The sequence below is a fragment of the Thalassophryne amazonica genome, chromosome 16, assembly GCF_902500255.1.
Source record: "Thalassophryne amazonica chromosome 16, fThaAma1.1, whole genome shotgun sequence".
Taxonomy (NCBI): Eukaryota; Metazoa; Chordata; class Actinopteri; order Batrachoidiformes; family Batrachoididae; genus Thalassophryne; species Thalassophryne amazonica.
Genome location: NC_047118.1, coordinates 57,206,449 through 58,356,606, shown reverse-complemented (window position 1 = coordinate 58,356,606; position 1,150,158 = coordinate 57,206,449). Strand labels below are relative to the sequence as shown.

The window sequence follows — 1,150,158 nt, the reverse complement described above, 5'->3', positions numbered from 1 at the left end:
CTCCCTGCTACAACACCATCTCACTTCAAACTCAGCATCTCCAACCCACTCCACACTTTTTCAGATTTCATGGACACCAATCTGACAGAGGTAGAGAGGATCATAAAATGCATGAAAACATCTACTTGTTCATTGGATCCTCTCCCTACACCACTACTAAAGTCAAACATTACAGCTATTAGTCCTCTAATCAAAGAAATTATTAACCAGTCACTCAAATCCGGTCAGGTTCCTCCAGCTCTCAAATCAGCCATTATTCGCCCTCATCTCAAAAAACCCTCACTCGACCCGAAAATCCTGGCTCATTACCGCCCTGTCTCAAACCTGCCGTTCCTTTCCAAAGGTCTGGAAAAAGTCGTATCAGTTCAACTCCATGATCACCTCCACACCCATAACCTATATGAAATATTTCAGTCTGGTTTCCACTCAGCACATAGCACAGAAACAGCCCTGGTCCGCATCATGAACGACCTTCTCATGACTGCGGACCAGGGCTCACCATCTCTCCTCCTCCTACCTATCAGCCGCTTTTGACACCATTGACCACACCATCCTGCTCCACCACCTCAACACTGAAATAGGACTCACTGGCACAACTCTCAACTGGTTTCGCTCATATCTCACGAACAGGACAGAATGTGTTACACTCGGACAATCCAAATCCAAAACTCATACTGTCAGATGTGGAGTGCCACAAGGGTCCGTCCTTGGTCCAACCCTTTTTACCATCTACATGCTCCCCCTTGGTCAAATCATCCGTAAACACAAGCTTTCATTTCATTGCTACGCAGACGACACAGTTATACATCAAAATGGACTCCACACTCCCCTCAGCTCTGCCGTCTGCCTTTCAGGCAGAGGAGATGGATAGAGGAGGAGATAGAGGCATGGATGACTGATAACTTTCTTAAACTAAACACTGACAAAACTCAAGCCATCCTCATCGGTACCCCACATCAAACCCAGTCCTCCTCTCTCACCAGTATTCCCATTCTCTGCCACAACATTCCCCTGTCCACCTCCGTCACCAACCTTGGAGTCAGATTTGACCCACATCTCACCTTTGACACCCACATCCGCCACCTATGCAAAGTCTCCTTCCACCACCTCAAAAACATAGCCAAGCTCTGCCCCTCCATTTCCCAACCAGATGCTGAGAGGTTGGTCCATGCTTTTGTCTCCTCCAGGTTGGACTATTGCAATGCCCTCCTCGTCGGGATCCCTGGTAAAAACCTGCAAAAGCTGCAGCACATCCAGAACTGTGCTGCCCGAGTCCTGACGAGGAGGCGCAAGTTTGACCACATCACCCCTGTCCTCAGATCCCTCCACTGGCTGCCCATCAAATACATGCCTCCTGACTTATCAGTGCATGCACGGAACCGCCCCTGCCTACCTCAGTGAACTCCTCACCCCACACACCACCTCAAGATCTCTCCGCTCCACCACCTCCTCACACTGCCTTCACCAACCCAGGACCGGACTCTCCACCATGGGAGATAGGGCCTTCCAGGCAGTGGCCCCTTGGCTCTGGAACTCCCTCCCAGAGACCCTGAGGGCCCCACAAAGTGTGGAGGCCTTTAAAAAAGGCCTAAAGACATTGTTATTTCACAAGGTTTTTTAGATATCTTATCGTTTGAAATGGTTTCTACAAAATCTGTTTTTGAAATCTGTTTTAATTCTGTTTTTAAATCCTTGCTGTAGCACTTTGAGATTTCTTTGAAATGTAAGGTGCAATACAAATAAAATGTATTATTATTATTATTATTATTATGTGTGTCACATGCACCCGGGGCACAGTGAATCAATCTAGAAAGTGATTTACTAAGCCCCAGTATCAAGTGGATGACAAATATTCCTTTAACTTTAACTAGTAATGACTTCATGACTTTCTTTGCTAATAAAATTTTAACTATTAGAGAAAAAATTACTCATAACCATCCCAAAGACGTATCATTATCTTTGGCTGCTTTCAGTGATGCCGGTATTTGGTTAGACTCTTTCTCTCAGGTTGTTCTGTCTGAGTTATTTTCATTAGTTACTTCATCCAAACCATCAACATGTCTATTAGACCCCATTCCTACCAGGCTGCTCAAGGAAGCCCTACCATTATTTAATGCTTCGATCTTAAATATGATCAATCTATCTTTATTAGTTGGCTATGTACCACAGGCTTTTAAGGTGGCAGTAATTAAACCATTACTTAAAAAGCCATCACTTGACCCAGCTATCTTAGCTAATTATAGGCCAATCTCCAACCTTCCTTTTCTCTCAAAAATTCTTGAAAGGGTAGTTGTTAAACAGCTAACTGATCATCTGCAGAGGAATGGTCTATTTGAAGAGTTTCAGTCAGGTTTTAGAATTCATCATAGTACAGAAACAGCATTAGTGAAGGTTACAAATGATCTTCTTATGGCCTCAGACAGTGGACTCATCTCTGTGCTTGTTCTGTTAGACCTCAGTGCTGCTTTTGATACTGTTGACCATATAATTTTATTACAGAGATTAGAGCATGCCATAGGTATTAAAGGCACTGCGCTGCGGTGGTTTGAATCATATTTATCTAATAGATTACAATTTGTTCATGTAAATGGGGAATCTTCTTCACAGACTAAGGTTAATTATGGAGTTCCACAAGGTTCTGTGCTAGGACCAATTTTATTCACTTTATAGATGCTTCCCTTAGGCAGTATTATTAGACGGCATTGCTTAAATTTTCATTGTTACGCAGATGATACCCAGCTTTATCTATCCATGGAGCCAGAGGACACACACCAATTAGCTAAACTGCAGGATTGTCTTACAGACATAAGGACATGGATGACCTCTAATTTCCTGCTTTTAAACTCAGATAAAACTGAAGTTATCGTACTTGGCCCCACAAATCTTAGAAACATGGTGTCTAACCAGATCCTTACTCTGGATGGCATTACCCTGACCTCTAGTAATACTGTGAGAAATCTTGGAGTCATTTTTGATCAGGATATGTCATTCAAAGCGCATATTAAACAAATATGCAAGACTGCTTTTTTGCATTTACGCAATATCTCTAAAATTAGAAAGGTCTTGTCTCAGAGTGATGCTGAAAATGTTGTGTGGGCCGCTGAAGAGGAGGTACTGCTGGCCCACCACCACCAGAGGGCACCCTGCCTGGAGTGTGGGCTCCAGGCACCAGAGGGCGCTGCCATCTCACAGGAGCAGCCGGGGTGACAGCTGTCACCTACAACAGCTGTTACCAATCATCTGATCCACAGCAGTATATCTGCAAGACGTCATCTCCACTTCTTTGCCGAGATATCGCTCTACCAAGGAGGTAACGATCTCAGCTGACTGTGTTGACTTACTAACAGGAATATCTATTGCTTGTGTGTGTTGGACAACAGATATTCTGTTTCTTTTTTCGACGAGAGGTGGAGGTGGTTTTCCCGCCATACGTGTTGCTGGGTGCACACGCACCCACATCTAACTGTTTTTGTTCCTCGCCAGCAGTACCAGATCTGACAAGCGGAGGCAGTGGCCACCTGGGTGTTCGGGACTTGGCGGCTCCAGTATTCCCGGGGTTCGGTGGCAGAGGAAATCGTGTGGTTTCGGTTCTGCTTTGGACGGACGTCTCTTATCTTCGAGCCTGCCCACGTGACACATTTATTGTGAATTGACTACTTGACTACAATTGTTATTCGCCGTGTTGGTTGTGCTTCTTCACAACAGTAAAGTGTTGTTATTTGACTTCCTCCATTGTCCGTTCATTTGCGCCCCTGTTGTGGGTCCGTGTTCCTACACTTTCACAACAGGATATCTCGGCCAACGTCATGGACCCCGAGGGGCATCAACCAGCTGTTGAACGGCCAATGGAAGAACAGGGCGCACAGGCGTCTGCAGGAGGAATGATCGGTGAGTTGCAGTGAATCCTCACCGTCTTTACGGCTCGGTTGGATCTAATGACCGAGCAGAACGTCCTCCTTAACCGCAGGGTGGAGGCTCTCGCCGCTCAGGTGGAAGCGCGCCCTCAGGGCGCTGCTGCGGCTCTCCCTCCTGTCGATCCTGTGCGCAACGTTGACATTCCACAGGTCGTTCAACGACCCCTCCCACCTTCCCCTGAAGCATACATAAGCCCTCCAGAGCCGTACGGGGGTTGTGTGGAGACGTGCGCGGACTTTCTTATGCAGTGTTCGCTCGTCTTCGCACAACGTCCCGTCATGTACGCGACTGATGCTAGCAAGATAGCTTATGTTAAAACTCTGCTTCGCGGTGAGGCACGCGCTTGGGCTACAGCGCTCTGGGAGCAAAATTCACGGCTCCTTCAGACATATGATGGGTTTGTGAGGGAGTTCAGAACAGTGTTCGATCACCCAAATAGAGGAGAGACTGCTTCAGCCGTGCTGCTGTCAATGAGACAGGGGCGCCGGAGCGCAGCTGCTTATGCAGTCGGCTGGAATAGCACTGCCCTCCGTGCCGCCTTCGTAAACGGACTGTCGTTGGTCCTGAAGGAGCACCTGGTGGCTAAGGACGAACCACGGGATTTAGACGGGCTTATTGATCTGGTTATACGATTAGACAATCGGTTAGAAGAACGCCGTCGGGAACGAGACGAAGGGCGTGGCCGGGCATGCGCCGTCCCTCTCCCTTCCGGTTCCAACCGAGCTCCGCCCTCCCCACGCTCCACGGCCTCTACGCTCCGTGTGGTTACAGCTCCCCCTGCTGATGAAGCTATGGACACGAGCAGGGCCAAATTTAGACCACCGGATAGACAGAGGAGGCTGGTCCGCGGAGCGTGCTTTGTTTGTGGCTCGATAGAGCATCAAGTGAGGGACTGCCCCGAGCGGTTAAAACACCAACGCCCGCCCCTAGAAACTGGGCTAAGGTCCTTCACCCGTGTGCCTATTTTTCCCGCAGGTTGACCCCGGCCGAACGGAACTATGACGTCGACAATCGAGAACTCCTTGCGATGAAAGAGGCTCTTGAAGAGTGGAGGCATCTGTTGGAGGGAACATCCGTGCCATTCACGGTTTTCACTGACCACCGGAACCTGGAGTATATCAGGACCGCCAAGCGGCTGAACCCCAGGCAAGCCCGCTGGTCACTGTTCTTCGGCCGTTTTGACCTCCGGATCACCTACCGTCCCGGGACCAAAAACCAGAGATCGGATGCCTTGTCCCGGGTACATGAAGATGAAGTCAAAGCGGAGTTGTCGGATCCACCGGAACCCATCATCCCGGAGTCCACTATCGTGGCCACCCTCACCTGGGACGTAGAGAGAACCGTCCGGGAGGCCCTGGCATGAAGCCCGGACCCCGGAACTGGGCCGAAGAACAGACTCTACGTCCCACCAGAGGCTAGGGCTGCAGTCCTGGACTTCTGTCACGGCTCCAAGCTCTCCTGTCATCCAGGGGTGCGAAGAACCGTGGCAGTTGTCCGGCAGCGCTTCTGGTGGGCGTCCCTAGAGGCCGACGTCCGGGATTATATCCAGGCCTGCACCACCTGCGCCAGGGGCAAGGCTGATCATCGCAGGGCTTCGGGACTGCTCCAGCCGCTACCCGTGCCTCATCGCCCCTGGTCCCACATCGGCCTGGATTTTGTCACGGGCCTCCCACCGTCCCAGGGCAACACCACCATCCTCACGATAGTGGACTAATTCTCCAAGGCGGCCCACTTCGTGGCCCTCCCGAAGCTCCCGACTGCCCAGGAGACAGTGGACCTCCTGGTCCACCACGTCGTCCGGCTGCATGGGATTCCAACAGACATCGTCTCCGATCGCGGTCACCAGTTCTCCTTGCAAGTCTGGAGGAGCTTCTGCCGGGAACTGGGGGCCACGGTGAGTCTCTCATCCGGGTATCATCCCCAGACCAACGGGCAAGCAGAACGGGCCAATCAGGAGGTGGAACAGGCCCTGCGTTGCGTGACGGCCGCACACCCGGCGGCCTGGAGTACCCATTTGGCCTGGATCGAGTATGCCCATAACAGCCAGGTGTCGTCAGCCACCGGCCTCTCCCCTTTTGAGGTGTGTCTGGGGTACCAGCCTCCTTTGTTTCCGGTGGTTGAGGGAGAGGTCGGTGTGCCCTCGGTCCAGGCCCACCTGCGGAAGTGCCGTCGGGTGTGGCATGCCGCCCGTTCTGCTTTGCTGAGGGCCCGGATGAGGACGAAAGCCCATGCAGACCGTCGGCGGACCCCGACCCCTACGTATCGGCCAGGGCAGGAAGTGTGGTTGTCGACAAAGGACATTCCCCTCCAAGTGGTCTTCCCTAAACTGCAGGATCGGTATATTGGTCCATTTAAAATCCTCAAGGTCATCAGTCCAGCCGCAGTGAGGCTTCAGCTTCCGGCCTCACTGCGGATCCATCCCGTTTTCCATGTGTCCCGAATTAAGCCACATCACACCTCACCCCTCTGTACTCCGGGTCCGGCACCACCTCCTGCCTGGATCATCGATGGCGAGCCGGCTTGGACTGTACGCCGGCTCTTGGATGTCTGAAGGATGGGCCGGGGCTTCCAGTATTTGGTGGACTGGGAGGGGTACAGCCCCGAAGAACGCTCCTGGGTGAAGAGGAGCTTTATCCTGGACCCGGCCCTCCTGGCCGATTTCTACCGCCGCCACCCGGACAAGCCTGGTCGGGCGCCAGGAGGCGCCCGTTGAGGGGGGGGTCCTGTTGTGTGGGCCGCTGAAGAGGAGGTACTGCTGGCCCACCACCACCAGAGGGCACCCTGCCTGGAGTGCGGGCTCCAGGCACCAGAGGGCGCTGCCATCTCACAGGAGCAGCCGGGGTGACAGCTGTCACCTACGACAGCTGTTACCAATCATCTGATCCACAGCGGTATATCTGCAAGACGTCATCTCCACTTCTTTGCTGAGATATCGCTCTACCAAGGAGGTAACGATCTCAGCTGACTGTGTTGACTTACTAACAGGAATATCTATTGCTTGTGTGTGTTGGACAACAGATATTCTGTTTCTTTTTTCGACGAGAGGTGGAGGTGGTTTTCCCACCATACGTGTTGCTGGGTGCACACGCACCCACATCTAACTGTTTTTGTTCCTCGCCAGCAGTACCAGATCCGACAAGCGGAGGCAGTGGCCACCTGGGTGTTCGGGACTTGGCGGCTCCAGTATTCCCGGGGTTCGGTGGCAGAGGAAATCGTGTGGTTCCGGTTCTGCTTTGGACGGACGTCTCTTATCTTCGAGCCTGCCCACGTGACACATTTATTGTGAATTGACTACTTGACTACAATTGTTATTCGCCGTGTTGGTTGTGCTTCTTCACAACAGTAAAGTGTTGTTATTTGACTTCCTCCATTGTCCGTTCATTTGCGCCCCTGTTGTGGGTCTGTGTTCCTACACTTTCACAACAGAAAAACTAATTCATGCATTTATTTCCTCTAGGCTGGACTATTGTAATTTATTATTATCAGGTTGTCCTAAAAGTTCCCTGAAAAGCCTTCAGTTAATTCAAAATGCTGCAGCTAGAGTACTGACGGGGACTAGAAGGAGAGAGCATATCTCACCCATATTGGCTTCATTGGCTTCCTGTTAATTCTAGAATAGAATTTAAAATTCTTCTTCTTACTTATAAGGTTTTGAATAGTCAGGTCCCGTCTTATCTTAGGGACCTCATAGTACCATATCACCCCAATAGAGCGCTTCGCTCTCAGACTGCAGGCTTACTTGTAGTTCCTAGGGTTTGTAAGAGTAGAATGGGAGGCAGAGCCTTCAGCTTTCAGGCTCCTCTCCTGTGGAACCAGCTCCCAATTTGGATCAGGGAGACAGACACCCTCTCTACTTTTAAGATTAGGCTTAAAAACTTCCTTTTTGCTAAAGCTTATAGTTAGGGCTGGATCGGGTGACCCTGAACCATCCCTTAGTTATGCTGCTATAGACTTAGACTGCTGGGGGGTTCCCATAATGCATTGAGTGTTTCTTTCTCTTTTTGCTCTGTATGCACCACTTTGCATTTAATCATTGGTGATTGATCTCTGCTCCCCTCCACAGCATGTCTTTTTCCCGGTTCTCTCCCTCAGCCCCAACCAGTCCCAGCAGAAGACTGCCCCTCCCTGAGCCTGGTTCTGCTGGAGGTTTCTTCCTGTTAAAAGGGAGTTTTTCCTTCCCACTGTAGCCAAGTGCTTGCTCACAGGGGGTCGTTTTGACCGTTGGGGTTTTACATAATTATTGTATGGCCTTGCCTTTCAATATAAGGCGCCTTGGGGCAACTGTTTGTTGTGATTTGGCGCTATATAAAAAAAATTGATTGATTGATTGATTGATTGAATCTCACACGCGGTGAGGGATAAGGTGCATGAATAAAGAGGGAGTGATTTGGAGGAAACGCAAGACAAGTGTGGTGGAAGGATCTGGAATGGGGCATGGCAAGCAGGAGGGAGGACAGTGCCTGGAAGACCTCCCTAGAAAGATGACCAGGGAGCTCCTCACCAAATATCCGAACCACCTCAGCTGGCTCCTTTCGATGTGAAGATGCAGTGGTTCTACTCTGAGTCCCTCCAGGATGAGAGAAGATAAAAATTTATTGATCCCACAGCAGGGACAATCACTTGTTGCAGTCGCATGAGTTGTACAATAGTAAAAAAAAAACAAAAACAAAGCTCACAGGGGGTCGTTTTGACCGTTGGGGTTTTTCCGTAATTATTGTATGGCTTTGCCTTACAATATAAAGCGCCTTGGGGCAACTGCTTGTTGTGATTTGGCGCTATATAAATAAAATTGATTTGATTTGATTTGAAATATTACTTGTTGAAGTGTATACATTTATTTTTCCATGAATTATTGCTATAAATTGTGTATATAAACAACTGTTTCCATGTTTGAACAGAAATTATGACTGTTGTATTTATAATAGTTTCTAAAGGACTTGTATCACTATATAAGACACTCACACATTACATAGCTGGTTTGCTGGATTATATCTTGTATATGCATCAGCATATATTTAATAATGTTGAAGAAATCTTTATAATCATGTGTTTTTCATTATATTCTAAGTTGTTTCACTGTGCCCCCGACACTGATTCACTGTGCACCGTGAATTAGTGTCCGGGGCACAGTGAATCAAAAAATTTAAAATCAATTTTAAACACCTGTAAATTACACCTGGGGAGACATAAACAACACAGCCTTCTAAACAATAACTTGCTGTATTAAATCCACAATAGAATGACCTAAACCTATGCATAATGTGTTTATGCGCCTGCAAAACATAATTTCTGATCCACTGTGCCCTGTCTTCCCCTATGTGAAATGAACTCTGTAGCTAGTTTTGCGTCCATAACTCTCTGAAGGTCAGAGATTCTGACCTCTATCTTGGGGTTAAAATGTCTCGAATGCTCTGTTGGCTGGAACTTTCACTCCTGAGGAAATTGAGCAACTGAGGTATCTGAGTTGAGATGCAGCCACTTGTGACTGTAATGTTGAAAATGTGTCTATAAAATGAAATTTTAACAAGACATTACTGCTACATGTAATACATTCACATTCTATATTTACATACAATACATATTTATATGCAATTAGTTAAGTTAACAGCACCAAACGTGGTAAAACATCTTTGATGATTTAATTTAGCCAATAAATAATATACATAATAATGTTAGCCTAGCCCTACAGTGCTAGGCCAAGTAGTTGATCTATATTTGTCTCTGAGGTAATCTCTTGAATGCGCTTTTTCCAGATGTGGGGATTTTTTTTTTTTATATCAGGTCTTTCCGAGCTTCCAAGGCTTCCCGAATGCAGTGTAGGCAGCCATTTTGTCATGCTTCCTGCACATGCACACCAGGAAGTAAATACCATGTTTACTTCTACACACAGAACATGTACACATATTGTGTTTGATTTCAGGCATCTGATCTACATGCGTTCCATTGTGTCTGCTCTGGGAAGGGACATCAAACTCCTCTCTGCAATATTTTTGTTCTCCATCTTGGAAGTGAGGCTGTCAAGAGTTATGTGACCCAACGCCATCCTGAGAGCAACACCAGCATCCACAACCGAAGTCATACACATTTTTTGGATAAATCCAACATCAACTAAAAGGTTATTTTGTTTACTGCTCACTGTGTGTGACATCACATTACTGTGATGTCGGATCGGAGACCTCTGTATTCATGGATACTGCCCAAGTGGCCAACGTCGAATTCCAACTTGAATGGCCATTCCATTACACTTTTCCAAGTCGGAGCTAGTCCCCCCACCCAACAAGTACAACCGAATGCAGCATTACTTCCTGGTGAACATGCAGAAGATGACCACCTAACTACAAGGAGTTTGTAGTCCAATCGCATCACACAAAACTTTGTTTTTTGCTTAAACTCACCCAAAACATGACAACGCAGAGAAACAAAAGGGTAAATGTAAGTTTTCTGTGGATATTTATTAAAGTTTGGAGCCAACAACTGATGGCACTGAATTAAAGCATGGTGTTGTAAGAAGGAAGCACTTTGCGACATTGACAACGCTACACAGGACCAACAACAACAGTAGGTCGTAATGATGGTGCCGGAACTCTTAGCCAATCATCACCCGATTTTCACAGATACTGAACACCTCCCCTCATGATCAAGAAACATGCTTGGATCCAAACCCTCTTTTTAGAGAGTGGAGTTACAAATCAAATGGCGTTGTGTTTTTGTTTGTTTGTTTTTAATGGGATGACCTGCAGTCCTCAGCTGCCTCAAGATTGCATGTCTGCTGCTGACTGGCAAATTGGTAAATGTTGATAAGCACACCACTGACAAGCGGCGCTTTTCTCTAGAAGCCTTTTACAGAGGAGAGTTCAGTGATTTTGACCCCAAAATCAATAGGCTTGTTGGGGTCACCATGTCACCATGTCTAACATAAAGACTAAGTTTGGTGACAATAAGGCAAATAGGGAAGAAGTTGTATGTAAAATATTTTTACAAAGTACACTCCACTGACCCAGACCTTTTGACTGCTAAATCAATAGGATGCTTGGGGTCACCATTTATAATGCATATATGAAGACTGGTGACAGTGGGGCCAGTACAACTGAAGTAATTTCACTGCTCCCAGTGGTGATGTAGAATATTTCAGTCAAGATAATGAAAACTGGCCTTTATTTGCGCAAACATTTCTAAAAATTTCTAAAATGGCAAATAAAATGAATCTAAATGTTCGTTATATGAATGCAGCTCAGACAATCTACATTATTTTCAGACAGAAATCACCCCCGTGCGCTGGTATCACGTGTCTGATCAAAGGGTTGTGACTCCTTTTACGAGAGGTAAAGCCAAACTAACATCGCCATCTAGTGGTCCATTTGTGTTAGTGAAGCTGTGTGTTGAAATGACAAGATAAGACACATTGCATTTTTATCAAAGGCAAACTTTCCGTAATTATAGGGGTCATATTAAACACCTTTCATAAAATCAATATAGGTCACCAGGTCTAAGGTCAGATTTACATTGGTATCGTCTGCAAACAATATGAGTTTTAATGATTTACATACCTTTACATAGGTCATTAATATATTCAGCAGGTAAAAAGTATTGAACATGGCATCATTTTTCTCAGTATACATATATTTCTAAATGTGCTATTGACATGAAATTTCACCAGGATTACTTGGGTAACAACCCAAGCAATCATAGATGCAAACAAATCAAAACAAATAAGTACAGAAATTGTTATGTGGAATAAAATGGAATGACACAGGGAGAATGTATTGAGCACACTTACTGAAATTTATTTAATACTTTGCCCAAAAGTCTTTGTTGGTGCTCAGGTGTGACTTTGGTCCATTCTTCCACACAAGCAGTCTTCAAATCTTGAAGGTTCTGTGGACCTCTTCTATGAACTTTGATTTTTAGTTCTTTCCATAGATTTTCTATTGGATTCAAGTCACTTGATTGGCTGGGCCATTCTAGCAACTTTATTTTCATTCTCTGAAACCAATTGTGAGTTTCCTTGGCTGTGCGTTTGAATTACCATCTTGCTGAAATGTCCACCCTCGTTTCAGCTTCATCATCCTGGTAGATTTTTACCAAGAATGTCTTAGTACATTTTTCCATTCATACTTCCTTCAACTATATGAAGTTTGCCAGTGCCGTATAATGTTCCCACCTCCAAACGTCACTGCTGGCATGGTGTTTTTTGTGTAATGTACAGTGCCATTTATGGTGTGTATTGTGCCATCCAAAGAGTTACGTTTTGGTCTCATTTGACCTATATTCTCCCAGTATTTTACAGACTTGGCTAAATCTTGAGCAGCAAACTTTAAATGAGCTATAACATGTTTTTTTTTTTTCAGCAATGGAGTCTTGCGTGGTGAGTGTGCAGGCCATGGCGGTTGAGTGCATTACTGATTGTTTTCTTTGAAACATTTGTACCTGTTAATTACAGGTCTTTCTGAAGCTCTCCACAAGTGGTCCGTGGCTTTTGGACATCTCTTCTGAGAATTCTTTTCAGTCTTCTGTCAGAAATCTTGTGAGGAGCACCTGGTCATCGCTGGTTCATAATGAAATGATGTTCTTTCCACATTTAGATTATGGCCCAAACAGTGCTCATTGGAACATTTAGAAGTTTAGAAATCCTTCTGTAAATAATGCCATAAGTATGTTTTGCAACAATAAAATTGCCAAGATCTTGAGATAGCTCTTTACTTCTACCCATCATGAAATGTTTCTTGCTTCTTGTGACACCTTGGTAATGAGACAGCTTTTTATAGTCCATCAGTTGGGATTGAACTAGCTGATATTAATTTGCACTGACAAGGGGCAGGATTGCTTTCTAACTACTGATAGATTTCAGCTGGTGTCTTTGCTTTCCATGTCTTTTCACATCTCCCTTTTGTCAGGTGTTCAATTCAATTTATGTCATTTATATATTGCCAAATCACAACAAAGCTGCATTAAGGCACTTCACACGAGTAAGGTCTAACCTTACCAACCCCTAAAGTAAGCACACAGGCAACAGTGTTAAGGAAAACTCCCTCCGATGATGTTGAGGAAAAATACTCAAGGAGACTAGATGTTATGTGCTGACGCGGGTCAGAGAACCGAACCAGCATCTGACAATGGCCCAGCGCTAAATAACCAGAAAGCGGTTCCAAGAAACAAATTTATTCCCCCTCATGTGCAATAATTCGTGTATAACATAAATATTCAGCTGTCTTGGCAAGGTGAAGGACGGCGTGCTCTCCAGCGCCCAAATGGATCAAAGCCCAGCACTTCTGGACTCAGATTCAAACTGACTCTGTGAAGGACGGAAAAGGTGAGGTAAGTCAACAGAGCTACAACAAATATCCTTCAGAGGCACACACTATCAGCAACACATTCAGGTCTGAATTTAAGCTTTATGTAGTGAGAAGCAAACTGCACAATTCTCATCAAGGTTCAAATATACTGCGTAACAAAACGCCAAATTACTATTAACAATTATTCAGACGATAATCACCTCTGATGTGTGCTGACAGCATGTGTCTCTCACCCGTCCTCCTTCACAGGCACGATGTGTCAAACCCTGGCGCGGTCCTCAGCGTCTCACAACCGAACGTCACAAGGTCGAGTTCCCGGCAATTCTGCTCAAATCACTCATGGTTTAAATGCAGAACGCCATCTCATTATCTGCTTCAGCTGAAAGTCGTTAAGTCTGCACGTGAGCATCATCCACAGGTGCTGCAAGTTGTTAGGCCTGCACGTGAACATCCTCCACAGGTGCAGCCAATAGTTCTGATGAGGGTGAAGGACTCTTCCGCCAGCACCTTCTCCACAGAAAAAAACAGTTTGCATACCACCTGGAGAGCAAAGAAAAGAAAACAGCACCAAAATGTCCAGCCAAACCCCCCAACACACAACACTAGAGAGGTGACCCACTGCTTAGGCCAGTCTAGTTACAAGGCTTTACAAAGTTTTTACTAAGCTGAATAAAAAGAAAACATCAAAAACAGAGTGCATTATTGAGATGACCATGCAAGCAGGCAGGGGGTCATCCAGCACCGTGGGGTGCAGGGCCAGCATCCATCCATCACGTCGTCAGAGGGCCTGTCACCCTGTCAGAGCATATCACAAAAGCAGACTGCAGTGTGCTGCGCCAGCTTCAGCAATGGCATCTTGTGGTCAATCCAGCATCCTGTGGTGTGCAGTTGTCAGCCTTGTGCAATATCATCAGTGCCTCAAACAAAGAGAAAAATAGCAGAATCAGTCAGCTGGAAAAACTGCATAGGATATAAGTTCACCAGCAGTAAATCAACAAAGAAGCAGTAGTTACTATTACTATTACTATTTTTTCATGCAGTTGTTCACAAAATGGTGATCCTCACCCCATCTTTGCTTGTGAATGGCTGAGCCTTTTGGGGATGCTCCTTTTATACCCAATCATGAGTGTCCTCAGTTCCCAACGCTTATTGAGTGTTGTTAGAAGGAAAGGTGATGTAACACAGTGGTAAACATACCCCTGTCCCAGCTTTTTTGAAACGTGTTGCTTGTATCCGTTTCAAAATGAGCAAATATTTGCACAAAAACAATAAAGTTTATCAGTTTGAACATTACATATCTTGTCTTTGTGGTGTATTCAATTGAATATATACTCAACAAAAATATAAACGCAACACTTTTGGTTTTGCTCCCATTTTGTATGAGATGAACTCAAAGATCTAAAACTTTTTCCAAATACACAATATCACCATTTCCCTCAAATATTGTTCACAAACGAGTCTAAATCTGTGATAGTGAGCACTTCTCCTTTGCTAAGATAATCCATCCCACCTCACAGGTGTGCCATATCAAGATGCTGATTAGACACCATGATTGGTACACAGGTGTGCCTTAGACTGCCCACAATAAAAGGCCACTCTGATTAGACACCATGATTGGTGCACAGGTGTGCCTTAGACTGCCCACAATAAAAGGCCACTCTGAAAGGTGCAGTTTTGTTTTATTGGGGGGGAGATACCAGTCAGTATCTGGTGTGACCACCATTTGCCTCTTGCAGTGCAACACATCTCCTTCGCATAGAGTTGATCAGGTTGTCAATTGTGGCCTGTGGAATGTTGGTCCACTCCTCTTCAATGGCTGTGTGAAGTTGCTGGATATTGGCAGGAACTGGTACACGCTGTCATATACGCCGGTCCAGAGCATCCCAAACATGCTCAATGGGTGATATGTCCGGTGAGTATGCCGGCCATGCAAGAACTGGGACATTTTCAGCTTCCAAGAATTGTGTACAGATCCTTGCAACATGGGGCCGTGCATTATCCTGCTGCAACATGAGGTGATGTTCTTGGATGTATGGCACAACAATGGGCCTCAGGATCTCGTCACGGTATCTCTGTGCATTCAAAATGCCATCAATAAAATGCACCTGTGTTCTTCGTCCATAACAGACGCCTGCCCATACCATAACCCCACCGCCACCCATGGGCCACTCGATCCACAACATTAACATCAGAAAACCGCTCACCCACACGACGCCACACACGCTGTCTGCCATCTGCTCTGGACAGTGTGAACCGGGATTCATCCGTGAAGAGAACACCTCTCCAACGTGCCAAACGCCAGCGAATGTGAGCATTTGCCCACTCAAGTCGGTTACAACGACAAACTGGAGTCAGGTCGAGACCCCGATGAGGACGACGAGCATGCAGATGAGCTTCCCTGAGATGGTTTCTGACGGTTTGTGCAGAAATTCTTTGGTTATGCAAACCGATTGTTTCAGCAGCTGTCCGAGTGGCTGGTCTCAGACGATCTTGGAGGTGAACATGCTGGATGTGGAGGTCCTGGGCTGGTGTGGTTACACGTGGTCCGCAGTTGTGAGGCTGGTTGGATGTACTGCCAAATTCTCTGAAACGCCTTTGGAGACGGCTTATGGTAGAGAAATGAACATTCAATACACGAGCAACAGCTCTGGTTGACATTCCTGCTGTCAGCATGCCAACTGCACGCTCCCTCAAATCTTGCAACATCTGTGGCATTGTGCTGTGTGATAAAACTGCACCTTTCAGAGTGGCCTTTTATTGTGGGCAGTCTAAGGCACACCTGTGCACTAATCATGGTGTCTAATCAGCATCTTGATATGGCACACCTGTGAGGTGGGATGGATTATCTCAGCAAAGGAGAAGTGCTCACTATCACAGATTTAAACTGGTTTGTGAACAATATTTGAGGGAAATGGTGATATTGTGTATGTGGAAAAAGTTTTAGATCTTTGAGTTCATCTCATACAAAATGGGAGCAACACCAAAAGTGTTGCGTTTATATTTTTGTTGAGTGTAGGTTGAAGAGGATTTGCAAATCATTGTATTCTGTTTTTATTTACATTTCACACAACATCCCAACTTCATTGGAATTGGGGTTGTATACACACACACACACACACACACACACACACACACACACACACACACACACACACACACACACACACACACACACACACACACACACACACACACACACACACACACACACACACACACACACACACACACACACACTCTTAAATATCTTAAACTCTGTATATAAACTCTGACCTATATTTTTAGATGTCTTAATCCTGTCCTGAGCCCATTGCAATGCAATTTTGTCCTGTGTACACTTGTTGGGCACTCAGTGACAATAAAGTCTGTCCAATATAGAGTTACAGACTTTTTACATGTACAAATGTAGAAGTGTTGGACGTTGATGTGAAGCGTCAAATGTATTTAAACATAAAAAGTTAGATAAACAATTTAGCAAAATATAGCCCCTTTAAATGACGGTATTGCACATTTTTAAGTAAGAATATCTGTACTTTGAAATACTACATTTTTTGTCATATGTGAATTATCATCCACACACATGCACACGTTTATGGATGTTTGTGCATGTGTGTACCACCAGAAGGGAGCAGTCTTGACATGTAAATCACTCAGTCTCAGCAATGAACACCTTCAAGCATCACAAATGTCCAGATTATGCAGGATATCTCATTAAATGCAATAACCACAAAAACACCTATAAGCCATTGTGGTGGACCTGTTTTAATACATTTTATCAGCTGAAATAAAAGCGCGCTCATTTTAATAAGGGCAAATGTTACCTAGAAAGAGTAATGTTTGCTCCCTTTCTTTGTCACAGTGAAGAAAATAGATTCTGAATGTTGGAGCCTACGGGTTTTGCTGCACCCGTGATAGCACAATCTGTTCCAGTGAACAGTCCCAGCCGTCAGAGTGCTGCCCTCTGGCTCAGTGTCAGGCTTTAATGGACCAACTGGTGGACTGCAGCCCATCGCCACAGGGTTCAAAGACCTCAGCGAGTAAATGATACAGAGAAATGACTGTTCTTTGGCTTCATTAATCTCCCTGCTAAGAAACTGAGAGGGGTGAACAATCCTTCAACCTTGATCTCAACCTTGTGACCTTGTCAGATCATTTGTTTTCATTAGTCCCACCCAGACCAACAGGCCAGTGTCAGTCCCAACACTAACCCTGCCCACTAAACTTGGCAGCGTTTCTGAAATTATATGTAGGGGGTCTTCTCAACTTTACCCCAACCCCCAAAACAAGTCTCCTGATACTTGTGCATTAGCATGAAGGATTCATCCCATCAACCTGGTTCAGACTCATCTCACCAAAAAAACCCTCAACACAAACCTCTGAACATCTACAGCTTTACATGTTTCATATTCAACATCTACAAAGCAGCAGAATTCTGTGACTGTGAATGTAGAATTTGTCTTATAAGCAAAATTTAAGAATGAAATGGCTCATTTTAAAATCCTGTGATATGTAACACGTCTATTTCTCTACTCCTGATTGAGAGATATGTCCCTGGAGCCAGCTGGCACTCTATGATGCACAAAACCTCAAATTAAAGGGCTGATAATACAGAAAAAGGTGCGGCTTATACTCTGGTATGACTTATACTCTGGAAAATACTGTATAATCCTTTTCAACAAACTAACATAAGTAACCAGATATCTTAAAAAAGATGTAAAATTTGTCTCCAAAAACACCACATAGACACAGAGAAGTTGCACCCTTAAAGCAAACCATTTTCAAACAATATATGTCACTAGAGTTTTTGGCAAAACTCTGTTGTACCTGCATTAATGGTAAATGTCCACCAGCTGGAGATATTGCTCCATTTCAAGAATCTTCAATATAGGCTGCTGTAGGTCACCGCGGACAATGACCAAACTGTTGCTTATATTAGCTGATAATTGTCCTGTTTCTGTGCCCGTCATTTTAAACGTAAAGGAGCTGCTGCCCACCTCACCCCCTCTGGTTACAGGTAAAGGTCATTTCTCCATCTTTTTGCATGCATATAATGTGGCTGTGTGGTATAGAAGGCAGTTTGGTTTGCAAAGTCCAGATATGGACTTCTGTGACACTTCCCACAAACATTTTCAATGAGACATTTAAGACTTGCCGTTTACTTATAGCAAGCGTGTTTCTCCATGCACTGACAGAAATGTGGCACATTGGGAATGTTTAATGTGACCCCAAAATCATCTTTTTCACTCGTTTCTTTGCAATATGCACTTAATGTGAATAGCCACATCCATCTTGTGAATAATGTTATCCGGGCTCCTGCTCTCCTGTCACAGTGTGAATAAGTGAATGCTTGTTCTCTAGTCATTACACTCCTTGATTGGGTGGCGTGGGAGTAACTGGCTTCTAGATTTCCTGATCAAGTCTTCACATGGGTCATAACCTCTTTACCTGCTGACCCTTTGTTGCTGTTTATGTGTCATGTGTGGGCATGACTTCCACAGTGGCTCTGTGAGTCTGTAGATTCTCCAGAGCAGCATGTTTAAAACCTTTGCAATAAATGAGTTCTGTCTTGTTGGAAATAAAATGTTGGCGACTCAGGCGTAAGCTTTGATCTAAACAAACAAGGGTTGGATGGTTGGTGGAAACTAATGGCATGTTATGAGTTCAGGTTAAAAGCTGCTTGGTCAACAGAGGGAAGATTGGTGGGACTGATGTGCAAGTTGTGCTGATGTTTTATCTTTAGACACATAGTGTCGTATTACCCAGATCAATCAGTGTCGGTGTGAGAGGTGGATTCCTACAAGCCTTTGATCTGTCATTAAAAGTGTGACATATTCACTGAGGAGGTGTGTGCAGGCCAACCGGCACGGCCCCTGCTGAGGATACAGTGTTCTTTTATATGCTGGAGAAACGCTGCGTTTCCTCACAGTTAAAAAATACATTTCTTGAAACCTTCCATTTGCTTTTCTCTATCCTGTGAAGACAAATGTGAATTTTTAAACCACATTCACAAAACTTTTGACTCTCTTTACAAAGTCAAACCACTGCCTCAAAACAGTTTTATCTGTTCTAACAGCTCATATACAAAGCCCCTGCTGAGCACTGTCAGGTACAGTAAAACTTGCCTAAACAGTCATCGTATAAACCAGATATTCACACTCACTGGTAGTGCAGTGGATAACTGCAAAAAATGCTTCAAATGGTGATGCAAGCACCAAATTTCACACACATACTCCTTAGACATTACTCTTTTAAAAATGCTGGGTACCCATGTGAACGTTCAATAGGTGGCCAAGAAGGGGTCAATTGAAGTATTACACAGGGGTCAAAATATAAAAATGCTCCAATCATATTGAAAGGTATTCCATATTATTTGCTTGATCATAAAGATTCCATAAAGGTATAGTTTGGACTATCTGTGAATGAATGGTCTGGAGTTATGGGGTAAAAACAGCAAGAACACTGAGAAAGGGCAATTTCAGTTTGCACAGGGATCAGAAGTTGAAGTTGCTCCAATTTTGGTAAAAAGTGGTGCAAATTATGGTTGAGCTAATAGGATTAATAAATGGAATAGTTCTGACTGTGTTGCATGCTTGGTTTGCAAAGTAAAGGTTAAACAATATCAGTATCCTTTGGATTCTATGACATGTGACATATGCTACCCTGTAACATGATAACTAAGCATGATACATGATGCAAACTATTCCTTTTTAAAACTGTATTCACCCAACTAATAATTTGCATCACTTTTTACCAAAATTGGAGCAACTTTAACTTTTGACCCCTGTACAAATTGACCTTTGTCACTGTTCTTGCTGTTTTTACCCCATAACTCCGGAACATTCATTCACAGATAGTCCAAACTATACTTTTTTGGAATCTTTATGATCAGACAAATAATATGGAATACCTTTCAATATGATTGGAGCATTTTAAAATTTTGACCCCTGTGTAATACTTCAATTGACCCCTTCTTGGCCACCTATTGAAAGTTCATGTGGGTACCCGGCATTTTTAAAAGAGTAATGTCTAAGGAGTATGTGTGCCAAATTTGGCGCTTGCATCACCATTTGAAGGATCCCTCAGTAAATATTCACTTATCTGCTGCACTATGGACAAAAGCAAAAGTCCCAATGCTTTTGTGTGGTTTTCCATGTAATAAACACCGTATACACCAGATTTTGTATAACGGATTTTCGCTCACATCAGACAAAACGTGTCATCTGATCGCAATGCATTTTCATTAAAAACCCCTCACATGTACTGGACAGAGCAGTCTGGACGTGTCCAGTAACAGATGTATGAAATGAAGTTCAGCACTGACACTCACCGATTTGAGGAAAGTGGGTACCATATTTCTATGATTAAAAGCCCAGCCGTTTATTTTTTGCAAACCGTGCTCAGACCCGGTGTCTAAACAAAGCACGGCGTACTTCACGGCTGGCGATTGTTAATGAAATGCTGCTTGCTGCCTGCACTGTAATATGGTGTTAAGTTTCATACATATCCCTGGGTGTGACGAACCAAACCGCTTTAGCCCTCTGCCTGGCTGTGAACCCTCCTCCTGATGTGCACCTGCTAAATGACTGAGACCACAAGGGCAGTGATTTGTTACTTTTACGTTTTCACTCCTTCCTCTTCCATCATAGTTTTTTAAGTCTGCCTGCCGATTACATTTCAATCATGGATCCAATACATTTGGCAGAAAAGTCTGCAAATATGATCAACTCTACAACACAGAGCAGGAAAAATAGAACAGAATAGAATAGAATGCTTTTTTATTGTCATTATACACAAGGTACAACGAAATTACAAGACAACTCCCGTAGTGCAAAGGTGTAAAAAAGTAAATATAAAAAGACAAATAAGAATATATACATGTATTTACAAAGGAGCCAGTAGGTGTATATAAGTAGTGCAGACTGTAGGCTAATGTGCATTCAATACCCGTATTGCACTTTGGTAGAACATGTTGGTGAGTCTGTATGTGTGGGCCTTGATGGATCGGTACCTCTTTCCTGAGGGCAGCAATGAGAACAGGCTGTGCCCGGGGTGTGAACCATCGAAGCAGATGCTTCTGGCCCTGTGCAGACATCTGGTATTATAGATGTCTGACAGAGAGGACATATATATCTATGTTCTGTGCTGACTTCCTGACTCTCTCCAGAGCCTTCTTGTCAGCCTGAGAGCAGCTCCTGTACCACACCAAGATGTTGGTGAGGACGCTCTCTACAGAACACCTAGTGAAGGACAGCAGCAGTTCCTGGGACAGGTTGACCTTCCTCAGTGACCTTAAAAAGTACAGATGCTGCGGTGCCTTTTTCACAAGGGCATTAATGTTGGTGCCCCATGTAAGGTCCTGAGAAATGTATGTTCCCAGGAACTTGAAGTCACTGACCCTCTCTACAGTGTCTCCCTGAACGGGGGGGGTTCCTCCCTCTTCCGCCTGAAATCTAGCACCAACTCCTTTGTCTTTGAGGAGTTAAGTGCCAGGTTATTTGGGGCGCACCAAGTAGTGAGGTTCAGGACCTCCTCTCTGTAGGCCGTCTCATCGTTGTTATGAATCAGCCCAACCACAGTAGTGTCATCCGCAAATTTGACAAAGATGTTGCTGCTGTGGGTTGGTGCACAGTAATGGGTGTACAAAGTGTACAGCATGGGGCTGGGCACACAGCCCTGAGGGGCCCCAGTGCTCTCAAATGACCCGCAATTCATGGAGGAAAATTGTACATACCATAATGTTGGTTTGGAGGTTCATAATTGCATAAAGAAGTGGAGCTCATGTGGGGACAAATTCATCCAGAAAAACCCACCGTTCCTGTGGCAAATTGCATAAAGGCACGATGGAGAACTTTAAAGGCTCACGTGCATGTCAACATCATTGCATGGCCGTGGAGTTACAGGAGCATAAATCAGGCTTTAGGATTTCAAGGTACCACTCTGTAGCAGACTTAGAACAAATGGATTTTGTCCATTTTATACATATAACAGATTTTGTCCGTTTAATACATATGGCAGATTTTGTCTGTTTTATACATACAGTATAACAGATTTCAATAAACACTCAAAATGTGCTGGTCCACCTGAATCCATTATATGTGAGTTTTACCGTACATTAAAAGAGAAAAGAAAAGAAAAATCAGTAAACAGTGTTCAGGACTATGGAACAAATGTTATATGGCTGGGGGGGCCTGGCTGCCGGTTTGTTTGTCTTTTTTGTTTTCCTCCCAGGTGGCGTGCATTTGGGACTGAGTGGCTGTGTTGCTGAGGCTGTCAGGACCTCACCCTGATCACCTGCGACTCGTCAGGACTCACAGCTGAGGTGCATCTGGCTGGATTGGAGCATGTTGGCATTTAAGACTGGAGTGCACAGTGTGTGTTTGCCAGAGACTCGACCTTGTGACCAGACGGGTGAGATCATCGTCTTGGGAGCCATCTCATCAGCAGCGGACGCTGAGAATGTCCAGGTTTGATGCACGGTCTGTGAAAGAGGAGGGGGTGAGGTCTCACGCTCGTCAGCACACTTCCTGAGGTACGTTGGATTTTGTGACTAACAGTTATACAGTCAGTAAATGTGGTGTCCCTCACACCTTATTGTATTGAGCTGTATGTTAGTCATGTATCAGCTTCCACTGCGGTGGAGTTTTGTGAACTGGATGTTCCATGCCTGCAGGTTGGAAGCTGATCAGCAATCAAGCCAGGAAGTGTTTGCTGTTTGTACACCTTTAAGTGTTCTGTGTGTAGAGTGTGGACTCACATAATGGTTCCTTCTTTCACAGACTCGGTTGTTGCGGCCACCTGGGGGGTGTCGGCGGGGTCCTTGGGTCCGAAACAGCTTCTGGCTCCGGACCGTTAGCGCTGCTGGGAGCACACCACGCCAGACCGCACCTTTCTGTATTATCACTGTTATGTATTAAATTCAGTTAGCCTTTGTACCGTGCTCTGCTTATTTCATACTGGGTCCTTCAAACGCTGGTCGGTTCTCCGAGCTGCGTCCGACACATAACAGTAGTCTCTGGCCAAACATCACGGACCCAGCGTTAGCAGAGACGGTAACGCGCCGGGAAGGCGGCAGCAGACGTTCAGTGGTTATCCGGATCAGTTGCGGGGCTCTCCGCCCGGAAGGTGCGTGTTTGAGACCCATTACTGGATACTAATTTGTGCTCTTTTGCAGCCGTGTTCCTGTGTTGTGCCTCATCCGTGGATCGTGGTGGAGTGTGACTGGCGACGGCTTCGCGTCACACTCCGACCGGATGGGAGGTGTAAACGGGAGCTGCAAGAGTGCGTTTGTAATGGGTTCACGCGCACGGCGGAGCTCTGTTAGCACGGGTCGCTGGGCTTCCTGTGTTACAGTCGTAGCCCCGTTTCCCCGGATAAAGGTAACTACTGCGTCTGTTGTATCAGCTCCGGCGTTATTTAGTTGAGCACATTTTGGTTGTGTGTTGCACTTAGCTGCCCCCTCAAAAGCAGCTCGTTTGTTTTTTTCTGTCGCCCAAGGGGTTTTTTCATTTTTAGCACTCTGGTTCCCCCTTGTGGTGACTGAATCACGGTACCGTCAAGCTCTGGAGTAGGAACAGGTGTGTTCCATTTGGTTGAGCTTGACGGTATAACTCACTGATTTGTTTTGTGTTAGTTCATTTTGTGTGGGTGTTTTTTGAGTTGGTTTTTGTGTGGGCTTTTCTTTTTTGTTGTCCACTATTTGTCTGGGGGTGTGACCCTGTAGCCTTTGCTAAACAAGAACAAAAACAAAAAAAAAGAAAAACGGGGACCCAAACAACTGTGTGTTGGTCTGTTTTTTTTTTCTTTTGTTTCTTTTTGTTTCACATCCCCAGGGTTAGATGGAACGGTCCCCTGGGGGGTGATGGGGTGGTATTTGGGTTGTTTTTTCTCTTTGTGTTTTGTTGTGCCCTCTCTTCTCCTCTGACTCCAGCCGGGTGTGCCGTAGTGTCGGCATTGCTGGAGGGGTGCAGTTAGGTTGTGCTGGGCGTTTCCCAGGTGGCCTCTGCACCCGGGGGGGGGGGGGGTTTGGTTTTTTTTTTTGTTTTCCCTCCCCCAGTTTCCGCCCTCAGGGTTTGACTGTGGTGTCCTCTGGGGGGGAGGAGGCGTTGGGTCCATCTAGCCGTGGACGGCCGGGGCTGGGTCCATTGGTCGTGAGGGGGGGCGTCTCCTGGGGTTGACGAGTGGTCCTCTGGGGGGCGCTGGTAGTCCCCGTGGGTGACGGTGGATCCCAGAGGGACCTCGGCCATGGTTATTACTCCTGGAGCTGGCGGGTGGCCCTCTGGGGGGTGTTGGTCCCTGCGTGTCGTTTGGGGGGGAGGAGGGGGGGTATTTTGGCATTTTTGTTTGTGAGCTTACATGTGGGTTGTTTTTCTTTTCTCCCCTTCCCTGGGGTTTGATGGAGCGGTCCTCTGGGGGGGGGGTGTGTGTCTTAGTATTTTTGTTTGTAGGCTTGGGTTTGGGTTGTTTTTCCTTTTTCCCCTTCCCTGGGGTTTGATGGGACGGTCCCCTGGGGCGGGGGGGGGTGTTTTGGTTGTTTTGTGTTATGACTAATCACACATGTTTGGTTAAAGGCTGACCGCACAGGTGTAGGAACTCCTGGCCACACCTGTGCTGAGACTGTCAAACAAGGGCAAAGATGCAGCCAGTTCAACCAGTCTGTTGGAGGACGAACGCAGACGCGGTTTCCAGCCATGGTCCCTGGAGGGGGGGTGTTTCTCCTGGGCCAGGTGTGTGTGGTCGCCGGGAGGCTTCCCGTGAGGGTGGGGTACTGTTATATGGCTGGGGGGGCCTGGCTGCCGGTTTGTTTGTCTTTTTTGTTTTCCTCCCAGGTGGCGTGCATTTGGGACTGAGTGGCTGTGTTGCTGAGGCTGTCAGGACCTCACCCTGATCACCTGCGACTCGTCAGGACTCACAGCTGAGGTGCATCTGGCTGGATTGGAGCATGTTGGCATTTAAGACTGGAGTGCACAGTGTGTGTTTGCCAGAGACTCGACCTTGTGACCAGACGGGTGAGATCGTCGTCTTGGGAGCCATCTCATCAGCAGCGGACGCTGAGAATGTCCAGGTTTGATGCACGGTCTGTGAAAGAGGAGGGGGTGAGGTCTCACGCTCGTCAGCACACTTCCTGAGGTACGTTGGATTTTGTGACTAACAGTTATACAGTCAGTAAATGTGGTGTCCCTCACACCTTATTGTATTGAGCTGTATGTTAGTCATGTATCAGCTTCCACTGCGGTGGAGTTTTGTGAACTGGATGTTCCATGCCTGCAGGTTGGAAGCTGATCAGCAATCAAGCCAGGAAGTGTTTGCTGTTTGTACACCTTTAAGTGTTCTGTGTGTAGAGTGTGGACTCACATAATGGTTCCTTCTTTCACAGACTCGGTTGTTGCGGCCACCTGGGGGGTGTCGGCGGGGTCCTTGGGTCCGAAACAGCTTCTGGCTCCGGACCGTTAGCGCTGCTGGGAGCGCACCACGCCAGACCGCACCTTTCTGTATTATCACTGTTATGTATTAAATTCAGTTAGCCTTTGTACCGTGCTCTGCTTATTTCATACTGGGTCCTTCAAACGCTGGTCGGTTCGCCGAGCTGCGTCCGACACATAACAACTGCACACAGGAAGCTGACATGAGAAAGCAAGAAAACAAGACAATATGGCAGTGCAATGAAGGGAAAGTGATGGTTAAATAGGCTACATCCAAATACTTACTAGCTTACTGCTACCTCAAATCAGAAAAAGTTGGGAATATATGGGAAATGCAAATTAAAATAAATAAACAAAAACATGCAGTGATCCTTACTTTTACTTCTACATCATTGGATACATTATGAACCAAAGGTATTTCATGTGTTGTACAACCCCAATTCCAATGAAGTTGGGACGTTGTGTAAAATGTAAAGAAAAACGGAATACAATGATTTGCAAATTCTCTTCAACCAATATTTAGTTGAATACACCACAAAGACAAGATATTTAATGTTCAAACTGATAGACTTTGTTGTTTTTGTGCAAATATTTGGTAATTTTGAAATGGATGCCTGCAACACATTTTCAAAAAAGTTGGGATAGGGCAACAAAAGACTGGGAAAGTTGATGAATGCTCACAGAACACCTAATTGGTAACATGTGAGTGTCATGATTTGGTATAAAAGGAGCATCCCCAAAAGGCTTAGCCGTTCACAAGCAAAGATGGGGTGAGGATCACCACTTTGTGAACAACTGCATGAAAAAATAGTCCAACAGTTTAAGAACAATTTTTCTCAATGTTCAATTGCAAGGAATTTAGGGATTCCATCATCTACAGTCCATAATATAATCAGAAGATTCAGAGAATCTGGAGAACTTTCTACTTGTAAGCGGCAAGGCCAAAAACCAACATTGAATGCCCGTGATCTTCGAACAAACCAACATTATTGTGTAAAGGACCTTACTGTATGGGGTCAGGAACACTTCAGAAAACCATTGTCAGTTAACACAGTTCGTCGCTACATCTACAAGTGCAAATTAAAACTCTACCATGCAAAGCGAAAGCCATACATCAACAAAGTCCAGAAATATCGCCGCCTTCTCTGGGCCTGAGCTCATTTGAAATGGACAGATGCAAAGTGGAAAAGTGTGCTGTGGTCTGATGAGTCCACATTTCAAATTGTTTTTGGAAATCATGGATGTTGTGTCCTCTGGACAAAAGAGGAAAAGGACCTTCCAGATTGTTACCAGCACAAAGTTCAAAAGCCAGCATCTGTGATGGTATGGGGGTGTGTTAGTGCCCATGGCAAGGGCAACATACACTTCTGTGATGGCACCATCAATGCTGAAAAGCACATCCAGGTTTTGAAGCAACACATGCTACCATCCAAGCAATGTCTTTTTCAGGGTCGCCCCTGCTTATTTCAGCAAGACAATGCCAAGCCACATTCTGCATGTGTTACAACAGCGTGGCTTCGTAGTAAAAGAGTGCGGGTACTAGACTGGCCTGCCTGCAGTCCAGACCTGTCGCCCTTTGAAAATGTGACGCATTATGAAGCACAAAATACAACAATGGAGACCTCGACTGTTGAACAACTGAAGTCGTACATCAAGCAAGAATGGGAAAGAATTCCACCTACAAAGCTTCAACAATTAGTGTCCTCAGTTCCCAAATGCTTATTGAGTGTTGTTAGAAGGAAAGGTGATGTAACACAGTGGTAAACATACCACTGTCCCAGCTTTTTTGGAAAAGGTGTGCAAATATTTGCACAAAAACAATAAAGTTTATCAGTTTGAACATTAAATATTTTGTCTTTGTGGTGTATTCAATTGAATATAGGTTGAAGAGGAGTTGCAAATCATTGTATTCTGTTTTTATTTACATTTTACACAACGTCCCAACTTCACTGGAATTGGGGTTGTATGTTCAAATACATTTAAATTGTTAATATACATTCTTGCATTTAAGGCCTGTAACACATTCCAACAAAAGTTGGGAGTGGTGCACGTTGTTCTAATTATAAAGATTAAATCATCACTTTTACAGCCAGTTTTCTTGATACAAGTCAGGGGATGGATACATGAAATTTTTCAAGTCACTGAATATGTTTTGCATTTCCATTAATCATTAAGAAACACAAACAGCAAGGTACTGTATGGTAAATCAGTGTCAAGTAGGCAGTTCTTAAAAACTGTGTGACCATACTGGAAGGATATATTAAAGAGAAGTCACCAAGACACCTCGACAGCTCTGAGTTATAAGCTTGCTGGTAACTATGACAATATCTCTTTGGCTAATTATGTTCAGGCCTCACTGTCTCCTCTTCATACACTGTTTCTCCTCTGCTTTCCATCCATTTTTAGTACCAACCCTAAACTCACTCTCTGAGTTAGAGTATAATCACTTTCATCACATTAATGCCAACAAGAATGAACTTTGTTGTGGCACTAAACTGTGACATCTGTGCTGGATTATGTTTGACTTCTGCCACCTGTGGTTAACATTACCCATCACAGTAAGTCCCTTCAGCTGCTCCCTTGTTTGCACTCGGGGTCGCCACAGCAAATCCAAGGTGGATCTGCATGTTGAATTGGCACAGGTTTTACGCCGGATGCCCTTGCTGACGCAACTCCACATTACATGGAGAAATGTGGCAGGGGTGGGATTTGAACCCAGAACCTTCTGCACTGAAACCAAGCGCATTAACCACTTGGCCACCACCCCCTTAACATTACACAAGTGCAGCATAAATGCAAAATGTATTTTATTGAATGAGAATATGTTTTGAGTTGTGCCAAAGAGTAAATGAGATCTGCATCTAACAAGGTAATAGTATCTGTTGGCATGAAGAAACTAAGAGCTCGGGCAATCTGACATTTGACCCTAATGGTCTTGACATTCACCCAAATGATTCACCTCTGGCTGACCTTGCCAGGGCAATTTGGGAATCCACCTAGATGCAGGGATTAAAAAAAAATCATATTTTTTTCCACAGCCAAATCATAAACTGTTCACATTATACGAACAAAAATATAAATGCAACACTTTTTTTGCCCCCATTTTTCATGAGCTGAACTCAAAGATCTAAAACATTTTCTATATATATACAAAAGATCTGTTTCTCTCAAATATTGTTCACAAATCTGTCTAAATCTGTGCTAATGAGCACTTCTCCTTTGTCGAGATAATCCATCCCACCTCAAAGGTTTGGTATATCAAGATGCTGATAGACAGCATGATTGTTGCACAGGTGTGCTTTAGTCCACAACAAAAGGCCACTCTGAAATGTGCAGTTTTGCTTTATTGGGGGGGGGCGCAGCCTGGTGAAGTCCAAAAACCAGTCAGTATCTGGTGTGACCACCATTTGCCTCATGCAGTGCAACATATCTCCTTCACGTAGAGTTGATCAGCAGCCAGATGCCACTGAATGTGAGCATTTGCCCACTCATGACCTGCAGTCAAGTCAAGACCCCGATGAGGATGACGAGCATGCAGATGAGCTTCCCTGAGACGGTTTCGGAGTTAGTACCAAAAGTTAGCGGCTAGCTGTAACTTTAGCTAAAATTTTTTTTAGTGGTTTATCAGTTTAGCATTATAAAAGTTAACTTTTCAGTTAGCGGATTAGCGGATATTGAAGCTAACTCTTTGATTAGCTGTGCCCACCACTGACGGACATTATTCTAAAAAAAACGATTTGATTCTAGCTTTGATTTTGCGTCGGGACAGCGTCAGCACAAAACCTTCCTTTTGGCAGCTCAGTTGATGGAAAACCAAATTCCTTGACCTTTGCTAAAATTATTATTTTTAATACCAATTTTGGGGTAATTCTTCAATGACAAACCAAAAAGTTGGCCAACAAACAAACAAACAGGCGGACATGACCATGATCCCAGTGACTGACAAATTTGACCTTACTGAGCAGTTCCAGAACTCACCCCCGCATGTGTGCCAAGTTCAATGCCAAAATGTAAGTTTGACTTTGGTCCCAAGACTTTGAACCTAATGAATTACTTTTTGTAAATCTGATGTCACCTGTGTAATTTCAGAACCCATCAACATATGTGTGATAAAGTTGGCAAACAGAGTGGAAAAAAATCTGAATTTTAACCTTTGACCCCAATGACCTTGACTTTCACTGTCACCCACATATCAAATTTGGTGCAAGTTGGCCAAAGGACCTGAGGAATAGTGGAACGAACAAAGACAGATAAACCAAATGTTTGACCTTTGATGCCAGTAAACTTAAGCTTAACCAAAACAAACCCCTTCAGGGCAATTCTAAGGTCAACCTACATGCATACAGCAAGTCTGATGGAAATTGTCCCAAGCACCTCAGAGGAGTATGTGGAACAAACAAACACACAAATAAGTGTCTCAGATTATAGTATATTTAGGTCAAAATTGTTTATGGCCTTTCCAGAGTGATTGATTCAGTAAACAGGTTCAGACCACTGAGTATTTAGTTCAAGAAATGTGGCCTATTGTTTTTGCAATACAGAAAAACTGTTACACCAATACTGTAAATCAAAAGGGCAGGATGTATGTTCTTTTGTCACTGAAAAGTGGGTGCGGAAAAGCAAAGCTCAGTACAGACTTTAAGGTTGGCCTTTCAGATAATCTTGGACACCAAGACCAGACTTCATGTCTATGAAGGGTTACCATTCAAAGGACATAATGAGCCCCAACAAGCCGAGCATCAAGTCTAATGAAAATGCTGTCACATCTAAGGGCAAAAGGATATTACAGGTCTCAACTACGGGGGCTGTTTTAACATGCATCAAATGACTGAAAATGATGATTATCACAAGCACTTTTCAGATGCTAAATGTAGGTCTGCTGGAGAGCAGGCATCATGCGGAGACACCCAAGTCGAACACTAAATTAACAGTTTGCCAGATGGACTTTTCAAAGTTTAGCTTTGGTTTGTTCAGCCGTGTCCGATTTTCCTGTTTAGGAAACCTAAAGCCGAATTTACTGAGTAAGACATGGGGTATACCCTGGACAGGTTGTCACTGGACCACAATAAAATAAAATAAAATTAAACTAGAAGCACTCAGAGAGTGCAAACCTCCGCCAAGGCCATAGGGTCACTGACCCTAAAGAGATTCCCTCCTTGGCACAGTGATCTATTCAACAATTCAGTGTTACAACCAAAACTATGATACATACACATCTTTCCTGTATATTTGACATCCTTGGCCATGAAAACATACCACTAAAACTTGGAATCACTTTTATGTCTTTATTAGTTGAAAAGTTATTGTATAAAAACAATTTTTCGGTAATGGCGGTTTTCTTCTGGATCTAGCTACATAACATTTGAAGCTACATCAAATCTGATGACACCTTACTGAATCAGTACAGATTCAGCTACAATTTGGTGTTACTTGTGCATCTGTAGCTTCATTTGTCACCTCACACTGACACATTTTCTATTTTCCCTATATTTTTGCATATTCTGGATCACCAGATCCGGAATCTGGATCCGATCATCACCAAACTTTGTTGTTTGATAGAACATTTGACTATGTTACACCTTAATTTTTTTCAAGGCTTTCTGCCTTGTTTTTGTGGAGTTAGAAACTATAGAATGTCAAAATTCCCCCTATCCCGCAATGGTGAAGAATCCTTTAAAAAATTCCTGGATCCGGATCGTGATCCGGATCACCACTAAAATTTAATCACTCGTTCCTCTTGTTATTTCCAACCACTCCACAAAATGTCATCAAAATCCATTCAAAACTTTTTGAGTTATCCTGCTGACAGACCAACAAACAAACAAACGCGACCGAAAACATAACCTCCTTGGCAGAGGTAATAAAAAAAATGAGTCTGGGTCACATAAATCATAAAAAAGTGAGGTATTAGTTAGTACCAAATGAAGGCATTACATATTTAACATAATTTGGCAGACGTGCCAGTAGTCATGAAGACAGTAATAACTACAGCAATCAAACGTTGGATCCCAATTACCTTGACCTTCACCCAAATGACTGACATCTGGTTGACTCTGTCAGGACAACTTGGGAATCCATCAAATTGTGTGACATATTTTGTCCAAATTAGGTTGAAAATCAAATTCCTTGCCCTTAGCCAAGATGAATTCTTCAAGGGTCAACCTTCATTGACATACCAAGTTTGGTAGAAATCAGCAAAACAACCTGGCAGATGTAAGCCAACAAAGACTGGCAGCCATAAGCTTGACTCCAATGACTAACAAATTTGACCTCACTTGGCCAATTCCAGATCCTGCCTATGTTCTTCAAATACAGCTTGCAGAGCACTGGGACCCAGAAAAGTACCATCCTATCTCACTCCCCCCATTCCAGCTTCAGCAGCCCTGCATAAACCATGGTGGTAATTGTTGTTACAAGACTGCAGATCTTGCCAAATTTAGTGCAAATTAGAGTGAAAAACTAAAATTTTGACCCGAATGACACCTCTATACATATTTATACAACATTTGGTGCAAATGGGGGTGGGGTAGGTTTTCATTTGTACCTTTGAACACCACGACCTTGACCTTTGCCAAAACAAACCAATTAAGGCCACTTTTGGATTGACTGTTATCCACATCAAGTTTGTGGGAAATTGGTCAAAAGAGCTTAGAGACTATTTATTTATTTATTTAGGACTAGGGGAACATATCCAGATGAGCCAAAATTTTGACCTTTGAGGCATATCACCTTGATCTTTGCCAAAACAGTCCCCTTAAGGGAAACACTGGGGTCAACCTACATGCACACAGTTTGGTAGAAACTGGTCAAAACACCTTGGAGGAGTGGTGTAAAAAACAACAACAAACAAACAAAAAAAAAAAACAACCCACACAAAAAACAAATGTTTCTGAAATTATGGTGTGATTTGCTTCCATCTGCCATCTCACCCTGAATACAAACTTGATAAATATAGACCTCACAGGGGGTGGTGAGCTGCAGCTGTTAGTTATGTGTGTATTTGTGTTGCCATGTACACAATATAACCTACGCTGCCACAAAGTCCAACACGTTGTGTGGTTGTGTTTTTATGGACAGATACCGCTGAGGATTGGAGAGTGTTGATGTGTGACCAGCAGATCGCTGATGTACACACACACAATGAAAAGCCGAGACCTTGGGGGAGCTTTGACATTTCATCAATCTGAAAAACAGGTTGAACTCAGATTGATCTGTATCAGTGATTCTCAATCTCGACCTCAAGTACCACCTAACCTACACATTTTCCATCTCTTCCTGCTCTGTCACACACTGATTAGCTCATTCAGGTGTCTGTGAGTATTTGTTTGGCTGCACACCTGAATGCGCTAATCCTCTTGTGGCAGAGCAGGGACGGATGGAAAATGTGTATGCTCGGTGTGTATTGATTGGACCCTGTGGCTGTATTCTCTCTCCCTTCCCTCCTTGTTTTTGTCAGTGGAGCTGATTATTGGACACAGATGTGGCACCAGCAAACAGTCACCCTCACAGTATTTCAACCCCAGCCCTTCACTCCATCCTTGCGAGAGTCTTCCATGCCTCTCAGTGGTAACTTGGCCTAAGCTTTCTTGACATTTGCACCCGATCCCCCCGCCCCTCACCCAGCCACCCATCATCTCTCAGTTAGTGCTTCTGTGTTTGTGTAACTGTCACTCCTTGTTTTTGCTTAATTGGTGACACCACCAGCTCCACCCGACTCTGGATACTCTGCTCCTGACCTCCCTTCAGACCAGGGGTGGTTCTGGAGGCGGGCAGACCGGGCAGCCGCCAGGGCCGGCATCGCAGGGGGCGGCACGAGTGTGCGGGGAAAAAAAAAAAAAAAAAAAAACCTGTCCAAAAATAAAAAAATAAATAAAACTGGGGTGGTGGTGGGGGGTTGTCCTGACGGGGGAGTTCTTGGTTACGTTACATCAGAGCGCCCCCCCATCTCACCTCTTGCATTAGGTGAGCAACACTGCACAGTGCAGAGTTTGTGCAGGGGGAGGGGGGAATCATTCAATGTTTGGACGAGGAGGTGATCAAAACGGAGTAAGACATAATCATGGATAGGAAACGATCAAAGCCATCAGGTGCCCAATTTTGAAAGAAAAAGAAAGAAGAAAAGGAGAAACGAGCAAAGGAAAAAGGTATGTATTGATTTATGTATTCCCGCAGCTTCACAGTGCTTTAAACAGTGTGGACTGGGCATGTCCCTGAAAAAGACGCTCCAGGAGAAGGGGAAAGAGAGGTGGCGTCCTTGTTCGGGTAAGGACCTACCTGAGAGCTTGTGGTGGTGATTTTTTGTCCTTGTCGGGGTGAGCAGCAGAGGCCCGTATGCGGTGGATCACTCCATTGGCCCCAGATAGATGCGGCCCCATGGATCACCTGCATCCGCCCGTGTGTTGGTTCGTCCCCCGGCAGTCGAGAGCAGGCAAGCGGGGTGTGGACTTGAGAAACATCCGCGTGGTCGCCCGTGCTCAAACTCCTCGCATCGAGCACACTGCACTCCGTTTGGCGCTGTTAAACTGCCGGTTGGTCACCAACAAAATCTTCCTTCTTAGCGACTTTTTTGCCTCTAAAAAACTGGATTTTATGTTCCTGACGGAGACATGGCTGCAAGTGGGTGAGTGCTCGGCCTTTTCTGAACTTCTTCCGCCGGGCTGCACATATTTTAGTGCGCCTCGTAATTCTGGAAAAGGTGGAGGGCTTGCAATAGTTTTTAAATCCAGCTTTCACTGCTGTCGCTCTCCTTCTGAACTCTTCTCGAGTTTTGAAATACAACTGTTAAAACTCCAGACAAACTCACTTGTCCTTTGTGCGCTCATCTATCGCCCCCCTAAGTTCAACAAGCATTTTATACAAGAGTTCTCAGATTTCCTGGCAGGAATTGTAATCACCACTGACTGTTTGTTGATTGTGGGTGATTTTAATATTCATATTTGTTGTGACAATAAGCCTCTGGTCAAGGACTTTTTTAATGTGATTGACTCTTTTAATCTCACGCAGTGGGTTAGTGGTCCCACGCATGAAAAGGGGCATACATTAGATCTTATTCTTTCTTTTGGCCTCAGTGTTCAAGTCGAGGAGATATGTGACTGTCAGATCTCGGATCATCTGCCGATTTTATTCAGTTTAGCTCTTCCAGGCTCAATGGAAAAACGGGACCTTTCTGTGAGCACAAAGCGTGCGTTAAACTCAGAGGGAGCAATTTACGAGCGCGTTTCTGGCCACTGTGCCCTCCTCACTTCGTGACCCGAGTGCTTTGAACTGTGAGGAGCTTCTTATTTTATTTAATTCTGTCTGCACAGAAGCGCTAGACTCTGTTGCGCCACCTGTGACCAAGCGCTCCAGGTCTGCGTCGGAGCCGTGGCACAATGAGACTACTCGTGCGCGCAGACGCGAATGCAGGCGCGCGGAGCGTAAATGGAAGAAGGACCATTTGCATGTTTCCCTGGGAATATTTCGAGACTGTCTTGTGGATTACCAAGAAGCTGTTAAGTCAGCAAAAGCCCAGTTTGTGTCAGATTTTATTGCAAATAACACTCACAGGCCTCAGGTCCTTTTTAATGTACTGAATCATCTGATTAACCCAGAATCTAAATCTGGTCTTGTGCTGTCTGACTCACTGTGTGACAGCTTTTTGTCATTCTTTGTTGAAAAAGTGTCACAAATCAGGGCTTCGATCTCAGTGTCTCACTCTAATGATTTTAATTTAAACACTGAGTGCACTTCGGCCTTTGCTGAGTTTCAGCCTCCAACTTTAACTGAATTGCTCAAAGTGGTTCAGCAATTAAGACCTTCCAGTTGTCTTTTTGATTCTGTTCCTGCACGATTTTTAAAAAGTGTTATTTCTGTCCTTGGGCCATACATTTTAAATGTTATGAATCTTTGTCTTTTATCTGGTTGTGTTCCAGGAGTTTTAAAACATGCTGTAGTTCAGCCTCTCCTCAAAAAGCCCACCTTGGATCCTAATATTCTTGCCAATTATATGCTCATTTCAAAGTTGCCATTTTTAGCTAAAATCCTTGAGAAAAGTGTCTATGATCAGTTTCAATCTCATTTGGATTCTAATGGCATTTTTGAAAAATTCCAGTCTGGCTTCACATCACTTCGTAGTACTGAAACAGCACTGTTGAAGGTTTTTAATGATCTCCTTTTAATTGTTGACTCTGGTTGCTCTGGGATTTTAGTTTTGCTGGATTTGACTGCAGCCTTTGACACGGTTGATCACTGTATTTTACTGTCCCGTCTGGAGTACATGGTCTGTCCATAAATTAACGGTCCTTTTTATTTTTTTTAAAAACTATATGGATTTCATTCATATGTTTTTACGTCAGACATGCTTGAACCCTCGTGCACATGCGTGAGTTTTTCCACACCTGTCGGTGACGTCATTCGCCTGTGAGCACGCCTTGTGGAAGGAGTGGTCCCGCCCCCTCGTCGGATTTTCATTGTCTGGAAATGGCGGAATGAAAAGGACTTTTTTTCCATCAGAATTTTTTCAGAAGCTGTTAGAGACTGGCACCTAGAAACCATTCGAAAAATTTATCTGGCTTTCAGTGAAAATTTTACGGGCTTCACAGAGAATAAGGACTTTAACTACAGCTTTAAGGACCCCTTTAAGGACGGTCGGTGCGCCGCGCTGCGAGCTGTGACGATGCGGCACAAACCACTGGATCATTTCTAAGCTGATGGCTCTGTGGATACGAGACCATCGTGTGCTCTTTCTCTGGTTATCACAAGACCTGGACATCAGCCATTTTCCGGCAGATTTCACTTTTAACAAGAGATTTTGTCATGGAAAGCCGCGCGGAGGCTTCGCGCGTCACGACCGATTCGCTGATGAAGCGAGACAAAGGAACACCTCCGTTTCGGAGTGTTAGAGGACAAGTTGGGACATGTCTATCTCGGCTTTCAGTGCTTACCAGTCGAGTGAGTATAAAAGAACTTGTGGAGAGCATGATTCTGTCAGAAATTTGGGGGTCATTTTTGACAGCTCCTTCAAAATGGACAATTATATTAATTCTGTGGTAAAGGCCAGTTTCTACCAACTTAGAATTTTGAGAAAAGTGAAGGCTTACCTCCGAGCGTGTGATTTTGAGTGAGTTATTCATTTGTTTATAACATCTCGTTTAGATTATTGTAACTCACTCTACTGTGGACTGGACCAGTCATCTCTAAAGCGTCTGCAGCAGGTTCAGAACGCTGCTGCACGACTGCTCACGGGGATGAGGAAACGAGAGCACATCACCCCTGTGTTGGCCTCACTCCACTGGCTCCCAGTCACATTCAGGATTGATTTTAAGATCCTGCTGCTTGTGTTCAAGTGTTTAAATGGTTTGGCTCCCGAATACCTCTCTGAGCTTTTGACTCCTTATGTTCCGGTCAGATCAGTGAGGTCAGAAAGCCAGCTTTTATTAAATGTGCCCAGATCTCGATTAAAAACTCGAGGTGATCGGGCTTTTTCGGTGGCTGCGCCTAAACTCTGGAACAGTTTGCCTTTGCATATCAGAGCTGCTCCATCCCTAGAGTCTTTTAAATCTGTTCTTAAGACTCATTTTTATGCTTTGGCTTTTAATACAATTTAAGCTGTGTGTGTCTGGTTTTATGTGTTTTCGAATATTTTGGAATTTTAATGCTTTGTTTTGGTGGTATGGTTTTTGATATTGTTTTTACTGTGAAGCACTTTGGGCAGCTGCTGTTGTTGTAAATGTGCTATATAAATATAATTGACATTGACATTGACATTGGACGCTGAGCGTCCACAGAGTTTAATAGCGAAGCAAAGACTGCAGCGAAACGAGACGAGTCATTGGATAAATGCTGGGCTTTGTCCCGCCCATCGGACGCTCAGCATGTCTGGGGGTCTATGGGGCAGTGGGCCGGCCCGGACGCTCAGCTTCTGCATGATGATTGGATGATCTGTCTGAGGCTGAATCCCTTTTTGATTGACAGCAAAATGAGCGAATCAGCGATCTTTTGGTGTAAACATCCGTGGGAGCATTTTTTAATTTTCATTCTGTTCTGAGTTTCTAATCCTCTTAGCGGCATTTTCTTTGTTTAAAAACGACTAGCGACAAATCAAGCTTTTATTTCTGGTGTTCTTTTGTTTTTTTTTTGTAGCTGCTTGTGTTTGGAGACTGACTTCTATCACTCTTTCTGACTTCTATCGCAGTTTCTGTCCCTACCAAGCAGCGGGTGCTGCTGAGCTCCTCCACCGTCACAAAGCACTCACAGGCGGACAAACTTCACACTAGCCTCGCGCCAGTCCCAGCTAGCGAGCTAGCTAGGTAGCAAGCTGCACATAATGGCAGACAATTTGAATGTTGTGGGCCGGATTTTGGCGAAGCCATTTGATAGTCTTCCTTACGAAGAAGCCGTGGCTGCTGTCATGGCTTCAGCTCTCAATGGTTTGCAGGCCAAAGTTAAAGCAACAGCCCCCAGTGCAATGTTTGTGCATTGCTATGCACACAGACTGAATCTGGTTCTGTCTCAGGGGGCTAAATGCTTATCTGAGTGCAGAATGTTTTTTGCATCACTCTCTGTTTGCCACATTTTTTCTCAAAATCCACAGAGGATGTCTTTTCTTGAGTCTGCAGGCTGCTCAAGGTTGCCCAGAAATGCTCCTACTAAATGGAATTTCACATCACAGATAGTGAGCACTGTGGCAAACAGTTATGATGCCCTCCTGTAAACTTTTGTATATAGACTGTTTTCCTCTTACTTCTTTTGCACTTCTTGTTATTTATGACAAATTATTGTGGTTTGCCATTTTTGCCTTTAAAGAGTGTTAACCTCTTCACTTGTTGCTTCCTGTTACTTATGATACAAAATAGTGTTTGTTATTTCTTCTTATGTGTACAGTAATGGGTATATAATTTACCTCTGTCATTAGTTCATTTATTTATGATACATGATTGCACTTTACCATTTTTGCCACTTTAATGTATAAGGTTTTTTGTACATTTTTTTGTCACTTCATGGTATTTTGTAATATACAGATTGTTTAACCTCTTTTGTTATTTATATGGTGCGACTTTAATGGAGGTTTAAGTCTTGTTCATTATGGTGAATGGTACTCTATGATAATGCAAAGTGCACTCTGTTGGTAAAACTGAATGACGTGCAATATTTTGACCATCGGGTGGTGCTGTAGTGCAGTTGTGCTTTCTTAAATACCTGTATTGTACATAGTTGTAATGTGAAGTCGCTGAGTCTTTTGTTTTTTTATGTTCAAAAACTTTATTGAAGTAATTATTGTTTATCTTTGTATTTGTTATTGCAGTAGACATTAAAACCGGAAATTTGTTCTTGAAAATAACTGTTGTAAGATAATTTGTGGGATTGTGGGTGTTCTGGACGAAGTTAGTGTTTCCATGGGTGGTGGGGCGGAGGTGGTGGCCACGTTAGTGTGCGCGGGGGGGGGGGGGGGCACGCAGGGGGTTTCGCCCGGGGAGTAAATCACTCTAGGACCGCCACTGCTTCAGACCACGGTTGCTGCCTCCTTCTGTGCCTCAGCATCTACTCCTGTGAGCACCAGCAAACTCCTCATTGTAAAACTTTTATTTTTTCTTCTTCCTTTTTTCACTTTTGATACTCTGTGTGCTTCTTACCCTGTGTGGAACCTCAGTTTTCCTGAAGGAGTCTTCCCAAGGGATCAATAAAGTTCTATCTAATCTAATCTAATCTAATCTAATCTAATCTAATCTAATCTAATCTAATCTAATCTAATCTAACGCTTTCTGCATATTTATCCACTGTCTGAGTCCACCTCCTTGGGTCTCCAGTGCTGACAATGAACAGGACTGAGAAATACTGGTATATAGTATTACTCCAGTATGAATCACAACTGGCTCATATATACAATTTCCAAATTTTGCAACAGACTATTGCTGCTTTTTCCTCCTATTTTTTTTGGGGGGGGGGGGGGGGGGGGAGGGAGGGGGCAAACAGTAAAAATTAACAGTGACAACTGCAATGACAATGGCGACAACACAGAAGAAACAAACATAAAGGTCGACAACTGCAACAAAAACACTGAAGAAAGAGATCATGATGACAGCCACGGAACTCAGAGTTTGCTGTGAGTTTGAAATGATATCGTATATGTTTGGATAATCTGAATATACCATAGAATGAAGTCCTACACTAAAAAAAAGACTTACTGGATAAACTCAATTCAATTATTAACAGGATTTCCATCTAATAAATATATGTAGCCAAAACTCAAATAAAGCACATCCATGCAAGATAATGTCATTTAGGTGGGACTACATACATTTATTAGATGGAAATCAAATCTAATGAGTCAGTTTTTGAGGGTATATAGACCTTGTGACCTGTTGGTGCTGGTGCTTATCTCTGGATTCTGTAGCATGGAGTGGATGATAGTCAAAGACTCCCCCGGACAGGACTCCAGTCTGATCCAGGTTACTTACTCAGGCAAGGCTGGTACCCATTTACAGCTGGGTGGACTGAGACAATGTAGATTAAGTATCTTGTCCAAAGACAAACACACACACACACACACACACACACACACACACACACACACACACACACACACACACACACACACACACACACACACACACACACACACACACACACACACACACACACACACACACACACACACACACACACGGGTGGCATGAGTGGGATTTAAACCCATAAAAGACGGTGGAGTTTGGTAAAAGTCACGCCGCAGGGGCACAGACATGTAGGAACACAAGAGACGGGTATCGGGTAAGGGGCACGGGAGCAGTGGCAGGGTATGGCGTGGAGAGCAGAGGATGGGAGGAGAAGCTGCCAGAGAAATCGGGGACCACACCAGTAGGCACCACAGGGCCCAGCTGGTTTACCATCCGGAAAGAGCACCACAACGTGGATCACACGCAGCGTCAGGGGAGGAACCCTGCCCCGCCTGTGAGTATTTGTAGCGGTGCTTGGAACAGTGGAACAGAGAGCCTTTGGCACTTGAAGTACATCCATTGTTGGTGGCCTTGTGTTGACTTTGCCTTTATGATCCCCAGGGGAAGATTGCGACGCACGCTGGATGTCAAGAGGACTCTCCCAAAATAAACCGACGTCTCGAAGACACCCATGGACTCACCCGACTTGCGGACACTTCGTTTGGGCCCAGACCACTCACTCTCCACCCACCGACATAATTACTATTTAGAGACCACTCATTTTAATTCCTATTTTTATCCTTTTAAATATTTAAATTGGGCAGCACGGTGGCTTAGTGGTTAGCACTCTTGCCTCACAGCGAGAAGGTCATGGGTTCAATTCCCGTGGTCTTTCTGTGTGGAGTTTGCATGTTCTCTCCGTGTTTGCATGGGTTTCCTCCGGGTGCTCCGGTTTCCTCCCACTTCCAAAGACATGCGGGTTAGGTGGATTGGAATCTTTAAGTTGTCCGTAGGTGTGTGTGTGGGTGGGTCTGTGTTTGTTTATCTGTTTGTGGCCCTGGCACAGACAGACTAGTGTCTGTCATACAGACTGGTGTCCTGTCCTGGGTGTACCTCACCTCATGCTCTATGGCTGCTGGGATAGGCTCCAGCCCCCCGCGAGCCTAAATTGGACTAAGCGGTAGAAGATGAATGAATGAATGAAATATTTAAATTATTTGTAAATTGTTAAACTTTCAATGAGTGGTTGCCTTGTTTGGTTGCTCCAGGTCTCCTTTCCAATATCAACTTAAATTGGCCACGTCATTCATCAAATTTCATTTTTCCAAAAATTACAATATCCACCCACTTAAACCCTCGTTACACACACCCTCTGTACTCTAATGCGTAGGTTTTCTGGAGAGTGCATTTGAAGCTGAGGATGGCTCTAGCTGTTTCCATCGTGGCAGTGTCAGTCTCCACCAAACTCCTAGGCCAACCCATAAAGAGGCGAAGTGTAAGCGAGGCCATTCTTGAAGTTACCAAGCTTGCTAAGGCTAACATGCTAGGTAACCTGGGTTCAGGTGATTAACACTTAATTTTGTGGACCAGTACTGCCGACTGAATGGTCCCCCATAAAAATCAGTCTGCCTGCCTTCAACTGCGCAAGCGTCATTTGGGACCAGAGCAGCACGTCTGAGGCAGAGTCCCTTCACCCAAAGCAATCCAATGGATTAATGGGATTATTAACCATCAGATGACAAGGTAAAACCTCTTAAATAATTCTAAAGTCAGTTTTATGTTGCATTTACACATAGGCAGGACGCGTTATGAATGTCATATTTGCGTCATTCTTGACACATTCCTGACATTCTTAACGTGACTTAACGCATCTCAATAGGTTTCTTAATAGTGCGTGTTAGTGCGTGATATTTGTGATTTTCGTGCAGCATGTTTTTGGCTGTCAAAAAATCTTCCACGAATGTCACATACCACCCTCATTTTGCCTCATATCGTGGAAGTCGCAACTGAGCGTGTTGATCCATCTTGATTAGTGGTGATCCTTAATAGAGCATGACAGCATTCTTCTCTGACGTGCGCACAATTAAACCCTGCTGCACCGCATTCAGTTTCATTGCTGCAGTATGCTGAAGAAGGACAGTGCCGCCAAGTCTGCTAAAAGTTTCGTTCCAATGCTCATCAGCGTGCTCCTGCAAGTGTTTCACCTGCTGCTGCTGTGCCTGATGTTTGGGAAAACGAGCGAGATGAGCCACACATCTGTCTCTCTCCATCTCCTCCTGCTCCTCTCTGCGCCATTCCATGGCACAAAGCCCAACTAAGCATACAGTCACAAAGTTCTTCTGCTGTGGATTTTGAGGAGCAAACTGGAGCAATCTGAACTGTTCAGCAGCTGACGGTAGGATGAATATGGGTGTGTGTGTGTGTGTGTGTTGGTGGGTGTGTGGAGACAATTCACCTCATTCACAACATGACAGAACTTAACAATGCGCTGTTACGTGCAATAACGCGCAACAACGCAGACATTATTCTTGACTGTGCGTAATGGTTCCTGATAATTCGCCAGCAACATGTGCCATTAATTGTAACATGTGGTAATAGGTTGCAGCAATTCCTGTGGACACCTGACGCTTCTGCCTCAAATCATCACATTCATGATCAGCGGCCAAAAATCTATACTTCGTGGCATTCGTGACTTGTTGTCATTATGTGTAAACGCAGCATTAAGCAGAAACGCGGCGAAATTTGATGATGCTTTGGCTCAGGGATAGGAGCCGTGCTATCCCAGAGCGGGGAGACCGATAAGGTTCTTCACCCGTGTGCCTACTTTTCTCACAGGTTGACCCCCGCTGAACGGAACTATGACATCGGCAATCGAGAACTCCTTGCAGTGAAAGAGGCTCTTGAGGAGTGGAGACACCTGTTGGAGGGAGCGTCTGTGCCGTTCACGGTTTTCACTGACCATCGGAACCTGGAGTATATCAGGACCGCCAAGCGGCTGAACCCCAGGCAAGCCCGCTGGTCACTGTTCTTCGGATGTTTTGACTTCCGGATCACCTATTGCCCCGGGACCAAGAACCAGAGATCGGATGCCTTGTCCCGGGTACGCGAAGACGAAGTCAAAACTGTGCTGTCGGATCCACCGGAGCCCATCATTCCGGAGTCCACTATCGTGGCCACCCTCACCTGGGATGTGGAGAAGACCGTCCGGGAGGCCCTGGCATGGAGCCCGGACCCCGGAACTGGTCCGAAGAATCGTATGTACGTCCCACCAGAAGCCAGAGCTGCAGTCTTGGATTTCTGTCATGGTTCCAAGCTCTCCTGTCATCCAGGGGTGCGAAGGACCGTGGCAGTTGTCCGGCAGCGCTTCTGGTGGGCGTCTATGGAGGCCGACGTCCGGGAGTATATCCAGGCCTGCACCACCTGTGCCAGGGGCAAGACAGACCACAAAAGGTCCCAAGGACTTCTCCAGCCACTTCCTGTGCCTCATTGCCCCTGGTCCCATATCGGCCTGGATTTCGTCACGGGCCTCCCACCGTCCCAGGGCAACACCACCATCCTTACGATAGTGGACTGATTCTTCAAGGCGGCCCACTTCGTGGCCCTCCCAAAGCTCCCAACGGCCCAGGAGACAGCAGACCTCCTGGTCCACCACGTCGTCCGTCTGCATGGGATACCAACTGACGTAGTCTCGGATCGTGGTCCCCAGTTTTCCTCTCAAGTCTGGAGGAGTTTCTGCAGAGAACTGGGGGCCACCGTGAGCCTCTCGTCTGGGTACCACCCACAGATGAACGGACAGGCAGAACGGGCCAACCAAGAGTTGGAACAGACCTTCCGCTGTGTGACATCCGTGCACCAGATGGCCTGGAGTAACCATCTGGCCTGGATCGAGTATGCACATAACAGCCAGGTGTCTTCTGCCACCGGCCTCTCCCCATTTGAGGTGTGTCTGGGGTACCAGCCCCCATTGTTTCCCATGGTGGAGGGAGAGGTCGGTGTGCCCTCGGTCCAGGCCCACCTGCGGAGGTGCCGTCGGGTGTGGCGCACCACCCGTTCTGCCTTGTTAAAGGCCCGGACGAGGGCTAAGGCCCATGCAGACCGCCGGCGGTCCCCGGCCCCTGCATACCAGCAGGAGGTGTGGTTATCAACCAAGGACATTCCCCTGCAGGTGGACTCCCCCAAACCGATGGACAGGTTCGTTGGACCATTCAAGATCGTCAAAATCCTCAGTCCTGCTGCAGTGAAGCTCCAGCTCCTGGCTTCACTGCGGATCCACCCTGTTTTTCATGTCTCCCGGATTAAACCACACCTCACCTCACCCCTCTGTGCTCCCGGTCCGGCGCCGCCTCCTGCTCCTGGACGTCCATCGAATGGGCCGGGGGTTCCAGTATTTGGTGGACTGGGAGGGATATGGACCCGAAGAATGCTCCTGGGTGAAGAGGAGCTTCATCCTGGACCCGGCCCTCCTGGCCGATTTCTACCGCTGACACCCGGATAAGCCTGGTCGGGCGCCAGGAGGCGCCCGTTGAGGGGGGGGGTCCTGTTGTGTGGGCCGCCAGAAGAGGAGGTACTGCTGGCCCACCACCAGAGGGCACCCTGCCTGAAGTGCGGGCTTCAGGCACGAGAGGGCGCTGCTGCCACGGACACAGCCGGGGGTGACAGCTGTCACTCATTATCTCATGACAGCTGTCACCCATCTACGTTTCATCATACTACTCCATAAAACCCGGACGTCATCTCCACCTCATTGCCGAGATATCATCTACCTGTGAAGGTAATTTCTCTGCTGACTTAATACTGAATAATAGTCTGAACTCTTTTGCAGCCGTTTTCCTGTGGTGTGCCTTATCTGCTGGATTGGTGTTTGGTGTGAACAGCGACGGCTTCGCTTCACACCCAAACCAGATAGGTGGTTTAACAGGAGCTGCACGAGTGTGTGATTAGAGGTGGAGGTGACTTTCCACCTTCTGACTGTTTTTGTTACTGGGTGTGCACACACCCACATCTCACTGTTTGTGCTCTTCACCAGCAGTACCAGATCCGACAGTCGGGGATGGTGATCACCTGGGAATTCGGGACTTGGCGGCTCCAGTATTCACCAGGTTCGGTGGCGGCGGAAATCGTGTGGTTCAGGCTCTTCTCAGGACAGACGTCTTCTATCCTCGAGCCTGCCCACACGTCACCTTTGTGTATTGACTGCTATCATATTCTGAGATTGTCTGTATAGTCGTTGTGCACATTCACATCATTAAATTACCTTTTGGCTCATCTATTGACCGTTCATTTGCGCCCCCTGTTGTGGGTCCGTGTCACTACACTTTCCCCAACAGGTGTGGTGGAAATTACATTTACAAGACCAATAGTGCCCGTAGTTAAAGAATCACCCACATATTGCTTATCACAAGAGAAGGCAAGGGAGCATGAATCCCTGTTGCCAAAGAAGTGAAAATGTGAAGGGAAACAATACTGTAATCAGCATAATGCAATTTGCAACCTCACCACTAGATGTTTAATTTAATTTAACCAGGTTAGTCCCATTGAGATCGAGACCTCGTTTGCAAGGGAGACCTGGACAATTCTAAAGTTTCCAAGTCACCTAACCTGCATGTCTTTAAATGTCAGAGGAAACCCACGCAAACATGGGGAGAACATGAAAGTCCACACAGAAAGGCCACAGGTGGGAATCGAACCCATGACCTTCTTGCTGTGAGGCAAGAGTGCTAACCACTAAGCCACCGTGCTGCCATAATGCCAGATAACACTAATTGTACACACTAGCTTTAAAATACACACTTTGTGTTGGATTTGCTTACTGTTTCTGGAACTAAATAAGGATGGACTGTTGTTGTGGCATTGCATGCATTTAGCATATGTCTGACAAGAACTGGGAATTTTGTGTTTTCCCTTTTTAACTGTAAACACTTTGCATTTAAATGTGTTACATAAATGTAATTTACTTCCACCACAGAGAAATGCTCCGAACCATCCTGCAAGCAGGAGCAGACCAGTCATAAAAGTGCAAGTTATAGGGAAGAGACCTCCAATCCTGTCAACAGATACCCCATCTAAGACCATCCACCAGGGCCAGGGCAGGCTACGTCTCCAAGCACTATGGCGCTGGCATGGGGCTTGTACAATGCCATCAAGACCCACTAGCAATCTATAGGTTAACCCACGATTCGCAAAAAAGGAACTGCACGCCCACACAAGCACAAGACTACTTCCAACCAATCCACAGCCTGTCCCCACCACTCTTCCCGGGAACCAGTGAGCAACAGCAAAGTGGCCAAACAAAACATTACCACGCCCATGTAGGGAGCCACTGCCCAAGATCACCAGGAGGCATCAACCATGACGGATTTATCGAGAGAAGAATCCGGCCAACTCCTTGGGCTTGTAGTAACAAGTGAAACGGTGACATTACAGTAGGTCATGGGAAGAGGTAGAAGGAGCATATTGTTGTGTGGGCCGCCAGAAGAGGAGGTACTGCTGGCCCACCACCAGAGGGCGCCCTGTCTGGAGTGCGGGCTCCAGGCACCAGAGGGCGCAGCCGCCTCACAGGAGCAGCCAGGGTGACAGCTGTCACGCATCACCTGCAACAGCTGTTACCAATCATCTGATCAGCAGGGGTACATCAGCAGGATGACGTCTCCACCTCTTTGCCGAGATATCGTTCTACCTGGAAGGTAACATTCTCAGCTAACTGTGTGACAGTAACCTTTTGTGACTTTTGTGCGTTGTATAACAGACTCCTTTTCCAACGAGAGGTGGAGGTAGTTTTCCTGCCGTGCGGATTGCTGGGTGCAAACGCGCCCACATTTAATTGTTTCTTTGTTCCTCGCCAGCAGTACCAGGTCCGACTCGCGGAGGCAGTGGCCACCTGGGAATTCGGGACTTGGCGGCTCCAGTATTCCCGGGGTCTGGTGGCGGAGGAAATCGTGTGGTTCCGGTTCTGCTTTGGACAGGCGTCTCCTATCTTCGAGCCTGCCCACACGACACCTTTTGTGATTTGGCTTTTTGTCCATTGTTGTAATCTGTTGTAGTTGTTGTGCCCATTCACAACAATAAAGTGTTGTTATTTGACTTCCTCCATTGTCCGTTCATTTGCGCCCCCTGTTGTGGGTCCGTGTACCTACACTTTCCTAACACATATAAGCACTAAATCCACTGAATCCACGCAGCAGGCTTTCTCCAAGATGACACAGAGTCTACAATACCACTGCCAAACTAAACAGGTCCATACACTATATCAAATGCCCCTTGAACTAACAATTCATAATTTCATATTATATATATATATATATATATATATATATATATATATATATATATATATATATATTGTACATTACAGTGCAAGTAGTCCTAAAACCCTAAATCACAACTAAAATATGCAGACATATCATAACTGTGCTCAAATATGCACACACATTGCAGATTTAGTACAGTGGTATGTTTATCCAATGCTAATGAACACTGAGCTGCATGGAGAGTTTATAATCATCAATACATTGTTTGCATTGGCTCATTCAACTTTTTGTGCTTTGGATTAACAGAAAACAAGTCTTCATTCATTCTAGCCAATTACTGTAAAGCCCAGTGTTTTGAGTCCAGGCAATAACCGGGTTCTTTTTCCTGTTGACATCAATGTTCAGGAATGTAGGAAGCATCAACCCCACCGTAAGAGTGCCGATGACTGACTGACTGACCTCGTTTCCCCCAACCCCACGCTGAACTCCATAAAGTGGTGCACGCACTCTGTAATTTTATAGCCTCTTATCGTGTTTGTCTTCTTTTGTCCTCTAGGCATTTTACTCCACTTCCACAGAGAATAGAAGCATTTAATTTGAAATGTTTGCAACTGATTTACAGAAATTACAACTGGAACATCTGCAAATGGAAACATTTAAAATGTTTTTTTGGGGTGGGTGGGTGGGGGAGTATTGCTGTACCCAACAGGATCTGAATGTCTTGTGTATTCATTGAAGTTAATTCACAGTCTTGAAATGTTAAATTTGTTTTTTGTTTTTAATTGTTCCGTTTTTTGTTTCAGTTTGTACTGCAGTTTTGACTTTTTTTTCTCCAGGAAAAATGTCACCACACTATCTTTTGACAGAAAGGAACAACAAAACTTTTGAAATTTCACCCTTTAACACTCTGGGGCTGACACCGTCGTATACGATGGCTAAGACCAAGCTTTACATAGTTAAATAACTTTTTAATGATATGAGATAGAAACTTACTTTTATTTTTTTGCTGAAAAGTTAACTCTGCGGACTTTCGAGCCAGCCATCGGCCATCTTTGTACTCCTCATAGAAGCTGTGTGATGACGTGCGCAATGTGAGTGTCCAATTGGAATTGATTCACCGTCACATGGTTTTCCAAAATCCAATCGCTCCAATGAGTACATACTATTCCAATGCGCCCTGCACCATTACGCACAGTGAAAGTGAAAGCATACGGAGCAGACGGAGAGCCTCTGATGACAATCTCACATGCTCAAACAAAGAGTGTGTAACTATCAGGATTGCGCCACTAGTTTGCATGTGAATGTTACTGGATAACTCTGTTGCTTTCTCTGTGTAAAGCACTGTTCACCATATCAAAATAACTAAACGCGTAGACCATTTTGTATATATTGTTCAAAATGTGCATTTGTGTTTATTGTTTGAACCGTTTTGTTGTACAGTCTTTCACACAAGACCTCAAAAGTGTCAAAACAGTTGTTTATTATAGTTTTCTGTGTTTTGAATAAATGGGTGTGGAAAATTATTTTTTGCTTTATTTTTCCTTGCCTATTTTTGATTGTAAACCTTTGTTATACTTATAAAACACAACAAATACATATATATTCTGAAAGCACAGGTTGTCCTGAAAAAAAGAGACATAAAACTTGATTGTGGGACGCAGGGAGAGCTGTTAATAGCAATAATAAAACATTTATGCCAGGCGAGTGAACTGCCCAAAAAATGCCCTCGGACCCCAGAGGGTTAAGGGTTTTTAAAATAAACTATACACTAGCTCAAAGTTATCCTGCAGTTTCTGACTTAGTTTTTCTTTGTAAAAAATAAAGGATCAGAGGACTGATGCATATGCTGCGTGCTGTACAGACTGCAATATTCATTCATTCATTTTCTCCATCCATTCATTTTCTATACCTGCTTATTCCAAGTAAGGGTGACGGAGGAGCTGGAGCCTATCCCAGCAGTCACTGGAATACACACTGTATTTTGTTGATCTGTACATGCTTTAGAGATCACCCATATAGGCTTCTTGTGATTCTTGAGATATAGGTTGAGACACAAAAAAGTGTTTTTTTTTACACAGTTTTCTTTCAATTTAACCTTTGACTGAACTATTCCAAATTCTAATCACCTCTGGATATCCATCATTTTCTATACCCGCTTACTCCAATTAAGAGTCATGGGGGGCTGCAGCCTATCCCAGCAGTCATAGGGCGTGAGGCGGGGTACAGCCTGGACAGGATGCAAGTCTATTGCAGGGCCACATGTAGACAGAGAAACACTTTCACACGCACACGCACACCTACGGACAATTTTAAGATTCCAATTCACCTAAAATGCATGTCTTTGGATGTGGGAGGAAGCTGGAGCACCTGGACGAAACCCATGCAAACACAGGCAGAACATACAAACCCCACACAAAAAAGACCAGGTGCGAAGCGATTCTACGAGTTTCTTGCCGTGAGGCAACAGTGCTAACCACTCAGTCACTGTGTTGCACAGCTCATGGTCATGCTGGTGATTTTGACTAGTTTTTTATTTTTTTTTCTTGAGTCCAAGATTTCAGGAAAATATTACTGTGTTGCCAAGTGGTTTGCTTTGATGGTCTCAGATGAAACTCACCCAGAAGAAGAAAAAGTTGCAGTTCCTTGAATAGCCACTTGAGTTCTGGCTCCAAAAGCGAGCAGGTTCCTATTCAAGTCCATGTTAAAATGTTCAACTTTAAACCAGTGATAAACATGTTTACAACCTGGTACAAAAAATGGTTTTGGCTCTCTTTCACCCTCCATGACAACTGCAGGAGTACATTTTTTTCTAACTTCTCAATTTAAGGCATTTTAAGCTATAACGTTATGCATAATTTGGGGCGTGGTTTCTTGAGTGACAGCTGCTGAGACCAGCACATCAGCCTTCGTGGCATCTGCGACTCAGAAGCCACTGGCAGTAACTGCTAGCTGTTGTGGAGGCCGTGCCTGTCATTTTGAGCATTTCATTACAAACACCTGTAATATGTCTTGTTGTGTACTGAAATGTCCTGATGTAACATCTTAAGATGTCCCTGCTGCAATATTTTTCTGTGAAATTCTTGTCTTATTTCATATCATATGCTAATGCGATAGCACTTTAGCAGCTATGGGTAGCTATATCCATTAATAAACACGTGAACCGAGGTTAGCCTGTTAGCTTAGCTGGTTTGGACTCGAAGACAGGGGTGTATTCAGGCTGCTTTCATCAGACAACTGAGTCTCTTTATCCATTTACGGGTTCTATGTGATGAAACCGGAGCCAGCGCTGCTTCCACTGCTAACATGGCGATGCCCAGATTTGGGTTCATATTGGCTCTTCCAGGTCACTACAGAGAACCCGTGGGTGACATCACGCGGTGTTTGTCCAGCGTATATACAGTCTGTATGTGCTGCTTTTCAAGTTACTCACAATATTGCATCATTATATAAGACATACATTGAATCAGAAGGATTAAGTCCTATACAGACCCTGAAGGACATTGGTGCTGGTGCTTATCCCCAGATACTGTGGCATGACATGGGTCAAAGCTCAAAATATATAAATAAACACAAACAAACAAACAAACAGTGAAAGACATTACCCCTTTAACTTTTGAAGCACTATTAAGCTTCTCAAATTGTTGCTTTCATCTCCTTGGCTACATAACGCCCTTTGTAGACTCAAGGCTGTACTGTTTTTTCCGAACTGCTTTTTTTTTGGTCCAAGTATTACAGGGAATCATTTCTGTGGTCTCTTTTTCATGAAGAAATCATGTTAGCCTTCTGCAGTTGCTCCCATTTAAGCACCTTTACATATGATAGGACAATATTAATGTTCAAGGTCATACTGCCACTTTTGCTTTACACTTTTCAACATTAAAGATCACAGAAAAGGCACTACTCCTCAGCCTTCTGAAAAATAAGAATCAAACTAAGCTTGTCGAAACACTTTCTGTCAGCATCTTTGGGAGATATTCTCCAGCCTTCTGGATTCCATTATTGCTTTGAAGCTTTAGCGTCATACAAAAAACCTTCTGCAAAGAATCTGGGTGTGATCTTTGACAGCATGTTTGACATAGAGGTCAGCTCAGATGTAAAAGCTGGCTTCTTTCTGCTGAAAGTGATCCCTTCTCTCTAAGCCATTTGAATAAGGCAGTTCATGCATTTTTTGATCTTGCCTTGATTACTGTAATTCATTGTAAACAGAATTTATCCAGTCACTCACTGTATGTCTACAGCTGACACAGAATGCCACAACCTGGCTTTAAAATGGAGCATTTCTCACATTTTAACATCTCACACTCTGTTTTAGAATGAATTTTAAGGGGTTATCTATATTATAATAGCCAAGTGGTCTCTGTGTGCGTGTGTGTGGCTTCTATCACGCAAAAACCAGGGAGAGCTGACATTTGCTGTTTGGTATGCTTATGTATTTTGGGTCAAGGATGAACGCTGCGACAACGGAAAGTTGATTGGACAAATATTTTTGGAGAAATTTGCAATTTTAGCTAACCAATAAGCAATGGATGTTGTGCTGCAATGCACCATGGGAGTTTGGGGTTTTAAATGTTGTCATTGTGGTTCATGTTAGTTTAACAGTGTTGTTAGTGTTAATGATTTATTTTGTTTTGTAGTTCAGTTGGCTTAGTCAGTTTAGATGAGTGTTATGTTGCTGTCACCATGAGTGACTTAAGTGTGACGTTGGCACCATGAGTGAAATGTGTAGTGCTTTATTGTCTTTTGCCACTGTCTCTTTTTGTCAGATTAAAAGCACCTGCATACAGCAGAATGCAGAGAAGACATGCACAAACTGGGGAAAGCTGACATTTGCCATTTGGTTCAAGGATAAACGGTGCCAAAATGGAGCATTGATAGGACTATTATTTTTAGAGAAGCTACATATATTAGCTAAGAACACTGAACAATGGACATTGATACTTACATTCTGGACTCACACACCAATCCAGCAGGGGACAGTAATTCATCTATATATTAAAACGTGAGTGCAGTGAGTGATTTAGTAAGTTCAATGTAAGTATATCAAATGATTGGAAATATGTTAAAAATACATGGATGACACAAGAAAATGAAAACACTTATTTTCTTTGTGGTCCATTTAAAAATCAAATCACAACAGAGAAATAAAAATATAATAATAATAATAATAATAATAATAATAATAATAATAATAATAATAATAATAATAGTGTGTATATGATAATAAGAACTCACACAATTTATAAATACATAATACATACAAGACAGTAAACAAACATTAAAAAAATGTAATTAACAGGAAATAAAAGGGTTGTGTTCTTCTTCTAAAAACTGCTGAGATCTAACATCTAAGGTTCTAAAAACATTCTGGGCTCACATGCCATTCCAACTCATTTTCAAAACTTTGCACAATTTATTACCACCCTTGAAAAATGTCAGCTGCCTATTTTATGAACACTACCCAATCTAGTTTGTATTTAAGTCCTTCAGTGGATTGGCTCATCACACTTTGTTGAATTTTTGCATCCCCACATTCCCACCAGGTAAAACAGTTCCTCTGAAGAAAAGGTTTTGGTGCTGCCAAGATGTAGAAAACAAGGAGAGAATGTGCTTTTCCAGTAAGTCCAATATAGGCCACGAGGCCCGCTGGTGCCAATGCTTATAGATCCATCTGTGTGAAGTGGTTGAAAGTCACCCCCTGCATGGGACAGTCTCATGGAGGGTATTTCCACAGCCACGCACAGTACCCATTTACAACTGGATGAACAGAGACAATGCAGATGAAGTATCTTGTCCACGGACACAGACCTGGGTCTAATACATAGACCACACTTTTACAGTAGCTCTCTAAAAACATTGGAATCACCTAACCCCTTACATTAGAACTGCCTCCACACTAATTACTTATACATCCTTATTGAAGACTTCAGTTTGGGTTTTAAACCAGACCAAGCTACAGTTTATTTATTCATTGTCTGTCCTATTTTGTTTTATTGTTATGTTTAAGTTCATGTGTTCTGACTCTTAAAAAACAAAACAAAACCCTTTTTTAATGTTTTTGTTAGATGTTAACCCTCAAGCGACCAAGCTATTTTAGCGACTAATATGACCGAGTGGGGTCATTCATGACCCATTGACATTATATTGGAATACTTCAACAAAAATTATTGTTTTAGGGTTCTTCATATTTATTTCACTCTCTAATATATTTGTCCATCATCTAATATAATAAGGTATGACATTTGATTTTATTTATTTATTTATTTTACAAAAAAGTAGCCAAAAAACACACACTGATAGAACAATATTACATTTATTGTTGCATCTTGCAAAATGCACGTTACCTTTTAGTTCTTTGCATTTGTTTTGCTTTACATCAAGACAGGCAAGCAATAATTCAAATATGTATTACAACGTGGTAGGATAATTATAGCATCAAAATATAGAAGACTATTCCACTATATCGGGGTGGTCTGACATCTCAAATATACGATCTTCACTGTCTGATGCTGACTCATCTCCATCAATGGAGGTATATTCATCCTCACTCTGGGCATCAAGAATCACTCTCAGTGCTTGTGCAGCTGTAAATCTTGCTATTCTAGGTCTGTTGGACTTGCTTCCCTGCAAAACTGTAAAATATAATGATTAGAGTTGACAAATTACAGTACCATCTGAAACTGTAATGTTGAAAATCTCATAGAGCTTCTCAGGGTCATAAGTGACCCTGCACAAGTTTGTCACACGGGTCAGCCAGTCCTTGCAAAATTCTATGAACAAATGCAGGACAAATAGATTGACAAATTCATGGTAGGAAACTGTTTCCAATTAGCCAATTATCCACTTGGTCGCTTGAGGATTGACTTTGGTCAACGCCTGTTTTAAATGCTCTTTTTAAATAAAATTGACTCGACAAGTTAAGTATGGTTATTGGGCCATTGAGTATTGGGAAGGCTTTGCGTCTGTCTGTCCATCTTTCCATCTGTCTGTGCTCAACATAAGTCCAGTCCTATTACTGCCAGTGTCTTCAAATTCACAGGGAACATTCTTGGGACACAGACCTTGGACAAGTTCAAAGATGGCTAACCTTGATGTATTTTAAAGAGGTGTTTTAACAAGTTAAAAAGTCACTTTCTGTTACTATTTTTATGGTATGATCTTGCAGATATTATCATGGTGATGTCACTTCCTGCTGTCATTAACTGCTAAACTCGCTCCATTTTTGGCTAAATATAACACCTTCCTCATATATTATGTAAAAGTTAGCGAGAAATACACACTTCTAAAAGTGAAAATGCTGTTTTTGGAACCTAATAACGCCTCTGGAGTGATTTACAAGACATTTCGTGGATGTCAGCATGCATGCTAACTTCCACTAAATCAAAGTTAACTTACACTGACCAGCTTTGTTTGGATACTCAGCATCTCTCAAATGACCTCCTGAGTTTGATGCAGGATCTTGACAGCTGGTGTGCTCTAGTCGGAGAGTTTCCAAGTCAGCTTGAACAGATGATGATGATGATTAAATAAACAGATGAGAGGCATCAGAGGGCTAATGCAGACTTTACGTATTCTACACAATTGATCTAATAGGATTAATAAATGGAATAGTTTTGATTGTGTTGAGTGCTTGGACTCCAAAGTAAAGGTCAAACAAGATGAACGTCCACTGGATTCTATGACATGTGACATATATTACCCTGTAAAGTAGTAACTAAGCATGATACATGATCCAAACTAATTCTTTTAAACTCTATTAACTCAACCAATAATTTGCATCACTTTTTACCAAAATTGGAGCATCTTTAACTTTTGACCCCTGTACAAACTGAAACTGACCTTTGTCACCATTCTTGCTGTTTTTACCCCATAAATCCATAACATTCAGTTACAGATTTTCCAAACTATACCTTTTTGGAATCTTTATGATCAGGCAAATCATGTGGTATAGTGTTCAATATGATTGGAGCATCTTTTAATTTTGACCCTTGTGTAATTCTTCAATTGTCACCTACCTGGCTGCCTACTGAAAATTCAAGTGACCAATCGTTTTTTTGTTCAAAAGAGGAATATCTAAGGAGTATTTGTGTCAAATTGATGCCATTTGCAGGATTACACTCTAAATATTCTCTTATCGGCTGAACTAATAATCTGTGCATAAGATGAGGCAGTTGAGAAACTCAAGGTCATACTGCTAATTTTGACACCTTTTTTTTCTTGATACAAATCACAGGAAAATAAGTTACAAAAAAGCTAAAAATGAAGTAAAATTTTAGGTTTGTTATTTTGAAGCAAAAGCAGGAGTGCTGCTTGAACTGTGGAGCATAACATGTCTTTGGAGGACTTCCACTTAGACAGAACTTCAGTGGCTAATTTATTTTGGCCCTGGCTCTGTTTTCTTGTGACCTCAGAGTATTGATGACATGCACAGTCTGTCCTTTGAACAATAAATACTGTCTGTGTGAAGCTCAAATAATCAACACGTCAGCCTGAAGTCAAAATGAAGGCTGCAGCTGTCGAAGGATTTTTAGGTTAATCTTTTTACTATTTGTAGAACTCCTTCATAAATCACACTTTTAATGGGTTCGTACCTTTTACACCTGTTCAGTAACGGTTTGTTCGATCATTGAAGGTTTTCACTCAGAGACAATAATCTGATCGATTCAAAAACTAAATATTCAAACATTTTCAGGTTTCCATAAAATGAAACGTTTCTCTTTCTGCTGCTTTAATCCTTTAAAAGAAAAGATGTAACAACATAATGGGGACGGCTCCCTCTCAGACCAGGTGCAACATGAGCGAGTTCTAAAAGACGGCATCACTTTCAAGACACGACTGATTAAATGCATCGTGAATGGCCACAGGTGTACTGTCAAGAGAGCCCCCCACCACCCCCACCAGTGCAAAAAAAAAAAGAAGAAAAAAAGAAAAAAAGAAAAAAGAAATAAATAAAAAGAGGGAAAGGGGGCCTTGAATAGTGTACTATTTAAGAACATCTGGCAAAGACATTAAGCCTCCAGTAAAAACACCAGAAAGGCCAACGCTTCAAGCTACTGCATGACTTGGATATCTTTAGTTGCTTGTTTCAAAATGTAAAAGTGTTATATTGATCTAATGAGCATAAGTGTGACTAGATATTTCACATATTACACATATTTACATGTTGTTCCTCCTTTATTGTTTAATTCAGACACGTGTGTGCGTGCAGCTGTGCTTGGTGTTCAGTGTAATTACTTTTTTCTTTCTTCTATTTACTTAGAGTTGTATGCAAAAGTTTGGGCACCCCTGATAAAGTTCATGATTTTCCTTTATAAATCATTAGTTGTCCGGATCAGAAATTTCAGTTAAATATATCATATAGCTGATGAACACACTGATATTTGAGAAGTGAAATGAAGTTTCTAGTATTGCAGAAAGTGTGCAATAATGATTGAAACAAAATTAGGCAGGTCCATAAATTTGAGCACCCTTGTCATTTTATTGATTTGAATACATTTAGCACTAATTATTGGAACACAAAAATTGGTTTGGTAAGCTCATTGACCCTTGACCTCCTTACACAGGTGAATCCAGTCATAAGAAAGGGTATTTAAAGTGGCCATTTGCAAATGTTTCCCCTCTTTGCATCTCTTCTAATGAGTGGCAACATGGGAGCCTCTAAACAACTCTCAAATGACCTGAAAAGAAAGATTGTTCAACATCATGGTTTAGGGGAAGGATACAAAAAAGCTATCTCAGAGATTTCAGTTGTCAAGTTTCCACTGTGAGGAACATAGTGAGGAAATGGAAGACCACAGGCAAAGCACTAGTTAAGGCCCGAAGTGGCAGGCCAAGAAAAATCACAGATAAGCTGAAGTGGTACACACACACACACACACACACACACACACACACACACACACACACACACACACACACACACACACACACACACACATATATATATATATTTTTTTTTTTTTGGACAGCGTGTGATGTATTTAATGAATAGATGCTGCTGTTTTGAATAGATGCTGCTGTTTCCCCTGCCCCCTCTTTGAAATGTCTGCTGTATCCCCAAGACCAAGTGGGTGTGCCACACAGCACATAACCACACAGTAGGTGTGTTTCACAGAGCAGACAAGAGCCCATATATGGACTACTGTGACATACGTCACAGATGTTGAACACATGTTGTTTTCACATTGTTCATAGCAGGTGAGTTTCTACCTGCACAGACCGAACTGTCGCATTCTGAGAATGCTTAACATAAAAACATTGAAAAAAGTGGATAAAGGGCTTTTAGCATTACCCCTTTAATGTAAACTTAAAATTTTAACTTAAAATTTTGCTCTTTTTAGTGTGACTGCATTTGTGTCATCCAAAGACATCAGATAATTCAGTCATAAATGCAGTCCATCACTTCTGGCAAAATAAAAAGAACATTTTGACCAAGTTATAATTCTCACTGCAAATTAAGAGAAAATCTGACCACTAGAGCAAATTTTCTTCTACTCCTTAATTTGAAAAAAAAGAAAAAAAAAGAAAAGACATCCACTATTCTATAAATGGCTTCACTATCTTGACGCATAACCTCTGCATCTGATCTGCTTTGCTTTGAAAAGACCACATCATACATTCAGGGACCTTGATATTTTCTGTAGTTTCCCACAGGACCAAAATGGTGCAGCGTTCTTTGTTGAAAGCACCTGTTCTCTGCTCAAATAATGGGCTACATTTTCATCCAGGATATACCCCCAGAGGGACTCCCAGCCTCCATGGATTTCCACTTCAGGGTATCCAGTTGCCACGGTGAACACTCATTGCAACCTTCTACAGATTAACATGTGGTCATCAGTTGGTCAGAAAAAGGTCACATGCAAGTTTGCATCTTATGTGTATTATTGTGGTTGATTAAAAGCAAAATCACATCTCAGTGTAACACAAACGTCTAGCGTCTTGTGCTTGGAATTTAAAGACAGACTGCATCCGGAAAGTGTTCACAGTGCTTCACTTTTTCCACATTTTGTTATGTTATAGCCTCATTCCAAAATTGATAAAATTAAATTTTTCTCATCAAAATTCTACACACAATACCCCATAATGACAATGTGAAATTTTTTTTTTTGATTTTTGCACTGATCATCCTTGAGATGTTTGCACAGCTAAATGGAATAATTAATTTGTACAGCCATATACGAATGGAGTACGAATACCCAGAATGTGGTACGAAGCCAGCTTGAATGATTCATGCTATTCGAGGTGCAGCAGCTCCCGAATTCAGGTGGACTACCCAGAGTGGGTGGAAGGCAAGTGGTGTGAAGGGGGGTGGGTGTGGCGCTGTGGTCCTCTCTTTTAAAGACCTGCTGTGTCACACTGCTGGATGTCGAATGACATCCAACCTATGGACCAATTATATGTAAACCAGGGTCCCCTGACCATTGCATCAGTGGAGTCCAACCTGTTATTACCGGCAGGGGTGAAAGTAAGATTAGATTCTTGCAGCAACTGTGCTATTCAAAAAGGTTTTTTGTTGCTTGTGTGCTTTGTGCACTCACATCATATTAAAGATGTTAAAGATTGCTCTTAACCCACCTGTGGCATTGACCAGAAACACTTGACAGGGTAAGATGATTATTATCAGCTTTAGGGCGCAGGCAGGATTACTTTGTCTAACACCTGTCAGCCGAGCTGCAACCATGAGCCAGGTAGACGTGGCGATTTGTTCCACCGCAGACGGTTTTCCAAGAACTGGTGAAGAAAGGCAACACCAAGGTTTTGCACCCATTGCTACAGAACATGACAAACGTCACTTTCAGTGTCAACTCCTTTGGCCCAGAAGGACAGATCATGCTCCACCAGTCCGTCACTGATGGGAACCTGGAGGTGGTAAAACTGCTGGTGAAATCTGGTGCAGATATCCGACTGGTCAACAGGGAAGGGTGGAGAACAGTCATTTATAGCTACACAGTTGTGCCAGATTTAAGGAAAATAAAAAATTAACTAACTTTGCAAGATTTACTTCGAGTTTGAGTTTAAGGAAGATAATGTTAATTTTTGTTTTTTGTATTTACTGTATTTTTTGGTATTTGAAATGGCATACACAAATTAAAATGTGAGAAATACCAAGTGTTCCAATACGTTTGGAGGGAACTGTATATGGAAATCCTTAAATTTTGTCTTGTGTCAATCAAAGGTGTGTTCAGAGATTTGGATGGGCCACAGAAAATTTTCAGATTTCTAAGTGTTTTTAAAACTGGGAGTGGCTCCATTATTCTAACATTTGTAAATCTCTGCAGGGTGACCTCAGCAATTATTGCAATGGCTTTGCAGAACGTTTAATAATTACATTTGTGGACATAGTCATCTAACATTAAAAGAGTTCAACTGAATAAACCATTTAAATAAAATAAAGAGGCAATAGAAAATCCAATAAAATTTTCTTATCACTAAATCATAATTGGGAAAATATTTTTTTAACCACTCATTTCACTATTTAGTGTATGCTGTAACTGCATTTGATACATATCAGAATAATAATAGCCTCTTTAGCACTTATCTATTTTTTAAGCCTATACAACTCTGCTAAATTTTTCCATTTCTAATTTAGGCTCCAGCAAAAATGATTTCTTTAAAACAAGTACCTTAAAACAATAAGAACACCCCACCCCCCACCCCCAATCTTTTCTGCTCAAGCTCCTGTGTTTGTCATTTTATATGAAATAATGGTACCACAGAGAAGTCTGGAATTATCTACTTAAATTTCTGGCACACATTTTTGTGTGTAAATAAATAAGTTATATTTGACCTGAAAATTAAGTGAAGAAATCATGGTGAACCTGACACACCAAGCCTGCAGAACATCTGGATAACAGACAAGATGAAGAGAGCTTATGTGGTTACACACACACACACACACACACACACACACACACACACACACACACACACACACACACACACACACACACACACACACACACACACACACACACACACACACACACAGTCTTATTTTAATTATGTTCTTTTTCTGCAAGTGTTAATTAATGATTCTTTATCATGATTTAAGTATTAGAATAAAGATGTGAACTAAAGCACAGTGAGACAAAAAAAGAAAAAAGAAAAAGAAAAAACCTTTCTGGGTGAACAGGTCGGTCTATCTGAGGGGAAATTTGCTTTATTGGATAAATTGTGTTCCACTTGAATTGTTGCAGCATCAATGTTAAGACTTTTAAAGGAGATTAAAGAACCCTGAAATGTGACACTTTTATGAACTGAAACTTTTTTCAGATGTATAAAACTGCGGCAGGACAGAATGAATTTCCTTTTTTTTAAGTTTGCGCCTGATGTCATTGGACTAGAACCTGTTTGAACCCAACCTGCCACCGGGCTGCCTCTGCCTCCAGGCCCAGGACACTGGCGGCGGATAAGATGTTCTCTCCAGGATCAGGTCAGTGAATCCTCTCAGGCTGCAGGGATTTGAAAAGATAAGATGGACTTTAGCACAGCCCCAGAGAATTTATAGACATTTTAGAAGGTCTTAGCCTGATCTGAAGACCTTTTCAGGAACCAGAGCAGATCCTTGATCTGGCTTTCAGCTCACTTAATAACACTGTCATTATACCTTTAAGGCTTTGCGTGAGGAAAAGCTGGGCCGGGCCTCCTGTTGTTTAGGATTGTTTGCTCTTTCTGGGATAGAGCCAATGACATCATCCGTCAGAACGCTTTACCCTCTGAGATCTCAGACATCTGGAGCCTGTTCCAACACAGGCATAACTGCAATGTCTAATTCATTATTTCAATACGTGTCTGAGCCTAACTGCAGCCCAGTGTGCGCACGTGCTTCATGTCATCACCCAATTCCCTTTTGATTCACACAACAAAACAAATGTTGGAAAGCAGCATTTGAATCCATGTTAACAAGGTGATAAAACACTTTGTCAGCAACATTGTTACCTTCTGCAAAACAGTTTCTCTCCAACTTTTTATGGAAATGGGTTGAGGTTCATGAAACTCCCGCGATTCTCTCCCGCAAGTATCAGAATTTGGGTCTGGAACAGATTGTTTAAAATTTATGTGCCAATTTATGATTGTTTAAAATTTATGTCATGGAAATCCAAATCTGAACCCCCCCACTGAGTCAGTTAGTTTGACATGCATGCCCCATGGTTAGCAGCAGCACCATTCCATTTAAAGCTACAGTGTGTTGGATTTATTGTCACCTAGTGGTGAGGTTGTACATTGCATTGCGCCATCACCTGTCACGATAAGGGGGATTCATGCTCTCTTGCGATAAGCAGTATATGTATGATTCTGTTTCACAAAAATTAACGTTCTCCAACATTTTTGTCTGCACTATCAGCCAATAGACAGTGTATAGGGGAGTAACTACTGATTTAATTTAACCCCCGCACTGCCGCGCAATGCATCATGCCAATGCGGCCCGCTGTGTTCTGCTGGATGCTACATTTTGTGCCACTGGATGCTACGTTACTGTATATAAAATAAATATTTCGGAGTGGATTAATAATTTGCTCTCAAAGTTTGGCTGCTGAAAACACCTCTAATCGCTCTGGAATCACAGAGGAATTTTCGACCGCTGCAGCTTTTCTCTCTCTCTCTCTCTCTCTCTCTCTCTCTCTCTCTTTCTCCCTCTCTCTCTGTCTCGTGCACTTCCTGACATGGAGAATGCATTTGGAGTCTTCTAAAAGGTAATTATTTGTAATATTTATATTGTAATGGCTTGGTAAAACCATTACATTCTCATTCCTTCTCATGAGTATCTGTAAAATTGTGTTTATTATAGATTTAACATGTCATCATAATCATTCAGATGAGCTGCTCTGCAGTGTGCTGATGCAGTGACTTGCACTGACAGTGTTTTTGAATTGTTTGTGCAATGTTCATGTGAAGGGGCAAATGGGTGACTTAGTGGTTAGCGCTGTTGCCTCACAGCGAGAAGGTCGTGGGTTCAATTCCCGTGGCCTTTCTGTGTGGAGTTTGCATGTTCTCCCTGTGTTTGCGTGGGTTTCCTCCGGGTGCTCTGGTTTCCTCCCACATCCAAAGACATGCGGGTTAGGATGGATTGGAATCTTTAAATTGTCCTTAGGTGTGCGTGTGGGTGTGTCTGTGTTTGTTTGTCTGTTTGTGGCCCTGCGACAGACTGGCTTCCTGTCCTGGGTGTACCCCGCCTCACGCCCTATGACTGCTGGGATAGGTTCCAGCCCCCCGCGACCCTCATTTGGACTAAGCGGTAGAAGATGGATGGATGGATGTTCATGTGAAGTTCACATAATTAATGTGTGACAGAGATTTTGAACATTTCAACATTTTCTTTGTGCACTTGCACAAAGCCGCGCACAGTGGTTTACAACAAGTTTACTCTCTGGCACGGCAGATTGTGTACCAGTGCACGGATCAAATTCATGCAAGTGTCAAGGCAACTTAAAGCGGAGAATTTTGAGTTTTGTCAGGATTCGGAAAAGGTTGCAAAGAGTTGCAAACATTTGCAAAACAGTTGTAAGCATTTGCAAATGATTGTGACTCATCTCACGAAAGGTCTTTTTTTGGTTCTTTCCTTTTCTTCTGCTGCAGGAGAGTAGCAGCAGCCAGACGAAACAAATCTTCCTGTTGGGCTTCTTCCTGACAGAAATTCATTCCATATTCGGAAAATCCATTTTCTATATTTTCTATATAGCTTCTACAGGCAAGTCATCTGAACTCTGTCTTCTTCAGTGGTCAGGAGAATTCTGAATTGGGTTGGGTATCAAGAACCGGTTCATTTTGGGTATCGTTAAGAAAGGATTCGATCCACCAACATCAATAGCCTTTTTGCTTAACAATTCCCTTATCGGTCCTTCAGAGCAGCCGTTGTTTTTGAAGGCGTTTGTTGGGAAAACGATAATTTCTCTCCTCTGATTACAGACCCTGCAGCAGCTCTGTAATCAACTGCTTCTGCAGCGTGACTCCACTTTGAAGGCTGAACCAATGATGCAGTGCTTTGAACCGCTGCTTTACTGGTTCATTGCTTCGCCGCTCTTCAGAAGGGGCAAGTCCGCTTCTTAACCCCTCTCAAATCCATTAACATATGTCAATTGTGAGTCACTTTTGTGTGGATTAAAGTCACTAACTGGGACTCTTGTTGCAGTCAAGAAACGAGAATGATCCTGTGTTCCGTTGACACAGCTCCAAACGTTGAGCGGCTCTCTGCCGAGACAGAGTCCGGTCGGAATTAATAACTTCAAAGCGAATCACCGCTTTAAATAAAATGACACCTCTTTCCAAACTCTGTAATACAGACAATAAACTACAATCGACTAAAATGTTTTTTTCCTCCCAAAATGAGACATCCTGCATTCTTTATGAATTACATCCTGACGTGCAGCACAGCTGCAAGAGTTCAGCTCAGATGTATGGAATGACATTCATGCCAATAATGTCTGAAAGGAAATGCTTTTGACAAAAACTACAGATTTTGTTTATTTCTGTTTTTGTCCAGAGAACAAGGATCCACCATGTAGAGTTTATTTATACCCCGAGTTTAAGGATCCAGTGACCATTTTCATATTTATTTACTTTAAGACTCAATAAAATGTCGTTGACAAAGAAAACAGCAAAACAGCTTGGGACTCTGACGAGGGCGGTCGCATCTCCTCCACTCTCCCTTATCTCTGTTCTCTGCTTTTAACCTTCAAGTCCCTACTTCACCAGACTGCAAATTCCTCAAATTATATTGGATTCTGGATCTATTGGACTACTATTGGATTAACCATGGAATTGATCAGCTGGTCTCTGAACGCTATTGACACCATTTTTTCTACAAGAAGGTCAGGACCGGGGGATCCTACCTGCCCAGATGGAACGTATCCTGCGGGCTATGTTCTTGACTCCTGGAGTTCCTGGTGTGTGGCATGCTTGGCGCCTTTCTCCATTAAGGACGTCGAGGATTTATTCATTTTTGGTCTTATGGTAGCAGGGCTGGTACTTTTTGGCTTATGTGCTGCCCTGATCTACCGGAAAATTGGCAAGACGGCGGCATCAAGAACCACGGCCCCTCGCTTGTCCGTCATGATTAACGAAGTTGGCAAGGCAGTGCATTCTCACACTGCAATGACTCTTGAACTCAGATGCAAATTGGATGACATCTTGGAGCAGATGCGTGCCTTGCAGTTGAACTTGAAGATTTCAGAGGCCAGTGAATATTCTTAATTCATAATTGGGAATATTCTTAATTCATAATTGGGATTTGGTTGTGCAAGTGGAACTGTTAAAAAGTGTTTTTCACTGCTCAAACCATAACATTACAGGCTTATCAAGCCTGAAGGTCAAATTGCCTGACTGTTTTCCTCCAGAGGAATTTTTTCGGCCTGGGAAGCATTGGCTGTTTCTTATCTCAACTCACAAAGACAATAAACTGCTTTTCACAGGACTGAATCATGCTCCATTCCCTCCCCCCACCCGCATCCTATCCCCCATCACCACTCCCCTCTACAGCGCCTGCTAATGTCACTCCTTTCCCCTTCGGTGGAGGCGATGCCGTTTTAGCTGCAGCCCCTGTTGTTCCCCCAAGCGGACGTTGGTGCATCTCAGGGTTGCTGCGTGGCCTTCACCCACTTGCCTCAATTTGGATAATGGACTTCTTCAAACTTAGTGCACATAAACAATGTCAAATGTGTATGTGCTGTCTTTAATTCTGATGTGTGCCATTATTAAGGTAAACAAGTAATAATTGTGGACTAATTGCTGTCTGATGTAACTGGAGTGTAAACATAATTTCTCCACTGTGAGATCAATAAAGTATATTCATTCATCTTCTACCGCTTAGTCCAATTAAGGGTCGCGGGGGGCTGGAGCCTATCCCAGCAGTCATAGGGCGCGAAGCGGGGTACACCCAGGACAGGACGCCAGTCTGTCTCAGGGCCACAAAAAAACAAACACAGACACACCCACACACACACACCTAAGGACAATTGTAAAGATTCCAATTCACCTAACCCACATGTCTTTAGATGTGGGAGGAAACCGTAGCAACTGGAGGAAACCCATGCAAACACGGGGAGAACATGCAAACTCCACACAGAAAGGCCACGGGAATTGAACCCACGACCTTCTTGCTGTGAGGCAACAGTGCTAACCACTAAGCCACCGTGCTGCCTCAATAAAGTATATCTCTCTCTCAAAACCTGTAAAGTCTATTTTTAGTACACAGAAAATTCACAAGAGGTATCGATAAGGGAATCGATAAGGAATCGGATCGATAAACAGAATCGATAATGGTATTGATATTGATAAAATCTTATCAATACCCATCCCTATTCTGAATGCTGGGGAGGGTTTGATCACCCTTTTTATAGGGTTGGGTCCATAAGGGTGGTTCAATTCCAAGATTCGCCTGACATTCACCTGGGATTTCACCAGGAGTTGGCAAAGGGTCTCAAACATTCCCAAATAGTGGCAAAAGAGTGGCCAATAGCTGCTAATTGTAGAAAACACTGTTGCTAACAATTACTAACAGTCATTAATGTTTGGCAACTGTCTTTCAGACACATTCACACAAATGTTGCTAGTTGACGCTAAATGTCACTAATGACAATAGTGAACCCTGATTTTCTCCAACATTCATCAGTAAAGTTGACAAATCCAAAAATCAGAATTTGCAGCATCATTTGCCACTCCGTGAGATACTAGCTTAAGAGTGTCCCTTTTAGTCTATCGTATCAACATGGTTGTGCAACAAGGTGGCCATCATGAGGGGGACCATTCCCATGTAGATCTGAGCTAAGCTAGATATAAACTAATGAAGACACACTGATTTGTTGTTGCAGGTAGTTACACACTAATGATGGTTATAAATGCAATATTCTATTTCTCCTCAGAAACACACTGACATCTTACATAGTGTAGCTTTAAAGCAAGTTAAGGCAAATGCAAAATGCCCCCCCCAGGCTGCCCACTTCATACCTGATAGATAATTACCTTCATGAGTTGAGGGTGACCCACAGTTCTGCCTGGATGGCCACCAATCAGGAACAGAAGCAGTTCCTTCATGACGTAGGTGCAGCAACATGCAGCACTGGCTGAGAATAAAACCTGCCCCACAAACAAAATGTTTTATGACAGTCAGACACATACTGTCTTGCCAACACAGAAGCGATATGGTCATGAATAAATGTGATGATTTCAGACACAAACAGGTGGCCAGCAGACCTAGACTTTTGAAAGAAAGTGACTGACAAACTCATTTCAAGTTACATGTAAGTTTAGGACATACGAGGTCTGTCAATAAAGTATAGGTCCTTTTTATTTTTTTCAAAAACTATATGGATTTCATTCATATGTTTTTACGTCAGACATGCTTGAACCCTCGTGCGCATGCGTGAGTTTTTCCACGCCTGTCGGTGACGTCATTCGCCTGTGAGCACTCCTTGTGGGAGGAGTCGTCCAGCCCCTCGTCGGAATTCCTTTGTCTGAGAAGTTGCTGAGAGACTGGCGCTTTGTTTGATCCAAATTTTTTCTAAACCTGTGAGACACATCGAAGTGGACACGGTTCGAAAAATTAAGCTGGTTTTCAGTGAAAATTTTAACGGCTGATGAGAGATTTTGAGGTGATACTGTCGCTTTAAGGACTTCCCACGGAGCGAGACGTCGTGCAGCGCTCTCAGCCGCCGTCATCAGCCTGATTCAAGCTGAAAACCTCCACATTTCAGGCTCTATTGATCCAGAACGTCGTGAGAGAACAGAGAAGTTTCAGAAGAAGTCGGTTTCAGCATTTTATCCAGATATTCCACTGTTAAAGGAGATTTTTTTAATGAAAGACGTGCGGACGGGTCCGCGCGTCAGGACGCAGCCGGCGTGGTGCGGCGGCACAGGAAAAACACCTCCATGTTGATAACCATTTGTAAAATACAGGCGGCTTTTGATGGCTTTCAGTGGAGTGAGTATATGAGAAATTGTTTAACAGCTGGACATGTTCCAACTTGTCCTTAAGGCTTTCAACAGAGGTGTTTTTCCTGTGGCGGAGTGTCGCAGCGGCTGCGAGCCGACGCTGCAATCCGCCGTCTTTCATAAAAAAAATCTCCTTTAATAGTGGAATATCCGGATAAAATGCTGAAACCGACTTCTTCTGAAACTTCTCTGTTCTCTCACGACGTGTGGGGAAAAGTTGGAAGTAAAGTTGACACACGATACAAGATAATAGCTGGTGCATGTTGTGACGTTGCAGAAAGACCTTTGCTTGGTTACACAGTGAAATTTGTCAAACTACTACATCTAAAGTAATAGCTACTTTATTTATGATAATTGTTAAAATATGTTGATTAACCATTCAGTCTATGAAATTAGACAAATCTATAAAATCCTCCTCACAATGAAAACGTAAATGCAAAAAATTGAAATATCAGCTTTATTCACATTTATTTTGTCAACACATTCCACAAAATTGTATTTGACTAGCTGAGTTACCCATTATGCAGGTAATAGAGATTAATTTTATAGCCATGTCATTGTATATTTTATGTCACTTTAATTAAGGTGTAGTACAACCCCAATTCCAATGAAGTTGGGATGTTGTGTAAAATGTAAATAAAAACAGAATACAATGATTTACAAATCCTCTTCAACCTATATTCAATTGAATACACCACAAAGACAAGATATTTAATACAAAAAAAGGAGAGTTCTCCACGCTTCTGTATAGCACAAACAAATCTGGTGCAACCAGATCGGACTGATTTGTAAAAGATGAAAAACAGCTGGTGCAACACAGAAGTAGGTGCTGAGAAATATAATAATGTGCTGAAAATATGCAAAAAGTATACAAAAGAGACTAACGTTTCAACTTGAAAGTCACATCTTCATCAGAGTCCTACTGATGAAGATGCCCAGCACCTACTTCTGTGTTGCACCAGCTGTTTTATTTAATGTTCTAACTGATAAACTTTATTGTTTTTGTGCAAATATTTGCTCATTTTGAAATGGATGCCTGAAACACATTTCAAAAAAAGTTGGGACGGGGCAACAAAAGACGGGGAAAGTTGATGAATGTTCAAAGAACACCTAATTAGAAACAGGTGAGTGTCATGATTGGGTATAAATGGAGCATCCCCAAAGGTCTCAGCTGTTCACAAGCAAAGATGGGATGAGGATCACCACTTTGTGAACAACTGCATGAAAAAATGGTCCAACAGTTTAAGAACAATGTTTCTCAATGTTCAATTGCAAGAATTTAGGGATTCCATCATCTACAGTCCATAATATTATCAGAAGATTCAGAGAATCTGGAGAACTTTCTAAACGTAAACGGCAAGGCTGAAAGCCAACACTGAATGCCTGTGACCTTCGATCCCCCAGGTGGCACTGCATTAAAAACGGACATCATTGTGTAAAGGATCTTACTGCGTGGGCTCAGGAACACTTCAGAAAACCATTGTCAGTTAACACAGTTTGTCGCTACATCTAGAAGTGCAAGTTAAAACTCTACCATGCAAAGCAAAAGTCATACATCAACAACATCCAGAAACGCCACCACCTTCTTGGGGCCCGAGCTCATTTGAAATGGACAGACACAAAGTGGAAAAGTGTGCTGTGGTCTGAGTCCACATTTCAAATTGTTTTTGGAAATCATGGACGTCGTGTCCTCCGGACAAAAGAGGGAAAAGACCATCCAGATTGTTTCCAGTGCAAAGTTCAAAAGCCAACATCTGTGATGGTATGGGAGTGTGTTAGTGCCCATGGCATGGACAACTTACACATCTGTGATGGCACCATCAATGCTGAAGTGTACATCCAGGTTTTGGAGCAACACATGCTGCGATCCAAGCAACGTCTTTTTCAGGGATGTCCCTGCTTATTTCAGTAAGACAATGCCAAGCCACATTCTGCATGTGTTACAACAGCGTGGCTTCGTAGTAAAAGAGTGCGGGTACCAGAATGACCTGCCTGCAGTCCAGACCTGTCACCCATTGAAAATGTGTGGCGCATTATGAAGTACAAAATACGACAATGGAGACCCCGAACTGTTGAATAACTGAAGTCGTACATCAAGCAAGAAAGAAGGAAAGCTGATGTAACACAGTGGTAAACATACTACTGTCCCAGCTTTTTTGAAACGTGTTGCAGGCATCCATTTCAAAATGAGCAAATATTTGCACAAAAACAATAAAGTTACACACACACACACACACACACACACACACACACACACACACACACACACACACACACACACACACACACACACACACACACACACACACACACACACACACACACACACACACACACACACACACACACACACACACACACACACACACACACAGAGTTTGCTTTATATATTAGATTAGTTAAAGGCAGGTTTGGCATATTTTTGATGCATCATAGTAAAAACCTGTCAAAAACCGTCCTGGTGAAAATAGGAAAACATAGATTTGCTTATGGAAAGCAGACGCATATGCTGTGATACCCCTTGAGTATGCAGTGTTATTATCATCAATTTTCAGTTGGTTATTTCTTAGAAATAATATGATTGGAATGTTGGTAATCAGTATGTGATTGCAGCACTTTTATTAAAAATGCTTTAAGAAACATTCTATGTCACCTGTTATCAACAAATTTATATTTTATTCACATTTTGCAAATTTGCACCCTCCCTATAACGCACACTCTCTGTACTTTGACACCAATCAGTTTTACATAAACTGCCTAAAACTGGGTTTTAACATGTCCTAAATAGATTTTAGAAGGTCTACAACTCAATCCTGGTTAAAGGCAAAAATATGAAGTTCATTTAACATAATAAGCTGGTATTACTAGAACCCCCCCCCCCATAAATTTAAATAAAGCGCATGACCCACCTCTTTCATTTTTTGAGTGTCGATCCTCAGAAGTCATTTTTATATCCCCCCTGCTGAACTGTGACATTTTTCAGTCTTGGCTCTATTTTTGGATCTTTTGTAGTTCGTCTTCTTACTCAATAAAAACAAAACTGAACAGTGCAATGTTGATTTAGAACATAAATGCCAGCACAGGCTCACCAATTTTACAGTGTAATAGCACAGAACAAACTAAAAACACTCAAAGGAAAGCACTTCTCTTTATTGCTGAAGAGGAAAAAGCATCATTAGAAGTGTCTGACAGCAGTAAATGTGCCTGTTTACCTAATTAATTGTAACTAAACTTTTGAAGATGATGAGACTAAGGTAAGCCACTAACTGTATATAGGAAAAATTGACCCAGAAGGCTTTGCCAACATCCATTTTTTTTTCTTGAGTCAGATGAATTTCCAGTCCCATTGTTTACAATGCTTGAGTTCCATGTTTTACATACTTCTACGAGTAGAGGGGGACTATAAATATCTTTTTGGAGGGAAAACACCTGGTAATTAGTTTAAATTAACCTTTATTGTACAAAAATAAGATATCCAAACATTATTAACTCCACCAATGAAGTTGGACAGAAGTTATGTTTTCACCCCTGTTTGTTTGTCTGTTTGTGAACAGCCTGTAACCCACAATTCTTCATATATTGTTATGGAATTTTTACAGAGTATTCATATCCTGATAGGCAAGCACTGATTCAATTTTCAATGTCATAGGTCAAAGGTCAAAATTTGGAAAAAGTCTGAAAAATTGGAAGAATCTCAATCCTTTAACATTGAATTAATTTTCAAAAATTCATAACTCTGACAAAAAAAGATATAATGTATTTCAAATTTGAAAGCATTATGTAGGATGGCATCCTTTATGGACTGACAAAGTTTGATCCGGATCTTATCCAGATTACAGATTTTGAGGCCATTTAAATTTAACATTGAAAACCCCATATTTGAAAGTGAAGTGCAGGCTGGGACTCACTATCACCTGACAAAGTTTTATCCAGATCTGATCTGGATTGTGGATTTTGTGGACATTTGAATTTAATATTGCAAAGCCCATTTGGTGTACATTTTGCATTATATCTAAATCAAAAGCGCCTCAATCACTCTCATTTTTCTGTTATGGATTTACCTACACCATTGAAATTGGATGGAGGTTCCAATTTTATCCCGTTTTTGTTTATCTTCCAGTTATCAGTTGGAAACCAAGTGCCAAAAAGCAATGACAAATTGTATATAACAGAGATAACGAACGTTCTGTGAAAATTATCTGATAAAGAATTCCGAAACCAAAAAAGTTGGAAAAAAACCTGACAACACCACAAACAAACTTTGATTCAAGTGCATGAACTAAATACATACTCCTGACATTTGATCAATCTACTTTAGCTTATGAAAAGTCACTTCTAACAGGACTTTGACCTTGAAAAAATTTTCAAAGTTCAAAATTTGTGGAATTGGAAACTAGTGTTGACGGAGGTTTGCACTCTGCGAACTCAGTGCTCTAGTTTTTCTCTGTGATTTTGCTTCTTGCGGCTACTGGTATTTTATGAAATTTCAGGTTGAATACCCTAAGCGACTGCTTCCTTTGGTCTGTGAATGTCACTTGTGCTGCAAAGCTAGTATAATGTTGTGTGATCTGACTGGAGACAAAAAATATGGTATCTTGTGTGTTATTTAGGCAAAAATGCACATATTTGCATTTTTTCACATATTTTTTAGTAGCCAAAGGAAGTCAACTCCAAATACAAAAATATAACGCAATGCTAAAATACCCTCTGCTTTATGAGTCTTGTGTTCTTTATAATTTCTTTTGTCTTACATACAATTTGTACATGTTCAATGAAGCCCCTCTATTAGTCACTCAATCAAAAACAATATTTACATGTTAACAGCATCTGCAGGAGGCTTTGCATTTGCCCTATTGACGTATCCCATAATCCCTTGCGTCGTCATTTTTTCTTTGCATTTTCACTTTGTTTGTGTGTAATTTGCCCAAAAACTCTGAGAAAATGCTATGTTTTTGTCCCCTGAAGTAGAGAAATTACATCATATGTGTCATATTTTACTCCTTTAGCGCCCACCCTCAAACGAGACTGCAGTGCCCAATTAATGCACCCCTACTGTGACTTGGATGTGATTACCTGCTATAGGGAGAATTCACCAGTTTAGCCTGTGATGCTTCACAGTTTCACTCATTCCATGTCAGAAGCAGATTCAAAAGAGGTTATTGGCAAATAAATGCCATTGTTGGATGCATCAGGGATGACAGACAGGAGGTGTACAGGAGCCTAGTGAGGGACTTTGCTGTCTGGTGCCACAGAAACCATCTACACTCAACACCTTGAAGACAATTGAGCTGGTCATTTGCTTTGGGAAGTCCAGACCAAGACCAGTTCTGATTGAGGGATTTGAGGTGGAAGCTGTGGATTCATACAAATACCTCAGGCTGTGGCTGGACAGCAAACTGGACTGGACCATCCACACCAACCACCTGTACAGGAAGGGACAGAGCAGGTTCTACTCTCTTTGGAGGTTGTGGTCATTTAACATCTACAGGAAACTCCTGTTGATGTTCTACCAGTCCGTGGTAGTCAACAACCTCTTTTACACCGTGGTGTGCTAGGGGGGGGAGCACATCTAAGAAGGACACATCCAGGCTGGACAAACTGATCAGGTGGGCTGGCTCTGTGGTTGGCATGAAGCTGGACTCTCTGGTGATGGTGGCAGAGAAGAGAACACTGGAAAACTGCTGGACATTATGGACGATGACAGTCATCCTCTGCACACTGTCATCAGCAACCAGAGGAGCCACAGACTGCTCCTTCCCAAGTGCAGGACCAACACACTGAAAAACTCCCTTGTCCTTCAGGCCATCAGACTGTACAACTCCTCACTCAGGGGAAGGAGGAGTAACAGGAAGACAGAGGATGGGAAGGAGAGCAACAGTAGTAGCCAGTGAACCAGTACTTCTGGTATTTATATTTGTATTTACTTTTTGCAAATTGTTTCTTACTTCTACTTTTGATACTCTGTGTGCTACTGTCCAGTGTTGCTGGAACCTCAATTTCCTGGAGGGACTCTTCCCAAGGGATTCATAAAGTTCTACCTACTCTAATCTAATCTAAATAAAATAGAAAATGAGCAAATTGCCAATTCAAAAGCTTCAACAAGTGAAATTTTTTGATTTTAATGATTAATCAGTTATCAAAATAGTCTGCAGTTATTTTTAATGAATTTAAAGATAATTTTTTTGGTCTGTGGAGGAACTTTAGCTGTACAGAATAATTTATAATAAACACAACACAAACACAATAATAAACACAAAGTTAGGCAAACATATTGTGGCTCCTTCAAAACAGAAGAAGTTTCAACTTCATTCTTGATGGAAGCCACGGCTGAGGAATGAAATGTTCCTGAATCTGGAAGGAAAGCAGCAATCAATCCATGGAATCTTTGACACTTATTTGAAGCAGAACACCGAATTCTCAAGCTGCTGCTGAATCTGCTTCTGTCCACTTACAGCTGCACTTTTCACAGATAAACATGATCTGTAGACAGATCAAACCCTGACCTTCACCCAAACACTCATGATGTGCACACGTTTCCACACTGGGCATCTTGTACATTTTTTTTAAATGTTCCAGTGAGGATTAGAAAGTCGACACACATATATGATATAGAGCCATGTGTATGTGTGTGAGACAGATGAGATAAAGGGCTTAGATGAAGGTGGGCGGGGCTGTCTCTGGTGAAACTCTGACTGACATGTCAGCTTTTAGGTAATCCTGCTAATCCTCTGCTAGCTCAGGGGTGCACTAGGACTCTGCAGGCCTCTGACCCAAAACCAAGAGAGGGGGTGCAAACTTAAACACAACAAACCTGTAGCACTTCATTACGTCCGCCAAGGACGTAACAAAATCATCACCGTTTATTTATTTATTTGTCTGTCTGTGTGTTAGTAGGATTATGTCAAAACTACTGCACGGATTTTGACTAAATTTTCACCACAAATAGATATTAAGCCATGGAAGACTCCACTGAATTTTGGAGGTGATCTGGATCCGGATTGTGGTTCAGGATTTCACTTTATAGGCTTTTAAGGATTACGTCAAAACTACTGCACGGATTTAGACAAAATTTCACCACAGATAGATATTTGGCCATGGAAGACTCCGTTAAATTTTGGGGTGGATTGGGATCAGTATCCAGATTGTGAATAATTTCTTAAATTTTAACCATTTTGAGGATCATCTGAAATCTGCTTGATGGATCTTGACAAAATTTAAATCATGTGTGGCTATTGTACAAAGGAAGACCCTGTTAGTCTTGGATGTTGAGAGTGATCAGGATCAATATGCCGGTTCTGCAGCAGAAACATAAAACATCACGATGTAAAACCAAGATCTGGAAAACAGATCTTTGTCTTTTATTTTGAGTCCTCATCAACCCGAAGCTGATGTCAGAAATCTCCGATTGCTCTTGTTTTCATATGTCTTCATCAGGACAGAGGCTCCAACAGCAGCACCGCACACGTAACAAGCAAATGATTAACATTTATGGATCCTTAACTTATGTTGTCAACATGTTTATGGACAAATGTTCAGCTCATTTGGAACCATTACAAGGACACTGAATTTTCAAGCACCATGAAAGGTGAAAAATTCAGCAAACGTGCAAATTTCTTAAAGTCCAAAAAGTTACGAGTGATTAAAATCCAGCTAGATTGGCACTCAGCAGAGTCCTTACCTCAGCCAAGGTGCAGTGAAACCAACCAACTGGCCACATGGAATTTTTGATTATTGATATTATTTTACCAGAGCAGGAGTAGTGGCCAAGTGGTTAATGCGCTTGGTTTCAGTTCAGAAGGCTCTGGGTTCAAATCCCACCCCTGCCACATTTCTCCATGTAATGTGGAGTTGCGTCAGCAAGGGCATCCGGCATAAAACCTGTGCCAATTCAACATGCAGATCCACCATGGATTTGCTGTGGCGACCCCAAGTGCAAACAAGGGAGCAGCCGAAGGGACGATATTATTTTATCAGAAATTAATGAAATCTTGTATTGATGTAAGTTAAAGAAATAAATCATGGACCTGCACCAGATTTGAACTGGTCTTTTATTGGTGCATGCAACACCCCTCCATCAAGGCTGATGAAAGTCAGTCCATAATTTGTTTAGCAATCCAACAAACCCAGTAAACAATCAACAAACAAGCAAACTGTGCAGATGGAGGTGGTTGTAAAGTGGCAGGTGCAAATTGCGCAATTTCATTAATGTATTATGCAGGTTTAAACCTGGTACTTAGATTTCAGAATGTCACAGTTTGTGAACAGTATTCAATACTGCACAAACGCATTTCACAATAAAATCTGTGCAAAACGGAGTTTGGGCACATATGTATATTTTTCATTGTTATTCCAATAAGAGAACATGCAATCCAATTCAAACAGTTTTATTTTATTTTATTTTTTTTATTCAGGGTGTTTTAAACCTCTAAAGGTGACAGTTCCTCTGAGCGGAGACCCTGCGTCAAGCAACACGAAAAAGGATGGTTGAACCATCTCAGCGGCCTTCAAAATAAAAGCACTTTTTAAATAGGAAAAATGCTCCTAAAATCCTTGGAATTTCATTGGTGTACAACTGCAAATGAAAAAAGAAAGAAATTCATCTTTCTACATTTACGGAAGGTTGTGTATGGTTTCATGCTATCTTTTATGATGAAGCAAAATATTTCATACAAACACAGCAATGTTTTATTTCCTTTATTTGTTAAATCTTAAAAAAACATGAATTTATCCACATGCTTAATTCAGGCCTGAAAACTTCAGTGCAGTCAAACAATCACACTGATCTGCAGGACCATTATGAAGCTTGCCCAAGAACGCTTCAGTCGCTGTAAAAAGTGTTGAGTGAAGTGTTGTTCTTTTCCTATTTCTGTTAATTCACTGGTTCTACTCGTGATAATTTTCAGTAAGTTCCCACAGCTTTTCCTTTTTCAATCATGGTTGTCCCGGTAGATCCGATGTTGATTTGGCACAAGTTTTACACGGGCTGTTCTTCCAGATGCAACTCAATATTGCATGGACAATGGGCACCGGTGGTCTTGAACCGAGAACCTTCTGCTCTGTAAAGAAGTGCATAACCGCTTGGTCACCAGTGCCAAATTACTAATCAGCAGTAAAACAGATGTGTTAGTTTTCATAGTGATCTCTTCTGTTATTTTTATTTCCTCTTTCCTACTGGTGTGAAACACATCCCCCTTTAAAGCGCTTCTCATTTTATTTTGAAAGGATGCACTTGGATTGGTGCACGATATCAGACTTGATAGTGTTGTTGTCTGCCGAAGAGAACTTGCCGCCGCTGTGCGCGCTCACACGCTGACATCGAGTGATGGGAGTTCAACTCGCTCCTTTTACGCACGGACTTGACGCGCAAATGCGGCTCACCTGGCGAGATTTTTAAAACCTACTTTGTATTCTTTATTGTTATTTTCCTGTGAACAGTAAAATAATCTTTCTCTCAGCCTTTGCGCACATCTGGAGTTGGAGCAGGAGCTGAACGTGCGTAACTTACAGTTTCAGGCTGGTTATAGGGAAATTACGCGTCGGTTATCCACAGTTTGAGCCATGGCAGAGGAGTGATGCGCTTTTGCCAAAATGTTTGTTAACTGGAATATAGATTTTGCGCGACGGTCCTATGGAATATAGCCCGATATTCCACAATCTCCATGTTGTGCCATCATCCCACGTGAAAAACAAACTGTTTGTGCTCTGCATTATGCTGTCACTTTGGGTCTACATGATCTACTGCTGTGTTGGCTACTGCTCAACTCTGCCCAACCTGACGTACGGCGCAGGGGGTCGACGAGGCGCAGAAAATGACGGAGAAGTTGACAATCAAGAGTCGTCGGTCGGGGCGTTTAGGGACTTACTGAATAACGAAAACGATGTGGACAGCAGAGCAGAAGAGTGGGATGACATTAGAGGCGAGACGAAGGCGCTGGATGATAATGCCATGTCAGGTTTCCTCAACGAGACGGAAAGTAAGAAGTTGCCGCAGGCGATCATCATCGGGGTGAAGAAAGGAGGAACGCGCGCGCTGCTGGAGTTCCTGCGCCTGCATCCGGACATCCGCGCCGTGGGAGCGGAGCCGCACTTCTTTGACCGCAACTATGACAAGGGACTGCAGTGGTACAGGTACATCACAGCTTCACATCAACAAACCTCTGACGTGTTGTTTGGAACTGGAGGTCTAAATGGAGGTCTAACTGCTGAGGCTAAAAAATGTGTCTGAACCAGCACTTTGAAATTTAGCCCCAGCAAGTTCCTCATAAATAGTTGTATTATGACTATTCCTATTATTACGCACAAGAACACATATGCTGGAAAGAACACATTATTGTATCTTTACACTTGACAAATTGCACTTACTGATAAACTGTCTTGAGATATGTTTGGTTTTAATCAGGAGATTCATTTTTGGAAAATTGAATATGCATCTATAAGGTGGAAGCAAAACTAACATTTATTGGGTTCTTCTTCAGCTTCTGTACTTTGTTTTGCACAAACTGATTTAAACGCGTTTGGGAATTTAATTAAAATGTCCGAGTGATTTGAAAATTCTGAACCAACAGTCACTAAGGGGATCTTCTTCTGGTTATGACTGACTAATTTTCACAGAAATATAACAAAAGATTTCTTGACAATTTCATCAAGTGTATTAAAAAAATCACATCTAGTTCTGGATGAATCCTAAGCTCTAATGTAGGTGTCTGAGTGGTTGTCACAAGAAAACTTGCACCCTCTTGGCCCTTTCTGGAATCAGTTTGACACCTATGCTCTCATGGTTTCATTCCTCTAGGTAAGATTGATCATTGCACCAACATTATTAAAGAAAGCCTAAAAGATTTTTGAGAATTTTATTGATTAAAAAGCAGCCCATATTATAAATAAATAAATAAATAAATAAATAAATAAATAAATAAATAAATAAATAAATAAATGCCTTTTTTTCCCAGAAGCTACATCATGAACAAAAATTATAAAGTTTTTCCCTGTGATTGATCATTGCATCAGTTTTCATGGAAATCAAATAAAAAGTTTTGACAGTGTAATCAAAATGTTGAAAGAAGTGTCCAAGTGTTTAAAAAATCTAGATAATAATCTAGAAGCTATACTTCAAACTAAAAATTTTGCAGGTATGGTCATTCTAAGAGGCCATGATTAATCGGACAAACTATGTAAATGTAAGGATAATTTTACACACAGATCATCACTTTTACAGTCAGGTTTCTTTGGACAAATCAAGGGATGGATACATGCAAATTTCCAAGTCACTGAAAAAGACCACCAGCCTCTTTTATGCACTGTTACTCAGTTTTTGAGGACTGCCCACTCCAGACCGACTTACCATGCTGCTGGTAATTTTTAATTGACTGATCTAAATGAAGTCTAAGACATATTTATATACACTTGGGAATGTTCATGTATTCATCCCCTGACTCTCCTAAAGAAAACTGGCTGTAAAACTGACAATTTTTTTTTGTCAAAGAGTGTCAAAAATTGTACATTTCATGTCTGAATTAAAAAAAAAATTCATTATATGAAAGCATTTTATGAAATAATCTGATTATGTACATTTTGTTAATTTTCATTTATTTCTTAACAGATTTTAAATGCTGTTTTTTAAAAAAATGAGGACTGTAAATTTGCAAATATGAATTTTCAAGTAAATTTCAAGAGACTACTTGATACATTTTGCAAATTCACACATAATGCATCCTAAAAAAGAAATGTATTTCCTTAGTCTAGTGATGTCAAGCCATCAGACAAAACATGGTTGTTTTAACCAGCACAATTTGTGGAACTGGTTGATATATCTAGATTAAGGAGATATAACTTTTTTTGTTTTAAGTATAGAAAATTTGCAGAAGTAATACACATAATGTTTGGAAATCACACAGGGAAAGAATTTGAAATGGGAGACATTTCATAAACCTTACAGGAAGAACTATTTAATTAAGCCAGTAAGAACAAATGTCAGTCAGGACTAGAGGCAGTACCCCCATAGGTGGCGGTATTCTGTCACACTTTATGAATGTTGAGCTGTCATATTCCTGTCAATCATTTTCTGAGATTCTGATCCCAGAACAGAGTTCTTTCCCAAGGAAAAATCTATTTTAATCTTGTTTGTATGCCAAATAAAATAATAAAAAAAGGTGCATCTTGTGTTATGTGAGCAGCGTGAACTTGTTCAGTTAATTCCAGTGCAGGGCAACAAAGTCTTATGCCACATTCACACCGGATGCCACGCAAGCGACGGCAGTGACAGTTGCCATGTAATCCCTATGGAAGGACGAGTTGTGGTGCCACAAAAGTTCAGGCCATGCAATGCGACGCGATGGAGGCGAATGAAGCAACGCGAATGAAGCAATTTTGAGCGATTGGCACGTTTGTGGCACGATATCGCATCACGTTCCCTCCTCCTCAAGTTGACAAATCTGAACTTTTTCATCTTGTCGCGTAGTGATGACCAATCAGGGACTGGATATGTAGTGACTTGGAGATGTCTGGAGTTTATACTTGATGTGGACATGTCCTGTCTCTGGAAATCAGCCTGTGAGCAGGACTTATGTCCCTTTTGTCCTTTATTTCACAATTATGACAGAGTTTGAGGGGAGAGTGAGCAGCAGCACCGCAACAGTGGCAGTAGCCAGTTTTTTTTTCACGTGCGCTCGCGAACGACTCGTTCGTGAAGATTATTTTATTTATTAACTACACAGATGTATAATAGAACAAATGCTGACTGGTTTATAACACAATTATGACAGAGTTTTTGGGGGAAGAGCGAGCAGCAGCACCGCAGCAGCGGCAGCAGCCAGTTTTTTTTTTCATGTGTGCGCGAACAAATTGTCCGTGAGATAATTTTATTAACTACACAAATGTATAATAAAACAAATGGTGACTGGTTTATAACACAATTATGACAGAGTTTTTGGCGGAAGAGCGAGCAGCAGCACCGCAGCAGCGGCAGCAGCCAGTTTTTTTTCACGTGTGTGTGAGTGAATTGTCCGTGAGATAATTTTATTAACTACACAGATGTATAATAAAACAAATGGTGACTGGTTTATAACACAGTTATGACAGAGTTTGAGAGGAGAGCGACAAACTGCAGCAGCAGCCTTTTTTTTAAATTGTTCACATGTGTGCGCGAATGGGACAGGAGGTCCTCAAACTGGGTCCTGGAGAGGCGGAAGTACTGCTGAAAGTGGCCATCATGATGGTCAAGATGCAACTCCTGCAGCAAATAATAAAACTCCCCGAATTGGGAACGTCTCATGAGGATGTCGTGAACCCAGGAGCGGCGCCGCTGGCACCGGTTGTCAGCTTTCCACAACAAATAGAGCACAGCAACTTGCTCTGTGTGATCAAGGTCCGCCATGTCGACTTGATGGCGGACGGAATGGAAGCTCCTCCAATTTGATGATGCATTGGGGTGAATTTTTGCAGCGAAAGCACAGCAACACACCGGGAGATGGTGGCGCGTCCATCGCCAGGCGACAGACATGAATTTGTGGCGTCGCGTGTCGTGCGGTGTGAACGCGGCATTAAGAAAACTAGTGGTGCTACAGAACCAGATCAGACACAGAGTAATGCTAGTGAGCAAGTGAGGTGGAAAATATGCCATTTTTTAAATTGAAAATGTTAATATTCAGGTGGACTTCTGATGGGGGCTGGGTGGGCCTACAGCCCCCATCAATTCCCCTCTCAGCCCCTGTAGAGCCGCCAGTGTCGCAATGGGAACAAGAGCAATCTGATATTTCTGATGTCCACCAATCCGGATCACCTCCAAAATTCAGTGGAGTCTTCTATGGCCTAATATCTATCTGTGGTGAAAATTTAGTCAAAATCCATGCAGTAGCTTTGACGTAATCCTGCTGACAGACAGACAGACAAAAAAATAAACCCCAATGATTTTATTATGTCCTTGGTGGACGTAATTAAGCAGCACAAAGTGAAGCACTACTTGAACCAGAAAAACATTTAATGTACTGAGGTAGTTTCGGTAACTCACGGTCATGTTCAGTTACACAGCAATCGATTTTCTGCCGGTCAGCATGACCTTCGGCCAGAGTTCCTAGAATTTTGATACCAGGCGTCTGCCCCGAGATCACAGCTTCACACCAGGAGAGCAGAAAGTTTCTGTCTCCGTCCGACCTGGGTTTTAGACGTGCAGTAGTGCTTTAGTTTCTGCAGTCAACAAGTTACATCATGCCATGAGCATGATTCCAGTGCACGAGTATTGATTCAGTGGCATTAATTTCTTTTGATCCTAAATCCGAACAGATCCCAGAATGAAAGATCAGAGTTCTGTGGCTGATAACAGCTTTAACATTGTGTAATGTTACTCTTTAAAAAAAAGAGAAAAAGTATATTCTCTCTCACGGAATCTGTGGTCCTTCAGCAACTCTCACTTCTCCAAACACAGGATTAAACTATTGACTCAGCTGCACAATTACTCAGTTTACTTCTGTGTGAGGAAACCGTTTACAATATTCATGGAAAGTATTGATATTAATTTCATCATAAAGAAAAGTCCTGGAAATGTTTGGTAATGAGTGGATTACACCCGAAGAGACATATTGTTAATGAGAGATTAAAAAGAGAGAAAGAAAGCGATGCTGCTGCTGCTTCACGTGTCCGTTTGACTGAGCTGAGGGATTAACAAGCTGTGTTAAAGGATCTGTGCATCGTTTCAAAGCCGCCTCCAAAAAGCTTCAACAGGGCAAGTGAAGCATTGTTCAAAGGATGTGTCGCCTGAGCAGCTTTAAGAATTCCGGACAGGTTTTTGGACATTTCTGAAGTCTTTTGTCCAAATCCTGGGAGTCAGAACAAATTAAATTTGAAGGCTCTGTAGCTTGACTGTATGTACACCCCAGTCAAGACCTAAAGCACCAACCTCTAGAGACTTTAAGTAAAGCAATTATACTGAAATGCAATTTGTGAAAAGCAGACTGAAAATTGTAATTTTTTTTTCTCCAGAACGTATCCAGGTGCTCTGCTACAATTTTTTTTCAAATTGTTTGACACAAAAGGTAATTTGATTATTGGCCTGTAACTTTCTGGATGAGTTGGATCCAAATTATTTTTCTTTAGTAGTGGCTCAACAACAATAGCTTGTTTAACCCTCTGGGGTCTGAGGGCATTTTTTGGACAGTTCACTCACCTGGCATAACTGTTTTATTATTGCTGTTAACAGCTCTCCCTGCATCCCACAATCAAGTTTTATCTCTCTTTTTTCAGGACAACCTGTACTTTCAGAATATATATGCTATAGTGGTGTTTTATAAGTGTAATAAAGGTTCACAGTCAGAAATAAGAAAGGAAAAAGTAAAGTGGAAAATAATTTTCCACACACATTTATTCAAAACACACAGCAAACTATAATAAACAACTGTTTTGGCACTTTATAAAGGTAATTTGAGGTCTTGTGTGAAAGACTGTACAACAAAAAGGTCCAAACAACTAACACAAATGCACATTTTGAACAATATATACAAAATGGTCTATGCGTTTTGTTTGTCTTCATCTCAAAGCAATTTCTGTCTGCTATTACACAAAGGTCACATCACAAACTTTTACTTCTATGAAATGTGTGTTGACTGTGGCTGCACTGTGAAAGCAGCTTTCACACTTTGAGGCTCATTCACAGTTTGAGGAGTGGCCCTTCCCCTCTCGCTACATTGATATGGTAAACAGCGCTTTACGCCGGAGCGAGAGAGCTTGCCACAGGCTTATCCAGTAACATTCACAGGCAAACTAGTGGAGCAATCCTCATACTCACACACTCTTTTTTGAGCATGTGAGATTGTATGAGAGCCCCTCCATCTGCTCCGTCTATTCACTTTCACTGATCGCTGTACGTAATGGTGCAGGGCGTATTGGAGCCAGTAGCCAGGGGGCTATTCAAACGGGCCAACTAGTAACATATCACTCCTAAAAACAATCTTTGTTTTATCACGTGAGGTGAATCTGCCCTACGATTGGATTTTGGAAAACCATGTGACGGTGAACCAATTCCGATTGGACACTCACATTGCACACGTCATCACACAGCTTCTATGACGAGTACAAAGATGGTGGATGGCTGGCTCAAAAGTCCGTGGAGTTAACTTTTCAGCAAAAAAAAAAAAAAAAAAAACTTTCTATCTCATATCATTAAAAAGTTGTTTATAATTTAGTAAAACTTGGTCTCAGCCATCATATATGACGGCATCGGCCCCAGAGGGTTAAAGAAGTTGGGAACTGACCAAGTTTTAAGAGAAATATTAATCATATCCCCAATACAGGGCAAGTAGACTAATGAATAAAGAAATAGTAAGGACATCAAGGAGACTTGAAGTAGGCTTCATACAACCAAGTTGAGTCCTGATATATTGTAAGGTCATAGGTGCAAAAGAAGACCAGGTGTCAGAGGAGAGCAAATCACTGGAATGAAGATGACGGTGAAATGCTTGACCCGGTGGCTGTGACCTCAAAGAAAATTGAAGAAAGTCACTGGATTTTGTGTATACTGGTACACAAAGAATAACAGGAGAAATGTACATTCATTCATTTTCAGCCACTTATCCAGGTTTGGGTCTTTGACAGGAGAAACAGTGCTATTAATTGTATCAAACAAGACTTTAGGGTTTTCCTTCTTTGAAGCTGTAAGATTAGCAAAATAGGTGGTTCTGGTATGTTTTTATCATGTCATGTAGTGAAGCAATTCATTCTTTAAGATGTAGCCTATGAACGTCAAGCTTAGTAGCCTTCCATAACCTTTCAATCTTCCGGCTGTTTGTCTTAATATTATGAATATTTTCATTTATCCGATGACAAGTATTTATATGGGGTACAAAGATATATTTCAAAAGGTGTCACTATATATTATCAGCATCATTATGAGCGATATTTGAATCAAATGAACCTTTCAGAGGCACACTGGCTCAAAATCCACCTTTGACTCATCAATTTAGGAGGAAGGAGATCAAAATAAACTGACAAATTAAAAAATATGAACCTATGCTCAGTGACGTGTGCATCCTCCATGCATACATTATTTATATTTAAACCCAGGGTCTGATCCTAAATATGCATGAGGCCAGAAACACGCTGCCTAAAGTTTAAAGACTCTGTGATCGTGATGAGCTCAGCGGCCACAGAACAGGATGCATCATCAACGTATGAAGCTTAAAATCACCAATGAATAAAAAAACCTTCTCAAATTTAATGAAGGATGGCAAAAAGTAATTAAATTAAGTTAAAAAGATTACAGCCATGCCAGCAGGTTGGCAAATTAAAATACAATAAAAGGTTTTCAAAGAGCCACCCTTAATCATCTGGAGCTCAAATGAAGAGTCCGAGTTCATCATCCTATCCTGATTCACAGCAGCAAGACTTCCACTGTGACCCGACAGATGTGTGGTTTGAATGATGGGGCAGACAGCCGGACAAATCTTCTTGAAGTGAACATAATCCATATTTCAGTGCCATGTTTCTGTCAGGAACATAAAGGTCTCATGAGTGAAGAGATCATTAAGAATAAACAATTTGTCCGTAATGAAGCGGTCATGAAGTGAGGTGACGTGGGACAGACAGCAGGCGAACACAAATGCAGACTGATGAACTCAGATGTAGGAGCAATAAAAAGGCTTTATCAAAAAAACTGGCAAAGGTTTGGTACACAGGATGTCAATCACACTGGCGGAGGTACAGCCAACCGTGAGGCAGAGGCATGGTCCAAAAGCAAACAGAGTTTAAACACAGAGAGGCAGGTTCGCAAGCAAAAAGCAAGGTCAAAAAGCAAGCGAGGTTCATACACGGAGAGACGAAAGAACTACTGAAGACAAGCTGAGGCTGGGACGAGGGCAAACGCACAAGGCAGGAAGCTCAATGAATTGGCAGAGAACATTGGACAGACAGGGTTTAAATACACTGGTGGTAATTAGGGAAAATTAGACACAGGTGTGGAGAACATTCAGGAAGGGGGCGTGGATGGATGAATCAAAGATGAAGGAAGACAGGAGGCAAGAGAGTGCAGTAAGACAAAGCAGACAATTACAGTGAAGATGAGGGAAGCTGGTGTAAGATAGAGCAGTGACACACACAAAGACAGAATCTCAACAATAATACAAAGTTAATGCAAAACCCACACAAGAAAGGAACAAAGAATCAAACGAGGGACCAAATGTAAAATCTGAAAAGAGATTCACAAGAAAATGGAAATCAGACTAAACTAAGACGTAACTAACAATGTGGCAAAAGTATAACACACAGAACAGACATAAACAAAACAAAACTAAGGGCCCCTTCACACATAGTGCAAATTTGTTTGAATCGCACATTAAGTGTGCATGAAGCAGGAATCGTATGCAAACCATGTAATTTTGTAGCTTCTTCTAACGCCTCGTACACCTGTTGCTACAACTATTTGCACACACCAGCAGCTGAAAGACCTTGTCACGTCAGGTGTCGGCCAAATTCCAGCTGACAGGCACGAACATCTAATACCTCTCACGGCACTTAGAAAATATGTGGCCAGTCGCACTCTTGGCATGACAACAGACTGCAGACAATCATTGTTGTACTTGCAGTGATATTTGTCTAACTGCCCCACGAGTGTGGCTTTGGTGTGTGCGCTGAACTGACAGGAGTTGTGGCTATGACAGAAGCGGCTGTGGAGATCTGTCATTCTGGACATCCCAGCTGGACAGTACTGTGTTTGGCTGGATATGGACTAACAACTGACCACTGTGATGCACATGTCTGTTTGCTGTCATCAAGTGGATAAAATAAATCAAACCGTATATCACTGTGGTGACGGGCTGCAGCAAGCGAGTATGCGCACATGGCGCGCACATGGACAGGCTGCCCCCAGGTTGAAATAGACTGTCAGATCAGAACACGCCGCAGGTGATCTCATTGTCACGTCACCCACATGAGCTCTGTTCCATATGACACGGTGTCCTGCGGTGCGGCATCCGCAGGACATGTGTTGTCAGCATGACACATGCACGGGCTGGCTAGAGACGTGCCAGCAGATGTGGACATGAATGAGATGAGGAGACTGCTTCTCATTAATGTCATTTTATGATTGTACGTCAGTGACCATGGGTCATCTACAGAGGAACAGACAGATCATATTTGTATTGCCCACTTGATAAGAGGGATTTAATACAATGCAATGTTTTTACATGGTGCATCATTTTTTTAATACGTCCATGTGCTTCCTGATATGAGGCAGCTTTCAGCATCTTTTACAGGACAGTGATGGTAGCTCACTTGGTAAAGTTTCTGACTGGCAATCAGAGCTTTTCGAAAGCGCAGGTTTGAATCCCAATGGTGACGTATTTTTTTCTTCAGCTGCGTGATGTGTAACCACAACGCAGAGTTGCTGGGGAAAAGCTGCTGTGTTTCCACATGCACGGAACCATCGCAGCATGTATTTTTTAATTTGTTTTTTTTTTTCTTCACACCAGCTGCACAATGTGTAACCACATTGTGCAGTTGGTAGCACTATGTTCCCACATGCACGAACCGTCGCACCAGCATCGTGCACGCCTGCTCATCAGCACAATGTTTCATAGTGTGCTCATACCAGCTGCTCCGACAGGTGTTGCCCTGGAGTTGATCATATTTGCACTATGTGTAAAGGGGCCTTAAGACAAGACTTAACAAGTGACTAAACTATAACAACAGCTAAACAAAGATCTGGTCTAGACACAAGAGCAAGGAGGGGGAAGCAGACTTAGACAGGAGAAAAGACGTGGCAGAGGTTCGGGCCATAATATGACAAAAGTGTGCATTTGGCAGTGTGAACCAGATCGTTGATGGCTTGCTGGAGCACTCGGCTGACCGCAGCAGCACTTGAATTGGGCACCTGCGTACACCTGACCAACATCTACGCTGGGCAGAGACGCTCAGGTCAGGTGGAATAATTATCGATGACATGACATCGTTCCATTCAGCTGGTGGGAAGTCAACAGTGAAAATATAGGTACAAATGAGCAGCCTCAAACCGGCCTCGGCTTATTCTTCAAGGCTGGACAATGCTGAAGCCAAGGCCAAGATAGAGTCATCATTGTTCAGCCTTGAAGATCACAGTGAAGCCACACTCACATTTCAAAACATGAGGTCAGGTCAGGTCAGGGAACATGGCTGTGTGCCGTATGTCACCACATCCACCACACCATGGAACCGCTTTGGGTCCTAGATGGCAAACACCCAGGCAGGCGACTGGTACATCACCACCTCTCCAAAGTAACCACTCCTTTGACCTGGACCATGACGTCCTCAACACTGGGGCATCACATGGCCTAAAGGTCATCGCTGATCAGGGTTCTCACCAGGATTTTTTCCACAGCATGGGGGGAACTTAGCGGGGCATATCCACATGATGAGCGTTGGGGACGCCAGTATGGTAGGAAGATCCGGGGGCATCCCACCTAAGAAAATTTTGAAATTTAGAACCCTTTGAAACACTATTTCCTGCATTTTGAGGGCCACTTTGTGTTGCTAACTGGGACGTTAAATAATGTGGGACCTATCCTTTAAAAAAGAAGAAAAAAAAACAGAAAGGCCCCCCTATGCTGGTTAAATCACAGCAAAGGGGCCCAGATCACAGCAAGGGGGATCCAAATCACAGCATATGGGTCCTCTATGCTCAGTTGTGCTGGCGAGAACCCTGCTGATGTTTCCTTGCAATGCAAGTGATTCTCTTCATCTAAGTCTGTCTAAGTAACCGTTCATTTAACACAAAGTCATTCCAGCAGTACCCAAGGATCCTCTGAACTTAACTAATAACAAAGATATCCAGTTATGGCCTCAGGTTGTTGGTTAGTGTCCAAGATTCACAATAATACAGTAAAACAGGAAGCACCAGGGTCCTCAAGACTTCGTTCTTCTGCAAAAATAGGAGCAGGATGGTAATTAAGTCTCAACAGGAGCCTACATGTGGTTCATCCAACTTAAAATTTTACCTGAAATTGACCGTAAATGCTTGTTTGGATGTTTGAACTAAAATGAAATGGCCCACCTCTCTATCTGTAAAGCAGATTTTGAGCTTTTTAAAATTGCTCAAAGATCAAGTTTCTATTACTTTGAATGCATCATGTTTCCTGCAAATGAGCAGAAATTCCTTTTTGATTTATTCTGTTTCAGTGTCAAATGCTCTGGAAAACCTCTGTCTTTTTCCCCCCACTTACATGGAAGGAGATATCCATGTTGGATATTTGGTAAGAAGCAGAGAGGAACGCAAAGCAACTGTTCCATGTCAGTGACAATGTTCTATTCCAACATAATGCTGCAGTGGAATATTGCAAGAGGATACATGCTATTCAGTATAAACAGAAACAGAGCTTAAGGATGAGCATGTTCAACCCATGAAGGAAACTCGTTTTGGCTGCTTGCATCTATGATCACATTCTTTTGGTCATTACCCAAAGTTCATGGCCACAGGTGGGGAAATGATCATTGAAGCAGTCCAGCTTCACTTAGACTTGGCCTTCCATCATGGTTAAGCATCCAAAATGTTCCTTGACTAGGGGCATCAGCTCATTGCCAACCTGTTGTATTTCACCAGTTTCTGCCAGCAAATGTTGACCTCAGATTTGGATATGCTGATTCTGAACCCAACCACTGCACCAAGTGTTAAAATGTTCCAGTGAAGGTCACGTATCATCACTGAAGAACTCATGACTGGTCCCAGGTCACTGAAAGGGTTTTGGTTCAGCTAGACACACCTCAGTTGGACATGTCCTATAAGTGTTTTGGTGCATTAATGTGCATATTGTCATAATGACATATTTATATTGTTCGGTGAAAGCAAATTGAAAACATGCAATATTTTGATTGGAAAAAAACATTCATTTCCAAAACCATTTTCAGCATCAAATAAGGAAATTGCATTCTTTTGCATTAAATTAGAGATCATGATAATTTTTTTCCACCAATATGAAAATAAATGCTAGTTTACTGCTAAATAAAAACATTTATTTATGCTGTCAATGAAGAAAAAAATGTTAATCCATTCTTTAGCATTGTTACACTGTATGACTTTTAAACGTCTGTATTTCATTGATTACAAAAGCTGCACTGTCTAGAGGTGGGCGGATCTATTCTAATACTGATACCAACCCTGGTATTGATGTTGAATGATCCTCGTGTAAAAAGATCGATACTCAAACTTTTTTTCCTCTCCCGCATGCACTGACTGTTGTGCACGCAGATTCATCAAAGTCTACTCTCAGTCTGTAAGAGCAGCGCTGCGCTGTGTCACACAACACAGAGTAGCGCACCCTTGTATTGTGGTTTGTCAGCCCTCTACCTCAGGAGATTTTAAGTTGTACTGAGTGATATTTTTTTAAACAAAAATGTTGATGTGATAATAAAGTATTTTGTTGTCACGTACAATGTTTGGTGAAATTCTATCCTAGGTCTTTTGGATCCTTTGGATCTATGAAGCTGAAATTTGAAAAAGCATCGTTATCTGTATCGATATCGGTGATACTGGGCCTGTATTTACTTGGTATCGGCTCAATACCAAAATTCCCAGTATCGCCCACCTCTAGCACTATCTCTGCAAGGCTGGAGTATGGTAAAATGTTGCATCTTGGTAACATCTTTAAAAAACATGAGAGAAAAATAAATGGTGTGCATGTGTGATGGAATGTTTGGTAGTTTTTGAAATTGTGTTGGACGGATCACATATTGCTTGTCCTTTTTGTAGAATAACAGCCCTTCAGGCTTTTAGTCAAAGATATTTTCCCTTAAAAACAACACAAAAATAAATAAATAAATAAATAAATTTTTGATTAATCTCTGAATTTGTAGCATATTGGCCATGTAGCCTACATATATTTCAAAAGTTAGTAAAAGTAAAAGTTAGTAGTTAGTAGCTACAGCTAAATGTTTCAGTGATTTATTGGTTTAGAGTTATCACAGTTAACTTTTCAGTTACCAAATTAGTGGTTATCAAAGCTAGTTGTTAGATTAGCTGCCCGCCACTGTATATATTTCTATACACAGGCATCCCAATGACCCAAACGGTTTGTGTGGTTTTCTTGGTTCAAAACCATGTGCGTTCCAACCTCCATGTTCATCTGGAGTCAGGTCAGGAAGGCCATCTGATGTAAAACATATGTCAAATCAACATGCATATCCATATCACTTCTGTAAAAAGGGGAATCAAAAAAGGTACACCTTCAGGGTATGAATTAGAGGTTTTGATCACTGAGTCTATTCTAGGTATTGAAATGTGAGTCCCATAGCCCAGCACGGAGTCCCTGCACCTCGAGGCAATGAAGCCACCTCTATCTATCCATAGATCTGCTAATTTCAGGAGCTACTAAAGTGTGCGGTAGTGTGCTAAGAAAGGTTGTGACAAATGATGCCAAGAAATAAAAATGTGTGCAAGATCGTGTAGGTAAAGTAAACAAAAGTAAATCCATGATGCTGTAGGGGTGCAGGTCTTTTGAAATGAAACAGGTGTTGGGTCTAGTTATTCTTTTTGCACGGTCGGAAGTGGCTGAAAATTTATAAAGTGAAGCAGAATAAAATAAAATAAACTAGAGTACCGTGCCCCTAGAGCGCAAAACTCCGCCAACACCAGGTTACAATTCCACAAATTTTTACCTTGGAAAATATTTTCAAGGTCAAAGTCCTGTTAGAAGTGACTTTTCATAAGCTAAAATATAATACAAACTATAGATCAAAAGGGCTTTCAATATTAAAATCAAATATCTGCTAAATCCACAATATGGATCAGATGCGAATCAAACCACTGCACCATTACATTTATTGAGAGCGCCAGTTTGCACCTCATTGTCACAAATGAGAGTGATTGGGGCACTTTTATTTGAGATATAATGCTAAATGTACACCAAATGGGTGTTCCAATATTAAATTCAAATGTCCACAAAATTCACAATCCGGATCAGATTAGGATCAAACTTTGTCAGGCGATAGTGAGTGCCAAAACTGTGGATACATCTGTATACGAGGGTAGGTTGAAAAGTTCTAAGGCTCACTATAATGCAATTAATGCATTACTCCGTCATGGGGAACCTTAGAACTTTTCAGCCTACCCTTGTACATATACATATACATACTCTGTAGTAGGCAAAAACCAGTACATCACAATCCTCACTATGCATTAATAGTAGTGAAATGGTATCACAATGATCTACTACTTCCCTAGTGTACAAACTGTTTACACTATGCCATCCCTAAGCTATGGGCCTGGTAAATGCAGACTCATTTTCTTCCTTGAAGTTCCTGGCCCACCAAAAGTTAACATGACTGTACACACTCATACACTCATTCATCGATGCATGTCCACAGGTGTACAACCCTCCACAGTGAGGAATTCAGTAACAGCATATGTGGTTTCAAAATCACATCGATGTACACTGAACAAAAATATAAATGCAGCAGTTTTGCTTTTGCTACCATTTTTCATGAGCTGAACTCAAAGATCTAAAACATTTTCTATATACACAAAAGATCTGTTTCTCTCAAATATTGTTCACAAATCTGTCTAAATTTGTGTTAGTGAGCAATTCTCCTTTGTCGAGATAATCCATCCACCTCACAGGTGTGACAAATCAAGATGCTGATTAGACAGCATGATTATTGCACAGGTGTGCCTTAGGCTGGCCACAATAGAAGGCCACTCTGAAATGTGCAGTTTTGCTTCTTTGAGGGGTCTTGGGGGGGGGGTGTCAAAAAAATAGTCAATATCTGGTGTGACCACCATTTGCCTCAAGCAGTGCAACACATCTCCTTCGCATCGAATTGATCAGCAGCCAGACACCATTGAATGTGAGCATTTGCTCACTCAAGTTGGTTATGATGACGAACTGCAGTGAGCCCGAGACACCGATGAGGATGACGAGCATGCAGATGAGCTTCTCTGAGACAGTTTCTAACAGTTTGTCTGGACATTCTTTGGTTCTGCAAACTGATTGTTGCAGCAGCTGTCCAGGTGGCTGGTTTCAGACAATCTTGGAGGTGAACATGCTGGATGTGGAGGTCCTGGGCTGGTGTGGTTATACGTGGTCTTCAGATCTGAGATCGGTTGGCTATAATGCCAAATTGTCTGAAATGGCTTACGGTAGAGAAATGAACATTCAATTCACGGGCAACAGTTCTGGTGGACATTCCTGCAATCAACATGCCAATTGCACGCTCCCTCAAAACATGTGACATCTGTGGCATTGTGCTGTGAGATAAAACTGAATATTTGAGAGTGGCCGTTTATTGTGGCCAGCCTAAGGCACACCTGTGCAATAATCATGCTGTCTAATCAGCATCTTGATATGCCACACCTGTAAGGTAGGATGGATTATCTCGGCAAAGGAGAAGTGCTCACTAACACACATTTAGACAGATTTGTGAACAATATTTGAGAGAAATAAGTATTTTGTGTTTATAAAAAATGTTTTAGATCTTTGAGTTCAACAAAATTGTTGCACTTATATTTTTGTTCAGTGTACGTCTACGCCATTTACAGACAACTGTTTGCATGTGTTACCTTGAAGATGATTCTGCACATTTCAATTTATTTCATTTATATAGCGTTAAATCACAACAAAGTTGCCTCAAGGCACTTCGCACATGACTTAAATTGCAGCCAAAAACCATTGGGTGTCTTCATAGTCAATTAGTCAAGTAAAGTAAAGGATTATCTTGTACTAGATTCACTTTAATGCAGTTATTTCAACAATAAGACAGATATCAGAGGTAGAACTTGTAAGCCAGCTCTTAAAGTAATTTTCCTGGCATGCATGGATACGTGCATATGTGTCAACATCTGGGTCAAAGGGCAGCTAAGATGACGGTGGCATAGTATAATCAAACTATGGCCCCACTAATACAGTAAGGGTTGCGTAGTAGGTTCCTAACCCACTTTAAGTACAAACTAAGCATTCGGATGCAGGGCATGTCTTCATGGAGACCAAAGCAAAGGGAGTCAAGCATAAATATTTAATGATGTCATCGCAAGTAAGCTTCATATAGATCAGTAATCAGAGGGCGAGGGGGCGAAAGCTGGGTGGGCTTATCACCTCCTGTGGCACTGAGTTATCCCCAAAACTTTTATCCAATGTGATTGTTCTGTCCATCCTGGGGAGTTCTGCTGCGTGGTTCCTGCTGGAGCTCAATGTGGAGGAGAGGCCCGTCACAGCGAGGATAACGACCACAATGCAGCGTGGCTTCAGTCATAGTCAGCGAAAGAAAAGCAAGCAGACAATTGTGCACGCTTACTCACAGAGCACACAGAAGGCAACTCCCAAAGCCGTGGGAACAGCTTCCTCCTTGGCCCCGCCATTCTTTAATAAGCGCATCATTCCAGCGTTTGCACTTTTTAGCAAGTTAACTGCTCACCTTCTCAATGCCATCCCTGTTTCAGATCAGAGTCTCGCGGGATCTATTCAGTAGATGTGATTTAATTGTCGTTTTTCTTCTCACTTCAAACATAGAAGAGCGATTCGCCTTCTTATTGCTCACTGAGGGTGTCGGAGAAGATGGCGTAATCCGCCCTGGGTGAAGCCAACTGCAGGCCGGCAGCAGATAGAGGGCAGTAAATTTAAAGGCTGTCTTTAGAAAGTGCAACAGCATTATGAAGCTCGGTGAAAGGGGAAGCTGGAGAACCCCTGAGGTCTGCATTAACCCCGTCAATAAAAGACCAGACAATTAGTGTGAAACATGTTTTCTCTGCCTTCACTTTGTATGCAAATGTGCTCAAAGGGGTGAAAGTGCTCTTTGAGGAAACCCAGCATGGGTTCATCAGAAAGAGCACTCAATGGAACCTGTCCAAGAAAAAGACTCAGACGCTACCCTGAAAGCTTGAAAGTTGATTTCCAGAGATTTCTGTGCGGAAAGTTACATTTACCCGAGAGTTGGCTCACTCCACGAGTAGACTTTTGCTTACTCAAGGCTTTTGGCTCTTTGCACGGGCGCAGGGGGATTAGCATAAGCGGGAGAGCTCTCAGTGTACTGTAGGTATCTCCCAGCTCAAAGTGATTTGTCAGCACTTTGACAGGAAAAGAAGAGAAACCACACTGATAGTGAGATGTTCCCAAGAAACAACTCACATATGATAACTGTTGCTGAAATCATCATTTATTTATTTATTTTTTTAGTGTTTCAGCTCTTTTCACCAGGACTTACGCAGGACAACAGTATGCAATATCATCAAAATGCCAAATGACAGGCATGTGAGAGGCAAATCAGAATCGGAATCAAATTTATTTCCAAGTAACTTCTCACATACAAGGAATTTGATCTGGTGTCATTGGTGCATAAACAAAATGAAATACTTCTGTAAGAAGTAATAGGTGCATAAACAACAATAAAAAGAAACGAAAAGGAAAAAATACTTTTGTAGGACATAAAGGAGTCAAATAGACAAATGGGCAAAGCTAAGTTTACTGTCAGATATAGTGAAATGGTGGAATGGGGCTGTACAGACCTGCAGATCAACAGTACAGGGATGATCAGTCTGTACTTTGTGGGAGTGGGGGGCAGGGTAAATGGGGGTCTGTGGCATTTATAAGTCTAGCTGTGTACAAAAAGAAGCTGTTTTTGTGTCTTGATGTTTTAGTCCTGATGGACCTCAACTGTCTGCCAGGGTAACAAAAGTTTGTGCCCTGGGTGAGAGGGATCGGCCACTATTTTTTTCTCTATTAATGCAGCCATTCCCATTGTTGGTATGTGCAGAGTTGGATGTCTTGATTCCATTTGTGACATCATGATACCTATATTTTTGCAATGCATAATTGTCAGAATAACATGCTAGTATTGATAAGAGGAATCCACAGGCACAGATATTTGGAACTGATTCTCAACTAGAATGACCACATGATGTGTTTCTCTGGGCAAGATCCAACATGTAGGTGACTCTGTTGTGCCCCCCAGAGGTTAAGGGCCAATGGATGCCCAATGTTTCACCTTGTTGTGGAACACAGATGGCTGCCTTTGGAAGGTGGGGATCGGCTAGTCGTCTGCCTGGCTGGTTGCCATCCAGGACCCAGTGTGGTGCAGTAGTGTGTTACACTAATGCATGGCTCCCAGACATGACCTGTAAAAGTAATGATTTAAACGGCATGTATGTATGCTTGTAATGACTTTCATTACTTTGAGTCCAGTATTTTTGAAATCATCTTTGTAAAGTATTGACTTCTTTCATTGTTCATAAGAGGGGACACTCTACTTAGGGCCCCTTCACACATAGTGCGAATTTGGTCGAATTGCACATGAAGTGCCCTGAGTTGTACTTATTTGAACTATGTGTGAAGGGGCCCTAACTAATTATATTGCAATTGTTGCAACACACTACCATTTTGAATTATTTGGTATTTTGTTGATATTTCCCAGGAGTGTACTCACATTCAATGTGTACTGTAGATTCTTCTGGTAAAATGATGCTAGAATTCCCAGAGTAAGTCCACTAGAATGTCAGCTAATAGTAATGTGCGTCTTGTCTCACTGTTCTTAGAGTCAATTTAATTTGCCAAACAACCTCTTGGGCTTTTCCTTCAGGCACTTTGTCAAACCACAGCACTTATTACAGCATTTTAGAAACACTGAAACAAAACAAGCTCACCACATTATATCCCCCTGAGTTCACTGACTTCCTCATCTCTATTTTTTTGTTCTATCTTCACAGTGTTGTTTTCCACTTCCATCATTCTCTCGACTGAGACTGCTTGACACCGTGTCAGAGCAACGTTAGCCGTCTTTGTTCCGTTCCTTTTGAAGTCCTGCTTGTGTTTGCTGATCCTCTGAGGCCACCGCACGTCTTCAGAGGATTACCCACTTCTTAAACAGCATCACTTACTCGCAGTTCTGCACCAATTACAGGAAGACTTGCATCTTAATTGCGGATGTTTTGGAAGAATTCACTCAGTACTGGCTAATTTTGTTTCTTGACTTCTGGGACCCACAGTCTTTATGGCCAGCCAAGTCTCTTTTTTTTTTTATTTATGATACAGTCATGAAATGCGTCACATTTTTGTGATGTGGTCAAGTTTAGGTCACTATTTTTAACCCTAACCTTAACCCTAATCCTAAACTTAACCATAGCCCCAACACCCCTCCCCCTCGCGTCACCCAAAATTTTGTGATGCTGTCACAAAATAATTTTGTGATACCATTATGAAAATGTAACATATTTTATAACAGTATTACAAACTAATAGATTAAATCACTTTTTGTGATGCCATTGCAAACTTGGCGTGAGATCGGGTTATTATGGCCCACGGTGCTTCCAGTATTACTGTCTGGTTGGGGTGGGTGATATGACCACAATTTAAAAGTATTTTTCACTTTTTCAATGATGATGGTATTATATCACAGTATTACTTTTTCCCAAAAAGATGATTTACTTTATTGATTGAAGTGTTTGCTATTTTTTTGTCACAAAGGAGAGATTTTAATGGAAAACAATAGTACTTGTATAGCTCCTATGTCCTGTGCTATCTGCTGGGCAATCAGCCTTCTGATAGTTTATAATGATAGTCTGGATGATAAAATGGTCAATACTTGAAGTGCAAAAAACCTTTTAGCTAATTCCATAATCACTCTTTGGGAAAGGACAATTTTGCAACCTTCCTATGAAATTGCCCTGCACCATCTCCACTTACATGTGCATAAGTTGTGTGTCTCCTCTATTTTTTAGTTTGCCATTGGGGAAGTCAGTGCCACATGCTATATCTAAAATAAAATATACAATTAATGAATATTTATGATGAAGCTTTTGCTTCTGCTTACACCCTTTCAGTCACATGGGTGTGTTGTTGGATTGTTTTCTTTGTGAGTTTATTTTGTTATTTTGGGTCTGTGTGTGCCAAATAAATGAATTCATTCATTCAATGGAACATTCCATCTTTCACCTCATGAAATATTTGTACCATTGAACGAATGAAAAAACATTCTTTATTTGTTTTATATAACGCATAAAAAAATTAACATTTTATTAATTTCTAAACAAGAGAAAATGGACTTATATTTTGGTGTGTGTCACTGGTCCTTCGAGGTTAACAGGTTCCAAACACTCCAACACAAATTTTAAATAGGAGTCCAATCCAATCCAAAATTGTTCTTAGCCAACTTGCAAAAACAGTCAGATAGTTCAAAAACAATCCCGATGATGTAGTCCGGAGCTGATGCTGTGCATTGACTTATTCGTGTACTTCTGCTTTTCTCAGCCTAGCAAAAAATTTGCGACAGAAATTTGTCAAGCTCTTCATCTGACTGTGGTTCTACTGTAGCTAGATACATCCCAGTGAATATTGCAAATACCTCCAGATGGCTTACTGTGTACTGGATTTGTTTTTCCTTTTGTGTTAGAAGAATGAGCACTGTCAAGCTACAAAGTGCCGTTGTCGCTCGTGTGCATGCGTGCGGTGGTTGCAGGGTGCAGTGGTACAAATCATATGGAACCAAATTTGCACACTAAATGGAACCAAAATTGCATGCTAAATTGAGGACAATGGTAATTGGGATGAATGATCCATGTCATGTGACATACAAACCATCAATCAAATGACAAGTATCTATTATGGCATTATATAACAACGATTATTATGATTACAACCCCAATTCCAGTGAAGTTGGGACATTGTGTGAAATGTAAATAAAAACAGAATACAATGATTTCCAAATCCTCTTCAACCTATATTCAATTGAATCCACCACAAAGACAAGATATTTAATGTCCAAACTGATATACTTCTTTGTTTTTGTGCAAATATCTGCTCATTTTGAAATGGATGCCTGCAACACATTTCAGAAAAGCTGGGACAGGGGCAACCATGCTGAAAGAACACCTGTTTGGAACATTCCACAGGTGAACAGGTTAATTGGAAACAGGTGAGTGTCATGATTGGGAACTAAAGGAGCATCCCCAAAAAGCTCAGCCATTGACAAGCAAAGATGGGGCGAGGATCATCACTTTGTGAACAACTGCATGAAAAGTAGTCCAACAATTTAAGAACAATGTTTCTCAATGTTCAATTGCAAGGAATTTAGGGATTCCATCATCTACAGTCCATAATATAATCAGAAAATTCGGAGAATCTGGAAAACGTACCCATGAATACCCATGACCTTCGATCCCTCAGGCGGCACTGCAATATAAACCGACATCATTGTGTGAAGGATCTTACGGTGTGGGCTCAGAAACACTTCAGAAAACCATTGTCAGTTAACACAGTTCGTTGCTGCATCTACAAGTGCAAGTTAAAACTCTACCATGCAAAGCGAAAGCATACATAATCAACATCCAGAAACACAGCCGCCTTCTCTGGGCCGAGCTCATTTGAAATGGACAGACGGAAAATGGAAAAGTGTGCTGTGGTCTGAGTCCACATTTCAAATTATTTTTGGAAATCATGGACGTCATGTCCTCCGGACAAAAGAGGAAAAAGACCATCCAGATTGTTACCAGTGCAAAGTTCAAAAACCAGCATCTGTGAGGGTATGGGGGTGTGTTAGTTCCCATGGCATGGGCAACTTACACATCTGTGATGGCACCATCAATGCTGAAAGGTACATCCAGGTTTTGGAGCAAGAGTGTGGGGACGAGACTGGCCTGCCTGCAGTCCCGACCTGTCACCCTTTGAAAATGTGTCACGCATTATGAAGCGCAAAATGCAACAACAGAGACCCCGGACTGTTGAACAACTGAAGTCTTACATCAAGCAAGAATGGGAAAGAATTTCACCTGCAAAGCTTCAACAATTAGTGTCCTCAGTTCACAAATGCTTATTGAGTGTTGTTAGAAGGAAAGGTGATGTAACACAGTGGTAAACATACCACTGTCCCAGCTTTTTTGAAATGTGTTGCAGGCATCCATTTCAAAATGAGCAAATATTTGCACAAAAACAATAAAGTTGATCAGTTTGAACATTAAATATCTTGTCTTTGTGGTGTATTCAGTTGAATCTATATTCAGTTGTATCCTGTTTTTATTTACATTTTACACAATGTCCCAACTTCATTGGAATTTGGGTTGTATTATTTCACAGTAGTTTCTATTCATACATACAAAGTACTTCACAAAATAAAATACAATTTAAAGGACAATAAAATACCAATGACAAAAATGTGTGATTACACATGGAAAAAAAACCTTCTCTAAGCTTTACGCCAACACTTCCCACAAATAAAAATGACGGGCATGAACAAGAAGTTGCATTAAATGACGAACACAAAACTGCAAAATGCATTTCATTTCTTGAAGAAGTTGTTGTGTGGGCCGCTGAAGAGGAGGTACTGCTGGCCCACCATCACCAGTTGGCGCCCTGCTTGGAGTGCGGGCTTCAAGCATGAGAGGGCGCCGAGACAGAGAGTGACAGCTGTCACTCATTTACACCAGCTGTCACCAATCACCAGCGTCCCTACAAAAGCCGGATTATTACTCCACCTCCTCGCCGAGAAATCAGCTACCGTCTAAGGCAGGGGTAGGCAACCTGTTCCAGAAAGAGCCATGAGGGTGCAGGTTTTCTTTGCAGCCACTGACTCCACCAGGTGATTTCACTGATTAACTGATTCCATCTGCTCAAAGTGATATTAATCAGTAAAATCACCTGGTGGAGTCAGTGGCTGCAAAGAAAACCTGCACCCTCATGGCTCTTTCTGGAACAGGTTGCCTACCCCTGGTCTAAGGTAACCTTCTCTGCTGAATTATCGTTGTATCTAACATTGTTCTGTGTGCAGCCGTGTTCCTGCGGGTTCTGTCTGAAGCTGGATTGGCGGATAGTGGGAGGGCGACGTTCTTCGCCTCTCACTCCATCCAGGGACGAGACTAACAGTAGCTGCACGGGTGAAATTGTTTCTGGAGGTGGAGGTTTTCCCTCCTTGAAGATCTGTAGGTGAAGGAGTACTGGGTGTGTGGATACACACTCACCATTGACTGTTTTTCATCTTCTGCCAGCAGTACCAGGGTCTGCAACAGAAGATGGTGACCACTTGGGGACTCAGGACTTGGCGGCTCCGGTGTTCTTCAGGCCGTTGGTGGTGGAAGCTGTGTGGGTCCCGGCTCTTTGATCGCCAGAGGTCTCCTATCTTCGAGCCTGCCCGCACGTCACCTTGTGTTTAATTGGCATTGTATCTTTGTCTGTATCCAGTTGTGCGTTTCACAACATTAAATTGTTACTCTTTGTCTTATCCATTGTCCGTTCATTTGCGCGCCCTGTTGTGGGTCCGTGTTACGACACCTTCCCAACAGAAGTAGTGGCAATTGTGCTGACTTGCAAGTCAAAGACACGGTATGGAGACCTGAATGAGTCAGTCATTTCAGAACTTACAGTGTGCTCTGAAACATCTTTTGTCATCACTAATGACTCAGTGTTAGTTCCCTGTGTGCCAGTATGTTCTGTTATAAATGTGCACTTGAAATATTACATGTTGCTGATTAGTATTACAAAATACATGATCCAAGGAGGAGCAAATTAATCAAAACATAATGAAACAAAATTCATGAAAGTTGATAGAAGCCCTGCTCGCTGTGAAATTAAAAATCTGTTCAGTTAATTTCAGATCCAGATGTGCAGCCAGATGATTATTTCACTTTCTTTTACATCGAGATGGGGAATTTCAGTCATTTTTCCAAGGATTTGGACAATCCTAAGCATGTACCCAGTAAAATAGACGAGATACACTTCCAGATAGATGGACAGTCCATCTCTTTCTGTCTGATAAAACAAGAAGTCAGGACAATAACTGCTACAGTGCATCCAGAATGTGTTCACAGTGCTTCATTTTTTCCACATTTTATGTTACAGCCTTATTCCAAAATGTATAATTTTTTTTCCTCAAAATTCTACACACAATAGCCCATAATGACAATGTGAAGAAAGGTATTTTGAGATTGTATGTATCCAAACTCCCCCCCACCAAAACCCCCCAAAAAAACTAAGAAATCACACACTCAAAATAACAATGTGAAAAAAGTTTTAAATTTTTTTTGCAAATTTATTCAAAATTAAAACAACGACAAAAAGAAATCACATGTACATAAGTATTCACAGCCTTTGCCATGAAGCTCAAAAACCCTTCCATTATCTTTGAGAGGGTAACGAGCTGGTCCCCTGTTCCACGGCCAGGAACTTTCAACCATAAACTTGTCATGCCTCTCATTAGTTTTGCTTAAAATGCAGGAAAAAGGCTTTAGATTTTTAAATTTTTAAGGGGAACACAAGTCACAACCCCCAACGTCACCTGAAGGTAGCTCCGTCCCTGAAGTTTCATGAGCTGAAAGTGCTACATGTCTGTTACAGCCCATGTGTGCTGTTATGCACAAACCATCTGACCATGTTCACATGCTTTCAAAACAAGCAAGCAAACAAAGTGGTACTTTCAAACATTGTCCTGATGATACTTAACACAAACTGTGAATAATTGTGCTGCACTCTGCCAGTGGAGGCAGATCCTATTCCAGAAAAGGGTTCATGTGTGTTTTTTCTGTGTATGTGTTTTTTGTGTGTGTGTGTGTGTGTGTGTGTGTGTTTGTGCATGTGCGTTTTTGTGTTTTTGTTGAGGCTGACAAAAGTAATTAATTGAACTTTTGTGTCTTGCTTCAGTCATCAGACAGACATGACAAAACTAACACAGTTCAAAAAGAAGAAATACAAAGTTTTACAGGATTTTTCATAAACCTATTTCTGCCATAATGCGTAACTGGCTTTACCATAAATGACAGTAATGATTAGAAAAAAGTCCTTTGAACTCAGAACAAATAAGTGAAGAATTCCATTTCATGTGTTTCACACATTTTATCCTCTCTGTTAACTCATTAAATATGCCCATTGTTTGCAATGATTATAGCATTATAGCATCTATAATTAAGCCTGTTTTTATAGAGAAGGCTGCAGCTCAGTGTGTAATGCTTTTGAAACTGGAAATCAGAGAACAGCACAAACACCCCTTTCTGCCGATGAGAAAAGGACAGACAATCATCATCAGTAGTATGACTAAAATTTGGTAGGTTGTTTTGATATTCGCCACCCTGGTGATTCAGAAGCAAAGTAGTCTTACCACATCATGTATTCTTCATGTGACGGCATGGTAAGGTGTCCCTCTGATATCATATAAGTGAAAAACCTATACTAGGTAATAAAATATACCTACAGTAGTGTTCAGAATAATAGTAGTGCTATGTGACTAAAACGATTAATCCAGGTTTTGAGTATATTTCTTATTGTTACATGGAAAACAAGGTACCAGTAGATTCAGTAGATTCTCACAAATCCAACAAGACCAAGCATTCATGATATGCACACTCTTAAGGCTATGAAATTGGGCTATTAGTAAAAAAAAAGTAGAAAAGGGGGTGTTCACAATAATAGTAGCATCTGCTGTTGACTCTACAAACTCAAAACTATTATGTTCAGACTGCTTTTTTTTTTTTTAGCAATCCTGTGAATCACTAAACTTGTATTTAGTTGTATAAAGACAGTTTTTCATGATTTCTTCACATCTGCGAGGCATTAATTTTGTTGGTTTTGAACCAAGATTTTGCTCATTTACTAGTGTGCTTGGGGTCATTGTGTTGTTGAAACACCCATTTCAAGGGGATGTCCTCTTCAGCATAAGGCAACATGACCTCTTCAAGTATTCTGACATATCCAAACTGATCCATGATACCTGGTATGTGATATTTAGACCCAACACCATAGTAGGAGAAACATGCCCATATCATGACGCTTGTACCACCATGCTTCACTGTCTTCACTGTGAACTGTGGCTTGAATTCAGAGTTTGGGGGTCGTCTCACAAACTGTCTGTAGCCCTTGGACCCAAAAAGAACAATTTTACTCTCATCAGTCCACAAAATATTCCTCCATTTCTCTTTAGGCCAGTTGATGTGTTCTTTGGCAAATTGTAACCTCTTCTGCACATGTCTTTTATTTAACAGACGGACTTTTCGGGGGATTCTTGCAAATAAATTAGCTTCACACAGGTGTCTTCTAACTGTCACAGCACTTACAGGTAACTCCAGACTGTCTTTGATCATCCTGGAGCTGATCAATGGGTGAGCCTTTGCCATTCTGGTTATTCTTCTATCCATTTTGATGGTTGTTTTCCGTTTCTTCCATGCGTCTCTGGTTTTTTTTTGTCCATTTTAAAGCATTGGAGATCATTGTAGATGAACAGCCTATAATTTTTTGCACCTGCGTATAAGTTTTCCCCTCTCCAATCAACTTTTTAATCAAACTATGCTGTTCTTCTGAACAATGTCTTGAACGTCCCATTTTCCTCAGGCTTTTTTTTTTTTTTTACTAATAGCCCAATTTCACAGCCTTAAGAGTGTAAATATCATGAATGCTTGGTCTTGTTGGATTTGTGAGAATCTATTGAATCTACTGGTACCTTGTTTCCCATGTAACAATAAGAAATATACTCAAAACCTGGATTAATCTTTTTAGTCACATAGCACTACTATTATTCTGAACACTACTGTATACTGATATTGGACTGGATCAGGCCCAGCACTAGATTCCACGCAGAAATATACAAACTGGATTTTAGATTAATTAGCTACAAAAGAAAAACAGATATGCTCGAGTGAGGTACGCTGTAAATGAGTTCTGTAAGAGAGAGAGAGAGAGAGTGTTTCTGTGCAGAAATGTATAAACTCACGAAAAAGTTGTTTTCTTGTTGTTAATCAGTGGTTTAGTTCTAAACCTCAAATGACACAGCCACAAGTGCATACAACCCTCCACAAAGGATTTTGTATGAATGCAACTTGAGACAGACGCGTCTTCATCCTCATTCTCATTTCTCAGTCACACTCAAAATATGTGTGGTTTTGAAGTTGCAGCTTGAAATGAGCTTCTTTGCCAGTGATTTTTGTTTCCAAAGCCTCAGTCTGGTGGCCAACAAAGCTACTGCTGCATAAATTACTGCACTTAAATCTTGATAAAAGTACATATTCAGGAAGTAAACCCAATTTGGTTTGGATCCAGCAGCCAAGGGCACAATTTAGAACTAGAAATTGGGGGGGACAAAGTGCGAGACCCATAGGTCCGAAGCCCATAGGCCAGGGGTCTGGGGGCCGCTTTAGGCCTCCAGAAGCCAACGGTTTCTAGATAAGCTCAGATGCATTCCGAGCATCCAGAACAGTAATTTTAATGTTTTGAGAAGACCATAAAGTGGACACCATTTGACTTATGCAATTTGAAACTGTGGATATAAGTACTTTATTCTGAGAATAGCCAGCACTGATTTTATTAACATCCAGGTGTAAATAAGGTATCACCACATGTGTAGAACTAGGTTGAATTTTCATTAAAAAAACAACTGCAATGTGGTAAAATGTATTCATAAATATGAAAGAACAGGCTCTTAATAATTATTAACTATCGCATACTATATTTTTTTTTCTCAAGATTTGTTTTTGCAAAAGTTTGAAAAAACAACAGATCATAACTTTAGGATAAATTACTTATCATGAATTTATTTTTCAAAGCAGCACTAATGACAACACTCATACTGAACATAATTTCGCTTGCATAGACTGATTTTGGAGATCAAGCAATAATTGCAGATGTGCTTTCTGAGGTCCCAGATAGCTTTTCTGATTTCCTTTTCTAACTTTCAGAATTTAGTAAATTAGCATATGGTCCATTGATACTTATGTGTAGACACTAGTCCCTAGAGGCAACTATTTTTGGTTTCAAATCTGGGCAAATGCAGTCCCAGTAAATTCCGAATGTGACAAACAAGAAACAGGTGTTGTAAACAAGTCAATGCTGCTAAAAATACAAACTTGCAGAAACAAAGATACTATTCTGACATGATTTTGCACATAAGACTGACATGGTTTGCACATAAGACTGACATAGCATGTTTCAAGTACACACATATACGAGGTCTCTTAGAAAACTATCCGACCTTTTTATTTTTTTTTAAAAACTATATGGATTTGAATCATGTGCGCTTGCATCAGCCAAGCTTGAACCTTCGTGTGCATGCGTGAGTTTTTTCACGCCTGTCGGTTCCGTCATTCGCCTGTGGGCAGGCTTTGAGTGAGCACTGGTCCAGCCCCCTCGTCGGCTTTTCATTGTCAGGAAAATGGCTGAGCGACTGGAGCAGCGCTGAATCAAATTTTTCCAGAAACTGTGAGAGACAGCCAGGTGGACACCATTCAGAAGATTCAGACGGCTTTCGGTGAGGATACTCTGGGCGTCACACAGATTAAGGATCATTACAACCAGATTAAAGATGGCCCACAGCGGCACAGGGCGCGCCGCGCTCCGAGCAGCCATCGACAGGCTGAAAGGACCAGATCATTTCCAAAGTGAAGGCTGTGTTGATCCTGGACGTCGTCTGACTACCAGAGAAATTGCAGAAAATGTGGACATCAGCACTTTGTAATGAAAGACGTGCGGAGGAATTCGCGCGTCGGGACGGAGCCGCTCATGGTGCACAACAAAAAGCACGTCTGTGTTGGAAGTCTCACAGGACAAGTTGTGACCTGCCCAGCTGTTACACAATTTCTCGGATACTCACTCGACTGAAAAGCCACCGAAAGCCGTCTGAATCTTCCGAATGGTTTCCAACACAGACGTGCTTTTTGTTGTGTGCCATTAGCGGCTCCGTCCCGACGCGCAAATTCATCCGCACGTCTTTCATTACAAAATCTCCTGTAACAGTGGAATGTGCCGCAAAAGTGCTGATGTACACCTCTTCCACAATTTCTCTGGTAGCCAGATGACGTCCCGGATCAACACAGCCTTCACTTTGGAAATGATCTGGTCCTTTCAGCCTGTCAATGGCCGCTCGGAGCGTGGCGTGCCCTGCGCCACTGTGGGCCGTCTTTAATCTGGTTGTAATGATCCTTAATCTGTGTGACGCCCAGAGTATCTTCACCAAAAGCCATCTGAATCTTCCGAATGGTGTCCACCTGGCTGTCTCTCACAGTTTCTGGAAAAATTTGATTCAGCGCTGCTCCAATCGCTCAGCCATTTTCCTGACAATGAAAAGCCGACAAGGGGGCTGGACCAGTGCTCACTCAAAGCCTGCCCACAGGCGAATGACGTAACCAACAGGTGTGAGAAAACGCACGCATGCGCACGAAGGTTCAAGCTTGGCTGATGCAAGCGCACATGATTCAAATCCATATAGTTTTTTTTAAAAAGGTTGGATAGTTTTCTAACAGACCTCGTATGTCAGAAGGTGGGGGGGCATACCATATTCTGTACCCCTGGTTGAAAAGGTGGGGGAGACATGTCCCCCCTATCCCCCACCAAATTGCACCCATGGCAGCAGCAGATTACTACCACCTTATTTTGTGTTTTATATATATATATATATATATATAAACACCTCTGTCTTAATAAAACATACCTGTTGGTCCAATAAACAACTCCTTCTCAGAATTTGTTTGCATTAGTGTGAGGTTGACAGTTGCATGAGGGAGGCCAGAATGGCTTACACCACCTCCTGCTCCTCCTCCCAAAGCGGGCCTGTCTCCAACAGAAAGCCAGGTGGCCTTGAGTTCCTCATTTGACAGTAATAATGGTGGATGGAGCGGAAAATAACATTCTGCATACTATCATTGTTTCTTGGAATGCTGTTGAGCTCTTGGATGATGTTCAACTTCATAAGAAGGTCCTGAGTGCAAAGTGTGATGATGATGACTTTCACATTTGCGACAAGATGGTTTGGAGGAGTCTGAGAATGTTCTCCTTAACCATCTTTCCCCCTTTGATTTCAGTCTGTTAACTAGTCTCCTCTTATCTAATTATTCCCAGTGGTTGCATATTACCACCTCCCATCCTGTCCATGAGGAACCTTTCCTGCAGGAGCTGGACCTCAGGATGATGCTGTTTCTTTATTCACTTGTCACAAATACCGACGGCAATTTGAGGCTGTCGATCAGACCTCTGCACAATGCAAGGATTGTTGGTTTCTGCACTGTACTTGCTCATTGTTTTCATTGAGCCATGCTGCAGCAAACACACACAGCTACACACAGTAGCGCTGCAAATTCCTACCTTTGAACCTGCCAACTGATAACAGCAAATGCAAACAACGCCTGCTTTCAAACGCTATCTCCCCAGCAGCCAGTTTAAAGGATGCTCCTGACTGCACAGCAGACAAAACACAGGCAAATTACACAACGCACAACTCCGCCCGGCTTAATGTGCATCTGGAGGTACAGTACTGGAACATGTACTGCTGCTGCAGGAAAAAAAACACGGCAGCTAAATCTGATAGTGACCTGCACCGTGCACTTTCTGCAGTCATGGATGGATGCATTGCCAGTGGACAACACTATTTACAAATCGATACAATAAAATGACTTTTATTAGCAACCGGTAGGGTGATTGTTGTGACAATTGTTTTGGTGTTCTGGAAATTCCAATCTAGTCAGGTGTGTGATCTTTTTCTCATAAAATGACATTCAGTCTGTCACATGCATTTTTTTTTGTCTTGCAAAAGTGTTTGTACTTTGCACTGACTAGTAAAGTGATGGATTACCAGTACAGAACCCTGCAAACATGTTGTGATATGAGTCACTACTGCAAACCAGTAAATAAATTTCAGGGAGAGGTTTCTCTCAGATTTTGATCCTCTACTAAAGAAGCAGGATTTCAAGTATGAACTGTGGATTTGAGTGTATCTCAGGAAGGCAGGTGTCTGACTGCAGTATCTGAGAGAGGTTCGGGTGCTGGATAAACTGCATTTTTATTGGTCAACAGAGTTCAGCCAATCAGCTAGGGCAACATCATCTCAAATTATTGCACTTGAATTACATTGCAGTAGACGATTGGTTAAATTCTAACTTTGTTGAATAATCAAAAAAAAAAAAAAAGGAAAGTGCCATATCCAGCTATGGAATATGCTACACAGGTCCCGTAATTGTAGTAAAACAACCCAGTCTCATGACAGTTCATGGCGGCATTACGAAAAGTACATTAATCCATGGGTTCACGACGGGGGCATGAAAATGGGCTGCTTTTTGTGACGGGACACAAACTTTTTTGTGATGAGGGCCTGAAATGTTGGGTGATGGGGGTTTGGGGTCTGGGGGGGTTATGGTTAGGGATAGGGGAGGGTACACACTTGTGCTATGGTTAGACTTTGGAGAAGGGGAGAATTATAAATAGCAAAGTAAAAACACAGTGTCACGAAAAGCACCCGATTTTCGTCACAGGGCCACAAAAGAAAATGTGAGACTGGGCCGGGTACAACTCCCGTATTGTGCAAACTCGGATATTTTCAGCTCCTCCAGGTATCTTTATCCCTACCATATAGTATGATTCCCATTAGGTGGCAACAGGGGAGCATCTGCTGAAATATAAAATAGTTTGCACCATGCATCATGCTTAGTTATCATGTTACAGGGTAACATACGAGGTCTGTCAATAAAGCAACGGTCCTTTTAATTTTTTTCAAAAACTATATGGATTTCATTCATATGTTTTTACGTCAGACATGCTTGAACCCTCGTGCGCATGCGTGAGTTTTTCCACGCCTGTCGGTGACGTCATTCGCCTGTGAGCACTCCTTGTGGGAGGAGTCGTCCAGCCCCTCGTCGGAATTCCTTTGTCTGAGAAGTTGCTGAGAGACTGGCGCGTTGTTTGATCAAAATTTTTTCTAAACCTGTGAGACACATCGAAGTGGACACGGTTCGAAAAATTAAGCTGGTTTTCAGTGAAAGTTTTAACGGCTGATGAGAGATTTTGAGGTGATTCTGTCGCTTTAAGGACTTCCCACGGTGTGAGACGTCGCTCAGCGCTCTCAGCCGCCGTCGTCAGCCTGTTCAAGCTGAAAACCTCCACATTTCAGGCTCTATTGATCCAGGACGTCGTGAGAGAACAGAGAAGTTTCAGAAGAAGTCGGTTTCAGCATTTTATCCAGATATTCCACTGTTAAAGGAGATTTTTTTAATGAAAGACGTGCGGACGGGTCCGCGCGTCGGGACGCAGCCGACGCGGTGCGGCGGCACAGGAAAAAACACCTCCGTGTTGATAACCATTTGTAAAATCCAGGCGGCTTTTGATGGCTTTCAGTGGAGTGAGTATATGAGAAATTGTTTAACAGCAGGACATGTTCCAACTTGTCCTTAAGGCTTTCAACAGAGGTGTTTTTCCTGTGGCTGACGTCACCGACAGGCGTGGAAAAACTCACGCATGCGCATGAGGGTTCAAGCATGTCTGACGTAAAAACATATGAATGAAATCCATATAGTTTTTGAAAAAATAAAAAGGACCGTTACTTTATTGACAGCCCTCGTATGTCACATGTCACAGAATCTAATGGACATTGATTTTTTGTTATTACCTTTACTTTGGAGACCAAGCATTCAGCACAGTCAAAACTCTTCCATTTCTTAATCTTATTAGCACAACCAATAATTTGCATCACTTTTTACAAAAATTGGAGCAGTTTTAAATTTTGAACGCTGTACAAACTGAAACTGACCTTTGTCACCATTCTTGCTGTTTTTACCCCATAACTCCATAACATTTAGTCACAGATAGTCCAAACTATACCTTTTTGGAATCTTTGTGATCAGACAAATAATGTGGCATAGTATTCAATATGATTGGAGCATCTTTAAATTTTGACCCCTGTGTAATTCTTCAATTGACCTCTACTTGGCTGCCTATTGAAAATTTAGGTGGCTAACATGCTTTTACAAAAGAGTAATGATTGCTGAGTATTTGTGCCAAATTTGGTGTGTGTTTCACCATTTGAAAGATTCCTCTGCAAATATTCTGTTATCTGCTTCATGATCACACCAAAACAACCTTATGAGGTTTTCGTGGCAGTGGCTTCCCTGCATCACCATGTTGCGCGTCTGGATTTACACTTTCACAATAAAGGTCTTCTGCTGCCTTCACATTAAAATGCTTTTTTTATGTAGAGTTGGGAGGTGTGTTGTATCATTCATAGATTTGAACTTTTTGTGCTGTTGCTGCAGTAACACAGCTGCAGCCTGAAAAATCAAGTTGGCTATCTGCCGCCATGCTTAGCGGATGAGCACATTTCAGTCACACAGATAGTGTCTGCCAGTGTCTAATACTGAAAATAACCGCAGTATCTACTAAAAGCTAGGTTTGTACTGACGCTGATACATGCATCAACATCTAAGCCATCTGCAGGTTTTACTTTTATGAACTCAAAAAAAAAAAAGTGGAAAAATTCCCACTTCTGCAGATCAGAGTTCACCAGCTTTGTGATTTCAAGCTGCTTTTTTGCGCCGCTGATTGATCGATGGGGACGCGCTGAAACCTATCGGTTCCAGGCAACATTGTTTATTAAGCGGAACAAATTCTGAAAGCTTGCTACATCTGCCCCCCGAAGGCGAGCCTCTCACTTGCCGCTCAGTTGGAGATGCTCTCCCGTGCTGGCTCAGCTCAGATGAATAATGCATATATTCTCACACAGATTGTTTTGCTTGGGGACTAAGTGGCAAGGTTGACTGGTAGTAAGTTTGGTGTCCCTGGAGACCTGAAGAAAGACCTGCAGCTCTGTGCTCCAGAGTGTCCAAGAGATGCAGAAGATAATTGCAGGTTCTGTGATAGACTCGTTTGTTCCTCTCGTAGCTATTACCTTGATTAGGTTTGTGGGTTTTCTAGCAGATGCAAACGGTGGCTGAGGGAGAGAAAAGTGAAATAAATTTGTTGGACCTCAGGCCTTTAGAAAAGGGAGGAAAGAGAATGTAACCTGCTGAAATTGTATAAGAAAGAGAAGCCTTCGTGTGTTTCTGGCACTAATGAGGTATGGGTGATGTTTACTTTTCCCATAACCACTCAGGCTTTTCCCAGCGCTCCGTGCAGCAAAAGCCTTGCAGTGAGTGTCTCTTCACATACGTTTGTTAGATGAAAGCAGCAGCAGTGTGTGTGTGTGTTTGTGTGTGTGTGGAGAAGGATATGCAAGCTCTTTGTGCATGCAGCAACAGATGGCTGGAAATTATGGTAATGATTTTAATGACATGGCTTCAGTGTGTCCATGTTGCAGTGAGATCAACAGCTCACTATTAAAATGGTAAAATATTTATTAAATACTGCAAAATATTCTTCAGAATTATCGTCCCATGAACTTCAACATATTTAAAATAGACAAGCTCAATTGTAAGGTTTTTATATACAGTGCCTAGCAAAAGTATTCAGCCTCTTGGTATTTCACGCATTTTAATTTGTTTATGACATTTCAAATACAAGAAGTAAATCAGGCTTCTCAAAATAAAAATTTCTAAAATTATCTTCCTTAGACTCAAACTGAAAGTAAATCTCTACAACTTGATATGAATTAATTAAAAATATAAAAGCCAAGAAGATGGGTTGCATAAGTAATCAGCCCTTTTGGTATAATACCTGTAAATAATCAGTTTAATTGCCAGTTTTCGTCAGACAAGTCAGGGGATGGATACATGAACATTTCCAAGTCACTGAATATATCTTGGCCTTTATTTACATCAGTTATGAAGAAATACAAACAGTATGGCACAGTATGTTTGACAGTTCTCAAAAACTGAGTGACTGTGCAAGAAAGAGAAGAGTGAGGAAAGCCACCAAGACACCCAGAAGAAGTTATAGCCTTCTTCTTAGAGATTTACTTTCAGTTTGAGTTGAAGGAACTCACTTTGGATGGAGCAGCTCTCATTTCTAGAAATCTGGCCAATTTTATTAAACCCTCCAAACCGTGACTATCCAGGGTTGGGACCAGGAAGCAGAGTTGTAGTCTTACACACCTCTGCAGCTTCTCTCCCCCTGCCATCCCCCCAATACCCCATCCCCGTAGAGACGGTGCCTGCTCCCAGACCACCAACAACCAGTAAAAATCTATTTAAGCATAAAAATTCAAAAAGAAAAAATAATATAGCACCTTCAACAGCACCACAGACTAAAATAGTTAAATGTGGTCTATTAAACATTAGGTCTCTCTCTTCTAAGTCAATGTTAGTAAATGATATAATAATTGATCAACATGATTTATTCTGCCTTACAGAAACCTGGTTACAGCAGGATGAATATGTTAGTTTAAATGAGTCAACACCCCCGAGTCACACTAACAGAATGCTCGAAGCATGGGCCGAGGCGGAGGATTAGCAGCAATCTTCCACTCCAGCTTATTAATTAATCAAAAACCCAGACAGAGCTTTAATTCATTTGAAAGCTTGACTCTTAGTCTTGTCCATCCAAATTGTAAGTGCCAAAAACCAGTCTTATTTGTTGTTATCTATCGTCCACCTGGTCGTTACTGTGAGTTTCTCTGTGAATTTTCAGACCTTTTGTCTGACTTAGTGCTTAGCTCAGATAAGATAATTATAGTGGGTGATTTTAACATCCACATAGATGCTGAGAATGACAGCCTCAACATTGCATTTAATCTATTATTAGACTCAATTGGCTTCACTCAAAATGTAAATGAGTCCACCCACCACTTTAACCATACTTTAGATCTTGTTCTGACTTATGGTATGGAAATTGAAGACTTAACAGTATTCCCTGAAAACCCCTGTCTGTCTGATCATTTCTTAATAACATTTACATTTACTTTAATGGACTACTCAGCAGTGGGGAATAAGTTTCATTACAGTAGAAGTCTTTTGGAAAGCGCTGTAACTAGGTTTAAGGATATGATTCCTTCTTTGTTATGTTCTACAATGCCATATACCAACACAGTGCAGAGTAGCTACCTAAAGTCTGTAAGTGAGATAGATTATCTCGTCAATAGTTTTACATCCTCATTGAGCACAACTTTGGATGCTGTAGCTCCTCTGAAAAAGAGAGCCTTAAATTAGAAGTGCCTGACTCCGTGGTATAACGCACAAACTCGCAGCTTAAAGCAGATAACCCGTAAGTTGGAGAGGAAATGGTGTCTCACCAATTTAGAAGATCTTCACTTAGCCTGGAAAAAGAGTCTGTTGCTCTATAAAAAAGCCGTCCGTAAAGCTAGGACATCTTACTACTCATCACTAATTGAAGAAAATAAGAACAACCCCAGATTTCTTTTCAGCACTGTAGTCAGGCTGACAAAGAGTCAGAGCTCTATTGAGTTGAGTATTCCTTTAACTTTACCTAGTAATGACTTCATGACTTTCTTTGCTAATAAAATTTTAACTATTAGAGAAAAAATTACTCATAACCATCCCAAAGACATATCGTTATCTTTGGCTGCTTTCAGTAATGCTGGTATTTGGTTAGACTTTCTCTCCGATTGTTCTGTCTGAGTTATTTTCATTAGTTACTTCCTCCAAACCATCAACATGTCTATTAGACCCCATTCCTACCAGGCTGCTCAAGGAAGCCCTACCATCAGTGGTGGGCACAGATAACCAAAAAATTAACTTTGATAACAGATAATAAGATAACTGAAAAGTTATCTTTGATAAAGATAAACTGATAAGCCACCCAAAAATGTATCAGAAGTTACAGATAATCGATAACCGATAAATTCCGGTGTTGTCTATGGGACATTTGCAGTTACTAAAAAGCTGAAATTGATTTTTAACACGATCGCTTTTGAAAGCATCAAAAGCAGTAAAAGACCAAAAGAATAAGCAAGAATGTTTGACCATGCTGCCCCCTGCAGGAAGCAACACAGACAAATCCTGAGAGCACCCACGAAATCAACTCTTTACTAATCATAATCATTTTTCATCTTTCAACATCCTGCCCCTGCTGGAAGCTCTTGTTTACAACAGCGCTCCCACCACAGAAACACACTGAGAGCAGGCCAGCTCCCTATCAATTTCAACACTGCGGTCAGGCGGAGGTCTTGAAAAATAAAGTCATACTAACTTGTGGTTTTTTGAAAATACTGATAGAATAACTCCATTAATGTCAATTCTGTCATTTGTACAAAGTTAAAATATAACATATATCTTTTAATGTTGAAATAAGGCACTAATTCTGAGGTTTTGTAACAAACACAGACTGCAAAGCATTCTGGGTAAAAGTGCTAAACAGTGATTGGTTCAGTAATCCATTACGTAAACCAACACATTAATGTGACGTGTGTCGTGTGTTGGTTTAAAGATAAATGTGCTTTTGTAAATATTCCATTTTTATTTGTAAAAACAGGCATTTTTACGGAGCCCTGGAAGTGTCATCGCAATTGCATGTTTTAAAACTTTTATGATGTTGTAAAACGTGCACTCAATATTAGTAAGTAAGTAAGTAAATTTATTTATATAGTGCCTTTCACAGACATAAGGCCATGTACACACGTTGTCATGTATTTGTAAAACCAAATATCTTACCCTTTCAGTTTGGGGAAAAAACTTCATGCACACCACGTTGTTTAAAAAAAAAATCCATCCACATCAAACCGTATAAATGTGTTGTAATTAGTCTGCCAAACCTTTGAGTGGCGGTACTGATTAAAATTCTATCCAATCAGGAGCCTTATTCTCTTGTCACTTCCACAAAAACTAAAAACATGGCGCCAACCTCGTTCGTGTGGACCGATAAGGAGTCGGAATTACTTCTAACCGTAGTTTTAGAATACAAAGTTAACATATATGCACACAAAAAGCGCCTGGACAATGAACAATACCAACACTTTGAGAGCAGCCATGTACCCAGACGTTTAATACTGCCATGAACACTCCTGGCCAGTAGATGGCAGTAGCGGCCTTGAAAAAAAGTCAAACAAAATTCCAGATAATCCGTGTCTGCTACATTTAAGATGCGTGGAATTTAACAAACGCAAATACACTAACGTCTATAAACCCAGAGAATATATTCACGAGAGTTTTAGGCACTAGAGTTTAATGCTGTTATCTGTGGACCCCAAACAGAGTGTCTGAAATGCATTTGTCCTGTCGTGAACGTCTGAGATTACCTTATGCTACCCATAATGCATTGCTGCCTGGCACAGCATGTACTCACAAAACCTTAAAAATTAGCACATTACTTTAAAACGAAAACATATATCTGATATTTTCACTTTATAAACTTCAGACATGACAATAATTTTAAATAACTTGTCTAAAATGAGTGGTTAAAATTTGAACCATAAGTTAAACATGTATGCCTCTGGATGACTTGGTGACACAAAAATATAAACGCAACACTTTTGGTTTTGCTCCCATTTTGTATGAGATGAACTCAAAGACCTAAAACTTTTTCCACATATACAATATCACCATTTCTCTCAAATATTGTTCACAAACCACTCTAAATCTGTGATAGTGAGCAATTCTCCTTTGTTGAGATAATCCATCCCACCTCACAGGTGTGCCATATCAAGATGCTGATTAGACACCATGATTAGTGCACAGGTGTGCCTTAGACTGCCCACAATAAAAGGCCACTCTGAAAGGTGCAGTTTTATCACACAGCACAATGCCACAGATGTCGCAAGCTTTGAAGGAGCGTGCAATTGGCATGCTGACAGCAGGAATGTCAACCAGAACTGTTGCTCGTGTATTGAATGTTCATTTCTCTACCATAAGCCGTCTCCAAAGGCGTTTCAGAGAATTTGGCAGTACATCCAACCAGCCTCACAACCGCAGACCACGTGTAACCACACCAGCCCAGGACCTCCACATCCAGCATGTTCACCTCCAAGATCGTCTGAGACCAGCCACTCGCACAGCTGCTGAAACAATCGGTTTGCATAACCAAAGAATTTCTGCACAAACTGTCAGAAACTGTCTCAGGGAAGCTCATCTGCATGCTCGTCGTCCTCATCGGGGTCTCGACCCGACTGCAGTTCGTCGTCGTAACCGATTTGAGTGGGCAAATGCTCACATTTGCTGCCGTTTGGCACGTTGGAGAGGTGTTCTCTTCACGGATGATGCGAAGGAGATGTGTTGCACTGCATGAGGCAAATGGTGGTCACACCAGATACTGACTGGTATCCCCCCCAATAAAACAAAACTGCACCTTTCAGAGTGGCCTTTTATTGTGGGCAGTCTAAGGCACACCTGTGCACTAATCATGGTGTCTAATCAGCATCTTGGTATGGCACACATGTGAGGTGGGATGGATTATCTCAGCAAAGGAGAAGTGCTCACTATTACAGATTTAGACTGGTTTGTGCACAGTATTTGAGGGAAATGGTGATATTGTGTATGTGGAAAAAGTTTTAGATCGTTGAGTTAATCTCATACAAAATGGGAGCAAAACCAAAAGTGTTGCGTTTATATTTTTGTTGAGTATATTAGTATGGTATTAATGGAAATTACTCTTTTTTTGGTCACCAGTTCTCCTTTGCTTACAGACGATAGAGTGGTTTCTGTTTGCAGAGAATAGAACAACATGCCTATTAGGAAACTTTTAACAGGTAGGTCTCAACAGCTTTAACAGTTTTAAAAATGTTTTTCACTGTTCAGGTTAGTTTAGTACGTTATCGTTCTAAAAGTTATCGGACGTAATTCATTGGAAGATAATTAGTCCGATGATGGTTTTTAAATTTATCTAAAAAGATAATCCGATAATGAAAACATTATCTTCGAAAATTATCTGTTATCGGATTATCGGAAGTGTGCCCACCACTGCCTACCATTAATTAATGCTTCGATCTTAAATATGATCAATCTATCTTTATTAGTTGGCTATGTACCACAGGCTTTTAAGGTGGCAGTAATTAAACCATTACTTAAAAAGCCATCACTTGACCCAGCTATCTTAGCTAATTATAGGCCAATCTTCAACCTTCCTTTTCTCTCAAAAATTCTTGAAAGGGTAGTTGTAAAACAGCTAACTGATCATCTGCAGAGGAATGGTCTATTTGAAGAGTTTCAGTCAGGTTTTAGAATTCATCATAGTACAGAAACAGCATTAGTGAAGGTTACAAATGATCTTCTTATGGCCTCAGACAGTGGACTCATCTCTGTGCTTGTCCTGTTAGAACTCAGTGCTGCTTTTGACACTGTTGACCATAAAATTTTATTACAGAGATTAGAGCATGCCATAGATATTAAAGGCACTGCGCTGCGGTGGTTTGAATCATATTTATCTAATAGATTACAATTTGTTCATGTAAATGGGGAGTCTTCTTCACAGACTAAGGTTAATTATGGAGTTCCACAAGGTTCTGTGCTAGGACCAATTTTATTCACTTTATACATGCTTCCCTTAGGCAGCATTATTAGAAAGCATTGCTTAAATTTTCATTGTTACGCAGATGATACCCAGCTTTATCTATCCATGAAGTCAGAGGACACACACCAATTAGTTAAACTGCAGGAATGTCTTACAGACATAAAAACATGGATGCCCTCTAATTTCCTGCTTTTAAATTCAGATAAAACTGAAGTTATTGTACTTGGCCCCACAAATCTTAGAAACATGGTGTCTAACCAAATCCTTACTCTGGATGGCATTACCCTGACCTCTAGTAATACTGTGAGAAATCTTGGAGTCATTTTTGATCAGGATATGTCCTTCAATGCGCATATTAAGCAAATATGTAGGACTGCTTTTTTGCATTTCAAATCAAAATCAAATCAATTTTATTTATATAGCGCCAAATCACAACAAACAGTTGCCCCAAGGCGCTTTATATTGTAAGGCAAAGCCATACAATAATTACGGAAAAACCCCAACGGTCAAAACGACCCCCTGTGAGCAAGCACTTGGCAACAGTGGGAAGGAAAAAATCCCTTTTAACAGGAAGAAGCCTCCAGCAGAAACAGGCTCAGGGAGGGGCAGTCTTCTGCTGGGACTGGTTGGGGCTGAGGGAGAGAACCAGGAAAAAGACATGCTATGGAGGGGAGCAGAGATCAATCACTAATGATTAAATGCAGAGTGGCGCATACAGAGCAAAAAGAGAAAGAAACACTCATGTGCATCATGGGAACCCCCCCCCCCCCCCAGCAGTCTAAGTCTATAGCAGCATAACTAAGGGATGGTTCAGGGTCACCTGATCCAGCCCTAACTATAAGCTTTAGCGAAAAGGAAAGTTTTAAGCCTAATCTTAAAAGTAGATAGGGTGTCTGTCTCCCTGATCCGAATTGGGAGCTGGTTCCAGAGGAGAGGAGCCTGAAAGCTGAAGGCTCTGCCTCCCATTCTACTCTTACAAACCCTACGAACTACAAGTAAGCCTGCAGTCTGAGAGCGAAGCACTCTATTCGGGTGATATGGTACTATGAGGTCCCTAAGATAAGATGGGACCTGATTATTCAAAACCTTATAAGTAAGAAGAAGAATTTTAAATTCTATTCTAGAATTAACAGGAAGCCAATGAAGAGAGGCCAATATGGGTGAAATATGCTCTCTCCTTCTAGTCCCTGTCAGTACTCTAGCTGCAGCATTTTGAATTAACTGAAGGCTTTTCAGGGAACTTTTAGGACAACCTGATAATAATGAATTACAATAGTCCAGCCTAGAGGAAATAAATGCATGAATTAGTTTTTCAGCATCAGTCTGAGACAAGACCTTTCTAATTTTAGAGATATTGCGTAAATGCAAAAAAGCAGTCCTACATATTTGTTTAATATGCGCATTGAATGACATATCCTGATCAAAAATGACTCCAAGATTTCTCACAGTATTACTAGAGGTCAGGGTAATGCCATCCAGAGTAAGGATCTGGTTAGACACCATGTTTCTAAGATTTGTGGGGCCAAGTACAATAACTTCAAATTAGAGGTCATCCATGTCTTTATGTCTGTAAGACAATCCTGCAGTTTAGCTAATTGGTGTGTGTCCTCTGGCTTCATGGATAGATAAAGCTGGGTATCATCTGCGTAACAATGAAAATTTAAGCAATGCTGTCTAATAATACTGCCTAAGGGAAGCATGTATAAAGTGAATAAAATTGGTCCTAGCACAGAAGCTTGTGGAACTCCATAATTAACCTTAGTCTGTGAAGAAGATTACCCATTTACATGAACAAATTGTAACCTATTAGATAAATATGATTCAAACCACTGCAGCATTTGCGCAATATCTCTAAAATTAGAAAGGTCTTGTCTCAGAGTGATGCTGAAAAACTAATTCATGCATTTATTTCCTCTAGGCTGGACTACTGTAATTCATTATTATCAGGTTGTCCTAAAAGTTCCCTGAAAAGCCTTCAGTTAATTCAAAATGCTGCAGCTAGAGTACTGACGGGGACTAGAAGGAGAGAGCATATTTCACCCATACTGGCCTCTCTTCATTGGCTTCCTGTTAATTCTAGAATTTAAAATTCTTCTTCTTACTTATAAGGTTTTGAATAATCAGGTCCCATCTTATCTTAGGGACCTCATAGTACCATAATCACCCCAATAGAGCGCTTCGCTCTCAGACTGCAGGCTTACTGCAGCCTGAATACCAAGGGACTGAATACTTTTGCAAGCCACTGTAGCATACTGTGGCACCTGATGCTGTTTCTAGGGGTGAAACAGAGCAGACAAACCCTTGTTTTGTTGGAAAAATAAACATTTGCCATAAAGAAAATAAGGGTTTATATTGGACTTATGTATTTTTTCTTGCAAAATACCTGGATGTGGGTAGTTTTTGCAACAAATAGGTACTTTTACACCACAAAGCTCTTTATTGCTCATTTTGATCATTTTGATTTGGTGTGCCTCCTGCTTTTCTTAGTTTAATTTTATGCAGAAATACTCAAGTAACTCAAGGTCACTCAGTTAAATCAGAAATTAATATCCTAAAAAAGAGAGCCTAACTTTGATGTCAGAATAGGTGAAAGTGGACAATCGGGTACAATGTGCAGTAATCTGGACCAAACGCTCTTAAACAAAAGAATCCTTTTAAGCTGAAAGCATGTCACTGTCTTCATCAGAAAACATTTGGGAGAGTTTAACAGAGAAATTTTAGCTTTTTTTAAAAAAATGTGGGGACAACATGCAGTAAGAAGAAGCACCGTTTTGTGGACATATACTGTCGCACACGCCCCCACCCCATTAAATACAAAACAGTATAATTGGAACTGTACATAACTGGGTGCAATTTGGAATAATTAGTTAATTGTATTCTTATAAAATGCACTCAACAAAAATATAAATGTAACACTTTTGGTTTTGCTCCCATTTTGTATGAGATGAACTCAAAGACCTAAAACTTTTTCCACATACACAATATCACCATTTCCCTCAAATATTGTTCACAAACCAGTCTAAATCTGTGATAGTGAGCACTTTCCTTTGCTGAGATAATCCATCCCACCTCACAGGTGTGCCATATCAAGATGCTGATTAGACACCATGATTAGTGCACAGGTGTGCCTTAGACTGCCCACAATAAAAGGCCACTCTGAAAGGTGCAGTTTTGTTTTACTGGTGGGGGGGATACCAGTCAGTATCTGGTGTGACCACCATTTGCCTCATGCAGTGCAACACATCTCCTTCGCATAGAGTTGATCAGGTTGTCAATTGTGGCCTGTGGAATGTTGGTCCACTCCTTTTCAATGGCTGTGCGAAGTTGCTGGATATTGGCAGGAACTGGTACACGCTGTCGTATACGCCGGTCCAGAGCATCCCAAAAACATGCTCAATGGGTGACATGTTCGGTGAGTATGCCGGCCATGCAAGAAATGGGACATTTTCAGCTTCCAAGAATTGTGTACAGATCCTTGCAACATGGAGCCGTGCATTATCCTGCTGCAACATGAGGTGATGTTCTTGGATGTATGGCACAACAATGGGCCTCAGGATCTCGTCACGGTATCTCTGTGTCAAAATGCCATCAATAAAATGCACCTGTGTTCTTCGTCCATAACAGACGCCTGCCCATACCATAACCCCACTGCCACCATGGGCCACTCGATCCACAACATTGACATCAGAAAACCGCTCACCCACACGACGCCACACACACTGTCTGCCATCTGCCCTGAACAGTGTGAACCGGGATTCATCCGTGAAGAGAACACCTCTCCAACGTGCCAAACGCCAGCGAATGTGAGCATTTGCCCACTCAAGTCGGTTACGACGACGAACTGGAGTCAGGTCGAGACCCCGATGAGGACGACGAGCATGCAGATGAGCTTCCCTGAGACGGTTTCTGACAGTTTGTGCAGAAATTCTTTGGTTATGCAAACCGATTGTTTCAGCAGCTGTCCGAGTGGCTGGTCCCAGACGATCTTGGAGGTGAACATGCTGGATGTGGAGGTCCTGGGCTGGTGTGGTTACACGTGGTCTGAGGTTGTGAGGCTGGTTGGATGTACTGCCAAATTCTCTGAAACGCCTTTGGAGACGGCTTATGGTAGAGAAATGAACATTCAATACATGAGCAACAGCTCTGGTTGACATTCATGCTGTCACCATGCCAATTGCACGCTCCCTCAAATCTTGCGACATCTGTAGCATTGTGCTGTGTGATAAAACTGCACCTTTCAGAGTGGCCTTTTATTGTGGGCAGTCTAAGGCACACCTGTGCACTAATCATGGCGTCTAATCAGCATCTTGATATGGCACACCTGTGAGGTGGGATGGATTATCTCAGCAAAGGAGAAGTGCTCACTATCACAGATTAAGACTGGTTTGTGAACAATATTTGAAGGAAATGGTGATATTGTGTATGTGGAAAAAGTTTTAGATCTTTGAGTTCATCTCATACAAAATGGGAGCAAAACCAAAAGTGTTGCGTTTCCCTCTCATAGAGGGACCAGAAAACCCTTGACCAACAGAAAACAAGTGGAAAGTACCCATAGGTGGAATATGGAACTGTGGAACTGTAAATAACCATGTTTGTGTCCTCTGCAGAGAATTGATGCCCAAATCATTGGAAGGGCAGATGACCATGGAGAAAACCCCCAGCTACTACATCACCAAAGAGGTCCCTGCTCGAATCTACGCCATGTCTAAAGACACAAAGCTGATTGTAGTCGTCCGCAATCCCGTCACAAGAGCCATCTCAGACTACACACAGACACGCTCCAAGAAGCCTGACATTCCATCATTTCAGAGTCTAACCTTTAAGAATGTGACGGCTGGTCTGATCGACACCGCATGGAGTGCTGTTCAAATTGGCATGTATGCCAAACACCTTGAGCGCTGGCTCCAGTACTTCCCTATGGAGCAGCTGCTGTTTGTTAGTGGAGAGCGTCTGATTAGTGACCCTGCAGGTGAGATGGCTCGCGTACAGGACTTTCTTGGGCTCAGCAGGGTGATCACAGAGAATTACTTCCACTTCAACCCGGCAAAAGGATTCCCCTGCCTTAAGAGACCGGAGGGGAACAACAAGCCACACTGTCTTGGTAAAACCAAAGGAAGGACCCATCCTAATATTGACCCAGAGGTGGTGCAGAGACTAAGAGACTTTTATAAACCCTTTAACAACAAGTTTTACCAGATGACTGGTCATGACTTTGGCTGGGACTGAGAGGCAAAACTATCATAGACTAATGCTAGCCCTTTTTAAAAAAGATCATTTTGAAGATACTGTTATATGGCGTATGTATGTATGTATGTATATGGTGGATGTGTACAAAGTTCAGAAATCTATTTTATAATAATTTATTGCTATGGTATTAACCCACTAAAAAGCCTAACCAGGTTTATTCATGATCTGCTACTCACTTTATGCTTGAGTTTTAGTTCTCATTGAGGGCCTGAACAATTTTTTTCTGAAAGCACAATATCTTTACGGGTATCAAGTATGGCCAGTATCGTTTTTGGTTACCACAACATGTTATTTTTGTGCTTAACCAAATTTCCAAGTTTTATTTCCAAATGCTGCTTTTGTTCACCTTGAGCTGAATGAACCCCAACTTTACAAACAACTGTAATACACCCTTAACATGTGCTTGACCCTCGGAGGTCTGTGGACCCTCTTAGTCAGGTCGATACATGCCTCAGCTGATCTAGTGGCACTTGCCAGGTGGATCAATACAGTAATAGCTCCTCATCATGTCAATTAGATGTGAGTGATGGCACTGCCTTGATCTCTGGAGTACGGCAATAAAACATAGATCCATCATGGGCTTCGTGGTTGACCCTTGAGCCAACTTTAATATAATATATTATATTATAAGCTAATATAATATCATGAATTTCCACAGATCTGCTGTTTTTACAATGGAAAGCTAATTACTGCCCAATAAAGAGTATTGCCACCATACCTGTGAGGTGTCATTACCAATTTTCTGTAATGCCTCAACAAATCTCATTTATTGCTCTTTCTGAACACAATATGACAGATAAACTTCAATCATATGCATTAAACTCAGTATTAAACTTGCTCTTCTCCCCTCCACCACCATTTTTGTACCTTTTTCTTTTCACTGTGATTTTTTTAGACATTGTGTTCCTGGTGCTCTTCCTTATGTTTGATACAGCAGCAAATAAAGTGATACCCAAATAAAAGCAAAGATTTCTTACACACTGCAGTTTCACGAATTAAACATTTGTAATCAACCAAATTTGGACTATAATTTCTCATTTGTGGTTGAGTTTTAATCAACCTTTAATTTTCACAAATGTTGTGAAAATGATTTAACCATGTTGCTGTGGAGGCACTACATATTTTGCTGTATGCATTACTTTACAAAAAAGAAAACGAAAGATTTGAAAAGTGCAGTCCTGTCACTTTTTATGAAGTAACAAATAAATATTTTTTACCAAAATGAAACAACACTGTACCCGTTGTCAATTCTATCTTGTGTTTCTACTTTCTTCAGAAAAATTACAGCTCTATATTTTAAAATATAATGGTTGTCCATGCTCCCTTTTTTGTGTTTGGGGTCGTCACAGCGGATACAACCAGATCCGCATTGATATTTGGCACAGGTTTTATGCCGGATGCCCTTCCTGATGCAACTCCAGTGTTACCTGGAGAAACACACACGGCCGCTGGTGTTCCAAAGAGGTCTCCCATCCAAGTACTAACCAGATCCCGCACTGCTTAGCTTCTGAGATCTGACGGGATCAGGCTGACACAGAGCAGACCGGTTGCCTAATGCAATGCTAAAATACCCTTGGCCGTATGATGTCACAGAATACGAGGTCTGTTAGAAAACTATCCAACCTTTTTATTTTTTGCAAAAACCACATGGATTTGAATCACCTGTGATTGCATCAGCCAAGCTTGAACCTTCGTGCACATGTGTGAGTTTTTTCACACCTGTTGGTTGCGTCATTCGCCTGTGAGCACACTTTGAGTGAACACTGGTCCACCCCCCTCGTTGGATTTTCATTGTGAGGAAAATGTCTCAATGGCTGGAGCAGCAATGCATCAAATTTTTCCAGAAACTGTGAGATACAGCCAGGTGGACACCATTTGGAAAATTCAGATGGCTTTCAGGGATGATTTTATGGGCATCACACAGATTAAGGAGTGGTACAGCCGGTTTAACAAAGGCTCACAATGGCGGAGGGCGCGCCGCGCTCCGAGCGGCGATCGACAGGCTGAAACGACCAGATCATTTCCAAACTCAATGCTGTGTTGATCCGGGACATCGTCTGACTACCAGAGAAATGGCAGAAAAGGTGGACATAGCACTTTTCTGGCACATTCCACTGTTAAAGGAGATTTTGTCATGAAAACAGGAGCGGAGGAATTCGCCACGGAGCCGCTAATGGCGCGGTGACATGGCCAGATCTTTGACAATTTCTTGGATACTCACTCGACTGAAAAGCCACCCAAAGCCGTCTGAATCTTCCGAATGGTGGAAGAGCTGGGCATGTCCCGCGAGACTTCCAACACGGAGGTGCTTTTTGTTCTGTGCCATTACGAGGCTCCATCCTGACGCGCGAATTCCGCCACACGTCTTTCATTACAAAATCTCCTGTAACAGTGGAATGTGCCGAAAAAGTGCTATGTCCACCTCTCTTGCCATTTCTCTGGTAGTCAGACGACGTCACGGATCAACACAGCATTCACTGTGGAAATGATCTGGTGGTTTCAGCCTGTCGATGGCCGCTCGAAGCGCGGCGCGCCCTCAGCCACTGTGGGCCGTCTTTAATCCGGTTGTAATGCTCCTTAATCTTTGTGATGCCCATAAGACCTTCACCGAAAGCCATCTGAAGTTTCCGAATGGTTTCCACCTGGCTGTCTCTCACAGTTTCTGAAAAAAGTTTGATGCAGCAAAGCGGCAGTCGCTCGGCCATTTTCGTCACAATGAAAATCTGCCGAGGGGGCTGGACCACTACTCCCACAAAGCGTGCTCACAGGCAAATGACGCAACCGACAGGCGTGAAAAAACTCACGCATGCGCACGAAGGTTCAAGCTTGGCTGATGCAATCACACGTGATTCAAATCCATATGGTTTTTGCAAAAAATAAAAAGGTCGGATAGTTTTCTAACAGACCTCGTATACTCAATCAGTCAATCAATCATAAACAATGTTTTATTAACCTTTAAACAGCATCTGCAGGAGGGCATGCGTGTGTGCATACATGAGCTTTTGAAAAGACCGGAAGTTACCTTTGACGCGTGTCATGCACCTGCACGCTGACATTCGAGAGATGTCTTTTAAATCCTTCCAGAGGTGTTATCAAGTTACAAAAAAAAAAACAATGTTTTCAGGTATGAAATTGCTTATTTCTCACTAGCTTTTACATATTATATGAGAAACATATTACATTTATACAGAAACACAGGGGTTTTTCCACCATGTTGGATTAGCAGCCAGAGAGAGACCAGCCAGTGATGTCATGGTACCTCTCTATTCCAATTGGCTGTCACTATGTCATTCCCAAAATCTTGACACCCCCACCCCCCAGAAAAAAAAGAAGCAGATTTGCATGATTCATGCTGTCAGCCGTGTGAGCATAACAATAGGAAACAGAATGTGACCTTTTGACCTCTTAAAATAGGTCAAGGTTAGCCATCTTTGAACTTGTCCAAGGTCTGTGCCCAAGAATGTTCCCTGTGAATTTCAAGACCCTGGCAGTAACAGGACTGGACTTATGCTGAGCACAGACAGATGGGCAGACAGACAGACAGAGGGATGGATGATGCAAAGTCTTGGCAATACTCGATGGCCACGTTTTGGCCTCAGGTTAAAAAAAAAATCAACCCAATCTCATGCCACTCTGTGATGGCATCACGAAAAGTAAAGGGTTTGTGATGCCGTCATGAAAAATGCCACGTTTTAGTGCTTTTTTAACAGACCAGGAATTTTTCAACACAGTATTTCTAAACATCCTGTCAGGATTTCCCTCAGAGCCTTATTTTAACGGTTTTACCAGTGTCATGTGTTAGTTTCTCCACTAGATGGTGCCCCCAGTTTTGTTTCACACCTGGATCAGATGAGTGACTGATTATTGATAGACTATTTAAACCCTGACTTTCTGTTCATGTATTGCCAGATACTTTTGTGCCTTGTTTGTCTGTTGCCTTGCTTGCCTCATTTTGCCTCGCCAGCTTCCAGAGCCACCTTCGATGATGCAGGCAGTCTCCAAGAGGATCAAACCTGAATGCTGCCCTGTGACCTTTACTGCGTTTTCCAGCTGTGTGCTTAAGACACTGAAGTGTCCTGCAGCAAAAGCTCAGGTAACCCGGCCTCCCCTCTAATTCCCGTATTAGAGCGAACTTCTTTTCCTGACGTTCCAGACAATTTCGGTATGGCTCCCAAGCGGAGCTGGATCCTGGCTCTGACTACTTGCACAGCAACGTCACTTTGGAACTCCTCGGCTCTTGGCGCAGAGCGTGTCTCAACTACACATCAGTTAAGTTCCTCCTCGTCTCAGTGAGATCCCGTTCTCACTCGCTCCTGTTTGTGACTGTGCTATGATAAAGAACTGTTCCAAGAACTCTTCCTAAGAACTGCATGAATTCTAATATCAAACAATTGAGAACCCAGCTGTATCAAGCCCTGCTTAATTAGAACTGTGTCATAACATACAGCACTTGACCTCTGACCTTTGGATACAACTTATGAACTATGAACAATTCCTGAACAGTGAAGTTTATTTCTTAAGAAGAGAACTTTATTCCTGTCTTCTGAAACAACCTGTGTTAATCCTTTCATGAACTGTGACTGTTTTGAGGCTCCAGCGTTAGAAGTGCATTCACTCACCCTGTGTGTCTTTATTCCACATAGTTCCTGGTCTCGGAGACAAGCGTTCCACCTGGTCCTGAACCCTGAAACCTTGGTTGATATTATCCTTCAAGACTGGCTTGGGTCCCTGCAGGTCCCTCATTTCACCGCCAGGAGGCGGGCCATCTCTCCACACTGCAGGCACCCCAGCGCAGCACCTTAAAGCCGTGGTCACAACCCGCCGTACTTGCATTGCATGTGCATGCAGTCTACTTGCAAAAACGTGAGCTAAATTTGGAGATCCATACCTCATAAGTACTGCCTCAGTACAAATTTAGGAGCATGCAGACATGCCGTAGAGGTTTTAGTGCATGCAGAACTTTCACTGCGGTCAGGTTGCAGATTCACCAGCAATACAGATGACGCACGTCCCTGGTGTCATCAGTTTTTGGCTGTTTCTTGAACCATTTCAAATCCTATTAAGAGTCTGGTTTTGATGCTAAGTTTTGACTTAATATAGTGCAAAGTAAAGTACGGCTCACAGAAATAGATTTGTGAGAAGTTAAAGTCACACAAACAGATTGTATTAAATGGTAAATAAATGCAAATCTGACATTGAGTGTTTTTATTACTGCAGCTGACTGTAATATATATGTTGTATAAGGTGATATATGTAGTATGTGGAAAATGTACAAATACCCAACTTCTCATGTCTTAAAAATGTAGCTTTATGCACAGCTGTCTCAAAAAAAATGTGCTGGCCTACAAAATCAGCTAACCCAAAGCTGAGGGCTTTTTATATAGTATGTGTCATCATGCTGTCATCCCATGGGGCTGATGCTTTTGATATTTCCATGAGGATACAGAGGGTTCTGTGTCTTTATAATGGTCCACAGGGAACTGTGCTTTCTGGGAATATTATGAATAAATTTCTCTTTTGAATTGTCGTGTTTAACGTTATGGTTGGAATGATGGGTATCAGTAAAGTAACAGTTATGGCCAGAGATAGTTTAACTGTCAATTCACAAAGTGTTTATAAGCAGAAAATGCAGTGCTGTATTCATTGTATACAAAGCCCCAACGTGAATCGTTACAAAAGGCGGTATTGTTGCAGAAGTGGTGGGCACAATTTAGTGAATCAGCTAACAGCCATGACGCTAACATTTTCATTAGCAGATGAGCTTTTCAGCTAACTCCGTAAACTGTTAGCCAACCAGTTATCTTACACTAAATTTAGTTTGACTAACATACAGTGCAGCTGGAAAGTATTCACTGCGCTTAATTTTTTCCACGTTACGTTACAGCCTTATTCCAAAATGCAGTAAACTCATTTTTCCCCCTCAAAAATTCTACTCACAACATCCCATAATGACAATATGAAAACAGTTTTTTTTTGCTAATTTATTGAAAATATAAAACTAAAAAATCACATGTACATCGTTTTTAGTCTCCCAGTCCCTGCTGTCGAAAAACATCCCCACAGCTTGATGCTGCCACCACCATGCTTCACTGTAGGGATGGTGCCTGGTTTCCTCAGCACGATGCCTGGCATTCACACCAAAGAGTTCAATCTTTGTCTCATCAGACCAGAGAACTTTGTTTCTGGTGGTCTGAGAGTCCTCCAGGTGCCTTTTGACAAACTCCAGGTGGGCTGCCATGTGTCTTTCTATGGATCCATGACAAAATCCCAGTTGACAAAATCCCAACCCCTTATTACAAAAATGGACAAATCCCAGTGTCATTCCTAAATCCTATTTCACTTGTTAAGAGGTTTCAGTTTTTTCAAAGCAGTGATCAGATTATCAAGTGCCAAAACCTGAGCACTGTGTTGAGATGACACCATAGTTGTTTAGAGGTGTCAAAATTGGTTAAAAATCGTGTGAGATTTCAGACCATAATATATCACATTGACGGTGGCAAAATACTCGATCGTTTCACATTTGATGTATTCAAAGACGTTTTACCGTTATCCGTTAAACTCAATGTAGAACCGTATATTCCAGCATTAACGTCCGCAAATCAGACACAACAGGGTTATTCCCTAAATGAAGTTCACTGACCCTAACACTAACCCTAAAGGCCCCCTGACACATGCATGATTTTCATTCGCGCACTTGCACGCACTCTGCCGTGCAGGAGAGTAAACTTGTCTCAAACTCGTAAATGGTTGTAAACTGTGTGTGGCTTTGTGCAAGTGAACAAAGAAAATTATGAAATGTTCAAAATCTCCATCCCACATTAATAAGATGAACTTCATGTGAACATTGTGCAAACAATTAAAAAACACTACGTGTGAATGATTGCGCCAGCGCACTGCATCACAGCACAGTTCATCTGAACAATTAAAACAAGATGTTAAATCTATCTTAAACATTTTAGAGCTACTCATAAGAAGGAAAGAACATGCAACTGTTTTACCAAGTCATTACAATAAAAAATGACAAATCATGACCTTTTAGACCAGGGGTGGGCATCGTGTGCCAAGACACTGCAGGTTTTCCGTGTAACCATTCACCTCAGCAGGTGGGTTGCTGATGAGCTTCTGCTCTGAACATAAACACCTGGTTGTCAATGAAATCACCTGCTGAAACACCTGATCTTTAATGAAATCACCTGCTGAGGTGATTGGTTGCATGGAAAACCTGCAGTGTCTCGGCCCTTTATGGCACATGATTGCCCACCCCTGTTTTAGACACTTCCAAATGCTTTCTCCACCTCATGCAGTGAACGAGAGTGAGAGAGAGCAAAAAAGGTCCAGATGAAAGGTCCTCTGTGATTCCGGAAGCGATTAGACGTGTTTTCAACAGCCAAACAGAGAAAATGATTAATCTGCCACAAAATAATTATTATATATATGCAGCATCCAGTGCACTAAAGCTCAGCATCCAGCGGAACAAAGCAGGGCGTCCAGCTGGGAACATAGTGGGTGGGATTGTGACAACGAAGTGCGTGCAAGTGCGCAGATCAAAGACATGCAAGTGTCAGGGCGCCTTAACACTAACCCTAACCCAGTTATTTTATATTCAGATTTATTCATGAGACTGGGATTTTGTCCACTTTTGTAATAAGGAGTTGGGATTCGGTCCATTGGGATCTTGTCCTGTCACCAACTTTTACTAAGGAATGGCTTCCATCTGGTCACTCTACCATACAGGTCTGATTGGTTGATTGCTGCAGAGGTGGTTGTCCTTTTGTAAGGTTCTCCTCTGTCCACAGAGGAATGCTGGAGCTCTGACAGAGTGACCATCGGGTTTTTGGTCACCTCCCTGACTAAGGCTCCCCGATCACTCAGTTCAGAGGGGTGGCCAGCTCTAAGAAGAGTCCTGGTGGATCTGAAGTTTTTCCATTTATGATGGACACCACTGTGCTCATTGGGACCTTCAAAGCTGCAGAAATGTTTCTGTACCCTTTCCCAGATTTGTGCCTCAAGACAATCCTGTCTCAGAGGTCTACAGACAATTCCTTTGACTTCATGCTTGGTTTGTGCTCTGACATGCACTGTCAACTGTGGGTCCTTATATGTAGACAGGTGTGTCCCTTTTCAAATCATGTTGAATCAACTGAATTAACCCCAGGTGGACTCCAATTAAGCTGTAGAAACATCTCAAGGATGATCAGTGGAAACAGGATGCACTTGAGCTCATGGCAAAGGCTGTGATTTCATAGTTTTTATTATTATTATTTTTTTAACAAATTTGTAAAAAGAGTCACATTGTCATTATGGGGTATTGTGTGTAGAATTTTGAGGAAAAAATTTCTTCCATTTTGGAATAAGGCTGTAACATAACATAATGTGGAAAAAGTGAAGTGCTGTGAATATTTTCTGGATGCACTGTATTTTTAGTAAAGATTGTGTTGGGAAGGTGTCGTAGCATGGACCCACAACAGGGGGCGCAAATGAACGGACAATGAATAAGCCAAAAAGGTAACAATTTAATGTTGTGATAATACACAACGAAACGTACTGTAATCTGCACAGTCAATTTAACACCAGGTGATGTGTGGGCAGGCTCGAAGATAGAAGACCCCCGACGAGAGAGAAGCCACGTCCCACATGGCCTCCACCACCAACGGCCTGAAGAACACCGGAGCCGCCAAGTCCCGAGTCCCCAGGTGGCCTCTGTCTTCGGCTGTCGACCCTGGTACTGCTGGCAGAAAGCAGAAATATGATGAGTGAGTGTGAGTCCGCACACTCAGTAATCCACAGTCAGAGAGGGAGGAAGCACCTCCACCTCCAATCACACACTCGTGCAGCTCCTGTTTGAGCACTTATCTGGGTGGGAGGTGTTGCGAAGCCGTCGCTGAACACCTCAAACGCCACCTCCACAGATGACTCTCACCGACAGGAAAACGGCTGCAAAGAAGAGTTTAGTCAGATACACAGTCTTAAGTTCACAGAGAAATTACCTTGGTAATGGTAGTCGATTTCTCGGCGGGGAGGTGGAGTTGCAGTCCGGCTTTTATGGTGGTGATGATGAACGAGTGACAGCTGGTGCAGAGGATGAGTGACAGCTGTCACTTCTTCTGGGTCTGGCACCCTCTCATGCTTGGAGCCCGCACTCCAAGCAGGGCGCCCTCTGGTGGTGGTGGGCCAGCAGTACCTCCTCTTCAGCGGCCCAAACAACAGGACCCCCCCCTCAACGGGCGCCACCTGGCGCCCGACCAGGCTTGTCCGGGTGTCTTGCGTAGAACTCGGCCAGGAGGGCCGGGTCCAGGATGAAGCTCCTCTTCACCCAGGAGCGTTCTTCAGGTCCATACCCCTCCCAGTCCACCAGGTATTGGAACCCCCGGCCCTTACGACGGACGTCCAGGAGCCTGCGGACCGTCCAAGCAGGCTCCCCGTCGATGAGCCGGGCAGGAGGCGGCATAGGTCCAGGTGCACAGAGGGGCGAGGTGCGGTATGGCTTGATGCGGGACACGTGGAATACAGGGTGGATCCGCAGTGAAGCCGGGAGTCGGAGCTTCACTGCGGCCGGGTTGATGATCTTGAGGATTTGAAATGGTCCAATGTATCTGTCCTTTAACTTAGGGGAGTCCACACAAAGGGGTATGTCCTTTGTTGAAAGCCACACCTCCTGCCCGGGCCTGTACGTGGTAGCCGGGGAACGCCGGTGGTCCGCATGGGTCTTAGCCCTCGTCCGGGCCTGTAATAGGGCAGAGCGGGCGGTCCGCCACACCCGGCGGCACCTCCTGAGGTGGGCCTGGACCGAGGGCACACCGACCTCTCCCTCCACCAGCGGGAACAATGGGGTCTGGTACCCCAAACATGCCTCAAAAGGGGAGAGGCCGGTAGCAGACGAAACTTGGCTGTTGTGGGCATACTCGATCCAGGCCAGATGGTGACTCCAGGCCGCCGGATGCGCGGAGGTGACACACCGAAGGGCCTGCTCCAACTCCTGGTTGGCCCGCTCTGCCTGGCCGTTGGTCTGGGGGTGGTACCCGGACGAGAGACTCACGGTGGCCCCCAGCTCCTTGCAGAAACTCTTCCACACCTGTGAAGAGAACTGGGGACCACGATCTGATACAACGTCCGATGGTATCCCATGCAGCCGCATGACGTGGTGGACCAGGAGGTCTGCCGTCTCCTGGGCCGTCGGGAGCTTCGGGAGTGCCACGAAGTGGGCCGCCTTGGAGAACCGGTCCACTATCGTGAGAATCACGGTGTTGCCCTGGGACGGCGGGAGGCCCGTGATGAAATCCAGGCCGATGTGAGACCAGGGGCGATGAGGCACTGGCAGGGGTTGGAGGAGGCCCGTCGTCCTCCGATGGTCTGCCTTGCCCCTGGCGCAGATGGTACAGGCCTGGACGTAGTCCCGGACGTCGGTTTCCAGGGACGCCCACCAGAAGCGCTGCTGGACTACTGCCACGGTCCTACGCACTCCGGGATGACAGGACAGCTTGGACCCGTGACAGAAGTCCAATACGGCAGCTCTAGCCTCTGGTGGGACGTACAGTCTGTTCTTGGGGCCAGTCCCCGGGTCCGGGCTCCTTGTCAGGGCCTCCCGGATGGTCTTCTCCACGTCCCAGGTGAGGGTGGCCACGACAGTGGACTCGGGGATGATGGTCTTGGTGGGGTTCGACAGCCCCGCTTTGGCTTCTTCTTCGAGCACCCGGGACAATGCATCTGGTTTTTGGTTCTTGGTCCCGGGGCGATACGTGATCTGGAAGTCAAAGCGCCCGAAGAACAGAGACCAGCGGGCTTGCCTGGGGTTCAGCCGCTTGGCGGTCCGGATGTACTCCAGGTTCTGATGGTCCGTGAAAACCGTGAAGGGCAACGATGCCCCCTCCAGCAGGTGTCTCCACTCTTCAAGAGCCTCCTTCACCGCAAGAAGTTCCCGATTGCCGACGTCATAGTTCCGTTCAGCGGGGGTCAACCTCCGGGAATAAAAGGCACAAGGATGGAGAACTTTATCAGCCTCCACGCTCTGGGACAGCACGGCTCCTATCCCTGAGTCAGAGGCATCCACTTCTACTATGTACTGGCGATCAGGATCAGGCTGCACCAGAACTGGTGCAGTCGAGAACCGGCGTTTCAACTCCTGGAACGCGGCTTCACACCGATCCGACCAGGCGAAGGGGACCTTGGTGGCGGTCAGGGCAGTCAGATGCGTTCAGAGTGGCCTTTTATTGTGGACAGTCTAAGGCACACCTGTGCACTAATCATGGTGTCTAATCAGAATCTTGATATGGCACACCTGTGAGGTGGGATGGATTATCTCAGCAAAGGAGAAGTGCTCACTATCACAGATTTAGACTGGTTTGTGAACAATATTTGAGGGAAATGGTGATATTGTGTATGTGGAAAAAGTTTTAGATCTTTGAGTTCATCTCATACAAAATGGGAGCAAAACCAAAAGTGTTGCGTTTATATTTTTGTTGAGTGTAGAAATGTAAGTTAATCTTCCAAGCACACGAGCCTGACTTTGATTCACGCACTTGCATGCATGTCGTCGTGACGATCCCACCCGCTGTGTTCCCAGCTGGATGCCGTGCTTTGTTCCACTGTCTGCCACACGCTCTATGCTGGATGCTGCATATATAAAATGATTATTTTGTAGTGGATTAATGATTTTCTTTGTAAGTTGTCTGTTGAAAACGACTCTAATCGCTTCCTGAATCACAGAGGACCGCTCCAGCAGTGCCGTTTGAGCTGGAGAAAGCATTTGGAGCCGTCTAAACAGGTAATTATTTGTCATGTTTACATTGTCATGGCTTGGTAAAACAGTTGCATGTTCTTTCCTTCTTGTCCGCAGCTGTAAAAGTATGTTTATGAGAGATTTAACATCTCGTTATACTCCTTCAGTCAAATTTCAATTTATTTTCCTTTATATAGCGCCAAATCACAACAGAGTTGCCTCAAGGCACTTCACACAGGTAAGGTCTAACGTTACCAACCTCCCAGTGTTGGGAAAGTGTAGTGACACGGACCCACAACAGGGGGCGTAAATGAACGGACAATGGAAGGAGTCAAATTATAACACTTTACTGTTGTGAATGACACAACCAAACACAGCAGATTTCAGAATGTGCAAAAGTCAATCAATAAAGGTGTCGTGTGGGCAGGCTCGACGATAAGAGACGCCCGTCTGGAAACGAACCGGAACCACACGATTTCCACTACCACCGAACCCAAGGAATACTGGAGCCGCCAAGTCCCGAAGTCCCCAGGTGGCCACCGTCTCAGCGTGTGGGATCTGGTACTGCTGGCAGAAAGCAAAGACAGTCAAGTGTGGGTGTGTGAACACCCAGCAACAATCCTGGTGGGAATTCCACCTCCACCTCTCACTCAATACTTGCAGCACGTCCTCAGAGGAAAAAGAGTGCAGTATTGCACAGCCTCCACAAAAGGACCGGTACTCCTGCAAACACTCACAATAAACAGATTTTCAGTATTACCACAAAGGCTGAGGATATTACCTCTAGATGAAGATGATATCTCGGCAGTGTGGTGGAGGTGTCTTCCTGCTTTTATTCCAGATGTGGGTTGGTTGATTAGTGACAGCTGTCACGGATGATGGGTGACAGCTGTCATCACGGCTTGTTCCTGAGGCGGCAGCGCCCTCTCGTGCCTGAAGCCCGCACTTCAGGCAGGGCGCCCTCTGGTGGTGGGCCAGCAGTACCTCCTCTTCTGGCGGCCCACACAACACCCAGAGCAACAGTGGTAAGGAAAAACTCCCTCTGAGAAAGAAACCTCAAGCAGACCAGACTCAAAGGGGTGACCCTCTGCTTGGGCCATGCTACAAAACATAAATTACAGAACAATTCATGAACGAATATACAAGAAATGCTGTTGGTGCACAGGACAGGAGGGTCACCAACACAAATCCAACTCCCATCTCTGGATGGAGCTGCACCTTAAACTGAGAGAAAAAACAGAATCAGGCATCAGAAAGACAAAAATATTGTATAATTTGCCAGCATTAATCAACAAGAAGAACAGAAGAAATACTAAGGTGATCGCCGGCCACTAAGTAAGTAAGTAAGTAAGCTTTATTTATATAGCACTTTTCACAGACCAAGGTCACAAAGTGCTTCACACGATATAAATAGACAATAAAAACAACACATACAAATATAGAACAATAAAATAAATTGACACTAAAATGCCAGTTTAAAAAAATGTGTCTTTAATTGCTGTCTAAAAACATCCATAGAATCCAGTGAGCGAAGAGAACAGGGAAGCTCATTCCAGAGGCGAGGTGCCACAGCTTTAAAAGATCTTTCCCCTTGAGTTTTAAAACAAGTTCGGGGAACCATCAGCAGGTTCTGATTGGAAGACCTCAAACTCCTGCTGGAAACATAAGGCTGGATCAGGTCCTTAATGTTTTCCGGTGCCTGCCCATGTACAGCTCTAAAGGTCAGCACGAGGATTTTGTAATTTATCCTGTAAAAAACAGGGAGCCAATGTAAAGACTTGAGGACAGGAGTAATATGCATTCTCCTGTGGGTGCGGGTAAGAAGTCGTGCAGCAGAATTTTGCACTACCTGCAGGCGGGCCAGCTCTTTCTTATTGAGGCATGTAAAGAGACTGTTACAATAATCAAGTCGTGAAGAAACAAATGCATGCACAATCATCTCTAGCTCATTAAAAGCCACCATTTTGCATAATTTGGAAATGTTTCGAATTTGGAAAACACAGTTCTTAATGAGCTGCCTGGTGTGATGTTCCAAAGACATCACTCCATCCAAAATGACACCCAGGTTACGCAGGCTGCCTTTAACAGAGCTGCTCAGATTACCAAGGTGATTCTTAATGACAGACATAGCACTATCTGGAGTTACAATGAATGTCTCAGTCTTACTAGAATTCAACTGCAGGCTGTTTTCAGTAAGCCATTCTGTAATTTTAGTGAGACAACTAATGAGAGAACAAATTTTCTGTGCTTCAGTTGTCTTAAAAGAACAGTACAGCTGCAAGTCATCGGCATACAAATGGTAGGACACATCGCAGAACTGCTGGATCAGCTTACCAAGAGGAAGGATATACAGCAGGAACAAAATCGGACCCAGGACTGAGCCCTGCGGGACACCCCACATAAGATCAGCAGATTCAGACATCACATTGTTCACAGAAACACTAAAAGTTCTACCAACCAAGTAAGAGCTAAACCACTCTAATACAGGACCTGACATGCCAACCGTATCCCGCAATCTATTAATCAAAATGCCATGGTCAGTGGTATCGAATGCAGATGACAGATCCAATAAAACCAGCACAGAACATTTACCACTATCGGCCATCATAATGTCACTAGCCACCTTCAACAGGGCAGTTTCAGTGGAATGAAACTCACGGTACCCGGACTGAAATGTGTCATAGATGTTGTTAGTCTGCAAAAATGATTTAAGTTGGACACAGACCACCTTTTCCAAGACTTTAGCCAAAAAGGGGGTCTTTGATATTGGCCTAAAGTTCTTCAGTTCCATACAGTCCAATCCTACTTTCTTTAGCCGTGGTTCCACAACAGCATGTTTAAAAGAACAAGGAAACACCAGTCGACAAAGACATATTGAAAATTTTAACAATACAAGGCCCAATAGAGTCAAAAACATTCATAAACAATCTAAAAGGAACTACATCCAAAATACCAGAGGTTGGTTTCATTATGTTGATGACTTAAAATAGGTCCAGCATTGAGTGGGAGGTCCCAAATACCGGGAATCACAACAAGAGGGCAATGAGAGCGGCAAACTATCTTTTATGACTCTGACTTTGTCAATGAAGAAATTAAGGAACTCATCACTACTTGTTTTAGGAAGAACAGGAGTTACAGCAGCAGCAGGTGACACAATAGAGCCGATTGTGTCAAAGAGCACTTTGGGATTTCCCTTATTTGAGGCAATCAGCCGATAAAAATAGCTTTCCCTGGCCTCCTCTAACATCTTATTTAAGGAGGATATTAGATCTCTTAAATGTAGCCTGTGGACCTCCAATTTTGTTGATTTCCATAAACGTTCAATCTGGCGACATAATCTCCTGATTCATAATCACATCATTGATCCAAGGACAGAATCGGCCATGGGAAACCTTATTACCTTTAAGTGGTGCTATCTGATCCAAAATAATAGCACAATGGCTGTTAAAACAGTGCATAAAGCCATCAATTTCAGTAAATTCACTAAAAAGTAAAGGGTCAAATTTATCACAGAACTGCATAGCGACTGCGTCTGTGATAATCCTCCGCTCCACCCTAGTAAGTACTGATCTAGGCTCAGGTGGGGCCATCAGATCAAAGAAAACACAGCAATGGTCACTCAATCAATCAATCAATCAATTTTTTTTATATAGCGCCAAATCACAACAAACAGTTGCCCCAAGGCGCTTTATATTGTAAGGCAAGGCCATACAATAATTATGTAAAACCCCAACGGTCAAAACGACCCCCTGTGAGCAAGCACTTGGCTACAGTGGGAAGGAAAAACTCCCTTTTAACAGGAAGAAACCTCCAGCAGAACCAGGCTCAGGGAGGGGCAGTCTTCTGCTGGGACTGGTTGGGGCTGAGGGAGAGAACCAGGAAAAAGACATGCTGTGGAGGGGAGCAGAGATCGATCACTAATGATTAAATGCAGAGTGGTGCATACAGAGCAAAAAGAGAAAGAAACAGTGCATCATGGGAACCCCCCAGCAGTCTACGTCTATAGCAGCATAACTAAGGGATGGTTCAGGGTCACCTGATCCAGCCCTAACTATAAGCTTTAGCAAAAAGGAAAGTTTTAAGCCTAATCTTAAAAGTACAGAGGGTGTCTGTCTCCCTGATCTGAATTGGGAGCTGGTTCCACAGGAGAGGAGCCTGAAAGCTGAAGGCTCTGCCTCCCATTCTACTCTTACAAACCCTAGGAACTACAAGTAAGCCTGCAGTCTGAGAGCGAAGCGCTCTATTGGGGTGATATGGTACTACGAGGTCCCTAAGATAAGATGGGACCTGATTATTCAAAACCTTATAAGTAAGAAGAAGAATTTTAAATTCTATTCTAGAATTAACAGGAAGCCAATGAAGAGAGGCCAATATGGGTGAGATATGCTCTCTCCTTCCAGTCCCCGTCAGTACTCTAGCTGCAGCATTTTGAATTAACTGAAGGCTTTTTAGGGAACTTTTAGGACAACCTGATAATAATGAATTACAATAGTCCAGCCTAGAGGAAATAAATGCATGAATTAGTTTTTCAGCATCACTCTGAGACAAGACCTTTCTAATTTTAGAGATATTGCGTAAATGCAAAAAAGCAGTCCTACATATTTGTTTAATATGCGCTTTGAATGACATATCCTGATCAAAAATGACTCCAAGATTTCTCACAGTATTACTAGAGGTCAGGGTAATGCCATCCAGAGTAAGGATCTGGTTAGACACCATGTTTCTAAGATTTGTGGGGCCAAGTACAATAACTTCAGTTTTATCTGAGTTTAAAAGCAGGAAATTAGAGGTCATCCATGTCTTTATGTCTGTAAGACAATCCTGCAGTTTAGCTAATTGGTGTGTGTCCTCTGGCTTCATGGATAGATAAAGCTGGGTATCATCTGCGTAACAATGAAAATTTAAGCAATACCGTCTAATAATACTGCCTAAGGGAAGCATATATAAAGTGAATAAAATTGGTCCTAGCACAGAACCTTGTGGAACTCCATAATTAACTTTAGTCTGTGAAGAAGATTCCCCATTTACATGAACAAATTGTAATCTATTAGACAAATATGATTCAAACCACCGCAGCGCAGTGCCTTTAATACCTATGGCATGCTCTAATCTCTGTAATAAAATTTTATGGTCAACAGTATCAAAAGCAGCACTGAGGTCTAACAGAACAAGCACAGAGATGAGTCCACTGTCCGAGGCCATAAGAAGATCATTTGTAACCTTCACTAATGCTGTTTCTGTACTATGATGAATTCTAAAACCTGACTGAAACTCTTCAAATAGACCATTCCTCTGCAGATGATCAGTTAGCTGTTTTACAACTACCCTTTCAAGAATTTTTGAGAGAAAAGGAAGGTTGGAGATTGGCCTATAATTAGCTAAGATAGCTGGGTCAAGTGATGGCTTTTTAAGTAATGGTTTAATTACTGCCACCTTAAAAGCCTGTGGTACATAGCCAACTAACAAAGATAGATTGATCATATTTAAGATTGAAGCATTAAATAATGGTAGGGCTTCCTTGAGCAGCCTGGTAGGAATGGGTCTAATAAACATGTTGATGGTTTGGATGAAGTAACTAATGAAAATAACTCAGACAGAACAATCGGAGAGAAAAACATCCTCCACACACACATTGGCAATATGCAAGCCCAATGCAAAAACTAAATCCAAAGTGTGACCTTTAGTGTGGGTGGGGCCTGACACGTACTGCTTAAAATTAAAAGCCTCAACCACTGATATAAGTTCCCTAGCTGGGCTGGAAGTGTCATCATCAATGTGTAAATTAAAATCACCAATAATCAAAACCTTTTCCAGACGAATGCAATAAAATTTATTCGAGGAATCAACTTCCATCATAAGCACCTCAAAAGAGGGGGCGTGTTCTGCGTTCGTGAGTCTGCATGTGTACCTGTCCCGGTACACCGCAGCCAGTCCTCCACCACGGCGGCAGGGGCGGGGCTTCCCAGCCCCAAGCTTCACTAAAAGACCCAGAATTTAGGTAAAGTTGAGGCTGCGACACGCTCCGTTTACTAATAAAATGAATTAAAAGAGTAAAAAGTGTAAAACAAAACTGTACCAGTATGCTAGCCATATGAAAAGGAAAAGAAGTGCGTCTTAAGTCTTGACTTGAAAGTCTCCACAGAATATGACTGTTTTATTGACGCAGGGAGACCATTGAACAGAGCAGGGGCATGGTAAGAGAAAGCTCGGTGACCCGCAGACTTCTTATTCACCCTCGGGACACAAAGTAGTCCGGCACCCTGAGAACGTAAAGCCCTGGCCAGTACGTAAGGTTTAATTAGGTCAGCCAGGTAGGGAGGTGCAAGCCCATGAATAATATTATAAGTTAGTAGCAGAACCTTAAAATCTGATCTCACTGGGACAGTGAGCCAGTGAAGGGATACCAAAATGGGTGTAATGTGGTTGTACTTTCTGCTTCGTGTCAGAAGTCTGGCTGCAGCATTTTGAACCAATTGGAGAGCCCTAATGCTAGACTGCAGTAAACCAGAAAATAGAACATTGCAGTAGTCCAATCTAGAAGAGATAAATGCATGGATCGGGGTCTCAGCATCAGCCATAGATAGGATGGGACAAATCTTCGCTATATTTTGCAGGTGGAAGAAAGCAGTCCTAGTAATATTTCTAATGTGGAGGCCAAAGGACAACGAAGGATCAAAAATTACCCCAAGGTTCCTCACTTTGTCAATGTGATGTATGACACACAAGCCTAGGCTGAGCGTTAACTGGTCAAATTGATGCCGATGTCTCACTGGACAGCAGTTATCGGCATGTATAACTGAGTATCATCTGCATAGCAGTGAAATCCCAAAACGCTGCAATATGTGCCCAAGGGGTGCTATATAAAGGAAGAAAAGCAGGGGGCCTAAGAAAGACCCCTGCAGAACCCCAGATTTCATGTCACTAAGGTTAAAGGTAGTGTTACTGTACAAAACACAGTGAGAACTACTGGTCAAGTATGACGTCAGCCATGCAAGGGCACTCTCAGTAATCCTAAAATGATTTTCCAGCCTATCAAGTAGAATATGATGATCCATGGTATCAAATACAGCACTGAGATCTAACAGCAACAGAACGGTAGTGGTGTCCGAATCCATTGTAAGCAGAAGAATGGGCCACAGGTCCTTAAAGAGTTTTGTTGGTATAGGATAGGATGGTATAGTTGAGTTGCACTCTGAGGTGATCCGCTGAAGCAACCACTTGCTGTGTTCACTTCTTTACTCCACTTGACGAGCTGCACGTCATGTTGGTGAGCAGATGGCATCACATAGCTCGACATTTATGCGTGAAGGATTTTTTTTAACATTTCAAAATTCTCTTTGCACAATTGCACGTACCGGCGCCCCTCTCATGTTCAGTCTGCACCATTAAAGACGAGTTTACTCTCCTGCACAACACAGGTCGTGCAAGTGTGTGAATCAAAGTCATGCTCGTGTCAGTGGGCCTTTACCCTCAAAGACTTCTATGACCCTGCAGGCAAAAGGTGTAAGCCCTGTGCCTAATTAACCACCTTCCACATACTGCGTTAACTGCCCAATTAGCAGGGTGTAAATAATCACTTTCAGCAGTGTAGGCTCTTGATGCGAACAATGAAAATGTTTTGTTGTCATGACAGCAAATGCACACAGTGTCACGTTTCTCATCTTAAGTGAAATAACATATTGTGAAAAAAGGCTGCCGTTCCTTAAAGTTCTTGAGTGACACTTAGCACGAGTTCAGGTTTCAAACCTGTGTTTAGCAGTTGGTGCGCAGATGTCAATGCGAGGCATTTCTTTGAGCCTTTAGGACTTTGTAGAGCTAATTGGTGCTGCTGATGGTATAGAATTATAGGCACTGGATGGAGTCGACAAATAGTCATATGTTGCAGACAACATGAGTTGTGTCTACACGCTCGCCTCCAACGGCCAGACCGACCTGTCAGTCAGCACGGTTAATACCACAGCAAAGTTTATGGTTCATGCGACATGACAAATGAAGTCACCCTGCCATATCAAAAAACAAAAAAAGAATGCTGTATTTATTATTATTTATTCTGGCAAAGCAACATCATTTACCTGGAGCTGCCAGAGATGATGAAGCTGGTCTCCCTGGTGGCACTTTGCGCCTGATCGGTCAGGAAGCAGCTCTCTTTGCAATTACAGGGACAGAGGAGGGGCGCTGTAATTGTTAGGCTCCCAACTGGGGAATTGCTGTTCGCACACATCCCCGCAGGCTCTTGTAAGGGAGGCTACTTTGTTTGAAGGCTGGAAAGACAAGGAAAATACACACCTGGCAGCCCTGAGCAGCTTCACACGTTGGCAGCTTTACCGCTGGGGAAAAGAGTCAGGTTTGCTAAAAGTGAAAAGAAAAATAAAACATCAAACAACACCAGATGATTTGGGTCAGAGAACAGATGTAGAGAAATGTGGTATTTAGAACTAGGCTGAATTTTGAATTGTAGCCTCATTAAGAATGAATAGAAAAGTCTTCTTCTAAAGGCACTATTTCTCTCAACAGTGTTGCATCATGTCTGGGAGCAGACAGTCGTCCTGTGTATTGCTGCCTCCGCCGCATAATGGAACCGCCCTGTGTTCTGGTTAATCCACACGTCTCAAAAGTGGTTGCATCTTCTTGAACCTTTGTAGCTGCTGATGTCCTCAGCATTCAGACACCTGCAGGCTGCATCCAGCCCAGTCTCACGCTATTAGATTGTGATGCCATCATGAAATGTCATGGATTTTTGAAATGGGGTTGTCTGACTCTAAACATACCCCAAACACCGCATGGAAGGTCCACAAAAGCCACCTTCTGTTCATCCTGATGATATCACAAACTAACAGATTAAATCACTTTTCATGATGGCGTCACAAAATGCCATGAGATATGGTTGCTGCATTGTATTAGGGGTAGCGCACCACATGGGTATAATGTCATTCTTGAAGTTCACTCACAAGTAGTACGTATCATCTGTCTAAGTTTCTCTAAGTCTTATTTGACACAAAGTCCTTCCAGTGATATGTAACATTCCTATGAAGAGACAAAGTCTGGAAGACATTGTCGCGGCTCGTCTTTAGTCTTCTCAGGATGTCGTCTTTTAGATAACACAAACTAATTGCAAGTGATATGCTAGAAAAAGGATACAACACTTTAGAATAATTCAGCCTTAAGCAAGATAAAATGCACAGAGTTTTTAAGTTTATTTAAGCCTTCGACACAGAGCTTAGACAAACTGAGTCCTCTAGAGAGACTGAATATGACAACCGCGCTCGTCTATTTATTGGAGACCCGCGGGCATCGCTCCTCCTTCAACTTTTTTTATTTATTTCATTCCTAAGACATGGTTTTCTATTGGAAGCGTCCTCTAGTGAACCCTAAGCAGGTGTTAGGCCATTATTTCAATGTGACAAACGCTCCCATTAAAACGTGAAGGATTTACAACTGATTTTTTTAAAAGACCTTCAGCCACAGGTGCAGCTGGCCTGAGGCCCCCTCCGCACGTGGCCTCAGCCACACGTGCAGCTGGCCTGAGGCCCCTGCACGTGGCCTGCGGGAAAGCACCTAAAAGGCCTTGGAAAGCCCCTGACAGACTGAATGACTAATAGAGCCCTTTTTTTGGGTTGAACACCTGCTAGTTCAACCAGAGGACATACAGTTCGGATCAGGACACTTGATAGTTCATCATAGTTCAAATAAGGACCTAAAAATTCTTCTACAGTCCCTCCTCTGGGACTCAAAAGAGTCCCATTACATCAACTATACTCTTGGGTTGTTTACTGACAAGACATCCTCATTTGTGCATTGCAATAAAAATGAAAAACACATCACTCGACTTACTGATAACTCTGGTGCGGATATGAATATCAGTGATACGTCACACGGTAAATATATTGAAGTGCAGGTGAACCTACATACTAAGGCACAAGGTGATCAATTAGCTGGATTATATCAACGCAAGGTGACATTCAAACATTGAGTTTTGGTGTAATTCAAGGCACTTAAAATGGCCACATAAAACAAGTTACAGCAACCTCTTAATCATGGCAAAGTAAAGGCTTTACATTGACATCAGTGCAACCAGTCATCTTCTGGCATCTATTGTCTCACTCGACCAGAGGCTCCAACCCATTATACTTGGTTCTACATATTATTTTGTTAAAGCATCACACATTTATTATTTAAATGCATCAAATAACCCCTACGTTACCACTATTTAGTCAACCAATCAAGAAACTATTCTAAGGTTAGCGCAGCTATGTCTAGTTAAATGATAAACACAATAAATGGTTTCCCTTCATGTCCGTCCTTAAGTCATTTGCCTTAGTCAATCATATAATGGATTTCATTATAGGCCATTTCTCAACATTCTCCACTTTGTTTTTCTTCTTTTTCAGCTTGTTTTCTAATGCCCTTTTTGGCCAGACGCCAAATTTAGGCGATGCATGTCTCTTGAGGCATGCTATAATTTAAGAAAAAGGGGTCCCTATGGTGCATCTTTACTACTAAATCTACAAACACGCCGTGTAAGGGTCCCCTTTTTATAACTTTGCAATGTGATATCTATGTGTATGCATTTAGCTTTATCTGTGTTACGCAGATGATGGTAGGACAGACATTTACCCAACCTTCGTTACTAACATATATCCTTCTTTGTTTTTATTTACACTCAGATTTCTGAAACCAGTCCGCAATTCAAACTCAAGAACCAAGATCATAGTCCGTGTTCAGTGCCATTACGTCAGTCCGCGCTCCTCAGCATTTACTCAGCATCTGAAGTTTTGGGAGAAGTTGGGGAACATGGGGAGGTTGGCCTTTCAGGGGTAGTGGGGGAAGGATCAGGAATTCTGGCTTTCAGACAGTCGTGCAGTTCTCTGATGGATCTTTCCAGCTCCTTGTGCTGCTTGGCCAGGTTGTACAGGGCCCCCAGAGAATTCTTGCCCACATTCAGGGTGGTGGTGGCCAGTCCTAGCTGCTCCCTTTCCATATGCTCCATCATGCTGGCTAGCATGTCCATACTAGACTGAAGACCACACAGTTGAGTATGGAGGCCCTCCTGAGCACAAGAGATGTTGGCATTGTCACGGTGTATCCTGAACAGGTATGCAGCTGTCTGACTTAGTTGTGGCATGATTTCCTCAAATAGCTCATGGGGAATGTGATTTGTGAGGGGCAGGAGCTGCTCCAAGGTTTTTGGAACAGACTCTTGTGGAAGACAAAGCTCTCGAACCAAGATTGCCATGTCCAGTGGGGTGACCATGACCAGATTAAGGTTGTGCAGTCCAGGGGACAGGAAGTACAAGGGGGAAGGCATTTCGTGTGTGGGGGGAGTATTGCTGATGTCGCTCGGGCAAGTGGCTGGGACACTCTGGGCATTTAGCAGCCTGTACAAAGCTCCCCTCTGTCCTGGTCGGTGAGTTCGACTAAGGTCCACCCCTGCTGATCCTCCTCCAGAGGTACTGGGCTGATCAGAATATCTCTCCTGCCTTTGGGGTGGAAAGCTGGGGACAGGTCCTAGCAGTGAATTGGGTCTAGGATGCACTCGGGCAGTTGCTGCATATGGCCGACCTTGGCTGCCTCCCCTGGAGGGTATCGTTGCCACTGGCACATGTGACTGTCTCCATGGCATCTGCGGAAGGGGTGTGTTCCGGTGTCCAAAGGGTCCTTCAGGTGATGGTGGAGTCCTCGGGCCGACTCTTGCTGCAGGCAGATTCTGTGAAGCCGTCATCGCCAGGTGCTGGAACGATGAAGATCCTTCTGTTGCCAACTGGTTTAGCTGCTGGATGGAAGGCGGCTGTGGCGACCAATCATGTCTCGACCATCCCTCCTGTATATCCTCTCCTCCAAACAGTTCTGAGAGTCCAATCAGACTTGATAGAGGCAGATCAGGCATAGGTCCCTGATCAGGGGAGTCTGGTCTCTCAGCCATACTCCTGTGTCCTAGTAATATACATATACGTTCATTATTACAGCTCCATGTCATTCTTTCAGATATTGTCTATCCTATCCCTCATTTTTGTGGTGCATGTGTGTGAATGTAAATGTGCATGCATGTCTTCTTCCTCGTCTACAATATCACCAAGCACGGTCCATCCCAGTCCTCCCTATCTGGGGTGTACGCCACAATATTAGGGAGCTGGGGGCTGTCGGGGAGGATAATTGGTATTTCATCCATTTCCATATATTCTGGTTCTCTGTCTGTTTCGTTTGTGCTTTCTTCTAGGGCTCGGATGGCTAACAGTGGGAGCTGTCCTACTGTGGATGAAAGCAATTTATTGACCAGAAATTTTATCAAGGGAATACCACAACATATTACCAGCAAGACCGCCACCCCTGTTAGTGCCAAGATTACACCTATCTGGTATAACCAGTCTTTCCATGATATCCACCCTCTCCTTAGAGTCCCAAACAGTGAAAATAGTGGGCCAATATTCATTCCATTCCCTACAATGTATCCAGAATCGTCAGTTTCATTTCTCCCTCCTATGGAGTTACTTAACAGTTCCTGTTGCATCTCCTCAAGTGTGATTAAGAGCTCTGTCAAATTTCCGTCTTCCCCTGTACGCATGGGAATAGCTGTGCAACATTCGGTGGCTTTGATCATAATACAAACTCCTTGTTCATCAGCCATCATCATCTCGATAGCTAATCTATTTTGCATTGTCATTAGCGAGGTGGCGTGCAGTTGTTCGGTTAAGGCTCCTACTGCTGCCAATGTCCAGTTCAGGTATCTTTGCTGATTATACCACAAGTAATTAATCCACTGCACCTCCTGGAACCTAGAACGGATTTTTGGAGTAACCCCGAACAGAGCCAATGCCATCCCCATTTATCCGCATCTTCATCTGCTTTAACTCTGCTACTGTCTATGGCTTCTAACTGTCGGGGTATCCCTTCTGGTATCCCGTTTCTTACTGTGATGTTGTAGTCTGTTTTAAACGTCATTATTCCTCTTTTCTTACGAAGTTTCTGTGGCATGGGTTGTATTGAATTTGGCATTTCAATTACTGTTATAGCTCCTGTGAGCATCACAGGAGCACAAAGGCCCTTCCAATTAGGGGACAGCGATGACAGGAGTTTCCTTCTTTGTCCGCATATCCAAAAGATGTCAGCTAAGGGTACCGTTCCCTTAGCTAAATTTGGAGTAGATACCCATGAAGCATGGGTGAGATTCAGTCCAATTACAGACCCCCCTGTGGCCGGTACTATTTGTTCACACTGTATGCCTGCTGCTGGCAGGGTGTGACAGACGGTAATGTTCCATGCTGTTTTGGCCGGTTTGTATTCTTGCTGCTTTTGCATACACTGTATGTGGTGTTTTGGCTGGGTCGTCCCTACCTGCCAATCGCTTATGTATTGTGCTACTAAGCCTTTAGCTATACAGAATGGGTGTATCATCCCTTTCTCTATTTTAATCATAGGTGGAACGGTTCCTTCTGTTCTTAGGGGCACTGGACAAAGTTTACTGTCGGCAGCATATTTTTCATCACCTACTGCCATTTTCATAACACATTGTGTATAGCATTCTGCTTGGTCTGAGTTATGTTGGGGACTCCTATAACAGTTGTTGATATCAGGTAGGGGTTTAGCCTGAGGTATCACACCTTTCCGGTGACAGGCTATGCAAGGCTTTTCACTGACCTGCCTAGCCGAAAATTTCAACCATTGGTAAAATAAATTGGTCTTCAACCCTTGTGTGCGGGCTAGGTCTGTACTGGGATCCCATCTCCCTAAGTGACTGCTTGTTTCTAGGCTTCTAATTGTCCTCTTTTTCCTTGGTTTGATTTTTACCCATTTTGTGGCTTCATGTACTGTAACAGTTACGTCTTGCTTGGTTTCCCTGCATCCTCTTTTATCACAAATTACCTCTATGTTGAGTGTTCCCTCCTCTTCACATTTGATGCTAATGGCTTCGCCTAATATGTAATCCCCCAGCTTTCCCTGTATTCCTATGTTCTTGTAGGCTTTTGATTTAATGTATACCAAATTATATGTTTTTCCTGTGTTTAGAATGCCTTGTTTAGCTGCTATTGCGGCCATGGCCACGGCACAGTCCGTTGTATGTTTTGGATGTCTATTTTCTCCCATACTGACCACCAGTAGTATTGTCAATCCCTTGAATAATTCCTTAATCATTGCTCTGATGACTGTTGAGATGTGCTACTAGATGTGCTACTAAGTGAGCCGTCACTAGATGAGCTGTCACTAGGGATGTGTGGTGTATCTGTGCTTTGTCTGGGTTGTACTTCCTGCGGTTCTTCTGTCGGTAAATCTACTGAGTTGCTGTCCGAGTCTGATGTCTCCTGTGGCCTGTCTATCTGTCGGTCTGTATTTCTGTCTGTCTGTTGGCCTGCGTCTCCAGTTGTCTCTGAGTCTGCATCTGAGTCTGTCGCTGCTCTATCTGGCAGGGATCCACTACTCTCTGAAGCTGTGCATCGTCTTTGTTCAATCAGTCTCTGTGAGCGCCTTGGCCAGTGTTCGCCTGGCTGCAGGGAGGCGTGGCCTTCCCTCGGTGCTTCTTCTGGCTGCAGGGAGGCGTGGCCGTCCCTCGGTGCTGCTGTAGGGTCTCTGGCTTCTCCTGCTTCCCCCCTTGGCCCGGCGGCTCTGCCAAGACGAGCTTGCCGAGGCCGCAGGGGCGCTGGGCCACCAACCCTACAGCAGTGGTTTAAATGAAACCAAGTGTCCTTACCGTCTACTTTGACTGCTGTACGTGAGGCAAGAATAACTTTGAAAGGACCTTCTCAGCGGGGCCTGTCCCACTTCTTTTTGAACACCTTGACGTAAACCAGATCACCAGGCTGGATGCTCTGATTTTCAAGTGGAATCTCTGCTTCTCTGTCTTCTGTAGCACCTTTGACCTGCAAAAAGATAGTTTTGTGTATTTGGGTTAACTGTCTCAGATAATTATGCCATTCGTCTTGTAGCTGCTCCAGCGATGGTCCTTCGTAGGGTCCTCTCAGGTATGGAATAGGCATCGGCCGACCTGTAAGAGTTTCAAATGGTGTCAAATGGGTTAGTCGGTTAGTTTGTGAGCGCATTGACAATAAAGCAAGCGGCAACGCATCCAGCCAGGTTAGTTTGCCATTACTGTCTGCTATGATTTTTGCTAGTTTGTTCTTTAAAATGCCATTAGCTCATTCCACCGCCCCATTTGATTGGGGGTGATAAACACACCCAAACTTCTGTTTGATACCCAATTGTTTGAATGTTTCTTGTGTAACCTTGGCTACAAAAGCCCTACCGTTGTCAGATGAGATAGTATCTGGAATGCCAAATCTTGGAAAGACGTCTCGGCACAAGAATTTGGCTACCGTTTTATGGTCTTGATTTGCAGAGGCTACTGCCTCAATCCATCGGCTGAATCTGCATATCACTACCAAAACATATCTCATTCGTTTAACTCGATTTTCAGCTCCCATGTCTATGAAATCCATCATAAGATGTCTGAATGGCCCATCAGGGACCGGAATGTGGGCTAAAGGGGCTGTGAATGATTTCCGGACATTGTACTGTGCACATACCTCACACTCATTCAACAAACGGTCCACTGTAGCTGCCATATATGGTGACCACCAGACAGCTTTTAGTTTGTTCATAATTTGGACTCGCGAACAATGATCGGGTCCGTGGGCCCAAATGATTGCATGTCGTAATAAATTGGTGGGTAACACAAATGTCCATGACTACTGCGCCACAGCTTGTCCGCTGGCCCCTGACTGCGTGTCTCAATAGCGCCTCGTTTAACCCACATTCGTTTTTCTTCTCCACTGGCCCTACTTTGAGCCACTATCAGTGCGTCAAGTGAAACCAGTGGGGCACAATCTTGGATGGTTAGCAGGGGAAACATATTTTCTCCTTGTGCTCCTTTGCGCGCTGCGTCATCTGCTAGGTTGTTACCTTGAGCTATGATGTTATTATTCTTTTGATGACCTGCACATTTAATGATGGCTACCTCAGACGGTAATTGGAGAGCTTGTAACAGTTGGGAAATCGCTTCTCCATGAGTGACAGGGGTGCCATCTGCTCTCAGGAATCCCCTTTGTTTCCAAATGTTTGCATGTACATGACATACGCCATAAGCGTAGGCTGAGTCTGTGTAGATATTAACACGTTGATCTTTAGCTATCTGGCAAGCCATAGTTAAGGCTTTGATTTCTGCCAGTTGGGCTGAACAAGGCTGATCAATTCCTTGGGACTCCAGTAATTCAAAGGTCTCGCCATCCGTGTTTAGTTTAACAATCCCCATACCCGCATGCAATCCCGCGGCATCCCGAAAGCATGAGCCGTCCACGAACAGGGTTAGATCTGCATCTATGGCGTGATTATACAAATGTTCTCTGGCTCTCAAAAATTTCTCTGTCTCTGCCACACAGTTATGTGGAGTACCATCTAACGGTGTGGTCAATTTGGTGGCGGGATCACCGTGTGACAACGTTGTATTGTTATTTCTGGAGCGGACAACACAACTTCATATCCAGTGCGTCTAGCTTGTGTTAAGACAAAACGTTGACTGGTTAGCAGGGCATGTAACTGATGCGACGTGTACAACGTTACTGCATGTCCCATGATTATGGATGATGCTTTTTGAAATGCAAAGGCAGCTGCTGCTAGACCCTGATAGCATGGTGGCAATCCTGTTTCAATGTTGTCAAGCTTTGTACTATAATAGGCCAATGGTTGTTTTCCTTCATTTGTTTCCTGCATTAGTACAGCACAAGCATATCCAGCTTTTTCTGTAACATACAAATGGAAAGGTTTCCCATAATCTGGGTTACCTAACGCGGGAGCAGATTGCATGTCTGTTTTTAGGGCCTCAAAAGCTCCCGTTGCCTCATCTGTCCAGACGAGGAGAGCTGCATTGCTTGTTTGCCCCACTGCTCTAATCATGGCACGCAAAGGTGCAGTTTTTATAGCATAATCACAAATCCACGGCCGACTGTACCCTGCCATCCAAAGGAATGAAAGCATCTGTCCCACTGTTTGGGGTTTGGGAGCCTTGATTATAGCCTCCACTTGGCTTGGGGCTATACATCGCGTGGTCCCACACAACTGTCTTCCCAAGTATTCTACTTGTTGTTTGCAGAACTGCAATTTGTCCTTACTTACTTTATGACCTCCATCTGCCAATGCATGCAATACAATTAATGAATCTTTTTCACACTGTTCTTGAGTCTCTGATGCAATAAGGAGATCATTCATATATTGCACCAATGTACTGGGTATATCAAGGTGTTGTAAATCTTCAGCCAGGACTTTGTTAAAGATGGCTGGGGACAGGTTCAGTCCCTGAGGTAGCCGTGTATACGTTAGCTGTTGTCCCAGAAATGTGAATGCAAACAAATGTTGTGAGTCTGGGTGCACAGGCACACTGAAATAGGCTGAACACAGATCGATTACTGTGTACCATTTTGCTCCAGCAGGGATGCTTGATAGTATAGTATGCGGATCAGGTACTATAGGTGCATCCATTTCTATTATTGCATTGATAGGACGCAGATCATGTACCAGCCGATACTCTTTGGTATTGTTTTTAGGGATAGGGTAGATAGGAGTATTGCATGGGCTTGCAGTTTTTATTAAAACTCCAGCTGCCATTAGTCCCTTAATTACTGGTTTTATGCCTTCAATAGCCTGAGGTTTTAATGGATACTGCCTTTGGTGAGGCAGTTTTGCTCCCGGTTTTACTTTTATTTTTACTGGTAAGGCTGTTTTTACTAGTCCTACATCCGTTTTGCTTTTGGGCCACACCACTGGTGGTATTTGCTCTAACAATTTCTCTTGTTGGGCCGATAACACCATCTGTCCCTCTGGTCTAGGATTGAGCTCCACTTTTTGAGCTATAGCCTCATCATTTACTTTTAAATTAATTCGTATAAACTGCTGGTCTTTTGACAGATGCACTTGTGGACTTTCCATGTTTTGCCATTCTTCAACTTCTGAGGCTGTCTTTACCATTGGACCTAGGTCATGGGATTCGTACTTTTCTGAGACTAAAAGGGTCACATGAGGTGTGGCATTCGGCACTTGATACCATTGTTGTTCAGCTGAAGTTAGCTTGACAGAAGCTGCGGCCCCTTGGGGGCCTAAATAAATTTCTGTGGTGGTTATGTGAAACAGCCGTTGATTCATCAATGCATCCCAGCAGCATGCATAGTCAGTTTGTTCTTGTTTGGCATCGAACATCAGGGTGACATGTAAAGGTAAACTAGGTGTACATACTGCTTCATAGTGTTGTTCTGCCCAGGGCTTCCATTTTTCCCATTCCAGTTGAAGATTTGAATTTTCTGGTTGTAACTTCAGCCAGTAAACCATGGGTTGCACAGGTCGGACCTTGTTTTCCATGTCCATAAGCACCATAATGTTGGCGAGTGCTTCGTCAGGAAAGTGTATTTGCAGTCCTTGATGGGTACACACTATCTGGGTTTGTAGCTTACATAAAATGTCTCTTCCCAGCAAATTCACAGGTGTATTTTGTGAGTATAACAGGGGTGCTTCAATTGTTTTTCCTGCAATCGTTACAGGAAGTGGGCGTGTAAAAGGTATTATTTGAGTTTTCCCAGAGAAGCTGATGGTCTTAATTACAGACCCAGAGAGGGGGAGATGAGCCCCCATTTTCCCTATGCAAGAGTATGTTGCCCCTGTATCCACCATGAACGAGAAATCTCTGTTTTGTATATTGACGGTGACGGTTGGCTCTTCCTTAGGTATCATCGAAATAGCCAATGCCACCGTTTCCCCCTCTGTCTTCTCTAGGCCTCCCTATTGCCAATAGGCAGAGGGTCCAACCCAAGGTCGGGCCGGACAATTTCTCATTCGATGTCCAGGTTGTCCACAGCTCCAACACTCATTAGAGGGTTGATCCCCTATTGGGGGTGTTGGTCCCATAGGCGGTCCCGCTTGACTGTTCCTGGGAGCTGAGTTTTGGAATCTGCTTCCAAATGAAGGTTGGCGAGATCCTCTTCGCCACCCTCCTCTTTGACCTTGAAAGTTCCGTGACTCTCCTCTCCACCCCTGACTGTAGGTGGGTCCATTTCCGGGTGTGCCAGTGCTATGGTAGTGATAGTGATGCTCCACTGGTGCTGAGACTTCTCCTGCAGCAGTGCTCCCTGCTGCTCCTTGGGGGCTCTGTGTGGCTGTTACCACAGGTGCCTGTATGGTGGCAGCAGTGTTTGTCGTAGGGCCTGTGCTTGCCGACTCAGAAGGAACAGGGGTCATCATTGGTGCCTGGGTCTTTGTTTTTTCTTTCTTGACTTTGGTTAGCTCTCCCAACTGCATCTTCACCAATTTTTTCGTCAGGGATTTTGCTGCATCTTCTTCTTTTTGTTTTTCTTTCTTGTAGATTTCAAGATGGTGACAAATATGCTCAGAGTATAAAGCCCAATTCATTTTTGATAGTCCCACGACTCCATCTAGGGCTTTCTGAACCTCATCTGGTAGAGCCTTTTTTACAGTTATTTAAACAGGATTTCAGTTGCTGGAGAATGGTTCCATGCATTTCCTGTTTCCTCCGCCCATCTTTTCTGGAATCGGTGCAGGAACTTCTTTGGGCACTCTTCAGGTGTCCACTCCTCATCATCCAATTTAGAGGGATCCAAGACCTCAGGGTACTTTCTTCTCAGTCCTTCCCACATGGAGTTTCTATAGCGATTAAAGGGGACTTCATCATGTTGATTAGTGCCCATCATCTGTGTTAGTCCAACCTTTCCTGCTAATTCTTCAGTGTCATGTTTTCCCATTACATGCATTAGCAAGGCTTTTATGTCACCTAAAGACAAGGTTACCCCTGCAGTGCCTTCTTCTAAGGCAGTTATCCATCTCCCAGCTCCTTGGGTGATGTCTGGCAGCCTGTTGGCCAGCCCCACCATGTCTGTCCAGCTCCATGGGGTATACACATGATGACCATTTCTAACCACCAATGGGCATATGAGGTCTTCGTCCTCCTCTTCTTCTGTGCGGGCTCCATACTGTCTTCCAGATCGAGTGCGACTGACTGGTTCCAGGCAGTCCATCCAGTCGGTTATATTCTGTTCTAAAGCCGCTATGTCTTTGGCTACACATTGTTGTCTTTGCCTGAGTCGGGCCTCTTTTGCAGTCTCAATGATGATCTCACCAGAAATTTTTCGGGTGGGTGGCTGTATAATGTGATTCCCTTGATTGGGCGTCGATTGTTGTAATATTCTTCTTTCCTCGGCGTCCCTATGTCTTTGTATTCTTTCCTTCGCTAGCCGAAGTTGCTCTGCTAGTTCTTCATTATCTCTTCTGGCCAGATCCAGTGTGTCACAGAAGCTCTTGTGCCACTCTTCGGAGCCTCTATAGCCTGTGAAGGTCCAGTCGGCTGACTTATGGTGGGAGGGGATGGTTTTCAGTGGACCTCGATGTGCAGGCGGAGCCTTCAGGTCTCTCTCTTTATCCTCGTCTGCCTCCGTGTCACTGTTATTTGTGGCCCCCCCTGCTGGTCGTGGTGAGCGACCACTTACTTTCGGACTTGGAGACCTTGTATGATTCATTTGACAGACTGAGGACCTGTCTCCTTGTGGCTCTCGAGCTTTTAGTGTCAGTGTGAATTTGCCCTCCACATCCATGCCTTGGTCCTCTTCACGAGTTCCTAATACAAATTGTCCTGCTGTCTTTCCCATATCATGACGTTTATATGGGGGTGGCTCTGCTTCCCAGCTCGGTGCACTGGCTTTAGTCTCTTTGGATCTTTCCTCTGTCATTTTTTCTCTTTTCTGCTGTAGCCTCTGTGCTTCCTGCTTGAACAAGGCTAAAACTTCTTTTTCTTCAGTGCGTTTTTTGTTGTTTTTTACGTTCTTCTGCTGATCTTTAATTTCTTTTTTCTGTATTTCTACCGCAACTGCTTCACACATCACCGGATCAAATGATCCCTCCAAAGGCCATTGCCTGCCCCCATGTGACCTTTTGTGCCACTTTTTCATACATTGGTTGGCCTTAATGCGTTTTCCTGGATATTTTCTTAGTACTAAGTCTAGCGGGGTACTTTCCCGACCTTGACCTTGAGAGTTACCCATGTAACCCTGACAAACGCTATGTGAGGTGTTTCTATGGTGTTCTGGTAGTCCCTCAGGGGCTGTCCTGATCCAGACCAATAACTTGCTGGCTGTAACACCTGTTTTGTATTTTAAACCCTTAAAAGGATTAAATTTCCAACTGCTATGCCCGTCTTCTTTTTCTTTAACTAAATATGAAAATTTACCTGTTTCCCACCGAACCTTCCTTGGGACCACAGTCAGAGTCAACCTAGGAAACAGTTCTTCACCTGGATCGGTTGGTAGTGTTACTAAATGATTTAATGGTATGCTAAGTTCTTTATTAGGGTCAGCACAAAGCAGCTCCAGCCACGGGGTTAAACCCTGATGCCACAGACGTCTTATCAGCAGCTCCCAATTAATTAGAGGGAATTGTTCTTTCTTTTGCTTCAGATTGATTACCTTAGTAATCTGCCATAATTTCTGATTGATCTCTTGTTCATCCTGCCAATGTTCTGCTCCTACCCTGTCAAAATAGGTCCTTTCCAGCCAAAAATGTGTCCTGATTCCCTGGGTTTCGATGTCTCCGTCAGTCAAGTAATGTTCTGGGAGTATTATTTCATCATCACTTAAGTCTCCCATCAATGACTGTCCCAAGCATTGATCAGTCTGTCAGCTTTTTCACTATAATCTAAGCTTTATCTCTTTTGATTTATAACCAATTTTATTTATTTAATCCTCTTACAACCCTAACACTTCCTAATGTCTTTGCTCCCGACTTTCTATTTTCCTTCTAATTTTTTAACTTTCTGCTTCTAGTCTTTTTCTGCTATATTTGTTTATTAGTTTTCTCTCTTTGAAATAATATCTACCTTCTCTGTATTTACATAGCACTCTTCTCCTGTCTTTTTCTTCACTGTCTCTGTTTCACACTTTCCTCTCTGCCTGTCATGCACCTCCCAAGTCTTCCTGTTGGGTCTAAATACCTCCCCCTCGTACTCTTTCACATTAATCTTGTATGTCAGCCAGCTTGCAAGCCCTCACAGCTTTGCTTGCACCTCCCCGCTTACTCTCCACTCTCCCACACACAATTTTCAACAGCTTTATACACAAAAATTATTAAAAACAACTTTCTATATATCCCTATCTAGACTTCTGCCACTTTTCACTCCGCGGCTTTAAACAACCTTTTTATTCACTTAACACCAATGTGTTCTGTTTAAGCATGTATCTCTTCTTCACGTTAGACAGCTTCTCCGGCGCTGTCAGCAACTTCATATATTACTTTTTTACAAGCCCTCTTTGAGCGTACAATATTTCATTTACTTCTACGCCTTACCGCGCCTCGCGTGCGTATCCTGTGCTTAATATATTATTTTTCACCAGCTCCTTTCTGAGCATACAATATTTCATTTATTTCTACGCCTTACCGCGCCTCGCGTGCGTATCCTGTGCTTAATATATTATTTTCACAAGCTCCTTTCTGAGCATACAATATTTCATTTATTTCTACGCCTTACCGCGCCTCGCGTGCGTATCCTGTGCCTTTCTGCACTTTCTTCTACCTTTTTTTTTTTCACTTACTGAGCTCCTCGTGAGCTTAAGGTGCCTTTGCACTGAAAATACTCTTTTTCGTGTCTTATAAAAAACTCATATTACTGTGTACTTAATTACTTATTCTTCTCCCACACCCCACAAGCGTGTATCTGGTGCCTTACTGCACTATTTTCTGCTTCATTAATTCTCATGTATTCTGCACTAACTCTTCATTCATTTTATTTTTTTTTATATTTTTTCTCTTTTCTTAAAAAATGACGTCCTTTATTGAGCTCTTTTACTTACTGTCAGCTGTGCCACTTTGCACTTTTAAATCTCTTTATCACGTACGGTATTTCTACTGCGCCCCCTCAGGCGCTTATCTTGTGCTTCCTCTGCACGTATTCTCTGTTAAACTCTTTTTCTCACTTATTTCACTTCAGTCTCTGTTAAACTCTTTAAACAACCTTGTATTACCTTGTATCTATTTGTCAGTATACTCCCCTAAATTAACCCCTACAGCGCATGCTATCAGCCGGCACGTTAGTAACAAATTTCAACACCAATTATTCTCCAAGCATCCAGGTTAGTTCTTCACGCACTCTTTCCGCACCAGAGTTCATGAACATTCCTGACCTTTCACTCACATAGACATTCTTTTTCCCGGGAACACACACACCTTCTGAGCATTTTATCTACAAGGCCTGATAATTTTCAATCTTATCTTTTTTTAGTCTCTTATCAATTTTCTTAGTCCAGGTTCTTTTGGGTAAGAGGCAATTAAAAATATCACCTGTCAACTTGGGCGGAAATCCCGACTCACTCCTCCAGATCGTGCAGAAGTTATAAAAGGTTTCTGCTTACCTTTTAGTCGTGATCACTGTTATTTACGGTCTGGAGGGATGAGCTGGACTGCCCCAGGCTGCCGGAATGCCCCTGGACCCTCCTGAAGCTGGCTCGCCAAGTTCTGTCGCGGCTCGTCTTTAGTCTTCTCAGGATGTCGTCTTTTAGATAACACAAACTAATTGCAAGTGATATGCTAGAAAAAGGATACAACACTTTAGAATAATTCAGCCTTAAGCAAGATAAAATGCACAGAGTTTTTAAGTTTATTTAAGCCTTCGACACAGAGCTTAGACAAACTGAGTCCTCTAGAGAGACTGAATATGACAACCGCGCTCGTCTATTTATTGGAGACCCGCGGGCATCGCTCCTCCTTCAACTTTTTTATTTATTTCATTCCTAAGACATGGTTTTCTATTGGAAGCGTCCTCTAGTGAACCCTAAGCAGGTGTTAGGCCATTATTTCAATGTGACAAACGCTCCCATTAAAACGTGAAGGATTTACAACTGATTTTTTTAAAAGACCTTCAGCCACAGGTGCAGCTGGCCTGAGGCCCCCTCCGCACGTGGCCTCAGCCACACGTGCAGCTGGCCTGAGGCCCCTGCACGTGGCCTGCGGGAAAGCACCTAAAAGGCCTTGGAAAGCCCCTGACAGACTGAATGACTAATAGAGCCCTTTTTTGGGTTGAACACCTGCTAGTTCAACCAGAGGACATACAGTTCGGATCAGGACACTTGATAGTTCATCATAGTTCAAATAAGGACCTAAAAATTCTTCTACAACATCCAGTTGTATCTGTAGGTCACTGGTTAGAGTCCAAAGCTACTTCAGTGTACTCATATGAGATGACTGTATAGCACATAAATAGCAGCACATCACAATCCATATAGTGTTGCAATACTCAGTATTTACGGGTATTCAAACTATAGCCAAATTATCAACAACCTCCACTGTGTGCAAACATACTATACTACACTATTCTATGAAGAAGATGGAGCCTGGTAACCAAAGATGAAAAAGTTCCCAAGAAAATATAATTACAAAGATAATTACAACAGGGTCCTCGTAGGACTTTTTCCTACTCGGGGCCTAAAAGTAAAATAATTAAAAATAGTAGAGGTGTCTTAAAGTATAGGTGACACCAAAAAATGTGCACAAATAATCACTAAAAATGATGAAATGTTGATATTTTTAAAAATAGTGAACAATAAAAGTCGATGATAAGTGCACACCTGAACAATAAACAACAGCTATCTGAAGCCTGCAATCTATAGCAGCCCTCAGCCACGACCATATTGTTGCTATATCCTCACCAGAATGGGACCTGCTGATCTGAGCCCAAATCAATTGTAAACAAGGCGTAAGTCGAGTTGTTTTCGGTCAATTTTTTTTTCGACTGTGGAGCTTTTTTTTTTTTTAAGTCCAGTCTGATGGTAATTCTGAAGCAACTGTGTGAAATACCGCCTTATGGTTTTGAGCGTTATTTAGACCACAATGAGGTATAGCCAGAATCACGAAGAATGGCGTCAGAGTTATGAATCGGTGCACATCCGAAAACTGTCGGATTTCAGTTCCAAAATGTTCTGACAGCCATTTGTGGAAGTCCACATAGTTCGTCAAAATCAACCGGCGGCCCCGAGTGTGATACAGTCAAACCCTCTGGGTGCTGTTGAGATGGGACACCTATCAAGCAGCGGTCCATGTGGAATCAGAGGACCATCTAACCGCAATTTACGTAGTCTGACGGCATCAAAACAGCATTTGAAATGATCTGATTGCAGTTGTTTGAGCTCTGAGATCGATCAGTCACAACAAAGCCTGCCGACATGTTGTGCCACATTTGTCCACCTCCACTGGACCCCGGCCAGGGAGGGTGAAGGAAATGTTGTTATGTAATAACACGTATGCGGCACTGTGTGCATGTCAGGGGCTCGGTGCAGCACCCCACAACGCAGCTGGACGGGATGTCACCGCTGTAACGCACGTATTATTACACGTACATCTCCTAAGTCTGAAGGAGGTATGATGTGGAAATGTTTGCCAAGCACATGACGACATAAATAAACATGTAACTCACCTCAGGTATGTTGCATTCCACAGCACAGCGCAGACAGCTGGTCAAGTCCCTTTCACCTGGCTGTGCTGTGTGCCAGCAACGTCGATCAGCTGACAAAAGCATAATCCACCTCTGGCATAAATAAATCCCATGTGACGTGCCATCCCACAACGATAATCCAACTACAGTTGTGTTAAGATGTGTATCAAGTAAAATGACAACAAAAAAGAGTTTAAAAAAAGAGAAAAGAGAAAGTCCACTGGTTGCGTCTGAATGTTGCGCACATGTGGTAAGTTGGCGCACTGCCAGCACAGTCCAACAGCAGTTACGGAGTCCAGCTGGACAAATAAAATCTAACAATGCAAGTATATACTGATCAAACACTTAAAGAGATTTTTCACTGCACTAACAGCAGGTGATCACTGACAGCTGTCAGACTGGGCGCTCTGTGGATAGACAGCTCCTGCACGTGTGTTTGCGGAGTGGCTGGTACAGAATTTATAAACACACATACACGCAGCTGAGTGAACATTTTCGGTCACACACTCGCATACTGCTTTGATCACCTGTTCTACACATACAGGCACACGCGGGACCATCCAGCCATTGTGAAAACGCATGCAACGGAGTGGACAAACACTCATCACTTGGACCACCTGTTCTATGCACGTACATGCGCCCACTCCATAATGTGAGACACACACTGATGAGCGCTCACTTTAGTGCTGGGAATGTGAGGACGAGCGGGTATTTGATTGCGTGGGTGAGTGACACCTCTAGTGTTGGTGCCGTTTGACAGCAGTCTGTCATCTGACTGTTGTCTGAAATATGTTTGGGCTGCATCCTGCAGGTGTGCACGAGGCAGTCCGGATGCGTTCAGACCACACCTGACCACGCCTCTTTTCATCCCGACTGCATTGGATTATGGCAATATTTGCCTTGTCGGAATGGTTCCTCCACATTCTTGCTATGTGTGACGGGGGCTTAAACCTTGGAGGAAAACCTTCAGTCTGACAACAGTGATGATATTGGTATAACCCCAATTCCAATGAAGTTGGGACATTATGTGAAATGTAAATAAAAACAGAATCCAATGATTTGCAAATCCTCTTCAACCTATATTCAATTGAATACACCACAAAGACAAGATATTTAATGTTCAAACTGATAAACTTTATTGTTTTTGTGTAATATTTGCTCATTTTGAAATAGATGCCTGCAACATGTTTCAAAAAAGCTGGGACAGTGGTATGTTTACCAATGGTATGTTTGCCACGCTGTTGTAATATGTGCAGAATTTGGCTTGGCATTGTCTTGCTGAAATAAGCAGGGACATCCCTGAAAAAGACATTGCTTGGATGGCAGCATGTGTTGCTCCAAAACCTGGATGTACCTTTCAGCATTGATGCCATCACAGATGTGTAAGTTGCCCATGCCATGGGCACTAACACACCCCATACCATCACAGATGGTGGCTTTTGAACTTTGCACTGGTAACAATCTGGATGTTGTTTTTACTTTTGAAATGTGAACTCATCAGACCACAGCACACTTCCACTTTGCGTCTGTCCATTTCAAATGAGCTTGGGCCCAGAGAATGCAGTGGCGTTTCTGTATGTTGTTCATGTATGGCTTTCGCTTAGCATGGTAGAGTCTTAACTTGCACTTGTAGATGTAGCGACGAACTGTGTTAACTGACAATCATTTTCTAAGTGTTCCTGAGCCCACATGGTAAGATCCTTTACACAATGATGTCTGTTTTTAATGCAGTGCCGCCTGAGGGATCGAAGGTCATGGGCATTCAATGTTGGTTTTCAGCCTTGCCGCTTACGTGTAGAAAGTTCTCCAGATTCTCTGAATCTTCTGCTTATATAATGGACTGGAGATGATGGAATCCCTAAATTCCTTGCAATTGAATGTTGAGAAACATTGTTCTTAAACTGTTGGACTATTTTTTCATGCAGTTGTTCACAAAGTGGTGATCCTCGCCCCATCTTTGCTTGTGAATGGCTGAGACTTTTGGGGATGCTCCATTTATACCCAATCATGACACTCACAATTAGTGTCCTCAGTTCCCAAATGCTTATGGGTGTTGTTAGAAGAAAAGGTGATGTAACACAGTGGTAAACATACCACTGTCCCAGCTTTTTTGAAATGTGTCGCAGGCATCCATTTCAAAATGAACAAATATTTGCACAAAAACAATAAAGTTAATCAGTTTGAACATTAATATCTTGTCTTTGTGGTGAATTCAACTGAATGAATGAAAATGGCCGAGGGAGAAGAGGGTGCGTGAGTTTGCCTTGTCAAACACAGTATAATTCTAAGGCATACGTTTGTGGATTAGGCAACAAACGCATTTAATTGTTGCATGAAGGCTTTATCTACACAACAGTTCAAAAGACCAAGTGCAAGGATGCCTAAATCAAGCCAAAAACGAAATGAAGTGTCTGAAACCACGCCACCACCAAAACAGGAAATCTGTGTGGAGAGGAACGCTGAGACTGCAGGAGAAACTTGCGAAATTCTCAAAGAACTTCGCCAGTTCCGAAATGAAACAGCTGGGAATTTTGGTGAGCTAAAGAAGGAGGTTTCAGATATTAAACAGAACTTTGAACAATTAGAAAAAAGAATTGATGACGCGGAGCAGAGGATTGCGCATAATGAGGATAGAGAAATGGATCTAACAAAAGTTTTATTCCATGTACTGCGTAAACAGAAGCAATTTGAAGATAAATGCCAAGAAATGGAGGGCCGTGCACGAAGAAAAAACTTAAGAATTTATTCTGTTCCAGAAAAAAAGAAGGAAGTAACATGGTTGAGTTTATTGAGAAAGTTCTCCGTTGAGAAGTTGTGTATCCGGGAGGAAATTCATATTGAGTGGGCGCATCGCGCCGCAGGTGTCTCCTCGGTGCGCAAGGACTACACCCGCTCTATCATTGTCCGGTTCCGAAGCTACAGCGAGAAACAAAGAGTACTGCGTGCTGCGTGGGCCCAGAAGGACATTCGGATAGATGATCAGAGGATTTATTTTGATGATGATTTCACCACCGAAGTGTTTAAGGAGCGCGCGATGTACCGAGGAGCGAGGAAGCAACTTCAGGAGAGGCGTATCAAGTCTCGCATTTTGTTTCCCGCAAAATTAAAACTGTTCTTGCAAGATGGAAAGACAAAGACGTTTGATTGTCCTCGAAATGCGGTTGAAGGACTACGAGAGTTTGGTGTGATCATGGAGATGCCGAGAAAGGAGCCGGATTGGGAGACAGCCCTGCGCGCAGCGGGCTGGTATTCTCCCCGTAGCCGTGGTAAGCATGTTCCCATTGGGGAAATAACTACCAGTGTGAAGGCTCTCCGTGCGTCTTTGGAAAATTACGACGAAAGCATAATCAAGGACAAATAAGGTATGTGTAAATTGACACAGTATCGAGGGGATAGCGGCCTGGAGGCCGTTCAATGTATTAATTAATTTTAATGACTGCTGGACAATTGACGCGAGCCGAAGACACTGAGTGTCAGTTCTATGATTTTGAGTATGATTTGGACTCAGACACAAGCTTGCACACATTTGTATCTGATACATGTAAGTATTATACTGAAAGTGACTTTAAAAACAGTATTGAAATTGGTAAAGCATTTTCCTTACTTCATTTCAATTGTCGCAGCATGTATTCTAATTTTGTTGAAATCAGAAATTATTTGGAAACGTTTCAGGACAGATTTAATGTTGTGGCTTTGTCTGAGACATGGCTGACTCAGGATAAAGAGGTTGACTTTCATTTTGGTGGTTATGAATTATTTTATGTTAATAGAACTAACAGAAAAGGTGGAGGTGTTGCCTTATTTGTTTGCAGTGATTTTAAATGCAAAAAAGTCGAATGCATGACCACTGCAATTGAAGATTTGATGGAATGTTTAACTATTGAGATTGAAATGGAGAAGCAAAAAAATATTTTGGTTTCATGTATATATAGAGCTCCTGGTTGTAGTGTAAAAACATTTATAGATAAATTGGATGAAATTTTATTTTGTTTGAATGACAATAAAACATTTATAATTTGTGGAGATTTCAATATTAATCTTTTAAATGTATCTACTGATATGAATAGTTCAAATTTCCTAGATATCATGTACAGTAAAGGTCTTTATCCAGCCATTACTAAGCCTAGTCGAGTCACTTCCAGCTGTGCTACATTAATAGACAATATATTTTTAAATGTAGGCCTAATAGAAAATACAGTTAAAAGTGGTCTTCTAATAAATGACATAACTGATCATCTCCCTGTATTTATAGTATATTCCTGCCAGGTCAAGAAAACTGAGCATAAAAAAGGTAACAAAATAAATAGGACTGAGGAAAATCTAATTAGATTTAGGAAAGATCTTATGAAAGAAGAATGGGACAGGGTATGTAAAAGTAATAATGCAAATAAGGCATATGATGAATTCTTGAGTAGATATTTAATGTTGTATGATAAGAACTGTCCAATTAAAATATTAGAAGAACAAAAGAAATTTGATGGTTAACAAAGGGGATTTTAAAAGCATGTAAAATAAAGAATAAATTGTATAGAGATTTCATAAAATTCAAAACAGAATATGCTGAAAAACGATATAAGGCGTATAAAAATAAGTTGACAAATTAATATTTGTCAACTTATTTTAGAGAAATGCAAGAAAAGATTATTATTCATTGTTGTTATCTGAAAACAAAAGTAATATTAAGGAAACATGGAAAGTGTTAAGGGACATAATTGGTAACAAAGTGTCTCATATTCATCCATCTTATTTATTTAATGACCAAAATAAAGAAATAAGTGTTGCAGAAATGGCAGAAGAATTTAATTCATATTTTGTCAACGTCCGTCCATCTCTTGCAAATGCCATTCATTCAAATGATACTGAGGAGAACTGGAGACTTGAAAGTAAAGCTTTAAAATCCTTCTATCTTGTTGAAGTTGATGAGTGTGACATAATTGCCACTGTATCCAAAATGAAGGGCAAAAAATCATGTGATTGTGATGGTTTGGATATGTTTATTGTAAAGAAAACTATAGATTGCATTGCTAAGCCTTTGAAATTCATCATTAATCTTTCTTTTAACACTGGTGTCTTTCCAAATAAAATGAAGGTGGCTACAGTCATACCCCTTTTTAAGTCAGGTGACTGTCACAGTCTCACTAACTATAGGCCTATATCTTTGCTTTCACAGTTTTCCAAAGTTCTGGAAAAAGTATTTGTAGATAAATTTGATTATTTTATTGAAAAACATGGCCTGTTACATGACAGTCAGTTTGGATTTAGAAGTAATTGATCAACAGCATTAGCATTAATGAAAATAACAGAGGACCTTGCTACAGAATTGAATAACAAAAAACATACAATTGGAGTTTTTATCGATTTAAAAAAGGCTTTTGATACTCTTGATCATCAAATTTTATTAGCCAAGTTACAGGCGTATGGAATTAGAGGGGTCGTGTTAAAATGGATGACAAGTTATTTAGAAAACCGACAGCAGTATGTTGAATATGCAGGACAGGTATCAAACTGTAGAAAGATTCAATGTGGAATTCCGCAAGGTTCTGTTTTGGGACCAAAATGTTTTATTTTGTATATAAATGATTTATGAGATGTGTCAAAAAATATTAAGGTTTGTACTTTTTGCAGATGATACAATTTTTTTTTGTTCTGGAAAGAATTTGGATGAATTATTTAATATAGTTGAGCAAGAAATGGCCCTACTTCAAAAATGGTTTAATGTGAATAAACTTTCATTGAATTTAAGTAAAACTAAGTATATGTTATTTACGAATCAAAGACAAAGAGATACTGTTGAATTTATTTTTCATGGGATTAAAATTGAAAAGGTGTCAGAATTTAGATTTCTGGGGGTTATTATAGATGAGAAGCTAAAATGGAAGCAACACATTGCCTATATAAAAAAGAAAGTCAGTAAAAATTTTACTATTTTGAGCAAAGTAAAATCTTTGGTTAATTATAATGCAATGAGAATTTTGTATTGCTCCTTAATTCTCCCATATTTTATGTACTGCTTGGAAGTCTGGGGTAATTCCTATAATTCTAATTTAATGCCTTTATTTATTTTACAAAAAAAAGTGACACGAGTTCTGCATAGAGCTCCTCCAAAAGCGCACACTTCTGGACTCTTTTTGAAGTCAGGGCTGTTAAAACTTAAAGACCTTATTTCTTTACAGACATTGATAATCATGTTTAAAGCTCGACATAATTTGTTACCACAAATTTTGAAAAATATTTTTATTATGAATGATGAAAATAGTAGACAAAATCTTGATTTTAAATTATCCTTTTCGAGAACAACACTTAAACAAATGAGTGTCTCATATGCTGGAGTTAAGTTATGGAACTCTTTGGGAAATGAATTAAAATTATGTTCAAATATTATTCAATTTAAATATAAATTTAAAAAAGAAATGTTGTAGTCTTATTTGTAAAAACAATGTAAAAAAAATCATATTGTATGTGGCCATCTATGTTAATTGTTTATTGTATTTTTTTTGTGTGAGAATGGGGTAGGGACTAAATAAGACTTAGTCTTCATCCTACTCCTGTTCTTACTGTGAATGTATTGTCCAAGCCACGCAATGCGACACGATGGACGCAAATAAAGCGACTCAAATAAAATGATGCGAATAAAGCGATTTTGAGCGACTGGTGCGTTTGTGGCACGATATCGCATTGCATCGTGTCACGTTGCCCTCTTCCCAAAGTTGAAAAATCTGAACTTTTTCATCTTGTTGCACCACGATGACCAATCAGGGACTGGATATGTAGTGATGTGGAGATGTCTGTAGTTTATACTTGATGTGGACATGTCCTGTCTCTGGCAATCAGTCCGTGAGTAGGACTTATGTCAATTTGTCCTTTATTTCATACATTTATGGCAGAGTTTGAGGGGAGAGTGAGGAACTATAGCAGCAGCCAGTTTTTTTCATTGTTCACATGTGCGCGTGCAAACGAATCGTCCGTGAAGACAATTTTATTAACTACATAGATGTATAATCATACAAATGGTAACTGGTTTATAACACAATTATGACAAAGTTGGAGGAGAGAGTGAGGAGAGGGACGCAAATTTGTGGAGTTGTGTGGTGTCCGGTGTGAACGCAGCATAAGGAGCCAAAATGGGCCATAGTGTGAAAGCTGCTTTCAGAGTATGACAGAACACTCCAAAACACAGTAGAAGTAGAAGTTTGTGATGTGACATATGTGTAATAGCAGACAGAAATTGCTTTTAGATGAAGACAAGCACAATGCATAGACCATTTTGTATATATTGTTCAAAATGTGCATTTGTGTTTATTGTTTGAACATTTATGTTATACAGTCTTTCACACAAGACCTCAAATTACCTTTATAAAGTGTTAAAACAGTTGTTTATTATAGTTGTGTGTGGAAAATTATTTTCTGCTTTACTTTTTCTTATTGGCTCTTGCTTGCCTCTACTGGTGGTTGGCTCTCACTGCGGTATTGTATCACTTCCTGTTCCGGAGCACAGCGGTGTTTTGCTGTATCTGTTAGCGGTTTAATCTGCGCAGTTAGATTGATCTAGTTACCTAGATAACAATTTGTTTCACAGTGTAATCTTCACGTTCCTTAACTAAAGCACTCCCTCTGCTGAATCACCTCTAAATTATTTACACATTATTCACTTTGTGTGTTTTTAGGAATCCGCTAGCTTAGCGCAGCTACTAGCTCTTAGCCGGTTTAGCATGGCGGCTTCTTCTGTCTCTCCCGCACTTTTCTGCTCTGGGTGTGAAATGTTTAGTTATTCCTCGGCCTCCTTTAGCAGTAATGGTACTTGTAATAAGTGTAGCTTATTCGTAGCTTTGGAGGCCAGGCTGGGCGAATTGGAGAGTCGGCTCCACACGTGGAAAATTCTACAGCTAGCCAGGCCCCTGTAGTCGGTGCGAACCAAGGTAGCTTAGCCGCCGTTAGTTTCCCTCTGGCAGATCCCGAGCAGCCGGGAAAGCAGGCCGACTGGGTGACTGTGAGGAGGAAGCGTAGTTCTAAACAGAAGCCCCGTGTACACCGCCAACCCATTCACATTTCTAACCGTTTTTCCCCACTCAACGACACACCCGCCGAGGATCAAACTCTGGTTATTGGTGACTCTGTTTTGAGAAATATGAAGTTAGCGACACCAGCAACCATAGTCAATTGTCTTCCGGGGGCCAGAGCAGGTGACATTGAAGGAAATTTGAAACTGCTGGCTAAGGCTAAGCGTAAATTTGGTAAGATTGTAATTCACGTCGGCAGTAATGACAGCCGGTTACGCCAATCGGAGGTCACTAAAATTAACATTGAATCGGTGTGTAACTTTGCAAAAACAATGTCGGACTCTGTAGTGTTCTCTGGGCCCCTCCCCAATCGGACTGGGAGTGACATGTTTAGCCGCATGTTCTCCTTGAATTGCTGGCTGTCTGAGTGGTGTCCAAAAAATGAGGTGGGCTTCATAGATAATTGGCAAAGCTTCTGGGGAAAACCTGGACTTGTTAGGAGAGACGGCATCCATCCCACTTTGGATGGAGCAGCTCTCATTTCTAGAAATCTGGCCAATTTTCTTAATCCTCCAAACCGTGACTATCCAGGGTTGGGACCAGGAAGCAGAGTTGTAGTCTTACACACCTCTCTGCAGCTTCTCTCCCCCTGCCATCCCCTCATTACCCCATCCCCGTAGAGACGGTGCCTGCTCCCAGACCACCAATAACCAGCAAAAATCTATTTAAGCATAAAAATTCAAAAACAAAAAATAATATAGCACCTTCAACTGCACCACAGACTAAAATAGTTAAATGTGGTCTATTAAACATTAGGTCTCTCTCTTCTAAGTCCCTGTTAGTAAATGATATAATAATTGATCAACATATTGATTTATTCTGCCTTACAGAAACCTGGTTACAGCAGGATGAATATGTTAGTTTAAATGAGTCAACACCCCAGAGTCACACTAACTGCCAGAATGCTCATGGCACGGGCCGAGGCGGAGGATTAGCAGCAATCTTCCATTCCAGCTTATTAATTAATCAAAAACCCAGACAGCGCTTTAGTTCATTTGAAAGCTTGACTCTTAGTCTTGTCCATCCAAATTGAAAGTCCCAAAAAACAGTTTTATTTGTTGTTATCTATCGTCCTCCTGGTCGTTACTGTGAGTTTCTCTGTGAATTTTCAGACCTTTTGTCTGACTTAGTGCTTAGCTCAGATAAGATAATTATAGTGGGCGATTTTAACATCCACACAGATGCTGAGAATCACAGCCTCAACACTGCATTTAATCTATTATTAGACTCAATTGGCTTTGCTCAAAATGTAAATGAGTCCACCCACCACTTTAATCATATCTTAGATCTTGTTCTGACTTATGGTATGGAAATTGAAGACTTAACAGTATTCCCTGAAAACTCCCTTCTGTCTGATCATTTCTTAATAACATTTACATTTACTCTGATGGACTACCCAGCAGTGGGGAATAAGTTTCATTACACTAGAAGTCTTTCAGAAAGCGCTGTAACTAGGTTTAAGGATATGATTCCTTTTTTATGTTCTCTAATTGTTATGTGTCGGACGCAGCCCGGAGAACCGACCAGCGTTTGAAGGACCCAGTATGAAATAAGCAGAGCACGGTACAAAGGATAACTAAATTTAATTACATAACAGTGATGTGTAAAAATATAACCAATGAGTGCGCGGACTGGCGAGGTGGTAAACGGTGCGCTCCCAGCAGCACTAACGGTCCGGAGCCAGAAGCTGTTCGGACCCAAGGACCCCGCCGACACCCCCCAGGTGGCTGCGACAAACCGAGTCTGTGAAAGCAGAAATCATCATGTGAGTCCACACTCCACACACAGAGAGACCGCTCAAAGATGTACATAAACAGCAAACACTTCCTGGCTTAATTGCTAATCAGCTTCCCACCCTGCAGGCATGGAACACCCTGTTCACAAACTCCAACTGCAGTGGAAGCTGATTAAACGACTAACATAACAGCTCAATATAATAAGGTGTGAGGGACACCACATTTACTGACTGTATAAATGTTAGTCACAAAACCTAACGTACCTCAGGAAGTGTGCTGACGAGCGTGAGACCTCACCCCCTCCTCTTTCACAGACCATGCATCAAACCTGGATGTTCTCTGCATCCACTGATGATGAGATGGCTCTCGAGACAATGATCTCACCCGTCTGGTCACAAGGTCGAGTCTCTGGCAAATACACACTGTGTACTCCAGACTTAAATGCCACCATGCTCCAATCCGTGTAGATGCACCACAGCTGTGAGTCCTGACGAGCTGCACGTGATCAGCCTCAGGTGATCAGGGTGAGGTCCTGATAAATCAGCCACACAGCCACTCAGTCCTAAACGCGCACCACCTGGAAGGAAAACCAAAAGACAGAAACAGAAGACAAACAAAAGCCAGCCAGGCACGCCAGCCACAACACTAATGCCATATACCAACACAGTGCAGAGTAGCTACCTAAACTCTGTAAGTGAGATAGAGTATCTCGTCAATAGTTTTACATCCTCATTGATGACAACTTTGGATGCTGTAGCTCCTCTGAAAAAGAGAGCTTTAAATCAGAAGTGCCTGACTCCGTGGTATAACTCACAAACTCGCAGCTTAAAGCAGATAACCCGTAAGTTGGAGAGGAAATGGCGTCTCACTAATTTAGAAGATCTTCACTTAGCCTTGAAAAAGAGTCTGTTGCTCTATAAAAAAAGCCCTCAATAAAGCTAGGACATCTTACTACTCATCACTAACTGATGAAAATAAGAACAACCCAAGGTTTCTTTTCAGCACTGTAGCCAGGCTGACAAAGAGTCAGAGCTCTATTGAGCCGAGTATTCCTTTAACTTTAACTAGTAATGATTTCATGACTTTTTTTGCTAATAAAATTTTAACTATTAGAGAAAAAAATACTCATAAACATCCCAAAGACGTATCGTTATCTTTGGCTGCTCAGTGATGCCGGTATTTGGTTAGACTCTTTCTCTCAGATTGTTCTGTCTGAGTTATTTTCATTAGTTACTTCATCCAAACCATCAACATGTCTATTAGACCCCATTCCTACCAGGCTGCTCAAGGAAGCCCTATCATTATTTAATGCTTCGATCTTAAATATGATCAATCTATCTTTATTAGTTGGCTATGTACCACAGGCTTTTAAGGTGGCAGTAATTAAACCATTACTTAAAAAGCCATCACTTGACCCAGCTATCTTGGCTGATTGTGGGCCAATCTCCAACCTTCCTTTTCTCTCGAGGATTCTTGAAAGGGTAGTTGTAAAACAGCTAACTGATCATCTGCAGAGGAATGGTCTATTTGAAGAGTTTCAGTCAGGTTTTGGAATTCATCATAGTACAGAAACAGCACTGGTGAAGGTTACAAATGATCTTCTTATGGCCTCAGACAGTGGACTCATCTCTGTGCTTGTTCTGTTAGACCTCAGTGCTGCTTTTGATACTGTTGACCATAAAATGTTATTACAGAGATTAGAGCATGCCATAGGTATTAAAGGCACTGTGCTGCGGTGGTTTGAATCATATTTATCTAATAGATTACAATTTGTTCATGTAAATGGGGAATCTTCTTCACAGACTAAGGTTAATTATGGAGTTCCACAAGGTTCTGTGGTAGGACCAATTTTATTCACTTTGTACATGCTTCCCTTAGGCAGTATTATTAGACAGCATTGCTTAAATTTTCATTGTTACGCAGATGATACCCAGCTTTATCTATCCATGAAGCCAGAGGACACACACCAATTAGCTAAACTGCAGGATTGTCTTACAGACATGAAGACATGGATGACCTCTAATTTCCTGCTTTTGAACTCAGATAAAGCTGAAGTTGTTGTACTTGGCCCCGCAAGTCTTGGAGGCATGGTGTCTGGCCGGATCCTTACTCTGGATGGCATTACCCTGACCTCTAGTAATACTGTGAGAAATCTTGGAGTCATTTTTGATCAGGATATGTCATTCAAAGCGCATATTAAACAAATATGTAGGACTGCTTTTTTTGCATTTACGCAATATCTCTAAAATTAGAACGGTCTTGTCTCAGAGTGATGCTGAAAAACTAATTCATGCGTTTATTTCCTCTAGGCTGGACTATTGTAATTCATTATTATCGGGTTGTCCTGGGGTTCCCTGAAAAGCCTTCAGTTAATTCAAAATGCTGCAGCTAGAGTATTAACGGGGACTAGAAGGAGAGAGCATATCTCACCCATATTGGCCTCTCTTCATTGGCTTCCTGTTGGTTCTAGAATAGAATTTAAAATTCTTCTTCTTACTTATAAGGTTTTGAATAATCAGGTCCCATCTTATCTTAGGGACCTCATAGTACCATATCACCCCAATAGAGCGCTTCGCTCTCAGACTGCAGGCTTACTTGTAGTTCCTAGGGTTTGTAGGAGTAGAATGGGAGGCAGAGCCTTCAGCTTTCAGACTCCTCTCCTGTGGAACCAGCTCCCAATTCGGATCAGGGAGACAGACACCCTCTCTACTTTTAAGATTAGGCTTAAAACTTTCCTTTTTGCTAAAGCTTATAGTTAGGGCTGGATCAGGTGACCCTGAACCATCCCTTAGTTATGCTGCTATAGACTTAGACTGCTGGGGGGTTCCCATGATGCACTGAGTGTTTCTTTCTCTTTTTGCTGTGTATGCACCACTCTGCATTTAATCATTAGTGATTGATCTCTGCTCCCCTCCACAGCATGTCTTTTTCCTGGTTCTCTCCCTCAGCCCCAACCAGTCCCAGCAGAAGACTGCCCCTCCCTGAGCCTTGTTCTGCTGGAGGTTTCTTCCTGTTAAAAGGGAGTTTTTCCTTCCCACTGTCGCCAAATGCTTGCTCACAGGAGGTCGTTTTGACCGTTGGGGTTTTTACGTAATTATTGTATGGCCTTGCTTTACAATATAAAGCGTCTTGGGGCAACTGTTTGTTGTGATTTGGCGCTATATAAATAAAATTGATTGAATTGATTGAATTGATTGATTATTTCGGATTGCAAACCTTTATTACACATAAAACACAACTATAGCATATATATTCTGAAAGTACAGGTTGTCCTGAAAAAAAAAGAGACATAAAACTTGATTGTGGGATGCAGGGAGACCTGTTAAAAGCAATAATAAAACATTTATGCCAGGCGAGTAAACTGTCCAAAAAATGCCCTCGGACCCCAGAGGGTTAAGTGAATCCTTGATGCTTAATCGGGCAACTACTTTTTTCTCGAATACTGAATATAAAATATTCACATCCCATCATTAGAGAGTTGCTACAATAACACGAACATTCGAGAAGGACTAACAAAGTCACATTGATACGAAAGAAGTGCCGTGGCATTATCCATCAATGAATTCTGTGTTAACAATGTGGAGAAATTTTTTTTTGATGATTTAAGACTACAAATAAGTACTTGATACTGCCAGCTTAAAGCAATAGGGCCTTTCAAATTTCACAAAACAGAAAATTTATTTTCTACCGAAATCCAAGCATTATAATGTAGGTTTTATTTTTGTAACATGTTGCAAAAATTACAGCTTATTTCAATGAAGAGGAGATATTTCTTTGAGGGAAATTCCATAGTGAATATTGCCTTTTCCTTCATCGCCGTCATGCAGACTAACTACAGAAGGAAGTGTGTGTGCGCATGCGTGAGGTTTAGAAATGACCTGTGACCTATCTTACATTCAGGCAGCATAGTGGTTAGCACTGGTGCCTCACAGCAAGAAGGTTGTGGAATTGCTTCCCGCCCTTTCTATGTGGAGTTTGCATGTTTTTCCTGTGTTTGGGTGGGTTTCCTCTGGGTACTCCGATTTCCTCTCACAATCAAAAGCATGCATATTTAGGGTTTGCTCCTTTCTCTGCCCCTGACCAAGGCAGTGTCTCTACATTTGGAGTTAGTCCCTGGGCACTGGATTGTGGCTGCCCACTGCTTCTAGCGGTTGGATTGTGCCAAACTGTTATTAGGATGGGTTAAAAAGACACATTTCATTGTATGAGGGGATATCAAAAAGTCTTGAGCCTCAAACTGAAAGAGCAAGATATTTGGATTTATAATGTTTTATTTTTTAACATAGCCCCCTTCCAACTCCATACACTTGTTCCATCTAGTGTGCCAGTCATTGATATTCGATCAGTAGAACTCAACATCTTGGTCCCCTAACCAGCCCTCTGCTGCAGCAGTCAGCTCATCGTCATCCTCAAATCTGTGGCCTTGAACGTATTTTTTTTCAGCTTGGGAAAGAGATTTTTTTTTCAAGATGGCAGCGCGCATCGATGCAGTGGCTTCTCTAGCTTCCGGTGTAGTCCCTAGTAAAAATAGTAGTTTTAGCGGTGTTAGCAGCTCTAGTGTCCCGAGTAACACAAAGAGCATAAGATACAGCTCCAAAGATTTGCTTGAGCTAAAATCTACTGCCGTCATGCCCAAATCCACCCTGACCTAAAGGCAACACTCGGCAGATTGACGATCCTGAGAGCGAGTCGCAGCTGGAGCCGGCTCAGACCCAAGAGGAAGCGTTGCGCACGTGGGTGAAAATGGGGAAAATGCGGAGGTCTGATAAACAAGCTAAAAGCTAACGGCGGAAGACCGGCTATCCCGTCACTATTTCTATCCAACGTCTGTGCGCTGGTTAACAAAATGGACTTGCTACGACTGAGATTACATCAGTGGCACATATGGAGCTGCAGTGTTTATGTCCTGATGGAGACGTGGCTCAACAACAACACGCCAGACTCTGTCTTCGAGCTACACGAGCGGATACTCTTCCGTGCGGACAGAGACCAACAGCACTCCGGTAAAACCAGAGGAGGAGGGCTGTGCATCTACATTAACAAAGGTTGGTGTACAAACTGTTCTGAGGTGGAAAGACACTGCTCTGAAGCTGTAGAATATCTTACAGACCACATCTCACTCCTCATGCTTCCTGCTTACAGTCCAGTGTCGAAAAGCAGGGACACCATTACAAAGACCATCTCTGTGTGTCCAACTGGTGCTGTGTCCATGCTTCAAGACTGCTTTGAGACCACCGACTGGCAAATGTTCAGAGCGGCTGCAACAACAGGGAGCAATGTGGACCTGGAGGAATACTCATTGACTGTGCACTGCTACATCCGGAGCTGCATAGACAATGTGACCACCTCCAAGACCATCACCATCAGGCCAAACCAGAAACCATGGCTGACTGGAAAGGTGCGCTCCCTGCTGAAAATTCGTGATGCTGCATTCAAAGACAGTGATGCAACAGCACTCAGAGCAGCCAGAAGGAACCTGTCGGCGGGTATAAAAAGAGCTAAGTCCACATATGCCCTCAAGGTAGAGGGGCATCAAATGCATCACAGACTACAACAACAATGTAGCACACTGCTCTGCAGACCCAGCGCTCCCGAACACTCTGAATGCCTTTTATGCACATTTTGAGGCATCCGACACCACCACCCTCTCCCGAGTCCCTCCATCCCCCAAAGACTCCCCCCAGTCAGCAACATCACTACAGCTGAGGTGAGGAACGTGCTGCAGAGGATCAACCCCTGAAAGGCCCCGGGCCCTGACGGAATACCAGGGAGGGTCCTTAAAGACTGTGCACACCAGCTGTCTGAAGTTCTGGCAGATATATTCAACGCCTCTCTGTCCCACACCAGAGTTCCGCCGTGCCTCAAGACCTCTGCACCATCCTGCCTCAACGACAACAGGCCAGTTGCACTCACCCCCATCACCACAAAGTGCTTTGAGAGGCTGGTGATGAGGCGCCTGAAGCAGACCATCGATGAGCACCAGTACGTGTACAGGCAAAACTGGTCCACAGCTGATGCCATCTCCACCGTGGTGCATCAGGCCCTCTCCCACACAGAGAACAAGGACTCCTATGCAAGGCTGCTGTTCCTGGACTTCACTTCTGCGTTCAACACCATCATCCTGCAGAAACTGGTTTCCAAGCTGGCTGAACTAGGAGCCCCCTCAGCACTGTGCAACTAGATCCTGGACTTCCTGACTGGGAGGCCACAGTGTGTCAGGATCAACACCACCTCATCCTCCACCATCATCCTGAACACTGGCTCACCCCAGGGTTGTGTGCTCAGTCCACTGCTGTACACATTGATGACCTTTGACTGCAGAGCCCAGCACAAGATTGCAGATGATACAGCAGTGATTGGGCTCATTTGCCAAGGGGATGAGACAGCGTACAGGCGAGAAGTGGAGAACCTGACACGGTGGTGTGGAGACAACAACAACATTCTCAACACCCAGAAGACCAAGGAGATAGTTGTTGACTTCCGCAAGTCAGCCACCACACCCACACACACACACACATCAACGGAGCAGTGGTGGAGATCGTCTCCTCCATCAGGTATCTTGGAGTCCACCTCTCCAACACTCTCACCTGGCACACCAACACCAGGGCTGTCATCAAGAAAGCCCACAAACGTCTCTATTTTTTGAGGAAAATGGGAAGGGCCGGACTGAACACCGAGGTCCTCAGGGCCTTCTACAGCTGTGCAGTGGAGAGTGTCCGTCCTGCTGCTTCCCTGTGTGGTATGGTGGCTGCACGGTGGTGGAGAAGAAAGCGCTGCAGCGGGTGGTGAAGTCTGCACAGAGGACCATCGGATGTAGCTTACCACCCATTGGGGACATCTACATCTCCAGATGTAGAGACAAAGCCACCTGCATCCTCCGAGACTCCACCCACCCTGTGCACAGTCCCCTTCCCCTTCACTCTGCTGAGACCAGAGACCAGCAGTAAATCACTTCCAAATCTACCAAGTGTTGGTCATAGCATCTGGTCCCTTGAATTTCCCCCCCTCAGTGGTTGAAATTCTAAATTGTTTCCAGACAGCATGAAGTTTGATCATACTGGCAATATCATATTATGAATCCCTTATCTAAATGCTAAGGAATAAAGTGGTGCCAAAGAAAATTATTTTTATAACTTAAATCTTAAAAACCCAGTTGCACTATACCTTTAAGCAACCGTGTTTTCTGAACAGTGTTTTACATGTTCTGGACAGTCTAACAAGCATTAATATCACCCACACCAATTTTCAATCTTCAACATGAAAACTGGTTTCTATGATAAAACAAAAAAAATCTTGAATTTTAAATTGTTACAAAATGGAAAAACAGAACAGATTGCTGTGAGGTAAATCTTGTTTCAGACATTAATAAGACAATTGCCTTCTTCTGTGGCCCTTAATCTGTTAATACTGTATTGTCCAAACTGTAATCCTAATCCTGTTGGAAGGGCAAGCATTAAAGTGACACAGCAGGCTTGGAGTTGACATATATGCACTGACATAGATAATCTAATCTAATCTAATCCAATTTCTAAAAGACCCTGGCAGTGTTGTATAAATCCAGTTTGATTAAAAAAAATATATATATACAGATGAGAATTAAAATGACATGTATCTGATTTGTCCAAGACACATATCCAACTGCTGAATTCAGTTCTTTAAGATTTGAATGTGCTCCGAGTGTTTGTCAGGATCTACGATTTTAAAATGGAAGACAACATCGGCTGACATATCCTGAATAAATATTTTCCCAACACAGTCTTTTTACATCGCTAAACACTTTTGTCAGATACATGTTTAAATCCCAAAACACAAACTTTAGCCTGGTCCACCAAAAACATCAAACTGATTTAAAACGGGGTCCCAAAATAATATGAATGTTAATCTGAGTTGACAAAATACTACTCCTGTGGTAGTATGGGGCGATAATGGGGGCAAATTTTAAAGTAAAAATTTTGGAGTATGATTGCGTCCACTTCAGGGGTGATGGATTGGGGTATTTGGGACATATTTTGTATAGGATGTGGGTGCCTTGTATGAAAATAATCCCCCACCCCATAAAAAAAGGAAATCAGTACAATAATAATAAGTGTAACAGGTTCTGTAACCTGAAATAACTGGACACAAATGCTGAGCTGAGTTTGATATTCAAAAAGTGTGACTGAAGACACATGCAGGGTTCAGTACACAAGCATGCAGTCAAAGATCAGCAACGGTAACAAAAACATCAGGCTGAAAGAAATGTCCAGAAAACAGGCAGGTAGTTTAAAAAACATGACAGGCAAATCAAGACAAGGACCCAGAAAAAGGTGGAAGTGAAGGTGACAAAAAACCACAATCAGGCAGAGAAGAAAAGGAAAAGAGGGTCTTTAAGTCCATGCAGAGATGAGCAGGAAATGAGAGACAGGTGTGAGAGAGCTGGGTGTGGAAAACAAGAAGGAACCACCCTACACCAAGCACTCAAGTGAAAGACAAGATAGAGCGGTAGCAAAACCCCAAACAGAAAATAGAAAGAAACGCCTCACAACACACACCAAAATCTCAATCCTGACAAAGTGGACGGTTTGCATTGTAGGCTCTATAACTTATACTGAACACATGACTGAGGGAAAAATGTTTAATAGCCATGATACCTGACACCAAAAAATGTACACAAATAATCACTAAAAATGACGAAATGTTGATATTTTAAAAAATCCTGAACAATAAAAGTCAACGATGAGTGCGCAGGTGAAGGATAAACTACAGCTGCCTGAAGCCTGCGCTCTATTTCAGCCCCATTCATCTGTCAGCCGCGGCCATATTGTTGCTACGTCATCACTGGAATGGCACCTGTTGATTCAAGCCCAAATCAATTGTAAACAGAAAACAGCTCTGAAGGTGTTTCTGAAGGAGCTGTGGGGGACACAGCATTTATGGTTTAGAGCCTTATTTAGTTGACAATAAACTTTGGAGGAAAACCTTCAGTCTGACAACAGTGACGATATTGGCAGAGTTCAGAAAACAAAGGAAGGAAAGAAAGGAAAGGACATGTTGGATAAACCGAAATGTAGTGGTGGGCTTTGTCTGCTCAGTTTAGGTTCAGGAAGCTTGAAGAAATAATGAAGCCTCACTGGAACTATCAACATTTATTTACAGCAAATAACAGAACAACGGTCATGTCTCTTGGCTTTCTCTCTACTTCTGCGCCTGGCTATGCTGCAGTCACAGCCATTTATATTGGTGCTTATCACCCCTGCAGGTAACTCTGGTTACTACAGTATCAGCATCTTCCAGAATACTACAGTCCTCCCCTGTAGACAGTTCAACACTTTAACCTAAAGCTGACCATATTATGGTGACATTGTCCAGTGGGAAGAGGAGGATGAACACTGTGAATGAATCTGGAAAGTCTCTTATGTCGTACCTTTGGCAGAAGGAGTGATCCTTCTGCCAAAGCGTCAGTAGCGACTCATCGATTATCGCCTCATTTCTGCTTAAAACTGACTTTAGAATAATTTAAGAGGTTTAACCTTGTCATCTGATGGTTAATAATTCCATTATTTCCTTGAATATGAGCAATTAAGCCTTGATAAACTGTTATCATAAGAACTTGATGGCTAAGTCTTTATTTTTAATTTGATTTAACCAGGTTAGTCCCATTGAGATCAAGACTTCTTTTGCAAGGGAGATGTGGACAATTCTAAAGTTTCCCATTCTCACCTAACCTGCATGTCTTAAAATGTGTGAGGAAACCAGTGGACCCGAAGGAAACCTGTGCAAACACGCAAACTGCATACAAAAAGGCCACAGGTGGGAATCAAACCCATGAGCTTCTTGCTGTGAGGCAACAGTGCTAACCACTAAGCCACTGTGCGGCTACATACTAATATTAGGAAAAAGCAAGAAGATTACTCAGGTGTACAAAATGCCAAATAGTCCAAAAATAGCATTTTTTGTGCAAAATGTTAAATGTAAGGAGTTGGGGGGGGTCTTTAAGATACAACATCAGTTTTGGTGTCAAAATTCTTATACTGTATTAGTTGTGTTAATCATCTCCCTAGTGGATATTTTTGAATTTTGATTTTGCAGTTCATCACCCCATGTTACCTTTGGACCACTCAGATTATGCACAGTGCAAATAGCAAAGTGGGGTTGAGCTCACTCCGCCTGCACATGCGCTATAGACCATAAAGATAGGCCATTTGCTGTATAACTGAATAAGGATCCTCATCTGAGGGAAGTACTTTCTTACAGCAGTGATGTGCACTGCATCTACAACATTACATACCTCAAGCAATAAAGTAACAATGTAATCACGAGTTCCACCAAATAGAAAATTACGTCCGCCAATTTATTTATTTGCCTGTCTGTTAGCAGGATTATGTCAAAACTCCTGCATGGATTTTGATGAAATTTTCACCACAGATAGATATTAGGCCATAGAAGAACCCATTAAATTTTGGAGGTGACCCAGATCTGGATTCTGGATCAACTTTCACTTTATATAGGCTTTGAAGGATTACTGTAGCAGCATTATGTCAAAACTATTTCACAGATTTTGACAAAATTTTCAACACAGATACACATTAGACTATGGAAGACAAAATTTTCAACACAGATACACATTAGACTATGGAAGACTCCACTGAATTTTGGAGGTGATCTGAATCCAGATACAGATTCTGGATCAAGATTTCCCTTATATAGGGATATATATATATCCTGTTGTCACCTGTCAGGATCCATGTGCTTGTTCAATGGAAACCACTGACTAGATCACTGATCAGGTCTTGACTTCCTGTTCCGGAGCACAGCGGTGTTCTGCTGTATCTGTTAGCTGTTTGAACTGAGCTGTTTAAGTTCTTTGAATTAACAGTCTTTTTCAAGACTTTTTTACTTTTTTACTTTTTCACCGTGCTCCAACGCCTAAAGAAGACCTCTAACGGTCGAAGCATCGCGACGGAGCACTTTTATCAGCTAACCTTCATCAGCGTTGGCAAGCTAACTAGCTTGCTAACGCTTTCGTTTTTATTTTTATTTTATTTTTTAGCACTGTTGTCGTGCTGCTCCACAGCCTGTCTAGTGGATTTTTATTTTATTTTAGCGCTGTTGTCGTGCGTTACCTGTGCTGCTCCACAGCCTGCCTAGTGGATTTTTATTTTATTTTAGCGCTGTTGTCGTGCGTTACCTGTGCTGCTCCACAGCCTGCCTAGTGGATTTTATTTTATTTTAGCGCTGTTGTCGTGCGTTACCTGTGCTGCTCCACAGCCTGCCTAGTGGATTTTTATTTTATTTTAGCGCTGTTGTCGTGCGGTTACCTGTGCTGCTCCACAGCCTGCCTAGTGGATTTTTATTTTATTTTAGCGCTGTTGTCGTGCGTTACCTGTGCTGCTCCACAGCCTGTCCAGTGGATTTTTATTTTATTTTTTAGCACTGTTGTCGTGCGTTACCTGTGCTGCTCCACAGCCTGTTCAGTGGATTTTTATTTTATTTTTAGCGCTGTTGTCGTGCGTTACCTGTGCTGCTCCACAGCCTGCCTAGTGGATTTTTATTTTATTTTAGCGCTGTTGTCGTGCGTTACCTGTGCTGCTCCACAGCCTGTTCAGTGGATTTTTATTTTATTTTTTAGCGCTGTTGTCGTGCGTTACCTGTGCTGCTCCACAGCCTGCCTAGTGGATTTTTATTTTATTTTAGCGCTGTTGTCGTGCGTTACCTGTGCTGCTCCACAGCCTGCCTAGTGGATTTTTATTTTATTTTTTAGCACTGTTGTCGTGCGTTACCTGTGCTGCTCCACAGCCTGTTCAGTGGATTTTTATTTTATTTTTTAGCACTGTTGTCGTGCGTTACCTGTGCTGCTCCACAGCCTGTTCAGTGGATTTTTATTTTATATTTTAGCACTGTTGTCGTGCGTTACCTGTGCTGCTCCACAGCCTGTTCAGTGGATTTTTATTTTATTTTTTAGCACTGTTGTCGTGCGTTACCTGTGCTGCTCCACAGCCTGTTCAGTGGATTTTTATTTTATTTTTTAGCATTGTTGTCGTGCGTTACCTGTGCTGCTCCACAGCCTGTTCAGTGGATTTTTATTTTATTTTTTAGCACTGTTGTCGTGCGTTACCTGTGCTGCTCCACAGCCTGTCCAGTGGATTTTTATTTTATTTTTTAGCACTGTTGTCGTGCGTTACCTGTGCTGCTCCACAGCCTGTCCAGTGGATTTTTATTTTATTTTTTAGCACTGTTGTCGTGCGTTACCTGTGCTGCTCCACAGCCTGTTCAGTGGATTTTATTTTATTTTTTAGCACTGTTGTCGTGCGTTACCTGTGCTGCTCCACAGCCTGTCCAGTGGATTTTTATTTTATTTTTTAGCACTGTTGTCGTGCGTTACCTGTGCTGCTCCACAGCCTGTCCAGTGGATTTTTATTTTATTTTTAGCACTGTTGTCGTGCGTTACCTGTGCTGCTCCACAGCCTGTTCAGTGGATTTTTATTTTATTTTTTAACACTGTTGTCGTGCGTTACCTGTGCTGCTCACAGCCTGTTCAGTGGATTTTTATTTTATTTTTAGCACTGTTGTCGTGCGTTACCTGTGCTGCTCCACAGCCTGTTCAGTGGATTTTTGTTTTGTTTTTGGCACTGTTGTCGTGTGTTACCTGTGCTGCTCCACAGCCTGTCCAGTGGATTTTTATTTTATTTTTTAGCACTGTTGTCGTGTGTTACCTGTGCTGCTCCACAGCCTGTTCAGTGGATTTTTACCTGTGCTGCTCCACAGCCTGTCCAGTGGATTTTGATTTTTATTTTATTTTTTTTAGCACTGTTGTCGTGTGTTACCTGTGCTGCTCCACAGCCTGTCTAGTGGATTTTTATTTTATTTTTTACCACTGTTGTCGTGTGTTACCTGTGCTGTTCCACAGCCTGTCCAGTGGATTTTTATTTTATTTTTTAGCACTGTTGTCGTGCGTTACCTGTGCTGCTCCACAGCCTGTTCAGTGGATTTTTGTTTTGTTTTTTGGCACTGTTGTCGTGTGTTACCTGTGCTGCTCCACAGCCTGTCCAGTGGATTTTTATTTTATTTTTTAGCACTGTTGTCGTGTGTTACCTGTGCTGCTCCACAGCCTGTTCAGTGGATTTTTACCTGTGCTGCTCCACAGCCTGTCCAGTGGATTTGATTTTTATTTTATTTTTTTTAGCACTGTTGTCGTGTGTTACCTGTGCTGCTCCACAGCCTGTCTAGTGGATTTTTATTTTATTTTTACCACTGTTGTCGTGTGTTACCTGTGCTGCTCCACAGCCTGTCCAGTGGATTTTATTTTATTTTTTAGCACTGTTGTCGTGTGTTATCTGTGCTGCTCCACAGCCTGTCCAGTGGATTTCTATTTTATTTTTTACCACTGTTGTCGTGTGTTACCTGTGCTGCTCCACAGCCTGTCCAGTGGATTTTTATTTATTTTTTTTAGCACTGTTGTCGTGCGTTACCTGTGCTGCTCCACAGCCTGTCCAGTGGATTTTTTATTTTATTTTTTAGCACTGTTGTCGTGCGTTACCTGTGCTGCTCCACAGCCTGTCCAGTGGATTTTTATTTTATTTTTTACCACTGTTGTCGTGCGTTACCTGTGCTGCTCCACAGCCTGTCTAGTGGTTTTTTGTTTTGTTTTGGCACCGTTGTCGTGCGTTACCTGTGCTGCTCCACAGCCTGTCTAGTGGATTTTTATTTTGTTTTAGCACTGTTGTCGTGCGTTGCCTGTGCTGCTCCACAGCCTGTCCAGTGGATTTTTATTTTTATTTTATTTTATTTTTTAGCACTGTTGTTGTGCGTTACCTGTGCTGCTCCACAGCCTGTCTAGTGGATTTTTATTTTATTTTAGCACTGTTGTTGTGCGTTACCTGTGCTGCTCCACAGCCTGTCCAGTGGATTTTGATTTTTATTTTATTTTATTTTTTAGCACTGTTGTTGTGCGTTACCTGTGCTGCTCCACAGCCTGTCTAGTGGATTTTTATTTTGTTTTAGCACTGTTGTCGTGCGTTGCCTGTGCTGCTCCACAGCCTGTCCAGTGGATTTTTATTTTTATTTTATTTTATTTTTTAGCACTGTTGTTGTGCGTTACCTGTGCTGCTCCACAGCCTGTCTAGTGGATTTTTATTTTATTTTAGCACTGTTGTCGTGTGTTACCTGTGCTGCTCCACAGCCTGTCTAGTGGTTTTTTGTTTTGTTTTGGCACCGTTGTCGTGCGTTACCTGTGCTGCTCCACAGCCTGTCTAGTGGATTTTTATTTTGTTTTAGCACTGTTGTCGTGCGTTGCCTGTGCTGCTCCACAGCCTGTCCAGTGGATTTTTATTTTTATTTATTTTATTTTTTAGCACTGTTGTTGTGCGTTACCTGTGCTGCTCCACAGCCTGTCTAGTGGATTTTTATTTTATTTTAGCACTGTTGTCGTGTGTTACCTGTGCTGCTCCACAGCCTGTCTAGTGGATTTTTATTTTATTTTAGCACTGTTGTTGTGCGTTACCTGTGCTGCTCCACAGCCTGTCCAGTGGATTTTGATTTTTATTTTATTTTTTTTAGCACTGTTGTCGTGCGTTACCTGTGCTGCTCCACAGCCTGTCCAGTGGATTTTTATTTTATTTTTTAGCACTGTTGTCGTGCGTTACCTGTGCTGCTCCACAGCCTGTCCAGTGGATTTTTATTTTATTTTTTACCACTGTTGTCGTGCGTTACCTGTGCTGCTCCACAGCCTGTCTAGTGGTTTTTTGTTTTGTTTTGGCACCGTTGTCGTGCGTTACCTGTGCTGCTCCACAGCCTGTCTAGTGGATTTTTATTTTGTTTTAGCACTGTTGTCGTGCGTTGCCTGTGCTGCTCCACAGCCTGTCCAGTGGATTTTTATTTTTATTTTATTTTATTTTTTAGCACTGTTGTTGTGCGTTACCTGTGCTGCTCCACAGCCTGTCTAGTGGATTTTTATTTTATTTTAGCACTGTTGTCGTGCGTTACCTGTGCTGCTCCACAGCCTGTCTAGTGTCGGATTCCCTGTTTGGGAATCCGCTAGCTTAGCGTAGCTACTAGCTCTTAGCCGTTTTAGCATGGCGGCTTCTCCTGTCTCTCCCGTACTTTTCTGCTCTGGGTGTGAAATGTTTAGTTATTCCTCGGCCTCTTTTAGCAGTAACGGTACTTGTAATAAGTGCAGCTTATTCGTAGCTTTGGAGGCCAGGCTGGGTGAATTGGAGGCTCGGCTCCGCACCGTGGAAAATTCTACAGCTAGCCAGGCCCCTGTAGTCGGTGCGGACCAAGGTAGCTTAGCCGCCGTTAGTTCCCCCCTGGCAGACCCCGTGCAGTCGGGAAGGCAGGCTGACTGGGTGACTGTGAGGAGGAAGCGTAGCCCTAAACAGAAGCCCCGTGTACACCGTCAACCCGTTCACATCTCTAACCGTTTTTCCCCACTCGACGATACACTCGCCGAGGATCAAACTCTGGTTATTGGCGACTCTGTTTTGAGAAATGTGAAGTTAGCGACACCAGCAACCATTGTCAATTGTCTTCCGGGGGCCAGAGCAGGCGACATCGAAGGACATTTGAAATTGCTGGCTAAGGCTAAGCGTAAATTTGGTAAGATTGTAATTCACGTCGGCAGTAATGACACTCGGTTACGCCAATCGGAGGTCACTAAAATTAACATTGAATCGGTGTGTAACTTTGCAAAAACAATGTCGGACTCTGTTGTTTTCTCTGGGCCCCTCCCCAATCAGACCGGGAGTGACATGTTTAGCCGCATGTTCTCCTTGAATTGCTGGCTGTCTGAGTGGTGTCCAAAAAATGAGGTGGGCTTCATTGATAATTGGCAAAGCTTCTGGGGAAAACCTGGTCTTGTTAGGAGAGACGGCATCCATCCCACTTTAGAGGGAGCAGCTCTCATTTCTAGAAATCTGGCCAATTTTTTGGGATCCTCCAAACTGTGACTGTCTAGCGTTGGGACCAGGAGGCAGAGCTGTGGTCTTATACACCTCTCTGCAGCTTCTCTCCCCCTGCCATCCCCTTATTACCCCATCCCCGTAGAGACGGTGCCTGCTCTCAGACCACCAATAACTAGCAAAAATCTATTTAAGCATAAAAATTCAAAAAGAAAAAATAATATAGCACCTTCAATTGCACCACAGACTAAAACAGTTAAATGTGGTCTATTAAACATTAGGTCTCTTTCTTCTAAGTCCCTGTTGGTAAATGATATAATAATTGATCAACGTATTGATTTATTCTGCCTAACAGAAACTTGGTTACAGCAGGATGAATATGTTAGTTTAAATGAGTCAACACCCCCGAGTCACACTAACTGTCAGAATGCTCGTAGCACGGGCCGGGGCGGAGGATTAGCAGCAATCTTCCATTCCAGCTTATTAATTAATCAAAAACCTAGACAGAGCTTTAATTCATTTGAAAGCTTGTCTCTTAGTCTTGTCCATCCAAATTGGAAGTCCCAAAAACCAGTTTTATTTGTTATTATCTATCGTCCACCTGGTCGTTACTGTGAGTTTCTCTGTGAATTTTCAGACCTTTTGTCTGACTTAGTGCTTAGCTCAGATAAGATAATTACAGTGGGCGATTTTAACATCCACACAGATGCTGAGAATGACAGCCTCAACACTGCATTTAATCTATTATTAGACTCTATCGGCTTTGCTCAAAAAGTAAATGAGTCCACCCACCACTTTAATCATATTTTAGATCTTGTTCTGACTTATGGTATGGAAATAGAAGACTTAACAGTATTCCCTGAAAACTCCCTTTTGTCTGATCATTTTTTAATAACATTTACATTTACCCTGATGGACTACCCTGCAGTGGGGAATAAGTTTCATTACACTAGAAGTCTTTCAGAAAGCGCTGTAACTAGGTTTAAGGATATGATTCCTTCTTTATGTTCTCTAATGTCATATACCAACACAGAGCAGAGTAGCTACCTAAACTCTGTAAGGGAGTTAGAGTATCTTGTCAATAGTTTTACATCCTCATTGAAGACAACTTTGGATGCTGTAGCTCCTCTGAAAAAGAGAGCTTTAAATCAGAAGTGTCTGACTCCGTGGTATAACTCGCAAACTCGTAGCTTAAAGCAGATAACCCGTAAGTTGGAGAGGAAATGGCGTCTCACTAATTTAGAAGATCTTCACTTAGCCTGGAAAAAGAGTTTGTTGCTCTATAAGAAAGCCCTTCGTGAAGCTAGGACATCTTTCTACTCATCACTAATTGAAGAAAATAAGAACAACCCCAGGTTTCTTTTCAGCACTGTAGCCAGGCTGACAAAGAGTCAGAGCTCTATTGAGCTGAGTATTCCATTAACTTTAACTAGTAATGACTTCATGACTTTCTTTGCTAACAAAATTTTGACTATTAGAGAAAAAATTACTCATAACCATCCCAAAGATGTATCGTTATCTTTGGCTGCTTTCAGTGATGTCGGTATTTGGTTAGACTCTTTCTCTCCGATTGTTCTGTCTGAGTTATTTTCATTAGTTACTTCATCCAAACCATCAACATGCTTATTAGACCCCATTCCTGCCAGGCTGCTCAAGGAAGTCCTACCATTATTTAATGCTTCAATCTTAAATATGATCAATCTATCTTTGTTAGTTGGTTATGTACCACAGGCCTTTAAGGTGGCAGTAATTAAACCATTACTTAAAAAGCCATCACTTGACCCAGCTATCTTAGCTAATTATAGGCCAATCTCCAACCTTCCTTTTCTCTCAAAGATTCTTGAGAGGGTAGTTGTAAAACAGCTAACTGATCACCTGCAGAGGAATGGTCTATTTGAAGAGTTTCAGTCAGGTTTTAGAATTCATCATAGTACAGAAACAGCATTAGTGAAGGTTACAAATGATCTTCTTATGGCTTCGGACAGTGGACTTATCTCTGTGCTTGTTCTGTTGGACCTCAGTGCTGCTTTTGATACTGTTGACCATAAAATTTTATTACAGAGATTAGAGCATGTCATAGGTATTAAAGGCATTGCGCTGCGGTGGTTTGAATCATATTTGTCTAATAGATTACAGTTTGTTCATGTAAATGGGGAATCTTCTTCACAGACTAAAGTTAATTATGGAGTTCCACAAGGTTCTGTGCTAGGACCAATTTTATTCACTTTATACATGCTTCCCTTGGGCAGTATTATTAGACGGTATTGCTTAAATTTTCATTGTTACGCAGATGATACCCAGCTTTATCTATCCATGAAGCCAGAGGATACACACCAATTAGCTAAACTGCAGGATTGTCTTACAGACATAAAGACATGGATGACCTCTAATTTCCTGCTTTTAAACTCAGATAAAACTGAAGTTATTGTACTTGGCCCCACAAATCTTAGAAGCATGGTGTCTAACCAGATCGTTACTCTGGATGGCATTTCCCTGATCTCTAGTAATACTGTGAGAAATCTTGGAGTTATTTTTGATCAGGATATGTCATTCAAAGCGCATATTAAACAAATATGTAGGACTGCCTTTTTGCATTTACGCAATATCTCTAAAATCAGAAAGGTCTTGTCTCAGAGTGATGCTGAAAAACTAATTCATGCATTTATTTCCTCTAGGCTGGACTATTGTAATTCATTATTATCAGGTTGTCCTAAAAGTTCCCTAAAAAGCCTTCAGTTGGTTCAGAATGCTGCAGCTAGAGTACTGACGGGGACTAGCAGGAGAGAGCATATCTCACCCGTGTTGGCCTCCCTTCATTGGCTTCCTGTTAATGCTAGAATAGAATTTAAAATTCTTCTTCTTACTTATAAGGTTTTGAATAATCAGGTCCCATCTTATCTTAGGGACCTCGTAGTACCATATTACCCCATTAGAGCGCTTCGCTCTCAGACTGCGGGCTTACTTGTAGTTCCTAGGGTTTGTAAGAGTAGAATGGGAGGCAGAGCCTTCAGCTTTCAGGCTCCTCTCCTGTGGAACCAGCTCCCAATTCAGATCAGGGAGACAGATACCCTCTCTACTTTTAAGATTAGGCTTAAAACTTTCCTTTTCGCTAAGGCTTATAGTTAGGGCTGGATCGGGTGACCCTGGACCATCCCTTGGTTATGTTGCTTTAGACGTAGACTGTGGGGGGGTTCCCACGATGCACTGTTTCTTTCTCTTTTTGCTCCGTATGCATCACTCTGCATTTAATCATTAGTGATCGATCTCTTTTTCCTGGTTCTTTCCCTCAGCCCCAACCAGTCTCAGCAGAAGACTGCCCCTCCCTGAGCCTGGTTCTGCTGGAGGTTTCTTCCTGTTAAAAGGGAGTTTTTCCTTCCCACTGTGGCCAAGTGCTTGCTCATAGGGGGTCGTTTTGACCGTTGGGGTTTTTCATAATTATTGTATGGCCTTGCCTTGCAATGTGGAGCGCCTTGGGGCAACTGTTTGTTGTGATTTGGCGCTATATAAGAAAAAAGTTGATTGATTGATTGATATAGGCTTTGAAGGATTATGTCAAAACTACTTCTCACATTCTCACTACATTTTCACCACGGATACGTATTAGGCCATGGAAGACTCCACTGAATTTTGCAGGTGATCCAGATGCTGATTGGCGGATGTCATGTTTGTGCTCTCAGAGTTCCATAATGATTTATTTCAGGCTTTTGACAAAGTTTGAAACAGCTGCTGTTATTTTTGTTTTTCAATTTTTATGTCATCAGGATATGTTGCAGAATTGAGATCATGTTGGATTCTTTGGTGTACAGGACACCGAGTGTTCAGGCTCCGTCAGTGAGCTTATTATACTTCACATCAGGCAAATCTTTTCTCATATCAACGTCTTTTTGAACATTGTGTGGATAACAGTCTAAGTGGCATTGTGCTGTAACAGGAGACTCCTGGTGGACACAAATGAAGGTAGGATTGCCCTCTAACCAACACGGCAGTTCTGCCATTAATGTTCATTCTGTGGTCTCCTGGCACTATTTGCACTGTCGTCCGCCTTCCTGGTACCACTTTGCACTTGCCATTAGATTGGACCAGTCCTTTCCAAATCCCAATGGCACGCCATTGTATTGATTCCATGACTCAACTACACCATAGATACCCACTGAGGTTGCGGCCGGGCAGCCATTAGGCCTTTGTATTTGTGACAGGAGCCATCTCAGATGTGCTTTTCTGTCAAAACACATAACAAGCTCTAATTTCCTTTGGATTTAATCAATCACCTTAAAATCTGTTAGCTGCTTGGTGACAGTCACCTTTGACCCCGCTCAGCTCAGACATCTTAGACTTACAGTGCTTTCTCTTTAATGAGGTGTGAACCAGTGTAACCTTTATAATCTACAATTTCCACTGTGAACAGCATGAGGGACCCCATGTGGGATTACCGACGGGACTGTCTGTCATCTGTCTGCCACCTCCAGAGATGAGCTGTGGTCTTTAGCTGCTGCTAATCTCCTAATCTGAGCACAATATCACATTATGTCTAAATTTTGAGCACGTGATGAGAATCAATGGCAACTCCAGAAGTTTTTTTCTTAGTGGTGGGCAAGTTGGAGGCATTGATTCTTAGAGATAGGATGACAAAATTTGTTTTTATGTGTTAAAGTAATTTTCAAATTCCGAAGACATAAATGTTAATTCTGTGTCAAAATACAGTGTGCAGACAGAGATCACATGCAAGACGCATGTCTGTGTCAACATTGGAGTCAGCATGGGATTGCAAAGATGTTCAATGAATGGGAATAACTGAGCCAGTTTATTAAAAAAAAAAAGTATGAAAATGGTCAAAATCAGCTATTCCCAAATGTAGGAACACTGCAGCCCATTTTAAACTAAAGCAATACGCGCGCAAATCTCCATGAATACTAGTTTCCAATTCCACAAATTTTACCTTGGAAAAAAGAAATTCAAGGTCAAAGTCCTGTTAGAAGTGGCTTTTTCATAAGCCAAATTAGATGTGATCAAATGTCAGGAGTATGTATTTAGTTTATGCAATTAAATCAAAGTTTTTTGTGGTGTTGTCAGTTTTTTTTTTTTTTTTCAACTTTTTCAGTTTTTGAATTCTTTTTCAGATAATTTTCACAGAACTGGTTATTTCTGCTATGTACAATCTGCCACTGTTTTTTTGGCACTTGGTTTCCGACTGATAACTGGAGGATAGATAAATAGGCATAAAATTAGAGCATCCATCCAATTTTGCTGGTGTAGGCAAATCCATAACAGAAAAATAAGAGTGATTGAGTCACTTTTGTTTGAGATAAAATGTACACCAAATGGGCTTTTCAATATTAAATTCAAATGTTCACAAAATCCCGAATCCAGATCAGATCTGGATCAAATTTTGTCAGGCGATAGTGAGTGCCACGTTTGATTAAGGTGTAATGTAAAATATACATTAAATGGGGTTTTCAACGTCAAAATTAAATGGCCACAAAATGTTTCAATATTATTTGAGAAATCAGTCATTTTTGAAAATAACAAGCCTATTTATGTCACACTTCCACAATACAACTGTATTCCAAAATAAAAGCCTGTGAGGTTGTTGCAGACCTGACAGAATTCATCAGTCTGTCCATTCTCTAACAACCCAGACAGGAGATTCAAATCTGGACATTTTCTGTGTGCATGTGACCCCCAAACTAGAATTAACATGTTCACACTCCAGACAAAACTACAGAATTGTGTCTCACCAGTGTCTCACACAGCGCCCCCCCACCCCAAAAAAGTCACACTGAACACTGTCAAATTTCAAATTTCAAAATTCAAATTTATTAATTTATATAGCGCCAATTCACAATAAAATCGTCTCAAGGTGCTTCACACAAAAAACAATTAAAAAATTTAAAACACACACACACACACACACACACAAAAACGACCATAAAAGAAAGACAACCGTAAAAGAATACGAGAATAAAAACACTTCATAATACTAATGATAAAACAGAGAAAACAAATGAGTCTTTAAACGTAAAAGTAAACGTAAAAGTCTCCACAGTATCCGACTGCCGAATGTGTGCTGGGAGATCATTCCACAGAGCTGGGGCATGGTAGGAGAAAGCTCTGTGACCGGCAGACTTTTTATTCACCCTGGGAACACACAGACGTCCTGCACCCTGAGAACGCAGGGCCCGAGCTGGTACATAAGGGCTTACCAGGTCAGCCAGATAGGGAGGTGCAAGTCTATAAACGATTTTATAAACTAATAACAGTACTTTAAAATCCGATCTTGCAGCAACTGGAACCCAGTGCAGGGATGCCAAAACGGGCATAATGTGGTAATGTAAACTTTCTGCTTTGTGTCAAGAGTCTGGCAGCAGCATTTTGAACCAGTTGAAGACCCCTAATCCTGGACTGCGGTAAACCAGAAAATAGAGCATTACAATAGTCCAATCTAGAAGAGACAAATGCATGAATCAAAGTCTCAGCATCAGCCATAGACAGGATGGGATGAATCTTCGCTATATTTCGCAAATGGAAGAAAGCAGTCCTCGTAATGTCTCTAATGTGGAGATCAAAGGACAACGCAGGATCAAAAATTACTCCAAGGTTCCTCACTTTATCCGTATGATGTATAACACATGGACCTAAGTTAAGTGCTAGGTGATCAAATTTATGCCGATACCTTGCTGGACCAAGAACCATAACATAACCATAACCATAACTGTCAATATAAAACTTCAGTTATTCGCAGTTTTTTTACATGGAGTATTGTACTGGTTGGGCAGCTTCAGAAAAGCTTATTAATGAAAAAAAAAATTGAACACAATTGAAAACAGATTAAACCTTCAATAATGACTTTCATAATATAGCCAAGAAACTTTTCTATCTCAATACCTGTAGCATAACTGAAAAGAGATTTTCCCTAAAAGTCAGCTGTCCTCCGAATATAATACAAATGACGACATCTGGAACCCATGGTTCCCCACAGGTCAACGGCCAAGTATATATATATATATATATATATATATATATATATATATATATACAACCCCTGGCAAAAATTATGGAATCACCGGCCTCAGAGGATGTTCATTCAGTTGTTTAATTTTGTAGAAAAAAAGCAGATCACAGACATGACGCAAAACTAAAGTCATTTCAAATGGCAACTTTCTGGCTTTAAGAAACACTATAAGAAATCAAGAAAAAAAGATTGTGGCAGTCAGTAACGTTTACTTTTTTAGACCAAGCAGAGGAAAAAAATATGGAATCACTCAATTCTGAGGAATAAATTATGGAATCACCCTGTAAATTTTCATCCCCAAAACTAACACCTGCATCAAATCAGATCTGCTCGTTAGTCTGCATCTAAAAAGGAGTGATCACACCTTGGAGAGCTGTTGCACCAAGTGGACTGACATGAATCATGGCTCCAACACGAGAGATGTCAATTGAAACAAAGGAGAGGATTATCAAACTCTTAAAAGAGGGTAAATCATCACTCAGTGTTGCAAAAGATGTTGGTTGTTCAGTCAGCTGTGTCTAAACTCTGGACCAAATACAAACATCATGCGAAGGTTGTTAAAGGCAAACATACTGGTAGACCAAGGAAGACATCACAGCGTCAAGACAGAAAACTTAAAGCAATATGTCTCAAAAATCGAAAAATGCACAACAAAACAAATGAGGAACGAATGGGAGGAAACTGGAGTCAACGTCTGTCACCGAACTGTAAGAAACCGCCTAAAGGAAATGGGATTTACATACAGAAAAGCTAAACGAAAGCCATCATTAACACCTAAACAGAAAAAAACAGGTTACAATGGGCTAAGGAAAAGCAACTGTGGACTGTGGATGACTGGATGAAAGTCATATTCAGTGATGAATCTCGAATCTGCATTGGGCAAGGTGATGATGCGGGAACTTTTGTTTGGTGCCGTTCCAGTGGGATTTATAAAGATGACTGCCTGAAGAGAACATATAAATTTCCACAGTCATTGATGATATGGGGCTGCATGTCAGGTAAAGGCACTGGGGAGATGGCTGTCATTACATCATCAATAAATGCACAAGTTTACGTTGATATTTTGGACAATTGAAAGGATGTTTGGGGATGATGAAATCATTTTTCAAGATGATAATGCATCTTGCCATAGAGCAAAAACTGTGAAAACATTCCTTGCAAAAAGACACATAGGGTCAATGTCATGGCATAGGGTCAATGTCAACGAGCAGATGTGATTTGATGCAGGTGTTAGTTTTGGGGATGAAAATTTACAGGGTGATTTCATAATTTTTTCCTCAGAATTGAGTGATTCCATATTTTTTTCCTCTGCTTGGTCTAAAAAAGTAACAGTTACTGACTGCCACAATCGTTTTTCTTGATTTCTTATAGTAGTTTTCTCTGGGCCCCTCCCCAATCGGACCGGGAGTGACATGTTTAGCCGCATGTTCTCCTTGAATTGCTGGCTGTCTGAGTGGTGTCCAAAAAATGAGGTGGGCTTCATAGATAATTGGCAAAGCTTCTGGGGAAAACCTGGTCTTGTTAGGAGAGACGGCATCCATCCCACTTTGGATGGAGCAGCTCTCATTTCTAGAAATCTGGCCAATTTTCTTAAATCCTCCAAACCGTGACTATCCAGGGTTGGGACCAGGAAGCAGAGTTGTAGTCTTACACACCTCTCTGCAGCTTCTCTCCCCCTGCCATCCCCTCATCACCCCATCCCCGTAGAGACGGTGCCTGCTCCCAGACTACCAATAACCAGCAAAAATCTATTTAAGCATAAAAATTCAAAAAGAAAAAATAATATAGCACCTTCAACTGCACCACAGACTAAAACAGTTAAATGTGGTCTATTAAACATTAGGTCTCTTTCTTCTAAGTCCCTGTTGGTAAATGATATAATAATTGATCAACATATTGATTTATTCTGCCTAACAGAAACCTGGTTACAGCAGGATGAATATGTTAGTTTAAATGAGTCAACACCCCCGAGTCACACTAACTGTCAGAATGCTCGTAGCACGGGCCGGGGCGGAGGATTAGCAGCAATCTTCCATTCCAGCTTATTAATTAATCAAAAACCCAGACAGAGCTTTAAAAGCTTTTTAAAGCTTGTCTCTTAGTCTTGTCCATCCAAATTGGAAGTCCCAAAAACCAGTTTTATTTGTTATTATCTATCGTCCACCTGGTTGTTACTGTGAGTTTCTCTGTGAATTTTCAGACCTTTTGTCTGACTTAGTGCTTAGCTCAGATAAGATATTATAGTGGGCGATTTTAACATCCACACAGATGCTGAGAATGACAGCCTCAACACTGCATTTAATCTATTATTAGACTCTATTGGCTTTGCTCAAAAAGTAAATGAGTCCACCCACCACTTTAATCATATCTTAGATCTTGTTCTGACTTATGGTATGGAAATAGAAGACTTAACAGTATTCCCTGAAAACTCCCTTCTGTATGATTATTTCTTAATAACATTTACATTTACTCTGATGGACTACCCAGCAGTAGGGAATAAGTTTCATTACACTAGAAGTCTTTCAGAAAGCGCTGTAACTAGGTTTAAGGATATGATTCCTTCTTTATGTTCTGTAATGCCATATACCAACACAGTGCAGAGTAGCTACCTAAACTCTGTAAGGGAGATAGAGTATCTCGTCAATAGTTTTACATCCTCATTGAAGACAACTTTGGATGCTGTAGCTCCTCTGAAAAAGAGAGCTTTAAATCAGAAGTGTCTGACTCCGTGGTATAACTCGCAAACTCGTAGCTTAAAGCAGATAACCCGTAAGTTGGAGAGGAAATGGCGTCTCACTAATTCAGAAGATCTTCACTTAGCCTGGAAAAAGAGTCTGTTGCTCTATAAAAAAGCCCTCTGTAAAGCTAGGACATCTTTCTACTCATCACTAATTGAAGAAAATAAGAACAACCCCAGGTTTCTTTTCAGCACTGTAGCCAGGCTGACAAAGAGTCAGAGCTCTATTGAGCTGAGTATTCCATTAACTTTAACTAGTAATGACTTCATGACTTTCTTTGCTAACAAAATTTTAACTATTAGAGAAAAAATTACTCATAACCATCCCAAAGACGTATCGTTATCTTTGGCTGCTTTCAGTGATGCCGGTATTTGGTTAGACTCTTTCTCTCCGATTGTTCTGTCTGAGTTATTTTCATTAGTTACTTCATCCAAACCATCAACATGTTTATTAGACCCCATTCCTACCAGGCTGCTCAAGGAAGCCCTACCATTATTTAATGCTTCGATCTTAAATATGATCAATCTATCTTTGTTAGTTGGCTATGTACCACAGGCTTTTAAGGTGGCAGTAATTAAACCATTACTTAAAAAGCCATCACTTGACCCAGCTATCTTAGCTAATTATAGGCCAATCTCCAACCTTCCTTTTCTCTCAAAAATTCTTGAAAGGGTAGTTGTAAAACAGCTAACTGATCATCTGCAGAGGAATGGCCTATTTGAAGAGTTTCAGTCAGGTTTTAGAATTCATCATAGTACAGAAACAGCATTAGTGAAGGTTACAAATGATCTTCATATGGCCTCGGACAGTGGACTCATCTCTGTGCTTGTTCTGTTAGACCTCAGTGCTGCTTTTGATACTGTTGACCATAAAATTTTATTACAGAGATTAGAGCATGCCATAGGTATTAAAGGCACTGCGCTGCGGTGGTTTGAATCATATTTGTCTAATAGATTACAATTTGTTCATGTAAATGGGGAATCTTCTTCACAGACTAAAGTTAATTATGGAGTTCCACAAGGTTCTGTGCTAGGACCAATTTTATTCACTTTATACATGCTTCCCTTAGGCAGTATTATTAGACGGTATTGCTTAAATTTTCATTGTTACCCAGATGATACCCAGCTTTATCTATCCATGAAGCCAGAGGACACACACCAATTAGCTAAACTGCAGGATTGTCTTACAGACATAAAGACATGGATGACCTCTAATTTCCTGCTTTTAAACTCAGATAAAACTGAAGTTATTGTACTTGGCCCCACAAATCTTAGAAACATGGTGTCTAACCAGATCCTTACTCTGGATGGCATTACCCTGACCTCTAGTAATACTGTGAGAAATTTTGGAGTCATTTTTGATCAGGATATGTCATTCAAAGCGCATATTAAACAAATAAGTAGGACTGCTTTTTTGCATTTACGCAATATCTCTAAAATCAGAAAGGTCTTGTCTCAGAGTGATGCTGAAAAACTAATTCATGCATTTATTTCCTCTAGGCTGGACTATTGTAATTCATTATTATCAGGTTGTCCTAAAAGTTCCCTAAAAAGCCTTCAGTTAATTCAAAATGCTGCAGCTAGAGTACTGACAGGGACTAGAAGGAGAGAGCATATCTCACCCATATTGGCCTCTCTTCATTGGCTTCCTGTTAATTCTAGAATAGAATTTAAAATTCTTCTTCTTACTTATAAGGTTTTGAATAATCAGGTCCCATCTTATCTTAGGGACCTCGTAGTACCATATCACCCCAATAGAGCGCTTCGCTCTCAGACTGCAGGCTTACTTGCAGTTCCTAGGGTTTGTAAGAGTAGAATGGGAGGCAGAGCCTTCAGCTTTCAGGCTCCTCTCCTGTGGAACCAGCTCCCAATTCAGATCAGGGAGACAGACACCCCCTCTACTTTTAAGATTAGGCTTAAAACTTTCCTTTTTGCTAAAGCTTATAGTTAGGGCTGGATCAGGTGACCCTGAACCATCCCTTAGTTATGCTGCTATAGACGTAGACTGCTGGGGGGTTCCCATGATGCACTGTTTCTTTCTCTTTTTGCTCTGTATGCACCACTCTGCATTTAATCATTAGTGATTGATCTCTGCTCCCCTCCACAGCATGTCTTTTTCCTGGTTCTCTCCCTCAGCCCCAACCAGTCCCAGCAGAAGACTGCCCCTCCCTGAGCCTGGTTCTGCTGGAGGTTTCTTCCTGTTAAAAGGGAGTTTTTCCTTCCCACTGTAGCCAAGTGCTTGCTCACAGGGGGTCGTTTTGACCGTTGGGGTTTTACATAATTATTGTATGGCCTTGCCTTACAATATAAAGCGCCTTGGGGCAACTGTTTGTTGTGATTTGGCGCTATATAAAAAAAATGATTGATTGATTGATTGATTATAGTGTTTCTTAAAGCCAGAAAGTTTCCATTTGAAATGACTTTAGTTTTGTGTCATAATTTTTGCCAGGGGTTGTGTATATATATATATATATATATATCTGGAAAGTATTCACAGCGCTTCACTTTTTCCACATTTTATGTTACAGACTTATTCCAAAATGGAGTCAATTAATCAATTCTTTCAAAATTTTTCTTTGAATTTTTTTGCAAATTTATAAAAAATAAAAAACTAAGAAATCACATGTCAATGCACCTTTGGCAGCAATTACAGCCTCCAGTCTTCTTGAATATGATGCCACAAGCTTGGGGCACCTATCTTTGGACAGTTTTGCTCATTCCTGTTTGCAGCACCTCTCAGGATGGATGGGGAGCGTTACTGCACAGCCATTTTCAGATCTCTCCAAAGATGTTCAGTTGGATTCAGGTCTGGGCTCTGGCTGGGCCACTCAAGGACATTCACAGAGTTGTCCTGAAGTCACTCCATTGATATCTTCGGGTCATTGTCCTGCTGAAAGATAAACCATCGTCCCAGTCTGAGTTTAAGAGCACTCTGGAGCAGATTTTCATCCAGGATGTCTCGGTACATTGCTACATTCATCTTTCCCTCAGTCCTGACTAGTCTCCCAGTTCCTGCTGCTGAAAAACATCCCCACAGCATGATGCTGCCACCACCATGCTTCACTGTAGGGATGATGCCTAGTTTCCTCCAATCATAACACCTTTCGTGCTGAACAGTTCAATCTTTGTCTCATCAGACCACAGAATTTTGTTTCCCGTGGTCTGAGAGTCCTTCAGGTGCCTTTTGGCAAACTCCAGGCAGGCTGCCATGTGCCTTTTACTAAAGAGTGGCTTCAGTCTGGCCACTCTACCATACAGGCCTGATTGATAGATTGCTGCAGAGATGGTTGTCCTTCTGGAAGGTTCTCCTCTCTCCACAGAGGAATGCTGGAGCTCTGACAGACTCACCATTCAGTTCTTGGTCACCTCCCTGACTAAGGCCCGTCTTCCTTAATCACTCAGTTTCGACAGTCGGAGTTCTAGGAAGAATCCTGGTAAATCTGAACTTCGTCCATTCACAGATGATGGAGGTCACTGTGCTCATTTTGACCTTCAATGCCGCAGAAATGTTTCTGTACCCTTTCTCAGATTTGCGCCTCAGAACAATCCTGTCTACAGACAGTTCCTTTGACTTCAGGCTTGGTTTATGATCTGACATGCACTGTCAACTGTGGGACCTCATATGTAGACAGGTGTGGGTCTTTCCAAATCATGTCCAATCAACTGAATTGACCCCAGGTGGACTCCAATTGATGATCAGTGGAAACAGGAGGCACCTGAGCTCGGTTTTGAGCTTCATAGCAAATGCTGTGAATACTTATGCACATGTGATTTCTTATATTTTATTTTTAATCAATTTCCAAACATCTCAACAAAAACTTTTTTTCACATTGTGTGGATTTTTTTGTGAAACAAATTAATTTACTCCATTACGGAATAAAGCTGTAACATAACAAAATGTTGAAAAGGTGAAGCACTGTGAATACTTTCCGGATGCACTGTATGTTTGGGTTTGTTGACTTTTAATTGGTGAATAACTTTCCGTGATTGCCAAGTGAAAAATTATTAAAATTTAAATAAATTAATTTAATTCATTCCAATCCAGTTCATTTTTAGAGTGACACATTATAACAAAAGTTGTGTTGTGGCTGGGGTGCCTGGCTGGCTTTTGTTTCTGTCTTCTGTTTTCTGTCTTTTGTTTTTCCTTCCAGGTGGCATGCGTTCAGGACTGAGTGGCTGTGTGGCTGAGTTATTAGGACCTCACCCTGATCACCTGAGGCTGGTCATGTGCAGCTCGTCAGGACTCACAGCTGTGGTGCATCTATATGGATTGGGGCATGGTTGCATTTAAGTCTGGAGTACACAGTGGGTATTTGCCAGAGACTCGACCTTGTGACCAGACGGGTGATATCGACGTTTAGAGAACGATCTCATCATCATGGACGCAGAGACCGTACCAGGTTTGATGCCATGGTCTGTGAAAGAGGAGGGGGTGAGGTCTCACACTTGTCAGCACACTTCCTGAGGTATTTTAGGTTTTGTGACTAACATGAGTACAGTCAGTAAATGTGGTGTCCCTCACACCTTATTATATTGAGCTGTTATGTTAGTTGTTTAATCAGCTTCCACTGCAGTGGAGAATTGAACTGGGTGTTCCATGCCTGCAGGGTGGGAAGCTGATTGGTGATTAAGCCAGGAAGTTTTTGCTGTTTATGTACATCTTTGAGTGGTCCCTCTGTGTGTGGAGTGGTGGACTCACATGATGGTTTCTTCTTTCACAGACTCGGTTGGTCGCGGCCACCTGGGGGTGTCGGCGGGGTCCTTGGGTCCGAACTGTTCTGGCTCCGGACTGTTTGTGCTGCTGGGAGCGCACCGTTCTTCCACCTCGCCAGACCGCGCACTTATTTGTTATTAATTAGCACTCACTGTTATGTCATTAAATTCTGTTATCCTTTGAACCGTGCTCTGTTTCCTTTATGCTGGGTCCTACTTCAAACGCTGGTTGGTACTCTGACTGCGTCCGACACATAACAAGTTGCCTAATGTGCTTCACAAGGGTAACCTTACAAAACCCCAGATTAAACACACAAGTAACAATTGTAAGGAAAGAAAGCAAACAAACAAATAAATAAATGAATAAATAAAATCATTTTAATACAGTATTTTTAATATTTGTGACTTTATGCATTTACAGTAAAATGTAAAATCATCAGATTATGAATGGCAAATAATGTTGTGGTCAGAGGTGAGATGAAATCCCTGTTTAGTCATTGATCAACAAGTCCCAAGTCAAGTCTCAAGTAAGCTTGCAAACAATTGGTGGTCATTATGACCTGAGACTTGACTTGGGACTTGCTGATTCATGACTTGAGAGTGATGTTAGATATCTGTGCTAATTCCTTATTTTACGTTAGTTATCAAGTATTTGCTTTTGTTATCTGTTTAGAAGGGTCTGGAACCTGGTTCTAACTGGTTAAAGGTTTCAACATAAGAGTTAAGTTTCACTTCCATATGCACAAGTTTCAGATAAAAGGAAGGCTCCCCCTGTCTGTGGCAGGCCCGGCGCCAGAAAAAAAATATTAAGGGAGCGATGAGTTTATCACAGGAGGCGGGGTCACCCCCCCCCCAAAAAAAGTGCTCACTGGATGGTACGTGCCTCTGAGCGTGCGTAATGAATTGGGTGCGCTCCTAGAAAGCTTGTGCATTTAGGCTACACCGTTGTAAGAGACTGACTGAGTAAGAGTAAAGAGTGATGACAGTATTTTTTTAATTATTATTTGAACGTATAGACCCTCGGTCAAGTGATCTCCTGCATACCACAAAACCAAACCAACAACTGATCTGAGAAATGACACGAGACAGTAGATTAACCCCACATACAGCCCTCCATCACAAGTGCAAACACAGTACAATTGGGCATGACAGTCACACAGTGGGTCAAAGATAAACCTTTCATGTAGATATACAGTGGTCCTGTTGGGAAGGTGTTGTGACACGGACCCACAACAGGGGGCGCTAAGGAACAGACAATGGATAAGCCAACGAGTAACAATTTAATGTTGTGAAAACACACAACGGAATACAGACAGAAATATGGATTGCCAATAATACACCAGGTGACGTGTGGGCAGGCTCGAAGATAGAAGACCTCTGGCGAGAGAAGAGCTGATTCCCACACAGCTTCCACCACCAACAAGCCTGAAGAACACCGGAGCCGCCAAGTCCTGAGTCCCCAGGTGGCCTCTGCCTTTGGCTGTCGACCCTGGTACTGCTGGCAGAGAATAGAGAAAGTCCAGGTGAGAGTGAGCCCGCACACTCAGTAGTCCACTCACAGTTAATGTTCTTTTTAGGAGGGGAATTCCTCCACCTCCAAACACACACTCGTGCAGCTCCTGTTACCACTTATCTGAGATGAGCGTGATGCGAAGTCGTCGCGGTCACGCCTTTACGCCAAGCTCCGATAAGGACACCACAGGGCAAACGGCTGCAAAGAAGAGTTCAGTTGTAGTTTAGCAGAGAAATTACAATAGAGACAGGTTACCTCTTGGTTGCTGATTTCTCGGCGGGGAGGTGAAGTGGCAGTCCGGTTTTTAAGGGTGAAGAGGTGATGAAAGACAGCTGGTGTGTAGGAGTGACAGCTGTCACGGCCGGTGGTTCCGGCGCCCTCTTGTGCTTGAAGCCCGCACTTCAAGCAGGGCGCCATCTTGTGGTGGTGGGCCAGCAGTACCTCCTCTTCAGCGGCCCACACAACAGGACCCCCCCCTCAACGGGCGCCTCCTGGTACCCGACCAGGCTTGTCCGGGTGACGGTGGTAAAACTCAGCCAGGAGGGCTGGGTCCAGGATGAAGCTCCTCTTCACCCAGGAGTGTTCCTCGGGTCCGTACCCCTCCCAGTCCACCAGGTATTGGAAACCCCGGCCCTTCCGACGGACGTCCAGGAGCCGACGTACGGTCCATGCCGGCTCCCCGTCGATGATCTGGGCAGGAGGCAGTGCAGGTCCAGGGGTGCAAAGTGGTGAGGTATGATGGGGTTTCAGACGGGACACGTGGAAGACGGGGTGGATCCGCAGTGAAGCTGGTAGCTTCAGCTTCACCTCGGCCGGGCTGAGGACCTTGAGGACGGTGAACGGTCCGATGAAGCGGTCTTTCAGTTTAGGTGATTCGACCTGGAGCGGTATGTCCTTGGTGGATAACCACACCTCCTGCCCGGGCTGGTATGCAGGGGCCAGGGAACGCTGGCGATCCGCATGGGCCTTGGCCCTCGTCCGGGCCTTCAACAGGGCAGAACGGGCGGTCCGCCATACCCGGCGGCACCTCCTGAGGTGGGCCTGGACCGAGGGCACTCCGACCTCTCCCTCCACAAGCGGAAACAATGGGGGCTGGTACCCCAAACACGCCTCAAACGGGGAGAGGCCGGTAGCAGACGAGACCTGGCTGTTATGGGCATACTCGATCCAGGCCAGATGGTTACTCCAGGCCGCCGGGTGCACGGAGATTACGCAGTGAAGGGCCTGCTCCAGCTCCTGGTTAGCCCGTTCTGCCTGGCCGTGTCGTCTGGGGGTGGTACCCGGACGAGAGACTCACGGTGGCCCCCAGCTCCCTACAGAAGCTCCTCCAGACCTGCGAGGAGAACTGGGGACCACGATCCGATATGAAGTCCGATGGTATCCCATGCAGATGCATGACATGGTGGACCAGGAGGTCTGCCGTCTCCTGGGCCGTTGGGAGCTTCGGGAGGGCCACGAAGTGGGCTGCCTTGGAGAACCGGTCCACTATCGTGAGGATGGTGGTGTTGCCCTGGGACGGCGGGAGGCCCGTGATGAAGTCCAGGCTGATGTGGGACCAGGGGCGATGAGGCACCGGCAGGGGCTGGAGGAGGCCCGTGGTCCTCCTATGGTCTGCCTTGCCCCTGGCGCAGGTGGTACAGGCCTGGACGTAGTCCCGGACGTCGGCTTCCAGGGATGCCCACCAGAAGTGCTGCTGGACAACTGCTATGGTCCTACGCACTCCAGGATGACAAAAGAGCTTGGACCCATGACAGAAGTCCAAGACGGCAGCTCTGGCTTCCGGTGGGACGTACAATCTGTTCTTAAGGCCGGTCCCTGGGTCCGGGTTCCTTGCCAGGGCCTCCCGGATGGTCTTCTCCACATCCCAGGTGAGGGTGGCCACGACAGTGGACTCAGGGATGATGGTCTCGGTTGGGTCCGACAGCTCAGCCTTGGCTTCCTCTTTGTGCACCTGGGACAGCGCATCCGATCGTTGGTTCTTAGTCCCGGGGAGGTATGTGATCTGGAAGTCAAAGTGCCCGAAGAACAGAGACCAGCGGGCTTGCCTGGGGTTCAGCCGCTTGGCGGTCCGGATGTACTCCAGGTTCCGATGGTCCATGAAAACTGTGAAGGGTAATGTCGCTCCCTCCAACAGGTGTCTCCACTCTTCAAGAGCCTCCTTCACCGCGAGGAGTTCCCGATTGCCCAAGTCATAGTTGCGCTTGGCTGGGGTCAACCTGCGGGAAAAATAGACACAAGGATGGAGAACCTTGTCGGCCTCCACGCTCTGGGACAGTACGGCTCCTATCCCTGAGTAAGAGGCGTCCACCTCCACTATGAACTGCCGATTAGGATCAGGCTGCACCAGAACTAGCGCAGACGAGAACCGGCGTTTCAACTCCCTGAACGCGGCTTCGCACTGATCCGACCAGGTGAAAGGGACTTTAGTGGAGTCAGGGCAGTCAGGGGGCTAACTACCTGACTATAACCCTTAATAAACCTCCGGTAGAAATTCGCAAAGCCGAGGAACTGTTGCAGCTTCCTACGGCTTGTTGGTTGGGGCCAATCTCTCACCGTCGCAACCTTGGCCGGATCAGGGGCGACGGAGTTGGAGGAGATGATGAACCCCAAGAAAGACAAAGACGTACGGTGGAACTCGCACTTCTCGCCCTTCACAAACAACTGGTTCTCTAACAACCGCTGTAGGACCTGACGTACATGCTGGACATGAGTCTCAGGGTCCGGAGAAAAGATGAGTATATCGTCCAGATATACGAAGACAAACCGATGCAGGAAGTCCCGCAAGACGTCATTTACCAAAGCTTGGAACGTCGCGGGGGCGTTCGTGAGGCCAAACGGCATGACCAGGTACTCAAAGTGACCTAACGGGGTGTTAAATGCCGTCTTCCATTCGTCTCCCTTCCGGATCCGAACTAGGTGGTACGCATTCCTAAGATCGAGTTTAGTGAAGATTTTGGCTCCATGCAGGGGCGTGAACACCGAATCCAACAGAGGTAATGGGTATCGGTTGCGAACCGTGATCTCGTTCAGCCCTCTGTAATCGATGCATGGACGGAGTCCGCCGTCCTTTTTGCCCACGAAAAAGAAACCTGCACCCATTGGGGAGGTGGAGTTCCGGATCAGCCCGGCAGCTAAGGAGTCCCGGATGTAGGTCTCCATTGATTCGCGTTCCGGACGTGAGAGGTTGTACAGCCTGCTGGACGGGTACTCAGCGCCCGGGATCAAATCAATGGCACAATCGTACGGTCGGTGCGGGGGAAGAGTGAGTGCCAGATCTTTGCTGAAGACGTCAGCAAGATCGTGGTACTCCTTTGGCACCGCCGACAGATTGGGGGGGACTTTGACCTCCTCATTAGCCGTCATGCCGGGTAGAACCGAGGATCCTAAACACTCCCGGTGGCAGGTTTCGCTCCACTGCGTCACAACCCCAGATGGCCAATCAATCCGGAGATTGTGCTTCACCATCCATGGGAACCCCAAAATCACTCGGAAGGTAGAAGGTGTTACATGAAACACGATCTCCTCCCTGTGATTCCCAGACACAACCAAGGTCACGGGCTGTGTCTGATGTGTGATTAATGGAAGTAGGGTGCCATCTAGTGCCCGCACCTGCAACGGTGACGGCAGAGCCACCAGAGGGAGCCCTACTTCCCTTGCCCATCTGCTGTCCAGCAGATTCCCTTCCGACCCCGTGTCTACCAGTGCTGGGGCGTGAAGGGTTAAATCCCCACTCAGGATCATTACTGGGATTCGTGCAGATTTGCGGGGCTTCCCCGCGTGTGTGTTATGCCCCACCCTTAGCCCAGTTTCTAAGGACGGGCATTGTAGTTTGACCGTTTGGGGCAGTCTTTTTGCATGTGCTCACAAGAGCCACAGAAAAAACACTCCCCACGGGCCAGCCTCCTTTGTCTGATGTTTGCTTTCACTTTGGCCCTGCTCGTGTCCATAGCTTTGTCAGCAGGGGGAGCTGTTGCCACACGGAGCCCTCTGGCAGTGAAGCGTGGGGACGACGGCACCCTTTCGGAACCGGAAGGGAGAGGGACGTTTCATGCCCGGCCATGCCCCCCTGCCTGCTCCCGACGGTGTTCATCCAAATGGTTGTCTAAGCATATAACCAAATTGACAAGCCCGTCAAAATCCTGCGGTTCCTCCTTAGCCAGCAGATGCTCCTTCAGGACCGGAGACAGTCCGTTTATGAAGGCGGCGCGGAGCGCAACGTTATTCCAGCCGGACCTCGCTGCCGCGATGCGGAAGTCGACTGCATACTCAGCTGCACTCCGGCGCCCCTGTCTCGTTGACAGTAGCACGCTCGAAGCAGTCACGCCTCTGTTGGGATGATCAAAAACCTGTTTGAACTCCCGCACAAACCCAGCGTAAGACGTTAGGAGCCGTGCGTTCTGCTCCCAGAGTGCCGTAGCCCAGGCGCGTGCCTCTCCTCGAAGCAAATTGATCACATAAGCCACCCGGCTAGCGTCTGATGCGTACATAATTGGACGCTGTGCAAAAACGAGCGAACACTGCATGAGGAAGTCTGCGCACATCTCGACACAGCCTCCGTACGGTTCCGGAGGGCTTATGTATGGATCAGGGGATGGTGGGGGGGTCGTTGAATGACCAGTGGAATGTCTGTGTCGGGCCCAGGACCAGCAAGAGGAAGGACTGCAGCAGCGCCCTGATCGCGCGCTTCCACCCTGGCGGTGAGAGCCTCCATCCTCCGATTAAGGAGTACATTCTGCTCGGTCACCGAATCCAACCGAGCCGTGAAAGCGGTTAGAATATGCTGCAGATCACTCAACACGCCTCCCGCTGATGCCTGCACCTCTTGCTCTTCCATTGGCCGTTCAAGCTCTGGTTGACGCCCCTCAGGATCCATGACGATTGGCCGAGAAATCCTGTTGGGAAGGTGTTGTGACACGGACCCACAACAGGGGGCGCTAAGGAACGGACAATGGATAAGCCAACGAGTAACAATTTAATGTTGTGAAAACACACAACGGAATACAGACAGAAATATGGATTGCCAATAATACACCAGGTGACGTGTGGGCAGGCTCGAAGATAGAAGACCTCTGGCGAGAGAAGAGCTGATTCCCACACAGCTTCCACCACCAACGGGCCTGAAGAACACCGGAGCCGCCAAGTCCTGAGTCCCCAGGTGGCCTCTGCCTTCAGCTGTCGACCCTGGTACTGCTGGCAGAGAATAGAGAAAGTCACGCCTTTACGCCAAGCTCCGATAAGGACACCACAGGGCAAACGGCTGCAAAGAAGAGTTCAGTTGTAGTTTAGCAGAGAAATTACAATAGAGACAGGTTACCTCTTGGTTGCTGATTTATCGGCGGGGAGGTGGAGTGGCAGTCCGGTTTTTAAGGGTAAAGAGGTGATGAAAGACAGCTGGTGTGTAGGAGTGACAGCTGTCACGGCCGGTGGTTCCGGCGCCCTCTCGTGCTTGAAGCCCGCACTTCAAGCAGGGCACCATCTTGTGGTGGTGGGCCAGCAGTACCTCCTCTTCAGCGGCCCACACAACAGGTCCCTTGTTTATCACGGGAGTTACGTTCTCCGTGAAGTAGACAGCGTTATTTTTTACAATTATTATAGACGTTTTAAGGCTGTAAAACCCCTCACTATACACTTTATACACTTTTCTCAAACAGGCATTAACATTTTCTCCCTTTTCTCTCGTGTGTAAACACTCTCAAAGTTCAAACCTTAGTAGAAAAATAAGACCAACCTGTTTTCAGGCCCAAACATTTGTTTGAGAAATAAAAATAGAACGTTTTCCTATAAATAATTATGATGGTTTTTAGAACTAACGAATTTAATTTTAACGATCAACCTACGAGGTTGGACACATAAGAAATTATTAATAGTGACTGACCAGTATTTCACAGTTCCTCTGATCGCGCCTCTTCGTCCTGGCGCCGCACCACTGTCGTACCTTTTTCCACTCACACCTCGCTGCAGGTGTCTTTTTCCGAGTGAAGAACACAGTTATGGGTAGTTGTTGGCGCTCTTTTTTCTTCTGGGCGAGAAGGTTCTTATAAACAGACACACAGAACACAAAGCGCGTGCTCTACCTTCGCGGTGCCGCAATAGGTGTCCCGTCATCTCGACAGAACACCGGCCTGCTTGATGAGGACGCAGAGCACAATGCGCTGTAAAAAAAAAAAAAGCATGCAAAATTGGACTAAAAAAATCCGCAAAACTGCAAGGCGCTATATTTTCCAGTATTTCTTTTTCTTTCTTTTTTATTTTTATTTTTGATATCTCTCACATCCGAGGGGGCGAGGTTGATGACGTGAGGGGGCGTTGCCCCCAAACGCCCCCTCGTGGCGCTGGGTCCGGTCTGTGGGTAGCCAGTAAGATTGGGTTTGTGAGACTAAACCCCATCCACTGTACCGCCTACATTGTCTTGTATAAAAGCTATATGTTGTCCATATTCGAGGTCTTTTCAGAAGATGGAGTCCATCTGTGGACTGTGTTTCTGGAGATGCGGGCCTGGTTTTTAGCATGACTTTTAATAAATTCAAGATGAACAATATAATGATTCGTTTTTTGTAAGGGGCAGTATATTACAATAAGACCTGAGAGGAATAACAGTGACTTGATGGTGACTTCGTCCCACCTCTGGTTCTGGTGGAGTTTTGTAGCACCTGATTTGACAGGGTGGGGTGGGGGCACAACAGTCTAATTCTGACCCACAGTTGAGTCACCTATGATGACAATTTCCATCAAGAAACAGAAGCAAAACACTCAAATCCCATAATGTTTGCAAAGCATATTTCAGAATGTTACCAAGGAGTTTATCATTCCAGGATTTGTTGGCTTCCAATAGAGATCTTCTAATAAAAATTAACTGGGGACAGTGATATGAGTGCTTTGAGCATCAAAGGAACACTTTGTACAGAGATAAACTTCGAAGCTTTCAGGGATTTAATCTGATTTTTTTGCAATTAATTGGTTCATTAAACAGCTGCTCCTGGGTTTAAATGAAAATTAAAGCAATGTCAGAATGGAACAGAGAATTTCCCAAGACAGCTGCTCAATAGACTGTTTATCTCTCAGCCGCACAAACATGTCACTTATCTCCACTTGAACACGTCAGACTGCCTGCACTTGTTTTTCACACAACGTCATCTCTAAGGTCAGTGAGTCACATGTGCAAAGAGCCACTCCACATTGGTACGGGGACTTCCTAGCTGTAGTTTGAATTGCCAAAACATTCCTATTCCCCCCCAAAAATATAAAAAATTCAAATGTGAGCTGATTTGCTATTTCAGTTTAATAATAATTTTTTAAAAAAATTACATTTATTCATCAGAGGGCTGCCTGGTACACGCCAACACAAAGACTTGAAAGTCATTTACACACACTTAATAGAACAGCTACATTTTTTTCAGCTTCACTTGACATCATCATATGACATCAGCAACATCAGAGGTTTGATACACGTGTTAGTGCCAGCCAGGACAGCAAAGGTCTATCCAGAAAATGGTTTCCCTATGTTATTTATTCCAAAATATATGGTCATTAATGTATTCTAGGTAGTGACCTCTGATTTGACCTTAATCATTACCTTTGACCTTGACATGACCCGTGTTGGGATTAAATGATCCACTGAGTTTATCTGAAAACTTTCAATGATATTGCTCTTTCCTTTTCACAGATATTCATGTGGACAGACAAACAAACATACAAGGGGTGATTGAAAAGTTTTGTGCCTGACCAAGAAGAAACCACAACTGAATTAATGTAATGTATTAATCTTCAACATAATCTTGATGTAAGTCCACACACTTTTCCCAGCATTGCTGCAGTTATCCATTGCAGATATGACATCATTATCAGAATTATGAGTTCCAGCAAGATGCCTTTTCTTGTTTGGAAACAGATGGAAGTCTGCAGGAGCCAAATCAGGGCAATAAGGTGGGTGTGGAACAAGTCTGAAGTCACATTCATGAAAGGCAGCCATTGGGATGACTGATGTGTGGACTGGAGCATTGTCCTGGTGAAACAGAACATCTCATCTGAGCATTTCATGCCACTTCTGCTTTATTTTCTCTCACAGTTGTTGCAAAAGGGAAGCATAATAGGCCCTATTGATGTTTTGTAACTTCTGGAGATAGTCCACCATTATAATGCCCTCAGCATCCCAGAAGACAGAGGCCTTGACATTTCCAGCAGATGAGACAGTTTTGGCATTCTTTGGTGGGAGAGACCCACGTTTCTACTGCTTCGACTGTTATCTGGACTCTGGTTCAAATCAGTGGAGCCAGGTCTCATCCATGGTCATGAATCATTCCATGAAGTTATCTGGATCTGCCTCAAAAAGCCAAAGATGCTCCCTGGACATCTAGAACCTCATGCATTTCTGATCGGCCGTAAGAACATTTGGGACCCATTGTGCTGAAAGTTTTGTCATTCTCAGTTCTTCTGTTAGAACTATCTCCTGGGAAACACCAACAGTACTGGTTATGTGACCCTCACTTACTCTTCTGTTAGTGAGGACCATATCATGGATCTTTTAGATGATATTGGTCGAGGTTCCAGTTCTGGGTCTTTGAGATCTTGCTCCATCTTTGATGCTTATTCTGCCCCTCTTGTATTCAGCTGACCAGTCTTTAACTGTAGCATATGATGGGACATCCACCCATAATGTCATTACCATGTGTTCTTGGATCTCCTTTGGAGACATTCCCTTTTTTTATGAGCACGCCCACCAGCTTTGTCAATTTTGCCAATCTGTCACACCCCTACTCACTTAACTGAAATATTAAGTCTGCAACATTACACCAAATAGGTCAAAATTTTACACATTCTCAAAAAAGGTTGGTTTCTCAGAATTTAAAAGATCTAGAACCACAGCATATTTTTTTCTGGGTCAAGCTAGAATCTTTTCAATCATCAGGCTAATATTTTCTTGACCACTGTTACCTATGTGCTTGCTCAGCAGGTTTGGTCTTGGGAAGTGCCTTGGCGTGACTTATGTTGTGAGTTGGTGCTATATAAAAATGAAATTATTGGTAAAAAAAAAAAAAAAAATTTATCTAATTTTAATTAAATTAATTAATTAATTAATTTAATTAATAAGCTAATTTACCAAGAAATTACAGGAGACCACCAACAAGAGATGTCATGACTAAACACCTGTTTTATGGACTGACTGATTGATTGAATTTATTTAGTAAGATAATGCACAAAATACCTGCGTAACAGCCCATTAAAATACACGGACAGCACAAGAAAGCGAGAAAGGCTTATTTCTATTGTGGTCCAACATAAGTTAAAAAATACAACAAGACAACACAACAAAAGCAGTACCAAATCAATAATTATGACAAATTATACAAGATGAAATACACAAGGTAATATATAACATAAGGTAACAACAATACCAATATTTAAGCTAAATAACAATAATACTAAAAATATTGAAACAATAAATAATACTAATTAACAAATCTGGTTACCTAAATAATAAAAATAACAATATTAATAAATGTTATAAAGAAGAAAAATAGTAAAACAATAAAATAAAGATAAATGCATTAAAATAGAAGAAAAGGGTTACGTGACTGTTGATAAAACTGATCATGTAAAAAACATTTCACCCCTTTTTTAAAATCACATTTGGACTCACTTCACTGGATATGACTAGATAACTCATTCCAGGCAATGATACTGGTGTATTTAAGGGCCCCTTCACACATAACACGAAAGACGCAGAAACCGGAAGAATAGAATACACGAAAGAATACGCGAACCAAACACGAAATGGGGAACCACGAACCATTGTGCACGTGCACGAACACAGTGTGAGCAGCTGGAACGTGTTGCACCACATCGCACTGCTGATGTGGAGAAAAATAAAGTAAAAACCATCTGTATAATTAGTGAATATCACTGGGTTGATATAAATAATAATTAAAAGGGGACGCAATACAGAATCCTGTGGTTAAATAACCTTGGTTAATGAAAAAATAAATGCCATTCACTGGATTCAAACCTGCAATTTACAAAAACTCTGATTACCAGACGGAAACTTTACCACTGCACTACAATCACTGTCTTATAACATGGCCATAAAATGGTTAAAATTAACAAGGCGATGAACGTATTTTTTTTTTTTTTAAAAAGAAATTTGAGATGTATAGAAGAGGAGGATTTTTGTCATCCTTAATTACAGCGAAAAAAGCACTGTGGGGCGAGCTGACACTCTGGCACGTCACATGTGTAGTTTAGACAAATTTTACAGCCAGCTCGAAATTGATCGTCTGCTCACTATTTACGTGCTAACAGTGTGAATGGCCACACATTTACGAAGTGCTCTGCGAGCAGTATTACACAGTAAAATCACCAGTGTAAAACTAACCCTGACAGTGTTAAATTAAGATGGTCAGTGTACATATGATCCTACTCTCATTCAGAGTGGGACCATATGTTCACTGTCAGTGTTAATTTAACACTGGTGATTTTACTGTGTAGATGTTTGTGTGTGTCACCTGGAATTTGACCGACACCTGCCACAAGAGGGACCGAACGGGCTCTCATAGGGTACTCTCTGTCTTTCTGCCGCTTGTGTGTGTGCAAATGGTTGTACTGACAGGTGTATTAGAGGTGGCTCTGATTTTTCATGAATGGCATGCAATTCCTCCTTCGTGCGCTAGTTGGCTTAAATCGTGTTATGTGTGAAGGAGCCCTAAAAGAAGAATGACTGAAAGAATTTACTGGAGGAATCGAAAGGGACAGGGGAACGGAACGAGTATTGTAGCTGGAACTGTGAGCACTAAAAGATGAAGAAAGATACTGTGGGGCATTACCATGTTACGTATAACGGTATGTACGATGTTGAGTTTTAATTGCTTTACTCGAAGATCCACCGGCAGCACATTAGCCTGCCTGAACTCACCATGCCCTACATGGTTCCAGGGGGAAACACTAAGAAGAAGGCGAATAACTTTATTCTGAGTTATTTGAAGACAATTCTTATGTCCCTTAGTAAGGCCAGAATACCAAGAGGTGCTGGCATATTCAAAGTGACACTGGATTAGTGCTGATGTGAGTAGTTTCTTGGTGTCCACCTCAAAGTTTTTAGCTTGTCTATAAAGAACTTTTAATTTGGTGTTGCATTTCTTAATGAAGTTGTCAGCCATCTGGCTTCCACTAAGCCAGTTGGACACTTAGCCCTAGAGTGAGCCATACTACCTGCTTGCACAGGATATCAAATAACAGGCCGGACGACACAGACGTTAAAACAAAGTTGGTTCTTGTGTCTATGTTGTAAAACAAAGGCATTTAAGAAAAGTTTACATTCATCATGAACAGACAAAGCATGTTTGTCCTCTGCCCGAAAACAACAACTTAAGGTTAACTACTGAGTTTTAATTGCTGTACCATGATTCACTTGTCATATGGTTTGTCACACATGCAGGAGGTACAGTTAGTTCTGCTTGAAAAACTCAGAAGACAGCATAAATTTAATAATTTTAATGGACAAGATAATGCACAGAAAGTTACAGGCCATGGTAAATTAGATTTGGCACCGGTCCCCATCATGGCAGAGAGTAGACTTGAGATGATTACAAATACTGCCGATGGAAATGGCAGGGGTGGAGCTTGCCCTCCAGCAGAGGATGGGGAGCAACTGGTGGCGATGGGGTGGAAGAGGGGATGTCCTGACAGTGATCTGTAAACAGTGAGAGGTGACAACACTGATGTTTTAAGAAATGTGCGTGGATTTAATTGGTTGAGAGTTCATGTCTAATGGAAACACCTGTTTCGTTTACAGAATAAAGCTGATGTTAATTAACTGGTTCTGGGTGACTAAAAAAATCTGAGTCCTCTGGTCGAATTTAAACTGTGCTGCAGTTCTCAAACAAAGGTTCTGATAGAGGACTGAAGAGTCACATCATACACGAGATTATGTAGTACTGCTTAAGACCTTTACACTATTGGTTTCACTATGGGCCAGTGAAGCAGGGTATTATATTCAGTCCTCTGTCTGTATGTGAACAAGATAGCTTTAAAAAAAAGAAAATAGAAAAAGCACTGGATAGATTATCACCAAATTTATGGGGAATATTACTTGGACAGATATTTTGAGATTAACTTTTGGAAAAGACCACACAAAGGTCAAGGACAACAAAAACATGGTGCCAAAAAACCAAAACAAAACACTTTCTGTTATACCTCCAAAACCGATAGGGCTAGAGAGATGATCTAAAGTTTATACTGATAGGCAAAATATTTGTGTTTGATTGACATAAATGGTGTCTTGATGAACTCACAAAGAAGTCATGTTTGTTCAGACCGTGGAGGGCCTGCAACAGTCCTCTGATGCCTTTCATTTTAACTCATTTAGAAACAAAGACATGTGGCTACCAGACCTAAGCTTTGGAAATGAATGGAACTAACAAACAAGCTCATTTCAAGCTATGCACAACTTCATCCACAGCTGCTCCTAATTTCCATCATGCATGTGATGATAAGATTATTCCCTGCAACTAGCGCAGACTTTTCCAGCAGGTGGCAGACAGATTGGCTGTACATAAGCAAAACAAACATGGTGTTTCTAGTCGCCTGGTGCATCAAAGTTAACCAGATTTTAATCAGTTCATCCCCAGTAATGTATATTCCTGTTTAATTTGTAGACTTAGAAGATGACGGAATTCATTGCATTTTTTTTTTGTATCACTATGTTAAATTATAGCACATGGATTTAACCTTATATCCTCACTGCATTTTAACCATCATCATCATCATCAAATATGGTCACTGGGTATTGTGAAGGCTTTGCGTCCATCTGTCTGTGCTCAGCATAAGTTTATATTACTGCCACAGCCTTTAAATTCACATGGAACCTTTTGGATACAGACCTTGAACAAGTTTAAAGATGGCTAACCTTGACATTTTAAGAGGTTAAAAAGTCTCATTCTGTTTCAATCTGTTCCGTTTTGTTTTTGAGTGGCAGGGGTGACAGCCAATCAGAGTCGAGCTGCACCATGATGTGGTTGGTCAGTGGCTGGTCTCCCCAAAACTGCTTTGTTTTCTGTGTTTCTAAACATGTCTCTCAGATATTATGTAAAAGCTAGCAAGAAATAAACAGTTCTCAAACTGAAAATGCCATTTTTGGAACTTAATAACACCTCTGAACTTATTTACAAGACATTTTGCGGCCGTTAGCATGGTGACATCACAGGCTGGTAGCTAGCTGCAAAACTCAGTTTCATTTGTGTGTAAATATATCCTCTTTGTCATATATTATGTAAATGCTAGTGAGAAACAAACACTTCTAAAACTGAAAAAGCTGTTTGTATAACCTGATAACACCTCTGGAGTCATTTGCAAGACATTTTGTGGTGTTAGCATACATGCTAATGTACGCTAACTCAAAGCTAACTTCTGATGGAGTTAAATTTGTCTCATTGATACCAGCAAATGCACAGAGAGTGATCTACAAAATATTCCTTGATTTGCACAAGTTCCACTCTTGTCAAAAGCTCATGTACAGTGAGGTAAAAAAGTATTTAGTCAGCCCCTGATTGTGCAAGTTCTCCCACTTAGAAAGATGAGAGACGTCTGTAATTTTCATCATTGGTGCACTTCAACTATAAGAGACAAAATGAGAAAAAAAAAATTCCAGGAAATCATATTGTAGGATTTCTAAAGAATTTATTTGTAAATTATAGTGGAAAATAAGTATTTGGTCACCCACAAACAAGCAAGATTTCTGGCTCTCACAGACCTCTAACTTCTTCTTTTAGAAGCTCTTCTGTCCTCCACCTGTTACCTGTATTAATGGCATCTGTTTGAACTTATCTGTATAAAAGACACCTATCCACAGCCTCAAACAGTCAGAATCCAAACTCAACCATGGCCAAGACCAAAGAGCTGTTGAAGGACACCAGGAAGAAAATTGTAGATGTGCACCAGGCTGGGAAGAGTGAATCTACAATAGTCAAGCAGGTTGGTGTGAATAAATCAACTGTGGGAGCAACTGTAAGAAAAAGGAAGACATACAAGACCACTGATAATCTCCCTTGATGTGGGGCTCCACGCAAGATGTCACCCCGTGGGGTCAAAATGATCATGAGAACGGTGAACAAAAATCCCAGAGCTACACGGAGGGACCTGATGAATGACCCGCAGAGAGCTGGGACCAAAGTAACAAGTGCTACACACTACACAGAGAGGGACTCAAATCCTACAGTGCCAGGCGTGTCCCCCTGCTTAAGCCAATACGTGTCCAGGCCCGTCTGAAGTTTGCCAGAGAGCATATGGATGATCCAGAAGAGGATTGGGAGAATATCATATGGTCAGATGAAACCAAAATAGAACATTTTGGTAAAAACTCAACTTGTCATGTTTGGAGGAAGAAGAATGCTGAGTTGCATTCCAAGAACACTATACCTACTTTGAACATGGGGGTGGAAATATTATGCTTTGGGGCTGTTTTTCTGCAAAGTGGACAGGACGACTGATCTGTGTTAAGGGAAAAGTGAACCGGGCCTTGTATCGTGAGATTTTAAGCCAAAACCTCCTTCCTTCAGTGAGAGCATTGAAGATGTTAATGTGGTTGAGTCTTCCAGCATGACAATGATCCCAAACACACCGCTCGGGCAACAAAGGAGTGGCTCCGTAAAAAGCATTTCAAGGTCCTGGAGTGGCCTAGCCAGTCTCCAGACCTCAACCCCATAGAACATTTGTGGAGGGAGTTGAAAGTCCGTGTTGCCCAGCGACAGCCTCAAAACATCACTGCTCTAGAGGAGATCTGCGTGGAGGAATGGGCCAAAATACCAGCTACAGTGTGTGCAAACCTGGTGAAGACTTACAGGAAATGTTTGACCTCTGTCATTACCAACAAAGATTATGTTACAAAGTATTGAGGTGAACTTTTGTTATTGACCAAATACTTATTTTCCACCATCATTTACAAATAAATTCTTTAAAAATCATACAATGTGATTTCCTGGAATTTTTTTCTCATTTTGTCTCTCATAGGTGAAGTGTACCAATGATGAAAATTACAGACCTCTCTCATCTAAGTAGGAGAACTTGCACAATCAGGGACTGACAAAATACTTTTTTACCCCACTGTTCATGCACATGCAAAGCCTGCTGCAGACGCTGTTAAAATGTAAATATTGTTTATGATTGATTGATTGATGACAGAGGGGCTTTATTGAACATGTACAAACTGTATGTAAGACAATCAGATCTTAATAATTAATTAAACAACTGCAACAACAATGGCTGAGGGTATTTTAGCATTTCGTTATATTAAAAGCTGCAGGCACAGGGTTTTACAAAGAATAATTCTCTTTTACCAATTATTAATTTAATAATTAATTCATTTAATAATAATTTAAAAGTTTAATATTATTTACTGTGTGCATGTAAAGAATTTGACACTTTCCCCCCTCCACAGTCCTGTCCTGAAAGGGGGAATGTTTCTTTAGGCCAGCTTGACATTTGAGTTTACAACATGCGTGGTGTGGTTGATTTGCAGCCACAGCACAGTATTCAAAGCACTTGAGGCTGCAAATATGAGAAGCCGGTTCACAGTGGATCAGAAATGTTGTTTTGTGGCAGCATAAATATATTATGCATAGGTTTAGGTCATTCTATTGTGGATTTAATAAAGCAAGTTATTGTTTATACAACCCCAATTCCAATGAAGTTGGGACATTGTGTGAAATGTAAATAAAAACAGAATATATAACGAATGAAAGAATATATAAATAATGAAATGGATGCCTGCAACACATTCAAAAAAGCTGGGACAGTGGTATGTTTACCGCTGTGTTACATCACCTTTCCTTTTAACAGCACTCAATAAGCGTTTGGGAACTGAGGACACTAATTGTGAGTGTCATGACTGGGTATAAAAGGAGCATCCCCAAAAGTCTCAGCTGTTCACAAGCAAAGATGGGGCAAGGATTACTACTTTATGAACAACTGCATGAAAAAAAATAGTCCAACAGTTTAAGAACAATGTTTCTCAACGTTCAATTGCAAGGAACTTAGGGATTCCATCATCTACAGTCCATAATATAATCAGAAGATTCAGAGAATCTAGAGAACTTTCTACACGTAGGCGGCAAGGCCAAAAACCAACATTGAATGCCCGTGATCTGCACTGCATTTAAAACCGACATCATTGTGTAAAGGATCTTACCGCGTGGGCTCAGGAACACTTCAGAAAACCATTGTCAGTTAACACAGTTCATCGCTACATCTACCAGTGCAAGTTAAAACTCTACCATGCAAAGCAAAAGCCATACATCAACAACATCCAGAAATGCCACTGCCTTGTCTGGGGCTGAGCTCATTTGAAATGGACAGACGCAACGTGGAAAAGTGTGCTGTGGTCTGATGATTCCACATTTCAAATTGTTTTTGGAAAACATGGATGTTGTGTCCTCTGGACAAAAGAGGAAAAAGACCATCCAGATTGTTACCAGCGCAAAGTTCAAAAGCCAGCATCTGGGATGGTATGGGGGTGTGTTGGTGCCCATGGCATGGGCAACTTACACATCTGTGATGGCACCATCAATGCTGAAAGGTACATGCAGGTTTTGGAGCAACACATGCTGCCATCCAAGCAACATCTTTTTCAGGGACGTCCCTGCTTATTTCAGCAAGACAATACCAAGCCACATTCTGCACGTTTTACAACGGCGTGGCTTCATAGTAAAACAGTGCGGGTACTAGACTGGTCTGCCTGCAGTCCAGACATGTTGCCCATTGAAAATGTGTGGCGCATTATGAAGCACACAATACAACAACAGAGACCCCGGACTGTTGAACAACTGAAGTCGTACATCAAGAAAGAATGGGAAAGAATTCCACCTACAAAGCTTCAAGAATTAGTGTCCTCAGTTCCCAAATGCTTATTGAGTGTTGTTAGAAGGAAAGGTGATGTAACACAGTGGTAAACATAGCGCTGTCCCAGCTTTTTTGAAACGTGTTGCAGGCATCCATTTCAAAATGAGCAAATATTTGCATAAAAACAATAACGTTTATCAGTCTGAACATTAAATATGTTGTCTTTGTGGTGTATTCAATCGAATATAGGTTGAAGAGGATTTGCAAATCATTGTATTCTGTTTTTATTTACATTTTACATAATGTCCAAACTTCACTGGAATTGGGGTTGTACCAACTACATTCCAGCAAACCCTCTATGTAATATGTGAGTCTTATATAGTGATACAAGTCCTTTAGAAACTACTATAAATGCAACTGTCATCATTTCTGTTCAAATGTGAAAACAGTTGTTTATATACAGAAATTATAGAAATAATTCAAGGAAAAATAAATGTATAAGTTCCAAGTAATATTTGTCAACCACTTGATACTGTTGTGTGGGCCGCTGAAAAGGAGGTACTGCTGGCCCACCACCACCAGAGGGCGCCGCCGCCCCACAGGAGCAGCCTCGGTAACAGCTGTCACCCATCACCTGAGACAGCTGACGGCAATTATCACTGGGGTATATCAGCAGGACGGCATCTCCACCTCATCGCCGAGATATCGTTCTACCTGGAAGGTAATAATCTCAGCTGACTGCTTGACAGTAACCTTTGTGATTTTTGTGAGTGATTGCAGACTTTTTTCTCCAACGAGAGGTGGAGGTAGCTTCCCTGCCGTACAGGTTGCTGGGTGCAAACGCGCCCACGTTAATTGTGTTCTTGTTCCTCGCCAGCAGTACCAGGTCCGACACGCGGAGGCAGTGGCCACCTGGGAGTTCGGAACTTGGCGGCTCCAGTATTCCCGGGGTCCTGTGGCGGAGGAAACCGTGTGGTTCCGGTTCTACTTTGGAGAGGCGTCTCCTATCTTCGAGCCTGCCCACACGACACCTTTGTGAATTGACCTTTGTCCATTGTTGTAATTTGTTGTGTTTGTTGTGCACGTTCGCAACAGTAAAGTGTTGTTATTTGACCTATTCCATTGTCCGTTCATTTGCGCCCCCTGTTGTGGGTCCGTGTTCCTACACTTTCCCAACAGATACTTGGGGTTAGTAAATCACTTTCTAGACTGATTCACTGTGCCCCGGGTGCATGTGACACACGAGTCATGTTATCAAATAGCTGATAGTCTGGAGAAGACATAACACATACTCATCAGTTGGACGGGGTAGTCTTCTTACTAATCCACAAATTGACTTTTGATAGGAAAAAACTGACTTCACTTGCCACTTAGTTTTTCCCTTAATGTATCCAAAATCAAAATTTTAATTTATAAGGATGATGTCTTTATGCATAAAAATATGGCATTACTGCTGCAAATATATGTCGTTTTGCAGATATAGCTAATGATTCACCATGCCCCTGTTTCCCCTTCAGATGACCACAGCAGGAGGCGGGGCTGAAGGCGTGGTTTATCCCTCAGTGAAGAAACCAGAAAAGATGCACTCTGGCCTATTTTTAAAAAAGGGGTTTTGCCCAGATTTGGACAAAAACAAAATATGACAGAAAACAATGATATTTGGACTAGATTATTTTATTGCTTTATTAAAACACTGGAGAGCATCTTTAATTGTTTGTTGCTAATGATGTGTAGACATCAAAACATATCAATCAAACACCCAAAATGTATTTTTGTGTCAACATGTGTGATCAGTGTGTTGGTTTACTTCAGTACTCTATTGTGTGTGACTTTTGTTTTTTAAAAATATTGACTCAGCGGTGTCACACATGTTGACAGACGTCTGTAAAACGACCATTACCTCTGGGCGCTCTGCACTTTGAAACACGCATTGTGGCATTCCTTTTAATTGAAAACATCAGACTGATTCCCAGTGTGATGATTTTGTTCTCACATTTCTTTTACGAAGTTTCTGAAAGCTTTCTATCTGACTGCTTCCTATCTTTGATCTCCTTCCCTCAGCTCTCCTCAGAGGCAAAGCAGTGAAGATCAAGGTCCTGATTCGTCATGGGCTTTATTGAGTACAATTCTTCAAGTTGCCATGGTTTCATTAAAGTACCGGTGCTCATTGTCAGTGTGATTTTGATCACATTTCTTCAGCTGCGTTTAACCTTTTGGGCAAATTTTCTCGAAAAATGTGAAATGGACAGAAAAGCAACATACCTGACAAAATAATCACGTTTGCTAAAGTCAAAGAGGTTATGTTTTCTTTGCCTTTTGTCTGTCTGCCCATCTGTCAGGTTGCCAGGCAGTTCGTATCTGACATAACTTTGATCTCTGACCTCAATCCCTTTAATGCAGATAACAGAACCAAAGTAAGATTGACAGACAAATGGCATTTAAATCATTATTTTCTCAGAATGGTTTAAAAAAATCAAAAATGAGAAATCAACATCTAAGATCAGGATCAAAGTCCAGGATCAAAAATTAGCAGTCAGGATCAACAGTCTGGACCAGTGTTAAAGTTTAGCACCCAGGATGTAGGGCCAAGATCAAAGAATAACAAGATCTGAGGTCTGGATCAAAGATCAGTGATGAGGATCAAAGACAAAAGTTTGGGATGAAATTCTCACATCTGTGATCCAGTGTCAGAATCAAAAATAAGTGATCAGATACAAAGATCAGCAAACAAAATCCAAGATCAAAAGTAAAAAGTAAAATGTACAGGACCTGACAAGACAATAAGACAGACAGGAATCCAAAGCCAGTCTTTATATCAGTAGTCCAGCTGCTTTTACACAAGGCCACTGCTCTCATCTGATCGAAAATCATGCTCAAAGATAAGTTATCGGGATCAAAGTTCAGCAATCAGGATTTAAGGTCAGATTCAAAGATAAGATATCTGTTGTGTGTTGGGGGGTGTGGCTGGATGTTTTGGTGTTCTTTTCTTTTCTTTGCTCCTCAGGTGGCATGGAAACTGATTTGTCTGTGGAGAAGGTGCTGGCTGAAGAATCCTCACCCTCATCAACATCATGTGAAGCACCTGTGACTGGTGCTCACATGCAACCTTAAAGACTTTCAGCTGAAGCAGATAATTGGATGGCGTTCTGCTTTTAAGGCATGTGTGATTCAAGCAGAACTGCCGGGAACTCGACCTTGTGATGTTCGTTTGTGAGACGCTGAGGACCGCACCTGGGTTTGACACATCGAGCCGTGAAGCAAGGAAGGGTGAGGACACATGCTGTCAGCACACATTAAAGGTAATTAAGTATTTGACTAATTGTTGATAGTAACTTGGTGTTTTGTTACACAGTATACTTGAATTGTGATGAGAATTGTGCAGCTTGCTTCTCACTGCTGTGGCGTGCAGGATAAGTGATCCTCCACTTGTTGTGAGAAGCTGCTCATTTGCATAAAGATAAAAAGTACAGACCTGAATGTGTTGCTGATAGCGTGTGTCTTTTGAAAGATATTGTTGTAACTGCTGACTTACCTCACATCTTCTTTGCTTCACAGAGAGTCAGTTTGTCGTGTCCACCTGGGGGGTGTTTGTCTGGTGGTAGTGGGTCCAGGAGCGCCGGACTTCTCTCCTTGCGGGCGCTGGAGAGCGTGCCAGCAGTCACTCCTCCAGAAGGACGTTGGTTTTGGTTTTGTACATTTTATTTAGGCACAGGTGAAAAATAAATTGTTTTTGTTGTTGGAACCGCTTTCTGGTTATTTTTAGCGCTGGGTTCTGTCTGACGCAGGTTCGCTCCTCAATCCGCGTCGACACATAACAATATCAGGATCAAAAATCAGTAGTTAGCAATAGGGCTCAAAGATTGTTAGAAAAGAGATCAAAGCAATAACTTTCACACAATGAGAGAGATAAAAGGAAAGTGTCAAAGATGTAAACAGGACTGTTGGACCTCATGGGGGATTCTAGTTACTGTAATACTGCATCCAAACTGTAAAACTGCCGAGGAATTCCAACATATTTGTCACAAGACAAGCTTCCCAACATTGAAAGATCCTCCGTAGGATGAGGAATCATCCCTGGTATCCTCCTCCCACTCGTCCTCCTCTCTTCCCTGCTGCACTGCACCACATCTAACAGCCTCAGCAATTGCCCTGTAATTCATTCAAAACCCAACTCTGCGCCACTTTCTCTTTGATGACTTCCATTAAGTCACATTGAGAGACAACAAGCTGAACCCCACAGGACAGTTTTCCACTCAGTGGGTGGAAAACAGCTGGTTGGAGTTATGGTGAAGGAAATGCTACAGCCTCCTCTTTCCTTCCTTTCGGGAGGAAGATGCTCTTCTGCTCCAAGTTCACAACACAGACAAAGCAGAAACAGCAAAACTGTACTATCTATAGTACTTCTAACATATTGTGTGGTAGCTACAGATGCAAATTTAGTATTGATTCATTGTTTTAGCTTTTGCAGCAACTCAGTTTTGACATTCTCAAGGAGGCACCGATTTGTATCCTGTTCTTTTTCAGGCTTTTGGTATCATGGAGTTCAATTTATTCTTAAACCACTGATTGGTTTGTTTGCATTGTCACTCTTTTAACATGTTGCCACAATACTCAGATTCAATGCCGACCTCCAAAACAGCCACAGAAACTGAACTTTCATCATGCTGTGTTTGAACAGTTGCAGCAAAATACCAAACCCCACACACACACACACACACACATTCTTTTTTTCTATACCTGATGTGTTGGCACAGTTGAATTTTGCAACAGTATCAGCCTGTGTCAGGCTTACAGGCACTAAATGACTGGAAACAAATGCTGGACTCACGGACACAGGTGTAGGAGTAAAAAAGGCTTCATCCAGAAAAATCACAGGTAGGGGCAAGGTCATAAAACAAGCATAGTTCAAAAAGCACAGCGAAACGCAGTACAGAGGCTGAGACAAAGGCACGGACACAAAACGAGGCAGGGTCAGACATGGGCAGGCAATCAGTCATAGATAAAATCAAGGCTGGGACCAAGACTAAGAAGTGCAACAAACTGGCAGTGAGGAGGTAAACACAAAGGACTTAAATAGAGTGCGCAGTAAGACAAAAGCAAAGTGAACGGGACCCAACTAAAAGATGAACCTAAAACCACAGTGATCTAAACAAAATACCAAGTTTCAATAAATAAGAAATAAAATAAAGAAGACCCAACATGAAAGAACAAAGAATTAACCAGAAAAACAAATGTAAGCACTGAAAAGAGATCATCAGCAAACATAAAAGCCAAGACTGCGCAAGAGGGTGGAGCCTGTCAAAAATAGCCTTTCTGGTCCTCATAGCAGCCAGGTGCTTGGATAATGGGCTTTTAACAGCCTTAACAGCCACATCCTCACCACAAACATGCCTTTAAAATCCTCATTTGTCCTCGTAGTACCTCGTACACAAACTGCCCCTTACTGTTGTTGCTAAATTTTGAATGTCTTGGAATTAGCGCCACGTTCAGAGATGAGCCTCGTTAGCCGAATATTCTGCCTCTAAGAGCCTCTCAGAGCCACTATTCTCCCACGATAGTTGAATAACTGGACTCGAAAAAAAAAAAATGCTGTGTGGCTCATTATTCACTGTTCATTATTTGGTGAGACCAGGGCTTAAGTCATTTATGCTTCAATGCAATGACCTGTTGGTGGCAGCATTATCACAGTGGCTTTTCCAAAGCTGAGGAACCACATGATGAGTATAACAAGAGCAATCCGAGATTTCTGACATACACCAATCCACATCCAGATCACCTCCAAAATTCAGTGGAGTCTTCCATGGCCTACTGTCTATCTGTGGTGCAAATTTGGTGAGAATCCATGAAGTAGTTTTGACATAATCCTTCAAAGCTTATATAAAGTGAAATCTTGATCCAGAATCCGCATCCAGATCACCTCGGAAATGTAATGGGTTCTTTCATGGCCTAATATGTATCTGTGTTGAAAATTTTGTCTGAATATTTGCTTATTTGCTGTATTATTTGCTTATATGAACCCTCTGGCCTTTATGGTCAGTTGTTAAAGCCTCACCACCAGTGACCCGTGGCTCAGTAGACTCTATTAAATGAGACAAGCAGATTAATTAAATTACATCCGAGTGATATTGTTCCTATTACTGCTGTAACGACCAGTATTTAGGCAATGTGTGTGGCCATTTTTTCGAAACAAGTCAGATTATTCTGGGTATTTCTTTTAACTTAAAAAAAAAATCACGGTTAAAATACACACACACACACACACACACACACACACACACACACACACACACACACACACACACACACACACACACACACACACACACACACACAAAAACTACATACCAACAGAGGAGTATTGTTTTTGTCACAATGTCGAAACTAAGCAGCAAGACTAGATCTTGTCACGACTTCTGTTTGAAAATTAATGGGCAGGATTTCAAGGGGGCAAAGGTCACAAGACTGCTTGATTTGGTGTCACTGGGGTGACATCTCTGCGATTTGCAGAGAATGTCTTTTTTTTTTTTTGCTTCACTGCACTACGGTGTCTCCCATGTAGTGGTGCAGATGTGGACATCCTGGAATCCCACTTCGAAGTCTGGTAGACCACAGAATAAACCACAGGAAGGAGCAGCCACCCAAAAATACAGAGATCAGTCATTAAACCATTTTCTCATAGGACCAGACAGCGTCTGGAGTTGTCTTTATACACAACATGAGATTATCTGTTGCCAAGGTTCTCTCACCTGCTGGAATTTCTCTGTTTGGATTATGTGACCTGCTCCTGGGTCAAGAGTACAAGGGGGAGGACATGATGCAAAAACAATTCGCTGTGAAATGAGATCTTGCCATTCCTTGAATTAAAGGGTATAAAATTATATGCCAGATTATAAATCATTACTTTCAACTCTTTAACTAGTGTGAGTCCCAATAAAGCTGATATAAGTAACCTCTTGCAGACCTAAAGGAGGCCTCAATATAGATTCTGATCCCTCTTTGCCAAATAAACTTAATCAGTTTTATTGTCGTTTTGAAACTGAATATATGAAATCAGCTGAACTGGTGGAATCTGTTGTTTTTCCTGATGAATTGAGTTGCCTCACTGTCCTAAAGGAAGATGTCGGGAGGATTCTGTCCATGACAAAGGTCTGGAAAGCTCCCGGCCCGGATGGCATCCCACCTCGTGTCCTTAAACTGTGCTCTGTGTTATGTTTCGGACGCGGTCGGAGCACCGACCCAGCGTTTGAAAGGACCCAGCATAAAATAAGCAGAGCACGGTTCAAAAGATAACAGAATTTAATAAACATAACAGTGTGTGCAGTGATAAACAACTAAAAAGTCCACGGTCTGGTGAGGTGGAAACACGGCACGCTCTCAACAGCGCAAACGGTCCGGAGCCACAGCAGTTCGGACCCAGGGACCCCGCCGACACCCCCCAGGTGGCCGCGACAAACCAAGTCTGTGAAGAAAGAAAACATGAGGTGAGTCCAACTCCACACAGAGAGACACAACTCAAAGGTGCACGCAATCAGCAAACACTTCCTGGCTTAAATCAATACATCAGCTTCCCACCCTGCAGGCACGGAACAACTCAGTTCAAATCTCCACTGCAGCAGAAGCTGATTAGACAATTAGCATGACGTGACAGCTCACTAACACAAGGTGTGAGGGACACCAAATCCACTGTCATTACTTCACAAAAGTCACCAAAACCAAATTACCTCAGGAAGTGTGCTGAAGAGCGTGAGACCTCACCCAATCCTCCTTCCCAGACTGTGGCGTCAGACCTGGAGCGGTCTCTGCGTCCGTGATGGTGAGATTGTTCTCCTGACGTCGATCTCACACGTCTGCTCACAAGGTCGAGTCTCTGGCAATCACACACTGTGCATTCAAGGTTTAAATGCAGCAATCTCTAATCAAGACAAAATACACCACAGCTGTGAGTCCTGATGACCTGCAAGTTGTTCCAGTGCCTAAGAAGTCACCGGTGACGTGTTTGAATGACTATCGGCCGGTGGCCCTCACATCTGTACTCATGAAAACCTTTGAGCAGCTTGTGTTAGACTGTGTCAAAAATCAAATTTCTATGTCTATGGACCCGCTGCAGTTTGCATACAGACAAAACAGGAACATTGAGGATGCAATTTCCTTTGCTCTGAACACCGTCTATAAACATCTAGTCACAGGGAAATCCTATGCAAGAATGCTTTTATAGACTATAGTTCAGCTTTTAATTCGATGATCCCAATGAAGCTCATTCATAAACTAAAGAGTCTTAACTTGGATGACGCCTTGGGCAAATGGATTTAAAATTTTTTAACTTGCAGACCACAGAGAGTGAAAATGAATGATTGCATGTCGGATGATCTGTGTGTTAGTATTGGTTCCCCGCAAGGCTGTATTTTAAGCCCTCTGCTTTTCACTTTACACACAGACGACCTTGTTGCATCTTGTGAAAATAATGTGATAATCAAATATGCTGATGATACAACTGTCATTGGACTGATCAGTTCAAATGATGAATCACTTTATTGTGCAGCGATAGAGAATGTTGTTCTCTGGAGTGAGGAAAACAACCTATTACTGAACACTTCAAAAACGTGTGAACTGGTGATAGATTTTAGTCACAATAGGAACCATGATCCTATTATTATCCATATCTCTGTGGTGCAAATTGTTGAGAAATGTAAATTCTTGGGTGTGTTTCTTTCCCATGATTTGAAATGGAACTCAAATACTTCCAATGTTGTTAAGAGAGCAAGGCAGCGTCTCTTCTTTTTACGTAAGCTGAGAGAATTTACACAAAACAAAAAGATTCTCCTAAACTTTTATCATTGCGTAATTGAGAGTGAACTTTCAAGCTGTCTTACTGTGTGGTTTGGTAATCTCACTGTAAAAGAAAAAAAGTGTTGTGTGTGGGCCGCCAGAAGAGGAGGTACTGCTGGCCCACCACCAGTGGGCGCCCTGCCTGAAATGCGGGCTTCAGGCACGAGAGGGCGCTGCCGCCACGGACACAGCCGGGGGTGACAGCTGTCACTCATTATCTCTTGACAGCTGTCACCCATCTACTCAACATCATCTCACTCCATAAAGACCAGACGTCATCTCCACCTCGTTGCCGAGATATCGTATTTCATTGGAGGTAATATCCTCAGCCATTTGTGTTACTAATAACCTGTATATTGTGAGTGTTTGTAGGAGTACCGGTCCCTCTTCCTGTGGAGGCTGAGTGAGTGCAGGACGGCACTCTTTTCCTCTGAGGGATCACTGCGGTACTCTGCTACATATTGAGTGAGAGGTGGAGGTGGCATTCCCACCATTACTGTTACTGGGTGTGCACACACCTACACTTGACTGTCTTTGTTCTCGCCAGCAGTACCAGATCCGACAGTCAGGGACGGTGATCAATCAATCAATCAATCAATTTTTTTATATAGCGCCAAATCACAACAAACAGTTGCCCCAAGGCGCTTTATATTGTAAGGCAAGGCCATACAATAATTATGTAAAACCCCAACGGTCAAAAACGACCCCCTGTGAGCAAGCACTTGGCTACAGTGGGAAGGAAAAACTCCCTTTTAACAGGAAGAAACCTCCAGCAGAACCAGGCCCAGGGAGGGGCAGTCCTCTGCTGGGACTGGTTGGGGCTGAGGGAGAGAACCAGGAAAAAGACATGCTGTGGAGGGGAGCAGAGATCGATCACTAATGATTAAATGCAGAGTGGTGCATACAGAGCAAAAAGAGAAAGAAACAGTGCATCATGGGAACCCCCCAGCAGTCTACGTCTATAGCAGCATAACTAAGGGATGGTTCAGGGTCACCTGATCCAGCCCTAACTATAAGCTTTAGCAAAAAGGAAAGTTTTAAGCCTAATCTTAAAAGTAGAGAGGGTGTCTGTCTCCCTGATCTGAATTGGGAGCTGGTTCCACAGGAGAGGAGCCTGAAAGCTGAAGGCTCTGCCTCCCATTCTACTCTTACAAACCTTAGGAACTACAAGTAAGCCTGCAGTCTGAGAGCGAAGCGCTCTATTGGGGTGATATGGTACTACGAGGTCCCTAAGATAAGATGGGACCTGATTATTCAAAACCTTATAAGTAAGAAGAATAATTTTAAATTCTATTCTAGAATTAACAGGAAGCCAATGAAGAGAGGCCAATATAGGGCTTCCTTGAGCAGCCTGGTAGGAATGGGGTCTAATAAACATGTTGATGGTTTGGATGAAGTAACTAATGAAAATAACTCAGACAGAACAATCGGAGAGAAAGAGTCTAACCAAATACCGGCATCACTGAAAGCAGCCAAAGATAACGATACGTCTTTGGGATGGTTATGAGTAATTTTTTCTCTAATAGTTAAAATTTTGTTAGCAAAGAAAGTCATGAAGTCATTACTAGTTAAAGTTAATGGAATACTCAGCTCAATAGAGCTCTGACTCTTTGTCAGCCTGGCTACAGTGCTGAAAAGAAACCTGGGGTTGTTCTTATTTTCTTCAATTAGTGATGAGTAGAAAGATGTCCTAGCTTTATGGAGGGCTTTTTTATAGAGCAACAGACTCTTTTTCCAGGCTAAGTGAAGATCTTCTAAGTTAGTGAGACGCCATTTCCTCTCCAACTTACGGGTTATCTGCTTTAAGCTACGAGTTTGTGAGTTATACCACGGAGTCAGGCACTGGTGATCACTTGGGAATTCGGGACTTGGCGGCTCCAGTATTCACCAGGTTCGGAGGCGGCGGAAATTGTGTGGTTCCGGCTCTTCTCAGGACAGACGTCTTCTATCCTCGAGCCTGCCCACACGTCACCTTTGTGATTTGACTGTAATTATATTCTGAGATTGTCTGTATTTCGTTGTGCACATTTCACAACATTAAATTGTTACTTTTTGGCTCATCTATTGACCGTTCATTTACGCCCCCTGTTGTGGGTCCGTGTCACTACACTTTCACAACAGGATATCTCGGCCAGCGTCATGGACTCCGAGGGGCGTCACCCGGCTGTTGAACAACCAATGGGAGAGCAGGGAGTGCAGGCGTCTGCAGGAGGCGTGATTGGTGAGCTGCAGCACATTCTCACCGCCTTTACGGCTCGGTTGGATCAAATGACCGAGCAAAACATCCTCCTGAACAGCAGGGTGGAGGCTCTCTCCGCGCAGATGGCGGCGAGCGCTCAGGGCGCTGCTGCAGCTCCTCCTCCTGCCGACCCTGTGCAGGATATGAACGTTCCAGTGGTGGGTCAACAACCCCTCCCACCATCCCCTGAAGCATACATAAGCCCTCCTGAGCCGTACGAAGGTTGTGTGGGGACGTGCGCGGACTTTCTCATGCAGTGTTCACTCGTCTTCGCACAACGTCCCGTCATGTACGCGTCAGATGCTAGTAAAATAGCTTATGTGATTGCTCTGCTTCGGGGTAAGGCACGCGCCTGGGCTACGGTGCTCTGGGAACAGAACTCACGGTTGTTATCAGCATACACTGGGTTTGTGGGGGAGTTCAGAACAGTGTTTGATCACCCTAACAGAGGAGAGACCGCTTCAACAATGCTGCTGTCAATGTGACAGGGGCGCCGGTGTGCAGCCGAATATGCAGTCGACTTCCGCATCGCGGCTGCGAGGTCCGGCTGGAATAACGTTGAGCTCCGTGCCGCCTTCATAAACGGACTGTCGTTTGTCCTGAAGGAGCATCTGGTAGCTAAGGAGGAACCGCGGGATTTAGATGGGCTTATCGATCTCGTTATACGATTAGACAATTGGTTGGAGGAACGCCGTCGGGAGCGAGGCGAAGGACGTGGCCGGATACGCGCTGCCCCTCTCCCTTCCGGGTTCGAAAAGGGGCCGCCCTCCCCACGCTCCACAGCCGCAGCGCTCTGTGGGGCAACAGCTCACCCCTGCTGACGTTGATAGGGAAACGCACAGGGCTAAAATGAGGAGGCTGATCCGCGGGGAGTGTTTTCTCTGCAGCTCAAAGGAGCACACACAGAAAAACTGCCCCAAACGGCCACAACAACAACCGCCCTCATAGACTGGGCTAAGGGGGGGTCAAAACATTCAAGTGAGACACACACAGATTGCCACACGACTCCCAGTCACAATCCTGAGCGGGGATTTAACCCTTCAAGCCCCAGCACTGGTGGACACGGGGTCAGAAGGGAATTTGCTAGACAGCAGATGGGCAAGGGAGGTAGGGCTCCCTCTGGTGGCGCTTCCTTCGCCATTGCAGGTGCGGGCACTAGATGGCACCCTCCTCCCTTTAATCACACACAAGACACAACCAGTAACTCTGGTGGTGTCTGGAAACCATCAGGAGGAGATTGAGTTTTTTGTAACTCCTTCTACCTCCCGCATGATTTTGGGCTTCCCATGGATGTTGAAGCACAATCCCCGGATTGATTGGCCGTCTGGGGTGGTGGTTCAGTGGAGCGAAACCTGCCATCGGGTGTTTTTAGGATCCTCGGTTCCTCCCGGTTTACAGGCTAAGGAGGAGGTCAAAGTCCCTCCCAATCTGACGGCAGTGCCGGTTGAGTACCACGATCTTGCTGACGTCTTCAGCAAGGATCTGGCACTCACCCTTCCCCCGCACCGTCCGTACGATTTTGCCATTGATTTGGTTCCAGGCGTTGAGTTCCCGTCCAGCAGGCTGTACAACCTCTCACGACCTGAGCGCGAATCAATGGAGACCTACATCTGGGACTCATTAGCTGCCGGGCTGATCCGGAACTCCACCTCCCCGATGGGGGCAGGTTTCTTTTTTGTGGGCAAGAAAGATGGCGGACTCCGTCCAAGCATTGATTACAGGGGGCTGAATGAGATTACGGTTCGCAATCGATACCCGTTGCCATTGTTGGATTCCGTGTTCACCCCCCTGCATGGAGCCAAAATCTTTACTAAACTGGATCTTAGAAATGCGTATCACCTGGTTCGGATCCGGAAGGGAGACGAATGGAAGACGGCATTTAACACCCCGTTAGGTCACTTTGAGTACCTGGTCATGCCGTTCGGCCTCACCAACGCCCCCGCGACGTTCCAAGCCTTGGTTAACGACGTCTTGCGGGCCTTCCTGCACCGATTCGTCTTCGTATATCTGGATGATATTTTCATCTTTTCTCCGGATCCTGAGACCCATGTCCAGCATGTACGTCAGGTCCTGCAGCGGTTATTAGAGAACCGACTGTTTGTGAAGGGCGAGAAGTGCGAGTTTCACCGCACGTCTTTGTCCTTCCTGGGGTTTATCATCTCCTCTAACTCCGTCGCCCCTGATCCGGCCAAGGTTGTGGCGGTGAGAGATTGGCCCCAACCAACAAGCCGTAGGAAGCTGCAACAGTTCCTCGGCTTCGCTAATTTCTATAGGAGGTTCATTAAGGGCTACAGTCAGGTAGTTAGCCCCCTGACAGCCCTGACCTCTCCAAAAGTCCCCTTCACCTGGTCGGATCGGTGCGAAGCCGCGTTCAAGGAGTTGAAACGACGGTTCTCTACTGCGCCAGTTTTGGTGCAGCCCGACCCTAGCCGCCAGTTCGTGGTTGAAGTGGACGCCTCTGACTCAGGGATAGGAGCTGTGCTATCCCAGAGTGGAGAGACCGATAAGGTTCTTCACCCGTGTGCCTACTTTTCACGCAGGTTGACCCCGGCTGAACGGAACTATGACGTCGGCAATCGAGAACTCCTTGCGGTGAAAGAGGCTCTTGAGGAGTGGAGACACCTGTTGGAGGGAGCGTCTGTGCCGTTCACGGTTTTCACTGACCATCGGAACCTGGAGTATATCAGGACTGCCAAGCGGCTGAACCCCAGGCAAGCCCGCTGGTCACTGTTCTTCGGGCGTTTTGACTTCCGGATCACTTATCGCCCCTGGACCAAGAACCAGAGGTCGGATGCCTTGTCCCGGGTACACGAAGAGGAGGTCAAGACTGCACTGTCGGATCCACCGGAGCCCATCCTGCCTGAGTCCACTATCGTGGCCACCCTCACCTGGAACGTGGAGAAGATCGTCCGGGAGGCCCTGGCACGGAGCCCGGACCCAGGAACAGGTCCGAAGAACCGGTTGTACGTCCCACCAGAGGCTAGAGCTGCAGTCTTGGACTTCTGTCACGGTTCCAAGCTCTCCTGTCATCCAGGGGTGCGAAGAACCGTGGTAGTTGTCCGGCAGCGCTTCTGGTGGGTGTCTATGGAGGCCGACGTCCGGGAGTACAGCCAGGCCTGCACCACCTGTGCCAGGGGCAAGGCAGACCATAAAAGGTCCCAAGGACTTCTCCAGCCATTACCTGTGCCTCATCGCCCCTGGTCCCACATCGGCCTGGATTTCGTCACGGGCCTCCCGCCGTCCCAGGGCAACACCACCATCTTCACAATAGTGGACCGATTCTCCAAGGCGGCCCTCCCGAAGCTCCCAACAGCCCAGGAGACAGCAGACCTCCTGGTCCACCACGTCGTCCGTCTGCATGGGATACCCACCGACATCGTCTCAGATCGTGGTCCCCAGTTGTCCTCACACGTCTGGAGGAGCTTCTGCCGGGAACTGGGGGCTACTGTGAGCCTCTCGTCCGGGTATCATCCGCAGACCAATGGACAGGCAGAACGGGCCAATCAGGAGTTGGAGCAAGCTGTACGCTGTGTAACGTCTGCACACCCGACGGCCTGGAGTAAACATCTGGCCTGGATCGAGTATGCGCATAACAGCCAGGTGTCCTCTGCCACCGGCCTCTCCCCATTTGAGGTGTGTTTGGGGTATCAGCCCCCGTTGTTTCCCGGGGTGGAGGGAGAGGTCGGTGTGCTCTCGGTCCAGGCCCACCTGCGGAAGTGCTGTCGGGTGTGGCGCTCCGCCCGTTCTGCCTTGTTGAAGGCCCGGACGAGGGCGAAGACCCATGCAGACCGCCGGCAATCCCCGGCCCCTGCTTACCATCCCGGGCAGGAGGTGTGGCTTTCCACAAAGGACATCCCCCTCCAGGTGGACTCCCCGAAACTTCAGGACAGATATATCGGACCATTCAAGATCCTCAAAGTCCTCAGTCCTGCCGCAGTGAAGCTCCAACTCCCGGCTTCACTGCGGATTCATCCGGTTTTTCACGTTTCACGAATCAAGCCTCACCACACCTCACCCCTCTGTGCTCCCGGACCGGCACAGCCTCCTGCTTGGATCATCGACGGGGAGCCGGCTTGGACGGTGCGCCGGCTCCTGGACGTCCGTCGGATGGGCCGGGGGTTCCAGTACTTGGTGGACTGGGAGGGGTATGGACCCGAAGAACGCTCCTGGGTGAAGAGGAGCTTCATCCTGGATCCGGCCCTCCTGGCCGACTTCTACCACCGTCACCCGAACAAGCCTGGTTGGGCGCCAGGAGGCGCCCGTTGGGGGGGGGGTCCTGTTGTGTGTTGGCCACCAGAAGAGGAGGTACTGCTGGCCCACCACCAGTGGGCGCCCTGCCTGAAGTGCGGGCTTCAGGCACGAGAGGGCGCTGCCACCACGGACACAGCCGGGGGTGACAGCTGTCACTCATTATCTCTTGACAGCTGTCACCCATCTACTCAACATCATCTCACTCCATAAAGACCAGACGTCATCTCCACCTCGTTGCCGAGATATCGTACTTCATTGGAGGTAATATCCTCAGCCATTTGTGTTACTAATAAGCTGTATATTGTGAGTGTTTGCAGGAGTACCGGTCCCTCTTCCTGTGGAGGCTGAGTGAGTGCAGGACGGCACTCTTTTCCTCTGAGGGATCACTGCGGTACTCTGCTACATATTGAGTGAGAGGTGGAGGTGGCATTCCCACCGTTATTGTTACTGGGTGTGTTACTGGGTATTCGGGACTTGGCGGCTCCAGTATTCACCAGGTTCGGAGGCGGCGGAAATCGTGTGGTTCCGGCTCTTCTCAGGACAGACGTCTTCTATCCTCGAGCCTGCCCACACGTCACCTTTGTGATTTCACTGTAATTATACGAGGTCTCTTAGATAATAAACCGACCCTTTTATTTTTTTTTTAACTATATGGATTTGAATGACATGCGATTACACCAATCATGCTTGAACCCTCGTGCGCATGCGTGAGTTTTGTCACGCGTGTCGGTGACGTCATTTCCCTGTGGGCAGGCCTTGAGTGACATGTGGTCCCGCCCTCTCGGCTGAATTCCTTTGTTTCACACGCTGCTCGAGACGGCGCGCGTTGCTTTATCAAAATTTTTTCTGGACCTGTGAGGAATATCCGAGTGGACACTATTCGAGAAATTAAGCTGGTTTTCTGTGAAAAGTTTAATGGCTGATGAGAGATTATGGGGTGTTTCTGTCGGTGTAAGGACTTCCCACGGAGCGGGACGTCCTGCAGTGCTTCCAGGCGATGTCGTCGGCCTGTTTCGAGCTGAAAACATCCTAATTTAAGGCTTAATTCACCCAGGACATTGTGAGAGAACAGAGAAGATTCAGAAGAGGCCGGCATGAGGAATTTATGCCGACATTCCACTGTTTAAGGACATTTTTTTAATGAAAGACGTGCGCGCAAATTCGCCGAGTCGTTTCCGTGACGACTCGGCAAATCTGTGTGCGCCGCGACAGGAAAAACACCTCCGTGTTGAAAACCATTTGTAGAATTCAGGCGGCTTTTAATGGCTTTCAACAAGTGAGTAACTGAGAAATTGTTTAACAGCTTGGGCATGTTCCAACTTGCCCGTTAAGATTTCCAACGGAGGTGTTTTTCCTGCCGCGACCCCCCGCGGTCGGGTCCAGCCCGACATGCGACTCTGCCTGCATATTCTTTCATTACAAAATGACCGTTAACAATGGAATGTCCGAATAAACTCCTCATGCCGACTTCTTCTGAAGTTCTCTGTTCTCTGACGACTTACTGCGTCAACAGAGCCTGAAATGTGGAAGTTTTCAACTTGAAACAGCGAGACGCTGCCGCCTCGAAGCGCAGATCGCCGTCAGGCGCCGTGGACCGTCCTTAAAGCGACACTACCAGACCAAAATCTCTCATCAGCCGTTAAAATTTTTACCGAAAACCAGCTGAATTTATTGAATGGTGTCCACTCAGTTGTGCCTTACAGTTTTGAAAAAATTTTATCAAACAAAGCAACAGTCTCTGAGCCATTCCTAAACAATGAAAAAAATCGACGAGCAGGTGGACGACTCCTCACTCAAAGACTGCCCACAGGCGAATGACGTAACCGACAGGCGTGAAAAAACTCTCGCATGCCCACGAGGGTTCAAGCATGTCTGATGTAATCACACGTGATTCAAATCCATATGGTTTTTGAAAAAATAATAAGGTCGGATACTTTTCTAATAGACCTCGTATTCTGAGATTGTCTGTATTTCGTTGTGCACATTTCACAACATTAAATTGTTACTTTTTGGCTCATCTACTGACCGTTCATTTACGCCCCCTGTTGTGGGTCCGTGTCACTACACTTTCACAACAAAAAGACTTTAAACCAATTGGTCCACTCGGCCAGCAGGACCAATGGCTGCACTTTGCCGGTATTGGAGGTGGTTTACAAAGCCAGACTTTTAACTCCGGCTTTGCAGATCATTAATGACACTTCAAGTCATCCGTCTATGGCCATGTCTGAATTTCTTCCCTCTGGAAAAAGATTCCGTTGTGTTAAATGCTCTACTGTCCGACACTCGAGGATTCTGAACGGCACACTTTGAATTTTGGATTTGCACAATGCACTTTATATAGTGCATTTTATGTATTTATTTATTTATTTATTGCAGGTTAACAATGCACTTTGATATTTCCATTGTTTAATTTGTTTTTAATTTGCTTTTTTATGAACTCCTTAATTTTAGATTTGTACATATTTGTTTTCCTCAGGCGTTTGGTTGTTTTCTTGTTCGTGATATACTTTTTAGAACTTTTAGAATTTACATGGCATTTGTTTACCATGTGTGTCTGTTAAATTGTTTGCTCACGTCTTGTGGTATAGTTTTTAATGTCAACAGCACACTTCAGCTTCTTGCACCTTTTTTTCCAATGTGGTTTCTGTAACTGCAAATGGCCAATAAACTGAACTGATATAACGCAATGCTAAAATACTCTCGGTCATATGAACATTGTCTTCTTTATAATTTGCAGTTGCTTAATTGGTATCCCACTGCAAGTATATATATACACACTGTATAGAGTTGAATGTTTGGTCTCCAAAGTAAATGTCAAACAATGTCAACGTCCATTGGATTCGATATGTGAAATATGTTACCCAGTAATGTGATAACTAAGCATGATACATGGGGCAAACTATTCCTTTTTAAAACCTTATTTACTCAACCAATAATTTGCTTCACTTTTTACCAAAAGTAGCAACTTTAACTGTTGGCCCCTGTACAAACTGAATTTGACCCTCACCATTCTTGCTGTTTTTAACCCCATAACTCCAGATCATTCAGTCACAGATAGTCCAAACTATACGTTTTTGGAATCTTTGTAACCAGACAAATAATCTGGTGTAGTGTTCAATATGATTCGAGTATCTTTTAATTTTGACCCCTGTGTAATTGTTCAACTGACCCCTACCTGGCTGCCTACTGAAAATTCAAGCGGCGAGCTGTTTTTTTTAAGAGAGTAATGTCTAGGAGTACTTGTGCTGAATTTGGTGCTTGTACCACCATTTGCAGTATTCCTATGTAAATATTCTGTTGTCTGCTGCACTAACATTAAGGGAAGAAGCACCAAGTATCAGAATCTGAAGCACGATAGTGCTGGACACAAATGTTGGACTCAAACTCAGGAAGCCGGCATTCAAAGTTCTTCAATGAGGAGACGTGTGTGATTCCGGTGCACAAACAGGGAGTCAGCAAACAGCAACAGTAACCAAAGCATTTGGCAAAAGGCAGAGACCAAAAAACAGACAGGGAGTTAAAAAACATAGCAAGGCAGTCAAGACTCAAAACTCAGAGGAAGGGCTGGAAGCGAAGGCACAAGGCACAACGATCTGGCGGGGTAGAAGGAAGAAAGAGAGACTTAAATGCAGATGGTAATGAGCCGGTGATGAGCAGGTGTGAAGGAAAGATTCAGAGCAGGGTGTGGAAAGCAGAAGGGAACCACCCACCACCAAGCACCCAGGTGACAGACAAGAAAATGCAGTAACAAAAAATCCCAAGCAGAAAAATAACAGAAGACATTGTATAAAACATCAAACATACAAATCTGGACAACAGAAATACCAGTCCTGACACCAAGACCTGAAAGACTTGGACCTTCATTCTCCTGCAAAGATAGACATCGCCCAACGCCTCTGTTCATTGATCTCATGACTCCATTAGCTCGTCCCGGGTGTCTCTCTGTCTCAAACTCCAAAACCCAGAGAAATGAATGTCACTGCCTACGTGAGTGAATGGGCTTGTTAGTGCACAGAAGTATTAATTAACCTTATGGCAGCAGGAGTAATGAGCAAGGCTTGAAGCCATTTGGTAATGCCATTTTCATTTTCATTTAGGCCTTTTTCCCCAAGTTAATTTTTCTGCAAAATCTATCAGATTCAAAATGTTATTTTTAATAGTTTTTTTTTTTTTTTTTAATGCAGCTTTAAACTGTACTGGAAAGTATCTTTCAGAACTCTGAGCAAGTGAAGTCAGTGTAAAACAGAGCATTTCCAAAAGCAGTGGAATGCCTGCTTTGGATTTCTGTCAGTGTTGTGTGACTGAGTCTTGGACGAGTTAGAGCAAAGGAAGAGCACATGTGCATTCGTCGGTTATGTCTGCGTTTGAAAAGAAAGAGATACACCACACGAATGAAAGGGCCAAATTCTACATTAATCAGAAACAAATGATGGCAAACCACAGGATCAAAGACCTGTCAGCTATAAAGATCTCTTCATGCTCTACGAAGTTTGAAAAATTGCCTTCAGATCATCAAGTACTTGACTTCCACCCAGAGACAGAAGGCTCAGAGGCACTTTGCTCTCTTTGTTTCTGCTTTGTTCCACTGCTCTCTTGCTCTCCTCCTAAAAATTATGAGTGAAATTAAAGCTCGTTTTCTGACCTATATTGTAAGAGCCTAAACTTTCAAAAAACTTCTTGAGACAAGAAGCAACTGCACATCTCCTATTTTTAAATGGAACTGAATGCAGTATCATAGCGGACATGACCACATGGCATACTCAGCATCATGGACAGGTCTTAAGGTGCCTTGGCCACCCTCAGAGTCAGTTGGAACCGCACTGGACGGACGAGCGTGTCAGTCACCCGTCAACCACAAAAACATAGAAAAAAGGAATGCTAAATTACCCTCTGCCATATCAGCATTGTCTTCTTTATAATTTGCAGTAGTTTAATTGGTATCCCAGTGCAATATATATATATATATATATATATATATATATATATATATATATATATATATATATATATATATATATATATATACACACACACACACACACACACACACACATTTATTGTTATTGACATTAATTATAGGATCTCAATAATTAATGGGATGGGGCCCCTCTATCAATCAATCAATTATAAACAATATTTTATTTAGGCTTTAACGGCGTCTGCGGGGGGGCGGGGGGTGTGTGCGCATACATGAGATTTTGACAAGGGCGGAAGTTAGCTTTGAGTTAGCAGAAGTTAGCATGTATGCTGATGTCCACGAAATGTCTTGTAAATCACTCCAGAAGTGTTCTCAGTTTACAAAAACATTTTCAGTTTTAGAAGTGTTTTTTTCTTGCAAGATCTTACATAATATATGAGAGAGATTATATTTACGCACAAATGAAACAGAGTTTACAGCTACTTACACGAGCCACTGACTCACGGTGCCGCTCTACTCTGGCTGTTACGCCGCCCCTCAAAAGAAAAGAAAAGGAACCGAATGAAACAGAAAACAAACAATAATAACAAACAATAACAATAATAAACTGTCTCTAGCCCATACAGGCAAGTATAGGTTAAACAGTGTTTAGCCTATATTTGCATTTGGTGGATAAATGAGATGCATAAAGCTTTGAATCCTATTCAGTTGCCCAATATTAGAGGTACATTTAAACTGTGCTCACGTGTTTAGCCTGCGCTCCCAAATGACACATGCGCAGTGAAGGCAGGACGGACCTATTTTTAGGGTGGGGCTGCTTTGTCAAGCGTGCCTTAATTGAGAGAGTGGTGACATGACAAGTCGAAAAAAAAAAGGTCACGTGACTCATGGTGCCATCTTGGGTTCAGAATAGCGTTGGCTTTTAATCTGTCTGCGTGTAAATCCAGCTATTTTATCTATTTATTCACTGAAAATGACGGGTTGTTGTGCATTTGGATGCACAAATAGACACAACAAGGGCTTCAAGATGTACAGATTCCCTTCAGATCTGAACAGAGGAAACATTTTCAAAAATAAAATCCTTGTGGGATGGAAGCCGATATCAACTTCAAAGTTTTGAGAGGTAAATTTATTGTTTGGTTCCATAGTCATCGTATAAACCAGATATTCACAGTCACTGGGCAAAAAAGTCCCAAACTTTTGTATTGTTTTCCATGTAATAAACACCATATATAACGGATTTTGTATCACTGATTTTTCGCTCACATCGGATAAAATGTCCCATCCAATCGTAATGTATTTCCATTAAAAACCGGAGCAGTCTGGACAACACAGTAACAGAGGTACAAATTAAAGTTCAGTGTTCTGTTCGGCAATTTGAGGAAAATGGGACCGGAGTCATTTCCCTGATTAAAAGACCAACCGTTTATTTTTTCACACAGTGTTCAGATGCGGACCCGCAGCATGACGTGCACCTGTTAAATCAAACACAAAAGGCTGTGATTTGACACTTTTCTGCTTTTACTTCTTCTTCTGCCATCATATTATAATAGCATTTGCGGTGCACACGCTGATTACAAATGGATCCGAAAAATCTGCACATTTACAGCAGGAAGTCAGTAAAAGAGGAAATTGTACAGCTTACCTTTGAACTGGAAGTGATGATTGTATAAAGAAAAGCTTGTTGAGGGTCAAATGTTCTGAGTTGATGCCACTCTCTCAGTTAAGGCACATTAGTTTTGCCTGTGACACCGGGTCTGCTGCACTGCCCTTCTCTTCGTTGCTATCAACAATTTCTCCAGTGGACAACATAAATTCTTGTTGAAGTTCAGTACCAGATGAGTACATTGTGGTGAGAAATATTACGATGAATGAACACGGACATTCTGCCTCACTGGACTTAGATTTTGATTTGTGTCAATTTTTATTTAATGTAATTTCAGGCTTTCAATGACTTCCTGGACTTGGCTATCAGAAGTACGTCTGTCTGTGGTGACATGGTTCAAATTGCAGAGGCAGTCACTTATCTCACTTATCTCAGCAGTGACATTTGACGGCTGCCATCCAGGACTCAAGGTGGTTCCTTAGTGTGGTGGATGTGGTGCCCAGTGCTCCCAGACCTGACCCCAATAATTATGAAAAACTATGAGCCTCTTTTTTTGCATCAGCATTGTTCACTTCTCAATCTGCCTGTCATACTGTTGAGTTGCCCACTTTGGATTTGGGGATGATTTAGCTGGGGATAAATTCAGTATTTTCTCCATGGGTTTCCTTTTGAGTGAAATATTGAAACAAAAATGTGTCAAACTCAACAACTGATAACTGTAAAATAAACTTTTTCATAATTCATTAAGTGAAAAACAGCCCCGAAATTCTATTCCATTGAATTGTTTTTGTTCGAAGTCGTGCATGCCCCTATTCAATGTTTTTAAAAAATAATAAAAGCACAGGCTGAACACTGTTTTGCACTCAATCAATTATTCAGGAAACTCATCATGTTACTGAAATTTTGGAGCTAAACCTCTTTCATTTAACTGTCATTTTCTGCAGTGCTTTAATTTGAGTGATCTGAGTGAATAGTTTACTATGATGACATGATGCTTGTGCACGGTGGCAGATGATGGGGGTTTTGTTTTTCGTTCTGCATGCACATGCGTTTGAACAACATAATTCAAGCAATTTAAGTTTTCTTAGAACCTGAGGCTCACTGCTGCCCATGCACATGCCTGGATTTTGGACACCAATCCAGTGCAGCCAAGGCCAGTAACCATTTACAGTTGGGTGGAGCTACCTGCTCTACAAGGTCACAGATCAAGGTGAAAATGTTGACCCAATATGGGATATTTAGAATGACTTACAGTAGTGTTCAGAATAATAGTAGTGCTATGTGACTAAAAAGATTAATCCAGGTTTTGAGTATATTTCTTATTGTTACATGGGAAACAAGGTACCAGTAGATTCAGTAGATTCTCACAAATCCAACAAGACCAAGCATTCATGATATGCACACTCTTAAGGCTATGAAATTGGGATATTAGTTTAAAAAAAAGTAGAAAAAGGGGTGTTCACAGTAATAGTAGTGTGGCATTCAGTCAGTGAGTTCGTCAATTTTGTGGAACAAACAGGTGTGAATCAGGTGTCCCCTATTTAAGGATGAAGCCAGCACCTGTTGAACATGCTTTTCTCTTTGAAAGCCTGAATGGGACGTTCAAGACATTGTTCTGAAGAACAGCGTAGTTTGATTAAAAAGTTGATTGCAGAGGGGAAAACTTATACACAGGTGCAAAAAATTATAGGCTGTTCATCTATAATGATCTCCAATGCTTTAAAATGGACAAAAAAAAAAACAGAGACGCATGGAAGAAAACAGAAAACAACCATCGAAATGGATAGAAGAATAACCAGAATGGCAAAGGCTCACCCACTGATCAGCTCCAGGATGATCAAAGACAGTCTGAAGTTACCTGTAAGTGCTGTGACAGAAGACGCCTGTGTGAAGCTAATTTATTTGCAAGAATCCCCCGCAGAGTCTGTCTGTTAAATAAAAGACATGCAGAAGAGGTTACAATTTGCCAAAGAACACATCAACTGGCCTATGGAGAAATGGAGGAATATTTTGTGGACTGATGAGAGTAAAATTGTTCTTTTTGGGTCCAAGGGCCGCAGACAGTTTGTGAGACGACCCCCAAACTCTGAATTCAAGCCACAGTTCACAGTGAAGACAGTGAAGCATGGTGGTGCAAGCATCATGATATGGGCATGTTTCTCCTACTATGGTGTTGGGCCTATATATCGCATACCAGGTATCATGGATCAGTTTGGATATGTCAAAATACTTGAAGCGGTCATGTTGCCTTATGCTGAAGAGGACATGCCCTTGAAATGGGTGTTTCAACAAGACAATGACCCCAAGCACACTAGTAAACCAGCAAAATCTTGGTTCCAAACCAACAAAATTAATGCCTCGCAGATGTGAAGAAATCATGAAAAACTGTGGTTATACAACTAAATACTAGTTTAGTGATTCACAGGATTGCTAAAAAAGCAGTTTGAACATAATAGTTTTGAGTTTGTAGCATCAACAGCAGATGCTACTATTATTGTGAACACCCCCTTTTCTACTTTTTTTTAATAATAGCCTAATTTCATAGCCTTAAGAGTGTGCATATCATGAATGCTTGGTCTTGTTGGATTTGTGAGAATCTACTGAATCTACTGGTACCTTGTTTCCCATGTAACAATAAGAAATATACTCAAAACCTGGATTAATCTTTTTAGTCACATAGCACTACTATTATTCTGAACACTACTGTATACAGAATAGCAAAAGGCACAAATCTGAGTTCATTTTGAGTTCTACTACTTGTAGATACCCACTTGACACCTATGCATTTCCTTTACTTTGTTTTATTTCCATCAGGATTTGTCTCACGTAATAACTGTCAGAGGTGACCCGAGCACTCGGTTTTTATTGATAATGTTTGAATATGACTAAGGCAATAATACTCCTGATTCCTGTGGCCACACCAAATGTTTTGCACATGTTCAAAACAGTAAAGGTGCATTCAAGGTGGAAAAATATCGTAAAGCAGTCGGAGTGCAGTCTGACTGCAATCTAAATATTTGTATGGCATGAAAACGGCATTCAAAGCAATCTGACCTAACACGTACGGCAATGTAAGTACATTCGTTACATTCTCACTGCGTTCTGACAGCTGTCTAGGTAATCCTGTGTTCCACTGACATTTGTACTGCAATCAAAGGCTCATTCGCATGGTGTGCGCGCGAATCAGTAGGGGCAGGTCGAATCACAGTCTGTGTAGTGAGACAGCTGTCTTCCAGAGTTCTTATTCCCTCCCAGATTTGGCAGGAATGATGAATTTTATGACATTCCACCTGGGTTGGCTTGATTTGTGCTCATTCTTGCTAAGTGTGACCCAAAGATACTGAACTTGTTGCATGTGACAAATACTCTGTATGATGATTTGAAAGACAACGGCAACACCTCAGGACCTAGAAGAAATCTCTACATCCAAACTTTCTCAATACCACAACAAAAAGACTAAAGGTGCACTGACACATGCATGACTTTGATTTACACACTTGCATTCACGTCGTCATGGTGATCCCACCCACTGTGTTCCCAGCTGGATGCCGTGCTTCGTCACATGCTCTTACGCTGGATGTTGTGTATATAAAATAATTATTTTATAGCGGATTAATCATTTTCTCTGCAAGTTGTCTGTTGAAAATGGCTCTAATCGCTTCCTGAGTCACAGAGGACCGCTCCACCAGCGCTTTTCGCAGGTGTGCTGAATGAGCTGGAGAAAGCATTTGGAGCCATCTATAAGGGTAATTATTTGTCATATTTACATTGTCATGGCTTGGTAAAATAGTTGTATTTTATTTCCTTCTTGTCTGCAGCTGTTAAAGTGTGTTTATGATGGATTTTATTCATTTTTGGTCTCATGGTAGCAGGGCTGGTACTTTTTGGCTTATGTGCTGCCCTGATCTACCAGAAAATTGGCAAGACAGCAGCATCAAGAACCACGGGCCCTCGCTTGTCCGTCATGATTAACGAGGTTGGCAAGGCAGTGCATTCTCAGACTGCGCTGACTCTTGAACTCAGATGCAAATTGGATAATGTTGGGTATTTTCTCCTCCAAACATTCTTAAAACCTTTAACAAGACAAACAGAGTCAAGAACCACCAGTGAGACAGAAAGTCAAATTTATCTCGCGAGGAGTGCAGTCAGGCTGTACACCAAAGCTACACTAAAGTCTGGCCTGCGCTCCTGCTCTTTTATTGGAGAAGCCCTAACCACATCATAAAACTTGTCCTAAGGGTGGGGGGGACAACGCAAGACAAGTTTCTTCCCGTAACATAAACACATACGTCAATAAGTGCATCTGCGTGGAAAAACAGTTTCTTTAATCTTATCAATGGAGGTCAGCACATCCCGTTCGTCTGTTGCACTTATCATCTGTTCTGCATCTGCCTGGAGTGTCCTGTTCTTTATACTAAGCATCACATATACAAGGCCATAAATTCACAATGGTCAAAACAACCTCCAGTTCTTTACTCCCAGTTCAGACTGACCCCAGCATGCTAAAACAAAGTTGAATAACAAGTACATTCTCAGGGTTACTTTTAAGACAGGTGCATAACAGCACAATAACAGAACAAAGACAAAGGTACAAATGTTTAACAGTGATAAAAAAATATATATATATATAAAATCTTTAACATATCCCTCCTGTTATCGCTTGTTAAACATATAGTAGGCATCACCTAGCTTAGCACTTCTTTTGAGATTTTCACTAAGAGGTTCATCATGGTATGTTCTACAGGCTTACACCCCAGAGGTTATGTCATCATTGTCATCATCATCGGTGTCTGGGTCATCATACTTCCATTGGTCTGGGTACAGGTCATGAGAGCCCTCTTCCTCTTCGTCGTCGTTTTGCCCCAGGAGTGGATATGAAGCTGGTCCCCCTCCTGGTCCTGGACCTATTGCTGTGGTTATCATTCTATTTACAAGGCCTCGAAGACATGGAATACAACAACATCCACACAATGTTAGAATCGCAGCAAATACTGCTATAGACACTAATAGTGAAGAAATCAAAGACCTTTTCCCATCCCTTCCAGCCACCAATCCCAGCCTTCGGTGTTTACTCCACTGTGCTCTTTCATCTTCCCGTTCAACGTCCTCAGCCCGTTGATGGCTTGAGTGAGGCTGCCATCTGCAGCTGTGTTGTTGGGAATGAATGTGCAGCATTGTTCTCCGAACATGGCACAAACACCTCCTTTCTCTGCCAACAACATATCCAGAGCAATACGGTTCTGGAAGGCCATAAGGGACGTGGCTTCTAACTGCAAATGGACAGCCTTAAACCCTTCCTTTCCTAATTTCTGTACATTGTAGTGGATGTAGTTTATTCTGTCCACGTTCTTATTAATTGAACACCACCAACAGATGGAGGATTCGAATCCAGCTGCTATCTGATCAGCCAGTTTATACTCGTCAGGTACTCCTCTGGGGACTCCTATCGCATCAATATATGTTGGATCTCCCACTCCTTTCCAATCTCTTTTTACTCTATGTCTGATTATGCCTTGCTGCCAGTCTTCAGGAATGAGAGAGGCTGTATATGTCATGACTTCTTCAGGTGTCATGGGCATGGCTTTAACTGGTAACAATAATGATATTAATGCACAATAACCTGACACATTTCTTGGCAGTCTGTCAAAGATTCTGTTATCACCACACCACCACCATACGTCACTCCTACTGACAGGTTTGAATGTGGGAGTACTATGGACCACATCCTTACACCAGGCAGTGTGGTTTAAGCTACCCAAAGTCTTACTTGTCCCTGTCAAGTTTACACATGTATGGTTTGCATGCCCAACTTTGCTTGAAAATAAAGGTTTAATCTTAGTCAATTTGGTCAATGGATAGATCTTGTCCCACTTAGAACAATTGTTGTTTGCTGCATAATAAGGACTGTCCATGGGGTCCAGGAACCCTCGTTCTTTTCGTTTTTTTCTTTTGCCATTTCTACACACTACAGCACACCTATGTTCAGAACAGTGGTTTCTTAATGTCTTCTGCTAGCTTTCGTGTCTAGCCTGGATCTTAACACCAAGCTCACACACTATTACTAGTCTTATCCTACTGCTCTTACTGTTTGTCTGTGTCTGCAGAAATGACTTTCTTACAGTGAGTTAAATGAATCCATGTACTTCTTTCCCCAATTTTCAAGGCTGTGGGTGTTGTGAGTAGTACTTGATGGGGCCCTTCCCATTTAGGTGAATGCCAGTGTTTTCTCTTGATGCTTCTTATCAACACCCAGTCTCCAGGTACCACTTTAGGGTCATCCTGTGGAGAAATGGGATCATCAGTGTTTGAAACTCTCCCTCGTTGTCTTTCTAACATCTTCCTCATGTAATCTGCCAAATTGGCTTCCTCAGGTACATCCCAAATTTGCCCATAATATGGCAATCGGTATTTTCTGCCAAACAATGTTTCATATGGTGTCAACCCCATGGTACTAGTTATGTTTATATACATTTTTACCAAATCTACACAATGTGTCCATGGTCTGCCTGTTTCCTCCATTGTCTTTCTAAGTCTGTTTTTTACTGTTCCATTCATCCTTTCCACTAATCCGGCACTTTGTGGATGATAAGCACAATGATTTTTGAGATTAATCTGTAGCGCTTCTCCTACGTATTGCACTATTGTATTAACAAAATGCGCTCCATTATCTGAATAGACTGTTTCTCGTATTCCAAATCGTGGAATGATGTCTTTGCACAATGCTTTAGCCACTGTAAGTGCATCTGCATGTTTTGTGGGGAACAATTCTACCCATTTTGAGAACGCATCAATTATGACTAAACAAAATTCTTTTCCTTCATGTTTACTCAGCTGTATATAATCCATATGAATCACTTGAAAGGGATATTGTGGTGTTGGAAATTTGCCTCTTTGGGGTCTCAAATTGCCTTGTGAGTTGTGTTTTGCACATGTCATGCATGCTCTACAATGCTGTTTTGCATATGCATCGAACCCATAAAGACAAAAAATAGATTGCAATTGCGATATCATACCCCCTGATGAGACATGCGTCACGCCATGGCTCATAATAGCTGCCCATTTAAACATATTTTTTGACAATATGGGTTTCTTTTGTGGTCATAAGTACAAATCATTTGCGAATGTAGCTCCTTTGTGTAACCACATCTGCCTTTCTTTCTCAGGTGCCTGCTGTTGCATCTCAGCAAGCAGTATGTGACCTAAGTGCAAATCTGGAGTGGTTTCCTGTACAACAAAAATAGAAGAAGCTGCTGCTGCTGCCGCCTTCGCAGCTCTGTCAGCAAAATCATTTCCTTGTGAAACTATATCAGAGCCTTTGGTGTGAGCCGCACATTTGCATATAGCAATTTGTTTAGGCAATTTCACAGCTTTCAGTAGTGCAGTTAAGAGAGTGGCATGAGTCACCGGCTTTCCAGATGATGTCACCATTCCACGCTCTTCCCACAGTTTTGCAAACACATGCACTGTGCTGAAAGCGTACTGGCTGTCTGTATAAATTGTTACAGCCGTACCTTTAAACAGATAGCAAGCTGCAGTTAAAGCAACTAATTCAGCTGCTTGTGCTGAAAATGACGATGGCAATGAAGCAGAATCCAATACTTCTGAATTTGTGACAACAGCATATCCAGATTGTGTTTGTCCATAAGCATTTTTATTGGAAGAACCATCCACATACACAATTGTACTGTTTGGGATGGGTGTGTCCTGGAGGTCTGGGCGTGCTTTCATACAGACTGTTGCTACATCAAGACAATTGTGCGGCTCACCATCCTCAGGTAAAGGTATCAATGTGGATGGATTCAATGTTGTACAGCGCTCTACCGTAAGGTGTGGTTGTGATAATAGCAAGGACATGCACGAAAGATGTCTTGCTGGGGACAAAAGCTCATGTTTGTCTGCAACAGGAGTGCAGAAACTGCATGTGGAACTTTCAATGTCAGCTGATGGAATAGAATAACATTACTGCTACTTTGAACAGCCATAGAGGCTGCAATTACAGCTCGCACGCAGTGAGGCAATGCACTTGCTACTGTATCCAATTTGGAAGAATAGTAAGCCACTGGTCGTAATTTTGTACCATGTGACTGTACTAAGACACTTGTCATGAAATTATTTTTACAATCCACTGTTTGAGTAAATGGTTTACTATAATCTGGTAGTGTCAAAACTGTAGATGACACTAACGTTTGTTTTACTTTTACAAAAGCTTCCTCAGCTTCTTTGTTCCATTCCAACACGGTTGACATTGAAATATCATCTTTGTACATCAAATCAGAAAGTGGACTAGTCAATTCTGCATAGCAGGGAATCCATGCCCTGCAGTAATTAGTCAGTCCAAGAAATGACATCATCTGTCTTTTAGTTTGTGGTTTCGGAGCATATAAAATCGCTTCCTTCCTGTCAGACAGGATCGTGCGCCCTGTGGCTGATAATTCATGTCCTAAATATTTTACTTTATCCCTGTAGCTACGCTGGTCTGCTCAAAAAGGACTTCACGCTCCTTACTGACGTCCACAGACATTTATTTCTTTATTCAGCTCGTGTAACAGCCATGGAACAACCGTGGGTAACACCCGTGGAACACCATGGCTGTTACACGAGCTGAATAAAGAAATAAATGTCTGTGGACGTCAGTAAGGAGCGTGAAGTCCTTTTTGAGCAGACCAGCGTAGCTACAGTGAAAACGTGTGCGCCTGTTTGACCAGCAGTAGAATGACACCATAAGCAGATTCTGTGTCTTATATGAGTTTTACGTGCTGCTCTGACTTTCCTTGTCCCCTTTTCTCTCCCGCTCTACACATATGCCCTTCCGGGTCGAGCAATTATGTGGCTTATTTCCTCTTCAGCACAGGTAATTTCAAAATAAAATAAACATCTTAAGCTGTAAAGCCGTGTTACACATAGCCTTAAATAATCGTGCAGTTATTTACCAAAATGAACAAAGGAAATTTTGTATCATATTCCTGTTGTCGTGGTAACCTATATACAATTCATTTTGGCGTCAGTTACAATCCCACCAAATTACCTTTGATACACAATGAAGATGCTGCACTTTACACTCTTCATTTAAATAAATCAATGGTAATTTCAAAGAAATCATCTACTTTCTACAAGAACGACAAGCTTTTGGACGGGTCTCTCTATAATGGATGGTTTGCGCAAGCGTTCACCCTTCTTCCCCAGTTGCTTGTCTCCAACTTGTAGTGACACCTTTCTAATCAGTCCATCATCACCCTCGTGTACATCTACCACTCTGCCAAGTGTCCATTCATTACGAGGGATGTTTTCATCCTTGACTATCACAATATCACCAACTCTCATGTTGCGCTTAGGGGCATGCCATCGCTGTCTCAGAGTGAGGTTAGCAAGGTATTCTTTCCTCCATCTGTTCCAAAACTGCTCTGTAGCATACTGGACTCTTCTCCAGCGTTTGGTGGCATACACGTCTTCTTGAACAAACTTGCCAGGTGGGGGCAGTGGTACAGCGCATTTCATGGTGATAAGATGATTTGGTGTTAAGGGCTCCAAACTTGTGGGATCACTGATACTGTTAACAGTGAGTGGGCGACTGTTTACAATGTACATGGCTTCATAAAGAAAGGTTCTTAAAGATGCGTCATCCAACCTTCCAACACTTTGGGCAAGAACTTTACTCAGTACACTTTTTACAGTCCTGATTTGGCGCTCCCATGCGCCTCCAGCATGGCTTGAGCTTGGTGCATTCATGAGGAAGTCGCACTGCTTATTTGCCAAGTATGATGTCACTTTGTCTTTGTCGATTTCTCGTAGAGTTTTTGCCATTTCATTCTTTGCTCCCATGAAGTTAGATCCCTGATCCGATCTGATTTGTCTGATAGCTCCACGGATAGCTATAAAACAGTGTAAAGCATTGATGAATGTATCAGTTGTCATGTCTTCTAGCATCTCTAAATGAATTGCTCTCGAGCTGAGACATGTGAAGAGAAGAGCATAGCGTTTGTACACTTTGCGGCCTTGTTTGGTACTGAAGGGGCCAAAGCAATCCATACCTACATAGGTGAATGGTGGGGAAGGGTCAATGCGATCACTAGGCAGATCTGCCATTCTTTGTTCCTCTGGTGGTGCACGGGCTCTCTTACACCACACACATTGTCTGATATACTTAGCTACTGCTTTACCTCCTCCAACAATCCAAAACCCATTAGCTCTGATCTCATTTAAGGTTTGACCTTGACCTTGATGCTGTGTCTTCTCATGACAGTGTCCAATAATGAGCCTTGTAATAATGCTGTCTTTAGGGAGTATTGCAGGATGCTTCACCTCAAAATGTGTGGATGCCTTCCTTAGCCTACCTCCAACTCTCATCACACAGTCCTTGAGGAATGGATCAAGCTGATAGAGTCTGTTATTACAGGGCAACTTTCCTGTTTTCTGTTCAAGGTTATTCAGCTCTTCCTGAAAAGCATTTTGTTGTGCAAGTTTAACAAGGGTCAATGTGGCTTGTCTCCTTTGTTCCACATCTGGTGGCTCCGATGTCTTTATTTTCTTTGCCATTCGTTGAATGCGTGCAACAACATTGACTGCAGTAGTCCATTTGGAGAGTCGTGACAAATGTTCTGCAATGCCCCATTGTTGTTCCAACTCAGTATCCAGCACTTGTATGGCCTTTACCTCTGGATCTCCCACCAACAGCTCCGGAATGTTTTGTTCTGTTACTATCTCTCTTTCCCATAAAAATCTGGGACCTGTGAACCAGTTTGAGTCAATAAGGTCAGTGACTTTTAGGCCACGTGAGGCGTGGTCAGCTGGATTTTCTGCAGTGGCAACATAATACCACTGTTCTGGGTTTGTAGTTTTGCGGATTCTCTGTACACGATTGGCTACAAAAACATGGAATCTTTTGGCCTCATTGTTGATATAGCCTAGAACTACCTGTGAGTCTGTCCAATAGTATTCCCTGTCAACTTTGAGCTCTAGTTCTCTTTTTAGCATAGAGCTCACAGCAGCAGAAGTTACGGCCGCTGTTAGTTCTAGTCTTGGGATAGTGACTATTCTGGTTGGCGCAACCCTTGCTTTGCCCATGACTAAAGTGCAGTGCACTTGTTGGTCACTCACCAACCTGAGGTAGGAGCACTGGCCATACCCTTGACTGCTTGCATCAGACAAGTGATGAAGTTCAACTCTCAGGACTTCACCAAAGTTTATGGGTTTGAAGCATCTGGGGATCTGGATCATTTTGAGATTTTCTAAATCTTTCAGCCAACCCTCCCACCTTAGCTTCAGTTCAGTAGGTAGCGGATCGTCCCACCCAATGCCTTTCTGACACATTTCTTGCAACGCTTTCTTTCCTTCTAAAATGAAAGGGGCCAGGAACCCTAAGGGATCATAAAGAGATGCCACAACAGAGAGAATACCACGGCGTGTCAGTGGTTTCTCATCGAATGTCGCCTGGAAGAAAAAGTTGTCATTTTCTACATTCCATCTTATGCCTAATACTAGTTGCACTGGAAGGTCATTGTAGTTGAGGTCCACGTCCTTTATCTCAACTGCACGTTCCATTACATCGATTGTGTCTAGCACGTCTCTGCTGTTGGAAAGAAACTTGTGAAGGTGCAGCTTCCCTTTGGCACACAAAGCTTAGGCCTCCTTTAGAAGCTCAATTGCCTCTCCAACAGTTTCCACACTTATGAGGCCATCATCCACATAAAAATGCCTTTTAACAAAGTTGGCTGCTAGTGGGTACTCTCTCTCATTTTCATTGGCCAGATGTTTCATACCGTAATTAGCACAACCTGGGGATGAGGATGCTCCGAAGAGGTGGACTTTCATGCGGTATTCTGTGGGCTCCAAGTCTGTGTTCCCATTTTCCCACCAGAGAAACCTCAAATAGTCTCTATCCTCTGATCTGACGTGGAACCTGTGAAACATCTTTTCTATGTCACACATAAGTGCAATGGGGTGCTTACGGAAACGACATAGTACTCCCGTGAGGCCATTTGTAAGATCAGGCCCTGTCGTTAAGTGGTCGTTTAAAGCTGTCCCTTCGAACTTTGCAGAGCAGTCAAATACCACCCTGATCTTGCCTGGTTTTCTCGGGTGATAAACACCTTGGTGTGGTATATACCAGACATTTCCTATCGTCGGCTTTGAGTCTGTCTTTTCAGCATCGCCATCTCTGAAAACTCCTTCCATGAACTTCACATAGTCATTTTTAAACTTAGGATCTCTGTCCAGTTTCCTTTTGAGGTGCTTCAAACGAACCAGAGCCAGACTCTTGTTGTTTGGGAGTTGGGGGCGTGCCTTAAATGGAAGGGGCATTTCAAGATGACCATGCTCATTTTGATGGATCCCTTCTTTTAGGATTTGGAGGAATTGGATATCCTCTTGCGATATATCACTCTCGTTTGGTTTGGTATCTGCAAAATCTGACTCGAGTACTTTAATAATGGCAGTTGGGGTTACGGGGGGTATCTCTTTCACAGCCACACGATGACATAGACCAGTTACATTGCTTGCATTTGCCAACTGTGGTGCCCCTCCTACAATGCTCCAGCCTAGGTCTGTTCTGACAGCATAAGGCTCATTGTCATCTCCAGTGATGACCTCTCTGGGAGCTAGGGCTCTGGAACAGTCGTAGCCTATCAGCAATCCAACTGCACAGTCCATTAAAGGGGGAATCTCTTGAGCAATGTTTGCGAGATGTTTCCATTTGCTGGCTGTTTGACAAGTAGGAATGTGTGTGCGCTCAAGTGGAATGAAGTCTCTTGTGTAAGCTGGAGGTAGGTCGATGCACGTATTGGAGAAGAATCCTCTGACCTTAAGTCCTTGTGCTCTTTGACTCTTCACAATAGTGTCCCTTTTGACCATAGTTGCTAGCTTGAGTTTTACTGGCTCTAACACTGCCTGCAGCTTTCCACACACTTCCTGATCAACAAACGTGTGGGTGCTTTGCGTATCTAATAGCGCATACACCAAGGTTTCACTGCTAGGAGAATTAGTTGACGAAATCCACACTGGCACAATCATTGAGGTGCTTCCATTCTTACTTCCTTCCACTGAACAAGAGAGTGAGGCCATGTTCTCATCTGCTGTAATTTGTACAGGTTTGTCTGCTGGAGAGTGATCTTCATGCAGAGGAGTTGGATGGCTTCTTTTGCATATGCTGCACGTGGCTCTGTTTTTACAGTCTTTAGAGATGTGACCTGTCCTCAGGCATGCAAAGCACAGTTTGTTTTCATGTACATAGTTTTTCTTATCATCCACAGACATTTCTGTTAGCCTTGGACATTTATGTATGGTGTGATTTTCTCCACAGCAAATGCACTTGCTTGTGCTGGAGTTTTGTGGCGGTATGTCTCTTTTCTTTTGCTTATCAGTGTCTCTTATCTTTATTTCCTCTATGTCAGACTTAGCTGTGAAGGTTGCAGTGTCTGAAGCCTTTACACGGGTGACAAAGGCATTTGCTTTTGTGCGTTTTGTTTCTCTTGCTAGGATTTCTGCAGGTGGCTTTAAAGCGTGTAAGGACGACACTGGGTTACAGGCTATGCGTGCCTCCTTAGAGATAAAGGAGGCAAAGTCTTTAAAGCTTGGATAGTTCTCACTTTTATCCAGCTGTTCTGTTACATAGCGATTCCACCTGGACGTTATCCAATCTGGGAGTTTGACCAACAACTTCTGGTTCTCCTCACAATCATCTAGCACTTGTAGACCTTTTATGTGAGGCATGGCATTGCTACATGTTTGCAGGAAATCACTGAATTCTCTCAGTTTGACATACTCTTTTCCCCCGATTTTTGGCCATTTGTTGAGTTTCTCTCTGAAAGCACGTTGCACTACAAATGAATGACCATATCTTGCATTGAGCCTATCCCATGCTTCCTTATAGGCTTCCTCATCTTTACGGTAGAAACTACCTTCAAGAGTAGATTTAGCTTCTCCTGCTATGTATTTTTGCAGATAAAATAGCCTGTCTGCAGGATTTGAGCATCGTCTCTCTATTAGAGCCTTAAAACTTGTGCTCCACTCTATGAACTTTAAAGGTTCACCGTAAAACACAGCAGGCTCTGGGGCAGGTAACCGAGTGAGAGCTATTGACTCTTGAACCATCTGTACAATGGCTGACTCATTTTTTGTGACTGGCTGATCATCACGTTCAATGTAAGAGGTGGACAGCGTAGGGCTTACTTTGCCGTGTGCACATCTCTCACTTTTTTCTTTAATCTCCTCTTCTGTGTAGACTTTCAGCTTTGCCTGCATTACTTCAATGTCTCTTTGGTTTTCAAGTTTTTTCAATTGTTGACGATGAGCTTCAATAGCTTCTTCCAATTCCATTTCGGCTTTCTTTGCAGCTAGTTGTGCGGCCGTCTCCGCTCTCTTGTTTGAGATGCTAGGTGACTCAGAGAGATGGTCAGAATGAAGGCTGTGTGTAGTTACTCTGGAAGCAGTAGATCCATATATTGATCTGGCATATTCGTTATCAAGGAGCATACGTAATCTTGCCTTTTCTGCTACAGCATCAAACCCATTTTCTTCTTCTATTAGTCGTAGTCTCATTAACCGCACCAAGTCCAAAGTTACAGCAGAGCATGCATCAACTTTCCTCCGAATTTCTTGACTTGGGACGGCTTGCCTTCTAATGTTGTCATAGGTTTCTTTCAATTCGGAATCAAGCATTTCAACATCATCCATCATGTCACACAAGTCCTTTCCTGAGCATGCTTCCTTTAATCTTGTGCGAGTATCTCTTACTTTAGTTTTCCACTTGTCATAGAGTGATTGGAACTTCTTTTGCTTTTGGTCTAACTCCTGTTCCTTGAGTAACACCCGTGGAACACCATGGCTGTTACACGAGCTGAATAAAGAAATAAATGTCTGTGGACGTCAGTAAGGAGCGTGAAGTCCTTTTTGAGCAGACCAGCGTAGCTACAGTGAAAACGTGTGCGCCTGTTTGACCAGCAGTAGAATGACACCATAAGCAGATTCTGTGTCTTATATGAGTTTTACGTGCTGCTCTGACTTTCCTTGTCCCCTTTTCTCTCCCGCTCTACACATATGCCCTTCCGGGTCGAGCAATTATGTGGCTTATTTCCTCTTCAGCACAGGTAATTTCAAAATAAAATAAACATCTTAAGCTGTAAAGCCGTGTTACACATAGCCTTAAATAATCGTGCAGTTATTTACCAAAATGAACAAAGGAAATTTTGTATCATATTCCTGTTGTCGTGGTAACCTATATACAATTCATTTTGGCGTCAGTTACAATCCCTACACAACTGAACTTTGTTTTTACTCACTTTGTGGCCATTATTAAATAAGAAACATAATAATGCTACTGTGTCAGTTATGCAGTTTTCTCGTGTGTCAGAGGCAATCAAAATGTCATCAACATACACTAATAGTTGGCTATCTGCCGGTGGAACAAAATTGGCTAAACATGCTGACATGACTTGAGAATAAATAGTTGGGCTCTCTGCGTAACCCTGCGGTAATCTGGTAAATGTATATCGTTGTCCTTTAAAGGTAAAAGCAAACCAGAATTGACTATCTGGATGTACTGGCACAGAGAAAAATGCATTACTTATGTCAATTACTGAGAAACTATTAGAATTTGGTCTCAGCGAATTTAACAAGGTGTGTGGATCTGGGACACATGGTGCTCTTTTAATCACAGCAGCATTTACTGCCTGCAGATCTTGAATCATTCTCCACCCCACTGAGGGCGGAGCCTTTTTTACAGGAAATATGGGTGTGTTACATGGTGAATCTGGACATGGCACTATTACTCCTGCTGTTAATAAATCCTCTATTACTGGCCTGATTCCTTCAATTGCATCAGGTTTCAATGGATACTGTCTTACACATGGTCTGTATTCTGTTTTTGGTCTTATAACTACAGGTTGTGCATTTTTAATCAGTCCTACGTCTGAAGGACCTGTTGTCCACAATCCTGATGGTACTGAAGAAAGAAGATCATCTTCTTCAGGACTCAACTGAAACACTCAGGATTGTGAAGTGGACACATCAATATGTGTTCCGGCTGTCAGCACTAATGAGACATTAACTGGCACTTTATACAATTTAGTTGATGGACTGAACTCCGTTCATGGTCCAACTCTGCTCCAATCAGTAGCTGACAAAGCTGTCATGACTGTCAGTCCCAAATCTTGCCATTCTGTCAAATATGGTTTACAAAGTGACACATGTAATGGCATACCTGTGAATCTCAATTTTAAAACATCTTCAGTGGCACCTGTCACTGTTATGACAGCTGTTGAGTTGCCATCATGAATCAAATCGGTCATTGTCAGCTTCACAGGTGAAATGTCTTTCAATTTGTTTTCATAGTCACCATCCGGACCTGGAGGATCTTTATGCCACATTGTGACATGCAGGTCAGGTGGTGACATCTTTTGTTCAGGATGTTTCAGTAGGGCTGTTGCTTGCAAAACGACATCTTTACCCCATCCTGCAGCATCTTCCTCAGAAATGTCAAATGTATAGTAATAGTGGAATGTGGAGTCATCGCTTTCTTCTCTCACCATGTTAACACCTCCTGTGCGCTTAACAACTAATTTCCCTTGTTCCACAATTATGGACAAGCCCAATGCAGTCAATCCGTCTCGTCCTAGCAGATTTACGGGACACTGTGGCATGTTCAACAATGGCATTGTACACGCCATTCCAAAGGGATCTTCCAAGGTTATGGGTTTAGTAATAGGGACGTCTGATGTTTGTCCATTTGCAGAGCGAACCCTGAAGGTTTCGTTGCTTAGTTTATGGACAGGTATGTTGTTATTACATGTGGTTCTACATGCTCCTGTGTCACAAAGAAATACCACTGGTTGTCCATTTACTAACAAAGTCACTTCCGGTTTTGGTACTGGATTTCCCAGTAAGGCACATAAATCCATATCGCACTCAGATTCGCTGTCTGAAGTGGTGCCATGGATTATGGAATCTAGTCATTGTGGATACTGTGGTTGTGGAGGATAATTCTGTTGTGGAATTCTTCCTGCTGCGCCATCAGCAGGTGGATTTGAACAATTTCTAGACATGTGTCCCTCTCTTCCACAGTTCCAACAAATCAGGGGACCACGTGGTGGCCCTCCCTGTCTGCGCTGCTGTTGCGGTTGCCATGGTCCTTGACGTTGTGGCTGTCCACCTTGTCTGTTCTGCCATGGCTTTTGGGGGCGTTTCCACTTCTTCTGCTGTCTTAAGTTACCCTGTTGGTAATATATTTCATCATCTCCTTGTGCTACATACATTATGCCACTGTGGACCTTAAATACACTCTCAAATCTGCATGTAAACTCTGTCCATGGCTGTCCTTCTTTCTGAGCTGTCCTGGTAATTTCAGCATAATTTATTTTTGGTCCTACTGCTAAGTCATAATGCTGTGGTTCGTCCTCTACCTGAGGATATAATGATTTTCCAGACGGTCCTGCCGCCTGTTTCTGAGGTTCTTGTGGTTCTTGTTGTACTATTACATCTTCCTCTGCTTTCCCTACTCCTTTCTTTTTCCTCATTTTTTCTAGTCTCCTTTTCTCTGCTTCCTCCTCCCAAAACGCCACTAAATCTGCCCCTATTGCTGTTTTTTTTTTTTTTTTTTTTTTTTTTCTCATCACCTTTATGTTCCTTTTCTAACCTTTCCTTCAACTTCTGAATACTAGTCAGGTTCAGTCGTCCGTCAAAGTCATGTTTATTTATCCAGGTCTCCAATTTCTTAGTTGCTTTTGGATTTTTTGCTTCCATAAATTTCCAGTCGTCAGTTGATAAATTTCCCTTATTTTTAGACGTCTTTCCCCCCATTTTTATTATTATTCTTTGTTATAATTTGGACTTCAGACGGGGGCACACCTAGGGTGTTCTAAATCTGAAGTTTTCACTTTCTTTGGACGTGACAATTAATTTGCCGTCGTGTGGTTGATTCCTTTCACCTCCCCATAGGAAGCGGAATCACTTGCCTTTGCTTCCACACACACGGTTGTCACTTACGTTGTCCAAAGTATTACACTCTCACACTTTTATTCTCAAAAACCGGTATTACTTCGTATTTAAAACAGAGGAGTCCGTACCCTCCTTCCGGAATTTAACTACGTGCGTCCTTCGCTAACCGTAGAGGAGTCCGCCCTCCTCGCGGAGTTTAACTGCTTTACATTAACAGATGATTCCACGCCATCGTTTACGGAGTTTAACTGTTTATGTGATCACACTTTTATTCCCTACCGGTACGCGTATATAAACAGAGGAGTCCGCACCCTCCTTCGGAATTTAACTACGTGCGTTCCTCGCCATCGTAGAGGAGTCCGACCTCCTTACAGAGTTTAACTGTGTTTCATTAACAGACGATTCTGTATCATCGCTTGCGGAATTTAACTGTTTATGTGATCTGATCACCACTCACTCAGTACTGTTACAAAGAAATTTTACTCACTGACTCGACTTCCTGTCTGTCTTCTTCGGGAAAATCTCGTCAACCAGACGATGCCACCGGCGGTCAACAATTGCAGACACGATCAATCGATCGGACCTTGGCCAAGGATTTACGTCTGGATTTGGCGACCCCCGCCGGACACCTCCGATATTGTTGAGATCCCGGACGTAGCCCCCAGTCAATGTTGGGTATTTTCTCCTCCAAACATTCTTAAAACCTTTAACAAGACAAACAGAGTCAAGAACCACCAGTGAGACAGAAAGTCAAATTTATCTCGCGAGGAGTGCAGTCAGGCTGTACACCAAAGCTACACTAAAGTCTGGCCTGCGCTCCTGCTCTTTTATTGGAGAAGCCCTAACCACATCATAAAACTTGTCCTAAGGGTGGGGGGGACAACGCAAGACAAGTTTCTTCCCGTAACATAAACACATACGTCAATAAGTGCATCTGCGTGGAAAAACAGTTTCTTTAATCTTATCAATGGAGGTCAGCACATCCCGTTCGTCTGTTGCACTTATCATCTGTTCTGCATCTGCCTGGAGTGTCCTGTTCTTTATACTAAGCATCACATATACAAGGCCATAAATTCACAACGGTCAAAACAACCTCCAGTTCTTTACTCCCAGTTCAGACTGACCCCAGCATGCTAAAACAAAGTTGAATAACAAGTACATTCTCAGGGTTACTTTTAAGACAGGTGCATAACAGCACAATAACAGAACAAAGACAAAGGTACAAATGTTTAACAGTGATAAAAATATATATATATATATATATAAAATCTTTAACATATAACACCTTGAAGCTGATGCGTGCCTGGCAGTTGAAGCTGAAGGTTTTGGAGGCCGGTGAATATTCTTAATTCATAATTGGGAATATTCTTAATTCATAATTGGGATTTGGCTGTGCGAGTGGAACTGTTAAGTGTTTTTCACTGCTCGGCTGCAACACTACAGGCTATCTAGCATCAAGGTCAATTGCCCACTGTTTACCTCCAGAGGAATTTATCCAGGCTCTGGTGAGATTATTCGGCTCCATTCTTATCTCAACCCACAAGGACAATAAACTGACAGACTTACACATGGACTGAAGCATGCTCCAGTTTTCTCCTCTTACCTCTCTTCCTGACCCTCCCTCCCTGCGGCAGGCCTCCATTCTTCCCAAGCTGGCAGGCGGTGCGACTTGACAGTTGCAGCGGCTACCAACACACTCACATCACCTCAAATGGAAAATGGACTGTTTCAAGTTTAGTGCACATAAACAATGTCAAATGTATATGTGTTGTCCTAATTCTGATGTGTGCCATTATTATGGTAAACAAGTAATAATTGTTGATCAACTGCTGTTTGTATGTGGAATGTGAGTGCGGAAATCTTGTTGTTGTTATGACAATGACAATAAAAGCTATCTATCTATCTATTTAACATCTCTTTATAATCGTTCAAACGAGCTGCGCTCTGATGCGATCCACTGACGCAGCCACTCGGTCTGTTCAATTCTTTACTCCACTTGACGAGCTGCACGTCATGTTGGCGAGCAGATCGTGCCACATAGCATGACATTCATGCGTGAAGGATGTTTTTGAATATTTCAAAATTCTTTTTGCGCAATTGCATGTGCCGACGCCCGTCTCACGTTCAGTCCGCACCCATTAAAGATGAGTTTACTCTCCTGCACAACACAGGTCGTGCAAGTGCATGAATCAAAGTCATGCACGACACGTGTCAGTGCACCTTAACTCAGCTGCTCAGTGAATGCCTTGCCTTGAAGGGTTTTTGATGAAAACACTCCAGACATTGAATGCTGCTTACTTAAGCGTTGCCCCCATGGGGGCATGGCAACATGCAATAACTCAGTTATCTCTCTGCTAATTTAAATAGGCAACAGTTGTAATGTAATTCCACATTGTGAATGCTGACCCTTTATTGCTCTTTGCTCTTTATTACTCTGATGCTGCATCTTCCAGTTATATGTTCAGACTGTGTATGTAGCCCACAGTGACAACTATCACATCCTTCATTATCGTGGTTTTAGTCTGCTGCTACAAGATTAAACAGGCTGTGGCTCGCCATAGCTGTCAGGGTCGGGTGGCTCCTTTCACCGCTCATCCTGGACCGTGGTCGAATGGAACCTGGGAACTTTTGCTAAAGTGGATGGACTATGATTAATGACCACCACACATACTGTACAGGGCATGAAGTGAGGAAAGTGCAGGACCTGCTGCATTTACACCAAATGGCAACAATGGAGTCATTGTTATTCAGTTCATGTGTTTATGACTAATATTCATGAACAAATTAACCACTTGTCCAAGTTTGTGGGGAACAGAGGGCAGAAGTGAGAATGTGACAAGGTCTTGTTGCGTTCAGGGGACTTTTGACATCGAGGTGGCACTGAACAATAACAGGAGTCAGCAATGTGCTCCAACAAGAGGCTACATGTTGTAATTCCTTGGAATTAAAGCACTAAATAAAATAAACTAAAAATGAAATAGCAGGAGTCAATAATAAAGTCCACTATACTGTAACGATGCACACAAACCCAAATTAAACAAACAGACAAACAAAAACAAACAAACAACAAAAAAGACTTTGTGTACTTCCTCAGTCCAGTGAAAAATCACATCAGAACTTAGTCCAGCTTTTCTTCCTAACAGCTCTTCATGCCTCCAGGCAGCTCATGGTATAGTGGAATGTTTTGTTGTTGTTGTTGTTGTGTGTGTGTTGGAAGAATTAGCACCATCAATTAGCTCATTGAAATCATCTGTCAGCAAAACAAACTCTGCCATGTTTAGCTTAACGCTGCCCCATTAATGTCTGACTGGGTGGAGTGCAATGGTACAAAACGTATGGAACCATATTTGAACACTAAATGCAACGCAACACAAATGGGAGGAATAATCCATGTCACGTGACATACAAAGCACCAATCAAATGACAAGGATCCACTCAGGTGTTATATAAAGAGGACTATACAGTATATATCTCTTCCCGGTACGGCGTACCATTGCGTTCCATCTTCCTTTCACCTGTGCCTATAAGTTAACCCCATTAGATCTGAGCTCAGATCTTTCATCCAGCCATGATATGTATGTGGAGAAACGCTTTGCTGTGATGAGGTTCAACTTCTTGAAAATACCCCATCTGAACTCGACTGCTGCTTCCTGTGGCCACAACACTTTCTCCTGCAATTCCCACTTGAAAAATGTTTGCTCCAGCGATCATACGTCATAGGAGGGTTGAATGCACCACAGCAAACATGCTGTGAACCTTGCAGCTGTCAGACGCCATTCTTGACAACTTGAGAGCCACATATGGAAAAGTCTCACTGTAGTACATATATACAGTCAGAGTGCTGCTGGAGCTGTAAAAGCAGCCATTACATCTGTCAGAGACAGCAGGATCTCTACACCAGAGCCACTTCTGGCAACATGTTTAATCCCCTTTAATGTGCCGGCACGTCCTCATTCAGCAAATGAACAACAGAATGTGTCAGAGTAGATAATAGATCTTTTTATTCTTACGCATTCATGCAATCTGCTCAGCATAAAGTTTGGCTTTTTTGTCTGCAATCTAAAGGAACATTTGCAGGTTATGCTTCCTTTACATGCAGCAAGTAAAAGGGTCAGAAATTTGACAGCCATCAAATTCTGCTCCAAGCTGAGGAGGCTCAATCGCAGACTTCAACTATATATATATATATATATATATATATACTGGCATTGGTGTTATTTTTGCTGATATGAAAACTTTGATTTTACAGAATAAACAATGAAGAAAAACACTTTGGCTGTTGGAAATTGTGTTGTGATATAGTTTGTCAGGCAGAGGGCAATCAGACGACATCATTTACAATGCTGTCAAACATGGCTGGGACCCCATCTCCCCTTGGTCACAGTAGCTACAAGATAGAGGAAACATGACCAGCTGCCATTCATTTTCAATCAGAGTGAGTGTTTGACAGCGACAGAAGACAAGTAGTCACTATGTCACCACATAGGCGGAGCCAAAATGGACAAGAGGTAATTTTTATTCAAATGCTGAGCAATGTGACACAGTGACTGCCGGTCTCAGGGAAGTCGGTGCATTCTAAAAAAGGAACTGCTGTATCAACAAGAAAAAGTGATGTAACAATTTGCATAGTTTTTAAAGTTATTTCAACTTAGTCATTTCAACTTCGAACTGAGTTAATGCTGCAAGACTTCCCTAGTTAAGTTGAAATAACTTTAAAAAACTATGCAAATAGTTACATCACTTAGACAGTAGTTTATATTTTAAAGTCTGGAGGGAAGTTGTTTGTTCGTCATATTTATAGTTATTTATCATAATGTTTGTGCTTAACTGTAAAACATCAATTACATTTATTTGCTATGGGGATTTGATTAGAAAATGTTAGGGATCATTGGCATTTTTTATGTATATCTCGGCAGATATAGCAGTATCTGAAATGTTTTAATCTCTATTATTTTATGGCTATGATGCTACACGTGCTTTGATTGGCCTGTTTCCACACTGATATTTTACCATATCAGGCTATTACCACGACAATCCGTCCGGATGGTGTATCACATTCGTTACAAACCAGGAAGCTAAAAAAACATTAGACATAAGTCGGACATGAACATACTCCATAAATATTTAAAGAGCATCGGAAAAAACACAGATTGAAAGCTTACCAGCTAATGACCAGACCATCTGTTAGCAAGTTCTTCATGGACGTGAAGCGAACAGGTCTGACTAGGAGTTGTCAGCAGCTTACATATTCGGGTGATACTGTAAGTTCACGTTTTATATATATATATATTCACGGGGAATATTAGTGTCTCCAAAAAGTCCATATACATTAGGCCCTAATCACAAAACATCTTTTCTAAAAGAGAATCGTATAGGATTCCCCTTTGGAGATTAATTTCCTGGAATGCTTTTTCCCATCCTAAATCAACATTATAAATGTCACAGAGTTTTTACAGTTAAACCTCCGTACACTGTACATTTGTTGCTCCCTGAGTTGAAGATTATACATGTTGCAATTACTATTTAGTTTTAGAGTGGCATGGTGGATCAACGGTTAACACACTCTAAAAAAAATGAACTGCTGTCTCACTGAGAAAAATGGTGCAACAATTTGCATAGATTTTTTTTAAAGTTATTTCAACTTAACTTTAAATCTTGTGGCATTAACTCAGTTGAAAGTTGAAATAACTAAGTTGAAACAACTTTAAAAAAAATCTATGCAAATTGTTTAATAAATTTTTCAATGCATTTCATTACATCACTTTACGAACAGAGAGTATGAGCCTCGTACACCCACTTAAAGGCATTACCGACTATTTCGCCTTATACATTTCAGAACAACTGTGCTCAACTTCTGAAAAGGATTTCAGTGAACTATGGTGAAATCGCTTTCTGCTGCCTCACAATCGTGGCACACCAACACGACACAGGACAACACTTCATTTTAAGACCAACACTGGTTAGAAGATAGCGCCCTTAGATTCTCAGGCAATTTTGGAGACAAGGACAAATCCAGGAATATTACCCAAATTATAGTTCAAACCTCAATTTGATTGCATTTTTTGGTTGGATCTTTTTTTTTATCTGTATTTTATTTATTTTTTTAATTAATATAGTGTCTAATACCTAATGTAAAGCTTCGGTGCAGAAGGTGGCTGTGTAGAAAGTGAATTTCTGGTAAGCATGATGCAGCACACATGCTGTGCAGAGCGTGCACGTGTTCTGACAGAGGCATGTTTAGATGAAGGCCATAAAAAGTCTTAAGTGTTTCTTGCTTTACTGCAATTCACTCACCAGATGAAACTTTTAGAAAACACTTTTTATTGGGTTCATAGCCTCATGAGCGCCGGCGGCAGTTTTCCTGCCTGACACACCGTCAATAAATAATCAAGCAGGAGGCACTTAGAGATGTTTGAATGAACACGCCTCAAAATTGTCATCGTTTTGACACATGGGGAAAGCAGAAACTCAGCACTGTGTTTTCACAAGAAAAATGAAGACAGATTACTGAAATAAAAGATGTTTTTGAAGGGTGGGTTGTAAATGCTTTTTAACATTTAATTATTTTAATAACGTTTAATTGTGATGAGAAAACAGAGTTACACAACGTGAGCATCACTGGAATGTTTTTATAATTCATGTTCATTTGTGAAAATAGATCTGTACCCTAATAAGGTAGCATCTGAACTGATATTACATCATTTAGATGATTAAATAACATTATAATAACAGTACTGTCTTCATGCCCACGGGTAATAGTACATGTGGACATGAAGATGCAATGGACATACAAAGGGTAAAAGAAACAAAATTTCTAGGAGTCATAATTGATGAAGATCTTACATGGAAGCCACACATAAATTACGCAAAAGGAAAAATAGCGAAAGCCATTGCTGTTTTGCATAAAGTAAAATTTTCGTTGAATAGTTATGGTTTATTAACATTGTACAATTCATTGATTGTCCCATATTTAACTCATTGTGTAGAAATCTGGGGATCAACATGTAAAACTTATACACAACCATTATTTATTCTGCAGAAAAGAGCTTTAAAAATGATTAGCAATAGTCATTTTAGAGAACCATCTAATCCATTATTCATTAAGTATAAGGTACTTAAATTTCATGATTCACTTGATTTGAAAATATTACAAACAATGCACCAAGATAATAAAAATACCTTACCAATAAACATTCAAAATATGTTTGAAAAAAAGAGTAAGTAGTTATAATTTGAAAGGAATAGAAGTCTTTAAAAAACCAAGATTCAGAACCAAAGAAAAGGAACGGAGTATTGCAGTGAATGGTGTAAAATTATGGAACAACCTCAACAAAGAAATCAAAGAATCAAGGTCGCTTAAATTATTTTAAAAACGTATTAAACTAGATGTATTAAGTAAGTATGAAACTATGAAATAAGTCAGTGGGTTGTGACAAAGTCTAAAATGTAATCTGTTAATAATGTCTAAAATGTTTTAAGTCTAAAATGTAACCTGTTAAAAATGTAATCTTTTAAATAATGGCTAAAATTGTGAAATAAGTCAGTGGTATGTGACAAAGTCAAAAAATATAATCTGTTAAATAATGTTGAATAATGATGCTTAAAATTGAAAAATTGTATTGTAAAAAGGGGCAGAAAATATAAGACTTGTTCTTCTCTCTGCTCCTTTTCATTCAGTGTCTTGCAATGTATTCATTTCTGCTTTTCTTCTTTTCTTTTAAATGAATGAAATAAATATTGAGAAAAAAAAAGAAGACAGTAAGAGCAATCTGACATTTGACCCCAGTGTGTGCCACTTTTGGTCCAAATCGGGCTGTAAATAAAATTCAACTTTTGCAAAAACTAATTCTTTAAAGGTGCACAGTCACTTTCTACGATGTCCATTTTCTCCCGCTATCACTTAATTTTGATTTGATACAAATATGTCTTAGTGAAACTATCATAATGTTGATACTTACTTGTTTAACGTGATGTTTTGGTTCTGTGTGTTATGGTGCTATTCCACAGAGCGCCATTTTTATCACGTTTAATCCAGAATAGCAAATCAGGGTGCATTTTGAAGCATCATGGTAACTTCTCGATCAATCTTTGTCAATCTTGCGCAAACTTGGTATACGAAGTAGTTACGGCGATCATCACTACCAGATTTAAAATCTGGATCAAATGTTTGATATGGTCAAACATTTGATTCCAATTCTTGAAATTGCCGAACGTTCGTTGTAACTTCCGGGTATTCGCAGACTTCGCTTCAATCATGATTGAACTTCTTTAAACGGGGTATTCATAGTGGCTATGACTTGAAACTTGTTTAATTGTGCTCCATTGCGGTAACAATTTGAAGTCAATATAGCGTTTCTTGAGGTGTTTGTTGATTCTTGTTGATCGCGCCCTTTGCACATTTTTATGAACTGAGCTGTAGCAGTAACAGTATGGTCAAGCTAAAACATATTTCACGTATAATTAATGAGCCTATAATCAGGGGTGCACATAACTGGTACTCATCGTGCTCGTGTGCGCTAAACATCATTGAGCAGCAGAGGGAAACACTTTTCCTACAATCTGTCATTGCTTTCCTCTTATGAAGCACTTCCCTTGTGTTTTATGCTGGACATCATTTATTTTTAGCACGCACAAGCACCAGGAGTACCAGTTACATTGGCTTGCAAAAGTATTCAGCCTCTTGGTATATCACGCATTTTAATGTTTATGGCATTTCAAATACAAAAAGTAAATCAGGCATCTCAATATAAAAATTTCTAAAATTATCTTCCTTAGACTCAAACTGAAAGCAAATCTCTACAACTTGATATAAATTAATTAAAAATATAAAAGCCAAGATGATAGGTTGCATAAGTGATCAGCCCCTTTGGTATAATACTTGTAAATAATCAGTTTAATTGCCAGTTCTCTTCAGACAAGTCAGGGGATGGCTACATGAACATTTCGAAGTCACTGAATATGTTTTGAGCATTATTTCCATCAATTATGAAGAAATACAAACAGTATGGCACTCTATGGTAAATGTGTGGAGACAGTTCTCAGAAACTGAGCGACTGTGCAAGAAGGACAAGAGTGAGGAAAGCCACCAAGACACCCAGACAATCCAGAAGAAGTTACAGGCTCTGGGTGTGATTGGAGAAATTGTGCATAGTGCAAGTTTTGCATTTTGTATCCCCAGTTATACAGCTTCATGATGAAGTGGCACAGAGGAGGGTTTTCTTTCACTAAAACATTAAATCTAGGCTCACATCTCAGATGTACCTTCTGGCAAACTGTAGCTGAACTTTCAGATCTTCTATTTAATAAAACCCCCCTCACTCTCATGTATCCATCCACTGACTTGTCTGAAGAAAACTGGCAATTAAACTGATTATTTACAGGTATTATACCAAAGGGGCTGATTACTTATGCAACCCATCATCTTGGCTTTTATATATTTAATTAATTTATATCAAGTTGTGCAGATTTACTTTCAGTCTGAGTCAAAGGAAGATAATTTTAGAAATTTTTATATTGAGAAGCCTGATTTACTTTTTGCATTTGAAATGTCATAAACAAATTAAAATGTGTGAAATATCAAAGAGCTGAATACTTTTGCAAGCCACTGTATTTGCATGTCTGCCTATAATGGAATTACCACGTTTTAAGGGTAATTTTGGGGTCAAGCTTCGTTGACTACTTTTAGTAGAAATCATCAAAAGAACCTGGGAGGAGTAGGTCAACACACAACCAATCAGATGTGACTTTTCATCACAATAACTGACCTCTGATTAGTCACAAAGGATGTTGGAGGAGAAGTGGAACAAACAGACGTCTCTCAAATTATAACACATCATCTACAGAATGATGTCATATCAGAATATCACCTTCCACAAGTTATTGCTTAGATTCTTTTCAAGTGATGCCTGATTGATTTGTGAGGTGCATGTTATCTTTTTGCGTTGTCAAATCACGAGTAGAATCTGATACGGGGGGCTAGAACATCCAGACTGACCTGGATTTGCTCCGGGTAGGAGAGCAGCTGTTTGGGATCTCTGGGCTGCAGGTAACACGAGCAGGGTTTGGACGTGGACCGCAGAGGTCACGAGACGAGGTCGAGTCACTGTCAATATTTGCATTACGCAGACATTTTGGGGGAACGTGTTAACCTCGGTCTTTCTGAGTGTTTAGAAGCCTGAATGGCCTCGCTGGCGGGGTTAAGTGCGCTGGAACAACACTCAGACTGGCTGCTTACAGCTGCTCCTCTCGGATGTTTAGAGGTTTACGTCAGCAGTTTTAAAAGGTTTTCTGGCCACGGTGCTGCTTACACTGTCCACGTTCTGTCACATCAACACTCTTAAGAGTCCCAACCAAGCACAGTGTGCAGTTTGATGTTCCAGGTGGAAAATAATCTATTTTAAAACATAGAAACTCTTCATTTTAGTGCCATAACAGTTTGACTTTAAGTCATAAATAATTCAAGCACGTGACTTTACGATGAAAGTCTTCATTTCCCTTATTTGTGAAGTGTGATTTTGTGATTTTGAAAGTGTGGTGCATTTGTTTAAATAATGCAGTGTGTGATTATTTTAAGTTAGTCAATTAAAAAGTAAACTTGAGAAAATATTTAATTACCAATAAATTTCCAATTGCTAGCCTAATTAAGAACAAAAATCTACACAAAAAATTGCTGGTGATCATTAATTAGTTTTCACTTTTACCTCTGCCTATAATCATTGATGGCAGGAAATTTTAACCATTAGTGTTTTATGTACTCTTATTTTTTATGCCGGCCAAGGACATAATAAAATCATTGGTGTTTATTTGTCTGACCGTTAGCAGGATTACGTCAAAACTACTGCACGGATTTTCACAAAAATTTTCAACATAGATACATACACTCAACAAAAATATAAACACAACACTTTTGGTTTTGCTCTCATTTTGTATGAGTTGAACTCAAAGATCTAAAACTTTTTCCACATACACAATATCACCATTTCCATCAAATATTGTTCACAAACCAGTCTAAATCTGTGATAGTGAGCACTTCTCCTTTGCTGAGATAATCCATCCCACCTCACAGGTGTGCCATATCAAGATGCTGATTAGACACCATGATTAGTGCACAGGTGTGCCTTAGACTGCCCACAATAAAAGACCACTCTGAAAGGTGCAGTTTTGTTTTATTGGGGGGGGATACCAGTCAGTATCTGGTGTGACCACCATTTGCCTCATACAGTGCAACACATCTCCTTCGCATAGAGTTGATCAGGTTGTCAATTGTGGCCTGTGGAATGTTGGTCCACTCCTCTTCAATGGCTGTGCGAAGTTGCTGGATATTGGCAGGAACTGGTACACGCTGTCATATACGCCGGTCCAGAGCATCCCAAACATGCTCAATGGGTGACATGTCCGGTGAGTATGCCGGCCATGCAAGAACTGGGACATTTTCAGCTTCCAAGAATTGTGTACAGATCCTTGCAACATGGGGCCGTGCATTATCCTGCTGCAACATGAGGTGATGTCTGCCATCTGCCCTGGACAGTGTGAACCGGGATTCATCCGTGAAGAGAACATCTCTCCAACGTGCCAAACACCAGCGAATGTGAGCATTTGCCCACTCAAGTCGGTTACGACGACGAACTGGAGTCAGGTCGAGACCCCGATGAGGACGACGAGCATGCAGATGAGCTTCCCTGAGACAGTTTCTGACAGTTTGTGCAGAAATTCTTTGGTTATGCAAACCGATTGTTTCAGCAGCTGTCCGAGTGGCTGGTCTCAGACGATCTTGGAGGTGAACATGCTGGATGTGGAGGTCCTGGGCTGGTGTGGTTACACGTGGTCTGCGGTTGTGAGGCTGATTGGATGTACTGCCAAATTCTCTGAAACGCCTTTGGAGACGGCTTATGGTAGAGAAATGAACATTCAATACACAAGCAACAGCTCTGCTTGACATTCCTGCTGTCAGCATGCCAATTGCACGCTCCCTCAAATCTTGCGACATCTGTGGCATTGTGCTGTGTGATAAAACTGCACCTTTCAGAGTGGCCTTTTATTGTGGGCAGTCTAAGGCACACCTGTGCACTAATCATGGTGTCTAAGCAGCATCTTGATATGGCACACCTGTGAGGTGGGATGGATTATCTCAGCAAAGGAGAAGTGCTCACTATCACAGATTTAGACTGGTTTGTGAACAATATTTGAGGGAAATGGTGATATTGTGTATGTGGAAAAAGTTTTAGATCTTTGAGTTCATCTCATACAAAATGGGAGCAAAACCAAAAGTGTTGCCTTTATATTTTTGTTGAGTGTAGTTAGCTATCCTGGCCCAGACAGCTTGTTAAAACAGCTAGCTTGGCTAGTTAACATAGAACTGACTCACAAACCAACTTATTCTCAAGGTCAATTATCTGGACATTGTACCTCAAGAGGCAGGTTTTCTCTATGAAAATATTGCAGAGCTCAATGCAAATACATGTAATTTGGTCACTTTTCAAACGGATCAGACTCATTAATAATACACAATAGTTCATTTCAGGTCAGCTTGGTGTATAAATCTCACAGTACCAGGCGTTGATAGCTGTCAGCTGGCCGTTAGAAGCAAGTTAGAGACAATAAAAAACCGGCTGATTTCAATAGAACAGCATACAGCCCGAGTGTGTTTTCACCGAGCGGCCAGTCGCGGAAGTCCGAATTCTGGCCTTCGGATTGGCCACCTTGTGTGTGACGTGGCGCCGACCTTGAGAACTGAGTTTGTTTGCAAGAAATGTATTGTGATATTATAATTTGTTCATCTGACAATGTTATTTGAGTTTCCAGTTTGTGATTTTAGGAAATAATTAAACTTTGCGTTAATGATGTTACATGTTTTTTGGATATGTGATGATTCGTGGCACAATAACAACACAATAGCAGCTGAAGACTAAAGAGATTCTACATCATCAAGTTTCTACATGTCGGCTTTGTCGGAGTAGAATGATGGAATTACTGGCAAGTCCCAGTGATCACATTGTTGATACTCAGAAAATGATACTGACAGGCTAGACTCAGAGAAAACTGATACCAGGGTCTATATGTCAGAACATACTTTAGGTCTGGTATAACAAACAAACCTCAAACCCCCCCACCCCTTTTTCTTTTTTGTCTGACTTTGGTCAGTAGAGTGTTTGTTCGTGGTGTAACCTGAGCTTCCTCTATCACAGACTTCAGTGACCGCCAGAACTCTGATGATCCGTCACCAAAGATGGGCATTCAGACTGAGAAGGCAAACACAGTCACCCACTCCAAATATACACAACTTGGCTGGGCTTAATTCCCCATCAACTCTCAAATCCACTGGGAAAACTGGGACCACTGGTTGGGGTCACTGAGGTTGAAATAACACAGTGACTACTGTGTGACCCCTGATTGGCCCGTGACAGCCATTCTTCATTTGATCTGCCGGCAGATACCACATCACTCAATAACAGGGTATACCCCCCCACACACACACAGCTGGAAATGAGTACCGGCCTTGGCGGAGGGGGCCTTGGCACCCAATTCAGGGTGAGTGGTACCCTACATCCAAATGCTCCGTATGCACTTCATCATTACTATAATACGCACTAGCAATAAGCAAACTAGTAGCAGGAACACAGTTTGGACATACTACACCGTCACCATCTTACTGGTCCTTTGACCCAAATGTGTACAGATACAGTACATGCACAACCAAGTATTTCAAGGAAATTTACATCTTGCAACTGCAGACTGGTTGTTCAGTTACTCGGCTCCAGCTGCATCACGATATAACATAGTATTGTCCATTTACACAACATGGAGGTAAAAAGATCATCCCAGGCACCATTTAACTATTATTAAATGTCTTCTGATTATTTGGACACCTTACTGATTGTGACTTACTACTTTTGTCCACTATGTAGAAAGCTTGCATGAGTTGTTGCCATAGCTGTTGCCGCAGACTCTCACCGTCAACTAAATCTATACGGATAAGCATCAGCAACAATGGGCCTATGAGCCTATATGTTGATCTTGGAGAGTAAATTAAGTCCAAGACATATTCAGTGACTCGAAGATGTTCATATATAAACTCCTGACTTGTTTAAAGAAAACTGGCTGTGATGAATTTACTGACAAACATGCTTATATATAGTTTGTCTAATAACGTATGGCCTGAGAATGGCTTGACAGTATATAAAAATGGCCCTAATTCCAATGTTGCTAATGAGATATTTTCTGTTAAACCCATTGAATTAAAGTTGAAAATCAACACTACAAGCACATCTTGATGGTTTCTTCAGCTCCATCATGGTGATGCGCAAAGACAAAATGACAAATTGTACTGTCCAAATACTTATGAGCCTCTGTGTCACAGTGATGTTTTGTTTACTGTGACTCATGCACAGTATCGCAGAGTTCATGATCTTTAAATCACCACTGCAGTGCAGTGGGACCCAGCAGTACCAAATTCAGCAGCCTTGCACCACCCTTAAAGTGTAGAAATTGCCTGATGTACAGTAAGAGTAGAGTTCCTAATCATGTAACAAAAAAAAAAAAAAAAGGACAGCAATTTCTTTGAGGTCAGTTCAAAATCATTTTTGTGTATATACAGTGCCCTCTGAAAGTATGGGGCACCTTAGTATTTCAAACACTTTAATTTGTTTATGCCATTTCAAATACAAAAAGCAAAGCAAATACAGGAAGATTTTCTTAAAAAGAAGACGACCTGAAAGTTCTGCTACAATTTGCCACAAGCCTAGATTTGATGCTTTGATGAAAGAAAATCCTCCTCTGTATCACTCCATCATGACGCTGAATAACGGGGGATACAAAATGCACACAAACATGGAGAGAACATGCAAACTCCACACAAAATGTGGGAAGCAATCGCAGGACCTTCTTACTGTGAGGCAACAGTGTTAACCACTAATTCACTGTGCCACCCAGCAAAACAAAGTTGCATTTCTAATAGATCTGCTACATCAAATTTAATGATATTTTAATCAGCTTGTCCTCATGATTTGCCCTTTTAGTTTAGTACGTGATGATAGTGTTTATTGTGGTTGAGTTATCATGTCTACAAACTGGAGAGGATGGACTCTTTTATCCATTTACTGTATCATGTGTGTAGTCACTCACTGCATTTTACAGGATTCACCTCTTGACTTTTTCCAATCTAAGAAAATTGACAGATATTTAATTTCTTGAAATTTATTTCATTAGTTTTTTTTTTTTGGTTGGCTAATAAATTGTGTGTAACTGCACGTTTGTAAAGTAGTTCCCTCCATAAAGAAGGTCACGTGACTGCCGATGTTTGCTTGCATTATTTCAGACATAGACAGATTTGTCCTCAGTTTAGTGCAGAAATAAAACGGGACAAAAAAAAGTAGATCTTCCTTCGATACATCATGTCTTCCTGCAGGTTTTAGGCAGGAAATGGATTCCAGTGCATGGCGAGGGTCGAAAGCGGACACTAGCGGCAAGATTTAACGGCGGGGGTCATGGGTCAAAGGTGCCTCCAGGTTCCACATCTGCAACTTTGACCAGATCCTGTCTCGGCTGTCGTCAAAGCGGGCAGCCAGCCGCACGCTAATGTGTATTAGCAAGACAAAGGGAGAGCAGGGGGGTGGGCCTACGTTGGACTTTGATTTTTTTTTAAGAGATTTCTAGGCGTGATGAAATCAGGCCTGAATGTGCCATGCCACGCCCATTTTCTCTAACATTTACACACATCTGAAGGCTCCGGGTTTTGTTCCGGGAGACAGACACAGTGGATGAAACGAGCAACAAATCTAAAGACATAAAGCGAGTGGGGTGGCAGCTTCCTGCGAAGCCCTCGCATGGCTCCATCAGCTGGCGGCGACCCTTTGTAAGGTTTGCTTTGCGACCGTTACGGCCAAACAGGATCCCAAACCGAAACGTATGGAAATGAGTTCCAGGGATATAGAGAAGCACTTTGCAGCCTGGAGGAGCGTCTCTGGCGTTGGTTAACACCGAGTGAGACACGTCGGTTAAACGCTGTTCATGCAGGTGTGCAAGCACCAGAGAACCAGGAGGATGGTGATGAGGACAGCCGCCTCTCGGTCCGCTGTCCCGCGTGCTCCTCCTGCATGTCCTGCAGTAAATAATAAGCACCCCCCCGTGACACTCCCAGTGATAAATAACCCTGAAGGTTAACTACGTTTGAAATGGAGCTGTGAGACCATTACAGGCCTCCGGAGTTCTCTTGACATCCTCAATATGTTATCAGCATGCCCAGGGACTTTTAGCACAACCTCCTTAACTGGTCTCTTTTGTGTCGGGACGGATGGCATTCGGACGAGCAAGGAATCGGCCAAACCTGAGAATCGGATTAAATGTCGGTGGCGCTGAATGTGATACTCTTTTTCGTGCATGTGAGCAACAGAGCATATGATATCTTTGCATGTGCAAATGTGTGCTTACATACATGCATGCATGTGCACGTGCATAAGCAAGCAAGCGTGTGGACAGATGGTGCCGGCTGTAGAGCTAATGGTGACTCCAGCGTGGCACCTGGTACAAAGCTAAAAGGATGACGTTTATCTTTTATGGCTGCAGGTGAAATTGGTGAAACAATCTGGAGATGCAGCGATTCATCAGCAGCTTGGGGGTGGGGCTTAAATAATCAGGAGAAACATGACTGAAGGCCACAAATGATATCAAACAGCAACTCAAGAGGTTTGCCCACTATCACACACACACACACACATCTTCACCCGCTTATCCGGGATCGGATGACGGGGGGTGGAGCCTATCCCAGCAGTCATAGGGCCTGAGGCGAGGTACATCCTGGACAGGACGCCAGTCGGTCACAGGGCCACATATAGACAAATAAACACATTCACACACCTATGGTCAATTTAAAGTTTGGAATTCACTTTTAATCTGCATGTTTCTGGATGTGGGAGGAAGCCCACACAAACATGGAAAATCCACACAGAAAGGCCACAGGTGGGAATCGATCCCATAGCCTTCTCACTGTGAGGACCAGTGCTAACCACTTATCCACCGTGCTGCCCTCCACAGGGAGCATTAGATTATTACACTGGTCAACATGATTTTTCTTGCATGTCGTTTTTCAACAAATTTTGGGTAATTTGAGGGCGCTAGTGTTAGTTTTTGCCAATCAACATCACGTTTTTGAGATATGAAAACATATTTCTCGTATCACACATTGAAGCAAAAGCTGCAGTCTTGCACTCAGCGCCATAAACGATATAATGGCTTTTTGTTCACATTTCACATACCTGGTTTAAAACTATGCTTTTTGAAGTTGTTTTTGTGCATGTTTATTGGCGTCAAACTCGTGAGTGAATGAGCAACTTTTGAGTAATCCATCAATACGGAACATGCAGATTGCTAAAAAAACATGATGTTGTAGAGGAAATCTGAGCTCAGATTTGGACTGAGCACCCCAAAATGATCCTAAATCAGTTCTCAAAGTCCATGCAAGAACAACAACAAAAAAAAAGTTGACCAAGAAAATGTTGGGACAGTATGGAAATTATTTATTTATTTATTTATTTTTTGGGGGGGGCAGAATATTCTTATATTTACTTTGAATTTTATTTCATTGCAAACAGTATGCATCCAGGATATTTCATGTTTTTTTGTTCTTGTCAAATTAATTGAATTTGTTAAAATACATTAATTCCTGCATTTAAATACGACGGTGTTTTAGGGCCACACTGAATTTTTTTTTTTAAGCCTGCTAGAATAACGTCGTAATATTACGAGAATAAAGTCATAATTTTACGAGAATAAAGTCATAATTTTATGAGAAAAAAACTTGTAATATTACGAGGATAAAGTCGTAATTTTACGAGAATAAAGTCGTATTTTTATGAGAAAAAAACAAGTTTCCCTGTCGACACACATCAGCACAGCTAACGTAGGCTAACGTCATGATGTGGAAGCAGCCTTAGAAGGTTTTTTTTTTAACAGCCTTAGAAGTAGTTGACTAAACATTGCCTCAAACCTGGGTTTTCAAACAAGCAAAACTGTTTTATAGAAGTTTGACGTGGATGAGGCGCAACAGAGAGGAGTCATGGAGGCTGTTTTGTGTGCTGTCAATGTTTCATTTCCGGAATCAAGCTTTTTTCTCTTTCACGATTACGACTTTTTTCTCCTAAAATTACGACTTTATTCTCGTAATATTACGACTTTATTCTCAAAGTAAAACAAAAAATAAATCAATGTGGCCCTAAAACGCTGTCGTATTTAAAGCCTGTAACACATTCCAAAAAGTTGGGATGCTATACTACTTTGTAAGGTTGCCATTCCTTCTCACAACACTCAAAAGACAATCTGGCACTGTTTCAAGTGTTATTTTGTTCCATTCTTCCTAAAGTGTGCAACAGTACAGGGTTGTTGTTGCATTTTTCCCCCCCCATTTCAAAATTCTCCACACAGGTCAGGACTGCAAGCAGGCTAAGCCAATACCCGTACTCTCTATTTCCACAGCCATGTTGTAATGTGTGAATGTGCTTTCTATTGTCTTGTTTAAAAAAAAATGCATGGATATTCCTGGAAATGATGTCATTTTGAAAGCACTCTAACATCTCAATGTACTTTGATGCAGTAATGCTACCACCACAGAAATGTAAATTACCTTTACCAAGGGCCCTGACACAACCCCGTACCATGACAGACCCTGGGATTTGGACTTGTTGTTGATAACAGTGTGAATGGTCCTTTTCGTCTTTGGTCCGGAGCACATGACATCCATTTCTTCCAAAATTCAAACTGGAATACTAATTCATTTGGACACAATGCATGTGCATTGTTGTGCCTGGCAAAGGTTTACCAAAGTAGTCCCTTGCTCATGTGGTTATATCACCTATTGATGAATGATGGTTCTTGATGCAATGTTATCTGAAGCCTTGGAAATCATGGGAGATCAGCTTAGGCTTATGCCCTTGCTCTCGATGCACTGAAATTCATCCAGATCCCTTGATTAAATGATATTCTGCACTGTAGAGGGAGAAATATGCTAATCCCTTCCAATCTTTCTTGAGGAACATTGTTTTTAAAAATTTTAATAATATCCTCATGCATTTCTTGACAAACTGGAGATCCTCTGTCCATCTTTGTTCCTCAAAGATTCAGCCTTTAGTGGATACTGAGTTTGTACCAAATCACCTGCTTGAAATAAATTTATTTAGTCATTTATATATACTTTGCTACTAAGCCTAAACTGCCCCAGCCTACCTTTTTTAATGTGTTACAAGCCATAAATGCAGGAATTGATGCATATTAACAAATGAAATTAAATGGCCCACACAAAACATGACATATATTGGGTTAACATTGTTCGCAATGAAATAAAAGTCAAAGTAAATGTGTTACTTCATATGGATGCACAGTACTACACATGTGAAATAGAGTTCAAAATGCATACTTTCACATTCACCACTAATTCTATAAATTCAGCCTATAAGAAGCAAAATATTTGAAATAAACATGTTGACTGAAAAAATATAGTTTATATACTTTGACAATGATAAACTATATTTTTTCAGTTAACTTTATTATCCTGAAGGAAATTATTAAACTATAGTAAACAATAGTTTTAGAAAAAAAAAATAATAATGCTGGAGTTGATCACTCCTTACTCTTGTGAATCATATAAATATCCTTAATGTACTTTTGGTTGAAAGTGGAATCACATTGCAGTGATCAAATGTGCCAGCTTCTGAGAAATCACAGATTAATGTGACAATTTTCCACTTTAAACAGCAATAAGTTTGGCTTTGATTTCACACTGAGAAACTTTTAAAGGTTCATGAACTCCTGCAAAAATATGATGCAGTCACCATCTAGTGGAGCTTTAGTCAGCCGGAGACTCACTGTACTATATATCTTCTTTCCAGCTGCGTTCGCTGACTGACTGATTTGCTTGTAAAGCTCGAAAACAATCTAAATACTTTTCTGTGCTGCAGTTTATTGAAAATTAAAATTCAGTCATGGGTCAAAAATAAGAGAAAATTATTGTGATCACTTCATGAACAGTGTCTTTAGCAGTGTCCATTAAAAAGACAATTGACATTAGGGAGTAAAAAAGTTAAATACCAATACATCTGGATCTATCCAGCCAACCAATATGTATACCCGCTAATTCCAATTAAGGGTCACAGGGGGGTGGAGCCTATCCCAGCAGTCACAGGGCGTGAGCCAGGGTCCACCCTGGACAGGATGCCTGTCTGTCACAGGGCCACATACAAACAGACACATTCACACCCACAGGGACACATATGGTCAGTTTTAAAGTCAGTATCTATATATACACAAAATAAACAAATGGGAATGATTCTGACCGTGCATTCGGAAAGTATTCACAGCGCTTCACTTTTTCCACATTTTGTTATGTTGCAGCCTTATTCCAAAATGGACTAAATTAATTTTTTCCCCTCAAAATTCTACTCACAGCACCCCATAATGACAACATGAAAAAGTATTTTTGAAATTTTTGCAGATTTATTAAAAAGAATAACTAAGAAATCACGTGTTCATAAGTATTCACACCCTTTGCTCAGTACTTTGTTGATGGACCTTTGGCAGCAATTACAGCCTCCAGTCTTCTTGAATATGATGCCACAAGCTTGGTGCACCTATCTTTGGGCAGATTTGCCCATTCCTCTTTGCAGCACCTCTCAAGCTCCATCGGGTTGGATGGGGAGTGTTGCTGCACAGCCACTTTGAGATCTCTCCAGAGATCTTCAATCAGATTTAGGCCTGTGCTCTGGCTGGGACATTCACAAAGTTGTCCTGAAATCACTCCTTTGATATATTGGTTCTGTGCTACCATACAGGTCTGAATGGTGGATTTCTACAGAGATGGTTGTCCTTCTGGAAGGTTCTCCTCTCTCCACAGAGGAATACTGGAGCTCTGACAGGGTGACCATCAGGTACTTGGTCACCTCACTGACTAAGGCCCTTCTCTTCAATTTCACAGTTTAGACAGGTGGCCAGCTAAGAGTTCTGGTGGATTCAAACACCTTTCATTTATGGATGATAGAGGACACTGTGCTCATTGGCACCTTCAAAGCAGCAGAAATGTTTCTGTACCCTTCCCCAGATTTGTGCCTTGAAACAGTCCTTCCTCGCAGGTCTACAGACAATTCCTTTAACTTCATGTTTGGTTTGTGCTCCGACAAACACTGCCAACTGTGGGACCTTATATGTAGACAGGTGTGTGTCTTTCCAAATCATGGAGTCCACTGAATTTACCCCACGTGGACTCCGATTAAGCTGGAGAAACATCTTAAGGGCAATTAATGGAAACAGGATGCACCTGAGCTCAATTTTGAGCTTCATGGCAAAGGCTGTGAATACTTATGCACGCGAGTTATTTATTATTATTTTTTTATTTTTAATAAATTTGCAAAAAAAAAAAAAAAAAAAAATACTTCTTTCACATTGTCATTACAGAGTATTGTGAGTAGAATAATCATCCATTGTGGAATAAAGCTGTAACATAACAAAATGTGAATAAAGTGAAGTGCTGTGAATACTTTCTGGACACTCCGTAGGTAATCGCAATTTTTCCCACAGTCAAAGTTTTTTTCTGCATTGTACTATATTTGGTTTTTTTAAAAAAAAGGTTTCATATCAGCAAAAATAATGAGATCAATATGTTCGTGAAAAGCTCATATGGGCCGATTCTATAGGCTAAGTGGTATGTTGCTCATTCTCTAACACAAAATACTTTACATACTGCACAACTTTTACTAGTTATGCAGATATGAATGCAAAGCAATGCGATAACACAATTTTGGAATAAAATAAAACTTTCACTGTCAATACTTACATGGAATTCAAGAAAATATCATGAATGTAAATGTTTTATCAGCCTGTTATTACTCATTTTTAATAAGCAACTTGTCATTTGTGGTCAAAATCATGTTCAAATTCCTGTGTTAATTTAGAAGAAATAGTTTTTTCCCCCCAGTGGTGGGATGTAACTCTTGTGAAGTACTATGCAATTTGTAACTTTCATGGTGTGTCACAGTGGAGCACTGGCTGGCATTCTTGGGTTTCAGAGACCACCATCGTACATCTGGAGCTGTGTTGGGACAACCATTTAGCCTAAAACTTGTGCCAAATCATCAAAAGAACCACAAAATTAAAAATTATCACAAATCACTGCTTTTAAGTTACACAAACTAAAATATATTTTATTAATTATTATTATTTTTATATATATATATTTTATTTAATGTTTGTTGCACTACTTTAAGGATTGCACACTTGTAGCAACACTCAAAAAATGGCCCATTGAATGAATGAGATTTCATCCTATAAATATATGTGGCTCAGTTTATTTGAGTTGGGGCTACAAATATTTATTGGATAGAAAAGCGCCCAAAATTGAAGTGACTTCACACAACAAAGTTTTTATTTTTAGAAATGATGACTATTATTATTAGTGAAGCAAGTTAGTTTAGATTTGCTTTTTTTTTTTTTTTTCGAAAGAAATGGGTTTGCATACTTGAAAAAGTTTACTTCTTAACATTCTGCAGTGCAGCACAATAAGAACATGATTTACTTCTTTGTAGGTTATGGCGAAACAAATTGTGATGGAATAAATTCTTTGCTGAAATGGTGAAAGCTCTGCAGAAAGTCTACTTGTTTCCCTGTGACGTACTCTGAACCCAAGCGCAGCAGTGAGTTTGCAACTTGATCGTCAGTCTGTCGGAAAATGTGCACAAAGACTTTACATATGTAAATTTTATTGAGCATACAAAAAAAGGTTAAACAAATCATTAAAAACTATGCACATTTCAGTCAACAGACCGTTGTCAGCACATTTTACAAAGCACAAACTGTAATGACTTCAGTTAGACAGAAAGATGTTGAAATTTGTCCAAATAAAAGTGCAGACAAACAGGAAGCTGCACATCCAACTACAAAGTGACATGAAATATGTAAAATTAAGAAATGTATATAAGATCCATGGAGAAAAAAAAGGCAAACTATTAAACTGCTGTGAAGGCCCCTATGGATGTGATGTCACTAATATATACCAAGAAAACATCCTTATGAATGTGTTTTAATTACCCACTGAATGATCAGCTTTCTGAAAGTCTATTAATTTTAGTGTCTATAAAACCATTTCATTGGCTGCATAGACAGAAACTTGAAGAAGGTGAATTTTATGGTGTGAAACCACGTGCAAAACTGCCAGAGCGCTCATGCTGCGTCACAGCACCACCGCGTGGTGCGGCTGAGCTACTGCAGTCAACCATTTCCGAGTTAAAACTAAACTTTTCAAAAGTGACAAAAAGTTTATTTGAACAAGTTTATTTCGAAGAATACTGGTAGGAACGCAAACGCAAACTTAGGATTGTACAAATGAAACACAGGACATTAGACAGTACAAAGTAAAGGCTATACATTTTAAGAATAGATGTTTGTTTTATTAAATAGAGAGAGAACAAGTAAAAGCACCATTTCTTTAAAACTAGATGAAATGCGAAATTTATTTTTGGGATATCAAGTATGACAATAATTAAAAAAAACAAACAAACAAAAAAACAAAAACAAAATAAAAAACCTAAACAACAACAACAACAACAACAAAAAAAACCAAACTTCATTAGTACTTTTATTATTTTGGAGGATTTTCTCAATTCCTTCAAGAAGAATGCGTATGTAAGTAAAAGTACGCTGGCTAAGTTATTTAACACATTCATTCACCCCCCCCCCACCCACCCACCCAAACCCCCGCCACACACACACAAACACACACACACCCCTTGCAAAAAAAAACAAAACAAAAGCAGTTAAGCATTTCTTTGGCACAGCTGCATGACATGTGAGTGACAAACAATAATGTTAATGAGCAGAAGAACACTATGTACAAAAACAAACAAACAAAAACATTATAAATATGTCTAAAAACCACAGACACTGTACATCTGAGGACTGAAGCGAGACAGGATGGTTGGTTGTCACATGATGGGTTTGTGGAAGCGGAACGCCGGCATGCAACAAAAATCAACATGTCACCAACAAACGTTGCGAAGACACACCATCACCGCTGTGACGCGTCACGTGCACGCTGTTAAAAGTCAGAAAGCAAACAGGTATTTTCAGCCCCCCACCAAAAAGTTCCCAGCAGTAAGGAGTATGTCCTCGCTGTTAGTGAGTGACATGTGCACTTTTGTTGCCTGGTTGGATGTCCATCTCCGGTCTGTGGGCAGTAGGCACAGTGCGATGTGGCGCGGAGGCGTCGCCAAGCGGCTCCTCCTCGTTCCTCCTCTGCGCCTCTTCTCATTCTTTCTTTCTCATGATGATGTAAATGAGGCCGCTGATGAGACAGAGGGGGAACGCCACCCAGGCCAGCACGTACGCGTAGCCGTAAGACATTTGTGGGCTGTCGTCCGGCTTCATCACGGTGTAGATGATTGCGGCGCACATCACAAACAGACCTGTGGAGACAACAGGAGACATGAGGAGGTCCTACTCCATGCAAAAACAAATAAATAAAATGAAAAGCAACAGAGGGCTGTCTGGATTCAGCTGATGACAACACACTACCCGTCACTCAAAGCGAACACGCCCCTAATTACGTATAACTTTACGGCTTAAAATGTCTTAAACTAAACAGTGCTGAAAAAAATTCTTCCCCATACAGTTGACATGGAGAGTGAAACTATAGAAATAAAAACAACTTACTGTACCAGGCTATAAACAAGTTTATTCTGCTGTAAATTTGGACATTTTAACATGGGCTTCCTTTCTGTAGCTAGGCTCAAGTGGCCTTTCAAGGAACTGTTACTTTTTCCATTTGTATTTTTCATTTTTGACGGGGGAAGTTGGAACTTTGCGTACAAAACAAAAGTCTGTAATCTCACATCTGGACGCTGAAACCCAGATACACTGCTAGTATTACATAAGGAAAACAGAGGTCCTTTTTGGATTGATTCAATATGCCAAAATTCACCAAATTCCTCATTATCTGCCCTTTTATTTTGAAGATGTGCGGGATGATATCATTTATTGTTTTTGAGTAATTGTGTTCCCAACATGGATGGGAAGGACTCTTATCTATCTCTCCACTCCCTGCATACTACAAAGTACCCGTTTAGGTCTTTTGAAAGCCTTTAAGATACCTGATCATGTATATTGATTTGCTAAAAATGTGAGTAACACGACCCCTTTAGGGTGCAAAGCTGTGTTTAGTCAACAGCAGGCAAGAACATCTCTTCAGCTGCTCCCTCATTTTGGATCTGTATATTGATTTGACACAACTTTTACACCGGATGTCCTTCATGATGCAACTCCACAATTTCATGGAGAAATGTGTCAGGAGTGGAGTTTGAACCAGGAACCTTCTGCCCTGAAACGGAGCACACGAACAACTTGACTGGTCCAGTTTGTTAATTAAAACAAACAAAAAACCCACAATATGATGTCTGACCAACATAAATTTCACATCACATCAGCTCCCACTGTCAGTGTCGATATAAAATTTAATTTTTTTAAAAGTAAGAATTATGTGCTGAAAAAAAATTAATGTGTGAATACTGGAAACACCTCTGACGACCCCCTGTGACCTTCAAGGAGATAAGTGGCAGAAGATGAATTGACGAATAAAAAAATCAACTTCCACAGGGTTGCAGGTGCTTTAAACAACTGCATCATGCCTGAAAACCATTTGGGATCAGCCAAGGACAAGGCGATATGACTTGTAGGAAAATCTGTTAAAGGTCAAGGTCACAGCCGAGGTCAAAATGTGAGCCTGATGCTTATATTTCGGGGAGACTTAGACCGGTTAATCTGACGAACAGATTAACAACACACCTACGGTTGCTATCAAACACTAATACGGAGTTACATATCACTTTTGCATTGGTCACATGACCTTTGAACTTGAGTGACCCTGAAAGGTCAAACTCAAAGCCATAACTGTTTACCTCACACAGCTTGGAGCCAATATGGATGAATCATGGTGGAAGAATTTTGCATGTTTGTTAAAAAACAAAGTGGCTCAAGTTTCAACAGAAGTGATTGAATGTCAAAGCCCCACAGAACCACGTATGAGGGTACTTCTATGGTAACAGCATGACCGTATAAGGACCCAGAACTTTATGGATCATATCCAACATGTGAGTTGCAGGCGTTACACTCTCTAAATGCTTTATACTTGAAATGGTGTGTCTTTTTTTGCAGAAGCAATCCAGATGACAACCACGCCCACTTCTGCCCAATGTGCCAGTCGTTCACGCCTGATGACATCATACTCACTAGCCAAGATCTGGAAGATGGCTGTGAAGAAGAAGCGCCCATCCTTGACCAGGCGGAACAGCTGATACATGAAGGCAATGAGGGAGAAGAAGCAGAAGAGCACAGCCAGGATCATGAGGGCCTGAACTGCCTGGATCCAGTCTGAAACCAAAACACACACACACACACCTGATTGTATACTGACGGAGGACGTTAACCCAAACACGTTCTCACAGTGTAGGAGAGCAGACAAACCTTCATTTCCAGCCGACACACAGCGGTAGCCTCCATTAATTGTCGCACAATTGGTCCACAGATATGTCGACCTACCGGCATCTACAGACCAGGTCTGGAAAACACAGCAGACAAGCACAGCACAGTCAGTAGGCAGCATTTTCTCATTCACCAATCTAGCCACACACACACACACACACACACACACACACACACACACACACACACACACACACACACACACACACACACACACACACACACACACACACACACACACACACACCACAAGCCAACATCATCACACATTATTACACACTGAATGTACTCAAACACAAAGTATTATACTGTTCCAGTTTTTTTTGTCATGAAAATACATCTGAAGGAAAAAAAAAAGTGTCTTTCAAGCAGGGTCTAGAGTCTAGACTTTTACACGTCAAACCAGCCGTAAACACTAGGTGGCGCCAAACATCCATGAAACAAGTGCCCCACAGAACTGAAGTTACCCGCATCTTTAATTTTCTATGAAAGCAGTTGAACGTAGTCTAAATGTTGCTGGTGAGTGTGTGTGTTTTTTTTAATCACCATATTCTAAGCTTCATGTTACTGTTGTTGTAGAAAACACCCCCTCCCCATTTATTTATTTATTTGGAAAGAAAGCACTGGGTGAAGCACTCCACAGCACCATTCAAGTGCTTTACTGCTGGAGGATCGCTGTTAAGACAGGGCCTGTGCTACTGAGGTGGTTATGATGCAAACTTTAAGCTCATGGTGATAAAGGAAGAAAAATCAACAAACAGCTCCCAAGCAGCCATGAAATATGGAGTGACAATCTAATATTAGAAGATAATAAACCCAAGAAGGCAGTTTTAAAATGCTAATTGTCAGAAAATATTACTGCGGTCCTAAAAGTAGCTGCTTCAAAGATATTTATCGGCAAGTATGTCTGTACATGCTGGGGGGGTTGCCCATAAAATGTGTTTTTATTAGCATTATTTTCAAATAAAAGCATTCTCATTTTTTTTAATTGTCTTTGAAGTTAGCACTGTCACCTCACAACAAGAAGGTCCCAGATTTGGTTCTGACCTCGTCCTGTCTGTGTGGTGTCTGCCTATTTGTGCGAGGTCCCTCAGACTTCCTTCCACTTCCAAAGACTTTAGGTGAATTGGTAACTCGAAATAGACCGTAGGTGTGAGTGTGAATTTGACTGTTTGTGTGTGGAACCTGTGACATAGTGGCGGCCTGTTTAGGGTGTACACCGCCTCTTGCTCAATGACAGTTATCCTCAATTGGAATAAGCAGGTATATAAAATGAATCAATGTCTTTTGCAAGGTGGGGTGCGTCAGTGTCTCATAATCAGGGCCATCTTATATTCAAAACTGTACGGTAAATGTTGGGACAGATGTTGTGAGAAATTAGTCAATTTTGTCCACAAAGGTTAAGTTAGTGGAACCACGATGCTAAAACCTAAGAGCTCTAGTGTCTGTTGCTAGAACATCTTTTGGCATCGGAGAGTGAGGCTTATTTCACTGTGCACCACCTAGTGCTGGTCATGGGACATTAGCAGTGTTGCCCCCAAATAGCTGAAAAATGTCAAATTTTCCATGTCATGTATCAGATTTTATTTGCAAGACGAAACCACTAAAACTCTTGCAACAGCACTTCCTGGAGCAATCAATGGTGGATTTAGGGCGGGGCCGTAGGGAGGATGGGTTTATATAACAACTATAAAAGTCATTAACTGCAGACAGCTGTAACCGAGTTGATGAAGTTTTGCATCACATCCAAGAATCTTACACAGTGCGCACACCTGGGTGGAGGATTGGAAGCATTTAAAACGCTGCTAATGGCCGAAGAGTCCTAATTGCCATGTGGGAGCCATGTGAGAGTCTTTAGCGTCTTGAATAATGCTCCTCCCACTGTCATCTTTGGGAGACGCCTGTTTTTCTCCACATACAGTTTCAAGCATATAACCTGACTTCCTCTGTCCACATCTAGATGCATGCTTGCTCTGTGAGACATGCCTATTGAGCCTGTCTGTGCTATGTGGGACACGGCCACAGAAACACAGAAACAGCTGATTTCTTAAAGAACTAACGTCCAAAGGGTGGTCTGCGCTGCAAACTTTATAATTTAATATTTTAAGACACCTGATTATCTTTCTTTGCTGATAATGTGTCAAATATGACTGATTTTTTTTCTCTACCTTTAATTTCTTTCTTTAAAAGCTAAATTAAATGATTCCCTTCCCCAAGGACAATCTCTCCATTATAATTTGTTGCATTGTCCCATACAGTCAGTTTTGTGAAGGCCATCTTCAGTCATTCGATAAACTACCCACCCCAGGCAGAACCAGCGGGTTTGGTGAAAAAATGCTGAGTTGGATGATGTTTGAACAGATCTTATTATTGGGTCAAGAAAGAAGCCATTCCATTTTGTCACGGATCTGAATACAGGGGCTGATCCCACCTTTGATCTTAAATCTGATTCTACCTTTGATAAGACTGAAAAGTCGGCAGCATGGGGCCACAGTGGTAAGCACGCTAGCATCTCAGCAATAAGGTCCTCAAACTAAGTCCACCAACACCCAGTTGCTGTTTGTTTTTATGTCCTTCCTGTGTTTCAACAGTTTTCCTCTTGGCACTCCAGTTTCCACCCACCATCCAATCACGGATATTAGCGTCATTCTCCTCTCGCTAGTATTGTAATGTCTGCACACCTGGAGCTGGTTCCCGGGTGAGAGACTATGGTGACCGCCACAGCTCAGGGTGGTTCTGTCTATTATCAAGATTAGTTTTACTGGACGTATGTACAATGACAAATAAATGCTCATCTTCTTAATGACTGGAATCAAATATCGGCTTTGAGGGTTCAAAAGTCAACCATCAAAATCAATGCTCAGCAATTAGGATCGGAGATGAACCTATCAAGAGATGGTAAACATCAGACTTGGATAATCTGATTTCAGTAGAAGTCAACAAGAAGGTCTTCAGTTCTAGGTCACTTGTGCCCACTCTTATTGTACATCTGTTCTGTCAGGTAGAGCTTCCGGCATAAAAGCTGTGCCAAACCTAGACCAAAAAAAAAAAAAACCTACACTGGACGCCAAGTCAAGTCAAGGCATGTGCATCAACGTGCATCCACCATCCACCATCACAACCCCTAAATGTCTTGGGTCAATCAAGGAGATAGGTGGTCCACACCCACCCCTCAAAAGTAATCATCTGCTGCAGGCAGGTGACAGGTGGGCATCTCCTTGGCTTCTCCATTTGCTGGATGGTCTCAACACAACGCGCTCCATCATACCCAGAGAAATGCACCACATAAGAGACAAGAGGTAAATAGATCACAAGAGCTCATAAATGTAGACAACAGGTAATCTTCACTTAGCCGTCGATGAAGGTTTTCACTCATTGAGGTAAGAGACAGCTAGAAGGACTTCTTGCTGGTCTTCAAGATGTTTCATAACTCATCAGAGTGACTTGTTCAGTTTTGATAGGTAAGACTGTGCAGCGTGCACCATGAGATCAATCTGTTTAACACAAGCGACTGTTGTAAACATTTCTCTTGAAGTCTCTGATCTTCTTGGGTAATTATGAAAGAACCTCATAAATGTTGCACCACTCAGTGTTTTACTATGCACTTTTTTGAGAGAGAGAGTTGTGCTCCTCCCTCTGACTACGCCCCTGGCAGTTCAGCATTTATGTGTCAAAACAGGCAATAATAGAAAGCAGATATAAAGACAGTCACATGCACGCTGTCGTATTAAAAATTTAGATTCCAGCAGAAAATAATCAATTGCAACACTTACGCTGGCTGCCGTGGAGACGATGAGAAAAATTAGGATGATGAGGTGCAAGATGAGCACTCCCAACAGGACGAGCAACATTGTCAAACAGATCTACAGAGATACAGAAAAAAGAAGAAAAAAAATTATCCCAGAAAAAATTAGATGTGCACATCTCGACACCAGATGGCGCTGTTTCCTCGCTGCCTGTCTGACCGCAATGTTTACTTCAAAATCAAAGTATCTTATTACATTCGAAAGAGAAAGCTCTAAGCAAGAGGCTTTAATTTCCCTCCTGATGCTCAAAGTGGACTTTAAAGGCAGAAAATATAATTGTCTACCTCTTTTCAAAGTGGAACTTCTGACTGATTATATGTTTGTGTTGCATATTAAAAGAAAAACTGTGTTGCAGAACACTCCACAGTTGTGCGTAAACCGCGTGCGTGAGCCGCGAAACGGTCATCTTGACCGACCAAACGAAATATAATCCACTCATTTCACATTTAAGACACATAAAGTAATCCAAACCGTACAGAAAAAGGTGAAATCCCGCAGGAAGAGTGAGAGAATGGAAAAAACACAAAAAGGCGACAGAACAATCGACCACGTGACTAAAACAAAGGCAAAAGTTGTGCGGCGCCTCGATCGGACTTACAGTAAATTAAAAAAAAAAAAAAACAGCTGAAACTAAGTAAAGTTTCCGAGGAGGAAAAAGTGAAGAGTTGTGCTGCTTCTTTCCTCTGCAGTTACTATTCCAGATGTGAGTGTCAGTGTGTGTGTGTGTGTGTGTGTGTGTGTGTGAGAGAGAGGAACACCGCCCTGCACGTCACCACATACTTCAGCTCGTTTCTCCTCCTCCCCGCCGGAGCCCGTGGGACTGGACGCAGAACACAGCTTTTCCACAGCCCACTCAAAGCTGCGAGGACAGTTTGCATTTTTTTCTTCAAGTTAAAATGTCGAGAAATTATTGTTCTTTTGAACAAACTGCAACTAGAAAGGAACTCAGAGGACACACACCTGTGCCAAGAACACTCCCTCTGTCCACTGCTGATGTTTCTTTATTTCTTTGATCCTGATCACCCACCTTTGACCAAAAGTGCTGCACTTCTTTACACGACGTTTTTATTTATTATGATTATTTTTTAATCTTAAAAGTTGAGTATGGGCAACCCAGTCTCAGTCTGTGATGGCTTTATGAAAACTCCATTAATCAATTGGATCGCGACAGGGCACAAAAATGGGGTGTTTTTCACGATGAGGGCACGAAATGTGGGGTGACGAGGGTCATGAGTAGATGAGAGTAGACACTTATGGTTAGAGTTAGGAGAATGGGGAGGATTATAAATAGCAAAATAAAAAAACGCATCACAAAAATGGGGTGCTTTTCATGATGAGGGCATGAAATGTGGGGTGATGGTGTAATGGGTAGGAGAGAGTAGACACTTATATTATGGTTAGAGTTAGCAGAAGGGGGAGGATTATAAATAGCAAAATAAAAAAACGCATCACAAAAATGGGGTGCTTTTCATGATGAGGGCACGAAATGTGGGGTGATGGTGTAATGGGTAGGAGAGAGTAGACACTTATATTATGGTTAGAGTTAGCAGAAGGGGGAGGATTATAAATAGCAAAATAAAAAAACGCATCACGAAAATGGGGTGCTTTTCATGATGAGGGCACGAAATGTGGGGTGATTGTTGTGTGGGCCGCTGAAGAGGAGGAACTGCTGGCCCACTACCACAAGATGGCGCCCTGCTTGAAGTGCGGGCTTCAAGCACGAGAGGGCGTCGGAGCGACCAGGAGTGACAGCTGTCACTCATCATCCGTACCAGCTGTCACTCATCCACTACTCATCACCATCACCATAAAGGCCGGACTGCAACTCCACCTCCCCGCCGAGAAATCAACTACCAATCAGGTAATTTTCTCTGCTGACTTAAACTTTGAGTATTAGTCTGATCTCTTTTTGCAGCCGTTTTCCTGTGGTGTGCCTTATCTGCGGAGTTGGCGTTTGGTGTGGACTGCGACGGCTTCGCCTCACACCCCACTCAGATAAGTGGTTAACTCAGGAGCTGCACGAGTGTGTGATTGGAGGTGGAGGTTCTCCCTCCTTTACTGAATACAGACTGTGGGATTTCTGAGTGTGCGACCTCACACTCATCTGGACTGTCTCTGTTCTCTGCCAGCAGTACCGGGTCTGACTGCTGAAGACAGCGGCCACCTGGGGCGCAGGGCTTGGCGGCTCCGGTGTTCTTCAGCTCCGTTGGCGGTGGAAGCTGTGTGGATCCGGCTTTTCTCTCGCCAGGCGTCTTCTATCGTCGAGCCTGCCCACACGTCACCTGGTGTATGATTGACAGTCACTGTATTGTTATTGTCTGTACATCGTTGTGTGATTCACAACATTAAATTGTTACTTTTTGGCTTATCCATTGTCCGTTCATTAACGCCCCCTGTTGTGGGTCCGTGTCACGACACTTTCACAACAGTGATGGTGTAATGGGTAGGAGTGAGTAGACACTTATGGTTCGAGTTAGAAGAAGGATTATAAATAGCAAAATCTAAAAAACGCATCACGGAAATGGGGCGCTTTTCATGTTGAGGGCACAAAATGTGGGGTGATGGGGTCATGGGTAGGAGAGAGTAGACATGTTATGGTTAGAGTTAGGAGAAGGGGGAGGATTATAAATAGCAAAATATATAAAAAAAAAAAAAAACGCATCACGAAAACGGGGTGCTTTTCATGATGAGGGCACGAAATGTGGGGTGACAGGGTCATGAGTAGATGAGAGTAGACACTTAAATTATGGTTAGAGTTAGGAGAAGGGGGAGGATTATAAATAGCAAAATCTAAAAAAAAAAAACGCATCACGGAAATCGGCCGCTTTTCATATTGAGGGCACAAAATGTGGGGTGATGGGGTCATGGGTAGGAGACAGTAGACACTTATATTATGGTTACAGTTAGAAGAAGGATTATAAATAGCAAAATATATAAAAAAAATGGGCGCTTTTCATGATGACACAAAATGTGGGGTGACGGGGGTCATGAGTAGATGAGAGTAGACATATTATGGTTAAAGTTAAGAGAAGGGGGAGGATTATAAATAGCAAAATAAAAAAAACGCATCATGAAAATGGGGTGATTTTCATGATGAGGGCACAAAATGAGGGGTGACGGGGTCATGGGTAGGAGAGAGTAGACACTTATATTATGGTTAGAGTTAGGAGAAGGGGGAGGATTATAAATAGCAAAATATATAAAAAAAAAAACGCATCACGAAAACGGGGTGATTTACATGATGAGGGCACGAAATGTGGGGTGACAGGGGTCATGAGTAGATGAGAGTAGACACTTATATTATGGTTATGGTTAGAGTTAGGAGAAGGGGGAGGATTATAAATAGCAAAATAAAAAAAACGCATCACGAAAATGGGGTGATTTTCATGATGAGGGCACAAAATGTGGGGTGACGGGGTCATGGGTAGGAGAGAGTAGAGACTTATATTATGGTTAGAGTTAGGAGAAGTGGGAGGATTATAAATAGCAAAATATATATATAAAAAAAAACGCATCACAAAAATGGAGCGCTTTTCGTGTCGGGGCATGAAAAAAAACTGACTCTGAGTCTGACTCTCTTCACCCAAAGCAATCAAAGGGAATAATGTGATTCTTAACCATCAGATGACAAATTAAACCTCTTAAATCATTCTAAAGTCAGTTTTATGCAGATACGAGGTGATTATCAGTGAATCGCTGCTGACGCTTCAAAATGATGTATGCACAGCGAAGGCAAGGGGGAACCGATTTTTTGGGGGCCCATTTGGTTGGTCAATCAATCAATCAATCAATCAATCAATTTTATTTATACAGCGCCAAATCACAACAAACAGTTGCCCCAAGGCGCTTTATATTGTAAGGCAAGGCCATACAATAATTACGTAAAAACCCCAACGACCCCTTGTGAGCAAGCACTTGGCGACAGTGGGAAGGAAAAACTCCCTTTTAACAGGAAGAAACCTCCAGCAGAACCAGGCTCAGGGAGGGGCAGTCTTCTGCTGGGACTGGTTGGGGCTGAGGGAGAGAACCAGGAAAAAGACATGCTGTGGAAGGGAGCAGAGATCAATCACTAATGATTAAATGCAGAGTGGTGCATACAGAGCAAAAAGAGAAAGAAACACTCAGTGCATCATGGGAACCCCCCAGCAGTCTAAGTCTATAGCAGCATAACTAAGGGATGGTTCAGGGTCACCTGATGCAGCCCTAACTATAAGCTTTAGCAAAAAGGAAAGTTTTAAGCCTAATCTTAAAAGTAGAGAGGGTGTCTGTCTCCCTGATCCGAATTGGGAGCTGGTTCCACAGGAGAGGAGCCTGAAAGCTGAAGGCTCTGCCTCCCATTCTACTCTTACAAACCCTAGGAACTACAAGTAAGCCTGCAGTATGAGAGCGAAGTGCTCTATTGGGGTGATATGGTACTATGAGGTCCCTAAGATAAGATGGGACCTGATTATTCAAAACCTTATAAGTAAGAATAATCGATCGACAAGCTGCTCATAAACCGACCATGGGGCCTAAGAAGGTTCTGACAGCGGAGGAAGGTGACGATATTAAAAAATCTCTGGACTTTTTATCAGAGGAGATTTCTGTTGTGAAGCAGCAACAGAAATCAATCATGGATCTGGTGGAGGAGGTGAAGGCATTACGGCTCCAGAATGCCGAGAAAGACCGGCATCTGGTGCAGCTGGAAAATAGAGTGGCTGAATTGGAGCAGTACACCAGAATCAACGACGTCATCATCACAGGTCTTCACATCAAACCACGGTCCTACGCACGGGCGGTAACAGATGAGAGCGGAGGGGAGCCCAGTGAACAGGAGGTCAGCTCTGTGGAAAAACAGGTTGCTGATTTCCTCCTATCTAAAGGTATAGAAATGGATTTAAATAACATTGAAGCGTGCCACCCTCTGCCCCGGAGAAATGACGGTGATAAACGAACCGTCATCATGAGATTCATCAACAGAAAACACAAAACAGCACTGTTAAAACAAGGAAGAAACTGAAAGGGACAAACGTATTCATCAATGAACATCTCACCAAACGGAATGCCGACATCGCCAGGAAAGCACGCTTCTTGAAGAAACAGGGAAAAATCCAGCACACATGGACTTCAAACTGTAAAATATTCATCAAACTGAACGGATCACCAGAACAAGCAAAAGTCATGGCAATAAGGAACATCGAGGAGCTGGACAAATATGAACAATAGTGTTTCTTAAAGCGAGGATCTGGACAGATATGACCAATAAGGTATGAGGACACAAACACATCATAACACCATGACACAGACCAGAGGAACCTATTCATCTACTACCTATTCATCTACATCTGGAGACAAGAAGGATATAACTCAAAGGATTGCTGATCATGGAAAAGTAGAACTGAGAACATTTAAATACACAGACCACAATGTACTGGACTTGGAGCACGATATAGACCCAGACAATAATTTCTTCTCAAATATCAATGACAGTTGTTGCTATTATACAGATGAACAGTTTAATCGGATCATTAAAACGGATAACAAATTATCAATAATCCATTTCAACAGCAGAAGTCTATATGCAAACTTTAACAACATTAAAGAATATTTAAGTCAGTTTAAAAAAATATTTAACATAATTGCTATATCAGAAACATGGATCAATGAAGATAAGGAATGGATTTTGAACTGGATGGATATGAATTTAATTGTGTAAACAGAAAGAATAAGAGTGGAGGAGGAGTGGCTGTGTATGTGGATAAGAACATGGATTATAAAATAGTAGACAATATGACAACTGTGATTGATAACTTATTAGAATGTATAACTATTGAAATATGTGAAGAAAAAAGCAAAAATGTATTAGTCAGCTGTATATATAGAGCACCAGGATCTAGTATTGAAACATTCACTGACTGTATGGGAAAAATGTTCTCAAAAACTAATCAAAAAACTGTGTTCATTTGTGGTGACTTAAATATTGATCTGCTCAATCCAAATAAGCATAAAATAACAGATGAATTTATCAGTATAATGTACAGTATGAGTTTATATCCAAAAATCACCAGGCCAAGCAGAATTACATCCCATAGTGCCACCTTAATTGATAATATATTCAGCAATGATATTGAGAATAACACTGTGAGTGGATTATTAATCAATGACATTAGTGATCATCTACCAGTTTTCATCGTTTATAATAGAAACCATCGGCGGAATCAGCCAGAGGAGAAAATAAAATACAGGCGAGTGCGGACAGAGGAAAACATGAACACACTAAAGAAGGATTTACAGGAGCAAAACTGGGAAAAGGTATACAGTGAAAGTGATGTTGATAGTGCATATGAAACTTTTTTACAAATATTTACATCATTATATGATAAAAATTGTCCAATTAAACAAGACTACAGAAAACAAAAATCCAAGCTCGACCATGGATGACGAAAGGGTTACGAAATGCATGTAATAAGAAAAATACACTGTATAGAGAATTCATAAAACTAAAGACTAAAGAGGCAGAAAATAGATATAAGAAATACAAAATAGATTAACTAATATTATACGGGTATGTAGGAAGGAATATTATAGTAACATATTATATAATAACAAAAACAATATTAAAGGAATATGGGATATATTAAATAGCATTATCAAAAATGGTAATAAAAAACAGAGTTACCCTCAGTATTTCATTGATAATAATGTCAAGAAGGAAAATAAGGATGAGGTAGTCAACGGTTTTAATAATTTTTTTGTAAATATTGGACCAAGCTTGGCAGAAAAAATTCCCGATTCCCAACCTGAGGATTGGGATAATAATCTCATAGAAAGAAATCCCTGTTCAATGTTCCTCACAGCAGTGGATGGAAATGAAATTATAGACATTGTGAATAATTGTAAATATAAAACATCTACCGATTTAAATGAAATTGATATGGTGGTGGTAAAACAGGTCATTGAATGGATTGTAGAACCATTAACATACATCTGTAACTTATCATTTCAAACCGGTAAATTTCCCAATCAAATGAAAATAGCTAAGGTTGTGCCGCTGTATAAGACTGGGGATAGACACCACTTCACAAATTATAGACCTGTTTCTTTGCTTCCACAATTTTCCAAATTATTAGAAAAGTTATTCAATAATAGATTAGACAAATTCATAAATAAACATAAATTACTTACTGATAGTCAATATGGATTCAGAGCACATAGTTCAACATCACTTGCATTAATAGAATCAGTTGAGGAGATTACAAACGCCATAGACCACAAATTACATTCAGTTGGAATATTTATAGATCTTAAAAAGGCTTTTGATACAATTAATCATGACATATTAATCAATAAACTTGAACAGTATGGGATTAGGGGGTTGGTGTTGCACTGGGTGAGAAGCTACTTAAGTAACAGAAAACAGTTTGTGAAGTTGGGGGAATATACATCATCATGCTTGGACAATGCTTGTGGCGTCCCACAGGGGTCAGTATTGGGTCCAAAACTGTTTCTAATTTATATAAATGATATTGTCAATGTTTCCAAAATATTAAAATTAGTATTATTTGCAGATGACACAAGCATTTTTGTTCAGGGGGGGATTTGCAGGAGTTACTGAGGAGGATCAGTATGGAAATGGGAAAATTGAAAATATGGTTTGACAGAAATAAATTATCATTAAACTTAAGTAAAACAAAATACATGTTATTTGGCTATTGTAATACAGATATACAGGTTCAGTTACAAGTCGAGGGGGTAGATATTGAAAGGGTACATGAAAATAAGTTTCTGGGGGTGATAATAGATGATAAGATAAACTGGAAGACTCATATAAAACATATACAAAGTAAACTGTCAAGAAGCATTTCAGTTCTAAACAAGCGAAACATATTCTGGACCACAACTCACTCCGCATTCTTTACTGCTCACTGGTTTTACCATATTTACAGTACTGTGCAGAGGTATGGGGTAATACTTATAAAGGTACAACACAATCACTGTCAGTAATGCAGAAAAGAGCTATAAGAATTATTCATAATACTGGCTATAGAGATCATACAAATCCACTATTTTTACAATCCAAATTCTTAAAATTCACAGACTTGGTTCATTTTCAAACAGTACAAATTGTGTATAAAGCAATAAACAATTTACTTCCAGCAAATATTAAAAATATGTTTTTAACAGATCAGGGGATTACAGTCTGAGGGGGAAATTTAATTTAAAGCATCAGTGGGCACGAACAACATTAAAAGGTTTCTGTATTTCTGTCTGTGGGGTGAGGATGTGGAACAGATTGGGAGTGGGGCTCAAGCAATGTCCAAGCATGAACCAGTTCAAACAGCGGTACAAAAATATGGTTTTTTTCTGGGTATAGGGAGGAGGAAGGGTAATGAGGGTTAGGGTGTTTTTGTTGTTTGCTTCGGCTTGTAAATATATAGTATTTTGTATGTAAGTAGGTATGTGTAGGTGTATATTTATGTTTGTGTATATATATGTGTATATATGTATATGTGTATATATGTGTATGTTGATGTGTATATGTATGTGTGTGTATATATATGTATATATATATATATATTGATATCGGTTTAGGTGTGTAGGAATTTATGTGTATATGTGGCAAAGGGTATTACTGGTTGTGGGGAAGAAGGGGTAGGGATAAATAAGCTGATGCTTCACCCTACCCCTTTTCGGACATGTTGGGTACACAGTAGGAACTTTTTTGTTGTTGTCTTTACTGAGCTATCTTGTAATTGTTGTTGTATCAAATGTTCGAAATAAACAGTTTTCATTCATTCATTCATTCATTCAAGAAGAAGAATTTTAAATTCTTTTCTAGAATTAACAGGAAGCCAATGAAGAGAGGCCAATATGGGTGAGATATGCTGTCTCCTTCTAGTCCCTGCCAGCACTCTAGCTGCAGCATTTTGAATTAACTGAAGGCTTTTCAGGGAACTTTTAGGACAACCTGATAATAATGAATTACAATAGTCCAGCCTAGAGGAAATAAATGCATGAATTAGTTTTTCAGCATCACTCTGAGACAAGACCTTTCTAATTTTAGAGATATTGCGTAAATGCAAAAAAGCAGTCCTACATATTTGTTTAATATGCGCTTTGAATTACATATCCTGATCAAAAATGATTCCAAGATTTCTCACAGTATTACTAGAGGTCAGGGTAATGCCATCCAGAGTAAGGATCTGGTTAGACACCATGTTTCTAAGATTTGTGGGGCCAAGTACAATAACTTCAGTTTTATCTGAGTTTAAAAGCAGGAAATCAGAGGTCATCCATGTCTTTATGTCTGTAAGACAATCCTGCAGTTTAGCTAATTGGTGTGTGTCCTCTGGCTTCATGGATAGATAAAGCTGGGTATCATCTGCATAACAATGAAAATTTAAGCAATGCCGTCTAATAATACTGCCTAAGGGAAGCATGTATAAAGTGAATAAAATTGGTCCTAGTGTTGGGAAAGTGTAGGAACACGGACCCACAACAGGGGGCGCAAATGAACGGACAATGGAGTAAGTCAAAATAACAACGCTTTACTGTTGTGAATGTGCACAACGAATACAACCAATCACAGAAATGGACAACAGTCAATTCACAAAAGTGTCGTGTGGGCAGGCTCGAAGATAGGAGACGCCTCTCCAAGGTAAGACCGGAACCACACGGCTTCCTCCGCCACAGGACCCCGGGAATACTGGAGCCGCCAAGTCCCGAACTCCCAGGTGGCCACTGCCTCCGCGTGTCGGACCTGGTACTGCTGGCGAGGAACAAAGAACAGTTAGATGGGGGCGCGTTTGCACCCAGGACTCCGAACAGCAGGAAAGTTACCTCCACCTCTCGTTGGAACAGTAATCCAAAAACTAGCTCAATCCAAAAAAGATACACTCCGTTTGCTTCGATACGTTACCTCTCCGGTAGAAACGATATCTCGGCAATGAGGTGGAGATGCCGTCCTGCTGATATACCCCACTGATGATTGCCGTCAGCTGTCTCAGGTGATGGGTGACAGCTGTCACCGAGGCTGCTCCCATGAGGCGGCGGCGCCCTCTGGTGCCTGGAGCCCGCACTCCAGGCAGGGCGCCCTCTGGTGGTGGTGGGCCAGCAGTACCTCCTCTTCAGCGGCCCACACAACACCTAGCACAGAACCTTGTGGAACTCCATAATTAACCTTAGTCTGTGAAGAAGATTCCCCATTTACATGAACAAATTGTAATCTATTAGATAAATATGATTCAAACCACCGCAGCGCAGTGCATTTAATACCTATGGCATGCTCTAATCTCTGTAATAAAATTTTATGGTCAACAGTATCAAAAGCAGCACTGAGGTCTAACAGAAAAAGCACAGAGATGAGTCCACTGTCTGAGGCCATAAGAAGATCATTTGTAACCTTCACCAATGCTGTTTCAGTACTATGATGAATTCCAAAACCTGACTGAAACTCTTCAAATAGACCATTCCTCTGCAGATGATCAGTTAGCTGTTTTACGACTACCCTTTCAAGAATCCTCGAGAGAAAAGAAAGGTTGGAGATTGGCCCACAATCAGCCAAGATAGCTGGGTCAAGTGATGGCTTTTTAAGTAATGGTCTAATTACTGCCACCTTAAAAGCCTGTGGTACATAGCCAACTAATAAAGATAGATTGATCATATTTAAGATTGAAGCATTAAATAATGGTAGGGGTTCCTTGAGCAGCCTGGTAGGAATGGGGTCTAATAGACATGTTGATGGTTTGGATGAAGTAACTAATGAAAATAACTCAGACAGAACAATCTGAGAGAAAGAGTCTAACCAAATACCAGCATCACTAAAAGCAGCCAAAGATAACGATACGTCTTTGGAATGGTTATGAGTAATTTTTTCTCTAATAGTTAAAATTTTATTAGCAAAGAAAGTCATGAAGTCATTACTAGTTAAAGTTAAAGGAATACTCGGGTCAATAGAGCTCTGACTCTTTGTCAGCCTGGCTACAGTGCTGAAAAGAAACCTGGGGTTGTTCTTATTTTCTTCAATTAGTGATGAGTAGTAAGATGTCCTAGCTTTACGGAGGGCTTTTTTATAGAGCAACAGACTCTTTTTCCAGGCTAAGTGAAGATCTTCTAAATTAGTGAGACGCCATTTCCTCTCCAACTTACTTGTTATCTGCTTTAAGCTGTGAGTTTGTGAGTTATACCACGGAGTCAGGCACTTCTGATTTAAAGCTCTCTTTTTCAGAGGAGCTACAGCATCCAAAGTTGTCTTCAATGAGGATGTAAAACTATTGACGAGATACTCTATCTCACTTACAGAGTTTAGGTAGCTACCCTGCACTGTGTTGGTATATGGCATTAGAGAACATAAAGAAGGAATCATATCCTTAAACCTAGTTACAGCGCTTTCTGAAAGACTTCTAGTGTAATGAAACTTATTCCCCACTGCTGGGTAGTCCATCAGAGTAAATGTAAATGTTATTAAGAAATGATCAGACAGAAGGGAGTTTTCAGGGAATACTGTTAAGTCTTCAATTTCCATACCATAAGTCAGAACAAGATCTAAGATATGATTAAAGTGGTGGGTGGACTCATTTACATTTTGAGCAAAGCCAATTGAGTCTAATAATAGATTAAATGCAGTATTGAGGCTGTCATTCTCAGCATCTGTGTGGATGTTAAAATCGCCCACTATAATTATCTTATCTGAGCTAAGCACTAAGTCAGACAAAAGGTCTGAAAATTCACAGAGAAACTCACAGTAACGACCAGGAGGACAATAGATAACAACAAATAAAACAGGTTTTTGGGACTTCCAATTTGGATGGACAAGACTAAGAGTCAAGCTTTCAAATGAATTAAAGCTCTGTCTGGGTTTTTGATTAATTAATAAGCTGGAATGGAAGATTGCTGCTAATCCTCCGCCTCGGCCCGTGCTACGAGCATTCTTGCAGTTAGTGTGACTCGGGGGTGTTGACTCATTTAAACTAACATATTCATCCTGCTGTAACCAGGTTTCTCTAAGGCAGAATAAATCAATATGTTGATCAATTATTATATCATTTACTAACAGGGACTTAGAAGAGAGAGACCTAATGTTTAATAGACCACATATAACTGTTTTAGTCTGTAGTGCAGTTGAAGGTACTATATTATTTTTTCTTTTTGAATTTTTATGCTTAAATAGATTTTTGCTGGTTATTGGTGGTCTGGGAGTAGGCACCGTCTCTACGGGGATGGGGTAATGGAGGTACCGGGGTCTGTGACACCGGTACTAGCAAGCTGTACCTAATAAAATGGCCGGCAAGTGGAGAAAATTAATTAAATTAACAGTTTTGACATATTAAAAATATTCAGTAACAAGTATGGCCACCGTTGAACGGGTAGTGTCAACAAGACGTTGGTTTCTTGGACTGATGATGATCAACTTTTCATGCAGCAACAACCACAGCCTCCCAAATGCTTTTCAAAGAGGTGTATTTTTTTCCCCCTCAGTTTAAGGCCTTGCTCACACTGCCAGTTCAAATCTGATTCAAATCAGATCTCACTGATTGACTGTTCACATTATATATAGCAAGTAACCAGGTCTGATCTGTGTGTCTACATTGACATTGTTTTCCCCATATTGATTGCTATGGTAACAGGCTACTCCTGCTCCTCCATCCTGCACATTATATAGCCTCATAAATGGATTTATTTGGTTATGTACGTTCTAATGTCTTCTGTACTGATGAATCCCCCCTAAATAGCCGACAGGCACTTTATTTCCTCGTCCATTATTTTCCTTCATGTTCCATTGTTTTTGACAGTTTTGGTCATTCAGTTCAATTGATTCATTTATTTTCATTTATATAGCGCCAAAATACAACAAAGTTGCCTCAAGGCGCTTCACACAAGTAAGGTCTAACCTTACCAACCGCTAGAGCAAGCACACAGGCGACAGTGGAAAGAAAATTCCCTCGGATGATTTTAGGAAGAAAACTCAAATAGACCAGACTCAAAGGGGTGACCAAAAATAAATAAATAAATAAAATAAAAAAAAAATCAAATTTATTAATTTATATAGCGCCAATTCACAACAGAGTCGCCTCAAGGTGCTTCACACAACACAACTTAAAAAAGCAAAACAAAATGATAAAAAGATAAGATAAAGATAAAAAAACAGTAAACAAATAAAAACATAAATAAGAAGACACGCAATGTGTCTTCAGTTTAGATTTAAAAATCTCTACAGAGTCTGACTGTTGTATGCTCGCAGGCAGGTCATTCCACAGAGCGGGGGCATGATAGGAAAAGGCTCTGTGACCCACCGCAAGGCCTGAGTCGGTACGTAGGGCTCAACCAGGTCGGCCAGGTAGGGAGGTGCCAGTCCGTGAACAATTTTATAGGCTAGTAACAACACCTTAAAATCAGATCTCAAAGAGAGAGGAAGCCAATGACAGGATGCCAAAATGGGTGTAATGTGGTCGAACCTTCTGCTTCATGTCAGAAGTCTGGCAGCAGCACTTCGAACCAGTTGAAGACCCCTAGTGCTGGACTGCGGTAAACCAGAAAATAAAGCATTGCAGTAGTTCAATTTGTAAGAGATGAATACATGTATCAGAGACTCAGCATCAGCCATAGACAGGATGGGATGAATCTTCACTATAGTAGAGAAGCTTGAATCTTCAACTGGACTGGGTTGCTTGACGCAAGGACGTTTCACTTCAAATCACAGAAGCTTCCTCAGCTAAAATTCTTGCTCTGGTGGTCTGATTAAATGTAAATGTTATTAAGAAATGATCAAACAGAAGGGAGTTTTCAGGGAATACTGTTAAGTCTTCAATTTCCATACCATAAGTCAGAACAAGACGACCCCTAACAGGAACAGCCAAAAGACAAAGAAGAAGAATTGTCATCATGTGGATTCTCTTGTTTTGACTGCAGCAACTCTCTGGAGCGCAAGGGATTATGGGATACATGAAAACCCTGAACAGAAAAGATGATAGGGTCAGAATACTCACTTGCCTAGTAATTGTGCACATTGTATATATGCAATACAAATATTGCCCATTTTCCGTAGTATGTGGCAAACACAGTAATTCTACCTGTTTAGTACAATGAGAAACATTACAAACAAAAATACATGAAGCCAGTGAGGTAATAAAATAATTATTTATTGGTTACTGTAACAGAGTTTAGGCCTTTTTTATACTCTGACATGTTTGAAGTTGTCATGCTGCAAGGTGACGTGGCTCAGAGAGGGTGGGGACACAAAGGCAGACTCATACACAGGAGCGTAGGGTTGATCAAAAAATACGTCATAAGCAGGCAGTTAATCGGTACACAGAGTAGCAGTTAGCGTAGCAGTGGTATCAGGCAAGGGTAAGCCTGAGGTATGGTCAAAAACTGGCTGAGATCAAAAACACAGGAACAGAGTTCAAAGGCTGAGAGAAAACTGTGATCCAAAAACGCAAAGTAAAAAAAAAAAAAAAAAATCTGCAAGGCAATCAGGACTATGACAAAAAGCTTGGATGGGGTTTACAGAAACAACAAATTAGCAAGAAAAGCCCCACACACAAGGCTTAAATAACAGAGGTGGCAATCACAGCAAACCAGGCACAGGTGCGGGGAACAAAGAAACGAAGATGAGAGCAAGAGGGAGCAGTGTGACAAAAGGCAAAGCAGACAGAAATGGAGGTGTGGAGGGAGGAAACGAAGATGAAGTGACCCGGTGCAAGAGAGTGCAGTAGAGTGAACACTAAGCAGACAAGAATAAACTGAAAGGTGAATCCTAAATATAATGCAAAAGAATCTACACACGGAAGGAGCAAAGAAACAAAACCAAGAAAAACAAAAGGTGGGAACTGGAAAGTGATCAACAAGATGATTAAAGGCAGAGACTGAAACTAACATGTGACAAAAGCAAAAACTAACAGAAATTACAAGCAATGACTCTAGTGGTAAAATGCAAAATAAACCAGTGACTAAAGTAATCCTAAACTGAAAATCAAAAACAGAGGATCAAAGTGTAAAGCGGACGCAGACAGGAAGTGACAAAGACCAAAGCAGGGGAATGGCATTGGACCAGACAGGGACGGACCTGACAGAAATGTTCTTCCAGTTGAATTTGCACAGGTGCAACATGAGTCACACTAATTTATAACCAGTGTACTGCATTTTAAAGGTCAGCGTTTGTGGGTGAACAAAGTTTGCTAAGTGAAGCAATCTGTATTGAGACGTTTGTGCAGCTGTGATTTAGAATGACATTTGATTGAGACCAATGGGATTTTGCATTGAACAGCTTGGAGTCATGTTGTTAATACATGAGCTTCAGGTTTTCAGAATTGTGTGAATTTTATGTGTGTGTGTGTGTACAATGTGGATAAACTGTAATTGGCAAATTACATGGTGTTGTTATTAATGGTTTCTTTCATTTTATCATTGCTTATATTTGACTTGTGATATAAACTTTCCATAGGGATAATTCACCATGTGCGACATCTGTGGCCAACAAACTGGCTGGAACTATCCGATGCAGAGTTGAGGTACTGTAAAGCAGTTATACAGTGCATCCGGAAAGTATTCACAGCGCTTCACTATCGCATGATGCTAATATGCATGATTAGATGGTGGGTAGAAACTGGAGTGCCAGGAGGAAAACTGTTCAAACACAGGGAGGACATGAAAACAAACAGGAACATTTTGTTATGTTACAGTCTGATTCCAAAGTGGAGCAAATTTTACCCTCAAAATTCTACTCACAACACCCTGTAATGACAACAGGAAATTTTGAAATTTTTGCAAATTTATTAAAATCAGGGGCGGTCACTCATGTCTGACCAGTGGTTCTTGGCAGGATCCCTTGGTGCTCCATTGTTGCTGTTCAGGGGGTGACAGTGTTTGATGTGGCTGTTCAAGCCCAAGGCAGAGCGAAAGAAATGTGGACACGTTTTGCAGGGGAGGGTGGGTGGTGAGCAGGGATGGAGAAGCAGTTCTTTGCGTTGTTGTCTCTTGGCCTCTACCTTGCGACGCCATTCATGTTCCATGCAGCCTGTTTCCTGAAAAATGTTGCGCCTCCACACAGAGTGGTCCTCAGTGAGGGTCTCCCAGTTGACATGGTCGATGTTGCAGTGCAGGAGAGTGGTCTTCAGTTGGTCAAGAAATCAACATTACGGGGCTCCTCTGGGCCTTGTGCCAAGTTCAAGTTGTGAGAACAGGATCTGATGAGGGAGTCGAGTTGTGGACATTCTTCTAACATGTCCTATCCAGTGGAGGTGATGTCATGCCATCATGGCCTCGAAGCTGGAGATTGGCTAGGACAAGGATGGATTCATTGGTGACGAGGTCTTGCCATTTGATCTTCAAGATCACAGAATTTCTGCTGTTGGAAACGCTCCAGCTTTTTCACATCACGTGCAACACAAATCCTATTGTTGATGTCTTTCTGCACAGTACAATCCCTAGGCCGGTTGCTTCCCAGATCGAGGAAAGCTTCCACGATCTCACTGACTTTACCGCAAAGTCGTATGTTACTGGTGTCTGGTGGGGAGTGGCCCGGGGCTCTCTGCGCAAGGATCTTAGTCTTCGCAGTGTTGTTGTTGAGACCGAAGCGGGAATAGGCACTATCAAAAAAATCTACAGTAGTCTGGAGGTCAGCAACTATGTCCACAGTGGTCGTGTTATCATCAGCATACTGAAGCTCCTGCATTGTGACCGAGGTGGTAAGTCGGTGGGCACGGAGGCATCCAGTGTTAAAACAACCTCCTCCATCCATTCAGCAGCAAACTTGGATACCAGAGGCTATGTCAGGAAGCTCGTGGATCATGGCCCCAAGATAGAGAGAGAAGAGGGTGGGGGCCAGAATGCAGCCCTGCTTCAGGCCAGTGGTGATGGGGAAGGAATCAGAGATGGCGTTCTTGACTGTGATACAGCCAGTCATCCCATCGTGGAGGGCCTGTACAAGGTCCGTGAAGTGATCAGAATAGCCAAAACGTCTCAAGGTGGCCCACATGGCTGGGCTAGGGAGGCTATCAAAGGCCTTCTCTAGGTCCCAGAAGATGAAAAGGAGTGGTCATTGTTGCTCACAGGACTTCTCCTGAAGCAGCACAGAAGATCATGTCAGTAGTGACACTAGATGGTTGGAAGCCACACTGTGACTCCGGAAGGACTTCTTCAGCGACGGTCAGGAGCCTGTTGAGCAGAACCCTTATTAAGATCTTTCCGGAAATGCTAAGGAGGTAGTTTCCGCAGATGGAGCGATCCCCCTTATTGAAGATGGTAGTGATGATGGCAAGACAAAGCAAAAGAGATCCAGTCCTACACTGGCAGCAGAGACCTCTGTTGCTTCTACACTGCAACAAAGGAAATCTTTGATCCTCACCTCCCGAGGTACCAACACACTCCAGTCTGCCGACGGGGCAAATACCTCGACAGAAGATCAAGCCATCCTTGCAAAGTGGAAAGAACACTTTCGGATGCTCCCGAATCATTCATCTAGCATGACTGGTGACCTGCTCCTTAAGGTTCCCCAACACCGTCAGGCGTTGGAAGTCACTCTCTTCCTCCTATACAGAGTTTCAAAAGGTGTTGATACACATGAAGGCATGGAAAATCCCTGGACCCGACAACATCCCTGTGGTACCAAGCGCTCATGGGGGCATTGCTGTGAAAACAAGGCTATTTGTTAATACTGCACATATGGAAGACAAAAGCTGCACGTGCGGACCTGAAGGATGCTACCATCACTAACATTTATAAATATAACACAATGCTAAAATACCCTCGGCTGTATGAACATTGTGTTCTTTATCATTTGCAGTTGTTTAAGTAATTGTTAGGTTCCAAAAACTTTGCAGCTAGCAACCAGACTGTGACGTCACGGTGCAGCTGTACTCTGATTGGCCGTCACCCCCGCCACTCAAAAACTAAAATGAACAGATTGAACGCTAACGTTTGCTAAATGTCTTTTAAATCACTTCTGAGGTATTATTAGGTTCTTAAAAACAACGTTTTCAGTTTTAAAAGTGTTTATTTCTCACTTGGTTTTACATAGTATATGACAAAGAGGATATATAATTCTATAATTCTAAAAAAAATGCTGGGAATGAGCAACATTATTTTGTATTTACAGTTGGTTTCTATTGGCTACTAGAATATATGTGAAAAATGCAGATGTGCATTTTTGACAAAATGACACTGACAGACTTTATCATCAAAATCATGTCCACCATTATGTGGCCAAATTGAATGCATGCATTCATTTGAATGGTGAAAGTCTGTAAGAATTGAACAAAATCTTGCCACTTGATTGACCATAAACCATACTTTGTGACCGTATGACCACTCCCATAAGCATCATTTTCCACATATAATATTGCTTGTATCGTTGTAAGTCACATGTGGCTGTGTTTAACCAGCATTGTTTTCACATTTTGTAAATATCATAAGATACCATTTTTTTTTTTTTTTTGTCTCCAGGCAGATCACACAACATTATACGGGCATTGCAGCATAATTGACATTGACAGACCAAAGGAAGTAGTCGCTTAGGGTATTCAACCTGAATTCTTTACTCTTCGATATACTAAAAGCGAACAGACCTCTGTGTACATGTACGCATGTGTGTGTGTGTGTGTGTGTGTAACTTCGATCACAGAGAAATTGGGAAGAGCTGACATTTGCCGTTTGGTATCCTTATGTATTTTGAGTCAAGGATGAAGGCTGTGAAAACGGAAAGCCGATAGAACAAATATTTTGGGAGAAATTAGATATATTAGGTAACAACAGTGAACAATGCCTGTTGATATCACCATTAATCAGTCCCTGGTAACCAGACAAGCTCTGAACAAAGGAAATATCTCAACCTTGTCAGTTGTAAACATGACATCAACTAAATGTGCCAAATAATAAATACAGTTATTCACAAAACTTTCTCATTTTAATTTCCTGCACTTTCAGTTAAAATCTTTATAGAAATTTTGCACATTTTGTTTTCTGCCCTTGAAAAATGTCAGCTACCTATTTTATAAACATTACCACTACCAAATCTAGAACCCATGGCGCCGGCAATGTGCTTGTTATCATTTAATTTTTCAAAATGTGCGTTGAATTATTGAATTTCATTCCCTTTTGGACATCTTTCACATTGATTTTTAAATAACATGGACAACGAAAGCACCAGAAAAGCCGTATTAGGCAATACCAAGGACACATCCACATCCACAGTGACACTGGCAGATATTTGTTTTTCCACGGAGCAGCTTCCGTTACATCAGATCTAATATGTGAATGAGAATAGTCAAACATATGTCAGGCAAATAATGATGCATATTGAACGTTCTCTGAAAAATAACAATTTTGAGCATAATCGCAGTATTTCAGAAAATGCCAGTGGCCACAAGAAGCAAAATCACTTCTCAAATGAACTAATAGTTGAGACTTTGCCGTACATTTGAGCAACGTTTGTCTCCATCTAGCGGGCAGTGTGAGCATTTCAGGGCTTCTGTACATTTTCTACTTGAACTCCAAAATACATTTAAAAAAAGGCCTTTATGAATGTCAGAAATGCATGATATTTTGGCAGACAGATCTTTGACCTCCAAGTATTAATGTCTAAAAAGTTCACTTTTGAGAGTTTTATGGTTCTTGAGTTTTACAACGCAGAAGGTTTTGCCATATGGATGGACGAAAGGACAGCAATTTCTCTTGACAAACACAACTTACATTGTAAATATTGAAATTTTATTTTAGACTTAGAATATTTGTTTTCTATGAAATAATACATTTAATTGATGTCTCTTTGAAGCAAACCACCTCAGTGGGGTAGGAGTTGGGCAATTAATATGTCAACCTGGGTTCAATTCCTGGTCATTGAATAACACACATCTGCACCACCCTTGTTGTAAATCGGTACTGGTTTGGTCTGGGGTAGTAACCTACATCAGTCTGCGTTCAATCCGGAGGAGGGGGTTCGACTCTTATCTGCTTCATTCTACAGAATCCAGCGATTAGCAGATTGTTAGGCAGTGGGCCTGAGGATCTATGCTCGACTTATTTATGCTTCTTCAAAATTAAGAAACCGGGCACCTCTGCTGTAAAACATGCACATGTAGCAGAGTTTCCTGGAGTTATTCTTTTTTGTGTGTGCTCATGTGTGAAGCCATCCGCCCTGTGGAGGCCTCGCGGTATGCCCAGAATGCATATATGTGTGTGTGTGTGTGTGTGTGTGTGTGTGTGTGTGTGTGTGTGTGTGTGTGTGTGTGTGTGTGTGTGTGTGTGTGTGTGTGTGTGTGTGTGTGTGTGTGTGTGAGATGCAGGACTTATGTTTACTCCTCCTGCACCTGGGGAGAAAGGAGCAATTTCATCTGGTGCCAAAGAGAGTGAACACAGTGCAGCATGTCGGTGAGGCTACTCCCAAGGAACAGCTTGGATCTCCACACCCAAAACATTCAAGCATGAGTGACTGGGACCGTCGCTGCAGCCCGCTGTGGTTTATACTCATTTCATCGCACGTGACAAAGTCGCTTGCCAAACTCTAATGCAACTGACAACCATGACAACAGCCCAAACGCACGTTTGCATCACCATCACAAACCAAACATGGTCGTGATCCACAGCTGCAGTCAGAGACCACGACTCGTGGCTCTCCGTCTTCCTCTCCCTCGCAGTATTTTTGGCTCGTCAGGTGGATTCCTGCGGTCTGTGTTTGTAAATACGTGAAGGGAGGAAAAGCGGGCCGCTGGCTGAGCTCACCGTGGGATGTGCTGTGAGTCCTGGCAGAGCCGGAGAGGGCAGAAAGAGAGACGGAGCTGTTTGAAAATCAGCCAAATGCTCAGCTGCTTGTGTTGCTGTTTCTGAAGATGTAATTGGTGCAGTGGTCAAGAGGATGGCAGTGCCAGCAGGGGGTGAGAACCTGCAGCTGGAGCAGATATGACATGCTTCAAATGTCAAATAAATGGATTTCACAGGGCATCGTGCACCAGGAGCATCCAAAGCAAAAAGTGAGAGAGCTGAGAAATGTTTTCCTTATAAACAGTAACAACAATAAACTGCTTTATGAATTTAAAAGTTGTAGCTTGTAATGCACTGATAAACTACCCGACAAACGTCCAGTTAGTCAAATAATCTCTTTGCTTTGACTCACTTAAAGGGGAAGAATGACAGTTTTCACCAATTTACTTGTACATACAAGTAAAAATACAAATACAAGTAAAAACTGAGTGCTTGATGACGGGTTTTATGCAGTAAATGTACGTGATGGGTCCTGACTTGAGTTGTGGACCTTGATGCTACTCCTGGTACGATGGTGTGTTGCAAACATATGACCCTTTCAAGATAGACAAAAAAGATCACAGAAAGGAGCTTGATATACTTTTCCCATTCCCATTTCGATCAGATTTCATAAATCGTAACTCTGAATTATTGACTTGCGCTTTCAGTGACTTCCTGGACTTGGCCATCTGGTTTCTAATAGTATGCAGCGACAGTGCTGATGTTGTAGAGCCATTCACTTATCTTGGCAGTTCATGTCCTTGGGTCCTTGGCCTTTAAGCTCGAAAGACACCTGGGAAGAGTTTTTTGGAGTCATGAGGTCTCCGGACAGAGGCATTTGATTTGACAATGCTGACATCCCAACTATCAAAACAAAGTTCCCAAAACATTATAAGTAAGTTTGTCAAATGTCATCAGAACGTTAGCTGTAAAGTTCTCAGATCATTTTTAAGGAAAGGTTCTTTTTGGTTCCCAGAACGTTTGATACTAACGTTAGCACAAACATTCCCAGAATGTTAGGCCTAACATTCCGGGAATGTTTTTAAGGAAGGTTTCTTTTTGGTTCCCAGAACGTTCTGGTAATGTTACATTAAGTCACCTAAAGATATGTTTCATCCAAATGTTCTCAGAACATTCTGATAACGTTACCTAAAGTCATAATCTAGTCATTGAAAGAAATTTAGAGTAAGAAAGACGATGAAAGTACAATTAATATATTTGTCAAATTTCCCTCAACTATAAACATGACTTGTAAATATATTAAAGGAAGTAAAAACATTATGAAAACATTCTAGAGACATTTCTGATAACCATAACCTAAATATAACCAATTTATAATCTTACCAAAATGTTATGTGTTAGCTGGGAAATTTGCAGGAGAAAGAAGGTCCAGGGGCCTCATGTACAAAGGCTGAGTACATCCTTCTCCATGCAAACATTCAGATGTATCAAAAGTGACTTGACTGTAGAATGTATGGTGCGCTGCATCACGTTCATGGCTGGCGTACGCACATTTCTACAGCTATTGGTCCATTGGCAGCATGTAGAGGTGATGCTGGAAACCATTAACCATTAGCACTTTGAGATTTCTTTGAAATGTAAGGTGCAATACAAATAAAATGTATTATTATTATTATTATTATTATTATTATTATTATTAACAGTGTGAAAACAAGAAGTCATCAGAGTGATGTGCACACCAGAGACACACTTATGTGTTGTGTGGGCCGCTGGAGGTACTGCTGGCCCACCACCAGAGGGCGCCCTGCCTGAAGTGCGGGCTTCAGGCATGAGAGGGCGCAGTCGCCTCACAGGAGCAGCCAGGGTGACAGCTGTCACGCATCACCTGCAACAGCTGTTACCCATCATCTGATCAGCAGGGGAATATCAGCAGGACGACGCCTCCACCTCTTTGCCGAGATATCGTTCTACCTGGAAGGTAACGTGCTCAGCTGACTGGTTAACAGTGATCTTTTGTGACTTTTGGGAGTTGTTTAGCTGACTCTTTTTCCAACGAGTGGTGGAGGTAGTTTTCCTGCCGTGCGGATTCCTGGGTGCAGACGCACCCACATTTAATTGTTCTTTTGTTCCTCGCCAGCAGTACCAGGTCCGACACGCGAAGGCAGTGGCCACCTGGGAGTTCGGGACTTGGCGGCTCCAGTATTCCCGGGGTCTGGTGGCGGAGGAAATCGTGTGGTTCCGGTTCTGCTTTGGACAGACGTCTCCTATCTTCGAGCCTGCCCACACGACACCTTTTGTGATTTGGCTTTGTCTATTGTTGTAATCTGATTGTATTTGTTGTGCCCATTCACAACAGTAAAGTGTTGTTATTTGACCTCATCCATTGTCCGTTCATTTGCGCCCCCTGTTGTGGGTCCGTGTACCTACACTTTCCCAACAGGATATCTCGGCCAACGTCATGGACCCCGAGGGGCGTCGACCGGCCGTTGAACGGCCAATGGAAGAGCAGGGCGCACAGGCGTCTGCAGGAGGAATGATCGGTGAGTTGCAGCGAATCCTCACCGCTTTTACGGCTCGGCTGGATCTGATGACCAAGCAGAACGTCCTCCTTAACCGCAGGGTGGAGGCTCTCGACGCGCAGGTGGAAGCGTGCCCTCAGGGCGCTGCTGCGGCTCTCCCTCCTGTTGAACCTGTGCGCAATAGTGACGTTCCACAGGTCGTTCAACGACCCCTCCCACCTTCCCCTGAAGCATACATAAGCCCTCCAGAACCGTACGGGGGTTGTGTGGAGACATGCGCGGACTTTCTTATGCAGTGTTCGCTCGTCTTCGCACAACGTCCCGTCATGTACGCGACTGATGCTAGTAAGATAGCTTATGTGATTAATCTGCTTCGCTGCAAGGCACGCGCTTGGGCTACAGCGCTCTGGGAGCAAAATTCACGGCTCCTTCTGATGTATGATGGGTTTGTGAGGGAGTTCAGAACAGTGTTCGATCACCCAAATAGAGGAGAGACCGCTTCAGCCGTGCTGCTGTCAATGAGACAGGGGCGCCGGAGCGCAGCTGCTTATGCAGTCGACTTCCGCATCGCGGCTGCGAGGTCCGGCTGGAATAGCACTGCCCTCCGCGCCGCCTTCGTAAACGGACTATCGTTGGTCCTGAAGGAGCACCTGGTGGCTAAGGACGAACCGCGGGATTTGGACGGGCTTATTGATCTCGTTATACGATTAGACAATCGGTTAGAGGAACGCTGTCGGGAGCGAGGCGAAGGATGTGACCGGATACGCGCCGCCCCTCTCCTTTCCGGGTTCGAAAAGGGGCCGCCCTCCCCACGCTCCACAGCCGCAGCGCTTTGTGGGGCAACAGCTCCCCCTGTTGACGTTGTTAGGGAAACGCACAGGGCCAAAATGGGGAGGCTGATCCGTGGAGAGTGTTTTCTCTGCAGCTCAACAGAGCACACACAGAGAGACTGCCCCAAATGGCCAAGACGTCAACACTCGCCCTTAGAGACTGGGCTAAGGGGGGGTCAAGACATTCAAGTGAGACACACACAAATTGCCACACGACTCCCAGTCACAATCCTGAGCGGGGATTTAACCCTTCAAGCCCGAGCACTGGTGGACACGGGGTCAGAAGGGAATCTGCTAGACAGCGGATGGGCAAAGGAGGTAGGGCTCCCTCTAGTGGCGCTTCCTTCGCCATTGCAGGTGCGGGCACTAGATGGCATCCTCCTCCCTTTACTCACACACAAGACACAACCAGTAACTCTGGTGGTGTCTGGAAACCACCGGGAGGAGATTGAGTTTTTTGTAACTCCTGCCACCTCCCGCGTGATTTTGGGCATCCCATGGATGTTAAAGCACAATCCCCGGATCGATTGGCCGTCTGGGGTGGTGGTTCAGTGGAGCGACACCTGCCATCGGGTGTGTTTAGGATCCTCGGTTCCTCCCGGTTCCCAGGCTAAGGAGGAGGTCAAAGTCCCTCCCAATCTGACGGCAGTGCCGGTTGAGTACCACGATCTTGCTGACGTCTTCAGCAAGGATCTGGCACTCACCCTTCCCCCGCACCGTCCGTACGATTGTGCCATTGATTTGGTTCCAGGCGCTGAGTTCCCGTCCAGCAGGCTGTACAACCTCTCACGACCTGAGTGCGAATCAATGGAGACCTACATCCGGGACTCATTAGCTGCCGGGCTGATCCAGAACTCCACCTCCCCGATGGGGGCAGGTTTCTTTTTTGTGGGCAAGAAAGATGGCGGACTTCGTCCATGTATTGATTACAGGGGGCTGAATGAGATTACAGTTCGCAACCGATACCCGTTGCCATTATTAGATTCCGTGTTCACCCCCCTGCATGGAGCCAAAATCTTTACTAAGCTGGATCTTAGAAATGCGTATCACCTGGTTCGGATCCGGAAGGGAGACGAATGGAAGACGGCATTCAACACCCCATTAGGTCACTTTGAGTACCTGGTCATGCCGTTCGGCCTCACAAACGCCCCCGCGACGTTCCAAGCATTAGTTAATGATGTCTTGCGGGATTTCCTGCACCGATTCGTCTTCGTATATCTAGACGATATACTCATCTTTTCTCCGGATCCTGAGACTCATGTCCGGCATGTACGTCAGGTCCTGCAGCGGTTGTTGAAGAACCGGCTGTTTGTGAAGGGCGAGAAGTGTGAGTTTCACCGCACATCTTTGTCCTTCCTGGGGTTTATCATCTCCCCCAACTCCGTCGCTCCTGATCCGGCCAAGGTTGCGGCGGTGAGAGACTGGCCCCAACCCACTAGCCGTAGGAAGCTGCAACAGTTCCTCGGCTTTGCAAATTTCTACAGGAGGTTCATTAAGGGCTACAGTCAGGGAGTTAGCCCCCTGACAGCCCTGACCTCACAAAAGTCCCCTTCACCTTGTCGGATCGTTGCGATGCCGCGTTCAAGGAGTTGAAACGGCGCTTCTCGTCTGCACCCGTTCTGGTGCAGCCCGATCCTAGTCGCCAGTTAGTGGTTGAAGTGGACGCCTCGGACTCAGGGATAGGAGCTGTGCTTTCCCAGAGGGGGAAGACCGATAAGGTCCTTCACCCGTGTGCCTATTTTTCCCGCAGGTTGACCCCGGCCGAACGGAACTATGACGTCGGCAATCAAGAACTCCTTGCGGTGAAAGAGGCTCTTGAAGAGTGGAGACATCTGTTGGAGGGAACGTCCGTGCCATTCACGGTTTTCACTGACCACCGGAACCTGGAGTATATCAGGACCGCCAAGCGGCTGAACCCCAGGCAAGCCCGCTGGTCACTGTTCTTCGGCCGTTTTGACTTCCGGATCACCTACCGTCCCGGGACCAAAAACCAGAGATCGGATGCCTTGTCCCGGGTACATGAAGATGAAGTCAAAGCGGAGTTGTCGGATCCACCGGAACCCATCATCCCGGAGTCCACTATCGTGGCCACCCTCACCTGGGACGTAGAGAGAACCGTCCGGGAGGCCCTGGCACGAAGCCCGGACCCCGGAACTGGGCCGAAGAACAAACTATACGTCCCACCAGAAGCTAGGGCTGCAGTCCTGGACTTCTGTCACGGCTCCAAGCTCTCCTGTCATCCAGGGGTGCGAAGAACCGTGGCAGTTGTCCGGCAGCGCTTCTGGTGGGCGTCCCTAGAGGCCGACATCCGGGATTATATCCAGGCCTGCACCACCTGCGCCAGGGGCAAGGCTGACCATCGCAGGGCATCAGGACTACTCCAGCCGCTGCCCGTGCCTCATCGCCCCTGGTCCCACATCGGCCTGGATTTTGTCACGGGCCTCCCGCCGTCCCAGGGTAACACTACCATCCTCACGATAGTGGACCGATTCTCCAAGGCGGCCCACTTCGTGGCCCTCCTGAAGCTCCCAACAGCCCAGGAGACAGCGGACCTCCTGGTCCACCACGTCGTCCGGCTGCATGGGATTCCAACAGACATCATCTCCGATCGCGGTCCCCAGTTCTCCTCACAAGTCTGGAGGAGCTTCTGCCGGGAACTGGGGGCCACGGTGAGTCTCTCGTCCGGGTACCACCCTCAGACCAACGGGCAAGCAGAACGGGTAAACCAGGAGGTGGAACAGGCTTTGCGCTGCGTGACTGCCGCGCACCCGGCGGCCTGGAGTACCCATTTGGCCTGGATCGAGTATGTTCATAACAGCCAGGTGTCTTCAGCCACCGGCCTCTCCCCTTTTGAGGTATGTCTGGGGTATCAGCCCCCGTTGTTTCCGGTGGTTGAGGGAGAGGTCGGTGTGCCCTCGGTCCAGGCCCACCTACGGAAGTGCCGTCGGGTGTGGCGTGCCGCCCGTTCTGCTTTGCTAAAGGCCCGGACGAGGGCAAAAGCCCATGCAGACCGTCGGCGGGCCCCGGCCCCTGCGTATCGGCCAGGGCAGGAGGTGTGGTTATCCACAAAGGACATTCCCCTCAAGGTGGACTCCCCCAAGCTACAGGACCGTTACATCGGCCCATTTAAGATCCTTAAGGTCATCAGTCCAGCCGCGGTGAGGCTTCAGCTTCCGGCCTCACTGCGGATCCATCCTGTGTTTCATGTGTCCCGAATAAAACCACATCACACCTCACCCCTCTGTACTCCGGGTCCGGCACCGCCTCCTGCCTGGATCATCGATGGCGAGCCGGCTTGGACTGTACGCCGGCTTTTGGATGTCCGTAGGATGGGCCGGGGCTTCCAGTATTTGGTGGACTGGGAGGGGTACGGCCCCGAAGAACGCTCCTGGGTGAAGAGGAGCTTCATCCTGGACCCGGCCCTCCTGGCCGATTTCTACCGTCGCCACCCGGACAAGCCTGGTCGGGCGCCTCCTGGCGCCCGTTGAGGGGGGGGTCCTGTTGTGTGGGCCGCCAGAAGAGGAGGTACTGCTGGCCCACCACCAGAGGGCGCCCTGCCTGAAGTGCGGGCTTCAGGCATGAGAGGGCGCAGTCGCCTCACAGGAGCAGCCAGGGTGACAGCTGTCACGCATCACCTGCAACAGCTGTTACCCATCATCTGATCAGCAGGGGAATATCAGCAGGACGACGCCTCCACCTCTTTGCCGAGATATCGTTCTACCTGGAAGGTAACGTGCTCAGCTGACTGGTTAACAGTGATCTTTTGTGACTTTTGGGAGTTGTTTAGCTGACTCCTTTTCCAACGAGTGGTGGAGGTAGTTTTCCTGCCGTGCGGATTCCTGGGTGCAGACGCACCCACATTTAATTGTTCTTTTGTTCCTCGCCAGCAGTACCAGGTCCGACACGCGAAGGCAGTGGCCACCTGGGAGTTCGGGACTTGGCGGCTCCAGTATTCCCGGGGTCTGGTGGCGGAGGAAATCGTGTGGTTCCGGTTCTGCTTTGGACAGACGTCTCCTATCTTCGAGCCTGCCCACATGACACCTTTTGTGATTTGGCTTTGTCTATTGTTGTAATCTGATTGTATTTGTTGTGCCCATTCACAACAGTAAAGTGTTGTTATTTGACCTCATCCATTGTCCGTTCATTTGCGCCCCCTGTTGTGGGTCCGTGTACCTACACTTTCCCAACACTTATGAACAGTTAACACACACATGTTTGCAGTTATATGGGTGGATATTAAAGCAAAGTGATGAGGAATATGACACTAACAATGCCTGCATTAGTGTTGTTAGAGGACCTTGTAAATGGTGCACTCCAAGGTAAGTGAATATTCAGGGAACATGAGGATTGCCTTTTATACTGTTTCCTGTTTATTCCATTTGACAGGGCACCAGATAAACTATCTTTGTGTGTCCCCACTTCATTTCCATAGTCTGTTGCTCACACTTGACATAAATTCTTTTCTGTGTTCATGTTGACTGATCTGACGGAGAGGGGAATCCCGGCTCCCAGGACATATTTACAAGAATTTGCAGATTTAAATAGGGGTGTGGAAAGGGGGGAGTTTGGTACGTCTGCATTGGCGCTCAATTCCACGTTGAGTGGGATGTACAAATGGAACGTGCTTGGATCCATGCATACACACACTTTGATACATCTGGATATTTTTGTGCGTACGACAGTTTCTGGGTTTTAGAGTACGTCATGTTACAGTAGGAAATCCACGCAAGTCTTTGTACATGAGGCCCCAGGTCTTTACTGCCCTGCTGCTCCCCGTCTTACCGTGTGGCTGAGAGCTGAACTCCAGCAACTGACCAAAGGTGACAACAGGATGTCTTTGGTACTAGGTCTCTTGGTAGGATCATTGGGTGCTGCTGTAATGATTTTGTGTCAAAGAAGCAGATACTAAAGCAGACTCAGATGAGAAGTATCACTTGCACTGAGTGAACATCAGCTACTATATTTTAGCCATGTGGCACATTCCTCTGTGCATGATCCAGCGTGAAATTGCCTCAGTGTTGAGTATCCCAGTGGTTACAGAAGGCCAGTGACATGGCCACATTTCACCTGGCTGCAACAGATGGTTGTCTTCAAGTGGGGGGGATGGATTGGTTGTCTGGGATGGCAACCACCCAGGGTGCCTGGATGGCAGGTTTGTGGTGTGTTGATGCATGGCCTCAGCGTATGCTGCCAGGCTTTGTGTTAATTGTTGTGCTAGTGACAAAAATATTATAATCACAAACATCATCATGGGCAAACCTGCTACATTATGTTATTGTATGGTGGAAGCTAAAAACACTCAGTTTAAACTGCTTCTGTTGCAAAAATGTCACTATTAGTGTCTGGTAGTGTGGAGATGTTCCCTGTGGAGGCAAATGTGCATGTTTATCTCACTAAATGTAAAGGAACTTTTTTAAATGGCAGATGACAAATCTTTTGGTGGTGAGGAGCTCATTGAAATAGCTTTTATCCTGAATGATTAACCCCAAAATGTCAAGAAAAAAAAGTAGAGTCCAGATTGAAAAATGTCAGATATTTCCTTTACGTCCTGTTCACACTTTCACAGATTTGCAACACAGAAGGTCACAGTTTGAAATCATGTCCACACCTTGGAAAATCTACGATCAGGGATCACCTACCCGCAGGTTGTCCATTTGTACCTGCTGCAACCACAGCTTATTGTCCGGCTGTTCACTCTTGACTGACTGTGCACACTTAGCTGAGGTAATTAGCAGTGAGTTGAGCAAGGTGAGTTGGAAAATATAAACGGTAGATGATGTCTAGGAGCAGGGCTCGTGACCCCTGCCTTCATAAAACACGATGAGACATCTAACTCACTCAAATTGGGTGATCTATAAAGTATTGGTAAATTTGCATTGACCTTTCCATGTTTCCAGTCACAATGACTTACAATGTTGATGATGGGATAAACTCTATATTTTTGGGTACTGTATGATGGCACCACAGTGGATTAGTGGTTAGCATTGTGACCCCCAGCAAGAAGGTCATGGGTTCAATTCCCACCTGTGACCTTTCTGTGTGGAGTTTGCATGTTCTCCCCGTGTTTGTGTGGGTTTCCTCTCACATTTAAAAGACATGCAGGTTAGGTGAATTAGAATGTTTAGAATTGTCCAGGTCTCCCTTGCAAAAGAGGTCTTGATCTCAGTGGGACTAACCTGGTTAAATAAAGGTTTCATTAAATTAACAATATTCAGATGCTCCCTTGTTTTCACTCTGGGTTGCCAAAGCAGGTCCAAGGTGGATCTGCATGCTGATTTGGCACAAATTTTTTTTTACCAGATACCCGTCTTGAGGCCACTCAATTTTACATGGAGAATGGGTAGGATTGAGTTTTGAACTGTGAACCTTCCACACTAGGCATGGTCCGGTATGAGATTTGGACGGTATGTGGGCAAAAATACTGCAGTTTCATGGTATTATGTACATCTTTAAAATGTGCTTTAACAACATTATGGCTTTTTGCATATGAAGCGCCGCGATTCAGGTGCACTAATTGATGTGGTGTCTACCACTACGAGCACTATACCACTGATAACTTTAGAGAAAATACCAAAATGATCGTCTCTCTTTTAGACATGTAGCATCTGCCACGTGGGAAACATGACTTGCTTGCTTAGGGAGAAACATGGCTGGAATAACATTTGGAACTCCGGATGCTCAATACTTTGCCCAGCTTCACCAACAAAGTGCTTGGAATAGATGAATTTGTCCTTCTTGACATGTTAGTGGGAGAAACTTGGTCAACTACAAGTATGACTCAAGTCCACCACTTGTACTTCTCAGTGGTTTCAAAGATGGGATAAAGTTTACTCCTTCCATGTCGTCCTTTGCGGGTATCTTGACTCTCCGAGTTCGACACAGGCCATAGCTACGGTGCTTTGTTGCCACCATTTTTGGCTTGAAGGGCTATTCCGCGGAAAATAAAGAGAAAAAGCCAGTAACTTTACTTTTAGATGGAGGGAAAAGTTCAGTGCAGGCTTCACCTCCTTCAGCCATGATGCAGAGCTAGCTAACATTAGCTGTCTGTTTGTAAACAGAGTCAGAGCTGCACGCCAGGGGGAAGGGCCATGGAAATATAGACCTGGAATGGACGTGCGCGCCTCAATCTATTAGTGTCGCTCAGGACAGTAAGACGCCATTACTAAGGGTGGAGATGTGCAGATCATCAATAATAAACTGACCATTTTTTTGCACTAACGTCACTATTTCTTAATGGATTTGAATACATTTAGGCTTGTTTTAAAGCCCTTTGAAAGCTCTTTCCAATGAACCTATGCATGTGTGGGTGAAAAAAAACTTTTATGTAAAATGCAGAAATTTGGGGAAATTATGACAAACTGTGCTGCTTTTCTCACTCTATTGTCGCTATTTGTTAACTGATTTTAATAAAAGCAGGCTTGTTTTAAAGCCCTTTAATTGCTCTTTCTAATGAACCCATACATGCCTAGGTAGAAAAAAAATGTTTTATGTAAAGTGTGGAAATTTGGGGAATTTACTGTGTTTTTTTTCCCTGTCATCATAATTCTCGATGGATTTTTATAAATGAAGCCTTGTAAGTTGTATTTAAGCTGATTAAAAGCTCGGATAAAAATAATCCTTATGTATTAAAATATAAATCTTAAGTATGCCTTGCCATTGTGCTCATTTACCTTGCTGCTTTTTCCACTTTAATATTACTGCTAGTCTTTTAATAACAACATATATATATATGATTTTTACTAGCATTTTATTACAAGCAGATATAAAGCCATTCACCACCCTGGTTCTCAAGACCAGGCACCTAAGTGGCTCTACTCTACTCTTTTCTACTCTCCTATTTTATTCTTCCTTTTTAGATATTTAGATATACTTTTATATATTAGTATAGTTCCACCTTACAATTGGAATATAATATATAAGATATATTAAGATTATATTAAGATTATATATGATTTTCATATCATATTAAACAACTGCAAGTATATATATATATATATACATTTTACATTTTTTTTGTTTTGTTTGTATGCAAGTGAACACAGCTTAATGAAAAGAACTTATGGCATTGAGTTATAGTCTCAGTATATCGATATTAAATTGCAACATAACGACTTTAAATTTGTTTTATTTGTTTTACATAGTTACATTATGGCTATTGTACAGTTCATTTTAGTATTGGAGAATTTGTTTTTGTAGTTGGTGCAGTTGATGGTGAAGCACTGGCTTCCTTTTTTCCCCTCATTTCACTTCTGTTTAACTGGCTCAAGGTGCTCTCTCAACCGTTAGTAATGGCCACCGTGCGGCACGCCGCTAGTCACGTGACATCCATTCCAGGTCTCTATTTCCATGGGAAGGGCAGCAGCGGCCACCTTTGCTCTGCCTGTCAAAAATTCACATAACCCGCTCATACCGTAGGGATGGTATAACGGAAAACTTTAGTTTAGATACCGTGGCTTTTTCATACCGCGGTATACCATGAAACCAGTTATCGGCCCATGTCTATTCCACACTGAAAACAAGCACACTTAACCGCTTGGCCAACACTCCATTTTTTATTTTTTTTTCTAACAGGATTTGAACATTTTAGCATTTTGAACCCAACTGACTCCATTTTAACCTCTACCAAAAATGCACCTCACTTCGAAGAAGCTCTGTATTCCTCAGGCAATCCAAAACCATTTTCAATCATTCGTCCCTGTGAAAGTGTCAAATAACATTAAGATTGTTCGTCTATGTGCCATTTATTATGACTCTCTAAATGATCTGGTTACACTCGTGAATCCAGAATATTAGAACCAAGCTGTTTGACTGATAACACTGCACTGTCAGTGACACTCAACCAAATCTCTGAAGAATGACGATCTGTTTTACTTGGCTCCTGGCCCTGGACACCACCCAAAGGCATTCATTCAAACTCGTTAAATGAAGACACTCTCTCTTCTTTAGAAAGTGAAGGACTACAAAGGAAACTGTCTGGAGCAGCAGTAACTTTAGTCTGTGCTACTGTGGTAAGGCTGCAGCTGAAATTTAACACAGTTACGCCCAACTTCATTCAGGGATTCATCAGCATAAACACCAACTTGGCTTTATGCAGAAAAAGAACCACACGGTTAACTGAGTGCATGGTCTCACCTGGGCAAACTGAAAGATTGAGGCAAAAACATGGAAATTGTTAGTAGGTCAATTTCAACAAGACCTAAAACAAACAGATGTATTTTAATCATAGTTAATCAATTACGTACATGTACATCCCAGAACAACTGGTGGTTCGAGATGATCAGATGTATTCTAGTACAGTCTCTTTGGGAAATAAGGCGCATGTCAAGGAATCTTAGAAAGAATCAGTGCTGCCTCACCTTCTGTTGCCAGTGCTAAATGAGAAGAAGCACCAAAGATGGTCAAATATCAGCAGGGATAACTGACAACACCTGGGAGGGGCACAAAACAGCAACAACAACAAAACTTTATGTCTTCTCATTGGCCATCTCATGGGTTTTCAAAGTAAATGTTGTGTGGGCCGCTGAAGAGGAGGTACTGCTGGCCCACCACCACCAGAGGGTGCCCTGCCTGGAGTGCGGGCTCCAGGCACCAGAGGGCGCTGCCGCCTCACAGGAGCAGCCGGGGTAACAGCTGTCACTTATCACCGACGACAGCTGTCATCAATCATCAGATCTACAGTGGTATATCAGCAAGACGGCATCTCCACCTCATTGCCGAGATATCGTTCTACCTGAAAGGTAATATCCTCAGCCTGACTGCTTGATAGAAAGCCCTTTTTGTGATTTTTGTGAGTGATAACAGACTTTTTCTCCAACGAGAGGTGGAGGTAGCTTCCCTGCCGTGCAGATTGCTGGGTGCAGACGCACCCACGTTTAACTGTGTTTTTGTTCCTCGCCAGCAGTACCAGGTCCGACACGCGGAGGCAGTGGCCACCTGGGAGTTCGGGACTTGGCGGCTCCAGTATTCCCGGGGTCTGGTGGCGGAGGAAATCGTGTGGTTCCGGTTCTGCTTTGGACAGGCGTCTCCTATCCTCGAGCCTGCCCACACGACACCTTGTAATCTGACCTTTGATCTATTGTGTGATCTGTTGTGTTTGTTGTGCACGTTCGCAACAGTAAAGTGTTGTTATTTGACCTATTCCATTGTCCGTTCATTTGCGCCCCCTGTTGTGGGTCCGTGTACTTACACTTTCCCAACAGTAAACCCATTTAGAATTCCCTTCCTTCATTAGAAGTTGGCTCTTTTTTTTTTTTTTTTTTTTTGCAGTTCATGGCTCAAAATAAAATAGGTAGTGGGGATGTCTAACCCCCCCGCAATCTCCTGGCATCTCTCTTTTAGGGCCCCTTCACACGTAACATGAAAGACGCAGAAACCAGAAGAAAATCCACAACCCAAACACGAAATTGGGAAACAGGAAACATTCCAGCTGGTGTCGTGAGGGACGCACAGTCATACAGGCATGCACGACACACTGGCGACAGTGTCGTGCACCCCATGCGCATGCACGAACACGGTGAGAGCAGCTGGAACGTGTCGCACCACATCGCGCCGCTGCTGTGGAGAAAAAACTTATCGAGGGGACAATACAAGTATGAACTGTCTGTTCCTCTGTAGACAAACAATGGTCACAGGTGTACAGTCATGACATGACATGAATGAAGCAGTGCGCTCTTATCATGTCCACATCTGCAGGCCCGGCATGTCCAGCTGGCCCCACATGTGTGTCCGGCCCAACACGCGTGTCCTGTGGGCGGCGCCCCGCAGGACAGACATGTCGTCATGTGTAACAGAGCTCACGTGGGTGATGTGACATTCAGATTGCCCGCTGCGTGTTATGATCTGATGGTCTGTTTCACCTGGGACAGCCTGTCAATGTGCATGCCATGTGTTTGATCGCTGCAGCCCATCGCAACAGTGATATATGCTTTTATGTATGTCCACGTTAGGACAGCAAGCAGACACACGCATGTCACAGTGGACAGTTGATAGTTCATGTCCTTCAAAACATGGTACGTGTTCCCCAGCTGTGACATCCAGAACCAGAGATATCAACAGCTGCTGCTGTCAGTGGCCACGCCCCCTGTCAGTCCAGCACACACACACACACAGCATGTCACTCTGCGTCTGTGTTATGTGATTATTTTTTTAGTTATTTGTTATGTAATTGTTAATCCTGTCCTGGCGGTGGTCTCTGTGTTTTAATGTGACACGTCATGTGCACTGAGCCATCATTTTCAGCTGTCAGTGAGTCACTGACTAGTGATCAGCTGGGAGGTGGCTTGCTGTGCTGAGTGCGCTCAGACGTGGCTGGCTGCTCCCCATCTGTACATGCATATCAGCAGTTCATGCAAGTGCGCTCTCACCCCCCTGCGTGAAACACATGCACGCCTCATGAGCTGTGAGAAGGATCAGGTGGGGGGGGGCGCAACACACATGCGATACACATGCACAGCATATGTGTTGTGGGGGGGGGGGGGGGGGGGCACAACACACATGCGATACACACACACGGCATGTGGGGGGAGTGGGGGGATGCAACACACATGCGATACACATGCACAGCACATGTGCTGAGGGGGAAGCTGGCACTCTGGCACACCACACGCGTGTTGCTTTGCAACACCACACTCGTGGGGGCACTTAGACAAATTTCTCATCCAGCTCGAAAGTCGTCGTCTGCTCACTATTTTCGTGCTGACAGCGCAACTGGCCACACATTTTGTACGTGTCAAGTGAGCAATGTTGGATGTTTGTGTGTGTCACCTGGAATTTGGCCAACACCTGCTGTGAGAGGGATGGAATGGGCTCTCACAGGGCACTCTCTGTCTTTTGGCCACTGGTGTGTGCGAATAGCTGTAGCGACAGGTGTATGAGGCATTAGAGGCAGCTCCGATTTTCCACGAATGGCATGTAATTCCTCCTTTGTATGCTAGTCAGCTTCACTCATGTTCTGTGTGAAGGGGACCTTAGCTTGGGGTCACCACAGCAGCTCCCATATGTTATCACATGTTGATCTGGTTCAGGTTTTATACCGGATGCCAATCCTGACCCATCTCCATGTTATTTGGGGAATTGAGCACTGGTGGTGTTGAAGAAGGAACCTTCTGATTGGGAAGAAAGTGCACCAGCAATTTACGCAAACACACTGCCAATTGTAAATATTACACTATATTTCCCATTTATCCAAAATATTCCCCATTTCTCATTTATATTTGCCCAAAAGAATATAGCAATAGAATTGGACACCCCTATAGTGGACCATAGGACTTCTTAACATGAGCTGAACCTCTCGTTTGCCTGCTTCACTCCTATCAGCAATTGCTCACTGAAGTCTCTTTGGAGACTTTGTCAAAGCCAAATGATACTTTAGTAGGATCATGTAAATAGCTGGGTAGCTTGTTTAACACACTTTGCTTTCTCAACATCAGTTGCATCCTGTGGCTCAATGCTAATGTTGGTTAGATTCAAAATATTGCTTTAAAGGGGAACAGAAACGCTTTTTGAGAATTTGTTTGTGCATTCCTTGGTAAAAATTAAGTGTTATTCATACACTTGCAGAATGTTTGAGCTAGACATGGGCCAATAACTGGTTTCACGGTATACCGCGGTGTGAAAAAGTCACGGTATCAAAACCACTAAAATTTTCTGTTATACCGTCCCTATGGTTTGAACGGGTTATGAGAATTCTTGACAGGCAGAGCGGAGGCAGCCGCTGCCGCCCTTCCCCCCTGGCGCGCACCTCTGTCTCTGTTTACAAACAGGCAGCTAATGTTAGCTAGCTCTGCATCATGGCTGAAGGAGGCGAAGCCTCCACTGAAGTTTTCCCTCTGTCTAAAAGGACCAAGTCAAATTTTTCGTTTTATTTTCTGCAGAATAGCCCTTCAAAACCAAAAACAGTGGCAACAAAGCACTGTAGCTATGGCCTGTGTTGGACTCGGAGATTCAAGATATCCGCAAAGGATTACATGGAAGGAGTAAAGTTTATCCTCTCTTTGAAACCACTGAGAATTACAAGCGGTGGACTCGAGTCATGCTTGTGGTCGACCAAATTTCTCCCACAAACATGTCAAGAAGGACAAATACATCTATTCCAAGCACTTTGTTGGTGAAGCTGGGCCAAGTATTGAGCATCCGGAGTTCCGGACATTATTCCAGCCACGTTTCTCCCTAAGCAAGTAAATCATGTTTCTCACAGAGCAGTGCTACATGTCTAAAAGAGAGACCATCATTTTGGTATTTTCTCTAAATTTACCAGTGGTATACTGCTCGTAGCGGTAGACATTGCATCAATTAGTGCACCTGAATCACACGCGCTTCATATGAAAATAGTCATAATGTTGTTAAAGGACATTTTAAAGCTATACATAATACCTTGAAACCGCAGTATTTTTGCCCATGGTTATCATACCGTCAAAATCTCATACTGGCCCATGTCTAGTTTGAGTGCAGTGTAGATAATATTTGCATCAAATTTGCCACTAAATTGACATTTAAATCGCCACTGGCTGAAGTCAGTGGAGGGCACTTCCGGTTGACGTCAATGGTTGGGGTCTCTTCTGCTGGGGACAATTGCAGTTTACTGAGCTCGCTCAGTGAAGTTCTATTAGTCTCGTCAAGAAACAGGTGGAATATGCCGGAAAGCTGCGCATGTTGGCAAAACCACAAACAGAGGAACAATGGAGACAATATTTCCTTCCATAAGTAAATGGTTTTTGTTCTTCTTGTCACTCTGTCGGTGACATTTGGTTGATAAACAGGTTTATGTTTCCTGGCCGTGCCTGTGTCATCCGAGGACACGGATGAGACTTACACACACCACTCACACACAGAGATGTGCACACACACTACTGACTTCATGAATGGAACTCGGTCAATAAAGGGTAATTGTGTAAAAATATAACATATATATAAATGTTTCGGAATGGTTTAAGGAGCAGCGTCTCAGCAGCGCAGCTTAACAGCGCAGATCCGTGTAACTTTCAACACTAATATTTGGAAATGTGTGGGTGTCAGCGTAAGTTTAATACTTTCCTGACATGATTTAATGTTAATTAATTTTACTGGCTCGATATCCAGGTCAGAATGGTATTTTAACATGTATTTTGCAAGTGTTTTTCTGAGTGTGTTCAGTCGCGAATCCCCATTGAAAATGCATTAACATCCGGGAACTTTGTCAATATTTTTCTCGGTTAGGAGGCGTCATGTCGCCTGTCCATGAAGGGACGTTCGTGTTTAGTGGGCAGCATTGGGAGTGCGGACTCTAGTCGTCATATATAACCTCTTTGTTGGTTCCTCTGGCAGGGAATCTCAGAACGAGGCTCATCTCCCCCCCACCCCAACCAGTGACATCACCCACCTGACCTGCATAAATGGCGGCAGCCAGTCGATGTCAAAGCCTCTTAGACCATAACTAAAACAAGGTTTTCTGTAGATGTTTTATGGTCTTTAGTGTTTCTTGAACAAGAACACATTTTTTGTGTTTATTCATGCTGTCAATAATCTGTGGGTGTTTCTGTTCCCCTTTAAGTAACACTTTAACATTAGATACCTGGAACCCTCAGTTGTCATCACTTTCCCAGACAGTTTTCTTGAGACAAGATGGATGAACTAAATCTGTCTGTCACTGAATTCATTTCAGACTTCATTTACATCAATCAGTAAGAAATACAGTGTGGTACAGTGTGTACTACAGAGGTATAGTGTGGTAAATGTGTGTCAACTAAGCAGTTCTCAGAAAATAGTCAAGTGACCAAGGAGACTAGTGAGGGAAGCCACCAAGACAACACTGAAGGAGTTATGGGCTTCTGCGGTTGTGGTCAGAGAAACTGCGCAAGTGGAATAGAGGAGGATTTTCTTTAAAAGATGGTGAAACATCAGCTGCAGCTGCTGTCTGTAAAAGTGATTATTTAATCCATATACAGTTCTGTGCAAATGTTTTCAGCACACCTAATGCATAACAAAAGGATTAAAAATGATGAAAACCTCAAAAATATTCACAAATAACTGAAATGTGTGATGAATTTCAACTTGAATGATAATTGATATGAAAACTGGGTTCTATTTACGAGTGATTTTTTTTTCCGTATATAAGTCGCACCAGATTAATTGCAGGACCTCAAAAACTATTTTAAGAAAAATGTGACTTAATGTATGAGTAATTATTTTATAATCATTTTAATATCACATGATCATTTGCAACTGTTTTTGTGTGGTAGTCTAGTGTCCAGTACACTTACAAATTATTATTGTGAAAAAAAAAATAGCTCACATATTCACTTTCTGACACACCAATAAAAAAAGGGTGGGGGAGAGGGGCATCAAACATTACTTTTATTACATCTCTGGGATGCCTAAACATTTTGCACAGTACTCTATTTAGAATATATTACCCTGTCTCAACTTATTTATTTATTTTTATTCATTTATTGAATGTGCAGCAGGCCTGAAATGAAGAAATGGATGTATATTAACAAATTAAATGAAGTTACATTGAAGCTGCATTGAAATAAAAGTCAAAGTAAATGCAAGCACTTTTTAAATTATTATTTATTTTAGCATTTTCCATATCATCCCAACTTTTTTCCTGATTTGGGGTTGCATTCACCATTCAGTAAAGCGGTGACATTCCTTTGACCTTCTCCGCTCTGCAGGATGTCTCCGGCTCTTTGCATCGCCTGAGCTGGCCTTGCTATACTGTTGTTTTCATTTCGGCACTTAGTGACTATCAGATGACAGCATGCAGACGAGGCAGGAGCCTGCAGACCCAGTCAATCGGTTCCAGGCTTGCACACTTAAGCGGTGCCATGTTGCACTCTTCATCCAGTGAAAGTCAAGGGCTGCAACGCATGCTGACGCCAGCACATAATGCACACTACACATGCACGAGATCTCTTATGGAAGATTAAAAGACTGGTGCGATACAATCTATCACTTTACTTCAAACCCCACTACTAACTAGCATGTGAAGAAAGGATGCAGATCTGTGGACAAGCGTAGAAAACAATCGCTTTTGAGAATCTGTGTTTTATATGTCCGATCTCACCTTTTTTGTTTTCACTTGTAAAGCTCACAAATGAACGCCGACTGAGCTGAGAAGCTACGCTGGCGGCAGCGTAAAGCGGCTAAAGTAGGCCAAGATGTTTGAAGATTTTGTTTCTTTCTCTTCAGACATTTCTTTATGACCTGTGAAGAAGCAACAACAACTGCTAAGTAAATCAGACGTACAGTTCGGTGAATCCAGATTTTGGCACCCCAGTGATCCTAAACGTGCTAATTAGTCTCTGGCTTCCTGTCAGAGTTGATGTCATCAGCGTGCACATTCCAACATGCAGCACCAGCACACACAAAGTGTTGTTTTGAATCACAGCGATATTGGCCTCAGGGGTTTGGAATGAAGCAATAAAAGCACTGATGGATTCCATTTCATTCTCTACACTTTCATTCCTGCACGGTTCACACAGTTATCTACGGTTAAATAAGCTCTGTCACATGCCACCGTGCTGGTTATGTATAATTCCAATATTAAAAAATGTATGTAATAATAGCATTTTTTTTTTATCTTGTTTTTCTCAAAGCTCATTTCCAAGCCAACTATCTGCTCTCCTCTGAGGCCTCACGGTCTGAAACAGCCTATATAACCTGCCAGCCAGTTCAGATTCTGTGCAAAGGAATGTGTTGTGTCATCAAAACTTTTCTTTCCTCCACTCTAGCCAACATTTGGAGCTTTTGTAAAATGTAGAATAAGAAGTTGATTGTCTGTTTGTGTGTTAACTGATGGATTTGCAGTTGTTGCTCTGGAAATATAATATTAATGAGCCAGAGGTCATCAGAAGTTATTGTAAAAACAAAAGCAATCAGAGATTTCTGACGTCCGCCAATTCAGATCCAGATCGCCTCCAAAATGCAGTGGAGTCTTCCGTGGCCTAAAATCTATCTGTGGTGCAAATCTGGTGAGAATGCATGAAGCAGTTGTGACGTAATCCATCAAAGCCTATATAAAGTAAAAATCTGGAAATCTCCAAAATTTAAAGGACTCTTCCATGCCCTAATATCTACCTGGTGTGTAAATTTGGTGAGAATTTGTGAAGTAGTTTTGATGTAATCCTTCAAACCATATATAAAGTGAAATCTTGATCCAGAATCCGGATTCAGATCCGGAACACATCTAAAATTTAATGGAGTCTTACATGGCCTAATATATATCTGTGTTGAAAATTTTGTAAAAATCTGTGAAGTAGTTTTGACATAATCCTGCTAACAGTAATCTTTCAAAGCCTATATAATTTAATTTAATTTAATTTAATTTAATTATCTTATAATGCGCCAAATCACAGCAAAAGCTATCTCAAGGCGCCTTACATAAAACAAGTCAACATAAAATTGAATAATTAATTAAAAATGAATAAAAAAAATTCAAATACATAAATAAAAACAGAAGTAAAAGAATAAAACATAAAATGAAAACTATTCATAAGAAAGAGAATAAAAATAGGTTTTGAGTCTTGACTTAAAAATGTCCACGGACTCAGACTGCCTCACGGTCGCAGGAAGACTGTTCCACAGGGTGGGTGCACGATATGAAAAGGCTCTTTGACCTGCTGACTTCTTCTTCACCCTGGGAACACTGAGAAGTCCCACATCCTGCGACCACAAAGCCCAGGCCGGCACGTAGAGTTCCACCAGATCAGCCAGATAAGATGGCGCCAGTCCATGAACAACCTTATAAGTCAATAGCAAAACCTTAAAATCTGCTCTCACAGAGACAGGGAGCCAGTGCAAAGATACCAAAATGGGTGTGATATGTTCAGACCCTCTGCTACGTGTCAGAAGTCTGGTGGCAGCGTTCTGAACCAGCTGAAGACCCCTAATGCTGGACTGTGGTAACCCTGAAAATAGAACATTACAATAATCTAGTCTAGAAGAAACAAAAGCATGAATCAGGGTCTCAGCATCAGCCATGGACAGGATGGGGCAGAACCTCGCTATATTTCTCAGATGGAAAAAAGCAGTCCTAGTAACATCCCTGATGTGGAGGTCAAAAGACAATAATGTGGGATCAAAAATTACCCCAAGGTTCCTCATTTTGTCCGTATGATGTATGACACACGAACCCAGGCTGAGCACCAGCTGGTCAAACTGATGCCGATGTCTCGCTGGACCAAGAACCATCATTTCAGTCTTATCAAAGTTTAAAAGTAGGAAGTTACTAGACATCCAACTTCTCACTGATAGAAGACAGTCCTCCAGGGGTTTTATGGGAGTGAGATTTCCCCCAGTTATCAGCATGTACAACTGAGTATCATCAGCATAACAATAAAAGGCAATCCCAAAACGCAGCAGTATATGCCCAAGGGGGTGCCACATACAGGGAGAAAAGCAAGGGGCCTAAAACAGATCCCTGTGGAACCCCAAATCTAATGTCAGCAAGGTAGTCGGAGGTAGTGCCATTATACAAGACACATTGAGAACGACTGGACAGATATAACGTCAACCAGGCAAGGGCACTTCCAGTAATCCCCCAAAAATTCTCCAACCTATCAAGTAAAATATGATGATCCACATTATCAAACGCAGCACTGAGATCTAACAACACCAAAACCATAGTGGTGTCTGAGTCCACTGCTCGCAGAAGATCTTTCACTACTTTAGTGAGCGCTGTCTCTGTGGAGTGATATTTCCTAAAACCAGACTGCAGTGGCTCAAAAAGATCATTCTCAGTGAGGTGGTCTACGAGCTGCCGTGAAACCACCTTTTCTAAAATTTTGGAACAGAATGCTAGATTTGATATCGGCCTGTAATTTTTCAATACACTAGGGTCAAGATTAGATTTCTTAAGTAATAGTTTAATCACTGCTGATTTAAAACATTTCGGAACAGATCCAGAGGATAATGACAGATTAATACACTCAACAAAAATATAAACGCAACACTTTTGGTTTTGCTCCCATTTTGTATGAGTTGAACTCAAAGATCTAAAACTTTTTCCACATACACAATATCACCATTTCCATCAAATATTGTTCACAAACCAGTCTAAATCTGTGATAGTGAGCACTTCTCCTTTGCTGAGATAATCCATCCCACCTCACAGGTGTGCCATATCAAGATGTTGATTACACACCATGATTAGTGCACAGGTGTGCCTTAGACTGTCCACAATAAAAGGCCACTCTGAAAGGTGCAGTTTTATCACACAGCACAATGCCACAGATGTTGCAAGATTTGAGGGAGCGTGCAATTGGCATGCTGACAGCAGGAATGTCAACCAGAGCTGTTGCTCGTGTATTGAATGTTCATTTCTCTACCATAAGCCGTCTCCAAAGGCATTTCAGAGAATCTGGCAGTACATCTAACCAGCCTCACAACCGCAGACCACGTGTAACCACACCAGCCCAGGACATCCAGCATGTTCACCTCCAAGATCGTCTGAGACCAGCCACTCGGACAGCTGCTGAAACAATCAGTTTGCATAACCAAAGAATTTCTGCACAAACTGTCAGAAACCGTCTCAGGGAAGCTCATCTGCATGCTCGTCGTCCTCATCGGGGTCTTGACCTGACTCCAGTTCGTTGTTGTAACCGACTTGAGTGGGCAAATGCTCACATTCGCTGGCTTTTGGCACGTTGGAGAGGTGTTCTCTTCATGGATGAATCCCGGTTCACACTGTTCAGGGCAGATGGCAGACAGCGTGTGTGGCGTCGTGTGGGTGAGCGGTTTTCTGATGTCAATGTTGTGGATCAAGGGGCCCATGGTGGTGGTGGGGTTATGGTATGGGCAGGCTTCTGTTATGGATGAAGAACACAGGTGCATTTTATTGATGGCATTTTGAATGCACAGAGATACCGTGACGAGATCCTGAGGCCCATTGTTGTGCCATACATCCAAGAACATCACCTCATGTTGCAGCAGGATAATGCACGGCCACATGTTGCAAGGATCTGTACACAATTCTTGGAAGCTGAAAATGTCCCAGTTCTTGCATGGCTGGCATACTCACCGGACATGTCACCCAGCAACTTCACACAGCCATTGAAGAGGAGTGGACCAACATTCCACAGGCCACAATTGACAACCTGATCAACTCTATGCGAAGGAGATGTGTTGCACTGCATGAGGCAAATGGTGGTCACACCAGATACTGACTGGTATCCCCCCCAATAAAACAAAACTGCACCTTTCAGAGTGGCCTTTTATTGTGGACAGTCTAAGGCACACCTGTGCACTAATCATGGTGTCTAATCAGCATCTTGATATGGCACACCTGTGAGGTGGGATGGATTATCTCAGCAAAGGAGAAGTGCTCACTTTCACAGATTTAGACTGGTTTGTGAACAATATTTGAGGGAAATGGTGATATTGTGTATGTGGAAAAAGTTTTAGATCTTTGAGTTCATCTCATACAAAATGGGAGCAAAACCAAAAGTGTTGCGTTTATATTTTTGTTGAGTGTAATTTCCAGCACAGTTGGCCCAAGAGTGGGCCACAGGTCTTTAAACAGTTTTGTTGGTATGGGATCAAATAAACAGGTTGTGCTTTTTGTAGATGCCACAAGTTTCATCAGCACACCAAATGAAATACTATTAAATTCTGTCAATCTAGGTAACACCTCAATGGTAGCACCCACCTCCATAGCAGGTTTTAATGGCTGGGCTGAGGCATGCTGAGATATGCTCAGCCCAATATCTTCTATTTTCTTCTCAAAATAATCCAAGAAATCCTGTGCTGAAAAGGGAGAACGACTAACAGGTGGCTGCCCGTGAATAAGAAATGCAACCGTGTCAAACAAAAACTTTGTTTTTACTGATCAAATCAGAGTAATAGGTCCACTTCGTGGCCAGTAGTGCATGCTTATAATCTAAAATAGCATCCCGCCACACAAGGTGGAACACCTCTAATTTGGAACTTATTTATATGAACATTAAAGTCACCAACAATCAGAATGTTATCTGCACTAGTTGACAAACTAGAGATGAACGCACCAAATTCATCTAAGAAATCAGAATATGGGCCAGGGGGCCTATAAACAGTGACAAAATAACATAGCTGAGCTCCAGTTTTATGACCCTGACAGTACTTAGCATCATGGGCATAACGGAGAGTCAGATGCTCAAAGGAATTATATTTGTGACCCTCAACAGTTAATAAAGAAAACCTAGATTTATAAATAAAAGCAACACCCCCGCCTTGTTTCACACCACGAGACACGTGACTAAATGTGTACGCCGGTGGACAGGCCTCATTTAGAGGAAGGACAGTTGTGGGTTTGAGCCAGGTTTCACACAAGCCAATCATATAAAGTGAAACTTGATCCAGAATCCGGATCCAGATCCAGATCACCTCTAAAATTAAATGGAGTCTTCTATGGCCAAATATGTATCTGTAGTGAAAATTTGGTGAGAATCCATGAAGTCGTTTTGACGTAATCCTTCAAAGCCTATATAAAGTGAAACCTGATCCAGAATCCAGATCCAGGTTACCTCCCAAATTTAATGGAGCCCTCCATGGCCTAATATGTATCTGTGTCTGTGACGTGCGGTCAGGGGAGGTAGGTGAGGCTGTGCCTCACGTATCATCATGGAAAGAAAAAAATGTAAAATGAAAAATAAATTAAATGGTTATATTTATCCACTGATTTGTAAAGTTATTTTCCTTTTAACTTCTCCAGTTTTACTCGTAGATTATTTTTTTATTTGAAATCGCTGAATTTCACATTTGCCGTTCAAATGCTGAGAAGAGACGTGAAGTGAGCCAGCACCCAGGTGTGCCTCACCTTGGATTGTGCAGTCACTGGACTCACTGTTGGAATGCTGTTGAGTGAGACTCTGTCTCACTGTCTCTCTGTATGTTACTGTTAGAATGTTCTAACACTTTGGTTATATAAACTTAAATTCCACGGTTTAGCTGATGTACATAATGTAGAGTGTTTTTTGTCAAAAGCTGTATGTGTGTGTGTGTGTAACGTGTTTCATGTGCTGAGCGATTAAAAAATGGCTGCAAAAAGACACTAAGTGAGGCACGCAGTTCTCCTGCCTCATGGTAGGGGCATTAGTGATCCCAGGGGTTCTTCTTACAGCAACTCCTCAGCAAACTACAAGAGCAGCAGTTCATTTATTTTTTCCTCTCGCCTGAACTTTACTTTCAGAATGGAGGATTACATATCCAAACTGAAACAATTTTCTCAATTGCACTTTCAATCGAAGCAGGAGGTAATAAATAAGGGCCACTTGACACATAGTATGAATAAGTACAACTCAGGGCAACTCACGGCAGAACAGCTAGTAATGAGCGAACCATGAAAACATCAAGCTGACGGGCAGGTGTGCACAATGCCGCTTTGACGGTTTGTGCACGCGGGAACACAGTGTGAGCAGCTGTGCAATGTCGTTATACATCGTGCAGCTGCTGTGAAAATAAAAAATATAAATACATAGCACCCACGGGATTCAAACCTAAACTTTCCAAAAGGTCTGACTGCCAGTGAGAAACTTTACCACTGAGCTACAATCGCTGTCCTGCAAAAGGTGGGGGAAAACACCTGATATCAAGAAGGACATGGACATATTTAAGAGAAAATAAAACCACACACCATATAAAACATTGCATTATATTGAATCCCTCTTATCAAGTGGGCAATACAAATGTGATCCATCTGTTGCTCTGTCGATGACCCATGGTTACAGATGTACAGTCATGAAATGACATGAATGAGAAGCACTGCGCTTTTATCATGTCCACATCTGCTGGCAAGGCAAGGCAAATTTATTTATAGAGCACAATTCGTACACGAGGCAATTCAAAGTGCTTCACAGCTTCATAAAAATTACAAGATACAGATAAAATCACAAGACATACAAAATCATAAAAACATAAATATCATTTAAAAACTACATTTAAGGAGAAGAGGGCAAATAGATGACTCTCAGTTGTCATACGCCAAGCTGAAAAGAACAGTTTTCAGCCTGGATTTGAACATTGTCACAGAAGAAGCCTGTCTCACCATTTCAGGGAGTTTATTCCAGATTTTAGCTGCATGAAACTGAAACATTGCTTCTCCATGTTTAGTCCTGACCAGTAGGAGACCAGTCCCCGAGGATCTCAGAGCTCGCGATGGTTCATATGGCTCTAACATGTCAGAGATGTACTTTGGGGCTAAACCATGAAGAGACTTGTACACAAGCAGAGCTGTTTTAAAGTCTATTCTCTGAGCGACTAGAAGCCAGTGCAGAGATCTGAGCACTGGACTAATGTGGTCATATTTCCTGGTTCTTGTCAGGACTCGAGCTGCAGCATTTTGGATGTTCTGTAACTGTTTGACAGCTCATTTAGAGAGGCCAGTGAGTAGACCGTTACAATAATCCAATCTGCTGGAGATAAAAGCATGGATCAACTTCTCTAAGTCTGGTTTGGACACTATATTTTTGATCTTGGCAATGTTTTTTAGATGGTAAAAAGCTGCTGATGTTATTGATTTGATGTGACTGTTTAAAGTCAGGTCTGAGTCCATGATTACTCCAAGGTTTCGAACCTGATCTTTAGACTTTAGAGAGAGAGACTCGAGGTGACTGATGACACTTTCTCGTTGTTTCTGTGGGCCAAAGACAATGGTTTCAGTTTTATCTGAGTTTAACTGGAGGAAGTTGTTTTGCATCCACAAACTGATCTGTTCGATGCAGTGACAGAGTGAATCTACAGGCCCCAGTTCACCTGCTGTCGATGACACATAAATCTGAGTGTCATCTGCATAGTTATGGTAGGATACATTATTGCTGCGTATCAGCTGACCCAATGGAAGCATGTACAGATTGAATAAGAGGGGTCCCAGGATAGACCCCTGGGGAACCCCACAGGTCAGTGCCACTTTGTTCGAGACACAGTTTCCAATTTCAACAAAGTATGTCCTGTCTTCAAGATAGGACTTGAACCAGTTTAATGCAGTGCCAGTGATTCCCACCCAATTTTCTAACCTTTGTAGTAGAGTCCCATGGTCCACTGTGTCAAAGGCAGCGCTCAAGTCCAGCAGAACCAGGACTGAGACTTTGCCTGCATCTGTGTTTACACAGATATCATTTGTCACTTTGATCAAAGCTGTCTCTGTGCTGTGGTGTGGCCTAAAACCCGACTGGAAAGTGTCAAAAACCTTATTAGAAATGAGAAAGTCAGTGAGCTGTTGGTGAACCACTTTCTCCAGGACTTTCCCTAAGAATGGCAGATTTGATATGGGTCTGTAGTTGTTCAAGACTGCTGCATTAAGACTACTCTTTTTTAGAAGAGGCTTAATGACAGCAGTTTTCAGGGCCTCTGGAAATGTTCCAGTCTGCAGTGAGGTGTTCACTAGATGAGTGATCTGTGGTAGCAAAGTGCTAAGCACAGACTTCAGGAATCTAGTGGGCAGCTCATCTAGGCAAGATGTACATGAACTCAGACCAGAGATAACATCATCAACAGTTTTGCCAGTTACAGGTGTAAAATGTGCGGCATGTTCAGTCTGACATGCATGTCTTGTGGATGTGCACTGCAGGACAGACACTGCGTCATGTGGAATATAGAGCTCACTTGGGTGGTGTGACATTCAGATCGCCCACTGCATGTTATGATCTGACGGTCCTGATCACCTGGGACAGCATGTGAATGTGCATGGTGTGCGCACGCTCACTGCAGCCCATTGCAACAGTGATATATGTTTTTATGTATGTCCACGTGATGACAGCAAGCAGACACACGCACATCACAGTGGGCAGTTGTTAGTCCATGTCCGTCCAAACACAGTACATGTTCCCCAGCTGTGATGTCCTGTTCCACCGATCTCCACAGCCGCTCCTCTCAGTTGCCACACCCTCTGTCAGTTTAGCGCACACACCATGTCACTGTGTCTGATTGCAAAGCCACACTTGTGGGGGCACTTAGACAAATTTCACATCCAGCTCGACAGTTGCTGCTGTTGTGTTAACAGTGTGAATGGCCACACATTTTCTAAGTGCCCTGCGAGCGGTGTTAGATGTTATGCGTGTCACCTGGAATTTTGCTGACACCTGCTGCGAGAGGGTTCGATGGGCTCTCACAGCGCACACTGTCTTTCAAGTGCTGGTGTGCACAAGTAGTTGTAGCAACAGGTTTACGAGGCGTTAGAGGTAGCTACGATTTTACATGTACTCCACACAATTCCTGCTTCATGCACAATTCAACCAAATTCACACTATGTGTGAAGGGGCCCTAAAGGAAAACCAACAGCTAAAACATTTGCTTCAGACAAAAGAAGATCCGCTCTTTTCAAACAGAGCGGAACACACGTAAAATCTGGCTGTGTGGACGTCCAGTAAGAAACTGACTTTTTTGCTTCCTTTTCTCAACTTGTGACAATGTCTGGAATCAGATGGGATATTGTGGCCTGAAGAATTTACAAAGAAATCTCATCAAACATGAGTGGTCGACCAGTCACATTCAAAGCCAGAAAAGGCTCCATACATACAGTCGGAATAGGACTGATGAAGGATGATTTTCTTGCCTGGCAGTGATCTCCACTGAGACAGAGAGACTTTTAAAACTGAAGGAAGACAAGGAAAACTTCCACAAGCAAGTCATTGATGCTTTTGTTCAGAAGGAGTGGCACATGGACTTTATTTATGAGTAAAGGTAAGACCATAATAACATTTTTTATAATTAAATGCGCTTTTTGTGTACTAGTTTGTATGTGTAAAGAATGCTGATATAAAATTTTAAACCCATTAACTGCTGCCAATCAAACGGTGAATAAGCTACTGTGTGGGGTTAATATTGTTTGTAAATGTGATTGTGATGAAATCAGTGCCTCACCAGCCATCAACCTCACTGCACATCACTATCTGTGTTGAAAATTTTTATCAAAAGCTGTGCAGTAGATTTGACGTAATCCTGCTAACAGACAGACAGAAAGACATACAAATAAATAAATGCAGATGATTTTATTACATCCTTGGTGGATGTAAAAAATTAACAATAACCTTTCTGAGGTAAGACGTGTTTGCACAGTTGGTGCTGAGAGTCGGGTGGGGGGGTATCTGCAGGATTTTACACCTGTCTGTGTATGAAACACAGACAGGTGATTCAGTCAGATCTTGTATGTTATGATGCGAGAGCTGCAAAAGGTACAAAGGTCTTGTGCAAGAGGAGGAAAGTTATTTGCAAAGCAAACAGCAGGTCATCCTGAAGCTGATACGCGACACTAAACTTGATGAAGTAATCTATAATCCTGGTGGCGTTTCGGTTTTGTAGAGCAGCATGGTCACTCAAACTTGTAGGAATGTGGGCTAACACGTGTGCGTTGTGTATCGTGGCCTGGCCACAGGAAAAGTGCGGTCATGCTGTAAAACCGGGCTCGGAGCACAGAATCTGTGTTGTGTGTGTGCTCATCCGTCGGCATCGGTTTGGACTGAAGCCCAGGAGGCTGCACTGAATCCACTGACAGCTCCTGTCCATGGCATAGTGAGAAATGATAAAAGCAGGCAGACCTGGGTGTAAAACACACACGTGGAAAATGTACAAATCTACAGCTGCACTGGTTGCAATGTACTAAAAAGACGTCTCTTTGCATGCCAATTTGCTCTGTCGGTTAGAGTTTCTGCAATATCTACTTAAAATACTCATGTGTAAGTCTTTTGCATACATTTGGATGTTCTGGAAGCTCATGGTCATTGTGCAACATATGATCAAAAAGATATCTACTAGAAGTATGCACAGTGCATCTGGAAAGTATTCACAGAGCTTTACATTTTCCACATGTTGTTATGTTACAGCCTTGTTCCAGAATGGATGGGGCCACAGTTCACTTTTCAGCAGGACAATGTATATCAAATGCTAGCTGCTGTTAAATGCCAAAGAAGAAGAAGAAGCCCAAGGTCATCCTGCAGTTTCGTTTTCTCTCAAAAATTCTTGAAAGGGTAGTTGTAAAACAGCTAACTGATCAACTGCAGAGGAATGGTCTATTTGAAGAGTTTCAGTCAGGTTTTAGAATTCATCATAGTACAGAAACAGCATTAGTGAAGGTTACAAATGATCTTCTTATGGCCTCAGACAGTGGACTCATCTCTGTGCTTGTTCTGTTAGACCTCAGTGCTGCTTTTGATACTGTTGACCATAAAATTTTATTACAGAGATTAGAGCATGCCATAGGTATTAAAGGCACTGCGCTGCGGTGGTTTGAATCATATTTATCTAATAGATTGCAATTTGTTCATGTAAATGGGGAATCTTCTTCACAGATTAAGGTTAATTATGGAGTTCCACAAGGTTCTGTGCTAGGACCAATTTTATTCACTTTATACATGCTTCCCTTAGGCAGTATTATTAGACGGCATTGCTTAAATTTTCATTGTTACGCAGATGATACCCAGCTTTATCTATCCATGAAGCCAGAGGACACACACCAATTAGCTAAACTGCAGGATTGTCTTACAGACATAAGGACATGGATGACCTCTAATTTCCTGCTTTTAAACTCAGATAAAACTGAAGTTATTGTACTTGGCCTCACAAATCTTAGAAACATGGTGTCTAACCAGATCCTTACTCTGGATGGCATTACCCTGACCTCTAGTAATACTGTGAGAAATCTTGGAGTCATTTTTGATCAGGATATGTCATTCAAAGCGCATATTAAACAAATATGTAAGACTGCTTTTTTGCATTTACGCAATATCTCTAAAATTAGAAAGGTCTTGTCTCAGAGTGATGCTGAAAAACTAATTCATGCATTTATTTCCTCTAGGCTGGACTATTGTAATTCATTATTATCAGGTTGTCCTAAAAGTTCCCTGAAAAGCCTTCAGTTAATTCAAAATGCTGCAGCTAGAGTACTGATGGGGACTAGAAGGAGAAAGCATATCTCACCCATATTGGCCTCTCTTCATTGGCTTCCTGTTAATTCTAGAATAGAATTTAAAATTCTTCTTCTTACTTATAAGGTTTTGAATAATCAGGTCCCTTCTTATCTTAGGGACCTCATAGTACCATATCACCCCAATAAAGCGCTTCGCTCTCAGACTGCAGGCTTACTTTTAGTTCCTAGGGTTTGTAAGAGTAGAATGGGAGGCAGAGCCTTCAGCTTTCAGGCTCCTCTCCTGTGGAACCAGCTCCCAATTCGGATCAGGGAGACAGACACCCTCTCTACTTTTAAGATTAGGCTTAAAACTTTCCTTTTTGCTAAAGCTTATAGTTAGGGCTGGATCAGGTGACCCTGAACCATCCCTTAGTTATGCTGCTATAGACGTAGACTGCTGGGGGGTTCCCATAATGCACTGAGTGTTTCTTTCTCTTTTTGCTCTGTATGCACCACTCTGCATTTAATCATTAGTGACTGATCTCTGCTCCCCTCCACAGCATGTCTTTTTCCTGGTTCTCTCCCTCAGCCCCAACCAGTCCCAGCAGAAGACTGCCCCTCCCTGAGCCTGGTTCTGCTGGAGGTTTCTTCCTGTTAAAAGGGAGTTTTTCCTTCCCACTGTCGCCAAGTGCTTGCTCACAGGGGGTCGTTTTGACCTTTGGGGTTTTTACGTAATTATTGTATGGCCTTGCCTTACAATATAAAGCGCCTTGGGGCAACTGTTTGTTGTGATTTGGCGCTATATAAATAAAATTGAATTGAATTTTATCCTTTTATTCTTTGAGTAAGTAATTTTTGCATTCCATCTTTTAGAAACAAAATAAAAACCACGAGCTAAACTTTTGAAACTGCTGCAGAGGTAGCATATTTGGATAGCTTAGTAGGCTATTGAAGCTCGAGGTCACGCAATTGTGGAGGCATGTATTTTCATGGCAGGGACAATAAAGTATATCATATCATATCTTTACTGGGTTAGAATAAAAAAGATCAAGAAAGCATTTTTCCAACCATTATTGTTGACCTTGTTTGGATAACTTTTACTGAAGCTCAAGGTCATGCTACTTTCACTTACACTTTCATAAGTCAAAGTTCACAGAAAGTGTTGCTGCTATATTTACAAGAAAGCTCAAGCTATTATTTTTACAGCCATAATGGTTAGGCTGTTGGAATAAATCACAATGTTGTTGAAGCTCAAGGTCATGCATCATGCATAATTTACTGGAGTCTTTGCTTGGCTAAAGTCACAGGAGTTGTGTTACCACTGCCGTCACAAGAAAAATCAAGCCATTTCCCCCCCAAATCATTGTGGTTAAGCTTCTTTGGCTAAATTCGAATGCAGTTGAACCTCAAGGTCATGATGGTTTAACTTATTCTTCACAATCACAAGGTTCACAGGATTAGTGTTATTCTGTTTACACAAGAAAACAAAACAAAACAAAAAAAAAAACAAGTTAAATAATATGGTTAAGCTTCTTTGGAATAATTAGGATGTGCTGAAACTCAAGGTCATGCTGATTTAACTTACTCTTACTATCTCAAAATTCATAGGATTGCTGTTACTACTGTCTTTGAAAGAAAGATCAAGTTATCATTTTTATCCAGTCATTATGTTTAAGTTTATTTGGATTAATTAGGATGCTATTATAGCTCAAGGTTGTGAATATTTTTCACCTACTTTTTGCAAGGTCAAAGGGAATAATACTAGCTCTGCACTGAAACCAAACTAAGCTGCAAATTTCAAGACCAACCTGTTGAGGGATCTTTGAATTAATTAGTAAATGAGGAGCTCAAAGTCATAGGTCACTGGAAACCAGGTGAGAGGTCACTGGGAACATAAACCTCCTTACAATTCACAAATATTCCCTGGCATTCACGCAGATATAACAAATAGGATGCTATGTTTTCATTCTGCAACATTTTTACAGACTTTCAAACAAATTATATATCTGTATGCATATCTACAGTAATAATATTATTTATTTTGGTTCTTGTCTGTGTTGCTCAAACTAACAAGAGCAATCTGAGATTTGTGATATTTGAGATATGTGATTCACATCTTGACCGGGACTTTACCTGTATCTGGATTCCACAACACAATGTAATAATTGCCTACTGATCCAGAATGTCCAACTGATCACGATGTTGCAGTTTGATATTTAATTCACATGCTGAAACAAAATAGTGTCTTCCTGAACTTTATTTGATATCGTGATGTTGTATCCGTGAAGTAATTTTGACATAATCCTGCTAACAGACAGACAAATAAATACAAGCCGATGATTTTATGACGTCCTTGCCGGATGCAATAATGTATAAATGGTTTGCAGTGATAACATTTCTTACCCAACAAGCCATTGTTTATTTGGAAAGTGGAAAAAATTAAAATATTCAAATGCAACATGCCATTTATAGTGTGATCCAATTATAGTATGATTTGATATTGAGAAAAGAAGCATCTACATGTAAACATAGAGCTCAGTGGATTAGGTGACAGCCTGCCAGTATGTAGACCTGGGTTTAAATCCCACTCACCTACTGTCTATGTCTTTGGATAAGATGTACACTACACACAGTTTCAGTTTGCTTCAAACATTTGCTGATTTTGCTTCATGTTTCTTTAAAAGTTTATTTATTGCACAAGTTGCAGCTTGTTTGCAGCAACTTCCTGCAGAACAACCTTGCAGTTTGTCTCAGTTGGACTCCTATCACTTCATTTAATGCACTTAATTTTCATTTTATGCATATAGTGTCACTTTATGACACACTTTTACTGCTTGCATAAAGAAAACCAGCAGTGAATGCACAGGACATCGACTGCTTCATGTTCCGTACACACATACAGATGTTTGATTAGACTGTCATCTTTTGTTTCACTTGAAAGATTCATGGCTAACAGACAGACAGACAAATAAATAAATAAACGCTGATGATTTTATTACGTCCATGGTGGACGTAATTAACACAAAAACAATTGTGTTGTGACCATGCTCACACTAGTTGAGTTAAAATTCCATTAAGACTTGAAGTACTCCCAGGAAAAACCCATCAGAGTTGTGGACACATTGACTGTAAGAATGATATCTGGAAAATGTAGCGCGTAAACAACAGAGCGGTCACTGCTTGGAATGAAAAACGAGTCTAACAGAGCCATAACACACACACACATTGAAACGTACAGATGATCCCTTTTAGTTTAAACCTCAACGTAAACCCACAAAGGTCTGACACTAAGCTGCCATGTGTGCACATTTTGCGTGCAAAACGAAGAAGGGTTTTAGACTATAGGGGCTGAGTACAGTGCTGTCCGGGAAGATTTAAGGCAGATCACAACCACTCCCATCCCGATCCTGATCCGGAGCGATGAGAGCTGTTGGGATGCATTGTTATGCTTTTATGCATTCCAGATGAGACCTTCGCCTCATCCTCCACCCATGTGAGTGTTTCGAAACATGTGTTCTGCACTGGTCCTCTGTGGAGTGAAATTCACCCTTCCACGATAAAAGAAAAGCAGGGTGTGGTCAAATAAGAAAAGCAAAGCAGCTGCAAACACACAGAATATATGCGGAATAATAAAAAGTCTTGCAGAGGAAATAGGGCCTGTGCCGTCTTTCAAGAACAACAAAAAAAAAGACGTTTTTAGAACGTGTAAGTGGAAAAATTACATTAACTCCCATGTTTGGCCGTGTGGCAGGCGGTGAAGTCGGAGGAGAAAATACAACATGGCTGTTTTCAGAGCTGAGAGGGGGATGGGATGGAAAGACTTAATTGAAAACAGGTGTTTTTATATTTTTCCATGATAAAGTTACCCTTTGAAAACAATTACCTGAGCTTTCATTACACTGAGCCCGTGCTTCAGCTGCAGCCTTGTACCCCTGCAAGATGTGACGTCGGGATTTAATAATAAAAAAAAAGAACACCAATGCCACAAATGTACTGCAGTTCAAGACAAACCGGTACGTGTAAAATACTGCGGAATCGCAGCTCAAACGACTCTGAAGACTCTGAAGACTACGTGGGGCTTTTCCGGGGTGAACACTTAATTCTCTGAGGTCATGGTTGGGTTTGTAGATCTCCAGTGTTTAAAAAAACACATGGTTGTGGGCGGAGGGAGTCGACATCGCTGCCCAACTCCTGACAACCGCTAGACTAACTACTAACTAATTGTTGCGCAATCAATAATTAGAATGTTGCTGGTGATATTGAAAGACTTTCCACCGTAGTATCTGTGTAGATAAAGACCGGGATTCCTCTGTGCTCATTGAACTCGACTCCCTGCGGTTGACTCTTTTTGCTGTCCTCAGCACCACAGTGAAGGACATAAAATGACTAAATTTCCTCATAAAACTTTGACTGACCAGGAAATTCCAAATTTGCTGAGCAGTTCTTTCCATTGAGCAGTCCTCCCTCCCCCAGTGACGTCTGTTCTCTGACAGGCTGTAGTCCTCCAGTGAGAACTGATGGGACATGGCATAATAACACACACTGGTCACACCCAAGACATCCCAAGCATGCAGGGCCGGGCCCTCAGACAGCGGGCTTTAAATATGCCGACAGATCTGTGGTCGTGAGTGTGTGTGGTATATTCGGTATGTGAAAAGCAGTACAGTGGTGGTTGCTGTTGAAAATCAGGCCTTCTGCACGACACAAACTCTTTCAGGAAATTAAATTATTTCATAAGCTCAGGAATGTTTTGGTTGATTCACACTAAGGAATAATGCAAATAACCCCTCATAGACCCCCTCCCTGAATGGGCACCTTAATGTGGTGGGGGTTTGTGAGATCCAGTGATCCTGGGATCTGTGATGTCTGGAGCATCAACTATTGGCCTCCCATGGCAAATTGGTCCCAGTTGGAGATAAATCAAGGGTAATTCAAAAATTAAAAGCTACCCTTTCATGAGTGGTACAATAAGTGAAAGCCAATGAGCACCACCCAACTCATAACAACTGAATCCCAACCTGACCCACTCAAAAAATAAATGAATAAATACATTTTATGAAATGAAGAAATGGGTGCAAGTTTTGGAATCCCAACCCGGTCTCAAAATGCTTCACATTTTCATGACATGGTCAAGTTTGTATTTTTAACCCTAAACATAATCCAGGCGGCGCCCTGTGTCACCACAAATTTCGTAATACCATCATGAAATTATTTCATAATACCGAGAAGGTGTCATGAACTAATACATTAAATCACTATTTGTGATGCTATCATAAACTTGACATGAGATTGGGCTGGGAATCCATATACTGGGGAAGAATATGTTTTCATATTTAAAAAGGATAGACACTGGCGTAAACGCTATTTATGCACATGTTGGCTGTGACTGGCAGATGGTAAACGGAGAACGTAAGATGGACAACGAGAAGTGAATTATTTAAGTGCAGAAAGTCACCCAGTTTTAATCAAATAACTACACACTCACACACACACTCCTCTTCAACCGCTTAGTCCAATTACAGGGAGCTGGAGCCTATCCCAGAGATGGCTGTCCTCCTGGAAAGTTCTCTTCTCTTCACAGAGGAATGCTGGAGCTCTGACAGAGTGGCCATTGGGTTCTTGGTCACCTCCCTGACTAAGGTCCTTCTCCACGCTCAGGTGTCAAACTGATTCCAGAAAGGGTCCAGAGGGGGCAGGTTTCCTTTATAACCCCCAACTCCTTCAGGGGATTTCGCTGATTAACATCACTTTGAGAAGGTTGGAAGAGTTCATCAATGAAATCACCTGGTGGAGTTGGTGGTTACAAAGAAAACCTGCACCTTCTTGGCCCTTTCTGGATCAGTTTGACACCACGGTCAGCTCTAGGAAGAATCCTGGTGAATCTGAACTTCATCCATTCACAGATGATGGAGGACACTGTGCTCATTGGGACCTTCAAAGCAGCAGAAATGTTTCTGTACCCTTCCCCAGATTTGTGCCTCAAGACAGTCCTGTCTCAGAGGTCTATAGACAATTCCTTTGACTTCATGTTTGGTTTATGTTCTGACATGCACTGTCAACTGTGGGACCTTATATGCAGACAGGTGTGTGTCTTTCCAAATCATGTCCAATCAACTGAATTTATCCCAGGTGGACTCCAATTCAGGTGTTGAAACATCTCAAGGATGATCAGTGGAAACAGGATGTACCTGAGCTCAATACTGAGCTTCATGGCAAAGGCTGGGAATACATATATTAAATTCTATATATTAAAGCATTTATTGTTTATTAATTATTTATTATTATTAAATTAGAATATTAAAATATATATTAAATATTAATATTTAGGTTTAAAACCTACTCTTGTATATTATATAATATCATATTTTCTGTATATGTTGTTTATTACCCTTATTATTTAATTATCAGTTATATATATGATGTCTTATCTTTCTTATGTCTTATTATTTATTATTATATATATCCTTTTTCTTGAGCTGCTTAGATGTGTAGGGAGAGTTCCCATGGGATAAAAAAGGCTTTTCAAGCTACTATCCCTGGTTCTCAAGACCAGGCACCTAAGTGGCTCTACTCTACTTTTTCTACTCTTCTATTTTACTCTTCCTTTTTAGATATTTAGATATACCTTAGTATACTAGCATAGTTTCAGCTTAGAACTGGAATATAATATATAAGATATACCTTACTGAATTTTCATATTTATGAGTAACATGTGAGTTCTTTGTTTTTTTTTTTGTTTTTTTTAATGAATTTTCAAAAATCTAAAAAAACAAAACAAAAAACAAACTTTTTCTCATTGACATTATGGGGTATTGTGTATATAATTTGAAGAACAAAATAAACTTCATCCATTTTTTTATTAGGCTGTAATATAACACACTGTGGAAAAAGTGAAGCACCGTGAATACTTTCTGGGGGCACTGTATCTGTGATTTCTACCACGAATACTGAAACTTTAGTAAAAGGTGTTATAATTGTTTAAAGTTATTTGTATGATGTCCAAAGGTCTGCCTACTGATCATTTCACTGTCTAGTTTTACACCATACCTAACAAGAGTGCTCTGATAGCACAATATCCTCTGCTGGCAAATGTGGATTTGACACAACTGCTTGCTACATTCTGATAATATACTCAACAAAAATATAAACGCAACACTTTTGGTTTTGCTCCAATTTTGTATGAGATGAACTCAAAGATCTAAAACTTTTTCCACATACACAATATCACCATTTCCCTCAAATATTGTTCACAAACCAGTCTAAATCTGTGATAGTGAGCACTTCTCCTTTGCTGAGATAATCCATCCCACCTCACAGGTGTGCCATATCAGGATGCTGATTAGACACCATGATTAGTGCACAGGTGTGCCTTAGACACAATAAAAGGCCACTCTGAAAGGTGCAGTTTTGTTTTATTGGGGGGGGGGATACCAGTCAGTATCTGGTGTGACCACCATTTGCCTCATGCAGTGCAACACATCTCCTTCGCATCATCCGTGAAGAGAACACCTCTCCAATGTGCCAAACACCAGCGAATGTGAGCATTTGCCCACTCAAGTCGGTTACGACGACGAACTGGAGTCAGGTCGAGACCCCGATGAGGACGACGAGCATGCAGATGAGCCTCCCTGAGACGGTTTCTGACAGTTTGTGCAAAATTTCTTTGGTTATGCAAACCGATTGTTCCAGCAGCTGTCCGAGTGGCTGGTCTCAGACGATCTTGGAGGTGAACATGCTGGATGTGGAGGTCCTGGGCTGGTGTGGTTACACGTGGTCTGCGGTTGTGAGGCTGGTTGGATGTACTGCCAAATTCTCTGAAACGACTTTGGAGACGGCTTATGGTAGAGACATGAACATTCAATACATGAGCAACAGCTCTGGTTGACATTCCTGCTGTCAGCATGCCAATTGCACGCTCCCTCAAATCTTGCGACATCTGTGGCATTGTGCTGTGTGATAAAACTGCACCTTTCAGAGTGGCCTTTTATTGTGGACAGTCTAAGGCACACCTGTGCACTAATCATGGTGTCTAATCAGCATCTTGGTATGGCACACCTGTGAGGTGGGATGGATTATCTCAGCAAAGGAGAAGTGCTCACTATCACAGATTTAGACTGGTTTGTGAACAATATTTGAGAGAAATGGTGATATTGTGTATGTGGAAAAAGTTTTAGATCTTTGAGTTCATCTCATACAAAATGGGAGCAAAACCAAAAGTGTTGCGTTTATATTTTTGTTGAGTATATTTCAAGGAATTGTACCAAGTTTCCTGAAATTCCTCCTAAAAATGTGAGAGAGGCTGATTTCAGAATGCAGGCATCAACTGGCAGCATCTACTTTTGTTCGTAAAGGGCCATAACTCTGCCAAAATGTGTCAGTCTTGTCCTATATTGCAATATGTGAATTATCAACCTATAACAAGGATTTATACCAAGTTACATGAAATTCCTACTCAACATATGAAAGGAGTTGATTTCAGAATGCAGGCACACAAGTATGAAACTGAGGAAGTGTAGCATTGTTAACCAACTGTGAAAAAAATGAGTCCACCTGGAATGACATAAAAAATGTGTATTGCCAACCTACAAAAAGAACTTGTACCAAGTTTCACAAAATTCCTCCTAAAAGTGTGAGAGGAATTGATTTCAGAACGGTTATACCCTTTTTGGGATGGATGGAAATCGCCATGACATATAAACAGGCATGCACATAACTGGTGCTCCTGGTGCTTGTGCGTGCTATAAATAAATGATGTGCAGCAGAAAACACAAGGGAACCCACTTTATTAAGGGAAAGCAATGACAGAATGTAGTAAAAGTGTTTCCCTCTGCTGTACATCAATGATTTTTAGCACACACGAGCATAAGTACCAGTTATGTGCACCCTGTTATGTGGGCCGCTGAAGAGGAGGTACTGCTGGCCCACCACCACCAGAGGGCGCCTTGCTTGGAGTGCGGGCTCCAAGCACGAGAGGGCGCCAGACCCAGAAGAAGTGACAGCTGTCATTCATCCTCTGCACCAGCTGTCACTCGTTCATCATCATCATCATCATCACCATAAAGGCCGGACTGCAACTCCACCTCCTCGCCGAGAAATCGACTACCGAAGAGGTAATTTCTCTGCTGACTCATACATTCCTTATCTGTGGGATTGGCGTTTGGTGTGACAGCGACGGCTTCGCCTCACACCCCAAACCAGATAAGTGGTTTAAACAGGAGCTGCACGAGTGTGTGATTGGAGGTGGAGGTGCTCCCTCCTAACTGTGTGCAGACTGTCGATTACTGAGTGTGCGGACTCACACTCATTCATCTTGTCTTTGCTTTCTGCCAGCAGTACCAGGGTCGACAGCCGAAGACAGAGGCCACCTGGGGACTCGGGACTTGGCGGCTCCAGTGTTCTTCAGGCCGTTGGTGGTGGAAGCCGTGTGGGACGCGGCTTCTCTCTCGTCGGGGATCTTCTATCTTCAAGCCTGCCCACACGTCACCTGGTGTTATTTGACTTTACAAATTTTGTGTATTTAGTTGTGTGTTGTCACAACATTAAATTGTTACTTTTTGGCTTATTCATTGTCCGTTCTTTAGCGCCCCCTGTTGTGGGTCTGTGCTACGACACCTTCCCAACACACCCCTGCATATAAATAACTGAGTTGCCACCGCCACCATGCTAGCATGGAAGCTGTAACCCATTAGCATTTGACCCAAAATAAAAACCAAGAAGCTCTAGAGCTGTCAAGAACATGCAAAACATCTAGTATAAAACAGGCTTACATTTAACTACAGCGGGTTGCCATTTTCTATCATCCACTATCCCTCCAGCAGGTGGTAGACGTGTGTATGGAATATTACATGGGCAAAACAAAGTTGCTCTTACAATTGATCTGGTGTATCACAAATTACCACCGTCTACACACTCGAGCCTCATTATATGCGCTTTTAATTTTTTGAGTTATGAGCTGAGAGTATTTATCGTTTTAGAGTTATTGCTTACACTTTTGTTATCCAAGACATGGATTGACACCAGTGCAGTGGATAAATGTCTTGGGCAACAAAGGGTTGAAAAATGAAGGGATAGAGCTGTAAAAGTGGGCCGAGTGTCTCTCAGCAATCCGTCCATCCCAGGGACCAGCAGCTCAGTGACCTCACCCCGTCTCCACCCCTCGTACTCCCCCAACAGCACTTCCTGGCTGGACCCAAGCTGCAGCACAGCTGGAGCATGCAGCCAAAGAACAGAGAGGGAAAAAAAAGGTTTTGGATGATTACTTAACCATTCCTTTTCTCTTCCTTCCATCCTGCTCTGATTCACATATGGTCCAACCCTCTTGCTCACTAAGGTGGTGAAACACCCACATACGTATGCTTCCATTCCTGCGTGCACGCACACACACACACTCACACGCCACATTTGAAGCTTATGCATTCAATGCCACATCTTTCTGGAGACTGATGCAGCTTTACTTGAGCATTTCAGCGAGCTGCCAGTCACAGGAAAGAAGTGCAGATGGAGCGGGTGAAGATGACTTGAACACGGCTTTAACATGCCGGATCCACGGCCAAAAGCCAACTGTCTGGCACAGGGAAGGGAGGAGATGCCTCATGCTCGGATGCAAACTCAAAGGCAGACACGCCTCTGCGTCACATGCAGACTGTCACGTTGAGCTTTTATGTTTAAAATAAACACTGCAGAGAGATTTACATTTAAAGCTCAAATCCATCCATGGCATTTAGAAAAACATGTGATGGATGTGGACAGTGGCACTGAAGAGATCAAATCATTGTGCAGAGCTGTTTTCGACGCTGGTTATATATATATAATCCACTAGTTTTTTTTAGCTCATGTGCCTGCAGGACGGTGGCTGTGTGCTTGTGTACCACACTGACGGTCACCCCCACTCCCCTCCTCCACCCCATCCACCAGCAAAATCAGAAAGATGTACATAGGGCGTGAGGCACGGTACGCCCTGGATGGGATGCCAGTCTGTCACAGGGCCACATACAGTCAAACACACACACCTACGGACAATTATAGTTTCCAGTCCACCTATCCTGCATGTCTTTGGATGTGAGAAGAAGTTGGAGCACCTGGAGAGACCCCACACAGACACGGGAAGAGAATGCAAACTCCACACAGAAAGGCAACAGGTGGGAATCGAACCCCTGAACTTCTCACTGTGAGGCACCCGTAAGCCACTGTACTGCCCATCCACATTATATGCACTTTTAATTGGGAGATTTACACGATGATAACACAATCACTGAACATGTTTAATTTACTACGAAGCACGGCTTCAGTGACTGAGAGTCCTACCGTGTATTGTTTCTATTTGTGCATGTAAAACATCTACTGAGCTGAAGAGTTGAACTAATTAAAATCAGCTGCTGTAGTGAGTGGATGGAACGGGTACGGTGCATCCGGAAAGTATTCGCAACGCTTCACTTTTTCCACATTTTGTTATGTTATGTATTCCCTGTATTCCCAAATTGGCGTAAATTAATTTTTTCCCTCAAAATTCCACTCACAACACCCCATAATGACAACATGACTTTCTTTTAATTTTTTCCAAATTCATTAAAAATAAAAAAACATAAAAACCACAGACCCCACAAGAAATCACATGTACATAAGGATTCACACCCTTTGCGCAATACTTTGTTGATGCCCCTTTGGCAGCAATTACAGCCACAAGTCTTCTTCAATATGATACCACAAGCTTGGTGCTCCTATCTTTGGGCAGTTTTGCTCATTCCTCTTTGCAGCACCTCTCAAGCTCCATCAGGTTGGATGGGGAGCATCGGTGCACAGCCATTTTCAGATCTCTGCAGAGATGTTCAATCGGATTCAGGTCTGGGCTCTGACTGGGCCACTCAAGGACATTCCTGACGCCACACTTTTGATATCTTGGCTGTGTACTTAGGGTCATTGTCCTGCTGAAAGATCAATCGTCACCCCAGTCTGAAGTCAAGAGCGCTCTGGAGCAGGTTTTTATCTAGGATGTCTCTGTACGTTGCTGCATTCATCTTTCCCTCAATCCTGACTAGTCTCCCAGTTCCTGTGACTGAAAAACATCCCCACAGCATGATGCTGCCACAACCATACATCACTGTAGGGATGGTGCCTGGTTTCCTCCAAACATGACACCTGGCATTCACTCCAAGGAGTTCAATCTTTGTCTCATCAGACCAGAGAATTTTGTTTCTCATGGAATGAGAGTCCTTCAGGTGCCTTTTGGCAAACTCCAGGCAGGCTGCCTTGTGCCTTTTACAAAGGAGTGGCTTCCATCTGGCCACTCTACCATACAGGCTTGATTGTTGGATTGCTGCAGAGATGGTTGTCCTTCTGGAAGTTTCACCTCTCTCCACAGAAGAATGCTGGAGCTCTGACAGAGTGACCATCGGGTTCTTGATCACCTCCCTAACTAATGGCCTCTCCCCAGATCTCAAGGATGATCAGTGGAAACAGGATGCTCTTGAGCCCAATATTGAGCTTCATGGCAAAGGCTGTGAATACTTACGTACACGTGATTTCTTAGGTATTTTTTAAGAAATTCCCAAGAACCTAAAAACTTTTTTCACAGTTTCACAAAAACACTAAGCAGCTCAAAAGTCAGTATTTTTATGTATTTATTTTAAGTGCATTTGTTTTGTGTTTATGAACGCCAGTACAGGTGAGCAGTTACCCCTGTTAATGTGTATACACACACACACACACACACATATATATATATATATATATATAGAGAGATATATATGTGTGTAAAATGTACAGATAAACTGTGACTATTAATACTGCGGTTTACTGCTTTTGATAAAGATCATCACAGTGTTTGGGGTTTTATTTTTTATTTATTTTTTGTGCATTCGTTTTGTGTTTGTTATCCTGGGAATGTGCAGGTTATGTGACTTGACCTTTGAATTTACCAAACAGCCACTGTGGTGCTTACGCTCGAAACTAGCTTATCAGCACCCAGCAGTGTAATCCAATGTGGCCGCGGCCGAGTAAATACTAAAAGTTTGTGGTTAGCGGTAACGTCTGCTAAAACTTTTTAGCGGTTTATCAGTTTAGCGTTATAAAAGTTAACTTTTCGGTTAGCTGTGCCCATCACTGTATAAAATCAATCTCCACATAAAAAAATTTCGAAATGATGTTCTCTAAGCGTCACACTGACAGTAAATATTAATAACACGATGCAATTACGTTTTCAGGGTATAGTAACTAAATAATCAGATTTACAGCCAGTTTAACCATTTTCAAGTCACTTAATACGTTATATACATCATTTAATCATTTGAAAAATGTAGTCAGTATGGGACTGTGTGTGGTAAACCTGTGTGGAGTTGGCAGTTCGACAAAAGTGAATGTGCAAGAATTGGATCGTATAAGTGGGGGATGTTACTAAACCACCCATGGCAACTGAAGGAGTTCTTGGTGTCTGTGGCTGGGTTTGGAGAAACTGCGTGCAGTGTAACAATTATCTGTTCTACAGCTTGATGATGGCCTGGAGCAGAGAAGGGTTTTCTGAGAAACATAGGAGAGTGAAGTTTCGATTTTGTGTTTTCCTGTGACAAAGTCCTTCTCTGTTCCATTCTGCCGTGAAGCTGTGAGTGGTGACATAACAGAAATAAACAAGCCAAAAAAAAAACGGCCAGTGTAAAACCCTGCGGGTGCCTCGACCTTTTCATTCCGCTGTGCATATGCAGAATTCAGTCAAATTCATTTCAAACTTTCCATTTGTTCCTTGTGTGGCCTCCTAAAAACTGGAGGTTAAAAACTACATTTAAACTAATGAACATCCAGCTTAATTCACTTATTGAACATTGAGACAATTAAACAAAGTCAGCCCAACCCAGCCCGTGCACATCTGTATTGTGGTCTGCTAACCCGAACTGGCTGGAGGAGGAGCAGATGGATCAGATCTTGGCCTGCGGGACTATGAGAACCGGCATTGGCCGGACTTTCCCCCCTCTCCTCTCCAGCTTAGTCCTGGGGGAACCACGACCAGAGGGAGGGGGAGCATAAACTGGATGACGGAGTCATTAAACAGACGACCAACACCCAGCGCAGTACATTTTAAAGTCATCACTTCACACTTAGCAGTGGGACTGCTCGCCCTCGCCCCAGTGTTATTGTCTGTCGTCAGACACACCCTGATTCATGATGCAGCTGAGATCTGAGGAGGAAAGCCAATGAGCCTTTGGGGCTGTTGCACTGTTTCCATTAGTGTCCTGAATAAAGAGGTCTGAAAACAGGAAGGCGATGGGTTGTAATGGAACGATTTTCAGCCCTCGCTGATAGAAGCATCATGTGCGATGAAATGTCTGCAGCTGCATCTTGTTTGAAGGGTGGAAGGTGTGCGTCCAGTGGAGCGAACAGAGGAATGCACAGATGCCACAAATGTCTAAACCCTTTGCACAGTACCGTATGTGAGAATGGCTCCAAACTGTTTTGTGACAGAATCAGACTTGAAAAGTGAGGAGTAAGAGGCAAGACCAGTCTGGAGAGCCAGCTCTTCTGTTATTTGATCTTGTCTCAGATTTGAAAGCAGTTCTACTCAAGCTTGGCTAGACATGGGCTGATAACTGGTTTCACGGTATACCACGGTATGAAAAAGCCACGGTATCAAAACCATTAAAATTTTCCATATGACAGTCCCTACGGTATGAGCAGGTTATGAGAATTCTTGACAGTCAGAGTGGAGGCGGCCGCTGCCGCCCTTCCCTCTGGCACGCAGCTCTGTCTCTGTTTACAAACAGGCAGCTAACATTAGCTAGCTCTGCATCATGGCTGAAGGAGGCAAAGCTTGCACTGAACTTTACTGTCCCTCTAAAAGTATAAAATTATCAGCTTTTCGTTTTATTTTCCGCAGAATAGCCCTTCAAAGCAAAAACAGTGGCAACAAAGCACCGTAGCTATGGCCTGTGTTGGACTCGGAGTGATTCAAGATACCCGCAAAGGATTACATGGAAGGAGTAAACTTTATCCCATCTTTGAAACCACTGAGAAGTACAAGCAGTGGACTCGAGAAGTACAAGCAGTGGACTCGAGTCGTGTTTGTGCTCGAGTCGTGCTTGTGGTCGACTAAATTTCTCCCACAAACATGTCAAGAAGGACAAATACATCTATTCCAAGCACTTTGTTGGTGAAGCTGGGCCGAGTATTGAGCATCCAGAGTTCCGGACCTTATTCCAGCCATGTTTCTCCCTATGCAAGTAAGTTATGTTTCCCACGGGGCAAACACTACATGTCTAAAAGAGAGACAATCATTTTGGTATTTTCTCTAAAGTTATCAGTGGTATAGTGCTCGTAGCGGGAGACATTACGTCAATTAGTGCACCTGAATCACGTGTGCTTCATATGCTAATAACCATAATGTTGTTAAAGCACATTTTAAAGCTATACATAATACCGTGAAACCGCGATATTTTTACCCACGGTTATCATACCATTCAAATCTCATACCGGCCCATGCCTAGTCTTGACTTGGTCTTGGCTACGAGTCCACACATTAATTAATAATTCCAGTGGTGGGCACAGCTAACCGAAAAGTTAGTTTCTATAACCATTAACCCACTAACTGAAAAGTTAACTTTTATAATGCTAAACTGTTAAACTGCTAAAAAAAAAAATTTAGCGGACGTTACAGCTAACCACTAACTTTTACTATAGAGTCGTCGCGGCCACATCACTGTCAGGTACTGATAAGCCAGTTTCGAATTTAAGCGTCACAGGGGCTCCTGGGTACCCACCACTGATAATTCTAATAACAAAATTGATAAATAGATTCACATTCTGTTGATTGGTGCTGTATTGTGTTGCACAGGCATTCATCACAGTTTAATTGTATTGACTTGTGCTAAGAGCTACATAATGCCACTCTCAGAAGTTTTTTCTTTTGATTATAGGAAGAAACCTCAAGCAGAACAGACTCAGTGGGGTGACCATCTGCTTTGAACAAATTAACAAATAAAACAACACAGAATTGTCAGAACATGCAGAGATAGAAATGGTGCAACTTAGCAGCCATTGTTCAGCGTTCACAATGACACACAGCCAAAAGCACAACTCAAAGGCCGAGACCAGAGGGAGGTGGTCATTATGGTTATTCAGTGAGTTTACTGATCCCAGAATCATCATTAAAATTATGATATTCCACAGTTCTACTCACAAAAGAAACTTCAACCCCCAACAAAGTGCCACACTTCCCTCAAGCAAGTTCTGGGGTTCGAACGTGCTAATGCAAACTACACACATCTCTGAGAATAAAGGTTACATGCAGATCTGATGTAATGTGCTCCTCCATCCAAGAAATGTTTTGAATAAACACAAGCCAAGCGAAATCCTTTCAAGACAACCCAAGCCCTCAGCTGAGAGGAAATCTGTATGCTCAGGAACCACCAAGGTATAGTCCAGCCATGACGTAGAACCAAAATAAATTAGAACTTGTGCAACAAATTCTTCCCCCTGCCCCCATTTTTTTTTTTTTTCAGATGTATGTTGTGCAACCATTCTGCACAGTGGTTTTAAATTAAATACAGAAAACAAATTTTGTTGTATGTAGACACAAAGACAGCAAATGCCCTTTTCAAAAAAAAAAAAAAAAAAAAAAGGAGTTCAAAGAAATCACTGAAAGTTCAATATCACCATGACATTCACACCCATGAGTGTATGTTAACTTTTGACTACAACTGTACTTCTGCACGGAATAGAGTTGCACGTGCAAGAAAAGTATTGAAATAAACTCAGATAATCACCTTAAATATCAGTCTGTGACTTGTGGGTATGGGTAATTCCTCATTATGTGGATATGAAAGGAAAATGGAAAGGAGGACTACAAGGTCCTATGGTAAGTGACTCGCTGTGATCCTTCACTTCCTGGTCAACTTGAGAGCATTTTCCTCCACACAGTGGGCATGCAGTGTTTAGAGAACAAGGAGGGCATTGTCTGGACATGCGGCATGTGATGAGAAGGCGCCAAGTCAGTGTTGGCAAGGACTGAGATCAACATCTAAAGACTGTTCCCATCAATGGATTCCACTCAGAGATGAATGAAAGGTCTGCAACACAACAACAACAATAATAATAATTGTTTATTTTTACCAAAGGCCAACAAATATGGCCATTGGGTATTACGAAGGCTTTGTGTCTGTCTGTCTGTGCTCAGTATAAGTCCAGTCCTGTTGCTGACAGTGTCTTCAAATTCACAGGGAATCTTCTTGGGACACAGACCTTGGACAAGTTCAAAGATGGCTATCCTTGACATACAAGGTCTGTCCAAAAAGTAACAGACCTTTTTATTTTTTCAAAAACCATATGGATTTGAATCACGTGTGATTGCATCAGCCAAGCTTGAACCTTTGTGCGCACGCGTGAGTTTTTTCACGCCTGTCGGTTGCGTCATTTGCCTGTGAGCAGGCTTTGTGTATTTGACGATGGTCTTCCTCCATCGTCTAATTTTTATTGCGAATAAAATGTCTGAACGATTTGGAGCTTTGCTGCATCACATTTTTCCAGAAACTGTGAGAGACAGCCAGGTGGACACCATTCGGAAAATTCAGATGGCTTTCAGGGACGATTTTATGGGGATTACACAGATTAAGGAGTGTTACAGCCGGTTTAAAGACCGCCCACAGCGTCTGAGAGCGCGGCGCACTCCGATTGCCGATCGACAGGCTGAAACCCCACTGAAACAACCAGATCATTTCCAAAGTGAAGGCTTTGTTGATCCGGGATGTCGTCTGACTTCCACAGAACTAGGAAGAAGACGTGGACATCAGCACTTTTTCGGCACATTCCACTGTTACAGGAGATTTTGTCATGGAAAGAGAAGCAGAGGGATGCGCCACCGTGCCGTGAATGGCGCGGACAAAAGCACCTCCGTGTTGGTCTCACAGGACGGCTTTCAGATGGCTTTCAGACGGCTTTTGGTGGCTTTTCAGTCGTGTGACTATCCGAGAAATTGTGGATGAGCTGGACAGGCCAGAACATGTCCTGTGAGGCTTCATCACGGCGTTGCTTTGCACCATGCGGCTCCGTCCCGACGCGCAAATCCCTCTGCTCCTCTTTCCATGACAAAAACTCCTGTAACAGTGGAATGTGCTGAAAAAGTGCTGATGTCCACGTCTTCTGCCATTTCTGTGGAAGTCAGACGACGTCCCGGATCAACAAAGCCTTCACTTTGGAAATGATCTGATTGTTTCAGCGGGGTTTCAGCCTGTCAATTGCCGCTCGGAGCGCGCCGCGCTCTCAGACGCTGTGGGCGGTCTTTAAAACGGCTGGAGCACTCCTTAATCTGTGTGATTCCCATAAAATCGTCCCTGAAAGCCATCTGAATTTTCCGAATGGTGTCCACCTGGAGGTCTCTCACAGTTTCTGGAAAAATTTGATGCAGCAAAGCTCCAAATCGTTCAGACATTTTATTCGCAATAAAAATACGACGATAGGGGTGGACCACTGCTCACTCAAAGCCTGCTCACAGGCGAATTATGCAACCGACAGGCGTGAAAAAACTCACGCATGCGCACGAAGGTTCAAGCTTGGCTGATGCAATCACACATGATTCAAATCCATATAGTTTTTGAAAAAAGTAAAAAGGTCCGTTACTTTTTGGACAGACCTCGTATTTTAAGAGGCATATTAAGAGGTTAAATAGTCACATTCCGTTTCAAATCTGTTCCATTTTTGAGTGGCAGGGGTGACAGCCAATCAGAATACAGCTGCACTGTGATGTCAGTTACTGGTCTCTCCAAAACCAATTTGTTTTGTATGTTTATACACAGTGCCGCAAGGCTCACTCTACGGTAGACAGAGGCACAAACCGGAAATGGCACAAAAAAATCTCCCCAGTGAGGAAAAAAGCCACAAACTGTTGTTGTAAAAAGCAGTAAAAATCCACAAACCAATGACAGATGAACATAGACATTATAAAGAGGAGTAGAAGCTGCACTGGTTGCTGAGGCACAAGAAATGCGGCCGCCATCTTGGAACAGCGATTGTAGTGATTCTATCACAAGGCCGACGGTAGACGAACATGAGTAGACGTCACATTGGTTGCTGGGGCATAAGAAATGCGGCTGCCATCTTGGACCGGTCACTGTAGTGATTCTATCACAAGGCCGACGGTAGACGAACATGTACATTATAAAGGGGAGTAGACGTCACATTGGTTGCTGAGGCGTAAGAAATGCGACCGCCATCTTGGACTCTGTAGTGATTCTATCACAAAGGCACAGTGAAGGTTTGATTTTATAATCTTATTTTCTTTTTAAATCTTTCTAACATAAAGCCCCCCCAGAAGCTGAAAGGTTTTAACCATGCTCATGCTCCACCGAAGCATTTACTCAAAAAAGTCTGAAGGACCTAAATGACATGATGAGATCCTGAAAAGCTTCGCTCGTCCTGTCCATGACATGTATATTCCTCATATATTATGTAAAAAGTAGCAAGAAGTAAATATTTCTAAAACTGAAAACGCTGTTTTTGGAATCTAATAACACCTTTATTTCCGACATTTTGCAGATGTTAGCATGGTGACATCACAGGCTGGTAGCTAGCTGCAAATCTCTGTTTCATTTGTGTGTAAATATATCCCCTTTGTCATATATTATGTAAAAGTGAGTGAGAAATAAACACTTCTAAAACTGAAAATGCTGTTTTTGTAACCTGATAACACCTCGAGTCATTTACAAGACATTTTATGGTGTTAGTGTGCACGCTAACTTCTGCTAACTCAAAGCTAACTTAAATTTGTCTCAATACCACCAAATGCACAGAGGGTGATCTACAAATATTCCTTGATTTACACAACTTCCGCTCGTCAAAGGCTCATGTAAATGCACATGCAAGGCCTCCTGCAGACGCAGTTAAAACATAAATATGTTTTTGATTGATTGATAGAGGAGCTTTATTGTACATGTACAAATTGTACATAAGACAATAGGATCTTAATAATCAAACAACTGCAAGTTATACAGAACACAGTGCTCATACGGCTGAGGATATTTTAGCATTGTGTTATATTTTAAGATGCAGATGGGGTGGAGAATGAAGACAACACAGGCTGTTGTGTGAACATACAGCTCCAGCATGCAAACATTGTTATCTACACTAAACACTTTATGTTTCACCTCCATCGCTTGTTATTCCAGTGTTACAACCAGCAGAAGAGATCCAGTGAACAACAGAAAAAAAGAGATACATTTTCCCAATAAATAATTTAATATAAATAATTTGTTACACCTGTGGCGTCTCACTGAAAGGAACCTGCAGGGTGGCCCCAGGCCTTTATAAAGGCTGGAGCCGCCCGTGGAATGCAATCAAGAATCAGTTGGGAGATGAGCGAGCAGAGTGAGAGCAGGTGGCTCTGTATATATTTTTGAGCTGTAATCAAGTTTTTTTTTGTTCCAACGCAAGTCTTGGAGATCAACACAAAACAAAATACTGTTAAACACACACACACACACACACACACACACACACACACACACACACACACACACACACACACACACACACACACACACACACACACACACACACACACACACACACACAGTCATCTTCAACCGCTTAGTCCAATTAAAGGTCATGGCGGGGGGCTGGAGCCTATCTCAGCAGCCATAGAGAATGAGGTGGGGTAGACCCTGGACAGGATGCCAGTCTGTCGCAGGGCCACATATGGACAAAAACACATTCACACCTGCACACATGCTGACGGACAATTTAAAGTTTTCAATCCACCTACTCTGCATGTCTTTGGATGTGAGAGGAAGCCGGAGCACCCAGAGAAAACACGCAAACTCCACACAGAAAGGCCACAAGTGGGAATCAAACCCATGACCTCCCTGTGAGGCAACAGTGCTAACCACTCATCCACCGTGCTGCCCACTGTTTAACACAACACCATGTTTAACACAACACCAGGGGTGCAGAAAGGAACAGTTTAATAACCTGGCTATGTTCACACAAACACAGTCAATATAAAGTGCAGAAACTTCTTCCAGGTGTGACAAAACTCAGGTATCTACTTCAGTATCGGTGAAAATCAAACTCAAGTATAAAAGTGCAGATAAACTCAGATTTCCTCTGCAGTCGAGTGCAGACCACAAACTTAGATATCTTTACAATCGGTACGATATTGGTACAGACAAAAACTCAGGTTTCTTCCTTGGTATCAATACAGAATTAAAGTGCAAACAAAAACTCAAGATATCATCTTTAGTATCAGTACAGACTTAAAGTGCAAACAAAAACTCAAGATATTGTCTTTGGTATCACTGCAGACTTAAAGTGCAGACGAGGCAGAGTTAACACAAAACAAAAACACTCTTGCCAGGAAGGTGAGAAAATAAGTAGAAGGAAGAATCGGTCTTTTTGGTAACAACAATTAGAAGAAAAGAACGATCTACTTCCTCAACTGAGGGAGAGAAAAAAAACAGAAATCATCTTTCCTCAATACTTCTTTTCCTTCACTGAGGGACAGTGCAACACATGAATCTTTCCCAGAGCAAGAACTGACAGATTACTTAGAAATCATAGGGATTAGAGGGAAAATGGCAACAAACTGGTAGGAGCAGGAACACCAGAGAACCAACCACAGAGACTTTATAATGGACCCACAACCTGAAGGAGAAAAGACAGTGACTGAAATACCCAACCTAATCAGAAAGCAGGTGCAGAATCCAACAGGTGGGCCGAATCAACACTAAAGACCACAACAAACACTAGAGGGAGATAGAGAATAGATAATGAGAGGAGACAGAGTGAATTGGAACCTACATGAAACAGACTACGACAGACAGAGGAAAACAAACTGCAGCCCAAACCAACTAAAACCTGATTACAGACAGAACCTCCAAAAAACAACCTGACCAGAACCGGACCAGGACAAAAGAACTGCCAAACATGCAAAACAGAGATGACAGAAGTGTCCATATTAAAAAAAAAAAAAAATTGTAAAACTGAATACTTGTCTGCCAGACAGATCATGGTTTTGTGCACTTCCGGATGTCTTGCACAGTAGCAGAATTCCCAAATGACCCAGGTCCAATTTTGGAATATTTCCGATTCCCATACTGCAGGAAAAATATTCACCCAGCATGAATTAACAAACTGACCTCAAATTAAACTTTAACAGAAATAAACTAAAACTCTAACCTTATCTAAATACCCAACAAAAATATACAGAGTTAAATAAACTATAAACAAACAGGCCTAATGTATCTTCATTGAAGAATGCCTATCAATAAACGTAGAACATGCTATGCACGTAGGGCCTCATTTTAAGAGGCCCTACGTGCATCATGTGGGGAGCTGATGGTCTCATGGTTATGCAGTTTGAGACCAAAGACCTGAGACCAGAGGGTCCTCAGTTTAAATCCCTGCTAGACCAAAAAAAATCACTAAGGACTCATGGGCAAGATCCTTAATCCTTGTATGGCAGCACCCTGACACTGGGCTCGGTTCTTAATCCCAATATTTCACCTGACTGCAGAATAGATGATTATTTTAGAGATGTGGGAAGGCCCATTTGTCTGTCTGGGTGGTTGCCATCCAAATCTGCATATTTTAGACCAAGAGGCTCCAACCTTGCTCCTGGAGAGCACCTGACCTTCACATTTGTACACCTGAATAATTAACACTGGTATTTCCTGGCACCTGACTGAGTTAATTAGTTGTAGGCGGAGTCAGGAGAGCTATAAAACATGCAAGGCAGCAGGAGCAGAGCTGGAGATTCCCATTTTAGGCCATAACCATGGCAACTAATTGAGTTTGAGTGGGCAAAAAAACAAAAAATCCCCATTTGTCCCAATAACTTCTTTATTGTGGCCACTTTTCTGTGAGATCAAATTCAAGTTTTGAAAAAGTGTTTAAAAGCAGTTTTCGGCTTCAGTCTCCAGGAACCTGGGTATGAAGTGAAGTACCTTCCAAAGTGGTTTGTTTTCGATCTCGTCCAGTTCGACTTAAAAATGCATTTCACAATCACACCGGAGGATGATTCCAACCTGTGATTACAGAGTAGTTTGTGTGGAGGCGGGTGGCGCGTCAGCCAGCCGTGCACAGGCTTTGGAAGGGAAGCAGCCTCTGGCAGAGACGAGGGGGCAGAGTACAGCGAAGCCCCCGGACCCATCAACGCAGGTCAGGACCGACCTCCTGGGGAGGCGCATGGCTGCAGCAGCTGCTCTCCTCTTCAGTGGACTGAGACGAGGTCAGAACAGCGCCCCACATACAGGAGTAAAGAATGGAAAAAGAAGGGATGAATCATTGTTTTACCACTCAGGGCAAAAAACAAATCCTACAATGATAAAGAAAGTGAGAGTGAATCTGCAGGATCCTTTTGCAAACAGAGTTCTGTGATGGATTAGTTTGAATTAAAAAGATCCGTCATTCTTCTGACATGCTCTTCAGACTGAAAATGAACAATAAAATGTGTTGAATACGTGGTTTCAGTCTTGCCATCTCACAGGCAGATTTACTCATTGTGGTTTTGCGAGATGGAAAAACAGGTTTTAACGTAGAAGATTTGGTCTCCGGCACAAAGACGTTATGACACAATCTCCAGATTTACAAAGGAACACTGAGAAGACGGGAGCAGTGTTTCTCTTGGACTCATGTTTCCAGCTGGGAAAAAAGTGCACAGTCTAACGAACATGCACAAACAGCAATCCCTCAGGTGAGAAAACTGCACTAATGTTTGCAAGGACGGGTTGCGTTTTCTTTTTTGTCAGCGTCTGAAGCTCTTTGAAAACAGAGCTTTGCATCCTTCCTGCAATCCTTCTGTGGATATGTGTGTGTGTGGTCTCCTGCAGCTAGCCCTGCAATGCTATGGTTCAAAGGTCAAAAGGTCACACCTAGATGCTGGAATGTTGATGTTCACTGCTCCTGTTGGCACCAATATCCACTGAGTGCTGAGTCTCATTCTACCCCTTAAGCTGCAGCATATCCTCAGGATGCAAAGAAAACAAAATCGTAATTATTCTATTTATTAACTCCACTGATGTGGCAAGAGAGCAAAAACAAATTAGGCTGGAAAGTGATATAACTAAAAACATTTTTTTTTTCCTCATGCAATTAGCAGATCAAGGTTCAGATTAATGAAGTCAGTCAGTTAGTGCAGCAGATAAGAGAATCTTTAAAGTGGAATCCTGCAAATCCTGGTGATACAAGCATCAAATTCTGCAAAAAATACTCCTTAAACATTACTCTTTTGAAACAACCGATTAGCCACCTGAATTTTCAATAGGCAGCCAGGCAGGGATCATTTGAAGAATTAGACAGGGATCAAACCTTTAAAATGCTCCAATCATGTTGAAAATGCTATCATATTATTTGTCTGATCATAACAATTCCAAAAAGGTATAGTTTGAACTATCTATGACTGAATTCCATGGAGCCATGGGGTAAAACCAGCAAAAATGGTCAGTTTCAGTTTGTACAGTGGTCAAAAGTTAAAGTGGCTTCAGTTTTGGTAAAAAAAATTAATGCAAATTATTGGTTGAGTTAATAGTATTTTAAAAAGGAGTAGTTTGCACCATGTGTCATGCTTAGTTATCATGTTACGGAGTAACATATGTCACATGTCATAGAATTGTTTGACCTTTACTTTGGAGATCAAGCATTCAGCACTGTCAAAACTATTCCATTTATTCATCCTATTAACTCAACCAATAATTTGCATTACTTTTTACCAAAATTGGGGCATCTTTAACTTTTGATCCCTGTACAAACTGAAATTGACCTTTGTCACCATTCTTGCTGATTTTACCCTATAACTCCAGAACATTCAGTCATAGATAGACCAAACTATTCCTTTTTGGAATTGTTATGATCAAGCAAATAATGTGATATAGGTTTCAATATGATTAGAGGATCTTTTAATTTTAACCCCTGTGTAATACTTCAATTGACCCCTACCTGAATGACTATTGAAACTTCAGGTGGCTAAATGGTTATTTAAAAAGAGTAATGTCTAAAGCATGTTTGTGCCAAATTTGATGCTTGTATCACCATTTGTACTAGGATTGTTTCAGTTATCTGCTGCACTACAGGGAGTGGGTCTGCAAAAATGTCCATAAGTTTGTAAAATGTGCTGTACATTCAGCTCTGAAATTTTGACTTTTAACAGAAATGGGTGAAGACCACTGAAGCTCCTATTTTAGGCCATGTTGGCATCTTTTAACATGCAAAATGACCACAACATAAAACTGGAGCACCACTCTTGCAGAGTACAAACATCCACCAACACCAGTTTCCAATTCTACAAATTTTTACCTTGGAAAAAAATTTTAAGGTCAGAGTCCTGTTAGAAGTGACTTTTCATTAGCTAAAATATAATACAAAATATGTTAAAATCAAATATCCGCTACATCCGCAATAAGGATTAGATGTGGATCAAACTTAGTCTAGTCATTGAGAGTGTCAGTTTGCACCTCAATGTCACAAATCAGAGTGACAGACATTTTTGATTGATTGATATAATGCAAAATGTACACCAAATAGGCTTTTCAATATTAAATCCACAATCCGGATCAGATCCAGATCAAACTTTGTCAGGTGATATTGAGCGCCCGTCTGTACCTCAGGTTCAAATATGAGAGTGATTGGGGCACGTTTGATTAAGATATAATGTAAAATATACATTAAATGGGGTTTTCAATGTTAAATATAAACCGAATCAGATCCAAATCAAACTTTGGCAGTCGATAAAGGATACCATCGTTTGTTCAATGTTTGAGGCACAACAAGATCATGCAAGAGACTGAACCAGAACCAGGAAGTATTTCCAGGACTGGAACCAGGAAATAGGATTCAGCCATTGCCACCAAGAGGGAAACGATTCTTCAGACCGGTGCCATTCCAGGTTATTTGAACCTTGGTGGCATCTGGTAAACTGGTCAACAGTTCCACCAGTTTTGACTAGAACAATCGTCATCAAGGACATCATGAAGAGGGTCATGGTTCACATAGAAAAACCTGATTTTTTTCAGTTGTCTGATTCTTTTTCCATTGTCCTCCTACTCCTGGCAAAAAAGGAAAAGGAGATGACAGCTTAGTGGAGCTGAAATTTTCCTGTATAGGATGCTTGTGAAAAGCATGTGATCTGTCTACCTGCTGCACATACGGCGTTTGGATTGTTTTTTAATCTGCATGCAGAGCCATGGACTATTTTGCACTGACAAAGTAGGTGAGCCAAATATGCACAATGTGTTTTTTTAAATGCATCATGAGCCTCCGTGCTTGAGATAAATTCCTTTTATACAGACTCTTATGTTAACACGAGGTACAGTGCACCTGGAAAGTATTCACAGCACTTCACTTTTTCCACTTTTTTTGTTACAGCTGTATTTCAAAATTGGCGTAAATTCATTTTTTCCCTCAAAAAACTTTTTTTTTTTCCAAATTCATTAAAAAACCCCCACAAGAATCACACCCTTTACACAATACTTTGTTGATGCCCCTTTGGCAGCAATCATTGCCTCAAGTCTTCTTGAATATGATGCCACAAGCTTGGTGCACCTATCTTTGGGCAGTTTTGCTCATTCCTCTTTGCAGCACTTCTCAAGCTCCATCAGGTTGGATGGGGGGCGTCGGTGCACAGCCATTTTCAGATCTCTCCAGAGATGCTCAATCAGATTCAGGTCTGGGCTCTGACTGGGTGTGACTCAAGGACGTTCACAAAGTTGTCCTGAAGCCACACTTTTGATATCTTGGCTGTGTGCTAAGAGTCACTGTCCTGCTGAAAGATGAACCGTCATCCCAGTCTGAGGTCAAGAGTGCTCCGGAGCAGGTTGCCATCCAGGATGTCTCTGTACATTGCTGCATTCATCTTTCCCGCAATCCTGACTAGTCTCCCAGTTCTTACCACTGGGGTGGGGATGGTGTCCAATTTCTTCCAAACATGATGCCTGGCATTCATGCCAAAATGTTCAATCTTTGTCTCATCAGACCAGAGAATTCTGTTTCTCATGGTCCTTCAGGTACCTTTTAGCAAATTTCAGGCAGGCTGCCATGTGTCTTTTACTAAGGAGTGGCTTCTCTCTCACCACTCTACCATGTTCGCCTCTTGGTCACCTCCCTGACTAAGGCCCTTCGCCCTCGATCATTCGGTTTAGATGGTCTGAGCTCCAGGAAGAGTCCTGGTGGATCTGAACTTCTTCTGTTTACAGATGATAGAGACCAATGTGATCATTGGAATGTTCAAAGCAGCAGAAATGTTGTGCTCTGACATGCACTGTCAACTGTGGGACCTTATATGTAGACAGGTGTGTGTGTCTTTCCAAATCATGACCAATCAACTGAATTTACCCCAGGTGGACTCCAATTTGGCTGCAGCAACATCTCAAGGATGATCAGTGGAAAAAGGATGCACCTCAGCTCAATTATGAGCTTCATGGCAAAGGTTGTGAGTACTTATGTGCATGTGATTTCTTTATATTTTTAATAATTTTGGAAAAATCTATTTAATTTAATTAGCTTATAATGCACCAAATCACAGAAAAAGCCGTCTCAAGGCGCCTTACATAAAACAAGTCAACATAAAATTGAATAAATAATTAAAAATGAATAAAAAAAAATCAAATACATAAATAAAAACAGAAGTAAAAGAATAAAACAAATAATAAAAACTATCCATAAGAAAGAGAATAAAAATAGGTTTTACGTCTTGACTTAGAAATGTCCACGGACTCAGACTGCCTCACGGTCACAGGAAGACTGTTCCACAGGGTGGGTGCACGATAAGAAAAGGCTCTTTGACCTGCTGACTTCTTCTTCACCCTGGGAACACAGAGAAGTCCCACATCCTGCGACCACAAAGCCCGGGCCGGCACATAGAGTTCCACCAGATCAGCCAGATAAGATGGCACCAGTCCATGAACAACCTTATAAGTCAATAGCAAAACCTTAAAATCTGCTCTCACCAAGACAGGGAGCCAGTGCAAAGATACCAAAATGGGTGTGATATGTTCAGACCTTCTGCTACGTGTCAGAAGTCTGGCAGCAGCGTTCTGAACCAGCTGAAGACCCCTAATGCTGGACTGTGGTAACCCTGAAAATAGAACATTACAATAATCTAGTCTAGAAGAAACAAAAGCATGAATCAGGGTCTCAGCGTCAGCCATGGACAGGATGGGGCAGATCCTCGCTATATTTCTCAGATGGAAAAAAGCAGTCTTCGTAACATCCCTGATGTGGAGGTCAAAAGATAACGTGGGATCAAAAATTACCCCAAGGTTCCATATTTTGTCCGTATGATGTATGACACACGAACCCAGGCTGAGCCCCAGCTGGTCAAACTGATGCTGATGTCTCGCTGGACCAAGAACCATCATTTCAGTCTTATCAAAGTTTAAAAGTAGGAAGTTACTAGACATCCAACTTCTCACTGATAGAAGACAGTCCTCCAGGGATTTTATGGGAGTGACTATAACAATTTTTTTTTCACATTGTCATTATGGGGTATTGTGTGTAGAATTTGGAAGAAAAAAATAATTTCATCCATTTTGGAATAAGGCTGTAACATAACAAAACATGGAAAAAGTGACGCAATATGAATACTTTCTAGATGTACTATATAACCTGAAATAATCGGAGGCAAATTCTATGGACATTTTTACAGAAGCTTAAAGTCACTGACTGCAAAGATGTGCACAGTCCATATGATGCATTCTGGTGCAGCAAAATACTGAGAATTTCTAGTAATAATGACTTCACCCCAGCTCCACATATAAAGCCTGTCATGCCTGAATAACCTATGTGATAAGGGATTTATCATTTAATCATATGGCACACATGATAAGATTTTCATGGAGGCAGAAGTGGAAATATTTTGTAGCTTTGCATACAGGCCATGATTCAGTAATAAGGTAAGAAACCAGACCAGTTTTACCTTAATGTTGCTGAATGAACTGAAGACTGTATTACCCAAGTAATAATCATAATATTAGCAGTACTTGTTAAATTGGACAGTTGTGTCACTGCCTTTTGCCAGTGCGCCTGCTTGTGCTCACACTATATGGGATCGCGGCAGAGTCGGTTAGACCACGCTGCAGATAGACTCCTTTTGGAAATCTGTCAATTAAGAAACCATATAAAACATCCTTTTACACATCAGCCAGTGAGTATCGACTCAACAGAAAACTGGACTCATCACTAGTGTATATTTTCCCCACTTGGTCCCAGTTAGACTAATCGGGTTGTGCAGAACACCTTAAGCAAGTCAGGCCAGACCCACACAAGCAGTCCAGCCCAGATACACACACCAGTCCAACAAACTGGACTAGAGCACAGTCCAGACTGCATAGTGTGAGTTTACCCAAAATGAACAGGAAAAAGGAAAAAATGTGTAGGGCTGTGTCTGTGTAACATAGTGTGTTGTCCTTGTGGGTTAACCTCCTAACAGTCATTCAGACTTTCTTTTTATACATTCAGGTAGTGGGAAGTGGGAATATTTAACTGGGAAATTCTGATAAAACCACTTTGTCTGACCAGTGACAACCAAATACGCCCATCGGCCGTATCTGATTTCACGTTTGTTTGTCTTTGATTATTGACATTTTCACAGACACCTCGTGTGTCTGCTTTGACTGAGTACAAAGGTGAAAAAGTGCATTTTTGTGACTCTCTACCCATCCTGGTAGGATCTGTGCAGCCATGTGACCAGAGAGGCGCTTCAGTCACAGATTGCACTGTAGTGGAGCGCAGTTAAACCATGTGGTTTTTTTATGACGTAGTACTGACAAAAGCGAAATAGAAATTTAACAAAGCTCCAAGTCCCCAAAGTTTTCACAGCTTGAAAACTTAGCAAGTTGGGTTCAGGTTCCAAACGTCTCACAGGCAGACTTTTCGCCTGGATGTAATGTGGCCTCCAATAAATTTTGCTATATTTTCCCACAGATATATGTGTAAGATATGTGTGGTTAGCATACAACTTTTTTCCCCCCTCACTTCCAACCATAAAGTCTCAGTTGAGTGTTTGGAACACAGCACCGTCCTCCCATTTCTGTACCAGCAGGAGCTCTCCACGCCACACCCACTACGACCTCCCTCCCTAGTGCACAACAACACTGCAGAAATGACTGTTTGTTTATGACCCATTTAAAGAAAGAAAGAAAGAAAGACTCACAAGCTGCAATAAAAAACCGTCTGCTTGGGGATTGGTCTGGATTTTGGTGGGGAGTACACCCTGGTGGGTGTGTATGCATGTGGGAGGGGACAAGCAAAGGGTGGTATATGAACCATTTTTTATTTATTTTCTTCCCCATCCCCCTCTTTTTACTTCCCCCTCACTCGCCTTCATCCGCTCCCCCCCTGCCTCCGCCCCTCCACCAGCAGGTTGTTTAATACTTTCCAGATTTCAACATGCCTTCGGCCTCTTGGAAGAGTTGGAAGACTGCTGATGGAATTTTTTGGCGGAAAAAGCTGTGGGTCCAGGCGGGGGCTCCTGACATAATCAACCCAAAGGCAATGAGCGCCTCCCATTGGCAGCTCCAGTTAGAAAATATGATTTTCAAAGAGCGCCGCAGTGGAAACCAAAAGGAAATGACATTTGACAGCCTCTACAGCAGACAAGAAACTACATCCACGATGTTTGAGAGGCAGAAACAGCTGCAAGGCAGAAGCAGATTACAATGCGCGCTACAGGCCGGTGTTTGGAGCCTCCTGAACAAATCAGCTGTCTCTCGATCGTGTCAAGTTCAAACGTGCAGTACAACTTGAACGTAGTATTCCCATCCTAATTCTTGCTGTACTTTATCGAAATACTCTCACTTGATGGTGATGGTATTGTACTGGAGATTGTGTGTGCATGCGTGTACATACACATACACTAGCATGTTGCCTGTGGTGATCCACGGGCTCTAGATTGGGTAGTGTTTATAAAATAGGTAGCTAACATTTTTCAAGGGTGGTAATAAATTGTGCAAAGTTTTTATCATGAGTTGGAATGTGTGAGTCCAGAATGTTAGAACCTCCGACCTTAGACCTGAACAGTTTACGGAAGAAGAACTCAACCCTTTTATTTTGTGTGAATTACGTAATTTTTTTTAAATGTTACTTTACTGTCTTAATGTATTCATAAATTGTTTAGGTTCTTATTATCATACACACACACACACTATTATCATTATTATTTTTTTTTTTTTTTACTTGGGCCACAATGGAAATCCTGTCCCAGTGATTCAGATTTTAAGGTTCTGCTACTAACCTATAAAATTATTCATGGACTGGCATCTCCCTACCTAGCTTCACACGCTGCTCGAGACGGCGTGCGTTGCTTTATCAAACTTTTTTCTGGACCTGTGAGGAATATCCGAGTGGACACTATTCGAGAAATTAAGCTGGTTTTCGGTGAAAAGTTTAACAGCTGATGAGAGATTATGGGGTGTTTCTGTCGGTGTAAGGACTTCCCATGGAGCAGGACGTCCTGCAGCTCTTCCAGGCGCCGTCGTCAGCCTGTTTCAAGCGGAAATCATCCTAATTTAAGGCTTAATTCACCCAGGACGTCGTGAGAGAACAGAGAAGATTCAGAAGAGGCCGGCATGAGGACTTTATGCGGACATTCCACTGTTTAAGGACATTTTGTAATGAAAGACGTGCGCGCAAATTCGCCGAGTCGTTTCCGTGACGACTCGGTGAATCTGTGTGCACCGCGACAGGAAAAACACCTCAGTGTTGAAAACCATTTGTAAAATTCAGGCGGCTTTTGATGGCTTTCAACAAGTGAGTAACTGAGAAATTGTTTAACAGCTTGGGCATGTTCCAACTTGCCCGTTAAGGTTTCCAACGGAGGTGTTTTTCCTGTCGCAACCCCCCGCGGTCGGGTCCGGCCCGACATGCGACTCTGCCCGCACGTTCTTTCATTACAAAATGTCCGTTAACAATGGAATGTCTGAATAATTCCTCATGCCGACTTCTTCTGAAAGTTCTCTGTTCTCTGACGACTTACTGGGTCAACAGAGCCTGAAATGTGGAAGTTTTCAACTTGAAACGGCGAGACGCTGCCGCCTTGAAGCGCAGATCGCCGTCAGGCGCCGTGGGCCGTCCTTAAAGCGACACTACCAGACCAAAATCTCTCATCAGCCGTTAAAATTTTTACCGAAAACCAGCTGAATTTATCGAATGGTGTCCACTCAGTTGTGCCTTACAGTTTTTAAAAAAATTTTGATCAAACAAAGCAGCAGTCTCTGAGCCATTCCTAAACAATGAAAAATCGACGAGAAGGTGGGCGATTCCTCACTCAAAGACTGCCCACAGGCGAATGACGTAACCGACAGGCGTGAAAAAACTCTCGCATGCCCACGAGGGTTCAAGCATGTCTGATGTAATCACACGTGATTCAAATCCATATGGTTTTTGAAAAAAATAATAAGGTCGGATACTTTTATAATAGACCTCGTAAGTCACTCATGGTAACAACAACAAAAAACTTAACTAAACTGACTGAACCAACTGAACTACAAAAACACAATAAATCAATAACACAAACAACACTATTAAACTAACATGAAACAAAATAACATTTAAAACCCCAAAATCCTTAACTCCCATGGTGCATTGCAGCACAATGTCCATTGTTTAGTGGATAGCCAAAATTGCTAATTTCTCAAAACATATTTGTTCCCGGTTTGTAACATGTTCTGATTTCTCCGTTATCGAAGCTGCATGCACATAAACAGGCCACTTGGCTATTACAATATACACACACACTGGCCACTTTATTAGGTACATCTTGCTAGGATGGACCCACTTTTGCCTTCATAACTGTCTTATTTCTTTGTAGCATAGATTCAATCAGGTGTTGGAAACATTCCTCAGAGATGCTGGTCCATGTTGACATGATAGCATCATGCAGTCGGCCATTTAACCAGTCTGCCCATTCTCCTCTGACCTCTAACATCAGCAAGGCATTTTTGTCCACACAACTGCTGCTCATTAGATAGCTTCTCTTTTTCGGAGCATTTTCTGCAAACTTTAGACATGGTTGTGTGCAAAAATCTGAAATAGACCAGCCCATCTGGCACCAACAACTATGCCATGTTCAAAGTCACTTAAATCCTCTTTCTTCCCCATTCTGTTGCTCGGTTTGAATTTAAGCAAGTTGTCTTCACCATGTCTAGATGCCTAAATGCATTGAGTTTCTGCCATGTGATTGGCTGATTAACTATTTGTGTTAATGAGCAATTGAAAAGGTGTACCTAATAAAGTGGCTAATGTGTGTGCGTGTTTGTGTGTGTGTGTGTGTGATACTAAACACATTGTCATGACCACAGCTTGGCCTCTCTTGGCCATTATCACCACTAGATGGCAGTATATAACAAGAGTTAAGAGATATAGCACAGGGGAACATTAGAAAACTCAGCAAGAATGAAGTGATGAAGAACAAGGCTTGTCAAGACAAAAGCAAAAAGTGGCAGGGGGTAAAACTGTAATTTTTCATTCTCACACAAACAAAGAGTCTTGAAAAGAATAATGACTTAATACAGACAGAAAAGCAGGATCAATAGTACCACTGGTTCGTATTGACCACAACAATCAATATAAACGGCCTGTTTTTACCACAAGTGCAAGAATAATGACTTTTTCGAGCCCTCTGGCAGATTGGACCACGATATAATTTAACAGTGAAAAACTGAAAGTAGACGGAGATTAAACATTCCCTCAAGAAGATTAGACTAAAGAGCAACAGATAACTTTTTCATCCAAAATGTCTGGGTGTTTTGCTCTTTAGTCATCCTTCAGACAAATTAAACTTCAACTAAAATTATTTTATGTGACTTGTAAAGTTTTAACAAAATTATAAAAAGGCCAGTTCATACCATGAAATTTAGTTTGGTAAAACTCTTTCCTAAGTATAAAATGTTCCAAAATTAAATTGCTATAGTTTCCCAGACAGATTTAATACAATTATGAATCAAAGAAATAAAGTCCCCTCCCTGTAGTTGTTAATTTATTACCTTGATAGAAGCCGCACTAGCAAGTTTAACAGTTACTAGTATAGACATTATAAAGAGTAGACGCCGCATTGGTTGGTGAGGCACAAGAACATACTCTCACGAGCGCCACTAGCTTAGCTTATGGCAAGACAAAAATGGACGCTCTTGTTTTGGGCGAACTACTATACAGTTTTTGTATATTCTGTGTTAGTACACACACACACACACCCCCCCCCCCCCCCCCCCCCGGCCGACATGATTGATGAAGTCCAAAAAACAACAAAACAAAAAACATAAGGAGTATATTTGGCACAAGAACACTCGTGTGTTTTGATCGTAAGTCAATACTCACACTCATCCAGCAGCATCTTCTCATGTCGAGAAATTCAGCCCTGGGTCAAGCAAAAGTAGTCCTGCGCGCTATCCCACAATGCCAAAATAGCAGAGATGTCGCTTCAACGAGAGCGGCACGCTGGGCAGGGTGGCATAAGAAATGTGGCTGCCATCTTGGACCGGTCATTGTAGCGATTCCATCAGAAGGCACAGTGAAGGTTTGATTTTATAACCTTGTTTATTTTTTATTTTAATCTTTCTATATTAAAGTTGCTTGTTCGTTTATTTTCTCTGTTCTGTAAAATGTCTTTTAGCACTGTGTAAAGCGCTATATAAATATAATGTATTATTAGTAGTAGTAGTAGTAGTGAGAGCTGCAGAGAAGGTGATTGGCCAAGCTTCAACACAGCAAGCTCCAAAGGTGTCAACAGTCACACACATGGTCCAGGAGGAGATTGGACAGGAGGAGCTTGGACATAGTAGCCTAATCATAATGACATGACATCGCCAATAAAATTACTTGTCGGCCTACATTTTCCTGTTCTAACAATGGTTAGACAGGTTCATATTCTGAGTTTTGGTGGGTGGGGTATCAGGTGGAGGGAAAACTGCCCATCTTTTAATGAATAGGTAGCCTAGTGTAACATATTTCTTTTTGCACAAAGCCTACTCCCACCATCTAGCCTAGTTCAACACCCATTACATTAAATAATTATGTAGTAGGTTACCTGCTGATGCTCTGCTTAATTCTTCTCCTCTCAATACCCATCCTCCTTCCTTTTTCTGAAAAATTTCAGCAAGCTCAAAATGTAATTTGTACCATCAGCCCAGCTCCTACATATCGCATATCAGACAACGTTTGCAACTAGTTGAAGTCTGTAACCTACTGTCTCAGCACACAATTAGACTAATTAGGCTACATCTGTAGTGACAAGGGACCCAATTTTATTAGAGAATTGATTATTCGATCTGTTAGGCTTTTTAATCGGCTTACCTTGTCATCCAAAACTTTGTTTCGTGCATCAGTGGCCGACTCAGAATAAAGCTCCGAACCTATGCTTGAACTCAGAGTTCATCCATCAAGGTGAGCTCATCCACCGAAGAAAAGTAGAAAACCCACATTCAGTTTTGTCTTTACATAAAAAATACAGTAATGTGTCAAATCAATTTTAAAAAAGTAAAGACTTGCATGTACACACGCTGTTGTTAAAGCCAAATATTGTTGTTAGATGATGGGGAGCTCATCGCGACAGGGAAATGCGCATGCACAGTTGCGCGGTAAAGAGAGGTAGATAAACTTGACGGGGGAGTTGTTAAAGTCTGGGGTAGAGAGAACTGACGCATCTGTGTTGTGCCATGGAGATCCTCTCAATAGGTAGATCATGTTGTAGGACAACAGCTCTAGTAGGGGACCCCAAACTTCCCTTTCCTGGCCCACATTAAACACCACTGAATGGCAGATACCAGGGTGTTCCCAGGCTAGTGTAGAGATATAATCTCTCCACCTAGTCCTGGATGTTACCCGGGGTCTCCTCCCAGCTGGATGTTCCTGGAACACGTCCCTAGGGAGGCACCCAGAAGGCCACCTCAGCTGGCGCCTTTCAGCAGTGGCACTACTCCAGAACTCCCCACTGATGGCCGAGCTTCTCACCTTATCTCTAAGGTAGAAACCAGCTACCTTCCTGAGGAAACAGTTTCAGCCACTTGTACCCGCGAGCTAGTTCTTTTATGACCCAACCCTCATGACCAGAGGTCAGAGTAGGAATGAAGATTGACCAGTAGATCAAGAGCTTCACCTTTTGGCTCCCTTTTCTTCACAATAGTATGATAAAGCGAATGCAACACCGTCCCTCCTGCACTGATTCTCTGGCCAATCTCATGGATCATTGTCCTCTCACTTGTGAACAAGACTCCGACCGCATACTTTACCTCCTTCCCTTGGAGCAAGACCGCATTCCTTACCTGGAGTAGTGTTATTTCCACCTGGTTCTTTTATGTAAAATTCTGCCCCTTACCAAAAACCAAACCATTGTATTTCTCATTTTGCGTTTATTCAAGGTGACGTTAGAAACCAGGCCTGGGACCCTCACAGACATTGTCCATCTTGTGAAAGGCCCCTAAAATGAGTCATACAACACTTTTTATACCTTGTGGATGTTAACATGGGTGTGGTTTAGTCTCACATTTCTAATGTTACTAGCTCTCACCAACAGGGGGTGGTCTCCCCTGGACAAATGACAGAGTAAAACTTAACATATTTCTCAGAACTTCCAAACAAATAACACAAATACTTAATAGCTAACATAAAACAAAGAATTAGCACAGATATTATCTAACAGTAGGCAATCCATTGGCTTCCTGCTGAGAACCATGGCCTCAGATTTAGAGGTGCTGATCCTCAACCCAGCTGCTTCACACTCGGCTGTGAACCAATCCAGTGAGTGTTGAAGGTCACAGGCCGATGAAGTCAACAGGACCACATCATCTGCAAAAAGCAGTGATGCGACCCTGAGACCACCAAACTGGAAACCCTCCTTCCCCACAATTACGCCTCGATATCTTGTCCATGAATATCACAAACAGGATTGGTGACAAGGCGCAACCCTGGCAGAGGCCAACCCCCACCAGAAACGAGCCCGACTTACTGTTGAGAACCTGTAGACAGCTCTCGCTTTGTGAGTACAGAGATTGTATGACCCTGACAACGGACACCCTCACTCCATACTCCCACAGCACCTTCCACAGTATCTCCCGGGGTACCTGAACATACACCTTCTCCAAGTCCACAAAACACATGTAGACTGGATGGGCATACTCTCGGGCCCCCTCCAGGATCCTTGTGAGAGTGAAAAGCTGGTCGGTTGTTCCACAACCAGGATGGAACCTGCATTGTTCCTCTTCAGAGGTTTGACTATCGGCCGAACTCTCCTTTCCAGCACCTTGGAGTAGACTTTACCAGGGAGGCTGAGTAGTGTGATGCTTCTGTAATTGGCACACACTCTCTGGTCCCCCTTTCTAAATATGGGGACAACCACCCCAGTTTGCCACTCCTTACACTGTCCCAGACATCCACGCAATGTTGAAGAGATGCCGCAGCATTTCTGGACAGATCTCATCAACCTCAGAGTTATTTGACTACCACAATGACTGTACCTCAGTAACCCAACTCTTTATTATTAAATATGGTTATCACACAGAGCGGGCCAGTGTTAGGTAGGGGACCCAGCATGTCATCAGTCCAATGTTTCTTCTTAAGTACAGTTTCACAGTCTTTCTCCACAGTTTAATATTGTGTAGTTTTTAAGAGTTGTTTTCTAGCCTAGAAGGTGTTTAAAGCAAATTGATTTTGCTTAACAGAATCTTTAATACCAGTCAAGATATCATTCTCAACAATTTATCCATTTCATGGTTATTTTGGTGTAGTTATTTTTTTTCCTACTCTTATTGGGGTGAGTGATTGGAGACAAAAGAAGATATGCATACTTGAGTTTTTCAGTGGTACTTATAAAAAAAAAAACATTCATATGAAATTGGACACCAACTAAACAGCAAATTGGGAAATACCAGTAAAATAGGTACACAGCAAAATCACCAAAGTTAAATTAACACCAACAGTGTACATATGGTCCCGCTCTGGGTCAGAGTAGGACCATATGTACAATGGCAGTATAGATATGGTACTGAAGTTGCATTAAAAAGGTTAAAGTGGAGGGATGCAGGGTGAGAACTTGAACATTTCACAGTGAGAGTTAAGGCACCTTCACACCTGCACATATTTATCCCCCCCCGCACTGCCACATAATGCGTCGTGCCAATGTGACCCACTGTGTTCCGCTGGATGCTGCGTTATATAAAATAATTTCATAGTGGATTAATAATTTGCTCTCAGAATTTGGCTGATGAAGCCAACTGTAATCGCTTCTGGAATCACAGAGGAATTTTCCACAGCTGCAGCTTTTTTCTCTCTCTCTCTCTCTCTCTCTCTTATGAGCTTCATGACGTGGAGAACGCATTTGGAATAGTCTAAAAGGTATTTTGTAATATTTATATTGTAATACCTTGGTAAAACAGTTGCATGTTCATTCCTTCTTATGAGCATCTGTAAAATTCTGTTAATGATGTAACATCTCATCATAATCGTTCAGATGAGCTGCGCTGTGATGCGCTGCACTGGTGCAATTACTCGCACTGACAGCGTTTTTGAATTGTTTGCGCAATGTTCACTTGACATTCACATATGTGCCAGATATTTTGAACATTTCAAAATTTTCTTTGCACACTTGCCCGAAGCTGCGCACAGTTTACAACGGTTTATGAGTTTTGATTTAGTTTAATCTTTATTTAACCAAGTTAGTCCCATTGAGATCGAGACCTCTTTTGCAAGGAAGACCTGGACAATTATAAAGTTTCCAGTTCACCTAACCTGCATGTCTTTAAATGTGGGAGGAAACTGGAGCTTCCGGCGAAAACCCACGCAAATACAGGGAGAACATGCAAACTCCAGTCAGAAAGGCCACAAGTGGGAAACAAACCCATGACCTTCTTGCTGTGAGGCAACAGTGCTAACCACTAAGCCACCGTGCTGCTTTTCTCTGGCACGGAAAATTGCGTATCAGTGCCCAGATCAAATTTGTGCAAGTGTCAAGGCACCTTGAAAGACACAAAGGACAATAAAGTGACAACCATGTGGTGTTCACTGTGAAATAACATTTATAGCATACATATTTTAAAGAGATGACTCTCCGTGAGTGAAGATGCTCCTGTTCACCAACCCTGCGATCAAAGATCATAAATACAAGTATTTACTTCCATCCATATGCAGCTGCTCCACAGGCAAACCCAAAAGCACCGTTTAACTCAACTACTCTTCAATTGCTTCCTTCCTTCGCCAGGTGGACAAACAATAGCGACAGGAAACAGAAAGTAGTAAAGGAATTCCTTTGTTAATACTGACGATCGAGTTCCACTTACTGTAATGACAGACTGGTATTTTAAAAAAGGCACAGCAAGGAGATACTGCAATGGTTTCCACAGGTGTCTCCAGATATCATTTGTCCCCTTTTCTGCTTGTAGATGGTGACTAAAGCACAAACTTGGAAACAAGTTAAATAGAGCCGTTTGTTTCTGTGTTGAACTTCCCAAAACAAGCACAACATGGTTGAATCACCAATAAAGGGCTTTAAATCAAGGTTACGTTGTACACGAAAGATCTGAACAAGTTCTTTGCCATAATGTCCATCTCCTGTCAAGATAGATGCAGATGTCCACAATGTGACTTTAATGGCAGGAAAGTTAAATGCTTTTAACATTTCTGTTTCACTTTCATGGTGAAGAAGAATAAAATTCCAAACATCCAAAGGATTCTTAATGGTCACTCAGTTGAAGTCATCTGGTCCTCCTGTTGAGAATCACAATCGCTTAAAAAACATAAAACATTCAAAAATTCTTTCCTGTAATTCTAAATGTTACAATATATTTCCCATATTTATGCCAAGAAGAATCTAATACAATTTCAGACGTCACTGAAGCAGAGAATACAATTTTAGTGTTAGTCGAAAATCTCGTCTGCTTGTCCCACTCCCACGATTGCAACGGCTCGTCCAGTTAGTCAGCATGAAGTCACGCTACTTTCACGACAGCATTTTGTAGTGCCATCTTTATGTCAGGTGAAAATGAATGTTCAAGTGGATGACCAGAATCATCTATTTTACATATGTTGGAAGAAACTGGGTTTTGAGACCTTGTCTGAGATGGAGACCTTAGACTCCCCCGGTAAATTTAATCTTTTTCCTCAGAATATTAACAGTTTCCCCCAGTTATTTTTTTCCATAATGATAAAGATAAAAGCCTGAGCATCACTGTACACAAATCAAAACCCATTAAAGGGAATGTGATGGTCTAGCAGTGTTGCCACAGTTACTTTGAAAAAGTAATCCAATTACTGATTACTGATTACTCCTTGAAAAAGTAACTTGGTTACTTTACTGATTACTCAGTTGTAAAAGTAACTAAGTTAGATTACTAGTTACTTTTTTAGTTACTTTCCCCAGCTGTCGACAACAACCCTCTGCCACCTCAACATGACAATGATACTTGTTTAGCCAAAACTCGCTTTATAGTCACCCTTTCTTGACTTCAATGAAAATAAATACTTGTTTTATAAAAAGTAAAATAAAGGCCTCTTTCTTGATCTCATATTTCACTGTTGACAGCACTGTAACAGTAAAACTTGCTATTTCTAGCCTACATTGTTTATAAATGTAACTATTAAATTCTTTCTAACATTATTCTAACATTTAAATTCTCTCTAAACATTTTACTTGTCGAAATTATTATTATTATAAGTAGTATTAGTAGTTGTAGCAAAAAAAGGCTTCAAAACTGGACCTTTAATCTAGGGGTGTTGGGGGGGGCACATCCTTGCCCCACGCCCCCATTCCATCTGGATTCGCCCCTGCTTTGGTGGTTGAGCACAAAGAATGGATAACATTTATTTATGCAGAAAACATGACCAGATTTACAGGTAAGAAAGTTTTATTGCGTTTTCACATCATGTGGTCCTCAGAAAGAGAGTTTAGGTGCATTTGAGTGGAAAATAGTGTTAGTTGTTGACACGTCGCGGAGGATCAGCTGTTTTTAACGAGATGATACGGAGCGGCTCAGATCAGAATTCTAAATAAAGGAGAAAAATAAAACATAAAAATGTCTTTGTAAAGTTCAGTGCAGGTGTGCTGTTGTCACCATGCTTTAAGAGGTGAGGACGAGTCGTAGCTGCTGCAGAAAACCGCGGATGAAAAGCTCACAGCTCGCTTACAGTGTGTAGTTCAGTCAAACCCCGACCTCCTGCCCACGGACCAAGTTTAATACTGCTATCAACCCACAATGCAAAAATAATAGTAATGCACAGTGACTTGGAGAAGTAACTTTAATCTGATTACTGATTTGGAAAGATTAACGCGTTAGATTACTCGTTACTAAAAAAAAGTGGTCAGATTAGAGTAACGCGTTACCGGCATCACTGTGGTCTAGTGGTTAAGCGTTGGGCTTGAGACCAGAGGATCCTCGGCTTAAATCCCAGACTGACCAAAAAAATTACTAAGGGCCCTTGGGCAAGGTCCTTAATCCCCAGTTGCTCCCGGTGTGTAGTGAGCACCCTGACATCGGGTGTGTGTGAGAGAATGTGAGGCATCATTGTAAAGCACTTTGAGCATCTGATGCAGATGGTTAAGTGCTATATAAAAGCAGTCCATTTGTAAAAATCATTCACAACAGCATGCATATATATTATTAACAGTACTTACAGGCTGCTGAATACATTTTCCAATGTTGTGTGACAAACGAATTCCCCATATGTTAGTTCAGTTTTGGACCCCAGATGTCACTGTGGTTTTTTATTTATTTATTTAATAAAAGCACCTCGCTCCCCAATTTCTGCAACCACGTAGCAAACAAAACTTTAAGTCCAGGCTCTTCTTGGTTTGCAGTACAACCGAGAACAAAGCAATGTAGGACATGTTTAATTCCTCTTAATAAGCAGGAAGATAGGGCAGCACGGTCGATTAGTGGTTAGCACTGTTGTCTCACAGCAAGAAGGTCATGGGATCGATTCTGTGGAGTTTGCATGTTCTCCCTCCATCTGCGTGGGTTCCCTTTGGGTGCTCCCCCCCCCAACATCCAAAGACATTCTCCAGTGCTCATCCTGGTCCTCCTGTCACAAAGGAGCAGATACTGGTCCTGCTGATGGGTTAAGGACCTTTTATGGCCCTGTCCACATCTTCGAGACATCTCCTGAAATCTCCTCCATACTGTTGAGACTGTGCTGGGACACACAGCAAACCTTCTTTCAATGGGACATATTAACGTGCCATCCTGGAGGAGTTGGACTACCTGTGCATCTCTGTAGGATCCAGATACCGCACCATGCTAACAGTAGTGACATGACCATAGCCAGATTAGTGAAAGAGTCAAAAAAAGATGGAGGGGAAAAAAAAAAAAATCTAAGTGGCCTCCACCTGTAAAACCATTTTGGGTGTCGTCTCATTGTTGCCTCTAAGTGCAGCTGTTGATTTCATTAACACCAAAGCACTGAAACTGATGAACAACGCCCTCTGCTACTTAACTGACCAGATCAACATCCGAGGAACAAAGTAACATTTCAGAAGCATTTAATTATAAACAAACATGGGCATTCTGAAATTCTTTCAATATGCTTCCAATATGCTCAGAATCCCAACCCTCTGTGTTTGGAATCCTAAATAACAAGAGGGCAAAAAAAAAAAAAAAAAAAAATGTAGGTTTCAGATTTGTTATTTTATTGAAAAATATAGGTTAATTTGCAAAATACAGAAAAAGCTGTGTCAAAGAAAAATATACATTATACAGAAAAGATGACAGACAAAATGATTTATACCAAATATAACATGAGACAGATCTAAATAACACAGAGCCATAAATTATCTCAAATATAACGTAGTGTTTCAGAGATCAGGAACATAAATATCCATTTGTTTGTAATGTGTGCCGTCAAAAATTGGGTGCAATTATTTTAACTTTTAAACTGTCAAATTGATAACTGGCGATGAAATGCACAAAGGAAAAAAGTCAAACTGTTTCGACAGCTTATCCCAGAGAAGCGAGCGCCTCAATTAAAATTATTTTAATTAGAAATAATGATTTGGCACATTTGTCACTTACACTTAAGGCAGTGAAATCAATCACAGCAACTGATCCCCAATAGTTGCCGCTATAGTTTTTATTTAATGATGTAAGAGATACAGTGAAGCTGCAATGAAAATGTGTTTTGCATAAGAAATAGGCAGGTTTCTTTCTGCTCCTTGCTGGCTCTTTCAAAACACAAAGATCTCACACCGGTATTAAACAGTAAATATTAGTAGTGTCTGGTTTAATTGTGGCTGTTGGAGTTTTCGGCAAAAACTAAAGGCCGCCTAGTGGAAAGTCTTAGCACATATACCTCCGCCGCTCTCTGCAGCTTCTCACATGAAAAAAGGAGGAAGGAAGTGGTTGTCAAATCTTTTTCAGTTTCATTTTAATTGCAAAAGCAATGGCAGGTTCGTCTTGTGTTCTCAATCTGCAAAATCGAGTTCCTGTAGTAATGTCACGGTTTAGACCAAACACAGGCCGGTAGATCTCATCAAGTTTGCAGTCATTCTATCTTTAATCTAAACTGAGCTGTAGCCTGTGTGGCGGCGCTCACAGTGACAATTTTGGTTTATTTTTTGTGGTCCAGCTTTACAGCAAGAAACGTTTGAGCAACAGCAGCACATGGACCCTGAGTTACATAAGGGAGGAAATGCTGACTGAACTGTGGCACTCTGTTTTTCCTGATAAAAGAGGCTCAAGGAAGGGCTGCACGCTCCGGTGACAAACACAGACCCCTTTATTATGACAAGATACCCACCAGTGATCCTGCTGTGACTGAGGCCTTCTGTTCAACTCAGACCCCATGATGTCGCTCCACCAGAGAGCAAAGAAGAACAAGGACATGTGACATGTCAAGTGAGGGGAGATGGGGGGGAGTGCATGAACCAATCTTTCGTTATAGAGAATGTTTCTCCACTACAAAAAGTTCCTTTTTAAGCCATTCCGTGCTGCTTTATGTGTGGAATGTTCCATATTCAGTTCTTGGCTGCTCTTTCATATCAGTTCCCTCAGTTTTCAAAGGCAGCGACAGACAAACAGACAAACCCTAAGTGGCGGGTGGGTGGGCGGGTCTCTGACAGATGGAGTTCGAGCTCGTCACCCTCGTCACGCAGGAGAAACAGACCTAAGTAGAAAGTCTTCCATCATCTCCTACAGCAGCAATGTTGTATTTCTGTACCAAGTGCAAATCCACTTTCCAAAGACTTGCAAAGTGTACAAAAAACACTTCTAGAGGTCTGTTCCATTTTTTCCCCCCTCAAACATGGATTTCATCATCTTCATCCTCCATGAAGGAAGAAAAGTGGCTCTCCTCCTCTGGAAGGCCGCTGAAGGTGGCGCTGTCTGTGTCTCCTGCGTAAGTGTGGCTGTTTGGCTTCTCCTCCATGGCAGCAGAGCCTGAGCTGGACACTGAACAGCTGTCGAGATGTTTGGGATGTTTGGGTTGGGCCTCCGGAGTGTACTCAGAGTTGTAAGGAGCCCAGTTCTCAGGCCCCAGGTCTACAGCGCTGTTCGGATGCATAGAGGCCTGCAGGGGTACTGCTGCTCCTTCCTCTCCCACCACTTGATCTTTATCATCATCCTGTCTCCTCTCCACGTGGTCCTCTTCCTCTTCATGGGTGCTGAGAGGCGGCGAGGCTCGGCCCTCGCTGTTCTTGCCCTCCTCGTAGCCCAGATCATCATCCTCCTTCTCCATCATGCCGAGGATTTCCCCCAACATGGAGGGTCCCAGGTCAACGTGAAATGACATCACAGACTCGGCGTGTTTCATCCCGCCACCTCCGCAGTACTGGGAGGTGTCTGGAAGTTCACGTAGTTCTCCAAAGCTCTTTTCTTCCAGTTCCAGGAAGTGAGTAGCAGCAGCAGCACTGGCAGAAGGACTGTTATCCAGCGCTTCCTGGTGCTTTACAGGAGTTGAGGACAAACTCTTTGCCAGCAAGGTGTCTGATTGGTCGCTGTCACCAAGGAAAGGCAGAGACATGGCATTCTTGACAATAGAAGGTGGAGATGCACCAGGGGTCAGAAGTGTGTTGTCTCTCTGCTGATCCACCCTAGTCACAGATTGGGAACGCTTGCTGCTCCGGAAGGTGCGAGACAGGAGACTGGGCCTCGGAGAGCGGGGAAAAGATGTGGTTTCAGGGGAAGCCTCCCCAGAATGGCTGCTGAGAAAGGACGTGTCGCCGAATGCGTCACCACTGCGGCCAACGTGCATGGTGTGGCGGAAGTCGCCCAGTGGAGCACTGATCATCTCCCTGGTCAAATCCGTGCGTGATCGACGCTTTGCTTGGTATGTGCCAGACACGAGCTGCTTCAGGATTGGCATGGTGGCAGAATGTGTGCCTTCAGACAAAAATAACAGCTTATATCTTGAAGTCTTTAATTCCTACTCTTGTTTCTTGAGGACAATCCTTTCCAGGGATATCAGGTTAGGTGTTGCCGTGTCTCAATTCCTGTCAGAAGGGCAACCTGAAACATGAAAGTAATCACACGTAAACAACAATTCTTTCAGTATAACAACATCTATGCTGCAAAGAGTAGTTGAGTTAGTTTTAGGCCTGCTGGACTTCAGAAGGGTGAATTGAGGGTGGGGGGACCTGAAGCCTATCCCAGCACTCATAGACGAAGGCAGGATACACCCCAAACAGGCCACCAATCTGTCACAAGGCCAATACATCAAATAGTCCAAGAGCATTAGCTCTACAATGATGAACAGTTTGGAGACAGAGTCAGAGAGGTGAGATTGAGATGGTTTGGACATGTACAGAGGAGGGACCCAGGGTATATAGGGAGAAAGATGCTGAGGATGGACCAGGCAGGAGGAGAAGAGGGAGGCCAAAGAGGAGGTTTGTGGATGTGCTGAGGGAGGACATGCAGGTGGCTGATGTGACAGAGGAAGATACAGAGGACAGGGTGAGATGGAGACAACTGATTTGAGTTGCGAGCCTTAACGTGTTCAGAACCTGGTGTAAATGGCTAAAGGTATATTTTAGGGCATGAGAAATGCTTTACCAGTATTTGTATCTTTATCATACCCATTATCTTATGAACAGGATAAATAAAATCCCCAAGGGCCGTCTATAAACCAGTACACACACACACACACACACACACACACACACACACACACACACACACACACACACACACACACACACACACCTTCAACCACTTAGTACGATTAAGGGTCACGGGGGGCTGGAGCCTATACCAGCAGTCATAGAGCGCGAGGTGGGTACACCCAGGACAGGACGCCAGTCTGTAACTATAATCTAAGTGAAATAAATCATCAAAAGGGGATATTATATGAAAGTAACAAAAAAAGAACGGTGGCTGTGTTGGATTCCAATATGACCTTAGTTTCTGACATTTCCAGTACTCAAAACCTCCAGATAATCATTGTAAAGAGTTTCTAATTCCTTAATATATACACATTTAAATGAGGTTTTTAACCTTTCCAGAAGCAAAGATACGTAAAAATTACTCTAAGGCAGTGATCTTCAACAAAGTTTTCTTTGCAAACACTCGGCAACGACAAATTGCACTCTCTCTGATGTTTCTCGAAATAGTTTGACCTAATTGGTTTAAAAGCTTCAGACATATTTTAAACTGGATTCTGCCAGCCAACAATAACATAAGTTAGGCAAATTAGAATTTATTCTGCCTGCGCCAAGGACCAAGTCTGGGGGGAGGTTTGTTGTGTTCTGGTTTCAAACAGATCGATTTAAGATAAACTTAGGTTGAATGATTAGACATTTACTTTGAGAAATTATATGCATTTTAAATGTTTAAACATCCTTTACAGACTTTAAATATTCATGTATTATAATAAAAACTTAGTTGCATCCTAACAGGAATGTACCTTATTATTTTTATAAAGAAAATACAATTATTGACTGCTCAGTTCTTCAATTACACATTAATTAAAAAAAAAAACATTCCAAATGTCAATCAATAAAAAGCTCCACGCCACAATGGGTATAAACACACGCAGTGTTGTTTCCCTGCACGATAAATTTATTGGTGCCAAAAATGGTTACTTTAACTGCAACAAGAGCAACACCGAGTCACTGACCTTAAGGTGACTCCGTTTTCTGCACAACTCCAAATTGGTTAAGATTCTCACATTTGGCCATCTAATCACATCAAAAACATGTAAAGGAATTTGAGATGTTCCACTGCTTACAAGAACTAAAGCCATTAATTATACATTTCCATAAAGACATGCAGCACTCGTGCACGTGCGTGTGTGTTAAATGACCTCTGAAAGGCACCACAGGATTCTGCATTAAAGCCGAGAGTAAAACACCAACCACAAGCGAGAGGGGAGAGGGAACAGTCAAATCTTCAACTGAATGCACGCCGTATGATGCAGCCAAAAACAACGTTCTTCCAGACAGAGAAAATCAATTATAAAGGCATTGGAGAGGACTAATACCCCTTCAAGCTATTCAGCAAACACACGGTGTTCCAACAAACGTCAGAAAAACTGTGAGAGATGAAAAATGGAAAATATTCTTGAGCAGTCATCCTTTTCAGCAGCAGACAGACCCTCAATATGGTGACTGACGATGGATAAAACAAGCAGGCCTGGACTGACAAAATCTGGAGCTCAGACAAAACGTCACCACAGGGTGCAAACTAGACAGTGTCTCTTCCTCAGGTGCTGCACAGGAGGGCCTGAGCCGCTACCTCATTACTGATCCATCACTGCATTAAAAAACACCAAAAAGGGAGATGAAAAGGCTACTGGCACAGTGGTCTGTAAAGTAAAGGGTAAGCAGTTTCTGCAGACATCAACAGCTTCTGGACATAGTGGAGAAAGAACTGGAAAAATTTAAGGTTTGGTTTGACGCTAATAAGTTGTCACTCAACCTTGGGAAAACTAAATGTATTATATTTGGAAATAAACAGGCACCCAAATGTAAAAATTTAACTATAAACAATAAGGAAATTGAGTTAGTAACAGAGAATAAATTTTTAGGTGTTATAATTGATAATAAACTTAGCTGGAAACCACATATAAATTATGTGAAATCAAAATTGTCAAAAACTATAGCCATTTTGTATAAAGCCAAAGACCTACTGCCGCAAGAAGGGTTACTTACTTTATATCATTCTGTGATGGTACCATATATGACATATTGTGTTGAGTCATGGGGAAACACTTACAAATCAAATACCAATCCAATATTCCTTTTGCAAAAACGAGCCATACGAATCATCTGCAATAAACAATATCGTGAACCAACTCATTCTCTATTTGTGTCTTTAAATTTATTAAAATTCATTGATTTGGTCGATTACATTACAATTCAAACTTTATTTCGAGCGAAAAACCAAGCCTTACCGAGACATGTCCAGAGTCTGTTCCGATTGAGGGAATCCAGATATAGTTTAAGAGGTTGTGCAATTTTTATGAAACCACCAGTAAGAACAAATGTAAAGGGTTTTTGTGTGTCTGTGGTTGGGGTGAGGAAATGGAACAAATGTTCAACAGAGGTTAGAACGAGTAGTACCTTAGTAAGATTTAAGAAACTACTCAAAAAGAACATCATGTCTAAGTATCATAAAGAAGCAAATATAATTTGATTTATATGGAATGTTCAATTTATAAGTGGGACTTATTGTATATTTGAATGTGTGGGTATGTATATGCGTATGTAGATATATAGATATGGGTAGGTGTATATGTATATAAGTGACTGTGTATATGTATGTATATATTTATGTTTGTAAAGTATATACGTATGTATATAGGTATATATGGCACAGCCCAAGCAGAGGGTCACCCCCAAGAGCCTGGTCTGCTTGAGGTTTCTTCCTTATAGGGAGTTTTTCCTCACCACAGTTGCCTAGTGCTTGCTCTGGGGGTTGGTAAGGTTAGTCCTTACTGGCGTAAAGTGCCTTGATTTGACTTTCTTGTGATCTGGTTCTATATAAATATAATTATAAGTGAATAGTATATTGATGTGTATGTCTGTGTGTCGACATGTAGTAGTGAATTTATATTTTTGTAAATATGACTGATTAGAATTGTTGGACTTGTACTAGCAGGGGTGGGCGCTAATAAGCTTTGCTTCAGCCCACACCCTTTCGGACTCACTAGTTTTGTCTGTGTTTGTTTGTGGAATTGTTCATTTTTATCTCCACCACCTTGGAGTGGTGAAAATTCTCCAGTGATTTCTCCATATATAAAAGTCAGGCTGTCTTTATTAGGTACACTTTTTCAATTGCTTGCTTGCACAAATTGCTAATAAGCAAATCACATGACATCAACTCATTGCATTTATGCATCCGAATGGGGAAGACGACTTGCTGAAGTTCAAACACAGCATCCGAATGGGGAAGAAAGGGGATTTAAGTGACTTTGAAAGAAATTTTGACACACAGCCATTTCTAGGGTTTAGATATCTAGATATCTAGTGAGCAGCAGTTGTGTGGATGAAAATGCCTTGTTGATGTCAGAGGAGAATGGATAGACTGGCTGAATGCCCAAGTGTGTGACATCATCATGTCAAAATGGGCCAACATCTCTCAAGAATGCGTCCAGCACCTTGTTAAATCTATGTCACAAAGAATTTTAGGCAGTTCTGAAGGCAAAAAGGGGGGGGGGGGGGGGGGGGGGGGGGGGGGGGGTCCAACCAGTACTAGCAAGGTGTACCTAATAAAGTGGCCAGTAAGTGTATGACTACTTCAGATTTGCCTGGAATTTGTTGGTGAAAGGTCTATGGGTATGTCACTAAAAGCAGTGTTTCCCTTTGGAGCGACATCTTGACTAGTGCCCAACCGATGCAGCTGTTGGCCAATAAGATCAAAGATAAGCGAGAGATTACAGTTCAAACTGGAGCCAAATTCCTTGTATTCTTTCAGGATACTTGGCGGATAAAGGTTATTCTGATTCTGATAAGTCTACTGGTGTGGGCTTCATATTTCTTGATATGAAAACTTTATTTTTACAGAACAAACAATGGGCTACAGTTAACCCACTGGTTAAAAAAAAAAAGAATAGTTTATACCATGTGTCATGCTTAGTTATCACATTATGGGGTAACATATTTCACATATAGAATCTGATGAACGTTGACTTTGTTTGACCTTTACTTTGGAGACCAAACATTCAACACAATAAAAACAAAACAAAAAAACTACTCCAATTATTAATCCTATTAGCTCAACTCATAATTTGTATCACTTTATACCTAAATTGGAGCAACTTTAATTTTTGACCCCTGTACAAACTGAAATTGACCTTTGTCACCATTCTTGCCATTTTTACCCCATAACATTCAGTCACAGATAGTCCAAACTGTACCTTTATAGTTCTATAGGATCTTTAATGTGGTGTAGTTTTCAATTTGATTGGAGCATTTTTAAATTTTGATCCCTGTGTAATTCTTCAACTGACCCCTACCTGACTGCCTATTGAAAATTCAAGTGGCCAGTCAGTTTTTTTTTTTTTTCAAAACAGGAGTATTTGTACCAAATTCGTTGCATGTATCACCATTTGAAGATTGTCTCTGCTATCTGCTCCACTGATGGCCGTCATTCTTAAATGATTAAAGCCATGTTTTTGTTAAAGCCCTTGAATCAACGATGGAAGTCCACACAACAAGCACATCTTGATTTTGATTTCAATTTCAACGCCACTGTGGTGGTGTGTTGATACAAAATTTAAAAAAAACTGTCACTCTCAAACTACTTATGGGCCTGACTATATTCATACTAAAAACGGCAGATCAGCCATGCGTCTGAACCTCCTTCGCTGTACTGGAAGTCAGATTTGAGGTCTTCTCATTTCATGCGACAGGTTCTTCAGTGCTTTGACCTCATTCTTCACGATCCACCACACTCGGTCCTTGCTCATCGAACCTCTGCTCCTCTTCCTGTTAATGCCCTCACCTGCCTCGGTTTCCATAGCAACACCCTCCTGCTGGCAAGCAGCAGCATTTCCTGTTGAAAGGCTGTCGCCAGGCTCAATGCGAATACACACGTTTCCTCACTTTCTAATCTGTCGTGTGACGCAGACGCTTGTAAAAGTAATAAAATGTTAACCGTGCCCCTGCCGGTGATGAATACACAAAACAGTCCATTTTCAGGACCACACGAGGATGACTGACGCAGAGTGATCGGATACGACATTAAAACGCTCCACAAACTGCACATGGCCAAGAAAATCACACAGAATTTTTTTGTTGTTAAGTCGAGCGGCCCATTTGTTTTTTTTCCTTTTTTAAACGAATTAAGCAGGAATTACTTGAACTCAGCCAAAATAAGCTTTTCTAAGCAGCTGCTGCTTACGGGTGGCAGAACAACCAAATGAAACTAAGCTTACCGCTGGTTCCTCCATCACTCCCCTCCAGATAATTTGCTGTGTGTGTGTGTGTGTGTGTGTGTGTGTGTGTGTGTGTGTGTGTGTGTGTGTGTGTGTGTGTTTGGGGGAGTTACAGACATTGCACAGACCACCAGGCCGTGTTCTTCATCAGCTGAATCTAAACCAGATCCAGGAAGCTCTGCAAAGCTGCACACTTTAACACTTCTATCAAGCCTGATTCATTGTGCTGCTGCATTTACAGCATTGTGCATGCACACAGTAATATAAAGTGAGCGAAAAAAGTAGGAAGCCCCCCCCCCGATATGGGAGCAATTGGCGTGGGAACTGTGGGGTCACAGAAAAAAGGGGGCGGGGTGGTGACTTTACAAACAAGACTTCAACAGCTGTGATCTGGCTCCAGCAGAGCACAGAACGTGAGACGGGACAATCACGTCTGCCAAATTTCACTTCGATGGGGCATTCAGAAGCTGTTAACCATGTTTTTTATTTTTCAGTTTTTTTTGTTTTTTTTTTTACCTTGAACTTGAATCACGCGCCGCACACAAAGCTGGACTCCACACCTGGAGTACTGGCAAGCAACACTTTGGGATTCCTCGCCAGGGGCTTCGGCATTTCTCAAGCGAGTAAATCATCAGTGCTCACACATGAGTGTACGCTCAAGAAGCAGCCCACCAAACCTTTGCCAGTACAGATCATTTCACACGTACACGGTTAAGAGACATTCCTGCTCATCTTCCTAAAAGCATTCATGTCATGGGAATAGCAAATAGCTCCATTTATAGATCATATTTTTTAATATAATTGCTTCGCCTGGTCCACAGAGGATCCTAAGTCTGTTAAATATGATATTTTTATAGCATATACTTTACAACACCCAGTGCCTCTGAGGAAACGCCAAAAAGTAATTGCAGGAAGTCAGTAACCTAAAATGGTGCCTTATTAGCTTTTTAAAACGCATTAAATGGGTCAAAGGAAGCAGTAAATCAAACTGTAACCTGTAAATGTAGCTGGGATGACTGTGCTGCCCTTTATGATGTCTGACAGGAGAGCAACTGTTCAATATAAGCATTTTTGAATCTGGCAATAGATTCCTGCATGTATTCTTCAGATGTCGATTACTGACGGATCACAGTGATGAGTCACTGTGGTTTGAAAGACATTATGAAGTTTATGACATTTGACAGAATATGATGCAGTACAACACAGAAATGCATGAAGGATAATTTTCCCTGACAGGGTTCATAGCAGGATTAACACTCCGGCTACTGTAAGAGCAATCACACGGCTCAAAGCCACATGAGGGTGGTGACTGGTCTGGTGCTACAGCGTCTTCCCATTCGGACATGAGTAATGTGACCACAGTGGATTTTCCTCAACGTCATCTGAAAACAAGTGGGAACAGTTTTCATCTGTATCCCCTAATGCAGAAAATACTGTCAAATGTTGTTAAAGATTAGACAGAACTTTACTGATCCCTTGGGAAGACTCCCTCAGGGAAATTGAGGTTCCAGCAGCACAGAGGGTAAGAAGCACACAGAGTATCAAAAGTGAAAAAAAGAAAAACAGTTCACAAATATAAATACACATTATAAATACCAGACATACTGATCCCTGAGTGAGGAGTTGTAAAGTCTGTTGGCCTGAGGGACAAAGGAGGTTTTCAGTCTGTTGGTCCTGCACTTGGGAAGCAGCAGTCTGTGGCTGAAGAGGCTCCTCTGGTTACTGATGACGGTGTGCATTTATATTAACTGCCAGTTAATATAATTGGTAACTTGATATATAAAACAGAATCCCAAGTAGAAAAGTATGAAAGCATATCCAATAATAATGATAGTACATATATGCAGCACCCCCCCCCCCCCACACACACACAGTTGTTGCAAATTTTGCTTGTACTGTACAAATAATTAAAGAATTTTAATTAAGTCCATTTGTCAGCGTTATTGCAACGACAATGTGACAGTAATGTACTTCAGTCTCAGTCACAAGGGTCTTTTCTGATTCTGATCCAGAGAGCACGTGTATCCAATATAAAAACAGAAACCTGGAAGCATAGATTAGTTATTGCAGCAAAAAGGTATTGACTGTGACCTACATTTTAACTGGGTTACAAGGGACACAGATTGTTCATGTGCAAACTCTGAGTTTTTGATCCAAACAGCTCATGTGTATCCAATGTGAAAGCAGCGGTGGACGGCAGCAGACTTTTACTAGATTTGGAAAACCTCTACAATGGACATACATACAACACACTAGACGACTGACTGCAGTTAATGAAAATGTTAACCAGTCAGCATTAGTATATGCCAGTGGTTTCCAATTTTTTTCTGCAAGGCCCTGCTTCTGTAGATGAGAATATGTTCAAAATACCCCTCTGACACACAAACACGTTTTGCTTCCAAACGCCACATGAATTTATTTCAAGCAGTACCAGGTGCCTAGTGAATCATACTAAAAACACTATAGCAGAAGCCTACAACAAACCAGATTAATTTGCCTCTTTCACCCCTACCCCACAGACATCCATGGCCCCACACTTTGGGACACACGGTGTTCATTATCATTATAATGTGTCCAAACCAATGTCAATGTTTAACCTTTTATGCCATCCTCTCCAGATGCACGTAAAGTATAGCCCCCACACAGAAAAGTCTCAGACGGCTTCAGATTTCATTCACTCTGGAGGACATTTACGAAATGTGGCAGTACAGGGTAGGGGGGAGAGAAAAACAACAACACACAACAATGGATTTGTATAGGTGTTGTTACACTGTGACGAATAGAGCAAGTGGATTAGTTATGTATTGAAATATTTTGTGCAGTGGCAAAATCATGTAATCCGTCAGTCTCCCGTGAATTTGGGGTTCTGATGGACAGATGACATCAGATTTCCACTGTCAACACAGAGCTGCATTCAGCAGAACAATTTTTACCCAATTTCAAGCCAGATTTTAGCGGGATTCGCAGAGGTCTGAATGCAATGGTCATGGAGAATTCACAACCCACACTGGAGCTTTGGCCAATCAGAAGCACTGGACAGCCACTAAGTCATAAAGTCATGAGTTACATAAAAGTTAAAAAACCCCAAACAAAAACAAAAAACACAAATAGAGCACAAAACAGTGAAACACGCAGGCACCAGAAAAGCTCTCAATGATGTCCTCTCAAAGTTTTGAGCATGCACAAATCTTTCAATTGGACATCAACTGAGAAGGAACATAATCAGCAAATGGGAAAAGGACTTTTGCAGGTCAAAAATGCACACAAAGACATATCCAAAATTTGTATCAGCTCCTCATAGGTTTTCTTGATCTGTCATGGTATGAGAACCGCTTATAGAATGAAGTCCAGAACAGGAAAATAATAATTTTCCTTTAAATACTAATCAGTGTGGATAGAATATAACACTCACTGCATGACAGCCTATGAAACGTTAGCCATGATGACCAAAGTAACCGGTGATCCAATGGTGTCCTGTTGAGGGGAAGTCTTCAACTCTCATCCACTTCATGCTACAAAATCCAGGGATAAGCACTGGGTCTATATAAAAACTTATATCAATATGAAGAGCCATTACAAATTTACCAGATGAGAGAAAAAAAAAAGAGAGTATCACAATCCGCTGCTCACACTGTCTATTAGGTCAGTTGGCTCGAATACACGAGGGATCCTCACACGAATGCACATGCATTCATTGTTGTACATGACAAATGGTTCACTTCCTGGAGAAGAGTGATGAAACACCTTTGTGATTCATTTGTGTTTATTGTCCTGTCTGGGAAAGGTGGCTGCTGCAGCAGCAGGGGCTCTTTGTTTCCTCTATCGGGTGTCAATGACCTGGACGTGAAGGTGAATGGCCTGAGGGTGAGATGACATCAGGGAGCGGGAGGATGCTTCAATTCAAAGCTATCTAGAAGAATAACATGGTTGTTTTCTTCTGTTCTCCTGACACGTCAAAGTCTGTGCTGAACTGTGACCTCCATGTGTACTATAGAAGAAAACTAAGCCTCTCCATCGCACTGCTAAATACAACATTTATCAAATTATTACTCATTTCCACGAGTCTGAGTGTGACACTGTAAAACCAGGTCGTTTGATGGTTGTGTATTAGCGCACGCAGTCACACATGCTCCAGTAATTAAGCCAGCAAATGGCCTGTAGTGGATCTGGCATCGAGCTCAGTTAGCAGGCTTGAATATCTCATTTAGGACAAAGCAGCACAAGGACAAATGATGAAAATCACATTATCTCTCCATCACAGCCCAACGACAACAGTCAATACAGCTCTGTGAGAGCAGGGGGGAAAAACACACGGCTCCAAAGGGAATTCACAAATACAGCACATCCTTTTATGGTTGCTTAAACGCCACATTTTAAAAAAGGTCACACCACAGTTCAGTGGTTTATGGGTGATTCTTAGACTACGGGCACTTATTATGTCCTTTGACCATATTGTATGAAAAACAGAAAAAAGGGGAAATTTCACACTTTTATAGTTATCTTTACAATGAAAGTGTGTTAAGAAATTTGTTCTAGTAGTCTATGATGACTTTTTCACCTTTTTTCAGCATCATTATATGCAAATATTGCCGTTTTGTGCTTGTCCCACACCCAGACTTTTGATCTTCAATGATAAAAATGAATGGTAAAGAAACGTTTTTTCTAATGTTTTAAAATATCTCTGAATAAAATATCAGTAAAATAATCAAAACATAATTGGGGTATTCAATGTCATACAACTGTTGTGATTTTTTTTTAAACAAAATGGAGTTGTCCCACACTATTGCTGTAATTTCCACCACAACACTGCAATGTCCCTTTAAACAGTTTGTATGAAAGATTGTTTGGGTAGTTTCTATGGAGATAAACAGTGACATCAGAGCACATGTATATAGCGCCAAATCACAATAAACAGTTGCCCCAAGGCGCTTTATATTGTAAGGCAATGGTGTGGTGAAAATTACATTTACAAGGCCAATAGTGCCCGTAGTTAAAAAAAAAAATCACCCTTATAAGGTGTGCCGCTTTGCCTCACAGTGGTCCCTAAACTGGGAGGCAGGGTTAGGTGCAAAAAAAAAAAAAAGTTGGAATAATCCATTTCACGTGGGAACAGAGAACAAAACTACTCAAGCAAGAAAAACATGTCAGTCACAACCACAACTGGATGAAACCCAACTTGCTCTTGGGATTCTCTGCAAATGCTGCAAGCATCGAAATATTACCAGTTTGGACACATTGTAATTTGCTCCGCCCACCCCCATGTTAAACAGTAAGTTGGAAAAGGAAACGTGACAATGTAACAACAACTATTTGGGGCTTTTCCAATGCGTGTGGTACCTGCTTGGCACGGCTCAACTCAAGATGGGTCAATATTTGTTGTTGCTGAAACGGTTTCCAATATTTATAACAGCAGATTAAAAATTCAGGTAGTTTATCAGATACAGGAAGGTCAGGAGATGTGTAGCAGCTGGCACTGTGTATGTGTGGAGTGACCACAAAAGCCACAGGCTCCACAGTTTCAGTGCATCTCGACCATCACTAATGAAAACATACCCTCTGTAGCTTGAAGAACAACAAAAATCCAACATCTATTTAGCTGTCATCACTCAGCTATGTTTCCACAAATGCAAAAAACTGGGAGGATGCAGTATCAATCTATACAATGCATTAGGAGTGCAGCAGCAATTGTTAAGGGCATGGTGTATTATATGCAGATGCGGAGGATGTCAAGCTTTGGACCAAAAATATGCAGTAAGGACGGGGTCAAATCATGAAGCTGTAACAAGTAAATAAGGTTGACTGCACTGATATATGAATAATGTGACTAAACCGAGTGTACAAACTTGTACACTTGACTAAACCAGTGTACAAATTTGTACACCGATATAGTACAAGTTTGGTGTCGACAGGATCTCTCAGCAGCAGTCTCTGAGCTGCTTTGTGAAGTAAATGTGACACTCACTGTCCATGGTGCTGAACATTTGTCTCACCTCCTCATTGATGTCCAAGCACAGGCCCCACTCTTGAGCCTGGCCACACACGTAGCATATTTGAGTGTTTAAATAGTGATGGATGTGTTTGACAGGAGAGCTGTTTTTTTTCCTGACAGCAGTTTATTGTTGAAACTACATGTTGACACAAGAAAACTTGCAGAAGGAATGAAAAAGTGCAGTGCATAGCTAAGTGTTGATAAGGGCAGGATAGATTCAGTGAAAATGTGGTACACGTTTGCGATATGATTGTTCACAGTAAAAACCTTGTAGGAATGAATTCCACACACTACATGCAATCAAGTGTGTGGGAAGAAATGAATGGGAACATGTTAGAGGCCAGGAGAATATGACAGGTATGTAATCAGGATGAAGGAGGGACTTGAAAACAGCACATTACCCCCCAGTTGAGGACATAGTGTGGTCTTCATGGTCTTCGTCTCAGTGTGACGTGTCCTTACAGATGGCTTGACTGAGACCTTGGAGACAAAGCATCTTGTAGAGTGACCAGGACTCAAACTCAGGCCTACATATATTGAGCCCAACTCTTTCTCCCACAGATCTACCTGCTCTTACAGTAGTGTTCAGAATAATAGTAGTGTTATGTGACTAAAAAGATTAATCCAGGTTTTGAGTATATTTCTTATTATTACATGGGAAACAAGGTAGCAGTAAATTCTCACAAATCCAACAAGACCAAGCATTCATGATATCCACACTCTTAAGGCTATGAAATTGGGCTATTAGTAAAAAAAAAAGTAGAAAAGTTCACAATAATAGTAGTGTGGTATTCAGTCAGTGAGTTTGTCAATTTTGTGGAACAAACAGGTGTGAATCAGGTGTCCCCTATTTAAGGATGAAGCCAGCACCTGTTGAACATGCTTTTCTCTTTGAAAGCCTGAGGAAAATCGGACGTTCAAGACATTGTTCAGAAGAACAGCGTAGTTTGATTAAAAAGTTGATTGGAGAGGAGAAAACTTATACCCAGGTCCAAAAAATTATAGGCTGTTCATCCACAGTGATCTCCAATCTATCAATGACCCCAAGATCACTGGGTACCACATGACCTTCCAATTTAGATCACAAGGTCATCCGGTGGAAAATTTTACCCCCACCTGGGTGGGGATGTGACAGACTATCTATCCAAGCCCAGTAGGTTTGCCTCAGCAATGTTTGCAACAATATGCATAGGCTGAATAAAAAAATAAATAAATAAATAAAATAAAATAAAAATGGCTGCGACAGACTGGCGTCCTCTCCTGGGTGTACCCCGCCTCGCGCTCTATGACTGCTGGGATAGGCTCCAGCCCCCCACGGCCCTTGATTGAACTAAGCGGTTGAAGATGAGTGTGAGAGTGTGTAAAAATGGCAACAAGTCCAAGAAGTTAATTTCTGAGAGTCACAGAGTCAGGGCTGACATTAAAAAATAGCAGCAGTTGGTAATCTGCGATGCTAATGTCAGGCATGACTTGGCTCGTATAGGATCAAAAGTAAGGCAGAAATTTAGAGCTCCATGCAAAAAAAAAAGAAAAAAAAAAAAGAAAGAAACATGCCTTTAGTGCTTCAATTTGGCATTCATATTGATGAGTAGCCTATATAAATATCCACCTATTTTTGGATCAGTGAGTGAAACTGGACAAACCTGCAAGAACTTTTTCAGCAATGTAAAAAAACAGCCTCCAGGACTGAACATTATTCATTTCTTTTAATTCAACATAATCAGTCTGAGGTAGCTGCACTCACGAAGCAGAGCTTTAAACATCAAAGCTTTACAATAATCGCCGCCGAGTATAAAATTCCCTGCTAGATAAGCAAACAGATAGTGGTCAACAAATACAAGCTGGGTAGAATAACGAAAACGTGAAGAATACGGCTGTGACCATGAGAGACTTCCAAGAGAATCCTGACAAGCAGTGAGAGGGTTCCTGGCAGAGAACCGGCCTGAAGCGAATCGGCTCAACGCGTACCAGCTGACCTGCGTTGCTGACGAGGAGATGAAATATGTTTTTTTGCCCCATTTACAGTCAAGATGGGCACCAAAAAAGGACACTCTGCCTCTCCTCGACTTTGATGAAACTGACGGCTTTCACTAGAAACACAAGCAGCGGCTGACGAGATGAGAAACGCTCCACTTCACTGAAGAATGACAAGCATTCTGAGCGTTAACCAACACTGATAACTGTTTGTTTTGGATCAACAATGCCTTCTTATGCACAGACAAGATTGTTCATTCCTGCAGCTTGTCCTCTGAACCGTCCCCTGTGATCAAAATAAAACAGCTGCCAGCAGAATTCTGTATCAATAATTTGTTCTTGGCACAGAAAACAAATTCAATTCTGTAGTGAGGTGCAGAATTTCTGACACTTCTGACATGGAGAGAGTCTCAGCTTAGACAACAGATAGAAAAGCTATCAGTTATTTTGTTATCTGAAGCATTTGTCTGTCTGTGTTGCAAGGAATAATCTGCAACAGCTGCTAGAGCTTTGACTAAAACCAGGAAATGTGATCATATCACACCGGCTTTGCCTTCCCTTCACGGGCTTCCTGTGAAAGAAAAACAGACTTTCAAAGGTACAGCTGATGAGCAGGCCCTAAATGGTCATGTGCCCACATGTCTCACCAAACTTGCTGAGCCTTATGTGCCTTCTCACACCCTGCAGTCTGAGGACGCAGGCTTGCTTTGTGTTCACCGAGTGAAAAAGAAGTCAGCAGGCTTTACAGCCTCTGCACGTCATGCACCAGCTTTGTGGAACAGTTTGCCAGCTAGGGTTGCCAACCGTCCCTTGAAAAACGGAATCGTCCCTTATTTGGAAATAAAAGTGTGCGTTCCGTATTGACCTGAAACGGGACGCAGTTTGTCCCATATTTTTGTGAGAATCAAAAAGTCTGTAAAATGTCAATGGAATTGACTGGCGCTTTATATGGAAACTTACGGTAAATTTGATCCCAGCCTCTCTCCTGCTTTTCACCAATGAGCTGACAGACACGAGTTGACAATACAGAATCACTCTTATCTCATTGGTCGAGGGACATCTGCTCGCAAGAAGATACCGACGTCATGAGCCGACGACGGCCGCTGGACGACAATAACAAATCAGCATGGCTGATATCAATACAGACACCGACACTGGCACTGCAGATATGCCTACGGACAGCAATGTCTGTAACGTCGTTACTACTCCTCCTAAAAAACAAAAAAAACAAAAAAAAAAAGAATGCAAAAATACAGGGGAGAATGTGAAAAGGAAAATGGCTGGGTGGAAAAGGTGCGCGACAACAGTATTGTTTACTTTTCAGACTTTATTTTTTGCACTTTTTATTACACTAAATGTGTAAATGTGCACTGTTACATTGTTTTGGATGATGCAAATTTTCTATTGTTTTTTTTGCTAATTTATACAATTTTAAGTTAAGCAATAGCACTACAGAGATTTATTTTTAAAGAAGACAGAATGCTCATATTGAAATTGTGAGTGAAAATTTATTTTGCACTAAAAATAAATTGCTAAATAATAATTTGTTTTCCACGTGTTCATATCAGAACAAATGCATGTATGCATCTACCTAAATTCAGGGTCAAGTCAACAGTCAAATGGTTAAAAATCGTTTCACACAGACGCTAGGAAGGGTGAAGGCAATGGTCAGTCGGCCGGTCAGCCCTGGTGGTGAGGTGTCCTTTATTTATTTTTCAGAGAGTTGGCAACCCTATTGCCAGCAGACATGCCAAGGTCCACAATTGCTAAATCTTTTAAGATTGTTTCATGAGAACAAACTGCGCCTCGAACGACTGTCATGAAACACTGCTTTGTAGCACCTCATTAGCACATACAGCGGCATCAGGGACAGCTAACCTTGGTAATACAAATGAAAAAAAACTCAGAGCTTTGTTCGATAGGACAATATTAATCTGTTTCATTTAAGTGACTCCCTGGCTTTAATAGCTACATAATTACGAGAAGTGTCATACTAACACTTTCTTCTTCGAGTTGCTTCGTTAGATGTCGTCACAGCAGCTCATTATCCCGCTGGTCAATAATTTGAAGCACAATGCTATAACAAACACACTTTTCTTTTCATGTCTCCAGAAATATCATCATTACTAACTAGATTTACAGTAAAACAACTCTAAATAAATTAAGTTTAATTAAATGCTGTAGATTTTTCCTTATCTATTGGATCACACAATTTTATCAGAGGCATTTAGTATACACGATGTGTGAATGTTTAATGAGAGCTGAAAGGCATATATATTTTTCTTATCTGAACACCACTTCTATTTGACCAGTTTTTTTTTTTTTTTTAATATGTATTTATGTTTTAAGCCATGGTATCAAATTTGTGTAATTATGATCGCAAATATAATATAGACAACCTTAGATAAGTGGAGGAGGTAGGCAAATGGAGGTAAGCAAACAATGATACCAGAACAAATCACCAAAATATTACAGATATTGCAGCATCGAGCACTAACGGGCTTATTCTCTATGTAACTTGGATCTGGCTAAAGCGGTGCACCTGTGTCCAGTAACTGACTTGTACTACGCAGTGAGAACTGTAATTTCACTGGTGTTGCTATAAGACGAATAAATCCTTGGTATCATGACAAGCCTAGTATTTAGAGCAATGTTCTGCTCTTTAACCACTATGAAAGTGCCCCTTTACATGCAGCTGACGTAGGCTGCAGACACAAACAATGTTAACGCACCAAAAGGTCTGCTTGCTCCTCAAAAGTAGGTCGCCTGTGTGCGCAGACATGAGACATGCTGGAAGTGTTTGACAGACAAATTGCTGATGTATCTGGTTCGCAGAGAGCGAATGAATTCATAAAAACCTCCCATCTCTCCGGAAATCGACCCGCCCTCTTCCTGACCGCTCGCATTATAAACAAAGCCATCCTCCATCACTCTCCGACTGATGGGTGAACCAAACAAACTGCTCCAACTGCCATCAATGGCACAGATTTAATAGCCTCCAGAGCTGCGGGGCAGCGCCGCGGTTCTGTGCTCAACAACATGTATTACTACACAGAGCGCCTCAAGATCAGTCGCTTAAATTGTTTTAGGTGTTGAAACAAGCAGATCTTCTATGTGAGCCGTCGAGTGCCACCCAGCAGCAGACAGGCGTCTCCAAAGAGCTGCAGGACAGCAACAAGATCATGTTTAAAAACACTTCACTGAAAGACTGAGGTCCTCTGCAGAAAAAATGTGATGAAATTATGGGATCTAGAGAATTTCACATTAGAGAGCAAGTGCGCTATAATTACAGGGTAGGAAGAGCAGGAAGCAGCACTATATACAGGCTGAAAGGAAGCCAAAGAAAGTGACAGCTCTTTCTGAGAACATTTACTTCATGATGTTCGTTTCTCTGTTGGGTTGTCGACATGATTCGTCAAAAGCTTGGAGCAATTTTCCCCTTAAACACAGCAACATGATAGATGCTGACCTGGAAAAGGAAGAGTTACATTTAGGGCTACCGCGTGCTGGGTAATCGGGAGAGTCGGGAGTTTTCCCGGTGGGTTGGTCCAACCTGGGGCCATTGTGAGGGGGTGTTAATATATGCATACATATATGACCACCACTAACTGTTAGGCTACACAGCAAGACACTTGGGCTGCTGTATCTTAAAGAGAAGACATTAAGTGTTATAAATGTTTTACAATCACGAAAATTCACAAGAAAATAACTTAAGACTGCCTCTTTTGCAACGCTGTTATCTTTTCCAAAGCCTAAGGTAGGGACATACCATTACACATTTAACACCCCTATGCCAGTTAGTTCAGTCCAACCAAGCCCTGTGCGCCCAGATGGGACTTGCGCTACTAGCAAGTATAGGAGGAGTGACCCGTGAGTGAAAAGATGGACTTAAAAAAGCCAGGTGGAGCTGAAAAAGCTAGATTAAGAAAAAGAAAAGCTCTGGAGGAAGATGCTGCCAAGTGTGCAAGAGACAGAGCGAAGACGGAAATGGTAAATAGGGCCAGCCGTATCAACATTTGTAGTCCAGTACCACCTCTTCCAGCTACGTACAGACTTCACTGACACGAGCTGCGTTTAACATCTCACGACCACCTCCCGATGGGGAATCATATGGTCGGATAAAAATCAAACCGGTTTGATATTTTGGTCGGCCGTCGTGACTCGTGAGGGTTCTGTGCTGTTGAAGCAGCGCTACAAGCGTCTACGCACTGATTACCTCATGCACTGTGCATGTGCAAACACCGGAAAGAGCAAACAGTGATCTCATGTAAAGTGTTGTGTTTTTTTTTTTTATTGCGTTCCCTCGCAATCACCTAATATCATATTAAAGTTCATGCCTATCAGCGCTCACAGTGAGTGGAATCAGGTGGGGGGAGACTGAACGTATATGCGCGCGTGCGAGCACACACAGCAGACAACAACAGGATTTATGACAGATGAGCACAGCTGTAAGACTCCGTATGAAATATAGTTTATTTATACAACAGTGTAAGTAGCAACACCTGTTATGAATGTTTGTTTTCTTTTTTAACCGTCCTCTGCTGTGTGTGCGCGCGCATGCATATGCACTCAGTCTCCCCACCTGATTTCACTCACTGTGCGCGCTAATAGGCATGAAATAATTTTTTTTAAACAAGAAAAGAAAAACTTCTGTTATGTTTTGCTTCCCGACGTGTGGTTTTTGAACGTACAATGTGATCAGTCAGATCATATCAGAGCATCGGGCCGTACAGTGTGAGAACATGAATCGTGCCCTCTGAACTTTTAAACCCTCCGTTTTTGTCGCACAGTTTGAGCTGGAGCCAAGTACAACGATTGAAAATATCGTACAGTGTATGCCCAGCTTAACTAACTTTTACTTTCTATTATAAGCCATCCAATTTTCACAGTCAGTCAGTACATAAATGCCACAGCAGAACTCTTATTATCCCTGTGCACTGGCAGTTTGTGGGCCACTTGGATATGAAACTCCTGGGCTGAAAAATGTTCCCAGCACGCCCCTGATTTAGGGTGGTGCTGATTGAAGCAACAGGCGGAAGAACGGTTTTCAGAAGTACTGTCAATGAATTTTGATGGCAGCAGAGAATAAAGGTTTCCTTTGTCTCGTACGGGGTCACATAAAAACAATGCGACCAAACAAAAGGCACGAACAAACATTCACGCGTCGACACAGGAGAAGCCTTTAGGATTTGATGTTGGGGAAAACAAAAAATTCTGAGGCAGATGACTAATGAACTGTGGCTTCCAGTTACAAGGCTAAAGGCCCACTGACACTTGCATGACACAGGGTGTGCACGCACTTGCACACCCTGTGTCGTGCAAGAAAGTAAACTCGTCTTTAACAGGTGCAGACTGAATGCGAGAGGGTCCTTGGCGCATGCAATTGTGCAAAGAGAATTTTGAAATGTTCAAAAAGCACTTAACCAGCATTTCTTTGGAAGTAGGAGGAACCTGAGAATCTGGTGGGAACCCACACAAACAGTGAGAACATACAAACTCCACACAGAAAGGCCCAGATGGGAAGTGATCCCACAACCTTACTGGTATGTGGCAATAGTGCTAACCACTACGCCACAAAAATAATGAAAAAAAAAAAAGTCGCATTACAGTAGTAAAACTAGAAGACTCCGTAAAACTGATTGAACGACACTGAATAAAGACTGGTGGCTGTGTTGCTTGTTTAAAATATGTGTGTATGTGAAGGAGCCCCTTCACATACACACATACTACCCCTCCCTCGCTATAGGACCGTAAAGTGCCTGGTAGCAGGAGAAAATCCATTGATGAAATAGGACAATGAGGAAAACTTGTGTATTCGTGTGGAACGTCCTGAGTGGTCGGCAATTAACGTACTGCATGTAACATCTGTCAGAAATAGATCTGGCACTTATCTAAAATGAAACCGAACTGAAATATGCTTTTGAAATGAGTATTGTGGCACTGTAGGTGAGCTATCAGAAAACATGGATAGAGTGGTGACTTCAGCTCTGTCAGTTTATGTAAAAACACACAGACTACGGGGTGTGAGATCCGTGTTTAATAAAGCAGACACCATCAATCACAAACTGCCTTGACTGAGCCTGATACCAATCACTGCATTTGGATTGGGACATGCCTAATATTGACCATATGAGACTCCCCCACCCCCCCCAGGATGCAATTATACTGAGCAAAATCTCCAGTGCAACGCAGAAATATTACGTACAAGGCATATGATACACAGTAAGGAAGTTCCTTCGACTTCTCCCTTTTTTCCCCCCACGGAGATTAGATCAGATATTACTTTATGAATCCCTTCGGAAGACTCCCTCAAGGAAATTGAGGTTCCAGCAGCATTGGACAGTGGCACACAGGGTAAGAGCGCACAGAGTATCAAAAGTACAAGTAAGAAACGATTTGGAAAAGAAAATACAAACATAAATGCCAGAACTACTGCCTTACTGGCTACAACTGTTCCTCTCCTTCCCATCCTCTGTCTTCCTGTTACTCCTCCTCTCCCCAAGAGAGGAGGGCTGCCACAGCAGAATAGATATGGATCTGTTTGTTGATACGGCACAAGTTTTACACAGGATGTCCTTCCTGACACAACTCCACATTACACGGAGAGGTTCTGCACTAGAAACAAGCACATAAACCACTTGAAAGTCTCCACAGAATCTGACTGTTTTATTGACGCAGGGAGATCATTCCACAGAACAGGGGCACGAGAAGAGAAAGCTCTGTGATCCGCAGACTTATTATTCACCTTAGGGACACAAAGTAGTCCTGCACCCTGAGAACATAAAGCCTGGGCCAGTACGTAAGGTTTAATTAGGTCAGCTAGGTAGGAAGGTGCCAGTCCATGAATAATTTTATAAGTTAGTAGGTAGTAGTGTGTGTTGGTGCGTGATATTCTTGATATTCGTGGAGCATGTTTGTGGACGTCAAAAAAAATCTTCCACAAATGTCACACACCACCCTCATTTCATCTCACGTCGTGGAGGTCGCAACTGAGCGTGTTGATCCGTCTTGATGAGTACTGATACTTAATAGAACATGACAACGTTCGTAGTGGTTCCTGTGATGGTTCTTGGAGCCCATACTGTCACACGTTATTACAAAGTGACACAGAAACTGTCAAGTTTTGACACGACTTGTAACGCGGCATCACATTTCACTGTGCATCACGACGAATCAGTTTTCTGTCACGTGCGCACAATTAAACTGGGCTCCACAGTGTTCACTTTGATGCAGTGTGCTGAAGAGGAACAGTGACACGAAGTCAGCCAAGTGTCTTTCCACAGTTCCTGCTGAAGTTCCTCAGGATGCTCCTGCAGGTGTTACATCTGCTGTTGTATTAGATGAGCAGGAGAATGAGTCTGAGCAAGAGGAACCAGAGGAGCGAGAGGAGACTCAAGTGCAGCCAGACATCTCTGCACCTCCTCCAGTCCGGTGGAGGAAGAAGCGCGTGCACAATTAAACCCTGCTGCACCGCATTCAGTTTGATTGCTGACACCAAGTCGGCTAATAGTCTCATTTCAATGCTCCTCAGCGCGCTCCTGCAGGTGTTCCACCTGCTGCATGTGCCTGATGTTTGGGAAAATGCGCGAGACGAGAGCCACATGAAGCCACACATCTGGCTCTGTCCGTTTCCTCCTCCTCCTCCTCCTCCTCTTTCCGCCACTCCATGGCACAGAGCCCAACTATGCATGCAGTCACAAAGTTCTGAAAAACTGGAGCAATCTGAATTATAGCAACGGTTGGATGAATATGGGTGTGTGTGTGGAGACAATTCATCTCATTCACAACATGACAGAACTTAACGATGCGCTGTTACACGCAATAACGTGGAACATTATTCTTGACCGTGCGTAATGGTTCCTGATAATTCTCCAGCAACACCATTAATTGCCATTAATCGTAACGTGTGGTAACAGGTTGCAGCAGTTCCTGAGGACATCTGACGCCTCTGCCCCGAATCATCACACTCATGATCAGCGGCCAAGAATGTATACTTCGTGGCATTCGTGACTTATCGTCATTATCTGTAAACGCAGCATTAAGCTTGCAAAAAGGCAAAGGTAATGGTTCTGAATGAAATCCATTTTTAACAGCCTGGAATAATTATTTTTTGTCAAAAACTTCAAAGAGACAAATTTTTTTTTTATTCAAAATTGTTGACAGTTTAACAAAAAACAGTTGGACATAGGTTGACAATCGTTTTACAACCCCTGGCAAAAAATTATGGAATCACCGGCCTCGGAGGATGTTCATTCAGTTGTTTAATTTTGTAGAAAAAAAGCAGATCACAGACATGACACAAAACTAAAGTCATTTCAAATGGCAACTTTCTGGCTTTAAGAAACACTATAAGAAATCAAGAAAAAAAGATTGTGGCAGTCAGTAACGGTTACTTTTTTAGACCAAGCAGAGGAAAAAAATATGGAATCACTCAATTCTGAGGAAAAGATTATGGAATCACCCTGTAAATTTTCATCCCCAAAACTAACACCTGCATCATATCAGATCTGCTCGTTAGTCTGCATCTAAAAAGGAGTGATCACACCTTGGACAGCTGTTGCACCAAGTGGACTGACATGAATCATGGCTCCAACACGAGAGATGTCAATTGAAACAAAGGAGAGGATTATCAAACTCTTAAAAGAGAGTAAATCATCACGCAATGTTGCAAAAGATGTTGGTTGTTCACAGTCAGCTGTGTCTAAACTAAACTAACTAAATGCTTTGCTAACCTTGAGTTAGTCTGAAGATAACAGTCTCATGGTGGTGTGCATATCACATTAATTGTTACCTTGATATTTTTTGTATTTGTTTTTTAAGATAAGCAGTTGATTCTTATTCTTAGTATAGAACCTTAATCAGCATGTGACCCTCATAGGTTAGTCGCTTCACAATTAGTGTAGTCTTACATTACCCCACAGTCAACATGGTTGTTAACACAATAACAGGATGAAGATAAAGCGACCACATGGGGGGGGCTGGGGCACTGACACAGCAGACTTATATACTCTGACTTAGACTTAGACTTATCTACTCTGTAGATATCCTGAACAGAACCTGATCCATTTCAATATACAAGGTGCATGAAAAAAGTGTCGGACCTTACATTATCCTGGGAAAACCAATGCAGCATGCAGTCAGCAAAATTTCTGACAAAGCAGCTGACCATGGAGCAAAAGTAACTGCATCTGGAAGTCCCAATGCTGCTCATTCTGCTCAGCTGATTTAGGCTTTTGTGGCCAAACAGAACACTCCTGTGATTACTCAGACTCTCTACTGTCTCACACGCACATTTCTCCAAGCAGTTCTGCCATTGACAGAAGCATTTCTGGAAGTTCTCTTTTGAAATGGTGTCCAGCTGGGCCATCACATTCCACATGAAGTCTTCTCAGGACTTGAGAAGAGCCACTTTTAGTGTCCCTTTGAACAGCCAAAAAAGTAAATAAATAAATAAATAAATCAGAGAACAACATATCAGTGGATAAGTCTGACAAATTTCAGGAGTGTTTGGTCAGGAAAGCCTGAATAAGCTCTACACCTGCACAAATCCTCTGTCAAAAGTCCCCACCTCATGTTGTTCCATTATGTTAAAATCTGACAGAGGCGCAGTAAAAGTGTGCACTCTTTGGCTCATTGCTCGTGTCTGACATGCTCTGCAGACTAGGGAAAATAAAAATAAGAATTCAGGCATGTTCAAGATGGTTCAAGATGGTTCCTTACACGTCCCACACTTCATTTGTTTGTGGGATAAAATAAGGTTGCACACTTTTTGCATGCACCTCATAAGGTGACTAATCAAGCCTGGGGATTTTGGAACTGGAAATCTGAGTTACCACTTACTCTGAGTTTACAAATCCGGATAAGTGACTAATCCCACTTTGTGAATACCCCTGAGGTCAGAATAAATGGCATCACTGTATTTTCTGAGCAAAATTTTAAATGTTCAAAATTAAATGCAAATGAACTAATTTTGTATCAACAGAAGATTTAATAAAATACCCAAAGTTATTGAACAACAACAAAAAGCTTTCTTATAGTGAAAATATACAGACATGAAATGTATATGGGGCACTTTTTGGATGCAGATCCACCTCAGACCTGTGGTGGAAAAGGGAGACATGTATTTTTTTTTTTTTGGACAAGTAGGGAGATGAACACATGAGCCTGGCTGTGCTGTTCGGGGAATCTTCTTAGGTTAAGTTAGGAAACAGATGGTGGACTATCAGCCCATCAAAGCGTAGGCCACAAAAGGTTCCATTGCTCCCCCAAAACAAACCTTAGTTAAACCTTTTGGTACCTATGATTAAGGACACCAGGTTTCTTAGCTTTAGTTTCATAATCTCATCAGACTCCAAAATAAAAAGAACCCAAAAACCTCTGCCTCAGTCTGACCCATGCAGGACACTGGCCCAAAAATGAGATGTCTCAGGTTCCTCCCCACAGGCTATATATGTACTGACCTGCTGGAGTCTCATTACATTTCTATATGTGTTCAACAGTGTTGCCACAGTTACTTTGAAAAAGTAATCCAATTACTGATTACTCCTTGAAAAAGTAACTTAGTTACTTTACTGATTACTCAATTGTAAAAGTAACTAGATTACTAGTTACTTTTTTAGTTACTTTCCCCAGCTGCCGACAACAACCCTCTGCCACCTCAACATGACAATGATACTTGTTTTGCCAAAACTCACTTTATAGTCACCCTTTCTTGACTTCAATGAAAATAAATACTTGTTTTCTAAAAAGTAAAATAAAATAAAGCAGAAAAATGTCTTTGTAAAGCTCAGTGCAGGTGTGCTGTTGCCAGCGCGCTTTAAGAGGTGATGACTAGTCGTAGCAGCTGCAGAAACCCGCGGATGAAAAGCTCACAGCTCGCTTAAAGTGGGCAGTTCAGTCGAACCCCGACCTCCTGCCCACGGACCAAGTTTAATGCTGCTGTCGACCCACAATACAAAAATAATAGTAACACAGTGACTTGGAGAAGTAACTTTAATCTGATTACTGATTGGAAAGATTAACGCATTAGATTACTCGTTACTAAAAAAAAGTGGTTAGATCACTGGTGTTCAAGAGGTTGTGAGAGTCCCAACCACTGTACTTATACTTCCAGGCAGGCCAACTAGCTCCCTGGAAAATGTTAGGTTTGGTCCTTCCAGGAGCTGTCTTGCCTCCCTGCAGTCACTCAAGTGCTGCCATCATTCGTGCTGCTGCACACACAATGAATGACAGCAAACACCTCAGCCGGAAAAATGGTGGTGTATCTGCACAGTGCAAAGCTCTTTTCCTTAAAGTTGTATTAACATTGCAGCTCCGGCTTCCCCCGATCAATGATCCGCCTGTAATACAAGTGATTACAAGTGAGGTTGTGTTCAGAGCTGGTCTGACCATGACTCTCACCCTGTTATCACTGCACTAAATTAGTCACAAAATATCTTTTTCCTACCCTATCATATGGGAAAGTAACAAGCAGAAGATCCACTGATATTCTTTTCCTGGTTAATGTAGGACTGGCATCTGCTTGTCTTCACAGCTTGCCCAACTGCTGCAGCCTTACTGACATAAAGATTGCCTCTTCAACAATGTAGAGGTCCAGAGCCGCTGTCGGTGTTGTCCTGAGGGCAACTGTGATGTAAAGGCATACAACTCTGCTTGGAGAATCTGCTTGGAGTAGGCAGTTCTCAAAACCTGAATGACCATGCAAGAAACAGTGAAGCCACCAAGACAAGTCTGAAGGAGTTATCAGCTTCTGTGGATGTGATGACAGAAACTTCACAAAGTGCACCTTTTACAAAGTGCAACTTTTGCATCTCCAGTTACAGCTTGGTGGTGGAGTGGAACAGAAGGCTCTTGTCTCCTATGTGCCATCTGGCAAACTGTTGCTGGCAGCTTTCTTTCAGATCAATAATATTGGCGGGTTTTGCCTACTAGCTTCCTGCAGAATTTTTTTTTTTTTTTGTCATTGTGGCATCATGGCACATGGTGGATCATTTGTGCTGCTGGTGTCGTAATGACTCAACAACCTCAAAATAATGGACACACGACTGAGCGCTCGTGTAACCTACCGCTGTAACATTCAAGACAGATGAAAAATATCTGTCTTTCAAATGGACATAAAATGACTAGAAGTCTTGCCAAGTTGACACAAATGGTCAATTATTGCAACCTAAATTAAATATATATTACATTTCAAAAGGAATTGACAATTAGTTGGGTGGAGGTTATGTTTTCACCCGTATTTGTTTGTCTGCTTTTTAACAGCCTGCAACCACAATTTTTCATATATTGCTATGAAATTTGTAAGAGGATTCCTATCCTGATAGACAGTAACTGATTAATTTTTCAAGATCATAGGTTAAAGGTCAAAATCGGGAAAAAAAAAATCACTATCCTGTAACACTGGCAAATTTTCAAAAATTCTTAACGCTGTCAGAAAGCATTGAATTTCTTTCATATTTGATATATGTAAGATGGTATCCTTTATCAAATGACAACGTTTGATCCAGATCTGATCTAAATTCCAGATGTGGTCATTTAAATTCAACATTGAAAACCCTATTTTATGTATATTTTACATTATATCTTAATAAAATGTGCCCCATCACTCTCATATTTGAAAGTGAGGTGCAGACGGGTGCTCACTATCGCCTGATAGTGATCCAAATCCAATCTGGATTGTGGATTGTGTGGACATTTGAATTTAATATTGAAAAGCCTATTTCATGTACACTTTGCATTATATCTCAATCAAAGCTCCTCAGTCAATCGCATGAATAGACTACGTTTGAGCTGCATTTGATCTGTATTGTGGATATTTGATTTTAACATTGAAAAGTCCTTTTGAACTAAATTTGTATTATATTTTAGATTATGAAAAACCACTTCTAACAGGACTTTGACCTTGAACATTTTTCCCCAAGTAAAAATTTGTGGAATTGGAAACTAGTGTTGGCGGAGGTTTGAGCTCTACGAGCACAGTGCTGCAGTTTTTAGATTTGCCAGGATCTGTGCAAACACGAAATATGTAAGCAGATCCAGAAAGCTCACATTAGTGATGCAGTGGAGGTTTTGCTTGACTGTTTGACTCGAGACCAGTGTCTTTGAACTTTGACTCACCAGTTCTCAACTGACATGCAGTCACAAGGTTTGGTGTTGCGTCAGTTTCTGATGTGACTGAAGTAAATGTATTCTCCAACAGCAGCAGCTATCACATTAACTCAACAACTCATGTGATCCAATTTCATAAAATCCTGCTCAACCAACACATGATCTGTTCCAAAAGCAGATTGTCATAATTAGCAGTCACAGTAACAACAAGCAGGACAGTACAACTACATTATAGGCACATAATTAGTATATAAAAGTGACTTAGCTCACGAGCATTTGTTATCCAGATTCCTTTGATGGTTCTGCATCTTAGGACATTTGTCCCCAACCAATTTTTTGGCCATTCTGAATTAACTGCAAATTTGTGTTTTCCATCAGACTGGCTAAAAGAGCACATGGACATAAAATTCAGGAATAGTTTCAGGATCGCAGGGACTCCAGGAGACTGTGGCAGGGAATCAGATCTGTTACAGACTACAGATCACCCCTGCAACCTGTGATGATGACACTGACTTCCTGAATGAACTCAACAACTACTTTGGATGTTTTGAGGCACGAAATAAAACTCCAGGAGCCAAGGCCACCGCACCCCAGGAGGCGGTGGTTCTGGCCCTTGATCTACCTGGCTGAGTGCAGAACAACTGGAACAGGTCCTGACAGACATTTTTAACATCTGTCTGGGCCAAGCAGTTGTGCCTTTGTGCTTCAAAACATCAGCCATCATCCCAGTGCCCAAAAGACCCTCCATTAGCACCTTTAATGATTATCACTCAGTAACCCTCAGGTCCATAATCATGAAGTGCTTTGAAAGACTAATAAAAGAGCACATCAACTCCATTTTACCTCCCTCATTTGACCCACTACAGTTTGCGCACAGACCAAACCGCTCTACTAAGGACGCCTTATCCACTGCTCTCCACCTGTTTATGGACCACATGGAAGGGAAAAATACATGGGTCTGGATGCTGCTGTTCGATTTTAGTCCTGTGTTTAACACCATAATCCCACAGCATCTGATTGACAAACTGGGCCCACTGGGACTGAACACCCCCCTGCTACACTGGATACTGGACGTTTTGACAAACAGGCTTCAGTTTGTGCACAGAGTTTAACAACAGCAGGTGGAACACCATTACCATTAGCACAGGATCTCCACAAGGGTGTGTGCTGAGTCCCTTCCTCTTCACCCTCATGATCCCCAACTATTATGCAAAGTTCAGCAAAAATCACATCTTCAAATATGCTGATGACACAACCATAGTGGGGCTCATCCAGAATGAGGATGACACGCACTACAGGGAGGAGGTGAGACTCTTCAGTGATTGGTGCAACAACACTCAGCTGGTGATCGACTCCAGACCCCCCCCACCATACATCCATTTGCATCAAGGACTCTGCTGCGGAGATTGTGCAGCGATCAAAATTCCTTGGGGTTCATGTCTCCGACAACCTGACCTGGTCTCTGCACACTTCACTTTATCTACATTTTTTTATGTTACAGCTTTATTCCAAAATAGATGTTCATTTTTTTTCTTCAAAATTCTACACACACCACCTCATAATTAAAATGTGAATTTTTTTTTTTTTTTTAGATATTTACAAATTTATTCAGAATAAAAATGGGAAAAAAAAGCAACAACAAAAACTAAGAAATACATGTATGCACGTATTCACAGCCTTTGTCACGAAACACAAAATTGAGCTCAGGCACATCCTATTTCCATGGATCATCCTTGAGATGTTTCTAGAGCTTAATTGGAGTCCACAAGGGGTAAATTCAGTGGACTGGCCATGATTTGGAAAAACACACACCCATCTACATATAAGGTCCCGCAGTTGACAGTGTATGTCAGAGCACAAACCAACCATGAATTCAAAGGAATTGTCTGTAGACCTCTGAGACAAGATTGTCTTGAGGCACAATTCTGGGGAAGAACCATTTCTGCTGCTTTGAAGGTCCCAATGAGCACAGTGGCTTCCATTATCCATAAATGGTAGAGGTTCGGATCCACCAGGACTCTTCCTAGAGTTGGCCACCCATCAAAACTGTGCAATCGGGGGAGAAGAGCCTTAGTCAGGGAGGTGACCAAAAACCCGATGGTCACTCTGTCAAAGCACCAGCATTCCTCTGTGGAGAGAGGAGAACCTTCCAGAAGGACAACCATCTCTGCAGCAATCCACCAATCAGGCCTGTATGGTAGAGTGGCCGGATGAAAGCCACTCCTGAGTAAAAGGCACATGGCAGCCCACCTGGAATTTGTCAAAAGGCACCTGAAGGACTCTCAGGCCATAAGAAACAAAATTCTCTGTTCTGATGAGACAAAGACAGAACTCTTTGGTGTGAATGCTAGGAGTCATGTTTGGAGGAAACCAGGCACCATCCCTACAGCGAAGCTTGGTGGTGGCAGCATCATGTTGTGGGGATGTTTTTCAGTGACAGGAACTGGGGAAACTAGTCAGAATTGAGGGAAAGATGAATTCAGCAGTGTACACAGACATCATGGATAAAAACCTGCTCCAGAGCGCTCTTGACCTCAGACTGGTACAAAGGTTCATCTTTCAGCAGGACAATGACCCTCAGCACACCAAGATATCAAAGGAGCAGCTTTAGGACAACTCCTTGAATGTCCGGCCAGAACCCAGACTTGAATCTGTCTGTGCAACGACGCTCCCCATCCAATTTGATGGAGCCTGACAGGTGCTGCAAATAGGAATGGGCAAAACTGCCCAAAGATAGGTGCACCAAGCTTGTGGCATCAAATTGAAGAAGACTTGAGGCTGTAATTTCTGCTGAAGGTGCAACAAAGTAATGAGCAAAGGTGTGAATACTTATGTATGCAAGTTCTTATTTTTATTTTTATGAATTTGCAGGAAATAAATACATAAATAAAACTTTTCATGTTGTCATTATGGGGTGCTGTGAGTAGAATTTTTAGGGAAAAAATGAACTTACTCCATTTTATAATAAGGCTCTGAATACTTTCCAGATGCACTGTACACTGCAGCAGCCTCACATACTTTTGGCTTCCTCAAAGAATCCCACAACTCCTCTCGGCACAGCATCAAAAATTTCTCTATATCCAAAAATATGCAGTGCAGCTTCTCCTGACCTTCTCTTTATTTCTCCATCTGCACTCTGAGAGCAAACACTTGCAACCTGTAGTGCTCTTTCTCAGCATGAAACTGTAAGGCTGCTAACACATCTTCAACTCTCTTCTCAGCAAAGCTTTTACTACTCTTTTCCTATAACTTCATACTGAGGCTGATCAACTGTATGCCTCTGTAGTTACCGCAGCGCTGCACATCAGCCTTATTCTGCTCGTCAGGCTGAGAGTTGTCTTTTAGAGAAATAACAACAAACCAAAGCAATTGATCAAATGCAAATTTTTCAAAATGTCCTGTCATGTTCTGGCTCACAATATGCTAAACTGTCATGAAAGTGTAACACAAAGGTCAATTTTTCAAGTTACATGTTTTTATTGCAAACTAGTTTGAAATTGTAGTACACATTTCTTTCATAAACCACAAAGCTCAAGATAACTCATTAACTATTAACTTTAAAAATTTCACTTTTCCATTATGGAAAAGTGAAATTAATAAGACCCTTGCGGTTGTTATTTTTGACGGACAATTCTCAGGTTGTTTTCAACTTGTTCTAATTTCTTAATATGCGTATCTTTTATACAAACTGACGATGTATATCGGAGAATACATATTTCAAAGTAGAATGCCCATCTAAGTTTAAATGTTAGCTATAGTTTATGCAACTTTTAACCATTTATATCTCCCACTTGGTTTTGACAGACAGCATAACATCTGCAAGGGTCATTTTTAATTTAATTTTTTTGTACTTAAAATTGACTCAAGGGCCTTTTATTTACTTTTAATTTTTCATTTCATGGGTTTTCTATTGACTAACGCACAATGCAATTGCCTTGAGGTTGGTTTGAAAAAAATATGACCTGGTTGAAAAAGTGAGGTCCAATCGTGTTATAATATGTGATGAAAAAAGGTGGATTTTCCAAACTTCTTTTCATTTTTTCTTTATTTTACGAGCAATGAAATACACTCAAATTATGCATACTATATATACACATTAGTTACATTAGTGTTAACAATAACAAACATTTCTATTCAACAATCCATATTTAATAAACACATTCATGCATATTGTGAGCCTTCTATAAAATAATCCAGCAGTTCAGCATCACCATCCTCTGAGGAATTCCAGGAAGGAGGACAAAAGTGTTTACATTGGCATTTCCTGGAATGTCAGAGGGCTGGACTCACTCACGCATTCCCTCAAATGAGACTTCAAAATGCAGATATGTTTTAGCACAGATGCAAAATTAACTCAAAGACGCACTTCAGTATTATCACAGTGATCTTCATAAGATGTCGACTGCTAAAAGCCAAGTACACAATCTCAACTAACTTTTGAAATCGCAGCTTTTACACCATTTTTTTTTTTTTTAACTGAGCAGATTGTCTTCCTGGGCCATTAGCCAGGAAATGCTGTCTACACTGTGCATCACCCAAAAACAGAGCTCTTGGCAGAGCATTCAACACGGCACAGAGTACAAATAACTTTCACCTTCAGGCACAAAACACAAGTCTCCTGCAGGCAATTAGACACTGTGTAATTTAAGAAACAGAAGAAAGCACGACAGCACACAAGTTAAAACAGTCACACACTCAGAAGGTGTTTCTAGAAGCACTTCTGGGACAGAAGCAACCCCATCTAAGCCAACGACATAGAAATCCTCCAGATGAAGCCCATTTGTTGTGTCATCAAGTTAAATCCATTGCGGCAGGCAAGCAGAACAATGAGGCGTCTTAAAACCTTCCGCATGTTTCGGATAAGCGGGTGAAATGTCACATTTAAACCTGGGAAAACGACAGCCTCACAAACAGACCTCTGATAACATTATCTCCTCAAACAATCAAGTTCTCAGCAGCACGGTAAGAAGGAGCGATAGAGGCCGATCGCATTACTTGACTACTCCAGCGAATGAGCTCATCAGATGCCATTATGACACCTCTGCCAAGCAAACTGAGCAGGGCTGCCAGATCAACAGGCTCTGGGACATGTGGGCAGTGAAGTAGACAAACAGGACAAGCCTGTGATGGGCCGAAACTGGAGCACAAACTTTGTACTGACAGATTGCAATGATGTAAAAGCTGCAGCCAATACTCAAGTGGACGTGCAAGTGTCTCTGTGGGAGAGACTGGGGTTGGCTAACACATTTTTATCCATGTGGGTTTGATTAATTTATTGGTTAAGAACAAATGTTAATCCCAACTGTCTGAAAGCAAATAAAAACAAAAAAACCTGATGAGTTTAACACAGGGCTGCCACGATTACGCCGCCTATCAAAACTGTCGTCGATTAATTTAACTGTGTGCGTGCATGTGTTCGCTATGCACAGCCACAGACAGTAATTAAGCACCCCACACCAAACTTGGTATGGTGACTGGGGACACCAAGGGGGAGGTCACTGGGCCCTTAGGTTGAAAGCGTACGTGCGCAAACACACACAGTCAGCCTTAAATATTGCATCCTCACCTGCTCAATGGAGCCCTTATTTAGCATCACACTTTACTTTGTAGTAGCGGCTGGCTAGGGTGCGCTTTAATAACAATCAGAATGGGCCAGCGCAGGCTGTTTACAACTTAATGCGCACGTTTTTTCAATTAAAATGTTCCTGCTGTGTACAGCATGCTATCACCTTTTTTAATCATCTTGTTTATTCACGCGAGTCTCATGAATATCATAAATTGCTCTGTGAAAATTAATGATGACAGCATACACACAATGCAATGTAACATACTACACCTTAACTAAAGTGGCATGAAATCAAATCAATGGCATCGATTCTAAAGGGAAAATGGTGCATTGTTTTGTTTTCAGCTGCAATCACCGAAGCGGTCACAAGAAGTGCACTTTTTTTTTGTTGTTGTTGTTTCCAGTGGAGAAGGGAAAGCTAGGCAAATGTAAGATGTCATGTTGGTAAATGTTAGCCTACACAGCTAACCAGAATAGCTGTGTTCTCTTGCCTGCACAACCGTCTCGACACGTTTGAGCTCCGGGTCATAAACAGACCACACCACATGTCCACTTTCCCACCGCATTGTCACTTTTTCTTTGCATTTTCTCTTTGTTTGGATGTAATTTGCCCAAAAACTCAGAAAGTGCCATGTTTCTGTCCTTGGAATTATTGAAATTACGTCATATGCATCATATTTTACCCCTTTAGCGCCCGCCCTCAAACGAGACTGCGCTGCCCAATTCCATATTTTGCTATTTTATGTCATAATGTCCTTTGAGAGATCATAGATAATGTTTAAAAGGTTAAAAACATACTAATACAACATGGACACAGCATCTGCTCCAGTCTTTAAAACTTCCAGGCAGTCGCTTTAATCTAGTGAAATAGCGAGCAGGCAGAGAGCTGCAGTCAGGCATGGAAGTCTTTCTGCTATGACAAAGTCTAAATGTAAACTTCCTTTTTCAGTGCACACTTTTGAACTGGATTAAATCTCGTTGTTGGAGTTTGATGATCTGCAAGTTGTTTTTCAAATGTACTTTCAATATCAGAAACACACGCCAGACTACCTTCAATTTGTTTGAGTTTTCTCAAATGACAGCATCTCACAAAGCACGACTGTATAGACTGAAAATCGTTGTAGGCTGCGTCGCTGTTCGGCGAACCACTCGTTTAAATGGACAACGCAGATTCACCGAACTCGCTGTCCTTTGTTTTCTCCTCCCATGTTACACATTACGGCACACCTCGATTACGTCAGCACCCAACTTCTGTTGAATATATGCGGGAACATATGAGCTTTAGTAACGCAATTAAATTAAAATCATGATTTTGATTAAACGTCAATAAATCATCCAGCCCCAGTGTGTATAGGACTTGAGAGGGGGCATCTCCTGTTTGTTTCCCAGAGTACAGGTGGGTGTGAGGGCACGTCAAACAGAGTACAGACCAGCTAACTCTGTGTGTGCATGCGTGTGCGTGTGTCTCTCTCAATATGTCACACACATAAAACAAACTGATTGAAATTCAAACTGTTTCACTTTAGAATAGTGGATCTCAAACTTGGTACCTGTACATTTTCCATCTCCCCCATTCTGCCATAAGCCAATGAGCTCATTCAGGTGTCTGTTGGTACTTCTTTGGCTGCACACCTGAATGAGTTAATCAGCTTGTGACAGAGCAGGGAGATGGAAAACCGGTAGGTTAGGTGGCCCTTGAGAACATGGGTTTGAAACCACATAGCTCACGTTTAACATGGAACTCCAACCACATAACAGTAAACTTTATCACTTGAAAAGGTGTTCCAAAGTTATTTTATTCCTGCCACAAGATGTGGCACTGACTTTATTTTCAGGATCAAAAGAAAGCTTTGCCTCTCAGCCATTTCTCGCCCTCACACCTTCACATGAAACAGAAGGGATGGCAGTTGTAGCCTTTTAATGGGCTCTCCATGTGGGAAAAGAAAGGTGTATCTGGATTGCAGTTTGACAACATTTTTTGGTCAGGTGCATTTTTAACCTCGAGCCATCCACAATCTTTGGTGGTGGTAGGGAGATTGACAGCTACGCTGTTTAAAAGTGCAGGGAGCAGCACCAGTTTCACAAGGTGGGACTCACATGTACACATACAAATCTTATGCTATAAACATGCAGCCAAACTAGGAATGGAAACATGAGACAGAAAAAGCTCAGATGACAGAGTATTGCTTCATTCTCTGCAGAAGATGCCATTAACTCTGTACATTCCTTGCAATTAAAAAAAAAAAAAAAATGCAAAATATGACCGCCATTTCTGGAAGCACTTACAGTGTCAGAAGAAGGATCTAAACTGGTCTTGGCTACCTAGCAACTTTCAAAATTTTGATATTAAATGCTTTCAGGTTTGGGGGTGTGTGTGTGTGGATCAGGAGGTCTGGGCAGCTTTAAAGCGGAAGAAAATGGATGGAGGTATGGATTATAATCGCCACTGGCTGGCTACATACATAGCTGAATTCATCTAGTCAAATTCTATTTGTCGGTAGAATCTCTCATTCTGTGTTTCATAGTTTCCCACAATCCCCCTGGCAGCCGCCTACACTTCCCAGAATGCACTGTGGTGCCAGCAGAGTTCTGCTGTCTCACAGCTGATGTAAACAATGACAAAGCGATGATGTGAATGGCGCCGATTCAGCGAGTTCACAAGGGATTATGATGACGACAAGTTCTCTCAAGTTGAGAGGGTTATCTAGAGGAGGTGTAGCACCTGTGATAAACTTCTGCTGTGCCCCGATGTTGTCTTGTCCACACTTCACGAGGTGTGTTTACATTGTGCCCTAAACCGGAGCTCTGCTGAAACAACCTCTCGCGCGAGTCACGGACCGCCAGACAGTGCAAGATTTCACAACTGCAAAACACCGAATTTGTCAATATAGGTCATGTGATTATGAGGCTACACACATGTACACGTATTTACTATTGATACGCAGAGTCCTGAACTACTTTATGGAAGCAGCTACATATCATCCACAAACCCTAACCACAATATGGCTGCGCTATGTACGAATAGAATTTGGAATCATTAATACAGCTACGTGCAGATAGCCACTTTGATTACAATAAGTGTGCGAGTTAGGGTATAATGTTTGTATAATACGTAAAACTTTCAGAAATTTGAACAAGACTTCTGCTTTCAAACCACAGCTTCGCACACTTCCAGGAGTCTAGCACATTTCTGAAACAAAGTGGCTACAGGTACGTACATCTGTATCTTCTGCGGGACTGCTAAATGTACGGACCGAGGTTCACTGAGTGGACGTACGTGACACCGGTGGGAAATACACACGTGGAAGAAGAGGTGAAGCTCTTAACAGACAGAATATTTTACGTCCACTAATGCTTCAGCTGAACTGTGCCGTTTCATTTTCTCCCTTGTTTCAGAAGCCATAACTGGCAACTGTCTTATAGTGTTAGCGGAGGTTCGCCTGTAAGCTCACCGTCGTGCTGATAATCATTTGAGTACATTCGTTTAATGGAGCTGCTGTAAATTAAAAGAAATTCATCAAAATATCAACGTAAATTCCGAAGGTGTTTTGCTTCTTTCATCATCCATCTACCTCAAGTTCCAAGCGCTGTTTTCTAAGCGAGGCGGAAAGAACTGTACGTGACACCGGACCTTTAGCTGCATATGGTACGGGTACGGACATATTTGCGCATTCTGATTGGTCAGTAAGGCACCCTCCGTATCTTTAGGATGGTCTCTGTAGATACGGGTCCGTACCCGTAGCCACGGCCTTTCTGAAACTGTCCAGGTCCCATTTGTAAATTGTTGCAATTTGCAAAACATGCAGAACATTTACACATAAAATAGTTGTTGGCTGATATATTAATGCGTAAAATGTCGTTTCGTCATATCATTTTAAGATATTGAACCTTTACTTTGACAAGAAAAACACAAGGCCGAGATTCCGTAACTGGTTAACGGCTACGTAGCAACACTCTCCGTAGCCGGCAATCAATTCACCCTACTGAGGTTGCAAATCCTGCAAAATCTCGCAAGATCTCAGAGAGGTGGCTTTCACTGCGGTTTATATATATTATTACTACTATTATTATTGTTGTTGTTGTTTCATGGCAAAGAGCACTGACGGCTACACAGTCAGTTCCAAAACAACTCCTTCTCTTACCTCAACAATATAAGACCAGAAACAGTTTTTGACTCAAAGGTTAAAACACTGTCAGTGTGAGTGCTAACTAGCGCCCTCTAGGCAACAAGCTGGAGCTATGTGGCAACAACATCAGCTTTCCCTGTTTCCCAAAATGACATTTAACTCCTCTGCTACTCTGAATATAATTAAGCATTGCACATACAATGTTAATTTAAATTCAGAATTAGTTCATTTACTATAAATTATTATTATTATTATTTTTAATAGAGACATTTTAGGGTCAGTTTTAGTTTTAATTTAAAATAAACAAGGTGCTTCGTTATAAAATACATAATTTTGTCTGAGATATTACAACGAAATAAAAATGTGTACACACATTTTTATTTGCTATTTGTTGATGTGTTTGTGTTGTGGGTGGGTCAGCAGCAGGAGAACAATAAGAATGTGACAAAAACCCATCAGCTGCTCACACACTTACACCAGACTGTTAAAGACAGACACTTTGGGAGCACATTTAAATTCTAAAGCTTCATTTTTTTTAAGGTTTCGTGGAACATTTAAGATGAAACACTGAGACGCACGCGCTTACCTTTATCCCATTGACAAAATCCGGCAGCTGCTCCGCTTTGAGGCCCCCAGCAGGCTGACTGCGGAAGTGCACTCATCAAAGCCAAAAAGCTAAAGGCTCAGGTAATTCTAAAACAAACAAACAGATAATTTCTCTTAGACAAGCTGCACTCTTTATTTCTGTCACAGCATCCTCGGGTCAGAAGCCGCACTGCTTCTGTGACTCGCATTTACTCAACAATGCCCCGCCCTCCTCCTCTGTAGTGCTTTTGGCCACGCCCTCTTACGAGGCTCCTTAAAGACACAGGCTCCCAGCATGTGGCCCCTCACAGGCTCCAGAGCCTCGGGCCAGACTGAAGGTGTGGTCTTTGTCAAATGAAGATAACTGTCCTCCTTCACTGATAGCGTTGCCATTGAGACAGTAGTGAGCTGACTACTAATTACAGGACAAATGGGCAGCTTTTGTGAGCCACACTTGAGAAATTATTTAAAAAGTGTTCCTGCTTGTACTGACAAATAAACCGACCATGAGAAATTTAAACATTTTGAAAGCAGAAGGGCCCTGGGAGCATGCATTCCTCCACCAGTATCTAACATTCTTTAGTTTATGCCTCTGTTACATCCCTGTGAGAGGCTTATTTTTTTATTTCTTCTCTGACATTCTCAGATCCTGATTGCTAACTTGTCCCCCGTGATCCTTAACTGGAATAACAAGGTTCAGAAAATGGATGGATGGGTGGATCTTGATCCTGAAATTTGCTTCCGATCACACATCTGGATGATCCTAATCTGTGACCTTTTATCCTGATCATAATGTTTGAGCCTGATTGTTGAGCTTTGATCCTGATCACTACCTTTGATGCAGACCTTACATCCTCCTTGTTGAACTTTGATCCTGATCTTTAATCCTGATCTCTGACCTTTGGTCCTGATCACAATCTTCCAGCCAGATTGCCGACCTTTGATCCTGGTCACCTGTCTTTGATGGCTGGTCTTTGATCGTGATTTCTGACCTATGATCCTGAGCATCAGCTTTGAGCTTGATTGCTGACCTGTTATCTTGATCCTGATCTTTGTTTCTTATCACTCATCTCTGATGGCTCATCTCTGATCCTAATCATGATATCCTGATCACTTAGCTTTGATCCTGATTGCTTATGTTTGATGCTGACCTTAGGTCTTTGGTGTGGAACTTTGATCCGGTTTTTGATCATGATCTCTGATCTTTGGACCTGCTCACCAACTTAGTCTATTCATTGAGAGTACGAGTTTGCACCTCATTAGATCAGAGTGACTGAGGCACTTTTGATTGAGATTTGATATGAGGGCAACATGGGGAATTATAAAAAGTGTGATGGAAAGTGACGGAGTGAAATCAACTTTTCCGAATTACCTTGTCAAGGAAAATAAAGAGATAAATGATATAAAAGAAGTTGTAAATGAGTTTAATGATTATTTCTCAAAGGTGGGATCACATCTGGTGGGAAATAAACCAATAGTAGAAGATAAATTAAATACAATTGTAAATACGGTCAATAGTATTTTCCTTGACAATGTGGAAAAAGATGAAATAAGGAATATTGTAAAAAAACTGTGTAAGCAAAAGATCAACTGACTATGAAGATTTAGACATGATGACTGTAAAAAGTATAATAGAAACTGTTATTGAACCATTCACTTACATTTGTAATCTGTCTGTCAACAGGAATTTTCCCAGACGAAATGAAAATTGCCAAGGTAGTCCCGTTATATAAAAATGGAGACAAACATAACGTTTCAAATTACAGGCCAGTGTCATTGCTTCCACAGTTTTCTAAAATTATGGAAAAGGTTTTTGTGCCAAGGTTGGATAAATTCATTGAGAAACATCATATTTTAAATAATGCTCAGTATGGATTTAGAACAAAACATTCGACAGCTATGGCAATTATGGAATTAACAGAGAAAATATCAACAGCAATAGATAATAAGGATCATATGGCAAGTGTTTTTATTGACTTGAAAAAAACTTTTGATGTTATCGATCATTCAAGATCGCTTCACAAGTTACAACAATATGGAATTAGAGGTATTGCACATCAGTGGGTAAAAAGCTACTTAGAAAATAGAAAACAGTTTGTTCAGATAAATAATACTAAATCAGAATTGTGTAATATTATGTGTGGAGTACCACAAGGGTCCGTACTTGGACCCAAACTGTTTATTTTGTATATCAATGATTTTGTGAATATATCTAATGTACTTGGTAGCATTTTATTTGCTGACGATACATTATTTTACGCTGGATCAGATATACAGGAAGTAGCACAAGTGATAAATACAGAGTTGGAAAAAGTGAAATATTGGTTTGATATAAACAGATTTTCACTTAATCTTAATAAAACAAATTTCATATTGTTTAATGACAGAGTTAAAAAAAATGATGTGTCATTAAAAATAGATGGAATGGACATTCAAAGGGTAAAAGAAACGAAATATTTAGGAGTTATGATTGATGAAGATTTTACATGGAAGTCACACATAAATTACATAAAAGGAAAGATAGCGAAAGCCATTGTTGTTTTGCATAAAGTTAAATATCCATTAAATAGTTATGGATTATTAACATTGTACAATTCATTGATTGTTCCAAATTTGACTTATTGTGTAGAAATCTGGGGATCAACATGTACAACTTATACACAACCTTTATTTATTTTGCAGAAAAGGGATTGGCAACAGTCGATTTAGAGATCCATCTAATCCATTGTTCATTAAGTATAGGGTACTCAAATTTCATGATTTAGTTGATTTGAAATTACTACAAATAATGTACCAAGCGAATAACAATACCTTACCAATAAACATTCAAAATATGTTTGAAAAAAGAGTAAGTAGTTATAATTTGAAGGGCATTGAAGTCTTTAAAAAACCAAGATTCAGAACCAAGATAAAGGAACGGAGTATTGCAGTGAATGGTGTAAAATTATGGAACAACCTCAACAAAGAAATCAAAGAATCAAGGTTGGTTAAATTATTTAAAAACGTATTAAACTTGATGTATTTCGTAAGTATGAAACTATGAAATAAGTCAGCGGGCTGTGACAAAGCCAAAAATGTAATCTGTTAATAATGTTTAGAATGTTTGAAGTTTAAAATGTAATCTATTAGGGATGTAGTCTTTTAAATAATGGTTAAAATTAGAAGAAGTTGGTGGCATGTGACAAAGTCATAGAAATGCAATGATGTCGATTGATGATGCTTTGCAAGATTGTATTGTAAAAAAGGGGCAGAATATATAAGACTTGTACTTCCAAACTGCTCCTTTTCGTTCAGTGGTTTGTAATGTTTTGTTAATTTTGCTTTTCTGTTTTTCTTTAAAATGAATGAAATAAATCCTCAATAAAAAAAAAAAAAGATTTAATGCAAATTCTAATCCAATTACATTTTTTCTGCAAATCTGATTGGTTAATCGTGTGAGATGTCAGACCGCATAATATCAGGATAACGGTGGCAAAAAATGTGATCGTTTCACATGGATGTATTTCACCGCGCCCTGACCAGTGTTCTGACGAGATCTCATTCCTGTCGACAGGCCAGCCCTCCGCGCAACTGCACGTGCACGCATGTGCAATATTGTAGGGATGTGGAACTGTTGATTTATGCAACGAGACACACAATTCAACAGAACACTGGCTGCGTGCTGCTACGCAGATGTCATAATGCCGCTGTTAGCTAAGAGCGAGAGAAAGTCGCGTACCGCCACCACCACCAAAATGGGTGAATTTAAGCTACCATACGAAAGTACTGATGTGGATTCTGACACAGAATTACCGTTTCACATTTGATGGATTACTCCGCGCCCTGACCGCTGTTGGAGCGACGCTGCCTCACGGTAAGCCTCGCCAACCGAATTACCTACAGAAAAATAAACCGTGGAAATGATGGAATTGGATTAAAATGGGAATAACCCCCTTGTGTCTGATGATTTGCGGACGTTCATGCTGTTATACAGTCGCAAATATCCGTTTTACCAGCTCCGCTAGTGCGTCGCTGGTAAAGCTCGATTTGCGAACGTATAACACCAAGATCGTCTGCAAATCATCAGACACAAGGGCGTTATTCCCTAAAAGTCGACCAAATGGGCTCCTTAATATTAAATTCAAATGTCCACAATCCAGATCAGATCGGGATCAAACTTTGTCAGGTAATAATGAATGCCAGTCTGCACCTCACTTTCAAATATGAGAGTGAGTGAGGCAAGATTGATTTAAATATAATGTAAAATATATATTAAATTGGGTTTTCAATGTTAAATTTAAATCACCACAAAATCTGTAATCTGGATCAGATCTAGATCAAACTTTGTCAGTCGATAAAAGATACCATCCTACATAACACTCTCAAGTAAGAAAGAAATTTTATCTTTTTTGACAGTTATGAATTTTTGAAACTTTGTTTAATGTTAAAGATTGGGATTTTTCCTGATTTTGACCTATGATGTTGTGAAAGTGTAGGAACACGGACCCACAACAGGGGGCGCAAATGAACGGACAATGGAGGAATCAAATAACACTGTTTTACTGTTGTGAAAAAGGCACAACAAATACAACCGATTACAATATGGAGATCGAGTCTAATTACAACGGTGTCGTGTGGGCAGGCTCGACGATAGGAGACGTCTGTCCAAGTCGAACCGGAACCAACCCGATTTCCTCTGCCACCGAACCCCGGGAATACTGGAGCCGCCAAGTCCCGAATTCCCAGGTGGCCACTGCCTCCGCTCGTCGGATCCGGTACTGCTGGCAGGAAACAGAAACAGTCAGGTGTGGATGCGGCTGCACCCAGCAACACGGAGGGTGGAGAGTCCACCTCCACCTCTCGTCAACAACAATCAAGAAATGTAGGAAGGTGAGTACTTATCCAAACGCTGTCTGGTAGTCAGCTGTCCTACAGATAATCACAAGAACACAATTAAAGTCACACGTATGTGTAGGCTGAGTTTGTTACCTCTTTGGTAAGGCGATATCTCGGCAAATGAGGTGGAGATGCCGTCCTGCTGATATACCTCCTTATTGATTGGGATCAGCTGTCTCCAGTGATGGGTGACAGCTGTCATCCTGGCTGCTCCCGTAAGGCGGCAGCGCCCTCCGGTGCCTGGAGCCCGCACTCCAGGCAGGGCGCCCTCTAGTGGTGGTGGGCCAGCAGTACCTCCTCTTCAGCGGCCCACACAACACTATGACCTTGAAAACTGAATCAGCTCTTGCCTATCAGGGTATGAATCTTCATTAAAAATTTCATAATGACATATGAAAAATTGTGGGCTCCAGGCTGTTCACAAACAAACAAAAACAGGGACTAAAACAACATCTTCCAACTTTGTTGGCAGAGGTAATTAAATTGTGAATTTAACCTCCTGAGGCCTTACAACTTCCGGTTCAAAGTCAGGTCTGAGAAGATTAAGAATCAATCTACCCTATTTACTCACTCAGTTTCTAAATTATTTATCACTCTCTGCTTTTGCTGACCGGATATTAAGACGTTCCAGCAGCAGCTATCTGCACCCTTGACTTTTCTTTAAAGCTTTCTGACTTGATCCATCAGTTCCTCCCCCTTTCGCCTTCACCCTCACTTAAGATCAATGTTTTCCAGACTGAAATAAGAAGATTATCGCCTCCCGCCCTCCCCCAGCTTTTCAGCATTCCTGCACCAGATCAGGTTCTTCTTCAGATTCCTCCTCGTGCTTTTATGCATCCCAATTCTAGCTTTGTTGTGAATGAGGGAATCAGGTCGTATCTGTGCTGTGGGATCAAGCGCCGCCTGTAACAACTTTGAGACGATGCAAAGTACTCTATTTAGGACAGTTTGGGAGAGGGATCTGTCTGGAGGCGTGGATACAGATTCTGTCAATATTTTATGTCACTTTTACTACAAGCTCTCATCTCTCTGTTTTCAGAAAATACAAAATAGCAGTTGCATAATAGAATAATTTATTTTGGAGCGCTCCTGTGAAGACCTCCCATGATATTTCCTTCAAAATATACTTACAGGCTCACACATTTGAAAGATGAAATTTGAACCTCAATGATCTACAAGTAGACTACACGTTTGTACATTGTGGGTCTTTAAAGCCAACATACTGTCAATGCAAAAACATATTCAAATACAGTAGTGTTCAGAATAATAGTAGTGCTATGTGACTAAAAAGTTTAATCCAGGTTTTGAGTATATTTCTTATTGTTACATGGGAAACAAGGTACCAGTAGATTCTCACAAATCCAACAAGACCAAGCATTCATGATATGCACACTCTTAAGGCTATGAAATTGGGCGATTAGTAAAAAAAAGTAGAAAAGGGGGTGTTCATAATAATAGTAGCATCTGCTGTTGACGCTACAAACTCAAAACTATTATGCTCAAACTCCTTTTTTAACAATCCTGTGAATCACTAAACTAGTATTTAGTTGTATAACCACAGTTTTTCATGATTTCTTCACATCTGCGAGGCATTCATTTTGTTGGTTTGGAACCAAGATTTTGCTCGGTTACTAGTGTGCTTGGGATCATTGTCTTGTTGAAACACCCATTTCAAGGGCATGTCCTCTTCAGCATAAGGCAACATGACCTCTTCAAGTATTTTGACATATCCAAACTGATCCATGATACCTGGTATGCAATATATAGGTCCAACACCATAGTAGGAGAAACATGCTCATATCATGATGCTTGCACCACCATGCTTCACTGTCTTCACTGTGAACTGTGGCTTGAATTCAAAGTTTGGGGGTCGTCTCACAAACTGTCTGTGGCCCTTGGACCCAAAAAGAACAATTTTACTCTCATCAATCCACAAAATATTCCTCCATTTCTCTTTGGGTGTTGTGTGGGCCGCTGAAGAGGAGGTACTGCTGGCCCACCACCACCAGATGGCGCCCTGCTTGGAGTGCGGGCTCCAAGCACGAGAGGGCGTCGGAGCCGCTGGAGTGACAGCTGTCACTTATCAGCACCAGCTGTCACTCATCACCATCACTACAAAGGCCGGACTGCAACTCCACCTCCTCGCCGAGAAATCAGCTACCACTTAGGTAACCTTCTCTGCTGTAATTTTCAGTGATTAAACATTGTTCTGTGTGCAGCCGTTTCCTGTGGCTACAGTCTGAAACTGCATTGGCGGAGGTGGAGGTTCTCCCTCCCGGAGGAACTGAGTACGGAGAGATTACTGGGTGTGTATCCACGCACCCACCATTAACTGTTTCTGTTTCTGCCAGCAGTACCAGGTCTGACAGCTGGAGACGGTGGCCACCTGGGACCCAGGACTTGGCGGCTCCGGTGTTCTTCAGATCCGTTGGCAGTGGAAGCCGTGTGGGATCCGGCTCTTCTCTGGACAGACGTCTTCTATCCTCGAGCCTGCCCACACGTCACCTTGTGTATGATTGACTGTACTCCTCAACTGCAATTGTCTGTATTCCGTTGTGTAATTCACAACATTAAATTGTTACTTTTGGCTTTATCCATTGACGGCGGACTCTGTCCATGCATTGATTACAGAGGGCTGAACGAGATCACGGTTCGCAACCGATACCCGTTACCTCTGTTGGATTCAGTGTTCACGCCCTTGCATGGAGCCCAAATTTTCACAAAATTGGATCTTAGGAATGCTTATCACCTGGTTCGGATCCGGGAGGGAGATGAGTGGAAGACGGCATTTAACACCCCGTTAGGTCACTTTGAGTACCTGGTCATGCCGTTCGGCCTCACCAATGCGCCCGCGACGTTCCAAGCATTGGTTAATGATGTCTTGCGGGACTTCATGCATCGGTTTGTCTTCGTATATCTGGTCCACCACGTCGTGCATCTGCATGGGATTCCATCAGACATTGTCTCAGACCGTGGTCCTCAGTTCTCCTCCCAGGTCTGGAGGAGTTTCTGCAGGGAACTGCGGGCCACCGTAAGTCTCTCGTCCGGGTACCACCCCCAGACGAATGGACAGGCAGAGCGGGCGAACCAGGAACTGGAGCAGGCCCTCCGCTTCGTGACCTCCGCGCACCCGACAGCCTGGAGTGACCATTTGGCCTGGATCAAGTATGCTCATAATAGCCAAGTTTCATCTGCCACTGGCCTCTCCCCATTCAAAGTATGTTTGGGGTACCAGCCCCCATTGTTTCCGCTTGTGGAGGGAGAGGTCGGGGTGCCCTCGGTCCAGGCACATCTGAGGAAGTGCCATCGGGTGTGGCGTACCGCCCGCTCTGCCCTGCTCAGAGCCCGGACTAGGGCTAAGGCCCATGCAGACCGCCGGCGTTCCCCGGCCCCTGCATACCAGCCCGGGCAGGAGGTTTGGCTATCCACAAAGGACATCCCCCTGCAGGTGGAATCCCAGAAACTAAAGGACAGGTACACAGGACCATTCACCATACTCAAAGTCCTCAGTCCAGCCGCAGTGAAGCTGGTAGCTTCAGCTTCACTGCGGATACACCCCGTTTTTCATGTGACCAGACTCAAACCCTGCCATGCCTCACCACTGTGTGCCCCTGGACCGGCGCCGCCTCCTGCCCGGATCATCGATGGGGAGCCCGCGCGGACAGTACGCCGGCTCATGGACGTCCGTCGAAAGGGTCGGGGTTTCCAGTATCTGGTGGACTGGGAGGGTTATGGACCCGAAGAGCGCTCCTGGGTGAAGAGGAGCTTCATCCTGGACCCGGCCCTCCTGGTTGACTTCTACACCCGGCACCCGGACAAGCCTGGTCGGGCGCCAGGAGGCGCCCGTTGGGGGGGGGGGGGGGTGTCCTGTTGTGTGGGCCGCTGAAGAGGAGGTACTGCTGGCCCACCACCACCAGATGGCGCCCTGCTTGGAGTGCGGGCTCCAAGCACGAGAGGGCATCTGTGCCGCCGGAGTGTTATCAGCACCAGCTGTCACTCATCACCATCACTACAAAGGCCGGACTGCAACTCCACCTCCTCGCCCAGAAATCAGCTACCACTTAGGTAACCTTCTCTGCTGTAATTTTCAGTGATTAAACATTGTTCTGTGTGCATCCGTTTCCTGTGGCTACAGTCTGAAACTGGATTGGCGGATAGTGTGAGTGCGACGTCTTCGCCTCTCACTCCTTCCAGGGAAGTGACTGACAGGAGCTGCACGGGTGATTCTGTTTCTGGAGGTGGAGGTTCTCCCTCCCGGAGGAACTGAGTACGGCGAGATTACTGGGTGTGTATCCACGCACCCACCATTAACTGTTTCTGTTTCTGCCAGCAGTACCAGGTCTGACAGCTGGAGACGGAGGCCACCTGGGACCCAGGACTTGGCGGCTCCGGTGTTCTTCAGATCCGCTGGCGGTGGAAGCCGTGTGGGATCCAGCTCTTCTCTGGACAGACGTCTTCTATCCTCGAGCCTGCCCACACGTCACCTTGTGTATGGTTGACTGTACTCCTCAACTGCAATTGTCTGTATTCCGTTTTGCAATTCACAACATTAAATTGTTACTTTTGGCTTTATCCATTGTCCGTTCATTACCGCCCCCTGTTGTGGGTCCGTGTCACTACACTTTCACAACATTGGGCCAGTTGATGTGTTCTTTGGCAAATTGTAACCTCTTCTTCTTCTTTGTCTTTCGGCTGTTCCCGTTAGGGGTCGCCACAGCAGATCAATTGTTTCCATCTCACCCTGTCCTCTGTATCTTCCTCTGTCACACCAACCACCTGCATGTCCTCTCTCAGCACATCCATGAACCTCCTCTTTGGTCTCCCTCTTCTCGTCCTGCCTGGTGGCTCCATCCTCAGCATCCTTTTCCCTATATACCCTGGGTCCCTCCTCTGCACATGTCCAAACCATCTCAATCTTGCCTCTCTGACTTTGTCTCCAAACTGTCCCACCTGAGCTGTCCCTCTGATATGTTCATTCCTAATCTTGTCCATTCTTGTCACTCCCAAAGAGAATCTCAACATCTTCAGCTCTGCCACCTCCAGCTCTGCCTCCTGTCTTTTTGTTAGTGCCACTGTCTCTAAACCATACAACATAGCTGGTCTCACTACTGTTTTGTAAACTTTCCCCTTCACTCTTGCTGATATTCTTCGGTCACAAATAACTCCTGCCACCTTTCTCCACCCACTCCACCCTGCCTGCACTCTCTTCTTCACCTCTCTACCACACTCTCCATTACTTTGAACAGTTGACCCCAAATATTTAAACTCATCTACTTTCACCACTTCTACTCCTTGTAACTGCACTGTTCAACTGGGCTCCCTCTCATTCACACACATGTACTCAGTCTTGCTTCTACTGACTTTCATTCCCCTTCTCTCCAAAGCATATCTCCACTTCTCCAGACTAGACTCAACTTGCTCTCTACTCTCACTACAGATCACAATGTCATCTGCAAACATCATAGTCCATGGGGACTCCTGTCTGATCTCATCTGTCAACCTGTCCATCACCACTGCAAACAAGAAAGGACTCAGAGCTGATCCTTGGTGTAATCCCACCTCCACCTTGAATGAGTCTGTCATTCCGACTGCGCATCTCACCGCTGTCACACTATTCTTGTACATGTCCTGCACTACCCTAATGTACTTCTCTGCCACTCCAGACTTCCTCATACAATGCCACAACTCTTCTCTTGGCACCCTATCATAAGCTTTTTCTAAGTCCACAAACACACAATGTAACTCTTTCTGTCCTTCTCTGTACTTTTCCAACAGTATTCTCAGAGCAAACATTGCATCTGTAGTGCTCTTTCTCGGCATGAAACCATATTGCTGCTCACAGATCTTCAGCTGTTTTCTAAGCCTAGCTTCTACTACTCTTTCCCATAACTTCATGCTGTGGCTGATCAGCTTTATGCCTCTGTAGTTACTGCAGCTCTGCACATCACCCTTGTTCTTGAAAATAGGAACCAGCACACTTCATCTCCACTCCTCAGGCATCCTCTCACTTTCCAAGATTTTATTAAACAATCTGGTTAGAAACTCTACTGCCATCTCTCCTAGACATTTCCATGCCTCCATTGGAATGTCATCTGGACCAACTGCCTTTCCACTCTTCATCCTCTTCATAGCAGCCCTCACTTCTTCTTTGCTAATCTCTTTTACTTCCTGATTTACTCTCACCACATCATCCAGCCTTTTCTCTCGCTCATTTTCTTTATTCATCAACTCTTCAAAATATTCCCTCCACCTTCTCAGCGCACACTCCTCACTTGTCAGCACATTATCCATGTGCATCTTTTACCACCCTAACCTGCTGCACATCCTTTCCAGCTCTGTCCCTTTGTCTGGCCAATCGGTACAAGTCCTTTTCTCCTTCCTTACTATTCAACTTCTTGTACAGCTCGCAATATGCCTTTTCTTTTGCTTTTGCCACTTCTCTTCTCGCCTTATGCCGCATCTCCTTGTACTCCTGTCTACTTTCTTCATCTCTCCGACTATCCCAAAACTTTTTCGCCAACCTCTTTCTCCTTATGCTTTCCTGGACCTCTTCATTCCACCACCAAGTCTCCTTGTCTTCCTTCCACTGTCCAGATGTCATACCCAGTACTGCCCTAGCTGTCTCCCTCACCACATCTGCAGTACTTTTCCAGTTGTCCAAAATTGCTTCCCCTCCAACTAGTGCTTCTCTCACCTGCTCGCTAAATTTCACACAACAGTCTTCCTCCTTCAGCTTCCACCATCTGATCCTTTGTTGAGCTCTCACTCTCTTCTTCTTCTTTACCTCTAGAGTCATCCTACAAACAACCATCCTATGCTGTCTAGTGACACTCTGTCCTGCTACCACCTTACAGTCTGTGATTTCTTTTAGCTTGCATCTCCTATAAAGAATGTAGTCCACCTGTGTGCACCTTCCTCCACTCTTATATGTTACCCTGTGCTCCTCCCTTTTCTTAAAGTAGGTATTCACCACAGCCATTTCCATCCTTTTTGCAAAATCAACTACCATCTGTCCTTCCCCATTCCTATCCTTGATACCATATCTACTCATTACTTCCTCATCACCTCTGTTCCCTTCACCAACATGCCCATTGAAGTCTGCTCCTATCACTGCTCTTTCATGCTTGGGCACACTCTCCACCACCTCATCTAACACACTCCAGAAATCTTCTTTCTCCTTCATCTCACAACCTACCTGTGGGGCATATGCACTGATGATATTCATCATCACCCCTTCAATTTCCAACTTCACACTCATCACCCTGTCAGACACTCGCTTAACCTCCAACACACTTTTAACATACTCTTCCTTTAAAATGACCCCAACACCATTTCTCTTCCTGTCCTCACCATGGTACAACAAGTTGTACCCACCGCGATGCTCCTGCTCTTACTTCCCTTCCACTTGGTCTCTTGCACACACAATATGTCTACCTTTCTCCTCTCCATCATATCAGCCAGCTCTCTCCCTTTACCAGTCATACTACCAACATTCAAAGTCCCCACTCTCATTTCCACCCTTCTAGTTTTCTTCTTCTCCCGCTGTTCGTGGCAACGTTTTCCTCCTCTTCTTCGTCGTCTTCGCCCAGCAGTAGCCCAATTTCCACCAGCACCCTGTTGGGCAATAGCACCGGTGGCGGACGTTGTTAACCCGGGCCGCGACCGATCCGGTATGGGAATTCGATTCTGAGTCTGCATAGTTGGGTTGGCTTGTTTTACGCCGGATGCCCTTCCTGACGCAACCCTCCTCATTTATCCTGGCTTGGGACCGGCACTCAGAATGTACTGGCTGCACACCCCATGTGGCTGAGTTAAATTGTAACCTCTTCTGCACGTCTTTTATTGAACAGAGGGACTTTGCGGGGGATTCTTGCAAATAAATTAGCTTCACACAGGCGTCTTCTAACTGTCACAGTAATTACAGGTAACTCCAGACTGTCTTTGATCATCCTGGAGCTGATCAATGGGTGAGCCTTTGCCATTCTGGTTATTCTTCCATTTTGATGGTTGTTTTCCGTTTTCTTCCACACGTCTGTTGTTTTTTTTTTTGTTTTTTTTGTCCATTTTAAAGCATTGGAGATCACTGTAGATGAAAAGCCTATAATTTTTTGCACCTGCATATACGTTTTCCCCTCTCCAATCAACTTTTTAATCAAAGTACGCTGTTCTTCTGAACAATGTCTTGAACGTCCCATTTTCCTCAGGCTTTCAAAGAGAAAAGTATGTTCAACAGGTGCTGGCTTCATCCTTACATAGGGGACACCTGATTCACATCTGTTTGTTCCTGTTTGTTTTTACTAATAGCCCAATTTCATAGCCTTAAGAATGTACATATCATGAATGCTTGGTCTTGTTGGATTTGTGAGAATCTACTGAATTTACTGGTACCTTGTTTCCCATGTAACAATAAGAAATATACTCAAAACCTGGATTAATCTTTTTAGTCACATAGCACTACTATTATTCTGAACACTACTGTACATCAAACCTGTCATGTGGCCACGAATGCTGTTACAGTGGTTGTATGAAAGCTGAAGTTTTACTTTACAGTATACACACACAAAAATACTTTGTGTCACCTGCACATTTCATTATTAAATTCTCTGTAAGTGAATAATATAATGTGCTGCTGCCATCATAAGCAATTGATTGAAAATGTGGTGGATTGAGCACACACACGGGAGGCATTTTAGAGCAGTGGATTCCAAACTGTGTGCCTTCACACCAACTGGAGTCATCTGCAATAAAAGTGTTCATGGACTCACCCTGTTCATCCATTCCAGCTTTTATGAATGTAGTAGGTCATACTGACCCAGAGGCCCATTGGTGCTGGTGCTTTTTTCTGATTCTGCAGCATGAAGTGGATGAAAGTCCAAAAATGCCCCTGGACAGGATGCCAGGCCATCACACCAATAACTCACATTTCATTAGGTCAAATCTAAATGCTGAACTCTGTTGTCAGAATTCATTCTCCAACAGGGTATGCATTATTTTTGCTGTTACTATAAGTTGCCGTGGTTTTGCTGTAGTGATAGATGGTGGCATTACAATGGCGTTGTGGTTAGCCCTGTTGTCTCACAGCGAGAAGGTCTTGGGATCACTACCCACCTGGTCCTTTCGGTGTGGAGTTTGCATGCTGTCTGCGTCGGCTTCCTCCGGGCACTCTGGCTTCCTCCACAATCAAACACATACTTATTTAGGGTCTGCTCCTTTCTCTGCCCCTGACCAAGGTACCACACGAGTTGGTTCCTGGGCACCGGACTGTGGATGCCCACTGCTCCTAGTGGTGGGATTGTGTCTGTTATTAGAATTGGTTAAAAGCAGAGGGCAAATTTTGTTGTATGTATTCATGTATGTATGTATGTATGTATGTACAATAAAAGGCCCTTCTTCTTTGAAGGCCACAAGGAGTTGTATTGAGAGTTTGGAAATTTAGGGAAAACATATCACAGAGCGAGCAGCACGGTGGCTTAGTGGTTAGCACTGTTGCCTCACAGCAAAAAGGTGATGGATCAATTCCCACCTGTGGCCTTTCTGTGTGGATTTAGCATGTTCTCCCTATGTTTGAGTATGTTCTCACCAGGTGCTCTGGCTTCCTCCCACATCCAAAGACATGCAGGTTGGTGAATTGGACACTAACATTTTTTCTGTGGGTGCGAATGTGTTTTTTTTGTTGATATGTTGCCCTGCGACAGACTGGCGTCCAGTCCTGGGTGTACCCTGCCTCACGCCCGCCCAATGACTGCTGAGATGGGCAGTGATAACATAAGTTCATAGTGGAGGTGGGATTGCTTCAAGGATTTGCTCTAAGCCTTTTTTTGTTGTTAGTTTTTGTGGTCAGGATGACAGACTAGATCACACAGGAGTCTCCATGGACTGCTGTGATCTGTGACGTAAGGAAAAGGTTGAGACATGACTGCAGAATGGAGGTATGCTCTGGAGAGAAGATGAATGAAAGTCCCTCAGAGCAAGACAGAGTGCTTTTGTATAAATATGGTTACAGTGAGTAGAGGTGGTGAAGGGAGATGACTTTAAACAGGGATTCAAGAAAAAAATATCCTTCTGACTGAAATTTTTTTCACAGCCAAATCGTAAGCGGTTCACCATTTTCCTTTTTATAGAAACCCTTTTGCGATTCAACCCTACGATTTAAGTTAAAACAAGGTGGAGACAGCTAAGAAAACAGCAAATTGTTCTCCTGATGAACATGATCATATTTCACTCATTAACCATTTCTGCTCTTATCGAAAGACTTTAAACTACAGATTATTGAAATACTTAAACATATTAAATATTTAAAGATATTTTAAGCAGATAGCTTTTCTAGAGCTTTTACTTAATTCAACACCAATTAAAATCTCTGGCCTGTAGACAGGGTTTGAAATTTTGGGGGGAGGGAGGCGGCTTTTTTTTTGGCTAAAGTGGACCTTTGTCAGCAAAGGTCTGGGGGCTGCTCAAATCCCACATAAAGTTTTTGGCTTTTGATGTCCAGGGATGCATTCTGGAGGGTTTTTAAATGGCTATTTTCTCATCCCAATCCCCCCAGTTTAGTTACACTGCTTAATGTGTGTTGAATTTGTATTTTCTTTTGCACATTTTCACCTTTTCATTCCCTTTAACCAAAATTAATATCACAACCTACATGTTTGTTAAGATTACAAACCACAAGAGTCGTAATCATTTTCATATTTATGGCTTCCATCGTGCTAGCTAACCTGATTTTAAAGCTAGAACCCCAAACAGACCCCGTAACGCTGAGCTTACACATTACATTAAAAAAAAGATATTTGTACTTCACATCCCACTTTAGTTATGCAGAAAAGTTAAAGTAAGCATTTTTTAATGGCTGATAAATTAAACTTAGTCCAGAATTATAGTAAAACTAAACATTTTAGTTGTTTATTTATTTATTTATTTATTGTCAAGAGTACAATGAAAAATGTTTGGGGGGGGGGGGGGCTCCAAGTCTGAACTTGTTGTGCGTCTGTTGACAACAGACCAGGGGAGGTGATGGTAAGGTGGTTAAGTGTTTGGCTTCGGACCAGAGGATTGTCAGCTCAAAACCCAGCCAGACTGAAAAATCACTAAGGGTCCTTGGGCCCTTGGAACCATGACATCGCCGTGTGAGTGTGTCTGTGTGAATGGGTGCATGTGAGGCATCATTGTAAAGCGCTTTGAGCTTCTGATGCTATATAAATGCAGTCCATTTACCAAAACATCAACACATTCTCTAGACTACTACAAAGGTGCTACAATGCTTTAATGTGATTCATAACATTGTCACTGGTGGAGTTCTGAAGATGTAGAGCTTTGAGCTGATTGATATAAATATCTGATGAACAATATGGGACAAGTACATAGTAAACACATAATGCAGTTCCAACAATGATTAGGCAGAGTGAGAATTCAAAGGCAGCAATCACTCTGTCGACCTACACTGACCCCAGTGTCTTTCTCCAAGTCCAAGTCTGTCTTCCACCAACAGCTGGTCTGCTACTCAAATGTCTCATCGGTCCACTGGAGTCACTTTAACCATTGTCCTGTCTCAGCACATCAAATGGGCCAAAGTCTACATTCTTCTTCTTTCATAAAGCTCTCATATGAAACAATAATAGTGCTTTTAAAAGATTTATTTTTTCTGATGCACAGGTTCCATTGCATCTTGAAGTAAATCGATGTGAGCAACGCATAAAAACTTTCAAATGATTGTCTTTTTTTCATAAAATACATACCACATGGATTAATCAACCACGCACACACACACACAAACAGCCATACCTATGTACACATTCTTCACAGAGGAGAAAGCGCTAATCTGCTGAATACTGGGCAACAGCTGTCAGTGAGACAGAAATAACCTAAACAACAAAATACAAATAAACCCACAAAAATTTAATGACTCGTCCTCAGGGTCCCGCTGTTATTGGAAGGAGAGTTGTGCATCAAACAAAAGAGGAGAAGCCCGCGGTAGGTCCCTGAGCGGCACAGCCCAGGCTGCTGGGGGGCCGGTAGAGGGCGCTGTGCTGGCTGGGGGGCTCGGAGGACAGCAAGGAGGGGGTGGGAGTCCGGCTTCCCTTTGACCTGAACAGAGTGCCCTGGCACTGGGGCTGTGGGGTTGCGGCGCTCTGCGGAAGGAGAGGTGGCAGAGGGGGCACGGGCGGAGGGTGCGGTCGCGACTCCTGTTCCACCAGCGGCTCAGGCTGGGAGAAGCCATAGGCTGGCGGACGGGAGACGCCCTTCTGCTGCCGTCGCCAGGAGTTGTAGTAGGTGGGGTCGCTGATATAGTGGTTGACGAAGGAGTGGGTCTTTTGCCTGCTTTGATCCATCTCATATTCGCTGTCGCTGCCCTGTGAGCCGGTTCAGACAGAAAACGAGCGTTAGAATACAAATCTTTTGACTAGACTAGAGAGAGAGGTAAGTCAACTACCGCCCACTCTAACGGGCAGTGGTGGGAACAGCGTTATCTTAGATAACGCTAATCTTCTAACTTCAAAGTTAAACATGTTAATGCTAAACAGATAATCTGCAAAAGCATTTAGCTGAGGCTACCACTCACCACAAACTGCTAACTTTTATTATATGAATTTAGCAAAATGCCTGAAAGACAGATCCAAAGTTCTGCAGTTTAAATATGGTGTATTAAATTCAACAGTCATTTCCGTTTAGTAAAGTTTATTTGCGTATTGGATTAGTGTATAAGCTCCAACAAGAACAAACATGTATGATTTTAGGGTTTGCAAATGTTTTTCACAGTTGAACATTATTTAAAAAAATGTTAGCTGACTTAAAGTTAGCAGAATTAAATTTAGTGGAAGCTAACTGTTCTGCTTATAGTTGTCAAGCTTAGCTGAAAAGCTAATGCCCCAACAAAATCATAGCTATGCTAATTAGCTGTTAGCCAATTAGCTGAACTGTGCCAACCACTGCTAATGGGTTACTACACACACAGGGTTCTGAAGGTAGAGGAAATAACAGTTGAGGTGTGATTGGGCCATCTGATACGTCGGCTGCTATTGGCTATCACGCCACGCTCTGTGATTGGCTGTGGCGTAACCGCAGAAAATGCGAAAAACAAACCAAAAGACTTGAAAAGTGAGACAAACTAGTTTCAAAATGTCGCAAATGTCGGGGTGGGAGTTTATCTCACCCCTGTCAAACCAATATGGAAACCAGGTATTTGCTTTGTGTGTCTGGAATTCGCACAGCAACTAAAAACATTTGGAGGTTTGAAACGTTGTAAACAAAGGCTGCAGCCAATCAGAGAGCGGCGTGTCTCATTCAATCAGCAAAATGTCCGAATCCTGACTAAAAGTCACGTGACCAAATAACCCAATATCGTCTCCTTTGCCTTGGCAACTTAAGAGTCTTCCAGCTTTTCTTGAAACTTCATTCATTCATTTTCTACCACTTATCCGCTTCACAGTGGCAGTTGACCAAGCAACTCATGCCACACTTCCCTATCCTCAGCTAAGAAACCTGTTTATGCTTTCCTAATATTAGTTATGTTCTGTACCTGAAGAACATGTTGCTCCATCAGCTGGAGATATGGGGAATAACGTAGCCCTTTCGCAGTAATGTTTTATTTTTATTTAACCAGGTTAGTCCCATTGAGATCAAGATCTCTTTTCCAAGGCAGACCTGGACAATTATTAAATTTCCAATTCACCTGACCTGCATGTCTTTTAAATGTGGGAGGAATCCAGAGCGCCTGGAGGAAACCCACGTAAACATTGTGACAACCTGCAAACTCCACACAGAAAGATCACAGGTGGGATTGGAACTAGGGTTGCCAACTCTCTGAAAAATAAATAAGGGACACCTCACCACCAGGGCCGACCGGCCGACTGACCATTGCCTTCACCCTTCCCAGCGTCTGTGTGAAACGATTTTTAACCATTTGACTGTTGACTTGACCCTGAATTTAGGTAGATGCATACATGCATTTGTTCTGATATGAACACATGGAAAACAAATTATTATTTAGCAATTTATTTTTAGTGCAAAATAAATTTTCACTCACAATTTCAATGAGCATTCTGTCTTCTTTAAAAATAAATCTCTGTAGTGCTATTGCTTAACTTAAAATTGTATAAATTAACAAAAAAAAAACAATAGAAAATTTGCATCATCCAAAACAATGTAACAGTGCACATTTACACATTTAGTGTAATAAAAAGTGCAAAAAATAAAGTCTGAAAAGTAAACAATACTGTTGTCGCGCACCTTTTCCACCCAGCCATTTCCCTTTTCTCATTCTCCCCTGTATTTTTGCATTCTTTTTTGTTTTTTTGTTTTTTTTAGGAGTAGTAGTAACGACGTTACAGACATTGCTGTCCTTAGGCTTATCTGCAGTGCCAGTGTCGGTGTCTGTATCGATATCAGCCATGCTGATTTGTTATTGTCGTCCAGCGACCGTCGTCGACTCATGACCTCGGTATCTTCTTGCGAGCAGATGTCCCTCGACCAATGAGATAAAAGTGATTCTGTATTGTCAACTCGTGTCTGTCAGCTCATTGGTGAAAAGCAGGAGAGAGGCTGGGATCAAATTTACCGTAAGTTTCCATATAAAGCGCCAGTCAATTCCATTGACATTTTACAGACTTTTTGATTCTCACAGAAATACGGGACAAACTGCGTCCAGTTTCAGGTCAATACGGAATGCACACTTTTATTTCCAAATAAGGGACGATTCTGTTTTTCAAGGGACGGTTGGCAACCCTAATTGGAACCCATGACCTTCTTGCCGTGACGTAACAGTGTTAACCACAAAACCACTGTGCTACCCAAATGTTGCAAATCATGTGACTTTGTTACCATTGGGAGGTAATTTATGAATCAGACATTGTGTTTGTAAATCCTGCAACTCAAACACTGAAAGAATTTGAGTCAGAGCAGGTTTGGATTTGGGACCAATGACCATATAATACCCATAGGAAAGCAACTAATTGTCCATAACATGCCTGATGATGCATTATTACATAATACCTGCAGGATTATGTTTGTCCTCAGTGACAAAACATGACAAATTGTTGTCTTCTCGATCAAATCCCTGCAATAAATCTTTGTAAATGTGATAAAAACAATAAGCCGTAAGCTGCCTGTTGCATTGCCAGAGTTTGTGGCAAAAGTTGAGCTTGTATTTACGTATAGTTCAAATTTTCCATTCTTATATTTGGGCAATTCTATGGTAACGGAATTACAACAGCAGCTAAATCTGGACATATGGCATCTAACCACGACAGATTAGCTCAGATTGTAATTCCGTTACCGTAGAATTGCCCATTTACATTTGAGCAGGCACGCAAACAGAAGAGAGATGGCGCTCTGCCTTTCACGTTTTTTCATCCCTGAAACTTCAAGATCAGAGTAACCTTTGGAATGGTATGACACCTCACACGGCTAATGCGACCCATCACAGTGTGACCAGGAATCAAACAAATTGGGAGCCCAACTTTTTATCCCATTGAACTACCTGCTCTACAATAGGGGTTGGAGTACCAATATTTGTATATGTGCTTCGGCCTGTCCATGTCCTTGGATAAAACATTTCATCTGCATTATCCCAGTCCACCCAGGTGTAAATGGGTGCTTGCCTTAGCTGGGGAAGCAACCTGCAAAGGACAAGTGTCCCGTCTAGGGGAAGTTATAGACTCTCATTCGCTTCACATGACTGTATCTGGGTTAAGTACCAGGCTGATGGCCAGTGTGGGCTTTAGCAATTCATCAATACAGCACACATAAATAATAGTGCAGCAGATAACTGAAAGAATCCTTCAAACGGTGACACAAGCATCAAATTCGGCACAAATACACTGTAGACATCATTCTTTTAAAAAACTGACTGGCCACTTGAATTTTGAATAGGTGGCCAAGAAGGGGTCAACTGAAGAAATATACAGGGGTCAAAATTTAAAAATGCTCCAACTACAACACATTATTTGTCTGGTCATAAAGATTCCAAAAAGGTATAAGTTTGGACTATCTGTGACTGAATATGATGGAGTTACAGGGTAAAAACTGGAATATAGTTTTGATTGTGTTGAGTGCTTGGTCTCCAAAGTAAAGGTCAAACAAGGTCAACACCCATTGGATTCTATGACATGTGAGATATGTCACTCCGTAACATGATAACTAAGCATGCTACATCATCCAAACTCTTTCTTTTTAAAAGCTTATTAACCAATAATTTGCATCACTTTTTTTAAAATCAAAACTAGAGCAACTTTAACTTTCGACCCCTGTACAAACTGAAATTGACCTTTGTCACCATTCTTACCCCATAACTCCAAAACATTCAGTCACAGATAGTCCAAACTGTACCTTTTTGGAATCTTTATGATCAGGCAAATAATGTGGTATAGCTTTCAATATGATTGGAGCATCTTTTTAGTTTGACCCCTGTATAATTCTTCAATTGATCCCTAGCTGGCTTCTTATTGAAAATTCAAGTGGCCAATCAGTTTTTTTCCAAAAGAGTTCATGTCTATGGATTATTTGTGCTAAATTTGATTCACCATTTGCAGGATTATTCTCTAAATATTCTCTTATCTGCTGCACTATAATATATTGGTGTATATAAATGGTAAATGGTAAATGGACTGCATTTATATAGCGCTTTTCCATCTGCATCAGACGCTCAAAGCGCTTTACAATTATGCCTCACATTCACCCCGATGTTAGGGTGCTGCCATACAAGGCACTCACTACACACTGGGAGCAATAGGGGATTAAAGGCCTTACCCAAGGGCCCTGAGTGATTTTCCAGTCAGGCGGGGATTTGAACCCATGATCTTCTGGACTCAAGCCCAACACCTTAACCACTAGACCATCACCTCCCCCTGTATAGACAGTGTAAATAGATAGTGTATAGACAGTTTTTGGTTCATCATAGTTACTGTGACAAGCGCATACTGTTGAAAATGTAACTTTTGTTGGCAGGTATCATTATGTACGTGGTTCAAGAAGCAGGGCTACAATTCTCCAGTGCTTTTCCTGTTTCTGCCCATCTGATAGCTCCCACTCTACTTAAACACTGCACGTTAACATGTTATGCAAGTCTGCATAATGCACAGGGGGACTAACTTACAGGGGAATCAATGTGCCTGTTCTCAAAGCCCTAGGTGGTAGATTTTTGATGCCAAATCCATTGCCCATACATGGACGCTCACTTTATTCCCTCATTCAGCAGATGAACTGCCCCTTTAAGGACAAACTGAGACTTTTTGGGCTTTGACGTTGGTATGTGCGGTCTGAATACACTAGTTTTTCTTGTGATTGTTCAAGTGCTTCATTCAGAGGACAGACTCTAACCAGTGCTCCGGGTAATACAAGTCTAAGACAACTGAGCTACACAAACTACAAAACACTAAAAAACTAACACAAATCTATTGCTGCAAATCTATTGACACTGGTGCTTTTCTACAGGGTAAAACCTTCAGAAGTAGACGCTCACCCGTACCTCTGTGGTGCACAGATATGATAAGTGTACACAAGTGTGTCCTAGAAGTGGACAGAGACATAGTTTAAGGGTTTCACAATTGTCCATGTGCTCATAATAAGCTCTCGCTCTTGTAAAACAGAAATGCTTTATGTGAGCAAAGCCTGCTGCTTCACAAAAACTACCACACAGTTTTGGTGCTTTCTGCGTGCCTGCTCTTGAGATACTACAGCCCAGCAGATGCTGAAGCACAATTTATTTGCACAAGTGGCAGGTTAACAGTGGGAGGCAATGCAAAGAAAAAGAATAACAGCAGTTTGTGTCTCCCAGGAGAGCTGTGTTTGTTCAAACCGAGCTCAACAATGTTTTGGCTTGTGCAGGTACCAAATAATTTGGCCGCGGACATCCGGCGCAAGTGTGGGAAGACAGATGTTCATGATCGGCTATATTCAACTTCTCTCGTTTTTTATCCGCCGCTCCTCCTCCTCCGCCTCCTAAACCCTCACTGGACCTCCCCGATCCACATACACACAAAGCTGCTCGGATCTGCAGCCCAGCAGCTCAGATTAACATGACATTTCCTGTTTCGGGAAAATTAATTAGTTGTGAAGACGTTCAAGGCATGAGAATTGGTCCCACACTTCTTTCCCATGGGGGGAATCAGAACAGAAGCTCAGATGTCAGCTGTGACTGGAGTCTGTTAACACAGGATATTTAAATCTGAGGTGATCCACTTGAGACAAGTTGTTCGACAAACTGTCAGTTTCGGAGCGTCTATTTCATTATTACACAGCAACATGTTTTTACACTTTTGACAGATGAAATGAACAGAACTTATAAAGAGGCTTTGTGGCTCATGTGAAGAGGCAGCTGCATTACCACCTATTATGAGCGTATCCATAGATGTCATCATATCAATGTGAATACAATACATCAAGGTCATAGGGAAAAGGTCAAATATTTGGCTAATGTCTCTGTTTGCTTCCCTGCTCCTCCCAGAACCATCATATGTAGATGACCATGAAGCCCAAAACTGCCCTTAAAGTGTTTTGTTTTGACAAAGGTCAAGGTCATTGGGATTGAAGGTCAAAATTATGGTTATTCGTTTAGATGTCCACTATTGCAAGATCAAAATTGCAAATGGTTATTCATTGCATCAAGATAATTCATGTCCAAGGTCAACATTTTAGTTTTTCACCCTGAATTAGACCAAATGTAGCACACATTTGCCAAAGGTCAACCAATGGGGCCAAGGTCATTTCTGCCTCTCTGTCTGTTGACCTACTCTTTCCAGGTTATTTTCCTGAGTTCTACCAAACTCAGTAGAGTGGATCTGGAATTTATTCACAGCACTTCACTTTTTCCACATTTTGTTATGTTACAGCATTAGTCCAAAATAGATTAAATTAACTTTTTCCCTCAAAATTCTACACACAGTACCCCATAATGACAATGTGATTTTTTTAATTTTTTATTTTTGCAAATTTATTAAAAATAAAAACCTAAGAAATCACGTGTACATAAGTATTCACACCCTTGGTGCAGTACTGTGTCGATGCACCTTTGGCAGCAATTACAGCCTCAGGTGTTCTTGAATATGATGCCTCCATTTTGTAATAAGGCTGTAACATAAAATGTGGAAAAAGTGAAGCACTGTGAATACTTTACGGATGCACTGTATGTCGATGATTGAGCCCAAAATTGCCTTTAAAGAAGTAATTTAATTTAAAGAATATAACTTTCAACCTGATTTGGACTAAATGTGGTACACACCTCGGTGCATTCCAGAATTGCCCTGGCAAGGTCAGCCATAGGTCAGTTACTTGAGTTTTGTCTGACTGTTATAGCACTGGCTATCTTCATGCTCATGGGGATTATTGCCTAGTACCACAGTACTCAAACTGTGGTGTGAGTACCACTTGTCGTACACTGAGTCATGGAGGATTTCTTTTTTTCTTTACAGAGATAAAAAAAATACATACAAGTACTCTGCACATACACACGAGAAAACATAAACCATAAAATTGGTATGCACTGAAATTATATTTAAACTAGGTTTTCATCTTAAAAAAGCCAAAACAACAAACAGCTCCAAAATTCAGTGGAGTCTTCCTGCCCTAATATCTATCTGTAGTGCAAATTTGGTGAGAATCCATCAAGTATTTTTGACGTAATCCTTCAAAGCCTGTATAAAGTGAAATCCTGATCCAGAATCCAGATCTGGATCACCTCCAAAATTCAGTGGAGTCTTTCATGCACTAATATCTATCTGTTGTGGAAAATTTTGTCAAAATCCATGTAGTAGTTTTGAAGTAGTGTTTTTTTTGTTTGGTTTTTTTTTTTTTTTTGGATGTAATCATTCAAAGCCTACAATCCAGATCTGGATCATCCCCAAAATTTAATGGAGTCTTCTGTGGCCAAATATCTATCTCTGGTGAAACCTTTGTCAAAATCAATCCAGTAGTTTTGACTTAATCCTGCTAGAAGACAGATAAATAAATTAATAAACGCTGATGATTTTATTACATCCTTGGTGGATGTAAACCCAGCCCAATCCATTCGGGGCCAGTGTTGTTGATCGAATGGTCCCCCTAATAGTGCAGCAGCTAAGAGAATATTTAGAGCAAAATCGTGCAAATGGTGATACAAGCACCAAAGTTGGCACAAATACTCCTTAGACATTACTCTTGGAAAAAAACAAAAAAAACAAAAAACAACTGGCCACTTGAATTTTCAATAGGCGGCCAGGTAGGGGTCAATTGAAGAATTACACAGGGGTCAAAATTAAAAATGCTCAAATTATTTTGAAAACTACACCACATTATTTGTCTGATCATAAAGATTCCAAAAAGGTATAGTTTGGACTATCTATGACTGAATGATCTGGAGTTAAGGGGTAAAAACAGCAAAAATGGTGACAAAGGTCAGTTTCAGTTTGTACAGGGGTCAAAAGTTAAAGTTGCTCAAATTTTGGTAAAAAAAAAAGATGCAAATTATTAGTTAACAGGGTTTTAAAAAGGAATAGTTTGGACCATGTATCATGCTTAGTTATCATGTTACAGGGTAACATATGTCACATGCTATAGAAACCAATAGACGTTGACCTTGTTTGACCTTTACTTTGGAGACCAAACATTCAACACAATCAAAACTATTCCATTTACTAATCGTATTAGCTCAACTAATAACTTGCATCACCTTTTACCAAAATTGAAGGAACTTTAACTTTTGACCATTGTGCAAACTGAAACTGACCTTTGTCACCATTTTTGCTGTTTTTACCCCATAACTCCTGATCATTAAGTCATAGATAGTCCAAACTATGCCTTTTTGGAACCTTTACAATCAGACAAATAATGTGGTGTAGTTTTCAAAATGATTTGAGCATCTTTTAATTTTGACCCCTGTGTAAATCTTCAACTGACCCCTACCTGGCCGCCTATTGAAAATTCAAGTGGCCAGTCAGTTTTTTCAAAAGAGCAATGTCTAAGGAGTATTTGTGCCAACTTTGGTGCTTGTATCACCATTTGCACGATTGTTTCAGTTATCTGCTACACTATAAAAATCGGTCCGTCCTGCCTTTACTGCCCATGTGTCATTTCTAAGAGTCAGCCGCGATCCACAGATTATCACCTTGTTTCTGCTTAACTGCTCTCCAGTCATCAGCTATCTTGGTGACAGATATCTGAAGCTTTTGTACAGAAATCATTTCCACATAAATTCAGCATTATTTCATAATAAAAGACGGGGGAAGCGATCAGAGTGCCACAGCAGCACATCTGAGTCTGATGTGCTGCTGTGGCACCTCCATCATTTTGGAGCATCAGTAGCAATTCATTGATTTTCGCTTTGTTTCTGCTTAACATTTTAAGCAGAAATGAGGCGATAATCGGTGCGCCGTTGCTGACGCTCAGAAACGTCACTGCTGAGCTCCGAAATGACGCATGCGCAGTGAAGGCAGGGTGGACCAATTTTTAGCGGTACCGTTCCGTTGGCGACACCAGCATTCAGAATGTATTGGCTGCACACCCCATGTGGGAAACATTCTTGACAAGAATTTATGCAAATTAGACCTCTAATTTGTGTCAGCATAACATACTAATTTCTTTTCAAAGGGTCAGACTTCATTATTATGCAAACATGTAGATCAAACAACTCTAAAAAGTAATCAACTCATCCTCTCCCCGGGGGGGAGCTACAGTGTAATTACCACGCTTTGACCATGTTTTGTTAATGAGATATTGTGTGCAGAAGAATCTGTCTACACAAACAGCTCCTGTCTATATTAGCAGGACACAAAAAAAATAGACAAAGAGAGAAAAGTGTTTTAAAGCTGGAAAGGTTCCCACTTTGTCCTCGAGAACTCTGCCACTTTGGGAAATTCAAAGAGTTGAGATTTTGACTTTTATTAATTGAAGTTCATTGCTGATTCCAGACATGGTGCTGTAAGGCGGGGTCGTCCTCTTACCTGAGAATCAGATATCTCAGAGGGTTTCTCAGTCAGACTGCTGCTCTCTGCTGGGATCAGGTCATTATACTTCGTGCTGACATCCTCATCTGAATAGTGGAGACTTCCAGGACTGGGCCTCGGCGGGGACCTGAACAGACAGAGAAAGAAAGAAAGAAAGAGAAGGAGAGAGAGAGAAAGAAGAAAAGCATGCAAGTGGTGGACAGGAAGCAAAAGACAGAAATACAGACCTAATGATTCAAAATATCTTCTAGCTTTCATTTTTTGGGGGATTTTTCATGCAAATGTGTGTTCTTAGTCATTATTCATACGTCTAAAGTTGCAAAAAGTTCAGACTTGTGCTGTTAAACAAATATTCAGTTAAAGCCATTTCATTTTTGCATATTTGATCTTGGAGTACCACAAGTGGAATCAATTCAAAAACCAGTGTGTGTCTTAAGCTTCTATGCACATGTAGAGGAATCCATTTGTGAACATTATGACTCTCTCTCGGCCCTCGTTTTCACTGCATGGGGTGGTTCCGGAAAGGACAGATTTTAACAACACAACGTGGAATTTTTTTTGTAACCTTTCCTGTGAAAAAGCTCAGGGAATAAAAATATCAACATTCCACATATAGTAAAGTTGTAACACACACACACACACACACACACACACACACACACACACACACACACACACACACACACACACACACACACACACACACACACACACACACACACACACACACACACACACACACACACACAGAAAAAAAACCCTGAAATGGTTCAGTTCTTCTCATCTTTCCTTCTCACCTTTGCAGCATGAGTCATGAGATGCACAATCAGGATCCTAGCGCAAAAACATCTTAATTAAAGGATCCTGAAAGGGTTAGAGCTAAATGATGGTACAGATTGAGGCAGTCAAAGATTTAGACCTTGTGCAGAATAACTACGTAACCAAGCATGGCCTTGAGCGCAGAGCATTTTAACATCCTTTTATGACTGCAGGTCAAGTAAAAAGACCGCATCTTCCTTTGGCTCCCAAGATTAAGTCTATAAAGTGAAGCAGACGGGAACATCTGTGCACACAATTATTTTCCTCTTCTGCAGCACGTCTGCTGAGACTGTTGGATGACAAATATGAACCGTGTCATTCCAGACACAAATTCAAGTTAGATGAATCTTTAAAAATATTTACTAACAATTTCCAAGAATGTATATAATTAGACATATTTGAGAAAAAGGATGCATTTCGTTGCACAAAAATCCTATTAATTGAGGAAATAAAATCCTTCATTTTGTTAAGGGTTGAACAAAGGGTATTATGTCTGAGGGTTCTATCTTTAAAATTAGACTTGAGATTAAAAACTCCTCACTCAGGGAGGAGGAGTAACAGGAAGACAGAGGACGGGAAGGAGAGGAACAGCAGTAGCCGGTAAACCAGTATTGATCAGTATGTCTGGTATTTATATTTATATTTACAAACTGTTTTTTCTTTTTTTACTTTTACTTTTGATACTCTCTGTGTTTTTACCCTGTGTGCTGCTATACAATGCTGCTGGAACCTCAATTTCCCTGAGGGAGTCTTCCCAAAAGATCAGTAAGGTTCTATCTAATCTAATCTAATTGTTTCAAATTTTAAATTTGTGGATTTAGGTCATGTAATAAGATTTCTCTACCACCATAGTATAGGATCAATTAGATTGGAAAAAAGAAGTTAGGATTCAGAACATGTTAGGTGAAAGAGAAATCTGAGGTGAGGGTCTGGGTTAAGGTCAGGATTAATGCTGTGGTAAGAATTGGTGCCAGGCTCGGTGTAAGAGATGGGGGAAGGGAATAGGGTTAATATAGGGTCAGTGGTTGACAAAAGGGATGGGGTTCACCTCAGAACGAGGGATTAAGATTAAAGTGAATTAGGGTTCAGATTCAGAAAAGGGTCATGGTTCGGGTGCCGGGTTGGGTTGGGGTTAGGACCAAGGGTTTAGGGTTGGGTTTGCTATTTGTAGTGAGGGTTAATATTTGGCATCTTTATTGCTGAATTCTGCAAACTAGATGTCATCTGTCTAGAATGTGTCCTGAAATTCATCTAGATGTGAATGAAACAAATTGAACCAGTTTCCTCTTGTCATTGGACTACGTAACTTGGTTCAGGATGGAACCAGTCAAACATGGAATGAAGACAAGAGTTTTTTTTTTTGTTTAATCTGGAATGTGAAAGTCTATGTGGGGGTAGAGCCAACAACTATAAAATGCTGTGATGTCAAAAGAAATATTAAGGCATAAAGCAAACAACCTTGATGAACTCTCAAATTAAATATGCACTGAGGCATTTGCAGGAACTAAATGTTGAGGACCGCCAAGAACAGGAGGCTCAATGGGACAATGGGCATGAAAGGGCTGACACAACAAAGGCACTTCTCCTCTGGGTTAAAGGGGATGACGTGAGAGGGAGGAGTGTGGAAAAAAAAACACCATCTACTTAGAATTCAGACAAGGCTCAGACATGAAAAGGACGGAGCCACATGAGCAGAGGGGATGGGCGATGGATCCTGCTACTGATCATATTCTGAAATGCAGCCTGTGAGCTTTGAATTATTTAGGAGCACTGTATTTTTCCTCTTGCCTTATCTGAGCAATTCACCCCTCTCTCCCTTGCCCTTTCAAATACCCCATAGGGAGTCCTCCCACTCTTCCTCCTTAGTCCACAGATCATTAGCAAAGAGCACCAGATTGGATCTCTTCAAAGAGAAGGCGCAACTCAAGGCCCTTTGATCCCTTCCCTTGGTCAAGGAGAAAACACTACTGACTCTTCTGCCCTTATTGCACTCAGGCCGTCAAGCACAACCCCCTACAACCATACGTTAACGTCCAACAGTGAACCCAAAAGCAAGCTCTGAACCCTTCGTCTGAACACAAATACATGGGCAAAAAGTTCCCATTGCTTCTCTTACTGCAGAGTTTGTGAAGTTTTGCTTATGTAACATTTACCTAAACATGACCAAAGTGCCAGTGTGCCAAAGTCCAGCTGGCTGCTAAAGGGACATGTTCCCATCCAGACAGAGCCATGTTCAGATAGATCTCACACGACCGCCCACGAGAGGAATGCTGCGCTGCAAGCCAAAGAACTGCCCACTTTGACCTACTATAAGTACTCCCCTCTAAAGCATTGATGGGCAGACAAGAAATAAAAGCTGAAGATGATTCATTCTAATTAGTTGGGCTTGTGTTGTTTGCTTGTATAAATTGTTGCTTCACACAGTAAAAGATGAAACTGTGTTTGTTTTACTCTGATACACTGGGGAAATTAATTACCACCAATGTCATAGGTACAGTGAGTGGGTGATCACTAGGGCTGCAGCTATCAATTATTTTAGTAACTGAGTATTCTATCGATTATTCTCGTGATTGAGTGAGTAATCTGATAAAAATTACTTTTGCATTTTTAAACATCAACAGTCCAGGGCTCTTCCTAAGCAATGGCACAATGTTGCTGCGCCATCATGCAGACTGTCAAATTTAGAGTATCCCTTTCTGTTTTCCTGGCCAGTTATTCATTTTTCACATCTTTACAAATTTTGTATCTTTCCCAGTGTCAGGAGCTCAGCTCAGCACTCTCCTGACACCAGTCCGTAAGCGTACGCGATCGGTGTAATCCTCAGTCAGTCAGGTTGCACGTGAATGTAAGCACAGCCTGTGAAAAACTGGGCTCTGGAGTGCAGCTTTTCCACAAAACCCACACTGATAAATCTGCTCTGCACCTCTGTCGATGAAAACTTGTCTTAAAGTGCATGTCGAGGGCTGAGTCTATTGTCCAAAAGTCTATTCACCCGATTGTTGGCTGAATAAGGCACAAAAGTCTATTCGCCCGAATGGTCAGGCCAAAGGTTTGACATTTTGCTGAAATGCGGCTTTCTGTTTTTTCCCCCCAACTTGTAAAATTTACCCATTTTTAATTATTTATTTATTTTTTATAAAAAGTTATCGTGTTTGTAAAGCATTGCGTGCAAAGCGAAAAGTAAAAAGTGAAACACTCAGAGTGAATCTGAGCAAAACACAGAAGAAAGAGCGGACTTCTGCAAAGAGGATCTTCTTTCAGAGACTGTTTGTCAGTGTGGCCAGGGACGGAGCTGCGACTCGCCCGGTCTAAGGGGAGAGAGACAGCAGCAGGCCGTCAGGCGAATAGCCACTCTCCACACAGAGTGGAGCAGCCATCAGATGAAACTGTGTGTTTTTTTAAAAACAGACAAACACACTGCTTCACTAAGTGCGCATTAAGCTATTTCAGTTGACCGTCTTTCTCTTAAGAGCCTTTATTTTACTCTGTGTTTCTCACTGGAAAGCTGTAGCCTTTGGTGCTACTCTTACATGGCTAATGCACATGCTCTACTCTTCTTCTGTTTTTTTCTGGGGATGATGCAACACCACACACAGGCCTGGCATATGTACTACAACATTAAACTGAGCTTCGAGGCACAGAATTTGCCTCAAACATTTGTTTTTGTAATCAAATTATTTGAGTTACTCAACTAATCATTTCAGCCCTAGTGATCACACAAAAGGCTCAGTAATGTTCCGCTTAGTACGTGTATAAATCTGTACGTATTGTTATGTGGGCCACTGAAGAGGAGGTACTGCTGGCCCACCACCACCAGAGGGCGCCCTGCTTGGAGTGCGGGCTCCAAGCACGAGAGGGTGCCAGACCTAGAAGAAGTGACAGCTGTCATTCATCCCCTGCACCAGCTGTCACTCGTTCATCATCATCACCATCATAAAAGCCGGACTGCAACTCCACCTCCTCGCCGAGAAATCGACTACCATTAAAAAGGTAATTTCTCTGCTGACAGACACTTTGTGTGTTTAACCTGAACTTCTGTTACAGCCGTTTTCCTGGAGCGTTTCCTTGTCTGAGGGATTGGCGTTTGGTGTGACAGCGACGGCTTCGCCTCACATCCCAACCCAGATAAGTGGTTAAACCAGGAGCTGTACGAGTGTGTGATTGGAGGTGGAGGAGCTCCCTCCTAACTGTGTATGGACTGTGAATTACTGAGTGTGCGGACTCACACTCATACATCATATCTCTGCTTTCTGCCAGCAGTACCAGGGTCGACAGCCGAAGACAGAGGCCACCTGGGGACTCGGGACTTGGCGGCTCTGGTGTTCTTCAGACCGTTGGTGGTGGAAGCCGTGTGGGACGCGGCTTCTCTCTTGTCAGGGGTCTTCTATCTTCGAGCCTGCCCACACGTCACCTGGTGTTTATTGACTGTGCAAATTTCTGTACATTTAGTTGTGTATTATCACAACATTAAATTGTTACCTTTTGGCTTACTCATTGTCCGTTCATTTGCGCCCCCTGTTGTGGGTCCGTGCTACGACACCTTCCCAACACGTATGTTTCAAATGATGTAACCATCAGTGTTGTACTTCCATATATCATTTGTGTTAGCATGGATCCATTAAGCTGGGCTTACACTGTGCGAGTTTTGGCCCTTTATCAGCAGATTTTTCAGTCACGTGAGAATTTTTTGGATCGTGTTTCAGCTTAATTGCGCGTCCTGCATTGTGTAGTATATGAGCTGCGTTTAACCTCTCATGACCACCTCTCGATCGGCAATCGTATGGTTGGATGACAATAAAACCTGTTTGATATTCTGGTCGGTTGTCGTGAGGGTTCCACGCTGTTGAAGCAGCGCTACAAGTGTCTCTCGCACTGTGCATGTGCAAACACCGGAGAGAGCATAAACAGTGATCATCTCTTTGGGAGAGCTGCTTCTGTTTCTTTTCTTCCCCATTATTCTTCAACTCATTTAAAGTCTTGTATTTTTTTTTAACTTTGATGTCTCCCATCAAGAGTTTTTGTAAAAATAAGAAATGTAAATAAAGTTTGAAAATAAAGAAAAAAGAAAAAAAAAGGCTTCTGCTTACATTTTGCTTCTGGATGAGTCTGACGTGTGGTTTTTGAACGTACAATGTGAGCAGTCAGATCGCATCAGAGCATTGGGCCGTATAGTGTGAGAACATAAATCGTGCACTCTGAACTTTTACACTGTGCGGTTTTGTCGCACAGTTTGAGCTGGAGCCGAGTACAACGATTGAAAATATCGTACAGTGTCTGCCCAGCTTTAGAGGGCACTGTTTCTGCACAGGCTCAAGCTTTGGCCAAAGAGGTTTCAAAGGAGGCAAAAGAGTAGACAGAAGTGGTCTGCAAGGACATTTCATGACTAAGATTATATACTTAAATCATTAAATCAGGAGAGCAAAGATATAATTCTTTAGGGTACTAGTGCTTCCTCTCATATTGTGTAGTTGTGACACTTGTGTTTTTGACAACTGTTTTTGGTTCTTGGTCTCTTTGGAGGATCTTTTTTACCACTGGAATAACTTTGTGTCAAAGGAACACTTACTTAGTGGGACGCAACCGAATAGTGTCACTTGCATCATGAGGGTATGTCAACTGAGATTTTGGCCATATGCCACATTTCTCTCAGCATGAACCAGCACATGGATGTCTCAGTGCTGAGGGCCCCGGCAGCTGGAGAAGCCCAAGGGGATGCCCAGTAAACCCTCCCTGGTTCCTATCTGGGACCTGAGATGGTTCATTGAAGTGGTGGAAGTGGTGATGGGTGACACAAACACATGGTCCCACACATGACTTGAGTAATGGTGAAGTCATTTTTTTTCTCTTCGGAGAAAATTGAATTTAACCTGCTCGGGTTCACTGACAAGTGTAATTTTTCATATTTCTATTGAAAAATCAGCGATAAAATATCAGAGAAATGTGTTCAGCCACTTCTTGAAACTACACATTCTCAGCTATAATTTCCATCTTTCCTCTAGATGATCTTTGATTCAGAGCCAGTCCTAGAGGCCAGTGAATATCACCGGGGTTTGTCTGCTCTCTGCCTCTGCGAGAAGCAGCAGTGTGGCTGCAGCACTGAAACACGGCAGGAAACGCATAAAAAAAAAAAAAAAAAAATCAAAGAATAGCCCTGTCAACCTGAGAACATTTTATTTGTAATTAGTCTTACACACACACACACACACACACACACACACACACTTGAAGGGATTTTTTTTCCTGGATAACTGCAATATTTTATTTTTCAAGGCAGCAACGGACATTTTTTGATGTCAGTTCTCATGACTAATGAAATTTATTCATCCAAAAAAAGAATTGTCCCTAGTGTTGTCCCCAGACAAATACATTTCTTCTTCATATTTCAGCTGCTGCCATTAGGGGTCACCACAGCACATCAGTCATTTCCATCTCACCCTGTCCTCTGTATCTTCCTCTGTCACACCAACTCTTTGGCCTCCCTCTTCTCCTCCTGCATGGTGGCTCCATCCTCAGCATCCTTCTCCCTACATACCCCGGGTCCCTCCTCTGCACATGTCCAAACCATCTCAAGCTCACCTCTCTGACTTTGTCTCCAAACTGTCCCACCTGAGCTGTCCCTCTGATATGGTCATTCCTAATCATGTCCATCCTCATCACTCCCAAAGAGAATCACAACATCTTCACCTCTGCCACCTCCAGCTCTGCCTCCTGTCTTTTTCTTAGTGCCACCGTCTCTAAGCCATAAAACACAGCTTGTCTCACTATTTCCATATTCCTGTCCTTGATACCATACTGACCCATTACTTCCTCATCACCTCCGCTCCCTTCACCAACATGCCTACTGAAGACTGCTCCTATCACCACTCTTCCATGCTTGGACATACTCTGCACCACCTCATCTAATTCACTCCAGATCTTCTTTCTCCTTTGTCTCACAACCTACCTGTGGGGCAAATGCACTGATATTCATCATCACCCCTTTAATTTGTCAGACACTCACTTAACCACCAACACGCTTTTAACATACTCTTCCTTTAAAATGAGCCAACACCATTTCTCTTCCTATCCATAACATGATACAACAACTTGACACCAGCACCTATGCTCCTGGCCTTACTTCCCTTCCACTTGGTCTATTGCACACACAATATGTCTACCTTTTTTCTCTCCATCATATCAGCCAGTTCTCTCCCTTTACCAGTCATACTGTCAACATTCCAAGTTGCAACTCTCACTCCCACCCTTCTAGTTTCCCTCTTCTCCCACGCTCTCTAGACACATTCTCCCCCTCTTTTTCGCCCAGCAGTAGTCCAATTTCCGCCAGCACCATGTTGGGCAATGGCACTGGCAGAGCCGGCCCAAGGCATACGCCAACTACGCGGTCGCTTAGGGCCTCCACGCCACTAGGGGGCCCCGAGAGCACCGAGACATTGTGATAAAAAAGTAAATATATACATGAAATTAAAATAATATTGAATAATTTAAACGAAATTGTATTACACCCGAAAAAAATAATTTCATTTTGACAAAATACCAATACTAGGTTAATTGATGCCTCCTGTTGGCTGCTGCCACTGTTGGGCAAATTTAGATGCACCGCTTGGGTCAGGTGGTCGATGACTAATCGTGAGAAATGAAGTGAGTGCAAGTCATGTCTCAGAAAATAAATTATCCCTCTGGAGCGGAGAAAAGAAAAAAGAAGTTGGAAGACGAGAAAAAAACAAGACAAAGGTAGGTTTGCATGTCCAATATTACAATTTTTGTTGTCATTATTTGTGGAATGCTCCGTTCGTTTAGAGTAAAGTGCTTTAGGTGTCTTAAAGTCAGAGGCGATTGCTCTAAGACTGCAAGGGAAGCTCAGCTTCCCCTAAAATGTCAAAAAATAACTGATCAAATATATACTGTTGTGTGTACACATCATTGACTAAATATGCGCTACAACGCGCTCAACTTTTGTTCAGAATCAGCTTCTTATCACTGGTAACGACGCGGCTTTCTTCTCACTCAAACCCGCAGCTTCACACTGTGGACGCTGAGCGTCCACAGACTTCAATAGCGACACAAAGCATGCAGCGAAACGAGACGAGTCATTGGATAAATGCTGGGCTTTGTCCCGCCCATCGGACGCTCAGCGTGTCTGGGGGTCTATGGGGCAGTGGGCTGGCCTCGGCTGGCCCGGACGCTCAGCTTCTGCATGATGATTGGATGATCTGTCTGAGGCTGAATCCCTTTTTGATTGACAGCGAAATGAGCGAATCAGCGATTTTTTGGTGTAAACATCCGTGGGAGCATTTTCATTCTGTTCTGAGTTGAACCGGAGACTTTCCTAATCCTCTTAGCGGCATTTTCTTTATTAAAAACGACTAGTGACAAATCGAGCTTCTATTTCTGGTGGGGGCTTTTTGTAGCTGCTTGTGTTTGGAGACTGACTTCTATCACTCTTTCTGACTTCTATCGCAGTTTCTGTCCCTACTGAGCAGCGGGTGCTGCTGAGCTCCTCCACCGTCACAAAGCACTCACAGGCGGACACACTTCACACTAGCCTCGCGCCAGTCCTAGCTAGCGAGCTAGCTAGGTAGCAAGCTGCACATAATGGCAGACAATTTGAATGTTGTGGACCGGATTTTGGCGAAGCCATTTGATAGTCTTCCTTACAAAGAAAAATAGCGTTAAACAGCAGGGCAGATCAACTCCTCAGATTAATTTGGTGCAAAAGGTGGGGAAAAGTAGCTCAGCTCTCAATGGTTTGCAGGCCAAAGTTAAAGCAATAGCCCCCAGTGCAATGTTTGTGCATTGCTATGCACACACATTGCTGTTACGTTGTGGATTTCTATGTTCATTTTGGAGATTATTTAAGTATTGTATTTATTATTTAAGTACTTAATTTTGATTACAACTTTATTTTTCTGTAAGATAATGTGAATGTCATTTGATTCTATTTTGTATTTGGATATTGAACATTTTTGCACACTATTGCACATCTGAAAGAAATTAAACTATTTAACGTGTTTACTATAAATGCAGTCTCCTGCCTGCTGCTGTTACTTTCAAATAGTTAAATTAATGAGCCATACTTATACATCACTCTGTATGTAGAAGTTAATTAAAACATATTTATGAGTTTGCTACCCCTTTAAGGTTAAAAACAAGAATGACACCTGTATGATGTAAGATAATTACAAATAAGGCTAATGATTGTGGGTACGTTACACACATAACAGTGTAGCCTATGGAATAATGAGGCATCTGGTGCTGAGGTGATGGTAGGGGGGCCCCCCAAATGAAATTCTGCTTAAGGCCCCATAAAGGCTTTGGGCCGGCCCTGGGCACTGGAGGTGATTGTTGTTAACCCAGACCTCAACTGATATGGTATGGCTGCACACTCCATTTGGCTGAGATTTGGCAAATAAGGCTGAATCTCAATTCTACCCCTTGGCCCTTCCCCCTTCCCCTCCGTTTTGCGTGGGCACGAGAGACAGATGGGTGTCTCAATTCTCTTTTTGGAGTGAGGTGGAGGGGTAGGCGGAGGGCTACAAACCCCTCCAAACGGAGTGAATCTGGATGCATGGTCCGTTTGGAGGGGTAGGAGGAGCTTACCGCTGTCTCCACAGAAACAAACATGGTGCCCAGAGCCGCACAAATGAAAGCGAATTTCATTACAAATTCCGCAGTTCAGAAAGTTATAACTTACCAAAAAACTTTACAGTCAGTTGCCTATGACAGCAACGTGTGTGTGCTGCTGGATGCATGTTGCGTATATTGTCGTACTGAAGTATATCGTAACTTCACAGGCGTTATGATGCATATACACACAAACGCTACGATAAGACACTTTTATATCTCACAATGGAGAAAATCGATAAAGGATAAGCATGTTAATTTGTATGTTCATAAATCTTTGGATAATAGCGACCCCTGCTGTTGGATTTCAAGGTCTGTAATGTGTATTTTGTAAACAAACGGAGCCCTGAGCAAATTCATCTCCTCATAAGCTTTCAGGCAGAAAATGTTTCATCAATGGGAGTAAGTTGGAAAATATATACACACACATGTATATGTGTAACACATAACCTGACGTTCTAATAGACTGATATTATTTGTCAAGGAAATCTCTAAAGGAAATAGGGCTGGATGCAAAAAATGGGAGAATTTGAAAAAGAAATATAAGGTTAACAGAACCAGATGCAGCCCATAACATACATACAGGTGCTGGTCATATAATTAGAATATCATGAAAATGTGGATTTATTTCAGTAATTCCATTCAAAAAGTGAAACTTGTATAATGTATACATACATTCCACAAAGACTGATATATTTCAAGTGTTTATTTATTTGAATTACTAATTAATTAATTTGTTAATTAATTACTAATCCATCAATTATTGATTAATCAATTAACAATATTAATTATTACTATTATTAATGACTAATTATTATCAGTATTGTTAACATAAATTAATTACAAATCAATTAATTATTAATACGACTAATTATTATAAATTGCGAATTAATTAAATTAATTATTAATACCACAAAATTCTCCAACATGATTGCGATGTGTCGAAGAAATCTGACTTCTTCTATTTCTTTGCATTTACGCAGAAAGGCGTAAATGCCATGTTGGCAAACAGTGAAGACGTCAGTTTGAGACAGGCAGTTCCCCCCCCCCCCCAAGGGGTGTTTCAATTCATAGGGCTTCAGGCACACCCCTTCACCTTAACCCTTGTTTTAAAGGGGAAGGCGTAGGGGTAGGGGTTGGGCTAAGGGGAAGGGGAAGGGGTACAAAAGAGAATTGAGATTGGGCCTAAGTTTGATGCCTTGCCTCCTCCTACTTTCCTCATTTATTCAGGCTTGGCACCGGCACTCAGAATTTACCGGCTGCACACTCATGAGGCTGAGTTACAGACATATATGTCTCACATTCAGAAAACTGGGATTGTTCTGCACATTTTGATATGCAACAAATGTGGAAATTACAGAAGACATAGTAAAATTTAGAAAATACCCTTGGACCTCAGAGGGTTCACCAGCAACATATTGATTTAGAATTCAAACACCATCACAGGCTAACCAGCTACATAATGCAATGGCAATCTCAAAACACTCTCAGTAAACTCCTTCTTGTAGCCAGTGATCAGGTGAAAATGCCATAAGAATATCTGGTAGTATGAAGAGGATCCCTATAGAGGTAAATGTGTGCATGTTTGTCTCACTAAATTTAAATAACCTTTTAAAATGACTGATTATGCAGTTATCAGCTTACCATGGCCTTGTAACTGTCTGGCAGTGCTTGCCAATGGTCTTACAGAATAGCTAACCCAACCACTACTGCAATAAATGTTAATACTGTCACCAGTTCCTGTTTCCATGAATATGAGATCAGTCAGATTATCACTTTCCTCATACGTATTATAACTGCGGGCCAAACTGCAGAGCCAGCTTCACCACTATTGTAACGATTCCTATAACAGTGACAGTTGTTACAATAGTGGATGCAACACAGCACTGAATGCTGTGGTTGACTGATTCTGTCTGATGGCGTGTTTACGATGACGGGCTCACCTTGTGTAGATGCCGTTCTTGCGGCAAAAAGAGTTTTTCACAGACAGACGTCTGTTGTTGAGCTCCAGGGCTGGAAAGCGTCCCTCATCCAGACGCACCATCTCTCCATGGGTCAGAGGCAGCGCCGTGCAGTTGGAATGGTTGCCTGCACACGAATATGAAGATGACACTGTGGGTAATTTATTGAGGTAATCAATGTGTGCACTTCAGTTTCTGTATACATCCAGTTTACCTGATTTCATGATTTATCACCATTTACTGAAAGATGACTTTTCATGTGGCCTTAATGTCTGACCACTTCATTCTCTTTTCAACCTTATTTAATATCCTGCATCCCATTTTTATCACCTTTACATTGACCTTTCAGGGTAACTCAAGGTCATTCATTGGACTTCTCAGATCCCTTCATACTGCATTAGTTAAGTCTGGTGTTTGACATCTTGTGATAGCAGAACACACCTGGTTCAGGTGAGAATATCAGGTCAAGATGAAACAAACGTTGACCTCTGCCCAGTTTGTCTTACAACTGACTCACTTTATCCTTGACCAGCTTTCAACCAGCTCACCGGGTTTAATGTAAATGGGATTATAATGGTTTGATTCATATTTACACACAAACACACAGAGAAGCACAGCTGGACAGGATATACTGATGAGCAAAACATTTGTGATTGATCAGAAGAAAGCAGCGGAGTGACATCCATCCGCTCTAAATCGGCAGGTCCGAGGTGGAGAGGGTGGAGAGTTTTAAATATCTCTGCGTGACCATCTCACAGGACTTGTCTTGGTCACGCCACATTAATGGATGGAATGGAGCTCTAACTCCATTCAACTGAGAGCTGCTTACACCCCTGCATAAATGTGGTCATCACCGGCCCACGTAGTTCGCCGTCACACTGCCCTGACCAGCTGACAAAAGCATACAATTGTTTATAAGGATCTATAGCCTTATCCTGAACCTATATCTAAGTTGCAGTAACAAGAGGTACAAGATCAGATGTATTTCACAACTCTTTTTAAGGATATGTATTTGCTAATTTCACAAAGGTTTAATTCTTGATTGCATTTTTTTTAACTTGAAAATTCTTCTCTGTTATAAAGTTAATCAATATGAGGACAAAGCTTCAGCTTTTAGCTCATACCTTTTTTGTTAAGGGTCCAAAAAAGAACATTTTATTCATTAAAAAAAAAAAATAATAATATCGGCTGATTTATCGGCTATCGGCAAATCAGCCAATTTATCGAATATCGGCATTTTTTTCATCCAGATATCGTTATTGGCATTGGCCTCAAAAAAATCCATATCAGTTGGGCTCTAGTACATATATATATTTTAGTTCACTTTTATTGCACTTTTTACTTTTTGTGTTTATGATTTTGCGCTTTTGCTATTGTTGTTATTGTTTTTGTCAGCGCAGGTACAAAGACACTTTTCACTGCATTTTATACATTGTATATTTGCATGTGACAAATAAACATCTTGACATCTTAATATGAATGACATAATGAAGTCAAACAAAAGTCATACAGAATCAGAAACATCATTACAGAAACATGTATATTTACTTGTACATTTATATTTTGTAGTACTCCTTCTCCTTCCTTCCTTGGAAGGAGTACTTCGAGGATCTCCTCAATCCCATCGTCACGTCTTCCGAAGAGGAAGCAGAGACTGGGGACCCAGAGGCGGACTCATCCATTACCCAGGCAGAAGTCACCGAGGTGGTTAGAAAGCTCCTCGGTGGCAAGGCTCCTGGGGTGGATGAAATCCATCCTGAGTACCTTAAGTCTCTGGATGTTGTGGGACTGTCTTGGCTGACACGCCTCTGGAACATCACGTGGCAATCGGGGACAGTGCCTCTGGATTGGCAGACCGGGGTGGTGGTCCCTCTGTTTAAGAAGGGGGACCGGAGGGTGTGTTCCAATTATAGGGGGATCACACTCCTCAGCCTCCCTGGTAAGGTCTATTCCAGAGTACTGGAGAGGAGAATTCGACCGATGGTTGAACCTCGGATTCAGGAGGAGCAGTGTGGTTTTTGTCCTGGTTGCAGCACACTGGACCAGCTCTACACGCTCCAACGGGTGCTCGAGGGTTCATGGGAGTTTGCCCAACCAGTCCACATGTGTTTTGTGGATCTGGAGAAGGCGTTTGACTGTGTCCCTCGGGGCACCCTGTGGGGAGTGCTCCGGGAGTACGGGGTCCGGGGTCCTTTGCTAAGGGCTATCCGGTCCCTGTACGACCGCAGCAGGAGCTTGGTTCTCATTGCCGGTAGTAAGTCAAACCTGTTTCCAGTGCATGTTGGTCTCTGCCAGGGCTGCCCTTTGTCACCGGTTCTGTTCATTATTTTTATGGACAGAATTTCTAGTCGCAGCCAGGGTGTAGAGGGGGTCTGGTTTGGGAACCACAGAATCTCATCTCTGCTGTTTGCGGACGATGTGGTTCTGTTGGCTTCATCAAATCAGGACCTTCAGCGTGCACTGGGGCGGTTTGCAGCCGAGTGTGAGGCGTCCAGGATGAAGATCAGCACCTCCAAATCCGAGGCCATGGTTCTTGACCGGAAAAAGGTGCTTTGCCCTCTTCAGGTCGGTGGAGTGTTCTTGCCTCAAGTGGAAGAGTTTAAGTATCTCGGGGTCTTGTTCACGAGTGAGGGACGGATGAAGCGTGAGATCGATAGACGGATCGGTGCAGCGTCTGCAGTGATGCGGTCGCTGTATCGGACCGTCGTGGTGAAGACAGAGCTGAGCAGGGGGGCAAAGCTCTCGATTTACCGATCGATCTACGTTCCGATCCTCACCTATGATCATGAGATTTGGCTCATAACCGAAAGAACGAGATCGCGGGTACAAGCGGCCGAGATGAGTTTCCTCCGCAGGGTGGCTGGGCGCTCCCTTAGAGATAGGGTGAGGAGCTTGGTCACTCAGGAGGAGCTCGGAATCGAGCCGCTGCTCCTCCATGTCGAAAGGAGCCAGTTGAGGTGGCTCGGGCATCTTTTCCGGATGCCCACTGGACGCCTCGCTGGAGAGGTGTTCCGGGTACATCCCATTGGGAGGAGGCCCCGGGGAAGACCCAGGACACGCTGGAAGGATTACATCTCTCGGCTGGCTTGGGAACGCCTTGGGATTCCCCCGGAGGAGCTGGGGGAGGTGTGTGTGGATCGGGAGGTCTGGGTGGCTTTGCTTGAGCTGCTACCCCCACGACCCGACTCCGGATAAAGCGGAAGAAAATGGATGGATGGATGGATTTATATTTTGGTGTGTAGAAAATTGGACAGGGCATGTATCAGCCCTCTGATGCTCTTCATTTAAATACTTATCAACAAAATGATAGTGGTGTTGAAGAAAACTCATTTCCGCCCTGCCTTCACTGTGCATGCGTCATTTCGGAGTCTCTTCACCCAAAACCATCAAATGGATTAATAGGATTATTAACCATCAGATGACAAGGTAAAACCTCTTAAATCATTCTAAGTAAGGTTTAAGCGGAAACAAGACCGTTTCAAGCAGAAACGAAGTGATACGCTGTGACGCTTTGAAATGACCGACGCACAGTGAATGCATCAGCTTGCAGCTCGTGTAGCCGAAGCACTCTGATCACTTCCTCTGTCTTTTATGATGAAATAATTGAATGAATTTATGTGGAAATGATTGTCGTACAAAAGCTTCAGGTACCTTTTGCTGAGATAGATGATGACTGGTGTGAAGTTTTAAGCAGAAACGATAATCTGTGAGCCGCAGCTAATGACGCAAGCGCAGTGAAAGCAGGGCGGACCGATTTTTAGGGGAGACCTTTCAGTTGGCGACATCGGAATGGGCTGGGGTATTCTGTCATTATGCTGTTTTTTTCTTTTAACTGATGGCTATCAGCTTTACATTGTCTTTCTATTACTCTACTGGGTGTGGAAATATCTCAAACAAATATATATATATATATTTTTTCAAAGTGTTTTTTGACAGCCTTGATCTTGAGCTTTGACCAGCAAATATTCCTACCAGGTTTGGTGAAAATCTGGACACCTGAGTTATTTTGTAAACACACACACACACACACACACACACACACACACACACACACACACACACACACACACACACACACACACACACACACACACACACACACACACACACACACACACACACACACACACACACACACACACACACACACACAGTCATTCCACACTCCACTGCTGCAGGTGTGCTGGGTGATTCCTGACTCACCGTGCAACCTTGAACTTGGCGTCAAAATTACTTTTCCCAACTTCTGAGTTCACCTGAGTGACTAAAGTGCATGAATCAGTCCAATCACACAGCAATTTAAAACACATCACGCTATGAAAAATTTAAAGGCATTACAGGCAGCAAACAAAAGCTTTTTGTTTTAAAGTCTGTTTGTTGACAATAAAATAAAACCAAGGTAACAGTCTAAGTGTGCGAGCGCTGTCAGTTCATCACATCCTTGAAGTGAATTAGTGCAAGTTTTTGTTTTAAAGAGGGACTAGCTTAAAAATAATTCTGATTTTATCTAATAAAACATGCTAAAACATGCATTTCCCACCATTCTTATGAGCTTTTTGTTTTGATAATTAATAAATCGAAAATATAAAAAATGATAAAGAATGCATCTGATTGGTCAGAAATTTAATGACGTGTGTGTGTGTGTGTGTGGATCAAGCTCCTGTGTGTGCACGTGGTGCTGTGGGAGACTGCTGCCTCTCCAGTTTTACCTCTTTTTTTAGCTATTTTTTCCTATCCTTTCTCCCCTCCTGCTTTTCTCACAAAGATATTGTGTGCTTTATACATATCCCATGGCTATTTGTAACTTTCTAATGCTACCAGGAGCCAGTGTTTTTACTTATTCAAGGGTGGAGCTGCTGGGTCTGAAAACAAAGGGATGAGCCGGAATACGACACCCCATCCCAGCAGAGTTGAGCAGGAGACCCAGGGCTTACAAGACCGGGCCTAAGCTAAAGGCTAGGCTAGCAGACAACCGTGATCATGAGAAATGTGTACTTGCTGATCTCGAACAAGATCGATGAGCTGTCCACACTGAAAAACCAGAGGATTTATCGTGAGACCAGCTTGTTTTTCCTTACAGAGATGTGACTAACCCACCTCGTACTGGATGATAATGTGGACCTGCTGGGATTCACTGTTGTGACACTAAAGCATGTTAAAAAAGCAAAGGTGGGACTTGTCATTTACGTTAACAACTGCTGGTGTAACCCAGGACATATCACCGTAAAGACGGCCTTATGATGGCAGGACCTCCTGCTGCTAGCTGTTAGCCTGCAGCCATACTATCTACCAAGGCAGCTGAGTCACGTCAAGAAGACCAAAACCAGCTGTCGCCGTGATCGCAGAGACAGTCGAGAACAGAGGAAGTCTTTTACAGGAGGTGAGTTTCAAAACTAGACTATTTATTTATCAGTCTAGCTGAGGACATGATATCAATTCTAAATGGTTAACTGGTTAACTGCATAAAGCTGCTAATAAAGTAACTGTATAAAGCTGCTAATAAAGTAACTGTATAAAGTAACTGTGTAACGCTGCTTATAATGTAACTGTATAACGCTGATAATAAAGTAACTGTATTACGGTGCTAATAAAGTAACTGTATAATGCTGCTAATAAAGTAACTATAAAGCTGCTAATAAAGTAAATGTATATAGCTGCTTATAAAGTAACTGTATAAAGTAACTGTATAAAGCTGCTTATAAAGTAACTGTAAATCTGATAATAAACTGTATAAAGCTGCTAATAAAGTGTATAAAGCTGCTAATAAAGTAACTGTATAAAACTGCTTATAAAGTAACTGTAAAGCTGCTTATATAGTAACTGTATAAAGCTTTTTATAATGTAAGTGTATAAAGCTGCTAATAAAGTAACTGTATAAAACTGCTTATAAAGTAACTGTAAAGCTGCTTATATAGTAACTGTATAAAGCTTTTATAATGTAAGTGTATAAAGCTGCTAATAAAGTAATTGTATAAAGCTGCTTATAAAGTATCTATAAAGCTGCTAATAAAGTAACTGTATAAAGCTGCTTATAAAGTATCTATAAAGCTGCTAATAAAGTAACTGTATAAAACTGCTTATAAAGTAACTGTAAAGCTGCTTATATAGTAACTGTATAAAGCTTTTATAATGTAAGTGTATAAAGCTGCTAATAAAGTAATTGTATAAAGCTGCTTATAAAGTATCTATAAAGCTGCTAATAAAGTAACTGTAAAGCTGCTTATATAGTAACTGTATAAAGCTTTTATAATGTAAGTGTATAAAGCTGCTAATAAAGTAATTGTATAAAGCTGCTTATAAAGTATCTATAAAGCTGCTAATAAAGTAACTGTATAAAGCTGCTTATAAAGTATCTATAAAGCTGCTAATAAAGTAATTGTATAAAGCTGCTTATAAAGTATCTATAAAGCTGCTAATAAAGTAACTGTATAAAGCTGCTTATAAAGTATCTATAAAGCTGCTAATAAAGTAACTGTATAAAGCTGCTTATAAAGTAACTGTATAAAACTGCTTATAAAGTAACTGTAAAGCTGCTAATAAAGTAACTGTATAAAGCTGCTAATAAAATAACTGTATAAAGTAAAGAAAAAGTAACTAATAAAGTAACTTTTCAGAGTAACCGTGGCAACACTGGTTACTCTGGAGTTACTCAGAGTAACCAGTGAGTAACCAGTAACCAGGGTTACTCACACCCTGGCGACCCCCGGCAGCCTAGTTTTTTTTGTGCAGCATGTATGTATTTTGGATAGTGGTGAGTTGGGTGGTGAGTGCTACCCATGCCTCTCAATGTCACTATCGTGCAGCCTTCCTGAGAGTAGCTTCAACTTCAGGTGATCCTAACGAGGGCAAGATCAGCTACCACAAGGGATCGAGAGAGCCCGTGTTGCCCCTTTGTGGTCACACATAAGCTATCTGTACTGAACGTGCAACACTGACCCAAAAAATGCTGATGAAGGTGATCGTGTGACCCTACAGTACTTTAGGAAGACTCGACCTAACTCCAAAGACAAACATCCTAACAACAGTAATGATGTCAATAGGGAAAATGAACATAAATGAACGCTGGCTTCTTCATAGAGCAGCACGAGGGCCACTAATTGTTTAAGTTTTTCAGTTGCTCTCAGGCTGACTAATGACTTCTGTATTACACCACTGCCGGGTCATTTTTCCCTCATATTGATTCTCACTGCAGTTAAACATGAACAATAATGTTTATTCATCTGCCTGTTTCAGCAGATTCAGTGTTAACCTTTAGTGTAATCTTTTTCCTGACAGCCAAACAATATAAGGCCATTTGTCTAATTGCGTGAGCTTTAACACTCCCATTTTACAAAACAGTCTTTGGATGTGCAGTCATTAAAATGCAATTCTCAGCAGAGCTGTCTGAAAGGAAGATAAATGTCCGTCGATAACTTAATGAGCAGACGCACAAACTGAGACATTAAGGGTGAGTTGAACTGACAGTTGTGCGGGTTTTTTCTTTCTTTTTTTTTAAAACGCACCTGATTCTGCTTTCTTGGTGTATTTTTTACTCTGTCCTCGGATTATGAGGATAAAGACGAGGAGCAGGATGAAGATGAGGCCCACCAGAGCGATGACGACCAGGAACCACCACTCCTCGTAAAACGGAGAAACTTTCTGGGCTGAACACGCCAAACAACACACATTAATACTTCAACAACATCTTCAACAAAAAAACTAAAGAACAGGCAATATTATTTTAGAAAAGCAACACTCCTTCATAATTAACCCATGTGCTTAGTTTTATTCATCCCACATTGGGTAAATTTCAATCCTTTGACTCTAATATATTTTTTTGGTGAAGTTATGTGATTGCCCATGGAGATTTTCCTGAACATCAGTCAAGATGTTGCAAAACATGATGCAGATCCCAAGACAGAGTTGATTAAAGTTGGGTAGTGATGCTCATTTCCATCAATTCCTGCACTCGGCCATCACAGACATTCACTGATCTCCGCAGTGACATTCATGTCTCTGGGTTTTTGGCCTTTGAGATGAGATGAAGAGATGCCATGGAACAGCTTATGGAGCCATGAGGTGACTAAACAGGGGTGTTTGCTGACGTCAATAGAATGCAAGAGAATGAAGGTCCAAGTCTTTATGGTCCTGGTGCGTCATGTCTTATTGTATGGTTGTAAGACTTAAACGCTATCTAGTTACCTAAGGTGAAAAATGGATGCCTTTGGAACGAGGGGTCTTCAGAGGATCCTTGTCAAATGAGCAGTTACTTAGGGAGATGCTGAGGAGTCTACTATGCAGGTTTCTCAGTTTTGAGGACCTCAGCAACTGGCGAATGCCCACATTTCTAGATGTCTGCCATCCAGGACACAAGGTGGTTCCATGGTGTGGTGGCACCGGCACATGCTCCCAGATCTGACCTAACCTGTGATGCCACCCAAATTTTAATTTTATCCCACCCTTTAGCATTGATGATTTATTATGATGTCATAAAGAGCTTAAGGGGCTGAGCGATTAAGGGGCTGAGTGATTATGGCTACCTCCAGTAGCCATAATCACTAGGGGTGTGTAGAACTCATAGTTTGGATTGTATTGATGTAATACTGGCCACAATTACTGGACTGGATCTTGCGGCAGGGGGTGGGGCAGTAGTGAACCCAATCCAATCTCAGTCTTCGATTGCAGATATGAGTTACATTGTTGGTTATGTACATATGTCTTCGTTCTTGGTTTTAAAACAGAGAAATTGGTATTGAATTGGTATTGGCAGCTGCTGAATGTTCCAGTATCAGACCTGAAAAAGTGATATTGTGCCATCTCTAATCATAACCCGGGCAGAGGTATGTGCTCTCCAAATACACCATCCATTGTGTAAGTATTTTTCCATGATGATTTCAAAACAAAAACAAGAGTTCAGTTCTGCAAAAGCAAACTGCAGCAGAGGTGCTGCGTAGGGGAACTGGAACATTGACAAGTACAAGTTTGTGAGCAGGTTCACTAAAACAGCAGAAACAGACAGTGCGCAATGAACTTTGAGACACGCTGAGGTTTTTTGATAACAAAAACAACCCCAAAGTGTTCCAGCTCTCTCCCTCTCAATCACCATTATCGGTTGGCCTTCCTGGCCAAATCTGTCTTTCCAGCGAACCTAGGTTCTTGTTTGCTGTTGATCTACTGGAGGTAGTGTCTGCCAGATCACCACCTGCGAGGAGCCTAAACAAGAGCTGGATAAGTGAATAAGTACAGGTGGTGGACAAGTGTCTCACATGGTACCACAGCTGCAAATAGCCTGCCATCTCTCCTCAGGCAGCACAGAACCACAGCTCCACAGGAGTGTTTATCCTGCTGAGGTTACTTTTCAGAACATTTTCTTCAATGAGCAAATGTTTGTCCAAGTCATAGACACAAGCAACCACATGGTTTTACAACACCTGCTTCACCAACGGCACAGGAGGTGTAGGAACTGCTGGACTCTCTTGCCCCATCTGTCAGTCTGTGTCCATTGTGGTCATTGTGTATGCTATATCTTGACCAAGACTGAGTATCTAGGTGACACTTGGTATAAAGGTTCACTGCACCAAGACCTCAGACAAGTTTGACATTTGGTGTTTTTCGTTTGGAAATGTGGCCACCAGAAAACCAAGCCTTGGATATCTTTGGTTTGTAATATCTTGAAAAAGACTTAATATATCAAAGTGAAACTTACACGATCACCCCATTAAAACCTCAAATATGTTCAGCATTTGCCTTTGTACACATCTTATTTTGGCCACCCGGGGACAGAATCTCTAAAACCTAGTGTATGAACTCTGTAAGATCTTGATGAATCATGATCAAATTTAAATTTGCTACTGTGGATTACCACTTGCTGAGACCTTGCAAAGGTTTGAGGTTGGGTCAGTGATGTAGGGTAGAATAAGTATTATCCTTGCTGGTTGTAATTGGTGAATTTAGAATTATCCACCTGGTAGTGGACTTTTAGCCACCAGGCTGGTAACAGTGTCATGGGGCTGAACACTCAGATCTGAAAGCACAGTTTTAAACTTAAGTGATTATGAAGGAGTTTTCATTGAACTCTTTCTATTCAAATTCAACCAACCTGATATGGAGGGTGATGGTGCACTCGGTGACCCATAGCCATAGTCGTTGACAGCAATTACACGAAAGTCATAGGTGACCCCTTCTCTCAGCATGTCCAGGTTAAGTGTGTATGAAGTCACTTCCTTAGGAATGTCTTTGATAAGGATATCCCATAATCCTTCATCTAAAGGATGGATAGAACACGTTTTAATAAAGATCATACAAAGGACTGCTTTTAGTACTGGAATCAAAGTACTGAGACTCACCCGATGGCCTGGCCTCGATGACGTATCGTGTGATGGGTGCATGGCCCTGGTCTCCACTGGTCCAGTGAAGTGTGAGGGCAGCTCCATAACGAGAAATAAAAGGTTCTCCAGGAGGTCCAGGGGCTCCTTATATTGGATAGTAAGAATAATAGTTACCTTAGTCATAACAACTGGGATCCCGTGAGGAGCAAGACTTTCATTGACCTAGGCTGTGGAAATTAAACAAACTGACAGACAAGCTAGTTTCAAACTCCATGCAACTTTAACCACACCTGCTCCAAATTTCAAGGATGTGACAATATTATTCCCTGCAACAACCATAGACATGTCCACTATGTGACAAACAAGTATGTGATGTATTACATAAGCAAAACAAAACTGATTTTATAATGATATGTTGCATCAAAGTTAAACAATGTTTAAAAATTTTATTCAAATTACACCCTCTTTCAAAGACTTTCAAGACAATGGTGTTTATGGTTTTTGAGTTATCGTGTATGTAATTTGGATGAGATGAACTCTTATCTAGTTATTCACTCGCAACATTTTATGCAGTATGCCATCTAGGCTTTCTCAAAGCTTAGGAATTAGCACAACTGAAGCGTGACCCACCTTCTCCAGGTCCAGTGGTGATGTTGGCCTCTACCTCAGGGCCATAAGTGAGGGTTTTGGCACGAATGCGGAAGTTATAAGTGACGCCATCAGCCAGATCTTTGATCTTCATCCATAGGGGAATGCTGCCCTTCACATCTACTGTCACTATCTTACTGACACCTGGAGTGCGAGGAGAGGAGTCTGTACAGAAAACACTAAGACTCTAGATGCTGCTTTCTGCAAGCGCCACACAGTCAAGCTTTGTGCATGTAAACATTGACAAAGGCAAATAGATTCAAAACCATAAAGATTCAGAAGATGAGCTGGGCAAACTGAAGACTGAATTACACTTCTACGTCTGCACATTTAACAACAGGTATGGGTGATGTATGTTGTTGTTTGTCTTTCGGCTGCCCCTGTTTTTTTTTGCTTCAGGGTTATCACAGCACAGCCAGTAAAGCTGTGTATTGAGATATGGCACAAGCTTTACACCGGATACTTTTCCTGACACAACTGCAGTGTTACATGGAGGTCCTGGTCTTCCAAAGAGCTCTCCCATCCAAGTACTAACCAGGAACAAACCTACTTAATTTCTGAGATCTAATGGGATCAGGCTAACACACAGCAGAGTGGCTGCGGCAAAGATGATGTTAAAAATTTGTTTTTAAACAGATGTAAACATGTCCACCAAGTGACAGTGTCACAGTTAATGCTTAAAAATAACTGAGAAGTGCATATCTATAAGATTTTATAATGTTTGCAGATGACATGTCATCTCTAGTGTAGAGTGCAGGCTGAGATGAACCTGGAAGGGTGGAGGTATGCTCTGGAGAGAAGGGGAATGAAAATCAGTCAGAGCAAAATTGAGTGTGAGTGAGTGAGGTGGAACAGTGAGGTTGCAAGGAATGGAAGTGGTGAAGGTACATAAGCTCAAACACTTGTGAGTCAGCTGTTTAAAGCAATGGAAAGTGTGGTAGATAGGTGAAGAGGTAGGGTGGAGAAGAATGGCAGGATTGATCTGTGATAGAAGTAACAGTGAAAGTTTATAAGACACTATTGAGAACAGCTAGAGTGTATGGCTTAGAGGTGGTGGCAATAACAAAAACAGAGCTGGAGCTTGAGGTGGCAGAATGGAACATGCCACAATATTCCTTGGGAATGATGAAGATGGACAGGATTAGGAATGAGAATAATGGAGGGACAGCACAGGCAGGGCGGTCTGAAGACAGAGTTAGGGAAATGAGACTGAAATGGTTTTGATATATGCAGAGGAGGGACATGAGGTATATAGGGAGAAGGATGCTGAGGATGGAGCCACCAGGCAGGAGGAGAAGAGGGAGACCAAAGAGTGGGTTTATGGATACTGTGAGGGATGACATGCAGGTGGCTGGTGTGACAGACCTGCTGTGGCGACCCCTAACGGGAACAGCCGAGAGTATATCTTCACCCATAACACTGTTTTCCACGAAGGTCCATACAAACATTTACAGGATGTGCACCTACACAGAAGTATAATTCAGCCTGTAGAGACTCACAATCTTTGCACGCATCACACAACAGTTTGTTATTGCAGCAACTTTGCATAGATACAGAAAGATATGAGGAGACACTGGGGGGCTCATTTATAACCTATGTGTATGTGCTAAACACGGCTTGAAAGTAGTGTACATTGGTTTGCACATAAAAATGCTGATTTACAACAAATGTGATGGGAGAATATGCGTAGCTGTGCAGAATCTCTGATGCATCCAGACGCTTTGGTGATGGGAAGATAAATGACGGTGAAATTCTAATGCATATCAAATGATAAGTTTAAGCTTCAGCAGCAACAGGCAACAGTGCAACAAACATCTGGTGCAGAGGTGTTAAATCTTATTACACTGTAAGAACGCAACACTGAATGTTAAACAATTAGAGAGAAGGTGAAGATTTGCCAGATGAAAATAATTTGCAGTTTCAAGACGTGCAGTTTCAACACACAAATGGAAAGATGAAGCTTAGTTTGTGGCGATGAAATGGATCAACTCGTGATGAAAAGTACTGCTGAGAAAAGACTGCAGGCTGACGTCTTCAGTAATGGTTCAGTACTTATTCGGCAGCAGGACCATTTTAGTCATTTAAGTTATTTTTTTAATAACTCAGTGGAGATGGTGGCGTGCTGCTGCTCACACACTGACAAGACTATTTTGTATTTCAGGGCTGAATATATATATGAAGTTACCCAGCATTAATGTGTGACATCTTTATCTTTGGCTACTTTTTCTTTTTTACATCCGCCAAGGACATAATATGTAAAATCATTGGCGTCAATTTATTTGTCTGTCTATTAGCAAGATTATGTCAAAACTACTGCACAGACATTGACAAACTTTTCACCACAGATAGATATTAGACAATGAAAGACTCCATTAAATTTTGGAGGTGATCTTTATATACGCTTTGAAGGATTACGTCAAAACTACTTCCCGGATTCTCACCAAATTTTGGCCACAGATAGATATTAGGGCATGGAAGACTCCACTGAATTTTGGAGGTGATCTGGATCCAGATATGGCTTCTTGATCAAGATTTCTCTTTATACAGGCTGTGAAGGATTACATCAAAACTACAAGGATTCTCACCAAATTTGCACCACAGATACAGAAAACTCTGATTGCTGTTGTTGTATTCATGTTCCCATTAAGATTACAGTGTGGCTGAATATGAAACTCAAATAAATGCAGTGATATCTCAAACTATTCAGAGGAATCAAAACATTTAATTGCTCTAAAACGCTACAAATATACAGGCCCGGATCCAGACTGGTTTGGACCGATGCAGTTGCATCTGTCAATTTTTTAAGCATCGTTTGTCATCGGTAAAAAAAAAAAATCTTGAATAATCCCGAATAGTGCCAAACGTGTCCCCGCGGTGAACACAGCTTTTCGGTGGTTTTCATGTCAACCTATAGTCCGTAAATTATACAGATTTTTCCGACTTTCAGAGTCATACGGATGTACAAATAAAGTCGGATATTCTGGGTTTGGTCTGCAGCGGGTCTGTAATCAACTGTTTCTGCAGCGCGGTTCCACTTTGAAGCCGTGAACCATTGAAGCAATGATTCGATCCACTAGCTCGTTGGTTCTTTGATTCGCTGCTCTTCAGAAATGGCAAGTCCGCTTCTTAACCCCTCTCAAAGCCATTAAAATATCGTGAGTCACTTTTGTGTGGATTAAAGTCACTAACTGGGACTCTTGTCTTGTTGCAGTCAAGAAACGTCCTCCGTTCCGTTCACACAGCTCGAAACACTGCGCGGCTCTTTGCTGAGACAAAGTCAGGTCGGAATAACTTTAAAACGAATCGCCACTTTAAATAAAGTGGCACCTCTTTCCAAACGTTGTAATACAGACAAGAAACTACAATCGACAAACATTTTTCTTCTCCCAAAATGAAACGTGCTGTATTTTCTTTACAAATTACATCCTGAAGTGAAGCACAGCAGCTGTAAGAGCTCAGCTCAGATATATGGAAACACTTTCATGTCAATAATGTCTGAAAGGAAATGCTTTTGACAAAAACTACAGATTTTGTTTATTCCTATTTATGTCCAGAGATCAAGGATCCACCATGTAGAGTTTATTATGTCCAAAGTTTAAGGATCCAGTGACCAATTTCATATTTATTTACTTTAAGACTCAATAAAATGTTCAATTTCAATTCAATTTCAATTTAATCGGCCTATAAAGTGCCAAATCACAACAAAATTCTGTGATATGTGTACAATTGTGATGTATTTGTTTTAGTATATTTAGTCATGGACATGATGAATATTGTTACCTGCTGGACTGTTTCTAATTTTGATTGGTATCAATGGAAAATGTCTTCTGTGAACTGTCTGTATCTCAATATATTATTATTAAGAATATATGCAGTCATATTTTTATTGATTTAATCAACTGAAAAAAAAATCATATATAGATTCAGGTATAATTAAAAGATTTTGGCAATAAATTTGATCCTGTTTACAGTCAATTTTTGTTATACTGTTGTTTTTTTAGGATATTATATTTATACAAATAAGAAGTGTTCACTATGGTCCATGAAGTATAATACAATAAATATATTAAAAGAAGTGTGACAGTGTATGTTGCACATGAATAAAAGAATGAGGATTATTGAATAACAAGATGCCTGCGATTTTTATTTTATCATTGGGCAAAAATGCATCTGTCAGATTTTCACTCTGGATCCAGCCCTGAATACACTAAGGTGGATGTAGAAGAAAAAGCCAAACATCAAATTGTTAGTTGTGATACACTTTCTCTCTCAAGAATGTTTCATGTGTCAGCTGTCATGGTCTCCATCTTCTTCCTCACTTCCCGTTTTATTTTCGCATCACCTTCTCTTGCTTTTTCATGTGCTTGACTTCCTTTCAGAGCGCACCTGTTGGTTATTGTTGTAGTTGTTCCCCTCTTGTATTTAAGTTCCTTTATCATGTTCCCCTGCACCAGTATGCCACATGTTCCACTGTGACATCCAGCCTTATTATATTCTCCTGGTGATTCTTTGTTCCAAATCAGTGTTTTTTCTTGTTTGAGCTCATCTTTCTTATCTGCTTCCTGTCAATTTAGTTTGCCTGGACTGACTGCCTGAACCATGAGTAGGTCCTTCTACCTGGACACTGCCCTGCCTTATCCTTTAAGCACTTCTTCCATGCCTATTGACCTTCTGAGTTTTGTCCTTTGACCTGGTTCTTGGAAGTGCCTCTGATTAATCCCTCATGAACATCTCTTCTATGTTGACTACTTCATTGTTTTTGACTTTGGCCTATATATGGATTTTAATTTCAATTTATTTCATTTTATATAGTGCCAAATCACAACAAAGCTGCCTCAAGGTGCTTCACACAAGTAAGATCTAATCTTACCAACCCCTAGAGCAAGCAACCAGGTGACAGTGGTAAGGGAAAACTCCCTGTGATGATATTGAGGAAGAAACCTCAAGCAGACCAGACTCAGAGGGGTGACCAATTGCTTGGGCCATTCTAACAGTTACAAGGTTTTTGCAAAGTTTTATAAAAGAGAAGGAAGAGAAAACATGACATCAAAACAACATAACAAAAGAAGATGCATTTGATGAGAACTCCATGCAAGCATTTATTCCACAGATGGACTCTGATGTTCTCTGCTTTGGGGTCTTTATTAGCACTAATGTCATCACATCATTCAATTCATTCTTTCATTTTCTGTTAGTTATCCAGGTCCTGGTTGTGGTAGCAGCAGACGAAGCAACTCCGTCCAGAATTCATTACCCTCAGCCAAGTTTATCACTCTTCCTGGGGGATTCTGGTGCATTCTCGAGCCACCAGGGAGATATAATCCCTCCAGTATGTCCTAGGTCTTCCCTGGGGCCTCCTCTTTGGATGTGCATGGAAGATCTCCTTCAGGAGACAACCAGAGGCATCCTCTCCAGATGCCCAAACCACCTCAGCTGGCTACCTTCAAAGAGAAGAAGCAGCAAGTCTCTGTCAGATAGTTGAGTCTCTCACCCTGTGCCTGAGCTCATGAACATAAGTGAAGATTGTAGTGCAAATCAACTGGTAAATTGAGAGCCTCTCCTTCTGGTTCGGCTCGTTTCTTTGCCACGACAGTCTGTCACAGTGTCTACTCGACCGCGGACAAAATTGTCACATCAGCTAGTCGACATTAACAGTGAACCAGAAGGAAGTACAACCAACAACAGAGCAAGGAAAAGTACTCAGAGAGTAGAGCAGCAACACCACAACCACATTTCAACGTATCAGGCACGCAGAGAAAATGCAGCATGGGCTTTTAAACAGTCAAGTAATATTTGGCAGGTCTGAAATTCATTATTCCAACTGTATGTTTAGAATAAGGTTAAGAGTGATGTGACATATGCAAATTGTTTATATCAGGCTCAAACTACCCACACGGCATGATATTTTACTGTCAGTGCTTGAATATGTTCACATGATGTGTGCTAGTTTCATTATTCAGAATGTGCTTTGGCTTGAACATTTGTGGTTAAATGTACTTGCAAGGAAAAGTGCTTTCAGGGATCGTTCTGAACATGATTCGGTTCACGTTACTTGTCGCTTAGTGACAGCAGCAGTCTGGCTTCCTGCCCAAGAAGTCAACCTCCTCCTGGCTCTGTGAGTACTCACTGAACTCAAGCATGAATATCAGCAGTGCTTCTTTGCAGCCGATGCTTATGTTTGTAAAGCTTTTGACTCTGTTGACTTGGATCCTCTGTGGAACATCCTGAATATTTGCAGGGTCTTCAACAAGTCTCTGGACATCATAAGCAGCCTATGTACAAGTACTGTGAGTGTTGTGTGGAGTGAAGGCAGAGCCTTTGACTTCTTCCCAGTGAATCCTTGTATTCATCAGAGATGTCTTATGGCTTCTTGCACTGTTGAGCACTTGCATGGACTGGGTGTTGGGTACGATTGTAGATTCCAGTGGTTTAGGTGCCTTTGTTAGCAAGAAAAGATGTACTGACCTTGACTTCATGGATGATTCTGTGATCATTGCAGAGTAACTGGATGCCTTCATTGCAGTAGTTGAGAAGACAAAGATCCAGGCTTTCAACGAGTTCCTGGACTCAGGCATTACAACTGTATTTTATGTGGCGGGAGTGTCAAATTTGTAGAAAGATTCACTTATCTCAGCAGTCAATTTCATGTCTTCAATGTGGGTCTTCAGCCTCGAAGAACAAAAGACGCCTGGAAAATGCTGATGGAGTTTGACACGAACATGTCTTTGATTCACATACTTGCACGCACGTGGTGATAATCCCACCCGCTGTGATCCAACTGGCCGCCGTGCTTTGTTCTAGCGCCTGCCACGTGCTCTGTGCTGGACGCTGTGTATATAAAATAATTATTTTGTGTTGGATTAATCATTTTCTCTGCAAATTGGCCTTTGAAAACGGCTCTAATCGCTTCCCGAGTCACTGCGTGTGACTGCATGTCATTGCACGCAGATTTGAAGAAATGCTACATCTATATTAAACATGACTTTCCAGATACATTATCCAATTCATAAGAAGGAATGACAATGCAACTGTTTTACCAAACCATTTCAAAATATGCTCCAGCTTCAGCCGTTCACGCGCACATGCACGTGCCTAACAAGCTGCAGAAAGAGTTTTGAGCCATTTAAAAAGGTAATTATTTGTCATGTTTACATTGCCATGGCTTGGTAAAACAGCTGTGTGTTCTTTCCTTCTTGTGTGCAGCTGTTAAAGTATGTTTATGAGAGATTTAATATCTTGTTATAATCGTTCAGACGAGCTGCGCTGTGATGCGATCTGCTGACGTCACCACTCACTCTATTCACTTTTTCTTTACTCCAACGAGCTGTACATCGTGTTAGCAGTTAGATCGTGCCACGTAGCATGACATTTATGTGTGAAAGATTTTTTTGAACATTTCAAAATTCTCTGTGCGCAATACCACGCACTGGCGCCCCTCTCGCCTCCTGTCTGCACCCGTTAAAGATGAGTTTACTCTCCAGCATGTGCTAGTATGCAAGTCAAAGGCATGCTCGTGTAAGGGGGCCTTCAAGGAGCCTTTATTTGGTCGTGAGAGAAAGGTGTTTTGTGATGCAGATACCTTTAGAGCAGAACAAAGGTCCAAGGCTTGACATCTTTGTGAGATGTGAAGACAAACCAGTGACCTCAGGTGACAACTAGATGTGTTTGATACTAGCTCTCTCTAGAGCAGGGCTGACCAGCCTAATTTTTAACCAAAATCTACTTTTAAAGTTGAAAGTGTATCAAGATCTACCAAGCCATATTGAAAACCACAGCACAGCCACAGTTTATTGTGCACCAATATAATAACACAATTTGCGCAATCTGTCACATTAAAACATTATCTTAATGTTTTAATGATGATAATACATTATTGAAGTAAATGTGCATGTACTCCTCGGACTGGCCTGTAACAATACAACAACAAACAACCCAACTAATACAATGCCTAATTGGCAATCGGCTGGTTGGGCATGGCAGCTCTAGAGAATCCGTGGGTGTGACTGGAATGACTTTAGGCATCTTGACACTTGCACAAATTTGATGCCTGCACCGAGATGCAATCTTAAATGCCATTGAGTAAATGCGTTGTAAACTGTGCGTGAATGGTGTGTGAACTGTGCCCAGCTACGTGAAATGTTTAAAATTTGGCATGCATAAATTCCATACCACTTGCAAGAACTAGTCGTGAACATTGCACAACCTATTCAAAGACACTGCGTGTGACTGCATGTCATTGCACGCAGATTATGAAGAAATGCTACATCTATATTAAACATGACTTTCCAGATACATTATCTAATTCATAAGAAGGAATGAAAATGCAACTGTTTTACAAACCATTTCAAAATATATATACAGGTGAGCCCCGTTAACTCACACAAGTTAGGGTACACAAAATCGGACCGTGAGTTATCTGAAACCGCGAGTTAATGAAGTTGACCAATAAATAAATAAATAAATACAGTATATTATTCACCTTATTCAGGAATTCAGGGTGGGCGGCTCCATTTTTCAAGGAACGTCCGGTTTGCAACTGCGTCTTGATGATTGGCTACGTGGGAACACAGTACTCCAGAAATGTCCAAACATGAGCAACATTAATTATTCAGTTCGTGAGTCCCACAACAACTGGAAGAAGAGGAAGCTATCTCTTTCAGATCGATGTTTTGAACATGGAAAGGAAAGATCTGAGTGCTGTGAACGAGCATTTAACTTGTTCCCTCCTCCATTGAAAGCTGAGGATCTCCAGTGCTGGCTAAAGGCGCTGAATTTGAAAAATCCACCAAAACATCCCTATGTCTGTTCTTTTTATTTTATGGAGAAAAAACCCACACACTGGTTCTTTATCCAGAGAAATGATTGGACAACAACGCTCCATTGAAGAAGCCACAGCGGACGCTAGTGAGACAAATGGGTAAGCTGTGTTTGTAGCATTAGCTGCTATCTTATTTACTCATTTTCTGGCGCACTGCATGAAATAACACCATACGTAAATTAATGTTATGTAATCTTGGCATTACGGTGGTACTACTTATCGGATAGTATTTTAACTTGATTGTGCTTTTATACGAGCTTCAGCGGCGCTGTGCGGCATGAAGCTTGTAGTTCCTCATAGCCAAACCGTCCACGCCGAGTGACAACACAAAGTAGTTAAAAATAATCGAGGGCCACTTTTTCATGTCATCTTCCCACTTTGTTATGACCCGTGGGTGAGCCAGAGTCGATCCCTTTGAGCTTTTCAAAAAGGTTTTTGCTTTCTACCCATGTAATATCTTCCATTGTTCCATATTGAAAACAGTGCTCACCGGAAGTCCTAAGACAAAACAGAAATGCCTCTGTTGTAAAAGTGGGCGGGGCTGAATAAGGTGATACAGTAGTCTAAATTTTCGGGGTCCACAAATCGACCGCAAGTAAAGCTGAATCATGACTTACGCATGCGCAAGTTAACGGGGTTCACCTGTGTTATAAATAATTACATTTGAGACCAGATTCCAAATGCATTCTCCACCACAGGATAAGCACGACACAAGCTGTTGCTGTAGATAGTTCCTCTGTGATTCTAGTAGTGATGAGAGAATGGTTTCATCAGCCAAGTTCTGAGAGCAAATGATATGGCACAGGCTTTATTTTATGTACAACCCAAATTCCAATGAAGTTGGGACGTTGTGTGAAATGTAAATAAAAACAGAATACAATGATTTGAAAAGGAGCATCCCAAACAGTCTCAGCTATTCACAAGCAAAGATGGGGTGAGGATTACCACTTTGTGAACATCTGCATGGAAAAAAAAACAGTCCAACAGTTTAAGAACAATGTTTCTTAACATTCAATTGCAATGAATTTAGGGATTCCATCATCTACAGTCCATAATATAATCAGAAGATTCAGAGAATTTGGAGAAGTTTTCTATATGTAAGTGGCAAAACCAACAACGAATGCCCATGACCTTCAATCCCTCAGGCGGCACTGCATTAAAAACCGACATCATTGTGTAAAGGATCTCACCGCGTGGGCTCAGAAACACTTCAGAAAACCATTGTCAGTTAACACAGTTCGTCGCTACATCTACAAGTGCAAGTTAAAACTCTACCATGCAAAGCGAAAGCCATACATCAACAACATCCAGAAATGTCGCCGCCTTCTCTGGGCCCGAGCTCATTTGAAATGGACAGACGCAAAGTGGAAAAGTGTGCTGTGGTCTGATGAGTCCACATTTCAAATTGTTTTTGGAAAACATGGACGACATGTCCTCTGGACAAAAGAGGAAAAAGACCATCCAGATTGTTACCAGTGCAAAGTTCAAAAGCCAGCATCTGTGATGGTGTGGGGTGTGTGTTAGTGCCCATGGCATGGGCAACTTACACAACTGTGATGGCACTGTCAATGCTGAAAGGTACATCCATGTTTTGGAGCAACACATGCTGCCATCCAAGCAACATCTTTTTCAGGGACGTCCCTGCTTATTTCAGCAAGACAATGCCAAGCCACATTCTGCACGTGTTACAACAGTGTGGCTTCATAGTAAAAGAGTGCGGGTACTAGACTGGCCTGCCTGCAGTCCAGACCTGTCGCCCATTGAAAATGTGTGGTGCACTATGAAGCGCAAAATACGACAAAGGAGACCACGTACTGTTGAACAACTAAAGTCGTACATCAAGCAATAATGGGAAAGAATTCCACCTACAAAGCTTCAACAATTAGTGTCCTCAGTTCCCAAACGCTTATTGAGTGTTGTTAGAAGGAAAGGTGATGTAACACAGTGGTAAACATACCACTGTCCCAGTTTTATTGAAACGTGATGCAGACATCCATTTCAAAATGAGCAAATATTTGCACAAAAACAATAAAGTTTATCAGTTTGAACATTAAATATTTTGTCTTTGTGGTGTATTCAATTGAATATAGGCTGAAGAGGATTTGCAAATCATTGTATTCTGTGTTTATTTACGTTTTACACAACGTCCTAACTTCACTGGAATTGGGGTTGTAGCATGGCATCAACCGGGACAAAGCGGGACACATTGGCACGACGAATTGCACAACAATGCGCGATCAAATTCATGCAAGTGTTAAGGTAGCTTCTATGTCGCACAACTGGTTACCTCGGCCCCATTCAGAATGGGGTTGGCAATCTGATGCTGGATTCAATCCAGATTGCTTTCTGGCCGGATAGTGTTCAGACCTGTATTTCAAATCCGGCTCATCCAACATATGCATACAAACTCAGACTGGCACTAGCCAAAAGAGATGTGTGAGAGAAGTGAGAGTGCAGGATTGTCTTGGTGTGGATCCGGACAAGACAGCGTGAGTGTGCGATCTGGATATACGTGTCACATGGAAGGGAATGCACCCAATGGATTTTCTTGGTGAGAAGGTGCGCAGAGAAAGAATGCTGTTTGCCGTCCCTGTCTTTGCAGCTGTATTGAGCGCAATTACAGCAGAGAGGACGCTATGCGTGCACAGGCGTAATGAGGAAGTTTTACACCATGATCCCAGAGCTAACTGGATTCTACACACATTTGTGTTCAGACCTCGGCGAATCCCGCTCAAATCCAAGAGTTGGATAAAAACAAAACAAAACAAAAAAAACAATCTGGCTAAAATATAATTTGCATCATTAGGTTCAGTCTGAACAGGGTTTTGAAGACACCCAGATTGAGACTTACTACTTGCAGAACATAGATTAGCACATTTCCAACTATCTGACGTCTCAGTTCTGAGTACCCGGCAACAGGACAAAGCCAAAGCCTGCAGCAGACTGAAGTGATTTCTGAGATGTGGGGATGGACCTGCTGTCTCCCTGGGTGGTTGCCACTCAGGACCCATGGCAGATCTGTAGTATGGTGGACCAGCACATGCTTCCATACCGGACCTGTTAAGTGCACTGATTATAGCTATGTATCAGGTTCATTCACCTGTACAGACGTGCAAGTTCGTCACAATTTAAAAAGGTGAAATTGTGTAAAACGTGTATGCATGATTCCTATCTTGTGTGTGTATAGGTAAAGTTTGACATGGATTCCACAAAAAACATATTATAAATGAGGCCCCAGGATCTCTCTAACAGACAAGCTAATATTTGTTGTCTTTGCTGCTGCACTTGGCTTTGCTCTGACTCCATTAGTAGGGAGCACAGACACCACCGCAGCCCACTCAACTCCCAATTACTGGACAATCTGGTCCATGCAATCACACTTAGCTGGCCATTAGTCATGTTTTACTCTGTGAGACAGGAAGTTGTGCAAAGCTCCACTAGAACATTCCAGCATTATTTTAATCGGCCATGCCCTATAAGATACTGCAGGGCCTGCACACATCTGTGAAAGATTACAGTTTGAGCTTAAGCAGCATGAATTAAAGGAACATGTTAACTAGATTGGTGGTTGTAAATCAGTCTGAGGAATGCCAAGGCTTGACAGAGTTATGAGGTTCCAGGCAGATTTTCTCACCATCCACTGGAGTGCAGGGCTCATAAACCAGGCGGTAGCCCTCAATGATACCATTGGCTTGTTTCGGCTCGCCCCAGGACACGTTGACCGACGTGGTGGTCAGCTCGCTGAAGTGGATGAAGCTGGGTGCACTGGGTGCTTTTCGGGGAGAGAGGGCGGAGTGGGGAAACAGAGGTTACAACAGCTGGATGTCTTTACAGAAATGTGACAAAATATCAGACTGCTGCAAAGCTGCAATGCGTTGACCCCGATCCTCCTCCACGGGGTCTCATTCCATGAAAAAACATTTTGTAATATCCCAGAAAATCTGTGAGGATGCACTAATTAAGACACAAACTGGGGCACACATATAAATAGCAATATTCATTTATTTACAATACTTGAAATGTTAAGTTCCACAGTACACAGATGCATCTCTTATATCATGAAAGAGTTCATTATGTTTTGTCAAGTAATTCAGAAAGTGAAAATTTTATATATCCTAGACTCATTACATATAAAGTCTTTCAAACATTTTCATTATACTTTTGATAACTATGACCTACAGCTCCAACAAAGTTAAAAATACAGTATGTATCTTAAAATAGGGTGACCCAAAAAAAAAAAAAAAAAAAAAAGAAATAGTACCCATAAAAGTTGCAATAAAACATCCAAAGACATGCCTTGGTCAATCAAGGAAAAGACATTTTGCCTGGAGGTCTATTTCACCAACAAATCATATCATTTGGAGCATAGTTTTGACAGGACATGACTTTTATGCAAAGGGACCGAGATAACTGAAACTTTGGGGAATGATTGTACACAAACTGAAGTTTGTAGGATTGATTACAATTTTTATGGGTTCTGTTTTTTTTGGTGGGGGGCGTGATCACCGTGTATTTCACTTCGAGTCACTATTTTGCAGTATCAATACCATGAATCTCTCAATACACACAACCACAATCATGGGGAAGATCGTTGAACTGACAGTTGTCCAGAAGAGACTCATTGACACCCTCCACAAGGAGGGTAAGCCACAGACGGTCATTGCTGAAAGGTGTGGCTATCCACAGAGTGCTTTATCAAACCATATTCATGGAAAGTTGACTGGAAGAGAAAAGTGTGGTCAGAAAAGGTGCACAAGCAACAGGAATGGCCACAACCTTGAGAAGACTGTCAAACAAAGCTGATTCAAGAACTTGAGGGAGCTTCACAAGGAGTGGACTGAGGCTGGAGTCGGTGCATCAAGACCCCCCCCAAAGGTCTACAAGTGTCACATTTCAAGTGTGAAAGCACTCCAGATCCAGAAATGATGTCAGAAGAATCTTACCTTGGATAAAAAGAAAAAGAACTGGACTGTCCAAAGTTCTATTTTCAGATGAAAGAAAACTTTGCGTTTCATTTGGAAATCAAAGGAAGAGTGGAGAGACACAGAATCTAAGTTGCTTGAAGTCTGTGTGAAGTTTCTACATTCAGTGATGATTTGGGGTGTCATGTCGTATGCTGTTGTTGGTACACTGTGTTTTGCCAAGTCCAACATCAGCGCAGCTGTCTACGAGGGCATTTTAGATCACTTCATGCTAACATGACAAGTTTTGTGGAATTGCTGAGTTCATTTTCCAGCAGGACATGACACCTGCCCACACTGCCACACAACTACTAGTACCTGCTTTGCTGACCATGATATGATTTGAGTGGCTCCACAGAAAATTCTAGATAGATTATAGGTGGAGTATTGTCAAGAGGAAGGTGAAAGACACGAGACCCAGCAATACAGACGCGCTGAAGGCCACCACAGGCTCATCAACTCCATGTCAGGCTACACTGATGCAATAATTCCTGAAAAAGGAGATCAACCAAGTATTGAGTGCATAAATAAACATGATTTTCAGAAGTTTTACATTTCAGTATTTTAAATCCTTTTTTGAACTGATCGAATGAAATCTAATATTTTTCTAGTTTTTGGAGTTGTAGGCTGGAATTATCAAAACATTTAAAAATGCTTGAAACATTTTAGTTTGTAATGACTGTAGAACAAATAACAATTTCCACTTTCTGAAATACCTAACAACAAATATTAAACTTTTTACCTGATATTCTAATTTCTGAGGCACACATATAATTCCACTACAAAGTCTATGTTTTCAGCAGTGTTTGTTATAAGAATTATTTCAAAATTTTGAAATGAATCTCAACAAAATAAAATTGGATAGTTAATGTTACTGAGCAGAGGAAAGCTTTACTGTTTGGCGTTGATCGGAATCTGGGTGTAGATTCCATCCATCCATCCATTTTCTTCCGCTTCATCCGAGGTCGGGTCGCGGGGCCAGCAGCTCAAGCAAAGCCGCCCAGACCTCCCGATGCACACACACCTCCCCCAGCTCCTCCGGGGGAACCCCGAGGCGTTCCCAAGCCAGCCGAGAGACGTAGTCCCTCCAGTGTGTCCTGGGTCTTCCCCGGGGCCTCCTCCCAATGGGATGTGCCCGGAACACCTCTCCAGCGAGGGGTCCAGGGGGCATCTGAAAAAGATGCCCGAGCCACCTCAGCTGGCTCCTTTCAACATGGAGGAGCAATGGCTCAACTCTGAGCTCCTCCCAAGTGACCGAGCTCCTCACCCTATCTCTAAGGGAGCGCCCAGCCACCCTGCGGAGGAAACTCATCTCGGCCACTTGTAGTCACAATCTTGTTCTTTCGGTCATGAGCCAAATCTCATGACCATAGGTGAGGGTCGGAACGTAGATTGATTGGTAAATCAAGAGTTTTGCCCCCCTGCTCAGCTCTCTCTTCACCATGACGGCTCGATACAGCGAATGCATCACTGCAGACGCTGCACCAATCTGTCTGTCGACCTCACGCTCCATCCGTCCCTCTCTCATGAACAAGACCCCGAGATACTTAAACTCCTCCACTTGAGGCGAGGACACTCCACCGACCTGAAGAGGGCAAGGCATCTTTTTCCGGTCGAGAACCATGACCTCGGATTTGGAGGTGCTAATTTTCATCCCAGACGCTTCACACTCTGCTGCAAACCGCCCCAGTGCACGCTGAAGGTCCTGATTTGACAAAGCCAACAGAACCACATCGTCTGCAAACAGCAGAGACGAGATTCTGTGGTTCCCAAACAAGACCCCCTCTACATCCCGAATGCACCTAGAAATTCTGTCCATAAAGATAATGAACAGAACCGGTGACAAAGGGCAGCCCTGGCAGAGGCCAACATGCACTGTAAACAGGCTTGACTTACTACTGGCAATGCGGACCAAGCTCCTGCTGCGGTCGTACAGAGACTGGATAGCCCTTAGCAAAGGACCCCGGACCCCGTACTCCTGGAGCACCCCCCACAGGGTGCCTCGAGGGACATGGTCGAATGCCTTCTCCAGATCCACAAAACACATGTGGACTGGTTGGGTGAACTCCCATGAACACTCGAGTACCCAAAAACCACACTGCTCCTCCTGAATCCGAGGTTTGACTATCGGTCGAATTCTCCTCTGCAGTACTCTGGAATAGACCTTACCGGGGAGGCTGAGGAGTGTGATTCCCCTGTAGCTGGAACACACTCTCCGGTCCCCCTTCTTAAACAGAGGGACCACCACCCTGGTCTGTCAATCCAGAGGCACTGTCCCCGACCGCCACGCGATGTTGCAGAGACATGTCAACCAAGACAGTCCCACAACATCCAGAGACTTAAGGTACACCGGACGGATTTCATCCACCCCAGGAGAATCTACACCCATCCACAGAATCTACACCCTGGGTGTAGATTCTGTTTATTATTATTATTATTATTATTATTATTATTATTACTTTAATGCAGCAAAATGATTTTTTTTTTTTTTTTTTTTGCACTGGTCTGGATGACACCTGTCAACCAGACAGATTAAAAGGCAAATAATCAATGTGCTAATTGTTGGGTAAATCCAGTTATGGATACGGATTCATGAAAGTTGGGCACAAATTCTGACCTTTACGATATTCCTGGGATTTATTTAAATTGAATATTCTAAAAGGTCAAAGATTTCTAACATATCACAAAGGTTGCTATTCCCCACTCTTTCTGTCTGTTGTCTGGTCCATAAGTATTCAGACAGTGATTTTATTTTATTTTATTTATTTTTTTGTTGTGCATTACTGTTATGGCTTTGAGCTAAAACTGTATTGTATCTCTAGTGTAGTTGAAATTTCAGGTCTTCATTTTAAGAAAAAACCTCTGTTCCACTTCACCGTGCAGTTGCATATCTGGTGAACTTCTTCCATGCACACTTTGTCCAGTCACAACCACAAAACCTTACAACGCCTTCAGAGTTGTCTTGAATGTCTTTGTGGTTTCACTCTCTAGTGTCCTTCTTGCATAGTCACTTAGTTTTTGGGAACTACCTAATCCAGAGAGATTTACCATTTATTTCTTTTGGCAGTCCCTGAGTTGACAAAATGGATCCAATTAAGTGTTGCATTGGGATTTGGCACAACTTTACACTGGATGACCTTCCTGACACAACACCAGTTGTACATGGAGAAATGTGTGCAACTTCTGGTGTTCTTAACCATTCTCCCTGCCAGGTACTAATCAGGACCTACTCTGCTTATCTTTTGAAATCAGTCAGGATCAGGCAAATACAGTGGCATGAATTCACACCAGACAACCCAACCGCGTGATAGGGACAGTGTTGCCACAGTTACTTAAAGCAGGAATGTATCTCAAAGTTGCCAAGCAAGCTAAGGTTAACAGGCTCAGTAACCTTGATTTAGGTGTTTGACTAATATATATATGTTTGGGAATCAGGTGGTGGCTATTATAACGGTTTGGCTTGGGCGTAGTTATTTAAAAGTACGCTGGCACATTGTTTCACTAACTAGGGCGCTCTCGTGAACATCCACAAGAAGCTCGTAACTGCTAATGAGTGCTAATGCCTGAAGAGACCGTTCAAAGAACTGGAGGTTTTAGCACTTCTGTATTTGTTTAATTTTTCAGCACTGGAGGTTGCTGCTTGCTTGAAATATGTTTTTCAGTTTCTTTTATTTCAAAACCCTACATCTGGTAGCCACCAAAACATGTTGCAACATGCAACTATTATGCATGAGGTGCCAGTGGTGTGAACTTTCCATCATTAAGTACTATTAAGACAATGGAATTTGTGTGCATGAGCCACGCTCCAAAGTTCTATGTCCTCAGGGCTGCCTATGTTGTCCTACATTGGGTGTCTAACATGTACTGATCTTGCATCATTATTTTATGCACATATCACAGACATACTTGTTGCAACACTCCATTCTACTCCACATGAGGTACCAATGACCCAAACAGAAACACTCCACTTCTTTAGAGCCCGAACGGTATGAGGTACGTGCAGATAAACTAGCATCTGCATTTATATCAGTCAACAAATAATTAAAAAGAAATGGCATCAGTGTTGTGATTATATAATTTGTCCACCAGAGGGTGCTCAGCAGCTCCCCTTTTGTCAACACAACACACAACAATCAGCTGACAGAAGAAAAAGACTGAGCAGCACAAAAATGATCCTTGTCATCATGTGAAATACACAAATTAAACAACAGAAAAAGTTACCACTATTGAAAAAAGATCGCTAAAACTTTAAAGGCAGCAAATGTTAATGAGTGGATAAATTATACAGTGTAACTTTTTCTCTTTTGAGCCCTTTAGCCTTCATGATTGTTCAAATTCTGTTTATGTCAGTAATACAAGATCAATTTCGAACTGCATTATGTCATGTTATATTTGTGAAGACTCATTACAAAAATGACACAAAATAAATGTTCGGTAAAATCTTTGTTTATGCTAAATGTTTCTGGGGGAAAAAAGAATAACCTTCGATATATCGAAATATTGGATATTAGAATATCAAATATCAAAATTAGTATCGGGCCAAAATTCCAAAATGAGTTTGTTCTCATTAGTATGCAAAATCATTACAAACACTCATTAGGCCATCAGCTGCACATACGATACACATGAACCTTACACCATTCAGGACTGCTGAGGTATATACCCAAAATATAATCTTCCTTCATGAATATACAAATATATGCACAGATCCTCCCAAAACCTAATCAGCTATTCTGCTTCCTAAAGGTTTGATAAATTGCTAATTTCCAGTGTTTGACGTGGACTTATCTTGAGTTATTGTGTTCACAACAATGTGTCTGCACATACATCTTGCACAGTATGTGGTAGGACACACACACACACACACACACACACACACACAAATATCATTCAGGCGTTCCTCTTCAATAAACACTCAAGTCACAGCTGTAATTTAATGCATTTCCAACATCTTAAATTGTTCTGCTACGACTCCATCATCAATTTATTCCAAACTCCCAAGACATTTGAAACACTGCAAACAAAAAATAGCACTGAGACATGATGATGGAGGGAAATGCAATGGCAGCGCTTATAATGGAGGAAAAAAAAAAAATCACGCCAAATAAAAATCAAGAGCAGCACACAGACAAAAAAAGTAAAATGGTTTGATTGTTTTCATAGTAAGAACAGAAAATAAATTACACATATAAAAATAAGCATTATCCAAGTGGAAGTGAGCGTCTCAAAGCGGAAACATTCCTATAATTACTCACTAAAAAAAAAGCAAACACAAAGCAGACGCCAGCCTGTGGACAGTCCTTCTGTGACCTTCAGCCAGCGCTGGGAGAATTCTGCCTGCTGACCCCAGCCGGATCCAGCTCAGTGTCACCATTTCACCACAAGTCTGTATATTATTCACAAAAGCTGCTGTTGGCTGACTTCCCAGCAGCCTGTGGTGCAAAGAGCCAAAATGCTGCCAGTGTTTTTAAGTTACTCCTCGCCAATGTCACAGCCTTAAAAAGACGGAGTGGGGGGAGACAGAGACATTCATACGCTAAACTATTTTTGTGCTGAAACCGCAGAGGAGGGACTCTTGTTAGCTGGTAAACACAGACGCTTTTGTGCAGCTTATCTACATGTGTCCTTCGCGCTCCGTTTGCGGCTTGAACTATGACGACTTCCTTAAGCCACATTTCAGAGGATGTTCCCAAAACCTTTCATGGGTAACGTCCTGTTTCTTGGCAGCTGTGATAGAAAGTGCAGTTTGCTGTTTATGCAAGCAAACATCAAAATACAATCTTTTATGACTGAAGTGATGGCGAATCTTAGTTGCACGACTTTGCACACATACTTGAAAAGTACAAACAGCGCGGTTCTGTGTGACAAGGGTCCAGCATTCTGCACCCGGACATCTGCCCTGACTCACATCTGGATTGACTGGGCCTCACCTGCTTGCTGAGTGCGCCCTCTGGTGGGCAGGGAGCGTGGCCCGTCCCCTGCAGCGTTGAAGGCTGCCACGCTGATCATGTATGTGGTGTAGCCGGTTAGATTTTTCAGCTTCACACTGAGCTCTGGCAGGAAGAGGGTACGCAGCCGCTCCGTTTCATTCTGCAGCTGAAACTCCCAGAAATAAATCTACAAAAAAAAAAAATAATAAAAAAAAAAAATATATATATATATATATATATATATATATATATATATATATATATACATACATACATACATATATATATATATATATATATATACATACATACATACATACACACAAAATCAAGCAGTCGGGTTGGAAAAGTCTTCTGTGGTTTGACAAAAATGAAATATAATGCAGTGAGACAAACAGACACCTTGTATCCTTGTATGTCCCCGTTCTGCGCATCCTGAGGCGGTGGGTGCCATGTCACGTCCAGTTGTGTGGCTGTTGACGACTGCACCACAACATTTTGGGGCGGGGCCGTCGGCACTAAAAAAATATTGAATTCATGATTCTTTCACACAACTTCACTTTTTTTTTTTACCAATTTTTTTCATTTAAAGATATCACACTTTACAAAACTGATTTTTTTTTTGTTTTTTTGTTTTTTTTTTACATTTTAAAAGAAGATTTGCTGATGAATTTAAAATTACACAAATATAAAGTCCCAGAATTTGGGAACATAAACACCAGAATTTATATTATTTACCAGAATAATCTAATAACTTTAATAGCATATGTAGAAACAACTCAAAAAACTTTGCTTTATGTTTTTACCCCAGGCCATCAAATATGGCCATCGGGTTTTGCGAATGCTTTGCGTCCATCCGTCCATTTGTCCATCCGTCCATCTGTCTGTGCTCAGCGTAAGTCCAGTCCTATTACTGCCAGAGTCTTCATATTCACAGGGAACATTGTTGGAACACAGACATTGGACAAGTTCAAAGATGGCTAACCTTGACGTATTTTAAGAGGTTAAGAAGACACATTCTGTTTCAGTCTGATCCGTTTTGGTTTTGAGTGATGCGGGTGACAGCCAATCAGAGTGAAGATGCACCGTGATGTCACTCGATGGGCTCTTCAAAACTGCTTCATTTTGTGTGTTTGTACACGTTTCTCATATATTATGTAAAAACTAGCAAGAAATGAACACTTCTAAATCTGAAAACACTGTTTTTGCAACCTAATAACACCTCTGAACTTATTTACAAGACTTTTCGCCAAGGTTAGCGTGGTGACATCACTTCCTTGTGTAGCTACTTGCTAACAGCTTCATTTCTGATATATGTAAAAGCTAGCAAGAAATAAACAATTCTAAAACTGCAAACACTGTTTTTGTAACCTGGTAACACTTCTGGACTCATTTATAAGACATTTTGCGGACATTAGCTTGCACGCTAATTCCGCTAACTCAAACCTAACTTCCTATGGAGTTAAATTTGTCACATTAACTGCAAATGCACAGAGGGTGATCTACAAATATTCCTTGATTTGAACAACATGAACAAATGATTTGAACATGTACAAATTGTATGTAAGACAATAGGATCTTAATTAATTAAATGACTGCAAATTATAAAGAACACAATGTTCATACGGCCGAGGGTATTTTGCATTGTAATTATGTTTTTTCTTTTCAGGTATAGAAATGCCGTACACTGGAAAAGAAAAGGCATTTTGTGTGTTAGAATATTCTCAAATACACAATGTGAATATTGAAAACTAGTGAAAGCATTCATGAAATCTACATACCTTTGAATTTCTCATTCACATTTTGATGAATAAATGTGATTTTGCTCACCATTAAGCCTTTTTAGTTTCATTTCCCTTGTCAAATTTTTTGAAGCACCCTATATGTGTGTTGCATACCCTGTGCAATGAACGCAGGACTATATATATGTACAATAGTTCACGTAACCAATACTTCACAAATATTTTGCTGATCAGCATAAACTAAAGATCAGCTCTAGAGCCCAATTAGTTGTGGAAGTATTGCAGAAAGTTTTTTTTTTTTACAATGTTTTTGTTGACCTTGTCCTTTGTTCGATCCTCTCCAAAATTTAGTCATCCTGAGATATCTGCCCAAATATTATTCTCACCAAGTTTGAAGGAAATTTGTTCAGTCAGATTTTGAAAAACCAGGGACCGACTTTAGATTTTTCTTTTACTAACGTGCTGCAGCACACAGGCACTGCCTCTGCTCACCTTTTATTCATGACTGAGGCAGTGTGACATACATCAGCAGAAAGTGCAGCATAAAAGAAGCCAGGTGTTGTTAGCTTTGCAAAACTAGCATGGCATAATGTTTCCCATTCAAAATCAATACGGCAGCATTCACAAATTAGAAAAATCCATTATACCACCTGCCATGAGCCGATGTGTTGATTGCTATATATATATATATATATATACTCAACAAAAATATAAATACAACACTTTTGGTTTTGCTCCCATTTTGTATGAGATGAACTCAAAGATCTAAAACTTTTTCCACATACACAATATCACCATTTCCCTCAAATATTGTTAACAAACCAGTCTAAATCTGTGATAGTGAGCACTTCTCCTTTGCTGAGATAATCCATCCCACCTCACAGGTGTGCCATATCAAGATGCTGATTAGACACCATGATTAGTGCACAGGTGTGCCTTAGACTGCCCACAATAAAAGGCCACTCTGAAAGGTGCAGTTTTGTTTTACTGGGGGGGATACCAGTCAGTATCTGGTGTGACCACCATTTGCCTCATGCAGTGCAACACATCTCCTTCGCATAGAGTTGATCAGGTTGTCGATTGTGGCCTGTGGAATGTTGGTCCACTCCTCTTCAATGGCTGTGTGAAGTTGCTGGATATTGGCAGGAACTGGTACACGCTGTCGTATACGCTGGTCCAGAGCATCCCAAACATGCTCAATGGGTGACATGTCCGGTGAGTATGCCGGCCATGCAAGAACTGGGACATTATCAGCTTCCAAGAATTGTGTACAGATCCTTGCAACATGGGGCCGTGCATTATCCTGCTGCAACATGAGGTGATGTTCTTGGATGTATGGCACAACAATGGGCCTCAGGATCTCGTCGCGGTATCTCTGTGCATTCAAAATGCCATCAATAAAATGCACCTGTGTTCTTCGTCCATAACAGACGCCTGCCCATACCATAACCCCACCGCCACCATGGGCCACTCGATCCACAATATTGACATCAGAAAACCGCTCACCCACATGACGCCACACACGCTGTCTGCCATCTGCCCTGGAACAGCGTGAACCGGGATTCATCTGTGAAGAGAACACCTCTCCAACGTGCCAAACGCCAGCGAATGTGAGCATTTGCCCACTCAAGTCGGTTACGACGACGAACTGGAGTCAGGTCGAGACCCCGATGAGGATGACGAGCATGCAGATGAGCTTCCCTGAGACGGTTTCTGACAGTTTGTGCAGAAATTCTTTGGTTATGCAAACCGATTGTTTCAGCAGCTGTCCGAGTGGCTGGTCTCAGACGATCTTGGAGGTGAACATGCTGGATGTGGAGGTCCTGGGCTGGTGTGGTTACACGTGGTCCGCGGTTGTGAGGCTAGTTGGATGTACTGCCAAATTCTCTGAAACGCCTTTGGAGACGGCTTATGGTAGAGAAATGAACATTCAATACACGAGCAACAGCTCTGGTTGACATTCCTGCTGTCAGCATGCCAATTGCACGCTCCCTCAAATCTTGCGACATCTGTGGCATTGTGCTGTGTGATAAAACTGCATCTTTCAGAGTGGCCTTTTATTGTGGGCAGTCTAAGGCACACCTGCGCACTAATCATGGTGTCTAATCAGCATCTTGATATGGCACACCTGTGAGGTGGGATGGATTATCTCAGCAAAGGAGAAGTGCTCACTATCACAGATTTAGACTGGTTTGTGAACAATATTTGAGGGAAATGGTGATATTGTGTATGTGGAAAAAGTTTTAGATCTTTGAGTTCATCTCATGCAAAATGGGAGCAAAACCAAAAGTGTTGCGTTTCTATTTTTGTTGAGTGTATATATATATATATATATATATATATATATACACTCAACAAAAATAGAAATAGAAATATATATATATATATATATATATATATATAAAGGCAATATTAATCATTTATACACCAATACAGATAGATTATATTGAGGTCAGAATGTTCAAATTACCACTGTGTGCACACAAGATAGTGTTGATTCCCATATTTGATTAATTCATGCACCTGAGATAAATAAATAATTTTGAAACAGCAGAAGGTTAAGTCATTCATTCCAGCCACCACAAGTTCTTGTCCTTGGAAATAGCTGTGGATAGAGAATATTTAATTAAGCTTTAACTTCAAGGTGGAGATGGATTACCACGACATGTCAATAACGCTTGCAATGCAAGGGATTATTGACAGTAAAAAAAAAACAATTAATGATGATACTCAAACACGTGCAGTGAAGTTCGGGAAACGTCAGGAAGAAAGACGTGTCTGTTGTGCTGGTTGTCTGTATACAGTGTATCAAATTAATCAAAATGTCCTTTTCAAGCACTCAGTGAATTATGATATGGCTATGTGACCATCTACCTAAAATTGTGTAGCTTCCCGTATGCCATCAAAACATCAATGATCACTGAGGCGTGGACTCTTCTCAACCTTTCTATCAGAACCAACATTGACCTTTGCAGCAACTTCAGCTGCAGTAGCTCTTATGTTGGATAAAAAAAAAGCAAGGGCCAGTCTTCACTCCCCATCAGTGAGCCTTGGCCACTCATTACTCTGCCGCCAAATCAGTGGTTTTCCTTTCTTGGTCCACCACAATGTAGGAACATCCCATAAGAGATGAGGTTTTGGAGACGCTGTGACTCAGTTGTGTAGCAATAACAATTTGGGTCTCATTAACCAAATGTTTAAGTTTGCCTATTTTTCCTGCTTCCAACACATCAAGTAAAAAATGTGAACTTGCTGAATACATCCCACGAGAGATAATGAGATAATGTAACTTCGCCTGTCATTGGTGACAATGTTATGGGTGAAATGAAGAAATCAGCACCTCCATATAACTTGTCAACAGATAGAAGCACAAGCACATGCACACACACACACACACACACACACACACACACATATTGGTGTCCTGTCTAGGGTGTACCCCACCTCACGCCATGCTCCTTAATTGGAGTAAGCGTATATATATATATATATATATATATATATATATATATATATATATATATATATATATATATATATATATTCAGGTCAGGTGAGTTGGCTGGCCAGTCAAGTACTAGTACCAGTTACGAGTAGTTTTGTTCTGTTTTGTTAAAGTTCTGTTTTAAAAAGAAATTGACATCTCTATAAAGCCTGTCAGCACATATACTCAACAAAAATATAAACGCAACACTTTTGGTTTTGCTCCCATTTTGTATGAGATGAACTCAAAGATCTAAAACTTTTTCCACATACACAATATCACCATTTCCCTCAAATATTGTTCAGAAACCAGTCGAAATCTGTGATAGTGAGCACTTCTCCTTTTCTGAGATAATCCATCCCACCTCACAGGTGTGCCATACCAAGATGCTGATTAGACACCATGATTAGTACACAGGTGTGCCTTAGACTGCCCACAATAAAAGGCCACTCTGAAAGGTGCAGTTTTGTTTTATTGGGGGGGGGATACCAGTCAGTATCTGGTGTGACCACCATTTGCCTCATGCAGTGCAACACATCTCCTTTGCATCATCCGTGAAGAGAACACCTCTCCAACGTGCCAAACGCCAGTGAATGTGAGCATTTGCCCACTCAAGTCGGTTACGATGACGAACTGGAGTCAGGTCGAGACCCCGATGAGGACGACGAGCATGCAAATGAGCTTCCCTGAGACGGTTTCTGACAGTTTGTGCAGAAATTCTTTGGTTATGCAAACCGATTGTTTCAGCAGCTGTCCGAGTGGCTGGTCTCAGACGATCTTGGAGGTGAACATGCTGGATGTGGAGGTCCTGGGCTGGTGTGGTTACACGTGGTCTGCGGTTGTGAGGCTGGTTGGATGTACTGCCAAATTCTCTGAAACGCCTTTGGAGACGGCTTATGGTAGAGAAATGAACATTCAATACACGAGCAACAGCTCTGGTTGACATTCCTGCTGTCAGCATGCCAATTGCACGCTCCCTCAAATCTTGCGACATCTGTGGCATTGTGCTGTGTGATAAAACTGCACCTTTCAGAGTGGCCTTTTATTGTGGGCAGTCTAAGGCACACCTGTGCACTAATCATGGTGTCTAATCAGCATCTTGGTATGGCACACCTGTGAGGTGGGATGGATTATCTCAGCAAAGGAGAAGTGCTCACTATCACAGATTTCGACTGGTTTCTGAACAATATTTGAGGGAAATGGTGATATTGTGTATGTGGAAAAAGTTTCAGATCTTTGAGTTCATCTCATACAAAATGGGAGCAAAACCAAAAGTGTTGCGTTTATATTTTTGTTGAGTGTAGAAGCATGAAGTTCTCTTAAATATCCTGGTAGATGGCTGCATTACTTTAGGCTTAATAAAACATAGTGGACCAACACCAGTACATGACATGGGAACCCTAATCATCACTGACTGCAAACTTCACACTGGGGTCCAGAACTTTAGAAGCTCTTCTCAGGCATCTCCTGTTGTCAAACATCGAGGACCCAGATACATAAATGTCACTGCTGAGATAAATTAATGCTCCTCCATGTTTTATTGCCACCAGATACTACAAATAACATTTATGCCTATTCAGTGGTCACAAGAAGTGATTTACTTTGAAGGTTTTAGTTGCCCCATGGATTTAAGTGCTATAACTGTTCGACCTGTGATGATATTTGCACCTTATTAAGTCACTACTTGACCGATTTTTACCGTTCTCATCAAAAAATAGGACTTCAGTTTAAAAATCCCGGAGACTGTCTTAAAAAAAAGTAAAAACTTCAAGTAAAAACTTGAAGTATCAAAAGTTTTTGACATGTTGTAGTTTTATTGAAGCTCACTGAATTTGAAGTGTCAGAGCAAAGAGTTTGAAACTTGTGTCAAAGTCATGCTGCAGTCTTTAATTTTCAAAAAAAAAAATTCTCTTTGTGCTTTGACATTATGGGGTTTGCAGTGTTGATTTATGAGGAAGTGTTGAAACTTAATTTCAACAAAGCTGCAACATAAGAAAATGAGCCTTGAAAACTTTGTGAAAGTGCTGCATGACTGCACACAGTGTAAATAACAGCTTTGGTACTTTGTTGTTCCCAATTTTGCACTCTTTCCTCGGAACTTTCACTACGGCGTAAGCCGACACAGATAAAAGCAGAGCATGTGCACGAGCGCACACGGCACACAGCAAGAGAAGGAACATACCCGCTTCGCCGACAAACACTTCCTGCGGTGCGCTGCTTGGCCCCTCCCCCACAGCATTGTACACACTGAGGCGGATCTCGTAGCGTTTGTGTTTACTCAAATCTGCAAGGACAGAAGGGGAAAGGACGTTATAACATGACAGTTAAGATAAAACAGCGTAAGAGGCAGGACCGCAGAGACACGGCAGCACAGAGACGCCCCTGGCAAGACAACATGACAAAATGAAGCAAACGACAGTTGGGTGGAATTATAAGTCAGACTGATGAAAGGACAGGGTTGTTGCAGGGACACGAGGAAGCTTTGTTAGTGATTAAAAAGACAGAAAACATAGCAAAATAGCAGAGCAGTATGGGAAGATTAGTCATGTACACATCATAAGAATTATAGCGATGGCTTCTCGGGGATATAGTGATGGGGGGCACCACGTGCACATAACATGCTGTCAGTTTTTACACATACCACAGATTTTCTGGAAATAAGAAGAAGCAGAACACATGCAGGCAGAATGAGAGTGATGAAAAAAGGACAATACAGGAGAGGCCCGGAGACTTACTATCCAGTTCGTACTGCGTTAGCGACGATTCACTTAAGTTCCTAACGCTGTAAGGAGCTGGAGGAGGAGTTCAGAGGGTGGAGGAGGAACAGGAACAATGGAGAGTTTAGGACGTACGAAATAATACTAATAGACTGAATCAAAGCTTTGATGAAAACACATGCAAGTCTTTAATCTGTATCTTGACAATCGATAATGTACAGTTTTCTAAAGCACATAGCGTAACTGCACTTGGGGCGGCGTGTCCACTATTTGCACAGTGAGTAACAGAGTGAAATGCAGCGAGAAAACAGATTCCAGGTCATCACTTAATTAGTCATGGCTGTGAATTAAGAGCCGAATGCGCTGAACTGTTTCACCGTAATATTTTCAGCAAGGTCAAGGTCTACAACAGCAAGAAACCGGCATGTGAAGTTCACAGTTTCCCAAGAAAATAGCATATGACGTTTATAGAAACATTTGTAGTTAGTGTCTGACCAATATATCGATTGTCTCACATTGTTGGCCGATATGAGCTTCTCACGAACATATTAGTATCGGCATCATTTTCGCCAATACGAAAACTTTTGTTTTACAGAAGAAACAATGCAGAAAAAAACACTTTGCTGTAGGAAATGGTGTCTTTATTTGGTTTGCCCAATAGCATTGTTTACAATACTTTCATGGATGGTTGGGAACCCCATCACCCTTTGGTCATATTAGTTACAAGAGATGGAGGCGGAGACAGAGGAAAGCTGCCATTTATTTTTCACTCAGAGTGCTTGTTTTACAGCAACTACAGACAAGCGGTCACTGCGCCATGAGTTAGGTGGAACCAAAATAGATGAGAAGTCTATTTTATGCAAATGCTGAGCGATGCAACATGGCGACTACCAATCCAAGTGAAGACAGCATGACGTACGTTGGTTGGTTGTCAATTATATTTCTAGCTGTTTATAATAAAGGTGTACTCCCAGCTGACTGGAAACTAGCAAGTTTCACCCTTCTTGAAAAAAGTAGTAGGCATAAGCCATCAAATTACAAAACAATTGGTCTGACGTATGTAATATGTAAAATCTTAGCATCGATCATTCAAAATAAAATTATTGAATACATGGAGAGAAGTGATTTGTTCACTAAAGACCAATACGGATTCTTGACTGGCAGGTCCACGAACACCCGACTGTTAGAATCTCTGGAAGACCTGCAGCGCTTTATGAAGAATCGGAAGGTGTGGATGTCCTTTATTGTGACTTCCAAAAGGCTTGTAATATGCTGAGCTCCTGATATACAAGGTCTGATTTGTCTAAAGTTGGAAAATGCCACATCAGTGTGGTCACTTTGATATGCACGTGACATAGATACCATAGAAGCTGTGCAAAGGCGTGCCACAAAACTGGTTCCAGGACTCATGTTATGTGGAATGACTGCATATATTAGTGTGGCCAAACTTTTGTATTTCGTTGACTGAGAGTGGACATGATATAAGTTCATAAATTTCTACATGGGGATTACAAAATTAACTATGAGAAGATGTTGCCTTTGAAACAAGATACTAGGACAAGAGGTCACTCCCTGTGCTTGGAGAATGTATAGGCAGCAGGATCGGTATCATCTAATTTTTCTTCCCAGCACATGGTTCTTGAGTTGAACAGACTACCTGCAGAAGTTGTATCTTCAGAGAAACCAAATACCTTCAAAGCCAAACTGGATATCCATCAGAGAAACGATCCACTCCATTTTGATTATAATGGCAGAAACGATGTGTAAAATTTGCAACAGAATAAAGGTCATGTCAGGTACAGCAGCATGTGCAAAGGCCACACTTCACCACATCCACCACATCACGGAATCTCCCAAAGTACTGGATAACAACTCCCCAAGCAGACAACTGCTCTATATCCACCTCTCAAAAACAGCCATTTATTTGCCACAGTCAGATGAAATGTGGGCTTCTCTTGGCCTTCTACAGCCAACACTGAGGCCCCTACACACTGGATAAAGCCCACAATAATGCTTCACATAGTCACTGCTCCCTCACAAGTGATTCTCCATATGTGAGTCTCCATAAGAAACAATTAATTTGACACAGTCATTCCAGTGGTACCCAAGGATCCACAAAGAGACCCAGTCATGGCTTTAGGTCACCTGAGTCTCTCAACCATACTGTAAGACATGAAGCAACAGGAAACCAAAGACAGACCTTCGTTCTCCTGCAAAAGTATTGGTTTCACCAAACTCTTCCCAAACATCTCTCAATCTCAAAGGCAGAGGAGACAGACATACGAGTGTCACTGCAGAGATAAATGCTCTTCCCAACATGTTTGACACTATGCGTGCACATAGTTACACATCTGATGGTCTGATCTGGGAAGTGACTGAAAGCCTATATCTTATTCTTGATCCGGTACAAACAAACTCGGACACTCCACCTCCTCTGTAAGCTTTACAAGTGCTGCAGTTATGGTATCTGATGATTCTGCTAAGATCACAGATTCGCCCATGAGGTCAAAGTCAGTCAACATTAATTTTGCAAATGATGCTGAGATATTTGAGAAGAAAGTCCTTCAAAATCATTCAGATATAAAACAGCGCCCCCCTCTTGTAGTTTAATGTCACATGCTGTTTATTTCTTTACTTGTTAGTTTTTTTGGGGGGGGGGGGGGGGAATGCATGTCCATGATTACTGTTTAACAACAAAAACAAACAATGGTCTAGGACTGAAAACCAAGATGTGGGAGCAATGTTCTGCCCTTGACCATTTACAAAACGTGCTGTCAGTAAATATAAAGTCGGCTCACCAGTGAGGTCAGTCCAGCTGGCTGAGGGACTATTCACCGTGCGCACAGTGAAGCTGCGCAGTCGGTCATAGTGGAGCTCCCGGTACCGGACCCTGAACCCCAGCAGGACTCCATTGATGTGATCCTCAGAAGGTGGCTACGAGAACGAAGCGTCAAAATTGTTAACAAGCGAATAGTACAATTTGATTACTTCCTAATGACTGCCAGTTCACATTAACAAACACCATTTTCATTTGTTCGGTTTTGATTCACAAATCAACAGTACTAAGTATTATAATTAAAATCTGAAAGTGAAGGCCAGTGACAGCAGCAGTGATATTTTGCTTATTTCTTTTTTGTTTGTTTGTCCTACAAAGTAAATGAATAAATAAGTAAGTAAACCTGGAGGATACAATTTATATCTTTACTTGCATACTTTTTCAATGTGAGAACTCTTCTTTTTTACTTGTTACATGCTCTCTCTCAAAACTCTGCGCACTCAAATAGTCCCTGTTTGCTCAAAGCAGTCACAGTCTGTAAGGCAGGGTATGCCCTGGACAATATATACTAGAAGAGAAGAAATCAGAGCGCACACCTGCTCATTTTACAGTCTGGCTGCAGCTGAGCTTCTTGGCTGAGCTCCGTGCCCCCTGCACGTAACTGATGCAGACATTCCTGCGTTATTAGATACGCAGCATACGCAAATGGAAGCAGGCCTGGTGTGAAAGGGGTTTAAGAGCCACTATTCTCCCACAATTGTTGAATAACTGGACTTGTACCAAAAAAAAAAAAAAAAGCTACATGGTTCATTATTCATCCTTCATTATTCGGTGGGACCAGGGCTTAAGATACAAAGAATGGGGCTGCCAGCTCTCTGTAAAGGTGCCCTGATGCTTGCACAACTTTGATCTGTGCTCTTGCACGCATATCGTTGTGACAATCCCGCCCACTGTGTTCCCAGCTGGACGCCGCGCTTTGTTCCACTGGCTGCCATGCATTGTGCACTGGACGCTGCGTCTGTAAAGTAATTATTTCGTAGCGGATTAATCATTTTCTCTTCGAGCTGACTGTTGAAAACAGCTCAAATTGCTTCCTGAATCACAGAGGACTGCTCCAGCCACAGCTTTTCGCACAAACGAGGGGGAGAACGCATTTGGAGCCATCTAAAAAGGTAATTATTTGTCATGTTTATTTTGTAATGGCTTGGTAAAACAGTTGCATGTTCTTTCCTTCTTGTGTGCAGCTGTAAAAGTATGGTTGTGATAGATTTAACATCTCGTTATAATTGTTCAGATGAGCTGCGCTATGATGCGGCGCACTGACGCAATCACTCACACTGTTCAGTTCTTCTTTACTCGACTTGATGAGCAGCACGTAGTGTTGGCACCCAGTTTCACGTTAATGATGAGTTTACTCTCCTTCATGACACAGTGCATGCAAGTGCACGCATCAAAGTTGTGCACGTGTCAGGGGGCCTTAAGCCCCTTTCACACCAGGGGTGCTCCTGGTTGCTCCCAGTTGCGCTGTGCGTCATTATGACGACGCCGTGTGGAAGCAAGTCAGAGCCGAGATGATGCAGCTCGGTGCTACAACAGCGCGAGGGGCGCAAAGGTGGAAGCAAGTCGGTCGCAGAAAAATTAAACCTGTTTAAATTTTTGGCGCCCTGTGCTCGACGCAGAAAGGAAGTGGTTCCAGCGCAAGTCGGGGCAAAGAGGCGTAACTCGGGGCAAAGAGGCGTAACTCGGGGCAAAGAGGCGTTACCCGGCGTGACTCGGAAGCCAATTTATGATTCCTGCTGTGTTCCATTGTTCCCGCAGTATAAATCACGCAGGATTGTTTTTATACCGTGTACTTAATGCAGTAAAAACTACACGTTGAAAAAAAAAAAAAGACCACAGGAAAAAAAAATGCAGACTGATTGCCAGAAATATCCAGTAAAAAGTCCGGACATCTCTAGTCCACTCATGGATGTTCATTCACGCACGCACATGTGAACAATCAAAAGAAAAAAAGTCTGGCTGCATTAGTTCTTGTTCTCTGCTAAAACTCTCACATCGCAGTTAAAAAAAGGACAAAAAAGGACTTAAGTTCAGAGACAGAACATGTCAACATCAAGTAGAACTCCAGACACTGGTTCGTTCGCGCGCGCATCTTGCAGTCAAAGGAGGAAAGAAAAGAAAAAAAAATTGTCTGTAGGCAGTTAGTTCCTTTCACTCCTCAGACTCTCTCATCACAGTTAAAAAGGACATAAGTCCAGGACATGTCAACATCAAGTAGAACTCCAGACATCTCCACATTTGCTCAAGGACAGTTCGTGTGCGTGCGCATCTCGCGGTCAAGGGAGGAAAGATAAACTATAACAGAACTCAGAGCGCAGCCCTGCATCTCAGCACAACTACAAGTAGAAGAGAAGTCAGAGTGCACAGTCTGTCTGCAGCCAAACTGTGCACTCTGACTTCTCTGTGCAGAGAACCTGCAGGCTGTGTTCTCACCTCCTCTCTGCCCCCTGTTGCACACACCTGACGCAGAAATTCCTGCGTCGTCATGACACCACAGGAAGCAACTGGGAGCAGCCCCGGTGTGAAAGGGGCTTTAACAAAGCCAGTCAAATAGCCGCTCAAACCAGCTGATAAGCCAACCGCCCCCTGCCCCCAAAAACAAAAAAGCAACAAAAGGACTGAAAGGATAAAAGTGCTCACAGGCAGTAATATAATTTGCAACACTTCAAAAGTAGCCTACTTCCATGGAAAACTGCAAAATTACCAACACAGCTCACCCACACCACACAAAAAGAATTTGATGGACTTGTGCTTGCCTAGTATGAAAATTAAGCAAGAAGGGATTTATTATTGTGTGAAAAGACAGCAAGATAGACCAAGCAATTTGTAGCTTTGCTTGCTCACATTTCACAACCTTTTTAACCCTCATGTTTTTCAGTGGAAACTGTACTATTCAAATAGTAAGCCACAAAAAACAAAACAAAACAAAACAAAACAAAAAAACAGCCCAACTGGGTGGGAAACCGCACAGCCTGGCAACACTGGCAAAATACTTACCCTGGCATGTTAATTAACTCAGAAAAGAAAACAAATGAATTACATTGCCCTGGGGCTGGGAATAGGCGATTGTGGTTAAGCAATAGTTGCTGAAAAAGGGCACTGTATGAAGCAAAGTGAGCAAACCCTCAAAGATGGCTTCATTGTTCAGCACCATATTTAACATTTTCTTGATTGTGGAATTTCGACCAGGCTGTGTCACAAAAATCCAAGCACAAGAGCTGCAAGCTAAACTTGGGATGCAAACTCACAATCTATGGCATGGGAGGCAGACACTCCTGCATCTCTGCTTTTTGCAGATGATATGATTTTACTGGCTTCATCAGGCATTGATCTCCAATGCCCACTGAGAAGGTTTGAGGCTGAGTGTGAAATGACAGTGATGAGAATCAGCAAATGTTACTGCCCCAGGTGGAGGAGTTTAAAGTGCGTATCACTAGTAAATAAAATGGTAAATGAGCTGACTATTATAAATAAATAAAGAGTTATGAAATTATTGATGTATTTCGTTACCTTTTTTTGTTCTATATGCCCAGAGAAATTAAGTCATAAACATGGGGAAATTGATTTCACCTGCCTCTGATAAATGCTCAGAAACCTCAAGTTGTGAGGAATATGAATTTTGGCAACATCATCTCAGGTCACACCCTAAAATGAATGGAGGACAACATAATTTTTTACAGTGTAAAATCAGTGTTTTTTTTGTGGACTCTGATGGTGAATAAAGCCCCTTTCACACCGGACCTGTGTAGAGTTGCATTGTGCTGCATATCTAGTCAGCAGGAATGGCTGCGTAATGTTACGCGTAGTAGGGAAGCTTGGCCCGCCTCTTCTTCTTCTGTGGTTTTGAAGCTTCACTGTCAGCAAAGTTCAGCAGAGTCCAGTGAGATGAATAACATCGAGCAATGCAGATGTACTGATTAAAAAAAACAAAAACAAAACCTAAAAGTATTGGCGTAGGGTAGTGCATAATTGTGGAGGCATGGTGAACAGTAGCGCAGTGTTGCGTAGACTTGCATACAGGAGTGGAGTGTTCCATAGACTTGCATCCAATGCTTTACACCGAATGTCCGTGAAACAATTGAACATGTTTAATTTTTTATGTCCATTTCATGGACCCCTTTGCCTCCCACAATATATTGCCACATAGGGCTGCATAAGCTTGGCGTAGTTGGTACGCCGCATTATGCATCTCTATACTGGCCTGATGTGAAAGGGGCTTAAGTCAAAATCATTAAAATGTGTGTTTTGCAAGGATGGAGTCACACGACTATCGTGGCTTACTAGTTGAACACATTTTCCAAAGATAATATTTTGAGGATGAAAGTGAGAGGTCTTTTTTTAAGGAGTCCCTCTGGGACAGACCAGAAGTGAAGCCAACCACAGCATGAGAATGGTCTTCAAAGAATAGCTCAAACCACAGATTTTATCCTTTTTGAACTCTAACAAAGCACGTTTCCTCTCCCGAAAACGTGGAATCGGCCATGTTTGTGGTTTAAGCCGTGGGTTTGTGTTGCTCTAACCTAAGCTATCTGTTAATTTTGGCTCTCTGTTGGGACTGTTTACACAGAGACTGCTACCTGCTGCTTTGGACTTTGAACTAATAGTCTTTTTCAAGACTTTTTTACTTTTTTACCTTTTTATTTTTTTTTTTTTTTTACTTTTTTACTTGACTCTACTGGTGGTCGGCTCTCACTGCGGTATTGTATCACTTCTTGTTCCGGAGCACAGCGGTGTTTTTCTGTATCTGTTAGCTGTTTGATCTGCGCAGTTAGATTGATCTAGTTATCTAGATTACGATTTGTTTCCCAGTGTAATCTTTACGTGCCTTAACTAAAGCACTCCTTCTGCTGAATCACCTCTAAATTATTTACACATTATTCGCTTTGCGTGTTTTTAGGAATCCGCTAGCTTAGCGTAGCTACTAGCTCTTAGCCGATTTAGCATGGCGGCTTCTCCTGTCTCTCCCGCACTTTTCTGCTCTGGGTGTGAAATGTTTAGTTATTCCTCGGCCTCCTTTAGCAGTAATGGTACTTGTAATAAGTGTAGCTTATTCGTAGCTTTGGAGGCCAGGCTGGGCGAATTGGAGACTCGGCTCCGCACCGTGGAAAATTCTACAGCTAGCAAGGCCCCTGTAGTCGGTGCGGACCAAGGTAGCTTAGCCGCCGTTAGTTCCCCCCTGGCAGATCCCGAGCAGCCGGGAAAGCAGGCCGACTGGGTGACTGTGAGGAGGAAGCGTAGCCCTAAACAGAAGCCCCGTGTACACCGCCAACCCGTTCACATCTTTAACCGTTTTTCCCCACTCGACGATACACCCGCCGAGGATCAAACTCTGGTTATTGGCGACTCTGTTTTGAGAAATGTGAAGTTAGCGACACCAGCAACCATAGTCAATTGTCTTCCGGGGGCCAGAGCAGGCGACATTGAAGGAAATTTGAAACTGCTGGCTAAGGCTAAGCGTAAATTTGGTAAGATTGTAATTCACGTCGGCAGTAATGACACCCGGTTACGCCAATCGGAGGTCACTAAAATTAACATTGAATCGGTGTGTAACTTTGCCAAAACAATGTCGGACTCTGTAGTTTTCTCTGGGCCCCTCCCCAATCAGACCGGGAGTGACATGTTTAGCCGCATGTTCTCCTTGAATTGCTGGCTGTCTGAGTGGTGTCCAAAAAATGAGGTGGGCTTCATAGATAATTGGCAAAGCTTCTGGGGAAAACCTGGTCTTGTTAGGAGAGACGGCAGCCATCCCACTTTGGATGGAGCAGCTCTCATTTCTAGAAATCTGGCCAATTTTCTTAAATCCTCCAAACCGTGACTATCCAGGGTTGGGACCAGGAAGCAGAGTTGTAGTCTTACACACCTCTCTGCAGCTTCTCTCCCCCTGCCATCCCCTCATTACCCCATCCCCGTAGAGACGGTGCCTGCTCCCAGACTACCAATAACCAGCAAAAATCTATTTAAGCATAAAAATTCAAAAAATAATATAGCACCTTCAACTGCACCACAGACTAAAACAGTTAAATGTGGTCTATTAAACATTAGGTCTCTCTCTTCTAAGTCCCTGTTGGTAAATGATATAATAATTGATCAACATATTGATTTATTCTGCCTAACAGAAACCTGGTTACAGCAGGATGAATATGTTAGTTTAAATGAGTCAACACCCCCGAGTCACACTAACTGTCAGAATGCTCGTAGCACGGGCCGGGGTGGAGGATTAGCAGCAATCTTCCATTCCAGCTTATTAATTAATCCAAAACCCAGACAGAGCTTTAATTCATTTGAAAGCTTGTCTCTTAGTCTTGTCCATCCAAATTGGAAGTCCCAAAAACCAGTTTTATTTGTTATTATCTATCGTCCACCTGGTCGTTACTGTGAGTTTCTCTGTGAATTTTCAGACCTTTTGTCTGACTTAGTGCTTAGCTCAGATAAGATAATTATAGTGGGCGATTTTAACATCCACACAGATGCTGAGAATGACAGCCTCAACACTGCATTTAATCTATTATTAGACTCTATTGGCTTTGCTCAAAAAGTAAATGAGTCCACCCACCACTTTAATCATATCTTAGATCTTGTTCTGACTTATGGTATGGAAATAGAAGACTTAACAGTATTCCCTGATAACTCCCTTCTGTCTGATCATTTCTTAATAACATTTACATTTACTCTGATGGACTACCCAGCAGTGGGGAATAAGTTTCATTACACTAGAAGTCTTTCAGAAAGCGCTGTAACTAGGTTTAAGGATATGATTCCTTCTTTATGTTCTCTAATGCCATATACCAACACAGTGCAGAGTAGCTACCTAAACTCTGTAAGGGAGATAGAGTATCTCGTCAATAGTTTTACATCCTCATTGAAGACAACTTTGGATGCTGTAGCTCCTCTGAAAAAGAGAGCTTTAAATCAGAAGTGTCTGACTCCGTGGTATAACTCACAAACTCGTAGCTTAAAGCAGATAACCCGTAAGTTGGAGAGGAAATGGCGTCTCACTAATTTAGAAGATCTTCACTTAGCCTGGAAAAAGAGTCTGTTGCTCTATAAAAAAGCCCTTCGTAAAGCTAGGACATCTTTCTACTCATCACTAATTGAAGAAAATAAGAACAACCCCAGGTTTCTTTTCAGCACTGTAGCCAGGCTGACAAAGAGTCAGAGCTCTATTGAGCTGAGTATTCCATTAACTTTAACTAGTAATGACTTCATGACTTTCTTTGCTAACAAAATTTTAACTATTAGAGAAAAAATTACTCATAACCATCCCAAAGACGTATCGTTATCTTTGGCTGCTTTCAGTGATGCCGGTATTTGGTTAGACTCTTTCTCTCCGATTGTTCTGTCTGAGTTATTCTCATTAGTTACTTCATCCAAACCATCAACATGTTTATTAGACCCCATTCCTACCAGGCTGCTCAAGGAAGCCCTACCATTATTTAATGCTTCGATCTTAAATATGATCAATCTATCTTTGTTAGTTGGCTATGTACCACAGGCTTTTAAGGTGGCAGTAATTAAACCATTACTTAAAAAGCCATCACTTGACCCAGCTATCTTAGCTAATTATAGGCCAATCTCCAACCTTCCTTTTCTCTCAAAAATTCTTGAAAGGGTAGTTGTAAAACAGCTAACTGATCATCTGCAGAGGAATGGTCTATTTGAAGAGTTTCAGTCAGGTTTTAGAATTCATCATAGTACAGAAACAGCATTAGTGAAGGTTACAAATGATCTTCTTATGGCCTCGGACAGTGGACTCATCTCTGTGCTTGTTCTGTTAGATCTCAGTGCTGCTTTTGATACTGTTGACCATAAAATTTTATTACAGAGATTAGAGCATGCCATAGGTATTAAAGGCACTGCGCTGCGGTGGTTTGAATCATATTTGTCTAATAGATTACAATTTGTTCATGTAAATGGGGAATCTTCTTCACAGACTAAAGTTAATTATGGAGTTCCACAAGGTTCTGTGCTAGGACCAATTTTATTCACTTTATACATGCTTCCCTTAGGCAGTATTATTAGACGGTATTGCTTAAATTTTCATTGTTACGCAGATGATACCCAGCTTTATCTATCCATGAAGCCAGAGGACACACACCAATTAGCTAAACTGCAGGATTGTCTTACAGACATAAAGACATGGATGACCTCTAATTTCCTGCTTTTAAACTCAGATAAAACTGAAGTTATTGTACTTGGCCCCACAAATCTTAGAAACATGGTGTCTAACCAGATCCTTACTCTGGATGGCATTACCCTGACCTCTAGTAATACTGTGAGAAATCTTGGAGTCATTTTTGATCAGGATATGTCATTCAAAGTGCATATTAAACAAATATGTAGGACTGCTTTTTTGCATTTACGCAATATCTCTAAAATCAGAAAGGTCTTGTCTCAGAGTGATGCTGAAAAACTAATTCATGCATTTATTTCCTCTAGGCTGGACTATTGTAATTCATTATTATCAGGTTGTCCTAAAAGTTCCCTAAAAAGCCTTCAGTTAATTCAAAATGCTGCAGCTAGAGTACTGACGGGGACTAGAAGGAGAGAGCATATCTCACCCATATTGGCCTCTCTTCATTGGCTTCCTGTTAATTCTAGAATAGAATTTAAAATTCTTCTTCTTACTTATAAGGTTTTGAATAATCAGGTCCCATCTTATCTTAGGGACCTCGTAGTACCATATTACCCCAATAGAGCGCTTCGCTCTCAGACTGCAGGCTTACTTGTAGTTCCTAGGGTTTGTAGGAGTAGAATGGGAGGCAGAGCCTTCAGCTTTCAGGCTCCTCTCCTGTGGAACCAGCTCCCAATTCAGATCAGGGAGACAGACACCCTCTCTACTTTTAAGATTAGGCTTAAAACTTTCCTTTTTGCTAAAGCTTATAGTTAGGGCTGGATCAGGTGACCCTGAACCATCCCTTAGTTATGCTGCTATAGACGTAGACTGCTGGGGGGTTCCCATGATGCACTGTTTCTTTTTCTTTTTGCTCTGTATGCACCACTCTGCATTTAATCATTAGTGATCGATCTCTGCTCCCCTCCACAGCATGTCTTTTTCCTGGTTCTCTCCCTCAGCCCCAACCAGTCCCAGCAGAAGACTGCCCCTCCCTGAGCCTGGTTCTGCTGGAGGTTTCTTCCTGTTAAAAGGGAGTTTTTCCTTCCCACTGTAGCCAAGTGCTTGCTCACAGGGGGTCGTTTTGACCGTTGGGGTTTTACATAATTATTGTATGGCCTTGCCTTACAATATAAAGCGCCTTGGGGCAACTGTTTGTTGTGATTTGGCGCTATATAAAAAAAATTGATTGATTGAATTGATTGATAGGTTAAGACGCTACATGCGGGATATCGGGATGTCTCGCTGAGGAACCCGCTTCTGCGATCACGAGTCGTACAGTCATACGAATGACTGCTGTTATTAAGAGAACCATGATGTGGATCAGCTTCCAGACATTTTGTATTATTGATCAAGCTGAACTAAATCGATGGCTAAGCTAAACAACGCTACCGGGAGATGTTGGAAGAAGGGTAGAGGAATGTCTTTTCTTGTGGACAAAAGACAGCGCCACACGGTGGAATTCTACATGGCTCTGTGTGTGAACACATTCAGTTTTATTGAGATGTATGCTATATTTTTTTTCTGAACACACCAGGGGTTTACAAAGAGGTAGAGACAGACAAATGTTGATTTTGAGAATTTGATTTGAAAACCAGATTAAAGCCATTTGGAGACAAAAAGAAACAACCCAGATTAACCGTGTGTACTGGAGTAAATCATGGAGTGGCTGAACACAGGTGGAGTGACCTTCAGGCAGGTAATTCTCAGCACCTGAGGTTACGTCACTTCGATGGCTAAAAATAGCTCTGAATCTGTGTGCATTTTTCAGATGTTATATGGCTAATTTTATTTTTATCAGCTACATCAGGCCTCATACAAGTTAAAGATTTGGAAGTAATGGTTCATAATCTGGTATATAATATTTTTAAAGACAGTGCTGATTGGAATGCGTGCACCCTTTATGTATCTTGGGGTCTTATTCAAGCAAGTTGGATTGTAGATCAATAGACTAATTTGGGTGGGATCTGATGTCATACAGATGCTGTACCGGACTGTCATGGTGAAGAAGGAGCTGAGCCAGAAGGTGAGGCTATCAGTTTACCAGTCGATTTACACTCCTATCTCACCTATGGTCATGAATTTTGGGTAATGACTGAAAGAACAAGGCTGAGGATTCAAGCAGCGGAAATGAGATTCCTCCGTCAGGTATCTGGAATTACACTCCTGGACAGGGTAAAAAGCTTGAAAATCTGGGAGGAACTCAAAGTAGAGCTGCTGCTTCTTCACATCAGATGCGGCCAGGTGAGATTGTTCGGGCATCTGGTGAAGATGCCCTCTGGTCGTCTTCCAAGGGAGGTCTTCCAGAGATATCCAACTGGGAGGAGGCCCAGTGGAAGACCTAGGACACGCTGGAGGGATTAAATTTCCCAGATGGCCTGGAAACACCTTAGGATCCCCTGGGAAGTATTTCCGGACTTGGCCATGGAAAGAGTGGGGTGAGCTGCTTAGTCTGTTGCCACTGCGACCCGGATCCGTATAAATGTCAGAAGACAAATTAATGAACCCCAGCTATTGTTAAATGTGTTTCTGCAAATTGTAACTTAAAGAACAGGTTTTAACACATATTTTACTTCAATGATGTTAATTATTTCAGTGTAAAATTAGACTTCATTCAGGAATATTTTTTTTAATTATTGATTTATTATTTTAGGGTTTTTATTTGACCCTGACCTTTATCTTGACTTTCAAATACTGTTACATTTTTTTTATCCAAGCTGTAACATGTCCTCTAATCTAACTTGAGTAGCCAAAGAAAAAAATGTCTTCAGAAATGTACAAATGAATTCAACATATCCTTGTAATCGACTTCTTTCTGGCTGCAGTCAAAGTTAAAAGATCAATTTTTTGGGGAAAAAAAAAATCTGTTTCACCTCTGCTACTAAATAACCTTTAGTAACCTCTGGACATGTTAGTAACATATGACTGTCTTCCCATCTTTGGCCTTTCGTTAACATTAAAAAAAAAAATAGAGAGAGAGTTGTACCTGCCATCGAACCAGGACAGATGTGGTGGTGTGAGGTGTTACAGAGAGGATGGTTGGCGCTTTGTCTGGGGCTTTGAATGAACAGAAAACAAGACGAGTGTCATTAATAATTTAAACAGTCTGAGACACAGCATAACACTGCAAAACACAAACAGTTCTGTATGAGGACATGTTCATGATTTCAAGTGCAGCTCCATCCAACCATCTGCTTTCTGACACTCATCCTAACAAGGCTTGGAGGAGGGATTGGAGCCTATCCCGTCAAACCAGGATGGGCAACAGTGTATTATCTAGGACCAAGACAGTCCTAGTTTTCATTGGAACAGATCGCCTCAGTAAACATGCCTACAACTTTTCATATGGGCTCTCAATATCATAATCTACCAACCCAATCATACAGTTATGTTAACTTTTCTTTTCCTTTGAGTTCTTACCATCCTGCAGCGTTGTGATGGCTTCGCTTTCTTCACTGTACTCACTGTCTCCAATATCATTGGTGGCTTTAACACGGAACTGGTAAGAAGTGAAAGGCTTTAACCTTAAAAAGGAGGGGAAAAAATGCAGTTCCTTTACTTTTTTGTTTTTTTTAGTTACCTTGCTGAAACAGAGATGCCATGTATAGTACTGTCTGACTGTCTGGCACAACTCGATTTCCCATCAGAATACACAAAAAGCCCCATCCTTTTGGTAATTACCTGTCCACTATATAGGAGTGTGTTTCATGGCTGACTGAGGCAGAGTGGACCGTCCAGTTTTTGTCTGGAAGTTCTCTGTACTGGACTGTATAGTAACGAACTGGAGACAAGCCATCGCTGCCTGGTTCCCATGACAACAGAACCCTGCGAGCTTGGACCTCTTCTTGCAGCACAATGGGGCAGCTCGTGGGCTGGGGTCGGGCTGATGGGTGCAGGCACACAAACGATCACACTCAAACTTAATAAAAGCAGTTGAATAATTTAAATAATACATCTAAGCCTCACCTCTCTTTTCCGTTGTGACCACCAAAGCCTCGGCTGCCTCACCCCAACCCTTCCTGGTCTGAGCGGTGAGCCGGAATACGTAAACCGTCTCTGGTTTCAGTCCAGCAGCTGTGTACTGCCGTGCGCTGGGGCTCAGCACGTCTACAGTGGCGGCGTTGCTATTTGAAGAGTTTTTTCGGAATGTGATCTGATAGGCTGAGGGGACAAACTCATTAAAATGAATTCATGCATAACAGAGGATGAGCAAAGATAGTGATTAAATCTGGAGAAGGATTTCACTTTTCTCAGGCAAGTACACAAAAAAAAATGATAAAAAAAATTGCATTTAAATCAAGATACACTTTCAGAATGTTTTTTCAAGTAGACACACACTGAATATATTTAACAAAATTATGTCATTTTTAATCCTTTTATCGATCATTGGAATATAAGTATCGGAGCTAAAATGCTTACTGTCAAAATAATAAAACTAGGTTAATAGTTACAAATTTATAATGGAACTAACTAACTAAATTGTTGAGTACTGTCTATCTTTTGGTAATGTCTGCAGTCATAAATAAAAAAGAAGGTGGTTTTAATCTTGTTAACGTACCCAGGATAATTCCATTGGGCTGTGAAGGAGGTTGCCAAATGAGTCTGACCGATGTTGTCCTCACTTCTGGGAACAGAATTCCCACTGGAGGTCCTGGAACTATCACATACAAAATATTCAACTGGAAGCATCATGTGAGAGACAACTCTAGACATGAATACTAAATCAATGAGAAATAGATATCTTTAAATGTGGCTGGCAGTGTAGTGGCCAACTGGTCCGTGCACGTGCTTCAAAAACAGAAGGTTTGACATTCAAGACTGCTGCTTTTTCCATATATGGCAGAAGGGCATCCAGTGTAAAATCTGCTCCAAAATCAACACACGTTGATGAAATTTTGTGAGAAAATGGATAATGTCCTAAAAAATAGGATTTTACTGTGAATTTGATCCGGAACAGATTTTCCACAACGTACATGGCCTTGATAGAGGTTTACACTCTTTTAGTGCCTTCTATTTAGTTTTTTGCAGTATCACCAGGACAAAGTGCGGGCAGAATAAGAGACTTCCTTAGTATTATTGTATAACCTTGCCATTTTTGGTTGGGCAGAGGACGATGTCATGGTGATAATGATAATAACAACAACAATAATTTTGTTGTTATTATTATTATTATTAATTCATTTATTCATTGTTTTCTGCCGTTTATCCAGGTACTGGTGGCAGTGGAACAAGCAGCTCATCCCATACTTCCCTATCCTTAGCCAAGTCCTCTAAGTCTTCCTGGGGGATAATATTAAAAATAGTAATAATAATAATAATAATAGCTAACACTCGGCCCATACTGTCAGCACCTCGGTCTGATATTTTCCTCATATGGACCGAGCAAGCAAGGTTAATAATTTGTTTATTATATGGCTATTATATATATAAACAGGCAAACCTCTGGTATTACCCAAATATGAAAGCTGCTGACGGTGTCGGGCTTGTAGTCAGACCTGTTCCCGTCACCTCCATGAAGTACTTGCTTAACAGTTTTTTCCGATGCTGTTTAGATATTTATGGAGTATGTTCATGTCCGACTTGGTTTTTCTAATCGTGTTTTTAGCTTTCTGATTTGTAACAAAGTTTTCAATCTGTTCTTTACTATTCAGAGCTGTGTTCCTATCTTGTTGCATTTCATTTTCACATCCACTTAGAGCTTGTTTGCTATTAATTCCTCCATTTTCTTTGTTCGCTTTTTGTTTTGTTTTATTTTGTGCTGTGAAAATCCGGATCGATTGCCATGGTTAAGTTTAATGGCTCAGTTTAATGGTTTCTACATGAATCCCAGATCCTTTTTACCGAGACATATGGTTTTATAAAAATATGTTTTTTATTTTTTTCCCATGTAATCCTGTAAACAACTCGACATGAGGGAAAAAACATCTCTGGTGGAGAATGGAGACAAAAAAAAAAATCAATAACAGTTTATCACAATAAATAGTAATTTTGAGTAACTGAGGAATATTTTCATGACAGGAAAAATACAATTATTCATCAGGAGAAGCATGAATTTTTTTGTTTACCATCATCCAGCGTTCTTTCCAAAATGGGTGGTGAGCTGCGTCTTCCATCTCCTATCCGTGTGAAGGCCAGGACCTGTATGGAGTAGAGCACGTACTTGCCCAGCCCGGTCAGCTGGATACTGTGGCTGGTGTTGCCGTCCACTGTCCAGAAGCTGGGCGTTATTTCAGAGTCCTTCTCCTTATAAATAACCTGAAGGGTGCAGATGTTGGAGCAAAAGCTGAAGTTGTTTTTGTGCTTTGATGAACTACTAGATAAACAAGGTGAGTCCATGTGACCTCCATGTGACCTCTGACCTTATAGCCCAATATGAGACCATTGCGGTCAGCTTCTGGGACTTCTCCCCAGCGCACCAGGATGCTGCTGGAGGTGGTGGCAAAGGCTGACACATTAGTGGGGCCGCAGGAGGGCACTGCAGAATGAGATTAAAAAAGAAGTATATCTTAGAGTGTGACAAACACACAAGCACGTGTGTGAGCCTGATTCTTTCCTCACCAGACTCCCTCGTCCTGCCGTGAACCGGCTGACTCCAGGGCCCAGAGCCAATACCGTTGATGACCTGCACTCTGACCTCGTACTCCATCCACTCCTCCAGGTCCTCGATAGTGAACTCCCTCTCCAGTCGATCCATGATGATATGAGAAAGAACTCCTCCTTTCGAACCAGCTTTGGAGTACTGGATCCGGTAACCGACGAGTTCTGGATTCCCGTTGTATTCCCACTCTGGAAGAGGCTGAGAGGGTTTTGAAGCATATCAATATCACTGAAACAAGACAATAACTTAGGCTATAATGTTGCAATGTTCTTTTGAATGTGGTTAAGTTAAATAATAATCCAATCTTAAATCACTTTTCTTTCAAGAGCAGTTTCTTTTGACAGTATATTAAATTATGATGCCTATTCAATATAGAACTATTTTATGTGATTATCAGCGTGAAATTAAAGCTAACTACACACTGTATCGTGTGTATTTGAAGCTAAAAGACCAGTGTTGTCAATCTCAAATTACAGCCAGATTCTGATGTCTGGTCACACTGGTAAATGGTAAATGGACTGCATTTATATAGCGCTTTTCCATCTGCATCAGGTGCTCAAAGCGCTTTACAATAATGCCTCACATTCACCCCAATGTGAGGGTGCTGCCATACAAGATACTCACTACACAACGGGATCAACTAGGGGATTAAGGACCTTGCCCAAGGGCCCTTAGTGATTTTCTGGTCAGGCTGGGATTTTAACCAAGGATCCTCTGGTCTCAAGCCTAACACTTAACCACTAGACCATCACCTCCCCTGGTACCATGTCACCACATCCGACACACTACAGTATAGATCCACCCTTGGTTCTGGTTGCCAACCAGGGCTTAATTTGAGGGGGAGCAAGCCGGAGCGCGCTCCGGAACCTCGGACGCGCGCTCCGCCAGCTATTTATACCACCTCTCCACCTCTCTTGACTAACAAAATATTAAAAAAAATCACCACGATTGCTCTCACTGCCAATAACACCTCCGCCCTCCTGTCTGCTGTGCGGAATTACGCCAAATCTGGCAACAGGTCCAGAGGCTACGCTCGCTGTTTTGATCCGGATGTTGACCGTAGCCACAGAGCTCCGTGGCCACCGAGAGAGGACTTGGATTCTTTGCGGGTCCTGCATCCGTACCCCCGGAGGCAGTGAGTGAAGGGAGAGCTGCGCATTGTGTTCTGCGTGTGTCTGTTTCTAATCTTCTCGCACAGAAGAAAAAAGAGAGTGTTTACACAAGAGAGAAAACTGAGAAAATGTTAATGCCTGTTTGAGAAAAGTGTGTAGTGAGGGGTTTTACAGCTTTAAAACATCTATAATAAGTGTAAAAAATAGAGCTACTTCGCAGATTTAATGCCGCATTCACACCGGGCACGATCAGACGCTACAAATTCACGGGGGTCGCGTGGCGACGGACGTGCCTCCTTCGCCCGGTGTGTTGCTCTGCTTGGGTGGACTTTCACTGCGAAAATTCGCCCCGGTGCATCATCAAATAGGAGGAGCTTCCATTCTGCTCGGCGTCAAGTCATCATGATGGACCTTGATCACATGGAGCGAGTTGTTGTGAAAAGCTCCCAATACAGAGTATCATCATTTGCTGCAGGAGCTGCGTCTGGATAACGGCCGCTTTCAGCGGTTCCTTCCGCCTCTGCGGGACCCAGTTTGAGGACCAACTGTCCCGTTCATGCGCGCACATGTAAACAATTAAAAAAAAAAAGAAAAAAGAAACTCCGCTGCTTGCTGCAGCTCGCTCCTCCCCCCAAAAACTCTGTCATAATTGTGTTTCGAAACCAGTCACCATTTTTTATTATACATCTGTGTAGTTAATTAATAAAATATTCTCCACACAGACGATTCACTCGCGCGCACGTAAAAAAAAAAAAAAAAGGAAAGAAACTCCGCGGCTTGCTGTGAGGCTGCTCCTCGCTCTTTCCCCCAAAAAAACTGTCATAATTGTCTTTAGAAACCAGTTACCATTTGCTTTATTATACATCTGTGTAGTTAATAAGTAAAATAATCTCCATGGTGATTCCCTCGCGCGCACATAAAATAAAAAGAAAAACTCCGCTCCCCCTGCTGTGGGGCTGCTGCTCGCTCCAAAAACTCTGTCATGATTGTGAAATAAAGGACAAAAGAGACATAAGTCCTGCTCACAGGCTGCTACCAGATACAGGACATGTTCACATCCTCAGTCAAACTCCAGACATCGCCACGTCACTACATATTCATTCCCTGATTGGTCATCACGGCGCGAAGAGACGAAAAAGTTCAGATTTTTCAACTTGGGGAGGAGGGCAACGCGACGTGACGCAATGCAATATCGCGCCACAAACGCGCAAAACGCTCAAAAATCGCTTCACTCGCGTCACGTTGTGTGGTTTGGCGCCAAAACGCGTCCTTACATAGGGATTACATGGCAACCTGTGGCTGTAGTCGCTCGCGTCGCGCTGCGCGGTTTGGCGCCAAAATGCGTCCTTACATAGGGATTACATGGCAACCTGTGGCTGCAGTCGCTCGCGTCGCGCCCAGTGTGAACGTGGAGAACGTAACTCCCGCAATAAACGAGGGACCACTGTACATCATTAAAGACGAATTTGTACTCTATCCGGATTTGGTGTGACTAGTGTTATTAGGCCTACAATACATGCCCAGTTTATTTTTGGTGTGGCGCACAGCATTGTTCGCAAGCCCCCCCCCCCCCCCGCCCTTCTTTTTTTTTTTCTGCACCGGAGCCACCCATCCTCTGCGCTACGGGACCTCCCACTTTACAAATTAAGCACTGTTGCCAACCATCCAGTTAGACAACTGGATCATTCCAACCTCATAAAAGCACCATCTTTCTGCAGCAGCCAGGTGAAATGTCTACACCCTCTTGGACTTTTACCATTGGTGGAGCCCTCAGCGTTGAGGAGTCTGTGTGCCGGATCATGCTCAAGGTAACACGACACATGGTCATAATGTTATATAGTGGAAAAAAGGGAAATTCAAATCATGATACAAGCATGAATCTTGGCAAAAGAATTCACATAGAAATACTGTTCAAATATTTCCAATGAGCCAGACAAAAATCCAAGATGGCCACCAAATTTCAAGCCAAAATTCCATTTATTTCCACATCTACAACCCCTGGCAATAATTATGGAATCACCGGCCTCAGAGGATGTTCATTCAGTTGTTTAATTTTGTAGAAAAAAAGCAGATCACAGACATGACACAAAACTAAAGTCATTTCAAATGGCAACTTTATGGCTTTAAGAAACACTATAAGAAATCAAGAAAAATAATTGTGGCAGTCAGTAACGGTTACTTTTTTAGACCAAGCAGACCAAAACTGACACCTGCATCAAATCAGATCTGCTCGTTAGTCTGCATCTAAAAAGGAGTGATCACACCTTGGAGAGCTGTTGCACCAAGTGGACTGACATGAATCATGGCTCCAACACGAGAGATGTCAATTGAAACAAAGTGAACATCCTCCGAGGCCGGTGATTCCATAATTTTTGCCAGGGGTTGTATGAAAACAACAGATAGATTTGAGTGAATATTGTGTCTTTTAATTATTTTTGAAATCATAAAAACAAGTTTGCCATTAATTGTCCCTCAAGAGACCTTTCTGGGTTTCCATCGTGATTATAATGGTAAATATTATTTTGGCATAGCGCTTTTTTCAGCATAAATTATCATAATTTTTTTTTTTCTAGGTACAAAAGGTACTGCATTTCACATGCAGTAATGAACTCTACTACAAGTCAGCATTAAAACTGGACAAAAAATACAAAGTACCGATTTTTATTTTAATGTTTTTTATCATCGTTTGAATGATTCTCCTCAAAATCAGCCATTAGCTGAGGTTCACTCACAATGAAAGTAGTACATATCATCTGAGTCTCTAGAAGTAACTGTTTATTGGATATTGTCATTACAGTGGTACCCAAAGAATCTCCAGAGAGACCTCATACCAAAGACATCCAGTCATGGCGTTAGGTCACTAGTTAACATCAGGTCTAACAACCACACAGTGAGACAGGACACACCAGGAACTGAAAGACTTAGACCTTCATTCTCCTGCAAAGGCATCTGCATCACCGAACACCTTTGTACAGTGAATGCCAGAATCCATAAGCTTTTCCCATGCACCTCTCAATCTTAAAGGCAGAGGTCTGGAGACATAAATGTTACTGCTAAAATAATCTGACAGATAACTGAGATTTTGTGCCAAATGTTGTATCTGTAAAAACAGATACAACATTTACAAACAGATACAAACTTCTAGTGACTGAGTCAAGGATGTCATGGACAGTCTGGATTATAGGATTATATTATATAGGATTCAATTCAATTTCAGTTTCAATTTATTTTCATTTATATAGCGCCAAATCACAACAGAGTTGCCTCAAAGTGCTTCACACAGGTAAGGTCTAACCTTACCAACCCCCAGAGCAACAGTGGTAAGGAAAAACTCCCTCTGAGGAAGAAACCTCAAGCAGACCAGACTCAAAGGGGTGACCCTCTGCTTGGGCCATGCTACAAACATAAATTACAGAACAATTCATGGACAAATATACAAGAAATGCTATTGGCGCACAGGACAGGAGTATCGCCAACACAAATACAACTCCCCTCTCTGGATGGAGCTGCACCTTAAACAGAGAGAAAAAAAACAATCAGGCATCAGAAAAACAAAAAAAATACTGTACAATTTGCCAGCATTAAACAACAAGAAAAACAGAGAACTACTAAGGTGCTCGCCAGCCACTAGCCCTAAACTTCACTAAAAGACCCAGAATTTAGGTAAAGTTGAGGCCGCGGCCCGCTCCAATTACTAATAAATGAATTAAAAGAGTAAAAAGCGTAAAACAAAACTGTACCAGTATGCTAGCCATATGAAAGGGAAAATAAGTGCGTCTTAAGTCTGGACTTGAAATTCTCCACAGAATCTGACTGTTTTATTGACGCAGGGAGATCATTCCACAGAACAGGGGCACAATAAGAGAAAGCTCTGTGACCCGCAGACTTCTTATTCGCCTTAGGGACATAAAGTAGTCCTGCACCCTGAGAACGTAAAGCCCGGGCTGGTACGTAAGGTTTAATTAGGTCAGCTAGTTAGGGAGGTGCTAGTCCATGAATAAGTTTATAGGCTAGTAGCAGAACCTTAAAATCTGATCTCACTGGGACAGGAAGCCAGTGAAGAGATGCCAAAATGGGTGTAATGTGGTCGAACCTTCTGCTTCGTGTCAAAAGTCTGGCAGCAGCATTTTGAACCAATTGGAGACCCCTAATGCTAAACCAGAGAGGATTTTATATATATATATATATATATATATATATATATATATATATATATATATATATATATATATATATATATCAATCAATCAATCAATCAATTTTTTTTATATAGTGCCAAATCACAACAAACAGTTGCCCCAAGGCGCTTTATATTGTAAGGCAAGGCCATACAATAATTATGTAAAACCCCAACGGTCAAAACGACCCCCTGTGAGCAAGCACTTGGCTACAGTGGGAAGGAAAAACTCCCTTTTAACAGGAAGAAACCTCCAGCAGAACCAGGCTCAGGGAGGGGCAGTCTTCTGCTGGGACTGGTTGGGGCTGAGGGAGAGAACCAGGAAAAAGACATGCTGTGGAGGGGAGCAGAGATCGATCACTAATGATTAAATGCAGAGTGGTGCATACAGAGCAAAAAGAGAAAGAAACAGTGCATCATGGGAACCCCCCAGCAGTCTACGTCTATAGCAGCATAACTAAGGGATGGTTCAGGGTCACCTGATCCAGCCCTAACTATAAGCTTTAGCAAAAAGGAAAGTTTTAAGCCTAATCTTAAAAGTAGAGAGGGTGTCTGTCTCCCTGATCTGACTTGGGAGCTGGTTCCACAGGAGAGGAGCCTGAAAGCTGAAGGCTCTGCCTCCCATTCTACTCTTACAAACCCTAGGAACTACAAGTAAGCCTGCAGTCTGAGAGCGAAGCGCTCTATTGGGGTGATATGGTACTACGAGGTCCCTAAGATAAGATGGGACCTGATTATTCAAAACCTTATAAGTAAGAAGAAGAATTTTAAATTCTATTCTAGAATTAACAGGAAGCCAATGAAGAGAGGCCAATATGGGTGAGATATGCTCTCTCCTTCTAGTCCCCGTCAGTACTCTAGCTGCAGCATTTTGAATTAACTGAAGGCTTTTTAGGGAACTTTTAGGACAACCTGATAATAATGAATTACAATAGTCCAGCCTAGAGGAAATAAATGCATGAATTAGTTTTTCAGCATCACTCTGAGACAAGACCTTTCTGATTTTAGAGATATTGCGTAAATGCAAAAAAGCAGTCCTACATATTTGTTTAATATGCGCTTTGAATGACATATCCTGATCAAAAATGACTCCAAGATTTCTCACAGTATTACTAGAGGTCAGGGTAATGCCATCCAGAGTAAGGATCTGGTTAGACACCATGTTTCTAAGATTTGTGGGGCCAAGTACAATAACTTCAGTTTTATCTGAGTTTAAAAGCAGGAAATTAGAGGTCATCCATGTCTTTATGTCTGTAAGACAATCCTGCAGTTTAGCTAATTGGTGTGTGTCCTCTGGCTTCATGGATAGATAAAGCTGGGTATCATCTGCGTAACAATGAAAATTTAAGCAATACCGTCTAATAATACTGCCTAAGGGAAGCATATATAAAGTGAATAAATTGGTCCTAGCACAGAACCTTGTGGAACTCCATAATTAACTTTAGTCTGTGAAGAAGATTCCCCATTTACATGAACAAATTGTAATCTATTAGACAGATATGATTCAAACCACCGCAGCGCAGTGCCTTTAATACCTATGGCATGCTCTAATCTCTGTAATAAAATTTTATGGTCAACAGTATCAAAAGCAGCACTGAGGTCTAACAGAACAAGCACAGAGATGAGTCCACTGTCCGAGGCCATAAGAAGATCATTTGTAACCTTCACTAATGCTGTTTCTGTACTATGATGAATTCTAAAACCTGACTGAAACTCTTCAAATAGACCATTCCTCTGCAGATGATCAGTTAGCTGTTTTACAACTACCCTTTCAAGAATTTTTGAGAGAAAAGGAAGGTTGGAGATTGGCCTATAATTAGCTAAGATAGCTGGGTCAAGTGATGGCTTTTTAAGTAATGGTTTAATTACTGCCACCTTAAAAGCCTGTGGTACATAGCCAACTAACAAAGATAGATTGATCATATTTAAGATCGAAGCATTAAATAATGGTAGGGCTTCCTTGAGCAGCCTGGTAGGAATGGGGTCTAATAAACATGTTGACGGTTTGGATGAAGTAACTAATGAAAATAACTCAGACAGAACAATCGGAGAGAAAGAGTCTAACCAAATACCGGCATCACTGAAAGCAGCCAAAGATAACGATACGTCTTTGGGATGGTTATGAGTAATTTTTTCTCTAATAGTTAAAATTTTGTTAGCAAAGAAAGTCATGAAGTCATTACTAGTTAAAGTTAATGGAATACTCAGCTCAATAGAGCTCTGACTCTTTGTCAGCCTGGCTACAGTGCTGAAAAGAAACCTGGGGTTGTTCTTATTTTCTTCAATTAGTGATGAGTAGAAAGATGTCCTAGCTTTACGGAGGGCTTTTTTATAGAGCAACAGACTCTTTTTCCAGGCTAAGTGAAGATCTTCTAAATTAGTGAGACGCCATTTCCTCTCCAACTTACGGGTTATCTGCTTTAAGCTACGAGTTTGTGAGTTATACCACGGAGTCAGACATATATATATATATATATATATATGGTCCAGGACAATCGCAAAGTGAGACACAAGACTGAGATGATCTACACATTAGAGAAATCACAAAGAATGCTTCCTAACACCTCTGGAATGTTACAGATTGAACCTATTCTGTCTAGAGACACTGCTTCATGACTTTGTCTCTTACATTACTATAATGTCCTATTTTCTGGTTTGCAGCAGTCCAGTATCACAGGCCTCCAAATGCTTCAAAATTTATGAATGGTTCAAGGAGTTCTGACAAGGAGAAGAAAGTTTGATCATACTTGATTATGGCCTCCCTCCACTAGCTTCTTGTCCATGTGAAGTCAAACTTTAAGGTTTTGTTATTAACATACAAAAGCCTTCGTGAACTACCACCTTTCTATCTGACTGACCTAATTAAAACTTATGTAGCAGCCTGTGCTCTGCAGTCTCATGATGCTGGATTACTTTGTATTCCAAAGGTTAAAAAGAAGTCACCAGGTCACAGAGCATTCTTTTATTGTGCACCTGTTCTGGGGAAAAATCTGCCTGTTGAGATGAAACAGTCTGAGTCTGTGGAGACCCAACTGTACTTTCTTTTGTGTGACTAATATACTGTACGAGTGTTTTACTGAACAACACTGGATGGATCATATCAGCCTCAAAAAGGTAGATCACTGATGAGGCTGAAATAAATGTTTCACATTTTACAATTTTTCCCAGCATGTTCACATTCCAGTTTGTTATATCAAACTTTCTCTCATGGTCTCGCTATCTGATGTCTGATTGACGAAGCAGAAAACAATATGGCTAACCAAAATTTGCTCTATAAATAAAACCTAGGCTCAGGAAATAACAACATCATGGGCATTTCTATCTATAAGTGCAATGCTGGAAAAATGCACCTAATAATGGATGGATAAGTGCAAAGATTTTGTAGTTTTACCTATAGAAAAAAGTTATGATTGTATTTAATCCTACTGTACTTTAAGGAGGAGCTTGGGCCAATTTCCTCCAAACATTCTGTGTACATGTAGGTTGAGCCAAGGTTTTTGTTTTCTATGTGGATGATAGTCAACCTCAGAATTGACATTAAAGTGTTTGTATTTGCAAAGGTCAAGGTCATTGGGAATAAATGTCAAAAATATGAATTATACTCTGATATCCACCATATCTGGCACACATATGGAGGTGGGTTCTGGAATTGCTCAGGCAAGGGCAAATTTGCCAAAGGTCAATCATTCAAGGTCACGTTAGCCTGTCAGCTTGTTGGCCTAATGGTCCCAGGTCATTTTGGCAATTTTCTTTTTTCTTTTTTTTTTTAACCAAATTTTGTATCTCAATGAAAATTGGTCCAAAAATCTCCATTACAAAAATAATTTTGATAAAGGTCCAGGAATTAGACTTTCATCCCAATGGTAACCAAATGTGGTACACACTTAAATGGATTCCAGGATTGCCCTGGCAAGGCCAGCCAGAGGTCATTCAACTGGGTTACGTTCAACGTCACTGGTGTCAAGTATCAGATACACAATCACAATGGATCTGTTTTACAGCATCTGTGAAATCTAAGATGATGCTAATTTCACAATGGCTACACAATTGACCCCCAAATATTTTTTTTCATCACCAAAATGTCTTTACTAATTTGATTTGTGAGATCTTGCTGTCAAATTGTAGGTTTGCAGGCATGTCAGATTTAAGTTTTTCATGTTCCAACAATATAACACTCTTAGATGCACAAATTGCCATTTGTCCATGGTTCCTGCAGATATTAAAAATGACAACGCTGCATATATATATACATATATATATATATATACATATACACATATATATATACATATATATATATACATATATATATTCAACACTGAACCCCTTTTAATAGGCCTATATGCAGTAGTTTCAAGAGATGAACACTTTCAAAATGTGTTGGGTGGAACCCAATAATACTAAATGTGATAACCTTCACTCTAATTTGACACAAAAGATAAACAAACATAATAAATACGAAATAAAAACATAACAAATAGGAAATAAAATATAATAAAACTAAATGGAATTTGACATCAGTATCATTTTAATTGATCAAACAGGAGCATTTGTATGCACAAATTGATTTTTGATAGATCATTTTGGTGGCCATCTTAGAAAATGGGCGCCATCTTGAATTTTTGAGTGGCCAATTGAACAGATATTGCTGAATAATATCATGAGAATCACCATGCCAAATTTGGTGCTTGTACCACCAAATGTGTGATTTTTCCATTATCTGTCTGGAATTCATGCCAAAGAATTTAATCTTTGTCTCATCAGACCAAAGAATTTTGTTTCTCATGGTCTGAGAGTCCTTCAGGTGCCTTTCGGCAAACTCCAGGCAGGCTGCCATGTGCCTTTTACTCGTGAGTGGTTTCTGTTTGGCCACTCTAACCCTAACCCTGACTGGTGGATTGCTGCAGAGGTGGTTGTCCTACTGGAAGGTTCTACTCTCCACACAGAGGGATGCTGGAGCTGTAACAGAGTGACCATTGGGTTCTTGGTTCTTGACTAAGGTCCTTCTCCCCTGTTAACTCAGTTTAGATGGGCAGCTAGCTCAAGGAAGAGTCCTGGTGGATCCAAATGTCTTTCATTTACAGATGAAGCCACTGTGCTCACTTGGACCTTCAAAGCAGCAGAAATGTTTCTGTACCCTTCCCCAGATTTGTCCCTTGAGACAATCCTGTCTCAAAGGTATACAGACAATTGCTTTGACTTCATGTTTGTGCTCTGACATGCACTGTCAACTGTGGGACCTTACGGGTAGACAGGTGTGTGCCTTTCCAAATCATGTCCAATCAATCTGAATTTACCCAGGTGGACTCCAATTAAGCTGTAAAAAAAACATCTCAAGGATGATCAGTGGAAACAGGATGCAAGTGAGCTCAATTTTGAGCTTCATGGCAAAGGCTGTGAATACTTTTGCACACGTGATTTCTTAGTTTTTATTTTATTTTTAATAAATAAGCAAAAATCTCAAACTTTTTTACATTATCATTATGGGGTATTGTGTGTAGAATTTTGAGGAAAAAATAATAATTGAATCCATTTTGGAATAAGGCTGTAACATAACAAAATGTGGAAAAAGTGAAGCACTGTGAATACTAAACATGAAGCCGTATCACTGAGAAGTAGGTCATTCCTCCACTGTCATCCTGCATCATTCACACGTCAATCACAGCACATCATAACGTGACTTGTGTAAATAACTGAAGAAAATAAAATATTTACTGGGCCTATTCATCCTTCAGTTTCTGGTTTAAACAACTGTGGGCGTCATTCAGACAATGACTCAGGCGCCTCAGCCATGAAGCCGACCATAAAACTTTACAACAGTTTAACAGCCTGCGCACCGAGCTTCTTAAAACGACTTCCATTACTGAGCTACTTCATTAATTTGTAGAGCCATATCATGCAGCTGACATTCCTCTGCCGTTAACGCCAGTTACCGTGCCACAGTTTTAATGCTACAGGAGTGTCTGGAGCCTGCGCTTCTCATCGCCTGGCACTGTGCCGCTAATGGACAGATGTAGCAAAGAGCAACTGGGCCAGTAGTGATCAAGGACACGGATTCCGTGCAGTTTTCCAAACTGTCACCTGCTACACTCACCCCATAACTGCATCAAGAGAAGAGGATTTTGATGTTCACGTGTTTTTATTATTTTACCGGCAGGAGCCCAGCAGCAGTCTATTACAGCGCTCGCACTTATTTAACATGTGGAAATTTGATTTCAGTGATTTTATGGGTGAAATTAAATCTTTTGTTCTGGATTATACAGAGATTATCTTGTAAACGCTTTATCCAATTAATGTCCCAAGGGCAGTTCCCTCTCTCTCTCACACACACACACACACACACACACACACACACACACACACACACACACACCTCTTGTCACGCCCCATCACAATTTCCTACCATAATATTGAGAAGGACAAAAAGGAAACAATCAGACATCAGTTTGAAATATGAACAGTGGCATACTGAATTGTTCAGTGCTTTGTTACTATTGTCCAAGTCTAGCGAGAACAACTCAGACACATTTATATAAATCTATTTTTAATGTGGTTAAACTTAAATGACATTACATCATCTGCTGACTTACCACCCAGCGAAGCCACAAGCTGGTCTCGCTGGCCGTTCGCAGGGTGACGTTGGCAGGGGAAATGTCCGGAGGGGCCTGCAGAGTCTGGATCTTCCTGGAGGGTTGACTCGGAGGACTGGTGCCCACAATATTTACCTGACGCATACGGAACCTTGTGCAAAGGAAATCAGGCAGCAATTAAATCATCCTAATGTGGGTGTTTTACCGTGATGTGCCAGTAGAAGAGGAAAGCATGAGATCCAGTTGAATCATATTGTAATTTAAGAGATATTTATTTGTTTGTTTTTTTTTTGTGTGTGTGTGTGTGTGTTCCACTATTAGGAAGCCAATGTTTTACTGAACTTGCTGTCTGCATGCTGCAGTGGTTGGCAAAGGTCAAGGTAACTGGGGCCAAGGGCTGAAATTATAATGTATTTATTTTTTCTTCAGTACAGCTTCCACCAAACCAAGTAGACAGGCTCTGCAATTGCTGAGGCAGTATAAATCATTGGGGTCAATCATTAGGGTCAAGGTCATTGGGTCAAAGGTCAACATTCTGAGATATATATGTTCCACCAAACTTTGCACACAAATGGAGGTGACCTCTGCAATTACCCAGGCAAGGTCAAATTTGCCAAGCGACAATCAGTGGGATCAAGGACAATGGGGTCAAATGTCAAAAATTAAAATTTCATTGGACATAACATACATATGGAGTGCGCCCTGGAATTCCCCAGCAAAGTGAAATTTGCCAAATGTCAATCAATCAGGTCAAGGTCATGTCTCAGGACTTCTCCCAGGTCCCTTTTTGTGGATGAATATCAAACATGGTACATCAGTGAAGGTTGTCCTTTGTCCTTTTTTTTGTGTGTGTGTGCATTTATCTCGGTTAATATATTCAATCAGAATTGAAATGAAAAAGGGTTGTAATTTTTTATTGAAAACTCAATAAAACATTTGTGAAAAAAAATACATTTTTGCAAAGTTCAAGGTCAAGGAATTTGATTTTCACCCTAAACTAGATGGATTCCAGAAGTGCCCTAGTGAGGTCAACCAGAGGTCAATCATTTGGGCGAAGATCAATGTCACTGCAGTCAAATAACAGGCTGCCACAGCTCTTATCTTCATGCCCCTGGATAAAGCTGCTTTAATAACAGAGAAACTGTCTGTTCTTCAGTAGACAACTGAAGATTTCCAAATATTGTTACTATTTTTAGGGCCCTGTGAGACTGGTGTCCTGTCCGAGGTGTACCCTGCCTTATACTCTATGACTGCTAGGATAGGCTCCAGCCCGCCATAACTCTTAACTGGAGTAATCTGGTATAGGAAATGGATGGATGGATTTGTATAATAATAATGTATAATATAATATAACATCAAGATAAGGTTACCAGAGCAGAAATCTTCGCAACAGGTACAGCAAGACACAAAGGTTCAAACAATAAAAGTAAATGTCGTCAATCCTGAAAGTCGATGATTCTTTTTGGTTTCAGATTGTTGGGTTGCCTGAAATTTTAACCCTCAAGCGACTGAGTGGGATCATTTATGAACCCGGACATATATATTTGTGCACCATTTTCTAATTTTAATCTGGAAAAACGTTTCCTATATGAATTTGTCAGTCTATTTGTCCTGCATTTGTTCATAGAAGTTTACAAGGATCGGCCGATCTGTGTGGCAAGTATAACCCAAATGTGTGCAGGGTCACTTATTACCCTGGGAAGATTTATGAGATTTTCTACATAATAGCATCAGATGGTATTGTAATTTGTCAACTCTAATCATTACATTTTACTGTTTTGCAGGGAAGCAAGGCCAACAGACCTAGAACAGCAAGATTTACAGCTGTACAAGCATTGAGACTGATCCTTGATGCCCAGAGTGAGGATGAAAATAGCTCATGATTGTCACAAAGGATGGGTGATGGGTTCATTGAGATTTGTGTTAAACTATTGGCATATTTGGTAGTCACCGGTTCTTCTATATTTGATGCTACAATTAAGATTTTGCACTGTTTCTGCAGTTAGATGTCATACTTGGGGAAAATAAATTAATTTTACATTGTAGTTACAAAAAAGTAATCTGATTTCAGACATAATACTGTCAAAATTTATGGTTTTTTTTCTGGATTACCCATGTTTCTGAATGTGAACATAGACTGATCACTGGTCTGCTACTGCCAAATGAACAGAGTTAAAGGTGACTGCTGGAGGTGGGCTGTATGAAACTTTCACACTTCCTACGTCTCTGCAGATTGGAGACTCCCCTTTAATCAAGCAAGTAGTAATTTTAATAGAATATAATTTGAAATAAGCATCCTAACCATGATGTTTTCCCACCTGTAGAACGTGTAGGGGTTCAGGTCCAGAACCTCCAAAGATCGAGCATCAGGTTCATTAGCCAGCTGATGAACCATAAGCCACTCTTCATTGTCGCCTACTACACCAATCTGAAATGCACCGACAGAAATCGATGATATAAGCAATGAAATGACAACAACAAAATTAAACAAACAAAATCTCTTAATATGAAATTTATATTTGCAAACTGTTTTTCTATGTGCTTCTTACCCTATGTGCTGCTATTTAATGCTGCTGAAACCTCAATTTCCCCGAGGGAGTGTTCCCAAGGGACCAATAAAGTTCTGTCTAATCTGATCTAATCTCAAACATGGAAACAGATCTGACCTGAGCTTCAACCTGCCAACGGGAGATGGATGTCTTGCCATCATAACCAGGTTTGAACTGTAGAGTGACAGATCGAGGGCCAATGTTGGAGATGGCTAAATTAGTGGGAGGACCAGGGAGCTCTGCAGAACAGGAAGGATTAATGCAATACTCGTAAAAGAATAATAAATGCAAAAGAAGTCTATGCATTGAGTAAAGACAGTGGTTCGACTCATTTATCCACTAACCGGGTGGGACACCAGAGGAAATGGTAGAGGCTGACAGTTGACCCTGGCCCTTGGAGGTCATGGCTGCCACCTGGATGGTGTAAGTGGTGAGGGCGGTGAGCCCGGTAACCTTGTACTCCTGAGTAAGGTTGGGTAAATAATGCGTAACCCGGGTATTGGTCCTGTTGAATTCCTCCCAGGAGATACGGTACCCTGGAAGAAAAACTCCTCATAGCACAGTGTTGTACAGTGCAAAGACAGCGTCATAACAAATGGCACAGGTTAATACTACATAGTTAGAGTTAATATTGACCTGTGAGAAGGCCGTTCTTCTCTTGTGGCTCTTTCCAGCTGACTTTCAACGAGGTGTCCAAGATGTCAGTGAAGCTAAGGTGTCCCACAGCACCAGGAGCTACAAAGATCATAAAAAGAAGTCATAAAAACTACAAATATGACGCAACCGGGCACATAGCTATTCTTAAATAATATGTATATGGTAGAGCTTACTGTCCTCATGGGTCCGTAAGCGCTGAGGTGGGCTTCGTGGACCGTCTCCCGGCGTTGTGAAACACAGTACTGATGTATAATACTCAGTGAACTTTTTAAGGCCAGAGATGTAACCTACATGAACACTGTCCTGGAAATTGGGACGCACCATTACCATAGCGACCTCATTCCCACGGTTTGGTTCCCATGCCAGCAGCTGGAAATAAAGTTATGACACACAGCCGGTATATACGTGTTATTCTATAAATTCACATAGTTTTTATAACACATACTTTTGGCACATAAAGATAATAAAGCTTTATAAAGTAAAATAAAATAATAATGAAAACTCTGAGCACCTATTAAAGGGTGACTTTGAGATTCGTAAATAATTAAATACATGTTTTCTGCAGCAGGCTCAGGTTATACTCATGAAAAACATGTACCAAAATGTAACATTTTGTACATATCCTATGTATTTTTCAGCTTAGAAGGTGGTGATGATATCACTGACAATGAGAGGGCATTTTTTTCTGGAGAAAAAATGGAAATTTGTCTTACTACCTTGCGCATTGTAAAGTGGCAGCTTCGCAGTGGCAGTGTACGAGGTCTGTTAGAAAAGTGTCCGACCTTTTTATTTTTTGCAAAAACCTGATGGATTTGAATCACGTGTGCTTGCATGAGCCAACCTTGAACCTTCGTGCGCATGCGTGAATTTTTTCACACCTGTCGATTGCGTCATTTTCCTGTAAGCAGCCTTTGTGTGAGGATGGGTGGAGTCTCTCGTCTGATTTTCTTTGCAAGGAAAATGGCGGAACGACTGGAGAGCGCGGCTGCATCAAATTTTGCCAGAAACTGGGCGACAGTCAGGTGGAAACCATTCGGATTATTAAGACGGCTTTCGGTGACGATCCTATGGGCATCACACAGATTAAGGAGCGGTACAACTGGTTTAAAGATGTCTGCACAACGGTGGAGAGTGCGCCACGCTCCGGTCGGCCATCAACATGCTGAAATGACTAGATCATTTCCAAAGTGAACGCTGTGGTGATGCGGGACCGTCGTGTGACTATCCGAGAAATTGCGGAAGAGGTGGACATCAGCACTTTTTCGGTACATTCCACTGTGACAGAAGATTTGGCCATGAAAAGAGTTGCAGTGAAAATCATGCCGATGGCTTCGGCATGGAGCTGCTGACGGAGCAAAAGTACCACCATGTTGAAGTCTCACAGGACATGCTGGACTCCGAAAAATGATGCCCACCTCTTCCACCATTCGGAAGATTCAGACGGCTTTCAGTGGCTTTTCAGTCGTGTGACTATCCGAGAAATTGTGGAAGAGGTGGGCATGTCACAACATGTCCTGTGAGGCTTCAACACGGAGGTGCTTTTGCTCCGTCAGCAGCTTCGTGCTGAAGCCATCGGCATGAATTTTGCTGCAACTCTTTTCATGGCCAAATCTTCTGTCACAGTGGAATGTGTTAAAAAAGTGTTGATGTTCACCTCTTCCGCAATTTCTCGGATAGTCACACGATGGTCCCACATCACCATAGTGTTCACTTTGGAAATGATCTGGTCATTTCAACATGTTGATGGCCAACCAGAGCGTGTCACGCTCTCCACCATTGTGCGGACGTCTTTAAACCGGTTGTAACGCTCCTTAATCTGTGTGATGCCCATAGGATCGTCACCGAAAGCCGTCTTAATAATCCGAATGGTTTCCACCTGGCTGTCGCCCAGTTTCTGGCAAAATTTGATGCAGTCGCGCTGCTCCAGTCGTTCCGCCATTTTCCTTGCAAAGAAAATCCGATGAGAGACTCCACCCATCCATCCTCACACAAAGGCTGCTTACAAGCAAATGACGCAGGTGTGAAAAAAACTCACGCATGTGCATGAAGGTTCAAGGTTGGCTCATGCAAGCACACGTGATTCAAATCCATCAGGTTTTTGAAAAAATAAAAAGGTCCAATACTTTTCTAACAGACCTCATATTGTTTTCACTGGTGTGTAGTGTATGTGTGTGTGTGTGTGTGTGTCGACGGATAAGATAACTCAAACACCACTGGATAGATTTTGTTCAAACTTGGTGAGAATAAGGTCACAAAAAACAAGGTAACTTGGTTGTTGTATATCTCAACAACCAAGAAGTCTAGATGCCCAGTCTCACTTTTTTTTTTCGTCCTCCCGTCACGAAATGAGTCAAATTTTTATGACGGGTTTTTTTTTAACTCACTATTACTAACCCTATTCCTACCCCCAACCCTAACCTTAACCATAACCTAACCCTACTCCTTCCCCCCACCCCAACCATAACCACCCTGAACCCCCGCTTTACTTTTAATTTTGTGCAGCCATCATGGAATGAATTAGAATGAATTTGTGCTGCATTTATGAAAATGAGGCGCTTTTCGTCACAATATCACGAACCAATAGATTAACGTATATTTTGTGCTGCTGAATCACAACTTGCCGTGAGACTGCGTTGAGATTGATAATCTGAAGCACATGTTGATCAGCAAAATATGTCAGATTGACTGGTATGAATGACTTAATAATGAAGTCATAGTCAAAAATACTGTTACAGATCAGTGTTGCCACAGTTACTTTGAAAAAGTAATCCAATTACTGATTACTCTTTGAAAGAGTAACTTAGTTACTTTACTGACTACTCAGTTTTAATAGTAACTAAGTTAGATTACTAGTTGCTTTATTAGTTACTTTCAGCAGCTGCCGACAACAACCCCCCACCATCTTAACATGAAAATGATAACCTGTTTTGCCAATACTCATTTTATAGCCACCCTTTCCTGACTTAAATTAATATAAATACTTGTTTTATAAAAAAAAAAGTCAGTGTTTCTTGACCTCATATTTAAACATTGACTGCACTGTAACAGTAAAACTTGCCATTTCTAACCTACATTGTTTATAAATGTGACGATCAAATTTTTTCTAACATTTTCTAACATTTAAATTATCTTTAAACATTTTAGTTGTTGAAGTTATTATGAGTATTATTAATATTGTTATTAGTAGTAGTAGTAAAAAAAAAGGCTTCAAAAGTGGACCTTTAATCTCGGGGTGTTGTGGTCCCTCCCCGCTCCACGCCACTTTCTGTCTGGATTCACCCCTGCTTTGGCGTTTGAGCAGGAAGAATGGATAATATTTATTTATGCAGAAAACATGACGAGATTGACAGGTAAGAAAGTTTTAGCAGAGGTTTTTCATGTCATGTCGTCCTCAGAAAGAGAATGTAGGTGCATTTGAGTGGGAAAAAAGTGTTAGTTGTTTATGCGTCATGGATCAGCTGTTTTTAGCGAGGACACACAAAGCGGCTCAGAGTTATAAATAAAGGGGGAAAGGCATAAAAATGTCTTTGTAAAGCTCAGTGCAGGTGTGCTGTTGTCACCACGCTTTGAGAGATGATGACTGTTATTTTCAACTTGTAGCTGCTGCAGAAAACCGCGGATGAAAAGCTCACAGCTCGGTGAAAGTTGGCAAAGTAGGCAGTTCAGCTGAACCCCGACCTCCTGCCCACGGTCCAAGTTTAATGCTGCAATCGACTCGCAATTTAAAAATAATAGCAATGCACAGTGACTTGGAGAAGTAACTTTAATCTGGTTACTGATTTGGAAAGATTAACACATTAGATTACTTGTTACTGAAAAAAGATGTCCGATTAGAGTTCAATTTCAATTTATTTTCATTTATACAGCGCCAAATCACAACAAACCCTCATGGTGCTTCACACAAGTAAGGTCTAAACTTATCAACCCCCAGAGCAAGCACACGTTACTGGCATCAGCATCACTGTTACAGATATATGTATATTTAGAGTATTGTGTGCAGAGAGTGCCGGGTATGCAACAGCCCTCTGATCATTTTCATAATCAATATTGTTAATCTAACCTTAACCTTAATCAAAATGCAAAAACACATTTCTGAATGTTATAAGTGAAATGCACATTACCTGTATGCGGAAATCAGAATCAGAATTGAATTTATTGCCAAGTAAGTTCTCACATACAAGGAATTTAATCTGGTGTCACTGGTGCATAAACAACAATAAAAGAAAAGGAAAAATACTTCTGTAAGAAATAAAGGAGTCAAATAGACAAATGGGCAAAACTAAGTTTACTGTCAAATAAATATAGTGGAATGGGGCTGTGCAGACAAGCAGGTGTACAGTACCTTTCAGTCTGTACTTTGTGGGAGCGGAGGGGGAGGCAGGGTAAGTGGGGGTGCCTGGCAAATCCGTAGGAATATGCATGACATATTGCACTTTACTTTTTGTATATCATATAAAATTCATTATGAAAATACTTTGACAGGCTTCATTCACATTACCAGTTCAACTGAACTGAATTCTTTTTTTAATTAATGCAAAAATGCAGTTGTCACAGCGATAGCTTTTTTTTTCCGAGTAGTATAAACACGCCAAATGTGATTGTTTCTGTACACCAGTTGTACCACCTGCACGATTGCATTCACATTATCAGCTGAATTTATTTGGAGTTTTCTGCTCTTCCGAAAGTTTGTTTATTGAGGTTTAGGGTGGAATAGATTATCCCCTTAACAAATTACTCAATTTACTGAAAATAATGGCCAATCTTTTGATAAGCGATGAATCATTTAAGTGGGTCCAAGGAGACCCACTGCCTTAAAAACAGTTAAATAGTTGAAAACATCCCAGAAACACTGAAGTGATAAGAAAAAAGAAAAAAATCAATTATCATTTCTGTAAGAAATGATGCATGGCTGTGGCTGATGCTTTAAATGGAATAATGCTGCTCATTAATGCCATGTGGGCGTGTCTGACAGATAGCAGCGGCATAATTTCAACAATCACACAGAACTGAATGACTCTTAAGCGTGGTAACTTTGATTTATAAAAGAAAAATACATTCTTAGGCTTCAGCTTCTCAAATTTGAGGATTTGCTCATTTTCTCTGTTTTACGTTGTTGGCACATAAATACTTTAGGGTTTTTGGACTGTTACAGTCACCCTATTGAGATATAAGATAAGACTTTATTGATCTCACAGTGGAGAGATCCCATAATCCCTTGCGCACCAGAGAGTTGCTGCAGTCTAAACAGCATAGAGAATCCACATGACAACAATTGCAAATGACCATTATACTACCAAAATGTACATTTTTATGCTTTTGCCCATGTTAATAAGACACTGCTGCATGAGACCCTGAAAACATGTTAAAACAAATATTCCAAATAATCCGTGTCTGCTACATTGAATCTGCGTGGAATTGAATAAATGCAAACCGAATTTCAGGCATTTTATATATATTACTCTGGAACAAAGAGGACAAACAGTGCTGTAAATGACAATAAACAGGGCGTTAAAGAATAAACTTCACTTTCCCCCAGAACGACATGAACAGGAAACGACTGTGGCTCACAGCAACTCCCATTGAAATAAACAGAGAAACAACATGCGCTTTTGACATGTTTACATAAAACAAACACAATAATGTCTATAAATCCAGAGAAGATTAGGCACAATATACAAAGAGTTTTATGTTGCGATGTTAATGTTGCTGTCCGTGTGCAGCGATTAAATTGCAGCCTGATCAGACCGTCTCACTGCAATTCTCAATGCTGACGACATCTCGCAGCGCGGCAACAACTCCGAGGTTTTATGAGATTTTGCGGGATTTGGAACCTCAATTGGGCAAATGTGCAAATTCAGTAATTTGGAAATGTCATTGCGATTTGTGGATAATGTTTTACATCTTGTACAAAATGTTTACTAACTGTAAAACAATCAATAGAATAATTGATGAGGGAGATCCTTCTTAGTTGTAGTCATCCGGATATTTTTATGATACAAATTTTGTGCTCCACCAGTCACAACAAAAACGTCGCTACCAGAGCGAGATTTCACCCACATGTTCTGGGTCCTGATGTCTAGAAATGGGATTTGGATCTGCTTTCCTACCTCTGACCACTAGAGAGCACCAGTTGACAGACAGGGGTGTCTCACCTTGTACCCCTGGTTGATCCCGTTGATAAACTGTGGACTTGGGGCAGTCCAGGTAAAGCGCACCGTGGTTGAGTTGACAGCTTCGGCTTGGACATTTCCCGGCGGCACAGTGGGGACTGACCCGGAGGCAAGAGAAAAACAAGGAACGGACAGAGAAAGAAGGAAAGAGCAGTGTAGAAATGACAACCAATAAAACAGGTCTTTTCAAACCAGGCTTGTTTAAAGTGTGAGAATCAGGATGAGGCCCTTGTTTTTGGGGGGCTCATTTGGGGAGGTAAGAACATGCCAATCAAACCGGCTGTGAGAGCGATTGCCTCAGGCAGCTTTCAGGTGAACCCTGCAGCACTTTGTTTGAAGCCAGCAAGCCGATCTGATGTAATGCCAGAAAAAAGCAACACAGTGACACATTAATGAAACTAATTGTTCAGCAGATGAGCCCCCAGACCCAAGATGCATGATTCCTTATTTAAGTTCAAGCATTCTAATGTTGGAAAACCTAAATGCTCAGCAATTCTACACAAAAATGAAGAAACTGAAACATCCAATTAACGAGCATGATGCTTTAAAAAAACAAAACCAAAAAAAGTGAAAAACTCATTTATAGTTACTGTTCACTGACAATGACCTAGATGATGAAATTATTATGTTGGCAATGTTAGTGGATTCGAAATGAAATAGGATTGTTTGTGTGGTTTTCAGACTTTCTCTGTTTAATTTAAGGACCTGCTCCCCAAAACCAGAGTTTATTTATGTTTGTGATGTAATTTTACTAATAAAGTGCCTTCTAGTAAATAAAATTATTAGTTTTTTTATACAGTAAAACACGCATATAATGGATTCAGGTGGACCAGTGAATGTTGTGCATTATAATCGAAATCTGCTATATCTAAATAGGACAAAATTCACTATATGTATAAAATGTACAAAATCTGTTATATGTATAAAACAAACAAAATCCCTATAAAATGGAAAAAATCCACCATATGTAAAAAAACAAAATCCATTCTATGGATGTAATGGATTAGTTACAGTCAGGAGGTGCCAAACGATCTACGGGGAATCCCCAGCACAAAATAGGCTTAAGTATTTCCCTGATTAAACGGCTGACGGTCAGCCGTTTAATCAGGGAAATACTTAGGTCGTTAGGTCCTGAATTAATAGCCGATACAAAACTTCATCTGAAAAAAAAAAATGCCTGCCTTAAATAAGCACCAGACATTGCGCAGGAAAAAGGATTATATTTGTTCGAGTCACTCTTTTTTCTAAATCCGCTGTGGAGTGGTACCTAAAATCCTAAAGCCTGATTTTTGCTTCTACAACTCCATAACTCTGTGACCATGCAATGACGTTGATGTGCATGTGACCCTTTTAAAGTTCTCTGTTGCATTGGTGGGCATCTTAATGCAATTTACCACAGAACAGTGTATTTTTCTGGACCAGTTTGTCCCTCAACCATCTCTACTTCTTTATACAATCAGCAACCTCTAAACTAATTTTATGGTCCGTACAATTTCCCTCCATGAATTGCGAATCACCTGAACGTCTTTTTCCCCTTCTGTGTTGTAAAGTTTGTCATATTTGTGGACTTTTCTGCCAAAACGTATTTCATCCATGATCGAAATGTAATCAGCGGGCACACTGCAAAAACTTTTAAAATATGACGGGAGAGGAATGAGTGAAACTGGAAATCACAGCCCTTGCGGTCTCCATTGTTTGGGAGCTGCAAGTCAGGCTATGGAGAGGGTACACAGTGACAGACAGGACTCGGATCTAAAGCAGCTGCCTTTGGTTCACCATACCTAGGGATGTGTGCAAAACAAAACACCATATTACAGTGCAAGCAGCAAGCAGCACTTTGATAATAATCACTGGCCTTGAATAAAGACCTGCCTCGTTTAGGCGCCTGGTCTGAGCATGGTTTGAAAAAAATCAATACCTGGGCATTTAATCAAGGAAATACAGTATCCACTGTCCTCAAATCGACTAGTGTCAGTGCCGAATTTCATTTCATACCACTGTTGCAACTAGGCACACCCAGACTGCTCTGTCCAGTATATGCGAGGGCTTTTTAATGGGAATACATTGTGATGGGACAGGACAATTTGTCCGATGTGAGCAAAAAGGTTTTATACAAAATCGGGTATATATGGTGTTTATTACATGGAAAACCACACAAAAACATTGGGACATTTTGGTCCGGTGACTATGAGTATTCAGTTTATATACACACACACACACACACACACACACACACACACACACACACACACACACACACACACACACACACACACACACACACACACACACACACACACACATATATATATGATAGACAGCCCACTCTCAGACTTTTTTTCATGCTCCTGTCATAAAATGAGTAACATTTTCAGAACATGTTTTGTTTTTTTATTTAAATTCCTTGCAATTGAACATTCAGAAACATTGTTCTTAAGCTGTTGGACTATTTTTTCACGTAGTTGTTCACAAAATGGTGATCCTCGCGTGTGTTGCAGGAATCCATTTCAAAATGAGCAAATATTTGTTGTGTGGGCCACCAGAAGAGGTACTGCTGGCCCACCACCAGAGGGCGCCCTGCCTGAAGTGCGGGCTTCAGGCACGAGAGGGCGCTGCCGCCACGGACTCAGCCGGGAGTGACAGCTGTTACTCATTACTTCCTGACAGCTGTCACTCATTCTTCATCATCTCACTCCATAAAACCCAGACGTCATCTCCACCTCATCGCCGAGATATCATACTTCATTGGAGGTAATATCCTCAGCCTTTTGTAAATCTGTTTATTGTGAGTGTTTGCAGGAGTACCGGTCCTTTTTGTGGAGGCTGTGCAAGACGGCACTCTTTTTCCTCTGAGGGATCGCTGCAACATATTGAGTGAGAGGTGGAGGTGGCATTCCCACCGCTGTTGTTACTGGGTGTACACACACCCACACTTGACTGTCTTTGTTCTTCGCCAGCAGTACCAGATCCGACAGTCGGGGACGGTGATCACCTGGGAATTCGGGACTTGGCGGCTCCAGTATTCACCAGGTTCTGTGGCTGGCGGAAATCGTGTGGTTCCGGCTCTTCTCAGGACGGACGTCTTCTATCCTCGAGCCTGCCCACACGTCACCTTTGTGGATTGACTGTAATGATATTCTGAGATTGTCTGTATGTTCGTTGTGCACAATTCACAACATTAAATTGTTACCTTTTGGCTCATCTATTGACCGTTCATTTGCGCCCCCTGTTGTGGGTCTGTGTCACTACACTTTCCCAACAATATTTCCACAAAAACAATAAAGTTGATCAGTTTGAACATTAAATATCTTGTTTTTGTGGTGTATTCAATTGAATATAGGTTGAAGAGGATTTGCAAATCATTGTATTCTGTTTTTAATTTACATTTTACACAGCGTCCCAACTTCATTGGAATTGGGGTTGTAAAAGTATAGTGTCTAGGGTGTATTTATGCTGAATTTGATGCTTGTATCACCATTTGAAAGATTGTTTCAGTTATCTGTTGCACTAATAAGCCAACAGAGCATGAATCAGCTGTTAAATATGTGTATATATAAAACCCCCAATTTAAAGGAGAAATGCTGCTTTTCAATCAATCAACATTTATTTATAAAGCGCTTTACAGCACCGACTGGTGTCCAAAGTGCTTAACAGTATAAACACAAATTCACAAAAATAAAACACATATAGAATAAAAAAACAAAAAAACAGAACACGTCACCTCCCCACTAAGTGTTAAAAGCCAGTTTAAATAAATAAGTCTTTAAATAAGATTTAAAAAGTGCTAGGTCAGGAATAGTACGTAACTCAAGTGGTAGCTCATTCCAAAGTCTGGGGCCAGCTACTGTGAAAGCATGATCACCCCAGCGTTTATATCCTGACCTTAGAACATCTAAGTAAAGCTGGCCAGATGCCCTTAATGTCCTACTGTAGGTGTGCAAAGTTAAAATTTCAGACAAGTAGGGAGGTGCAAGGCCATAAATAGCTTTATAAACAAACATTAAAATTTTAAAATCAATTCTAAAACAAAGTGGAAGCCAGTGGAGTGAGTATAGGATGGGCGTAATATGCTCACATCTAAAAGTGTTTGTTAAAAGATGAGCAGCAGCATTCTACACCAATTGGAGACGTGCAAGAGACGACTGATTAATGCCCGAATAAAGTCCATTACAATAATCAAGTCTGGAGCTGATGAAAGTATGAATGGCTGTCTCAAGATCACGTCTACTGAGAAAGTGCTTTATGTTAGCCAAAAGGCGAAGTTGGAAAAAACTAGCTTTGACAACAGAGTTTATATGTTGATCAAACCTCAAACAGCTGTCAAATATCACTCCCAAATTCATGACAGCTGGTTTTACATAGTTAGCCAAACACCAAAATTTGGTGTTACCACATTTGGTATGCCAGAGCGCTCAAACACCATGATCTCTGTTTTACCATCATTCAGGTAAAGGACGTTTTGGGACAGCCACTGCTTTACATCACGAATACAATTAAATAATGATGACAAAGCATCACTCCCATTAGTCCTCACAGGCAGATAGATTTGCAGATCATCTGCATAACAATGAAAGGACAGATTGTGCTGCGTTATAATTGACCCCAATGGCAGAATGTACAAAGAAAATAGAATCGGCCCAAGGACAGAACCCTGCGGCACACCACAAGACAGATGAGCAGTTGATGAGGAGAGGTCCCTAATCATGACAGAAAAGCTCTTTTCAGCCAAATATGATCTAAACCACTTAAGTGCAATACCATGAATGCCAATAAAATGTTCTAACCGGGAAACAAGTACTGTGTGATCCACAGTATCAAAGGCTGCTGTGAGGTCCAACAGAACCAGCACAGCAGGATTCCCTGCATCCACCAACAAAGTAATATCATTATGAACTTTTAAAAGTGCTGACTCAGTGCTGTGTCGCGATCTAAACCCAGATTGGAATTTTTCAAGGATGAGATTGTCTTCTAAAAATGATTGTAACTGTAAAAAGACAACCTTTTCTAAAACCTTAGACAGAAACAGCAGATGAGACACAGGTCTAAAATTGGATAAAACTGATGAGTCCAGGTGAGGTTTTTTAAGAAGAGGTCGAACCACAGCATGTTTAAAAGCAGCTGGAACAGACCCTGATCTAAGACAAGCATTGATAAAAGTTAGGAGACCCACTCCAACAGTATTAAAAACCTCCTTTGGTACCTTAGCTGGAACAACATCAAAAGGACAACTTGTAGATTTTATGTGTTTGACAACATCAGCAAGAGATGCAAAAGAAATGGGCTCAAACTGCTCGAGCACAGAAGAATGTGCACGAGGAGCAGACAACTCAACATTACAGTTCTGATCAGCGTTCTGTCTGACTGATGAAACCTTGTCAATAAAAAACTGAAGAAACTCCTCACAGGTTGCAGTTGTAGCGTCCATCAAAATAGAGGTGTTTGGCTTTACAATTGAGTTTATAGTCTGAGATATTAGCTTTTAACAACCTGGACCTCATTTCTGGCATAAAATATGGTTGTTTACTCACCAATATAAATTTGGTGTCATTAGACGTCCAGAGTTCAAACGACATGTTCAGTTCAAATCTGAGGCAAACATTTTTCTTCTTCTATGTACTAAGGTGGATTAGAACTTTTTGTGGTACACAGCACTAACTACTGCACAGGAAGAACCTAGCAGTCAATGTGACTCATTTCAAAATACAGCTCTTTTCAACCAGATGTGACATGTCATTCATCTGTGTCCAATCAGATTTCAGGGGAGTTCAGTGCAACCCTGGCCTATGCTCTAGTTCCATCCCTGTCAGGAAGTGTTTTCCTCTTTCACTGTTTGGCACTCCCTGTTTGAGTGTGAACTTGCCACTGAGTTCCCACAAGATTCCATGGGATCTCATCTGTCAATCCAAGGAGTGTCAATCCAGGAAGTGTTTGACATTTCCTGTTTTACTGTGGATTCAAAATTTGGCACTTCCTGTTTAGGTCACAGTGTACCATGAGCGATCTTCGCGCTGCTGCACAGCGCTTCACTCGTATTATTATTATTATTATTATTATTATTATTATTATATTTGTCTTATGCTGGAATAAGGGATAGAACTCTTCAAATTATTGTTCATTACTTCCCATTTCAATCATACTCACAGGTGAAATGTTTGTCCACAGCCTTTGATCTGGCAACTTGTGCAGTTTATAGCTGCACAAAATTAAATTACAAAGAATAAAGTTGCGTGCGCCTCACTGAAGATCAATAGAAAAGAGCGTTCAGGAGTGGGACATCGGAGTGGTAATATGGCGGCCGGTTTCCTTTAAAAATATTGGCCAATGAGCGATCCAGTAATATATAGAGATCAGTGGTTTCAACATGTTGAAGAAAGCCTTATTGTTTTGTTCAAAGTTACTGAATTATTGAAAATCTGCTCTCTCTCTCTCTCTCTCTCTCTCTCTCTCTCTCTCTCTCTCTCTCTCTCTCACTCACTCACTCACTCACTCACTCACTCACTCACACACACACACACACACACACACACACACACACACACACACACACACACACACACACAAAACTGTTGCAGCATATTGTTGACAATATGTACCAATGTTCATGGCACATACTGTCACTGGAGCAGTGGATTGTATGTAGTAACACACCTGGCACATATTGTCGCCGGTGACAATATGTGCCGCAATGTAGCCATGAACTTCGGCATAAATCGTTGTGGTGACAATATATGCCCTGCAACAATATATTCTGCAACAGGGCCTTTTTTTGCCTTCAGAACTGCCTTAATTCTTTGTGGCACAGATTCAACAAGGTGTTTGAAACATTCCTCAGAGATGTTGCTCCATACTGACATGATGGCATTATGCAGTCAGCCATTCAACCATTCTCCTCTGATCTCTGACATTAACAAGGCATTTTCATCCACACATCTACCGCTCACTGGATATCTTCTCTTTCTTGGACCATTCTTTGTTAACCCTAAAGATGGATGTGTATGAAAATCCCAGTAGATCAGCAGATTCTGAAATATTCAAACCAGCACATCTGGCACCAACTACCATGCCACGTTCAAAGTCACTTAAGTCCCCTTTCTTCTATGTCCATGTCTAGATGCCTAATTGCACTGAGTTGCTGCCATGTGATTGGCTGATTAGCTATTTGTGTTAACAAGTAATTGAGCAGGTGTACCTAAAAAAGTGGCAGGTGAGTGTATATTCATTCTATTTCTATACCTGCTTATTCGAGTTAAGGGAGCTGGAGCCGATTCCAGCGGTCATGAGGCGAGAGGCATTGTACACCCACCCCAGAGTATTGCCGGGCCACATATAGACAAACAAATGCACTCAATCCTACGGTCAATTTAAAGCTTCTGATTCACCGAACCTGTATGTTAAAAAAGGAACTATGCTTTGTCTATTTAAGTGACTTAAATATAAACGCAACCATGTGTAACCATGGCAAGCAAGCCACCCCCCCACCCCCACACACTCAAACCTCACTGTAATTTGGCGCAATGTAAATAAATGGAACTGACTTGAATCTGTCAAGACCAAAGCTCAGTGAGCTGATTAAAGGTCAATACTCTAGGTCAAGGGTGGCCAAGTTCGGTCCTCAAGAGCTACCTTCCTGACACTCTTAGTTGTCTCCCTGCTCCAACACACCTGAATCCAATGAAAGACTCATTAGCAGACTTTTAATGAGTCTTTCATTGGAGTCAGGTGTGTTGGAGCAGGGAGGACTGAACTTGGCCACCCCTGCTCTAGGTCAAACCCTGGCATCATTCATTCCACCATGTTTAATCCATACTGGACAAGTTAAACTGCTAAGACCTGTGTCTGAAGGAGAAATGCTGTGTAAATGCAATATATTTACATAAAGATTCCAACTTTGTCAAACACAAACTGAAGTTAAGCAGACTCCAACCATTACATTGTCAAATCCAGGGACCTATCATGTACAAACCTGGACTGTCAGAGGCCAAGCAATCACCAATATCAACAAAGGCTCACACGTGCAACACGTGGGTACCCTGCTGCTATCCCATAAATGTATCCAACACCTGCTTGGTGTACGACTGACAACTGATTGATGATGGATTAGGAGCAGGTGTGGCCTTATTTTATTGTGTGATAGTGAGATCAAATGTTTTGGAAGTTTAGCTCAATTAAATGAAACCATGAAACTTTTTTTTTTTTTTTAAGTGTTTCAAAGTTTTGAAGAAAAAATACTGTAAACTGTGTTGTGTTGGGGGAACTAGGTAGACATCCATTTAATTATCCTGTAGTAATGATCTTGTAGTATTTTGTTAGGGTCTAACCTTTGGTTTCACATTATTTACAACATGCATGTTTCTACAAGCTGTAATGGAACATTGACAGAAATGGAATTGCTAGTGGCCATAAACAATACAATTCACAAACTGAAACTAAAGAGCAGATTTTGGGTATGAATTACTCAAGAGCCCCATATTTTTATTTGCTCCAATAAAACATTTTTTCATGAAAATGACCAGAAACATTTCTTTTGAGCTTTGGTCCCAATGGATTCCTTCTCACACTAACACTGAGGCAAGACATTAAAATTTTGGTATTATTATTTATTACAGCCATAGTGGTGTTCAAAATGACTGGTGGTGAGCAAAGCATCGGCGCCTAAATCTTATTTATTTTTCATATTTTTTGTCTCTCTGCTTTACCCACACACAAGCACCTCAATCCCAGTTTCACAAAAGCTGATTTTCTTTGCACTCTTTGCTACTATTCCGGTGAGGAACACAAGCAACAAATGGATGTTTTCTGTCCATATATGGTTAAGTGAGGGTGTTTCTGTATGCAAATGACCACAAATGTGCAGGAGTATGAACAGCTGATACCTACTGCTGTACATACGAACAGCGGCCACCTTTTTGATAAATAGATTTTTTTTTATACTTACAGATATACTAAATTTTGTTTCTATGACAGCATTTAGAACCTTTTCTACATAGAGTTTGATAAATGAAGGCCCGCAATCTAAACCCTGAGGGTACTATCTCACTGGGCTGTGACCGTTGCAGAGTAGTTGGAAGCACAAATTTGCAACCAAACATGCGAATGAGGGGCAAATTTTCAGTTGGTATCTCACGGAAGTGCTCAGGATGGCTGTGTGCTGCTGTTATACTGCTATTGTGTGAAAAGAGGCTGTGGAAATACCCCAGACTCTAGGCACAGAAACAAAATCATGAAATTATAATTAAATGCAAGTAATAAACATGAAAAATGGGATCCTGTCCTTAGGGTGAACTAATTTCTGTCTCAGGGTTTAAAGTAAACTGGGATTTTGTGCTGTCTGAAGATCCTCTGTAGTTTTTACCCTACTCCTGCTAAATAAGGGTGAGACACTCCTCTTCTTTTTGGCTCTGTCTCCTGTCTGTCTGGTCTCTTTGTTCTTTGGGACTTCCACGCTTTATCCAGGGACCATCGTGGGTACCCACATACTGTGAGGGCTTTCCGGACATGTTGTTGTTCTTTAGCCCTTCCCTCTGCAGTTGTAGGCACCTGTAGGGTTCTGTGTTGAAGAGTCCCTGATCACCCTGAGCTTGTGTTCAAGGGGGTGGTTTGAGCCAAAGAGCAGATATTGGTCAGTGTGAGTGGGTTTTCTGTAAACCCCTATCTGGAGCTGCCTTTTCTCTCGAATTATAACATCACAGTCCAGGAAGGCTAAATGGTTGTTTCTTGCATCCTCACGTGTGAACTTGATACTGGAGTCCACCGAGTTGTTGTGCTCTGTAAAGGCCTCCACTTCCTGTTGCTTGATTTTAACCCATGTGTCATCAACATATCTGAACCAGTGACTGGGAGAGATGCCCGTGAATGACGCCAAGGCTCTCTTCTCCACTAGCTCCATGTACAGTTTGGCCACAATGGGGGATACCGGAGACCCCATCGCACAACCATGCATCTGCCTGTAGTAATTCCCCCTAAACAGGAAATACGTGGTGTTAAGACAGATCTCCAAGAGTTGGCAGATGTGGTCTGGTGTAAGTTTGATCCTTTCAGGACAGGATCCCTAGTTACAAACAGAGCAATGTAGTGTATTCTATCAGATGTCAGGAAAACTGTAATGAACACTACATACATGACACGAAGCAGCCGTTGCATAAAAGGCTATATCAGCACCGCAGAGAGAGTGCCGGTGGACCTCAGTCTGCAGTTCATCTCCACCTTAAAGACACTAACCACACATTTGAGGACAAGGAAGTTAAAATCATAGCCAGAGAAAAGAAACAGTTTTAGAGGGGAGTGAAGGAAGCATTGTATGTGAAACAGTTTAAACCCAGCCTTAACCGGGGAAGGGGTCTGAGACACGCTTTGTCCCCTGTTTACAATGGGGTACTCAGGTCAAAGCAGTTTCTGTCTTTTGTTCATGGTAATGAGTCATTCACCTCGTCAGGAGAGTCATCAGGAGAGGCATCAGTCCCATTGTTAGGAGAGACAGCTGCCCTGTCATTAGGAGGGTGCTAACTAGAGCACAATAGGTGCTAATTAGAGCAATTGTTAGTCACTAGCCAATAGCAGTCTGCCTCTTGGTAGGAGGGGTCTGGTTAGGTTTAAAACTCCAGCTTTTGCTGGCTTCTGTTATTCTTCTCTACAAGAGTTAAGACAGAAGTCAGACTACCAGAGCAAGAAATTTAGCTGAGGAAGCTTCTGCGATTCGAAGCGAAACATCCTCGTGTCAAGCAACCCAGTCCAGTTGAAGATTCAAGCTTCTCTACTATGGAAATCACCTGGACAACTGAGAGCCTTCACAGAAACTTTGGGGTCCTGGTACATCTAGGATCAATAGAAATTTTTAAGTTTAATTTTAGAATGGTAAATGGACTACAATATATAGCGCTTTTCCTTCTGCATCAGACATTCAAAGCGTATTATAGTTATGCCTCGCATTCACCCATTCACACACCGATGTCAGGGTGCTGCCATGCAAGGTGCTCAGTACACACTGGGAACAACTAGGGGGTTAAAGACCTTGCCCAAGGGCCCTTAGTGATTTTCCGGTCTGGTTGGGTTTTGAACCGAGGATCCTCTGGTCTGAAGCCCAATACTTAACCACTAGACCATCACCTCAAAGTCATCGGAAGTGGGAGTTACTTTATATTGTAGTGAGAATCAGTTAATGTTGTGTCACATCTCCAAGTGGCAAAGATATTTTGTGTGTGCCGTGATGTCGAAAAAAATGTCTATGCAACACCAATTTAAAAATAAAAATACAAACAGGTAGAACAGGTAAAAAAAAAACACTGGTATTTTTAAAAGAGTGGTGTTACATTAAAAGACACACACACACACACACACACACAAAAACAATGTGACACTGATCAATCTAAACACCGGGGCATTGCATTAACCTTTTAATGTCTAGCTCAACCGGTTGGTAGAGCATTTTGATATCTACTATACTGTACTGAAAAACATGAGGCTATTGAAAGGTTAAATTTAACAAATTTAAAAATAGGTTCTATTGTCATTTTCAGTGCATCTTGACAGGGTTTGTCCCACAGTGCAATGCTTTAGAAATTTGATCCAAAACGCACAAATCACTCAGGATGACGACAGGACAAATTATCCTTCCACATCTGAAACCTGACAATAACAGCTAAGCGGTGAAGTGAGGCAAAAAATAGGACTTCTATAGTCTCTTAGATTCCTTTAATAGCCACTTTGCTGCACAGCATCCTCGCTGTCTGTACTGAAGGACCAGCAGGACGAATCCAGATAAACAGGAGAGAGAACTGCAGCAGTCTTTACATGTGCAAATCAACTTTTCAAGGTTAACAAAAGGCAACTGTGCAGGAATGACTGTACAAGACCTCATCTTATTATTAAAAACTGACTGAATTAAATAGTCACAATGTTAATGCTGCTGGTTTTAAATGACCAAAGAGACGACCATGAGGAGGTGCGGAGGTAATGAGTGGTACTTAGCAGATCACACAAACAATGGTAAAGTGCAGGAAATGTAACCTTTCGATCTTTAAGGTGGAAGGTGAGTGTGCTTTCCTACCCTCAGCCTAGTCCTGTTACTCTTCTTGGGTATCCCAAGATGCTCCCAAGCCAGCTGGGAAATGTAATCCCTCCAGTGTATCCTGAGTCTTCCCCGTGGCCTCCTCTGAATTGGACGTGAGAGGAAGACATCTGCATAGAAGCATCACCCCTACTCTGAGTCCGATCCACATATTCAAGATTCTCACCCTATCCCTGAGTGTAAGCTGAGATACCTGATGGAGAAATCTCATTTCCGCCACTTGTATCCAATACCTTGTTCTTTCAGTCATTACCTAAAGTTCATGGCCAGAGATGATGATAGGCATAAAAATCAACTGGTAAATCGAAATGGTAATGGAAAAATGGTCTTGCAAAATCAAGATGGTGCATGTGGCAGCCATATTGGATGATGGCTGTTCCCCATTTTCAAAACAACCTTCGTCTGGCCTCCAACAATTCATCACCAAGAAATGGTCACAAAAAAAGAATAAATAAAAAAATTAAATAAAACCCCAAACACGGTCCTCATCTTTCAAAAGCAGTAACACACAGAATTAGAAGTCACAGTTTCTTGGTATTAGATACACCGTCATTTATGAACTAAAAGCTGCTGCTTTTTTAACACGCTTTGAACCCTGCCGCTTAAACAACCAAAATACATCCTTTAATGCATTGACTGGTAAAGTAAAATACACGTAGTAAATATAAATTCTTACCTGTTAGTTTCAGTGGGATTCATCTGAATAAATAATCCACATTTTAAATCCAAAACAATGTATAAACGTGAAGAAAAGTCCCTCCCTCTGTACACACAGCTGCGCCATGAGAGCTCCTCTCCCCCACCGAGTCTTGGTGATTAAATTACAGCCACAAAGAAATAAAATAAAATAAGGTTAAAATTAGTCTGTTTTGTTTTTGTGTCAAGTGGACAAGTCAGTGGACAAGTTCCTTGGAGTGCACATCACAGATGACCTCACATGGACCACAAACACCACCTCCCTGGTCAAAAAAGCACAGACACGACTCCACTTCCTGTGGAGGATGAGAAGAGCTGACCTCCCCACATCTGCACTCACCACCTTCTACAGGGGTGCCATTGAGAGCATCCTGACCAGCAGCCTCTCTGTCTGGCACGGCAGCTGTTTAGCTGCAGACAAGAAGGCACTACAGAGAGTGGTAAGGACTGCAGAAAAGATCATCAGATCACCCCTACCAGCCATTCAGGACCTGTACACTTCACACTGTTCCATGTGGTGCCGCACAAGCAGACTGGGAAACAGCTTCTTTCCACAAGCCATCAGACTCATCAACACAGTGAAGAAAACTACATGAACATTTCAAAGACACTGAAGAACATTCCATGAACACTTCATTTCACCATGTCACTTGCACTTTACTCTTCGCACCTTACATACTGCATCTACACTATTGCACATAACCTGTATGTCCACTGATTGTACTTCTGCTGCTGTGTGAGTTTGTGTGTGTGTGTGTGTGTGTATTTATTGTACATGTCTATATCAGTATGTTAGTCTTTTTTACTGCACGTGTGTGTGTGGCTGTGAGTGAAATGTGTCAGAGAGAGAAATGTAAATTCATGTATCAATATGTTAGTTTTTACTGCACATTGTGTGTGTGTGTGTGTTTATTGTCAATGTCTTATCTATATGTTTAGTTTAACTGCACATTGGAGACTGGTCAAACGCAATTTCAATCTTCTGTGCTAACCCTGTTACATAGAGTTTTGACAATAAAGTACACTTTGACTTTGACTAAATGTAACGTGCAAAGTGAACCTGAACTACACTACCCACAATGCTCCCTGCGTCAACCGGCCAATCGTGTTTTGCACTTAATGATGACGTCATCAGCAAGCGAAAGGCAGCTAGTCTGCTCCATTGCTAGAAACACACAACAAACAGACTAAAATGCTTGATTTTACGGTTTACAAACGTTTTTGACCGATAAACGTTACCAGCCAGGAAAATGTTATTGGACTGAAAGTTATCGGAACCCGATGATGGTTTTAAAACTTATCTGGAAAGCTAATCCCATAGCAAAAACATTAGGTTTGATAATTATCTGCTATCAGATTCGCTGAACTGTGCCCACCACTGCGGAATATTGAAAAGACATTAAGGAAGTGCTAATTAAGGCCCCAGTGAAATGGACTGAATTAACCAGATGATGCAAGAGAACTCCACTTCACCCCAATCTCTCCCCAAGGTGCCCCATCATCCAGAAACAACATTCTGAGGTCAAACATGTCAATGTAGACTGCACACATAATGATGGATGTTTCCAGCCACACATGGATGACATAATCACGAGTTTATCCCACACCTATTCAAAATACTTACTCAAAATACCCAAGTAGCTCAGTCACACAACAGCTGACGCTCATATCAATAGCTGTTGTGTGGGCTGCTGAAGAGGAGGTACTGCTGGCCCACCACCACCAGAGGGCACCCTGCCTGGAGTGCGGGCTCCAGGCACCAGAGGGCGCTGCCGCCTCACAGGAGCAGCCGGGGTGACAGCTGACACTCATCACCTGTGACAGTTGTCACCACTCATCTGATCTGCATCGGTATATCAGCAAGACGTCATCTCCACCTCTTTGCCGAGATATCGTTCTACCTGAAAGGTAATATCCTCAGCCTGACTGCTTGATAGAAAGCCTTTTTGTTGTGATTTTTGTGAGTGATAACAGACTTTTTCTCCAACGAGAGGTGGAGGTAGCTTCCCTGCCGTGCAGATTGCTGGGTGCAGACGCACCCACATTTAATTGTGTTTTTGTTCCTTGCCAGCAGTACCAGGTCCGACACGCGGAGGCAGTGGCCACCTGGGAGTTCGGGACTTGGCGGCTCCAGTATTCCCGGGGTCTGGTGGCGGAGGAAATCGTGTGGTTCCGGTTCTGCTTTGGACAGGCGTCTCCTATCTTCGAGCCTGCCCACACGACACCTTGTAATTTGACCTTTGATCTATTGTGTAATCTGTTATGTTTGTTGTGCACGTTCGCAACAGTAAAGTGTTGTTATTTGACCTATTCCATTGTCCGTTCATTTGCGCCCCCTGTTGTGGGTCCGTGTACTTACACTTTCCCAACAGGATATCTCGGCCAACGTCATGGATCCCGAGGGGCGTCAACCGGCTGTTGAACGGCCAATGGAAGAACAGGGCGCACAGGCGCCCGCAGGAGGAATGATCGGTGAGTTGCAGCGGATCCTCACCGTTTTCACGGCTCGGTTGGATTTAATGACCGAGCAGAACGTCCTCCTTAACCGCAGGGTGGAGGCTCTCGCCGCGCAGGTGGAGGCGCGCCCTCAGGGCGCTGCTGCGGCTCTCCCTCCTGTCGACCCTGTGCGTAACAGTGACGTTCCACTGGTCGTTCAACGACCCCTCCCACCTTCCCCGGAAGCATACATAAGCCCTCCAGAGCCGTACGGAGGTTGTGTGGAGACGTGCGCGGACTTCCTTATGCAGTGTTCGCTCGTCTTCGCACAACGTCCTGTCATGTACGCGACTGATTCGAGCAAGATAGCTTATGTAATTAATCTGCTTCGCGGCAAGGCACACGCTTGGGCTACAGCGCTTTGGGAGCAAAATTCACGGCTCCTTCTGACATATGATGGGTTTGTGAGGGAGTTCAGAACAGTGTTCGATCACCCAAATAGAGGAGAGACCGCTTCAGCCGTGCTGCTGTCAATGAGACAGGGGCGCCGGAGCGCAGCTGCTTATGCAGTCGACTTCCGCATCGCGGCTGCGAGGTCCGGCTGGAATAACACTGCCCTCCGCGCCGCCTTCGTAAACGGACTGTCGTTGGTCCTGAAGGAGCTCCTGGTGGCTAAGGACGAACCGCGGGATTTAGACGGGCTTATTGATCTCGTTATACGGTTAGACAATCGGTTAGAGGAACGCCGTCGGGAGCGAGGCGAAGGACGTGACCGGATACGCGCCGCCCCTCTCCCTTCCGGGTTCGAAAAGGGGCCGCCCTCCCCACGCTCCACAGCCGCAGCGCTTTGTGGGGCAACAGCTCCCCCTGTTGACGTTGTTAGGGAAATGCACAGGGCCAAAATGGGGAGGCTGATCCGTGGAGAGTGTTTTCTCTGCAGCTCAACAGAGCACACACAGAGAAACTGCCCCAAACGGCCAAAACGTCAACACTCGCCCTTAGAGACTGGGCTAAGGGGGGGTCAAGACATTCAAGTGAGACACACACAAATTGCCACACGACTCCCAGTCACAATCCTGAGCGGGGTTTTAACCCTTCAAGCCCGAGCACTGGTGGACACGGGGTCAGAAGGGAATCTGCTAGACAGCAGATGGGCAAAGGAGGTAGGGCTCCCTCTGGTGGCACTTCCTATGCCATTGCAGGTGCGGGCACTAGATGGCACCCTCCTCCCTTTACTCACACACAAGACACCACCAGTAACTCTGGTGGTGTCTGGAAACCACCGGGAGGAGATTGAGTTTTTTGTAACTCCTGCCACCTCCCGCGTGATTTTGGGCATCCCATGGATGTTAAAGCACAATCCCCGGATCAATTGGCCGTCTGGGGTGGTGGTTCAGTGGAGTGAAACCTGCCATCGGGTGTGTTTAGGATCCTCGGTTCCTCCCAGTTCCCAGGCTAAGGAGGAGGTCAAAGTCCCGCCCAATCTGACGGCGGTGCCGGTTGAGTACCACGATCTTGCTGACGTCTTCAGCAAGGACTTGGCACTCACCCTTCCCCCGCACCGTCCGTACGATTGTGCCATTGATTTGGTTCCAGGCGCTGAGTTCCCGTCCAGCAGGCTGTACAACCTCTCACGACCTGAGCGCGAATCAATGGAGACCTACATCCGGGACTCATTAGCTGCCGGGCTGATCCGGAACTCCACCTCCCCGATGGGGGCAGGTTTCTTTTTTGTGGGCAAGAAAGATGGCGGACTTCGTCCATGTATTGATTACAGGGGGCTGAATGAGATTACGGTTCACAACCGATACCCGTTGCCATTATTAGATTCCATGTTCACCCCCCTGCATGGAGCCAAAATCTTTACTAAACTGGATCTTAGAAATGCGTATCACCTGGTTCGGATCCGGAAGGGAGACGAATGGAAGACGGCATTCAACACCCCATTAGGTCACTTTGAGTACCTGGTCATGCCGTTCGGCCTCACCAACGCCCCCGCGACATTCCAAGCATTAGTTAATGATGTCTTGCGGGATTTCCTGCACCGATTCATCTTCGTATATCTAGACGATATACTCATCTTTTCTCCGGATCCTGAGACTCATGTCCGGCATGTACGTCAGGTCCTGCAGCGGTTGTTGGAGAACCGGCTGTTTGTGAAGGGCGAGAAGTGTGAGTTCCACCACACCTCTTTGTCCTTCATGGGGTTTATCATCTCCCCCAACTCCGTCGCTCCTGATCCGGCCAAGGTTGCGGCGGTGAGAGACTGGCCCCAACCCACTAGCCGTAGGAAGCTGCAACAGTTCCTCGGCTTTGCTAATTTCTACAGGAGGTTCATTAAGGGCTACAGTCAGGTAGTTAGCCCCCTGACAGCCCTGACCTCACCAAAAGTTCCCTTCACCTGGTCGGATCGTTGTGATGCCGCGTTCAAGGAGTTGAAACGGCGCTTCTCGTCTGCACCCGTTCTGGTGCAGCCCGATCCTAGTCGCCAGTTAGTGGTTGAAGTGGACGCCTCGGACTCAGGGATAGGAGCTGTGCTTTCCCAGAGCGGGAAGACCGATAAGGTCCTTCACCCGTGTGCCTATTTTTCCCCGCAGGTTGACCCCGGCCGAACGGAACTATGACGTCGGCAATCGAGAACTCCTTGCGGTGAAAGAGGCTCTTGAAGAGTGGAGACATCTGTTGGAGGGAACGTCCGTGCCATTCACGGTTTTCACTGACCACCGGAACCTGGAGTATATCAGGACCGCCAAGCGGCTGAATCCCAGGCAAGCCCGCTGGTCACTGTTCTTCTGCCGTTTTGACTTCCGGATCACCTACCGTCCCGGGACCAAGAACCAGAGATCGGATGCCTTGTCACGGGTACATGAAGATGAAGTCAAAACGGAGTTGTCGGATCCACCGGAACCCATCATCCCGGAGTCCACTATCGTGGCCACCCTCACCTGGGACGTAGAGAGAACCGTCCGGGAGGCCCTGGCACGAAGCCCGGACCCCGGAACTGGGCCGAAGAACAGACTTTACGTCCCACCAGAAGCTAGGGCTGCAGTCCTGGACTTCTGTCATGGCTCTAAGCTCTCCTGTCATCCAGGGGTGCGAAGAACCGTGGCAGTTGTCCGGCAGCGCTTCTGGTGGGCGTCCCTAGAGGCCGACGTCCGGGATTATATCCAGGCCTGCACCACCTGCGCCAGGGGCAAGGCTGACCATCGTAGGGCTTCGGGTCTGCTCCAGCCGCTGCCCGTGCCCCATCGCCCCTGGTCCCACATCGGCCTGGATTTTGTCACGGGTCTCCCGCCGTCCCAGGGCAACACCACCATCCTCACGATAGTGGACCGATTCTCCAAGGCGGCCCACTTCGTGGCCCTCCCGAAGCTCCCGACGGCCCAGGAGACAGCGGACCTCCTGGTTCACCACGTCGTCCGGCTGCATGGGATCCCAACAGACATTGTCTCAGATCGCGGTCCCCAGTTCTCCTCGCACGTCTGGAGTAGCTTCTGCCGGGAACTGGGGGCCACGGTGAGTCTCTCATCCGGGTACCATCCCCAGACCAACGGGCAAGCAGAACGGGCCAATCAGGAGATGGAGCAGGCCCTGGGTTGCGTGACAGCCGCGCACCCAGCGGCCTGGAGTACCCATCTGGCCTGGATCGAGTATGCCCATAACAGCCAGGTGTCGTCAGCCACCGGCCTCTCCCCTTTCGAGGTATGTCTGGGGTACCAACCGCCTTTGTTTCCAGTGGTTGAGGGAGAGGTCGGTGTGCCCTCGGTCCAGGCCCACCTACGGAAGTGCCGTCGGGTGTGGCGTGCCGCCCGTTCTGCCTTGCTGAGGGCCCGGATGAGGTCAAAGGCCCATGCAGACCGTCGGCGGACCCCGGCCCCTGCGTATCGGCCAGGGCAGGAGGTGTGGTTGTCGACAAAGGACATCCCCCTCAAAGTGGACTCCCCCAAGTTACAGGACCGTTACATCGGTCCCTTCAAAATCCAGAAGGTCATCAGTCCAGCAGTGAGGCCGGCAGCTGAAGCCTCACTGCGGATCCATCCTGTATTTCACGTGTCCCGAATCAAACCACATCACACCTCACCCCTCTGTACTCCGGGTCCGGCACCGCCTCCTGCCCGGATCATCGATGGCGAGCCGGCTTGGACTGTGCGCCGGCTTTTGGATGTCCGTAGGATGGGCCGGGGCTTCCAGTATTTGGTGGACTGGGAGGGGTATGGACCTGAAGAACGTTCCTGGGTGAAGAGGAGCTTCATTCTGGACCCGGCCCTCCTGGCCGATTTCTACCGCCGCCACCCGGACAAGCCTGGTCGGGCGCCAGGAGGCGCCCGTTGAGGGGGGGGGTCCTGTTGTGTGGGCTGCTGAAGAGGAGGTACTGCTGGCCCACCACCACCAGAGGGCACCCTGCCTGGAGTGCGGGCTCCAGGCACCAGAGGGCACTGCCGCTTCACAGGAGCAGCCGGGGTGACAGCTGACACTCATCACCTGTGACAGCTGTCACCACTCATCTGATCTGCATCGGTATATCAGCAAGACGTCATCTCCACCTCTTTGCCGAGATATCGTTCTACCTGAAAGGTAATATCCTCAGCCTGACTGCTTGATAGAAAGCCTTTTTGTTGTGATTTTTGTGAGTGATAACAGACTTTTTCTCCAACGAGAGGTGGAGGTAGCTTCCCTGCCGTGCAGATTGCTGGGTGCAGACGCACCCACGTTTAATTGTGTTTTTGTTCCTCGCCAGCAGTACCAGGTCCGACACGCGGAGGCAGTGGCCACCTGGGAGTTCGGGACTTGGCGGCTCCAGTATTCCCGGGGTCTGGTGGCGGAGGAAATCGTGTGGTTCCGGTTCTGCTTTGGACAGGCGTCTCCTATCTTCGAGCCTGCCCACACGACACCTTGTAATTTGACCTTTGATCTATTGTGTAATCTGTTGTGTTTGTTGTGCACGTTCGCAACAGTAAAGTGTTGTTATTTGACCTATTCCATTGTCCGTTCATTTGCGCCCCCTGTTGTGGGTCCGTGTACTTACACTTTCCCAACAAATAGCTATGATTTTAACAAAGATGGGTGGATCGATTTTGGTCGTCGGACAAATTTGAATCTGTAGTACGTTAAAATATGGCTGTCACCAATATGAGATGACAAATATGCAATGTTTTTTTTTTTTTTATTAAATTTCAACCAAAACAGCTGTATGACCTTGATTTAATTTATCCAAAGTACTGGTGTGTGTATATATCTGGAAGAATTTCCTTCAAACTTTTTGGGCACATTACTTGGACAGATCTGATTATTATTTAATTAGATTTGAGAGTAGTCTCGTCAAAGGTCAGGAAAAGATGGTTTTAAAAAAAACACTTTTTGTTTATTTCAACAATCAAGAAGCCGAGTTGCATCAAACTTGGTGGGAATATTACTTGGATAGATATCTAGATGTGATAAGATTTGGTAGTAATTTGGTCAAATGACAAATGTAAAGGTCAAGGAAGACATGCTTTAAAAACATCTTTATTTGTATAGCTCAAAACCAAGATGTCCAGAGGGATGATCTGAAAGATACTGTAGTGTTCAGAATAATAGTAGTGCTATGTCACTAAAAAGATTAATCCAGGTTTTGAGTATATTTCTTATTGTTACATGGGAAACAAGGTACCAGTAGATTCAGTAGATTTTCACAAATCCAACAAGACCAAGCATTCATGATATGCACACTCTTAAGGCTATGAAATTGGGCTATTAGTAAAAAAAAAAGTAGAAAAGGGGGTGTTCACAATAATAGTAGTATCTGCTGTTGATGCTACAAACTCAAAACTATTATGTTCAAACTACTTTTTTTAGCAATCCTGTGAATCACTAAACTAGTATTTAGTTGTATAACACCAGTTTTTCATGATTTCTTCACATCTGCGAGGGATTTATTTTGTTGGTTTGGAACCAAGATTTTGCTCGTTTACTAGTGTGCTTGGGGTCATTGTCTTGTTGAAACACCCATTTCAAGGGCATGTCCTCTTCAGCATAAGCCAACATGACCTCTTCAAGTATTTTGACATATCCAAACTGATCCATGATACCTGGTATGCGATATATAGGCCCAGCACCATAGTAGGAGAAACATGCCCATATGATGATGCTTGCACCACCATGCTTCACTGTCTTCACTGTGAACTGTGGCTTGAATTCAGAGTTTGGGGGTCGTCTCACAAACTATCTGTGGCCCTTGGTCCCAAAAAGAACAATTTTACTCTCATCATCTCAGCTTCTCTTTTTTTTTTTTTTTTTTGTCCATTTTAAAGCATTGGAGATCATTGTAGATGAACAGCCTATAATTTTTTGCACCTGCTTATAAGTTTTCCCCTCTCCAATCAACTTTTTTATTAAACTACGCTGTTCTTCTGAACAATGTCTTGAACGTCCAATTTTCCTCAGGCTTTCAAAGAGAAAAGCATGTTCAACAGGTGCTGGCTTCATCCTTAAAAAGGGGACACCTGATTCACACCTGTTTGTTCCACAAAATTGACGAACTCACTGACTGAATGCCACACTACTATTATTGTGAACACCCCCTTTTCTACTTTTTTTTTTTTTACTAATAGCCCAATTGCATAGCCTTAAGAGTGTGCATATCATGAAGGCTTGGTCTTGTTGGATTTGTGAGAATCTACTGAATCTACTGGTACCTTGTTTCCCATGTAACAATAAGAAATATACTCAAAACCTGGATTAATCTTTTTAGTCACATAGCACTACTATTATTCTGAGCACTACTGTATTTTGATCAGCAAAATATTTGTGATTGATTGGTATGAAGAATTTCATAATGAAGTCATCCAGAAGTCATATATAGTCAAAATGCCAGAAAACACATATGTATGTTTACTGTGTGTGTAAACCATAGACAAACACTGGAACCCCCTCCACTGTAGGCACAAGAAGATTGGTTTTACCTCCTTGCAGTGTCCACTCAGTGACCTTGTGGCTGTAGGTGCCCCTCCCTGCTCCATTGTAAGCTGCAACTTCAATCTCATAGTTGGTCCAGATGATGAGGTCCTCCAGGAGCAGACTAGTCTGGTCCGGGTTGGTGATATTTTTCATCTGGCAATCCACAGGCAGCCCTGAGAGACAGTACCTGATGGGAGACAGAAACAAACAAAAAAAAAAAAGAATTGAAACATAAATAAGACTGAAAAAGCAGGGAGGTAATGAAATAGAAGCCATGCAGAACATTTATAAAATGGTTACAAAGAAATAGGTGTCAACAGATGAATGGAGAGGAATATATTTAATTGGTGCCAATTATGCTATTGCAGCCGTGAGTGCAAACAAAGTGAAATCGGGAGGAAGAAAAGGAGCTGACATAACAGTTATTATCACATCTGAGTGGCAAAAAACAGCCATTCACGGGAAGAAATGAGGCACACTGTCACGGTTCCCTTACCTCACGATGTAGCCTTGGAGTGGACCGTTCTGATGGCTCTCCGGGGGCGGCTGCCATTGGATCATAATGGACTGGTTTGTGCGGCCACTCGCGATGACCGTCTGAGGGGGGGCACTGGGAGGCTCTTCAGGAAGTGTAAGTCTGGTGTGACAAAGAAACCAAAGGAAGTAGTATGAAGCCATGCATGAATTATAATGAATTTGTGCATATTTCTGTGCCGTTTCATCACAGACATCAAATTATAATAAAGCTCACTGCTGCCTTTATTTAGAACCAAAAAAAAAAGTACAGTTAGGAGGAGTGTGTCCAAAACATGTTCCACAGAGGGGCTGTGATGCTGTGACATGAAAAGGATGAAAGAGGTCTCGGGGAAAATGGGGCAGCACAATGGAGACGTGTCTGAGACAGAGAGATGTAAAAGCACAAGCAGGGTAGATCCAGGGAGACTTTTCCCTTAAGTCAATTTAAGATGACATCTTGATTTGTTCCCAGTGCACTGCTGTGGAGGCGATAAAGCACAGTGTTTAGGATCAAAGAGGTGTGCCAGACAAAAGCTTCAGGAAGAAGCTCACAACACTCTGTCACCCCCCTGTGGCGAGCGCTCATCTGGGCAGGCTAACACAGGGATAAAACACTGCAAAAGTCATAGGATGGCAATGATGGTGGATTCCTGTTGGAGGGACCTCACTCAAAAAACTGATGCATTGATAAACTCAATTCAGTTATGAGCAGGAGTTTTCCATCTACAACCCCTGGCAAAAATTATGGAATCACTGGCCTCGGAGGATGTTCATTCAGTTGTTTAATTTTGTAGAAAAAAAGCAGATCACAGACATGACACAAAACTAAAGTCATTTCAAATGGCAACTTTCTGGCTTTAAGAAACACTATAAGAAATCAGGAAAAAAAATTGTGGCAGTCAGTAACAGTTACTTTTTTAGACCAAGCAGAGGGAAAAAAATATGGACTCACTCAATTCTGAGGAAAAAATTATGGAATCATGAAAAACAAAAGAACGCTCCAACACATCACTAGTATTTTGTTGCACCACCTCTGGCTTTTATAACAGCTCGCAGTCTCTGAGGCATAGACTTAATGAGTGACAAACAGTACTCTTCATCAATCTGGCTCCAACTTTCTCTGATTGCTGTTGCAAGATCAGCTTTGCAGATCGGAGCCTTGTCACTGACCATTTTCTTCAACTTCCACCAAAGATTTTCAATTGGATTAAGATCCGGATTATTTGCAGGCCATGACATTGACCCTATGTGTCTTTCTGCAAGGAATGTTTTCATAGTTTTTGCTCTATGGCAAGATGCATTATCATCTTGAAAAATGATTTCATCATCCCCAAACATCCTTTCAATTGATGGGATAAGAAAAGTGTCCAAAATATCAGCGTAAACTTGTGTATTTATTGATGATGTAATGACAGCCATCTCCCCAGTGCCTTTACCTGACATGCAGCCCCATATCATCAATGACTGTGGAAATTTACATGTCATCTTTATAAATCTCATTGGAACGGCACCAAACAAAAGTTCCAGCATCATCACCTTGTCCAATGCAGATTTGAGATTCATCACTGAATATGACTTTCATCCAGTCATCCACAGTCCACGGCTGCTTTTCCTTAGCCCATTGTAACCTTGTTTTTTTCTGTTTAGGTGTTAATGATGGCTTTCGTTTAGCTTTTCTGTATGTAAATCCCATTTCCTTTAGGCGGTTTCTTACAGTTCAGTCACAGACGTTGACTCCAGTTTCCTCCCATTCGTTCCTCATTTGTTTTGTTGTGCATTTTCGATTTTTCAGACATATTGCTTTAAGTTTTCTGTCTTGACGCTTTGATGTCTTCCTTGGTCTACCAGTATGTTTGCCTTTAACAACCTTCCCATGTTGTTTGTATTTGGTCCAGAGTTTAGACACAGCTGACTGTGAACAACCAACATCTTTTGCAACATTGCGTGATTATTTATCCTCGTTTAAGAGTTTGATAATCCTCTCCTTTGTTTCAATTGACATCTCTCATGTTGGAGCCATGATTCATGTCAGTCCACTTGGTGCAACAGCTCTCCAAGGTGTGATCACTCCTTTTTAGATGCAGACTAACAAGCAGATCTGATTTGATGCAGGTGTTAGTTTTGGGGATGAAAATTTACAGGGTGATTCCATAATTTATTCCTCAGAATTGAGTGAGTCCATATTTTTTTCCCTCTGCTTGGTCTAAAAAAGTAACCGTTACTGACTGCCACAATTTTTTTCTCTTGATTTCTTAAAGTGTTTCTTAAAGCCAGAAAGTTGCCATTTGAAATGACTTTAGTTTTGTGTCATGTCTGTGATCTGCTTTTTTTTCTAAAAAATTAAACAACTGAATGAACATCCTCCGAGGCCGGTGATTCCATAATTATTGCCAGGGGTTGTAAATATATGTAGCCCCAACTCAAAGTGCATCCATGCAAGATAATTTAAATTAGTTGGGGATACATATATTTATTAGATGGAAATCCTGCACATAACTGAATTGAGTTCATCCAGTGGGCCATTTGTTTGATTGATACACTCAAAAAACTGACTCATTGGATTAGATTTCATCTAACAATTATATTTAGTCCCAACTAAATTAAATTACATTATCCTGCATGGATATATTTTATTTGAGTTGGGGATACATATATTTATTAGATGGAAATCCTGCACATAATTCAATTGTGTTCATCCAATGGGTCATTTGTTTGATTGATACACTCAAAAAAACTGACTCATTGGATTGGATTCCATCTAATAATTATATTTAGTCCCAACTAAATTAAATTACATTATCCTGCATGGATATATTTTATTTGAGTTGGGGATACATATATTTATTAGATGGAAATCCTGCACATAATTCAATTGTGTTCATCCAATGGGTCATTTGTTTGATTGATACACTCAAAAAAACTGACTCATTGGATTGGATTCCATCTAATAATTATATGTAGTCCCAACTAAATTAAATTACATTATCCTGCATGGATGTGTTTTATTTGAGTTAGGGATACATATATTTATTACATGGAAATCCTGCACACAATTCAATTGAGTTCATCCAGTGGGTCATTTGTTTGATTGATACACTCAAAAAAACTGACTCATTGGATTAGATTTCATCTAACAATTATATTTAGTCCCAACTAAATTAAATTACATTATCCTGCATGGATGTATTTTATTTGAGTTGGGGATACATATATTTATTAGATGGAAATCCTGCACATAATTCAATTGAGTTCATCCAATGGGTCATTTATTTGATTGATACACTCAAAAAACTGACTCATTGGATTGGATTCCATCTAATAATTATATGTAGTCCCAACTAAATTAAATTACATTATCCTGCATGGATGTGTTTTATTTGAGTTGGGGATACATATATTTATTAGATGGAAATCCTGCACATAATTCAATTGAGTTCATCCAATGAGCCATTTTTTGAGTGTGGGTGGTGCAATGAAAGAAACTTGAAAGCATTCAAAGCGCGCTCACCTCCACCATCACCAGTTACTATAACTGAGTAACTGTGTTTCCGTTACAGATCTGAGCAAAAGTTTAATTATATTTTCAGAATGTCAATAAAAATGAGTTATACCATGGTCAGTGAGAATTCCATGTCTAACTGGCGTGCATTATTTTTGTGTATATGCACACATAGTTCGGCGGGTTAAGTCACTGTAATATCACTCAGCTCTGGTCGTCACCACAGCAACGCGCAAATCAATTCACGCAGATCAGCTGTGTTTTGACAGGTGAACGACAGAAACGCGATAAAACATGGATTTCCAAGTAGATTTTAATATTTTTGGCCAAAATAAAATGTTTGAGGAATGGGAAGAGGAGGAAAGCAAACGAGAATAACTGCAAAAGCAACGGCATAAAGATTTAACATCAGACGAACTGGACAAGATTGAAGACGGGAAGAAGAGAACACGAAAAAGTCAACTTAAGTATTTGTGTGTTAGCTCACTGTGTGGGACCATGGTATAAGCAGATTAAACAACGAGAAGCCAACAGCAATTCTTGTATATTCGTCCGTGAATTGTTCTGTGAATTATTTCTGTAATTTATGTTTGTAGCATGGCCCAAGCAGAGGGTCACCCCTTCGAGTCTGGTCTGCTTGAGGTTTCTTCCTCAGAGGGAGTTTTTCCTTACCACTGTTGCTCTCGGGGTTGGTAAGGTTAGACCTTACCTGTGTGAAGCGCCTTGAGGCAACTCTGTTGTGATTTGGCGCTATATAAAGGAAATAAATTAAATTAAATTAAACTGAAGCCGTGCATTATATGGTTCGAATGCACTTCGCGGAGTCGTGGTGTTTTAGACTCAGCATCGTGCATTCAAACCGTATAATGCATGGCTTCTCGTTGTTTAAGCCTTACTTGTGAAATGACAGCTGTTGACCCCCAAAACGTGAATCTGCTGCAAATCATGAATTATCCACAAACCATTAATGACAAATTGTGCAAACCGTGAATATCCGCAAACTGTTAATAGTTTTGCTGCAAACGGTGAATAAAATATCCCACAAAATGTGAACGCAGGTCTTGCAAAATGGAAATCACAAAACATAATTCATGATATATGTTTTCTTTCAGCATAATTAGTTTATGGATTTCCGTTTACAGACCAATTATTTCAGGAAATCTTGATCGCAAAACCTATCTCTGCATAATTGTTTTATTTTCTTTAATGGAGGGGGTGTCACTAGGGGAGGTGAGCCCTGAGTTGGCTCACACTTCTGTTGTAAAGTGCCCGGCCCCGCTGGGCGTTATTCACGCCGGGGACAGTGGTAGGTGGGGAGTTTGACTGGGGCAGTACACCTGTCAAACTGCAACGCAAAGTGTGGCGCAAAGCTCCGTGGTGCAATGAAAGTGAGGGGTGTGCAGTCATAATCACACAACTGGTAGCTCTGCACCATTGTCCCCTCAGCCAAGCACATACGGTACACCAAATTGTGAAGAAAGTCATGTTTTGCGAGATGTGCGTTCACGTTTGATGAAATATTTTTTCAGTATTCACATTTTGCAATTCACAGTTTGCGGGTAATTCACGATTTGAAGCTGATTCATGTTTTGGGGGTTAACACAGCACTTCCACTGAGTTACTGCTGCTGCTTTTGTTCTCTCTTGAGAACAGTTATTCTTAAGAGGCTTCTCAAAAGTACTGTAATTCCAACAGCAATGCCAATAGAAAGATAAGTCCAGCTAAATATTACCATTTTGCAGGTTTTTTAATCCAATAGTGCCATAATGTCATTGCTTAGTTACTTCGTCCACATGTACGTGACGTGCATATTAGAATGACGTGATGCTTTTTGTATGTCACCTGATCTGTAATCACAAAAAGGTGCTTCAATTCCACTTTTTCAAAATAAGGGTTTTTCAAACTGTCAAAAAAAAAAAAAAAAACACCTCAGGTAGAGCCTAAAAACATTTTTGCAGTATTTGAGAGGTTTTTTTTTTTCTGCATGCACGTGTTTCAGCGGGCATATTTTCAATTTGCTACTAACATTTGTGCAATTTGGAGGGTAATGGGAGCATGCCAGTTGACAATCTAATCAATGTAGCTTGGAAGTAAAGAGCTGATTAACTTTCAAGGCAGATCCAGATCCAAATGCAGTTCCAGTACCACAAAGTGCTTTTGGATTAAATTTGTATTAAAAAACTGTTGAATTTTCATGGGTATTGTGTTTAAGATATTTCAAGAATGGGAGTCTGTGGTACGAGATCTCTTCAGAAAATCCTTCTGTACCACCGGAATGACTTTATTAAGCACCTCAAACAAGTGCTTAAATAGAGAGTCTTGGATGAGGAGCACCACTTCCATTGTGAGGTACCATCAGCTACAAAAACATTGGTCATGTAGTGTATTTTTGTGCATGATCCAGCACACTAGTGCTTCAGTGTCAGGGTCCCAAGCAACTGGCAAATGGCAAGGTGATGCCCAAGCATTGCCTGGTTGCAGAAGATATATGGTTACCTTAAAAAGTTGGGATGGACACGTTGTCCTGGTTGGTTAAAATCCAGAACCTTGGCAGTCCGATGGTGTGGCCAATGTTGAGGTGTGCACCATCAGTACATGCTCCAAGACCTGACCTGATCGTCAACGGGGTTGTTTCCATTTTGTATATATGCAGTTTCAAAATCCTGTTGTTCTGTGACTTAGCATTTCATTCCATATGCCACCTCACGGTATGACCAGAGCAGATCTCAGCTAATAATTGTATGCTACCACAACATTGTCACAATGTAATTATTTAGAATCTTGTAAACACTATGACAACATTGCACAAAAATATTGTTACCAAACAATTATACACTGCCAGAGCATCATTTTTGTAGTGATGGCATTAGAATGTGATGAGTGTGTGTTTTACTCAGATAATAGTTATATTGTTGAAAGCCATGTTTACAGACCTGAAAGTCAGGGGAAATTGTCCTGCCCCCACCCAGGACTGAAACAGGGCCCCTGAAGGCACTCCAACGAGTGGGAATAGTTCAGAACTCTAGGTTTAAGGATATGATTCCTTTTTTATGTTCTCTAATGCCATATACCAACACAGTGCAGAGTAGCTACCTAAACTCTGTAAGTGAGATAGAGTATCTCGTCAATAGTTTTACATCCTCATTGAAGACAACTTTGGATGCTGTAGCTCCTCTGAAAAAGAGAGCTTTAAATCAGAAGTGCCTGACTCCGTGGTATAACTCACAAACTCGCAGCTTAAAGCAGATAACCCATAAGTTGGAGAGGAAATGGCATCTTACTAATTTAGAAGATCTTCACTTAGCCTGGAAAAAGCGTCTGTTGCTCTATAAAAAAGCCCTCCGTAAAGCTAGGACATCTTACTACTCATCACTAATTGAAGAAAATAAGAACAACCCCAGGTTTCTTTTCAGCACTGTAGCCAGGCTGACAAAGAGTCAGAGCTCTATTGAGCCGAGTATTCCTTTAACTTTAACTAGTAATGACTTCATGACTTTCTTTGCTAATAAAATTTTAACTATTAGAGAAAAAATTACTCATAACCATCCCAAAGACGTATCGTTATCTTTAGCTGCTTTCAGTGATGCCGGTATTTGGTTAGACTCTTTCTCTCAGAATGTTCTGTATGAGTTATTTTCATTAGTTACTTCATCCAAACCATCAACATGTCTATTAGACCCCATTCCTACCAGGCTGCTCAAGGAAGCCCTACCATTATTTAATGCTTCGATCTTAAATATGATCAATCTATCTTTGTTAGTTGGCTATGTACCACAGGCTTTTAAGGTGGCAGTAATTAAACCATTACTTAAAAAGCCATCACTTGACCCAGCTATCTTAGCTAATTATAGGCCAATCTCCAACCTTCCTTTTCTCTCAAAAATTCTTGAAAGGGTAGTTGTAAAACAGCTAACTGATCATCTGCAGAGGAATTGTCTATTTGAAGAGTTTCAGTCAGGTTTTAGAATTCATCATAGTACAGAAACAGCATTAGTGAAGGTTACAAATGATCTTCTTATGGCCTCAGACAGTGGACTCATCTCTGTGCTTGTTCTGTTAGACCTCAGTGCTGCTTTTGATACTGTTGACCATAAAATTTTATTACAGAGATTAGAGCATGCCATAGGTATTAAAGGCACTGTGCTGCGGTGGTTTGAATCATATTTATCTAATAGATTACAATTTGTTCATGTAAATGGGGAATCTTCTTCACAGACTAAGGTTAATTATGGAGTTCCACAAGGTTCTGTGCTAGGACCAATTTTATTCACTTTATACATGCTTCCCTTAGGCAGTATTATTAGACGGCATCGCTTAAATTTTCATTGTTACGCAGATGATACCCAGCTTTATCTATCCATGAAGCCAGAGGACACACACCAATTAGCTAAACTGCAGGATTGTCTTACAGACATAAAGACATGGATGACCTCTAATTTCCTGCTTTTAAACTCAGATAAAACTGAAGTTATTGTACTTGGCCCCACAAATCTTATAAACATGGTGTCTAACCAGATCCTTACTCTGGATGGCATTACCCTGACCTCTAGTAATACTGTGAGAAATCTTGGAGTCATTTTGATCAGGATATGTCATTCAAAGCGCATATTAAACAAATATGTAGGACTGCTTTTTTGCATGTACGCAATATCTCTAAAATTAGAAAGGTCTTGTCTCAGAGTGATGCTGAAAAACAAATTCATGCATTTATTTCCTCTAGGCTGGACTATTGTAATTCATTATTATCAGGTTGTCCTAAAAGTTCCCTGAAAAGCCTTCAGTTAATTCAAAATGCTGCAGCTAGAGTACTAGCGGGGACTAGAAGGAGAGAGCATATCTCACCCATATTGGCCTCTCTTCATTGGCTTCCTGTTAATTCTAGAATAGAATTTAAAATTCTTCTTCTTACTTATAAGGTTTTGAATAATCAGGTCCCATCTTATTTTAGGGACCTCATAGTACCATATCACCCCAACTGCAGGCTTACTTGTAGTTCCTAGGGTTTGTAAGAGTAGAATGGGAGGCAGAGCCTTCAGCTTTCAGGCTCCTCTCCTGTGGAACCAGCTCCCAATTCAGATCAGGGAGACAGACACCCTCTCTACTTTTAAGATTAGGCTTAAAACTTTCCTTTTTGCTAAAGCTTATAGTTAGGGCTGGATCAGGTGACCCTGAACCATCCCTTAGTTATGCTGCTATAGACTTAGACTGCTGGGGGGTTCCCATGATGCACTGAGTGTTTCTTTCTCTTTTTGCTCTGTATGCACCACTCTGCATTTAATCATTAGTGATCGATCTCTGCTCCCCTCCACAGCATGTCTTTTTCCCGGTTCTCTCCCTCAGCCCCAACCAGTCCCAGCAGAAGACTGCCCCTCCATGAGCCTGGTTCTGCTGGAGGTTTCTTCCTGTTAAAAGGGAGTTTTTCCTTCCCACTGTCGCCAGGTGCTTGCTCACAGGGGGTCATTTTGACCGTTGGGGTTTTTCCGTAATTATTGCATGGCCTTGCCTTACAATATAAAGCGCCTTGGGGCAACTGTTTGTTGTGATTTGGCGCTATATAAATAAAATTGACTGATTGATTGAACTCTATGAATATGTAAATGTTTGGTCATTTTCATCATTGTCGGAATGTTGCAGAGAATCCACAGAATGACACTGTGGCAATGTTAAACCTCAACCAAAGTACAATGGTATATTTTACATAGTGTGTTTTATTATCCTGAGCATGACTGACAACCACAGTGACTCGACTAGGCCAAGGATAGTTACTAGATGGTTATTAATTGAACATAAGCATGGACCAACTGCGTTTTTGGGTGGCTGCCAGGCAGAAATTACAGAATTTTTCAGTGTTGATAGGTGGATGAACAATCAGAACCATTGCAGTATCCTCACCATAGAGGATATAAAGTCACTGGAGGTGTTGTGTGTTGGGGGGTGTGGCTGGATGTTTTGGTGTTCTTTTCTTTTCTTTGCTCTTCAGGTGGCATGGAGGCTGATTTGTCTGTGGAGGGGGTGCTGGCTGGGGAGTCCTCGCCCTCGTCGGCATCATGTGGGGCACCTGTGACTGGTGCTCACGTGCGGCCTTGAAGACTTTCAGCTGGGGCGGATGGTTGGATGGCGTTCTGCTTTTGGGGCATGTGTGGTTCAAGCGGAGCTGCCGGGAGCTCTACCTTGTGATGTTCGTTTGTGAGACGCTGAGGACCGCGCCTGGGTTTGACACATCGAGCCGTGAAGCAAGGAAGGGTGAGGACACATGCTGTCAGCACACATTAAAGGTAATTAAGTATTTGACTAATTGTTGATAGTAACTTGGTGTTTTGTTACACAGTATACTTGAATTGTGATGAGAATTGTGCAGTTTGCTTCTCACTGCTGTGGCGTGCAGGATAAGTGATCCTCCACCTGTTGTGAGAAGCAGCTCATTTGCATAAAGATAAAAAGTACAGACCTGAATGTGTTGCTGATAGCGTGTGTCTTTTGAAAGACATTGTTGTAACTGCTGACTTACCTCACATCTTCTTTGCTTCACAGAGAGTCAGTTTGTCGTGTCCACCTGGGGGGTGTTTGTCTGGTGGTAGTGGGTCCAGGAACGCCGGACTTCTCTCCTTGCGGGCGCTGGAGAGCGTGCCAGCAGTCACTCCTCCAGAAGGACGTTGGTTTTGGTTTTGTACATTTTATTTAGGCACAGGTGAAAAATAAATTGTTTTTGTTGTTGGAACCGCTTTCTGGTTATTTTTAGCGCTGGGTTCTGTCTGACGCAGGTTTGCTCCTCAATCCGCGTCGACACATAACAGTAGTTCCCGGCCATTCCATAATGGACCCAGCGGCAGAAGCGGTTCCTTTTGTCGAAAAAGTTCAAGAACACTTGGAGAACATACGGGAGCAATTACAGCATCTCGCGAACCAAATTAAACAAACAGACGCCCGTGTTACGGAGCTTGCAGCGCAAGCCGTTCTGCTTCCTGCTGCTCCAGCTGCGGCACTATCGATACCGGTGCCGATAACTCCGTCACCCACAGGTTGGAATGCCGCAGTTTTACGAGGCGTATTTGTAGATGGGTTGGGTGAGTCATTGAAAGACGAGCTGGTAGTCCGTGACGAGCCAAACGAATTAGATGAGCTAATATCGTTGGTGATTCGTCTAGATGATCGGATGAAGGAGCGTGGACGCAAGAGAGGACGCCCATCAGAGCGGGTTTTTTCATCTCGGGGCTTTCCCCGACACAGATCTGGGCCGCCTCTTCTTTGCCCCACTGAGGCTCCTCCGACGGGACCTCTGGCTCCTCCTGTTGACGAGCCCATGCAGCTCGGACGAGCAGAGATTACTGTATTGCCCCGACGTAAACGTCAAGAGAAATAATGGTGACGTGTCTCCAAGTGTTCCGGGACAGGCAACATAACACACATAAAAAAAAAAAAAAAAAAAAAAATCTAGCACGGGTAAATGTTTTTTTTTTCCTTAAATAGGGGTTATAATTGTATGGGGAGTCAGAGGCGTATCTGGTGGAGTGACTGTTAGGCGGTTGGACGTCCGCCTGAGCTCACGTCATTATTAATTTTTTATGTGTTTTTAGGTATTTTCTGTTTGGGTTGTTGGGTCGTTTTATTTTGTTGTTTTTTTATTTCTCTACATCCCTAACCCCAACCTCACTTGCCCCAAGACCGTTTGTCTTGTGGGTGGTGGGTTGGTGCAGGTTGGTCACGCTGAGCATTCTCAGAAGACCTCTGCACCTAGGGGGGGGGGTGTTAGAGGCGTTTTTTTTGGTTTGGTTAGGGCCCGGTTCACTCCAGCCTCGGTGAGCCTTTGTACCGTTCGTCATTGGTGTTGCCGGGGTGTGGTGCAGCGGAGACTTACCTCAGTCGGAGGGGTGGGCCGATCTGTTGCCGTTCGCCATTTCGGTAGTTCCACCCCTCCGAGAGGCTGGGGTATGGTCGAGTTGGGGCACCGGACGTATTTCCGGTTCTCTGCTGCGCCTTGGGGTTGGAGCTGGGTTAGTTTTTTTCTGTTCCCTTCTCCGGCTTGATATTTTGAGCCGTTCGCCAAAATTGAGCCGCCGAAGGCTCTGGGAGGGACCTGGGGTCTTTCGAGGTGCCGGGGAGGGTAACAGGGTTTACAGTCGTTTTATATCCCCCCGGGGTTGTTTTTGGTAGTCCTCCGGGGGTTGATGTTTGATTTTGTTCTGTTTCCTTCCGGGTTCCACCTCCAGGGTTGATGGGACGGTCCTCTGGGGGGGAATTGGCTTGGGGCCAACTGGCCAAGTGTGACCGGGTCTGGGGTTCCGGGGTTGTGGGGAGGGTACCTCCTGGGGTTGATGGTACGGTCCCCTGGGGGGCGCCGTTTTGCTCCATGTATACCTGGGGACCTGTGTGGGATCATGGTTCTGGCTGTTCCTCCTGGAACTGGCGATGAAGGCCTTCTGGGGGGGGTTGGACTCTGCAGGTCATTCTGGGGGGGTTGTTTGTTATTTTTCTTTTATGCATTTCTGTTTGTATTGTGTTTGTGGGGCTGTGTTGGGTTTTGGCGTTTGGGAGTTTTTCTTTTCTTCCCGGGGTTTGATGGGACGGTCCCCTGGGGAGGTTTTGAGTGGGTTTTATGTTTTTTTTTTCTGTGTGTTGGAGTGTATTGGGGTATGTTTTGGGGCTTTGTTGCTTCCAGCCGGCCTTCCAGCTGCGGTGCCTGTCCTGCTGTCTGTGGTGGACCTTGGGAGCGTGGTGCTGTCTACTTCCTGACGTGGACCCTGGAGGGAGGTGCTGTTCTCGGGTCTGGTCTGTTCGGTCGCCGGGAGGCTTCCCGTTGATGGGGGGGGTACTGTTGTGTGTTGGGGGGTGTGGCTGGATGTTTTGGTGTTCTTTTCTTTTCTTTGCTCTTCAGGTGGCATGGAGGCTGATTTGTCTGTGGAGGGGGTGCTGGCTGGGGAGTCCTCGCCCTCGTCGGCATCATGTGGGGCACCTGTGACTGGTGCTCACGTGCGGCCTTGAAGACTTTCAGCTGGGGCGGATGGTTGGATGGCGTTCTGCTTTTGGGGCATGTGTGGTTCAAGCGGAGCTGCCGGGAGCTCTACCTTGTGATGTTCGTTTGTGAGACGCTGAGGACCGCGCCTGGGTTTGACACATCGAGCCGTGAAGCAAGGAAGGGTGAGGACACATGCTGTCAGCACACATTAAAGGTAATTAAGTATTTGACTAATTGTTGATAGTAACTTGGTGTTTTGTTACACAGTATACTTGAATTGTGATGAGAATTGTGCAGTTTGCTTCTCAGTGCTGTGGCGTGCAGGATAAGTGATCCTCCACCTGTTGTGAGAAGCTGCTCATTTGCATAAAGATAAAAAGTACAGACCTGAATGTGTTGCTGATAGCGTGTGTCTTTTGAAAGACATTGTTGTAACTGCTGACTTACCTCACATCTTCTTTGCTTCACAGAGAGTCAGTTTGTCGTGTCCACCTGGGGGGTGTTTGTCTGGTGGTAGTGGGTCCAGGAACGCCGGACTTCTCTCCTTGCGGGCGCTGGAGAGCGTGCCAGCAGTCACTCCTCCAGAAGGACGTTGGTTTTGGTTTTGTACATTTTATTTAGGCACAGGTGAAAAATAAATTGTTTTTGTTGTTGGAACCGCTTTCTGGTTATTTTTAGCGCTGGGTTCTGTCTGACGCAGGTTCGCTCCTCAATCCGCGTCGACGCATAACAGGAGGGGGTTACTGGGAAAGGTGTGGGGGATAACTTGACAATTTTTTAATGTTTTTTTTTCATGATACTGCCTGGTGTACACATCTTAAAGTGCTTTCTACTGTATGCTTTGTTTTTTCTAGTCTGCCCACTAGGATTCTCAATATTATAAAAATAACGCAATTCTAAAATACCCAAGGCCGTATGAGCATTGTGTTCTATATAATTTCCAGTTGTTTAATTATTAGGTTCCAAAAACTGAGTTTGCAGGAAGCAAGCAGACTGTGACATCATGGTTTAACTCTACTCTGATTGGCTGTCACCCCCGCCACTCAAAAACTAAACTGAACGCTAACATCTGCTAAATGTCTTTTATAAAAACAGCGTTTTCAGTTTTAGAAGTGTTTATTTCTCACTCACATTTACATAATATATAACAAAGATGTTATATTTATACACAAATGAAACAGAGTTTCCACCTCGTTAGCAGCATGTGATGTCACCACGCTAACGTCCGCGAGATCATACCATAAAAGTAGGTACAGAATGCAAATTTTTAACCTCTTAAAACACCTCTTAAAATATGTCAAGGTTAGACTGTGGCAGTAATAGAACTGGACTTATGCTGTACACAGACAGACGGATGGACAGACAGACAGATGCCAGATGTTCGCAATACCCGATGGCCATATGTTGGCCTCGTGTAAAAACAAAAGCAAAAGCTCCTGGAACCTCATCTGGATCCATCCCAAAATTTAATCACCTCTTCACTGAAACCGGCCATTATGCTGAGATATCTTGTACTCAATCAAAAGCAGAATTGCAGACACACCAGGACTATCACAAACCCGGCACCCAAGTTTGTTGGCGGAGGCATTTTGTGATTTCCTATTTGTGGATGTTATGTGATTTCTGCCTGCTAGTGAAGAGAATGCACTTGAGGTTTGAGTCTGTGTGAAGCGCTGCTTGTTTCAAACCTCTGTATTTTACCCATGAAGTACAGCAAACACGGTTAATAAGAGCGAGAGCGATGAGGCTGGGTCAGTGCACCCATCATGTCTTCACAAAGCGCAATTTCAGCTTATGTAGTTTTATCTCGAACAGGCCCGCCTCAAAGCCAGCAGTCGCTCTCACATAGAAAAACTAAATAACTAAAAAAAATATTTAAAAAAGGATTTAGAGCAACAAAATCATAGGATTTTCTATTGAACTGTCAAAATGAATGGGAAAGAAGACACTGTTCCAGAACTGTAAAAGCCCTGCAAGTGCATCACTGTTCTAGGCTGCCAGCATGAACATTACGTTACTCAGAAGATCAGCAATATTTCCAAAGACAGTCTCCAGCTATATTTTAGGCACAAAAATAATCTTATGCAAATAATATTTCATCTTGACTTTTTTACTCAAAAAGCAAAAAGACACATTTTTCCCTGATTCCTCAATAAAAAATACAAATGAAGCAGCCTCTAATCTTGCCCATAGTCCATGAGAGTGACCTCTTCAAATACTGAATGGATTTGATTATTATGAGTGCCATCATGTAAAAACAGCAAAAATGGTGACAAAGGCCAATCTGCAATTTTGGGAAAAAAGTGATCCAAATTATTGGTTGAGCTAATGCACTGGTATCCCATCCAGGGGGAGTCGTCAGCTCTCACATTAGTGAATCCATAAAGGAGCACTAGCACCAACGGGCTTCACGCCCTATATAACACTTAATTCATTGTGTACTATTGTTTGTGGTATTTGTTGTTATAAATAAATAAATTATATATATATATATATATATATATATATATATATAATGGTAAAAGGGGTGGGTGTTTATAAGCTTTTGCTTCTGCCTTTCGGCCACACAAAACTGAAATTGTTCATGAGTTTTTGCTTTATGAGTTTTTTTATGAGTATGTGTGTGTGCCGAATAAATTCATTCATTCATTCAATTCCACAGTTTTTTGATGCTAGACAATAACAATGCACTAAAAATGCACATGACCACACCTCAGTGTTAGACCATAGGGGTGGAATGATACATTGAGTATTGTGATAATTGTGTTGTTTTTTTTTGGGGGGGGGGGGGGGGGGGGGTTGGGGGGGGGGGTCTTTATTGAATCATATATATTTTTAAAGTGACTATCATGATACCATGGAAAGTCAGTTACTGTATATAAGAAATAATGTTGCAGAAGAACCGATAGACTTTTTCAAATATCAAATCTTATAGTGTACATATATATATATATATAGGTGTATGTATAAGAATTTATAAGATATACAAATAGGAAAGAGATAACATCAAGGATTCTAATTTACACTTCAGAATAAGTTGTTTTTTTAAACATTCATCACAGATTACTTTCAACACAACAAGTGTGAAAAGCAATAAAAAAGCAAGGAGTGGGGTACAATTAGTTAAACCTAACAGCTAACGTTAGCTTATCGAGCCGGCTGCAGCACCGTCTGTCTTAACTAACAACATAGTCGGTTCTGTTCTGTTTAGAAAACTAATGTTAATACACACTTTTGTTAACATTTGTTGTTATATGTATTTGTTTTTAAGACTGTTATTGTAGGGTCAAGCTTTGTACGCAGTTAGCAGCTTTGTTTAGCTTTGTTGGCTAGCAAGGTACGGTTGTCTAGTTAACGGCTAAATTTACAGTAGCTCATTTGGCTATAGTTAGCCTACTTTTGTGATTTACATTTTTATTTTACATGGTGTAGATTTTTACTGGTTCTTCAGTTAATGGGTTCTTTAATAGAGATCAGTAGATCGTATCTAAATTTGGGGTTTCCATTAGAAAATGTAGAGTATGGATTTTGTCTTCCTATAGGGTCAATCCATAGCCTAGCTATCAGGGTGAACTTTAGATGGATACCTAAAACATATTACAATATAAATGCAACACTTTTGGTTTTGCTCCCATTTTGTATGAGATGAACTCAAAGATCTAAAACTTTTTCCACATACACAATATCACCATTTCCCTCAAATATTGTTCACAAACCAGTCTAAATCTGTGATAGTGAGCACTTCTCCTTTGCTGAGATAAACCATCCCACCTCACAGGTGTGCCATATCAAGATGCTGATTAGACACCATGATTAGTGCACAGGTGTGCCTTAGACTGCCCACAATAAAAGGCCACTCTGAAAGGTGCAGTTTTGTTTTATTGGGGGGGATACCAGTCAGTATCTGGTGTGACCACCATTTGCCTCATGCAGTGCAACACATCTCCTTCACATAGAGTTGATCAGGTCAATTGTGGCCTGTGGAATGTTAGTCCACTCCTCTTCAATGGCTGTGCAAAGTTGCTGGATATTGGCAGGAACTGGTACACGCTGTCATATATGCCGGTCCAGAGCATCCCAAACATGCTCAATGGGTGACATGTCCTGTGAGTATGCCGGCCATGCAAGAACTGGGACATTTTCAGCTTCCAAGAATTGTGTACAGATCCTTGCATTATCCTGCTGCAACATGAGGTGATGTTCTTGGATGTATGGCACAACAGGCCTCAGGATCTCGTCACGGTATCTCTGTGCATTCAAAATGCCATCAATAAAATGCACCTGTGTTCTTCGTCCATAACAGACGCCTGCCCATACCATAACCCCACCGCCACCATGGGCCACTCGATCCACAACATTGACATCAGAAAACCGCTCACCCACACGACGCCACACACGCTGTCTGCCATCTGCCCTGGACAGTGTGAACCGGGATTCATCCGTGAAGAGAACACCTCTCCAACGTGCCAAACGCCAGCGAATGTGAGCATCTGCCCACTCAAGTCGGTTACGACGACGAACTGGAGTCAGGTCGAGACCCCGATGAGGACGACGAGCATGCAGATGAGCTTCCCTGAGACGGTTTCTGACAGTTTGTGCAGAAATTCTTTGGTTATGCAAACCGATTTTTTCAGCAGCTGTCCGAGTGGCTGGTCTCAGACAATCTTGGAGGTGAACATGCTGGATGTGGAGGTCCTGGGCTGGTGTGGTTACACGTGGTCTGCAGTTGTGAGGCTGGTTGGATGTACTGCCAAATTCTCTGAAACGCCTTTGGAGACGGCTTATGGTAGAGAAATGAACATTCAATACAGGAGCAACAGCTCTGGTTGACATTTCTGCAGTCAGCATGCCAATTGCACGCTCCCTCAAATCTTGCGACATCTGGGCATTGTGCTGTGTGATAAAACTGCACCTTTCAGAGTGGCCTTTTATTGTGGGCAGTCTAAGGCACACCTGTGCACTAATCATGGTGTCTAATCAGCATCATGATATGGCACACCTGTGAGGTGGGATGGATTATCTCAGCAGAGGAGAAGTGCTCACTATCACAGATTTAGACTGGTTTATGAACAATATTTGAGGGAAATGGTGATATTGTGTATGTGGAAAAAGTTTTAGATCTTTGAGTTCATCTCATACAAAATGGGAGCAAACCAAAAGTGTTTGCGTTTATATTTTTGTTGAGTATATATATATATATATATATATATATATAATATATATATATATATATATATATATATATATATATATATATAAAATACAAATAATGGATGGTAAGGAGTCCAACATAGAGAAATACTGGATGAAGAAAAGTTATATTGGACGAGGTGCAGCCATCCATCAATTATGTTCTTCACCCCCCTCCCAAATTAAGCAAATAACAAAGAGTAAAGTCAAGTAATTAGACCAATTTATTTGTTGTGAACAGCATATGATTGATTCTGACGTGATGAATCCTTCTAAAATGTCAGTAGTGTGCTTGTCTACCTTCTTAGTGTTTTTGGCATCCTTGGAGTTCAATATTTCCACCAGTTCCTCCTCTGTGAACTCAGCAAACCTCGCTGGCAGACAATTTTCTGCTGTTGTTGACATGTTTGTTGCCATTTTTTCAACCAGCGTCTGTCAGCTAGTTCCTGACCTTCGTATGCCGCGCTCTGATTGGCTAGCTGTTGGCAGTAACCTCTAACACTATTGGTCAGTGAGAACCGATCCAATATAATTTTTGGTCCTAGCCTTTTTGGATCCTTTTGGATCCAACATAACTTTCTGGCACCAAGCATGCCAAAATACTGGTAAATGATGAACAGAAAGGCTAATTTGTGATTGGCTATTGCAGTCTGAGTCGGTGTCAAAATAAATAGAACACCGCCATCTACTGGTGCCCAGTGGCCAGTAGATGGCATTAGAGACCGTGAAAGCTTGCCAAAACAAAATTCAAGATAATCTGTGTCTGCTACATTCAAGATGTGTGGAATTTAATAAACACAAACTGAAATTCAGACATCTTATATATTACTCTGGAACAAAGACGACCGAAAGTGTTTGACATAACCAAGATGTTAAAGAGCAAACAGGAATCGATTACAATGATTCCAATTGAAAATAATGGAGAAGCACCCAGGGCTTCTTCTGCCATTTTTACATAAAACAAACACAATAACAACATCTATAAACCCCAGAGAATATATTCACAAGTTTCAGGTACAATATACAAAGAGTTTAATGCTGTTGTCCATGTGGAGCCTGATCAGAGCTTCTCAAATGCATTTCTTCTGTCGTGAATGTACTGAGATTACCCATAATGCACCTGGACACAGCATGTCCACTAGGCTTATGACTACAAAACTTTTTTCAAAACTTTCATTTTCCTGATGTTGCATTTGATGAACTTTTACCCATAGATCACTTTTTTGAAGTTTATTTCATTGGATCATGAAAAAACCTCTCGCACCTAGCACCACATCACTTTTAAAAATACACGAGTTTACACAATACTATTTAAAAATAACGTAAGAAGAAAAGAATGAACAAGTATCAAGAAATAACAAGAAAATATATACAAATAAATATTGCTAAAACATATTATCAAACAATAATTAAAAGAAATAAAAAATAAAGGTAAAATAGATGATGGGGGAGGTGATGGTCTACTGGTTAAGGTGTTGGGCTTGAGTCCAGAAGATCATGGTTTCAAATCCCCACCTGACTGGAAAATCACTAAGGGCCCTTGGGCAAGGCCTTTAATCCCCTATTGGTCCCGGTGTGTAGTGAGCGCCTTGTTATGGCAGCACCCTGACATTGGGGTGAATGGGGAGCATAATTGTAAAGTGCTTTGAGCGTCTGATGCAGATGGAAAAGCGCTATATAAATGCAGTCCATTTACCATATATAAATGCAGTTCATTTATAGATAAACATGAACATGCCACTCAACAAAGTCTGCTGCCAAACTGGTGTCTAAACACTCTTTGTCAAACCAGAAAACTGTCACAGGGTGCTTAAAAGTCTGCTGAGATGGAGTTAGTGTCCCAACACCATCAGTCTATTGTCTGGCGTCGAACAATCAGAGATGCAGAACAAGTTAAGAACCGCCTCATGGAACTGATCTCTGAAGAGAAATTTTGTTTGCATTTTGATGGTAAGAAAATCAACAATAAGGAGTACCAAGCTGTGTGCTTGAAAAATGAGAGAACATTACAACTTGGCATTTTGGCTTGTGACAGTAGAACCACTGCAGACATCTACAGTATATACCAAGATAGGACCTGCTTGATGAGTACAGTGCATGGAACAGTATTCAGATGATCATCTCTGACACAACAGCAGTCAATACTGGTCACAAAAATTGTGTTGTAGCCAGGCTTCAGAGAACATTTCGACACAAGGGATTAGAAGAACCTCAATACATCGGCTGCCAACACCACATTCTTGATCTTGTTCTGCGACATGTGTTGGACTTCTTTTTTCCTGTACAGTCACGGTCACCTAACATTAACTACGAATTTATTGATGAGATTTTGGAACAGTATGATGATTTGCAAAATGCATACATGGGCACAGAAGTGATACCAGAATATGAGAACCTTGGCTAGAGACATGATTTTAAATTCCTTTTTGAGCTTTGTGAAGGATACAAGTTTTACAAAACGGAGGAAAAATGGCCTTGCATCAAATGGCACAAGCTGCCATCACTTCACAGTGCCAGGTGGAACTCACGAGGAATTTTAGCACTTATTGCATTTTTCCTTCTTGCAAAGTGGCGAGAACAGCTGAGGGTAACTTGCGATTTCATTGCAACTACATGGTCGCGGGCCTGGTTTTCTAACCAACACTATTCAGAGACAGATTATGAAGTCCTGCTCTCATCAATATCCAAACTTAAGTGTCCCAAAGCTGTGAAATGGTTCTCTACTCATAGTAGCTGAGAGAGCTGTAAGGTTGATGGAGGAGGTTTGTTCTACTTGCAAAACAGACATATCTTAGCAGCAAATTTATTAACACTAATACACAAATCTGAAACACTATTAAAAACATGACAAATGATATGTACTCATTTTCATGTATTCCTCATGTGTATTGTATGTAAAACTGACATGTTATAATAAAGAGTGTTTGAGCCGCTAGGTGTTTTAATGAGAAATATGAAACTGTCTTAGGTGCGGGAGGTTTTTTTCAAGGTCTGGCAAAACCAAAGTCATTTTTGTGAGTTTTAGGTAAAAGTTCATCATTTATAACCCCAGGCTAATCAATTTGAGATTTGTCATAACCCTAATGTCCACACTAAAATCTTCAAAATTAGTGCATTACTTTAAAACTAAAACATATGTCTGATATTTTCACTTTACAAAACTTCAGACGTGACCTTAATTTAAATAACTTGTCCAAAATTAGTTTGGTTAAAATTTTAACCATAAGTTAAAACTGTATGCCTCTGGATGATTTGGGTGATATTGTCAGTGTATCAGTATGGGGTCCAAAGAAATGAACTTTGTTCTTTTCTGTGACCAGTTCTCCTTTGCCTGCAGAGGATAGAGCGGCTTCTCCTGGAACCAGCTCTCCTTTGTTTGCAGAGGATAGAACTGCACATCTACTACCAAACATTTAACAGGTTTAACTCAACTGGTTTCAGACTTAATACATTTTTGTAACTGTTAAGCTTTGTTCACCACGCCTGCAAAAATATGTTAGCGGTCTAAAAGACCAAAACTTATCGGAAGATAATTGGACCAATGAGATTGTCTTTTATGTTTGATCAACTTGATATTTCATTCGTTCTTTATTTTTTGTTTTGCTTTGTTATTTATTTACAGGTTTTTATTTCTCTTCATCTACGGTTAGCTGCCTTAGAGAACCAAGTCCATCACAGGGGACCCCTCACCCCCTGCCTACCCCGTTTGACCTGTTGCCTTCCGGGAGAAGCAAAGGATCAACAAAGTCCCACACCAGCAGGCTGACAAACAGCTTCTTCCCCTGGGCCATATGTAATGCAAACACCCATGGTCTCACACACACACACACACACACACACACACACACACACACACACACACACACACACACACACACACACACACACACACACACACACGCTCTCCCATAACCACTCCCCCACCCCCAGACAACAAGCGACCTAATTCCCCCCCTGCTCGGACAACAACCAACTCAATCTACCCCCTTCTACTTTGGCATACAACTTGTGGCAAATTAACATGCAGATCCACCTTGGATTTGCTGTGGGACCCTGACCAAAAACAAGGGAGCAGCCAAAGGGACTTACTTTTTTATGGTGTATAAGATTGTAAGTGGTGTGGTGTATGAGTCTTGTTTTTTTTCTTGTGGTGTACAGTAGCTCTGCGGGAACACTCCAAATGTCATTTTATTCTCTCTCCCCCGCCTGTACAATGACAATAAAGACTGCGCTATTCTATAATGCTCGGTTATTGTTATTTATTTTGTACTTGTAGTATTATCTATCACTGGTTATTGTCTGTTTAGTTATTTATCTCCTTGGATTCTGTTCATTCGCATGCATCTTTTAGTTCCACCTATTTGTTTTTTGCACACTTGTTGTCACTTCGTTATTTAAGTGCTCACTTGTTTGTCTGTATTTTCCAGTTCACTGAGAATGTCAATGTCATGGTCCTTGTCTTTGCCCTTGCCTTGGTTTGTGCTCCCCACACTTTGTCTAATTATCTGCTCTCTGTGTTTACCCCACTGTGGCCTTGTTTAGCTTGGGTTCTCTTTTTGCTTGTTCTCCGTATATTCTGGGTTTTTGTCTTCAGCGCGTTGTGGATATTTTTGGACTCTTCTGCACTGTTTGAACTGTTTGCTTGCTTTGTCACAATAAATCACCTGGATTGTTACACATCCATTACTGGCTCACTGCATATTGGGTTCATCAACGCCATAAACCATAACAACATTACTGTTTGAATTTCTTCATAACTGATGTAAATAAAGTCAAAGACACAATCAGTGTCTTGGGAATGTTGATGAATTCATCCCAACCTGTCTGAAGAAGACTGGATGTAGAAGTGATGGTTTACAGTGCATCCAGAAAGTATTCACAGTACTTTATTTTTCCACATGTTGTCATGTTATTCCAAAATGATTAAATTCTTTTTTTCCTCAGAATTCTCCACACAATACCCCATAATGACAATATAGAATTTTTTTTTTATATTTTTGCAAATTTATTTAAATAAAAAACTGAGAAATCACATGTACATAAGTCTTCACAGCCTTTGCCATGAAGCTCAAAATTGAGCTCAGGTGCATCCTGTTTCTACTGATCATCCTTGACATGTTTCTGCCAATTAATTAGAGTCCACCTGGGTAAATTCAGTTGACTGGACATGATTTTAAAAGGCACATACCTGTGTACATATAACAATAACAATAATAATAATACATTTTATTTGAAGGCACCTTTCTCTGCAGAAACAACAATAAAAATCAATAAAATCACTATAACAGACAGAGCAATAGGCATCAGATGGACTAAGCAGTCATAAACAGATGTGTTTTGAGTTGTGATTTGAAATGGGAGAGTGAATCAATGTTTCTGAGATGGGACGGTAATGAATTCCAGAGATGGGGAGCAGAGCGGCAAAATGGTCTGGGTGGAGGGGACAGACAGGTGTATGGAGGAAGAAGATCTGAGGGAGCGGGAGGGAGAAGGAACATGAATGAGGTCAGACAGATATGGGGGCTGAGGCTTGAATGGCCTTGAATGTTAACAGGAGGATTTTGAATTGAATACAAAACTGAACCGGAAGCCAATAAGGTCCCACAGTTGACAGTGCATGTGAGAGCACAAACCAAGCATGAAGTCAAAGGAATTGTCTGTAGACCTTCAAGACAGGATTGTCTCAAAGCACAAATCTGGGGAAGGGTAGAGAAACAGTTTTGCTCCTTTGAAGGTCCCAATGAGCACAGAGGCCTCCATCATCTGTAAATGGAAGTGGTTCAGATCCACCAGGACTCTTCTATGAGCTGGCTGTCCATCTAAATTGAGCTATTGGGGGAGAAGGGCCTTAGGCAGGGAGGGGCAAGACACTGATAGTCACTCTGTCAGAGCACCAGCATTCCTCAGTGGTGAGAGGAGAACCTTCCAGAAGGACAACCATCTCTCCAGCAATCCACCAATCAGGCATGAATTTTCAGCAGCAGGAACTGGGAGACTAGTCAGGGTTGAGGGAGAGGTGAATGCAGCAGTGTACAGAGACATCCTGGATGAAAACCTGCTCCAGAGCGCTGTTGACCTGAGACTGGGGCAACGGTTCATCTTTCAGCAGGACAATGACCCTAAGCACACAGCTAAGATATAAAAGAAGTGGCTTCAGGACAACTCTGTGAATGTCCTTGGGTGGCCCAGCCAGAGCCCAGACCTGAAGCCGACTGAACATCTCTGGAGAGAAAATGGTTGTGCACAGACACTCCCCATCCAACCTGATGGAGTTTAAGATGTGCGTCAAAGACGAATGGACAAAACTTCCCAAAGATACAGTAGATGTGCCAAGCTTCTGGCATCATATTCAAGAAGACTTGAGGCTGTAATTGTTGCCAAAGGTGCATCAACAAAATATGGAGCAAAGGGTGTGAATACTTACGTACCTGTGGCTTCTTAGGCTTTTATTTTTCATAAATTTGCAAACATTTCTGAAAAAAAAAATCATATTGTCATGATGGGATGTTGTTAGTAGAATTTTGAGGGGAAAAATGAATTTACTCCATTTTTGGAATATGCCTGTAGCACAACAAAATGTTGAAAAGTGAAGTGTTGTGAATACTTTCCGGAAGCAATATATACGTATGTACATACATACATACACACATACAGACATCTTATTGTTCTGGCATTCAGTACAAACCGATCTGTTTCTTTGCTGAACTGCCCTCGGCCCACGTCGTTGACAGCACACAAGCGGAACTGGTAGGAACGTGCTGGAATGAGTCCGCCGACTGTAACCCCAGTAGACTCAGGTTCAATGTTGGCCAGCAGCACCGTCCATGGGGCATCTGAAACACACAATACATACATACCCAGTAAAGTAGTGAGTGAACAATGAATGACATTTGTAGTGAAACATCAGCAGCACTCACCGTCTCCACATTCAGTATTATTCTTGACAATTACTGCAGTTTTTTTAATGTTCCCTAATAATATTGTTCCTTCAGATAAAAAGCCATAATTTCCTTTGCAGACACTCCCTCCAACAGATGATTGAAATTCAATTATCCGAAAAACAAGATCCCATCTGCAACCTCACATTCATTTTGCTTTTAATGAGTTGTCATATTCTCACTTTGCCTGCAGACAGATGAAAAATTTACTCCCCACAGGTGGAAGTGCTCCCACTTCTTTGATTTTTATCAGCACAAAGCAAGATAAGAGCGTTGGACATCAACACAATTTTGCTCTCCTGATCATTCTCCAGGAAAAAAAAAAAGAAAAAAAGTGAGGCAATTGAGACTGGCAAAGCTCAGAGAGGACGGAGCTCATAATTCTACATTCAGAGCAGGACAAGGAGTTGAAAAGAAAATATAGTTTTATTTCTTGACTATAAAGTAATAATATAATGAAATAATTAACATGGAAAACCAAGCATAATAAAGATAGTTCTCACATGCATCTTTTGGTTGGATGGTTTGTTTGGTTAAAGGATTTGTTATTAAGTTTGCAGCCAATTCTCACAAAACTTTACAAAATGTTCAATATTATCAAGAGGAGAATCACATTATGTTTTTCTATGATGATCCAGAAGAACCCAGATGTGGATTCTTGATCATTTTCAAATTTGATTTCATGTAGTGGGATAGGATAATTGATCATTTTCTCATTCTCCCGATGGAGTTCCGTGTTTTGTCATTACCCATAATGTAGTGTATCACTATGCAACAGAGCCTATGTGCCAAATCACTGGAACAATTCCCTTTTGGTACTGTGCTCTTTATGCTGACTTATTTATGTTCTTTCCATGACTATTTGAGCAAAAATCCACTGAACAAAAATTCTGGTAACTACAGCTATCAGTCTCCTATACTTTGGCAATCTAAGGACTAACGTGTGATTTTAGGGTTTACAAACGTTTTTGACCGTTTGGCTTTACTTACTGTGCCAGCAAAAAAAAAAGTTAGTGGACTAAAAGTTACCAAAACTAAATTTAGTTTAAGCTAATTGGTCCGCTGATGGATTTTGAAGTTAGCTGAAAAGCTAATCCGCTAACAAAAAAGTTAGCTTTGCTAATTAATGGTTTAGTGGAACTGTGTACACCACTACCACTGAGCTACATCAACCTGAATTGAAGACCTGAAATTTGGACCCCTGGAGTGAGCCTTCTCCAGCATTTCACAGAGATTTTTGAGAATCTCTTACATTGGACAGCGTCAGTGTAGGCAGATTCTCATGCCTACACTGGTATGTCATCTGGACTGACTACCTTTCCACTCTTCATCTTCTTCATAGTTGTACTTTCTTTAGCCCCTACACCTGATTTACCCTCTCCATGTCATGTCTTCTCTCTCTCTCTCTCTCTCTCTCTCTCTCTCTCTCTCTCTCTCTCTCTCTCTCTCTCTCTCTCTCTCTCTCTCTCTCATTTACTTTCAACTCCTTAGAATACTCCATCCACCATCTCAACAACTCTCCTGGCTTATTAGCACATTGCCAGTCTGACCACTTGGTACTAGTCCATTTTTCCTCCTTTAGTGTAATATGCCCTTTCCTTAGACTTTCTCATTCCACCTTACACTACATCTCCTCGTACTCCTCTCTACTTTCATCTATAGCATCTATAGGTGAAAGGTGAAATATACACTCAGACAAGGGCCAATATTAACACATTTGGTTTATCATACTATAATCTGTGCAGTGTGTGTATTTGTTCTCAGACTCCTATCAGGTGCAATGGCCAATTTCCATCAAACCTGTCATGTGATTGAAGTTTGACCTCTGATTTGCTTTGAAGGGTTTGTTTTGGTAGTGGTCAAGCTCGCTGGGTTCAGACATTAACATTTAGATTTTCACTCTGTCCAACAAACTTAGCATACATATGGAGTTGGGTTATGGAATTGCCTGGGTGAGATTAAATTTACGAAAGATTAATTAGTGGCATCAAATGTCACAGTTGAAGTGTGTCATTCCAGTTTGCACCAAATGTGGAAGAGGTTTCAGAATTGCTCAGCAAGATCAAATGTGCCCAACGGCAAAGCATTGAAGCCCAGGTCATTTTTACCTGTATTTGTTGGCCTACTTCTACCAGGTCCTGTCGCTGATTTCTACCAAACTGGCATGTCAGAGAAGTTTTAGCCCAAAATTGAACTTCAAGAATTTATTTTTTGCACAGGTCAAGGTTAAGCAATTCAAGATTCAACCTGATTTGGACCAATTGTAGAATTGTAGAATCCACTTCAGTGGATTCCAGAACTTCCCTGGCAAAGCCAGAAAGAGGTCAATCATTTGGGAGATGTTGTCAGAAATTGTGGTTATCCATTGGTGTCTTCATGCCCACAGATACTTTTATGTAGTTATAAGAACAAAAAGGTGGTACCTCAGTGAGTTTTGTTGACCAATATTTAGACCTGGGACTGTTTGCTAGTGAAACTACCCATCTGTGTCCTCGGACAAGACATGCTATCTGCATTATTTGAGTCCATACAGCTATAAATGGGTAACGGCCTTGACTGGAACGAACCTGAGAGGCTCTGGTGTCTTATCCCCTTCATGATACAGTATCCTGGGATAAGGGCGGGCACCACTAGGCCTCATGGCCAGTATAGGACTTATGTAATTCTTCTAAGAAATAATACACAAATATGTATAGATGTTGTGAATCCCAATGCAAAATGATCATTTAGCAGCATGCTTTGTCTACCGTATACATAAGGTCGTAAGAGAAATCACAAAGAACCACTCACTATTCTCGGACACTTCCAGGATATAACGGATCAGGGGACTGTTGCCGTCAAATGCCTGGGCCCATGTTAGGTTGATGGTCCTTTTTTCTGTTGTCCCTAAAACTGCTAGTGGGTTCTCTGGAGCATGAGGCAGCTGCCTGAAGACATGACAAAGAAAAAAAATAATAAGACAAAAGAGGCAGCAAATAACAGAATTAAACAGAAAATGGGGTGTTGTAAATATTAGAGCGCTTGATGGATTAGAGAGGAGAGCAGTGATAAAGCACAATGGTGGAGACAAAATCCATTCATCATGTCCCAGACAGGAGTAAATACAAGGAAAAATACAGACAGTGAGATAACACAAGGAAAAAAGGCGGAAAAATCTGTGGACCTGACTCGGAGGTGGGCGCTGCGGGAGTCGTTACCACCCACTGAGGTCACCCTGCAGGTGTATGTTCCGATGTCGCCCGACCACGTCTGGGAGATGTGTAGGGTCCCGTCGGGATCGAGCCGCAGGCGAGGCGACATGTTCACGTCAATCACAGAGCCGCTCTTCTCCCACACATACCTGGAGGCACATACAAATCACGTGTGTATGTGTGTGTGTGCGTGCGAGAACAGCGGAAAAAAACACATCTGCACGTGCTCACACGTTAACAGCTCTGTGACAGCGAGTCTTTGTGTTAGGTCACAGAGCCAAACACTTGACTGCGCTGACATCGATAGAAAAGCCCTGAAAGGCTGATCGAATCTGAAAACAGTCTCTCTGCATCACACGCTGCACAAAACCTCTCCGTGTCACATATACAGGCGCACGTATGCATTCCACCTCCATCACCACTACCCACACGCTCACAAGCTGCTGTGATTAACTGCGACTGTTCGGCCTCTCCAGCTAATCTCCTCTGTGTTGCATTTAATTAAAGGCGCTGTCTGAAGTTATTACTCTGTTTACATATTCATCTGTTTACTCCGAGATGTGATCAATGCTGTAGGCCCACAGGTGACAGGCACTCTAATCACTGGGCTCCACAGACATCATTTCACTCCCTGTGAGACACGCGCATGTGCACGCACTCCATCATGCTCAGGACTGTCTGGAGAGTGATGCACTAATTCCTCAATCTGACTGTAAGAGTTTACAAGTTTTCCCACAGGAGGTCGTGTGAGTGTGGATAAGCACCACAAGATCATGTACAGATCGCAGAAACAACACATACATACAAATATTATATGTGTGTGTGTCAATTACATGATACAAAAGTAAATTTCAAGAAATACAAACATGTATGCCTGAATTCAAACTGAGAAAAATAATCATAGTTGTTGTCAGTAAACTACAAGGACACTCTGAATACCAAAACATCCCCCAGTTAATGTGAAAAATTGTTTTATAATTTCTGGCACAGATTGAAATATTGCTTTTTTTTTTTCCAGGTAATGGCTTTTGCCAAAATTCATCCATTAGTCATTATTTTCTCATTGTGCACTGACAAAAAGTATGATAAATGGATGGCAACCACGACTGTAATAACTGCTATGTAGTTAATACAAAAGCACAGCTAACTCCGACTGTTAGCAATGTAATTAATATCTCTATGACTGTAAGCATATGCACGCTCTGCACACTGAGATATTAAAGGATTAGTAACCGACAGCGAGGTCTGTATGAGGAAATACCAGGCCGAGGTGTTGACAGTACGGACCGAGCATCACAGAGGTTTGATATCCCCGTACAAACCAAGCAAGCAAGGCTAAGAATTAGTTTATAACATGCATATTATATATATATATATATATATATATATATAAACACACAAAAGTACAGCATCGTTAGCTGGAAAGCTTTCAATCTGTGTGGTTTTTCCGATGTTGTTTAGATATTTATGGAGTACATTCATGTCTAACTTGGTTTTTCTAATCATGTTTTTAGCTTCCTGGATTGTAACGAAAATAAGCGTTGCAAACCGATTGTCACAGTAACGATCCAGATATGGGAAAATATCAGCCAATCAGAGCGCACATAGCGTCACATCCATGTGATAAATGTTGATATTATTATTAATAATACTTCCTGTCAGCAGTGCATGCAGCAAGCTTTGAGGGACCACAAATATCTGAGTAAGGTGGGTTTTTGTTGTTTTTACCATTATAACTTCATATTATTAGTTCTTTTGTGATATGAAGTCAATTATACCAACTGATCACAAATATTTTACTCATCAGTATGAGCTTTTGATTAAGTCTATACCCACACTGTAGAGCAGGTGGATCAGCAGATGCAGAGCCGGCCTCCCTATATGTAGACCTGGGTTCAAATCCCGCTCATGCTACCTGTCTGACACGTAGACACTGAGGGTCTGATTTACTAATATCCAAGATAATGAGTGCTAAAGTACATGGCCAATCCAAACTTTTGTGCATTGGGTTGGAGAGAATTTTGCAGGTGATTTACGAAGAGTAATTGTGCAATTGATAGTAGGTGGTAATGTGACATAAATGTCAGTATGTAAATGAGGGTTTTGCATGTGTTAATGGCCGTAAGTGCAAAATGAAATTAAATCAGTGACTTGCAGCTATGCACCTTCATTACACACAAACTAACTGAGCAGGTTCATGCGCTGGCCATTAAAAAAATAAAAGAAATAAAAAGAAAGGCACACAGGCAGCTTTGAGCACAGTTTTTTTGTGTTCCACTGGTACAACACAGCATAATTACTCAACAGTTTGCTAAAGTGGATCCAGAAAGTATTCACAGCACTTTTTCCACATTTTGTTACGTTACAGCCTGATTCCAAAATGGAGAAAATTGATTTTTTTTCCCCCTCAAAATTCTACTCACAATACCCCATAATGACAAAATGAAAAAAGTTTTTTTTTCAAATTTTTTCAAATGTATTGAAATCACATGTACATAAATATCCACACCCTATGCTCAATATTTTGTTGTTGCACCTTTGGCAGCAATTACAGCCTCAGTTCTTCTTGAATATGATGCCACAAAGTTGGTGCACCTATCTTTGGGCAGTTTTGTCCATTCCTCTTTGCAGCACCTCTCAAGCTCCATCAGGTTGGATGGGGAGCGTCAGTGCACAGCCATTTTCAGATCTCTCCAGAGATGTTCAATCAGATTCAGGTCTGGGCTCTGGCTGGGCCACTCAAGGATATTCACAGAGTTGTTCTGAAGCCACTCCTTTGATATCTTGGCTATGTGCTGTGGATCATTGTCCTGCTGAAAGATGAACCATTGCCCCAATCTGAGGTCAAGAGCGCTCTGGAGCAGGTTTTCATCCAGGATGTCTCTGTACATTGCTGCATTCATCTTTCCCTCAATCCTGATGAGTCTCCCAGTTCTTGCCACTGAAAAACATCCCCACAGTAGAGAAGCTTGAATTTTCGACTGGACTGGGTTGCTTGATGCAAGGACGTTTCATTTCTAATAAAGCTTCCTCAGCTAAATTTCTTGCTCTGGTACTGTGACTTCTGTCTTGACTCTTGTAGAGAAGAATAACAGAAACCAGCAAAGCTGGAGTTTTAAAACCTAACCAGACCCCTCCTACCGAGAGGCAGACTGCTATTGGCTAGTGACTAACAATTGCTCTAATTAGCACCTATTGTGCTCTAGTTAGCACCCTCCTAATGACAGGGCAGCTGTCCCTCCTAACGATGGGACTGACACCTCTCCTGACGACGTGAATGACTCATTACCATGAACAAAAGACTGAAACTGCTTTGACCTGAGTACCACATTTTAAACAGGGGACAAAGAGTGTCTCAGACCCCCTCCCTGGTTAAGGCTGGGTTTCAACTGTGTCACATACAAAGCTTCCTTCACTCCCCTCTCAAACCATTTCTTTCAAACCATTAGAAGCAAAACGTCCTCGCGTCAAGCAACCCAGTCCAGTCGAAGATTCAAGCTTCTCTACTATGGAAACCACCTGGACAACTGAGAGCCTTCACAGAAACATCCACATAGCATGATGCTGCCACCATCATGCTTCACTGTAGGGATGGTGCCTGATTTCCTCCAAAAATGATGCCTGGCATTCACTGCAAAGAGTTTAATCTTTGTCTCATCAGACCAGAGAATTTTGTTTCTCATGGTCTGAGAGTCCTTCGCGTGCCTTTGAGCAAACTCCAGGTGGGCCGCCATGTGCCTTTTACTAAGGAGTGGCTTCCATCTGGCCACTCGACAATGGGGCTGATTGGTGGATTGCTGCAGAGATGGCCGTCCTGAAAAGTTCTCCTCTCTCCACAGAGGAATGCTCGAGCTCTGACAGAGTGACCATTGGGTTCTTGGTCACCTCCCTATCTAAGGCCCTTCTCCCCAGATTTCTCAGTTTAGATGGGTGGCCAGTTCTAGGAACAGTCCTTGTGGATCCAAACTTCTTCCATTTACAGATGATGGAGGCCACTGTGCTCACTGGGACCTTCAAGGCCACAGGTGGACTCCAATTAAGCTGTTGAAACATCTCAAGGATGATCAGTGGAAACAGGATACACCTGAGCTCAATTTTGAGCTCATGGCAAAGGCTGTGAATACTTATGTACTTGTGATATCTTTTAATAAATTTGCAAAAATTATAAAAGCAAAAAAAGATTTGTTATTATGGGGTATTGTGTATACAACTTTGAGGGAAAGAAATTAATTGAATCCATTTTGGAATAAGGTTGCAACATAACCAAATGTGGAAAACGTGAAGTGCTGTGAATACTTTGTGGATGCAGCTTCAAATACGGTGTATGGAGCATGAATTAATTGGCTGAAATAGTAGATTTTATGTTTGCTTCTTGTTGTAATAGCCACTGCTTGAGTGTGATCACGCACTGTGCATTCTTTGTGCACAGCCGTGATGTCATACACATACTTTAACATGTGTTTCTTCTCCCTGTTGGCATTGAAAAATTGTTAAAGAAAAAGCAAAGGAAAGTTAAATATATTATGAATGTGTATGTCAATCTATTACAAATAATTTATTTATTTTTCTTAATTCTGTGCAGACTCTGTGCAGCATTGTGTAATAGCAGACAATGGCAACATTTAATGCTAAGATTTCAAAGTGGCCAAATAAAGACGTAATCAGCACCCGCTAAATTTCCTTTTGACCTTGATAAATCATGTTGCGTGTGTATATGGTACTTCTCCATCTGCATCAAAGTGCTTTACAAATAATGCCTCACATGTGAGGGTGCTGCCATACAAGTACTCACTACACGCCGGGAGCAATTAGGGGATGAAGGACCTTGCCCAAGGTGATTTTCTGGTCAGGCTGGGATTTGAACTGAGGATCCTCTGGTCTCAGGCCCAACAGTTTAACCACTGGCCCATCACCTCCACTGAATCACATCACCTTATCACCTATTTGCATGTTACCTCCCAGAATTTTGCACACTCAAGTGGAAAAACACAAAATTACATACAAATATTCATAAAGGCAAACACACTAAATGGTCAAAACGCTACTTTGCACATTTAACAGACACTAACCTCGTTGCTCACTTTGAGTAAATCAACTTGTCTACATATTTGTGAGTGCAATAATGTTTACACATATTGCTACATATGCAAACCTTTTGAAAATTTGGCCCTAAATCTGCACCATCTTAGTCAACCTAGCTGCAAATGGGTAATGACCACGGGTGGAGAAGTAACCTGAGACAAACAGGCCTATGTAGGACATATTTCTACTCACATTGGCAGTAGAGACCTGAATTTTTGTTTAGTTTTGTTTTGCAGCAATGGTGGCGGGGGGTACTCTGTTTTGTTTGATCTTCAACAAATCTGTTCCAAATGTTAATGATCTGAAGACACAAAACTCAGTAATATTCCCACCATGTTTGGTGAAAATCCATCCAGGCATATTGTGGCTGTGTGCAGAGTAATAATTATTACAGTTCAGTGTACAAATGCACATCAAACTCAACCACCTCTTGAATAATAATTACATCATCAGGTAAAAGTTCACAGAAACTAAACAGTGGGTAAGTTCCCCATGCAAATTTTCTGTGATTGCAATAACTATCTGGAAATATAGTGTAATACTTAGAGTAATAGTGAGTTATTTATTATAGTATGAGTTGCAGCAGGGCATTCAAACAGTGAAAACCTTCTGCCAGCACCTTATTGTTGTTTATTGTGCTGCCGTACCAACGAGGACGCTGTTTGTCCAAAGTACAAATGATATGAAACCCAATGGATGATATGAAAAAGTAACTGCAAAATTTTCCTGAATCCTTATCCAAGTCTAAATCTACTTTCATATATGATTAGCATTCCCTTGTTAATACTCGTACTACTACTACTAATAATAATAACACCACAATTCAAATCTTGGCAGTGATATTTCATGTGGATTGTTTTCAAAATACAAACTTATCTATTCTAGGTTTGTTTAGTAAAAATAATAGCTTCATTGTCAGTACAGCATATGTGGCAAAGTTACAACATTAAAAAATAAAAAAATTAAAAAACCTTGGCTCTGGTTGTTTTGTGGATTTGCTCGAAAATCTAATGGCATCCATTTTTCCCTTTTAGGAACCTGTACTCTATGATTTGCACAAAAAAAAAAAAAAAAAAAAAAAATTATAAACACAAATTAGTTTATAATTACACATTATGGCTTGACCCGTTTTTCGCAGAGCCAAGGTAAAGTTTAAGTTCTCTTATATTCTAGAAATATTCCTACAACCATGTAACATGTTCAGGAAATCTTCTAACCCCTCTGTCTAAGGACACGTTTGGCAGACATGTGATCCTAGACCATCACCTCGAGATGGGGAGTGGGGGGGGGTGATGGTCTAGTGGTCAAGCGTTGGGCTTGAGACCAGAGGATCCTCGATTCAAATCCCAGCCTGACCGGAAAATCACTAAGGGCCCTTGAGCAAGGTCCTTAATCCCCTAGTTACTCTTGGTGTGTAGTGGGCGTCTTGTATGGCAGCAGCCTGACATCAGGGTGAATGTGAGGCATTGATGTGTAAAGCGCTTTGAGCGTCTGATGCGATGGAAAAGCGCTATATAAATGCAGTTCATTTATCCTTACCTCGCGGTGACACTGGGGTCATGGGTCACACCACAGGTCATTACAGCTTTGGTCCCTTTGATGACACTCTGGTCTTGTGGTGGCTTTGTGATCCGGGTTCGTGCTGGGAACACATACAGAGACCGTTTGAAAAGTGAAGCAAAGTCTGTGTGACTTTCAGCTTTCAGTCCTTTTCTTCATCAAAATGAATGAATCCTACAAATCAGCGGTGGCGCACCGAATACAGCCTTCAGTGAGTGGCAATAACAGTTTCTGAGAAAAACAGACATGCGTACGTCTGTCTTAGTGACTTACTCCAAGTAAACAAGTCACGGATTAAAACTATTTATTTATTTTTTGATGTTTGCTAAAGGATTAGCTCAATCTCACAGTGTGGCGCATTTCATATATGCAAAGTATTAGGTGAGAATGGATTTTTTAAGCCATGCAAATATGTCTGTCCAGTTTGCCATGTACACGTACCCCAAACCACGAGGTCAGCTGAAGCTTCGTCAATGCCCCTGGAGTTACTGGCCATGCAGGTGTAGATTCCAACGTCGGACAGGTGGGAGGGGCTAATTAGCAGGCTGCCCGACTCCAGCAGGGTGAACCTGGGCAGCTGGACTGAGCCACTGGCCAAAACACGTTCACCTGCAGGGAAGGGTGGGGGCGATCGATGAGGTGGGACGGAGGTGACGGAGAGGGATGGAGGACAGGGGAGGGAAGAGACGTTAGAGTATTGGAGAAATGTCAGGTAAAACAAACAGGAAGAAGAGAAACATCATCTCTAACGAAGTGAACCTTGTTTGGAGAAAGTGCATATTCTCCATCATTCCCATCGCTCTTCTCTACGTTTGACAAATCCGAATGCGGCAGAATGACACCCCCATACCGCCCCTGCCCCCAACTCAGAATGGCATGCTGTTTGCCCACGCACCTTTCTGCCAGGTGATGGCAGGCCGCGGGGCTCCTGAGGTCTCACAGTGGAGAATGACTGACATGCCGTCAATCACTGCACTGTCAGAGGGCCCGCTGGTGATGTTCGGAGCAATACCTGGGAACAGAACGGGTCAGCGGAACGCACAAACAAAAATCAGGTGAGACAGAGGCCATAATGAGAGGCACAAACAACTTTCTCCCTATTAAAGCAGGCGGCAGCTGAGAGCCTAATAGACTTGACAAAAGGGGCGGCTGTCAGGTCTCGTCATGGAGGACAGCTCTGACGGACTGACAGGCCGCCTCCATCTATCTACTACTCCTGCACATCGCTGATTCAAAAATAGCCAATAATTGCCCGAGCATCCAAGGTGACAAATCTGTCACTGCAGAGAGATATAAAGATAGATGGACGTGGGAGGCACGATTGAGGAAAGAGGATTAGAAATGTGAAGAGTGGAGAGGATCTGAGAATAAAAAAAAAACTGAACTAGGAGGGGAAAGAAAGATGAGAAGAATTAAGCAGCGACGGAGAGGATGGCTTTGCGAAATATTCAAAGGACATACTTGTAACTGCTAAGTAAGTGTTTGTCTGGATCTCTCCGGCGAGGTTGCGAGCGAAGCACTGAAACATTCCCGTATCATCGGGTAGAAGGCCATTGATCTGAAGACTGCCTCCTACCAACACTCTGTACCTGGGGATCTTCACTGGACTGATGGGCACTGCATCTTTATACCACACAATGTCAGGCTGAGGCGTGCCTGCAGAAGGAGAGAGAGGGAAAAATAGACTGTTTTTTTGGCATTCTGATCTTTTTTTCCTTTTTATCTCTTGTCTGCTTTCTTCCTCTCTGGCGTGAGTGCAAAATAATAGAGACATAACTGACCTTGTGCCTGACAGGGGATATCCACCACCTTCTCCATCTCGGCACTAATGTGACTAGGTGGCTCTTTTACAAACAGGGGGTACTCTAAAAGAAGCAAACAAGCACACACATGAAATACTACAACATGAAGGCAGCTTTAAAAAAAGCCAAGCAATTTTGACGACATACACTGGAAAAAGGGGCGGAGTGCAAAACTTCTAGAAAAAAACTGAGTTACATGCAACCTACCACCAGATCACGAGTGCTGTAGATGTATGTTAATTATATTTTATGCCAAAGTGGAAGATTTGTACAAGAGCGAGACACGAGCTGAGGTCCATCAGACTGGTGCCTATTCCTGGATACAGTAATGTAAAGTTAATAGCGTCCACGAGCTTTCTCAAATGGAATGACGCAGAAAAGAACCAAGTACCATGTGTCACAGCATCTGCCATGCCACACAGAACTGTAGTGTAGGATCATGTAGAAGAATTTCTAGGTCCATATTTGAACTGTGATGAACTATCAAGTGTCCTGATCTGAACTGTATGTCCTCTGGCCGAACTAGCAGGTGTTCAACCCAAAAAAAGGGCTCTATTAGTCATTCAGTCTGTCAGGGGCTTTCCAAGGCCTTTTAGGTGCTTTCCCGCAGGCCACGTGCAGGGGCCTCGGGCCAGCTGCACCTGTGGCTGAGGCCACGTGCGGGGGGGGGCCTCAGGCCAGCTGCACCTGTGGCTGAAGGTCTTTTAAAAAAATCAGTTGTAAATCCTTCACGTTTTAATGGGAGCGTTTGTCACATTGAAATAATGGCCTAACACCTGCTTAGGGTTCACTAGAGGACGCTTCCAATAGAAAACCATGTCTTGGGAATGAAATAAATAAAAAAGTCGAAGGAGGAGCGATGCCCGCGGGTCTCCAATAAATAGATGAGCGCGGTTGTCACATATTCAGTCTCTCTAGAGGACTCAGTTTGTCTAAGCTCTGTGTCGAAGGCTTAAATAAACTTAAAAACTCTGTGCATTTTATCTTGCTTAAGGCTGAATTATTCTAAAGTGTTGTGTCCTTTTCTAGCATATCACTTGCAATTAGTTTGTGTTATCTAAAAGACGACATCCCGAGAAGATGAAAGACGAACCACGACAGAACTTGGCGAGCCAGCTTCAGGAGGGTCCAGGGGCATTCCGGCAGCCTGGGGCAGTCCAGATCATCCCTCCAGACCATAAATAACAGTGATCACGACTAAAAGGTAAGCAGAAACCTTTTATAACTTCTGCACGATCTGGAGGAGCGAGTCGGGATTTCCGCCCAAGTTGACAGGTGATATTTTTTAACTGCCTCTTACCCAAAAGAACCTGGACTAAGAAAATTGATAAGAGACTAAAAAAAGATAAGATTGAAAATTATCAGGCCTTGTAGATAAAATGCTCAGAAGGTGTGTGTTCCCGGGAAAAAGAATGTCTGTGTGAGTGAAAGGTCAGGAATGTTCATGAACTCTGGTGCGGAAAAGAGTGCGTGGAGAACTAACCTGGATGCTTGGGGAATAATTGGTGTTGAAATTCGTTACTAACGTGCCGGCTGATAGCATGCGCTGTAGGGGTTAATTTAGGGGAGTATACTGACAAATAGATACAAGGTAATACAAGGTTATTTAAAGAGTTTAACAGAGACTGAAGTGAAATAAGTGAGAAAAAGAGTTTAACAGAGAATACGTGCAGAGGAAGCACAAGATAAGCGCCTGAGGGGGCGCAGTAGAAATACCGTACGTGATAAAGAGATTTAAAGAGAAAAGTGCAAAGTAGCACAGCTGACAGTAAGTAAAAGAGCTCAATAAAGGACGTCATTTTTTAAGAAAAGAGAAAAACTATAAAAAAAAAAATGAATGAAGAGTTAGTGCAGAATACATGAGAATTAATGAAGCAGAAAATAGTGCAGTAAGGCACCAAATACACGCTTGTGGGGCGTGGGAGAAGAATAAGTAATTAAGTATACAGTAATATGAGTTTTTTATAAGAAAAGAAAAAGAGAGTATTTTCAGTGCAAAGGCACATTAAGCTCACGAGGAGCTCAGTAAGTGAAAAAAAAGTAGAAGAAAGTGCAGAAAGGCACAGGATACGCACGCGAGGCGCGGTAAGGCGTAGAAGTAAATGAAATATTGTACGCTCAAAGAGTAGCTTGTTAAGAAAAAATAAATAAATAATATATACGAGTTGCTGGCAGCGCCGGAGAAGCTGTCTAACGTGAAGAAGAGATACATACTTAAACAGAACACATTGGTGTTAAGTGAATAAAAAGGTTGTTTAAAGCCGCGGAGTAAAGGGTGGCAGAGGTCTAGATAGAGATATATAGAAAGTTGTTTTTAATAATTCTTGTGTATAAAGCTTTTGAAGATTGGTGTGTGGGAGAGCGGAGAGTAATCGGGGAGTTGCAGGCAAAGCTGTGAGGGCTTGCAGGCTGGCTGACATACAAGATTAATGTAAAGAGTACGAGGAGGAGGAGACGTTTAGACCCAACAGAAGGACTTGGGAGGTGCATGACAGGCAGAGAGGAAAGTGTGAAACAGAGACAGTGAAGAAAAAGACAGGAGAAGAGACTGCTATGTAAATACAGAGAAGGTAGATATTATTTCAAAGAAAGAAAACTAATAAACAAACATAGCAGAAAAAGACAAGAAGCAGAAAGTTAAAAAATTAGAAGGAAAATAGAAAGTCGGGAGCAAAGACATTAGGAAGTGTTAGGGTTGTAAGAGGAGTAAAGAAATAAAATTGGTTATAAATCAAAAGAGTTAAAGCTTAGATTATAGTGAAAAAGCTGACAGACTGATCAATGCTTGGGACAGTCATTGATGGGAGACTTAAGTGATGATGAAATAATACTCCCAGAACATTACTTGACTGACGGAGACATCGAAACCCAGGGAATCAGGACACATTTTTGGCTGGAAAGGACCTATTTTGACAGGGTAGGAGCAGAACATTGGCAGGACGAACAAGAGATCAATCAGAAATTATGGCAGATTACTAAGGTAATCAATCTGAAGCAAAGAAAGAACAATTCCCTCTAATTAATTGGGAGCTGCTGATAAGACGTCTGTGGCATCAGGGTTTAACCCCGTGGCTGGAGCTGCTTTGTGCTGATCCTAATAAAGAACTTAGCATACCATTAAATCATTTAATAACACTGCCAACCGATCCAGGTGAAGAACTGTTTCCTAGGTTGACTCTGACTGTGGTCCCAAGGAAGGTTCGGTGGGAAACAGGTAAATTTTCGTATTTAGTTAAAGAAAAAGAAGACGGGCATAACAGTTGGAAATTTAATCCTTTTAAGGGTTTAAAATACAAAACAGGTGTTACAGCCGGCAAGTTATTGGTCTGGATCAGGACAGCCCCTGAGGGACTACCAGAGCACCATAGAAACATCTCATATAGCGTTTGTCAGGGTTACATGGGTAACTCTCAAGGTCAAGGTCGGGAAAGTACCCCGCTAGACTTAGTACTAAGAAAATATCCAGGAAAATGCACTAAGGCCAACCAATGTATGAGAAAGTGGCACAAAAGGTCACATGGGGGCAGGCAATGGCCTTTGGAGGGATCATTTGATCCGGTGATGTGTGAAGCAGTTGCGGTAGAAATACAGAAAAAAGAAATTAAAGATCAGCAGAAGAACGTGAATAACAACAAAAAACGCACTGACGAAAAAGAAGTCTTGGCCTTGTTCAAGCAGGAAGCACAGAGGCTACAGCAGAAAAGAGAAAAAATGACAGAGGAAAGATCCAAAGAGACTAAAGCCAGTGCACCGAGCTGGGAAGCAGAGCCACCCCCATATAAACGTCATGATATGGGAAAGACAGCTGGACAATTTGTATTAGGAACTCGTGAAGAGGACCAAGGCATGGATGTGGAGGGCAAATTCACACTGACACTAAAAGCTCGAGAGCCACAAGGAGACAGGTCCTCAGTCTGTCAAATGGATCGTACAAGGTCTCCAAGTCCGAAAGTAGGTGGTCGCTCACCACGACCAGCAGGGGGGGCCACAAATAACAGTGACATGGAGGCAGACGAGGATAAAGAGAGAGACCTGAAGGCTCCGCCTGCACATCGAGGTCCACTGAAAACCGTCCCCTCCCACCATAAGTCAGCCGACTGGACCTTCACAGGCTATAGAGGCTCCGAAGAGTGGCACAAGAGCTTCTGTGACACACTGGATCTGGCCAGAAGAGATAATTAAGAACTAGCTGAGCAGCTTCGGCTAGCAAAGGAAAGAATACAAAGACATAGGGACGCCGAGGAAAGAAGAATATTACAACAATCGACGCCCAATCAAGGGAATCACATTATAGAGCCACCCACCCGAAAAATTTCTGGTGAGATCGTCATTGAGAGTGCAAAAGAGGCCCGACTCAGGCAAAGACAACAATGTGTAGCCAAAGACATAGCGGCTTTAGAACAGGATATAACCAACTGGATAGACTGCCTGGAACCAGTCAGTCGCACTCGATCTGGAAGACAGTATGGAGCCCCCACAGAAGAAGAGGAGGACGAAGACCTCATATGTCCATTGGTGGTTAGAAATGGTCATCATGTGTATACCCCATGGAGCTGGACAGACATGGTGGGGCTGGCCAACAGGCTGCCAGACATCACCCAAGGAGCTGGGAGATGGATAACTGCCTTAGAAGAAGGCACTGCAGGGGTAACCTTGTCTTTAGGTGACATAAAAGCCTTGCTAATGCATGTAATGGGAAAACATGACACTGAAGAATTAGCAGGAAAGGTTGGACTAACACAAATGATGGGCACTAATCAACATGATGAAGTCCCCTTTAATCGCTATAGAAACTCCATGTGGGAAGGACTGAGAAGAAAGTACCCTGAGGTCTTGAATCCCTCTAAATTGGATGATGAGGAGTGGACACCTGAAGAGTGCCCAAAGAAGATCCTGCACCGATTCCAGAAGAGATGGGCGGAGGAAACAGGAAATGCATGGAACCATTCTCCAGCAACTGAAATCCTGTTTAAAATAACTGTAAAAAAGGCTCTACCAGATGAGGTTCAGAAAGCCCTAGATGGAGTCGTGGGACTATCAAAAATGAATTGGGCTTTATACCCTGAGCATATTTGTCACCATCTTGAAATCTACAAGAAAGAAAAACAAAAAGAAGAAGATGAAGCAAAATCCCTGACGAAAAAATTGGTGCAGATGCAGTTGGGAGAGCTAACCAAAGTCAAGAAAGAAAAAACAAAGACCCAGGCACCAATGATGACCCCTGTTCCTTCTGAGCCGGCAAGCACAGGCCCTACGGCAAACACTGCTGCCACCATACAGGCACCTGTGGTAACAGCCACACAGAGCCCCCAAGGAGCAGCAGGAAGCACTCCTACAAGAGAAGTCTCAGCACCAGTGGAGCATCACTATCACTACCATAGCACTGGCACACCCGGAAATGGACCCACCTACAGTCATGGGTGGAGAGGAGAGTCACGGAACTTTCAAGGTCAAAGAGGAGGGTGGCGAAGAGGATCTTGCCAACCTTCATTTGGAAGCAGATTCCAGAACTCAGCTCCCAGGTACAGTCAAGCGGGACCGCCTATGGGATCAACACCCCCAATAGGGGATCAACCCTCTAATGAGTGTTGGAGCTGTGGACAACCTGGACATCGAATGAGAAATTGTCCGGCCCGACCTTGGGTTGGACCCTCTGCCTATTGGCAATAGGGGGGCCTAGAGAAGACAGAGGGGGAAACGGTGGCATTGGCTATTTCGATGATACCTAAGGAAGAGCCAACCGTCACTGTTAATATACAAAACAGAGATTTCCCTTTCATGGTGGATACAGGGGCAACATACTCTTGCATAGGGAAAATGGGCGCTCATCTCCCCTCTCTGGGTCTGTAATTAAGACCATCGGCTTCTCTGGGAAGACTCAAATAATACCTTTTACACGCCCACTTCCTGTAACGATTGCAGGAAAAACAATTGAAGCACCCCTGTTATACTCACAAAATACACCTGTGAATTTGCTGGGAAGAGACATTTTATGTAAGCTACAAACCCAGATAGTGTGTACCCATCAAGGACTGCAAATACACTTTCCTGACGAAGCACTCGCCAACATTATGGTGCTTATGGACATGGAAAACAAGGTCCGACCTGTGCAACCCATGGTATACTGGCTGAAGTTACAACCAGAAAATTCAAATCTCCAACTGGAATGGGAAAAATGGAAGCCCTGGGCAGAACAACACTATGCAGCAGTATATACACCTAGTTTACCTTTACATGTCACCCTGATGTTCGATGCCAAACAAGAACAGGCTGACTATGCATGCTGCTGGGATGCATTGATGAATCAACGGCTGTTTCACATAACCACCACAGAAATTTATTTAGGCCCCCAAGGGGCCGCAGCTTCTGTCAAGCTAACTTCAGCTGAACAACAATGGTATCAAGTGCCGAATGCCACGCCTCATGTGACCCTTTTAGTCTCAGAAAAGTACGAATCCCATGACCTAGGTCCAATGGTAAAGACAGCCTCAGAAGTTGAAGAATGGCAAAACATGGAAAGTCCACAAGTGCATCTGTCAAAAGACCAGCAGTTTATACGAATTAATTTAAAAGTAAATGATGAGGCTATAGCTCAAAAAGTGGAGCTCAATCCTAGACCAGAGGGACAGATGGTGTTATCGGCCCAACAAGAGAAATTGTTAGAGCAAATACCACCAGTGGTGTGGTCCAAAAGCAAAACGGATGTAGGACTAGTAAAAACAGCCTTACCAGTAAAAATAAAAGTAAAACCGGGAGCAAAACTGCCTCACCAAAGGCAGTATCCATTAAAACCTCAGGCTATTGAAGGCATAAACCAGTAATTAAGGGACTATTGGCAGCTGGAGTTTTAATAAAAACTGCAAGCCCATGCAATACTCCTATCTACCCTATCCCTAAAAACAATACCAAAGAGTATCGGCTGGTACATGATCTGCGTCCTATCAATGCAATAATAGAAATGGATGCACCTATAGTACCTGATCCGCATACTATACTATCAAGCATCCCTGCTGGAGCAAAATGGTACACAGTAATCGATCTGTGTTCAGCCTATTTCAGTGTGCCTGTGCACCCAGACTCACAACATTTGTTTGCATTCACATTTCTGGGACAACAGCTAACGTATACACGGCTACCTCACGGACTGAACCTGTCCCCAGCCATCTTTAACAAAGTCCTGGCTGAAGATTTACAACACCTTGATATACCCAGTACATTGGTGCAATATATGGATGATCTCCTTATTGCATCAGAGACTCAAGAACAGTGTGAAAAAGATTCATTAATTGTATTGCATGCATTGGCAGATGGAGGTCATAAAGTAAGTAAGGACAAATTGCAGTTCTGCAAACAACAAGTAGAATACTTGGGAAGACAGTTGTGTGGGACCACGCGATGTATAGCCCCAAGCCAAGTGGAGGCTATAATCAAGGCTCCCAAACCCCAAACAGTGGGACAGATGCTTTCATTCCTTGGGATGGCAGGGTACAGTCGGCCGTGGATTTGTGATTATGCTATAAAAACTGCACCTTTGCGTGCCATGATTAGAGCAGTGGGGCAAACAAGCAATGCAGCTCTCCTCGTCTGGACAGATGAGGCAACGGGAGCTTTTGAGGCCCTGAAAACAGAGATGCAATCTGCTCCCGCGTTAGGTAACCCAGATTATGGGAAACCTTTCCATTTGTATGTTACTGAAAAAGCTGGATATGCATGTGCTGTACTAATGCAGGAAACAAATGAAGGAAAACAACCATTGGCCTATTATAGTACAAAGCTTGACAACATTGAAACAGGATTGCCACCATGCTATCAGGGTCTAGCAGCAGCTGCCTTTGCATTTCAAAAAGCATCATCCATAATCATGGGACATGCAGTAACGTTGTACACGTCGCATCAGTTACATGCCCTGCTAACCAGTCAACGTTTTGTCTTAACACAAGCTAGACGCACTGGATATGAAGTTGTGTTGTCCGCTCCAGAAATAACAATACAACGTTGTCACACGGTGAATCCCGCCACCAAATTGACCACACCGTTAGATGGTACTCCACATAACTGTGTGGCAGAGACAGAGAAATTCTTGAGAGCCAGAGAACATTTGTATAATCACGCCATAGATGCAGATCTAACCCTGTTCGTGGACGGCTCATGCTTTCGGGATGCCGCGGGATTGCATGCGGGTATGGGGATTGTTAAACTAAACACGGATGGCGAGACCTTTGAATTACTGGAGTCCCAAGGAATTGATCAGCCTTGTTCAGCCCAACTGGCAGAGATCAAAGCCTTAACTATGGCTTGCCAGATAGCTAAAGATCAACATGTTAATATCTACACAGACTCAGCCTACGCTTATGGCGTATGTCATGTACATGCAAACATTTGGAAACAAAGGGGATTCCTGAGAGCAGATGGCACCCCTGTCACTCATGGAGAAGCGATTTCCCAACTGTTACAAGCTCTCCAATTACCGTCTGAGGTAGCCATCATTAAATGTGCAGGTCATCAAAAGAATAATAACATCATAGCTCAAGGTAACAACCTAGCAGATGACGCAGCTCGCAAAGGAGCACAAGGAGAAAATATGTTTCCCCTGCTAACCATCCAAGATTGTGCCCCACTGGTTTCACTTGACGCACTGATAGTGGCTCAAAGTAGGGCCAGTGGAGAAGAAAAACGAATGTGGGTTAAACGAGGCGCTATTGAGACATGCAGTCAGGGGCCAGCGGACAAGCTGTGGCGCAGTAGTCATGGACATTTTGTGTTACCCACCAATTTATTACGACATACAATCATTTGGGCCCACGGACCCGATCATTGTTCGCGAGTCCAAATTATGAACAAACTAAAAGCTGTCTGGTGGTCACCATATATGGCAGCTACAGTGGACCGTTTGTTGAATGAGTGTGAGGTATGTGCACAGTACAATGTCCGGAAATCATTCACAGCCCCTTTAGCCCACATTCCGGTCCCTGATGGGCCATTCAGACATCTTATGATGGATTTCATAGACATGGGAGCTGAAAACCGAGTTAAATGAATGAGATATGTTTTGGTAGTGATATGCAGATTCAGCCGATGGATTGAGGCAGTAGCCTCTGCAAATCAAGACCATAAAACGGTAGCCAAATTTCTGTGCCGAGACGTCTTTCCAAGATTTGGCATTCCAGATACTATCTCATCTGACAACGGTAGGGCTTTTGTAGCCAAGGTTACACAAGAAACATTCAAACAATTGGGTATCAAACAGAAGTTTGGGTGTGTTTATCACCCTCAATCAAATGGGGCGGTGGAACGGGCTAATGGCATTTTAAAGAACAAACTAGCAAAAATCATAGCAGACAGCAATGGCAAACTAACCTGGCTGGAAGCGTTGCCGCTTGCTTTATTGTCAATGCGCTCACAAACTAACCGACTAACCCATTTGACACCATTTGAAGCTCTTACAGGTCGGCCGATGCCTATTCCATACCTGAGAGGACCCTACGAAGGACCATCGCTGGAGCAGCTACAAGACGAATGGCATAATTATCTGAGACAGTTAACCCAAATACACAAAACTATCTTTTTGCAGGTCAAAGGTGCTACAGAAGACAGAGAAGCAGAGATTCCACTCGAAAATCAGAGCATCCAGCCTGGTGATCTGGTTTACGTCAAAGTGTTCAAAAAGAAGTGGGACAGGCCCCGCCGAGAAGGTCCTTTTAAAGTTATTCTTGCCTCACGTACAGCAGTCAAAGTAGACGGTAAGGACACTTGGTTTCATTTAAACCACTGCTGTAGGGTTGGTGGCCCAGCGCCCCTGCGGCCTCGGCAAGCTCGTCTTGGCAGAGCCGCCGGGCCAAGGGGGGAAGCAAGAGAAGCCAGAGACCCTACAGCAGCACCGAGGGACGGCCACGCCTCCCTGCAGCCAGAAGAAGCACCGAGGGAAGGCCACGCCTCCCTGCAGCCAGGCGAACACCGGCCAAGGCGCTCACAGAGACTGATTGAACAAAGACGACGCACAGCTTCAGAGAGTAGTGGATCCCTGCCAGATAGAGCAGCGACAGACTCAGATGCAGACTCAGAAACAACTGGAGATGCAGGCCAACAGACAGACAGAAATACAGACCGACAGATAGACAGGCCACAGGAGACATCAGACTCTGACAGCAACTCAGTAGATTTACCGACAGAAGAACCGCAAGAAGTACAACCCAGACAAAGCACAGATACACCACACATCCCTAGTGACAGCTCATCTAGTGACGGCTCACTCAGTAGCACATCTAGTAGTACATCTCAACAGTCACCAGAACAATGATTAAGGAATTATTTAAGGGATTGACAATACTACTGGTGGTTAGTATGGGAGAACATAGACGTCCAAAACATACAACGGACTGTGCCGTGGCCATGGCCGCAATAGCAGCTAAACAAGGCATTCTAAACACAGGAAAAACATATAATTTGGTATATATTAAATCAAAAGCCTACAAGAACATAGGAATACAGGGAAAGCTGGGGGATTACATATTAGGCGAAGCCATTAGCATCAAATGTGAAGAGGAGGGAACACTCAACATAGAGGTAATTTGTGATAAAAGAGGATGCAGGGAAACCAAGCAAGACATAACTGTTACAGTACATGAAGCCACAAAATGGGTAAAAATCAAACCAAGGAAAAAGAGGACAATTAGAAGCCTAGAAACAAGCAGTCACTTAGGGAGATGGGATCCCAGTACAGACCTAGCCCGCACACAAGGGTTGAAGACCAATTTATTTTACCAATGGTTGAAATTTTCGGCTAGGCAGATCAGTGAAAAGCCTTGCATAGCCTGTCACCGGAAAGGTGTGATACCTCAGGCTAAACCCCTACCTGATATCAACAACTGTTATAGGAGCCCCCAACATAACTCAGACCAAGCAGAATGCTATACACAATGTGTTATGAAAATGGCAGTAGGTGATGAAAAATATGCTGCCGACAGTAAACTTTGTCCAGTGCCTCTAAGTACAGAAGGAACCGTTCCACCTATGATTAAAATAGAGAAAGGGATGATACACCCATTCTGTATAGCTAAAGGCTTAGTAGCACAATACATAAGCGATTGGCAGGTAGGGACGACCCAGCCAAAACACCACATACAGTGTATGCAAAAGCAGGAAGAATACAAACCGGCCAAAACAGCATGGAACATTACCGTCTGTCACACCCTGCCAGCAGCAGGCATACAGTGTGAACAAATAGTACCGGCCACAGGGGGGTCTGTAATTGGACTGAATCTCACCCATGCTTCATGGGTATCTACTCCAAATTTAGCTAAGGGAACAGTACCGTTAGCTGACATCTTTTGGATATGCGGACAAAGAAGGAAACTCCTGTCATCGCTGTCCCCTAATTGGAAAGGCCTTTGTGCTCCTGTGATGCTCACAGGAGCTATAACAGTAATTGAAATGCCAAATGCAATACAACCCATGCCACAGAAACTTCGTAAGAAAAGAGGAATAATGACGTTTAAAACAGACTACAACATCACAGTAAGAAACGGGATACCAGAAGGGATACCCCGACAATTAGAAGCCATAGACAGTAGCAGAGTTAAAGCAGATGAAGACGCGGATAAATGGGGATGGGCATTGGCTCTGTTCGGGGTTACTCCAAAAATCCGTTCTAGGTTCCAGGAGGTGCAGTGGATTAATTACTTGTGGTATAATCAGCAAAGATACCTGAACTGGACATTGGCAGCAGTAGGAGCCTTAACCGAACAACTGCACGCCACCTCGCTAATGACAATGCAAAATAGATTAGCTATCGAGATGATGATGGCTGATGAACAAGGAGTTTGTATTATGATCAAAGCCACCGAATGTTGCACAGCTATTCCCATGCGTACAGGGGAAGACGGAAATTTGACAGAGCTCTTAATCACACTTGAAGAGATGCAATAGGAACTGTTAAGTAACTCCATAGGAGGGAGAAATGAAACTGACGATTCTGGATACATTGTAGGGAATGGAATGAATATTGGCCCACTGTTTTCACTGTTTGGGGCTCTAAGGAGAGGGTGGATATCATGGAAAGACTGGTTATACCAGATAGGTGTAGTCTTGGCACTAACAGGGGTGGCGGTCTTGCTGGTAATATGTTGTGGTATTCCCTTGATAAAATTTCTGGTCAATAAATTGATTTCATCCACAGTAGGACAGCTCCCACTGTTAGCCATCCGAGCCCTGGAAGAAAGCACAAATGAAACAGACAGAGAACCAGAATATATGGAAATGGATGAAATACCAATTATCCTCCCCGACAGCCCCCAGCTCCCTAATATTGTGGCGTATACCCCAGATAGGGAGGACTGGGATGGACCATGCTTGGTGATATTGTAGACGAGGAAGAAGACATGCACGCACATTTACATTCACACACATGCACCCACAAAAATGAGGGATAGGATAGACAATATCTGAAAGAATGACATGGAGCTGTGATAATGAACGTATATGTATATTACTAGGACACAGGAGTATGGCTGAGAGACCAGACTCCCCTGATCAGGGACCTATGCCTGATCTGCCTCTATCAAGTCTGATTGGACTCTCAGAACTGTTTGGAGAAGAGGATATACAGGAGGGATGGTCGAGACATGATTGGTCGCCACAGCCGCCATCCATCCAGCAGCTAAACCAGTTGGCAACAGAAGGATCGTCATCGTTCCAGCACCTGGCGATGACGGCTTCACAGAATCTGCCTGCAGCAAGAGTCGGCCCAAGGACTCCACCATCACCTGAAGGACCCTTTGGACTCAGGAACACACCCCTTCCGCAGATGCCATGGAGACAGTCACATGTGCCAGTGGCAACGATACCCTCCAGGGGAGGCAGCCAAGGTCAGCCATATGCAGCAACTGCCCGAGTGCATCCTAGACCCAATTCACTGCTAGGACCTGTCCCCAGCTTTCCACCCCCAAGGCAGGAGAGATATTCTGATCTGCCCAGTGCCTCTGGAGGAGGATCAGCAGGGGTGGACCTTAGCCGAACTCACCCACCAGGACAGAGGGGAGCTTTGTACAGGCTGCTAAATGCCCAGAGTGTCCCAACCACTTGCCTGTGCAACATCAACAATACTCCCCCCACACACGAAATGCCTTCCCCCTTGTACTTCCTGTCCCCTGGACTGCACAACCTTAATCTGGTCATGGTCACCCCACTGGACATGGCAATCTTGGTTCGAGAGCTTCGTCTTCCACAAGAGTCTGTTCCAAAAACCTTGGAGCAGCTCCTGCCCCTCACAAATCACATTCCCCATGGGCTATTTGAGGAAATCATGCCACAACTGAGTCAGACAGCTGCATACCTGTTAAGGATACACCGTGACAATGCCAACATCTCTTGTGCTCAGGAGGGCCTCCATACTCAACTGTGTGGTCTTCAGTCTAGTATGGACATGCTAGCCAGCATGATGGAGCATATGGAAAGGGAACAGCTAGGGCTGGCCACCACCACCCTGAATGTGGGCAAGAATTCTCTGGGGGCCCTGTACAACCTGGCCAAGCAGCACAAGGAGCTGGAAAGATCCATCAGAGAACTGCACGACTGTCTGAAAGCCAGAATTCCTGATCCTTCCCCCACTACACCTGAAAGGCCAACCTCCCCATATTCCCCAACTTCTCCCAAAACTTCAGACGCTGAGTAAATGCTGAGGAGCGCGGACTGACGTAATGGCACTGAACACGGACTATGATCTTGGTTCTTGAGTTTGAATTGCGGACTGGTTTCAGAAATCTGAGTGTAAATAAAAACAAAGAAGGATATATGTTAGTAACGAAGGTCGGGTAAATGTCTGTCCTTACCATCATCTGCGTAACACAGATAAAGCTAAATGCGTACACATAGATATCACATTGCAAAGTTATAAAAAGGGGACCCTTATACGGCGTGTTTGTAGATTTAGTAGTAAAGATGCACCATAGGGACCCCTTTTTCTTAAATTATAGCATGCCTCAAGAGACATGCATCGCCTAAATTTGGCGTCTGGCCAAAAAGGGCATTAGAAAACAAGCTGAAAAAGAAGAAAAACAAAGTGGAAAATGTTGAGAAATGGCCTATAATGAAAACCATTATATGATTGACTAAGGCAAATGACTTAAGGACGGACATGAAGGGAAACCATTTATTGTGTTTATCATTTAACTAGACATAGCTGTGCTAACCTTAGAATAGTTTCTTGATTGGTTGACTAAATAGTGGTAACGTAGGGGTTATTTGATGCATTTAAGTAATAAATGTGTGACTCTTTAACAAAATAATATGTAGAACCAAGTATAATGGGTTGGAGCCTCTGGTTGAGTGAGTCAATAGATGCCAGAAGATGATTGGTTGCACTGATGTCAATGTAAAGCCTTTACTTTGCCATGATTAAGAGGTTGCTGTAACTTGTTTTATGTGGCCATTTTAAGTGCCTTGAATTACACCAAAACTCAATGTTTGAATGTCACCTTGTGTTGATATAATCCAGCTAATTGATCACCTTGTGCCTTAGTATGTAGGTTCACCTGCACTTCAATATATTTACCGTGTGAAGTATCACTGATATTCATATCCGCACCAGAGTTATCAGTAAGTCGAGTGATGTGTTTTTCTTTTTTATTATTGCAATGTACAAATGAAGATGTCTTGTCAGTAAACAACCCAAGAGTATAGTTGATGTAATGGGACTCTTTCGAGTCCCAGAGGAGGGACTGTAGAAGGATTTCTAGGTCCATATTTGAACTGTGATGAACTATCAAGTGTCCTGATCTGAACTGTATGTCCTCTGGCCGAACTAGCAGGTGTTCAACCCAAAAAAAAGGGCTCTATTAGTCATTCAGTCTGTCAGGGGCTTTCCAAGGCCTTTTAGGTGCTTTCCCGCAGGCCACGTGCAGGGGCCTCGGGTCAGCTGCACCTGTGGCTGAGGCCACGTGCGGGGGGGCCTCAGGCCAGCTGCACCTGTGGCTGAAGGTCTTTTAAAAAAATCAGTTGTAAATCCTTCACGTTTTAATGGGAGCGTTTGTCACATTGAAATAATGGCCTAACACCTGCTTAGGGTTCACTAGAGGATGCTTCCAATAGAAAACCATGTCTTGGGAATGAAATAAATAAAAAAGTCGAAGGAGGAGCGATGCCCGCGGGTCTCCAATAAATAGATGAGCGCGGTTGTCACATATTCAGTCTCTCTAGAGGACTCAGTTTGTCTAAGCTCTGTGTTGAAGGCTTAAATAAACTTAAAAACTCTGTGCATTTTATCTTGCTTAAGGCTGAATTATTCTAAAGTGTTGTGTCCTTTTCTAGCATATCACTTGCAATTAGTTTGTGTTATCTAAAAGACGACATCCCGAGAAGACGAAAGACGAACCACGACAATCATTTGCATTTTTTTTTTTTGTGGTAAAAGCAACAACTCAATTTTGAAAGAAGATATCATAAGCTTTAAAAAAAATAGGGTGTCATTTTTTCTTCATATTCTAAGGGTCTGAAATCCAAGATGGCACCCAAAATGGCCTCCATTTAGCAATAATGCAATATCTTTGGCAATACACAAGATATAATTATAAACAAAGTATCTAAATATAGCTTTTCTGACACAAGGAAACCAATGGAATCATCAAATTATGTAATTACATTACATAACTAACAGGATATAAAACGGCTGAGTTCTTCTAAAACCTGTTGAGGTCTAAGGTTCTAAAAACATTCTGGATTCACACACCATTCCAACTCATTTTAGAAACTGCATAATTTATTACCACCCAGCTACCTATTTTACAAACACTACCTAATCTAGAAGCTGTGGATCCCCACAGGCAATGTGCTAGTAGTTTGTATAATCTGTTTGCTGCTCAGCGGACAAATAAAGCAAAGTCCAAAATTCACAGTTTTTGGAGGTGATGGTCTAGTGGCTAAGGTGTTGGGCTTGAGTCCAGAAGATCGTGGGTTCAAATCCCCACCTGACAGGAAAATCACTAAGGGCCCTTGGGCAAGGCCTTTAATCCCCTATTGCTCCCGGTGTGTAGTGAGCACCTTGTATGGCAGCACCCTGACATCGGGGTGAATGTGAGGCATAATTGTAAAGCGCTTTGAGCGTCTGATTGAGATGGAAAAGCGCTATATCAATGCAGTCCATTTACCATTTTTGACTTCTTGTTAGATAAAGACTCTGCCATGTTGGATAATACACAGTGAGGCAAATAAGTATTTGATCCACTGTCGATTTTGCAAGTTTTCCCACCTGCAAAGAATGAAGAGGTCTGTAATTTTTATTGTAGGTACACCTCAACTGTCAGAGACAGAATCTAAAACAAAAATTCTGAAAATACCATAACATTGTATGATTTTTTAAATAATAAATTCTGTGGTGAGATGTTATTTTACAGAAAAGGAAAAAATATATTTCATGACAAATGAGCCTACACTACTGCCTTGGGTTCTGGATGGCAACCACCCAGTCAGAGAAAAGTTCCATCCCAACTACTTGTCAGTAACCATCCATCTGTTGTAACCAGGTAGAATGTAGACATTCCCTTGGCCTTCCCCAGCCGCTGTGGTCCTCAACACTGAGGCACCTGCATACTAGATCATACCACCTGGCCAAAATGTTGTAGCTAATACTCCCTCACCATAAGTGATACTACTCGACTGATTCTCCCTAAGTAACTACTCATTTCTAAGATCGATGTCATCTTGTACAAGAAGAAGAAAGTGCTATTGAGGCCCATTGATGCTTGTGCAAATCCCTGGATACTGTAGCATGAAGCAGATGATGGTCGAGCACTGGGAGGAGAGCCTGTTGCAGGTTACTGACACTGAAAAGTCTCCTCCAAGGTTACAGAGAGACAGCATGAGCAGCAATCTAACCCAGGACCCAGTTTCATAAAGCAATTTAATCTTCAAGTCTACTAAACTTACTTAGTTGACTCAGGTTAGTCATCCAACATTATCTGTCTAATCACTGTTTCACATTGATGGCTTAACTTGTACACTGGCTGTCTTACGTTAGTCGACGATTTACATGGGCATAATTTATTTCATTTCATTTATTATTTTTATTTCATTCATTAAAAAAAGAATGCAGCATACATACATACATGCATTTAACACAAATATCATGAATGAAAAGGGACAGAAAGAAGCAAAAGCTTATAATGTCTGCCCCCTATCATCTAAATAAACAGTAACTGTTCCAGTCTAGGCTGTGCTGCTGAACACAGTTATATACTTCAAAACATTCAATCAATAACACAAAACTTCTCTGCTATACATTAGTAACATATCTGTTCAATAAAGATTCTTTCACACTTTTCTTAAACATATGAATGGACCTGGAAGTTTTTATACTACCATCAAGGCTGTTCCATAAATCAACTCCTTGAATTGATATACATCTTTCTTTCGATTTTGTTCTAAATTTTAATTTTGAAAAAACTTCATCTCCTCTTAATTTGTATCTGCTCTCTCTCTTTTTAAACCTGTTTTGCAAGTTATCTGATAACGGCCTTGCGCGTGCCTTGCCAAGAGACGGCTCCATGTGTGACAGTTTTGTTTGCTTCCAGGTTGGTTGATGTCATGAACTCTCCAGCCTTTGTTTCGTTAACTGGCTTTACTAACATTTACAGACCCATACGAAAAGCAGAACAATGTGATTAGGTCTTAGACTTTGTCCACACGTAGCAGGGTATCTCATAAAACTAAGATATTTTTCTACAATTTGGCCTGTCATCCACACGAAAGCACAGATTTATGGCATTAAAAACAATGCTTTTAAAAACCTCCGGCCAAAGTGAAGATTTGCGAATTCTCCGTTTATGCGTCTTTATGTGGACATCAGTAACCGGAGTTTTACATTTCGATACGTCACTGCATGCGACAAAATATGTTGTTACGTCACATATGCGACCTGTGGTTAGATTTGTAAACAGTATGGATGCCCTCACAAGTATTTTGGCGCTCCCTCTTGTCCAGGCGCTTTTTGCCTGCTTGTTTTTACAAGCCCAGATACTGCTCTACATTCACGAACACAGGTGAAGGAAGACATTAAGGGTGGTTATTTTCCGCCACCTTTCCATTCCACGTCCGAGGCAGGCTCTCCGTCGGTTTTGGGTCAGACTGGGACACACCGCCAGCTGGTGGGAGAACTTTGAGATGGAAATTGTGCTCCTGGAGGAATGGTGTGAAAATTTCCATGCGTCCTCACATTGAAGGGCGGTCTACTGTTATGCGATCACCGGTCAGTGTTCTAAAAAAAAGTTGCCTGCACGCTGTACTATTTAGCTGATGAAGGGAGATTACGAAAAATGGCAAATGTATTTGGATTGTCAAGGCAGGCTATCTCAAAAATTGTTCGCCAGGTGTGTAAAGTTATAACGGTGCACTTGGGATCCTGATACATACAGCTGCCAACAAGTGAAACTGTGGTGCATTCACTTGTGGAGAAATTTGAACAGATCCATGGCCTCCCCCAGTGTCTTGGTGCTGTGGATGGCACACATGTTGGAATAAAGCAACCATTGGCCAGTTCCACCGATTACCTGAACCGAAAGGGGAATTTTTCATTAAATATTCAGGCCACTTGTGACTATGAATACCGTTTCATTGATGTGGTAGTAAAATGGCCAGGAAGCGTACACAACGCACGTGTTTTTGCAAACTCAGCTATAAATGACTTTCTCAGAATTGGAAAAATCCCTCCTTGTCCAAGACAAATTGTTGACAATGAAGCACCCATCCCAGTTTACATTTTAGGGGACCCCCACCTACCCCTTGTTACCGTATCTCACGAAAGAATATGCTAATGGAGGAAGCACTGTTCAGGAGCAGTACTTTGGACTCTTTTTGTGCACAGCCTGCATGGTAATAGAGTGTGCATTTGGAAGGCTAAAGGCTTGTTTTGGAGCTTTGAAGAGAGTCATGGACATCAACTTACAGGAACTGCCCTTTGTCATTTATGCATGTTTCGTGCTTCATAATTTTTGTGAGGCATCTAATGACACAATAGATGACAACCATGTAACTGAAGCCATTCAGCATGACAGAGACAAGCAGCCACAGTCGGAACAAGATGTCAGAGGAGACAGCTTGACAGTTGAAGGGAAGCGGGTCCGGAGAGACCTCACCCAGTATCTGGATCCATAAAACGGAGAATGTTGTCTGGAGAGGGAGGGAGGAAACTAATGTGGGGTTATGACATGTTACACCAAAGTTATACACAAAATTAAGTGGCTAGTTTCTTGCACCAAGTTGTTCTTGATTAATGTTCACAAATAACATGAAATCAGTTATATGTTCACATATCTTTCAAACCGCAGAAATTGCTTTGCAAAAATGTTTAATTGTTATTCAAAAAAAAAAAAAAAAACAACATTCAGCTTGCCAGTGAGCAATTTAATGCAAATGCGCAAAAACATTCTTGACGTCCATGTAAATAAAAAAAGACAGTAAAACTGAAATAATAAAGAGGCTTTTTGCGCAAATACAACTGTGTTTATCTTCAGCACCCTTCATTTAAATAAATGACCTCATGAGAATTGTAGTGCAAACATATCCGTAAACAACAGTGAACACTTGGCATTTTATACATGTAAAACTTAATGCTTGATCATTCTGAAGGACTACAGCATTTATTAATCATCAGTGAAGAGGTCTTGGGTATAGGAGAACCCTGTGCTCTCAGCAGGATTGCTGGAATGGGATGCATCTTGTTTTGTTCCTCTGGCAGAATGTCAATTGTTTGACATTGAATGAAATGCTTGATTTAGGTGGACTGAGTGTAGAGATAACAATGGTGTGTGCGAATAATTGTGCCCTCTTGCTTCATATGGCATGTAATATGAAGGTTGTGCAGGAGGCTGCATGACGTGTCTTAAAAGAGAAATAGTCTAGCAGATAACTGTAACAATCGTTCATTTCTGGAAACAAACACCAAAATTGGCACACATACTCCTTAGACATTACTCTTTTGTAAAAGCATGTTAGCCACCTACATTTTCAATAGGCAGCCAAGTAGGGGTCAACTGAAGAATTACAAAGTGGTCAAAATTTACAAATGCTCCAATGACATTGAAAACTATACTACATTATTTGTCTTATCACAGAGATTCCAAAAAGGTATAGCTTGGACTATCTGTGACTGATTGTTACGGAGTTATGGGGTAAAAACAGTTAAGAATGATGACAGGTCAATTTCAGTTTGTACAGGGGTCAAATGTTAAAGATGCTCCAGTTTTGGTAAAAAGTGTTGCAAGTTATTGGCTGTGCTAGTAGGATTAATAAATGTAATAGTTTGCACCATGTGTTATGCTGAGTTATCATGTTACAGGGTAACATATGTCACATGTCATAGAATCCAATAGACGTTGACCTTATTTGACCTTTACTTTGGAGACCAAGCATTCAGCACAGTCAAAACTATTCCATTTATTAATCCTATTAGCACAACCAATAATTTGCACCACGTTTTACCAAAATTGGAGCAACTTTAACTTTTGACCCCTGTACAAACTGAAATTGACCTTTGTCACCATTCTTGCTGTTTTACCCCATAACTCCATAACATTCAGTCACAGATAGTCCAAACTATACCTTTTTGTAATCTCTGTGATCAGACAAATAATGTAGTATAGTTTTCAACATGACTGGAGCATTTGCAAATTTTGACCCCTGTGTAATTCTTCAATTGACCCCTACCTGGCTGCCTATTTAAAATTTAGGTGGCTAACGTGCTTTTACAAAAGAGTAATGACTAATGAGTATTTGCACCAAATCTGGTGCTTTTTTTCTTCATTTGAAAGATTCCTCTGTAAATATTCTGTTATCTGCTTCACTAAAAAGCCTTCAGCAATGGATGAAGTGAGCGTGCTAAGTGTATTTGTGATTTTAGCAAAATTATCAGCTGCTTGTTTTTCAGATGCTTCCAAAAGGTCCACAATCTCTTATTTACGCACTGGTCCTCTTCAAAAGCATTAAGCCACTGGGTCTCAACTAGCAGCTTTCTCTTAAAACGGTCTTGCCGGTGTCCCTGTTGTATGGTTGGGGGTGTCTGGCTGCCTTTTGTCTTCTGTTTCTCTTTTGTTTTTCCTTCCAGGTGGCACGCGTTTAGGACTGAGTGGCTGTGTGGCTGAGTCATCAGGACCTCACCCTGATCACCTGAGGCTGATCATGTGCAGCTCGTCAGGACTCACAGCTGTGGTGCATCTACATGGATTGGAGCATGGTGGCATTTAAGTCTGGAGTACACAGTGTGTATTTGCCAGAGACTCGACCTTGTGACCAGATGGGTGAGATCGTCGTCTTGAGAGCCATCTCATCATTATGGATGCAGAGAACGTCCAGGTTTGATGCCATGGTCTGTGAAAGAGGAGGGGGTGAGGTCTCACGCTCGTCAGCACACTTCCTGAGCATACGTTAGGTTTTGTGACTAACATTTGTACAGTCAGTAAATGTGGTGTCCCTCACACCTTATTATATTGAGCTGTTATGTTAGTCATTTAATCAGCTTCCACTGCAGTTGAGTAATGTGAACTGGGTGTTCCATGCCTGCAGAGAGGGAAGCTGATTAGTGATTAAGCCAGGAAGTGTTTGCTGTTTATGTACACCTTTGAGCGGTCTCTCTGTGTGTGGAGTGTGGACTCACATGATGGTTTCTTCTTTCACAGACTCGGTTTGTCGTGGCCACCTGGGGGGTGTCGGCGGGGTCCTTGGGTCCAAACTGTTTCTGGCTCTGGACCGTTTGTGCAGCTGGGAGCGCACCGTAAATCCACCACGCCAGACCGCGCACTCATTTGTTGTCTTTTTTTTCACATCACTGTTATGTCATTAAATTTTGTTATCCTTTGTACCGTGCTCTGCTTATTTTATACTGGGTCCTTCAAACGCTGGTCGGTTCTCCGGGCTGCGTCCGACACATAACAGTCCCTTCAGTTTAGCCTTTATAAAAACAAAAAGAAATCAGAAGGAAATATTTTACATCAGTTTCATTCTATTTTAACCTCTTGAAATGACATTACTTGTTTAATTGGCCCACCCAAGGATTTAAGTATTTAGGCATAATGGTTACACCACAAACCTCACAATTATATACAGAAAACTATGGGAAATTGTTTTTATCAATAAAATCTGACCTGGTCCGCTGGGAAATTCTACCCTTATCCCTAATCGGGAGAATAGAAACAGTTAGGATGAATCTCCTTCCTCGGTTGTTATATTTGTTTCAGGCCCTCCCTATTTGGATTCCATCCTCTACTTTTTTTTTTTCTTTAATATTTATTTCATTCATTTAAAAGAAAAACAGAAAAGCAAAAAACAAAAGCACCACAATACCAGAATGAAAAGGAGCAGAAAGAAGAGCAAGTCTTATGATTTCTGCCCCTTTTAACAATACAATCTTTCAATATACAGCATCATAGTCAACATTATTTAACAGATTGCATTTCTTTAACTTGTCACATACCACTGACCCATTTCATAATTATGACCATTAATTAATAGATTACATCACTGACAGGTTACATTTAAACTTAAGACACTCCAAACATTATTAACAGTTTACTCTTTTTTTTTTTGACTTTCTTGCAGGCCCACATGACTTACTTCATAGTTTCATACTTACTTAATACATCTAATTTAATATGTTTTTTAAATAATTTAAGCGACCTTAATTCTTTAATTTCTTTATTAAGATTGTTCCATAATTTGACACCATTTACTGCAATACTCCTTTCCTTTACTTTGGTTCTAAATCTTGGTTTTTTAAAGACTTCTATTCCTTTCAATTTATAACTACTTACTCTTTTTTCAAACATATTTTGAATGTTTGTTGGTAAAGTATTTTTATTAACTTGGTACATTGTTTGTAATATTTTCAAATCAACTAAATCATGAAATTTAAGTACCCTATACTTAATAAACAATTTAAAAGATTGGACAAAATGATTTCTTTATTCATTTGGTTTGCCCAATTTGAAATTGTATTATTGGGCTGCACAGATGCGTGGGTTAGTAGAATGGGTATTGCAGGATGAGGAAACAAATTGGATAAAACTAGAAAACCATGCTTCCCAAATTGTTTCATTAGAGACCGTACCTTTTTTTAGAACAAAAGAAATGCAGAGATTTGAAAATAAAAAATGAGTGGATTGTGTGTACACAACGAGTATGGACACAGGTGAGGAAGAAAATCAATGCACCTTTAACAACCTCACGGGCACTTAAAATCACTAAGATTGCTGATTTTTTACCTAATAAATTAGAATCTGGATTTAAGGGGTGGGCGGAAAGGGGTTTGATAACTATCCATCAGATGTTTGATGGAGGGATATTAAGATCTTTTAAACAGTTGCAGGACAAATTTGGTTTAGGTTCTGATGGGTTTTTTCGATATTTACAATTACAAGACTATTTAGTGTCATGTGCAGAATGGGACGCTTTGAAACAACTGCCTACACCAATTGAACAAATATTAATTAAGGTGATTGAAGAAAAAAGTAAAGTTAAAATAATATCGAACATGTATAAGACTTACATTCTCAACTGTCTGATAGGGGGAAGTGGGAGTTGGAGGCAACACAATTATTGAGGATGAAGAATGGGAAGAGGTGTGTGAAAGAGGCCATAAAATTACTAGCAGTCCGATTTGGAAGGAGTTCAATTGGAAAATTAAATTAAGATTTTTTAGGACACCATCAAATACTTTTAATAATGATAATAGTAAAACTAATCTGTGTTGGAGGGATTGCAAACAAACTGGGGATTATTTGCATATTTTTTTGGGACTGCCCCGTCTTGAAACCATATTGGCTAGGGATCCAGGCAGAGATCCGAGCCATCCTAAACTTTAATTTGCCACTGGATCCAAAATATTACATTATAGGGCTGACCCCAAGGGGTGGTTTGACAAAAAGGGAAGCTCAATTGCTCCACATTTGTTTATTGGTAGCAAAGAAAATGATAACGAGATTTTGGTTAAAAGCACTACCTCCCACTCTCCCTCAATGGCGTGACGATTAAAAAATGTATATCTAATGGAAAAAATTACGGCAAAGCTTCATTTGAATATGGATTTGTTTTTGGATAGGTGGACCCCTGTCATTGTTTACTTTGGTTGGGCATAATTATACTTGCTCAGGGTTCCTCACTGGAATTGTGTGTTTTCCTTTTTTTTTTTTTTTTTTTTATACCAGCTGTAGAAAGTAAAATATATTTTAGGATATACCCCTTTTACTTCAATGAGATGGAATAACCGTCCCAGAATTGCTGAGTCGCTCTGTTCGATTTGTTGTATTCATTTATGTTGTAATTGAATATGGAGTTGCCCTTTTGAATAAACAGTGTTCAAAAAAAAAAAAAGAAAAAAAAAGAGAAATGACATTATGGCAATAAATCATTCATTTCTATATTTACATGCACTGCTAAGCTAAACTGCCAAATTTATAATGAGTCAACTGTAAATACACACCTGAAGCTGGTCTCTCCTCTGTTTCACTGCGGTTGTCGTTCTCCTGCTCAGTGTCTGACACAGCGTCGGATGGCCCCGCGGTGCACGAGGAGGATGTAGAAGGTGAGGGAACAGGGAGGCTATCATCCAAGTCATTTGTTTCAATGCCAGACGACGTGGCTGTAGTGGCGGCGGAACCGCCCCATATTTGTTCACATAGCTGGAAATAAAGCAGAAACGACTCTCCCATACCCGCCTCCTGCATCCGCTCTCAACAGCCAGGCGATATTTGGCCCTGATTGCCTTGTGGTCAGGGTAGCCCGCATTAGCTCTCCCCTTCCACGGGGAAACTCACTGGAGGCCTCTGCAGGATACTGCTCCGAAAACAGTGTCAGTATGTCCACGTACTTGCTTTGGCAAGACTCCCAATTGACATTTTCTTGTGTCTTGCTGACTTTATATTCCAAAACTATGTTTAAGGAGCAATTCCATCTCCTTATCAGTCCACACGAACGAGCCTGGTGGTCATGTTTCACGTTTTGTGACTTCAACAGACGGACGCTTACTCTGATTGGATAGGATTTGGGGGACTACTGCCACCTAAAGGTCTGCCATGCTTATGGATGTGCTTAAAAACGCACTTATGCAGTTAGGTGTGGATGATTTTTTTTCTAAAAACGAGGTGGTGTGCACTCTAGACAGAGGCAGCAGGATACTCGGTTTTACAAAAACCCTGCTACGTGTGGACAAAGTCTTAACCTAGCAGTTCCACTCTTCAGTTTCTTCTTCTACACTTCTGTCAAGCCTTTTTGTGCACACAACGTTGCTCAGCATAACAGCGACACCCAGTGGCTCGTGTGAGAACTCTCACAAACACGTCATGACAGTCGTCTGCTACAACCATGGCCAAAAACAGAGGAAGCTCTCCTTTTAGAGGAATACGAGCAACGTAGGGGTGCTCTTGAATGTTCCATTGAGTGGTGGTACATGATAGTTACCATTTTTTGAGGTAAGACACTGATGTTTTGTCGAGTAAAATAAGATTAGCCTCCTCTGTACCAGGCTAAAAACTTTAGTCTGGTAATGCGAAACTTTAGCTGACTAAGCTCTTTGAACAACGACTAACGTAAAAAAATTAGTCAACTAAGTGAGTTTATTCGACTAAACAAGATTAGACTGCTTTATGAAACTTGACCCAGGCCTACATATTGGTAGCCCAAGTTCCATCCCATTGAGCTAACTGCATTTTGCTCATGGCAGATTATGTACAAACAATTCACAAATATTGTCTTTTGAAAAACCCTGATATAGTGCAGCGGATAAGAGAATATTTAGAGGGGAATCCTGCAAATGGTGATAAAAGCATCAAATTCGGCAGAAATACTCCTCAGACAATCCTCTTTTAAAAAAAACAATTGGCCACTTGAATTTTCAATCGGTGGTCAGGTAGGGGTCAATTTGAAGAATTACACAGAGGTCAAAATTAAAAGATGCTCCAATCATATTGAAAAATATTCCACATTATTTGCCCGTTCATAAAGATTCCAAAAAGGTATAGTTTGGACTATCTGTGACTGAATTCTATGGAGTTATGGAATAAAAACAGCAAGAATGGAGACAAAGGTCAATTTCAGTTTGCACAGGGGTCAAAAGTTAAAATTGCTCCAATTTTGGTAAAAAGTGATGCAAATTACTAGTTGAGTTAACACGGTTCTAAAAAGGAATAGTTAGGACCATGTGTCATCCTTACTTATCACGTTACGGGGTAACATATGTCACATGTCATAGAATCCGTAGACCTTGTTTGACCTTTACTTTGGAGACCAAGCATTCAGCACTGTCAAAACTATTCCATTTATTAATCCTATTAACTCAACCAATAATTTGCATCACTCTTTACCAAAATTATGCAACTTTTGATCCCTGTACAAAATGACACTGACGTTTGTCACCATTCTTGCTGTTTTTATCCCGTAACTCCATAGAATTCAGTCACAGATAGTCCAAATTATACCTTTTTGGAATATTTATAATCAGGCAAATAATATGGAATATTTTTCAATATGATTGGAGCATCTTTTAATTTTGACCTCTGTGTAATTCTTCAACTGACCCCTACCTGACCGCCAATTGAAAACTCAAGTGGCCAATTGTGTTTTTTCAAAAGAGGAGTGTCTAAGGAGTATTTCTGCCGAATTTGATGCTTTTATCATCATTTGCATGATTGTTTCACTTATCTGCTGCACTAATATTAAATATAAAAGCAAGATACTTTTCAACAGAATTTGATTTGGTAATAGAACATGCCTTGTTAGTGAACTTATTGATGCAAATCACATGGATATTTGTTATTGTGTACAGAATTCAGGACAAGTTCCTGTACTACCCAAAGGAATACGTCACTTCTTTTCATGCAGTTCCAAGTGGTGCATTAAGCCTTTTATATTAGCTTGCAAAGGTAAAGACTGCATCAGAACATCCCTTGATCCAAGAACCATTTATATTGATTCAGTCTACTCCTTTATCAAGAGTTCTCAAAGAAACCGTTACTTCACCATCTCATGTTTCCTTTACGAAAAGTGCTTTTGAATTAATTAAATTGACATGGCCATGGTTCTTACCAAGAAAGCACTGACCACACAACAGGATAAAGCTCTTTTTTATAATCATTCACAGCTGTTATCTAGTGAAAATATATTAATTTAACAAATATAACTGTTGTGTGCATTTTATAAAAGTCACAAGGAACCTTTAACACATCTGGCCTTGAAATTCACCTACGCAAGAATGTTTTAAACTGATATGATCCATTTACACACACAAACACACACTCTTACACACACACATACCTGTGTTATTTTGGAGGGAGAAGAATGATTTTAAAGTGACAATATTTGGCACCAGAACTCAAGTTTAAATGCATTCACACACACTTAATTCACAACTGTTAAGTTGTGCTCGTCAAGAGAAATTGCTGTCCTTCCATCTGTCCATACGGCAAAACCTACCACCTGCTAAAATTCAAGAATTAAAAATTTTAGACATTAATACTGGGAGGCTAAAGCTCTGCCTGCCAAAAGCAATGCATTTCTGACATTTAGAAATTCCTTTTTTACTGAATTTTGGGTTTCAAGCAGGAAAGGTAGCATAAGTCCTGAATTGTTCACATTGCATATTAGATGATGGCAAAAGCTGCTCAAATGTGCAGCGAGGTCTCAACTGTTTTATTCATTTGAGTAGTTAACATTTGGCAAAAATAAGATGAGCTGACAGCCAAAAATCTAATCACAGTTGTGTTCCTGGCATGAAATATCTGTTGGAATTCATGAATGTAACCTTTGAGTATCGTTAGTTTCTGTTTGTTTTGTGTTTGTTTTCTGTCATACCATTACAGATTTGAATTTTAAAGTAAATTGTAAAAAGCAGCTAAGCCAAGCTAAGAATGGTTGTGTTTGGCAAGGTCCTTAATGCTCAAGTTGCTCCCGGCATGTAGTGAGCGTTGTACATGGCAGCACCCTGACCTCGGTGTGTGAGTGTGTCTGCGTGAATGCGAGAATGTGAGGCATCATCGTAAAGCACTCCAAGCTTCTGATTCAGATGGAAAAGCACTATATAAAAACAGGCCATTTACCATTTAACCGGTTACGACCAAGCTTTACTAAATTCTAAATAACTTTTTAATGATATGAGATAAATCATACATACAATGTAATATAAATAAATCATACAATGTTTCAAAAAGGAGTAGGATGAAGCTTAAGCTTATCAAGCCCTACCCCTACTTTACATGTGATCATATGGTGTGTAAAAGGACATTTGAATATAATAAGAAAACAGCATTAGTTTGATTACATTGTACATGTAATGATTAAATTACATTACTCATTTTTATATGCATCAAAAACTGATTTTTTATATTCTTTTTTAAATTGCTGGATGTTTTTCAGGCAAGCTGTTCCAGAGCTTCACTCCACTGACTGTTACACTAAAACTCCTACGTGTTGTTCTTACACACTTTGTTTTCAAATTCAATTTTCCTCTTAGATTATATTTCCCATCTCTGTCAGAAAACATTTTTTGTATGTGGTCTGGAAGTAGCTTATAGAAACGATAGAAGATAGAAACTTACTTTTTTTTTTGCTGAAAAGTTAACTCCGCAGACTTTCGAGCCAGCCATCGGCCATCTTTGTACTCCTCATAGAAGCTGTGTGATGACGTGCGCAATATGAGTGTCCAATTGGAACTGGTTCACGTCACATGGTTTTCCAAAATCCAATCATATGGCAGATTTATCTCACATGAAAAGCCAAAGATCATTTTCAGGAGTGATATGTTACTAGTTGGCCCGTTTGAATAGTCCCCTGGGTGCTCCAATGAGTACATACTATTGGTCTCCATGCGACCTGCGCCATTACGCACAGCAATCACTGAAGCAGACGGAGAGCCTCTGATGACAATCTCACATGCTCAAACAAAGAGTGTGTAACTATCAGGATTGCTCCACTAGTTTGCATGTGAATGTTACTGGATAACTCTGTTGCTTTCTCTGCGTAAAGCACTGTTTACCATATCAATGGACAACAAAACGCATAGACCACCATTTTGTATAAAATGTGCATTTGTGTTTATTGTTTGAACCTTTTTGTTGTCCAGTCTTTCACACAAGACCTCAAATTACCTTTATAAAGTGTCAAAACACTTGTTGTTTATTATAGTTTGCTGTGTGTTTTGAATAAATGTGTGTGGAAAATTATTTTTCGCTTTATTTTTTCCTTGCCTATTTTTGATTGTAAACCTTTATTACACTTATAAAACACAACAAAAACATATATATTCTGAAAGCACAAGTTGTCCTGAAAAAAAGAGAAATAAAACTTGAATGTGGGATGCAGGGAGAGCTGTTAACAGCAATAATAAAACATTTATACCAGGCGAGTGAACTGTCCAAAAAATGCCCTCGGACCCCAGAGGGTTAAGTTGCTTTCTGTACACTCCAGCATATGTTACTGTCCAAATAATTATGGACCTAAGAGTATCACTGCCTGTTTGCACTTTAATTTCATTTTGTCACCTTTTCACATTGGTAGACGGCTTCCTGGAACGGCACAGAGGAGCGTTACAAATTGAAAACGATGGCTAAAAATCACAGACTCACTCGACGTAGCAGTTGTATTGCGGAACATTTCGAAACGCGAGCGTGTAAATGGTCGTATGTTTCAAATTTGTTAAAGTGAACCCCAGGTGGATATCAGCTGTATTATTAAAAGATGAGAATATTCTCTCTGATCATGCATGTTTGCATGCTGATGCAATGTTTGCAGAATGTAGACACAGTGTGCAGATGTAAGCTGTCGGAGGGTTTTAGTACCAAGAACGTGCAGGAAGGCCCCCGCTGTGACTGACGGGACGCTGCTGCTGCGAAGAGACGCCTCACACTCGTAGTAACCGCTATCGATGACCGCTGGGAGGCTGATGACCAACCTCCGTCCAAAGTCTCGAATCCCCGTGGTGATCACGATCCCGTCTTTCCTCCACGTGATGCTCATTTTGACAAGGGGTCTAGAAGACGTGACAGAGAGAAAAAGGAGTTTAAAGAGAGCGAGCAAGGCTTTTAATACAAATTCATATTCCGTTTCAAGGTTAGAAAGCACTGACAGAGCAACGGGATACATCTGTCATTCTGATTAAGTGTGAATCAGAGATAATAGTCAAAATTCAGCACTGGGATTGTGAGAGATGGGGACAGGAGCAAGTCGGTGAATCAAAGGGAAGAATGGAGGAGAGGAACAAAATGAGAGATGTGCAAACCACATTTATCATCTTCAAACAAAAGATTTCAAGACGCATTCAGAAAATATCAGATGTGGAGGTAAGAGAAGAAGAGGTTTTTATTCAGACGTGCATTTGCATGTTTTTTCCTCAGTCGGTCTCTGTGCAGGTTTAAAGCAAATACCTCGCATTGGCAACGCACTCCATGACCGCCTCATTTCTCCCCACCGTTACGCTTGTGTTTTTGGGTGGGATGATGATGGAGGGGGCGATGGGGTCTGCGGGTCCTCCGACATCTAGCAAACACAGAGAGTCACGTGATAAGTATGCCTTATCACATGTCTGTTTATGTATCACGCCCGATATCATGCCCCGATGTATCTGTATCCGCCCGACATCGGGTCATGATATCGGGTGTGATACATAAACAGACAAGTAATAACATATTTATCACATATCACAACAAAAATAAAGAAGAACCATATAACCATATTATTATCAACTCCATTTACTCACAACACAAACAACGTTCATTCAACACTTGTGCTAATCATAAATAGCATAACACATTAGGTCTGATCTATATAATCATCAAAATAGTTAAAGAATAATCATACACATGAATCGTAGAATGAATAACAGGTAAATCATGTAGATATCCATTTTGTCAAGCATCTTCCGGTTTGCCACTGCGTCTGATGACTAGCTACGTGGGAACACAGTACGCTAAAATTGTCCAAACATGAGCAGCATTAATTGTTCAGTTCATTAGTGCCACAACAACTGGAAGAAGAGGAAACTATCACTTTCAGAATGATATTTTGAACTTGGAAAGGAGAGATCTGAGTGCTGTGGACCAGCATTTAACTTGTTCCCTCCTCCATTGAAAGACAAGGATCTCCGGTGCTAGCTAAAGGTGCTGAATTTGAAAAATCCACCCAAATGTCCCTATGTCTGTTCTTTTTATTTTATGGAGAAAAAAACCCACATCACTGCATCCTTACCCAGAGAAATGGTTGGACTATAATGCTCCGTTGAAGAAGCAACGGCAGATGCTAGTGAGATAAACAGGTAAGCTGTGTTTGTAGCGTTAGCTGCTATCTTATTTACTCATTTTCTGGCGCACTGCATGAAATAACACCGTACGTATATTAACGTTACGTAATCTTGGCATTACGGTGATACTACTTGTCGGGTAGTATTTTAACTTCAAGGATTCAAGGAGATATTGATAGGCTTCGGTACTTTTATAGTTCCTCATAGGCAAACCGTCCAAGCAAAGTAGTTAAAAATATCGGTATACATAATCAAGGGCAACTTTTTCATGTCATCTTCCCACTCTGTTATGAGCCATGGGTGAGCCAGAGTTGTTTCATTTGAGCTTTTCAAGAAGGTTTTCGTTTCTACCCGTGTAATGACTTCCATTTTTCTATATCGAAAACACCACTCAGTGGAAGTCCTAAGACAAAACAGAAATGCCCCTGTTGTAAAAGTGGGCGGGGCTGAATAAGGTGAATAAAATCATGAGTGTCCTCTTCACTATCTTCTTGATGTCTCACATCTTCAGTATGAGACTCAAGTTGTAGAATTCTCCCTTCCAGGGAGGCTAAAAGTCTCGCACCTTGATCAAACATCTTGGCTGAATGAAATGATCTGGATTCTGTATCAGGATCCTGCACTTGTCACCAGGGTAACACAAAATGGGGGTGTGTCATTGTTGGGGGCTGAGAAATCGGGACTGCTGATTGGATGAAAAGCGGGATGATACAAAGCCTGGTATTTTCAATGTCTTTTTTCTGTATCGCCCTGTTTTAAGATTTGTATTGCCCTGATTTTATTGCCACAGTTTCCGGGGCAGTAAAACTGATAGGACAAGTGTATGATTTATCAGCCCTATTCTTTCTTGTATCTCATGAGGGCTGGTTTATGAGTATAGGGCAGATTTTTGTTGTAATATGTAATAAGACAGAAGATCTCAGAACGACTGGATTTACGAGCGTCCAGCTTCCCCACACAATTATCACCTCTGTCTTTACAGCCTCGCTCTCTCTCTCTCTCTCTCATGCACACAACTTTTCCAGAGCACAGTGTTAGTCCAGGTGTTAGGGGCCATTATGTAGCGTAATTGAGACAAACACAAAAGGCGATTAAATGCGGCACCATCACTCACAGGTTCCACGGAGCCTCCAGCCACCCATCGATTCCCTGCCCTCGATCAGTGATCTCTCTGCGAATCTGATCTCATTTTCCCCAACCTCCCGCGCATACGGGCATGAGCCTGTGCATAGAACTGTGCACTGTGTGCATATGTACATGAATGTGGACTCCCTAATCGACTTTTTAATATTATTTTTATTGTTATTGTATTCCACCTGATTGTAATCGCTTCCATCAAGGCCTGTTTTTATGGAACCTGTGCACTGTGATGACAAATCTTCCACCATAAACACAGCCAGTAGAAGCAGCCCTCTTGATGGGTAATTGTTGTTCTTTTCTGCTCCTTATTTGATTGCACCAGTCCTCGGTGCTTCTATTGTTGGGACTAAAAAGGGATTTTTAGCTGCATCACAATTTTATGAACGTAGCTCAGCAGGATACAATTTACTTTGAATATGATGTTGTTTGTCAAAGCATAAAAACATATATTTGTAACAATGTGGAATGCACAACTCCTGTTTCGTGATATAGTTTGATTGATTTATTTATTTGGGCGGCGGGGAGTGTATGTGTGTGTATGTGTGTGTGTGTGTGGTGTGTGTGTGTGTGTGTGTGTGCAAATAATAAGCCAAAAATGTTTGAGTTTTACAATGTTTTGATTTGTTTTAGTCAAACTAATGCTCACAATTCATGAAAACAGATGGAAATAAACTTGCTTTGCATGCTGCTGAAAGTGTTCCTCAAAGATCAGTTGTAGGATTGCTCATAGTCTATATATGAACCTTCAAATGACCAGCTGAAATAATTTATGGCCCCCAGTTAAATATTTATATATGCTGTTGTGATATTTTAAGAATAAAAAAGTCTTAACATGAATTTGTCAACATTCACGTACAACTATTTTTTTTTTTTTTTTTTTGAAGGAATTGTGCCATTGGTGTGGCAAGGACAATGGGAAGTTCCGTGGGGTCATTTATGACCTGTGAAAGATATGCATGTTTGTTATCAATAACTACAGACTTTGATTTTATCATACAAAAATCTATAATTTATTGTAACATTGACAACCCCCAATTCCAATGAAGTTGTGTAAAATGTAAATAAAACCACAACTTATATTCAATTGAATACACCACAAAGACAAGATATTTAATGTTCAAACTGATAAACTTTATTGTTTTTGTGCAAATACTTGCTCATTTTGAAATGGATGCCTGCAACATGTTTCAAAAAAGCTGGGACAGTGGTATGTTTACCACTGTGTTACATCACCTTTCCTTCTAACAACACTAAGGCAGGCCAGTCTAGTACCCGCACTCTTTTACTACGAAGCCATGCTGTTGTAACACATGCAGAATGTGGCTTGGCATTGTCTTGCTGAAATAAGCAGGGACGTCCCTGAAAAAGACGTTGCTTGGATGGCACCATGTGTTGCTCCAAAACCTGGATGTACCTTTCAGCATTGATGGTGCCACCACAGATGTGTAAGTTGCCCATGCCATGGGCACTAACACACCCCCATACCATCACAGATGCTGGCTTTTTAACTTAGCGCTGGTAACAATCTGGATGGTCTTTTTACTCTTTTGTCCAGAGGACAAGATGTCCACGATTTTCAAAAGCAATTTGAAATGTGGACTCATCAGACCACAGCACACTTTTCAACTTTGAAAAGTGTCCATTTCAAATGAGCGACGGCATTTCTGGATGTTGTTGATGTATGGCTTTCGTTTTGCATGGTAGAGTTTTAACTTGCACTTGTAGATGTAGCGACAAACTGTGTTAACTGACAACGGTTTTCTGAAGTGTTTCGGAGCCCACGCAGTAAGATCCTTTACACAGTGATGTCGTTTTTTAATGCAGTGGCGCCTGAGAGATCGAAGGTCACGGGCATTCAATCTTGGTTTTCGGCCTTGCCGCTTATGTGTAGAAAGTTCTCCAGATTATCTGAATCTTCTGATTATATTATGGACTGTAGATGATGGAATCCCTAAATTCCTTACAAGTGAATGCTGAGAAACATTGTTCTTAAACTGTTGGAGTATTTTTTCAGGCAGCTGTTCATAAAGTGATGATCCTCACCCCATCTTTGCTTGTGAACAGCTGAGACTTTTGGGGATGCTCCTTTTATACCCAATCATGAATGTCCTCAGTTCCCAAACACTTACTGAATGTTGTTAGGAGGAAAGGTGATGTAACACAGTGGTAAACATACCACTGTCCCAGCTTTTTTGAAATGTGTTGCAGGCATCCATTTCAAAATGAGCAAATATTTGCACAAAAGTGATTGATCTCTGCTCCCCTCCACAGCATGTCTTTTTCCTGGTTCTCTCCCTCAGCCCCAACCAGTCCCAGCAGAAGACTGCCCCTCCCTGAGCCTGGTTCTGCTGGAGGTTTCTTCCTGTTAAAAGGGAGTTTTTCCTTCCCACTGTCGCCAAGTGCTTGCTCACAGGGGGTCGTTTTGACCGTTGGGGTTTTTCCGTAATTATTGTATGGCTTTGCCTTACAATATAAAGCACCTTGGGGCAACTGTTTGTTGTGATTTGGCGCTATATAAATAAAATTGATTTGATTTGATTTGACACCACTTAACCATCCTGGGTCCTGTAAGGCAACAGATTCATCCCCAGCTGACCTATCAACCCAGTAAATATAATTTGAACACTAAAATAATTTAATATGTCCACCGTTGAAAGACTGTTTGAGCCATTTAACAGCTTTCAAACTTTCCAATTATTCATTCATTTTATGCCACTTATCCAGGTAGCAGTGGTAGCAGATTCACCCCATAGCTCCTTGTCCTTGACCAAGCCCTCTTTTCCTGGGGAATCCTGAAGTATTCCCAGGCCAGCAAAAAATATGATCTGTCCAGTGTGTCCTGCATCTTTCTCGGGGTCTCCCTCCAGTTGGATGTGGCTGGAGGACATCTTTTGGGAGACAACTAGGGTGTTTCCTCACTAGATGCCCGAACCACCTCAGCTGGCACCTTTCGATGAAAAAGATGCCATGAGTCCCTTTCCGATATTCTAGCTTCTTACCCTGTCCCTGAGTGTTCGCCCAGATGACCACCAGAAGAACCTCATTTCTGCCACTTGTATCTGTGACCTTGTTGTTTTGGTAATTTTGCAAACCTCATGATCATAGGTGAAGAGAGAAGCATGAATCAATTGGTCAACTGAGAGTCTTGCCTTTTGGCTCAGCGCTTTTTTCACCAGGACCTCAGACACAGCCCCAATCAGTCGGGTGATCTCACACTCTACTCGTACAGTAGTGTTCAGAATAATAGTAGTGCTATGTGACTAAGTTTTGAGTATATTTCTTATTGTTACATGGGAAACAAGGTACCAGTAGATTCAGTAGATTCTCACAAATCCAACAAGACCAAGCATTCATGATATGCACACTCTTAAGGCTATGAAATTGGGCTATTAGTAAAAAAAAAAGTAGAAAAGGGGGTGTTCACAATAATAGTAGTGTGGCATTCAGTCAGTGAGTTCGTCAATTTTGTGGAACAAACAGGTGTGAATCAGGTGTCCCCTATTTAAGGATGAAGCCAGCACCTGTGGAACATACTTTTCTCTTTGAAAGCCTGAGGAAAATGGGACGTTCAAGACATTGTTCAGAAGAACAGCATAGTTTGATTAAAAAGTTGATTGGAGAGGGGAAAACGTATACGCAGGTGCAAACAATTATAGGCTGTTCATCTACAATGATCTCCAATGCTTTAAAATGGACAAAAAAAAACCAGAGATGCATGGAAGAAAATGGAGAACAACCATCAAAATGGATAGAAGAATAACCAGAATGGCAAAGGTTCACCATTGATCAGCTCCAGGATGATCAAAGACAGTCTGGAGTTACCTGTAAGTGCTGTGACAGTTAGAAGATGCCTGTGTGAAGCTAATTTATTTGCAAGAATCCCCGCAAAGTCCCTCTGTTAAATAAAAGACATGTGCAGAAGAGGTTACAATTTGCCAAAGAACACATCAACTGGCCTAAAGAGAAATGGAGGAATATTTTGTGGACTGATGAGAGTAAAATTGTTCTTTTTGGGTCCAAGGGCCGCAAACAGTTTGTGAGAAGACCCCCAAACTCTGAATTCAAGCCACAGTTCACAGTGAAGACAGTGAAGCATGGCGGTGCAAGCATCATGATATGGGCATGTTTCTCCTACTATGGTGTTGGGCCTATATATCGCATACCAGGTATCATGGATCAGTTCGGATATGTCAGAATACTTGAAGAGGTCATGTTACCTTATGCTGAAGAGGACATGCCCTTGAAATGGGTGTTTCAACAAGACAATGACACCAAGCACACTAGTAAACAAGCAAAATCTTGGTTCCAAACCAACAAAATTAATGCCTCGCAGATGTGGAGAAATCATGAAAAACTGTGGTTATACAACTAAATACTAGTTTAGTGATTCACAGGATTGCTAAAAAAGCAGTTTGAACATAATAGTTTTGAGTTTGTAGCGTCAACAGCAGATGCTACTACTATTGTGAACACCCCCTTTTCTACTTTTTTTTTTTTACTAAGCCTTTCATAGCCTTAAGAATGTGCATATCATGAATGCTTGGTCTTGTTGGATTTGTGAGAATCTACTGAATCTACTGGTACCTTGTTTCCCATGTAACAATAAGAAATATACTCAAAAGCTGGATTAATCTTTTTAGTCACATAGCACTACTATTATTCTGAACACTACTGTATATTACCGCCACTCGTGGACAAGACGAGAGATACTTGAACTTGTCCACTTGGGACAAACTCTCTTGATCCAAAGGGGGCAATCCACACTTTTCCGAAAGAGGATCATGCCCTCAGATTTGGAGGTGTGGTCCTCATCTCAGTCATTTCACACTCTGTCTCAGACATGTCCACTGCACAGTGATGAAGCCAACACAACCACATCATCTGCAAAAAGTAGAGATCTTCAATCTTTGTGCAGTTAAATTCCAAAATTTTCAGTGGGAGGTGGGTGGTCTGGGGGAAGATCTGGGAGCATGTGCTGGTGCCACACTTTACCATATCCACCACACTACGTAACTGTGTTGGGCCCTGTATAGCAACCACTCGGGGAGGCAATCAGTCCATCCCCACCTCTTGAAAATAGCCGAATATCTGCAGCAGCCACTTCAAATGTTGGTGTTCCATTGGCCGTCTCCAGACACTGGAGTGTTCAACACTGAGGCATCTGTGTTTTGGTTCATGGCCACAGAAATGCCCCACATTGCCAAAATTCAAAACGGACATTCCCTCACATTGCAAGCAGTACTTCTCATCTGATGTCTCCCAAAGTAATGCCTTTTTCCACACAGTCCTTCCAGCTCTCCACAAGGATCCTCTGAAGAGACCTGGTGCCGTTGATTTTGTAATCTTAAGTCACTGGTTAGCATCCAATTCTCACAGCCATACAGTAAGACAGGAAGTACCAGAACACCGAAGACTTGGAACTTTGTTCATGTGCAAAGGTCTCACCAACACCAAAAATGTCTTTCATCTTCCAGGCATATCCCAACGTCAAAGACTGATGAACAAGAGGCGTGACTGTCACTGCCAAGATCAGTGAATGCCTCTCTACATTCAATACTTTCACCACATACTGATGTACTACCAAGGTGTCAGAAGAATTCAGAAGTGTCTTGTTGACACTTGAGGGCAAAACCACTGTGAAACGAACCCATGAATAGAAGGAAGAGTGGATATTTTTCACCTCCTGTGCCAGTAAAGAACACTGACAAAGGGTAAATAAACGGTAAACGGACTGCATTTATATAGCATCACATGCTCAAAGTGCTTTACAATAATGCCTCACATTCACCCCGATGTGAGGTTGCTGCCATACAAGGTATTCACTACACTACCCCCTGGGAGCAACTAGGGGATTAAGGACCTTGTCCAAGGGCCTTAGTGATTTTCCAGTCAGGCTGGGATTTGAACCGAGGATCCCCTGGTGTCAAGCCCAACGCTTAACCACTAGACCATCACCTCCCCTAAGGATACCTTCTCAGAATTTCATAGAAAGTTGTGTGACCGCTGATGTCAGCCAAACATATCACCTAAAGACGTGAATAATAAACCTCCTGAATGCCAAAGACATGCAAGTGTCTGTGACTAATGGACCAGATGGCACAAACCTAATATAACCCTGAAAAGGACTGAACAAATGAGTTATGGTGCCTTATTAAACCTAACATTAATATGTACAATACTTTTTTTATATACACAAACCTAACAGTTGAATTAAGTTCATTTCCATAAGACATTGCTGAGACTGCAGATAGTTGCCAATGACTTGTTGATGGAACTCATTTCATTTTCTCGAATACATGACTGATTCCTTGGCAGACACTAATTAATTGTACTGCAGTTCATAAACTCTCAGTGTTGAGAAGACCTCAAGTGTGTAATCTTCTAATTAAATGGGAAACGTAAACAACATGGTGACCTGCATAGTGAATTCTGGCTTAATGTCACCCCACTGTTTACACATGTCTCTGTCCAAAGGCGAGTTTTAATATTAGCTAACTGTGGCCTGGAGAATGCTGTGTGTGTGTGTGTGAGTGTGTGTGTGTGTGTGTGTGTGTGTGTGTGTGTGTGTGCGTGCGTGCATCCATGTGTATTAGGCAATGTCAGTTTACCTTGTCCCATTAGCCTCCATCTGTCTCATTTGTATACTCCCTTTGGAACCACATGCCGCCTCTGTTGAATATTGTTACGTCTGTTTTCTACTGAATTACTAAAACGAACGAATACAGCCTTGAAAAAAAAATCTTATTTTTAGATGTGAAATATGGCTGTGTGATCCACAAGGTGAGATGCAGACAGATTTAGTGATAGCTGCTTGTGGGATTGCTGTGTGATGGGTATTGATCATTGCACTGCAAAAACTGTAACTGACAATATGATAAGCAGACGGCACAAAGTGTCTGATATTAAAAATTTAATTTGTGAACAGGTTAAACTCATGCCAAAGGTTGAACTAACATAAGGAGTGGTGGGACTTATGACATAAGCAAAGGTTTTGTTTTCAGTGGTGTTTATTAGTGAGATTATTCAATCATAAATGATCCAATTTTCAACAAAATGTTGTGAAATGATGTAAAACAGTAGAACACATAGCATAATGTAATAAGAATAGATACCATCACATTTTCGAATGGATCATATTCAGGTTCATAAATATTTGGACAGTAAGACAATCATACTCTAATCTGAATGTGTGTTTGTTTATTCCCCTACTGCTCCCAGGCCCTTTGAGAAATATCCAACAAACATTTTATGTGGATGAAGGCCGACCCCAGAACTTAATTAAGGTTTTTATTCCAACTCCTATTTGCACCAAACATATGTGGGTAGAGTGCAAATTGTCCACAGTCAGTCAGTCAAAACACAATTACGACAGTCCACATCAAGGTAACTGGTATCAAAGGTCAAAATTTAGATTTTTCTCTCCAATTTGCACGAAACATGCTCTACTAAGGTAGTTGGATTCCTGAATTGCTGTGTTCAACCAAAGCCCAGTTTTCCAGATGAACATCAAGGTCAATGGGGTGAAATGTCAAATTTTTGCTGTCTGATTTGCACCAACCATAACGCACTTAGATAGTTGAATTCCAGAATTGTCAGGGAAAAGTCACATTTCAGGTGAATGACTAAGTCATTGTGTCAAAGATCATTTTCCCACCCAATCTCTGCATGTTCGAATTTCTGTCAAGAAATCACAAGGAGAGACACAATCAAGAATAGACATCTGCTTATCCCAGGACTTCTTGTCCAATAGATAACTATACTGTATGTTTCTATGATTACAGAATCAGCATAGAGCATTAGAGCATCAAGATTCTAACCCTAAACACATGATTTCCAGAGAAACAAGTCACTTTCATAGACTAAGTTAATGCCAAGAAATTATCTCCAAAATAACATGACTGCATACTTACCCTACTAATGTGCTGCAGCACTTCTTCTCACCTTATTGAGATGTTTGACATTTTGCTTCTGTACACCACCACAGTACAGATTAAATTAAAACATGAAGATGTGCCTGTAATGTCGCCTTTCAGCTTTAACTTGAAGGGTTTATGAAAAATATCCCATTAAATATTCAGGAATAACAGCCATTATTATAGATATTCCTTCCATTCTGAAAGTAAATGGACAAACTGAATATAAGGATTATTATTTAAACAAATCATCACTGTTACAGCCAGTCTTCTTTAAACAAGTTACAAGATGAATACATGAACATGTTCAGGTCACTGACTGACCGTGTAAGAAGAAGGTTAGTGAGGGAAGACACAAGACACCCATGACCGATCTGAAGGAGTTATAGACATCTGTGGCTGTGACTGGAGAAACAGAGACGAGTGTAACATTTGTGTGTTGCATCACCTCGAGTATCCTGTGTGTCTTCTGGTAAACTGTAGCTGAAATTTCATGTCTGTTTAATAAAATCCTGCTCTTTTCCACTTCAACGTGAAGCTGTATAACTGGTGACGAAACACACAATTTCTCCAATCACAACTACAGAATCCTATAACTCATTCAGATTTGTCATGAGCGTCTTGGTGACTTGTCTCAAGAAAACTGTCCATAGTTGGCTTGTCCAGTTACTTCTTGGCTCTGAAAACATCTGTAATTCTGAAATCATTAATGTGATATCTTTGTTAAATCTCTTGAATTCAAGCTAAAAGTTAACACAACAAACACAACTTGATTATTTAATTTCCAATCCATTGTGGTGGTGCACAGAGGCAAAGTTATATATATATATATATATATATATATATATATATATATATATATATATATATATATATATATATATATACACTATACTATAATACTTATGGACCAGACTTTAGGTGGATCCAGAAATGTTCAATAATATTTTCAACAAAGCAAGATGAGTCATTATGAATTTGGGCAGAGCCATGCGCTCCACAGCGTGCCTTTTTTTGCTTTCTAAAGCCATCTTGTTTATTTCCACATCGTCCTTCTACCACTTTGCTGCCTCTATGTCATTTTATTAAATCTGACTTTTGCGAGGAGTGATTAAACTGAAGGTCCCATTTATGAGCAATTACATGTGCTCAGTCAAAGCAGAGCTGCTGCAGCTCCAGAAAACCCCACTGTACGTTCTGCTGCTTGAGCCAGAGGTCAGACAAGTAATGTAGAGTAAGAGAACAACTACTGTGGCGCACCTAATTTGTATAATTACCGCAGATGAGCAACACTGTTAAGAGGCAATGGGGAAAAGGGAGTCATGAGGAAGGACAATGCAGTAGAGGGCACTAATCAATGTTATCTCCTCTAAAGAAAAAACAAAACAAATCTAGAGTGCCAATGCCCTATGGGTTATCGGCTCAATTAAAGACCAAGGCAAAATGGCCATTTTCGGCATAAAAATGGCTTCCATTTCCAAAGGAATGAACCTTGTGACTATAATTTTTTGACATGAAATATGTCAATGACACATATTACACCCTTGCCAAATTAGAAAAAAACATTTAGCAGACAGCTTTTGAGAAAATTGCCTTTAAGTGTTCAAAATGGCTATTTTTGGCATAAAAATAGCTGCCATTTCCAAATGAACAAATTTACGAATATAATTTTTAGATGGGAAAAATATCAATGACCCATATCACACCTTTGCCAGATTAGAAAAAAGTTACCAGACAGTTTTTAAGATATCGCAATAAACGGATGCTGACGATGCCTATGGCTACAATGGATGCCATTGGGTTAGCAGCCTATCGGCCAGTAACCCAATAATATTGTTAAAGACCCTTTAGATTCAGACTAGTACCAAAATTTAGCACATTCTTTGTCGCAACTTGTAAAACTCTTCCATCAAGTGTGATGAAAATTAATTCATGTTTTCACGAATCCTGGTGGTAAACAAAAAAACGGAGATGAGTGAACACATTGCCTCCTTAATGGAAGCATTACCATGTTGTTCAGAATATGAGAACCCTGATTACAGCCTCCCCCTCCTTTTTTTCAAAATTTATTTCAGTCAGCCAAGTCAAACATAAGCTATGGCAGCATTACAGTTTGGTGGATGGGTTCTTATCATATCACTTTCACTCCGGTGCTTGTTTGAGATATGAGGGAGTGATGATTAGACACATGCATTTTTCAGTCCCCCAATAAGAGCCCACAGGTGGATGCTAGGGTACAGGTATGGCAGAGCAATGGCAGTGATTTGGCAGCATGCAGCTTTGACAGGCAGAGGAGGAGCTGGGAAACTGCATCTTAAATAGCCCGCCCGATCTGGAGGGAGTGATTTAGAGGATCATGTAATCCATGTGTTTTCATAGGAGATATGTGGTAATTATGTGAATGAGGTATGTTAGTGTATATGTAGGGTGCAGTTTGAGTTGACTGATTAAAAAGCTCGTAGGTTAACTTCAATTTTGGAAATAAAGACCTAATCTTTAAAACAAAATTATATATAAAAAAAAATAAAAAATAAAAAAAATTAAATGCTATTAAACCTTATTTGGGTGGCATACTGGCTTTGTGGTTATCAGCGTTGCTTCCTCCCTGATTCTTTCTGTGTGGAGCTACCATGGTGTTTGTGTGGCTTCCCTCTGGGTGCCCTGGCTTCCTCCTACTTCCAAAGACATGCAAGTTAATTCAATTGGGAACTTGAAATTGACCACAGGTGTGAATGTGTTTGTCTGTCTGTATGTGGCCCTGCAGCAGACTGGCACCCAGTCCAGGGTGTACCCTGTCCTTTCCCTGTGACTGATGGGACAGGCTTCAGCACCCCGTGACCCTTAACTGGAGTTAGAATGTATAGAAAATGAATGAATGAAAAAAAAAAATTATGGACAGTCTCTCATTTCTTGTTTTAGGGCCCCTTCACACATAATACGATTGAAGACGACTGGTGCACGAAGGAGGAATTGCATGCCACTCATGAAAAATAGTAGCCACCTCGAACAGCTGTCACCACAACCATTCGTGCACACAAGCGGCCAAAAACAGCGAATGCCCTGCGAGTGCCATTCGACCCCTCTCTCGGCAGGTGTCGGCCAAATTCCAGGTGCCACACACGGGCACTTAGAAAAGGCATGGCTATTCATGCTCCTGGCACAATAGTAGACAAGCAGGCGACCACATTCGAACTGTCTGTGAAAAGTATCTAAGTGCCACACAAGTGTAGTGTAACCTAGCAACACACATGTGGTGTGATAGAGTCTCAGCTCTCCCCTCAACACGTGGAGTGCGTGGGTATCTCATGTGGGGTGTCGCATGTGGGGGGTGTGGGGCACATTTGCATGAAATGCTGATATGATCACATAGGGCCCGGCCAGCCACGTCTGAGTGCACACAGCACAGCAAGGCACCTCTCAGCTGATCGCCACCCAACCACACACTAACAGCTGGAAATGACGGCTCAGTGCACACAATGTGTTACATTACAAACACAGAGACCACAGCCAGGACAGGTATATAAAATATTACCACAATTACATAACAAATAACTAAAATGAATGATCACAGAACACAGACACTTTGTCCTGCTGCACGAACAGGTGGGCGTGGCCCCAACCAGTAGCAGTTGTTGAGCACTCTGGACTCCCAAGTCACAACTGGAGAATACATACCATGTTTGGAAGGACATGACCTTACAACTCTACGCCGTGAGGCGCGTGCCTGCTGTCCACACATGGAAATACATAAAAATATATATTACTTTTGCCATGGGCTGGAGCGGCCACTCAGTGCGCACACCGCCGGGCTGCTCCATGTGAAAATGACCCTCTGATCATGTGAACACTCAGCTGGTGATCTGAATGTCACGTCACCCACATGAGACAAGAGCCTGGCTGATGTCTTCATGAAAGGAGCGTATCAGGTAATTCATGTAAAACATAAAAGGGAAACAGTGATACACATCATTTCATTACTTTCTGGTGTACATCTTCACGGAGGCTAACTCCACTCTTTATAACTGGAATTAAGTATTACAAATTGTGTTTTTTTTTTTTTTTTTGCTCCACTGCTGGGTGGGCGACTTTCCACGTGCTCGCACTGTGTTCGTGTGCGTGAACACGAAACCGTCGCCGTGGTATCATGCACGCCTGTCCCTCCCGACAACAGGTGGAATTTTTCGCGGCTCCCCATTTTGTTTTGGTTCGCCGATTTTCTTCCGGTTTCTGCATCTTTCGTGTTATGCGTGAAGGGGCCCTAAACCATTTACTAACGTACGGCCACTTTTCAGACACTATTTAAAAACAAACAAAAAAAATCTATCACTGGCACGAGCCTTTGCCATCTTACATAATCAAGAACGTGTTAATTTTGCATCAGCAATTTTCTGCAGCCTTTTCTTTTCCCATTAATAAAGGGGTGACACACATCAACACCATTAAACAAACAGTGACAGTGACAGTAATCATGACAGCGACACATTAAAGATGCATATTTAAACAGATATCATTGCCAAACAAAGCATTTTAGGACTTATTGGTAACCAGTAGAAAACCTGATACTCTTCAAAAAAGTTTTTACTCTTCTTTATCGCAAAATTAAACAATAACTACTCTCAAAACCAAAGGACAACAACCTGTGGATTGACTCAGCTGTAAAATGCTGCATTGTATTGCCTATGTGTTAGTTTAGGGAATCGGAGTCGTCTTTCTGGAGAGCTCATCAGTTTCTTCCAGCCAATTATTGCACCTGACAGTCTGGAAATAACATGAATTGTCAGGTGTCATGTCATATCACATCATGGCAGACGCAATGTCTGACACCACTAACAAATATAATCCTAGAATTGGCTCCATTTCTTACCTCCAAATGCAGAGTGAAATTTCAAGAGTTTTTCTTCTGTTTTCTTTTTGTAGGTGAGTGCTCTCCTGCCACGCCCCAGACAGCAGTTGTTGTGGGACTGCCGACATTTCTGCTGTATATATTCATTCCACAATCTATCTTTTATGAATATTTCTTCTCTGAGTGCATTAATTTTGGGGTTTTGTGTGTGTGTGTGTGTGTGTGTGTGTGTGTGTGTGTGTGTGTGTGTGTGTGTGTGTGTGTGTGTGTGTGTGTGTGTAAGACACATTTTCTTATTATTTTTTTATCTGACTTGTTCACCATCAGTTTCACCTTCAAAGCTGAATGTGGAACATTTTAAAAAATACAATATAAAATAATATAAAATGTAACATTAAGTTTTGCTTTGTTGTAATCTAGATTGGCTAAGCCTGAGAGTGTGGTAAAAAATCCAGAGCAAAAAAAGTGTTTTCTAACGTGACAGCAGTCATGTGACTTTTTCCAGTCATTGAAATATTTTTCTAAGAACTGTTTTTACATTTACATGTCTTTGCTATTGTTCCTATTCATAGTAAATCTAGTAAAAGGTGTTAAATATTTGATGTTGCATGTATGATGTCAAATGTGCACAGATGCCCAGAAGTAGCTGGTTTCCAGCCAAGACATTTTTCCAAAAAACATCACAAAACTACCAAAAATAGTAGCTTTATTGTAGTATTTTAACTGTACTGGTTACTTTGACTAGTGCATCATAAAAAGCAACACAGCCTTAAGATAAATTAATTTAAAAAATGCCTAATCTGGCATCACGCTCTCCATAGTTTATGGAGAGCAGAGCAACACACTACCTGGAGCCGGAAGCCGCTGCTCTATCACATTTTGAGAAATCCTTGTTAGAAAAGAATCATGAATTGAGCAACAATGGCTGCCAGTGCAGTGTTTAGGGGGGTTAACAGCCTCCCCTATGCTAAAATGGAGATAATTTCAAAACTATTCTGTGTATGTGCCATAGGGGAGTATCATGTTACTATTCAGAAGTATATGAATGGTTCTTCATGATAATGTCCCTTTAAGCCTTTTTGACTTAGCATTTTAAAGTCTTGTTGGGCTCACTATTTTAAACCCCCTAGCACCTGCCTCATTTTGGCTTGTCAGTATCTCACATATAAAAAGTGAAATTTCCCATCAATGGGATATACAGGCTTAGAAGGGGTTTAAACATTACACTGTCAGACCATGTTTCTTGGCTGCTCGAGAGTTGTTTGATGAATGTGTTGCTGTAATCTTTTCAGCATGATGAAGGTGCAGCACTGTAAATTAGTTAGGGGGCAGATCACTTCAGTCCTGGTAAGTGCCCTAATTTTCAGCTATATATTGTTGAAGGGTTTAAATGCAGTTTGGTGTTACAGCGGTTGGAGAGCCCGTCACCCCCTGTGCAGCTGAATTCCCTCTGCTGAGTCCTGGTCTAGAATCTATTGTTTTGTCCAAACTACCGGTTGTATAGCTGTTCTGCATTGAATGAAAATGTGCACTGAACTGAGAAATGAGGCAAAGTCAACCTTGGCATTAAATTATGTTTTCATCTGTAAAAACACCTTTTGATGCAATCTGCTCCTGACAAACTTACTGACTTAATGAGTTTTTAGCAATGTGGGTGAGGAAATGTGTCGCCAAAATATGTGTGCGGCACATGAACGCATGTGTGCATATTGCATATTCATGTGTGCTTACTCTCCACTGTCAGCGTGACAGGCTGACTGGTTTTGTTCTCCCCGTTCTTGTCATTTACAGCCTGCGCATAATAACGTCCTGCATCAGGGGCAACTGTGGAGAGGATGACCAGTGTGTTGTCCAGGGTGATGGCGCTGAAAAAGAAAAAAAAAAAATTTAAACACAAAAACCCATTTTAATGTACTTATAAGGACACTGCACTGGCTCACATTTATTCTCTGGATACTCACTTAACCTTAACCCAAGCACAATTATGCCCTGACTCGGATGCTGGACTGCACTGCTGAATGTATTTAAGTCAATTTATTCTCACAGTTTGAGAAGCCATGCTCAATGAACTGGTCTGCCTTTCAAATTTGAACCTCAGTGATTCCCGTGACACAAACACCACGCTGTGCATGCACACAAATACTCATATCATTAAACCTCTATATGTAGCTCACAGCGCCCAGGACAAACCTTCATGTACATGGACATACAAATTTCAAAAATAAAGAAAATGTGCACATATACAAATTTACAATTGAAAATTATACATACTTTCTTCCATCACTTGCCTATTACATTCCTGTCATATCTGTGTATGATTTTAGTTTAATTTCTATCACCCGCCTTTGTGGTAATATTATTTCTACAGTTTGTGTGACCCTGGGTTGACCTAGGGTTGGGGGAAGGGGTTTGCTATATGTATGTTTGTTTTTTTACAATTGTAAAATCTAAAAAAAAAAAAAATTTAATTGCAAATTTCCCATTCAAAATTCTCAAGATTTGCAGATATTTTATTCTCACCAATCCTGCAGGATGCAACTATCATTTTTGGAGTTCTATTATCTCACACAATTCAGCCAAATTTCAATTAACTTCTTATTTATGAATATGGCTGAGCTTGGTGTCGAGCAACTGAAGAAGCAGTGCAGCTTCATAAAGCAAAGATTTTAACATTGAACAGTGAGCCAGCACAGCATTGGTTTTATGCTGGACAAATCACAAATGATTTTTCAGGAACTTTAGCCAAAAATCATGAGTTGCACATCTAGCAAGCGCCCCCTATCTGAGCACGTGGTGTCTGGACCAAAATCTCTGCTACTGGTGATGAGCTGTGGGTCACGATGCCCAGAGGACCTGTTACTATATGGATGCTTTTCTGTTCTTTTTTTGTTGTTTTGTTTGTTTTGCATGTTTGACAATTTGTTGTTGCATCAAATATGGCCATCGGGAATTGCGAAGACTTTGCGTCTGTCCATCCATCCGTCTGTCTGTGCTCAGCATAAGTCATAAGTGTTTTCAAATTCACAGGGAACATTTTTGGGACAGAGATGTACAAGTTCAAAGACGGCCAACCTGGACATATTTTAAGAGGTTAAAAAGTCGCATTCTATTTTTATGGTATGATCTTGCTGATATTAGTGTGGTGACATCACTTCCTGGTGTCGCTAGCTGCGAACTTTGCTTCATATTTGACTAAATATAACAACTTTATCATATACTATGTAAACGCTAGCAAGAAATAAACATTTCTAAAACTAGAAACACTGTTTTTGTAACCTGATAACATGTGGAGTGATTTACAAGAAATCTAACAGTTGTTAGTGTGGTGATGTCACTTCCTGGACTAGCTAGCTGCTAACCACTTTGTTTGTGTTTAAATATAACCTTTTTGTTACATATTATGTAAAAGCTAGTGAGAAATAAACACTTTTAAAACTGGAAATGCTGTATTTGTAACCTGATAACACCTCTGAAATGATTCAGAAGACATATTGCAGAAGTTAGCATACACACCAACTTCCGCTAAATCAAAGCTAACTTCTACACTTGTTTAAAGCTCATAAATGTAAATATTGTTTATGATTGATTGACAGAGGGGCTTTAATGAACATGTACAAACTGTAAGTAAGATGATAGGATCTTAATAATTTATATATATATAGACACTGAACAAAATGAACAAAAATATAAATGCAACACTTGTTTTTGCTCCCATTTTTCATGAGCTAAACTCAAAGATCTAACCCATTTTCTATATACACAAAATACCTATTTCTCTCAAATACTGTTCACAAATCTCTCTAAATCGGTGTTAGCGGAGCACTTCTCCTTTGCCAAGATAATCTATCTCACTTCACAGGTGTGGCATATCAAGATGCTGATAAGACAGCATGGTTATTGCACAGGTGTGCCTTAGGCTGGCCACAACAAAAGGTCACTCATAAAAAAACAAAAACAAACACCTGAGGGAGTTTTTCCTTAGCACTGCTCCCAATGTGCATGATCAGAGGGCTTGGGAAGGTCAGACCATATCGTTGTGAAGTGCACTGATGTGACTTTTGTTGTGATTTGAAGCTATATAAGTAAACTGAATAGATCTGACATAATGATGAAAAGATTTTTTATTTTCTCTCCGCCTTCTTGCATACGTCACAGGGCTGGTAGCTCAGTAGGATAGGAAGTAATGCCATGTGTAGACCTGTTTGTGACAGACATTTCATCTGCATTGTCTCACTTCACCGAGCTGTAAATGAATACTGGTCATGGCTGGGGAACTAATCTGAGTCAGACTTGGTGTTAGTTTCATCAGATGAGATGGGATGAAATATATTAGTCAACAACCATGTTTTTCATGACTAAGACTGAGATGATGAAAAGACTCTTTCAGTGTTCTAAAACATTGGCAAAGACGATGTTGACATACATTACTGATGACGAAAAGACAGGACTGTAATGTTTTGCATGAAATAAAATGTGCCCATTTTCACCTCCAAGTACTTAACTGCATTCAGAATGTTGCACAGCCACCCAGGCAGACAACTGTATTCCCAGACAGCAAATGGATCAGGGCTGGATGTAGTCCAACATCCAGTACCAATCCTGAAAACAGATCTGGTCCAGGTAATTTTTGCACCCTGGCCCAGATCCGACACAGCTCCACTTTACAGTTCTGGAACACATCCGGACCAGATCTGAACTGGATCCGCAAAAGACCAACCGTTTACAGCCGATATCTGGCACGGATCTGGGACAGATGTGGTCCGCATCACAGCACTATGGCAAGAACCTGTGGTTAGCATAACGATAAGCAATTTTATCTGCATTCGGCAGAAACTGTCCATTAGCGGTTATAAACTCAGGGTGAGGGGGTGTTAGTGAGTACTCTGTAATCGTGATCGTCACTGAGGTTTTTTTAAATGCTTATCGCAAAGCGGTTTGTTTCTTTACGACAATCAAGTTTTATAAGTCCATGGACACTGATCTGTGTGTTACAGATACAAATCAGTTTCCTTGGATCCATGGAACTTACTCCTGTAAAACCTGTTCCTGCCATGGTGCTGTGATGCGGTCCACATCTGTCCCAGATCCATGCCAGATATGGGCTGTAAATGGTTGGCCTTTTGCGGATCCAGTTCAGATCTGGTCTGGATCTGTTCCAGAACTGTAAAGTGGAGCCCTGCCGGATCTAGACCGGATCTGTTTTCAGGATTGGTACTAGATGTTGGACTACATCCGGCCCGGATCTATTTGCTGTCTGGGTTTTCTCTATTACTGCTGCCACCTTGTGGCTGCAACACAAAACTACACAGAGCGAACAGATATTGTGGAAGAAATGGCTTGATATCTGGTCCCATTTTAAATATCATGAGGTTGACAAGAATACCAAATGTTTCATTGCATCTGACGGGAAGCCTTGCATAATGTAAATATAGGGAAAAAACACCACAAACCTTCAATCATTCAACAAGTGTATTTTGTCAAGTAAATACAACATTAATTATTTCAGGTGTGTGAACCACTATATTGGCTGAAATGGTAATCAGAAATAATCTTTTTAATCTAAGACAGCAATGTCGAGTGAAACAAGACTAAAATACATTGAGTTCTCCTTTGACTAAAACTAGACTAAAATAACAAGACTTTAGTCAAATAAAACCTGATAAAAGTATGTGAAATTGCTAAACATGACAAACTAAAGAGGACACAAGACTAAGACTAAATTTAAAAACAAGTGACAAAATTAACACTAGTTAGACTATTGTCCTGCTCAGGGGGAATAGTGGACTCTCATCCGCTTCATGCTATGGAATCTGGAGATACACCAGCATTAATGGGTGTTCATGGGAGTTCTTCTTCTTCACCTTACATATGCCAGTGGACAAGTCAAACTCAAAATTTTGCTTGAAGTTGTCTGGTGGTCAAGTGATGCACAGACCTTAATACCAACCCTTGATTACATTACAAATTTACGAGATTAGATAGAACTTTATTGATCCATTGGGAAGACTCCTTCAGGGAAATTGAGGTTCCACCAGTATTGTATAGCAGCACACAGGGTAAGAAGCACACAGAGTAGTAAATGTAAAAGGAAAAAACAATTGGAGAAAATGACTGGAACAATAGTCTTCCCTAACATGTCTTGGTCAACAAAGGAATTTTGCCTGGAGGCGTATTTCGGTATCACCCTGTACATTTCAAATCTGTCATAGGCTTATTTATGTTGCACAATTGAGTGCTGATTTGTTCTGTACTATCTATTTTATTAGTAATGACTGCGAGCTGAACAAATTATAATAAAAATGATGCAGTCTGACAATAAAAGCCATGCATAGCAGAGCTGGATATAAAACAGGAATATATTTGTTGTGCCTCAGCGGACACGAGCATGGCTGCATGTTGTTCAAGCTGATGGTCTCAAAAGTGTGAGAAGGCCGCATTAAATGAGAGCTGACGCTAAGCTTGCGGCCCGATTAGACTCTGTGTATCTGCCAGCATCTGTCTGATTGGTGCAGGATAAACAAACACCTTCCTGGACAATTAGGAGCTGCGACTCTCGCAGAGTCAACAAACACCAATACGTGTGCACGCCTGTGAATATCAATGTGGCCTGACACAAAGCGAGCAAACAAGCGGTAAATGCAAAGCGTCCTGTAAGCGCCACTCTTTGTCAGCCGAGCTTCACTGCTTCGCTTCTGATAAGAGCCGATGCCGTAGCAACCAGCCGCACCATTGGTTGAACAATCACTGTAGAAGAAGGCGATATTTTCTCATAGGCCTTCTTCTGTGCGTTCAGAGTGCTGCAGGTAAGTGACTTGCACGCACTTATCACATTATTCAAGTGAGAGAATTATGTTTTTTCACACATCTGTACTACAAGCAAAATACAAAGCCTGTGCTTGTGGTAACCTTGAATGGTTTAATTCAAATCTATTTATTTTTACAGGGCCAAAGCACAACACAGTTTGAACCACATAGTGCACATGAACAAGGGTGAATATTACCCAGCCCCTGAGCAAGCACATTGGGAACAGTTGTAAGGAAAAAATAAAAACACTCCCATGTGTATTTTTTTTTTTCAATTACAGGAAAGGAATTGGGCGGCACGGTGGCTTAGTGGTTAGCACTGTTACCTCACAGCAAGAAAGTTGTGTGATCGCTTCCCCCTGGTTCTTTTTGTGTGGAATTTGCATGTTTTCTTCGTGTTAGCATGGTTTTCCTTCAGGGGCTTCAGCTTCCTCCCACTTCCAAAGATGTGCAGGTTAGATGAATACTGGAAACTTTAAATCATCCACAGATGTGAGTGAGTGTGTGGGCGTGTTTGTCTATACGAGGTCTGTCAAAGTATAGGCCCTTTTTATTTTTTTCAAAAACTATATGGATTTCATTCATATGTTTGTACGTCAGACATGCTTGAACCCTCGTGCGCATGTGTGAGTTTTTCCACGCCTGTCAGTGACGTCATTCGCCTGTGAGCACGCCTTGGGAAGGACTGGTCCAGCCCCCTCGTCGGAATTCCTTTGTCTGAGAAGTTGCTGAGAGACTGGCGCTTTGTTTGATCAAAATTTTTTCAAAACCTGTGAGACACATCGAAGTGGACACGGTTCGAAAAATTCAGCTGGTTTTGGGTGAAAATTTTAACGGCTGATGAGAGATTTTGAAGTGATTCTGTCGCTTTAAGGACTTCCCACGGAGCGGGACGTCGCGCAGCGCTCCCAGGCGCCGTCGTCAGCCTGTTTCAAGCAGTTGGGCATGTTCCAACTTGTCCTTAAGGCTTCCAACGGAGGTGTTTTTCCTGTTGCGCTGCGCTGCACCGGCTGCAAGCCGACGTGCGAATCCGCCCGCACGTCTTTCATTAAAAAAAAATCTCCTTTAACAGTGGAATATCCGGATAAAATGCTGAAACTGACTTCTTCTGAAACTTCTCTGTTCTCTCACGACGTCCCGGGTCAACAGAGGCTTAAATGTGGAGGTTTTCAGCTTGAAACAGGCTGACGATGGCGCCTGAGAGCGCTGCGCGATGTCCCGCTCTGTGGGAAGTCCTTAAAGCGATAGAATCACTTCAAAATCTCTCATCAGTCGTTAAAATTTTCACCCAAAACCAGCTGAATTTTTCGAACCGTGTCCACTTCAATGTGTCTCACAGGTTTTGAAAAAATTTTGATCAAACAAAGCGCCAGTCTCTCAGCAACTTCTCAGACAAAGGAATTCCAACGAGGGGCTGGACGACTCCTCCCACAAGGAGTGCTCACAGGCGGATGACGTCACCGACAGGCGTGGAAAAACTCACGCATGCGCACGAGGGTTCAAGCATGTCTGACGTACAAACATATGAATGAAATCCATATAGTTTTTGAAAAAAAAAAAAGGACCGTTACTTTATGGACAGACCTCGTATGTGATAGACAGGTGCCCTGTCCAGCACGTACTCTGCCTCTTCACCACTGAGTCCTGGGATACGATCCAGCCCCCCTGTTATCTTTAATTGGAATAAACTCAAGCAGACTAGACTTACTGCAGTGACCATCTGCATTGGCCAGACTGACAACAATAAAACAAAAGCATGAAAATTAATAGGCAAACAAGAGAGAAATTTTGCAATTTAACCCTTTGGGGCCGATGCCGTCATATACAACGGCTAAGACCAAGCTTTACTAAATTATAAATAACTTTTTAATGATATGAGATAGAAACTTACTTTTTTTTTTTTTTTTTGCTGAAAAGTTAACTCCGCGGACTTTCGAGCCAGCCATCGGCCATCTTTGTACTCCTCATAGAAGCTGTGTGATGACGTGTGCAATGTGAGTGTCCAATCAGAATTGGTTCACCATCACATGGTTTTCCAAAATCCAATTGTAGGGCAGATTTACCTCACGTGAAAAGCCAAAGATCGTTTTCAGGAGTGATATGTTACTAGTTGGCCCGTTTGAATAGCCCCCTGGGTGGTCCAATGAGTACATACTATTGGTCTCCAATGCGCCCTGCGTCATTATGCACAGCGATCAGTGAAAGCAGACGGAGCAGACAGAGAGCCTCTGATGACAATCTCACATGCTCAAACAAAGAGTGTGTAACTATCAGGATTGCTCTACTATTTTGCGTTTGAATGTTACTGGATAACTCTGTTGCTTTCTCAGCGGAAAGCACTGTTTACTATATCAATGGAGCGAGGGAGAGAGCTGCTCCTCAGACTGTAAGGAGCCAAAGTGGGCCAAAGTGTGAATGAAAGCTGCTTTAGGAGCAGCACAGAAGACTCCAAAACACAGTAGAAGTAGACATTTGTGATGTAACCTTTGTGTAATAGCAGACAGAAATTGCTTTGAGATGAGACAAACAAAACGCATGGACGATTTTGTATATACTGTTCAAAATATGCATTTGTGTTTATTGTTTGAACCTTTTTGTTCTACAGTCTTTCACACAAGACCTCAAATTACCTTTATAAAGTGTCAAAACAGTTGTTTATTATAGTTTGCTGTGTGTTTTGAATAAATGTATGTGGAAAATTATTTTTCACTTTACTTCTTCCTTTCTTATTTTTGATTGCAAACCTTTATTACTAAGTCCCTCCGGCTGCTCCCTTGTTTGTACTTGGGGTCGCCACAGCAAATCCAAGCTGTGTGGAACGCAATCATCCAAATGTTAACCAGGTACATTCCAACATTACAGCGCATTCTTCAGCGAGAGCTGGTTTCCCGAATGTAATTGAAGCTGTTAACTGCACACATTTTGCAAATTCCGAGGCCATAAGAAGATCATTTGTAACCTTCACTAATGCTGTTTCTGTACTATGATGAATTCTAAAACCTGACTGAAACTCTTCAAATAGACCATTCCTCTGCAGATGACCAGTTAGCTGTTTTACAACTACCCTTTCAAGAATTTTTGAGAGAAAAGGAAGGTTGGAGATTGGCCTATAATTAGCTAAGATAGCTGGGTCAAGTGATGGCTTTTTAAGTAATGGTTTAATTACTGCCACCTTAAAAGCCTGTGGTACATAGCCAACTAACAAAGATAGATTGATCATATTTAAGATCGAAGCATTAAATAATGGTAGGGCTTCCTTGAGCAGCCTGGTAGGAATGGGGTCTAATAAACATGTTGATGGTTTGGATGAAGTAACTAATGAAAATAACTCAGACAGAACAATCGGAGAGAAAGAGTCTAACCAAATACCGGCATCACTGAAAGCAGCCAAAGATAACGATACGTCTTTGGGATGGTTATGAGTAATTTTTTCTCTAATAGTTAAAATTTTGTTAGCAAAGAAAGTCATGAAGTCATTACTAGTTAAAGTTAATGGAATACTCAGCTCAATAGAGCTCTGACTCTTTGTCAGCCTGCCTACAGTGCTGAAAAGAAACTTGGGGTTGTTCTTATTTTCTTCAATTAGTGATGAGTAGAAAGATGTCCTAGCTTTACGGAGGGCTTTTTTATAGAGCAACAGACTCTTTTTCCAGGCTAAGTGAAGATCTAAATTAGTGAGACGCCATTTCCTCTCCAACTTACGGGTTATCTGCTTTAAGCTACGAGTTTGTGAGTTATACCACGGAGTCAGGCACTTCTGATTTAAAGCTCTCTTTTTTAGAGGAGCTACAGCATCCAAAGTTGTCTTCAATGAGGATGTAAAACTATTGATGAGATACTCTATCTCACTTACAGAGTTTAGGTAGCTACTCTGCACTGTGTTGGTATATGGCATTAGAGAACATAAAGAAGGAATCATATCCTTAAACCTAGTTACAGCGCTTTCTGAAAGACTTCTAGTGTAATGAAACTTATTCCCCACTGCTGGGTAGTCCATCAGAGTAAATGTAAATGTTATTAAGAAATGATCAGACAGAAGGGAGTTTTCAGGGAATACTGTTAAGTCTTCTATTTCCATACCATAAGTCAGAACAAGATCTAAGATATGATTAAAGTGGTGGGTGGACTCATTTACTTTTTGATCAAAGCCAATAGAGTCTAATAATAGATTAAATGCAGTGTTGAGGCTGTCATTCTCAGCATCTGTGTGGATGTTAAAATCACCCACTATAATTATTTTATCTGAGCTAAGCACTAAGTCAGACAAAAGGTCTGAAAATTCACAGAGAAACTCACAGTAACGACCAGGTGGACGATAGATAATAACAAATAAAACTGGTTTTTGGGACTTCCAATTTGGATGGACAAGACTAAGAGTCAAGCTTTCAAATGAATTAAAGCTCTGTCTGGGTTTTTGATTAATTAATAAGCTGGAATGGAAGATTGCTGGTAATCCTCCGCCCCGGCCCATGCTACGAGCATTCTGACAGTTAGTGTGACTCGGGGGTGTTGACTCATTTAAACTAACATATTCATCCTGCTGTAACCAGGTTTCTGTAAGGCAGAATAAATCAATATGTTGATCAATTATTATATCATTTACCAACAGGGACTTAGAAGAGAGAGACCTAATGTTTAATAGACCACATTTAACTGTTTTAGTCTGTGGTGCAGTTGAAGGTGCTATATTATTTTTTCTTTTTGAATTTTATGCTTAATAGATTTTTGCTGGTTATTGGTAGTCTGGGAGCAGGCACCGTCTCTACGGGGATGGGGTAATGAGGGGATGGCAGGGGGAGAGAAGCTGCAGAGAGGTGTGTAAGACTACAACTCTGCTTCCTGGTCCCAACCCTGGATAGTCACGGTTTGGAGGATTTAAGAAAATTGGCCAGATTTCTAGAAATGAGAGCTGCTCCATCCAAAGTGGGATGGATGCCGTCTCTCCTAACAAGACCAGGTTTTCCCCAGAAGCGTTGCCAATTATCTATGAAGCCCACCTCATTTTTTGGACACCACTCAGACAGCCAGCAATTCAAGGAGAACATGCGGCTAAACATGTCACTCCCGGTCTGATTGGGGAGGGGCCCAGAGAACACTACAGAGTCCGACATTGTTTTTGCAAAGTTACACACCGATTTTGAATGATTTAAAGTATATACTGATCGGCAACATATTTGTGATTGATTGGCATGAATGATTTCATAATGAAGTCAGAAGTCATACGATGACATCATACAGTCAAAAACACATATTTACTTATACATTTATTACATGATGTGTACTGCACACAGGGTATGCATCAGCCCTCTCATGCCTTTCATTAACTTATCTGGTGCTCACATCAATGTGGACAGCTGTTTCTAATTTTCCATAATCCACCCAGCTTCCACAAATCATTTATTAGGTGGCATACACATGACATTGACTGGATATTACATGTACAAAGCATGTTGCTTTTGCAGTTGATCTGGTACATTAAAGTGAACTGGGATGGACAAACTCACTCACTTATCTACATTTTTACTGTATAAGCCCTACACTGTCACCAGTGCAGGGAAATGTAGCACAGCATATCTTTTGCCATGAAGACTCAGATTTCGAAGCTTTCATTAAAATTCACCGAATCAATAACAGCTTTAATCTCTAATCTTTTTGTCATCAACTAACCAATACAAAACATGCATGTGATTAAAAAAACAAAACAAATATCAGTTTTAACTCACCTCTCTACTGTTTGCAGCCGCTGACCTGGATGCTACCTCCTCCACCCCACCACCATCAGCCAGTGCCTGTATGATGCCTGTGTAACACCTGCCTTCTTTTGATGGCAGAATCTGAAATCTATGTGCCCCTACACTCCATCACAATGGGGACCTCTGCCAAAGACTGTACTAACATTCTGTACAACATCCTGACGGATTAAAATCATCATCTTTTTCTTGTCTTCTGAGTCTTCATGGTAGAATAAGAGTTGATGATGGGTAATTGTAACTAATATGCTGAAATAATTTTGTATGGGTATAAAGTACACATTCTAACAGCATTAACATACTTGCTGTTTCATGAATGTGGGAAAAATAAAGTTTGTACCCAAGAAATATGTAAACATATGTCTGCAGCATTATATTTTTCCAATAAGCTCAATTCAGATGATATAACAGCTGCAGCACTGGGAATATTATACCAAAGTGAGAAAAAAACAGAAGACAATACAATTATTTCAGGTTTCTCCAAAGAGCTGTGACATGCCCACAAAAATTACATCATTTGCGGCGCCTTGCCTCACACCATCCTGACATCAGTGAACATAAAACAAGCTTCATACTTGATGTCAACTCTGGCATGGCAGAGCTTCAAGCTGAACAACAGAAGAGGAGGAAGCGCCTGCCCACATTTATTTGTCTGGATGGCAAACAAAATTCCATTTAAAAAATGAAACTATAGCGAACACGGTACAGCCAACACAAGCACACAGACAATCACACGCGTGCCTCTGATGTGCACGCGCACATGCTCAAGCACGCAGATCCAACCGGGGTTGAACACTGCCTGTCAAACACATCATCAATTGAGGCTTTTTGTCCGATTGTGTCTAATTGGTTCCCCTGCTGCTTGCTCTGTTTCTCCCCCTCAGTCCCTCTGGCTGTAAAGCCAAAAGGGGCGAGATAATAACCCTGTTATCATTGAGAGGTGATTCAGCGATGAACACCAGGCCGGCGCCAACGTTCATCAGCAATTCTGCTCAACTTCAGTTATGCTGCACACATGTGCGCGCAGCACTGAACTTCTGTGAGGTAAAAGATATTCTGCATCAGCAGCTCTGCTTTTGCTAAAAGCTCGCACACAAGAACACAAGAAGAAATATGAAGGCACCTCCTCACAGTGAGCAATCCAAGCGGAGGTTCTGCACTTACATGCGGCTGCTGGAGGGAATTTTACGCCCGTCTCTGAACCACGTGATCTGTGGCCTTGGGAAACTGTGTATCTGCGGCGCATGGATGAGCGCACCTTTGCCCTGGGATACAGTTTGAGACCTCTCGCCCTCCACGAAACTGCCCATATCTGACAAACGGAAAAGAAGTGAGTTTGCAGAGTGAGAAAAAGAAAACATTGGCAGAGGAGCAATCAGTTCACAATGCACTCCTTCTGTATAACACAGAAGGTGATAAAAAAACAAACAAATGTCATGATTAGCATGTTATGCTTTCTATTCTTTAGTCAGAGTGACTCATTCGCATGAGCTTTTCATGCTAACGGAATCCTCCTCGTACCCTCTGAGATGCATGCAGACAACTGCACTTACAGGCAACCTGCACTTCAGTCGTGCACTGCATTATGGCGCCCACTCGGTTTCTAACGATGCAGCGGTAGTGGCCAGCGTGCGATCGGTCCAATGAAGGGATCAGATATCTAATGGGAACAAACAGCACAAAGTGCCATTAGTCATAATCGCCATGACAAGCAGGAACATCTGTTAGGTATTTCTGCAGACAAGATGCTTTTGTCTGACACACAGTTCAAATGATGTACATGGTAGTCAGAAATGATCCATAAATGGGAACATACTGTTCTTTTATATACGAGGTCTGTCAATAAAGTATAGGTCCTTTTTATTTTTTTCAAAAACTATATGGATTTCATTCATATGTTTTTACGTCAGACATGCTTGAACCCTCGTGCGCATGCGTGAGTTTTTCCACGCCTGTCGGTGACGTCATTCGCCTGTGAGCACTCCTTGTGCGAGGAGTCGTCCAGCCCCTCATCGGAATTCCTTTGTCTGAGAAGTTGCTGAGAGACTGGCGCTTTGTTTGATCAAAATTTTTTCTAAACCTGTGAGACACATCGAAGTGGACAAGGTTCGAAAAATTAAGCTGGTTTTCAGTGAAAATTTTAACGGCTGATGAGAGATTTTGAGGTGATACTGTCGCTTTAAGGACTTCCCACGGTGCGAGACGTCGCGCAGCGCTCTCAGGCGCCGTCGTCAGCCTGTTTCAAGCTGAAAACCTCCACATTTCAGGCTCTATTGATCCAGGACGTCGTGAGAGAACAGAGAAGTTTCAGAAGAAGTCGGTTTCAGCATTTTATCCGGATATTCCACTGTTAAAGGAGATTTTTTTTTTAATTAAAGACGTGCGGACAGGTCCACGCGTCGGGACGCAGCCGGCGCGAAACACCTCCGTGTTGATAACCATTTGTAAAATCCAGGCAGCTTTTGATGGCTTTCAGTGGAGTGAGTATATGAGAAATTGTTTAACAGCTGGGCATGTTCCAACTTGTCCTTAAGGCTTCCAACAGAGGTGTTTTTCCTGTTGCGCTGCGCTGCACCAGCTGCAAGCCGACGTGCGAATCCGCCCGCACGTCTTTCATTAAAAAAATCTCCTTTAACAGTGGAATATCCGGATAAAATGCTGAAACCGACTTCTTCTGAAACTTCTCTGTTCTCTCACGACGTCCTGGATCAATAGAGCCTGAAATGTGGAGGTTTTCAGCTTGAAACAGGCTGACGACGGCGCCTGAGAGCGCTGCACGACGTCTTGCTCCATGGGAAGTCCTTAAAGCGACAGTATCACCTCAAAATCTCTCATCAGCCATTAAAATTTTCACCGAAAACCAACTTAATTTTTCGAACCATGTCCACTTCGATGTGTCTCACAGGTTTAGAAAAAATTTTGATCAAACAAAGCACCAGTCTCTCAGCAACTTCTCAGACAAAGGAATTCCAACGAGGGGCTGGACGACTCCTCCCACAAGGAGTGCTCACAGGCGAATGACGTCACCGACAGGCGTGGAAAAACTCACGCATGCGCACGAGGGTTCAAGCATGTCTGACGTAAAAACATATGAATGAAATCCATATAGTTTTTGAAAAAAATAAAAAGGACCTATACTTTATTGACAGACCTCGTATATATATATATATATATATATATATATATATATATATATATATACACATATATATATACATATATATATACACACATACACACACGCGCAGTGAGGAAAATAAGTATTTGAAAAAACCCTGCGATTTTGCAAGTTCTCCCACTTAGAAATCATGGAGGGGTCTGAAATTAAATCATACTCTGCGGGTGCTCTTCTGCAAAGGGGACAGGATGACTGCACCGTATTGAAGGGAGGATGGATGGGGTCATGTATTGCGAGATTTTGGCAAACAACCTCCTTCCCTCAGTAAGAGAATTGAAGATGGGTCATGGCTGGGTCTTCCAGCATGACAATGACCCCAAACACACAGCCAGGGCAAGTAAGGAGGGGCTCCGTAAGAAGCATTTCAAGGTCCTGGAGTGGCCTGGCCACTCTCCAGACCTGAACTCAATAGAAAATCTTTGGAGGGAGCTGAAACTCCAAACCTGAAAGATCTAGAGAAGATCTGTATGGAGGAGTGGAGGAACTGGTGGAAATATTGAACTCCAAGGATGCCAAAAAGTTATATTGGACTCGGCTATGCCTCATCCAATATAACTTTTCTGAATCCAATATTTCTCTATGTTGGACGACTTGCCATCCATCAACTGTTATGTTCTCCACCCCCCTCCCAAATTAAGCAAACAACAAAGAATCAAGTAAATTATATCAATTTATTTTGTTGTGAACAGCATATGAATGCTTCTAAAACATCAGTAGTGTGCTTGTCTACCTTCTTAGTATTTCTGGCATCCTTGGAGTTCAATATTTCCTCCAGTTCCTCCTCTGTGAACTCAGCAAACCTCACTGGCAGACGATTTTCTGCTGTTGTTGACATGTTTGTTGCCATTTTTTCAAGCAGCGTCTGTCAGCAAGTTCCTGACCTCCGCTACCTCATTAGTGATGTCATCTCATGAATAACTGTATATCGCGCTCTGATTGGCTAGCTGTCGGCAGTAAGCTCTAACGCTATTGGTCAGTGGGAACCGAGCCAGTATAACTTTTGGTCCTAGCCTTTTTGGATCCCTTTGGATCCAACATAACTTTCAGGCACCAATCATGCCAACATACAGGTAAATGATGGACAGAAAGGCTAATCTGTGATTGACTATTGCAATCTGAGTGGAGAACATATATATATTTCTAGAATAGGGGACTTGCTTAGCACACGTCCAGAAGTCTTGAGCCGTAGGAGAATTCCTATATGATCCAGGTCTAATCTTGGAGTTTTCCACATTCGTAAATTGCATGGAACACATTAAGCCAGACTTTCCACATTCAGGCTGTTGGTTATTGCTTCCTGTATACAAACTCGAGATCTGCACACTTCTTGGTTGGACACTCTGTCATGAGCTAAGCTGTATGTATTCTGTGAGTAAATCACGTACACCTGCACCGTTTCCTCAGGGTGTGTGTAACAAAGAGATTCAAAGAAGGCCTGTCGAAACTGGCACTTACGTTCAAGTGAGCCACAGTAGATTTATGATGATGCAGGTATCAAACTTCTTGGGAATCAAAGTGAAACCTAAACCCAACTACTGAGTCTGCATCCAAAACAGCAGAGACTGACCGGTCTTACAGTACTTGATCCTCTTCCATTTGGTACAGTCATATCTGTGCCCTAATGATGATGATGTATTCATGATAACCAGTGGACAGGCAGCCCGAGAGCCAAGTTGCCTTTAATGGGTTTGCTACAGCTACTCACGAGCGTTGAATCTGCTCCTGTCATGTTTCCCTGCACTGCAATTCAACAAGATAGAGGAGTGGGGATGGTGGTGGTGGTGGGGTGGCTGCAAGGGTGGGGATGGGTTCTGATTAAATGGATTCCAGCCCTCGTCTTTGATCAGAGCTGGTGAAGAATAACAAGCAGAGGGCAGGCCTGTGAGGCAAATCTAAGGACTAACCTATGAGAGAGAGAGAGCACTGTCAAATGTTGGGGAGAGACACCAAAAAGAGAAGGAGGAGGAACTGAGTGTGTGTGTGTGTGTGTGTGTGTGTGGGGGGGGGGGGGGGGGGGGGGGTGTTAGGCAGCGATAGAAATCAAACACTGCCACCTGAAAGTGTCGAGAGGGACGAGTCAGGCTTTGACTCATGAGCGCAGAGAAACACAGACTTTCACTGTAGCCCACGAGCAGCGCACAAACACGCGGCACGCACTCATGCACACTTGCTCGCACACACATGCAGACCTTGGTTTGCATATGCTTCCTCTTGACATGCTGGTGCACTATTTCAGCATTATGCTTAGAGCTGAAATATGTATAAAGAAGCAGGAGAGGAATCTCATGGTCGTTGGGAGAAAAAAAAACTTTTGACAGGCCAAAGCACAGTACCCAACCCCCCCACCCCCCAAACATTGACGAACGAGAATTTGAGGACAACAAAAGAGGCGAGGTCTGTGCGCTGACTATCTCTGCATGTTAAACGCAGTACAAGGTACAAATTGGAATAAATTTGACAATCCCCTTAATGCAAGATGTTATGTCTCGAGGGAGACATGCAGTCAAATAAAGCCTGAATAAATCCATAGAAATGAGTTTGAAATGTAAATTAACGGGAGCAATTGAGCAATTAGTTGCATTTAATTGCAGCTAAAATGTCCCAGTGTAGAAAGTTAATTATACTGTCTGAATGAAAATAAAAAAGAAAGATGCTGATAACATCAGTTGTGTTGGGCAAGGTCGGGATTTCTTTCCTCACCGGTATTCCAAGGAAAAATGTGTCAGCTCAGAGCCGTTGTAGATCCACTTGAATTCCAGGGGCCAGCTACCCTCAGCCATGCAGGTCAGAACCAAACGGTTCCCCTCGAGGTGAACCTGGGTCTGAGGCGGCTCCATTTTAAAGTAGGGTGGGACATCATCGACTGAAAAAAAGAGATACAGGACAAGAGAAAAAGTAAGAACAAAAAGACACCCGGGTCATCATTTACCAAACTATGCGTAGAAAAGGTACGAACAAAATTTAGTATGTGCGTGAGTATAAAAAGTCTATATTTAACAGATAGGTGGATGCCACTTTTATGTACATCAGTAAGTATCAGCTGCTGACAAATCTCACGTTCCAAAGCACATGCTCATGCATGTTCTTGGCAATTTGCATTCAGAATCAACCTTAATTCACCACATATGGTAAGGCAACACCTGTTTGTTGCTCACGTTCCTTGCCGGAATAAAGTCCAAGAGAGCGAAGAAAATCAACACTCGTGAAACAAACATTGAGGTGCTTGTGTGTTCACAGTCGAAGCAAAAAGCATGAAAAACAAATACAATAAATGTACCATTAGTTGCATTATTAGATGATGGGGCATTTGGCTACCTTAAGAGAGTCATAGTTACTCCTGCTGTTTACCTGTGCTTCATCGAATTTCTTCAGTTTGACATTCAGAGCACTGGGCAGAAATCGCATTGTGTCAACACCCGCCGTGGGCCTTCACAATGCTTCCATCCATCCATCCATCCATTTTCTTCCGCTTTATCCGGAATAGGGTCGCGGGGGCAGCAGTTCAAGCAAAGCCGCCCAGCCCTCCCGATCCACACACCTCCCCCAGCTCCTCTGGGGTTAACCCCGAGGTGTTCCCAAGCCAGCCGAGAGATGTAGTCCCTCCAGCATGTCCTGGGTCTTCCCCGGGGCCTCCTCCCAACGGGACATGCCCGGAACACCTCTCCAGCGAGGCGTCCAGGGGGCATCTGGAAAAGATGCCCGAGCCACCTCAGCTGGCTCCTTTCGATGTGGAGGAGCAGCGGCTCGACTTCGAGGTCCTCCTGAGTGACCGAGCTCCTCACCCTATCTTTAAGGGAGCACCCAGCCACCCTGCGGAGGAAACTCATCGCGGTCACTTGTACTTGTGATCTTGTTCTTTCGGTCATGAGCCAAATCTCATGACCATAGGTGAGGGTCGGAACGTAGATCGATCGGTAAATCGAGAGCTTTGCCCCCCTACTCAGCTCTCTCTTCACCACGACGGTCCGATACAGTGACTGCATCACTGCAGATGCTGCACCGATCCATCTGTCGATCTCACGTTCCATCCGTCCCTCGCTCGTGAACAAGACCCCGAGATACGTCACAATGCTTTTTATTTTAATTAAACCGCAGCAGTTCTAAGTCAGCTGCTAGGTGCCAGCCGATGCGACCCGCGCAGGGGAGCCCCCGACAAGCCCTCTGGCATGGCGCTGGGCACTGCCCCGCAAACAGCCTGCTCTCTCGTGTCGGCAGAAGAAGCTACCGTGAGGTGGGCCGGCAAGGTCCGCGCAATCCGGCAACTGGGAGGGGGAGGGAGGAGGCCGATGGGGCAACTGCTCCCCCAGCTGTGGCGCGAGCTCAGCCCCGCTTTGCACACCAAACCCTTAGAGCCAATGCTTGTCCCGAAGTTACGGGTCTGACTTCCCTGACCCGCCTTTGTTCCAACATGCCAGAGGCTATTCACCTTGAAGACCTGCTGCGGATATGGGTATGGCCTGTCGCGACAACCCATCTTCACTTGTGTCATGATATTTATTTAGGAATCTACATCACTTATGGGAATAATTTTAACAAGTTAGAATAAGGATTTTTTGCTTTTTTCCATGGAAATATTTGTACACATGGTTTAAGGTAAATGCTTCAACATTACAATTTAGTTTGGAATGTGTTGCAGACCTTAAATGTAGGAATGGATGTATATTAACAACTGATATGAAGCTGACCACACAAAAAGTGACATAACTTGGGTTCATACAATCTGCAATGAAATAGAGAAAGTAAAGGTAGAAATCTCTGCAGGTTTTAATTTGCATTTTTCACACCATTCCAACTTTTTTCTGATTTTGGGTTGTATAATATGGTAATCTGCCCTGTGAAACATCCAGAAAAGCTTTAAAAAAAACCCTGTCGTGGTTTGTAATATAAAGTAAAAAAATATATCTGATTCAGAATCTCGCACCCTTGTGACCCTTAATTGGAGTAAGTGGGTAGTGAGAAAGGACTGATTCAGAATCTCTATCCACATCCTCACCAACAGCATTATTCTGTTCAATTATTTATTTATTTATTTACTTATATTTGCAATCTGTCTCTGTCAACACGGATTTTTCCAGATGAAATGAAAATTGCCAAGGTAGTCCCATTATATAAAAATGGAGACAAACATAAATTCTCTAATTACAGGTCAGTATCATTGCTTCCACAGTTTTCTAAAATTATGGAAAAAGTTTTTGTGACAAGGTTGGATAAATTCACTGAGAAACATCATATTTTAAATAATGCTCAGTATGGATTCAGAACAAAACATTCGACAGCTATGGCAATTATGGAATTAATATAGAAAATATCAACAACAATAGAAAATAAGGATTATTTAAGTATTTTTATTGACTTGAAAAAAGCTTTTGATGTTATTGACCACTCAAGATTGCTTCACAAGTTACAACAATATGGAATAAGAGGTGGGTAAAAAGCTACTTAGAAAACAGAAAACAGTTTGTTCAGATAAATAATATCAAATCAGAATTGTGTAATATTGCTTATGGAGTACCACAAGGATCAGTACTTGGACCCAAACTGTTTATTTTGTATATCAATGATTTTGTGAATGTATCTAATGTGCTTGGTAGCATTTTATTTGCTGATGATACAACGCTGTTTTACTCTGGATCAGATATACAGGAAGTAGCACAAGTGATAAAAACAGAATTGGAAAAGGTTAAGCATTGGTTTGATATAAAGAGACTGTCACTAAATATTAATAAGACAAATTTCATATTGTTTAATGACAGAGCAAAAAAAAAAATAACATGTCATTACAAATAGATGGAATGGATATACAAAGGGTAAAAGAAATGAAATTTTTAGGAGTCATAATTGATGAAGATCTTACATGGAAGTCACACATAAATTACATAAAAGGAAAAATAGCGAAAGCCATTGCTGTTTTGCATAAAGTAAAATATTCATTAAATAGTTATGGTTTATTAACATTGTACAATTCATTGATTTTCCCATATTTAACTTATTGTGTAGAAATCTGGGGATCAACATATACAACTTATATACAACCTTTGTTTATTCTGCAGAAAAGGGCTTTAAGGGTGATTAACAACAGTGGTTTTAGAGATCCATCTAATCCATTGTTCATTAAGTACAGGGTACTTAAATTTCGTGATTTGGTCGATTTGAAAATATTACAAACAATGTACCAAGCTAATAAAAATGCTTTACCAACAAACATTCAAAATATGTTTGAGAAAAGAGTAAGTAGTTATAAACTGAAAGGAATAGAAGTCTTTAGAAAACCAAGATACAGAACCAGAGTAAAAGAACGGAGTATTGCAGTAAATGGTGTAAAATTATGGAACAATCTCAACAAAGAAATTAAAGAATTAAGGTCGCTTAAATTATTTAAAAAATGTATTAAACTAGATGTATTAAGTAAGTATGAAACTATAAAATAAGTTAGTGGGCTGTAAGGAAGTATAAAAAAAATGTAATTTGTTAATAATGTATAAAATGTTTTAAGTTTAAAAATGTAACATGTCAGAGATGTAATCTATTTAATAATGGTCATAATTATGAAATAAGTCAGTGGTATGTGACAAGTTAAAGAAATACAATCTGTTAAATAATGTTGAAAAATGACGCTGGATATTGAAAGATTGTATTGTAAAAAGGGGCAGAAAATATAAGACTTGTTCTTCTCTCTGCTCCTTTTCATTCTGGTAATGGAGATGCTTTATTTCTGCTTTTCTGTTTTTTTTCTTTTAAATGAATGAATGAAATAAATAAATGAATGAAATTAATGAATTTATCTCAATAAGATTTGTTATTCCTCCAACTTTCAAAGAGTGATTTAATGAGTACTTTTTCATCGTTATCATAGTTTTCCAAGCTTGATGTACCATTTCAGAAACCTTGGTCCAAATGCCACTTATGTGCACCCATTGAATTATGGAAAAACATGCATTCAAACACTGCAGAAGGCCAAGGCTATGTTCCATGTTCTTCCAAAACTATATATATAAAAACTGCCTTGAGAGAGCTAGAGGTGCTCGCATGGGGCAGGGACAGTAGCCAGACAGTTTATTATCATCAACATTGATAACAATCTCCTGTCATTCAGGTACAGATACAAATTATTTATTGTCATGTAACCAATACAAAGAAGGTAAGATGCAAGCCTTTCAGTGCAAATATAAACTTGAGGAAACCATGTGCAGACTTGAAAGGTCTGGGGAAGAAAAGAAAAGAAACAAAATTTAACAGAATGAAAGCGGTATGTCCAGAGAGCAAATTAAAAAAGAAAAAAACAATTCTAAGAACATAGGAGCAAAAAAGAGATTGCCTATAAAATGAGAAAAGTATGAACAAAACGGTGGCTATTTCAAATGGCAGTGGATATTGCACATAAACGAATATTGCACTCATTTCAAGTGTGGCATGTGACGTGGCAATTTTGGTTCCAGTGGTATTCAAAGCTCTAACAGCAGTTGGGTAGAAACTGTTTTTCAATCCATTTGTTCTTGCATTAATGGCCCTGTACCGTCTGCCTGATGGCAGTAGCTCAAACAGAGAGTGGCCAGAGTAGGATGAGTCCTTTTAGGATGGTGTTGGCTCTCCTGAGACAGTAAGAGCCATGAAGGTGCCCAGTGTGGGTAGAGGGCACCCAATGATCTTCTCTGCCATTTTGGTAACCCCCTAGAGCTCCTTCCTGTATCGTCCTGTGCAGCTGGCAAACCACATGCAGAGGCAGTATATGATGGTGCTCTCCACGGTAGAGTGGTAAAAAGACACAAGCAATCTCTGGTTTATCTTATTTTTCCTGAGGATTCTCAGGAAGTGGAGTCTTTGCTGTGCCTTCTTTACCAAGTGTGTGGTGTTCCCGTCCCAGGTCAGTTTCTTGAGTTTCTATGTGGACTCCCAGTAAACTGAAGTCCCCTGACCCTTTCCACACAGGTCTCCCCAATGATAATGGGCTGAATGTCTGTTTTGTTTCTCCTGAAGTCTATGATTAGCTCTTTGGTTTTGGATGTGTTTAGGAGCAGGTTATTTTCTCTACACCACACCATCAACTGTTCCACTTCATCCCAGTACAAACATCCAGCAACATTACAATTTGATATTATTAATTTATTATGTGATCACTGGAACTTAATCTGAGCAAGTATTTCTTTGCAAAAAAAAAAGTCTTTGTCAAAGTCTGATTACATGGGAACTGTGTTTGTACACAAGCTAGACCACAATGCAGTGTGCAGCACCAGTTGGTGACCATTACTGAAATGATCCATTAAGAGTGGATAAAACCATTGTCAGAAATGTATTAAAATATGAAAGAAATTCCTGATCTCACCATGTAAAGTAGGATAAAATGATCCATAAATAACATCCTGATCCCAATCAACATGAATATTCTGGGTTCTTATTCTTGAAGAGACTTTCCCCAATTTTTGTATTGAACAATTACAGACCTTTCAAGAAATTAATCAAAATGTTCAAAATGCTCTGAAGGACTGATCACTGTGTCATAGTTTCACAAAACCTTCATCGTCAGTTCGACCATGTAATTTCATTGACTTTTTTTTTTTTTTTTTTTTTTAGAGAAAAGTAAAACTAGAAATTTGTAGAAACTTTATTATGTAAACATTCAGAAAATTATACAAATGGTTTTTATTCCAGTTGTTATTGGCCTATGATACTGAATAGACTGCTGGGCAATTCTATGGTAACGGAATTACAATCTGAGCTAATCTGTCATGGTTAGATGCCATATGTCCAGATTTTGCTGCTGTTGTAATTCCGTTACCATAGAATTGCCCTGGCAGTGGACCATTAGTCAGGTTCATAATATAATTGTGTTGACTTTTTTTGGGGAATAGGAAAATTACACAATTGAAACAATGAAAGAACTGAAACAATGAAAGAAAATCCATGCTAGCTAAAGCCACAAGTGCGTATTGACAATGAAGGGGAAGTAGCTCTACTGATTCTGAAAAGCACAGCTATGTTGTGATGTGGACGCCCACTGATGCACTTGCTTGCCAGAGATTGTCAAGGAGTCTAACTTTAAATTCAATGTACATACACCTTCACTTTGGTTGTTTTAGCCTTTGAATTATTTAGTAAATGTGTAAAACATCCCAAAAAAATGTAATATTTAAGGATTAAAAATCACAGTTCTAGGTCATTTAGAAGCAGCGATGGTTGAAACAGTTAAAGGGTTGACATTTTGTAAAATCCACAATGGCCCCCTTATGGATAGGCTAAACCTCTCCAATTTGTTACCATTGCATTATCTGGCTCTGAAATTTCAAGTTTAGCTGTTAAATCAAAGCTGTAGGTTCCTTATGTAATGTAATAAAATTTTTTGGAGACTTGGAAAGCTATACATATTTAGAAAGCTTATGAACCCTGAAATCAAGAATGGTGTTGCTATTCGTTAGCTGCATGCTATGAAGTTGACCCACAAATAACCAGAAGTTAAGAAAGTGAAAAGTTATGGGGCTGTTCCACAAAGCATCGCTCCGTCCCGTTTCCTCCTGAATTTAGCAAGCTGGGGCGTGTTTTGAAACATCATAATAACTTCTTGATCCATTTTTGTCAATCTTGAACAAACTTGCTATATATAGTAGTTACGGTGATCATTGGTAAAAGATTTGAAATTTGGGGTCAAATTTTATAACAGTTTGAAAATTTCACCCCAATTTGCAAAATCATCACTGGTATGTGGTAACATCTAAGTGTTCATAGTCTTAACAGCTTCATTTATGTTCCAACAGCTTTTGTTTTCTGGCAGGTTGCCAGGTCTCCAACTTAAATGTGAGCCAGTTGTCAGGTCTGTATATTACAAGGCAAGCCAAATTAAGGCGTTTCATCCCATTTTAGCATTTGTTTAGATCATGGGCGATCGTAGTAGAATGCTGCCCTGTGGAACAGGGGTGTTTGTTCCCAATGGTCACCAAATTGGGAAATCCAAGATGGTGGCCATAGCAATCTTTGAAAAAAATTTAACCTTTTTTGGATTTCTCATTTCATAAGCTTTCAAAAATATTTATTGTTTACCAAGTCTTCAAAATTACATTACATAAGGAAACTGACCAAAAAGGTAGTAAATTGACAAAAGGGTAAAAAAAAAAAAAAAAATTATGTTGGTCATTTAAACAAACCAAAGATGGCGACCATATAGGTATTTGAGCAAATGAAAACATTGGTTTTCTGAATGCTTACACAATAAAGTTTTCAATAACATGTAGTTCCCTAAAACCCCAAGAATGTTTCAAGCGGAACACAGTGAACCTATTAGAATAATTCTGCATACAAAGAAAGAAACCAACACAGGCTGGTGGAATATAAAAAACATAAAAATTATTGCATTGATAGAGGAAGTACCAAAGAGACGATGGTAAAAACAGGGAAATAGAAACAAAGTGAAGTAGTGACAAAGTATACCACGAAATAACAACAACAACACAAAAGAGCAGTATTTCAGTGAGCTCCTTGTAAGCAGACAACCAACAGCTCAGAAGAAGCTATTTCCATTTTTCTTCAGCACTGATTGGGAACTTGAAGGTCAACTGAACAGCCTGCCAAAAAGCACGTGGAATAAGCTGTTACTGCAAAAGCAGTGTACTCTTTCATTTCAAATTGAAATGTGCTGGCAAAGAGGTAGAAGAGCAATTTGTGCAGTAGAAGAAGTGTAAATGAACCCTTCCATACCTCAGATCAGTAAAAGAAGATGGGGAGAGAGAAGGAGGAGGAAGGTGTGGGGGGGGGACACAAAGCAGATGGAGAAAAATACAGCAGAGATTGTATGTATGAAAACAGAAAGTGGGAGTAAGAGAGAAAGTAGGAAGCTGCGAGCGCTGAGGAGGTGGGGGCTGTTGTAGAAAACAAAAAGTTTCCCAGCGTTAAACCCTCGTATCTGACAGGATGAGTTATGCTCTGTGCCTCCCTTCATTTATCTTTATAGTTCCCTAATGCAGCCAGATTATACAAGCTCCATCCGCAACGCTGCGCACCGCCTGAGCAGCCTTTGAGGTGAATCACAAGGTTCAGGGTTGAGCTTGGAGACAAAGTGCTTTCATTTGAGCCTGATGAAAAAGGCATGATCAGACCTATTGATCTGTCTGCCTCTCCAGCCGCAGGCGACACCAAGCCCATTGTGCTGCAGTTTGCAGCTGGCTAATTAAAGTCTATATTAATAGATGCAGTAAGCTGCCCGAGCCCAGAGCACGCCTGGGTCCAGGTCTCCAGCGCTAGCTGACTCACTCTCACGAATGATTACTGGAACCTCTTTCCCAGCACCCATACAGGAGCTCGCACCTGAGATTTATGGCAGTAAACGCGAAGGATACGGTAGTGGAACTGGGAGAAAGCGAGGGCAACCTCGCCCAGGGAAGGTCTGGGAAATGGAAAATTGAACCCAGCTGAAACTGTAAATAAAAAGAAAGGCTGCGCTCCTCTTGTGCTTTACACTCGCGCACGCGGCGTTGGTGACACACAACGCCCCTCCTTCAGCTGCACCTCATTCCCCTTTCCATCACCCACAAACACACCACTCACAAAAGGAGGCAAACAAACACCAGCCATCTCGATTTTTGCTTCCAAAACCAGAGCCCGTATCCGTCACCCCCCCCACCCCCATCAACAAGCCAGTTCCTGCATAATCTGTTCCCTCTGCAACTCTCTGCCAGAACCTCTCCAAAACAAACACCGGCAGACCCAACAGACCCTTGAAACTGATCCCTGTCTGAGCCCAAATGGAGGAGCCGTCCCTATTTTCCCCAGGCACAAGCTGCTACAGTGACGGCTTTGCTGTAATTCTACCCACTAGTAAATGCATTTACACTTGACACATGCACACACAGTACACAAAATCCTCAAAACATTTACTTATTCCTGAACAAATGCAACACCCAACCCAGCCACTTCACTTCGGGGACTTGGTGGCAGCGTGCACTTAGCGATGCGCCAGCATCAACAAGCCACCATTAGAGACCTGCACACGCAAAAAGTGGATCAACATGTCAGTGGTCTCATGTGAAGGGTTGTGTCATGGTGCCAAACGGACAGCATAGAAACTGGACGAGGCCTTTGAGGCTACAATTTACGGCAAGCGAAATCCCTTGTTGCTTAACATTCACCACCGTTTGCAAGAAATTTAGGCTTCTACACACAAACGTAGGTGGATCTATGGTACACTAGTTGGACTACCAATCTACAGACCAGGGTTTCATCCAGGTCTGTCCACTTAATTGAATTTAACCTTTATTTAACCAAGTTAGTCCCATTGCGATTGAGATCTCTTTTGCAAGGGAGACCTGGGCACTTATAAAGTTTCCAATTCACCTAACCTTCACATTTTTAAATGTGGGATGAAACCCGCACTAACACGGGGAGACCACACAAACTCCACATGGATAGGCCTCAAGTGGGAATCGATCCATGACCTTCTTGCTCTGAGGCAACAGTGCTAACCACTAACCCACCGTGCTGCCAATATTCTTCAAGCTGCCTTGGTTGTGTCTTTGGACAAGACACTTCATATGCATCATCCCAGTACAGTCAGCTGTAAATCAGAACCAGGCTTGGCTGGAGAAGTAACCTGCAATGGACTGGAATCCAATGCAGATCATCAGATGCACCACGTTTGACATTTAATTAATTTTGTCCAAACCCAAACTACTCTGTCTTAACAAACAACCCTTCCAACATGTTAAATCCATATTGGCTCTAAACTGTTTGACTTAAACAGTTCATGATCTTGAGCATGAACTTTCAAAATCAACCAAGGACAAAGGTCATGTGACATAAAAAGAAGATATGTGATGTTATATTAGTGTGTTATAGTAATCATAGCTGAATCTTTAACCAAGTCCTCTAAATAATGGTTCCAACCATCGAGCCAAAATGAGCTTGACCTGTGACCTTGACTGCTATCCATCCATCCATTTTCTATACCCGCTTACTCCAATGAAGAGTCCCAGCAGGCTGGAGCCTCACCCAGGAGTCATAGGGCGAGAGGCAGGGTACACCCTGGACAGGATGCCAGTCTATCGCAGGGCCCTTGACTGCTAAATTATTATTTTTTTTAGTTTTCATAATTAAATCACTTTATCCTGGGCTCATCTCAAGTGATTCCACTGACCTTGTCTAAATTGGACTATATCATGTTCACACACAAAGACTAAAAATTATACCTTCATTCGTTTTACTGTGTGTGTGGGTGTGGAGAAAAAAACCCACACACACTTGACAGAGGTGGGGGCATGCAGGGAAAGCAAATCCATGACATTTTGATGTGAGTCTGGATCCATTATGATAAATATTTTAAAAGTATCAACTGATTTTCATAAAACATGATGAAGGAGGATGATCCAAAGACAAACCCATGGAATTTTGACAGTGGTGGTCCTAGAGTGATTTACTCCCCGGGCGAAACCCCTGCGTGCGCCCCCCCCCGTGCACACTAACGTGGCCACCACCTCCGCCCCACCATCCATGAAAACACTAACTTCGTCCAGAACACCCACAATCCCACAAATTAACTCACAACAGCTATTTTCAAGAACAAATTTCCAGTTTTAATGACTACTGCAATAACAAACACAAAGAAATTGGCACAGTCTAATGTGTCATCATCCATGGACTTCTGCAATGATCATCTCAAAAGTTTGCAGGAGGCATCATAATTGTTTGCCACAGTGCTCACTATCAGTGATGTGAAAGCATTTCTGGGCAACCTTGAGCAGCCTGCAGACTCAAGAAAAGACATCCTCTTTGTGGATTTTGAGAAAATTGTGGCAAACCCAGAGTGATGCAAAAAATATTCTGCACTCAGATAAGCATTTAGCCCCCTGAAACAGAACCAGATTCAGTCTGTGTGCATAGCAATGCACAAACATTGGTTAGTGCACTTAGTTTCACTGCAGGTGGTTCCCGGTTCAAACCCCACCACTGCCACATTTCTCAATGTAATGTGGAGGTCCATCAGGAAGGGCATCCAGTGTAGAATTTGTGCAAAATCAACATACAAATTGGGTCTGCTGTGGCAACCTTGAGTGAAAACAAGGGGAACACCTGAAAAGTTTTACTTTTTATGAATAAAGACAGAGCAAAATTCAATGAAAATATTCAATTGATAATTGTTAGTAAATGTTACTAGAGTTATTCTTTTAGAAAAACTAATATATGCAAGTAAAATTTACTTAAGAATTCCCCTTGTAAAATTTACTTGGAATTTCTGTGAAAAAAAAAAAAAAAAAACTTTCCTAGGTTTTTTCAAGTAAATATTACTCCAATTTTTTTTTCAGTGTATCTTTAAAATACATCATAAGGTCTAATGTCTGTAATATGGATTAATACAATTGAACGGCCAGCTGTGTATTGGCAGGTGTTGGCACTTTACCGACAGCTTGTGTTGCTGATCGTCTCTTTTAACACAGAGAGCCGATGTGGTTCTTATTTAAAGAAAAATGCCAGCATAATGAGAAAAAAAAAAAAGACAAAAACAACTTATCCTCTGCCCTAAACCTCTCTCTCTCTCTCTCTCTCTCTCTCTCTCAACAGCACACCTCTGAAGTCATCTCTTCAACTCTCAGTGACCACAGACCGCAAAAAAGTTCTTGCTGTTGAAGGGATATAGGACCGATTCCTCTGCACATGGTGCTCTCACATCTAATGAGTTTCCAGCAGAGTTCTTGTCTGATTTTCCTTTTTCTCCATTACTCTACCACTGATCTTCTCAGAGATCCACTGAGGTCAAATACTAAGGATTTTCTTCCCTCAGGTAGAGGATTATCTTTACTACAGAAAAACAAGTCCAATGTGGCTGCAAGTTTATCTCAACTGATGTCTTCAAAATGGAAGAAGTTACTTTCAAGTCAACTCTGGGAGCATGCACTGGTGCTAAGGTTCATCACATACACAACACCACAGAACTGCCTACAGTACTGGACCAGGCAGGCAGAAAACTGGTCCATTCCTACATCCTAAAATAACCACCTGTCTGCTGCCACCATGTGAACGTGAGAACAAGTCACCTTGATGAGTGCCAAATCGCTGCTACCTGGGTGACTGAGAATGCTCCTCACCACATCTCCTGTAGGAACGGCCATGATTTTTTTTTCTCCATCTGCAGATGGGAGCATGCACATGAATGCATATACAACAGTAGACAGTTCTGCAGCTAGAAGGGCACTCAGAATAAACACCTCTGCCAAGGTAGTAATTGCCAGTTATCATTACTACCAAATATCTGATAGAGGTAAGGTCAACTCTTTAATCTTCAGTCTTCTAGTGGTCTTTGTGGACTCAACTGATACCCTGTATGCAACACTTGAGAAGCTAAATTGAGCCAGAGTGTATGGGTTTGTGATTGTTCTGGAGCAAGACAAAGATCCAGGCTGTCAACTGCTTCCTGGACTCAGCCATCAGATCAGAAGGATCAGTATGCGGAGTAGAGCCATTCATAGTGTTGGCAGTGACACTGATGCCGCTAGGATTTTGACCTTTAAGACTGAGAGACACATGGGAATTGATCACAAGACCACATTGCATATACTGGTGAGGACTTGTAATGCTCTGGTTAATTTTTATGAACATCAGATGTAATGTCTTGGAGAAGAGAAGACCTACCATTTTGATCCTGTTATACTTTTTAGGCCCAGTTTGTAAAATGCAACCAGGTGCATTTCACAAAATTGTTGAAGATCCCAGCATGCATAAACATCACTTAGTTGCAAAAAATGGATGGCTATTTTCAGAAGGTGAAGATGGAGCAGTTGACTGCCTTGGTGGTTGTCATCCAGCAGTCAGAACAGTTATTTAGTGTGGTGAATGTGGCAATGTGCAGCATGAGAGACTGCTTTCAGACCTGATCTGTTGTCCAGCTAGATTTTGCTGGAGTTTGTGTTTTTAGCCCAACAATACCCTTACCAAAAAGTAGTATACGCAAGTATGTTTCAAGTATACTTCTAGTTTACTTTTTATATACTTACAAGTACTATTTTTTGGTAAGGGTATTCAGATGTATTCAGATGGTTTCAATGCACCAAGTAAAATACAAAAAGTCAAGAGACAGATAGATTAATTAATGGGTCTGTCCTGGCCAGTTTGTTGACACAACTCCCCCCCCCCCCCCCCCAAAAAAAAGCACAACATTGCAGCCATTCTTTAACTTAAATTTAAAAATTTAAAGCACATATAAAAAGGAACAATAATGCAATGCTAAAATACGCTCAACCGTATAAGCATTGTGTTCTTTATAATTTGTGGTTGTTTAATTAATTATTAAGATCCTATTGTCTTATGTACAATTTGTATATGTTCAATAAAGACCCTCTATCAATCATAAAAAAATTTACATTGGCGTCTGCAGGAGGCTTTGCGTGTGTGTTTACATGAGTACTGGACAAGAGCAGAAGTTGTGCCAATCAAAGAACATTTGTAGATTACCCTCTGTGCATTTGCAGGTCTTAATAAGACAAATTTATCCCACAGGAAGTTAGCTTTGAGTTAGCGGATGTTAGCATTAGCTGACATAGCGCACATGCTAACGTCCGCTAAATGTCTTATAAATCACTCCAGAGATGTTCCAAAAATGGCATTTTCAGTTTTAGAAGTGTTTATTTCTCACTAGCTTCTACATAACATATGACAAAGAGGTTAAATGTACACACAAATGAAACAGAGTTTCCACCTAGCTAGCAGCCTGTGACATTACCATGCTAATGTTGGCTAAATGGTTTGTAAATCCATCCAGAGGTGGTATCAGGATACAAAAACAACGTTTTCAGTTTCAGAACTGTTTATTCTCACTAGCTTTTGCATAATATATGAGAAACATGTATATAACCACACAAAATGAAGCGGTTTTGAAGAGACCAGTGACTGACGTCACAGTGCAGCTCGACTCTGATTGGCTGAACAGAAAACAGATCAGCTTGAAACAGAATTTGATGTTTTAACCTCTTAAAATATATCAAGGTTATACATCTTTGAACTTGTGCAAGGTCTGTATCCGAAGAATTTTTCCTCTGAATTTCAAGAGTCTGGCAGTAATAGGACTGGACTTTTGCTGAGCACAAACGGATGGACAGATGGACGAAAAGCTTTCGCAATACCCGATGGCCATATTTGATGGCGTCAGGTAAAAAATGTTTCATATCTGGTGAACGTTGATATACCAGATCAATCTTGCTTACAGTTTGTAATATCCCATAGACATGTCTGCCACCTGCTGGATGGTTAGAATATACTGGATTGATGATGGATTAGAAGCAGGTGTGACTGTCATTCAAAGAGACAGTCCATTTCCACACACAAATGTACCGAATGAGGCAAGTAAATCATCACTTTCTGATTGTTTCACAGCAGATACGTTCTAAGACGATAATACCTCTGACAAAAATCCATACCACCCATGCAGAAAGGCAGTCACTTCACCCTTCTCTCAACATGTGTTGGTGAAGTTACGTGTAGCTTAAAATAAGCTTATTGGACTTGTGGTCACTAAGTTAACAGCTGTTATTTTTTAACGACAAAAGGCAGTTTTGTTTTGTTTTTTAAATGAATGTTAATGCTTATGGTTCTTTGATAAACCTTTACGTGATCCAAAGACCAGAGTATCAATGACACAAAGCTCATCCTGTTTATACTCCAAACTAGTCCCCCACAATATGTAGTTCAAGAACATGATGACATTCTTTAAATAAAGGTGAATTTCATTGTTTTCACCAGTAAAGGTGCATATATATATATATATATATATATATATATATATATATATATATATATATATATATATATATATATATATATATATATATATATATTCAGTAGTGTTCAGAAAAAATAGTAGTGCTATGTGACTAAAAAGATTAATCCAGGTGTTGAGTATATTTCTTATTGTTACATGGGAAACAAGGTACCAGTAGATTCAGTAGAGTCTCACAAATCCAACAAGACCAAGCATTCATGATATGCACACTCTTAAGGCTATGAAATTGGGCTATTAGTAAAAAAAAAAGTAGAAAAGGGGGTGTTCACAATAATAGTAGTGTGGCATTCAGTCAGTGAGTTCGTCAATTTTGTGGAACAAACAGGTATGACTCAGGTGTCCCCTATTTAAGGATGAAGCCAGCACCTGTTGAACATGCTGTTCTCTTTGAAAGCTTGAGGAAAATGGGATGTTCAAGACATTGTTCAGAAGAACAATGTGTAGTTTGATTAAAAAGTTGATTGGAGAGGGGAAAACGTATACGCAGGTGCAAAAAATTATAGGCTGTTCATCTACAATGATCTCCAAGGCTTTAAAATGGACTAAAAAAAAACAGAGATGGGTGGAAGAAAACAGAAAACAACCATCAAAATGGACAGAAGAATAACCAGAATGGCAAAGGCTCACCCATTGATCAGCTCCAGGATGATCAAAGACAGTCTGGAGTTACCTGTTAAGTGCTGTGACAGTTAGAAGACACCTGTGTGAAGCTAATTTATTTGCAAGAATCCCCGCAAAGTCCCTCTGTTAAATAAAAGACATGCGCAGAAGAGGTTACAATTTGCCAAAAAATACATCAACTGGCCTAAAAAGAAATGGAGGAGTATTTTGTGGACTGATGAGAGTAAAACTGTTTTTTTTGGGGGGGGGGGGGTCCAAGGGCCGCAGACAGTTTGTGAGACGACCCCCAAACTCTGAATTCAAGCCACAGTTCACAGTGAAGACAGTGAAGCATGGTGGTGCAAGCATCATGATATGGGCATGTTTCTCCTACTATGGTGCTGGGCCTATATATCGCATACCAGGTATCATGGATCAGTTTGGATATGTCAGAATACTTGAAGAGGTCATGCCTTATGCTGAAGAGGACATGCCCTTGAAATGTGTGTTTCAATAAGACAGTGACCCCAAGCACACTAGTAAATGAGCAAAATCTTGGTTCCAAACCAACAAAATTAATGCCTTGCAGATGTGAAGAAATCATGAAAAACTGTGGTTATACAACTAAATACTAGTTTAGTGATTCACAGGATTGCTAAAAAAAGCAGTTTGAACATAATAGTTTTGAGTTTGTAGCGTCAACAGCAGATGCTACTATTATTGTGAACACCCCCTTTTCTACTTTTTTTTTACTAATAGCCCAATTTCATAGCCTTAAGAGTGTGCATATCATGAATGCTTGGTCTTGTTGGATTTGTGAGAATCTACTGAATCTACTGGTACCTTGTTTCCCATGTAACAATAAGAAATATACTCAAAACCTGGATTAATCTTTTTAGTCACATAGCACTACTATTATTCTGAACACTACTGTATACTACTGTGTGTGTATATATATATATATATATATATATATATATATATATATATATTTTTTTTTTTTTTTTTTCCAGAAGTTAAAAATTTCAGAATTCCACAAAGAAGAAACTTATAAGAATCAAAATCCATCATGAGCTGAAGGAGAAGAATTGTGAGTGAATTCCAGTTTCCACCACAAAACAGTCCACAGTAAGTCTCTTCAGCTTCTCCCTTCTTTCACTTGGGGTCACCATGCATGCTGATTTGGCACAAGTTTTACATTGGTTCCGCTTCTGATGCAACTCCATATTACATGTAGTATAGGCAAGGATGGCTTTGAAACAGGACCTTTCCACAGTGGAAACTAATTGATGGGCTACAACCCTTACTGCAAAACACTCCATATTTTACATAAAATTTTAAATTACTAAATTCTGTTAGGAAGAATTGTGAATTGGCTTCATCTATATGTGGCCTCCAACACTCACTGACTGGGTTCACAGCCGAGTGTCCAGCAGCTGAGATGAGGATCAGCATCTCTAAATCTGAAGCCATAGTTCTCAGCAGGAAACTGATGGATTGCCTACTCCAGGTAGGGAATGCGGTCTTGCCCCAAGTGAAGAAGTTCAAGCATTCTCGGTGTCTTGTTCACAAGTGAGGCGACAATGGAGCGTAAGATTGGCCGGAGAATCGTTGTGATGAAAAGGGAGCAGAGCCAAAAGGTGAAGCTCTCGATCTACTGGTCAGTCTTTGTTCCTACTCTCACCTAAGGTCATGAGGGATGGGTCATGACCGAAAGAAATACATCGTGCATACAAGCAGCTGAAATGGGTTTCCTCAGAGGGGCGGCTGGTGTCTCCCTTAGCGATACGGTGAGAAGCCAAGTCATCCGTGAGGAGCCTGGAGTAGAGCCGCTGCTCCTTCGTGTTGAAAGGAGCCACCTGAGGAGGTTCAAGCAAATAGTAAGGATGCCCCCTGGGTGCCTCCCTAGGGAGATGTTCCAGGCATGTTCAGCTGGAAAGAGACCTCGGGAACACCCAGAACTAGGTGGATAGATTATATCTCCACACTGGCCTGGGAACTCCTCAATTTCCCCCAGTCAGAGGTGGTTAATGTGGCCCAGGAAAGGGAAATTCAGGGTCCCCTGCTGGAGTGGTTGCCTGTGACCCGCTCCCGGATAAGCTGTTCAAGATGAGTGAGCGAGAATTGTGAATGATGCTTAGATAAAGCAAACAAACAATCAGAATCAAAATCCATCAAGAACTGAAGGAGAAGAACAACTTTCTATAAACTGTGGATGAATGCTGGACAACGGACAGACGTTGGATGCTGGCTGCTTTGCTGTGAAATTACGATCTGGATGGACTAAAAATCAAACAGCAGCCATATCTGTCAGATGTTGAGACATTTGCTCACACAGACCGACATGATAATGAACTGTGCTGAATCATCATGTATAGCTCTGATGAAGCTCTGTGTGACGTCCTCTCAGGCGTTTACCCTCTCTATTTGTGTGATCTTGGGACCGGCACACAAGTTGAGCTGGTTCGCCCCCTGGTGGCTAGATTAACTCCTGTGTCGGTTGGTGGAAACAGCATGTCATAACGGGCAGTCATGTGTGTTGGCAGGAATATAATTCTGTGTGAAATCCATCCTGTGAGAAAGTCAACATGCTGCTGAAGAAGCTTGAGACCAATTTTGGATCTGATCGGCGATGGCGATATGACAGGGACGGCAAAGGCATCAAAGCATCAACATCAAACGATTTGATCTGGAATGAAGAACGTGTCCATCGAACTGCACGAAGCCGTGCTGTCAAGCTCATGCTGACATCTTTTCTGCAAGGAAGTGGGGGGATGAGTGGGAAAAGAAGAGCAGTGATGGCAGGAAACTTTCTCCCTTCCATTCCTGAGATAAAAGACGGGTCAGTTTGGCAGGTCGATGTCCACTGCTGGCTTTGATTTCAGGCTGAAAGCTAGTGGGCAGCGTTTCTGGACAATGTCTTTCTGCAGCTCCATAAGCACACGCAGGAGAGCCAAACTCAAAAGCCAAAGTGGGCATGAGTGGCTGATGTGCAGAGCAGCTTCCCCCGCCACAGCCCATTCATCACAGATATAAAAACACCTTATTCGAACCTGACAGCTGAGGTTGAATAGTGGCAGGGCTCCAGCAGGGTCCCCTGCTGCACACACAGAATTTTAATGGCTGTGAGACAAAGACCACAGGCACCAGGGCAGCTTTATAAACGGAGGCCCATTCTGTTTTCCACTGCACCATGCTGGCATGCAATCATACAGGCAGTGTTCATATTCAGCTTTTGTCATATATTCTTTGCCTTTGCTTATTTTGTGCGTCTTGCCTCTTTCCCTCTGCTTCAGTGCACTATCGGCAGCTCTCGCTACCCTCTGTTTAATCCGTGGGTGCACATGTTTGAGCCGTTGTAAGTAAATCTGAGCTGGCACTCAGTTCAACTGTATCACTGAGATGTGGCGATAAAATGGAGCACCTGATTGCTGAAACATTTGCAGCTACTCTTATCTGCTCCAACACTCTGTTCCTCTGCTGCTCTCTCTCGCTCTCTATTCTACTTTACGCACATTCAAAAAGCACATTATGTCTCTGCTCCATCTAGCAACTCCACTCCACAACTTGGTGTCACTCAGGAAAATTTAGTGCCGTCATTTAGCCTCTCCAATCGGACTTTAAATGCACGAGATGGGTTATGGTTAGCTTCTCTGATGGGGGTTACGTAAGAGTCACGGCCATGACCTTGGCCTAGTAATGGGTTGGTGAGAGGGTGTGGGTTGGGTGAGGGGGCTTAAAGCATTTTCAAAGCTGATGAAACATCTCGCACTGAAATGCATGCCACACAGCAAGCTGTGGCTTGTAACAATAACTAAAATTTCAAACTTGAAAACAATAGTCAATATTATATAGTGGCTGAGTGGATCCTTGTCATTTGATTGGTGCTTTGTATGTCACATGACAAGGATTATTTGTCCCATTTGTGTTGCATTGCATTTAGAGTGCAGTTTGGTTCCATTTAGAGTGCAAATTTGGTTCCATACGTTTGGTGCCTTTGTACTTTGCACACGTGTACACGCACATGCACGCACACACATGCACACGCATGCCAACACATGACTGATGACTGATTTAATTGAGCTAACTGACGCTGCTAATTCCTGTAATACACACACACACAAAATACACTCCACTGTAATGCCGCGTTCACACCGCATGACACGTGACGCCACAAATTTGTGTCTCTTGCATGGCGATGGACGCACCACCATCGCCCGGTGTGTCGCTCTGCTTTCGCTGCGAAAATTTGCCCCAATACATCATCAAATAGGAGGAGCTTCTATTCCGCTCGCCGGCTCCAGTTGTCAATCAAGTCAACATGGTGGACCTTGATCACACAGAGCGAGTTGCTGTGCTCCATTTGTTGTGGAAAGGTGACAAACGTCACCAGTGGCGCCGTCCCTGGGTTCACAACATCCTCATGAGATGTTCCCAATTTAGAGAGTTTCATTATCTGCTGCAGAAGCTGCGTCTGGATGACGGCCGCTTTCAGCGGTACTTCCACCTGTCCAGGACCCAGTTTAAGGACCTCCTGTCCCGTTCGAGCGTGCACATGTGAACAATTAAAAAAAAAAATAAACTGGCTCCTGCAGTTTCTTGCTCTCCTCTCCAACTCTGTCATAACTGTGTTATAAACCAGTCACCATTTCTTTTATTATACATCTGTGTAGTTAATAAATAAAATAATCTTCATGGATGATTCATTCACGCGCACGTGAAAAAAAAAAACTGGCTGTTGCCGCTGCTGCAGTGCTGCTACTCGCTCTCCCCTCGAGCTCTGTCATAACTGTGAAATAACGCAGCTGAAATGACGCAAGTCATGCATTGTTTTGCAGTGCAGTTGTTCATTTGTTGTGGGACTACTTTAGGTGTAGTGATAGTGGTTCGGCCCAACCGAGAGAGACCACTGCAGTAGAGGTGGGCGATACCGGGAATTTTGGTATTGATCCGATACCAAGTAAATACAGACCCAGTATCGCGATATCGATACTGATACTTTTTCATATTTAAGCTTCATAGATCCAAAGGATCCAAAAGACCTAGGATAGAATTTCGCCAAACATTGTACGTGACAACAAAATACTACTTTATTATCACAATCAACATTTTTGTTTTAAAAAATATCACTCAACACAACTTAAAACAAAATCTCCTGAGGTAGAGGACTGACAAACCACAATACAAGGATGCGCTGCTCCGTGTTGTGTGACACAGCGCAGCGTTGTTCTTACAGACAGAGAGGAGACTTTGATGAATCTGCGTGCGCAGCAGTCACTGTGTGCGGAGGAGAAAAAAGCTTGAGTATCAATCTTTTTACACGAGGATCATTCAAGATCAATACCAGCGTTGATATCGATATTATCGATATTAGGATTGATCCGCCCACCTCTCCACTGCAGCTTCTGAGCAGTGGTGAGCGGTAGAGGATGGTCACAGGCTGCTAGCTGGGTGGAAACTCTTTCATTTGTGTGTAAATATGAACTCTTTGTCACATATTATGTACAAGCTAGCGAGAAATAAATACTTCTAAAACTGAAAATGCTATTTATAGAAACTAATGACACCTCTGGAGTGATTTATAAGACATTTAGCGACCGCTCTAACGTCTGCTAACTCAAAGCTAACTTGCTATGGGTTAAATTTGTCTTAATACCTGCAAATGCACAGAGGGTGATCTACAAATATTCTTTTATTTGCACAAATTCCACTCTTGTCAAAAGCTCATATAAACACACACACGCAAAGCCTCCCATAGACGCCATTAAAACATTTTTTTTTTTTTGATTGACTGATTGATTGATTGATTGAGGGGCTTTAGTGAACATGTACAAACTGTATGTAAGACAATAGGATCTTAATAATTAATTAAACTACTGCAAATTATAAAGAAGACAATGCTCATAATATGACTGAGGGGGTATTTTAGCTTTGCACTATTTTTTTAAATTGTCAAACATAGGCAAAACAAAAAATACCATAACTAAAGTGTATATATATATATATATATATATATATATATATATACACACATATATATATATATATATACAGACACACACAGAAAATAATCTACCCATGAAGGTGGTATGTGTGTTCCTCAAACTCAAGCCCTGGGAGTTTGAGGGTTCAGCACAGTATCTTAGCTGTTCCTAGGACTACACTCTTCTGGACAGACACCGCTGATGTTGTGCTTGGTTAAATTAAATGAAATTAATGTCTGCTGGAGCCACTCCCATCACCACTGGTACCACTTTGGACTTTACCTACCACATCTGCTCCAGCTGTTTCTTCAGCTCTTGGTACATCTTGATTTTCTCATGCTGTGTCTTTCTGATGTTGCTGTCAGCTGGGATTGCCACATCAATCACAACTGTGGTGTTCTTTCCCTTTCAATCACCACTATTCTGGTTGGTTGGCCACCAGCTGGTTGTCTGTCTGGAATTTGAAGTCCCACAAGAACTTAGCCCTGTCGTTCTTAACCACATTCAGTGATTTCTCCCATCAGGACTTGGGGACTTCTAATCTTTATGCGACACAGATGTTCCTGAATAATATTCCAGACACTTGGTTGTGCCTCTCAGTGTACACTGTGCCAGCTTGCTTCTTGCATTGCCACCATTCAGCTTCACTCTTACTGTAGATCCTGGTGAGGTGGATCAGTGAGTCACTTTTGCTCACTTTTAGGATACAGCTTGATGTCATCAGTGCACAGGAGGTGGCTGATGGTTGCTCCACTCCTCAATCAATATCTGCAGCTGCTCTTTGTGATGAGTTGGCTGAGGGGCTTCAGGCCTATGCAGCGATAAGTGCAGCAGCAGCGATAAGTGCATCACCTTGGAATATTCCGCACTGTATGGTAATTTGTGCAACTGCCTTAAAGTTGGCCTCCAGTGATGTCTTCCACAGTTCCATTGAGTTCCTGAAGTGCACTGTTAGCCTTGTATAATGCCAAGCACCTCAGTATCCATGTGCAGAGCAGTGAGTCATCAGCTTTTTTGTCGTTAATTCACGCTGTGCTCAGGTTGGTCTGCCTGGTCTTAAAAGTCCTCGTGTACTGCTCTGCCAACCAGTAGCCCTCTGGTATTATTTCCAATGCTCTTCTGAGCTGTGCTCATGTGTTGACTCATGTGTCTACTCACCTTGATTGCTATGATGCCTGGTTGGTTATAGTAATTTTCGTGACGGGAGCACGAAAAAAACTTGTGAGACTGGATTGGTCTCACGATGCCCTTCTGCATCTCCATATCACCCTATTCCACAGAGCCCATTCCTTCCCATTTCATTCCGAATAGCAATCATGGTGCGTTTTGAAGCATCACAGTAACTCCTTGATCCATCTTTTGTCAATCTTGAACAAACTTGGTATACTCAGTAGTTACGGCCATTATCGGCGCCATTTTACAATTGGGGTGAAATTTTCGAGCTGTTCAAAAATTTCATCCTGATTCCACAAATCGACGTCATTACACATGTCCATAGCCTTAACAGCTTTAATCATGTTCAAACATCTTTAAACGGGGTAGTCATAGTGAGTACAGCTTGATATTTGTTTGATTGTGCTCCACTGGGGTAAAAATTTGAAGCCAAAGTAGCGTTTGTTGCGGTTCTTGCTGAGAACGCAGCTGGCGCAGCTTTGCTTTTGTTGTTGAGTGGGTTGCCAGGTATGCTTTTTATAAGCCAGATAGTTGTCAGGTCTGCACTTTATAAGCCATTATGATAGGAAGCATGCCAGAGTAAGCCGTTTCATCATGTTTTTGCACCTTTTGTGGATCGTGGGGGATTGTAAGTGTTCCGTGTCCTGTGGTATAGGGTTGTTACCAGACTAACAACCTTCTGGGTTTTCCAGATTTGGAATTTAATGGCAGTTCAATGAGTTTGGGGTGGGGGGGTGGGTGGTGGGGGGTGTTGTGTGCAGTAGTGATGTCTGAAATTGTATCTTGACTGGAGGACGTGATGACGGCCCTGTTGGTATTGATACTACTGCAAAATGAGTTTCTAATCCAATTCCAATTTTTAGTATCAATTTAATTCAATTTAATTAGCTTATAATGCGCCAAATCACAGCAAAAGCCATCTCAAGGCCCCTTACATAAAACAAGTCAACATAAAATTGAATAAATAATTAAAAAATTAATAAAAAAAAATTAAAATACATAAATAAAAACAGAAGTAAAAGAATAAAACAAATAAAAAGTATTCATAAGAAAGAATAAAAATAGATTTTGAGTCTTGACTTAAAAATGTCCACAGACTCAGACTGCCTCACGGTCGCAGGAAGACTGTTCCACAGGGTGGGTGCACGATACGAAAAGGCTCTTTGACCTGCTGACTTCTTCTTCACCCTGGGAACACAGAGAAGTCCCACATTCTGCGACTGCAAAGCCCGGGCTGGCACGTAGAGTTCCACCAGATCAGCCAGATAAGATGGCGCCAGTCCATGAACAACCTTATAAGTCAATAACAAAACTTAAAATCTGCTCTCACAGAGACAGGGACCCAGTGCAAAGATGCCAAAATGGGTGTGATATGTTCAGACCTTCTGCTACGTGTCAGACGTCTGGCGGCAGTCTGGCGGTGTGTGAGTATTGTTTTTTTTCACAACCCTACAACAAGCAAAAACCATCCATGTTTACTTTGTCACTGCACAGTTCAAGGCAGTAATTTGGGGGGGGGGGGGGGGGGGGGGGGCTTAAGTGTAAAGCTCTAACAAGCCGACAAATACACAGAAATATTCACTCCCCTGTGAAGCACCATCCGTCCTGAAGGTCAGCCTGAACCGTCACTGACTGCAGTCTCCGTGACAACAGGTACCCCGCCGACTCTACTCCATCACTTAGCCGAGCCAGAAAGTGGGCGGAGATGCAGAGAGGGATTAAGAAGGAGAACAGACAATGTAGCGGGGTGGGGGTGGGGGGGGTTAAGGAGGAATGAGAGAGTAATGGTGAAATTAATGGTGAGAGACAAAAGCAGGACTTAATGATAAAAACAGAAAAAGACGAAGAAGTGATGCAAAGGCCGATGAGGAGATGGAGAGGTGAAGAAACGGACACGGAAAGAGCGAGGGAGTGTCCTCAACACGAGGCGGCAAGGTGAAGGGACGCATTAAAACCCACGCCAAACAAGGTGATAGCAGAGGGAAATGGAGAGCTTCTATCTCCACCGACATTCACACAGACAAATGACCCATGGATCAGAATCTACGTGCAACCAGCCTATAAAAGCCCAAACTCCTTTGTGTTTATGTCCCTTAAATCGCAATTCTACACCATTGAGAAGGACGACTACAAGATCTCTCGGTGTCTCTGCTGTCTCACTGCAGACGTCAGTGTCATCAAACAGTGTTACGTTTTCAAAAAAGTTGCAACATTTAACAGTTTGCTCGGAGGGAGCGATTAAACACAAATTGTTCTTTTTGATGATGCATCAGCTTTGATGTTGCTGTGGAAAAAAAAATCCCTGAGGTTGGCACAGATGAAATGCTACCTGAATCCCAGCTGTGCTTAGCGGATGGCCACGGGTTAATTGATGTGTAATTGATGTGATTAATTGAGGTGTAATGTGCCGCGGTGACGTATCTGGGAACAAACTAGTTGTGCAGCCAGCATGCGCGGGTGTGCACGTCTCAGGTGTGTTCCCCGTGTGTCGATCTGATGCTACTGAAACACAATTAGGAGCAGGAGCATCCAGCCAACAAACAAAGATTTAATTAGGAGTGAAGACGGAGCGGGGGGCCAGTCAATGAGCTGCAGATTGAATTATCTGGACACACACTCCAGCAGGCGGCTGAAATTCATGCATATACCTCTAACTGTTTGGAAAGCTTCCTCGATTGCCTCGATGCATCTCCCGCTGCTACCTGCCCATTTCCAAGTCTTCCCTTTTAACTCGTTTTCCATTTTTTTTCCCAGTCTTACTCTTATCTCATTTTTCCTCTCCACAATGAAAGGTCTAGTCATAATTTTGACAACAGTAAATATCACTTCAGTCCTCAGAGACTGTAGTACGAATTGGATGAAGGTCTACGATGCCTTGGAGGGAACCCACAGGTTACTGCCCCACCCAAGGCTGATACCCATTTCCAGCTGGGTGGACTGGGATAGTGCTGAATAAGTGGCTGTATCTCAATTGAGGGTCTCCATCCTTCTAAGGCTGCATTCATAGGCCGCATATGGCATAATCTCACAAAGAGGCCATCTCACTACGAATGCAGCCTTATTATGTCCGCCAAGGATGTAGTAAACTCATCTGCATTTATTTATCTGTCTGTCTGTCTGTTAGCAAGATTACGTCAAAACTACTGCACGGATTTTGACAAAATTTTCACCACAAATAGATTTTTGATGAAGGAAGACTCCATTAAATTTTGGAGGTGATCCGAATTCAGATTCTGGATCAAGTTTCACTTTATATAGGCTTTGAAGGATTAGTGTTAGCAGGATTATGTCTAAACTACTGAACGGATTTTGATGAAATTTTCAACACATATACATATTAGGCCATGGAAGGCTCTATTAAATTTTGGTGGTGATCTGGAACCTGATCTGGATCAATATTTCACTTTATATAGGTGTTGAAGGATTACGTCAAAACTACTTCACGGATTCTCACCAAATTTGCACCACAGACAGATATTAGGCTATGGAAGACTCCACTGCATTTTGGAGGTGATCCAGATCAGGATTGGTGGACGCCAGAAATCTCTGATTGCTCTTGTTTATTTACTTATTTGTCTGTCCTAGTGTTAGCAGGATTACGTCAAAACTACTGCACGGATTTTGACAAAATTTTCAACACATTTATATATTAGACCAGGGAAGCCTCCGTTAAATTTTGGAGGTGATCTGGATCTGGATTCTGGGTGAAGTTGTACTTTATATAGGCTTTGAAGGATTACGTCAAAACTACTTCATGGATTCTTACCACATTTGCACCACAGATAGGTATTAGGCCATGGAAGACAACACTGAATTCTGGATGTGATCCGGATCGGCGGACGTCAGAAATCTCTGATTGCTCTTGTTTCTTCTGAAAATGAAGGATACATCAAGTGCTAACTTTTACTGCCAAAACAGAAATTTTTCTTTTCCAATCTGGACAGGCTACATATCGCTCATTTAGATGAAGGATGCAGCAACCTAAAATCTCTCCCAATATACAACCCCAATTCCAGTGAAGCTGGGACGTTGTGCGAAATGTAAATAAAAACAGCTGGGACAGTGGTATGTTTACCACTGTGTTACATCACCTTTCCTTCTAACAACACTCAATAAGCATTGGGGAACTAAGGACACTAATTGCGAGTGTCATGATTGGGTATAAAAGGAGCATCCCCAAAAGGCTCAGCCATTCACAAGCAAAGATGGGGCGAGGATCATCACTTTGTGAACAATTGTGTGAAAAAATAGTCCAACAGTTTAAGAACAATGTTTCTCAACATTCAATGCAAGGAATTTAGTGATTCCATCATCTATAGTCCATAATATATTCAGAAGATTCAGAGAATCTGGAGAACTTTCTACATGTAAGCGACAAGACCGACAACCAACATTGAATGCCCGTGACGTTCGATCCCTCAGGGGGCACTGCATTAAAAACCGATATCATTGTGTAAAGGATCTTACCGCGTGGGCTCAGGAACACTTCAGAAAACCATTGTCAGTTAACACAGTTCGTCACTACATCTACAAGTGCAAGTTAAAACTCTACCATGCAAAATGAAAGCCATACATCAACAACATCCAGAAACGCCGCTGCCTTCTCTGGCCTGAGCTCATTTGAAATGGACAGATGCACAAAAGAGGAAAAAGACCATCCAAATTGTTACCAGCACAAAGTTTAAAGGTCAGCATCTGTGGTTGTATGGGGTGTGTTAGTGCCCATGGCGTGGGCAACTTACACGTCTGTGATGGCACCATCAATGCTGAAAGGTACATCCAGGTTTTGGAGCAACACATGCTGCCATCCAAGCAAGTCTTTTTCAGGGACGTCCCTGCTTATTTCAGCAAGACAATGCCAAGCCACATTCTGCACGTGTTACAACAGCGTGGCTTCGTAGTAAAAGAGTGCGGGTACTAGACTGGTCTGCCTGCAGTCCAGACCTGTCACCCATTGAAAATGTGTGGCGCATTATGAAGCACAAAATACAACAACGGTGACCCTGGACTGTTGAACAACTGAAGTCGTACATCAAGCAAGACTGAGAAAGAATTCCACCTACAAAGCTTCAACAATTAGTGTCCTCAGTTCCCAAACGCTTATTGAGTGTTGTTAGAAGGAAAGGTGATGTAACACAGTGGTAAACATACCACTGTCCCAGCCTTAATGAAACATGTTGCAGGAATCGATTTCAAAATGAGCAAATATTTGCACAAAAACAATAAAGTTTATCAGTTTTAACATTAAATATCTTGTCTTTGTGGTGTATTCAACTGAATATAGGCTGAAGAGGATTTGCAAATCATTGTATTCTGTTTTTATTTAAATTTTACACAATGTCCCAACTTCATTGGAATTGGGGTTGAATTCATTCTCCTTCTCTGCACAGTTATTAGACGTCATCTGTCTCAATCGCTTTCTTATGTTGTCTCTTCTTGGCTCGCTTTTTGTTCCTCCTTCATCTCCTCGCCCCTTTTCCGACTTCCTTCACCACTACTTCGTCTAGGTCTTCTTCCATTCTCTTGCATTCCTCATTTCTGGGACTCCTTTGATTTTTTTTTTTTTGATTTTTTTTTTAGTCACTAGCAGTATATTGTATGGCGCACCGAGGGACGTGTCTGTGATATCCAGGAGCCTAATTAGTAAGTCCAGCTCCTGGCAGAGAACACGGCACGCAGAGGAGCACAGGCACAAGGCCCGGCGTCAATTAGTGAAACCTCACACACCCGCAGCCAGCATTACACACCCTCTGCTGCAACAATCCTCCAGCCAGCTCAGAGTTGTCCGGCATATCTAGTGGGGGAAACTACCACAGCTTGACATAAGAAAGTTATATCATTAATCATGAAGGGGTGTCCTTACCTTTGTAAAAGATACAACAGAAACTCTTGTCTAACACTGTGAGACTCAAACAGTCTGGGACTTGTCTAGAAGCAACCAACGGAGCAATGAATCAACTCTGAAATGTAAGCCAGACACCACAGCAATTTCTCACTTGATTTCAGATGTGAGATTATCTTTAGGAAGTCAGGTTTGGCGCAGTTATGAGCAACACATGTTGGGAAATGATCCACGCTTTACCACCTGCTGTTTCACTGGCATCGAGGTATTATTTCCCGAGTGTATCAGACAGCTTCTGCGCTTTGGAAGAGGGGTGGGAAAGTTTTAAGTAGAAGATCACATGCACATCTCCGACATCCAGACTTCCTCTTTTCACTAGGGATGTGAAGTTGTGAGCAGGAGAGGGAAGAAAATAGGTACAAATTTTCACTTGATCTTTCTGAGCGCTAATTGACATTGGTTGAAAAATACAAGAGAAAGCAACAGCAAACAGATAAATGATGTGGCACACATGAAGAAGAACAAGAACAGCATCAGGAATAGCTTCTTCTCAAGGCATGAGAAGGTTGGAAATGGGCCTAAGTGAATTTAGAAAGTAGGGCAAAGACTAATGGAGGAAAATAAACAAACACGCTGAAATGTGAATTCCACAGGGCCCTGGGTCATTAGAGTTAATACTGTGCGCTATGCCATCTGCTGTGATTGTTTACACTAGCTGGGATAATTAGATCCTAATTAGTAGATGGTATGGTAGGGGAAACATTATTTCACACATTGAGATTGGAGCCGTTGATGATCACATGTACCTGTAATTGAGCACGGGCCTGTCTGTTTAGCCTCTAAGGGTACAGATTGGTATGAACAGCTTTCAGATTGGTCTTGTAGTGCAGGAACCCCCTTTAGAATTTCTTCAATCTCCCCCCTGCCCTCCCGAGTATGTGTTTACAAATACAGTTTTCGCAAATATAAATGAGCTATGGGTATGAACCACACTGGACTGAATTTTAGTTCTATCCAAACACCACAAAATGACACTATAGACTTGGGAAAGGATGCCTCAAACTCCACCCACAAAGCTATACAGTATAGTGGACAAGTGTGCACATAACTGGTGCTCAGGTGCTTGCACGTGCTAAAAAATTAAGGATGTGCATGCTGCCTGACTTAACTAATCCATAAATGGGCAAAGAGATAGAGTGTGGGCAAGATTGGTGTAATGGGTGGAATGAATATAGTATGTTCAGGCAATATGCTATTTGGTACTAGGATGCTGGCCCGTTTATGGACAAAGAGTTACCAAGCAATTACCAAGCAAACAAAGCTAAACTAAGGCTAATAGACAAACTTTGTTTGTGGTGTTTGATTAACACCTATTTGAGCATTGGTTGGGTGCAGGTATTAAACATATCAGTAGCTCATTGGTTGAGATCCAGTGGTGGGCGCAGCTAACTGAAAAGTGAGCTTCGATAACCATTAATTTGCTAACTGAAAAGTTAACTTTTATAACGCTAAACCGATAAACTGCTAAAAAATTTAGCGGAAGTTACAGATAAACGCTAAGTTTTTTATTGACTCGGTCGCAGCCACTTTCGATTACACTACACTATCGGCTACTGATAAGACAGTTTTGAGTTTAAGCACTGCAGGGGCTGCTAGGTAAATTCAAAGGTCAAGCCACAAAACAAATGCAAGAAAAATTAATAAATAAAAAATAAAACCCCAAACACCGTCATCATCTTTAGCAAAAAAAAAAATCATAGTATTAGAAGTCACAGTTTATCTCTGTATTATATATTTATAAACCATTAAAGGAACTACAGCTCACCTGTATTGCGTTCACAAACAAAACAAATGCATGAAAAGTAAATAAATAAAAATGCAGACTTTTGGACTGCTTACATACTGTTTTTGTCCACAGTGTAACTTCTTTCAGCTATAGAGGGTTTTCATGTGACGTATTAGTCACGTCATTTTGTGTCCTGCGTCCATTCTGGATTACGACACGTGGCCGCTTCCACGCCTGGTGAGAGAAATTGCTCAGGACTTCAAGACGACCTCCACTTTCAGAGCACCGCTGTGATGCTCTGCAGGAGGCTGGCGAAGCTGACCTTGTCGGCAGCTTCCTAGTTCACAATAGAGGGGTTTCAATCATGTGACCGATTTGCTGCAGGACAGGTGCCGTCTCCATTCTGGATTACAAGGAGGCTGGCGCGTGATCGAAAAATGGAGAGAATGTACGGTTATTACGATGCTTTGAATCCTCGAGATAAAGCTATTTATTGTGATAGATGTGTAGCAGTTGGTTCAGTGGATCTGTATCTTATACCAGATAGTGAATTTAGTGGTGATGTAACGAACTGGCCTCCTGCAGAGCATCACAGCGGAGCTCTGAAAGTGGAGGTCGTCTTGAAGTCCTGAGGAATTTCTCTCACCAGGCACTGGAAGGGCAGCTTGCGGATCAGCAGCTCGGTGCTCGAGGACCACAATGTAAATAAACATCCGTATTGGAAGCGTTCTTGTGTTATCCTCGGCGGTATTTTTATGTAGTCTTATATAATTTTATTGCCAAAAAAATAAAATAAAATTCTGGGAGCAGTGGATTTCTGGTAGTGGTGGATCTCTGTCAGCGCCACGGTGCCGTGAGGCTTCTTCACACCGACGTTGAAGCTTCTGCAATTGTTCGCTAAATGCACGTAGCATATCACAGCGGCCACCGCGTTGTAATCCAGAATGGACGCGGGACACAAAATGACGTGACCAATACGTCACATGAAAACCCTCTATATCGCAGTGTGACACTGTCGGCCAGTTCGTTACATCACCACTAAATTCACTATCTGGTACAAGATACGGATCCACTGAACCAGCTGCTACACATCTAACATGATAAATAGCTTTATCTCAAGCATTTAAAGCAACGTAAAAACCATACATTCTCTCCATTTTTCTATCACGCGCCAGCCTCCTTGCAATCCAGAACGGAGACGGCACCTGTCCTGCAGCAAATCGGTCACGTGATTGAAAACCCTCTATATTGCAACAATGGCAGTGTCTTCTTACCAGCGCTTGTGTGCTTTGACCTGTGAACTGGAAGCTATACACTCGACACACTGTCAATTTACACAACAGCCTGACTGTTGCAAACACATAACAAACCGGAACTAGCATGTATGATTTTAGTGTTTACAAATGCTTTTGACAGTCAAACTTTACTCACTTTACCAGCAAAAAAAAAATGTTAGCAGACTGAAACTTAGCAGAACTAAATTTAGCAGAAGCTAATTGGCCCGCTGATGGTTTTCAAAGTTAGCAGAAAAGATAATCTGCCAATGAAAAAGTTAGCTTCACTAATTAGTGGATTAGCATAACTGTGCCCACCACTGCTGTGACCTAATGCCACCAAGCACTGGTAGCTAATTAGAGCTAACAGTGGTTACATATTGGCAGTGGTGGGCACACTTCCGATAATCCGATAACAGATAATTATTGAAGATAATGTTTTCATTATCGGATTATCTTTTTAGATAAATTTAAAAACCATCATCGGAGTAATTATCTTCCGATGAATTACCGTCCGATAACTTTTAGACCGATAACGTACTAAACTAAGCTGAACAGTGAAAAACATTTTTAAAACTGTTAAAGCTGTTGAGACGTACCTGTTAAAAGTTTCCTAATAGGCATGTTGTTCTACCCTCTGCAAACAGAAACCACTCGTCTGTAAGCAAAGGAGAACTGGTGACCAAAAAAAGTCATTTCTTTTAACACGCTACTAATATAATCGCAATGTCACCAAGTCATCCAGAGGCATACATGTTTAACTTATGGTTCAAATTTTAACCACTCATTTTAGACAAGTTATTTAAAATTATTGTCATGTCTAAAGTTTATAAAGTGAAAATATCAGATATATGTTTTCGTTTTAAAGTAATGTGCTAATTTTTAAGGTTTTGTGAGCACATGCTGTGCCAGGCAGCAATGCATTATGGGTAGCATAAGGTAATCTCAGACGTTCACGACAGGACAAATGCATTTCAGACACTCTGTTCAGGGTCCACAGATAACAGCATTAACCTCTAGTGCCTAAAACGCTCGTGAATATATTCTCTGGGTTTATAGACGTTAGTGTATTTGCGTTTGTTAAATTCCACGCATCTTAAATGTAGCAGACACGGATTATCTGGAATTTTGTTTGACATTTTTTCAAGGCCACTACTGCCATCTACTGGCCAGGAGTGTTCATGGCAGTATTAAACGTCTGGGTACATGGCTGCTCTCAAAGTGTTGGTATTGTCCATTGTCCAGGCGCTTTTTGTATGCATATATTTGTTAACTTTGTATTCTAAAACTACGGTTAGAAGTAATTCCGACTCCTTATCGGTCCACATGAACGAGGTTGGCGCCATGTTTTTAGTTTTTGTGGAAGTGACGACAAGAGAATAAGGCTCCTGATTGGATAGAATTTTAATCAGTACCGCCACCCAAAGGTTTGGCAGACTAATTACAACACATTTATACGGTTCGATGTGGATGGATTTTTTTTTTAAACGACGTAGTGTGGATGAAGTTTTTTCCCCAAACTGAAAGGGTAAGATATTCGGTTTTACAAATACATGACAACGTGTGTACATGGCCATGTCTGTGAAAGGCACTATATAAATAAATTTACTTACTTACTTATTAATATTGAGTGCACGTTTTACAACATCATAAAAGTTTTAAAACATGCAAATGACACTTCCAGGGCTCCGTAAAAATGCCTGTTTTTACAAATAAAAATGGAATATTTTACAAAAGCACATTTATCTTTAAACCAACACACGACACACGTCACATTAACGTGTTGGTTTACATAATGGATTACTGAACCAATCACTGTTTAGCACTTTTACCCAGAATGCTTTGCGGTCTGTGTTTGTTACAAAACCTCAGAATTAGTGCCTTATTCAACATTAAAAGATATATGTTATATTTTAACTTTGTACAAATGACAGAATTGACATTAATGGAGTTATTCTATCAGTATTTTCAAAAAACCATAAGTTAGTATGACTTTATTTTTCAAGACCTCCGCCTGACCGGAGTTTTGAAATTGATAGGGAGCTGGCCTTATGGCTACTCTCAGTGTGCCTCTGTTGTTCAGAATGAATATGTTCTAGCTCCATAATTTGATACTAAGACCTCTGAATAAATACAGATCAAAATCAGAATAACAAACTATGTCTACTTTTCATATATCGCAATCAATCCATGCAAAAATTATACCTCAGCTCTCTTTGTTTTGGAAGCACATTAAAAATATTAAACAATTTCACACAATGAAAATACCAGAGCACTGACTTCTTTGATGGCCTTTGGCAAAGGCAAGGCAAATTTAATTTTATAGCACCATTCATATGCAAGGCAACTCAAAGTGCTATACAGAGGCATGAAATACATTCAAACATGAAACATTAAAATAATGTTAACAATTTATACAATTAACCACACGACAAGTCATATTATCTTATATATTTATAATAAAACACTCAGAATGGAAAAACAGTCGACTGGACCAGCTCAAGTCCACAAAAGCTAGCGGCCTCTGCTCATGGAGCCCTGACTCCAACACACAGCTAGTACGCAAAGTGACCATAAAAAATAAAAGAGCAACTCAAAGCATGGCATATGCCTCCCCCTCCCCCTACGCTGGTATGTTGAATAGTAGAGATTGTATGATGTATGGTTGAATAGTAGAGATTGTAATGAAGTCTGGAATTTTCTTTTTGATAGCAAGACTGGTGCTTTAACCCTCTGGTGTCCGAGGGCATTTTTTGGACAGTTCACTCGCCTGGCATAAATGTTTTATTATTGCTGTTAGCAGCTCTCCCTGCATCCCACAATCAAGTTTTATGTCTCTTTTTGCTTTCAGAATATATATGCTTTTATTGTGTTTTATATGTGTAATAAAGGATTACAATCAAAAATAAGGAAGGAAAAAGTAAAGCGGAAAATAATTTTCCACACATTTATTCAAAACACACAGCAAACTATAATAAACAACTGTTTTGACACTTTATAAAGGTAATTTGAGGTCTTGTGTGAAAGACTGTACAACAAAAAGGTTCAAACAATAAACACAAATGCACATTTTGAACAATATATACAAAATGGTCTATGCGTTTTGTTGTCTTCATAGTAAAAGCAATAGAGTTATTCAGTAACATTCACATGCAAACTAGCGGAGCAATCCTGATAGTTACACACTCTTTGTTTGAGCACGTGAGATTGTCATCAGAGGCTCTCCATCTGCTTTCAGTGATCGCTGTGCATAATGGTGCAGGGCGCATTGGAGACCAACAGTATGTACTCACTGGAGCACCCAGGGGGCTATTCAAACGGGCCAACTAGTAACATATCATTCCTGAAAACGATCTTTGGCTTTTCACGTGAGGTGAATCTGCCCTATGATTGGATTTTGGAAAACCATGCGACAGTGAACCAATTCTGATTGGACACTTAAATTGTCATCACACAGCTTCTATGAGGAGTACAAAGATGGCCGATGGCTGGCTCGAAAGTCAGAGGAGTTAACTTTTCAGCAAAAAAAGTAAGTTTCTCTCTCATATCATTAAAAAGTTATTTATAATTTAGTAAAGCTTGGTCTTAGCCGTCGTATACGACAGCGTCAGCCCCAGAGGGTTAAAGATGGTTTTTGATATATTTGTATGTCGAAAGATTGCTGCTTTACAATTGGTATAAGTGGTGTACTGATCCCCACATTCAAAAGGTGTCTCCCCCAATACACCACCAAGAAATGGTTTCAATCAGTTGAAGTGTCCTTAATTATTGTGCAGAAACAAAAATCAAGATGGCTCCCATGGTCACCATACTGGATGGCAGATGACCCCCCACTTTCGAAACCCTTCTCTAGCCTCCCTCAATCCCCCACCAAAAAATAGGTTGAATTAGATTAGATGTTCTTTAACTATTGCACAGGAACAAAAATCAAGATGGCCTCTGTAGTGGGCCTTATTGGATAATGGACAATGACACAATCCTTCCTCCAGGCTCTCTTGATACACTACCCAGAAATGGGTTCAATCAGACACGGCGTTCCTTCACTATTGTGCATAAAGAAAAAGTTTACACATGGAAGCACAACATTTTAACATGGGGGTCTCTGTAGAATGACACCCCTTTAAAGCCAGCCTCATGTGGCCATTCAAGAAACTTCAAGAGTTACCGCTTCTGCATTGGCTCCACTTTTCAGCACTGGAGTTCGGGGATGGAGAAATATACAATTACAATGAGTCCACGGACTCAGACTGCCATGTTCCTTCAGTGCTTTTCTCCCGAACACATCCCTTTGAATTGGAGCGATACTACTGGCATGCTAATCATGTTTTGCTAGGTGCGAGGTATCAGGGTGCCTGCCATTGTAATATATGCGGGTGGAATGGCTGGTGATTGTGATTCTTATCAGTGTGGCAGAGTGCATGAGCGCCAAGCAGCGAGTGGCAGCGGATGGCAGTAAATGCTAATAGCAAAGAGCAGCTGACAGAGAAAAGAATTATTATCTCCCTTCATTACATTTACAAGGCCGGTCTGTGTGTCCGCCTTCCACTGCACCCAGGAACGAGTAACACAAAGCTGTGGCACCGTGTTATTTACCCCGCTCTGCACAAGACCAACGCCGCTTTTGCTGTCAACTCAACATCCACTCAATGATTGGAATCTCACATTCTGTACCTCAACAGGTTCTGACAACCCCAATACATCACAACAATTCAACAATAAGTGCAGGTGCGGAGCTGCAGGTGTGAGAAGAGCAAAAGTGAAGGTTCTACGACAGACAAGTTTCTTTTTGTTTTCTAATTTTGGTGGTCTGGAGTGACGTAGAGCAGTTTTGTGAGCACTGCAGGACACAGTGGGGCAGCAGCATAGAGCTCTAAGAAAAGCTCAAGTGTGCAGTCGCCCATTTCGGTGTTCCTCAAAGGTGACGTCAGCGCCATTTTTAGCACGGTCAATAAATGAAAGTTGCGAGAAGAGTGAGCTGTTTGATTTTTATTCTTGAAAAAGACTGTGGAAAAATGTTTGGTTCACTCTTTACTTACCGAACGTTCACGTGTGTTTCATAGACCATGCGTCGTGTAATCAATACACTTTTGGATTTTTAAGACCATATGGCCTATACATCTGGGGTGGGTGTAAAGTTGTTGGCAAATAAAAGCCTATGGTACCCCAAACAACATACTTTTTCCCTATAAAAGTGAATTTTGAGCATTAGCGAGAACCGCTAGGCCAAAATGTCAACATGCATCAAGTATGTTATTTTCAGAAAAAAAAAATCTAAATAGCAACACAGAAAGCATGCAATTGACTTTTAAAAAAGACTTTCATCAGTATTTGTGGATTTTATTATTAAATAACCAATAAAAATGGTGATCAGTTTCACCATCGCTGCCGTCCTCAGAGTCATCTTCACCATCATCACGATCTAAAGTACTGCATCCAGTGATGTTATGACAATCATGTCTGGCACACCTGCACAGATTAGTGCATGGAACATTGTTTTTTCAGACATGTACAAATGTCTGCATCTCTGTATTTATTTATTTACAATGATCAATGCAGGTTCCATTACACAATCATGCAATTGCATATAATCACAATTACAATGAAATAAATTAGCCATGAGATATGGTATTCTAATTATGCAATTACTAAGCAGTAAAAAAAAATAAATGAATAAAAAAATTGCGGCAACACATCAAAAGTCACAATTACCATGAATTTGAATGGCCAAGAGATATTATATCCCAGTCATGTAATTGCTAGAGAATAAGTACATATAAATAATGAAACAAATGAATGAATGACCACCTAAATAAAGCAGGAGATTCTACATATCTAGCAGTAAAGCTTAAAAAAAATCACTATCAAATTACTATGAATTAGAATTGTCAGATCATTAATAACGATAAGGATGTGTGTGATCGTGATTGTGTCTTTCATGATGTCAATCGATGCATCAACTGTTGGTCTGTTCTTATGTCTTTGAATATCAATGGGTCATCACAACCAACAACAAAACTGACATAGAAAAAAAACAGTATAATAATCGTTTTATATCACCATTACCAACACGTCATATTAATACTTCACAATCTTCAAAACCAGCCACCCAGTTTGACAAAGGCAGTGTTACACAGTCAGTGAGTCACAGTGTTTGATTCATCACATACAAAATTTAAGCTCACGTAAAATTAAATAATATGCTCACCTAGGTATAAAAACTGCAGCTTCTGCATTACTTTTGATACTCTTTGTCGCTCTTTTAATCATTCTGAGTTGATAAAGGGTGAGTAGCATGTCTTGTGCAATCTACCATCATCGGATATCGGTGGTTTACCTTTATTCTTGCCTTTATTAATATTGAAATCTGCTGACATGTCTAGGTGTTGAGCGACACAACTTGCAATTTCTGTTTGCACACCTTCCAAAGTGTTCCATTTTGGAACATATTCTAAAAAACATGCACCACTTTTTCTTCATCCAAAGACGACACACATCCTGTTCACTGTGGGCAGCCATGTTGTCACCACATGTCACCGACTCGCTGTGTTGCGGCCATTGTCATTGGCCAATTACTTGTAATCAATGGAATGATTGGTTTGTTCCCTTGGAGGCTTAGTGGGTCTTGTAAATGTGTACGCAATGAATTACACATAGAAATTATTAATTTGATGCAGATATTGCATGTGAAAAGTAACTGAACATTTTCTGTCAAATTCTCTATCAAATTTACAAAAATCACATCCACCCTTTTTACAGATCACGCAAAGTCACAATATATTGGGACGGCTGGGTGTCTAGCAGTGTAAAACCACTGAACTACATGTAAATGTTGGTGGTGTTGTTGTCGTCCATTCAGCTGGTCCCGTTTTGTTGGGGGTCACCACAGCAAATACAACCAGGTCCGCATTGGCATTTGGCACAAGTTTTACTCTGGATGCCCTTCCTGATGCAACTCCAGTGTAACTCAGAGAAACATGTAAATAATATGTACAAAATGGCAAAGCTGATACTTTTTGCAAATGGGTATGTTTACTCATTTTAATTATTAAAATGTGTGTGAAAAGAGGGTCCAGCCACCACTTTTCAGTAATGGCCACACAGCTGTGTCTGTGTGCACTGTTTGTAAAAGATGATGCAAATGATCCTAAAATTATCTATATTACAATAGCCAAGTGGCCTCTGTGTGCATGTATGTATATGTGTGTGTGTGTGTGTGTGGTGTGTGTGTGTGTGTGTGTGTGTGTGTGTGTGTGTGTGTGTGTGTGCGCGCGCATGTGTATGGCTTCAATCACGGAAAAAACTGGGGAGAGCTGACATTTGCTGTTTGGTATACTTCTGTATTTTGGGTCAAGGATGAATGCTGCAAAAACAGAAATTTGATAGGACTAATATTTTTGGAGAAATTAGCTATATTACCTAACCAGTGAACAATGGATGTTGTGCTGCAATGCACCATGGAAGTTTGAGGTTTAAATGTTGTTATTGTGGTTCATGTTAGTTTAACAGTGTTGTCAGTGTTATTGATTTATTGTGTTTTTGTAGTTTAATTTGTTTAGTCAGTTTAGTTATGTGTCATGTTGTTGTGAACATAATTGAGAAGTGTACTGTGTTTGATGGTTTATAAAAATAAAAGTTCCAGCTTGTGGCAGAATGCAGTAAAGACAAAAAGCTCTGTGTGTGTGCGTGCATGCCTGCGTAAAACTTTGATTATGGAAAAACTCTAGATAGCTAACATTTGCAATTTGGTATGCTTATGTATTTTTGGGTCAAGGATGAACACTGCCACAAGTACTTTTTTTGGACAAACTACAAATATGAGCTAACACTGAACAATTGATGTTGATTATTACATTCTGGACTCACATGCCATTCCAGCAGGGGGCAGTAAATTATCTATATATTAAAAGCGTGCATGTGTGGGGAACCAAAATAATTTATAGATACATTAAGACAGTAAATTAACATAAAAAATTATGTAATTAACAGGAAAAAAGCTTGAGTTCTTTCTCTAAAAACCATTGAGGTCAAAAGTCAAAGGTTCTAAAAATGTTCTGGACTCACATGCTATTCCAACTCATGACAGAAACTTTGTATAATTAATTACGACCCTTGACAAATGTCAGCTACCTAGTTTATAAACACTACCCAATCTAGAGCCCATGGATCCCCATGGGCAACACGCTAGTTAATTCTTAGACCCCCTTTCACACCAGGGCCAACATAGAGTTGCGTATTGCTGCGTACTGACTACACCAAGTTATGCTGCTCTATGCCAATTTTAAGCAGCTCTATGCCGAGTTTTTGCTCCCCTTTGCAGCAGCATGCCGAGGGCTACACGAGGCAGACGCAAAAAAATTAAACCTGTTTAATTTTTTTCAGTGTGGAACACTGGACGCAGAAAGTACGCCGGGGCAAAAAAAATCCTTTTAGGTTATTTATCAGTACATACCTGCATTGATAGATTTTATCCATTCCGCTGGGCTTTGCTGGCAGTAAAGCTTCAAAACCATGGAAGAAAAAGAGGCGGGCCAAGGTTCCACGTTCGGAGGTCATGTCCACGTCCACTCCTCATGGATTGATCGCCAGCGAGAGGACATGTCCACGTCCACCGTTCACTCCTTATGGTGGATCGCGCATGCCATCGCCACTGCAGCTCTGCAGCTTCTTTCACCTCCAAGTTCTCTCAGGATTGTGGCAAGTTAAATAAAGTCCATTAACTCCTGCTCACGAACCGATCGCCAGTGAGAGCACATGTCCGCCATCCACTCCTCATGGACAGAATGCACATGTGATTCCCGGCTGCTGCTCCATGGTGCTTTCACCAGAATGGAGCGCATTTCTACAATGCCAAAAAAATAAAAGTATGCAACTGTAAGCACACTAGGAACACAACCATAAGCATCACAACGCAACTGTATGCAAACCCGGTATGAAAGGGGCTTTAATGATCTTGGGAAGCGATGTTTCCTTCCACAAGTGGGTATTTTTTAAAGGGTAAAATGAGCGTTGAAAGTCTTTTCACCTGCCAGTGTGTATAACGAGCATGCATAATTGTGCACACCGTTTCTAAACCACAATATAAATCAGCCTCTCTTTCTTTATTTATGTGTTTCCTTTCTTTATTTCTTAATTTTGTGGCTGCATGGACTTGTGTAAGAAGCAAATCATTGTTTCCTTCCACAAATGGGCATTTTTTTGTATTTTTTCTTTTCTTTCATTTTTTTTTTAATGGTAAGGCCATTGTGGCCTTAATGTGCACAGTGTTTCTAAACCACAATGCAAATAATCAGATTTCTTTATTTCTTAGTGTAGATGAAATGTAATTTCCAGCCAGTCCTGTTGAGACACATTGGGATGAATACGTGAACATTTCCAAGTCACTAATTTTGTATTGCGGTTCATCTATATTAATCATTATGGCATAACTAACAGTATGGCACTGCATCATAAATCTGTGTGAACTCAGCAGTTTGCAAAAATTTACTGACCATGCATGAAGGAGACTATTGAATGAAGGATCACTTCCTTTTTTTTCTTGACATCATCCAAACCTTTTCTGATTTGGGGATGTAATTCCTAAGATGACAAGATTTATCACTTAAATGTCTGCAGATTGCATTTCTGCTTACTTCAGTCTTGATACATACATTTTTGAGGATGTAGAAACTACACTGAAAATGTGCTCAATCTGAAAAGACATTTTGTAAGTTTGCTTTCCAGATTTCCCCTTGATGACCCAAGTTTGCTGTTAATGTGGCCAACATCAGTCATTACAATTTTCATCCAACGGTTCATCAGAGTGTGTAGTGAGCATTTTGTGAAAGATGACTATGTGAGAGGTAAGCATTGAAGAAGCTGTGCAACATTGTCATAGAGGGAATACTACAAGAATTAGTACAGCAGCTGAAGTAAAACACAATATGACTTTTCTTCACAGTTGTGTACTGAAGTGACCTGAAATATGCACTCCCTTCACACATAGTATGAATTTGGCCGAATTGCACACGAAGCAGGAATCGTATACAATACGTGTAAAATCGGAGCTGCCTCCAATGCCTCGTACACCTGCTACTTCAAATATTTGCGCACACCAGCGGCTGAAAGACAGAGTGTGCCCTGTGAGAGCCCATTCGATCCCTCTCACTGCACATGTCGGCCAAATTCCAGGTGACACACACGAACATCCAACTATGTGGCCATTTGTGCTGTTAGCACAAAAACAGTCAGCAGACAATCACTTTCGAGATGGTGGTGAAATTTGTCTAAGTGCCCCCATGACTGGGAAGTTTTGTGAATTTGTTTGTACAAATAATTAAGGCCTCTGTCAGTGGTGGAAGGATGTATTCAAATGAAGTCATATTTTCTTCTGCAATGTCACATCATTGCTCAAATTCTACTCTTCAAGAAAATTGTGATTGTTTCATTTGGACTCCATTGTGGTGGTGCACACAGGCAACATTACAGAAAGTTTGTTCACATACTTATAGACATGCCTGTACTTTGAGCCTGAAGTTGATGTGCGAGGAGGACTTTGATGCCCATCAAGGTAAAACTGATTTGTGAGGGCATTGCTGCTACAGTCACCAATCAAACCATCCGCTGACAAAAATCTCCTGGGTGAGAAGAAAACTATATTTTTGTCTGAAATCATCAAGCTGGAACATATGCTGTAACTTAGAGCCCCTTCACACATAACACGATTGAGGCTGAATGGCACATGAAGGAGGAGTCAAATGCCACTCGTGAAAAATTGGAGCTGCCTCAAACGTCTAATACAGCTGGCGTGACAACCATTCGCACACACCAGACAGAGTGTCGAGAGAGAGCCCATTCGACTCCTCTCTCGGCAGGTGTTAGCCAAATTCCAGGTGTCGCACATGAACATCTAACACCACTCACTAGACACTTAGAAAAGGTGGGGCTATTCATGCTCCCAGCACGAAAGTAGACAGCAGGCGACCACATTCGACCTGTCTGTGAAAACTGTCCAAGTACCCCACGAGTGTGGCGTAACCTAGCATCACACATGGGCGTGACTGTGCAAAACGCCCCCCCCCCCCCCACACACACACACACACGGCTTGTGGAGTGCGCCCCCCCTCCCCCACACACGTTACATCCTGATTGCATAAACCTGACTCAGAGTCCTGTTGAATTTGGTTTTACTGTGTATAGTTCTGCCATACACTTTTCCTTTCAGAACATCTATTTTTATGTTTTACTTTCTTCAATATAGATATGATTAGGGTGATGAAGTTTGGTTTTTCATGGCTTTAAGCCCTAGTCCCACCAAATAATGAAGGATGAATAATGAGCATGTTTTCTTTGCTACAAGAGGGTTTCTTCAACTATCGTGGGAGAATTGTGGCTCTGAGTGGCTCTTAGAGGCATTATCTTCAATTAATAAGGCTCATTTCAGAGCGTGGCGCTAATTTCAAGATGTTCAAAATTTAGCAACAACAGTGTGTGGCAGTTTGTGTACGAGGTTTTACAGGCATGTGTGCGGTCCTTACAAGGATGCTAAAAGCCCATTATCCGTGTGCCTGGCAGCTACCCAGGACCTGAAAGGCTATTTTTGGAGCGACTGCTCTCTTGCGCACACAATTCAACCTGCCCTGTGCACTGGATGCTGTATATAAAATGGTTATTTTGTAGTGGATTAATCATTTTCTGCCAAACCTTGGATGCTGACAACACCTCTAATCTCTTCTGGAATCACAGAGGACTGTTTCATCTGGACGCTTTTTTTCCTCTCTTTCCTGCTCCATGAGGAATGTATTTTGGACCAGCTTAAGGTAACTATTTTTAATGTTTTTATGGCTTGATAAAATAGTTGCATGTTCATTCCTAGCTGTAAAAGTATGTCTATGGTTGATTTAATATCTTGTTAATGGATCACATAAACTCCGCTATGTGTGCGCACTGCGCACTGAGGCAGTGACTCATCATGCTCCAATCGAGCATTTAGGCAGAACACCAGCTCACAAATGAGTGATTTTTCCTCCTATAATGGAAGAACACAAAGTTAAAATTTGGATGACTGTGTAAAAGTGGCTGTGTGTTTAAAGTAGTTGAAGAAATAACTCCAGTGAAGTCATGAGAAGCCGCGCAGAGCTGTCCAGCAAACACAGAACGAGAGCGCGCAAAAGAGCGATTTTGAAGACATAATACAAAGTTACAAGTTGTATCACGGTGACTTGTAAGCAGGCAGAAGAATTTTTTTTTTTGGAAGTGATCCACATGAGTTGCGGCAGCAGGTGTATATAATTAAAGCGGCCACCTCATTGTGTATGCAGAACTGCAACGCGCGCAAAAGAGCAATTTTGCAGAAATAAACGGACAAACACAAAGTTAAAATTGGGATCACAGTATGAAAATGACTGTGTGTAAACCCGCAGAAGAAATCAAGCCAGCAAGCCACGGATGGAAAGGAAGCCAGCGAGGAGCACAGAGGCGACTGTCCAGGAACCTGTCGTTCGGTTCTAGCTGGTCTGGTGCATTACAGGTGGACAGCAGCCTGGCACGTGGTGCACACCCGCAGGACTGTACTGAAGTATCTATTTTTGCACTGCGTTTAAAAAAAATGACATCTTTAAATGCTGCTGTAAATTGAAAACCCAAAATTTAAAGGGTCCAAGTGTGGGAGGGCTGAAGGTTTGGCCCAAACCCATGCCTAAACGTGCAGCAGCGTCGTGTTATCAAGGCACTACATGGATCATATGCGGCGACACGAGCCAGCTGGACGGGGCTCAAATAACAGGTCAGTCATGGCTCACTGGAGACTGATACCTGGCACATGTGAGGTACAGAGAGACACAGAGGAGCCTTAATAGTGGATACGCGATGGTTTAAAACGTGGATCATTCTCAAATAATCGCAGACACACCCATGTGTGGCTCATTATTCGTGGTTTATTATTTGGTGGGACCCAGGCTTTATTGTCACAACTGTCTTTCAGAAAAACACAATGACATTTCAGAAAACATGACATTCTGTACTTCTTCTGACATCCACACTATGTCACAGCACTTAGATAACAGACAGTGAGTGCAGACATCGAGCCGAACTGTGACGTGAGTCAAATCAAAGGTTGTACAGAAGAAAAATTTCTTTCCATTTACTAATTTTGGTGATCTGGAGTGACGTGTAGCAGTTCTGTGAACGCTGCAGAGCAGAGTGCAGCAGCACAGGAGTCCTAATTGAGGCCAAGAGAATGTAAGAGCTCGTCACATCATTGCGTACACAGGAAGCCTTTGAACGCTACTTTCTCCTCCACGCAAGAACAGAACAGTCAGATCTGAGACTGAGTGATCGCAGCTCAGTCACCCCCAACACAAACGAACCTTTTCCTTCACATGAAACCTCAAAAGCCGACATGCACCCAAACAACAACCCATACGTGGTTTCTCTGACGTTTGCACAGTAAAGTCATTTTTGCCCCGTCCAATCCCCGAAGGGCGCATGACCCCTGCAACCCCCGCCCAACAATACCCAGAAACATGTTCGGAATGAAAAAGAATAGATGAGAAATCCAGCGCTGTGTCACGCTGTGATGATACGATATATAAAAAAAAAATCCAAATGCCCTGACATTATGCTAATAGGAGCATTTGGCTGCTTCTTACATGACTTCACACCACATTGCTCATCTCAATTATCAGATACAGTAACGGGCGCTGAGCGAGAAGCATCCAGCTTGAACAAAGCAGGAAACATTTTGCAGTCAGATACTACTTGTTATGCTCATTCCGCACGATCCTTTCGGGCGGTTTAGTGGGAGAGAAACAAGTTGTTACAATCTGGATGCACATAATAACATCCATTTGTGAAAATGAAATTCAGCATGTTTGAAAGTGAAAATAATGAATAATGATAATAGGACTGAAACAAAGAAGACATTTCATTTTTGGTTGATTTTTTCATTGTTTCTCAGATCTGTAAAATGAATGAAAATGCCAACGTGCCAATCACAAGTTCTCATAATCCAATAAGACATCTTTAAATGATGTTATTTTACTAAACAGTGAACCAAAACCCAAAGATGCTCGTTTGGCTTCACTTTAAATCTATACTTAACCAGATAACCAATAGTTTAGTAGTTAAACTGAAAACGCTGTTTTTGAAACCTAATAACACCTCTGAATTTATTTTCAAGACATTCTGCAGACTTTAGCATGGTGACATCACAGGCTGGTAGCTAGCTGCAAAGCTAATTGTTTTTGTGTAAATATTTGCTCTTTGTCAGATATTATGTAAAAGCTACAAAGAAATAAACACTTCTAAAACTGAAAATGCTGTGTATGTAACCTAACAACACCTTTGGGAGCATTTACAAGACATTTAGCAGATGTTAGCATTATCACATGGTCCTGGTGGCCACTAGAGGCCGCTGTTGAATATCGCACAATATGACCACTTTGCGTAACATAAAACTCACTGAACCAGTCAACCCTTAATACAAAGCAACTTGAAACCAGAACGTCCCAAATTCTAGAAATCTTTTAGACACACAAATAAAGCAAGTGAAAAACAATGAAGAATAATATCTGATTAAAGCCATTTTGATGATCACCAAACCAGTTTATTCCTGAGCCAACAGTCACATTTAAGAACACAGCATGTTGAAATCTGAACTCACGCCCACATCAATTAATATCAGTTTGATTATATATCTGTTCGATGCACAAAGTCAATCTTTAAATGTTTTAATCCTCTTCCACTTAAAATGCCTGCCATCTGGAATTAATAGAACAAGACCATATTTCCAATTAAACTGTCATTTTGATTAAAAAAAAAAAATGCAAGAGGACTTTCAAGAAGACCACGTGGCTTGATCAATAGCTGTAGCACTGGCAGAAACGACGCGCTGAAGCCCCGTGCCAACAATGCTATCTAATATATGAGGCTGATGGTTTTACTAATTCTATTCTTTAACATTGCTCCCAATATAAAGATGCTGACAGGCTTGTTTTCTTCCATTTGGTGTGAGCATAAAGCTTAGGATCATTACTGAAGATGAAATCTGCCCTGTTCGATCTGCGCTCAAAGCTATAATTCTTTTAACACAGTTTCATATGCAAGACAATGGCAAGCTCACACAGCAGCCGGGAAAAGGTGGAAAGATGTTTTTGAATTCATGAAAGTAAAAACCAAGTTTAGCTTTTTTTTTTCTTTTTTTTTTGACATGGTCTAATACATATGCAAAAGCTCTTTATATATATATATATATATATATATATATATGTGTGTGTGTGTGTGTGTGTGTGTGTGTGTGTGTGTGTGTGTGTGTGTGTGTGTGTGTGTGTGTGTGTGTAAAGGAATTACAACCACAGCAATTTTAGTTCACATAATGTCAGGTACATCCTGGAGGTTATCGTTAGAAATTACATAAATTTAAATAGGAAAATCATATTCCATCAGGTTAATGTATTCTTAGAGGGTTTTTTTTTTTCACCACTGCTTTTAAAACACTGGTATAAAAAGATCATATTGTAAATTCTCTGAACTTTCTCCACCTCTGATGACCTACAAAACGGAGGCATTGACTGTTTTTGGTTGTAATCATGCATTGAAAAATGTGAGTATAATCCAGTGAATGTGGGATAATTTTACCAGCATCCAAGCAACCAGCATGAGTGATCTGAAGGCTTACTGTGGCCATCCACGCTGCGTGGAGTTGACCTGTGATTTGCAATGTAAGCGTCTCTTAAACATCCACTTTTGGAAATGAATATCATGAAATGAAAAGCTGATGGAGAGCCAGACTGGGGGGGGGAGTAGCACTTTATTCACTTTTACATTCTCTTCCCATGATGGGACCCAATTCCATATGACATGCATAAATAAACATCAAAAAGCATTTTTCCCCCCCAAGCTTCATAATCCCTGGATAATCTTCATCTACAATGTGAACGGTGGTAAATTGGAGGGAAGATTCACAAATGAACATATTTACACCAGTCCATTAGTGAGGGATACTGCTCAGAAATCTGTAGCTGCTTTGAAATGCCTGTAGGCACTTATGCATGTTATTAGAAGCACTTTAACACTCTCCATGCCATGGTAAGTAATGTGCTTTAATACACGTATAATGCAGTGGATTACGACTGCGGATATTCATAAATCATCCGTTTTATTTATTACTGCTCTATTACTGAAGTGAGTAAATTACATGTTTAATCTCTGTCACTGATTCAAGAGCATTTGGTGCTTTTCTGCATGTGTGTGCAAACTGCCCGTGTTTGCAGACTTGATGGGACTTCAAGCTTCAAGTCAAGTAACAGCATCCATCACACCATGGAACTGCTTGAGTACTGGAGGCAACCCAGGCAGGTGACTGGTCCGTCTCCATTTCTCAAAAGTAGCCATTCATCTGTTGCAGCCTGGTGAAAAGTGGGTCTTCCATTAAGCTTGTCAAGCCACTGGGGTGCCATAAGAAATGTGTCACATGGCCAAAATGATGTAGCTAATAGTTCTACCATGAACACTCAACAAACAAGATAAAGTTAAGAATTTTAATCAATAGACCCCTTGCAGTCACGTGACCTGGCCACTTCCCGCCCACTCCCCATCACCATTTTGCAGGTGACGTGTGGGGCTTTCAGGATTATTTACACGAGAAACAACGTACATACGAGGTCTGTTAGAAAAGTATCCGGGTGATTCTCACGAAATCCAGATTTAAAAGGACTCCAACTTCAAAATTTTCAAAAGACATTTGAAGACAAATTTCCAATTAAGCATCTAAGATTGTCTGAACTTACTAAAAACATTATTATTTGACATTGTTTTTGGGAATTTTGTATAAAATTACAGGTATTTTAGATATTGAGTGCAGAGAAAAATATCATTACCGCAACATCAAATCACATCAAATATAGTGTTACATACTTTTATTTTTGGTTATTTTTAAAGTGGGTTATTAAACACTTATGTGAAGATGTATTCATGCCTCAGGAAAGATTACTTTGTTATATTTCTAAATAAAAAAAAAAAAATCATATTTTTTCTCATTACCGCAAGATACCTAATGATTTATATCATGTTTTTTTAGGATATTTCTTTGAAAACTGACAAATATAGTGTTTTTTGTTAAAGAGATTAAATAAGTAATCCTATAAATTGTATAAACAGAATTACAAACTAAAAACAATTTTATAATTATTAAATAATTTGCAAATAAACACATATTGTGGTAATGACAACAGTGTTTCAGAAATGAAATTCACTATTTCGGAAATGAGACTCAGTGCAACACATTCATAGATCAGCAATGATTCATATTTAACACAGAACGGCACTATTTATAGAATATATTTTTATAAACAAAAACATTTCCATTCAATTAATTTCATTCATTCAATTCATTTAGTTGTATATTCAATTATGAGTCAGTTGTATAACATACAATGAGTCAGTCACACAACATACAACAATTAAGCAAAAACAGTAAGTAAACAAGTAATTTCAGTGTGTCACAATCATACAAACACACCACATTCAGTGTAAAATAGAACAGTAATGAATCTTAACCCATTTTTTATTTAGAACTATAGATTTAATGGAATAGTAGGCCAATTCATTTATGTACGCCTTTTGTGCTTTGCCCATATATCAGGCAAAACACAGAAATGGCGGGCAGAGGAGGTGACAGGAAGCGGTTTCGGAATTATGTCCCTAATGTAGTACCAGACCCTTTCTCCTGGAAATCTTATGCTTGGGACAAAGAACCGGTTTTCCCCAGCACAGCTCATGGTGTCAACTTCATACTGGCCATCAGTGACCTGTTTTTATAAGTAAAACAAAAACATTTTTAAAAGAGTGGCTTGATCGAGCATTTGCAGCACAATATTAGAACTGAACTGACTAAGCAAGTCTAACAAGAATTAAGATGTATTTTTCCATTGATATAGAAATCTTGAAACGAAATTCACCTGTGTAACTATACCAGGGAACAACTCTGCATCATATTCAACTCGGAGTCACTGTCCAACTTCTATGGTAGCCTCAGCAAAGATGTTTTTGTGAGAATGTCCTAAAAGTGAAATTAACTTATTTATTAACTTATCAAACTTATTTATTTATTGTAATATTTAACTTAACTTATCAACCTTTGACTTACTCGATGTATTTTCATGGTTCTTGGAACTGCTTTAATTTGTGGAGGAACCAATTCAATGCTCTCCTTAATTTTTTCCTCTGACACCTTGTAGAGAGTCACAGATTAATTATTTTGTAGTTGGTCAAATAGAGAATCAGCATCTGGAATGCTAGTTTCATATGAGTTTCATATCTGCCAAGTTTTTTAAGACCCCATGAATGCCATCTGGTGCACCTTTTCCATGTGATGCCTCTGTGAAATTCCATGTTATCCACTGAAACCCATGCATGAATGGCATAGTGTATGTTGTGTGTTGGGGAGTTTGGCTGGACTTTTGGGTGTTCTTTTCTTTTCTTTGCTCTCCAGGTGGTATGCAAACTGATTTATTGTCTGTGGAGAAGGTGCTGGCAGAAGAGTCCTTCACCCTCATCAACGTGATGTGCAGCACCTGTGGATGATGCTCACGTGCAACCTTAAAGACTTTCAGCTGAAGCAGATAATGAGATGGCGTTCTGCATTTAAGCCATGTGTGATCCAGGCAGAATTGCCGGGAACTCGACCTTGTGACGTTCGTTTGTGAGACGTTGAGGACCGCGCCTGGGTTTGACACATCGTGCCTGTGAAGGAGGACGGGTGAGGGACACATGCTGTCAGCACACATCAGAGGTGATTTGATTGTCTGAATAATTGTTAACAGTAACTTGGTATTTTGTTACGCAGTATATGTGAATATTGATGAGAATTGTGCAGCTTGCTTCTCACGGCCGTGGCGTGCGGACTGATGATCCTCCACCTGTTGTGAGAAGCTGCTCATTTGCATAAAGCTTAAATTCAGACCTGAATGTGTTGCTGATAGTGTGTGCCTTTGAAGGATATTAGTTGTAGCTGCTGACTTACCTCACCTTTTCTACCTTTCACAGAGTCGGTTTGTCGTGTGCACCTGGGGGGTGTTTGGCGGTGAACGTGAGTCCAGAAGCGCCGGGCTTCGATCCCTTTGGGCGCTGGAGAGCGCGCCGTCCTTCACTCCGCCAGACAGACGCGTTTTATTTTTGTACACTAAGTATTGCACAAAAGGGGGTAAATAAATTGTTTTGTTATTGGAACCGCTTTCTGGTTATTTTAGCGCTGGGTTCAGTCGGACGCAGGTCCGCTCCTCAACCCGCGTCGACACATAACAGTGTAGGCCAGATAGAACGAAGTCTTGTTTCTATAATGAGAGGTTGGGCCATCTGATATAATGTAATGTAATATAATATAATATACAATAATATATATTCAATTCCTGATACTACGTTACATGTAATGCCAGTGCTACATAAAAAGGGAACACTAGTGACCACTGCTGGAGAGTTTGTAAAAACTATATATATAGCAGTTACAAACTCTCCCGCAGTGGTCACTAGTGTTCCCTTTTACTTTTTTATTAAGAGTTTTAGACAAATATCATGTTATATCAGAAATACACACAAGTTTATACATGTATACATCTATTTCTCATTACCAAAACAGTGAATCTCTCTACCGTAACCTGTCCTCAAGTCTTGCGGTGTATGATAATGCTGTTGCGGAGTATGAATGACCTTGAACTTTCCTGCGCTCTTTCAAGGCACTATGAGGCCTAGCTAAACTTTACCTAGCTGTTTATATTTAGACCATGATGAGGTAAATATTAATCAAGAATTTTTAAAAATTTTAAATGTTAAATGTTAAAAACTTTGCGTATCGGTAATGAGATATGAAAAGTTGTGTAGGCACTCTAACAAATGAACTTTCAAATTTTATTTGGAGAGAAATAAAATGAGGTGCTTAGCTGGTGGCCATCTTGGGTGTCACTGGAAATTATGTCCCCCCATTCAGAATTTCTTGATTATAAAAGTTCCTTGTGGACTTAAATGATAATTAAAAATTGTTGCGGAAGATGAGAAAATTGGTGGCGGACAAAGTTCTTTTCCTTAAAATTTTCACTTTTTGTTACAAATGAATACCAAATATTACATGTTTATTTACTGTAACTATTTGTAGTATAACATGCACTGAAAGTTTATCATGTTTGTTTTTATTAAGTATTAAAATTAATATTTCGAAGAACCTAAATTCAGTAATGGACTCGTTGCGTTAATGAGAATTATACTATTAAATGTGAAAAAACAACAAAAAATATTTTAATGATGGTCACTTTAAATCATGTGCAGCATAGCCTGTAATGATATGTTTATAACTGTATCCTTATAATTGTGATAGCATTTACTTTGATTGTCAAAATGCTTCATGCCACCAAGTAAGTCTGATTTCATGAGAATCACCCATCCGACCTTTTTATTTTTTTCAAAAACCATATGGATTTGAATCACGTGTGATTGCATCAGCCAAGCTTGAACCTTCGTGCGCATGCGTGAGTTTTTTCACGCCTGTCGGTTGCGTCATTCACCTGTGAGCAGGCTTTGTGTGAGCACTGGTCCACCCCTCTCATCGTTTTTTCATTGCAAATAAATGTCTGAACGATTTGGAGCTTTGCTGCATCAATTTTTTTCCAGAAACTGTGAGAGACCTCCAGGTGGACACCGTTCAGAAAATTAATATGGCTTTCAGCGACGGTTTTATGGGGATTACACAGATTAAGGAGTGATCCAGACGGTTTAAAGGCCGCCCACAACTGCTGAGAGCACGCCGCGCTCCCAGCGCCGATCGACAGGCTCAAACCCCGCTGAAACAACCAGATCATTTCCAACGTGAAGGCTTTGTTGATCCGGGACGTCGTCTGACTTTCACAAAAAGGCAGAAGGTGTGGACATCAGCACTTTTTTGGCACATTCCACTGTTACAGGAGTTTTTTTCATGGAAAGAAAAGTGGAGGGACGCACCACACAGCCGTTCATTACGCGGCACAAAACCACCTCTGTGTTGGTCTCACAGGACGGCTTTCAGGTGGATTTCAGACGGCTGTCGCTTGCTTGTCAGTCGTGTGATTATCTGAGAAACTGAGCATGAGCTGGACATGCCCCAACATGTCCTGTGAGGCTTCATCACGGCGTTGCTTTGCGCCACGCGGCTCCACCGCGACGCACGGAATTCCGCTCCTCTTTCCATGACAAAAACTCCTGTAACAGTGGAATGTGCCGTTCATTTCTAAACTGGACACTGTCTTGATCCGGTATGTTGTCTGACTAGCACAGGAATTGTGAAAAGACGTGGACATCAGCACTTTTTCGGCACATTGAGACAGACGTGCGGAGGAGTTCCGAAAAAAAAGTGCTGATATCCACGCCTTCTGCCTTTTTGTGAAAGTCAGACGATGTCCCGGATCAACAAAGCCTTCACGTTGGAAATGATCTGGTTGTTTCAGCGGGGTCTGAGCCTGTCGATCGGCGCTGGGAGCGCGGCGCGTTCTCAGCAGTTGTGGGCGGTCTTTAAACCATCTGGATCACTCCTTAATCTGTGTAATCCCCATAAAATCATCCCTGAAAGCCATATTAATTTTCCGAACGGTGTCCACCTGGAGGTCTCTCACAGTTTCTGGAAAAAAATTGATGCAGCAAAGCTCCAAATCATTCAGACATTTATTCGCAATAAAAAAACGACGAGAGGGGTGGACCAGTGCTCACACAAAGCCTGCTCACAGGCGAATGACGCAACCAACAGGCGTGAAAAAACTCAAGGTGGCTGATGCAATCACACGTGATTCAAATCCATATGGTTTTGGAAAAAAATGTCGGATACTTTTCTAACAGACCTCGTATTCTGAGGTGTGGGACAAGCTTAGAGAACAATTCATCATGTCTGAATCTGACAGCGGAGTAAGCAAACATACCAGGTATCTTTCTGGCGCTACAAGGAAAAAAATTGCCATTTTGGATGCTTGTGACCTGTACACAGCACTGGGTGTGTTGTTTTCTTTGTTGATTGCACCTGGAGCAACACTGTCGGCCTTGGAGTTCAGCGACATCATGGTGTACCTCGTGAAGAACCATTCACCATACACCTTTCAAACAATGAAAGCCCACAAGAGTATGGACAGCTTAAACTTCTTCAGAGCAGGCTGGGTGAGAATGAAGCCAAGATCTGGAACCATCATTCCAAGAAGCTGCATGTTATCACCGCACACACTTAATAACTGAGGATTGCAGAGTTAAGGCCCCCTGACACTTGCACGACTTTGATTCATGCACCCATACACAGTGTGTCGTACTTGTGAGTAAACTCGCTGTGAACCGGTGTAGACTGAACATGAGATGTGCACTGCGGCATGCAAGTGCACAAAGAGAATTTTTGAAACGTTCAAAAAATCTCTCACGCATCAAAGTCATGTAACAAACATGAAATGGCTGTGAACGTTGCACGATCTACTCACCAACACTACGTGTTGATGGTGATGAGATAGCACACACAACTCGTCAAGTCGAGTAAAGAAGAAATGAACAGTGAGAGTGATTGCATCAACGCACCACATCAGAGCGCATCTCCTCTGAATGATTATAACGAGATGTTAAATCTATCATAAACATACTTTAACAGCTGCACACAAGAAGGAAAGAACATGCAACTGTTTTACCAAGCCATTACAATGTAAACATGACAAATAATTACCTTCTTAGATGCCTCCAAATGCTTTCTCCACGTCGTTCAGTGCGCATGTGAGAAAAGCAGCAGATGGAGCGCTCCTCTGTGATTCCAGAAGCGATTAGAGGTGTTTTCAACAGCTAACTCGGACAGAAAATGATTAATCTGCTACAAAATAGTTATTTTATATACGCAGCGTCCGCATGGATGATGGAATCCATTTCCATAGGACATGCATAAATACACATCTAACAGCATGATCCAGCATCTAAGTGCCTCATTCCACGTCAGCAGAGAGTTGAGTTAGTACTCACTTTTTGAAAATAAGGTGTAACTTTCCTATTGGTCATGAGTTGTAAGGGAGACCAGCTGCTTCCTGTCAGCTGGTTATTTTTCAATGAATCTAAATGCGTGTTGTCCAAGTCTCACAGCGACACAGTAAGCCAGAAAATACCAGGATCCCAGAGACTTGGACCTGTGGTCTCCAGGGAAGATTACAGCATCATCAAACACCTCTGTCCATCAACTTTATGACTCCTTGAGTTCTTTCCAAGCGTCTCTTGAGGTCAAAGCCCAAGAACACAGAGAGATGAATGTCGCTGCCGAGATAAGTGCACATCTCATCAAGTTCAATGCTTTTCCCACAACCCTACTGAACCCCTCCGCCCCACCTCTTCCATGTAAGCAATGAACAGTGTAGGTAATAGAAGACATCCCTGACGAAAGCCAGTTGTCAATGGATTCCAGACTTGGCTCGAAAGTAACCTGTGATGGATTGGTGTTCCATTTAGGGGGAGTCATGAACTTTTATCTACTTCATGCCAGAGTTTCTGGGGAGAAGCACCAGCCCCATGGGCCTCATGGCCTCATGAGAAGACAGTAAAAAAAACAAAAAAAAAACAGACTGGTGCTCTGCCGTACACAAGATGGAGCAACAGGCTTCTTTCTCCAATGAGCTGATCCCTGTGTATTTGAATTCTTCATTAGATTAAAGAACTGCAGTCCCTTGATGGCAGTCTGATCAAAGCCCATCATGTTCTAGTTGAAATGAAGGGGATCATTAGTGATGGGTCAGCAGGGCATCATTAGCCAAAACGTTCCCCTTGCAAAATGTTTACTCAGTATCAAGGCTCACTGTATATGTCCGTGTGTACCTGTGTACATAAGTGCATGTACAAGATCAACAGATGTCTGGAAATTGCTCTCTGATCTCTGCCCAACTCATGGGAGGAACATGGGTCTCTCCTGTGACCCATTAGTCTGCAGACAAATCTGGCAGTGGTTTCATCCGTTGTATCTCCTGTCTCCATCAACTCACCTTCCATCTCGTATGACCCAACAGGCTGATCTTCATGACTGGTGCACATTGTGAAGCGTGAGCCTTCTCAATTTTATAAGGTCTAGAAGGCTCTAACAATGACCAATTCATTCATGACTATTATTCACCAGAAAACAAAAAAACTTTCCACCTTGCCACCCACCTTCCCCTGCTCTCTTCGGTATGCTGTAACAATCCATCACCTCTAAATGCTGTGTCCCGACCCAGTGTATCACAAGCGCACCAGTACACATGCATGCATACACATACACACAGCTTTCCACTTGCAACTGCACTCAGCAAACTCTTTCTCACCTCAAAAATTGCTATTTCAGTGCAGGGCTATTCCTTCTCTCAGCAATTTCACATAAACTTTCTCTCCCTTTACAAACATTCCCTCCTGCCTCCCTTCAAACTTCTACTCTTCTTAACCACAAAATGCGCTTTTCCTCTACCAACTCTCTCCATCTTTCTCCCTGTTTCTCTCTTTTTCACTCACCTTCAGATGCCACCCATCCGTGGCCTCCATGCCTGACTGCTCTGACAGGTTTGAGATTCAAGCAGGTTGGATTTGATCCCCCCGTGGAGTGGAGTGCTGGTCATGGGGTCCACTCTCCAACCGCCAGGCGCAAAGGCCTGAGCCACCGATTAAATAGTCATGAAGGCTTTTAAGGGCACACAGGGCTGTTTTCCCCCCTCTGCTGTGGATAGGATGCTAGAAATAGATTGTGTTCCTCAGACAACAGCAGAATATACAGGAGTGGGAATTAAGAACTGAGTGTGGGCATTAAGGGCCTTGCAATCAGCTGGATAACGAGTACCCACCCTCAATAGCATCCCAGATGGATTGGGTCCAAATTCCATTCTTGGGTGTCTTTGCTGGCATGTCTAATACTGGCATCCATTCGTTGGCACACTGTAAGTTAAAGTTTGTGTTTTAGGTGAGCGCGAGAAAGAAAAGATAAGTTAAAAATGGAACAACCGGGACCTCATTTATATTCAGTGTGCACTCATAATGCCTTTGCAACACACATGAACTGGAATCTTTAAAGAAAGAAAGTGCGTACTTCCTGCATGTACACCTTTGCCAAGCTTGATACGTTGAAATGGAAATGACAAATGAGGCGAGAAAGAATTTAATGTAAAGCAAAGAAGCCAAGGTTAAACAGTAAATGATTTCTGTGAACAAGCATTGATATTTGTGTTCACAAACTATATTGTCAATATTTAAGTGTTTAGCCTTCTTATCATTTATTGATTTATTTGCTTTCTTGACAGTGAGTGTCATACTGTAAATAGCTGCAGATGTGCACTGTACTTACATTTTCCCCCATTCACTGGATTTTCTTTTGTTTGTGATTGCAGAACCAAGATGCCTGAATTAAACATATTTCTACACCTCTCCAGTGACTGTCACAATTTCACACTGAGTGAAATTGTACTTCCTTTGCACTATTTTTACCCGAGGCCATCAAATATGGCCATCGGGTATTGCAAAGACTTTGCGTCCGTTCGTCTGTCTGTGCTCAGCATAAATCCAGTCCTATTACTGACCTTGGACAAGTTCAAAGATGGCTAACCTTGACCTATATTAAGAGGTATTTTAACCCTCTGGGGTCCGAGGGCATTTTTTGGAGAGTTCACTCGCCTGAGATAAATGTTTTATTATTGCTGTTAACAGATCTCCCTGCATCCCACAATCAAGTTTTATGTCTCTTTTTTCAGGACAGCCTGTGCTTTCAGAATATATATGCTTTTGTTGTGTTTTATAAGTGTAATAAAGGTTTACAATCAAAAATAAGAAAGAAAAAAGTAAAGCGGAAAATAATTTACCACACACATTTATTCAAAACACACAGCAAACTATAATAACTGTTTTGACACTTTATAAAGGTAATTTGAGGTCTTTTGTGAAAGACTGTACAACAAAAAGGTTCAAACAATAAGCACAAATGCACATTTTGAACAATATATACAAAATGGTCTATGCAAGGAGCAGCCCCCCCCCCCCCTTTGCTCCATTCATATGGTAAACAGCTTTACATCGAGAAAGCAACAGAGTTATCCAGCAACATTCACATGCAAACTAGTGGAGCAATCCTGATAGTTACACACTCTGTTTGAGCATGTGAAATTGTCATCAGAGGCTCTCTGTCTGCTCCTGCTTTCACTGATCACTGTGCGTAATGGCGCAGGGCACACCGAGTATGTACTAATAGTAGGTACTCATTGGAGCACCCAGGGGGCTATTCAAACGGGCCAACTAGTAACATATCACTCCTGAAAACGATCTTTGGCTTTTCACGTGAGGTAAATCCGCCCTACGATTGGATTTTGGAAAACCATGTGACAGTGAACCAATTCTGATTGGACACTCACATTGCGCACGTCATCACACAGCTTCTATGAGGAGTACAAAGATGGCCGATGGCTGGCTCGAAAGTCAGAGGAGTTAACTTTTCAGCAAAAAAAAAAAAAGTAAGTTTCTATCTCATATCATTAAAACGTTATTTCTAATTTAGTAAAGCTTGGTCTTAGCCGTCATATACAACGGTGTCTGCCCCAGAGGGTTAAGAGGTTAAAAAGTCACATTCTGTTTCAATCTATTCCTTTTTTTTGTTTTGAGTGGCTGAGGTGACAGCCAATCAGAGTAGAGCGGTGTCAGTAGCAGGTCTCTCTAAAAATGCTTCATTTATGCATTTATATAGCATGTTTCTCATATATTGTGTGAAAGCTAGTGAGAAATAAACACTTCTAAAACTGAAAATGCTGTTTTTGGAACCTAATAACACCTCTGAAGTCATTTACAAAACATTTAGCGGACATTAGCTAGCAGCAAACTTCATTTTGTTGGTGTCTAAATATAACCACTGTGGTATATTATGTGAAAGCTTGCGAGAAATCAACACTTCTAAAAGTGCTGATGTTTTTTGTAACCTGATAACATGTCTAGAGTGATTTAAATGACATTCAGTGGATGTCAGCATGAACACTAACTTCCCCTAACGCAAAGCTAATTTTCACTCTTGTCAAAGCTCATAAACATAAATAATGATTGATTGATTGATAGAGGGATTTTATTGAACATATACAGATTGTAAGTAAGACACTAGGATCTTAATAACTATTGTAAATACTAACAATAAATGTATATTTTATACACACAAACACACACTTTGTACTGGGATATCAATTAAACAATGCTCATGCAGCAGAGGGTATTTTAGCATTGTGCTGTGTTGTTGTCCCTGAGCGATACGTCACATAGCGATACATTTGAAGGTGTATCTATATCCATTCATGGCTGAAAATGGGATTGGAAAGCAGGCTCAGGCACATGCGCACATTTTCACGATGATTTATAGTTGCAAAACACAACTGCAAAGCACGACTTTAACTGTAGCAAAAAGAATGAATATTTATATTTCTGCCTTTGTGCATGAACACAATTTAAACAATGAATCCAAGCAGAGTCTGGACCCCAGCTGTCTTCTTGTTAAAAATGAGGAAAGTGCTGCATGTTGAAGGTGTGTACCATAATTCCTCTACAGGTTCTGTCAGTGGACAGCTGTCTTCAAACATCAATAACAGTACTTGAAAATACAGTAGAATCATAAGGAAGTGTGCACAAAACCCTTGAGATCATTCAATATGTTTCAAGAGTGTCACTCACGGATGAGATCACAAATAATCAATCTTCCAATCATGTTCAAAGTCTAATGCAGAGCAGGAAACGTATGGTGTCATGGGTGCAATTGCTGCTACCTCTGGGACTGTGGCCACAAGAATATTTATGCACTTTCATTTCAGTAAATTATGAAAGTTTTCGACCTGAAGAGGCAGTACCAAAGAGCAGACTTTCCCTAACTGGAACAACAACAAAATGAAAATGGCAAGAAGAGAATCTTTGAGTTCATCTACAATATTATCCTACAGTTACACAGTGACTAATATGTCAAAAAACCTGGAGGGAGATCATCATCAAGACACAGAGGATGGTTCAGTGTTGATCTGAACTGAGATGAACTGTCACCAAAGTTGGTGGAAATCACTTGGATTAGTATTTTAAGATGACTAACCTTAGTAACAGATTGGACAAAGGTCAACGTCAACGTCAAGCAAAATATAGCTCCCCCCTCCAAAAAAAAAAAAAAAAAAAGTACCATAATATCTGAGCTGCCAATATGCCTAGAGTATTGATCAAAAGCTCACACTGACTAGTAAAATATTTGAGATTGATTGGTATCAGTGACTTCATGAAGAAATCACATAATAATAATAATAACAAAAACAACAATAATAATAATAAAGAAAAGCTACCACAGAAATTGCAGGAGACGTGGACATCAGCACTTTATCGGCACACTGAGACAGACGTGTGGAGAAATTTGCGCGTCGGGACGGAGCCGCATGGCGCAAAGCAACGCCGTGATGAAGCCTCACAGGACATGTTCTGGCATGTCCAGCTCATCCACAATTTCTCGGATAGTCACACGACTGAAAATCAATCAATCAATCAATTTTTTTTTTATATAGCGCCAAATCACAACAAACAGTTGCCCCAAGGCGCTTAAAAGCCACCGAAAGCCGTCTGAAAGCCATCTGAAAGCCGTCCTGTGAGACCAACACGGAGGTGCTTTTGTCCCGCACCATGAGTGGCTCCGTGGCGCATCCCTCCACTTCTCTTTCCATGACAAAAACTCCTGTAACAGTGGAATGTGCCGAAAAAGTGCTGATGTCCACGTCTCCTGCCTTTTTGTGAAAGTCAGACGAGGTCCCGGATCAACAAAGCCTTCACGTTGGAAATTATCTGGTTGTTTCAGTGGGGTCTGAGCATGTCGATAGGCGCTGGGAGCGCGCCGCACTCTCAGCAGTTGTGGGCCGTCCTTAAAGCGTCAGTAACACTCCTTAATCTGTATAATCCCCATAAAATCGTCCCTGAAAGCCATATTAATTTTCCGAACGGTGTCCACCTGGAGGTCTCTCACAGTTTCTGGAAAAAAATTGATGCAGCAAAGCTCCAAATCGTTCAGACATTTATTCGCAATAAAAATCCAACGAGAGGGGTGGACCACTGCTCACACAAAGCCTGCTCACAGGCGAATGACGCAACCGACAGGCGTGAAAAAACTCACGCATGCGCACGAAGGTTCAAGCTTGGCTGATGCAATCACACGTGATTCAAATCCATATGGTTTTTGAAAAAAATAAAAAGGTCCGATACTTTTCTCATAGACCTCGTGTGTATATATATATATATATATATATATATATACACACACACACACACACACACACACACACACACACACACACACACACACACACACACACACACACACACACGAGCAGAGATTTCTGACATCCGCCAATCCGGAACTGGATCACCTCCAAACTTCAGTGGGGTCGTCCATGCCCTAATATCTGTCTGTGGTGCAATTTGGTGAGATTCTGTGAAGTAGTTTTGAAGTATTCCTTCGATGCCTATATAAAGGGAAATCTTGATCCAAAATCCATATCCGGATACAGATCACCTCCAAAATTTAATGGAGCCTTCTATCGCCTAATATGTAGTAGCTATGTTGAAAATTTGGTGAGAATCTGTGAAGTAGTTTTGACATAATCCTTCAAAGCATATATATATATATATATATATATATATATATATATATATATATATATATGTCAAAATAGAGTCTGTGATTTGGCAGAATGGGGGATTCTACTAGTAGAATCTCCGATCAGAAACTGTACTAGTTGAGTGTCAACACTTTTTTCACTTTATATATATATACTCAACAAAAATATAAACGCAACACTTTTGGTTTTGCTCCCATTATGTATGAGATGAACTCAAAGATCTAAAACTTTTTCCACATACACAAGATCACCATTTCCCTCAAATATTGTTCACAAACCAGTCTAAATCTGTGATCCTTTGCTAAGGAAATTTTTCGAATGGTTTCCAGCTGCTTGTCTCTAACAGTTTCTGAAAAAATTCTGATGGAAAAAAAGCCCAAATCATTCCGCCATTTCCTGACAATGAAAAGCCGACAAGGGGGCTGGACCACTCCTCCCACAAGGCGTGCTCACAGGTGAATGACGCAACCGACAGGCGTGGAAAAACTCACGCATGCGCACGAAGGTTCAAGCTTGGCTGACGTAAAAACGTATGAATCAAATGTTCCTGTGTAGGCTCTCAGTTGTCCAGGTGGTTTCCATAGTAGAGAAGCTTGAATCTTTGACTGGACTGGGTTGCTTGACATGAGGACGTTTCGCTTCAAATCACAGAAGCTTCCTCAGCTAAAATTCTTGCTCTGGTAGTCTGACTTCTGTCTTGACTCTTGTGGAGAAGAATAAACCAGAAGCCAACAAAAGCTGGAGTTTTTAACCTAACCAGACCCCTCCTACCGAGAGGCCGACTGCTATAGGCTAGTGACGAAACAATAGCTCTAATTAGCACCTATTGTGCTCTAGTTAGCACTCTCCTAATGATGGGATGGAAGCCTCCCCTGATGGCTCCCTTGACGACTCTCCTGATGACGTGAATGACTCATTACCATGAACAAAAGACTGAAACTGCTTTGACCTGAGTACCCCATTGTAAACAGGGGACAAAGCGTGTCTGAGACCCGCCCCCCGGTTAAGGCTGGGTTTCAGCTGTTTTACAAAGAATGACTCCTTCACCCCTCTCTCAAACCATTTCTTCTCTCTGGCTAAGATTTTAACTTCCTTGTCCTCAAACGTGTGGTTAGTGTCTTTCAGGTGTAGATGAACTGCAGACTGAGGTCCACTGGTGACCTCTCTGCGATGCTGGTATAGCCTCTTGTTTAAAGGTTGCTTAGTCTCACCTATGTAGTGTTCATTACAGTTTTCCTGACATCTGATATAATACACTACATTGCTCTGTTTGTAACTAGGGATCCTGTCCCTAGTTCACCCTAAGGACAGGATCCCTAGTTCCTAGTTATTCACATCATCAGGAGAGTCGTCAAGGGAGCCATCAGGGGAGGCTTCCATCCCATCATTAGGAGAGTACTAACTAGAGCACAATAGGTGCTAATTAGTGCTATTGTTTATCACTAGCCTATAGCAGTCAGCCTCTCGGTAGGAGGGGTCTGGTTAGGTTAAAAACTCCAGCTTTTGTTGGCTTCTGGTTTATTCTTCTCCACAAGAGTCAACACAGAAGTCAGACTACCAGAGCAAGAATTTTAGCTGAGGAAGCTTCTGTGATTTGAAGCAAAACGTCCTCACGTCAAGCAACCCAGTCCAGTCGAAGATTCAAGCTTCTCTAATAAGAATTAAATCCATATGGTTTTTGAAAAAAATAAAAAGGTCGGATACTTTTATAACAGACCTCGTATATATATATATATATATATATATATATATATATATATATATATATATATACACACAACAAAAATATAGACGCAACACTTTTGGTTTTGCTCCCATTTTGTATGAGATGAACTCAAAGATCTAAAACTTTTTCCATATACACAATATCACTATTTCCCTCAAATATTGTTCACAAACCAGTCTAAATCTGTGATAGTGAGCACTTCTCCTTTGCTGAGATAATCCATCCCACCTCACAGGTGTGCCATATCAAGATGCTGATTAGACACCATGATTAGTGCACGTGTGCCTTAGACTGTCCACAATAAAAGACCACTCTGAAAGGTGCAGTTTTATCACACAGCACAATGCCACAGATGTCGCAAGATTTGAGGGAGTGTGCAATTGGCATGCTGACAGCAGGAATGTCAACCAGAGCTGTTGCTCGTGTATTGAATGTTCATTTCTCTACCATAAGCCATCTCCAAAGGTGTTTCAGAGAATTTGGCAGTACATCCAACCAGCCTCACAACTGCAGACCACGTGTAACCACTCCAGCCCAGGACCTCCACATCCAGCATGTTCACCTCCAAGATCGTCTGGGACCAGCCACTCGGACAGCTGCTGAAACAATCGGTTTGCATAACCAAAGAATTTCTGCACAAACTTTCAGAAACTGTCTCAGGGAAGGTCATCTGCATGCTCGTTGTCCTCATCGGGGTCTCGACCTGACTCCAGTTCATCGTCGTAACCGACTTGAGTGGGCAAATGCTCACATTCGCTGGCGTTTGGCACATTGGAGAGGTGTTCTCTTCATGGATGAATCCGGTTCACACTCTCCAGGGCAGATGGCAGACAGCGTGTGTGGCGTCGTGTGGGTGAGCGGTTTTCTGATGTCAATGTTGTGGATCGAGTGGCCCATGGTGGCGGTGGGGTTATGGTATGGGCAGGCGTCTGTTATGGACGAAGAACACAGGTGCATTTTATTGATGGCATTTTGAATGCACAGAGATACCGTGACGAGATCCTGGGGCCCATTGTTGTGCCATACATCCAAGAACATCACCTCATGTTGCAGCAGGATAATGCACGGCCCCATGTTGCAAGGATCTGTACACAATTCTTGGAAGCTGAAAATGTCCCAGTTCTTGCATGGCCGGCAAACTCACCGGACATGTCACCCATTGAGCATGTTTGGGATGCTCTGGACCGGCGTATGTGACAGCGTGTACCAGTTCCTGCCAATATCCAGCAACTTCGCACAGCCATTGAAGAGGAGTGGACCAACATTCCACAGGCCACAATTGACAACCTGATCAACTCTATGCGAAGGAGATGTGTTGCACTGCAAGAGGCAAATGGTGGTCACACCAGATACTGACTGGTATCCCCCCCAATAAAACAAAACTGCACCTTTCAGAGTGGCCTTTTATTGTGGGCAGTCTAAGGCACACCTGTGCACTAATCATGGTGTCTAATCAGCATCTTGGAATGGCACACCTGTGAGGTGGGATGGATTATCTCAGCAAAGGAGAAGTGCTCACTATCACAGATTTAGACTGGTTTGTGAACAATATTTGAGGGAAATGGTGATATTGTGTATTTGGAAAAAGTTTTAGATCTTTGAGTTCATCTCATACAAAATGGGAGCAAAACCAAAAGTGTTGCGTTTATATTTTTGTTGAGTATATATATATAAAGTGAAAAAAGTGAAAATCCAGATCACTTCCAAGCTCCCCCCCCCCGTGCGCAATTTAAGGAGCCATTCCTATGTACTAGATATGCAGCACAATAAAACTCTAAGCAGGCCTGGTGTGAAACAAACTTAAAGGTGCAGTGACACGAGTATGACTGATTCACGCAGTAGCTCCTCCTGTGTCCACTTCATGATTTACTCCAGGACACAAAGTCAATCTGGGCTGTATTTGGTCTCCAAGTGTAATATGGTTTTAATCTGTCTTTAATTTGGTTTTCAAATCAAATTCTTGCATTTTGCGATCAATATAAGTCCATCTCATCTCTTTGCAACCTGTGGGGTATTCAGAAGAAATAAAACATCACCACATAAGTCTCAATAAGACTGAATAATAATGATTAAATACCAAAGTGGTATCTCTGATTTCACTCCTGCTGTGTTTGCGCACAGAGGCGTGTAGAATTATTCCACTGTGTGGTGCTGCTGCCTTTTTGGTCCACAGGAAAACAATCTTGCTCCACTAGAAGCCGCCTGCCTATAGCTTAGCTTAGCCATCGGTTTAGCTCAGCTTTGCCAATAGAGTGTTTTTACGTGATATCACGGACCCGGAAGTGGCCATCTCAGCGGTCCGCCGCTATACATTCTGTTTATACCTCTATTTTTTTCAAATGCTATCACAGTGAGTTGTTATCACGTTGTTGGCTGCCATAGTCAGTCAGACAGACAGCCCACTTACTTTATTATAGATTGCTGTAGGTGATCAGGAATGTGCAAAGTTTGTGGAAAAACTGCGAGAATGTGAAAGTAAAAGGCTCTTTAATCATTATCTTCTTGGATCCGAGACCATTTTATTTTTAAATCTGTTAATTGAACATTAAAATATGGATGACAACCTGTAAATCAAACAGCTTTAAACCTGTCAAAGATCTCTGACAGGTCTGTTAATTAACAACCGTTAAGCCGTACAGAGCTTGCATGTTGATATAAAAGCACAAGTTCCCACATTTCAGCTTAAACAGTGACAGTTATTAAAGCAAATTCATTTTAGTTTGAAAATAATTTAACATTCATCTTAACTGTATGTGTAGCAAAGCAGCAGGAAACAAACGAGAGAAAACAAAAAATGCGCGCTGTGGATGTGCTAAAATGTTACTTTCCCATTCGACCTCCATGATCCGTGACACTTTTTGTCTGACCCAGCCACAAACAACCTGGTTATAGGCATCCAAGCTTTTCTCGCTTTTCAAGTCTTCTGAAAGGTCCAGATGAAAATAATAAACAATTCACAATGTCAGTAACACCAGGCAGTGAACTCTCACTCTGCAACCAGCAGATTTCACAAGATCTTCATCACCAGTTAACCTCATCTTCATCTCACAGCTCGATCCTGCTTCACTGCTGAGTCCATCGCTATATCTCACAGCTGTCTCACAAAGTTTTGCAATTATTTCGTAAATGTTCACCATCAGAGATCGCAGAATGTATGCTTCCTCTATCTACTGTTTACACGCCGATGCCACCAACATGGCCAAAACGGCTGGCACGCCAAATATTCTGACGTCAGTAAAAACACTCTGTAACACAAACGCTGAAGCTGGTCCACGTCCAGCTGTCCATTTAAAAGGGGCCACTCATTCTCATGTTCTGTCTGAATCCGTGATCACAGAAGCGGCTGCCGGTGTCCTGCATGTAGCATCTTAGCTTAGCATGGCGTGACGCAACATTGCAGCACAAGCCACACACACACAGCCAGTTCCACACTTTCGGGAGAGGAAACATGCTTTAAAAATCTTCTCCTTGTCACATGAATGGAAGGGATAAAATCCGTGGTTTCATCAATGTTTTGAAGACCATTTTCACACTGTGCTGGGCTTCATTTGTACTCTTTGTCTGAAATGTATGATTAAAAAAATCCTCACCCCTTCTCTCCTCAAAATATTATCTTTAGGAAATCTGTCCACTTAACAAGCAAAACTAATTATGTGACTACATTCTTGCAAAACACATATTTTAACCATTTTGATGAAGTCCATAAAAAACACAGATGTCACGCTATAAAAAAAAAAAACATGTTCCCCCATTCGTTTTAGGGGCCGGACCTGAGATCATAGCTTGTGGTTTCTGAGCGTTTATCAGAGACGAGTGAATTCATGCTGATTTCCCCATGTTCTTATAATAACTGAAAGAGACATTTATTCATATGATGCATCCAGAAAGTCAGTGGTGGGCACAGATAACCAAAAAATTAACTTTGATAACAGATAATCAGATAGCTGTAAAGTTATCTTCAATAAAGATAAAACAATAAACCACCCAAAAATGTATCGTAAATTACAGATAACCGATAACAGATAAATTCCAATATTGTCTCTGGTACATTTACAACTACTATTAAAACAAATTTAAGTTTTAATGCCACAATAGCTTCTAGTAATATAAAAAGTAACAACAAACCCAAACAATGAGACCACACTTTTGTCTTTGAACATTCTGCCCCTGCTGGAAGCGCTTGTTTACTACAGAGCTCCCAACACAAAGGCACTCAGAGCAGCCATAAAGCCAACTCTCTATCAATCACAATGCTCCGATCAGGCGGAGGTCTTGAAAAATAAAGTCATGCTGACTTATGGTTTTGATTTATAAATAACATTAATACCGATAGAATAACTCCATTAATGTCAATTCTGTCATTTGTACAAAGTTAAAATATAGCATATATCTTTTAATGTTGAATAATGCACTAATTCTGAGGTTTTGTAACAAACAGACAGATCACAAAGGATTCTGGGTAAAAGTGCCTCTGCTAAACACTGATTGGTTCAGTCAATCATTATGTAAACCAACACGTTAATGTGACGTCTGTCGAGTGTTGGTGTTTACAGATAAATGTGCTTTTGTAAAATATTCCATTTTTTTTATTTATAAAAACAGGCATTTTTACGGATCCCTGGAAGTGTCATCGCAAAATGTTTTGCATGTGGAGAGAATGTGCGCATGTTTTATGATGTTGTAAAATGTGCTTTACACTGTGCGAGATGATGTTTCATGCAGGAATTTTTTGGACCCAGTTTCAGGTTAATTGCACGTCCTGCATCGTGTAGTGTACATGGAGTAACAAGCTGTGTTTAACATCTCAGGACCACCTCCTGATCGCCGATCGTGTGGGCCAACGAAAATCAATCCTGTTTGATATTATTCTGGTCGGCCATCGTGAGGGTATCCTGCTGCTGAAGAGCTACAAGCATCTAACCGCTCACACTGTGCCTGTGCAAACACCGCAGAGCTGTCTTGTAATGTTATTATTATTATTTTTTTTTTTTGCTGTTTTGTTTTTAAATTTCATTTGTAAAAAAAAAAAAAAAAAGCCATTTGCAAAGCCAAAAAGTTGATCTGGTGCCCAGACGCTTAGTACTTAAGGTGAATACTGCCATGAACACTACTGGCCAGTAGATGGCAGTAGAGGCCTTGAAAACAAAATTTCAGATAATCCCTGCCTGCTACATTTAAAATGCGTGGAATTTAACAAACGCAAATACAATAACAACATCTATAAACCCAGAGAATATATTCACGAGAGTTTTAGGCACTAGAGTTTAATACTGTTGTCTGTGGAGCCTGAACAGTGTGTCTGAAATGCAATTGCCCTGTTGTGATCGAACAACAGGGCATAATGCACTGCTCGGCACAGCATGTGCTCACAAAACCTTAAAAATTAGCACATTACTTTAAAACTAAAACATATATCTGATATTTTCACTTTATAAAACTTCAGACATGACAATAATTTTAAATAACTTGTCCAAAATTAGTTTGGTTAAAATTTGAACCATAAGATAAAAATGTATGCCTCTGGATGACTTAGGTGATATTGCCAGCATATTGGTATGATGTTAAAGGAACTGATTTTTTTTTTTTTTTGGCCATTTCACTTTTGTCTACAGAGGATAGAGACGCTTTTCATAGAAGCAGCTCTCTTCTGTTAGCAGAGGGTATAACTGTCCATCTGTTACAAAACTTTTAACAGGTAGGTGCTAAACTGATTTTAAATTTTAAAAATGCTTGTCGCTGTTCAGCTTTGTTTACTTTGTTTATCCATCTAAAAGTTACCGGACAAAAATTAATCGGAAGATAATTGGTCCGATAATGGTTTTTAAAGTTATCTAAAAAGATAATCCAATAATGAAAACATTATCTTCAATAATTATCTGTTACTGGATTATCGGAAGTGTGCCCACCACCGCGGAAAGTATTCACAGCGTTTCATTTTTCCACATCTTATGTTACAGCCTTATTCAAAAATGGAGTAAATTAATTTTCCCCCTCAAAGTTCTACTCACAACACCCCATAATGACAACATGAAAAAGAAATTAGAAATTTTTGCAAATTTATTTAAAAAAAAAATAATAATAAAAAAAACCCAGAAGAAATGACGTGTACATAAGTATTCGCGCCCTTTGCTTGACACTTCATTGATGCACCCCTGGCAGCAATTACAACCTCAAGTCTTCTTAAATACAATGGCACAAGCTTGGTGCAGCTATCTTTAGGCAGTTTTGCCCATTTCTCTTTGCAGCATCTCTCAAGTTCCATCAGGTTGGATGGGGAGCATTGGTGCACAGCTATTTTCTGATCTCTCCAAAGATGTTCAATCAGATTCAGGTCTGGGCTCTGGCTGGGCCACTCAAGGACATTCACATAGTTGTCCTGAAGCCACTCCTTTGATGTCTTGGCTGTGTGCTTAGGGTCACTGCCTTTCTGAAAAATGAATTGTCAAACCCATCTGAGGTCCAGAGCACTCTGGAGCAGATTTTCATCCATGGTAACTGTGAGAATGGCCTAAGCAGTGGAACACCCCTCTGTGTCTGGTCTACTTGAGGTTTCTTCCTCAACATCATCAAAGGGTGGGAGTTTTTCCCTTACCACTGTCACCTGTGTGCTTGCTCTAGGGGTTGGTAAGGTTAGACCTGACTCCTGTGAAACACCTCGAGGCTCGAGCTTTATTGTGATTTGAATCTATATAAATTAAATTAATTGAATTGGTTTTCTCTACCCCAGGTGGACTCCATTTAAGCTGTAGAAACATCTCAAAAATGATCACTAGAAACTCGATGCACCTGAGCTCAATTTTGAGCTTCATGGCAAAGGCTGTGATGACTTACTTACAAGTGAGGTTTATATTATATATATAAAGTTGCAAAAATCTGAATAAAAAAAACAACCTTTTTCACATTGTCATTATGGGATATTGTGTGTAGAATTTTGAGGAAAATGAATTTCATCCATTTTGGAATAAGGCTATAACATAATAAAGAAAAAAGTGAAGCGCTGTGTGAGTGCTTTCTGGATGCACTGTAATTTCTCTGGGTATATGGCACCAAAAATAAAATGAAATACATCAATATTTCCATGACTATTCATTTAGAACACTCCAAACATTTGACATTTTATTTACTAGTGATATGCACTTTAAGAGTGATTTTAAAGTGAGGAGTGAATGACAACTGATTACATATATTTACAACAATATTTTTTAATTCCGATATATTTAGTTTGTTTTAAAATTTTATTGATCACAGTTCTTTGTTCTTTATGTAACAAAGACTTAATTTATACTTGTAGCTTGAACATAATTTAACTTGAGATGTTACTTTTAGATTAATCCTTTTTAGCCCATATAATCTTTTGTCCAGTTCTTATTGTTCAGACTACACAGGATTGTGTCGGCATTGTCACTTATGTTTTCTGAAAAGCCCCGAATGCCTTTGAAAAGCTTAAAAAGCAAAACGCCGAATGAAAATGAGTTCCATTCAACCATTTCAATCATGGCCTTTCAATCATTTCTTTGAAACATAAAGGACATGTTTCTGCGTTTAGAATATCATGTAATGCTGCTATGGTTTTTGACCTCCGTTGCTTGTAATTTGAGATCATCATTTTAATGTGGTGTATCTCGACTGTCTTTGTTTGGGTTTCAACTGGTCCATCATTCCCAAACAGGTACTTATTCCTTTGTGTTCTTTCAGCATCCATTGTCTTTAAAAGAAAAAAGTAGTATGCAGGTGTGGCCTGTGTAAAGGTGCCGTGATACTTGCACAAATTTGATCCGCGCACTGGTACGCAATCTGAGAGAGAGTAAACTGTTGTACACTCTGCGCGGCTTCGTTTTTTTGAAGTATTCAAAATCTATAGCGCACATTAATTATGTGAACACATGAACATTGCGCAAACAATTCAAAAACACTGATTATCAATGCAAGTTATTGCGCAACGCACCACAGAGCAGCTCATCTGAAGGATTATGATGAGATGTAAAATCTATCATGAACAGAATTTTACAGATACTCATAAGAAGGAATGAAAGTGCAACTCTTAACAAGCCATTACAATATAAATATTACAAATAATTAACTTTTAGACTATTCCAAATGTGTTCTCCGACAGCAAATAATTAATCCACTGTGAAATAATTATTTTATATAACGCAGCATCCAGCGGCACAAAGTTCGGCATCCAGCAGAACACAGTGGGTCACATTAGCACGATAAATTGCGCGGCAGTGAGGGGGTTAAATGCATGCAAGTGTCAAGGCACCTTTACTTTTTTACAAGCCTGTTTCAGACTAAGGCCCAAAGTTTTGGACCTGTGATGACTTTCCTCGTTTTCTCCAATTAGGTGTAACACTCACTTTCCTTATGCAGGACAGCTCATTGTCCTTTTAATAACCTCAGTCTACAGGCTTTGCAAATGTGAGAGCACCTTCCTTCCTCTTTCAGCAGATAACCCCCCACTGTAATCCTCTGTGTGGCCCCTATCCTCCACCTGGTGTGAAGTGGCGCGAAGCTACACATGATGCAACGCAAATGTCACTGCTTTTCCCACATAAACAAAACAATGCCATTTTGTTTTTGATTGATTGAGCATCACTGGGCTCTTTGAATATGGAAATGTACACAATGACAGCATTTAATTGTTGAGTTGTTGTGTTAAACTGCGGGGAATGGACTCAATCAGTCTAATGTCCATCCAGCCAGCAAATAAGATAGACAGCTATTCATTCACTCAAAGCATTTTTCAACGTATTCTTGGCTCTGGCTGTACAGAAACTTGGAATGTCACTTTACTGAAAGGCAAAATATTAAAAAAAAAATCAATAAGATATTGAGCAGGGGGTGAGGTGAACTCCTGGATATCTTGTATCTTAAGGCGCAGTGACACGAGAATGACTGATTCACGCACTAGCACGTCCGTCGTTGTGATGAACCCACCCACTGTTATCATAGCTGGACGCCATTCTTTGTTCTACCACCTACCATGTGCTCTGTAGTGGATGCTGTGTATGTAAAATAATTATTTCATAATGGATTAATCATTTTCTCTGCAAATTGGCTGGTGAAAACAGCTCTAATCGCTTCCTGAATCACAGAGGAGGCTTCAGCTGGTGCCGTACGTGCTCGCTAATGAGCTGGATAAAGCATTTGGAGCCATCTAAAAAGGTAATTATTTCTCATGTTTACATTTTCATGGCTTGGTAAAACAGTTGTGTTCTTTCCTTCTTGTATGTGTGTGTGTGTGTGTGTGTGCGCGCGTGCGCAGAGTGCAATGTTACCAAGTGTATGGAACCAAATTTATACTTTAAATGGAAAGCAACACAAATGGGATGAATAATCCATGTCATGTGACACAGAAACCATGAATCAAATGACAAGGATCCACTCAGCCGTTATAGTAAATGGAATGGAATGTTAAGACACCTGGACACTTACACAAATTTGAACCCTGCACTGGCACATGATCTTGTGTGCCAGTGAGTAAACTTGTCATAAACTGTGCAATAACATGCATTGACACATAGTGACACGCAGTCTTTCTGAATATGTTGCGCAATGTTCAGGACTAGTGGCTTTGTGCTACAAGTTTTGATCATTTCAAATTTTTCTTTGCGCACTGCCACGCAGCCTCGCTCAGTTTACACTCAGTTTATGAACAGTTTATGAGTTTACTCACTGGCACGCAAGATTGCATGCCAGTGCGGGGATCAAATTTGAGCTAGCAGTCCTGCCTTTTTGGAGTGGTCTTTGTCTCCTGGTCTGGCATTACCACATACATTGACTCACTGATTCACTATCACAGCCCATTTCTCTCAGCTTCTGAGACCTGCACCTCATTGTTGTATATTCCTTAATCCCACCCACATGGACTTGCTCATGGGGGTGGATGAGGTCCAGACCTTACTTATATATGGTGTGATAAGGTGACATACGTTATGCTTTGGTGGTGTGAAAATAAATTTAATTTTATGGGGTAAATGTCTATGAATATCAGTTGCTCGGAAAATGGGGCAGCAGTTGCTGAGCCGCAGTTTGAATCTGGCTCCCAACCAGTCAAAATCTGCATGTTGTAGCTGTCTCCTTGAGCAAGACTCTTACGCCCCTTGCCTGTGTATGAATGAGGCCCGTAGGCACAGAATGGCAGCCATGCTTCTGTCACTTTACCCCAGGGCAGCTGTGGCTACACTAGTAGCCAGGCTTGTATAAAGTACCTCAAAGTGATACTTGAGTGAAAGTACAGGTACCTTGCCATAAAATTACTTTGGTAAAACTTAATGTCTCCTTTAAAAATATTACCTGAGTAAAAGTCTTAAAGTATCTGAAATTTATTGTACTTCAGTATCAAAAGTAAATTTCTCATATAAAATGTACTTTAAGTAAAAGTATTGAGTAAAAGTAAAATCCAAAGCGAGTGGAGAGTGAAATTGGGACATGAAAAGAAAGCCAGTGTGGTGTCTGGAGAAACCAGGAGGGGGCCTCTGCCCCTATAAAAGGATGGATCCGCCTCTGGTGGAGCAGTTGGTGTTGGTGATGGGATGAGTGACGTTCTTTTTCTTAAGACCCACACACCCTTCTGTTAAACACAACAGCCAGGCTCTTGTCAAACAGAACAGTCATTTATAGCTACACAGTTGTGCCAAATTTAAAAAGAAAAATGAAAGCGTCATCACCACCAACCACTGCAAAGCAACTAAACACGGCGCGCTTTGCGCTCTGGAATCCAAAATGTTGCACTGCTTTTACGCACTCCATCTCACGGGAAATTTCAAATAAAATAATTGAAATGAAACAATGACGCTGGCCAGTTTTGTTGGTACTTAAATGTGTGTTAAATGTGTGTGTTAATTACAGCGGGAGCCGATCTGTTTGTTTGTGTGCTCTGTTTGTAACTAGGGATCCTGTCCTTAGGGTAAAACAGAGCAATGTAGTGTATTCTATCAGATGTCAGAAAAATGTAACGAACACTACATAGGTGAGACTAAGCAACCGTTACACAAAAGGCTATACAAGCACCGCAGAGAGGGCGCCAGTGGACCTCAGTCTGCAGTTCATCTCCACCTTAAAGACACTAACCACACATCTGAGGACAAGGAAGTTAAAATCTTAGCCAGAGAGAAGAAATGGTTTGAGAGAGGGGTGAAGGAGTCATTCTATGTGAAACAGTTGAAACCCAGCGTTACCTGGGGAGGGGGTCTGAGACACGCTTTGTCCTCTGTTTACAATGGGGTACTCAGATCAAAGCAGTTTCAGTCTTTTGTTCATGGTAATGAGTCATTCACGTCATCAGGAGAGACATCAGTCCCATCATTAGGAGAGACAGCTGCCTGGTCATGAGGGTGCTAACAAGAGCACAATAGCTGCTAATTAAAGCAACTGCTTAGTCACTAGCCAATAGCAGTCTGCCTCTCGGTAGGAGGGGTCTGGTTAGGTTTAAAACTCCAGCTTTTGTGGCTTCTTTTCGTTCTTCTTGACAAGAGTCAGACAGAAGTCAGACTACCAGAGCAAGAATTTTAGCTAAGGAAGCTTCTGCGATTTGAAGTGAAACGTCCTTGCGTCAAGCAACCCAGTCCAGTGGAAGATTCAAGCTTCTCTACTATGGAAACCACCTGGACAACTGAGAGCCTACACAGAAATACAGTAACAAAGTATTTCTACTTTGTTTCATTACAACACTGCTAGTACCTTACCACCACCAATGTGAGTGAATGAATAATACAACTTGTAAAGCACTTTGGGTGTCTTGAAAAGTGCTCTATGAATCTAAGTCATTATTATTATTAAAATCTTGTGGATACTTGGTGTGATGTGGTGGGCACAGTTGTACTGCACATTACTCCTTTATGAATCCAGCGGCAAAGCAGAAAGGATGTATGTTTGGTTTTTGAATGTACATGTCATTTATAAATGAGGCCCCTGGTGACTGATAGTGTGTTAAATAGATGCAGAATATGATCCTTTGTATCACGTGGCACCGAACTGCGAATATCTTCTTTGAAGTTGAATTCATGGACTAATTATAACAGGTAGCAGTTTGTTTATCACCCCTCTGAAGAGCTTGTGTTAAAAAAGCAGCACATAATTCAGGCAGGCCACCATTTGCATGGTAATGGTTTCAAGGAGAGGCCTTACACAACTACAAACATGTGAAACAAGACCTTAATGTGCTGTAAGAAAAAAACACCGGCCTGTGAGCATTAGTTTAATCTCACTAGCAGGAACCATCCATACCAGTGTCACAAATAGCAGCTCGCCACTAATGGAATCAATAATGCCTTGCAAATATTTACAGGACAGGAAAGCCTTGAGGCAATCAATTCCAATCCATAGGACGATGGAAGGTGCTACTGAGGCTGTGGTTCAGGTTTGAAAAATCAATAACGTTCAGCATTAGAAGCAGAGTGAGAGACGGGGGGAGGGGGGTAAAAAAACAAGCTTATTGTGGTGGCACCCCTCAGTCTGTCATACACTCCTTCTTTCCAACATTGTGACCCTTGTTCGTGTGTGTGTGTGTGTGTTTGTGTGCACATGCACCTTTCCCCTTCCACAGTCATCTGAGTTTGACATCGCGAGCTGTGAAACTCAGCAGATATGGCGAACTGCGGTGAGCACTGCCAACAAGTTACTGTGAGATGGCTTTTGAAGAAGGGAGCCGGTAGTGGATGTGACAGGCTGTTGAAAGCCTGGCAGGTAACAGCATCTGCTTCTAGACGGTAGAAAGGTAGAGTTGAGGTGGAAATGCAAGGGTGAGAGGGCTCGGCAACGTCTGCGAATAACGGGGGCACAAAACAATACTTCTGCATGCGTCCGGAGGGCAGCCTGAGAGAAACAGGAATCACGGAAGCACTGCAGAGAATTAAAATTAGAGTATATTAAAAGCAGATTGCTTCCATTTTACTCTGAGGGTAGATTTTTTTTTATGCGCCGGCTTGTAATGTCTAGTTTATGTTCTGCAGTAACTAGCTCAATAAAATACATCAACCCGGCGCATAAAAAGTGAATAAAACTGAGTATATAAATGTGTGTCAGGGTGCTGGGAAGCTATGCAAGTCAAAACCGCCCAGAGGGATTGCTTATTTATTGACGCCCAGTGGTGCACCGATGAGTTCGGTAAATTCTAATAAATAGGTGATAACGCCTCACTTTTCTCCGTTAATGCTGTTTCCAGACCTTGCGCCGTGCGCCGCGCCCTGCGCCCCAGCTTAATGAACAGGTAGTTGGAAGTCAAGGCAGCCTCTCTCGCTCTCCGGTGACACTCTCATGCACGATGCTCCTGGAGAGCACCATCGGACGCCACGCCAGCCCCTACTGCTATCTAACACAAGCCGCTACGGTAGCATCCGAGTCACACAGGCGCGCAAGCATGTTAAATAGCCGTGCAAAATGCCTCTGCTGCAAAGCTTTAACACGAACAGACCATTCCAAACAGCTTGAAGGTGATGCAAGCTGCAGCTTTGATAAGGCATAGAGCATGTCCGCCGCTGACGGTGCAGCTGCATGTCACAGAACGTATCGCCAAGCACGCCACCGCCCACCAGTCGCCAAAGCAAAAGTACCTTCATCACTGAAAGTGCTTGCCTCCGTGTGCAGATAAATCAAGCAGATTCATGCATATATCAAGTGTTCCACCACGGTTTATGCTTTTGCACTCTGTGCATAGCGCAGATATGAATACTGTGCCGTCTATTCTCTGACAAATGACTATCCTGATCAGATAGATATTTCACAGCATGAATCAATTAATTGAATTCTTCAACTGAGCTCTGAGCAAAATCCATAAAAGAGATCAAACTGAAAAGGCACCGGACAGCTTGTGCGTGAATGAGTGAGTGTGTGTGTGTGTGTGTGCCTGTGTGAGAAAGTGACAGTGGAAAAGGGAAGATGAAGGAGAGAGAGAGAGAGAGAGAGAGAGAGAGAGAGAGAGAGAGAGAGAGAGAGAGAGAGAGAGAGAGACTGACCACACAAACTTGAGGGCCCACTTGGCACAGCATCTGCGGTTCTGACTGCCAACTTGTGAAAAATGTCAATTACTCTCTCTACATGTAAAAGTTTTATGAAGGCTTCTACGTCGCATCAAAGCCCTCCACCTCAGCAGCTCCCTCAAAAATATTTTCTCTTAGTGAAAATCAGCTTTAATTATTGAGAACGTGGCTTCCAGTTTTTTAGCGTTTTCAAATTGCTGTCCGAGGAGCTGTTGCTTATGTCAAAATGTTCTTATTGATTCTAAACTGCATTCATTCGCTCCGGAAAGACGGGCTGTCAGAACGCTCAGATATGAGGACGTATCATGCATTACAAAGAAAACTGCTGGAAACACACAGGAAGCGTGTAATAGGTACAAACGCAGACAGGATTCTGGAAGGAAATGGGGAAACAAACAAGAAAGAAAGACAATGAAGACTGCAAATAGAGGTAAAGACAACAGCGACCAGAGACATAATCAATTCCCCGCCTCGAAAATGCCAGAGAGGCACAATTAATATAACTGCTATGGAAAAAATAGATAAAGTCAAGAGCAATTCAATATGGATCATTTCACGCAGTGTGGCAGATATGAGCGAAAGAAAGGCCACAGACTGACGAGGTGACATCCATGTTGACAGAAAGCATCCAAAGTCCTCATTTCAAGGTGGATGTGTATTAAATCTCATAAATGTCCACACAGTTCAACACCTGTGCTGCTTCTGTGTACTGACTGGTCAGATGTTAACTGACATTGGAACATTTGGTTTCAATGGTCTGTCTTCAATTTTTGTTCATGTTATTTCTTTCCAGTGAAGTCTCCAATAACAATTAAAAATGGGTCCCAATGATGAGATCATTTACAAATATGCTCCCCCCGCCCTCCCTCTGTGGACCAGCAGAGGAACAGAATACAGGTGAGCCCCGTCAACTCACGCGAGTTGGGGTCCACAAAATCAGACCGCGATTTGTCTGAAAGCGCAAGTTAATGAAGTTGACCTTAAAATCAGCTTACTTTGCCATATTACAAGAGTTGCTCTCATTTGAAGCATGATTCCTTCCTAGATAAATGGTAAATGGGCTACATTTATATAGCAGTTTTCCATCTGCATCAGATGCTCAAAGCACTTTACAATGATGCCTCACATTCACCCAAACACACTCGCACACCGATGTCAGGGTGCTGCCATGCAAAGTGCTCATGACACACTGGGAGCAACTTGGGGATTAACCATCTGGGGCCGACGCCATCGTATAATAACTTTTTAATGATATGAGATAAAAACGTACTCTTTTTTTCTGAAAAATCAACTCCGCGGATTTTCGAGCCAGCCATTGGACATCTTTGTACTCCTCATAGAAGCTGTGTGATGACGTGTGCAATGTGAGTGTCCAATCGGAATTGGTTCACCATCACATGGTTTTCCAAAATCCAATCATAGGGCAGATTTACCTCACATGAAAAGCCAAAGATCGTTTTCAGGAGTGATATGTTACTAGTTGGCCCATTTGAATAGCCCCCTGGGTGCTCCAATGAGTACATCCAGTGCGCCCTGCGCCATTACGCCCAACGATCAGTGAAAGCAGATGAAGCAGACGGACAGCCTCTGATGACAATCTCACATTCTCAAAGAGTGTGTAACTATGAGGATTGCTCCACTAGTTTGCATGTGAATGTTACTGGATAACTCTGTTGCTTTCTCGGCGTAAAGCACTGTTTACCATATCAATGGACAACAAAACGCACAGACCATTTTGTATATATTGTTCAAAATGTGCATTTGTGTTTATTGTTTAAATCTTTTTGTTGTACAGTCTTTCATACAAGACCTCAAATTACCTTCATAAAGTGTCAAAACAGTTGTTTATTATAGTTTGCTGTGTGTTTTGAATCAATGTGTGTGGAAAATTATTTTCCGCTTTACTTTCTTATTTTTATTTTTTATTATTATTTTATTATTATTATTTTATTTTTATTTTTACTTTCTTATTTTTTTACTGTAAACCTTTATTACACTTATAAAACACAACAAAAGCATATATTGTGAAAGCACAGGTTGTCCTGAAAAAAGAGACATAAAACTTGATTGTGGGATGCAGGGAGAGCTGTTAATAGCAATAATAAAACATTTATGCCAGGCAAGTGAAGTGTCCAAAAAATGCCCTTGGACCCCAGAGTTTTAAGGATCTTGCCCAAGGGCCTTTAGTGATGGGTTCAAGCCCAGTGCGTAACCACAAGACCATCACCTCCCCTTAGGTGGTGATGATTTCTTCATCTGGAGTGGGTTCAGGATCTTTTTCTGTGTCCTTTGGCTGCTGCAGGTCAGCGTTGAGGGCTTTGGTTGTGACTCTGGATCCCACCTTCTCCCTGACGCCTTACCTCATGTAAAACATTGTAGCAGTAGACACTAGGGATGCACTCAGTAGAATGAATTCCTCTACCAAGTGGCAACAGGCACTCTAACCTTTTTCAATTTGTAATAGATTCCTCAGTGACCGATCCTCAACATTCCAAACAGGTTTTTACGAAGATCAGCTCACAGGCTTTCTTTTTAGTAACAACCCTGACAACATAATCTCTTTGGTGGAGGTAATGATTCTTCACAGTAATGGCACCTGATCTGGGAGTTGAACACATTTAGCTACTCTGTGAACTGACCCGACCCTGGACTCCACCGAGGAGGACTGGGTTTCTTTCCCAGCAGCAAAGCAGACAGACTGAGAAGCAGACAGCACTGATCTTTCCATTTCTATTCGTAACACTGTTTTAATCTCTTCTGCATCAAAGAAGTCAGTACGATTTGTCTCTCTTTCATTAGGGAGGGACAGAAGACCTCGTGGCGGCCCTCCATGTCCTCCACAACTGAAAGGTCAGGGTTGCTTAATCAACAGCGGTCCACTGAGTCCGGTCTAACTGCCCCTGTTCTAATGAGTTGGTGAGGCTTTAATCATAGAATGAACCAAATTATACTGTATTTTGTTCTAATCCGGTGCCACATGTGCTCTCTAACAGGCACAACCTTGGTACTAAAGTCTCATCGCTCAAAACATGAAAGACTGAGTTTTGGTGAAAGGACAAAATAGGCATCAGCCCCACTGACAGAGTGGTAAAGCACGACCGGGCCGCTGCGTGATGTCACCATTGTTGTTCACTGGTGGAACGTAATCTTCTTAATCACAAGCTAAACCCACAGAACAATTGACCCATTTTCATACACAGCATCTTATCTCTGAATGTGTGCCCATATCTCATTTAGAAGTGTTAGAAATCCCTCTTCAATCTCGAAGATCTGTTCACACCAACCTGCCTCCACATTCCTCTAATCCACTCTGATCTAATTCAATGCATATCACCCAGAGAATTTAATGTTTATGCACCAACTCCTAGGGTTGTGCTGAGCTATGCTTTCTTATGTGATACATTACCCTGAACCTGCAGCTTATTTACAGTAGATATTTCATGTTTTATTTTGTATATTATTGCAGCAATTGCTCATTACCCTCAGTTAACTTTTTAGAACTCACAAAAACGTTGAGTGCCTTTTGTCTTGTCATTGTATTCATGCCCAAATGCAAAATATTGGTACTGATGCCAGGCCAATATATACGAACAAGCTACTTAAAAAAGAAAAGAAAAGAAAAAAAAACAGCATATTTTCTAGTCCTGTAAAGGTTTTGATGCATTGTGTAGCAGCATGACACCACACTTGTCTGAGACAAGGCTGGGTTGTAACATTCAATTTATTTTGTATATATAGCACCAAATCACAACAAAGCTGCCTCGAGGTGCTTCACACAAGTAAGGTCTAACCTTACCAACCCCTAGAGCAAGCGCACAGGTGACAGGAAAAACTCCCTCTGATGATATTGAGGAAGAAACCTCAAGCAAACCAGACTCAGAGGGGTGACCCACTGCTTAGGTCATTCTAACAAAAAGGTTTACACAGTACAGAACACAACACAACAACAATTGGCGAGAGTCCATGCAGGCATCCAGTCCACCATCAGGGGGGTTAGGGGGGATCATTAAGCCACTCGTTGGATCTGTTCTGACAGCAAAAGGTACCATTTTAACAATCAATGGTGCACAGTCAAAAGTGCATAGGTGACTGTGCAGTAGTAGTTAGTAAACCTCACTCCACAACAGCTTTCTCTGGCCACAGGGCCAGAATCTGGGTTTTGGCTTTCTGGTTAGAGCGCCCACCTCCCGTGGTGATCATGAGTTTGCATCCTGAAGAGACCGAGTGGGAGGAGTCAACACACAACACCACAATGTAGAAGAGAGAGTACAACCGCTACACATAGTGCTAGTGCATTTGGGCATATCTAACTCCACTTTACTATTTGCACAGCGCACAATATAAGTGCAATACAGGGAACAAAAGGGGTCATGTTTAGTGTTTAGCCATGGGTGTGTTTTGGGAATGACATGAAATAACAGGATATCCTCAGGAAGAAAATGTACAAAAATTAATAGGGCTGCAGCTATCGATTATTTTAGTAATCGAGTATTCTATCGATTATTCTGGCGATTAATCGAGTAATCGGATAAAAAGTACTTTTGCGTTTTCAAACATTAACAGTCCAGGGCTCTCCCTAAGTAATGGCACAATGTCACTGCGTCTGTTGTGTGGGCCGCGCCGTCCCTCTCCCTTCTGGTTCCGACCGCGCTCCGCCTTCCCCACGCTCCACGGCCCCTGCGCTCCGTGGGACCACAGCTCCCCCTACTGATGAAGCTATGGACACGAGTAGGGCAACATTTAGGGCACCGGATGCACAGAGGAGACGGGCCCACGGAGCTTGTTTTGTTTGTGGTGCCATAGAGCACCATATGAGAGACTGCCCCGAGCGGTTAAACTCCAACGCCCGCCCCTAGAGACTGGGTTAGGGGTGGGCCGAGACATTCACGTGGGACACACCCACATTGCCACACGACTCCCAGTCACGATCCTTTATGAGGACTCAACCCTGAAGGCCCCAGCACTGGTGGACACGGGCTCTGAGGGGAATCTATTGGACAGCAGATGGGCCAGGGAGATAGGGCTCCCTCTGGTGGCGCTTACCTCGCCTGTTCAGGTTCGGGCACTAGATGGCTCCCTACTCCCTCCGATCACGCATAAGACACCTCCTGTAACTCTGGTGGTGTCAGGAAATCACCGGGAGGTGATCGAGTTTTTTGTGACCCAGGCCACCTCCCGTGTGGTTTTAGGATTTCCCTGGATGTTGAAGCACAATCCCCGGATTGATTGGCCGTCCGGGGTAGTGGTGCAGTGGAGCAAGACCTGCCATCGGGTGTGTCTAGGTTCCTCGGTTCCTCCCGGCTCCCAAGCTAAGGAGGAGGTCAGAGTCCCGCCCAGTCTGGGGACGGTGCCGGTGGAGTACCACGACCTTGTTGACGTGTTCAGCAAGGATTTGGCTCTCTCTCTTCCCCCCCACCGTCCGTATGATTGTGCCATCGATTTGGTTCCGGGCAGTGAGTTCCCGTCCAATAGGCTGTACAACCTCTCACGGCCTGAACGCGAATCAATGGAGACCTACATCCGGGACTCGTTAGCTGCCGGGTTGATCCGGAATTCCACCTCCCCGATGGGCGCAGGTTTCTTTTTTGTGGGCAAGAAAGACGGCGGACTTCGTCCATGCATTGATTATAGGGGGCTGAACGAGATCACGGTTCGCAACCGATACCCGTTACCCCTGTTGGATTCAGTGTTCACACCCCTGCATGGAGCCCAAATTTTCACCAAGCTTGATCTTAGAAATGCGTATCACCTGGTTCAGATCCGGAAGGGAGACGAGTGGAAGACGGCATTTAACACCCCCTTCGGTCACTGTGAGTACCTGGTCATGCCGTTCGGTCTCACAAACGCTCCCGCAACATTCCAAGCGTTGGTTAATGATGTCTTGCGGGATTTCCTGCACCGGTTCGTCTTCGTATATCTAGACGATATACTCATCTTTTCTCCGGACCCTGAGACCCATGTCCAGCATGTACGTCAGATCCTGCAGCGGTTGTTGGAGAACCGGCTGTCTGTGAAGGGCGAGAAGTGTGAGTTCCACCGCACGTCTTTGTCCTTCTTGGGGTTCATTATCTCCTCCAACTCCGTCGCTCCTGATCCGGCCAAGGTTACGGCGGTGAGAGACTGGCCCCAACCCACAAGCCGTAGGAAGTTGCAACAGTTCCTAGGCTTTGCTAATTTCTACAGGAGGTTCATTAAGGGCTATAGTCAGGTAGTTAGCCCCCTGACAGCCCTGACCTCACCAAAAGTCCCCTTCACCTGGTCGGGTCGTTGCGAAGCCGCGTTCAAGGAGTTGAAACGGCGCTTCTCGTCTGCACCTGTTTTGGTGCAGCCCGATCCTAGTCACCAGTTAGTGGTTGAAGTGGACGCCTCGGACTCAGGGATAGGAGCCGTGCTGTCCCAGAGCGGGAAGACCGATAAGGTCCTTCACCCGTGTGCCTATTTTTCCCGCAGGTTGACCCCAGCCGAACGGAACTATGACGTCGGCAATCGAGAGCTCCTTGCGGTGAAAGAGGCTCTTGAGGAGTGGAGACATCTGTTGGAGGGAACGTCCGTGCCATTCATGGTTTTCACTGACCGCCGGAACCTGGAGGTCTACTGGTGGTTGGCTCTCACTGCGGTATTGTATCACTTCCTGTTCCGGAGCACAGCGGTGTTTTTCTGTATCTGTTAGCTGTTTAATCTGCGCAGTTAGATTGATCTAGTTATCTAGATTACGATTTGTTTCCCAGTGTAATCTTTACGTGCCTTAACTAAAGCACTCCTTCTGCTGAATCACCTCTAAATTATTTACACATTATTCACTTTGTGTGTTTTTAGGAATCCGCTAGCTTAGCGTAGCTACTAGCTCTTAGCCGATTTAGCATGGCGGCTTCTCCTGTCTCTCCCGCACTTTTCTGCTCTGGGTGTGAAATGTTTAGTTATTCCTCGGCCTCCTTTAGCAGTAATGGTACTTGTAATAAGTGTAGCTTATTCGTAGCTTTGGAGGCCAGGCTGGGCGAATTGGAGACTCGGCTCCGCACCGTGGAAAATTCTACAGCTAGCCAGGCCCCTGTAGTCGGTGCGGACCAAGGTAGCTTAGCCGCCGTTAGTTCCCCCCTGGCAGATCTCGAGCAGCCGGGAAAGCAGGCCGACTGGGTGACTGTGAGGAGGAAGCGTAGCCCTAAACAGAAGCCCCGTGTACACCGCCAACCCGTTCACATCTCTAACCGTTTTTCCCCACTCGACGACACACCCGCCGAGGATCAAACTCTGGTTATTGGCGACTCTGTTTTGAGAAATGTGAAGTTAGCGACACGAGCAACCATAGTCAATTGTCTTCTGGGGGCCAGAGCAGGCGACATTGAAGGAAATTTGAAACTGCTGGCTAAGGCTAAGCGTAAATTTGGTAAGATTGCAATTCACGTCGGCAGTAATGACACCCGGTTACGCCAATCGGAGGTCACTAAAATTAACATTAAATCGGTGTGTAACTTTGCAAAAACAATGTCGGACTCTGTAGTTTTCTCTGGTCCCCTCCCCAATCGGACCGGGAGTGACATGTTTAGCCGCATGTTCTCCTTGAATTGCTGGCTGTCTGAGTGGTGTCCAAAAAATGAGGTGGGCTTCATAGATAATTGGCAAAGCTTCTGGGGAAAACCTGGTCTTGTTAGGAGAGACGGCATCCATCCCACTTTGGATGGAGCAGCTCTCATTTCTAGAAATCTGGCCAATTTTCTTAAATCCTCCAAACCGTGACTATCCAGGGTTGGGACCAGGAAGCAGAGTTGTAGTCTTACACACCTCTCTGCAGCTTCTCTCCCCCTGCCATCCCCTCATTACCCCATCCCCGTAGAGACAGTGCCTGCTCCCAGACTACCAATAACCAGCAAAAATCTATTTAAGCATAAAAATTCAAAAAGAAAAAATAATATAGCACCTTCAACTGCACCACAGACTAAAACAGTTAAATGTGGTCTGTTAAACATTAGGTCTCTCTCTTCTAAGTCCCTGTTAGTAAATGATATAATAATTGATCAACATATTGATTTATTCTGCCTTACAGAAACATGAATATGTTAGTTTAAATGAGTCAACACCCCCGAGTCACACTAACTGTCAGAATGCTCGTAGCACGGGCCGGGGCGGAGGATTAGCAGCAATCTTCCATTCCAGCTTATTAATTAATCAAAAACCCAGACAGAGCTTTAATTCATTTGAAAGCTTGTCTCTTAGTCTTGTCCATCCAAATTGGAAGTCCCAAAAACCAGTTTTATTTGTTATTATCTATCGTCCACCTGGTCGTTACTGTGAGTTTCTCTGTGAATTTTCAGACCTTTTGTCTGACTTAGTGCTTAGCTCAGATAAGATAATTATAGTGGGCGATTTTAACATCCACACAGATGCTGAGAATGACAGCCACAACACTGCATTTAATCTATTATTAAACTCTATTGGCTTTGCTCAAAAAGTAAATGAGTCCACCCACCACTTTAATCATATCTTAGATCTTGTTCTGACTTATGGTATGGAAATAGAAGACTTAACATTATTCCCTGAAAACTCCCTTCTGTCTGATCATTTCTTAATAACATTTACATTTACTCTGATGGACTACCCAGCAGTGGGGAATAAGTTTCATTACACTAGAAGTCTTTCAGAAAGCGCTGTAACTAGGTTTAAGGATATGATTCCTTCTTTATGTTCTCTAATGCCATATACCAACACAGTGCAGAGTAGCTACCTAAACTCTGTAAGGGAGATAGAGTATCTCGTCAATAGTTTTACATCCTTTGGATGCTGTAGCTCCTCTGAAAAAGAGAGCTTTAAATCAGAAGTGTCTGACTCCATGGTATAACTCACAAACTCGTAGCTTAAAGCAGATAACCCGTAAGTTGGAGAGGAAATGGCGTCTCACTAATTTAGAAGATCTTCACTTAGCCTGGAAAAAGAGTCTGTTGCTCTATAAAAAAGCCCTCCGTAAGGCTAGGACATCTTTCTACTCATCACTAATTGAAGAAAATAAGAACAACCCCAGGTTTCTTTTCAGCACTGTAGCCAGGCTGACAAAGAGTCAGAGCTCTATTGAGCTGAGTATTCCATTAACTTTAACTAGTAATGACTTCATGACTTTCTTTGCTAACAAAATTTTAACTATTAGAGAAAAAATTACTCATAACCATCCCAAAGACGTATCGTTATCTTTGGCTGCTTTCAGTGATGCCGGTATTTGGTTAGACTCTTTCTCTCCGATTGTTCTGTCTGAGTTATTTTCATTAGTTACTTCATCCAAACCATCAACATGTTTGTTAGACCCCATTCCTACCAGGCTGCTCAAGGAAGCCCTACCATTATTTAATGCTTCGATCTTAAATATGATCAATCTATCTTTGTTAGTTGGCTATGTACCACAGGCTTTTAAGGTGGCAGTAATTAAACCATTACTTAAAAAGCCATCACTTGACCCAGCTATCTTAGCTAATTATAGGCCAATCTCCAACCTTCCTTTTCTCTCAAAAATTCTTGAAAGGGTAGTTGTAAAACAGCTAACTGATCATCTGCAGAGGAATGGTCTATTTGAAGAGTTTCAGTCAGGTTTTAGAATTCATCATAGTACAGAAACAGCATTAGTGAAGGTTACAAATGATCTTCTTATGGCCTCGGACAGTGGACTCATCTCTGTGCTTGTTCTGTTAGACCTCAGTGCTGCTTTTGATACTGTTGACCATAAAATTTTATTACAGAGATTAGAGCATGCCATAGGTATTAAAGGCACTGCGCTGCGGTGGTTTGAATCATATTTGTCTAATAGATTACAATTTGTTCATGTAAATGGGGAATCTTCTTCACAGACTAAAGTTAATTATGGAGTTCCACAAGGTTCTGTGCTAGGACCAATTTTATTCACTTTATACATGCTTCCCTTAGGCAGTATTATTAGACGGTATTGCTTAAATTTTCATTGTTACGCAGATGATACCCAGCTTTATCTATCCATTAAGCCAGAGGACACACACCAATTAGCTAAACTGCAGGATTGTCTTACAGACATAAAGACATGGATGACCTCTAATTTCCTGCTTTTAAACTCAGATAAAACTGAAGTTATTGTACTTGGCCCCACAAATCTTAGAAACATGGTGTCTAACCAGATCCTTACTCTGGATGGCATTACCCTGACCTCTAGTAATACTGTGAGAAATCTTGGAGTCATTTTTGATCAGGATATGTCATTCAAAGCGCATATTAAACAAATATGTAGGACTGCTTTTTTGCATTTACGCAATATCTCTAAAATCAGAAAGGTCTTGTCTCAGAGTGATGCTGAAAAACTAATTCATGCATTTATTTCCTCTAGGCTGGACTATTGTAATTCATTATTATCAGGTTGTCCTAAAAGTTCCCTAAAAAGCCTTCAGTTAATTCAAAATGCTGCAGCTAGAGTACTGACGGGGACTAGAAGGAGAGAGCATATCTCACCCATATTGGCCTCTCTTCACTGGCTTCCTGTTAATTCTAGAATAGAATTTAAAATTCTTCTTCTTACTTATAAGGTTTTGAATAATCAGGTCCCATCTTATCTTAGGGACCTCATAGTACCATATCACCCCAATAGAGCGCTTCGCTCTCAGACTGCAGGCTTACTTGTAGTTCCTAGGGTTTGTAAGAGTAGAATGGGAGGCAGAGCCTTCAGCTTTCAGGCTCCTCTCCTGTGGAACCAGCTCCCAATTCAGATCAGGGAGACAGACACCCTCTCTACTTTTAAGATTAGGCTTAAAACTTTCCTTTTTGCTAAAGCTTATAGTTAGGGCTGGATCAGGTGACCCTGAACCATCCCTTAGTTATGCTGCTATAGACGTAGACTGCTGGGGGGTTCCCATGATGCACTGTTTCTTTCTCTTTTTGCTCTGTATGCACCACTCTGCATTTAATCATTAGTGATCGATCTCTGCTCCCCTCCACAGCATGTCTTTTTCCTGGTTCTCTCCCTCAGCCCCAACCAGTCCCAGCAGAAGACTGCCCCTCCCTGAGCCTGGTTCTGCTGGAGGTTTCTTCCTGTTAAAAGGGAGTTTTTCCTTCCCACTGTAGCCAAGTGCTTGCTCACAGGGGGTCGTTTTGACCGTTGGGGTTTTACATAATTATTGTATGGCCTTGCCTTACAATATAAAGCACCTTGGGGCAACTGTTTGTTGTGATTTGGCGCTATATAAAAAAAAATTGATTGATTGATTGATTGGAGTATATCAGGACCGCCAAGCGGCTGAATCCCAGGCAAGCCCGCTGGTCACTGTTCTTCGGCCGTTTTGACTTCCGGATCACCTACCGTCCCGGGACCAAAAATCAGAGATTGGATGCTTTGTCCCGGGTACACGAAGATGAGGTCAAAACGGAGTCGTCGGATCCCCCGGATCCCATCATCCCGGAGCCCGCTATCGTGGCCGCCCTCACCTGGGACGTGGAGAAGACCGTCCGGGAGGCCCTGACACGAGACCCGGACCCCGGAACCGGACCGAAGAACAAACTCTACGTCCCACCAGGAGCTAGGGCTGCAGTCCTGGACCTCTGTCACGGTTCTAAGCTCTCCTGCCATCCTGGGGTGCGTAGGACCGTGGCAGTCGTCCGGCAGCGCTTCTGGTGGGCGTCCTTAGAGGCCGACGTCCGGGGTTACATCCAGGCCTGTACCACCTGTGCCAGGGGCAAGACCGATCACCGCAAAACCTCGGGTTTGCTACAGCCGCTGCCCGTTCCTCATCGCCCCTGGTCCCACATCGGCCTGGATTTTGTCACGGGTCTCCCGCCGTCCCAGGGAAACACCGTCATCCTCACGATAGTGGACCGATTCTCCAAGGCGGCCCACTTCGTGGCCCTCCCGAAGCTACCAACGGCCCAGGAGACAGCGGACCTCCTAGTCCACCACGTCGTCCGTCTGCATGGGATACCATCAGACATCGTCTCCGATCGTGGTCCCCAGTTCTCCTCGCATGTTTGGAGGAGCTTTTGCCGGGAACTGGGGGCCACGGTCAGTCTCTCGTCCGGGTATCACCCCCAGACCAACGGACAAGCAGAACGGGCCAACCAGGAGATGGAGCAGACCCTACGCTGTGTGACAGCTGCGCACCCGACGGCCTGGAGTACCCACCTGGCCTGGATCGAGTACGCCCACAACAGTCAAGTGTCATCAGCCAGACCGGCGGCAGGCCCCGGCTCCCACGTATCGTCCTGGGCAGGAAGTGTGGTTGTCCACCAAGGACATTCCCCTACAAGTGGACTCCCCAAAACTGCAAGAACGATACATCGGTCCGTACAAGATACTCAAGGTCATCAATCCCGCCGCAGTGAGGCTCCAGCTTCCGGCCTCACTGCGGATTCATCCAGTATTCCACGTCTCTAGGATTAAACCTCATCACACCTCACCCCTCTGCACTCCGGGTCCGGCGCCACCTCCTGCCCGGATCATCGACGGAGAGCCGGCTTGGACCGTGCGCCGGCTCCTCGACGTCCGACGGATGGGCCGGGGTTTTCAGTATCTGGTGGACTGGGAGGGGTACGGCCCCGAAGAATGCTCCTGGGTGAAGAAGGGCTTCATCCTGGACCCGGCCCTCCTGGCCGACTTCTACCGTCGCCACCCTGACAAACCCGGTCGTGCGCCAGGAGGCGCCCGTTGAGGGGGGGGTCCTGTTGTGTGGGCTGCTGAAGAGGAGGTACTGCTGGCCCACCACCACTAGAGGGCGCCCTGCCTGGAGTGCGGGCTCCAGGCACCGGAGGGCGCTGCCGCCTTACAGGAGCAGCCAGGATGACAGCTGTCACCCATCACTGGAGACAGCTGATCCCAATCAACAAGGAGGTATATCAGCAGGACGGCATCTCCACCTCATTTGCCGAGATATCGCCTTACCAAAGAGGTAACAATCTCAGCCTACACATACGTGTGACTTTAATTGTATTCTTGTTGATTATCTGTAGGACAGCTGACTACCAGACAGCATTTGGATAAGTACTCACCTTCCTACACTTCTTGATTGTTGTTGACGAGAGGTGGAGGTGGACTCTCCACCCTCCGTGTTGCTGGGTGCAGCCGCATCCACACCTGACTGTTTCTGTTTCTTGCCAGCAGTACCGGATCCGACGAGCGGAGGCAGTGGCCACCTGGGAATTGGGGACTTGGCGGCTCCAGTATTCACGGGGTTCGGTGGCAGAGGAAATCGGGTTGGTTCCGGTTCGACTTGGACAGACGTCTCCTATCGTCGAGCCTGCCCACACGACACCGTTGTAATTAAACTCAGTCTCAATATTGTAATCGGTTGTATTTGTTGTGCCTGTTTCACAACAGTAAAAACAGTGTTATTTGACTCCTCCATTGTCCGTTCATTTGCGCCCCCTGTTGTGGGTCCGTGTTCCTACACTTTCACAACAGCGTCGTCACGGAGACTGTCAAATTTAATGTATCCCTTTCTGTTTTTCTGGGTAATTATTTATTTTTTCACATCTTTACAAGTTTTGGATCTTTCCTGGTGTCAGGAGCTCAGTCAAAGTCTTGACATTTTGCTGAAATGGGATGGGTTGTGGCTTTCTGTTTTTTGTTTTCCCCAACTTGTAAAATTTAACCATTTTTATTCATTTATTTATTTATTAAGGTGGTGGACTGGGTCCCTACATGAATTTCTTTTTAACACTCTCTCTGCGATTCAGCCAATGCATTTCATTTTCAGCTGGAGGTTGAACATGCAGCCTCGCAGTCACTGGTTTATGTATTATTATTATTTGAGTTCCCATGTTAGTGAAGCATTGTGTCTTGCCCAAAAAATGAAACACTCATTGCGATCACACATAAAGTGTGGACTTCTTCCAGAGACTGTGGCTGGGACGGAGCTGTGTGAGGGCAGTGCTGAGCCGCTCACACCGGGCAGAGAGAGACAGCAGCCGGCCGCCGTGCGTAGACCAGCCAGCGGACGAAACTGTGTTTTAAAAAAAAAAACAAACAAACACACTGCTTTGCTTTAAATGCACAGTAAGCTACGTGTATTTCAGATGATCAGCGTGGATCGTCTTTTTCATAAAAAGGCTTTATTTCACTCTGTTTGTCACGTTGGTAAGCTGTAGCTTTTGTGCTAATTTGATTAGCGCTTGCTCTACTTCTTCTTCTGTTTGTTTTTCTGGGGACATTACAGTGCCACACACAGGCCTGGCATATGTACTATAATGTTAAACGAAGCTTGGAGGCACAGAATTTGCCTCGAACATTTTTTGTAATCGAATTATTCAAATTACTCGACTAATCATTTCAGCCCTAAAAATTTCTGCACAAAAATTCGTACATATCCAGTGCCGGGGTCATTACTCAAAAGAATTAATGCACGAGGTCTGTCAATAAAGTATAGGTCCTTTTTATTTTTTTCAAAAACTATATGGATTTCATTCATATGTTTTTACGTCAGACATGCTTGAACCCTCGTGCGCATGCGTGAGTTTTTCCACGCCTGTCGGTGACGTCATTCACCTGTGAGCACTCCTTGTGGGAGGAGTTGTCCAGCCCCTCGTCGGAATTCCTTTGTCTGAGAAGTTGCTGAGAGACTGGCGCTTTGTTTGATCCAAATTTTTTCTAAACCTGTGAGACACATTGAAGTGGACATGGTTCGAAAAATTAAGCTGGTTTTCGGTGAAAATTTTAATGGCTGATGAGAGATTTTGAGGTGATACTGTTGCTTTAAGGACTTCCCACGTCGCGCAGTGCTCTCAGGCGCCGTCCTCAGCCTGTTTCAAGCTGAAAACCTCCACATTTCAGGCTCTATTGATCCAGGACGTCGTGAGAGAACAGAGAAGTTTCAGAAGAAGTCAGTTTCAGCATTTTATCCGGATATTCCACTGTTAAAGGAGATTTTTTTTAATGAAAGATGTGTGGACGGATTGCAGCGTCGGCTCGCAGCCGCTGCGATGCTCCGCCACAGGAAAAACACCTCTGTTGGAAGCCTTAAGGACAAGTTGGAACATGTCCAGCTGTTAAACAATTTCTCATATACTCACTCCACTGAAAGCCATCAAAAGCCGCCTGGATTTTACAAATGGTTATCAACACGGAGGTGTTTTTCCTGTGCCGCCACACCGCGCCGGCTGCGTCCCGACGCACGGACCCGTCCCCACGACTTTCATTAAAAAAAAAATCTCCTTTAACAGTGGAATATCCGGATAAAATGCTGAAACCAACTTCTTCTGAAACTTCTCTGTTCTCTCACGACGTCCTGGATCAATAGAGCCTGAAATGTGGAGGTTTTCAGCTTGAAACAGGCGGACGACGGCGCCTGAGAGCGCTGCAAGACGTCTCGCTCCGTGGGAAGTCCTTAAAGCGACAGTATCACCTCAAAATCTCTCATCAGCCATTAAAATTTTCACCGAAAACCAGCTTAATTTTTCGAACCGTGTCCACTTCGATGTGCCTCACAGGTTTAGAAAAAATTTTGATCAAACAAAGCGCCAGTCTCTCAGCAACTTCTCAGACAAAAGAATTCCGACGAGGGGCTGGACGACTCCTCCCACAAGGAGTGCTCACAGGCGAATGACGTCACAGACAGGCGTGGAAAAACTCACGCATGCGCACAAGGGTTCAAGCATGTCTGATGTAAAAACATATGAATGAAATCCATATAGTTTTTGAAAAAAATAAAAAGGACCTATACTTATTGACAGCCCTCGTATTGTGCATTATTCATGACTTTAAAAACAAGTAATACATTACACACACACAGACACACACACACACACACACACACACACACACACACTCATCGTCAACCGCTTAGTCCAATTAAGGGTCGTGGGGGGCTGGCGCCAATCCTAGCAGTCATAGAATGAGAGGCGGGGTACACCCTGGACAAGACACCAGTCTGTCACAGGGCCACAAACAGGCAAACAAACACATTCACACCCACTCGCACACCTACGGACAATTTAAAGATTTCAATCCACCTAACCCGCATGTCTTTGGATGTGGGAGGAAACCGGAGCACCCAGAGGAAACCCACGCAAACACGGGGAGAACATGCAAACTCCACACAGAAAGGCCACAGGCGGGAATTGAACCCATGACCTTCTCGCTGTGAGGCAACAGTGCTAATCACTAAACCACCATGCTGCCCTTAGTAATACATTACTTTAACTGATAATCTATGACAATCCATTTTATATTTTTACTTGTTTTACTATTTATCTACTTTTTGTACAGCAATTTGGTCAGTGGAAGATGTGTTTAAATGAGCTTTATGAATGAATTTACTTCTTAACTGCCTGTAGAAAGTTTAGATTACTTGTTATGTTTAAGGTTCTGCTACTAGTCTATAAAATTGCACACGGACTGGCACCTCCCTACCTCTGTAGCTAACCTAATTAAACCTTACGTACTGGCCCAGGCTTTGCGTTCTCAGGGTGCAGGACTACTTTGTGTCCCTAGGATGAATAATAAGTCTGCGGGTCATAGAGCTTTCTCTTATCATACCCCTGTTTTGTGGAATGATCTCCCTGCATCAATAAACCAGTCAGATTCTGTGGAGACTTTCAAATCCAAACTTAAAGTGCAGTTATTTTCCCTTTCGTATGGCTAGCATACTGCCATATTATAGTTCTACACTTTTTGCTCGTATAATTCATTTTATAAGAAATGGAGTGTGCTGCGGCCTCGACTTTACCTAAATTCTGGGTCTTTTAGTGAAGCTTAGCGCTAGTGGCCGGCGATCACCTTAGTATTTCCTGTTTTCTTGTTGTTTATTGTTGACAAATTATACTGTATTTCTTGTCTTTCTGATGCCCGATTCTATTTTTTCTCTCTGTTTAAGGTGCAGCTCCATCCGCAGATGGGTGTGGTATTTGTGCTGAAGACCCTCCTGTCCTGTGCACCAACAGCATTTCCTGTGCATTTGTTTTGTGAATTGTTCTGTAATTTATGTCTGTAGCATGACCCAAGCAGAGGGTCACCCCTTTGAGTCTGGTCTGCTTGAGGTTTCTTCCTCAGAGGGAGTTTTTCCTTACCACTGCTGCTTCACACAAGTAAGGTTAGACCTTACTTGTGTGAAGTGCCTTGAGGCAACTCTGTTGTGATTTGGCGCTATATAAATGTAAATAAATTGAAATTGAAATTACATTTGTGTGACTCAGAAACAGCCAATAGCCAACCCTTAAAACGTGCTCTGCACACATGTAACAATTTTGTATTGTTATTGTCAGGCTGCGTTAGGCTTACAGGCACCGAGTGACTGGACACAACAGCAGGACTCACGGAGACAAGCGGTGGAGTCAGAAAAAGGCTTTATCTTGCAAACAGTACAGGTTCAATACACCGTTGGACAGTCGGCAAAGCAGAGATACAGGCAGGGGCAAGACAATGACGTAGTCAAAAACAGGTAGAGTTCAGTGGCACAGAGAGACAACGCAATCAGAGGTGAAGCGAATGCGAGGCCACAGAAATGAGCTAAGGTCATACACAGCTGGCTGGATCAAAAACTAAACAAGAGCTGGGACAAGGGCTGGAACACAGCGTGACAAGCACAACGAACTGGCGGAGAACATAAGGCAAGCAGGGTTGAAATACACAGGAGGAAATTAGGGAAAGTAAGCGCAGGTGTGGAAAAAATTCTGGAAGGGGGTGTGGCAAACACAAGAGAAAAGACACACCCACACCAAACCCTGAACACCAGACAAGAGAGTACAGTAAGACAAAAGCAAAGTGAGCAGGGCCCAACTCAAAGGTGAACCTAAAACCACCATGATCTAAACAAAATGCCAAAACCACCGATGAACAAAACCCAAGATCAAATAAATAAGACATAAAGTGAAGAAGACCTAACATGAAAGAACAAAGAATTAACCAGAAAACAAATGTAAGTACTGAAAAGAGATCTACAACAAAATTAAAGGCTCAGATTAAACTACAATGGAACTCCCAAACGGCAATAGTAAAATAAACAGATAATTCAATATATTATAAAAACAAAACAAACAGGTGATTCAACTAATGATACACAATGGGAAAAAACAAAGGCTGGACATAAACTAAAACGGAACATGACTCATGACTAAAGTATGATAAACAGAAAATACATGATGAACAGAAAACAAAACCAGTGACCTCAATATAACAAACAGAAAATCAAAGACAGAGGATCGAAGACTGGGGACATGGACACAGATGAGAGACAAAACCAAAATAAGAAGCCGGATATGGGGCTGATCATGACAGTTATAAGGATCTCTCTCGCTCTCTCTCTTACACGTTTAGATATCCATGTCTGTTTAGCCACCTTGAAAGCCTATTTTCACACAACAGCTTGGTACACCCACCCTCAGACAGACAGATGCGCACACACGCGCGCACACACACACACACACACACACACACACACACACACCAGTTGGTACTTCATTAAAAAAAGAAACTGGCATTTGACTGATGTGTGCAGAAGGACAGCATGGCAATGAACGAAGCTCTTTAATCCATGTTTTTGGCTCTACCTTTATATGACTTTTTTTCTACAGACCTGTGCACTGACTTTTGAATATTCAATCTGAATATACATCAACGGATTTCTCTCATTTCTCCACAACTATAAAAATCAACAAAGTTAGTGGTTAGCCAGTCCAGTTATCAGGCAGGTGTCCATGCTGTGCTCAAAGGAAATTAGTAATTTTGGTGCACAGTCTTTGGAACTGCAGTGTGATAACCAGTGGTGGGCACAGCTAACTAAAAAGTTAGCTTCATTAACAGTTAATCAGCGAACTGAAAAGTTATCTTTTATAAACCTAAACCGATAAACCACCCAAACATTTATCGGAAGCTACAGCTAACCGATAACCAATAACTTTCAGTATTGTCTCCGGTACACTTGCAACTACTAACAAGCTGATTTTGAGTTTTAACACCACAATCGCTTCTGTTAGCATCAAAGGTGACCACAGACCCAAACAATGAGTCAACACTTCTGTCCTTGTGCGCCCTGCCCACTGCTGGAAGCTCCTGTTTACTACATAGCATGTAGCAGCAAAGTAGTTGTGAGGAGCAGCATAGCTCAACTCTCTACTTAATAGCAGTGTCGCTGTGAGGCGGAGGTCTTGAAAAATAAAGCAGTGCTGACTTATGTATGTATGAATTATAAATAAAATTAATACTGATAGAATAACTCCATTAATGTCAACTCTGTCATTTGTACAAAGTTAAAATATAACACATATCTTTTAAATTTAAATAATGCATTAATTCTGAAGTTTTATAACAAACACAGACAGATGCCAAAGGGATTATGGGTAAATGAGTCTCCACCAACACTGATTGACTCATTCATTCTATGTAAAAACCAACACGTTAATGTGACGTGACGTGTGTGTTGGTATTTAAATGTGCTTTTGTAAAATATGCCATTTTAATTATATGTAGTAAAAAAAAAAAAAAAAAACGCAATTTGTTAAAGCCATAAGTCAAGTTGTGATTGACGTAACCAGGGTCAAAATGCATAGAACACTGCCATCTACTGGCACCCAGACACTCAGACCCTTACCCATAATCCTTTGCATACAGGATTTTTTTTTCTTTTTTTTTTTTTTTTTTTGCACCAGAGAGTTCTGCGGTTTAAACAACAGAATCCACGACGACAATTGTAAATGAACATTATACAACCAAAATGTTTATTTTTCTTTAGCTGCAGCAAGACGCTGCAACAACTATCAGGCTCGCAAAGAATTCGAATTTATGGGATATCTCAATACTTAGGGCAAATACTGCCATGAACACTACTGGCTAGTAGATGGCAGTAGAGACCGTAGACCAAACAGGAAAATATTGGAGAAGCAACCTGAGCTTCTTCTGACATTTAAAACAAACACAATAACAAGTAACAATGTCTATAAACTCAGAGAATATATTCATGAGAGTTTTAGGCACAATATACAAAGAGTTTAATCCTGTTGTCCATGTGGAGCCTGATCAGAGGATCTCAAATGCATTTCTCCTGTCGTGACTGTACCGGGATTACCCATAATGCACCACTTGCACACAGCATGTCCACACTAAAACCTTCAAAATTAGTACAGTACTTTAAAACTAAAACATACAAGGTCTGTCCAAAAAGTAACGGACCTTTTTATTTTTTTCAAAAACTATGTGGATTTGAATCACGTGTGATTGCATCAGCCAAGCTTGAACCTTCGTGCGCATGCGTGAGTTTTTCCACGCCTGTCGGTTGCATCATTCGCCTGTGGGCAGGCTTTGAGTGAGCACCGGTCCACCCCTCACGTCGGATTTCTTTTGTCTGAGAACTTGCTGAGAGACTGCCGCTTTGCTCCATGAAATTTTTTTCAGAAACTGTTAGAGACAGGCAGTTGGAAACCATTTGATAGATTCAGTTGGATATCGGTGAAGATTCTGTCAGCGTCACGCGGATTATGGACTGTTAAAACCTTTTTAAAGATGGCCCACAGCGGCGGAGGGCGTGCGGCGTGCCGAGAGGCCATTCGACAGGCTGGATCGACCAGATCATTTCTAAACTGAATGCTGTGTTGATCCGGGACATCATGTGACTACCACAGAAATGGCAACAGAGCTGGACATAGCACTTTTGCGGCACATTCCACTGTTACAGGAGATTTTGTAATGAAAGACGTGCGGAGGATTTCGTGCGTCGGCACGAAGCAGCTCAGGACGCACAGCAAAAAAAAAAAAAAAACACCTCCATGTTGGAAACCATTCAGAAGATTCAGACGGCTTTCAATGGCTTTCAGTCGAGTGAGTATCCGAGAAATTGTGTAACAGCTGGACATGCCCCAACATGTCCTGTGAGACTTTCAACACGGAGGTGTTTTTTGCTACGCGTCCTGAGCTGCTTCGTGCCGACGCACGAAATCCTCCACACGTCTTTCATTACTTAATCTCCTGTAACAGTGGAATGTGCCACAAAAGTGCTATGTCCAGCTCTGTTGCCATTTCTGTGGTAGTCACATGATGTCCCGGATCAACACAGCATTCAGTTTAGAAATGATCTGGTCGATCCAGTCTGTCGATGGCCGCTCGGCACGCCGCGTGCCCTCCGCCGCTGTGGGCCGTCTTTAAAAAGGTTTTAACAGTCATTAATCCGTGTGACGCCGACAGAATCTTCACCGATATCCAACTGAATCTATCGAATGGTTTCCAACTGCCTGTCTCTAACAGTTTCTGAAAAAAATTTCATGGAGCAAAGCGGCAGTCTCTCAGCAAGTTCTCAGACAAAAGAAATCCGATGGGAGGGGTGGATCAGTGCTCACTCAAAGCCTGCCCACAGGCGAATGATGCAACCGACAGGCATGAAAAAACTCACGCATGCGCACGATGGTTCAAGCTTGACTGATGTATTCACACGTGATTCAAATCTATATAGTTTTTGAAAAAAATAGAAAGGTACGATACTTTTTGGACAGACCTCGTATAGCTGATATTTTTGCTTTATAAAACTTCAGAAGTGACGTTAATTTAAATAACATCCAAAATTAGTTTTGTTAAAATTTTAATCATAAGTTAAAACTGTATGCCTCTGGATGACTTTGGTGATATTGCCGGTGAGTTGGTATGGTGTCAAGAGGAATTATCTTGTGACCAGTTGTTCTCTGACTGCAGAGGATAGAGCAGTTTCTCCTGAAACCAGCTCTCCTCTGATTACAGAGAATAGAGCATTTTTTCTGCTTCAAAATCTTTAACAGGTAATTGCTGAAATCTTTGATATCAGACAAAACAAAGGTTTATAGCTGTTAATGCTTTTTCACTTCACCTGCAAAAACATATTAGCGATCTAAAAATTATCGGACCAAAATATATCGGAAGATAAATGGTCTGATAATGCTTTTCAAAAACATCAGCTTCGATAATTAGCGGTTAGCAGATTAGCGGAACTGTGCACACCACTGGTGATAACTGAATTTACAATAGCGACGCCATTACATTACAATGTTATAGAAAAATGGAATGTCATTACAGTTATGAGGGTACATCGAAAAGTTCTCGTTCTCACCTCGAAGGCAGGGTAGCATCTCCAAATCTATAATGCAGTTGTAAACTATTATGCCTTGTATGGTTATGCACTAACATTCATGCATCTGTCTTTATTTATTTTTAGGTGAGGCTCTTTTAAAGTCTTCAGATCTAGTGAAGATCCAAAAATGGACACAAAAGAAGCTTGTGTGGTGATTAAATATCTGCATAAAAGGGCATGACACCCAAGGCAATCCATGATGCATGGATTGCCATTGCCATTGAGTCAGATGATGATGTCATTAAGGCTGTAGAGGCCTACCTGAAGGACCAAAATGAAATCTTCTTACCATGAAGGCATCAGAATGTTGGAGCACCGCTGGACAAAGTGCATTGAGGTGAAGGGGGATTATGTTGAAAAATAACCAGGAACTAGGAGTATCCTAACAACCCTTCTTGGTGAGGCCGACAACTTTTTGATCTACCCTCGTACACCCACCATTGTTCATACCCCATGCGTGTGTTAATCAGCTGGCAGGCAGTGAGGCCGTCACCAAACAAGACCTCCCCCCATAAAACCTGCATAAATTTGTCTTATATCTGTTATTGTTATAACCTTAAATGTGTGTTTCCAAACAATAAATCTGCAATCTGCAATGCATGCATAAGAAAATTCATATGAATACGTACACAATATTGCACTTTACTTTTTGTATGATGTCACATGAAACGCATCACAAGAACATGTTGAAAGCATTCTTAGATGAGCATGAGATCCCTGAGGTCTTTCAATCTGGTGTTAAGAATTTTCATAGTACTGAGTCAGCTTTGATGAGGGTTTTTAATGACATGCTGGTGTTTTGGTGTTGTTGGGTCTGACCACTGCATTCGACACAGTGGATCATGAGATCCTCCTTGATCGCCTTAAGAATGTGGTTGGTCAGATCCTACTTAATGGATAGGAGTTTTTGTGTAAGACTTGGGGATTTTGTTTCATCCACAGCTCCCCTGTCATGTGGTGTTCCACAAGGGTCCATTCTTGGGCCACTTCTTTTTTCATTGTATTTGCTTCCACTGGGATCAGTTTTTCCTAGATTTGGAGTGTCTTTTCACTTCTATGCTGATGATAGCCAAAGCTATGTGCCCCTAAAGCATGAGAATGCTTTCAGTGCCAATCAACTTTTAGAGTGCATTAAGAACATTAAAGAATGGATATCTGTAAACTTTCTGCTCTTTAATGATAAGAAAACTGAAGTAAATCAGGTAGTTGTGGTTCAATAAACCTTGGACCATTGACACAGTGTATTAAATCTACTGTTTATAACCTTGGTGTGAGAATGGACAAAGATTTTAAACTTGATAAACAAATCAGTGCTGTTGTGAAGGCGAGTTTCTTTCACTTGAGGCAGCTAGCTAAGATAAAGCCCTCACTTTCAAGGCATGCTTTTGTTATGACTCGGCTGGACTATTGTAATGCACTGTGTGTCAGTATTAGCCAGGCCTCACTTGCACGGCTGCAGCTGGTTTAGAACGCTGCAGCCCGTCTTTTAACTGGATCCCGGAAGTATGACCATAGTTCACCCGTTCTTTCTTCCCTTCACTGGCTGCCAGTTCATTATCGTATTGATTTTAAAATTTTACTGTTTGTTTTTAAATGTCTCAATGATCCTACCCCACGGTATCTGTCTGACCTGCTCGTGTCTTATTCCCCATCGCGTTCTCTTAGGTCACGAGAGTAGTTGTAGTAGTTGTAGTAGTTCCTCAGACCAAGCTCAAACTTAAAGGTGATAGAGCTTTTTCTGTTGCTGGTCCCAGATTGTGGAATGACCTGCCTCTCTGTATCAGGCAGGCGGATTCACCTCTAGTCTTTAAATCTCGCCTTAAAACATATTTGTTTTCTTTGGCTTTTGACTAGAGGGTTGATGATTTTACTTTTTTAAAGACTTATATTGTTGCCACTGTTGTTTACCATGTAATTATTTTATTTATTTATGTATTTGTTGTACTTTGGTCAACCTTGTTATGCATAACTTTATAGAACCATCCCCCCAACATAAACACACATGCATGGAGGTTAAAACTACAGATGGAGATCATTTTTTTTGTTTTAGGTTATATACACTCAAAGTTGGACATTTTAAAATGCATTCCAAGGGGAACCAGATCGGTTTTGGAGATAGCCTCAAGTGGCTGGTCAAGAAACTGCAACGTCTTCTCAATCCAGCTGGGCCTCATTTGAGACTGTCGAAGCTTATATGCTCGTACCTAACCAGTACTCTGTCTAATCAAGGAATAATAATTATGTCACCTCAGTTTATTTGTAGTAGCAGGTGTTGCCTTATTACTGGCACCACTGTGTTATTGGATCAGGTCCTCTTTTGAGTAAAAAGGACACAAAAGGTGAAAGTGGTCATTTGGTCATCTGATACCTCTCTTTGAAGTTTTTTTTTTCGTCTTTGGCCCAACTGGGATTTGAGCTTGGGATAAACCTGGATCACACTGGTGGGATTATGTAGCATGTCCCTTCCAGCCTGGGAAAGCTTTGGGAACCCCGAGAAGGGATTGGAGGTGTGTACGCGACCTTTGTTGGCTTTCTGCCACAGAGACCTCGTCCCAGCAGCAGAACATTACAACTAAAACTCAGATCAGAGATATAGGCCCAACTCCAATCATGAACAGACAGATGACTTTTTAAATCCACAAAGTCTTTGTTTAAAAAAAAGCCACATCACATTCCTTTTTGACCTCAACCAACGCAGGAACAAGAGTTAACAAATAAGAAATAATGAAAATGAATGACCAGATAACACAGAGTGACACATTGGTCTGGGTGCTGAACAGACAGGGGGTGGGGGGGTAGGAGCGTGTCTGCTCCCAGCCATGGCTGTAAAGATCTCTGCTCCTGGATGTCCCAGCTTGAGAACACGCTCCGTCTTTGGAAGGACATGAACTTACAATATTCCTCCGTGAGGCGCGTGTCTCTGCCTGCTGTCCTCACGTGGAAATATATAAAACATCTTTTGCCTTTGCACCGGGCTGCAGCAGCCGGACACAGCACACTTCATCCATGTCTTTGTTGAATTCAGGCATTTTTCCACACTGATTACAGGCCAGTGATGGTAGCACAGTGGTAAAGTTTCCATCTGGTAATCAGGGCTTATGGGTTCAAATCCTGTGAGTGACATTTTTTTAAACCAGGGTTATTTAACCATGGGGTTCTGTATTCCATCCCCTTTTATGTATTATGTATTTGGCCAACAAATTTGGACAGAGGTTATGTTTTTGCACCGGTTTATTTGTTTGTCTGTTTGTGAACAGCCTGGAACCCACAATTTTTCATATATTGTTCTGAAATTCTTCACAGAGGATTCACATCCTGACAGGCAAAAAACGCTTAAATTTTCAAGGTCAAAGGTCAATGGGTAAAGCCAGGAAAAATCTTAGAAAACTGAAAAATTCCCAATCCTTTAACATTGAATGAATTTTCAAAAAATCATAACTGTCAAAAAAGATTAAATTTCATTCATATTTGATAGCTTTGTGTAAGATGGTATCCTTTATTGACTGAGAAAGTTTGATCCGGAGCTGATCTGGATTACAGATTTTGTTGCCATTTAAATTTAACATTGAAAACCCCATTTAATGTATGTTGTACATTTTATCTTAATCAAACATGCCCCGATCACTCTCATATTTGAAAGTGAGGTGTACACTGGCACTCACTATCACATGATAAGGTTTAATCCAGATCTGATCTGGATTGTGGATTTTATGGACATTTGAATTTAATATTGAAAAGCCCATTTGGTATAAATTTTGCATTATATCTCAATCAAAAGTGCCTCAGTCACTCACATTTTTCTTTTCTTTTTTTTTTTTTTGATTTACCTATACCACCAAAATTGGATGAAGGTTCCAATTTTATGCATGTTTGTCTATCTTCCAGTTACCAGTCAGCAAAAAGCAATGACAAATTGCACATAGCAGAGATAACAAATATTCTGTGAAAATTATCTGAAAAAGAATTAAAAACTCAAAAATGTAAAAAAACAACAACAAAATTAAACCTGACAACACCATAAAAAAACTTTAATACAAGTGCATGAACTAAATACATACTTACATCTAATTTAACTTATGAAAACTCACTTCTAACAGGACTTTGAACTTGAAAATTTTTTCCAAGGTAAAAATTTGTGGAACTGGAAACTAGTGTTTGCAGAGGTTTGCGCTCTATGATCGTGGTGCTCTAGCTCTGTCCTTTGATGAAAAATAAATAAATAAATGTTAATGTGGCAGCACGGTGGCTTGGTGGTTAGCACTGTTGCCTCACAGGGAGAAGGCGTGTTCTCCCCGTATTTGCGTGGGTTCTCTATGGGTGCTCCGCCTTCCTCCCACATTCAAAACACATGCAGGTTAGGTGGATTAGAAACTTTAAATTGTCCATAGGTGTGCATGCGGTGTGAATGCGTCTCTATCCTGTCCAAGGTGTACTCCATCTTGTGCTCTATGACTGCTGGGATAGGCTCCAGCCCCCACGCGACCCTTAATTAGACTAAGCGGTTGAAGATAAGTGTGAGTGAGTGTAAATGTTAAAAATGATAAAAAATAATATGAGCACAAAAACTTTGGACATGTTTCACCAAACTACCATGAAGTGTGTTGTGATTGGAGGCATAGTGTGGTTTGGCAACCTGAGTGAACAAGACCACAAATTACTGAAAAGAACTGTAAGAATCGCCTTAAAAATATCCATGCACAGCGTGTCTTAAAATCCAAAGCTTGAATGTTCAAGTCTTAAATGAAGAAAAAGAAAAGATGCCATTGCAGTAGAAAATAAATAAATAAATAATTTAGGTGCGTTACCTCAGATGGAGGACATTTACACCTACTGTTGTAAAGGAAGGCACTCAGCATTATGGATGACACCAGCCATCCAGCACATGGTTGGTTCTCATGGCTTCCCTCAGGGAAACAATTATCGAGCATCAGAGCTCAGACTGGCTGCCTTAAAGACAGGTCTTACCTCCAGGCTGTTATAATACTGAACAGCAAACTTTTTTTTTTTTTTTTTACGGTCCAGATGATGATGATGACATTGATTCATTATTTAAATTTTACCCGTGAGATTTGGGAGACAATGTTGCATCGTTACATTATTGCTATGTTTCTCTAATATACCTGCTATTATTTAGCATTATATAGATAAGCGGCTGCAAGAGAGCAAAGGAAAATTAATTTTATTATTTGATTGCACAACTGCACTTAATCTGACACTTTGTGCTTTGGTTCATTAGAGAGATTACAAAGAATGCATTTGGCCTATTTTATATTTGGCTGACTGAGAAACATCAGTCTTTAGTTTCACGCAGAACTTATTCTAATGTTTTATCTTATGCTTTGCCACAAACTAACACTAGAAGCCTTTGATTGTTTTGAAATGCTGCAGCAAGACCTCCACCATATTCCTGTGAGATCAAATTTTAAAGTTTTATTCTTAACTGATAAAATTTTCAATGGTCTACCTAGTAGAGCTTGTTAAACCCTACTGTATGTGCATCACAGTACTCTGCATTTTTTGAAAACAGGATTATGATGTGTCCTGAGGACAAAGTAGAGGTTTGTGGTCCACAGAGCCTCTATATGTTGTGTGCCTGTTCTGCGAAACAGTTGCCAGCTGAGTTATGACAGCCTGAATCTACAGTCTTTTAAATCAAGACTTCAGACACGTCTGTTTTCCTCAACATAATCAGGACACATTTCACAATGCATAATGCATTTCAGTGTTGTGGTGTTTAAAGGACATATCTTGCTCCAGTCAAAATGATTCTAAAAACCGATATATCAGATTTAAAATAATTTCTTTCAAGCCTTCAACTTGTGTGGGCCCTGATATAGCTGAGAAAAGTAAACTTAAGCCACAGTCACATGGCACTAGTGAAGGACACAGAAGCCCAATGAAACAAGAAATCTGGACTTAGGTTGACTTGTGGCGGCATCGTTTAACCATCGTCAAGCTTCGTTCCTGCAGCTGGCGTTTTGTCAGAATTTTCAAACTGTTGGAAAATGTGAACGAATGACGACGACAACCTCAATTCATCTGTACGAGGTCTGCGCCGCGCTCCGAGCCGCCATCGAGAGGCAGAAACCACCAGATCATTTCTAAACGGATGGCTGTGTGGAGCTGGGACCGTCGTGTGCAATTTCTCTGGTTATCACAAGAGCTGGACATTAGCCATTTTCCGGCAGATTTCACTTTTAACAAGAGATTTTGTCATGGAAAGCCGCACGGAGGCTTTGCGCATCACGACTGATTCGCTGATGAAGCGAGACAAAGGAACACCTCCGTTTTGGGGTGTTAAAGGACAAGTTGGGACATGCCTATCTCGGCTTTCAGTGCTTACCAGTTGAGTGAGTATAAGAGAAATTGTGGAGAGCTGGGCATGTCCCAACTTGTCCCCTGGCACTCCGAAACGGAGGTGTTCCTTTGTCTCGCCTCATCAGCGAATCGGTCGTGATGCACAAAGCCTCCGCGTGGCTTTCCATGACAAAATCTCTTGTTAAAAGTGAAATCTGCCGGAAAATGACTGATGTCCAGCTCTTGTGATAACCAGAGAAATTGCACACGACGGTCCCAGCTCCACACAGCGATCCATTTAGAAATGATCTGGTGGTTTCTGCCTCTCCATGGCGGCTCGGAGCGCGGCGCGCCATGCGCCATTGTGGGCCATCCTTAAGCTGTAGTAACACTCCTTATTCTCTCTGAAGCCTGTAAAATTTCCACCAAAAGCCAGATAAATTTTTCGAATGGTTTCCAGCTGCCTGTCTCTAACAGTTTCTGAAAAAAAAGGCCAAATCATTCCGCCATTTCCTCGCAATGAAACAATAATGAGAGGGGTGGACCAGTGCTCACTCAAAGCCTGCCCACAGGCAAATGACGCAACCGACAGGTGTGGAAAAACTCACGCATGCGCATGAAGGTTCAAGCTTGGCTGACGTAAAAACATATGAATCAAATCCATATAGTTTTTGAAAAAAATAAAAAGGTCGGATACTTTTCTAACAGACCTCGTATTCCATTTTGCTGTCTGGCTTGATGGTTCCTCATCATGTGCATAGATTCCTTAACGTTGTCCAACCTCCAAAGTCCGACGTCTTGCATAAATGTTATTTCAATGGATCAATGACTAAAGCTCCGACGAGCTGACCGTAACATCCTTGTATCTCTGATGACTCGTCCAAGTGTGGGATGAAAAGCAATGTTGTCATACAGAAAAAGAATAGCGGTAACAATGTTTTATCAACTACTTTAACTATTTACATACATTCCAGTCATTTGTGGCTCGCCTGCGGGTGCACACACGTGAAGACAAACAACATCTCTCACCTGTTGTCAAGACCACCAGATCCCGTCCCTGCAAGTATTGCAGACATTAGCACAGGGCTGGTTGCACTCAGTCTCATACCCGCTGTTGGTCGTGTCATTGTGAACGTTTTGTTTAGATTTTGTTTAAAGCGTTGATGTCGACGTTTGTTTCATTTTTCTTTTGTTAGTTCCGGTTTTGTTTTGTTTCTTTTTGCGCTCTTGATTCGGAGGCTTTTTGGTGATGGGAAGGTGCAGGATCATTCATCCACCTTGTCTCGACCATTTGTGACTTTTTTCCTTCGTTCAGCTACCACCATGTGTTGTGACTGGGCCATTAGCCAGAGTGTGTCTGGAAACTGTTCAACAGATTCACAGCCATTTTAATCCATAATCATTTTGTAATGTGTGGAACTGACACACTGCCTGAAGGTCACTCCGCCTGTGTCCAGTTACAGTCCACTTCATGGCTTACTCCAGTACACACAGTGACTTTGTGTTGCTTTTTGTCTACAAATGTATTTTGGCTTTCAAGTCAAATTCTTGTACAGTAAAACTCACCTAAACTGTCATTGTATAAACCAGACATTCACACTCACCGGACTAAAGCAAAAGTTCCAATGCTTTTGTATGATTTTCCATGTAATAAACACTGTATATTTTGTATAACAAATTTTCGCTCACATCCGACAAAATGTCCCGCCCTATCATAATGTATTTCCATTAAAAACCTTCACATGTACCAGATGGAGCAGAGGTATGAAATGAAGTTCAACCCTGACACTCACCAATTTTAGGAAAGTCTGCACCGTATTTCTGTGATTAAAAGATTGGCTGTTTATTTTTTCAAACGGTGTTCAGACACGGGACCTAAACGAGGCAGGGCGTAATTCGAGGCCGGTGATTATTAACATGCTGCTCTCTCCCTTCTTCTTCCGTCTTCCTCTCCTGTCTGATTTTAAATGTTTTTGCAGTGTGCATGCTGATTACATGTCAATCATGGATCGAATACATTTGGCAGAAAAGTCCGCAAATATGACCAACTTTACAATGCAAAGTCGAATGACCTGCAGTTCATGGAGGAAATCGAGTGTACCGTATTGTTGATTTGAAGGTTGATAACACTATGTAACAAATTTTTATTTTTTATTTTATTATTTTTGTTCCTGGGTACACAGTGTGTTTTCCTAACCTGTTATGCCTTAAATAGAAAATAGCTGTTATTCCACAGAAACTTTGCTTCTGTGATCAGAACAATGATATTTTGAAATTTGTCTGTTTTCAAGAATATTCTCGATTCACCTTCACTACTACTGAGTAGTCTTCTAGAATATTCTTTAACTGCCAGGACTGTCCAGAATTATCTAGAAATTTCAAAGTTTTAGAACTTTCTAGAACGTTAAAAAAAAAAAAAAAAAAAATCAAAGTTTGTGCTGAATGTAGTCATTTTTCCATAGACTTTAGACATAAGCAGATGAAATGTAACACTTAGAAGCCAGGAACAAAAATTGTGTTACATAGTGTAATTGTATAAAGAAGTGGAGCTCGTTGCGTTCCAACCTGACCTGCCGGCTCCACACGTAGCAGCTTAGCTTAGCATGGCGCAATGCAGTAGCACAAAACCACAAGCACAGCTGGTTCAATGCTTTCAGGAGAGACAACGGGCTTCGTTACAGTTCTCTTGGGCACATGAATGGAAAGGACAGAATTCATGGTGAGACCCATTTTTGAAGACCATTCTCAGTCCTCTGCTTCATTTCAGCCGTTTGTCGAAGATGCACTATTAAAAACAAAGCTCCCACTTTCCTCTTCAAAATCTTATCTTTGGGAAAACTGTCCACATAAACATCACGAGTGCTATTGCTGCATCTTCTGAAAACACACTTGTTCACCATGTCAACATATTCACCATCAATGTCCACAAAAAAACACAGATTTCGGGTTGCGAAAAAAAAATAAATCATTCATTTCAATGAATGGGTCTGAGGAGGCGGTGCCTCACATGACATCACCAAAGTTCCCATTTCTCACAGATTCAGATTTCTGAGCATTTAATGGCAGATGAAATCTGACTAAATTCCCCATGTTTATGATTTCATTTCTCAGAGTATATGACATCAACAATAAAACACAATACATCAATATTTCCATAATTCATTATTTATTTAGAATAGTCAGCTGATCGGAAATTTTATTTACGGATGAAATGCACTTTAATGTTTGTCTGCACATTTTTTTTTTTTTTTTTTTACTCTATTGATTTATGGCACTTCTGAAGTGTAATTGTTGCTGAAAAGCACTTTGAATTCTATCACCTGAAGTACAGGTGCTATACAAATGAATTTGTTATTCCTGCTACTACAGCTCCTACTCCCACTCAATTGAATGGGCAACTGTGTCCAAAGATTTGGTACTGTAAATTAAATAAATTGAAATGTTGTTGTGTTGTTGTAAATTTTAATTGTTGACCATTTTCTTCCCTGTAACAGACTGGTGTCCTGTCCAGTGTGTACCGAACACCGAACCTCACAACCTTGCTTGACTGGAGTAACTGGGTAGAGAAAATGAATGAATGAATAAATGGCCCATTTCCATTTGTCTAACAGCAGCAACATCTTAGAGTAATGTAGTACTACAAATAAAAGTCGCTTCCCGTATGTTCCGGAGTATAAGTCACACCTGTTAAAAATGCCTGTTGAAGAGAAAAAACCCATATAAGTACACTGGAGTATAAATTGCATTGTACAAGGTCTGTTAGAAAAGTGTCCGACCTTATTATTTTTTTCAAAAACCATATGGATTTGAATCACGTGCGATTACATCAGACATGCTTGAACCCTCGTGGGCATGCAAGAGTTTTTTCACGCCTGTCGGTTACGTCATTCGCCTGTGGGCAGTCTTTGAGTGAGGAGTGGCCCACCCTCTCGTCGATTTTTCATTGTTTAGGAATGGCTCAGACTGCTGCTTTGTTTGATAAAAAATTTTTCAAAAACTGTGAGGCACAATTGAGTGGACACCATTCGATAATTCAGTTGGTTTCGGTAAAAATTTTAACAGCCGATGAGAGATTTTGGTCTGGTAGTGTCACTTTAAGGACGGCCCACGGCGCCTGACAGCGATCTGCGCTTCGAGGCGGCAGCGTCTCGCCATTTCAAGTTGAAAACTTCCACATTTCAGGCTCTGTTGACCCAGGAAGTCGTCAGAGAACAGAGAACTTTCAGAAGAAGTCGGCATGAGGAGTTTATTCGGACATTCCATTGTTAACGGACATTTTGTAATGAAAGAACATGCGGGCAGAGTCGCATGTCAGGCCGGACCCGACCGCGGGGGGTCGCGACAGGAAAAACACCTCCGTTGGAAACCTTAACGGGCAAGTTGGAACATGCCCAAGCTGTTAAACAATTTCTCAGTTACTCACTTGTTGGAAGCCATCAAAAGCTGCCTGAATTTTACAAATGGTTTTCAACACGGAGGTGTTTTTCCTGTCGCGGCGCACACAGATTCGCCGAATCGTCACGGAAACGACTCGGTGAATTTGAGCACACGTCTTTCATTACAAAATGTCCTTAAACAGTGGAATGTCCGCATAAAGTCCTCATGCCGGCCTCTTCTGAATCTTCTCTGTTCTCTCACGACGTCCTGGGTGAATTAAGTCTTAAATTAGGATGTTTTCAGGTCGAAACAGGCCGACGACGGTGCCTGGAAGCGCTGTGCGACGTCCCGCTCCATGGGAAGTCCTTACAGCGACAGAAACACCCCATAATCTCTCATCAGCCGTTAAACTTTTCACTGAAAACCAGCTAAATTTCTCGAATAGTGTCCACTCGGATATTCCTCACAGGTCCAGAAAAAATGTTGATAAAACGACGCGCGCCATCTTGAGCAGCGTGTGAAACAAAGGAATTCAGCCGAGAGGGCGGGACCACATGTCACTCAAGGCCTGCCCACAGGGAAATGACGTCACCGACATGCGTGAAAAAAGTCACGCATGCGCACGAGGGTTCAAGCATGATTGGTGTAATCGCACGTCATTCAAATCCATATAGTTAAAAAAATAAATAAATGTGTCGGTTTCTTATCTAATACACCTCGTATTATCATTTCTTTAATTTGGGATTTTGGGGCATTGTTGGAATATACTTTATTATTTTATTTTTAGAGTTTATTTTGTTTAGTGCTTTGATTATTGGGAGAGGCCTCTATAAATAGTCATGATAATTGTCAATATAAATAAATGTGTGATTATTCTGGATATAAGTCACACTGGAGTATAACTTACAGGACCTCCTAAACTAGTAACAAAAAAAAAAACTGCGACTTACACTCTGGGAAAAAATACGGTGAGTCTTGTTGATGTAGCCTTTGGTCGTGCATGTGGATGTGTTTATCAGCGTGACAGTCTACCTACAGAGTAGCAGAAGGGTGTTGCTGAAGGATTACCGTGATGGTGGCAGACTCTCTGCAGCTCCAAAATCTTTTTTTCTTTGATTGAATGCCAGTCATCCTCCCCCTTTACCTCTCCATCCTCCCATCTGTCCTGCTCTCACTGCATCCCTTCTCAATGAAATGAGAAGGGACTGGCTCTTGTCATCATAAGCAACGATGGCACTATAGTCAGCGTGAGCTGTCTGTCACTGCAGTGTGTCGGGCTGGACCCCTTCTGTCGGGCTGTCACTGGAGTACAGGGATAAGATCTGAAAACTTTAGTGGCTATGTTTGGGGTGGTGGGGGGTGGGGGGTGGTGGTGGAAAAGCAGAGCGTCCAACTGATCTGACACCCCTATCTTCATGGTATCACACCCCTCACAGAGACAAGTCAGTCAGCTGCATCGTGAGGAAAAAAATCCATATAAGTACAATAAAGGCTGTCCACCCAGTCGGTATGAAATTCATATGACACAAGTAGCTGATTCCAGGCCTGGAGACTATCAAGATGAAAAACAAACCTGAATCAGGAGTTGAAAGCTCCATGACTGTGCTTCATTGAAGGAAAACAGAGTGGACATTGGCATTATCAAACGCCTCACTCCTTTCAACACACGCAGAAAAAAAGGCTGCCACCAGGGGGTATCAGGGCCCAAACCAACAGTAAGCTGCATAGATTTTTTTTTTTGTTTATCATTTCTATGTTGGGCATCACAGTGGATTAGTGGTTAGCACTGTTGCCTCACAGCGAGAAGGTCGTGGGTTCAATTCCCATAGCCTTTCTGTGTGGACTTTGCATGTTCTCCCCGTGTTTGCCTGGGTTTCCTCCAGGTGCTCCAGTTTCCTCCAACCTCCAAAGACATGCAGGTTAGGTGGACTGGAATCTTTAAAATTGTCCATAGGTTGTGTGTGGGTGTGTCTGTGTTTGTTTGTCTGTTTGTGTACCCCGCCTCACGCTCTATGGCTGCTGGGATAGGCTCCAGGACCTCCGTGACCCTTAAATGGACTAAGCAGTAGAAGATGAATGAATGAATGAATGAATTTCTATGTTCTACTCCACCCAAACATGAAGCTGTGAATGGGGATGCAACAGGTATATCTTGCACCATTCCCAGTTTCTCCACTCACATCCACTGGAGCTAATAATTATTTCCAGGGTGTCTTCCAGCATGGTCACTCAGTTTTTGAGAACTACCTACATGACACAGATTTACCAGAAGAAGAAGATATGATACAGTTTGTAATTTTTAATGACTGATGTAAATGAAGTCCAAGACTTATTCAGTGACTTTAGTAAAGCTCAGATATCGATCTCCTGATTTTGCTCAAGAAAACTGGCTGTAAAACTAATTATTTATTCATTATATTTAGAATAAATTAACCAGTCTTTTCTTTTTTGGAATGTGTTGCAGGTCTTAAATATAGGAATGGATGGATTTTAGCAAATGGAATTGCTGACCTCAAAAAGCATTCAATATATTTGGTTTCATACTTTCTGCAGTGAAGCCAAAGCAAATGTATCGTTTTTTCATACCATTTCAACTTTTTCTGATGCGAGTTTGTCTAATAATCTAAGAATCAGAAGTCTATGAACCATTTTTTTTTCTCTTCCATTGGCTTCTGGTTCATGTAAGGCCAGATTTTAAGGTTTATTATTAAGGGTCATTCCGTGTGAAATCATCAGATTTTCCAAAATCTTCCCGGGTCACTGACTCGGATTCTCTCAATCTCTCCCCCTTTTTTTTTTTTTTTTTTTTACAATACCCACATATGTCTGATGAACACATGCAAAATATTTCTGCTTAATTCCTAGTAGTTATATTCAGAATAATAGTAGTGCTATGTGACTAAAAAGATTAATCCAGGTTTTGAGTATATTTCTTATTGTTACATGGGAAACAAGGTACCAGTAGATTCAGTAGATTCTCACTAATCCAACAAGACCAAGCATTCATGATATGCACACTCTTAAGGCTATGAAATTGGGCTATTAGTAAAAAAAGAGTAGAAAAGGGTGTGTTCACAATAATAATAGTGTGGCATTCAGTCAGTGGGTTTGTCAATTTTGTGGAACAAACAGGTGTGAATCAGGTGTCCCCTATTTAAGGATGACGCCAGCACCTGTTGAACATGCTTTTCTCTTTGAAAGCCTGAGGAAAATGGGAACAGTTAGAAGACACCTGTGTGAAGCTAATTTATGTGCAAGAATCCACCGCAAAGACCCTCTGTTAAATAAAAGACGTGCAGAAGAGGTTACAATTTGCCAATGAACACATCAATTGGCTTAAAGAGAAATGGAGGAATATTTTGTGGACTGATGAGAGTAAAATTGTTCTTTTTGGGCTGCAGACAGTTTGTGAGACGACCCCCCAAACTCTGAATTCAAGCCATAGTTCACAGTGAAGACAGTATCATGATATGGGCATGTTTCTCCTACTATGGTGTTGGTCTATACATCGCATACCAGGTATCATGGATCAGTTTGAATATGTCAAAATACTTGAAGAGGTCATGTTCCTTATGCTGAAGAGGACATGCCCTCGAAATGGGTGTTTCAACAAGACAATGACCCCAAGCACACTAGTAAACGAGCAAATCTTGGTTCCAAACCAACAAAATTAATGCCTCGCAGATGTGAAGAAATCATGAAAAACGGTTATACAACTAAATAGTAGATTAGTGATTCACAGGATTGCTAAAAAAGCAGTTTGAACATAATAGTTTTGAGTTTGTAGCGTCAACAGCAAATGCTATTATTGTGAACACCCCCGTTTCTACTTTTTTTTTTTACTAATAGCCCAATTTCATAGCCATATCTGGGGGTACCAGTCATATGTGTGTAAAACACTGTGGTCATAACATGAAGGATTTTTGAATTATTGACTCTTGAAGCAGGCCGGTCGCGGCACCGCAAAGGCAGAGCACGCGCATTGTGTTCTGTGTGTTTGTTTATAAACAATCTTCTCGCCCAGAAGAATAAGAGCACCAACAACTACCCATAACTGTGTTCTTCACTCGGAAAAAGACACCTGCACCGAGGTGTCATTCACTGGAAAAGGCGCAACAGTGGCGCAGCGTCAGGACGCAGAGGCGCGATCAGAGGAACTGTGAAAATACGGTCAGTCACTATTAATAATTCTTATGTGTCCAACGTCGTAGGTTGATCGTTACAATTAATTCTTTAGTTCTAAAAGTCATCATAATTATTGTAGGAAAATGTTCTATTTTTATTTCTTCAAAAAAATGTTGGGCCTGAAAACAGGTTGGTCTTATTTTTCTACTAAGTTTTGAACTTTGAGAGTGTTTACACACGAGGAGAGAATGTTAACGCCTGTGTTTGAGAAAAGGTATAAAGTGTGCAGTGAGGGTTTTTTACAGCCTAACACGTCTATAATAATTGTAAAAAATAGCGCTGACTACTTCGCGGATTTTGCCTATCGCGGGCTATTTTTAGAATGTAAACTTCCGCGATATAAAGAGGGACCCCTCTGTATATATATATATATATATATATATATATATATATATATATATATATATATATATATTTTTTTTTTTTTTTTTTTTTTTTTTTTTTTTTTGGAGAGCACATTGATATTCCAACTATATTTTTTATCTAGATCAAATGCCTTCATAATGAAAAAAAAATTTGCAACGTAGGGTACCATAAGATAGTGTGAACCAGATTTGAACCTGTATTTGCATATTCAGAAAGCAATATATCAGCTCTGAATGGAAGCATAAAGCTCAAATTTGGTATCTAAAATATCTGGCACCCCAAAACAACTTTGAACAACTTTGAAACACAGATTACTCAGCTTATTTTTTTTCTTTCATGGCATCATAAAATTAGCAATTCAGTCATCAACGCAATTTTGTTACAAAGTTTTGAAGAGCTGTTTGTTCTCTCTATTTTCTAATTGATATAGAATTTTATCACTTTCCCTCCAACTTCAATTTTTCCCATTACTGGTGGAGAAAGACTGAATCTCTTCACATGCATTTTTTGGGGAATGTTCACTGAAGTGTAGACTTTTGTTGCTAGCGAACATGCTAGTATTTTATGTTAGTTTGCTATTCTGAGAAGATGTCACTGTGAACTTTTGATTTATTTCTGCTGAGGTTAAGTATTTGATGAAGAGATGGACCACTGGCGAGAAGCACCTGGATGCTGTTGATGCAGTTTGGAACTTCATAGATATTTCTGCCCATCCTTCGGCCACCCACCTGATGGTCAGAGATTCCCCCAGGACTGGGGCATTTGTGAACTACCTATGTAACTGTGGAAATCACTTGCATGCTGAGGACCTCTGGAGCATCTAATGGATGAAATCTGGACAATGTTCCTTCTGTGACTGAAATGGCTTCGATCACCGATTCGCCAACTACATTCCATTTTCTGAGATGGTTTCTTCTCCATTCAGATGTTTTTGAGCTATCGCTTGTTGCGATCACTGTGTATGGTTGTTTCACTGCAACATTTATGTGTCTGTTGGTGGGACAATTCTTTGTTGTGCACTATTCTATTTATGTACTTTGTTATTTTTAGAATGGCAAAAGCAGATGTTCACCCCACTGAGTCTAGTCTGCTTGATGTTTCTTCTGGTAAAAAAAAATAAATAAATAAAATAAAAAATAAAAAACCTTGTCAAGCACCTTGGCATGACATTTTCTGATTTAGAGTTGCTCAAATAAAATGAATTGAACAGAACTGAATTCTTTCAGCACATCTCCAGTGCAACAGAGTTCAAACAACAACACAACATGTTCCTGTTTTTGTTATTTGTGCACCGTATTGTGTTTCCAATTGCAACTAGTGCACAGGTATACATTCACTGCAATGAGGTGGACATAAATATTTAACTTGCACGAGTGGCAATAATCCAAACGTGGTCAATCAATATGCATAAGCCCATGCTTACAAACTGGATGGATTGGGTGTGTGTGTTGGGTTTTTTTTTGCCAATTTCAATGTTCATTTTTACTCAGTTTTTAAGGGTAATGTGTACTTTACTCAAGTATATATTTTCCATACTCTACACCAGGGGTAGGCAACCTGTTCCAGAAAGAGCCATGAGGGTGCAGGTTTTCTTTGCAGCCACTGACTCCACCAGGTGATTTTACTGATTAATATCACTTTGAGCAGATGGAATCAGTTAATCAGTGAAATCACCTGGTGGAGTCAGTGGCTGCAAAGAAAACCTGCACCCTCATGGCTCTTTCTGGAACAGGTTGCCTACCCCTGCTCTACACTACACTGTACTGTTAATCTTATCTCCTTTAATGTCTTATACAACATTCTTTACCAACCGCTGCTGAATATTACACATGGGGGTGGTGGCCAAGTGGTTAAAAAAAATAATATAAAATAACCTAATTGCATCTGCTGTGGTGACTCCGAGTGGAAAAACAAGGGCCAAAGGGTCTTTACTGAATGTTTTGCATAATTTGCCAAGGCCTCCATGGTTCCCACCAGAAACCAGGATTTTTTTTCCCCACTCCCACAGTGTCTCAGATGAGTTCAGGAAGGAAGCGTGGCGCAAGATATTAGAGAATGTCACCAGCTGCTGACCTTTACAAGTGCCTCAGTGTACCTGACTTTTGAAAAAAGGCTCATCAAAAAGGTCTGTAATAGTTCCCCACCTGTGAGGAAATTTGTGTGCATGCGCCGTACTTATAGGTGTAAAAGTATCAGTGTGTGCACCATTTTTCTGCACATATGCTTCTATAATGCCTTCATTAAATCATTACAAGTCAACAAGGAAGAGAAAATTACCTCTTTGATCCACCTACAAAGTGGATGTGGGCTGTGCAATAAAGGCCCTCAAAGTGGGCGTGAGTCCAGTTGGATTCAATAATCAAATCCGAGTCTCATTTCCATCCTTTAATTTGGCATTACCGCGTAACTGTTCCAAACCCTTGCTGCTTTTTAACACCAAACCCACGTTTTAAAGTGCTGCAAAAGTCAAAGGAGGTCAAAGCTCGCCACTGACTTATTCACACTTAATCATTTTCTCACTCAGATTAAAAATGCATTTTAAAGCCAATGTCAAACTGTTCTATTATTATGAGAAGCCAACTTAATATTGATGAACTTCTCATCTGAAACAAGTTCAAATGAAGGGGGGGTTAAAGCTGTGACCACTGGAGACTCTTGATTTGTTCACAAGGTTGATATAAGCATCTCATGCATAAATACACACGTTACGTCTTTAGTCTGTGATGGTTGTCTGCTGCCTTCCAGGACATACATATTCACAGAAACTAAATATAGAGTCAGATCCACTTAAGGCTATTAGATACATAACTCCTCCATTTTAAAAGCCCATGACTAATTGTACAGATGTAAAAGTTGCTTTTAAACAAAATAATCTTTCGCTACTCCAATTAAGGGTCACCGGGAGTTGGAGCCTATCCCAGCAGTCATAGAGCATGAGGCGAGTACACCGTGGACAGGACTCCAGTCTGTCGCAGGGCTCAGAGAAGGATTTCATGCAGAAAAAGATTACATTTAGGCTACAGTCTCACATGTGATGTCTAGTACAGCTGAAATTCACATTTGTTTTTTAAAATCCTGAACATCCATCTTCATGTTGGACAGAGCAAAGTTTACTAAAATGGAATCACTGTCCAGCAAACACTATGGGCGCCACAGTAGCTTGTGGCACCTTCATGTGTACAACCTGTGTAAAGGTTATACGAATCTGGTTCAAACTCTATCCCAAGAAGAGAACTGATACAAATCTGGCAGAAATAATATACCTTGTCCACAGCAGGGTCTGTCATGTTAGCAAGACATAGTACATCATTCCATTTGATACAAATCCTCCCCGGTTCTTACTGTAATACTCTCCCTCACAAAGTACAAAGTCAAACTATTGGCTGATTTATTTCTTTTAGTTTATGTGACAACAGTATAAATTTAAAAATGGAACAATATAATTTGTAAACAATGAAAAGATTTTACATTTTTAAAATTGGTAATTGTATCTGTCAGGATGCGAGTTTGCTCTGTTTTACTTTGTTTTGTCTTTATCTGTTTGGTTGCTCTCCAGTTTGTCTGTTCCTCTGTGTGATCTTTTTCTGCATTGGTTTCTCTGTCTCTCTTGGTGGTGGGTGTGTCTCAGCTCTCCTGACCACGCCCTTGTTCTAGGCTCCTCCTCGCGCACCTGCTGTCAATCTGCTGCTAATCAATGGGATGTATATTTACTGTTCATTTTGCTCTGTTTCTTCGCCAGATTCATGCGCCCTGTGCCTTCTTTCCAGCTCTTGATCCTGTATCCTCTTGTTCTGCCATCCTCACAGTGTTCCTGACCTCCAGCCTGTCCTAATCCGACCATGTCTAAGCCTGATGTTTTTTGTACTGCTGCTGTGTTTTTTGGACTGCCTTCCTGTGTACCGATCCTTGCTGTTTACTCCACTAAAGTCTTTTAACCAGAGCTGCCTGTGTGAGCCTTGAATTTGTATCCAATCCATACATCCTGTCAGTATCTGGTTATTCATTGTGCTTGTTAGCGAGCAAGACTGGCCCATCACTATCCAAGCTAGCTTAACTACTTAGTTAATACAATCAACAAGAATGAATCCACTAGAGGTGCACGATATATCCAGTTTAACTGGTTCATGGTATAAATTGGTTGATGGCAGAGATTTGGACTCCACGACTAATCATGATAATGGCCGTGGAGTTTTACAATCCAGGAAAACTGCTCTGTGAAGTGTCTGTGTGTGAGAACCACTTTGCGGCACCTGGGGGGTTCTGAGCTGAGGCACTTCGCTGGTTTGTTGGTGAAGACTGCAAACCAAGACAACAATGTGCAATATTTGCAAAGCCATTGCTTATTTATTTCAGAGAACACTCCAGGTGGAGGTGGAGGCTCCGTCACGACCTGAATCAAACATTTGAGAAAGCGCCACATTAAAAATGCAAGGATTTTTTTTTTAACCAAGGCAGAAACACAAAATCAGCCAGGAAACAACGATTTACTCAGACTCATTTCAAATATGAGTTAATTAGTTTTTTTTTTAAATTTATTTTGTGGTTTCATGTTGAGTTTTGTAAATGAGGAAATGCTCTGAAAACGCTTCTTGTATTCAGAGCGGGTTGCCCATCTAGTGTTCAAGAGATGAAACTTTAGCCACTCACCCAACAATAAATAAATTTATTTAATTCTTTCACCAAAACATAAAATCTGAGCTTGCACCTTAGATATACCTGCTGGCAAATTGTAGCTGTAGTTTTGAGATCTGCACAATAAATGCTCTCACAATTACATTATATCCGTTTTTGTTTTTTTGTTGTGGGTTTTTTATTTTATTTTTATCAATTTACCTTTGCTAAGGGACCCACTCAGAAACACATAATTTTTACCCTTAAGTTTATATCACGATATATATACAATTACCGTGAAGGGATTCAATTTATACCACAATATGAATTTTAGGTCATATCGCCCAGCCCTAGCATCCACTCTGTTTAATGTTCTGCCACATTGTCATGTTGACCACAGTTTTTGTAAAATTTCTGCCACCATTGTGCACACTGATCACTGCATGTTCTTTACCAAGAAAAAAATAATAATACTTCTTCACTCAGTTTCCTGAGCAGTAATAAGCTTCTTTTATGTTCTGTTAACTCAGCTGGTCCATGGTGATGCAAATTTCTTGTAGCTTGCTGCTATAAAACACAATGCTGCATTGTTTCTTTAAATTCCAGATGCTAAATGTTAGCATAATACAGCATAGCTTTTCCGCTTCATTGGCTTTTAGTTTTTCATTCAGCTTTTTAGTTTTAAGAAAAAACAAAAACTCACCTTTTGTTGTATTAGCTAACACCATAATAACACACACATTTCAAAGTAAGAGTCTGCCATTGCCTTTAGAATGTGTCAACTGTTAAGCTAATTCATGGTGTGTATTTTATTAGCAGTTGCTTTATATATGTCAGATGGAAACTATTCATTTGTGTTTTCTCGTGTGATTAAATTAATTCAGGTTGCATCTTTTTATTCATCTCCTCATTGACTGCTCATTGTCCCATGGTCTTATGTCCCAGAGTTATAAGCCAATTATCAAATCCAGTTTCACTCAGTTTTCTCCTTCTGTCCTGCACTGATTCCTCACAGTCACACGGTGTTCTCTTCCTTCAGAAAGCATGTTGTACCAAATATTGTAAGACTGCTTACCTGACTGAATGATAAATAGCACACTCCAGTTTCTATAGTAAAAGCTAGACTACCGAGCACTTCTTGAGAAAACACATTCACCAGCCACTTTATGAAGTAGCCCTTGCTAGCACCATGTTTAACCAACTTTAGCCTTCAGAAATAACTTATTTTTTGCATAGTATAGATTCAACAAGGTGCTAGAAACATGGCTTGAAAAAGCATTCAGCCCCTATGGAGCTCACACAATTTAATTTGTTTATGTTATTTCAGTTACAAAAAGTAATTCAGGCTTCTTGATGATAATATATATATATATATATATATATATATATATATATATATATATATTGACCAAGTGGTTAATGCGCTTGGTTTCAGTGCAGAAGGTTCCGGGTTCAAATCCCACCCCTACCACATTACTCCATGTAATGTGGAGTTGCGTCAGCAAGGGCATCCGGCGTAAGACATGCCAGTTTAACACGCAGATCCACCTTGGATTTGCTGTGGTGACCCCGAGTGCAAACAAGGGAGCAGCCGAAGGGACTTACTTTTACTATATATATCCTCAAACTCAAAGCAAATCTCTACATCTTGATAAAAATTAAATAAAAATATCAAAACCAAGATGATAGGTTGCATAATGGTCCTATTTGGTATAACACACATAAATAATGAGTTTTATCGCCAGTTTTCCAGATGAGTCAGAACATGGACACATGAACATTTGTTTTTTATTTCTCATTTTTCCCCCCTGTCTGCATATATAGTAATGGTAAATGCCACACTGACAGAACCATTTATGAACATTAATACACATATATGCAATTTATTCTTGCAAGACAGAAGGTATGTAGTGCGTGAGTTAACGTGGTGTGCATGTGTGAACCCCATCCGTCCTACCCGATCAGCCTACAAACATCCTACTCAAAGCTAACCAACAACTTTTATCAGGAAGGACCGACCACCAAACAACACAAAGACAGACAAGTACAAAAGACACGTGGTGAAGGCAATAACTGTGAAGTGATGAGAAGTGAGACACCGAGGAGATGGGGCCCCAACCATACAACATACCAGGACAAACAACCACACACGGACAAACAGTGACAGCAACAGTCTGTTGTCTAATTAGTGAGTATCCATACCCTAATCTAGGACACCAGAGTCTTGATCCCCTTGAGAGCACCCAAAACCGAATTGTGGTGTCGGCTACAAACACGCAACCATCCACACACAGAGACCCAGAACACAACTAAATGTCCAATCACGACTGCGGCTGGTGTGTTGGGCCAAGACAAACATACAGAACCTTTTCATATGACGTGGACCACTCCGGCACATCAGAAGCCATACAGCCGACCGCAAGCAACGACGGAAATGGGTCCAGGATGCAGGGCCCCAGGAGGAACCAGGAGAAAAAGGACAGCAGAAGGGTACAGGGGCCAGGAAGGGCAGCCACCAGAGCCATCGGGGCAGCCCGACCAACCACCAGGGGAACGGCCCGGCGACACGTGAACATTTCATTTATCCATCCCCTGACTTGTTCAGAAGAAAACTGAATGAATTAATTTATTCAGCACACATAGACTCAACAAAAAATTCATACAGAACGATTTCACAGCTTTGTGTGACCAAAAGGGTGTTGGCAGAAGCAAAATCTTCAATTCAATATAATATAATTGACCATAATCCTATGCATACCAAACATTTGCCATTTGGTATGCTTATGCATTTTGGGTCAAGAACGAATGCCGCCAAAATGGAACATTGATAGGACTAATATTTTTGAAGAAAGTACGGCTATTAGCTAACACAGTGACCAATGGACGTTGATAATTACATTCTGGACTCGGTAAATCATCTATATATTAAACTCAGATGGCCACTGTGTACATGTATGCATGCATGTGTGGATGTGTGTACCTTTAAACACTGACAAACTGGGGAGAGCTGACATTTGCCATTTGATATGGTCATATATTTCGGGTCAAGGATGAACGTCGCCAAAACGGAAAGGAGATAGGACGAATAAGGGCTCAGGGGTAGGCAAATTAAATGACAGCTGTATAGAGCAAGTTATATTCTTCTGGACACACTTCACATATGCAAATGTTCCATATCGACCAATACAGTAGTTTTATTTTCAAATCTTTACATGCATGGATATATATAAAGAAAATTTAGCAAGGCAAAGTCTACACTGTTCATGCTGTGGTAGACACTGTGTCTCCACTCTTAACGGACTTAATGACCTTCTAAAGACATTCTTATACTTCATGTATTTAGAACAAGTTATTTTTCTTCTGGAAAAAATCTAAATGCATTGAAATGACAATTGGTAAAAAACTGTATTTCACAAGCTGGCACTTTGACTCAAATTTACCTTTTGTGCTGGAACAAGACAGTTCCCAGTATCAGATTAGCCTCTATCACCATCAAGTCGTCACAGGGACAAGCATTTGACAAACTCGGCATCTAACTACCCTCTCCAGTAGTTTCACACAGACAGCTATACGAGGTCTATTAGACAATAAACCGACCCTTTTATATATTTTTTTTAACTATATGGATTTGAATGACGTGCGATTCACCAATCATGCTTGAACCCTTGTGCGCATGCGTGAGTTTTTTCACGCGTCGGTGACGTCATTTCCCTGTAGGCAGGCCTTGAGTGAGATGTGGTCCTGCCCTCTCAGCTGAATTCCTTTGTTTCACACGCTGCTCCAGACGGCGCGCGTTGCTTTATCAAAATTTTTTCTGGACCTGTGAGGAATATCCGAGTGGACACTATTCGAGAAATTAAGATGGTTTTCGGTGAAAAGTTTAACGGCTGATGAGAGATTATGGGGTGTTTCTGTCGGTGTAAGGACTTCCCACAGAGCGGGACGTCCTGCAGCGCTTCCTGGCGCCGTTGTTGGCCTGTTTCGACCTGAAAACATCCTAATTTAAGGCTTAATTCACCCAGGACGGTCGTGAGAGAACAGAGAAGATTCAGAAGAGGCCGGCATGAGGACTTTATGCGGACATTCCACTGTTTAAAGACATTTTTTTAATGAAAGACGTGCGTGCAAATTTGCCGAGTCGTTTCCGTGACAACTCGGCGAATCTGTGTGCGCCGCGACAGGAAAAACACCTCCGTGTTGAAAACCATTTGTAAAATTCAGGCGGCTTTTGATGGCTTTCAACAAGTGAGTAACTGAGAAATTGTTTAACAGCTTGGGCATGTTCCAACTTGCCCGTTAAGGTTTCCAACGGAGGTGTTTTTTCCTGTCGCGACCCCCCCGCGGTCGGGTCCGGCCCGACATGCGACTCTGCCCGCACGTTCTTTCATTATAAAATGTCCGTTAACAATGGAATGTCCGAATAAACTCCTCATGCCGACGACTTCTGAAAGTTCTCTGTTCTCTGACGACTTCTTGGGTCAACAGAGCCTGAAATGTGGAAGTTTTCAACTTGAAACGGAGAGACGCTGCCGCCTCGAAGCGCAGATCGCCGTCAGGTGCCGTGGGCCGTCCTTACGGCAACACTACCAGACCAAAATCTCTCATCAGCCGTTAAAATGTTTACCGAAAACCAGCTGAATTTATCGAATGGTGTCCACTCAGTTGTGCCTTACAGTTTTGAAAAAAGTTTGATCAAACAAAGCAGCAGTCTCTGAGCCATTCCTAAACAATGAAAAAATCGACGAGAGGGTGGGCCACTCCTCACTCAAAGACTGCCCACAGGCGAATGACGTAACCGACAGGCGTGAAAAAACTCTCGCATGCCCATGAGGGTTCAAGCATGTCTGATGTAATCACACGTGATTCAAATCCATATGGTTTTTGAAAAAAATAATAAGGTCGGATACTTTTCTAATAGACCTCGTATGTGACTTTTTCCATATAAGGTCACATGCTAGTGTGTTTGTTAAAATTGATGCAACTTCAAAACAAGGACTCATAGATAATACATTCGTAACACAGAACATTCAAGTGCTATGAACAGTAAATCAAAGGAACATCCCACCATTGCCAGTTTTAAACATGACAACCTAAACGGGCCAAATAATAAATACAATTATTCACATAACTTTCTCATTTTAATTTCCTGCACTTTCACTTAAATGTCAGCTACCTATTTTATAAACACTATCCAATCTAGAACCTGTGGATCCCCACTGGCAACGCGCAACTTTAATGGTAATTCTCCTGTCATGGTTCTGCATCAGGTCCCACCTGCACCAATAATATTGAGGAACCTTGACAAGATACCAAAGTAGAATTTTCTTTTTTTAAGATTGCATAATCAAGCCACTGTTCTGCAACTTTATTTTCACCTTTGCATATTTTATTTTAGCAGAAAATTAAAGGGGTGACTGTAGCTCAGGCGGAAGAGAGGTTTGTCAATTACCTGAAGGGTTTGTGGGTCATATCTCCACCTGCAGACAAGTGCCCAAGTGCTCTCCATCGAGACACTGAACTCAAATTGCTTAAGCCCCCCCAACACACACAAAGATGTGGAAAACAGATCTAGCAAAGGAAGACTATTGACCAAAAACAACCAAAATAACTGTTTGTTATCCCACTCCCCACTTCCCCACTAAAATAAAACCATGCCTTTAAAAAAAGCAGACAAACTCCCAATATCAAGATCAGATTTTTCCAGTTGTGTTTTGACTGAATGACTGACATGTTTGCCTGTTATCCTTCACTTGTACATTTGTTGTTTAAATGTTGCAAAAGTGAGTCTTGGCCGTGGCAACATCTGAACAGTCTTACTAGTTTTTTTCTTTTAATAATTGCACCAACATGAATCCATCACTCACCTTTTGTTGTACTTCATTATTTCCCCCACCAGATACCCACTTGCAACTCAAGGAGGATTCCAATTAGACCAAGTAAATCCCCTTTCCCGCAGCATGAGAACAGTCTCAACCTTTCCCAGGGAAAGAATCCAACCCACCTCGTGACCAATCCGCCTCAAAACCTCCCAGTAATTAGCGCAAATCCTGACAGCCCCCTATACAGAGGCCTCCTGTTAAAGGCGCATTTCACGTCAATAACATGGGAGGGTAACATAAAAAATAGCTGCTCACTGATTTGATCAACAGCAATGAAAGAAACCAGTGCCCCATCCCCACATTTCCACTATGTGAAACAAAATTTAAGAAGGGCAAAGAAGCAAAAAAAAATGGGATATAAAGGACAAGAAGAGAGAGAAAGTGGTAGGGAGGTGGCCAGAACATGGGGTGAGGTAGGTTGAAAAGCAAAAGGATCTTACTTGTGCTGACGCGTCAAAACACAAGCTTTATGAAGAAAGAGGAAAGAAGGACGCAGGGTAAGAGTAGGGGCAGGGAGGGAGAGGTTGGCTGCTATTATAGCTCTGGCAGAGTAGGAACTCAATCAGCGACCAGGCGAGAAGGCCATTGTGCCGGGGTGTAATGGGAACTGGAGATTTTATTAAGAGAGGGCAATTGCACATGCTCCTCATCAGGGCTTCCATTGTGGCGTGGTGGTAACAATGACACCCGAGGAAGACAGACACAAGTTATTTATTGTCTCACATCCTGCAGAATAGACAGCTCCCAGAAATAGGGTTCTACTCAGACGTTAGGGGCTCTATTGCCTATAATTGTCATGGCATCCCTCTTGTTAAATCCATTTCCGTGCGCATCCCGCTCGCTCTCTTCTTCCTTCAATTCTTTGCCTCTCTTATTCTCTCTGTCCATCTGTGTCTCTTTTCCTGCTTTGCTCTTCAATTTGTCCATCACTTTGCTGAACCCCCTGCTTCTGGCATTGTGGTAGAACTACACTAGAAAGTCGAGCTAAGCGAGGACTGTCTTTTCCGGCGATTGCATGCATTGCAAGCCTGTTCTCAGGCTATTTAGAGGAGACAAGTGAAAGGAATGACAAGAAAGGTGTGGGAGGACAGTGCCGAGAGACAGTGTGTCAGTTTGGCTCGTGATGGAACCAGCCGTGTCTGTTTGATGCTGTCAAACTTGGGTTCTCCGGGACATGGGCAATAAATACAGCTGGGAACTGTGTGTTCACTTTCCCCACAATCTGCACAGAGAGGTAAACATGCATGCTGTTGATTGTGCTGTGCTTGCGTGTGGCTTGATGGGAGAAACAGAATAGATTTTCTGTCTGCAGAGTTTAAATTATAATTCAGACACTGCTGAGATTCAATGGGTCCCAATTAACTATGTGGCACACTTCAAAGTGAAGAAAGAAATGGACATTTTGTTGTGTTGTGGAAGAACAAGTCCGTTCTGAGAGTGTCTTATATCCCCATAACTCATCATTGTTGTTGGCTCTCTCTCAGCATCCAGGAGAGTTCCATGATTTATTTACAGAGTATATCTGTATTGAAGATGGGTTGATAGACCAAGGTGGGAGAAGAAAAAAAAAACAGGGGCAGTGGAAGCATGGAATATTGGGAGGGGGTTCCGGTTCTGCTGCTGTTCCAGATTTTTTTCAATGATGCCACCCGTCTTCCACATGTTCTCTTTTGTCTGTTTCGGCCTTATGGTACCACTTAGGCAAGCAGACCTCCCAATGCTTCCAATCCTCCACTATCCACTGCCTATCACTGGGATTGATGTCAATGCTGTCAGGGTTTGTTTCACAGAGTCCTTCAAGCCGTTTTTAGGGGGAAGGGGGGCCTCCTCACTTTCCACAGCCTGCTGTCAATTCAGAAAAGAGGACTTGGTTTGAGAGTTGGTCATTAGGCATCCTTCTAATGTGGCCAAGCCACCACAGCTGGAGGCATTCAATCGCCATCTCCACTGAGAGGAGATTGGATATTACCCATTACTACTGCATAAGTGCATTAACCTGACTATCTTTCATTTTTTATTAGGAGTAATGCACATTTGAAGACTGCACTTTGACTGTCAGATGAAACCAATGCACATGCACTGGTGCTATGTACCACTAAATTCACCACACTACAGAACTGCCCAGAGTCCTGATGGGCAACCACACACACAGACCACCAGTCCATTCATAAGTTCCATGGTGATACATTGGCTTTTTCAGCTGGGTTCTTCAACAGTGAGGCACCTGCATGCTGCCCAGACAAGTGTTGCCATATACCCAACATGACATGGCTATAGGTCTACTACTTGCACCGAGCACGTCAAGTCTGCTGTACTGGTGCTGCGTGCTCACACATCCAACACACCACACCACAGAACCATCCTGTGTCCTGAATCACAAAAATCAGACAAAATCCAACCACATATCACCAGTTGAAATGTGAGCATTTTCTTGATTCTTTTCAGCTGCAGGGGTCCTCAACACTGAGACACCTGTAAGCTGGATCATAGAGAAAAGTGCCATATCAACAAAATGCTGAAGGAGACTCACCCGTTTCTCCAAAAATAGCACTGAGTTTGACACAAAGTCATTTGAGCATTACCGAAGGATTTCCCAGAGAGACCTATTACCAAAAGCATTCAGTTGTCACTTTAGGTCACTAGTTAGGGTCAAAGTACCCAGATAGGAAGCAGTAGCACCCTGAATAAACAACACATTCTCACTCTCAATTGGTCACATATTGATGCTTGGTCATTACCCTTTATTAAATTGTCAACATGCACTGGGTATTCCCTTCACATCATGTCCTGAAGTGCAGGGTAGCAGGTCAAATAAAAAGATAGCATCCGCCTGACTCCCATGTCATCCTTTGACACAGCAGGGAACATTTATCCATGTTTGGGCTTGGGCGAGGGTTACCCTACTAGGCAATAAGTCAGGGTCGGACTGGGAACAAATTTCGGCCCTGGCATTTTTCCTCTGGACCAGCTCACTATTGGCCCGACGAATCCACCCCCAAACACGCACACCCACCCGTCCACACTGAACCCCCACTGAACAAATACTATACACCTAAACACCATGAACACACACCTAATAACACTTTCACTGTCATTTCACCTTGATCATAGTACAAAACGGAAGCAAAAGCACACAAGCGGAAAAAAGCTTTTGTGTCTCCAAAGTGTGAGTGAGTGAGTGAGTGAGTAAGAGTGAGAGAGAGAGAGAGAGAGAGAGAGAGTTCTATAATGATTATGCTATATAATGCTAACGAGAAGCTAACCACTGCTAGGTTTCACACAGCAGCAAATTAAGGAGCTGAAGTCCGTAGCTGTTGCATTTAAAGACTAACAAAAGTAAAGCACAGTTAATTAAGATAAAAGAAATGATTCCAACCTTGTAGTTAGTACAGGGGCGGATCTAGAGATAAATCATGGGGTGGCAAGCAGGGACAGGCACTATTATGTGGGGTGGCAATGTAATGTTTATGTATTCCCTTACCAAAAAGTAGTATATGCAAGTATGTTTCAAGTATACTTCTAGTTTACTTTTTATATACTTATCAGTACTATTTTTTGGTAAGGGTTATGCTATTATAGGTCAGGAATCTGGATTATAGCGTCACGAGTCCAAGTTTCATATAGCCTAGAGCAGTGATTTTCAACCTTTTTTGAGCCGCGGCACCGTTTTTATATTTACAAAATCCTGCGGCACACCACCAACCAAAATAATATTATAATGCTATTACCTCTGGTTTTGCGCAAAACCCAATTATCGCAGTAGAAAATCGATACAGAAAACACCGCATTTCGAAAATCCTCAAGCATTTTGCACTCTGATCTCAAGTAGGGCTGTCACGATTAGGAATTTCTGGAGACGATTATTTGTCAGACAAATAATTGCGATTGACGAATATATTGTCTATTTTTTTTCTTTTTTTCCCCTTCTTTATATTCTACTATTGTAGTATAATTACACAACTCTGGAAGAACGTTTGGTTTCTGTGAGTGGAGAAACTGGGAATGGTGCAACATTTTTATTTTATCTTCATTTTACATACAGTCCCAACTTTTTCTGATTTGTGGTTGTTTCTGTTGCATTTCTGAAATTGTTTCTCCTCATCAGTCACGTTTTGTGCTTAAACACTGCATTAAGCTCAAGATTGAACAAATAAATACCTTTGGAAAATAACAGCTGTTAAAGTTCAGAGTTCTCACCTGCTTTTTGAGATCTCTGCGTCTGAACATTGTTTTTTTTTTTTTGTGGCTCAGTTCATTCATATATTCTCATTTTTTAAATATGTTTTTAAAGATATTTGACCGTTTCATCTCATGATCTCATAAATTCAGCATACGACGCGCACATGGTGTGAACAGGACGGTAACGGCAGAATCACACCTTTAGAGAAAGTTCAGAGAGAAGTAAAGGCAGCTTCACGTTTCTGTTTTGTTAACGTTCACTCGGGTTAAAATCCTCTCTCTGCTCCGCGCTCGCTGCGCACTGAACGTGTCGCGCCTGCATTCAGGAATCTCCGTCACGCACCCCCTCCCTCGCAGTCTGCAGCCTGTTAACTCCGCGCGCGCGCACACACACAGGCACAGACACACACACCCACAGCTCCGCATTTTAGACGGCTTTTGAAGGAGACGGCACTGTTTTAATCGGCCATCAGCCTCCTTGTTATTGTCCCGCCTTAACACGAGAGCGAGGCTGCAGCACGTTTGACGTCAGATTCTGAGTCGTTTTATGCTTTGTGGATAAAATAAATAATTCACGGTAATCGCGAATATGAAAAATAATCGCGAATATGAAAAATACCCACGGCACCCCTGACGATCGATCACGGCACCCCGGTTGAGAATCACTGGCCTAGAGCAGCAGTCCGCAAGCTTTTTGCGCCACGGACCAATTTTCATGTAACGTTAAAACAACATTTTTGCAGGGGTCAAAATATAAAAATTCTCCAATCATGTTGAAAACTATACCACACTATTTGTGTGATCATAAGGATTCCAAAAATGTATAGTTTGGGCTATCCATGACTGAATCTTATGGAGTTATGGGGTAAAAACAGCAAAAATGGTGACAAAGGTCAGTTTCAGTTTGTACAAGGGTGAAAAGTTAAAGTTACTTCAGTTTTGGTAAAAAGTGATGCAAAGGATTAATAAATGTTTTGACTATGTCGAATGCTTGGTCTCCAAAGTAAAGGTCAAACAAGGTTGACGTCCACTGGATTCTATGACATGTGACATATGTTACCTCGTAACATGATAACTTAGCGTGACAGATGGTGCAAACTATTCCTTTTTAAAATGCTATTAACTAACCCAATAATTTGCATAATTTTTTACCAAAATTGGAGCAAGTTTAACGTTTGACCCCTGTACAAACTGAAACTGACCTTTGTCACCATATTTGCTTTTTACCCCATAACTCCAGAACATTCAGTTACAGATAGTCCAAACTATACCTTTTTGGAAGCTGTGTAATCAGATAAATAATGTGGTATACTTTTCAATATGATTGGAGCATTGTTAAAGTTTGACCCCTGTGTAATTCTTTGACCCTGTAGCTCATTAGAGGTCAGCTCCAGGATGCCTCCACATCTGAAAAAAATATTAATTTAGAATATTTGTGCCAGATTTCATGCTTTTATCGCAAACTGAATGATTGTTATGGAAATTTTAAGCTGCACCACAATAGTAGAAAACAACATGTTTAATCAAATGACAGCAGAGAAGCTGTATGAGTCTTACCTGAGCTGAAGACTCACAGAAACACACCTCAAGGGTGTGTGTATCAGCGCTTGTCCTCTGCTCATCCTTCTGTACTCTGTCCATCCCTCTGTCCTCTCCTCACACCCTTTTCTCTTGTTTCCAATGTTTCTCTAAATCCACAACAAAGTGTTTTCTCCCCTCAGCAATAAAAAAGTGCTCCACTGTCGCATTATGAAATGAAAGTGAAACCTAAAAAGCGTACATTGCCGCACGCGTGCACGGACTTTTGTTAACATAACACGACTTTAAGGTTGGACGAAACATCCCTAATATCTATGAAAGACACGAGTAAAGCTGAAGTCTAGCTACAAAAAGTTTTGCCGGCTGATGTGACCAGTGTTGACGTCCGTCCTTGTTTTCAGTTCACCTGAACTGATGAGGGAAACAAGAGGTTCCGCCCTAATAAAAATACCACTGAAAACTTATTCCTCGTTGTTTATTAATTTATACAGTACTTGGTGAATGTATCAATTTTATATTTCTTTCTCCGCAAAGTTTTCCTGGCAGCCGTGTGTGCTGGCATGTCGTTGTGTCTTTTAGGGAAAGTTCGGTGTCACAACAGGGGGGGGGGGGGGGGGCAGGGGGAGTGCGAAGCGCAGCTTGTGCTCCATTCAAGAGCGCTCAGAGAGCACAGTTTTCGCAGGTTAAAGTCATTCGCGAGGTCCCTTTTTTGAAAAAAATGTCACCCACTTCTGATTGGGGTGGCAACTGGGATGGCAAGAGCTATTTTTAGGGTGGCAGTTGCCACCCCAGTAGATCCGCCCTAAGTCAGTAGAAGCGAGGGAGAGAAGTCCAGGCGCCGAGGAGTCAGTCCATTCAAAGGGGCGGGAGCGGCCGCCTGCTCTTCCTGCAATCTGATTGACCACCCTGTATGCTTCTCCAATTGTCATTGGCTGTTGGTCATGTCAATCATTGTGCACGATGTAAGTCTCCGTTCTGTGATCAAACGGAAACAAAACTGAAACCTAGAATAAGACTGTGCCGTGTATGAAACACTACAGAACTTTTATTTTGACACAAATTCAGGAAGTGGTTCTGCAGCTGCGCCGATTCAATGCTGTAGCTTCACTGATCACGGACTTTCCTCGTGTTGACAGCAGCGCCTGGTTCGACAAGACTGTATTTCCATAATCTCTATAAATATGGGAAGGCCGGCCCACGCACGTCTAAACGTGCAGCGGCCCACCGGGCAAATGCCCAAAATGACAGATTACCAGTCCGAGCCTGCACTAAGTGATGAGCTGAAGGCGTACCCCACTCATTACATTATTGATGCTTGGCAGTGGTGGGCACAGTTCTGCTAATCTGCTAACTGCTAATTATCAAAGCTAATGTTTTCATTATCGGATTAGTTTTCAGATAACTCTGAAAACCATCAGCAGACCAATTAGCTTCCGACAAATTTAGGTCGGATAATTTTTAGACTCCTAACATTTTTGCAGGCATAGTGAATAAAGCTTAACAGTTAAAAACATTTGTGAAGTCTGAAATCAAAGATTTTATTACTTACCTGTTAAATGTTTTATAGCAGACAGCTGTATCCTCTGCAGGCAGAAATTTGCTGGTTACAGGAGACAAAGAAGAAAGAGAGGGGAAAAAAGATCATTTCTCTTTACACCATACAGATTTGCCGGCATTAAACTCCTTGCATGGTTAAAATTTTAACCATAAGTTAAAACTGTATCCCTGTTGATGACTTGCGTGGTATGCCGGCGAGCCTGTATGGTGTAAAGAGAAATTGTCTTTATTCTTCCTCTTCCTCCTCAGTCACTAGGTCTCTTTGGCTGAGAGAAAGCTAATCTGACACAAAAAACGCTGGCTCGTTGTTGTGTCAGTAGCTGCTAGTGTACTGAAATCAATACTGAAAGTTATCGGTTTAGCTTTTATCTGTAACTTCCGCTAAATTTTTTAAGGGGTTTATCAGTTTAGCTTTAAAAAAGATAACTTTTCAGTTAGCGGATTAACTGTTATCAAAGCTAACTTTTTCGTTAGTTGTGCCCACCACTGATGCTTGGTCAAGACAAGGGTTTTGTGTCAATATGTGACAACTTGGGTATGAGAAGGTGCTGGAATAACTGCACCTTATTTCTCCTGCAATTGTATAAGCATCACCAAAGACCTCTGTCCAGTGACCTAATGGCTACATAAGGTCTTCTGAGACATCTCATGACCTCACAGGCCAAGTTCCCAAAGTCATAACTGTAACTGCCGAAATGTGTGAATCTTTCAACAGATTTGATACTTTCAGCAGATAGATATATTTCTAACGGTCAGGTCCAGAACGGGGCACCACTGAAATCCTAGCTCTTCATCTTCATCACATACCATCGCATCCAGACAGTTCAACTCCTCACGCAGCTGAACACTGAAATCAAGGCATCAGTTGATTCCAAAACAACGAATAGGTTCACTTTCCAGCTGTTCTTTGCTTTATGCTGTGAGAGACTGTTGCTCAGGTTAAGCAGTCTGTTGTTCATTAACTGAATGATTGGTGGCTTTGCTTACTGGCTGTCAATGCATGTTGAAGTGCCCTGCAGCAAGACATTAAATGTCAGAACTGCTTAACCTTGTGTCACAAAGACCTCACATAGAGGAAACTAAAGGTGTAGCTCAGACCAAACAGTGGATTGTCTGTTAACTAAATGGTCAGTTAATGAATCCCTGGTTACTGCTTTCTGTGTGCCAATGTGTCCTTGTGAATTATTTCTCCCCCAAAATGTCCAAAACATATCATCATGATGTGAGGAGAATTTTAAAACAATAAATTCTTTCTAAACCGAGGGAGCCACGCTATCTCTGAGACTGCTTGAGCATTTAGGAGAGTTAATCATTTTCTGAAGCAGACGGTTCATTTCTTTTATAGAAATGAAAAACTATTTGTGTCATCACTATGTGTGGAATAATTCACGAAGGGTTTAAATCCAAAATCCACCACCGTAGCTATGCCTGCGCAGGACTCCAGAGGATCAAGTCCAGGGAGATATAAAGCTGATTCACATGTTCACAATTACAAAAGAAGATTCCTCTGATCCTGCAAACCTATCACGACTCAAGATTAGCCAGATTTATTCAGCACGGTGGCATTAATGTACAAAATGGACAGATTTTGTTTTGATAGGGTAGGAAAGAACAATGGCTAATTGCCATCACGTTTGATAATGCCATTTCAATTAGATGAATTCAAATGGCTTTTTATGCCAGTATTTTCTCAAAACATGAGATGAATATTAAATTATTTTTGGAAATGGGGGGGCGACATTGGATGAGCTTCTTTTTGGCTTTCAATGGGAGTGGTGTCAGGAGAAATTTGTGAAGATCCACTGATTTAAAGCTGCATCATACTTCATCAAAGGGCCTGACCTACTGTTGAAAACCGAGCGGGTGCATCTGCTACTTTGTAAGAGTCCAACACTTTGATTCACAGTTGTGTCTTGGTGGGACTATGTAAATAAATAAGTAAAGACATAATAAAAGGCATCAGGGGGCTGATGTATACCCCGTGTGTTTGACACACCATGATATACATGTTGGGTGGCACAGTGGCTTAGATGTTAGCACAGTTGAGACTTTTAAGGCTAGATTGAAGACACATTTTTTCCATGTTTTATCATTAGTATTTTATATGATAAATTAATAAATTTGAATTTTGAATTTGAGTTGCATCACAGCTAGAAGGTTATGGGATCGCTTCCCACCTGGCCCTTTCTGTGTGGAGTGTGCGTTGTGTTCCCTCTGGGTGCTCTGGCTTCGCCCCCTTTCAGAAACATGCATGGTTTGTAAATTGGAAACTTTAAATTGTCCATAGATGTGAGTGCGGATGTGAATGTGTTTGTCTGTCTATGTGGTCCTGTAACAGACTGGCGTCCTGTCCAGGGTGTACCCTACCTTGCGCCCTATGACTTATGGTATAGGTTACAGTCCCCGCTGTGACCCCCAATTGGAGGAAGTGGGTATAGCAAATGAATAAATTTTAGTATTTGAGTCAAATTCGTGAGCAGGGCTGCAAGTGATCAATATGATCTTGACATCGTCTTGGTTATTGACATATACACAAAAAAGTTTCTTTTTAACCATGTCTCCCCTGACCTTGACTTTTGACTCAACTACTCAAAAATCTAGTGAATCTGATGTCTACCTGAGTAATACAGTGAGAACTGGAAACTAGTGTTTGCAGAGGTTTGCGCTCTATGATCGTGGTGCTCTAGCTCTGTCCTTTGATGAAAAATAAATAAATAAATGTTAATGTGGCAGCACGGTGGCTTGGTGGTTAGCACTGTTGCCTCACAGGGAGAAGGCGTGTTTCCCCGTATTTGCGTGGGTTCTCTATGGGTGCTCCGCCTTCCTCCCACATTCAAAACACATGCAGGTTAGGTGGATTAGAAACTTTAAATTGTCCATAGGTGTGCATGCGGTGTGAATGCGTCTCTATCCTGTCCAAGGTGTACTCCATCTTGTGCTCTATGACTGCTGGGATAGGCTCCAGCCCCCACGCGACCCTTAATTAGACTAAGCGGTTGAAGATAAGTGTGAGTGAGTGTAAATGTTAAAAATGATAAAAAATAATATGAACAAAAACTTTGGACATGTTTCACCAAACTACCATGAAGTGTGTTGTGATTGGAGGCATAGTGTGGTTTGGCAACCTGAGTGAACAAGACCACAAATTACTGAAAAGAACTGTAAGAATCGCCTTAAAAATATCCATGCACAGCGTGTCTTAAAATCCAAAGCTTGAATGTTCAAGTCTTAAATGAAGAAAAAGAAAAGATGCCATTGCAGTAGAAAATAAATAAATAAATAATTTAGGTGCGTTACCTCAGATGGAGGACATTTACACCTACTGTTGTAAAAGGAAGGCACTCAGCATTATGGATGACACCAGCCATCCAGCACATGGTTGGTTCTCATGGCTTCCCTCAGGGAAACAATTATCGAGCATCAGAGCTCAGACTGGCTGCCTTAAAGACAGGTCTTACCTCCAGGCTGTTATAATACTGAACAGCAAACTTTTTTTTTTTTTTTTACGGTCCAGATGATGATGATGACATTGATTCATTATTTAAATTTTACCCGTGAGATTTGGGAGACAATGTTGCATCGTTACATTATTGCTATGTTTCTCTAATATACCTGCTATTATTTAGCATTATATAGATAAGCGGCTGCAAGAGAGCAAAGGAAAATTAATTTTATTATTTGATTGCACAACTGCACTTAATCTGACACTTTGTGCTTTGGTTCATTAGAGAGATTACAAAGAATGCATTTGGCCTATTTTATATTTGGCTGACTGAAACATCAGTCTTTAGTTTCACGCAGAACTTATTCTAATGTTTTATCTTATGCTTTGCCACAAACTAACACTAGAAGCCTTTGATTGTTTTGAAATGCTGCAGCAAGACCTCCACCATATTCCTGTGAGATCAAATTTTAAAGTTTTATTCTTAACTGATAAAATTTTCAATGGTCTACCTAGTAGAGCTTGTTAAACCCTACTGTATGTGCATCACAGTACTCTGCATTTTTTGAAAACAGGATTATGATGTGTCCTGAGGACAAAGTAGAGGTTTGTGGTCCACAGAGCCTCTATATGTTGTGTGCCTGTTCTGCGAAACAGTTGCCAGCTGAGTTATGACAGCCTGAATCTACAGTCTTTTAAATCAAGACTTCAGACACGTCTGTTTTCCTCAACATAATCAGGACACATTTCACAATGCATAATGCATTTCAGTGTTGTGGTGTTTAAAGGACATATCTTGCTCCAGTCAAAATGATTCTAAAAACCGATATATCAGATTTAAAATAATTTCTTTCAAGCCTTCAACTTGTGTGGGCCCTGATATAGCTGAGAAAAGTAAACTTAAGCCACAGTCACATGGCACTAGTGAAGGACACAGAAGCCCAATGAAACAAGAAATCTGGACTTAGGTTGACTTGTGGCGGCATCGTTTAACCATCGTCAAGCTTCGTTCCTGCAGCTGGCGTTTTGTCAGAATTTTCAAACTGTTGGAAAATGTGAACGAATGACGACGACAACCTCAATTCATCTGTACGAGGTCTGCGCCGCGCTCCGAGCCGCCATCGAGAGGCAGAAACCACCAGATCATTTCTAAACGGATGGCTGTGTGGAGCTGGGACCGTCGTGTGCAATTTCTCTGGTTATCACAAGAGCTGGACATTAGCCATTTTCCGGCAGATTTCACTTTAACAAGAGATTTTGTCATGGAAAGCCGCACGGAGGCTTTGCGCATCACGACTGATTCGCTGATGAAGCGAGACAAAGGAACACCTCCGTTTTGGGGTGTTAAAGGACAAGTTGGGACATGCCTATCTCGGCTTTCAGTGCTTACCAGTTGAGTGAGTATAAGAGAAATTGTGGAGAGCTGGGCATGTCCCAACTTGTCCCCTGGCACTCCGAAACGGAGGTGTTCCTTTGTCTCGCCTCATCAGCGAATCGGTCGTGATGCACAAAGCCTCCGCGTGGCTTTCCATGACAAAATCTCTTGTTAAAAGTGAAATCTGCCGGAAAATGACTGATGTCCAGCTCTTGTGATAACCAGAGAAATTGCACACGACGGTCCCAGCTCCACACAGCGATCCATTTAGAAATGATCTGGTGGTTTCTGCCTCTCCATGGCGGCTCGGAGCGCGGCGCGCCATGCGCCATTGTGGGCCATCCTTAAAGCTGTAGTAACACTCCTTATTCTCTCTGAAGCCTGTAAAATTTCCACCAAAAGCCAGATAAATTTTTCGAATGGTTTCCAGCTGCCTGTCTCTAACAGTTTCTGAAAAAAAAGGCCAAATCATTCCGCCATTTCCTCGCAATGAAACAATAATGAGAGGGGTGGACCAGTGCTCACTCAAAGCCTGCCCACAGGCAAATGACGCAACCGACAGGTGTGGAAAAACTCACGCATGCGCATGAAGGTTCAAGCTTGGCTGACGTAAAAACATATGAATCAAATCCATATAGTTTTTGAAAAAAATAAAAAGGTCGGATACTTTTCTAACAGACCTCGTATTCCATTTTGCTGTCTGGCTTGATGGTTCCTCATCATGTGCATAGATTCCTTAACGTTGTCCAACCTCCAAAGTCCGACGTCTTGCATAAATGTTATTTCAATGGATCAATGACTAAAGCTCCGACGAGCTGACCGTAACATCCTTGTATCTCTGATGACTCGTCCAAGTGTGGGATGAAAAGCAATGTTGTCATACAGAAAAAGAATAGCGGTAACAATGTTTTATCAACTACTTTAACTATTTACATACATTCCAGTCATTTGTGGCTCGCCTGCGGGTGCACACACGTGAAGACAAACAACATCTCTCACCTGTTGTCAAGACCACCAGATCCCGTCCCTGCAAGTATTGCAGACATTAGCACAGGGCTGGTTGCACTCAGTCTCATACCCGCTGTTGGTCGTGTCATTGTGAACGTTTTGTTTAGATTTTGTTTAAAGCGTTGATGTCGACGTTTGTTTCATTTTTCTTTTGTTAGTTCCGGTTTTGTTTTGTTTCTTTTTGCGCTCTTGATTCGGAGGCTTTTTGGTGATGGGAAGGTGCAGGATCATTCATCCACCTTGTCTCGACCATTTGTGACTTTTTTCCTTCGTTCAGCTACCACCATGTGTTGTGACTGGGCCATTAGCCAGAGTGTGTCTGGAAACTGTTCAACAGATTCACAGCCATTTTAATCCATAATCATTTTGTAATGTGTGGAACTGACACACTGCCTGAAGGTCACTCCGCCTGTGTCCAGTTACAGTCCACTTCATGGCTTACTCCAGTACACACAGTGACTTTGTGTTGCTTTTTGTCTACAAATTATTTGGCTTTCAAGTCAAATTCTTGTACAGTAAAACTCACCTAAACTGTCATTGTATAAACCAGACATTCACACTCACCGGACTAAAGCAAAAGTTCCAATGCTTTTGTATGATTTTCCATGTAATAAACACTGTATATTTTGTATAACAAATTTTCGCTCACATCCGACAAAATGTCCCGCCCTATCATAATGTATTTCCATTAAAAACCTTCACATGTACCAGATGGAGCAGAGGTATGAAATGAAGTTCAACCCTGACACTCACCAATTTTAGGAAAGTCTGCACCGTATTTCTGTGATTAAAAGATTGGCTGTTTATTTTTTCAAACGGTGTTCAGACACGGGACCTAAACGAGGCAGGGCGTAATTCGAGGCCGGTGATTATTAACATGCTGCTCTCTCCCTTCTTCTTCCGTCTTCCTCTCCTGTCTGATTTTAAATGTTTTTGCAGTGTGCATGCTGATTACATGTCAATCATGGATCGAATACATTTGGCAGAAAAGTCCGCAAATATGACCAACTTTACAATGCAAAGTCGAATGACCTGCAGTTCATGGAGGAAATCGAGTGTACCGTATTGTTGATTTGAAGGTTGATAACACTATGTAACAAATTTTATTTTTTATTTTATTATTTTTGTTCCTGGGTACACAGTGTGTTTTCCTAACCTGTTATGCCTTAAATAGAAAATAGCTGTTATTCCACAGAAACTTTGCTTCTGTGATCAGAACAATGATATTTTGAAATTTGTCTGTTTTCAAGAATATTCTCGATTCACCTTCACTACTACTGAGTAGTCTTCTAGAATATTCTTTAACTGCCAGGACTGTCCAGAATTATCTAGAAATTTCAAAGTTTTAGAACTTTCTAGAACGTTAAAAAAAAAAAAAAAAAAATCAAAGTTTGTGCTGAATGTAGTCATTTTTCCATAGACTTTAGACATAAGCAGATGAAATGTAACACTTAGAAGCCAGGAACAAAAATTGTGTTACATAGTGTAATTGTATAAAGAAGTGGAGCTCGTTGCGTTCCAACCTGACCTGCCGGCTCCACACGTAGCAGCTTAGCTTAGCATGGCGCAATGCAGTAGCACAAACCACAAGCACAGCTGGTTCAATGCTTTCAGGAGAGACAACGGGCTTCGTTACAGTTCTCTTGGGCACATGAATGGAAAGGACAGAATTCATGGTGAGACCCATTTTTGAAGACCATTCTCAGTCCTCTGCTTCATTTCAGCCGTTTGTCGAAGATGCACTATTAAAAACAAAGCTCCCACTTTCCTCTTCAAAATCTTATCTTTGGGAAAACTGTCCACATAAACATCACGAGTGCTATTGCTGCATCTTCTGAAAACACACTTGTTCACCATGTCAACATATTCACCATCAATGTCCACAAAAAAACACAGATTTCGGGTTGCGAAAAAAAAATAAATCATTCATTTCAATGAATGGGTCTGAGGAGGCGGTGCCTCACATGACATCACCAAAGTTCCCATTTCTCACAGATTCAGATTTCTGAGCATTTAATGGCAGATGAAATCTGACTAAATTCCCCATGTTTATGATTTCATTTCTCAGAGTATATGACATCAACAATAAAACACAATACATCAATATTTCCATAATTCATTATTTATTTAGAATAGTCAGCTGATCGGAAATTTTATTTACGGATGAAATGCACTTTAATGTTTGTCTGCACATTTTTTTTTTTTTTTTTTTACTCTATTGATTTATGGCACTTCTGAAGTGTAATTGTTGCTGAAAAGCACTTTGAATTCTATCACCTGAAGTACAGGTGCTATACAAATGAATTTGTTATTCCTGCTACTACAGCTCCTACTCCCACTCAATTGAATGGGCAACTGTGTCCAAAGATTTGGTACTGTAAATTAAATAAATTGAAATGTTGTTGTGTTGTTGTAAATTTTAATTGTTGACCATTTTCTTCCCTGTAACAGACTGGTGTCCTGTCCAGTGTGTACCGAACACCGAACCTCACAACCTTGCTTGACTGGAGTAACTGGGTAGAGAAAATGAATGAATGAATAAATGGCCCATTTCCATTTGTCTAACAGCAGCAACATCTTAGAGTAATGTAGTACTACAAATAAAAGTCGCTTCCCGTATGTTCCGGAGTATAAGTCACACCTGTTAAAAATGCCTGTTGAAGAGAAAAAACCCATATAAGTACACTGGAGTATAAATTGCATTGTACAAGGTCTGTTAGAAAAGTGTCCGACCTTATTTTTTTTCAAAAACCATATGGATTTGAATCACGTGCGATTACATCAGACATGCTTGAACCCTCGTGGGCATGCAAGAGTTTTTTCACGCCTGTCGGTTACGTCATTCGCCTGTGGGCAGTCTTTGAGTGAGGAGTGGCCCACCCTCTCGTCGATTTTTCATTGTTTAGGAATGGCTCAGACTGCTGCTTTGTTTGATAAAAAATTTTTCAAAAACTGTGAGGCACAATTGAGTGGACACCATTCGATAAATTCAGTTGGTTTTCGGTAAAAATTTTAACAGCCGATGAGAGATTTTGGTCTGGTAGTGTCACTTTAAGGACGGCCCACGGCGCCTGACAGCGATCTGCGCTTCGAGGCGGCAGCGTCTCGCCATTTCAAGTTGAAAACTTCCACATTTCAGGCTCTGTTGACCCAGGAAGTCGTCAGAGAACAGAGAACTTTCAGAAGAAGTCGGCATGAGGAGTTTATTCGGACATTCCATTGTTAACGGACATTTTGTAATGAAAGAACATGCGGGCAGAGTCGCATGTCAGGCCGGACCCGACCGCGGGGGGTCGCGACAGGAAAAACACCTCCGTTGGAAACCTTAACGGGCAAGTTGGAACATGCCCAAGCTGTTAAACAATTTCTCAGTTACTCACTTGTTGGAAGCCATCAAAAGCTGCCTGAATTTTACAAATGGTTTTCAACACGGAGGTGTTTTTCCTGTCGCGGCGCACACAGATTCGCCGAATCGTCACGGAAACGACTCGGTGAATTTGAGCACACGTCTTTCATTACAAAATGTCCTTAACAGTGGAATGTCCGCATAAAGTCCTCATGCCGGCCTCTTCTGAATCTTCTCTGTTCTCTCACGACGTCCTGGGTGAATTAAGTCTTAAATTAGGATGTTTTCAGGTCGAAACAGGCCGACGACGGTGCCTGGAAGCGCTGTGCGACGTCCCGCTCCATGGGAAGTCCTTACAGCGCGACAGAAACACCCCATAATCTCTCATCAGCCGTTAAACTTTTCACTGAAAACCAGCTAAATTTCTCGAATAGTGTCCACTCGGATATTCCTCACAGGTCCAGAAAAAATGTTGATAAAACGACGCGCGCCATCTTGAGCAGCGTGTGAAACAAAGGAATTCAGCCGAGAGGGCGGGACCACATGTCACTCAAGGCCTGCCCACAGGGAAATGACGTCACCGACATGCGTGAAAAAAGTCACGCATGCGCACGAGGGTTCAAGCATGATTGGTGTAATCGCACGTCATTCAAATCCATATAGTTAAAAAATAAATAAATGTGTCGGTTTCTTATCTAATACACCTCGTATTATCATTTCTTTAATTTGGGATTTTGGGGCATTGTTGGAATATACTTTATTATTTATTTTTAGAGTTTATTTTGTTTAGTGCTTTGATTATTGGGAGAGGCCTATATAATAGTCATGATAATTGTCAATATAAAAAATGTGTGATTATTCTGGATATAAGTCACACTGGTATAACTTACAGGACCTCCTAAACTAGTAACAAAAAAAAAACTGCGACTTACACTCTGGGAAAAAATACGGTGAGTCTTGTTGATGTAGCCTTTGGTCGTGCATGTGGATGTGTTTATCAGCGTGACAGTCTACCTACAGAGTAGCAGAAGGGTGTTGCTGAAGGATTACCGTGATGGTGGCAGACTCTCTGCAGCTCCAAAATCTTTTTTTCTTTGATTGAATGCCAGTCATCCTCCCCCTTTACCTCTCCATCCTCCCATCTGTCCTGCTCTCACTGCATCCCTTCTCAATGAAATGAGAAGGGACTGGCTCTTGTCATCATAAGCAACGATGGCACTATAGTCAGCGTGAGCTGTCTGTCACTGCAGTGTGTCGGGCTGGACCCCTTCTGTCGGGCTGTCACTGGAGTACAGGGATAAGATCTGAAAACTTTAGTGGCTATGTTTGGGGTGGTGGGGGGTGGGGGGTGGTGGTGGAAAAGCAGAGCGTCCAACTGATCTGACACCCCTATCTTCATGGTATCACACCCCTCACAGAGACAAGTCAGTCAGCTGCATCGTGAGGAAAAAATCCATATAAAGTACAATAAAGGCTGTCCACCCAGTCGGTATGAAATTCATATGACACAAGTAGCTGATTCCAGGCCTGGAGACTATCAAGATGAAAAACAAACCTGAATCAGGAGTTGAAAGCTCCATGACTGTGCTTCATTGAAGGAAAACAGAGTGGACATTGGCATTATCAAACGCCTCACTCCTTTCAACACACGCAGAAAAAAAGGCTGCCACCAGGGGGTATCAGGGCCCAAACCAACAGTAAGCTGCATAGATTTTTTTTTTTGTTTATCATTTCTATGTTGGGCATCACAGTGGATTAGTGGTTAGCACTGTTGCCTCACAGCGAGAAGGTCGTGGGTTCAATTCCCATAGCCTTTCTGTGTGGACTTTGCATGTTCTCCCCGTGTTTGCCTGGGTTTCCTCCAGGTGCTCCAGTTTCCTCCAACCTCCAAAGACATGCAGGTTAGGTGGACTGGAATCTTTAAAATTGTCCATAGGTGTGTGTGTGGGTGTGTCTGTGTTTGTTTGTCTGTTTGTGTACCCCGCCTCACGCTCTATGGCTGCTGGGATAGGCTCCAGACCTCCGTGACCCTTAAATGGACTAAGCAGTAGAAGATGAATGAATGAATGAATGAATTTCTATGTTCTACTCCACCCAAACATGAAGCTGTGAATGGGGATGCAACAGGTATATCTTGCACCATTCCCAGTTTCTCCACTCACATCCACTGGAGCTAATAATTATTTCCAGGGTGTCTTCCAGCATGGTCACTCAGTTTTTGAGAACTACCTACATGACACAGATTTACCAGAAGAAGAAGATATGATACAGTTTGTAATTTTTAATGACTGATGTAAATGAAGTCCAAGACTTATTCAGTGACTTTAGTAAAGCTCAGATATCGATCTCCTGATTTTGCTCAAGAAAACTGGCTGTAAAACTAATTATTTATTCATTATATTTAGAATAAATTAACCAGTCTTTTCTTTTTTGGAATGTGTTGCAGGTCTTAAATATAGGAATGGATGGATTTTAGCAAATGGAATTGCTGACCTCAAAAAGCATTCAATATATTTTGGTTTCATACTTTCTGCAGTGAAGCCAAAGCAAATGTATCGTTTTTCATACCATTTCAACTTTTTCTGATGCGAGTTTGTCTAATAATCTAAGAATCAGAAGTCTATGAACCATTTTTTTTTCTCTTCCATTGGCTTCTGGTTCATGTAAGGCCAGATTTTAAGGTTTATTATTAAGGGTCATTCCGTGTGAAATCATCAGATTTTCCAAAATCTTCCCGGGTCACTGACTCGGATTCTCTCAATTCTCTCCCCTTTTTTTTTTTTTTTTTTTACAAGTACCCACATATGTCTGATGAACACATGCAAAATATTTCTGCTTAATTCCTAGTAGTTATATTCAGAATAATAGTAGTGCTATGTGACTAAAAAGATTAATCCAGGTTTTGAGTATATTTCTTATTGTTACATGGGAAACAAGGTACCAGTAGATTCAGTAGATTCTCACAAATCCAACAAGACCAAGCATTCATGATATGCACACTCTTAAGGCTATGAAATTGGGCTATTAGTAAAAAAAGAGTAGAAAAGGGTGTGTTCACAATAATAATAGTGTGGCATTCAGTCAGTGGGTTTGTCAATTTTGTGGAACAAACAGGTGTGAATCAGGTGTCCCCTATTTAAGGATGACGCCAGCACCTGTTGAACATGCTTTTCTCTTTGAAAGCCTGAGGAAAATGGGAACAGTTAGAAGACACCTGTGTGAAGCTAATTTATGTGCAAGAATCCACCGCAAAGACCTCTGTTAAATAAAAGACGTGCAGAAGAGGTTACAATTTGCCAATGAACACATCAATTGGCTTAAAGAGAAATGGAGGAATATTTTGTGGACTGATGAGAGTAAAATTGTTCTTTTTGGGCTGCAGACAGTTTGTGAGACGACCCCCAAACTCTGAATTCAAGCCATAGTTCACAGTGAAGACAGTATCATGATATGGGCATGTTTCTCCTACTATGGTGTTGGTCTATACATCGCATACCAGGTATCATGGATCAGTTTGAATATGTCAAAATACTTGAAGAGGTCATGTTCCTTATGCTGAAGAGGACATGCCCTCGAAATGGGTGTTTCAACAAGACAATGACCCCAAGCACACTAGTAAACGAGCAAAATCTTGGTTCCAAACCAACAAAATTAATGCCTCGCAGATGTGAAGAAATCATGAAAAACTGGTTATACAACTAAATAGTAGATTAGTGATTCACAGGATTGCTAAAAAAGCAGTTTGAACATAATAGTTTTGAGTTTGTAGCGTCAACAGCAAATGCTATTATTGTGAACACCCCGTTTCTACTTTTTTTTTACTAATAGCCCAATTTCATAGCCATATCTGGGGTACCAGTCATATGTGTGTAAAACACTGTGGTCATAACATGAAGGATTTTTGAATTATTGACTCTTGAAGCAGGCCGGTCGCGGCACCGCAAAGGCAGAGCACGCGCATTGTGTTCTGTGTGTTTGTTTATAAAAATCTTCTCGCCCAGAAGAATAAAGAGCACCAACAACTACCCATAACTGTGTTCTTCACTCGGAAAAAGACACCTGCACCGAGGTGTCATTCACTGGAAAAAGGCGCAACAGTGGCGCAGCGTCAGGACGCAGAGGCGCGATCAGAGGAACTGTGAAATACTGGTCAGTCACTATTAATAATTTCTTATGTGTCCAACGTCGTAGGTTGATCGTTACAATTAAATTCTTTAGTTCTAAAAGTCATCATAATTATTGTAGGAAAATGTTCTATTTTTATTTCTCAAAAAAATGTTTGGGCCTGAAAACAGGTTGGTCTTATTTTTCTACTAAGTTTTGAACTTTGAGAGTGTTTACACACGAGAGAGAATGTTAACGCCTGTTTGAGAAAAGTGTATAAAGTGTGCAGTGAGGGGTTTTACAGCCTAAAACGTCTATAATAATTGTAAAAAATAGCGCTGACTACTTCGCGGATTTTGCCTATCGCGGGCTATTTTTAGAATGTAACTTCCGCGATAAAAGAGGGACCACTCTGTATATATATATATAATATTATATATATATATATATATATATATATATATATATTTTTTTTTTTTTTTTTTTTTTTTTTTTTTGGAGAGCACATTGATATTCCAACTATATTTTTTATCTAGATCAAATGCCTTCATAATGAAAAAAAAATTTGCAACGTAGGGTACCATAAGATAGTGTGAACCAGATTTGAACCTGTATTTGCATATTCAGAAAGCAATATATCAGCTCTGAATGGAAGCATAAAGCTCAAATTTGGTATCTAAAATATCTGGCACCCCAAAACAACTTTGAACAACTTTGAAACACAGATTACTCAGCTTATTTTTTTTTCTTTCATGGCATCATAAAATTAGCAATTCAGTCATCAACGCAATTTTGTTACAAAGTTTTGAAGAGCTGTTTGTTCTCTCTATTTTCTAATTGATATAGAATTTTATCACTTTCCCTCCAACTTCAATTTTTCCCATTACTGGTGGAGAAAGACTGAATCTCTTCACATGCATTTTTTGGGGAATGTTCACTGAAGTGTAGACTTTTGTTGCTAGCGAACATGCTAGTATTTTATGTTAGTTTGCTATTCTGAGAAGATGTCACTGTGAACTTTTGATTTATTTCTGCTGAGGTTAAGTATTTGATGAAGAGATGGACCACTGGCGAGAAGCACCTGGATGCTGTTGATGCAGTTTGGAACTTCATAGATATTTCTGCCCATCCTTCGGCCACCCACCTGATGGTCAGAGATTCCCCCAGGACTGGGGCATTTGTGAACTACCTATGTAACTGTGGAAATCACTTGCATGCTGAGGACCTCTGGAGCATCTAATGGATGAAATCTGGACAATGTTCCTTCTGTGACTGAAATGGCTTCGATCACCGATTCGCCAACTACATTCCATTTTCTGAGATGGTTTCTTCTCCATTCAGATGTTTTTGAGCTATCGCTTGTTGCGATCACTGTGTATGGTTGTTTCACTGCAACATTTATGTGTCTGTTGGTGGGACAATTCTTTGTTGTGCACTATTCTATTTATGTACTTTGTTATTTTTAGAATGGCAAAAGCAGATGTTCACCCACTGAGTCTAGTCTGCTTGATGTTTCTTCTGGTAAAAAAAAATAAATAAATAAAATAAAAAATAAAAAACCTTGTCAAGCACCTTGGCATGACATTTTCTGATTTAGAGTTGCTCAAATAAAATGAATTGAACAGAACTGAATTCTTTCAGCACATCTCCAGTGCAACAGAGTTCAAACAACAACACAACATGTTCCTTTTTGTTATTTGTGCACCGTATTGTGTTTCCAATTGCAACTAGTGCACAGGTATACATTCACTGCAATGAGGTGGACATAAATATTTAACTTGCACGAGTGGCAATAATCCAAACGTGGTCAATCAATATGCATAAGCCCATGCTTACAAACTGGATGGATTGGGTGTGTGTGTTGGGTTTTTTTGCCAATTTCAATGTTCATTTTTACTCAGTTTTTAAGGGTAATGTGTACTTTTACTCAAGTATATATTTTCCATACTCTACACCAGGGTAGGCAACCTGTTCCAGAAAGAGCCATGAGGGGTGCAGGTTTTCTTTGCAGCCACTGACCCACCAGGTGATTTTACTGATAATATCACTTTGAGCAGATGGAATCAGTTACTCAGTGGAAATCACCTGGTGGAGTCAGTGGCTGCAAAGAAAACCTGCACCCCATGGCTCTTTCTGGAACAGGTTGCCTACCCTGCTCTACACTACACTGTACGTGTTAATCTTATCTCCTTTAATGTCTTATACAACATTCTTACCAACCGCTGCTGAAGTATTCACATGGGGGTGGTGGGCAAGTGGTTAAAAAAATAATAAAAAACCTAATTGCATCTGCTGTGGTGACTCCGAGTGGAAAAACAAGGGCCAAAGGGTCCTTTACTGAATGTTTTGCATAATTTGCCAAGGCCCTCCATGGTTCCCACCAGAAACCAGGATTTTTTTTTCCCCCACTCCCACAGTGTCTCAGATGAGTTCAGGAAGGAAGCGTGGCGCAGATATTAGAGAAGTCACCAGCTGCTGACCTTTACAAGTGCCTCAGTGTACCTGACTTTTGAAAAAAGGCTCATCAAAAAGGTCCTGTAATAGGTTTCCCCACCTGTGAGGAATTTGTGTGCATGCGCACGTACTTATAGGGTAAAAGTATCAGTGTGTGCCACCATTTTTCTGCACATATGCTTCTATAATGCCTTAATTAAATCATTACAAGTCAACAAGGAAGAGAAAATTACCTCTTTGATCCACTACAAAGTGGATGTGGGCTGTGCAATAAAGGCCCTCAAAGTGGGCGTGAGTCAGTTGGATTCAATAAATCAAATCCGAGTCTCATTTCCATCCTTTAATTTGGCATTACCGCGTAACTGTTCCAACCCTTGCTGCTTTTTAACACCAAACCCACGTTTTAAAGTGCTGCAAAAGTCAAAGGAGGTCAAAGCTGCCACTGACTTATTCACACTTAATCATTTTCTCACTCAGATTAAAAATGCATTTTAAAGCCAATGTCAAACTGTTCTATTATTATGAGAAGCCAACTTAATATTGATGAACTTCTCATCTGAAACAAGTTCAAATGAAGGGGGGGTTAAAGCTGTGACCACTGGAGACTCTTGATTTGTTCACAAGGTTGATATAAGCATCTCCATGCATAAATACACACGTTACGTCTTTAGTCTGTGATGGTTGTCTGCTGCCTTCCAGGACATACATATTCACAGAAACTAAATATAGAGTCAGATCCACTTAAGGCTATTTAGATACATAACTCCTCCATTTTAAAAGCCCATGACTAATTGTACAGATGTAAAAGTTGCTTTTAACACAAATAATCTTTCGCTTACTCCAATTAAGGGTCACCGGGAGTTGGAGCCTATCCCAGCAGTCATAGAGCATGAGGCGAGTACACCGTGGACAGGACTCCAGTCTGTCGCAGGGCTCAGAGAAGGATTTCATGCAAGAAAAAGATTACATTTAGGCTACAGTCTCACATGTGATGTCTAGTACAGCTGAAATTTCACATTTTGTTTTTTAAAAATCCTGAACTCCATCTTCATGTTGGACAGAGCAAAGTTTACTAAAATGGAATCACTGTCCAGCAAACACTATGGGCGCCACAGTAGCTTGTGGCACCTTCATGTGTACAACTGTGTAAAGGTTATACGAATCTGGTTCAAACTCTATCCCAAGAAGAGAACTGATACAAATCTGGCAGAAATAATATACCTTGTCCACAGCAGGGTCTGTCATGTTAGCAAGACATAGTACATCATTCCATTTGATACAAATCCTCCCCGGTTCTTACTGTAATACTCTCCCCTCACAAAGTACAAAGTCAAACTATTGGCTGATTTATTTCTTTTAGTTTATGTGACAACAGTATAAATTTAAAAATGGAACAATATAATTTGTAAACAATGAAAAGATTTTACATTTTTAAAATTGGTAAATTGTATCTGTCAGGATGCGAGTTTGCTCTGTTTTACTTTGTTTTGTCTTTATCTGTTTGGTTGCTCTCCAGTTTGTCTGTTCCTCTGTGTGATCTTTTTCTGCATTGGTTTCTCTGTCTCTCTTGGTGGTGGGTGTGTCTCAGCTCTCCTGACCACGCCCTTGTTCTAGGCTCCTCCTCGCGCACCCTGCTGTCAATCTGCTGCTAATCAATGGGATGTATATTTACTGTTCATTTTGCTCTGTTTCTTCGCCAGATTCATGCGCCCTGTGCCTTCTTTCCAGCTCTTGATCCTGTATCCTCTTGTTCTGCCATCCTCACAGTGTTCCTGACCTCCAGCCTGTCTAATCCGACCATGTCTAAGCCTGATGTTTTTTGTACTGCTGCTGTGTTTTTTGGACTGCCTTCCTGTGTACCGATCCTTGCTGTTTACTCCACTAAAGTCTTTTAACCAGAGCTGCCTGTGTGAGCCTTGAATTTGTATCCAATCCATACATCCTGTCAGTATCTGGTTATTCATTGTGCTTGTTAGCGAGCAAGACTGGCCCATCACTATCCAAGCTAGCTTAACTACTTAGTTAATACAATCAACAAGAATGAATCCACTAGAGGTGCACGATATATCCAGTTTAACTGGTTCATGGTATAAATTTGGTTGATGGCAGAGATTTGGACTCCACCGACTAATCATGATAATGGCCGTGGAGTTTTACAATCCAGGAAAACTGCTCTGTGAAGTGTCTGTGTGTGAGAACCACTTTGCGGCATGGGGGGTTCTGAGCTGAGGCACTTCGCTGGTTTGTTGGTGAAGACTGCAAAACCAAGACAACAATGTGCAATATTTGCAAAGCCATTGCTTATTTATTTCAGAGAACACTCCAGGTGGAGGTGGAGGCTCCGTCACGACCTGAATCAAACATTTGAGAAAGCGCCACATTAAAAATGCAAGGATTTTTTTTTTAACCAAGGCAGAAACACAAAATCAGCCAGGAAACAACGATTTACTCAGACTCATTTCAAATATGAGTTAATTTAGTTTTTTTTTAAATTTATTTTGTGGTTTCATGTTGAGTTTTGTAAATGAGGAAATGCTCTTGAAAACGCTTCTTGTATTCAGAGCGGGTTGCCAATACTAGTGTTCAAGAGATGAACTTTAGCACTCACCCAACAATAATAAATTTATTTAATTCTTTCACCAAAACATAAATCTGAGCTTGCACCTTAGATATACCTGCTGGCAAATTGTAGCTGTAGTTTTGAGATCTGCACATAAATGCTCTCACAATTACATTATATCCGTTTTTGTTTTTTGTTGTGGGTTTTTTATTTATTTTTATCAATTTACCTTTGCTAGGGACCCACTCAGAAACACATAATTTTTACCCTTAAGTTTATATCACGATATATATACAATTACCCGTGAAGGGATTCAATTTATACCACAATATGAATTTTAGGTCATATCGCCCAGCCCTAGCATCCACTCTGTTTAATGTTCTGCCACATTGTCATGTTGACCACAGTTTTTTGTAAAATTTCTGCCAACCATTGTGCAACACTGATCACTGCATGTTCTTTACCAAGAAAAAAATAATAATACTTCTTCACTCAGTTTCCTGAGCAGTAATAAGCTTCTTTTATGTTCTGTTAACTCAGCTGGTCCATGGTGATGCAAATTTCTTGTAGCTTGCTGCTATAAAACACAATGCTGCATTGTTTCTTTAAATTCCAGATGCTAAATGTTAGCATAATACAGCATAGCTTTTCCGCTTCATTGGCTTTTAGTTTTCATTCAGCTTTTTAGTTTTAAGAAAAAACAAAAACTCACCTTTTGTTGTATTAGCTAACACCATAATAACACACACATTTCAAAGTAAGAGTCTGCCATTGCCTTTAGAATGTGTCAACTGTTAAGCTAATTCATGGTGTGTATTTTATTAGCAGTTGCTTTATATATGTCAGATGGAAACTATTCATTTGTGTTTTCTCGTGTGATTAAATTAATTCAGGTTGCATCTTTTATTCATCTCCTCATTGACTGCTCATTGTCCCATGGTCTTATGTCCCAGAGTTATAAGCCAATTATCAAATCCAGTTTCACTCAGTTTTCTCCTTCTGTCCTGCACTGATTCCTCACAGTCCCACGGTGTTCTCTTCCTTCAGAAAGCATGTTGTACCAAATATTGTAAGACTGCTTACCTGACTGAATGATAAATAGCACACTCCAGTTTCTATAGTAAAAGCTAGACTACCGAGCACTTCTTGAGAAAACACATTCACCAGCCACTTTATGAAGTAGCCCTTGCTAGCACCATGTTTAACCAACTTTAAGCCTTCAGAAATAACTTATTTTTTGCATAGTATAGATTCAACAAGGTGCTAGAAACATGGCTTGAAAAAGCATTCAGCCCCTATGGAGCTCACACAATTTAATTTGTTTATGTTATTTCAGTTACAAAAAGTAATTCAGGCTTCTTGATGATAATATATATATATAATATATATATATATATATATATATATATATATTGACCAAGTGGTTAATGCGGCTTGGTTTTCAGTGCAGAAGGTTCCGGGTTCAAATCCCACCCCTACCACATTACTCCATGTAATGTGGAGTTGCGTCAGCAAGGGCATCCGGCGTAAGACATGCCAGTTTAACACGCAGATCCACCTTGGATTTGCTGTGGTGACCCCGAGTGCAAACAAGGGAGCAGCCGAAGGGACTTACTTTTACTATATATATCCTCAAACTCAAAGCAAATCTCTACATCTTGATAAAAATTAAATAAAAATATCAAAACCAAGATGATAGGTTGCATAATGGTCCTATTTGGTATAACACACATAAATAATGAGTTTTATCGCCAGTTTTCCAGATGAGTCAGAACATGGACACATGAACATTTGTTTTTTATTTCTCATTTTTCCCCCCTGTCTGCATATAGTAATGGTAAATGCCACACTGACAGAACCATTTATGAACATTAATACACATATATGCAATTTATTCTTGCAAGACAGAAGGTATGTAGTGCGTGAGTTAACGTGGTGTGCATGTGTGAACCCCATCCGTCCTACCCGATCAGCCTACAACATCCTACTCAAAGCTAACCAACAACTTTTATCAGGAAGGACCGACCACCAAAACAACACAAAGACAGACAAGTACAAAAGACACGTGGTGAAGGCAATAACTGTGAAGTGATGAGAAGTGAGACACCGAGGAGATGGGGCCCCAACCATACAACATACCAGGACAAACAACCACACACGGACAAACAGTGACAGCAACAGTCTGTTGTCTAATTAGTGAGTATCCATACCCTAATCTAGGACACCAGAGTCTTGATCCCCTTGAGAGCACCCAAAACCGAATTGTGGTGTCGGCTACAAACACGCAACCATCCACACACAGAGACCCAGAACACAACTAAATGTCCAATCACGACTGCGGCTGGTGTGTTGGGCCAAGACAAACATACAGAACCTTTTCATATGACGTGGACCACTCCGGCACATCAGAAGCCATACAGCCGACCGCAAGCAACGACGGAAATGGGTCCAGGATGCAGGGCCCCAGGAGGAACCAGGGGAAAAAGGACAGCAGAAGGGTACAGTGGCCAGGAAGGGCAGCCACCAGAGCCATCGGGGCAGCCCGACCAACCACCAGGGGAACGGCCCGGCGACACGTGAACATTTCATTTATCCATCCCCTGACTTGTTCAGAAGAAACTGAATGAATTAATTTATTCAGCACACATAGACTCAACAAAAAATTCATACAGAACGATTTCACAGCTTTGTGTGACCAAAAGGTGTTGGCAGAAGCAAAATCTTCAATTCAATATAATATAATTGACCATAATCCTATGCATACCAAACATTTGCCATTTGGTATGCTTATGCATTTTGGGTCAAGAACGAATGCCGCCAAAATGGAACATTGATAGGACTAATATTTTTGAAGAAAGTACGGCTATTAGCTAACACAGTGACCAATGGACGTTGATAATTACATTCTGGACTCGGTAAATCATCTATATATTAAAACTCAGATGGCCACTGTGTACATGTATGCATGCATGTGTGGATGTGTGTACCTTTAAACACTGACAAACTGGGGAGAGCTGACATTTGCCATTTGATATGGTCATATATTTCGGGTCAAGGATGAACGTCGCCAAAACGGAAAGGAGATAGGACGAATAAGGGCTCAGGGGTAGGCAAATTAAATGACAGCTGTATAGAGCAAGTTATATTCTTCTGGACACACTTCACATATGCAAATGTTCCATATCGACCAATACAGTAGTTTTATTTTCAAATCTTTACATGCATGGATATATATAAAGAAAATTTAGCAAGGCAAAGTCTACACTGTTCATGCTGTGGTAGACACTGTGTCTCCACTCTTAACGGACTTAATGACCTTCTAAAAGACATTCTTATACTTCATGTATTAGAACAAGTTATTTTTCTTCTGGAAAAAATCTAAATGCATTGAAATGACAATTGGTAAAAAACTGTATTTCACAAGCTGGCACTTTGACTCAAATTTACCTTTTGTGCTGGAACAAAGACAGTTCCCAGTTATCAGATTAGCCTCTATCACCATCAAGTCGTCACAGGGACAAGCATTTGACAAACTCGGCATCTAACTACCCTCTCCAGTAGTTTCACACAGACAGCTATACGAGGTCTATTAGACAATAAACCGACCCTTTTATATATTTTTTTAACTATATGGATTTGAATGACGTGCGATTCCACCAATCATGCTTGAACCCTTGTGCGCATGCGTGAGTTTTTTCACGCGTCGGTGACGTCATTTCCCTGTAGGCAGGCCTTGAGTGAGATGTGGTCCTGCCCTCTCAGCTGAATTCCTTTGTTTCACACGCTGCTCCAGACGGCGCGCGTTGCTTTATCAAAATTTTTTCTGGACCTGTGAGGAATATCCGAGTGGACACTATTCGAGAAATTAAGATGGTTTTCGGTGAAAAGTTTAACGGCTGATGAGAGATTATGGGGTGTTTCTGTCGGTGTAAGGACTTCCCACAGAGCGGGACGTCCTGCAGCGCTTCCTGGCGCCGTTGTTGGCCTGTTTCGACCTGAAAACATCCTAATTTAAGGCTTAATTCACCCAGGACGTCGTGAGAGAACAGAGAAGATTCAGAAGAGGCCGGCATGAGGACTTTATGCGGACATTCCACTGTTTAAAGAACATTTTTTTAATGAAAGACGTGCGTGCAAATTTGCCGAGCGTTTCCGTGACAACTCGGCGAATCTGTGTGCGCCGCGACAGGAAAAACACCTCCGTGTTGAAAACCATTTGTAAAATTCAGGCGGCTTTTGATGGCTTTCAACAAGTGAGTAACTGAGAAATTGTTTAACAGCTTGGGCATGTTCCAACTTGCCCGTTAAGGTTTCCAACGGAGGTGTTTTTCCTGTCGCGACCCCCCCGCGGTCGGGTCCGGCCCGACATGCGACTCTGCCCGCACGTTCTTTCATTATAAAATGTCCGTTAACAATGGAATGTCCGAATAAACTCCTCATGCCGACGACTTCTGAAAGTTCTCTGTTCTCTGACGACTTCTTGGGTCAACAGAGCCTGAAATGTGGAAGTTTTCAACTTGAAACGGAGAGACGCTGCCGCCTCGAAGCGCAGATCGCCGTCAGGTGCCGTGGGCCGTCCTTACGGCAACACTACCAGACCAAAATCTCTCATCAGCCGTTAAAATGTTTACCGAAAACCAGCTGAATTTATCGAATGGTGTCCACTCAGTTGTGCCTTACAGTTTTGAAAAAAGTTTGATCAAACAAAGCAGCAGTCTCTGAGCCATTCCTAAACAATGAAAAAATCGACGAGAGGGTGGGCCACTCCTCACTCAAAGACTGCCCACAGGCGAATGACGTAACCGACAGGCGTGAAAAAACTCTCGCATGCCCATGAGGGTTCAAGCATGTCTGATGTAATCACACGTGATTCAAATCCATATGGTTTTTGAAAAAAATAATAAGGTCGGATACTTTTCTAATAGACCTCGTATGTGACTTTTTCCATATAAGGTCACATGCTAGTGTGTTTGTTAAAATTGATGCAACTTCAAAACAAGGACTCATAGATAATACATTCGTAACACAGAACATTCAAGTGCTATGAACAGTAAATCAAAGGAAACATCCCACCATTGCCAGTTTTAAAACATGACAACTAAACGGGCCAAATAATAAATACAATTATTCACATAACTTTCTCATTTTAATTTCCTGCACTTTCACTTAAATGTCAGCTACCTATTTTATAAACACTATCCAATCTAGAACCTGTGGATCCCCACTGGCAACGCGCAACTTTAATGGTAATTCTCCTGTCATGGTTCTGCATCAGGTCCCACCTGCACCAATAATATTGAGGAACCTTGACAAGATACCAAAGTAGAATTTTCTTTTTTAAGATTGCATAATCAAGCCACTGTTCTGCAACTTTATTTTCACCTTTGCATATTTTATTTTAGCAGAAAATTAAAGGGGTGACTGTAGCTCAGGCGGAAGAGAGGTTTGTCAATTACCTGAAGGGTTTGTGGGTCATATCTCCACCTGCAGACAAGTGCCCAAGTGCTCTCCATCGAGACACTGAACTCAAATTGCTTAAGCCCCCCCAACACACACAAAGATGTGGAAAACAGATCTAGCAAAGGAAGACTATTGACCAAAAAACAACCAAAATTAACTGTTTGTTATCCACTCCCCACTTCCCCACTAAAATAAAACCATGCCTTTAAAAAAAAGCAGACAAACTCCCAATATCAAGATCAGATTTTTCCAGTTGTGTTTTGACTGAATGACTGACATGTTTGCCTGTTATCCTTCACTTGTACATTTTGTTGTTTAAATGTTGCAAAGTGAGTCTTGGCCGTGCAACATCTGAACAGTCTTACTTAGTTTTTTCTTTTAATAATTGCACCAACATGAATCCATCACTCACCTTTTGTTGTACTTCATTATTTCCCCCACCAGATACCCACTTGCAACTCAAGGAGGATTCCAATTAGACCAAGTAAATCCCCTTTCCCGCAGCATGAGAACAGTCTCAACCTTTCCCCAGGGAAAGAATCCAACCCACCTCGTGACCAATCCGCCTCAAAACCTCCAGTAATTAGCGCAAATCCTTGACAGCCCCCTATACAGAGGCCTCCTGTTAAAGGCGCATTTCACGTCAATAACATGGGGTAACATAAAAAATAGCTGCTCACTGATTTGATCAACAGCAATGAAAGAAACCAGTGCCCCATCCCACATTTCCACTATGTGAAACAAAATTTAAGAAGGGCAAAGAAGAAAAAAAAATGGGATATAAAGGGACAAGAGAGAGAGAAAGTGGTAGGGAGGTGGCAGAACATGGGGTGAGGTAGGTGAAAAGCAAAAGGATCTACTTGTGCTGAAGCGCAAAACACAAGCTTTATGAAGAAAGAAGGAAAGAAGGACGCAGGGTAAGAGTAGGGCAGGGAGGGAGAGGTTTGGCTGCTATTATAGCTCTGGCAGAGTAGGAACTCAATCAGCGACCAGGCGAGAAGGCCATTGTGCCGGGGTGTAATGGGAACTGGGAGATTTTATTAAGAGAGGGCAATTGCACATGCTCCTCATCAGGGATTCCATTGTGGCGCTGGTGGTAACAATGACACCCGAGGAAGACAGACACAAGTTATTTATTGTCTCACATCCTGCAGAATAGACAGCTCCCAGAAATAGGGTTCTACTCAGACGTTAGGGGCTCTATTGCCTATAATTGTCATGGCATCCTCTTGTTAAATCCATTTCCGTGCGCATCCCGCTCGCTCTCTTCTTCCTTCAATTCTTTGCCCTCTTTATTCTCTCTGTCCATCTGTGTCTCTTTTCCTGCTTTGCTCTTCAATTTGTCCATCACTTTGCTGAACCCCCTGCTTCTGGCATTGTGGTAGAACTACACTAGAAAGTCGAGCTAAGCGAGGACTGTCTTTTCCGGCGATTGCATGCATTGCAAGCCTGTTCTCAGGCTATTTAGAGGAGACAAGTGAAAGGAATGACAAGAAAGGTGTGGGAGGACAGTGCCGAGAGACAGTGTGTCAGTTTGGCTCGTGATGGAACCAGCCGTGTCTGTTTGATGCTGTCAAACTTGGGTTCTCCGGGACATGGGCAATAAATACAGCTGGGAACTGTGTGTTCACTTTCCCCACAATCTGCACAGAGAGGTAAACATGCATGCTGTTGATTGTGCTGTGCTTGCGTGTGGCTTGATGGGAGAAACAGAATAGATTTTCTGTCTGCAGAGTTTAAATTATAATTCAGACACTGCTGAGATTCAATGGGTCCCAATTAACTATGTGGCACACTTCAAAGTGAAGAAAGAAATGGACATTTTGTTGTGTTGTGGAAGAACAAGTCCGTTCTTGAGAGTGTCTTATATCCCCATAACTCATCATTGTTGTTGGCTCTCTCTCAGCATCCAGGAGAGTTTCCATGATTTATTTACAGAGTATATCTGTATTGAAGATGGGTTGATAGACCAAGGTGGGAGAAGAAAAAAAAACAGGGGCAGTGGAAGCATGGAATATTGGGAGGGGGTTCCGGTTCTGCTGCTGTTCCAGATTTTTTTCAATGATGCCACCCGTCTTCCACATGTTCTCTTTTGTCTGTTTCGGCCTTTATGGTACCACTTAGGCAAGCAGACCTCCAATGCTTCCAATCCTCCACTATCCAATGCCTATCACTGGGATTGATGTCAAATGCTGTCAGGGTTTGTTTCACAGAGTCCTTCAAGCCGTTTTAGGGGGAAGGGGGGCCTCCTCACTTTCCACAGCCTGCTGTCAATTCAGAAAAGAGGACTTGGTTTGAGAGTTGGTCATTAGGCATCCTTCTAATGTGGCCAAGCCACCACAGCTGGAGGCATTCAATCGCCATCTCCACTGAGAGGAGATTGGATATTACCATTACTACTGCATACGTGCATTAAACCTGACTATCTTTCATTTTTTATTAGGAGTAATGCACATTTGAAGACTGCACTTTGACTGTCAGATGAAACCAATGCACATGCACTGGTGCTATGTACCACTAAATTCACCACACTACAGAACTGCCCAGAGTCCTGATGGGCAACCACACACACAGACCACCAGTCCATTCCTAAGTTCCATGGTGATACATTGGCTTTTTCAGCTGGGTTCTTCAACAGTGAGGCACCTGCATGCTGGATTTTGCCCAGACAAGTGTTGCCATATACCCAACATGACATGGCTATAAGGTCTACTACTTGCACCGAGCAACGTCAAGTCTGCTGTACTGGTGCTGCGTGCTCACACATCCAACACACACACACCCACAGAACCATCCTGTGTCCTGAATCACAAAAATCAGACAAAATCCAACCACATTATCACCAGTTGAAATGTGAGCATTTTCTTGATTCTTTTCAGCTGCAGGGGGTCCTCAACACTGAGACACCTGTAAGCTGGATCATAGAGAAAAGTGCATATCAACAAAATGCTGAAGGAGACTCACCCGTTTCTCCAAAAAATAGCACTGAGTTTGACACAAAGTCATTGAGCATTACCGAAGGATTTCCCAGAGAGACCTATACCAAAAGCATTCAGTTGTCACTTTAGGTCACTAGTTAGGGTCAAAGTACCCAGATAGGAGCAGTAGCACACCTGAATAAACAACACAATTCTCACTCTCAATTGGTCACATATTGATGCGTTGTCATTACCCTTTATTAAATTTGTCCAACATGGCACTGGGTATTCCCTTCACATCATGTCCTGAAGGCAGGGTTAGCAGTCAAATAAAAAGATAGCATCCGCCTGACTTCCCATGTCATCCTTTGACAAGCAGGACATTATCCATGTTTGGGCTTGGGCGAGGGTTACCCTACTAGGCAATAAGTCAGGGTCGGACTGGGAACAAATTTCGGCCCTGGCATTTTTCCTCTGACCAGCTCACTATTGGCCCGACGAATCCACCCCCAAACACCGCACACCCACACCGTCCACACTGAACCCCACTGAACAAATACCTATACACCTAAACACCATGAACACACACCTAATAACACTTTCACTGTCCTTTCACCTTGATCATAGTACAAAACGGAAGCAAAAGCACACAAGCGGAAAAAGCTTTTGTGTCTCCAAAGTGTGTGAGTGAGTGAGTGAGTGAGTAAGAGTGAGAGAGAGAGAGAGAGAGAGAGAGTTCTATAATGATTATGCTATATAATGCTAACGAGAAGCTAACCACTGCTAGGTTTCACACAGCAGCAAATTAAGGAGCTGAAGTCCGTAGCTGTTGCATTTAAAGACTAACAAAAGTAAAGCACAGTTAATTAAGATAAAAGAAATGATTCCAACCTTGTAGTTAGTACAGGGGCGGATCTAGAGATAAATCATGGGGTGGCAAGCAGGGACAGGCACTATTATGTGGGGTGGCAATGTAATGTTTATGTATTCCCTTACCAAAAAGTAGTATATGCAAGTATGTTTCAAGTATACTTCTAGTTTACTTTTTATATACTTATCAGTACTATTTTTTGGTAAGGGTTATGCTATTATAGGTCAGGAATCTGGATTATAGCGTCACGAGTCCAAGTTTCATATAGCCTAGAGCAGTGATTTTCAACCTTTTTTGAGCCGCGGCACCGTTTTTATATTTACAAAATCCTGCGGCACACCACCAACCAAAATAATATTATAATGCTATTACCTCTGGTTTTGCGCAAAACCCAATTATCGCAGTAGAAAATCGATACAGAAACACCGCATTCGAAATCCTCAAGCATTTTGCACTCTGATCTCAAGTAGGGCTGTCACGATTAGGAATTTCTGGAGACGATTATTTGTCAGACAAATAATTGCGATTGACGAATATATTGTCTATTTTTTTTCTTTTTTTCCCCTTCTTTATATTCTACTATTGTAGTATAATTACACAACTCTGGAAGAACGTTTGGTTTCTGTGAGTGGAGAAACTGGGAATGGTGCAACATTTTTATTTTTATCTTCATTTTACATACAGTCCCAACTTTTTCTGATTTGTGGTTGTTTCTGTTGCATTTCTGAAATTGTTTCTCCTCATCAGTCACGTTTTGTGCTTAAACACCTGCATTAAGCTCAAGATTGAACAAATAAATACCTTTGGAAAATAACAGCTGTTAAAGTTCAGAGTTCTCACCTGCTTTTGAGATCTCTGCGTCTGAACATTGTTTTTTTTTTTTGTGGCTCAGTTCATTCATATATTCTCATTTTTTAAATATGTTTTAAAGATATTTGACCGTTTATTTCATCTCATGATCTCATAAATTCAGCATACGACGCGCACATGGTGTGAACAGGACGGTAACGGCAGAATCACACCTTTAGAGAAAGTTCAGAGAGAAGTAAAGGCAGCTTCACGTTTCTGTTTTGTTAACGTTCACTCGGGTTAAAATCCTCTCTCTGCTCCGCGCTCGCTGCGCACTGAACGTGTCGCGCCTGCATTCAGGAATCTCCGTCACGCACCCCCTCCCTCGCAGTCTGCAGCCTGTTAACTCCGCGCGCGCGCGCACACACACAGGCACAGACACACACACCCACAGCTCCGCATTTTAGACGGCTTTTGAAGGAGACGGCACTGTTTTAATCGGCCATCAGCCTCCTTGTTATTGTCCCGCCTTAACACGAGAGCGAGGCTGCAGCACGTTTGACGTCAGATTCTGAGTCGTTTTATGCTTTGTGGATAAAATAAATAATTCACGGTAATCGCGAATATGAAAAATAATCGCGAATATGAAAAATACCCACGGCACCCTGACGATCGATCACGGCACCCCGGTTGAGAATCACTGGCCTAGAGCAGCAGTCCGCAAGCTTTTTTGCGCCACGGACCAATTTTCATGTAACGTTAAAACAACATTTTTGCAGGGGTCAAAATATAAAAATTCTCCAATCATGTTGAAAACTATACCACACTATTTGTGTGATCATAAGGATTCCAAAAATGTATAGTTTGGGCTATCCATGACTGAATCTTATGGAGTTATGGGGTAAAAACAGCAAAAATGGTGACAAAGGTCAGTTTCAGTTTGTACAAGGGTGAAAAGTTAAAGTTACTTCAGTTTTGGTAAAAAGTGATGCAAAGGATTAATAAATGTTTTGACTATGTCGAATGCTTGGTCTCCAAAGTAAAGGTCAAACAAGGTTGACGTCCACTGGATTCTATGACATGTGACATATGTTACCTCGTAACATGATAACTTAGCGTGACAGATGGTGCAAACTATTCCTTTTTAAAATGCTATTAACTAACCCAATAATTTGCATAATTTTTTACCAAAATTGGAGCAAGTTTAACGTTTGACCCCTGTACAAACTGAAACTGACCTTTGTCACCATATTTGCTGTTTTTACCCCATAACTCCAGAACATTCAGTTACAGATAGTCCAAACTATACCTTTTTGGAAGCTGTGTAATCAGATAAATAATGTGGTATACTTTTCAATATGATTGGAGCATTGTTAAAGTTTGACCCCTGTGTAATTCTTTGACCCCTGTAGCTCATTAGAGGTCAGCTCCAGGATGCCTCCACATCTGAAAATAAATATTAATTTAGAATATTTGTGCCAGATTTCATGCTTTTATCGCAAACTGAATGATTGTTATGGAAATTTTAAGCTGCACCACAATAGTAGAAAACAACATGTTTAATCAAATGACAGCAGAGAAGCTGTATGAGTCTTACCTGAGCTGAAGACTCACAGAAACACACCTCAAGGTGTGTGTATCAGCGCTTGTCCTCTGCTCATCCTTCTGTACTCTGTCCATCCCTCTGTCCTCTCCTCACACCCTTTTCTCTTGTTTCCAATGTTTCTCTAAATCCACAACAAAGTGTTTTCTCCCCTCAGCAATAAAAAAGTGCTCCACTGTCGCATTATGAAATGAAAGTGAAACCTAAAAAGCGTACATTGCCGCACGCGTGCACGGACTTTTGTTAACATAACACGACTTTAAGGTTGGACGAAACATCCCTAATATCTATGAAAGACACGAGTAAAGCTGAAGTCTAGCTACAAAAAGTTTTGCCGGCTGATGTGACCAGTGTTGACGTCCGTCCTTGTTTTCAGTTCACCTGAACTGATGAGGGAAACAAGAGGTTCCGCCCTAATAAAAATACCACTGAAAACTTATTCCTCGTTGTTTATTAATTTATACAGTACTTGGTGAATGTATCAATTTTATATTTCTTTCTCCGCAAAGTTTTCCTGGCAGCCGTGTGTGCTGGCATGTCGTTGTGTCTTTTAGGGAAAGTTCGGTGTCACAACAGGTGGGGGTGGGGGGGGGCAGGGGGAGTGCGAAGCGCAGCTTGTGCTCCATTCAAGAGCGCTCAGAGAGCACAGTTTTCGCAGGTTAAAGTCATTCGCGAGGTCCCTTTTTTGAAAAAAATGTCACCCACTTCTGATTGGGGTGGCAACTGGGATGGCAAGAGCTATTTTTAGGGTGGCAGTTGCCACCCCAGTAGATCCGCCCCTAAGTCAGTAGAAGAGCGGAGAGAAGTCCAGGCGCCGAGGAGTCAGTCCATTCAAAGGGGCGGGAGCGGCCGCCTGCTCTTCCTGCAATCTGATTGACCACCCTGTATGCTTCTCCAATTGTCATTGGCTGTTGGTCATGTCAATCATTGTGCACGATGTAAGTCTCCGTTCTGTGATCAAACGGAAACAAAACTGAAACCTAGAATAAGACTGTGCCGTGTATGAAACACTACAGAACTTTTATTTTGACACAAATTCAGGAAGTGGTTCTGCAGCTGCGCCGATTCAATGCTGTAGCTTCACTGATCACGGACTTTCCTCGTGTTGACAGCAGCGCCTGGTTCGACAAGACTGTATTTCCATAATCTCTATAAATATGGGAAGGCCGGCCCACGCACGTCTAAACGTGCAGCGGCCCACCGGGCAAATGCCCAAAATGACAGATTACCAGTCCGAGCCTGCACTAAGTGATGAGCTGAAGGCGTACCCCACTCATTACATTATTGATGCTTGGCAGTGGTGGGCACAGTTCTGCTAATCTGCTAACTGCTAATTATCAAAGCTAATGTTTTCATTATCGGATTAGTTTTCAGATAACTCTGAAAACCATCAGCAGACCAATTAGCTTCCGACAAATTTAGGTCGGATAATTTTTAGACTCCTAACATATTTTTGCAGGCATAGTGAATAAAGCTTAACAGTTAAAAACATTTGTGAAGTCTGAAATCAAAGATTTTATTACTTACCTGTTAAATGTTTTATAGCAGACAGCTGTATCCTCTGCAGGCAGAAATTTGCTGGTTACAGGAGACAAAGGAAGAAAGAGAGGGGAAAAAAGATCATTTCTCTTTACACCATACAGATTTGCCGGCATTAAACTCCTTGCATGGTTAAAATTTTAACCATAAGTTAAAACTGTATCCCTGTTGATGACTTGCGTGGTATGCCGGCGAGCCTGTATGGTGTAAAGAGAAATTGTCTTTATTCTTCCTCTTCCTCCTCAGTCACTAGGTCTCTTTGGCTGAGAGAAAGCTAATCTGACACAAAAAACGCTGGCTCGTTGTTGTGTCAGTAGCTGCTAGTGTACTGAAATCAATACTGAAAGTTATCGGTTTAGCTTTTATCTGTAACTTCCGCTAAATTTTTTAAGGGGTTTATCAGTTTAGCTTTAAAAAAGATAACTTTTCAGTTAGCGGATTAACTGTTATCAAAGCTAACTTTTTCGTTAGTTGTGCCCACCACTGATGCTTGGTCAAGACAAGGGTTTTGTGTCAATATGTGACAACTTGGGTATGAGAAGGTGCTGGAATAACTGCACCTTATTTCTCCTGCAATTGTATAAGCATCACCAAAGACCTCTGTCCAGTGACCTAATGGCTACATAAGGTCTTCTGAGACATCTCATGACCTCACAGGCCAAGTTCCCAAAGTCATAACTGTAACTGCCGAAATGTGTGAATCTTTCAACAGATTTGATACTTTCAGCAGATAGATATATTTCTAACGGTCAGGTCCAGAACGGGGCACCACTGAAATCCTAGCTCTTCATCTTCATCACATACCATCGCATCCAGACAGTTCAACTCCTCACGCAGCTGAACACTGAAATCAAGGCATCAGTTGATTCCAAAACAACGAATAGGTTCACTTTCCAGCTGTTCTTTGCTTTATGCTGTGAGAGACTGTTGCTCAGGTTAAGCAGTCTGTTGTTCATTAACTGAATGATTGGTGGCTTTGCTTACTGGCTGTCAATGCATGTTGAAGTGCCCTGCAGCAAGACATTAAATGTCAGAACTGCTTAACCTTGTGTCACAAAGACCTCACATAGAGGAAACTAAAGGTGTAGCTCAGACCAAACAGTGGATTGTCTGTTAACTAAATGGTCAGTTAATGAATCCCTGGTTACTGCTTTCTGTGTGCCAATGTGTCCTTGTGAATTATTTCTCCCCCAAAATGTCCAAAACATATCATCATGATGTGAGGAGAATTTTAAAACAATAAATTCTTTCTAAACCGAGGGAGCCACGCTATCTCTGAGACTGCTTGAGCATTTTAGGAGAGTTAATCATTTTCTGAAGCAGACGGTTCATTTCTTTTATAGAAATGAAAAACTATTTGTGTCATCACTATGTGTGGAATAATTCACGAAGGGTTTAAATCCAAAATCCACCACCGTAGCTATGCCTGCGCAGGACTCCAGAGGATCAAGTCCAGGGAGATATAAAGCTGATTCACATGTTCACAATTACAAAAGAAGATTCCTCTGATCCTGCAAACCTATCACGACTCAAGATTAGCCAGATTTATTCAGCACGGTGGCATTAATGTACAAAATGGACAGATTTTGTTTTGATAGGGTAGGAAAGAACAATGGCTAATTGCCATCACGTTTGATAATGCCATTTCAATTAGATGAATTCAAATGGCTTTTTATGCCAGTATTTTCTCAAAACATGAGATGAATATTAAATTATTTTTGGAAATGGGGGGGCGACATTGGATGAGCTTCTTTTTGGCTTTCAATGGGAGTGGTGTCAGGAGAAATTTGTGAAGATCCACTGATTTAAAGCTGCATCATACTTCATCAAAGGGCCTGACCTACTGTTGAAAACCGAGCGGGTGCATCTGCTACTTTGTAAGAGTCCAACACTTTGATTCACAGTTGTGTCTTGGTGGGACTATGTAAATAAATAAGTAAAGACATAATAAAAGGCATCAGGGGGCTGATGTATACCCCGTGTGTTTGACACACCATGATATACATGTTGGGTGGCACAGTGGCTTAGATGTTAGCACAGTTGAGACTTTTAAGGCTAGATTGAAGACACACTTTTTTCCATGTTTTATCATTAGTATTTTATATGATAAATTAATAAATTTGAATTTTGAATTTGAGTTGCATCACAGCTAGAAGGTTATGGGATCGCTTCCCACCTGGCCCTTTCTGTGTGGAGTGTGCGTTGTGTTCCCTCTGGGTGCTCTGGCTTCGCCCCCCTTTCAGAAACATGCATGGTTTGTAAATTGGAAACTTTAAATTGTCCATAGATGTGAGTGCGGATGTGAATGTGTTTGTCTGTCTATGTGGTCCTGTAACAGACTGGCGTCCTGTCCAGGGTGTACCCTACCTTGCGCCCTATGACTTATGGTATAGGTTACAGTCCCCGCTGTGACCCCCAATTGGAGGAAGTGGGTATAGCAAATGAATAAATTTTAGTATTTGAGTCAAATTCGTGAGCAGGGCTGCAAGTGATCAATATGATCTTGACATCGTCTTGGTTATTGACATATACACAAAAAAGTTTCTTTTTTAACCATGTCTCCCCTGACCTTGACTTTTGACTCAACTACTCAAAAATCTAGTGACATCTTGATGTCTACCTGAGTAATACAGTGAGAAAAATAAGTATTTGAACACCCTGCAATTTTGCAAGTTCTCCCACTTAGAAATCATGGAGGGGTCTGAAATTTTCATCTTAGGTGCATGTCCACTGCGAGAGACATAATCTAAAAACAAAACTGTAGACCTGCACAAGGCTGAGATGGACTACAGGACAACAGGCAAGCAGCTTGGTAGAAGACAATAACTGTGCTGATTATTTATTAGAAGGAGGAAGAAACACAAGATGACTGTCAATCTCCCTTGGTCTGGGATTCCATGCAAGATCTCACTTTGTGGGGTAAGGATGATTCTGAGAAAGCTCAGAACTACACAGGAGGACCTGGTCAATGACCTGAAGAGAGCTGGGACCACAGTCACAAAGATTACATTAGTAACACATAATGCTGTCATGGTTTAAAATCCTGCAGGGCAGCAAGGTCCCCCTGCTCAAGCCAGCACAAGTCCAGGCCTGTTTGAAGTTCACCAGTGACCATCTGGATGATCCAGAGGAGGCATGGGAGAAGGTCATGTGGTCAGATGAGACCAGAATAGAGCTTTTTGGAATCAACTCCACTTACCATGTTTAGAGGATGAGAACAACCCCAAGAAAACCATCCCAACCGTGAAGCATGGGGGTGGAAACATCATACTCTGGGGGTGCTCTTCTGCAAAGGGGACACGACGACTGCACCGTATTGAAGGGAGGATGGGATCATGTATTGCGAGATTTTGGCAAACAACCACCTTCCCTCGGTAAGAGCATTGAAGATAGGTCATGGCTGGGTCTAGGGCAATTAAGGAGGGGCTCCGTAAGAAGCATTTCAAGGTCCTGGAGTGGCCTGGCCAGTCTCCAGACCTGAACTCAATAGAAAATCTTTGGAGGGAGCTGAAACTCCAAACCTGAAAGATTTGGAGAAGATCTGTATGGAGGAGTGGACCAAAATCCCTGCTGCAGTGTGTGAAAACCTGGTGAAAAACTACAGGAAACATTTGACTTCTGTAATTGCAAACAAAGGCTACTGTACCAAATATTAACATTGATTTTCACAGGTGTTCAAATACTTATTTGCAGCAGTAACATACAAATAAATTATTTTAAAAAATCATACATTGTGATTTCCGGATTTTTTTTTTTAGATTATGTCTCTCACAGTGGACGTGCACCTAAGATGAAAATTTCAGACCCCTCCATGATTTCTAAGTGGGAGAACTTGCAAAATAGCAAGGTGTTCAAATACTTATTTTCCTCACTGTATTACCACCACATTTGATCCTTAAGACTTCTTGGTTGCTGATTATAGTGTATATATATATATATATATATATATATATATATATATATATATATATATATATACGAGGGCTGTCAATAAAGTTACGGTCCTTTTTATTTTTTTCAAAAACTATATGGATTTCATTCATATGTTTTTACGTCAGACATGCTTGAACCCTCGTGCGCATGCGTGAGTTTTTCCACGCCTGTCGGTGACGTCATTCGCCTGTGAGCACTCTTTGTGGGAGGAGTCGTCCAGCTCCTCGTCGGAATTCCTTTGTCTGAGAAGTTGCTGAGAGACTGGCGCTTTGTTTGATCAAAATTTTTTCTAAACCTGTGAGACACATCGAAGTGGACATGGTTCGAAAAATTAAGCTGGTTTTCAGTGAAAATTTTAACGGCTGATGAGAGATTTTGAGGTGATTCTGTCGCTTTAAGGACTTCCCACGGTGCGAGACGTCGCGCAGTGCTCTCAGGCGGCGTCATCAGCCTGTTCAAGCTGAAAACCTCCACATTTCAGGCTCTATTGATCCAGGACGTCGTGAGAGAACAGATAAGTTTCAGAAGAAGTCGGTTTCAGCATTTTATCCGGATATTCCACTGTTAAAGGAGATTTTTTTAATGAAAGACGTGCGGACGGGTCCGCGCGTCGGGACGCAGCTGCCGCGATGCTCCGCCACCGGAAAAACACCTCTGTTGAAAGCCTTAAGGACAAGTTGGAACATGTCCTGCCTGTTAAACAATTTCTCATATACTCACTCCACTGAAAGCCATCAAAAGCCGCCTGGATTTAAAACAAATGGTTATCAACACGGAGGTGTTTTTCCTGTGCCGCCGCACTGCGTCGGCTGCGTCCCGACGCGCGGACCCGTCCGCACGTCTTTCATTAAAAAAATCTCCTTTAACAGTGGAATATCCGGATAAAACGCTGAAACTGACTTCTTCTGAAACTTCTCTGTTCTCTCACGACGTCCTGGATCAATAGAGCCTGAAATGTGGAGGTTTTCAGCTTGAACAGGCTGATGACGCCGCCTGAGAGCACTGCGCGACGTCTCGCACCGTGGGAAGTCCTTAAAGCGACAGAATCACCTCAAAATCTCTCATCAGCTGTTAAAATTTTCACTGAAAACCAGCTTAATTTTTCGAACCGTGTCCACTTCGATGTGTCTCACAGGTTTAGAAAAAATTTTGATCAAACAATGCGCCAGTCTCTCAGCAACTTCTCAGACAAAGGAATTCCGACGAGGGGCTGGACGACTCCTCCCACAAGAAGTGCTCACAGGCGAATGACGTCACCGACAGGCGTGGAAAAACTCACGCATGCGCACGAGGGTTCAAGCATGTCTGACGTAAAAACATATGAATGAAATCCATATAGTTTTTGAAAAAAATAAAAAGGACCGTTACTTTATTGACAGCCCTCGTATATATATATATACACTCAACAAAAATATAAATGCAACACTTTTGGTTTTGCTCCCATTTTGTATGAGATGAACTCAAAGATCTAAAACTTTTTCCACATACACAATATCACCATTTCCCTCAAATATTGTTCACAAACCAGTCTAAATCTGTGATAGTGAGCACTTCTCCTTTGCTGAGATAATCCATCCCACCTCACAGGTGTGCCATATCAAGATGCTGATTAGACACCATGATTCGTGCACAGGTGTGCCTTAGACTGCCCACAATAAAAGGCCACTCTGAAAGGTGCAGTTTTATCACACAGCACAATGCCACAGATGTCGCAAGATTTGAGGGAGTGTGCAATTGGCATGCTGACAGCAGGAATGTCAACCAGAGCTGTTGCTCGTGTACTGAATGTTCATTTCTCTACCATAAGCCGTCTCCAAAGGCGTTTCAGAGAATTTGGCAGTACATCCAACCAGCCTCACAACCGCAGACCACGTGTAACCACACCAGCCCAGGACCTCCACATCCAGCATGTTCACCGCCAAGATCGTCTGAGACCAGCCACTCGGACAGCTGCTGAAACAATTGGTTTGCATAACCAAAGAATTTCTGCACAAACTGTCACAAACCGTCTCAGGGAAGCTCATCTGCATGCTCGTCGTCCTCATCGGGGTCTCGACCTGACTCCAGTTCGTCGTCGTAACCGACTTGAGTGGGCAAATGATCACATTTGCTGGCGTTTGGCACGTTGGAGAGGTGTTCTCTTCATGGATGAATCCCGGTTCACACTGTCCAGGGCAGATGGCAGACAGTGTGTGTGGCGTTGTGTGGGTGAGCGGCTTTCTGATGTCAATGTTGTGGATCGAGTGGCCCATGGTGGCGGTGGGGTTATGGTATGGGCAGGCGTCTGTTATGGACGAAGAACACAGGCGCATTTTATTGATGGCATGTTGAATGCACAGAGATACCGTGACGAGATCCTGGGGCCCATTGTTGTGCCTTACATCCAAGAACATCACCTCATGTTGCAGCAGGATAATGCACGGCCCCATGTTGCAAGGATCTGTACACAATTCTTGGAAGCTGAAAATGTCCCAGTTCTGGTTCTGGTATCCCCCCCCCAATAAAACAAAACTGCACCTTTCAGAGTGGCCTTTTATTGTGGACAGTCTAAGTCACACCTGTGGTCATACGAGGTCTATTAGAAAAGAAACCGACAGTTTTATTTTTTTTAAAAACTATATGGATTTGAATCACGTGTGATTACATCAGCCAAGCTTGAACCCTCGTGCGCATGCGTGAGTTTTTTCACGCCTGTTGGTGACGTCATTCGCCTGTGACCACACCTTGTAGAAGGAGTGGTCCAGCCCCCTCGTCGGAATTCCTTTTTCTGAGAAGTTGCTGAGAGACTGGCGCTGTGCTTGATCAAAATTTTTTCAGAAACTGTGAGACACATCCAAGTGGACACCATTTGAGAAATTCAGCTGGTTTTCTGTGAAAATTTTAACGGCTGATGAGAGATTTTGGATTGTTTCTATCGCTGTAAGGACTTCCCACGGAGCGGGACGTCGCACAGCAGCTTAAATTTGGAGGTTTTCAGCTTGAAACAGGATGACGACGTCGCCTCGGAGCGCTGCATATGGTTTTTTAAAAAAATAATAAGGTCGTATACTTTTCTAACAGACCTCGTACACTCACTCTTTCTCTCTCTCTCTCTGTCTCACACACACACACACACACACACACACACACACACACACACACACACACACACACACACACACACACACACACACACACACACACAAGTGACTCATTTATTTTAGATGTGGCCAAAAATACAACTAAAAAACAACTCTCAATAATAAAAACTTGGTGACAATAATGAGAAAAATTTGTTCCCGCTTCCTAAAACGTCCACAATGACTCAGGAGGCTTTTATGATCAGCTACCCCACATCATCAAGAGCAGACGAACCCATGATGCACACTACAATTTCCGTATCTATACTGAGATTTGATTGTGACCTCATAACTACAGCACATCACATCAAGGTCACTTGTCTGGAAGATGGAAACACAGTTTGTCTAGAGCATGTATTTTGCACAACCTATCCAATCATCTTTTAGGGGAAGACATTGTCCAAGGCAGACTTTGAAAGCGGTGCTCTCATCTGACTCAGATGATTTTCTATTGAATTATGAACTGCTATCATCATGTCCTGTCCTGATCTTGCTCAGGCCTAATGAATTCAAACCTACTCCTCTCCGGTCCCAGCCACTGCTGCCTCTCTATTCCAGCCAATCTGATAAAGGGATGAGAGAGGATATCATGTGTTCCTCACACAAATCTTGTCTGTAATCCGTACATTGTTGTTGTTCTACTTCTCCCTCTGTAATCTTATTGGAAGTCCATTCTGTCCTGCGCTCAATCCAGCCAAACAAACCAAAGAATCTGGTCAGGCAATATTTCCAGGACACAAAGGAAGATGGTGATTGAAAAACATCTCTTGGAAATGGATGGTGATCACGGTGGTATGTGGCAGTTCTGCTGCAAAGCTGGTCATCTGTTAATGCCGGGCACAGCAGAAGGTGGTGGGGGGCAAGGATTACATCCCTCAACAGGGATAGGGACCGGCCCAGGCCATATGTGGCCTTGTCCCCCATAATCCCATTTAACCACAGCATGCTTAAAATAGCAGAGTAGTTGAGTGGAGATTGGCGGATGGATAGATGTGTTTGAAGTAAACCGGTGACCTGGTGTTAAACACAAATGTTACCTGGAACAAGAGATTAATTCTCTACTTTAAATCCATCAACACAGTGGGAAATCCTGAACAAAGCTCAGCCAAATGGTTTTCACCCCCACATTTTCTCCCTCCCCCCACTGTGTTTATTTCACTGTATAGTCCGCTCCATCTGCTCAGTGCTGGGAATGCAAAGTGATTGCTGTCGCACAGAGTTTTTCTGATGCATTCTGAACACCCCCTCCACTACCGCCACCACGCCTAACTCCAAATGAGCCACACCAAGCGTAGGTAAAGTTGTGTGCACAAACACGCGTGTGCGCACAGGTAGCAGCGGTTTGTCCCCTAATGCGCCGACACACTTGAAAGCACACACGCCGTCTCCTGGCTGGCTTTATTTATTAATTTATTTTTTTCAGCCCCATGCCGACAGCTGCAACCATGTACGACATCTAAACCCATTTCCGTCAATAATGCGCTTTGACAAAGGGAACCAAAACCTTCAAATAGATGCAGACACAGTGAGGCGCACAGAGAATGAGAATAGCCTTGAAAGAACAAAAACAAACAAAAAAAAGTGTAGTTCAGCACAGCTGACACAGCTGCAGATGTGAAGGTAAAGCATTGTTTTTGAAGTATAAAAATGCTTTATTGTACTTACGGTGCATGAGCACCATTGGTGCGCATCTGTGGAACAGTACTTGTGGATTGGATCCTTGCCTGTGATTACCAATTGAAGAGCCAGGTGTTACTCAGCCTCGGGGGCGGTTTGGGGCTCGGCTGGCTGGCTGGCTGATTGCAGCAAAGCTTCGCTGAACACTGTCAACTTGACTGCATGCCACATGATTCAATTTACAAAGGTGTTGGTTTAAATTGGCACGATGAACTAGCGGGCCGTCTGCAGCAGCACATGTTGTCTCTCATTGGAAGCTTTGTGTTTTGTGGTGTAATACTGCTCCGATGGGACAAATATTGTAATGGTCAATTACAGCTGTGATTATGGCGGACTCTTGTGTACTTCTTAGGGAAAGAGAAATGCCTGTCCTCAAGGAGACGAAGGGAAATTAACTTTGGGGTGGGAGGGAGATGTCAGCCTGAAAGCCCTGTAAAGCCTGCTGTTTTTACATGATGCGCTGACTGGGGGCTCAGTACTCTCCACCTGTGGATCTGGATCAAAGTCACAGGGATCACGCATGCCCAACACCCCAGGAACAAACCACAAGTCATCCACCTCCATCTACAGAGAATCAGAGACTTACTCACAAAGGTGTTCTTAGAGGTGCACTGAGGCACTGCTCTTTATTCCTACTGTATTCGACGGTTTCAGGTTTTTCAAATTCATAAGCAAAGCTGCAGGCATTACTCAGTTTTTCAGAAAATAACAGCTGAATATATTACATCAAAATATATTCATGTTTGAATGAGGAGCAGATAAGAAGGAAGTTTCACAACACAGAACATTCAGCACACACATACCTCCACCAGTTTATCCATCCTTCACAGAGATTAAGAACAGCTGGGGGGAAATCGTGATGTTTCACCAAAGTGAAATTAGATGGAAATTATTCAGAGGCATTATAAAATATTAATTTGTATTTTGTTAAAATTCCATTCAAATGACATTTTGCCTTGTAGAAGTTTTTGACAAACCCAGAACGCAAAATATTTTAACAAACATTCTTGGAAGAGGTAATAATAACAAACATGGAAAACGGATAATGGTTGAAAATTATTTATTAGTTACATTTTGATGTACATCACTATGCAAGTGGTTTAGGCATCCACAAATAAAACGTGAGCAAGCTGAGATTTCTGATGTCTGCCAAGGGTTGACGAGGACTCAAAATAACAGATATGTGATTCACATCGTGACCCGGACTGCATCCGGATTCCAAAACACAATGCAATAATTGCTTAGTGATCCAGAATGGTTTGGCTGATCAAGATGCTGTAATGTGATATTTAATTCACAAACTGAAACAAAATAGTGTCTTCCTGATCTTAGTTTTACATCTGACGTATCTGTGAAGTAGTTTTGACTTAATCCTCAAAGGTCTAGTGGAATCTTGAGCCAGAATCCGGATCTGGTTCCAGCTCACCTTCAAAATTTTAATGGAGACTTCCAACGCCTATCACCAATGTGTGGTGAAAATCCGTTCTGTTTGACGTAATCCTCAAAATACAACAAAGTGATGTGTACAAATTGAAATCCTTATCCAGAATCTGGATCCAGATCACCTCCAAAATTCAGTGGAGTCTTCCATGGCCTAATGTCTATCTGTGGTGCAAATTTGGTGAGAATTTGTTAAGTAGTTTTGACGTAATCTTTAAAAGCCTATATAAAGTGGAATCTTGATTCTGAATCTGGATCCAGATCATCGGCAAAATTTAAAGGAGTCTTGTATGACCCAATATCTGTCTATGGTGAAAATTTTGTCAAACTTTTGAAAGTTTTGACGTAATCCTGCTAACAGTCAGACAGACAAATAAGTAAATAAATAAATAAACATAGATGATTTTACTATGTCTTTGGCGGACGTACTAAAATCACATCTGAACTGACTCAAATTTTGGTTTGAAGAAAAACCTTGTGGGGCACCACAGTGGATTAGTGGTCAGCAGTGTTGCTGTTGTTGGTGGGAAGGTTGAGGAAAACTGTGCGCATGCGTGAATTTGTCCTCCTCTGCAGAACACGAGTTGCAAGCAGAAAACCTTAACATCCACAAATAATGTATAGCATCCACAAAAGGAAGTCTCCACCCTTCTCTGCAATTTGTTGAAGATAACTGAAAAAAAAAAAATTCTACTCGTGGTCTTAAAACCACTGAACAATTTGGCTGCTCACAGCATTGACCCACTCACTGGTCACAGCAAATAATGTTTACAGAACAATCTTTCAAATGGTGTTACAAGCATCAAAGTTGGCACAAATACTCTTTAGACATTTACTCTTTTGAAAAAAGTGACTAGCCACTTGAATTTTCAACAGGCGGACAAGTAGGGGTCAACTGGAGAATCAAAATTTAGGAATGTTCCAATCATATTGAAAACTATACTACATTATTTGTGTGAACATAAACATTCCAACAAGGTATAGTTTGGACTATCTTTGACTGAATGTTATGGAGTTATGGGGTAAAAACGGCAAGAATGGTGACAAAGGTCAATTTCAGTTTGTACAGGGGTCATAAGCTAAAGTTGCTCCAATTATTGTAAATTGTGATGCAATAGGGTTTTAAAAAGGAATAGTTTGCACCATGTGTCATGCTTAGTTGTCGCGTTATGGGGTAACACATGTCACATGTCATAGAAACCAATGGACATCAACATTGTTTGACCTTTACTTTGCAGACCAAGCACTCAACACAGTCAAAACTATTCCATTTATTAAGCCTATTAGTTCAACCAATAATTTGCATCACATTTTACCAAAGTTGTAGCAACTTTAACTTTTGACCCCTCTGGAAACTGAAATTGACCTTTGTCACCATTCATGCTGTTTTTACCCCAAAACATTCAGCTATAGATAGTCCAAACTATACCTTTTTGGAATCTTTGTGATCAGACAAATATTGTGGTATAGCTTTCAATATGATTGGAACATTTTTAAATTTTGACCCCTGTGCAATTCGTCAACAGGCCCCTATCTGGCCATCTATTGTAAATTCAAGCGGCTGCTCAGTTTTTTCAAAAGACTAATGTCTAAGGACTATTTGTACCAAATTTGGCGCTTGTACTTGTATAACCATGTGAAGGAATGTTTCATTTGTCTGCTGCACTACTAGTATTAGTGTACTGTTACCCACAAGAAGGTCTAAATCTGTGGAAGGAACTTTTACTCTGACGCTTCTTCATAAAACTAAGCTGAAAACTTTGTCTGGGGTTTATGCAGGCTGGTGTGTGGCTATTTCTCAGGGTTTTTTTTTTTTTTTTTTGGTTTAACTTCTTATATTTTCTTTCATATTTATAGATATATATCAGATATATGGGTGCATATTTCAGTCAGTCATTTTAATTGCTTCTTTTTCTTACCGTAATACACTTTGAATTCTTGGTGTTCAAGCACTTTGAGTTACATTTGCAGGAACTTGCTTTTGAAATAATAAAAGCTGCTAGATATCTAATAGTTACACATATAAATAAGTAAATGTTTGACCCCTTTTCACCCGTACATAATGAACCGGGTTGCATTTATTCAGATTTGTGCATTATTGTTAATGAGTGATCATCAGCAAATGTTCTTGCATTATCAGTAGGAAGCATGCTTTGATGTGTGTGGGGGCATTCATACATCATTCTTATCTGTAATTGTAAATATTATTGGATATTTTCCATCATCACGCCTGAAATAATTTTGTCACAGGATTTCAGACACCCCTACAATTATTCACATTAGTTGGACGTGTCATCTGCCTGACTCACTTTAATCATTGCAATGACTCTTTTAAGTCTATGGTCCAGTGTGTGGCTAAAGTCAAAGGAAACTGGAGTTGGTTAATTTAAGTAACTAGCTAGCTTGTGAAATCCGCTTTACTTTCTTACCTTCAGTGGTTCAGAGTGCCACAACTGTCAAGTGTATACAGAAGAATGGATGGCATTTTTGACGTGCTTGTCCATCTGATCCAGTTGTTAAAAGTGCTTTTCAATGATGCCTCCCATTCAGCCATTCATACATACACACACACACACTGATGTCAGTGTGATGACTGTACCACAAGAGCAAATTGGGGATTAATGACCTTGCCCAAGCGCCTGAGTGATTTTTCTCTGTAACGGGGAATTGAGCCCAATTTCTTTCTTTTTTAAGTTTAAATTATCACCTCCCCCAAGTAACTTCAGCTATATATATATATATATATATATATATATATATATATATATATATACACACACACACACACACACACACACACACACACACACACACACATACATATATACGAGGTCTATTAGAAAAGAAACCAACCTTTTTATTTTTTCCAAAAACTTTATGGATTGGAATCACGTGCAATTACATCAGACAAGCTTGAACCCTCGTGCGCATGCGTGAGTTTTTCCACGCCTATCGGTTGCGTCATTCACCTGTGGGCAGGCTTTGAGTGAGCACTGGTCCACCCCTCCTGTCGGAATTCCTTTGTCTGAAAACTTGCTGAGAGACTGGCACTTTGCTTGATCAAAATTTTTTTCAGAAGCTGTGAGGCAGATCCGTGTGGACACCATTCGAGAAATTCAGCTGGTTTTCGGTGAAAATTTTAAGGGCTGATGAGAGATTATGGAGTGTTACTGTCGCTTTAAGGACAACCCATGGAGCCGGATGGCGCGCTGCGCTCCGAGCTACCGTCGTCAGCCTGTTTCGAGCTGAAAACTTCCAAATTTAAGCCTCTGTTGACCCAGGACGTCGTGAGAGAACAGAGAAGTTTCAGAAGAGGTCGGGATCAGCAGTTTATCCGGACATTCCACTGTTAAAGGAGATTTTGTAATGAAAGACGTGCGGACGGATTCACGCGTCAGCACCACAGAGAAATACCTCCGTGTTGATAACCATTTGTAAAATTGAGGCGGCTTTCGATGGTTTTCAGTTGAGTGAGTATCCGAGAAATTGTTTAACAGCTGGGCATGTTCAAACTTGTCCCGTAAGGCTTCCAACGGAGGTGTTTCTCTGTGGCGCCGCGCCATGAGCGGCTGGGTGCCGACGCGCGAATCCGTCCGCATGTCTTTCATTACAAAATCTCCTTTAACAGTGGAATGTCCGGATAAACTGCTGATCCCGACCTCTTCTGAAACTTCTCTGTTCTCTCACAACATCCTGGGTCAACAGAGGCTTAAATTTGGAAGTTTTCAGCTCGAAACAGGCTGACGACGGTGGCTCGGAGCGCGGCGCGCCGTCCGGCTCCGTGGGTTGTCCTTAAAGTGACAGTAACACTCCATAATCTCTCATCAGCCCTTAAAATTTTCACCGAAAACCAGCTGAATTTCTCGTATGGTGTCCACTCGGATCTGCCTCACAGTTTCTGAAAATATTTTGATCAAGCAAAGCGCCAGTCTCTCAGCAAGTTTTCAGACAAAGGAATTCTGACGGGAGGGGTGGACCAGTGGTCACTCAAAGCCTGCCCACAGGCGAATGACGCAACCGACAGGCATGAAAAAACTCTTGCATGCCCACGAGGGTTTAAGCTTGTCTGATGTAATTGCACGTGATTCAAATCCATATAGTTTTTGAAAAAAATAATAAGGTTGGATACTTTTCTAATAGACCTCGTATATATATATATATATATATATATATATATATATATATATATATACACACACACATACATATTTCACTTGCACAACAGTGACAATGAGGAAGACCCACTCTGCCACCACTTGACTCACCTATGGCGACTTCATACTTGGTCACATTGTTGCCACGCTCAGTTCCACGACCGACCAATACTTCAAATGTATGTAGGTTGGACATTCTAACAGTAATAATATACCTGTTTCCACCACAGGAGCTTGGTCTCCTTCACAGATTTCACTATAGTTTTAGACTGTATATGTGCTGGACAAAGCCTGCATGATGTCATCCACTGGTTTACTACAGAGACCTGGAAAAGCCAAAATGACCCCCTTTCTCCATGTTGAGAGGCCCGCCCACACTGGTTTGTGGTGAACTCATCAATGCGGAGTGTGGACGGCTCAATGTGTGACAAAAAAGAGCCTGAACACTCCCCCTCCTGAATCTGAAGCACAAGCTAACAGCTACCCTTGGTTTGGGTGTTTATTAATTCATATAAAAAGTTATGTGTAGCATGTTTCCTCAGTAATCATGCATTCGTGGACCTACTGACAGCTGCTAAAGGTGCTAACACCATTAGCATACAATATGAAATAAAACAAGCGTCAATATTGCAACAGGGATGTCCTAGGTGATGCATTAGGGTGTTTCACCACATAAGCCGTATTATTCCAAGTGTTTACAATAAAATACTCCAAACACACACAAAAATGAGTGGGTCTGTTAAAATAGAATAGATTTGTTATTGTCATTGTACATATCCACCTTATTCTGAGCACCCATGAGCCTTTCAGTGAATTATGTGCGAGACGTCCGGTAAGAACAGGAACTGGCGTTTGTTTACATGTTAACCAAATCCACTTTCTACGAGGATTAGAGACATAAACAGCAGTTGTCACAGCTCAAACGAGACGACATTATAATCCCACTGTCTACAAATACAGAGAGGTGAGAGGACAACATGAAAAAGTGGCCTAAGATAACATCCGGTAGCATTTTTAGCTCCTTTCTTAGCTCTCACTTCAGACGGGAGGCAGTGAATTAGAGGTGGGCGGATCGATCCTAATATCAATACCAGCGCTGGTATTGATATTGAATGATCCTCGTGTAAAAAGATCGATAGTCAAGCTTTTTTCTCCCCAGCACGCACTGACTGCTGCGCACGCAGATTCATCAGTCTACTCTCTGTCTGTAAGAACATTGCTGCGCTGTGTCACACAACATGGAGCAGCGCACCCTTGTATTGTGATTTCTCAGCCCTCTACCTCAGGAGATTTTGTTTTAAGTTGTGTTGAGTGATATTTAAAAAAATATGTTGATTGTGATATTAAAGTATTTTGTTGTCACGTACAATGTTTGGCAAAATTCTATCCTAGGTCTTTTGGATCCATGTAGCTTAAATATGAAAAAAGTATCGGTATCGGTGATACGGGGCCTGTATTTACTTGGTATCAGATCAATACCAAAATTCCCGGTGAACAATCTGAAAAGCTCTGAGGCATATCAGCACCTGCACAGTAATAAGGTCGATCCCGTACTGTTAAAAGAGGTTTAGGGACACAACTTATTCACTTTAAAGCAGACGTAGAGGGCAACAGAAACCTTAATATCCCTCATCACTGAGCCTGGGTTTGAGTTTCAGCATCAGGTGAATACAAACAGCAGGTGATCATGCATCGCAGGTCAGGGCACATCTCCAGGTGGGTCACTTTAGTTAATTATAATGTATGAACTAATGTGACAGGATACACGTGAGCCTTCATCAAAATAAAGTAAGCCATATTTTTACATCCCTCTAGGCCCAACTGACAGTGATGTGCCTGCAGCTGGTTATCTGGACACCTGCAGCTGGACATTATATTTGACAAAGTCTTTACAGACACATGAAACACCTCCAGAATTTCTACTTTCACATCTGCTTGCAACATTAGTGGAAGCATTTGTTGCAAAGAAGGTTCTGCTCTGCCCCAAATATCTGACTCTCTTAAAATACAGTCATCACTTATCAGGTGTAATGTCTGTTACAGACAACAAAGAGCACTGTGTGAAGGAAAATAAAGAAGGATAGAAATAAGACACTTTCAGTTATTTATTTTTTATTGTTACAAGGAAAACAGTGTTTTCAATATGTTTGTTCAGTATATGTTCCAAATTAAAAAACAAACAAAAAAAACTATCTGTATTCTGTACATGTCACATTTTCCACCATAAGCATCAGAAAAAACGATTATCCGGTTGTTAAGTGTGACGTGACGCATCATGTGATTTTCAACTTCCGGCTCCAAACAAAAAAGGCGCGTTGTCATTAACATTGAGAACTGCACTGAGACGATCTGATCAGGCTGCACTTACACTGCTGCACACGGACAACAGCATTAACATCGCAACATAAATCTCTTTGTATATTGTGCCTAAAACTCACCTGGATATAGTAAATGGGTTTTTAGACGTTGTTACTGTTTGTTTTATGCAAAAATGTCAAATGCTCAGGTCCTTTCTCCGTTATTTTCAATGGGAGTTGCTGTGAGCTGCGATCGCTTCCTGTTCATGTCGTTTGGGGAGAAAGTGAAGTTTGCACTTTAACGTCCTGTTTATTTTAACAAATAATTTTTTATTAACAAACAGACATGTATATTTTACCTGTGCATAATAAAATATGTAAAGTAAAAGAAAAAAGTTTTATTAAGTGTTCTGACCATAGAACCAGACGGATGCGGTTAACGGAGGTGGAGGCGGAGAAGGTAGGAACGGAGGTTTGCGCACAATGTAAACACAAACTAAACTTAAACTGTAAATCCTTAAAAGGATCAAACAGACGCAACTTTAATTGTAAACTTGGAGGTCTTTGGACCCGGAAACAGATTTATCACGTGATGCGTTACGTCAGTGCTTAACAACCGGATTCCAGAGGAGGAAACAGCCACTAAATACTTAACCATGTTATTTGCATAATACTGACTGTATGACTCACGTCTTGAATTCAGGTTTTTTTTTTTTCTTTTTGAAAAGTGTCTCTGTGCTGTCACACAGGTTGTGTTAGCAACATGCTCTTTAAAAGCTTCTGCCAATATTGCTTTAATTGTTTCATGAGGCAGTCACAGTGAGATCCTTCATGTGTTCACAAATAATGTCTACCCACAGTTCCACTGTCCTGCTGACATGACGTTGTGATATTTTAAGTCAATCTGCCAAATTAGCCATGGCAAAGTTTTGTCTTCATCAAAGTCATGAGAATTTGGGCAACACCTGGCATTGATGGTGAAGTGTTTGAAATTCTGAGTGGAATCCCTGCATACAGACAGGAGTCTGCATCACTCTCTAAAGATGCAGTCAGCTTCAGGGTGTGGCGGTCCTCATGGTGGTGGATGCATTTGACACGTGGTGGTGGGCCCTTTTGAACAGGTGTGACTCTCAACCGCTGGGCATCATGTGATGACTTCTTTACTGCAAACAAAGATCTCACCCTGATCCATCTCATCGTGTACATGTGAGGGCAGCAATACAGGACATGATTATCAAGAAGTGATGCATTAGGGGTTTCATGACAACACCATTAACTTTAACACGAGCTTGAGTGTTTCCGCTTGAAGTTTACAGGTACAGCCCAGTAATCGGTCTTCTCTGGCAATGTGTCTCCACTGTGGTGAAGACGCAGTATCAAATGGTAAGTATCTAATGATAGGGATACCTAGCAAACAAACCTTATTGTTCAATGCAACACAAAGTGAAGACGTTTGCTGGCTACCTATCTTTAGCATCCAATGTTAGCGCGTAGTCTTGTATCAACTTGTCTCTTATCTCGGCACTCTATTGCAATGTATTTAATTCTGCTGGAATCAAGGTCCACTGATGTAGATTTTCTTATTCCTTCTCAAGGATTTGAATACTGCCTTGTCGCTGGACATTGTCTGTTGCCTCTACATCCTGATCAGTCCATTATGTCATCTTTTCTCCCCATTGTGGTTCTTCTCCTTGTTTCTTCTTACTTTAAAAAATGCTGCTCACCTTGCTGTTGGTGCGTGAATTTGACCGATCGGCATTATGCCCAATCAACGGCATTTGTGACCCACTCAGAAGTACATACCTTGCAGTAGGGACTTGCCTATCCCTGAAAAAGCTTCCAGGTTGGGGGGAATTACTTTTTAGGGGTGGTCCATGAGGTGGAGACAGGTGCAAAGGTGTCGGATCCCATGAAATGCCCTTAAAGTTCCCACAGTGGAAACAGGCTGAATCTAATGGTAGCAATTCAAAGCTACAGGTGCAAGATGTTAACTGCTTAATAATTTAATTTGCTTCACTGGAAGCAATTAGGTAGAAATGACACTGTAATTGCGTTGTGTATGTGTGAAGTACAGCGCCAACAAACAGGTAATTGGCTTTAATAAGAGGTTACTTATTGCAGATGGCAGAGTAGGTATTGTGATTTGACGCCTCTCAAAGATAAAGAATCTGGTTACGAGGGGATTTAATCAAATCATACTGGACAAAATATAGTAAGACATTTAAGAAACTACAGAGCCACATTATGCATTCGACACGAGTCATCAGAGGCTCGTTGTGAGAACAATACATGTTTAAATTTCATCAAGATCACACAGAGAAAAGAAAACAAACATTGCATTCACCTGCTCAACATCAGCAGAGAAAACAGAGCGCACAACAAGCAGAAAATCACAGTAAAGCAAGCAGTGGGTAGAGGCAATCAATCTGAAATCTAATCTACAAAAAGATCAAAACTCCAGCAGATAAAAGGACAACCAGAGAGCTGTTTCTCCAAATACTCTAGTATCCCGGGCGATGCACTGCGCCTTGTATCGACAAGACTCAGATGACAGTGTCGGCGTCGAACAGCATTGTAAGTTCAACACAATTAATCTCTGACTGGAAGCTTTTCAACCACGGCGAGAAGTGTCAAGACGGCGATGAGGTCACGCTGAGTGACCATATTCTGTCTTCAGGTGATTAGTCAAGAACATTTACCGGTGCACGGCCAATTGTTTGGCGCTCTGCAGTGAATCCATTCCAGCGGCTGCTTCTTGGCAGTCTGTCGGGATCGCCGAGGCGGCTGCTGAAAGATAATCCTGAACCATGACACACGCGGGACAAAGACATGGGTCTGTTTTTGTGACACCGAAGTATCTGATGTGAACCCAAGGCTTAACCTCTCAGTCGGGGGGTTGATTAGGCACACGGCGTATAGATCAGAGTGAGAAGCAGTCTGCTGCAAGAGAGAGATAGGTAAACCGGAATTAAAGTGGCCTGGGAAAAATATTGTTCTCTAAGTTGATTCATTTATCTCAGCACTTTAAGGTCAATGCTCGCCTCTTTGCCACGGCGGGCAATATTTGAGAAATGTAAATGGCTGACATTTCCAGGAGGATGTCTTATGGAGGCCTTGCACAGCAAAGCAATGATGGGAATGGAAATTCAGATGAGAGGCCACGTATCAGAATTGACTGGAAACGCAGGTGAGCAGGTGACTGCCATTTGACCCTTTGTAAGGTGGTCAAGCAGAGCACCATTCTGCCATGTTTCCTGCTAATATCACTCAGTGACACTGACATCATTTTTGGCTCAGTAATGCACAAAATGCTTCCTCAATCTCTTCAATGTTTGACACCAGAAGTCCGAATGTGACCAGAAACATGACCAGTGAAAAGAACATTATTCTTGAAGGGAGTGTCCCGAGGGGTGCAATGCAGGCACGCTTTTTCAAGGATTTTTTGGAGCAATATTAAAGGATTATTAACCGAGGGAAATATCAGACCGAGGCATCAGTACGGATTGAGCGCAGCAAGGTCTGTACAGAAAACACAGAGGTCTGAGATCCCCGTTCAGACTGAGCAAGCAAGGTTAACCCTCTGGGGCCGACGCCATCATATACGACGGCTAAGACCAAGCTTTACCAAATTATAAATAACTTTTTAATGACATGAGATAGAAATTTTTTTTGCTGAAAAGTTAACTCTGCGGACTTTCGAGCCAGCCATTGGCCATCTTTGTACTCCTCATAGAAGCTGTGTGATGACGTGTGCAATGTGAGTGCCAAATCGGAATTGGTTCACCGTCACATGGTTTTCCAAAATCCAATTGTAGGGCAGATTTACCTCACGTAAAAAGCCAAAGATCGTTTTCAGGAGTGATATGTTACTAGTTGGCCCGTTTGAATAGGCCCCTGGGTGCTCCAATGAGTACATACTATTGGTCTCCATGCACCCTGCGCCATTACGCACAGCGTCTCAGACGTCTACTCCGTCTCAGACAATCCATCTCAGACAATCTCACGTGCTCAAACAAAGAGTGTAACTATCAGGATTGTTCCACTAGTTTGCATGTGAATGTTACTGGATAACTTTGTTGCTTTCTCGGCGTAAAGCACTGTTTACCATATCAAAATAACAAAACGCATAGACCATTTTGTATATATTGTTCAAAATGTGCATTTGTGTTTATTGTTTGAACCTTTTTGTTGTACAGTCTTTCACACAAGACCTCAAATTACCTTTACAAAGTGTCAAAACAGTTGGTTATTATAGTTTGCTGTGTGTTTTGAATAAATGTGTGTGGAAAATTATTTTTCGCTTTTTTTTTCCTTTCTTATTTCTATTTGTAAACCTTTATTACAGTTATAAAATGCAACAAAAACATATATATTCTTAAAGCACAGGATGTGCTGAAAAAAGAGACATAAAACTTGATTGTGGGATGCAGGGAGAACTGTTAACAGCAATAATAAAACATTTATGCCAGGCGAGTGAACTGTCCAAAAAATGCCCTCAGACCCCAGAGGGTTAACAACTTGTTTATTATATGGCTGTGATAGATATAAACACGAAAACTTACAGTATCACCCGAGTATGCTGCTGATGTTGTTGGATCGTTCGCTTTCTTCACCTCCATGAAGAACTTGCTAACAGATTGCCCTATTGTTAGCTGGTAAGCTTTCAATCTGTGTGTTTTTTTTCTGATGTTTTTTTTTAGATATTTATAGAGTACATTTATATTCGACTTGCTTTTTCAAATCGCATTTTTAGCTTTGTGGTTTGTAAAGAAAATACGCATTGTAGACCGATTGTCGATTTTCCCATATCAGACCGGTAATCAGCCAATCAGATCACGTGTAGCGTTGTAGTCATATAATGATCCTTTGTAATAATAATAAAAATGTTTGTGTTACAGTAACATGGACTCGGCAGCACAGTGGATTACTGGTTAGCACTGTTTGCTCACAACGAGAAAGTCATGGGATTGATTCCCACCTGTGTGGCCTGTGTAGAGTTTGCATGTTCTTCCTGTATTTGCGCGGGACTTCCTTCCACATTCAAAGACATGCAGGTTAGGTGAATTAGAAACTTTAAATTGTCTGCTGGGATAGTATTTAACCCTCTGAGTCCTGTGTATAACTGGGCGTTTTTCACTACTTTTGGTTTTACCCTCATAATTTACCTTAAAAAAAAGTTTACCTTGCCTTGTTTGGTGTCATTTTTTTTCAGCACAACCTCACCTGTGTGACTTTACAATTTTCTTTCATTCTGACATACTGCCTTAAAAACAATAAACCTAATTACACACAAAAAACTAACATCCAAATAGCAAAACGAGTTAATGTTTTTACTGTGAAAATCAATATGTGTAACAAACCGTTTTTACAACCCCTGGCAAAAATTATGGAATCACTGGCCTCAGAGGATGTTCATTCAGTTGTTTAATTTTGTAGAAAAAAAGCAGATCACAGACATAACACAAAACTAAAGTCATTTCAAATGCCAACTTTCTGGCTTTAAGAAACACTATAAGAAATCAAGAAAAAGATTGTGGCAGTCAGTAACAGTTACTTTTTTAGATCAAGCAGAGGAAAAAAATATGGAATCACTCAATTCTGAGGAAAAATTATGGAATCACCCTGTAAATTTTCATCCCCCAAATTAACACCTGCATCAAATCAGATCTGCTCATTGACATTGACCCTATGTGTCTTTTTGCAAGGAATATTTTTGCAGTTTTTGCTGTATGGCAAGATGCATTATCATCTTGAAAAATGATTTCATCATCCCCAAACATCCTTTCAATTGTCCAAAATATCAACATAAACTTGTGCATTTATTGATGATGTAATGACAGCCATCTCCCCAGTGCCTTTACCTGACATGCAGCCCCATATCATCAATGACTGTGGAATGTACATGTTCTCTTCAGGCAGTCATCTTTATAAATCTCATTGGAAAGGCACCAAACAAACGTTCCAGCATCATCACCTTGTCCAATGCAGATTCGAGATTCATCACTGAATATGACTTTCATCCAGTCATCCACAGTCCACAATTGCTTTTCCTTAGCCCATTGTAACCTTGTTTTTTTCTGTTTAGGTGTTAATGATGGCTTTCGTTTAGCTTTTCTGTATGTAAATCCATTTCCTTTAGGCGGTTTCTTACAGTTCGGTCACAGACGTTGACTCCAGTTTCCTCCCATTCGTTCCTCATTTGTTTTGTTGTACATTTTTTCGATTTTTGAGACATATTGCTTTAAGTTTTCTGTCTTGACGCTTTGATGTCTTACTTGGTCTACCAGTATGTTTGCCTTTAACAACCTTCCCATGTTGTTTGTATTTGGTCCAGAGTTTAAACACAGCTGACTGTGAACAACCAACATCTTTTGCAACATTGCGTGATGATTTACTCTCTTTAAGAGTTTGATAATCCTCTCCTTTGTTTCAATTGACATCTCTCGTGTTGGAGCCATGATTCATGTCAGTCCACTTGGTGCAACAGCTCTCCAAGGTGTGTTCACTCCTTTTTAGATGCAGACTAACGAGCAGATCTGATATGATGCAGGTGTTAGTTTTGGGGATGAAAATTTACAGGGTGATTCCATAATTTTTTCCTCAGAATTGAGTGATTCCATATTTTTTTCCTCTGCTTGGTCTAAAAAAGTAACCGTTACTGACTGCCACAATCTTTTTTTCTTGATTTCTTATAGTGTTTCTTAAAGCCAGAAAGTTGCCATTTGAAATGACTTTAGTTTTGTGTCATGTCTGTGATCTGCTTTTTTTTCTACAAAATTAAACAACTGAATGAACATCCTCCGAGGCCGGTGATTCCATAATTTTTGCCAGGGGTTGTATAACTTAGAATGCAAATATAAATTGTAAGTGTCAAAACATATGTACAAATCTGTATATAAACAAACTTATATGCAACTATTACATTAAAATGCAGGAAATGGTTCAGGCGTTTTTGTTTTTTTTTGAACAGCTATGAGATGATGATAATCAGATGCTACACAAATTATATTTGAACCACTCAGGAAAACAATTTCTGTCCATCAAAAGGTACTGTGCTGAACAAAACAGGCCTGACACTTCCTCAGGATGTCCACCAGAGGCAGCACTGGGCCCCTTCTCTGACTTCTTTCCTCTTCTCTGACTGACATCTCCTCCCACGTGGGGTCGGTGGTTTTAATTATTGATGTAATGCCGTTTCCACCATTGAAAAAAGGGTAAGACTTTTTTCACACCAGCCAGAGGTATTAAAAGAGGCAGACAGAGGTGTGAGGCAGACAGATGTTCACATGTGCATAGACGCAGCGCACATCCACATTCAAATGTTTGGGTCTGTGAAGACTGTAGTCCATTTGGTGGAAAAGCACAGCTGAGCAAATCTCTCGTTCACGCATGCGTGCTGGACACAGTGACGGAGCGGCGCTTCGCACACTGGCTGTGCGTTTTGCACCTGACGGCTGGGGTTTCCTTTTCCACCAAAGCCAAAGGAAACATTATGGTTTTGTTTGAGATTGTAATTGTTATAAGCAGAGAGAAAAAAAAGAGTGAGAAACCCTCTCGTACGCACACATGCGCGTGCTGGCCGAAGCAATCGCACGGAGTGGCGCTTCACACATTAACATAATAATTCATGAAAAAAAAAAACTGGTGAAAATGACTAATCATTATTCAGGTGTGTCCTGGGCCGATCAACAAAATTTTAAATCTGGTATGTAGGTTGAACTTTCCACTTTGAACAAACATTCAAACTGAAACTGAAAGTGTGGTGAATTTGATGGGAGGACCGCTGAATTTGGTCATGTGACTTTTGATGCATATGCACGTCAAACGACTCCAGAGGGCTAAATTATGACTGCTGGGATAGGGTCCAGCTCCCTGTGACCCGATCTTGGATAAGCAGTTGAAGATGAGTGTGTGTGAGAAACGTACTAAACATAAAACTTCCCTTGAAGGAGACGTTAGGGGTTTCAACAGATTACCTGTTTTTTCATGTTTTGAAAGGTCTTCTTTTCACTTGGTACAAAAATTAATTCAATCAGCACATTTTTTTTTTTTAGGATGCAAACACTACATTAGTAAGCAGAAGCTAATGCTACTGGACAAGGCAAAAAAAAAAAAAAAAATCAGAGTAAATCTTTCTTGTCACCACTAAAGCACCAATGTCATTAGAAGTGAATAGTTGTATGGACCTATTCAGTGTGGTGCTCAGTGTGCACATTTACCTTCCTAAATGTAAATAAACTTTTTTAAATGACTGATTATATACCTTAGCCTTGCCATCCTGCTGAGTTGCAGCTATCCACAGAGTTCAAATGCAAAAATGTCTGAAAAATATGTCTTCAAAAGTGGATCTTCACCTGCTCTTCCCCTCTTTCTTTTAAGTGCAGAGCTAAATCAGCTTTTGGCAGAGCAGGCAGGCCTGTAACAAGTGGCCGGTAAGAAGTGTACCACATGCATCCATCCATCAGAAAAAGACTGAGAATTTGAATTGAAGCAGAGCGTAAATGTGCTTTTGAATTGTTTGACTGTGCTGCTGGTGGGTTCGAATAGAGATACTGAATTGAGTGTTGGCTGCAACTTCATCAAAGTGATGTTTATGTAATGAGCCACGACGGAACCCAGACTGATCAATACATATAAACAAATTTTTATTTGAGTTCAAAATACTGAATAAACTGGATTTGCCAGAATTGGATCAGTGGATCCTGGATCAGCCAGTTGATCTTGGCTCATTTAAGTGATGGACTGAGAATAGATGCCAGTTCTGTGAGTTGGTCGATAAAGCAACAAGCAGCATCAGTGCATGCTTGCTGACTTGACCACTCCCTCCACACAGTGCATATTTGTGTTCACACCCAGCATGCAAAAAGACACTCATTCATCCCCGCATTAAAGAGAGATGCCAGAGCATTAGCGTCCAGAAACTCCATAGAGAGACATACACAAACAAGCATGACAGTTGGTTGGGACGCAAGGAACGGTGATTGACAGTACTCCATCGGTCGGATTAGAGACGTTCATTCCGTCCTCAACTCAATTATATTTTACAAAGGCTGACATCCCCAGTTAATTGCAGCCTTTCCACATGAGGGAATTATATGCACTTCTCAATTCCTTGGCCATGTGTACTCTGTTCCGCATGTATGGGCTTCATCTAATATGTGGAAATATTTCAAATTAGATCAGTAAGGAGAAAATCTGGGAAAAAGAAAGAACTCGGAGAAGTGTCGAGAGGCAGAGCGCAGCGAAATGGTGGTACGACTTCAAGAGTGAACGCGTCTGGTTCAGGAGTCTGCCTTGGTTTCTCAAGTGTGTCTGGATCTTAGCTCAGAGACAGCTTACTTCAGAGACAAATCCAGAGTGACAGCATTGTGATGACTGACACTGTGACGAAGAGGAGACAAGGAGAAGAAGAGAGGAGAAAAGGTTGTGCGGCGCCACTGGCTGCACCGTAATGAAAATGTGAGTCTTGCCCACGGAAAGATGTGACAGCAATCCCAGGCCGGACCTGTTCTGAGGAGGTAATGTCAGAGAAGCCCACGGGCCTGCACACATAGAAAAATCGTTTTTGATACAATTGTCTGTCGAGTGCATACAAATGTAAATGATCCCCCCCCCCCCCCGCCTTTCCAGGCACACCACGGTTGATATGTGTCACCGTGCGCAGTCAGATTACCAGACCTCTAATCCACCTCTGGATGAGTGAGAAGTCTAAGGATGATCTGGCGTACCACAAATAATCCAGCACCGAGTGTTTTCACAGTGAACGGGCGGCGGCGCATACCGCTGCTGTCACCGGGTGCTGTGGTGTGAGGCGCCGCAGAACCTCAAATTTGCAAAGGCTGGGGTGAACAGGCAGCTGTTGGTAAAATATCCAAGCTGCCCGTATTGCTCAGATCGCCCTTGGGCTGTCCCTGAGCGCTGTGCAGCTAATCCCACATCACTGTTTTCTCGTTTTGTTTGTTACAACGGGTATCAGTGACATCACCGGTGTTGACATCAGCTCGCCAGCAAACAACACCAGTGTTTATCTTCGGCCGAGAGATACCGACTGAAAAACACTCCCAGATGGGAACATGCCACCGCCAATGAGATACCAGAGTAAATAGGTAGACTGGAAATATTTACTGATAATAATCTTGTCAAACAGATGAATTGAGGCTCTCTTTTCTCAACAACATAAATCAACTCTGCTGAATTAAACGACTGCGCGATAGTGGAAATTCGGCATCTCTCCTCATAAATGCAAGACAATAAACATGACAAACCGTAATTGCTTTGCACACATAAATAAACAGAAAATCCAGAGTGCTTCAGATAAAGATATTATTGGTTTTTGCATTCGGCGATGGTACCGATCCGTGTGCTGTGACACGTTTACTGAACCTCCCTGGGCGGCACTGTTCCATTTACAGATATTTTACACTGAACGCTGACATGGTCATTGAGACTCGAGTGAGAAGACGTCCAGGTGGTTTGATGGTTGGACAAAGTTTGAATCAGTTATGTGAGTCATAAGCCACAGAAAAATGGGAAATAAATCTGTGAAGTGGAAATGGTAAGCCCGAAAGGTAAGGCTTCATGTTTATGGTCTTAAAAAAAATAAATAAATAAAATAAATAAATAAATATATATATACGAGGGCTGTCAATAAAGTAACGGTCCTTTTTATTTTTTTCAAAAACTATATGGATTTCATTCATATGTTTTTACGTCAGACATGCTTGAACCCTCGTGCGCATGCGTGAGTTTTTCCACGCCTGTCGGTGACGTCATTCGCCTGTGAGCACTCCTTGTGGGAGGAGTCGTCCAGCCCCTCGTCGGAATTCCTTTGTCTGAGAAGTTGCTGAGAGACTGGCGCGTTGTTTGATCAAATTTTTTCTAAACCTGTGAGACACATCGAAGTGGACACGGTTCGAAAAATTAAGCTGGTTTCAGTGAAAATTTTAACGGCTGATGAGAGATTTTGAGGTGATACTGTCGCTTTAAGGACTTCCCACGGTGCGAGACGTCACTCAGCGCTCTCAGGCGCCGTCATCAGCCTGTTCAAGCTGAAAACCTCCACATTTCAGGCTCTATTGATCCAGGACGTCGTGAGAGAACAGAGAAGTTTCAGAAGAAGTCGGTTTCAGCATTTTATCTGGATATTCCACTGTTAAAGGAGATTTTTTTTTAATGAAAGACGTGCGGACGGGTCCGCGCGTCGGGACGCAGCCGACGCGGTGCGGCGGCACAGGAAAAACACCTCCGTGTTGATAACCATTTGTAAAATCCAGGCGGCTTTTGATGGCTTTCAGTGGAGTGAGTATATGAGAAATTGTTTAACAGGCAGGACATGTTCCAACATGTTTCAGCCTTAAGGACAAGGAATTCCGACGAGGGGCTGGACGACTCCTCCCACAAGGAGTGCTCACAGGCGAATGACGTCACCGACAGGCGTGGAAAAACTCACGCATGCGCACGAGGGTTCAAGCATGTCTGACGTAAAAACATATGAATGAAATCCATATAGTTTTTGAAAAAAATAAAAAGGACCGTTACTTTATTGACATCCCTCGTATATTTCATGAAACTCAGTGAACCGACTGAGATGATCCAGAAAAGCAGGCAAATCCAACAAACAACACACAGTACACATTAAGATAAAGATCAAGATTTTTTTTTTTTTTTTTTTTTTTTTAAGACCGCACCCACACACAGCAGTAGTGCATGCCAGGTTATTGTTTTAGGTCTTCAAGTGAAGAAAATAACTTCAACAGTTTTTATCCAATTTGCACCAAACTCAGTGGAATGTTTAAGAGTCATCCAAGAACAAAGTGATTTAATTCTGAGGAAATTCTGTTAAAATTAAAAGTCACTGGCCAGGGTCAAACGTTTTGCAAAATGCTTATACATATACACACACAATAGAGTAACCATGGCCTACAGGCATCCTTAACATAGCATGACCATGTTTTGATTACCGAAAACCAGGAGATACTCAGGAGATACTCAAATGATACTCAGTTGGCAGCGGGGACTAATATACAGATCCAGAACGGTTAGCAGAACCGGAACGATTGACAGAACTGCACCTTATTATGCCCTGTACTCTCAAGATATTGATTACCAATCTCAAGATAATATCCCCCGCTCCAAGCATAAATGTATCTCTTTTCTGTCCCAATTAGCACGAATCGCCAGAATAGCAGATCACCATATTGGAAACTGTACCCTCACTAACACTAGATGGTACCATACAAGCTACCATTCTGCTATTCCGTCACTGATGTGTCAAAAGTTTGGGGCTTCTAATATGAAATAACTTGATTATTTTAATGGTGAGACTTGATCATCATTAATATTTGTTTGTTTTTGGTGTGATATAAGCAAAAATGACCCATTCTGCCCATTACCAGTTGTTCCAGTTACATTCCGCCTATAGTTCTGGCGATTAGTAGCTCTCTGAATGCCGGCCAATTTAATGGCCCAATGAAAAACAATGAAAACTAGGACATTGTCATAACTTTCTAAAAAAAAAACAAAACAAAAAAAAAAAAACAAATCCAGGGTGGCCAGGACAGGATATGAATACAGGACATGCCCTGGGAAAACAGGACGTTTTGTCACCCCACTTAAAATGAACATTTCTTCACCTATGCCTGCTCTGTCAAAAGCTGATTTAGCTCATTCAGGTGTGCTCAACTAATCAAGCGACAACAGACACCTTAATGAGCTAATTAGCTTTTGGCAGAGCAGGAAGATATTTTTAAAAATGTGCAGGTTAAGGGTTATTTGTTGTGACACACCATTTGTCCTTTACTGGTCAGTGTGTTTGTTTGCCTTGTGTTCTGTCTGTTAACTTTTTTTTATTTCTGCGGGTTTTGGGAACCCTGCCCCTTTGTTATATTCTTTAATCATTTTTGAGTTCCGCTTTTGTTTCCCTGCACTTGTCCTGTATTCAATATTTCATTTATGGTTTGTTTTCGGTTAAGCCCTGTCAGACTGAATAATGAGCCACATATGGATTTGTCAGATGTTTCAGTGATTATTTGAATAATGAGCCACATATATGATGTTCTTCTGAAGGAATTGCAGGAAACATATGTTAGAAAAGGCTAACAAGGGCTTTCTCAGAGTGGAACCTGCTCTCTTGCATGTAGCCTGTCCTGTCCTCGTGGCTGCCATGTCTCAGATAATGGGTCTCTAACAGCCTTGTACTGACCACTAACCTGCCTCTACCATCCTCATTTGTCCTCGTTGTACCTTGTACACAAATCGCCCTGCGCTACTTTTTCCTAAATTTTGAATTTCTCAGAATTGGCGCCACACTCAGAGATGAGCCTTGTTAGCCGAATAACCTGCCTCTAAGAGCCACTCTTTTTCCACATTTCTTGAATAACTGGACATGCACAAAAAATTCATGCTACGTGGCTCATTATTCATCGTTTGTTACTCGGTCTGACCAGGGCTTTATACTCACTCAAGGTTCCTTGTAGTTTGATGTTTCACTATGTCAGTCTATGTCTGTGTGTTTTGTAGGCGTAGTCCTGCCACTTTGTTCCTTACAGATGTATCACATCACAATCACCACACATCGCTTGTGATCTTCTTATTCAATTTTTTCAGAGTTCTTCCGTAATTGCTGGATTATCCTTTTTTGCTTCTTTTCTGTCCATTTGTCATTCCTATTGTTCTTTATCTCCACATTTCTTTGTGCTTTAACTGACTGTCTTCCTTGTTTGTGACATTTTTTGTACTGTTCCCTACTTTTATACTTGACCTTTATTTTGTAGTAACATAAAATCACATATTACTTTCTTCTTGAGTCCTAACTGACTGCATTCTTGGGTTTTCTCCAGTACAAAACATTCCTGAAACCCAGGATTGGGAACCGCTGCTGAATTGGATATTTCGAATAGCTTTACGTTTTTGAGGAACTGGTTAAAGTTAAACCTGTCATGACTATAAATGTTAATATGAAGTCGCTTATCAGCTTTCTAGTGGTCACATGATGTTTCGACCTTGATTGGTTTCGTAAAGTCAAAGCCAAGGTCATAACTGTCAAACAGTTTGGAGCCATTGTTAATTAAACACAGTGGAAGGGTTGTTTGTTCATCAAGGAGAAAGTGTGTCAGTTTGGGACAGAATTGATGAAATGTCAAGGCCACAAAGAACTGAGTCACAAAGAATAAATTTGCATGAATCTGTGTCAATCTGTGTGCTGCACTCAGAGTGCCTCCTTTATATTGTCAACAGAGTTAACGAATCACCATTGCAGGTATTATTATCTCATCAGACTGAAGGAGGAAGGTGAACGCTACATCATAACCCATGCAGAGGTGTTCATTTTAAGGTGGTCCCACTGTCCCATAAATATTGCCATCATAAAGTCCTGAGCATGCTGAATCACGTTTTGAAGCATTTGGTTCATTTGACATTTGAAAATATTTAATCCTTCAAACAATTCCAAAATGGCAATTTTTCAAAAAAGATATTGCTTCATTTCGTGCATTTTGAAACAACGACCACAACTGAGCATTCATTCACACTTGGAAGTCTCAAAGTTGGACGTGACGGCGACTGAGCAGTTCCACTGGAGCTAGTGAGGCATTCAGAGCTTAGCGCAAATGCACCCCAGTGATAATGAGGCTGGCACAAGTGCTGTTCTTTCAGTTTCTGTGCCCACACTGGAGTAATCTGATGAATGTTCATGAAATCACCAGATCATTTGATTTATTTCATGTTTTGAAAGTAAAATAAAGTGAATCCTGTGTCATAATGTTTTCACCAGTTTTAAGCAGTGAATTATTTCTCAAATTTTTGTTCATTTTGTGATTCTAGATTTTCAAAACAGCAAGTTGCTTTATGTTAAGCTTTGAAAGTTTAAAGATAGCACAATGCTAAAATACCCTTGGCTGTCTTCTTCAGAATTTACATTTGTTTAATTGGTATCCCAGTGCAAAGTGTATGTGTGTGTGTATACACACATACATATACGCACATATCTCTCTCTCATATATATATATATATATATATATATATATATATATATATATATATATATATATATACACATTTATTATGTACATTAATTATTATTATATTAATAATTATAGGCTATTGTCTTCCATACAATTTGTACATGCTCAATAAAGTCCATCAAACAATCAGTCAATCAATCAATCAAACATTATCATATACCTATAAATGACACGCCAATATGATTGGATAAAACACTAAAGAATAAATAGCTATACACCCTTTTCGTGGACGGGTAATATTTTTCATACCATCCGAGTAATCAGCCAATCCGGACAGTGGAGCGGTGCCACAACGAAGAGGCGCGGTCATAGGAACTGTGAAATACTTCTGAGTCACTATTAATAATTTCTTACGTGTTCAACCTCGTAGGTTGATTGTTAAAATTAAATTCATTAGTTCTAAAAGCCATCATAATTATTTATAGGAAAATGTTCTATTTATTTTCTACTAAGGTTTGAACTTTGAGTGTTTACACAGGAGAGAAAAGTGAGAAAATGTTAATGCCTGTTTGAGAAAAGTGTATAAAGTGTGTAGTGAGGGGTTTTACAGCCTTAACACATCTATAATAATTATAAAAAAATAACGCTGACTACTTTGCGGATTTCGCCAATCGCGGGTTATTTTTGGAACGTAACTCCCATGATAAACGAGGGACCACTGTATATGATAAAATCGTTATCAAGTTGTTTGCCAATGAATATGGCTTTTTACACCCTTCAGAAAACCATACAACATTATCATTTATAGGTATATGATAAAATTGTTATCAAGTTGTTTGCCAATGAATATGGCTTTATACACCCCGAAGAAAACCATACAACATTTATCATTTATAGGTATATAGTAGAGAAGCTTGAATCTTCGGCTGGACTGGGTTGCTTGACGCGAGGACGTTTCAAGCGTTTCAATCAACACAGTCCAGTCGAAGATTGAAGCTTCTCTACTATGGAAACCACCTGGACAACTGACAGCCTACACAGAAACTTTATAGGTATATGATAAAATCGTTATCAAGTTGTTCTACCAATGAATACGGCTTTATACACCCTGAAGAAAACCACACACCCTGAGGCCCGAAGGTAGGGTCTGAAGGTAGAACAACTTGATAACTGATAATATTACGTTTTAGTGGTGTCTGCAGGAGGGCATGCATGTGCGCATACTTGAGCTTTTGACAAGCGTGGAAGTTAGCTTTGAGTTAGTGGAAGTTAGCATGTACGCTGATGTCTGTGAAATGTCTTGCAAATCACTCCAGAGGTGTTATCAGGTTACAAAAACTGCATTTTCAGTTTGAGAAGTGTTTATTTTTCACTAGCTTTTACATAATATATGTAAAAGATGTTATATTTACACACTAACGAAATGGATTTTGCAGCTAGCTAGACCAACTACTGACATCACAAAAAAAAAAAGAATGTGACTTTTTAATTTCTTAAAATAGGTCAAGGTTAGCTATCTCTGAACGTGTCCAAGGTCTGTGTCCCTAGAATGTTCCCTGTGAATGTGAAGGCTCTGGCAGTAATAGGACTGGACTTATGCTGAGCACAGACAGCCATATTTGATGAGCCCTGTATTAAAACAATGGGTTCCATTAAAGTTTCTTACCATTTTAAGCAGTGAATCATTTCCCACATTTTGCTCATTTTGTGTTTCCAGATTTTCAAAACAGCAAGTCAATTTCTGAAGTAATTGCTTTATTTTATGTTTTTAAAAGTCAGCCTTTTTGGCTCATTAAAATTTTCCAACCACTTTAAAGAAGTGACTCTTTTCTGAAGCATTGGTTCCTTTTGTGATTCCAGTCTTTCAAACAAATCATTGTTTGAAGCAACCATTTTATTTTGTATTTTGAAAGTTTAAAAGAAATTATCTTGTGTCACAACAATCAATTCATTTGCACTTTTCAACAATTTCAAGCAGTTAATCATTTCTGAAGCGTGGCATACTGTTTTGGGAACTTTGTATCTCTGGTCAATATATTGGATGTTTCAGTAAAGGTTTACATATGAAATCCCCCATCTCCAGATCTGGACCCACCTCTGTGTTTTCTTTTTATCTCTCTTATTTTTATAGCAAGATTGTGAGTTTCCAATAAATTATACACATTTAAATTCCATTTTTTTTCCAGCCTTCAAAAAAGTTTTAAGTTTAATTTGAAAGCAGTGAGAAAATTCTTTGCACTTACACCAGAACTCAGGTGTCATAGAGACTGTTTAGTTTCACTTTGCCAACAGTCTTAAATTTTGTGCACATTTGAGAGCTCATCCTTCCCCTCTTTGTAACTTAGTTATGAAGTTATTACCATGGTTGAGGCCGAAGGTGGTGACACCAAGGTATTGCTTTCACTGGCATGTCGGAGTATGACCAGTGTTACAAGGTCCAAAAGTATTCAGCCCCTTGGTATTTCACACATTTTATTTTGTTTATGCCATTTCAGATACAAAAGAAAATCAGGCCTCTCAATATAAAACATTCTAAGATTATCTTCCCTTAAACTCAAACACAAAGCAAATTTCTACAACTTGATATAATTTCATTAAAAAATACAAAGGCAATATGATGGGTTGCATAAGAAATAGGCCCTTTGATATACACCTGTAGTTTTCTTCCAGATAAGTCATTGGATGATACATGAACATTTCCAAGTCACTGAATGTGTCTTGGACTTTATTTACATCAATTATGAAGTAATACAAACAGTCTGGCACTCAATGGTAAATCTGTGTGGAGGAGGCAGTTCTCAAAAACTGAGCAACTGTGCAAGGAGAAGAGTGAGGAAAGCCACCAACACACAAAGACAAGCCAGAAGAAGTTACATTAGTTACATTGTGATTAGACAAATTGTGCATAGTGCATGTTTTGCATGTTGTATGCCCAGTTATACAGCTTCATGGTAAAGTAGAGCAGAGAAGGATTTTATTTCACCAAAACATCAAATCTAGGCTTGCATCTCAGATGTACCTTCTGGCAAATTGTAGCTGGACTTTCAGGTCTTTTTTTTTTTTTTAGAAAATCCTCCTCTACACAACTTCATCATGAAGCTGTATAACTGGGGCTCCAATCACATCTACAGAAGCTTATAAATTCTTTTGGGTTGTCTGGGTGTCTTGGTGGCTTTTCCTCACTCTTCTCCTTCTTGAACACTCACTCAGTTTTTGAGAACTATCTACTCCACACAGATTTACCACAGAGTCCCATACTGTCTGTATTGCTTCATAATTGATGTAAATAAAGTTCAAGACATATTCAGTGACTTGGAAATGTTCATATAGCCATCCCTGACTTGTCTGAAGAAAACTGCCAATAAAACTGATTATTTACAGGTATTATACCAAAGAGGCCCATTACTTATGCAACCCCTCATCTTGGCCTTTATTATTTGTTAATTAATTTATATCAAGTTGTAGAGATTTGCTTTGAGTTGAAGTTTAAGGAAGATAATTTTGAAATTTTGATTATAGAGAAGCCTGATTTACTTTTTTCTATTTCATATGGCATAAAACAAATTAAAATGTGTGAAATATCAAGAGTCCCCACTTACTTTGTAGGGCACTGTAACTCAAAACAGCTGGACAGTTATATTCAAACTTCATGAAAATATTATTTGGACAGACATCTGGAGGTGAGTAGATTTTGGAATAATTTGCTCAAAGGTCAAGAAAAACATTATCCTGTAAAACACAATTTCCATCTCAAAGACAAAGAAGCCTATATTGATGATCTAAAGTATATCCCGATCAGCAAATGATGGATTGCTGTGAATGGCTTCATAATTGAAGTCACCAGAAGTCCTATGATGAAGTTATAACAGTGAAAAAGCACTGATACAGACATATGTATGTTGACTTGGAGAATACATAAGGTACATATCAGCCCTCTGATGCCTTCAGTTTGTCACTTTGTCAGCAGTATTCCCTAATCACAAAAAACAAAAGCACTCTCATCCTGTCATGCTCCAGCCCATGATGGCTCCTGTCTTTAGATGTGGGTTCTCTTTAACCTCCAGGTTCTGAATCTTCAATGGTTTTATTCATGTCCTCGTTATGATCATGCTTATGTTATCTTTGGTTTTGTTTCTATTTCATCCTCTTTGTATTGTTTTTCACACTTACTCACTTTAGACTTAGTTTATTCTGCTTATCACATTTATTGTATTATGCGTTAGTCACAGTTTTTTCATTATTTACCCTCAGTTATCTTGTTTTCTTTACTGCACTATTCTATAGTCACCGGCTGCATTTATTCTCTGTTTGATTTTGCTTTGCCACTTTGTTTCTTTGTTACTTTCATACTTTTGCCATTGTTCAGTTCCGTTCTAGTTTTGTTCAGCCAGTTTGTGTTTTTGATCATTAGTTTTTCACTTATTTTGCTCATTTCATTTGTGATTTCAGTTATGCTATAATGTCGGGTTTTGTTTTCAGTTCTCATGTTCATGCACTGTCCTGGTCCTGCTTATAGCTCTATCGTATTCTGTCCATGGTTTCTGTTACTGCCTCATCTTCTTTGATTGCACCACTACTTGTGTCTTCGTCTCTCACTATGACTATTTCTGCTCTATGTTTTCATCCACTTCTGCTCTTGCACCTGCTCATGTGTCTTTGTCTCTTTCATCACTCACTCTGTTTTTCCTGCTTCACTATCTTGCACCATGCAAATCTTTGTTCACTAGTCACGCCCCCTTCAGAACTTTCACTGACACCTGCATCTTGTTCCACTAATTACACACCAGTTATTAAGCCTTCACAGTCTCACAGCTCACTGCCAGATTGTTGAATGTATTTCACTTTCCAGCCCTCAAATCCTGTCTTGTTTTGCTTTCTAATCAGCCTGCCGGTATTGACCTTGTTTTGTCCTCGACCATGTTTTTGTCTCTGCCTCTGATTGCCACCCATGCCGTGTATTTTGACCTCATGACCTGTTTTTTCGACCAAGCCTTCAGCCTTACGTCTGCATGTACCTTTGCTTCACTGCTGGACCACCTGGGTACCGAATCCCTGCCTGTTACTACAATTAAACCTAATTCTAACTGCATCTGCTGTGAGAGTGTACATTTGTGTCCACCCCGTTTGTGCCACACGCTGACACATCCATCTTCATAGGAGTCCAGAACAGCAAGGTCTTCACAAGCCCTGATGACACATTGCTGCTGCATGTCACTGCACTGATTCCAAAAGGCCTCTTGCACTTTGTGCTCAGTTTTAAACGTGCAGACACACTGCATGCATGTTTCTAACAGTACATTCTATTTTCATTTAGCGTAAGTGCAGTAGGTGCTGCTTGCAAAAGGGCCATGTGAGGTCGAATTAAAATCACAGGGAGTGCTGCGGCAATAATTATCCTCTTTTCCAGTCACATTACTCATATTATATGTATATTTTAATTAACTATGCCAATTACAGTGCCACGTCAATGCAGCTCATCAGTAGCAGAGATAGCTTATGTAGGAAGTAATATTGTTGTTTGGATGGTGCAGAATGACAGACAAATACACACTACAGATCTGCAGCCAAAGCCAGATGGTGTGCTTTTTAACAATGACTTTATGTTGAAATTTTGAAAGCTCAATCATGTTATCTTTGGAAATATATTGCTCATTTTATTTAGCAACAGATTGATCAACATGGCACAATGGCAACTCTGTTGCTGGCTGCAATAAAACAGAAAAAAGAAGAAAAGTTTATTTAACCACCGCCGTGACTTCCAACACTAATTTCATCATAATTATGCCATTTCACATCGTATGGTATTGAAAAAGCTCTTCCACAATAAAACATGCTGCGGCATTTTTGCTAGAAAGTTTGGAAAAGTGTATGGATATGCAACTCGGCTCAAACCGAAGGCTGCAGATTTATCAATGTGCTTTGATAATTACAACATATTTAATAAAAAGTGCCTTGACATGGAATTTTTCCAATTGTTTAGCAATCAAGTGAAGTCTGGGACCAAGCGCTGGTGCCACATCCATCACACCACAGAACTTGCCTGGAGTGCTGGATGGAAACTATGCAGATACAGAACTGTCCATCTCACTTGTCAAAAGTAACCATCTAACAGGGTGGATTCACAGGGTGACGTTCAACTACGATTGGCCACGATGGGCCTGGCAACCCACCTGAAGATGAAAGAAAGGAGCATGAGCAGTTCAACTTTGAGCCAAAACCACAACAAATGCTGCTTCAGCTTCAGATTTTATCTCAATGGAGCATGATTAAACAAGTTTCAAGCCGTAGTCACTATGAATACCCCGTTTAAAGATGTTCAAACATAACTGAAGCCATTAAGACAACAAATACCCCAAAGTTAACATGTACTATCAACAATTTCAAGTATTGGGATGAAATTTTTGAACAGCTCAAAAACTGTGTCCTGATTTCAAATCTGGTGCCGATGATGGCTGTAACTACTGCGTATATCAAGTTTACTTAAGATTGACAAAGATGGATCAAGAAGTTACTATGATGCTTCAAAACGTGCACTGATTTGCTAATGGGGATTAAATGGGAAGGAACGATGCTCTGTGGAATAGCCCCATAACTTCTACAGCCAAGTGAAATATGGGCATGTCTTTGTCCTTCTCCGTTTGCTGGGATCCTCAACACTGAGGCACCTATGTGCTGGATAATGCACATAGGTGCCTCAGTGTTGAGGCACCTATGTGCTGGATAATGCACAGCAAAACACGCCATACTGGACAAACTGTTGTAGTTGATGTTCCCACACAATGCAATTCATGATGACCATCTGAGTCTCTTCCTAAGTAATTACTCCACTGACAAAGCCATTCCAGCAGTACCCAAGGATCCTCCAAAGAGACCTAGTGCCCAAGACGTTGAATCTGAGGTCACTGGTTTGTGTCCAAGTCTCACAACCATATAGTAAGATAGGAAGCACCAGGACCTGAAATATTTGGACTGTCATTCTTCTGCAAAGATACTGTTATTGTTAACCACTTCTGTCTTGTGACCCTACGACTCCATAAGCTTTTCCCAGGTGTCTCTTGATCTCAAAGGCTGAGACCCCAGAGATATGAATATCACTGCTGAGATAAGTGAATGTCTGTACAAGTTCTACACATTCAATGTACTCGGATACACTTCTGATGGCCAAGTCCTCTAAGTTGTCATTTAAAAAGCAGAAATCTTAGTTTTGACCCAGAAAAGAAAGTCTTAAATCCAGACACTCAGATTCCTGCTCAGCTTCTTAATGTGAATGGTATGTTGGCAACAAAACCTTACAATCTACCCTCAAGTGAACAAGGGGTACAGGGAAAGGCCAATGCGCCAGTATAAGAACTTCCTACATTTGGTCACAACTCTAGCAGGCACGATCTCTTTTTGAAGAGTTTTTATTGTACTATGACATCCGTCAGCAACTTGTACATTGCCGTAATAGATTCTGAAAGACACAAAGGCATGAACCAGCCTCTCAGCAGCAAATGGAAGACTAAACTAGTCTAATCAAAGCAATGTTATGAAGTGTAAAAAGGGGCATTTCTTACCTGTACCCTCGCTAATATCCCAAATCAAAAGAAAAAGACTAGTCAAGATCACACCAAGACTTTTTATCACTTTCACCAAGCTGAAGTGTAAAAACCAGCCAGAATTCATGTTCCACAGTCCTACAGATGTGTATGCCTTATAGGACTGATATATTGATGCTTCATCTGGCTGGAAGGATTACATCAAATCTATCTATAACCCCAATTCCAATGAAGTCGGGACGTTGTGTGAAATGTAAATAAAAACAGAATACAGTGATTTGCAATTGAATACACCACAAAGACAAAATATTTAATGTTCAAACTGACTTTTTTTTATTTTTGTGCAAATATTTGTGGCTCCCATATCTCTCTGACTGTTTGTCAGATCGGCCTCAGCTTTCGGATATGGCTTGCGCATGGCACGATGATGACAAACTTGATCCTTATTATAAAAATTTGGGGAACTAAATTTCAAAACCATTATTTTGAAACCTTTATTTTGATTAACACTAACATTTGTATTTCCAAGATTGCATGGCTCACTGATGTTACTGGTAGCCAAGTCATCCAACATCAGACAGTTCATGTTGCTCAAAACTTTCACAATAAAACTTTTAACGTCAGCCTCCCAACAAATACTTTTGTTAACTTGACAACATTGAGGAGACCACCAACGAATTTCCCACTATTTGTACAACATTTTAGTAAGTGCATAAGCTGAATAAAATGTTATATTTGCTGTGACGTCAAATTTAAATAATCTGTGTTCAGGAGGTGGGATACTGAATATTCTCCCAAATCTGGTGTGGGCCCTTTTTACAAAAACATATGATCTAAAAACACTAGCATGTGGATCAGAACTCATGGATTCTATGGGTTTCTATCTTGGAAATGTTGCAGATCCAGCAAGGGTTTGATTTGCAATGCAAATTCGCAGCTCAAATTTCAGACAAAAATCTGATTTGCCAATGCACCATTTAAATGAAACACCATAATATTCGTGCAGTGCATTGCTCAGAAATAATGACACGCAAAGTGAAATACAAGGTCAGAAAAATACAGTGAATGTGGAATCCTTTTGTGTCAATGTGTGGTCTGCTGATGCCGTAGCCTCTCTCACCAGTGGATAGAGCCATAAGTGGTCAAAGGGTCAGAACCAACACCCGTTCCACCAGACCCCCAATTAGTATAAATGAACTAGTGGAATCAAACCTCAAGGGACACCTGCTTCATATAAAACCAGGACCGGTTGCTCAACTAATGTCAGGTTAGTCTGAAGTGCTGCTGCTGTAATGATGCAAACAATTCATATATGGTCTAATTTTTGCCAGGCTGAATTATTTTTGCAAGTCACTGTTTTGAATGTGGGTGTTTTCTGTCCGTGTGGGAGATAAGAAAGTCATTAACTGAGCGCAGCCAGCTTCCAATCGCTGTAAAAAGTAACGGTGAAATTGCTGGGAAAATTACGTTAAACGGGTGGACTATAAAATCTATGCAGCAGCGTTTATAAACCTTCCTCTCCAAATGTTTCTTGAGGTTATAGCCACAGCATACGGTTGCCAGATTTTGAAACAGTGACAAACTTCCAAATGGAGGATGTTTGTTTTCAAAAAAGAAAAAAAAAAAAAAAAAAAGTCAGAATTATGTATATCGAAGCATGACAGCCATAGCAGTATGCTAACTGGTTACGCTCCTGCCATGTTGCGTCAGCACTGTCAGCATCACAGCTTTCACAGTTTGGGTGTCGGATTAACTTAAGCACAATAAGAAACGAGAGACTGCTAATGAATTTTCCTTCTAATCACCCTTGGAGAATGTGCTAAATGTTGTAACGCTAAAGTGGAATGGTGACTGAGCTGGCAGAACCTGAAACAATGCATTAATGAACAAAAGGTCACTAAAACCTGGCACAAATATGTTGGACGAGTCAAATTCTTTGGTGTTTCGGCGGCTATACTGAAACCAAAAGAAACCCAAAATCAATACACCATTTATTTGACAATCACGCTAATGAAAGCTGCTCTTTGTGCGTAAAGCACTCCGTGTTGATTTACTGTTGAGAAATAGTGTTTGTGGACGGTTAGCTCCGGATGATGATTCTGGGCCCGGTTTCATGAAGCAGTTGTTGAATCTTGTTTAGTCAAATTATAACTCTAGTTGACTAATTTTTTTTATGTTAGTGGCTGCATATAAAGCGCTTTTCTTGGCTAAAGTTTCACGTTACCCGACAAAAGTTTTTAGCTGGTTACAGAGGAGGCTAATCTTATTTAGTCTACAAAACTTCAGTGACTTATCACAAAAAAATAGCGGCTATCAAGTACTACCACTTGGTGAAACACTCATGAGCAGCCCTACTTTGCTTGTGTTCCTTCCAGAGGAGAGCTTTCTCTGTTTTTCGCCATGGTTGTAGCAGACGACTGTCATGATGTGTTTGTAACAGTTCTCATATGAGCCACCGGGTGTCGCTGGTACACTGAGCAACATTGTGTGTACATAAAGGCTTGATGGAAGTGTAGAAGAAAAACTGAAGAGTGAAACTGCTAGGCTATGAGCTACTCATGTCATTCTGCTATTCGTAGGGGTCCGTAAAGTTAATAAAGCCAGTTAACGAAAACAAAGGCTGAATAGTTCATGACACGACCAATCCAGAATAAACAAAACTGTGCATTGGAGCCATCTCTTGGCAACAGCACCCGCGAGGTGTTACTCCTATGAAAACTATCGACTAAGGTACGACGGCCAATCTACAAATTAACAGTCAATGCGAAACGTGATTGGACGGATAATGTTGAGCGACTAACTGTAGTTGACTAAGTAAGTTTAGTAGACTGAAGATTAGATGCTTTATGACATACCGGGGTCCTGCTCTCTCTCTGTTTGAGGTGGATTTGTTAGACTTTGAAGGATGGTCGGACAGACAGAGCTCCTGTTTATTCCCTCCCCCCATTTCAGGATGCAGCTTATCCAAGACTGCAACTTTACAGAGGAAGATGTTTGACCAATCGCTATGCAAACTATGAGGTCTGTCAATAAAGTAACGGTCCTTTTTATTTTTTCAAAAACTATATGGATTTCATCATTAGTTTTAGTCAGACATGCTTGAACCCTCGTGCGCATGCGTGAGTTTTTCCACGCCTGTCAGTGACGTCATTCGCCTGTGAGCACGCCTTGGGAAGGAGTGGTCCCGCCCCCTCATCGGATTTTCATTGTCTGGAAATGGCGGAATGAAAAGGACTTTTTTTTCCCATCAGAATTTTTTCAGAAGCTGTTAGAGACTGGCACCTGGAAACCATTCGAAAAATTTATCTGGCTTTTGGTGAAAATTTTACGGGCTTCACAGAGAATAAGGTCTGTTAGTACAGCTTTAAGGACCCCTTTAAGGACGGTCGGTGCGCCGCGCTCCGAGCTGTGACGACGCGGCACAAGCCACCGGACCATTTATAAATGGAGGGCTCTGTGGATACGAGACCATCGTGTGCTCTTTCTCTGGTTATCACAAGAGCTGGACATCAGCCATTTTCCGACAGATTTCACTTTTAACAAGAGATTTTGTCATGGAAAGTCGCGCGGAGGCTTCGCGCGTCACGACCGATTCACTTTGGAAGCGAGACAAAGGAACACCTCCGTTTCGGCGTGTCAGAGGACAAGTTTGGACATGTCTATCTCGGCTTTCAGTGCTTACCAGTCCAGTAAGTATCAGTGAAATTGTGGAGAGCTGGACATGTCCAAACTTATCCTCTGACATGCCGAAACGGAGGTGTTCCTTTGTCTCGCTTCCACAAGCAATCGGTCGTGACGCGCGAAGACTCCGCGCCGGCTTTCCATGACAAAATCTCTTGTTAAAAGTGAAATCTGCCGGAAAATGGCTGATGTCCAGCTCTTGTGATAACCAGAGAAAGAGCACACGAAGGGTCTCGTATCCACAGAGCCATCCGTTTAGAAATGGTCCGGTGGCTTGTGCGCGTGGTCGCAACAACGGAGCACGGCGCACCAAGCGTCCTGTAAAGGGGTCCTTAAAGCTGTACTGAACAGACTTATTCTCTGTGAAGCCCGTAAAATTTTCACCGAAAGCCAGATAAATTTTTCAAATGGTTTTCAGGTGCCAGTCTCTAACAGCTTCTGAAAAAATTCTGGTGGAAAAAAAAGTTCCTTTTCATTCTGCCATTTCCAGACAATGAAAATCCGACGAGGGGGGCGGACCACCCTTCCCACGGCCGTGCTCCAGGGAATGACGTCACCGACAGGTGTGGAAAAAACTCACGCATGTGCACGAGGGTTCAAGGATGTCTGACGTAAAACACATATGAATGAAATCCATATAGTTTTTGAGAAAAATAAAAAGGACCCGTACTTTATTGACAGACCTCGTACATGCCATTTTAGAAGATTTTTGAACAATAAGGACTAATGAAGTATAATCAGACTTTTTTGTTCTTGTTTTGCATGTTTGATATTCTTTGTTGTGCTTTTATTTATCTTTGTTATGTTAGAATGGCCTAAGCGCAGTGGTTCACCCTTGTAGTCTGGTCGGCCTGAGTTTTCTTCCTCAAACAAGGCCTGTGTGCTTGCTCGGGTGGGGGGTTACTTAAATATCAGTTTAGGCATGGACATCCCCTCTGCCTTCTCCAGCCACTGGGGTCCTCAATGTTACATGAGAGATAACACACAGAGAAACCTGCCACATATCCAAAACTTGCTGACAAATATAATAATAATAATAATAATAATTCTGAATCAGAACCTGTGGGTAGCATGGTGGCTTAGTGGTTAGTGCTGTTGCTTCACAGCAAAAGGCTTGTGGGATCGCTTCTCACCTAGGGCCTTTCCGTGTGGAGTTTGCATGTTCTACTCATTTTCATGAGGGTTCCCTCCAGGTGCTCTGACTTCCTCCCCATCCAAAGCCATGCATATTAGGTTAATTGGGAATTTTTAACTAACGACTGTGTGTGTGCGGGTGTGAATGTGTTTGTCTGTCTATATGTGGTCCTGCAATAGAATGGCATTCTGTCCAGGGTGTACTCAGTCTCATACCCTATGCTGGGATAAGATCCAGCTCCTCCCGTGACACTTAAATGGAGTAAGTGGGTATAGAAAATGAATGAATTGGAATCTGTGCCAAAATCACTTCCACCATGTCTCATCAGTACCGGTAAATATGGAATTTTGAGGGTAGTCCAGTAGATAAATTAACAGGCCAACCAACCAACCAACCAACCCCCACTTGGGCAGTAAAAATATAACCTTGTTTGGGAAGGTAAAATAATGGAGTAATAACGAAAAACTAAGAGAGACCAAAAAAACTGAGTAGAGGCTGAACCACCCTGTATGTCATCTTATAGTGTTGCCTCATAATATGTGAATGCTGTCAAAATGCGGTGACAATAGAGTTTGAATTGACGTGCAGGGGATCCATAATGTGGGTTCTGTGTGACCGGGCCAAGCTATTCAAACGCTTATCTTTATAGTTGGAGATCCTGGAGAAGGAAGCGATGCAGAGGTTATACGCAGAGACACAGATTGAAAGGGCCACGTTCTCCGCTTCGGGGCTGGCCACCAGCCTCACAGAATTTTAATGGCACACTAAAATGCTGCATAAAGACTAAATTGCTGCCCTCAATGGGCAAACAGATAATGGAATTAAAGAGGATTTAGAGCTGTGGGGGAAAATGGGCTGCGCATGTTTGATGTGGGCCTGGAATTGAGGGAAGAGAGGAAAGAGGGCAGCAGAGCAAACCAAGGCAGCATCTGGCCCTTGTAGGGACAACGCGGCTCTCTGGGAAGTCTCTCCGGAGCGTGAAAGGGGCTGACTGATAGCTTTTTCTAATGCTCACTATGTGCACAGACTGGCACTCTGATACTGGTAACACCTGCTGCACCCATATGGTGCTACAATATCACGCATCACCTAAACAAAGCAAGAACATATGAGGCAAAGTTTAAAAATTAAAAAAAAAAAGTCAATCCAACCCTACCCCTACTCCAGGTATCCATAGCAACCCCTCACCTGTCATCTCCACCGACAGGAATAAGCAGACAGCCAGGTCAGAGTGACACATATTTTCCAACTCACAAACACGCCGGATCATTTTTTATGTGCCGCGTATGCTGCTACTGTGGCATAAGCACACGAACCGGACTTATCACGTTCCCTTTCTCGTTTTCTCACTTCATTATCCCTTGTATTTTCTCTGTCCTTCTTTGCGACAGCTCTCAACCTCACATGCACAAGAACACATTTAGGTTTTGTGCTTCTCACCACAGGAACCTGGCAAAAAGCCTGCTGTCGCCCACCACAAATGGCAGTTTTTTTCCTGACCTGGCATATTCTGAGCTCCGCTGAAAAGGTGGTCCAATATAAAAGGCCAGCGGGCTGCAGCAGCCTTTCTATTCACGAGAGACAAAACCCGAATCTGTGACATGATCTGGCCCGCTGAACTCGTGAATACAGCCAGAAATGCAGCAATGACAAACCCCGTAAACCCTCAGACTGTGGTGCTCTGTCTGGCTGTATAGATATGATTGAAGGTGCTGATGTGAACAAAGGCAAGGGAGGACACATCAACATAAATAACAAATATCACAACAACAAAAGAGTCCGCACACTCTCTGTCACCCTTTAATGAATGCTATAACTTTGTCTTCTCGAAGTCTATGAAGCATAGACAACATATGCTATACACATGAATTTGACACAAACTTTTCCAAAGATGTTTTATTTAATTTGACAGTGCTACTGGCTGACATGATGACAATAACTATAGCCCCTCACTCCAAATGGTGCATAGGCCTTTGACAACAGCTAGCCAGTGAAGTCAAGTTTAGGCTTTTGTACAACTTCCCTCCGGGTGTATCCCATCATCTTAATCTCTGCCGATATGCATTGTGTCGCCAGCTGTTTCTGGGTTGTCCTCTTCTTCTCTTCCCTGGGGGTTCCAAATCAAGGACTAGCGAGTAATGTTTGGTGTTTCCGCGGGTTGGACCAATCCAACCCCAATTTCTGTTTTAGACTCTGCTGCCTTAATAGTTCTTGATTCCCTTGCTGCCAACAGCTCTTCATTGCGAACTTTCTCAGGCCACCAGAATACAGATACGCGGTTTATGAATGTTTGGATCTTCTCTAGTGCCTTTTTGTGCGTCTCCACGTCTCTGACCCATAAAGGAGAACTGATTTTACATTTGAATTGAAGGCACATAGCTTTTGTCCTGTGATGTCCCTTGCAGAGGTGAGAAAAGTCCACCATCAAGTCACAAATTACCAAGTCCCAAGTCAAGTCTCAAGTCCATAATGACCACCAATTGTTTGCAAGCTGATTTGAGACTTGACTTGGCCTTGCAGATTGATGACTTGAGAATGACTTCTTCCTACCTCTGTTTCCTTGGACCTCCAGTTGTTTTTGAGCATGTTAAATGCTCGCCTTGTCTATTCTTCCTCCCACATCTACATCGTACCTCCTTCCTTGTCAATAACACTACCACGTATGTCAACGGGTACACCTCCTCTAGCTGTCTCGCCTCCTGTTATCACGGTTCTCACTGATGGTGTTGAGCCTCATGACCTTTTGATTTCCGCCTGTTGATCTTTAAAACCAGTTCTTTCTGATGTTGCTGCCAATCTGATGATCTTGCTCTGCATTGCTCATGGTTATACTACTGCTGCTACTGGCTGGCATTAGTGCTCAAATATCTGTTGTGATACTAATGTTGCTTTTGATAAGTTGTGCATTATATACATCCTCTGTCACAATATCTGTAGATACAGTCTATACCAGGGGTTCTCAATCCGGTCCTCAAGGACCCCTGAACATGCACATTTTCCATCAGGTGTCTGTTAGGAATTGATTGGCTATGCACCTGAATTAGTAAATCAGCTTGTGGCAGAGCAGGAAGGGATGGAAAATGTGCAGGTTCAGGGGTCCTTTTTAACTAGATTGAGAACCCCTGGTCTATACTACACAGATACTGTGAGTGTAGTGAAGAGCACAGGAGAAACTGACATTTTCACACTGAAAAGTGGTTTTCATTAGGGATGTGATCTGAATCCAACACTGTTCAATGGCTGCATATGTTGGGTTTTGGGTAGGGTTGTGGAATCCAGCAGCAAGAGTTAATCATTGTAGCAGCAGAAGTTAAAGCTACATTACAAAGTGGCACACTAACACTAACAATAAGAATAATAACCTATAACCACCGTAAATGAAGCTATACAGTTGTATGTAAAAGTTTGGGCACCCCTGATGATTTTTATGATTTTCCTTTATAAATCATTGGTTGTTTGGATCAGCAATTTCAGTTAACTATATCATACGTATAGCAGACAAACACAGTGTTATTTGAGAAGTGAAATGAAGTTTATAGGATTAACAGAAAGTGTGTAGTAATTCTTGAAAAAAAATTAGGCAGGTGCATAAATTTGGGGACCCCAAGAGAAAAAATACATCAATATTTAGTAGATCCTCCTTTTGCAGAAATAACAGCCTCTAAACTTCCAATGAGAGTCTGGATTCTGGTTGAAGGTATTTTGGGCCATTCTTCTTTACAAAATATCTCAAGTTTGTTGGTTTCTGAGCATGGACAGCCTGTTTAAAATCAGACCACAGATTTTCAATAATATTCAGGTCTGGGGACTGAGGTGGCCATTCCAGAACATTATAGTTCCTCTGCATGAATGGTTTAGTAGATTTTGAGCAGTGTTTAGGGTTGTTGTCTTGTTGAAAGATCCAGCCCCGGCATAACTTCAACTTTGTCAATGATTCATGAACATTGTTCTCAAGAATCTGCTGATATTGACTGGAATCTATGTGACCCTCGACTTTAACAAGATTTCCAGTACCTGCACTGGGCACACACACACAGCATGATGGAACCACCTCAAAATTTTACTGTAGGTAGTAAGTGTTATTCTTGAAGCGCGGTGTTTTTTTCAGCCATGCATACCGTCCCTTGTTATGTCCAAATAGCTCAATTTTAGTTTCATCAGTCCATAACACCTTATTCCAAAATGAAGCTGGCTTGTCCAAATGTGCTTTAGCATACCTCAAGTGACTCTGCTTGTGGTGTGTACGCAGAAAAGGCTTCCTCTGCATTATAGCATCATACAGTATCTCTTTGTGCAAAGTGCGCTGTATAGTTGAACGATGCACAGAGACGGTATCTGCAGCAAGATCATGTTGTAGGTCATCGGAGCAGGTCTGTGGGTTGACCTTGACTGTTCTCACCATCCTTCGCTTCAGGTTATCTGAGATTTTTCTTGGCCTGCCACTTCGGGCCTTAACTAGTTCTGTGCAATCAGAAGTTTATCTACCGTATTTTCATGAGTACAAGTCACACCAGAGTATAAGTCGCATTGGTCCAAAAATTCCTGTTTAAGAGCGGAAAAAAAGAGGCATATAAGTAGCATTTAACACTTCAAGCAAGAATAAGCAAAATGGATTAAATTGCTGTATTATTCATTTATAAAGGCACACTTGTAAAGGAACAGTGCTAACAAGCTAATTAATGTCACTGTAAGGCCACAAAATGTGAGTAAACTGCTTCTTTCATCCACTGAACAAATGATCATATGTGAGGTGAACGTACCACACAATGAAACGTTTGAAAACCCCATGTATCATTTATATGTAGATATTTACAACAAAAACACTGCTTCAGCCACAGAAGCTAAGAGTTAATTATTGTTTTTGTTACAAGTGAAAACTGCTTCTTTAAGCCACTGAACAGACAATTAATGTAATTTAAACTACTTTTTAGTATTTATAAATTAAACTTACCATTAATTTTCTTCTTCTTGTTTAAAGAGCTGTCCAAGTAACTTTCCAAATAAGTCTGAATAAGGTTTCTTCCAAATAGACAAAAAAAATGTCCATTTTTATTCATGAGTGTGGTCTTCGAGTAAAAAACACATTTTGGTATTTCTTCAGAAGAAATGGTTTTTTCCTTCTTTCTTTCTTGATCTTATTCTGGTGGTTTCCGAGGTCTCTTTCCTGAACCAAAACATCTTGGGATATATATATACACACACACACACACACACACACACACACACACACACACATACTATATACGAGGTCTATTAGAAAAGAAACCAACCTTTTTATTTTTTCCAAAAACTTTATGGATTGGAATCACGTGCAATTACATCAGACAAGCTTGAACCCTCGTGCGCATGCGTGAGTTTTTCCACGCCTATCGGTTGCGTCATTCACCTGTGGGCAGGCTTTGAGTGAGCACTGGTCCACCCCTCCTGTCGGAATTCCTTTGTCTGAAAACTTGCTGAGAGACTGGCACTTTGCTTGATCAAAATTTTTTTCAGAAGCTGTGAGGCAGATCCGTGTGGACACCATTCGAGAAATTCAGCTGGTTTTCGGTGAAAATTTTAAGGGCTGATGAGAGATTATGGAGTGTTACTGTCGCTTTAAGGACAACCCATGGAGCCGGATGGCGCGCTGCGCTCCGAGCTACCGTCGTCAGCCTGTTTCGAGCTGAAAACTTCCAAATTTAAGCCTCTGTTGACCCAGGACGTCGTGAGAGACAGAGAAGTTTCAGAAGAGGTCGGGATCAGCAGTTTATCCGGACATTCCACTGTTAAAGGAGATTTTGTAATGAAAGACGTGCGGACGGATTCACGCGTCAGCACCACAGAGAAATACCTCCGTGTTGATAACCATTTGTAAAATTGAGGCGGCTTTCGATGGTTTTCAGTTGAGTGAGTATCCGAGAAATTGTTTAACAGCTGGGCATGTTCAAACTTGTCCCGTAAGGCTTCCAACGGAGGTGTTTCTCTGTGGCGCCGCGCCATGAGCGGCTGGGTGCCGACGCGCGAATCCGTCCGCATGTCTTTCATTACAAAATCTCCTTTAACAGTGGAATGTCCGGATAAACTGCTGATCCCGACCTCTTCTGAAACTTCTCTGTTCTCTCACAACATCCTGGGTCAACAGAGGCTTAAATTTGGAAGTTTTCAGCTCGAAACAGGCTGACGACGGTGGCTCGGAGCGCGGCGCGCCGTCCGGCTCCGTGGGTTGTCCTTAAAGTGACAGTAACACTCCATAATCTCTCATCAGCCCTTAAAATTTTCACCGAAAACCAGCTGAATTTCTCGTATGGTGTCCACTCGGATCTGCCTCACAGTTTCTGAAAATATTTTGATCAAGCAAAGCGCCAGTCTCTCAGCAAGTTTTCAGACAAAGGAATTCTGACGGGAGGGGTGGACCAGTGGTCACTCAAAGCCTGCCCACAGGCGAATGACGCAACCGACAGGCATGAAAAAACTCTTGCATGCCCACGAGGGTTTAAGCTTGTCTGATGTAATTGCACGTGATTCAAATCCATATAGTTTTTGAAAAAAATAATAAGGTTGGATACTTTTCTAATAGACCTCGTAATATATATATAATATATATATATATATATATATATTAATACCACACACATACATATTTCACTTGCACAACAGTGACAATGAGGAAGACCCACTCTGCCACCACTTGACTCACCTATGGCGACTTCATACTTGGTCACATTGTTGCCACGCTCAGTTCCACGACCGACCAATACTTCAAATGTATGTAGGTTGGACATTCTAACAGTAATAATATACCTGTTTCCACCACAGGAGCTTGGTCTCCTTCACAGATTTCACTATAGTTTTAGACTGTATATGTGCTGGACAAAGCCTGCATGATGTCATCCACTGGTTTACTACAGAGACCTGGAAAAGCCAAAATGACCCCCTTTCTCCATGTTGAGAGGCCCGCCCACACTGGTTTGTGGTGAACTCATCAATGCGGAGTGTGGACGGCTCAATGTGTGACAAAAAAGAGCCTGAACACTCCCCCTCCTGAATCTGAAGCACAAGCTAACAGCTACCCTTGGTTTGGGTGTTTATTAATTCATATAAAAAGTTATGTGTAGCATGTTTCCTCAGTAATCATGCATTCGTGGACCTACTGACAGCTGCTAAAGGTGCTAACACCATTAGCATACAATATGAAATAAAACAAGCGTCAATATTGCAACAGGGATGTCCTAGGTGATGCATTAGGGTGTTTCACCACATAAGCCGTATTATTCCAAGTGTTTACAATAAAATACTCCAAACACACACAAAAATGAGTGGGTCTGTTAAAATAGAATAGATTTGTTATTGTCATTGTACATATCCACCTTATTCTGAGCACCCATGAGCCTTTCAGTGAATTATGTGCGAGACGTCCGGTAAGAACAGGAACTGGCGTTTGTTTACATGTTAACCAAATCCACTTTCTACGAGGATTAGAGACATAAACAGCAGTTGTCACAGCTCAAACGACGACATTATAATCCCACTGTCTACAAATACAGAGAGGTGAGAGGACAACATGAAAAAGTGGCCTAAGATAACATCCGGTAGCATTTTTAGCTCCTTTCTTAGCTCTCACTTCAGACGGGAGGCAGTGAATTAGAGGTGGGCGGATCGATCCTAATATCAATACCAGCGCTGGTATTGATATTGAATGATCCTCGTGTAAAAAGATCGATAGTCAAGCTTTTTTCTCCCCAGCACGCACTGACTGCTGCGCACGCAGATTCATCAGTCTACTCTCTGTCTGTAAGAACATTGCTGCGCTGTGTCACACCATGGAGCAGCGCACCCTTGTATTGTGATTTCTCAGCCCTCTACCTCAGGAGATTTTGTTTTAAGTTGTGTTGAGTGATATTTAAAAAATATGTTGATTGTGATATTAAAGTATTTTGTTGTCACGTACAATGTTTGGCAAAATTCTATCCTAGGTCTTTTGGATCCATGTAGCTTAAATATGAAAAAAGTATCGGTATCGGTGATACGGGGCCTGTATTTACTTGGTATCAGATCAATACCAAAATTCCCGGTGAACAATCTGAAAAGCTCTGAGGCATATCAGCACCTGCACAGTAATAAGGTCGATCCCGTACTGTTAAAAGAGGTTTAGGGACACAACTTATTCACTTTAAAGCAGACGTAGAGGGCAACAGAAACCTTAATATCCCTCATCACTGAGCCTGGGTTTGAGTTTCAGCATCAGGTGAATACAAACAGCAGGTGATCATGCATCGCAGGTCAGGGCACATCTCCAGGTGGGTCACTTTAGTTAATTATAATGTATGAACTAATGTGACAGGATACACGTGAGCCTTCATCAAAATAAAGTAAGCCATATTTTTACATCCCTCTAGGCCCAACTGACAGTGATGTGCCTGCAGCTGGTTATCTGGACACCTGCAGCTGGACATTATATTTGACAAAGTCTTTACAGACACATGAAACACCTCCAGAATTTCTACTTTCACATCTGCTTGCAACATTAGTGGAAGCATTTGTTGCAAAGAAGGTTCTGCTCTGCCCCAAATATCTGACTCTCTTAAAAATACAGTCATCACTTATCAGGTGTAATGTCTGTTACAGACAACAAAAGAGCACTGTGTGAAGGAAAATAAAGAAGGATAGAAATAAGACACTTTCAGTTATTTATTTTTTATTGTTACAAGGAAAACAGTGTTTTCAATATGTTTGTTCAGTATATGTTCCAAATTAAAAAAACAAACAAAAAAAAACTATCTGTATTCTGTACATGTCACATTTTCCACCATAAGCATCAGAAAAAAACGATTATCCGGTTGTTAAGTGTGACGTGACGCATCATGTGATTTTCAACTTCCGGCTCCAAACAAAAAAGGCGCGTTGTCATTAACATTGAGAACTGCACTGAGACGATCTGATCAGGCTGCACTTACACTGCTGCACACGGACAACAGCATATAACATCGCAACATAAATCTCTTTGTATATTGTGCCTAAAACTCACCTGGATATAGTAAATGGGTTTTTAGACGTTGTTACTGTTTGTTTTATGCAAAAATGTCAAATGCTCAGGTCCTTTCTCCGTTATTTTCAATGGGAGTTGCTGTGAGCTGCGATCGCTTCCTGTTCATGTCGTTTGGGGAGAAAGTGAAGTTTGCACTTTAACGTCCTGTTTATTTTAACAAATATTTTTATTAACAACAGACATGTATATTTTACCTGTGCATAATAAAATATGTAAAGTAAAGAAAAAAGTTTTATTAAGTGTTCTGACCATAGAACCAGAACGGATGCGGTTAACGGAGGTGGAGGCGGAGAAGGTAGGAACGGAGGTTTGCGCACAATGTAAACACAAACTAAACTTAAACTGTAAATCCTTAAAAGGATCAACAGACGCAACTTTAATTGTAAACTTGGAGGTCTTTGGACCCGGAAACAGATTTATCACGTGATGCGTTACGTCAGTGCTTAACAACCGGATTCCAGAGGAGGAAACAGCCACTAAATACTTAACCATGTTATTTGCATAATACTGACTGTATGACTCACGTCTGAATTCAGGTTTTTTTTTTTTCTTTTTGAAAAGTGTCTCTGTGCTGTCACACAGGTTGTGTTAGCAACATGCTCTTTAAAAGCTTCTGCCAATATTGCTTTAATTGTTTCATGAGGCAGTCACAGTGAGATCCTTCATGTGTTCACAATAATGTCTACCCACAGTTTCCACTGTCCTGCTGACATGACGTTGTGATATTTTAAGTCAATCTGCCAAATTAGCCATGCAAAGTTTTTGTCTTCATCAAAGTCATGAGAATTTGGGCAACACCTGGCATTGATGGTGAAGTGTTTGAAATTCTGAGTGGAACCCTGCATACAGACAGGAGTCCTGCATCACTCTCTAAAGATGCAGTCAGCTTCAGGGTGTGGCGTCCTCATGGTGGTGGATGCATTTGACACGTGGTGGTGGGCCCTTTGAACAGGTGTGACTCTCAACCGCTGGGGCATCATGTGATGACTTCTTTACTGCAAACAAAGATCTCACCCTGATCCATCTCATCGTGTACATGTGAGGGCAGCAATACAGGACATGATTATCAAGAAGTGATGCATTAGGGGTTTCATGACAACACCATTAACTTTAACCGAGCTTGAGTGTTTCCGCTTGAAGTTTACAGTACAGCCCAGTAATCGGTCTTCTCTGGCAATGTGTCTCCACTGTGGTGAAGACGCAGTATCAAATGGTAAGTATCTAATGATAGGGATACCTAGCAAACAAACCTTATTGTTCAATGCAACACAAAGTGAAAGACGTTTGCTGGCTACCTATCTTTAGCATCCAATGTTAGCGCGTAGTCTTGTATCAACTTGTCTCTTATCTCGGCACTCTATTGCAATGTATTTAATTCTGCTGGAATCAAGGTCCACTGATGTAGATTTTCTTATTCCTTCTCAAGGATTTGAATACTGCCCTTGTCGCTGGACATTGTCTGTTGCCTCTACATCCTGATCAGTCCATTATGTCATCTTTTCTCCCCATTGTGGTTCTTCTCCTTGTTTCTTCTTACTTTAAAAAATGCTGCTCACCTTGCTGTTGGTGCGTGAATTGACCGATCGGCATTATGCCCAATCAACGGCATTTGTGACCCACTCAGAAGTACATACCTTGCAGTAGGGACTTGCCTATCCCTGAAAAAGCTTCCAGGTTGGGGGGAATTACTTTTTAGGGGTGGTCCATGAGGTGGAGACAGGTGCAAAGGTGTCGGATCCCATGAAATGCCCTTAAAGTTCCCACAGTGGAAACAGGCTGAATCTAATGGTAGCAATTCAAAGCTACAGGTGCAAGATGTTAACTGCTTAATAATTTAATTGCTTCACTGGAAGCAATTAGGTAGAAATGACACTGTAATTGCGTTGTGTATGTGTGAAGTACAGCGCCAACAACCAGGTATTGGCTTTAATAAGAGGTTACTTATTGCAGATGGCAGAGTAGGTATTGTGATTTGACGCCTCTCAAAGATAAAGAATCTGGTTACGAGGGGATTTAATCAAATCATACTGGACAAAATATAGTAAGACATTTAAGAAACTACAGAGCCACATTATGCATTCGACACGAGTCATCAGAGGCTCGTTGTGAGAACAATACATGTTTAAATTTCATCAAGATCACACAGAGAAAAGAAAACAAACATTGCATTCACCTGCTCAACATCAGCAGAGAAAACAGAGCGCACAACAAGCAGAAAATCACAGTAAAGCAAGCAGTGGGTAGAGGCAATCAATCTGAAATCTAATCTACAAAAAGATCAAAACTCCAGCAGATAAAAGGACAACCAGAGAGCTGGTTTCTCCAAATACTCTAGTATCCCGGGCGATGCACTGCGCCTTGTATCGACAAGACTCAGATGACAGTGTCGGCGTCGAACAGCATTGTAAGTTCAACACAATTAATCTCTGACTGGAAGCTTTTCAACCACGGCGAGAAGTGTCAAGACGGCGATGAGGTCACGCTGAGTGACCATATTCTGTCTTCAGGTGATTAGTCAAGAACATTTACCGGTGCACGGCCAATTGTTTGGCGCTCTGCAGTGAATCCATTCCAGCGGCTGCTTCTTGGCAGTCTGTCGGGATCGCCGAGGCGGCTGCTGAAAGATAATCCTGAACCATGACCACACGCGGGACAAAGACATGGGTCTGTTTTGTGACACCGAAGTATCTGATGTGAACCCAAGGCTTAACCTCTCAGTCGGGGGGTTGATTAGGCACACGGCGTATAGATCAGAGTGAGAAGCAGTCTGCTGCAAGAGAGAGATAGGTAAACCGAATTAAAGTGGCCTGGGAAAAATATTGTTCTCTAAGTTGATTCATTTATCTCAGCACTTTAAGGTCAATGCTCGCCTCTTTGCCACGGCGGGCAATATTTGAGAAATGTAAATGGCTGACATTTCCAGGAGGATGTCTTATGGAGGCCTTGCACAGCAAAGCAATGATGGGAATGGAAAATTCAGATGAGAGGCCACGTTCAGAATTGACTGGAAACGCAGGTGAGCAGGTGACTGCCATTTGACCCTTTGTAAGGTGGTCAAGCAGAGCACCATTCTGCCATGTTTCCTGCTAATATCACTCAGTGACACTGACATCATTTTTGGCTCAGTAATGCACAAAATGCTTCCTCAATCTCTTCAATGTTTGACACCAGAAGTCCGAATGTGACCAGAAACATGACCAGTGAAAAGAACATTATTCTTGAAGGGAGTGTCCCGAGGGGTGCAATGCAGGCACGCTTTTTCAAGGATTTTTGGAGCAATATTAAAGGATTATTAACCGAGGGAAATATCAGACCGAGGCATCAGTACGGATTGAGCGCAGCAAGGTCTGTACAGAAAACACTCTGAGATCCCCGTTCAGACTGAGCAAGCAAGGTTAACCCTCTGGGGCCGACGCCATCATATACGACGGCTAAGACCAAGCTTTACCAAATTATAAAAACTTTTTAATGACATGAGATAGAAATTTTTTTTGCTGAAAAGTTAACTCTGCGGACTTTCGAGCCAGCCATTGGCCATCTTTGTACTCCTCATAGAAGCTGTGTGATGACGTGTGCAATGTGAGTGCCAAATCGGAATTGGTTCACCGTCACATGGTTTTCCAAAATCCAATTGTAGGGCAGATTTACCTCACGTAAAAGCCAAAGATCGTTTTCAGGAGTGATATGTTACTAGTTGGCCCGTTTGAATAGGCCCCTGGGTGCTCCAATGAGTACATACTATTGGTCTCCATGCACCCTGCGCCATTACGCACAGCGTCTCAGACGTCTACTCCGTCTCGTCTCAGACAATCCATCTCAGACAATCTCACGTGCTCAAACAAAGAGTGTAACTATCAGGATTGTTCCACTAGTTTGCATGTGAATGTTACTGGATAACTTTGTTGCTTTCTCGGTAAAGCACTGTTTACCATATCAAAATAACAAAACGCATAAGACCATTTTGTAGTATTTGTTCAAAATGGCATTTGTGGTTTATTGTTTGAACTTTTGTTGTACAGTCTTTCACACAAGACCTCAAATTACCTTAACAAAGTGTCAAAACAGTTGGTTATTATAGTTGCTGTTTGTTTTGAATAAATGTGTGTGGAAAAAATTATTTTTCGCTTTTTTTTTTCCTTTCTTATTTCTATTTGTAAACCTTTATTACAGTTATAAAATGCAACAAAACATATATTCTGAAAGCACAGGATGTGCTGAAAAAAGAGACATAAAACTTGATTGTGGGATGCAGGAGAACTGTTTAACAGCAATAATAAAACATTTATGCCAGGCGAGTGAACTGTCCAAAAAAATGCCCTCAGACCCCAGAGGGGGTTTACAACTTGTTTATTATATGGCTGTGATAGATATAAACACGAAAACTTACAGTATCACCCGAGTATGCTGCTGATGTTGTTGATCGTTCGCTTTCTTCACCTCCATGAAGAACTTGCTAACAGATTGCCCTATTGTTAGCTGGTAAGCTTTCAATCTGTGTGTTTTTTTCTGATGTTTTTTTTAGATATTTATAGAGTACATTATATTCGACTTGCTTTTCAAATCGCATTTTTAGCTTTGTGGTTTGTAAGAAAATACGCATTGTAGACCGATTGTCGATTTTCCCATATCAGACCGGTATCAGCCAATCAGATCACGTGTAGCGTTGTAGTCATATAATGATCCTTTGTAATAATAATAAAAATGTTGTGTTACAGTAACATGGACTCGGCAGCACAGTGGATTACTGGTTAGCACTGTTTGCTCACAACGAGAAAGTCATGGGATTGATTCCCACCTGTGTGGCCTGTGTAGAGTTTGCATGTACTTCCTGTATTTGCGCGGGACTTCCTTCCACATTCAAGACATGCAGGTTAGGGTGAATTAGAAACTTAAATTGTCTGCTGGGATAGTATTTAACCCTCTGAGTCCTGTGTATAACTGGGCGTTTTTCACTACTTTTGGTTTTAAACCCTCATAATTTACCTTAAAAAAAAGTTTACCTTGCCTTGTTTGGTGTCATTTTTTTTCAGCACAACCTCACCTGTGTGACTTTACAATTTTCTTTCATTCTGACATACTGCCTTAAAAACAATAAACCTAATTACACACAAAAACTAACATCCAAATAGCAAAACGAGTTAATGTTTTTACTGTGAAAATCAATATGTGTAACAAACCGTTTTTACAACCCCTGGCAAAAATTATGGAATCACTGGCCTCAGAGGATGTTCATTCAGTTGTTTAATTTTGTAGAAAAAAAGCAGATCACAGACATAACACAAAACTAAAGTCATTTCAAATGCCAACTTTCTGGCTTTAAGAAACACTATAAGAAATCAAGAAAAAAGATTGTGGCAGTCAGTAACAGTTACTTTTTTAGATCAAGCAGAGGAAAAAAATATGGAATCACTCAATTCTGAGGAAAAAATTATGGAATCACCCTGTAAATTTTCATCCCCCAAATTAACACCTGCATCAAATCAGATCTGCTCATTGACATTGACCCTATGTGTCTTTTTGCAAGGAATATTTTTGCAGTTTTTGCTGTATGGCAAGATGCATTATCATCTTGAAAAATGATTTCATCATCCCCAAACATCCTTTCAATTGTCCAAAATATCAACATAAACTTGTGCATTTATTGATGTAATGACAGCCATCTCCCCAGTGCCTTTACCTGACATGCAGCCCCATATCATCAATGACTGTGGAAATGTACATGTTCTCTTCAGGCAGTCATCTTTATAAATCTCATTGGAAAGGCACCAAACAAACGTTCCAGCATCATCACCTTGTCCAATGCAGATTCGAGATTCATCACTGAATATGACTTTCATCCAGTCATCCACAGTCCACAATTGCTTTTCCTTAGCCCATTGTAACCTTGTTTTTTTCTGTTTAGGTGTTAATGATGGCTTTCGTTTAGCTTTTCTGTATGTAAATCCCATTTCCTTTAGGCGGTTTCTTACAGTTCGGTCACAGACGTTGACTCCAGTTTCCTCCCATTCGTTCCTCATTTGTTTTGTTGTACATTTTTCGATTTTTGAGACATATTGCTTTAAGTTTTCTGTCTTGACGCTTTGATGTCTTACTTGGTCTACCAGTATGTTTGCCTTTAACAACCTTCCCATGTTGTTTGTATTTGGTCCAGAGTTTAAACACAGCTGACTGTGAACAACCAACATCTTTTGCAACATTGCGTGATGATTTACTCTCTTTTAAGAGTTTGATAATCCTCTCCTTTGTTTCAATTGACATCTCTCGTGTTGGAGCCATGATTCATGTCAGTCCACTTGGTGCAACAGCTCTCCAAGGTGTGTTCACTCCTTTTTAGATGCAGACTAACGAGCAGATCTGATATGATGCAGGTGTTAGTTTTGGGGATGAAAATTTACAGGGTGATTCCATAATTTTTTCCTCAGAATTGAGTGATTCCATATTTTTTTCCTCTGCTTGGTCTAAAAAAGTAACCGTTACTGACTGCCACAATCTTTTTTTCTTGATTTCTTATAGTGTTTCTTAAAGCCAGAAAGTTGCCATTTGAAATGACTTTAGTTTTGTGTCATGTCTGTGATCTGCTTTTTTTTCTACAAAATTAAACAACTGAATGAACATCCTCCGAGGCCGGTGATTCCATAATTTTTGCCAGGGGTTGTATAACTTAGAATGCAAATATAAATTGTAAGTGTCAAAAACATATGTACAAATCTGTATATAAACAAACTTATATGCAACTATTACATTAAAATGCAGGAAATGGTTCAGGCGTTTTTGTTTTTTTTGAACAGCTATGAGATGATGATAATCAGATGCTACACAAATTATATTGAACCACTCAGGAAAACAATTTCTGTCCATCAAAAGGTACTGTGCTGAACAAAACAGGCCTGACACTTCCTCAGATGTCCACCAGAGGCAGCACTGGGCCCCTTCTCTGACTTCTTTCCTCTTCTCTGACTGACATCTCCTCCCACGTGGGGTCGGTGGTTTTAATTATTGATGTAATGCCGTTTCCACCATTGAAAAAAGGGTAAGACTTTTTTCACACCAGCCAGAGGTATTAAAAGAGGCAGACAGAGGTGTGAGGCAGACAGATGTTCACATGTGCATAGACGCAGCGCACATCCACATTCAAATGTTTGGGTCTGTGAAGACTGTAGTCCATTTGGTGGAAAAGCACAGCTGAGCAAATCTCTCGTTCACGCATGCGTGCTGGACACAGTGACGGAGCGGCGCTTCGCACACTGGCTGTGCGTTTTGCACCTGACGGCTGGGGTTTCCTTTCCACCAAAGCCAAAGGAAACATTATGGTTTTGTTTGAGATTGTAATTGTTATAAGCAGAGAGAAAAAAAGAGTGAGAAACCCTCTCGTACGCACACATGCGCGTGCTGGCCGAAGCAATCGCACGGAGTGGCGCTTCACACATTAACATAATAATTCATGAAAAAAAAAAACTGGTGAAAATGACTAATCATTATTCAGGTGTGTCCTGGGCCGATCAACAAAATTTTAAATCTGGTATGTAGGTTGAACTTTCCACTTTGAACAAACATTCAAACTGAAACTGAAAGTGTGGTGAATTTGATGGGAGGACCGCTGAATTTGGTCATGTGACTTTTGATGCATATGCACGTCAAACGACTCCAGAGGGTTAAATTCTGACTGCTGGGATAGGGTCCAGCTCCCTGTGACCCGATCTTGGATAAGCAGTTGAAGATGAGTGTGTGTGAGAAACGTACTAAACATAAAACTTCCCTTGAAGGAGACGTTAGGGGTTTCAACAGATTACCTGTTTTTTCATGTTTTGAAAGGTCTTCTTTTCACTTGGTACAAAAATTAATTCAATCAGCACATTTTTTTTTTTTTAGGATGCAAACACTACATTAGTAAGCAGAAGCTAATGCTACTGGACAAGGCAAAAAAAAAAAAAAATCAGAGTAAATCTTTCTTGTCACCACTAAAGCACCAATGTCATTAGAAGTGAATAGTTGTATGGACCTATTCAGTGTGGTGCTCAGTGTGCACATTTACCTTCCTAAATGTAAATAAACTTTTTTAAATGACTGATTATATACCTTAGCCTTGCCATCCTGCTGAGTTGCAGCTATCCACAGAGTTCAAATGCAAAAATGTCTGAAAAATATGTCTTCAAAAGTGGATCTTCACCTGCTCTTCCCCTCTTTCTTTTAAGTGCAGAGCTAAATCAGCTTTTGGCAGAGCAGGCAGGCCTGTAACAAGTGGCCGGTAAGAAGTGTACCACATGCATCCATCCATCAGAAAAAGACTGAGAATTTGAATTGAAGCAGAGCGTAAATGTGCTTTTGAATTGTTTGACTGTGCTGCTGGTGGGTTAGAATAGAGATACTGAATTGAGTGTTGGCTGCAACTTCATCAAAGTGACGTTTATGTAATGAGCCACGACGGAACCCAGACTGATCAATACATATAACAAATTTTTATTTGAGTTCAAAATACTGAATAAACTGGATTTGCCAGAATTGGATCAGTGGATCCTGGATCAGCCAGTTGATCTTGGCTCATTTAAGTGATGGACTGAGAATAGATGCCAGTTCTGTGAGTTGGTCGATAAAGCAACAAGCAGCATCAGTGCATGCTTGCTGACTTGACCACTCCCTCCACACAGTGCATATTTGTGTTCACACCCAGCATGCAAAAAGACACTCATTCATCCCCGCATTAAAGAGAGATGCCAGAGCATTAGCGTCCAGAAACTCCATAGAGAGACATACACAAACAAGCATGACAGTTGGTTGGGACGCAAGGAACGGTGATTGACAGTACTCCATCGGTCGGATTAGAGACGTTCATTCCGTCCTCAACTCAATTATATTTTACAAAGGCTGACATCCCCAGTTAATTGCAGCCTTTCCACATGAGGGAATTATATGCACTTCTCAATTCCTTGGCCATGTGTACTCTGTTCCGCATGTATGGGCTTCATCTAATATGTGGAAATATTTCAAATTAGATCAGTAAGGAGAAAATCTGGGAAAAAGAAAGAACTCGGAGAAGTGTCGAGAGGCAGAGCGCAGCGAAATGGTGGTACGACTTCAAGAGTGAACGCGTCTGGTTCAGGAGTCTGCCTTGGTTTCTCAAGTGTGTCTGGATCTTAGCTCAGAGACAGCTTACTTCAGAGACAAATCCAGAGTGACAGCATTGTGATGACTGACACTGTGACGAAGAGGAGACAAGGAGAAGAAGAGAGGAGAAAAGGTTGTGCGGCGCCACTGGCTGCACCGTAATGAAAATGTGAGTCTTGCCCACGGAAAGATGTGACAGCAATCCCAGGCCGGACCTGTTCTGAGGAGGTAATGTCAGAGAAGCCCACGGGCCTGCACACATAGAAAAATCGTTTTTGATACAATTGTCTGTCGAGTGCATACAAATGTAAATGATCCCCCCCCCCCCCCCGCCTTTCCAGGCACACCACGGTTGATATGTGTCACCGTGCGCAGTCAGATTACCAGACCTCTAATCCACCTCTGGATGAGTGAGAAGTCTAAGGATGATCTGGCGTACCACAAATAATCCAGCACCGAGTGTTTTCACAGTGAACGGGCGGCGGCGCATACCGCTGCTGTCACCGGGTGCTGTGGTGTGAGGCGCCGCAGAACCTCAAATTTGCAAAGGCTGGGGTGAACAGGCAGCTGTTGGTAAAATATCCAAGCTGCCCGTATTGCTCAGATCGCCCTTGGGCTGTCCCTGAGCGCTGTGCAGCTAATCCCACATCACTGTTTTCTCGTTTTGTTTGTTACAACGGGTATCAGTGACATCACCGGTGTTGACATCAGCTCGCCAGCAAACAACACCAGTGTTTATCTTCGGCCGAGAGATACCGACTGAAAAACACTCCCAGATGGGAACATGCCACCGCCAATGAGATACCAGTAAATAGGTAGACTGGAAATATTTACTGATAATAATCTTGTCAAACAGATGAATTGAGGCTCTCTTTTCTCAACAACATAAATCAACTCTGCTGAATTAAACGACTGCGCGATAGTGGAAATTCGGCATCTCTCCTCATAAATGCAAGACAATAAACATGACAAACCGTAATTGCTTTGCACACATAAATAAACAGAAAATCCAGAGTGCTTCAGATAAAGATTATTGGTTTTTGCATTCGGCGATGGTACCGATCCGTGTGCTGTGACACGTTTACTGAACCTCCCTGGGCGGCACTGTTCCATTTACAGATATTTTACACTGAACGCTGACATGGTCATTGAGACTCGAGTGAGAAGACGTCCAGGTGGTTTGATGGTTGGACAAAGTTTGAATCAGTTATGTGTCATAAGCCACAGAAAAATGGGAAATAAATCTGTGAAGTGAAATGGTAAGCCCGAAAGGTAAGGCTTCATGTTTATGGTCTTAAAAAAATAAATAAATAAAATAAATAATAATATATATATACGAGGGCTGTCAATAAGTAACGGTCCTTTTTATTTTTTTTTTAAACTATATGGATTTCATTCATATGTTTTTACGTCAGACATGCTTGAACCCTCGTGCGCATGCATGAGTTTTTCCACGCCTGTCGGTGACGTCATTCGCCTGTGAGCACTCCTTGTGGGAGGAGTCGTCCAGCCCCTCGTCGGAATTCCTTTGTCTGAGAAGTTGCTGAGAGACTGGCGCGTTGTTTGATCAAAATTTTTTCTAAACCTGTGAGACACATCGAAGTGGACACGGTTCGAAAAATTAAGCTGGTTTTCAGTGAAAATTTTAACGGCTGATGAGAGATTTTGAGGTGATACTGTCGCTTTAAGGACTTCCCACGGTGCGAGACGTCACTCAGCGCTCTCAGGCGCCGTCATCAGCCTGTTCAAGCTGAAAACCTCCACATTTCAGGCTCTATTGATCCAGGACGTCGTGAGAGAACAGAGAAGTTTCAGAAGAAGTCGGTTTCAGCATTTTATCTGGATATTCCACTGTTAAAGGAGATTTTTTTTTAATGAAAGACGTGCGGACGGGTCCGCGCGTCGGGACGCAGCCGACGCGGTGCGGCGGCACAGGAAAAACACCTCCGTGTTGATAACCATTTGTAAAATCCAGGCGGCTTTTGATGGCTTTCAGTGGAGTGAGTATATGAGAAATTGTTTAACAGGCAGGACATGTTCCAACATGTTTCAGCCTTAAGGACAAGGAATTCCGACGAGGGGCTGGACGACTCCTCCCACAAGGAGTGCTCACAGGCGAATGACGTCACCGACAGGCGTGGAAAAACTCACGCATGCGCACGAGGGTTCAAGCATGTCTGACGTAAAAACATATGAATGAAATCCATATAGTTTTTGAAAAAAATAAAAAGGACCGTTACTTTATTGACAGCCCTCGTATATTTCATGAAACTCAGTGAACCGACTGAGATGATCCAGAAAAGCAGGCAAATCCAACAAACAACACACAGTACACATTAAGATAAAGATCAAGATTTTTTTTTTTTTTTTTTTTTTTTAAGACCGCACCCACACACAGCAGTAGTGCATGCCAGGTTATTGTTTTAGGTCTTCAAGTGAAGAAAATAACTTCAACAGTTTTTATCCAATTTGCACCAAACTCAGTGGAATGTTTAAGAGTCATCCAAGAACAAAGTGATTTAATTCTGAGGAAATTCTGTTAAAATTAAAAGTCACTGGCCAGGGTCAAACGTTTTGCAAAATGCTTATACATATACACACACAATAGAGTAACCATGGCCTACAGGCATCCTTAACATAGCATGACCATGTTTTGATTACCGAAAACCAGGAGATACTCAGGAGATACTCAAATGATACTCAGTTGGCAGCGGGGACTAATATACAGATCCAGAACGGTTAGCAGAACCGGAACGATTGACAGAACTGCACCTTATTATGCCCTGTACTCTCAAGATATTGATTACCAATCTCAAGATAATATCCCCCCGCTCCAAGCATAAATGTATCTCTTTTCTGTCCCAATTAGCACGAATCGCCAGAATAGCAGATCACCATATTGGAAACTGTACCCTCACTAACACTAGATGGTACCATACAAGCTACCATTCTGCTATTCCGTCACTGATGTGTCAAAAGTTTGGGGCTTCTAATATGAAATAACTTGATTATTTTAATGGTGAGACTTGATCATCATTAATATTTGTTTGTTTTTGGTGTGATATAAGCAAAAATGACCCATTCTGCCCATTACCAGTTGTTCCAGTTACATTCCGCCTATAGTTCTGGCGATTAGTAGCTCTCTGAATGCCGGCCAATTTAATGGCCCAATGAAAAACAATGAAAACTAGGACATTGTCATAACTTTCTAAAAAAAAACAAAACAAAAAAAAAAAACAAATCCAGGGTGGCCAGGACAGGATATGAATACAGGACATGCCCTGGGAAAACAGGACGTTTTGTCACCCCACTTAAAATGAACATTTCTTCACCTATGCCTGCTCTGTCAAAAGCTGATTTAGCTCATTCAGGTGTGCTCAACTAATCAAGCGACAACAGACACCTTAATGAGCTAATTAGCTTTTGGCAGAGCAGGAAGATATTTTTAAAAATGTGCAGGTTAAGGGTTATTTGTTGTGACACACCATTTGTCCTTTACTGGTCAGTGTGTTTGTTTGCCTTGTGTTCTGTCTGTTAACTTTTTTTTATTTCTGCGGGTTTTGGGAACCCTGCCCCTTTGTTATATTCTTTAATCATTTTTGAGTTCCGCTTTTGTTTCCCTGCACTTGTCCTGTATTCAATATTTCATTTATGGTTTGTTTTCGGTTAAGCCCTGTCAGACTGAATAATGAGCCACATATGGATTTGTCAGATGTTTCAGTGATTATTTGAATAATGAGCCACATATATGATGTTCTTCTGAAGGAATTGCAGGAAACATATGTTAGAAAAGGCTAACAAGGGCTTTCTCAGAGTGGAACCTGCTCTCTTGCATGTAGCCTGTCCTGTCCTCGTGGCTGCCATGTCTCAGATAATGGGTCTCTAACAGCCTTGTACTGACCACTAACCTGCCTCTACCATCCTCATTTGTCCTCGTTGTACCTTGTACACAAATCGCCCTGCGCTACTTTTTCCTAAATTTTGAATTTCTCAGAATTGGCGCCACACTCAGAGATGAGCCTTGTTAGCCGAATAACCTGCCTCTAAGAGCCACTCTTTTTCCACATTTCTTGAATAACTGGACATGCACAAAAAATTCATGCTACGTGGCTCTATTCATCGTTTGTTACTCGGTCTGACCAGGGCTTTATACTCACTCAAGGTTCCTTGTAGTTTGATGTTTCACTATGTCAGTCTATGTCTGTGTGTTTTGTAGGCGTAGTCCTGCCACTTTGTTCCTTACAGATGTATCACATCACAATCACCACACATCGCTTGTGATCTTCTTATTCAATTTTTTCAGAGTTCTTCCGTAATTGCTGGATTATCCTTTTTTGCTTCTTTTCTGTTTTGTCATTCCTATTGTTCTTTATCTCCACATTTCTTTGTGCTTTAACTGACTGTCTTCCTTGTTTGTGACATTTTTGTACTGTTCCCTACTTTTATACTTGACCTTTATTTTGTAGTAACATAAAATCATATTACTTTTTCTTGAGTCCTAACTGACTGCATTCTTGGGTTTTCTCCAGTACAAAACATTCCTGAAACCCAGGATTGGGAACCGCTGCTGAATTGGATATTCGAATAGCTTTACGTTTTGAGGACTGGTTAAAGTTAAACCTGTCATGACTATAAATGTTAATATAAGTCGCTTATCAGCCTTTCTGTGGTCACATTGTTTCGACCTTGATTGGTTCGTAAAGTCAAAGCCAAGGTCATAACTGTCAAACAGTTTGGAGCCATTGTTAATTAAACACAGTGGAAGGGTTGTTTGTTCATCAAGGAGAAAGTGTGTCAGTTTGGGACAGAATTGATGAAATGTCAAGGCCACAAAGAACTGAGTCACAAAGAATAAATTTGCATGAATCTGTGTCAATCTGTGTGCTGCACTCAGAGTGCCTCCTTTATATTGTCAACAGAGTTAACGAATCACCATTGCAGGTATTATTATCTCATCAGACTGAAGGAGGAAGGTGAACGCTACATCATAACCCATGCAGAGGTGTTCATTTTAAGGTGGTCCCACTGTCCCAAATATTGCCATCATAAAGTCCTGAGCATGCTGAATCACGTTTTGAAGCATTTGGTTCATTTGACATTTGAAAATATTTAATCCTTCAAACAATTCCAAAATGGCAATTTTTCAAAAAAGATATTGCTTCATTTCGTGCATTTTGAAACAACGACCACAACTGAGCATTCATTCACACTTGGAAGTCTCAAAGTTGGACGTGACGGCGACTGAGCAGTTCCACTGGAGCTAGTGAGGCATTCAGAGCTTAGCGCAAATGCACCCCAGTGATAATGAGGCTGGCACAAGTGCTGTTCTTTCAGTTTCTGTGCCCACACTGGAGTAATCTGATGAATGTTCATGAAATCACCAGATCATTTGATTTATTTCATGTTTTGAAAGTAAAATAAAGTGAATCCTGTGTCATAATGTTTTCACCAGTTTTAAGCAGTGAATTTTTCTCAAATTTTTGTTCATTTTGTGATTCTAGATTTTCAAAACAGCAAGTTGCTTTATGTTAAGCTTTGAAAGTTTAAAGATAGCACAATGCTAAAATACCCTTGGCTGTCTTCTTCAGAATTTACATTTGTTTAATTGGTATCCCAGTGCAAAGTGTATGTGTGTGTGTATACACACATACATATACGCACATATCTCTCTCATATATATCTATATTATATATATATCTATATATAATATATATATATATACATTTATTATGTACATTAATTATTATTATATTAATAATTATAGGCTATTGTCTTCCATACAATTTGTACATGCTCAATAAAGTCCATCAAACAATCAGTCAATCAATCAATCAAACATTATCATATACCTATAAATGACACGCCAATATGATTGGATAAAACACTAAAGAATAAATAGCTATACACCCTTTTCGTGGACGGGTAATATTTTCATACCATCCGAGTAATCAGCCAATCCGGACAGTGGAGCGGTGCCACAACGAAGAGGCGCGGTCATAGGAACTGTGAAATACTTCTGAGTCACTATTAATAATTTCTTACGTGTTCAACCTCGTAGGTTGATTGTTAAAATTAAATTCATTAGTTCTAAAAGCCATCATAATTATTTATAGGAAAATGTTCTATTTATTTTCTACTAAGGTTTGAACTTTGAGTGTTTACACAGGAGAGAAAAGTGAGAAAATGTTAATGCCTGTTTGAGAAAAGTGTATAAAGTGTGTAGTGAGGGGTTTTACAGCCTTAACACATCTATAATAATTATAAAAAAATAACGCTGACTACTTTGCGGATTTCGCCAATCGCGGGTTATTTTTGGAACGTAACTCCCATGATAAACGAGGGACCACTGTATATGATAAAATCGTTATCAAGTTGTTTGCCAATGAATATGGCTTTTTACACCCTTCAGAAAACCATACAACATTTATCATTTATAGGTATATGATAAAATTGTTATCAAGTTGTTTGCCAATGAATATGGCTTTATACACCCCGAAGAAAACCATACAACATTTATCATTTATAGGTATATAGTAGAGAAGCTTGAATCTTCGGCTGGACTGGGTTGCTTGACGCGAGGACGTTTCAAGCGTTTCAATCAACACAGTCCAGTCGAAGATTGAAGCTTCTCTACTATGGAAACCACCTGGACAACTGACAGCCTACACAGAAACTTTATAGGTATGATAAAATCGTTATCAAGTTGTTCTACCAATGAATACGGCTTTATACACCCTGAAGAAAACCACACACCCTGAGGCCGAAGGTAGGTCTGAAGGTAGAACAACTTGATAACTGATAATATTTACGTTTTAGTGGTGTCTGCAGGAGGGCATGCATGTGCGCATACTTGAGCTTTTGACAAGCGTGGAAGTTAGCTTTGAGTTAGTGGAAGTTAGCATGTACGCTGATGTCTGTGAAATGTCTTGCAAATCACTCCAGAGGTGTTATCAGGTTACAAAAACTGCATTTTCAGTTGAGAAGTGTTATTTTTCACTAGCTTTTACATAATATATGTAAAAGATGTTATATTTACACACTAACGAAATGGATTTTGCAGCTAGCTAGACCAACTACTGACATCAAAAAAAAAAAGAATGTGACTTTTTAATTTCTTAAAATAGGTCAAGGTTAGCTATCTCTGAACGTGTCCAAGGTCTGTGTCCCTAGAATGTTCCCTGTGAATGTGAAGGCTCTGGCAGTAATAGGACTGGACTTATGCTGAGCACAGACAGCCATATTTGATGAGCCCTGTATTAAAACAATGGGTTCCATTAAAGTTTCTTACCATTTTAAGCAGTGAATCATTTCCCACATTTTTGCTCATTTTGTGTTTCCAGATTTTCAAAACAGCAAGTCAATTTCTGAAGTAATTGCTTTATTTTATGTTTTTAAAAAGTCAGCCTTTTTGGCTCATTAAAATTTTCCAACCACTTTAAAGAAGTGACTCTTTTCTGAAGCATTTGGTTCCTTTTGTGATTCCAGTCTTTCAAAACAAATCATTGTTTGAAGCAACCATTTTATTTTGTATTTTGAAAGTTTAAAAGAAATTAATCTTGTGTCACAACAATCAATTCATTTGCACTTTTCAACAATTTCAAGCAGTTAATCATTTCTGAAGCGTGGCATACTGTTTTGGGAACTTTGTATCTCTGGTCAATATATTGGATGTTTCAGTAAAGGTTTACATATGAAATCCCCCATCTCCAGATCTGGACCCACCTCTGTGTTTTCTTTTTATCTCTCTTATTTTTATAGCAAGATTGTGAGTTTCCAATAAATTATACACATTTAAAATTCCATTTTTTTTCCAGCCTTCAAAAAGTTTTAAGTTTAATTTGAAGCAGTGAGAAAATTCTTTGCACTTACACCAGCAACTCAGGTGTCATAGAGACTGTTTAGTTTCACTTTGCCAACAGTCTTAAATTTTGTGCACATTTGAGAGCTCATCCTTAACTCTTTGTAACTTAGTTATGTAAGTTATTACCATGTGTGAGGCCGAAGTGGTGACACCAAGGTATTGCTTTCACTGGCATGTCGGAGTATGACCAGTGTTACAAGGTCCAAAAGTATTCAGCCCCTTGGTATTTCACACATTTTATTTTGTTTATGCCATTTCAGATACAAAAAGAAAATCAGGCCTCTCAATATAAAACATTCTAAGATTATCTTCCTTAAACTCAAACACAAAGCAAATTTCTACAACTTGATATAATTTCATTAAAAAATACAAAAGGCAATATGATGGGTTGCATAAGAAATAGGCCCCTTTGATATAACACCTGTAGTTTTCTTCAGATAAGTCATTGGATGATACATGAACATTTCCAAGTCACTGAATGTGTCTTGGACTTTATTTACATCAATTATGAAGTAATACAAACAGTCTGGCACTCAATGGTAAATCTGTGTGGAGGAGGCAGTTCTCAAAAACTGAGCAACTGTGCAAGGAGAAGAGTGAGGAAAGCCACCAAAACACAAAGACAAGCCAGAAGAAGTTACATTAGTTACATTGTGATTAGACAAATTGTGCATAGTGCATGTTTTGCATGTTGTATGCCCAGTTATACAGCTTCATGGTAAAGTAGAGCAGAGAAGGATTTTATTTCACCAAAACATCAAATCTAGGCTTGCATCTCAGATGTACCTTCTGGCAAATTGTAGCTGGACTTTCAGGTCTTTTTTTTTTTTTTAGAAAATCCTCCTCTACACAACTTCATCATGAAGCTGTAACTGGGGCTCCAATCACATCTACAGAAGCTTATAAATTCTTTTGGGTTGTCTGGGTGTCTTGGTGGCTTTCCTCACTCTTCTCCTTCTTGAACACTCACTCAGTTTTTGAGAACTATCTACTCCACACAGATTTACCACAGAGTCCCATACTGTCTGTATTGCTTCATAATTGATGTAAATAAAGTTCAAGACATATTCAGTGACTTGGAAATGTTCATATAGCCATCCCCTGACTTGTCTGAAGAAAACTGCCAATAAAACTGATTATTTACAGGTATTATACCAAAGAGGCCCATTACTTATGCAACCCCTCATCTTGGCCTTTATTATTTTTAATTAATTTATATCAAGTTGTAGAGATTTGCTTTGAGTTTGAGTTTAAGGAAGATAATTTTTGAAATTTTGATATAGAGAAGCCTGATTTACTTTTTTCTATTTCATATGGCATAAACAAATTAAAATGTGTGAAATATCAAGAGTCCCCACTACTTTTGTAGGGCACTGTAACTCAAAAACAGCTGGACAGTTTATATTCAAACTTCATGAAAATATTATTTGGACAGACATCTGGAGGTGAGTAGATTTTGGAATAATTTGCTCAAAGGTCAAGAAAAACATTATCCTGTAAAACACAATTTCCATCTCAAAGACAAAGAAGCCTATATTGATGATCTAAAGTATATCCCGATCAGCAAATGATGGATTGCTGTGAATGGCTTCATAATGAAGTCACCCAGAAGTCCTATGATGAAGTTATAACAGTGAAAAGCACTGATACAGACATATGTATGTTGACTTGGAGAATACATAAGGTACATATCAGCCCTCTGATGCCTTCAGTTTGTCACTTTGTCAGCAGTATTCCCTAATCACAAAAAACAAAAGCACTCTCATCCTGTCATGCTCCAGCCCATGATGGGCTCCTGTCTTTAGATGTGGGTTCTCTTTAACCTCCAGGTTCTGAATCTTCAATGGTTTTATTCATGTCTCGTTATGATCATGCTTATGTTATCTTTGGTTTTGTTTCTATTTCATCCTCTTTGTATTTTTTTCACACTTACTCACTTTAGACTTAGTTTATTCTGCTTATCACATTTATTGTATTATGCGTTAGTCACAGTTTTTTCATTATTTACCCTCAGTTATCTTGTTTCTTTACTGCACTATTCTATAGTCACCGGCCTGCATTATTCTCTGTTTGATTTTGCTTTGCCACTTTGTTTCTTTGTTACTTTCATACTTTTGCCATTGTTCAGTTCCGTTCTAGTTTTGTTCAGCCAGTTTGTGTTTTTGATCATTAGTTTTTCACTTATTTTGCTCATTTCATTTGTGATTTCAGTTATGCTATAATGTCGGGTTTTGTTTTCAGTTCTCATGTTCATGCACTGTCCTGGTCCTGCTTATAGCTCTATCGTATTCTGTCCATGGTTTCTGTTACTGCCTCATCTTCTTTGATTGCACCACTACTTGTGTCTTCGTCTCTCACTATGACTATTTCTGCTCTATGTTTTCATCCACTTCTGCTCTTGCACCTGCTCATGTGTCTTTGTCTCTTTCATCACTCCACTCTGTTTTCCTGCCTTCACTATCTTGCACCATGCAAATCTTTGTTCACTAGTCACGCCCCCTTCCAGAACTTTCACTGACACCTGCATCTTGTTCCACTAATTACACCACCAGTTATTTAAGCCTTCACAGTCTCACAGCTCACTGCCAGATTGTTGAATGTATTCACTTTCCAGCCCTCACATCCTGTCTTGTTTTTGCTTTCTAATCAGCCTGCCGGTATTGACCTTGTTTTGTCCTCGACCATGTTTTTTGTCTCTGCCTCTGATTGCCACCATGCCGTGTATTTTGACCTCATGACCTGTTTTTTCGACCAAGCCTCAGCCTTACGTCTGCCTGTACCTTTGCTTCACTGCTGGACCACCTGGGTACCGAATCCCTGCCTGTTACTACAATTAAACCTAATTCTAACTGCATCTGCTGTGAGAGTGTACATTTGTGTCCACCCCGTTTGTGCCACACGCTGACACATCCATCTTCATAGGAGTCAGAACAGCAAGGTCTTCACAAGCCCTGATGACACATTGCTGCTGCATGTCACTGCACTGATTCCAAAAGGCCTCTTGCACTTTGTGCTCAGTTTTAAACGTGCAGACACACTGCATGCATGTTTCTAACAGTACATTCTATTTTCATTTAGCGTAAGTGCAGTAGGTGCTGCTTGCAAAAGGGCCATGTGAGGTCGAATTAAAATCACAGGGAGTGCTGCGGCAATAATTATCCTCTTTTCCAGTCACATTACTCATATTATATGTATATTTTAATTAACTATGCCAATTACAGTGCCACGTCAATGCAGCTCATCAGTAGCAGAGATAGCTTATGTAGGAAGTAATATTGTGTTTGGATGGTGCAGAATGACAGGACAAATACACACTACAGATCTGCAGCCAAAGCCAGATGGTGTGCTTTTTAACAATGACTTTATGTTGAAATTTTGAAAGCTCAATCATGTTATCTTTGGAAATATATTGCTCATTTTATTTAGCAACAGATTGATCAACATGGCACAATGGCAACTCTGTTGCTGGCTGCAATAAAACAGAAAAAAAGAAGAAAAGTTTATTTAACCACCGCCGTGACTTCCAACACTAATTTCATCATAATTATGCCATTTCACATCGTATGGTATTTGAAAAAGCTCTTCAACAATAAAACATGCTGCGGCATTTTTGCTAGAAAGTTTGGAAAAGTGTATGGATATGCAACTCGGCTCAAACCGAAGGCTGCAGATTTATCACATGTGCTTTGATAATTACAACATTATTTAATAAAAAGTGCCTTGACATGGAATTTTTCCAATTGTTTAGCAATCAAGTGAAGTCTGGGACCAAGCGCTGGTGCCACATCCATCACACCACAGAACTGCCTGGAGTGCTGGATGGAAACTATGCAGATACAGAACTGTCCATCTCCACTTGTCAAAAGTAACCATCTAACAGGGTGATTCCACAGGGTGACGTTCAACTACGATTGGCCACGATGGGCCTGGCAACCACCTGAAGATGAAGAAAGGAGCATGAGCAGTTCAACTTTGAGCCAAAACCACAACAAATGCTGCTTCAGCTTCAGATTTTATCTCAATGGAGCATGATTAAACAAGTTTCAAGCCGTAGTCACTATGAATACCCCGTTTAAAGATGTTCAAACATAACTGAAGCCATTAAGACAACAAATACCCCAAAGTTAACATGTACTATCAACAATTTCAAGTATTGGGATGAAATTTTGAACAGCTCAAAACTGTGTCCTGATTTCAAATCTGGTGCCGATGATGGCTGTAACTACTGCGTATATCAAGTTTACTTAAGATTGACAAAGATGGATCAAGAAGTTACTATGATGCTTCAAAACGTGCACTGATTTGCTAATGGGGATTAAATGGGAAGGAACGATGCTCTGTGGAATAGCCCCATAACTTCTACAGCCAAGTGAAATATGGGCATGTCTTTGTCCTTCTCCGTTTGCTGGGATCCTCAACACTGAGGCACCTATGTGCTGGATAATGCACATAGGTGCCTCAGTGTTGAGGCACCTATGTGCTGGATAATGCACAGCAAAACACGCCATATGGACAAACTGTTGTAGTTGATGTTCCCACACAATGCAATTCATGATGACCATCTGAGTCTCTTCCTAAGTAATTACTCCACTGACAAAAGCCATTCCAGCAGTACCAAGGATCCTCCAAAGAGACCCTAGTGCCCAAGACGTTGAATCTGAGGTCACTGGTTTGTGTCCAAGTCTCACAACCATATAGTAAGATAGGAAGCACCAGGACCTGAAATATTTGGACTGTCATTCTTCTGCAAAGATACTGTTATTGTTAACCACTTCTGTCTTGTGACCCTACGACTCCATAAGCTTTTCCCAGGTGTCTCTTGATCTCAAAGGCTGAGACCCCAGAGATATGAATATCACTGCTGAGATAAGTGAATGTCTGTACAAGTTCTACACATTCAATGTACTCGGATACACTTCTGATGGCCAAGTCCTCTAAGTTGTCATTTAAAAGCAGAAATCTTAGTTTTGACCCAGAAAAAGAAAGTCTTAAATCCAGACACTCAGATTCCTTGCTCAGCTTCTTAATGTGAATGGTATGTTGGCAACAAAACCTTACAATCTACCCTCAAGTGAACAAGGGGTACAGGGAAGGCCAATGCGACAGTAATAAGAACTTCCTACATTTGGTCACAACTCTAGCAGGCACGATCTCTTTTTGAAGAGTTTTTATTGTACTATGACATCCGTCAGCAACTTGTACATTGCCGTAATAGATTCTGAAAGACACAAAGGCATGAACCAGCCTCTCAGCAGCAATGGAAGACTAAACTAGTCTAATCAAAGCAATGTTATGAAAGTGTAAAAAGGGCATTTCTTACCTCGTACCCTCGCTAATATCCAAATCAAAAGAAAAAGACTAGTCAAAGATCACACCAAGACTTTTATCACTTTCACCAAGCTGAAGTGTAAAAACCAGCCAGAATTCATGTTCACGTCATACAGATGTGTATGCCTTATAGGACTGATATATTGATGCTTTCATCTGGCTGGAAGGATTACATCAAATCTATCTATAACCCCAATTCCAATGAAGTCGGGACGTTGTGTGAAATGTAAATAAAAACAGAATACAGTGATTTGCAATTGAATACACCACAAAGACAAAATATTTAATGTTCAAACTGACTTTTTTTTATTTTTGTGCAAATATTTGTGGCTCCCATATCTCTCTGACTGTTTGTCAGATCGGCCTCAGCTTTCGGATATGGCTTGCGCATGGCACGATGATGACAAACTTGATCCTTTATTATAAAAATTTGGGGAACTAAATTTCAAAACCATTATTTTGAAACCTTTATTTTGATTAACACTAACATTTGTATTTCCAAGATTGCATGGCTCACTGATGTTACTGGTAGCCAAGTCATCCAACATCAGACAGTTCATGTTGCTCAAAACATTTCACAATAAAACTTTTAACGTCAGCATCCCAACAAATACTTTTGTTTAACTTGACAACATTGAGGAGACCACCAACGAATTTCCCACTATTTGTACAACATTTTAGTAAGTGCATAAGCTGAATAAAATGTTATATTTGCTGTGACGTCAAATTTAAATAATCTGTGTTCAGGAGGTGGGATACTGAATATTCTCCCAAATCTGGTGTGGGCCCTTTTTACAAAAACATATGATCTAAAAACACTAGCATGTGGATCAGAACTCATGGATTCTATGGGTTTCTATCTTGGAAATGTTGCAGATCCAGCAAGGGTTTGATTTGCAATGCAAATTCGCAGCTCAAATTTCAGACAAAAATCTGATTTGCCAATGCACCATTTAAATGAAACACCATAATATTCGTGCAGTGCATTGCTCAGAAATAATGACACGCAAAGTGAAATACAAGGTCAGAAAAATACAGTGAATGTGGAATCCTTTTGTGTCAATGTGTGGTCTGCTGATGCCGTAGCCTCTCTCACCAGTGGATAGAGCCATAAGTGGTCAAAGGGTCAGACCAACACCCGTTCACCCAGACCCCAATTAGTATAAATGAACTAGTGGAATCAAACCTCAAGGGACACCTGCTTCAATATAAAACAGGACCGGTGCTCAACTAATGTCAGGTTAGTCTGAAGTGCTGCTGCTGTAATGATGCAAACAATTCATAATGGTCTAATTTTTGCCAGGCTGAATTATTTTTGCAAGTCACTGTTTTGAATGTGGGTGTTTCTGTCCGTGTGGGAGATAAGAAAGTCATTAACTGAGCGCAGCCAGCTTCCAATCGCTGTAAAAAGTAACGGTGAAATTGCTGGAAAATTACGTAAAACGGGTGACTATAAAATCTATGCAGCAGCGTTTATAAACCTTCCTCTCCAAATGTTTCTTGAGGTTATAGCACAGCATACGGTTGCCAGATTTTGAACAGTGACAAACTTCCAAATGGAGGATGTTGTTTTCAAAAAAGAAAAAAAAAAAAAAGTCAGAATTATGTATATCGAAGCATGACAGCCATAGCAGTATGCTAACTGGTTTACGCTCCTGCCATGTTGCGTCAGCACTGTCAGCATCACAGCTTTCACAGTTTGGGTGTCGGATTAACTTAAGCACAATAAGAAAACGAGAGACTGCTAATGAATTTTCCTTCTAATCACCTTGGAGAATGTGCTAAATGTTGTAACGCTAAAGTGGAATGGTGACTGAGCTGGCAGAACCTGAACAATGCATTAATGAACAAAAAGGTCACTAAAACCTGGCACAAATATGTTGGACGAGTCAAATTCTTTGGTGTTCGGCGGCTATACTGAAACCAAAAGGAAACCCAAAATCAATACACATTTATGTGACAATCACGCTAATGAAAGCTGCTCTTTGTGCGTAAAGCACTCCGTGTTGATTTACTGTTGAGAAATAGTGTTTTGTGGACGGTTAGCTCCGGATGATTGATTCTGGGCCCGGTTTCATGAAGCAGTTGTTGAATCTTGTTTAGTCAAATTAACTCAGTTGACTAATTTTTTTTTATGTTAGTGGCTGCATAAAGCGCTTTCTTGGCTAAAGTTTCACGTTACCCGACAAAAGTTTTTAGCCTGGTACAGAGGAGGCTAATCTTATTTTAGTCTACAAAACTTCAGTGACTTATCACAAAAAAATAGCGGCTATCAAGTACTACCACTTGGTGAAACACTCATGAGCAGCCCTACTTTGCTTGTGTTCCTTCCAGAGGAGAGCTTTCTCTGTTTTTCGCCATGGTTGTAGCAGACGACTGTCTGATGTGTTTGTAACAGTTCTCATATGAGCCACCGGGGTCGCTGGTACACTGAGCAACATTGTGTGTACATAAAGGCTTGATGGAAGTGTAGAAGAAAAACTGAAGAGTGAAACTGCTAGGCTATGAGCTACTCATGTCATTCTGCTATTCGTATGGGTCCGTAAATGTTAATAAAGCCAGTTAACGAAACAAAGGCTGAATAGTTCATGACAACGACCAATCCAGAAATAAACAAAACTGTGCATTGGAGCCATCTCTTGGCAACAGCACCCGCGAGGCTGTTACTCCTATGAAAACTATCGACTAAGGTAAGACGGCCAATCTACAAATTAACAGTCAATGCGAAACGTGATTGGACGGATAATGTTGAGCGACTAACTGTAGTTGACTAAGTAAGTTTAGTAGACTGAAAGATTAGATTGCTTATGAAACCGGGTCCTGCTCTCTCTCTGTTGAGGTGGATTTGTTAGACTTTTGAAGGATGGGTAGCGACAGACGAGCTCCTGTTTATCCCTCCCCCATTTCAGGATGCAGCTTATCCAAGACTGCAACTTTACAGAGGAAGATGTTTGACCAATCGCTATGCAAACATATGAGGTCTGTCAATAAAGTAACGGTCCTTTTTATTTTTTTCAAAAACTATATGGATTTCATTCATATGTTTTTATGTCAGACATGCTTGAACCCTCGTGCGCATGCGTGAGTTTTTCCACGCCTGTCAGTGACGTCATTCGCCTGTGAGCACGCCTTGGGAAGGAGTGGTCCCGCCCCCTCATCGGATTTTCATTGTCTGGAAATGGCGGAATGAAAAAGGAACTTTTTTTTTCCCATCAGAATTTTTCAGAAGCTGTTAGAGACTGGCACCTGGAAACCATTCGAAAAATTTATCTGGCTTTTGGTGAAAATTTTACGGGCTTCACAGAGAATAAGGTCTGTTAGTACAGCTTTAAGGACCCCTTTAAGGACGGTCGGTGCGCCGCGCTCCGAGCTGTGACGACGCGGCACAAGCCACCGGGACCATTTATAAAGGGAGGGCTTGTGGATACGAGACCATCGTGTGCCTCTTTCTCTGGTTATCACAAGAGCTGGACATCAGCCATTTTCCGACAGATTTCACTTTTAACAAGAGATTTTGTCCATGGAAAGTCGCGGCGGAGGCTTCGCGCGTCACGACGATTCACTTTGGAAGCGAGACAAAGGAAACACCTCCGTTTCGGCGTGTCAGAGGACAAGTTTGGACATGTCTATCTCGGCTTTCAGTGCTTACCAGTCCAGTAAGTATCAGTGAAATTGTGGAGAGCTGGACATGTCCAAACTTATCCTCTGACACGCCGAAAACGGAGGTGTTCCTTTGTCTCGCTTCCAAAGCAAATCGGTCGTGACGCGCGAAGCCTCCGCGCGGCTTTCCATGACAAATCTCTTGTTAAAAGTGAAATCTGCCGGAAAATGGCTGATGTCCAGCTCTTGTGATAACCAGAGAAAGAGCACACGACGGTCTCGTATCCACAGAGCCATCCGTTTAGAAATGGTCCGGTGGCTTGTGCCGCGTGGTTCGCAACACGGAGCACGGCGCACCAAGCGTCCTTAAAGGGGTCCCTTAAAGCTGTACTAACAGACCTTATTCTCTGTGAAGCCCGTAAAATTTTCACCGAAAGCCAGATAAATTTTTCAAATGGTTTTCAGGTGCCAGTCTCTAACAGCTTCTGAAAAAATTCTGGTGGAAAAAAAGTCCTTTTCATTCTGCCATTTCCAGACAATGAAAATCCGACGAGGGGGCGGGACCACTCCTTCCCAAGGCGTGCTCACAGGCGAATGACGTCACCGACAGGTGTGGAAAAACTCACGCATGTGCACGAGGGTTCAAGGATGTCTGACGTAAAAACATATGAATGAAATCCATATAGTTTTTGAGAAAAATAAAAAAGGACCGTTACTTTATTGACAGACCTCGTACATGCCATTTTAGAAGATTTTTTTGAACAATAAGGACTAATGAAGTATAATCAGACTTTTTTGTTCTTGTTTTGCATGTTTGATAATTCTTTGTTGTGCTTTTATTTTATCTTTGTTATTGTTAGAATGGCCTAAGCAGTGGTTCACCCTTGTAGTCTGGTCGGCCTGAGTTTTCTTCCTCAAACAAGGCCTGTGTGCTTGCTCGGGTGGGGGGTTACTTAAATATCAGTTTAGGCATGGACATCCCCTCTGCCTTCTCCAGCCACTGGGGTCCTCAATGTTACATGAGAGATAACACACAGAGAAACCTGCCACATATCCAAAACTTGCTGACAAATATAATAATAATAATAATAATAATTCTGAATCAGAACCTGTGGGTAGCATGGTGGCTTAGTGGTTAGTGCTGTTGCTTCACAGCAAAGGCTTGTGGGATCGCTTCTCACCTAGGGCCTTTCCGTGTGGAGTTTTGCATGTTCTACTCATTTTCATGAGGGTTCCCTCCAGGTGCTCTGACTTCCTCCCACATCCAAAGCCATGCATATTAGGTTAATTGGGAATTTTAACTAACGACGTGTGTGTGCGGGTGTGAATGTGTTTGTCTGTCTATATGTGGTCCTGCAATAGAATGGCATTCTGTCCAGGGTGTACTCAGTCTCATACCCTATGCTGGGATAAGATCCAGCTCCTCCCGTGACACTTAAATGGAGTAAGTGGGTATAGAAAATGAATGAATTGGAATCTGTGCCAAAATCACTTCCACCATGTCTCATCAGTACCGGTAAATATGGAATTTTGAGGGTAGTCCAGTAGATAAATTAACAGGCCAACCAACCAACCAACCAACCCCCACTTGGGCAGTAAAAATATAACCTTGTTTGGGAAGGTAAAATAATGGAGTAATAAACGAAAACTAAGAGAGACCAAAAAAACTGAGTAGAGGCTGAACCACCCTGTATGTCATCTTTAGTGTTGCCTCATAATATGTGAATGCTGTCAAAAGTGCGGTGACAATAGAGTTTGAATTTGACGTGCAGGGGATCCATAATGTGTGTTCTGTGTGACCGGGCCAAGCTATTCAAACGCTATCTTTATAGTTGGAGATCCTGGGAGGAAGGCGATGCAGAGGTTATACGCAGAGACACAGATTGAAAACGGGCCACGTCTCCGCTTCGGGGCCTGGCCACCAGCCTCACAGAATTTTAATGGCACACTAAAATGCTGCATAAAGACTAAATTGCTGCCCTCAATGGGCAACAGATAATGGAATTAAAGAGATTTAGAGCTGTGGGGGAAAATGGGCTGCGCATGTTTGATGTGGGCCTGGAATTGAGGGAAGAGAGGAAAGAGGGCAGCAGAGCAAACCAAGGCAGCATCTGGCCCTTGTAGGGACAACGCGGCTCTCTGGGAAGTCCTCTCCGGAGCGTGAAAGGGGCTGACTGATAGCTTTTCTAATGCTCACTATGTGCACAGACTGGCACTCTGATACTGGTAACACCTGCTGCACCCATATGGTGCTACAATATCACGCATCACCTAAACAAAGCAAGAACATATGAGGCAAAGTTTAAAAATTAAAAAAAAAAAAAGTCAATCCAACCCTACCCCTACTCCAGGTATCCATAGCAACCCCTCACCTGTCATCTCCACCGACAGGAATAAGCAGACAGCCAGGTCAGAGTGACACATATTTTCCAACTCACAAACACGCCGGATCATTTTTTATGTGCCGCGTATGCTGCTACTGTGGCATAAGCACACGAACCGGACTTATCACGTTCCCTTTCTCGTTTTCTCACTTCATTATCCCTTGTATTTTCTCTGTCCTTCTTTGCGACAGCTCTCAACCTCACATGCACAAGAACACATTTAGGTTTTGTGCTTCTCACCACAGGAACCTGGCAAAAAGCCTGCTGTCGCCCACCACAAATGGCAGTTTTTTTTCCTGACCTGGCATATTCTGAGCTCCGCTGAAAAGGTGGTCCAATATAAAAGGCCAGCGGGCTGCAGCAGCCTTTCTATTCACGAGAGACAAAACCCGAATCTGTGACATGATCTGGCCCGCTGAACTCGTGAATACAGCCAGAAATGCAGCAATGACAAACCCCGTAAACCCCAGACTGTGGTGCTCTGTCTGGCTGTATAGATATGATTGAAGGTGCTGATGTGAACAAAGGCAAGGGAGGACACATCAACATAAATAACAAATATCACAACAACAAAAGAGTCCGCACACTCTCTGTCACCCTTTAATGAATGCTATAACTTTGTCTTCTCGAAGTCTATGAAGCATAGACAACATATGCTATACACATGAATTTGACACAAACTTTTCCAAAGATGTTTTATTTAATTTGACAGTGCTACTGGCTGACATGATGACAATAACTATAGCCCCTCACTCCAAATGGTGCATAGGCCTTTGACAACAGCTAGCCAGTGAAGTCAAGTTTAGGCTTTTGTACAACTTCCCTCCGGGTGTATCCCATCATCTTAATCTCTGCCGATGCATTGTGTCGCCAGCTGTTTCTGGGTTGTCCTCTTCTTCTCTTCCCTTGGGGGTTCCAAATCAAGGACTAGCGAGTAATGTTTGGTGCTTTCCGCAGGGTTTGACCAATCCAACCCCAATTTCTGTTTAGACTCTGCCTGCCTAATAGTTCTTGATTCCCTTGCTGCCACAGCTCTTCATTGCGAACTTTCTCAGGCCACCAGATATTACAGATACAGCGGTTTATGAATGTTTGGATCTTCTCTAGTGCCTTTTTGTGCGTCTCCACGTCTCTGACCCATAAAGGAGAACTGATTTTACATTTGAATTGAAGGCACATAGCTTTGTCTGTGATTTCCTTGCAGAGGTGAGAAGAAGTCACCATCAAGTCACAAATTACCAAGTCCCAAGTCAAGTCTCAAGTCATAATGACCACCAATTGTTTGCAAGCTGATTTGAGACTTGACTTGGGCCTTGCAGATTGATGACTTGAGAATGACTTCTTCCTACCTCTGTTTCCTTGGACCTCCAGTTGTTTTTGAGCATGTTAAATGCTCGCCTTGTCTATTCTTCCTCCCACATCTACATCTGTACCTCCTTCCTTGTCAATAACACTACCAACGTATGTCAACGGGTACACCTCCTCTAGCTGCTCTCCTCCTGTTATCACTGGATTCTCACTGATGGTGTTGAGCCTCATGACCTTTTGATTTCCGCCTGTTGATCTTTAAACCAGTTCTTTCTGATGTTGCTGCCAATCTGATGATCTTGCTCTGCATCTGCTCATGGTTATACTACTGCTGCTACTGGCTGGCATTAGTGCTCAAATATCTGTTGTGATACTAATGTTGCTTTTGATAAGTTGTGCATTATATACATCCTCTGTCACAATATCTGTAGATACAGTCTATACCAGGGGTTCTCAATCCGGTCCTCAAGGACCCCTGAACATGCACATTTTCCATCAGGTGTCTGTTAGGAATTGATTGGCTATGCACCTGAATTAGTAAATCAGCTTGTGGCAGAGCAGGAAGGGATGGAAAATGTGCAGGTTCAGGGGTCCTTTTTAACTAGATTGAGAACCCCTGGTCTATACTACACAGATACTGTGAGTGTAGTGAAGAGCACAGGAGAAACTGACATTTTCACACTGAAAAGTGGTTTCATTAGGGATGTGATCTGAATCCAACACTGTTCAATGGCTGCATATGTTGGGTTTTGGGTAGGGTTGTGGAATCCAGCAGCAAGAGTTAATCATTGTAGCAGCAGAAGTTAAAGCTACATTACAAAGTGGCACACTAACACTAACAATAAGAATAATAACCTATAACCACCGTAAATGAAGCTATACAGTTGTATGTAAAAGTTTGGGCACCCCTGATGATTTTTATGATTTTCCTTTATAATCATTGGTTGTTTGGATCAGCAATTTCAGTTAACTATATCATACGTATAGCAGACAAACACAGTGTTATTTGAGAAGTGAAATGAAGTTTATAGGATTAACAGAAAGTGTGTAGTAATTCTTGAAAAAAAATTAGGCAGGTGCATAAATTTGGGGACCCCAAGAGAAAAAATACATCAATATTTAGTAGATCCTCCTTTTGCAGAAATAACAGCCTCTAAACTTCCAATGAGAGTCTGGATTCTGGTTGAAGGTATTTGGGCCATTCTTCTTTACAAAATATCTCAAGTTTGTTGGTTTCTGAGCATGGACAGCCTGTTTAAAATCAGACCACAGATTTTCAATAATATTCAGGTCTGGGGACTGAGGTGGCCATTCCAGAACATTATACTTGTTCCTCTGCATGAATGGTTTAGTAGATTTTGAGCAGTGTTTAGGGTTGTTGTCTTGTTGAAAGATCCAGCCCCGGCATAACTTCAACTTTGTCAATGATTCATGAACATTGTTCTCAAGAATCTGCTGATATTGACTGGAATCTATGTGACCCTCGACTTTAACAAGATTTCCAGTACCTGCACTGGGCACACAGCCACACAGCATGATGGAACCACCTCAAAATTTTACTGTAGGTAGTAAGTGTTATTCTTGAAGCGCGGTGTTTTTTTTCAGCCATGCATACCGTCCCTTGTTATGTCCAAATAGCTCAATTTTAGTTTCATCAGTCCATAACACCTTATTCCAAAATGCAGCTGGCTTGTCCAAATGTGCTTTAGCATACCTCAAGTGACTCTGCTTGTGGTGTGTACGCAGAAAAGGCTTCCTCTGCATTATAGCATCATACAGTATCTCTTTGTGCAAAGTGCGCTGTATAGTTGAACGATGCACAGAGACGGTATCTGCAGCAAGATCATGTTGTAGGTCATCGGAGCAGGTCTGTGGGTTGACCTTGACTGTTCTCACCATCCTTCGCTTCAGGTTATCTGAGATTTTTCTTGGCCTGCCACTTCGGGCCTTAACTAGTTCTGTGCAATCAGAAGTTTATCTACCGTATTTCATGAGTACAAGTCACACCAGAGTATAAGTCGCATTGGTCCAAAAATTCCTGTTTAAGAGCGGAAAAAAAGAGGCATATAAGTAGCATTTAACACTTCAAGCAAGAATAAGCAAAATGGATTAAATTGCTGTATTATTCATTTATAAAGGCACACTTGTAAAGGAACAGTGCTAACAAGCTAATTAATGTCACTGTAAGGCCACAAAATGTGAGTAAACTGCTTCTTTCATCCACTGAACAAATGATCATATGTGAGGTGAACGTACCACACAATGAAACGTTTGAAAACCCCATGTATCATTTATATGTAGATATTTACAACAAAAACACTGCTTCAGCCACAGAAGCTAAGAGTTAATTATTGTTTTTGTTACAAGTGAAAACTGCTTCTTTAAGCCACTGAACAGACAATTAATGTAATTTAAACTACTTTTTAGTATTTATAAATTAAACTTACCATTAATTTTCTTCTTCTTGTTTAAAGAGCTGTCCAAGTAACTTCCAAATAAGTCTGAATAAGGTTTCTTCCAAATAGACAAAAAAAATGTCCATTTTATTCATGAGTGTGGTCTTCGAGTAAAAAACACATTTTGGTATTTCTTCAGAAGAAATGGTTTTTTCCTTCTTTCTTTCTTGATCTTATTCTGGTGGTTTCCGAGGTCTCTTTCCTGAACCAAAAACATCTTGGGACAGATTTATGCGACATCATAACTTTGGGTGAAATAAGTCAGGCTGTGGCTGGGGGAGCAGTCGCCCCGTCACCTCCCCCTCTCCCACAGGTCGGAGGTATGTACCGATGGGCCCACCTGGCAGGTGGCTTCTCCCTCTGGATGGACTTCATTCTTGGATCCTCTCAGCTATGGACTTACCAGGATACCATATTTTGTGATCATGTTTTGTTTGAGTCTGTTTTCAGAGTTCAGTGAGCTGTCTTGGACTTTTCCTCGTTTAACTGTGGATTATCAAATGGCCATTTTGAGCACAGCACTGCCCTCTTGTGGATTATTTTCTACGTGGAACTTTTCCCAAAGTGACAGAGCGGTCCAACGCAAACTTACAGCAAGTTCAGTTTTAAATCAGCTCACAGAAAATTTATCCATTTACTATTCACATTGCTGTGGAAATGAATGTCTTTTCATTTGTGCTGTAACGACTTGTGCACACACCTGCCCAGTCTCACGGGTTGTTTTTCGTCATCCCGTCACGAAATGATTCAAATTTTTGTGACTTTTTTTTTTTACTCACTATTACTAACCCAACCCTGTGCATTTTTACAGCACAGCTCTTTGTGTCATTAGACACGCTTTACTGTTTGATAAAGACATTTATTCATATTTATTTGCTTAAAATGAGCATGACTGCTTATATTTTACCTGGAGCTGACATGAGGAAAGCTCAAAATAGTAACACCATGACTGTCGCTCATTTAAAGAACGCTTTAAGTGGGACCCATCTTGGGTTTAAATGCAGGCTGAAAGTAATCAAGTCCTATTAGGAAGCTTCCACCTCTCTCAATTTTTAAAAATGAAAAGTTTGTTTAATGGTGTGTTTCTCATGTCAAGTGTAAAGAAAATTCTTGATCATGAATTATGATTTTTGTTGTATATAGGTCACACCGGACTATGAGCCACAGGGCCTTTCAAACTCAAGCCGTGATTTATACTCCAGAAAATACAGTATGAGTTAAAGTGTTGAACTTGTTTGGAGATTCAGTTATCTCAGCAGTGGCATTCATGTCTCATGGCCCTTGACCTTTAAGACTGAGAAACACCTGGGAAGACCATACGGAGCCATGAGGTTGCTGGACAGAAGGGCTTTATGATGCAGATATCTTTACAGGTGAATGAAAGTTGAAGTCGATCACTCTATGAAACCGTGTTGGGACCTTGATACCAACTGCCCACGGCGCATCCCTATCTCTCAGAAGTAGCCATTTGTCTGCCACAGATGGAGTCCTCAACACAAAGTCACCTTCATTCTAGAAGTTAGATCATGCCCAGTGAAATGCCAAAATGCCATAGCAGGCCTTCCTTCCCATCCCAAGTGATAATTCTCATCCAAGAATACTATGAAGATACCTAGAACCAAGTACATCAAGTCATTCCCTTAGGTCACAGTAATCCGTAGCATTAAAGAATCACAACCATAGAGTAAGAAGGATGGCACCAGGGCATGAAAGTCTTGGACCTTAATTCTGATGCAAAGATAATGGCATCCCCAAACACCTTTGTCCAGTGACCTCATGGATCCATTAGCTTTTACCAGGTGTCTCATGAGCTCAAATGTCAAGGAGTCAGAGACATGAATGTTGAAGGTCAAGATGAAAATTAAATGCGAGTTGCAAAATCAAAACCACTCCTATCCGTAACCATATTATACACATTTGTGTCTGTAGCCACATGAGTATATGACAGAGGGATGCATCCCAGTCCCGTACCACCCACGAAGCATTGTTGATTTGCTGTAGGTATACAGTAGTTCAAAGCAAATGATGACTCACATAGAACAGTCTCTTGAGCTTCAGACATAAATGTTGTCTTTTGGCATCATGATAATTATGGTGCTAATACGTTCATCAAATCTCCAACACATTATACCATCAAATACAAACTCTTAATTGCAATGAGCTGTTGTTAATTTTTTATTATAATGGAACTGAAACGATGAGCATTAAACTGAATTTATTGTTTGGCTTTTCCATTAGGAGTGATTATTTATCATGATTTGAAATTGTGACAGTCACAGCTGTTTTTATGATGAAAAGACAAACACCAGATGTCTTGGTGTCAAGGTAAACATCATGCATGATATATAACATCACAAAACAACAAAAATGTGTTTAGGGAACTTGGTAGCGGGTAGTCTTGCACAGGTTTTGTGACCAGGCACATTCTACAAACTCTGTATCCAGTGTTTTGCCATTATCCATAATGCTGTACAGCACTATAACGTATGTGTATAGAACATTTGTATGGGGGTGGCATAGCAAAACAATTGTTCATTTTGTGATAAAAGCGTGGAATTTGGCAGACATATTCTGAATTAACTAATTTTTATTTTCAGATATGGAGGCATCCTGGAGCTGACCTGTAATGAGCTACAGGGGTCAATAAAGAATTACACAGGGGTCAAAATTTAAAAATGCTCCAATCATGTTGGTACTTATATCACATTATTTGTCTGATCATAACTATTCCAAAAAGGTATAGTTTGGACTATCTATGACTGAATGTTCTGGAGTTATGGGGTAAAAACAGCAAAACTTTTATTGACCCCTGTAGCTCATTAGAGGTCAACTCCAGGATGGCTCCATATTTGAAAATAAACAATTAATTTAGAATATGTGTGCCAAATTCCATGCTTTTATCACAAAATGAACAGTTTTTATGAAAATTTTCGATAAGCTGCCCCACTATGAGAAGAATTCCAGTTTGGCAAAATTCTCTTTACTCTCAGTTGTTTGTCTTTTCCTTGAGTAAGCAAAAATGCACAAAATGTACTTGTTTGGTTTCCACCAAATTGCGCAGTTTGTAACGATTTGAAAATACACTTAATGGAAATATGTATTTCAGGGAGATATAGCAAAAAAAAGTTTTTATAGTTGCATAAGGTGGTTTTCATGTCGCTCAAAAAAGCCATATTTCGCAAAACTACTATGCAAACAAGTTTGCGCTAACACAAGTCATAACTTACAGAAAGATTGAGATGACATTCTAAAAAACATGGACATGAAAGATGGACAGTTTGTCACAGCTTATAATATATTTAATCCGAAAAAGCAATGAAATCGCAATATGTAGCGGGACTGATCATTCCAGCGCCATGACGACTGGAATTACAGTTCTTGTGAGAGGACAAAAACCCAGCATTCATATTCCATCACTCAGTAGAAATGCTGTCATTTTACTACAGTGTGTAGTAAAATAGTATTCTGAAAATATTGTTTTACTTTTGCGAAAATTTGTCAAACATACCCAGTTATTGACAGTTGCAGTTTTCTTTGGTGACGGCCCTCTATGCTTTGTCAATCTTAGAATAGTCATATTTCTGAAAGAGCATATAATATTAGTCTTGAAAATGTGAAACCACAAACTACTTGCACGTTAACCACAAGGCTGCCACCATCTGTCACACACTGTCGTCATGTATACTTGCAAGCTAGGAATGTGCACTGCCTCGGAAAACACACACAAGCTTGAACTCATTCGATGCAATCTCCATCATATTTTATCATGAAGCACATGACAAGGTGTTATGGACATGAAATATACGTTACTCTAGTGTGCCAAATACAGCAGTTTATGATTGCACCCTCTGGAATATGAAGGTCATAAAATCATAGTTCCATAACAAATTCAGGGAAGGTGGAAATTGTGGTCAACTCAAAAATGACCGAAATGCAAAAGTATCATATTGCATTTTCTACCACAAGTACTCACAAGCCACCACACAATCAGGGAATACCGTATTTTCTGGATTGTAAGTCTTTTTTAACACACTAGTTTGGGAGATCCTGCAATATATAAACCAAAATTAATATAGGGCTTTCCCAGGAATCAAAGAATGAAACAAAAATAAACTCTTAAATAGCAAGAGTAAAAGTACACCACGTGGCAGCACGGTGACCCAGTGGTTAGCACTGTTGCCTCACACCAAGAAGACCGTTCCACCTGGTCCTTTCTCTGTGGAGTTTGCATCTTCTCCCCATGTTCACATCAGGTGCTCCGGCTTCACCAAACAAAAAACTGACCCCATAGTTTGGTTATACAAGCACCTTAATATGACCAGTAGTTAAGGTTTGTAGTTAGTGAACGGCAACCACATAAAATAAATAAATAAATACGTCACAGCACAAAACCACCCCCCAGGTCATTTATAGAAATTATATATGTCGCACCAGAGTACAAGTCATAGGACTACCCCTAGACTAGTAAAGATATGTGACCTATACTATGGAAAATATGGTATAAATAACATTATTTAGGCAAAATTGTGGGTAGGTCACAGAGCTTGCCTTGCTTGTACTTACCAGGACAGTGGCACACTAAGCCACTGTGCTGCCACGGTGGATTAGTAGTTAGCACTGTTGCCTCATAGCAAGAAGGTCATGGGTTCGATTCCCACCTGTATCCTTTCTGTGTGGAGTTTGCCTGTTCTCCTGATGTTTGCGTGGGATTCCTCTGGGTGCTCCAGTTTCCTCCCACATTTACCCCCCTCATGTGCCAAACTAAATTTCTCCTTTAGGGAGACAATTAATAAAGGACTCTGATTTAAAGACATGCAGGTTATGTGAATTGGAAACTTTATAATCAGGCGTGCACATAACTGGTACTCATGGTGCTTTGTGCATGCTAAAAATAAATGATACACAGCAAAAAGCATGAGGAAAGTGCGTCATAAGAGGAAAGCAATGACAGATTGTAGGAAAAGTCCTTCCCTCTGCTGCATCAATGATGTTTAGCACATACGAGCACCATGAGTACCAGTTATGTGCACCCCTGGTTATAATTGTCCAGGTCTCCCTTGCAAAAGAGGTCTCAATCTCAATGGGACTAAGCTGGTTAAATAGAGATTAAATTAAATTAGAAATATCAGGTGCACAACAAGAAAGCCTCAGTTTGATGCCACTGTCCACCTGTTTTGTATTTTGTGATGCACATTTTCTTAAAGATATTTAGGCAATACTCATGTGTGTTGTAGGACCGAATGACCTCCATCGACATATGGTTCGGAAAACTTGTTTTTGGTCGCAAAATGTGCCAAATCTGGTTTCATGATGGCATCCTTTTTCTTTGTTGATTCCCGCTTCGCTTAAGTTTGGCTCCATAAGCGTCTAACTCTGTTTGTGTTGATGGAGAAGATGCTTTAAAAAAATAAAAAAATAAAAAAACCCGACACTGACAGTGACAGCTGTGTGTTGTGCGGAAACTCGATGTAGCGCCTTGTGCAGCATAAAGGGATTCTAGTCACAGGGTGGCGTGACAAGCAGCAAGTAAGAACACCAGCAAAAATTTACTAACCGCAGCCTCGTCCCTCACTCCTCTCCCACACAAACTTCTGCTTTTATCTCATCCCAAGTGTGGAGGAGAGTTAAAAATAATTCGGAGAAGAAAGGAGGGCTAACAGACTGACACATTCAAACAAGCTCTGGTGGAAGGCATGAAGCTAAGTGCAACATTTGTTGATAAGTTCGGACAGGACAGGCTTTATCCCGGGTGATAAGGGGGGTGGGGGAGGGGCCTCGCCACCTATAGCTTTTAATTTTCCTGCTGCTTTCATCTCGCCGCGCAACGCAGACACAGTGACTCACCCAGTGAGCAAAACAGAGCCAAAACCAATAGCCGACAGATAGCATCTTTTATGCTAACAAGCTTTTCACTTGGGGATACCATCAACTCCCTGTTTTTCTCGTGTAGCTAATTAGGGACAGACCGCGAAGTAGACCTGCAGCTATCTCCCCACCCTGTTTTTTTATAAAATCCTCTCTCCTCTGTCATTTTCAAATACGCTGCTTTTTCTGTGCCTGTCACCGCCTCACTCACATTTTCATTCCCTCCTTCAAAGTTCCATCCTGCCTACATTCCATATGCTTCCATCTTATGCCACCGTGTCCACACCTCAAGGCGACTACTACTTCTTAATCCCATTAGACCAAACACAATCAATTATCCAGCCAGCCATACAGATCTGAGAGCATTAAAAGGTTAGCTCAGGAGATTTAGATCCATTCATGCACCCCCACCGCCCCCATGTATGTGTACGCAAGTCAGCGCATGTTTATCAAGAGACCCCAGCGCCAGGTTGAGCCACCACACATCACTTGCCAAACTTTAATCATGTCCCTGCAAATTACTGCCTTGTGATGGTAATCGATAAAGCGATAAACGCAGCCAGAGACTGCAGCTCCGGAGCAAAGAAATACCACTGCGGCCGCCGGCTGAGATGTTTTTTTTTTTTTTTAACTTCTCTCTTATAATCTGATCCAGTCTTGGAAGGGGTGGGGTGGGGGGAGTCTCTTCCTCTAAGATGGAGAGCCACAATGTGGGAGAGGGAACAATACAGCCTGTACTGGCACTGAGATATGGAGGAGTTTCTGGGACTCAGGTGCAGGTCAATCAATCCTATCAGGCCGGTAGATATAATCATATTGTAATCTGGAGACCCCGTCTCACCACCTCTGCCCCTCCGCCTCCACCGCCCCTCCGCCGTCTATAAAATGTGCGCTACTCTCTATTCATCACTTGATTTTAATCCTCCCGCAGCCTTTTATATTTCCCAAACACTGCTCTCCTCCGCCATCGCCTCGCTCACTTGTTCTTTCTCAGGCGAGAAAATTAAATATGATCATTCCTCTTCAAAGGCGCCACCATTAGCCGCGTAATGAATATTCAGTTAATGTAGCGCAGAGGAGAGTCTGAAACAAGTGACAGCGAGAAATCAGAGGTGAAAACTCTTAAATTCGGTTAATAACCTCATTGAACAATTGCAAAAAAAACAACAACAACAACAAAAAAACATGAAAGCAAATCAATGTGGGCGAGCGGATGATTCTCTGTATGGATGTCACAGCCAACTAACACCAATCATTAATTATGGCAAACACCTTATTACCACGAACCAACAGCCTTGTGACATTTAACGATGTGATTGTAGATCTACCTCATCACAGTCTGATACATCATTTATGGCTCATTAATATTTCCAGTGATGAATCATTGATTAAGGGGCTATTATGAAATACTTCCTTAAATCTCGTGTCCCTGGTGCAACCTCCGCTGAAAAATCATTTGGCTAAGGCTTGAAAGGCGCTGGAAGACTCGTGGCGCTAACTTTAACTCCGCTCCTAAGAACCTGTCAGTCTAGCACGTTCCAGAAGCAGCCGCCAAGTACCTTCTCCGCTGGGATTCAAATGTGTTTCCTCATGCAGACATGATAGCCACTTTCCAATTCCGGCTTCATCTTAAACCACCAATTTCTGATGCCACGGTGCTGATTGAAATATGAAACCTTGCATATATACAGGCCATTACGGCAAATACACAGTGCCAGCTGCTATCTGTCTGCTGAGGGAAGTGAGAGACAAGAAACAACAGGGATCAGCTACAGGTGCAGCACATTTCTGCTTATTTATTATTCAATAATGCAGTATTGGCCCCTGACCCCCAAACAGCAGCTTACTCCAGCACATCCCCTGCAGTAAATGCAGCCTTGCAGGAATCCGAGTGAAATCAAACGGGATCCCGGGCAGTCTGTGATATAAGGGTGAAAATCCGAATGATTCCATTTCTGCTTTAAGTAAATCTTTTATTCGGTTTTGATTTATGCAACAGAAGACGAAAAACATACCTCACGGCTTCAGGAACGTGGATTAAGTTCAAAGGTGTACACTTCAACACTCAAGACATGCACATATTAAAGTGCATGCAACAGTCAACAAATAAAAGATCTCTAAAAAAATCAAGTTTTACCTGCAACACTTTTTTGCGGCTCTGCATCAAAATTTACAAGTACAATAAACAGCATTTTAAATATTAATATAGCAGGCAGTGATCCTATGTATTTTCTGGAGTATAAGTAACAAAGCATTTACCTGGAGTGAATTTAACAACGCACAGGAGCTCAATGTATTATGTGCCCATCACAGCTTGTGCTGTCACTTAACATAACTTAATATAATAACATAACTTAAATTCCAAAAAATAAATTTGGTCCAGAGTTCAGACACAGCTGACTGAACAACCAACATCTTTTGCAACATTGTGTGATGATTTACCCTCTTAAGAGCTTGATAATCCTCTCCTTTGTTTCAATTGGCATCTCTCGTGTTGGAGCCATGATTCATGTCAGTCCACTTGGTGCAACAGCTCTCCAAGCTGTGATCACTCCTTTTTAGATGCAGACTAACGAGCAGCTCTGATTTGATGCAGGTGTTAGTTTTGGGGGTGAAAATTTACAGCGTGATTCCATAATTTATTCCTCAGAATTGAGTGAGTCCATATTTTTTTCCCTCTGCTTGGTCTATAAAAGTAACCGTTACTGACTGCCATAATTTTTTTTCTTGATTTCTTATAGTGTTTATTAAAGCCAGAAAGTTGCCATTTGAAATGACTTTAGTTTTGTGTCATGTCTGTGATCTGCTTTTTTTCTACAAAATTAAACAACTGAATGAACATCCTCCGAGGCCGGTGATTACATAATTTTTGCCAGGGGTTGTATAAATGGAAGAAGCTCTGATCCACCAGGATTCTTCCTAGAGCTGGCTGTATGTCTAAACTGAGTGATTGGGGGAGATGGGCCTTAGACAAGGAGGTCACCAAGAACCCGATGGCCACTGTATCTAAGCTCCGGCATTCTTCTGTGGAGAGAGGAGAACCTTCCAGAAGGACAACCATCTCTGCAGCAATCCACCAATCAGGCCTGTATGGTAGAGTGGCCAGACGGAAGCCACTCCTTTGTAAAAGGCACATGGCAGCCCACCTGGAGTTTGCCAAAAGGCACCTGAAGGACTCTCAGACCATGAGAAACAAAATTCTGTGGAATCTCCAAACATTGAACTCTTTGCTGTGAATGTGGAGGAAACCTGGCACCATCCCTACAGTGAAGCATGGTGGTGGCAGCTTCATGCTGTGGGGATGTTTTTCAGCAGCAGGAACTGGGAGACTAGTCAGGATTGAGGGAAAGATGAATGCAGCAATGTACAGAAACATCCTGGATGAAAACCTGCTCCAGAGCGCTCTCGACCTCAGACTGGGGCAACAGTTCATCTTTCAACAGGACAATGACCCGACTCACACAGCCAGAATATCAAAGGAGTGTCTTCAGGACAATGCTTTCAACGTCCTTGAGTGGTCCAGCCAGATCCCAGACCTCAATCCAGTTGAACATCTCTGGAGAGACCTAAAAATGGCTGTGCACCGACACTCCCCATCCAACCTGATGGAGCTTGAGAGGTGCTGCAAAGAGGAATGAGCAAAACTGCCGAAAGATAGGTGCCCCAAGCTTGTGGCATCATATTCATGAAGAGAAAGCATCAACAAAGTATTGAGCAAAGAGTGTGAATACTGGTCACTTGTGCGCATTGACAACATGAGATTTCCACATGTGCATGTTTAGTGCATGTGAGCCATGCCCTGGGAAACTCTCCCCAAAGTTTAAAAACAAACAATGGTCATCACTACTTACTGCAATGCAGAAATACCTCTAAATATCACTGCAGGAGAATGAAGTTCCACATCTGTAGGGTGATGGTGTTTCCTGTTTCACTGTATGTTTGTGAGAGTTGGACACAAACTAGTGACGTCAGATTACAACAAGTTATCTTGGGAGTACATCTCTTCAGATGCTCCTTGGCTTCCACTGGCATGACTTTGTATCAAGTGAACTTTGACTTAACAGATAAGGAGTCTCACTTGCATTGTGAGGGAATTCCATCTATGACATTTTGACCATGTGACGTATTTCTTTGTGCATGATCCAGCATGCACGCACCTTAGTATTGAAGTCCCTCTCGACCCTTTCTGGAATGAGTTGAAGACCTCTGATATAGACTCAAGCATTCACTCACTGCATTTTCAAGAGTGCATGAAGAAAATTGGTTTGATAGTAAAACATCAAGGACGATTAATTTTTCCTTTAAAATTATAAGATTGGTGTTTCTATTTGAACCCAAAGAGCAACTGTACCTCCTCCAAGCCAAGGTCAACATTCAAGCTCAGCATCACCACCAATGTGTCAAACTGCAAGACTTTGTCAAAGGCCGAGGTGGCACTGTAGGTACGCTGACGTAGAGCAGGCCTGCCATGATTAGGCGACAATAGTCACGATTACATCAACTATGAAAGTAGTCGGCGATTAATTTAATAATTGATGTCATTGTTTATTTTTTAAGTGTTGTTTTTCTCTCAAAACTGCTGTTGTATCTTCCGCTGCCTTTCTGTCCTTGATGTACATGCACAGTAGTGGTAATCCGGGTCAGCCATGATGTCACTGGAATTGTTATGCCCAAACAATATCATGGCTAGCCAGCAACGAAGCTCAAATGTTTGGGAGCATTTGAACCAAATTAAAGAGAAAATGTGCAATGCAAAATCTGTAAGGCAGAAATTGCCTTCCATGGCAGTACAACGGCGATGCAGGAGCATCTAAGAAGAAACCACACTGTGGCTGATTCTGACAAAGCGAGAGTCGTCTTGGTAAGCTAACTGGTTAGTTAGCCACTAACATTTACTTCTATAGTGAGCTACTTACTTAGCTGTAAACATTAACATTAATGATGGCAATTTCATTAGCCTTAGCACACACGTGTTTGCCGTAATGTTATAACAGCGATGTCATGTTTGAATAGTAAATGTGATAACGGTAATGTTTTATAACGCTATGTTTCAGTGCTAAAAAATATGTTCCTCTTCAATGAACAATGTTGTTACCAAGTAAAAGTCAAATGAACTAATCTTGTTTTTATTTTTAGTTAGCACATACGTTAAACACTTCAAGCTTGAAGCTAATGATGGTTATACAATAGCAGCTGCATGCCGGTACGATAAACTGCAATTTGTGTATGATCCGATTAATTGATGAGTCGCAAAAATAATCAGTGATTAGTCAATTATCAAAAAAAAAAAAAAAAAAAAACGTTTGTGGAAGCCCTAATGTAGAGTCACTTCAAATAGAGAGCAGCAATATGGAGATTGTTGATGCATGGAGACATTTTTGAAACACAAAACGTTCCCTAAGGAAAATACCTATACTATTTATGCCTCATGGATTTATCTGGTCCTAAATTGAACAATAATGAACTCTGTGTATTCCATATGCACTATTGAACGATTGAATTGAAGTACCTGCTAGTTTCTTAATAAATCCTGCAAAAAAATGAACAGAGATGTTACAAAACCATTACCTCTTTGGCAGCAGTAACAACTAAGTGTCTATCGCTTTTAAACGGCATTTTCATGGGCATCCTCGAAAATGGGAATTATATTTCCGAGTGTTCTTAAATCTTTGCTGTCTCTTCAGCTCCACAAACCAACATGCCCTTTTATCCAGGGGTAATGAACAGTTCTTTTATCTGTCTTTTATGCCTCTCTGATTTTCAACAGAATGGTTTGATGGGGAGGTAATTCCCAGAAAATTTTAGCTTATGAGAAAAGATTAGAAAGCAAACGTTGTTCAAGTACAAAAATAAGTGGCACTGACACCAGAAAAAGGTAGAAGAAGAATAACGAACTGCTGCCAACACACTATTATCTGCAGCTTTCAAGGGTTGTTTCATCGTTAATTAGTTCATTTTTGATGGCTAGCGGCCACAGGCACAGTCAAACCAAGTCGAGTCAGATGGTTGATGTGTTTTCTTGTGGACTTAAATGCTGAGCCATAGCTCTACAGGAACCTGGCTCAGTGTTAGTAACATGGTGTCAAACACATCCAGTGTCCATATCTCACAGTCTGTCATGCTCCTCAAGTAGCTACCAGGCAACATGTGCCAAGGTTAAGTCTGTTTGTGCCAGAAAATATCCAACTTATCTCAATCAAAGTCCTTCATAGATCTTTGAGAGATATGATCTTATCTGTGCTTCAAACTCAGAACATCTAGAAAGGAGATTAAAGGGACACCCTGACACTGTTCAGTCAGCCACTGCTTATTTGAGCTTCAAACATGGAACATGAACAGTTTGATTCAAAAGAAGAAAAAATGGGCTTAACAAGTTAATATATTTTAGAAAATATGGCATCGGGTTCCTGCTTGAACATCTTCATAAAAACATTTTGATTAATAAAGGACCATGCAGGCCAATTTGTATGTTTAAGCAGCCAAAAGAGTTTTATTATCACAGTACAACAACAAAACAGTCTTAGCCTTGTGCACCTTGAACTGCCCTGAAAACTCTACAGTTGTGAGAATCAAAAACAAGCAAATCGTTTACTCTGGTGCCTTATGTATCACACTGATTTTACCAAATACCAGAAGAAGCTGTTATGGCCTTGGTGACCACTAGACCTACACTTTGGAAGTGCAGCAACCTGAGCGGAAAGCTCATTTCAAGCTATGTTGCTTCAACCACACTTGCAACTAATTTCCATCATGCACGTGGGTCAAGTGAGGTCCAGGCACATGCACCAGTGCTGTGCATCACCATATCTACCACAGTTGAGAACTGCCCGTGCATCGGTGGATAGCATTGTGCAGGTCAGACACCTGGTCCAATCACCTAGTGCATATGTTGGGAGACAGGTGACACATGCGCATGTTGTTGGCAATATCAAGTTGCTAGTGTCCTCAACAGTGAGGTAGGGATAGGGGTAAGACCACCTATTGAGTAAGAGTCAAGATTGAGTCATTGGAGGAGGCAAGATGAATTGAGGCTAACACCTAAAGACCACAATTCTGAACTTACAGGCCCTTACATTTTCCACAATGCGTCGTTCATGCTGCAAATGAAGTTTTTGGTGATAGAAGAAACCAATTTAACCAATCGCAGATTGCTTACCACTCTCAGCACTCAGTGGAACCAAAAGTTTCAAGACAATGTTGTACTATGGAATGTTCTATCAAGTATAGTGACAATCAAATGTGAGTTAATTTATAACTTATTATAATGTTAATTAATGTGTATAATTATTGTAGTCTAATTAATTTGTACATTTATTTTTGTTTGCAATCAAGTCAAGCTTGAGCAGAATTGCCTTTAATTCCAAGATGGGAATTGAAAAAGTCTTGAGACTAATACTCGACTTGAGTACTACAACATTACACTGAGGCTCCTGAATGGTGGATCAATACAGAGAAACATTCCCTCAAAATGTTTATCGGAGTCTAAATAAATAACGGTGTGACACAAAATTATTTCAGCAGAAGCAAAGTATCCTCCAAAGACACCTAGTACCAAAGTTATCACCTTATGTCACTGGTTAGCTTCCAAGTATCACAACCATATAGTAAGACAGGAAACACTTGGAACCTGAAAACTTAGGTATTCATTACCCTGCGAAGATATCAGCATCTCCAAACATTTTGATGAGGAACTTCATGACTCCATAAGCTTTTCCAAGGTATCTCTTGATCTCAAAGCCAGAGGCTCCAGAGCAGGGGTGGGAAACAAGGACCAAGACAGTGTAGGTAGGTTTTCTTTGCACCAGTCACCTCAGCAGGTGGGTTTGCTGATGAGCTTCTCCCCTGAACATCAACACTTGATCATCAATGAAATCACCTGCTGAGACACCTGAACATCAATGAAATCACCTGCTGAAGTGATTGGTAGAAAGGGAAATATGCAGTGTCTTGGCCCATGGCACATGATTTCCCACCCCTGTTCTAGAGTCATGAACATCACTACCAAGACAAGCAGATCTCAACACTTCCACTGCATACAAATGTTCACATGGACCAATCAGCCCTCAAAGTTCTCATGTGAATATTAACTCCTACCACCAAGATCTGATAGCTGAGTCCAAAAAGTCATGGAATGGATCTTAGTCTAAGTGAAGGACAAACACAAACCCATTCTTTCTCAAGTACAGCAATCAAGGCATCCTCTGATTCATCATTACAAACATGCATATAATGGTATGATTATTCCCAGCAACAATCTATACATCAAAAATAATAAATGTCTAATCAATTTATACTCATTATTCATTGTTCCAATGATGTATCACGAGGGAACTGGAGCCTATCCCAGCAGTCATGGGGTGAGAGGCAGGGTACACCCTGGGTAAGATAACAGTCTATCGCAGGGCCACATATAGACAAACACATTCACACACGCGAGCACATCTACAGTCACCTTAGGGTCACAAATTCCCATCATTTGCATGTCTTTGGATGTGGAAGAAAGCCCGAGCACACAGAGGGAACCCACAAGAACACAGGGAGAACATGCAAACGCCACATAGAAAGGCCCCAGATGGGAAGCAATCCCAGGACCTTCTTGTTGTGAGGCAACAGTGCTAACCACTAAGCAACCGTGCTGCCTTATCCTCATTGTATTTCCTTGTAATGTGGTGAGTTTCAAGATGACAGACCTTACGGTTATTGAGTTGCCGTGTTAAACTCTGCATTGCCTGTGGAACAACTGAGGCAAGCAGCAATCAGGAAGGTAAGAAACCCCCCCCCCCCCCCCCCCCAGCTCTTTGTGTATCTCTTGGAACATGATTTCCATGAACAATTATGTAAATTTTTATATACACAGTGTGAAAAAAAAATCAAATCAGCATCAGCAATTAATCAATTAAAACTCCTGGTTGAAGCAGTGGGCTGATTTGCATAGTCGTGTTTGTTGTTTCTTTCATCCGTGTTGAAGACAGCACATACTCATGATAGAAATTTTTTGTGATAGCGATGTGCCGGGAAGACTGTGGGTTTTTTGAGGTCATCTCTTTTGATGCTGGTAAATAGCAAAATGAAATGTATCTTTAGAAAAACAAGCCCGAGTGAGATGGACCACACGTTGTAGATTACAAACTGAATATGGTTTCAAGAAACTTCCACATGGTAGATTTCTGCAACTATTTTCAAATGGCTGAAACTTATTAAAGTACAACTAAAAGCTCTTTATTGAAGGAAATATGAAATGCTTTTCAGCTCATTTAACTTTTATGTTTGTGAATAACTAAATGTTGGGGAATGATGCTGTGCTTAAATGCAGCGCTACAGTGACAGACAAATGAACGTATCTATGTGTCCCAAAAGCTAGTTGCAGAGTAATGAATTGAGCAGTAATGACAATAAATTACCACACATTGTTCCCAGAGGAAGCAGTTCATAAATCGTTTGGCAGAGGTGGTGTTTATTTGGCGTAAATCACTCGATAACAATGTGACACCTGTGGATTTTCATAAAGAAAGCAGTAATTATACTTTGACTCTACTGCAAGCCCACATGGTAATCAACAGAGAAGAGCTACACATTTGTGTGAATGTTCAATTTGGTGGCTACATGCTGGAGGCGTCCAAAACCTGGTGATCAGTAAGAGTTCACATGAAATTTCAATAGGAGTCCTGGTGTTTTCATAGAACCAAATCTGGTTCACAGATTTCCTCGTTTGACCGGTTTAATCTCTTCTCAACGGCGTGTGCATTTTCCTCTTAGGAGTGGAACATATTTGAATGTCTTGAGTGCATTTCTCAATAAATTCTGCAAATAGTTTGAAAAGAAGGACTGGAGCTGATTACTCTTGTTGCAAATTCCCTTGAGTTCAGTTTCTTCATGTTTGGAAAAGTATTGTATATATACCCTATAAAATACAGCAAGTGAATACAGTCAATGGATAAATAATGACATCCCCTCTAGTTTGTTAACACCATAACTTAAAACAACAAAACAATAAAAGCGTTTATCTTGTAATACCACATTCAAATGAATGAGGTCAGTATTGCCTATATAATATGTTTTTGATGTTTTTTTTTTTTTTTGATTATTTATTTCAGTCAGCAAACTCATGCAATAACAGAAAATAAATGAATGGATAAAATGAAAAAAGAAAACACTGAAAAAACAAACATGTAGCTGAATGAAAAAGGTCAAGGCTGAAGCTATCTAGCTTTTAAATGCCCTAAACTATTTATACCATGTCGATATTAAAAATAAAACATTTCTGTCAGACTACAAAACAGTATTTCAAAAATATGAATATCCCATAGATGTCTGCCACCTGCTGGGTTGTTAGTGGATTAGGAGAAGGTGTGGTGTTTATTGACCAAAATGCACAGACAGGCACTTAATCAGAGAAGTACGTCCCTACTTTCTGATTGTTTCACAGCAGTTATGTTCTAAAACTCAAATTTGTGGTGAATGCACTGCATTTATACAGTACTTTTGTGGTAAAAGCACTTTACTGTGATGCCTCACATTCACTCATTCATGTCAGGGTGCTTCCACGCAAGGTGCTCTCTATACACCGAGAGCAAATTGGGGATAGAGGACATGCTCAAGGGCCCTAAGTGATTTTCAGGTCTGATGGGGATCAGACCTCTTGACCATCACCTCCACACTGTAACCACGGCACCACACAAAAAGACAGAAAAGAAGATTTTGTTCTAGGCATGTAGTAAATGAGGTCTGTGTGTGTGAGTGAGTGAGAGAGAGAGAGAGAGAGAGAGAATTTCCACACAGAAATGTATTAAATAAGAAATAAAATATTTTCTGATCATTTCAAGGAGTAGTCCCTTTCAGTTTTTTAACCATTGACTTCACAAAAGGGATTTTCTTCAGCACCACTATAGGTTTGTTCCCAAGTATTCAAATAAAAGATTTACATTTTTATATCATGTATTTGGTCAAAATTTGACTTGATTGCAAACAAGGATTTTCATACATGTGGGTTGGTGGGAGGGGTATGATTTTCCAACTTTGAGTGGTGAACCTGGTTCAAATATTACTGAATATATCACAAAATAATACAAAAACAAAATAAACACACCTTAAATGTAGATAATGTGTTACTGCATCCATGGAAATATAGACTTGGAATGGACATCATGTGACTAGCGGCGTGCCGCACGGCGACCATTACTAAGGGTGGAGAGAGCAGAGGGTGCATCACCATCAACTGCATTAAAATGAACTGTACAATAGCCTTAATGTACAGTAATTATGTAAAACAAATGTCTATTTTAACCCTCTGGGGCAGACGCCGTCGTATACAATGGCTAAGACCAAGCTTTACTAAATTATAAATAACTTTTAAATGATATGAGATAGAAACTTACTCTTTTTGCTGAAAAGTTAACTCCACTTGACTTTCGAGCCAGCCATCGGCCATCTTTGTACTCCTTATAGAAGCTGTGTGATGACGTGCGCAATGTGAATGTCAAATCTGAATTGGTTCACCGTCACATGGTTTTCCAAAATCCAATCGTAGGGCAGATTTACCTCATGTGAAAAGCAAAAGATCATTTTCAGGAGTGATATGTTACTAGTTGACCCGTTTGAATAGTCCCCTGTTTGCTCCAATGAGTACATAGTATTAGTACATACTCTGTGCGCCCTGCGCCATTACGCACAGCGATCAGTGAAAGCAGGAGCACACAGAGAGCCTCTGATGACAATCTCACGTGCTCAAACAAAGAGTGTGTAACTATCAGGATTGCCCCACTAGTTTGCATGTAAATGTTACTGGATAACTCTGTTACTTTCTCTGTGTAAAAAAACTGTTTACCATATGAATGGACAACAAAATGCATTGACCATTTTGTATAAAATTTGTTCAAAATGTGCATTTGTGTTTATTGTTTGAACCTTTTTGTTGTACAGTATTTCACACAAGACCTCAAATTACCTTTATAAAGTGTCAAAACAGTTGTTTATTATAGTTTGCTGTGTGTTTTGAATAAATGTGTGTGGAAAATTATTTTTCGCTTTATTTTCTCCTTGCCTATTTTTGACTGTAAACTTTTATTACACTTATAAAACACAACAAAAACATATATATTCTGAAAGCACAGGTTGTCCTGACAAAAAAAGAGACATAAACCTTGATTGTGGGATGCAGGGAGAGCTGTTAACAGCAATAATAAAACATTTATGCCAGGCGAGTGAACTGTCCAAAAAATGCCCTCGGACCCCAGAGGGTTAAAGTCATTATGTCGCAATTTAATATCGATATACTGAGACTATAACTCAACACCATAAGTTCTCTTCATTAAGCTGCGTTCACATGCACAAATAAAAATGTTTACACACACACATATATACACATATATATATACATATATATATATATATATATATATATATATATACACATATATATATACATATATATATATATATATACACATATACATACATACACACAGACAAATATACTTGATTTTATTTATTTATTTATTTATTTATTTGAAACAGGGACAGTGCACAATATACATTATCCTTAAATAGGAGAGATGCATTATGCCAGGTTGTAGCACAAAAGTGCTAATTTCCACCTGTAGTCCCTAGACAGGCTGATGGAAAAAAATTAAAAAGAGGAAATTTACATTACATTAAATTTTTAAAATTACAGACTTGTAGTTGTTTAATATGATATGTACATGGTGGTCACAGGCGGCATTTAAATTTTAACAGTGTAGTTGGGGGGGATGGTGGTGGTGCTTTTTACCCTAACGGAGGGTCAAAAGTCAAATTCTGAATGGCTTTATATCTACTTGGAATAAAATGTTAGTAAAAATCATATCTTGTTGTCATTAAAAGACTTGCAATAATATTACAGTGGAAAACGCAGCAAGGTAAGTGACCACAATGGCAAGGCATACTTCAGATTTGATGATTCAGATGATGACAGGAAAAAAAAAAAAAATCACATTAAATTAACAGAATGGCATATTTTTTCCCCAAATTTCCACACTTTACATAACATTTTTTTTTCTACCCAGGCATGATGGGTTCATTAGAAAGAGCAATTAAAGGGCTTTAAAACAAGCCTAAAAATCTGTTAACAAATAGCGACAATAGAGTGAGAAAAGCACCATAGTTTGTCATAATTTCCCCAAATTTCTGCATTTTACATAAAAGTTTTTTTTTCAACCACACATGCATAGGTTCATTGGAAAGAGCTTTCAAATGGCTTTAAAACAAACCTACATTTATTAAAATCCATTAAGAAATAGTGACGCTAGTGCGAAAAAAGTGGTCAGTTTATTATTTATGATCTGCACATCTCCACCCTTAGCAATGGCGCTGCCCTGTCTTGAGCGACGCTAATAGATTGAGGCGCGCACGTCCATTCCAGGTCTATATTTCCATGACCGCGTCACCACAGTTTGGAACTGTCCTGGGTCCTGACTGGCAATAACCCAGGCAGACCTTAATTCATAGCTGGGTGATGCGTGGGTGTCCCCCTGGCTTTGTCCAGGTGCTAAACTATAGACACAAAATAGCGTTATGATTCCAATAAATGTGGTAGAAATAAGAGTAATAATGCTGTTGATGCTTATCTGATGTGTTGATACAGAGTCCTGAACTTTTGGCCTCTGATGATCACACAAGCAAGCCTTGTACCTAGCACGAACAAGCCATTAGACCCAATCGTGGGAACTTTTGTGACAGGATTTACTGAAACAAGCATCATCAAGCTCCCTTCTCACGTTCATTCATGCATCCCGAAATTCATGCTTTGAAACCTTGTTCATACCTTGGAAATGCCAAGAGGGTCTGTGAGGGTGTCTGTGTTTCTTTTGTTTCAAACTGTGGCTGGCTGAATTTTCAAGATGTACTTAGTTTTTTCCCTCCGTTGCAAATCTTGATGTACTTTGGTAAGCCCGAGCATCTCCTTGGAGCAGGAAATATTGCCGGTCATGATGTTCCATTAAGAAGAGGTTTTCCAGAAGTGCCACAGTTGCACTAACATTACAGTACAGTGTATATTGAGGCTACAGTTTTTGCACAGATCGTATTTGCAAGCCTGGTGTGTTATGACATCACATCACATGCTAGATCACATTTATGAGCAAGCATGATCATCACATATTAGTTTTTCCAGTTATAGACAGTGACCTTCCAGGACGCATGCTTCTGAAAACGGGAACGGTGCTTCTTGATTCATTGTTTCATTTGTTTACAATCAATCCACACAACTCTATTGGAAAAATCTGATCATAACAAAATGTTCTCATACAACCACCGCAGGGACACACCAAGTAAGATGGCCGCCGCCTGGTTGCTATGGGTGGCACGCCATTGTGACATCGGCTCAGACAGGTCAATTATGTACGCAATTCTTGAGGTATTACCAACAACACATGGATGAGATTTCACTATCAACAAGAAAAGAGTTACCACTTATCTGCCCTCTTGTAAATAAACCTTTAACCAACATAAAGCAAACATGAACAACAACATGTGACACACATGATAATATGTATTATGTAACATGTTTTTTGTGGGTGAGTGAGTTGTTTGTCTGATCCCAACAGCACCGTCCTCCTCTCCAGGGGCAGTGGTTCCCTCTCTCATCAACCATGGCCAGCCAATCAGGCTGTCAGTCCCAATCTGCATCGAGTTGGGGGGTGCCTATTTTTATAAATATATTCATATTAATTAGTACTGAGTGTCATTCATAGCAGCCGTTCTTTAACGTGGTACACAACCATCAGAGTCTGGAGGAGCCACCCTCTCCTAAATTAATAACACAGGCAATCACTGCAAAGGTGCCCACTGTCAAACAACAATGGCTCCTGATTTCCATCATCAGCGTGCACATCCACATTTAGACGACACACAAAAAAAGCACTCATCAATCCTGCTCCTCAGGGAATGTTAAAGAAAATGCCACGGTACCAGCCTTTGAAATACGAAATCAGTAATTGAAGTGAGAATTAATTGCGAGGTTTTTTCCCTCTTGACCGACTGTAATATTGTGCCTCATAACATCACGATGGCAGGCGGTTAATTGTGCAGAATAACGGGTGTGAACATCGGCTGTTAATGAGAGTAATTAAGCATCAGACTCACAAGATTTAAGTTGAGCCACTTGCTCAAGACAGCACAGTCTTGTATGTGTCACATAAAGCTCAGATATAGTGCTTTACTAATATATTCAGCAAATATAGAGTCGACCAGTGCACAGGAGACTTTATGACCGGAAACTTGGAAAAGGTCCATGCTTCGACTATCAGCCTTTCCGCGCCAAGAACAGGATGAATAAATTATACAAGTGCATGTTTTTCACAAACACATTTGTCATTGAATTAGACAGACAGGCAGACAGACAGATGGGAGATAAGAAGATACACAGACAGAGACAGATAGAGTGATAAAGATAAATAGAGCTCAAGAGCGGTAGATAGAAAAAGAGAGAGATGTAGAGATAGAGCACAGAGAGGAGCGATTTAAATGGAAGGAGAGTGAGATATGAGACCAAGAGAGACAGAGGGAAACACAAACTGAGAGAGATAGAGAGATGGCAAAAGATGAAAAGATAAAGAGATATAGAGATAGATAAAGCACAGAGAGGAGAGATTCAAATAGAAATAAAGTGAGATAAGAGACCAAGAGAGTGCGAGACAGAGGGAAACACACACACAGACAGAGAGATATAGAGATAAAGACATAGAGAGACAGCAATAGATGAAGAGATAAAGAGATATAGAGATAGATAGAGCACAGAGAGGAGAGATTCAAATAGAAATAAAGTGAGATAAGAGACTGACAGAGACAGAAAGAGGGAAACACACACACACACACCGAGAGAGACATAGAGATTGAGAGATGGCAGTATATGAAGTGATAAAGAGATATAGACATAGAGCGCAGTGAGAATTCAAATAGAAATGAATTGAAAGAAGAGACCAAGAGAGATAGAGACAGTGGGAAACACACACACACACACACACACAGATCAAGAGATATAGAGATTGAGAGATAGACTGCAATAGATGAAGAGATAAAGAGATATATGCAGCGATACAGACCTATAAAGATAGAATGAAACTGCAATAGATAGACATAGAAGGATAGAGATAGACGTGATTGGTGAATAGAAATTGAGAGACGTAGATGGACAGAGAGAGAGAGACAGAAAGAGTTACGAGGTCTGTCAATAAAGTCAATCAATCAATCAATTTTTTTATATAGCGCCAAATCACAACAAACAGTTGCCCCAAGGCGCTTTATATTGTAAGGCAAGGCCATACAATAATTATGTAAAACCCCAACGGTCAAAACGACCACCTGTGAGCAAGCACTTGGCTACAGTGGGAAGGAAAAACTCCCTTTTAACAGGAAGAAACCTCCAGCAGAACCAGGCTCAGGGAGGGGCAGTCTTCTGCTGGGACTGGTTGGGGCTGAGGGAGAGAACCAGGAAAAAGACATGCTGTGGAGGGGAGCAGAGATCGATCACTAATGATTAAATGCAGAGTGGTGCATACAGAGCAAAAAGAGAAAGAAACAGTGCATCATGGGAACCCCCCAGCAGTCTACGTCTATAGCAGCATAACTAAGGGATGGTTCAGGGTCACCCGATCCAGCCCTAACTATAAGCTTTAGCAAAAAGGAAAGTTTTAAGCCTAATCTTAAAAGTAGAGAGGGTGTCTGTCTCCCTGATCTGAATTGGGAGCTGGTTCCACAGGAGAGGAGCCTGAAAGCTGAAGGCTCTGCCTCCCATTCTACTCTTACAAACCCTAGGAACTACAAGTAAGCCTGCAGTCTGAGAGCGAAGCGCTCTATTGGGGTGATATGGTACTATGAGGTCCCTAAGATAAGATGGGACCTGATTATTCAAAACCTTATAAGTAAGAAGAAGAATTTTAAATTCTATTCTAGAATTAACAGGAAGCCAATGAAGAGAGGCCAATATGGGTGAGATATGCTCTCTCCTTCTAGTCCCCGTCAGTACTCTAGCTGCAGCATTTTGAATTAACTGAAGGCTTTTTCGGGAACGTTTAGGACAACCTGATAATAATGAATTACAATAGTCCAGCCTAGAGGAAATAAATGCATGAATTAGTTTTTCAGCATCACTCTGAGACAAGACCTTTCTGATTTTAGAGATATTGCGTAAATGCAAAAAAGCAGTCCTACATATTTGTTTAATATGCGCTTTGAATGACATATCCTGATCAAAAATGACTCCAAGATTTCTCACAGTATAACTAGAGGCCAGGACAGTGCCATCCAGAGTAAGGATCTGGTTAGACACCATGTTTCTAAGATTTGTGGGGCCAAGTACAATAACTTCAGCTTTATCTGAGTTTAAAAGCAGGAAATTAGAGGTCATCCATGTCTTTATGTCTGTAAGACAATCCTGCAGTTTAGCTAATTGGTGTGTGTCCTCTGGCTTCATGGATAGATAAAGCTGGGTATCATCTGCGTAACAATGAAAATTTAAGCAATACCGTCTAATAATACTACCTAAGGGAAGCATGTATAAAGTGAATAAAATTGGTCCTAGCACAGAACCTTGTGGAACTCCATAATTAACCCTAGTCTGTGAAGAAGATTCCCCATTTACATGAACAAATTGTAATCTATTAGACAAATATGATTCAAACCACCGCAGCGCATTTCCTTTAATACCTATGGCATGCTCTAATCTCTGTAATAAAATTTTATGGTCAACAGTATCAAAAGCAGCACTGAGGTCTAACAGAACAAGCACAGAGATGAGTCCACTGTCCGAGGCCATAAGAAGATCATTTGTAACTTTCACTAATGCTGTTTCTGTACTATGATGAATTCTAAAACCTGACTGAAACTCTTCAAATAGACCATTCCTCTGCAGATGATCAGTTAGCTGTTTTACAACTACCCTTTCAAGAATTTTTGAGAGAAAAGGAAGGTTGGAGATTGGCCTATAATTAGCTAAGATAGCTGGGTCAAGTGATGGCTTTTTAAGTAATGGTTTAATTACTGCCACCTTAAAAGCCTGTGGTACATAGCCAACTAACAAAGATAGATTGATCATATTTAAGATCGAAGCATTAAATAATGGTAGGGCTTCCTTGAGCAGCCTGGTAGGAATGGGGTCTAATAAACATGTTGATGGTTTGGATGAAGTAACTAATGAAAATAACTCAGACAGAACAATTGGAGAGAAAGAGTCTAACCAAATACCGGCATCACTGTAAGCAGCCAAAGATAACGATACGTCTTTGGGATGGTTATGAGTAATTTTTTCTCTAATAGTTAAAATTTTGTTAGCAAAGAAAGTCATGAAGTCATTACTAGTTAAAGTTAATGGAATACCCAGCTCAATAGAGCTCTGACTCTGTCAGCCTGGCTACAGTGCTGAAAAGAAACCTGGGGTTGTTCTTATTTTCTTCAATTAGTGATGAGTAGAAAGATGTCCTAGCTTTACGGAGGGCTTTTTTATAGAGCAACAGACTCTTTTTCCAGGCTAAGTGAAGATCTTCTAAATTAGTGAGACGCCATTTCCTCTCCAACTTACGGGTTATCTGCTTTAAGCTACGAGTTTGTGAGTTATACCATGGAGTCAGGCACTTCTGATTTAAAGCTCTCTTTTTCAGAGGAGCTACAGCATCCAAAGTTGTCTTCAATGAGGATGTAAAACTATTGACGAGATACTCTATCTCACTTACAGAGTTTAGGTAGCTACTCTGCACTGTGTTGGTATATGGCATTAGAGAACATAAAGAAGGAATCATATCCTTAAACCTAGTTACAGCGCTTTCTGAAAGACTTCTAGTGTAATGAAACTTATTCCCCACTGCTGGGTAGTCCATCAGAGTAAATGTAAATGTTATTAAGAAATGATCAGACAGCAGGGAGTTTTCAGGGAATACTGTTAAGTCTTCTATTTCCATACCATAAGTCAGAACAAGATCTAAGATATGATTAAAGTGGTGGGTGGACTCATTTACTTTTTGAGCAAAGCCAATTTAGTCTAATAATAGATTAGATGCAGTGTTGAGGCTGTCATTCTCAGCATCTGTGTGGATGTTAAAATCGCCCACTATAATTATCTTATCTGAGCTAAGCACTAAGTCAGACAAAAGGTCTGAAAATTCACAGAGAAACTCACAGTAACGACCAGGTGGACGATAGATAATAACAAATAAAAAAAAAAGTATAGGTCCTTTTTATTTTTTTCAAAAACTATATGGATTTCATTCATATGTTTTTACGTCAGACATGCTTGAACCCTCGTGCACATGCGTGAGTTTTTCCACGCCTGTCGGTGACGTCATTTGCCTGTGAGCACTCCTTGTGGGAGGAGTCGTCCAGCCCCTCGTCGGAATTCCTTTGTTTGAGAAGTTGCTGAGAGACTGGCGCTTTGTTTGATCAAAATTTTTTTCTAAACCTGTGAGACACATCGAAGTGGACACGGTTCGAAAAATGAAGGTGGTTTTCGGTGCAAATTTTAACAGCTGATGAGAGATTTTGAGGTGATACTGTCGCTTTAAGGACTTCCCACGGTGCGAGACGTCTTGCAGCGCTCTCAGGCGCCGTCGTCAGCCTGTTTCAAGCTGAAAACCTCCACATTTCAGGCTCTATTGATCCAGGACGTTGTGAGAGAACAGAGAAGTTTCAGAAGAAGTCGGTTTCAGCATTTTAATCCGGATATTCCACTGTTAAGGAGATTTTTTTAATGAAAGATGTGCGGCCGGATTGCAGCGTCGGCTCGCAGCCGCCGCGACGCTCCGCCACAGGAAAAACACCTCCGTTGGAAGCCTTAAGGACAAGTTGGAACATGTCCAGCTGTTAAATAATTTCTCATATACTCACTCCACTGAAAGCCATCAAAAGCCGCCTGGATTTTACAAATGGTTATCAACACGGAGGTGTTTTTCCTGTGCCGCCGCCGCGCCAGCTGCGTCCCGACACGCGGACCCGTCCACACGTCTTTCATTAAAAAAATCTCCTTTAACAGTGGAATATCTGGATAAAATGCTGAAACCGACTTCTTCTGAAACTTCTCTGTTCTCTCACGACGTTCTGGATCAATAGAGCCTGAAATGTGGAGGTTTTCAGCTTGAAACAGGCTGACGACGGCACCTGAGAGCGCTGCAAGACGTCTCGCACCGTGGGAAGTCCTTAAAGCGACAGTATCACCTCAAAATCTCCCATCAGCTGTTAAAATTTTTACCGAAAACCACCTTAATTTTTCGAACTGTGTCCACTTCGATGTGTCTCACAGGTTTAGAAAAAATTTTGATCAAACAAAGCGCCAGTCTCTCATCAACTTCTCAGACAAAGGAATTCCGACGAGGGGCTGGACGACTCCTCCCACAATGAGTGCTCACAGGCGAATGACGTCACCGACAGGCGTGGAAAAACTCACGCATGCGCACGAGGGTTCAAGCATGTCTGACGTAAAAACATATGAATGAAATCCATATAGTTTTTGAAAAAAATAAAAAGGACCTATACTTTATTGACAGACCTCGTATGTGAGAGAGATTTTCAACTAAGGGAAAATAAAAAGACATGCAGCTAATACACCACTTACTAAATACCTACATTCAGGTGCAACAGACTCTCACAGTTAGTATTAGTTTTGTTACACTGCTTTTTTTAAAATTTCAGATGTAAAAAAAATGAGGGGGGGGGGCATGGCTCAATGTTTGCACATGTGAAAAAGATTTTGCAGCTACACCCGGACCCGGCGCCACGAGGGGGCGTTTGGGGGCGATGCCCCCTCACGTCATCAACCTCGCCCCCTCGGATGTGAGAGTTATCAAAAATAAAAATAAAAAAGAAAGAAAAAGAAATACTGGAAAATATAGCGCCTCGCAGTTTCGCGGAATTTTTTTGTCCAATTTTGCATGTTTTTTTGTTTTTTTTTTACAGCGCATTGTGCTCTGCGTCCTCATCAAGCAGGCTGGTGTTCTGTCAAGATGACAGGACACCTGTTGCGGCACCGCGAAGGGAGGGTAAGCGCATTGTGTTCTGCGTGTCTGTTTATAAGAATCTTCTCGCCCAGAAGAAAAAAGAGCACCAACAACTACCCATAACTGTGTTCTTCACTTGGAAAAAGACACCTGCAGCGAGGTGTGAGTGGAAAAAGGCGCAACAGTGGCACGGCGCCAGGACGAAAAGGCGCGATCAGAGGAACTGTGAAATACTGGTCAGTCACTATTAATAATTTCTTATGTGTCCAACCTCGTAGGTTGATCGTTAAAATTAAATTTGTTAGTTCTAAAAGCCATCATTATTTATAGGAAAACGTTCTATTTTTATTTCTCAAACAAATGTTTGGGGCTGAAAACAGGTTGGTCTTATTTTTCTACTAAGGTTTGAACTTTGAGAGTGTTTACACACGAGAGAAAAGGGAGAAAATGTTAATGCCTGTTTGAGAAAAGTGTATAAAGTGTGTAGTGAGGGGTTTTACAGCCTTAAAACGTCTATAATAATTATAAAAAAATAACGCTGTCTACTTCGCGGATTTCGCCTATTGCGGGCTATTTTTAGAACTTAACTCCCGCGATAAAGGAGGGACCACTATATCTACATGAAAGGTTTATCTTTGACCCATTGTGTGACTGTCATGCCCAATTGCGCTGTGTTTGCGCTTGTGATGGAGGGCTGTATGTGGGGTTAATCTACTGTCTCGTGTAGTTTCTCAGATCAGTTGTTGGTTTGGTTTTGTGGTATGCAGGAGATCACTTGACCGAGGGTCTATACGTACAAATAATAATTAAAAAAATACTGTCATCACTCTTTACTCTTAGTCAGTCTCTTACAACAGTGTAGCCTAAATACACAAGCTTTCTCGGAGCGCACCCAGTTCATTACGCACGCTCAGAGGCACGTACCCTCCCGCCCCCTGTGATAAACTCATCGCCCCCTTAATATTTTTTTTCTGGCGCCGGGCCTGGCTACACCCCTCCTTCATAATTCATGAAAATTTATTATTTTATTTCTTTTTTTTTTTTTAGTTTTCCTGGTGACAATAATAGCAAACATTCCAAACAACATATCCAATATTGCCCTTGACAAATGTAAAAACAAAGGCAATCTAGTTGTACTTAACCAAGTTTCCAAGCGCTGACATTCTGAGTGCAATACTGAAGATGAGGCAGAGTGTTTGCTGCTTTTTTTGTGGACAGAAAGTCCCCTCCCTGAACCTGCACTGGGAAGTCTAATTGAAAAAGTGCAAAGCCATTTGAGGGAGCAGAGAGAGCGAGAGGAACATCTAATCTTGTGTCCGATGAGCAGCACCATCAACCGAAGGGGTTGTTTGGAGACACAACCTCAACCACCTGTGCCAGTTTGGAATCAGAATGAGTGCAGAATTCTCACCAAGAGTCTGCCCAAGATTATCTTCAAATCAGATTGCATCAGGATATCACTCTTTCCTGTGGGCAAACCTGTGTGAGAGCACGGCTACCACAAAAATGCTATTTCAATTTAATTAAATCACTATGTTGTTTTGGGGGTTTTTTTTGTGTGTTTTTGTTTTTATTGTTGAGGGGGATCATTCTTGATTTTTAAAAAGGACAGTTGCTTAAATAAAAGCTGATACTGATGTCAAATAATTCATTATCAGAAAATAGAAAAAACAAATTAACATTTTTTTCAAACATTTCCTTAATTTAAGTGACAATAAATAAATAAATAAATAAAATGTTAACCAATTAACTGACTGCTTGAATTCATTTATCACAGAAAAAAAAAAAAAAATCAACCTGTTGTTCTTGTTTGTATTTTGTCATTGCAAATATATTATGGTTTCCATGCACATCAATGAAGAGTCGACAGCAGGGTATTGTTTTCACTGGCGTGTGGGTGTGTGTGTGCAGAAAGATAATCAAACTTGGTGAAAATATTACTTGAATAGATATCTAGAGGTGCTTAAATATTGGAGTAGTTTGGTCAAAGATCAAGGAAAACATGGTCTGAAAACATGTTTATTTGTATATCTCAATAACCAAGAAGCCTAGATGGCGAAAACATGACTTGCATAAACAAGTGTTGATTAGCTTTTGGAGTACTTTGGTCAATGGTGAAAGGCCACGGCCAAAGTAAACATGGTCCAAAAGGAAGCTAATGTTAATACACACACTTTTGTTTACATTTGGTGTTATATGTATTTGTTGTTAATACTTTATACGCCAGTTACCATTTTTGTTTAGCTTTTCTGGCCAGCAAGGTATGGTTGGCTTATTAATGGCTAAATTAATGGTAGCTCATCTGGCTATAGTTAGCTTACTTTCGTGATTTACACTTTTATTTTACATAGTGTAGATTTTTAATGGTTTTTCAGTTCATGGGTTCTTTAATAGATATCAACAGTATGAAATTTTGGGGTGTCCATTAGAAAGCACGTAGAATATGGATTTTGTCTTCCTATTGTAAGCTACCAGGGTGAACTTTAGATATATACATAAAACATATTACATCATAGCTTCTGTTTCTATAATAACATAACCATATTTATAGCTTAGCCTACTAGCTATAATTTAGTTTTACAAGTCTACAGACTTAGTAGACGCATAGTACAATCTCCTCCTGTATGAATATTTAGGTTTTAGTAGCTTACTCCTATAATATTATGTAGTAACTATATTTCTTGTATATGTTGTTTACTACCCTGATTGTGTAAATATCACTGATATACATGCTGTCCATATTCTTGAGCTGGTTAGGTGGGTAGGGAGAGTTCTCATGGGATAAAAAAGCTTTTAAACCTACCATCCCTGGTTCTCAAGACCAGGCACCTAAGTAGCTCTACTCTTCTCTTTTTTTTAGATATTTAGATATAATTTAGTATACACTTGTAGAGTTCTACCTTAGAATTGTTATGGAAGATATACCTTACTGAATTTTCATGGTCCAGAAAACACTTTAACACTCAAAAAGCTGAGCTTGATAAAATTTGGTGGGAATATTACTTTGATAGATATTTAGAAGTGATTAGATTGTGCAGTATATTGGTCTAAGGACTTGGATTTTTTTAATCAAAGTTTGTAGAGTGTGCAGGGTAGGCATCACTCCTCTCATGCTCTTTAATGTGTTTGGACTGCAAGGAAGATTTATTTTTTTTTTCCCAACAACGATTATATATATATATATATATATATATATATATATATATATATATACACACACACACACACACACACACACACACACACACACCAACTGCATGGATAATCAGTTAACAGTTAACTGATGAGAAAATTTATATGCAGCTCTTTGCCTCTTTCGGTGTCCATAATATTAAACACAGGCTTTACATGTGAAGATTTTTTTCACCCTGCACATGTAGTTTTGGGCGCTGTGGCCTTTTGTGGAGTAGAAGTGGGTTACCTCTTCTCACAGTCTCCCCATGTTTTTTTCATGGCCATTGTTTCTATTCCAGCCCATTTTAAATCAAGAACACAATGCGACCCCCCCCCCCCCCCCCCTCCCCCACCAAATTCAACCAGGCTGTTCCCCGCTATTTCACTCTGGACAGCATTAATAAAACAAGCCTTTGCTGATGCAGAACGCCACATTGGGCTCGGAGCAGCCGGAGTGATTAAAGCTTTTAAACACAGCCACCCTTTGAGTTTGCATGTCAGCTCACCGGTGTGTTGGGAACACGGCTGGAGGGATACGCATTTGCTCCATCATTTCTCTTGTCTCTTCTGCTCTATTCCCGACTAATGTAGTGAGTCTACGATACAGATTGTATGTAGCATTAACATGAGAACCAACAATAAAACAAGACCATCAAAGGCAGCGCCCACGGAGGAAGATAAAAGAGGGATGGCACAGTTACTGAGCTAAAGTGACTGCCTCCATTATCCACCTACCTCCATTCATCTCTATTTACCTGATCTACGACACTAAAATACACACACAAATTCAAAAGGTATAGGACCTCATTTTATCCCATGGAAACAAATGAAACATGCACGATGTCATACATTAGGGAGGTGTAGGGAACCTTCTTGCACATGTGTGAATTTGTTCTCATCTGCAGAGTGTATCAGTCTTAGAGTGAACACATGTATACCCGCTAGATTCTCATTTGCTACAACACGATGGAATGACTTGAGCAAAGGCTTTGCATCAAATTTTATCAAAAACTTGGTGATACCCAAGCAGAAACCATTTCCAACTTCGAGCAGGCTTTTGGCGATGACACCATGAGCATAACGCAAATAAAAGAGTGGTAAGCACATTCCGGTAGACCATCTACAAGCCAGAATGACCAAGTGATTAACAGAATACAGAGTTTGGTCATGGATGACTATCGCGTCACCGTCCAAGAACTTGCTGATAAGGTGGGGATGTGAGTACGGGTTCAGAACATTCCAATTCAACGGAGTATTTGGTCCATGTGGAGAGTGTCAGCGAAATTTGTCCTGAAGATGCCAACAACGGTGCTTAAGCAACTGTGTCTGGAAGTCTCGCAGGACACGCTGGAATGTGCAACCAGTGATCCCAACTTTCTGAACAGTCATCACTGGTGATGAGATGTGATTTTATGTGTATGACCTGGAATCTAAATTTCAGTCATCACAAAGGAAACATTGAACTTCACCAAGGCCAAAGAAAGCAGGTGCACAGTTATGTCTAACTCATGTTGACTGTTTTCCTTGACTCTCATAGGGTGGTAGATCATGACTATTATTAAAGAAGAAGAAAACAAAAAAGGCAAAGACCCTTTATTGTCATTGTACATATATCCCCTGCATGTAAACCATCCTAATTACAGTTAGACACAATCCAACCACCAGGAGCAGTGGGCTGCCACAGTCTGGTGCCCAACTACAGATGCAGAGATGCTGCCTTGGTCATTGGCAGAGAAAGGAGCAGACCCTAAATAAGCATGTTTAGATTGTGAGAGGAACCCAGAGTGCCCAGAGAAAACCCACGCAGACACAGGGAGAACATGCAAACTCCAGACAGAAAAGGACGGATCCCACGACCTTCTTGATGTGAGGCACCAGTGCTAACAACTAAGCCACTGTGCTGCCAGAAGAAGCTGAACAGTTTCACCATTTACATCAGGGGTGGCCAAGTTCGGTCCTTGAGAGCCACATTCCTGACACTCTTAGTTGTCTCCCTGCTCCAACACACCTGAATCCAATGAAAGACTCGTTAGCAGACTCTTAATGAGCCTTTCATTGGATTCAGGTGTGTTGGAGCAGGGAGACAACTAAGAGTGTCAGGAATGTGGCTCTCGAGGACCGAACTTGGCCACCCCTGATTTACATTATCAGTGCTTCATGAACCTCTTTGTGGGTGTTATTGCTTCATAGAAACTGCTTTTTGATGTCAAACAATTGAACAAACAAGCAGTTTTTCCTCTGTTCAGTTCATAGCCTGCATTTGAGCCAGAAATGTCAAATTTCAAGATGAAACTGTTGATGCAATGTATGTGTTGTACCTTCATGAGGTAACCAATGCTTCTCTCAATGAAAAGGGAGAGAAGATCCTCGTGACCTTGGTGATGCTGTACATCGCAAATGACCGGATATGTTGATGGTGAAAAACACTCCTGCGATTAATCAGGCTCCCTACTCTCCTGACATGGCTCTCTCTGATTTTTGGCTTTTCCTCAAGATCAAAACAACACTTAAAATGGTCTCAATTTGAGTCACGAAAAGACATCATCACACTGTTGTGTTGCAGAATTCAGCCAAACTTGACGCACACATACTTTGACAGGTGGAGAGTGACATACTGACCACTTTAGTAGTAGTAGTAGTAGTAGTAGTAATAATAGTAGTCGTTAAGGGTAGAGACACTTTTGTGCTGCAGAAATGACCAAAACTTGGAACACATATACTTTGTGCCAAGGAGGTTATGTTTTCATCAAATATCTGCTGGTTGTTTTTTTGTTTTTTTTTGCACACAATTATAAAGGCCCCTTCACACATAACACAAAGTTTGGCAAAACTGGCCAAAAGGGTCAAATCCAATAAATTCAAGCCGCAGTCCGAAGGGGTAGACAGTCAGGCAGGTGTGAAAAAATGTTGTCCAACTGACACCCGAATACCCAAAATGTGGCACGAAGCCACAATGGATCGGGTAAAGTCGGATACCATTTGTGTGGCATTCGGTCAAGTTGGACGCCATTTGTGTGGCATTTGGTTAAATCAGTTGCCATTTGTGTCGGTCATGGGGGCCACATAACACACTCGACGGCCATTTGACCTGCCGGGGGGGGGGGGGAACATATGACGTACTTGATGGCCATTTGATCTGTTCGGGGGGGGCACACAACACACTTGGACGCCGAGACCGAATGGTCCGACTTGTAGTACGACTATTGCAATGTCAGTGGAATGGTGATACGACTGCATTTCAACCGCTGTGCGACTGGTTTCCACCCCGAGCAGAACGTGAATGTGATGTGCATGTGCCGTGACTGAACAGATGTGCCGACTGCTGTATGAGGCATTTGAGTGCAATTCGAATTTGCACAACTGTCATCCGACTCCTCCTCTGTGCGCCATTCAGCCTCATTTAGGTTATATGTGAAGGGGCTTTTAGGAATAATATTTCCCTCTGAATACACAAATATCCAGTTCTGCACAAGTTTTGTTTCCTACCACAGTTATGATTGATATGAGGGACCCATTAGAGCATTTTATAGTGCTGGATAATATGTACATTTTGACTGGTCGTTGTTCTTAGATAATATGTACATTTTGATTGGTCGTTGTTCTTAGATTTTGGCCAATCAGCATAACTGTAACAATAGTCTACCACAAAGTCATCTTAGTGTGGTCACTAGAGCCAACGTTGCGACGACTGTTACATTTCTGGTAGTAGTGTGTCATATTCAGCACCAGAAAATCCATCACAGGTCTGTCGTATTATTTGCCGTAATTGTAGCAGGAAACCAGTCTCGTGCAAACTCTTATATACTCATGCCTTATTTTTTATTTTATTCCACTTTTACCAACACTGGACATTTGGTGGTCTTTTTTTTTGGGGGGGGGGGGGCATTTATCATGAAATAATGCATAAACCTACATCATGATGGCATGTGAAGCTCCATTTTTAGTTTCTACCCTGACTTATACATTCTGAATCCAAAATGTCATGGCAAGTGTAGGCATGGCATAGTTATTTAAGTAATGTATACAAATTAGCAATCTAATTTGCATACTTGTACATAAAATACCATTTGTGTCACCGGAATACACATTTCAAATGTAATGTCTTTATCACAAAGCATTCTGAAGTAATAATTGTAAAAAAAATATTAGATCAGTATAATATGTTGTTAACATGTTACTGTGCTGACAGGAAAAGTGCACTCCAAATACCTAATTTGGTCAAGGCTGCCACATCAAATGCAGTGTAGAGTTAGTCTTCATATAATTTTGGCACAGGATTTAGATGATGACACAAGGGCCAAGTCAAGTTGGAGAGCCTGACTTAAAGACAGGTGGATGTAGTTCATTGGTTTGGAGTTTGAAGGATTATAATATGGTTGTCACTTTCTCAGAAGACTGCGCTTCACTGAGTCCCCCTCTAGTTCCACCCAGACCCCGCATAAATGTTCCATTTTCAGTTTGTCACTGTAATAATCACACGCTGGAAGAGGCCGTTTTCTACACACGTGACTCTACTCTGAATCTCTAACAAGCACAAGCCAATTAGAGGAGCAGTGGGTGTGGCCTCAGGACTACTTCATTTCCCCTGCAGTGGAACAGAAGAAGACAAGCAATCAGGTCTACTTAAAACCAAAAAAAAAAAAAGATCTGAGATAAATATTATTTGTGAATAAAAGTGCTGAGCTTGTCCTTTCTGTCCTTGCAGAGCTGTAAATCCTTTAAATGACAGCCATCCAGGTTACGTGCCCCCAAAGAACACATTTTTGATTGGTCATTTCTCCCTGTACAATCTAATGATAGTAACCCCCTGGGTTAATGGAGAAATGGAAATAAAGCTTTTTAAATTGAATTTCATGAAATTAAACATCAGGCAAGGCAACTTCATTACAGTGATATAATCCCACTGACTCTCCCATTTCTGCTCTCCCCAAAGGCGACGCTTCACTGAAGTAAGGCCTCCAATATTTCTGTTCACAAAGCAGCGACAGTATTCTTCAAAATGCACCTGCTTATACGATAAAATGCGCTTGACCTGGTATTTAAGTAAGCCTTTGGAATAATGACACAAAGGTTTAGCTTGAGGCCGCAGCAACAGAAAATGAAAAATCTCAGATAGAGAGCGAGCGAGCATGAGCGAGTGAGTGCGAGCAAGTGCAAGTATGAATAAAAGTATGAGTAAAAGACAGCAAGTGTGCGCATGAATGAAAGCGTGAGAGAGTGAACAAAGAGTAAAAGAGCCACTGAGTGTGAGAGCAAGACTGAAAAAGAGTGACAGAAAGAGCGAGAGCAAGAGAGACAGAGGGTGACCGAGGAAATGTGAGAGAGAGACAGAGCACGAGAGTGAACGAGAGAGAAAGAACAAACATGAGCAAGACGAGTGAGAAAGCAAATATAGACGCTAGGGATGGGTATCGAGAACCGGTTCCTTTCAGGTATCATTAAGAAATGATTCGATCCACCGACATCAATAAGCTTTTTGCTTAACGATTCTGTTATTGGTCCTTCAGAGTGGCCGTTGTTTTGGAGGGTGTTTGTCAGGAAAATGATCATTTCTCTACATTGATTACAGACCCTGCAGCGGGTCCGTAATCAGCTTTTCTGCAGCGCGGGTTTGCTTTGAACCTTGAACCCATCGAAGCAGTGGTTCCCAGATTGAAGCAGTGCTTCGATCTATTGCTTTGTTTATTCTTTCTTTCTTTCACTTAATTTTACTCGCTAAAACCCTAAAGAGCATACGTCTGTGAGTATTAGTTACCTTTTTTATGTTAAACCGACCTGTTATGGTCTTCTGAAACAGTTGATAGATGTATTTTATAACTTAAAAACGGGAGCAATGCTAACGTGTTAGCATGTCTATGGCACTTTCAATGTTAAAAGGTAGCATTAAGCAGTTGCAGCCGTCATGTTCGGGTGCATTTGTTTTCAAATTGTAATATTTCTTACATTTATTTTTGTTTATATATTAATAATCTAATGATTATTATATACAGTATATACTTATTATATACAATTTTAGAGAAAGAGACAAAAAGAACCTGAACTGAATAAAAACAACAAAATATAAAAGCAACTAACAATGAATATACATAAATAAATAAATACATACATACATACAGAAATAAATAAATGTTTCCTGTGAACACCTAGTGACTCTTACACCTCCATTTCATCCCTGACTTATTTAAGTTTAATGACAGTTTGTTTCGGTCAAACCATATTTTCAATTTGTTAATTTCTTCAGTGATTTCCTCCAGAACTTTCTGCCAAACTAGTAAGAGCAGAATACTACTGGAATGAATCTGAATAAGGAAAGTTTTTTATTTTTTCTCTCACCTAAATGTATGCTGCACTCACTCCAGTTTATCATCTGGAATAGTCCCAGATTGCATTTCAGAGCTTCAACACGTGGTGTTGGGAGGTAATTTTGGGTTTCAGCTTTTTTTGTTTTTCACCACTTTCATCCCTGAATATGTCAATCGTGAGTCACTTTTGTGCGGATTAAAGTTACTAACTGGGACTCCTGTCTTATTGCGAGAAAGAAAGGAGAATCATCCTCCGTTCTGTTCACACAGCTCCAAACGCTGCGCGGCTCTCTGACGAGTCAAGTTAGAATGATCGAGTCCAGTCGGAATTAATAACTTCAAAGCAAAACACAGTTTTGTTTATTTTTATTTATGTCCAGAGATCAAGGATACAGTGACCAATTTCATATTTATTTACTTTAAGACTCAAGGAAATACATAGAAAACCTGTAAAGCCTACTTTTAGTACAAAATCCACGAGGTATCGATAATGGAATCGATAAGGAATCAGATCGATAAGCAGAATCGATAATGGCATCGATAGATAAAATCTTATCAATACCCATTCATAATAGACGCAAGACAGTGAACGCAAGAATAGATAAGACACAGTGTGAGAGTGAAAGAGAACAAGTGCGAGAAAGAGCAAGCACAAGAGTGAGGGACAGAGCATGTGATGATGAAAAGCGAGAGAGAGAAAGAGAGAGAGAAAGTCAGTGGAATAGTCAAAGTATGAGAGTGGTGAAAAGTGAGAAAGATTAAGGGTGAGCATGAGAATGAAAGATAGCAAGCGTGAGAATAAGAGAGCAAGGGTAAGCAAGACTGAGCGAGAGAATGAGAGACAGTGAACGAAAGAACAAACGAAAGGCTGAATGAAAGATGGTGAGAGAGCGAGGGAGAGAAAAAATGAGAAAGTAAACAAGAGTGAGAGACAAGAGCGAGAGAACAAATGAGAGACCACGACAGACAGTGAATGAGAGAGTGAGGGAGTCAGCGAAGGAGAGGCTGAGTGAGGGAGCAGATATCAGAGTGAACAAAAGATTGAAAGTGCAAGACTGCAAATGGAAGACATTGAGAGAGCATGACAGAGAGTGAATGAAAGAATGAGAGTGAGCAAGAGAGCGAACGAGAGGCTGAGCGAGTGAGCAGATGTTAGAATAAACAAAAGATTGAGAGTGAGCAAGTGCGCAAATGAGAGACAATGAGAGAGAGAGTGAGCATATGTTAGAATAAACAAAAGATTGAGACTGAGCAAGAGCGCGAAAGGGAGACAATGAGTGACAGAGTGAATGAGAGAGAGAGTGAGCGAGAGTATGAATGAGAGGCAGTGAGAGTGAGTGAGAGCGAACAAGAGGCTGAGTGAGAGAGCAGATGTTAGAATAAACAAAAGACAGAGTGAGCAAGAGCACGAACGGGAGACAATGAGAGAGCGTGACAGAGTGAGCAAGACAGCAAACGAGAGGCTGAGCGAGAGAGCAGACGTCAGAGTGAGGAAAAGATTGAGAGTGAGCAAGAGTGCAAACAAGAGACAGTGAGCGAGCGCAAGTGAGTGAAAGAGAGAACGAGAGTGAGTGAGTGAAAGAGATGTGCAAGAGAGCGAGCGCGAGAGTGAGAGAACAATAGCATGTGAGTCAGACAGCAAAGGAGCAAGAGAGAGAGAGAGAGAGACGGCATCTTTTTCCATTTGAGATGTTTTCAGTCTGGCGTCACAGATCACTTTGGAGCCATCAAACGTACATCACATGTGATGCAGATCTGATTTGGCTTTGGTCTCTTGGTAGAAGCTTAACGAAAAAAGTGTGTTCGCGTCTCCGCTCCGGCGGCAGGAGGCCATCACTGTCAGAAGTAACTGTAGCACAGCACTGCACACGTTCTTTCAGTCTGTCGCTGCCCGAGACGAGAGGAGACGGTGACCGAGGGGTTTGGGATGTGGCACGGTCCCCTGCAGAATTAAACAGGCTGCGTCTCAAAAGGCAGCAACACAAAATCTCACTCACGTCACAAAAGGCAGCACTGATTGTTTGTGACATGTGCATCCTCTTCCCTCAGATACAAAGCCAGTGTTTAGTCTAGATTACTCGTGGGTAGGCAATATTTGGCTCCACCATTCAACCCTCCTAACAGTGACACTTTGACCTTTCTTTGTGTTTTACTTCTTTGCAGGAGTACACAAGACTTAAATAATACACATTAAGGCTGGAATGGCACTCGCTCGCTCATACACGCTGAGCCATCCTGGTTTTTTTTTTTGCTTTAGGCTTCATAACATTACTGGCTACGAACATGTGGCATCTAATTTATCAGCGTGTTCCAATGTGTATTTCATTGCATGAGCAGAGGTCATGTGAACAACAGACTGCTGTAAGGTAAGAATTTTATCATCTCCTTATCCAAAAACTGACATATGCAATTCAGAACTCTTAGTGCAACGGATAACTGAAAAATTATTTTTAAATGTGATGCAATCATCAGATTTGGCACAAATACACCTTAGACATTATCCTTTTGAAAAGGCAGGGTGTCCACCTGAATTTTCACTAGGCAGCCAGGTAGGGGTCAATTGAAGAATTACACATGGGTCAAAATTAAAAGATGCTCTAATCATACTGAAAACTGTACCACAGTATCTGTCTGATCATGGAGATTCCAAAATGGTATAGTTTGGACCATCATGTGTCATGCTTAGTTATCATGTTATGGGGTAACATATATCCAGTGGTGGGCACAGTTCCGCTAATCCACTAACTGCTAATTAGCGAAGCTAACTTTTTGTTAGCAGATTGGCTTTTCAGCTAACTTTGAAAACCATCGGTGAACCAATTACCTGATTTTAAATTTAGTTCTGCTAACTTTCAGACCGCCAACGTTTTTTTTGCTGATAAAGTGAGTAAAGATTAATGGTCAAAAATGTTTGTAAACCCTAAAATCATACATGCTAGTTCCTGTCTGTAACAGTCTGTTCTGTCGAGATGAGCTCCCGTAACATAGCTTGACGGTTAGTGTGTCTGCTTTAAAGACAGCTTGTACATGCAAATCTTCACTTTTTTTTAAAGTGAAAAGAAACTTATTGCTGTATTTTTATCTAAAGACAAAACTTACGTGGGTTTTCTTCAGTGGGGAAGCTCAATGTGACAGATGAGGTGTAGATTTTACCAGTTGCGTTGAACGCAACACGGGTGAGCCGTTTGTGTTTATAAATATAATACAAAGATAAACTTACTGTTAATACTGCGATTTACTGATTTTTTATAAAGACGATGACCGTGTGTGGGATTTTAGTTTTTATTTATTTATTTTTTATGCATTTGTTTTGTATTTGTGAATGCAGCTCTATTAGCATATATAAATATAAATACAGAGATGAACAGTAACTTCTAATACTACAATTTACTGCTTTTGATAAAGATGATGACAGTGTTTGGGGTTGTATTTTTTATTTATTTATTTTTCGTGCATTTGTTTTGTGTTTGTGATCCTGGTAATTTACCCAGCAGCCCCTACAGGTTTATCAGTAGCCGACAGTGTAATCTGATGTGGCTGCGACTGAGTCAATACTAAAAGTTAGCGGTTAATAATAATAATCATCATCATAATAATAAAGCGCTTTACAGGTAGTATAAACAGTAAGCCACAAACCAAAAATTACTTAAATCAAAATAACTCAAACATAAAGAGTAAATAAGTGGGTCTTTAGTATGAAAGTAAATCTGTGCCATTAACAGTTTGAATTTGAATTTTTAAGGTTGAATGTTTTTAGCATCGAAATCGGGGTTTGAAATTGAATTTCTAAGGTTGAATTTGTTTAGCATCAAAACATTCAGCCTCAAAAATTCCAACCTAAAAAAAAGTCAACCTAAAAAAATTTGACCTAAAAAAAAAAAAAAAAAAAAAAAAATTCAACCTAAAAAAAACCCTACTCAAAAAATTCAACCTAAAGAAAAAAAAAAAAAAAAATCAACCTAAAAAAAAAAAATTCAACCTCGAAACTTACAAAAGTAGAGAGAAGCAATCCGCCACAGATTGACTTCCATACATAAACTTGGATGATTGAGACAGGGATTTAATTTTTTTTTTTTTTTTTTGAGGTTGAATAATTTGATGCTAAACAAATTCAGCCTTAGAAATTCAACTTCAAACTCTGATTTTGATGCTGAAAACATTCAACCTTAAAAATTCAAATTCAGACTCTGATAGCACAGAATTACTTCCATACTTTAGCTTTGCTTTAAAAACATCCACAGAGCCTGCCAGTCGAATGTCCACAGGATGTTCGTTCCACAGCTTCGGTGCCCGGAAAAAAAACGCTTGTTCACCAACAGTCTTTTTCTTGACCTTCGGAACAACCGAACAGCCAGTTCCCTGAGAACGGAGGTTGCAGGAAGGTGTGTAAGTATTCACAAGATCCTTTAGGTAAGAAGGATCAAGTTCATTTACAATTTTATAAGTTAATAAAAGCACCTTAAAATCAGAGTGAAACTGACAAGGAAACCAATGGAGAGAGGCCAGCACCGGGGTAATATGCTCATACTTCCTCGCTCTTGTCAGGATACGAGCAGCAGCATTTTGAACCACCTGCAAAGCACGAAAGCTTTTCTTCAGGAGTACTGACAGAACCACATTGCAGTAGTCCAGGCGAGATGTCACAAAAGCAAGAATGAGGACTTCTGCATCACTGCCAGACAGGATTGAGCTAACTTAGCAATCCTTCTAAAATGAAAGGACACCTCTGACACCTCCTTGACGTGTTTGTCAAACACAAGAGTCTGGTCAAATACAAGTATAACCACAAGATTTTTTATTTTTTCACTGCAATGAATCACACAATCACCCAGAGAAAGAGTAACATATTCAAATAAATGTCAATTCTGAGGTGCAATGATCATAATTTCAGCGTTTGCTGAGTTAAGCAGCAAAAAATTCTTAGAAAACCAGCTCATGACAGCTGAAAGACAGAGCTCAACTTTGGACAAGTTAGACCCATTTTCACAACTTACAGACATATAATAGTTGTAAATCATCTGCATAACAGTGAAAACCAAAACCAAAAGAACGTAATAATTGACCAAGTGATGCAAGATAAAAAGAGAAAAGCAGTGGACCCAAAACAGAACCTTGAGGAACTCCATGTCTGACTGCACAAGGCTCAGACAGAACATTATTAAACAGAACACATTGAGATCTGTTTGACAACAAAGATTTCAACCACATCAGCGCCTTGCCCGAGATGCAGAACTGATGTTGTAATTTATCAATGAGGATACAATGATCCACCATATCAAACACAGCACGGAGGTCCAACAACAAAAGAACAGAAGCATGATCAGAGTCAGCATTTAACAACAAGTCTTTCATCACCTTTGTCAGTGCAGTCTCTGTGGAATGATTTTTCCTGAAGGCAGACTGAAGGGGCTCAAAGAGATTATTGGCTGTTAAATACTCAAAAAGCTGATTGGAAACCAGTTTTTTCCAAACACCATTGATAAAAACGCAAGGTTTGAAACAGGTCTGTAATTTAATGGTGTATCAACATCAAGTTCAGGCATCTTCAACAAAGGTTTTACCACAGCAGATTTAAAACACTCTGGAAAAATTCCTGAAGACAGCAAATAATTTAAAATGAATAAAATATATGGACCTAGTGTATTCCAAAGCTCTATTATAACGCAAGAAGGAAGAGGGTCCAAAGAACAGGTTGTTGAGCGTGCTGATGTAAGAATCTTTGACAATCCGGCCAATGAAGGGAGCTGGAAATCCGTTAGTCCCTGTCCACTAGTAATAGGAGGAGCAGCAGCACATGCTACATCATAGTTTAGCAACTGGGGTATTTGCAGTCACCACTTTATACTAAAATTGGCGCAACTTTAACTTTTGATCCCTGGAGAAACTGACATTGACCTTTCTCACCAATTTGCTGTTTTTTACCCCATAACTCCATAGACTTCAGTCATAGTTGGTCCAAACAATACCTTTTTGAAATCTTTATGATAAGACAAATAATGTGGTATAGTTTTCAATATGACTGGAGCATTTTTAAGTTTTGACCCTTGTGCATTTATTTAATTGACCCCTACCTGTAAATTCAAGTGGACACTCTGCTTTTTCAGAATAGTAATGTCTAGGGAGTATTTGTGCCAAATTTTGTACTTGCATCGTCATTTGAAGGATTCCTCTGTAAATATTCTCTAATCTGCTGCACTGTTTCTCACAACCTGATCCTAGTATCCACAGCTTCCATGAGATATTGTTTATACACAACATGCAAATGAGCTCTGCAAGTTTACACCACTCACAAAAATGCAAAATCAATTAATTATTTTCAGTATTTCATTTGCTTTGATATCCTGGAATTACTATTATTATTATTTAAACTGATTAATTCTTTCTGAGCCGGAAGGCGAGACTACGGTTATGAACTACAGGTAAGAAGAAAGTCATGGACACAAGCTGCGGAAATGTGATTGGTCTGGTATTTGGGCCTGCACTCGGACAAAATGAGAAGCTTAAACATTGAGAAGGGGCTCAAGCTGAGGTGGTTCAGGCATCTGGTGATGAAGCTCCATGGTTTTCTCCCTAGAGAGGTCTTCCGGGCACATCCAAATGGGGAGGAGGCCCCAGGAAAGGCTCAGGACAGGTTGAAGGAATTGTATTGGAGGTGATGGTCTCGTGGTTATGGGCTACAGCTCAGAGAATCCTCGGTTCTAAACCCAGCCAGAGGAGAAAATTGTTTTGGAGCCCCTGGCATATCCAAGATATTAGCGCTTTGGAGAAAGTCCAGGAAAAGTGCAACTGATTTATGTCTGTCACCGACAGATTGTGAATCACAAGACTCAAGATGCAAATTCCAAAGTCTTTGTGAAACTTACAAATAAGATGCACAATCGTATTAAATCTTCGCACCCCCTCTTTTCACATCCACTGAGAACCCTGAGGGGATTGTCTAAAAGCTATAATAGAACTGAGGTAAGAAAATATTTCTTCTGAAACAGGAAAGTAGACAGTTGGAACACACCAGAGGAGGATGTTGTCTTGGCACCAACCCTGGAAATCTTTAAAGATAAACTGAGATCCCTGCCCTGTGTACCTGAGGAATGATTGGCCAAGTAAGTAAATAAGACTGAGCATAGCGACAATGTGATTGAGTATGGCAAGACAGTCACCATATTTATATTGATTTTTAATGGACGGGATAGTGAAGGCTTTTATTGAGATTTACTACTGATTGCCAAATCTAAACAAAACATTTTCTGTGAAAGGCATTTTGTCACAGAAAATGTTTTTAGAAGTGCAACAGGCAACAAAGGTGAGTAAATGCACTTATTAGCGCTCCCTGTTCTGTAAATAAAGCATGTACAAGGTACCAGTGAATGCCACACTACTATTATTGTGAACACCCCCTTTTCTACTTTTTTTTTTTACTAATATCCCAATTTCATAGCCTTAAGAGTGTGCATATCATGAATGCTTGGTCTTGTTGGATTTGTGAGAATCTATTGAATCTACTGGTACCTTGTTTCCCATGTAACAATAAGAAATATACTCAAAACCTGGATTAATCTTTTTAGTCACATAGCACTACGATTATTCTGAACACTACTGTATATGTGTTTGCATATTTAACTTTAACAAATTTAACAACTTCTGTCACAAAATAGCCCTGCCGAGAAAGAAGAAATATAAAGCAATGCTAAAATATCCTCGGCTGTATGAGCCTTATGTTCTTTATAATTTACAGTTGTTTAATTAATTATTAAGATCCTGTTGTCTTACATACAATTTGTGCATGTTCAATAAAGGCCCTCTATCAATCAGTCAATCAAAAACAATATTGAGGGCCCCTTCATACATTGTGTGAATTTGGTCGATTTGCGTGTAAAGTGCGCATGAAGCATGAATCGCGTGTAAAATCGCAGCTGCCTCATACACCTACTACTACAACTATTTGCATCAAACCCTCTCACGGCAGGTGTCGGCAAAATTCCAGGTGACACGCACGAACATCTTAACACCGCTCGCTTGGCACTTAGAAAATGTGTGGCCATTCGCACTATTAACATGACAACAGTCAGCAGACAATCACTGTCGTGCTGGCAGTGAAATTTGTCTAAGTGCCCCACAAGTGTGGCTTTGGTCTGTGCGCTGAACTGACAGGAGGTGTGGCCCCATGTACGAAACTGTTGCAACATGTATTTTTTATTTATTTTTTCTTCACAGCAGCTGTGTGATGTGAAGCTGGCACTGTGTTCCCGCATCCACAAACCGTCGCACTGGCATCGTGCACGCCTTCATGGTGTGCTTATACGAGCTGTTCTGAGTTGCCTTGAGTTGTACATATTCACACTATGTGCGAAGGGGCTCTTATGTTTTAACAGCGTCTGCAGGAGGCTTTTCAAGCATGTGTACATGAGCTTTTGACAAAGTGGAAGTTATGCAAATCAAGGAATATTTGTAGATCACCCTCTGTGCATTTGTTGGTATTAATGAGACAAATTTAACTCCATAGGAAGTTAGCTTTGAGTTAGCAGAGGTTAGCGTGCATGCTAACACTGCATAATGTGTTATCAGGTTACAAAAAGAGCCTTTTCAGTTTTAGAAGTGTTTATTTCTCACTATCTTTTACATAATATATGACAAAGAGGATATATTTACACACAAACGAAAGTTTTGCAGCTAGCTACCAGCCTGTGACATCACCATGCTAACGCAAGCAAAATAAGTTCAGAGGTGTTATGAGGTTCCAATAATGGTGTTTTCGGTTTTAGAAGTGTTTATTTCTCGCTAGCTTTTACATGAGAGACATCCAGGGTTTTCATGTATCCCATAATCCCTTTCACACCAGAGAGTCGCTGCAGTCAAAAAAACAGAGAATCCACATGATGACAATTGTAAATGAATATTATACTACAAAAATGTAATTTTTTATGCTTTTCATCACGTTAATAAGAGACTGCATTGCATGATACCCTGAAAACTTGCTAAAATAATAACGAAAAATCCGTGTCTGCTACGTTTAATCTGCATGGAATTTAATAAACGCAAACCGAATTTCAGACATAGATGACGTTTACATGCCCTTAATATTCGGGTTAAGGTCAATATTCTGGTTTCTAAATCATTAGGAATAACCCGTTTACATGCTTAAGCAGACAAAGTTACTCCTGTATACATGGTCATTGGTATCATTTGGAATACCCCCATCTAAACAGCGACGCACGTCTTCCACCAGTGCTTGATTTGGTCTGGCGTTCGTGCAAATCCTGCTTTATGTAAAACCCCCCACTACACACTATATACACTTTTCTCAAACAGGCATTAACATTTTTCTCACTTTTCTCTCCTGCGGGCTGCCTCCGCATCAAAGCAGCGAGCGCAGTCTCTGGACCTGTTGCCAGATTTGCCGCAGGTCCGCACAGCAGAGCGGGGGGCAGTGTGAGTGGCCCGCTGCAGCGTTTACCAAGCCCGCAGACACAGTAAGCGCATCAGAGGCAGTGAGAGCAATCGCGGTGATATGCCGACCGGTGCCAGCGACCGGCCCGCCTAATAAGGACGCAGAACACAATGCACTGTTTATCTCTGCTTCTGTGGTGTCCGGTGGGTTGTGCGCTGCATACAAGTAGTTGCTGTACTCAAAAGACCAAGATTCCTTGCGGATAGGACATGCGCAGAACATAAAAATAATGTTCCTTTCTATGGGGATATCCAGATGCGCATTTATATGACCTGATATTCGGGTTAGAAAAGGAGTAACCCAGGGGTCTTATTTGGGTTTTTAAAAACCGGAATATGAGCATATTCGGGTTTTTGCGGGTGTTTACATGACCGTGCGCAGTCGGGTTATTGCTAATATTCTGGTTATGAAAGGGTAATGAAAGGGTTATTGGCTGCATGTAAACGTAGTCATATAATATATATTAGTCTGGAACAAAGAGGACAAACAGTGTTGTAAAGAACAATAATCAAGACGTTAAAGAGCAAACTTCACTTTCCTCCAGAACGACATGATCAGGAAGTGATTGTAGCTCACAGCAGCTCCCATTGAAAATAACGGAGAGACAGCCCGTGATTCTCACGTTTACATAAAATAAACGCAATAACAACGTCTATAAACCCAGAGAATATATTCATGAGAGTTTTAGGCACAATATAAAAATAGTTTTATGTTGCAATGTTAATGCTGTTGTCCGTGTGCAGCAGTTAAAGTGGAGCGTGATCAGAGCGTCTCAATGCAGTTCTCAATGTTACAGAGATCTCGCAGCACGGCGACCTCTCTGAGGTTTTGTGGGATTTGAAACCTGAAAAGGGTGAATACCGATGGCCATATGTTGGCCTTGAGTAAAAATAAATAAATAACCTGAAGTCGCCACTGAAAGTCATGTAAAAAATAAATTGTTTTCTACTTCTCATTCTATGACATTCTCACCAAATTATGTCACAAAGATCTGGTGGAGTCAGAATTCTGACTTCCCCACTCTGTTATTTGACAGAATAATAATGGTTGGCCATCATTACCACCGTGGAGTTGCACATTCTTACAAAGCCCTTCTAATTGATTGTCTGTCATGGGATTGCTGTGACTGACAGCTTTAATCAACATCAGTCTATTAGTTTTTGAGAAATTGATTAAAATGTCATGAAACAGCCCCACACCACCATGTAAAATAAATTTAAAAAGTGACACAGCATCCACATCCAGACCTGAATTTACATCAAACTGGAAAAGGAAAGTTTATTAGAGGAGGTACATGTGATACGAATAGTCACCAATGTTCAAAATGCATGGTTCAATGAGTTTAGAGAAACTGATTGAAACATTTTTTTAAAAAGTGCTATTTTACTATCCAACTTACTTGAATGCACTCACTTATTCACCTTGAGTCTGTAAAATGTAATTCTGCAGACATCACTGCCACACTAGCAAAGTGTCAATGTACATTTAGCCTTCGGATTGTAAAAACATGTATGATGTACACATAAAATGATGTTACTGCAAGTATTATATTGCTAAAATAATTTTAAAAAATGGCATTATTATCATATAACTACAGGCTTGTTGCATGAGAACATGTACACTCATTTATTGTTTCCTGTTATTAGGTCACATTTTGTACATCACAAAAACCTGCACCACCGGGATGACATTCCAGTGATGCAGGCCAACTGTTTATGGAATGTCACTCGTTAAGGTATAGTTAAGATTTAGTTACTACAAGTACTTAGTGAACTATTTCTTTGAATGTATTTGATATTAGGTCCATTAATGATGCACAGACAGTACGTCACGCTCTGTGTACATCACGTTCTATGTACGTCACGTTCTATAGCATTCCAGTTGTTACAGAACCAGCTTGGAACTATGCCATGAGTTAGAGTGCATTGTTGTTTGGTACTCACAATACATCTTGGCTTGAACATTTCAAGCAGTAGCTAACAGTTCCAATAAATCTCTCTCAGTTGGTGTACATCACATTTTGGTGTATCTTGTATTGGACCAGAAATACGGACATGCCGTTGGAAAATAATTAATTTTAAGGATGTAGACTAGTCAAAGTATGGTCCAAGAATCTTCAAAAACACATTTTATTTTTGCCTGCTGTGAGGTGATCTGTATGTTGATTCAGCTGTGTCTTGGGTATTTCTGAGCGCTTTTGACTACTTTTGGTTTTACCTTCATAATTTATCTTAAAAAAAAAAAAAAACTGTTTACCTTACCTTGTTTGGTGTCATTTTTTTTCAGCACAACCTCACCTGTGTGTCTTTACAGTTTTTATTTCATTTTGACATATGATATTAAAACACCCTAAGTTCACCCCAAAATCCAAATCAGAAAAAAGTTTTTAACTGTGAAAATCACAAATATGTGTAACAAACCATTTTTATATCTTAGAATGCAAATATTTCAAAAAACATATGTAGAAATTTAAATATAAACAAAATTATATGCAACTATTTGCATTAAATGAAAGAAATGCTTCAAGCATTTTTTTTTGTACAGCTATTTACAAAACAATCAGATGCCACACAAATTAGATTTGTGCCACTCAGAAAAACAATTCCAGTCCATTAAAACCTCCCATGTTGAACATAGCAGGCCTTACACTTCCTCCTGTTGTCCACCAGAGGCACCATTGAGCCATAGAGGCTTTTTTTTTTTCTCCTCTTCTCTTAGTGACATCTTCACTCACGTGGGGTCAGTGGGTTTTAATTGTTGATGTCAGGCATTTCCACCAATGAAAAAGTGCAAGTTTTTTTTTTTTTTTTCCATCAGCCAGAGATGTCAAAAGAGGCAGACAGACATTCATGGGGAGATGAAGGCAGCACGCTTCTGCATCCAAATACGTGGGTCTATAAAAACTGTATTGATCATTTGGTGAAAAAGCACAGCCAATTGTTGGGAAAGACATAACCAAGGTCAAAGGTAAAGTCATGGTTTTGTTTGAGATTGTAATTGTACCAATCAGAGCAAAGCATGAGTGACAAAACATCCGTTCGTGCGCACATGCTGGCCGAAGTGATCTGAGGCTCCATACAGCCACAAATTATCTGAGCGTTTTCCACCAAATGGCTGGAGTTTTCTTTTCCACCAAAGCCAAAGGGAAAATCATGGTTTTCTTTCAGAACATATTTGACCTGATCAGAGAGAAGACACAGAGTGAGAAAACCTCTCGTTCACGCGTGCATGCTGGCCGGACAATCACATGGAGCAGCTGCGGCTGCACTGTCTGTGCGTTTCGCACCAAATGGCTGGGGTGTTTTTTTCCACCAAAGCCAAAGGGAAAGTCATGGCTTAGTTTCAGATTGGAATTGTTTTGAGCAGAGACAAGCTCTCGTTTGCATGCGCGTGCTGGCCGAATGATCACATGGAGCAGCTGCGGTGCACCACATAGCCACACGTTTTCTGTGCATTTTCCATCAAATGGCTGGGGTTTTCTTTACCAAAGCCAAAGAGAAAATCATGGTTTTGTTTGAGATTGTAATAGTCCCGATCAGAGAAAATGAGTGAGAAAACCACTGGTTCGCGCGTGTATGCGTGCTGGCTGAATGATCACATGAAGTAGGGCTGCACACATTAACATAAAAATACATAAAAAAAAAACTGGTGAAATTTATTAATCATTATTCAGCTTTTACTGGGTGTATCAACAAAATTTAAAACCTGGTATGTCAGTTGACGTCTGCACTTTCAACAAACATTCAAACTGAAACTGAAAGTGTGAGGAATTTGATGGGGATGACCGCCTAATTTGGTCATGTGACTTTTGACGCGGAGGCGCGTCAATAGACTCCAGAGGGTTAAGCTCTGAAACTTCACAAGTTAATAATCCAGACAGTACTCTTTAAAATGGTATATTAAATCAAATCAAAATCAAATCAATTTTATTTATATAGCGCCAAATCACAACAAACAGTTGCCCCAAGGCGCTTTATATTGTAAGGCAAGGCCATACAATAATTACGGAAAAACCCCAACGGTCAAAATGACCCCCTGTGAGCAAGCACTTGGCAACAGTGGGAAGGAAAAACTCCTTTTTAACAGGAAGAAACCTCCAGCAGAACCAGGTTCAGGGAGGGGCAGTCTTCTGCTGGGACTGGTTGGGGCTGAGGGAGAGAACCAGGAAAAAGACATGCTGTGGAGGGGAGCAGAGATCAATCACTAATGATTAAATGCAGAGTGGTGCATACAGAGCAAAAAGAGAAAGAAACACTCAGTGCATCATGGGAACCCCCCAGCAGTCTAAGTCTATAGCAGCATAACTAAGGGATGGTTCAGGGTCACCTGATCCAGCCCTAACTATAAGCTTTAGCAAAAAGGAAAGTTTTAAGCCTAGTCTTAAAAGTAGAGAGGGTGTCTGTCTCCCTGATCTGAATTGGGAGCTGGTTCCAGAGGAGAGGAGCCTGAAAGCTGAAGGCTCTGCCTCCCATTCTACTCTTACAAACCCTAGGAACTACAAGTAAGCCTGCAGTCTGAGAGCGAAGCGCTCTATTGGGGTGATATGGTACTATGAGGTCCCTAAGATAAGATGGGACCTGATTATTCAAAACCTTATAAGTAAGAAGAAGAATTTTAAATTCTATTCTAGAATTAACAGGAAGCCAATGAAGAGAGGCCAATATGGGTGAGATATGCTCTCTCCTTCTAGTCCCTGTCAGTACTCTAGCTGCAGCATTTTGAATTAACTGAAGGCTTTTCAGGGAACTTTTAGGACAACCTGATAATAATGAATTACAATAGTCCAGCCTAGAGGAAATAAATGCATGAATTAGTTTTTCAGCATCACTCTGAGACAAGACCTTTCTAATTTTAGAGATATTGTGCAAATGCAAAAAAGCAGTCCTACATATTTGTTTAATATGCGCATTGAATGACATATCCTGATCAAAAATGACTCCAAGATTTCTCACAGTATTACTAGAGGTCAGGGTAATGCCATCCAGAGTAAGGATCTGGTTAGACACCATGTTTCTAAGATTTGTGGGGCCAAGTACAATAACTTCAGTTTTATCTGAGTTTAAAAGCAGGAAATTAGAGGTCATTCATGTCTTTATGTCTGTAAGACAATCCTGCAGTTTAGCTAATTGGTGTGTGTCCTCTGGCTTCATGGATAGATAAAGCTGGGTATCATCTGCGTAACAATGAAAATTTAAGCAATGCCGTCTAATAGTACTGCCCAAGGGAAACATGTATAAAGTGAATAAAATTGGTCCTAGCACAGAACCTTGTGGAACTCCATAATTAACCTTAGTCTGTGAAGAAGATTCCCCATTTACATGAACAAATTGTAATCTATTAGATAAATATGATTCAAACCACCGCAGCGCAGTGCCTTTAATACCTATGGCATGCTCTAATCTCTGTAATAAAATTTTATGGTCAACAGTATCAAAAGCAGCACTGAGGTCTAACAGAACAAGCACAGAGATGAGTCCACTGTCTGAGGCCATAAGAAGATCATTTGTAACCTTCACTAATGCTGTTTCTGTACTATGATGAATTCTAAAACCTGACTGAAACTCTTCAAATAGACCATTCCTCTGCAGATGATCAGTTAGCTGTTTTACAACTACCCTTTCAAGAATTTTTGCTAAGAAAGCCTGTGGTACATAGCCAACTAATAAAGATAGATTGATCATATTTAAGATCGAAGCATTAATTAATGGTAGGGCTTCCTTGAGCAGCCTGGTAGGAATGGGGTCTAATAGACATGTTGATGGTTTGGAGGAAGTAACTAATGAAAATAACTCAGACAGAACAATCGGAGAGAAAGAGTCTAACCAAATACCAGCATCACTGAAAGCAGCCAAAGATAACGATACGTCTTTGGGATGGTTATGAGTCATTTTTTCTCTAATAGTTAAAATTTTACATTATGTATTTCAAGGTACTTCATTTTCTACCCTATGGTTGTCAGAATCTGTACGCGCTCCCATTAGGCATGTGGAGAGTAATCAATATGAATCGGTATCTAGATACAAACATGCACGATGCAAGTGCATCAATTTATTCAGTGTGTATCGATTCAATTGATGGTTGAAATCGCAATGGATCGCTCACTGCCTGCTTGCATTGATTTTTTTCTGATGCACTTTGAATGCACCATGGACAGAAGCCAGAAAGCACATTTGTACCACAACAAAAATGTTGACATCAACAGACTTTTTGCTTAACAATGGGTCCTTCAGTTTGGGACGCTGGAGGGCCGTTGTTTTTGAGGGTGTTTATCAGAAAATTATCATTTGTCTACATTGATTGCAGACTGCAACGGGTCTTTCTAAAGCAACGAAGCAGCACTTCAACCCACTGTTCGCTGGTTCTATGCTTCGCTTCCCATGGCAGGTCCGCAATTTCTTTATTAACCCCTCTTAAAGTCATTTAAAGATGTCAATCGTGACTTACATTTGTGCTGATTATTGATGCGCCTCTATTGGTGGTTGGCTCTCACTGCGGTATTGGATCACTTCCTGTTCCAGAGCACAGCGGTGTTTTGCTGTATCTGTTAGCTGTTTAATCTGCGCAGTTAGATTGATCTAGATAACTAGATAACTATTTGTTTCACAGTGTAATCTTCACGTGCCTTAACTAAAGCACTCCCTCTGCTGAATCACCTCTAAATTATTTACACATTATTCACTTTGTGTGTTTTTAGGAATCCGCTAGCTTAGCGCAGCTACTAGCTCTTAGCCGGTTTAGCATGGTGCCTTCTCCTGTCTCTCCCGCACTTTTCTGCTCTGGGTGTGAAATGTTTAGTTATTCCTCAGCCTCTTTTAGCAGTAATGGTATTTATAATAAGTGTAGCTTATTCGTAGCTTTGGAGGCCAGGCTGGGCGAATTGGAGACTCGGCTCCGCACCGTGGAAAATTCTACAGCTAGCCAGGCCCCTGTAGTCGGTGCGGACCAAGGTAGCTTAGGCGCCATTAGTTCCCTTCCAGCAGATCCCGAGCAGCCGGGAAAGCAGGCCGACTGGGTGACTGTGAGGAGGAAGCGTAGTTCTAAACAGAAGCCCCGTGTACACCGCCAACCCGTTCACATTTCTAACCGTTTTTCCCCACTCGGTGACACACCCGCCGAGGATCAAACTCTGGTTATTGGCGACTCTGTTTTGAGAAATGTGAAGTTAGCGACACCAGCAACCATAGTCAATTGTCTTCCGGGGGGCAGAGCAGGCGACATTCAAGGAAATTTGAAACTGCTGGCTAAGGCTAGGCGTAAATTTGGTAAGATTGTAATTCACGTCGGCAGTAATGACACCCGGTTACGCCAATCGGAGGTCACTAAAATTAACATTGAATCGGTGTGTAACTTTGCAAAAACAATGTCGGACTCTGTAGTTTTCTCTGGGCCCCTCCCCAATCGGACCGGGAGTGACATGTTTAGCCGCATGTTCTCCCTGAATTGCTGGCTGTCTGAGTGGTGTCCAAAAAATGAGGTGGGCTTCATAGATAATTGGCACAGCTTCTGGGGAAAACCTGGTCTTGTTAGGAGAGACAGCATCCATCCCACTTTGGATGGAGCAGCTCTCATTTCTAGAAATCTGGCCAATTTTCTAAAATCCTCCAAATCGTGACTATCCAGTGTTGGGAACAGGAAGCAGAGTTGTAGTCTTACACACCTCTCTGCAGCTTCTCTCCCCCTGCCATCCCCTCATTACCCCATCCCCGTAGAGACGGTGCCTGCTCCCAGACCACCAATAACCAGCAAAAATCTATTTAAGCATAAAAATTCAAAAAGAAAAAATAATATAGCACCTTCAACTGCACCACAGACTAAAACAGTTAAATGTGGTCTATTAAACATTAGGTCTCTCTCTTCTAAGTCCCTGTTAGTAAATTATATAATAATTGATCAACATATTGATTTATTCTGCCTTACAGAAACCTGGTTACAGCATAATGAATATGTTAGTTTAAATGAGTCAACACCCCCCGAGTCCCACTAACTGCCAGAACGCTCGTAGCACGGGCTGAGGCGGAGGATTAGCAGCAATCTTCCATTCAAGCTTATTAATTAATCCAAAACCCAGACAGAGCTTTAATTCATTTGAAAGCTTGACTCTTAGTGACCCTGAACCATCCCTTAGTTATGCTGCTATAGACTTAGACTGCTGGGGGGTTCCCATGATGGACTGAGTTTTTCTTTCTCTTTTTGCTCTGTATGCACCACTCTGCATTTAATCATATTTTATGGCCTTGCCTTACAATATAAAGCGCCTTGGGGCAGCTGTTTGTTGTGATTTGGTGCTATATAAATAAAATTGATTTGATTTGATTAAAGTCACGAACTGGGACTCTCATCTTGTTGTGGGCAAGAAATGAGAATCGTCCTAGTCGTTACACACCAAAGTGGAGGAAGCTTTCCTTTTGAAGGAATATGAGCAAGGTAGGGGTGCTCAATCAAGTGTTGGTACACGATAGCCGCCATTTTTGAGGTAAGACACTGACGTTTTGTTGACTAAAATGAGATTAGCCACCTCTGTACCAGGCTGTAAAAATTTAGTTGGGCAATGCAAATCTTTAGCTGACTAAGTGCATTGTGCAACAACTAATGTCAAAAAATGAATTAACCAAGTGAGTTTATTCAACTAAACAAGATTAGATTGCTTTATGAAACCAGTGCAACAGTTTATCTTCCCCCCTGGATATCTTACACCCGGGGGAGATGTCCTAGGATATCTTACTCCGCACCCTGGATGTCTTACCCCCCACCCCAATACCTTGCCAAAACAAAGTTTTGCAAGATATGTTTGTCAGTGTGTATGTTTTTGTTTGTTTATTTATTTGTTTGCAATCATTGCATTTTTCACCTTTAACTCGCTGTAAAGCACACAGTTTACATCACAGACTCTTGAAAGTTCACATATAACCAGCCCTAGCAAGGTACCATTCAGTACACAAAAGGAACAAGCTCAAGCTCAAAGGTCATGGCCACAGGAAGGTCGAACACGAAATTCAACTCCACAACTTTCCTGGTCGCAATTTTTGAAATATAGCAGCCCTAGTAAGGTACTTTTCAGTACACAAAAGGATCAAGGTGTAAGGTCAAGGTCACAGGAAGGTCAAACACTAAATTCAACGAAACAACTTATAGGCCCCTCTTTTTCATTATGTTTCTTAAACATATGTGTATTTGCATACTATTGTGTCTACGTTTATGTGTTTGTGTGTGTGCGCACACACATAACTGTGTTCTCTACGTATGTGGATATTTTATGCAAAACTAAATTGGAGTATTTTCCATCATATCACATATTTCAGGTTGTCAATCAGGTCCTTATATTTGTAGAGTATATTTGGAAGCGGGGTTTAAAGATACTTCAGCATAGGAAATATAACTATTGTAGATAGCTATAGATACATACAGAAAGAATTCCAATATCATTCACCATCAATCAAATGCCTTCATCTGGGACCATAAAACATCCATGAAATATAGAGTTTAAAGGTTGCTCTATCCTGACTGGGCCTTATCGCCTTTATCACCTTTTTCAACAAACATTCAAACTGAAACTGAAAGTGTGAGGAAATTGATGGGATGACCGCCTAATTGGGTCATGTGACTTTTGACGCGGAGGCGCGTCAATAGTTAACCAGGATAAAACTCATTGAGATTAAGAATCTCTTTTTCAAGAGTGTCCTGGCCAAGAGATAGTACATACACAGTTAAATTTACATAGAAAACAGACACAAATGAGATGAACCAATCAGGTAAAACATCTACAGGTCAAAGCCATCAAGAGTAATTTAAAAGTGTTAAGTAGCACTAGCTCTTTCAGTCTAAAGCCCCTTTCACACCGGGGCTGCTCTCAGTTGCATCGTGTGTCATCATGACGATGCCACGAATCGGACGCAAACAAACATTTTTAATTTTTGTTTGCGTGCTGTGCTTGACGCAGAATTAAGTGGTTTCAGCGCAAGTCAGAGCAACAGGACGGTACCCAACGTGACTGGAAGCCACACACTCACAAGACAACGTTACCCGATGCCATGATTCCTGCTGTGTTCCATTGTACCAGAAGTATAAACCACTCAGGATTGTTTTTATACCGTGTACACAATGCAGTAAAAACTACACGCTCAAAAAAGAGCACAGAAAAAAATAAATGCTGATTGCAGCTCCTCACTCTCCCCTCAAACTATCTCATCATTGTGTTAAATAAAGGACATAAGTCCTGCTCACAGACTGATTGCCAGAGACAGGACATGTCCACATCCAGTAAAAAGTCTGGACATCTCCAGTCCACTCACAGACGATTCGTTCACGCGCGCACATGTGAACAATTAAAAGAAAGAAAAAAAACTGTCTGGCCGCAGGCAGTAAGTTCCTTGTTCTCCCCTCAAACTCTCTCATCACTGTTTAAAAAAAGGACATAAATCCTGCTCACAGATTGATTGCCAGAGACAGGACATGTCCACATGAAGTATAACTCCAGACATCTCCACATTTACTCACGGACAGTTTGTTCGCGCGCTCGTGTGTCTCATGTTCAAAGGAGGAAAGACAAACTATTACAAAACTCAGAGTGCAGACCTGCAGCTCAGCACAAGAACAAATATAAACCAGAAGAGAAATCAAAGTGCACAGTCTGGCTGCAGCCAAACTGTGCACTTTGATTTCTCTGTGCAGAGAACCTGCAGGCTGCGTCCTCACCTCCTCTTTGCCCCCTGCTGAGCGCAGCTGACGCAGATATTCCTGCGTTGTCATGACACCACAGGAAGCAACTCGAAGCAGGTATGGAGTGAAAGGGGCTTAAACTAATTTTGGAGTTCCAGGAGTGGAATGTTGGAATGTTGCCTGTCAGTGGTGAGAGGGAATTTCCAGGGTGGGGTGAAAGATATCCTAGGATATCTTCCCCCCGGGGAGGAAACTCCAGGTGCCACACACGAACATCCAACACTGTTTGCGGAGCACTTAGGAAATGTGGTGCCATTTGCGCAGCCAGCACGAAAATAGTGAGCAAGTGACCACTGTCACGGATCATGTACAGAGTAACAGAGGGATCATACTTGAATTGTCCACTTGATAAGAGGGATTCAATATTGGAAATTGCTGTGTTTTTTTATGGTGTGTGGTTTTAATTATTTTTCTCCACAGCAGCTGCACGCTCTAGCTGCTCACACTATGTTTGTGCACGCACATAAGCGTGCACAAAACCATCGCAGCGGAATCGTTCATACCTGCCCGACCATGTGTCCCTCCTGACGTCGGCTCGATGATTTCGGGGTTCGCTCAATCGGGCTGTTTCGCCGTGATTTGTACATATTCATGCTATGTGTGAAGGGACCCTAACGAATACCAGTATTCACTGAGAAGAAGCCAAAAATTCGACACTATACCCAACACTTATAGTACCTGTGCAAGGGCAGAGAACCAAAAAACAAAGTCATATGAAGATCTCTGGGTTGTGGTGTCATGTGCTACAGATCTGTGGGGTGGCATTGTCAAGACCCAAGTAACAAAACCCAAGTCCTTCATGGACCATTCCCAGGTCTCTGATCTTTCGGATGAAGATCATTCAGACTTTTAGCAGAGGGATTTGTAGGTCTGAAAGAAGAAGAAATAAAAACAGAACCCACATCTTTCTTACTCCCCTTGACGTTTTGTCTCCACCTTGTCAGGTAACGGTCCAGGACTTTGTACTTCAAGGCTGAACAATTTTCAGGATTCGGCATCATGCCCAGACATCCATCTTAATACTCAGCAGAAACTGGGCTTCAATCCTACAACCCTTCAGTTAATGAAGAAATCATTGTACTTCTTCTAGACTGATGGAATTTCATCAGGTTTTCGGCAATCTGCTGAAGCTGTTTAGACTAATTCCACAAACAGACAGACAGTCATAGAGTCTAAGAAGGAGGCTGAGCGGACACAGGGTGCTGTCTGTTAGGCTGAGCATGGCACTGGAATATGGAGGGGAATGTGTAAAAAAAAGCAGGCAGTGGAAGAAGTGGAAGGGTTACTGTTTGGGCTCCAACCAGGCGCGTTAATCCCTTTGATCCCCCCCATTTTACTGTCAGCTGTTTCCTCGCTGCTGTTGGATCTGCACAGAATTTAGGATTTGTGCTCATGTGCACCACAGCAATCTCTAACCCACTGATGCAGCGCTCTCCATTCTTTCTCCGATCGTCGCCCCGACCAGCCCTCGCCCCCACCTCCCTCCCTCTGCCTCACAATGTCCACAGCCATATTCATTTCCCAGCTGCCTCACTGCATTTGGCAGTGTGAGCAACACGGTGGGAAGACGGGGTTACGCCGAACAGTATTTTTACACAGCATCAGAACACGTCTCCGAGTGGAAGATGCAGATTCCGTCGGCTGACGGGAGATGCAACGGCTCTGCCCCACTTTCATCAGTTGTGCTGAAATCAGCATTCAAATACTAGTTTGATCTTCATTTTGCAAAAATGAAACAAAGCGTGAAGTGATTTATGCACCTGCCATCATGCATTAAAGGAATAAGAGAATATACCAACATCGCCACATGATCGCTTTTGCAATGTGCACTGCAGACATCCCATTTAAGCATCGAGGGATGATGCAAACTGATGCTTGGTCGACTCGATTTGCGTTTCGGCAGACAAGTAGGGTGAACAGCACAATTTGCTCATTTCAATAGGAGCCTTTCTGTCGCCTTGATTTTTGTGCGTTCTGTGCAATTATGTAATTTGTTTCATTCAAGCACTTAAGCTCTCAGACCGCCCATATTTTCCACAGGCCTTTGTTCATTATGTGGGATTTTGAAAAAGTGCTTAAAATGTGATCAATCAAACGTTCTTGAGGCTACAAATAAAAGTGCAACGATCCAAGAGCGCACCGGTGGAAGCAACAGGTTGCCACACAAAGGGACGCGTTTTCCTACAACAAAGATCTGTTTGATTATTAAAGTCTGCAAGATGTGCTTTGCTTTAAGAGAGAAAAGCTTTTGCCGGTTTGGACAAAAACCCCGGGGAAGGGAGTGCGGGTTTCGATGGCCGCATATGTTTTCAGTCTCGCACCTGAAGCGCTTTCACGTCAGTTGAGGCACCAACAAAAGGGATCCAGATGTGACACAAACCTGAAGTTTGGCTGTCAGCTTCCATGTCACGGTGCTGACTCTCGGCTGATGTTGGCGGCGAGGACAGTGATCAAAGATGTGTGTGTGCAACCGAGTGCAGCCATGCTGCAATGACAACTAGCTTCACTCCGCCACACACGCCAGATAGCAAATCCTTATCTGCAAACATAAAAACCTTCTTATTCAAACATCTTGATTTAACATCAAACTACAGAGGAAAGCAATGAACATATAATTCCATCTGTTTTTATTTTCCTTTAGTCCCCATCCATTGATATCTTGTAACATCAAATTTTGAATATTGTGCCTAATCTTTGATTCTGATCACTGACTTCTTAGCCTGATCCTCGGGTTTTCATTCTGACTCATGTTCCTGAATACATGATTTAGATTCTTAGACAGTCGTGACTTTTGATCCTTATAGTACTTGTGGCTGAAATTTTACCATTGTCTCATCTTTGATCCATATCTTTGATTCTGATCACTGGACTGTTAGCATGATTACCAAGCTTTGATCCTGACCTTTGCTCCCAATTGGTTAATTTAGATTGTGACATATGGTAATGACTTTAGATTCTTCTTGCACTTTTTTGATGAATGCTGACTCTGATCACTCATCTTTGATCCTAATATTTTATTCTGATCACTGACCTCTTAGCCTGATCCCCAGGCTTTCATTCTGATCTATGTTCCAGATTGCTGAATTTAGATTCTTAGATAGGGGAGTGACTTTAGATCCTTACACTTACTGCTAAATTTTAAACCTGATTATTCATCTTTGATCCTGATCTCTGATCTTTAATCTTAGAACCTCACCAAGGAGGTTATGTCTGTCTGTCTGTCTTGCTGAACCCTGATTACAGTATCAGGCAAACTGGATCAAGGGGTGGATCCTGACTGTTGAACCAGTCAAAAATACTTACAATGAGATCAAATGAATCAAGATGAGAGATCAAAGGCATTATTAGGATCAGATGAGTCTGGATCAACATCCATAAGTAAAATCCACCCCTCAATATGAATAAGTTCCAAAATGTAAACTTTTCCTTGATCTAAGGCCAACTTCTCCACCAAGTTTCATTGAATCTGTTCATATCATCTGTGATATCCGACTGACAAAGGGCAAGGAAAGCCTAGGACAACCTACTTTACATCTGTAGAAGTCCACCAATGGTGTCCCCCAGTAGCTGTATGTTTCCTGTGATGATAGAGTACTGATAATGACAATGAAATTTCCTATCTTGGGGAAGAACACAGATATTGTACAATAAATTTAGTGTCAAATAATATATAGAATCCCACCTGGTCTCGAACTGGACAACAAAGAATAAGTCAACTCTGCTCTTAATCAATACTGGGCACAAGTCATTGAGATGCTGCTACACGTAACTGGCCGGGATCCCCTGCTGGGAATGGCAGGTCTGCTGCCAAGCACAGGCGGAGCACAGCAGCAAACTCAGCCTTGCAGATGGATAGCGTGGACACGCCGTCTTTCTGGGCATGACCCTGCCCACTATGCAATGGAATTCTTTCTCTGCCGCTGACCCCTGAGTTCACTGCTACACTAAAAAATAAATAATTAAAATAATCCATGTCAAAATTGCCAGCATCAATAGAAAGTTGCTGCTCTGAGTATCCAATGAGCATGCAGCACACGAGCACTGTGGAAACAAACAAAACAAAGACAGAAGAGATGTACTCTGCTTCTGTCTTCTTCAGTTGTCTTAAATTTCCATTTCTGTACATCTGTATTGACTCAGACAGGAATATTGGCATACCTAACCGCACCATCACTTACTCCAGGGAAAGTTGCTGCAGGCAGAACAACAGATTCAAGAGTGATGGGCTCGATTCCAGGTCTTTACTGCTCAAACTGGAACAAAATCAGAGCTGGATATCACCTCGGGCCCTCCCGATTCCATTCAAAATCAATTCAGACAGTCCCAGCATGATTCAATTCCTAAAGATTAATTTACAGTTCAACACCAATATTGCACAAATGTGGAAGTTTATGCTGGGTAGCAAAAGTTTTCCTTTAAAATGAAAATACTAATTATAACTATAGAGTCTGTAAAACTGTGAACAAATTAAGCACGAGTACAACGAGAACAAAATATTTGACCATATATCCACGTGGGTACATAATGAAACATTAAACTATCAAAAGAAAAACACTAATTTCTGCCTCTTAAAGCTACATGATTTTGAGGTGTTTATTAGCAGAAATAGAATATAACATTCAGAACCATCTGTTTATTATTGTATAATTACCTGCAGCCACAGAACAATGTGTTTTCATGAGCTTAGAATGAGCCCATCATGCCTACATGAGAGCGGCTCCCTCACAGAGGCTGCCATCTTGATACAGTAGCCCAACAGTAACTGACTTACTCCACATTTAACATTTTGCAGAAATCAGTCGTCGTTCCTTTCCACATGGTCTACTCGTAGCTTGAGCAGGCTAACACATATGAGAAATGGAAGATCATGCATAATACTTATCATAAGAAAAGGCAAGATCATGATTAAGGAGCAAAAACAGGAAGAAAAATGTGACCAGTAATGACATAATACAATGCACAACCATACCACTAGATGGCACTAAATCCCACACACTGTAGGTTTAAGACCTCAGCTTCCGCTTCTATGCCTACATTTACATGCAGCCAAAAACCCTTTCATAACCGGAATATTAGCAATAACCTGAATATGCTCATATTCTGGTTTTTAAAAACCCAAATATGACCCCTGGGTTACTACTTTTCTAACCTGAATATCAGGTCATATAAATGCGCATCGGAATATCTCCATAGAAAGGAACATTATTTTGTCCGCATGTCCTATCCGCAAGGAATCTTGGTCTTTTGAGTACGCCAACTACTTGTATGCGGTGCGCGCAACCCACCAGACACCACAGAAGCAGAGGTAAACAAGCATGGGGAAATCCAGACACGGCAGCACAGCACCACACTTTTGGAGTGAGAAGGAAACTGAGTACTTCATTAGTATCGTGAAATACATGAATATAATGTCTTTTATTGACGGTAAAAGTACCAAGATAGCGACATTTACAAGAAGGTGGCCGAAAAGTTACGCGAAGCAGGATTTTCACGAACGCCAGACCAAATCAAGCACCGGTGGAAGACGTGCGTCGCTGTTTAGATGGGGGTATTTCAAATGATACCAATGACCATGTATACAGGAGTAACTCTGTCTGCTTAAGCATGTAAACGGGTTATTCCTAATGATTCAGAAACCAGAATATTGACCTTATCCCGAATACTAACGGCATGTAAACGTAGCCATTGTTTCAGCACACAAACAAATCCTCACCACAAACAGTGTGTGTGGCTCAGTGCCTCTGTGTGTGAGTCAACAGTGAGGGCCCCTTCACACCAGTTGCGGCTGCTGGTCTGTCAAAGAGGAGACGCTCCATTGTTGGCTTACATCATAAAATTTGTCATTTTATTTATATGTAAATTCAAATATGTAAAATGGTCATAACAGTCCCAAGTTGCACAAGCATTTCACAATTTATATCTTTGTTACATAGAGTATTTCATGATGGCACAATTACCAAGTGGTTAGTGTGCTTGGTTTCAGTGCGGAAGGTTCCCGGTTCAAACCCCACCCCTGCCACAATTCTCCATGTAATGTGGAGTTGCATCAAGAATGGGCATCCAGCATAAAACTTGGGGTCACCACAGCAGATCCAAGGTGGACCTACATATTGATTCGATTCTGGCTCGAGTGAAAACAAGGGAACAGCCAATGGGACTTACTTTTACAAGAATATGATTTATGTTTCAAACAAAAATATCATTAAAAAATTCAAGAAGCACAAAGAACCTTTATTATTAAACATACATAACAGAGTCTGACTGTTTCATGACATTGTTCAATGCAAATATTATTTTAAAGATTGGCCAGCAGATGTTGCCATATGTAATTGTATCAAAGCTTCAAAACACTGAACCATTGCTTCATATTTATTCAGTCACTAATTTTCATGAATAAAATACATCAGCAACCACTAATTATTACTACATGTGCCCGGATAGACTTATAGTTATGAATACTTTGATGTTGTGTTGTGAACTGAGACGTTAATTAATGTGCGACGACTTTTAAACACTTACTGAAGAACGAAGCAGAGAGTAACTCACCTAGAGCTTCTCACATAATGTCGAATCCAGTGTGCTTCTCTGTGCGCCTTGAAAACAGACTGATTTATAGTGCACGCAAAACACTTTGGCATAAATATGCAAAAATGTGCAAACTAATTCTCACATTTCTATGGATGTCATTCAAAACGGGATTCAGCCTTTCGACTGATCATCCATTCATTGTGCAAAACTCTAGCGTCCAGGCCAGCCCACAGCTCCATTCACCCCTAGAGACGCTCCAAGTCATTCACCCCTAGAGACCCCAAGGGGAGTGACAAAATCATGGCTTTATCCAATGGGGGAGGTGATGGTCTAGTGGTTAAGCTGTTGGGCTTGAGACCAGAGGATCCTTGGTTCAAATCTCAGCCTGACCGGAAAATCACTAAGTTGCTCCCAGTGTGTAGTGAGCGCCTTGTGTGGCAGCACCCTGACATCGAGGTGAATGTGAGGCATTACTGTAAAGCGCTTTGAGCATCTGATGCAGATGGAAAAGCGCTGTATAAATGCAGTCCATTTACCAATGGCCGTCACGTTCTGTGGCAATGAAAAAAACCTTTCCAGGCAGTCCCATTGCAGTGAATGGACGCTTGAGTTCTCCAGGAAAATGCATTGACCGCAGTCTGAATGAGAAAAAAGATTTATGTTAACAAAATAGAGTCAGTCAATTTGTGATAAGTAGCTGATTCTGTGCAAACTCATCTTCAAGATGAACATGTTCTGACACATTTGTAGTCAGTGAAATGATAAACTGTACATATTTGACCATTTAATTTTTTGACATTTTAGGGGAAGCTGAGCTTCCCTTGCAGTCTCAGAGAAACCGCCTCTGCTTCACACATAGTATGAATAAGTACAAATCAGGATGAGTCACGATGAAAAAGCTCATATGAGCAAACCATGAAAACATCGAGCCAACGTCGGGAGGGACGTGGTCAGGCAGGCATGAATGATCCCGCTTCGATGGTTTCGTGTACGAACGTGCAAGAAACCCTCACAGGCTTCGTTCCGGCTTCTTTGATCACACACTGAGCCACCCACGCTTCACCCCTTGTATGTTATAATAGCCACGTGGCCTCTGTGTGCATGTGAATGACATCGATCACGTAGAAACTGGGTAGATCTGTATTTTGGGTCAAGAATGAACGCTGTGAAAACAGAAAGTTGACAGGATAAATATTTTTTGAGAAATTAGCAATTTTAGCTAACCAGTAAAAAATGGATGTTGTGCTGTAAGGTAACATGGGAGTCCTGTGTTTCAGGGTTTTAAATGTTGTTATTGTGGTTCATATTAGTTGAACAGTGTTATTTGTGTTACTGATTTATTATGTTAGTTTAACAGTGTTGTTAGTGTTATTGATTTAGGTGTTTTGATAGTTCAATTGGTTTAGTCAGTTTAGTTAAGTGTCATGCTGCTGTTACTATGACTGATTTAAGTGTCATGTTGCTGGCACCATGAGTGAAATGTCTATTTCTTTTGATGTCTTCCGCCAACGTCTGTGTCTAAAAATAGAAGCACCTGTTTGTTGCAGACAAGAACCTCTCCGTGTGTGCGTTCATGTAACTTTGATCACAGACAAACTGAGGACAGCTGACATTTGCTTGTGTGTTTGGTATGCTTATGTATTTTGGGTTAAGGATAGACAGCACCAAAACAGAATGTTGATAGGTTAATATTTTTGGAGAAACTACGGATATTAGCTCACATTCCTAATTACATTCTGGACTAACATGCCATTCCAGCAGGGGGTGGTAAATCATCTTTATATTGAGTGCGTGCATGCATGATAAGTTCAATGTAAGTCCATAATATAATTGTGAATACGTTTAAACTACATTGATGAGAAAAGAAAGTGAAAACACTTATTTCCATTGTGGTCCATTTAAAAATCAAGCGACAACATAGAAGTAACATAATAATAATAAGTGTGTATAGGACAACAAGAACCTAAACAAACGTGTTGCCCTTGGGGATCCATGGGCTCTAGACTGGGTAGTGTTTATAAAATAGGTAGCTGATGTTTTTGTGGTAATGGTGTAAATAAATGCAAAGCTTGTATAATGTTTTATTTCCTGTTAATTATGCAATTTTGTTAACTGCAATAATGTTAACTTACTGTCTTAATGCATTTATAAATTATTTAGGTTCTTGTTATCATATACACTATTGTTTTACATATTTCGACTTCTATTTTGTCATTTGAATTTTAAATGGACCACTTCTTCTTCTTTGTCTTTTGGCTGTTCCCGTTAGGGGTCGCCACAGCAGATCAATCGTTTCCATCTCACCCTGTCCTCTGTATCTTCCTCTGTCACACCAATAATTTTAACTTAACTTTTTTTCACTTTGTGTCATCCATGTATTTATATTATGTGCTTACACTGAACTTAAAATCACTCAACACACTCATGCTTTTAATATAAAGAAGACTTATGGCCCCCTGCTGGAATGGGGCCAGTCCAGAAAGTAGTTAGCAAGCATGCACTCAAGCACAGCTGCTGTAAGCAAGTGGTTTTAATTTGACAAGCAAAGACAGTGACTAAAGACATTAAAACCACTAAACATTTCACACATGTTACCAAAATGAAACTTAAGTCACTCATGGTAAGAGCAACATGAGACTTATTTAAACTGACTAAACCAATGGAGCTACAAAACCACAATAAATCAATAATGCTAACACTGTTAAACTAGCATAAACCACAATAACACCGTTGAAAACCTCAAAACCCCAAACTCCCATGATGCACTGCAGCACAACATCCATTGTTTATTGGTTAGCTAAAATGGCTAATTTTTCCAAAAATATTTGTCCTATTAACTTTGTTTTTGCAGTGTTCATCTTTGACCCAGAATACATAAGCATGCCAAATGGCAAATGTCAGCTCTCCCCAGTTTTTGTGTGACTTAAGTCATATATATATATATATATATATATATATATATATATATATATATATATATATATATATATATACACACATATATATATACACACACACACACACACACCACTTGGCTATGATAATACATACATTAAGACAGTAAATTAACATAAAAGGAAAAAAAGGGGTTGCGTTCTTGTTATAAAAACTGTTGAGGTCTAAGGTTCTAAAAACATTATGGACTCACACACCATTCCAACTCATTATAGAAAGTTTGAACAATTTATTATTACCACCCATGAAAAATGTCAGCTTCCTATTTTATAAACACTACCAAATGTAAAGCCCGTGGATCCCCACGGACAACACACTAGTTTTGCATTAATGACTTCTTCGGATAATAGGATACCTTGCAATCTGAAATCTTTCCACTGGATGTCACTGAAAATGTCATTTTGCTTTCAGTAAAAAAAAAAAAAAAAAAAAAATCACCTCAAATTTGATTTGTGTGAATGAACTGATGTAACTCCACAGAGAAAACAAACTGGTACCGCCGGTTATTTTTCCTCTGAAAGAGAGAAATGCTCACCTTCCACATCTTACAACTGTTTCATCGGTGTCTCTCAGTGTGTCTGGCTCTTTTGCCATTTCATTCACAACACAAGTATACTCTCACCCGTCCCCAGGAGGACCCGACTGAATGAGAAGAGAGATTCAGTGCTTGCATTATGCTGTAAAGAGCATTGTTTCTCATCACACTGCTCCTCGAGTTGCTTTTGTGTTGTTTAAATGTTTACATGGAACAGCTTGGGGACTTGAAGACAGATGCATGGTCCAAGAATACTGCCTTAGTACAATCCTTGTTCTCCCTGGGTAAAAGTAATGCCATCCCTTTGAAGGCTGTTCAAATAGCTTCTTAAAATGATGCTTTGATGGAGCAGTCTGCACAGCATCTTCTGTGCTCACATCAGTATCATATTGGACAAATTAAACGCGCAACTCGTCCCTGTCCAAGGTCATTTCCTCTTTCAGTTTGTGTCCCAGCTCAGGGCCTACTCTTTGAGACGTTTCTTTTTGTTGTTGATAGTTCAAGAGGTGCCTTCAGGTCCCGTGTCAGATTGATTAGACTTCTCGCCAGGAGAATTAATTTGTGCGGAATTTGTCTGTGCACCCCCCCGAAGCATTTCGGCACTCTGCCTCATCAGTAAACAAGGAGACGTTGAAAAAGCACTACACTGAGCAATGTGATTAAAACCTGCCCCAAAAGGAAGGCCGGGCCTCCTCAGTCGGTGCTGCCGTTATTGGAGAACCTAATTTGAGTAGCCGTGTTCAGTGTGTGAAGGAACAACAGCTGCGATTAAACTTAATTTGCTATGTGAGACATAAAAATTGGACTCATCTTAATTTAACAAAGAGCAGCTGTCAGAGTTTGAGGGAAAAGTTTGAAAACATTCAATCCATGGCTTGCACGAGGTCTAATATCCCCTTGACAGCACTGTCAAGTAGAACTTTGTTGATATATGAGTTTGTGTCGCTACCCAATCACAAGGCGTTCTGCCGTTGCTCTTCCTCTTGCATCGTTACCCACGACTGCTGAGGTTGCTGCCTTCAGTGTACCTCTGAAGTGGGTAAGCCGCAACTCAAAACTGTCAATTTTGACCTCCACGCATTCAATGTACAAGATGTGTGGTGGTGGTATTATTAAATCACAAACAACAAAATAAAGATTTGTTTTAGCAGTGGTGTGTTGGATAACCCATAATGGGAAATGGATTGCATTTATATAGCGCTTTTCTATCTGCATCAGACGCTCAAAGTGCTTTACAATAATGCCTCACATTCACCCCGATGTCAGGGTGTTGTCATACAAGGTGCTCCCTACACACCAGGAGCAACTGGGGGATTAAGAACCTTGCCCAAGGGCCCTTACTGATTTTCCAGTCAGGCTGGGATTTGAACCAAGGATCCTCTGGTCTCAAGCCCAACGCTTAACCACTAGACCATCACCTCCCCCGTTTCGTGTTGTAATGATATAACGTCACAAGGCCGCATACTTTCTTGAAATAATATTTTTATTCCAAGATCATTTGGGGAATGATGTCAAATGGACGCTAGAATGGAGAAACATTTCCAGATTTACCAAGTCAGAATTTCCACAATTGGTGGCCTTTTGAGCTTTCCTTCTTAGAAATCAAAAATTTCAAGTTACCACTGAATGCAGCATAAGCAGTGCTTTTGTTGCATTGCAACTTAGAATTTGTCAATTCCAAATCTGTATTTCTATTGTCAACACATTCCAGTGCATCAGGAAAACATGGATGCCTGCAGCAAACTCATTGCTGGGGATGACGAGCTCCTTTCTGCGATATTTTCATCAGCCATCATGGGACAGGGACTGCCATATGTTTGTGATCCATCAGGAATCCGGTGTAAAACTTGCGCCAAATTATCATGCGCATCCACTTTGGATCTGCTGTGGTGACCCTGAGTGAAAACAAAGGAGCAGCTGAAGGGACTTATCAAAATTCTACTCACAACACCCCATAACGACAGCATGATAAAAGTTTTTTGTGCAAATTTATTAAAAATTTACAAAATAATAAATAACATGTATATCGATGCACCTTTGACAGCAATTACAGCCTCAAGTCTTTTTGAGTATGATGCCACCTATCTTTGGGCAGTTTTGCCCATTTGTCTAGTTGCAGCACCTCTCAAACTCCATCAGGTTGGATGGCAAGCGTCGTGCACAGCCATTTTCTGATCTCTCCAGAGAAGTTTAATCAGATTCAGGTCTTGGCTCTGGCTGGGCCACTCAAGGACATTCACAGAGTTGTCCTGAAGCCACTCCTTTGATATCTTGAATGTTTGCTTAGGGTCATTGTCCTACTGACAAAAGAACCATGGCCCCAGTCTGAGGTCAAGAGTGCTCTGGAGCAGGTTTTCATCCAGGATGTCTCTGTACATTGTTGCATTCAACTTTTCCTCAATTCTGACTCGTCTCCCAGTTCCTGCCTCACCACAGCATGATGCTGCCACCACCATGCTTCACTGTAGGGATGATGCGTGGTTTCCTCCGAATATGACACCTGGCAGTCAGGCCAAAAAGTTAAATTTTTGTCTCATTAGAACAGAGAATTTTATTTCTCATGGTCAGAGTCCTTCAGGTGGATTTTGGCAAACTCCAAACAGGCTGCCATGTGTCTTTCACTAATGAGTGGCTTCCATCTGGCCACTCTACCATACAGGCCTGATTGGTGGATTGCTGCAGAGATGGTTGTCCTTCTGGAAGGTTCTCCTCTTTCCACAGAGGAATGCTGGAGCTCTGACAGAGTGACCATCGAGTTCTTGGTGACCTTTCTGACTAAAGCCCATCTCCCCAGTCACTGAGTATAGACATACAGCCACCTATAGGAAGAGTCCTGGTGGTTGCCAACATCATCCATTTATGGATGATGGAGGCCACAATGCTCACTGGGACCTTCAAAGCAGCAGAATGGTTTCTGTACCCTTTCACCGATTTGTGCCTCAAGACAATCCTGTCTGAGGTTTTCAGACAGTTCCTTTGACTTCATGCTTGGTTTGTGCTCTGACATGCACCGTCAACTGTGGGACCTCATATGTAGACAGGTGTGTGTCTTTCCAAATCATGTCTAATCAACTGAATTTACCCCAGGTGGGCTCCAATCAAGCTGTGGGAACATCTCAAGAATGATCAGTGGAAACAGGATGCACCTGAGCTCAATTTTGAGCTTCATGGCAAAGGCTGTGAATACTTATGTACATGTAATTTCTCATTTTTATTATTATTATTTTATTTTTAATAAATTTGCAAAAATCAAAAAAATATATGTATATATTTTCACATGGTCATTATGGGGTATTGTGTGTTGAATTTTGAGGGAAAAAAATGAATTTCATCCATTTTGGAATAAGGGTGTAACAGAAAATGTGGAAAAGTCATGCACTGTGAATATTTTCTAGATGCACTGTATATTTAGGAGCTTCAGGACTTTGTAACAGCTCGGGGAATTGCACATGTGTCGTGTGCACTGCCCATTTCAGTGCTGTGTACAAAGAGGAGACAGGCACTTTGTTCTGAACTCTTAGATTCTGTAAAAAAAGAAAAAAAAAATTGAGTTTGGATCCTGTTGTGTGCCAAGTGTGCTCTCTGTACTGGAGAATGATGATGTTTTAATCCTGTTATAAATGCTGTTGTGAATGCACATGTGAAACACTCCATGACACTCTTCACAAGCTGTGTGTGCAGCTGTCTGAAATCTGCCACAGTGCAGTTTTCACAGGCTACCTGAAAATGCAGCAGTATTTTTTTTATACTGGAAAAAGTCAGGAATATGTTCTTTTTAGCAGATAATGGACTTTGTACTAGGTGGCGGATGTGCATGAGCACTGCCCAGTTCAGTGCTCCATACAAAGGAGACGACACACTTCATCCACAACTGCAACGAAATTAATGCAGTTATCACTTTAAAAATGAGCCACATGACACGATGTCACACTTACGTAAAATCTGCAGTTACTCTGCAGCTCTGTTCTTAATTAATTTGTCTATATTCCATTCAACAACGCTCCAGGAAGTTTGCTCGGAGTGACATAAATGCTGTTGGAAACACCCGGACTAAACAAGTACTAACAAATAATTTGTTTTCTGCAATTCTGTGCATCATGTCCTTTAAAGAGAATATGTGACGCATCATCACGCTGTGATGAAATGTTCAACATGTAAGTTAAAAGGTGTTCTTTAAGGCTTTTATTCAAGAAATACAGAAAAGATAACTCCATCAAGAAAAGGGCATTTTCTGGTTCCAGAAAACACTCGGAACAAATAAAAGGAAGCTTCACCTGATCCACAAACACAGACCTGCACACCCACATTGATGCAGTTTCCTGAATCTGAGAAAGACGAGAAAAGATCAAACATATTCCAGATCAAAATTGAATCAAGTCTTTCCAGTGTGTGTGTATGTACATGTACCAGGCGCATTCAAGAAGTACTGAACCATTGGCCATGAAAAACACAATTACTCACCTCAGCCCTGTTTCATAAAGCAGTCTAATCTTGTTTAGTCAACTAAACTCAGTCGACCAATTTTTTTGACATTATTCGTTGCACAAAGCACTTAGTCAGCAAAAGTTTTGCGTTAGCCAACTAAAGTTTTTAGCCTGGTACAGAGGAGAATAATCTTATTTTAGTCAAGAAAACTTCAGTGTCTTACCTCAAAAAAGGCAGCTACCATGTACCACCACTTAATGGAGGAGGAAGGAAGTAGAGACTTGCGGCAGGAGCCGGTGTTGCAGAAACGCAATAATCCACTGGAGATGTTTACGGACGCAGAGGCCGGAAGCGCTTCTGCTGCAGCGCACTCTGCCATGTGTGTAGCAGACGGACCAACCCAGAAGGAAAAAAAAACGTCCCACATTTCTTGACAACGGCATTCACAAAGTCGCTATGACCATGAAAAATCATCAACTAACGTAAAATGGCTAATCCACAAGTTTGAAATGGAGATTAGACGGCTCATGTTGGGCAACTAACCTTAGACAACTAAGTAAGCTTAGTAGACTAAAAGATTAGACTGCTTTATGATACTGGGCCCAGGGGGTTTGAAATCCTGAGTCCCTTCAAAGTAGATTTCTTGGGCTTGCACACACTTCTCCGAGTGGTTCTGCCATTGTTGGAAGCATTTCTAGAATGCCTGTTTTGGAATGGTATCCAGCAGGGCTGTCGTGTTCCACATGATATCATGTCACGACCCAAATAGTTACATTTAGTGTCAATTTTATGTTGGGGAACAGCCAAAAATCAGATGGAGCCATGTCAAGAGAGAAGGGACCTTGATGAGTCATATTGATTGGACAGGAATGCCTGAATCAGCTGAGCAAAATGGGCTCTGTCATGATGGAGCTGCCAATGTTTTGCCACCAACCGATCATTTGTGGTGCACAGCATCATGAAGGTGACATCGGACCTCTCTTAATTTTTTGGCATTCTGGTGAGTACTCATGATGCACCACACCACTGAGTCAAAGTAAAGAGTCAGTATAACTTTCACATTACTGCACACCTGCCATGCTTTCTTTAGCCTCTGAGTTTCCACTGCGATGACTGAAATTTGGTTTCTGTGTCGACTGTGCTCAGGAACTTTGCATCACTGTTTGAGAATCTATATACATAAAGGGCTACGTCTGTCTGTCCGGGATAAACTCCTAAACTATAATATGTAGCCCAAAAAACTATGATATATATATATATATATATATATATATATATATATATATATATATTCTGAATCCTCATGACATGGGGAACAAACTGGTACCATTTTTTTAAAAGTTGAACTGAAAATTACCACAAAAATAGCCATTTATGTAAGACCATACAGTGTTATACCATGTGCAATAAACTCCCAAACTATAATATGTAGCCCTACAAAATATATATATTCTGAATCATGACATGGGGAACAAAGTGGTACCATTTTTAAAAGGTTGAACTGAAAATTACCCCCAAAATAGCCATTTATGTAAGACCATACAGTGTTGTACCATGTGCGATAAACTCCCAAACTATAATATGTAGCTTCTAAAACTATATATACACTCAACAAAAATATAAACGCAACACTTTTGGTTTTGCTCCCATTTTGTATGAGATGAACTCAAAGATCTAAAACTTTTTCCACATACACAATATCACCATTTCCCTCAAATATTGTTCACAAACCAGTCTAAATCTGTGATAGTGAGCACTTCTCCTTTGCTGAGATAATCCATCCCACCTCACAGGTGTGCCATATCAAGATGCTGATTAGACACCATGATTAGTGCACAGGTGTGCCTTAGACTGCCCACAATAAAAGGCCACTCTGAAAGGTGCAGTTTTATCACACAGCACAATGCCACAGATGTCGCAAGATTTGAGGGAGCATGCAATTGGCATGCTGACAGCAGGAATGTCAACCAGAGCTGTTGCTCGTATATTGAATGTTCATTTCTCTACCATAAGCCGTCTCCAAAGGCGTTTCAGAGAATTTGGCAGTACATCCAACCAGCCTCACAACCGCAGACCACATGTAACCACACCAGCCCAGGACCTCCACATCCAGCATGTTCACCTCCAAGATCGTCTGAGACCAGCCACTCGGACAGCTGCTGAAACAATCGGTTTGCATAACCAAAGAATTTCTGCACAAACTGTCAGAAACCGTCTCAGGGAAGCTCATCTGCATGCTCGTCGTCCTCATCGGTGTCTCGACCTGACTCCAGTTCGTTGTCGTAACCGACTTGAGTGGGCAAATGCTCACATTTGCTGGCGTTTGGCATGTTGGAGAGGTGTTCTCTTCACGGATGAATCCCGGTTCACACTGTCCAGGGCAGATGGCAGACAGCGTGTGTGGCGTCGTGTGGGTGAGCGGTTTTATGATGTCAATGTTGTGGATCGAGTGGCCCATGGTGGCGGTGGGGTTATGGTATGGGCAGGCATCTGTTATGGACGAAGAACACAGGTGCATTTTATTGATGGCATTTTGATCCTGAGGCCCATTGTTGTGCCATACATCCAAGAACATCACCTCATGTTGCAGCAGGATAATGCACGGCCCATGTTGCAAGGATCTGTACACAATTCTTGGAAGCTGATAATGTCCCAGTTCTTGCATGGCCGGCATACTCACCGGACATGTCACCCATTGAGCATGTTTGGGATGCTCTGGACCGGCGTATACGACAGCGTGTACCAGTTCCTGCCAATATCCAGCAACTTCACACAGCCATTGAAGAGGAGTGGACCAACATTCCACAGGCAACAATTGACAACCTGATCAACTCTATGCGAAGGAGATGTGTTGCACTGCATGAGGCAAATGGTGGTCACACCAGATACTGACTGGTATCCCCCCCAATAAAACAAAACTGCACCTTTCAGAGTGGCCTTTTATTGTGGACAGTCTAAGGCACACCTGTGCACTAATCATGGTGTCTAATCAGCATCTTGATATGGCACACCTGTGAGGTGGGATGGATTATCTCAGCAAAGGAGAAGTGCTCACTATCACAGATTTAGACTGGTTTGTGAACAATATTTGAGGGAAATGGTGATATTGTGTATGTGGAAAAAGTTTTAGATCTTTGAGTTCATCTAATACAAAATGGGAGCAAAACCAAAAGTGTTGCGTTTATATTTTTGTTGAGTGTACGAGGTCTATTAGAAAAGTATCCGACCTTATTATTTTTTCAAAAACCATATGGATTTGAATCACGTGTGATTACATCAGACATGCTTGAACCCTCGTGGGCATGTGAGAGTTTTTTCACGCCTGTCGGTTACGTCATTCGCCTGTGGGCAGTCTGAGTGAGGAGTCGTCCACACGCTCGTCGATTTTTTTCATTGTTTAGGAATGGCTCAGAGACTGTTGCTTTGTTTGATAAAATTTTTTTCAAAACTGTAAGGCACAACTGAGTGGACACCATTCAATAAATTCAGCTGGTTTTCGGTAAAAATTTTAACGGCTGATGAGAGATTTTGGTCTGGTAGTGTCGCTTTAAGGACGGTCCACGGCGCCTGACGGCGATCTGCGCTTCGAGGCGGCAGCGTCTCGCCGTTTCAAGTTGAAAACTTCCACATTTCAGGCTCTGTTGACGCAGTAAGTCGTCAGAGAACAGAGAACTTTCAGAAGAAGTCGGCATGAGGAGTTTATTCGGACATTCCATTGTTAACGGTCATTTTGTAATGAAAGAACGTGCGGGCAGAGTCGCATGTCGGGCTGGACCCGACCGCGGGGGGTCGCGGCAGGAAAAACACCTCCGTTGGAAATCTTAACGGGCAAGTTGGAACATGCCCAAGCTGTTAAACAATTTCTCAATTACTCACTTGTTGAAAGCCATCAAAAGCCGCCTGAATTTTACAAATGGTTTTCAACACGGAGGTGTTTTTCTGGTCGCAGCGCACACAGATTTGCGTCGTCGTCACGGAAACGACTCGGCGAATTTGCGCGCACGTTCTTTCATTACAAAATGACCTTTAACAGTGGAATGTCCACATAAACTCCTCATGCCGGCCTCTTCTGAATCTTCTCTGTTCTCTCACGACGTCCTGGGTCAACAGAACCTTAAATTAGGATGATTTCAGCTCGAAACAGCCAGACAACGTCGCCTGGGAGCGCTGCGCGACGTCCCGCTCCGTGGGAAGTCCTTACAACGACAGAAACACCCCATAATCTCTCATCAGCCGTTAAACTTTTCACAGAAAACCAGCTTAATTTCTCGAATAGTGTCCACTCGGATATTCCTCACAGGTCCAGAAAAAATTTTGATAAAGCAACACGCGCCGTCTCGAGCCGCGTGTGAAACAAAGGAATTCAGCCGAGAGGGCTGGACCACATCTCACTCAAGGCCTGCCCACAGGGAAATGACGTCACCGACACGCGTGAAAAAACTCACGCATGCGCACGAGGGTTCAAGCATGATTGGTGTAATCGCATGTCATTCAAATCCATATAGTTAAAAAAAAAAATAAAAGGGTCGGTTTATTATCTAAGAGACCTCGTATGTATGTGTGTGTGTGTGTATTAGAGGTATTCATGTTAGAAAGTGAAAAAAATAAAACTTTTGAGAGACTTCAGGCCACATGTTTTTGTTCCATTTGGGGATTCAATAACTGAAGACCAAATTTGAACTCAATCAGATAAGACTGAGAGGTCCCCAAGAGTGACACATTTTCCTCTCCTTCTGCTGGCAAGGCAACATCACCCTAAAGGGAGAAGACTCTAATGCCATTATTTTTTTCCTTTTGCAGGTACATGTGATGGCTTCTAATCACAAAAAGTAGTGATTGAGTGGTCACCCAGAGAAGAACATTATTGGAAATCATCTCCCCTTTTTGCTTGTTTGGGGAAAATTGTTATTTTACTACTAAAATTTGGCACATATCTTTTATTTTATTAGTGGAACAAGAACAGCATGTGGCCCAAAAGATTTTGTAACATTTGACATTTTGAACAGGTCTAATATCATATATATATATATACTCATATATATACATACACATTTACACACAGCAGCAGCAAAAATAAGTATTGAACACTTCATTTTTCTCAGTAAATATATTTCTAAAGGTGCTATTGACATGAAATTTTTACCAGATGCCAATTTTAGGGTGTTCCCTCTCTGTTTTCTCAGGAAATTATTTATTTATTTGCATTGTTGTGAGTTTCAGAGCTTTTCCCAGGCCATAAGCACCTGTGGCCAGCGAACTTAGTCAGTGGAAGAGCTGCGCATGCATGTGATCGCAGCTTGTGAAAATCTGGGCTGGAGTGCAGCTTTTCTGCAAAAACCGCATTAAAAAAAATACAGTGTGCACCCTGTTGACAAACAGATGAAAATTCTGACTGAATCATAAGAATCTGCCCAATGAAGGCAGTTTTTGAATAGTTAAATGTGATTCACTCAAAGTGCATGTCCATTTTCTTCATCTGTGAGGTGGAGAGCAGCCAGCAGATCAACACAGTGTGGTTTTTCCAAAATACGCAAACACACTGCTTCGCTTTTAATACACAAAAAGTCTGTTTCAGATGATCAGCGCCGCATCAGCAAGAACAGCCAGCAAACCCTCTTTCCCTTCAAAGACTTTTGAAGTGTGCAGCTTTGTAAAGTTCTCATTTCTGCTGCTCTTTACACCAGTTATGCGAATGCACCACATCATCTTCTCTGTTTTGTGTGGGAGCCTTACAGCACCACATACTGGCGTGGCGTATATACTACAGCATTGTTAGTGGGTTTGTGTGCTGTGTTTACAGAACACTTTTTGAAAACCACAAAGTTAAAGATTGTATTTGTGTCCGTGTGGACAAGGCCTTAGATTGTAATTTTAGATAAGATCTAAAGCTGAAGTTGTAGGAAATGGCTTCCAATGGTATTTGAAAACAGCAAAATGCTCGAGCTTCTCCCTGAAGAAGGTGGGGGGGGTGGAGGGGGTCTGGAGGGAGGGTTAGACTCCAGCACCTGTTCTCCAGCACCTGTCCTCTAGTGCCATCATGCTCTAAGTTTCTGGGGAGAGCCCTGCACAAGACATTCTATCTACATTGTCTCAGTCTACCCAGCTGTGAATGAGCACCAAGTGCACTAACCACTCACCTAATCACCTGGTGGAGCAGCTGGTCGCAAAGGAAACCTGCACCCTCTCGGCCCTTTCTGTAATCAGTTTGAGAACTCTGCTTCACTGTGTACAGTCCTGGTTAGAATTTCTGGCAACACAAAATGTAAATAAATAAATAAATAAATAATAAAATAAAGCTCACAGGAGGTCATTTTTCAGAAAATTAAAAAAAAGCCTTATTTTGAAAAACTGCAATGGAAACGCTTCTTCCTATTACAGGTCACATAAGGTGACATTGTGGGTTATGACATCGGTGTATGACTGGGTGAATGTGAGGCATAATTGTAAAGTGCTTTGAGCATCTGATGCAGATGAAAAAGCGCTATATAAATGCAGTCTATTTACATTTCACCAACCTTGACCTGGGAAGTAACCTGTGATTGACTGACATCTGCTTCACACTATGGAATCTGAGGATAAGCACCAGGTGGATGTGCCTCAGGGCCCATGTAGGATTTTCTTCTGCTTCTTCAATTAATTGTCAGCATTGACCATAATATTACTTGCTGTTATATGTCCACTGATATTGCACCATGTAGTCATAAGCTAGTAACATCATAGTCAGAGTGCTATAAAAAAATTTCACCATCGTCTCAGCATCACGACTCTGTGTTCTTCAATGAGTAATTCTAATAAAAAAAAAAAAAAATGTAAGTCCCTTCAGCTGCTCCCTTGTTTGCACTCGGGGTCGCCACAGCAAATCCGAGACGGAGCTGCATGTTGAATTGGCACAAGTTTTACGCTGGATGCCCTTCCTGATGTAACTCCACATTAACATATAGAAATGTGGAAGATGAGGTGTTTGAACCAGGAACCTTACGCACGGAAGCCAAGTGCACGAACCACTTGGCCACCATTCCTGCAAGTAATTTTTATTAATATGACATATTTACCACAAATTCCATGTCCTAAGATGCTATCAGCACACTCCAACTACTTTGTAATATGGCTACATTGGTGTTTTTCCTTTATCTGCTAGAGGAGAATCCTGAAGGTGCCCCCCCCCCCCCAAAAAAAAGTTAACACAAAATCCCATTGTTCCAAGATGTAAATATGAGAAGTGTAGTGTCGTGAAAATTTTATCAGGAAGACTCAGATTTCAAAGCTTTCATTAAGATTTACCTAATCACGTAACAGCTTCACATAACAGCTGACATGTCTAATGGGAAGCCGTCATCAACTGACAAACCATCAGAAAACATGTATTTTATTTAAAAATGTCAGCTCTAACGTTAGCTCTACTTTTTGCAGTTGCTGACCTGAACGCTACCTCCTCCACCCTATAACCACTAAGTGGTACCTGTCTGACACCGGGAGGAAGGCTCTGTCCCTGACATCTTCTGATGGTAGGATTCAAGATCTATGTACTAGTCTTTGGTAGGAACTCTGCCAAAGACTGTTCTAGCATTTTGTACAATATCACTAAGGATTAAAATCTTGAACTGAATCTTTATGGTAGAACTGCAATAGTGCCATCTATATAGATGAATTCTATGTTAACAATACAGGCAAAATTGGAATTTGGTCACTTTAAACAACAGATTTGCACATGTTCAAGTCAGACAATTGAGTATCCAGTTGTCTGAATAGTTTTTCCACTTGTTTCATACAATCAGACAATGCTATTTGGAAAACAATGAATTAAAATTGTTGATGCTTTACTTAAGCAATCAGCTGTCAAAATAATTGACAGTTATTGTCCTGTCAATCAGTGAACTGCTGTCCCTGTTTAATGCACAACAATTGCACACACGTTTGTGGTACGCTGTATGATTCTCACTTTTGGAATCGCAGTCAATTAAACATGTTTTCTGCTCTGGGGAGCCAACAGATGTCTGCTGAAATTTGGACTAAATGCTTGTTTTCTTCACAACATGGCTCGTACCCAGAAAGACCAGCTCGTGCCTTGCACAGCCTCAGGTGAAACGAGGTGGCAGCCTGACTCCCGAATCAGACAGTGTTTGTGTTTCCTGCCTCCCTGTGACTGGTTGGCTGCTTTTTCTCTGGCTGCCAAATGTTGTCTACACATGTTTATTCATGCCGCTTTATTCACCAAGATGGAACGCATCACAGCTGAATGGGAGAGAATCTGTCCAATCATAAGAACATTGGGAGAGAAAGAGCTGCATGGATTTGTAGGTTTTTACATTTTAAGATGTGTTTCAAAGCAGTTTAGGGGTGACATGATTAAGATCTACTAAACTATTGAAGAACAACGGGGCCACTGTGTCGTTAACGTCTTTTAGCTTAAGGAAGCCTTTAATTGGCTCAGTTAAGTAACAAAATTGTGTTTATAGTTCATAATGGAACTGTAATTAAATTGACTTACCACAGGGTTTTGGCATGCACCCTTTAACCAGTAATTAGTATTTGCCTACAGGGCAGAGGTAATGGATGTTTTCATGGTGCAAGGAGTTGCACCATGTAACACTACACTATTGTACTGGTACAGCGCACTGGTTTTGTACAAGTACTAAGGGCTTAGAGTGGCATTTTTTATTACAATCTGTATGAATTAGCCAAACTGGTTCAGCAGTTATTCAACACTCTGGCGACAGATTTTAGTGAAACAGCATTTCGCGAAATGGGCAGGGCTAGAAACTCCAGTTGTACTTGCCATCACTGGTCATGATTGCTTGTGTTCTTCAGTGAACCAGGTCATTTTTGTACCTTTGAAGCAGCTAAAGGTCAGGTTATGTCTGGGAGTAGGCATTGGTACCATACATACTACCAGCTACCACAATGCCAAAAAAGTCTGGGTCCTGGATGGTAACTACCCAAGCAAACCAATAGCCCATCCTACCCTCTTGAACATACCCATTTATGTCCTGTCTCCAGTCAAAAAGTGAGCATCCCTTGGCCTTTTCCAGTTGCTGACGGCCCTCAGGATAGAGGCACCTGCTTGCTGGATCATGTCTAGAGAATCACACCACATGCCCAAAATGTCATAGCTGACATTCACTCAATGCAAGACTCATCTGAGTCTCGCCAAGTAATTGTTCATTTGACACAAAGTAATAGGGCGGCGCAGTCTCATTTCAATCCCTCCGTGATTTGACCATTTCCAGGGACAGCCTGCCGTTGCACAACACAAAGATGACATCACTTCACACAGAAAGATGGTGTACTGTTTTGTTTTTGGCTACAATCACCAAAGCAGTGGCGAAAAGTTCAGTTTATTCAGTCCCCAGTGGAGAAGGCAAGACAAGGCAAATGAGAGGTCATGTTGGTAAGTGTTAGCCTACACACCTTGCCAGAGTAGCTGCATTCTCTCACTTGCACAACCGCCTTGACATGTTTGAGCTCCGGGTCATAAACAAACCACAACACATGTCCGTTTTCCACTGCATCGTCACTTTTCTTTGCCCAAAAACCCAGAGAAAGGGCCGTGTTTCTGATGGGGACACATGATGACTGTGTCCGAATGTAGGAAATTAAAATATGACGCATCAAATGCGTCATATTTTAACCCTTTAGCACCAATTTCAATAGTTCCCAAGGATCATCTGAAGAGATCTAGTATTAAACACATCTAGTCTTCAATTTTGATCACTAGGTAGCATCAAAGTCTCACAAACATGCAGTAATAGAGGAAGGACGTGGGGACCCATTTATAAAACAGTGTTGGATTAAAACTACAATTATATGTATCAACAAAAGACAAAAATGACAAAAAACTGACTTATAAAATAGTTTGTATGCACACCTGCCAGCAAAACACAATTTATAAACCATGCACTACTTTGAATTGTCTGCATGTTGATTAGTCTCATATCCCGTCCTCAACACACCCACATTCAACCACAAATGGCCAGTGCAGAACACATCATGAATATGCAAACGTATACATGAAGCCTGAAATGTGCACTTGTCACAATAACAGAGCATGAGCAGGAAAACAAACATTTCTGAAACACAAATCGAGCTGCTTTTGTGTGTTCACAACAGTGGCATAAAAAACAAACTAATAAAAAAATTAAATATAAATAAAAAATAAATGCAGAAATTGGGAACAATAGGTGGTGACAGAGAACCCACAAGTAGTTTCAACTCCAAACATTACAATTTTGACATCACACTCACTTATACCTTTAATAAGCTTTAAGAAGTTTTAACAAGCTCACCATAAGAACCAGAATAAAATGTTCTAAATGACATAATAACCAGACAATAACTAGACCAATACTCATCATTACAGTTGTCCCAGAATCATTTGCACCACTGTGATATCACCGCACTGCTGCCTTTACAAAGATAAAAACACCTAATACAATTTGGGCAGCAAAAATAACATAGGCACATTTTTAATATACAATTGCAGGGGAGAAAATATTTGTTTCACTGTAGTATATCAGGCCAGACCTTGTCACGATGATCCACTCATGTCCATAACTAATATATTTACATTTCAGCTGCTGTGATGCACTGATGAAATATTAAAGGTGTTGCATAATGTAAGATCTGACTCAGCTTTTATATTTAACAATTGAAAAGTCCCTCTGGAATAATTATTGCACACTATCAGGTCTAACATTGCTTTTTTTTTTTTTTTCAATTTATGCTAAAGTACATGCATATGCAGTGAAAGTCATTAAGTGGAACTAAATTTACACGTACAATACATCTGGAAAGTATTCACAGTGCTTCACTTTTTCAACAGTTTGTTATGGTACAGCCTTATTCCAAAATGGAGTAAATTAATTTTTTCCCTTCAAAATTCCACTCACAACACCCCATAATGACAACATATTTTTTTTTTTACCACTCACATTTTAACACTCACAAAACATTCATATGCATGGGTCACAGTTTGTGTTTGTATGCAAACACTTTAGTGTTTAGTTTATTTTATTTATTTTTTTTCATAACGGATGAGTTAAAATTGTGCACATATTAGAGGTCCAGTTCTGTGCGTGAGCCATGGTTACAATTTGCTGCAGGACTCTAAAGACTTGGACCTTCATTCTCCTGCAAAGATATGAACATCACCAAACACTCTGTCCAGCACCATCAAGACTCCATGAGCTCTTCCCAGATGTCTCTCGATCACAAACTCTGACAATGCAGAAACATTAATGCCACTACCAATGTAAGTGAATCTCTGCAAGCCTGCACTTTCACCACATACAGATACCCTTCTGATGGCTGAAAGAGAAAACTCATCTCATCACTTAATGAACTCAGGATTTAACGTCCTGTCTAAAATCAGACAAGGAGAACGTGCCATCAGTGCAAGTACGTCTGTGTTTGTGATGCTACATGCCAAATAGATTAAGCTTCTTTTATTTGACATTTCTTTTTATGTGTGGGCGACGGCATCTGGGTTTGTCATCAGGCTATTTCAGAACCAGGAGATGCCTCTAATTCTATTAAAATGGCTTTAGATTTCCTGAGTCGTCTGGCATAATCGCGTACACATTGATTTCTCTACCTTTTGGGATGCGTTAGCCTGTTAGCGTGCCACCGCCGGTGCAGAAGAATTATGATCTGGTGTCGGCATTCGACCAGAGAGCTTTAATCACACAAGGATTCAGAGTGTTTTAAACAAATGCCTTTTTTGTAAGCATGGTGGATTACATAAGATTTACAGATTTGGAAATGGCTGACAGCTGTCAAGCGGCGTAATAACGTTGGTCCAGAAAATTATAGCAGCTGCCGGTTGGCAGAATGTCAATGCTGCTATCTAGATTAAAGCTCAATAGACAGGAACATAAACACCAACAAGCACACACTCACATATTCGGGGATAATACACAACAACAGAGAAACAAAGTCGCTCACACAAAGCTTGGCGGTAGCTTTGAGCAGGGGCGAAGAGGCGCTGAGAGGACCAAAAACACCTAAACTTCTTTTCTTAGCATTTCAGTGGTGCATCCAAATATGTTTTAGGGTGTTTACACACCTGCATGTTTTAGTCCAGTTCAAAGGGACTCCGATTCTTTTTCCCCTCCCACTCAGTTCCATTCCTTTGAGTGAGTGTCAACAGATTAAGTGGGCCATTTTCAGGGGTGTGACATTTTTGCACATCTTCAGTGCAGGGACAGACTGCATATGAATGGTGATTTTCAGGGTTAAGATAAGTCACTGCTTGGGGTACATACTTTTGAGCGGTGCTGATCACCTTTGGGGCAGGGCTCGACACTAACTGGTTAAGTCACACAGAAGAACACAACAACACCAAACCAGCGAGAGCAAGAGCAGAAGAACTGAAACATGTGAATGGAAGAGGTGACAGACAGTCTTACAAGGAGACACAAGCAGGGTTGGCTTTCTTCTTGATGGAAGAGGTGGAGCGAGGACTCGTGTCCTTGGGGTTGAATGAGAAAACTATCACAGAATTATATCAGTGCATAAGGAGCCACAAGAGCCCAATGCATCTTCACTGCAATGGAGACAACAGCGGTTGAGAGGCCGATTACGGGTTCGTTTCTGTAAATGTTCACGGCATCTGGGAAGCAGGTAGAGTTCAATTGGTGGAAATGGACATAGTAATCACACAGGCGCAGCCAAATACAACCACCCCAAGACTGGAGCAGTTCAGTTGTGTTGAGAATGCAAACAAACCAAAAATGATTCACGGACATTTTGTGTCTAGTATAAATGGACTGCATTTATATAGCGCTTTCCATCATACCAGATGCTTAAAGTGCTTTTCAATGATGCCTCACATCCACCCCAATGTCAGGGTGCTGCCATAGAAGGTGCTCATTACACACCGGGAGCAACTACAGAATTAAGAACCTTGCCCTAGGGCCCTTAATTACATTGGGATTTGAACCAAGGATCCTCTGGTCTCAAGCTCAACGCTTAACCACTAGACCATATATATATACAACCCCTGGCAAAAATTATGGAATCACCGGCCTCGGAGGATGTTCATTCAGTTGTTTAATTTTGTAGAAAAAAAGCAGATCACAGACATGACACAAAACTAAAGTCATTTCAAATGGCAACTTTCTGGCTTTAAGAAACACTATGAGAAATCAAGAAAAAAAGATTGTGGCAGTCAGTAACAGTTACTTTTTTAGACCAAGCAAAGGAAAAAAATATGGAATCACTCAATTCTGAGGAAAAAATTATGGAATCACCCTGTAAATTTTCATCCCCAAAACTAACACCTGCATCATATCAGATCTGCTCATTAGTCTGCATCTAAAAAGGAGTGCACACACCTTGGAGAGCTGTTGCACCAAGTGGACTGACATGAATCATGGCTCCAACACGAGAGATGTCAATTGAAACAAAGGAGAGGATTATCAAACTCTTAAAAGAGAGTAAATCATCACGCAATGTTGCAAAAGATGTTGGTTGTTCACAGTCAGCTGTGTCTAAACTCTGGACCAAATACAAACAACATGGGAAGGTTGTTAAAGGCAAACATACTGGTAGACCAAGGAAGACATCAAAGCGTCAAGACAGAAAACTTAAAGCAGTATGTCTCAAAAATCGAAAAATATACAACAAAACAAATGAGGAACGAATGGGAGGAAACTGGAGTCAACGTCTGTGACCGAACTGTAAGAAACCGCCTAAAGGAAATGGGATTTACATACAGAAAAGCTAAACGAAAGGCATCATTAACACCTAAACAGAAAAAAACAAGGTTACAATGGGCTAAGGAAAAGCAATTGTGGACTGTGGATGACTGGATGAAAGTCATATTCAGTGATGAATCTCGAATCTGCATTGGACAAGGTGATGATGCTGGAACTTTTGTTTGGTGCCGTTCCAATGAGATTTATAAAGATGACTGCCTGAAGAGAACATGTAAATTTCCACAGTCATTGATGATATGGGGCTGCATGTCAGGTAAAGGCACTGGGGAGATGGCTGTCATTACATCATCAATAAATGCACAAGTTTATGTTGATATTTTGGACAATTGAAAGGATGTTTGGGGATGATGAAATCATTTTTCAAGATGATAATGCATCTTGCCATAGAGCAAAAACTGCAAAAACATTCCTTGCAAAAAGACACATAGGGTCAATGTCAATGAGCAGATCTGATTTGATGCAGGTGTTAATTTGGGGGATGAAAATTTACAGGGTGATTCCATTAATTTTTTCCTCAGAATTGAGTGATTCCATATTTTTTTCCTCTGCTTGGTCTAAAAAAGTAACTGTTACTGACTGCCACAATCTTTTTTTTCTTGATTTCTTATAGTGTTTCTTAAAGCCAGAAAGTTGCCATTTGAAATGACTTTAGTTTTGTGTCATGTCTGTGATCTGCTTTTTTTCTACAAAATTAAACAACTGAATGAACATCCTCTGAGACCAGTGATTCCATACTTTTTGCCAGGGGTTGTATATAGACACACACACACACACACACGGAGTGATTGAGAAGTTTTGAGCCTGACCCAGAAGAAGTAGGGTGTGGTTCTCCATCTTTTGCAGTCTGAGAAACCAGTATTTCTTGAGAATGCATGACATTTTGACTCACTGGATGCAATGTCAGGCTCAGAACTTCTCTATCGCGACTCATATGAATCAGTGATTTTTTTTTTTTTTTGGATGAACACAGCTCTGCATATATCCCAGCATGTACAGCAAAGCATAAAGTGCTCAGTTTGTCACATAAAACAAATAAATAAAAAATAAAACACTTAAAGCAGTCAATGCTAGCAATAGCAGTGATATTAGCATTACATCAAACTCCCGAAGCTGCCACTATTGACGCCTTTATGGTATCAAATCTCGCGTGTAATCACATTCTCACTGGGGAGACCGAGATTTTGTTGTCAGTGTAAACAAGCGTTTGTGGCAACTTGTTTGCAACATTGCGTCTTTATGGAGGTGAACACCTAAGTATGTGTTTAGGTGTTTAAGATAATTGTGAGTCTTTCATGTGAGTTTTACCAAAAAAAAAAAAAAAAAAAAAAAGCGTTTTGCTGTTAGGGTTGCGTGTCATGAACCGGTTCTTCTCAGGTGTCCTTAAGAAATGATACAATCCATCAACATCAATAGCCTTTTTGCTTAACAATTCCCTCATCGGTCCTTCAGAGTAGCCGTTGTTTTTGGGGGTGGTTGTCAAGAAAATGATCATTTCTCTACACTGATTATAGACCCTGCAGCGGGTCTGTATAATCAACCGTTTCTGCAGCGCGGCTTTGCTTTGAACCTTGAACCAATGAAGCAGTGCTTCAATCTGCTGCTTCATTGGTTCTTTGTTTTATTTTGCTTTATCTTAATTTTCCCCGCTAAAACCCTAAAGAGCATATGTCTGTGAGTAATATTTACCTTTTTTATGTTAAACCGACCTGTTGTGGTCTTCTGAAACAGTTGATAGATGTATTTTGTAACTTAAAAACGGGACTGAGGCTAACACATTAGCATGTCTATGGCATTTTCAATGTTAAAGTTAGCATTAAGCTGAGGCATTATCAAGCTTCCCTCCCCAGCGCCCAAAGGATTCTGGGATACTCTAAAACTGTGAATAACAACAACCCTGGAACAGAAACGTAGCACTTTTGACAAGCGACATCTCAAACAAGCTTTCTGCCCCAATCAATAGCCCAGGAATTTAATTTTGTTTTACTGGCTGCTTTTTGCTTCCTGTTTAGATTTTAAAACTTCTACAGCGGGTACATATTTAAATGCTTTTAATTTGTTAAATCATGCTTATTGTTATTAATGTGTATTTGTTTGGTAAGAACTACTTTGTTTGCGGGTCTAATGTGTTCTAGATGTAAGTAAGTCCCTTCGGCTGCTCCCTTGTTTGCACTTGGGGTCGCCACAGCAAATCCAAGGTGGATCTGCATGTTGAATTGGCACAAGTTTTACGCCGGACGCCCTTCCTGATGCAACTCCACATTACATGGAGAAATGTGGCAGGGGTGGGATTTGAACCCGGAACCTTCTAAACTGAAACCAAGCGCATTAACCACTTGGCCACCACCCCTGCTCCTAATGTGTTCTAGATGTGGTATCCTCCAAAAACAGACTGCGTATATTTGAAGCGAAGCAGAGTTTAAACATGCCTTTAAAGGTTTCCTGAAATTGCTGGCGAGTTGGCACAATAGACAGCTGGGAATTTGGGCCGGTGATCTGTGGTGAATGAAATGGACAGCAGTCGGATTGGTCTGTTACTCATGTTTTATAAGTCTGAGACCGATCGATTTAAAAAAAAAAAAAGCCTTGATTGGCCCGATACTAATCTTTGTGATCCAACTGGAACAGCCCTACTTTTGACCAATGAGGACATAGTGCTCACACGTTTTTTTTCTTTGCACAGTTTGATCTGTTTAGAATAATTATTGAACCAAAGTAAAAATGCAACACTGTTACATTTTGGACCCTAATCAGGACCAAAGAAACTATTCAGTGTGAAAGCACCCTAAAAATGGTGTGCTGAGAGCAGCCTGTGGCACAAGACATCTTCCCCCACTGACTCCATCTGATATCCTCTTGTGCACAGGTGGAAACAGCGGCATTAAACACAGTGGGAACCACAGTAGGAACATGATGAAAAACAAGCGTATGCCACCTCTGGCTCCCCAGGGGCCTGGTGGGGCTTTGTGTCACCTAATTTATGACATCCTCATAGGTCCTAGTCTCCGAGGAAGAGACATTTCTGACTTTATGCACAGGCACAGCCTCATTTGCAAGCACGGAAGCCCCACGAGGACGAGTCCTACTTCAGAAGAACAAGACTACTGCCAAAAAAAAAAAAAAGGGAAGAAAACGCACACACACACACACAAAAGTAAGTAAAGCTGCAAATTGCACACCATTGAGCTGGTCTTCCTAAACTGGGAGAAGAGGCAAACCAGTGGACCGCTGCATCTCTTCCCAATGCTAATGTACAGCCCGGAAACATTTAAGGGTTTCTGAATAACGACTGCAAAGAAGCGAACGAAGTCTGTTTGTGGGAGAAAAGGTAAAATCCTGTCAAGTAGCCTGGAAGCATTCAACAGATCCTCACACACACTCCAGGCATGTTAGCTGGAGAAAAAGCACGGTAATAACAGCCAGAGGAAGTGTGCCGTGCATAATAAGAGACGCCTGAGACTTTATATTCAGATAAGGTTAGGAGCACTTTGGGGCAATGCGACCTGTTCAAAGACAAACAAGCAAAGGGATTATGCAGCTTTTAGCACTTTGGCGCACAGAGCATTGTGATTTGAAAGATGAGGAAAGCCACTTCTTATATATGACTCACCTTCTAATATGAGAACTGGTTTCTCCTCTGGGACCTATTGAAGCGAACACCTTCAGGATTTATATGTCAAATGTGTCTGTGTTCTGCAGGTTTGCATGCACCTCTGATCTAGAGCTAGTACACATCAGGTCTGTCTCTGATGACCAGATCTCAGCCAAAAAGAAAAAAAGGATAAAAAAAAAAGTGTGCAGTGCAAATGTGGCTACAAGATAACAGTAACAATAGGATTAAAATAATGCCCCCATTTATTAATGAGCACTTCAGCCGGTCTATTGAAGCAAGCTATAGGCTTCGCAAGTAATGAAACAATTTATTTTGAGCTTTCAGCACCACAGGAGCTGCCCTTTCTGCAGAGCTGGAGTCAAAAAGAAATGAGTGTTCTTGTAAAAAATTACCACTAAGCCCTTATTTATTTGTTATTTATTTATTTATTTATTGTTATATTAATTTGAGCTAACGCAGAAAGTAGTGTTCTTAAACTCACACTGCTGGAAGGCCACTTGCTAGGAGATTAAGAGAACAACTTAAAATTACAGCAAACTGATACTATCTGAAATATCAGCGTTTGGGCCAAAGTAGATATTTTATGAGTATCATATTATCGATTAGAGTCAGACATCTTGGAAGGATAAAATATGTGCTAAAAAGGGAAGAAGATTGCAAAATATATATAAAAAAAATCACTTCAACAGCTTTTATTTTAAAACCTGATTTAAAAAAAAAAAAAACTTGGCTCAGATTTAGTGTTGATGTATGAGAGCACTTGTGAATGCAAAGTACAAAAATGGAATGAAATTTACTACATCATGAAATTTACTACATTTTTGGAAAGGCGTGTTTGAAACCAATTGTGGTTGGGATAAAAGTGAGGGTTTATTTTCTCTAAAATGCATAAAATCTTTGGAAATTTCAACAAGTTTTCCTCTTCCAAACCACAGCTTTGTACACTCCTGAGATTCTTGCACAGCAACAGAATTCCAATTCTGGAATATTTCAGATTGTCATACTACACAAACAGGTGTTTCTAGACATAGGCAACCTAGACAATCACCTAGGGTGCCGTCTATATAAGTACTGATCAATCAGCCCAGTCTCATGCTTTTTTTTGTGATATTGTCACCAAATGAGTCACATTTTGATGAAGCGGTCAGGTTTTCCTCACTATTTTTAATCCTATACCCCTAACCATAACTATAACCAAACCCTAACCATAACGACAATGCACACCCCAAATTTTGTAATATCATCAAGAATTCATTTTGTGATTCTATCACAAAAATGTGAGACATTGTGATGTCTGTCATGAGATGGAGTTGTGATCAACACAATGGGCAACTTCAGCAACATGACCTGTTGCTTTACCACAATGAATGGAAACGTAAGACATAACAGAGCTTTGCTATGAAATTCTGTGTAAAAGGGCTCACCTTTTCTAGTTTCATGTGCTCAGAAAATGATCATGTGGGATGTATTTAATGCTACAAGGTACAGCAGAGGGGTGACAAAATACTACAGGTTTGCAGGCCCAATCCAGCCCCTGGGCTGCCAGTTTGAGACCCCTAATGTGAGAACCAGACATGGTTTAAAATAACAGTCTTCTGTCATGGATCATGATCACCATCGTGCACTGCGACTATTTAATGCAAACTGCACGTCATAAAGAAGCACTTCGACCCCAGTTTAAGATACATTACTGGATGTCCAATTTTCCAAGGAGCTCCTGTTCCATCACTGTGAGGAGCACCAGGAACGTGAAGTGACACACACTTGATGTAGTTTTTGTTTTTTTTCTTTTTCTGGAAAACAATGACACCAGTCTTGAACCCACGCTGTTCCCACCTTTTCCTCCACTAAACATTCCCCCCGCAGACTTTCCCGTGCGCGTTACTGTTTGCATCCAACAATCAGCAGTACATTAAATTCATAAAATAAAATAAAACCCTGTCGCCTCTTACCTTGAGCCCGAACGCCGATGATGCACGTCGCCGACAGCAGAATCCAACAGGAGACCCACACCTGTCCACTCTGTGCCGCCGCGGCCGCCGCCGCCGGCTTTGCGCCTCTCCACGCTGGAAACATGTTGCTCGGCGGCAAACAGACGCGCACTCCCGGGAAGAGTCTTGGTCCTGCTGGTCCTGCTGCTGCTGCTGCTGCTGGTGGTGGTGGTGGTCCTCCTGCGCGTCAGAGTCACTGCTGACGAGCGTGAGTGACTGTGGAGAAAAAAGCTCGCTCCGTCAGGGCGCACCGGGCGCGCACACTGGAAAGCCTGTGGACAAGTCCCGCACCAGCAAGGCGGAGTCAGTCAGTCCGATTGAATTTGCTCGGCTGTCAAATCGAGACGAAACATTGACATCATCTGGCAGAATCACCTGTGAGTGGATGACTGACAGAGGGGAAGTCAAACATTAAACCAACTGGCGGTTACGCAGCAGTCTCCAAGTTCGGGTGACAGTTTACGCGCACAAACGCTGGCGCTGTGCGAGTCTTTCTGAGTGAAACTTTTGGATATTTATTTTAGATTTGCACTCTGAACAACCGCCATTGAGCAAGGCAATTCAGCGCCCTCCCTAAGTAAAAGTCACGCCTGCGTATGTCAGATCAACTCCAAAAAAAATGTTTAAAATGCTCCAAATTCGCATTATTAATATCTGGTAACTGCTCACAGACTGAATGGAACTTGTCCATCTTCAGGTTTCGGCAGGACGCATGACCTGATGCTGGCGAGCGCCAAAGTGCTCTGTGCGCTACTGCCACCGTGCGGCAGGACGCGGGTGTGCACGCGTCTCTGGTGACAGCTGTGATTGATTGTTGCTCCATTAACAACAACGCCTGCATTTCAAAACTATCTGATGACAACGTAATCTCTCCAAATAACAGTTTTTTTTTTCGAATTATTTTGGCTGTTTTGGCTGTCAGGGATGATGAATTTGTGCCTGAGGCTGAAAATCACAATGAACATCCTTGTATAAAACTATTTATTCCCCCACCGACGTGTGAAGCAGAACAAACAGGAGCTAAAAGTGCTCCACAGTTAAAAGAAAAGTGTCAAAAATGTTTTAAAAATGAATTCTAAAGCTCAGGAGGCACTCACAGTGTGAATGGTTTTCAATGATGAACAATTTTGGAATGTTTAGTCAAAATGATTAAAATGATCACGTTTGTAATTGAAATGCTTCACATCCTGCTTTACATGCAGCAGAGGTGGGCGATACTGGGAATTTTGGTATTGATCTGATACCAAGTAAATACAGGCCCAGTATCGCTGATATTGATACCGATACCGATACCGATACTTTTTCATATTTAAGCTTCATAGATCCAAAGGATCCAAAAGATCTAGAATTTCGCCAAACATTGTACATGACAACAAAATACTTTATTATCACAATCAACATTTTTGTTTTAAAAAAAAATCACTCAACACAACTTAAAACAAAATCTCCTGAGGTAGAGGGCTGACAAACCACAATTGAGGCTTTTCAGGTTTCAAATCCCGCAAAACCTCCGAGAGGTCACCGCGCTGCGAGATCTCAGTAACATTGAGAACTGCATTGAGACGTTCTGATCACACTGCACTTTAACCGCTGCACACGGAAAACAGCATTAACATCGCAACATAAAACTATTTTTATATTATGCCTAAAACTCTTGTGAATATATTCTCTTGGTTTATAGGCGTTGTTATTGCGTGTGTTTTATGTAAACATGTGAGAATCACAGGCTGTCTCTCCGTTATTTTCAATGGGAGTTGCTGTGAGCTACAATCGCTTCCTGATCATGTCGTTCTGGGGGAAAGTGAAGTTTGCTCTTTAATGTCTTGATTATTGTCCTTTACAACACTGTTTGTCCTCTTTGTTCCAGACTAATATATATGTCTGAAATTCGGTTTGCGTTTATTAAATTCCACACAGATTAAACGTAACAGACATGTATTATTTGTTATAATTGTTTTAGCAAGTTTTCAGGGTATCATGAAGCAGTCTCTTATTAACGTGACGAAAAGCATAAAAAATTACATTTTTGTAGGTTAATATTCATTTACAATTGTCATCATGTGGATTCTCTATGTTGTTTTGACTGCAGTGACTCTCTGGCAAGCAAGGGATTATGGGATATGTGAAAACCCCGAATACAAGGGTGTGCTGCTCCGTGTTGTGTGACACAGCACAGCGCTGCTCTTACAGACAGAGAGTAGACTTTGATGAATCTGCGTGCACAGCAGTCAGTACGTGCGGGAGAGAAAAAAAGCTTGAGTATCGATCTTTTTACACGAGGATCGTTCAATATCAATACCAGCGTTGGTATCTATATTATCGATATTAGGATCGATCCGCCCACCTCTAATTCACAGCAGCGAGGATAATGCACTGATGAAGGGTGGTGGAATTGTGTTAAACTCAGTATTGATTTAGAGGAAATTTAAGAATATTTTGACAAAACAAATCCTAGCAGGCACACTACGTGTTATTCACGTGCAATTCACATAACCCATGTACGTGTCAATTACGTAAATATTTGGTAGAATATGTTCGTTGAATATTTCGTGTTTATTGCAATGTTATATTTATATGTTTTATGTATGTTGAATATACGTGTTGACAAACACGTAGTTTTCACATAAAATTAACCCAACGTATATTTGATAATTTCATTTTATTTTACAGGTCTACACTGAAAATTGAACTCAGTTTAGATAACATAACAGTATGGCAGCATGTTTTGTTTTCAAATAATTGCAAAAAGTAAAGAATTGTCAATCAAATCCCTAACACAAGTACGTACAGCTTTTTGAAAAATACACTCAATGAGTTACTGTTAAATACACATGCCAAAAAAATAGGTGCTGAGTGAGTGGAAGAAACAAATGCCAGAAAATGATTCACGATCCACATCACATTCCAACTCAGTAGAAAATTCCAGTAAAGTTTTCCTTTATACCTGAGGCCATCAAATATGGCCATTGGGTGTTGCGAAGAGTTTGCATCCGTGCATCTGTCTGTCCGTCTGTTTGTGTTTAGCATAACTCCAGTCCTATAACTGCCAGAGACGTCAAATTCACAGGGAACATTCTTCAGACACAGACCTTGGACAAGTTCAAAGATGACTAACCTTGACATATTTTAAGAGGTTTTGTAAGAGGTTAAAATGTCACATTCTGCTTCAATATGTTCAGTTTTGTTTCTCAGTTTTGTTTCTCACTTTTATGTAAAAGCTAGCAAGAAATAAACACTTCAAAAACTGAAAACACTGGTTTTGGAACCTAATAACACCTCTGAATTTATTTACAAGATATTTTGCGGACGTTAGCATGGTGACATCACAGGCTAGTTGCAAAACTGTGTTTTGTTTGTGTGTAAATATATCCTCATTTCATATATCATGTAAAAGCTAGTGAGAAATAAACACTTCTAAAACTGAAAACGCTGTTTATGTAACCTGATAACACCTCTGGAGTCATTTGACATTTTGCAGATGTTAGCGTGCATGCTAACTTTGGCTAACTTAAAGCTAACTTCCTATGGAGTTCTATTTGTCTCATTAACACCTGTAAATGCACAGAGGGCGATCTACGAGGTATCTTATAAAACTAACCGGCAGTTTTATAAAAAAAAAACTATATGGATTTGAATGTCGTGCGATTACGCCAATCATGCTTGAGCGTGCGCATGCATGAGTTTTTTCACACGTGTCGGTGACATCATTTCCCTGTGGGCAGGCTTTGAGTGAACACTGGTCCCGCCCTCTCGGCTGAATTCCTTTGTTAGAGACGCAGCTCGAGACGGCGCGCGTTGCTTTATCAAACTTTTTTCCGGACCTGTGAGGAATATCCGAGTGGACACTATTCGAGAAATTCAGCTGGTTTTCGATGAAAAGTTTAACGGCTGATGAGGGATTATGGGGTGTTTCTGTCGCTTTGAGGACTTCCCACAGAGCGGGACATCGCGCAGCGCTTCCAAGCGACGTCGTCTGCCTGTTTCGACCTGAAAACATCCTAATTTAAGGCTTAATTCACCCAGGACGTCGTGAGAGAACAGAGAAGATTCAGAAGAGGCCGGCATGAGGACTTTATGCGGACATTCCACTGTTTAAGGACATTTTGTAATGAAAGACGTACGCGCAAATTCGCCGAGTTGTTTCTGTGACGACGACGCAAATCTGTGTGCGCCGTGACAGGAAAAACACCTCCGTGTTGAAAACCATTTGTAAAATTCTGGCGGCTTTTGATGGCTTTCAACAAGTGAGTAACTGAGAAATTGATTAACAGCTTGGGCATGTTCCAACTTGCCCGTTAAGGTTTCCAACGGAGGTGTTTTTCCTGTCGCGACCCCCTGCGGTTGGGTCCGGCCCGACATGCGACTCTGCCCGCACGTTCTTTCATTACAAAATGACCTTTAACCTCGTATTCCTTGATTTGCACAACTTTACTTAAAATATAAATATTGTTTGTGATTGACTGATTGATAGAGGGGCTTTATTGAATATGTACAAATTGTGCGTACACAGTAAAATCACCACTGTTAAATTAACACTGACAGTGAACATATGGTCCCAATCTTGTTATAGTAGGGCCATATGTACACTGGCAATGTTAATTCAACACTGTCAGTGTTAGTTTTACACTGGTGTTTTTACTGTGTAGAACAATAGGATCTAATAATTAATTAAACAATTGCAAATTATAAAGAACACAATGCTCGTCTCGACCAAGTATTGCTCATGATTATTGTGTTCAAAATAAAAATCAAATAATCTTCATTAATATGGAAAGAAATGCATCAAGCAACCCTAAAATCTAATCAACTCACTGACTCCACAGAAGGTACCGATGGCATCAGTATCAAGTGTGTATTCTGGATGGCTTATGAGTTATTGCATTCAAAATGAAAATCACTTCATCCTCATATACAAATTATGTGCAAAGAAACATCAATCAAGTCTACTCCATAGGAGGTACTTATGGTATATGTTTTTAGTGTGTACTATGTATGGCTAATGAGTTATTGTGTTCAAAAGAATGTAGAGAAACTGTGACATGAAGGTCTGTCTGTGAGTGTTTTTTATTCCAAACAGTCATCTCAGAACCAAATAAAATGCAGACTCTTGGCTGTTCTTTGCCACCTTCTTGTTTTGTTGTACTAAATGAGAATATATGGCGCTCTTGCAAATATTATACCCATAAAATCCCCAAAACTTCACAGTGTGGATGTTAATGTGGATACTGACTGCCCCTACTGGTCTTATGAACACACTGCCAGTCACCAACCCTTCGTGGTTGTTTGAGATGTCGGGGGGGTGGTAGGGTGGTGGTGGATATGAATCGGTTTATGATTGAATTTATTTTCATATCTGCTCCACTTCTGGTTTGATGTTCTCTCACAGTAACTCTTCACCCCCATTCCTCAGCTCATGGTCCATTATTGATTATCTTCTCCTGCTCAATCACTCACACCTGCGATTCATTTCAAACAAAGTCTGCTCTTCCACAGATGTTTCCCAGTTCATTTATTAAAATCAAACCCCATATTTGCCTCATTCTAACATTCCAACTCTGATGATGGCTTTTTTGATTTTTCTTTTACTTTAATACTTTGTGTTCTCATGTTTTCACCCTCAGTCTGAGTTATCAGTCTCCATTTGTTGCTCCATTTATCACCTTGTCAGTTTGAGTCGGTTGTTCATTCACACCTTGTTGTTACTTTTCTTAAAGGGGTCATGTTATACATCTTTTTTTGGCAAGCTAATACTACATATACCCTGCTTGTACACACATGGGCATAAATGATCACAATCCTCCTCTACTCACCAAACTAAGAGGAAATTCAAATGATAACAGAAATGAAAAATGACAGGGCTGGGTGTCTCTGCCCAATAGGTTTTGGAGGAGGTATTAAATGAAGAAGGTGTTCAACCGCTTCACTGCAGGGAGCTTTGGTGGATGCTATTCCTGTAAATGATATGCTGTGCACTTTCTGAGCAGATCTTTTCCATCACCAGAAAATCTGATACTTCTCTCATCCACTGACTCCACCATCTAAATAGCAATGCATTCATCCACATAATGACAGATGACAATCTGATGAGTGTAATTCATGTTGCACCCAAAACACTCCCACAAATAAATGACTAAATACAGTCACTTTACTCCCTTATCTTACTTTGTAGTCAGATTACGAAGTGTGTAAAATATGAAGTGGGGTTGGATGCACTCTAAAAGCACTTGCTCTACATGCTCTTGTGACTGTGCAATGCAGGGCAGCAGGACAAGGTCCAAAATCTTGTACTGCAAAATGTCAAATAAAGTGTGGGAGCATGTGCCGGTGTTGCACTTCACTACATCCACCACACTGTGAAATCACCCTGGGTCCTGGATTGCAACCAGTCCATCCCTACATCCTCAAAAGTTGGGGAGTATCTCATTGGGCTGCGACTGCTGGGGAGCAGTTGGAGACATAAATGTGCGACAAAACGTGCAAACTAGTAACCACTTTTTCAGTTGGAATCTCACTGAATTGGTACTTATGCATGGACTGGATTAGCAAAAATAGGGCCAAACATCGTGATTAGTCTGCATACATATCGTGCAAGGTGCAAGTGTTGCTCAAATGCAACGTGGCGCTCTTGCGAATGTCGAGTGCGGCCTTCACAGGTGCAAGGATCTTACTGATTTTTGTGTGAATCCCATGCAGCTCAAGCACACTGAAATTGGGCTACTATAATGCTGCTATTATGTGCAAAGAGGCTGTGGAAATGCTCCAGACTGCAGCCACAGAAGTCAGAGCCCTGCAAACAATAGTAATTTTAAAAACTGGAACTTGGCTCTCCAGAGGAGGAAAAAAAATGCAGAAAGTGTGGATGGCAGCGCATTCACTGACTTGAAAAATGTTGTCCAAAGTAGAGGTGGGTGGATCAATCCTAATATCCTAAGATTCATCAAAGTCTACTCTCTGTCTGTAAGAGCAGCGCTGCGCTGTGTCACACAACACGGAGCAGCGCACCCTTGTATTGTGGTTTGTCAGCCCTCTACCTCAGGAGATTTTGTTTTAAGTTGTGTTGAGTGATATTTTTTTAAACAAAAATATTGATTGTGATAATAAAGTATTTTATTGTCATGTACAATGTTTGGCAAAATTCTATTCTAGGTCTTTTGGATCCTTTGAGTCTATGAAGCTTAAATATGAAAAAGTATCAGTATCGGTATCGATATTGCCTGTATTTACTTGGTATCGGATCAATATCAAAATTCCCAGTATCGCCCACCTCTAGTCCAGAGTGACAGCCAGCTGCATCTCGACAACACAGTATATAAAATTGCCAGGGAAAACACAATAAAGCATTAAACTAATTCCATAGTGGTACTAAATAAAAATAAAATAAGAGACTATATCATGATCTTACGTGGTTCCTTTGCTGCCAGAGGAATGTCATTCAGCCCGCTGATCATGCGTGTGCAGCCAGGTCGACCCATTAAACTTATTTCCATTATTGTCCTAAAAAAGAGAGGATAAATCTGGATTGTGCAGCTCCTCTGGCACCAGACAGGACTTGTCCAGCCCGCTGACATACAGCCGGGACTCGCACTGTCTCTTCCAGAAGCGCTGTTCTGCTCCAATCATTTAAAAGGAAAAGTGTATCGTCTCCCACTCAGATGTTTTATCATGTTGTGCACTTCCTGACTCGCGAAAACTAAATTCGGAAGAGTTCAACATGCCTGCAAGGGCTCTGTGAGGATTTAGTGAGGAAACTTGTCATTTCACAATTTTTGACTTGTTCAAAATTCAAACGACATGTGAGCGACACCTTGCGACTGATGCAAGGAGACTCCAAACCCATTTTTCACGAAATTTCATGAATTCCTCTGTGAATGCCATTTGCACTCTGTTGCAGTCCAGTGAGACACAGGCTAAACAAACTACCTGTCATAGCCAGGTAACACATGGGTGAGTCCTCTCTAGCCACTGATCTACCCAACACTGAGACACCTGTGTACTGGATCAGGCCCAGAGACGAGTCCCACATGGCCTAAATGTCACAGCTGATGACCCCTCACCATGCAAGTGGCTTGTTTGAGGCAAACATATTCCAGAGATACCCAACGATACCCAACGACCCTTAACAGAGACCTTGTACCAACCAAAGACATCTAAATATCAAAATCAAATGTAAATAGCACTGTGGACGTAGATGCACTTGTGCAAAATGCACTTTAGAGAGAACGCTACAAGTTATCAATATAGAGCCCCAAATTTTGATGTGATGATGTGGCACATCCGTTAAACACTTTTATCTGACACACATAAGCACTATGCATTTCCATTCAGTACTTCGTATCTGATACTGTAAGCGAAATGAACATACCATGTTTATTAGTGCAACTTATATGCCAAAAAAACATGCTCGTTATTAATAATCATAATAATGATAACCATTTATATAGATTTTTTTCTCAGGAAACAAAGCATTAAACAAAGTAAAGCTCAATAATAAATGCACAAAAGGTTTAAATTAAAGAACTGATAAAATAGAAATAAGGTGTGACTTGTACTCTGGAAAATACGGTATGTATTTAGTATTATTTTCTGACCAAATACAAAGGTATGTCATCATCACATATATCCTACATGGTACCTCCATTTTATTATATTTTATTTCATTGCCATCAGAGAATGACCCATATTGGCTAAGTTCTGATATAAGTGTTGTTGACCTTGCAAGTTTCAAATTCACTGACAAAAATGCTTTCTGGGTAAAGTAAACTTCAAAGCGTTTCATTATTCCTTAAAATATGTGTTTCAAAGACACAGCATTGACTAAGAATTTTCAAGGTGAACTGCGTGAACCACACGGCTGGTTTTCAAAGGTTTTAGGTGTAAACACAGTTCGTACTCTCAGCAGCTGGAATGTTGGCTCATCTGCTTTGTAGTCCCTCAGTGTGTCTGTTCGCCTGTCTTTTCTTTCCCCAAATACCATCTTCATTTTTACCTTGACATCTTAGTGCTACCAGGGACTCATTTGATGCCATCTATTGATGCCCTCCTCTGCTTCCTTTCTTCTCAGCCTGGTGCCACCCCATGTACCCCCCCATAATGACATGCTGATTATGAAGCTCTTAGGCCACCAGATTTCTCTCAGGTCTCATTCAGATGCAGTGGAAAATTGCTTGCGTCTTGGAGCCCCCCTCCGCCCCGCTGCATGTATATTAGGCAGGTTGACATTAGCAAGCTGCCGGGATTGGTGCTTCAGCGCGAGGGCAGGTGCTCCTTCTCTGTCTCTATAACTGTTCTGCAGCACAGGAAACAGGCTGCCTGATGCTGCAAGCTGTGCTGCGGAGGCTCTACAGGATGGTGTCAAACAACAAGGTGTACTTCATATTTATACATGCACTTTCCTTGAATCTTTACTTGCCAAGTGAGTCACAGCGCATTATGCCGTGGCAGCACACCAAATAGGGAAAACTAACTTATTTACTCGTACTTCCATCATGTTGGCTCCATAAGTCAGTTTTCTCACATGAGATCCATTGTGTTCAATCAAAGTCATTGAAAAATTCTGTCTAATGTTGATTATACAACCCCAAATCAGAAAAAGTTTGGATGATATGGAAATGCAAATAATAATAATAATAATAATAATAATAATAATAATAATAATAATAATAATAATAATAATAGCAAGAATAATAATTTCCAAAATTCAGTGGAGTCTTCCAAGCCCTAACAACTATTTGTGGTGCAAATTTGGTGAGAATGCATGAAGTAGTTTTGACGTAATCCTTCAACACGTATATAAAGTGAAACTTGATCTAGAATCTCGATCCGGATCCAGATCACCTCCAAATTGGTCTAATCCTGCTAAAACTAACCCTTCAAAGACTATACAAAGTGAAACTTGATCCATATTCTGGATCCAGTGTCGCAGACCGAAGGTTCCCCCCTAAAAATCGGTCCGCCCTGCCTTCATCGTGCATACGTCATTAGCCGCGGATCAGGGATTATCACCTTGTTTCTGCTTCAAACTGCACTCCAGTCATCATCTATCTCAGTGACAGATATCTGAAGCTTTTGTACAACAATCATTTCCACATAAATTCAGAGGAAGTGATCAGAGGGCCATGGCTACATGGGCTGCTAGCTGATTGATACAGAGGACAGGGTGAGATGGAAACGACTGATCTTCTGTGGCGACCCCTAACGGGAACAGCCGAAAGACAAAGAATAAGAAGAAGAAGGTGATAATATCATTTAGTGACTTCTCGCTACTTTTAGGGCAGCCAGTAGAGACTTTCCAACTGAGGCATTGACAGCAGTGTTCAGACTGTGACTGGCTGATGGCCTGAATGTGGAGAGGCCCACCGTTGTTCTTCGCTGTTGGTGGGACCAGGATGTCCAGCCCCGCCCAATGATGTCATGTGTTGTGGGAGCTGACAGCTCCCCAGTGACACCATCAGCTGTGGAGGCGTCTGGGTCTGCAACAACATCTTTGGAGGTGGGGACTGACGGGCCCACACTGACGTCCTCGGAGGCGGACAGCCCCACAGAGACCGGCCGGCCACAATGTCATCAGCTGCGGGGACAGACTGGTCCCCATTAACGTCGTCGGCTGCATCGGTGACTAGCTCCTCAGTGGTGCCATCAGGGGCCCGAACTCGGCCCTTGAAAATTCAACTTTTAGAATTTGCTATGGTCACACTAATGCGATCGTAATGGACTAATGTTAGCTTGTGGCGAGTGACTGCTTTCTGAGCTTTTTAACACAAATACCTGTAATAATATGGCTTGTTTTGTGTTTAATTTTCCTATCAGATCATCTAAGAAGTGTGTGCTCTAATATTTATGCCCAGTGAAATATTCATGGTTTTTAATTTATGTTCGCAACTGTAGCATTTTAGCAGGTATCATAGCTTATCTGACATTTTCTCCACTCCACACAAACCCAAAAACTCCAAAGCTTTTACATTCCACTTTTTACCCATTTATGGGTTGGCTGTGAAGTAGGCGGAGCAACTACTGTCAAGGTTTTTATAGTCACAGCATGTCAGCGTGTTGATTCATAGTAAATCAAAGAAAAAAATGTCAATATTCTGTTCAGTACACAATAAAAACATATTTTAAATACACCCATATAGACCTCAGTGATCCAATCTATCACCACACTAAACTGGATGGAGATATGATCTCACACACAAACACACATACATCATAGTTTTAATATACATATATAGAGAAGTTATATGTTTGTGAATGGTTTTGGTGACTCAGGTTAAAGTGGCGGTGGAGTTGGGAAACAATACTGTCAGTGTGGCTTTGAGAGAAAAGAGTTTCATTGCGTTTTCTCAATGGGCAGAGTTCCTGAAAAAAAGGCTGTACTGTATAACGGTGGGTAAGAATAGAATTGGAATGAGAATAGAAATCCTTGATTTAATTCACTGCACAACCTTGAACAAGTATTTTACCCAGCAAGCAATTTTGTTGTTTTTCCCCTTGACACTCTTGAGAACTGAATCTGACAGAAAATAACTGACTTTTTTTTCTTCTTTGCAGTGTCGCATTGACATAAATTATACTTAATGTTTTTGTCATTTCATCCGTCTCTGGGGTGTCATTCTACGTGCAGTTATTTGGACTTGTCTTTTCAATGTCTTCTTCTGATGTTCCATCAAGCTGTGTTTGCTTGGGGTCGTTGGCGGTCGCTCGGCAGGTTACTACAGTTCATCAGCAGAGTGACCGCGGTGATAATGTAGTCGCGTAGACTCACAGATAAATAAATTCTGGTGTCGGCCAGGAAATGGGGAATGAAGCGTGGCATTTGGAAAGCTGTTCACATTCCATCAGCGTGTTTGATTTTAAATGAACTTCATTTAAGACTCTGTGCTTCCTCACTTATGTATGGATGTAGAGCAGAGGGCCAACAGGAAATACAGCAGCAGTCACTCTATTACATCTGCATGTGCAAACAGCAAAGTTCACATTTCAGATATCCAATTCATCTTGTCTTTTCCTACTAAATGCATATTTACAGCCACCAGTCATGTTTTCCTTCACTTGTGAACACCAGTTTACTTTTTACTGTTTAATGCCAGTTTAAAAAATACTTTTGCAAGAGTTGAAGCCTTCATATCAATCAATCAATCAATCAATCAATCAATCAATCAATCAATCAATCAACATTTATTTATAAAGCGCTTTACAGCACTGACTGGTGTCCAAAGTGCTTAACATTAAAAACACAAATTTGCAAAAAATAAAACACATACAATTTTAAAACAACACATAAAAAAGAACATAAAAATAACAGAACATGTCACCTCCCCACTAAGTGTTAAAAGCCAGTTTAAATAAATAAGTCTTTAACTTAGATTTAAAAAGTGCTAGGTCAGGAATAGTATGTAACTCAAGAGGTAGCTCATTCCACAGTCTCGGGCCAGCTACTGTGAAAGCATGATCACCCCAGCGTTTATATCTTGACCTTGGAACATCTAAGTAAAGCTGGCCAGACGCCCTTAATGTCCTACTGTAGGTGCGCAAAGTTAAAATTTCAGACAAGTAGGGAGGTGCAAGGCCATAAATAGCTTTAAAAACAAACATTAAAATTTTAAAATCAATTCTAAAACGAACTGGAAGCCAGTGGAGTAAGTACAGGATGGGCGTAATATGCTCACGTCTAAAAGTGTTTGTCAAAAGACGAGCAGCAGCATTCTGCACCAACTGGAGACGTGCAAGTGATGACTGATTAATGCCCGAATAAAGTGCATTACAATAATCAAGTCTGGAGCTGATGAAAGCATGAATGGCTGTCTCAAGATCACGTCTACTGAGAAAGTGCTTTATTTTAGCCAAAAGGCGAAGTTGGAAAAAACTAGCTTTGACAACAGAATTTATCTGTTGATCGAACCTCAAACAGCTGTCAAATATCACTCCCAAATTCTTGACAGCTGGTTTTACGTAGTTAGCCAAAGCACCAAAATTTGGTGTTACCACATTTGGTATGCCAGTGCGCTCAAACACTGTGATCTCAGTTTTACCATCATTCAGGTAAAGGAAATTTTGGGACAGCCACTGCTTTACATCACGAATATAATTAAATAATGATGACAAAGCATCACTCCCATTAGTCCTCACAGGCAGATAGATTTGCAGATCATCTGCATAACAATGAAAGGACAGGTTGTGCTGGGTTATAATTGACCCCAATGGCAGAATGTACAAAGAAAATAGAATCAGCCCAAGGACAGATCCCTGCGGCACTCCACAGCACAGAGGAGCAGTTGATGAGGAAAGGTCCCCAATCATGACAGAAAAGCTCCTTTCAGCCAAATATGATCTAAACCACTTAAGTGCAGTACCATGAATGCCAATAAAATGTTCCAAACGGGAAACAAGTACTGTGTGATTCACAGTATCAAAGGCTGCTGTGAGGTCCAACAGAACCAGCACAGCAGGATTCCCTGCATCCACCAACAAAGTAATATCATTATGAACTTTTAAAAGTGCTGACTCAGTGCTGTGTCGCGATCTAAACCCAGATTGGAATTTTTCAAGGAGATTTTCTTCTAAAAATGATTGTAACTGTAAAAAGACAACCTTTTCTAAAACCTTAGATAGAAATGGCAGATGAGACACAGGTCTAAAATTGGATAAAACTGATGAGTCCAGGTGAGGTTTTTTAAGAAGAGGTCGAACCACAGCATGTTTAAAAGCAGCTGGAACAAACCCTGATCTAAGACAATCATTGATAAAAGTTAGGAGACCCACTCCAACAGTATTCAAAACCTCCTTCAGCACCTTAGCTGGAACAACATCAAAAGGACATTTCATCCAAGGTCTATAGAATTATTCCTTGGCTTTGGAAAAGCCTCATCATGTAATCTAAAAAAAAAAAAAAAAAAAAAATTCCCCAGTGTTCTTCTTATGTTCTTCTTATGTTTGCCTCTGTTACAGATACGTGCTGCCATTCCATCTTTGGATGCCACTTCTGGATTTGATCACGTGTTATGACAACTCTGGGCATTGACCTTCTGCTGAGCCCTTTGAGGGGCTGTTGCCTTTTAGACTGATTCAATTTAATTTAATTCAATTTATTTTATTTATATAGCGTCAAATTGCAACAATGCTACTTCAAGGCGCTTCACATGAGTAAGGTCTAACCTTACCAAAGCCCCTGAGCAAGCACACAGGTGATAACCCTCTGGTGATTTTGAGGAAGAAACCCCAAGTAGACTCAGAGGGATGTTACAAAAGTTACAAAAGTTTTTTACAAATTTTACAAGAATTTCTTCACAAACAGAAGAAATAGAAACAGAAAGAAAGCAGAAGAGCAACAAAACAAAATCATTAACTGAATTTAAAAAGCAGTCCTTCTTGGGTCTTTACTCTCTGTGTCTCCAGGTGGCTGAATAGGTAGGTCTTGAATAGTTAGGGCTTCCTGGGGTCAGTCTGACACCCTGGGGTGCAGGGTCAGCATCCATTAAAGGTCCTATCAGTGCCTCAGACAGAGAGAGAGAGAGAGAAAAAAAAGCACAATCAGTCAGGTGGAAAAAGCTGCATCGAAGGCATTTGTTACCAGCAGTAAATCAACAAAGAACCAGAGGGAATTACTAAGGTGGCCTGTCTCACTAACAGACCCAGAATTTAGATGTAGTGAGGCTGAGACCTGTTCCGCTGCTAATGATCAGTGATGCCGGGAATGCATTACTTAGTAACGCGTTCCTCAAATCTGACCACTTTTTTCAGTAACGAGTAATCTAACGTGTTAATCTTTCCAAATCAGTAATTAAAGTTACTTCTCTGAGTCGCTACTAGTTACTATTATTTTTGTATTGTGGTTCGATCGCAGCTTTCAAACAGGTGCCCCGAAGAGATGCAGGGGGAAGTCTGAACTGCCCACTTTCAGTGAGCTGCTGCACAGAGCCGCAGTTCAGCTTCAGCTCCGAGTTGAAAAAGAGCTGTCTCTCAAAGCGCGGTGACACTCAGAGTTATGGTTTTACCAAGACGTTTTTCCACTTTTTTTTCTTTAAACCTCTGTCGCTCTGTGCGTGTCCTCGTTAAAAACAGCTGATCCGTGACACACAAATATTAACCTTTTTTTTTCACCCAAATGCACCCAAGTCTCTTTCTGAGGATGATATGACGTAAAAAATGCTGATAAACTTTCTTACCTGTCAATCTGCTCATGATTTCTACATAAATAAACATTATCCAGTCTTTATGCTCAAACAGCAACCCAGGAGCGAATCCATGTGGGAAGGGGACATAGGCAGGGTGGACATGGCTCCCCACAATAGCCCTAGATTAAAGGTCCACTTTTGAAGACTTTTTCATACTATTACTACAACAAATACTACTTATAATAATAATAATAATAATAATAATAATAATAATAATAATAAGAAGAAGAAGAAGAAGAAGAAGAAGAAGAATTTCAATAAAATGTTTAGAAAGAATTTTAATGTTACAAAAATGTTAGAAAGAATTTAATAGTTACATTTATAAACAATGTAGGTTAGAAATTGTAAGTTTTACCATTACAGTGCTGTCAGTAGTTAAATATGTGGTCAAGAAATATGTCTTTATTTTATTTATTTATTATTTTAATAAAACAAGTATTTATGTTCATTGAAGTCGAGAAAGGGTGACTATAAAGTTAGTATTGGCAAAATCATTTTCATGCTGAGGTGGCAAGGGGTGGTGTCGGCAGCTGCTGATAGTAACTAATAAAGTAACTCCACAGTAAATTTTGCTGAGTAAAATATACTCAGCCGGGACGTTTAGTCCCAGTCTAAATAGAGTAAAATACACTATATTACAGAATGAAATCAGCTCTACCATCTTGTCAAATCAAGTGTTTCTACTCCAATAAGAGTTGATTTTACACTGTGATAGAGTTGATTTTGCACCGTGACAGAGCATATTTAACTCTATTTGGACTGGGACCAAATGTTATCCCGGCAGAGTATATTTTACTCAGCAAAATTTACTGTGTAGTAATCTAACTTAGTTACTTTTAAAATTGAGTAATCAGTAAAGTAACTAAGTTATTTTTTCAAGGAGTAATCAGTAACTGGATTACTTTTTCAAAGTAACTGTGGCAACACTGCTAATAACACAGGATGAATTAAAAGTGGAGGAAGCATAGTTCCATACTATCCATAAGACAGGCACATGATAAGAGAGGGCTCTGTGGTCTGTCAACTTTTTTTAACCTTCAGGACTCCTGCAGCCTGAGAATGCAGAGCATGGGCCAGTATGTAGGGTGCAATTAGTTCACCTAGGTAGGTTTCTAAATTAGTAACAGAACCTGAAAATCAGACCTCATAGAGAGAGGAAGCCAATGAAGGGCAACCAAAATCTTTGTAATGTGGTCAAACTTTCTGCTTCATTTCAAAATTCTGGAAGCAGCATTTTGAACCAGTTGGAGACCCCTAATGCCGGGCCGTGGTAAACCAGAGAATAGGACATTGCAATTATCCAGTGTAGAGGAGAATGGAATGGAACAGAATCTCTGCATCAGCCATAGACAGGATGGGATGAATCTTAGCTATGTGACAAAGGTGGAAGAAAACAGTTGTGGTGATTTCTCTGTGTAGGTCAAAGGACAATGTGGGATCAAAAATCACCCCAAGGTTCCTCACTTTGTTAGTATGACATATGATTCCAGAGTCTAGATTAGGGTTATCTGCTCAAACTGGTGTCTGTGTCTCATCATTTCAGTCTTTTCTGAATTTAAAAGTAAAAAATTGCTCAACATCCAGCTTTTCACTCAAGCAAGACAATCCTCTAAATTCTTGATGTGTATGAGATTACAAGCAGTTAATGGCACAAATGAGTATCATCAGCATAGCAGTGAGAAATAATACCACCGCAGTATGTGCCCAAGGGGTGCTATATAAAGGGAGAAAAGCAGGGGGCCTAAAACAGACCCCTGGTTGTGTTGCTGCGTGTTTGGCACCTACTCTATAGCGCCTCCTACTCTCCATGAGACTCCTTTTAAAATTTAACTGCAAAATGAAAAATACAAATCAATCAGTCCAGTGAGATCCGTAAGCGCTGTCTGAATATCACACTGTTGGATCTGCTCTCTCCACACAATATAATTCCTCTTTATGGATATTTTCCTGATCTATTTCCATCAGCCACAATATGTTCAGCTTTACACCATAACAATAAAAGTTCATATTAAAATAGAGATTGTGCTGGCAAAAAAGACAATAATCTATTAGTGCCTGAATATTAATAACAACAAATTTATTTTAACATTATTACCCAAGAGAGGACTCACTTAGGAATATTGTCTCAAGTTATGAACATAATTGGTCTTCTCCTATTTCATTTTGATGTTAACAAAATGACCAATTTTCCAGTCATTTTGCATTGATCACTGCAGAATTCTGCACTCGGAAACAGCTGGAAATTCTGAATGAAGAACTTTATGAATGTGTGAACCGTGTATTTCAGTGCATTTCAGCCACATCTGAAACATCCAACATGACGGGCACTGATACGACATGCTGCCAGAGGCAAAATCTCTCCACTTTAAATGGACGGAAGCCAAAACATGCACACATTTTGTATTTCACGGTGGATGCAACTTAAAGCACTTACATTATGCCTGCACAATTCATATTACATAGGGAACACTTGTCACATTCTGTTTGTAAAATGCAGCCGAGGACTTCACAGGGAAGAAAATGTTTTACTGCACTGTTTCCCAATCATAGTCCTTCGAACCCAAAGGACTGTGGATTTACCATTTGGTCTACTCACACCACATCAGTTTTGTCAGGTGTGTTCAACCAATCAGCAGCTGGCTGAAAACTGGAGCACGTCTGATTTGGCTCATCATGTGCTGTTATTTAACCTTTTTTTTTTTTAACCAGATTAGTCCCATTGAGATCAAGATCTCTTTTGCAAGGGAGACCTGGGATACTATAAAGTTTCCAATTCACCTACCCTGCATGTCTTTAAATGTGGGAGGAAACTGGAGCATCTGGAGGAAACCCACGCAAAAACGGATAGAACATGCAAACTCCACACAGAAAGACCAGAGGTGGGAATTGATCCCATGACCTTCTTGAACCACTAATCCACCATGATGGCAAAGTAACACTTGGAGAATGTAGGTATAACAGGGAGTTATAACAGGGAGAAATGCAATATACACCGTTCTTCGGGTCCAGAGGCCCAGGATTGGGAAACACTGGTTTACCGTAATGTTCTGCATATAAGCGCACTATTTTTTGCAGTTTCACATATCGACTCCAATTAATGATGCACAATTAATGCTGCTGGATGTAATCTGCAAATACCCAGGCTTCATCTGGTCCCTGGACAAACAGTTACAGACAGCATTTGGATGAACATTTTTGATCTACCAACTCTACTGCTTGATAGTTTAATATCTGTGTGCAGTTTGAAAATCAGACTAACCTGTTTTTTTCCTGCAAATTCCACACTGAATCCTCTTTAAAATGAATAATTTGCAGTCTACTAGCACATTTTTCCTTGGTGTAACTTCTCTTTAAATTAGTAAAGTCCATGTGAGCAGCCGACAGCACATTCATTTATGTGTAGCGCTGTGCAGCAGGAGTGTCAAGTCCAGTCCCAGTGAGGGCCGTGTAGATCTAAATTCAATTAAGGCCCAGTCATTTACTCATATATGTGTATTCTTATTCAGAATTTTAATCAACATAAGATTTTCATGCAAAATTATGTTACGATATTAAAACGGTCAGATTTTGAACATCTGATACAGCAATATTATGCAGAGAGTTTAATGTGCAGCAAATTTAAGATGACGACCCCTTTTCACAACCCTCCTCTGACCCGGCGTCAGGAATGCTTGCATTCTGTGATGACCTTTGGTTAAATGGGTTACACAGCCAGGGTTCGATCATGTCGGCTCAAACTAACTGTTCCACACGACAGCAGCCTGTTATCTGTCTCACGAATGTTTTGAAATTAGTCATTTCAGACTGAAGTTCTGAGAATTACTACAACTACATTCAGAGAAAACTGTGAGATGTTATGAATGTTTGATGTGATGCTCCACCCATATACAATGGTAAAAGGGAAACAGTTTGCACAATACGACATGGTGTAACGCAGGGGTGGCCAAGTTCGGTCCTCGAGAGCCACATTCCTGACACTCTTAGTTGTCTCCCTGCTCCAACACACCTGAATCCAATGAAAGACTCGTCAGCAGACTTTTAATGAGCCTTTCATTGGATTCAGGTGTGTTGGAGCAGGGAGACAACTAAGAGTGTCAGGAATGTGGCTCTCGAGGACCGAACTTGGCCACCCCTGGTGTAAAGTATCTCTCACACTGGTGTTGTGTGCTTGACATGTGTGTAGCATGTGTGTGGAGGCTACATCAAGATTGCAGTTGAGTGGTGAATGTTTTGGACATGATCAAAACACTCGCCACACCCTGGTGACTGCCGGCAACCATGTGGCATTGTGTGACATGTTTGTGGCCAGTAGGTAGGTACTAGCGAGTGCTACACAAACCTCTAAAGGCCATGAAGATGGCTTCTGTGTGAGAGGGGCTAAAGTCATGTTCACAATGTTTTATATCACTATTTCTCAGCATATAACTGTCGCACTTACAGGCACTAAGTAGCTGGACACAAATGCTGGACTCACGGACAAAAGTGTCGGAGTAAAAAAAAAGGCTTTCTCCAAAAATCAACAGACGGAGGCGAGGTCACATAAGCAAAGTTCAAAACAAAATAACAGCGTAACGGAGTACAGAAGTTGAGACAAAGGCATAGTCAGAAAACAAGGCAGGGTCAAACACAGGCAGGCAATAAGGCATAGACAAATCAAGGGTGGGACGAAGATAAGAAAGTACGATGAACTGGTGGAGAGGTGATGAACTCAAAGGGCTTAAATAGGATAGGTGGTGATTAGGAGAATGAGACACAGGTGTGGGAGAAAAATCAGAAATGGGGCATGGCAAACAGAAGGGACAAAATAGACCTATACCAAAACCTAAACACCATACAAGAGCATGCAGTAAGACAAAAATAAAGTGAACAGGATCCAACTAAAAGATTAACCTAAAGCCACAGTGATCTAAATAAAATACCAAAACCAAAGATGAACAAAACCCAAGGCTTAATAAATACAAAAAAAAAATAAATAAATAAATAAAGAAGACCCAACATGAAGGAACAAGGAATTAAACCAGGAAACAAATCTAAGAACTGAAAAGATGGTTGTCCTTCTGGAAACTTCTCTCCACAGAAGAATGCCGGAGCTCTGACAGAGCGACCCTCAGGTTCTTGGTCACCTGCCTAATTATGGCCCTTCTCCCCGATTGCTCAGTTTAGACAGGTGGCCAGCTCTATGAAGAGTCCTGGTGGATCTGAACTTCTTCCATTTACAGATGATGGAAGACACTGTGCTCATTGGGAGCTTCAAAGCAACAGAAATGTTTCTGTACCCTTCCACAGATTTGTGACTTGAGGCAATCCTGTTTCGGAGGTCTACAGACAATTCCTTTGACTTTTTGGCTTGGTTTGTACTCTGACATGCACTGTCAACTGTGGGACCTTATATGTAGACAGGTGTGTGTCTTTCCAAATCATGTCCAATCAACTGAATTTACCCCTGGTGGACTCCAATTAAGCTGTAGAAACATCTCAAGGATGATCAGTGGAAACAGGATGCACCTGAGCCCAAAGATAGATGGGTCAAGCTTACTGCATCATATTCAAGAAGTCTTGAAGCTGTGAAAGTGCATCAACAAAGTATTGAGAAAAGGGTGTGAATACCTATGTTCATGTGATTTCTTAGTTTCTTTTCATTTTAATAAATTTGCAAAATTAAAAAAAAAAAAAACATTTTTCATGTTGTCATTATAGGTTCTTTTGAGTAGAATTTTGAGGGGAAAAATAAATTTCATCCATTTTTGAATAAAGCTGTAACATAAAATATTGAAAAAAATGAAGCACTGTGAATACTTTCCAGGTGCACTGTAAAGTTTTACGTTTTACACTGATGCTCTTCAGTTGGTCACTTTCAGATGGAATATGAAAATATTACAGTAAACACACTGAATTCACTTGCTTTCTAAAGTCTTTATTGAAATCAAGGAGCAATAAGCAGATATTCGTCTTCATTTTCAGATCGTCCGTTGATAAAGGTCATTTTCATATGAAGCTGTGTGAAGGTTAATTAAAGCAACTATTTACACGTGGAGCAAAATTATTTTCTCTGTTCGTTATAGAGCGCCTTTGGCCCATCTCATGCTGCTAAATCCATGAGCCCATAAATCCTGCCACGGTATATCATGGCATTAAGAAATACCCAGAGCACACTAAAGATTAGGCAGGATAAATAGTGATTGGGAAGCCAGAGGTTTCTCGTGATTTCACACTTGTTTTAGCATGTGAATTCTCCCCTGTGGCTCTTCTGCTGCCTTAAATCTGGGCGTGATCTGACATTCCTGCATATGTGTTTAGTCCCTAATCTAAATGGAGGTGAATCCATAGTTTTAATGACATGACGCTCTGAGTCTCTGTGGACTTTGTGTCTATATCCATGTGTTTATTACCGCGCTGAGCTTTGGCATCGCTGCAGTTTGTCCTTAAGCAATCCAGGAGGCGCGGTGACAGCAGTCCCCAAAGTTTAACTCGAAGATTTCGAAGCCTAATGACTTGCACAACCAACACTGGTATATTGATTAGCACGGGTAGAATTCTAAACATGTATAACCCTGTTGTTTTTGGAACTACTGTGTGGGCTTGCATTGCACACTTTAACTTCTTGTTCAGCATGGTGAATTATGAGACAGAATGCTTGTAATCAGATCAATGAGTTTGAATTATTGCACTGTACCAATGCTATTATGCTGTATTAGCTGGCCAAACTTGAGCCAGTTGAATTGCCCGAGTAGCTTAGCAGTGACAGTGTTGGGAAGGTGTCGTAGCACGGACCCACAACAGGGGGCGCAAATGAACGGACAATGAGTAAGCCAAAAGGTAACAATTTAATGTTGTGATAATACACAACGAAATGTGTCGTAAGTTTCACAGTCAATAAACACCAGGTGACGTGTGGGCAGGCTCGAAGATAGAAGACGCCCGACGAGAGAGAAGCCGCGTCCCACACGGCTTCCACCACCAACGGTCTGAAGAACACCGGAGCCGCCAAGTCCCGAGTCCCCAGGTGGCCTCTGTCTTCGGCTGTCGACCCTGGTACTGCTGGCAGAAAGCAGAAATATGATGTGTGAGTGTGAGTCCGCACACTCAGTAATTCACAGTCCAGACACCGTTAGGAGGGAGCACCTCCACCTCCAAATCACACACACTCGTGCAGCTCCTGGTCAACCACTTATCTGGGATGGGGTGTGAGGTGAAGCCGTCACTGTCACACCAAACGCCAATCCTCCAGACAAGGCAACACTTCAGGAAAACGGCTGCAACAGAAGTTCAGATTGTTACACAATGTGTCAGTCAGCAGAGAAATTACCTTGGTACTGGTAGTCGATTTCTCGGCGGGGAGGTGGAGTTGCAGTCCGGCTTATATAGTGGTGTAGATGAGTGACAGCTGGAGTGATGAGTGACAGCTGTCACTTCCTCTGGGTCTGGCGCCCTCTCGTGCTTGGAGCCCGCACTCCAAGCAGGGCGCCCTCTGGTGGTAGTGGGCCAGCAGTACCTCCTCTTCAGCGGCCCACACAACAGACAGCGTGATTTATGTAGTTTTCAGGCGTTTGGGTTTGCAGTGTAATGCTAATGAATGTGGTGGAGCAGAGGTTCTCCCCTGTGGGTCATGGCTGGATACGCAAACCAAGAGCCTATCCAAACACTAAGTGCTCTATACTGGGTTGTGTCACCACACTTGTCACCTCACGTGTCAATTCTGACAGCATGGAGACTTAGTGGTTAGCACTGTTGCCTCTTATCAAGATGGTCATGGGTTCGATTCCTACCGGTGGCCTTTCTATGTGGAGTTTGCATGTTCTCCCCGTGGTTGCATGGGTTTCCTCCAGGTGCTCCGGTTTCCTCTCACATTTAAAGACATGCACGTTAAGTGATTTGGAAACTTTATAATTGTCTAGGTCTCCCTTGCAAAAGAGATCTCGATCTCAATGGGACTAACCTGGTTAAATTAAAATTAAATTACGAAGAGCACTTATTGGCGGGGTCCAAAATGGCTGTCTTATGGTGTTAACCCCTTTTCAATTTAACCTTTTTTAAAATAACAGTGGAGGGTTTATCTTTTCTGAAGCAAAATGAGCACAAACACGACCATGGTCCCAAGTACAATCCATTGAAAGCACAAGATAGTTTCCAGGCAAAAAGCGTAGCTTCCTCTTGTCCTGGTGACATCATGTTTGGGAGGGTTTTAAATTTTAAAATTCTTCTGTAGCTCAAGAGTAGCAGAGGCTTTCATTGACAGGTATTGATCTTATCATCTCTGTGTAGCCACGGCAACAGGTGCTGTTCCAAGTGTGTAAAATATTCATCAGATGCAATGGATTCCATGGTGCAACACAAACATATACACAACACAAACAAGGAGGAGCTGATGACATGGGTTCTTCTTCACCAACACAGTGTGTAGAAAACACATTTTTTACTTTTTGTTTTTTATGCAAAACAAAAATCTTCTTGGCCATGTAGTTGTTACTGCAGTTTGTAGCAAAAATGGGGACAACAATAGTGTCAAATGCAACAATGTATTTATTTATTTATTTTTATGAATAACTCAACATTTTTCTGCAGTTTGAGTTTACATTGATTATTAAGAAATACAGAAAAATAGGGTAGGACCGTATGGGCAATCTGTCTGTAGCAGGCAGTTCTCAAAAACTGGACAGCATTAGTTAATGCAGTAATAAGACTATACTAGCATCTTGCCTTGGGGATTGATGGGCTCTAGATTGGGTAGTGTGTATATAATAGGTAGCTGACATTTTTGAATGGTGGTAATAAATTAAGCACAGCTTGTATAATGAGTTGTAATGGCACGTGAGTCCAGAATGTTTTTAGAACCCTAGACCTCAACAATTTTTAGAAGAGGAACTGACCCTTTTATTTCCTGTTAATTATTATTATTATTATTATTATTATTATTATTATTATTATTATTATTATTATTATTATTATGTATTTTTTATGTTAATTTATTGTCTTAATGTATTTATAAATTGTTTAGCTTGTTATCAAATACACAGTATTATTATTGTTATTATTATTAATAATAATAATTCTATTTTGTCATTTGGTTTTTAAATGGACCACAATGACATTAAGTGTTTTTACTTTCTTGTGTCATCCATGCATTTTTAACGTGTTTACTTATTGTGTCTTTACATTGAACTAAATAAAATCATGCAAGCACACACTCATGCTTTTAATATAAAGATGGTTTACCTCCCCCTGGTGGAAAGGCGTGTTAGTCCAGAATGCAATGAGCAACGTTAGCTAATATTCGTAGTTTTTCCAAAAATATTAGTCCTATCAATGTTCCGTTTTGGAGTGGTTCATACTTGACCCAAAATACATAAGCATACCAAACAGCAAATGTCAGCTGTCCCCAGTTGCATGCAAGCAGACCTTTCTGTTTTTTCTGCATTCTGCTGCAAACAGGTGCTTTTAATTTTTACACACACACAGCTAGAGATGGTGGTGAAAGACATCAAAAGCAATACTGATTTCAATCATGGTGCACATGACACTTAAATCACTCATGGTAACAGCAACATAACACTTAACTAAACTGAATAAACCAATTGAACTACAAAAACACAATAAATCAATAACACTAACAACACTGTTAAACTAACAAGAACCACAATAACAACATTTAAACCCCCAGACTCCCATGGTGCATTGCAGCACAATGTCCATTGTTTACTGGTTAGTTAAAATTCCTAATTTCTCCAAATATATTAGTCCCACCAACTTTCACAGCATTCATCTTTGACCCAAAATACATAAACATACCAAACGGCAAATGTCAGCTGTCCCCAGTCACATACACGCAGAGCTTATTTATTCTGCATTCTGCTACAAGCAGGCACTTTTAATTTTTACACATGCACAAACAGGGACAGTGGCTGCTGCAAGCACGTGCTTTTAATTTTTACACATGCACAAGCAGAGGTGGCAGAAGACATCAAAATCAATATTCTTTTTCACTCATGGTAATGACAACATGACACTAAACTGACTAAACTGATTGAACTACAAGAACAAAATAAATAAAAACACTAACAACACTGTTAAACAAACACAATAAATCAGTGATGCTAACAACAATGTTAAACTAGCAAGAACCATAATAACAACATTTAAAACCCCAAACTCCCATGGTGTATTGTAGCACAATGTCCATTGTTTACTGGTTACCTAAAATTGATAATTTATCCAAAACTATTACTCCTATCAACTTTCTGATTTTTGCAGTGTTCATCCTTGAAACAAAATATATAAGCATACCAAATGACAAATGGCAGCTCTCCCCAGTTTTTGCGTGATACACACGCAAACACATATGCACACATGCACACAGAGGCTACTTGGCTATTATAATATAGATGTTTAGAAATGATTTATTAACGTAATCATTAGTTGATGTTTATAACTACATTAACTAATTGTTGTGAAAGTGTGGTGACACGGACCCACAACAGGGGGCGCAAATGAACGGCCAATAGATGAGCCAAAAGGTAACAATTTAATGTTGTGAAATGTGCACAACGAACATACAGACAATCTCAGAATATAATTACAGTCAATCCACAAAGGTGTCGTGTGGGCAGGCTCGAGGATAGAAGACGTCTGTCCTGAGAAGAGCCGGAACCACACGATTTCCGCCGCCACAGAACCTGGTGAATACTGGAGCCACCAAGTCCCGAATTCCCAGGTGATCACCGTCCCCGACTGTCGGATCTGGTACTGCTGGCGAGAACAAAGACAGTCAAGTGTGGGTGTGTGTACACCCAGTAACAATAACGGTGGGAATGCCACCTCCACCTCTCACTCAATAACTGCAGAGTACTGTAGATTCCTCAGGGGAAAAGAGTGCCTTCAACGCTCTCTCAGCTTTCGCCGACGGAGGTACCAGTACTCCTGCAAACACTCACAATATACAAATATTGCAATCACAAATGGCTGAGGATATTACCTCCAATGAAGTATGATATCTCGGCAACGAGGTGGAGATGACGTCTGGTCTTTATGGAGTGAGAGGACGTTGAGTAGATGGGTGACAGCTGTCAAGAGGTAATGAGTGACAGCTGTCACCCCCAGCTGTGTCCATGGCGGCAGCGCCCTCTCGTGCCTGAAGCCCGCACTTCAGGCAGGGCGCCCTCTGGTGGTGGGCCAGCAGTACCTCCTCTTCTGGCGGCCCACACACAACACTAATAGTGTGTTGGCAGTTAAATTTGTTTTGTAATCATTTAGAAATGGTGTTCTCTATCTTCATAAATTACTAAACCATTTTTAAACTAGAAGCACTCAGAGAGTGCAAACCTCCGCCAAGGCCATGGGGTCACTGATGCCATAACTGTTGTGTGGGCCGCTGAAGAGGAGGTACTGTTGGCCCACCACCACAAGATGGCGCCCTGCTTGAAGTGCGGGCTTCAAGCACGAGAGGGCGTCGGAGCAACCAGGAGTGACAGCTGTGACTCATCATCCGTACCAGCTGTCACTCATCCACTACTCATCACCACCACCATAAAGGCCGGACTGCAACTCCACCTCCCCGCCGAGAAATCAGCTACCATTCAGGTAACTTTCTCTGCTGACTCAAATCATTGAGTGATAACCTGAACTTCTTTTGCAGCCGTTATCCTGTGGTGTTCTGCCTTATCTGTGGGATTGGCGTATGGTGTGATCAGCGACGGCTTCGCCTCACACCCCAAACCAAGATAAGTGGTTAAACAGGAGCTGCACGAGTGTGTGATTGGAGGTGGAGGTTCTCCCTCCTTTACTGAACACTGACTGTGGGAGTACTGAGTGTGCGAACTCACACTCATCTGGACTGTCTCTGTTTTCTGCCAGCAGTACCGGGTCTGACTGCTGAAGACAGCGGCCACCTGGGGCGCAGGGCTTGGCGGCTCCGGTGTTCTTCAGCTCCGTTGGTGGTGGAAGCTGTGTGGGGATCCAGCTCTTCTCTCGCCAGGCGTCTTCTATCGTCGAGCCTGCCCACACGTCACCTGGTGTATGATTGACAGTCCACCATATTGTTATTGTCTGTACGTCGTTGTGCGATTCACAACATTAAATTGTTACTTTTGGCTTATCCATTGTCCGTTCATTACCGCCCCCTGTTGTGGGTCCGTGTCACGTCACTTTCACAACAATAACATTTACACACTGTGGAATCATTGAACCTAAAAAAGTCTAACAATGATGTTTGCTCAGTAGTAAAAAAAAAAAGTTTCATCTGCTGTGACTGGATAGCATGTATCCTTAGCGCTTGGCATCACAGTTTATTGCAACTTGCACCTTTCCCAGAAGCTACTGTCATCTGAGCACTGATAATGATATTGCATGTGCTTATAGACAAAAACAAATAAGAGACAAAATTCAATTTATTATTCAGCTAAACTGCAAATATATGAATTTTTTTAAATTTTATGAAACACTTCTCTAAATAAATAACAGTAAATTCTGAAATAGAACTATTTTTTTTAAGTGTTGCATGTGTTACATAATGAAGTGCACCTTCTATGTATTCAGTGAAGTGCACCGAAGCAGAATATATGCAACAGTAAGGTGCTGATGTCAGCCTCTGGGTTTTCTGGATCCTAGGTGTGAGTCATCAACACCTGGGAGTGGGTTTTGCACCTTGTGTACTTTGTTCAGTGATGTGCACTGAACCAGAACTTAACCACTGCTGAGTACACTGCTGACTCATCACTTTGCTTTTGCTAAGTGAAGTAATCTGGATAGTGATATTCATTGCCACTAAAATATAATAATGCCAAATGATAGTCCATCATCCAATAAATTCATTGTGCTCCCCAGCTCTGTATAGTTTGTCATGAGGGATTTCCTCTTTGCAGTGTGTTGTATTTGACATCGTTTACTAACGAGGCCACAGGGTCACTGACCCTAAAGAGATTCCCTCCTTGGCACAGTGATCTATTCAACAATTCACTGTTACAACCAAAACTATGATACCTACACTTTTCTTTCCTTTATATTTGACATCCTTGACCATGAAAATACCACTAGAACTTGGAATCACTTTTATGTCTTTATTAGTTCAAAAGTTATTGTATAAAACAATTTTTCGGTAATGGCGGTTTTCTTCTGGATCTAGCTCTATAACATTTGAGGGTGAGTCTTTAACTACGGGCACTATTGGCCTTGTAAATGTAATTTCCACCACACCATTGACCGTTGGTCGTTTTGACCATTGGGGTTTTACATAATTATTGTATGGCCTTGCCTTACAATATAAAGTGCCTTGGGGCAACTGTTTGTTGTGATTTGTCGCTATATAAAAAAAATTGATTGATTGATTGACCATTGCCCTACAATATAAAGCGCCTTGGGGCAACTGTTTGTTGTGATTTGGCGCTATATACATGTGCTCTGATGTCACTGTTTATCTCCATAGAAACTACCCAAACAATCTTTCATACAAACTGTTTAAAGGGACATTACAGTGTTGTGGTGGAAATTACGGCAATAGTGTGGGACAACTACATTTTGTTTAAAAAAATCACAACAGTTGTATGAAATTGAATACCCCAATTATGTTTTGATTATTTTACTGATATTTTATTCAGAGATATTTTAAAACATTAGAATAAACATGTTATGTGCAGACGCGAGTTGAGGAGCGGACCAGCGTCTGACTGAACCCAGCGCTAAAATAACCAGAAAGCGGTTCCAAAAACAAAACAAATTTATTTCCCTTGTGTGCAATAATTTGTGTACAACATAAATGTGCGGTTGTCTGGCGAGGTGAAGGACGGCGGGCTCTCCAGCGCCCAAATGGATCGAAGCCCGACGCTTCTGGACCCAGACTCACTGCCGAACACCCCCCAGGTGGATATGACAAACTGACTCTGTGAAGGATGGAAAAGGTGAGGTAAGTCAACAGCTACAACAAATATCCTTCAAAGGCACACACTATCAGCAACACATTCAGGTCTGAATTTAAGCTTTATGTAAATGAGCAGCTTCTCACAACAGGTGGAGGATCATCATTCCGTACGCCACGGCAGTGAGAAGCGAGCTGCACAGTTCTCATCAATGTTCAAATATACTGCATAACAAAATACCAAATTACTGTTAACACTTATTCAGACAATCATCACCTCTGATGTGTGCTGACAGCATGTGTCCCTCACCCGTCCTCCTTCACAGGCACGATGTGTCAAACCCAGGCGCGGTCCTCAGCGTCTCACAAACGAACGTCACAAGGCGAGTTCCCGGCAATTCTGCTCGAATCACTCATGGCTTAAATGCAGAACGCCATCTCATTATCTGCTTCAGCTGAAAGTCTTTAAGTTTGCACGTGAGCATCATGCACAGGTGCTGCAAGTCATTAGGCCTGCACGTGAACATCCTCCACAAGTGCAGCCAATAATGCTGATGAGGGTGAAGGACTCTTCTGCCAGCACCTTCTCCACAGACAAAAACCCAGTTTGCATACCACCTGGAGAGCAAAGAAAAGAAAACAACACCAAAATGTCCAGCCAAACCCCCCAACACACAACAAAACATTTCTTTACCATTCATTTTTATCATTGAAGATCAAAAGTCTGGGTGTGGGACAAGCACAAAACGGCAATATTTGCATATAATGATGCTGAAAAAAGGTGAAAAAGTCATCATAGACTACTAGAACAAATTTCTTAACACACTTTCATTGTAAAGATAACTATAAAAGTGTGAAATTTCCCCTTTTTTTCTGTTTTTCATACAATATGATCAAAGGACACAATAAGTGCCCGTAGTCTAAGAATCACCCTTGAAGCTACATCAAATCTGATAAGATCTTACTGAATCAGTACAGATTCAGCTACAATTTGGTGTTAGATGTGCATCTCTAGCTTCATTTAATGTTGACCAATGATTGATTGCATGCACGTGCATGCTGTACACAGTACTGCCTTATGGTACATATGGACATGTGAACTGCATGCATGACAAGCAGACTCGAAACAATTGGTTTTCTGCATGCAGTAGCTGCTACACAATTACATAAAATGGCTATGTGCAAATGTTGCTACTCGGCAGCATTCAAGCTAAAAGTCGTGAAAGAAGATAGAGAGAAGGGGAAGCACCATGCTGCTTGGATTTTCCTAGTTGATGGGAAATGCTTCAGGGAATGGTGTAGGAACAAGGATAAGCTTGCAACCCTGGCCAGAACAGCAAAACCGCTGCCTGGTAGGGGAAGTAAAGTGTGTTATGAGGACATTGAAGAGGAGCTGATAAAATAGTTCAAAGAAAGGAGAAAACACAGGCATTCACATGACAGTGAAGGGTCTAAAATATGAGGCACTGCGGCTGCATAAGCAACATGGAAACAACAACAGACACAATGAGGTAAGACAATTTCATTTTCATTTTACTCTGGTCTCTCAGGAATTCACAATTTCACTACATGCAATGTGACAAAAAAATCAGGGGAGCTTTAATGGAGTAAATATGCACAATTTGCTGTCAGTTAATGCTTATTGCATTAATTAATGCACTCTTATTGTAAAGTGTTACGGCTATATTAAGAAATACGAATTTTACTTGTATGTGTCAGGCCCATCCCTGTCTGGTCCCATATCCTCCCCTGCCTTGGTCACATTCTGTCTGCGTCCGCTTTACACTTTGATCTTCTTTTTTTGAGTTCCAGTTTAGGAATATTTTAGTAACTGGTTTTATTTTGTATTTTACCACTAGAGCCATTGCTTGTAATTTCTGTTAGTTTTTGCTTTTGTCACATGACATCTCAAACTAAATTTCTTGGAGTTTTTGTTGATGATAAGCTCAGTTGGAAAACTCATATAAAACATATTGAGTCCAAAATATCAAAATTCATTGCTTTCTTGTACAAAGTACAATACTTTCTCCCCCAGCATCTGTTGGTTTCATTGTATCACTCATTACTAATCCAATATTTCTATTTCCATATCATGAACCAACAAATTCACTGTTTGTTCATCTTCACTTTTGAAATTTTATGACTTGGTTGATTATTTTACAATACAGATAATGTATACAGTTAAAAATGGACTCTTGCCTCAACATGTCCAGGACAATGTTGTATAAAGTACCGGAAAATCACACTTAAGTAAAAGTACAGATACCCATTAAAAAATGACATTGGTAGAAGTTCAAGTCATCTATTGAAATGCTACTCAAGTAAAAGTCTTAAAGTATCTAGTATTTATTGTACTTAAGTACGACAAGTAATGTAAAACTAAATGTACTCAAGTATTGAAAGTAAAAGTACAAGTAAATGTTAATCAAAAACGGACAGATTTTTTTAAATAAAAGTTTATCTAGGCTTGTAAATGACTGGTAGTATTAGTCAAAATACTGAAAATTGTGCACATCACACAAAAACACTTCAGAAACAAGGTTTCAAAACCTAAACAAGAGTAGGCTTCTCACTAGGTGTTCACAGGAAACAGTTATTTACTTCTGTATGTATTTATTTATTTTCATTGTTACATGGTTTTATCTTTTCTGTTGTGTTTTGTTTCATTAGGTTCTTTTTGTCTCTTTCTCTAAAATTGTATTGTAACATTATTAGTCTATTATTATTGACTATTATTGTCTATTATGTAGACTATTATTCTTGTTGCTATTATTAATATATGAATAAAATAAATTAAAAAATTACAATTTGACTCTTTTACGACAACGAACGCTGAGCCATTAATTATACAGAAAACAAATCAAAACAAACGTGCTGATACGAACTGTTGTGGCTGGGGTGCCTTGCGTGCCTGGCTGGCTTTTGTTTGTCTTCTGTTTTCTGTCTTTTGTTTTTCCTTCCAGGTGGCATGCGTTCAGGACTGAGTGGCTGTGTGGCTGAGTTATCAGGACCTCACCCTGATCACCTGAAGCTTGTCATGTGCAGCTCGTCAGGACTCACAGCTGTGGTGCATCTTTATGGATTGGGGCATGGTTGCATTTAAGTCTGGAGTACACAGTGTGTCAGAGACTCGACCTTGTGACCAGATGGGTGAGATCGTCGTCTAGAGAGCCATCTCATCATCATGGATGCAGAGACCGTACCAGGTTTGATGCCATGGTCTGTGAAAGAGGAGGGGGTGAGGTCTCATGCTCGTCAGCACACTTCCTGAGGTACTTTAGGTTTTGTGACTAACATGAGTACAGTCAGTAAATGTGGTGTCCCTCACACCTTATTATATTGAGCTGTTATGTTAGTCGTTTAATCAGCTTCCACTGCAGTGGAGAATGGAACTGGGTGTTCCATGCCTGCAGGGTGGGAAGCTGATTGGTAATTAAGCCAGGAAGTGTTTGCTGTTTATGTACACCTTTGAGTGGTCTCTCTGTGTGTGGAGTGGTGGACTCACATGATGGTTTCTTCTTTCACAGACTCGGTTGGTCGCGGCCACCTGGGGGGTGTCGGCGGGGTCCTTGGGTCCGAACTGTTCTGGCTCCGGACCGTTTGTGCTGCTGGGAGCGCACCGTAATTCCACCTCGCCAGACCGCGCACTTATTTGTTATTATTCAGCACTCACTGTTATGTTATTAAATTCTGTTATCCTTTGTACCGTGCTCTGCTTATTTTATACTGGGTCCTTCAAACGCTGGTTGGTTCTCCGCCCGCGTCCGACACATAACACGAACAGCTTAATGCTAACTTTAACATTGAAAGCGCCATAGACATGCTAACGCGTTAGCATCGGTCCCGTTTTTATGTTATAAAATGCATCTATCAACTGTTTCAGAAGACCATAACAGGTCGGTTTAACATAAAAATATTAAGTATTACTCACAGACATATGCTCTTCAGGGTTTTAGTGGGGAAAAATTAAGATAAAGTGAAATTAAACAATGAATCCACGAATCATAGATCAAAGCACTGCTTCGATCTATGAATCACTGCTTTGATTGGTTCAAGGTTCAAAGCAAAGCCACGCTGCAGAAAAGTTGATTACAGACCCGCTGCAGGTCTGTAATCATTGTAGAGAAATGAGCTGAATTTAAAAAAGTAAAGTACAAAGTCTCCCAAAACGTACTTAAGTACAGTAGTGAAGTATTTTTACTTCGTTACTGTACAACAGGGTGTTGGAGTGTGGAATGATTGTTTAGATTGTATTAAAGTTTCTAGTACATTGGCTTGTTTTAAAAGACTGTATAAAAATAATGCGTTGCATTACTGATGGTATTTGTTTTTTGTGTTTATTCTTTGTTTGTACACAGAAACTGATGTATGGGGTGGGCATTTATAAGCTTCTGCTTCTGCCCACACCCTTTCAGCTGCACTAAATTGGTAAATTGTTTGAGTTTTGTTCTATATGTTTTAATTCTCTTGACTTGTTTTGTAAATGAGAAATTTTGTTTGTGCGTGCTGAATAAATCATTCATTCATGTTAGTTTCTGCCCCAGCCTCTCACCTTTATTTTCCTGGTTTAGTTTCTTTGCTCATTCCATGTGTAGATTCTTTTGCCTTATATTTTGGATTCAACTGTCAGTTTATTTCTGTCTGTTTAGTGATCACTTTACTGCACTCTCTTGCACCAGCTCACATCATCTTTGTCTCCTCCCTCAGTGCATCTATTTCTGTCTGTTTTGCTTTTTGTCTCACTGCTCCCTCTTGCACTCATGTCGTCTCTTTGTTTCCTGCACCTGCGTCTTGTTTGCTGTGATTGCCACCTCTGTTATTTAAGCCCCATGTGTTCTGTGTTCAATGCCAGTTTGTTGTCTTTAGTAAGCCTCGTACCAGCCTTATGTTCTTGTCCCGATTGCCTTGCCGTTTTTGACCTTGTTTTATGGATCATACCTCTGTCTCAGCCTGCCATACTCTCAGCCTGTTTTTAGACAAAGCCTCAGCCTCATGTCTGCCTGATACCTCTGCCATGCTGACTGCTACCCTAGCTGTGTACTGAAACACTGCCAGTTTATTAGATGAAGCCTTTTTTTGATTGATCCTACACCTCTGTGTGTGAGTCAGCATTTGTGTCTCCACACTGTCTGAGCCACGCCGCCTTACATCATGACAGTATGAAATTTTCTGCACAATTTTACAAAAGTTTTTATAACATCAACACTGTAAAATACAAAAACACTCATTTTTAAAACAAAAAATAAAATACGATACAAAATTGCACATTGTGTAGTTAGTAATAACTATGTGACAGCAATGCCATAAATTAAAGAACAGAGGAGAATAATAATTTCATGGTATTTATGTTAAATTGCATAATTTGTGCAGTGTTTGATATATTTAAAACTACAATGACTGAAAAGAGTAGATAATTTTTAGATATCATGAAGTATGATGTGGCTGTAAAATATCAAACACTGTAGTTTGACCGCGTAATGATGAAAATGATATTCACAGACATCTAACTGCTAATGGAGAATTACTGCCAAGAGTTAGAGATTCAAACATTACTGACACGATCCTGTCCTGTAAATGAGGCTTGAAAAACTGTTCTTTCCATCTCCCTAATCTAATTTTCCATGGAAAATTAAACGACCCATAATTGGATTAGTGACAGTATTTGCAATATCCGCTATAACGTGCCACATTTGATTTTCATCGAACGACAAAAAAAAAAAAAAAAAAAAACTATTCTAAAGTAGAAGAACACCAGACATGGTGAGATTCCACACAGCCATGGAGGCAAACCATTTTCGTCAATGTTGCTTCTTATTTTCATGATGCAGCTCTCGTCTGCTGCTGTTTAACACCAGAGTTTTAAAGCCATGCAAGGTTAACAAAGCAAGACATCGTTTTCATTAGATAAGCCTCTAGAGCTAATCACATAGGGCTCTTGTAAAGTGATTATGTCAAAAACATAATTAACATCTTTGTTCCATCAGGACATTGTGTTTGAAGCCAGGCGGTGGCATCAGCTTGGACACACATAGAATATGTAATTTTTATCATTTGGAGAATAAAGTCTTTTATCCCACGGTTGAATATGTCTGCTGTGTAAATCTGATACAACGCCAATAGATAATCACAGCCTTAAGTCCATTAATCATTAACCACTGAGAAGCCCTGGGGTCTTCTTTGGCGACAGTCAAGCACAGAATAGATTGAGCCCATTCCAGGTGAATTTATATTTATTTCCCCCCTCAGGCAGTGAAAAAGGGAGTCAGATATTGTATCCTGATGCCACAGCCTCCATCATCCACACAGACAGTCTCCAAGAAGAATGCCTGAGGGCTTAAACAGCCTCAGTAGTCAACAATTGAGCCCTTATCTTTTCCCTTAAGCTTTTGTGTTTCAGCATGGGGTTTGCCACTCTTGTTGGATCCCAGTCAAACAAATCAGAAAGCTCTGCTGTCATAATGAACAACACTGACACTATTATCTTTATTCATCTTCAAGATTTTAATGTTTCAAATTTGTTCACAGAATTGTCATAAAGTATAAAGGTGACGAGTCTGTTGACCTGCTGTCTTATACTTGTAGGTTTTTACTGACTAACAGTATTGTGTTTCTATATAAATGCAGTTTTTGGTGTATTTTCTTTGTTAATACGCAACAAAAGACAACATTTTAACTTGCAAATGTTCATTTAATTTTAAAACGCAAATGACAGAAGATTTTGTCGATTTTATTAACAGCAAGTAAGCTCTCCAGCACTGCCTGATTTCCAGATGTGGACTTATCATTGTCAAGGGCACAAACAGGGTTGGACACAAATGCAAGACTCATACTGCAGGCTTAGGAGTAAAAAGGCTTTTGTCTGAGAAAATGAGCAAAGGTTCAGTACACTGGTGGTCAAACAGCCAAGCAAACAAAACTGGAAGGAGTAGGCAGGGTCGTCATCCAAAAACAAGCAGGTTTCTCTAACACAGCAAGGCAGAATACAGAGGCTGAGACTACTGCGAGGTCAAAAACAAGGCAAGGTCGATACACGTGTAGACAAAAGAACAAGACTCATGGAAGGCTGGGAAGTGAATGTGGAAATTCAACAAACTAGCAGTGAGGTGGCAAACACAAAGGACTTAAATAGAACCAGTGGTAATTAGGTAACAAGACACAGGTACTAGAGAACAACCTGGAACAGGGGTGTGGCAAATAAAAGGGACAGGACACACCCACACCAAACCCCGAACACCAGATAAGAAACAAAAGCAAAGTGAATTGGGCCCAACTCAAAGGTGAACCTAAAACCACCATGATCTAAACAAAATGTCAAAACCACTAAAGAACAAAACCCAAGTACAAATGAAATAAAGACCTAACATGAAAAAACTAAGAACAAATGTAAGTACTGAAAGAAATCAACAACAGAAGTAAAGGCTCAGATAAACTAGATTGGAACTAACACATGGCCTAAGTAAGATAAACAGCTAATTAAACATATGATAAAATCAAAACAAACAGGTGATACAACTAATGATTACACAAAGGGAAAAAGCAAAGGCTGGACACAAACTAGAACAGAACGACTCATGACTAAAGCATGATGAACAGAAAATACATGATAAATTTCCGTCTGTCCATCTATCTGTGCTCAGCGTACATCCAGTCCTATTACTGCCAGAGGCTTCAAATTCAAAGGGACCATTATTGGGACACAGACCTTGGACAAGTTCAAAGATGGCTAACCTTGACCTATTTTAAAAGGTATGTTGAGGTTAAAAAGTTACATTCTGTTTCAATCTGTTCAGTTTTGTTTTTGAGTGGCAGGCATTATTTTTTGAGTTATCCTGCACAAATGAACAAACAAACATCAGTGAAAACATTACCTCCTTGGCTGAAGTGAAAATGCCAACCTGAACACAAAATTAAACCACTGAAGAGAAACCTTCACAGGCTGTTTGGAACATGTTTACCAAAAATGAAAAGTGATTGCTGGGGTTATTCTTACACCCCAAAAGTCAACCATTACATCCATCCTAACTCCACCAGTAATTATTGATTGCAATTACAAAAATCTGCAGTGCTTCTTTGCAGCTTTTGTTGATTTTTGCAAAGCATTTGATTCAGTTGACCATCTGCTCTGTGGGACATTTTGAGAATTCCTGTGATTTGAAGTGAAGTTGCTGGACATTATAACCATCTTATACCAAGGCCCTGTGAGTGTTGTGTGTCCTGGAGGAAGAATCTCTTAATTGTTTCCAGTGCAAACTGAACTTCATCAAGCATGTGTTCAGGCTCCCACAGTGTCCAAATGCTTGCATGTACAGGATGTTGAGTAAAATTGTGGAAACAGGTGCCTTGGCAAGGAAAGGCTTATTGATCACGACTTCACTAATCATGCTGTAATATTTGCAGTATTACTGGGTACCCTGATTACAGCACATTACAAGCTGAGGGAGGAATCCATGTGCCTAAGTGCTGTTCTGCATCCTGACTAACATCTGGCTTTCAATGACTTCCTGGACTCAACAAACAGAAGTGCATCTCACTCACTCATCTTCAACCGCATATCCGGGATTGGGTCATGGGGGCCACAGCTCCAGCTATGGACATCAAACTTCCCTTTCTTGGGCGACATTAACCACCTGTAACTGGCGGCATTCCCAGGCCAGTGTGGAGATGTAATCTGTCCACCTAGTAGTGGATCTTCCCCGGGGTCTCCTCACAGATGGATGTGCCTGGAACACCTCCCTATGGAGGCATCCAGGGAGCATCCTTACCAGATGCCCGAACCACCTCAGCTGCTTTCTTTCAATGTGAAGGAGTAGCGGTTTTACTCCGTGCTCCCCATGGATGACCGAGCTTCTCACCTTAGGAGGGTGGATACTGTCTCTAAGGGAGACACCATCCACCCTCCTTCAGCTGCTTGTCCCTGGGATCTAGTTCTTTCAGTCATGACCCAACACTCATGACCATAGTAAGAATACTAGGAATGAAGACTGACGAGTACATCGAGAGTTTTGCCTTTTGGTTCAGCTCCCTTTTTGTCACAACAGGATGGTAGAGCGAATGCAATACCACCCCTGCTGCACCGATTCTCCAGCCAGTCTCATGCTCCATTGACCCCTCACTCATGAACAAGATCCCAAGGTACTTGAACTCCTTCACTTGGGGCAAGACCGCATTCCCTACCTGGAGTAGGCAATCCATCTGTTTCCTTCTGAGAACCATGGCCTCAGATTTAGAGGTGCTGATCCTCATCCCAGCCGTTTCACACTCAGTTGTAAACCAGTCGAGTGGGTGTTGGAGATCACAGCCCGATGAAGCCAACAGAACCACATCATCTGACCCTGAGCCCACCAAACTGGAAAACCTTCTCCCCCCAACTATGCCTCGATATCCTGTCCATGAATATCACAAATAGGATTGGTGACTAGATGCAGCTCTGGCAGAGGCCATCCCCCACCGGAAACGAATCCGACTGCCAAGCACTCAAACACAGCTCTCGCTTTGTGAGTACAGAGATTGGATGGCCCTGAGAAGGGACCCCCTCACTCCATACTCCTGCAGCACCTCCCACAGTATCTCCTGGGGTACCCAATCATACGCCTTCTCCAAGATCACAAAACACATGTAGACTGGATGGGCATACTCCCAGGCCACATCCAGGATCCTTGTGAGAGTGTATCTATATGCCACAAAAGTGTTTAACTTGTAGCAGCATTCACTTGTCTCAGAAGTGACATGCATGTCTTTTGGTCCTTGGACTTTGAGACTGGGAGATTTAACCTTTATTTAACCTGGTTAGTCCCATTGAGATCAAGACCTATTTTGCAAGGGAGACCTGGGCAATTATAAAGTTTACAATTCACCTAACCTGCATGTCTTTAAATGTGGGAGGAAACCCACACACACGGAGAACATGCAAACTCCACAAAGACAGGCCACAGGTGGGAATTGATCCAAAGACCTTCTTGCTGTGAGGCAACAGTGCTCCATGTTGAGATGCTTGGGAAGAGGATGCTGGATCAGGTATCTTCCTTAATGGTTGCCATCATGCACTTAAGCTTTTCTCTTGTGTTTGGACGTAGCGATGCATGGCACCAGCACAAGCTCATGGACCTGTCCTGACATACAACCACTGTGGTGATTCAGTGATACACCACTGGATATCCACAACAGGAAACAAACAAATAAACAAAGCTATCATAAAGTATTCTATACTTAGGAGCATTTAATTGTTTTTGCAACGGCTTTAATGTTTGATCTTTTTCAAGTAACGCCTGAAATTTTTTTGCTCAATACTGTGACTGTGTCATCCTTCAACTGTGTCGGCAAACTCCAGAATGCAGGATGCTGAAACAATGCAGCACATGGTGGCTTTTCCAGCATCGTTCCACAGTGCTCATCTGAGCTGGCTCGAATGAAGCATGGTGTGGGAAACTTCTCAAACTCTGAAACATCCCCCCTTACACACACACACACACTCTGTTATCTTTAGAGCAAAATAACTTTCTAACTTGAAGTACCACAAAGAGAAAATAGATATAAGAAAACAGATATGCTCAGTACGCTCAGGGAGCTCCATGTCATCTCAGATAAACGTTTTCAGTTGAATAAATATCATTTGGGAGGTCACAAAAGGATCTGTGTGCCTTGTGACTGAACACTCGCACTCCTTTGCGGTTCTCGCTGTCACATCAAGAACATTCACCCAACTGGATGGGCACTCTGGTAAAAAGAAATGGCACTGTGTCTAACGAGACAAACAGACAGGAGAATCTGGACTGTGGCGATGACAAAAACACTCTACTGGTCCCAAACTCAAGGGTTTTGTTCTACCAAGGAGGGCAGAGGGTACTTGTACAGCTGATGAAAAATTAACTTATCCAACAATAGCCTCATACAACTGACCTCTCTTCTGTATGTGCAGTTCTGCTTTTCAGACAGCAACTTCGGCAGTCTGAATGGCTGTTGAGAAAAACGGTTTTCCAAGTGCTACCAACAAATGAAAACTACTTCCCAGCCAGTGGCTGTGATAAAGGGAAAGTGATGGGCAGTCATTATGTTTTTGAGGATCATCTGCTTTCTTTTCTGTAGAAAAACCTTTTTTTTTTTTTTTGCTAGTTTGGGAGGTCCTGTGGCTTACAGACTATAGTCACCTTTCCTTTTCACACACAAGTTTTTACATCCCATTGGTGAAGAAATTTAGTGTGTTCTCTCAGCACCAGCGATTCACAGCTGCTTGCATCATTCGTGTAACAATGTAACTTCAGGTGTTCTTTCTCCTTGGTAAAACTGACAAAACCCGAAGGTGTGATATCTGGACTATAAGGTGGGTGTGGTAAGATCTTTGAAAATGTGAGCTGCTGTTGTGTGGGCCGCTGAAGAGGAGGTACTGCTGGCCCACCACCACCAGATGGCGCCCTGCTTGAAGTGCGGGCTTCAAGCATGAGAGGGCGTCATAGCAACCGGGCGTGACAGCTGTCACTCATTATCAGCACCAGCTGTCACTTATTCACATCACCACCACCATAAAGGCCGGCCTGCAACTCCACCTCCCCGCCGAGAAATCAGCTACCATTCAGGTAACTTCTCTGCTGACTTAAAACTGAATAATAGTCTGAACTCTTTTACAGCCGTTTTCCTGTGGTGTTTGCCTTATCTGTGGGATTGGCGTTTGGTGTGATCAGCGACGGCTTCGCTTCACACCCCAACCAGATAAGTGGTTAGACAGGAGCTGCACGAGTGTGTGATTGGAGGTGGAGGTGCTCCCTCCCAAAAGAACACAGACTGTGGGATTACTGAGTGTGCGAACTCACACTCATCAGTACTGTTTCTGTTCTCTGCCAGCAGTACTGGGTCTGACTGCTGAAGACAGTGGCCACCTGGGGCGCAGGGCTTGGCGGCTCCGGTGTTCTTCAGATCCGTTGGTGGTGGAAGCTGTGTGGGATCCGGCTCTTCTCTCGCCAGACGTCTTCTATCTTCGAGCCTGCCCACACGTCACCTTGTATATAATTGACATTCCACCATATTGTTATTGTCTGTACTTCGTTGTGCGATTCACAACATTAAATTGTTACTTTTTGGCTTATCCATTGTCCGTTCATTACCGCCCCCTGTTGTGGGTCCGTGTCACGACACTTTCACAACAGCTGCTGCAATGTACATCATCATATGTTACTGACTACTGTGTGCATGTGTTACATCGAAGGCAATTGTATGCATGCCTGAAATTGCAGTTGAAAACTGTTCAGTGTAGCAACAGTCAGTAATTGAAGGATTACTCTTACATCAGATTTGGCAGGAAATCTGCTCTGTGTAACAATGTCACAATGGAGGAGCTACGGGTTCTAGCTCACTGGGCTGTGACAGCCTGTGATTGGCAACTGCGAGGGAAATCTTTTGATTTCATCTGACGCTGGCTGAGTTTTGCTTCTCCCTCACTTTACTCGCAGGGTATCACCAGCATCACACCTGGATTTTTAATTTTTTTTAAGTTGGCGAGGCGACAAAGCTCCTCCCAGTATGGTGCCAGAGCCATCGCTCATATCCTGAGAACCTCTGAATGTACTCGCTGCGACTCCTAACATGAGAGATTCATGAGAGAACTGTGGCTCAGGGGAGAGGGCTGGGCCACACGAACAAGCTGCAGGGGAGCACACCACAATAATGGAGATGATAGGAGAGAAACAGCGACTTCTACAAGTGGCTGAGCTGCTGCCAGCCTGGCCACTGTAGTGGAGATCAGGACTTCTGGACTTATGCATTTAAAGTTTTTTTAATTAGATTTTTGTTTTTTGTTTTTGTTTATTAATTATTATTTAGGGCCCACTCACACGAAGTGCACAGGTAGTGCTCATGATGCAGGAATCATGTGCAATCTGTGTCATGTTACCCTGCCTCCAATGCCTCGTATATGACAGGAGGATTAGGTTGGAGACAAATGCAAGGTTCAAGGTCACAGCTCTGTTTACAAAAAGGTTTTAATGTGCAGTCAAGCAATGGTCGGTACACGGAAAGGCAGTCCAAAACACACAGCAGCAGTACCAAGATCATCAGGCGAGTCGTGGTCGGAAAAAACAGGCAAGAGGTCGAAAACACACTGAAGCAGGCAGATCTAGGAAACACGAGAACAAGAGCTGGGATGATGGCACAAGGCACAACAAACTGGCAAACAAACAACACCACCTGTGAGCTAATAAAGCCACAGGTGCCAATCAGCAAATTACAGACAGGTGTGCTCGGTGAGATCCAGAAGAGGGGCATGGCCAGAGAGAGAGAGAGAGAGAGAGAGAGAGAGAGAGAGAGAGAGAGAGAGAGAACCACAGACAGACCCCAACGCCAAAATCACAAGCACAGAAAAAAAACAATAAAAGCAAGATGGAAATAAAAACAAACCAGAAAACCCCGCAACTGACCAGATAAAACGTCAGGCCCTGACAGTACCCCCACCCCCACGGCCGACCCCCGACGGCCCAGGAGAGGCAGGGTGAGAGGCATGAAAGTCCCGGCTGAGCCCAGGATCCAAAATAAACCGGGAAGGAACCCATGACCGCTCCTCAGGGCCATAACCCTCCCAATCAACCAGATACTGGACAACCCGCCCACAACAACAAGAAGCCAGGAGCCGGTGCACAGCGAAAACCGGGCCACCATCCACGTACCGGCTGAGAGGCGGGGGAACGGCAGGAGGGCACAGAGCACTAGACCGGACGGGCTTGACGTGACTAACATGAAACGTGGGGTGGACACGCATGGACCGGGGAAGGCGGAGCCGGACGGAAACAGGGTTGATGATCCTGGAAACCGGAAAGGGACCAATGAACCGGGGAGTCAGTTTCCTAGGAGTCCCCCGAAGGGATAAGGTATGCGTGGACAGCCACACTTTCTGCCCAAGGGCGTACGGCGGCGCGGCAGACCTCCGGCAATCCGCAATGGTCTTGTAAACAGCAGAGGAGCGTAACAGTACGCCTCTAGCCCGCTCCCAGGTTTGTTGGCAATGGAGGATAAGACTGAGGGCCGAGGGTACAGAAGAGGTATTACTGACCGTGGGAAAAATTGAAGGCTGATGACCATAAACAACATGGAAAGGGGAGTAACCGGAGGACGCCGAGGGCAAACTATTGTGGGCGAATTCAATCCAGGGGAGTTGTGAGGACCACGAAGCTGGATGTTTGGAAGCGAGGATACGAAGACTCTTTTCTAATTCCTGGTTGCAACGTTCTGTCTGCCCATTGGCTTGTGGCTGGTAACCCAAGGTTAAACTCGACGTGACCCCGAGGAGACGGCAAAACTCCCTCCAGAAATGGGACACAAACTGCGGACCACGGTCAGATACAACATCCTGAGGCAATCCATGTAACTTAAAGATGTGAGACAGCATGACCTCGGCTGTCTCCTTAGCAGATGGGAGGCGTGGCAAAGGGATGAAATGAACCATTTTAGACAATCGATCGACAACAGTTAGAACCACCGTGTTTCCCTTGGAAGACGGAAGACCAGTAACAAAATCTATGGAGATATGTGACCAAGGACGTTTTGGAACCAGAAGTGGTAACAAGGGCCCCGCGGGTGGACAGTTAGATGACTTTGTGTAGCACATACATGACAGGCATTGACGTATTCCGCCACGTCCGTGCTTAGCCCTGACCACCAAAAACACTGTTGTATCACTGATATAGTTTTTTTGATTCCCGGATGGCAGAATAAGCGGCTGTCGTGACACCATCTTATAACCTCCCCCCTGAGCTCCTTGGGGACATAAAGGCGGTCAGGTGGACAGCCGGAGGAGATAGGTCCCTTGCCTATAGCCGACTTAACTTTAGACTCAATTTCCCATATGAGCGCGGACACGAAACAGGTTGCGGGTAAGATGGTGCCCGGTTCAGTGGACGCATCACCGGAATCCCCCTGCCGTGATAAGGTGTCGGGTTTCCTGTTCTTAGAGCCTGGTCGGTAGGACAATAAAAAATTGAAGCGACTGAAGAAAATTGCCCACCTAGCCTGGCGGGAATTAAGCAGTTTTGTTATGTGTCGGACGCGGTCGGAGCACCGACCCAGCGTTTGACAGGACCCAACACGAAATAAGCAGAGCACGGTTCAAAGGATAACAGAATTTAATAATCATAGTGAGTGCAGTGATAAACAACCAAAAATGTCCGCGGTCTGGTGAGGTGAAAACACTCCGCGCTCTCAGCAGCGGAAACGGTCCGGAGCCACAGCAGTTCGGACCCAGGGACCCCGCCGACACCCCCCAGGTGGTCGTGACAAACCGAGTCTGTGAAGAAAGAAAACATGAGGTGAGTCCAACACTCTCCACCCAGAGAGACACAGCTGAAAAGGTGCACCCAATCAGCAAACACTTCCTGGCTTAAATATATATCAGCTTCTCACCCTGCAGGCACGAAACAACTCAGTTCAAATCTCCACTGCAGCAGAAGCTGATTAGACAATTAGCATAACGTGACAGCTCAATACAACAAGGTGTGAGGGACACCAAATCCACTGTCATTACTTCATAAAAGTCACCAAAACCAAATTACCTCAGGAAGTGTGCTGAAGAGCGTGAGACCTCACCCAATCCTCCTTCACAGACTGTGGCGTCAAACCTGGAGCGGTCTCTGTGTCCATAATGGTGAGATTGTTCTCCTGACGTCGATCTCACACGTCTGCTCACAAGGTCGAGTCTCTGGCCATCACACACTGTGCATTCAAGGTTTAAATGCAGCAATCTCTGATCAAGACAGAATACACCACAGCTGTGAGTCCTGATGACCTGCACGTGAAAACAAGCCTCAGGTGTTCATGGTGAGGTCCTAATGCTCAGCCACTCAGTCCTGAATGCATACCACCTGGTGGGAGAAACAGAAAACAAAAACAAAGCCAACCAAACACCCCAGCCCACAACACGTTTGGTCGTACGCAAGTACTCCAAATTTTTATGGTCTGTGTAAACCAAAAATGGTATCTGTGCCCCCTCCAACCAGTGCCGCCACTCCTCTAAGGCCACTTTTACCGCCAACAGTTCGCGGTCGCCGATACCATAATTTTGTTCTGCAGGAGACAGTTTTTTGGATAAGTAGGCACATGGGTGCAACCTACCATCGGATGGACTTCTCTGAGAGAGAATGGCTCCAACCCCAACGTTGGAGGCATTGACTTCCACCACGAACTGCCGAGCTGGGTCAGGGAGGAGTAGCATGGGGGCCGTCGTAAAACGATGCTTTAAGGCTCTGAACGCTTCCTCACATTCTGGGGTCCAGACATACATACAGAGTGATGAAGTAGCTACATGCAGTGGCGCCGCAATGGTACTGAAACTTCGGATAAACTTACGATAGAAGTTTGCGAACCCCAAAAACCGTTGGACTTCTTTGCGTGATACGGGTGTGGGCCAATCCCGTACTGCTGCCACTTTCTCGGGATCCATTCTTATTTCCCCCTTTGATATAACAAAGCCCAAAAAGGACACGCTAGATCTATGGAATTCGCACTTCTCCACTTTCACAAAAAGCTCATTCTTCAGGAGAGTTTGTAAAACGGTTCATACATGACACTTGTGTGAGGCCAAATCTGGGGAAAAAATGAGGATGTCATCCAGATAAACAAAGACAAATTTATTTAGGAATTCGCATAGCACATCGTTCACCAAATTTTGAAAAACGGCTGGAGCATTTTTCAGGCCAAAAGGCATGACCAGATATTCGTAATGGCCGGATGGGGTATTAAAAGCTGTTTTCCATTTGTCCCCCTGTCTGATCCTGACCAGATGGTATGCATTGCGCAAATCCAACTTTGTAAACACTGTAGCTCCCTCCAACAACTTAAACGCAGAGGTAATGAGTGGTAGCGGATAACGGTTCTTTATGGTAACGTCGTTTAGACCTCGGTAATCAATACAGGGACGGAGTGACTTATCCTTCTTCTCTACAAAGAAGAACCCCGCCCCCACAGGTGAAGATGAATGACGGATTATACCAGCTGCCAGGGACTCCCGTATGTATTCATCCATCGCGTGGCGTTCAGGTGCCGACAGAGAAAAAACTTTCCCGTGGGGCGGACTCGGCCCGGGGAGAAGCTCAATGGCACAATCAAAATCGTGATGAGGAGGCAAAGATTTGGCTCTCTCCTTGCTAAATACGGCAGCTAAGTCGTGATAACAATCGGGTACCCCCGCGAGATCCGGATTAGCACCCTGCAGCGTAGGTGTGAGTTTTAATAGACATGAAAAATTACAGGTGGGGCTCCAGGATGTGATTTTGCCCCTATCAAAATTTGGACAGTGTCGTTGAAGCCAGGGGTGCCCCAAGATTAGTGAGTGAGTCATATTGTCTAAAACATGGAAACTGATTGATTCTGAATGTATTTGAGAAATCAACAATTTGACAGGCTGTGTGCGATGAGTTATTTGAACCAGGACATGGCCATCCACAGCACGTACCACCAGAGGCCGCGAAATCTTAAATAGTTTCAGGTGGAGGTACCTGGCGAGAGAAGACAGAATTAGGTTGGCATCTGAACCAGAATCAATAAAATCAGAAACTGCAATGGTGGTGTGATCAGAGATTAATTTGGCTGGGATTATTTTCTGTGTTGAAACAGGGGAGATTGAATTAAGACTCACCCACACTACCGCCCTTGACCGCGCAGTGGCACCCCTGGCCTGACATTCAGCTAACAAATTTCCAGCTTGTCCACAATAGTAACAGAGACTGTCCACACGGCGGCGCTGTCGCTTGGCAGGAGTCAGGCACATGCGCCCGAGCTGCATCGGCTCCTCTGTGTGGTGTTGAGTCGGCTCTGTTTAGGCATGTGTGGAGGAGGCGGAGCGGGCAGGAAGCGTGTGGGGTTGAAAGTCTGGCTGGCGGCTTCCATGGCGAGGACAGTCTTGTAGTCGACGGTCAGTGCGGATGGCGAGCGCGATCAGGTCATCCAAATCTTCCGGCAGATCTACGGCCACGATCTGATCCTGGATTTCTGCCGACAGACCCTGGAAAAACACGTCAAGGAGCGCAGCCGGGTTCCATTCACTCTTGGCTGCCAGTATGCGGAAGTCAACTGCATAGTCTGCGACTCGACGACTGCCCTGCTTCAGTTTTATCAGGGACCGAGCTGCTTCATGTCCCGGTGCCGTGTGTTGGAACACTTGCTCGAGGGCTCTTGTGAATGCCGGGAGTTGGCGGGTGACGAGTGCACTAAAGCCTGAGGTTAGAGTGTCAAGCTTTTCTTCCTGTTGTGCGAGCTGTTGGCTGTGGTGCCGTACCGCCAGGTGGAATGGATCTGAGCCTGTTGTCTCCATTGGTGGCCAGTTTGTTCTGACAGGAGGACTAGGTTGGAGACAAATGCAAGGCTCAAGGTCACAGCTCTGTTTACAAAAAGGTTTTAATGTGCAGGCAAGCAATGGTCGGTACGCGGAAAGGCAGTCCAAAACACACAGCAGCAGTACCAAGATCATCAGGCGAGTCGTGGTCGGAAAAAACGGGCAGGAGGACGAAAACACACTGAAGCAGGTAGATCTAGGAAACACGAGAACAAGAGCTGGGATGATGGCACAAGGCACAACAAACTGGCAAACGAACAACACCACCTGTGAGCTAATAAAGCCACAGGTGCCAATCAGCAAATTACAGACAGGTGTGCTCGGTGAGATCCAGAAGAGGGGCATGGCCAGAGAGAGAGAGAGAGAGAGAGAGAGAGAGAGAGAGAACCACAGACAGACCCCAACGCCAAAATCACAAGCACAGAAAAAAAACAATAAAAGCAAGATGGAAATAAAAACAAACCAGAAAACCCCGCAACTGACCAGATAAAACATCAGGCCCTGACAGTACACCTTTTGCTTCAACTATTTGCACACCCCAGCGCCTGAAAGACAAAGTGTGCGCTGTGCGAACCCATTGCACCCTCTCACGGCAGGTGCCGGCCAAATTCCAGGTGACACACACGAACATTGTACACCACTCGTAAGGCACTTACAAAGGAAGGAAAGAAAAGAAATTTGTATATGTAAGTGGACAAACAACTGCCCACTGTGACGCGCGTATCTGTTTTGCTGTTATCAAGTGGACATAAATAAAGACATATATCACTGTGGCGACGTGCTGCAGCAAGCGAGAGTGCGCACGGTGCACACATGGACAGGCTGCTCCCAGGTTGAAATGGACCATCAGATCAGAACACGCTGCAGGCGACTCACGGTCACTTCACCCACATGAGCTCTGTTCCACATGATGCGGTCCAGTGGTGCGTTGTCCACAAGACATGGGCGCGTGGCTGGTTGGAGACACGCCAGCAGATGTGGGCATGAATGAGACGAGCAAACTGCTTCTCATTCATGTCATTTCATGACTGTATGTCTGTGACCATGGGTCATCACCAGAGGAACAGACGGATCATATTTGTATTACTCGCTTGATAAATGTAGTGTTTTTATATGGTGTGTGATTTCAGTTTGTTTTGTAATACTTCCATGTCCTTCCTGATATGAGGCAGATGGGCAGCTTTCAAATAACAGCTCAGTAGCTCAGTGGTAAAGTCTCTGACTGGCAATCAGAGCTTTTTAATGGCACGGGTTCATGTCCACACTGAAAAAAGAGAATGTTTGAACCAACTTAAAAAAGTGTTATAATTTGTAAAAACCTGAATGAATTAAGTTGTTTGAACTTAAGTTTGTAAGTTAGAGTTGATTTAACTTTCAAACTTAAGTTCAAACAACTTAATTCATTCAGTTTTTTACAAATTGTAACACTTTTTAAGTTGGTTCAAACATTCTCTTTTTTCAGTGCAGTGGGTCGTATGTTTTTTGTTGTTTTATTTCCACATAAGCGGTGCGATGTGGTCCCACAGGTACCAGCTGGTTTTTATTTTTTATTTATTCCACATAAGTGGCGTCATGTGCTGCACCTGGCACTGTTCCTACTCAAAAGACACTGCATGCACAAACTCGCATGCACAAACTCTCGCAACGGATTCATGCATGCCTTCCCGTCAGCATTCTGTTTCCTGGTACGCTAATTTCAAACTATTTTGCGCTGTTTCACCGTAATCGACCAGACGTCGACCAAACTTCGCACTATGTGTGAAGGGGCCCTTAGGCAGTACTGTGTTGTTTTTAATCTTTTTTATCCGGCTTGCCCTCTCTCTCGCTCTCTCTTTGAGAAGTGCGGTGAGAGTTAGATTTGCTCGTTGCTCGTTGTGAGAAACGCATGATCAGAGGAAATATGATGATTTCATTAAATGACACACTGTTCAGTTCCAGCTCCAACAGTGCACATATGTGTCTTTAAACTGGGAAAGTCTTTCTGCTAAATACCATGCTGTGGAAATGTAATGTCATATGTCATTCAGAGTGAAAACACAGGACGGAGGAGGACATACAGTAGTGTTCAGAATAAAAATAGTGATATGTGACTAAAAAGTTTAATCCAGGTTTTGAGTATATTTCTTATTGTTACATGGGAAACAAGGTGCCAGTAGATTCAGTAGATTCTCACAAATCCAACAAGACCAAGCATTCATGATATGCACACTCTTAAGGCTATGAAATTGGGCTATTAGTAAAAAAAAAAAGTAGAAAAGGGGGTGTTCACAATTATAGTAGTGTGGCATTCAGTCAGTGAGTTCGTCAATTTTGTGGAACAAACAGGTGTGACTCAGGTGTCCCCTATTTAAGGATGAAGCCAGCACCTGTTGAACATGCTTTTGTCTTTGAAAGACTGAGGAAAATGGGATGTTCAAGACATTGTTCAGAAGAACAGAGTTGTTTGACTAAAAAGTTGATTGGAGAGGGGAAAACTTATACGCAGGTGCAAAAAATTATAGGCTGTTCATCTACAATGATCTCCAATGCTTTAAAATGGACAAAAAAAAAAAAAAAAAAACAGAGACACGTGGAAGAAAACGGAAAACAACCATCAAAATGGATAGAAGAATAATCAGAATGGCAAAGGCTCACCCACTGATCAGCTCCAGGATGATCAAAGACAGTCTGCAGTTACCTGTAAGTGCTGTGACAGTTAGAAGATGCCTGTGTGAAGCTAATTTATTTGCAAGAATCCCCGCAAAGTCCCTCTGTTAAATAAAAGACATGTGCAGAAGAGGTTACAATTTACCAAAGAACACATCAACTGACCTAAAGAGAAATGGAGGAATATTTTGTTCTTTTTGGGTCCAAGGGTTGCAGACAGTTTGTGAGACAACCCCCAAACTCTGAATTCAAGCCACAGCTCACAGTGAAGACAGTGAAGCATGGTGATGCAAGCATCATGATATGGGCATGTTTCTCCTACTATGGTGTTGGGCCTATATATCGCATACCAGGTATCATGGATCAGTTTGGATATGTCAAAATACTTGAAGAGGTCATGTTGCCTTATGCTGAAGAGGACATGCCCTTGAAATGTGTGTGTTTCAATAAGACAATGACACCAAGCACACAAGTAAATGAGCAAAATCTTGGTTCCAAACCAACAAAATTAATGCCTCACAGATGTGAAGAAATCATGAAAAACTGTGGTTATACAACTAAATACTAGTTTAGTGATTCACAGGATTGCTAAAAAAAAACAGTTTGAACATAATACTTTTGAATTTGTAGCGTCAACAGCAGATGCTACTATTATTGTGAACACCCCCTTTTCTACTTTTTTTTTTTATTTACTAATAGCCCAATTTCATAGCCTTAAGAGTGTGCACATCATGAATGCTTGGTCTTGTTGGATTTGTGAGAATCTACAGAATCTACTGGTACCTTGTTTCCCATGTAACAATAAGAAATATACTCAAAACCTGGATTAATCTTTTTAGTCACATAGCACTACTATTATTCTGAACACTACTGTATCTATGTCAAATCAATGTGCAGATCCAACTCAGATTTGCTGTGGACACCCCAAGTGAAAAAACAAGGGAACAGCCAATGGGACTTACAATGATATTGCTGAATAAATCAAACCAAATCAAAGGATGCACACCCCTGAAGGGCTGCTGGACATTGCTGCTCTTATTAGAGTTTCTAGAAACTATGGGACTCAATCATCCACCGTGATCTGGCTATGGGACCACATTAACCTTATCTCAGCAGCAGGTGTATTGTTAGATGGTAAACTTATAAGTGAGAGGTTTTCTGGCGAGGAACAGTTTCTGTTCACAAAACATCAAAGAATGTGAGTGACATCAGCAGCCACCCATCACAGCTCTCTGAGATGAAACTTCTGAGTGCCTCGTGGAAAACCTCCTCATCCTCCCCTGCCCACCCAATCTCCTATTTATTCCACCTCATGCACATAGACCTCCTCAATGCACCTGCACCCTCCCATGGCCATCATTGTCTTTACTGAAAATATGTAACACACCAGAATCATTTAAATTTTGTGTTTTTCCATTAGTGTTTACACTTATTTCATTTCTATTATTTTTAGTTTGATGGACCAATGTACAAGTAAAGTGCATGCACATCGTGAGCCCATCTATATCAGTCTTCTCTGAATATTTCAGAATTAAATAGAAGAAAAACTGTACTTGACTGTTTTTAGTGGTATATGGTGCAGTCACATTTTGGTTACTCACAATGGCAATACACCAACACGGCACGTGACCACATCTCATTTTGAGACCAGCACTCCCATGGGTGCACAAATGAGCTTGAGTAGACTTGCTGTTTTTACTGCTGGGCATAAGAATGACAACTATATGAGTTGAAAACTAATCATTGCAGATTTGAGCAATAGTTAATTATAATTATTTTCCCCAAGTCAACATGCAGAATAGATAATGACAGATTTCCATTAACTGTTAGAATGTGACTGCTGAGTTTTGTCATCTCACTATAACTGTCATTCAAGTGATGATCTCACCAGAACTGTTATCCCAGCAAAAGAAGGGTACATCCCACTAAATTTGCCATTTTTTTGGTTGTTGTTGTTGTTTAAATCTAATATTGCCATAACATTCACTCTTGTAAGGTTTAACAAACTATTTGTTTCTTACTCCATCCGCATGTCTCACACCATGTATTTGAGAAAGTCATGTTCTGTATATCATATGATTTTTGAGGGTTTTTGTTAAAAAAAAAAAGTTTCCATTCAGCATATTGACAATTTGTCACTTCAAATTGTGCAACATGGTGGTTAATGAAAACTTGCCTGGTGACACTTGCTTTATGCGGGATGAAAACCAGGACCCTTAATGTTTAAGGCCCTTATTGACAGGACACACCCGGCTGAAAAGGGTGATCATCAGTCACATGTTCCAAAGGTTTTGCTCATCCAAAAAAAAAAAAAAAAAAAAAAAAAAATCTGTTGGTCTAATCTACATATCTACTGTATATAGAGAGACACACATTGATATATTTGTTGAATTCATTCATTCATTTGCTATACCTGCTTTCTCCAGTTAAGTGTCATGGGGGGGTGGGGGAGAGCTGGAACCTATCCCAATAGTCAAAAGGCGTGACACAGGGTATACCCTAGACAGGATGTCAATGTATTTGTTGAATTAATTCTTGAAATCTGTCTGTCTGTTCTTCTGGTTCCCACCCTGATTGCACTGACTCCCTGTTGGTGAAGACCAGACATTAGCCTCCTCAGTTGGTCCTGGAGCACTTTCCGTCCATCAATATGACTCTTTCTGGCAGGACTGACCCTAATATAAAAAATAGCCTGCCCTTTGTTGTTAATACTGAGATTGTTGGAGTATCGGCATGTAAAACGTCGGCACGTCACTGAGTGAAGTGAAAACTGAACAACACCAGTGAGTCAGAATAGACCGTGGCTGGTTTGAAGATGCGAGCCTTGAGGTCAAACACTCACTATTATCCGTGTGTCTCAGTGTCACCTCATGATAACTCACGCTGACATGATGCATATATACACATGCAGCAGCCAAAACAGTTCTCTCCTTTCATCGCTACTTTCTGGTCCTCCAGCTGTTCCACCACACATTGTAAAGCCAAGAAAGAAAGGCAGTTGCTGAAGATAATCCAGTGTATCATCCAAAATACCATAAAACCACTGGTGAATGCAGAAAGACAGGTTGAAAAGGTGATTTCCTTCATGATTCTGGTGGAAAGTCCAGTATGTGGTCTCCTAAGGTTCTGTTCATGGGCCTAGTTTAGTGGTACCGACTGCATGGTTACACTTTGCACTTGTGGTCTCTCATGCACCAGTGAAACCAAATTTCATACACCACCGTCCACCAGTGAAACCAAATTCATGTTTGAGTGCACACTTCCCAGCCACTTCAGTAGGCATCAGTGTTGCCTCACTAACATTGAACAGTTATTTTATTGGTTACTTAATACAGTTGCATTATACAGTTACTTTATACAATTACTTAATTAGCAGCTGCGGACAACTTGTCAGAAGCTGCTGAACGTAAGTAATCAAGTAACTAATAATCTGATTATTTTTAAGTAATCAGAAATGTAACTGTTAGTTACTTTCCTGATTAGTTACTTTGCTTATTACTCAGTCTTAAGAGTAACCAAGTTACATTACTAGTTACCTTATTAGTTACATTCAGCAGCTGTCGGCAGCTGCTAATAAAGTAACTGTATGACACTGCTAATAAATTAACTTTATAAAGCTGAAGTAAATAAAGTAACTATATGAAGCTGCTAATAAAGTAACTGCACAAAGCTGCTAATAAAGTAACTGTGTGATGCTGCTAATAAATTAACCGTGTAAAGCTGAGGTAAATAAAGTAAATGTACAAAGCGGCTAATAAAGTAACTGTATAAAGTTGCTAATGAAGTAACTGTATAAAGTAACTAATAAAGTAACTGTATGAAGCTGCTAATAAAGTAACTGTATAAAGCTGCTAATAAAGTAACTGTATGAAGCTGCTAATAAAGTAACTGTATAAAGCTGCTAATAAAGTAACTGTATGAAGCTGCTAATGAAGTAACTGTATAAAGTAACTAATAAAGACACTGTACAAAGCTGCTAATAAAGTAACTGTATAAAGCTGCTAATAAAGTAACTGTATGAAGCTGCTAATGAAGTAACTGTATAAAATAACTAATAAAGTAACTCAGAGCCTCCATGACCAGTGAAAGATCAAGGACCGAGACGTCGCCCAGTATGGTGGAGCCGGGGTCCCACCCTGGAGCCAGACCTGGGGTTGGGGCTCGCGCGCGAGCGCCTGGTGGTCTGGCCTTAGCCCATGGGGCCCGGCCGGGCTCAGCCCGAAGGAGCAGCATGGGCCCGCCCTCCTGTGGGTTCACCACCTGAAGAGGGGGCCATGGGGGTCGGGTGCAGAGAGGATTGGGTGGCGGTCGAGGGCGGGTGACCCGGCGGCCCGGTCCATGCTCACAGCCCCTGGCTGTTGGGACATGGAATGTTACCTCGCTGGGGGGCAAGGAGCCTGAGCTTGTGTGGGAGGTTGAGAGATACCGACTAGAGATAGTCAGGCTCACCTCCACGCACAGCATCGGCTCTGGTACCCAACTCCTGGAGAGGAACTGGACGCTTCATTTTTCTGGCGTTGCCCATGGGGAGAGGCGGAGAGCTGGGGTTGCATTGCTTATTGCTCCCCAGCTCAGTCGCCATGTGTTGGAGTTCACTCCGGTGAACGAGAGGGTCGCGTCCCTACGCCTTCTTGTCGGGGACAGGTCTCTCACAGTTGTCTCGGCCTACGGGCCGAGCGGCAGTGCAGAGTACCCGACCTTCCTGGAGTCCCTGGGAGGGGTACTAGATAGCGCTCCGACTGGAGACTCCATTGTTCTCCTGGGGGATTTCAATGCCCACGTGGGCGGCGACAGTGAGACCTGGAGGGGGGTGATCGGGAAGCACGACCTCCCCGATCTGAAAATGAGTGGTGTTCAGTTGTTGGACTTCTGTGCTAGTCACAGTTTGTCCATCACGAACACCATGTTCGAGCACAAGGGTGTCCATAAGTGCACGTGGCACCAGTACACCCTGAGCCGGAGGTCGATGATCGACTTTGTAGTCATATCATTTGACCTTCGGCCACATGTCTCGGACACTTGAGTAAAGAGAGGGGCAGAGCTGTCGACCGATCACTGGGAGGGGAGGAAGCCGGTCAGACCTGGCAGGCTCAAACGTATTGTGAGGGTCTGCTGGGAACAACTGGCGGAACCCTCTGTCAGGGGGGTCTTCAACTTCCACCTCCGGGAGAGCTTCTCCCAGATCCCGGGGGAGGTTGGAGACATGGAGTCCGAGTGGACCATGTTCTCCACCTCCATTGTTGATGCGGCCGCTCGTAGCTGTGGTCGCAAGGTCTCTGGTGCCTGTCGCGGCGGCAATCCCCGAACCCGGTGGTGGACACAGGAACTAAGGGATGCCGTCAAGCTGAAGAAGGAGTCCTACTTATCTTTGTTGGTAGGTGGGACCCCAGAGGCAGCTGACAAGTACCGGCAGGCCAAGCGTGCCACAGCCCGTGCGGTCGCAGAGGCAAAAACACGGGTCTGGGAGGAGTTCGGGGAGGCTATGGAGGAGGACTATTGGTCGGCCTCGAAGAGATTCTGGCAAACCGTCCGACGCCTCAGGAGGCGGAAGCAGCTCTCCACCGGCACTGTTTACGGTGCGGGTGGGGAACTGTTGACCCTGACTGGAGATGTTGTTGGGTGGTGGAAGGAGTACTTCGAGTATCTCCTCAATCCCATTGTCACGTCTTCCGAAGAGGAAGCAGAGACTGGGGACCCAGAGGCGGACTCATCCATTACCCAGGCAGAAGTCACCGAGGTGGTTAGAAAGCTCCTCGGTGGCAAGGCTCCTGGGGTGGATGAAATCTGTCCTGAGTACCTTAAGTCTCTGGATGTTGTGGGACTGTCTTGGCTGACACGCCTCTGCAACATCGCGTGGCGATCGGGGACAGTGCCTCTGGATTGGCAGACCGGGGTGGTGGTCCCTCTGTTTAAGAAGGGGGACCGGAGGGTGTGTTCCAACTATAGGGGGATCACACTCCTCAGCCTCCCCGGTAAGGTCTATTCCAGAGTACTGGAGAGGAGAATTCAACCGATGGTCGAACCTCGGATTCAGGAGGAGCAGTGTGGTTTTCGTCCTGGTCGCAGCACACTGGACCAGGTCTACGCTCTCCATCGGGTCCTCAAGGGTTCATGGGAGTTCGCCCAAGCAGTCCACATGTTTTTTTTGGATCTGGAGAAGGCGTTCGACCGTGTCCCTCGGGGCACCCTGTGGGGAGTGTTCCGGGAGTACGGGGTCCGGGGTCCTTTGCTAAGGGCTACCCGGTCCCTGTACGACTGCAGCAGGAGCTTGGTTCGCATTGCCGGTAGTAAGTCAAACCTGTTTCCAGTGCACGTTGGCCTCCACCAGGGCTGCCCTTTGTCACCGGTTCTGTTCATTATTTTTATGGACAGAATTTCTAGGCGCAGCCAGGGTGTAGAGGGGCTCTGGTTTGGGAACCACAGAATCTCATCTCTGCTGTTTGTGGACGATGTGGTTCTGTTGGCTTCATCAAATCAGGACCTTCAGCGTGCACTGGGGCGGGTTGCAGCCGTGTGTGAGGGGTCCGGGATGAAAATCAGCACCTCCAAATCTGAGGCCATGGTTCTCGACCGGAAAAAGGTGCTTTGCCCTCTTCAGGTCAGTGGAGTGTCCTTGCCTCAAGTGGAGGAGTTTAAGTGTCTTGTTCACGAGTGAGGGACGGATGGAGCGTGAGATCGATAGACGGATCGGTGCAGCATCTGCAGTGATGCGGTCGTTGTATCGGACCGTCGTGGTGAAGAGAGAGCTGAGTAGGGGGGCAAAGCTCTCGATTTACCGATCGATCTACGTTCCGATCCTCACCTATGGTCATGAGATTTGGCTCATGACCGAAAGAATGAGATCGCGGGTACAAGCGGCCGAGATGAGTTTCCTCTGCAGGGTGGCTGGGCGCTCCCTTAGAGATAGGGTGAGGAACTCGGTCACTCGGGAGGAGCTCGGAGTCGAGCCGCTGCTCCTCCACGTCGAAAGGAGTCAGTTGAGGTGGCTCGGGCATCTTTTCCGGATGCCCCCTGGACGCCTCACTGGAGAGGTGTTCCGGGCATGTCCCATTGGGAGGAGGCCCCGGGGAAGACCCAGGACATGCTGGAAGGATTACATCTCTCGGCTGGCTTGGGAACGCCTTGGGGTTCCCCCGGAGGAGCTGGGGGAGGTGTGTGTGGATCGGAAGGTCTGGGCGGCTTTGCTTGAGCTGCTGCCCCTGCGACCCGACTCCGGATAAAGCGGAAGAAAATGGATGGATGGATGGATAAAGTAACTGTATGAAGCTGCTAATAAAGTAACTGTACAATGCTGCTAATAAAGTAACTGTATAAAGCTGCTAATAAAGTAACTGTACAAAGCTGCTAATAAAGTAACTGTATAAAGCTGCTAATAAAGTAACTGTATGAAGCTGCTAATAAAGTAACTGTACAAAGCTGCTAATAAAGTATAAAGCTGCTAATAAAGTAACTGTACAAAGCTGCTAATAAAGTAACTGTACAAAGCTGCTAATAAAGTAACTGTATAAAGCTGCTAATAAAGTAACTGTACAAAGCTGCTAATAAAGTAACTGTATGAAGCTGCTAATAAAGTAGCTGTACAAAGCTGCTAATTAAGTATAAAGCTGCTAATAAAGTAACTGTACAAAGCTGCTAATAAAGTAACTGTATAAAGCTGCTAATAAAGTAACTGTATGAAGCTACTAATAAAGTAACTGTATAAAGTAACTGTATAAAGCTGCTAATAAAGTAACTGTATGAAGCTGCTAATGAAGTAACTGTATAAAGTAACTAATAAAGTAACTGTATAAAGCTGCTAATAAAGTAACTGTATAAAGCTGCTAATAAAGTAACTGTATGAAGCTACTAATAAAGTAACTGTATAAAGTAACTGTATAAAGCTGCTAATAAAGTAACTGTATGAAGCTGCTAATGAAGTAACTGTATAAAGTAACTAATAAAGTAACTGTATGAAGCTGCTAATGAAGTAACTAATAAAGTAACTATGGCAACACTGTTAGGCTTGTGTTGCTGGTACTGTATTGGCAAATGCCTAAGTTACTAATGGCACAGGGTCAATAAGGTGTTTTAAACATTCCTCAGATATTTTGGGACGTTTTGAATCATAATTTCCAAACCATTACACCCCCCACAATCCTTAATTATTGATTCAAGAAAAGACACTTTTATGCAACACTTTCATGTTCGTTTTGCCAGATTCTGATGCTACCATCTGAATGTTGGAGCAGAAACGAGACTTCCCAAAGCAGTCAATGTTTTTCCAATCTTCTACTGTCTAATTTTATTGAACCCTTGCCCACTATAGCCTCAGGTTTCCAATCTGAGCTGACAGGAATTGGCACCTGCTGAGACCTTCTGCTGTTGCAGCCCATCTGCTTCAAGGTTCCACTCATTGTGCATTCAGAGATGCTTGTCTGTAAATGTCAGTTGGAACAAGGGTTTATTTGAGTTATTACCTTCGCCAAGGAGGTTATGTTTTCGGTCGAGTTTGTTTGTTTGTTTGTTTGTTTGTTTGTCTGTCTGTCTGATTGTCAGTAGGATCATTCAAAAAGTTTTGAACGGATTTTGATGAAATTTTGTGGAGTGGTTGGAATTGACAAGAGGAACAAGTGATTAAATTTTAGTGTGATCCGGATCACGATCCGGATTCAGGAATTTTTTAAAGGATTCTTCACCGTTGCGGGATAGGGGGAATTTTGACATTCTAGTTTCTAACTCCACAAAAACAAGGCAGAAAGGCTTGAAAAAAATGTTCTATCAAACAACAAAGTTTGGTGATGATCGGATCCGGATTCCGGATCTGGTGATCCAGAATATGCAAAAATATAGGGAAAATAGAAAATGTGTCAATGTGAGGCGACAAATGAAGCTAGAGATGCACAACTAACACCAAATTGTAGCTGAATCTGTACTGATTCAGTAAGGTGTCATCAGATTTGATGTAGCTTCAAATGTTATGGAGCTAGATCCAGAAGAAAACTGCCATTACCGAAAAATCGTTTTTATACAATAACTTTTGAACTAATAAAGACATAAAAGTGATTCCAAGTTCTAGTGTTATGTTTTCATGGTCAAGGATGTCAAATATAAAGGAAATAAAAGTGTATGTATCATAGTTTTGGTTATAACACTGAATTGTTGAATAGATCACTGTGCCAAGGAGGGAATCTCTTTAGGGTCAGTGACCCTATGGTCTTGTTAGTAAACGATGTCAAATACAACACACTGCAAAGAAGAAATCCCTCATGACAAACTATACAGGGCTGGGGAGCACAATCAATTTATTAGATGATGGACTATCATTTGGCATTATTATATTTTAGTGGCAATGAATATCACTATCCAGATTACTTCACTTAGCAAAAGCAAAGTGATGAGTCAGCAGTGTACTCAGCAGTGGTTAAGTTCTGGTTCAGTGCACATCACTGAACAAAGTACACAAGGTGCAAAACCCACTCCCAGGTGTTGATGAATCACGCCTAGGATCCAGGAAACCCAGAGGCTGACATCAGCACCTTACTGTACCATATATTCTGTTTCGGTGCACTTCACTGAATATATCGAAGGTGCACTTCATTATGTAGCACATGCAACACTTAAAAAATAGTTCTATTTCAGAATTTACTGTTATTTATTTAGAGAAGTGTTTCATAAATGTTAAAAAATTCATATATTTGCAGTTTAGTTGAATAATAAATTGAATTTTGTCTCTTATTTGTTTTTGTCTATAAGCACATGCAATATCATTATCAGTGCTCAGATGACAGTAGCTTCTGGGAAAGGTGCAAGTTGCAATAAACTGTGATGCCAAGCGCTAAGGATACATGCTATCCAGTCACAGCAGATGAAACTTTTTTTACTACTGAGCAAACATCATTGTTAGGCTTTTTTAAGGTTCAATGATTCCACGGCGTGTAGATGTTATGGCGTCAGTGACCCCATGGCCTTGGCGGAGGTTTGCACTCTCTGAGTGCTTCTACTTGGTTCCATTCTGTCAGCTCAAACCAGTCTGGCTTTTTTTCTCTGATGCCTGACGTCAGCTAAGCACGGAACCAGAGCTCGCTGGATGCCATTCTCTGGGGACCCTGGTGATGGTCTCAGCTGATCAGTAGATTCTGGAATATTCAATCCAGCCCTTGTTGGCACCAACAATGATGCCATAGTCAGAGTCATGTAAATCATTTTTGAACTTCAGTGTTGAAACTGACCATATCTACATGCATGAATGCATCATGTTTCAGCTATGTGATTGGCTGATTACACATCTGTTATAATGAGCACTGAATAAAATAACCAGTGAGTGTAATCATACCAGTTTGGTAGCAGGAAGCCCAGGTGTCAGAGTTGGAACCTGAAACTAATAAGCGCTCTTAAAGACGACCAAACCTTTGAGCAATCCTGTTTTTCTGTCTGAAATACAGAATGCATATTGTTGTTAAGTGACTATGAAGAGAAAGGTTAACCTCAAAGATGATTTTTTTTAAACATTTCAGTCAAAAACATTTATTTTCTTCTCCAACACTATAATTTTTTCCCTCTCTATTCAAATAAAGGGTTTATAACGTATCACCAATATGAACAAAACTTACCATGTCTGGAAACAAATTAAGAATTTGAAACACAGGATAAAATACATTAAGAAGACTCCAAGATAAATGCTAGGTGCTAGAGGATCACTTCCCACCTTATCTTTTGTGTGGAGTTTGCATGTTCATGTCTGTTCCCACTGGGTGCGCTGGTTTCCTTCCACATCCAAAGATAGGCAAGTTTGGTGAACTGGTGACTCTAAATTGACCATAGGTTTGCATGCAAGCATTTATGTGTGCCTGTCTACATGTGGCCCTGCAATATCCTGCCATCCTACCCAGGGTGTACCCCGCCTCTCACGTTATGACTGCTGGGATAGGCTCCAGTCCCCCTGTGACACTTGATTGGGGTAAGTGAGTATAGCAAATGAATGAAATCAATTTGAGTCAAATCTGTGAGCAGGGCTCCAAGGGAAAGGGTAATGCCCACCAACTGAACCTGAGTTATTGAATTTGATTTGGTCATTATTAAAATGGCATTGTATAAAATGATATAATGATGATATTTGGATTGGTTGGTTTTATTTTGGTAAAAAAAATCAGCTATGTAAAAAAACATATACTACACATAATCACAGACGACATCACAAAGTATAAAACACATTTCTTTTCAATGTGGTCCTGTAGACAACAATAAAATAAAGTATATAAACAAAATCAAAAAATAATACAAGAATGGCAATGTAGAAGCTATGTATGAAAAAGGCCTTAAAAAGGTGTATGTCTCCAAATCACAGAAAAGACACAAAACATAATATTAGCACCAAATAGAACTTTTAAAAGATGTACATTACAACACTGATGTTTTTATTTATTTATTTGCCCCATAAACCCTTTAACACCCCTTGACTGACCTCTTATAACACAATGAAGTGCAACCACTTGTATCCATTACGGCCTAAATGAAGATACATGAAAAACATGCGTGCAACAGATTGGATTATACATTAATGACCCATATAAATCATTGAGGTCACAAAATGCAATATAAAATATTAATTGTAAACATAGCAAGTCTTTGATTAAAAAAAAAAAAACTGTTCTTGAGAAGAGAAATGAATAAAAATTGCTTTTGCCCAAGACTTGAATTCGGGTTTGTACTTAAGATTCTGCATATGACTTATCCAGCCTCACATGACTCTGAAATAAAAATAATGACAAAAAAAAGAAAAATAATAATAAAACCTAAAAATTCTTTTTAGTCAAAGCTTTTGATCCAACATGTTCATAACATTGTTTTCCTTACATACAGTCCTTAAATATACTCAACAAAAATATAAACGCAACACTTTTGGTTTTGCTCCCATTTTGTATGAGATGAACTCAAAGATCTAAAACTTTTTCCACATACACAATATCACCATTTCCCTCAAATATTGTTCACAAACCAGTCTAAATCTGTGATAGTGAGCACTTCTCCTTTGCTGAGATAATCCATCCCACCTCACAGGTGTGCCATATCAAGATGCTGATTAGACACCATGATTAGTGCACAGGTGTGCCTTAGACTGTCCACAATAAAAGGCCACTCTGAAAGGTGCAGTTTTGTTTTATTGGGGGGGATATCAGTCAGTATCTGGTGTGACCACCATTTGCCTCATGCAGTGCAACACATCTCCTTCGCATAGAGTTGATCAGGTTGTCAATTGCGGCCTGTGCAATGTTGGTCCACTCCTCTTCAATGGCTGTGCGAAGTTGCGACGACAAACTGGAGTCAGGTCAAGACCCTGATGAGGACGACGAGCATGCAGATGAGCTTCCCAGAGATGGTTTCTGACAGTTTGTGCAGAAATTCTTTGGTTATGCAAACCGATTGTTCCAGCAGCTGTCCGAGTGGCTGGTCTCAGACGATCTTGGAGGTGAACATGCTGGATGTGGAGATCCTGGGCTGGTGTGTTTACACGTGGTCTGCGGTTGTGAGGCTGGTTGGATGTACTGCCAAATTCTCTGAAATGCCTTTGGAGATGGCTCATGGTAGAGAAATGAACATTCAATACACGAGCAACAGCTCTGGTTGACATTCCTGCTGTCAGCATGCCAATTGCACGCTCCCTCAAATCTTGCGACATCTGTGGCATTGTGCTGTGTGATAAAACTGCACCTTTCAGAGTGGCCTTTTATTGTGGGCAGTCTAAGGCACACCTGTGCACTAATCATGGTGTCTAATCAGCATCTTGGTATGGCACACCTGTGAGGTGGGATGGATTATCTCAGCAAAGGAGAAGTGCTCACTATCACAGATTTAGACTTGTTTGTGAACAATATTTGAGGGAAATGGTGATATTGTGTGTATGGAAAAAGTTTTAGATCTTTGAGTTCATCTCATACAAAATGGGAGCAAAACCAAAAGTGTTGCGTTTATATTTTTGTTGAGTGTACATATTCAATGGGCATTCTGATAGATGACGACTTAGACGTTGATGTCCACAGTTCAGTCATTGTCATGCCTAGGATCTTAATTTTATTCAAAAAGACATTTGTCATAAATGTTTAAGCTTAATTTTATTTCTCTAAAGGAATTGTAAATTGCTTGTGTTATTACTACATGAGTTGATGAAGTAAAGTTTGCTAGATGACTAATTTGCACAATACAGTGTAACAAATTGTCTAGTTTGCTAAATGTTAATTCCTGAATGGGTCACCTTAGCCATCACTGCAGCAATCCCTGAGAAATTTGTCAGGAGCCGCCACTGCTTGTGGTGTGGGCGGTGAGATCATTTTTGCTTGCGGTTGCCCACTTTTAAGATGTTGAGCTTTTTATGTCCATGGCTTGTGTTACTCCCTCAACAAGTCAGCACATAAAAAGTCTGGAGTTGTTATTCATACCTTGGACTTCAGTTAAATCAGTTATTTAGAAATGGAAAGAGCTGGGCACAATACGATGAATGTGCTTTGATCACTGATACGCTGTGACAGACAGCTGAAATGATAACTTTGACAATGTCACCTGCTACACTCCTCGTACACATTTCAATGTCTCATGCATCTTTTCTTCTATTTCTCCAATCCAGTTTTTAGGTGAAAATAACTTCTATAGATGTTTCTCTTTAAAAGATCCCAACTGTTTTCAGGCAGGAACTTTATCCATCTTTGTAAACTATGCTTCACACAAAGCCGAGGCGGCGAAAACCGGTCTGTTATATTACAAATCAGTGAAATTATAAACCAGACAAACCTCACAAACAACATGAATTGTTGGAAATATTAAATCTGAAATATTTAAGGTAAAATTACACGACATTTTTTAAAAAGCATTTTAGTTTCTTAGGCATTAAAAAAATGGCAACAAAAACAAGGATGAGAAAATCAAAAATAAACTCAAAGGCACTGCACCTAAGTGGTTCTTTTCTTACCTGAGTGAGTGAAGTTTTTCTGTCATGGCTGGTGATATGTCCTCCTGCAGTGCTTCTCTCTCTTGCGGGGCATCAGAAGGTTTGATTCTTGGCTCTACACTGTTCTAGCTCGATATGCTTAGGTAAATTATTGCTAAGCATAATCTTTCCATTGCTATGCTGATGATGTTAAAATTTATTTAGCTGTGGGACAGCAGGCGTCCAGCATACTTTTGTTTTTATTCTCTTTAAAAAATTCAGATGTGTTTAAAATTTGTGGAAATTTGAGAAACAATTCCATCTTAACTTTGTTGAAATCCAAAAGATTGAAATACTACAATTTATACCGCTAAATGTTGTGTTGATGTGGCAGATTTGACTGATGCCCTACTTGTATGTGGTTAGCATTAACATGTGCTGCCATGCTAATTACACTTGATGCTGAAGGCACCCCTAAAGTTATTGTCACTCTGTGACTGAGAGAGCAAATAGATTAGTTACATATTTAAAGGGGATAGAGAATCAAAATCATCTTTTTTATGTTTTTGGTGTTAGTTCAGAGTCTCCCCGCTGTGGGGAAAACACACGAAGTACCAGCAAGTTTCGGAACCTCTGTTTCAAGTATTTCTCCTTTTTTGAATTGCCCCTAGAAAACAGGCCAATCCGTTTTTGAGAGAAAAGTTACGTCACTGACGTAACTGACCAATAGCCCCCCACACCCTTTCACACACGCCCCTTCAAAATTAATTATTCATAAGGTTGTGCCCACCCATTCCTACCACTGGAAGAGGAGCAATGGCGAGCTACAGGTGTGCCTTCCCAGACTGTCATAGCGGACTACGATCTCTTCCCACGGAAAGCAACGTACGCGATCAATGGCTTTTATTTATTTTTAACCGCATCCCCAGTACATACAACCACTGACTATTTCTTTGCTCTGTGCATTTCACGGAGGACTGTTTCACAAACCTTGCACAATTTCGAGCTGGCTTCAGTCGGCATTTAATACTCAGTAGAGGGTCAGTTCCGACTTTGCGACAAAATCAACCCCAGCAATCAGTACAGCCTGTAAGTATCACATTTTCTTTTGTTTTAAATTTGTTTTGTAAATTTATTTCGGATCGTTTTTTTTTTTTTATTATCATTATTATTTTGTGACTGGACTTTATGTCACAGTCAGCCTCTGGCTGACTTCATGTTGGTGGGCGACGAACAAGATTTATCACTCAACAGCAATGTTGAAACGTGATCTGTTAAATAAGTTAGTGAAGATTACTGTTGTCTCGTTTTCGCTACAACGCGCTCAACTTTTGTTCAGAATCAGCTTCTTATCACTGGTAACGATGCGGATTTCCTCTCACTCAAACCCGCAGCTTCACAGTGCTTTAAACCGTCGTCCACAGACTTCAATAGCGACACAAGTGCAGCAAAACGAGACGAGTCATTGGATAAATGCTGGGCTTTGTCCCGCCCATCGGAGGCTCTGCGTGTGTGGGGGTCTATGGGGCAGTGGGCTGGCCTCGGCTGGCCCGGACGCCCAGCTTCTGCATGATGATTGGATGATCTGTCTGAGGCTGAATCCATTTTTGATTGACAGCAAAATGAGCGAATCAGCGATCATTTTCATTCTGTTCTGAGCTGAACCGGAGACTTTCCTAATCCTCTTAGCGGCATTTTCAGTGAGAGCAAGGGCAGCCAATCAAACAACGGCAACTGATCAGCGCCAACACCTACGTGCATTTCATAATGAGGTTGCCAAATAAACTCTGAAACGACGCCATTAAAAGCAAACAAGGCATTCTAAACCCAGCATAGTAACATAGCTGTTTCAGAGAGCCTTTTAGGAAGGTTCTGAGCCATTACAGACCCAACCAATTTTTTGGGGGCTACATATCACATCACAGAACAAGGATTAATGCCCCATTCAACCTCTCTCTATCACCTTAAATATTTTGCTTGGTGGCAAACCCATATAATCCGTCAGACTTCAGAGGTTTTGGGGCTACAACGGACAGATGACATTACATTACCAATGGCAACACTGAGCTGCATTCAACAGAATGATTTTCCCGGTTTCAAGACATATATGGGCTGGGGGAAGCTGGATTTGAATGGAATTCACAGAGGTCTGGACGCAAATGTGGATAGAATCTGACTGGCTCTGGAATGATGACATCACTCTTCCTCACTACATTCATGCACTGACAGCATCATCCTACTGTGCCGGTTTTCTCTTCTCTCCAACAGAATCTGCCAGGCGCACTGACATCTAGATAAAAATGCACAGTCTGACCTTGCTGCATGTTGCTGCATGAGGAACTGTCCTCTCGTCCCTGGTGCTGAATTCACACCTCTCGCTGGAGCTTTGGCCAGTCAGAAGTCCATTCTATGCAAATGATGTTCACATTGATTTACTCGTGGGACCATCAAAGAGTGAAGCAAAACAAACTGTAATGGAGTGCATTGCTGATATCAAACACTGGTTATCATCAAACATCTTGCACTTAAGAAAAAAAACTTATGCATGGATGACCTTGAACTGGATTTCTCTTTGAGAGTTTTTTTTTTTTTTTAACACCAAGCTGTCAGTTATTGCTAATCACTAACTGTACTAGTGTGTGTGTGTGTGTGTGTGTGTGTGTGTGTGTGTGTGTGTGTGTGTGTGTGTGTGATAAACGCAACACTTTTGGTTTTGCTCTCATTTTGTATGAGATGAACTCAAAGATCTAAAACTTTTTCCACATACACAAGATCACCATTTCCCTCAAATATTGTTCACAAACCAGTCGAAATCTGTGATAGTGAGCACTTCTCCTTTGCTGAGATAATCCATCCCACCTCACAGGTGTGCCATATCAAGATGCTGATTAGACACCATGATTAGTGCACAGGTGTGCCTTAGACTGCCCACAATAAAAGGCCACTCTGAAAGGTGCAGTTTTATCACACAGCACAATGCCACAGATGTCGCAAGATTTGAGGGAGCGTGCAATTGGCATGCTGACAGCAGGAATGTCAACCAGAGCTGTTGCTCGTGTATTGAATGTTCATTTCTCTTCCATATGCCGTCTCCAAAGGTGTTTCAGAGAATTTGGCAGTACATCCAACCAGCCTCACAACTGCAGACCACGTGTAACCACACCAGCCCAGGACCACCACATCCAGCATGTTCACCTCCAAGATCGTCTGAGACCAGCCACTCGGACAGCTGCTGAAACAATCGGTTTGCATGACCAAAGAATTTCTGCACAAACTGTCAGAAACCGTCTCAGGGAAGCTCATCTGCATGCTCGTCATCCTCATCGGGGTCTCGACCTGACTCCAGTTCGTCATCATAACCGACTTGAGTGGGCAAATGCTCACATTCGCTGGCGTTTGGCACGTTGGAGAGGTGTTCTCTTCACGGATGATGCGAAGGAGATGTGTTGCACTGCATGAGGCAAATGGTGGTCACACCAGATACTGACTGGTATCCCCCACAATAAAACAAAACTACACCTTTCAGAGTAGCCTTTTATTGTGGGCAGTCTAAGGCACACCTGTGGACTAATCATGGTGTCTAATCAGCATCTTGATATGGCACACCTGTGAGGTGGGATGGATTATCTCAGCAAAGGAGAAGTGCTCACTATCACAGATTTAGACTGGTTTGTGAACAATATTTGAGGGAAATGGTGATATTGTGTATGTGGAAAAAGTTTTAGATCTTTGAGTTCATCTCATACAAAATGGGAGCAAAACCAAAAGTGTTGCGTTTATATTTTTGTTGAGTATATATATACGAGGGCTGTCAATAAAGTAACGGTCCTTTTTATTTTTTTCAAAAACTATATGGATTTCATTCATATGTTTTTACGTCAGACATGCTTGAACCCTCGTGCGCATGCGTGAGTTTTTCCACGCCTGTCGGTGACGTCATTCGCCTGTGAGCACTCCTTGTGGGAGGAGTCGTCCAGCCCCTCGTCGGAATTCCTTTGTCTGAGAAGTTGCTGAGAGACTGGCGCGTTGTTTGATCAAAATTTTTTCTAAACCTGTGAGACACATCGAAGTGGACACGGTTCGAAAAATTAAGCTGGTTTTCAGTGAAAATTTTAACAGCTGATGAGAGATTTTGAGGTGATTCTGTCGCTTTAAGGACTTTTCACGGTGCGAGACGTCGCGCTGCGCTCTCAGGCGGCGTCATCAGCCTGTTCAAGCTGAAAACCTCCACATTTCAGGCTCTATTGATCCAGGACGTCGTGAGAGAACAGATAAGTTTCAGAAGAAGTCGGTTTCAGCATTTTATCCGGATATTCCACTGTTAAAGGAGATTTTTTTAATGAAAGACGTGCGGACGGATCCGCGCGTCGGGACGCAGCCGACGCGGTGCGGCGGCACAGGAAAAACACCTCCGTGTTGATAACCATTTGTAAAATCCAGGCGGCTTTTGATGGCTTTCAGTGGAGTGAGTATATGAGAAATTGTTTAACAGGCAGGACATGTTCCAACTTGTCCTTAAGGCTTTCAACAGAGGTGTTTTTCCTGTGGCGGAGCGTCGCGGCGGCTGCGTCCCGACGCGCGGACCCGTCCGCACGTCTTTCATTAAAAAAATCTCCTTTAACAGTGGAATATCCGGATAAAATGCTGAAACCGACTTCTTCTGAAACTTCTCTGTTCTCTCACGACGTCCTGGATCAATAGAACCTGAAATGTGGAGGTTTTCAGCTTGAACAGGCTGACGACGGCGGCTGAGAGCGCTGAGCGACGTCTCGCACCGTGGGAAGTCCTTAAAGCGACAGAATCACCTCAAAATCTCTCATCAGCCGTTAAAATTTTCACTGAAAACCAGCTTAATTTTTCGAACCGTGTCCACTTCGATGTGTCTCGCAGGTTTAGAAAAAATTTTGATCAAACAACGCGCCAGTCTCTCAGCAACTTCTCAGACAAAGGAATTCCGACAAGGGGCTGGACGACTCCTCCCACAAGGAGTGCTCACAGGCGAATGACGTCACCGACAGGCGTGGAAAAACTCACGCATGCGCACGAGGGTTCAAGCATGTCTGACGTATAAACATATGAATGAAATCCATATAGTTTTTGAAAAAAATAAAAAGGACCGTAACTTTATTGACAGCCCTCGTACAGTGAAAAATAAGTATTTGAACACCCTGTGATTTTGCAAGTTCTCCCACTTAGAAATCATGGAGGGGTCTGAAATTTTCATCTTAGGTGCATGTCCACTGTGAGAGACATAATCTAAAAAAAAAAATCCGGAAATCACAATGTATGATTTTTAAATAATTTATTTGTATGTTACTGCTGCAAATAAGTATTTGAACACCTGTGAAAATCAATGTTAATATTTGGTACAGTAACCTTTGTTTGCAATTACAGAAGTCAAACGTTTCCTGTAGTTTTTCACCAGGTTTTCACACACTGCAGCAGGGATTTTGGTCCATTCCTCTATACAGATCTTCTCTAGATCTTTCAGGTTTGGAGTTTCAGCTCCCTCCAAGGATTTTCTATTGAGTTCAGGTGTGGAGACTGGCCAGGCCACTCCAGGACCTTGAAATGCTTCTTACGGAGCCCCTCCTTAGTTGCTCTGACTGTGTGTTTGGGGTCATTGTCATGCTGGAAGAACCAGCCATGACCCATCTTCAATGCTGTTACTGAGGGAAGGAGGCTGTTTGCCAAAATCTCGCAATACATGACCCCATCCATCCTCCCTTCAATACGTTGCAGTCGTCCTGTCCCCTTTGCAGAAGACCACCCCCAGAGTATGATGTTTCCACACCCATGCTTCACGGTTGGGATGGTTTTCTTGGGGTTGTTCTCATCCTCTAAACATGGTAAGGAGTTGATTCCAAAAAGCTCTATTCTGGTCTCATCTGACCACATGACCTTCTCCCATGCCTCCTCTGGATCATCCAGATGGTCACTGGTGAACTTCAAACAGGCCTGGACATGTGCTGGCTTGAGCAGGGGGACCTTGCTGCCCTGCAGGATTTTAAACCATGACAGCATCATGTGTTACTAATGTAATCTTTGTGACTGTGGTCCCAGCTCTCTTCAGGTCATTGACCAGGTCCTCCTGTGTAGTTCTGAGCTTTCTCAGAATCATCCTTACCCCACAAAGTGAGATCTTGCATGGAATCCCAGACCGAGGGAGATTGACAGTCATCCTGTGTTTCTTCCACTTTCTAATAAATAATCAGCACAGTTGTTGTCTTCTACCAAGCTGCTTGCCTGTTGTCCTGTAGTCCATCCCAGCCTTGTGCAGGTCTACAGTTTTGTCCCTGGTGTCCATAGACAGCTCTTTGGTCTTGGTTATGGTGGACAGGTTGGAGTGTGATTGATTGAGTGTGTGAACAGGTGTCTTTTATACAGGTAACAAGTTCAAACAGGTGCATTTAAAACAGGTAAAGAGTGCAGACTAAGAGGGCTTCTTAAAGAAAAGTTAACAGGTCTGTGTGAGCCAGAATTCTTGCTGGTTGGTAGGTGTTCAAATACTTATTTGCAGCAGTAACATACAAAATAAATTATTAAAAAAAATCATACATTGTGATTTCCAGATTTTGTTTTTTGTTTTTTTGTTTTTTTAGATTATGTCTCTCACAGTGGACATGCACCTAAGATGAAAATTTCAGACCCCTCCATGATTTCTAAGTGGGAGAACTTGCAAAACCACAGGGTGTTCAAATACTTATTTTCCTCACTGTATATATATATATATATATATATATATATATATATATATATATATATATATATATATATATATAAAAAAATTTTTCCAATTAAGGGTCATGGGTGGGGAGCTGGAGCCTATCCCAGCAGCCATAGGGCATGAGGCAGGGTACACCCTGGACAGGACGCCAGTCTATTGCAAAGCCACGTATATACAGAGAAGCACACACAGTCAATTTGAAGTTTCCAGTTCATATAACCTACATGTCTTTGTATGTGCCCAAATTGATCTGCCCTTGAGGCAGAAGGATGTCATTTTTCTAAATCAGCTCCTGCTATGCCGAGGTGATATTAAAGCTTGGTTGGCCTTGAATTTTTTTTTTTTTTTTTTTTTTTTTTATGACAATCAAACAGAGATTATGGTGTTTGGACCCAGTGGCCCCTGTGAGTCCTCGTCCATTGCCTGAGGACCCTTGGAGGTATATTTTAGACCCCTTGTTATTGATCTTGGTTTTAAGGTGGTGATTTTTATTTGGGCAGCCAATTTAAAGCTGTGGTTAAGTGTGGTGTTTATCATCTAAGACAGGTGACAACAGTGAAATCTTTTCTGTCTAGGCAGCACTTTGAAACAGTGATCCCTGCTTTTATTTAATCTCATCTGGATTATTGTAATGCACTTTATGTGGGAGACAGTCAGTCACTACTTTCGCGTCTGCAGCTGGTTCAAAATGCCGCTGCACGACTTCTAACAGAATCTCAAAAGAGAGAAGACATAAATTCTGTACTGGCCTCACTTCATTGCCTGCCTGTATATTTTAGGGTGCATTTTAAAATTCTTATGTTTGTTTTTAAATCTCTTCGCAATGTTGCGTCGCCTTACCTCTCTGAGCTTTTTCAGCCTTACGTATCGTGGCGGTCTCTCAGGTCAGCTGACCAGCTGCTGCTGGAAGTACCAAGATCCAGAATGAAGCTCAGAGGGGACAGGGCTTTCTCTATTGTTGCTCCACAACTGTGGAAAAGCTTGCCCTTGCATGACAGAGAGGCCCCTTCACTGCCCAATTGTCGAGTTTGTTTAAAAAAATTTTTCTATGTTGCATTCGGCCCCAGCAAGGCTTAGTTTTAAATTGTATTTCTTATGCATTTATTTAAATGTGTGTTTTAATGTACAACACTTTGTGCCAGCGGTGGTTGTGTTAAAGTGCTTTATAAAGTAAGTTAGTATGGTATATGGCAGGAAGCAGGAGAACATGCAAACTCTATACAGAAAGGCCCCAGGTGGGAAGTGATCCCACGACCTTCTTGCTGTGAGGCAACAGTGCTAACTACTAAGCCACTGAGCTACGAAACACATACACACACACACACACACTGCTAACTACTAAGCCACTGAGCTACGAAACACACACACATACACACACACACACATACACACAAACATATATATATACGCTCAACAAAAATATAAACGCAACACTTTTGGTTTTGCTCCCATTTTGTATGAGATGAACTCAAAGATCTAAAACTTTTTCCACATACACAATATCACCATTTCCCTCAAATATTGTTCACAAACCAGTCTAAATCTGTGATAGTGAGCACTTCTCCTTTGCTGAGATAATCCATCCCACCTCACAGGTGTGCCATATCAAGATGCTGATTAGACACCATGATTAGTGCACAGGTGTGCCTTAGACTGCCCACAATAAAAGGCCACTCTGAAAGGTGGTATGGGACAGCCCACGGCGCCTGACGGTGATCTGTGCTCCCAGGCGGCAGCGATTCGCTGTTTCAAGCTGAAAACTTCCACATTTCAGGCTCTGTTCACCCAGGTCGTCGTCAGAGAACAGAGAAGTTTCAGAAGAGGTCGGCATGAGGAGTTTAGGAGTGTGTTTGTAGCTCAGTGGCTTAGTGTGTGTGTATATATATATATATATATATATATATATATATATATATATATATATATATATATACGAGGGCTGTCAATAAAGTAACGGTCCTTTTAATTTTTTTCAAAAACTATATGGATTTCATTCATATGTTTTTACGTCAGACATGCTTGAACCCTCGTGCGCATGCGTGAGTTTTTCCACGCCTGTCGGTGACGTCATTCGCCTGTGAGCACTCCTTGTGGGAGGAGTTGTCCAGCCCCTCGTCGGAATTCCTTTGTCTGAGAAGTTGCTGAGAGACTGGCGCGTTGTTTGATCAAATTTTTTTCTAAACCTGTGAGACACATCGAAGTGGACACGGTTCGAAAAATTAAGCTGGTTTTCAGTGAAAATTTTAACGGCTGATGAGAGATTTTGAGGTGATACTGTCGCTTTAAGGACTTTTCACGGTGCGAGACGTCGCGCAGTGCTCTCAGGCGGCGTCATCAGCCTGTTCAAGCTGAAAACCTCCACATTTCAGGCTCTATTGATCCAGGACGTCGTGAGAGAACAGAGAAGTTTCAGAAGAAGTCGGTTTCAGCATTTTATCCGGATATTCCACTGTTAAAGGAGATTTTTTTAATGAAAGACGTGCGGACGGATCCGCGCGTCGGGACGCAGCCGCCGCGACGCTCCGCCACAGGAAAAACACCTCTGTTGAAAGCCTTAAGGACAAGTTGGAACATGTCCTGCCTGTTAAACAATTTCTCATATACTCACTCCACTGAAAGCCATCAAAAGCCACCTGGATTTTACAAATGGTTATCAACACGGAGGTGTTTTTCCTGTGCCGCCGCACCGCGTCGGCTGCGTCCCGACGCGCGGATCCGTCCGCACGTCTTTCATTAAAAAAATCTCCTTTAACAGTGGAATATCCGGATAAAATGCTGAAACCGACTTCTTCTGAAACTTCTCTGTTCTCTCACGACGTCCTGGATCAATAGAGCCTGAAATGTGGAGGTTTTCAGCTTGAACAGGCTGATGACGCTGCCTGAGAGCGCTGCGCGACGTCTCGCACCGTGAAAAGTCCTTAAAGCGACAGAATCACCTCAAAATCTCTCATCAGCCGTTAAAATTTTCACTGAAAACCAGCTTAATTTTTCGAACCGTGTCCACTTCGATGTGTCTCACAGGTTTAGAAAAAATTTTGATCAAACAACGCGCCAGTCTCTCAGCAACTTCTCAGACAAAGGAATTCCGACGAGGGGCTGGATGACTCCTCCCACAAGGAGTGCTCACAGGCGAATGACGTCACCGACAGGCGTGGAAAAACTCACGCATGCGCACGAGGGTTCAAGCATGTCTGACGTAAAAACATATGAATGAAATCCATATAGTTTTTGAAAAAAATAAAAAGGACCGTTACTTTATTGACAGCCCTCGTATATATGTATATATACACTACTAACTACTAAGCCACTGAGCTACTAAATGCACACACATATTTATATATATATACCGATCTAACTACTAAGCCACTAAGCCATATATATATATATATATATATATATATATATATATATATATATATATATATATATATATATATATATATATATATATATATATATATATATATAGCACAGTGGCTTAGTAGTTAGATCGGTTGCCTCACTGCAAGAAGGTACAGTGTGCAAAACGTTTATGCATCCCAGAGCTATATTAAGTTGTGTGTGATGCCTCTCCCCCACTCCCTTTTTTTTATTCAATAATAATAATTTCTTTGTACTGGCCAGTAGAATACCACACAAAGACAGTTGCAAATGATCATACAATATTAAAATGGTTGTAAATCACAATTACCATACTTTAAATCACATTTTTTTTATATATAGTTTTTGAGGTTCTGTGACTCTGGTGTGACTTATAGACTGAAAAATCACACATAAATAGATCCCAGTTTTATACTGATTGTCCTTAAAGTTGAAATTCTTCACACATTTAATTTATTTATGAATATTTATCAGGTTTTTCATATTTTTTTAATACTTTACTGAGGCATTAAGTGTGTAATCTTGCAGAGAGTATTTTAACACAGGTTGAAAGTGTAATTGTTTGGCTTTGTTATTGTTCGAAGGTACAGTAACGTGAGCGACGAAGAAAGAATTTGCATATTGCAAGGTTTAACACAAAGTGTTACAGTTAATGCTTTATTAGTTGAAATCAAGTCCAAAAATATGTGATAGCAATATTGTAATCCTTCAGTTTCTAATGTGCGTGTTGATGTGAAAGGCTTCACTGACGGTGAGTTTAAAAATATTAATCTGCAAAGTTGTGACACTAATTAATCACCTCTGATGTGTAAAAGCCTTAATTCTCCTTGACACCACCAGGAATTATTTTACAGTTGATGAACAATCTTTAAGTAAACATTTTGGATTCGTGTTGACAGGGTATTTTCGAGATGGAAGGGGAACTTTTCTGCTTTGGTCTTATTAAACACAAATTGCCACCCTCAGTTTCGTTCCATTTGTCTCTATCCTGGCTCCACTCACGCCTCATTCATTCCTTGGTTCCTCTCCACCTCTCTGTTGTTCCAGTTTCCTGTTTCCCCTGTCTCCAATTTTCCTTCACATTCTCTGTTCAAATGTCAAGTAGCAGCTGCCATTGCAGTCTGGGCTCATAAATCTGGGCTAATTCTCCTCCTCTCTTGCATCGCGTATAAAGCTTATCACTCGCAAGAGCGCCGGGCCTTTTGATGAATGAAGTCACTGCTGGGTGCCAAACAAACTCCTGCTGAGCGCATCGTCCACACGGGCAGTGAGGCTTCAGCCGTGCGAAAATATAACCAGCAGCATATCTGAATCTGTTTTTCTGTTTGTAGCCTTTGGTGCCTCTTAACAATTCAAACATACAAGACAATAGACAACATTACTGAGACTTTGGTGGGGTGGAGAAACAATTCCCTCTTAACTTTTTTCAAAATCCAAAAGATTGAAGTACTGCAATTTATACTGGATAGTGCTGTGTTGATATGGCAGATTTGACTGATGGCCTACTTGTATGTGGGTGCATTAGCATGTGCTGCTGTGCTAATTACAGTTGATGCTAAAGGCAACCGTAAAGTTGTCACACTGTGACGGATAGAGCAAATAGATTAGTTACTTATTTAAATATTTTGCCCCGTGGCAAAATCATGTAATCTGTTGGACTGCAGAGGTTTACGGGAAATGGACCGATGACATCACATTTCCAATGGCAACACTTAGCTGTATTCAGCAGAAGCATTTTCCCAGTTTCAAGACATATATGTGTGCTGGGGGAAGCTGGATTTGAGCGGAATTCACAGAGGTCTGGATGTAAATGTGAACAGAATCTAACTGGCTCTGGGATCATGATGTCATTTTTCCTCACTATGTTCATGCATTGACAGCATCATCTCACTGTGTTCAATATGGACATCAAACAGCTCTATGGCATTTTCTCTCCAAGAGAATCTGCCGGGTGCTCAGACATCCACAAATAAAATGCACAGACCTTGGTTAAATGAACAGCTGCACTGCATGCTGCTGTCCTCTTTCCCCTGGTGCTGAATTCACACCCCATGCTGGAGCTTTGGCCAGTCAGAAGCCCAGTCAAAAGCTTTGGGCAACCACAGGATATAAACACACATGTAATATAAAAGTTTAAAAACAACAAGTAAAGGACAAAACAGTAAGCAACCATGCAGCCACCAGGAAAGCTCTCCACCTGATATCTGCTCAAAGTTTTGAGCATTCAAAAACTTTCAGACAGACTCGGCAGACATCAGCTGACAAGGAATGTAATTACCAATTGGGAAACGGACTTTTGTAGAACAAAAATCAACAAAAACTGAAATCTAAAATTCATATCAGTTCCTCATACATTTCCTTGAACCGTCATGGTGTGACAGGTGCTTAAATGGTGAATGGACTGCATTTATATAATGCTTTTTTTCCATCTGAAAAAGCTCTTTAAAGCACTTACAAAAGCACTTTAAAGCACTTACTTAAAGCACTTTACAATTATGCCTCACATTCACCCAGACACACTCATACACCAATGTCAGGGGGCTGCTATGGAAGGCGCTCACTATACACCAGGAGCAACTTGGGCATTAAACACCTTGCCCAAGAGCACTTGGTGAGGCTAGGGTTTGAAGTCAAGCCGGGGTTTAAACGAAGGACCCTGTTGTCTCAAGCGCAATGCTTCACCTTAAAGGTTCATATTAGCAGGCATTCATGTGACAGCATATGCCAACAATCTTAAGTCTGTCTCTTGGATTCAGGAAACGTATGAGTAATGAATACAAAATGTTGATATCTGTCTGTGTCCTTTATTGTCCTGTACAAATCCTTTTTTCCCTTGATTAAGTGTGTTCTCTGTCAGCTGATGTTAGTCGGAAAGTTTTGAGCGTACTCAAAACTGAGAAGGATATCAAATGCAGAGCTTCCCCAGTGGTTTCACATTTGTTTCCCACTTTGCCCTAAATCTATTAGTTTTATCCGTATATTATGTATTTGTCTTCTGTTCGTGACCAGAAGTGCTGCGCACTCACATTGGGTGGTTGTCCACTCATTCCTTCAGAGCCACAAACCCACCAGAGGCTGACAGATTAGGTAATTTTTGCCACTGGATAAATTATTTCAACCCGTTACTAATCAGTTTACTCAATCTATCACAGTGTGACTACACCTTTACTAATAATGATTGCCGACTGTCTGTAGCCATCTGCCAGTTCAATACCTCCAACAGGGATCTATGATTCAAGCTTTCACTCAATATCCATCATGTCCCATAGGGTGGTCAGCGTATTTACATCTCAGTGCTCACATCCCGCGAGAATAGAGGGATCTTTCCCCCATGCTTTAAATGTAGGACTGTAGTTCACTACAGAGAGCACTGGAAAACAAGACACAATTGTTGATTATTTACAGCTTAGGCATTTACTGCTGGACAGGACCTGCACTCGAACTGGAGTAACACTCCAGTATGGCGCAGTCAGCCCAGTCTCACATTTTTTTTCATGCTAGTGACGAAATTAGTCAAATTTTTGTGAAATGATTCATCTGAAGTTGATATGACAGAAATGTACATGTGCATCCTTTATTATCCAGTTAGTGAGCATGGCCAATGGGTGGCCACTAGTCATCATGAAAACATGACCGCATATGTTAACGCTAAAACAGGGAGGGTTGTCTTTCACCAGCCCGTCAATAGTCAAAAGTGTCATGTCAGTGTAAGAATGCTTCACAGAGAAAACAGACACTGTGCATTCGGAAATCTGCCAATTCATCCAAACTTTCATCTCTGATTATTGTAAATAAAACTTTGGAGGCCAAAATTTAAAGTAATTTACTGCAAAAGTCTGGACATAATATGTAACATTTATTTGTATTACTTTTTATGTTATTAAATAACAAAAATACCATTAAAACAAGAAAGTAATACAGATTCTGTGGCAAAATGTGAAAATTAATTCCCATATTTCAGAATTTGTGAAATGGGCACAAACAAAAGAATACATTTTGTGTGTGTGTGTGGGGGGGGGGGGGGGGGGGTGTTCTATTTTACGAAAGACTAATTCATTTATCTTGCATCAGAAATGTGTTGAAATTCAATCTATGTTGAAACTGTCCATAATGTTCAGACTTACTTAGAAAGTCATCAAGACAGTGCAACTCATCTCACCTCAACCTTTATTTCTAAGGGCCCCTTCACACATAGAGCGAAGTTTAGTTGACTCGCGTACGAAGCAGGAATTTCATGCAAAACATGTGGAATCGTACCTGCCTGTAATGCCTCGTACACCTGTTGCTACAACTATTTGTGCACACCAGTGGCTGAAAGACAGAGTGTGCACTGTGCTAGCCCATCACACCCTCTTGCGGCAGGTGTCAGCCAAATTGCAGGTGACACGCACGAACATCTAACACTGCTCGCATGGCACTTAAAAAAATGTGTGGCCAGTTGCACTCTTGGTACGACAGCAGACTGGCCACAGAGGCAACCATTGTCGTACTGCTGTGAAATTTGTCTAAATACCCCACGAGTGTGACTTTGCAAACACACACTGATACGTGGGTGTGTGCGCTCCACTCGTGTGAGGCGTGGCTTCCGACAGGAGCAGCTGTGAGAATCTGTGGATCTGGACATTCCAGCTGGACAACACAGACTGTGTTTGGACAGTCATGGACTACCAACTGTCCACTGTGAGGCGCGTGTGTCTGATTGCTGTATTTACATGGACAAAAATAAAACATATATCGCCGTGGTGGTGACAAGCTGCAGCAAGCAAGCGCATGCATCTCACGAACACTGACATCCCCCCCGGTTGAAACAAACCGTCAGGTCAGAACGCACAGCAGACGATCTGACCGTCACATCACCCACGTGGGCTCTGTTCCACATGACACGGTGTCATCACTGAAACATTAGGTCTCTCTCTTCTAAGTCCCTGTTAGTAAATGATATAATAATTGATCAACATATTGATTTATTCTGCCTTACAGAAACCTGGTTACAGCAGGATGAATATGTTAGTTTAAATGAGTCAACACCCCCGAGTCACACTAACTGTCAGAATGCTCGTAGCAAGGGCCGAGTGGGAGGATTAGCAGCAATCTTCCACTCCAGCTTATTAATTAATCAAAAACCCAGACAGAGCTTTAATTCATTTGAAAGCTTGACTCTTAGTCTTGTCCATCCAAATTGGAAGTCCCAAAAAACAGTTTTATTTGTTGTTATCTATCGTCCACCTGGTCGTTACTGTAAGTTTCTCTGTGAATTTTCAGACCTTTTGTCTGACTTAGTGCTTAGCTCAGATAAGAAATTATAGTGGGTGATTTTAACAGCCACATAGATGCTGACAGCCTCATCACTGCATTTAATCTGTTATTAGACTCAACTGGCTTTGCTCAAAATGTAAATGAGTCCACCCACCACTTTAACCATACTTTAGATCTTGTTCTGACTTATGGTATGGAAATTGAAGACTTAACAGTATTCCTTGAAAACCCCCTTCTGTCTGATTATTTCTTAATAACATTTACATTTACTTTAATGGACTACCCAGCAGTGGGGAATAAGATTCATTACAGTAGAAGTCTTTCGGAAAGTGCTGTAACTAGGTTTAAAGATATGATTCCTTCTTTGTTATGTTCTCCATTGCCATATACCAACACAGTGCAGAGTAGCTACCTAAACTCTGTGAGTGAGATAGATTATCTTGTCAATAGTTTTATATCCTCATTGAGGACAACTTTGGATGCTGTAGCTCCTCTGAAAAAGAGAGCCTTAAATCAGAAGTGCCTGACTCTGTGGTATAACTCTCAAACTCGCAGCTTAAAGCAGATAACCCGTAAGTTGGAGAGGAAATGGCGTCTCACTAATTTAGAAGATCTTCACTTAGCCTGGAAAAAGAGTCAGTTGCTCTATAAAAAAGCCCTCCGTAAAGCTAGGACATCTTACTACTCATCACTAATTGAAGAAAATAAGAACAACCCCAGGTTTCTTTTCAGCACTGTAGCCAGGCTGACAAAGAGTCAGAGCTCTATTGAGCCGAGTATTCCTTTAACTTTAACTAGTAATGACTTCATGACTTTCTTTGCTAATAAAATTTTAACTATTAGAGAAAAAATTACTCATAACCATTCCAAAGACATATCGTTATCTTTGGCTGCTTTCAGTAATGCTGGTATTTGGTTAGACTCTTTCTCTCCGATTGTTCTGTCTGAGTTATTTTCATTAGTTACTTCCTCCAAACCATCAACATGTCTATTAGACCCCATTCCTACCAGGCTGCTCAAGGAAGCCCTACCATTAATTAATGCTTCGATCTTAAATATGATCAATCTATCTTTATTAGTTGGCTATGTACCACAGGCTTTTAAGGTGGCAGTAATTAAACCATTACTTAAAAAGTCATCACTTGACCCAGCTATCTTAGCTAATTATAGGCCAAACTCCAACCTTCCTTTTCTCTCAAAAATTCTTGAAAGGGTAGTTGTATGAATGGGAGGCAGAGCCTTCAGCTTTCAGGCTCCTCCCCTGTGGAACCAACTCGCAGTTCGGATCACGGAGACAGACACCCTCTCTACTTTTAACATTAGGCTTAAAACTTTCCTTTTTGCTAAAGCCTATAGTTAGGGCTGGATCAGGTGACCCTGAACCATCCCTTAGTTATGCTGCTATAGACGTAGACTGCTGGGGGGTTCCCATGATGCACTGAGTGTTTCTTTCTCTTTTTGCTCTGTATGCACCACTCTGCATTTAATCATTAGTGATTGATCTCTGCTCTCTTCCACAGCATGTCTTTTTCCTGATTCTCTCCCCTCAGCCCCAACCAGTCCCAGCAGAAGACTGCCCTTCCCTGAGCCTGGTTCTGCTGGAGGTTTCTTCCTGTTAAAAGGGAGTTTTTCCTTCCCACTGTTGCCAAGTGCTTGCTCACAGGGGGTCGTTTTGACAGTTGGGGTTTTTCTGTAATTATTGTATGGCTTTTGCCTTACAATATAAAGCACCTTGGGGCAACTGTTTGTTGTGATTTGGCGCTATATAAATAAAACTGATTTGATTTGATTTGATCACTGCGGCGCGCTGTCCACAAGTCATGCATGTCGGGCAGAACACGCGCACGGCCGACTGGACGCACTGGACCAGTAGATGTGGACATCAGAGCACACTGCTTCTCATTCATGTAATTTCATGACTGTGCGTCAGTGACCATGGGTCATCACCAGAGGAACAGACGGATCATATTTGTATTGCTCGCTTGATAAATCTGGTATTTTTATACGGTGTGTGATTGAATTTTTTTTTTTTTTTGTAATACTTACATGTCCTTCCTGATATGAGTCAGATTTCTGCAGTTTTCAAAGGGTAAAGTTGCTGACTGGTAATCAGAGCTTTTGGAAGGTGCGGGTTCACGTCCAGTGGGTGGAATGTGTTTTTTTTTTTTTTTTTATTTATTCCACATAAATGGCGCGATGTGGTCCCACAGGTACCGGCTGTTTTTTTTTTTCCATATAAGCGGCGTGATGTGGTGCACCTTGCACTGTTCCTGCTCAAAAGACACCGTCCATCACGTGCATTATCTCTTGCACCGGGACCGTGCACGCCTGCCCGTCGGAGCCATGTTTCGTGGTGCGCAAATTCGAACTGTTTTGGGTTGTTTCGCCATATTTGTCCAAATGTCGCCCAAACTTTGCACTATGTGTGAAGGGACCTTAAAGCACGTTTAAAATGACAGCTGTCCCCAAAGTGCTGTACATAATTTAAAAATGGCCACCAAGTTACTCCAAATCATAAATAAATTAATTAAAAACAATAAAATTACAACAGGCAATAAAACAGATAAAAGACAAAGTCAAATAAAGACTAAAAAGTAGTAGGAAATAATTTAATTTAATTTAATTTTATTTTATTTTATTTACATAGTGACAAATCACAACAATGCTGCCTCAGGTGAAAAGCATAAGTAAAGTCTAACCTTATCAACCCCTAGAGCAAGCACACAGGCAACAGTGGTAAGGAAAGACTCCCAAGTCAAGAGAAAAATAAGTTTGACTTCTGTCAAAACTCAGGACAAAACAGATAGTCTCTGATCACTATTGAGCAAAAGTTTGAGTAGCGCATTGTTTTCACTGTTTTATATATCAGTATGATAATAAAAGACCAAATTTGAAATTTTCTACCAGAGGGATGGACTGGAGCCTATTCCGGCATGCTCTGGGTGGAAGCCAAGGTGTATAAGAGTACACCAGTTGACCACAGGGCTTATGGAAATGTAGCCCACTTAGCTCTATTTTAATCAGTGGAGGGCCACAAATTCTTCAATACAGCTGAAATAATGTAAGAATGTTTAAAGACAATGTTATGTTGTTTCATTTTTACATGTGATCATTTCACTTTGTCTTCAGTCCCAATATGCACTTTTAAAAATTACTTGACCCTTTTACCAAACAGAAACTATAACCAATAATGAATACTTTCTGAAGACCAATTCTTGCTTTTTACAAAGAGAATAATTCTATTTGAAAAATAATGCTAATAAAAGAGAGAGAGAGAGAGAGAGAGAGAGAGAGAGAGAGAGAGAGAGAGAGAGAGAGAGAGAGAATGCATACTACAAATGAAATAAAGTGGTACAAAAAAAAACCTCTGTGTAAACTGGCCTACCTTGACACCCGAGATCATCATGTATTGTCCTTATGCCATAATTCTCCACAGGTGGAACATTCTACAAATACTCACCACTTGCATAATGACACAAAATTGATGACCTACTCCAAGTTCATTCCAGATGGGTAAATGCCCCACATCTCCTGTGAACAAACATTAAAAGCAACTATGGACTTTTTTAAAACTTTGTATTTAATCTTTAACTGTTTTGATGATCAGAAACAAATGGAAACAGGATTTCCTGTTCATTGAGTCTTATATTAAATGGTCTGACTGTAGTACATGGAGACAGTGTGACTTCACCATTAATCTGTCTGAGGCAGAAGTAAAAAGCGCACAATGTGGTGTGATTCTGCTGCTCATTCTTCTTGATAAATCTCTGCTAATTCAGTTTGAGCAGTGAAATAACATGAAAGCACTGATAAACTAGAAGCACTCAGAGAGTGCAAACCTCCGCCAAGGCCATGGGGTCACTGACGCCATAACATCTAAACGCTGTGGAATCACTGAACCTAAAAAAGTCTAACAATGATGTTTGCTCAGTAGTAAAAAAAAAGTTTCATCTGCTGTGACTGGATAGCATGTATCCTTAGCGCTTGGCATCACAGTTTATTGCAACTTGCACCTTTCCCAGAAGCTACTGTCATCTGAGCACTGATATTGATATTACATGTGCTTATAGACAAAAACAAATAAGAGACAAAATTCAATTTATTATTCAACTAAACTGCAAATACACTCAACAAAAATATAAACGCAACACTTTTGGTTTTGCTCCCATTTTGTATGAGATGAACTCAAAGATCTAAAACTTTTTCCACATACACAATATCACCATTTCCCTCAAATATTGTTCACAAACCAGTCTAAATCTGTGATAGTGAGCACTTCTCCTTTGCTGAGATAATCCATCCCACCTCACAGGTGTGCCATACCAAGATGCTAATTAGACACCATGATTAGTGCACAGGTGTGCCTTAGACTGCCCACAATAAAAGGCCACTCTGAAAGGTGCAGTTTTGTTTTATTGGGGGGGGGATACCAGTCAGTATCTGGTGTGACCACCATTTGCCTCATGCAGTGCAACACATCTCCTTCGCATAGAGTTGATCAGGTTGTCAATTGTGGCCTGTGGAATGTTGGTTCACTCCTCTTCAATGGCTGTGCGAAGTTGCTGGATATTGGCAGGAACTGGTACACGCTGTCATATACGCCGGTCCAGAGCATCCCAAACATGCTCAATGGGTGACATGTCCGGTGAGTATGCCGGCCATTGCAAGAACTGGGACATTTTCAGCTTCCAAGAATTGTGTACAGATCCTTGCAACATGGGGCCGTGCATTATCCTGCTGCAACATGAGGTGATGTTCTTGGATGTATGGCACAACAATGGGCCTCAGGATCTCGTCACAGTATCTCTGTGCATTCAAAATGCCATCAATAAAATGCACCTGTGTTCTTCGTCCATAACAGACGCCTGCCCATACCATAACCCCACCGCCAGCATGGGCCACTCGATCCACAACATTGACATCAGAAAACCGCTCACCCACACGATGCCACACACGCTGTCTGCCATCTGCCCTGAACAGTGTGAACCGGGATTCATCCGTGAAGAGAACACCTCTCCAATGTGCCAACGCCAGCGAATGTGAGCATTTGCCCACTCAAGTCGGTTACGACGACGAACTGGAGTCAGGTCGAGACCCCGATGAGGACGACGAGCATGCAGATGAGCTTCCCTGAGACAGTTTCTGACAGTTTGTGCAGAAATTCTTTGGTTATGCAAACCGATTGTTTCAGCAGCTGTCCGAGTGGCTGGTCTCAGACGATCTTGGAGGTGAACATGCTGGATGTGGAGGTCCTGGGCTGGTGTGGTTACACGTGGTCTGCGGTTGTGAGGCTAGTTGGATGTACTGCCAAATTCTCTGAAACGCCTTTGGAGACGGCTTATGGTAGAGAAATGAACATTCAATACACGAGCAACAGCTCTGGTTGACATTCCTGCTATCAGCATGCCAATTGCACACGCCCTCAAATCTTGCGACATCTGTGGCATTGTGCTGTGTGATAAAACTGCACCTTTCAGAGTGGCCTTTTATTGTGGGCAGTCTAAGGCACACCTGTGCACTAATCATGGTGTCTAATCAGCATCTTGATATGGCACACCTGTGAGGTGGGATGGATTATCTCAGCAAAGGAGAATCACTATCACAGATTTAGACTGGTTTGTGAACAATATTTGAGGGAAATGGTGATATTGTGTATGTGGAAAAACTTTTAGATCTTTGAGTTCATCTCATACAAAATGGGAGCAAAACCAAAGTGTTGCGTTTATATTTTTGTTGAGTGTATATGAATTTTTTAACATTTATGAAACACTTCTCTAAATAAATAACAGTAAATTCTGAAATAGAACTTTTTTTAAGTGTTGCATGTGCTACATAATGAAGTGCACCTTCTATATATTCAGTGAAGTGCACCGAAGCAGAAGCAGCTGAGGAGAGGTGCAGGTCTTTCACATGTTTAGACCTCCTTGTTGCAGATGAATGTAAAACTGGAATCCATGATTATATGAAAACCCCACATTTTTCAAGTGTACTGTGTGTTAAGGAAAAACTATATTCAGGTACCATCTATGACCAGAATAAAAAATTGCGTACTTATGTAAAGAACTCTCAGCTATATTCTATATTCTATAAACTGTATTTAAATGAATTGGGAAGATGTGTCCAAACGTTTGAATGGTAGAGTATATGACCTAAAGCTAAATATCACTGCAACAAATACATCATGGCTTTTTTGTTTCATAAGATGAGTCACAGGGCACGTGTGAGTGTTGCGCTTAATGTGAGCCAATAATGAGAAGTTGCGCAGCCGTCAACTTATGCAGAATTATTTTGCACTACATTAATAGATGCTGCTTAATCCTGCTGAGTTTATGCTCTGTGTCGGCACACATTACTGAGTCAGTTTTACACTGTGACCACTTGCTGAGAATCCAATCATAATCAATCTCCTTTCTTCACCACGGGCAAAAAAAAACAAAAAAAAAAACACAAAACGCCCCACTGGCTTGTCAAGTGGCAGAAACACTCCTTCAAAAAAAAGACATCTTGATGACAAGCTCGCATGGCACATTTTGGGCATTTGTCCATCATGAGCACTGGAGGAAAATCTGACAATCAGTCATTTTGAAAAAAACCCTCTCCATCGTGGCGCTCAGATCAGCTCCGCCTCATACTTCATAAGTGATGATAGAAACAGTTTCCATCAGGTCAAAAAGGGTGGAGCAGTTGTTTCTAGACATTAAATACATCATATATTGTAAAAATTTTTACAAGGGTGCACAACAGGTTTTGTAGTACAAACAATGACTGGTCACCAGCTACTACAACCCCTGGCAATAATTATGGAATCACCAGCCTCGGAGGATGTTCATTCAGTAGTTTAATTTTGTAGAAAAAAAGCAGATCACAGACATGACACAAAACTAAAGTCAATTCAAATGGCAACTTTCTGGCCTTAAGAAACGCTATAAGAAATCAAGAAAAAAAATTGTGGCAGTCAGTAACGGTTACTTTTTTAGACCAAGCAGAGGGAAAAAAAATATGGACTCACTCAATTCTGAGGAATAAATTATGGAATCATCCTGTAAATTTTCATCCCCAAAACTAACACTTGCATCAAATCAGATCTGCTCGTTAGTCTGCATCTAAAAAGGAGTGATCACACCTTGGAGAGCTGTTGCACCAAGTGGACTGACATGAATCATGGCTCCAACACGAGAGATGTCAATTGAAACAAAGGAGAGGATTATCAAACTCTTAAAAGAGGGTAAATCATCACGCAATGTTGAAAAAGATGTTGGTTGTTCACAGTCAGCTTTGTCTAAACTCTGGACCAAATACAAACAACATGGGAAGGTTGTTAAAGGCAAACATACTGGTAGACCAAGTAAGACATCAAAGCGTCAAGACAGAAAACTTAAAGCAATATGTCTCAAAAATCGAAAATGCACAACAAAACAAATGAGGAATGAATGGGAGGAAACTGGAGTCAACGTCTGTGACCCAACTGTAAGAAACCGCCTAAAGGAAATGGGATTTACATACAGAAAAGCTAAATGAAAGCCATCATTAACACCTAAACAGAAAAAAACAAGGTTACAATGGGCTAAGGAAAAGCAATCATGGACTGTGGATGACTGGATGAAAGTCATATTCAGTGATGAATCTCGAATCTGCATCGGGTAAGGTGATGATGCTGGAACTTTTGTTTGGTGCCGTTCCAATGAAATTTATAAAGATGACTGCCTGAAGAGAACATGTAAATTTCCACAGTCATTGATGATATGGGGCTGCATGTCAGGTAAAGGCACTGGGGAGATGGCTGTCATACATCATCAATAAATGCACAAGTTTACGTTGATATTTTGGACACTTTTCTTATCCCAACAATTGAAAGGATGTTTGGGGATGATGAAGTCATTTTTCAAGATGATAATGCATCTTGCCATAGAGCAAAAACTGTGAAAACATTCCTTGCAAAAAAGACACATAGGGTCAATGTCATGGCCTGCAAATAGTCTGGATCTTAATCCAATTGAAAATCTTGTGGAAGTTGAAGAAATGGTCCATGACAAGGCTCCAACCTGCAAAGCTGATTTGGCAACAGCAATCAGAGAAAGTTGGAGCCAGATTGATGAAGAGTACTGTTTGTCACTCATTAAGTCCATGCCTCAGAGACTGCAAGCTGTTATAAAAGCCAGAGGTGGTGCAACAAAATACTAGTGATGTGTTGGAGCGTTCTTTTGTTTTTCATGATTCCATAATTTTTTCCTCAGAATTGAGTGATTCCATATTTTTTTCCCCTCTGCTTGGTCTAAAAAAGTAACCGTTACTGACTGCCACAATTTTTTTTCCTGATTTCTTATAGTGTTTCTTAAAGCCAGAAAGTTGCCATTTGAAATGACTTTAGTTTTGTGTCATGTCTGTGATCTGCTTTTTTTCTACAAAATTAAACAACTGAATGAAAATCCTCCGAGGCCGGTGATTCCATAATTTTTGCCAGGGGTTGTCTAGAACCTGATAAAAATGGTATGTAGTAAGTGATCATGTCACTATTTAAAAATACAATCCACAAACTGTACATGATTCCAGTGGTGGGCATACCTAACCGAAAAGATACAGTAGTGTTCAGAATAATAGTAGTGCTATTTGACTAAAAAGAGGCGTATGGAAAAAGTCCCCAAAAATAATTTTCAAGCTAAAATAAAAGAAATGTATACTCACCAAATGTATGCAAAGACAATATGAAGTTTTAAAAAAAGTTGATCCTTCCATATAAAACAATAAGAAGGTGCTTTTGTAAGAGATGCAAACTGACATAAATCCACAAATTACAGTTGGCACATGCAATGCATGCTGGGATAGGGTTTTCTCTCTTGCGTCTCGGCAGCGTCCCGGATGTTTCTCTGATCGTGCCCCTGTTCTGTGGAATGGTCTCCCTGTGTCAATAAAACAGTCAGATTCTGTGGAGATTTTCAAGTCCAGACTTAAGACGCACTTATTTTCCCTTTCATATGGCTAGCATACTGGTACAGTTTTGTTTTACACTTTTTACTCTTTTAATTCATTTATTAGTAATTGGAGCGGGCTGCGGCCTCAACTTTACCTAAATTCTGGGTCTTTTAGTGAAGTTTAGGGCTAGTGGCCGGCGATCACCTTAGTATTTCTGTTTTTCTTGTTGTTTAATGCTGGAAAATTATACAGTATTTTTTTGTCTTTCTGATGCCTGGTTCTGTTTTTTCTTTCTGTTTAAGGTGTCCTCCTGTCCTTGCGCCAATAGCATTTCTTGTATATTTGTCCGTGAATTGTTCTGTGAATTATGTTTGTAGCATGGCCCAAGCAGAGGGTCACCCCTTAGAGTCTGGTCTGTTTGAGGTTTCTTCCTCAGAGGGAGTTTTTCCTTACCACTGTTGCTCTGGGGGTTGGTAAGGTTAGACCTTACCTGTGTGAAGCGCTTTGAGGTCACTCTGTTGTGATTTGGCGCTAAAAAAAAAAAAAAAAAAAAAAAAAAAAAAAAAAGATGTGCTGACAGTTTTGCGGAGGGCTAAATTTTAGCTGTATATTTGTAATTTTTAAACAAAGATTTCTCCGTTGAATGACAGATCTGGGCTTGCAGATTTACTTTACTACATTCAGAAGGATCTTATGTGTAAATATGTCATTTTTTGGTCCAAAGATCTGACTGCATTTATTTCAATGCAGGTCTACTTTAAGTGCCACAGGGGCTGCTGGGCATTCCCAGGATCACAAACACAAAACGAACGCATGAAAAATAAATGAATAAAAAATTAAACCCCAAACATGGTCATCACCTTCATCCAAAGTAGTAAATCGTAGTATTAGATGTCACAGTTTACCTCTGTATTATATATTTATAAGCCCTTAACAGTTTACAAATATCGAGTACAGCCGTACTGCGTTCACAAACACAAAACAAATGCACAAAATTAAATAAAAATGACTTTTGAACTGCTTACATACCATTTTTGTCCACAGTGTAACTTCTTGTCTTCTCTTAACAGTACTTGTGTGCTGTGAACCAGACATGATAGTTAGCTCTCTGCATTCATTAACAGTAACTAACATATGATTTTAGGGTTTCCAAACATTTTGACCATTACTGTATATTTACTCACTTTACCAGTGGACTGAAAGTTAACAGAACTAAATTTAGCGGAAGCTAATTGGTCTGCTGATGGTTTTCAAAGTTAGTTGAAAAGCTAATCTGCTAATGAAAATGTTAGCTTTGCTAATTAGCAGCTAGCGGATTAGTGGTTCTGTGCCCACCACGGCATGATTCTTACACCATAGGTCAATGGTGTCTAAAGTATTCCAGAAAGGGCCCAGAGGGTGCAGGTTTTCTTTGCAGCCACTGACTCCAGCAGGTGATTGCACAGATGAACTAATACCATCTGCTCGTCACACTAACATTTTGGCAGTAATACGAGGGGCGATTGAGAAGTTTTGAGCCTGACCCAGAAAAAGTAGGGCGATTGTCCATAGTTTGCATTCTGAGAAACCAACATTTCTTGAGAATGAGTGAAATGTTTTCTCATTGGGTGAAATGTTGTTTTCTCAGAATGCAACAGCTAGACAACCACACCCTACTTTTTCTGGGTCACACTCAAAAATTCTCAATTACCCCATAGCACGGACCTATAATGCATTTCTAGACCTGACACTGCCTCTCAACACGAGTGATATTCCTTGTTTCTTTTTTTAATACGTACACCAGTCTGCAACAAAACAGTCATCAGCAGACCTGTTGTGTTTCTTTAACGTAAAATTTACTGTTGTAATTTCTCTCAAATAAATTCTCACCCATTTTTCCAGACAAATGTCAAGGTTTTTCACTGATAAGAGTTTTTCTCTCCCATTCCTGCTTTGTTTCTCTGTCACCCTTCAACATGACATGTTTCCTGCCAATTAGGTGTTGCTTCCAGCCACGTTGATAGGAGTGATGTAGCCCTCAGGAGATGGCTAGGGTAAAATATTAGTGTCTTTCCAATCTCGATGAAATGCTGGCGTGGCCCATTCCTCACCGTGCCCCTCCTCCTGTGATACATCACACACAGTGTGCCATCTTCTCTAACAGGTTCAGTAAATCTCTCACCATTTTTAGTGTTTAAACTGTTACTCATCGCTTATCTTGAGCTGTCCTCCAGAGGCGGGTTTCAGAAGAACAATGGTCCGTATTGCCAAATGTTTTCTTATTTTTCGATTAAAGTGTGTTCTTAAGAGCATGTCAGTGATCTGCACTCATTTATCATTCAAAAGTAAGGTTTTCTTATCTTGTATTCAGTAAATTACAAACAAATTCAAGAGGAAACTAAGAAAACAGTTTTTGTGTGTGGGTGTGTGTGTGCATGCGTGAACACAAGCATGCGTATTCGTAAACTGGTGTCTCCATGTTAAAAAGCATCAGCAGCAGTAATCTAATTATTCTGACATGAAATGAAGGACACAGAGGGATTATGGAGGTTAAGTACAACATTCCATTAGCAGTTTGACACTCATCACCTTATCAATTCATTATCTATAATTATCCTGATATGGGCTGAAGAGACTAACAAATTCTTCTCCCTTGGAAGAACACAGAATGGTTGTGCACTTTCAGTGACACCAAATTCGCATCATTGCTCAACTGAGGAGCAGCTCCCCTATGTGGGTGTGCAAGGAGAGTGTTAAAGTGCCGCTGACGAGTCGCATTATTTTGTGACGTCAGCTTCAATCTATATATTAAAAGCCAAGTGGCCTCTGTGTTCGTCTGTGCGTGCGTGCATGTGTATGTGGCAGGGCTGGTGATGGTTTGATGCAAGAAGCAGTAGGAGACCAATGCAAACTCGCAGACATGGTTGGTTGTGGAGAATAAGTAGCTTTATCTGACGACCAGGCAGTGGGTTCGGTACACATGAAGTCAGACATACAGGCAGAGGTATCAAACATGGAACAGGCAGGGTCATGGCCAAGAAACAAGCAGGGTTCGTACCAACTGCGTCAGAGGGTATAGGAGACAGAGCAAAGCAGAGTCAAAAAGCAAGCAGAGTTCAGGGCTACGATGAGGCGGAGGACGGAGTACACAAGCAAGGTCAAAAATACTAGAACGCAAACTGGACAAGATTAGACGCGAGAAAGTGATCAAAGTCAACAATCGGGCAGTGAGATGTGGAACTGTGAGGGTTTTAATAGGAGCAGACAAATCAGGGTGATGTGGAGCAGATGTGTGGAAGGTTCTGGAAGGAGGTGTGGTTTAGTGAACAAAGAAGAGGGAAGAAAGGCAAGAAAGTACAGGAGGGCAAAGGAAAGCGGTGCAAAGCAAGATAAGTAGGTGACAGAAAAACTAACTGAATAATGTGACGTGTTCTAGACAAAGCGTGAGCGAAACAAAAGGGGCAGAACTAAGAAATACGGTGACAAGTCAAAACAGAGAAAAAACAAGGAACTATATATTAAACCAAACTAGGATGAAACAGATACTGGCTGAGACAAGAGAATACAATAACTGATGAAGGCAAAATGACTATGGATTAAACTGCAAATAACCAAAACCCGGAGAATACAGAATAATGCAATAAATAAAACAAGATAACTGATAAACAGAAAATGCCATGAATAACAAATGGAACATAATCTGATGAGCAACACCAACAATAAAAAAAAATAATAAGAACATGTGACTAAGCATATACAATAAATGTGATAAATTCATGATAAAAAAAATGAAAACACAACCTGGCAGGGCAAAACTAGAATGGAACTAAATCATGACAAAGGAATACAAAGTGACAAAGCAAAATGGAACACAGAATAAACACATGATGAAAATAATCCACTAATAAAACAAAGCAGGAGCCGAAGGGGAGGAAAAGAAGAAGAAGGAAGAAGAAAAGAAGAAGAAGAAGGAATCAAAGCCTTGAACAGGGCCAAACCATGACAGTATGACTTTGATCACAGATAAACTGGGGAGAGCTGACTTCTGCCGTTTGGTACGCTTATGTATTTTGGGTGAAGGATGAATGCCACGTAAGTTGATAGGACTAATATTTTTGGAGAAATTGGGGGTATTAGGTAATAACAGTGAACAATGGACATTGATTTAATCATTAATCAGTCCTTGGTAACCAGACAAGCTTTGAACAAACCAAATATCTCTACCTTGCCAGTTGTCAAACATGGCATCACCTAAATCCGCCAAATAATAAAGGATTACTAAGTGAAACGCGAGGTCTGTACGGGAAATATCAGACTGAGGTGTTGAAAGTACGAACCAAGCGTTAGCGACATCCGTGCAAAAAAACAGAGGGTCTGATATTCCTGTATAGACCGAGCAAGCGAGGGTTAATAATTTGTTTATTATACAGCTATTTATCTATATATATAACACACAAATTTATGGTAGGCCTAAAATATGAAAGTTGCTGACGGCTCATAGTCAGACCTATTTGCTTCACCTCCATGAAGAACTTGCTAACAGATGCTTTCAATATGTGCGTTTTTTTCTGATGCTGCTTAGATATTAGTATGTCATATCCAACTGGTTTTTAGCTTTCTGGTTTGTAACAAATGTGATACACGATCTGGACTAATTCTCATGATAATGGTCTGATATGGGAAAATATCAGTCGGGAAATCAGCTAATCAGAGCGTGTGCAGCATCCCAGCAACATAATAAATACAATTATTCACAAAACATTTTCATTTTAATTTCCTACACTTTCAGATAAAATAATTACAGAAACTTTGCATAATTTATTACCACCCTTGAAAAATGTCACCTATTTTACAAACACTATCCAATCTAGAGCCTATGGATCCCCATGGGCAACACGCTAGTTCATTTTATTTGTATAATCACCACATAGATTACTGTGCTTCAGAAGGGTGAAGTCTAACCTAACCAACCCCTCTGAGCAAGCACATAGGCAACAGTGGAAAGGAAAAATTCGGGTGTTTTTGAGGAAGAAACCTCAAGCAGACCAGACTGAGAGGGGTAACCCATGGCTTAGTCCATACTAACAATAACAAGAATCTTGCAAATAAAATGCAAAACAGAATAGACATGCAATACAAAAAGAGTCCAAAGTTTTAAAGTTTTCAAGAAGGATTTCAGTGGGCAACATGACCCACAGTTCATAAAAAAAATATGGCGTCCATAGACTTTGTGGTCAGGCACCGGCCAGTTAGTTCACCTATCATTGAAGATCAGCAGCACCTTGGAAAAGAGAGACAGAGCAGAAATAAATCAGCTGGAACAAACAGCTCACTGACACTAATACTCAGCAGCAATGTACAACCCCAATTCCAATGAAGTTGGGACGTTGTGTAAAATGTAAATAAAAACAGAATGCAATGATTTGAATATCGCCCCTCATATTAAGTTTGACAAGCAGATGGTATTAGTTCATCTGTGAAATCACCTGCTGGAGTCAGTGGCTGCACAGAAAACCTGTTACGCTCTTGGCCCCTTTTGGAATACTTTGGACACCATGACCTATGGGGGACTTTTGTTGTTTTTTGTGCAAATATTGCTCATTTTGAAATGGATGCCTGCAAACACCATTTTCAAAAAGTGGGACGGGGTAACAAAAGACTGGGAAAGTGATGAATGCTCAAAGAACACCTAATGGAAACAGGTGAGTGTCATGGTTGGGAATAAAGGAGAATCCCCAAAGTCTCAGCCATTCACACCACAAAGATGGGGTGAGGATCACCACTTTGTGAACAACTGTGTGAAAAAATAGTCCAGCAGTTTAAGAACAATGTTTCTCAACGTTCAATTGCAAGGAATTTAGGGATTCCATCATCTACAGACCATAATATATCGGAAGAATTCAGAGAATCTGGAGAACTTTCTACACGTAAGTGGCAAGGCTGAAAACAAACATTAAAGGGTATTGACCTTCGATCCCTCAGGCGGCACTGCATTAAAAACTGACCTCATTGTGTTAAAGGATCTTACCGCGTTGGGCTCAGGAACACTTAAAAAAAACCATTGTCAGTTAACACAGTTTGTCGCTGGTCTACAAGTGCAAAGTTAAAACGCTACCATGCAAAGCAAAAAGCCATACATCAACAACATCCAGAAACACCGCCGCTTTCTCTTAACCCGAGCTCATTTGAAATGGACAGACGCAAAGTGGAAAATTGTGCTGTTGTCTAATGAGTCCACATTTCAAATTGTTTTTGGAAATCATGGACGTCGTGTCCTCCAGACAAAAGAGGAAAAAGACCATCCAGATTGTTACCAGTGCAAATTTCAAAAGCCAGCATCTGTGATTGTATGGGGGTGTGTTAGTGCCCATGGCATGGTCAACTTACACAGCTGTGATGGCACCATCAATGCTGAAAGGTACATCCAGGTTTTGGAGCAACACATGCTGCCATCCAAGCAACGTCTTTTTCAGGGACGTCCCTGCTTATTTCAACAAGACAATGCCAAGCCACATTCTGCACGTGTTACAACAGCGTGGCTTCGTAGTAAAAGAATGCGGGTACTAGTCTGGCCTGCCTGCAGTCCAGACCTGTCGCCCATTGAAAATGTGTGGCGCATTATGAAGCGCAAAATTCAAAAATAGAGACCATGAACTGTTGAACAACTGAAGTCGTACATCAAGTAAGAATGGGAAAGAATTCCACCTACAAAGCTTCAGCAATTAGTGTCCTCAGTTCTCAAACGCTTACTGAGTGTTGTTAGAAGGAAAGGTGATGTAACACAGTGGTAAACATACTACTGTCCCGGCTTTTTTGAAACGTGTTGCAGGCATCCTTTTCAAAATGAGGAAATATTTGCACAAAAACAATAAAGTTTATCATTTTGAACATTAAATATCTTGTCTTTGTGGTGTATTCAGTTGAATATAGGTTGAAGAGGATTTGCAAATCATTGTATTCTGTTTTTATTTACATTTTATTTACATTTCCCAAATTCATTGGAATTGGGGTTGTAACAGAGGAGCTCCCCCTTTGCTTCACTAATAGCCTTAAGGGGAATTTTAGGAGGTTAAAAAGTCACATTCTGTTTCAATCTGATCTGTTTTGCTTTTGAGTGATGCAGGTGACAGCCAATCAGAGTAGAGCTGCACCGTGACGCCCGTTGCTGCTCTCTCCAAAAGCACTTTGAGTGTTTATATTAATGTTTCTCATATATTATGCAAAAGTAATTCATTAAAACAGCTGAAAATTACAAAGAGCAAAATGCTAAAATGGCTGAGGGTATTTTAGCATTGCATTATTTTTCTATCTTTTTTTAGCATTTGATTAATCAAAACCATTCACTAAGTCTGCGAGGTTAGATACAGACTGATTTTGCATGATCCCTTTCAATAATTACCTTGTTTGATCAAGGCTCTTTTGAATTTTCAAATCTGTTGGTTGAAAGTTAAAAATTGGATGGAAAAGTTCATGAAACAAAGATTTTTCAAGTTTTGCATTTAACAAACACAAAACTCTGTATATTTCATGCTGCTGAATCACGATTTGCCGTGAGACCGGGTTGATATATATGAGTAAAAAGTAAGCCCCTTCGGCTGCTCCCTTGTTTGCACTCTGGGTCGCCACAGCAAATCCAAGGTGGATCTGCATGTTGAATTTGCACAGGTTTTACGCCGGATGCCCTTCCTGACGCAACTCCACATTACATGGAGAAATGTGGCAGGGGTGGGATTTGAACCTGGAACCTTCTGCACTGAAACCAAGCGTAGTAACCACTTGGCCACCACCCCTGCTGGGTTGATATATATGAGTATACAGTACATATTTCACATTGAAATCATTTTTTGTGGCGTATAAGATGTCTTTTTTGTGTGTGTGTTGTACAGTAGCTTTGCAGGATCATCCCCAATTTTGTGGTACCCCCCCCAACATACAATGACAATAAAGACTATTCTATTCATCACAAAATGTAGTAGATTTCCATGATAGGGCAGTCTAACCCTCACCGTAACCCTAAGGGCCCACAGAGGCTTCACAAAACATTCCTGCCTCCCGGCAGTTCATGATCTATTAGATTGTGATACCATCATGAAAATCTACTACATTTCGTGAACATATCATGATCAAGTAGATTAGATCTCTTTATGTGATGCCATCAGGAACTGCTGTGAGACTGCATTGTATATTTCACTGACGTGAATTCTGGCCTGGCGGGCCACTGTAACATTACCCTGTAATAAAAATAGCAACGCATCAGTTAAAAATATTGATGTTAGCCATAACTGTACCTATTCACACTGATGCATCCCAATTCACATAAGTTTAAAAGAAATACTTTACTGCAGTGGATGCTTGTGCACCTTTGTGATCCTGCACACTGGATTATCTGGGGTATCAGAGTGCCAAAGACAAACTGGACTCAGCTAAGGGCCACACTAAGGGTCACCAATTTGAAATCTTCCTATAGATACCAAGAACAGAATTGATGAGCTTTAAGGCTCTTGCTGAAACCTGAAGGCAGGACACCGATATGCAGCTTTTAGCACCTCCCTAACTAGCTGACCTAATTAAACCTTACGTACCGGCCCGGACTTTATGTTCTCAGAGTGCAGGACTACTTTGTGTCCCTAAGGTGAATAAGAAGTCTGCGGTCACAGAGCTTTCTCTTATCGTGCCCCTGTTCTGTGGAATGATCTCTCTGCGTCAATAAAACAGTCAGATTCTGTGGAGATTTTCAAGTCCAGACTTAAGACGCACTTATTTTCCCTTTCATATGGCTAGCATACTGGTACAGTTTTGTTTTACACTTTTTACTCTTTTAATTCATTTATTAGTAATTGGAGCGGGCTGCGGCCTCAACTTTACCTAAATTCTGGGTCTTTTAGTGAAGTTTAGGGCTAGTGGCCGGAGATCACCTTAGTATTTCTCTGTTTTTCTTGTTGTTTAATGCTGGAAAATTATACAGTATTTTTTGTCTTTCTGATGCCTGATTCTGTTTTTCTCTCTGTTTAAGGTGCAGCTCCATCCAGAGATAGGAGTTGTATTTGTGTTGGCAACCCTCTGGTCCTGTGCACCAACAGCAATTCTTGTCTGTGAATTGTTCTGTGAATTGTTCTGTAATTTATGTTTGTAGCATGGACCAAGCAGAGGGAGTTTTTCCTTACCACTGTTGCTCTGGGGGTTGGTAAGGTTAGACCTTACCTGTGTGAAGCGCTTTGAGGCAACTCTGTTGTGATTTGGCGCTATATAAATGAAAATAAATTGAAATTGAAAATTAGCCGCATTCCTCACCATGCAAACTTTATTCTCCGTTTCTAAAGAGGAGCATCGCGAAACAACTTTAGGAAGCATTGCAGCTGTGGCTAATGGAGTTTAAACTGAATTGCTGCTGGTTTGTATTGATGCACAAGCGTCATAGAGTGGGAGGCAGACAAAAAACAGAAGGCAGCCTCAGGTCTAGAAGGGTCTACTTAGCACATGAATAATGTAATGACATTTCTGGTGATTAGTTCTACAGTAAATACATTTTCCTGTCTCTACTCTGCGCGAGTGTTTGTAGGCGGTTATACATTTTGACACATGTGCGCATTGCATGTATGTTTTGAATCTCTTGACGCGCGATGCTGAGCTCATCGCGGGTGACGGCCGCGTGTGGGCTGCTGTCACCTGTCCTCCATCATTCTTCCTCCATGGCTGTCCCAAAATCACGCGGCTGTTTCGTGTCATTCATTAATGAATGCCCCAGGGCCAACAATAGCTCAACTCCAGCTTTTTATTACTGTCACCGCGCTCTCAGAGCCATCAAGGTCAAATCTGCCTCGCCGTGGTTCGCCTGTCACACTCAGCCTGCTGACATTTGTGTTATAAGGAGCAAGAAGGAATGTGTGCATGTCAGGGAAAAAAAGGGGAGAAAGAGGGTGAAAGAGAGAGAAACTACATGCAGCAGAAGAGGAGGAAGCAAAAATAATTAAACATCAGGAGAGCTGCCATGTGAACAGATGTAGGCTCTTCTCTGTCCTTGATTATGTGTAATGAGTTTTGCTCCTATGAGAATGCAATTTTTAAGTCAAAATAAAAAGGCAATCTGTTTTCTACAGAGACTGTTTAATCACAGGATCATTGGGTTTTTGGCAAATTAGTTTTCAAAGACACTTGAAGACCGAATTCATTAAGATGCTGCAACCGCCGCAGTGTTAGTTCGTGTGTTTGTTCAACAAGCGTGTTATCTTATAGAAATCTCCTCATGAACATGTATTTTTATTTATCTATTTATTTATTTATTGCAGTGGTACAATATATGGTTCAGACCAAAAATGCACGTTATTTTTCCAAACTCGTGTTTGACAAGATCAATTCGTTAGTTGGATTAGTGCTGCGAACATCGTATCGTAATTAAAAGAAAAGCGGAGGCCTTGTCGGGGATCAGAACTCTGCTTTGGAAATGAAAGAAACTGACAAACCGCTTAATTGTGGAGACTTACAAGGGGCTTCACTTCCTTCACTTATCTCAGCAGTGACATTCATGTGTCTGGATCTTCATTGTTTGAGATTGAGAGATGCCTGAGAAGAGCGTACAGAGTCATGGGGTCATGACTCCAGGAGAATGACGGTTTGGTTGGAAAATGAGGATGCCAACTTGTGACCTCAGGGGATGGCTGGATGTGTTTGGTACTAGGTGTCTTCAGAGGATCCTTAGGTACTACCAAAATGAGTATATGTGTTAAAGATTTTGTATAGTGTATATAAGTTATCACTGTTAAACATTTGTACCTTACTCTTCCTTCATTTAATTGTACAGGCCTGCTGTGTGGTATCTGTGACACTGTTATTTTGGCTGTTGTGACTCTATGACCTTATGCTGTGCAAGTGCTGTGCAAGCAGGAACAGCAGATGCAGAACAGATAAGTGCAACCAGACAAGCCTGCAAGAACAAGATGTGCAGCCGACACCCAACTAACGGCTGGGTCAACCACAAAGAACAGGATGTGCTGACCGCCACTGATAGACTAAACAAAAGGAAACGAAACTGTTTCTCCACGCAGCTGCAATCATTGGCATATGTGCCATGAGATGTTTTGTATTACGGGAGGAAACTTGTCATGCGATGTTTCCCCCACCCTTAGGACAAGTTTCACAATGTGGGTAGGGCTTCTCCTAATAAAAAGAGTGAGCATGCAGCAGTCCTCAGTGCTCTCAGTGGTACTACGTGTACGGACTGTCTGCACTCCTCGCGAGCTAAATTTGACATTCTGTCTCACTGGTGTTTCTTGACTCTGTTTGTCTTATCAAGGTTTTAAGAATGTTTGGAGGCGAAAATACCCAACATTGACTGGGGGCTCGTCCGGGATCTCAACAACACCGGAGGTGTCCGGCGGAGGTCGTCAAGTCCAGACGAAAATCCTTGGCCAAGGTCCGATCGATTGATCGTGTCTGCAATTGTCGACCGCCGTTGGCATCGTCTGGTTGACGAGATTTTCCCGAAGAAGACAGGCAGGAAGTCGAGTCAGTGAGTAGAATTTCTTTGTAAAAGTACTGAATGAGTGGTGATCAGATCACATAAAACAGTTAAACTCCGTAAGCGATGGCGTGGAATCGTCTGTTAATGAAACACAGTTAAGCTCCTCGAGGAGGGCGGACTCCTCTACGGTAGCGAGAAACGCACGTAGTTAAATTCCGAAGGAGGGTACGGACTCCTCTGTTTTAATACGTAAAGGAAATACCGGTTAGAGAATAAAAGTGTGAAAGTGTAATACTTTGGACAAGGGAGTGACAACCGTGTGTGGAAGCAGAGGCAAGTGATTCCGCTTCCTACGGGGAGGTGAAAGGAATCAACCACACGACGGAATATTAATTGTCACGTCCAAAGGAAGTGGAAACTTCAGATTTAGAACACCCTAGGTGTGCCACCGTCTGAAGTCTAAATTATTAACAAAGAACAATAAATGGGGGGAAAGACGTCTAAGCAAAAAAAGAAGGAAGATTTGACTAACGATGACTGGAAATTTATGGAAGCAAAAAATCCAAAGACAACAAAGAAATTGGAGACTTGGATTAACGGACATGACTTTGACGGACGACTAAACTTAATCAGTATTCAGAAGCTGAAAGACAGTTTGGAACAGGAACACAAAGGTGATGAGAAAAAGAAGAAGAGGAAGCACAGAATAGACAGAAAGGAGCAGAGAAGAGAAGATTAGAAAAGGCAAGGAAAAAGAAAGGAGTAGGAAAGGCTGAAGAAGATGTGATAATACAGCAACGACAACAAGAACCAGAAGAACCTCAACCACGGGCGGCAGGACCACCCGAAAATGAGTTATATCCTCCCTTGGTGGATGAACCACCACCACCACATGCTGCAGGATGGGGTAAAGATGTCGTCCTACAAGCAACGGCCTTACTGAAACATCCTGAACAAAAGATGTCACCACCTGACCTGCATGTGACCATGTGGCACAAAGACGCTCCAGGTCCAGATGGTGACTATGAGAACGAATTGAATGAAATCTCACCTGTACAGATGGGAATGGCAGACCTGATTTATGATGGTGATTCATCAGCCGTCATAACAGTTACAGGGGCCACTGAAGATATCCTAAAATTAAGACTCACAGGCATGCCACTACATGTGTCACTTTGTAAACCATATTTGGCTGAGTGGCAAGATTTAGGTGTAATGACCATGACAGCACTATCAGTAACTGATTGGGACAAAGTGGGACCACACACTGAGTACAGCCCTTCAACAAAATTGTACAAATTCCCAGTTGACGTGTCTCTGTTATTGAAGGCAGGAACACATATTGATGTGTCCACTTCACAGTCCTGAGTGTTTCAGTTGAGTCCTGAAGAAGATGAGCTTCTTTCTTCAGTACCTTCAGGTCTATGGACAACGGGTCCTTCAGACGTGGGATTAATTAAAAATGCACAACCTGTAGTCATAGGACCAAAAACAGAATACAGGCCATGTGTAAGACAGTATCCATTGAAACCTGATGCAGTTGAAGGAATAAAACCGGTAATAGAGGATTTATAGAAAGTAGGAGTGATAGTACCATGTCCAGATTCACCATGTAATACACCGATATTTCCTGTAAAAAAGGCTCCGCCCTCAGTGGGATGGAGAATGATACAGGATCTCCAAGCAGTAAATGCTGCTGTAGTAAAGATTGACGAGCACACTTTGTCAATACTATAGTACAACATGTGGGGGAAGCGCTACAGATTAATCTCAAAAACCACTGTGCCTATCATCCACAAAGTGCTGGGTTAGTGGAAAGAATGAATGGTACAGTCAAAAACAGATTGAGGAAAACTATGGAGGAAACAGGTAGACCGTGGACACACTGTATAGATTTGGTGAAGATGTACATAAACATAACTTGTACCACGGGTTTGACACCATATGAAACATTGTTTGGAAGAAAATATCGACTTCCATATTATGGGCATATCTGGGATGTACCAGAAGAGACAAATTTGGCAGATTATATTATATGATTAAATGCTGGAAAAGCAAAAGGATAGGACCTCGGACAAACACATTGTAAGAAAGTGATCTCTGTAAACCCAGTGTAAGTACGGAAGGTGAGCAAGTCTGATAATAGTGTGTGGCTCGGGTGTTAAGATCCAGAGCAGACACGAAAATCAGCAGAAGCAATTACAAGCCACTGACCAGAAACTTAGGACACTGACTTTAGGGAGATCCTGACTATGGGGAGTCATACACCATTATGGACGAAAACAGCATTGAGCTGCTGGGCATTAGCGTTGGGAGCCATAACGGTCACTATATGGGGAATGCATGTGTGGAAAAAGGGAATTGACAATGGGAACGTAGAGAACACCACAACCAGAACAGATGAAATTACAATTGGTAATGCAATCCACCGCGGTAGACGATATGTGGTTACCTCAAATGGAGTAACCTGCTACAATCATGGGAGGCAGATACTATGCGGCCTAAATCCTTGCGAGGACCAGGAAACATCCTACCAATGGGTTTATGCCTGTTACACCACGCCCGGAATCTATTATGTTGTACAGATACCCTTTTTGGCCCTCAGGCAGAGCAGCTGGGTTAGCGACCCGGAACAATGGCTGCATTATGATTTTTATATGACTACAGGTTTTCCCCGAGCCAGTCATTGGTGGGGAAATACCTTTCTAACAAATGGCCACTGGGCGCAAAACTCTTATGGGTGGACAGATGATGCAGTTAAGTGGAAAAATATCATATCAAATTTAACAGTCAGCGGCCGAACCAAAACAGTGACATTCACAATAAATTCATTAGCAGTCCCGATAAGTAACCCAGTGCATGTCTGCCACACATTTGCACTGTGCGCCTACAAAGCGGGATATGATCCCTGCTGGAAGATTGTGCTGTGTCCAAAAACACCGAACACCAACGTTTCAAGAAACACCTTCGATCAAACAGTACTGGGCGATCTTCTGCCAGGACCAGGGTCAGTAAGAGCAAAGCAGGCTCGTCTGCACAAAGGGCCGCTATCGGCAGACGACTGGTTCCTAGTGACCACAGGAATTAGTGTACAAAATAATAATTGGCTCCTGATGGCAGAGCAAGCAGGAATTCCACAAAGCAGGACTGCATAGTATGCATGGGTCCAAGACCTATATTGCAAGTCATACCAGCAGCCTTAGAACAAAACTGTGTACTACTGGTAATGACTAGTACATCAATTAGACTCGAACATAACTGCTCAAAGTGGGATAAGATCTATCCACTGTCTGCCATGTCACGAAGCAAACCGCTGTTCTCTGAAAAAGTGGCACTAGGAAATTATACGTGTGTAAACCTCCCAGGAACGGGAAAACAATTGGGATTGTTGAATCACAGTGCCTGGTGCCAAAACACCGTTCAAACCAACATGCCCTTTAAGCCAGTAAGCAGAAGTGACGTGTGGTGGTGGTGTGGAGATAATAGGCTTTTTGATAGATTGCCTAGGAATGTGTCGGGCTACTGTGCCTTAGTGTCCCTACTCCTCCCAGTAAAAGCCATTCCCATTTTAGCCAAGGACTTGCTGTCGCACCTACAGTCTGTGGTGCCTGAAAATTGGCACAGAGTAAAAAGAGATTGGAAAGGAGTGGGAGATCCAACATATATTGATGCAATAGGAGTCCCCAGAGGAGTGCCTGATGAATATAAACTAGCCGATCAGATAGCAGCTGGATTCGAATCCTCCATCTGTTGGTGGTGTTCAATTAATAAGAACGTAGACAGAATAAACTACATCCACTACAATGTACAGAAATTAGGAAATTGGACTGAGGAAGGATTTAAGGCTGTCCATTCACAGTTAGCAGCCACATCCCTTATGGCCTTCCAGAACCGGATTGCTCTGGATATGTTGTTGGCAGAGAAAGGAGGTGTTTGTGCCATGTTCGGAGAACAATGATGCACATTCATTCCCAACAACACAGCTGCAGATGGCAGCCTCATTCAAGCCATTGACGGTCTGAGGACGTTGAACAGGAAGATGAAAGAGCACAGTGGAGTAAACACTGAAGGCTGGGATTGGTGGCTGGATGGGATGGGAAAATGGAGGTCTTTGATTTCTTCGCTATTAGTGTCTATAGCAGTGTTTGCTGCGATTCTAACATTGTGTGGATGTTGTTGTATTCCGTGTATACGTGGACTTATTAATCAAATGATTACAACAGCAATAGGGCCAGGTATGCCCACTTCAGCTACGTACCCTCTCCTCAGACCAGAAGCAGGGGGCGATGACGAGGATGAAGATGACTACAATGATGACTGGGAGCAAGGTGTTCATGTTCTTTTCCCTGACCAAACTAAGTATGATGACCCAGACACCGATGATGATGAAGACGATGACATAACCTCTGGGGTGTAAGCCTGTAGAACATACCATGATGAACCTCTTAGTGAAAATCTCACAAAAAAAGAAGTGCTAAGCTAGGTGATAACTACTATATGTTTAACAGGCGATAAACAGGAGGGAAATGTTAAAGATTTTGTATAGTGTATATAAGTTATCACTGTTAAACATTTGTACCTTACTCTTCCTTCATTTAATTGTACAGGCCTGCTGTGTGGTATCTGTGACACTGTTATTTTGGCTGTTGTGACTTTATGACCTTATGCTGTGCAAGTGCTGTGCAAGCAGGAACAGCAGATGCAGAACAGATAAGTGCAACCAGACAAGCCTGCAAGAACAAGATGTGCAGCCGACACCCAACTAACGGCTGGGTCAACCACAAAGAACAGGATGTGCTGACCGCCACTGATAGACTAAACAAAAGGAAATGAAACTGTTTCTCCACGCAGCTGCAATCATTGGCATATGTGCCATGAGATGTTTTGTATTACGGGAGGAAACTTGTCATGCGATGTTTCCCCCACCCTTAGGACAAGTTTCACAATGTGGGTAGGGCTTCTCCTAATAAAAAGAGTGAGCATGCAGCAGTCCTCAGTGCTCTCAGTGGTACTACGTGTACGGACTGTCTGCACTCCTCGTGAGCTAAATTTGACATTCTGTCTCACTGGTGTTTCTTGACTCTGTTTGTCTTATCAAGGTTTTAAGAATGTTTGGAGGCGAAAATACCCAACAATATGTCAAACAAAAAGTCACTTCGGGAGACTGAGAAGAGGGGTATCACTTGAACTGTAAGGGAATGTCAGCTTAGACATTTTGGCCGTGTGGTGCATTTCACTAGACATGATCCAGTGAACAGGTACGTTGGTGTTAAGAACCCCAGTGGCTGGAGAACATCAAGTAGGCAGTCATGTTTCATCTGTCTATGGCAGCTAGATGGCTACTTTTGAGACATGGACACAAAACATACATGGCCTGTACAAAAGAATACAATATAATACAATACAATACAAGATAACACATTATGAGACAAACACTGCAATAAATAAATTAACATGACAATACGAACAAGATAACACAAAATCAACACTATTGCTAAAGTGCCTAAATGTTAAAGTGCTGATCATAAAGAAAAAAAGAAAATATTTTGCACACTCCTCTGTACCCTCTTCTTCATCTAAAATCTCATCAAATGTTTACAGTTTTGCTGACCAAGGAGCCATTCTTTAAGTCCCCTCTTAAATAAACCTTGTGTGTTGTTTGTCTGTTTTCCCTCCAGGTGGCGCACTGCAGAGCCGAGGAACACCTGCTACTCATCTACTGGCTCCTGATGCTCATGAGTGGCTCATCCAGAACAGGTTACTTAACCCCTTAACGCCTGAATTTATATAGCTGTATATAAAAAAAAATGTTTTGTGTGTGTTTTTGCCTTTAAGTAGATGGTAAATAATGTTGAGATTATTAATTTCACTTTTGCACAAAAAATAAATAGTAATTTTGGTATTTTGGCAATAATGTATGTTATAATGTTATACGAATAATACTGGTATGTTGCAAATTTGCGACAACAGGCATACTGGTCAATTTGATATGTTGCATATTTGAGTCAAATATTGTAGCATATATGCGACAATAGGCGTTAAGGGGTTAAACCCCGTCTTTGAGCTCAGTCAGTGCCAGATTCTACACGTTGACTCTCCATGAGAAATTCATGACCTTGTCTATGCTGCCGCTTCCAAGGCCTCTGACATCTGAGCTTCCCGCAGTTCATTTCAAGGTAACCTGGCCTAATTTCCATATTAGAGCTTGTTGATCTGTTGGTGTTTCCAGATGCCTTCCTGCGCAACGTCCATGCTGCACTACTCCTGGTTTCCACGCCACTCTCTGCACGATGTCATTTTGGAACTCATCTGCTCTCAGCCCCAGAGCACATAGCTCTGCCACGTTCAGCTAAATTCCTGCATTTCTGAGGTCCCGTTCTCACACTGCTCCTATTTGTGACTGTGCATGACCAAGAACTGTTTCCAAGGACTGTGTTCAAGAACTATTAACAAGAACTGTATGAACTCATATACCGAACTGAGAGAATTTTCCAACTTGATTCTGAGGCCAAGTCCTGCTTAATTGGAACTGTGTCATATGACGCGCAGCATCTCATCTCTGACCTCTGAAGATAATTCATGAACTGTGTATCAACTCCTGAACAGTGTACCTTATTGCCCAAGTTGTGAACCTGAGCTGTGTACCTACATTTAATTGTCAAAGGCTGAGTTATGAGTGTACCACTCACCCCTGTCTCTCCTCAACCTCCTAGTTCCTCATCCTCAGCTCTGTGCATTCCACCTGTCTCCAGTACTAGTTCCATATACTCCAGGATCCCAGCTCGTTCTCCACTTTTAAAGCCTGGCTCGGCTTGACCTGCAGCTCCCTAATTTCCACTGCTACATGCGAGCTGACTCTCCACTCTGCAGGCATCCCCAGCGCAGCACTTTTTGTTCATTTATTATTGTAAATAAATCTCTTTTCGTTCACAACCAGTTCTCTTCCTTGCTCCCTAGCTTTTTAGGTCCATAGCCTGTACCGGTTCAGCCCTATCCGGACCACTAACCACAACACATAAGTAATAAAAGTACACTACAACAGTGCACAAAAATTCCAAATTAAAGAGCTAGGGGGAAAAGTACTCACATTTGATATGTTGGAGATGTTTTATCACTCGGTGTTCTCTAGCGTCATCTTCTACACTGTAGTGTGCTGGGGCAGCACGCTGAAAGGGAGCTGACACAAACAGACACAACAAGCTCATCAGGAGAGGTGACTCTGTCCTGGGGATTGAGCTGGAGTCTGTGGTGGAGGTGTCATAGAGGAGTTTGCTGAGGAAGCTGCTCAGCATCCTGGACAACACCTACCATCCCCTGAATATCACACTGATGTCCTGTCAGAGCACCTTCAGCCATAGACTATCGACTGAGACCACCGAGGTGCACCACAGAACACCACAGGAGGTCTTTCCTACTTGTGCCAATCAGGCTGTCTAATTCCTCCCCCTTCTGCAGGATGAATATGTAACAAACAGAGCTATTCAATTATTCAGAGTAAATTTGTTGTACTTATTGTAATATATATATATTCACTGTTTCTGTACTCTGGTAACATATTTTCCTTCGGGATAAATAAAGTTGATCTTATCTTATTTTATTGTTGTAGTTCCAGTGCCGTGAGCCAACAATCCATGTTCATCTGCATCAAATATTGTCCGATATGTTGTCCAACATGTGTTTATTTGTCTATCTTGCTTATGTTTTGGAATTTAAAAAGGCCTTTAGATGCACACCAGAGGCTGAGGGCTTCCTGCAAAAATCCACTGATCATTTCTCCATCTGTCTGATGATTGCTTTTGTTTAAACTATGTTAAAAAGCGGTTAAACTCACCCTCCATTGAAATGACGTGAGTTCCACAAACAGAAAAAGTTTGCAACCTATACTTTGGTGTGACTTATAAATGTTTTTCCTCTCAAGAATCTTTTTTTTTTTTTGATAGGGATAATTATTGAGGTTTTTTGTTCTGTCTGTAACCTTGCATGCAAACTGACAAACACAAAACCAAACTCAAACCACTGTGGAGGACATAATAATGAGAGCAAATGATACAATGACAGTGTGCGGTAGCAGTAAATATGCCCATTATTGGCATTCAGATGCACTGACAATAGTATTCTAAAACAAATTCACTTTCTTGAGCTCATAATAACCTCATTAGTATCTTAATAAGTCATAAGAAACTAGCTACGTGCACATGATAGTTAATCAGGTCGTTTTTCTCGCCACAGTATTCTTAATTGTCATTGTTCTCATATAGAGGCCTGAGCAAGAATTTCTATTTTTAAAAAGCTGCCTCTTTTGACTTATGAACATTTGAGGTTTGTGTTAACAGAGAAAACTCGGTTGATAGTGACGTCTGAGTTTCTCGTGCTCGTTTGAAGCCTGGAATTTGTCTCAGAATTGTTGTTCAGGCTGACTTCATTCCTTGTCTCATAAACGTGGGAGGCGATGGAATAGAGCGGAGGGGTAAAGCCTCGGGGGGTAAAGCATGACATGAAGCATTTTTATCTCAAAAGTTGGCCAAATGTGGCAAGAATTTTGGACTGAACTCAAGATAGTGCACAAGTTCTACAATGTTCAAGACAGGCTGACAGCCAATTATCGGCATCTTTGTCTCTGCAGAATTTCACTTGGATATACATCTTCAGTTCCACCTCTGGACTTGAAAAGGAGACAATATTTCAGACAGTGATTTGCCCCCGAATATCTCCTCTCTCTGTGTTTGTAACTGGCAGACCCTTGGGTCTACAGTATTGCAAGCCTTGCAGCTCGAACTCCTGCCTAAAAAGTAAGAGGGGATGTAAACTCGCCGGCTCGGTGTATGTGCGACAACTGCGGCAATTGGTCCGACCACTGCTGTGACATCTGGTGCCAGATGTGTGGACGTATGTGCTGGCGTGTGTTGAGGATGCTGCTGCTCCTGCACCTTCTGTATGCTCCGTCTAAACCTGGCACAGGACTGCATCTCACTTTTTAACCAGGCAAAAAATACTGAAACATCAGTGATATGAGAGAGCAGCAACACTGCAAGGGCAAAATAAGAAGGTACTCAAAAAAACACATGCACAGTTAATTCAACGGCAAATAGTTATAGCGTCTATTTTCTTTGTTTTTTTCTTTTTTTTATAAATGCATGGAATGCATGGAATCATCTATATTTGATGTATACAGAGATCCATTATTTTTCACTCTGTGTACCTAATAAACTGGCAACTGAGTGTATATTTGTAGTCAAATACAAAAACCTTGCTATCTCTCTCTCACACACAAACACAGTGTATCATCTGTCATATCATATCACCAGGCGGCAGAGTGGATTAGTGGTTAGTACTATTGCCTCACAGCAAAAAGGCCATGGGATCAATTCCCACCTGGGCCTTTTGTGGGTGGCGTTTGCATGTTCTCCCCATGTCTGCGTGGGTTCCCTCCGGGTGCTCCCTCTTCCTCCCACATCCAAAGACATGCAGGTTAGGTGAATTTGAAACTTTAAAATTGACAATAGGTGTGTGTGGGGGTGTGAATGTACTTGTCTGCCTGTATGTGGCTCTGTGACAGACTGGCATCCTGTCCAGGGTGCACCCCGCCTCATGCCCTATCCAATCCCCCATGACGCTTCATTTGGAGCAAGTGGGTATACAAAAATCAATGGATAGATAGTTGGGTATTGTTTCACATGTTATTGATGAATTATTGTCATCAATAATGGCAATAAGCATGAGTTCATCCATAACCTAATAATATCTGTAATTCAGATGACAATCAAATATTCACTGTGTTATCAAGTGTGGTCATGCCACGTATTTATAGAGTGTATATACCCACGCAGTATTTTATTGGCATATCTGTAGTGCTTGGCTTGTGGTTTTTCCTGACACAGTCTTCTGTGGAGTAACTTTTTGAAAGTTCCTTCTCACCAGAAATCATCTGACAACAGTGTGATGTTAAAATTTCCAGTTAAATAGCCCGTTGACCAGCATCAATTAAAGTTACCAGACAGAGCTTTCGATAGAAAGCGTCAGACGTCAGATTCTGACATCAGCTCAACAGATTTTGACTTCTATTGACAAAATAAGAGTATGAGGAATATGTTGTGCTGCAAACATTTTAATGAAATGCTCTCTCATGTTTGGGTGAGTAATTGGTGCTGTTGAAATTCCTCAGTAACTCCTGTTTCAACCAAACATCTACATTAAGCCAACACCTGAATCAGTGCTGCTAATTTGCGACTCGTGGGCAATGTTTGGCCCAGACTGTATTTGTTTTGAAATGCTTGACAAGGATGTCTGTTTTTTTAGACTGGTCCTCTTCCTCTTCATGATCATGTGTGGAAAGCACCAAGGCCACAGGAAGATCAAGGTTGACCAAGTGGTTGGGCGGTTGGCAGAGGAGGTTTTACAGGAACAACATGGTCAACTGTTTCACCTCATGGTGTTTTCTTGGATGATGCTACTCCTGTAAGTTATTTACTCTCATGCAATCTGCTGACTTGCCAGAAAATGTTTCACTACAGTCATCTACATCTGAAATCTATAGCTCCAGTTTCAAACACTTGACAAATGATAACCTGCTTGGTGTAATCCATGTTCCACCTAAATTATGTCAGTGATTGCCCAAATACAACCCTTGTACACCCTGTGCTATATTTTGCACTCAGATTTTGTGCCACATGAATTGTTATGTGTCGGACGCAGCTCGGAGAACCGACCAGCGTTTGAAGGACCCAGTATGAAATAAGCAGAGCACGGTACAAAGGCTAACTGAATTTAATACATAACAGTGATACAAAAATAACAGAAAGTGCGGTCTGGCGTGGTGCGCTCCCAGCAGCGCTAACGGTCCGGAGCCAGAAGCTGTTCGGACCCAAGGACCCCGCCGACACCCCCCAGGTGGCCGCAACAAACCGAGTCTGTGAAAGAAGGAACCATTATGTGAGTCCACACTCTACACACAGAGAGAACACTTAAAGGTGTACAAACAGCAAACACTTCCTGGCTTGATTACTAATCAGCTTCCCAACCTGCAGGCATGGAACATCCAGTTCACAAAACTCCACTGCAGTGGAAGCCGATACATGACTAACATACAGCTCAATATAATAAAGGTGTGAGGGACACCACATTTACTGACTGTATAAATGTTAGTCACAAAATCTAACGTACCTCAGGAAGTGTGCTGACGAGCGTGAGACCTCACCCCCTCCTCTTTCACAGACCGTGCATCAAACCCTGGACGTTCTCTGCATCCACTGATGATGAGATGGCTCCCGAGACGACGATCTCACCCGTCTGGTCACAAGGTCGAGTCTCTGGCAAATACACACTGTATACTCCAGTCTTAAATGCCACCATGTTCCAATCCATATAGATGCACCTCAGCTGTGAGTCCTGACGAGCCGCAGGTGATCAGGGTGAGGTCCTGATAACCTCAGCAACACCGCCACTCAGTCCCAAATGCAAGCCACCTGGAAGGAAAAACAAAAGACAGAAACAAAAAGGCAGCCAGGCCCCCCAGCCATACAACAGTACCCCACCCTCACGGGAAGCCTCCCGGCGACCACACAAACCTGGCCCAGGAGAAACACCCCCCTCCAGGGACCATGGCTGGAAACCGCATCTGCATTCGTCTTCCAACAGAATGGTTGATGTCCTCTCCTCTGGCTGCATCCTTGCCTTTGTTTCAGTCAGTCACTTAGCACAGGTGTGGCCAGGAGTTCTTAAACCTGTGTGGTCAGCCTTTATCCAACCATGTGCAGTCATTAGTCATAAAACAAAAAAGAAACACAAACAACCAAACCACCCACCCCCCCACCCCCCTCCCCAGGAGACCGTCCCATCAAACCCCGGGATGAGGAGAAAAGAAAAACCCCAAACTTAAGCTTACAAATAAAAGCGCTAAAACACCCCCCCCCCCCAAACGACATGTAGGGACCAACACCCCCCAGAGGACTTCCCGCCAGCTCCAGGAGTAATAACCACAGCCGAGGTCCCTCTGGGATCCAACGTCACCCACGGGGACTCCCAGCGCCTCCCAGAGGACCACTCGTCAACCCCAGGAGACGACTCCCCCCACGACCAACGGACCCAGCCCCGGCCGTCTATGGGTAGATGGACCCATAGCCCTTTCCCCCCCAGAGGACACCACAGTCAAACCCTGAGGGCGGAAACTGGGGGGAACCCCCCCCCCACCAGGTGCAGTGGTTACCTGGGAAACGCCCAGCATAACCACACTGCACCACTCCAGCAACGCCGACACCACGGCTCACACGGCTGGAGCCAGAGGAGAAGAGAGGGAACAAAAAGAAAATACCCCAAACCCCCCCCTCCCCTCCCGGGTGCAGAGGTTACCTGGGAAACGCCCAGCACAACCTAACTGCACCACTCCAGCAACGCCGACACTACGGCTCACACGGCTGGAGTCAGAGGAGAAGAGAGGGCATAACAAAAAACAAAACAAAAAAAAAAGAAAGAAAAAACAACAACCCAAATACCCCCCCATGACCCCCCAGGGGACCGTCCCATCAAACCCTGGGAGGTGAAACTGAAAAAAAAATAAATAAAAAGAAAGACTAACAGACTGACATAAGGTTGCTCGGGTCCTTTTTTTTTTTTTTTTCTTTTTTCTTGGCAGAACTGCAGGGTCACGACCCCAGACACTAAATAGTGAAAAACAAAAAATAAAATCCCACACAAAAACCAACTCAAAAAACACCCACACAAAATGAACTAACACAAAACAAATAAGTGATTTATACCGTCAAGCTCAAACAAATGGAACACACCTGTTCCAACTTAAGAGCTTGACGGTAATGTGACTCAGTCACCAACAGAGGGAGCCAGAGTGCTAAAAATAAAAAACCCCCTTTGGTGACAGAGAAAACAAACGAGCTGCTTTTCTGTGCGCAGCTGTGAGCAACACACAACCAAAAATGTGATTCAACTAAATAACGCCGGAGCTGATACAACAGACGCAGTAGTTATCTTTATCCGGGGAAACAGGGCTACAACTGTAACACAGGAAGCTCAGCGACCCGTGCCACAGAGCTCCGCCGTGCGCGTGCACCCATTACAGACACACTCTTGCAGCTCCCGTTTAAACCTCTTATCCGGTCGGAGCGTGACGCGAAGCCGTCGCCAGTCACACTCCACCACGACCCACGGATAAGGCACAACACAGGAACACGGCTGCAAGAGAGCACAAATCAGTATTCAGCAATGGGTCTCAAACACGCACCATTCGGGCGGAGAGCACCCGCAACTGATCCGGAAAACTACTGAACGTCTGCTGCCGCCTTCCCGGCGCGTTACCGTCTCTGCTACCGCTGGGTCCGTGATGTTTGGCCAGAGACTACTGTTATGTGTCGGACGCAGCTCGGAGAACCGACCAGCGTTTGAAGGACCCAGTATGAAATAAGCAGAGCACGGTACAAAGGCTAACTGAATTTAATACATAACAGTGATACAAAATAACAGAAAGTGCGGTCTGGCGTGGTGCGCTCCCAGCAGCGCTAACGGTCCGGAGCCAGAAGCTGTTCGGACCCAAGGACCCCGCCGACACCCCCCAGGTGGCCGCAACAAACCGAGTCTGTGAAAGAAGGAACCATTATGTGAGTCCACACTCTACACACAGAGAGAACACTTAAAGGTGTACAAACAGCAAACACTTCCTGGCTTGATTACTAATCAGCTTCCCAACCTGCAGGCATGGAACATCCAGTTCACAAAACTCCACTGCAGTGGAAGCCGATACATGACTAACATACAGCTCAATATAATAAAGGTGTGAGGGACACCACATTTACTGACTGTATAAATGTTAGTCACAAAATCTAATGTACCTCAGGAAGTGTGCTGACGAGCGTGAGACCTCACCCCCTCCTCTTTCACAGACCGTGCATCAAACCCTGGACGTTCTCTGCATCCACTGATGATGAGATGGCTCCCGAGACGACGATCTCACCCGTCTGGTCACAAGGTCGAGTCTCTGGCAAATACACACTGTATACTCCAGTCTTAAATGCCACCAAGTTCCAATCCATATAGACAGAAACAAAAAGGCAGCCAGGCCCCCCAGCCATACAACACGAATGGCAAAGTGGAGTCCGTCCGGCATGTGCCAAATTCACGTGTTGTCCACTTTTTATTGTACACTACAAATTGTTGTCTTCACAGTGTGGAATATTTTGTTAAGCCATGTAATTACTTTTGCTGCAAATACAGCATTGCCACAGTTACTTTAAAAAGTTACTTTTATTAGTTACGTTATGCAGTTACTTCATTAGCAGCTTTATGCAATTACTTTATTAGAAGCTACCGACAACTTGCAACTAATAAGTAATGTAACTAATAAGGTAACTAGTAATCTAACTTGGTTACTCTTAAGACTGAGTAATCAGCAAAGTAACTAACAGTTACTTTGCTGATTACGCAATCTTAAAAATAACCAAGTTACGTAGATTACTAGTTACTTTATTAGTTACATTCAGCAGCTGCTGGCAAGTTGTCCGCAGCTGTCAATAAAGTAACTGTATAAAGCAACTGTAAAATTTACCTAATAATAATTAAAGTTACTATTGCAACACTGTAAATAAATAACATATACTCATAAATATAAATAAATATGATTGCTATTTAGTCATAACTACGTGTTACACTCAGTGTTGCCAAAGTAACTTTAAGAAGTTACCTTTTTAGTTACTTTTTTAGTTGCTTTATGCAGTTACTTTATGCAGTTACTTCATTATCAGCTTTATGCAATTACTTTATTAGAAGCTGCCAACAACTTGCAACTAATAAGTAATGTAACTAATAAGGTAACTAGTAATCTAACTTCATTACTCTTAAGATTGAGTAATCAGCAAAGTAACTAAACAGTAAAGTAACTAATAGTTACTTTTCTGAGTACTCAGTCTTACAAATAACCAAGTTAGACTATGAGTTGCTTTATTAGTTACATTCAGCAGCTGCCAACAAGTTGTCCATAGCTGCTAATGAAGTAACTGTATAAATTAACTGTAAAAAGTAACTAATAAAGTAACTTTTAAAGTTACTATGGCAACACTGTAAATAATAACATATACTCATAAATATAAATAAATATGATTGCTGTTAATCATAAAAAGATGTGTTGCCAAAGCAACTTTGAAGTTACTTTTGTAGTTGCTTTATAAGGTTATTTTATGCAGTTACTTCATGAGCAACTGTATGCAATTACTTTATTAGAAGCTGCTGACAGCTTGCAACTAATAAGTAATGTAACTAATAAGGCAACTAGTAATCTAACTTGGTTACTCTTAAGATTGAATAGTTAGCAAAGTAACTAAACAGCAACGTAAGTAATAGTTACTTTGCTGAGTACTCAATCTTAAAAATGACCAAGTTAGATTATGAGTTACTTTATTAGTTACATTCAGCAGCTGCCAACAAGTTGTCCACAGCTGCTAATGAAGTAACTCTAAAAAGAAACGTCTGTTTGTGCATCTGTGTGATAAATATCACTTGTGTTAAAGCCTTCCTTCAATATGTTTGTTACCAAGATGAATTTATCAAACAGTCTTGAGGGACCGTGATGAAGCTGTTGGTGAGAATGTGAAGCAGTTTCTTTAACACCTCAGCTGTCAGATTACTTTGCAATTGCTTTATAGTCTTTCTGTCCAGCACTTACTGAACCATTGTGGTTCAAGGATGGAATAATTTTCCTTTTAACATATTCAGTGCTTTTAGAAGCCCATTTAAAATGAAGGCTGTACTTTTATGAGTTCCTCTTTTAAGGTCACAAGTCATGGAAAATGACTGTGCTGCATCATAGGAAATTTCCAGGTGTACCTTTCAACTTTTCAAATCATTCATTCACCTGGATAATTTACAGTAGTGCTGAATTACAATGTCAGATCACTTCTTTTTTTTTTTTCTTTTTTTTTTTTTTGTTTCAAAGGTCATGGAAAACTGTTCTACCATTGTGTGTTTGTAAATTGCTCCTGTTCAAGCATCTATATATTAAAAGTGGCCTTCGATAACGGACAAATTGGGGAGAGCTGACATTTGCTGTTTGCTATTCTTATGTGTTTTGGGTCAAGGATGAATGCTGCAAAAACAGAAAGTTGACAGAACTAATATTTCTGGAGAATTAAAGATATTAGGTAACAATAGTGAACAGTGGACATTGATACCACCATTAATCAGTCCTTGGTAACCAGACAAGCTCTGAACAAAGGAAATATCTCAACCTTGCCAAACATGACATCAGCTAAATGTGCCAAATAATGAATTCAATTATTCACAAAACCTTTTCATTTTAATTTCCTTCGCTTTCAGTTAAAATCATAATAGAAACTTTGCATAGTTTATTACGACCCTTGAAAAAATGTCAGCTACCTATTTTATAAACACTACCCAATCTAGAACCTGTGGATTCCCACGGGCAACACACTAGTCTTTGCTTCATAAAAAAAGTTATTATAATTCAAGGTCTTCAACCTTTTTGGACCTTGCTCAACACAATATTCGGAGAAGAATTTGAAATATATTTTTTGACTAATTTAATAAGGTAGTCATTTTGACGGTTTTTAAAATTTGCTATGTAATAACGTCATTCAAATTAAACCTGTGTAACTGTATGATCCTGAATTTTCCTAAATTAAAAGTATATTTTATTCTAACATTGATATTTTATTAAAAAAAAAAAAAAACAGGATTTTTGAGAGTTTCTACCTTGAATGGCCGCAGCCTTTATTTTGATGGCTTGACTAGTGGGTATATTATTTCTCTGTTTGCTACTTTTTCTAAGTTTTAAAGAGTGGTGCCATGGTTGTCAACCAATGGTCTCTTTTTTTGCTTTGCTGACTGTTACAAAGCTAAAACACAGCCTTAGCTTCAAGCTGAAATCAAAGAATAAATAAAACTATTCAGAATGAAAAAAAAAGAGACATTTGTCAACAAAAATGAGAATGACAGCAGAAGATGCTTTAGTTTTGCTTCAGAGCCTGGATGATGCTGAAGCTGATGGAGACGCAGGTTTGGATGACCACTCATGGTGTCTTGAAAATTCATTGAAGAGTGATTCAGACAAGGATATAATATAATATATTTCACCCTCACAAAAGAGTTGACTGGACTATTCTAATTGCTGTCGTTCAATCTCCCAATGTTTCAGGCAGGTTGACAAACTCCTTATGAGCCTGACTGTATTCAATAATAGGCTATGTGTAATGAGACTATAGCCTATGTCAAAGTTTGTCTTCTGTTCAATATAAGATAATGCTGTAGCCTGCCATGACAGATGTAAGACAGTAACCTAAGATATAAACTTAGGGTACTATATTAGGCTACTTAGATCAACACTGGCCTCTTATTATTTCGGTTATTGAGTATAGTCCTACCCACCTCAGCATAAACAAGCCTACCTTTATGAATGCTATAGAACAGAGCAGTAATGATAATAATAATAATAATAATATAATAATAGTAATATAGCACATAATTATCATTATTGTTGTTATCACTATTATTTTGGCTGGTGTTATTATCATAGGTTATATTAGTCTGCTAAACTATTTGAGCTATTGGAGGACTTGATATTTTACTAGATAATATGCTTTTTTATTTTTTATTTATTTATTTTTTTTTGACAGACCAAAATCCTGAATCATCACCTATTAGTCTGTCAGTCAGTCTGTCAGTCAGTCAGCGCGCCACTGGATGGAGAAACTGGGCCTTTAGAACCAGAGAGGCATGAAATTGCAGAAGATGGCACATTCTGGACCTTCATAGAGACAGTGAAAAACAGACGATGACAACAGACACATAATGTGCTCACCGAGTCAGGACGCCCCACGGCACACACCAAGTGCAATATCAAAGATCCCTTGACCGCGTTTCTGTGTTTGGTTGATGATGGCATGCTGAACCACATCAAGGACCATTGCTGAGGTACATGAGGACAGCTTACGGGATCTGACAGTAGATGAGCTAAAAGCCTTCATTGCATTGTGGCGCACATGGTGGCAGAAACATGGACTTGGCAAGCTTTTGGTCATCTGACCGGTGCTATGTGTTTTACAAGGAGACTGTGTCACAAAACACATTCCAGGAAATCATGCGGTTTCTGCGATTTGGCAAGAAGGAGACCAGATGTAGACGCCTGCAAGATAAGTTTGCCCTGGCTGCCGAGATTTGGGAGAGATTCTTCCACAACAGCATCACTTGTTACATGTCTGGTGCTGCCAGAACTGTTGGTGAACAGCTTTTCCCAACAAAAGCAAGATACAGCTTCATCCAGTATATTGCAAGCAAATTGGATACATTTGGTATCAAGTTCTGGCTCACTGCTGATGATTAAATAAACTCTATTTATATAGCGCTTTTCCATATGCATCAGATGCTCAAAGCACTTTACAATAATCCTTCACATTCACCGATGTAAGGGTGCTGCCATACAAGATACTCACTACACAACGGGAGCAACTTGGGGATTAAGGACCTTGCCCATGGGCCCTTAGTGATTTTCCAGTCAGGCTGGGATTTGAACAGGGGATCCTCTGGTCTCAAGCCCAATGCTTAACCACTAGATCAGGGGTGGCCAAGTTCAGTCCTCGAGAGCTACCTTCCTGACACTCTTAGTTGTCTCCCTGCTCCAACACATCTGAATCCAATGAAAGGCTCATTAAAAGTCTGCTAACAAGTCTTTCATTGGATTCAGGTGTGCTGGAACAGGGAGACAACTAAGAGTGTCAGGAAGGTAGCTCTCGAGGACTGAACTTGGCCACCCCTGCACTAGATCATCACCTCCCCATGTAAACCTCCTTCAGGAAGCCATGACACACAAATTTAGTTACAACCCAGTGGTAGAGTATATATTTTCTGCGTAACATCAGAAGGTGGAACCCTTGTGCTTCTGAAACTGGCTATCACTTCTACAAGTGCATTGTGTGTTTCTGGAATAAGAATGAGGTTCTAAGGTGATGTCTCAGCTGCACAGTGACGCTGAAAATTACAATCTCTGAAATAGTTCAAGGCACGCGTCAGGGTTTAATTTCTGAAAAATCCACAGTCTTGAAATTTTAACAACACTTCTGATATGGTCCAACGTTTTAAGTTACATGCAGCCACTTGCATGTTCACACAACAGCTTTGAGCAATCCAAATGAATGAATGAATGAATGAATTTATTCGGCACACACACACAAATCCGAAAGAACAGAAACATACAAAGAACATGAATGTTATATAAACAAAGCCTGTGAGTCCGAAAGGGTGTGGGCAGAAGCAAAGCTTATCAATGCCCACCACTGCTAGTACAAGCCCAACAATTATAACAGTCATAATAACATAAACACAAATTCACAACACACTACATATCAACACACAGACATACACTTCAATATTCAATTACACTTCAATTCATGTATAAGTATATTATGTATATACACTCAACAAAAATATAAACGCAACACTTTTGGTTTTGCTCCCATTTTGTATGAGATGAACTCAAAGATCTAAAACTTTTTCCACATACACAATATCACCATTTCCCTCAAATATTGTTCACAAACCAGTCTAAATCTGTGATAGTGAGCACTTCTCCTTTGCTGAGATAATCCATCCCACCTCACAGGTGTGCCATATCAAGATGCTGATTAGACACCATGATTAGTGCACAGGTGTGCCTTAGACTGCCCACAATAAAAGGCCACCCTGAAAGGTGCAGTTTTATCACACAGCACAATGCCACAGATGTCGCAAGATTTGAGGGAGCGTGCAATTGGCATGCTGACAGCAGGAATGTCAACCAGAGCTGTTGCTCGTGTATTGAATGTTCATTTCTCTACCATAAGCCATCTCCAAAGGCGTTTCAGAGAATTTGGCAGTACATCCAACCAGCCTCACAACCGCAGACCACGTGTAACCACACCAGCCCAGGACCTCCACATCCAGCATGTTCACCTCCAAGATCGTCTGAGACCAGCCACTCGGACAGCTGCTGAAACAATCGGTTTGCATAACCAAAGAATTTCTGCACAAACTGTCAGAAACCGTCTCAGGGAAGCTCATCTGCATGCTCGTCATCCTCATCGGGGTCTCGACCTGACTCCAGTTCGTCGTCGTAACCGACTTGAGTGGGCAAATGCTCACATTCGCTGGCGTTTGGCACGTTGGAGAGGTGTTCTCTTCAACTCTATGCGAAGGAGATGTGTTGCACTGCATGAGGCAAATGGTGGTCACACCAGATACTGACTGGTATCCCCCCCCCCAATAAAACAAAACTGCACCTTTCAGAGTGGCCTTTTATTGTGGGCAGTCTAAGGCACACCTGTGCACTAATCATGGTGTCTAATCAGCATCTTTGTATGGCACACCTGTGAGGTGGGATGGAATATCTCAGCAAAGGAGAAGTGCTCACTATCACAGATTTAGACTGGTTTGTGAACAATATTTGAGAGAAATGGTGATATTGTGTATGTGGAAAAAGTTTTAGATCTTTGAGTTCATCTCATACAAAATGGGAGCAAAACCAAAAGTGTTGCGTTTATATTTTTGTTGAGTGTATATATATACATACATATTGATCGATTGATTATTTATTTTGAGCTTTACAAAATAAGCATTTCTTTCACATTTACATTTACCCACATTGGGTTGAAAGGAACAGGAAATACATACGTACAAACATACATACATACACTCGCATTTAGCCCGAAAAGGGATGGGAAGAAGACGACCTTATTTAATCCCACCCCAAAACACCCATACATTATTACCACTACCAAGTGTGACCAATATTCCTTTTTTATTATTATGTAATTGGTGTCATATATTAATGATGAATATCTATAATAATAATAATAATAATAATAATAATAATAATAATAATAATAATAATAATAATAATAACAATAATAATAACAATAATAAGAATTCCCACCATAATAGTTAGTAATAATGACAATAATAATATTATTATTATTGTCAATCTTTTTTTTATTATTGATATTGCTGGTGTCATTCCTTGAGTCATTTTCATATGTCAATAAGTTCCCCACATTTATTCAGAGAATGACTATTTAGAAGAATTATTATTGTATGCGTCGATGGTAGTTCTGTCTCAATATATATATATATTATATATGTAGATATACATACACAAAATACACACACACATCACCTATACACACATGCATACACATACACACATATGTATACAAATATGTTTCATTTATCTTATTATTTTATTAATTTTATTACCTTAACTTTTTTATTAAAAAAAACCAAAACATTTTTTTCCCCCCTTCTCCTCCCTCCCCATACGTCTTGTGTGTGGTGCTTTAAACGATGCAAAGTATTTTGTAAACCTGCTGCCAGAGAGGGGTCACCCCCTGACACAGGTCCACCCTTTGCTGAATGTCCTAGGCTCTGCTGGCAGAAGGGGGAGACCTTCAAGCAACAGACCACCACTTGCCGGCCCTGATCTGGTGATAGTGATGTAAGTGATGTAAGTGGGGGAAACAAGGAGGAAAGAAAAAGAAAAGTATTTTTATGTATCAATAAATTTATATATGTACACATTTATATAAATGTAAATATAAATATATATACACATATACCAACACAGGGCAGAGTAGCTACCTAAACTCTGTGAGTGAGATAGATTATCTCGTCAATAGTTTTATATCCTCATTGAGGACAACTTTGGATGCTGTAGCTCCTCTGAAAAAGAGAGCCTTAAATCAGAAGTGCCTGACTCCGTGGTATAACTCACAAACTCGCAGCTTAAAGCAGATAACCCGTAAGTTGGAGAGGAAATGGCATCTCACTAATTTAGAAGATCTTCACTTAGCCTGGAAAAAGAGTCTGTTGCTCTATAAAAAAAGCCCTCCATAAAGCTAGGACATCTTACTACTCATCACTAATTGAAGAAAATAAGAACAACCCCAGGTTTCTTTTCAGCACTGTAGCCAGACTGACAAAGAGTCAGAGCTCTATTGAGCCGAGTATTCCTTTAACTTTAACTAGTAATGACTTCATGACTTTCTTTGCTAATAAAATTTTAACTATTAGAGAAAAAATTACTCATAACCATCCCAAAGACATATTGTTCTCTTTGGCTGCTTTCAGTGATGCCGGTATTTGGTTAGACTCTTTCTCTCCAATTGTTCTGTCTGAGTTATTTTCATTAGTTACTTCCTCCAAACCATCAACATGTCTATTAGACCTCATTCCTACCAGGCTGCTCAAGGAAGCCCTACCATTAATTAATGCTTCAATCTTAAATATGATCAATCTGTCTTTATTAGTTGGCTATGTACCACAGGCTTTTAAGGTGGCAGTAATTAAACCATTACTTAAAAAGCCATCACTTGACCCAGCTATCTTAGCTAATTATAGGCCAATCTCCAACCTTCCTTTTCTCTCAAAAATTCTTGAAAGGGTAGTTGTAAAACAGCTAACTGATCATCTACAGAGGAATGGTCTATTTGAAGAGTTTCAGTCAGGGTTTAGAATTCATCATTGTACAGAAACAGCATTAGTGAAGGTTACAAATGATCTTCTTATGGCCTCATACAGTGGACTCATCTCTGTGCTTGTTCTGTTAGACCTCAGTGCTGCTTTTGATACTGTTGACCATAAAATTTTATTACAAAGATTAGAGCATGCCATAGGTATTAAAGGCACTGCGCTGCGGTGGTTTGAATCATATTTATGTAATAGATTACAATTTGTTCATGTAAATGGGGAATCTTCTTCACAGACTAAGGTTAATTATGGAGTTCCACAAGGTTCTGTGCTAGGACCAATTTTATTCACTTTATACATGCTTCCCTTAGGCAGTATTATTAGACAGCATTGCTTAAATTTTCATTGTTACGCAGATGATACTCAGCTTTATCTATCCATGAAGCCAGAGGACACAAACCAATTAGCTAAACTGCAGGATTGTCTTACAGACATAAAGACATGGATGACCTCTAATTTCCTGCTTTTAAACTCAGATAAAACTGAAGTTATTGTACTTGGCCCCACAAATCTTAGAAACATGGTGTCTAACCAGATCCTTACTCTGGATGGCATTACCCTGGCCTCTAGTAATACTGTGAGAAATCTTGGAGTCATTTTTGATCAGGATATGTCATTCAATGTGCATATTAAACAAATATACTCAACAAAAATATAAACGCAACACTTTTGGTTTTGCTCCCATTTTGTATGAGATGAACTCAAAGATCTAAAACTTTTTCCACATACACAATATCACCATTTCCCTCAAATATTGTTCACAAACCAGTCTAAATCTGTGATAGTGAGCACTTCTCCTTTGCTGAAATAATCCATCCCACCTCACAGGTGTGCCATATCAAGATGCTGATTAGACACCATGATTAGTGCACAGGTGTGCCTTAGACTGCCCACAATAAAAGGCCACTCTGAAAGGTGCAGTTTTGTTTTATTGGGGGGGATACCAGTCAGTATCTGGTGTGACCACCATTTGCCTCATGCAGTGCAACACATCTCCTTCGCATCATCCGTGAAGAGAACACCTCTCCAACGTGCCAAACACCAGCGAATGTGAGCATTTGCCCACTCAAGTCGGTTACGACGATGAACTGGAGTCAGGTCGAGACCCCGATGAGGACGACGAGCATGCAGATGAGCTTCCCTGAGACGGTTTCTGACATTTTGTGCAGAAATTCTTTGGTTATGCAAACCGATTGTTTCAGCAGCTGTCCGAGTGGCTGGTCTCAGACGATCTTGAAGGTGAACATGCTGGATGTGGAGGTCCTGGGCTGGTGTGGTTACACGTGGTCTGCGGTTGTGAGGCTGGTTGGATGTACTGCCAAATTCTCTGAAACGACTTTGGAGACGGCTTATGGTAGAGCAACAGCTCTGGTTGACATTCCTGCTGTCAGCATGCCAATTGCACGCTCCCTCAAATCTTGCGACATCTGTGGCAATGGGCTGTGTGATAAAACTGCACCTTTCAGAGTGGCTTTTATTGTGGGCAGTCTAAGGCACACCTGTGCACTAATCATGGTGTCTAATCAGCATCTTGGTATGGCACACCTGTGAGGTGGGATGGATTATCTCAGCAAAGGAGAAGTGCTCACTATCACAGATTTAGACTGGTTTGTGAACAATATTTGAGAGAAATGGTGATATTGTGTATGTGGAAAAAGTTTTAGATCTTTGAGTTCATCTCATACAAAATGGGAGCAAAACCAAAAGTGTTGCGTTTATATTTTTGTTGAGTGTATGTAGGACTGCTTTTTTGCATTTGCGCAATATCTCTAAAATTAGAAAGGTCTTGTCTCAGAGTGATGCTGAAAAACTAATTCATGCATTTATTTCCTCTAGGCTGGACTATTGTAATTCATTATTATCAGGTTGTCCTAAAAGTTCCCTGAAAAGCCTTCAGTTAATTCAAAATGCTGCAGCTAGAGTACTGACAGGGACTAGAAGGAAGAGCATATCTCACCCATATTGGCCTCTCTTCATTGGCTTCCTGTTAATTCTAGAATAGAATTTAAAATTCTTCTTCTTACTTATAAGGTTTTGAATAATCAGGTCCCATCTTATCTTAGGGACCTCATAGTACCATATCACCCCAATAGAGCGCTTCGCTCTCAGACTGCAGGCTTACTTGTAGTTCCTAGGGTTTGTAAGAGTAGAATGGGAGGCAGAGCCTTCAGCTTTCAGGCTCCTCTCCTCTGGAACCAGCTGCCAATTTGGATCAGGGAGACAGACACCCTCTCTACTTTTAAGATTAGGCTTAAAACTTTCCTTTTTGCTAAAGCTTATAGTTAGGGCTGGATCAGGTGACCCTGAGCCATCCCTTAGTTATGCTGCTATAGACTTAGACTGCTGGGGGGTTCCCATGATGCACTGAGTGTTTCTTTCTCTTTGCTCTGTATGCACCACTCTGCATTTAATCATTAGTGATTGATCTCTGCTCCCCTCCACAGCATGTCTTTTTCCTGGTTCTCTCCCTCAGCCCCAACCAGAGCCCCGGAGGAGAAGACTGCCCCTCCCTGAGCCTGGTTCTGCTGGAGGTTTCTTCCTGTTAAAAGGGAGTTTTTCCTTCCCACTGCCGCCAAGTGCTTGCTCACAGGGGGTCGTTTTGACAGTTGGGGTTTTTCTGTAATTATTGTATGGCTTTTGCCTTGCAATATGAAGCGCCTCGGGGCAACTGTTTGTTGTGATTTGGCGCTATATAAATGAAATTGATTTGATTTGATATATACACACACACACGTATATATATATATATATATATATATATAATATATATATATATATATACACACACATACATACACATATATATACATATACATACATATACATACATATATACATACACACATACATACACATATTATCCACTCCGACCTTGATTCTGTTGTAGTATGTGACTGTTTCTGGTTTTGCCTTTTTTCCACTTGCGATGGTAATAGCTGTGTGGAGAGTGCTTAGAATGCAGACATTTTTCTGTGGTTTGCACTGATACACCATTAGTGCTGCACTGTCACTTTTCAGTGCCTCTGTGGTGAACAGTGTCTTTTTGAGCCTTTATGCATGGGGGGAGCTCATGTCTGCACTTATTCACTGTACAAACCAGGCTGGTTTTCTTGGCCTGTCTTGACCAGGTCATCTTTGTAAAAGAGGTTTCTATCTCAATGGAATTTCTACCTGGTTAAATAACGGTGATTATTATAGTAGTGTTCAGAATAATAGTAGTGCTATGTGACTAAAAAGATTAATCCAGGTTTTGAGTATATTTCTTGTTGTTACATGGGAAACAAGGTACCAGTAGATTCAGTAGATTCTCACAAATCCAACAAGACCAAGCATTCATGATATGCACACTCTTAAGGCTATGAAATTGGGCGATTAGTAGAAGAAAGTAGAAAAGGGGGTGTTCACAATAATAGTAGTGTGGCATTCAGTCAGTGAGTTCGTCAAATATATGGAACAAACAGGTGTGAATCAGGTGTCCCTATTTAAGGATGAAGCCAGCACCTGTTGAACATGGTTTTCTCTTTGAAAGCCTGTGTTGTGAGATTGGCGTGACACGGACCCACAACAGGGGGCGTTAATGAACGGACAATGGATAAGCCAAAAAGTAACAATTTAATGTTGTGAATCGCACAACAACGTACAGACAATAACAATATGGTGGACTGTCAATCATACACCAGGTGACGTGTGGGCAGGCTCGACGATAGAAGACGCCTGGAGAGAGAAGAGCCGGATTCCCACACAGCTTCCAACACCAACGGAGCTGAAGAACACCGGAGCCGCCAAGCCCTGCGCCCCAGGTGGCCGCTGTCTTCAGCAGTCAGACCCGGTACTGCTGGCAGAGAACAGAGACAGTCCTGATGAGTGTGAGTTCACACACTCAGTGGTCCACGATCTGTACACAGTTAGGAGGGAGAACCTCCACCTCCAAATTACACACTCGTGCAGCTTCTGATTAACCACTTATCTGTTTGGAGTGTGAGGCGCAGTCGTCGCAGTCACACCAAACGCCAAAATCCCAGATAAGGGAACAACCACAGGACAACGGCTGCAAATGAGATTAGATTGTTACACAACGTGTCAGTCAGCAGAGAAATTACCTGAATGGTAGTTGATTTCTCGGCAAGGAGGTGGAGTTGCAGTCCGGTCTTTGTAGTGGTGGTGATGGGTGACAGCTTGTGTTGATTGATGACAGCTGTCACCTCCAGCAAAGCCGACGCCCTCTCGTGCTTGAAGCCCGCACTTCAAGCAGGGCGCCATCTTGTGGTGGTGGGCCAGCAGTACCTCCTCTTCAGCGGCCCACACAACAGGACCCCCCCCTCAACGGGCGCCTCCTGGCGCCCGACCAGGCTTGTCCGGGTGCCGCCGGTAAAAGTCGGCCAGGAGGGCCGGGTCCAGGATGAAGCTCCTCTTCACCCAGGAGCGTTCTTCGGGTCCATACCCCTCCCAGTCCACCAAATACTGGAACCCCCGGCCCTTCCGACGGACGTCCAGGAGCCGGCGCACGGTCCAAGCCAGCTCCCCGTCGATGATCCGGGCAGGAGGCGGCGCCGGTCCGGGGGCACAGAGGGGTGACACGTGGTGAGGTTTGATGTGGGACACATGGAAAACCGGGTGGATCCGCAGTGAAGCTGGCAGCTTCAGCTGGCAGCTTCAGCTTCACTGACTGAGGACCTTGAGGATAGGGAAAGGTCCGATGTATCTGTCCTTCAACTTTTGGGATTCCACTTGCAGGGGAATGTCCTTTGTGGAAAGCCAAACCTCCTGCCCAGGCTGGTACGCAGGGGCCGGGGCACGCCGGCGGTCTGCATGGTTCTTGGCCCTCGTCCGGGCTTTGAGCAGGGCAGAGCGGGCGGTACGCCACACCCGACAGCACCTTCTCAGATGGGCCTGGACCGAGGGCACCCCGACCTCTCCCTCCACTAGCGGGAACAATGGGGGCTGGTACCCCAAACACACTTCAAATGGGGAGAGGCCGGTGGCAGACGAGACTTGGCTGTTATGAGCGTACTCGATCCAGGCCAGATGGTCACTCCAGGCCGTCGGGTGCGCGGAGGTCACGCAACGGAGGACCTGCTCCAGTTCCTGGTTTGTCCGCTCTGCCTGCCCGTTCGTCTGGGGGTGGTACCCAGACGAGAGACTGACGGTGGCCCCCAGTTCCCCACAGAAACTCCTCCAGACCTGGGAGGAGAACTGAGGACCACGATCCGAGACAATGTCTGATGGAATCCCATGCAGACGCACGACGTGGTGGACCAGGAGGTCTGCAGTCTCCTGTGCCATCGGGAGCTTCGGGAGGGCCACGAAGTGGGCCGCCTTGGAAAACCGGTCCACTATCGTTAGGATGGTGGTGTTTCCCTGGGACGACGGGAGGCCCGTGACAAAGTCCAGGCCGATATGAGACCAGGGGCGACGAGGCACTGGCAGAGGCTGGAGGAGGCCTTGGGCCTTATGATGGTCAGCTTTGCCCCTGGCGCAGGTGGTGCAGGCCTGGACATACTCCCGGACGTCGGCTTCCATAGACGCCCACCAGAAGTGCTGCCGGACCACTGCCACGGTTCTTCGCACCCCTGGGTGACAGGAGAGCTTGGAACCGTGACAGAAGTCAAGGACCGCAGCCCTGGCCTCTGGTGGGACGTACAGTTTGTTCTTCGGACCGGTCCCCAGGTCCGGGCTCCGTGTCAGGGCCTCCCGGACGGTCTTCTCCACGTCCCAGGTAAGGGAGGCCACGACAGTGGACTCGGGGATGATGGTGTCACGGGGGTCTGACAGCTCAGTCTTGACCTCCTCTTCGTGCACCCGGGACAGGGCATCAGATCATTGGTTCTTTGTCCCGGGGCGGTAGGTGATCCGGAAGTCAAAACGCCCAAAGAACAGCGACCAGCGGGCTTGCCTGGGGTTCAGACGCTTCGCGGTCTGGATGTACTCCAGGTTCCGATGGTCCGTGAAAACTGTAAATGGTACCGATGCTCCCTCCAACAGGTGTCTCCACTCTTCAAGAGCCTCCTTCACCGCAAGAAGTTCCCGATTGCCGACGTCATAGTTCCGTTCAGCTGGGGTCAACCTGCGGGAAAAGTAGGCACATGGATGGAGAACCTTGTCGGACTCCCCGCTCTGGGATAGCACGGCTCCTATTCCTGAGTCAGAGGCATCCACTTCAACAACAAACTGGCGCTTGGGATCGGGCTGCACCAGAACTGGTGCAGTTGAGAACCGGCGTTTCAACTCCCTAAACGCGGCTTCGCACCGATCCGACCAGGTGAAGGGGACTTTTGTGGAGGTCAGGGCTGTCAGGGGGCTAACTACCTGACTGTAGCCCTTGATGAACCTCCGGTAGAAATTTGCAAAACCGAGGAACTGTTGTAGTTTCCTACGGTTCGTTGGTTGGGGCCAATCTCTCACCGCCGCAACCTTGGCCGGATCAGGGGCGACGGAGTTGGAGGAGATTATGAACCCCAAGAAGGACAAAGAAGTGCGGTGGAACTCACACTTCTCGCCCTTCACAAACAGCCGGTTCTCCAACAACCGCTGTAGGACCTGACGTACATGCTTAACATGGGTCTCAGGATCCGGAGAAAAAAATGAGTATATCGTCTAGATATACGAAGACAAACCGATGCAGGAAGTCCCGCAAGACGTCATTAACCAATGCTTGGAACGTCGCGGGCGCATTGGTGAGGCCGAACGGCATGACCAGGTACTCAAAGTGACCTAACGGGGTGTTAAATGCCGTCTTCCACTCGTCTCCCTCCCGGATCCGAACCAGGTGATAAGCATTCCTAAGATCCAATTTCGTGAAAATTTGGGCTCCATGCAGGGGCGTGAACACTGAATCCAACAGAGGTAACGGGTATCGATTACGGACCGTGATCTCGTTCATCCCTCTGTAATCAATGCATGGACGGAGTCCGCCGTCCTTCTTGCCCACAAAAAAGAAACCAGCACCCATCGGGGACGTGGAGTTCCGGATCAACCCGGCAGCTAACAAGTCCCGGATGTAGGTCTCCATTGATTCGCGTTCCGGACGTGAGAGGTTGTACAGCCTGCTGGACGGGTACTCAGCGCCCGGTATCAAATCAATGGCACAATCGTACGGACGGTGCGGGGGCAGCGTGAGTGCCAGATCCTTGCTGAAGACGTCAGCGAGGTCGTGGTACTCGGCTGGCACCACCGCCAGATTGGGGGGGACTAAAACCTCCTCCTTAGCTGTCACACCGGGTGGAACCGAGGATCCTAAACACTCCCGGTGGCAGGTTTCGCTCCACTGAACCACAACCCCAGACGGCCAATCAATCCGGGGATTGTGTTTTAACACCCATGGAAAACCCAATATCACTCGGGAGGTAGAAGGTGTTACATAAAACACAATCTCCTCCCTGTGATTCCCAGACACCACCAATGTCACTGGCTGAGTCTGGTGTGTGATTAGTGGAAGAAGGGTGCCATCTAGTGCCCGCACCGACAATGGTGACGGTAAGGCCACTAGAGGGAGCCCAACCTCCTTCGCCCATCTGCTATCCAGCAGATTTCCCTCCGACCCCGTGTCCACCAGTGCTGGGGCGTGAAGGGTTAAATCCTCGCTCAGGATCGTGACTGGGATTCGTGCAGATTTACGGGGTCTCCCCGCGTGGGTATTGTGACCCACCCTTAGCCCAGTCTCTAAGGACGAGCACTGCTGTTTTGATCGTTTGGGGCATTCTCTCTGTGTGTGCTCAGTAGAGCTGCAGAGAAAACACTCTCCACGGATCAGCCTCCTTTGTCTCTGATCTGATCATTTTTTGGCCCTGCTCGTTTCCATAGCAACGTCAGCAGGGGGAGCTGTTGTCACGTGGAGAGCCCTGGCAGTGGAGCGTGGGGAAGTCGGCTCCCTTTCAGACCCGGGAGGAAGAGGGACGGCTTGTGCCTGACCACGCCCTTCGTCTCGCTCCCGTCGGTGTTCTGTTAATCGGTTGTCTAACCGTATAACCAGGTCGATAAGCCCATCTAAATCCCGCGGCTCGTCCTTCGCCACCAGGTGCTCCTTGAGGACCAGAGACAGTCCGTTTACAAAGGCGGCGCGGAGCGCAACAGCATTCCAGCCGGCTCGCGCTGCCGCGATGCGGAAGTCGACTGCATACTTTGCTGCGCTCCGACGCCCCTGTCTTATCGACAGCAGCACACTTGAAGCGGTCTCGCCTCTATGAGGGTGGTCGAACACCTGTCGGAACTCCCTCACAAACTCAGTATAAACCGTTAGGAGCCGTGAATTCTGCTCCCAAAGCGCCGTAGCCCAGGCGCGTGCATCTCCTCGAAGCGAGTTTATAACGTAAGCCACCCGGCTGGCGTCTGATGCGTACATGACGGGACGCTGTGAAAAGACGAGCGAGCACTGCATCAAGAAGTCTGCGCACGTCTCCACACAGCCTCCGTACGGCTCCGGAGGGCTTATGTATGCTTCAGGGGAAGGTGGGCGGGGTCGTTGAACGACCAGCGGAATGTCTGTTTCTGGCACACGGTCAGCAGGAGGAGGTGCTGCAGCAGCGCCCTGATCATGCGCCTCCACCTGGGCGGTGAGAGCCTCTATCCTGCGATTGAGAACACTGCTCTGCTCGGTAACTAAGTCCAACCGAGCGGCAAAGGCGGTTAAGATGTGCTGCAGCTCACCCAACACGCCTCCTGCCTGTGCACCTCGCTCTCCCATTGGCTGTTCAAGCGATGGTTGACACCCCTCGGGATCCATGACGCTGGCCGAGAAATCCTGTTGTGAGATTGGCGTGACACGGACCCACAACAGGGGGCGTTAATGAACGGACAATGGATAAGCCAAAAAGTAACAATTTAATGTTGTGAATCGCACAACAACGTACAGACAATAACAATATGGTGGACTGTCAATCATACACCAGGTGACGTGTGGGCAGGCTCGACGATAGAAGACGCCTGGAGAGAGAAGAGCCGGATTCCCACACAGCTTCCAACACCAACGGAGCTGAAGAACACCGGAGCCGCCAAGCCCTGCGCCCCAGGTGGCCTCTGTCTTCAGCAGTCAGACCCGGTACTGCTGGCAGAGAACAGAGACAGTCCTGATGAGTGTGAGTTCACACACTCAGTGGTCCACGATCTGTACACAGTTAGGAGGGAGAACCTCCACCTCCAAATTACACACTCGTGCAGCTCCTGATTAACCACTTATCTGTTTGGAGTGTGAGGCGCAGTCGTCGCAGTCACACCAAACGCCAAAATCCCAGATAAGGGAACAACCACAGGACAACGGCTGCAAATGAGATTAGATTGTTACACAACGTGTCAGTCAGCAGAGAAATTACCTGAATGGTAGTTGATTTCTCGGCAAGGAGGTGGAGTTGCAGTCCGGTCTTTGTAGTGGTGGTGATGGGTGACAGCTTGTGTTGATTGATGACAGCTGTCACCTCCAGCAAAGCCGACGCCCTCTCGTGCTTGAAGCCTGCACTTCAAGCAGGGCGCCATCTTGTGGTGGTGGGCCAGCAGTACCTCCTCTTCAGCGGCCCACACAACAGCCTGAGGAAAATGGGATGTTCAAGACATTGTTCAGAAGAACAGCGTAGTTTGATTAAAAAGTTAATTGGAGACGGGAAAACTTATGCGCAGGTGCAAAAATTATAGGCTGTTCATCTACAATGATCTCCAATGCTTTAAAATGGACAAAAAAAAAAAAAAACAGAGATGCATGGAAGAAAATGGAAAACAATCATCAAAATGGATAGAAGAATAACCAGAATGGCAAAGGTTCATCCATTGATCAGCTCCAGGATGATCAAAGACAGTCTGGAGTTACCTGTAAGTGCTGTGACAGTTAGAAGACGCCTGTGTGAAGCTAATTTATTTGCAAGAATCCCCCGCAAAGTCCCTCTGTTAAATAACAGACATGTGCAGAAGAGGTTACAATTTGCCAAAGAACACATCAACTGGCCTAAAGAGAAATGGAGGAATATTTTGTGGACTGATGAGAGTAAAACTGTTCTTTTTGGGTCCAAGGGCCGCAGACAGTTTGTGAGACAACCCCCAAACTCTGAATTCAAGCCACAGTTCACAGTGAAGACAGTGAAGCATGGTGGTGCAAGCATCATGATATGGGCATGTTTCTCCTACTATGGTGTTGGGCCTATATATCGCATACCAAGTATCATGGATCAGTTTGGATATGTCAAAATTGTTGGGAAAGTGTAGTGACACAGACCTACAACAGGGGGCGTAAATGAACGGACAATAGAGGGAGTTAAATTAGAACACTTTACTGTTGTGAACGTCACAACCACACACAGCAGATTACAGAATGAATACAAGTCAATTAATGAAGGTGTCGTGTGGGCAGGCTCGACGATAGGAGACGCCCGTCTGGAGATGAACCGGAACCACACGATTTCCACCGCCACCGAACCCGAAGGATACTGGAGCCGCCAAGTCCCGAAGTCCACAGGTCGCCACCGTCTCAGCGTGTCGGATCTGGTACTGCTGGCGAAGAGCAAAGACAGTCAAGTGTGGGTGTGTGTACACCCCGTAACAATAATGGTGGGAATTCCACCTCCACCTTTAACACACACTCGTGCAGCGTCTGTTTAACCACTTATCTGACGAGACGAAGGACGAAACAGTCGCGACCCACGCCGGTCCTCTGGTTGATGGCTGCAACACAAGAGCTCTTGAAACACCGAATGCTGGCAGAGAATATTGCCTCTCACAGAAGTCGATATCTCGGCGATGTGGTGGAGGTGTCATCCTGCTTTTATCCCGGGTGAGATGCAGATGATCGGTGACAGCTGTCATAGTTGATGAGTGACAGCTGTCACCTCGGCTGTTCCTGTAGGCGGCAGCGCCCTCTCGTGCCTGAAGCCCGCACTTCAGGCAGGGCGCCCTTTGGTGGTGGGCCAGCAGTACCTCCTCTTCTGGCAGCCCACACAACAGGACCCCCCCCTCAACGGGCACCTCCTGGTGCCCGACCAGGCTTGTCCGGGTGGCGTCGGTAAAAATCGACCAGGAGGGCCGGATGGCCAGGATGAAGCTCCTCTTCACCTAGGAGCGTTCTTCGGGTCCATACCCCTCCCAGTCCACCAAATATTGAAAGCCCCGGCCCATTCGACGGACATCCAAGAGCCGGCGTACTGTCCAAGCCGGCTCCCCGTCGATGATACGGGCAGGAGGCAGCGCCGGACCGGGTGCACAGAGGGGTGAGGTGTGATGTGGTTTCAGCCTGGAGACGTGAAAAACTGGATGGATCCGCAGTGAGGCCGGGAGTTGGAGCCTCACTGCGGAGGGACTGAGGACCTTGAGGATGCGGAACGGCCCTATGTAGCGGTCTTTCAAATTCGGGGAAGCCACTTGGAGAGGTATGTCCTTGGTAGATAGCCATACCTCCTGCCCAGGCTGGTATGCGGGGGCCGGGGACCGTCGACGGTCTGCATGGGCTTTTGCCCTCATCCGGGCCCTCAACAAGGCCGAACGGGCGGTGCGCCACACCCGACGGCATCTCCGCAGGTGGGCCTGGACCGAGGGCACACCGACCTCTCCCTCCACCACAGGAAACAAAGGGGGTTGGTACCCCAGACACACCTCAAATGGGGAGAGGCCGGTGGCAGAGGACACTTGGCTGTTATGCGCGTACTCGATCCAGGCCAGGTGTTCACTCCAAGCCGTTGGGTGTGCGGATGTTGTACAACGCAGGGCCTGCTCCAACTCTTGATTGGCCGTTCAGCCTGTCCGTTAGTCTGAGGGTGATACCCAGACGAGAGGCTCACGGTGGCCCCCAGTTCCCGGCAGAAACTCCTCCACACCTGCGAGGAGAACTGGGGACCGTGATCCGAAACGATGTCTGTTGGTATCCCATGCAGCCGGACGACATGGTGGACCAGGAGATCTGCCGTCTCCTGGGCCGATGAGAGCTTCGGGAGGGCCACGAAGTGGGCCGCTTTGGAGAACCGGTCCACTATCGTGAGGATGGTGGTGTGCCCCCGGGACGGCGGGAGGCCCGTGACGAAATCCAGACCGATGTGGGACCAGGGGCGATGAGGCACAGGAAGTGGCTGCAGGAGTCCCTGTGCCTTCTGGTGGTCCGCCTTGCCCCTGGCGCAGGTGGTGCAGGCCTGGATATAAGCCCGGACATCAGCCTCCAGAGACGCCCACCAGAAGCGCTGCTGGACCACTGCCACGGTCCTACGCACCCCTGGGTGGCAGGAGAGCTTGGACCCGTGACAGAAGTCCAGGACGGCAGCTCTGGCTTCTGGTGGGACGTATAGTCTGTTTCTCGGTCCTGTTCCGGGATCCGGGCTCCGTGCCAGGGCCTCCCGGACGGTCTTCTCCACATCCCAGGTAAGGGTAGCCACGATAGTGGACTTCGGTAAGATGGGTTCCGGTGGATCCGACAGCTCGGTCTTGACTTCATGTTCGTGCACCCGGGACAGGGCATCCGACCTCTGGTTTTTGGTCCTGGGGCGGTAAGTGATCCGGAAGTCAAAACGGCCGAAAAACAGTGACCAGCGGGCTTGCCTGGGGTTCAGTCGCTTGGCGGTCCTGATATACTCCAGGTTCCGGTGGTCAGTAAAAACCGTGAAAGGCACTGACGCTCCCTCCAGCAGGTGTCTCCACTCCTCAAGAGCCTCTTTCACCGCAAGGAGCTTTCGATTGCCCACGTCATAGTTCCGCTCTGCTGGGGTCAACCTGCGGGAGAAATAGGCACACGAGTGAAGAACCTTATCGGTCTCTCCGCTTTGGGATAGCACGGCTCCTACCCCTGAGTCAGAGGCGTCCACTTCAACCACAAACTGGCGACTAGGATCGGGCTGCACCAAGACGGGTGCAGTCGAGAAGCGCTGTTTCAACTCCCTGAACGCGGCATCGCACCGATCCGACCAGGTGAAGGGAACTTTTGGTGAGGTCAGGGCTGTCAGGGGGCTAACTACCTGACTATACCCCTTAATGAACCTCCTGAAAAATTTGCGAAGCCGAGGAACTGTTGCAGCTTCCTACAGCTCGTAGGTTGGGGCCAGTCTCTCACCGCTGCGACCTTGGCCGGATCCGGGGTGACGGAGTTGGAGGAGATGATAAACCCCAGGAAGGACAAAGACGTGCGGTGAAACTTGCACTTCTCGCCCTTCACAAACAGTCGGTTCTCTAACAACCGCTGCAGGACCTGACGTACATGCTGGACATGGGTCTCAGGATCCGGAGAAAAGATGAGAATATCGTCCAGATATATACGAAGACGAATCGGTGCAGGAAGTCCTGCAAGACGTTGTTAACCAAGGCTTAGAACGTTGCGGGGGCATTGGTGAGGCCGAACGGCATGACCAGGTACTCAAAGTGACCTAACGGGGTGTTAAATGCCGTCTTCCATTCGTCTCCCTTCCGGATCCGAACCAGGTGATACGCATTTCTAAGATCCAGCTTAGTAAAGATTTTGGCTCCATGCAGGGGGGTGAACACGGAATCCAACAATGGCAACGGGTATCGGTTGCGAACCGTAATCTCATTCAGCCCCCTGTAATCAATGCATGGACGGAGTCCGCCATCTTTCTTGCCCACAAAAAAGAAACCTGCCCCCATCGGGGAGGTGGAGTTCCAGATCAGCCCGGCAGCTAATGAGTCCCGGATGTAGGTCTCCATTGATTCGCGCTCAGGTCATGAGAGGTTGTACAGCCTGCTGGATGGGAACTCAGCGCCTGGAACCAAATCAATGGCACAACCGTACGGACGGTGTGGGGGAAGGGTGAGTGCCAGATCCTTGCTGAAGACGTCAGCAAGATCGTGGTACTCAACCGTCAGATTGGGAGGGACTTTGACCTCCTCCTTAGCCTGTACACCGGGAGGAACCGAGGATCCTAAACACACCTGATGGCAGGTTTCGCTCCACTGAACCACCACCCCAGATGGCCAATCAATCCGGGGATTGTGCTTCAACATCCATGGGAAGCCCAAAATCACGCGGGAGGTAGAAGGAGTTACAAAAAACTCAATCTCCTCCCGATGGTTTCCAGACACCACCAGAGTTACCGGTTGTGTCTTGTGTGTGATTAAAGGGAGGAGGGTGCCATCTAGTGCCCGCACCTGCAATGGCAAAGGAAGCACCACCAGAGGGAGCCCTACCTCCCTTGCCCATCTGCTGTCTAGCAAATTCCCTTCTGACCCCATGTCCACCAGTGCTGGGGCTTGAAGGGTTAAATCCCCGCTCAGGATTGTAACTGGGAGTCGTGTGGCAATCTGTGTGTGTCCCACGTGAATGGTATGACCCCCCCTTAGCCCAGTCTCTAAGGGCGGTTGTTGTCGTTGTGGCCGTTTGGGGCAGTTTTTCTGTATGTGCTCCTTTGAGCTGCAGAGAAAACACTCCCCGCGTACCAGCCTCCTCATCTTGGCCCTGTGCGTTTCCCTAACAACGTCAGCAGGGGGAGCTGTTGTCCCACGGAGCGCTGCGGCTGTGGAGCGTGGGGAGGGCGGCCCCTTTTCGAACCCGGAAGGGAGAGGGACGGCGCGTATCCAGCCACGTCCTTCGCCTCGCTCCCGACGGCGCTCCTCCAACCGATTGTCTAACCGTATAACGAGATCGATAAGCCCATCTAAATCCCGCGGTTCTTCCTTAGCTACCAGATGTTCCTTCAGGACCGATGACAGTCCGTTTATGAAGGCGGCGTGGAGCGCAACATTATTCCAGCCGGACCTCGCAGCCGCGATGCGGAAGTCGACTGCATATTCGGCTGCGCACCGGCGCCCCTGTCGCATTGACAGCAGCATTGTTGAAGCGGTCTCTCCTCTGTTAGGGTGATCAAACACTGTTCTGAACTCCCTCACAAACCCAGTGTACGTGTGAAGGAGCCGTGAATTTTGCTCCCAAAGCGCCGTAGCCCAAGCGCGTGCCTCTCCCCGAAGCAGATTAATCACATAAGCTACTTTACTAGCATCTGACGCGTACATGACGGGACGTTGTGCGAAGACGAGCGAACACTGCATGAGAAAGTCCGCGCACGTCTCCACACAACCTCCGTACGGCTCAGGAGGGCTTATGTATGCTTCAGGGGATGGTGGGAGGGGTTGTTGAACCACCACTGGAACATTCATATCCTGCACAGGGTCGGCAGGAGGAGGAGCTGCAGCAGCGCCCTGAGCGCTCGCCGCCACCTGCGCGGAGAGAGCCTCCACCCTGCGGTTCAGGAGGATGTTTTGCTCGGTCATTTGATCCAACCGAGCCGTAAAGGCGGTGAGAATGTGCTGCAGCTCACCAATCACGCCTCCTGCAGACGCCTGCGCTCCCTGCTCTCCCATTGGTCGTTCAACAGCTGGGTGATGCCCCTCGGAGTCCATGACGCTGGCCGAGATATCCTGTTGGGAAAGTGTAGTGACACGGACCCACAACAGGGGGCATAAATGAACGGACAATAGAGGGAGTTAAATTAGAACACTTTACTGTTGTGAATGTCACAACCACACACAGCAGATTACAGAATGAATACAAGTCAATTAATGAAGGTGTCGTGTGGGCAGGCTCGACGATAGGAGACGCCCGTCTGGAGATGAACCGGAACCACACGATTTCCACCGCCACCGAACCCGAAGGATACTGGAGCCGCCAAGTCCCGAAGTCCCCAGGTGGCCACCGTCTCAGCGTGTCGGATCTGGTACTGCTGGCGAAGAGCAAAGACAGTCAAGTGTGGGTGTGTGTACACCCCGTAACAATAATGGTGGGAATTCCACGTCCACCTTTAACACACACTCGTGCAGCGTCTGTTTAACCACTTATCTGACGAGACGAAGGACGAAACAGTCGCGACCCACGCCGGTCCTCTGGTTGATGGCTGCAACACAAGAGCTCTTGAAACACTGAATGCTGGCAGAGAATATTACCTCTCACAGAAGTCGATATCTCGGCGATGTGGTGGAGGTGTCATCCTGCTTTTATCCCGGGTGAGATGCAGATGATCGGTGACAGCTGTCATAGTTGATGAGTGACAGCTGTCACCTCGGCTGTTCCTGTAGGCGGCAGCGCCCTCTCGTGCCTGAAGCCCGCACTTCAGGCAGGGCGCCCTCTGGTGGTGGGCCAGCAGTACCTCCTCTTCTGGCGGCCCACACAACAAAAATACTTGAAGAGGTCATGTTGCCTTATACTGAAGAGGACATGCCCTTGAAATGGGTGTTTCAACAAGACAATGACCCCAAGCACACTAGTAAATGATCAAAATCTTGGTTCCAAGCCAACAAAATTAATGCCTGGCAGATGTGAAGAAATCATGAAAAACTGTGGTTATACAACTAAATACTAGTTGAGTGATTCACAGGATTGCTAAAAAAGCAGTTTGAACATAATAGTTTTGCGTTTGTAGCGTCAACAGCAAATGCTACTATTATTGTGAACACCCCCTTTTCTACTTTTTTTTTTACTAATAGCCCAGTTTCATAGCATTAAGAGTGTGCATATCATGAATGCTTGGTCTTGTTGGATTTGTGAGAATCTACTGAATCTTCTAGTACCTTGTTTCCCATGTAACAATAAGAAATATACACAAAACCTGGATTAATCGTTTTAGTCACATAGCACTACTATTATTCTGAACACTACTGTATTATTATTATTTGCAAAATGGCACCAAAGAAAAGCTCGGTGGTTGAGGAGTCGGAGGAGGTTAAAAAGGCGCTTGAGACAGTGTCACTGGACGTAGCTGACATAAAGAACAAGCAGGATAAGATACTCAAGCTAGTGGAGGAAGTCGCGCGACCACGAGCGTTATTAAAGGATAAGGACAAGAAGATCGAGGCTCTTGAGAAGAGAGTTGAGCACTTGGAGCAGTATTCAAGGATTAACGATGTGGTTGTGACTGGTTTAAAGATTAAACCCCGCTCATATGCCCACGCAGTGACCGCGGGCAGTGATCTCGAACCCGGCGAGATGGTCGACAGCTCTGCGGAACAACAGGTCGCCGCGTTCCTGGCGTCCAGGGACATTGATTTGGACATAAACTGTCTTGAAGCTTGTCACCCTCTCCCTACGAAGAAAGGCACTCCTCCTGTGCTTATCATGAGGTTTTTCAACAGAAAAGATAAGGTTACATTGTTGAGGCAAGGAAGAAAACTGAAAGGTACAAATGTTTACTTGAATGATCACTTAACAAAAACAAATGCAGACATTGCTAAAAAAAAAAAAAAAAGCCAGATACTTAAGGAAAACAAACAAAATTCAGAATACATGGGTCAGGAATTGTAAAGTCTTCATTAAACTGAATGGGTCTCCTGAAGTAGCTAAGGTGCTTGTTATTAAGGACATAAAAGAGCTGGAAAAATATGAAATATGAGTCAATAATGTATGGAGAAATAAAAAAGTAAAAAAAAAAGTTCTACTTCACAAACCATTGAATCAAAACCCAAAATCTCTACTTCAGGAGATGAAATAATACAACAGAGGATAATAAACCAGGAATTATTGGAATTAAAAGCAACTGAGTATACTGAACATAAGATAATGGATTTGGAAAACGAAATAGACCCGGATAATATGTTTTTTTCGACTGATACCGTTCATTGCAACTACTATACAGAAGAGGATTACAATAATACAGTTAAAACAGAAGGTAAATTATCAATCATCCTGTTTAACAGCAGAAGTATGTACACAAACTTTAACAGTATCAAAGAATATCTCCAGCAGTTTACAAAACCCTTTAGTATAATAACAATTTCAGAAACATGGTTCAGTGCACAAAAAGGAATACAATTTGAGTTGGATGGTTATGATCTACACTACATCAACAGAGTGAATAAAGGAGGTGGAGGTGTTGCTATATATGTGCATAAAAATATTAATTTTAAGGTAATAGAAAGTATGACATTAACAATAAAAGATGTGTTAGAATGTATATCAATAGAAGTTTATAATGGAAACAAGAAAAACATTATTATAAGTTGTTTATATAGGGCGCCAGGCTCAAATATGGCTATATTTACAAACTGGGTGGACAAAATGTTTTCATCAATAAATAACAAAAAAATATTTATATGTGGAGATTATAACATTGATCTAATAAACCCCAATAGACACACATCAACTGATGAATTTATAAACACAATGTACAGCATGAACTTATACCCAGTTATCACCAGGCCATGTACATTGAATAGTGCAACTCTAATAGATAACATCTTCACGAACAATATAGAAACTAAAAATATAAGTGGTTTATTGATATGTGACATAACTGACCATCTTCCTGTGTTCACTGTGTATGTAATTTTCAAGTAAAACCCCATTACTCTGCATTTAAACGAGTAAGAACCCAAAAAGCAATAGATCAACTGTTGTGAAAGTGTCGTGACAAGGACCCACAACAGGGGGCGTTAATGAACGGACAATGGATAAGCCAAAAAGTAACAATTTAATGTTGTGAATCGCACAACAACGTACAGACAATAACAATATGGTGGACTGTCAATCATACACCAGGTGACGTGTGGGCAGGCTCGACGATAGAAGACGCCTGGAGAGAGAAGAGCTGGATCCCCACACAGCTTCCAACACCAACGGAGCTGAAGAACACCGGAGCCGCCAAGCCCTGCGCCCCAGGTGGCCGCTGTCTTCAGCAGTCAGACCCGGTACTGCTGGCAGAGAACAAAGACAGTCCTGATGAGTGTGAGTTCGCACACTCAGTACTCCCACAGTCTGTATTAAGTAAAGGAGGGAAAACCTCCACCTCCAATCACACACACTCGTGCAGCTCCTGGTCAACCACTTATCTGGCTTGGGGTGTGAGGCGAAGCCGTCGCTGTCACACCAAACGCCAATCCCTCAGATAAGGACACACTCCAGGAAAACGGCTGCAACAGAAGTTCAGGTTATTACACACAAAGTGTCAGTCAGCAGAGAAATTACCTGAATGGTAGTTGATTTCTCGGCGAGGAGGTGGAGTTGCAGTCCGGTCTTTGTAGTGGTGGTGATGGGTGACAGCTTGTGTTGATTAATGACAGCTGTCACCTCCAGCAAAGCCGACGCCCTCTCGTGCTTGAAGCCCGCACTTCAAGCAGGGCGCCATCTTGTGGTGGTGGGCCAGCAGTACCTCCTCTTCAGCGGCCCACACAACATCAACTCAATAATGACTTAACAAAACAGGACTGGTGCACTGTGTATAGGGAGAATGATGTGGATTGTGCCTTCAATACATTTCTAGACATTTTCAGTTCATTATATGAGATAAACTGTCCAATGCGCCAAGTCAACAAAAACAGTACTGCCACCAAAAGTCCATGGTTAACAAAAGGTCTACAAAATGCTTGCAAAAAGAAGAATACATTATACAGACAATTTGTTAGACTAAGGACAAAAGAATCTGAACATAGATATAAATTATATAAAAACAAACTAACTAATATAATTAGAGCCAGCAAAAAATTATATTACACCAATCTATTAAATGATAATAAAAATGACACCAAGAGAATCTGGGAAATTCTTAACACTATAATCAAAAATAAGGTAAGAGGTCATTCTTATCCAAATTATTTTATTGATAAGAACAGGGACATCTATAATATGAATAACATAGTTAATGGTTTTAATAACTTCTTTGTTAATATTGGACCTGACTTGGCAGCAAAAATTCCCGAAGGTGGTAACAAGGAGCAGGAATCACTCATAAAAATCAATCCAAACACAATGTTTCTCTCCAGTGTTAGTGAAGCCGAAATAATAGATATTGTTAATAAATGTAAAAATAAAAAATCAACTGACTGTTATGACATAGATATGAAGCTAGTAAAAACAATAATTAAAAGCATATCAAAACCCCTGACTCATATATGTAACTTGTCATTTCAAACTGGGACATTTCCGAACAAAATGAAAATGGCAAAAGTCATTCCACTATATAAAAATGGAAATAAACGCATCTTCACAAACTACAGACCAGTCTCTCTACTCCCACAATTTTCCAAAATTTTAGAAAAGCTTTTTAACAACAGGTTAGAATCCTTTATAGAAAAATACAACATAATTAACGAAAGTCAATATGGGTTTAGGTCTGGAAGGTCAACTTCACTTGCAATAATTGAAGCAATAGAAGAGATCACAAACACCTTAGATAGTAAAAACTATATATTTGGAATATTCATTGATTTAAAGAAAGCATTTGACACACTTAATCACTCAATTCTACTCAATAAACTGGAAAGATATGGTATCAGGGGAGTGTCTTGGAACTGGATTCAAAGCTATTTAATGGAGAGACACCAGTTTGTGCAGATGGGTGCATTCAAATCTGGATGTTTGGGCATCGCTTGTGGGGTCCCACAGGGATCCATACTGGGTCGACATTTTTTTAATCTTTATATAAATGACATTTTTAATGTGTCACAATTATTAAAATTATTATTATTTGCAGATGACACCAATATATTCTATTCCTGTGATAATTATAGCAAACTTATTAATGTGGTAAATAGTGAATTAATGAAGCTGGAAACCTGGCTGAATATTAATTAATTATCCCTAAATATAAATAAGACTAAAGTCATGTTTTTCGGAAATCATAATGACAGTTCTAATTTACCAATAAATATAGACGTGTCGAAATAAATAAAGTGTCACAAATCAAATTTTTAGGGATAACCATTGATAGTAAATTAAGCTGGAAGTCTCATATCAGCCACATACATAAAAAAAGTTTCCAAGAATGTCTCTATTATGTACAAAGCAAAATATTTTCTGGATCATAATGCATTATATTTATTGTATTGTTCTTTAGTCTCTCCTTATTTAACATACTGTATAGAAATCTGGGGCAACAATTACAAAAGTTTGCTACATCCCCTCTGTATACTCCAAAAGCATGCAATAAGAATCATCTATAAGGTAGGATATCTCAATCACACAAATAGTCTATTTTTGCAATCCAAATTGTTGAAAATGCCAGATTTGGTTAATTTCTACACTGCACAATTATTATATAAAGCCAGTAAAAACTCATTACCTAGTAATATTCTGAGTCTCTTCACTCAGAGAGAAGGGAGCTATAACTTTAGGGGATGTGGTAACTTTAAAGTCAAGGCAGTGAGAACTACCAGGAAAAGTTTCTGTGTGTCCGTGTGTGGCATTAAGCTGTGGAATAGTTTGGTACCTCAGCTCAAGCAATGTCCAAATATCTATCAATTCAAAAAAGATACAAAGAAATGGTTCTGTTGAAATACATGAATGAGGAGAGAGGTGCGTGATCATTTTGTCTTTTTAATTTATTTCTATTTAATTTACCTTTGCTTTTTTGCCTTGTCAGCAATAGAAGGGGTCTCGCTAGGACACACAAACTTTCATAAAATACCTAGAATTATACTGTACATCAATTTAATTATATATATCATGTTTCTCCTTTGTCTGCAGAGGATTAAGATGCTTTTTATAGAAGTGGCTCTCTTCTGTTTGCAAAGGTTATAGCTGTGCGTCTGTTACAAAACTTTTAACAGGTGAGTGCTAAACTAAATTTAAAAATGCTTGTCGCTGTTCAGCTTTGTTTATTTTGTTTATCGGTTTAAAAGTTATCGGACAAAGATTAATCGGAAGATAATTGGTCCAATAATGGTTTTTAAAGTTATCTAAAAAGATAATCCAATAAGGAAAACGTTATCTTCGATAATTATCTGTTATCGGGTTATCGGAAGTGTGCCCACCACTGCCCATTGATGAAACTTTTCATTTTCTGCCTGAAAGCTTATTAGATGAGTGTGTTCAGGGCTCCGTTTGTTTACAAAATACACACACGTTACAGACCTTGAAATCCAACAACAGGGACTGATATTATCCAAAGATTTATGAACATACAAATTAATGTGCTTACACTTTATCATGATTTTCTCCGTTGTGAGATATAAAAGTGTCTTATCGTAGCGTTTGTGTGTACAACCCCTGGCAAAAATTATGGAATCACCGGCCTCGGAGGATGTTCATTCAGTTGTTTAATTTTGTAGAAAAAAGCAGATCACAGACATGACACAAAACTAAAGTCATTTCAAATGGCAACTTTCTGGCTTTAAGAAACACTATAAGAAATCAAGAATAAAAGATTGTGACAGTCAGTAACGGTTACTTTTTTAAAAAAATATGGAATCACTCAATTCTGAGAAAAAAATTATGGAATCACCCTGTAAATTTTCATCCCCCAAATTAACACCTGCATCAAATCAGATCTGCTCATTGACATTGACCCTATGCCATGACATTGACCCTATGTGTCTTTTTGCAAGGAATGTTTTTGCAGTTTTTGCTCTATGGCAAGATGCATTATCATCTTGAAAAATGATTTCATCATCCCCAAACATCCTTTCAATTGTCCAAAATATCAACATAAACTTGTGCATTTATTGATGATGTAATGACAGCCATCTCCCCAGTGCCTTTACCTGACATGCAGCCCCATATCATCAATGACTGTGGAAATTTACATGTTCTCTTCAGGCAGTCATCTTTATAAATCTCATTGGAAAGGCACCAAACAAAAGTTCCAGCATCATCACCTTGCCCAATGCAGATTCGAGATTCATCACTGAATATGACTTTCATCCAGTCATCCACAGTCCACAATTGCTTTTCCTTAGCCCATTGTAACCTTGTTTTTTCTGTTTAGGTGTTAATGATGCCTTTCGTTTAGCTTTTCTGTATGTAAATCCCATTTCCTTTAGGCGGTTTCTTACAGTTCGGTCACAGACGTTGACTCCAGTTTCCTCCCATTCGTTCCTCATTTGTTTTGTTGTACATTTTCGATTTTTGAGACATACTGCTTTAAGTTTTCTGTCTTGACGCTTTGATGTCTTCCTTGGTCTACCAGTATGTTTGCCTTTAACAACCTTCCCATGTTGTTTGTATTTGGTCCAGAGTTTAGACACAGCTGACTGTGAACAACCAACATCTTTTGCAACATTGCGTGATGATTTACTCTCTTTTAAGAGTTTGATAATCCTCTCCTTTGTTTCAATTGACATCTCTCGTGTTGGAGCCATGATTCATGTCAGTCCACTTGGTGCAACAGCTCTCCAAGGTGTGTTCACTCCTTTTTAGATGCAGACTAACGAGCAGATCTGATATGATGCAGGTGTTAGTTTTGGGGATGAAAATTTACAGGGTGATTCCATATTTTTTTCCTCTGCTTGGTCTAAAAAAGTAACCGTTACTGACTGCCACAATCTTTTTTTCTTGATTTCTTATAGTGTTTCTTAAAGCCAGAAAGTTGCCATTTGAAATGACTTTAGTTTTGTGTCATGTCTGTGATCTGCTTTTTTTCTACAAAATTAAACAACTGAATGAACATCCTCTGAGGCCGGTGATTCCATAATTTTTGCCAGGGGTTGTATGTGCATTATAACGCAGCGCATGAGCGACGTTATGATATTCTTCAGAACGACAACATACGCAACATGCATCCAGCAGCATACACGCTGCTGTCATAGACAACTGCCTGTAAAGTTTTTTGGCAAGTTATAACTTTCTAAACAGCGTAATTTGTAATGAAATCCGCTTCATTTATGCGGCTCTTTCGGCACCATGTTTGTTTTTTCAGAGACAGCAGTAAGCTCCTCCTACCCCTCCAAACGGAGGGATTTGTAGCCCTTCGCCTTTCCCTCCACCTCGCTCCAAAAAGAGAGACTCAGCCAGTGTTTAGCAGAGGCACTTTTACCCAGAATCCTTTGCAATCTGTCTGTTTGTTACAAAACCTCAGAATTAGTGCATTATTCAACATTAAAAGATATATGTTATATTTTAACTTTGTACAAATGACATAATTGACATTAATGGAGTTATTCTATTGGTATTAATGTTATTTATAATCAAAACCATAAGTCAGCATGACTTTATTTTTCAAGACCTGCGCCTGACCGGAGTGTTGTAATTGATAGAGAGTTGACTTTATGGCTGCTCTCGGAGTGCCTCTGTGCTGGGAGCTCTGTAGTAAACAAGAGCTTCCAGCAGGGGCCAAATGTTGAAAGAAAAGTGTGGTCTCATTGTTGGGGTCTGTTGTTGTTTTTAATATTATTATAAGCTATTAAATTTGTTGTACTACTAGTTGTAGATGTGTCAGAGGTAATATTGGAATTTATCTGTTATCAGTTATCTGTAACTTCCGATACATTTTTGGGTGGTTTATTGTTTTATCTTTATCGAAGATAACTTTTCAGTTATCTGATTATCTGTTATCGAAGTTAATTTTTTGGTTATCTGTGCCCACCACTGATGTACTGGAGCAAATGGCGAGAAAATACTCCATGATGGCCAGTGGCTGTATTCTATAATATCTTTGACCTCGCAGCTATAAATGTTGTCGTCCTGTTCAACACGTACACAAATGAGAGGATGTCATGGAGAAACTTCACTATGGAACTCGCAAAGGAATTGTGCAGCAACCACATGAAAGGAATAGGCACACAGATGATGGTACGGCAACCAGAACTCCGACAGGTCGCGCAGCAGCAGACGGAACAGCAAAAGTGGTGCCAAGTGTGGAAAAACTGCAAAAAAAAAAAAAAAAGATCAAAGGACACTTGGAGCAAATCGTATGTAGGAATTACAGATGGAGTGTGGAGGTTACACACTTTGAGTGTCAGTGAGTCCATGTAAGTGACACACAGTTGGCCTATTTTTGTAATATAATTTTAAGAATATTTACATCATACGGTGTGATATTTTGTTCACCAAAACACATATTGCTCTCCTAATCTGTTTGTTTTCTATACCAAAAATAATGCATAGTAGTGTGTATTATTTGCTCAGCTTTTTTGCTCTGTTATCAGTTTTTGTTCTGGCTAATTTATACCGTATTTTAAAAATGAATCAGCAGCTGGAAAAATGTCAAGAGCTCACCCTTGTATAACTTAACCATAGCAGATACAGGAGGTGACTACTTTTAGGAGATGGAGACTAACCTGTTGTCTGACTAGGTGGTTCCAATTTGGGAGCCGGGTCAGCTCTGTAGTGTGGCGGATGCCATCCAAACTGGACCTTTGGCTAGTTTCAGCCCAGTCTCACATTTTTTTTTTTTTTTTTTTTTTTTTTTTTGGTGCTCCCGTCACGAAATGAGTCAAATTTTTGTGATTTTTTTTTTTTTTTTTTACTTACTTATTACTAACCCTACTCCTACCCCCAACCCTAACTATAACCACCCTTGACCCCACTGCTTCACTTTTAATTTTGTGCAGCCATCACGGAATGAATTAGAATAAATTCATGCTGCCGTGATGAAAATGAGGCACTTTTCGTCATAATATCACAAACCAATAGATTAATGTATATTTCGTGCTGCTGAATCACGACTTGCTGTGAGACTGGGGTTGCTAGTTTTCTTTTAAAGTAATGAGCTTCGATTTATTATAGGACATGCAACGTGACAAGGTTCTGAAATGATGTCATTCTGGCATAGAAACAGTACTTTATACTTTAGAGTCCTTGTTAGATACCTGAAAAATTATGTGCCATTTTGAGCCAATCTAAATATAATTCGCTCACAACACACTATACTATGTGACGGATCTATTTGTACGGAGAAATGAGGGCACAGGTCCACTGAATTCTATCTTATTATTATCATCCTCCACCAAATTGCATATTTATGGAAATTTTACAGAATGAGCTATGTGCCAACATAAAAAAAATAGGTTTTATAAGAAAAATGTAACAACAGCCGAGCTGCACTGAGTCCCTAACTGTCGCCTTCTCGGCTCCTGTTTTCTCCTCTTTTCATTCCCTGTGGACTCGGTATGTCAGTCCAAGTCAAATTTGTATCCGTCTCAAACTCAGCAGATATGCTATGTGACCTAGTTTACACCTTCAAGTGACTTTATCTTTCCACTGAGCATCTGCATTCCTCCCACTGTATATCTGCAGTGCTCACATGTGAGGCAATATGTTTGTCTGCGAGCACAGTTTCATAGTGCTTTCTTTTTTGTGCTTTTATTGGTGGTGCGTGCAGTGTGTGTGTGTGTGTGTGTGTGTGTGCAGGAGCGGATGAAATAGTGAAGTCTTAATTTGATTTCAGAAGTTCAGCAGGTGTGAATGTGAACTGAATTTTTGCTTCCCACAGACGATGCTCGGAGATCAGTGCGGATCGGCTATTTGACTGCCGCAGGAAACCTGCAATTTTCTGACTCAGAGAGAGAAAAAAAAAAAACATTTTTGGAACTATCATCTTCATTCATGAAGGAGCACTATATTTCAATATTCAGTGTTGACTTTTACAATTCTGCAGCTTTATTTATCTTTAAATACGTTGTCTGTGGGAGCATGTCTTTAAAATTGTCTTCTTTTACAGCTCAAAGTCGACACGCAAGACAGAAGTGAAAGAAAGTCAGAGCTTGGCCCCAAAGGTCTGAGGATCTACCTTAAAAATGCATATAGGAAGAATAAAATTTAAGATCTTGTAAGGATTTTTTTTCTTCTCTCCCCCCTTTCTGTCTTTCATCTCCTTCCCTCTTGCTTATCTCGCTGTGGCTGACTGCATTTCCCTCACCTCACTCCTTGCCTGTGTTCTTTTCTCATGAATTGATTTGCCTTTACTGAATGTCGTCTGGTTTGCTGTGGGGAAAGGCAGTGTTCACTACTGTCAGTCAAGCAGATTCCAGCACTACAGGACACAGATTGTTCAGCCTCCAAAAATGAAGAGGTAATGTCTAACTTTGATGGCCTCATATATCTGAAAATACATGGAGCAGGTGGGGGGGGGTCACCTTGTTAAAAGACTGACATTAGATTCTCACCACCAGCATCCAACAATTCTTTTATCTTTTGTAACCACCAGCAGAGATATGCATTCGTTCAAATGCATCGTGCAAAACATAATGGTTACTGATAAGTGAGTCATAGATTTTTACAAACCCAAGCAAAACCATTATGAGAACCCCCACTCAGCCCCCCCCCCCCCCAAAAAAAAATATGATATCATAAACACCTGAACCTAGGTTAGTCTGTTAGCTGAGCTTGTCAGTAAGATGCTAACAACTTTTGTATTTGTAGAATTTATCAGTATCTTGAGGATGTTAGGTCCAGTTAATGGCCACACCAAAGCAAAACCGTTATGAAAACTATCACTTAGTCCCCCAGAATATGATATCATAAACACCTGAACCTAGGTTAGTCTGTTAGCTGAGATTGTCAGTAAGATGCTAACAGCTTTAGCATTTGTAGAATTTATCAGTATCTTGAGGATGTTAGGTCCAGTTAATCTCTGATTAATGAGAAAACAAGCGGATCACAATTTGTAGAATTTATCAGTATCTTGAGGATGTGGCCAAGTGGTTAATGTGCTTGGTTTCAGTGCAGAAGGTTCTGGGTTCAAATCCCACCCCTGCCACGTTTCTCCATGTAATGTGGAGTTGCGTCAGGAAGGGCATCCAGCATAAAACCTGTGCCAATTCAACATACAGATCCACCTTGGATTTGCTGTGGCGACCCCAAGTGCAAGCGCCCCAGAATATGATATCATAAACACCTGAACCTGGGGTAGTCTGTTAGCTGAGCTTGTCGGTAAGATGCTAACAACTTTAGCATTTGTAGAAGTTATCGGTATCTTGAGGATGTTAGGTCCAGTTAATCCCCAATTGCTGCTGCCCAGGTCATATGGTCTGACCCACACTCCACCATTTTACCCATACATGTCCTGTGGACAACCATATATATATATATACGAGGGCTGTCAATAAAGTATAGGTCCTTTTTATTTTTTTCAAAAACTATATGGATTTCATTCATATGTTTTTACGTCAGACATGCTTGAACCCTCGTGCGCATGCGTGAGTTTTTCCACGCCTGTCGGTGACGTCATTCGCTTG

At 41.9% G+C, this 1,150,158-nt stretch overlaps 4 protein-coding genes and 1 long non-coding RNA gene across 8 annotated transcripts; 2 read left to right on the top strand and 3 right to left on the bottom strand.

Annotated features, from left to right (window-relative positions):
* The first annotated feature begins 76,513 nt into the window (after positions 1 to 76,513).
* On the top strand, positions 76,514 to 122,456 carry hs3st3b1a (heparan sulfate (glucosamine) 3-O-sulfotransferase 3B1a). Its single transcript, XM_034190838.1, has 2 exons — positions 76,514 to 77,336; positions 121,804 to 122,456. Exons 1-2 carry the CDS (start codon positions 76,837 to 76,839, stop codon positions 122,420 to 122,422), a joined length of 1,119 nt encoding a protein of 372 aa, XP_034046729.1. The 5' UTR covers positions 76,514 to 76,836; the 3' UTR covers positions 122,423 to 122,456.
* A 158,102-nt stretch (positions 122,457 to 280,558) lies between these two features.
* Positions 280,559 to 288,905, bottom strand: LOC117527290 (peripheral myelin protein 22-like). Of its 2 annotated transcripts, none has more exons than XM_034189586.1 (5): positions 288,751 to 288,905; positions 288,120 to 288,209; positions 284,329 to 284,422; positions 284,095 to 284,235; positions 280,559 to 282,275 (listed from the first exon to the last, which is right to left on the bottom strand). In XM_034189586.1, the coding sequence occupies exons 2-5, from the start codon at positions 288,195 to 288,197 to the stop codon at positions 282,118 to 282,120; spliced, it is 471 nt and encodes a 156-aa protein (XP_034045477.1). In that variant the 5' UTR covers positions 288,198 to 288,209; positions 288,751 to 288,905; the 3' UTR covers positions 280,559 to 282,117. The 2 variants fall into 2 exon arrangements, with proteins under 2 accessions (XP_034045477.1, XP_034045478.1); XM_034189587.1 differs by lacking the exon at positions 288,751 to 288,905 and adding an exon at positions 288,629 to 288,734.
* Positions 288,906 to 382,977: 94,072 nt separating this feature from the next.
* cdc42ep4a (CDC42 effector protein (Rho GTPase binding) 4a) lies at positions 382,978 to 422,792 on the bottom strand. The gene is made up of 2 exons (XM_034189585.1): positions 422,557 to 422,792; positions 382,978 to 385,341 (listed from the first exon to the last, which is right to left on the bottom strand). The coding sequence occupies exon 2, from the start codon at positions 385,196 to 385,198 to the stop codon at positions 384,134 to 384,136; it is 1,065 nt and encodes a 354-aa protein (XP_034045476.1). The 5' UTR covers positions 385,199 to 385,341; positions 422,557 to 422,792; the 3' UTR covers positions 382,978 to 384,133.
* Positions 422,793 to 438,672: 15,880 nt separating this feature from the next.
* On the bottom strand, positions 438,673 to 1,000,794 carry LOC117528687 (protein sidekick-2-like). 3 transcript variants are annotated; one of them, XM_034191315.1, is made up of 45 exons: positions 1,000,266 to 1,000,794; positions 661,598 to 661,760; positions 657,273 to 657,379; positions 656,884 to 657,031; positions 644,897 to 645,030; positions 628,398 to 628,509; positions 627,813 to 628,003; positions 597,988 to 598,071; positions 597,668 to 597,862; positions 597,102 to 597,218; positions 596,648 to 596,815; positions 596,186 to 596,288; positions 589,537 to 589,713; positions 589,164 to 589,300; positions 586,121 to 586,268; positions 561,774 to 561,914; positions 561,283 to 561,464; positions 539,128 to 539,243; positions 533,149 to 533,344; positions 532,955 to 533,053; positions 532,663 to 532,854; positions 532,436 to 532,557; positions 532,088 to 532,197; positions 529,770 to 529,920; positions 517,851 to 518,088; positions 517,652 to 517,767; positions 517,358 to 517,547; positions 515,851 to 515,949; positions 515,259 to 515,453; positions 514,974 to 515,175; positions 514,713 to 514,816; positions 514,279 to 514,349; positions 503,145 to 503,280; positions 500,365 to 500,421; positions 499,812 to 499,913; positions 492,806 to 492,921; positions 492,404 to 492,590; positions 485,147 to 485,284; positions 472,677 to 472,859; positions 472,065 to 472,190; positions 471,818 to 471,982; positions 469,242 to 469,382; positions 461,722 to 461,866; positions 449,336 to 449,465; positions 438,673 to 439,777 (listed from the first exon to the last, which is right to left on the bottom strand). In XM_034191315.1, the coding sequence occupies exons 1-45, from the start codon at positions 1,000,387 to 1,000,389 to the stop codon at positions 439,373 to 439,375; spliced, it is 6,663 nt and encodes a 2,220-aa protein (XP_034047206.1). In that variant the 5' UTR covers positions 1,000,390 to 1,000,794; the 3' UTR covers positions 438,673 to 439,372. The 3 variants fall into 3 exon arrangements, with proteins under 3 accessions (XP_034047206.1, XP_034047207.1, XP_034047208.1); XM_034191316.1 differs by having other exon boundaries at positions 472,677 to 472,838; XM_034191317.1 differs by lacking the exon at positions 485,147 to 485,284.
* Positions 987,128 to 987,337, top strand: LOC117528688. Its single transcript, XR_004565857.1, has 2 exons — positions 987,128 to 987,250; positions 987,307 to 987,337. It is a non-coding gene; the product is annotated as an uncharacterized LOC117528688 (long non-coding RNA).
* Positions 1,000,795 to 1,150,158: the final 149,364 nt, after the last annotated feature.

Bases quoted from the DNA above. Each gene is read 5' to 3' on its own strand.
- LOC117527290 (XM_034189586.1), bottom strand. From the start codon at position 288,197: ATGTTGCTCGTCCTGTTGGGAGTGCTCATCTTGCACCTCATCATCCTA. The intron at 284,236-284,328 runs GTTTGTCTGCTC...TTTTGGTTTCAG, and splicing joins TGTGTCGGCTGGAAATGAAG to ACTGGATCCAGGCAGTTCAG. The intron at 282,276-284,094 runs GTGAGTATGATG...TTGTCTCCACAG, and splicing joins CATCTTCCAGATCTTGGCTA to GTCTGTTTGTGATGTGCGCC.
- cdc42ep4a (XM_034189585.1), bottom strand. From the start codon at position 385,198: ATGCCAATCCTGAAGCAGCTCGTGTCTGGCACATACCAAGCAAAGCGT.
- LOC117528687 (XM_034191315.1), bottom strand. From the start codon at position 1,000,389: ATGTTTCCAGCGTGGAGAGGCGCAAAGCCGGCGGCGGCGGCCGCGGCG. The intron at 589,714-596,185 runs GTAAGGATAAAT...ATGTGCCTCCAG, and splicing joins GACCCCAGTGTCACCGCGAG to GTATGTGTGGGAGAAGAGCG. The intron at 499,914-500,364 runs GTAAGTCTCCGG...CTGTCCTTGCAG, and splicing joins AACGCAGTACGAACTGGATA to ATTTGAGTAAACACAAACGC.
- hs3st3b1a (XM_034190838.1), top strand. From the start codon at position 76,837: ATGGAATATAGCCCGATATTCCACAATCTCCATGTTGTGCCATCATCC. The intron at 77,337-121,803 runs GTACATCACAGC...TGTCCTCTGCAG, and splicing joins AAGGGACTGCAGTGGTACAG to AGAATTGATGCCCAAATCAT.